Source organism: Zonotrichia leucophrys, chromosome 1 (assembly GCF_028769735.1).
Source record: "Zonotrichia leucophrys gambelii isolate GWCS_2022_RI chromosome 1, RI_Zleu_2.0, whole genome shotgun sequence".
Classification (NCBI taxonomy): Eukaryota; Metazoa; Chordata; class Aves; order Passeriformes; family Passerellidae; genus Zonotrichia; species Zonotrichia leucophrys.
Window position 1 is genome coordinate 3,863,012 of NC_088169.1, and position 1,153,433 is coordinate 5,016,444.

At 42.0% G+C, this 1,153,433-nt stretch overlaps 14 protein-coding genes across 28 annotated transcripts; 8 read left to right on the forward strand and 6 right to left on the reverse strand.

The window, feature by feature from the left end:
- Window positions 1-15,770: 15,770 nt before the first annotated feature.
- Window positions 15,771-25,462, reverse strand: PSMG1 (proteasome assembly chaperone 1). 2 transcript variants are annotated; one of them, XM_064705375.1, is made up of 7 exons: window positions 25,232-25,444; window positions 24,935-25,017; window positions 23,576-23,727; window positions 23,194-23,256; window positions 21,088-21,286; window positions 18,818-18,954; window positions 15,771-17,193 (listed from the first exon to the last, which is right to left on the reverse strand). In XM_064705375.1, exons 1-7 carry the CDS (start codon window positions 25,351-25,353, stop codon window positions 17,119-17,121), a joined length of 831 nt encoding a protein of 276 aa, XP_064561445.1. In that variant the 5' UTR covers window positions 25,354-25,444; the 3' UTR covers window positions 15,771-17,118. The 2 variants fall into 2 exon arrangements, with proteins under 2 accessions (XP_064561445.1, XP_064561437.1); XM_064705367.1 differs by having other exon boundaries at window positions 17,011-17,193; window positions 18,818-19,005; window positions 25,232-25,462.
- Window positions 25,463-27,108: 1,646 nt separating this feature from the next.
- Window positions 27,109-88,676, reverse strand: BRWD1 (bromodomain and WD repeat domain containing 1). Of its 3 annotated transcripts, XM_064705387.1 has the most exons (41): window positions 88,542-88,676; window positions 88,361-88,419; window positions 88,189-88,218; window positions 87,948-88,007; window positions 84,911-85,061; window positions 84,120-84,218; window positions 81,947-82,107; window positions 81,516-81,737; window positions 80,075-80,175; window positions 79,451-79,521; window positions 76,863-76,963; window positions 76,250-76,290; window positions 73,119-73,217; window positions 71,605-71,755; window positions 67,426-67,560; window positions 66,296-66,424; window positions 64,923-65,148; window positions 63,804-63,989; window positions 61,740-61,923; window positions 58,752-58,842; window positions 57,693-57,833; window positions 56,229-56,314; window positions 54,402-54,597; window positions 52,232-52,348; window positions 52,026-52,133; window positions 51,588-51,712; window positions 51,407-51,489; window positions 50,963-51,074; window positions 47,407-47,468; window positions 46,480-46,635; window positions 45,323-45,443; window positions 43,476-43,601; window positions 42,859-42,934; window positions 42,304-42,348; window positions 42,058-42,204; window positions 41,245-41,397; window positions 40,824-40,993; window positions 38,355-38,590; window positions 35,068-35,259; window positions 33,312-34,286; window positions 27,109-30,734 (listed from the first exon to the last, which is right to left on the reverse strand). In XM_064705387.1, the coding sequence occupies exons 1-41, from the start codon at window positions 88,597-88,599 to the stop codon at window positions 29,614-29,616; spliced, it is 6,903 nt and encodes a 2,300-aa protein (XP_064561457.1). In that variant the 5' UTR covers window positions 88,600-88,676; the 3' UTR covers window positions 27,109-29,613. The 3 variants fall into 3 exon arrangements, with proteins under 3 accessions (XP_064561457.1, XP_064561466.1, XP_064561476.1); XM_064705396.1 differs by lacking the exons at window positions 27,109-30,734; window positions 33,312-34,286; window positions 38,355-38,590 and having other exon boundaries at window positions 35,176-35,259; XM_064705406.1 differs by lacking the exons at window positions 27,109-30,734; window positions 33,312-34,286; window positions 35,068-35,259; ... (22 more) ...; window positions 66,296-66,424; window positions 67,426-67,560 and adding an exon at window positions 71,303-71,389.
- A 3,036-nt stretch (window positions 88,677-91,712) lies between these two features.
- HMGN1 (high mobility group nucleosome binding domain 1) lies at window positions 91,713-96,447 on the reverse strand. The gene is made up of 6 exons (XM_064705445.1): window positions 96,286-96,447; window positions 95,987-96,019; window positions 95,849-95,878; window positions 95,711-95,761; window positions 93,829-93,963; window positions 91,713-92,607 (listed from the first exon to the last, which is right to left on the reverse strand). Exons 1-6 carry the CDS (start codon window positions 96,298-96,300, stop codon window positions 92,560-92,562), a joined length of 312 nt encoding a protein of 103 aa, XP_064561515.1. The 5' UTR covers window positions 96,301-96,447; the 3' UTR covers window positions 91,713-92,559.
- A 97-nt stretch (window positions 96,448-96,544) lies between these two features.
- GET1 (guided entry of tail-anchored proteins factor 1) lies at window positions 96,545-104,938 on the forward strand. Its single transcript, XM_064705431.1, has 5 exons — window positions 96,545-96,705; window positions 98,384-98,549; window positions 99,889-99,956; window positions 102,044-102,158; window positions 103,929-104,938. Exons 1-5 carry the CDS (start codon window positions 96,616-96,618, stop codon window positions 104,000-104,002), a joined length of 513 nt encoding a protein of 170 aa, XP_064561501.1. The 5' UTR covers window positions 96,545-96,615; the 3' UTR covers window positions 104,003-104,938.
- A 902-nt stretch (window positions 104,939-105,840) lies between these two features.
- LCA5L (lebercilin LCA5 like) lies at window positions 105,841-115,311 on the reverse strand. The gene is made up of 6 exons (XM_064705665.1): window positions 114,781-115,311; window positions 113,469-113,606; window positions 111,569-111,662; window positions 108,815-108,918; window positions 108,412-108,529; window positions 105,841-106,620 (listed from the first exon to the last, which is right to left on the reverse strand). Exons 1-6 carry the CDS (start codon window positions 115,309-115,311, stop codon window positions 106,001-106,003), a joined length of 1,605 nt encoding a protein of 534 aa, XP_064561735.1. The 3' UTR covers window positions 105,841-106,000.
- A 7,985-nt stretch (window positions 115,312-123,296) lies between these two features.
- On the forward strand, window positions 123,297-149,741 carry SH3BGR (SH3 domain binding glutamate rich protein). Its single transcript, XM_064705417.1, has 7 exons — window positions 123,297-123,583; window positions 129,859-130,044; window positions 136,207-136,287; window positions 142,830-143,027; window positions 146,094-146,123; window positions 148,153-148,260; window positions 149,254-149,741. The coding sequence occupies exons 1-6, from the start codon at window positions 123,539-123,541 to the stop codon at window positions 148,216-148,218; spliced, it is 606 nt and encodes a 201-aa protein (XP_064561487.1). The 5' UTR covers window positions 123,297-123,538; the 3' UTR covers window positions 148,219-148,260; window positions 149,254-149,741.
- Window positions 149,742-151,567: 1,826 nt separating this feature from the next.
- B3GALT5 (beta-1,3-galactosyltransferase 5) lies at window positions 151,568-190,400 on the forward strand. Of its 4 annotated transcripts, none has more exons than XM_064705463.1 (4): window positions 151,568-151,700; window positions 172,603-172,712; window positions 186,747-186,929; window positions 187,559-190,400. In XM_064705463.1, exons 3-4 carry the CDS (start codon window positions 186,849-186,851, stop codon window positions 188,510-188,512), a joined length of 1,035 nt encoding a protein of 344 aa, XP_064561533.1. In that variant the 5' UTR covers window positions 151,568-151,700; window positions 172,603-172,712; window positions 186,747-186,848; the 3' UTR covers window positions 188,513-190,400. The 4 variants fall into 4 exon arrangements, with proteins under 4 accessions (XP_064561533.1, XP_064561522.1, XP_064561543.1 ...); XM_064705452.1 differs by lacking the exon at window positions 151,568-151,700 and adding an exon at window positions 172,297-172,509; XM_064705473.1 differs by lacking the exons at window positions 151,568-151,700; window positions 172,603-172,712 and adding an exon at window positions 173,430-173,685.
- A 14,351-nt stretch (window positions 190,401-204,751) lies between these two features.
- On the forward strand, window positions 204,752-236,227 carry IGSF5 (immunoglobulin superfamily member 5). The gene is made up of 9 exons (XM_064702050.1): window positions 204,752-205,061; window positions 206,923-207,120; window positions 213,429-213,749; window positions 214,878-215,186; window positions 219,274-219,402; window positions 219,896-219,920; window positions 225,616-225,728; window positions 226,874-226,950; window positions 236,051-236,227. Exons 2-9 carry the CDS (start codon window positions 207,063-207,065, stop codon window positions 236,117-236,119), a joined length of 1,101 nt encoding a protein of 366 aa, XP_064558120.1. The 5' UTR covers window positions 204,752-205,061; window positions 206,923-207,062; the 3' UTR covers window positions 236,120-236,227.
- Window positions 236,228-258,697: 22,470 nt separating this feature from the next.
- On the forward strand, window positions 258,698-312,585 carry PCP4 (Purkinje cell protein 4). The gene is made up of 3 exons (XM_064705495.1): window positions 258,698-258,828; window positions 279,398-279,449; window positions 311,774-312,585. Exons 1-3 carry the CDS (start codon window positions 258,820-258,822, stop codon window positions 311,899-311,901), a joined length of 189 nt encoding a protein of 62 aa, XP_064561565.1. The 5' UTR covers window positions 258,698-258,819; the 3' UTR covers window positions 311,902-312,585.
- Window positions 312,586-349,384: 36,799 nt separating this feature from the next.
- DSCAM (DS cell adhesion molecule) lies at window positions 349,385-822,218 on the reverse strand. Of its 5 annotated transcripts, XM_064705508.1 has the most exons (33): window positions 821,463-822,213; window positions 755,744-756,061; window positions 749,843-749,989; window positions 554,454-554,600; window positions 547,768-548,046; window positions 540,012-540,287; window positions 536,090-536,386; window positions 534,997-535,272; window positions 521,001-521,279; window positions 509,355-509,474; window positions 504,438-504,611; window positions 472,806-473,002; window positions 470,185-470,281; window positions 468,703-468,831; window positions 453,674-453,841; window positions 450,024-450,094; window positions 445,092-445,332; window positions 443,267-443,413; window positions 441,342-441,497; window positions 431,762-431,895; window positions 418,178-418,331; window positions 409,699-409,816; window positions 408,312-408,475; window positions 405,401-405,499; window positions 404,635-404,823; window positions 403,174-403,464; window positions 398,124-398,300; window positions 390,565-390,595; window positions 383,731-383,846; window positions 380,709-380,858; window positions 376,027-376,224; window positions 371,999-372,301; window positions 349,385-350,379 (listed from the first exon to the last, which is right to left on the reverse strand). In XM_064705508.1, the coding sequence occupies exons 1-33, from the start codon at window positions 821,503-821,505 to the stop codon at window positions 350,036-350,038; spliced, it is 6,030 nt and encodes a 2,009-aa protein (XP_064561578.1). In that variant the 5' UTR covers window positions 821,506-822,213; the 3' UTR covers window positions 349,385-350,035. The 5 variants fall into 5 exon arrangements, with proteins under 5 accessions (XP_064561578.1, XP_064561597.1, XP_064561607.1 ...); XM_064705527.1 differs by lacking the exons at window positions 349,385-350,379; window positions 371,999-372,301; window positions 376,027-376,224; ... (5 more) ...; window positions 404,635-404,823; window positions 405,401-405,499 and having other exon boundaries at window positions 408,342-408,475; window positions 418,178-418,287; window positions 821,463-822,216; XM_064705537.1 differs by lacking the exons at window positions 349,385-350,379; window positions 371,999-372,301; window positions 376,027-376,224; ... (5 more) ...; window positions 404,635-404,823; window positions 405,401-405,499 and having other exon boundaries at window positions 408,342-408,479; window positions 418,178-418,287; window positions 821,463-822,216.
- A 162,878-nt stretch (window positions 822,219-985,096) lies between these two features.
- On the forward strand, window positions 985,097-1,038,676 carry BACE2 (beta-secretase 2). Its single transcript, XM_064705558.1, has 9 exons — window positions 985,097-985,513; window positions 1,011,723-1,011,811; window positions 1,018,598-1,018,814; window positions 1,020,849-1,020,977; window positions 1,022,226-1,022,360; window positions 1,025,105-1,025,206; window positions 1,029,499-1,029,648; window positions 1,030,879-1,031,047; window positions 1,037,525-1,038,676. Exons 1-9 carry the CDS (start codon window positions 985,202-985,204, stop codon window positions 1,037,776-1,037,778), a joined length of 1,557 nt encoding a protein of 518 aa, XP_064561628.1. The 5' UTR covers window positions 985,097-985,201; the 3' UTR covers window positions 1,037,779-1,038,676.
- Window positions 1,038,677-1,050,338: 11,662 nt separating this feature from the next.
- FAM3B (FAM3 metabolism regulating signaling molecule B) lies at window positions 1,050,339-1,061,844 on the forward strand. Of its 2 annotated transcripts, none has more exons than XM_064705704.1 (8): window positions 1,050,339-1,050,451; window positions 1,054,853-1,054,990; window positions 1,055,749-1,055,872; window positions 1,056,553-1,056,611; window positions 1,058,073-1,058,123; window positions 1,058,811-1,058,898; window positions 1,059,639-1,059,771; window positions 1,061,539-1,061,844. In XM_064705704.1, the coding sequence occupies exons 1-8, from the start codon at window positions 1,050,433-1,050,435 to the stop codon at window positions 1,061,626-1,061,628; spliced, it is 702 nt and encodes a 233-aa protein (XP_064561774.1). In that variant the 5' UTR covers window positions 1,050,339-1,050,432; the 3' UTR covers window positions 1,061,629-1,061,844. The 2 variants fall into 2 exon arrangements, with proteins under 2 accessions (XP_064561774.1, XP_064561765.1); XM_064705695.1 differs by lacking the exon at window positions 1,050,339-1,050,451 and adding an exon at window positions 1,054,420-1,054,670.
- An 18,403-nt stretch (window positions 1,061,845-1,080,247) lies between these two features.
- Window positions 1,080,248-1,099,564, forward strand: LOC135444228 (interferon-induced GTP-binding protein Mx-like). Its single transcript, XM_064705573.1, has 14 exons — window positions 1,080,248-1,080,321; window positions 1,083,333-1,083,658; window positions 1,085,163-1,085,355; window positions 1,086,188-1,086,325; window positions 1,088,314-1,088,468; window positions 1,089,656-1,089,794; window positions 1,090,279-1,090,477; window positions 1,091,229-1,091,307; window positions 1,092,271-1,092,393; window positions 1,093,131-1,093,272; window positions 1,094,874-1,095,032; window positions 1,095,544-1,095,620; window positions 1,096,880-1,097,119; window positions 1,099,051-1,099,564. Exons 2-14 carry the CDS (start codon window positions 1,083,428-1,083,430, stop codon window positions 1,099,282-1,099,284), a joined length of 2,109 nt encoding a protein of 702 aa, XP_064561643.1. The 5' UTR covers window positions 1,080,248-1,080,321; window positions 1,083,333-1,083,427; the 3' UTR covers window positions 1,099,285-1,099,564.
- Window positions 1,099,565-1,103,080: 3,516 nt separating this feature from the next.
- On the reverse strand, window positions 1,103,081-1,125,507 carry TMPRSS2 (transmembrane serine protease 2). 4 transcript variants are annotated; one of them, XM_064702265.1, is made up of 15 exons: window positions 1,125,429-1,125,507; window positions 1,118,691-1,118,847; window positions 1,117,427-1,117,497; window positions 1,116,373-1,116,571; window positions 1,115,387-1,115,470; window positions 1,113,706-1,113,855; window positions 1,112,600-1,112,729; window positions 1,112,038-1,112,148; window positions 1,110,421-1,110,464; window positions 1,109,227-1,109,401; window positions 1,106,820-1,106,995; window positions 1,105,743-1,105,838; window positions 1,105,008-1,105,150; window positions 1,104,010-1,104,162; window positions 1,103,081-1,103,828 (listed from the first exon to the last, which is right to left on the reverse strand). In XM_064702265.1, exons 3-15 carry the CDS (start codon window positions 1,117,439-1,117,441, stop codon window positions 1,103,817-1,103,819), a joined length of 1,488 nt encoding a protein of 495 aa, XP_064558335.1. In that variant the 5' UTR covers window positions 1,117,442-1,117,497; window positions 1,118,691-1,118,847; window positions 1,125,429-1,125,507; the 3' UTR covers window positions 1,103,081-1,103,816. The 4 variants fall into 4 exon arrangements, with proteins under 4 accessions (XP_064558335.1, XP_064558507.1, XP_064558251.1 ...); XM_064702437.1 differs by lacking the exon at window positions 1,125,429-1,125,507 and adding an exon at window positions 1,125,122-1,125,318 and having other exon boundaries at window positions 1,113,706-1,113,825; XM_064702181.1 differs by lacking the exon at window positions 1,125,429-1,125,507 and adding an exon at window positions 1,125,122-1,125,318.
- Window positions 1,125,508-1,153,433: the final 27,926 nt, after the last annotated feature.

Below are 1,153,433 nucleotides of genomic sequence, written 5' to 3' on the forward strand. Positions count from 1 at the left end.
GTTTTTCAGTTTTCTTGCAGTGGAAAATTCTGAGACCTTTTTTCTACTTGCAACATTTGCTGATTTGTTTGCCTGTGCTATCCTTCTTCTTATTTGAGGTGAGTTTATCCTTTGCTCTAAGCCATAAAATCCCTTCTAACTAACACACCCTTTGCCTCCTTGGTTATCCAGTAAGACTGGCTCAGCAATTCTTTTCTTCTATATCAAAACTTGCTTCCATCTCTATTCCTTCATCAGACTCTACATTCAAGAATCTTTCTGCCAAGCATCCATACCTGTGAGACTTTCTTGTCAAACTTTCATCCTTCCTGTTCTAGGTTGCCAGGCAAGATGTATTCTCTTACCATCTCTATGGCAGTTGTCTTTTATCAAATGGGCAGTTTGCCTTATCTCTTCCACAATCACTCCTCCCTCCAGGGGGGCATCTGCTGATAACAGCCACTGAATGTCACTGCATGGCTGATAAGAACTACAGCATCCCATTGGGAGATGTGAGCCCAGAGGGAGGAGCCAAGCATTCCTACCTGGATATAATCTGGAGATTCTGGAGCACCAGCACGGCTTCTCCACTGGATTCCCAGAGGAACAGCAGCTGCCTCTTCTTCCACTGGATCTTCAGAGGAAGATGCACCTTTCTGCAGGATCCCTGCTCCAGCAGAGCCACCCCTGACACTGCAGGAGGGCTGAGCCACAATTCCAATGGGGCTGCTGCCAACACCCTGACCCACAGGGTGTCAGGTTGGGTTCTGGCTCGGTCAGTGTTGTTTTAGTTTACTGCATTGTTTATTTTATCTTTTTATTATCTTCCCTATTAAAGGCAATTATTTCCTGCTCCCATATTTTTTGCCTGAGAGCCCCTTAATTTAAAATTTATAGCAATTCAGAGGGGTGGGGAGGGTTTACATTCTCCATTTCAGGGCAGGTTCCTGCCTTCCTTAGCAGACTCCTGTCTTTCCAAACCAAGACACTTCCCAAGATTTGGGAATTTTGCTGGTGTGGTGCTTCCCCCACTCTTGGCCAAATTTTGCATCAGCTCCACAGCAGAACAGTCCCACTCTGTTTTCACTGGAATATTCCTGTGTGGGAAATAGTAAAAGTAATAAGACTTCCAGAAAGCTGTAAAATCAGGCTTTAGAAACAGAAAGAACAGAAAACTTTGAGCTAGCTGCAGCTGCAAAGTCTGAAAGTAGAAAAGTTGCAATAGTGCAGCAAGCAGGGACCTGAAACAGTAGCTTGAGTTTCAGGCTTGGTTAAGACAGACCTTAAGACTGCAGAAAAATTTGCTTAGCAAGATAGTAGAAGGTTTTAAGCTTAACAATGAAGTATTGTGTATTGTTAATAGAAAGAAGACAAGCAAACATTGTGTGCAGCAGGTGTAGGTGTGCTTTTAGTGATTGGCTTGAACATTTATCTGTAAGCTTTAGCAATGTGCTCTTGGCTAGAAAGTTTTTCAAATGCTCTGTAGCAAAGAAATCTTGGGCTGCTGTTGCCATCTTCCAATTGTCCCAGCCATGTAATGAGGCTGATGCTGCAGTAAAGCTCAAGGAACATCCCAGCAGTCCTGTCCTATGGGGAAAAACTCCCAACACATTCCTGCTCCCTTCCCCAGCACTGATCTGCACATTTGCCCCAGGCTGGCTGTCACCTTCCAGCCTTCCCATACCTGTTGGCTTTTCCTGACCTGTGGCCTTGCTGTGATGCCCTGCAGCTTGGCTTTGTTCTGCACTCCCAGCTGTGACCCTGTTCACAGGGGTTCTTGGATGAGGGAAGAGATAAGGATCTGACTCCATGTTTCAGAAGGCTTGATTTATTATTTTATGATATATATTACATTAAAACTATACTAAAAGGATAGAAGAAAGGATTTCATCAGAAGGCTAGCTAAGGATAGAATAAGAAGGAATGATAACAAAGGTTTGTGGGTCGGTTCTCTGCCTGAGCCAGCTGACTGTGATTGGCCATTAATTAGAAACAAACAACATGGGCCAATCACAGATGCACCTGTTGCATTCCACAGCAGCAGATAACCATTGTTTCCATTTTGTTCCTGAGGCCTCCCAGCTTCTCAGGAGGAAAAATCCTAAGGAAAGGATTTTCATAAAAGATGTCTGTGACACCCAGGTCACTCAGAGAGTTATTTTCAAAGCATCCTTCAAGCCTGATAATGACAAATCTCAGTTTATTGCCCGTCCTAGGGCCTCTCAGTATTCCCTCAGACATCCTGGTGGTGATTTCAAATCCATCACCCTCCAAGGGAGATGTGAAGTAACCATGGAAAGTTTTACACAGCCATCAAACCATATGAAGGGTTTTATAACTCCTGGCAAGCCACTGGATGTTAAATATTGGATTAACCTTCAGCAGCTCTGCTGGTGCTTCCTGCACTTTGGCAGAGAGCTCTCCCCGCCACAGAATGCTCAGGGAATGGGCTACAACTCCCACTAAAAAATCTGAAAATGGAGGCCTTTGTTCTGCTCTCAACACGCCGCCAGAGGGAAATGGAGCAGCACAACAGGATCACAGGCTGGGGGATGAGGCTGCTGCTGCTTTCTAACCTCTGGGAAATGAGTTTGTAACTCTTGACTCGCATGGCTGGCCCAGGGAAAAACATGTGCTCACGTTGCTACCAACCCAAACCTGTTCTCTGATGAGTTTTGGTTTCCTCTCCTTCCTGCACTCCCCTCAGTGAGAGCTGTGATCCCTTTGGGATCAGGACTGGTTTTCCTGTGTGCAGGATGATTTTGCTTTACCTTACAGGGTTCACTTGACCTTTTCTCCCATAACATGAGTGCTTCTCCAAGCAGGAATAATTTCCTCTGAGAGTCAGCTCCAGGTCTCTGCGCTCCAGAGATTCAAGCACAAGTCCCAACACCACCTCGCACCTCCTGCCAGCTTTCCATCAAGGAATTTCCTCAGCTCTGCATCCCTCCTTGCAGGGTCAGGAGCCTCTTGTAGGACCAAAACCATCTCTGGGGAGGGGAGCTGCAAGACCATGGGCACCAACAGGACCCTGTCACAGCCTGACCTCTGTGGGGCACAGACAGAGGAGATGCCATGAAGGTGACAATCCTGCCCAGACACCCCAGCACTGCAGTTGTCAGCTGCCAAATCTTAGCCAAGATCAGGGCAAAATGAATAGACCCAGCTCAAAGGGGCTGCTCCTTCCCTGGAGGTGCTCAAGGAGAGCTTGGATGGGGCTCTGAGCAATCTGGGATCCTGGAAGGTTCCTTGGCTAAAGCAGGGGTGGAATGAGATGATCGTTTCTCAGGGCTTTAGCTGCTCAGAGTGACCCCGAGATGCGTTAGAAAGTCTCTTTTCCCAGCCCTGTGCTTGAAGAAGGAGTCAGAGCTCTTCAGTTCTCAGTCTCAAGGTTGTTTATTGTATCTTATCTATAAAATTCTTTCTCCTGTCCAGCTGAGGTCCCTTCAGCAAGACAGTCCAGGCACTCTGCCTGTCCCCGGGGTGGTGTTATCTTTTTATACTAAAAGCTACATGTACAATATTTACACTAACTTCCCAATACCTATCACCTATGTTAGACAGTGAGATTCTACTCTAAACCAATCTAAAAGTGCCACCATCACAGCAGAAGATGGAGGCCAAGAAGAAGAAGGAGAAAGGCTGGACGTGCCCAGATTCCTCCATCTTGCCCCCTGAAGTCCCATTCTAAAAACCTCAAAAAATCCATTTTTCACCCTGTGACAAATTCACTATCATTCTACTTAAACTGTCGTGACTTGTAATTCTTCATATAAAGGTTGGTAATTGTTTTTTTTCAAGGGCTAAATCAAAGGCATAGGGATCTTGGGGTCTGTGCCAAGGTCAGTCTCGAGCCCTCCAGGGCAGCCAGAGGAATTTCCTGGGTTCCAACAATCTTTAAGGTCCTTTTCAACCCAAACCATTCTGTGGTTCTGTGATTCTATGAAAGGCACGGGGAGAAACCTGATCCCAGAGGATTCCAGGCAGCCCTGCTGGAGAAACTCCTTCACACACATTTCCTCCTGACTCGTGTTTTACACTCAGACACAGGCTGCAGCATTCTCAGGGGCAGAAGGAGCCTGACTGTGAGACTTGTGATAGATGAGTAATGCCATGATTGACTCTCACAATTAATGGACAAATATCTTGTTTAAAGGTTAAGAAAAGTTTTATAGATTTATAGTTATGTTGTACTCCCTCGTGTGGTTATCAAGGGACACCTGGGAGGGCTGGCTTGTCACTGTGGTGACACCTGACCTCCAGTCAGGATTTGAGGAGATCTCCACCACTGAACAGTGAAGAAGGGGTTGATGGACAAAACTTTGGGAGGGTAAAAGGGTTAAAAAGGGTAAAACCTCCATTGTGAGGGAGCTGAGCACATGGTGGGGAAAATCTTTTGCTCCCAGCGCTGTAACCTTTTTTCTTTATTCAATCTTCTGTTGTATTTTTGATAAGGTTTAATAAACCTTCCTAAAGTATGAAAAGTGAGGAGCTATTTCTCACAGGCTCCAGCACACAGCCCTGCAGAACACACCAGCATGACAGGGCTAATCACCACGTCCCAAACACCATTTAAAGAAAGGCAACCTGTCAACTTTGCTTATATTTTGAGGCTCAGCCCCGGAGGACTCCGGTGAATTTCCAACACATCGAGCTAATTGCAGTTTACATTCGCTTCACTCTCCATCAGAGCTGCTCCACTTTCCCGGAAAGCTAATTGGATCCACAGAGCTTGGGTTTTGTGCAGGAAACCCGAGCAGGGCTCTGGGTACCAGGCAGAGGGAAATGTGCACACGTTCTGTGGCGTGTCCCCCTCAGCCCAAACCAGCCCCAGCTTCCTCCACCCCGCTGGAAATAAAACACACGGAGTTAGCGCGGCCGCTGATTGGATTTTGATTGCTCTGAAACGCTGCCAAGTTTAAAGTGGGGAGCGTGGCCTGAAAGGAAATACAGTAGACAGCAGACAATTTATTTGTTTCAGAGCAGGGCCCTGGCTAACCAGAGCAGCATGTTCCCATATGGAAAGCAGATGGCGGCGGGATCGGGCGGGATCCACGAGTGCGGCACCGGCGGCAGCGGGGAAGGCAGAGCTTCACTTTTCCCCTGAATGAAACCTGGGCCAACCACAACAGCAAACTGCTGGGAAATGGCTGCCAGGGAGAACATTCCAGAAGGGTAAGGGTGGTGTGGGAGGCAGAGAGGGAAAACACACCCAGAGACAGGGAAGTGATGGCCACTGTTGTCGTCGTTATCGTCGTTGTCGTCGTCATCATGGGCAGAGGTGTCCCAGCTCAGCCTGCAGCTGGTCCCATGGATCTGAGGGATAATAAAACCCTGGAAAATGGAAAATCCCTCAGTGCCACGCCCCTCAGAGCTCCACCCACCCAGCCCCACCCAGGTGGTTCAGCCCCGCCCACAAGTGACGCTACCCAGGAGGGGCTGTGATGCACAATCACACAGGAATGAAGCCAACAGAATTCCCTGAATTCCCAGATTTAGCACAAATTTATCCATTGTCTTGACAGAAGAACAAGGAGATACCAACCTTCTCCTCCCACTTTTTGGATGTTTTAGACTGGAATGTGACACCACCCAGGAGAGGCTGTGGCACGTAATCACACAGGAATGAAGTCAACAGAATTCCCTCAATTCCCAGATTTAGCACAAATTTATCTGTTGTGTTGATGGAAGAACAAGAGATATCAACCTTCTCCCCCCACTTTTTGGGTGTTTTAAACTGGAATGCTCTCACACCTTCGTATTTCTATTTTTTTTAAACAGCAGGGTTTTGATGATGGTGAACAAAAAATTAAGGACAAGTTTGTCTGGATTTAAAAAATGAAATTAAAAGAAAACCAAACTCAACCAATTTGGAAAATGAACTCTTAGTCTGAATACAAATTAAACTTCTCAGTCAATTAAAAAAAAAAAAAACAACAACAAAACACAAACTCTGAAAGTTCCATTTTTCCTTTTCATTTTTTTCATTTTGTTGAGAATTTTTGTCATGTTTTCCCAGACCCCGAATAGCCATTTTTCCGAGGCTGCTTTGCTTCAGCCAGTGAAGGGGAAAATAAAATAAAATAAAATAAAATAAAATAAAATAAAATAAAATAAAATAAAATAAAATAAAATAAAATAACACTGTTTCAACTCCGAGGGCAGAAAAAGAAGGAAACAATTGACCATGTCAAAGCACGGTCCATCCAGCAACCTGACAGTGACTACAGCTACGTTCCCCACTGCTCATTAGCTGCTGAAATGCTTCCAGAACAGGAGCATTTTGTGGAAAAGCGGCCTCCAGAGAGTCAGAGCCCATGACTAAACAAAGGTTATGCTGCTCTGATCTGTTTTCTCACCTCAGGAGCTACTAACTTTTCATTTCTTGATTTTATGACTTGAAAGAAACAGGGAACAGGGTTTTAAAGCCATTGTCCATGGAAAAGGCATCAGCTTTTCCACATTACCTGCTCAGGATTTACAGTTTTGCCAGTGGTGGGTGACAGGGTGGGAAATGTTTCATTGCAGTTCTCCACGTTCACTGCATGTCCTCAGTCATCATGAGACCAGAGCAGTGATTCTGTGTTTATTGAATTCATACTTGATTTGTGCACAAGGCGGGCTGTTCCAAAGCCCACAGAAATCAACAGCGTTTACAGAGACTCTGAGGAAAATCCTCTTGGGACAGGAATATATTGAATGACAGCTCTGAGCAGCTCCAAACTGAGACTTGGGTCAGTCTCCTTGGAAGAGTCCAGGGTGCTCCTACCCCACATCCTGCCTAGTTCTGCTCCTGGTGCTCTGAGAAATACAAAGATCCTGAAAACACCATCTTCACCCAGAGCTGACTCTTGGAGAATTTCATGGCCTGTCCTTTTGGACCCGTGATTGTCTGGACACACGTCTGTGAGTGCCCTGCTTGGAGGGTTTGAGCACCAAATCCGGAATATTTAAGGGAAAACAGAGTAGAAGGGATAAGAGAGATGGGCAGAGAAACCCAAAGTAGCCACACCCCTATCAGAGATGGAGCAACTCCTGAATGCTGGCAGAAGCCAAGGGGCTCCTGGGTCATGGAATGGTCTTTGGACTCTGGAATGGTTTGGATTGGAAGGGACCTCAAAGCCCATCCAGTGCCATCCATGGCAGGGACACCTCCCACTGTCCCAGGCTGCTCCAGCCCCAGTGTCCAACCTGGCCTTGGGCACTGCCAGGGATCCAGGGGTGGAATTCCATCCCAGGCCCTGCCCACCCTGCCAGAGAAAAATTCCTTTCCAAAATCCCATCCCATCCTTGCCCTCTGTCAGTTTGAAGCCATTCCCCCCTGTCCCGTCACTTCAGACTCCTGGAAAAAATCCCTCTCCATCTTTCTTGTCATCTCCTTCAGATTGTGGAAGGCCAAGGTTGGGTGTTCCCAAAGCCTTTTCTTCTTCAGGAATCTTCAATGCCAAGTCCTAAGAAATAACTGTAATGCTGAGCTATATAGCCAGGAAATCAAAATAGACACCTCAGTCATTGCTTGTGATGCAGCTAAACAAACCAGCCTTCAAATGAAAAATAACACTTATTTCACCAAAAGATCAGAAGCTGTCTGTGTTCAAAGGCCTCTTGATATGATCTCAGCAACTCAGTAAATCAATATTTGCCTGTCAAAAATCTCTGAGAGGTTATGTAAGTCCACATATACACATACAACCATAATTTGTAACAAAACTGAAAAGCCATTGGGATGAGTTTTAGTTTATTTCAGGATAAAGCAGTGGGCATAATTTATTTCAACAGCACCTCATGCACCACAAAGCTACAGGATGATGAGTTTTATTCTAATCACCACAAAATTTTGCATTGATTTATGATAAAAGAGGAGAATGAGGACAGGACCCCATCCCTGTCTCCAGCTGCAGATATTGGTTTTTTTCCCTGCTGAACTCCCATGATCTGTTCTCCTGCAGAAACAGAGAGGTCACATCCAGGCTGACACTGCACCTGCAGCAGGAAAAGCCAACCAGGTGTGTCTTTATGAGCTCCAGCAGCAGAGGAACTCAGACTTTTCACTCCCTAAACCAATTTTTCAATGGCAACCCCTAGACACAGCAGGCAGGAGTTCCCTGAGCGATGTTCCTCATTTGTGCTCAGAAAATGTGACAAAACTCCTTGTTTTAATTAGTCCAGAATATTCCAGTCTGTTCTTTAAGGAAAACACAACTCTGGGCCAAGGCTGAGCACCTGCCTCTCCACTTCCCACTGCTGGTTTAGTTCACAGAATCACAGAATATTCAGGGTTGGAGGGGCCCCACTACAGCCATCCAATGCAGTTCCTCAGGCTGAGGCAGGTGAGACCCAGGCTGGCCATAAGTTATCACCAAACTGTCTTTGGAGAAATAAAATTGAAGCCCCTATAACCAGTGGTTTCTTGAAAATTTGGTGACTTTAGGAAGAAATTCCTCCCTGTGAGGGTGGGCAGGGGCTGGGATGGAATTCCACCCCTGGATCCCTGGCAGTGCCCAAGGCCAGGTTGGACACTGGGGCTGGAGCAGCCTGGGACAGTGGGAGGTGTCCCTGCCTTAGCAGGGAATGGGAATAGATGATTTTGATGACCCCTTCCAACCCAAACCATTCTGAGACTGTGACTCTGTGACTTTGCCAGAACTTTTCATCACCAAAAAATATCCAGCCCTCATAGTTACAAGGTAAATAAAATCCTCAGGAGGCAACTAAAACCACCCCAAATCATACTCAGTTTTTAAAAATTGATTTTAAAATCAACTCACATCTACCTACACTTGGAGCTACCTACACCAATGGAGACTATATTTTTATAGTATACATATGTATGTATATAACATATATATAATACTGTTATATTATATTATATTATATTATATTATATTATATTATATTATATTATATTATATTATATTATATTCATGCCTTATATGCAGCATTATATATATATATATATATGTATGTATTTTCTTGCCAGCAATGTTTTCATCTTTAAAAGCTCTCTAAAAGAGCTCTCTAATTCACTTGGCTGCTTAAAGAGATTTGCTGCCCAGTCACATCACAGGAGGACTTTTGCCTCTTTCCAGCAGGTTTTGCATTTCTGGCTCTCAAGCTCTGACCAAAAGGGCAATTTTTCAATCATTACAGAACAGGTTTGGCACTTAGGGTTTAGTGCCCTGTAATGACATCTTTAAAGCTGGAGAGTTACAGTGTACTAAAATAAAAAATAATAAAAATAAGAAAGCTGGGCCAGAAAAATAACAGCTGAGAAACTTACTGGAACAAAATGTATATAATAAAAGGCTTTTTATCTTTTAAACACTCGAATAATTTTGTCCAACTGCAGTAAAAACCAAAACTTTTTTTTAATCCTCTCACTTGGAGCACACCTTTAAAACAAACCACAACAATGGATGGAGCTTCCTGCATCCACTTCCTGCTATGACCCACTGTAATTCTTTGAAATAAATATGTTTGGGGCTATTTTGGTAAGGGCAATGTTTAGTGTCTGTCCCCCAGTGTGTAAATGTGTAGAATACACCAAAGATTTAACATCTGCTATAAATAATTTTACAGAGGATCTCAAGTTCTCCTGAGGTTATTAGGATATTGTACAGGTGGCCAAATGATTAAAATATGGTTTCAATCCAACACTGAGGCGTTTTCATAACGTGCATTGGGTTTGAGGGTCTGGAAGCCACATGTCAGCACCAGGCTGGCTCCCTGCAGCTCCCAAAATCAAAGGCACTTCCCAAACATCACAGCCCAGGCAGCTGCAGCCACAGCACCCCAGGGAGGCTGGAGGGGATGGAAAAGCCAGGGCAGGCTGCTCTCCTCTCAGACAAGTGACCTTTTCTATCAGCATTGCAGCATTACTTTCTCTGCCCCACGCTGATTAAGTCAAGACCTCCTCCAAGGGAGCTGAATTTTAACATCTGGCTGTGAGCAGTGCAGAGTGAGGCACACAGAGCCAAACAGCTGCGGCTGTGTCTTTGTTCAAAAAGTGAAAATTAAATGAGGGAAAATTAAATAAAAATGATATTTAAAAGCTCTGCTTGCTCCTTACTGGTAACACTCAGTATTTATTCCGGTTTTGAGGTGCTTGGTCAGGAATGCAGGGGAGCCTCTTGCCTGCAGTGCTCAGTTGTAGCCATGATATTTTCTGGAAAATCCTTTCCTTGGGATTTTTTCTCCTGAGAAGCTGGGAGGCCTCAGGAAAAAAATGTAAACAATGACTATCTGCTGCTGTGCAATGCAACAGGTGCATCTGTGATTGGTCTCATGTGGTTGTTTCTAATTAATGGCCAATCACAGTCAGCTGGTTTGGACTGTCTGCCCTTGTTATTCATTCCTTCTTTTTCTATTCTTAGTCAGCCTTCTGATGAAATCTTCTCTTCTATTCTTTCAGTATAGTTTTAATATAATATATATAATAAAATAATAAATCAAGCCTTCTGAAACATGGAGTCAGATCCTGGTCTCTTCCCTCATCCTCAGCCCCCTGTGAACACTGTCACAGTGGTGCAGAGCTCTGGGAATTTGGGTCCCAGCTGGAAGGAAGGACATGGACAGACAGTAGGAAAACCCATTTCTGCAGCCTGTGGTTCTGCTGGGCTGCTCTGGAGTGCACAGAAAGTGGGATTTAGCACAGAAACTCTTATTTAAGGGAAGTGCTTGCTGTGTTGCTGCAGGGGAGAAGTTCCTGCAGCAGTTCCCTCTGGAGCAGAGGGGGATGCCACTACCTCCAGAAGCACCACCTGAGCCCCTGAGGTCTGAGGAGGCTCCAGGATGAGCAGAGGGATGGAGCAGCTCTGCTGGCAGGAAAGGCTGGCACAGCTGGCATTGCTCACCTGCACAGGAGAAGCTTTGGGCTGAGCTCAGGGCGGCCTTGCAGGGCCTGGAGGAGCCCCAGGAAAGCTGGAGAGAGACAATTGCCAGGGGATGCAGGGACAGCACACAGGGAATGGCCTCACACTGAAAAATTGTAGGGTTAGGTGGAATATTGGGGAAAAAATTCAGCCCTAGGAGGGTGGGCAGGGCTGGGATGGAATTCCATCCCTGGATCCCTGGCAGTGCCCAAGGCCAGGTTGGACACTGGGGCTGGAGCAGCCTGGGACAGTGGGAGGTGTCCCTGCCATGGGATGAACTTTAAGGTTCCTTCCAACCCAAACCATTCTGTGATTCTGTGAAGTACAAGATTTACTGCTTTGAGTAACATCCAGAAACAGCTGAGCCTGAACCAGAATATATTCAAAAACCATCTCAAAACTGAGCTGATATTAAATTTGGCCTCCAGCACCAACTGAGGAAATATTTTTGCCCAGATTTTTGTCAGACAGTTCTTAAACTGAAAAAGTTAGTGAAAAAATTAAAATTTACATGAGCCCTGGAAAACCTCATTACCACAAATGGGCACCACAGGGCAACCCAACCTGTGACCGTGTTCACAGGGGGCTGAGGATGAGGGAAGAGACCAGGATCTGACTCCATGTTTCAGAAGGCTGATTTATTATTTTATTATATATATTATATTAAAACGATACTGAAAGAATAGAAGAAAGGATTTCATCAGAAGGCTAGCTAAGAATAGAAAAAGAAAGCATGATAACAAAGGGTTGTGTCTCAGAGAGTCCAAGCCAGCTCACTGTGATTGGCCATTAATTAGAAACAACCACATGAGACCAATCCCAGATGCACCTGTTGCATTCCACAGCAGCAGATAATCATTGTTTACATTTTGTTCCTGAGGCCTCCCAGCTTCTCAGGAGGAAAAAATCCCAAGGAAAGGATTTTTCATGAAAGGTGTCTGTGACACCAACCTGCAGCTTTGAGTGCCTGACCTCAGCCAGCTCCATACTGGGATGCTCAGGAAAGCAAATAATGGGATTATTGTCCAGCAGGACACAAAATGGAGTATTTGCAGAATGTTTTGGGTTGGAAAAGAACTCCAAGATCGAGTCCCAGCTGTGCCCCATCCCCAGAGCACGCAGTGCCACATCCAGGCCTTCCTTGGGCACCTCCAGGGATGGAGATTCCAAACTTCCCTGGGCAGCCCCTGACAATATTTAACAACCTTTTCTGTGAAGAAATTCTTGCAGGAATTGCTAAAACCAACAAAATCTTCACTGAACTTTATGCTCAAACGAATCTGCACCTCGAGAATTCCTTCCCTTGCCAGGCAGGGTGTCAGCTGGAGAATGTGGGGATTCTTATTTGGGTTTAATTGCAAAGATCTCTACCACAAGCCTTGCAGGGGGTGAAGGTCCTGCCCATAAAGACAGAAAATGTGCCTCCCACAATATCTGGAATAAGGTTATTTATGAAACCCCCACAGACTATTTTTTGCTAAAAATAAACTACTAGATTTTAATAGCTGTTAAAAGCAAATGTTCCTCTATATACATATTCTCATAGGGAAAGGGAAGAACATAAAGAAGTGGAAATTCTTAGGGCAGGCACTGAATCCTCTGTTGCAGAGCATTTCCTCACACATGGCATTACCAGGTAATCCCAAATTATTTCCTGGCACTTGGAAAAAACCCACAGCACCCTGATGGAGCTGCACTGGGCTGCCTTAATTCCAGATTCAGGTGGAAGTTCTGCACCAGCACCTTCTGAGGAATGAACAAAACACTGGATTGTTCCTGACAGCACCTGCTGGGGTTCTTGCAAGTGTCCTCCAGGGTTTAAGGGTGGAATCAGCCAGGCAGAGCATTCTGTGCTTATTCTGCACAAAAATGTCTTTATAATCCCTCTTTGGAAGGGAGTTCAGAGGGACAGCACAAAGGGAACAGCAAACCCAAAAGCAGTTCCCACAAAGGGAACTTTCAAACCCTGATTTTACAGGATGAGGGATGCTGAGGTTTTCAGTGACTGTTCTCATCCAACCTTTCCTCCCACAGGTTTGCTTTGGGTTTTTCTTTCTTTAAATTAAATGGGGCTGTACATTCTCTGTTCATCTGCTCAGTAATCAAACTGCTGCCTTCAGTGATGGGGACTCTGTTATTTTTATTATTATTATTTTTCATCTCCCCTTTTGTTAATTCCCCATGAAGCAGCTTTAAAGTCTCTGGAACTGACAGAAAAAAAGGCTGCTTTTATTTCATGAAAAGGGATCCAAGTCAAACCTAAAAGAAGAATTAAAATATTAATGCTGAACATGAAATATGGAGTTTTCAGTGAATGAAAGCACGTTGGAATTCTCTGATTCAAACACAGGGGAAGAACCTGTGGTCTCCTCAAGAAATGCTTTATGGAAATTGTCCTTTGAATCACTATTCTCATGAAACATTTCCTACTTTAAAGCAATGGCCCAAATTTCCCATCCAAAGAACTTTAAAATATTTAGTTATACAATTGTTTGGAAGGAAAAAACTTGACTTTAACCTTCTTCTACATACACAATTTGAGGTCTGTGGCCTTCCCTCAGCTCAGGATGCCTTGATAGGGTATCCAAGTCAAACCTAAAAGAATTAAAATATTAATGCTGAACATGAAATATGGAGTTTTCAGTGAATGAAAGCACGTTGGAATTCTCTGATTCAAACACAGGGGAAGAACCTGTGGTCTTCTCAATAAATGCTTTATGGAAATTGTCCTTTGAAGGTGCATCATTTATCTCATGAAACATTTCCTACTTTAAAGCAATGGCCCAAATTTCCCATCCAAAGAACTTTAAAATATTTAGTTATACAACTGTTTTGAAGGAAAAAACTTGATTTTAACCTTCTTCTACACACACAATTTAGGGTCTGTGGCCCTCCCTCACCTCAGGATGCCTTGATGGCAAAGTGAAATGAGAGCTTTGCATTTTTATCCGTGTGAGTGAAAGGTTTGCTGCAGTATTTACTGCATGGAATTCCTAATAAAAGAATTCTGAGGTAGCTCTGCTCATCAGCCACTCTGGAGAGCTCTCAACAGGATCTCAGTGTTTTCTCTCCAGTAAAAAATCCTGACCTCAGAGCTGTGATCTCACTTGGCTCAAGGAGGGGCCTGTAGGTGCTGGTTGCTGCCATGTGCAGCAGCTGTCCAAACTTTCAGTCCAAAATATTTAAAGGGAAAAAAAAAAAGTGCAGATTTGATGGCAGCAAAAAAAAAGGAAAATCATGAATCTCTTTAACTTTCATTTGGTTTTTAGCTCATTTAGACCTGTCAATGTTTTAGACAGAAACCAGAATATTAAACAAATCAGAAAGAATGAGGTAGAACAAAATAATTGCCTTTTTCAATTTTTTGGCACAAAAATTGTAGAATTACATGTCAGAAGTGATGTTCTTCCTCTGCAGCTTTAGCAACAAATCACTTTGCAGGGCAGAGCCAATTTGACCATGGAATCTTAGAATTAAATAATTTCCTGGAGCTGTGCAGTGAGATGAGGAATGGGGATGATGTGAATCCTGTCTGCAAGGTGGGCAGCAGGAAAGGGATGGGATTGTGTCCCTGAGCCCCCACAGGTGATTTCCCACCTGCAGAGCTGCCCCAGCCAGGGGGGAGCTGGAGCTGCTGCAGAGCCCAGAGGAGGCTCCAGGATGAGCAGAGGGATGGAGCAGCTCTGCTGGCAGGAAAGGCTGGCACAGCTGGCATTGCTCACCTGCACAGGAGAAGCTTTGGGCTGAGCTCAGGGCGGCCTTGCAGGGCCTGGAGGAGCCCCAGGAAAGCTGGAGAGAGACAATTGCCAGGGGATGCAGGGACAGCACACAGGGAATGGCTCCCAGTGCCCGAGGGCAGGGCTGGGTGGGATCTTGGCAATGAGGAATTGTTCCCTGGCAGGGTGGGCAGGGCTGGGATGGAATTCCACCCCTGGATCCCTGGCAGTGCCCAAGGCCAGGTTGGACACTGGGGACAGTGGGAGGTGTCCCTGCCATGGCAGGGGTGGCACTGGGTGATTTTTAAGGTCCCTTCCAGCCCAAACCTGGCATGAATTCACCTCTGTACATGAATTCACACCTGTGGCCTGCACTGCACTGACTCCAACAGCTTCCAAGGCAAAAGCAAAGGATGAAATGCATAAAATGCACCTTGAATCCAGGACTTTTAAGTCAGGCACATCACCCAGGAGTCAGAGCCTTCAGGAATGGGAAATCACCTCTGCCCACCAAATAAATTCTGCAGTGTGACAAAGCAGAGTGGACTTGGGAAGAGCCTTTGGTTTGGAAGGCATTCAGCAAAAAACAGATCAGTCTTATCTAAAAAAGTAATAAGTGGCTTAAATGACTTTTAAAAGTGGGATAAAAACCCCTCCTCCAGTCTCACAGTTCACTCTGGTTTCACAATTTGCATTTAGCAAATACCTCAGCAAACCAAGTCTTACACAATCTCATCTCAAACCTCTCCCCCCAGAGCTTTGGAGCCATCTGCCACATTTGACAGCTCTGAAGTTTGTGAACTCCTCCAAGGATTACACCCAGCAGCTGGGAGGAAACAAGAAAACCTCACTGCAGGCTCTGGGCAGATACTGGAGCACAGAAGGGAAAATAAAAAACAGGCAGCAACATTCAAATGTGGAAAAAAATCTTCAGTCAACACTCTCATCTTGTAGGAGACACAGCTCATCATTAGTTCTGAGGCCTACAGAATATTTAAGGGGTGATATGAGCTCCTTCCTACATCAGATTATGGGAAAAGGCAGAATTTTAAATTAAAATCTCTTTTTTCACTGGCCCACAGCACTTCCCCACTACATCCTACCTAAACATTTCCTGCTATGGAGAGCTTTCAAACTTTCAGTTTTGAGGAATTCTGCCAGAACATCAGGTTTCAGTCAGATTTCATCTCCCAAGCTGCCTTGGTTTTGTTTGCCATTTTTATTCAAGGTGTTTAGGAGCATCTCACACCCCAGCATAAAGCCAAGTAGTAAAAACTGAATTAAATATAATGTAATAACTGTTTTAAAACATTGCAAACTGCCTGGGTGACCACACCAATACCAGGAATACACTCACAATTCCTCTAAGGGTCTCTGCATAATTTACTATTAAAGAGATTTCTTGTTATCTGCTTTATTTATTATGAACCAAACATATAAAAATAAGAAAATGGTGCAGCCAACTTTCAAAACAACAGAGTTCTCAGCTCAGATCACACATAAAACCAATTTATGAATTAAAAGGATAGATTGAAATGGGGGAAAAACCCAAAAAAGCTTCAGAATTTGTTCCAAAATCCATTTCCAAAATCCAGCACCATTTTAGACAAGATGTGCTCATCTGTAATTACCTGAACTGAAATTTAAACCAGTGACAGTTCTGAGCAGGAAAACACTGAAATACCCACTGAGCATCCAGTGTAAATCAAAGCTGCACCCAGCAGAGAACAGAATTACAAATTAAAACTTTAACACCATTTTCTTAAACAAAATGTTAAATTAAACAGAGTACAACTCAGAACTGCACCTCAATCCTAGTTAGTACTTGGAATAAACTGCTGAAATTGTTACCAACTCCCAAAATTTTTACTTTCCTCTAAAAATCACATGCTCTGCCTAAGAGATCTTTTATTATTTCTACCATTGCCCAAATTTTGGTGGTTTAAAGTGAATTAAATCTCAGCTGAAGCAGCCTGAGATCCTGCCAGCCCCTTTGGCCAGGAGAGGATATTTTTCACTAGCAAGTTTTAAAGGCATTTAGCACACTTTAATTTCTGCCTTTTGTGTCAATATATACATTAAAAAGGGCATGTGGAGCCATAAATAAACACAAGCAAAATTCTCTGTGGATGGGAAAGGACAGAGAGTGCATTTTCTTGATCACAGACAAATCTTTGAAGAGCATCAAATATTAGAAAAACCTTCGGATCTCAAAATAAAGTAAAAAATTGAGAGGTCTTGTTAGATACAAAATTCCTTATCTGTATTTTCCTCTTTGAAATATAAAAGGAATGCTTTTAGGTAAAACAATCCCTTCAGGAGGAAAAAAAGGAGTTGATTTTCATATCCAAAATCTTTCCTAAAATCATTCCAGAAGAATCTTCCAAACCATGCAGAAGGGTGTTCAGTGATGAAGTTAAAAGCAACAAAAATGAGCGGGAAAGTAAAAAAATCTACTGGAATTTATTCTAATTTAAAGGAAAAAAAATAAAATCCCAGAAGTCCTCAAGAGAAGAAACTGGAGTTCACAAAGTGCAGCACAAGTGTCCTTGTCAGATGTAGATGTTGTTGTGACTTTCACTGGCTGTCAGGAACTTCTTCAGGACCTTTGTGCTTTCAGAGGCGTCCTGGGGAAAGGAGGAGAGGAATCAGCATCAGCCTCAGAGCTGCGGCAGAGCAAGAGCTCCCCTGGCCCCTGCCCCATTTTCATTACTCTGAATATCACTTTTATTAAGATATGAACTAAATTTTATTAGATATTATAATTAAATAGTTATACATTATTTACTTAGATTAAAGATATAAATATCACATATCGTACTATATTATATATATTAGTATATATAATAATATATATACTAATATATATAATATAGTATATATTATATATTAGTATAGTATAATATATAGTATATATAATATATAGTAAATATAATATATATATATAATATAAATATATAATACTATATTATATAGTATATTATATATTATATATTTATATATTAATTATTATATATAATATATTAATACATATATATTAATATATATTTTTTGATACTTATATATTTATACATATATATATATATATAATATTTATATATATATTAATATATAATACATATAGTACTATATTATAATTATATATATTATTATATTAATTAATTATATATATATTAATATCATAAAATAACATACATAATATATAACATATATAACATTAATTACTATATATATAATATATATATAAATATTAATATAATATATTAATATATATAATTATATTATATATATATAAATTATATTATTATTATATAATAATTTATAATATAATATAATATAATATAATATAATATAACATAATATAACATAACATAATAATGTAACATAACATTACATTATACTTATATTATATTACATTATATCATATCGATATTAACTGAGCAAAACTCAGGTCTTCTGAATGAATTTATCCCCAGGAATGTGCAGTGCAGCAAGAAAATGGGATTTATTATTTCGCATTCCTCCTTGCTTGGAGATGAGGGGGAAGAGTCTCTGTCATTGTTCTCCTTCAGAGTTTCAATATTTATGTGTTACTCAGAGTTATTCAGCAGAACAGAATGAGCTGCACTGAAAACTGATTTTGGAACTGAAATCAACACCTCAGTACACACAGACCTCTGTGGGCATTGAAATCTGGGTTCAAAGTGTTCTCCACCAACTAGAATTCAATTTAAACACTTCAGAAAGAGGAGAACATTCATTTTAGGGGCTGCAATGGGAATTTATGGGAGCAATGGGATTTACTGTGAGGGTGATGACACAGAAATTGGGGCTGCCCCATCTCTGAAGTGTTCAGGTCAGGCTGGATTAGTGTAAAAATTTCTTCAGAAATTTGGCCTTTTAGCTCCAAAATGAAGTTATAGGTCACAATGGGTTATTTTAAGAAGCTTTCCTGTATGCCAGAAGAGAGGCAGATACAGAGCTAGAACACAGCCATCTGGTATATGAATATAAAATGTAAAAATAATAAAAAAACACACAACAAAAAGTTTTAAATGAGGCAACTCCAAAGCAAACTGCAGCTTACACAAGCACAAAAACCCCTCCCTGATATATTCATACATTAGCAGAGCCTGAAAATCCAAAATGAAGGTCTGAAGGAAGATGTAGAGTGCAATCCCCACAGGGGAACAAACCCAGCAGAAAAAAACCAGACAAAAACTCCCATTAATTTTAAAAATGGAATTTTACCTTGGCTAAACTCTTCAGGAGCTCAGAAGAGAGCAGAGGCTTGAAGGCTTCAATGGTGACTGTGTCCAGCTTGATGACATCGGTGTAGCACTGGTACAGCACGGCAGGGATGCCCCACACCTGGCAGTAACTCAGCACTGGCACAGGGAAAGGAAATCTGTCACACTCAGCACAAAGGGAGCTCTGCTCTGCGTGCAAAAATCACAATTTGAAACCCATGGGAGTGGCATTACCAGCTCAGGATGCTGACTGCTGGGGCAGCCACTCATCCCCCAGCTATACAAGGAAAATTAGTTAAAATCAAAAATTAGTTAAATGCAGGTGTTTCTTCCTGGTGCATACCTTACCTGGAAACTGTACATAAAAATAAATATAATATAATATAATATAATGCAATATAAGGCAATGCAATATAAGGCAATGCAATATAAGGCAATGCAATATAATGCAATGCAATATAAGGCAATGCAATATAAGGCAATGCAATATAATGTAATGCAATATAATGTAATGCAATATAATGTAATGCAATATAATGTAATGCAATATAATGCAATGCAATATAATGCAATGCAATATAATGTAATGCAATATAATGTAATGCAATACAATGCAATATAATATAATGCAATATAAGGCAATGCAATATAAGGCAATGCAATATAAGGCAATGCAATATAATGCAATGCAATATAAGGCAATGCAATATAAGGCAATGCAATATAAGGCAATGCAATATAAGGCAATGCAATATAAGGCAATGCAATATAAGGCAATGCAATATAAGGCAATGCAATATAAGGCAATGCAGTATAATGCAGTATAATGCAATATAATGCAGTATAATGCAATATAATGCAATATAATGCAATATAATGCAATATAATGCAATATAATGCAATACAATATAACGTAATGCAATATAATGCAATATAATGCAATATAATGCAATATAATGCAATATAATGTAATGCAATAATGTAATATAATAGAATGCAATATAATAGAATGCAATAGAATGCAATATAATGTAATGCAATAGAATGCAATATAATGTAATGCAATATGATGTAATATAATGTAATGTAATATAGTGTAATATAATGTAATGCAATATAATGTAATATAATAGAATGCAATATAATAGAATGCAATATAATAGAATGCAATATAATATAATGTAATATAATGTAATATAATGTAATATAATATTTAAAATAAAAATTAAAATGATAAATAAAAATGAAAATATTTTCTTAAATATTTAATAAATAAATAAAAAATAAGAAAAGACATTTAAATGTAGGACATCCAGGGATGAAAATAATAAATAAAAAACAGCAAAATATTTTATCAAATATTTAATAATAAAAATAAGAAAAGAAATTTAAATGTAGGACATCCAGGGATGAAAATAATAAATAAAAAACAGCAAAATATTTTATCAAATATTTAATAATAAAAATAAGAAAAGAAATTTAAATGTAGGACATCCAGGGATGAAAATAATAAATAAAAAACAGTAAAATATTTTTATCAAATATTTAATAAATAAATAAAAAATAAGAAAAGACATTTAAATGTAGGACATCCAGGGATGAAAATAATAAATAAAAAACAGCAAAATATTTTATCAAATATTTAATAATAAAAATAAGAAAAGAAATAAAAATAATAGCAAGATCTAAAAAAAACCCCAAACAAACCCCCTCCCATCCCCCCCCAAAAAACTCAAACCAACAAACAAAAACCTCCATAAAAAGGAATGTGAATGAGAGAAAAACATCCACTTTTAGCTCCTGCCAGACAAGCTTTTCCATTAGGGATTCCAGAATGAAAAACTCAAGGTTTTTATTAAATTACATAAAAAACTGAATCTAATTTTTCCATGAGGTTGATCAGTGGACCTGTTATATACAAAAAGGACTTTATGAGCTTTTATTTTGGATGCTCAGTTGAAAATAATTCCTAATAAAACTTACTTAATTACTAAGTAAAATTCCTAAAATCCCCACTGTACAATATGCTTTGTAAGGCTGTACTGGAGAATTTCCCAGTACTTCTGTCCCACACATAAATGATAAAATGATTTGTGGCTGGTTTGCAAAATTGTCCCTCTTTTCCAGAGCAATATATACGATATGAATCTGTCAGTAATTAATTTTTAAAAAGCTGAATTTTCAGCCAGTTCCCACAATTAAGCAAAAATTCGAATTGCAGAGGGATGTTCCTCAGGGGGAATTGTGTAAATAATTGGAATTGCACAGTACCAGCAGCAGGAAGGTCCCTCACAATGTTGGGCTGCTCCAGCAGTGGGCAGCAGACCTGCTCCTGGAATTCTTTGGTCTTCAAGGCTTTCAGGAATGGAGACACAAGGGTCAGAGTGGATTCCTGAGTTTTATAATCAGCTACAGGACACGTGGAAAGGATGGTGACTTGCAAGCCTTTCTTCTGCATGGAGCCAAAAACCTGAAATTCAAAAAAATACATCAGCAAAAAAGTTCTCTTCTCACAATAAAAGCAGAGGAACCTCAAAGATTCATTTCCATTTCAGATTCATTTCAATTTCAGATTCATTTATCTTGAACTCAGGTTTGCAGGATCAAAATCAGTCTGAATCACAACCTTCAGGTAGGAATTTCCCAGGCATTGCTCCTAGAATAAAAACCCCAAAATAACAGCTGATATATTTACTAAGTCTAGTGATCTTCTGGAGAGGTTTTAGGTTTTCAGCACTTTGTATTTAATATATTAAGATTTACTGCTTTAATTAATGGTGATTGTAAAAAAAAAGAAAAATAGGATTCCAAATAAAAACAAGCAGTTCACTGAGCTGCATAACATCTGAAATGAAAATTGTGCTCCCTGGATGCCCTACAATATTGTAAAATAATTTATTTTAAATACACAGATTTTATTTTATTCTGTTCAAGTTGAATTGAGAAAGAAAATTTAGGCTTCTTTTTCTCATATTCAAAGAACAAAGTTTTGAAGTACAAAACCTTCTGAACATTACAAAATACCAACAGGGGAAAAGGAAATAGAGAATTTGGAAACTGTGACAGAAAGTTGCCTACACAGGTTTCTGTGCACCAGTCCCAGGAGGGAAGCTGTGCCCTCCCATCACTGTCACTGGGACAGAAATTTGACAGGAATATTCAGAAGCTCACAAATTTTCCACTTGGTTTGTTGGGAACACAGGCTGGAATCTATGGCTGCAAAATCCAACCTGTGTGTTCTGGTTTGTCAGTGATCCTTACAGAGAAAACCCACCCAGATGTAAAGATCTGACCTGTGGAGATGGGAGATGCTCAGGAAATCAGGATTTACACACAGAACACAGCTGCAACTCACATGAAAGGAAAAAGGATTGGCAGGATGTTGTTTCTGCTGCACATTTAAAAATCTCAACAACCACAAAATGTAAAAATACTCAGGAACACTGACTTGGTACAACCACACTCCTGCTGTTCAGGAACACCCACAAATGGGGAAGACAACCTCCAGCCATGTCTCTTCTGCAATCCCACTTCCAATGAAGTGCAGGAATGTGTGGAATACAGTAAAAATGTGAGGTCTCAGGGTTTTTAAACTTCCAAATGAGCTGTGATCCCCCAGCAAAGCTGTATTTATCTCTAAGCCCAGCCTCAGAATCCCTGCTGCTCCATCAGCTCAGCACAGATTTGCAGGCAGGGAGCAGACAGACAGCCAGACAAAAATCAGCCACACATCCTGCAGGCAAAGCAATGACCCAAATCCATCAGGAAAATCATGAGGAGGAACATTCACCCCTTGGCTTTATCTTATTAAAATCAAAATGATGATATTTGGAGGGACTTCCCTGAGCCAGCAGTGCTCCTGTACCTGGATAATGCTGGGGTGAGGCCCTGGGAATGTTAAATGTGGGAAGAAATGGGACAAATTCTGCTTGGGAGGCACCTTGATCTCCAGCTCCCCCTGGGAAAGGCACAGAACACACCCAGCAGCTCCACAACTGGTTGGGCTGGTGATCCTTTGGCAGCTGGACAAATTGCTGTTGGGTTTTTTTTTAAAGGAAAAATTCTCCCAGAGGTGAAATGCAGCTGAAATAAGGCATGGGAAATGAAAAGCAAGCAGGAAAAAGCTTTGGGAAGTGGTTAAGGGCCAACAAAAGTGAGACTGTGCAGAAGGAGTGACTGCACTCAGCTGGGAGCTTGCAGCAGATACAGCTGGCAGCACTAGAAAGGGATTTCAGTGATCCTGCAGAGAGTAAATTGATCTATTTTTGAATATTTAATAAAAGAAAGCCACTTTAACACTGTCATGTTTAAAGTATCAGAGAAAAGATCCCCACCCTGAAGATTTTATTATTCCATTTATTTCCTTGCCAGTTTTACCTTCTCAAGCCACTGGAACTGCTGATCCTCAGCCACATAGCAACTACACTGGCACAATAAAACCTAAAAAAAGGGAAAAACTTGTGTGAGCAAGTGGTTTAAAGGGCACAACAGCAGCTGAGCATCACCTGTAAGATGTGGCTGTAGACAATAACTTGTTCAGTTATTTTGGGTTTTGTTTCAATGAGGATTTTTTGCTCACAAATGCAGTGAAGCCACGAGGCTGTGACATCTTTGTGCTGAACTTCACACAGTTTTAGTTTTAACCCTTCTGATCACTTATGAGATTAACCCATGATCCTGCAGTCTTGTTTGGGGGTGGATGAAGTTTCTCCCTTTCAGAAAGCCAAACCACAGAGGAATTAATGCTCAAGTCACTCACTGTGGGGTCTGCTATCAATCTGTAGAACAAACAGAAAGAGTCTGTGGGGAGGACATTTGTGCTGCTGGATGTTCTGCACCACTCATTCCACAGCTTCACAACTCCAATCACTTCCCAGCACACAGAATCCAGGATAAAAGATGACAGGAAAGCTGCAAAACCCATAAAAAATACTGTTACTTTATAAAGAATAAAACCTCTGTTTTACAAATAAATAGCTAGACTAAATTAGATTATTCCTTTGCAATCTGAAGGAAGAATAACTCATTTTTATCAACTTATTGACCAAATCTAAGAAACATCAGCAATGTGATAACCCTGCTGTACTCAAATTTAAAAAGATGAAGAGATGTTCAATATATACAGATCCCTAACACAAAAATCACTTGTTGTTAGGAATTATAGCATTATAATCAACTTCAAATTGTTTAGTATTAATTAAGGATGTGAAATATTGTCTCTAATACTTTCTGACATAGCAGATTAAAACCAAAACTCACTAAAGCAGCAAGGCAGAACTATTACACTGATTCTAGAAAAAACAGAGGCTAGAGTGTGGCAAAAATGTTCATAAATCAGATTCCTGTCAAAAGCTACAGAAGACAGATCCAAAATATCTATTACCATTTTTCAAGGAAAAACTTGAACAAAACCCAAACAAATTAGCAAAGTTAACTTTGATAAAATCTAAATGTCATCTAAATGTCACTTTAATGCAAGCAAGACTTGTGGGTACTATCAGATCAAAACTTTTGCCAATTAATAAACAATCCCAGAGAGTTTACCAAACAAAAACCAGATAAAGGAAAAGAGGGATTGTCCTAACTAAAATCCCAAACTAAAACATGCTTCACTTTTTGTATTCAACTGAAAATACATCACTTTCCAAGAGGAGCAAACAGCTGTAACAATAACTGGGTTTTACATGCACAGAGGAACTTCAGCTTTCTCTGGGACAACTCAGCTGCCTCCAGGCTTAACCTCTGCTGCTAAAGGAGGAGCTGCACATTCAGTAAATACGGGGGTTAAGCGAAAGCTGGAGAGGGATTTTTCAAAAGGTAATGGGATCACAGGACAAGGGTGAATGAGCTGAACTCAAGGAGGGCAGGGTTGGATGAGATTTTGGGGAGGGAATTGTTCCCTGGGAGGGTGGGGATGCCCAGAGCAGCTGTGGCTGCTCCTGGATCCTTGGAAATGCCCAAGGCCAGGTTGGACACTGGGGCTTGGGAATGTCTGGGCACATTTACAATCCCAGTTGGGGCTTGGAGCAGGGAATGTCCTGGCACATTTCCACCTCCCTGCCACCTTCTGCCTCCCCAGTTTATCCCCCAAACCCAGCAGCTGTGGTTCTGCACGCACCCGCAGCGTTCCTGCCGATGGCCACGATGAACCTGGAGCACACCAGGGACTCCTCGGCGCAGCTCCACAGCACTTGGATCTCCCTGGGAAAACAACACAGAACAGCGCGGGCTGGGAGGGACCCGCAAGGACCATCCAAACCCAGCTCTTGGTCCTGTATAGATCCCCAACAACCCCACCATGGGCATCCCTGGAGCTCCGGCAGCCCCGGGGCCGTGCCCATTGCCTGGGGAGCCTGGGCAGTGCCAGCACCCTCTGAGGGAAGAACCTTCGCCGATCTCCCCGCGGTGTCGGTACCTTTTCTTCTCGATCTCCCTGCGGATCTCGCGGTCCTCGGGCGTCTCCTCCCGCGCCTCCTCCTCCTCGTCCAGGCCGGCCCGGGACGGGGCCACCACCACCTCCCCGAAGAAGGTCGCCATGGCCGCCGCCCGCGCCTGCGCGGCCCCTCCTCTCAGCGCCGGAGCAGGCGCGGGAGGAGCCGGGGGCTCTGAGGGGAGAGGCGGCGGCAGCGCCTCTTTTAGTGGAGAAAATTGTCCGAATATCCCATTGAAACCTCCCCAGGCTTGACCAACAGTTTAACACTGTCAGAAGTTAAATAGTCTGATAATTACTGACAAATTTGCAGTGACTGGGTGTTTGAGTGAATTTGCAGACAGTGCCACATTCCCACGTGTGCTGGTGTAGCCATATTTTCTGAAAAATCCTTTCCTTGGGATTTTTTCTCCTGAGAAGCTGGGAGGCCTCAAGAACAAAATGTAAACAATGATTATCTGCTGCTGTGGAATGCAACAGGTGCATCTGGGATTGGTCTCATGTGGTTGTTTCTAATTAATGGCCAATCACAGTCAGCTGGCTCAGAGAGTCCGAGACACAAGCCTTTGTTATCATTCCTTCCTTTTCTATTCTTAGCCAGCCTTCTGATGAAATCCTTTCTTCTATTTTTTTAGTATAGTTTATATATAATAGATAGCATAAATTAATAAATCAGCCTTCTGAAAGATGGAGTCAGATCCTCATCTCTTCCCTCATCTTAAGACCCCTGTGAACACCATCACAGGATGTGACCCTGAGAGGGGAGAGCTCCTGCCTGGGCTAAAGCTGGAATGGGACAATGAACTGCAAGGTGCAAATGGAGCAGAACTGATCCCAGGGACAGAGCCCGTGCCCGGCCGTGCATTTTGGGGCCGTTTTGGTTCATCTTGGGTGCAGCCCTGGCTGGGCTCTGGTGCTGCCCAAGGTGCATCCATGGAGGAGATGCTTTGAATAAATCCCTGCTTTATTCTTTAGCTCTGTCCAGCCTCTGCTCTGGGTCAGCCTGCACAAGGCATCAGCCAGAACTGGGCCCAGCCCTGGAGGGGCCTCTCAGAGCCAGCACAGAGGGACAATCCCTGCCCTGCTCCTGCTGCACACACAATTCCCCATCCAGCCCAGCTGCCAGGGGCCTCGTGCCCCCCTGGGCACCCCTGGGCTCGTGTCCAGCCCCTGTCACAGCACCCCCAGGGCCTTTCCAGCTCTCCAGCCCCACAGGGTTGCTGTCCCTTGGCCTGGCTGAACCAAATAAGAGCATAGCGAAATCCTGTTGGAATCCTGGATGCTGAGAATTTTAAACTTTCTGTGCTGAAAGGCACAGACTCACTTGCAAGACAACACTGCATTTGACCTGAGGGTGTGGAAAAGTCTTCCAAAATTGATTAATAGCACTGGGATTACGGGTGTGTAGTTGGTTAGAAGTGTGTAATATCACAGGGTGGAAAACTTAAAGTTTGGGGTTTTAGAATATAGTAATAAATATGAAGCAAGATGGGAGATTTTAGGGCCGAGGCAGGTTGTTCTTCTTCACCTTCTTCTTCCTTATTCTTCATGGGTTTGGGTGGCATTTTGTAATTGGACAGAAAAGTCTGCATTGAGGGCTTTGAGGGATGTTATTGGGTTAAAAGGGAAAACAATCTAAGTGTCTTTTCTTAATTGGACAGTTTAGTCTTAAAAGACCCTGTAACAAGAGAGTGTTGGCCATTTTGTGCCTTGTACTGAAAAACTGCTGAACTCATGGTTGTGAGGTTGTTACACTGATAAGAAATAATAAATGCTTGAGTCCAAACATGAAATACCATCTCAAGTGCCTTCAATCCCAACCCTGACAGAAGCAGAAAACACAAAGAGAGAATCCACACATCCCAGGTGTATGTACAGCTTTACTTTGGTCACTAACACATGTACATCATCAAAGCCTGGAACATGAAAGAATTTGATTCCTTTACGATTCTGCCCTGCACTTTAATGCTTCCCTCTGTTCATGCTGCCTGATCACCATCACACACTCAGGTCCTGCTCTAAAACAAACCAAAACACCCCCCAAAAGTCACATTAAATAAAGATCCTACTTTTAAAGGTCTACTACTTTACTTCCCTGAGTACAGCTAGACAAAACCAAAACCGCTCACTTAAAGGAAGGTGAAAGGACTGCATAAGAGCCACCATGCTCCTTTAATAAATTAAAAATAAACTCTTAAAGGGTGAAAGACTCAAAATACCTTTCCAGTTGAATAATTTCTCTTCCCACTATGTGTATAAAATTAGGAAATATAGACCAGCACATGCTTTGCCTAGAAAATGAAGTGTCAGGGTCGCTAAGGCAGTGACTCCTGTGAAGCTTCTCCAGCTTTCAGGGACAGGACCTGTGTGTGCAGTGACAGAACACAGCCCTGAAAGAAAACCAGCTTTGTAAAGCTAAGCCTAGATTAGAAATACAAACCCACCAGCCAAATTCTAGCTGTTCAAACTGAAAATTAATAAAAACTCTTATCTTTAATTCAATTATTCCCAAATTGGAGGTTGTACTCCAGAGAACACTGAGAATAAGCAGCTGCTAAACAATCAAGTTTATGTAAAATATTAAAAAATAGTGGACTTACTATAACAAAGTTTGCTCCTCAAAGAAAACACAAATCCACCTTCAAGTTTTCTCACTAAACAGAACTGTGTTTGTATTTCAGAAACCAAATAAAGAATCCAGATAAACATTTATCTTGAATTTACAGAATTCTGCCGCATCCTATTCAAGACTACGCTCTAAATAAAACTTCCTGGGGCAAGAACAATTTAAATTATTTTTGAACTTCACATGAAAGTGTTAAGGAAGAAAAAAAGAATATTTCTCTGTGCTGAGATAACATCTGGCATAGCAGAAGTGATGGTAAATGCAAACAATGTCAGTGAGGGTGTTGGAGAAGTGGCTCTCACTGCTGGAAGCCCCATTTTCCATGATGATTTCCATTTGTACAAATTCTGTCATAACCAGCATTGTGCAGCTGCACTGATTTTTTTACCCCCAAACCCTTCTGGATCCCACTACCAGTCCAACCTGCTGGAAAACCAATTCCCAAACTTGCTGTTTCAGTTCACATGAGCTAGGTTAGGGTAAATCTGATGCTCTGCCACATTTTCTACTGAATGACAGAATGACCAAGTCTTTCATTTTCATTTTTCAAGAATGACCAAAAGGGAAGCTGCAGGAACCCTGGAGTGGGGAAGGAGCAGAGATTCCCTGGTTTTGGGCTGGGGGCAGCCATTGTGGGGCTCCCACCAGCACAATTCCAGGGAAAACTAAAAATTCAAAGCTGCTGTGTGGTTTTGTTGTTGCCATGTGTCCAACCAGAGACTTCCACGTATTTTCCTGGAGAAATTTTCCTTCTTGTCAACAAGAGCCACCTCAAACATTGTGAAAACAGGAGATATACTGCAAAGCTCAGAAAGTGGTAAGGTTTAATCAATGGGAAATCCAACATTCAAACACTTTAAATATGGAGGAACAACAGAAACGTAGCAAAAAAAGGTCTGGAATGTCGGAATCCTGCACCTCAAGCTTTCCACGCATAAAGAAAACAGAACAAGTGTTTTGTTTGTTTTTCTATTTTATAAAGAAAACACACAAAAACCCTTTTAGGCCCAAGAGTTCACCTGCATTTCATAATCTTAAAAGTTTACAGTATAGAAGTCACATTAATGATGTACTACCTGTCAGCAGAACCAAAGCCTCTGGAAGTGGCAAATAAACTTCTCCACTGGTAACTGCTTGTACAGAGCACTGAACAGCTGCACCGAACCCAGCTGGGAAGTTTTCAGCCTTTTCATTCCTCTTTGGAAGCAATCTTTGCATCCACCAGGTTTTTAGAGTGTGTACTATTATTTAGAAGCCTGTTACTATTGTAGATGATTTCATACAGCATTAGAGATGTTTGAAATCTGTTCTTGAATGTTGCATGACCTAGGTAGTATCTCATTGCAGCACCCATAACAATAATACTCAACATACTGCTATTAACCTGTTTGCAGTGTTTTAACATTTTTTTAACTCTTGTTTATATGTAATAAAATACCAGTAAAGACAAAAAAATTGCCCCTATAATGAGGCACATTTTGGCATCTGTGCTAAATGCTGCTACATGGGCAGGCAAGTGCAAGTCAAAATATGAAAAAGGAGAAAGTCATCATCTAATCACATTCATAACTTTTTCATAGAAAAATATAAATATATTCCCTGAAATGTAGGACAAAGAAGAGCCAGCACCCATCACGAGTTCTAGTGCTATTACCATTAAAAAAAAAAGAAAAAAAAAGAAAAAAAAAAAAACAAACAACCAAACAAACAAAGAGATGGGCTGGCTATCCTTTAGTTAAGGTTACGTTTCACAGGCGGCCTCCTCGAGGGCTCTGTCGTCGTCGTCGTCGTGGTAGCGCACGGTGCGCCGGCCGCCGTTGCGCGTGCGGATCTTGGAGCGCCGCGGCCGCTGCCGGGCCCGGCCGAACTCCAGCTCCTCCGAGTCCTGCTCCTGGCTGCCTTTCCGCCGCTTCCTGCGCTGCGGCCGCCGCCTGCGCGGCCTCAGAGAGTCGGGGCTCAGGCCCTCCTTCCTGCCCGCTCTGCATTTCCTCTTGCGCTTCCCGGTGTCCGTGGCGTCGCTGCAGATGGTGCTGTCGGTCCCAGAGTCCGAGGAGAAACAGGGGAAGGTGGTTTTGGAGCTTCCTGCAGTCCCCGGTGCTTCCACATCCTCAGAGCTTCTCTCCTCTCTTTTCCCCCCCATTTCAGATTCTCCTTCCTTTAAGTCATCCACCTGTTTTAATCTCTTGAAAGAAGCTCTGGGTTTTTTATTTGCTGCTACTCTGGTATTTTTAGTTTCAAGTTTAGCCAAGTCAGAATCTACCTCCTCTTCGGAGTTACTCGTACAATGGTTGTGGGCTGAAGCTGCCTGCCTAGAAATTCCCCAGTTTCCCCCATTTTCTACCCTGTGGTTTGTGGAATTCTCCTCTGAGGAGTCGTAGTCAAAGTTATTCAGAGCTGCAGCACAGAAGGGTTCGTGTGGCTGCACGTGGTTATCACTCTGCCTCTGAGTCTCTGTCTCCGAGTCAGTCCTTTCATTCTCAGACTCAATAATATATTTCCTTTTAGAAACAGAAGATTCAGAGCAGGAAAGCTTTTTCCTACCACAAACCTGCTCACTCTCATTTTCAGACTTGGAACAAGCCTCCACCTCCGAGCTGTTGAACAGCTTCTTCCTGCAGGCTGAGGACACGCTGCCCTGGAGCTGCTTGCGGTTTTTCCTGGCTGGGTAAACACTTTCTGAGCTGGATAATTCCTCCTTGGCATCGCTCATGATCCTGATCTTGCTGGCTGCCAGCGTGGCACACCTGCGCGGGTTCTTCTTCTCCCCCAGGCCGCACACCCTGATGTGCTTCTTGTAGTTGATGACGCACGTCCTGTTCCTCAGCACCTTGGCGCCCTGGCCGGCCTCCTCTGATGCTTGCTCTACAAAAGGAAGATGGAAAAGTTCTTTTTAGTGTCTTACACTCCTGAAATGATTCGTTTATTATGGCCAAACGCTGCCACTTTGAATGAAATTCACAAATATTGAATTTCAACTGTTAAGGGAAATTTATCTCCATTCTTTACTAAAAATACCAGCAGTATCCCAGGGATACTTTTAACTCTTGAGATTGTCACTTTTAAAACTTTTCATGGCTTCAAAAGAGCTTTCTCTAGCATCACCCTGTTAATTAGTTCATAAATTATAAATTCTCTCACTTACCTGTCATATTACTAATACTTGTATCATTAAAAACTGTATTTTTCTTACTAGAGGTAGATAGAAGGTAGATACAATGTCCAGATAAAAAGGTAGATAGAAGACTAGATAAGAGGTCTAAAATGTGTAATTAACATTCCAACTTTTACTCTAGTAAAAGTTGCAATGTTAATTACACATTTTAGACCTTTTATCCTAAAAAAGAAACTGTAATATTTCATGTGGATGCAAATTTCATGTGGATTTCAAATTTTAATTTTAGATGGTTTCAGGTGGAGAACATTAAAACCCTTCAGCTCCTTATGACTTTAACAACCAAATTGCTGCTAACAGTGAATCTTCCATTCAGTGTTTTTAGAATTAATATAGAACTTGCTTATGCTGTGTTTTAAAATAAATATTCCACGTGTAAATCATGTGCTATATGGAGATCAGTGTTTCCCTTCTAAATAAGACAATTCATACATATAAATTTTAAAAAAAGTTCTTGAAGTAAATTTAAAAATATAAACAGAGGGAAAAATTATGAGGCATAAATTCAAATGTCCAGCTTGAGTACCAATATTAACAATCTCTTCATATACTAAATCTGGTCCTTATTTAATTACATATATTTTTATGTACTACTCCAGTATATTCTTATTTTTACATTTTCAAAGGATAATTAATTTTTTTTCTTTGTTACAAGCTTCCAGAAATGATACATGAATATTACTACGTGTAGTAGTTGTGTTGTGTGATTTTATGGCCAAAGCACAACATTTCTGCTGCACACTGCAAAATGCTGGATGAAAGGTTAATTAATCCACAGACTAAAAAGAAGAGTTAGATCTCATATTATACACTGTCCTCCAGCATTATTAAGTAGCTGGAACATAAAGGTAAAGAATAAAGTCCAGCCTTCCTACAACACAGCCAGAGTATTGAAATTACACTTTGTATACAAGATCCTACATTTGGAACAAATCTCTAATAAAAAGTATTGAAATTTTCCCCTGAAGATCCAGAAATAAAAGCTGCAAAGGTTCAAGCAGGTGGCACAGGCAGAAGGAGGGAGCATCACCCCAAGTACCCCCAGAACTGGAGGAGCTTTTAAAAGCCACAAAGATGTGAAAGTTTGGTTGGTCAGGGTGTCCTGGAGCTCAGGCCAAACTCCAAACCTGGAATATTGGGCAGGAAAATCCAGCCTGAGCTCCAACCAGCTCAGCTGCAGGGGCACCACAGCCCACAAGGGATTGGCACAATTGATGTGAAAACTCTGCTTTCAATCTTCTCTGATATATAAAATAAAATCCCATGCTAAACACTACATACCTGTAATATATATTATATATAACGTAATATACATTACAGAACTACATACAGACTGTTTTACATATCAAAACACATTATGCTTTTTTATATTTTATCTATATATTAAAAATAACCAAAGCAAAGCTTCCACATAAATTGTTTAGCTGGCTAATTGAGCAGTGTGTTACATATACAGTTACAGTTTTATATATATATATATATAATACATATTTGAAAAATAGAACTTTACAAATATGCCCCTATAAACATATTAAATATAAGATCTTGGGACAAAACAAGTAAATATTCCTTGTGGAAAACTGTCAAGACTGAGTCATCTTAACAGACATAGTAATTAATTAAAAAACCAATCATTTTCTTAAGATTCTTAAAGTATATTGACAGGATTGGAAGGATTGCACCAAACTCTGAATAGTCTTTCAAATTCCAAATCAGGATTAATTCCCTGATTATATGAAGGTACAGTGTACATGACAACAAAACCCCAAACCAATCCAACTCTATAAATCATGATCAGCCACCACACAAAGGTCTGAGTGACAGATAAAATTACAGAATAAAACACAAAAATAAAGGAATTTCACTTTCTGAAACAGGTGGAATATAAATCTTATTTCTGCCAAGTGCCTGTCTGTGTTAAGGACTCTACACATCATTGATAAAATAAAATCTCAAAGTCAAATCAAATTTCAGGTTCCTGTGCACACCATGGATGTGAGAATAATTTAAACAGCTTTCCATCAAATTTATTTTGGAAAATGATCAATAAAGTTACTCCAAATTGAAATGAAGAGTTGTAAATCTGCTGTAGCAGAGAAAATCTCAACAGGAAATTAGGGCAAGGTAACAGAACTGCAAAGCAGAGGGTTTGGTTATCCTCAAAACAAGGAGCTGGATAAAGAGAAAGAACACTCTGCTCTCCTGGAGATTTCCTCTGTCCTCTACTCAGTATTTAATAACAGAGAAATTAACTTTAAAAATGTTACCTTTTCTAACTACTTTTGTTTTTCCTTTCCTCTTCCTCATCTTTGCTTTTGCAGAAGTTTCACAGTAATTGCTGTTATTGGAATCACTCTCCGAGTCCGAATCCGAAGAGCGATGGAAGCCGGAGGCGGCTCCAGATTTGGAACCCCTCACAATCTTAGTGGGCACCAAGCTCTCCCACACAAAACTCTTCTCCTCCTCTCTGGCTTCTGCTTCAGATTCTGCTGTGTCCTCTAAATCACTCAAGACTTTTGCTTTTTTTAAGGGAGGAGACGGCTGCAGCCCAGAGGCTTTCCTGCCATTCCACCTGTCCGGCTCAGAGTCCGCCTCATCCTCAGAGTTGCTCACTGCAGGCTTGTGATGGGCAGGTGTTGACTGCTCAGAAACCTTCTGGCTGCCCCCATCCTCAGAATTATGGCTTTTGGAGTCCTCCTCTGAAAAGTCTAAGGTGGGACTTTTCCCTTTGGGAGACACAGAGCAGACAGAGCCCCTGAGCTTGTGCCCGTTGCTCTGCCAGCTCTTCTGCTTGCTCTGCGCGTCGGGCTCAGAATCCGAACTTCCGTTCTCAGACTCGCTGACAAATTTCCTTCGTGGAGCAGAACAACCAGGCTGAGAAAGAGTTTTCCTCTTGGTGAGCTGCTCTCCTATTTCTTTGTCACTCTCAGACTTGAGGCCTGCCTCATCCTCAGAGCCCTCCAGCAGCATTCTCCTGGCGGCGGCCGAGGCGTTGCGGTGCGGCAGCTTCCTGTTCCTGCAGAGCCCGATGCTCTCCGAGCTCGACACCTCTTCCTCCACATCACTCATCAGCCTCAGCTTGTTGGCAGCCACAGCAGCACTCCTGCGTGGGACCTTCCTGTGCCTGCCCTTGCTGTTGCTGAGGGACTCGGATGTCATTGCTGAAGTATTTTCAGAGTCACTTCCATATAACTTTTTCCTGACTGTTTTCCTTGTGTTCCCATTTTCCTGCAGAACTGCTCCTGTAAAGGAAAGCAGAGGTTAATATCTTAAATATGGAACAGCAGCTTTGAAACCCTGTCAAAACAGGGACAGGTTCAACCCACAGACATGCATGAAATATAAGCCCTAGTGACAGTCAGGTGCTTTTGCTGTCATAAATTTCAGATTCATTGTGGTTTTGTTTTTTCTTAAGATATGTTGCAAGTCATTCCCTCCCACCCAGCTCTTGGTTTCTGCCGTTCCCCTAGTCATGAAAAAATCTTTTAAAAAGTTGAAAGTAGTATGTGAGAGCTTCAAAATTAGCACCAGTGTAGCCATGATATTTTCTGAAAAATCCTTTCCTTAGGATTTTTTCTCCTGAGAAGCTGGGAGGCCTCAGGAACAAAATGTAAACAATGATTATCTGCTGCTGTGGAATGCAACAGGTGCATCTGGGATTGGTCTCATGGGGTTGTTTCTAATTAATGGCCAATCACAGTCAGCTGGCTTGGACTCTGAGCCACAAGCCTTTGTTATCATTCCTTCTTTTTCTATTCTTAATTAGCCTTCTGTTAAAATCCTTTCTTTTAGTATTATTTTAATTTAATATATATCATAAAATAATAAATCAGCCTTCTGAAACATGGAGTCAGATCCTCATCCTCAGACCCCTGTGAACACGGTCACACACCAGTAAAAAAAAAAAAGAATATCTTACACATACAATGATTTAAAAAAATACCAACTTCACTCATTTTTTATAAATATAAACATAAAAATGTGGGCTTTTCTTGCTGTTGACAAGGCACTCCTGGCCCCCACCTGTCTGTTTCCTCTGAGCAGCTCGGGTGCGGGTCAGCCTGCGGCTGCTGTTCCTCCTGCACACCCCGTTGGGCAGGGCAGAGGGGGACACAGCAGCCCCAGCACAGCCTTTGCTCTCTTCTGAGCTGCTGGAGGAGGATGAAGATGAAGAGGAAGAAGATGAAGAAACCCCAGAACCTTCTATTTCACTCTCTGTTAAAAAAAAACACAATTGGCAGTTAGAATTCTAAACAGCTTCCAGTTAAGAGTTACATTTTGCTGATCCTGGAATCTTCAGTTTTCTCACATTATCTTAAAATAAATTCTCATGCCTGAATATCAAACTGATATCTCAACAAAATCCATATTCATACAATGTTCAGTGACAGGAAGCTTCTTAAACCTGTATTTAAGTTTCAATTAAAATGAAACAGCTCTTTTCAAGCACCAGATTTAAGTAAAAATCATGTTTAAAAAAACCCAAAACACAGAACATTTTCTAACAGATTTTACCAGAACTTGCATTCTTATTCTTTGAAATAAGCTGAATTTTTGCAAGGTGAGGTAGAGGGGAAAAGGGAAAGCTTTAAAGTCTCAGGGAACTTCTGTCATTTGCTAATTGTGGATAGGAAGTTTTGTATAACATATCTATACATATATGGGCATAAAACCTGTATTTGATATAGTACCAATTATCAAATACTCTGTAAGAAGTTTTATATAACAGATATAAAATATATATATTGGTATATACATATATTTTATATATATACATATATGGGCATACCTATATTTTATATAGAATCAATTATCAAATACTCTATAAGAAGTTTTATATAACATATATAAAATATATATATAGGTATATATATATTTTATACATATATATATATGGGCATACCTACATTTTATATAGAATCAATTATCAAATACTCTATAAAAAGTTTTATATAATATAAATATACATATATGGGCATACAACCTGTATTTTATATAGTGTCAATTATCAAATACTCTATAAGAAGTTTTATGTAACATATATAAAATATATATATATTGGTATGTATATATATATTTTATATATATACATATATGGGCATACCTACATTTTATATAGAATCAATTATCAAATACTCTATAAAATACAGTTTTATATAATATAAATATACATATATGGGCATACAACTTTTATTTTATACAATATCAATTATCAAATACTCTCTAAGAAGTTCTATATAGCATATATAAAATATATACATATTGGTATATATATATATTTTATATATATACATATATGGGCATACATATATTTTATATAGAATCAATTATCAAATACTGTATAAGAAGTTTTACATAACATATATATATATACATATATGGGCATACCTACATTTTATATAGAATCAATTCTCAAATACTCTCTAAGAAGTTTTATATAATATAAATATATACATATATGGGCATACCTATATTTTATATGGAATCAATTATCAAATACTGTGTAAGAAGTTTTATATTATATATATATATATATACACACACACATATATGGGCATACCTATATTTTATATAGAATCAATTATCAAATACTCTATAAGAAGTTCTATATAGCATATATAAAATATATACATATTGGTATATATATATTTTTTATATATATACATATATGGGCATACCTATATTTTATATAGAATCAATTATCAAATCCTGTATAAGAAGTTTTATGTAATATAAATATACATATATGGGCATACAACCTGTATTTTATATAGTAGCAATCATCAAACACTCTATGCTCTTCTGTTGACACATTTCTTTATTAATAAAAGTAAATTTACTACATACTATTTCAAATAGTATATATAGTAAATAGTAAATAGTATATATAGTAAATATACTATTTCAAAGCAAAAAAATTATATATAGTGCTGTGGTGTGTTCTTAAGTTTGTTAGTTGCTCCCCCATTTTCTGTATTAAATGGTTTCTTCCTTTCCCAGGACTTCCTGCTGCTACCCTGTCAGTTAGGTTGCTATGGAAATGAAACTGCTCCTCCCCTGGTTTCTCTTATAAAGTGAAAGTTGTTTCCTCCTTGGGTCCAGTCAATCACTCCTTTTCTCCTCCCAGGTTTCGAGAATTTTCTTTTCTCTGGGAGTTATGGTTGGCTGTAGCCCCGGAGCCCCTCCTATGATTTATAACAGTTGGTTACTTTGGTATATCAGTTATGTTTCGTACCTCCAAATATGTATTACTATTGGATAGCCGGGTTTCCCTGCCTTTTCCCCCCTTTTTCCCTTAAAATCCTCTCCCGCCCCCTGTTCGGGGCCATTTGCTGGGTGTTTCCCCTCCTTGTTGGTTCTTCTGTAATAAACCGACAGTTTACCCCCAGCAAGTGGTCGCCTCCTAATTCGTCTCTCACCGCGCTGCTCCGAGCTATCACCCAGCCCAGCCCGAGGCCAAGACGCCGAGGGGGGCTGGGTTCAGCTGTGCAGGGGCCCTGCCCTTCGCCCCTCACCAGCCAGCCGGATTCCAGGGCCGTGGACGCCCCCGCGCAATATAGTACACAAATAATCTAAGTGTCCGCAATCCACTAAAACACAAAACTGCGCCTCACACAAAAACCCTAAACCTTGTGTGTCGGATCTCAGGATCTGAGTCCTGAGGTGCCGGGCCACCGAGACCACTCTTGGGGGGCTCGGGAGTCCTGGAATGTTGCCAGAAGTGTCTGGTGGCTGGACTTTGACCCTACACAGGAGACGACAAGGATGAGGGCTTCACCGGGGTGAATGGTGAAGGGATCAGTTAATTAGAGGGTGAGACACAGGGTTTAGGATTTCTGTACAGGGGGGTTTAGAGAAGTAAGATGGAGGAATTGGGGCGTGTCCTGTCCTTCTTCTTCTTCTTCTTCTCCTCCATCTTCTTTGGTGATGGTGGCATTTTTGGATTGGTTATTACTGAAAGTGCACCCAGCAATAAGAATAAATGGTATTGGGGAAAAATGATAAATATTGTACACGTAACCATGGGTATAAAGATAGGTGTCTGTACGGAGGACAGCACAGTGTGCTCATGGCTGACTGCTGAGCAGATCTCTGTCGGGCTGAAAGAACATCTTTTAGATAAACAATTAATAAACATAAAAACCGAAAGAAGAACTGAAGCCTCTTCTCGTCCTTCGATACGCGGGCTGCCCCAAGGCCACTCCGGGCCTTTCCAGGCCCCTCAAACAGCCGAGAAAAACCGACACTTGTGGAAAAAAAATTCCCATTAAAACCACCAAGCTCGTTTTGCAGCCATTGCAAATCCCCACCTGATGCCAAAGCAGAGCAGTTGGCCCGGGGGGCGGCTCTGCCCTTGCCGCTCCTCTCGCAGGACGCCCGGCAGGCGGAGTCTGAGGACTCTCCCGAGGAGCTGCGCCCGTAGGAGGCAGCGCTGGGTCTGTGGCTGCTGCCACAGGCAGCTCTGCTTGAGGTAGGCTCAGCAAAAGCTTCTTCCTGCTCAGCTTCAAGTTTGGCCTGAGACTTGAGTGGCTTCTGCTTCAGATTTCTACAGAGTGAAAGTAGGAGAGAGAAGACAACGTTTCATTTGCTTTTTTATTTCTGGGAGGGTTTTATGAGCTAATGTGGTGTGGTGTGGGATCTCAGCAGCTCAGGACTGAGGTGCCGAGTCACCGAGAGCACCCTTGGGGGGCTCGGGAGTCCTGGAATGTTCCAGAAGTGTCTGGTGGCTGGACTTTGATCCCACACAGGAGACGACACCTGTATGAGGACAGGAGGGTTTCACCGGGGTGAATGGTGAAGGGATTAGTTAATTAGAGGGTGAGACACAGGGTTTAGGATTTCTGTACAGGGGGTTTAGAGAAGTAAGATGGAGGAATTGGGGCGTGTCCTGTCCTTCTTCTTCTTCTTCTTCTCCTCCATCTTCTGTGGTGATGGTGGCACTTTAGGATTGGTCATTACTAAAAGTGCACCGGGCAATAAGAATAAATGGTATTGGGGAAAAATGATAAATATTGTACACGTAACTTTGGGTATAAAGATAGGTGACCGCCCGGAGGGCAGACAGTGTGCTCATGGCTGGCTGCTGAGCAGAGCTCTGTCGGGCCGAGAGAAAATCTTTTAGATAAACAATTAATAAACATAAAGACCGAAAGAAGAACTGAAGTCTCTTCTGTTCCTTTGAAACGCGGCTGCCCCAAGGCCACCCCGGGCCTTTCCAGGCCCCTCAAACAGCCAAAAACCGGACAATTGGCGTCCCTGGGTGGGCACGAACCACCAACCTTTCGGTTAACAGTTTTATGAGCTAATGTGGTGTGGGACAGTTTTACCTCTGGAAAGGATAAACATGAACATTTACTAAACATTAAAAAGATTTACTTTGATGAAATAACAGTCTGCACTCCTTGGGCAGTCACACAAGAGGAGACAACCTTTGTCTGCTCTGAGAAACAGAATTTAATGGTGGATGTCCCCCAGACAATTCGTGTTCTCTCATTTCCACTGCAGCAGCCTCAGTTCCTTCCTCTGGTTAGGTGCACATGAGCCTCCAACTAAATGCTATACAGGCAAATTATTATTATTATTATTATTATTATATTATTATTATTATTATTATTATTATTATTATTATTATTATTATTATTATTATTATTATTATTATTATTATTATTATTATTATTATTATTATTATTATTATTGTTATTGTTATTGTTATTATTGTTATTGTTATTATTGTTATTATTGTTGTTATTCCAAATAAACCAAGTTCCCAACACACACAGAAGGTGGAACCCTACAGTTCACTGTTTAAAATAAAGAAAATTTCACTAAACTGATCCTTCCTTACCTCCACATGCCTGAGTGCTGCCTGCAATCCTGCTCAATCCATTCTTTTCACCCACAGAACTGGTTTTTTGTCAGTTTTTTCTTTACATTGCAGGTTTTCAGACACTCATCCAGGTGCACAAGGTAATTTCTGTTATACCAAACCTCACTTCTGCTGTGCCCCACTGAACAGTCACACACAATTCTCCAGATGTGAGCACAAATGAGATTCAAAAGACAATTTCTGCCTGTCCTGGTGGGTGGTTATTTTAAAGTATAAAACTAATCCCCTGAAATTAGGTTTGGGGTATTTTAAATTAGGTTTGGGTTCTTTTTTTTTAATTAAAACACTTATTCCTGCCCTTTCCCTGCCAGAGAATGAAGACTGGACAGCAGCAGAAGGGTGAAGTTCAGTGTCAGTAATTTACCACATTTAGCTTTTGTATTTTGTTCCACATATAAATTAGGAAAATGAGTTAATCATGTCAAACAGAAATTGTGTCAAAAGCTTGGTTGCCTTCAAAAGAGAAAAGGCAAATCTGGCTCCTAACTGAAAGCTACAGCAAGTGAATTTCTAGAAATTCCATAGGACTGACTTTATTCTGTATGTAACAAAATATGTCATTTATGCAGATTTTCATGTGTGTAATATATCCAGCAAGTAATCTTTGTTTCATTCCTCATTATTTTACTTAAATATTAATTTTCTGATTCAAATATTAAAGAAAAACCCAACATTTCTACTCTTCTGTCTCCAGGTATTTCTCAGTTTTATACTATAAAAAAGCCCCTGTTTTTTTAACACATTTTTCCTACTGCATGAAAATTATAAATAGTTTCACTGGGGTTATAAATCATTTAAAAAATCAATTGTTCACCTCTTCAAAGACTAAATGTGAGAGTCAAAATGAGTATCAGTGAGCTGAGAGATCTTTGTACCTGCATGATTTGGTTACCTGAGCATTTTGGTGGGCTGCTGCCCTGAGCTTTGATTATTGAATCTTCTGCTGTACCTCTGGTTTCTCCTCAGCTTCTCATTCTGTTTCTGCCCATTTTTGAAATCTGAAACAATTCTTCGGATTTTCTCTTCAAACAGTGCTGACAATCTCAAGGTCATACTGTAAATCTGGGTAAGGAAGTGCTTTCTATTAAAAACAGAGCCTTTGATCCAAAATTAATATTTGTAATATTAAAAACAATAGGAAAAGCACAAGCAGTCCTGTGCAACACCAAATAAACAGGAAATTAACATATTAAATATTTTTATCCTATTTCTCCCCATTATCTACCAAACCAACAGTTTTATCAAAAATACTGATTAACAAATTGCAAAATAAGATTTATTTCATTCAGAAACCCCCAGACAGTGACAGCTACCTTTGATTTTTTATTTGGAGTATAAGATTTTGCATTGCTGAATATCAGTCTGATATCTTTGCACAGTTCCATTGGAGTGTCATAATTCCCAGCTTCCAGGGTTTCCTTCACTGTACCAAAATCCATTGGAGTGTCTATAATATGTCTGTAATCCTATTAAAAACATATGAAAAAAAAATCTGTGAAAGTATAAAGGAAAAAAAAAATCTTTTGAATTTTATTTGTCATTTTGGAGTAGCTAAAATGACACAATTATCTTCAGCAGCAGTGAAAAAGGAAGCACCATAGCAGAAAGCAACACTTTTGTTGAGACAGTTTGATTTAAAATCTCCTTTTTCATTATTCCATGAATTTTACTGTGAGAAAACAGATCTGGTATAAAAAAACCAGCAGAAAAAACCCCAAAAAAACTGCCCCAAAACACAATTACCACACAGAAAACCCCAAAATCAAATCCCATCAAAACACCTCAATCTTTGTCTCCCATTTTTGTTTTTTTTAGAGAACCTCACGATGTTTTTAAACCCTGAAGTGAGGCTTAAAATATGGAGTCACCAGAAGTTATGTGCTGTAAAGAAGTTTTTCTCCTTTAGATTAATTCTGTTGGGTTTTCAGAGAAAAAAGAGATTGAGGGATAGTAAGATTACCATGAACAGCTAAAAAATCAAATTCATAGCTCAGGCTTAGGAAACAGATTTTAGACCTTCAAGATACTTATTTTAATTAAGAAAATACAGATTTTTTCTAAAATAATCTCCTTACAAGGCACAGCAAGAAAAGAAGAATCCATTAAGGTTATCAAGCACAACTTACAGGATATTGATCCAAATCAACTGGCTGCCTGAAAGGTTCAGAATCCTCACACTGGAAAATTAAATTCACCAGTTCCATGCACTGCTTCTTCCAGCAGTTTTCATCATAGCCACTTTTCAGGTTTTTGCCTTTTTTTAAACCCCGTCCCTTGAGGGGGAAAAGAAGTTAGGGAAATTAATTATTGGAATAGAGCAAGAAAAAAATTCAACCTGATTTGGGTTATAAGGTAAAGATTGGCCAACTCACTTTTCTTCTTCTGTATGATGTTCTTGGAACACATTTTTCATCATCCTGCACAAAATAAAATCAATTATCTTAGAAGTGATGTAGGAAAAAAATAGGTGATGGAGGCTAAAAGTGTCATTAGATTTGAAACTGTGGTAAAATTAAATTTTCTTCTTAATTCTGTCAAAAGATGAGGATAAAAAATACACCACAGCATCTGGGAGGTTTGGAAAGCAATATCCTAGATAAGGACAAGAGCTGGAGTCTGGAATCTCCAGTGGTTTGAGAAAAGGAAAAACCACCATGAGAAATTGCAATTAGAAGTTACTCAACAGGTTTGAATTCAGTCACTAAATATTACCAGCAATGCAATTCACTAATAAATGACATAATAATATATATAATATAATATATGACATATAATGACATAAAACATTCATAAAAATTCCTAATATAGCCCATGTTTGTATTAGCTATGTAAATAACTCAGCAATTTTACCAACAATATTTGAAGGTTGTTGGTATTTTCTTACCACCATAAATTACTGAATTTTCCACAAAAAACCCACAACTTACCAGATCAGCATCATGACAATCTTGTTCATCATCTGTTGTGCTACATAATTCAAAAATATTTGTACAGTCCTGGTCACTGCAATGCAATTAAATCTCTGTTAATGGAATAGCAAAAGCAGAGCTGTTGTTGTTTCCTAAATTAAACTCAGCCACAACCAAGTGCTCCATATTAAAGGGAAGACAGGAACTGAGCATTAAATGGAATATAAAAATCAGGATTAGGGATTTGAAAGGGGCCTGCCCAGCTGCAGGAAGGCTGCTCACACTCATTTCTAAATAAATGAGTTTATTTTATCCTCTCAGTTGATTTTAACCTTTTAATTAAGTCAGACAAGCTCCAACAGGAAATTCTACACAGGACAGCACAGAAGTCACATTTTAGAGGATGAGCTATTTAACATACTCAATCTCAAGTGACATTTTGGGACTGTAACACCAGAAAAAAAGGTAAAATGCCTCTTTGCTAAACATGCCAGTATTTAAGGTAACACTCAGAATTAGACACCTGTCCTTCCTTTAAAGCAGGGCTCACCACACAGGGATCCTGAGCTGTTTTTACATTCCTCTCTTCAAAAGCACCAGGATTCAAGCATTATTTACATTAAAATGCCACTTACTTGATAAACTTTAGGAGCTGGGTGGTGATTTTTTTTGCAGCTCTGGCAATAGCACTCCCAGGCTCATTGAAGGTTCTGGCATTGCTTTCAATGTATCTGACTTCCCAAACCAATGCTGAAATTCTCCTTCAAATTAGAAAATATTGCACCTTTAATACTACAGAAAAGCTTAAAACCAGCAAAAATTGTATCTCTGGAATTTTCTCTCCATATTAGATTTAGATGTCCTCTGTTTTATGGCCCTTTAGGGCAGTCTCAAACTTCTCCTTCACATGGAAAACCCAAGGAAGCAGAACCAGCAATGAACATTTTTTATCCCTCATTTCCCAACTCATTATTAATAATTCATCCTTAGGCAATTTGATATAAATTCAGACATAAACTCAGTTAATTCAGCTGGCCAAGTAAGCACCAGCACTTGTTACCCCTAAATCATAAAATATCACAGAAATCATCCCAAGGACTGTGGATTTCCTGGATTCTTTAAAAACACAAGCATTTTTAAAAGTATTACATTTGACTGATTCAAAAGGAAGGGGAAGAATATAATTTAATCACTACTCTAAATTATCACAATTCTTCTGGAAATATCAGAAGCTGCTTGTTACAAAGCCCTGAGAAATGGAACACAAGTTGAGACATATCTGGGGAACTTTTAATGCAAAACACAAACAATTAAAAAGGAGTGACAAGAGCTTTGTCCAATTACATTTTTAATGGATCCCTGCTATTATGTTCCTTTCTGTTTTCCCTTAAAGACCTTGCTTTGAGGCCAACTGACCACTGAAAACAGTGCCCCCTGTAAAATGACAGACTTAAAATCTTAAAAATAAGATTTGAGAAACTGCTACAAACTGAAATTATAACTTGATAGAAACGAGCTGCCACAAACCTGTAATTTCATTTTTACAACTCATTTTCCCATTTCTTTATACCTGTGAAGCAGAGATACCCCAAATCTGCAGTTCTTCACCTATAGAACTTCTAATTATTTCACAAAACATTTTATCCATCTTATACAGGAGGAAAATCACTATTAATGCCTCTTCACTGTATTTACAGACACACTGAATGCAGGTCTAGATGAAGAATATACTTAGATAGATATTCAAGCTATGGCTGACCAGCACATCCATCAAACCAGAGCTCTGTCATCGTTACAGAGGAGATTGTGGAGAGTTTTGTCAAAGGGTGGCTTGAGGAGAGGGGACACAGCTGAATTAATTTGGGAAAGATGCCCTAACTAGGGCAGAGACAGGCAGAGGCCTTTTGTGTTTCTGTAGCAGGACAGAGAATGGAAAAGTACAAGACCATAGTTAGTTCCAAATCTTGCAGGTGTGAGATAATGTGTCCTTGATTCTCTCAAAACATGATAAAGAAATGGACAGTGAGGCAGGAGAGATAGAGAACGGAGTCTCAAAGGAATGTGGATGAGTTAATGTGGATGAGTTAATGCTATAGTTTAACCAATAGATTGCTTGGCTTACAGAATATTCATAAGCTTATTATTTGCTGTATAAGTGTTTGATATTTGTTCAATAAAGTGGGCCATGATGAACCAACTGGTGTCCTGGTCTCCTTCCTCTGACAGAGACAGAGGAAAGACTTTTAAGTTTTTATCATTTAAAATGCTGCTGTTTATATTTAACATTTATATTTAACATTTCCCCTCTTGCGTTTAAGCTCATTTCTGAAAACAGCAACAGCTTAACCTTCTTCATGTTCAACATACCTCAAGGACAGCACTTCAAAATCTGAATTTAAAGGAAGTGCAGGGAGTTTTTCCCCATGTGCTGGTTTGAAATGGGATTGCTCAGAGCAGGGTGGTGGCAGGAATTCAGCCTCACCTGTAGAAGCGGTTGGCCAGGCGGGTGCGGATGGTGGTCAGGTCCGTCGGGTACGCGACCACCGTGCAGTACTTGGGGTACGTGCACAGATCCACGGGGCCAGCAAAGGCTGCTGAGATGTCTGGTGAAAAACAGCAACAACAGCAACATTTTACTGTTTGACTTCATTTCTGGCCTTGCAGGGCCTGAAGGAGCTGAGAGGAAAGAGACAGTTTCCAAAGGATGGAGGGACAGAACAGGGAATGGCTTTAAACTGACAGAGAGCAGGGATGGATGGGAGATTGGGAATTAGGAATTGTTCCCTGGCAGGGTGGGCAGGGCTGGGATGGAATTCCACCCCTGGATCCCTGGCAGTGCCCAAGGCCAGGCTGGATGTTGGGGCTTGGAGCAGCCTGGGACAGTGGGAGGTGTCCCTGCCACGGCAGGGGTGGGATGAAATGATTTTTAAGATTCTTTCCAACTCAATCCATTCCATGATTCTACAACTCTCCAGCCTTGGCTTCTCTTTTTAGAGAAATTGCACCTCTTCCTGCACTTTTTTGTGTTTTGCCTTTTTCTTCCTTCTCCTTTTGATCACCTCCCTAAACCTCTGGGAGGGAAAGCCTTGGTAACATTCTCATTTTGTTCCCCCATGGCACAACACACTGCCAAAGTTATAAAGCACTGTGAGGGCACTTTTGGATTCAGCAAAGTCCATGATCCTCTTTCTGCTGATTCTTGGGATCATCCTTGATTTCTGCAATATGCCAGCACTCCACATCTCCCATTTCTGAGGATAATGACCTAGAAAACTGTTTCATATCAAGATGTGGCTTTATATTTGGAGCTGAATAAGCATATTGAAAAGAAGAAAAATAAAAAGAAAAATCAAAGAGAGATTAATATTCCTGCCCATGGCAGGAACTGGACTGGTTTTCAGGTTCCTCCCAACCCAAGCCATTCTGGGATTTTATTTCAAAGCCTGCAGGTCCCTGACCAATGAGATGGATGTTATAAAATCAATGGTACAAAATCAGAGATCTCAGTACAAACACAAAGAACATTTTCTCATTAAAGTACTTTATCAGAGGGGATTTTTAAAGGATGCCATGGATATTCCAGGCTGTCTATAAATGCACCATGAGGAGAAAAGCAGCTGAAGCTCAGCTGGCACTCACCAAGGGTCATGAGCTGGTCGATGCCGCGGATGATCCGCTCGCAGGCCTCGTCCCGCGACCGCAGCCCCCACTCCCCCTGCTGGGGCTTGTACAGGAGCTTCTCCACCTCCTCCAGGCTCACTGAGACACTCGCTCCCAGCTCCTCAGGCTGATCCACTGCACACAGCAACGGGCAAGCAGTGAGAACAAGGGAAATTGTTGAGCATTCAGTTATTTAATAATTGTGTGCTTGTATCTGACAAAGAAATCCATGCCTTGAAATAGAGCTTAATGCTAAGGCTGTGGGGAAAAAATGATACAAAAGGGTGTACAGCAATTTTTAAAATTCTGTTTTTCTGCAGTTTTGAATTAAGTTTATTCCCTTTCTGACAGTTTATTCAGTAACTACTCCCTCAGTATCTCCCAAATGTTCCTCCCCACTCCCAGCTGGTACTGACAAGTACTGGAAAAGTGAAATATGAAGACAAACCTCAAATTCCACTCTTTTATTTACAGATAATTTGGATTTGACCAGCAAACTTTATAAATTGTTGGGTTTAAACTATGTGCAGTAAGGGTTTGCTGACTGGAAGTTATTTTATTTATATTCTTCTTACATCTCCTTGTATTATGGTATACTACAACAAATTCATAGTTTGAAACTTGATACATTTTTTGAAACCTGCCATTTGGAAGTAGCAGGTTTTATTCTCTAAGTCAGAGCTACACATTTAAAGTACTTTTTTAAAAATTGCTCTGAAGATGCAAGAGGAAAAAATAGAGGTATTTTCAAATTATTTCACTGAATCTGAATCAAGATTGTCTTTAAGACAGGAGTCATCTGCATGAAACAAAGAAACTGGAAAGAGAGAGAAGCATATTAAGCTTTATTTAAAAAACTTTATAAAACTTAATTTTATTAAGTTTTATTAAGGGGTTTTTACCTACCATTATCAGGGACTGGTTCCATGTCCCACGGGCTCAGCTTTTCAATTTCACCATTGTCCCATCTGTTCACCAAGTAAGAAAAATACAAAATTTACTTTTGACTCCAAACATATTTAAATCTTACCTATATGCACACTTAAATTACATCAACTTGTAGGTATTGACAAAATACACTGTATAAACATGTACAGACACAAAGGCATTGCTTTGCAATCAGCAAAAAGGAAATACTCTTCCTGATCAACTTCAGATTAAAATTTGATTTTGATGCATACAACTTACCCAATACATAAATCAATTTTACAAAGCCTGTATCAAGAAGATGAAGAAAAATAAGCTGCACATTTGGAAAAGTGAGATCATATCAAGGGGAAGATTTGAAAAAAAAAAACACAGGAGATTTTTTTTGCTGATCACAACAGGAGTTGTGGATGAAGGAAGAACAGGAAGTGAGACATTTCATGTTAGCACTTCCATTTATGAGGCAGAGGGCAGCAAGACAAAGAAAAGAATAAATATAAAATGAAGAAACTGAAGTTAATTAAGGTTCAAGAAAAACCAAAAGTAAGACAGGTGCTCTTGATGGACCTGGATATTCACTCTGAGACTGAACTGAGGTGTGAGATCATTCTGAGATCTCTCCAAATCCCACCACATTTGGGCAGATTTTTACATGTTTTTAAAAATACATAAAATACCAATACATTTTGCTATTTCCAAGGTAAGAAATGTCTGACAGGATCAGCCTCACACCTCAGTGATGCAGACCCTGTACAGATGGAGTGCTGGATCCTTCCTACAGCTGGGTTAATCCTTTCTCTCCCTTTTTTATTTCTTATTACAAGCACATCCCAGGAATCAACAGATCAGACTGCACTTCACCAATTTCCCTCCAGAGCTTGGCCAGCAGTTTCCTGTCAGAGCTCTCCAAATTCCTGGCTCTAATTCTGATGCATTAATAATCTCATTATTTGCTCCAATGCCTCCTGTGCATTTATTTCAAACCAACTGCAATGATCATGCTCAGAGTGTTCTGTAACTGAACCCCTGCTCTGGCAAGGATCTCCATTGCTTTGGATTTCCCAATGCCCTGGAAAACCTGGATCATTCAGCCTGTTGGATTTTAGAGTCCTAAAGGTTGATCTGTTCAGTTCTCCTCCCCAGTTACTGTGCAATGCTTCACAAGTTGTGGATATGCACAAATGGATATATTAATTCATCATTTTATCAAGAGTTTAGTACAGCTTAAGCCCCACTTAGTTCTGCTTAAGTTCCACTCATCCAGGTAATGCAACTTCATAATAAATCATGCTGCTTCTACACAAACACCTATTATTGTCTTGCCAATAAAATAACAAAAAAAATGAAAATTACCTTCAATTCATTTATTTTCCATACAACACTAACAGTGATAAACTGAAGTAAGTGTGACAAAAAGAGCAACAGACTCAGAAAAGTCACAAAACTTAAATACAGCTGCCAAACACTCCAGGTATTTTCACAGACACATCCTAGGATTCTGCTCAAGAAGAGCCAGACAGAATAAAGCCCTTTTGGAAAAGGATCTTAAGGAACACAGCATTCCTTCCTTGAAAGCAGCTCTAGACTTTTCTGGTAAAGGCTGATGCATTAAAATATTGCAATATCCTTTAGGTCTCACAGGAGAAGGGAGCTCAGGAAATTGGCACCAGGCTTTTGTTCATGACTGGAAACTGGATTTGGAACTGGCCAAGAAAAATCCAAAGCCCACCTGAACTTGCTCCTAAGGAACATCTGTGGCACAACAAAACACATGGAATGGATGGAATATGGAAGGGAAGAATTTCAGTCTGGGAGTTCCTTCAACCTTCCCACCAAGGACAATCATTGAGAGAGAAGACAAGGATGAGACAGGGAACCAAAACATCTAACACAGCCTTGGCAGGGTCAGTGGATTGTCCAGTACCTATAAAATTTCACTTCTTTGTGGTGAGCAACAGGTTCAAAAGCCTTTGAGTGAAAAAACAATGAAGGAGTCCTCCAACAATGAAACTGTGACATGGGAATTATCTCTGGGCATGTTAGAAACAGGAATATTGAATATTCACTGTTTATTCTCCTTACAGTCCTCCCTTGCTGGGGGAAACCAAATCAAGCAAAATCCCAGAATTATTCTTTCTAAAGGAGGTGACAAGAAGGCTGGAGAGGGATGTTCACAATGGAGTGAAGGAGAGGGGGAATGGCTTTAGGCTGTAGGAGGGAAGGGTTAGATCAGAAACTGCAGAGGAATTCTTGACTCTGAGGGTGGGGAGGCCCTGACACAAACTGCCCACAGTGCCCAAGGCCAGGCTGTTTGGAGCTCTGAGTAACCTGGGAGAGCAGAAGGTCCCTGCCTATGGCAAGGGACAAGATTGTCTTTAGGGTCCCTTCCCACCCAAACCATTCTGTGAATTCCAGACAGTGTGGACAGGGCAGGTCAAGGTCAGTGTCTGAGTCTGAGCACTGAAGTCCAGAGATGTCTTTCTTTGCCCTTCCCCTCCTCTGTGTCAAGGCCTGTTTGTTGATATGAAAAAGGGGGCACAATGTGGAAGACAAAGTGTGAGGACTTGAGGCATTGAGGATGTCAGCAGCCACAGAGGAGATTCAGCATCCCCAAACCAACTCTCAGTGCAGAACAATAATTAATGTCCACAGAAAACTGCATTGCTTGCTTTGTGCAAGGGACACAGAATTACTCAGTACAGGAAATGTGAAGAGGTCAACAACTGCTTTTACCATATTCCTGCTCATTACCAAGCTGCCACAAGCTATGACATGTCCACACTGTGCTACGAAGTGACAATACCAGGAGTAAAATAACCAAAGTGAACTGTGGGATCTCAGGATCTGAGTCCTGAGGTGCTGAGCCACCGAGACCACCTTGGGGGGCTCGGGAGTCCTGGAATGTTGCCAGAAGTGTCTGGTGGCTGGACTTTGACCCTACACGGGAGACGACACCTGTATGAGGACAGGAGGGTTTCACCGGGGTGAATGGTGAAGGGATTGGTTAATTAGAGAGTGAAACACAGGGTTTAGGATTTCTGTACAGGGGGGTTTAGAGAAGTAAGATGGAGGAATTGGGGTGTGTCCTGTCCTTCTTCTTCTTCTCCTCCATCTTCTGTGGTGATGGTGGCGCTTTGGGATTGGTCATTACTGAAAGTGCACCCAGCAATAAGAATAAAAAGGATTGGGGAAAAATGATAAATATTGTACACGTAACAATGGGTATAAAGATAGGTGTCTGTACGGAGGGCGGCACAGTGTGCTCATGGCTGGCTGCTGAGCAGACCTCTGTTGGGCTGAAAGAAAATCTTTTAGATAAACAATTAATAAACATAAAAACCGAAAGAAGAACTGAAGCCTCTTCTCGTCCTTCGATACGCGGGCTGCCCCAAGGCCACTCCGGGCCTTTCCAGGCCCCTCAAACAGCCGAGAAAACCCGACAGTGAACAATTTATACATTGCCATAGCAATGAGGCAGCTGTGTGACAGCAAAGGCACTCTGATAACATTGGAAATTAAACCTTGGTGTACTCACTTGACACTGTAGCACTGGAAGTGACTGTCTGGATACTGAGGCTGGTAAGGTTCCTGACCCAGCACTGTCCCAAACCACCAGGCATCGTCAATGATGGAGCGGAACCTGTCGGCTGCAGCAAACACAGACACTGCTGAGAGCAGCACTTCACCCTGGGGCTGCCACAGGCCATCACAAAAACTTCTGATAAAGGTACTGCTTGATTTCTTTCCATAATTAAAGTTCTAGACTCACTGACACATAAGTCTGTTATTTAGCTTTAAAATAAAAAGGGAGCAGAACAGTCTGGCTACATAAATACAGGGATTGTCTTTATTTACATCTACTGCAGTCCCTCCAAGGATCAAATTTCTGACTCCTGACCCTACAAACACATGCAGCAATTAGCTAAGGACACATTTGTGATTTCTAAACTGTTCAGTCCAGCACTCAGCCAACACTTACAGGCCTGCCAGTTCCTCTGCCGGGCTTCGTCGTAGAACTGCCGTAGGATGAGGAAGTCGATGACATCGGGCATGTCGTGGTATCTGGACAGAAAAAATCATCACTCACGTGCACCTCAGGGCTTTAGGAAGAAGAGAAATATATTCTTAACCACTTTTCAGGGAACTAAAACTGCACATACCTGATGGAAAATGATTTGTCTGTGTGTTTCCCAGTGGCGTGATCGATAAAGGCAAGCTTGAGGCAACACAACGTGGGAGGACCGACCTCGTATCTGATTCCAACAATTTTTACCAATTCCTGATCCTAAAGGAAACAACAAACAGCTTCAGCAAGTTTTGTCTTAGGGACCATGCACAGAGCTGTTAGTTTAACATGAATTAACCAGCAAAATGAGATTTGAGATTTGAATGGAAGGCAGTGGGTCAGCCTTAGGATTTTAACACAGATCTTTCATTTGGCTTCCCACAGGAAATTCTGCAGGCAATCTGGTGATTGCACACACCTTCCCCATAGGGATACATCAGTAACCTCCCAAATCCATGTTTTGCAAACAGAATAACAAAACTCCTCAGTCACAGACTGTTAGAAACCCAGAGAACCCTCAGTGCAGACCTACCCTAAGCACCACTTTTCTCCAAGGCTCCTTGTGTGGATTCAGCTCATAAATGTTATTTCTCCTCACTGCTTCAATGTAAGCTTCATGCCCTTGTCGGAAATAGATCACCTACAAAACACCCCAAGCAGCCCAAAGAGTGAATGTTTGCCTGAATTCAGCAATCAGAACAATCCCAAGCACTGGGAGGGTTTAACCCTTGCTCCTACCTCGTCCCCCATCTGAGGGACAAAGGGGGACCTTCGCAGGGCCGTGTCCGTGATCCACACCGGGGGGTGCCACTCATAGGACAGCTCCAAGTTCAGTGGTTGTGCTGCAGCATCAGCCTTCAAAAACCAGACATGATGGACATGAATTCTAAACAAATCATTCCATTTTGGTTTGGCAGATAACAGATTAATTTATAAAGGACTAATCCACAGCATTTCCAAACGGTATCAGCAGAATTCCTCCAAGGCTTTGTTTGAGTTGTAGCTGTATTTGTAATTCTAATATTAAACATTCCTTTCCTATCTGGAGATTTGAGTGAGCAAGTCATTATTATGCAGGCCTTAGCAGAAAGTTTTATAATTTATATGACAGTCTCAGTATCCAATTAAAAATTATTCAAGCTGCAAGAAGCTGATTCTACTTAGATGGAAGTGAAAAGATAGAGAGAAAAACAGAACAAATGCATCAAAATTACCCCAGGCTAAAAAAAAGAATTTGTTTGTTCCTTTATGAGAGAAAATAGCTAACAGTACTTATTGTAACTGAAGGTAATTAATTTAAATTAACTTAAAAAATTAGTTGCTTAAAATAGAATAATCATTGTAACTTATGAAAAAATTAAATACTCAATTATAAACTGCTACCAGCAATGCAGTTACTGTGTCCCCTATGCATTAAAACAGGTAAAAAACGAGACAGCTAAGTTACAGAATCACAGAATGAGGTCTCCTCCAACCCAAACCAAATATCATCTTGTTCCATGCCCTGCCACAAGCACGGACTCCTTCCTCTATCCCAGGCTCCTCCAAGCCCTGTCCAAGCTGCCCTTGGACATTTCCAGGGATAGGGCAGCATGTGGACAACATGGCCCAATGCCTCATCACCCTCAGAGGCAAGAACTCCTCCCTAATCCAATCTAATCTAATCTAATCTAATCCAACCTAACCTAACCCCACCCTCCTTCAGTTTAAAGCCTCCCCCTTGTTCTATCCCTTGGGAAAACTCTGATATTCTGTACTGATATTTAATAAACACATTTCTCCTTTAACACCATCAACCTTGAGAACCCTTTTCACTGGGAAAATCAAAGCACTTTCACTGGGAATGCAGATCCTTCCCTACAAATCAGCAGATCCCCCACACTGGGAATGGTCTCAAACCAATCCCATGTTCCCTGTGTGTGCTGACAGAAAGACCCTTGGCTGATGGCAGTAACAATTATTTTAGCAGTTTCTAACCAAGACACCTAATCCCTAAGAGTAAAATGAAAATTGTGCAGAAAAAAAGTGTGGAAGTTCTGTGTCAGGACCCAGGACATTCCTCTGGCTGTCCTGAGCAGCCCAGACCCTGCCAGGGGGCTCAGAGACCCTGGCACAGAGCCCAAAATGCCCCTGTGGGTTTGATTACAACCCATAGAGCAAGTTACCAACCTTATATGAAGATCTGCAAACCATGACAAATTAAGCAGAATGATAGTGAATTTATCACAAGGTGAAAAAGTAGATTTTGGGGTTTTTAGAATGGGGATTCAGAGGGGAAAGATGGAGGGATCTGGGTGTGTTCAGCCTTTCTCCTTTTTCTTCTTGGCCTCCATCTTCTGCACTGATGTTGGCACTTTTAGATTGGTTTAGAGTAGGAGCTCACTGTATAACACAGGTGATAGGTATTGGAAAGTAATTGCAAACATTGTACATGTAGTTTTTAGTATAAAAAGATAACACTGCCCCAGGGACAGGCAGAGTGCCTGGATTGTCTTGTTAAGCAGACCTCAGCTGGACAGGAGAAAGAATTTTATAGATAAGATACAATAAACAACCTTGAGACTGAAAAATGAAGAGCTCTGACTGCTTCTTCAACTGCCAGGCTGGGAACAGAGACTTTCTAACACTTCTTGGGGTCACTCTGACCATCCAGAGGCCCCAACAGCCCTGGGGGCATCTCCTAAGCTGCACTCCACTGGCTCCTTCCCCTGTTCCTATGTGTGAACAGAGGTGTTCCTGAGCCAGTCCCTCCCATTTCCTTTGCACTGGCCCCTGGAGAGAAAGCTGGACCCTGAACGTGTGCGTGTGCTGAATTCAACATCAGTGCATATCACACAAAAACCCTTTTTGCTTCCTTACCCTGCACTTCAGCAGCAGCTACTCAACTTGCAACAAACAAAAACCGTACCTCCTCCTGCTTTTTAGGTTTGGGTTTTTTCCTCCTCTTCCTCCTCCTCCTCTTGGGAGGAGAGGATTTCTCGGCGGAGGCGTCGTCCTCGGAGGAGCTGCAGTAGCGCCGCGCGTTCCTGCGCGAGCCGCGCGCCGGCGGCTGCAGGTTGATGCCGGCGTCCGCGATCCAGTCCGAGTACCTGCTCGAGGAATCGCTGTGAAACAAAAACACAAACACAAACTCAGCCCAGCTCCCACTGCTGCACAACTCAATTCACTCAGCAAAACACCAAACAGCAACTGTTTGACAACAACTTCAACATCACTTTGCCTCTCGTGGAACTATTGCTTTACTCGAAGCTTAACATGAATTTTTGGGAGAATCCCGTAATTCAAAGTGTATTTCTTGAAACAACTAAAATCTGGTATTCTAAAATCAGTGATTTTAGTCAAGAAATATTGTCCGGTTATCTCCCCGAAAGGTTGTGGTGGTTCTTGTCCGCCCAGGGAACGCCAAGTGTCCGGTTATCTCGGCTGTTTGAGGGGCCTGGAAAGGCCCGGGGTGGCCTTGGGACAGCCCGCGTATCGAAGGACGAGAAGAGGCTTCAGTTCTTCTTTCGGTTTTTATGTTTATTAATTGTTTATCTAAAAGATGTTCTTTCAGCCGAACAAGATCTGCTCAGCAGTCAGCCATGGCACACTGTGTCTGCCCTCCGGGGCAGCCACGTATCTTTATACCCATTGTGACGTGTACAATATTTATCATTTTTCCCCAATACCATCTATTCTTATAACTCGGTGCACTCTCAGTAATAACCAATCCAAAGGTGCCACCGTGGCCAAAGAAGATGGAGGAGAAGAAGAAGAAGAAGAAGGACAGGACACACCCCAATTCCTCCATCTTACTTCTCTAAACCCCCCTGTACAGAAATCCTAAATCCTGTTTCTCACCCTCTAATTAACTAATCCCTTCACCATTCACCCTGGTGAAGCCCTCATCCTTGTCGTCTCCTGTGTAGGGTCAAAGTCCAGCCACCAGACACTTCTGGAACATTCCAGGACTCCCGAGCCCCCCAAGGTGGTCTCGGAGGCTCAGCACCTCAGGACTGAGATCTTGAGATCCGACAAAATATATGCAATGGAATTCTGGATTAATTAGGAGCCCTCCCTAAGGAACATACATACCAAATGCTGCTCAAATTCTTTACACTTATCCAAATCTCAGCTACACATCCAGAGTGGATCTCTGAGTACCAGCATTCCCTCTGAGTACCAGCATTCCCTCTGAGTACCAGCATTCCCTCTGAGTACCACCATTCTCTCTGAATATTTTTTATTTCTAGCACTAAAGAATTCTAAAACAGTATCTAAAATAGCCACAAGGAAGTGATTAAAAACTTATCTATAACAGTTCTACATAAAACTAGAAATTTTTAAAAATTTATATTTTTCAAAAATTTTTTAAGAGCAAGGAAAACAAAAAAAAAAAGGTCAAAAAATTCTCCAAACAAAATTAGGGGAAAAATTTCCAAAATGAAATCTTTCATCCCTCCAAAACCAGACCAAAACACACTATAAAAATATTCCAGACTCTTATCCCCCTTTGCCATACAGCAAAAAACCAGAGAGACTTAGAGTTACATTAATAAAATAGAAATGTTTTGGTGAAATGGAACAGTAAATAACAATATAATGTGTCAGTGAAGTACACAAATTCTACCTTATATTATTATTATTATTATTATTATTAAATTATCACCTCTGAAGCACAACAGAGCTTTCACACAACTCTTAATTTGTCAAAATTCAAGTAGAAGTCATTATGGGATATCATTTTTCACTTTACCTAGAACTATTACTGTTGCTTTTCTTGTCACTTCTCCACTCTTCTTCTTCATCAGATGAACCAGAGCCTTCACTTTCTTCAGCTTCCTAAATTTAAAAATACAAACTTAAGCCAAATCCACGTTTTAAGGGTCTGAAACTTAAACACATGTTGTCCATATTATCAAATTTAAAGAAGTTGGGTAAAAAGTTAAGATGGAAATAAAAGTAATCAGGCCATGTAAAGTTCATAATAAAATCTGACAGGGAAGAATTTATATTACAAAAGGAACAGATCAAGAAAAACAATCACATCTTCTCTCCACACACAACAAGGGGATGTTCTGTCACTCCTATGATTTTTTTTCATTAGTTCTGCAAGTTGAGGGATTTTTTTCAGCCCCTCCTTTTAGTATTAAATGATTGGCCAAGTACTAATTAGAGTACTCATGCATGTATTTAAATGCAACATTAAATAGTAGAGATACACCAAAATACATTATGACTTTACTAATTTCCTGATTATTGTTCACCAACTGTTTGCATGAATACAATGTTTTAAATGTGTTTTTCATAACTGAGTCAGTATGATACAATGCTCATGTGTCAAGTTGTATTTTGCCAAGCAAAAAAAATAAAAATAGAAGAGAAAATCCCATGAGATTTCAATTGTAGCTTCAAATGTTTGAATTAGTCCAAGTGATTGTCATTTTCAGAGTAACAAAGCTGAGAGTCCTCTCACTAAAACCTGCTCATACACTGTAATATCAAAGTGCAATACTCACTGAACTTTACATTCTATTGAAGGATTTATTGTTTTTATACACTGAAATTCTTTATTAGGAGGCAAGGAGAGCCCATTCCCAAGAAATACCAGTGCTCATCTTATTTGCAAGATTTCCTAATCTCCTGAACATGTTCCCTTTTGTTCAGTGAAAGCTCCAAGTCTGAGCTTTTGGGCTCCTTCCACTTCTCCTTTTGCCAGTTTAGAATTATTTCCTTGTGGTTAAGGCAAGCCAAGGGCAGTCCTGTCACCCATTTACAATCTGATAACAAATCAGACACAACAAAAAGCTCCTGCTGTCCACAAAGCCCTGTGTCACCTCAGGTCAGAGCAACACACCCTGTGGAGGAATCACATTTGCAAGAACCTTCAAAATTTCCACAGAAAAACATTAAAACCACATCTAAACTCCAAATGTCACCTGAAGCCAACCAAATGTCCATCAGATTTTTGACATGGGCTGTGGATTTGGTTTAGAATATTCTCAGCAAAACCAGTTGAGTCATTTATAAACTGACAGGAAATATTGTCTTTATTAAAGCAACACAGCAGATTTGAGAAGTACCAACAATGATGATGCTTAAAGAAATACTTTCCCTGGGGTTTTTTCTTTGCTTGTTTAACAGAAAAAAGGCACATCTACCTGAAATTTCATTTATTGAGCAGCTCAAAATCAAAATAAAATCTCAGAGGAGAACTCACCTGCTCTATCAAGCCAAAGCAGTTGTCCCTCTCCTCCTCAGAGGACTCCAGCTGCTCGATGTTTTTCCGTGTTCTGTAGTTGGAATATTTCCGTCTGTGCAGTCGACGCTTGGACTGGATTAATGAGGACTCAGAGTCACTCTGATTTGTAAGAAGGGAAAGGACAGGAGTTTAATAAAAATATATTTTAATAAAAAAATATTTTGCTGAATGCAAATATTCAAACAGCATGATGAAGTTAAAACTCCCTTTCACAAGAAATAACTTTCAGGTAAGGCCAAAGTTTAACATTTGCTGTTACAAATTTAGGATTTATTAGCTGTTCTAAGAAATTCTTTATAAACTACTGTGACAGCTTCATTCACATCACCTGACAAATGTATTTACAGAATCAAGACATATCTGCCTACAATGTGCAATTTTAAAAGCAGAGAATGGTTTGGGTTGGAAGGGACCTTAAAGATGATTTTGTTTCGAAACCCAGCTCCCCTCAGTAAAGGGGATCCTGCAGTAGAATTCTTTTATCAAATTGTTTTGTACTCTAAGACACAGCAAATCAGGCAACAGGCTTATAAAAACAGCACAATAACCAATGTTTCTTTCTTGCCAATCTCTCCCACAAGACCAAAAAGGTGATGATAAAAAGCACTTGAAAGGAGGGAGGTCTGAAGAAGTTTCCCCACACACAAAACATCGTTATCTAAAATAAAATGACAGGAACAGCAACATAACCTGAGATTGCTCAGGCACAGGCCCTGAATGCTCTCAGTGCTTCAGCAGGACTTGCAGTAACTGAGCAACTGCAGCCAAACCAGAACGGCCTGAAAGCCACCCTGCCTGCAAAAATTACTCCCAGATACCTCACACAGAAGCAGGCAAGACTGAATGCAAAAAGAATTCCAGGTATCCATAAAAATAAACCAAGCCTTGTCCTGCAATAACTGGGAGCTGAATCATCAGAGTCCTTGGAAAGCCATTCCAGAACCCTCTGCTTTCATTTTCCACACCACCACTCGTCCTTGGGCACAGAGTGCTCACTTTTCCAGAAGCTGCCATTACCTTTTCCAGTGACTCAAGAGACTTTTTATTCTCTGTTGCATAGAGATCTCTCTCTTCTTCCCCTTTTGCAATCCGATATTCTTCCTGTTTCCTACAAGACAGACAAGAAAATTGAATTCTACACCTGTTTTGACAATGCTGGTCTCTTTAAGGATTCTCTCTCACATCCAATTCCATTTAATTTTTAATTTCAGATGTTATTGGTGCTCAATTAACTCTAACCCATCCTAAACCAGTAAAAAATATGGGTGCTAAGAAAGTCTTCCTTCCCAACATCAAAATATAATAACCTACATTTTCAACCTTGTTTTTAATTCACATTTTTCCATTTGCAATCACTCCACCTCCTAACACTGGGAATGATTCTTAAAACCCTCAGAGATGGGGCAGCACCTGTGGCTGCAGCTTTAAACAGAGATGTTCAGCTACTAATTCTCCTTTTCAGAGATCAATACTGATATACTTCTGATAGCAGCTGGTTTAGCATTTCAAGGGGCTGTAACTCATCACCTCCAAAAGTCTCACAGAGAGCACAATCCCACCCAACTCCTCCATGGAAATGAATTCAACCTGTATCTTTTATTTTGGAGGAAGCAAGAATCTAGGTGACCTAGCTGGCCTGGAGATGACTTCAAATATTGAAACAGGGGAGAATCATTCAACAGGACAACTTCCTTTTCTTCTCATTGAATGGACCTTACAATTATGAGTTTTTAGCACATCTGCCCACAACACTGAACTATTCCAACAGCATCCATTCTACCTTTGGTGTAACAGCTCTTAATTTGGACAAAGCAAGCTGCTGTGCTGTCCCTAGTGCTGCCTGAAGTTGCAGCTTTTATATTTTACAGATTCTCTACTGGATCAGTGCATAACTCTGAATTCTGTATAGAATGCTAGTTAGCTCTCTTCAGTTTTGGTCAGAATAAAAAATCCTTCTGGAAAGCAAGGTCACAGCAGCTGCCTCAGGCCCTGAAAAGTATAACCAAAGTGAATTTGGGGGGAAGCAAACTAAGGGGATATGACTTCATTAGCTGAAGCTGTAACTGGACAATTAACCTCTGATATGCAAATAGGCCAAATGTATTATCTGCCAAAAAAACTTGTGACCATTGTCCATCATGGACACAGCCTCTGCCAGGCTCTTGCACTGCCCAAAAGCAGCTGGGGGTTGAACAAAAGTGAACTGGGGGGAGAAGCAAACCAGGGGGATATGAATTCATTACCTGAAGCTGTAATTGAAAAATTAACCTCTGATACACAAATAGACCAAACTTATTATCTGCCCAAAAAAACTCATTGACCATGGTTTATATCATGGACACAGCCTCTGCCAGGCTCTTGCACTGCCCAAGAGCAGTTGGGGGTTGTACAAAAGTATAAACTGGGGGGAAAAAGCAAACTAGGGGGATATGACTTCATTACCTAAAGCTGTAACTGGACAATTAACCTCTGATATGCAAACAGACCAAACTTATTACCTGCCCAAAAAAACTCATTGACCATGGTTTATATCATGGACACAGCCTCTGCCAGGCTCTTGCACTGCCCAAGTGCAGCTGGGGGTTGAACAAAATTATAAACAAAAATGAATTGGGGGGAGAAGCAAACTAAGGGGATATGACTTCATTACCTAAAGCTGTAATTGGACAATTAACCTCTGATATGCAAACAGACCAAACTTATCTGCCAAAAAAAATGCATTACCATGGTCTATATTGTGGATGTAGCCTCTGCCAGGCTCTTCCACTGCCCAAGAACAGTTGGGGGTTGTACAAAAGCATAAACTGGGGGAAAAAGCAAACTAAGGGGATATGACTTCATTACCTAAAGCTGTAATTGGACAATTAAACTCTGATATGCAAACAGACCAAAGTTTTATCTGCCCAAAAAACTTCATGACCATCATCTATTGTGGACACAGCCTCTGCCAGGCTCTTGCACTGCCCAAGAGCAATTCAATATATACAAAAGTATAACAAAAGTGAACTGGGGGGAAGAAGCAAACCAGAAGGATATGACTTCATTACCTGAAGATTTAATTAGAGAATTAACCTCTGATATGTAAATAGAACAAACTGATATCTGCCCAAAAAACTCATGACCATTGCCCATGGTGGACACAGCCTCTGCCAGGCTCTTGCACTGCCCAAGAGCAGTTGGGGGTTGAACAAAAGAATAAACAAAAGTGAACTGGGGGGAGAAGCAAACTAGGGGGACATGATTTCATGACCTAAAGCTGTAATTGGACAATTAACCTCTGATATGCAAATAGAATAAACTTTTATCTACCCAAAAAACTCACAATCATTGTTCATCATGGACGTAGCCTCTGTCAGGCTCTTGCACTGCCCAAGTGCAGTTGGGAGTTGAACAAAAGTATAAACAAAACTGAAGCAAACTAGGGGGACATGACTTCATGACCTAAAGCTTTGATTAGATAATTAACCTCTGATATGCAAAGAAACCAAACTGATATCTGCCCACAAAACTTGTGACCATCGCCCATGGTGGACACAGCCTCTGCCAGGCTCTTGCACTGCCCAAGAGCAGTTGAGGGTTGAACAAAAGTATAAACAAAAATGAATTGGGGGAAAAGCAAACGACGGGGATATGACTTCATTACTTGAAGCTTGAATTAGGCAATTAACCTCTGATATGCAAATAGACCAAACTTGCATCTGCCAAAAAACTCGTGACCATTGCCCATGGTGAACACAGCCTCTGCCAGGCTCTTGCACTGCCCAAGTGCAGTTGGGAGTTGAACAAAAGAATAAACAAAAGTGAACTGGGGGGAGAAGCAAACTAAGGGGATATGACTTCATTACCTAAAGCTGTAATTGGACAATTAACCTCTGATATGCAAACAAACCAAACTGATATCTGCCCACAAAACTTGTGACCATCGCCCATGGTGAACACAGCCTCTGCCAGGTTCTGGCACTCTGGGCAGCCTCTGCAGGCGTCCCCTGCAGGCTGCAGACAGACCTGAGCAAGCTGGGGGGGATCTCTGGCACCACCACCCTGCGCCTCCAGGCCTGCAGGTCCCTCTCGGTGGCCATCTGGCTGCGGGGGGCGTTCTGGTGCATCTGCCGCACGCCCTCCACCTGCCCGCTGCGCCGCAACCCGATGTTGGGCGGGGACTGGATGTCCAAACTCGGCCTTCTGAAAGCTGGAACACACAAATTGTGGCAATCTATAAAATCAGAGGGTTAGCATCTTTCCATTAGCATAATCATGTCATGAGATTGATGCTGAAAAAATAAATAGCTCGAAACACTTTCCATAGCAGCCCTGTCCTGTTTGTGTCTGTAAATAAATTGCCGGCATCAACAAATCAAACTGAAGGGAACTGGAAGATTCTTGTTAAAAGATTAAAAAAAAAATTAAAAAGAATAATGGATGTATTTTTATCTCTAAGTACGTGACTTGGAGCCTTCAGTGATGCTTTAAGTTTGAGCTTTTCTATTTTTCCCATTCTGTACTGCTTTAGTGTGTGGGTCTGGGTTCACATTCAGGGATGGTGAGCTCTGTGCCCAGAGCAGGGACACAAAACAATTCCTGCTCCAGCTGGGGACTGTGGTATTTTCTGGGTCCCCCATCGTTGGGAGGAATGCTGAATCTGACTCCCTGTTCTCAGAAGGCTAATTTATTACTTTATGATACTATATTGTATTAAAGAATGCTATACTAAAGTATACTAAAGAATAGAGAAAGGATACAGACAGAAGGCTACAAAGATAATAATGAAAACTTGTGACTCCTTCCAGAGTCCGACACAGCTTGGCCGTCACTGCCAATAGGTAAAAACAATTCACATGTTGGATAAACAATCTCCAACCACATCCCAAGGCAGCAAAACACAGGAGAAGCAAATGAGGTAATATTGTTTTCCTTTTTCTCTGAGGCTTCCCAGCTTCCCAGGAGAGAAATCCTGGGCAAAGGGATTTTTCAGAGAATGTGACGGTGACAGGGCACCAAGGACAAACGACCCAAATCTCAGCCCAGAGCACAAACCCCGTGGGCTGGAGAGAGAAAAACAAGCAGGGTGGGACTGCCTGGGCTAAAGCTGGAATGGGACAATGAACTGCAAGGTGCAAATGGAGCAGAACTGATCCAAGGGACAGAGCCCGTGCCCGGCCGTGCATTTTGGGGCCATTTTGGTTCATCTTGGGTGCAGCCCTGGCTGGGCTCTGGTGCTGCCCAAGGTGCATCCATGGAGGAGATGCTGTGAATAAATCCCTGCTTTATTCTGGAGCTCTGTCCATCCTCTGCTCTATGGGAACCTTCCCAAGGCATCAATTCTGGAGGCTTATGTGTCTTGTAGAAAACACAGAGATTACACAAAGTACTTTAAAAATGGTTATTTCTGATTCACAGAATCACAGAGTCATTCAGGCTGCAAAAGACCTCCAAGATCCAGCATTTCACCAATGACCACCTGGTCAACCAGACCAGAGCACTGAGTTCCACATTCCAGTGGTTTCCCAAACACTTCCCACTGGAAGGGTTGTGGTGTGACACAAGGGCTCTTCTGAACTATTTCAGACAGCTCTGAGGCCATTGAGGCTCTAAAAAGCACTTTTCCTAGAGCTGAGCAAATATAGCAAATATATAATTATGAAAGAAAATATATATTTTTAAATCTATATTATATATCTACATAATTAAAACTACAAAGACAGAGCTTGGGAAAGTATCTTGTTTCAATCTCTAAAGAAGGGACAGGGAAAGCAGTTTAGTAATGGCACAATACTTACTCTGCAGAAAGTAAGGAATGCAAAAATAACTTACATTGACAAACATTTGCAAAAAAATCTATTGTATACATTTTGCATGTTATTAATGACCTTTTCCTTTTCAAGTGAAAGGTTCTGTAATTTAATCCCAGGAGCAGCAGTGTTTTAATGAATAAAAATAACCAGGTATCACAATGTTAAAGGAATCTTAGTCCCCACAATTATACTGAAGTTAAAACTTGTTTCAGTATTTCACACAGCACAATAAAAACAGAGACAGAACAATTCCTGAAGAATTCTCAGCAGTTCTCACCTCTCCTGGGTGTTCCCTCCCCGTTCTGGGGGCCACTTGGAGCAGACTCTTGTTCAGCTGCAGTTCTCTGATCCTGCTCCAGCTGCAGCTGCCGGATCATCCCATCCAGAATGCTGGGCTCCAGGCCTGCCTCATCCTGGTCCACTGTCTGCTGGCCAATCACCTGCTCCACAACCTCCCCATCACCTGGGAAACAGAGAAATCAGGGACCTTATTCCAATTATTGAGTCCAAGGAAGGCATTTATGGGATGTACAATCGGTTTGTGAACATCACTGCCCACAGAAAAGAAATGCAATGTCCATTTGAACAACTGATTTTTTTTTTCTTAAGCTGTATTCACTGTAGGACCTTCCAGCATCTTTAGTGAACATAAATACAAAATATTAAGTGAAAAAAAAAGTATTTTTAAATTGCTGATGTCCCCTTAGGAACTAGTGAATAACCTACTTCTGAATGTACCTTTAGTGACATTCTTATTTGTTGCTATATATCCAAGCTGAGGAATCAAATGTTCAATGAAGTTATTCCAATTATTTATTCCAAGTAAGACATTTATGGAATGTACAATCAAATGGTTTGTGAACATCACTGCCCACAGAAAAGAACTGCAACATCCATTTGAAAAACTGATTTTTTTCTTTTGCTTTTTCAAATTGTATTCACTGTAGGACCTTCCAGCATCTTTAGTGAACATAAATACAAAATATTAAGTGAAAAAAAGCTTATTTTTAAATTGCTGATGCCCCCTTAGGAACTGGTGAATAACCTACTTCTGAATGTGGAGCTTTAGTGACATTCTTACTTGTAGCTACATATCCAAGCTGAGGAATCAAATGTTCAATGAAGTTATTCCAATTATTGATTCCAAGTAAGACACTTATGGAATGTACAATCAGTTTGTGAACATCACTGCCCACAGAAAAGAACTGCAAGTCCATTTGAAAAACTGATTTTTTTGCCTTTTTAAACTGTATTTACTGTAGGACCTTCCAGCATCTTTAGTGAACATAAATACAAAATATTAAGTGAAAAAAAGATTATTTTTAAATTGCTGCTGCCCCCTTAGGAACTAGTGAATAACCTACTTCTGTATGTGGAGCTTTAGTGACATTCTTACTTGTTGCTACATATCCAAGCTGAGGAATCAAATGTTCATCTGCACAATTCTCTCTTCCTGGCACCAATCGTTGATATTTTGTGGGATGAGGGTTTCCATCCACATCCACCAGGAAGGGAGGGGGCATGAGGTGAGGGGCCTGCTGGGTCTGCTCATCCAGCACGTAGTTGTTGGAGTCCCGGATCAGCGGCCGGTAGTCCGTGTGGAAGAACATCTGATCAGGAATCTAAAAGGAAATTTGATTTTTATGTCAGCAATTTGGGAAAAAAATATGCTAAAGAACTAAGAACAAGCACTAAAGTCACTAAAATCTACTTAAAGGTAGAACAAAGGGCAAGTTCCCAATCAGAAAGATTTTTTATGTGTAACTTCAGTTAACCTGGATGGGTTTTCAGTACTGTAACTTTTGATTGTGGTTTTTGCAGGCAACAAAATTCTTTCAGAAAACAAAAAGCTGAAGTAACTTGATGCAAAAGGACTGTTTTACACTTAAAAATAATTATCTCCATTCTGCATTTTCCCCTACAATTATTAGTCACAGAGCTGGAAGGGACCCACAAGGGTCACCAAGTCCAGCTCGTGAGTGGCCCCAAAGTTTCCTTGCAAGGAAATCTTTGGCTAAAGCTCAACACCAGCTCAAATTAAAATTTTCCTAATCATGATTTCATTCTTTATCTATATCCACCTGAAGTTTTTTCTACAACTGGAAGTCCATGAGACTGAAGGGAAATGGTTACAGAACTATTGGATCACAGTCAGAATGTTGGCTTCCAGCAGTGATGGCAAAGATGAAGGGAACAAGTTTCAATTTCAGCTGAGAATGCAGAGCAAGGAAAAAATAATTCTTTAAAAACACATGGGACTAGAAATGCAACCCCCAAAAAAATGGAGGGGAAGTGAAGAAAAGAAGAAATGTGTATTTATCAAAACAAAAAGGAAGCAGGCTGATAAATTAAAAAATCTAGGATAGGTTAAATTGTTGGATCAATAATTTATTTTTGCTTAATTTAATCAACTACAGTGAATTTGGGCTTGAGTGAGGAAAGGCCTAAAGAACTGCAAGATAAATCAGCAGAAATGAGAAACAGAAGCATTTTTGAGGTTGAACAATGGAGGTGAATTTGTGTCCAAGATGAAAATGTGTTCCAGAACATTCTTGGGAGCGCTCCCATGGCAATGTCAAGACTTTGGGTTTTCCTGCTGTGCCAGGATCATATAAGCAAGATAATTTACAGACATCAAGGAATCCATTATAATTACATCTTCTAACCACACAAATGATTTTTTACATATAAACTTTTAAATTAATTGATGTAATAATGTCATTTTAGTTAGAAACTCCATACAGAGATGTGATAAAAAGCTGAACTTACCTTTTCGTAAGGCCTGCTACAGCCAAAGCCAAATATCAGCAGATGCCCATGAGAATCTGTGCATGCAAAATGCTGCCCATCTGGTGAAAACTTACAGTCAAAAACAGCTCCATGTCCCTGGCCTTCAATCTGGATTGAAGGAAAAAAAAATCAAGATTATTTCACCATTTTTTCAGAGCAATCCATAAGCATAAAAAATTAATTACTCCATCTATTTCCCTAAACACTTCCAATTAAGGCCCAAATAATTCTGTTACTTCAGTATATTTCTTCCCCTTGAATTTAAGTCCTGAACCAATTCTAAAATATGCACTAGAAGCTATGAAAAGTTATTATTCAGAGAATAAAATAAAGAAATAAACATGTTTTAGAGAGGCTTTTTAGCTGTCAGCACACTGCTTGAAATAAAGTGGACTAATATAGACTGGTTTTGTTAAACAACTTTCTAGACAAGGAAAAAACTTTAAGAATAAAAGAAAGAAGAAATTCTTTATTTTAAGAAGTTAAAAATAAAAAAAAAGCTCTTTTTAAAAATAAAAAAATAAAAAATAAAAAAGTTAAAAAAAAAAGTTAAAAATAAAAAAAACAGCTCTTTGCTGTTGACTGACCAGGGAAAAAAGATAAAAAATTTATATGAACATTAGATCAGAACCTAAATCTCAAAGAAAATAACCTAATATAAAGTATTAATGATGAGCTGTCAAATGGAGCCCTCAAGCACTGTTCCCATGGATATTAAGATTATAATTTTTAATCCTGTGGAAAATAAAAATGCCTTAAAACAATGGCCTGAAACAGAACCTTTCAGATGGCATCTCACCCTCAGCTGAGGAAAACAATTAATATGAATGAAGTGCTCAATAATCTTCAGTAATAAAGAATGTAAAATCTGCAAAATCTAAGGTAAAAAGCTCTAAGGGAAAAAAAAATCCCCCAACCAAATAGGAAAACCTTAACCAGCAAAATTTATTCACACAGAATAAATTTTGCTGGTTAAGGTTTTCCTATTTGGTTGGGGATTTTTTCCCTAAAGGTGCAAAAGTTTGAGTTTGGTTGCAATTCCTTAAGCTGGTTGCTGTGAATAAATGGTGTTTAAAGAGACTCTTCCCATGATCAGAAGATGATCTTACCATGTTAAAATAATGTTTGCTTTTGGTGCCCTTGGTGATGTCCCAGATGAAGATGTTGCCATCGTGGCCTGCAGAGAGCATCACCCTGCAGTCAAAGGGATGGGGCTCCAGCACAAACACCTCGTCTGCGTGGCCCTGCAAGGGAATGGACAGCTCAGGAAAGGGAAATGCACAGTCAGGGAAAGGGAAATGCACAGTCAGGGAAAGGGAAATGCACAGTCAGGAAAGGGAAATGCACAGTCAGGGAAAGGGAAATGCACAGTCAGGGAAAGGGAAAGGGAAATGCACAGTCAGGGAAAGGGAAATGCACAGTCAGGGAAAGGGAAATGCACAGTCAGGAAAGGGAAATGCACAGTCAGGGAAAGGGAAATGCACAGCTCAGGGAAAGGGAAATGCAGAGTCAGGAAAGGGAAATGCACAGTCAGGGAAAGGAAATGCACAGCTCAGGCAAAGGGAAATGCACAGTCAGGGAAAGGGAAATGCACAGTCAGGGCAAGGGAAATGCACAGTCAGGGAAAGGGAAATGCACAGCTCAGGAAAGGGAAAGGGAAATGCACAGCTCAGGAAAGGGAAATGCACAGTCAGGGAAAGGGAAATGCACAGTCAGGGCAAGGGAAATGCACAGTCAGGGAAAGGAAATGCACAGTCAGGGAAAGGGAAATGCACAGTCAGGGCAAGGGAAATGCACAGCTCAGGGAAAGGGAAATGCACAGTCAGGGCAAGGGAAATGCACAGCTCAGGAAAGGGAAATGCACAGCTCAGGAAAGGGAAATGCACAGTCAGGAAAGGGAAATGCACAGCTCAGGGAAATGGGAATGCACAGTCAGGGAAAGGGAAATGCACAGCTCAGGCAAAGGGGAATGCACAGTCAGGGAAAGGGAAATGCACAGTCAGGGCAAGGGAAATGCACAGTCAGGGAAAGGAAATGCACAGTCAGGGAAAGGGAAATGCACAGTCAGGAAAGGGAAATGCACAGTCAGGGCAAGGGAAATGCACAGCTCAGGGAAAGGGAAATGCACAGCTCAGGAAAGGAAATGCACAGTCAGGGAAAGGGAAATGCACAGCTCAGGGAAAGGGAAATGCACAGTCAGGGCAAGGGAATGCACAGTCAGGGCAAGGGAAATGCACAGTCAGGGCAAGGGGAATGCACAGTCAGGGAAATGGGAATGCACAGTCAGGGAAAGGGAAATGCACAGCTCAGGGAAAGGGAAATGCACAGTCAGGGAAAGGGAAATGCACAGTCAGGGAAAGGGAAATGCACAGTCAGGGAAAGGGAAATGCACAGTCAGGGAAAGGGAAAGGGAAATGCACAGTCAGGGCAAGGGAAATGCACAGCTCAGGGAAATGCACAGTCAGGGAAAGGGAAATGCACAGTCAGGGAAAGGGAAATGCACAGCTCAGGGAAAGGGAAATGCACAGTCAGGGAAAGGGAAATGCACAGTCAGGGAAAGGGAAATGCACCGTCAGGGAAAGGGGAATGCACAGTCAGGAAAAGGGAAATGCACAGTCAGGGAAAGGGGAATGCACAGTCAGGGAAAGGGAAATGCACAGCTCAGGAAAGGGAAATGCACAGTCAGGGAAAGGGAAATGCACAGCTCAGGAAAGGGAAATGCACAGTCAGGGAAAGGGAAATGCACAGTCAGGGAAAGGGAAATGCACAGTCAGGGAAAGGGAAATGCACAGTCAGGGAAAGGGAAATGCACAGTCAGGAAAGGGAAATGCACAGTCAGGGAAAGGGAAATGCACAGTCAGGAAAGGGAAATGCACAGTCAGGGAAAGGGAAATGCACAGTCAGGAAAGGGAAATGCACAGTCAGGGAAAGGGAAATGCACAGTCAGGAAAGGGAAATGCACAGTCAGGGAAAGGGAAATGCACAGTCAGGAAATGCACAGTCAGGGAAAGGGAAATGCACAGTCAGGGCAAGGGAAATGCACAGTCAGGGCAAGGGAAATGCACAGTCAGGGCAAGGGAAATGCACAGTCAGGGCAAGGGAAATGCACAGTCAGGGAAATGCACAGTCAGGGCAAGGGAAATGCACAGTCAGGGCAAGGGGAATGCACAGTCAGGGCAAGGGAATGCACAGTCAGGGCAAGGGAAATGCACAGCTCAGGAAAGGGAAAGGGAAATGCACAGTCAGGGAAAGGGAAATGCACAGCTCAGGAAAGGGAAATGCACAGTCAGGGAAAGGGAAATGCACAGTCAGGGCAAGGGAAATGCACAGTCAGGGAAAGGGGAATGCACAGTCAGGGCAAGGGAAATGCACAGTCAGGGAAAGGGAAATGCACAGTCAGGGAAAGGGAAATGCACAGTCAGGGAAAGGGAAATGCACAGTCAGGGAAAGGGAAATGCACAGTCAGGGAAAGGGAAATGCACAGTCAGGGAAAGGGGAATGCACAGTCAGGGAAAGGGAAATGCACAGTCAGGGAAAGGGAAATGCACAGTCAGGGAAAGGGAAATGCACAGTCAGGGAAAGGGAAATGCACAGTCAGGGAAAGGGAAATGCACAGTCAGGGAAAGGGAAATGCACAGTCAGGGAAAGGGAAATGCACAGTCAGGGAAAGGGAAATGCACAGTCAGGAAAGGGAAATGCACAGTCAGGGAAAGGGAAATGCACAGTCAGGGAAAGGGAAATGCACAGTCAGGGAAAGGGAAATGCACAGTCAGGGAAAGGGAAATGCACAGTCAGGGAAAGGGGAATAAATGCACAGCAGGATGGTCACAGCTGGCATGGGCTGAGCTGGCACAGCCAGTGCTGCCAGGAAAACAGTTTTTGTTCTGGGGTCTGCTGTGAGATGTGACTGGGAATAAGCAAAACAGGCTCTAGCTTAAACATAAAGAACAGTTTATTACTTAAACTACAGGAAAATAGGAAAAATATAAATAATAATAATAAATAATAATAAAAATAATAATAAATAGTAAAATAATAAAATATAATAAATAAATAATAAATATTATTATAATATTATAATTTCATAAATATATTAATATAATAAAAATATAATATTATATATTATATATTATAATAATATTATATTATATTATATTATATATTATAATAAATAATAAAATATATAAAATATATAATATAAATATAAATTATATTATATAATAAAATATATTATAATAAATAATAAAAATAATAAAATAATAAAAATAATAATGAATAATAATAAAAATACAAATAATAGTATATTATAATAAATAATGAAAAATAAAATAATAAAAATAATAATGAATAATAATAAAATATAAATAATAATATATTAATACTATAATATACATTATAAATTATATATTATTAATATATCAATAATAATATATAATAATATATATTATATTATATTATATAAAATATAATATATTATATATATAAAATATATATTATATTTATATATAAATATATATAAATATATAAATTTATATATCTATTATATAAATATAATAATTATGTATTATTTGATTAATATATAACTACATATTAATATAATTATATATTAATATATAGTTAGTATATAATTAATTATATATTAATATATTAATATATAATTATATATTAATATATAATTAATATTATTAATTAATAAAATTAATTTTCAATTAATTTTAATTGAAAATTAAAGTTTTCAATTTTTTTTTCTTTTTCCTTTTCTTTCTAAGGAAAAAGAAAAAAAAAATTGAAAACTTTACAAAAACCACTTTCCAACAACATTCCAAAGGTAAAAACTTTCTACACTCAAACAAGAGCTGTAGAAATATAAAGCTTTACCAAAGGATGGTGAATTATTCAATGGGTGAGTTATTGCACAAGAATTTATTTATTCCACATTTATTTGTTCTTTTATTGACAGGCAAAGTCCAAATCTGGAGGAAGCAGCAAATTTTGGTTAAAAGAACTCCAAGGAACATCTCACTACTAATTGTAAATTCAGCATGCACATGGCACTGCAATTCCAGGGCAATCCTACAGAAGAAGGAAAATCCCACAAAAGAAGGAAAATCCCACAAAAGAAGGAAAATCCCACAAAAGAAGGAAAATCCCACAAAAGAAGGAAAATCCCACAAAAGGAGGAAAATCCCACAAAAGAAGGAAAATCCCACAAAAGAAGGAAAATCCCACAAAAGAAGGAAAATCCCACAAAAGGAGGAAAATCCCATAAAAGAAGGAAAATCCCATACCACCAAGTCATGGAGCAGCTGCCCTGTGCTGGAATTCCAAACTTTCAGCAGGTGATTGTTCACAGCTGTAACCACATAGTTGTCATTTTGGTTCCAGGCAATCATGGTCACTTTGGGCTTCATGAATTTGTCTTCTTCTGCACAAGTGTCACTGTTTGAGAAAAGTCAGGTCAGAGATGTGTTTTGTATTTTATTTAGCCCATTTCTATATTAAAATATAATAATCAGACAACAGAAAGGAAGTGAAGAATTAAATTTGGGTTGAGATTTTTGTGCATAAAATCCTTCATTTAAAGCAAGTCTGGATTTTTAAATTTTAAAGGATTTGATAATCTCTTTCCCATTTGAGATGCAAGGCAAAAAGGTTTTCATTTTTCATGGAATCTTGGCTCCTCTACAATTAGAGTCCTACCATAAATCCTGCAAAATTCTGGACTTTTTACAGTCAGCTTTTCCAACTCACTGATTCCCAAGCCAACCTCTACATTAGCTAAGCAGTTTTTAATGAGTCCCAACTGAAACACAGGAAAGATAACATTTTGTTTTAACCTCAATCTATTTCCTTATTCTCTGCCCAAAATACATTTATAGGATTCTGTAACACTGCCCCTCAGCCCTTTTCCAGTCAATCCAAGGAATAAATTTTCCTTGAAACACCTTTACATGGGATTATCTTTATTCCATTCACAAAGACTCTGAACTACACAGCCACAGTCAAAACTCCTCCTTTGTAAAATCAGCTTTCTTTCATGGTCTTTGTCATCACAGGAAAAGCCTGAAATCACTCTCCAATCAAATGGTGTATCCAAGGTGTGGCTTTTTATTTAATCACCTACAAATCATTTTATCAAAATCTCATTTAATCAAAATCTCATTTAATCAAAATCTCATTTAATCAAAATCTCATTTAACCCCCAGAAATGAATTTCTGTTCAGTGTCTGTGGAAGCTTACTGAGCTTCTGTACTCCTGTAAATCAGCCTCCCTTCAGGTTTACCCCACACCATAAAATAATCTGATTTTTGTCTCTAATAACATTATTCAGACTGTGTGCCACCAGGTATTTCATTCATTCACTATTTTAAAAGCAGAAAATGGGATTCACTTCTTTAAAAGCAGAAAACAGGGACAGTCAGGAAGATGAGTCCTTGAGCAAAGCCACCTATCCCATGTCATGACCTCTCCTGCAAATAGGTCACCACCTACTTTATTTGTACCAACCTAAAAATAATTCTCCCCTGACACACCAGGTGTCAGACTAAACCCAGAGAGAGAAGTTCAATTCTTTCTGTTCACTTTTTTCCCTAAAAAGAGGCAGTAAAATTACCAGAGTGCATTTGAGAGCTTTGGGAACATTTAGGAATTTATGGAAGCGCTGGAACTCAGCAATTATTACATCAAGACCACAGAACTTGAGCAGAACTCTGCTCTCACTCTCACATGTGAGAAATTGAGTTTTCCAATCTGGATTTCCAGAGAGGAGAGCATGGAATGAACAGGGAGCACTGCACCCACCCCAGCAGGCGATCACTCATGTCCAGCAGGATGCTCCTCCACTCGGCCTGCTCGAAACGCCAGATCCGCGCTGTCCCATCCCTGCTGCCACTGATGAACCTGAACAAGGGTTAAAAATTCACTCATTTATCCTCCAAAAAATCTGCTTTAAAGTACAGTTAGATTTAGACACCACCACAACATAGATTTTGTAGTGGAAGAGTGATAGAAGTAAAATCGTATTTGTGTTCAAGAGAATTCTTTCCGGTAATTTTCTTTCCAGGAAAGTTTTTCTGAACTGGAAAACGGAATAAAGTTGTCAAAATATGAAGAACAGAGAAAAAAAGTTCCAAAGTTTAACTCAATTCACAAATTCATCCTCAACTGCTCCTCAATACAGGATTTCAATGTATTTTAATTGCAGAGTTTCACACACTGAAGTAGAGGCAATAACAAATCAGATGAAAAGGTTCTAATTTATTTTTTACTATTTTCACTGATTTTTTCCTATTTCCTGTAGAATACTCAGTGAAATTGAAAGGAAAGGAGGAAATGAGATGAAAAGCCTCTAATTTATTTTTTACCATTTTCACTGATTTTTTCCTATTTCCTATACAAAACTCAGTGAAATTGAAAGGAAAGGAGGAAATGAGATGAAAAAGTTCTAATTTATTTTTTACTATTTTCACTGCATTTTTCCTATTTCCTGTACAATACTCAGTGAAACTGAAAGGAAAGGAGGAAATCAGATGAAAAGGTTGTAATTTATTTTTTGTTATTTTCACTGATTTTTTCCTATACAATACTCAGTGAAATTGAAAGGAAAGGAGGAAATGAGATGAAAAGGTTCTAATTTATTTTTTACTATTTTCACTGCATTTTTTCCTATACAATACTCAGTGAAACTGAAAGGAAAGGGGAAATCAGATGAAAAGCTTCTAATTTATTTTTTACTATTTTCACTGATTTTTTCCTATTTCCTGTACAATACTCAGTGAAACTGAAAGGAAAGGAGGAAATGAGATTAAAAGGTTCTAACTGATTTTTTACTATTTTCAATACATTTTTCCTATTTCCTATACAAAACTCAGTGAAATTGAAAGGAAAGGAGGAAATCAGATGAAAAGGTTGTAATTTATTTTTTACTATTTTCACTGATTTTTTCCTATTTCCTATACAATACTCAGTGAAATTGAAAGGAAAGGAGGAAATGAGATTAAAAGGTTCTAATTTATTTTTTACTATTTTCACTGATTTTTTCCTATTTCCTATACAATACTCAGTGAAACTGAAAGGAAAGGAGGAAATCAGATGAAAAGGTTGTAATTTATTTTTTACTATTTTCACTGATTTTTTCCTATACAATACTAAGTGAAATTGAAAGGAAAGGAGGAAATCAGATGAAAAGGTTCTAACTGATTTTTTACTATTTTCAATACATTTTTTCTTTTTCCTATACAAAACTCAGTGAAACTGAAAGGAAAGGAGGAAATCAGATGAAAAGGTTGTAATTTATTTTTTACTATTTTCACTGATTTTTTCCTATTTCCTGTACAATACTCAGTGAAATTGAAAGGAAAGGAGGAAATGAGATTAAAAGGTTCTAACTGATTTTTTACTATTTTCAATACATTTTTCCTATTTCCTATACAATACTCAGTGAAACTGAAAGGAAAGGAGGAAATGAGATGAAAAGGTTGTAATTTATTTTTTATTATTTTCACTGATTTTTTTCTTATACAAAACTCAGTGAAATTGAAAGGAAAGAAGGAAATCAAATGAAAAGGTTGTAATTTATTTTTTACTATTTTCACTGATTTTTTCCTTTACAAAACTCAGTGAAATTGAAAGGAAAGAAGGAAATCAAATGAAAAGGTTGTAATTTATTTTTTTACTATTTTCACTGATTTTTTTCCTATACAAAACTCAGTGAAATTGAAAGGAAAGGAGGAAATGAGATTAATGATTTTTTACTATTTTCAAAACATTTTTCCTATTTCCTATACAAAACTCAGTGAAACTGAAAGGAAAGGAGGAAATAAGATTAAAAGGTTCTAACTGATTTTTTACTATTTTCAATACATTTTTCCTATTTCCTGTACAATACTAAGTGAAATTGAAAGGAAAGGAGGAAATGAGATGAAAAGGTTCTAATTTATTTTTTACCATTTTCACTGATTTTTTCCTATTTCCTATACAAAACTCAGTGAAATTGAAAGGAAAGAAGGAAATCAAATGAAAAGGTTGTAATTTATTTTTTTACTATTTTCACTGATTTTTTTCCTATACAAAACTCAGTGAAATTGAAAGGAAAGGAGGAAATCAGATGAAAAGGTTCTAACTGATTTTTTACTATTTTCAATACATTTTTCCTATTTCCTACACAAACTCAGTGAAACTGAAAGGAAAGGAGGAAATGAGATGAAAAGGTTGTAATTTATTTTTTACTATTTTCAATACATTTTTCTATTTCCTATACAATAATCAGTGAAACTGAAAGGAAAGGAGGAAATAGATTAAAAGGTTCTAACTGATTTTTTACTATTTTCAATACATTTTTTCTATTTCCTATACAAAACTCAGTGAAATTGAAAGGAAAGGAGGAAATGAGATGAAAAGGTTCTAATTTATTTTTTACTATTTTCACTGCATTTTTCCTATTTCCTATACAAAACTCAGTGAAATTGAAAGGAAAGGAGGAAATGAGATGAAAAGCTTCTAATTTATTTTTTACTATTTTCACTGATTTTTTCCTATACAAAACTCAGTGAAATTGAAAGGAAAGGAGGAAATGAGATTAAAAGGTTCTAACTGATTTTTTACTATTTTCAATACATTTTTTCTATTTCCTATACAAAACTCAGTGAATTTAAAAAGAAAGGAGGAGGAAAAGGAGATTTATGAGGCCACAAACACATTGGGTACATGAAAAACTGGTAAAATTCCTCCAGGTAAATAAAACACAAGCCAGGCAAAAAATCTCACCTAACACAGATCAACAGAAACTCAAGTTTAATTATGTTCCTGCATCAGTGCAAAATTTCCCTCCTGAGTTCTAAATAAGATTTTTCTTTACTGGGAACATGCAGTAATAGATTCTGAATTCCAAAATTGTATTTTTTTTGGCCATATTTCAGCATTTTTCAACATACCTGTCCCCACCATTAGAAAACTGAATGCTGTCAACTTTGTCCTGTAAGAAAAAGTAGAGTTTGTTAGAAATTTTATTTTTTAAATAGGAAATCTATTTTTTTTGATAATTGTGAGTTTAGTAAAATCTGAAATAATGAAAAAATAAAATGTTGTGTTATTTTTAAAGAGTTTTAACTGCAAGGCAAACCAAGTCCAAATACTGCCCAGAATTCACTAACCATTAATGTATCTAAAATCTGCCTGAATTAAACATGAAGGATTAACAGATTAAATAAATGGTTGACAAGTGAATCATATTTAAATATATTTCCAATACCATAAGTCAACTACAATGGTGAGGAATCTGTTGTTCCTACTCCTACATACACTTTCCTTAAAAAAATAAACAATAATTCACTTTTATCACAATAAAAACTGCAGGAAAAACAGGAGAGAAAAAGTAAAAAAAATAAATACTGATCAAGCCTTATCAATGCAACAAAAATCAAGTCAGATTTTGTAGGAGAGGAAATATTAATGCAAATAAAATGAAGAGCATTGCTAAAAACCCACTCATAAAATCATCTTGTGATTTCAATATTGCTTCAAATGACTAATTAGCTAATTACTTACAGCATGACTTTCCAATTCTGCTATTTTCTCAGGTGTTTCAGAGCCAAAAAAATACATCCTGATGACGTGGTCAGTGCTGCCAGTTGCTAAAAACATCCCACCTGTAAAAACCAAGCAATAATTTAGCTGCTGTGGAAGAAATGCAAACAGGTCACCACCATTTCTGACACCTGGTTGTGGTGGTTTGACCAGGAAGAAGTGGGAATTCTGGGAGGCTGTGGTCAAACCAATGGATGCTCGGAGTTTGATATTGGCACCTGGTGTGACCAGTGCGGTTTGGACACAGCTCTGAGAATACACAGGGGTTAAAAAGCAGAGCTTCGGCCCTGAGAGGTCTCTTGGGACGTCGAGGAGAAGAGGTCAGATCTCCCTCCCCTGGGAGGGGCAGCCCTGCGGTAGGCCCGGGGCCTGGACAGAGATGGGGGTGAGAAGGCCCTCGAGGATGGAAGGGTGGAGGAGCAGCCCCAAGAGACATCGGGCAGCCATTCCCCCCCCCAGGAGGGAGAGAGGGGGAGAGTCGGCATCTGAATGTGATAGCAGCCGGCCCAGGAGGAGAAAGGGGGGAGAAGGGTGCAGCCCAGCCGGCCGCAGCAGCAGCGTGTGTGGGAGTATCGTCGTTCTGAGACAGGCAGAGACTGGAATTTTTAACCCCTTTCTTTCATGCTTGGGATCTTGCAAAAATGCTGATCCTCCTCGGAGCTGAATAAGAAGAGAGATAAGAGATGAGATAACAAGGACCTGGCCTGAGGGAAGTGGAAAATACTAGCTGAGTGGGGAGAGAGACGATTGGAGTGGCCTTCTGGCTGGACTTTTCTTGTGTGGCCATAGACTGAACCAGTGTTATTCCTGTGACACAGAGACTGCATTTAGGGGGAAGCAGTGCCTCAGAACCAGGAGGGTTCATTGTGGGGACCCCTGGGCCCCAGGGGGTTGGAAAAATATGGGGGGGACAGATGTCCCAAAGCAGAGACTGTGCCTTTTTGGAGTGAGACAAGGCATCCTTAAAAGACAACCCTAGAAGCAGCTCTGGTCCATGCACAGTGGTGAGAGCACTGAGCATGGAAAGAAGATGTCACAAGCGGCAAAAGGACTTTTCCAGGCAGTGCCGAGTGACATTGGAAGCACACGAGGTTTCAGCGTGTTTCCAGGGGAAGCCTATGGAACAAGAAGGACTCCTCTCCTCTTCATGGACTGAAGTTTGAGTATTCTAAAGGGTGGTGCCAGGCTGAGCAGTTGGTGATTTGGGAGAATGTATCGGATTGGGAAATTCTGGTGGTGGGAAGGAGGAAAGTGGTTTTTTGTAAGGTTTTCAATTTTTTTTTCTTTTCCTTATAGTTTTTCCCTATTTTCCTGTAGTTTAGGTAATAAAGTGTTCTTTATGTTTAAGCTGGAGCCTGTTTTGCTTATTCCTGGTCACATCTCACAGCAGACACCAGGGTGAGGGCATTTTCATGGGGGCACTGGCTCTGTGCCAGGCTCAAACCATGACACTGGTTTAAATAAAAAAAAAAACCCACAACTATTTGGAGAATGGCACATTTTTTATTAAGGGATTTCCTCCCACACACACTGACACACACGTGTGGAAGGAAATCCCTTTCTTGCCCCAGGAAGTTTCCTCAGCCATAGTGAAAATAAATTTGTTACAAAGGTTTTAAAATCTATCTTTAGGGCAAGAGTGGAACTTTTAACATTAAACTGCACAGAGGAGCCTTGAATGGTGGGGAATATGGCTCTGGATAATCAGAATTATGCAGATGACTCTCATTGTAGTCTGGGCCTCATTTGTGCCACAGAACTGCATCAAAATTAGGCTGAAATGTGAGTAAATCAGTCAAGGGAAGCACACAGGGTGAGCAACCAGGATTTAGCTGAGGGGGCAGAAATTCCAACATCTCCCTCTAAGTGCTGTCAAAAAACCAAAAAAAAACCAAAAAAAATCTCACACCAAACAAGCAAAATGTCAAAAACACCCTCCCAACACAATCCAGGGGTCTGTGCTGACAATGCTAACAAGCTACACTTTGATTTGCTTGTTATTTCTGAAAATCTGCTTTTTATTTCTGAAAATGTTCAGATTCTGTGAATCTGAAATTCCCATGAACTGAGTGAAAGGAAACTGCAAGGCAGGAGTGAAGCACATTAAAGATCCAGTTCTGGATCCTTAAGAGGGGAAGATGTTTATGAAAAGATCTTTATGAAAAGATCTTTATGAAAAGATCTTTATGAGATCTTTTATCCCTGGCTCAGGAGCTGCTGCTGGCAGGACTCACCTCCACTGCTGCTTTGGGATGTCAGAAAACCCATTTTGCCAATCCTTGACATTGCATAAATGTTGGCAAATAAAAATTAAAACTCCACTAAAGATGGACAGAAAAACCCAGACATGAGGTGGCTTTTACCTCTGAAATCACCAATGTCTCCAACAGTTTTTCACTGTTAGCCAAGGGAATCCTCCTGATTTAATCATGGCACACCTGTGCAGTGATTTCCTCACCACTGCAGGATCTCTCCATGTTAAAGCTGTCACAACCAAGTGTTTCAAGAAAGGAAAGAAGAAATCCCAAGGCTGAATCCACCTGACTTACCCACACTGAAGGAAGAGCAAAGCATCTGAACCCCTGGCCTGGGCTTCTCTGTGAACTTCACTGGTTTGGTGCTGGAAAAGAGAAATGTTTGAAATGGGTCACACCAGCCAAAACTTGGCTTTTAACAACGTTTCAAAGCATCAAGGGATGTTTCTTTAAACATGGATCATTTTATACCATGATGGGGCAAAACACCAGGCACACAATGAGCTCTTCTTGGCAGTAATTAATTTTTGGGGTACAAACACAGAGTAATCACAAATGAACATTTCCAACTATCCTGCATGCAAGTTCTGTAAAAAACACCCTAAAACTACAGGACTTGGAAAACCAACAGCACCACCAAGTTTTATTCTATTTTCCAACACATTTATATTTCCAGCCAGTCCTGCTGCACTACATTTGTACTTTTAGTGAAGAAAGAAATGATTGCATTTGCCAAGTCAATGGAAGAACATTAATTTATAAAGGATATAGTTGGTGATGCTGCTTTAAACCAACCATTGAATACATGACCTGCACAGCATTTTTACAACCACAAAAACCCAGTGGAGTCAAAACCACCTGATTTGTTTTACTCAAGCCCAGAATGGCATAAAGGTTACCAACAAACCATTCACATACTTGAATTTCATGGAATCTGTATCCCACTGCCAGAAGCAAACAGTTCCATCTGCCCCAGTGGAGACCATGAACCTCAGGGAGCCTTTCACCATGGGGCTGAACTGCAGGGAGGGAAGCAAAACCACACACACAAACAGATTTAACAATTCTTCATCAACTTACCAAAAAACTTAATGTAAAAGCTTGATTTAGTTTGGATTTTTCACCTCAGACTGCTGGAGCAGCTGTTGGTAAATCATTTTTAGTGTTTACAAAGAGTATCTCCCCTAATTGAAGGTAAGTTTGTGGTCTGTGTTTCAATTACTGTGTTAAAAAACCCAATTCCTGCAGTGGTTTGGGTTTGATGTTTCCACTGACCACAATCATTCACTGAAAATCCTGTCAGTGAATAAAATAATGAGCACAGCAGACTGAGAAAAGGGAAGTTGGAATAGACAGGTGTAGTTTAAAAATAATTCAGCAGAGCATGAGATGTGAGATGGTTTGAATGTGTAATTTAGCATTATATGTATCTTTATAGGAATTTAATGGGAATTCCTCAGAAAAAATCCTTTATGACATGGATTTATTGCTATGCACAGAGCTGCCCTTCAGAAAACTTTACAGACACAATTTGTTTAAAGTGTTCATAAATTTCTAGCATTGGAAAGTCATATAAATTGTACATAGTGCAACTATGGTATTATTAAAATTTTTTAAATTAAAAATTCCACACAATGCAATAAAAGAAGTACCATAAATATTTAGATATTAAAAAACCAAACTAAAAAAATGCAATGAATGCCACAGAAAGTGCAGGTATGAAGATTACTCTCTGAGGCAGCATTTTTGAGAAAAATTTAAAATAATTTGTTTGTATTGAGCTCCACAAGCCACTCTTCACCTGCTGGTCTCACTGGAAAACATCCCAAACCTGGATAATGAGTTACTAATTTCTGTGTTAATTAAGGAATTTAAACCCAGACTGAATCCAAAGGACACCAAGAGCACATAAAGTATCAAACCACCTGCAAATTTCAATACACACATTACACCTTTGTCCTTCTGAAATAATTCCTGTTTTGGAGATTTAAACAAATATTCACATCCTAAAAGTTGTAGGAATAATACACAGGATCAGAACAACTCCCACAAAACAGCAAATCATGTCTCCAGTGAGAGACAACAGGAGGACAGGATATTCCTCAGAAATTCCCTTTTGTTCCAACAACTCAAGTATTATTTCACATCAAGATCAACACAGTGAAAAAGAATTCCTGTCATTATCTTCAGTTAAATATTTAAAAATTCCAGAGAGACAAGGAATTTACTTGTTTCTAAGCAGGTTTATCCTGCGATTTGACATGAATATTTACACATTCAGATTTCACTACTCCCATAGGCAGCCCCAGAGAAGGAATTTCAGTTTTTAGCACACAGGAACACTTCAAAAGCCCCATACCTGCAGGGAGGTAATGGAGCCTGTGTGCCCATGCAGGACAGCAACTGGAGCACAAGTCCTCAGACACCACACCCTGATCATCTTGTCACAGCTGCCAGCTGCAATCATGGTGTTCTCATAGTTCACAGCCATGTCAGAGATCTCTGCTGAGTGTCCTCGTAAGGTGGCGAATAATCTGCCATTGTGGGTGGACCAGATCTTCACCAGACAGTCATCTGAGCCCTGGAGAGAAATATTCATTAAGGACAACTTCTGACATGCTTCTGACCTTTAATTACAGCAAATTGTTCCACTTCAGCACAGTGAGGGAGCTGCATTTTACCAGCATTGATATTTATCTCCAGAACTCTCAGCACAACACCCATTTCCAAGCTCTTTTCCTTGCATCATCTAAAACTATGTTCAGAGCTGGATTGATTTCATCAACTTACAGTAAATATTCTGTGTCCAGTCCTGTCAAATGCAACACAATAGACAGAAGAGAGGTGGCCAAGGATCCTCCTGTGCATCTTGACATGCTGGTACATACTCCCTGGGAAAGAGGTGCTGAACTTGGCATATCCAGTTAACTGCTTTGCTCGATGCACCTCCACTGGAACACAGGAATCACATCATTCAAACAGGTCTGCTCTAAAACTTGGGTTTATTCAATTGCCATTAATATAAAAAAATTAATTTCATAAAGTCAGGTTTTGTGGTATCTGTAATTTTCTATCAGTGTTTCAGGTGTGCTCAGCAGCAAGGGGAGAGGTGAGAGGAGCTTACCAAGGTTGGAATCACATCATGTTTCAAACATGTCTGCTTTAAAATTTGGGTTTATTTAATTTTCATTAATACTAAAAAGCTATAGAAATTACTGTCAGATTTCACAAAGTCAGGTTTTGTGGTATCTGTAATGTGTTTTAGGTGTGCTCAGCAGCAGGGGAGAGGTGAGAGGAGCTTACCAAGGTTGGAATCACATCATGTTTCAAACAAGTCTGCTCTAAAATTTGGGTTTATTCAATTGTCATTAATATTAAAAAGCTATAGAAATTACAGTCAGATTTCATAAAGTCAGGTTTTGTGGTATCTGTAATTTTTATATTTTAGGTATTTTAGGTGTTCTCAGCAGCAGTGGGAGAGGTGAGAGGAGCTTACCAAGGTTGGAATCACATCATGTTTCAAACATGTCTGCTATAAAATTTGGGTTTATTCAATATTAAAAAGCTATGGAAATTACTGTCAGATTTCACAAAGTCAGGTTTTGTGGTATCTGTAATTTTTATATTTTAGGTATTTTAGGTGTTCTCAGCAGCAGTGGGAGAGGTGAGAGGAGCTTACCAAGGTTGGAATCACATCATGTTTCAAACAGGTCTGCTCTAAAACTTGGGTTTATTCAATTGCCATTAATATAAAAAAATTAATTTCATAAAGTCAGGTTTTGTGGTATTTGTAATTTTCTATCAGTGTTTTAGGTGTGCTCAGCAGCAGGGGAGAGGTGAGAGGAGCTTACCAAGGTTGGAATCACATCATGTTTCAAACAGGTCTGCTTTAAAACTTGGGTTTATTCAATTGCCATTAATACTAAAAAGCTATAGAAATTACTGTCAGATTTCATAAAGTCAGGTTTTGTGGTATCTGTAATCTTTATATTTTAGGTGTGCTCAGCAGCAGGGGAGAGGTGAGAGGAGCTTACCAAGGTTGGAATCACATCATGTTTCAAACATGTCTGCTTTAAAATTTGGGTTTATTCAATTGTCATTAATATTAAAAAGCTATGGAAATTACTGTCAGATTTCATAAAGTCAGGTTTTGTGGTATCTGTAATTTTTATATTTTAGGTGTTCTCAGCAGCAGGGGGAGAGGTGAGAGGAGCTTACCAAGGCTGGAATCACATCATGTTTCAAACATGTCTGCTTTAAAATTTGGGTTTACTCAATTGTCATTAATATTAAAAAGCTATAGAAATTACTGTCAGATTTCACAAAGTCAGGTTTTGTGGTATCTGTAATTTTCTATCAGTGTTTTAGGTGTGCTCAGCAGCAGGGGAGAGGTGAGAGGAGCTTACCAAGGTTGGAATCACATCATGTTTCAAACATGTCTGCTCTAAAATTTGGGTTTATTTAATTTTCATTAATACTAAAAAGCTATGGAAATTACAGTCAGATTTCATAAAGTCAGGTTTTGTGGTATCTGTAATTTTTATATTTTAGGTGCTCTCAGCAGCAGGGGGAGAGGTGAGAGGAGCTTACCAAGGTTGGAATCACACCATGTTTCAAACAGGTCTGCTTTAAAACTTGGGTTTACTCAATTGTCATTAATATTAAAAAGCTACTAGAAATTACTGTCAGATTTCACAAAGTCAGGTTTTGTGGTATCTGTAGTTTTTATATTTTAGGTATTTTAGGTGTTCTCAGCAGCAGGGGGAGAGGTGAGAGGAGCTTACCAAGGTTGGAATCACATCATGTTTCAAACATGTCTGCTCTAAAATTTGGGTTTACTCAATTGTCATTAATATTAAAAAGCTATAGAAATTACAAAGTCAGGTTTTGTGGTATCTGTAATTTTTATATTTTAGGTATTTTAGGTGTTCTCAGCAGCAGGGGAGGGGTGAGAGGAGCTTACCAAGGTTGGGGGGGGTGCCATAGTTCACAGGCATTTCAGGGGGTCTGCCTCGATGCAGGGCAGCAAATGCAGAGCCCTTCCAAACTGTGTTCCTGCAATCTGCAACAACAGTTGAAATTCATCATAAATATTTATTAAAAATGCCAAGAGAGATGGAGTTCCAAAACACAACAAGAGTCCATCTAGACTGGTCTCAAACCCACCAAAAACCCAAGCACCAACTGCCCCAAAGCTTCTCACAAACAATGAAGAGTTAAAGAGAAAAATCCATTTAATAGTAATAGAAGGAGAAAAAACCAACACAACCAACCAGCAAACTGTGAAATTACTCCTAAATGATGGTACCCCTGCAGCTCACATGACACAAAACTAAAATTCCAACTGATTTTTAACATTTTCCTGAATATTTCTACAGGAATGCAATGAGTAGTTAATAATGTGAAATTATTTCATGAGATGATCTCAAGAACCTTTCAGTAACTGAAGGGGATTTACAAGAAAGCTGGAGAGGAATTTTTCACAAAGGCTTGGAGTGAAAGGACAAGGGGGAAGTGGGACAGGTTTAGATGGGATGTTAGGAAAAAATCCTTCCCTGGATCCCTGGCAGTGCCCAAGGCCAGGCTGGACACTGGGAGGTGTCCCTGGGACACTGGGAGGTGTCCCTGCCATGAATGGGATGAGCTTTAAGGTCCCTTCCAACCCAAACCATTCTGGGATTTTCTGGGATTTCCCTTCCACAGCATCAGCCCTGCCATGACTCACCCCCATTCCAGACAAAGAACAGTTCCTACCTTTTGCTGTCCTTAGCAAGGACTGTCTCCCTGCCCCAAGCAAGGAATTCACTCTGGAAATGCTGGGTGGGATCTCCTTATCCAGGATGGGGCCAATACGTTTGCAAATTTGTAATAAATGATCTGGAGCCACATGTTTGTTGGACAGCACCTGACAGGAATTCAAGGTTTAAAGATTAGGTTGGTACACCCAGAACTGATGGATCTAAAAGCATCAATAGGCACAGGTATATTTGATATTTTTGATAATTTTTTTTCAAGTTCAACTTACAGAGAAAAATCAATTCTAGTAAATTCAGTGGGTACTCTGCAAGCCAGGGAGAGCTGTAGTAAAAATAACTGGAGTAAAGTGACTCCTGCACATCAGTATTTTATTACTTGAAGCTTGCAGGAATCCCCCCTGTGGCACCCACTTGTGAGGCACCCTACACTTGTACTAAAAACAAGAAATAAAATACAAACCCTCAGAACTCATGATCATGCACAAGAATTTATGCAGCTGCCACTGGTACTTGCTCAGTGAAGTGCAAACCAGCAGGTTTGAGCACAACCTCTCTGGAAAGAGTTTCCTTGAAGAACCAGTACCACACAACCTAAGCCTGCCCTACTTCCTTACACCAAAGGCTCCAACCATTCCTCCCTACACTCAGCAATGATCCCACACTATCTGCATCAAGCAACCTAAAAAAATATCCACCCCCACCCACACTCAGATGTCTCAGACAAGAACAGATGTGTGCGGGTTTCGATGATTTTTCCCCCTTTTAATCTAAAAAATCCTTATTCTTATCAAGACAATAATGTAGAAATTAAAGACACAAAGGAAGAGTTTAAACAGCTTGGAGTGGAGCAAACTGTCAGAACGATAACAGAAGCTGTTGGGGAGGTGTGAAGGAGCTGGGATTGCCAACCCCACACTCCCTGCAGGGTGAGCTGGCCATGACCAACCCAGCCAGCCCAGCAGCCCAGAGAGCTCAGGGATGTGGCTCCTGCCCAGCTCCCTCAGAGCACAGGCAGAACGAGCTCCTGCTGCTGCTGCTGCTCCCTTGAAGGGCTGATGATGAGCAAAGTGTCCCAACAGGGCTGATCTGCTCACACAACAGCGGGAATTAAAATTCAAATAAAAATTAAATACCACACACTGCCAGAAAGTTGCCCAAATGCACACACAACATTCAAAAACTACAATTTCAGTCACATCCTAGCATTTGTTGTTGATAATAAAATATAACTCTAAAGCTTGTGGGGCACAGCTTGTGCTCCTGGTGGGGTGGGAGGAGATAACATCAGTGAAAAGCTCCCATTACCCCACAGGCAAATCTGTCCAAGCAAATCAGCCCATCAGATGCCTAAGGTTGATGATAAGAAACATATCTGGTAGCCCAAAGAATACAAAATGCAGTTTGACAGAATTTCTTTATCAATTTTGACTCTTGAATTGCTCCAGAGCAGTACCAGCCACAACACCCACACAGAAAGGTCAGCCTGCTTTCTGCCAAACACTAAAACCCTTTTTGTTTGCATGCCATCAGCAATAAATATATTTTCTAATATATTTTCTTGCAATTCCTTTCTTTTTGAAGCAGTTTTGCTGAGATTTTGGAAGAAACAATTATTTTAAAGATTTGCAATTCCATGCTGAGCAAAGTGGAATAGAAATAATTGCACCACATGACTGATCTGTCTGTGGTGGTTCCCAGAGCCCCTCAAAAACCAGAAACTAAAACTCTGAGAAGATTAATTTAGATGTTCTGAAACACTGCTGCCCTGTGCAGAGATTTCCTTTAAATTGTGCAGGAAGAAAGAAGCAGAAGCAGCACATGGTAAAGAATTAGTTTGACAATTGTGTGTTCAGAATAATCACAGTTAAAAAGCAGCCCTGAAATCAGAAAAACACACATGGGATCTCCCAACACTCTGCTTTCTGCCAGAACAAATGGGACAAGAAATCAACAATGAAGCAACTAAAAAAACCTCCCAACAATTCTTTCTAAGCCTAATCCTGCTTTCATCTTGCCTAAATTCAAGTCAGAGCTTGAAAATATTCCTGTTTAGCAAGGCCAGGCTTCTTAGTGACTTAAAAAAACTGATCTAAAACCTTCCTTGCTCAACTGACCACAACAAATAGAGGAAATGGAATCACACTTATCATGTCAAGCAATGCTCAAATAATTAAGAAAGTGTTTTAAACAACACTTCATTCCTTCTCTATGCAAATATGAGCCTGAGATCTTGAAGTGCTTCACAAGAGGGAGTTCACAGCAACAATCAGTCAATTAACCCAGAATGCCTGAACCTTAGGTGGGGAAAAGCAAGGATAAACAATTCTTTAAAGGAAACACCATCAAATACAATAAATCAGGATAAAAACCACACAGGGCAGGGCAGGCACCACCAGGCCATCAAACTCTTTGCCGCTTAAGAAACAGCAAAATTAAGCCCCAAAACACAGCTCTGCCTTCTGTAAAAAACAATTCAGAACACACCACACCAGATGTGGAAGGGAAGAAAGTAAATTTGGTGGAGAGATCATCCCCATGCTTGCAGCACTTTAGAAACAAAGCCACGAGCAGAGAGGAGCCGGCGATGTGAGCACATTCACAGCCACCACAAGTGCCAACCCTCGCTTTCTGAACAGCGATTTCATTTCCTAATCTGTTGGAGGGGGCTGAAAGAAACCAAGCAGAAAATAAATACCGACAAATCACAACGTGCCTCACAAGCTGGTGCCCGAAACTCCGAAATGAAACCTCGCTGGAGATTGGCTCCAGCCTGCATGTAGGCAGTGGCATGTACCACTGCACAACGCCAAGCTCCACCTCTGCTATGTAAACAATATCCTCAATTTAAACCACCGCTTGTGTTTTTGTTAGTCTGATGTGAAGAAATTAAAGGCCCTTTCTAAAGGAATTCCAGTGTTCAGAGGCAGGATGGTACAGGGAGGTGAAGATTTGGGCCTACTCTTAAAGGTAGAGGGGTCTAACATCAATGTCATCACCGTAAATAAAGGGTTTTTTTTAAAAGAGAAAAGTCTCACCAATTCTTCATAACTTCTATAATGCTCGTTTCCTTGCCAATCCAACCTTTTGGGAAGCAACTAAATAAAGGAAAAACAAACAGAAAAACCGTGAGCGGTGAAAGGGGAAAGGAGGGATTACAGACCGCATCCAAAACAATGTGTGTCGAGGGGGGGAAAAGTTGAGACAGCGGCAGAAACTTGAATGACTTGCAAAGGAAACTTTTGACTACAGCAAGATTTCATCAGAGCCCACACAGACCTGGTGCTGCTCCAGCTCCTGCACCAGCACCTGCAGAGGAAAGGGGAAAAACACAAAGTCAGGGACAAGGCACGATCGGGCTCCCCCGGAGCGGGGGGCGCGGCTGCTCCCACCTCCCCCGGCCCTCAGGGGCAGCTCGGGGTGCCCGCGCCCCGGTGAGCCCCGCACTCACCTTCAGCGCTCTCCGGCAGGGCCCGGTGCTCAGGAACCGGGCGATGAGGAAGTAAAGCTCTGTAAGAGACACGGCAAGAGACACGGGGGTTGAGCCGAGGGGGCGGCCGTGACCCATCCTGAGGGGGGGCAGGAAGATGGCGGCACCGGCGGCACCTCCTCACCCCGGCCCGCGGTGTTACCTGATTCAATGAGCGGCAGCGACGCGCCGGAGCTGGAAGAGGCCGCAGGCTCGGCCATGGCGGGCTGAGGGCGGCGGGCCCGGCTCGGCACGGCGCTGTCAGCGCCTCCCCTCCTCCCTCCCTCCCTCCCCTCACGGCCGCCCCCCCGCTCCCCTCAGCGCTCCCTCCCTCCCTCTCCCCCCTCAGCGCAGCCTCGGCGGCGCCGCCGCCATCGCCGCCGCACCACCCGCCACGGAGCCGCCGTCGACACCTCCGCCAGGAGCGCCCGCGGGGGGGCGGCGGAAAATAGTTCCCGCAGTACCGGGCGCTTCGAGCGCGCCGAGGGAACAGCGGTGAAGGCGTGTGGCCGCGGGGAATATACACGAAGGGAAGCGGGGTGGGTGGCAGGGGGGATGGTGGGGAAGGCGGCGGGTGAGGAGAAGGGGAGGCGGAGGCGCGGAAGGATCGCGCGAGGAAGGCGGCGGTGACGCGCACCGGGGGCGGGGCTGAGCGCGGCGAGGCGGCAGCGCTGAGGGGTGGCGGGGGAGAGGCGGCGGCGGCTGCGGGGCTGCTCCGGTGGGCCCGGGAACAGCGGTGCTGCCGCCAGTGCCTCGGCCTCCCTAGCCCGGGACAGCCCTCCCGGGACCGGCGAGACACCGACAGCCGTTTCCAGGGGGGGATGCGGTGACGGAGCGGACGCCGTGTGCCGCCAGGCCACGGCCTTTGCCTCGTGTGCCGTGTCCGGCTCTGGGCTCCTCACTGCGAGGATATCGAGGGGTTGCAGCTTATCCACAGAAGGGGAAGGAGCTGGGGAAGGGCTGGAGAGTCCCTGAGGGAGCTGGAAGGGGCTGAGGCTGGAGCAAAGGAGGCTCAGGGGCCCTTGTGGCTCTGCACAAGGCCCTGCCAGGAGGGCACAGCCGGGGGGGTCGGGCTCTGCTGCCAGGGAACAGGGACAGGAGCAGAGGGAGCGGCCTCAGGCTGGGCCAGGGCAGGCTCAGCTGGGACACGGGGAGAATTTTTTCGCTGGAAATGTGATTGAACATTGGAATGCTCTGCCCAGGGAGGTGTTGAAGTCCCCATTCCTGGAGGAGTTCAAGGAACGACTAGAAGTGGGTCGTTGACAAGGGGTTGATCAAAGGTTGGACTCGATGATCTCAGAAGTGTTTCCAAAGCAAAATGATTTTGTGATAATGCGATTCAAAGTGCACTGCGCCGCGTGGTGCCCAGTGTGTGCCGTGGCTGCAGGGATTGGGGAGCATCAAGGCTGTGTCCTGTGCTGTGACAGCAGAGCCCCGTGCGGGATTCCGGGGACACCTGGGGGTCCCCAAACACCACCTTGGGGAGGGGCATTTCCCACACACAGCACTGCTCCCCTGGCATCACTGAGCCAAAAAGAAACCAGCTCTGCCCCCATGCCTGTGCCACCTCGAGCCTGGCTCCTGGAGGCAGCATTTTGGGAGCCAGGACATCGAGCTGTGAGGATGGGCAGAGGGATGGAGCAGCTCTGCTGGCAGGAAAGGCTGGCACAGCTGGCATTGCTCACCTGCACAGGAGAAGCTTTGGGCTGAGCTCAGGGCGGCCTTGCAGGGCCTGGAGGAGCCCCAGGAAAGCTGGAGAGAGACAATTGCCAGGGGATGCAGGGACAGCACACAGGGAATGGCTTCACACTGACAGATAGTGGGGTTAAATGGGATATTGGAAATTAGGAGTTCCCAAGGCAGGCCCTGGCACAGGGTGCCCAGAGCAGCTGTGGCTGCCCCTGGATCCCTGGCAGTGCCCAAGGCCAGGTTGGACACTGGGGCTTGGAGCAGCCTGGGACAGTGGAAGGTGTCCCTGCCATGGCAGGGAGTGGGAGTGGATGATTTTTAAGTTCCCTTCCACCCCAAACCATTCTTCATCTTTTTTCTTTCCCACAGCTGTTTCCCAGCCATGCGCAGCATGTACACTGATATAAACAGCAATGGCTGTACTTGTGTTTTATTTTAAATCCCAGGTCTTTGCCTATTTAATTCCCCACCTCTGGTACCTTAAAATGCATTTTTAGAACCTTGAAGTAAATTACTTTTATGTCTCATTCACTTAACCCAAACAACTACTAGTAATATACAAAGACAACAGAGAATGTTCCAAGCAAGAAGTTCTGTTCTCCTGCTGTTGTATTTTGAATCAGATTGTGCTCCACTGGATTCACATTTGCATCAGCTCTCACTCCAGTCCTTAGCTGAAGACCAAATAAATTTGGTATCACACAGGACAGAGTAATATTGAGAAGTTACAATAAATAAAGCAGTGGGTGATGGATGTGGGGAGGTGCTGAAAGTGCACAGGATCACAGCACCAGAGACCCAAACACATGAAAAACAGACACTCTGTAAAAGCAGGGAGGAGTGGTTATTTTAGGAGATTTACCTGCAAGTTTATTACTTATTTAACTGGTGGGCTGAGCTTGCCAAAACTAGAGAATAATATCATAGAGATAGATTTTGTTACTATGAAATTAAACCAACAAATATAAGCAGGATGTTAAGGGAAGTGAGTGATAAAAGTGGCATCAATTTCCAGTTTTGAAATATCCAAGAGGTTGAAGCCAAAGCCAGGTGTGCTCTGTGAGGAACATTCCTGTGATGGAATGGAACAGGAGCAGGTTGTGGTCTAAGGTTGGGAGACTTCCTATAGAAAAGTTAAAGATTTCTAAAGTATTGAAGAGATAAAAATGGTAAAATTCTTCTTGAATTGAGAGTATTGATGAAGAAAGCAAATTAGAGGTGAAACTGAAGTGGCTTTTTTTAGCAATAACTGCAACAATTTGAAAAAGGCACTAAAAATGTACAGGAAGCAGGTACTGGGCCTGCAGGTGTTACTGAGGAGCATAAACAAATTCTGGGGTAAGAGGAAAGAAAACAACAAAGAACAAACGTTTCTGTTTGAGCCTGGCTCCTCCCAGCACGAGGTGACAGTTTGTGGCTGCCATCTGACACTCACTAATTATTGACTTTTTTAAAGCAAACAGCAGCAGCACAAAGCTCTCACTTTGCAACTGCAAGTTTAGACCAACGCTGCAGTTCTCCACTCCTGAACTGCCACCCATCTCTTTAAAGTACAATTTTACCACTCTGAAGGACACAGTTACAAATCCAAACCACAGCACTCAGATTGTGAGTTCACACTCAATACAGGAGCTATGGAAACATTCTTTCATAATCAAGATTTATTTGGCTTTTGTTTGGTGATCACAAACACTATCAACAATTTTACAATTGTTTTTATTCACAGAGCTTTTTTTAATCTAAAAACTAATTCTGTTTTTTTTTTCTAGCACTATTTCAAATATTTTTCACTCAATCTTTGTAGACAAGCTGTCCTTGAAAACTAGATGTGAAGTTCCAGTATCTCAAATATTGACATAACAAGTTCCATCTGCCAAGCAGAAACTTTTACTTAAGACAGTATTTAAAGATATAAAATAAAAGTTTCCAATCTTTTTGCATCACAGCTACAAAGTTGTTGGAAAAAAATAAAGCTGCAACTACCAAAAATAACTTTGTCACTGATATACATCACTCAGCAGGGAATCCACCACTAGGGAGCAGTTTTATTAGATAAGCAATTCTACTGATGGTACAACCACAGAGAAAGATAAAGAACTAAAATGTTAAGACATTCTCAACACATCATTATGAATTCCAAAGTCTGATCTGTGTTATGCTTCATTTTATAGGATAGAAAACTGTCCCTTGGAGGCTGTGGAAGGTGAGGCTTAATCAAGGCCTCAATGCCCTCTCCTTAATTAACACACTGTTAATTTCTGGTTTCATAGAAAACAGACAACCAGTACATGATTTTACCACTTAAAAAAAGCATTTACACTTATCTAAATATGTAAAAAAATGGGTTGAGTCGGGATTCTCTCCTTTTTAAAAACGTGTTTTCTAGAACTACTAAAAAACTTGCATTTACAAAATAGTTGATAAAAATATTCCTCTGAATTGTACAAGAAGAAAGGTTTAAGGACCACCAGTTACAGATGTGGGAGCAGGTGTCACTCAGACTTCACTTCTTTCTCTGCAGCTGCATCAGGTGCTGGGGTCTGGAAAAGGGAAAAAAAAACAGAATAATTCAGTGCAGGAAGTTTTTAGTGGTTCTGATTAGTTTGGAGTGGTTTTAATGCACCTTAAACCCTGCACAGAATAACCCTGACTTGTTCCTGCAGATTTCTTTTGGATCTGCTAAACCAAGCTTCACAAAAAGGCTCCTTGGATCCACCAGGATGGATTGCAGGATGTTGATTTGTTACTAAACACACACTGCAAAGCGTTTTAATTTTAATTGGATTACTGCCTTTATGACAGAAAAACCTCCAGCTGTTACACAGCTCCAGTTACACATGAGGTGTTTAGAAAATCCATGAGGTAACACTTCATGCCTTTAAACTTCAGTGCCACACTTCAAATATTCTTCACATCTTAACCCTGTTTGAATTCTTAGCAAACAACAACATCCAACAGGACAGACTCTGCCTTTTGGTACAAAATTACACCTGGAATTTTGGGTGCTGTGAGCAATCATCATCCATTCCTTGTACATTTACATAATCTCTGCTCTGTGAACTAAAGGGACCCCAGGTGGGAACGCTGCCAAATTTGGTTCCACTGCTGAAGCTTTACAAGCACAAATTAAAAGACTGCAATAATGCCAAAAATGAGTCAGCTGAAGAACCTGCACTTAGAGCACAACTTTTTCACACTGCAGGCTTGCAAATGACAAACTGTTACCCCAGAGCTCACTGAAGTACCATCCTGTACCTTCCCAAACAAAAACCAAAATATTCCACTGAACCAAAACTAAACCAAAATACTCCACTGAACTGAAAATGTCACAGAAACCTGACACCAACTCCAGGCCCATAATTTTCACACTTGTATTTCATCCCTGAAAATCTTGGCCTGAATTTGTAACAATGTCTGCATTCCAGGAGTGTAATGCAGAGTGGAGGATGCTGAAAGGACCTGATCCATGTCTCCAAACAGTTCAGCCACTCTGGCACTGTGGGGCAGCCAAGACTCACCTGGCACAGCAACAACTCATTATTGGTTGTACTTTGTCCCTGCACCAACCTGTCCCTTCTCCCAGCAGGGTCTGTCAATGTCACCTCAACTTTGCCCAGATCACCTCTGGGTTTTTACTCAAGACTCTTTCCAGACCCAAGTAAAAGAATATTTCATTTGTCAACAAACTTTAGTAGCAAAAAAACTCCCAAAAACAACTTCTCAGTAACAGCAAAACCCAAACCCAGCCCTGCAAACTTCACCTCCTCAGTTTTAGCTTCCCCATTTTCTGCAGGCAGGTTGTCCTTTGTCTGCTGCTCTTGGTTTGTCTCTTCTGTCTGTTTTCCTTTAGGCCCCTTCTTCCCCTTTGATGGAGCTTTCTTGTCCTCAGATTTATCCTACAATGAAATACATTGCCAGTAAGTCAATTGTTATGATCTTCCAGGTAAACCTTGAAAACAATAAAAAACACAAAAAAGATAGATTTGCTAAGCTACCAACAACCCCTGATCACCCACTTATAAAATATTTCAGAATTACATAATTACAACACAAGACTTCTATACTTCAAATGCCAAAATATATTTTTCTTCATTACTATTTATTTAAAAAGCCCACTAAGTAACTCCATAATGAGCAAACTTCTCACAACTGCAAAAAATAATGTGAGAAAAGTTTTAAAAACAGATAAAGTTGATGTAAAAAGGTTTTTTAATGAATTAAATAATCTTTGACTGTTAATTAATAGCTTGAAGTAGTTTTAAGCAGAAAATCCAACATCAATGAGCAGCAGTAAGTGCAGATGCATCACAGACACTGCAAAAAAAAGGAAATTACAACTTGGTAGCATTGGAAAGCTTCCCCAAATTCTTCAGGCGTGCAGCCCTGAGAGTGGGAACACACTGACAGTCAGACCACTGGAATGAAGGTGGGCTCCTGATCAGTAACTGCTCAAGAGGATTAATGCAATGAAAATATCAGGAAGTCTAAAAGATTATGAGTTTATCTGAAATTAGAGAATCAATTTCAGATATCAATTAGATATCAATCAATTAAAGAATAGTTTGGGCTGAGAAGGATCTTAAAGATCATCTCATCCAATCCCCAACACCTCCCACTGTCCCAGGCTGCTCCCAGCCCAGTGTCCAACCTGGCCTTGGGCACTGCCAGGGATCCAGGGGTGGAATTCCATCCCAGCCCTGCCCACCCTGCCAGGGAACAATTCCTCATTGCCAATGTCCCATCCAGCCCTGCCCTCTGGCAGTTAGAAGCCATTCCCTGTCACTCCATCCCTAGGAAATTCTCCCTTCATCTTTCTTATCAACTCCCTCCAGGTACTGAAAGGTCACGATGAGGTCACCCCAAAGCTTTTAACACATCACTAAGAAAAGCTTAAGATGACAAAGGAACACTTAACAACGCAAACAGCAGCGAGCCAACAGACACAAAGCCTTTTTTAATTCTCCCAAAAACCAAACAATTTTACACCTCACTTATTTCCACTGTGAAAGCTGTGCTGAAAAATTCAAAGATCACACAAAGCCACTTTCTTACACACAAACACCTGAAAGTTTGACCACATGAATGGAAGCTCATGTGGTTTTTAAGTGGCCAATACAATTTTTCCCTGTCCTAACACACTTCTTTAAAACATCAGTAGGTGTGTTTTACCCCCTCTTGTTACACAGATGAAATACAACGCTATGCACAGAATCATTCCGTTTGGAAAAGTCCTCCAAGATACTCCAAATTTAACTGAGCGCCACCAGAGCAGAGCAAACCAGATCCCAGCCTATCCTTGGACACTTCCAGGGGTGGTGACTTCACCCCCTCCCTGGGCAGCTTTTCCAGTGCCTGCCCAGCCTTTCTGTGAAGAAATCCCTCCTGATGTCCTAACGCAGCTGCTTTGACAGTCAGGTAGTTCCACCCAATATAACACGCATGGATCCGTGCCCACGCTTCCGTGCAATGCCTGGAGCTTAACAAGGCTCTACAGCCACAGCGATGGAATGTACCTGTAAATACTGGCAGAAGCACATCAAAACAACGCTTCAGCCAAGTTCCCACAAGGAACAAAACCATTCCAGCACGGTGCCCCCAAGCACCTCCACCTCCTCTCCCTTTCCTTTTCCAATTCATTCTCACCTTTGCCGGCAACTTTTTAGGTTTCGGCTCCGCTTTGGCAGGCGCGGGTTTCTGAGGAGAGAGAATAAATCAGGCGGGGATCCAGTCTGGGCACGGCCTCCCGCCCATCCCGGCAGGGCCCCGCCGCTCGGCACTTACCGCGGAGAGCCGCGCCGATCGCCGCTTGGGCTGAGGGAGACACGGACACACACAGGGACAGAGAGAGAGAGAGAAGGGTGTGAGGGGCGGGCAGCCCTGAGCAGCCCCGCCTGCCCCGCCGCCCTGCCCGCTCCTTACCTCCTCGGGGGCGTCCCCGTCCGCCACCGTCACCTGCAACACACACAGCGCGTCAGCGAGCGGGGCGGCCCCGGCCCCGGCCCCCGCCCGCCCCTTCCCGGACCGCGAGCCTCGCCGAGCCCCCCCGAGCCTCCCTCCCACAGCCCCTGCCCCCTTCCCGGCACAAGGGGAACGCGCCGGCCCTCGGTACCGCCCGCCGCACCGGAGCCCGCGGCGCGGCCGCTTCCCGCCGAGCCCGCTCCCCACACACCCCCGGCCGTCCCCTCCCAGCGGCTCCGCTCGCTGCCGCCCGCCTTCACCTTCCTCTTGGGCATCTCGACGCTCCCGGCCGCGACCCCCGCGGCTGCGGCTGCTCCTGCTCGTGTGGCGCGGCTGCTGCTGCGAGCGAGCGCTGCTGCTGCGGCCGCCTGCGCGCCCCAGCCCGGCTGCGCAGCGGAGCCGCCGCCCCCCTCCCCATCCCAGCAGCGCCAGCGGCGCCGCAACAGGATCCAGCCGGATCGGCGCGCGCCCCGCCCCGCCCGAGCGCACCGCCTCCCCATTGGCCCGCCCGCGTCACGTGCCCCGTGCGCGCGGCCCCGCCTGCCCTCAGGCGGGCGCTGTGAGGAGGCGGCGGCGGCGGTGCGGGGCCCATGGCGGAGAGCGGCGCCTGGCTGCTGGTGCTCAGCGCCGTGTTCCTCTGCAACGCGCTCAAAATCCTGCTGCCCTCCTGCTCCTCCCTCGTGAGTGATGCCGCCGGTGGGGAAGCGGGAGAATGGCTGGGAGGGGACCCCAGGGAACTGGCGGGGCGTTACGGGGGTTCTCTCAGCACAGGGGGAAGCGATGCCGGGGGACGGGCAGGGTCTGGTCCTGCTGCCGGCCTTGCAGAGGAGAAGCTGGGGCTGGAGATGGTGGAGCACAGCCCCGCTTTCTGCGGGATGAGTTACCTGTGTTACCATTGATGAGTTACCTGTGTTATCATTGATGCTCCTGAGCCTCCAGCCCTTGGGATGCATCACGGAATCCTGGAATGGTTTGGGCTGGAAGGAACCCTAAGGATGATCCGCTCCCACCCCCCTGCCGTGGGCAGGGATCCTTGCAGCGGGCCTGGATGCTCAGAGCCCCGTCCAGGCTGCTCCTGAACTCCTCCAGGGATGGAGCAGCCACAGCTTCCCAGTTTTCGGGGTAGGAAGGATCACTTTGCTCAGTCTTGCTTGTTTTCAACAGATGGACGTGCCCATTGTTGAGATGGGAGATCAGTGGATACGGAGATTAAGGAGTTAAATCACTGTAGGAATAAATCTCAGTAATCTGATCAGGGCGCCCCTGTTCTGATCTGAAGCATTGCTGTGGAAACGTGGATAATGGAATTCAAGACAAATAAACTCTGTGGCTGCCAGATAAACTCACATGTGCACAAAGATGCTGAAATCCCCATTGCTCTGCTCTACCATGGAAATGACTTCACTGGCACAGAGATCAGTGTGCACTGTTAAAAATGGACAAAAATCCTTTAAACCTTACATCACCCTCAGCAGTTTGGGAAGCTGAACTCTGTTGCTAGAGATGAGTGATGAAAGAGCCATTTGAGGAGAGGCTGAGGGCATTTGGTTCCTTCAGGCTGAGGCTGGGATCTGCAGCTCCTCCCACGGGACAGCTCTGAGCTCTGGCACAGGGACAGCACCCAGGGAGCAGCTGCAGCTGGGCCAGAAGGGATTTAGGTTGGATTTTAGGGAAAGGTTCTTGCCCAGAGGGTGCTGGCACTGCCCAGGGAATGGGCACAGCCCCGAGGCTGCCACAGCTCCAGGAGCCTTTGGCCAGGGATGCCCAGGGTGGGATTTTGGGGGTTGGGACAGGGCTGGGACTCAATTCCTTGTGAGTCCTTTCCAACTCAGGATATTCTGAGATTCTCTGAAGATTTCTGCTCAGCCTTTTGCTGTGGTTTGAGGCTGAAGATGGTATTAATGCTCTCACTGTCTGCAGGCCTGAGAACAGCATCCATGGGGAAATAAATTACATGTGTCTTGGGGAAGCTGGAAGAATTTCTAAGGAACAGCAATAAAAAGATTTTGTGTCCTTTAGTGCCAGGCAAACAGAGTTCATGAAGTGACAAGCAGGTGGTGCCTCAAGAAAAGAAATTAGGAAAGTAAAAGGAAGGAAGTAAATGTTGGAATAGTTGGCTGCTGGAGCTGGAAATGGGAATGATCACAGAATCATTTAAATTGGAAAAATCCTTCAAGACCATGGAGCCCAGCTTGAGGCTGTTTCACCTTGTCACTTGTTCTCTTGTCACCCAAGGATCTCCCGCATCTCAGTGAAAGTCCCTTTGTTGTGGGAGGCTTTTGAGATCATACTTTGGGCACACTAATGCAAATCAGTGGAATTCTGGAGCAGGAATTGATCATTTCCTTCACTTCTCAGATATCCAGGCTGTTGCAGAAGGATGCAGAGCAGGAGTCCCAGATGAGAGCAGAGATCCAGACCATGAAGCAGGAGCTGGCCACCATCAGCATGATGGACGAGTTCGCCAGATACGCGCGGCTGGAGAGGAAGATCAACAAAATGACTGACAAGCTCAAAACCCACGGTACAGAGCTGTGTCTGCTCCTGCTCCACAAGGAAAAACATTTTCTGTTTCTGAAATGCTGGCAAGAGTGTTTTCAGCTTTAAGTATTTATCCTTCAAACTAGCCCTTTCCTTTCCTTTCCTTTCCTTTCCTTGAAATTTCCTTTCCTTGAAATTTCCTTTCCTTGAAATTTCCTTTCCTTGAAATTTCCTTTCCTTGAAATTTCCTTTCCTTGAAATTTCCTTTCCTTGAAATTTCCTTTCCTTGAAATTTCCTTTCCTTGAAATTTCCTTTCCTTGAAATTTCCTTTCCTTGAAATTTCCTTTCCTTGAAATTTCCTTTCCTTGAAATTTCCTTTCCTTGAAATTTCCTTTCCTTGAAATTTCCTTTCCTTGAAATTTCCTTTCCTTGAAATTTCCTTTCCTTGAAATTTCCTTTCCTTGAAATTTCCTTTCCTTGAAATTTCCTTTCCTTGAAATTTCCTTTCCTTGAAATTTCCTTTCCTTGAAATTTCCTTTCCTTGAAATTTCCTTTCCTTGAAATTTCCTTTCCTTGAAATTTCCTTTCCTTTCCTTGAAATTTCCTTTCCTTTCCTTGAAATTTCCTTTCCTTGAAATTTCCTTTCCTTTCCTTGAAATTTCCTTTCCTTTCCTTGAAATTTCCTTTCCTTGAAATTTCCTTTCCTTTCCTTGAAATTTCCTTTCCTTTCCTTGAAATTTCCTTTCCTTGAAATTTCCTTTCCTTTCCTTGAAATTTCCTTTCCTTTCCTTGAAATTTCCTTTCCTTTCCTTGAAATTTCCTTTCCTTGAAATTTCCTTTCCTTGAAATTTCCTTGAAATTTCCTTTCCTTGAAATTTCCTTTCCTTTCCTTGAAATTTCCTTTCCTTGAAATTTCCTTTCCTTGAAATTTCCTTGAAATTTCCTTGAAATTTCCTTTCCTTGAAATTTCCTTGAAATTTCCTTTCCTTTCCTTGAAATTTCCTTTCCATCCCGTCCCTTTCCTTTTCTCTTTCTTTCTCTCTCTCCTTCTTTTTTTTCCTCTTTAAACTATTTCAGTATCTTACCTGTGTCTTCCCAGGAATTTCCTGGGCTTCACTCGGTAATTATTTATTCTTTCTCACTGATGCTCATCACTGAATTCTGTTTTGAGTAAGTCAAGATAGCAATTACAGTGTGATACAGAGCTGGCAGTTTGCTGTAGAAGAATGTTTTTAATACAGCTATAAGTGATATGGAAAGAGATTTTTAACAGGGCAATATCCAGCCTTAAAGAGTGAAATATTAAAAAATTACTAATCTAATGTAATTATAATTCATTACTGTAAGTAGTGGAAACTAATATTTTCTTTTTCTTTAACAGTGAAAGCACGAACTGCCCAATTAGCCAAAATAAAGTGGGTCATAAATATTGTATTCTACATAGTGCAGGTAAGTGAATATTTTGTTATGGATGCAACTTCAGCCAAATCCTCAGTAGTGTCACAATTCTCTCCTGGTTTATTGGCCCATATCCCCCAGCCAGGGAGGAGCTGGAGCTGCTGCAGAGCCCAGAGGAGGCTCCAGGATGGGCAGAGGGATGGAGCAGCTCTGCTGGCAGGAAAGGCTGGCACAGCTGGCATTGCTCACCTGCACAGGAGAAGCTTTGGGCTGAGCTCAGGGCGGCCTTGCAGGGCCTGGAGGAGCCCCAGGAAAGCTGGAGAGAGACAATTGCCAGGGGATGCAGGGACAGCACACAGGGAATGGCTGCACACTGAAAAATTACAGGTTTAGATCAGATATTAGGAAGAAATTCTTCCTTGTGAGGGTGGGCAGGCCCTGGCACAGGGTGCCCAGAGCAGCTGGGGCTGCCCCTGGATCCCTGGCAGTGCCCAAGGCCAGGTTGGACATTGTGGAGAGCCTGGTTCAAGCATGGCATAAAGAAAGAGGCCATGAAGGTATTCAGCTAAGGGAAAAGCAGCCTTTCCCAGGCTTGATCCTGTAAATAATTAGGTTCTCAGCCACCTTTTATATAAACAACAAGATTCTCAGACCATTTCCTCAAAAACAGGCAATATTCTGTCCTTGGCTGCTCTAGGAACAGATGGCCATTCTGAGAACAGATATAAAGGTTTTGAGAGCTTTTCATATCATGGTGAGAACACTGATCTTGGTTTCAATAAACAAACTTCAGGTATTGTAAACAAAAGGAGGAGCTGAAGTTTTCTCTACAGCCTATTGGGAGCTCAGGTTTTGCAGTATGCATGAAGTGAATTAACACTGTTATAAAAAGTGCCTGGTTGATCAATAAAGGGGAGTCAGATGCTGACCAACAAAGGTGGGTCCCTCCCCTCACTTCAACAGGACACTGGGGCTGGAGCAGCCTGGGACAGTGGGAGGTGTCCCTGCCATAGCACTGGAGGATTTTTAAATTCCTTCCAGCCCAAACCATTCTGGGATTCCAAGGACACAGAGTTTGTCAGACAGAAAAAAATTCTGCAACTGGAAGGGAAATGATGATAAGATCTGGTAGTTGAGGATGGAAGGAGTTTAACTTTCATCTCAACTCTGTGTTTCTGGTTTTGAGGGGACAAGATTGGGATTTGTCTTAGCTCTTTAATCACTGTGGATTTTTTATATTGGACCCAAATCCACAAAAGTTCTGCTACATGTGAATATAATTATAGCTTTGAAACCAAAATATATTTCTGCTGAGGATGCAAATCTCCACCTACAGCTGCCACACATTTCCCCACAGTGCCTCATCAGATTGTCTGAGTAGTTCTGACTGATGGCAGACAATTTGCTGACAAGGATGGCAGTGGTCAGCATGAAGATTTCCTTAGGGGATTGTTCAAGTGAGTTGAACTCCTTGTAGGCAAAAATTCAGGCTAAAATGGTGTTGGAGATTTTTTCAGAGATGGCTTAGAAGGCAGCTGTGAGGAGCAGATTCTCACAGCCTGCTTCTGTGAACAGCAGAGGTTCTCAGGTTATTTTTAACTACAGGTAAAAGTGACAAACATGAAGGCCTTGAGAGCCTTGCACATCAGAGTTCTCAGTCAGCTTTCTCATAACAAGTGGATGTTCTATCTTTGGCTGTTTTGGGAAAGCAAGAATAATTTTGAGAACCCAAATCTTGGTATTGGAAACATAAGGTGGAGTTGGTGTGTTATCTCTGACCTATTGTGAGCTCAGATTTTGCAATATGCATGAAGTGAATTAACACTGTTATAAAAGGTGCCTGATGGATTAATAAATCGGAGTCGATGCTGACCAACGCAAGGTGGGTCCTCTCCCCTCCAACTTCAATAAAATGGGTCATCAGAATTTTAACAAATGCTATGACTGTGTGGATTGAAGACAGGGTCTTGAAAGAAAGATCCCCCTGCAACCTCCTAATATTGTGTATAAATTTAAGTTCATATAAAATCTAAAAATATATTGAATAAGATAAAATAACAAAGAAACAATTCCAGATAGCACTGGGAATGTATTTGATGTGTGTTATTATCCAAACTAATAAAAAATGCCCACTGCAGGCTGCCCTGATGATCTCTCTGATCTGGAAGTACTACTCTGAGCCCGTCACCGTGCTCCCCAGCAAGTGGCTGGCTCCCCTGGAGCGCCTGGTGGCCTTCCCCACAGGAGTGCCAGGTGAGGAACTGTTGTAATCTTCGCTGCAGTGTTGTTCTTGCCTCGCTGCTGGGGCTCTTCTCCATTCTCTGCAGCACAGTCCTTCCTGTCTTCTCAGGGGCTCCTCCTGGGCTCTTGACCCACCCCTATTTTTTTCAGTTACCTTCACGAGCTACAGCTGCTGCCCAACTAAGGACCCTGCAGCTGCAGCTCGTTTGGAGCAACTCAGACCCACACAGATCTTACAATACAACATATATTCAGGCCCCCACATTTCCCCCCTTTTCTTTTAACAATTATACAATTACAATATACATACAGTCCCAGCTCTCAGGCTGCCACAGCTCTCGGCTGTCTTTAGATACATACATAGAATATATACATATCCCTATACAGTCCCAGCTCTCAGGCTGCCACAGCTCTCAGCTGTCCTATCTTCTATAGTCCCAGCTCTCTGGCTGATATTCCAAAGTCCCAGCTCTCAGGCTGCCACAGCTCTCGGCTGTCCAGGGGATTCCATACCTTCTTTCAATGTTTGGTTGCAGTGTTCTTCCTCACACAGGGCACCAGTTGTTGTAATCTTCGCTGCAGTGTTGTTCTTGCCTCTCTGCTGGGGCTCTTCTCCATTCTCTGCAGCACAGTCCTTCCTGTCTTCTCAGGGGCTCCTCCTGGGCTCTTGACCCACCCCTATTTATTTCAGTTACCTTCACGAGCTACAGCTGCTGCCCAACTAAGGACCCTGCAGCTGCAGCTCGTTTGGAGCAACTCAGACCCACACAGACCTTACAATACAACAAGGAACAGGACATGGCCCGGCCCCAGGGCATCCAGGGATTCCCAGCAGTGCTCCCCTGACTCCCAGAGCACAGCAGGCTCAGGGGTGACCTCATCACTCCCTTCACCTTCCTGAAGGGCGGCTGTGCTGAGCTGGGGTCGGACTCTTTCTCCAGGCAACAACAGACAGAACAACAGGACACAGTCTCAAGCTGTACCAAGGGAGATACAGGCTGGAATTAAGGAGGAAGTTTTTCACAGAAAGAGTGGTCAAATACTGGAATCATCTACCCAGGGAGGTGGTGGAGTCACCATCCCTCAAAGAGTTTAAAAAAAGACTGGATGTGGCACTTGGTGCCATGATCTAGTTGAGGTGTTAGAACGTGGGTTGGACTCGATGATCTTAAAGGTCTCTTCCAACCTAGAAATTCTGTGATTCTGTGATTTCAGCAGCTCTTCCATGTGTGGTTCTGGCTTCTTGAAGTGCTCATGGAATTTTGTCATTTTTATTTCCACTCAAAAAGAGCATTCTTCCCTTCTCTGTATTGAATAGATCCTGGGGAAGAGTTAAATTAGAAAATCAGAAAATCACCCAAAAGGGAGTTTTCTTCACAGGTGTGCTACTTACAAAACAGCTGATTTCAATTTCAGAGGAAATTTACTTTTTACATCTCTCAAATCCTGAATTTAAGTTCAGGCAAAGCATTCTGCCAGGCCTTAAACTGAGATATTTTCTCTTGGGTCTGTAGCAGATGGTTTTAGCTCTGGGGTGCACTCACCACACTTTATTTGTGTATTTGGTGCTTTTTTCCCAAGACAATCCAGATTTTTTTGGGACCAGCATTGATTTATCTCCCATCTCTTGTATCTCCCTTTTGTATATAAAGAGTTTAGTTCCTGTTGGCCTCATGAATTCTGAATTTAATTTTTTGTACCTCCAAGGTTGTTTGCAGCTGCACAGGTTCCTCAGAGTTATTGATCCAAGAATTCCAATTGTGTTTTCTCCCTCTTTTCCAGGAGGAGTGGGAATCACCTGCTGGCTCGTGGTCTGCAATAAAGTTGTGGCCATCATGCTGCACCCCTTCAGCTGAAGGAACCCCCAAGCTGCATTTGCATAATCACTGTTTTAAATTAATTTAAAAAAGAAAAGGGACAGTTATCTTTGATGAGACAAGGGCTGAGACAATCCTTGTTACTCCATTTGGATATCTCTCAGTCCTTTGGATTCTTTTGATTTCACTTCCCAGAGTTTGTCTTTCATTTTGGAAAGAACAGCACTGCTGGTTATAAAACCTCATTTTGGGTTTAGTCATGGCAGAACCATAAGGTTTTGTCATGGCCTGTTGTCACAGTGTTGGATTTGTGGTTTGAAATTGGAAATGTGCTGGCTTTTGGGATTCATTTGGGAGCTTGGTTGTTTCTTTCTATAAAATACAGATTGGCTGTTTCTTTCTATAAAATGTGGAAGCTTCACCCTGAGGTGGGATCATGTTGGGTGGTGCAGAGGGCAGAGACTTGGGGCAAAACAATTTCCTTGTCATTTTTTACCCTAAAAATCAGAATATTCTTGAACTCTCCTAAAAAAATAGATGAGTTAAATCAAGATTTTTATCTCTTCAGAGGTTTTTCCAGCTGCCAAGCACAGGTTGGTGTCAGTGAAGCAGAGGACAGTGCTGTTCCTGCAGGGGATGCTGATTGAGCCTCCCACTCTGGAATTCCCACAGGAAAATGATCCCTCTGCTCTTCCAGGGCCTTTTCCTCCCTGCAGGAAGGGAAGGAAGGGGCCAGGACCCCTCCAAAATTGGCACTGCCTTCAAAAACCAGTTCAAAAGGTCAGGTTGTGTTGTGTGTATATATATATGGATTAAATATTTTTGTTTGTTTATTTGTTTTAATATTAATTTAAAATTTTGGATTTTATATTAGGAATTGCATTTAGCCTACTTGAAAATAAATATCAAGAAAAAGTGTGATTGAATGTTATGTAAAATTGTGGTTTTATTAAGGAAATAAAGCTTTTCAACCCATCTTAGGTTTTTTCATCTCTTTTTTAATGTTAACTGCAGTTTTCCTGAACAACCCACAAAAACCCCAAATAAACAAACCCCAAATGGCAAAACAAATCCCAAACTCACTGAAATCCAAGCCAAAACAACAGCCCCTGTCTCTGTGCATAAGGAAATATTGTTTGAAGCAACTCAACTAAATAATTTTTTTAATTATTTGAAATGTTGCTGCAACAGGTTCAGCTCTGAACGCTTTTGTCATCTTTAAAAACTTTTGTAGTGGAATTTTGGATGTTTTTTAATGTGCAATTGCCTTTAAAAATTAACAGAATGCCCCTAATTTTTTCAAACTTCACATGAATTTAGCAAGTATTAAATAAATTAATGTGAGGAACAAACCACAATCCTCCTCCCCTGGCTTACATAACATTAAACAAGGATTTTTAGAGGCTTTTTGGGGACTGGCTATGCCTGACTTGTCCAAAACAATGCTTTCCTCTTGCACATTCATCTCTGCGTGTCAGCTGGGGAAGTTACCAGGCAAACTGCTTTGATAAGTTCCAACAGAGGGAAAGAATGAGGCTTTAGAGGTTCCTAATAAAAACAATGTAGGAGCAAATTATTTTTATTATCTGTGAATTCTGGAAGCTGTTGGGGAGTGAAGGAACTAAAAAAGTGTTTTCTTTTATTGCATTGTTGGTGCTCACCCAGCAGTGAACCTTGTGAAAGCTGGGTGCTCATGTCAGCAACTAACAAACACCCAGCTCCCAAATCCCAGCTCCTCGGGAATGCAAAAATCCTAAACAAGGACTGAATTTTACCTGGTAACAGGTAAAGATAAGGAATTCTTGATATAACATATTTTTGTGGAAAAAGATCAAGCACACAATGTGTTTTTTGTGACAGCTGATTGGATTGTTTTGGAAAAAATCATGGAGAGCAATTGCCGGTGCTTGTAAGGTTTAATAAACATTGAATGAAAGTAAAACATTTGGTTTGTAACAATGGGAATGTTTAAACTTCTAAAGGCGAGCTGATGCACTGAACTATCAGCAATAAGCGTGGAGTGACTCAGAGCTGTTTTTAACGAGGGGAGCCGGAGCCTGGCAGGGAGTTTGGGGTTTGCCTTGCCCCCCTCGCTGCTCTGCCTTCCCCCTGGTGCTGCCGGAGCTCCAGGAGTTTTCTCCTTGCGAACATTCCTCCCCAGAGAGCTCCTCCTTCGGGTGCTCCCTCCCCTGCCGGGGAGCTGCGCTGCCAGCCCGGGGGGGTTTGCCCAAAGGAAGGCTCATAAGCCCCAAAGGACATTTTGCCCCTGGGCACAGCGGTGTCATCGCTGCAGCCCTGCCCTGCCTGTCTCTGGCTGCTCGGGCAGCTTTTCCCAAATCCTGATTTGCCTTTGGCACCTGAAGTGTGGAAATTCTCAACAGCCCCTGAGAAAATGTATTTTTTTTTCAGCCTGGTGGGGTCTTTGCTTGGACTTGGACCTTCACTCCTGGCTTTCTTCTTTTGCTGCTCATGGGGTTTTTTATCTTCTTTTAAATCTTCTTCCACTGCCTCTCCCTCTTGATTGCTCTTTTTTACTCTTTGAGGACTTCGTTCAGATTTCATCAGAGTTTTCAACTCCTGTTTAAGAACCTCTGTCTCTTTTTCCATTTCTTTAATAAATTCTGAAAATTTGCATTCTTCCATCAGCAGTTTGCCTCCTGAAATATTACAGGGTTTAAGAACATGAGGAGTTATGAAGCTTTAAAAAGAGCAAGTATCACATCCTTATTTCACTGCTTCAGTTGTTATTGATGGTATTTCAAATACCATCTCTAACAAACACAACAGCATGGGGTAAGATTTAAACAACATAATTCTGCCACTGAATCCAGGATCATATCCTTATTTTTACTTTTTTCATAGTGTTGCCTTTAAAAATTCTGATGGCTATTTCATTCTTTTAGTGCTCATAATTTTACCCAGGTGGAAAAATACACAAAGACTTCTATTACCTTTGCTATTTATAAATGTTTTGTAAAACATTTGTAACATATAAACACAAATATGTTCAGTTATTGGTGTTGTGTCCCAGGTGACAGAATTTTGTAATTTGTGTCACTTGTCTATTTATGGATTTTGTCTGGATTACAATTTTAGAGATGTATTATGTCTATTATAAAGATTTTAATAGACATAGTACATAGATTTAGTACATAGTACATAGACATAGACATAGATTTTAAAAGGATTTAGCTGCCATTATGTACGGCAATGGCTAAATACAGAAAAGTCATGTACAACGCAACAGAGAAACCAGGTGAGATCTCAGCTCTTAATTGGCACTTTCTGGCTTTTAAGTGGAACTTAATTCACAACAGAGTTGCTTGTGTGGAGCAGAATATTCAGCAACTCTCTCACCTGGAAATGAGGGGGCTCCACTTTTCAGCAGGAAAAGGAACATGTGTGCAGAAATGCCATTTATCAGTGCAGGGGACAGCTTCTAATGGATCCTGTGCCCTGCAGTGACTCACAGAGTACCCCCAAACTGAGACATAATCCAAGCTTAAAGGGGAAATAAGAAGTTGCAGGAACTAAAAAAAGCCAAGTAAGGCTTCAATAAAAGCCTGCTATCAGTGAGAGAAACTCAGATTGCACAGATTTTCAGAGGGAGCACTGTAAGACCTGTGTTTTCTGTCAGTTTTAAAGGGGCATTTTAAAGCCAATTTTAAAGCTGATTTTGATTGTCTGGAAAGGCTGCAGGCTGAGAAGGCAGAGCACAAACTCAGGAGTTACCACATGCCAGGTTACAGGGATGGGACCTGGCATCACCTGTTCCACCTGGGCAAATGTCAGAGCTGGAGGTCTCCTGCCACTTGAGACATGTTTAGAATGGTGGCATTCAGACATTTTCTTTTCCTAAAAGCCTTAAAGGAAGTAACAGGAATGTTTCTAGAAAGAAAAACGTGAATGAGGGAACAGCAGTGGCTTTTTCTCTCCTCTGTTCTATAGAATTTCTTCAGAATAAAGATGTTTAGAAATGAGTCCCTTGCATGTAACTTTTCCATGAGGACACAGTGGCTGAGATTTCCATAAAATCTCTTTCCAGGGATCACTAATGAGGAACTGCTCCCAGCCCTCACACTCCTTTTCCTTTTCCATGGAAATAGGTTCACATCAGTGATGAAGATTCCCAGCTTTGAGATCAGGGTTTGATTAGTGTGGATTAACACTGTTAATTATCCTGTTACAGACAGAACACCGAGCTTTTACCAGCCTGAGCTTTGGGAGAACAGCAGGGAGGAGATGCCCCATCCTGCAGGGCAGCACCAGCAGCAGCTGCATTTTCCAGCCCAGACAATTCTGTGTTTTCAGTGACGCCTCATTCATCATTTGGAACCAGTTCCTGTCAGCCAGCTGCCAGTGAAGGGCTGTCAGAACCACATAAATCACCAGAACTCCTGATAATTTGCAAAGACCAGGTGAATTTCTGAGAGGAACATTAAACCTACCTCTGTGTGTCCTGTTTGAAGTTTCTGGCACTTTCTTGGTTGCTTGCTTTTCCTTTTTACCCCGGGCATGTGAGCACATTTCCTTTGCTTCACCTTCTCCACCTTCATCTTTGTTCTCCTAAAATTGGCAATTAAAGGTAAAACTAATGAGAGAATGCTTGTTTAATGACTTTTAAAAGAACTCAATCAGTGCAATAGTTAAAAAAGATCAGTAATTTCTATTGCTGTTATATTATATTTTGCATCACAGCATTATTTCTGTCCTGTAATCACACTCATGCAAAATCCCCATCCTAGATGATGGATCAGGTTATCCAGGCACATCACTGCAACTTAGGGAATAAAATACACCTTAGCTGAGAGTTTAAACAGGGGATTGGATTTGGATCCAGATCTTTCCCACCTTTTTTTGCTGGATTGGATTTTGTTCTGTTTCCTGGTGCTGAGACAGCAGCAGTTCTCTAAAACTCTCTTTATCTACTTGTACTGATCTGTTTACTCTCAGACCTGTTGAATAGGACAAACATTAGCAATGCAGTTATTTCTGGAATTAGGCTGGTGATATAAATAAAATATATCTCTGACAACTGACAATACTGCTATGTGACCAAGAATTTCAACTTTTTTTTTTAAAATGCATATCCTAATGCCCTTTAAATAAGAAATTTTTTTCTGCTGAATCTGTAAATGCTGAAACTGGATACAAACCTGGATTTATGAGCCTTGTACATCAGTGCATCCTAAACATAAGTATATACATAAATATATATATAAAGTATATTACTAAGTATATTTTCAGATAGAACATGTAAAGTCAGACAAGTGTGTGCCCCAGAGCCCACATGGGCTTAATTCTTGGTTCCATTCTAGTGTAAATTTGAGAGGTCTGCTGTGAAGCCTCAGAGTTCGGTTTCCTAAATTTGGATCTTTTTGGAACCCAGCTCAGGGGGAAGGCTCAACACCGTTTGAAATATCAGTGGTCTTTGGATGAGATTCTGTTAGGAAAATTAATCCACAAACACCAGAGGTTTATGTCCAAAAAGGAGACAGAGGAGTCCTTTGTGGCTTTATTGGAATAAAGGGTGAGGCCATGGGGCATTCCCCTGGGATCTCTCCAATTTTTGGAGGATGCAGCCTCCTTTTTATCCCAATTTCCCTGGCTGCATTTCCCTTCTCTCTTTCCCCATTGCCTGAGGTACTTGAGAGGTTCAGACTTCCCAAAACACCTGATACCAGAGATTTCCCTCTAATGTATAACCCTCCTTTGTAATTTTTAATTCTTATGCAATTCAGGGGTTTGTCTTCCTCGTTGTTTTATCTTTCAATGTCCAGTTTATCAGCAAACCTAAAGTTTATTTGTGAAAGCAAATCTCTTTTTCCATTCATCAATCAGTGGAATCCTTCCCATTGTTTCTTTTATCTCCCAGTGCTGGTTTCATCTCCCAGCAAACCCACAGCTTGTTTGGAAAGACAAATCCACAATTCCTCTCAATTCCAAGGGAGTGAATGAGATGTCCAGAGAAATATGGATGCAAGATGGACAAGATGAGTATATTCTTCCTTTATTGTTAGAATAATTTTGACACAAGCAGCTGAGAAAGTTGCTGCTACCAGAGCAGCAAAAATGGGATCTTATTCCCAGTTTGAGCTCATAAATCAAAGGATAAAACGCATAAAAATGCACAAAAATGGAGCCCTCGGGGTGCTGCTGGCAGCGGGGCGGTGAAGGGGCTGCTGGTGACCAGCCTGCAGTGACTCTGGCGATTCGGGAGGAATTAATTTGGGTTCCAGGAGCTCCGGGAGCTTTTCCAGCCGGGAGTTCCCCGGCAGCGGGACCAGGGGGCGCTGCCCCCCCAGGTGAGCGGCCGGAGCTGCGCAATCCATCCAAAAATCCATTCCCGTTACCTGCACAGAGCTCTCCGGGCACCCGAGGAATCCTCCCTGCAGCCATTTATCAGCAGTGTTTAAAAACCCAGCTCTAAATTTACTGCTGGCTAAAAAAAACTTTTGTCAGCTAGAAAAGAATGACCTGAAGAGGCAACTTTTCAGAAATCTGTTAAAGGAAAATTCAAGTCAGTAGTGAAAACAAAAAAAAATTTTCAGCAATTCCAGCTCTGGGCTTCCAAATCCATTAACTGGCAGAGAATGAAATTTTTCTCAAAATTGTAAGAAATTTTTCTTAAAATTCCAGGGGATTGGGCAACTGTGCTTGGAAGCTTTTCATTACAAAATATCATTTCTCCCTCCAAGTAAGCTCCCTTATCTTGCTTAAAGGAAAGAAGAAATTAATTAATAACAGTGGTTTAAGTACCATAATTGAATAGCAATATTCAATTTCTATTGAATACAAGGCCATATGCAAGTAAAATAAAAAAATAAAGGTATTTATGTGGTGTAACTAAAACAGGAATTCAGAGTTTTATAAAAATGTGTCTGACTTGGGATGAGAACCAGGGATTTGTGTTTTTCTTAATTTTACACCTTGAATTACCAATCTTTTCCCTGTAGCTCATTGGTGGTTTAGGCAGTGATGATGGGTTTGCAAAGGCAATGAAGAGGAAACAAATAAGCAACTGAACGTGATAAGATTTTGTATTTCTGTCATGATTTGAGGAATTCTGTGGGGAGCATTTCCAGCAGACAGGTTTGCTCAGGGCTCTTTGGTACCCACATGAACAAAATCCTGATTTCTGCTTCATTTTAGGAGCAGCAATACCTGATCAGTGTTTCAAGAGGTGCCTCAGCCATGAGGGAAGTCCACGTTTAGACCATCCCATCCCAAATTCTGGGTGTAGGGGAGGCAAACTGGGGCATCTCAGACAGCTCTGGTTGGTTTTAATCAGCTGAATCCCCCTCCAGGCAGCTGCCCTTGGAATGTTGGACAGCCAAAAGTGCATGGAACAGATATTTCTCCCCAATATCTATGAGCATCAATGTAAAAGAAATATTCTTTACTCAAGAGCTCTTTCTTCCTTGGTAGAACTTAATTTATTTTGTTCTTTTCTATCATTCAAGCCTTTAAGCTTCCTGAACCTTTTCACCTTTTCAGCCCACACAAAAGCTCTACTTTGGTATTTAATTTGGAATAAACCTCCCATTCTAAAACAGTGGAAGTGTCACTTAACTAAACAAGAGAAGGAGATGATTACAGACATACTTTGGTCATCAGGAACCCAATCACTTCTGTCCCTCAGGGCTTTTGGCATCCGATTTGCATAAATGTTCTGTACATAAAGCTGCCGATCCTTTTCCTAAGAAGAAACAAACACTATTAAACTTCTAAAATGCATTAAAAATTACTTTTTACCTGCTTAATTTTCCCATGCTGGGTGAAACCCATCAGGGATTTCACCTTTTGCCAGACCCACGTGGTCTTTGTCATTTACATTTTTCCAGAATAAATACATTTTGCCTTTACTTCCTCTTTTTTGTTGATTTAAAAAAAATAATTATTTACTCAGTGCCCTTGTCATATGCTCAGTTGCTTCACAACCTGTTGCTCTGGTGGTGACATGAACTCCTGAGGCACATTTTGACATTTATTTAGCAAGATTCCTCTTTCCTCAATGAAATCTTCCTTAAACACAGAAGACAGATTTATGTTACACTCTCACCACTCCAGCTTTCAGTGGGAAAAAAAGAGGAACTTCATTTATTTGGGAAAATGACAAGTTATCCTGGAAGTGGAATGGCCTGAAATAAGACAGGTGCATAAAACTGTGAATTTGTAAGGATAAACTCTGTTCTGGCACAGAAATAAGGTTGATAATCATGTCTGGTCTTCTATTGAAAATCTTCTATTGAAGATTTTCAATAGAAATCAACAGAATCAATAGAGAATTCAGATTTTCAATACAAATCAATAGAATCAATAGAAAATTCAGATTTTCAATAGAATTCAATAGAATAAATAGAAAATTCAGAGACCTGGACACAGAGAGAACTGTGTGGAAAGGAGATGAAACAGAACTACTTTAGAGAAGAGTTAAGGTGAGAATAATTTGGAATAATTTGCATTTTGGGCCAGTTTTATATTAGTGTTCCTGAGGTTATTATTGTTCCCATCTCCCAGATCTGCATGTCCAGAAGGAGATCAGGCTCTGACAAGGAAAAAAGCTCAGCCAAGTACCAGCAGGGAATTTCTGCACCTGTTATAGGGAAGAGGGATAAACAAAACCCCTGTGCAGAAATCCCAACCTCTATGAGCCCTCAGGAATTGCCTGTCCTGCCCTTCACAATGTCTGGGAAATCTCCCCTCAACATCTTCCACAGAAATTTGATTCCATTTAGGAAGAGAAAGCTCCCCAATGGGATCACCTTGACACAGAAATATAGAAATAAGTGTATTTTCACTGTGTTACAAACACAGTTATGAAAAAACCACAAGGGGTTCCAGGTTTTCTGGAATGTGTAAAGGTTTTCTTCATTACAACTCATGTACCATCCCATTCCTGGCAGTTTTGGCTTTAAATCCATTTAGTTTTTCTGGATGTTTGATTTACAAGCATTACAAAAAGTGCTGGACTGGACCTATTCATCCCAAAATCGTTTGTCTAAAAATGAAACTGGGATTTAAGCAAATTCTTGAAACATTTCTATGGGTCTTCTTGTTCAACTCTAATTTTGCAGGTTGTGATATTTGGCTCATTTTGACTTGTTTCTGTGAGGGAGCTCATTTAAAGTGAGGAGATGAATATATCTGACCCAAATCTGGAAAAATGGTAACATATTGACCAAGTTGTGGATTTTGGTTACATTTCTGATGCATTAATCTCTGCTTCAATTTATTATTGAGCTACTTCTAACAAATAGACCCACAATGATGAAGAATTTGATATTTCTGGCTTTTTTAGTAGATTGTAGCTGAAGCAGGAAAACAAATTCTATTAGTAAATACTGTAAAAGAAGCAAAAAAAAAAAACCCAAGAAAAATAAAAGCAAAAGAAGAAAACCAAAGAAGCAAAAAAAAAAAAAAAAAAAAAAGAAAGAAGGAACAGATAACATTAAATATTTGAATTTTCCTGTGGAGACAGAAATCTGGACAAAACCTGGAATACCTTAATTTTTTGGTGAGCAACATTAATTTCCATTAGCAACTTCTTTGTGGTCATTGTAGCTTCCAGGAGTTTTCTGCTCTCACTTGCCAGCTGACGACTAAAGGTGCTGTTGTTCATCTTCAGCTGCATTTCCAGACTCTTAAAAAAGGCACAGATTTTACATTCTCAGTGGCACAGCTGGAAAACTTCAGTTCTTGACTGATTTAAAATAAAAGTGTGCTAATATAAGGAAATTTAAGCTCATAATTATGTATAATGACAGTTATTATCTTCTAATTATAGCAATATAAATAATATTATAGTACTATATAGTATATATATAATAGTAATATAATAGTATGTATTGATTTATAGTAATATAAGTAATATAGTAATATAAATAATATTATAAAATACCATATGTATTGTAAACAATATTAATGTATTGTAAATAATACATGAAACTATACTTAAGTATCTGAAAAATTGATTTCAAATTAAGAAAAAAAGGTTTTAAACCTATTTTCAGTAGACAAAATAAAAGGTTTTGGCATTCAATCATAAAAATAAGGCTGTACATTACCTTTCTGATGGATTAATTAATAACACAAATATATTTGAGAAGTATTAAGGCTTTCTATTCAGACAGACCTATGAACTGTAGCAGAATAAGGAGGCTTAGTGTAAATGAAAATTTGGTGATTTATTGGGTTCTTTATCTTCAGAACCCAGGGCCATGCACTGAAATTCCAGTTCCTAAAAGTATCAGGTGGACACCCAACCCTGTGTGATTTTATAGCTCCTCACTCCTGGAAACAGAAAGTTTTTAAAAGAGAGTCTGAATTCAGCTGTTCGTATTTACAGTTTCTTTTAAGAATTCCTGGCTCTTTATTTAATTCTATTCATAACAGAGGAAATAGAAATGAATTCCTGGAGGAAATTCATTCCTCCAGGAAATTCCTGGAGGAAATTCATAGGAAATAGAAATGAATTCCTGGAGGACTGTGGAAAATTCACTCTTCCAGTTTTGTCGTAAAAATTGTGTTCCTATCTTTTTTGTGCTGGGGTCAGTGAGAGTAAAGGAACATGAGACATTAAAAGGAGATGAATTATCTCCTCTTGGACTTCCTTACACTCAGGAGAGCACTGGATTAAACAGCATCCAGTGTTACAGGATTATATCAGAATCGTTCCTCTGATAAGAAGCAGCCAAAACTTTCCCACTATTCCTGCACCGAAACTTCTCCTGTTTAATGATCCTTGTGATTCCCTTCCAATTTAGGGATTCTATAATTCCCTCCATTCCACAAACACAACAATCTGCAGGCATTACCTGTATCCTCTCATCCTTTGCCTCCAATGTTTCATTAAGCACTGACAACCTGCGACTCAGCTCCTCCTTCTCTGCCAGAGCTTTGTCCTCCGACAGCACAGCCAAAGCCTTCAGGTCACCTTTAGTTCTCCTCAGGTCCGCTTCGACCTTTTCCAGCTGCCTGGCCGTGTTCCTCTCGGCCTCCTGGGACATTTTCAGGAGGTTCCTGAGGTGCCGCATGTCGCTGCGGTGCTCTGCCAGCATCTCCTGCAGGTGGCTCTCGGTGTTGCCGTAGCGCTCCATGGCCTTGCTGTGCCGCCGGTTCAGCTCCCTCAGAGCCAGGTTCTCGAAGCTCCACGTCTCGATTTTCTTCCGCAGGTCGAAGATTTCGTTCTTCAGCTCTTTGATTTTGTGCATCCTGGCCGAGGATATTCGCTGGGCAGTTGGGTTTTTTTCCTGGTAACCCGCCCCGCTCTGCATGGGTGAGGAGTTCAGGTTGGAGGTGTTTGGTCCTCTCTTCCCTCCTGCATTGAGATCAGAGAGGATTGGCATTGAGAGACAGAAATTATTGGAGAAAAATCAATCAATGTGTGCTTTCCCTGCTTTTCCAACCACAGAATTGTGGTTTCTTCACAAAACGCCCCAAATTCTGATGTTCAATGAGCAGCCTGGTCTAAGGAAAGGTTCCCTGCCCATGGCAGAGGGTGGAACAAGATGATCTTAAAGGTCCCTTCCAACCCAAACCATTCCAGGATTGTGTGATTCAAATGATTCACAGATAAATGCATTCAATATTTTATATCTCTGAGTCTTTTTGTGGCTGCAGCAGACCACAGCTAGCAGCCAATGGAAATAAATGGAAATAAATCAACAGAAATCAATTTTCAATCCACAGAAATTGGTTTTCTTCCTGTAAATCATGCACTTCACTAATGCAGCCACAATTTGATGAACACAATTCAACCCATCAGAATCTGCACCTTGAACAGGTGCATGATAAAAAACCAAAACAAAAAACCACCAAAAAACAACAGAGTAATTTACAGGTCTGTAAGAACTCACAAACCAAGATGCTCCCAACAGCACATGGCTAAATCCCTGCAGCTGGGATTTCTAACCAGTTTTCTACAGCTTTCCAGTCAGCTTTGAATTAAACTACATTTTAAAATAAACCTTAAATGCTCATTGCATAGAACAGGTGTGCAGTTGCCTATGTGGCTTTTAAATAGCAATTAAAAATACATTAATGTGCTACTTCTCAGTGTGTTGCTGTCATTTGCCTCTCCATAAGGATTCTGGCTGAATTACTCTCATTTGCTTTTCCTGAAGCAGAATTAGAATTTAAAAATGTAACAGACTGTAAATCTGAGTGTGTTCCTCTTTTACAGGCATATATTCAGTTTCACTACAGCTCTCATGGCATTTCAGGCAGTATTTTGATTAAAAGTTTATTATAATTTATAGATCACCTCAGATTTTATGGATAAAACAGGCAAGACCCTGACTTAAAAAACCACAAGAATAAAAAGACAGATCTTTTCAAGAACTTCTGTTGAATCCAATATTTTCTGCAACACAATTCCACTGCAGGAAAACTACAATAAAACCACAAATATTGTCATACAGGTATTTGCAAAATTACATTATCTTACTATTTTATTTTGCCAGAAAGGACTGAGAGGATGGGAAAAAAGGGCAAATACCTTTCTGCAAAAGCTGTCAGAAGTACTGTAAATGTGTTTCATTTCCAGTAGTCATGGACAAGCAAAAAGAAACCCTTTATCCTAATAATAGTAATAATAGTAATAATAGTAATAATAGTAATAATAATAATAATAATAATAATAACAATAATAATAATAGTAGTAGATATACAAATATACACAATAAATTATCCACCACAGGTAGAGGTCAGTAATGATTTTTTGCTAACTAGATATAAAAAAATGTCATTCTTTTTTCTGGTCTGCTACTTTCATGCCAGTATAACTTCTTGACTGTAGCATATAATGACACAGATTATAACAGAGACAATCACTGTTTTGGTTTTCTTGGATTGATTTCCATCTTGTGGCTTTGGTAAATCAAGATGAAATTTTGAAGCTCAGCAGGAAAAGGTTGCTGGTTTTCTGCTCATTTTTGTGATGTGGCTTGGTAGGATTTAAGGATTTAAGAAAGGATGGGTTGAGATGGGAAAAGATGCAGACATGGAGAGATTCCTGATGTTGACAGTGGCATAAATTCCATGTACATTTCCATCTCCCTTCTCCATGCTCATTCCATTGAGGCACAAATTCATTTCACAGGATACACCACAACCCAGCTGGACACAAAATGGCTGTTTTCTGGGCAAAACTGACACTTCTGTGTATTCTTTTTACCCATTTTCCTCAAGAAAAGCTTTTTTAGACACGCCAGGTGATGCATGGTCAGACACCAAAATGTGGCAGAGCCATTGCCAGGTCCTTGGGTTAAAGCTGAGGAATGAGGATTGCCAAGGGCTCCCACATCCCAGGGGATTCTCCCTTTGGATCACTGAGAGTTGTGGGATAACACAGCAGGGAATCTCTCCTTCTCTTCCCTCCTCTTACTGGTGTTTGAAATAGAATTTATTAGATATATAAATTTTAAATATATATATATAAATATATAATATTCTTTATATAAGAATATATATATTCTTCTTAATATTATATATATGTATATTCTTTATATATATAATATTACATAGAATATTATTTATATATAAAGAATAAATGTAATATACATATAATATAACATATATAGAACATATATATGATATGATATATGATATACGATATATGTTATATTACTAATATAATATAATATAATATAATATAATATAATATAATGTAATATAATATAATATAATATATATTATGTTATGTTATGTTATGTTATGTTATATTATATTATATTCATTATATATATATATAAATATATATTTTCTATTAAATAAATATCATTTATACATTCAAAATTATTATATGTAATTTTATATAAAATAATATAATTTTATTGGATTATAGGCTACAGATTATATATACAATATATTACATGTAATGTTATGTTATGCTATGTTATGTTATGTTATGTTATGTTATGTTATGTTATACCAATCCTCTCTCTGAAAAACTCTTGTCTTTTTGCTAATTATCAAAAAAAAGCCAAAGAAAGGGAACAATGATATTTCTTAAGAGAATCTCATACTACCAGAAAACAAATTTACCTTTTTTATCACCTTGGGCATAGAGATACAGTCCATATTTCTTTCTTTCCTTTCTTGTCTTGTCCTTTTTCTGTGTTTCCCTCTCTTCAGTTCCTGGTGTTCCTAAAGGTTTGTGTCCTCTGACTCTTTCAAGGGCAGCCACTGAAAAAGCTCTTGGAATCATCGCTGGGAGAATGTTCACTTGTGTCTTCTCCAACAGTTCACCACTCTACCTGGGATTTATAGTATTTCAGGTGATAAAAATATCATTAATCACATTTTTCAAGAATTAGACAGCAAATCAGATCACAAATTAACTAATCCCTTAAAAACAGCACAAAACCCACCTGAGCTGCCAGATGAACACTCTAAGCAGAGGGTAGACAAGAACCTAAAACTATTTTATTACACTTGCAAAAAGCATATATTTAGCATAAAATAAATCATTCTAAGTAATTTTCTAGGTCTTTCTGAATAATTGTTATGCTTCTTTTTTTCTTCTTTTTTTTCCCTCCATTTTTTCCCATTTTTTTCTCTTGCAGAGGCTACTGGGAAGTTCAAGAACAGATCAGTTTATTCTCCTGGCAAAATCATTTAAACACTGTAGTTCTGGTAAAAATAATTCTTTAGGATATGGCTTGATGCCCATTCAATTTTCTTATTATGTTCCAATCCACAGGTGAGGAGAGGCAAGTTTTGCCTTGAGCCACAATTGTGAAAAGGAATTAGATTCTAAACATATCTGAATACGAGATTAAAACACAAAAGAGGTTAAATGTTGGGACCCAAAGTGATAATTCAACTTTTATTTCTTGCATAGAAGAGGAAAAAAATGGAAAAGTAGGAAAATATTTGCTAATAGGAGGTTTTGAGAGTGGCAATGTCACATTCATCTCATAGCAACAATGGAGCCACAGAGAAATTCATCTTTGCTCTCTTAAAATTCATTTATAAACAAAGAATCTTACTCAGTAGAAGGATAAGTTGTATAATTTTGGGGGCTAAAAGGAGCATGGAGCTGTGAAAAGGAAATTTGAGGGGGTTAAAATGATGTTTTAGTTCACATGGGTTTTAACACATCCCCTTCACTAACAAAATATGAAACTATTCTCTTAGACCCTACTAACGCCTTTGTTGGGTTTTTTTTTGCTTGGTGCTGGCATTTCATTTTAAATTAAATTTCTTAAATGGGAGAGGGGAATCACATAGCTCCCAAAGAAAATTAAAAAACGTAATTCAGGATTGCACAGAATATTTTAGGTTGAATCACAACAGCTTCATTACTCTTAATTCCTTTGCATGAACAGTTTTTCCTTGTGGAATACTGAGGAATGCCACAGTCCTGCTAAATCTCAGGCAGTGCAATGACCCACAAGAGATGAGAAATCATATTTTGAGCATTAGGCAAAGCCCAGGTTGATTCACAGATCTGTATTTGTGTTAAAATTTGATTTGGCACAGCCAACACTTTCTAGGCAAATTGTCTTTAAAGCAAATTACCTAAAATGAAACTTAGACCTACTGCTTTAATTTGTTTAGATGAGAAGTGTGGCCTGAATCTGCTCATCCAGAGCAGCTGTTGAGAAGTAAATAAAATAGAAAAGGAGAAGACAGGAAAACGAAAGGTGAAGCAGAAGAAACAGACATAAAATGAAAGATACTGCAATAGAATTAAAGAAGCAGGGGCTGGAATGGCCAGGAGAATTCGTGATGAAAAAGTACAGGAATAAAAGTAATTAGGGCCAAATTCCTGTGTTGATGATGAAAATGTCCTGGCACCCCATCAGTGTCCACCTTGGCTCACAACCCCAAACCAGCCCCATGTCCTGGCAGCTCCCTCAATGTCCCACAACCCCACATCGAGCTCCATGTTCCAGAAATTCCCTCAGTGTCCCAAAACCCCACATCCAGTCCCATGTCCTGAAAATCCCTCAGTGTCCACTTGGACACACAACCTCACACCTAGGCCCACGTCCTGGAACCCTCAATGTCCCACAGCCCCACACCCAGCCCCATATCTTTGCAGTCCCCTCAGTGTCCCAAAACCCGCAGCCAGTTCCATGTCCTGGAACCCCCTCAGTGTCCCAAAATCCCAACCCAGTCCCATGTCCTGGCAGTCCCCTCAGTGTTCCACAACCCCAAACCAAACCAGCCCCATGTCCTGGCACCTCTTCAGTGTCAACCTGGACACACAACCCCAAACCAGCCCCATGTCCTGACAGTCCCCTCAGTGTCCCACCTGGACACACAACCCTACATCCAGCCCCATGTCCTGGCACCCCATCAGTGTCCCAAAATCCCACACCCAGCTCCATATCCTGACAGTCCCCTCAGTGTCCCACCTGGACACATAATCCCACACCCAGCCCCATGTCCTGGCACCTCCTCAATGTCCCAAAATCCTATACCCAGCCCCACATCTTTGCAGTCCCCTCAGTGTCCCAAAACCTGCACCCAGTCCCATGTCCTGGAACACCCTCAGTGTCCCAAAATCCCACATCCACCCTCATGTCCTGGCACCTCCTCAATGTTCCACAACCTCACACCCAGCCCCATGTCCTGGCAGTCTCCTCAATGTCCCCAAGCCCCACACCCAGTCCCATGTCCTGGCAGCTCCCTCAGTGTCCCACAACCCCAAACCAAACCAGCCCCAAGTCCTGGCACCCCTTCAGTGTCCACTTGGACACAGAACCCCAAACCAGCCCCATGTCCTGGCACCCCCTCAATGTCCCACAACCCCACACCCAGCCCCATGTCCTGGCACCCCCTCAATGTCCCTGCTGGACACACAGCCCCACACCCAGTCCCATGTCCTCCCCTCACCCCTCTCTGTTCTCTCTGTCCCCCTGGCACTCACAGGTGACAGATCCCACCTTGTCTTGTGTCCTCCCTGGGAATCCCTCCCCGCTCCCACCTCAGTGTGTGCTGTCCCCTCACGGCCTCACCAGCCGCCATCACTGGCCTCCATCCCTGCTGCTGTGGGAAATGGCGGCAGCACCCTGGCAGTGCGTCTCACCCTTTTCCTCCCTCTTCCCTTACTCATCCCTCACCCCAAACCCAGCAGAGGAGCCTGCGTGTGTATTTCCACCCCCATATTTCCGTACCATTCCAGGGTTTTAATGGGAATTTGGAGATGTGGGTCCTGCTGGGCCCTGACCATGGAGGCGCCTCAGGGCCTGGACGTGCCCTCAGCGCGCACAGGCCAGACCCAACAGGCTCCAAACTTGGGGTTAAACTCAACATTCTTAAATTGAAAAAGGGAAAAATCCCTTCAGAATGAAGTAATATTTTCCTTGGAGGCTGCACACAATGGGAGTTGTGACCCAAATCCCTTGGGAATGGCATTTCCATGTGTGGCTCAGTGAGGGTTTCAGGTACGAAGCCCAAACAGGAGCGAGAGTTCATTGGCAATTCTGTCCCAGAATTTAATCATGAACATTTGATGGTGCAAATATTTTCTGCTTTGACTTTGACTTTTGTGACTCTTGTGGATGGTCCTGTGCAGGGCCACCAGTTGGACATGAAAATCCTTGTAGATCCCTTCCTTGTAGATCCCTTCCTTATTCTGTGATTCTCTGATAAATTTTTAACATCATTATCACAAGGTTGATCAAATGCTGTGAAGCCCAGGACCATTTCATCCTTTGGCTGTACTTCTTCAGGGCACAGAACACCAAATAATTTGGAAATATTCTATTCCAAATGGCCAGTTCTTTTCCCAGGCTATACTCACATATAAAATCTCCTGGGAAACAAGCATGTGTAATAACTTCAGGCAACAATTAATGTTTTCTTACTGGGGCTTTTTTTCATGATTGTTGTTCTTTTTCAGGAAAATACTCTGAAAATATCTACTTCTAATAGGCCTGTTGCTGGACCTCCTGTTACCTCTCAAAAGTAAAAAAGAAATGACAGATGGTGAGCCACACTAAACTACCATACTGTTATTTTTTGTTTTCAGTGCAGTTTTTCAGGATCCCAGTTCCATACATGGAGTACTGCATTCCCAGCTTAGCATACTGGTTAACACAGACAAAAAGCTTCCTTTCAACAGCATTTTTACTCTTTATAACTATAAAGAGTAAAATTTTTACTCTTTTAAAAACTCAACAGCATTTTTACTCTTTATGTGTATTTAGTCCTATCTAATAAATTCTGGAAATAAAGTATTATAATCCATTTTAAGTGTTTTCAGGATCAGACCCATTGCTACATTCAATATTAACACTGAGCAACTTTCCAGAATAAGGTGGTCAGGGCAGATATTACTACATTCAATCTTAACATGTGAAATATGTTTTTCTAAAACCTATTCCAGTTTCACCTCTGGCACAGGGTCAGCTTTACTAAGCTCATGTTGCTCACAGCACAAACAGACTTGGCCCCTTAAAATTTGAAAATAATCTGTGACCATTTAACATTCTTCAAATGCCTCTCATGCCCAGAGATCTCCTTCAGCAAGAATGTGCAGGCAGGCACTGAATTGTGGAGATTTCTGGGGTGGAAGGTGCCAACCAGATTAAAAAAAAAAAGAGGATAACACAAAAAAAAAGGTGTATAACACAGGAGAATGGGAATATTTTTTGCTGAGTGCTCTGGACATCTTCTTACATCTTCTTTGATGCAAAAAGGAGGAGAAAATGCACCAATAGGTTCTGGGTACATTGAGTCAGGCAAATCAGTATCAGGGAGTGTCAGACACACATTTATGTCAGGAAAGTCCCTGAGCCCTGCAGTGTAGGTGATAATCTGAATTCTTTAAAGCTGAGAACGTTTGTAGCCAAGACTTATTTCGATATGATCTCTGCTATAATTACTGCTGCATCTTTGCTTCCCTTTGCTTTCCCCTTCCCCTCAAACTTCCAGCTACAGCTCCAAAGCCTTGTAGTGATACAAGGGTACATCCAGTCAGGAAAATCAATATCAGGCAATGTCAGACACACATTTATGTCAGGAAAGTCCCTGAGCCCTGCGGTGTAGGTGATAATCTGAATTCTTTAAAGCTGACAGTGTTTGTAACCAAGACTTATTTCAATATGATCTCTGCTATAATTACTGCTGCATCTTTGCTTTCCCCTTCCCCTCAAATTTCCAGCTGCAGCTCCAAACTCTTTCCCATAGCTTTGGGATTGCCCCCAGCACGAAGTCGCCAGCTCCCCGTCCCTTCTCCCTTCTCAGCTGTCCCTTCCCCCTCTCCCAAATATTTCTCCAGCCCTGTCTCATTGGTGCACTACTCTCCCTTGCCTTTTTTGGGCTGCCACCCTGTCAATCTCACGCAATAAGGCCAGGGGCAGGTGCAAACCCCTTGCTCTGGCTCCTCTTACTGCCCAATCCTCGTCCCAAAATACCCCAAGAGCCAATGGAGTGGGAAAACCCGGGACCCCGAGGAGAGGGAGAGAGGGCAAAGCAGCCAGGCTGCAGGGGGGAGGGAGCATCCATTTAGCACCCGGCTTAGCCCAGGAGCTCAGGGACATTTTGGATTCCTCCAGGGATCGTGGTGACCCGTGGGTAGCAGGGCTGCTCTGCTGATTCACTCCCACCGCTGCCAGCATGGTGATCAAAGTGTTTGTGGCCACATCTTCGGGCTCTACAGCGGTAGGTGACACCTTTAACATCCTCCTGGGATCAGGGTGGGGAATTAGCCCAGGAAATGCCAGGAAAGAGCCTGCATGTGATGAAAAACCCACTGGAATTCTTAGCATTTTATTATTTTTATTCTGCCCTGACCACCTTATTCTTGAAAGTTGCTCAAGGTGTAGAGAATTCCTGTCTGTGTGAGCTTTTACAACATTTACATTTAAATTACCTGTCACTTCATAGATTTACTGATGTTTGGGAAATTATTTGCAATATATGTAAACGGAAGAAGGAAACAGTGGGTATTGTGTTTGTGCAAAAGCAACACTGGACTGTTTACAGAAGAAAATTAAGTGTTTGTTTTTAAAAGAGACTTTAGGACACTGCTCCTGCAAAGGGGGAACTCTGCCTAAGAAAGAACTTGGGAGCTGGATAAAGTTAAAAAAACTTATTTCCTAAGCTCCTTCTTTTCCTGGGTTTTGGGAGGTGTTTTGTTTACTTGGTGTTTTCTTTTTGGTTTTGTTTGTTTGTGGTTTTTTTGCTTGGGTTTTTCTGGGTTTTTTCTTGTTTGGTTTTTTGAGGAGGGTTTAATTGTTTCTGTTTGTTTGGGTTTTCGGGTTTTGTTTGTTGATGTTTGGTTGGGTTTTTTTAGTCTTTTTTGGGGAGGGGGGGTGTGTCTGTTGAAATGCTATACTGATGATTTTTAGCATTGAGATCTACTGCTGTAGCTGTCAGCAGAGAGTATCAGCTGAAGGGAAGGGCATGTGAATAGTAGGGAGGTTGGAAGTCCGTGGGAGGTGGGAACCGGGGAAGGACTGTTTCCTTTTATATCCAGTTCCCAGATGAGCTCAGGTTGCAGTTTTCCTTTGGCACTCCCTCCCTCGCCCTCCCAGCGACACGGCTAAACAAACTGGCTGGGGCTGGCACAGAGCTCCGACTACATCTCGATCTCCCTGACACCAGCTGCATTTCTTTAAGAAGATTCCAGAGTGGAAAAACTCCAAAAAAACCCCCCCCCATTTATGGGATCATCATCTGTAGGAAATGAACCAAGGGTCCTTTACCGAAGATCATTTCCTTCCTTGCTGAGGAAATTTGCACTTCTCCCACCAGCCTGTTCCTAAGCCTTACATTCTAAAATTACTACTGTTATTTAGCTTTTAAAATTTTTTTTAAAATAATAAAATTCAGATACAAGAGGAAAAAAACGAAGAGAAAGTTGGGAATTTCAGGTTTGGTAGCTTGCAATTTGTAATAAAACATTCACTTTATAAATTGCCATGTGCTGTGCATGGGCATTCTTCTTGCTCCTGTTTGGCCTGTTTTGATCTGAAGACTCCAAAAGAAAATGATGGAATCTTCACAGGGTGATATTCCTCTGTATTTGCTCCTTTCTGGTGTGATGGGTGTGTGTATATCTGCAGCAATCTCAGCATGTGGTCAGATCACTGATTCTGAACTGCAATGCCAAGTACACCTGGAGTAGTTTTCCACATTTTCTGATGAGTATGGATGGAAGGTATCCTTTCAACAAACCTTTCATGAGTTCCGGTATATATAAAAAAAATTCACCCACACAGAGGGTTAGCACAAACCTCAATATATCACTAAAATCCTATTAAATAGAAATTTTGTATCAAGCATGTACAGCTTTTCCTGAGAGGAATTAATTTAATCCCTAAACAGTGTAAATTGGGAGTTTAAATACTCCTATTAGTACTGGTGAACTCTTCAAATTTGGTGGCTGGTCCCATCAAATGCATGGTGCTGTTTTTGAATTCAGGATAAGATGGGCACAGCCCCTGGTGTAAATCAGCAGAGGATCATTGGCAAAGAATGAAAAATTCTCTATTTTATCTACTACATGGTGACCCTAGCCACTGCAAGTGGTTTTCATGTTAATAAACACTTTGTGCAAGTGAATGCAGTGAACCCAGTGACATTCTGGTGCTGTGAATCAGATGCAGGAGTGTTATAATTCACTGTGGTGCTGGGGCAAATCTGCAGTCTGTATTTTTCCCTTGATGCTTCAAAAATTTATTTTAAATATCTCCAGCTTTATTATCTTTCTGCTCCAGACTTAGCTGATATTGAACTATTCATTAAGGCAGGCAGAAGTGGAGACATTTATTTATAGCACTAAAAAGCACTAAATGCTTGGCTTGGAGCAAACAATAAAAAAAATAAAATAATGTTGCTGCTAGTCACAGGGGTGTTTAGAATTTAGAATCCTGCAAGATTCTGAATTGTGGGAGAAAGAGAATTCATGTCTCACAGAGGACTTCCTAGAGTCTTGCTTTCTGCTGCTTGTGGTTATGACACCTCTAAAATACTTCTATTTCCTGTGCTTTTGGTGACATTTAATGAACTTTCCCCCTTCAAATCATCATCAAAAGCAGCATAACCAGCAGGGCAAGGGATGGGATTGTGCCCCTGTGTCCCCTCAGGTGATTTCCCACCTGCAGAGCTGCCCCAGCCAGGGAGGAGCTGGAGCTGCTGCAGAGCCCAGAGGAGGCTCCAGGATGAGCAGAGGGATGGAGCAGCTCTGCTGGCAGGAAAGGCTGGCACAGCTGGCATTGCTCACCTGCACAGGAGAAGCTTTGGGCTGAGCTCAGGGCGGCCTTGCAGGGCCTGGAGGAGCCCCAGGAAAGCTGGAGAGAGACAATTGCCAGGGGATGCAGGGACAGCACACAGGGAATGGCCTTAAAATGAAGGAATAAAGGGTTAGATTAAATATTAAGAGTAAATTCTTCCTTGTGAGGGTGATAAGGCCCTGGCACAGGTTTCCCAGGGAATCTGTGGCTGCCCCTGGATCCCTGGAAATGGAAGGCTGGATGGGGCTTGGAGCAGCCTGGGACAGTGGAAGGTGTCCCTGCCATGGCAGGGGATGGAATGAATGATCTTTAAGGTCCCTTCCAACCCAAACCATTCTCTGATTCTGTCATCCAGCCTGGCCCTGAACACTTCCAGGGATGCTCAAGCCACAAACTCTCTGGCAATTCTTACACTCTAGCTAGATAACATTTATTTAAAACAAAAATTTTTATTATGATTTTAAGGAACTAGTAGCTAGGGGTGGTGCAACTCAAGCTTTGCTGAAAGAAAAACTGGCATTGCTGAAATAATATCCTGCTCATCACCACTTTCCAAGTAATCTATGCCCAAGTAATTTGAATTCTTCCCATGCCACCAGACAAGGGAGGGCACAAACAAGCCCCTGCAGTCTCATCCATTCTGGGAAAGTCTTTGCATGTCCTTTGTGTTGTTACACCCTGAATTTCCGTCTGTCAGTGCTGCTTCCTGGAGAGATTTTTTTGGTTGCCCACTTAGTGCCACCCACAACAAAGGTTTGCTTTGTGGTTTCACACTCGGTTGAGTCCCAAGTCTTTTGCTCTGCCTAAACCCCAGTGATGGTGAGCCCTAAGGCACAGCACATCCTCTTGTGAAAAATGCATGTATTTTATGATTGGCTTTTCACAAATATTCCAATGAATATTATATGTGTTGTGTTATAAAGTTATGCTGTATTAATTCTCTTAAGTCGTGTGTTAAATATAGTTTTAGGTTATAACAAAATGTTAAAATAGAAACGATGCTATGTAGGATACTTCTTTAAAGAAAGGACTTGCAGTGAGATAGCAGCCACAGGACACCTGAATCATTCAGAGAAAGAGAATTTATTGCTCCATTATCAGGAGAAATGAACTTCTTCCCCTCTCGAAGGTGTTGTCAGGATTCAGAGGAAGAAGTTGATGATGACCAGAGAGAATCCTGTGTTTGAATGGAATTTATGCACTATGTATGAGGTGTATGAATATGCAACAGGCTGTTGCTTTTAAGGGTTAATCCTCTGTTAGCAGGGGTCCTTTTCCAGGCTCGTGCTGCCCAGAAAAAGGTACCTGGACGTCTGTAACTCTTTGTTTCTATTGTCTCATATTGTCCTAATCCAAATTGTCCAAATTATTATTACTCTAATTGTATTACTATTTTGATAACCATTTTATTACTGTTAAACTTTTAAAATTTTCAAAACAAGTGACTGGCATTTTTCACACTCTGCTTTGTTTATCTCATTGTCATAGTCAGAAACTCCTTACCTTTTCCTTTAGCAGCATAATTCCATGAAACTTCACTGCTTTACCTCAGCATTCATTTTTTCAGGCAATATTTTGCTTTCAGGCCTGGTGCTGCCTGTGCATTATGAACGTCAAGCTGAAGAGAAATGAAGCCAAGTTTCAAAGTGAGAGCTTCCATAAGCAGGGGAGCACAGGATCTCTGGCTCCATGTCCATTATCTCCTCAGAGGCAGCGTCTGTCTGGAGCAGCAGCTATTCCAGGAGCCCTATCTCCTGCAGTGCCTGTGCCCACAGGGACAGGCTGAGCCTGCCCCTGCAGCTGCCAGCACTTGAGTGGCCTGGCTCTCAGAGCATGTGATGTTACCCCTGCTGCTGGCTCCTGCAGATTTTATTAACCATTTACACAAGCATTATCCTGCCACTTTCTCCAGTGAAATGTCCCTTGAGCAATCCTTTCTGCTGCCTGGATGTGTTCTGCAAATAACTCTGCAGCTAAATAGGCACTAATGAGATTGCTTCTGTTTAAAAAGAGAAAATAAGAATAGAAATAAGCAGCTTTGAACTCTGTCAGCTGAATGGCTTTTGACCACTTTGGATTAGTGTTTTCATTCAAAGTGATGCACTTTCTTTAGCTCACTGCAAACCTCTGTTGTTGTCACAAAAATGTACATAATTTTATGTTTGTTATTTTTTATTAGCAAGCCTGTGTATAGACAGATGCTTCTTTGTTTGTATAAGGAAAAGAAATTTTATCTACTCATGAGAATTCATCCTTTCAGGATAATAGGCTATCACTCTACTTCAGCTCTTCTGTTTTATTAGATTATGGAAATACATAATCCCTGACTTACTTCTCATCTCATTGCCTGTCCCTCTGATTTACACTAGCTTGGTGTCACTTTAATCTCAGGTGTTCAGATGTCTGACATATGGAGGATGTGGTTTCAAATCACAAGATACAAAAATTACCTTGATGCCTCATTCCAGCTGTGTCTGGTGGCAAGTTCTTTAAAAGCTGCATTCCTTTAGTAGGGAAAGTCAGTGAGTGTTACATTTTCAGAGTAAATGGATGGGTTATAAGCTCAGTGCCTGCACAGAACCAGCATCAGAGGGAATAAAAGGACCATGAGTGAATTTTAGGTGTCAGAGAAGCTGTGTGTAACAAGATTTATTTGTACATAACATGTTCTTTGTGGTCCAACTGGAATGTCATTCTGTAATTGGGGATTTATTTAAACACAGGAGCTCAGCTGTGCTGGATTTTCTTGAGCCTTAACTCATATTTATATATTATATCTCAAGGAGCAATGGCCATAAACTCAAACACAAGAAATTCCACCTCCACGTGAGGAAGAACTTTTTACACTGAGGGTGAAAAAGCACTGGAACAACTGCCCAGGGAAAACAAGGATTCCCCTTCTCTGGAGACATTCCAAACCCACCTGGACACTTTCCTGTGTCACCTGCTCCAGGTGACCCTGCCTTGGAAGATCCCTTCCAATCCCAACTACTGTGCGATTCTGATTCTGTGAAATTTATTTATACCTAACATTAAAGAACAGGGACAAGAGAAATGAGGTTCACAGAAAGCTGAATGTCACTTGGGTTGGGAGGAAGAAGGAGGATGTAACATGCTGAGGAAAACTTGTACATTTTCTGACCTTTGCTGGCTTGAGGCAGGATCACCATAGGTATCTGTACAGCACATTCCCAGATCTGGGAACACAGTAGGAGGCTTCCTGCTGAGCCTCATTTCTCAGCTGGAGCTGTCGCTGCATCCAGGGAGGAAAGAAGGAAGCTGGGGGGTGGGTGTGTGGTGGGAGGGATGGAGTGGCAGCACTCTGGGTGCTGACAGAAAGTGTTGAATCTCAGCTTCAAAAAGTTTGAGGGCTACTGGAGAAGTGAATCCCACTTCAGGAACTTCCAACTTTCAGGAAGATTTTTTTTCATGGAAAAAGAATTGGAACAGGCTGCCAGGGAGGTTTGGAGTCCCCATCCCTGGAGGTGTCCAAGGAATAACTGGATGTGACACTCAGAGCTCTGGGCTGGGGACAAAGTGGGATTAGCCAAAGGTTGCACTCAATGATCTTGGAGCCTTTTCCAACCTAAAACTTCTCCAAACTTGACAAACTTCCCTGAGTTCTTGTAACAGCAGTTGCTTTTAGAAAACCATTTTCATTTTAAAGAAGGAATGGTGTTCTCCCTCTCTCCTACCCAGATAAAAAAGAAGCAGCAAGAAGTTGTGGGCTTTTTAGAGGCCAACAAGATTGACTTCCAGCAAATGGACATAGCAGGAGATGAGGACAACAGGAAATGGATGAGAGAGAATGTCCCAGGTGAAAAAAAGCCTCAGAATGGAATTCCCCTCCCTCCACAGATCTTCAACGAGGAGCGGTACTGTGGGGTAAGAAGCTGTTGGGAAATTTCAATATTCCAGAGAGTGGTTTCTCACAGAAAGGGACTCTTTTCCATTAATAGGAAGTGTCAAACCAACTCCTTAAAACAATTTGAGATTCACTGTGAAAGAACAATTCTCAGGAAACAGTTTTTTAGTACAGAAAAGCAACAAAACAGATTTTTTTATTTTTGAAAGCAAAATATGAATGGAGGGAAAACTGCCTGGAGAAAGTTCTTGAAGTTTCAGTTAATTTTGATGAAGAGTGTTGATATTTTGTTTGTTTGGACTTATCAAGGACGTCAAGTAGATATCTGAGGTACCAGAGGCTCTTCTTTTTCCATTATATTATACAAATAAATAGGAATGTTTGTTTACTGGAATAGTTCTAGAATGTGGTTTGAATTAGTGGCATTATATTGCTTATTCAATAAATATCCAACCCTTCATAACAGCAACTGTAGCACTCATCAGATGCTTTTATATTTTCATATGTGCTTCTAACAGGTTCTTTCTCTTGAGACAGTTTGTTCAAAGCACAGAAAGATAATAATGTTCCAGCATGAATATTAGGACTGTGAATCAAAAGAGATAATCTGAGACCTTTTATTTTCTCCCAGTCTGGGTGGAAATGCCCAGTCTGGAAAGTGCTGAGATCTGCTGGCTGGAACGGACCTGCAAAGTGCTCTGGAATGCAGGGAACACAGTGAGCCTGGTTTGGAGTTACTGCACAAATCCAGTGTGAGCTCCTGCAAGGTTGTACTGGGATTTTCATGCCACTGAGTTTTCAGAATTAACTTCAGCGCTCTCAAAGCAAAAGTTCATAATATGAATATTGGAGTGCAGCTGTTTTCTCATTTTCTCATAGAATTCCTAAAAGAGGAGTTGGTGTGTTGGAGCTCATGTGCATTTCAGCATCCAATCTGCACCAATAAAAAGTATAATTTGATATATCTTACTCTGGATTTTGTGGCAGTCAGTGCTGCAATAAATATTTCTGACGTTCCTTGGAGAAGTATATAAGGAATTAAAGAATAATTGCCTTATAGAGTGTTGCAACTGGTCAGTCTTGACAGTAAATGATAAATACACAGTTTTTCCTGCATGTCTGAAGCTATTTCAGGAAGCCAAATAATCTACATATTGAAATAAATTCAAGTGAAGAAATACTCCTTTGCAAAAACACCTCCATGGGGAACGAAGTTGCAGCTACTGATTTAAAAACGGAATCAAATTTACAATTAGTCTAAAAGTCTCCAGAATTCTCATGTGCCCAGCTCTCAAAGCTCAGAGCTAATGATCCCAGTGGGTGCATAACAAAGCCTAATTTATGGCATCATTATTTCCAAATAAATAAGGTAATGAGATTCCTGTCAGTGCATGAGCCTTCCCCTTCTCCCCAGGGGAAGGTGCCTCGAGGGAGCTGCACAGGGAGTGGGTGTGGGCTGAGAACATGGCCAGGGGCTGCCAAACTGCTGCAAAATCCTCCCAAGTGACATGTTCTACCATCAAACCCTGGGGATTTGCATTCTGCCAGCAGAGCCATCCAGAAATCCAGAATTGTTTCAGGCTGGTTAATGTTTATCTGATGCATCTTCCCCTGTGTCCCACTCCTTTGGCCTCAGTCATTTTATTAAAAATATCCCTGAGGATTGCAAGGCTCTGTGTGACTCCAGTGCAGTATCTTGAATTCATGAAAGTCCTTTTAAAATATATTGCTCTCATCAGTTTTTAAGGGCCTCACTCTTGTGGCACCTAAAAACATTTAGATTTGTAGCCTGGCTAAATGCAGGCAGTTCATTCCCATTTCCTGCTATGCCCAAATCACCCTTTAGCTTCAACAGCCCAATCCAGTATATTTGTAAATGGGAATTGTATCCTCTATTAATCTTCATTTTGCTGAGCTAAACAAGTCAAGCTCTTTACACCTCTTTCATTTTTTTGTAAGATATTTTCCCTTCATCCTTCCTGCTAATTTTTATTTTCTCTGTTCACAGTCAGTCATTTTTTTATTTATTTTTTTAGATCAAATCTGTTACATTTCATTTTTCCCCATTCCTCTTTCTTGGTTCACTCTTTTCCCACATTTCCCTTCAATGGTCTTATCAGTTGTTCTTATCAATGTTTGGTTCCCATTCACACATGTGCACTGTGTACACATTACATCATGATGGCCTGGGAGATAAAAAGCCAAAATTAAATATTCCCTTTCTTAATCTGAGAAAGAGGAGTTTGGAGAGAGACATGACAACCTTCAACTATTTTAAGGGCTGTGGCAAAAAGTGAATTATTGGTCTGAATTCAGTATTGACCCTGCTTTGAGCTGGACGTTTGTCTAGGTGTTCTCCCGAGGTTTCTTCACACCTGAATTATCTAGGATTTTGTAAAATATGTTTTTGTAAAATGTGTTCTGCTCTACATCCACTGGAGGTGGGATGAGCTGTAAGGGAAGAAAATAACAGCAAAGAAAGTTCAATCAGACATCAGAAAATACATAGTTTTCAGGAGATCACTTCATTACCTCCTTAAAGGTGGGTCAGAAACAGTGGATCAGAGTGATGCAATGGTTCCTGCCTTGGAGGAATGGTCCTTTGGGACCTTGTCCAGTGTCCTCTTCTGCAGTTCAGTGAAATTTTTGGAGTGGTGGAAAGGAAAGGGGGACAGGTGAGGAGTCTTCTGTTTGTTCTAGAATAAAATGACATAATAAGAAAGCAAAACCCTCAGCACATCTGCTTTCCTGCTGTTACATTTTCTGAGTGACCATGAAGAGCTGCTCCACTCCACAGCTTGTACTGCAAAGTGGATGATTCTTACAGATGGATTTTTATAAAGATACACTGCCTGGGAGCAGCGTTTCCATGAGGTCAGAGAAGCATAAAACTATGAACCAGCTGATAAAATAGCTGAGATCTTATTTTTCTCCCAGATCTTTGGTATTGCCACTTGAAGAAATAGATTAGAAATTGATTCATTTTGTATGCCTGCCTACAGAACCAATTTCAAGTATCCATTCTAATCCAGCAGTGCTGGCAATTATGTCCTCATTTGATCTTTTTCTTAAGCTGCTTCTTTGCTCATGTCTAGACAGACGTCTGCATCTGTGTCACTTGCTAAATATACTGAGCACTCTGTTGCTCTTGTCCTTTCTTTTGCTTGACAAAAACCCTTAGAAAACTAAGAGAGAAAGGAGATGTAAACTTCTGGTTTTCTTTGTAAACTGAAGTCTCTGTTTTCTTCTGTAAACTGAAATCTGTAGAATAAAGTACCCTTGTGTGTACTTTAAAAAGCATCTCTGAATTATTAGGTAAGGCTTTTATTTGATGTTGGAATGTGCACTTGCAGTCCAGAGACCGTGTCCTTTGCTGCATCCAGAGCAGTGTGGGCAGAGGTGAGAGGGAGATTCTGTCCCTGTGTCCCCTCAGGTGATTTCCCAGCTGCAGAGCTGCCCCAGCGCAGGGAGGAGCTGGAGCTGCTGCAGAGCCCAGAGGAGGCTCCAGGATGAGCAGAGGGATGGAGCAGCTCTGCTGGCAGGAAAGGCTGGCACAGCTGGCATTGCTCACCTGCACAGGAGAAGCTTTGGGCTGAGCTCAGGGCGGCCTTGCAGGGCCTGGAGGAGCCCCAGGAAAGCTGGAGAGAGACAATTGCCAGGGGATGCAGGGACAGCACACAGGGAATGGCTTCACACTGAAGAGAGGAAGATGAGGTTAGATATTCAGAAGGAATTCCTTCCTGAGGGTAGTGATGCATTAGAAAAGGTTTCCCAGAGAAGTTTTGGCTGCCCCTGGATCCCTGGCAGTGCCCAAGGGCAGGCTGGACATTGGGGCTTGGAGCAGCCTGGGACAGTGGAAGGTGTCCCTGCCCAGGCTGGAATGAGATGATCTTTTGGTCCTGTTCCAACTCAGGCCATTTTATGATTCTATCATTTATGTAACTGCTAAAGTGAAATTTATGGAAATACAGGGACCTCTGGAGGTTTGTAGTCCAGCCTGCTACTCAGAGCAGGTTAGCTTTAAAGTTAGCTTATATTGTCTGGGGCTTTGGCCATCTGAATTCCAGAAGACTCCAGGGATGGTGTTTCCATGCTCTCTCTTCGTGCTCTGATCTGCGGCTGTACCTAGCACTGGGGGAAGAATTTTCTGCTGATGTCCACTTGACAAATTGCACCACTTAGACCATTTATGTCTTTTCATACAGATAAAATATAATTGCTTACCTGAAGTAAATTGCTCCTTATTTTTCTTACTGCCTGCCATGGGAACAGTTATCCTTAGTCATTCAGCAAATGGAGATGTGAACAAGTCACCATTAGTAAAGCATGGCTGCAAATACACCATAAAAACTATTCCATGATCACTGTGGGCTTTCCTTTATCTCTTATTTAACACATGACAGCTTCCTCCTCAGTGTGAGGAAATAAGTGACCTTCCATTTACTGTGAGATGTCATTGCACACTCCCTGTTGCCAGGGAGCCCCTGATATCACAGAAGATTATTCCCACTTCTGATAAGGACTTGTCTGGTCATTCATACATTTTACTTGTGTCCTCAGGACTGGTTATCTACAAGGCTTTGTGTTTCTGGAGGATTTTAGTACATTTGCCATGGGCTACTTTTCCTCAAAAAGTCCTATAAAATATCAAGTCCACTTCATGGCCTTTCCTTGTTGTTGTCTTCTCTTTGTTCCCCAGCTCTTGCCATGTCTTGTCATGGTTGGCTCAGGCTGCTTTGAGTAGGGAAATTTCCTGTGTTTGTGTGGCCATGTCAAATTCCAGCCCTTCAAATTGCAGAATATCCTCATTTTCTTGTTTGCTGAAAAAAAATCCATGATCCAATCCTTAATCCATGAGCAAGATGCAGACACTGCCGGTGTTGGATGAGAAGATGATCTGAGAAATGGGTGCCCTGGAGCAGCAGCAAGATGTGCTCCAGGGCTTCTCCCAGACAGAGCAGTTCCCCCTGGGTGTGACTGTGTGAAAGCCAATCTGCCCCTCAGTCTGAATTGGGCTATCATTTGTCCTGTCTGTAAAGCTCTTCCAAACTGCACTGAAATGTCATCAATTCCACTCTTGTTGGCATTAAAGTGACTTCAAACCATCCACTCCAGCCTTTCCAATAATTTATACTCTGGAAATACTAAAACAGCTCAATAAAACAGCTCAGCTCCTACCCTGGCTTTACAAACAAGTCTCAAGGATGATTCAGCACCTTATTATTTACAGGCTTCTATTCCTGGAGGTATTTGGGATTAGAGGAAGGATGATAACATGATCAAGGCAGCAGGGTAGGACTCAGCAGGACATGTTCAGTCTCCTGTCTCAGAGCTGGCTGGGATTCTGGGCCAATCACTTCTGACTGGAGATTCTGCTGGAACTTAAATATTTGTCGATTTTACCTGTGTAAGATGTGAGCTGTGAAGTTCTCAGTGACAAAAGTAGTGAGAGTAAAACTTCCTTAATTGATAAGAGTGTGCTGTAGAGGTGAAAGCAGTAAAGGGCATGCAAGCTGTAGCTGGCAGGATAGGAGGCATCCCTGGTCTTTTCAGTTCCATTTCCACTGAAAACAGGCATTTAATGTAATGATTTATAATTTCATTTCTGCAGTGCACAAGACATTTTGGCTGGTACATGGATATCAGAGAGAACAGCACAACCCTTCCCTAAGTTAGTCTGAAAATAACATCATTTTCTAACCAGACTGCCTTTCTCTAAAATGAAGTTTCCTTGTTACCATTTCACTCGAGCTATCATGTTGACTGTTGCCTTTTATTTGCCATAAAGAAGTTCCAGGGTATTTTGTGTCCTTACTCACAGCAAGTTTTATTTTAACATTTAAAGGGAATAGCTTTGCCTTAGAGTGTACAGCTGAGGCACAGTAAAATGAGACACTTAATTTTATCTGATTCTGCCATGGATGGGATATAATTAAAGTGTAAGTCTCTGGAGAGATTTGCTCATGTATTCATTTTGCCACTCTGTGTGAAACTCCCTTTATCTGTGTTTTCTTCCTGGGGCTTGGATAATGCAGACAGTTGTACAAATGCATGGTCATTCTCATCTATGTAGGATTTTCCTGGGCTGGGGATAACAAAACTTCCTTAATTTGCCTCTTCTCCTGTGCTTTTTGTTTGATTTTTGATACCAATTCTCTGTTGTTTGTTTGTTCCTTTCTTAGGATTTTGAATCCTTTTTCTCTGCCAAGGAAGAAAATATTATTTATTCGTTCCTGGGCCTTGCTCCTCCTCCAGGCACAAAGGTATGCACTTCTGCCCTTCCATGGGCATCATTTATTTGATTTTAATAAAAGATGAACACTGGCAGTGACTCAGCATGTCACTTAAGAGGCAGTGGCAAGCAATATGTTAGATGTTGGAGCAGCAAAGTGTTCTTAGGGGGGGAAAAAGTGGCTGCTTCAGTAAATAGTAGAAAATACTTCTTTCTTGCCTTCTTTCACTGCAGGCTCGTTACCATGGCTCCAGCTGATGGGTTTGTTGTTGTTGTTGACACAAAGAGTGTTTCATTATGTTCAGCTTTTAAGTGTTGCAGATTCCCTCACAGAATTTCTAGGTGGTGCTGATCACAAGAAACCTTTTCTAGCTCTTGAAAACATTGGGCAGGGCCAGTCCTGGTCCCCAGCACAGGGCTGGGATCAGACCCATCCCATCCTTCACTGGCACCATGGAACTCTCTCCCTCTCTCTGCAGGAGGAAAGGGCTCACCCAGCCCTTCTCCAAGTCCCTTTGGCAACTCTGCCTGTGGTTCTCCATCACATTTTGACAATGTTCTAATACATTTCTGGCAAAAGAAAAACATTTTATGTTGGGTTTTTTGGGTATTTTTTTCCCCTCTGGTGTTGTTTTTTACAGAAACCAATGTGTTTTTTTTCTTTATTACAATCTTCTTCTAATTAGAAGTTTTATAACTGAGACTGTTACAGCTTTGCTATCCTGAGCTCATAAAATATTGCCATCTTTAACGTGGGTGAGCCAACAAAAGAAATTAATCAAGAGAGTGACGAGCCAGAGCCACAGGAGAGCTCTGCTGCTTTGTGGTGACCTGGCTGAGGAAATGCCTTGGAGCAGGAGATCTGCCTTGGTCCAACTGCAGCAGCTTTGAGTGAAAAACACCATTGGAAATATTTCTTTATCATCTTCTGTAAAAGCAGAGGGAAAAAAAAGGAGCCTTTGCTAAGTGCTTTGAGAGCCTCAGCTGAAAACACACTCAGGGGTGTTTTAAATATCCCAGTTGTTATAAATGTCTTTGCCACTGAGGCCCTGCATGATAAGGAGAGTGATTTAAACTTTCTGCTTTAGCTGAGCCATCTCCCACCCAGGGAAATAAAAATGACTTGCCTACCTCACAAGGGTCTTGTGAGAATTCATTTAATTAACATCCACAAAGCCATGAAAGGCTTAAAGGACTGCAGGTATTACATATTATAGTCATTATAAAAGATATGTGGAGAAGCAGTGAGATAAAGAAAATTGCATTTTTCCACCTTCCCACTCCACAGATTATCTGCTTCTTCATGCAAGGTCCTGGTAGATTCCATATCTGTGAAGCAAAGTAACAATTTTTCAGAATTCATTCGTTCCCAGCTGTCAGCAGAGGCTATTACTGTTTCTACTTCGTGACAGCCTTGGAAATGTTGAAAATAATATGTTTGGTACATTCTGCTGGGCAGATTTGTTTGTCAGTGCCTTTGGTAGCAGGCAAGTCTTGTTTACAGTGATTAACTGCTGCCTTGGTGGTGGCTTCAGGCCAGGGAGCACAAATAAGTGAGAGTGTTTGTAAAGTCCCTGTGAAATGTGGAATTCTGACAGTCTCCCTTTCAGAGTCTATTCCTGTTTGTGACAGACACACACACTTCTTGCAGAGATGTTTCTCAGCATCTTCACTGCAGCAGAGGCTGCCCGCTTTGTCAAGAAAAGAATTCTCCTGCTCTGCTTCTGCTTCTCTTTCTGCTTCCCCCTCATCCTCTGCCAGCTCCACCTCAGATAAGCACAATGCACGGCTCGTGACACTGATTTCCAGCAGCATAAATCTGGAATTATAAATCAGGTGTGGAAGAGATGGTGATGGTGACACATATGTCAAGGTTTCCTATTAATCCCTTCTTAAAAAAATGTGTGGGTTTTGGGTTTTTGCTTTTCTGGAATGAAGAAGCAAACTATGAAGCATGGAATCACCACAAGGCAGTGAGCATTTTCTTTCTAGAGATTTTGACTGTGCTGAGACATGACAAAGATTAATATGAAGCTGATACCTGTTTGATACTTTTGTCTCAAAACATTCTATTTCTTTTTCCATCCATCTTTTGTCTCATACTGCACCAAGATTGGAGAAGTTCTTTACTGGCCATGGTGCTGTTTCACAGCACAATCCAACAGCATCCTGACCAGGACTGTTTTGAGCTTATTTTTTGAGCTTATTTCCTTCCATCTGAGGAAGCAGATGAAAATTTTGGGGCTCCCTCAACAAATTATAACTTACCAACAAAATACTTATAGTTAAATTTTTGCCAATTCATTTGCCAGTGCAAAATACACATTCAGTTCTGCAGATTCTCTAGATCTGTTGTTTCTATAAATTAGTATATTCTGTATATCAGAGTGCTTCATCCAGCCCAGGTAGGATCTGGAGCTGCTGCAGAGCCCAGAGGAGGCTCCAGGATGAGCAGAGGGATGGAGCAGCTCTGCTGGCAGGAAAGGCTGGCACAGCTGGCATTGCTCACCTGCACAGGAGAAGCTTTGGGCTGAGCTCAGGGCGGCCTTGCAGGGCCTGGAGGAGCCCCAGGAAAGCTGGAGAGAGACAATTGCCAGGGGATGCAAGGACAGCACACAGGGAATGGCTTCACACTGAAAAATTACAGATTCAGATCAGATTTTAGGAAAAAATTCCTCCCTGTGAGGGTGGGCAGGCCCTGGTCCAGGGTGCCCAGAGCAGCTGTGGCTGCCCCTGGATCCCTGGAAATGTCCAAGGCCAGGTGGGATGGGGCTCTGAGCACCCTGGGATAGTGGAGGTGTCCCTTTTCAGGCTGGGACAAGATGATCTTTAAGGTCCCTTTCAACCCAAATAATTCAGTGATTCTCTGATTCAGTGATTTTCTCATACCTAGTATATTTATGGCCTTAAAGGGTGCAATGTGCCCATAAAATTGAGTGACTTTACAGGAAACAAATCCATATTTGTGGTGCTTCAGCAAAAGTCTGTTAGCTCCCATCACACTCTCTCCTGTTCCGTCCTGACCACACAATGGTTTTTGTGTTTTCTAAAGCATCATTTAGCAGGGCTGAGCAGAACAGTTTTCTGTGCCTGAGAGAAGCAGCAGACGTGGTGCTTGTGTTAATAAGTAATTTAATTTATTAATACCAAACACCTCCTCACCTGATGGAATTCCTGGTCTGGATTAGTCCCAAACATGGTTCAGGGCAGGCTGAGATTTAAGACCCAAAGATCACTCAAATTTATGACAGATTTCTGAGAGATCCTGTTTAATCTTGGATTATTGGCCTGAGTAGTGATGTCCTAATAGGATACACATGTAGATCCGAGCTTTAATCAGTGTAGTTTGTATGTTTGAGGTCAGGTGTGTCAGTCTCAGCTGCCTCAAAAGTTGGGTGCATTTTTTTAAAGCTGGCACCACTTTTATGCTTAGTCTGACTCAGTGAACTCAGTGATTCATGTGATTTCAGGGTCTGTTTTCAAGTATTGTGCTTACTTGAAGCCTTAATCCCATGATTCTTGATCTTAATATCCAGAATCTTGATATCCCCAAATCTGTAGATACTCAAGCTTAAGTTAGTGGAAAAAGGCTTCTCCTAAATCTGCTTTGAATTACAAATTTGTGCTGTGTGCATTTTATTTAAAGAGAAAATGACCTGTCAGCCAATCTTTAGAAATGGTACTTCATTTTGAATTCGCTGAAAATGAAATTCTGTGTTTCTATGGAGAGCCAGTGTGGCAATGCTGTTCTGAATGTCAGAGTTCTCCATATAATTAACAAGAACTCTGTGTGTGTCTGTGTGTGTGTGTGTGTGTGTGTGTGTGTTCTGGCTGATAACATGCTGCTTCTAGAGTTTATTTCTCTCAGCTACAACTCTTTTTTGTGCCTTATGATCTAAGTATGTGATTCATCTGAGATGGATTCACACAAAAGGGTCATTTTAATTAGGGTGCTCTCTGTGGTTCTTATGTATTTTATGTCCCAGCCAAAAATCCTGAGTGTATGGATTTTAATGAAATGTTAATATTTGTGCTGAAAATAAATATTGAATCTATTTCAAGAGCAGGTTGGATGGGGCTCTGAACAACCAGGTCTGGTGTCCCTGCCCATGGCAAGGAGGTTGGAATGAGATGATCTTTAAGGTCCCTTCCAACCCCAATAATGATCAGTGATTCTATTAATTTAATTTTCATTAACACTGTCGTTTTCATGTAAGAAACTTCTGCAAAGAAAGTACCTCTAGGAAGTTTCCATTTCCTTAAGAAAATAATGTATTAACACAATGTTGCACAAGAGAATTTCAGTGTATGTTTGTGTTACTACATATTTCAATCTTCAAACATTTTTTGGCTTCTGGGAAAAAAAAAAAATAAACAACAAACCAAGCCAAACAAATGTCTCTGTAGATCTGTTTTTAATAACAATGCCACCAGCACCAGAGTGCAGTGAGCCCACAGTTTTATGTGCACTTGAAATGAGACGATATTGCCAGAAAAAGAAATTCTCTTTTCTCCCTCCTCCTTCCTCCGGCTCCTTCTGCTCCCCTCCAGCTGCTCATCCCTCTCCCCAGCATCCCCCACGTGCTGGCAGCAACCCTTGTGCAGCTGTGGGACAGAGTGTGAAAGTGCTGTGAGCTAGGAAAGTTTTGCTTTTTAAAGCTTTTCCATCTTGATCAGCTCCTGTTCCACTTCCAGAGGAAGGAGAGCTTAGGGACCTTTGTGCCCACTCTCCTTTCACTGCAAGGAACTTGGGTGTAAAACTGACTTTGGGTGTAAAACTGACTTTCCACAACTCAGGAGACAATTGCCAAAAGAGCACCAAGCCTTACAGGCAGTCAAGTTTCAGCAAAAACATCGAGCTGCTGTGATATCTGCTTCCTAACATTGCTGAGCTCCTTTCTGTCATTTCTGTCCCCATCCAGCAGAGATGTCAGCAGGAGCACATCTCTTATGTCCCACAGCACATCCTGGACAAAGATCCCTCAGCCAGCACTCAGCCAGCAGCTCTGGGGATAAAAGCCAGCCAGCCATGTCCTGTTCTGCAGAATGAGAGCACTGGCTGAGGAAATCATCATGGGGACACTGGAGAAGGATTGTGAAGTTTAAAGCACAGGGGAACATGAATGAGAGCTTCTGTTGAACCGTGGAGACAAATGAAATGATGGAAAAGCAGCAAACCCCAAAGCAAGCAGGGGGCTGAGCTGTAAGGGCTGGGTCACAGGGATGGGGAAGCAGTTTGTGCCCTCTCAGGGATGTGCTGCTCTTCCCAAAGCCTGTGGGACTCAGGATGGCACAGGACAGGACCTCCCCTGAGTGCCAGAGGAACCCACCCCAGATAACACCCATCAGAAGGGGTCAAATTTCCTTTTAATGCATAAGATCCTTTACCTCCCTACTACAAATCACTTCTGAAATCTCCCACTGATGATGATTAGAATTTTTCTTCACAGCCAGTTTGTACTCACTTTGCATCTCCCTCAGCACTCCTCCTTGTCCTATCCCTGTCTGATGTTTACTCTGATCTATTTTGGGAGTGCCACCATATCCCCTCACAGCATCACTTCCAACAGATTAAAGCAGTGAACTTTTTTTGTCCCCCTTTCATAAGAAAGGCTCTCCACTCCCTCAGATGTTCCTGGAGCCCTCTCTGCACCTGCTCCAGGCTGAGTTTCTCCTTTTTGAGCCTGAGTGACTGGGATGGCACAGAGCAATCCAGAGGAGGCTTTGCCTCACCTCATGCATGTGAGGATCACATTTTTAACCTTTTTTATTGTCACATCACCCTCAAGGCTCAGTTATCCCATGCTTACTTAAATACATCCATCTTTTTCTTCCTTGATGATCATTAACTGACAAGCTCCTAAAGTGCAATAGAAAAATCACTTTCTAATGTCTGATCCAGAACTGCCTGTCCCCAAAAAAGGTGACTTTGCACTTCATGCTCTTGCATTTCATCACATTTCTGCTGTGCCACTCGAGGCCTCCTTTTGTCTGACACAGTGTGGGAGCCACTGTGACCTTTCAGAGCCACCTGGCTGAAAGGACACCAGGATTTTTGTCAAACAAAGAACTTCCCAGGAGGTGCTTGGTTATGATGCTGGAATAAATGGGCTTGAGAGACTGATGTGGGAAGAGTTTCCTGGTGTTTTTAAGCAAGAAAGTTAAGAGACTAAATGTGAAATCCTTTATTACTTCTGTTTTCCTGGAGCTTTTGGATGATGTTTAATTGGAATTCATGCTGGTGGCAAAAGGGTTTTTTTTCCCCCTGAAACTCAGATGTGTCATCAGGGTGAACTTTGGTTTTTGTTGAACTTTGCAGAGGAAGGTTAGAGAACCTGCTAAGCTGAGAAGTGCTTGAATTCATGTTTTCCCCACACAAATCCCACCTGGTCAGCATGCCAGCAAGTGTTCTTTCCACAGGAGAAATACACCCCAAAAGGGGGAATTTTCATTTGAGAGCTGAAGCAAAAAAAGAAAAACACTTTCTCATAAATAAGAAACTCAAGAATTTTATGGAAATGAGTTGTTGATTATGTGCCCTGAAGCTGACCGTGAGTTCCCTTTTGCTGCCAGGAAACTGAAAAGTCAGAAGCCACAGAGGAGAAGTCAGAAGTCACAGAGGAGAAGTCAGAAGCCACAGAAGATCAATCTGATTCCAAGGATGAACAATCTGATGCCACGAAGGAAACTGAGGCACACACAGAAGACAAGGCAGAAGAAGGAGCTCCTGAAGAGGCTCAGCCTGACCAGACACCACCAGAAGGTCAACAGGTAATTTCTCCTTTCTCTTTGTGATCTGAGGGTTTTAGCTGTGCTAAGCACATAGAACATAAACCCACAAGGCCTCCTGGTGTGGCCCAGGGTGACTGATTGCAAAGTGTCTTTTGGATGTGCTTTCTTTGATATCAGGATGATGTCAAACCTGAATAAAACTCCAGGGAACTTTGTTCTGATTCTTGAATATCAGCAGCTGCCTTTTGCCACTTGTTACCACAAGCTTTTTATTTTATTTTGATGGTTATTGGGAACCAGAGTCTAGTTATGGAGGGTAATTTAGGACTAGACATCTGAGTCCTGCCTGGATAAAAAACCAAATTGCTGCTCTCAATGGCAGCAAGTGCAGCGCTCATAAATCTGGCTGTAAATGTTTGCTGCAGATCTGACAGGGACTTCTCCAGGCCTTGCAGAATCCCCTGGAGGAAAGGAGAAAGGGAGGCCAATGTTTTCCTTGCTGTCTGCTCCTGCTCTGGCACTCCAGATCTCAAAGTGCAGCTCAGGGTGTCCTTTAAGGGCGGCTTTATTTGGGTGCTGACTCTTCCCAGGGAGTCAGGCCTGCTTCTCAGGTTCTTCTGTGTTTGGAGATCAGATGGTCCCTGGGGAACATCCAGCACAAATGCATCATCTCTTACATCAAAGATCAGAATAAATGGAGTTTGGGGTGTTTTTTTTGTCATCTAGCTGCAATATTCCTCCAGAGGAAACATCTCTGTGTAGGCCTTTCCCCACTGCCCTTTTTAATAGTGGCTGATCTGGTCACTGCTGGGCTGGAAAAGCCCCTTTTACACAGCCTCAGGCACATCTCAGCCACTGGGAAGTCCCACTCATCATTTCAAAACACTGATGAGGACAGACAGTCCTCAGTGGGAACTAAATTCCTCCTTAAGGAAAATTATGTCCAAGCACTTTTCATGTTGCTGTGAATTTCAGCTGGCAGGTGAGTGCCATCAAACTCCTTTTTTTGGCTCATAAAAGGAGCCAAAAGTGCTGCCTGGCTTGGGTGCCTTGCCCTTCTGGCTGGCATTCTGCTTTAATGCTTTTCAAATGAGAGCAGAATGTTGGAATTTATCTGCAAATGTGTCAGGCAGCTGTGGAGGAGAGGCTTTGCACTGACATCATGCAGCACCACTCCTATGCAACCAGCACCTTGCTCCACTTCTCACAGAAACGATTGGAGTTAAAAGTGGAAAATATAGATTTCTTTGTAGTTTTTCAGGGAGGGGAGAGGCAGAGGAGAGAGCACAGAAAACACTTTTTGCCCTGTTCCACCACCCACTTCTCGTGTCACCCAGGACAAATCACTTCAGTGCTGTGGCATCTGCCTGCCTTGCTATAGTTCATCCCAATTATCACTTCTGTTGGGATGGCATGAATCATTCTGTAGGAATTCTGCTGTTCTCACTCACTACAGACAGCACACAGAGGACAGGGTTAGATGAGAAGAGCAGCTCTGAGGCAGCTACAGTGAGATGAATTCCGCCTTTTGTCTCTGTATCTCATTTTTTGCTTGTAAAAGAAAGTAAAAATACCATTTCCAAACCTGAGCAGGGTTTGATGAAAGCAAAGATGCTCAAAGACTGCCAGGTTCCATCAGAGCATCTCCACTGGATGTTAAGTCCTGAAGGATAGAGGTATTTTCAACACAAACATTTGAAAGATGGCAGTTTTATGTTCCATGGCTGAGTTAATATTCCAGCGGGAATTCAGTGCTGGAATTTTGGCCTTATTTAGCACTGCTCCAAACCCCCTCCAAAATGACTCCCATTTGTGGGGTGTAACCAAGCCAGCTTTTCTCCAGTGGCTTTGCAGGAGAAATGTCAGCGCTGTGGAAAATTCTGGAAGTCACCTCAGCCTTCACCAGTGAGAAACCAGAACAAACTGGGGCTGGCTCAGCCCTGGGGCTGCAGGGAGGCTCCAGGTTTCAGGAGGCTCCTCCAGAGCTCAGCAGCAGGGGATGTTCAGTGTGGAGCTCTCTCCAAATCCTGCTGCTGCTCCTGGGAGATGCAGAAATGCAGAAACTCCAGGGTTTTGCCTGCATGGATGCAGTGCCTCCCATTCCTGCTTTGTCTCCTTTGGTTTGGAGTTTCTTGAAGAGAAGACTGAGCTCCAGCCCACATGGAGCCTGCTGGTCACTCCATGTGCTGGTGATAAATTTTCTGTGGTTTCACTGTGATTTTGACTTCAGATTTAAGCTTGGAGGTTCGGGTATTTTTTAAGTGGTGTCCCAGTTAAATCAGTTTTCAGTACAGATTAGGCTCCCTTCAGGGCAAAATTATTTTAGAAACATGTTCAAAAATCATGTTATAATGCAAGTCTGTATCCTGTCTCAGCAATTCCCCAGGCCATATTTAAACCTTGGCACTGCAGCTCACTCCCTTAAGTCATTCCATGAGAACTCAAATTAACCCCTCAGCCTTCTGTGTGGCACCGTGACATTTGCCTCTTGTCTTTGGGATTTTGAGTAGGATTGGCTCTTTCCCCCATAGCCAGCTTAGGATCTAACATTAAATTCTATTCATTTTTTTTTTCTTTTTTATCTCTCTCATCACTTCTGCTCAATCTACAGTCTAAAACCAGCTTGTATTATTTTTTATTCCCTGTTGAGCCAAGGCATCTGTTGCAGCCTACAACACTTAACAGAATCACAAGCCAGATTCTGAATGATGATATATAGCATGGATAAGACTCTCTATAATTCTGATTATACTTGCATTTTGTAGACCAGCTAATTACCAAAAAAACCCACAAAAACTCCACCTGAACAAGGAAATAAAACCCAGCTCCAAATCTTTGCTTGCCAATGAAGCAGTTTTGATTGGAAGTAACTGAGGAAAAGGGAGCTCAATTTAATGATTTTATAGTCCTTTTCCAATATAAAAGTTAAGCTTGAATGTGCTTTGTGAGTTAATTTGGAGGACATTATCTCCAAATGAATCCAGTGAATTCCACATAATTTTCCTAAATTCAGTGTTTAACTTCTGCTGTGTTTACCCTGTCTCATTTCTGATATTCTTTCTTTAATTTATCTTTTTAATGTTTACTTTTGTATCTCTTTTGTAGGAAGGCGAGGAAGAGCATGCAGCAATAGGGGTATAGTACACCTGGATATTTTATTATCATCTTTTGTTTGTGTGTATTTAATTCCTTTTCAGTCCTTTTGCTTCACTCAAAAGCTGGGAAATTCTTATTCATGACAGTAAACACACCACAGTCATATTCTGCTAGAGATAATGATTGGTCCTGTTGTGGTGTTATTGACTGGGGACAAAGATGGGCCTTTAATCATTAAAAGCTGTAAATGGAAGGGAAATTGTCTGTCACAGAGCCTTCAGTAAAATTTGCCAAGGACTCCCATGACAAGTCCATCTTTGATAATCACTGATTGACACCATGCTGTGATTGCATTTTCAGTGTGAAAACTCATTCTGACAATTTAGGCAGCTCTGCCCATAAAGGAGATATTTCCCTCGTGAGAATTTCTAACAGCCAGGTGCAAATCCTCAAACACTTCTCTGCTTTGCCCAAACCTCCAGGACCACCCAGTGCCACCCCAGCCCCACCAGCACCACCCCAATCCCTGTCCCCAAGGCCACATCCAGACTGCTCTGGGACATTTCAGTGACTCCAAACCTCCCTGGGCAGCTCAGCCCAAGGCCTGACCACTCTGCCAGGGAAATTTTCTGTGCCAATCTCCAACCTGAGCCTGCCCTGGTGCCATTTGAAGCCATTTCCTCTCATTTTTAACCTGCCCTCCTGTCAGGAGCTGTGCAGATCAATGAGGTCCGCCCTGAGCCTCCTTTGCTCCAGGCTGAACCTCCCCAGCTCCCTCAGCTGCTCCTCCCAGGATTTGTTTTCCTGGCCCCAAAGCTCCTGGAGCCATCAGCAGAGTGCAGAGAGGCTGCTGAGGGTCACCAAGCCTGGTTAGTGCTACCCTGGCACCACGAACTAAAGCTTCAAGCAAGAGAAAGAACCTTTTTTTTCCCCCTGTAAAGTTAATTGACTTGAATTTTGGATGGAGACTGGTAATATTTGAAAGATTTGGCTTGTGTGTGTGCTCTCCTGGCCCTGTGTCAGAGTTCTGATGAGATAAAAAAGGCACCTTTCCTGAGGGAAAATGCCCAGAGAGGCAATACTCCTTTGGCATAAGAACTTCTAATCCACAGATGTTTGTATTGCATTTCTGGTTTTGCAGAATGATTCTTTAGTGCAATGTTTTTCCTGAAAAACAGCTGAAACCAGGAATCTGATTGCAGCAGCTCCATTCCCAAGCAGGTATTTAAGCAGGATTTCACCTCAGCAACTCAGGTGTGACTCCTGCACAGACAGGAGGTGCCTGGGAGGAAAACCAAAAATCTGTGCTTGTATATGACCTGCAGTCCTGGCTGAAAGCTCATTCTTGATTCTTTGATTGGTTATTTGATCATGCCAGGAAGAAATTCACATCACTTTTGCAGTCCAAGCAGTTTGTGAAGGGGTGGCAGATTGAGTTAAAGCTGATTTATGCACCTGGGAGTGCCTTTGGACAGGAGATGGCTGGAAGAGGAGCAGAGGAGTCCTCAAAGCAATTTCCAGCTGTTTTTCAGAGCAGAGCTTCATTTACGGTAGAAAGAGAATAAGCAGAGATTGTTGTCTGTGTCACACAAATTCCAGCTTTCAGATAAGTGTTGATTGAAGCAAAGGGCTGTTGTCTTTCAATTGTGTCATTTCTCCTGCATAAAAGAGAGAAATAAGAACTTCAGAGATAGAAACCAGGTTATATTATCTGATTCCAGGTGATTTTTAGATCATCCAGGAGTCTAGTGCCTGTGCTATGAATCTCTAGTTGTTTACTGCTTCAGGAAAGTGTATGATTAAAAATACTGAACTTTTTGTCACATTTACACATATTTCATATTCTTATTTTGATTTTAAGCACCTATATGCAGCTTAACCATGTGTTCTAACCTAAGAGGGTTTTTATATTCCAGCTCTAGACATTAATTCTGTTTTTGAATCTCAAATGCATTTACTAGAAACAGAACAGTTGTAAAAGCAGAGCTTTGCATTTCAAGACTGTTTATTTTTTTTTTCTTTCAATTCCTATATGGTAACTACAAATATTTTCTATTAAATAACAAAGGAAGAAGAAGACAAGCAAGGAGAGGGAGAAGAAAAGGAAGAGGTGGAGGAGCAGGAAGAATCTTAGTACAGCTCCCTGTGGCACAATATTTCTTGAACAGGTTTTCAGGTAAATATTGAGACATCAAGCACAGTTTCTAAATACCCTTAAAGTAACATAAATCAGCAATTTTTTAAATTATTGTTGTGGATGGGCGAAGTTTCCATGCACAAAGTACCCAGCTGATGAGTCAAAAGTAGATTTAGCTGTTGTAGCTTGTCTTTCACATGGAATAAGATTTCATCCCTCTCCTCTCTTACTCAGCTACTGATTCCACTGCAGCTTTTAGGAGCTCTATGCCTCACATGAATTCCTCTCTCAAATTTAGTTGAAAACTTAAAATAATGGTATGAAAGAGGAACCTGAGGAGAAATATGACTCAGTATAAAATTACTGAAAATAGTCCAAACTTACAACCTCAAAAGAGGAAGCACCTGGCAGGGTTTGTCCTGTATAGATGTGTGAGCACACCAGCACTGCTCAAGTTCTGTCAGCATGTGCTTTCTAATCTTAATTTTCAGGTTTTGAGGTTTTCTCCTTCCTCTGTCCCTCCTCCCCTGCACTGAAATAGAGATGAGAAAATCACTTACTGGGGAGAAACTCAAACTTACAAGAGAGTTGGAATTTCCAGCAGATTTTCCATTGGATGATGGGACTTCGCCTGATCACAGACACAAAATGCTCTTTTAGGATCCATAGAATCATGGAATGGTTTGGGTTGGAAAAGACCCTAAAGATGATCCAGTCCCACCCCCTGCCATGGGAAGGGACACCTTCCACTGTCCCAGGGAGCTCCAAGCCCCATCCAGCCCGTCCTGGGCTGGATTCCCAGCTGACTCACACTCTGAGGTAGCTGCCAAAGGCTTCACCAGCCAGGTGCAGGTGGGATTTCCCAGCACCTCAGCAGGGCAGGAAATCCATCACTTCTTTCATGCTGCCTCTCCCAAATCCGGCTTCATCTGTTGCAGGGGGATTAATTCATCACAGCCTTGTCAAGAGTTCAGATCTGTGACTTCACAGAAGTGCTGAGTTCTAATTGAATTTTTCTTTGTTTTTGTTCAGGAAGCACCAGCTGGAGCCACCCCGCCAAAGAAAAGAAAATCCCTTTCTCAAGCAAAGCACCACCACCTTTAGTGCCTGTGTGAACACAAAAACACAAACAGAACACAGCCACCACCCTGTCCCACCTGTAACCTTTATATATATATTTGGTATTCCAGTTGCTTGTTTAAATGGATCTGCTGTCTGACAGCTGGTATTTCAGTCAATTGTTGTGTGTTGGGATAGTTTTGTCCATGTCACATTTAGATTGTGAGCTCTCCAGGGCAGGAACCACGTCTGTCTCCATGTCCAAACACTGCCAAGCACGTTGCTGCCACTCAGCAGCACTCACACCCCTGTGACTTCAGAGGAAAAGAAATTCAGCACTGAAAACTGCAAAGAGGCTTCCTGTACACAAGCCATGTGAGTCACTTCTCCCTCAGCTGGCTTTTGAAAATGATTGAGATTCCCATTGTGCAGCAGTTGAAATAAATGTGTTTTCTGTCGTATCTGCTCTTTGTCTGCAAAAGCATTAATTTCACACTCTGCAGATGTTTTCTCCATCTTTAGGGTTGTGGGCTGTACAAAGCTATGGAGTCATAGAATCATGGAATGGTTTGGTTTGGAAGGGACCTTAAAGATCATCCAGTTTCCCCTATCTGAGGTTGCTCAGAGCTCCATCCAACCTGGCCTTGGACATTTCCAGGGATCCAGGGACATTTGACTTTAGCAGCTGCATAAATGATAGAATCACTAAATGGCCTGAATTGAAATGGGACCATAAAGATCATCTCATTCCAGCCTGGGCAGGGACACCTTCCACTGTCCCAGGTTTCTCCAAGCTCCAGCGTCCAACCTGGCCTTGGACATTTCCAGGGATCCAAGGGCAGCCAAAACTTCTCTGGACAACCTCTGCCAGGGCCTCGGCACTCTCACAGGGAAAAATTTCCTCCTGATATCTCATCTAACCCTGCCCTCTGGCACTGGGAGCCATTCCCTGTGTGCTGTCCCTGCATCCCCTGGCAATTGTCTCTCTCCAGCTTTCCTGGGGCTCCTCCAGGCCCTGCAAGGCCGCCCTGAGCTCAGCCCAAAGCTTCTCCTGTGCAGGTGAGCAATGCCAGCTGTGCCAGCCTTTCCTGCCAGCAGAGCTGCTCCATCCTCTGCTCATCCTGGAGCCTCCTCTGGGCTCTCTGCAGCAGCTCCAGCTCCTTCCAAAAGCATCAGCCCAAGGTGCAGCAGTGGCCAAGACCCAGGGAAATGCTCTGTCAGCAGGATGGCAGGGCTTTGCAGCCATACAGACCTGGCTGTGATGAACAGGCTGTGCAGTCTGGTCTCAGGGAAGACCTGGGGATGTGAGAAATACAGAGAGAACAGCAGCTGGAGGGGAGGAAACAGCTGCTCCATGAGGAGGCTGAAAAGACTTTTCAATTTGGAGAGGAAGCCAAGGAAGCTACAAAAAATCATAAAGATGAATGCAGAAGAGTGAGTCAGAAAATCCTGCAACACCATAATGAAAATTAGCAGACACAATGAAATTAATAGATTGCCTTGAAAGAGAAAAGAGTGAGAATGTTTTTATGGAGTGAGTCAGGAAATGTTGGAATTTGTCGTCACAGGATGTTATGGAAGCTAACAATGGCAATGTGAAGGGATTGGGCAATGTCAGGAACAGCAGGGTCATAAATGGATCCTACAGCCTGGGATGTGTCCACAACAAATTCCCAAATCCAGATGGATACTACAGCCTGGGATTTGTCCACAACATCCCAAATCCAAGGAATCACAGATGCTGGTAACTGGCAGCAAAAGGATTTAAATATTGCTATTCCTAAATAGTTTTTCCTGTTTCCATTTTCAAAGACTGAGTACCAGCTTGGGTGAGCCGCTGATTTTAGCATTTCTTACATTCCTGCAGGTAATTTCTCTTCCTGGGGGAAATTTTCCTCATCTCACCAGCAGCCAAACCAGGACAGCAGCCATTCATTGCTGCAGAGGTTTGGAGCAGAAGGACTTTGGGGAGCAGGGTGGACAACATAAACACAGAACTGTTAACCACTCTGGAAATGTGGTAGATCCAATGTGTGCTGTGCCTTGATGTATTCCCTGTGCCTGCTGAACCACAAGTTCCACTTTTCCCTTAGAACAAAACCCCTGAGAGCGCTCAGGACATCAGGCAGGGCTGCAGCCTTTGGGTTTGAGACAAAACCCACCACACTTTGCCCACTCTTGTTAAGGCAGAAATACAGCAGTGATCTTCTGGACAGGGTCTAATCTGGGAAGGCTGGGAGGGAATGTGAGGAATGCTGAGCCTCCCACGTGGCAGGGACACGCTGCCCTGGTCTTCAGCTGGTGCCTGGGGTGAGACAGCAAACGGGACAGCAAAGATCCTGCAGCCAGCACTGAAATTTGGGATGTTCCTTGGGATCAGCACGGGCTGGCCATCCTTCCTGCCAGGAGAAAAGGGGGCTGTGAGTATGCCAAGGATCAACTGGGGCCGGCTGCTGCTCGGTGGTTTTAGCCATAATGTTAATTCTGCTTACATAAGCTTAATACTTTCTGCAGTAATTTAGTGCAAAGAATTCAATCTTTTCTAAACTGCAGCTGAATGAAAATCAGTAGCACGAATTTGTGAGCTATTGGCTTACATGCACTTGGAGGAATACTGCCTGCACGTATATATTCCTGTTTTCCTGGGAGAAGGAAACTGCAGCTGGTTAGCACAGAGTACACAGCATTTCACAGGCTTCAGGAATCCATGGATGCAAAATCCTCCCAGTGCACCCCAGTTACACACAAACCAGCAGGCTGTACTTTGTTTTTTTGGTTTTTTTTTTTGGTGACACTTTGGTATGTAAAGCATTTTCCTTGCATGATTGATGCTTGAAACTTCTCGTATCCTGAAACAAGCTAAAATTAGAAAGGCTTCAAGCTATGCTTCCTACAGATCCATGTATGTCATAGGATGTGGCTGTTGGCACTTGGGGATGATTGATTGTCAACTTTCACAGGCTGCTGAAGTGTCAAAGACGTGATTTTGAGTACCATGGCAAGCAACAGAGTGGATTGAGTTAGTCAATTGTTTGTTTTGTGGGAAAGTGAATCTGAGGTGCTGCACTCTGTTGCTAATAAAGGATTTGGAATGGCAGGTCCAGAAGGGAACTTGGGCCATGGGTGAGAGCACTTCTGAGCCCACAAAGTGTGTGAGAGATTTTCTACTAAGAAAGGAGAAAATTTTCTCTTTGTGAAATTCATTGAAGAGAAATGAAACTGTTCAGGAGTTTTGAAATGAAAATGAAAATTTTCTCTTTGTGAAATTCACTGGAGAGAAATTAAACTGTTCAGGAGCTTTGCCAGGGCAGTGCCAGCCCCCAGTCAGGGTTTCTGGCCACTTTTCCAGCCACCACATCCATTCATCCACCTTCCAAGTAATAAAACTTGCTTGCAGTCCTCTGTTTAATGTCAGGAGATAAGTCTGTCTGTCTGCATCCTTTGGCAGCTTTGGGAGGCTGGAAATATGCTTGACATATCATCTGGGAAGTTGAGAACTCAAGACAATCATTCCTTCAGGAAGCAGATTGTGAGTTTTAGGTTTGATGTCAGATATCCTGAAGGATGCTTGTTGTTCCCATCATTGCCAAGCAAGAAGCACGGGGAGGGAGCAACAAATCTCAGCTGAGACTCATCTGAATGAGTTTCTATCTCCATTTAGCTCAGGGGAAAGGAACTCACTGGTTACTGGAGTGCAGAGTTGTGTGACACAAATCAAGGGCACAGGAGTCGAAATTAGGAGTGGAGAATCGTGGTGATGCCTTTCTGTCACTGAGAATTTGGGATCATTTAGGTGGGAAAAGACCCTTGAGATCCCTGAATCCAACCATAAACTTAACACTGCCAACCCCACCACTAAAAATCTTCCTTAAGGGTCACATCTTCACTTTTAAATACCTCCAGGGATAAAAGTAGGAAGGAACTGTGGAGAGATGAAGGATGAATCTCTGAGAACACCTGGGACTGCTTTAGAGGCCATAGTTTCTTTGAGCCACTGTACCATTCTCTGTCAGGATGTTTGATTTGTGAGGAGTAACTCTGTCACTGGATTTAAGAGAAGCTGAGTTTTGATACCAGCTTGTCCAAGCCCAAGTTTTGACCATAGGCTGGTGTCTTGGTTTGAAAAGCCAGGTGTCTGCTAAGGAAGGCAGGAGACTCCCTTGAAATGAAAAATGTAAACGTCCTCCCTCTGAATTATTGTAATTTTGAAATTAAGGGGCTCTCAGGCAAAGATATGGGAGTAGGAATGACAGTTCTTCATTACAGAAGAAAATAAAAATAAAATTCAGTAACACAAAACAGCACTGCCAGAGCCAGAGCAGTCCCTGCCCCCTGTGTGTCAGGGGGTGTCCCAGCCCCATCCCATGGGGGCTCAGCCCTCCTGCAGTGCCAGCTGTGGCTCTGCTGCAGCAGGGATCCTGCACAAGGGGGGAGTTTTCCTCTGCAGCTCCAGGGCTGCTGCAGATGGGCCTGGGCTCCCTCTGGCCATGCAGGGCAGCAGAAAGCTGCTCCTCTGGCAATGCAGGGGGCAAAGGCTGCTGTGCTGTGCCAGGCTCAGATTGGATCCAGGTAGGAATGCTTGGCTCCTCCCCTGGGCGGAGCATCTCCCCATGGGATGCTGGGATTGGATCAGCCCTGCAGGGACACTCAGTGGCCATGGACAGCAGAGATCTCCTGGAGGGAGGGTTGGCTGTGGGAGAGAGAAAGGAAAAACTGCCCCAGGAACAGCAGAGAACTGCACCAGCTCTGACAGATAGACATAGAACATACACCCAGCTAACTTCCTTTCACCTTTATGAGAAAAGTGAGAAAAGAATTTGTGGGAATAAAATCGAAGTATCAATGCACTCATGAAAAGATTAAACCATAACTGCATGTTCCTAATTTCATAAGATGATTTGCCTCTGGGTTGTCCATTCTCCTTGAAAAATGATCACTTTTTTCCCCACATGATATTGATATCTGACAGCTATCAAACCTTCTCCCTCACATGGTATTTTCACTGCTTTCTCACCAAACTCTCCTGTTAAGCAGCCTGCAGGAGAAATGGCTGAGAATATGCTCACCCTCACATTTTACTCCTTTTTGCTCACTGGATGGCCGTGAATGTTTCCTCCACCCTTGATGTTTCTGTGATTTTGTGACATTTTAAAGCAGAAAAGAACTTATCTGTGTTTCCTGCTTCACTGGAAAAGTCTGGAGCATATTTCTGAGGCTGCAGAGGCCACTTCCTCACGTGTGCAGAGGAAGATGTCACACAGAGTGCCCTCCTGCCAGCTAGCTGGGGTTTGCTGAGAGGTGTGGAAAACCCTGTTAGCACCTCTCCTTCCTCAGCAGTGCAATCCTCAGGAGAACACAGCCCCAGAAAAAGAACCATTGCACAAAACAATGCAAGAATCTAGAAGTTTTGGTTTTAAGTTTGGTTTGGGGTTTTTTTGTTTCATTTTTTTTTTTGTTTTGGTTTGGGTTGGGTTTTTTTTTGGGATTTTTTGGTTTTTTTTTTCTCCTTGACTGTGTAGCACCAGAGTGGAGCTCAGTGGATCAAAGAGAAACCAAATTCCAAAGAAGGGATCTTCTCCCTCTCCACAAATCCCTGACAGGAGAGTGGGGCCAGGTGGGGGTCAGGGTCTGCTTCTGGGTAGCAAGGGACAGGAAAGGAAAGTTCAGGAAAGTTCCAGGAAAGTGGAAAGTGAAAGGAGAGGAAAGGAAAGAGGAAAGGGGAAAAAAATGAAAGTTCAGGAAAGGAAATTTCAAGGAAAGGAAAGGAAAGGAAATTTCAAGGAAAGGAATGGAAATTTCAAGGGAAGGGAAGGGAAGGGAAGGGAAGGGAAGGGAAGGGAAGGGAAGGGAAGGGAAGGGAAGGGAAGGGAAGGGAAGGGAAGGGAAGGGAAGGGAAGGGAAGGGAAGGGAAGAAGGAAGAGGAAGGGAAGGGAAGGGAAGGGAAGGGAAGGGAAGGGAAGGGAAGGGAAGGGAAGGGAAGGGAAGGGAAGGGGGCCTCAATTTGCACTAAGGGAAGTTTATATGGGATATGAGGAAAAAATTATGCAAGGAAAGGGTTGTTGAACATTGGGATGAGCTGCTCAGGACAGTGCTGGAGTCTCCATCCCTGTAGGGATTTAAAAGCTCTGCAGATGTGGCATTTGGGGACATGGGGCACTGGTGGCCTTGGTGTGCTGGGGAACGGTTGGTCTTGATGATCTTAAAGGCCTTTTCCAACCTAAATGGCTCTGTGATTCCAAGACAGACACCAGGACACATCAGAGCTCAGAGTGCACAAAGAGAGGGTGAGGGTGGCTGTGGGATCCTGACCCTGAGCTGTGGGGCTGGGCTCAAAGTATGGTGATTTCTGCTCTGCTGAGCTCCACTGTCACAGACATCTTTTACGAAAAATTCTTTCCTTGGGATTTTTCCTCCTGAGAAGCTGTGAGGCCTCAGGAACAAAATGTAAACAATGGTTATCTGCTGCTGTGAAATGCAACAGGTGCATCTGTGATTGGCCCATGTTGGTTGTTTCTAATTAATGACCTGGCTCAGACAGAGAGCCCGAGCCACAAACCTTTATCATTCTTTGCTATTCTATTCTTAGCTAGCCTTCTGATGAAATCCTTTCTTCTATTTTTTTAGCATAGTTTTAATATAATATATATAATAAAATAATAAATCAAGCCTTCTGAAACATGGAGTCAGATCCTCATCTCTTCCCTCATCCTGAGACCCCTGTGAACACGGTCACACTCCAGGATGGGATCCTGGCTGGATGCCACCGTCCTGTCAGCTCCAATTTGCAGTCCCTGCTCTGGTGGGGCCCAGCAGGAGCTGCAGGTGAGCTGGAGCCCTGTGCTGAGCAGTGCTGAGCCTGCCTGTTGCCAGCCTGAGCCCTCAAAATCACATTACCCTGATGAAATTTGCAGCACCAAGCACAGGAACTGCCTTCTTCCCTAATGCCCAGCCTGTGTTTCCCTTACCCCTCACCATGGGAGGATTTTTTTTGTTTGTTTAATATTTTATTCTGACAAAAGTGAAGCACTTCCACAATAGTCTCAAAATAAATAAATCAAACAGGCATATTCTCTTCCAGCCCCCCTCTGGCCAGGGAGGTGACAGTTTTGGCATGGCACTGCACAGGAGTGATTCCAGCAGCCAGGGATGGAGCAGGAATACTGGCTTCCTGTGGCCTCCAGTACTTTTCCATCTGCATTTGAGTCTTGCTGGGCTTTAATGATGGGTCATGCTGCACCAAGTTGAAATGGGTTGGATACTGGTGTCTGTGTGGCCTTAATCAGATAAATCACTGTAAGAAAATGATATTCAGCTTCTGGCCAGCCTCAGGCTGGTTTTGGGGTTGTTTTCAGTGTGGCCAATCCAGAGACAAATACAGGAGGTGGAGGAAGCAGCTTTGGAGGGCCAGAATTTGGGTGGGGAGTTGTTGGGAATCTATAAAATCAGAGGGTTTTGGGAAAGTTTCAAAAGGCCTCAGAGACAACAGAACTGTGATTAGAGCTAAGCAGTAGCCATGAGATTGGTCAGCAAAAAATGATGTAAGAAGTAGAAAAGCAAGGACAAATAGAACAATGGTTTGTGTGTTAATGCTTGTCTGGTTAGCAGAACATTCCATCAAGCCTTGAAAGTAGCCCATGTAACACTGAAATACTCACTGTAATAACACCTACTGCCAAAGCAGTAGGTCTTATTATAGTGAGCATTTTAAAGAAAAATTGTAGTGAGTTGTTATAGTATTTTTAAGAAAAAAAGAGTATTTTTAAAGTATTAAGTACTATTATAGTGAGTATTTTTTAAGAAAAAATAGAGTATTTTTAAAGAAAAAACATAGGAAAACAAGATCTGCTTTCATCATTGTGATGAAAACTGTAAAAGTGATTTAATGCCTTAGAATGTTGCGAAAAAAGTTTCAGCAGGTTTGTTTTTACCCCAGCTGGCTTCAGCAATGGCTTTGAAAGAACTAGATCAAGTTAGGTTGTAGCTAAGTAAACAAATGCTCCAGATTGCAAGGCAGGATGTATTCCATTACCATCTGCATGGCAGTTGTCTTTTGTCAAGTGGGCAGTTTGCCTTATCTCTTCCACAATCACTCCTCCCTCCAGGGGGGCATCTGCTGATAACAGCCATTGAATGTCCCTGCATGGCTGATAAGAACTACAGCATCCCATTGGGAGATGTGAGCCCAGAGGGAGGAGCCAAGCATTCCTGCCTGGATATAATCTGGAGATTCTGGAACACCAGCACGGCTTCTCCACTGGATTCACCAGAGGAACAGCAGCTGCCTCTTCTTCCACTGGATCTTCAAGGAAGATTCACCTTTCTACAGGATCCCTGCTCCAGCAGAACCACCCCTGACACTGCAGGAGGGCTGAGCCACAATTCCAATGGGGCTGCTGCCAACAGCCTGACCCACAGGGTGTCAGGTTGGGTTCTGACTCTGTCAGTGTTGGTTTAGTGTACTGCATTGTTTATTTTATCCTTTTCTTCCCTATTAAAGAACTATTATTTCCTGCTCCCATATTTTTTGCCTGAGAGCCCCTTAATTTAAAATTTATAGGAATTTGGAAAGGTGACAAGGGTTCACATTCTCCATTTCAAGAGAGACTCCTGCCTTCCTTAGCAGGCACCTGTCTTTCCAAACCAAGACAAAAAATTATTGCCACACCCACTGCAATCACTGATACATTAACAAACGTTAGCAGTGTTAGACCCTTCAAAATAAAACAATTAATTTTCTTTTACTAGCGCGTAGAGACAGTTGTGAAAAATGTGAAAGGTTGTGTTATATGAACCTGCCTGATCATTCTAAATCCATCCACAGGGAGTCACAGCTGTGCTGTGGGGAGGACACCCCCACCTGATCCCCAGCACTGGGGAGGCTGCGGGGAAGGAGGAGGGAGGGAAAACCTCCAAGGATGGGTCCTGGGACTGTTTTACTCCAGCTCCAGCTCAGGCTGCCTGTGCCAAAGAAATGAGAACTGGCAGGGAGCTGAGGAGCATTGCCAGAGTGGAGGAAACCAGGACAGCATCCCAGAAAGAAGAGAAATATCCCCAAGTTCAGATATCAGACAAAATTTGGAGGCATGGAGTCCCAGCATCACTTGCTTTGGGGGCTAATAAGAATTTCTGCTAGAAACTGGGGTCCTGTCCTCCCAGGACTGGCCCAGGAGGCAGAATTTTGTGTGCACAGGTTTGTCTCCAGGCTGTGGGGAGCTGTAACGTGATGCAGCCGTGGCAAAGAGGAATGTGATGAGTAGCTGTCCCAAGGAGTTATTTTCAGAAGTACAGGGGATATCTGGTCACACTGCAAAGCACTGCCCTGGCACTTCCTTTGGGGCAGGTCCTGAGCAGTGCTTTAATCCTGTCCAAAAAGGTTCAATCCACACTGAGGAGATTGGGGAGAAGAAATTCCAGTAATTGCTGTAATTATTAAAAATTAACTGGGGAGAAGAAATTCCAGTAATCCAGGTCTGGCACTGTCCAGTTTATTAGAGGAGGCAACAGGACCTTGGTTGGTGTAGAATAGCAACATTTCCAAATTGGAAATTCCCAAAAAATGTTGGATAATGACAGTTGTTTCGTACTCAGGAACAGAGAAAGCATAAAGCTGGGGAAAGAATTTATTCCAGAGGAATGGGCAATAACATCTTTGTGCAGATGTGCACATGTCAGGAGGAACATGGGATGTAAAAAACAAGGAGGGACAGTAAATACTGGGTGTGCAGGACCTGTAGTGTGCCAGAGGCACCTGGAAAAAGTGAATTCAGCCTGTGCTGAATGTCCTTAGCAAATGATGTCCTTAGCAAATGATCCTGCACTTCTGTTCTTATTTTTAACCCAGGGTGATCTTTGCCTGACTGTTTCTGTTCCAAACCTCAGCATCACCCTCTTGGAGAGAGGAAGAGCTCTAAGAGGTTTTAGATCTGAGAGGAAGAGCTAAAAGCACAGATATTTTGGTGCCCTCTGTCTGAAGGGGGCTGTGTTGGACTCGTGTCTGCTCCAAGTGGAAGATCAGAGAGCCGGGCTGACACTCGATCCCTGCCTGGGATAATCCCGGCAGGTGCTGGAGCCTCCTTGGGATAGGGACAGAGCCCACAGTACCCAGGCTGGCAGCAGGGTTTGGAACATGGCACACATGAAGGTCAGAGCCTCCTGCAGGGTTCTGCCCTGTCAGGATGGATTTTGGGGTTCCAAATTAGACACTGAGCCGGCAGCAGAAACTCGGGACGTTCTGCCTTGCTTGGGGCCACCGCCTGTGGGACTGTGTCCCTATGGGATTGTGTCCCTGTGCCCTGCTCAGGTGATTCCCCACCTGCAGAGCTGCCCCAGCGCAGGGAGGAGCTGGAGCTGCTGCAGAGCCCAGAGGAGGCTCCAGGATGGGCAGAGGGATGGAGCAGCTCTGCTGGCAGGAAAGGCTGGCACAGCTGGCATTGCTCACCTGCACAGGAGAAGCTTTGGGCTGAGCTCAGGGCGGCCTTGCAGGGCCTGGAGGAGCCCCAGGAAAGCTGGAGAGAGACAATTGCCAGGGGATGCAGGGACAGCACACAGGGAATGGCTCCCAGTGCCAGAGGGCAGGGTTAAGTTGGATATTAGGAAAAAATATTTTATTGCTAGGGTAGAAGGCACGAGAACAGGTTTCCTAGAGAAATTTTGGTTGCCCCTGGATCCCTAGAAGCATTTCTCAGTGTCATTCTCAGTTTTCTTTCTTTCTTGCAAAAAGAAAACCCAACCAGCTGCCTTTTGGTCAAAAACTGACTCCAAGCAGAAGTCTTTATTTTCCTGTGGGTTGGATGAGCTTTTTGTACAAGGCATTTCCTCTAAAGGAGTTTGATTAAAACAGAAAGGTTCCACAAAAGCAAATGTCAGTGACCCTCATATTTTGCCTGATTTTTTTTTAAATGAAGTGTTTCCCCTCTTTCTTTGTGTTCAGGGGCTGAGAGGCACCCTTTGTGTTGAGAAGATGCCAAAAAGGGAATTCTAATTCCTGTAGTCCCTGCCCCTGCTGCCAAAGCTCAGCCACACAAACCCAATAAAAGACTCCAGAGTGTCCAATTGCTTCAAGAGTTGATGATTTAATATCAGAAGCCCCACACTGACTGACTCCAGATGATTTAGTGGTCTGAAGGAAACAAGGACAGGTGTATTTACTGCTCCTCCATGTTTTACTGCCCTGTATGAAAGATTAATGAGCTCTGAACTTGTGGGCAGCCAGTTTTCCTGGCCTGACTCACCCTAAAGAGGAGCTGGAGGGGGTTCTGATACCCCTTATCTAGGTGAGCACAGCACACCCTGGTCTGGGTGGGTCATGGTTGTGTCCTCCTGAAAAAAAGAGGGGTTGAGAGGGGGGGATATAAACTAGAGACCAGATAAAATGATTATAAGTACAGCAAGTTGTACTATCTGCAGGTTTATTTTTTAAAATATAATTGTCATAAAATCACAGAATCATTGAGGTTGGAAGAGACCTCCAAAATTATCCAGCCTCACTATCTACTCAGAGCCACCAAAATCACCCCTGAACCATGTTCCCCAAGTGCCACATTCAGACACCTCTTGAACAATTCCATAGCTGGCAGCTCCACCACCTCCCTGGGCACCTCATTCCCATGCCTGACCACTCTTCCAGGGAAAATGTTTTATTCTTATATCTAATCTGGACTTCTCTGGGCACAACTTGAGGCCATTTCCTCCCATTCTTTCACTTCACAATCATTTTTCATGTTTAAGGAATACCATTCATGTGAAGTCACCTGGCAAGGAAGCCCCCAGAAATAAATCTATAAACACTCAGCTGGACACTGCCCTTGTGTGAATCTATAAACTGCTCCAAGCTGGACACCTTGGAGCTCGTGTTTCATGGGGCAGAATGGGAGAGGGATGAAGTAAAACACTAAAACTCTGGCCACCCTGGCTGTAAGAAGACCTGAACTCTGTAAGGGGGCAAGGGAGCAAAGATTGGAGCTCTTCAGCTTGGTGTTTGAGCAGGGTTTGTTCCATCAGCCATTTATTTCATTTATTTAGTGACTCTTAAATATGCTCAGGGTGTCCCCCTGTGCAAGATGAGGGATGCCAGCACCAGCCCAGGGTGCAGAAATGAGGGAGATCCTCTCCAGCACCAGACACCCTTCACAGAGGGAATGTTGGTTACCACAACCCCAGGGAGCTCCAGGCTGGGCAGAGGGGCTGGAGAGCTGGAAAGGCCCTGGGGGTGCTGTGACAGGGGCTGGACACGAGCCCAGGGGTGCCCAGGGGGGCAAGAGGCCCCTGGCAGCTGGGCTGGATGAGGAATTGTGTGTGCAGCAGGAGCAGGGCAGGGATTGTCCCTCTGTGCTGGCTCTGAGAGGCCCCTCCAGGGCTGGGCCCAGTTCTGCTCCTGCAGGAGAGCCCTGGAGGGGCTGGAGCGTGTCCAGGGCAGGGAACGGAGCTGGGCAGGGGCTGGAGCCCCAGGAGGGGCTGAGGGAGCTGGAAGGGGCTGAGGCTGGAGCAAAGGAGGCTCAGGGGCCCTCGTGGCTCTGCACAAGGCCCTGCCAGGAGGGCACAGCCGGGGGGGTCGGGCTCTGCTCCAGGGAACAGGGACAGGAGCAGAGGGAGCGGCCTCAGGCTGGGCCAGGGCAGGCTCAGCTGGGACAGCAGCAGCAATTTGCCCATGGAAAGGGAGCTCAGGCCTTGGCAGGGGCTGCCCAGGGAGCTCTGCAGTGCCCATCCCTGCAGGTGTGCCCTGGAGGTGGCACTGAGTGCTCTGGGCTGGGGACAAGGTGGGGATCAAAGTTTGGACTGGATGATGCTGGAGGTCTTTCCCAGCCTCAGAGATTCCATGGTTCTGAGTTTTAGCAGCAGCTGGGGCACACAGCAGTGGCACCTTGGGCATGGAGGGTTCAACACTGCAGCCCCTGCAGGAGCTCTCCCCTCTCAGGGTCACATCCTGTGATGGTGTTCACAGGGGTCTGAGGATGAGGGAAGAGATAAGGATCTGACTCCATGTTTCAGAAGGCTGATTTATTACTTTATGATATATATTATATTAAAACTATACTAAAAGAATAGAAGAAAGATTTTCAACAGAAGGCTGGCTAAGAATAGAAAAAGAAATGATAACAAAGGTTTGTGTCTCAAGACAGAGAGTCTGAGCCAGCTGACTGTGATTGGCCATTAATTAGAAACAACCACATGAGACCAATCACAGATGCACCTGTTGCATTCCACAGCAGCAGATAATCATTGTTTACATTTTGTTCCTGAGGCCTCCCAGCTTCTCAGGAGGAAAAAATCCTAAGGAAAAGATTTTTCAGAAAATGTGTCTCTAACTACATTCCCTGCTCCAGCCTGGATCCTCACCCACCAGATCCCAGCCCCAGGTACCTGATAAACCCAGGAAACACAGGAAAAAAGAAGCTGACCACAGAGTAGATGTGAGGAGTTAAACAGCCAGGAAATCATGGAGAAGATGGACTTGTGGTTGGCCAATACCCACCTGAAAAAAAGCTCAATCCAAAACCCAACACAGAAAAAAAAAAAAAAGGATTTTTTCATGTATAAGTATTTTAAAAGCATTGATAAGTATTTGTGGAATCAGGGGTATTACTCAATTTACAAAACAACTGCAAAAAATGCTTTGAGGGAACAGAAAATTGTGTGGTAGAGCAAGTGGATGGAGAACTGTACTGACAAGCATGGTTTCCCCTGAAATATAGGGGAAAAGTGTTATAATTTTATTTCTGATGCTGACATGCTATAGAACAGTTCCAGATATAAGAAATAAAATAAGAATATAAACATTAATAGTATAAATATAAATAAGAATATAAATAAGAAATAAATGTTCACCAAATGGCATTTTTTTATTTTGTGAAAAACATGTTTCACTCCTTGGAATTCATCTTGAAACAGAGTGGAAATATTTCAAAGAATCACTATATGTATATATATATATATATATATATATATAATATTTATATATAAAATATATATAAAAGTAAAAAAATATATAAATATAAAATATTTCATTTCTGTTGAGCTTTCAGGAGAACTTTTTTGAATTTCCAACTTCTTTGAAGGCAATATTGAATCACATTTCCTTTACATCCCATTTTCTACCAATGCCATGCCCAGCAGCAGATGAACTCGTAATCAGCTGGATTTGGAGCCTTCTCTTCTATGCAGGACATGTGCAAGGCAGGGTGGGCTTTATTTTTTAAATTTGGAAGCTTTGGTATACTTAGTTTCAAGTCAAATGACCTGAAACTTCCTTCCTGACAAGCCCTTGTTTTGAACCACATCAAAAAATATTCCACTTGGATACCTTCCCCTTGGCTTTTGCTCTCTTGCTGGCCCAGAACAGGAAAAAGCTGATAATAAATAAAAAAAAAAATAAAATAAAAGCAGATTAAACTCAGCAGCTCAGAGGGATCCATTTGTCAGAGCCAGAACTGAGTGAGCATTTTCTGGCACTTCAATCAGGCTCCATCTGATGCCCTGCAGCAGATAAAGGAGCTCAGATCAGTCAGGGCTGGGGAAACACTGGGGGCAGATAAGGCTGGGTGGGAAGCAGTGGGAGTTTGGTCAAACCTGGGTTTAATCCTTTGTTTCCCTGGCTCACATCCTTGGCTGGTGTTGTCCTTCCCTCGGGGTTAAGGGCACAGAGGGAGCTGCAGGTCCCTGCTTCCAGAGGGGCTCCCAGGCATGGATGCAGATCCTGCAGCAGATCCCAAAGCCTGGGCTCCATCCTCGGAGCTCACAGCTCCAGGGTGACCCCGACCTTCCCCTGGGCTTTTCATGACTGCCTCATACAGACCCTTTCCCTTTCCCTTTCATTTTCCCTTTCCCTTTCCCTTTCCCTTTCCCTTTCCCTTTCCCTTTCCCTTTCCCTTTCCCTCTTTCCCTTTTTCATTTTTTTACCTTTTTCTCTTTTTCACTTTTTATCATTCACTTTCTCTTTTTCCCTTTTTACTCCTTCAATTTCCTTCCTTTCTTTTTCCATTTTCCCTTCTTTTTCCAATTTCCCTTTCCATCTTTCCCTTTTCTTTTTCCCTTTCTTTTCCTTTCCTTTCCCCCCCCCTCTTCCTCTTTATTCTTTTACCTTTCCATTTTCCCTTTCCCTTTTTCCTTTTTCCTTTCCCCCTCCCTCCTTCCCTTTCCTTTTTCATTTTTTCTTTTTTTCATTTCCTTTCCTTTCCTATCTCTTCCCTTTTTTTCCTTTTTCTATTCCTTCCCCTTTCCTTTTCCTTTCCCCTTTCCTTTTTCCCATTTCCCCTTTTCTTTTTTTCCATCTTCCCTTTTCCCCTTCCCTTTACTTCTTTCCCCTTTCCATTTTTCCCTTTCCTTTTTTCCTTTTTCTCCTCCCCCTTTCCCTTTTTTCCTTTTCCCTTTTCTTTTTTCCATTTTCCCTTTCTCTTTTTTTTTCCAATTTCCCTTTTCCCTTTATCTCTTTCCCTTTCTATTTTTCCCTTCCCCCTTTTTCTTTCCCCCCTTTTCCTTTCCCCTTTTCCTTTTCCTTCCCCTTTCCCCCTCTCCCTCTTCCCCTTTCCATTATTCCCTTTCCTTTTTTTCCTTCCCCCCTTTCCCTTATTCCTTTTCCCTTTCCTTTTTTCCATTTTCCCTTCCTTTTCCCCCCCAATTTCCCCTTTCCCTTTATCTCTTTCCCTTTTTTCCTTTCCCCCTTTTTCCTTTCCCTCTTCCCCTTCCCCTTTTTCCTTTCCATTTTCTCCTTTTCCTTTTTCCTTCCCCTTTTCCCCATTCCCTTTTCCCCTTTCCTTTCCCTTTCCCTCTTCTTTTCCTTTTTCTTTTTTTCCTTCAAAATGAGCCAACAGGGCAAAAAACCGCAAACACACAGAAACCCTTCACAACCTTCCACTTATTTGTGCAGTGGGCAGGGACCAAAATAATTAATCTGCTTTCCTTATTCCTTCAGGCAGAAGCCCTGGAGCGTGTGATTGGATTCCCATCAGTGCCAGGGCAGAGAGGGCAGCTCTGGGGGCTCAGGGGGGCACAGACCCTGTCCCTGCAGGTTGGACTGAGCCCTTTCCTCACTCAGAGAGGCATTTTAAAAACTTTTATTCTGTTTTTTAGTTTCATTTGGAGGGTGAGATAATACAGGTGTTACAATTCTCGTTATCACAATCAGAAGCCAACTATTTCCTAATTACAATACACTATCAGTTTTTGCTACACATGCTGCAAATGCCTTAATAATAATAATATAATAATGCCTAAATAATAATATAATAACATAAATAATATTATATAAATAATGATATACAATATATAAATAATCTAAAATTACTCTTTGTGAGTCTAAATACAATGCATCTTTCATAGTTCTATTTCTCTAAAGTATCCAGTCTTTTTTTGTAAGGCCATTCTTCAAAACTTGTTTTTAGTTCATTTTCTCTTTTAACGATGTCTGTCTTACTCTGTGGTATTTTTAAGGCAGTATTTTTTTATTTCAAGGTTTGCATACAGATGCACACTGTGTGAGCCTTCTGTTAGGTTTTGAGAGTTTTCTACAAATCCATTTTCTCACACAGATATGCCAAGGGCTCCTTCCAGGAGAGCTCCAGGCAGTGAGGGTGAGGTTGTGCTGCCCTTTTCTGGTGGCCCCAGCATTTCATAACCTGCACAGCTTATTGGAACAGACCACATGCCTGAGTTAAAGCCTGAATGGCTCCAAGCCAAATCCCCCAGTGCAGCAGGAGGGATGTGGGAAGGGCTGGGGGCACTGGAGAGCACCAGTGCCATGCTGTCACAGATTCACAGAATCACAGAATCACAGAATTCCCAGAATTCACAGAATCCCAGGTTGGAAGAGACCTCCAAGACCATCGAGTCCAGCCCAGCCCCAACAGCCCAACTGAACCCTGGCACCCAGTGCCACATCCAGGCTCTGTTAAACACACCCAGGGATGGGGACTCCACCACCTCCCCGGGCAGCCATTCCAGAACTTTCTCACCCTTTCCATAAAAAACTTTTTTCTAATATCCAACCTGTATTTTCCTGGTTCTCTGCCAGGTGCTGGCCTCGTGCTGGGGGAGAGGTGTGTTAATGGGATTCAGGCCCTGGAAAGCAGCACAGGACAGGGATGGGATCAGCTGGGAGGGCTCATCCCAGCCAGGGGGATGAGGAGGAGCTGCCTGCTCCATGCAGGTCATGGCTGAGGCCAAACCTCTGAGCCCTGGCCAGTTTGAGGCCGTGGGGATGAGGAAGGGCTGAAACCCACAGAGCCCTGGCTGCCGGCCCTGAGCCATCCTCAGAGGGCAGGGAGAGTTGAAAGCCCTGCAGATCCAGAGTTCACCCTGATCTTTGAGGTGCTGAGGTGGCTTTGGCATCCTCAGGGAGGATTTTGGGAAGAAATCCTTCCCTGTGAGGGTGGGCAGGGGCTGGCACAGGGTGCCCAGAGCAGCTGTGGCTGCCCCTGGATCCCTGGCAGTGCCCAAGGCCAGGCTGGACATTGGGGCTTGGAGCAGCCTGGGACAGTGGGAGGTGTCCCTGCCATGGCAGGGGTGGCACTGGATGGGCTTTGAGGTCCCTTCCAACCCATTTTGGGATTCCATGACCTTATCAATGCACCCAAATATCTTAAAGGCAGGTGCCAAGGGCATGGAGCCAGACTTTCCAGTGGTGCCCAGCAGCAGGACAAGGCAAAAACTGCAACACACGAAGTTTCATCTGAATATGAAGGAAAGCTTTCCTGTGGGGGTGACAAAGCATTGGAAGAGGCTGCCCAGAGAGGCTGAGGAGTTTCCTTCTCTGGAGATGCTCAAAACCTGCCTGGACACGATTCTGTCAGCAGGAAAAACCTTTCTGTGCCCTGAGGGATGGAAGCAGGGAATTCACCCTGAGGGATGGAGGCAGCCCCAGGAGCACTGACGGGCACAGGAATCAGCAGTACACAACACTGGCTGTCCACTTATCCTGTTAACTGCTGATGCTGAGAGCTATTTGGGCCTTGTCTGCACAAGTTGCAATAGAATTTTATGTATTTTGATCTCATTCAGTGAACACTGTTCCAACCCCCTCCCCATGGCAGAGGTGCTGTTATAAAATCAGGGAATTTAAATAATGCACAGTGAGGTACCTGGTGTGTCTTGTCTACGAAGGGTGTGGGTTTAGAACCACAGAATCACAGAATGGTTTGGGTTGGAGGGGATCTTAAAATTCATCTGATTCCATCCCCTTCCATGGACAGGGACACCTTCCTCTATCCCAGATTGCTCCAACCCCATCCAACCTGGCCTTGGACACTTCCAGACATTGGGCAGACACAGCTTCTCTGGATAAAACCTGTCAATTTTGCATCAGTAGAATTATAATCCTGTAAAGCTGAGGGTTTTTTGCTGCCTCACAAGCAGGTTTTATTGGCAACAATTTTCCTCATATTAGATTGATCTGCACTGCTGTTGTGTCTTTGTAACATCAACTGCACCCATTGAAGGCCTGAGGGTGTTATTTCAACAAAACTCTTCCTCCTGACTGAAAGAAAGAAATCTGTAGAAAATTTCTGTAGAAAAATCTTGAAAAGCTCTGCAGGAAAATTGGGGTTGATTTTGCATTAGAGTGAATATCTTTAAAGCTTCCAGTGCAGTCAGGCAGTGAAGCCATCAAAACATCCTATTGCTACAGCAAGTGGCAGGGTGTAAATCAAGGATGCCCCCCTTCATCTGCAGGAGTTTGTGTGCCTGACCCCACTTGTGCTCAGAGAAACACAAGGACAGAGCTCCCACTCACATTTTTCATCCTGGGGAAAAAGCAAAACGTAGCAAACCTCAAGCCTGTGGCATTCACATTCTCTGAACAGAGAGACATAATTCTGTCTCCCAGGTTTTTCCTGGAGAAGCACAGAGAGAAGAAGGGGGCCCAGCAGAAGAACTGTAAATGAAGTCTTCCTTTTATTTTTATTATAATAAGAATTAATTAAGAATTAATAAGAATTATATTTTATAATAAAATTAATTATATTAATTACATATTTGGTAGTAATAATAATTATATTAATAATTATATTATATTATTATACAGCATTACTATATATAATGGAATATATATTATATACAATAATTATTACACTATATATAATTAACAATACATTATAATTAATTATAAATATAATTATTAATAAAATAATTAATAATATACCATCATAGAGATGATATATATAATATATAATTATAATATATATTTTATAATATATACTATATTATATAATAATATAAATTATACATCTAATTATATACTTATAATAATAAAATATTATAATTATTAATTGTTAATTGATTACAATATAGTTATAATTTGTATTATGTAATATTGTAAAAATATAATATAATATAATATAATATAATATAATATAATATAATATAAATATATAATATAATATTATAATATAAATAATATAATATAATATAATAGAAAATAAATATTAACTATATTGTATAACTTAATATTAATATCAAATAAATAATGAATAAATTAAAATCAATAAATTAATATTAAATACATAGTAAATATTCAATTAATATTAAAGAAATACTAAATAATTATATTAACAAGAATTATAATTTATTATATTAAGAAATAATTATAGTATTATATAATTATATGTTTATAATTAATATATATTATAATATTATTAAAATAATATATTAATTATATTATAATACGAAGGGTGAATTGTAGCCAGAGCTCTCTTCATAGAGAGCAGGCAGGCCCAACTTCCCAAGGATATTTCCTGAGAATTGCAGCAAGGAACCTCAGAGAAGAAGAGAAAATTCTTATCTCTATTCTCTGCTCCTGGTGTTTTGCACATGTGGAATGTGTGGAATGCGTTCTGGAGATTGTTTACCTGAAGGGATTTGTCAACTGGATTCTGCTGAGGATTGTTTTGTTTCCTTGGCCAGTTGGGTCAGAGCTGTGTCCTGGCTGTCTTAGACAGTCATGGGTTTTTCTTTAGTATTTATCTTTGTATAGTATCTCTTTAATATAATACAGTATTCAAGTCATACAGTAAATTTTTAATAAAACAATTGTTCAGCCTCCTGAATCAATGGAATCAGGTGCCAATGATTCTCCACAGAGGGGTCACCTGATTCTACCACACAAACCCAGCCAAGCAATGGCATCTTTGGGGGGTGTTTGCAGCCTGACCTTATCCCTGTCTGTCCCAGGCTCTGACAAATACAGGTGTGGAAATATTTACTGTCCCTTAGCCAGGCCATGTCAGAGGAGGTGACAACACAGAGCCACCGATGCCACCAGCAGCTCAGGGTGCTGCTTTTCTGCTTGGAGAATGGATGGCAGTGCTGGGGGCTGAGTCTGGGGCTGACTGTGGCTTGGAAGGCAGAAGCACCCTTGGTTCAAGTAGAATTTTGAGTTTTACTGGTTTTTTTAGCCTGGAGAAAAGGAGGCTCAGAGGGGACCTTGTCTCTCTCAGTGACTCAGTGACAGGAGGGTGCAGCCAGGGGGGCTCTGCTCCCAGGTGACAGGACAAGAGGGAATGGCCTCAGGTTTTGCCAGGGGAGGGTCAGGCTGGACATCAGCAGGGATTTCTTCCCTGAAAGGGCGATTAAACATTGGCAGATTTGGATTCCCATCCCTGGAGGTGTCCAAGGATGTCCAGGGTGTGGCACTCAGAGCTCTGGGCTGGGGACAATGTGGGGACAAGGCACAGCTGGGACTGGGAGGGCTTTTCCAACATTAATAACTCTGTGAATATCCTGCTCCATGAGCCCCACCTCCTCCTCATCCTCTGAACAGCATCCACGCTCTCTCCTTTTTTCTTTTTTTTTTTTTTTTTAATTTGATCTGGCCTCTTTTGATGACTAAGGGAGCAGGAAGATTACAGTTTAAGTACATAATTTTCATTTGATGTGACAGGTTAAAGCTATGTGCATTTAGAGCAGCCTTAGATTATTTTAGTTCAATTGCAATGCTGATTTAGGCCCTGACTCACTCTTTCAGGCCTGATTTCATGTAGATATATGTTGGAAATGCAGGCACATGTGTGCATTACTCTGCTGAGATGCTGGGGTAGGGCTGGACTCACACAGCAAACAGTCCTGAATCAGAGGCACAGAGGAGCAGATTGTGCTTGTTGGGTGGGTTTTTTCCCCCAGCACAAATTCTGGATATTCCAGAGTTTATTTTCTGTCCCCTTGTGCCCCTCCCAGACCCTGGGCTGTGTAATCTGCCCTTGCAGGGAGTGCTCTGAGTGCCCTGGAGCTGACAGCTGGGCAGCCTAAACACCATGGAGAATTTAGAATTTAGCAAATTGCTAAAACTCACAGGGCAGCCTGGGAGCAGTGACCTGGGGGTGCCTGGCCTGGCAGGAGGGAGTGGAAAATGCTTTGTGTGGATTGGCAATGGAATTCTGCCCCTCCACTCTGCCCTGGCAGCCACCCCTGCAGTGCTCAGGGCTGCATCCAGCTCTGGGTGCCGGCATGAGGAAAACCTGGAGCTGTTGGGATGAGTCTGGAGCAGGGACATGAGCACCCAGGATATTCCTCTGGCTGTCCTGGAGGACTCCAGACCCTGGCAAGGGGCTCAGAGACCTTGGCACGGGGTCAAAAACACCTGTGCCTTTGATTTTAACCCATGGAAACAATTCCCAACTTTGTGTGAGGATTTACAAGCCACAAGAGTTTGAATAGAATGATAGTGAATTTATCACAGGGTGAAAAAGTAGAATTTTGGGGTTTTTAGAATGGGGGTTCAAGAGACAATCTGGATGTGTCCTGTCTTTCTCCTTCTTCTTCTTGTCCTCCATCTTCTGCTGTGATGGTGGCACTTCTGGATTGGTTTAGAGCAGAGACAAACTGTCTAACATAGGTGATAGATATTGGGAAGTTATTGTAAATAAAGTACACACAGTTCTTAGTATAAAAAGCTAACACCGCCCCAAGGGCAGTCAGTGTGCCTGGAACCCAACCTGCTGGACAGATCTCAGAGAAAGAATGTGACAGATAAGAGAAAATAAACAACCTTGAGAACCAGAGCTGAGGAATCTCAACTTCTTCTTTGGTTGCTGTGCTGGGAAAAAAGACTTTTAGTACCTTGGGAGCCATTTCAGGAACACCAAACCCAACAAAACCTCTGCTACAGAGCCAGGCTGGGAGAGCTGGCACTGCTCAGCCTGGAGAAGGCTCCAGGGAGACCTTTGAGCCCCTCTCAGTTAATGCTTTACAGGAGAGTTGCAGAGGGGCTTTTCACGAGGGCATGGAGTGACAGGACAAGGGGGAATGGCCTTGAGCTGAAGCAGGACAGGTCAGAACAGATATGGGAAAGAAATTGTTCCTGGGCAGGGTGGGCAGGGGCTGGGATGGAATTCCCAGAGCAGCTGTGGCTGCCCCGGATCCCTGGCAGTGCCCAAGGCCAGGTTGGACACTGGGGCTGGAGCAGGCTGGGACAGTGGGAGGTGTCCCTGCCATGGCAGGGGTGGCACCGGATGATCTTTAAGGTCTTTTCCAACCCAAATCATTCTGTGATTCCATGATTCTCATTTTAAGGCTGCTCTGATGGCAGCCAGCGAGCTGTGATGCTCAGCAGCAATGTGGGCAGAGGTTGGGGCCCCAGCCCCAGCACTGTGCTCCTGCTTTCCATGGGAAAATGCCCAAACCTCCCTCATTTCCAGGTGCAGGGCAGACAATTTGCACGGAGAAGCTTTTGTGTGCTCAGTAGCTGTGCAGGTCAGGCTGTGACAAAGGAAGTGTTAGCACTTTCCCAAAACTAAAGCAAGGTTTTTTTGGGAACTTGGAGTACAAAGGAGAAAGTCATGCGTGCAGAGGGAGGCTCAGGCATTCTCAGGTGCCTGAGCTAAGGCTTCCTCATTGCAGGAAACTAAAGCTACGCGGGAGTGCTTTTTGTGGTTTTTTTTTTTTTTTTTTGAATAATTAAAAAAATGAAAGAAAAAGCTTTTGGGGCAGTCCTTTCTGCAGCAAATCTGGAAGTGGATCTGGACCTCTCTTCCCACTCGTGTTTCTCCTGCAGAGCACACCAAGCAAGCAGCGTTCTGTGTGTGTCTCCTTAACCACATCTCTCCATCTCCAGCCTTGGAGCGGAGGGGGAGGAGAAAGGAGCTGCCAGCAGCTCGCAGTGATTGATTTGTCTCGTGTTTTCTTGCGCTGCGCTCTAACAACCTGTTTCAAAGGAAAAAAAAAAGAAAAAGACAATGACAACGACAAATCAAAGCGAGCATTTTCTCGCTAGAAATTCCAAGTGCCACGGATATTTTGCTATTAAATGTGAGGCTTTATCGGTAACGTTTGTCTGGGAGATTTTGGTTTTTTTGTTTGGTTGGTGTTTTTATTTTATTTTATTTTTTCTTCCTGCTGTAGCTCGCAGCGTTCAGAAGAGCAATGCCTTTCCCCCGGAGCCATTTGCTTCAATAATTGTTTGTGCCGCGGAGCTGCCGCTGGTCGCTGTCACCAGGGGACAGCTCACAAAGGTAAAATCAGCTCTCTCTCTCCACGTGCTCCGAGTGTTGGAATTGGCGCTGGGGAGGCATCGGGTGTCCTGCCTGGGCTCGGACTTTGCCCTGAAGCAAAGGCTGGGTGCTGATGGCTGGACTGAGCCCGGACAGCTTTAGGGGCAGGCAGACAGGGGGGTCCAGGTTCAGGGATGCCCTCCTGAGCCCGGACAGCTCGGGGGTCCAGGGAAGGTGGTCAGGGATGCTGTCCTGAGCCCAGCTTGGAGATCAGGCGGACAGGGGGTCAGGGATGCTGTCCTGAGCCCGGACAGCTCGGGGGTCCAGGTTCAGGGATGCCGTCCTGAGCCCGGGGATCAGGCGGACAGCGCGGTCAGGGATGCTCTCACCCCGCGTTGCGCGCAGGGTGAGGTTTGCTACCCTCGCTTTCCCGTTTCCCCGGCGCGGTGGTTTTGCGTTTGGATGTCATTCCCCAGCCGGAAAAACCCCTCCGGGAGTGGCTCAGTGCGGGCTTTGGAGCAGAGGGAGATTTCTGTCGGTGGCTGGGAGCGCCCGGCCGAACTTTCCCAGCGCCGGGAGGAGCCGCTGCCGCTGCTCCCATTTCCATCTCCATCTCCTGGCAGGACGCTGCTGCCACCTCCCACCCCAAACACCCCCAGTAAACCCATCCACAGCCAGCTGCTGACCTGGAGCAGAGGTTCAGAGGGTCTGCTACCCACGGCACAGGGGGAGGGACGAGGAAAGGGAGGGAGGAGGGAGGGAAGCGGCAGCGGGGAGTTCAGGTTACCGCGGCCGCATCCCCGCCTTCCTCCGCTTCTGCCGCCGGAGCCGGGCCGAGGATGAGCCCCTGGCTGGGCACAGCGGGGCTCCGGGGTGGCAGGGGCACAGCCGGGCAGCTGTAGCCCCGCAGATCCCGCCGGGAAGAGCCGCAGGGCCGGAGGATGCGCTGCGGGCGCCCGGGGTGAGGAGGCGCCGCTGCCTTGGGCAACTGCAGGTAGGAGCGGGAGCAGGGACTCCCTTCGTTCTCTCCCTTCTTCTCTTCCCTTCTTCTCTCCCTTCTTCTCTCATTTCTTCTCTCCCTTCTTCTCTTCTTTCGTGTTTCCCTTCTTCTCTCCCTTCTTCTCTCCCTTCTTCTTCTCCTTTCTCTCCGTTCTTCTCTCCCTCCTTCTCTCCCCCTTCTCTCCCTCTTCTCTCCCCTTCTCTCCTTCTTCTCTTTCTCTCCTTCTCTCACTCCTTCTCTCCCTCCTTCTCCCCTTCTTCTCTTCCCCTTTCTCTCCCTTCTTCTCTCCCTTCTTCTCTCCCTCCTTCTCTCCCCCTTCTCTCCCTTCTTCTCTTCCCTCCTTCTCTCACTCCTTCTCTCTCTCCTTCTCTCTCTCCTTCTGTCCTTTCTTGCCTTTCTCTTCTCTTCTCTTCTCTTCTCTTCTCTTCTCTTCTCTTCTCTTCTCTTCTCTTCTCTTCTCTTCTCTTCTCTTCTCTTCTCTTCTCTTCTCTTCTCTCTTTTCTTCTCTCCCTTCTTCTCTCCCTTCCCTCCCTTCTCTCCTTTCTCTCTTCTTCTCTCCCTCCTTCTCTCTCTTCTCCTCTCCCTTCTTCTCTCCCTCCTTCTCTCCCTTCTTCTCTTCCCTTCTCCTCTTCCTTCTCCTCTCCCTTCTCTCCCTTCTCTTTCTCTCCCTTCTCTCCCTTCCCTCCCTCCATCCCTGGATGTGCCCTCAGAGCCGTCGCTCCGACTTTCCCAAACTCTCTGTTGGGCGGGAGAGGGAGAGCAGAGCAGAGGGGGCTGCAGGTGTGACCCTGCTGGAAACCGGGATCCCAATCCAGCCCTCCCTATCCAGGGGTGTCCCAGCTCTGGGCTGCCGTGCCCATCCCCTGGTAAAAGGGTTGAGGTGCACTGATTTGGGGGTGAAAACGTGGTTATGAGTAACCTGACTTGCAGGATTTTTTGGGGGAACATTTTGGCAGCCCCACATAAAGACCAGGATCAGTTAGGACAGAGCCAGGGCAGCGTTCTCATCGCTGTCCTGCTTGGATAAAATGCTGAAAAACAGAATATCCACAAGGCACAGGTAAGTAATTAAAATCACAGCCACTGGCCCTGATCCCACAAACATTTCTGTGTATAATCAGCACTTTTAAAGCCAAGTAGTTATTGACAAAGGATTTGCCAGCATGAGGGCCCCATGGCTGGATTTGTGTTCCTTTGCCCAGGAAGATTTTTCCTCCCAAAGTACCAGACTTGATGCTTGAACAGGCACATGAATGCAAAGACTTAGTTCAGCTGTTAGGGGAGTATAAAGTTCCAAACACCAAAAAATGACTGTGCCAAGAGGCAGAATGAAACAAAAGGGCAAAGCATGAGCACCTGGCTCACCTGCTCCAAGGGCTCCCCAGGCTTAAAATAGGGAAAAAACCATTTGCAATGTAACATCCCACAGTGGTTCTCATCCTACAGGGATAGCATCAGGACTGAGCAGCACTCAAAGATTTAGGAGTGGTATTGGAATATTTTCATTGGCAATTTTCCCCATTTTGAATGGTATTTTTCTTAACTTGCATAATTATCACTTCTCTTCAGTGCTATTTTACTTCTTCCTTCACATATCTTGAGGCTGTTTCCAAGGGAGAAGAGCAAGATCCTCATTCTATCTGAAATAACCATTTCCAGTTTTATTTCTCTTTTGCATGAAGATAAGGAAAAACAACCACCAGTACTATTTGTAAAAGAAGGTGCAATAAATAATTTGGTTTGGGGGCACAGAATTTTTTGGAGAACTGGACTTTTGGAGTCCTGGCAGAGGCAACAAGAGCCTAAGGAAGAAATTTCCTCATTACTTTGTTTATGAAGATAGGAGGAATGTGAGCTGGGTTCTATTCCTGCTCAGCACAATGAAGCACAGGGGTTTACACAGGGTCAGGTTGCTCTGATTTGGTTGCTGGACAATTGCTTATCTGTGCTGAGATCTGGGCTTTGGAATAGAGCAAGGAGGGTAAAATTGCTGATTCATGAGGCCATGCTGAAATAAGTTAAATGTGCCCATTAGCATCAGGGATAAAAGGAACGTGGTGGCGTTGTAGGAGCAGAGGAAGCATTAGGAGAAGAGTCTATTAGCATTGGAGAGAAATCCAGACAGGGATGGTTGGCACTCAGCAGGTGAAGGGAGGACAGAAAGAGGAGGAGGAGGCTTTTAGGCTGAAGGTTTGGGGAAAATTGCTACCAAGATGGGAGTGCCCCAGGGCACTGCTCTGCTCTTCTCCCTGCCTGTGAGAGAGGATGAGAGAGGATGCCCTTGGCTGGCTGCCCGTCTGCTGTGTTTGCATCCCCTGAGCAAGCGGAACGAGCCCAAAGTGTCCAAATGTGCTCCTGGAAAGGACACAAAGCACCTGCAGGGGAAGTTGGCCTGCACTGGGTGTCCTGTACAGCGTCCCTGCATTTGTGGTCTGAGCTCTCCAAAGGAGCCTGAGCCCTCACTGCAGCATCTCCTCCATCCTGGAAAAAGGATCTGGCCTTCAGAACACCCAAACTGAACATTTCTGTGGGTGTTTAAGGGCCAGGATCCATCCAGAGAATGTTGCAGGTGGCTTGGGAAAGCGAGCTGATATTTTAAAATAGCAGCAAGCTTCCTTAGCTTGGCTAAAGTCCCTGGGAATTCTATATATTTCTTTTTGACTCCTCACTTGCAGCACTTATTTCCTGTGACATTACCAGAGCAGTGGCACCTCCTGCCAGACTGTTTCACTTTGAGCCACTCCAAGACACAAAAACTTTTTGTGTTTTGGTTTTGAGAGCAAAATTGCATTTAGGTCTGAGGATGCTTTTTTGGCTTATCAAAACAGATGTTGGGAGCAAGTTGGGTGGATGAGATCAAGGTTCATTAAGAGCTAATGGCTCTTGATTTTTATTTTTAATAAGGACGAGCATGCATCCTCTGGTCCAAAAGATTCCTGTGCCACAAAGGCCTTCCCTTCTGCCATGATCTTGATTTTCCTTTGGGCATCTGGGTAGGGACAGAGGCAGAACCTAAGGACACCTGGTTTGGACCATTGCAACCAAATTAAAAAAAAAAAAAAAGGCACCACAACTAATAATAATAATAATAATAATAATAATAATAATAATAATAATAATAATAATAATAATAATATTGTGGAAATTTCCACATCCAAGGTGACACTTCTGGATCTGAGTTGGAAACACTTTTCTGAGTGGATGACGCCCAGGAATGTTTGGTTTTTTTCTGTAAAAAGATGCAGCTATTAAATGTTTGAGCAATCTGCTGGGACTGTGGTTAACCACCAGTAAGGTGCCCTGTGTGGCACAGAAAATACAATTCAAAGGAGGAAATGGTACAAATTTGCCTCTGTCTGGGTGAGGTTAAGGAGTTATTGTGGGTCAGTTCTTGTGGGTTATTTCTCTTCTGAAACAGCCTCATAGCGCCATAGGGCAAGGAAGTGAAACTTGAAGAAACTCTTGCTCAGGTACTGAGCAATTTAACCAGTTTTAAACCTGAATTTTTAAACCTGAATTTTAACCTAAATTTATATTTTAATTTTTTGCTTTTTTTGACCATGGTTTTTCTTTGATCACTGTGAAAAATGTTTCTTTGCTTATTACAGCTGTGCCAGGTACTGAGCAATTTAACCAATTTTAAACCTGAATTTTTTTAAACCCGAATTTTTTAAATCTGAATTTTTTAAATCTGAATTTTACCCAATTTATATTTTGACATTTCTCCTTTTTTTGACCATGGTTTTTCTTTGATCGCTGCGAAAAATGTTTCTTTGCTTATTATAGCTGTGCCAGGTACTGAGCAATTTAACCAATTTTAAACCTGAATTTTTTTAAACCCGAATTTTAACCAATTTATATTTTAAAATTTCTCCCTTTTTTTGACCACGGTTTTTCTTTGATTGCTGTGAAAAATGTTTATTTGCCCATTATAGCTGTGCCAGTGTTTAGGCCATGTTGGCCATGCATATATCTGCATATTAAACCTGAATTTTTTAAACCTGAATTTTAACCAATTTATATTTTAAAATTTCTCCCTTTTTTTGATGCCAGTTTTTCTTTGATTGCTGTGAAAAATGTTTATTTGCTCATTATAGTTGTGCCAGTGTTTAGGCCATATTTGCCATAGATATATCTGTATATATCTAAATGTTATTTCATTTTAATCTATAATATAACATCTCACTCTAATTTTTCTTCCTCTAGGAAATTCATAATCCACTTATTTTTAACTATACATATTTTTAATTATTCTTAATTCTCTCCTTATCAAAACCCCAAGTGGTAAATAAAAACCAGCCCAACCTTCCACAAAGAAAATTCAGTCTGCTGTTGGAGCCACAGGGTCAATCAGCTAAATGGGTATTTAAGTGGGATTTGCAAATCCATAACAGAAATGCTCCTTTTCTATCTGATCTCTAATTGATGGCTCTGGGACAGAGCCACTGCCTGGACAGAAAACATTTCTGGAGAACCAGGGGCTCATTTTAAGCATGGAAAGATTAAAATAAAACCCATTTTTTTCCATGCAGATCCCATCACAGCAGGCCTGGGAGGAAAAAATGGGAGAAAAACTAAAGAAATGAAAATAACTGAGACAAAAAAACCTGCAACAAACCTAACAAAAACCCAAACAAAAAAAAAAAAACCCAACCAACCAAAACAAAACAAAACCCAAAAAACCTTAAAAAAAACCCCAAACAAAAAAAAACCAAAAAAAAAAAAAAAAAAAACCAAAAAAAAAAACCAAAAAAAAAAAAACCAAAATGGACAAAAACCCCAAAAAAACTCACAAAAAAAAAAAAAAAAACAAAAAAAAAGAAAAAAAAAAAAAAAAAAGGAGAGGATTGGGCCATAAATAATGACAAAAACCCAAAAATGAAACAAAAAAATAAACAAAAAAAAAAGGAAAAAAAGAAAGGAAAAAAAATTGAGAGGATTTGGCCATAAATAATGACAAAAACCCAAAAACGAAACAAAAAAATAAACAAAAAAAAAAAGGAAAAAAAGAACGGAAAAAAAATGGAGAGGATTTGGCCATAAATAATGACAAAAAAACCAAAAATGAAACAAAAAAAAAACAACAAAAAAAAACTCACAAAAAAACCCCCAAACATCAAACCCACAAAAAAAAAAAAAAAGGAAAAAAAAGAAAGAAAAAAAAAGAAAAAAAAGGGAGAGGATTTGGCCATTAATAACCCCAGTAACTCAGTGCTGAAGTGATAGAAACTGGTGTGTGTGGAGAAGAGGCTGGTGACAGGTATCAAAGGGAAAAAGGTTCATAAAATACATCACAAAAAGTTTTTCCCTTTGTCCTGCATTTTTTGGGGGTTTCCACTCTTTTTGCCTCCCAGTTTGGGGAGCACCCTGTTAATTCATAAAACTGGTGAGCCAGGCTCTGCATCAGCAGAAATGTCATTTTGGAGAGCTCCAGACTGGCCCCTGCTCCTCTGAAACTCTTGCATTTAGGAAAAAAAAAGTTTCCCGCTGTTCTTGACATTTTCTTATTATCTATGTGTGCTTAATCCTTCTCTGTGTCATGCTGAGCTTATGAAAAAGCAATTTAGGGGCTTTATTCCAAGGAAAATTGGGAGTTAGCAGCTTGTACCAGTCCTTATGGCAGGGCATGTGTTCCATTCAGGGATTAGGAGAGGCAAAAGGGAATAATGCTGCTGACTTTGTGCAGGATCTGAGTTTGGAGCTCCTGGTCCCACTCTTGAGTTGTGCCTCTGATTTTGGGGCTGTTTCAGTCTTTTTACAAAGCCAGGACTTCTGCAGGTGGCCCAAAGCATTTTTGCTCATTTGTGGTTTGGGTTTTTCCCTGGCTGATGTGTTTGACCTGGGTGCAGAACATCAGCAGCTGAGCCTGACAGCAGCTCTGCCCCAGAAAAGGTAAGAAAAGTTATTTTTTAAAAATTGATATTTCCAGGGGGACTCCAGACCTACTTCCCTGCCTCCCTGAGCTATCTGGCACACAGCCCTCATCTCCTGGAGCTCTTCAGATAATTACACTCATTAAAGGAGATGTCAGGTTAATTCTGAGGCAGTAATTAGGTTTTGGCATAGGAATAACCATGGATTGATGTCTGGGAAGCACAAAGGATTTGCACCAGAGTCACAGAGGGACCCCAAAACCAACCCATGGCAGGGTGGAGGAGGGATGAATCGAGTGGAAATAGGGATTTGAAAAATACAGAGTTTGGGATTGGGATCCCAAACTTGGCACCTCTTCATAGAATGATAAAAACCAGAGAACAACATTCCTTCTCTCTGCAGGATCCCAATCCAGACCTTGGCACCTTCTCATAGAATCCATGATAAAAAACACAGAGAACAAACATTTCCACCACCCCTTTAAGAGAGCTTAAAGAATAACTGGCAAAAAAAAATAAAATAATGTATTTTCTATATAAAATTATGTGGAGGTGTGCCCAGAGGATGATAAACATGTCTGGGAGGAGCAGATAAAGAGGTCTCCAGTGGGTTTTTGGCAAACTATGTAAAAAGAAGCAACAGAAAGAGTCAGAAAAGTTTATTCCTGCCAATTTTGGTGCCATTTCTGGTGAACCCACACAGGACAACTGCCTGGTGTCCCCTGAGGCAGTAATTAGGTTTTGGCATAGGAGTAACCATGGCTTGATGTCTGGGAAGCACAAAGGATTTGCACCAGGGTCAGAGGTATGAACAGAGGGACCCCAAAACCAACCCATGGCAGGGTGGAGGAGGGATGAATCTGGTGGAAATAGGGATTTGAAAAATACAGAGTTTGGGATTGGGATCCCAGACCTTGGCCACCTTCTTCATAGAATGATAAATAACACAGAGAACAAACATTTCCACCTCCTCTGCAGGATCCCAATCCCAGACCTTGGCCACCTTCTTCATAGAATCCCAATGATAAAAAACATAGAGAACAAACATTTCCACCTCCCCTTTAAGAGAGCTTAAAGACTAACTGGCAAAAAAAAATAAAATAATGTATTTTCTATATAAAATGATGTGGAGGTGTGCCCAGAGGATGATAAACATGTCTGGGACCATTGGAAGAACAGATAAAGAAGCCTCCAGTGGGTTTTTGGCAAACTATGTAAAAAGAAGCAACAGAAAGAAAGTTAGAAAAGTTTATTCCTGCCAATTTTGGTGCCATTTCTGGTGAACCCACACAGGACAACTGCCTGGTGTCCCCTGAGGCTCTGGGATTTTCCATGCTGGCACTTTCCTGGAGAAAATCCCAGATTCCCCCAGATTCCTTTGGACACAGGTAGGAACCCACTGTGACATTGAGGCATTCTCTTGAGTTTGGGAATCCTGCCCACATAAGACACCTGAAAATTGGTATTTTGGAATTGGGTGGTTTAGAATTTAATATCTTGAATGTCTTGGGTTACTTTGATATTTCGAAGCTTGATGTTCTGGTATTTTGAGGCAGAATTATTTTAGCATTTTGGAACTTGGTATTCTAATATTTTGAAACTGGGTTGGTTTGGTATTTTGGAGCTTAGTATTTCAATATTTTAAATATGCGTTACTTTGATATTTTAAAACTTGGCATTCTGGTATTTTAAAACAGAGATTTTGAAACCTGGTGTTCTAATATTTTGGTGGAACAGCTACCAGCATTTATATTGTAAATGAAAAATGAAAGTTTAAGAATTAGCTGTAAAGTCCTGTGCATAGAGAACTGAAAAGGGCAGCTGCAGGCATGGACAAGAGAGACATTAAGATAAGAAAACATTTGGGAGGAAGGTAAAAGTTGTCTGGCTCATATTTTTATAGGACAATGCTCAGATGATATTAGAATTAAACTACCAAAAATACAAGAAATGGATGGTTTTAATACATAAACTACTGGATGTTGTATGGGCAGGGTATCAAAAAAAGGAAAGGAAAGGAAAGGAAAGGAAATTTCAAGGAAAGGAAAGGAAAAAAGGAAAGTAAGGAAATGAAATAAGGAAAGGAAAAAAGGAAAGAAAAAAGGAAATGAAATAAGGAAATGAAATAAGGAAATGAAATAAGGAAATGAAATAAGGAAATGAAATAAGGAAAGGAAAGGAAAGGAAAGGAAAGGAAAGGAAAGGAAAGGAAAGGAAAGGAAAGGAAAGGAAAGGAAAGGAAAGGAAAGGAAAGGAAAGGAAAGGAAAGGAAAGGAAAGGAAAGGAAAGGAAAGGGAAAGGAAAAAACTAAACAGAGAATGATAGCAATTATAAAAGAAAACAGCAAAAATTCTTAACCCCAAGGAGGAGTCCTGTGACAAGGGAAGGGGTTCAGTTCCCCATCTTCATTAGGAAGATTGGGAACTCATCAACACACAAATCACAAAATAAATATAAATATTGGAATTAGGAGTATGCTCAGGTAAAACCTGGGACTCCTCCAAAGCCTCTCATGGCAACAGCAGAGCCTCTGGTAAGAGCAACCCCAAGAAATCAAAACCTGCAATTTTCTGAAGACACAGGAACCAATTATTCAGTATTAAATACCAATTAGTCAGTGTTAAATACCAATTATTCAGTATTAAATATCAATTATTCAGTATTAAATATCAGTTAGTCAGTATTAAATGCAAGGGAAGTTTAGATGCCTCCATCACAGTTGTTGGTGCCACTGGAACTTGTGAACTCTGCCCCTTTTTCAAACCTGTTAAGTTCAAACCAGAAAAATTATAATAACTTTTAAAATTATTATTATTAATAATAATAATTTTATTTGTTTATTTTATTATAAAAATTATGATATAATAAATAAATAACCCATCAATTTTTGTACCCAGCTCTCCAAAACTGTTATTAAGGAAAAACTTACTGGGAAAATTGAGTGCAAAAATCAAGTTTCAGGAAGGATACATTCAAATTAAAATCCCTGCATCTAAATACATGGAAACTTCGATTTTTGTATTACACTGACTTCCCAATCTGAACCCATCCCAAAGAGAATTAAGGATGCAGTAATCCCCTTTGTGTGGGCCAGGGAGATTCCTGGAAAATCAAAAAGAGCAGAACCTGTGAGAACCAAATTAAATCAGACAATGGCCTGGTAAGATAAAGCCAATATCCTTAAAATTAAAACATTGAAAAGGCTCATTACCTGAGATTAAGAAAATTTTAAGGTACAGGCTGTTGATGAACTCCAATTTTGCCAGAAAAATATGAAATGTGAAGATTTCCAGTTAGTACAAGACTCAGGAGCAATTAATAAAATGGTTAACTAACCCAAAAATTGCTAAATTACCCAAAATACTCATAACCACACTAAAAAAAAAAAAAGTAAATAAATAAATAAATTTGGAATGGCTCACTGTAATAGATTTAAAGGAATTTTGAATTATTAGTTCACCCTTTGTATGGAGTTTTAAATATTTTATATAGTAATAGCCAAACAGAGTTTATAGCCATGAATACTTTTAAATACAGAAATACTTTATTATATGGCCTGCTGGTACTCAGGCTGCTTTCAAATGGCTTTGAAAGCCCTGATGAGGTCTCCAGCTTTGGGCTTCCTAGATCCTGTGAAATGTTTTGAATTATTCCCTCATGCCAAGGCTGGCCCTGCTGTTTGTGAGCAGTCACAGTTACAGAGATATTAAACCAGAATATAGCACAAAAATTCAGTTAATCAGAATTTTATATTCTAAATTTCCCCCTGGTGGATGGGTAGTCACCCCTGCTGGACAAGGAATAGTTTCTGAGGGAATAAATTAGGGATGGAGGTTATCAAATGTAGAAACTCTCCTGGAGATTATTGGCAAATTGGCTTTACAGAACCTCCATGCAAAGAGAGTTGTAAATTTCTTTCAGTGGATCCCTGTTCTGGGTGGCTGAAGCATTTCCCTGTTGCACCAACATGGCAAAAGCAGTAGAGGGAATATTTCTAAATCAGTTATTTCCATGCTTTGGAGCTCTTCTAGGAATTTCATCAGACAGAGGCTCTTGTTTTATTTCAGGAATTGTGGGACAAACTAGCAAAGCCTTGGGAATCCAGTGGGATTTACACCCTCCATGCTGGCCACAAGAAAGGAAGCAATAATTAATTACACTATTAAACTTAAATTATTACCCCAGCCAGGATAAAATTGAGGAAAAAGAATGAACAGCCTTGCAACTGGAGACTTGCTCATGTCTGTATCTCCATAGTTCACCAAAATCTTTGTTTGCCAAAAACACCTTTGGAGTTTCACTGAGGGATTTGGCATGAAAATTCCCATGAAAATTTCAAATAGCTAAAATATTAAATGTAACTAATTGCTGGATATGTTCTCAAGGCTCCACAGAACCCCATGGCCCTAAGGAAAAATTTGCTATTATAGGACAAGAATGTTGCGCTTACATCAAGGATGAGTTTGAAGCCCAGCAGACAAAAATGGATAGAAAAAGCAATGGAAGAGTGACAGAAAGAAGAAAATTCTTTGATGAGGTTGGCTTAACTCATGGCCACCAATCTGGGGACTGCTACAAAATGCAGATTGTGGAGTCATCTGTAACCACTGCAGAGTGTTTACTTGTTTGTTTGTGTTCACTTGCTGTAACACTTTGTGCTGGAAAATGAAGTATTGTGACTTGCCTAAAAGAGACAATCTCAAGGAAAAGGAAGGATTTGATAAATAACAAAGAGAATAAAACATTTCAGCTCCCCTTAAGATGCTGGGAGAGAGCAGAGTCTTTTTTTTCTATGTGTTTATTTCAGGTGAGTGTGAGAAGAGGCTGCAGCTCCCACATGGTTTGGTGCCAGGATTCCATGCAAGCCACAGAGACCCATGAAGTGCCAGTCAGCTTAAGAAAAGTCTCTAGGATATGGAACAGGCAATTTTTTTGGCAAATATTTTGCAGTTGGAACAACAAGAGATGGAAATAATATTGAGATAATTAAAACCCCTGATTTCTAACTGAAAGCGCAGAGAAAAATCAAATATTTCATCATGCAGAAGGACTTTATATAAAACCAGAAATACTTGTTTTGATGCAAAATGGGGATGGGAGGAGGGCTCAGCATCTCAGGGGTAAGGAGACAACACCAGGGTGATTTAATTCCCTGACAGAGAAACTTCAGTGCTCTGAGGAACTGCCCTGACTGCAAAAATGTAAAATGGTTTTAGTGTTCAGGAACAATTTTAGTGTTCAGAAACAATTTTAATGTTCAGAAACATCCCTGTTCATCTGAAAGCAAGGATTGAATGGATGGTTTTTGAAGAAATATGGCCTTGGCAAGAGGAGGAAGCAGCCCGTGTGTCTGTCACCCCTTTCCCTTGGAGTTCTCCCAGTGAATGCCAGGTTGGACATTGGGGTTGGAGCAGCCTGGGACAGTGGGAGGTGTCCCTGCCATGGCAGAGGTGGCACTGGATGATGTTTAAGGTCCTTTTCAACCCAAACCATTCCATGGTTCTATGGTTCTTCTTATCAAGGTCAGTTGATAAGGACCTGCTGGGAGAGGATCCATGGATGCCTGTGCCACTTGCAAAGCTTCTAAAATAAAATATTTACAATTTGCATGCATTTGGCAGCATTTGCATTGCCCAGCTGTGTGTGTTTGTGGGTTTTTGTGTGTGTGCTCCTTCACACATGGGCTGAAAGGGGAAGGCAATCAGATTCTGGAAAGAAAAAATGGTAAAGGTGGGAGGCTGCTCACCCAGCTGTCCAAATCAAGGACAGTTTAAAAGGTTTTTTTAGATCTGTTACCAATGCTGGAAACAAAAGTAAATAATGGTAATTTTACATTAGTCTGATTCTACTGAAATCTTGTAAAATGGTTGTTGTGTGTTATGGCACCTTGCACATTTGTGGAAAGGTTTTCATGGGTTTTAACAGAGTGTTGCTCTCCATTGTTTCCTTAGTTCAGTGTGTGGTTTGTACATGTTCTGGAATTTCTGTAACAGAGAAATATCAGACTCTTAAACAGACTTCTGTGAGCTGGTGACAGGAAAAAACCTCTCTACATCTCCATTGTCAACCTCAGAACACCTTCCTGTCCTGAACACACAATTCAGGTCATTCATGTGCTTCCTCCCAGGCCACTGAAAAGTGTGAGAACAGATGCAGAGCAGAATTTAGTATAATTTTTTGTATACGCATATAATATAACTGCAATTTTACATAGGTATTTAACTAAAGCAGTTGTAAAGTTAATTACAAGACTACTGTGAGCTATAAATACAAGAAAAAAAAATCAGATCTGAGAATTACTCAGATTACTCTTTAAGGATAAAGAGAATTAAAATTTAAGTGCCAGAAGAAATGTGAACTTTTGAAATATGGTCAAAATTGATTAGTGAATCATTGCAAAAATGCACTTCACTGTGGGAGCAGTTCCAGTAAACCAAGACTCCAATTCTCCTTGTTTCATGCTTTGAGAATTCCCAGAAGTCAATGGGATTATTCTTGGGGGTAAAATGAGCAGGATTTGGTTCCAGAGACACCTGGAACTTCCAAATGAGTTTCAATCCTGCAATGCAAAACCTCTGATTGCCTGGAAAGGGGAATTTGAGCAAAAGGAAGGCACTGAGGTGATTTGGGGGAGTCTACACAGAACATTCCTGGTCAGAAGGCAGAGATCAAATTTCCATTAAATCTGCAGCTCTGGCCATGGTTTAACTTGGTTTCCAGCTGTGTTTCCAGATACAATTCCTTGTTGAGAAGGGGGAAGGTGGAAGGGTTGCCCTGGTAAAAAATGCCCCATCCCAGAGCTCTAAAATAGCAGTAGGAGAGTCTATGAATTACTGGAATAAGAAGTCAAGTCTTAAATTCCTCTCACCAGGTTAATTCGTGGAGATGTGTCATATTTTTGGCACTGTAAGGATTTGGGGGTTGCTTTGATAATTTTTCTCTCACTCAAAAATTTCTATTAGATTTATAACCAGATGTCCAGCTCATTAATCTCTTACAAGGTTAAAGGAGTGAGCATTGTTGTTGTTTGGATCTTTCTCATTTAAAAAGGGAAGGGGAATAGGAGAAGCCCCTTCTCACCTCAGCATGTCCTGGTGAGTCACTCAAACTCTGCACAGGCTGCAACATCACATTAAATAATAATGTGACCCTCTGCTGTTTTGGTTCTTTTCTCTTTTTCAGAGCAGCTGACCCAGCTTCAGAAATGTGACTCATGGCCCCTCCAGCAAAGGGATCAGGAGCAGTTTCTGGGTTGGTGCAAGAGCCCCACGGGAGGCAGAGGTGATGAAGATGAGAGGAACCTGGCTGGCTGTGACCCTGGGACAGCTGCTGGCTCTGGGACACAGGCACAAATGGAAAAACATGGTATGTACACCAAAAAAAACAACAACCCAAAAAACCCAAACCAAACCAAAACAAAAACCAAAACCAAAACCAACAAACAAAGAACCCCAAAACCCACAATAAACAATTAAAAAAAACCCCAAACCCACAAAAACCAACCAAACAAAAACCCCAAAACCCCACAAAATACAAACAAACAAAAGCCCCAAAACCCCATGAAAAACAAACAAATAAAAAACTCCAAAAACCCCCCAAACACTGCAAAAACCCAAAAGACTGTTATTCTCTTCCCTCTGAGACAGATACATAAATCTGCTCCTTCTCTGGCCCTGGTGGGTCTAAACCTGGTTTGTAGGATGCTGAAAATGGGGAGGGGGCTTGAAGGACCAGCCTGGGTGACCTGGTGTTAATGGACAGGCTTGTGTGGTTTCTGAGGACACACTGGCCTGGAGGGCAGATTCAGGTTAAGCCCAAGTGTGAATCTGCCAGCAGAACATCTCCTGGGGGTGACAGGAGGAGAAATGCAGGTGGCTGAGTAGCCTCAAACAGCAGCTTCCCTTCAGAGCTGACCTGGCTTTGAATCAGAGGAGCACTGAGAGGAACCAGACATTACTTTTATGGATGTGCTGCTCCTCTTTGTTCCTTTTCAGATGGATTCCAGGAAGTTCAGGCTGTTTGTCTGCCTGGTGGGGCTCAGCAGTGCCAGCCTCTGGCTTTTCCACACCTGGACCGAGTTGTGCCTGTTCTGTGAGAGCAGCCAGGGCTACCTGCTCCCCATGGAGCCCTTCAGGAGGACGGAAGGGAACTTCTCCCAGCTCCCAGACGTTGACTGCCACAAGGACCCCCCTTTCCTGGTGCTGCTGGTGGCGTGCTCGTTCCAGCAGCTGGATGCCAGGATGGCCATCAGGCACAGCTGGGGCAGGGAGAGGACGGTGGCTGGGAAGCGCTTGGTGACCCTGTTCCTGCTGGGGAGCCCTGGGGAGCCCAGCCAGCAGGCCGGCCTGGCTGCTGAGAGCCAGACATACAGAGACATCATCCAGAAGAACTTCACAGACACCTACTACAACCTGACCCTGAAAACCATGATGGGCATGGAGTGGATGCACAGGTTTTGCTCCCAGGCCAGCTTCGCCATGAAAACCGACACGGACGTGTTTGTCAACGTGTTTTACCTCACCGAGCTGCTCCTGAGGAAAAAGAAGAGCACTGGGTTCTTCACAGGGTTTTTAAAGCTGCACGAGTACCCCATCAGGACAAGAAGGAGTAAGTGGTATGTGAGCAGGGAAGAGTATCCAGGGGCGACCTACCCACCCTTTTGTTCCGGGACTGGATATGTTTTATCCAGCGACGTGGCCAGCCAGATCTATAACATTTCTGAGAGTGTTCCCTTCATCAAACTGGAGGATGTGTTCATAGGGCTGTGCCTGGACAAATTAAAGATTCAGCTGCAGGAGCTGCACTCGGAGCAGACGTTTTTCCCAGAAAGGATCAGGTTCTCTGTTCCTCGCTTCAGGAAAATCGTGACGTGCCATGGGATCAAACCAGCTGAGCAGATGAGCTACTGGAACCACCTGGTGGCAGCCACCCAAGGAGGAGTGCTCTAGCACCTGCCCTGCCCCACTGAACAGACTGAAATTCTCTGCTTTTACGGGGCTGCTCCCCACTCCAGCAAAATCCCAATTAACTCCAGCTCCGTCACGTTAAAGGATTCAGAAATGGTTATTTTAATCATAGAATCAGAGAATGTTTAAGGTGGGAAAAGATCTCCAAGATCATTGAGTCGAACCTTTGACCAAACACCACCTGGTCAACTAAACCAGAGCACTGAGTGCCACATCCAGTCATTCCTTGAGCATCTCCCTGGGCAGCTCCTTCCAGTGCCCAATGAGTTCCCAATCCAGTCATTCCTTTCCTTCCTTTTCTTCCTTTCCTTCCTTTCCTTTTCTTTTCAAATCCTTCTTGGCAATGATTTCCCACATCCAGCCGTTCCTTGAGCACCTTCCTGGGCAGCCCCTTCCAGTGCCCAATGATTTCCCAATCCAGTCATTCCTTTCCTTCCTTTCCTTTCCTTCCTTTCCTTCCTTTCCTTCCTTTCCTTCCTTTCCTTTTCTTTTCAAATCCTTCTTGGCAATGATTTCCCACATCCCATCATTCCTTGAACACCTCCCTGGGCAGCCCCTTTTAGTGCTCAACCACCCTTTCTGTGAAAAAATTCCCTATTTCTGTCCAAAAACCTGCAAACCTCCTTCTCTCCATTCACTCCCACCTCTGTGCATCCTTCTCTATACAAGTTACATTTTTTTTCCTGCTAACCCACCTTCCAAATCTTGCTGCCAGAGTCCTGGGAACATTTCTGCTGTGCCAAACAAAAAAAAAAAAGTCAAAGCACTTTTGTTCAGGGAATAAAATCTGCACCGTCTTCTTGATGAATTGCTGCACCCATCTCTGCAGGCGCTTAAGGGATGGCATTTGTAGCTGTCAGGATGCTCCTCCTGGCACAGGGAGCTGCAGCCCTGCCCTTGCAGCCAACTCTGAGTGGGCTGAGCTTCACCCTGGCACAGATCCCTCCTTCATCGACACAAAATTGTATTTTATTTTTGCAGAGATGGCAGAATTGGCCCATGCAATGCTCTCAGGACAACCTTGGGCAGTGCAGGTCAGCTGGTGGAGGTGTAAAAGCTGCTGCAGCTGTTTCCTTGTCTGTGCTTCCTGCTGAAAATAATCCATGATGGAGCCAATGCAGGGTGTCTGCTCTTCCCATTAAAACAGACCCTGGAGACATCTTTTATATTTGTGTCTCACTTGGATTGCCTGAGAGCTGCTGTGAATGGCTTGCCAAGGCTAAACCAGAGTCACTTACAGTGATTTAGACTTTTTATTTTTTTTTTCCAAAGAGAAACTGGGTGTGTGAGGGAGAAGACAGGAGGATTTTTCTCCTTTTATAACAAGTCCTAGTGCAAAATGTGCTCAAGTAATCATTCAGGCTGGGAGCTCTATTTCTTATTTTCACTCCCAGGCAAGGACTCATGAAATCTTTGGGATGATGAAAAGTTTCAGAGATAAGGAGAGGGGTCTTTACAGCAGATGCTGAAAAATCCCTCAGGGCTCTGAGGAGGGAGAAGGGAGCTGAGAAATCCTCCCTTATGCAATGGTCCTGTTTGATTTTCCTGCAGGCACAGTTAGAGCTGATAACACAGGTCAGTGTTATCAGCATGGAATGCCTGTAATGTTTTTTGGAAGGGTTTTTTCTAAAAAAGCAGTGAAAGTGGAGCTCTTCCCAAGGGGAGCTGAGGGGATCCAACATCCAGCATGGTAAAAGCTTGGAAGAAAGGAAGGAAAACAGATTTTATTATTTTGGAGTTATTTATTTTTAAAGTTTCTTTTCATTGAAGAGAAGGGCCTTCCTTCCTTCCTTCCTTCCTTCCTTCCTTCCTTCCTTCCTTCCTTCCTTCCTTCCTTCCTTCCTTCCTTCCTTCCTTCCTTCCTTCCTTCCTTCCTTCTTCCTTCCTTCCTTCCTTCCTTCCTTCCTTCCTTCCTTCCTTCCTTCCTTCCTTCCTTCCTTCCTTCCTCCTTCCTCTCCTCTCCTCTCTCCTTCCTCTCCTCTCCTCTCCTCTCCTCTCTCTCCTCTCTCCTCTCCTCTCCTCTCCTCTCCTCTCCTCTCCTCTCCTCTCCTCTCCTCTCCTCTCCTCTCCTCTCCTCTTCTCGCAAGGATTTCCCAAGTATCTCATTTTACTTGCCTGTGTCTGAAGAGCAGGGTAAATATTTTCAGCAGGAAGATCCTGAGAAGTGTTTAATAATGGTCATAATGTGTTATTTATCTTCCTCTGGTGTAACCCGAGATCATGCACTTATTTTTGACCAATGATGATGAAAGAAACAATGTTTGTTTGTCAGAAGAATGGTCTTTTGCATTTTAAGCTTATTTAATAAAATTTTAATATTTTATTTTAAGAATTAAAATATTTAAATAGCTGCATTTTGCTTAAAATTCAGCTATTTTTGAATACTTTTGCTGCCTTCAGAAGGCATGATGGCTCAGACTGATAAAGCCAAGCCAACATCTTTTTAATCACTATTTTTTCCATGTAATATGCAGAAATATCTTGTGTCATTCATTGCTGTTGTGACCAAGGTGCAAGATGGTTATTCCTTTAATTTATGGAAATATGGTGAGCAGAAAGGAATTTATCCTGGTCATTCCTAGCTCCTTGTCTGAAGGGGCAGAGCTCTGAGAGCTGGGACAGCATCATCAGCCTGATGCTCTCTCCTTGTTCTCACAGGTAACAATACAGTAATAAAAATAATAATATAAGAATGAAATAATCCTGCAGGCAATTGCAGGTCTCACTCCCACCTCTGTGCCTGGTGCCAGCACTTTGTGGCTTTGCATCAGCATAAAAAAAAAAGCCACCCTTGAAGGTGGCTTGGCCTCTTGGCTGGGGCTTTTATTTGAGTCCAGGAATGCTCCAAATTACTTGAATCCAGCTGCTGACTGTTCTTCTGCAGACTCAACTTCTGTATTTTTGGGGTTAAGTTCCAGTGGAAGATGTCCCTGTCTGTGGGAAGGGGGTGGGAATGGACGTTCTTTAAGGCTCCCTCCACCCCAAACCGAACCTCAAACCCAAACCCAACCCCAATCCAAACCATTCTGTGGGGGCTCCATGAATCCATCTCTGCAGGATTGGGAACAAGGACCTGACACCAGGTGCTGAAACCATCCTGGCACCATTTCAGGGAGATGGAATTGCCATTTCCAGTGACCAGAGAAGGATGTCTCTGTTGCTGCCTTCAGGATGTTTTGTCCCCACCTCAGTCTCCAAAGTATTTAATTTGTCCCTGCTGAATCTCTGCTGAGGAGCAGATGAGTTTGGGTTGAAATGTCAGGGATTCAGATTTTTGGGGATTTTTCTGCTCCTCTCCTCTTTGCAGAGGGGTTTCCCAAGTGAAATCTTACAGTCACTGCACAGAATTTTCCTCAGTGTAATGATTCTCTTTGTGTATATGAGAAACTGATATTGTAATTCACAGAATCATAGATTTGTTTAGGTTGGGAAAAGAACTGCAAGTTCCCTGAGTCCAGCCATTAGCCCCAAAAGGTGTCCCTAAGCACCACATCTGCACATTTTTAACACTTTCAGGGACAGTGGTTGCACCACTTCCTTGGGCTGCCTGTTCCTGTGCTTTACCACCCTTTCTGTGAAGAAATTTTTCATAAATTCAATCTAAACTTCCCCTGGTGCAACTTGAAGCCATTCCTTCTTGTCCTGTTGCTTTTCACTTGGGAGAAGAGACCAAGCCCCATCTCATCACACCCTCACTGCACTCCTCCATGGAGTGCATTGAAATCACCCCTGAGCCTCCTTTTCTCCAGAATAAACCCTTCCCCTGCTCCCTAGGCTGCTTTGAATAAGAATATATTAATTGAGTAATTAATTACTTAAAACATAAAGTTACCCTGCTGGAAATTGTGATTTAAGAAAAAGCAGATGATTGCATGTAAGGCAAATCCATTTGTTTAAACAAAGCCACTGTGCTAGTGAGTTTATATGTATCTGCTAAATTAAATTAACTTTTGCAGCTGAGGCCTCAGATCATGAATTTTAAAGCAATCAAAACAATATTAGTGGCCTTTTGCAAAATTAGATTCATTTTCCTATGAAAGACCATTCCAAAACGATCAGAAATGTAAGTAGAACTGTAAACACAATACTGCAGTGTACATATACTTATTTTTTAAATTTTGTATAGGCTGATAAAAGAATTCAGGCAATTTGAGGGCAGTTTGCTTGCAGAAATTGATCACTACCCCAATGTTTTTATGCATTCTGGGTTAGAAGTTCATTAAATGTTTTTTTTTTTTTAATGAATAGCTTTGAAAAGGTCATCTAAAAGTTACTCCACTGCTTCTAACTGGGGAGGAGTGCAGAAATCAGCAGAGCTGGCAGTGTCTTAGAGTTGGTTGTATTTCAGCACACTCTATTTCTTCCAAGATCAGTTTTTGGATGCATAAAAATTAATACAATTTCCCCCCCCACAACCCTAATTCATCAACTAACACATTCTCAGTTTAAATTAGGATTTTCAAATCTGTGCACAAAGGATTTGGTCTCGCAGCTCGTCTGACTCAGACTTATTGAGGAGGGACAACCCTCCCAGGCACTGCTGAAAATACAGAAGTGGATTTTTGCAATGGAAGTTTTGCCTTCTTTCAGAGTGGAAGGGGACAAAAGGGCTCCTGGGGTGTGCTGGATGTGACAGGGACACTGCTCCTCATGGATGTGTGCAGGTGACAATGCAATGTTCATTTCAGAGGCGTGACAATGTTTGTGTTATTTGCATAGAACATGAGAGTGTTGAGCCAACAGTCCCATGTTTGATATTTTATTAGTAAAGAATTTTGCTACCAGAATTTTGTGTGTGTTCTCTTGTCTTTCTGGTTGTGAATATATCAATGTTTTGATGTGTCAGGTGCTGCTTCCTTTTCCATTTAAAATCAGTAGAATTTGAGAATCATTTGGGTTGGAAGTGACACTGAAGGTCATTGAGTCCAACCTTTGACCGAGTCCTGCAGTCCCCATGTCCCCAAGTGCCACATCAGCACAGCTCTCGAATCCCCCCAGGGATGGGCACTGCAAACCTCCCTGGGCAATTCCAAGGCCTGAGCTCCCTTTCCATGGGCAAATTGCTGCTGCTGTCCCAGCTGAGCCTGCCCTGGCCCAGCCTGAGGCCGCTCCCTCTGCTCCTGTCCCTGTTCCCTGGCAGCAGAGCCCGACCCCCCCGGCTGTGCCCTCCTGGCAGGGCCTTGTGCAGAGCCACGAGGGCCCCTGAGCCTCCTTTGCTCCAGCCTCAGCCCCTTCCAGCTCCCTCAGCCCCTCCTGGGGCTCCAGCCCCTGCCCAGCTCCGTTCCCTGCCCTGGACACGCTCCAGCCCCTCCAGGGCTCTCCTGCAGGAGCAGAACTGGGCCCAGCCCTGGAGGGGCCTCTCAGAGCCAGCACAGAGGGACAATCCCTGCCCTGCTCCTGCTGCACACACAATTCCCCATCCAGCCCAGCTGCCAGGGGCCTCTTGCCCACCTGGGCACCCCTGGGCTCGTGTCCAGCCCCTGTCACAGCACCCCAGGGCCTTTCCAGTTCTCCAGCCCCTCTGCCCAGCCTGGAGCTCTCTTGGGTTGTGGTGACCCAAAGGCCGGACTCAACACTTGGTCTTCTTAAATCTGAATTTGAAACTGTTGAATTTTCTCCCCTTCTCAAAAATTATTTAGGAAATAGTGAGGGGAATTGAAAGAAAAAGATAAATTTAACCACAGCTGATACCTTTGGGAGGAACAAGAGCCAAACTGAAGTGATTTCTGCCCCACTGTGTGCCTGACGATGGCTGCCAGGGCCCTTCTGGGACCTGGAAGTACAGGGCTATTCTCTTATCACTTAAAAGAGAAATGTGAAATAACTGAAGAGTGTCCGACTGATTTTCAAACACAAGCAGTTATGAACAAAAAAACCCCATAAAAGTCGCCCCTTACTGCCTTTATCTTTTATTTTATCTTGCTTACATTTCTGATGTATTTTGCTTGAGTTTTTTTTTTTTTTTTTTCCACTGGACTTCAATTCATTAGTTCATGACAGCAATATATTCCCAGGAATATCTGCAAATATTGTCACAGGACTTAGACATATGCAGTACATAAGAGATCCAGCCTGAAAAAGCAGAATTGAATTTGCACATGTTCTGGTTGAGCAAACAGAGACTTTTTTTCAAAACCTTGTAATACAGTGGATTTGAGGCTGTTCTTCTTAAGAGTTCACTTAAGTACATTTTCACTGAAAAATGTAATTGGATGATTTTAATGGTTGAGAAATAATGTTTCCCATATTCAAAGATGCATTATTTTTTTCAGGAAAAAAGAAATAAATCCATGTCCCTTCTTAAAATCTGCCCAAGTGAACCATGTACACAACATTCCTTGCATTCAGGCACTGACCTAACCTGACCTTGTTTAATTTATGACTTTGGGTGCAGGGACAGAGGTCTGCAATCACCTTCCTGCTCCTCAGGAATCCCAGCTCCATTTCCAGTTACACAATTCCTCTCCACAAACTCCCGTGCATGGAATGCCATAAATTACTGATGTGCTGTGATTTGCACCTCCAGCTCGTGGATCTGCCAGGCAGCTCTAATCCCTCCGTGTTTAATTTAATTAATCCTGCTGAAACAGCAGTTGTAAGTAAATGTTTGACTTGGGTACACAAAGGGACCTGCAGATTTTCCACCCTGAGCTGCTGCTTGTCAAGGTGCAGAGGGGAATGAGAGAGCAGAGAGTGCAGAGCTGGGAGTAGGATGAGGAGTGGGAGTGATGCTGCTGGGTGCTGGCAGGCTGAGGAGGGGTGGAACAGCTCAGGGAGAATAGAATAGAATAGAATAGAATAGAATAGAATAGAATAGAATAGAATAGAATAGAATAGAATAGAATAGAATAGAATAGAATAGAATAGAATAGAATAGAATAGAATAGAATAGAATAGAATAGAATAGAATAGAATAATAAATCAGCCTTCTGAGAACATGGAGTCAAATTCTCATCTCTCACCTCGTCCTGGGGACCTCAAACACCACATTTGTCTTCTGATCATTGGGCAGTTTTCCTTATCTCTTCCACAGTCACTCCTCCCTCAGGAGGGGACATCTGTTGATAACAGCCATTGAATGTCACTGCATGGCTGATAAGAACCACAGCATCCCATTGGGAGATGTGAGCCCAGAGGGAGGAGCCAAGCATTCCTACCTGGATATAATCTGGAGATTCTGGAACACCAGCACGGCTTCTCCACTGGATTCCCAGAGGAACAGCAGCTGCCTCTTCTCCCACTGGATCTTCAGAGGAAGATGCACCTTTCTACAGGATCCCTGCTCCAGCAGAACCACCCCTGACACTGCAGGAGGGCTGAGCCACAATTCCAGTGGGACTGCTGCCAACACCCTGACCCACAGGGTGTCAGGTTGGGTTCTGACTCTGTCAGTGTTGTTTTAGTTTACTGCATTGTTTATTTAATTTTTTTTTCTTCCCTAATACAGACCTGTTATTCCTGCCCCCATATTTTAGCCTGAGAGCCCCTTATTGTTTGTCTACAAGGGTTTCAAAGGAAATGACCAAACAGAATCATGAAATCAGAGTGGTTGGATTGAAAGGACCCTTTAAAGTTCATCCAGTCCCACCCCCTCTTCTGTGGGCAGTGACATTTTCAACTTTGTCAGAGCCCTGTCCAGCCTGGCCTTGAAGTTTTCCAATGACTGGGAATCCACCACCCCTCTGAACAACCTGTTGTGGTTTTCTTCATTGTAAAAAATTCTCTCTCATATCTAGTTTAAACTGACCCTCCTTCAGTTTAAAGCCACTACCCCCTTGTCCTATCAGTACAAGGTCTTGTAAAAAATCCCTCTCCAGCTCTCTTGTAGCTCCTTCAGATAATGGAAAAGTGCAGTAAGGTCTCCCTGGAGATTCCTCTGGTGTGAGCAGCCCCAACTCTCTCAGCCTGAATATCAAAATAAATTCACTGCTCCTTTACAGGAGAAAGCCAAAATACAGCAGTGATTCTGCCACATGAAGAGAAATTGAGTATCTGAAACCATCTCTCCAGAGCCTCACGGTGTCTTACTGCAAAAGGGCAGCTCTCAGTCACAGACCTGGTACCACAAACAGTGCAAGGGAAACATTGATTTCCAAAAAACAACCCTGCCATTTCTACTTGGTGATCTTGAATGAATGCCCAAAGGGAGCAGCAAGACGTCAGCCACAGGGATGGATGTGCTTAATGAAAATGTAAAAGGGAGACAGACAGATCTCCCAGTATCACACCCACTGTGCTTGTGCCACTTTGGATCATCCCTGTGGGGCACTGTGGAAACCCAGGGCACTGGGAATATTTCTGTGTCTGCTCTGGGGTGCCCTGACCCCCAGGGCAGCACTGACTCTGACCCTCATTCATGGAGAAAGTTTCCCAGACTTCAAGATAGACCAGAATCCACAAAAGTGTGAAATAGATTATAGAGAATAGTGTAGGTGTATCACTTAGTGAGAAATTGAGGGTTTGGTGTTTTTAGTGTGTTGTGGATGGCAGCAAGATGGAGGGCACAGGGTGTCGTCCTGGGTTTCTTCTTCATGCTGCTTCTTCCTCCTTCTCCATGGGTTTGGGTGGCATTTTGTAATTGGGCAGAAAAGTCCCCATTGCAGCTCTGTGGGATCAGTTATTGGGTTAAAAGGGAAAATAATCCAGGTGTCAGTTCTTCATTGGATAGTTTAGCCTTAAAAGCCTTTGTACCAAGAGATTGTTTCCATTTTGTGCCTTCTGATGAAAAGCTGCTGAACTCACAGCAGACTGTTTTACTGATAAGAAATAATAAACACCTGAGTGTGAACATGAAACACCATCTCAAGTGCCTTCAATCCAGACCCAGAGAAACCCACAGCTGGTACCCCCACAGGGCACTTGGGGAATATTCATTAATATTCTATTTTCAGAGGTGTGAGTAGAAATCTTTCTCATAACTGGCAGCCCTTGCAAAACCATCAGGAAAACAAGAAAGGCCTGGGGGTGTTGGACAAGATGAACTTCAGAGGTCCCTTCCAATACTATAAATTCTGTGGGATTCTGTGTGAAAAGGGGTTTAATTCCATAGTCCTATGGTAATTTTCCTGGGAAGTCCTGTGGGATTTGGAGCCCTGGACTCAGTGTCTGTGTGTGCATTCCTCTGACAAAGCTTTGTCCATCTGCTGTGCCCAGAGCTGGGCTCACTGTGCTTGCTAGAGAGAGGTGGTGAGCACCAGTTTTAGAGGAGCTCTGGAGAGATTTGCACTTTGCTTGAACTCCTTGAATAATCTGTTTTCCAAGTAAGCCTCAGGAAGAGTGTAAAAAGCATGACCTTAAGCAATAATGAAAAATGCAATCATGATTATGTGAGTGTAGAGAATGATGTTTCCCTTTTCCTGGCACATTATCACGCATTGAAAAGTTCTTTAGAATAAACTGGAGGATAACCAGAGCAATTAAAGCTGTTTGAATCAGAGACAAAGCATTTCTAAAGCTAAAGAAAATGTTGCCAGGGGAACTGATGTATTAAAAAATTTCCTTCTCAGATTTACACTCCTCCTGACAGCACCAGAGCTGTATCTTCTGTCACTGTGTGATAAAGTTTCTTACTTCATCTTGCCTGAACTGGCAAGATGAAGTAAGAAATGATAAATGTCTTCACCTACCTGCCCTGAATGATGACATTTTCATTTTTTCCAGCTACAACTCACTGGTTTCAGGGCTGGAGAGGAGAAATGCACCTGGCAAAGGGGAAGCACGGAATGTGGTTCCCAAGGAGTGCTGGCAGGAGAGGACTGGAGAACAGAATTCCAGTTGTGCAGATTTATTCAGGACAAATAAAAAGGGTTGAGGGCATTTGTGCCAAAAAAAAAAAAAAAGTGTTTAATCCTGAGGCCTCCTGGGTGTGAAAGTCTGGAAGAAGATTATGTCCAAAGCTTTCCTCATTAAGGGCCCACAGCAATTCTGATACTAATAACTAATAACTAATATATAATAACTAATAACTAATAACTAATATATAATATATAATATATAATATATAATATATAATATATAATATATAATATATAATATATAATATATAATATAATATATAATATATAATATATAATATATAATATATAATATATAATATAGCTGTGGCTTTATTATAATCAGGAAACAATAATAATCAGCAAGGAAAAAAAAAGGAAAAAAAAAGAAATTAAAGAAAAAAAATCAGACGAGTTAAATTTGTGTTACAAGGATTTTGAGAATTTATCCTGGCCTAGATTCATGGCAGCATAATTTCATGAATGTTTACATCAAGGCAAATATTACCTGACTTCCTTGGAAAGAGACAAAGAAGGATTCCTCAGACCAGTGGGAAGCAACCTGGTGGGATTGGTCTCAGCTAATTTTGCAGTTTAAACCACAAAGTCCAGTCCAGCCCTTCAGATTCCTCTGGAGTGAAAATAAGGAGGGAGACAAAGGGGGAAAATGCATCTCAGTGTTTACAGAGGTGACACAAAGAGGAAATGGCCCAGCCCTGTTATTTCCAGAGCTTTTTTTCCCCTCTAAGCTTCTGATTAAGGAAAAATGTGACTACACTAACAGACTAATTATAAGATTTAAAAACACTCATTAGAGACAGAGAGGGATCTGTGTGTCTCACTCAGACTTCTACACCTAACACAAATAAAATCTGTTTTGAATGAGAAACACCTTGCAGAACACCAGATATTTTGGAGAACGTCAGAGGAAAGGAGGAAGAGCATAGAAAGAGAGGAAAACTTTTCCAACTCTGCCTCTGGTTTTATGTCTTAGCATCTCTTTGGCCCGATTTGCTGCTGGAGAGCAGCATCCTGTGGGCAGCAAGACAGAGATAACTAATTCAGCCCCATGAGCAGCTTTTTTCCTGCCTTTGTCTTTTCTAGGGGTTTCAGTTCCCTTGCTCTTCATGAGAGAAAACAACATTTATTTCTTGGATAGGGAGCCATTTCTCAAAATCCTTGCAATGGTCCAACCTCCTTTCAAGTCCATTTTCATGAAGAAATTAAGAATCTTATTTTTGTTTCTAGCACCAACCTCAAATCAGCTTTAATCAGAAAGTGGCTTTTCTCTGCTGTTTTAGTGCTCAGACAATCTGATCATTATTTTATTTGACTCAGCTAAATAAGCCAAAATACAGCATGGAACTGTAGGGCCTGGTGATTTTACAGAAGAAAGTGCCTAAATATTGCTCATTTTCTATCACAGAATGGTTTGGGATGGAAGGGAACTTAAAGATCATCCAGTTCCAACTCCTGTGCCATGGCAGGGACATCTTCCACTGTCCCAGGCTGCTCCAAGCCCCAATTCCAACCTGGCCTTGGCCACTGCCAGGGATCCAGGGGTGTTGGATGAAGTTTTTTTCTGACTTAGAGATGGGGTAACTGAGAGGCATTTTAGAAACTTTTATTTTATTTCAGTCCCATGTGAAGGGTGAGACAATACAGATGTTACAATTTACACTGCTAGAATCAGAAGTTAACTATTTCTTAATTACAATACCTTATCAGCATTTCTTGGCTTATTAGCTTTAGCCACACCATGTTGTAAATGCCTTAAAGCCAATAATTTAAAATTACCCCTTGTGGGTATTACTACAATGCATCTTTCATAGTTCTATTTCTCTAAAATATCTAGTCTTTTTTGTAAGACTAGATACCTATTTGTATTTCTTTGAAACTTGTTTCTAGTTCTAGTTCTCTCTCAACTATGTCTGTCCTATTCTATGGTATTTTAAAGTCAGTATTTCTTATCTTAAAGTTTGCACACAGATGCACACACTGTGTGAGCCTTCTGTCTTTGAGAATTTTCTACAAATCCATTTCCCACACAGGGGCAGCCACAGCTTCTCTGGGCATCCTGTGCCAGGGCCTGCCCACCCTCCCAGGGAAGGATTTATTCCCAATATCCCATCTAAACCAGCTCTTTTCATCTGAAGCCATTCCCACAGTGACAATTTGTCCCATTCTCCTGCAGGGGAGACAGAAATGACACTTGTGGCCCCGGTGGCAGTGACAGAAGGTTTCCCTGAGTGAATCCCAGGAAGTCCATTTCCCTCAGAGCTCCTTGTGTGGGATGGCACAGCAAGCTGTGCAGACATATGTTCCAGCCTCACACACCCCAGAACAAAATTGTGGGGGGTTCCTTAGGAGTTCACAGTGTACACACCATCCAGAAATGGGTATGGAAGGGCTGGGAGGGGGGAAAGGGTGAAAATCCTCCTACTCACTGGCAGAAGAAAAAGGAAAAATTGGAAAGAAGTATCTTGGGGAAGTGGATGGGAGGCAGGACTTGCCTGGTGATTCGCAGAATGACCAAGATGCTTTTCCATTGAAATCAGGCTGGAAAAGTAAGGACCTGGTCTTTTAAAAATCATGAGCAAGGGTAACCTTGTGCATGCACACCGGGGACCACAACTTATCACACTCCATCTTACCCCACTCTGTCACAGACATCTTTTCATTAAAATCTTTCCTTAAGATTTTTTCCTCCTGAGAAGCTGAGAGGCCTCAGGGACAGAATGTAAACAATGGTTATCTGCTGCTGTGGAATGCAACAGGTGCATCTGGGATTGGCCCATGTTGGATGTTTGGAATTAATGGCAATCACAGTCAGCTGGCTCAGACAGAGAGTCTTTGACAGCTGCCTTTGTTATCATTCTTTCCTTTTCTATTCTTAGCTTAGCCAGCCTTCTGAGATGAAACTTTTCCTTCTATTCTTTTAGTATAGTTTTAATGCAATATATATCATAAAATAATAAATCAGCCTTCTGAAACTTGGAGTCAGATCCTCATCTCTTCCCTCATCCTCAGACCCCTGTGAACACCGTCACACCATTCCCTCTCATCCCACTCCATTCTCACCCAAGGTTTTACTCATCCCAACACCATGGTTCATTAGGAAGGCCAAAGAAGGAAGGAGCTGACAAGGGCAGTAATTAATAATTAATAAAATGTCAATACACGTGATGGTCTTTTCTAACAGCTGATTTTGGCTCTGCTATCTCGTTAATTGCTCTTCATTGGTTCATGTCCATCCCCTCAGTGTAGGGAGGACAATCCCAATTAGCGGTGCCAAATGACAGCTTTGAAAAGGTTCTAAAATTATCCTTTCCATAGTGTTTTTATGAAGGGTTATCTTGACTAATTCAAGTTGAAAATTCATTTTAACCTTCTGCACTTCTCCTGCTTGGGCAACCAGAGATGGAAAGTGCTCATTAGATGTTATTTATCTCTTTTTTTTTTTTGTTTTCTCTAGCTTTATTCAGACACACCTGTATGGAAAGCATTTCAACAATACTGTTATTTGAGTAGGTGGAACAAGAGTGTGATGTTTTAGACTTTAAAAAAGAAGGTTTGTAAAGTCAAGGAAATAGTAACAAAAAATTATAACTGGTCAAAAAAACCTCTTTCTGCAGCTTTCATGGCTTTTTTTTTTTTAACAAATCTGGGCAATATTTTTTCTAATAAAGCAAAGTTTTTAAAATTAATTTTCAGAAATTTCTCACTATTCTCCAAACTGAATGATTCATTTCCCTTTGCTGAACCTTTCCATTTTGAGTCACTGTGGCATTAGTTTCTACTTGCTACTGTTACTGTGCTTATAGGAAATACAGTTTAGGGAAGCTTTACATCCCTTTTTCACAATTTAAGGTCATCATAAAAACTCCCTGACGTGTCACATCAGTTCAATTCACTGACCAGCAATGGCATAAAATGCCGGATGCAGTTCTTGGAAGGAGACAAAGGCTGTAGGAACATCTCACACACACAACCCCCTCAGTCTCCCGGGCCATCAGGATGAATTTCATCACGGAAAAGGTGATTAAACACTGGAAAGCACTCCCGGGGAGGTGGAGTTGCTGTCCCTGGAGGCGTTTAAGGAAAGGCTTTGAGAGGCGTTTAAGGGTGTGGCACTCAGCGCTCCGGTCGGGTTGACGAGGTGATGTTCGGTCAAAGGTTGGACTTGATGATCTCAGAGGTATTTTTTTCCACCCTAATTGATTCTGTGACTCTGTGATGTTCCCCAGGGCTGCCACAGCCTGATCTTGGATGGGCACCTTGGTTTTACATGCGAAAGGTTTACCTGAAAAGCTTTACACCTGAGCTCTTACAAAGCCTTACCTGCAGCCCTGCTACATCTCCTCCAGCTGCAGATGATCCCTTGGATGCTCCCTGGCCCTGGCTCAGCCCCTCACCCTGTCCAGGGCTGCTGGTGGACCTCAGCACCCCCAGCTGGGGTGACAGTGACCACTGGCAGGGCCATGGCTGGCACAGGCACTCCTGCTCTCTGCCACCCTGCCTGGGCATTTTAACAGTGGGGAGTGCTCCAACCCCATCACACCTGTGCCATTGTAACAGGGGACATCAGTGCCAGGCACATCACACTCACCTGTGCCATTGTAACAGGGGACATCAGTGCCAGGCATATCACACTCACCTGTGCCATTGTAAGAGGGGACATCAGTGCCAGGCATATCACACTCACCTGTGTCACTGTAACAGGGGACATCCATTCCAGACACATCACACTCACCTGTGCCATTGTAACAGGGGACATCCATTCCAGACACATCACACTCACCTGTGCCATTGTAACAGGGGACATCAGTGCCAGGCACATCACACTCACCTGTGTCAGAATAACTGACACTGGCACCATTGCACTCATCTGTGCCATTGTAACAGGGGAAATCAGTGTCAGGCACTGGTCACTCACCTGTGTCAGTATAACAGGGGACATCAGTGTTAGGCACCACTGCACACACCTGTGTCATTATAACGGGGGAAATTGGCACCATGGCTCTGACCTCTGTCCCTGTGACAGGGGACACCAGTCCCAGGGACCATGGTGATTACCTGTGTCACTGTGTCAGGGGATACCTATTCCAGACACAATCACACTCACCTGTGTCATTATAACAGGGGACACCTGTTCCAGGCACCATGGCTCTCACCTGTGTCACTGTAACAGGAGAAATTGGCTCGATTGCATTCACCTGTGTCACTGTGACAGGGGAAATTGGCACCATCACACTCACCTGTGTCACTGTGAGAAGACACCCATTCCAGACACCATGGGGGTCACCTGTGTCCCTGTAACAGGGGACATCCATCCCAGAGACCATGGCTCTCACCTGTCACTGAATGGGGACACCTGTCCCAGGCACCATGGCTCTCACCTGTGTCACTGGGACAGGGGAAATTGGCACCATGGCTCTCACCTGTGTCACTGTAATGGGAAATTGGCACCATGGCTGTCACCTGTGTCCCTGTGACAGGGTCACCTGTCCCAGGCCATCCCTGTCCCCTGCCAATTGCCCCCCTGGCCGCCCCGAGCGCTCTCCACGGCCATGTCCGTGTCTGGTCGCGGCACTTTCACGGTGCTCCGTCTGTCACCATGCGAGGCTCGCTCCGTGTGTCACCGTGCGGGCCTCAGTTCGCTCCATGTGTCACCGTGCGGGGTTGTCGGCTGCACGTGTCACCATGCGGGGCTCAGTTTGCTTCGTGTGTCACCGTGCAGGGCTCGTTCCGTGTGTCCCCGTGCGGGGTTGTTGGCTCTGTGTCACCGTGCGGGGTTGAGTTCACTCCGTGTGTTGTCATGCAGAGCCAGCTCCGTGTGTCACCGTGCGGGGTTTGCTCCGTGTGTCACCATGCGGAGTTGTTGGCTCCGTGTGTCACCGTGCGAGGTTGAGTTGTCTCCGTGTGTCACCATGCAGAGCCAGCTCCGTGTGTCACCGTGCGGGGTTTGCTCTGTGTCACCGTGCGGGGCTGGCTCCGTGTGTCACCGTGCGAGGTTGAGTACTCTCCGTGTGTCACCATGCAGAGCCAGCTCCGTGTGTCACCGTGCGGGGTTTGCTCCGTGTGTCACCATGCGGAGTTGTTGGCTCCGTGTGTCACCGTACGGGGTTGAGTTTGCTCCGTGTGTCACCGTGCAGAGCCAGCTCCGTGTGTCACCGTGTGGGGTTGTTGGCTCCGTGTGTCACCGTGCAGGGCTCAGTTTGCTCCAAGTGTCACCATGCGGGGTTGTTGGCTCCGTGGGTCACCGTGCGGGGTTGAATTCGCTCCACGTGTCACCGTGCGGGGCTCGCTCCGTGTGTCACCATGCAGAGCCAGCTCCGTGTGTCACCATGCGGAGTTGTTCGCCCCGTGTGTCACCGTGCAGGGCTGGCTCGGTGTGTCACCGTGAGGGACTCAGTTCGCTCCATGTCACCGTGCAGGGCTGGCTCGGTGTGTCACCGTGCGTGTCACTTCCTCCGGGCCGGTTAAACATTGACAGGCACAGGGCGGGGGAAGGCAGAGGCCATCCCTGCCCTGTGTCACAGTGCCAGGCACGGCCTGCGGCTGGGGCACAGCTCGGAGCAGCCTCCCTTCCCTCGCAGACAGTGTCCCCAGCACCCGAGGGACGTTTCCTGGGGACACAGGTGCGGGCAGGCCCGGGATCCTCCCCTGGATCCCCTCCAGCCCCTGTGGGCAGCGGGAGCCGGAGGTGCCGTCAGAGGGAAGCGGTGACAGAGCTCAGCGCCAGGGATGTGATCCAGGTAAAGCCCTGGATTTGCTTCCCGGATGGAAGATAATTTAACCCTTTCAGTCCTTTCCCTGCTCCTGCCTCAGCATGGAGCCTGCCGTGGGTGGCAGGAGGGGTTTGTGGCTCTGTCTGCTGTTCTGCTTCCTGGCATTTGGAGTTGGTGGCTGTCGTGGGGTGCCCAAAGCATTGAGCCCCTCTCTGGGCCCAGCTGCCATTCCTGGAGGGGATGATTATTGTTGTTATCCCCTGCCTGTGTCGTGGATGAGGGAGGGAGCAGGCTCAGAGCAACGTGAGTCACCCATGCACCGGCAAAGGAGGGGAAAAGCAGCCCAAAACAAACCCAGGCATTTAATTCATCCTCAGCCAAAATATCCTGTTTCATCTGGGGATCAGATTGTATTTCCCAGCCCTTTGAAAGTCCATTTTGAAACCAAGTAAAACAAAATATTATAGATCCCTCCCTTTCCTGCCTTGCTTTACTTCACCTCAAGCTGTTTACTGATTTTTGTCCTGGATTTGGCACAATGTTCTTGCCAGTTTATTCCTCACCATGTAAAACTTTGCCCAGCTCAGGTTGCTTTGGATTTGTCAGGGGGGGTATGAAGGCTGCTGTTCTGCTTGGAAATCCTGCTTGGTGTCACAGCTTCCTGGAAAAGGACCCAGCCCTGTGTTTTGGATTTGTTCCCTGGTGCTTTACTCAGGCTGTTTCACTTGGTGTGACAGATGATACCAGCCCCTGTAATCCTGACTGGTTTGTGTGTGACAGCCAAGAGCTGTGACAGTGACAGAGCACAGAGAAATCCCTGCAGGCCCTGCACAGTGACCCTCCCTCCCCACCTGCCTGCTGGGGACTCCTCCACACATAAAACATGGAAGTAAAAATACCCCAAAACCTTTTAAAACACACTAGGAAAACCTGAACAAACAGGTGAAGAAATCAGCCCACAGGCTTGGCTGAAAATGTTGATTAAGTTGACAGGGAACCTTGAAGGTTCCCAGGGTAAACTGAAAGCTTGAAAAATGGGAAAATGTGGATGAAAATGGGAAAAATGTGGATGAAAATGGGAAAATGTGGACAGAAATGAAAGCTGAGCCTGCCAGATTCCAGCAGGGAACAGAGCTGTGGTACATCCTGGTGCTGCAGGGAACCCAGGGTGTCCCTGTGGTGACACTGAATTGTCATGCACTGCACAGAGCTGCCACAAAGAGCACCCCAGCAGTCAGAAACACTTTTCCTGACAAGAAATTTGGTCTGGCCACAAAACCACATCCCCTGGCCCGGGTTCCTTTCACAAAGGCAAGCTTCAGTGGCCCAGATGAGGAATTTGTAAACCAAGTGCAGTCAAAGCCTCTCCCACATATTTTGAGGGGGAGGAGGAGAATATCTGACAAGTGAATCACAAACACTGAAAAAGCAGAAAATATGGGAGTCAGGTGGTGTCTCACACCCAGAATCTGTGCATTATTTCTGACCACAGTGGAGAACTGCAGGTGGTTTATTGTGGGGTATAGGAGGCACTCTCAGGTTTTGAGGAATAACTCTGGGGATTTTTTTTTTTTTTTTGCATTTTCAGCCTTTCTGAGGGCTCAGTCTGGGCAGCTGGGGGGGAGATTGGATGTTTCTCATCCTCAGAAGTGCAGCAGCTCAGAGAATTATTTTTCCTAATTGTTCAAAACTTTAATGGTGCAGCTGGAGCTGCCCTGGCCCTGTCAGTGCTGAAGCAGGAGGGGCTGAGGAATGGGAGATCTGCAAGAGGAGGTTTCTCTGCTGAAAACAAATTCTTCTGCGTCTTTAAAACAGTTATTTGAGGAAAGACTCTGCTCTGCTTCCAAACCCTCCCTTATTTAATCTTTTCCCCTTGTTGGTGGAACAGGTCACACAAAGTCACCCTTGTCACAGCACCCAAACTCATTCCTGAGTTTCTCCAGGAGTTCTGTCCTTCAGTTCTGTCCTCTCAAGCATGCAGTGACCACTGGTGGCTTCCTGCCTCGGGGACCAGGAGAGAATGCTCCAATGGAGAGCTTCCAGAAATGCATTTTGCTCCCCCTCATCCTGACTGCCTCGCTGCCAGGTAGGATCTGTTCATAACCATGGGATGAACCAGCATGGACAAAATGTGGGCACTCATTTCAGGGTGGTGGAAATGGCCTTGGGATGAGCTCAGGCTGATTATTTCAACTGTTTGAAAGGAGATGTTTGTATTTCAAGCCTGAACAACCTAAAGTGTGCTTGAGTGTGAAAGACTGAGCAGAATGTGGGGTGGGAGGGCTGCCCTCTTTCAGTTTTCTTGTTTTTCTCTTCCTCCTGTTTGGGACTGCTTTTGAGGGTGCATCTGTAGAGAACTCAGCATCAGCAGCTGGTTTTTACTTCCAGAAGTAAATGCAAATTATCACATTGCTAGTTTACCACCAATTCAGATTAAAAGTGTCTTGGTGGCAAAGCTTTAGAGGAAAAGCGAATATCAAGTGACTAGTTGGGTAATGGAGACAAGGTTGATTTTTTTTTTTTAATTACAGTCTAGCTGTAGTTTTAAGAGGCTCTGACAGGAATGAGCTGCAGTGGGATGAGGGGAAAGGTGTTGTCATGGATTAACAGTGAAAGCAAACACAATGCAGGGATAAACACTGAGTGTTCTGAGCAGGGGAGCTGCACAGGGATGTGTGGCATTCAACAAGCTCTTAAACAACCTGGTGAAGAGGAGGGAGCTGTGAGGTGGCAGACTTTGCAAGCAGTGCAGAATTACTTAGGGCAGCCAAACCCAAAAAGGGACCAGGAAGATTTGCCAGAAATTGTCATGATGTCAGATCTGTAAGTAAGAAAGGCAGAGAAAGCATTCAATGCAAAGCATCTCTTAAATGCAGTGTCTAGTGGAGAAAATAATAGATGCCTTGGAAAGAGAGAAAATTGCTGAAAAAGGGAGAAAATTTCACCATTTAATGTCTTCAGCAAGGGCAGGTAAAATGAAACCTGGCATGATGTAAACCCACAGAAAGGTTTCATCTCAGATATTGGCTGTTTTGTTAACCCTTCCATCACAAACAGGACAGATCTGAGAAAGCTACAAAGTGTGATGGAGCTGTTCTAAGGAAGAGAATGAAGAATCATAGGAGGGTTTGGGTTGGAAAAGACCTTAAAAATCTTCCAGTTCCAGCCTCCCTGTTTGGGCAGGGACATTTTTCACCAGAGCAGGTTCCTCAGTGCGCCATCAGCCCTGAACACTTCCAGGATGGGGCATCCAAAGCCCCTCTTGCCTAGGAGGGAAGGATGAGGAGGCTTCATTAGACTGGGGTATCTTTTTCCTGCTTTTAAAGAAGAATAAATGGTAAAAATGTATTAAAAAGATGAATTTTATGGAAGTGAATGGTGAAATGATTATCCATAATTTCTCGTAGCAAAAAGAATTTGTGGTAACCACTAAAAGTATCAGATTTAAGGCTAATCAAAGACTGTTCTTTTCTCAGAGCATGTCATTAAATAGTAAAGCTCATGGTCACTGGCTGTGAGGGGTATCAAATTATAAACAGGCTGAAAAAAACATAGAAACAAATATCATAAAGGGTAGATCCATAGGTGCAGAAGTGTCACCATCATATTTGCTGAAAAATCCCTTCACCAGGATTTCTTCTCTTGGGAAGCTGAGGAAACCTCAGAGAAAAAGGAAAACAATAATTATCTGATTTGCTTCTCCTGTGTTTTGCTGCTTTGGAATGTGGTCTGGAGATTTTTTTTATCCAACATATGAATTGTGAGGAGAGAATCAGGAGTTTTTAATTAGTATCTTGTTAAGCCTTCTGTCTGTATCCTTTCATGATATGATATATGATATGATATATAATATAATATAATATAATATAATATAATATAATATAATATAATATAATATAATAACCTTCTAAGAACATGGAGTCAGATTCATCATTTCCTTCCCATGATGAGGACCCCAGAAAATACCACAAAAAAGCAATTTTTGGCTCAGGAAATCCCTGGATCTCTATTTTTTTGAGCACTGGGAAGTTCTACCAGGGATTTCTGTCAAACATTGAGTGAGAGGAGAGAGCAACACAAGCCTGGGGGCTGTGGAGAGGTTTGTGTGCAGGTGGGAGGAAATAACGAGTTGCTGAGCATCAGGAGTCTGGTATTACTTGACAGAAACATCCTGTAAGCATTTAAAAATTCTTGTTAACACGAGTGTACGAGCCAGTGCCTCGCTGCAGGCTCTGACAAGCTCTAACCTACTTTGGTGTTCAAAAAGCTCAGCTGCAGGGCTGTTGGGTTTTGAGACAAACTCGAGGTGCTTATTTTATTTATTTATTTATTTATTTGTTGTTGTGTGTTTAACAGCTGATAGCAGAGCTGTGGCTGGAGCAGTGGTGAGGAAGGGGAGGTAGGAGGCAAGGTGGGATGAGCAGGAGACTGAAGAGAAAAAGGAATTTCAAAGAGGCGGGAAAGGAAAAACAAAGATGTAGAAATTCAAACAGATAGAGCAGAGAGGGAAGGGAGAAAGACAGATATTGGATACAAAAAGTGAAGGATGAAAAGCAGTGTTTATGGAAGGGCAATATGGGTAGAGAGGGGGAGATTATTTTGAAATACGATAATGAGGCTGAAATAAAAAGAGGAATCATTATGGCAAAAGGATAAGCTCATCCTGTCCTTCCCTGTGCTGCATCCAAATAGGTCACTCACAAAAGAGGAAAGGCAGAGCCAGCAGAGGACAGGAGGCAAGGAAGAGGAGGTAGCCAGGTCTCAGTGCCCTTGTTGTTGAAAATCCAGGGTGGAATAGTGTTCCTTTGGGGTTCATTCAAGTGGGGAATAAAATCATGGCTGATGAAGGGCAAGGGTGGCTCTATGGCAAATGAGCTTCCCTCAGTGCAGGCATCATCCTGCATAAGGTGCATTTTCATTTCTTCACAGCCTGCAGTGGTGTGACAGTGAATTTGTGTGGCAGAGGAGGGAAAACCCCAGCTCACAGAGGAGCTGGTTTGTGCTTTGTGTGTTGCTGGGAGGCACCTGGGACACCAGAAACACCATAAACACTTCATTTAACCAAATTTTCACCCCTGCTGACTGCTCTGCAAACAGTGAGTGATGTGCCTCAGAGAAGGAGTCCTCCCTCAGCCCGGGGCTGATCAGGGAGCCAGCCCAGCATTTCCCTGCTCTCTGCTTGGGTGGGATCGCTCCCTGCTGCCGTGGGGGGAAGCAGATGCTAAAGCAGCTGTTGAGAGCTGTACACGTAATTCCTGTAAAGTGCAATGAGAATCTAGCCCTTAATTTGTTTAAAAGCAACCATCTGCAAGGTATTTTTGAAGCAGGATGCAAATGAAAGCAGCACTAACATTTTTTTCCCCCCAGTGCATGAGGCAAGGTCCAGTACTGGCTGGTGGCTGGGTTTGGATCCCTTTTGTGCCATGAATGTCCTCTGTGACCTCCCACAGGTGACTTTGTCGCTGTTTGTGCACGGCTTGGACAATGGAACACGCTGTTGGTTCAGGACTCCACGTGCAGAACAAACAATAAAAGCAAGGAGATAAAGAGGCAAAGGAGAAATCACCAGAACCATTCAGGCCACAGGTGGAGAAAGCTGATGGAACTCCTTTATTGGCTGGGAGCTAAATGCAGGAGAGGTTATGTCCCACTCCTCAGCCCTTCTGCCTCCCCAAGGATCCCCATGCAGGGCTCAGGGACCTTTCCCCATGGGGCAGCAATCAGGGAAATGTCATTTATTGCTCCAGCAGACATGGCTGGTGGAAGGAGATGTGGATCCTTCCTTACCTATGGACTGATAAAAAAAAATTATCACAGATAAATGATTAACTCATACCTACCTGCCTATACTGCCCTGAAGAAAGCAAAAGCAACATAGGCAATTATTTTTAGAGCAAATGATCACTGATTATTCCTGTTTAGGGATAAATTTCAAAGATTAATTAACAGCAAGCATTGTCCTGAAAGTTGAACCATTTATTCAGAGCCCTGGCAGACCACAGCTCCTTGAAAAAGCAGAGTGTTTGCACAGGCATAGAAATAAATTCCAAGTGCACAGAGAACAGTTTGCATAGAGGGGCAGAGTGGATAAATTTTAATTTGAACAGAAATATGATTTACTTAATCTTATCTGGCTTTATTAATTATCACAGTAGGTAAAGTTTGCTTTTCATTTAATGTTTTGTTGCTCACACACAGATATGCTCAGCAGACTGAGGGGCATGGCAGAGGTAACATAACGCAGGAAGGTGGAAAATTCTTGTGGAGGTTTTTGTAAACATGACAGAGCTCAGAGTCAGCCATACACAGAGCCAGGGAGAGCGAGGTTTGCACAATCCTGCAAAACAAAGAAGTCTGAAAATGCCTGCAGCAGGTGGGAGGAAAGAGAGGAGCTATTTATATTAAAGAACAATCCCTGGCACCAGCCTGGTTGGATGTACAGTGGGTAAATGTGGGCTGGGTGTGGTGTTTGTGAGGGTCCCTAGGACGAGGTGAGAGATGAGAATCTGACTCCATGTTCTCAGAAGGCTGATATATTACATTACATTACATTACATGACATTACATTACATTTTTAATATATGATATAAATATATTTATATATTATAAAATATAGTATATATTTTATAATATATAATATTTCATAATAAAATATAATTTATATTATATAAGATATAATATATCATAATATATATTTTATATATAAAATATATATTATAAAATATATTCTATAAATATAATTATATTTATATATAAATATATATAATGTAAATAAATTTTATTATATTATATTAATAATATCAATGCATTTATATATAATATATATTTTTATATATTATGTAAATCTATTTATATATTATAAAATATTATATATTTTATAATATATAAACATATACAATATTCTATAATAAAATACAATTAATATTATATAAAATTGATGATATTTTATATATTTTATGTATAAAATATATTTTAAAATATAATTATATTTATATATAAATATAAAAGGATATGATATGATATGATATTAATACTATTATAAAACTATACTAAAGAAAGAGAAAGGATACATCCAAAGGCTTAACAAAAATGAATAATAAAAACTTGTGACTGACTCCTCAGAGTCTGACACAGCTGATGGTGATTGGTCATTAATTAAAAACAATTCACATGTTTGGATAAACAATCTCCCGACCACATTCCAGAGCAGTAAAACATGGAGAAGCTGAGGCTTCTCATCTTCCCAGGAGAAGAAATCCTGGCAAAGGGGTTTTTCAGAAAATATCATGGTGACAGCTGGGAACTGCAAAAGGCTCTGGGCAATGGAGCAATGAGGTTCCAGACCCCAGTCCTGGGAGCAGCTCACGGAGGCACTGGTTGCAATGTCCTCACTGAGACTGGGCTCTGGTTCCATTTACACAAACTCCAAACACCCCTGTTGTGTGAAAAATACAGTGTGTCCTTCTCACATCAGCTGCTGACTGAAAGAATTTTTTTTTCAATAATTTATAGCTAATCCATCAATGAATAAACTACCTAAAAACAAACTTGGTGTGAACAAAACCCTTAATAATTACTTCATTGCCCTGAATACTCTTAGCAAGGGAGTAATGAGCATTTCAGGCTTCCTTTCTCCTGGAACATAATTGGAGCACTTATTCTCAGGCCAAATTTGCTGGCATGGGGTTTTAATTAGACTGCCACGGGCTGCAGTGTCTAATTGCTGCCATCATGCAGAGCTCAGCTGGAAGGACTGGGGCACCACAGCAGGAATATTCCCTTGGGGAGGCAGATCCCCCTGGCAGGAGGGAAATGTCCATGCTTGGACTCAAAATATTCCTGTGTGCAACTGGTAGAGTTGGCACTGGGAGGCCCTGGGTCTATGAGGAGGAAAGGAAAACAAAATTACATTGCTAGGAGTTTTCAGCTCTGAAAAATATTGGTCAAAATTCACACTTCCTTTCAAGGAGTTAAAACTAATGAGTTTAAGCACACCTTGGATAACAGAAAGCCTTTAGGAAGGCTTTAGAAGAAATACATGACAATGTGTGTGATGAATGATTGAGGAACAGGGGAAAGAGCACTGATGGGGCTGCAAAAAATCAGTGGCAATCCAAGATATGGAAACGGGACTGGTTACACACTCCTTTAATTATTTAAAGTGTAGGCAACTCATGTATTTTCCTAGTTAAAACGGGATTTTTCTGTTGGCAAAATGGTAGTCAGTGAATTACTGAAGAGAAACAGGTGATTTTGGAGTGGGAAATCTAAGCAGGATCTGAAAGAATAGATTGCACACCTCCGTCTCTGAACCGGTTAAGGTGTTCCACACTATCCAACCACCTCTGCTGGTGTTGTATATGTATTTATGGACTGATTTTGGTTCCTTCACAGGTCTGGGCTTTTGTTACTCCATCACAAAAGGCCCTGAGAACGCCACGGTGCTGGCTGGCTCCGAGGCCAGGTTCAACTGCACGGTGTCTGCAGGATGGAAAGTCATCATCTGGCTCTTCCAGGGCAGCCCTGTGCTCACTGTGCTCAGCTCCCAGGGCTCTGTGGAGACCACAGAACGCTTCACCTCCAGGAACTACAGCACTGGGGATGAGTTCACCTCGGAGCTGATCATCCACAACACCCAGCTGAGTGACTCTGGCAGGATCGAGTGCAGCATCCAGCAGCCCAGCCAGAACAACTTTGCCTTCCTCTCTGTTCAAGGTGTGTATGGCTGATGCCCTGGGAAGGCTGACCTAGAACAGAGCTAAAGAATAAAGCAGGGATTTATGAAAATGGATGCACCTTGGGCAGCACCAGAGCCCAGCCAGGGCTGCACCCAAGATGAACCAAAATGGCCCCAAAATGCACGGCCGGGCACGGGCTCTGTCCCTGGGATCAGTTCTGCTCCATTTGCACCTTGCAGTTCATTGTCCCATTCCAGCTTTAGCCCAGGCAGTCCCACCCTGCTTGTTTTTCTCTCTCCAGCCCATGGTATTTGTGCTCTGGGCTGAGATTTGGGTCATTTGTCCTTGGTGCCCAGCTGGAGCAGGAATTGTTTTGTCTCCCTGCTCTGTGCACAGAGCTCACCATCCCATAATGTGAACCCAGACCCACACACTAAAGCAGCACAGAATGTGAAAAATATAAAAGCTCAAACCTGAGGCATCACAGCCGCCAGCAAAAAGCTGTTTTATTGTGCTGCACTTCAGGGAATCCTCTGAGGAATTGCTCAGGTTATCCCTGGGAAGGAGCACATGCTCCCATTTCCCATCCTTTGCCTCCTGCCCTCCTCATCCTCATTTTACTGATTGGGTTTTAGAGTCCCATGCAGAGTGCCAATAGCAGAGGTTTTAACTGCCCCTGTTTTTTCCTGCTCCATCGCTTATTCCTCATCATCCTGCAGCCAGGAAAGCAGGATCTCAGCACCAGGCACCATCCATTTGTCAAGGAGGGGCTTGGTGCAGTGTTGATCTCATCACCTACCTGTAAACCTCTTCTTATATGACCTGAGCATTTTAAAACTTAGAGAGACACACTGTTATTTCACTATGTTGTCCTCCAGCTTGATATGTGTCAAGATGTCCAAAAAGTGCACTTTCCTGCTTTTTATTGGAAAGGTACTGAAAGTTGAGACTTGTGCTTTAGCATATTGGGTAATGGGCCAGTGTAGCTGAAATATCTGCATGTTTCCATCATGCATGTGGTATATCTGTATTAATAATTGTTTTCCACTTCATATCTCAAGGCATAGCTATTTCTGGGTAGCGAGATAAGATTTAAAAACCACCAGCAGGAAAGCAATGCAGCGAAACGTTCTGAAGGAACAAAAACATCTTTTCCCTCCCACAGTTAATGGATCTTTACTCATCAAAAATAGCACCTTAACAGTAAAAGACAACCAAACAATTGAGATTGTTTGTGAAGCCTTAGGATGGGCTCCAGCTCCAGACATTGCCTGGATGACAAATGACTCTTTGGTTGATAAGTCGAGCTATGTCACCCAGCAAAGCCCAGGATCTCATGGCCTCCACAATGCCCTGAGCACCTTAACTCTGACTCCGAGGGACACGGAGGTTTTGACTTGTTTAGCTGACATAGAAGCACTCCCCAGCCCTCAGAATGCATCTGTAACTCTTATTTTTGACAACTCTGCCACGGGTAAGTGAATGTTTGTTGTGCTTTTCCAGTCCTGTGCTCAGGGCTGTGCGTTTTGTTCTGGTTGGTTTTGCTTTAGAAAGTTCTCTGTTTGCCAATGAAATCCTCTGGGGTGGGGGATTCAGGGCCAGGAGTCACAGCATGATGTACAGGTAGGGTTAAATGTACTTTTAGCAGTCTAATGAACCATGAAGCCCAAGGTAGGGCTGAGCAGGACAAAGCCAATGACAAATATCTGCCTCTGACTCCTGCGGATTCACTGCTAGGAAAACCAGCCTTTGCTCCTTGACCAGGAAAACACCCAAGGAATTTAGATCTTAAATATCCTTGATCAGAGCATGCCAGCCATATTAAATTAATTTCTTACAAAGCCAAACCCTTGTGTGAAATTGTTCTCTGGAATATCCAATACCAGTTTTACCCCTGATTTGGGAAAAAAAACCCTCCCAGTTTCTGCACACAACCCAGAATAAATTCTGTCCTAACATACATGGAATTTTTTGGGCAGTGCATTAGGTTGATTTTTACTGGCTTTCACTTAAAGAAATCCAAAGTTGCTTTAATCCAAAATGGGATGTCATGCAAATCTCTCCAGAGCAGTTAGCAAGGCCTTTGATAACTCTAAATATTTTTGCTAAGGTTGTAATCATGCTGACAGCTTCTCTTGATGAACTGATTCTTCCTCTGCAATGGGTGAACAAGGCACACACAAAACATCCTTAGAGGGTATCAATGAGGGGTTTGGTACAGACATTTTGACACATAAACAACTGAGAAGATTGAGTAGCTGTGCCCTCTGTTTTCTGTATGAATCATTATTAGCAGGCCTTTTCCAGAAGTGTTTGCTTGGAAATGCAGGTGGAAAAGGTGATTTTACCATCCCTAATATGGCCTTTTGTAGTCACATTGATCTTAATTACTGACTAAGCAAAATAGGACTATCCTGAGGAAATTAATAAATTCCCCTGCCCACTCATTTGTGATGTTTCCATAGCTACTCCCTGCAAATCAGAAGAGGAGAAAAACAGATGTCATGAAGCACTATTAGTGTATAATTTGTGATTGTATAGGACCATCATTCATTTCTCTTTGGAAATACCATTGTGAAGCAGCAGCAGGCACTCAAAATTTGACAGGAGAGGAGAATCTGAAGTCTTTAAATGATCAAGATGAAATGAAAGTATGGAATTTGTGACACAGGAAGGTATATAATGTATGTATCACACTCAAAATCTAAGAGCTTGTCCCAGTTTTCATACATGGGCTCAGCCTTAGCTGGCTCTTGGGAAAGAACACAACCAGCTTCAAAGATGTAAGAAATCCTTCCCAAAACTACAGAAAGATCAATTTCCCCCTTAAAAGCTGGGGGAATCAGCTCCTTGTTCCTCTCAAGCAATACAAGAACTACAGAAAACCTGAGCCCTCTCCAGCCCCTGGGGAGGGAATTCCCTCCTTGCTGCACCTCTGGGTCAGTCTTTCCATGCAAAGTGATGCATTTTCTTGTCACTCACTCTTCTTCTGGGAAGTTTGGCTGTGCCTGAAATTTGGGAACTCCTACGGAGTTTTCCCAGGAGATGCATTCACAGAGCTGCTACTTGGAATGGGATCCATGGGGCAGTTCCTTAGCTGGGTTCAAGCTGTCTTTGGTTTTGGTGTTGAATTCCTGCAGGCTTTTTGACCTGCAGAAGTTGGGGACGGAGAGCCTCCCATGAGCCTTTGGATGTCCTTTGCTTTTGGGCTCAACCAGAAAGCTCCAAAGTGTCCAAGGAGACACGTGCAGGTTTTTCCAGTCTCTCATTCCTCACTGCCTGGGAAAATCCCCTTTTCTGCAAACACTTTGTCAATGTTTGGACAACGTAGGGAGGAGCCCGAGGTCGGGATGGCAGCAGAGGATGGGCCCTGTGGAATGAGGAAGTGGCTCTGTCCACACTGAACACTCCATGGAGCTTGGTTTGCATTTCCTAAGGACTCAAAGGGATTTAACTCCTTCACCCCCTTGTGCAGCCCTGCTTGTGTGTTCACCTGGCAGCTCCTCATTCACACCCAGCTCCAGCTTCTTTCTGCACCCTCCAAAACTGCAGAGACACAAAAATGCTGAACCTCTGGGAGTGTTTGTGTCGTTCCCTCTCCTTGTGGCTTCAGCTCCATAAATCTCTTGGAGATAACCTGACCCTGGCAGGGACTGAAACGCCTTGGTGTGGCTGGTGCAGGTGTGTTCAGCTCCTCCCTTCTCACCAGGGTTAAGCTTTCCCCTCTAGCTAAATAGATGTCATTCATATTTTAGTCATCTTGAAACCCCCATGGCACCTCTATGGAACAAAAAGTAGTAAAATGTAGATATCTGTTGCAGTACTTCTAGATAAAAATACTATGAACAAGTTTATTACCAATTGATGGCAGCTTGCAGGATTTATTGCTAATTTTCAGCAGTAAATCCTGTAATTTTTTTTCCAATAAAACTGAGTGCTTGGTTTTTTTCCTAATTGAAGAAATTCCAAACATGCTGGTTGAACATTAGGATTAGAGAGGACTGGAACAAATTGCTTAATGATAGTGACCTGAGCTTTGAAGCATGCAGGTTCCTGGCAGAGGTTCAAGATTTGTAGGTTTTGGTTCTGTATCTTTTGAGTCTGAAACCTCCAAACCCCAAACAGACACCCAGGAAAATTGGAAAGGATTTAGTTTGAAAGGATTTAGATTAAAAGGATTTAGTTTATTCCCTGCCACAGGTAAACCTGGTTCCCACATAAGGGAATTTCATCAATTGCCCTGACCTTGAGCAGCTCCCAGTCCCCCTCATTGCTGTGGTGCCTTTTCCAGAAGCTGTGTGGCCATGGAGTTGTTAATTGGGACCTCAAATGAGGAAAAGGCAATCACAGACCCAGGGACAGGACTGTGCCAAATCTGCACGTGTCTCACACTTGTAATTTGGATTGGAAGATTGTTTCTAAACAACTGCCAAAAGTGTTTTGGGGCTGATTTCCAAAGGGAACCCAAATTTGAGGTGCTTCTGGAATATTTGGTCAAACCAGGGGGCAGGATGATGTGGCAAGCAGAACTGGCATCTTCCTTGTGCATCCAGCTGCCTGAAAAATATTCCCCAGCCCTGGAAGTGTCCAAGGCCAGGAATTGAATAAACCTGGGATGGTGTAAGGTGTCTCTGCCCATGGCAGGGGGTGGAACTGAGTCATCTTTGGGGTCCATTCCAACCCAAATCATTCCATGATTCTATAATTCTAAATGCAAGATATTTTTAAAATTCTGTGCATGCTGTTTGGTCATAGCAGCTGATTTCAGCAAAACACTGAATTATCCTTAAATCCCCTCATTTAGTCCTGTAGATTACAGCAAAGATGAAGGAATCAGTTAATGTGAGCATGCTGTAGAGAAGATGGGTCAGTAGCTGTGTGTTCTCCACTGGTTTTGCTCTTTGGTGCTTTTTAAGTGGGGAACAGGAGTCCCACCAAGCACATCCCAAAATCAAACACTTGTTGAAATCATTGAGAGAAATCCCAAGGTGGAATTGATTAGAAAAATCATTTTTCCAGGCTAGAGATCACCAACTGTTCTAATCCTCTACAACTCTTGCTGTGGTTTGTGGGGAGAAATGGACATTTTTTTCAAAGCAGTTCACCTTATTAAAAGGGACACATGTACACATTTGATCAAATTAATTATAACCCAAAATACTTATTTTCTCTCCACTGACAAGAGCAGCCAGGCAAGACACTCAATATTTGCAGTATGAACACCTAAACTGAATCTTACACCTTTCCTCAAATGTCTCCAAAGGACTCTGGGATACCCAGCATAATTATAAAATAAAGTTAAGTTTGATGTTTGCAATCCTGTGCTTTTCAGAAGAGAATAAGCAGTAGGAGAAGCTACAACTGCAATAAAGGATTTGAATTCAGGAATGTTTTAAATTCTTGGGTGCCATCCATAAAAACAGAGTCTGTCATTTGGAAAACACAGCCTCCTTGTTAAATATTCACCAAACATTCAATAGCATCTGCCAGAAAAGGCAAACATGCTGAAAAGGGTGTTGTGAGGCTCTGATAGTCCAATGTTTCTCCATTTAATTTAACAGAAAATTATTACAGTGAAGACAACACGAGCACGTGGGTTATTGTGCTTGCAGTTGTGCTTTCATTCCTTGGCATTGTTCTCCTGGTCGTTATTGTTGTGGTCGCTGTGCGCTGCTGCCTGAAGAGGAGAGGTGAGTGAACCCTCACAGCTGGGCTAAACATTAAAAAGGGGTTTTGGTAAGACATAAATCTACTTGTGTCAGTTCTGATGCTGCACAAATTTTAATTTTACTTCTGTAAGCTGAAGACTGAGCAGGCACATCCTGCTCTTGGCCATGACCTGTTTAAGACCCTCCTTAATTTCACCATCATGTTTCTCTCATGGATTTATTCCAATCAGTGTCAGCCCTTCATTCACATTAACTCACAGAGGGTCATGTTTTTTGGGAGTTTTGACTTTTAAAGACATTTAAAGGTTCTTTATTGAAGAATATTTTCAGTGCTGTGTGCCTAATTCCAGTTTCCACATAAGATGCTCTGCAGGGCTGCCCAATTTTGCAGACAGGGTGGAGAGATGCTCCTGTGGTAGCTGGAACTCAACCCATGCTCTTAGAGAACTCATAGAAGTTTTAAATTTGAATTTCCTACATTTTAAACACCTCTTTTTTTTTTTTTTATTTTTAGGATCTACTTATCAAAATGAAATAAGGTAAGACAGATGATGAAAAATTCTTGGTGTGTTTGCTGGATTCTTTGAGGTTGGTGCAGGGTGGCAAGAGGGACGTGCCAGTGTCCTTGTCCTGGCATCCATCATCCCAGAACTCCTGGGCTGAGCTTGTGGGACAGCTCAGGGATGGGGGACAGCATCCAGGGATGGGGATTGAATTAGGGATGGGGGACAGCATCCAGGGAAGGGCACTTGTGACCGTGTTCACAGGGGTCTTAGGATGAGGGAAGAGACGAGGATCTGACTCCATGTTTCAGAAGGCTGATTTATTATTTTATGATATATATTATATTAAAACTATACTAAAAGAATAGAAGATTTCATCAGAAAGCTAGCTAATAATAGAAAAAAAAAGAATGATAACAAAGGCTTGTGTCTCAGACAGAGTCCGAGCCAGCTGACTGTGATTGGCCATTAATTAGAAACAACCACATGAGACCAATCACAGATGCACCTGTTGTATTCCACAGCAGCAGATAATCATTGTTTACATTTTGTTCTTGAGGCCTCAGCTTCTCAAGAGAAAAAATCCTAAAAAAACCGGATTTTTCATGAAACGTATCTGTGACAGACACTGACTCAGGGATGGGGGATGCCATCCAGGGAAGGGCACTGACTTAGGAATGGGGACAGCATCCCGGGAATGGCACTGATTTAGGGATGAAGGGAGAGCCCCAGGCTCGCAGCAGGCAGTGAACTCCGATCCCACAGCGCTGAACACCCCTCGGAACCCGCAAAGCGCTGATGCGGCGCGGAGCGGGCACACCCATCTCTGTTAGAGCTGAAGCACAAAGCGGATCCCCCGGAGCCGGCTGTGCCCCAGGTGTGCCGGGGAAGGCAGGGACGGAGGATGGCGGGGCAGGAGCCGAGCCCGGCGGGCGATTGCCGCCGCCGCCACAGGATGGCGCTGCCACACCGGCCGGCAGCGCGCCGGGAGCCGGGAGCGGCTGGCAAATTCCACCGGATAAACGGGGAAAAAAGGTTCAGAGGGCAGGTTTCGAAAAGGAAGAAATTAAATATTATATATGAATACATATATTATATGTATGTATATATATTAGTTGTTTATATAATATATAATTATATATTTCTATATATAATTTTATATAATGTATATAATGTATATAATATATATTATATCTATAATATATTATGTATGTTATATATATAATATATTATATTATAGTATATATAATATTATATAGTATATTATATATATACTATAATATATATATTATATATATTATAGTATATATAGTATATATAGGGAAGGTTTGGATTAGATATTAAGAGGAAGAAATTAAATATAATATATGAATATCTTTTACATATATATTAAATATAACACATTATATGATATATATTAAATTAATCATTATATATTTGTATATATTAAAATATATTTTATACAATAATAATAATATGTAATAATATGTAATAATATAATATAATATAATATAGTATAATATAATATAGTATAATATAAATGTATTCTATAAAATATATTTATTATTACATAAAATATACATTTATATTTTATAAACAATAGAGCATAATTTATGTAAATAAACAATATGATAAAGAAATAATTTGTATTTTATAAATAAAAATAAATAACATATATAAGTTCTATATAAATATATAAAATACATATTACAATATAGAAATAATCTATAAAGATATAATATAAAAATATAATATTATATATATATAGATATAAATATAATATAACATATAATATTATTACATTATATATTAAATATTAAGAAATTCTTGACTGAGAGGGACTGGGACAGGTTGTGCAGGGATGATGTGACTCTCCATCCCTGGGTGTGTTCACTGGAGCAGCCTGGGATAGTGGAAGGTGGATTGAATCCATGCCCATGGCAGAGGCTTGGAGTGAGATGATCTTTAAGGTTTCTTCCAATCCAAGCTATTATATAATAATAAAAAATATAACATAATATAACATAACATAACATAATATAAATAAATAATAATAATATAATATAAATATTATAATAATATAAATAATATAATAATAATATAAATTTTAAGAATGCCAAAAAGTTAATAAAACTGTCCCATGGATTTTTAATTAAAAAATTAATAAAACTGCTTGGAACAAGATGATCTTTAAGGTTCCTTCCAGCCCAAGCTATTATATAATAATAATTATTATAATAATTAATATAATAATAATAATAATAATAATAATAATAATCATCATCATCATCATCATCATCTATTAAAATTAATAAAGGTGCCCCATGGATGAGTATCAGCACCTCATCCACTGATTTTCAGATGTATTTCAGTATAAAGTTGTTCTGTTATTGCACTGAGATGGAAAACTTTAGAAATCATTAACTGGTGGCTCTCAGCATTAAGATCCCTTTTATCAGCAGCTGTGGCAGCCCCGTGGCAGTGGGGTTATTAATATTCTTATTTATATTTAGGCAGCATTGTGAATTCATTCCCTGCCTACGCCTGTGGGGTTTAAGTCCCCGTCCCTTAATGAGTTTGCAGAATGTTCCACCCCGCTGCCTGGCACGTCAGTAATTCCCAGTTTCATTAGCAGCCTCTTGTGGGGAAAGTTTGTGCAGGTCTGTTGACAGATTTCCATTTGTAAAGCACTTTATTGATGGGAAACAAAGTAAGGAAATTAGATACCCTCTGTTTTTTCCCAAGGAAATGATGCTTATTATGCCATGCCATACGTGTAAACTTTGTGATTTCTTACTTTGTGGGGCTGAATTCATCATTTTGCCAAGTGCAGCTCTATAAATAGGGCAGGAGTAAATCAGCAGGGATTGCTTGGATTCTGACTTGGTTCAGAACCCCAGAAACTCCCACAAGGATCAACCCTACAAAGGCAAAACCAGTTAAACATGAAGGGAAGGACCTGCCCAGCAGTGGGGTCTGTGTCCTTGCCAGACCCTGTCTTGCTCTTGTGGATGTGCCGTGCTTCCTTCAGACAACCTGAACAGGTCCAGAACAGGGCATAACTCTCCTTTCCCTCACTGTTTTTTGCATCTGATGTGGGCAGAAAGGATTTCACCTTCATGGCAGAGGTGTGGTTTTAGCTCTCAGTACTACAAAGTTATTATTTCTCCATTAAAGATGAGTTGTCTCACTGTGTTCACATAATTTCAACTTAAAAAACCTGGGAAGAGTTCAGGCTCTGAGGCCCAGTTTGGACTTGGAGATTCAGTGTTGATTTCAAAGTCTGAAAAACAATGACCCTGAAATCACAGGAAGGATTATTAACAATCACAGATTTTGTAGGCTCAGTGTTTTTTTCCCTTGGGGGGAACTTCCCTGCAGTAAAAAGAATGATGCTTGTCCAGATTTTGGAAGCGGGATCTGCAGTGCTTCTTTCAGACAACCTGAACAGGTCCAGAATAGGGCATAACTTTCCTTTCCCTCTCTTTGCATCTTGTCTGGGCAGAAAGAATTCTACCTTCATGGCAGAAATGTGTTTTTAGGTCTCAGTACTACAAAGTTACTATTTCTCTATTAAACATGAGTTGTCTCAGTGTGTTCACAAACCTTGCTTATAGTTTAAAGTTCAGGCTCCGAGGCCCAGTTTGGACTTGGAGATTCAGTGTTGATTTCAAAGTCTGAAAAACAATGACCCTGAAATCACAGGAAGGATTATTAACAATCACAGATTTTGTAGGCTCAGTGGTTTTTTCCCTTGGGGGGGAACTTCCCTGCAGTAAAAAGAATGATGCTTGTCCAGATTTTGGAAGCTGGATCTGCAGTGCTTCTTTCAGACAACCTGAACAGGTCCAGAATAGGGCATAACTTTCCTTTCCCTCTCTTTGCATCTTGTCTGGGCAGAAAGAATTCTACCTTCATGGCAGAAATGTGTTTTTAGGTCTCAGTACTACAAAGTTACTATTTCTCTATTAAAGATGAGTTGTCTCAGTGTGTTCACAAACCTTGCTTATAGTTTAAAGTTCAGGCTCCAAGGCCCAGTTTGGACTTGGAGATTCAGTGTTGATTTCAAGCTTTGAAAAACAATGACCCTGAAATCACAGGAAGGATTATTAACAATCACAGATGTTGGAGGCTCAGTGGTTTTACCTTGGGGGGAACTTCCCTGCAGTAAAAAGAATGGTGCTTGTCCAGATTTTGGAAGCTGCTGAGGTAGCAAAGAAGTAGTGAGACCAAACATACACTGGTTTATTTCCCACCTTTATTTTTAACTTGGCTGGCTATCTTTCTATGCCTCCCACACACCTTTTCTTTTTTTAATTCTTTTTTTTTTGTAGCTGCTTTTTATTTGGCTACTCCACTGAGTTTGTTGGGATCTAAGGCTCAGATAAAAGTGACAGCACAGTGTCATGTAACATGTAGGGGTGGTAGCCCTAAACATTTGCTTTTGTCTTCTAGCAACCATGGCAGGGCTCTTAGTGGTGTCCAACCTGCTCATCTCCTAAAAAAGCCCCAAAGCTGAGAGCTGAATCACCAGATTTGTGTGTGTGCATTAGTGACACCCCTCTGAAGCTCTGGGGGCCTGCAAAGTGATTCCTACTAAATAGAAAAGAAGGAGAATTAAAGAATCATGGAATCTTTGAGGTTGGAAAAGCTCTGCAAGGTCACTGAGGCCAAGCTGTGCCCCACGGGCACCTTGTCCCCAGCCCAGAGCACTCAGTGCCACCTCCAGGGGACACCTGCAGGGATGGGCACTGCAAAGCTCCCTGGGCAGCCCCTGCCAATGCTTAACAACCCTTTCCATGAAGAAATTCCTGCTGCTGTCCAAGCTGGACCTGCCCTGAGGCCGTTCCCTCTGCTCCTGTCCCTGTTCCCTGGGAGCAGAGCAACTTTTATACAAGGATACGCAGCAGTTTCCACAAACGTCACCAACATCCCTTCCCACCAAAAATTCCAGGTTTTCCATGGTGGATTTGTGTTTGCCACACCTCAAACCCAGGCAGAAGTGGACCTGGGAGTGTCCTGGCGATGGGTCCATGGTAGCAACAGATCAATAGTAGCATCTCTTCTGGCATCAGAATTTTGGGTGAAAAAGCACCCAGATTCTCTCTGTGCAGCTGTGAGGGCACTGTTCTGCAAGTTCAGAGATGTGTAACTTTAACCAAGGAGTTTCTCTCACATGTAAGGTAAATTTCAGAGTGAAAGATTAACTTCAGAGTGTACAGATGGATCCCTGACTGTGGGGATGTGAGAGGACATGCTTTGGTTTTGTGTTTGCAGCTGGGCACCAAAATGATCAGCTGTCATAACTGACCTGGCTGGTGGTCCACTATTGGGCACATAAATATCCTACAATTCACAATCAGAGATCAAAATTAATTTTCTGCAAAACCTATGGATCTGGCACACTTTTGGAAGGTTGCTTTATTTCCATGTGTTTTGACATTGCAGCTGATGGAAACTTTCCAAACAGAATTCCATGGGCAATACCTCCATGCTAATTGCTTGGAATATGTTTTACACCTAAAAAAAAGAATTACATGCAAAATTTTAGGTGTAAAAAATTTAGGTGTAAGAATTTTAGGTGTAAAAAATTTAGGTGTAAAATTTTTTATATTTTTTTAGGTGTAAAAATACCATTTTTTGGGATGTGAGACATTTACTTCTTTCTAGTCTGCTACCTAAGAGTTCTCCCACCATGGAGAACTTCTAATGACACCTTTTTGTTCTCTAGAAAAGTTTCAGCTGAGAAGAAAAAGGAAGGTGGTTTGGAAGACAGGCAGAGGAGTGGCAGTGAAAATCTGGGATACATTCCAGAGGAATTGTGGAACACAGAGCACAGCTCAGGTGAGTCTAAGCTGCTGAATCACAGATTGTCAAATTGCTTCTCAACATGGGCCTTTTGGACAACAGGTCAAGAAATTAAAATTATGAGCTTTCACAATATTTAGTGAAGGAGTTGTGGTTTTCCTGGACCTCTCCAGAACATTTTTGATGTTTCAGAAGAGGATCCTCCAAAAATATTGTGGAAACACCCAAGTTCTTTACAATTGAATTTAGATTTAGTTCTGGGTTTGTTTTTTTAAATGCCTTTGTTCTTCTGGGGCCAGATGTGGGAGGAATGCATTTTCATACAAGCAGCAAAGTAGGCAATATTTTGCAGTTGGCCTGTGAAAATAAAAGAAAATTCACCACTGCCAACACACACACACAAAAAAAAAGAAAAAAATTAAAACAAGAAAAAGGAAAGAAAGAGAAGAAGGAAGGAATAAAGGCAGTTAGTGAACTATTATTTTACTGATAAATAAGTTAGCATTATAAATTCTTGTCCTTAAGCACAAAGACTCTTCAAAAGCAAATGTAAATCATTACCCGGCACTTGCATTTTTAACCACGTTACTCTCAAAACATTTAATCAAACACTTAATGGCACAAAATTATTGTGCAGAGTCTGTAATCCAGGCACACATCCTTTCCTCTCTGACAAATAAGTGGTGAAGAAATAAGTGCAGGGGAAAGATTTTGAGAGTGTGTAGTATTGCAAAATGCAGCAGGTATAAAAATTAAAAGGAAAATTAAGTGGATCTGGACAAATTGATTCCACAGAGTTCTAGACTGGCTTTTTTCATATTTGTTGCTGTTCTGGGTTGACCATGGCTGGTCACCTCCCTTCTCCACTGACCTGGGTGTCTCCAGGACTGTTCCTTTCTCACTCCTCTTTCCCAGGTCTTTCTGTGCTGGGTTTTTACCTTTCCTTAAATAAATTATTGCATAGGTGCCACCAATGTCACAGCTCCTGGTGTCACCTCACATAAATCACCCCTGCAAATTCCCTCAGTACAAAAATCTGGCCATGTTAGCCCAAAAAATTAGCCTTGGTTTTGCTCACAATATTAATAATTAATATTATTAATTAATAATTAATTTTAGCCATTGTGGTTCCTGCTGTGATGGACACTGAGTAACATTAATATTTTATATTCTTGTTGCAGGACTTTCCTCTCTTCCCCCAGTGTTTTCCAAGTTTGCTGGCCCTGATGACAATTTGCACATCAGCTCTGTACCAAAGGTAATGCTGATTTCTTGAATATCTCAACCTTTTGGTTTTGCTTTTTCACAGAGTGTGTATTGCACATAGATTTTGGGCAGGTAGATAATTAGAAGTCAATGACAGATGTAATTGGGTAAGGGGAATGTCCCCTCAGCATTCTTGAGTGCATTTTCCTTCAGACTTGAAGGAGATGTGGGTCTAAGATGGAGGCTCTGTGAAGGTGAGGTTTGAGGTTCCTCTGCAAACAAAATCCAGTGTCGAGAGAGTAAATAAATGTGAATTTTCTCTGGATTCTTTCTTGACTGTATTTTCCGATATTCTAGAAGTTGCTTCAATCAGGAACTTTACACTGATCTTGAAATCTTTGTTATCTCAGGAGGGAAAGCACACACCCAGTGCCCCCAGAGCTTTGCCCCTTTTCCACGTGGATAAAATGCAAGAAGAGGAGCTCAGTGTTTGCTCCTCCACTGGTTCCATTCTCAGTGACCTCATTCTGAGGGCTGGTGCTGCTCTCCCTTAGCTTCCTGCACAAGAGCAATGCGAATCTTAATTTATGCCATATTTTTTATAAAATCCATTTAGCACCTCCGGGATGGTTTTTTTTTGCCAATATTCTCTTGAGAGAGTGGTGGTGATGTGGTACTGAGTTCACTCCTCAACACAGTGATAACTCATTTATTTCTGAAGAGCTGCTTCAACATGTACAATGCACAAATCTGTCTTGGGGATGACACTGCACATAAATCATAGCAGAGTGTGTCAACTTCTCTTGGCACACAATGAAATTTAGGAAGCACTCAATCAACAATTAAAACAATGATCACATAATACCAGTACAAAATAACAGCAATGACACTGATGCATTTGTGCCTGCTAGTTATGATGGCTGACACGAATTACTTGTCAAACAAAACAGTTTCAAAGGAAAGCTGAAAAGTCTGCACAAAACAGTGGAGGCATCAGTGTGGATCTGTAACTCCAAGCAACAGTTTCAGACAGAGTTTGGAATGCTTGTGAGCAGGATTATGGGGCTTTCATCAGCTCCTGCATGCACAAATGGGGCCGTCACAATATACTGAGAAGCCCTGTTCAAAACTGAAAAATTTTTGTCTTCACCAAGCCATTTTTAGATTGCTAAATATTCCTCTAACACATGAAAAATAGTCATAAATAACTTTCACCTCTTGATTTTCTTTTGGTGTTTTTCAAGAATGTGTTTGCAGTTCTTGATGCAGGTAGAAGCCACTGTGGCAGAGGTTTTATATTGTCCAGGGACAACTGGTATAAAAATCATAAATATTTCAATGTTATGCTGTGTTCCTGTGATGGATTCAAAGTTTGCCTGGCCACTTGATCTCCTAGGCCTCCTAGCCCAGGATTTCATGTGGAGGCTGCTCCTTTCATGTCTCAGATTGAATCAGGACAGTGAACAGAAGCTGTGTTTCCATGCATGTGGCACGTGGTGTCTGCACTGGCAGCCTGTAAATGTTGTGCTGAGCACCCTGGACACATTTAAGGGCAGAATATTGATCCCAGGGGTGTCTAGATGTGGCTCCATGGTTCAGGGGTGATGATGATGATGGTTGATGATGGGACTGGATGATCTGAAGGACACATTTCTGCTGCTGGACCCATTTCAGGGCAGGATATTGACTCCAAGAGGTGTCTGGATGTGGCACCATGGTTTAGGGATGATGATGGTGGTGATGGTTGATGATGGGCCTGGATGATCTGGAGGTCTCTGCCAGCCTTGGTGCCTCTGGGATTTGGTGGTTCTGGGATCCCTTTGGGCATTCCCAGTGCCTGGGTGCTCATTGATGGTTCATGGGCACTGGTTGGGCACTGTGGTGGTGGCATTAAGGCATTTGGTGACATCTGAAAGGCATCAAATTTGGGTGTTCTCAGGCAGCTCCATCCACTGTGAGAACAATGATGTTGTGAGTGGGGACCATCAGGGTTCACTGTCCTGATTCAAACTGAGACATGAAAGGAGCAGCCTCCACATGAAATCCTGGGTTAGCTGGCCTAGGAGATCAAGTGGCCAGGGAAACTTTGAATCCATCACAAGAACACAGCATAACATTGAAATATTTATGATTTTCAAACCAGTTCTCTCTCCCTGGACAATATAAAAACTCTGCCACAGTGGCTTCTACCTGCATCAAGAGCTGCACACACATTCTTGAAAAACACCAAGAGAGAATCAAGAGGTGAAAACAATTCATAACTATTTTCCATGTGTTAGAGGAATATGTAGCAATCTAAAAATGGCTTGGTGAAGACAAACTATTTAGCAATTTGTGTTGTATTGCACTAAATAGTTAGGTATATTGTGATGGCCCCATTTGTGCATGCAGGAGCTGATAAAAGGCTGCTGAAAGTTTACCCTAAATTGTGGATTTGCAGTCTGTGATTTAATTTTATCGCAACAAATGCAAACTGAGCAACACATTTCCCAGACAAAAAGTGTTTTCCTTTTACATTCACAACCTTCCCTGTTAACTGCATAATAAAGGTTTTCTCACAAAAGTTGTTCTGGATATATTCCAATAAAGTTCAATCACTACTGATGCCAATACATTGCCTAAAAACCATTGTAGTGCTCTTTCATTATATTTCTTGTCAAGAAGGTGAAATCAGGTATTCACTCATTTAGCTGTTTGCTGGCTAGTGCTGAATCCAACAATTTGTTCAGAAGCCACCTGCCCTCCTGCCATCTTCCAAGCACAGAAAGTTGTGATTCTCACTTGGCTTTCCCTGCCTGACTACTGGAAACATTCCCAAAGATTTTCATCTTTATTCTCTAGGGCCTTTTAGGGAGAAGTAGGGGTTAAAAAAAACCCCAAAAAACCCAAGGAAGAAAAGGTTTCCTGAGGATTCTTTCCATAGTGAAGGAGGTCAGGAAGGGGTGGACTCCAATAAATTACTTCTCTCTCCCTGGGTAATCAGGAAAAATGAGCAAAAGTCCTTGCAGTGCTTCTTTAGAGGTCAAGAAGAAGGAGGGAAAATCCAAGGCCTCCCTGAGGAGCAGGAAGTCCATCTACTGATGGAAAAATTGCAGATTGAAGATGTAAAACCTTATCTGTTCTCGTGTCTCTGAGGGTAAGGGCTTCAAATTTGATCCCTTTTGTTCCAGATGTAAAAAAGTTACAATATTAAACGATTTGGGAGATTGAAGGAGACTTCATATCACAGGTTTTGCTTCCTCAGAATTTGTTACCCATAGACCCAGCTGGGTACAAACCTGAAGTCCCTGGTGTGTGTCACAAAGGGTGACAACAGAAAAACACTGAGCTCAGCTTTTGGCCATTCAAACTCTTTGAATCAGAAACTAATGCAAAATGTCCACAGAAGATAAATGCTGCCCAGTAATTGCACTGATCAATTCACAACCTGAACAAAAGGTTTGGCAAAGAACAAGGGAGGAAAATCAAAAGTGTGTGAGACGTTTAAAAAATGATGAGTAATGAAGCAAATTATTGAGCTGAGTGAAAAATGACCAGGCACTGGAAGAGGAGGCCAGAAGAGAATCAGTCAGAGGTGCTGGAAGGTCTTCATTGTGATGATATTAACTGAGAAAAGGTCAAACTGAGAGCAGAGGTGCAGGCTTCTGTTTAATTGCAGATGTAGTTCCTGTCAGGGATGGGTGAGTGTGATCCTTGCTCCCAGCACCAGGGCTGAGCTGCCACAAAAATGGGTTTTAGGGACCAGCATCCACTCGGGGAACAGTTCCTCATTCCCTGCCCCACAGTGCTCCTTCCAAAACCCAAGAGCAGTGAGGGGCTGTGGCGGTGTTCACAGGGGTTTTCGAATGAGGGCAGAGATGAGAATGTTGACTCCATATTTCAGAAGGCTTGATTTATTATTTTATGATATATATTACATTAAAACTATACTAAAAGAATAGAAGGAAAAGTTCTCATCAGAAGGCTGGCTAAGAATAGAAAAGAATGAATAACAAAGGTCTCTGGCTCGGACAGAGAGAGAGCCAGCTGACTGTGTTTGGCCATTAATTCCAAACATCCACATGAGACCAATCACAGATCCACCTGTTGCATTGCACAGCAGCAGATAATCCTGTTTACATTTTGTTCCTGAGGCCTCTCGGCTTCCCAGAAAGAAAGGAATGATTTTTAATGAAAAGATGTCTGCGACAAGGGGCATCCCCTGCCTGGGATTCTGCAGATTTTGGGGCAGCGCCACCTCCAAGGAGCTCTGTTCTCCAAATTCCCACAGAAGGAGATCTGAGGACTGAGCAACTTGCAGGATTGGGCAATCTTCATAATGAGCTCATTTAATATGCCATAAAGGTCTCTGTGATAAATCAGGAGCCCATTCCATGAGGGAGGGAATGCTCATTTCCAATGGGCTGGACCCATCCCTGCTGTGACTCCCGCCCAGCTCCAGGAATCTTCCACAGCCTCACTCCTCCTCCCAGTGAGTGAGTCATGGCTCCCTTAATGGGGAAAGATCTATTTTTCTTCCTAACTACTCCAAATGACACTCTATAAACTGGAAATATTATTTAGCTGTGCTTGTGGTTTTATCCTGAGAAGGAAATGAATGATGAATTGCAGCTCCATTTATTGCCCCATATAGAGCTGCTCTGACTCTGAGGGTTGTTGGAAAGAAAAATTAAGCTATCAAAATTGAATTAAAAGGTCAATAAATAGAAAAATAAATCGATGAAAGCAAACAATTTTCCACCTGCTGATGAAATGGGCTGCAGATATGTCATGTTATGATATCCATTGGTTAGCATATCTTGATTAAGAGAGCAATAAATATTGATGATACAGATAAAGAAGTGGCAGGGGAAGTTTACAGATTTTTTTCTCCCAAATGTCTGTGCGAGAAGGGGAGGAGTTAAGGCATAAGGGTGGGATTAACATATGAAGACATAAGGGGGAATTTCCAGGCTGTATTGGTGGGCAGGGAAATGTACTGAGCGTCCAAAAAGTTGGCAGGATGGAATTGGTTTATTACTTGAAGTAATAATGTATCTGAATTATTTTGTGGGTATCCACAATTTATGGGGGTGAATGTTTTCCTGTAAAAGAAGTGAATTTCGAATCAAACTTGAAAACTAAGGGCAGGGGGAGAAATAACCTTCAGAACCAGAAATCTGTGGCTTTGCCCCCCTGAGAGCAATAAATATTGATGACACAGATAAAGAAATGGCAGGGGCAGTTTACAGATTTTTTTTCTCCTAAATATCTGTGGGAGAAGGGGAGGAGTTAAGGCATAAGGGTGGGATTAACCCATGAAGAAACCAAGGGGGAAAGAAGTGAATTTCGAATCAAAATTGAAAATTAAGGGTAGGGGGAGAAATAACCTTCAGAAGCAGAAATCTGTGGCTTTTCCCCCTGATTCTTTGTTCTGTTTTTGTCAGCCCAGTGTGTGATGCATGCAGACACATTTGGGAGCCCTCCTGCCACATTAATGTCAGCACTTTGTTCTCATGCAGTTGGGCTTGAATATTTCTTGGCTGGCTGATAGCAAGCCTTGAGTTTATCTCAGCATCAGTGTCTGAGGAGCTGCCATCCCTTCCCTCAGTGCTGAGAGTCCTGTTCCACAGGGCCAGATGTGCTCATCATTCACATCACACCACACAGGGTGCAGAACTGACTGAAACCTGCTTGTAAGGGCAGAAATCCTTCTTTCATTGACTGAAGATCACTATTCAAAGCACCATGGAAGGATTCACCCCTGAAAGCAGCTGATACACACTCAGTTTACCTCCTGATTCATCCATGTGCTGCTAGCTCCCTTTTTGTCTGGCTGAAGAGCTGGAGGAGATGAAAAGATCTGTGCTGCATCTGTTTCCTCCACCAAACCAACAAAACTATGTGAAGCTTTTCCCAGTATCATAATCCTTTTATAGCAATCCCTGTGAAAAGGCACCCAAGGCAGATGATAAATCAACAGGCAGGCTTTGAAGCATGGAACCAGATATCCATGGTTAACTGGATGCCAAGCTGACAGCACAAAGAGATTTTAAACTATGTAAAAGAAATGCTGATGTTAGCACATCCTTCCTGATGGGGGGACCACCTCAGGAACTCACTCCTGTGATGTTGTGCTGTGGACAAGCCACTGGAAATGGGGTTTTTCCCCTTCAATCTGTAGGGTGTAATGAGTTATGAAGCCCTTTTTCCTCAGAATAGGACTGGCAGGATTAGTAAAGCACTGAATTAATCTAAAGAGGAAACAACTTTGAAATCAGAACCAAGCAGGGGCTCCAGCAGCTCTAGCAGATCAGGGTATAAATAGGAAGTGGTTGTTGTGGTCCTGCTCCTCTGCATTATTATTTGTAATTGCAAGTATTGTTTGTAATGCATTACTACACTGCATTATTATTTGTGACGTGTTGTATGAGATCTTCCATTCAGAAAATGAGTTTTAGGCCGGTGACCAGCAGCCAGCAGCCTCCATTTCAGTGAAGTGCAACCTCAGGAAGGCTCTGCTGCTTCAGAGAAAGCTTCCCAGAAAATGGGCCAGCACACAGCATGAGCTGATTGAAATTCATGAAATTATTCATTAATTGACACCAGAGCACAGTTAGCATGAAGTAGAAGCAACTCTAAAGCAAATAACTGTGAGAGATGCAGCAGGGCAAGGGGAACCCTCATGGACATCAGCCCCATCCTAGGAACAAACCCTGCTCAGGTCCTGCTTTGGTGGAGAGGAGAAGTGCCATGACAGACTGGGCTGGATGGCTCATTCCTGAGGATGGGATTTTAAAGGAAAATAGCCCTGGTGGGGTTGTCCTTTCCCCAGTGCTCTCATGGGGCTGCCTGGATCCAGCTGCTGCTCATCCTTTGGCTCCTTGCTGGTCAGGATCATCTACAAACCTAAATCAGAGAATCTCAGAGTGGTTGGGGTTGGAAGGGATCTAAAAAAATCATCCAATTCCACCCTTGCCATGGCAGGGACACCTCCCACTGTCTCAGGCTTCTCCAGCCCCAGTGTCCAACCTGGCCTTGGGCACTGCCAGGGATCCTGGGGTGGAATTCCATCCCAGCCCTGCCCACCCTGCCAGGAAACAATTCCTCATTGCCAAGATCCCACCCAGCCCTGCCCTCTGGCACTGGGAGCCATTCCCTGTGTGCTGTCCCTGCATCCCCTGGCAATTGTCTCTCTCCAGCTTTCCTGGGGCTCCTCCAGGCCCTGCAAGGCCGCCCTGAGCTCAGCCCAAAGCTTCTCCTGTGCAGGTGAGCAATGCCAGCTGTGCCAGCCTTTCCTGCCAGCAGAGCTGCTCCATCCTCTGCTCATCCTGGAGCCTCCTCTGGGCTCTGCAGCAGCTCCAGCTCCTCCCTGCTCTGGGGCAGCTCTGCAGGTGGGAAATCACCTGAATAAGACAGAGAGAGAATTCCCTCCCTAAATCTCCCGTATCATTACCCCAAACCTGCCTCTTTCCACCACGCTGCTGGGACAACTTTCTGATTTATGTCTTATTTTCCTTTAGCAAATCTGGTGCAATAGAAAATTTTTCTCCAGCAAGTTCTGGGAAATATTCTCACCTCAGTATCTTGCTAAACATGGGATACAAACCATGACCTGTTTCAGGGAGTTTTAGAGACAGGGTGTTCTTGGACCCCCTCTGAAACCTTCTGGTTACTCACTATGCTACTGGTTCTGTATCCTTTATTCTCACAGACAACAATATGTGGGAATATTTCCTTTCCACAAACATAAAACTTGCCTTTGGATTTTTTTTTCATATTTTTTTTTCCTGTTCTACTTGAAAATTTGTTATTTTGGTGGGGGAGGTAGTAGAGAGCTCCTCTGCTTAACACTGAGGCCTTTGGGCACTACCACTGAGGTTTTTGGGTAAGAAATCAAGTGCAGCAGAGGGGTGTTGGAAAAGGTCCTTGAGCAGAGCCAGGCAATGCTGTTTCTTCTCAAAGTACCTCTCCTCTGTGCAAAAATAAACAGTAAAGAAGGGTAAATTTAGAAAACAGCAGCATGTCCTGGCTACAAGAAGGGATGGGAGGGTGGAGAAAGGGAGTTGTGTTTAAAACAGAAGGCAGCTGTCTCATGAAATGCTCCTAGGATGGTTAAATTTATCCCACAGTGGTGCTGGGGCTCATTAAATACCAGAGCTGTGTTGTCCACATTTGTTATCTAACATTTGCCTCCATCTGTTATTCAATAATGTATATGTACCAAATGCATTATTGAAGATGTTTAATACTGGAAGAATACCAGAGCAATACAGACTGTGCATGATTAATGCTCCAGAAACAAACCTCAGGAAAATTGGTCAATAGTCAGAGAGCCAAGTCTGCCTTGATAAAATATTTCACTGAGAAAAACGGTGAAATTTCCATTAATTTCCAAGAGCTTGAGACCAGGTGAGGAATTACAGAGAAGAGCTGTTGCTGCTACATTTAAAAATCCACAGTTTTTGTTACTCAGATGCATTTGAGAGCGAATTTTTCCTTTTCTTTTCCTCTGCAATGACATTTTGTAAAAGCACAGGAGTAGTTAGGGCTGGAGATGCACCTGCCCTTGTTTCAGATGAAGGAGGAGAAGCTTTCCAAGGCTGCTGAGCATTTTCCCTGCTCTGATCCCACAGTGCAGTCAGTGGCAGTGGAATCCTGGCAGTCTTGGGAAGTTTAAAAAAAGCCTGGCTTGGATAAACACTGAGACACCGACAGTGATCTCCCAGCCACGTGAAATGCTGCTGTGCTCTGATTTCTGATGGGTTTGGAAAGCAAATATTCAGATTTTTTACAGCAATGTACAAAAAGCAAATATACAGATTTTTAAAAGGAACCCTTACAGGTTCCTTTAAGAGAACCAGAGGAGGAACACCCCAAATCACCTTTTGCTTAGGATCACACAGGCTGCAGAGGCCACGAGAAGTTCTCAGGCAGCACTGAGAGCAGATCATGAATTGCCAGCACTGCCAGCAGCAGCGTGGTGCATGTGGAGCTCTTGTTTCGCTCGTGCTCTCCTTTGTGTTTGGATTGTGAGTGGGCTGCTGGTGATAAATCCCATTTTGCTGTCATGCTCTGGGCTGAGGGTTTGGCAGGTAACCTCCTGAGGCCCCCTGTGGGACTGCTTCTCTGGGATTTCTTCCAGCTCTCTCACTGGTTTTGCTCTCCCCTAGGTGCGGCCTCAAAGGCGTCCTGATTATCCCATCAGCCCAAAGAAAATCAGGAATGTGACACTCGTGTAGGATGTGCTTCTCCAAGAAGTTGCTTTTTTACATGTTTGGATGCCTTCATGTCATGCAGAAAAGTTAAAACCAGTTCTCTCAGTTTAACTTATAAGTTATTTTTCTTTTTTTTTTTTTTCTTTTCCCTCATGCAATGGAATAAAATTGCAATAAAAATAAAATTGTGAAATCACAGCATGTGATATCACAGCAAAATAATGGACATAAATGATAGAAATAGACTGCCCTAATTTCCAGGACAATGAGTTTGATGGGACTGTGGAAGAAGAATCCACGTTTTGGGTCCCCAGGAAATCAGCAAAACTGTCAGATAGGAATGTTGTGTTACAGCAAGATCAAGGACGGGAAATGCAAGATATTTATTATTTCAGAAGAAAATGGTTAATATAATAATGGTTAATGCAATATCCATGCTTTTAAACATATTTTATGTACAGCTGATCATTCTGAGCTTTCAGATCAACAACATTTTTCCATTCCTATTCTGCAATAAAATCAAGGGAAGTTTTCATGGAGGCTGCTTCAAAATTTCTAACAAAACTATCTTTGGATCAGAAATGACATTTCTCCATTTCAATGCATTATTTTATGAGACGTATTTGCCTTAAAATTCCATTTCAAAATAAAATCCAATCACCCATGTGCCAAAAAAAAACCTTTTTAAAAAAATTGAAATTCAAATATCGTAAGCTGCAAAATGTAGATTTGAAACTCTTGACTTTGAAGAGTTGTTGCTTGAATGTTTTATGTCTCTGTTCTACTTCTGGGCTGAGTTGTGTCACAGCAATGGTGGCTTCTGGAATTCAGTCTGAACAGTGTTTTTTCCTCAGGGATACAGTTGATAATGACCATGGGAAATGCACTTTAATAAAGCAGCTTCTCAGCAGAGCAGATCCAGCACATGGACCATATCTAAAACTGACGAAATGTTTTGTCTGAAATCTTCTATTTCATAATAAAAAAGTTCAATCTTAATATTTTATTTTTTTTTTCTTCAACAAAAAGGCAAACTTCTTCCAGAAAAACAAGATATTTTCAGTGTGCTCTTCTTCCTTCCCACTCAAAGAATTCTGAATTATTCAGTGTGTCTCACGTTAATCTTTGGTACAGACGCGCTCCTGAAAGAAGCCCTTGCTTCAAACCCCTTCCAGTGACACTCTGTGCATCAACACTGAGGAATTTGAGACCTGAACTCAGGAAGGAGAAGTTGTTTTGCACATTTAGCATTTGGTATCTCCTTAACTCGTGGCAGATTTTGTGTGCTGGTGGCATTTTCAGCCAGTCTGCCAGAACAAGTGCAGGGTCTGCCATGTGCTGTTTGTACACAAAGCTGTTTCAAGTTCTGACCATCCACTGCCTTTCTATCTCATTTGCCTAAGGAGGAGCTTTGAAATGAATTTTATAATGTTACACAGACAAAAATATAAGCAATTAACATTGTGGCATATTGAAATTATCCTTGAAAATATTCTTATTTTGAATTAAACACTTGTGTTGAAAACATCTACCTTATTCTGATACAAGGATTCCTATTGCTGACATTTGCTTGTTACCACTGTAGGTGAAAGCAACCTAAACACAACCAAAAATCCACTTTATTAGAGGAATGTCCACTGCATGAGAGAGGGAAGCCCAGGGTAACACCAGCCTGGGATTTGAGGGGGTAAAAACCTCCTCAAGGAGCTTTGGCTTTCTGTTCATGTGCATTGTTAGCAGGGCCTGCTGGTTGTCAGAAAAGTAAAAATAATCTCTAAACTCAGTGGTTTCCCAGTAGAAAGTGTTGATTGGGATATATTTTGCAATGGGTTCAAGCAGTACTCCTTTGTTTATCTCCAGGCCCTTATTTTCAAGCTTAGCTTTGATATTATTTAGTGTCATAGCAAAGCAGCCAACCTAGGACTGAAGAAAACCTTTCCTCATGTAATCTGAATCCTTCCACATTAATCAAACCCATTTCTGTGTTGATGCCATGGGCCAGAGGACACAGACTGTGTCAGCACCAAGGAGATTTCTGTGCTGGGGAGTCCCCACTGAGATTCCCAGGCTGCAATTCCAGGTGCTCCAGGCTCTTCAGAGGACACCAAGATTGCTCCCAAAATTGGTTTGCAGGGCCAAAGGGCTCCCTGGCACTCCTGATGGGTGAACAGTCTGAGAAGAAAAGGTTCTGATGCCCTCTGAAGGCTGCCCTGGAACAGAGCTAAAGAATAAAGCAGGGATTTATTAAGAGGCCTCCATGGATCCACCTTGGGCAGCACAACCCAAAATGGCCACAAAAATGGACAACTGGTCATGGGGTCTCTCCCTTGGATCAGTTCTGCTCCATTTGCACCTTGCAGTTCATTGTCCCATTCCAGCTTTAGCCCAGGCAGTCCCACCCTGCTTGTTTTTCTCTCTCCAGCCCACGGGGTTTGTGCTCCTGGGCTGAGATTTGGGTCATTTGTCCTTGGTGCCCAGCTGGAGCAGGAATTGTTTTGTCTCCCTGCTCTGTGCACAGAGCTCAGCATCCCCTAATGTGAACCCCGACCCACACACTAAAGCAGCACAGAATGTGAAAAACAGAAAAGCTCAAACCTGAGGCATTAGTTGGAGATTTCATAGCAACCTGAAGAGGGGCTCCAAGAAGTCTGGGAAGGGATCCTTCATCAGGAATTGTAGTGACAGGACAAAGGGGAATGGCTTCAAACTGCCAGCGAGCAGGGTTGGATGGGAAATTGGGAAGGAATTGTTTCATGGGAGGGTTGGAACTCTTGATTAAGAGAGCAATAAATATTGATGATACAGATAAAGAAATGGCAGGGGCAATGGAGAAGCTGTGGCTGCCCCTGGATCCCTGGCAGTGCCCAAGGCCAGGTTGGACACTGGGGCTGGAGCAGCCTGGGACAGTGGGAGGTGTCCCCGCCATGGCAGGGGTGGAATGAGATATTTAAGGTCCCTTCCAACCTTAAGGCAGCTGGAAAAGTGCTCCAAGGTGCCTTGCTCACCTCAGGAACCACCAGGAAAACGTCCCTGAACATCCCACAGCAGCAGGAGGAGTTCACAGCCCCTGAGAGCACCTCTCAGCCACTCAAGCAAACAAAGCTTTCTGCACAAACAGGTACCACAGCCATGGCAACTGCACATTAACCAGAGTCTGGAGCTCTTTTCCCTCCCTGCCAGCTCAAGGAATGCATCCCACACAGCTCTGGAACGCTCCTAACAGCACTGACACGAGGGTAAAAAATTCTCATTGCGTCCTTGGGATTTATGGTTGGGGGCATTTATTTCCTTGCAGATTTGTTTGTTTGGGCGTGTTGTACAGCCTGTATATCATCTCCAGTACTAGCTGTTACTTATGTTTGCAAATAGAGCTCCACAAATAACAATACATAAAATACAGAGACAATTTTCAGCTCACAGGGAATATAAAATATACAGGCACTTTCAGAAGGCACAGTAGACTAAAAATATTGAATTTCAGGCACTTTATGGAGACACCAATCTTTTGTATGCATGCATATTGATTTATAATTATGACTTGAGGAACATTTTAGTAATCTAGAAGTATCCAGCTTTTTACAGCTCACAGACTGTGCACAGTTTTATAATATAAAACCCTTCCCTGTTTCCTTACAAAATCTTCTCATTTGAATTCCGTGCTTGTACACACAGGGAAAAAATGCACTGAAGATAAACAGTATTTCATGCCACAGTAAGGTTTCCTAAACTTGTCTCACCAGATTAGTGTTTCACAGAAAACTCAGGCTACCTTTAATACAAAACCACTTAAAAATAACACTTGGCTTCACAGGGAGGTTTCTTGTTTCAACAGAATGCACCTCAGGTTTGTGTGGGCTGAGTGGAATCAACAGATGGACTCTTACTGAGGAGCACTCACAATATTGACTGAACATTTGGCTTCTCACTGATCTGATTGAACAGAGCCACTATTTTCAATATTTATTTGGTAGAATGTACAATATATGGTGCTGCTGAGCTAAAATGCAGCATTTTTGAGGATTTGGGCCTCCCAGTGACACAGATGGGAATAGCTCTTTGGTTGCAGGGCTCACCATGCCTTTCCTCAAAAGGGTCCTGCACGAGGCAGGAAAAACACAGCTTCCTACCAAAATCCCCAGCAAAAACTCATGGAAAACAGAAATATGGTCTCCTTAAAGTGTCAGAGATATCTCCTTTTCCCACTCCACACTCTCCACCCAAGCAGATCTTCCCCATCCAAAGTGGGGAAATGAGACCCACCCCCAACTCTCCCTCTCTCTGAGTTTCTCTAAATCCCACACCCACATATTGAGTTTGTGGGGTCCCCAAGATGGAGGAGTAATTGAGAATCTGACTCCATGTTCTCAGAAGGCTGATTTATTATTTTATGATAGTATATTATATTATATTAAAGAATACTATACTAAAACTATACTAAAATGAGAAAGGATACATCAGATAGCTTAATAAGAATGATTATGAAAAACTCTTGACTAACTCCTCAGAGTCCAACACAGTTGATGGTGATTGGTCATTAGGTAAAAACAATTCACATGGAACCAATCAACCAATGACCAGTTGGTAAACAATCTCAAAGCAGCAAACACAGGAGAAGCAATCAGATAATTATTGTTTTCGTTTCTCTCTGAGGCTTCTCAGCTTCCCAGGAGAAGAAATCCTGGCGAAGGGATTTTTCCAGAAAATATGACAGTGACATCCACATTCCCAACAACACCATAAATTAATCCAGTGGGCTCATGGTAACTGTGTAAGTAAAATTAATCAATCAGGATAGACCAAAGTGGGCTCATATTTTCAAGCTATAACAAAACCCAGCCAACCTCAGCTGCCAGGGGGAGAGCACAGCTCCCCAAACACCTTTGGCATCTCAGTACTTTTTTTCCCAACAGCCTCTAAAACCCCTCCTAAAACTGAGGATGAGCATTGAAATTCACAAAGCCACTTGATGTGGAGGAGCATGCACTCGGCAGATGTGACTTTTATGATTACTCTCCTCCCACTCAGCACGATTGACTCTTGTTCCCCAGGCTATAAACTACCTGCCTCTTCCTCCCCCCAGGTGACAAGCAGCTTCACTTAACTTTGACTTTCTGTGTCTCTCATTTTCCGCCCTCTTCCCCATCCTTTCTTCTCCGCAGCTCCCAAATACATTTCCTTTAAACAAAGGCCTAATTGATACATACCTAATTAACATCTGAGCATTTGTTCTCAGCTTGTATTTAGCTCTGAAAATTGCTGCTTCTATTTCAGACCTGAACAAGGGCTTGCATACCTGAGAGTTTGCCTGATATTTCCAGCAATATCAGTTGATGCAATAAAACACACACTGGTGGCTGTGTATTCCCATTATCCCATCTACTAGGATTCAGGAGGACACTGTGCCCACCTCAGCTGACCTTCCTGAATTAATGGTGGGAATAAATAAAAATAAAAAAAAACCAAAGAGCCAAACCAGGTCTGCATTAATATGTGTGCACCAAACCTCCTCAGCCAGCAGGAAAATTCTCCATGTTGTTGTGAAGGTGGAATTTGACAGGAATGTTCTACATTGCTGCAGTTTGGAGCTCTGTGTGACATTTCTGCCCTTCTGAGTTCAGTTTTCTCTTATTCGTCCTCACCCTGCTCTCTGTTCTTTGGGAGGTGCAGGTTGGTATCAACTCCTTCCCATTATCCTGGAAATAATGGGAATAATCTCATGGATTATTTATTCTAGATTAGCACAGATAGTTATTTAAATGATGCATATTTGCAGGCTCAGAGGAATATTGCAACTTCTTTCCAGCTCAGAGAATCAATGTTTGGGAGTTCCCAGCATCATTTGGCATTAGCTGTGATTGCAGAGCTTGTGTCACACAGATTTTATTTATATCGTTTATTTTCTCCTGTGCTATGATCACTCCCTCAAATGAGGTTTACACCAAGTGCTTTTTAAAAAAATAAAAATGTTCCAGCAAAATGCTTTGTTTGGTTTTGTTTTGGGGGAAGAATGCCAAAATGGAGGGAAAACAATACTGAGAGGTTTTTATTAGAGAAATCAACCAGATCCATCTCAGCCCTGCCTCCCACTCATCAGCCTGCCATCAAATGTGCCCAGGGCCTGCCCTGACCTTGGATCAGCTCAGCTGTGCTATTGATTCCCTAATCCCAGTGCCCTTCCCAGCAGATACTGCTGCTGTGGGCTCAGGTATTTGCTGGGCTGTGTTTTCTGCAGACAGCACCCATTTCACACCCCCTGTGCAAGGTGAAGGAGGCTCTTGGCTCAGCTATGTTGCCCCACAGCTCTTCCAGAGAGGCTGCCAGGATGGATTTTCCTTCCCCAGCAGAGCAAGGATTCACGTGGGGCTGCAATCTACCAGATGCTGGGATTATTCCATGCCATGGCATTCCTTTTGGGTGTCACCCCACTGACACACAGCCCCCTGATGAGCACTGATCCCTTTGGATTTGCCTCTTTCATGTTGCAGCACCTATGGGGAGGTCTGATCTTCCTGACAACTGCTGATCCACACTGGAATTGTGTTGGGGAAACAATTCCTGCTTGAAAATTAGCATTTTGTTGAGATGTTTTCCATTATAAAGCAGACAGACACATTCAAACCATGTAAAACACTGGCACAGATTTCCCAGAGAAGCTGTGGCTGCCCCTGGATCCCTGGACATGTCCAAGGCCAGGTTGGACACTGGGGCTTGGAGCAACCTGGGACAGTGGAAGATGTCCCTGCTGGTGGCAGGGGATGAAATGGGGTGATCCTTAAGGTGCCTTCTAACCCAAACCCTTTTGTGATCTGATGATTCTAAAACAGACACTGTTCTGTTAAAATGCCAGCAAATTTAGCCACAATTGTTGTAGAGATCTTCATCTTGGAAATTTGCAAGTCTGTTCCCTGATCCTCTAAAAACATCCTGATGAAGATCTAAAGTCACCAGCCAAGCCCTCTGACGCTGCATGAGCTCAGAAAACACTTTAAATTTGATCACTGCTTCCCTGTCTCCATTTGCAAAATGACAACTAAAAGGCAGCAAAGAGGGAAGCAGTGCCTGTGCCAGCCTTCAAAACTCACTGGAGAGGCATCTGAGCTGGCAAAGGAACAATTATTTTCCCCTGTTCCTTTATCCATTGCCAGAGCAGGAAACAAACACAAGGGAGTGGTTTGGGAGTGCTGCTCACCAGGAATGCTCACAGTGCTGTGCTGGGTGGAAGGGAACAAAGGACTGGGAGAGCAGCTGAAAATGCTGCACAGATTAAAAGAAAATCTACCACTTCCCCCTAAAATGATAGATGATGGTTGCATCATGGATTCTGTGATGCTGCTTGCTACTAATAATAATAATTGATTGTTTACCCTTCCCTGGGAGGGTGGGCAGGCCCTGGCACAGCTGTGGCTGCCCCTGGATCCCTGGCAGTGCCCAAGGCCAGGCTGGACAGGGTTTGGAGCATCCTGGGATAATGGATGGTGTCCCTGCTATGGCTGGGGGTGGAAAGATGTGATCTTTAAGGTCCATTCCAAAATGTTCTATGATTCCATGATTACCTTTCCCTAGAGATCCTAAAAAGAATTGTGACATTCTAAACTCCGTTGTGCAACCAAATCTGAAGACATTTTAGAACTTTTCATAAATGACAAGTCAAAATTCTGTTCCCTTTGCTCATGCAAAACCTTTGCTGATCTCGGTGGGGTTGAGCCTATTTTTAAAACTAAAATACCTCTCTTATGCAATAGGACCATCCAGAGTTACAAATAAATGTATTATTTCTAAGGCTTTTGTATTTTACCTCTTTTCATAACGTTTAAAGGTTAGCTGAGTGTATTAAATGTGTTTACAAGAGGCAGGTACTGATGAGGATGGAACATTGAGAGGTGCAAGGCTGCAAAGTACAAGGTGAGGGAGGAGGTGGCTGTGCTACACAAACATTTCCACTGCTCTGAGCTGATACCTGAGAGCTGAGGTCTTGGGGAAGCTGCTGAAATGACTTAGGTGCTGTAAATGCAGTTTTGAGAGCATTCAGTGCAGCTCCTCAGGGCCCTGGGAATGCCAGCAGCCTCTGGAGCCACCTTTCCCTGTAATCCTGCTTTGCAGGGAATTCCAACCTGCACATGCAAGGCTTTGCAGCCAGTGTTTGAGGGGATGCTGTGTAACCTTCCCTCACTGTGCTGTGAGCACAGCTGAGCTGGGGGAAAGAGCAGAGAGAATCCTCAGAAAGGGCTGAGGGGAAAGAGCAGAGAGAATCCTCAGGCAGGGCTGAGGGGAAAGAGCACAGAGAATCCCCAGCTGAGGTGGGGGAAGGAGCAGAGAGAATCCTCAGAAAGGGCTCAGGGGAAAGGGCACACAGAATCCTCAGCTGAGCTGGGGGAAAGAGCAGAGAGAATCCTCAGAAAGGGCTGAGGGGAAAGAGCAGAGAGAATCCTCAGCTGAGCTGGGGGAAAGAGCAGAGAGAATCCTCAGAAAGGGCTGAAGGGAAAGAGCAGAGAGAATCCTCAGGCAGGGCTGAGGGGAAAGAGCAGAGAGAATCCTCAGAAAGGGCTGAGGGGAAAGGGCAGAGAGAATCCTCAGCCAGGGCTGAGGGGAAAGAGCAGAGAGAATCCCCAGAAAGGGCTGAGGGGAAAGAGCAGAGAGAATCCTCAGGCAGGGCTGAGGGGAAAGAGCAGAGAGAATCCTCAGCTGAGCTGGGGGAAAGAGCAGAGAGAATCCTCAGAAAGCGCTGAGGGGAAAGAGCAGAGAGAATCCTCAGCTGAGCTGGGGGAAAGAGCACAGAGAATTCTCAGAAAGGGCTGAGGGGAAAGGCAGAGAGAATCCTCAGCTGAGCTGGGGGAAGAGCAAGAGAATCCTCAGAAAGGCTGAGGGGAAGGAGCAGAGAGAATCCTCAGAAAGGGCTCAGGGGAAAGGGCACACAGAATCCTCAGCCAGGGCTTTGCTCAGTGCCTGGCAGGGAGCTGGGACCCCCTGCCCACTGCCCAGCCCCTCCTGGGTGCCTGCACCTTGCACCTCCTGTCCCTCTGCACCTGGGGGTTGCAGCAAGGTAGGAAAATCATAAAGAAAGGGAAATGATTTATGAAAAATCGTAATCATAAAATCAAGCCTGCTCTCCTGGAATCGGTGGCTGGCCTTGTCAAAGCTGGCATTTTGCAAGTTCCCATGTGAAAGCAATCCTGTTGTGAGCAGTTTGTTATAACAATCTATTCCTGGGCAAAAAACAACTTGCACCTGCATAAACTAGTTTTCCACCATTAGACAGAAAAATGAAAATTGTCTTTCACAAACACCTTCCCTACATGTATGCACTGAGTGTCACGGACATATTTTATGAAAAGTCCTTTTGCCAGGATTCTTCTCCTGAGAAGCTGTGGGGCCTCAGAAATGTAAACAATGATTATCTGCTGCTGTGGAATGCAACAGGTGCATCTGTGATTGGTCTCATGTGGTTGCTTTTAATTAATGGCCAATCACAGTCAGCTGGCTCGGACTCTCTGCTCAGTCACAAGATTTTATTATCATTCCTTTTCTATTCCTTTCAAGCCTTCTGATGAAATCCTTTCTTCTATTCTTTTACTATAGTTTTAGTATATAATTTTCTTCTAATATAATATAAATCATAAAATAATAAATCAGCCTTCTGAAACATGGAGTCAAGATTCTCATCTCTTCCCTCATCCTGGGATCCCTGCAAACATCCCCACACACTGAGTTTGAGTGACCAATCAATACAGAATAACAACTTGTTACTAACTAAATAAAGCAATTGGCAATATATCTACTGACAAATTGGAGTCCCACACAAGGTCTGTAAAACTGGATAAAAAGGAGTTATGTGAATAAAGAAGGGGCTTTTTCCACATGAAGAAAATGGAGTTCTGTGGGATTAATTCCCATACTTGCGTGGTCACCTGAGCCTCTGGTGCCTGCCTGGTGGGACCTGGACCCCATGTACTGCTGCCAGACCCTTGGTGTGCTGAAGAAAAGTTTGGTTTCCTGGCAAAGGGCTGTAGGAATTCTGCAGGTTATAGGAAAGATTATTTTGGGGACAGATTTAAAAGTTATTTTTACAGACAACACAAATTAAGTGGTTAATGCACCTTCTGTAGCTTCCACTGGTTGCAAATTATGATGAGTAACCCCCATCCATTTCTGGGACAGAATTACTTCCATATTTAAATGCAATCCTTCGACCAGGAGTGAGGCACAGCATCACCCTCTGCATTTCCCTGATAAGAAGTTTGTTGTGGTGTTGTGAGAGGCCCCAGGATGAGGTGAGAGATGAGAATTTGACTCCAAGTTCTCAGAAGGCTGATTATATTAATTATATTATATTATATTATATTATATTATATTACTAAAGACAGAGAAAGGATACATCAGAAGATTAGACAAGAATGATAAAAACCCATGACAGTCAGAGAGTCTGACACAGCTGGACTGGGATTGGTCATTAATTAAAAACAATTCACATGGAACCAATCAAAGATGCGCCTGTTGGTAAGCAACCTCCAGACCACATTTCAAGCAATCAGATAATTATTGTTTACATTTCTTTTCTGAGGCTTCTCAACTTCTCAGGAGAAGAAATCCTGGTGAGGGGATTTTTCCGAAAATATCATGGTGCCAGAGGTTGCAGGAATTTGGGGCTGGTCCCTTCTCCCAGACAACAAGACAAGAGGAAATGACCTCAGGTTGCGCCAGGGATTGCTCAGGCTGGACATCAGGATGAATTTCTTCATGGAAAGGGTGGCCAAGCATTGGAATGGGCTGCCCAGGAAAGGAAATCACCATCCCTGGAGGTGTTCTAGAAATGGCTGATGTGGCACTCAGGGCTGTGGTCAGGGTGAGATGACGGTGTTCAGGCAAAGGCTGGACTCTGATTTAGAGGCTTTGTCCAACCTAAATGCTGCTCTGTGGGATTCTGTTTGTGCTCCTTTTGTTCCTTGTGAAACAACCACAGCATCACTCACAGGGCACAGGTGGGAACATCCTTTACCCAGAGGGACAAGCTGGGGTTTTTCCTTTTTTTGAGGGGGCAAAGCTCCCTTTGCCACATAAGAATTGGACCCAGTGATCCTACAGGGAAGAGGGTGATGAGCCTTTTGCCTTCATCACTGTGTGTTCACTGAGCCACCTGAGTGTATCAATGCAGAGGCCACTCAGCCCTGCCACCCCTAAGCTGATGCCCAAAGAAAATTCCTTCAGTGTTCAGAAGCAATTTTTCACTGCAACTCCTTTCCTGCTGCAACAAAACCACTGCTGAACTATGCAGCACTACTGCCAATAATGCTTAATTTCCCTCCAGAAAGTTTCCTTTCTCACCCTTCTTTGCAGATGCTTCTTTTCTCCCCCTCTGCCCTCGATTTGTTGTCGACTCTCAGAGCTTTACTTGTTTAATCAGGAGCCCAAATGCCCTGATCAGAGCAGGTGCCTTGGCTCCTCAGCTGGCTGTCAGGCTCTGGGATCAGCCACATTCCTCTGCAGAAGAAACAAGGAAGGAAATCTATATCCATTCCCCTCACTGGCCAGGCTGCTGACAAACTCTGCCCTGCATTGCAGAGGTGATTCAATTATTTCAATGAACCCAATCAGAAATAATTAATGAAGACTTTCTAATGCATATTGGGCAGACCATCCACTAAAACCATGGAGCTTTTCTTTCTTTTGCTGTATTGCTCCACTCAGCAGCTTACAGCTAATAAGTTACAAAGCCTTGGTTTACTTGATTCCAACTGCTAATCCCTTTTGGTAGGGCAGAGGTGGATACAATTCATGTCAGAAGATTATGATGGTGCTTTGAAATGGAAACTGTAAGAAGAGCCACAAGCTGTGGTTACCCACATGACAACACTTCAATCACTCCTTGGCTGGTGTTTGTTAATTTTGCCACAGAGCAGGGTTTGCCAAGCAGAACCTGTGTCCTTTGTGCCCTCTTGTAGCTGCTGGATGATCAAAATTCACGGTGGGCAAGTGAGGGACAGGCACAGCACCTCTCGTGTTTTGTGTGTTTGCCCTCCAGGGATGCACTGCCTGCAGCCACACTCGTGGGTCAGCAACCAAGGCAATTAAAACCATCAGCTGAACAGCCTCTAATTGCCACAATGTCCATGGAAGTGCCAGGCTGTGGCTGCTTTTCCTGCTGCAGGTGCAGAGAGCTCAGGGTTCAGCCCACACTGCCTCAGTTGATGCCATGCTGGAGATCCATAGGGAAGAGTTCACTGCACTCAGTTTGCTCCATTTGCTGTTTTCTGCTTCTCAGCCACAGCTGTCAAATGAACAGATTTGATTCCACAGGGTTGTTGCTTTTTTTTTTTTTCCTCCTGTCAGGGAAAAGAAGATTTTATGAAGGCCTAAAGACCTAAGTAAGAGGTCAATTGGCATAATCAGCAATTTAAGTAATAAATCTATTATCATGCTTTCAATTTCATTAGCCAGTTAATGATTCCAGCCCCTGGGTTAGAAGAGGCATTTCAGTGTGCTGGGCATGGTGATTCCCAATGGAACCACAGAATCCCAGAATGATTTGGGTTGGGAGGGACCTCAAAGCCCATCCAGTGCCATCCCTGCCATGGCAGGGACACCTCCCACGGTCCCAGGCTGCTCCAGCCCAATGTCCAGCCTGGCCTTGGGCACTGCCAGGGATCCAGGGGCAGCCACAGCTGTGCCAGGGCCTGCCCACCCTCACAGTAAAGATTTTTTTCCTAATATCCAATCTAAACCAGCTCTCTGTCAGTTTGAAGCAATTCCCCTTTGTCCTGTCACTCCAGGGCCTTGTAAATAATCTCTCTCCATCTTTCTTGTAAGCTCCCTTCATGTGCTGGAAAAGTACAATTTTAATTTACTTTATGGCAAAGATAATTTATAACACAAAACCTCTAAAGGACACAGCAGTTCCTTTGCTCTCCAGGCATCAGTCACGTCCTCCTTTAAATTAGAAAATGTGTAATGGAACAGGGAGAATAAACCTCTAATATGGAAATGGACTTTTGTTGGGGTGTTTATGTACTTGCACATTTCTTTGCTTGACATTAATAGAAAGCAGCAAGGAGCATATTCTGGAGATAGTTTTGGTCACAATCTAGAACACTGCAGTAGTGAGGGAGGAAGGAGAACATGGACACAGAGGGAAGGACACATTGCAGCAGCAGCAAGAGCAGCCTCTCTGCTTTTGGAAACTGTAGGGGATTTGGTTTTTTTTTTTTTTTTTTTTTTTTGGGATTAGGTTTGGGATCAAAAGTATTTGAGAAACTATTTTGTGTTATGATTTAGATATTTATTATTTCTTATTTATATTACAGTTTTATAAGCTGTGAGTTTTACAGTATTTTACTAACAAGTTACAAAATGGCCCCGTATCTATCTTTCTATGTTTTTTTTAAAGGAAAAATTATTTAAGAAATTGCACTTAAATTATTTTTTAAAATTTAATACCTAATTACTTTTGTTTTGTAATGTGGATTTTTTGGTCTAATTATAAAATACTACTTAAACTTATGAAGAAGAAGGTGAAGAAGAAGGTTAGCTACCACCCTAAAACTTCTATTTCATTTTTATATATACTATTACACTTTAAAACTTTAAACTCTTAAGGTTTTTGCTACGTGATATTACACACTTTTATTGAAACTCCACACTTATAATATTAGTTCTATCATTCAATTTTGGAAGTTTTTTTCTATGGTTTTAGGTTAAATGTAGTGTTTTCTTGAGGGTTTGTGTTTTTCAACACAGAAAGTCTAAAATTCTCATTTCTAGGGTTCCAACAGTAAACTAAAGCTCATTCATTTGAAGCTGTTTTCTTGAAACACACTACTTTGAAGAAGACTGAGAGCCCAATCCCCCAGTTTTACACTGATCATGAGTGTTTTCCCACTGAACAGCACATATTGCACAGGTTAGTGACAGGATTTAAATGTGGCCTAAGCAGATAAGAAGCAAACTGTTTATAGATGCAGCACTGAGAGTATAATTAACCATCCTGCTTAATGAGGTATTAGTGAGGATACAGTGGCCATTCACCTCCTTCTCAGTCTTTGCCCTGATCAATGCTCATCAAACTGAGCTCTCCAGAACAAACAACAGCAAATCCCATTAGGAACTAAAGCTTCTCATATCATTAAAGATCCTGTGTCACCCATACTGGCTAGAACAGGACTGGAAGTGTTTTCCAGAACAATGTCCAGACATTTATATTTTTTCCTGTGTCCAGAAATTTATATCAAGTGTTTGAACTGTTTCCTTGCACTCATTATTTCATTGCTGTTGCACTGATGACCTCCAGAAATCCCTTTGTGACCTCAATTATTTTTTGATGCTATGAATTGTTTTGAATTCCATTGAATTGCTCTGAAACATGAAACAAGGTAGATCCATGCTCAGCAAAATGGCAATGTGCTCTGTAAAATAAGCCAGCAGGTTTTTGGTCCTTCCTAGGTAAGAGCTATGTTATTTAACACCTTTGCCTTCCTCAATATCAGGTGACCTCATCTGTTTACACTTGCATAACATCATTAAAGTTTCACCTTCTGAAACTTTAAATACAAAGAGATGATAAACTAAATATTTAAGAGAACCTGGGATTAAATTCCTCTGACCTTCAGAAACTCCTTTGAGTAATTTATATAAATGAACCTACTTATTATTCATACAAATAAAATGCATGAAAAAAAAAAAGTAAATCCAGGACTACTCCTGTTTTTTATAGCTGAGATCAGATCTAGTTTGTCCATTAGGCTCATAGCCAGTGCTCCATCTCACTGCCAAGGACACTGTAGGGCCTGAACTGCTTCTAATTGAGTCAAAATTATTTTATTTCTGGTCATTTGAGGGAGCACTGACTGAGCTTTTGTTCTGGCCAGATCCTGGGGTAAATGTCAGAGCTCTTTGTGCTTCAGGGCACTCAAGGGGCACAGGGACAAACCAACTACCCAAGAATGCATTAAACCTCACTGTGCTTTTTTCCTAGTCCCAGGTAACCTGGTGCAGTTATTTTTAATTTCTGTGCAGCGACAAGTGTTAAACAAGCTCCATGAGCCCTCAGTTGCATTTTGAAGAGGTAACATCAGTAGGAAAAAGCTGTGGGAGCAGCAGAGTGCCAGAGATGCAGCCTGGGAGGTTGGAGTTGGGGGATCCCACAGCTTGGCCTTGTTCTCACCCTCCTCCAGCGCCATCCAAAGAGAACTTTCATCTTTCAGGAGAAAGGTTTCTGTGTCAGCCCTTAGGGTGTAGCCACAATGGCCAAAAATAGGTTTGGGATCTTTTCTTTCCCTCACCTGAGTAGAAAGTTAAAGGAGAGGGAGGGGGAGGGAGTGGGAGATGCTCTGGCAGGACACAAATCAGGAGGGTCAGTGATGTCCTGAAATTACCTCAGGGGAAACTTCCCTTTCATGGTGTGCAGAAAGATCCCCGAGAGCCCAGACCTTCCAACCTCACCTTCTGATGGTGCTTTGGAAATACCACCATGGAAAACTCGGAATAAAGCGGCACCACGGTGAGCCAGGACAGAGAACCACTTCCCTTTTGTGAACGTGAATCTATTTTAGAGTTGTGCTGACCTTTGCAGGAACCTTCACTTAATAATACTCCAAATAAAGAGAGTGGCTCAGAGAGAGCACTTTCTAGCAAGGATTCAAGGTGGGCAGGGGCCTCAGAAAAGTCATCAGCCATTAAACTGAAATGTCACCCTAAGCCCATAGGAAATAGCTGAATGAGGTGTTATTATTGGTAACACAGACATTGCAGAAGAAAGATGAAGGAAAGGGAACTAAGCACTTCTTTCTGTTAAAAGTGAGGGGTCATCCTTTTCCATCAGTCAGCAGCGAGTTGCTTTTATTTCCACCTCCATTTTATCATTTTTAACATAAAAAAAATTAGAAAGAATAGAATTAAAAAAGATTCAGCCAAATTAGCTGCACCTATTCATCATCTTAGGTCTTTAGATGCTGAACAGGATCTTTTTTTTCTTTTGGTAGCATATTTTATGTCTCCTTTCCTTTCCATGCCTCACACTCCTCTCAGCAAACCAACCATGGCTAAAAGGAGAGATTTAACTCAGTGGGACAGAACAGGCTGTGCTGAAGTGGCTGAGTTTGGGTCTCTGACTATGCCCATTGCTAAATGGGTATTTCTACAAGGCAGCCCAATGTGTCTCAGTCTATTGCTGCACTTCACAGCTCAGAAATTAAAAAGTGCTGAGCTCACCTCTCCCTTGCCTGGCTCAATTTCTGAATGTTGAGTAAATACCTTTACCTTGCTAAGTGGAAGAAATTCCACTTTGTGAATAAACTGAATGTAGAAAATAAAACTAGATAGGGCCTCTTGAAGTATCAAGCCCATTTCATGCTTCCTACCTCCAGCCAATGTTGTGTGCAACATTAATTCTAACTGGCTCTGTTCAAAACCCAGGCATGCAAGGGAAAAAAGGCCCCAGCAGCTGTGGCTGAGAACTGCCAAACTTCACTTATCAGTCCATAAATATATTTTAAAGAAGGGATTTAGCAATAGTGACAACTCCTGCTGTTCACTGACCTTCTTATGTGTGAGTCCTTACGCTGATAAGGGTTTTCCCTCTCCAGCAGACTGCCCTGGCCTGATCCATGCCCTGTCCCTGCCCATCCTGCACAGCAAGGGCATTTTTGTCCCCTCTGAGAGACTGAGGAATCCCAATGTGCATTTGCATGAGGGAAGAGCAGAGATGAAGTGAGTTCATTCTTGTTTCCTCTTTTGGCAGCCACTAACTATGCATCACTTGACCTGGTGACTTTAGCTTCCTTTTACTGGAATATGTTATGTGTAATTACTGTCAACACAGCAATAAAAAGGTTTCTGGATGAAGTGGAAAGAAAGGGTTTGGATGTCTCAGCTTGATTATTTTTTTTTCCTGTAAAATGTCTGGCAAAATTTGGGACTGCTACGACACAAAGATCAGAGGTGGTTCTGGGGGCTGTGCTCTGTCTAAAAGATGAAAGATAAAGAGGAGAAGCTCTTCTGAACCTCAGCTTTTTGCTGTTACAGAGACCAAGAAAAATAATAATCCAGCAGCTCCCCCAGCCCCAGCAGCACTGCTGGGTGGTGTTTGGTGGATGGAGTCTCCTTTTTGGCCAAACCAGTTCTCTGCAGCTGGGGTAGGAGAAAAGGATGGGATCCCTAAGGTCCTCCCAGTGGTTAATACTTACAGGGATGTTACCTCAGCCCTTTTGAAGCTGGGAGCCTTCTAAATCCATTATCTGAACAAGGATTTAGGGAAGAGACTTCCTGAGAATTTGCCCTTAACCTCCCCAAACTCACTGAAGTAAAGGAACAAATCTACTTAAAACATCCTTATCTCTCCCCATCACAAGTTATAATTGAGGATCTTCTAAATCACATTAATTCCCTTGCCTGTACAGAGATTGAAAATTGTTAACTGGTAATTATGATGTCTTTTTACCTTCTAATTTAGAGGGGAACTGCCACAGGTAAGCGCCAGGTAACATCTGAATGCTCCACATCTTCCCATCCTCTGCAGAGCTGAGCCAGCCAAGGACTCAAAGCCCAGAACATTCTTCAGGCTTTCAAAACTTTAGGGAGTTTGGCTTAAACTGAGAATGGCTTTTTTTACAAGTCTGTCCAAGTTAAGGACACAGCTCAGAATTAAATCCATCAAAACTCTTTGGGCAGACAGAAGAATTGACACATATATTTGGGTGATTGGTTTTGGGGCTGTATTTTTTTAGGATAGAAGATGACTCACACTGTACAGTAAGTCATGTCTTGTAACTCTCCTGAGAAAAGACTCAATTTTTCAAATGGTATTTGATATCTTTGTGACAACGACAGCAATAAGATTTTGTCGGAGCCATTGACTCATTCCTCTTGCATGGGAACAAAGGTTAGGTTGTAACAAAGGCCCTCAGGCCCAGATCTTTAAAGGTATTTTGTTGATTAACTACCCACAGCCATTAGCTTCTTAATTAAAAGGTAAGAAGGCATACTAATGGGAGTTCAGCTGTGGAAACTGTCTCTTTAGATTTTTTCTTGGGCTAATTAGCTGATAAGTCTGAGATGACCAGTCATCCATCACCCAGCATCTGAGGCTATGCTTGTTAAATCTGTTGCTACCATGCCTTTAATCACAGCATATTCTCTGTGATGAAGGCTGTGATCCAGGTCCTCTCCTGATTTCTAGGATTCAAAAGCACACATCTTTCTGAAACAAAAGCTTTCCATTTGAAATCAACATTCTCAATTTCACCTTCAACATGGACTTTTTTTTTCCAGAAAGTTTGTGTGAAATTGTTTCTTCTGTTTAAAAATTCATAGTGTAAAACCAAGAGGCAGAGGTTTCACTTCACTGTACCAATTTCAAATGCTGGGAGACTTCCGTTTTTGCAGTCACAGTCAAAATTCAAATATATTCTACCAAGCAGAGCAGTTCTGCTCTGATGGAATGTGGAATGCTGTTCAAGGCACAGCCATATTTTCATTTTGATCTTTTTGGATTTGATGTGAATCAAATTTTGAGTGAATAATACAGCAGCCTGAAGAGAGATCTTCCCCTGCACTCTGTGGTACCTCCTGAAAGGAGTTTGGAGGGTGAGGGTCAGGCTCTGCTCCCAGGTGACAAGTGACAGGATGAGAGGAAATGGCCTCGAGCTGTGCCAGGGGAGGCTCAGGTTGCACATCAGGAGGATTTTCCTCCTGGAAAGGATGGTCAGACCTTGGCAGGGGCTGCCCAGGGAGGTTTGGAGTGCCCATCCCTGGAGGTGTCCAAGGAAGGCCTGGAGGTGGCACTGAGTGCTCTGGGCTGGGGACAAGGTGGGGACAGGGCACAGCTGGGACTCCACGGGCTGGGAGGGCTTTTCCAGCTAAAGGATTCTGTGATTCTGCCTCTTCTGGAGCTTCTGCCTCTTCTGTGCTTCTGATCAAAGGGAAAGAGGCACCTCAAAACTAAAATATGGTTCCATCAGACAGCATAAATGGCAGGGTATAAATAAACTTTTTGGTGGGATCAAAAGAAAGCAAGACTGTGCAGTTGTGTGTCACTGTCAGCGACAAAGACTGAGCACAACATGAGCTCTCTCCTTGTACAAATACAGCCCCAGAGAGGCACCTCTCCTGTGAGGAAAAGCTGAGAAAGTTGGGGCTGTTCACCCTGAAGGAAAGACTTTAGAGCCCTTTCCAGGGGGCTCCAAGAGAGCTGGAGAGGGATTTTTCACATGCAGTGACAGGACAAGGGGGAATGGATTCAAACTGACAGAGGGCAGGGATGGGTGGGATGTTTGCAGAAATTCTTCCCTGTGAGGGTGGTGAGGTCCAGCACAGGTTGCCCTAGAGGTTGTGGACTCCCCATCCCTGGAACTGAAAGCTCTGTGGGGCTCTGAGCAACCTGATTTAGTGGAAGATTCTCTTCCCATGGCAGGGGTTTGGAACAAGATGATCTTTAAGGTCCTTCCAACCCAAATGATTCCAGGACTTTAACACACACTTCTCCAGTTATTGATTGCTGAGTCTGGCACAGAAGAGCCATTTTCAGTCCCCTTAAACAGGTGAAGCTCCTTGGAAGCCAGAGAGCCTTTCTGTTCCAACACCCAGCTCAGATTCTCTTCTCCTCTCTCTGCTGAATTTTTCAGGTAAGTGGGAGTAAAAGGCAGTAAAATTGCAGTCATATGCCAGCAGACAAGATTGAACACACACTCAGTGCAGACTTGATGAATAAGAAGGTGGTATTTTAATAGTCAATTTTCAGAATATAATGGCTCTTGAAAATAGATTGCTTAGAATATTTTCTGTACTTAGAAGTGCTACTACTTAGCTGTGCACTTAAGTAAAAGCAGAACTTTGGGGCACCTTTAAATTGAGGGATTGCCATGGGTTAGAAAGCTGACAGGGAAAGGGGTACCTCAAAACTTAAATGTGGTGCCATCAGACAGCAAAAATAGCAGGGTATAAATAAAACAACTACTGGAGTTACCTTTGTTGTAAGAACCTTTTGAGAAGCTCAGGTTGCTGCTGCATTCCCAGAACTTGGGATTTGCCTATTTAAGATGGTTAGACCCAAGTTAAATAGATGATTTGGAGGCATCTGTGTGTCTGTGTTTGTAAACTGAGTAATTAAGTTCAGCAGGTCCACACTGCAAAGGAGGAGAGGCACAGAGCATTTCAGCCCAAAGTTCATGTCTGGATTGCTCTGGCTGGCTACAGAAATTTCCTGCAGTGTATGAGATGCAAAGCTGGGAGGCAGGGAACAAGATTTACAGGGAGAGATAGAACAGCTGCATCTCTGCAGGTCAGAGGCTTTCCCTGGGAGAGGGGAGCTGTGTGCTCACTCAGGACCTGTCTGAGGGCAGATAATGCACCTTTCACTGTGCCTGCGTGCAAAGTTGTCCTCAGAGCAGAGTCTCTGCTTGGAGGGCACTGTCACACCTCAGCATTGTTCCCCTACAGAGGCACAGGCTGAGTGCTGTGTTTCCAGAGTGCCACCTCCCAGACACTCTCTTGCCTCTCTTGAAATGGTGACCTCCACCAAACAGATCACAAAATAAGGATTTTTTTATGTTCTCCTGCAGCATTTAGTGCAGAGAGCTTTCTCTGCTAACCTGCTTCTCGGGGCACACAGCCTGAATTATCAGCAGGAGATTTTCTGCTTGGGCTTGACACATTTATTTTCATGGTGAAGAGTGAGACCGACGTGATTCCCCTCGGAGTCAAAGGGACCTGAACAGATTTCCTCTCAGTTTTCTGTGTCCCTTCCCATGAGATTGGGAGCCCTTTGATCAGCAATTCTCTGTTAATAATTTATGTTAGCATTGTGCCTGGGATCCATAAGCTGACAGACCAGTGGCACTCCTGTCAGAACAGGAATAATAATGCAATACACCCACAATTGCTCTTCCCTGGAAAAGGGTGTCACATGAAACACAGCTTCTTCAGCGGCTAAACTTCATCATCATCATCATCATCATCATCATCATCTTTGTTTTGGGTCCTCACAGGGCAGCTCCTGAAGCTGCTCCTGCAATGAACTTTTACCATGTTTGTTGCCTGCTTGGGCCACTCACACCAAAAACTGGGACAATTCATGTTAATTTTAAAAAATGCCAGATGCTGGTGGAGGTCCTGGGAATAGTGGAATGATGAAAGAGGCAAAATTGGTGTTCAGTATCTCAGATTTCCTGTTTTGTTTTCCAGAAGGGTAAATTTTATTTTCTCCTCCTTTTCTGGCCAACACACTTGTAGAAGCCCTTATTATTTTTCACATCCCTTGCCAAATTCAGCTCCAATTTTCTTCAGCTGTCCTGATCCCATCCCTACATATCTGGCCAGCATCCCTAAAATATTCCCAGGATACACACCCCTGGTTTCACTGCCTGTGGAACCTCCTCATCCTCAGAGGAAGGAGCCCAGCCCCTCCTGCCTCTCCAGCTCCAAGGGAAAATGTGATTTCTCATCAAATTTATTTCCCTGCCTCTATTAATACTGGCCCTGAAGACAGATGCTGGCGAAGAGATGAGGCTGCTGCAAGGTAGTCCCTGGAAGTGAGAGGGCTTGTCAAGCTTCTTGGGCTCTCCAATATAATACTTTAACTTTTTTTATTGATTTGAGAAAAATTTGAGGGAGTTAAGTGCATTCCCAGAGCTAATTGAACCTATATTTCTTCACAGATACGTGAGTCAGAGCATCTGAGTGTGTATTGCCAAATATAGCGATTGTGCTCCATCAAAAGACGGATGCTGGAGCACAACAGCACACATCCCAAAGTCCTGCTTTAATTAACCATTCAGAGAAATGATAGAAAGGGCTGTTTTCCGTGTATCTCTGGAAAAAATGCTGTAAATTTGAACAGGAATGGCAGCAAGACTGATGAGGCAGAGAGGCAAGGCAGGCGGGAGCAGAGCAGAGATTCTATGCCTGGTTTATACGATCACAGGATGTTAAGGGGTTAGGAAAGGATTTTAAAGATCATCTTGCTCCAAACCCTCTGTCATGGGACACCTTCCACCATTCCAGGCTGCTCAAGGCTCCCACCTGGTTTTGAACACTGCCAGGCTGAGGCACTTTTAAATTGAGGGATTGCCATGGGTCAGAAAGGCTGACAGAGAAAGGGGTACCTCAAAACTAAAATGCAGTGCCATCACACAGCATAAATGGCAGGGTACAAATAAAGCAACTACTGGAGTTACCTTTGTTGTAAGAACCTTTTGAACCATCCAAAACCTCCCTGGCCAGCTTGTTCCAGTGCCTCACCATTCTCACCGTAAGAAAAAAAACCCCAAAGTTCCCCATTTAATTTATTCATCCGATCTGCCGCAATAATTCCCTATTGCCAGGCTGCGTCCAGCACACCTGGAGTTCATGGCTCTCCCCTGTGGGGATGCCCTAAGCCAATGGTGCCGGGCACTCGGGGAAGTGCGGAGGGAAGGAGGAGGAGTAGGAAGACGAGGAAAAGGAGGAGGAAAAGGAGGAAAAGGAGGAAGGAAAGAAGGAAAATAAGAGGAGGATGAGGAGGAGGACGCGGGGAGCGCTGCCGGCCGTGAGGGCTCTGAGGGCCGCCAGGGGGCGCCGCGCGCTCTCGGGATGGCGGGGAGCGCGGGGATTGGGTGGGGCCCGCGCGCGCGCGGCGCTGATTGGCCGGCGCGGGCCGGGCCGGGCGCGCGGCGCTGCTTCTTAACGGGCGCGTCGCGGGCGCGGCGGGAGCGCTGAGCGCCGGCGGGGCCGCTGCCACTGTCACACCGGGACACTGTCGCGACATGAGCGAGGTGAGCCGGGCTGAGCGGGAACGGGGGAGCAGGACAGGACAGGGCAGGACACAGGGTCAGTGTCACCACACTGCGGGCATCCCGGGCTGGGGACGCTGCGGAGGTCCCCTGAGGGGGTCTCAACATCTCCCATTCAGCGCATCCGCACAGGTGTGCGCACCTGCAGAGCGTAAGGCAAGGTGGGGGTTTGTCCTTTGGAGTCCTAATTACAAATCCGCGATAATTTTTTATACCTACCCAGCGCTTCTCTGTGGAAAAAAGAGGGTTTAGTTAAGTTGTGGGAAAGTTGCCCGCTGGAGCTCATGGAAAAAACCGCCCTGGTTTTGGTTGGGTGCTGATGTAAACTTTGGAAGTAGCGTCCTGAGAGGGATTACAATCGAGGCGAAAAAATGTAAATAGTGCCAAACATGTAAGGATCACTTGTGCCCTTGTAAATAAATAAGCTGGAATTTTGTACTTGTGGGGTTCTCTGCTTGCCTTTTTCTTTCTGTTTTTTTTTTTCTCTGCAGTGGAAAAGTTCAAACCAGAATTTTTTTTTTTTAGTTAAATGTATTGTTAGATGGAACGAACTCCTTAGGTTCAGCTGAGAGATCGCACATTCTCCAGCTCAGCTCATTCTTTAGGAATCAGCAGCGGTACCTGAAACCCAGCACCTATTTTTGGAGGCTGTTTGTTACAAAACACCTGCTACTCCATTAACAAATGGGATTTTCCTTTTTTTAGAAGCAGAATTGAGAGTGACACGGGATGAGCTGCGACTCTCTGCTGTGCAGGTGTTACACTCAGCCGTGGAGGTGCAAGGCAGAGATGAAAAGCAGGAGCAGCCCGGGCTGTGGTGCAGGGATTTGTGAGGAGCAGCTGCTCACATTTTGGCTTTCAGGTCATGCCAGGTGGGGAGAGCAGAGGAAATCCTCATCTCTGCTGCCTGCAGGGATCCGGCACAGGGATCTCTACATGAGAATCCTCTCCTCTGCTGCTGCCTGTATTTCTGTCACCTGGCTGGAGTTCCTGCAGTGTTGGTTTGGGGTTTTGATGCCTTTTTTTTTTGTTTCAGCCACTGTGACTTTGCTGCCCAGGTTGGCTGAAGTGTGCTGTAAGATGCAGCAGCTCTAAAATTTACTTTAAATTTATAATTTGGGGGGAAATCTTATGGAGAGGAGTGATGCTTGGGTGGTGCTGCTATAACTAGATGAGGCATTCTTGTCCCAGCTTAGTGCTGGGTTGTATTTGCTCAGTAATTACTTTTCATAATTTGAATTAAACTGATTGCCTTTTGGATTTGAAGAGACACAGTGAAGATAAAGATCCTCCCTGCTACCAGCACAGGGGTTCTTTATTCCCGATGCATTTGTTGGTGCCTGACAGAGCAAACCCCTGGAGCTGGGAGATGTTTCCCTGGTGCAGAGCTGCATCCTGTGCCTGTGACACTGAGCACTGTCTTCAGTGCTGCTGTCATTCCCCTGACAAAATTGGGGAGTTATTCACCCTCAGCTCCAGTGAAGAAAAGCCTCCCTGCTGTTCTTGCTGTCAGCTCTTCCCCAAAAGGCAGAGGAGAGCAACTACACCACCCCAAACCATCTCACTGCAAAAGATTGCTCAAAAATGAGGCAAAAAATACCCTGAGCAGAAGGGAAGCTCTTGGATAACTGTTTGCTGTTGGGGGGGTTTTCAGTGGTTTTATCTTGCAATGCTGTAATTGAAAGATATTTTTATTTTTGGCTTAATCTGCTAAAAAAATAATCTATGGATGGGGTGATTGAAAAGAGGCCAAATTAGAGCCTTCAATAGCTTATCCCACATACAGCAGTGTTGGGAGGGTGGGAAGGTGTTTTTTTTTCTTGCTTACGTTACCAATTGCCTAGATTTGAGCAGCACTGGAAATGTCACAGAAATCTCAGAAAAGAGCTTTCATCTCCCTGAGTTATTTACTGAGACTTTGCATGAATTCTCATTTTCAGCAAAATTAACTTCTTTCCTGTCTATGGGCAGTGATGAGGGTGATTTATGAGTGTGGTGAGGCTCTCAACAGGTGGTGCAGAGCACCTGTGGCTGCCCTGGATCCCTGGAAGTGCTCAGGGAGAGGTTGGATGTGGCTCTGAGCAACCTGGGATGGTGGGAGGTGTCCCTGCCCATGGCAAGGGGTGGAACAAGATGATTTTTAAGGTCCCTTCCCACCCAAACCATTTTGTGATCAGGATAAAAGCTGAAAAGGAGGCAGATTATTTACCTGCCTGTAGTACATTTCTATTTTCCAGCAGCTAGCTTATATTTTTGCCAAGAAGGATAAGGACCTTTTCTGCAGGAAGAACATGACATTCCTTTCTCTGCAGTATTTGTCTGAAGATGTGTTTAATGAGTTTCTTCTGCTGGGCAGAAGTCTGGCCCTGTAAGTAGCCATTGGGAATGTGAGGTGTAAGAGGTGACCTGGTGGCTTTGAAAATTGTGATTTATGCTTCCTGCTGCCTGGTTTGGTGGCAGACATGGATGGGAATTCCTTGGGAATGTCAGTGTGCATTGAAATGCATCTTTAGCTGTGAAAGTTTGTCCTCAAATATCTGGGGAGCCTTTTCTGTAGGTCTGTGGCTGTTCTCTGTTGTTTTTAATGAGCCTGGAGAGGGGAGCTGTGCTGAAAAATATCAGCTGCTGTCAATGAGCAGCCATGAGAGGCAGCCTGGCTTCCATTAAAGATCTCCAGTCCCACAGGCTGAGCTGGGGAAGAGATCTTGGGTATGTGCCCACAGAGCAGTGCCAAATCTTTATTCCCAGGCAGCAGTTGTACCAGTGAGCCTTTGGACTTACATCTGGCACAAACTCCATTCAGCACAGGGACTCCTGTCATCTGGTCACTCATTTAACCACCCTGACACGTTGCAGATGATGTTGGGTCCTGGTATTCCCCTGCCACGAGGCTTCACAAGAAGCATTCAATCACACAGACATTTTTATCATGTTCACTCCTGTGGGGAATGCTCGTGGTTGTCATCAGGAATCAGCTCTGGGCTCAGGAAGGAGAGCACTTGAACAATGTGGTCTCACAGCCCTGGGTGCTGCTCCAGTGCTCAGGGATGAGGAGTCTCCAGCAGAGATTGCCTTGGATGCATTTAGTTCATTTTTTAAGGGTCAGAGTGGTGTTGCAGGTGTAGGGACAACTCATCTTTAACACATCTTATTTAGGTGTGAGACTTTAGGAGAGCCATTTGGGAAATCTCTTTTTGATTGCCTGAGGCACCTATGATTGAAGAGCCTTGTGCAGTGTGAGTGAAGTGCAGCCCTGATTGCCAGGGTGCTGATGTGCTCCCTGGGAGTGGTGTGTACTTTGTGCCAGCAGCTTTTTATCCTTGAGAGTCAGCCTGCTGACCAGACAGCAGCGAGAATATTCTGGCTTTCCTTTGCAAACAGGTGTCAAGCAACCAGGCACGTGAAATTCAGAGAGCTGCAAGGGTCTGACTCTGAGTTGGGGACTTGATCTTGAAATGTGGAACTTTTGGTCAGGCTTTGAAAGCAAAGAACACCAAATTTTTATTTGAGCTACACCAGGCTCTTTCCTTTTGGCTTAGGGTGGCTTTGGAACCCTGCAGCCCCTGCTGTGCTGCACAGCCACCTTCAAAAGGATCATGGAGGGTGTTTGTGTGTCCTGCAAGTGGGAGGTGCAGGGGATGAGCTGTCCTGCTGGGTCATGCAGCTCTGCTCTGCAGCCTGGACAGCTGAACCTTTGCTCTGGAGCTCACACCACCCTCACTGGGAGGTGTTATGAATGAGAAGCTTGACTAGGCCAATATTCAAGCAGCAATCAATTTATTATTTAAATTAATAATAAATTTAAAAGCATGAGCAATACAGTGCTGGGTACAGTGAGGGAAGTTTTCCCTCACACTGCACACCGATAATTGATGGTTACAGGTATTTATAGGGGTACTTATCAGCTTTTTCAGCAGTTTCTATTTCCAATTTTTTTACTCATCAGCAATTTTTATTCCAAATTATTACATCATGATTCTATACACTATTGTGATCTTAGTTTCTCAGGATGTATCTCAAAAGGAGGATCCCAGACGGTGGCGGTCCGGTTTCCCTTTGGTCAAAACCGTAAATCCTTGAGGTGATGTTCATCTTCCTTTCTTAAGCTGTTTTTCTCTGCTTCAATAAGGGTTCAAGATAAGCGTATTTCCTGTATATATATTCCAAAGCTATAGTTTGAAGGATACAAGTAATATTCTAAAATTGTACTTCAAAAGGTAATTATTAAATGCAGTCAAAAAGCAACATCTTTAACACTTTAATTCCAATGCTCCTAAACCAACCAGGGTTAATTGCAAACAGAAGATAGGTTCAAAGGCCTTTTTCCATGCTTTATTCTCCTCAGTTATTATTAGAATTCACAGCTCTCCCTTTGTCAGGGTCTGCACATTTCGCATTCGCAGCTACACACATCTCCTGTTTGTACCTGACACGAAACACAACTTTGCATCTCACAGAGGTGTCCAAGCAGCTCAGCAGAGATGCAGGCTGACATGGGATAACTGTGGGGTTAAAGATGTTCTGAAAAAGGAGCTTCACCCGTGCCTGAGGTGTGTCTGTGTCACACCCATCAGCAAGGCAGCCTCTGCCTTCCAAACAAGTGATACCCCATGGTTTGGGCATGTCCCACAGCCCAAAGAGAGTGTCCTTTTCTTGAGGGAGAGCCTGAAGCGTGTCCCTGTCCCTCTGGGCAGTGTGTTCAGCAGGAGGCTGTTGGAGAAGGACAGGCAATGTGTGCAATGTTAGGTGTCAGTGGAGGTTTTTGGCTGGAACTGTGTCTGCTTCAGGTGGTTAAATGGTAAAACTGGGGTTCTCCCTGAGCTGTTTGCCTGAATTCCCTCAAAACCATTCCATTGAAATGGTATTTAGCATCCTGGAACCCCATAAACACAAGGGAGGATTATACAACCCCAATCCTGATGGCACTAAACCAGAGAACTGCTGTTTTAAGGGAAGGACACACCATATTTGTGTAGAGGAGCTCCAGTTCTCTGCTCTGGTGCTTCCAGCCCTGGTGGGTGTCTGAGCCAACCCCTCACCTCCTGGGGCCCTTCAGGTTGCATTTTTCAGATATTGCCACGACCCCAATTGTTAATTATTTCCCTTATCATACCCACAGTGGGTACAGAAACTGTGCAGCTCTAAAAACCCCAGCGAGAACATGGCAGAGAGGAGGAGGAGGAGGAAATTCTGCAGCTGTTCCAGGATGGGGGTGGGATCGATAAGCACATGAACATCAGTTTTTAATTTTAACTCACATCTATTTATTAGCTGAGTGGTAAATTGCAGCTCAAAAGAGGAGGAAGAAGGGAGAACAATAAGTTTTACATCTGTCACTTTGCCTACTCTTTCCATCAGTGTGGTTTCAGTGGGATCAAGCATCTTCTAAAATAGCACTTAGAAGTGATGTTGGAAATTGATCTTAATTTGATGACACTGGCAGAAGCTCACGGGTTTTCTTGCCATGTATAGAATGCCAACAGATTCAGGCAACACACTAAAAAAGGACATTTAGTTTTAATAGTGTGCTTTGGTATCATGTTTCCTTGTAAAAGAGTAACTTACTCCAACCTTCACACTGCAGGACTTGGCAGTACAATATAATTTCAGGTTGCAAAGGAATATTAGTTTCCTGTCCAATATCCCTAAATTTGTAATGAATTGGCAAACTTATGGGAGTCATCATCCAACAGTTATTACATTATCTAGATCATGCTAGTGATGAAATGTGAAGTAGCATTAACTTCAGCAAGAACAGCAGTGCCATTTCCATTAAAGGTTTCTGGTTTTTTTTGTTGTTGTGTTTTATTTTTTTTTTTAATTTGAATAAAATACTGATTTCCAAACTGCCATTTGCTCTTGTCTGTCTCAGTTTTTTGTAGGGATGGCTTGGAAAATGTGTTTGCATGTTTTGTCTCTAACTCTGCTATGGAAGAGCTTGTAACAGAGTGGGCTAAACACTGGGTATGTCAGTCCTGAGACACCCCACAGGCTGAAGAGGATGGGGAAAGCAATTCCTTCCTTCAGCTAAATTCCCTGAGCCATGTACCACGTTCCCTACAAGGCACAGGGTCTTCTCATGAACATGAAAACACACATTCCCCCTCTTTTTTCTAAGGAAACATCTTCTGTTTCTTCAGTTGTTTGGGTTTTGGGTTTCTAAATAAATAAAAAAATATAGTGGATACCTATAAACTAGGTCAAATCATAAATAATCCCTTTTTAACTTTGTCCTCTAATTTTAATTCAGAAAACCAATCTCTAGTTGTCTTACAAAAAAGAGGTGGGAGACAGACTATAAACATTAGTCTTGTTAGGAAGATAAATGGCAAGCAACAGCAAAGGAAATCAGTTGTGAAATATTATAAATGACAGGATTTGGGGTCACAGTTGATCCCCACTCTCCATGTCTGCTTAGAGGTAAATTGGGCAAGTGTCACCCAGAGCAGGGCTTGGGCTGGTGCTGTCTCACCTCATCAGTTCATACCAAGAGGGATAAAGCCTTATTTATGCACTAACATGGAGTTTGGAGGGAGAAGCACAAGTTTAGTCAGAAAAGAAATGAAAATTGTCTGCCTACATGACTTGAATATTAGTTACAGCTGAACTGTATTTCCTCTTCAGGAGAAAAGTATTACTTTATAGACACTGAATGTTCTTGCATTATCACCTTAGTCTAGAAATGAAATATGACCTTAACCAGTGGTGTAGCTGACACTGTGAGTGCTGTAACAGCAGACAGAATGATGTTAGAGAGCTCCTTTGTGAGAGATGAAAGCAAGAAACAAAAGGAAAAAGAAGAAAGTAAGAAAACCTTGCACAATCTGGTGTCCTTCTGTCTGACCTTGGAGCCCTCAGAGATCCTGGGCTGACACAAGGAGCTGCTGAGAAGGGTGGCATCAAATCTTGGAAACACAGACTCTAGCTCTGCCAGAAAGTTTGGAGGTGTGGATTTAATATCTTTACCATTGAGTGCCCAAATGCCTGACAGAAAGGTCTGAGCTGCTTTGTCACAGCCTCACCTGGTGTTTCTTGGCTGGCACTTGGATTCCTGGTGGGTTGTGGGGCCACTGAGTGGTGCCAGCAGAAGTGGAAAACTGCAGCAGCAGAACCAGAGAAACCTGAAATGTGATCAATTTATGATGGTTTAAACTTGGGAGGAGTGAGCAGGGCTGTGGAGGTTCATGTTGGATCACTGCACAACAGGAATCTCCTAAAGGTAAAAGGGAGAGATCCCTTTGGGGATCCTGGCTGGCTGCACACACTGCTGTGGGTGGATTTGTAGGGATTTTGGGTGCACCTTTCCTAGGAATCATAGTTCAGAAATGCCCAAGCCAGCTCTGGCCAGGACTGACCCTAGAAATAGGAAAAATCCTGCTAAATCAGCTTGAAGAGAGTTCACAGGCTCTTCTAGAGTGAATCAGGAGATGGAAGAGATCTTAAAAGAAGACTTGGGGTCTGCACAGCTTCAAAATCTGTGGGCAGAGCTGACAGCACCCCCTGCTAATACCTGGGGATGATTTTGCATCTCCATGTGTCCACTGTGACCAACAATCAGCCTGGTTACCCAGCAGGTACCATGATTCAACAGCCTTTTCCCCAAATGCAAGTGTGAAACAGCAGATGAGGGAAAAATTATTAGATCTGAGGACATCAGTGATTTCTGGAGGATTTTGAGGATATTAGACCTTTTCCTGGTGACACTCAGGACATGAAGGAATACCACTGATTTGTGAGAATGGTTTTCACAGACCTCAGAGCATTTTCCCATGACATGTTTGCCTCACCAGGCAGTAGGGTGAGGTTGGTTTGCCAGGTGAGCATCAGGGTGCAATGCCTGGATAAATATGAAAACACATTTTAAAAGGCTGAAGTCCAAGTTTAGGTGAGAGGGTACAGAGGCAGAAAAATAACCCTTACAAACATCATAAGTTCTCCATTTGAATAGTAGTGATTTTCCTTCTCTAGCCTTAATGTTTCAAGAAATGGTGTTCTTTTTTCTCTTGGGGATCTTTCTTTCTCTTTTTCCCTTGGTGGAAAAAGGCTTTTCTTTGCAATAGCCAGCATTAAATTATTCTTGTATTAAAATGCTGAATACTGTGCATGTTGACTGTAAAGCACATAATTTTAACATTAATGGAAATGCTCTGAATAATGACTTTTATTTGAACTTTTTACTGTAGTGTTCCAGGAGGAAATGTGAACAACATGGAAATCTGTTTCTTGGAATTCTAAAAGAGTACTTATAAAATGTGAGGTCAGAGGATAAACTGCAGAAATTAGAAGCATTAAGTTGATGGGAAGGAGGAGGAGGAAGGATGGCTGGGCAGGCAGATGACATGGGAGGGAAAATGAGCCATGTGGCTTCATGGCTGCTTCACACTTCTCACTGCTGCAGTCAGAGCTGACAGATACACACCCCTGGAAGAGAGCAAACATATTGTTGGCTTGGCACATTTGGGAGTGCATGTGCCAGCACACATGTGCTGCAGTTTAAGCAGGGCAGCCAAATGCCTAAGGCAGGCCAGCTTGATGCCAATTTTAATTTGCCAGTCAGACTTGGCTAGTTATCACTTCTTTCCTTCAGCATATTTTGCAAGCTACTGGAGAGCACTAACACCCAAAGGAAGCTGAATGAACCTCTCAGGATAGATTACAGGAGATCCTCTCTTTCTCACAGGGCTTTTATTCTGAGCTTTGTTTTGTATTCCTTCTGTGGATCGGAAGCTTTGTGCTCTTCTATCCTGGAATTGAACTTTGGGATGGATCTGCAGGTGTGGGAACATTGGTAGCAAAGCTTCTACTTTAATACTGTGAATTGCAGAGAACCTAAATTGCAAATTACCTTGAATTTTAGCAATAGCTTTTGCAGTCATGCCATGTAAATCTTTAATAGATGTTTTTGTCTGACTGCAGTGTGTCAGGCAGCACAGCTGGATCTAAATCTGCTTTATGCATGGAACTTCTAAGGAAACTATTTTCTCTGTAGTCACAGGATAAGTATGGGAAACTATTACCAAAATGCATGGATGTACTTGTAGGAGCACCTAAGGACCATTTTTAATGGCATTGCAGGATGTTTTGCCATGTTCATGTGTGAATGAGGTGTAAATGTTTTTTCTTTTATTTCATATGCAAGGCACAAAGTGCAGAATGGAGCTTGGCTCAAAATGTGAGGCTGAAGACTGAAAGAGGGCTACATGGAGAAACTTACAAATTTTCATTGAACTTGAATGGGAAAACACAGTTTATAGAATCACAGAATGAAAACTTGCAAGTTTTCATTGAACTTGAATGGGAAAACACAGTTTGTAGAATCACAGAATGGTTTGGGTTGGAAAGGACCTTACAGATCTGTTCCAACCCTGCCATGGGCAGGGACAACTTTCACTATCCCAGGTTGCTCCAAGCCCTGTCCTTGGGCACTTCCAGGGATGGGACATCCACAGATTCTCTGGCCAGCCAGTGCCAGGGCCTCCCCACCCTCCCAGGGATGGATTTATTCTTAAGGCAGGTAACCTGGTCTGTCTGCTGGGGCCAGGGAACCTGGCAACTCTTACAGCTTTTCTGTGAAAATTGCTTTCTTATCTTCTCTGCTGCTGTTAGCAATGAAATGGATCGCAGCAACAATTTCCCTGAGCAGCTGCTGGGGCCTCAGAGCTTCTGATTTGTGAAAATCCCAGTTTTCTGTCCATCTCGTGGACAGAGGCAGTGACCTGACTTGTCTTCTGCTTGCTGCATTTGAGCTTATTTGATCTCTGTCCCTGATTTGTGGCCATCAAGGTGCCCTTGTGCCTCACCCTGCCCATTTTCCTTTCACTGTGGCAGATTTCTTTCTAATCCCTTGGCTGTGGTTTTTGCTCCCAGTGCCAAGAGCTCTGCTCTCAACCACATCCCCCCCTTAACAAAGCAGCTCCTCTAAAGCTCTCAGCAGGTCATTCCCCATCCAGATGGGAGCAGTGCTGGACACATCCTCTGTTGAGCAATGCCCCACATCAAGGGCACCTCCAGCAGCCCATCCTGGTCCCCCTGGCAGGGATGTGCCCGTGGCATGGAGCCAGGGGTGCCAGCTTTGTGTCATCCCCCTGGGCAAGGCTGTGCTGCCAAGGCTGGGCACACTCACCATCCAGAGATTCCCTGGTGCTGGAGTGACCCTGGAGAAGTTCCTGCCATCCCAGCAGATGGTTTAGGGGTGTCAGAACCCAGGACATCCCTCTGGCTGTGCTGAGCAGCCCAGACCCTGCCAGGGGGCTCAGAGACCCTGGCACAGAGCCCAAGGTGCCCCTGTGGGTTTGATTGTGACCCATGGAGCAAATTACCAACCTTAGATGAAGATCTACAAGGCACAGCAATTTAAGTAGAATGACAGTGAATTTATCATGGGGTGAAAAAGTAGATTTTGGGGTTTTTAGAATGGGTGTTCAAGGGGCAAGATGGAGGAATCTGGGCGTGTCCAGCCTTTCTCCTGTTGGGCTCTTTAGCTTGTCAGAATGACCCTGAGAAGAGTTGGAAAGTCTCTTTTCTCAGCCTGGAGCTTGAAGAAGGAGTCTGGGCTTTTCATTTCTCATTCTCCAGGTTGTTTATTGTATCTTTTATATGTAAAAAATTTTCTCCTGTCCATCTGAGGTCTGTCCAGCAGGACAGTTCCAGGCACTCTGCCTGCCCCCAGGGCAGTGTTATGTCTTTATACTAAAATCTACCTGTACAATATTTACAATTATTTCCCAATACCTATCACCTATGTTATACAATGAGCTTCTACTCCAAACCAATCTAAAAGTGCCAACATCACAGCAGAGGATGGAGGCCCAGAAAAAGGAGAAAGGCTGGACATGCCCAGATTCCTCCATCTTGCCCCCTGAACCCTCATATCAGAAACCCCAAAATCTACTTTTTCATCCTGTGATAACTTCACTGTTATTCTGCCTTTCTGCCTAAACTGTTGTGGCTTGCTGATCTTCATCTAAGGTTGGTAATTTGCTCCATGGGTCATAATCAAACCCACAGGGGCACCTTGGGCTCTGTGCCAGGGTCTGTGAGCCCCCTGGCAGGGGTCCTGCCTGCTCAGCACAGCCAGAGGGGTGTCCTGGGTTCCCACATTCTCCTTCTTCTTGGCCTCCATCTTCTGCTGTGATGTTGGCACTCACAGATTGGTTTAGAGTAGGAGCTCACTGTCTAACATAGGTGACAGGTATTGGGAAGGAATTGTAAATATTGTACATGTAGTTTTTAGTATAAAGACATAACACTGCCCTGGGGGCAGGCAGAGTGCCTGGAACTGTCCTGCTGAAGGGACCTCAGCTGGACAGGAGAAAATATTTTATAGATAAGGAACAATAAACAACCTTGAGACTGAGGAATGAAGAGCTCTGACTCCTTCTTCAAGTGCTGGGCTGGGAAAAGAGACTTTCCAACTTTTCTTGGGGTCACTCTGAGCAGCAGCAATCCCAAAAGCTGGGGCTGCTCTGAGCCCCTCTCTGGGACCAGACTGACTCCCTGGGTGGCTGCAGCAGTGCAGTGGTGATGCAGAAACATCCCTGCCACTTGGTCTTGCTCTTGTCTTGAAAATCAAAGGCTTTGCCCCAGGCTGAAGGCAGAAAGTTCCTTTGCATGGTGGCTTGAAACTGCCATAATTAATATTTTTGGAAAATCCTGGCTGGCCCAGTTACTAGAGCAGTCTAGCTGACTGTGATAATACCTGTTTTACTCTGAAATATGTAGGGAAACGGCAGGGAAGTAAGAACAGATTTTCTTTTTTCTTTTTAATTGTACAACTGGAAATAAAAAACATGCCAACAGAAAAAAAAACCAAAACCAACAAGCACCAGAATTTTTTCAGTCTGGGAAGAGGCATCCTGTTTTATTAATGGCAGCCAATATGATCAGAGATTAAGCAATTTGTCAGCTTTTCGCTGTGAATAATCCAAGCTGGCCCTTGAAGACAACCTCTAACTCAATTACAGCTGGGTTTAGAGCTCAGCAAATTGCATTACCCAAAACTTCAGAAGGGCTTGGAAGAATAAAATATAAAGTAAATTTTTTGCTACAAAACCACTCTCCATAATTATATTATATATATATTATAAATATTATATATATAATATATATATATATATATAATATAAATATATATGAAAAAATATAAATATATATAAAAATACATATATTATATATATATAATATAAATACTATATATTATATATATATACTATATATATAATATATATTATATATATTAAAAAAATTATATATATATATTATTATGTCTAGGCAGGGACTCTGACCCCTTAATTGGCTTAGAACATTCCTCCTAGCTGGGGATGCTGATATGAAAGCATACCCAGGATATTGTCTGTATCCAAATGCTGTTTCCAAATCCCAAAGTTCTCTTGTTCCCAGTCAGGTGCCCTGCCTGTATTTCCTACACAGGGGACTGTCACAGACATATTTTCTGAAAAATCCTTTTGCCAGGATCTTTTCCCTTGAGAAGCTGGGTAACTTCAGTTTCTCCATGTTTTGCTGCTTTTGGGAGGTGATTTGGTTCACCCAGCATGTGAATTGTTTTTACTTGATGACCAACGACAGCCACCTGTGTCGAGGCTGTGAGCAGTCACAAGATTTTATTATCTTTCTTTGCTAGCCTTCTGATGAAATCCTTTCTTCTTTCTTTAGTATAGTTTATGTTTTTCTTTTAATGCAATATATATATATATAATAAAATAATAAATCAGCCTTCTGAAACATGGAGTCAAGATTCTCATCTCTTCCCTCATCCTCTGTGAACGCCACCACAGGGGACCAAGGCTGATCATTTAGGTTGCCCTGGTACAACTGTTTGTGGATCAGAGGCATCAACTACACGACTGAAATGATCAACAGAAACAGTTGAAATATGTATTTCTTTTTTTAGCTGGATCATTTCGATGATTATTTCCAACACAGCTCTGCTGAAGAGTTATTTTTAACTTGAATAATTTCAGTGCTCCTATTTTCCGTGTGACCTTGCAAACAATTGTTTCCAAAGAAATGAGGCCTTGGGGATGGGAAGGTGTGGCTGGATTGGGCTCTAATGGGAAGTAGGAGTTCTTAAGGCAGGTTTCCTGCCCAAAAATTCCCTTTTTGGAACTGTAATGCCAGGTCTGATGCTACCAATAGATAAGAAATAATAGGAGGAAAAAAATGGAAGAAACCACCTTAAGATAAATATAAATAAAATAGGTAAAGATAAATAAAACCAGTCAGTTTTTATTTATGCCATCTAGCTTAATCAGTTTTTATGTAATTGAAATATTCCTCTTAGGTCACCTTGGAAGTGGAAAAAGAGGAGACCTCAGTGTGATGGGGATATGGGCTGTATCAGCCATGTCCAAGTGAGAAATGAGGTCATTTTTTGGCAAATGCTCTGAGAAGGTTTTTTTGTGGTTGATTTTACTCTCTTTGCCCTTTGCTGAACAAAACCCAACGTGCAATTCAGGGAAATTCCACAGTACCACACTGAGGTTCCAATTCCACTCATAAAAGTAATCCTGCTGAGTTGAATTCAATTCCTTGTCCATATCTGAGTTAGCCCTGTAAATAAACCATGCTGGATCAAATCTTCCATTTCCTGCAGGAAGGAAAAAAAAAGGATTACTTCTCATGGCTGGCATGGTAATTAACAGGATTTGGGAAATACATTCTTGCAGCTGCTTTCAAAATTAACTTCAAAGATTCCATTAATCCCTGCCTCTGAAAAAAAAATTAAAAATTGTGATTACAATGTCTTTGGAGAAATAATGTTTTAATTCAAAATATGCTAATAACCTAAATATTAAGCAAGCTACTGTTTGTGCTAATTACGTTGATTACATTTGGTGTTGGTGTAAATATTCAGTTTACAACATTATATGGAATCTGAATACAAAATCAGCAGGTTCTCACTGTGCTGATTTATAAATTACAGCCCAGCATCGGCAAAAGTGGGGCACAGCTAAAGTTCTTTTCTGTGCTATTAGAATATTTAAAACCAGCTCTGTAAGTAGGTTCCTCTATCCCAGGCTGTGATTCCCTCAGCCCATTTTCATCAGATGCCTCCTGATTTATCCTGGGATCTGCCCCAGCCAGGGAGGAGCTGGAGCTGCTGCAGAGCCCAGAGGAGGCTCCAGGATGAGCAGAGGATGGAGCAGCTCTGCTGGCAGGAAAGGCTGGCACAGCTGGCATTGCTCACCTGCACAGGAGAAGCTTTGGGCTGAGCTCAGGGCGGCCTTGCAGGGCCTGGAGGAGCCCCAGGAAAGCTGGAGAGAGACAATTGCCAGGGGATGCAGGGACAGCACACAGGGAATTGTTGAGTCTGTGAGGATCTCCAGGACGAGGGAAGAGATGAGAATCTGACTCCGTGTTCTCAGAAGGCTGATTTATTATTTTATGATATTATATTATATTAAAAGAATACTATACTAAAACTATATTAAAGAAAGAGAAAACATACATACAGAAGGCTTAACAAGAATGATAATGAAAAACTCGTGACTGACTCCTCACAGCTGATGGTGATTGGTCATTAAATAAAAACAATTCACATGAAACCAATCAAACCTGTTGGTAAATAATCTCCAGCCACATTCCAAAGCAGCAAAACAGGGAGAAGCAAATAAGACAATATTGTTTTTTCTCTGAGGCTTCTCATCTTCCCAGGAGAAGAAATCCTGGGCAAGGGGATTTTTCCAGAAAATATGACAGTGACAGGGAATGGCTCCCAGTGCCAGAGGGCAGGGCTGGGTGGGATCTTGGCAATGAGGAATTGTTCCCTGGCAGGGTGGGCAGGGCTGGGATGGAATTCCACCCCTGGATCCCTGGCAGTGCCCAAGGCCAGGTTGGACACTGGGGTTGGAGCAGCCTGGGACAGTGGGAGGTGTCCCTGCCATGGCAGGGGTGGCCCTGGATGGGCTTTGAGGTCCTTTCCAACCCAAACCATTCCATGGTTCCAAGTGTGCTCAGTGCTGAAGGACCTCCTGCTCTCTGTGTACACTCTGAGCATTTACCTCAAGCCAGAAGTTCTGTCTGGACAAAAATGAAGAAATCACAACCTCCTAAATTGAATAAAATGCCCTAAGCCTATGAACATCTCTCTGATTAAGCACTCTGTATGCATTTTGTGTAGCCATGTAAATAAAAATGTGTGTTCCACATCAGCAATGGCCACTCTGCAAACACCATTTGTAGTTATCAGAGGCTTGTTAATTTTGGACAGATAATACTGTGCTTTCCAGGATACCAATGTACATAACCATGTCCCTTCAGTGACTAAAAAAGTCCCAAAAATTCACTGTCCCTCTGTCAGCTGGAAGCCATGCAGTTAGAATCCCATCGGCTCCTCTCAGCCCACCTGCGTAGTTTTAATTTATTAAAATAGCTGTAGGAAAGCCTTAATAAAATCAGGGACAATCAGGAGCCCAGTCAAGTAGAAAACTGTCTGACCCATGAGGATAATTACAGGAGTTGTCAGAGTGCCAGGGATCATTTAGCTTTGACAGCCAGTATGGAAAGATGGATTCTGGTGCTCTTGCTCTGGCAACATTGTGCTGCCCTGGCAAAGCAAAACAGACAGAACACTGGCTGTGGAAAACTCCCTTGGAGTAGAGAAACATGCAGGGAGGAGGGGATAAACAGGTGAAGAAGTATAAATTGATAAATAATTTTTCTTTCTGTCAGGCTGCTCAGGAAATGCAGTCTGTGGTTTCTCACAATGACGTGTAAGACAGAAATAACAGAAATGTTATCACATTTATCCATCATTCCAACAAAATCTTGGCTAGTTGTTCTGTACCTCTGCAATTCCCTTAAATGTGGCCTTTGAAGGACACTTCCATCTCATAAATATTCAGTCCCACATCTATTAAAATGTGTGGAAGAACTTGTAAAGGAGGCACAAGTGGACAAGTGAGGAAGGTTTATTTGTGTAGTGTCTTGTGCAATTTTTATTGCTTCATCCCAGCTCCTGTCAGGGGCTCTTCAGCTCTGGCTGCAGATGTTCTTTAGGTGAGTGATGTGAGTGAACCTGTACGTCACCGAGTTGGTTTGGGATTTGCCATCTGTCTGTGCTGCAGACCAGTGTGGGGAAGAAATAATGAGAAGGAAATGAGTGAAATGATAGAAGTTGTGCCTGGCTCTCCAGCAGGGTGCTTTATCTCTCTCCCAGCTGTTCATTTCCATGCTTTCTGATATATAATTCCAGAAAATACTTTTTAGTGGTGCTAAAATTCCAGCCCCATTACTGGAATCCCTTGCAGCTTCAGCAACCAAAATCTTTTTGTCACAGCAACGTAATTTTCCCTGCTCTTAATTTTTATTTTAAGCATTGTGATTTATTTTATCCACTTCTAAACCAAATTATTACTGTGTTGTGGCTAAGAGTAATGCTTTTCACACTTCAGGGTGTGAAATGCTGAGTGCCACAGTTTCAGGTTGGTACATGACGTTAGAAAGAGGTAGTGACACAGAAATCTCCAGCAAAGGAGAACTTACCCTAAATAATCATATTGAAATCCCAAATTCTGCAGTGTAGCCACTCATCTCAGGTCACACTGTTTGCTTCTTGCCCCCACTTAAATTCTGGATTTTCATTTAGATTCTGATGTATCTCCTGATCATTCTGCTGTGATTTGGAAGCTTTCCTTGCTTGGAAAACACAAGTCCCTAAGCAGATATTTTCAGTGACATTTTTATTGCAGAAAGATCATAAACCCCATAAATCTTTGAAATTTATTTTGCAGTACTTTTTTTCATATTAAGGCTGAAACAGCTGAGGTTTTTTTTTAATTAAAGCAGAATATTATAAAAAAATAAGGTCCTTATGAAATAGTTTAGTTGGATTCAATTTATGTTTCTTAAAGATAAATCTTTGTATGGAGAAGGGGTGATGATGGAAAGGGAAGGCTTGCTTGGCACTGTGCTGGCAAAGCCACAGCTTTTTTGTGTTGTGTATTTCCTTTGTCACACCTTAGAGTATCAAAACAGAGCTTAGGAAAAGCTTAGGACATGCACAAATTTCCCTGCTGCTCCCCTTGCCAATACAGAACATCCTAAATAACATTTCATATGTGTCACCCCTGTCAGTCTACGCTGACTTTTTCTGCAGTCCACTTTACCAAGACTTTCCACTACTTCTGTTCTTTTAATTCCACTCTTGGATCTTTTTTTTTTCCATTCTTTTATGTAGAAACACATCCTGTTGAAAATCTGCAGGCACTGCTTTCCTGGGATTCAGCCTTTTGTACCTTGTTGACCCTGCACTGAGGCGAAGCATCAACATGATGTTATTATCTGGGAGAGCCCATTTGTCAGAACGTTCTGGCAGTTTCATGTCCCTGATCTTGGACTTTTCTGTGGCTCACCATAAAACAAACAACCCTTCTGCCCCCAAAAATTCTCTAATCAACACCTGGCTGCAATCCCTAACACTGAGGTGCTAATTAAAAGCATCGCTGAAAAGGTCAGGCTATTTCAAGACAAGAACAGAATGTAAGATTAAAGGCAAAAATTAGGCTTGGGGGTACAGCAGGGGCTAGAAGAATGAGTCAAAAAGCTGCTGCAGTAATTTAACATTCTTCTTGAAATGTCCTCGTGGCTCAAAGTTCACTTTTGACCTCAGTTTGCTCGCCTTGGGGACTAATTTAGTACAGATTTTCATACCACATTAACTGGCCTCTGAGAGTTGAACAGGAAAGGAAACCTGTTCTTTTCTTACTGGGATTTGGAGCATATGGCAGAAGTCTTTTGAACTTCCTCTGCTGACAAATTGGGAGTCACTTTGATTTTTGGAGACATTTTTAATTATGTGTCTTTAGTGTTTTGTAAAACCACTGAGTTAAAAATTAATATAGCCCGAAGCAGTCATAAACTCTGTTTCCTCCTACGCAACATAGCAACAAAACTGTTTATCATGTTTTACTGTAAAATCATTACAGGTCTGCACTCGTGTTCATTTCAGCTCTGATGTTTCTTTGATGCCTGGTGGAAAGTTTATTCCATGTTTCTGTCCTGGTGCTTGCCTTAAAAGATGCTGTGGAATTCCAGCAGCAGTCTCTGAAGGAAGGGAGCTGGCTGCAAGTTATAGGGGATGGGAATCCTCTGTTGGGAGAAAAGGCTGAGGGAGCTGGGGCTGTTCAGCCTATCAGATCCCAGAAATTATTGCTTTTCTTGTATTTCAGTGATTTTAATTTTATCTATGGACAATATCTGCTATCCCCCAGCATTTCATCCATTGCTTCTTGAAAATATCCCCAGTAACTCCTCCTCGTGTTTAGTCCCCTTTTGCTCTGAACCACATTAAAAACCTCAGCTTTGTTCTGGAACCTGCAGTAGCATCATGAAAGGTGATGGAAGAAAAAAGAAACTCCAGCTGCTAATAATACCAACACCTTGAAAATGTTTTGAAAAGTAGGTCCACTGAATGTATTGAAATAACAGACTAAAGGCTTTGCAGAGGATGATCCCATTGTATCTGGCTTTTTCCTGAGTTTCAGTGCCTTGTTAATGAGAGCTGATTCTGACTTTCAAATCCATTGCAGTCACTTGGAAGACAGCACAGGGCTTGGAGATCAAAATACATCTATAACCAAAGGAAAAGCTGTCAGAAGCTGCCTTGGCACACTTTCAGATTTCTTTCTGCACAAGTTCAGTGGTCACCAATCAAAAAAATGGCTGCAGAATATTGCAACTGATTTCAGACTTAAAGAAAAATACCGTGACCTCATGAATAGAAAAACCTTAATTTACCAAACCCAAGTTTTTATTCTTTTTTCTTTGACAACATTCTGCTTTCCCCGAGGGGAAATCTCAAGACACGAAATAAATGTGTGAATCCATATTCCAGCACTCCATCATAAGCAGACTGAACCTGACAGGTATAGCCTAGGGAGGAAAGAGAAGCTTTCATAAAACTTAAGTAGCACAGCCTGAAATGCCCAGGAAATAAGACAACTTGGAAAAGCATTTAAAAATATACAGGGGAAGAAAAAGGAATATAGGTATCTTTTTATTGATAGGAAAAGTAAAGTATTTTGTAAATGAACATTAAAATCTTCTTTAAAGTGCAGTTTAGGGTTGAAAAATGGAATTATTAACCAGACTTTAAATAAAGCCACAAAGCAAAACTGGCTGTTGGGTGCATGTATTGATTTCTGGCTGTTGGTAACTTATGCTTTTGTCAAAGGTGTTTATCCCTTTAGAATCCCATTCTCTGTTATTGGCCAAGTTTTTGTCTTGGCTCAAAGGCTCCAGGGAGAAAACAAATATATTTCCATTTTCCATGTCAGAGCTAAGAGCACACATGAAGGTTTTGTCCTAACCTCATGATTAGCTCTATTATATATAAAAAATACTTTGGAAATACTGCTTGGAAAGGCAAAAGACAGAAACCAAAGCAGAGAAGTTTTTAACAAGAAATTTTAGAGAAAATGCCTTCAGATTATTATGGTTGTATGAATTTTCTTGGGAGAAAATGACTGTCCAGATACTGGTAAAAACCATTTGGTTTGCAGTGCTCCTGTACCTGTTCACTTCCCTGGTGCTTGAGGATGTGCTGCCTCTGATGGCTGAGTGCAGCTGGATTATTCTCTGAGTTTAATATTCCCAGATTTTTACATGTACAACCCTAAAGGACTATTTCTTTAGTTCTATTTCAGTGACACACACAAGCATGAATAATTTTGAATAAGAAATATTAGTTTTGCCATACCCTTTAAATACCTTAATCCACCTTGAGGTGCTTTCTCTGGGGGATGAAGAGTAATTTTCATAGAGTGACCACTCCTAAGCTGGGAAGTTCCTACTCTTGTAACCACTCTGGTACTCAGCCACTGTGAATATTTCCACTGCCCTGCTGGAAATATGGATTTTGCCATCTGTCGCTTAGCAGAGTGATCTAAATCAGTTATTTTTCATGGAAATTCAGGAGGCTATTCTTTGGACAAAGTTAAAGTGGGAAATTCCATCTTCTCTTGAAAATGAATCTTCTAGCCAAAATGAGATCTGGAGATTCTCCTTAGTCCTCCTTCTGTTGCAAGTGTATTTTTAGGGAACATTGTTGTTGTGTCTTTTTTATGGCATTGTCCAAATTAACTTCAGGCTGGCTTTGACCCTTATAATTTTGTCCCTGCAAAACCTCACGACTTCCCTGTAGCCCTCCTGAGTCATGGAAGGGGAGGCACAGCAAGGAGCTGAAGAAATGAAATGCTGCAGAGAATCTCCTACCCTTGTACTGCTGGGAACCTGATTACACACATACATATCACTCATGGTGAAAATTACATCCAGGGGCACAAGCAGTGATGCAGCTGGACCAAAATTTGAGATTTTTATATTGGAAAAGAACCCCAGGATCCCAGAGTCCAGCCTTGAAATGGAACTAAGCATTCCTGGTTCACTGGCAGTGTCTCAAAGCAGCTTTGCTTGAGGGTGAATCCAGTGTATTGAGGAGAAATCAGGCTGTAATTACCAGGAATTCCAAGGGGAAATGCATGTTGAGGTGTGTTCTAACATCTTGTTTTGTGTTTTTTTGTCTCCCTAACAGAGACAAGGAACCGGGGCTACAAATGGGAAAGACAAGACGTCTGGTGAGAATGGTAAGGGTTGTCTTTATTTCTGAATGGAGAATAATGGGTAAAATGGAGCCAAAATACTTTTTACTGTAGTCTCAGATGTCTGTAGTGAAGGCTTTGGTGTCATAATGTATCTTTTGATTGTGTTTGAGAAGCTGGGTGGGCTTCAGTGGGTTTGTTTTCTTTTTCTTTGCATGTTTAAACCCTTTGCTAAAGTACAGTGTGTACTGTGGTAAACCAAAGAAGTCAGAGCAGACACAAGTGGGGCTAAAACAAGATTAGATATGTGTGAAACACCAAAAAACAAGGTGGGGTATTATCAGCTGCTCCCTGAATGAGAAAGGTGAAGAGAAATAAAGTTTCAAAGGATTTTCTCATAGAATTCCTGTAGTCTGATGAATCCTACCTAACTTTAGGCCCAGAACTAAGACACCAAAATTAAAATCTATTTGTTTAGAGCTTATTTTGAGTGTTGCTAGAGAGAAGCTTTGGATGGAGCAGCTCTCATGGAAGGACCAGATGGCAAATTTCATCACTGGAATGAGTCTGGACTCATCTCCACTCGTCCAAGGGGTGACTCATGGGGCTTTTTCAGACCTTAACAAAGGGGCTGGCAGAGACCAGGGTCAGCTCTTTAAGTGGCACAAACAATTCTAATTAATAAAGTTGATTTTTTTTTCCCCTCTAGAAGAAGGCAAAATGGAATTTTCAGGAAAACAGTAATTGCTTGGGGTTTTATTAGCTGAAATCTCATTTTATTTCTTACAGGAGCCGAAATGCTTTACACACAAGTGATAATTGATTAAAAGCTGGTTACCATCAGAAGCATTTTTCAAAGGAAAATATTTTAAAATATTTAATTTTTTTTTTAATACACTCATCTGAAAAAGAAGCAACATCAGAAAGAGGATTGAACTATAAAATGTGCTCTCTGCTTCTGTTTGCTCATCCAGTTCTAATTAAAATAATGTGTTCAGTGTCCATCCTATCCCCTGAAAAGCAGGAAAGATCCAAGTAGTCCCTTCTCTGAAAAGGCTTTTCCAATGGGTCATTTGAGCAGTTATCTTGGATATGTGTTTTAGCCTTTTAAGTGTTGGTCAGAGTAGAATTTTTGGGCCCTTTGAAGCAACACATCCTAAAGCATTAAGAGCCTTCTTTATGGATGGTTTTCCTATTACAGGGAGGTGACTTTCCCATAAGGGCTCTTTGCATAATGTTTCAGTAAATGAAATCCATAGATGATGCTCCCACTATGATAAAACACAAATTGGAGTGGAAAAAAAAAACCCAACAAATAAATATTTTGGCTTGTTATAATGTCTTGAATTAGTGGGAACAAATGTACCCTGACAGCAAAGCAATTTGCATTTTCAAGTTAACAGGGAAGGAAAGCAAGCAAAATTATGTCAGCCATTCGGGCAGCATGGGGAGCATGTTTTTCTCTTTTCTGTTTGAGCACATTATGAACTCAGCTCATTTGCCTTGAATTTCTTTCCCAAATAAAAATTTCTTCCTGAATAAAATCGTCCTGTTGTCAGGTTTAGCTTAGATTTACTGATTCTGCAGCCTTTTTAAAAGCAATTTTTTTTTCTTAGTGGGGATTTTGAGTGAGCAAGGGCTGCATCATTAATTCAAAAATATATATGGTTCTAGTTGTAGCATAATTTTATGTATAGCATACACAGACAGATGCACAGTTAATCTTGGGTAAATAGATACCAATTATTTTTTGTAATGAAATTATAGCAGAAAAACTGTCACCTACATAAAACACAGGAGCAGCAGGGGAGATGGAATAGAGTCCTCTGATCTCCCCAGCCCACATGCTTGCATAAAAATAAAGCAGAATCAGAACTTTGAACCTGAGATTGAATGCTAAATCAAAGAAGCAGAAATGTGTAATTCTTTGTCCTTATTAGCTCTGTGTGGTTCAAACTCAAGCAGTGATTTATTGCTCTGAAAATTGGGGTGTGCTGAAAACCTACACAGACAATATAAATCCTCTGTTCCACGATTTTCTGGCCAGAAGTCTGCAATATGTCCATGTCTTAAATGTTATTAGCCTTTTCTTTCAAGTGTTTGTTTCCCTGTCAAAAGGAAACTTTCCCTTTTGTTTCTCTCTTGTTGAAAAGGATGGAAGGACGAGAAACAAAAAAAACTCTTTCATCCTATAAAAAGAAATGAAAAAAAAGGAAAAGTCATGCTCTGACAATGTTTGCAAAGGCAAACTGGTCTGGTTGCTGTCTTTGCTCTTGTTTACAGATCAGGAAAAGCTGCTGAAAACTGGCTCAGACAACAAGCAGAGATGCTTGGCTTTTCTCAGGGTTTGGTTCACACAGTGAGACTCTCTGGGGTCGAGCTTTTTTCGTGCATTGCAGTAGAAAATGAATTTTGGGTTTGCCTCTAGGTTAGGTCGAAGCTGAAGAAAATGAAATAATGACCATGGCAATCAGCAGTGTCCCTCTTTGAGACATGTATGGCCTTGCTGTCACCGTGCAGCGCTCAGGGAAATGCAGTCTCTGAGGATTCCTTTTATAGCAGGGGTGGTTTGGATAGGCACAAATGCATGTTCTTGTTTGACCTTCCTTGGACAAGGACAGTCTATCCTTAATTGTGTTTGGTTCCTACCCCCATAGCAGCTCTTAGCAAACCTCCCTTCAGCAGCAGGGACTGCTCTGCTGCACACAAGGATGGCTGGGGATGGCAGGGACCACAGGGGACAGCTGGTGCCACCTCCCTGCTCCAGCAGGGCCATCCCAGAGCACAGGGCACAGGGCTGGGTCCAGGTGGCTCTGGAATGTCCCCAGGAGGAGCCCCCAGAGCCCCTCTGGTCTCTGCTCAGGGCTGGGCATTGCCCAGGGCAGAAGTTGTGCCTCCTGTGAGGGGAATTGCTGGGCTCAGGCCCTGCCCGTGGCTCTGGGGCCATTGCTGGGCCTGGAGCAGAGCCTGGGCCTGCTCTGAGCTCTGCACACAGGGACAGACACAGGGACAGACAGGGACAGACACAGGGACAGCCAGGGACAGACACAGGCTCAGGCAGGGCTCAGCCCCTCTCTCTCCCTGGGCTCCTCTCCAGGCTGAGCAGCCCCAGCTCCCTCAGCCTTTCCTGGGCACGGAGCTGCTCCAGGCCCTTGCTCAGCTCCAGGAGCTCCTGGCCCTGCTGTGCTGAGGAGCCAGAGCTGGGCACAGCAGCCAGAGGTGCCCCCAGGGCTGGGCACAGGGGCAGGGTCAGCCCTGACCTGCTGGCAATGCCCATCCCAATGACCCCAGGACAGCTCAGTGTCCCTCAGGACAGCTCAGTGTCCCTCCAGACTCCAGCATCGCTCTCCACCCTCAGCCTATGCTGGTGCCTGGAGTTATTTATTCCCAGTTGTAGGGTCCTGTATTAGCCCTGGTTGAGTTTCAGACAGTTCTCTGCCCATTTCTCCAGCCTGTCACAGTCCCCCTGAAGGGCTGCACCTTTGGGGGGACCAGCTGCTCCTCCAAGCTCTGTGTCATCATCAGACTTGCTGAGGAGCCTTCTGCTCCTTCATCCAAGTCATTGGTGAACAAGTTAAACAATCTGGGCCCTATATTGAACCCATAACCTCACTGGAACCTTGAAGAACCTCAGTGTACCTGAAACCCAGGAGATGCTTGTTTGTGAAACTGCAAATGTAACTTCTAAACCTGTTCCATAACACTGTTCTCTGTGGTAGAAAATCCAAAGGGAAGACAGCACTGCTATTTTCACACAGCTCAGTGTGGGACAAGAAGCTGTAATTTCTTTTATGCTCACCTGGTTTGATTAGTTGGGACAATCATATTTGCAGATGCAAATATGGAAACAGAATGTTCCCCCCTGACTATTCTTAGTGAATAAGTGATTCTTCTCTTCGACCTTGGCAATGTCACAAAGTTCCTTTGTAGGTTAACACTTGTCACTTCTTGTTCTGTTTCACATTGCTCTGTGTTGTTTTTTTTTTTTTTTTGTGGTGTAATTTGCAAGCTGCTCTCATGCAATCTACTCTTTAATAGCCCAGCACAACTGCCAGGGAAACAATTGCATCAGAAGCAATTATTTCTGTCTTCAAATTTAGAATCGCTCTTTTTCCTATTAATAGACCTCACCCTTTCTTCTCAAACTACATAAAGCATGTGATCATTAATTGGTATTAATATTTTTTCTTGGAAGATGAGATTTATCATTCAGTAACATGAATATTTATGATAACAAAGTGAGTGTTTTCATGGGATGAATTCTATGCCTTGCTGGCTCTGAGTGAAATGAAAATGAGTAGGTTTTGCATGAACTGAGATGTCATGGTGGATTAATCCAATCACAGCAAGATGGTCAGTTGTATTTTCAGTTTCTTCTCATGCCCAAACACTTGTCAGTTTATGAGCTCTGCTTTAGGGCATTCAGAAAATTATACATGAATAAATATTCTGTGTTTCATCCTGTCCATGGGATGCTTCTACATGAAAGATGAAGATACAGCAGATTTAATAAAGTAAATTTTATAGTTTATATCTAAAGTGGAGTCTCTTCAGTCTGAATGCTTCTAGAAACATTAAGGGTAAGGGTAAGTAATTGCAAAGCAATTCTGTGAAGGAGAATTCTCTAGTATTCCTGGGCATCTTGAAGTGTTATCAACAGTCCACTCACCCACTCCCTCTACTCAAGAAATTTGGCAAATTCTGCTCACTGCACTCAGGAATAATAATAAAAAAAATTTCCCCAGATCTGACAGAGTGAATACTGAACTTCATAGTTATTTATGTAGAGTGCTTAGCTTAATAGAGCTTCAATTCCTGGCTAGAGGCCAGGATCATTATTGTAGTATGGGCTAATATAAATATCTCTTTAAGAACTCAAAATTAATTTTCCACTAATATTCTCCAATGACTGCGTAAAAAAATGTGCTGTTTTTGGGAACAGCCCTACAAATAAACTTACTGGTGGAAAAAACGATTCTGAGGAGGGAGGGCAACACATGAGGGTAATTTGGATAAATATTCAGAAGACCTCATGGAACGTGGTTTGCTGTATCTTCCTGGGCCTGGAGGTCACTTTTTTTTTAGTCCAAGGAAAGGACAGAGCTTGAACTGCTGCATTGCAATGCTCCTGTATTTTCTTTCCCACAAAACTTGTGTGGCAAGAGATGAATTTTCAGTATTGCAAGCAACTGCTGAATCAATGTAAAAAAACCCCACCCGACCCTTTCAAATTGCTGCTCTCTGATATTTCACTCCCACAGCACTAATCAGAAATTAGGATGAGGAGTATTGGATGAAGGTAATTAATATTGAGTTTTCCTGGGTGATAGGTTAAGAGCTGGCAGGGAAATTAGCTTGCCTTGTTGTCTCTTTTCACTGTGGGGTTCTAAAATTTTCTCATCCCTTTTAAGTGGTGCTTCAAGGGATATGATCTCCCAGTAATGCAGTGTCTCTTATTCTACTTTCAGCCAAATTCTGCCCTATTTCATCCAGTTTAACCAGTACTAGTGGGGATTTGGGAAGTGTAATGAGAATGATTTGTTGTACCTCATCCCACATCTCTTAAAATAAAAAGTCTGTGCCTCAGCAACATTCCCAGACGTGTCTGCAACCTCCAAATACCATAACACCTTCACAGAGCCTAAATCCAAAAGTGTCTGAACCCTCAGCGTGGTTACATAAGTTGTGTTCGGTCATGTACAGATCACTGAGGCTCAGAGAGAGGTGTAAAAACCCTGTGAGAACTCAACACTGTGATCTGGAGCTGAGGGTGGATTAGATCAGAGGAGAAAAAGTCCCAAGTGAACAGTTCTAGATGAATCCCATCTCAAAGCATTGCAAAAACACTGCAGGAAAGTGCTGAGTTTCAGTTTAGGTGTTTTCCTGGGGAAAGCTGCACATAAAATGTGCCCAGAACCAAACCAAAGATGTCTCAGGTGCTCTCCTGGTCTGGTTCTCTCCCTTTGCCCATCCTGGTGTGTTTATTAAGGAATGTTCCCATCCCTTGCCCATCCTGGTGTGTTTATCAAGGAATGTTCCCATCCTTTGCCCATCCTGGTGTGTTTATCAAGGAATGTTCCCATCCTGGTGTGTTTATCAAGGAATGTTCCCATCCCTTGTCCATCCTGGTGTGTTTATCAAGGAAAGTTCCCATCCTGGTGTGTCTATCAAGGAATGTTCCCATCCTTTGCCCATCCTGGTGTGTTTATCAAGGAATATTCCCATCCTGGTGTGTTTATCAAGGAATGTTCCCATCCCTGTCCATCCTGGTGTGTTTATCAAGGAATGTTCCCATCCCTTGTCCATCCTGGTGTGTTTATCAAGGAATATTCCCATCCCTTGCCCATCCTGGTGTGTTTATAAAGGAAAGTTCCCATCCTTTGCCCATCCTGTGTATGTTTATCAAGGAATGTTCCAATTCCTTGTCCATCCTGGTGTGTCTATCAAGGAATGTTGCCATCCCTTGTCCATCCTGATGTGTTTATCAAGGAATATTCCCATCCTGGTTGTGTTTATCAAGGAAAGTTCCCATCCTTTGCCCATCCTGGTGTGTTTATCAAGGAATGTTATCAGCCCTGCAGCAGCCAGCAGGGCTCAGCTAAAGGGGGATTGAGCCTTTAATAAAAAGGATCTGGGATTGCTCACAGATCTTCCCTGGAGAGGATGCTGAGAGGAAGAGAAGGGAATTATACATGAACTTTATTTCCTCTCCTAGGTGAATTTCCGTTTCTAGAGGCCAGGGATGAGCATGAATCCTCCCCAGAGGGATGCTGTGTGCTTATTTATTTGGGGTGATGAAGGATTGTTCACAAAAATTCTGTGATCAGGAATTTTTTTTGTTAAATCCAGCAACAAAACTTCTGAAGTGATGATTTTTATGTGTGTTTGAGATAATGTGGGCACCTTCTGCACTGAAACTTCACCTACACCCACGTGTGTCTGTCCATGTGCAGTGACAATCTGGTTTTGTGCAGAATAGCCTCTGGGGGAGTTTAATCAATGTCTGATCTAAACTAAAGTAGCACTTCTGAAAGAGTAGATATTGTTCTTATTTTTCTGTTATCTGTCAAGTTGGCTTTGGCACTGTGCATTACAGCTGCACCTCATCTGGTAATGAGCAGCTTTCATTGTTTAAAAGTTTAGGCAGAAGCATCTTACAAAAAAAAGAAAAGATTGTATTAAAAGTTTCATCAATTAACAGCAGTGCTCTTGTAGTCTGGCTCATGCCCTGGCTCTGGAATTCCCCACAAGTTTTCATTTTGTGTATCATTTATAACCACTCTCATAACTCCCAAATAAGTCTATCTTCCCACACAAAAAAAAATAGAATTATGCACATGAAGGATATCTTGTCAGTATGTTGCTATATAATGTTAATTATGCAGCTTTTTCTTGCTTTTTTGGGTTTCTTTTCTTTCTTTTTTTAATGCAGAAGTCCCACAAGGAAAAAAAAATGTGGAGCAGAACAGCACAAGCATAGAATAAAAATTTCAGTTTTTAAAATCTGCTTTTTAAGAACATAAACATTGGGAAATTATTTCAAAATATAAAGCTTCTATTAATTGGTACCTTTGACAAGGAGAATCTTCACACAATACTCGTGCTACCAGTGAATCTGTCTAGGTACTTATATGGTCCTCACCACCACAGTAACTGAGAGTCTTCCAAGTAGTTAAAAATAGAGATAACAATAACAATTCTTGCCCTGGTCCACCTCTTTCTTTCCAGCTTGCCAGGAGAAGAACTTGATTAATTTATGGGATCTTTGTTTTGCACACAGTGCCTGCACACAGCTCGGGAACCTCGTGTGCCTGTGTGGATGCGATGTTCTCAAAGCCAGTGCATCCAAAAATCCGGCTGCATTTCTAAAAATGTGAGAGATGAACACATGTACAGGAGTTATATATATTTCTACATGGTCCCTCACAGTCTGCTCCTTTGCAGGAGGTAGAATTCAGTAGAACTGCAGCATTCCCGCAGCACTGAGATCAGGAGAATCCCAGGGAAATCATCATGAGGTGCCTCATTGTGAATTTGAACACCTGAAAGGTGCTGGTAGCCTGTCACATTCATATCTTCAGGAAAAATCCCTTTGCCCAGGATTTCTCTCCTGGGAAGCTGAGAAGCCTCAGAGGAAAGAAAAACAATAATTATCTGATTTGCTTCTCCTGCTTTGTTCCTTTGGAATGTGGTTGGAGATTGTTTATCCAGCAGGTGATTGTTTCATTGGTTTCATGTGAATTATTTTTACTTCATGGCCAATCAGTGCCAAGCTGTGTTGAGGCTCTGGAAACAGTCACAGGTTTCCATTATTATCTTTTTAGCCTTCTGTCAGTATCCTTTCTGTATTCTTTAGTGTAGTTTAGTATAGCATTTTTTAATATAATATAGTATCATAAAATAATAAATTAGCTTTCAAGAACATGGAGTCAGATTGATCATTCCTTCCTGCCCCACAAATACAATAGTAGCCCAGATCCTTTCTGAGAAACTGTCTAGAAAACCAGCCAAGGTCATTATGGGGGAAGAAAATGTCAGTGATTAGAAATGAAGAAAAAATTAAGTTAAACAAAAGAAAATAAAGCTGTGCTGATGCTTTGGTGGGTTTTGCCTTTTGGATGAGTCATAAATATGCTGGAGTTCCCATCAAGTGTTAACGAGGAAAGACAGAATTGAAATGATGCCTTTGACAAGTGCCATATTTCTTCTGGAAATCAGTCTGTAATTATCAGTGAGCTGCCTGACTGTGCACCGGGGAGAAGGAGCCTTCTCTCCCTGACTGGCACCTCACTGGCTGCCTTCCACAAATGTGCACTGCCTGGAAAACGTGGGTTTTGGGGAGCAGGAGCCTTTAGTTCTGCTTTGGTGCTGACCCAGAGGGAGGACACAGCTCAAGCCAGCCCCTCAACAATCTCTCTAACCCCTCTAAAGTTACCTCTGAAATGAATCTGCTCCTGCATCACAAATAATTGTTTGGGGTGTGTCAGGATTGGGATGTGGGAGCTGGAATATTTACCTTGGGAATCCACAGAGCTGGGCTGACTGGCACAACTTGGAGATTCATCTCTCCTCATTCCCCAACACTAACAACACATGATTAAAAGGCTACAAGAGCTGCATATAGCTGAGCAGCGTGTTTTTTTTAATTTAGTGGAAGTGAAAAATGAAAGAGGAACACAATCAATGCCCAACAGTGGTTACCAGGATTTACTGTTGTGGAAACATCACTTTTCTTTTTGACTGTACACAGACCTGCTTTACTTCACACCACAGGTTTTTGTTTTCTTCTGGCTTGGGTTTGTAAATGGAATGAAAATACTTTCCTACTTAAGAGCTCCTCCGTTAGCAATCGGTAAATGATTAATCATATTTTTTTTTCTGAAGGTTTTTAAGATTTTAATTTGTAGCACACAGCTGTCTTCAGGCACTTAGCTCGATGCTCCAAAATTAGCTTGTAATTTGGTGTTATCAGGCTCCCTTGTGCAAGCAGGCTCCAGAATTTAGAGCAGCAGGAGTGTTACAGACATGATGAAAATGTGGTCCTTTGCTGAACTGGTGGCCAGAACAAAAAGCAGGAAGGAAGTGGATGCTGCATCAGGAACCAGCACAACATTTCCCCTCAGTTCCCATGCTCAGAGTATTTCAGGACCTTATTTAAAATGCTTAGGTTGCTTGTCCAAGGGAAGAGAGGGATGTCTCAAAGCCTTACATGTGTTTGGATTCCTCTGCCTCTCTCTGTAAGTTTGGGCTGAAATTCTTCATGTCTGGCTTTTTGGGAGCACACCAGTGTGAGACACCTAAAGCTCTGTTTGTTCTCAACAGAGAAAAATGTATTTTTTGGTGACTTTTTTTGTGTTTATCAGAATGATCTCTTCTGGAGAGCCTGGTGTTCATGGATCTTAATTTGATTTAGGCTTCTAATTTGCTTAGCTCTGTCAAGGCTGAGGAATTTGTGGATAATATTAACATTACAAAATAAGAAAAATAATGTAATAAAAGCGTATCATAAATGTAAGAGTTTCTTGTCTATCTCTGGAGTTAAGTGCATGCTCAGAAGGGTATTTAAATCCATCTTTTCCTTAAATCCATCTCAAACCACTCCATCCTTATTCAGATTTGACTTATCCTGACCATCTTGTGCCAGCTCTCACAGCCATTTTATCTGTGGAAAGATGGATGTGAAAACCAAATATTTTCTGGCTTGAGGATTTTGTTAGCTGGAATACTGGATTTGATGGAAGCATTTGATTTAGCCAATCATTCTTAGTATTGGTTAATTTTTCCCCCAGCCTGCAGTGGGTTAGGAATAGGAAAGACTGAGAAAAATACATTTTTTCCAAGGAGGAATTTCCAAGAACAGAAGAAAGTTGGATAGCACCGGATATGGAAAAGGCATTTTGAAAGTCACAGTGGAAAAAAAAATAGGTCAGGGTGCTGTGGCCGCTCCTGGGAGATGGTGTGGGTATTCCAGAGCTGGAAATCAGCTCTCAGCACTTCTCCAGGGTCCCACAGTGACATTATTTAATCACTGCTGATGAATGAGTTCTCTAACTGTATTTTGAGTATCTCATCTTTCATTCTAATTTATACCTAAAACCCCCTGGGACTGCTGGTTGACTCTGGGTGGAGAAAGCATTAATTATTCCTTAGGTTTTAGTGAAACACTGGCACTCCACAGTGACCAATTTACTACTCCTGTAAAAGCTGCCAATAAAAGATGGACATGTACAAATATATTCATTAGCACAAACTAATTAAAAGCCGGGCTAATAGCCAGGAGAACAAGACATTCCTGCAGGATTTTGGAATTCATTTTGCGCCTGTGCTAATCCAACAGTAACTATCACTGCAGCTCCTAATCTAACTTAAAGATCTCATACTGATAGACACCTGAAATTTAGTTTATAGTGGCCACAGGCACTACAGAGAATTTCTGACCCAGGAATCTGACAGGAAATGGGGATTGGGCATGGGGAAAATTCTGGGCTACAGAAATTAAGTGTGGAGAAAATTCTGGGCTACAGGAATTGGCCATGGAAGGAACTGGCCATGGAAAATGCTACAAATTCATGGAGAAATCTGGTACAGGAATTAGCCAATGTGGAGAAAATTGTGGGCTACAGGAATTAGGTGTGGGGAAAATTGTGGATTACAGGAATTGGCCAGGGAACAAATTCTGGGCTGCAGGAGTTAGCCAGGGAGAAAATTCTGGATTACAGGAATTAGCCATGGAGCAAATTCTGGGCTACAGGAATTCTGGGCTGCAGGAATTGGCCATGGAGCAAATTCTGGGCTACAGAAATTAACTGTGGAGAAAATTCTGGGCTACAGGAATTGGCCATGGAGAAAATTCTTGGAATTTGGCCAGGAATTGGCCATGGAGAGGCAAAAATTTGGGCTGGCTACAGGAATTAGCCATGGAGCAAATTCTGGGCTACAGAAATTGACTGTGGAGAAGATTCTGGGCTACATCTTTTGTTGTGTGGTAGAACCAAACAGAAGGGTGGGAGAGGTGAAATTAATTGAGCTTGAAGAATTTATTGTTCTTCTGGCCTTTGATTTCAGAGCTGAATGTAGGTTATCAGGTGTGGTGACTTTGAGGGAAGGTGTGGATACAGCTGTGTGTATTCCAGACCTCCAGCTGCATCCTGAGGAATGATGGGAGCACATAAACCCCATCCTGGCTTATCCAGGTTCATAGAGCACAGGTAAAGATCAGACAACCTCCTCCTTTTCACCTCTCAGGGGGCAGAACCCATCAAGGGAAGGACTTTGAGAGAGACCTGAGCTGGATCCAAGGCTGTTTGGTGTCCTGGAGCAGCCACCAGAATAATTACCAGCAGAAAATGTGTATTTTAATCTCAACCAATGGTTGTATTCATCAAGCAGACAGCTGAATTTGTCACTGGCAGAAATTTCTTGGTGACCTTTCCAATGAATCTGTTTGCAACAAAAGTCCATGTCTCTGGTGAGAGATCTCTGTCTCTCGTGTGAGCTCTGCCTCTGGCAGGAAAAGATGTGGAGAAATGGGGGGAAAAGCATTCCTGGCTTATTTTAGCCTAGAAGGTAAGAAGACAAATGGAAGATGTGGAGGTTTGGACCTTTTCTGTCAAAGGGTGATGGATGCTGTCAGCAGAGGGCAAGACATTGGCATTGCCAATCAATCATTCTCTCCATCAGCACCACTTGGTCTCATCTCAGATAAACTTCTTTGGCTTAAATTCCTTCCTCTGTCAAATTAAAGAGAATGAAAAGGCTTTTCTAGACCCCAGTGAGAAGGAGTTTGGAGATTAATGGTCCATAAACAATGGTGTTTATTCCTGTGCCATTTGCCCAGCAGGACCAGGTGTGGGAGGCTTGGTGGGCATTGTCTGCTCTCACTGCTGGACCTCTTTGAACCTTTCCCACAGCTATGCCAGAGAAAAGCATCAAAATTCTTGTGCAAGTATTTATGGTTTTCACAGGAGTGACCACAGAAATGAAAAGCAAAAGCTTTAAGTCATGAGATGGAATCCTCTGGAGGTTCCCCAGCTCAGAACCATTCCATTGTGAAAGAACATCAAAAAGAAAATGTAATTTTTGGCAATTCCCCCCCATTCCTCTCCATGCCACGGGCAAACCTTGGGGACAACACAGTCTAGAAGCTGTTCTCAGATGCAGCAGGGTTGTGAAGATTTTTGGTCTCTATTCATCATCTTAAGAAGATTACTGCAGCTAACATTAGCATTTTTGCCATTACATGGTGGACTGGCTGAAGTCCAGCCTGAGTTGGAATTAGAATACTTATTTCTTTCCTTTTATTATCTCTTTTTCTTCTTGCAGTAGAAGATGATGGACACAAAAAAAGCCAGTGAAGAAAGCTGCATCAAGGGATACCAGTGCTTTGTAGTTTATCTCCACATAATTGTTTATGTGAGCTTTTAATTCCAACTCAGTTTAGTTCTGTTTCAAGTTTAAATGAAATTAAATATAAGCACATCCACAACTGGCATTATTTTTGAGTGGGTACTATGTGAGACCACTAAGAAGTTACTGTTTTCCTCTCCAAACTATAAATATACCCAAATTTATTTGAAACTTGGCATGAAAAGATTTTATAACTACCATAAATTTGACCTTTGTTTTGAGTCTCCCACAACTCTTTGGACACCACAGTCATTTTCTGTGCCTGTAAGGAGTTTTCTGCAGGATTCTGTAGTACTGTGGTGAATATTTGGGGCTGAATTTCTTGACAGAACTTGCAAAGTAGAAACCAACAATTAACCTGAGCTGAGTTAGAGAGCAGCTGCGTCCATTGTGCTGTGGATTTCTGGTGGCTCTGGCCTGGCAGAGTTTATTTTTTCTGGCAAAAGGCTGAGTTGATTTATTTTTTTTTTAATTTCAGTGTAATTGCTGAGAGAGGGAGTGATGCAGCCCAGAGCTGCCAGCCTCATTTGCTGGTGTCAGGGATACCTTTTGTTGTTGTAAGTGATGCTGTCTGAATGTGACAAAACACTTGATAAGCTTGGCCAAGCGTGCCAGAAAACAGAACAGAAAACAAAAAGCAATGTGGACTTCTAGCCCAGGCAGTTTAAAAATCCCCCAGGGTGTTCTGCCCTCATCAGGGAGTTGTTTCAGGAGAAAATCTGATCGATTTGGATTAAAAAAAAAAGAAGAAAGTTTTGCTTTTGCTCCTCAGGAGAGGCTGCACAGATTGAGGTGAGCTCTAGAAAACTCTCAGTTCTGTGGTGCACATTGCCACAGCTCTCCTGGTAGCGCTTTCTGCTGGTTTTGCAAGGCCCAAGAGACATTCACTCACAACATTGAAGTTTTAACCAGTCACTGGTTTGTGTAAGCTGATATTTTCCTGCCACTGAGGGCCCTTGTTGCAGGCAACAAGTGAGTGTGCCATGGGAGGGGGATGCTCCAGGCTGGATCCAAACTCCTGGTCCTTCCTGGCAGGCCCGGCTGCTGTGATGGGTCAAGTTACTCACTGCTTACTTTAATCAGAAAACCTGAGGTTTGCCTTTCATCTCTTCCACAAGTAAGGTCTTCTCTGTCTGCTCCTCTTCCTGTCTCCCTCATTTCTTCTGTCTCACCTCTCATTTTGTGTCTTCCCAGCACAGCCAGGTCAAATGCTGCTTCTCCCTCTGCCTGCCTCATTTCCCCTCCTATTTTCCCAGGAAAATTTGCAGTCTGGGTCATTAGTAAAGAAAATTAATTTGCCATAAAGAAAAGTCCTGACTAATGCTCTAATTTGGGGTCATAGTGAGCTTCTCCTTAAGTTTCTCATTCCTCTTCAGTCTCACAAACAATTTCCTAGACTAAGGAAATTAAGGAAATTCAGTTCAAGCAAGGGCCAGGTGAGGAGACCCCTGGAAGGAGAGCTACACAAGTAAGAGACAAAGCAGTTTTTAAAGTAGCAGAATTAGAAGAGGAAATGGGAAAGGAAAGGGGAAAGGAAATTTCAAGGAAAGGAAATGTCAAGGAAAGGAAAGGAAATGTCAAGGAAAGGAAATGTCAAGGAAAGGAAATTTCAAGGAAAGGAAAGGAAAGGAAATTTCAAGGAAAGGAAAGGAAATTTCAAGGAAAGGAAAGGAAATTTCAAGGAAAGGAAAGGAAATTTCAAGGAAAGGAAAGGAAATTTCAAGGAAAGGAAAGGAAATTTCAAGGAAAGGAAATTTCAAGGAAAGGAAATTTCAAGGAAATTTCAAGGAAAGGAAAGGAAAGGAAAGGAAAGGAAAGGAAAGGAAAGGAAAGGAAAGGAAAGGAAAGGAAAGGAAAGGAAAGGAAAGGGAAAGGAAAGGTAATTGAGTTTCCTGAGCAAAAAAAGAAGAAAAAAATTGAAGTAATTGGTTCTGTTTACATTCAGATCTAAATTTTGAGCAGTAAAGACAATTATTTGGGGTTTAGTGGAACAGGGACTGGGGTGTGCTGTGTCCTGTGCATTCTGCCCATGCCAGCACTTTGGAGGCAGTGAGGGATGTGAGTCCCAGCTTCAGCCCTTCCTTGCTTGTGTTTTCTGAGGCAGAGCAGATGCATGAAAGGTTTAGTCCTTCTTCCAGATGCTTGTAAGCTTTGTCCTTGTAATCCTCAGGAGTGGGGGGGGAGGAATGGATCTCTCTGGATCAGAAAACACGGGCTGGGAGATGATCTGAGGATGGGCAGCCGTGTGTGGCAGCTCTGATGCTCTTTCTGATCAGCTTTATTGACAAGCTGGCATGTCTGTAAATCCAGACAGACCTTCAAAAGAGCCTGTCAGGGTTTAAATTCACACAAGGGAAAATGTTTTCTAGAAAATTTTTTAACTGAGTAGCAGAGATAAGTTGAGAGAAATCCTCAACACAGAATGTGTAAAGCACTACTCAGATTAATTTTTGTCTTCCCTGTAATCATTTTAAGTGACTCAACTGTTTTCAGTTCTTTTCCCGTGCTTAAATCTTCAAGAAGTCATTGGAAACTCTAAAAACACCAGCAGAGTAACATTCACTCTCTGATTTTGATCCCTTTTAAAGATTTTCCAGCTATCTGTAACTTTTATTTCATTTGGTTTACATTCCTTCACTGTTATTACATGCACTTATTTTGTTTATTGCAATCTGGACTGGTGGCAAGGCCAATTAACAGCTGCTGAACTCTGCTGGTTAAAAGCTCCCTTTTCAGTTGTACACAACCTTGCCAAAATCCAATTGCTCAGGCTGAAATTTGTCATTTTGATTGCTTGCCTCAAGCAGAATTATTTTGGAAGGGTTCAGCAAAGTCATTCCAGCACTTTCCAAAAATGAGGCTTGAGCAAAATGTTAGCACATCAAGAAATTAAAAACAGTTTCTGGTGGCCTTTTGTCTGACTGCTTTGAGCCTTTGTCACTTTGAACAGAAATGTAAGATTTGTCATCTGGGATGTGACTTTTCTATCTGTTATACAAGTCCTGCATTTGTGTGGGTTCAGTGAAGCAGTTAATTATTTTTTTTTTCTGTGAAAACTCAACATCACTGAGCCAAATAGTAAACACTAAAGCAATTAAACCAACACTGTCTTTAAAAGGCTTAAGGAAATCACAGTTTTCCTTAATTGCTGCTACATTCAGCGATGCTTTGGTCAGGAGCTGAAGCCAAAGGCAGGGTCGTGCCATTTCTCTGCTCCCAAAACATCACAATTGCTTAGGAAAAAAATCTTCCTCCTTGCTTGGGAGCAGAGGGTCCCAGAAGCTGGAGCAGGGAGGTAAAAAGGATGGGATGACAAAGGAGGTCAGTAGGGGCTCCTCAGGAAGCTGGAACCACAGAGGATTAGGCAGGATTTAATATTTTTGGGATGGGAAACAGGACTGGGAGGGAGGAATATGGGCTGGCTGTGTCATCATGATATTTTATTATATTAAAAGAAATTATATACTAAACCTATACTAAAGAAAGAGAAAGGCTACATCAGAAAGTTAGAAAAGAATGATAATAAAAACCTGTGACACTCAGAGAGTCTGACACAGCTGGCTGTGATTGGCCATTAATTAAAAACAATTCACATGGTGGGTTAAACAGTTCTCCAAATCACATTCTAGAGGAGCAAAACATGGAGAAGCTGAGGCTTCTCATCTTGCCAGGAGAAGAAATCCTGGGGAAGGGATTTTTCATAAAATACCATAGTGACAGGCTGGGAGGAATATGGCCTGGCTGGGCTGGAATTCTGAGGTTAGGGAATGTCCTGGGAGCAGTTTTGGGGAGCAGGAGCAGCCAAATAAAGACACAGCATTGTTGGGGATTGCTGGGGGCTGTGGTGACCATCGGGGCTGGGGCAGAGCTGGGATGGACGAGGTGGAGCAGGAGCAGCCGCCACATCTGAGGGCGTCAGAGCTTTCTCATTGTTCCTTTCCTGACAGCTTCGTGAATCCCACCCAAAGCTTCATGAATCCCACCCAAAAAATAGTCAAGGTCATTGCCTTTGCTGCTGATTCAGGAACAGGCCAGCAGCCTCCCACCCCTGGCAGTTACTCCATTAAAACTGGTGTTGATTTAACAGTTCCAGGCAGCAGTGCTGAGGAGCCATGTGGGTGTCCATATGTTGCATCAAAATGCATTTTTTGTGCTTTAAATCTAGGAAACACTGTGCTCCTAAGACCATGGAAGTTTCAATGTCAAAAATTCAAGTTGCCCACTCAATGATGCAGTTCATTTTGCCTAATGGTATCAGTTCTTTTTGTCATTTATTAACTTTCTCGTGTTCAACTTTGTAACCTGAATGTTCTTTTAAGATAGCTTTATGTGTGCAATAAACTTAGAGCTGAAGCAGGAGGAGAACCTTTATCCCCTGGCCTCAGTCAGATTTTCATGTCAATTAATCTATCTGGCACAGGGTTTAATAACTTTCTAATTGCAATTGCAGCACTTAGCTAAATCAATGGCCACCCCTCCTGATAAAATTGATTTTAAATAGGTGTTGTTAAAAGGCACCAGGTGAAAACTTAGTGAGGTGAAAACCACGATAAGATTAATAGGAAGCCTCATTTTCTTCTAGACAGCTCATATTAATAAAACTTGCTTTTTGTTTTGCCTTAACATGTTTTTGCATTGAAAAAAAAAAGATCGAAGTTACAGAGGAATCTTTCTGAGCTTCCTTTGATGGGAGGATTAAAAGGGGGGACAGAAGGAGAAGGAGGCAGAGGATGACAAAAGGGATTTGTTCCAGCTCTGAGGGCTGGAAGGCAGCAAGGCTGGAGGGCCAGTGTGGTACCTCACACACCACTTCTCTGGCAGCTCAGAAATGCACCACACTCCCAGCACGTACAACCTTCCTTTGTGTCCTCAGTGTTCTGTGTGGGTTTGTTAAGTGCACCATCTGTCAGGATAATGAGACCATTTTCACTTCCCTGCTCCATAACCTCCTGATGTAGATGCAGAGCTCGGAATATGGACCTGCTTTCTCTTTCCTTTATTGGGAAAACATGCTTGCTTTTACCCACATTAAAAAAAAATAAAATAAAAAGGAGTGTGGGTGTGATTAATGAATACACAGGCTATAAAAAGGTGGATACTCCTCCTTGCTACACACCTGAGAATAAGCCCACTGCAAGGCAGCATTAATGATCTCCACTTGAGTCAGATGCTTGTCAGAGCACAGAGCTGCACTCTTGGGGGAGAACAACCCTCCACCCTTTTCTGAAATAGCACTGAGTTCAGAAGAGGATGTTGCTGAGTCAGTGCCTAGGCCCTAGAAGGTTTGGAATTCTGCTTTTTTATGAGGTGGGGGGAAAGGGAAAAAAAAGCAGAAGTAGGATTTGAAGTACTGTCTAGTGGCTTTGGAGCCCGACCTTGCTCATTATCTTTGTTGCTTTGGAAAGGCTTGGAAAATTACATTACCTTACAACCATCAGTCCTCACTCAATAAACACAGAGGCTCAAGGCAGGGACAAGAAATCCCACAGAGCTTTGGTATTGACTTGTTACAATTCCAGGCTTCAGGCTCCCCGTGCAGAACTGCCTTTGGGTAATGAAAGGGCTGCTCAGAAGGACACCTTGTCCTTCTGGATTCATCCCCCCTCTTTTATAGGGTCTGCTCACTGCCGTTTTTTACTCCCTTATGCTAAACAGTAAATTGTCTCATGTGACAATAAGGTCTTTTTTATTACTCTGGGACAGGAAATTAGTGGAAGAGCAGAGCTGTGTTCCAGTTCTGCATCAGAGCCAAGAGTCGTGTCCAGATCAGCATCAGTTTCCACAGTAGAGGTGGGAAAGAAGAAAACATGGCAAGGATGTGTGATGGGGCTGGATTTCTTCCATTAAGGAATGATGAAGCAGTAACTTTGTGTGCTTTGGCATGGAAGGAACATGTGAGTGTAACTGTGCTGTGAAATCAGAGTTCTCTGTTGAGTGCACCATGTTGGGAAGCTGCACAGAGAGGTGGTCACTGTGGTTTCCTGAGCTCTGCATGCAGATCCCAGTGTGATATCAGTGATCCTTGGCTTGGATCAGCCATGAGCATCATGGCAATACCATTTAAAGTGTTCTTGTCCTCTACAGATGGCCACCTACCTCATCTAACACCCACATTTTATTCCTCCTGCATTCTCAGCACTGTTTTGGCTGCCTTGGCCACATGCGGGGTGCAGCAGGGTTCCTTGGTTCAGCAAGGTTCCTTGGTTCAGGAAGGTTCCTTGGTTCAGGAAGGTTCCTTGGTTCAGGAAGGTTCCTTGGAGCACCTCCACCCTTCACCATGGCAGCTGCCATCACCTGGCTCACTCTTAGCTAAGCAGCAGAGCAGACGTTTGGTGTTCCTTGGTTCAGCAGGGTTCCTTGGTTCAAGAAGATTCCTTGGTTCAGGAAGGTTCCTTGGTTCAGGAAGGTTCCTTGGTTCAGCAGGGTTCCTTGGTTCAGCAAGGTTCCTTGGTTCAGGAAGGTTCCTTGGTTCAGCAAGGTTCCTTGGAGCACCTCCACCCTTCAGGATGGCAGCAGCCATGCCCTGGCTCACTCTTAGCTAAGCAGCAGAGCAGAGGTTTGGTGTTTGCTGTAGCTGCTGAATTCAATTACAGCTCTCTCAGAAACTGTCATTTGGCTGCTTGTTCACATGAAGCATTTGATATTGCTTGTGTGGTGTTAGCTGTAATCCCTTATTAGAGGTATAGAAGGAGTCTTATTGATGTACACATAAAGGCACACAGTGTACACAAAAATTCACTATCTCTGAATTAAATTGAAAGGAGAGTGAGAGTGCTGATACAGTTTTTTTTTGTCTGTTCAACTATATTTCTATAAAAAGAAAAGTGTATGCACAGTGTTCAGTCAGCTCCTGAGGGAGCATGAGAGGATCCAGATCAGCTCCACAACTGGCAGCGTCCCTGGCCATCTCAGCAGAGGGAACAAATGTTCATTCTGACCCTCTGCTGAAGGTGAGCTGTTCTCTTCTTCTCCATCCCATGGGATCAGAGCACACAGTTGGAGTTGTTGGAGAAGGTGTGCCTGCCTTTATTTTATTTTCTTCCTTCCTGGAGCAAACAAGATTTCTTAGCTGCTGCAATTTCAGTGTAGTAGTTTTTATAAGGGCTAAATAATTCATTTGGTGAGAAAGAATTTCTCATGAAATAGCAGATAAGTGTGTTCATCTGAAATTCTACAGTGTGTAGTTCAGGCAGCACTCAGGCTCAGGCAATGTAACTCATTTATAGAACAATACCTACATCTGAACCAGCCCCTCTCAGCTGCCTTTAACACTAATGGAGAATTAACCAGTGAAGGAAGGGGATTCAAGGGTGAGATTCATGCTGTCCAAAAAATATTGGAGTTGCACCCTTGGAATCCTTGCTTTTCTCCATTTCTAAACACCTGCAAGTTTGCCTTCTTCTATAGATCTCAAAAGATCTTTTCCAACCTAAATGATTCTACGATTCTAAGTTAGATTAAGGATTTTTCCCCTCCTAGAAATTGTCCAGATCTTTTTACCTAGAATCTGGTTTTGAAATATTTGGCCTAATGAGCTTCTGCAGAACATGTAACATGGCTTTCCAAGTGGCTCTTGGGCAAGACAGCCTGGAACACACTCACAGTGCCCTGCAGCATTTAATTCCTTCTCATCCTCTTGCAGAGCCACATTGCCACTGGATCTGAATTTATCTCCCCTGTGCTGCTGTTTCAGTGTTATCCTACATTTTCCTGAGCAGCCCCTCCTCTCTTCCTAAGAAAGTTAAGCAAGCCAGCCTGCAGGGGAAATAAACAGAGACTGTGGCTCTTTGTGTTCAGTGGAGACATGTAAACTCAAATTAATGATTCTGTTCGGGTAACAGCCCAAGCAAAAGAAAACAGTGGAAATTTCCTAGATCCAACCCTCCTGCAACAGGATTTCTTTGCTTTATGGTGGAAAACTACAGCTGGGTGACTGCTTTCAGGAGTCAGAGATGTTAAAATTCTGTACCTTTTGTGAGAAAATTTCATTCTGTGGAACATTCAGTAAAACTGGTGGTTAGACTGAGTCTGTCCAGCACTCTGGCTGAGGTTGTGGATGCTGGAGCAGAAGTGACAAAGCCAAGTGATGCAGGAGCATGTGAGACCCACTGGCAGGCCAGGTTTCATGGTAAATTGATGTCCATCAGAGTTTCCTGGTGTTTGCTCAGGCTGAACTACCTTGGAGCTGCTCCAGAAGCCTGGATTTTACATCCATCACATCTCTGGGGCTCTCCTGAAGGGATGAGTTTGGTTTTATGGAGGGGTGACAAACTTCCTTTTGCCAAATGCTCTCCTAAATGAATCTCTTAGAGCAGGTTTGTTCATCCCAGCCTGTTTTTACCCTCTGACAATTCTGTTCTGTCACTAAAGAACTCCAGATACTCCCTTAGGCATTTTTAACCTCACAAGCTCCCCTTCTACCCAATTATTGACTAGTTGCCTCCACAAGCATCCCCAAACTGGCAGGTAGTGCAAGATGTTAAAAAAACGTGGTACATGTGTTAAAGCAGTGGCTTTTTTGTGGTGTGATTGTGCTAAATTACTTTAAGCTATTGCATCCTGAGCAATAGGATAAATTAATTTATTTTATTTATTAATTTATTTAATAAATGAATAGCATACCCATGTTTGTGCAACTAAAAGCTGCACTGCTTGGTCATTATTAAAGTTGTTTGTTTCTTGCACTTAATCTGTGCAGTAGAGTGTTTCTTATTGATAATATTTACAAGGCTTAGAAGATGCTGAAATAGAATGGTTTGGACTGGAAGGGTTCTTCAAGCTCATCTTCCAACCACCTCTTCCATAGGAAGGGATATCCACTATCCCAGGATGCTCCAAGCCCCAATATCCAACCTGCCCTTGATATTTCCAGGGATCCAGGGGCAGCCACAGCTGCTCTGGGCACCTGTGCCAGGGCCTGCTCGCCCTGCCAGGGAAGAATTTCTCTGCAATATCTCCTTTGCTTCAGAATGTGATAATGAATGGCAAAGCTCAGTTCATGTACTTTACCTCCGAGTGTGGGATTAAGTAATTTGTAATTAAAAGCTGTGATAGATTTTACAAGAGGAGAGTATTTTCTCACTGAGACTTTCCAAGTGCTGATAAAGTAGTTTTTATTAAAATCACCCTGTAAACTTAAAATAGCCTCTCATTAGTTGCTAACAGATATGCTGGTATCCAGTGACTCCAAAAATGCCTTTATTTTCCACTTTGAAGATGAGCAGGGCAAAGTCTCACTCTTCCTTGTGCATGGAAAAACCCATCTTCTGACTCCATAGCACGGCTCTTTTGATTGATTCCTCTCCTTTGTGTGACTGACAGGTTTTGCTCTGTAACCTGTGCCACCTTCCCCAGCTCCTGTCACTTTGGCAGGCAGGGGTTTGATCCCCCTTTCCTGCCACTCCTGGGTGGCATGTTGTGATAGCTGCCACTTCTCCGAGCTCCTTCCCCAGCTGCTCCTGAGGGAGCATCCCTGCAAAGCAAAGCTGAGGGAGGCAGTGCCACACTGGAAGATAAAATCCTCTGGTTTTGTGTTTTCCTGGTGAGTGCCCTTGGGTATCATTGGTCATCCCACAATTAGCAGCGAGTGCCAGCTCATTCTGAAGCATTTCCTTTGCAGTCTGGAGCAGGAAAGGGTTTGGAAGTGCTGTGTGGGGGTACCAGCTGTGGGTTTCTCTGGGTCTGGATTGAAGGCACCTGAGATGGTGTTTCATGTTCACACTCAGGTGTTTATTATTTCTTATCAGTAGAACAGTCTCACTGCTGTGAATTCAGCAGCTTTTCATTAAAGGCACAAAATAACCAACAAACTCTTGGTACAAGGTCTTTTAAGACTGAACTATCCAATGAAGAACTGACACCTGGATTGTTTTCCCTTTTAACCCAATAACTGATCCCACAGAGCTGCAATGGGGACTTTTCTGCCCAATTACAAAATGCCACCCAAACCCATGGAGAAGAAGGAAGAAGCAGCATGAAGAAGAAACCCAGGACAACACCCTGTGCCCTCCATCTTGCTGCCATCCACAACATACTAAAAACCCCAAAACCTCAATTTCTTACCGAGTGATACACCTACACTGCTCTCTATAATCTATTTCACACTTTAGTGGATCCTAGTCTGTTCTGGAGTTTAGGAAACTTTCTCCATGAATGAGGGTCAAAGTCAGTGCTGCCCTGGGGGTCAGGGCACCCCAGAGCAGACACAGAAATATTCCCTGTGCCCTCAGTTTCCACAGTGCTGAGGGCAACATCCCTCTTAGAAAACAAAATGGGTTGAGAGCCTTTTCTATGGTTTTGATGCAAAGTTGAATCAAAAGGGCTGAACTCTCCTTCCCTCAGGGGTCCCACCCTCTGCCACCACAGTCTCTTGGCAGAGTCTGTCTGGAACAATCCCAGCCATGCTGTCAGATACTCAGGGAAGCTGTGGATGATGCCTGAGCTGTGCTGGGGCCTTGGATAATGTGCTGGTGTCGAGGTAGCCCTGAGGAAGTTCTCCCGATGTTATTTTAAACGTTACTGCTGAAGACACTTTTGCAAAGGTCAGAGCACTGAGGGGTGGTGGAGGGGAAAGAATTTATTGTTCTGCATTTGTAACCACATTAGGGCTCCCAGCTCGGGCTGGGAGCGCCTGCATGCTACCATAATAGGGAAATAACTGATCATATATTAATCAAGCAGTGGAGGAGCCAGTCAGGAGGGCAGCTCGCTTCATGCACTGCTGAAATGCAGCTCCCTCCACAGCAAAGCTGGTTAAAGGCACAGTGTTTAACTGGGAAATGAGACCTGGAAATGGCAGAGGAAATTAAAACCACCTTGTAACAATTCCCATTTCAAACTTGGCTGGAGCCTTGGGCATCATGGGCAGCTGCAGAATGAGACTCCCACAGCTCTGAGCTGAATTTGTGAGGAGGACCTTGGCATCCTGACCTGCAGGAGAGGCTGAGTTAGGGCTGGTGTGTTATCCCTGCTGGTGGGTGTGGAAACCCAGGGCACACAGGGAATATTTCTATGTCTGTTCTGGGGTGCCCTGACCCCCAGGGCAGCACTGACTCTGACCCTCATTCATGGAGAAAGTTTCCTAAACTCCAGAATAGACTAGGATCCACTAAAGTGTGAAATAGATTGTAGAGAGCAGTGTAGGTGTATCACTTGGTAAGAAATTGAGGTTTTGGGGTTTTTAGTATGTTGTGGATGGAAGCAAGATGGAGGGCACAGGGTGTTGTCCTGGGTTTCTTCTTCATGCTTCTTCTTCCTCCTTCTCCATGGGTTTGGGTGGCATTTTGTAATTGGGCAGAAAAGTCCCCATTGCAGCTCTGTGGGATCAGTTATTGGGTTAAAAGGGAAAATAATCCAGGTGTCAGTTCTTCATTGGATAGTTTAGTCCTTAAAGAGCTTTTACCAAGAGTTTGTTGCCATTTTTGTGGGGCTTTTCCAGCGTGCTGAGCCTGGTGTGGGCAGCGTGCAAAACTTTAGATAAGAATAAACAAGAACCTGAAGACTGCAAAGATCCAGTGTGTCTCTGTTTCCTGACACAAGACCACTCCAGGAGGGTCTCTCTGGCCCCAGCCAGAGTCCCAGAAGTCAGGGAATTGGTGACAGGTACCCTGGCAGGTGGGACATCGTTCTGCAGGGACACAGGGATCAGACAGGAACTGTACTCTGTGCTCCTTGGGGTCCCTTCCAGCTCAGGAAATTCTGTGAATCCGCGTCAGCACCAGCACTGGATCCCCAGCACCATTTCCCTTCAGCTCCCAGAGCTCCCACTGAATTTGCCAGTTTAGCACCCTTCAGACACAGCTTTAGCTGGTAAGAGATGAGATTATAGCTCTGAAAACAGGCTGCTTTTGTTTGCTAGGTTCTCAGTTAAACTCGCACAAAGTTTGATCCCCGAGTGGGAATGTGAATTAGGGCCTCTGGTTTCATTCCCAGAATGCCTCCCATGAATTATGTACCTATCTGTGCATCAGTTATATGTTTGTAAACCATTTTAAAAGGCTGGCAGTGATCCATTAATTACTTTGAAGATGAGGAATAATTGCTTAAACAATATTAGCATTTAAGGAAAAACAATATTTGTCTCTATATTAATTGTTGAGCAAAATCAATTCATCTGTAGTTGGCTACAATCTAGAGAATGCAATTTCTGTAAACTGAATTTTATTGCTATTCCTTTCTGTTCCATTATATTACCCCAATGTACATATTTTTTATGCTATTTCATTTATCTTATGTCAGAAATAATATTCCTGTTCTCCAACATTATTACAACTAGGAAAAAAAAAAGATTAATCAGACATTTCAAAACCTCATGCTGAAATAACATTTTTAAAATTATAGAAGAACAACCATTATTTTTTGCAGCAAAACTAATTTTTCGAGTTTGAGATAGCAACACCATATTCTGAAAGTAAAGGTCAATTTGAAAAATAAAAGATTCTGCTTGCCTAATAAGGTCATGTTCTTTATACCAAATTGTAATTTACAGTTGAATCAAATGATATTAATTATTTCTGGCTAGCTTTGAGTGATATTCTGGGTCCAATTGGTGTAGTTCAGATAAAAATAGATGTTACATTTAGTCTTATCATTAATGATAACCTTTATTTTTTTTTTTCCACATGGAGCTTTTGAAGTGTCAGGAGACTGCTGAGCTCCAGGGGTTGCTTTTCAGTTTCAGAGATGGTTCTGTTATGGACTTTACATTTCCCCATCATTTTCCACCTTCAAAAACCTGAAAACAAAACCCCCTTGTGTAAAGCTGTAATTCCCAGCCATCGAGTGCCTCTCTCCTGACAAACCCAACAGGGAGCCCTGGAATGTCTGGGTTCCTTCTGGAGTGACAAAAGAGAAGAGGTTTAGGGATGGAGTCCTAGTCACAAAATGAGCATCTCACCCTGCAGCACTTCTGATGAGCAGGAAGGACAGTTACTGTTGTTCCTAATCTAATTAGAGAAAAATTCTGTGCTTATTAATGAAGAAGCTGAATGTTTGAGGCCAGGAAGGCCCCTGGCAGCTGGGCTGGATGGGGAATTGTGTGTGCAGCAGGAGCAGGGCAGGGATTGTCCCTCTGTGCTGGCTCTGAGAGGCCCCTCCAGGGCTGGGCCCAGTTCTGCTCCTGCAGGAGAGCCCTGGAGGGGCTGGAGCGTGTCCAGGGCAGGGAACGGAGCTGGGCAGGGGCTGGAGCCCCAGGAGGGGCTGAGGGAGCTGGAAGGGGCTGAGGCTGGAGCAAAGGAGGCTCAGGGGCCCTTGTGGCTCTGCACAAGGCCCTGCCAGGAGGGCACAGCCGGGGGGGTCGGGCTCTGCTGCCAGGGAACAGGGACAGGAGCAGAGGGAGCGGCCTCAGGCTGGGCCAGGGCAGGCTCAGCCCAGGGAGGAGCTGGAGCTGCTGCAGAGCCCAGAGGAGGCTCCAGGATGAGCAGAGGGATGGAGCAGCTCTGCTGGCAGGAAAGGCTGGCACAGCTGGCATTGTTCACCTGCACAGCAGAAGCTTTGGGCTGAGCTCAGGGCGGCCTTGCAGGGCCTGAAGGAGCTGGGAAGAGAGAGACAATTCCAAGTACAAGGGAGAATGGCTTCAAACTGACAGAAAGTTTAGGTTCAGGTTAGATATCAGAGGAGATTCTTTACTGTGAGCTTAGTGAGGAATTGTAACAGCTTGCCCAGAATTTTTATGGATGCCCCATCCTTGGATATGTCCAAAGCCACATTGGACACTGGGGCTTGGAGCATCCTGGGACAGTGGAAGGTGTCCCTTCCATGGCAGGGGTGGCACTGGATGATCTCTAAGGTCCCTTCCAACCCAAACCATTCCATGATTCTGTAACTCCCCTAAAAAATGAGTAATTTACTTCCTCACCCTCAAGTAGACACAGAGGGGAAAGAATGGCCAATATCAACTCTTGGCTTTTGAAACTGTTCCTTGTGAGGAGTTAAGGGTGGCCTCCACACCTCTGAGCATCCGTATGCTTTCTCCAGCTGGCTGGCTGCTCTGTGGAGTCTGGGCAGACAAAATGACTCTTCCCATCACATAAAGATAATGCTGCACATGGATGTCAGCATCCATGTGATTCCTGCCCATTTTGCTCCTCTTTAATTAGGGGCTGTCCTGCCTCATTGGACAGGCTGGTGTAATAGCTTGGGATAAAGATTGTCACAGCTTGAAAAATCTTAGGAGCAGTGGGAGGTAATGATCCTGCCTGAGGCAAACTCTGCTTCTGGCCCTGTGATTCTGTCCCACACTCCATTGAATCTTTTTTCCCAAACGCTGCAGTTTAGCCTCTGAAAAATGCAGTATTTTTATGAGTGTATTCCATCTTTGGTCTGGCCCCATAATTCCTGTTAGATGTGAGCAGGGTGATCAGGGGCAGAGGATGGCTCCTGAGACATGAAATGCCAGGGAGAGGCTTAAGCCCAAGTGATTTTTCATGCTGAATGGTTTTCCAGAATGTGACGAGCAATTTCCGTTTCATCTGGAAGATACGAATTTCTGAGAATAAAGACTGAGTCCCCTTTTCCACCCCACTAACCTTTTCCCTTCTCTGAGCAGTTTTGGGAAGAACTGGTCTGTTTAGGCTGTGTTCAAATGTCACAAAAGACTGCTTGAAACTTTTGGCCCATATGGAAAAAGCAATGTTTCCTTTTCCCAGCGTTATCACAATTCATTTTGCTTCATAGCTGAAAAGTAAATGAAAGAAATAGCTGGAGGCACATTTGTGAATAATTACATTTGCACCACATTTCTTCAGAGTTTGATGGGTAGATTTATGTGTAAGATTTTATTGTTTTCCTTCAGCTTCATTATCCATCCAGTGTTTGCCATGGATCACAGGGCGCTGTAGCAGATCATGGCAACAGCATTCTAATGCTGTTTCATCTGGAAAAGGAAAACATAGATCTTTCTTCAGCTGCAGCAGTGCAAGATGATGGCAGACTTGGAAAGCAGCTCATTAGTTGCTGCTTCAGGCTCTCCTGCTGGGATGAGTGCTGCCTGTGGTGAGGGAAAACCTGTGCCCTATAAATTGTCTCTGACTCCAGCCCTGCAGTGTGTGGTGGTGCTGGGGTGTGGGGAGCCCCTTTTCACCAGGAATTTGGTGTTGTTTTCTGTGGCAATCCACATTCTCTGAAAAATCCCTTCACCCAGGATTTTTGCCCTGGGAAGCTGAGAAGCCTCAGAGAAAAGGAAAACAATAATTATCTGATTTGCTTCTCCTGTGTTGTGCTCATGTGGAATGTGTTTGGCGATTGTTTACCCACAGGTGATTGTTTCATTGGATTCTGCTGTGAGTTGTGTTCACTCTTTGGCCAATCAGAGCCAAGCTGTGTCTGGACTGGAAAGAGTAATGAATTTTTGTTATTATCTTTTTAGCCTTCTGTCTGTATCCTTTCTGTATTCTTTAGTATAGTTTAATATAGTATTCTTTAATATAATATAGTAATATAAAGTAATAAGTTAGCCTTCTGAGAACATGGAGTCAGATTCATCATTCCTGCCTGTCATTGGGACATTCCCTGCAAATGTCATTGGGGCATTCCCTGCAAATACAACAGTTCTCCAAGGAGTTTGCCCCACCACTGATCAGATTTGCCTCAATTGGCACCAGAGCCAGTCTGTGGTTAAATGTGATTTTGGGAAATTCATTGGGTAACAATCTTTTGTTGTGGCCAACAACTGCTGGCAGTGGTCAGAGCCCAGCAGGGACAGGCACTGGCTGCCCTGGTTGGTCAGGGTGTGATCAGAAGAGTCCGGCAAAGTATGAAGGAATCTTTCAGGGAAAGCCTTGGAATAGCTGAGTTTAGTGGGAAAGGGTAGGGGGATTTATTTATTGTGGTGCTAATAAAAGCAGAGTCCCCCTCAGAAAGCAGAAAATGCAGGCCAGGGCTTATCAGCCACCTCTGAATCCTCTAAAATCACAAGAAGCTCAGGAGTTTTAAGTCTGCTGACAACAGTTTTGGGGTTTTTTTCCCTGTTTTTCTCCTGGGGGTGGGTGTAGTTCTGGTATCCTCAGATACCCATGTGGAAGGAATCATCATTTAATTTAGAAAGTGAAGATACCAACAAAAGGTTGTGGGGCAGAGGGTGGGGATGGGATCCTGATGCACCTTTATTGCCACATCAAGGCAGCTTGGGAAGGTGGTTTGCTATCAGAATGGTTGGCCCCCACCAGCAGGAATGGAAAAATCAAATCCAGGAGTAAAACCTGTGCCAGTGCTTACCTGTGCTGTGGCCTGCTGAGAGCAAGAATTTCCTGGGTTTTCAGACCATTTCCAAGGTAATTATCCCTTGTGAAAGGAAAAGCAGGAGGGCATGAAAGAGGAGCATTTCTACAGGCTTGCTTTCAGCTCTCTGCAGAAATTTAATGATTTGAGGACTCAAATCCAACAGCCTGCACGCCTGAGATATGTGAACAACTACTGACAGGTAAAAGTCACTGTGCCATGGGTGGATATGGAGTAGGAAGGGTGCAAAAAGGCTTTAATCTTTTCATCAGTGCACTGAGGTGATTTCTAGTCTGTGCAGGTCCTGAGTCCAGGCTGTGTTTCCATTGTAATTAATTGGTTAATTCTTAATTTGTAGAATCACACAATGGTGTGGGTTGGGAGGGACATTAAAGATTGCCTGGTTCCAGTTCCTCTATCACAAAGGAGTTGGAACTCCTGCTCCCAACCAGTAAAACCATGTTGTTTGCAGGGTGTGACACTTTTTAAATCACAAGGCTGCTTTTAGGGAAGCAGCTCAAGGTAAAAGCTAAAATTTTATTCCCCTAAACAATGCCCAAGCTGGCACCCCACTGAATTTTCTCCCCAGACTGACAGTCCATCTGGTAAAGTGTCTGTGTTGTGACAGGTATCAATAGGAAATGGTTTGGGGAGAACTCCAAGAAAATCCACTCCCAAAATTTGGGAAATACCCAATCCAGCTTTTTCCATTTTAACACAGGATTTACTAACTCTTTAAGAAAATGTGTCTGTGCAATTATATATTAATATATATTCTCTATGTATACAAATGTGGATGGACCATCCATGTATAAAAATAGTGAAATATGGGCATAGGGAGAAATAAAATTATACAGAAATGTCCATTATATTACATTACCTACACAGATAATGCACATGTTGTTTTGTAATATATATTATGCATATATGTGTAATCATTATATTTCCCTACCATCTGCTAATTATGAATTTCTCCTTTATTCATATAAATATCTTGGCCCATTTGAACATTTCTAATTTCTTAATTTACAAGTTTAAGTCATGGCTGAAAGCTTCTTGTCCTAGCATTTCTCAGTGGTGATAGGAAAATAGAAATACAGGAAGAGCTCATATGGAATTTTGGTATTGATGTCAACAACTGCAGGTTAAATAAAAGGAAGTTACACCTTAAGATACTGTGAATTATGTATTACAGTTGATTTTAAAGCAGTGATGATGGCATCAAGCAAAGATTTAAGTGTCCTGGAAATTTAGAGACAAATTACACTAAATACTGCATTTTCTTAAGTGTTAATGTGAGATTGCTGAGTCACTGTTGCAAGTTAAGATAGTGCTAAAACTTGGCTGTAATAGGAAATGAGCTGTACAAGCCAGATTTCTTCAAGAGGTACAGACCCAATTGTGTCTGTTCATCCACCCATCTGGTTTTCCCAACTGGCATTTCCAAAGGACAGCAATTATTCCTCTGAAAGGCTAAAATCAATGGACAGACTCCACTTTTACTGTTAGGTTGCCTTTAACCCATAAATACCAAATCAAAATCAGTTCCAGTTTCTCCTTGGCTGTGTCATTTCCGACCTTCACGTCCCTTCCCCACGGAAGATAAACCATAATTGTATTTCTGTACTCAGGGTGGTTGCATTGCTTGAATAGCTACACAAACCATGCAGATTCTCAGATTTAATGACATGATCTGTGATTTAATGACATAAAGTTAATGGATTGATTTTGTTCCACACAAGTCTTTGTTTTGATAGCTTAGCTTTTCATTAGCCTGTGTAATAAAATTTGGTGAGCTCTCAAGCTGTTCTTTTTTATCCAGATTTTCTCTTTCTTCTTCCATTTTCATCTTTCTTCTTAAATGTTTTCTAAACAAAACAAAATACTAAGTGAACATTTATCTTACATTAGCATAGCTGCATTTATTTGATTACTGTAGTTAAAATAAAATCAATATGGGATATTGCAAAACCTTCCCTTTAAATCTTTCCTCAATTTAGAGTAGGAAATGGATACAAAAGCTGAGTTTTGAGTAAGAACAAGAAGTAAAGGCAAGAAATCCTGTAGGACTGATGCTAAAACCATGGAATGGCATCCCTGTTTTCTAGTGTGCAGGACAGAGACTATAAGTGGGATAAGTTTATTTTCATTTTAAACTGAAAATTAAAATTAAAATAAATTGCCTTTATTTGCACTACTTGGGGATAAGCATAGTAGAGGTATTAATGTCAAGAATTAAGAGCAAAGTGGTTCAAAATGGGTGAATTCCCCCAAGCAGAGCTCCCTGCAGACTCCTGGTGTGAAGTGCACTGCAGGCTGGCACACAAGAGTGGCATCAGTGAATTTAACAAACCAGTTTATGGTGAAAAACTCAGTGCTGTGACAAGGTTAGTGGGTCAAACGTGCCCCCACCAGCTCAGTCCAGGCAGTTCAGGGTTATCTCTGCAACCAGGGCAGGAATTTTCCCAGGGCTGCACTTTTAACTTGTAGGTGGGTGAAGGAAAATTCAGCAGAGTCAGCTGGGTTGGCCACGTGGAGGCCGAATGGAGCTGAAGGGAAAGCTGGGGCCTGGGAATAAAGGAGGGCAAAGAGCCAAGGATTGAGGATGAAAGACAAGAGCAGAGCCTGGAGAGAAGTGAGGGAAGCAGCACAGTGGTGCAGAGATTGGACATAAATGATTCAGAGGGGAAGGGATGTGCGTGTTGGAAGGGATGAGGCAGGAAACGAGGGGAAAGGATGGAAATTAGCCTTAGGAAAGGAAGTATTATCTCTTCCTCTCATGTTGGAGGTGTGATAAGAACAGGGTCTTAATGCCTCTACTTTAAAATATTTTAATCTGCCTCTTTTTTTAGAGTCAACATAGAATAATTTAGGTTGGAAAGGAACTTTGAGTTCTCCCTGTGCTGGGGGACTTGCCCAGATGCTGGACGAGTGCTGAGCACCCTTTGGATGTTGCTCCTCAGTGCCCAGCTCCCCAAACTCTGTCACTGGGAGGGGTTTGGTGTAACTTGTGCCAGGCTTTTTCCCTGAATCTGCTCCCCCTGGCCATGGCTGTATCTATTGATGCCTTTCCCTTGGTCTGAAAATTGAGATACGGTTAAGGGATAAAGAGCTTTTACCTTGGTATTTATTTAATAAGAATCTTTAGGAAGAAGGAGAAAGCAGCAGAATTTTCCACCTGTGCTGTTGAGTGATCATCCCTGTGTGAAAAAGCTGTTGATGTTTTTTGTTGTGTTTCCCTTGAGCAGATGGGCAAAAGAAGGTCCAAGAGGAGTTTGACATAGACATGGACGCGCCAGAGACAGAGCGGGCGGCCGTGGCGATACAGTCGCAGTTCAGAAAATTCCAGAAGAAAAAAGCTGGCTCCCAGTCCTAGTAGCTACCTCACAGCTCAAAACAAAGTAATCCTGAGATGATTTATCAAGATCAGAAATAACACAAAGATGCATGTACAGAAATTATCAATATTTAAAACCCCATTGGCAGATAACAACCCATGAGCTTGTGTGCGACTTCATCCCAGATGTTTCACGCCCATTATCCTCTGTAACTCACCATTTTACTTGATGTTGTAATAAAAAGTTAGGGTGAAGTAATTAAAGTGTCTGCCTTCATCTGTCTTTCCATATTAATCCAGCAAGTGCAGCGTTACAAATGAACCCAGCCCAGATGCCTGTTTCCCTCTCCACCTAAAGCTCAGAGTCGTAACAGCACCGTATGTTGCAGGGATTTTTGCTGAGGGATGAGATAGATGCATCTCAGCCCTGCTTCCCTCATTTGGAGACTTCCAGCTGCCAGCAAAATGTGAAAATAAAATGACTTTCTTGTAATGAGTTGAAAGTAAAAAAAAAAAAAATAAAAAAGAGAAAAGTTGCAGACAGAAGCTGGCATGAGGGGTGTAGGAAGCAGGGAGCAGTTTATTTTTGTCTTGCAAGTGTGTCAATAAAGTGGTTTGAGTGGGGAAATTGTGCCTGTCCTTCCTCTTTGCATGATAACATTCAGAGTTCTTGGACCACATTGACTGTTATGGAAAGAAAATAATAAACCAGACATAAAATACCTTTGGAAGTTTGGGATTGATTTTTGTCTGTAAAAATAGAAACTGACCATCTAAACTCTATTTCCTCATGTGGTTTTTCAGACTCTACACAATCAACAACTGTTTCTGTGCCATCTCTCTGTTTCCATATTATTTTCAGTGTTTGAGGAGTAAATCTTAACAGGCTTCCTGTGTCCATTTGCACTGTTCTGTATTCAGCTTTGAGCCCCTTTATTGGTGAGTTAGCCCAGGTTTGGATCCACAGAAATCAGCTACAACGTGTCTGAAGTGGGGAGGTGAGTGGTGACAGCCTGCCAGCCTTCCACCCTTCAGGGCACAGATCCAGGGGTCATTCCCAGCTCTGCCCAGGGGATTCTTTCCTTCCTCTCCCACCTGCCACAGGAGTGTTTGATCAGCAGGGCAATGGGATAAATGCATCATTAATCACATTTAAACAGAAATCCAGAGCAGGGGCAGGAACAGAGGGAAGCAGGGATCTCATGGCCTTCCCAAGGAGCCCATCAGGGCAGCAGTGCTGGAGAGATGCAGAGCTGGGGGATTACAAAGGAAAAGGAAAAAACCTCCTGCAGTTAAGGCACTTGTGGTGCTGGGCATCATTTTGGAGATGGTGCCAAAAGTTCTGGCCCTGTGCTGGTTACAGGGAGCCCTCAGGGATGCTGAGCAGGAGAAATCCTGTGGGCAGAGAAGAAAGCTTGTGCAAACACCATTTGTGAACTGCTTGAGGCTGGGTGGGAAGGCACAGAGAAGATTTTTAGAATTAATTTTTGGGGGGAACACCCAGACCCTGCTGTGGCATCTCTTTCCATGTCAGGTCCTAGGCATGACTTTCCCACTCATCACCTGCAAAGTCAGCTCAGTGCTTTCATTATTTATTTTTTTATCAGCACTGTTCCTCTGCATTTAAGAATTTCACAAATAAACCCCAAATAACAGTGCTGCTGTGCTCAAAGTGTGGTTTGTGGAGGCCCCGGTTCCCCCACTCATCTTTCACAGCAACTGCTCACCATATAATGATAGCCTAAGCATAATAATCTAAAAATTGTAATGGCTTTGGATTGTTTTGGTGCCATTTTGTTTAGATGAACATATATTTGTAATAAAAGACTGCATTTGTGTTCTGCATTATGTCATTTGAAACAGCATGAGCTCTGTAATGGCTACTTAATTGAATAAAAACTATGGGTAAGCACTAGGCTTTTATATTTGATCTGACATTCCTTGGACTTAAATTTCCTACACAACAGGAATAATCATATGGTTGGGACACAGAGAAAATGATTGCATTATTGAAGCACAGCAACAGGGGCTGTTAGTAAATGAATTATGGCTCTTCCAGCAGCAGGGCTTTTCTTCAATGTGCAGTTCAGAGTGCATCTCACAGACACAGCCCGAATGTACAGAGAAACATAATGAGGAAACAGTGATCTGGCATGAGATTTGGAATAATGGTGGCTGCCCCTGTCAGACAATTTCCTTTTCATGTAAATGTGTTTGCACACAGATTCATGTTCCCAGGAGAGCTTTCTTGCTCCTGAGTCTTACTTTTCACTCATCTTTTGCCCATATCCAAGGTGACAGCTGTTAATTTCTTTTCTTACCACTAACTCACAATTTTCAGAGACGTCTCTGGGTTTGGCTGAGGTGAGAAAAGGAATTGGATTCAACCAGGATGGGTAAGAAGACAGTTAATATTCCAGAGATAATGTGGGTCTTTTAATTTCCAGACACTGAGCTCTGCCTAGCTGTGAGTAATGCAGTAATGGAAATAAAGATTTTAATTAGGGGGATCTCTGTGCTGATAACCCCAAAGTTCCCATAGGTAACATGGAAGAATACTCAGAGCAGTAAATTTTGCAGGAAACAGGGTTATGGCTCCCACCCCTGACACCCACACCCTCCCCAGACACATCCATGCTGCCTCTGCTCCACATTGCTGCCAGATTATCCCAAAAGAGAATAACCTACAGCTGAGTGACCAGGACAATTGCCTGAGCCTGTGAAATCCTTAGCTCACAGTGTTGCCTGGACTGTAAAATAACCTGTGCAAGTAAACACAGAGGAGACCAACAGGAGCAACCAAAAGCCATGAAAAAGCACAGGAATGCCCACACGAGGAAAACAGCAAAGAATGTGGAGTCTGGCAAGTTAAAGAGGGAAAAGCAAGCCACAGCCAGACCTGTGGGGGAAGTGGAGGTTTTGCAGAAAGTAGAAATGAGTTTTGGATTACTGCCAGAGCAGAGGCTCCCACAACTCAGTCAGAGTTTGGAGCAACCTGACAAAATCACAGAACCATAGAATCAAGCCATGGAATGGGTTGGGTTGGAAGGATTCTTGAATCTCACCTCTTTCTGATCTTCTTTTCTATAAGAAGGGAACATCCACTGTCCCAGGGTGCTCCAAGCCCCAATCCAGCCTGGCCTTGGGCACTGCCAGGGATCCAGGGGCAGCCACAGCTGCTCTGGGCACCCTGTGCCAGCCCCTGCCCACCCTCACAGGGAAGAATTCCTTCCCAATATCCCATCTGAACTGACCCTCTCACTATCAACAAATGAGTACCAACAAACCACCAGGAGTGCACGAGGTTCACCTATTGTATTTGCAGGGAGTGTCCCAACGAAGGCAGGAATGATGAATGTGACTCCATGTTCTCAGAAGGCTAATTTATTATTTTATATTACTATATTATATTAAAGAATACTATACTAAACTATACTAAAGAATACAGACAGGACACTTACTGAATGCTAAAAAGATAATAATGAAAACTTGTGACTCTTTCCAGAGTCCTGACACAGCTTGGCCCTGATTGGTCAAAGAGTGAAAACAACTCACAGCAGAATCCAATGAAACAATCACCTGTGGGTAAACAATCTCCAAACACATTCCACATGAGCACAACACAGGAGAAGCAAATGAGATAAGAATTATTGTTTTCCTTTCCTCTGAGGCCTCTCAGCTTCCCAGGGCAAAAATCCTGGGCAAAGGGATTTTTTCAGAGAATGTGAATGCCACATTCACCCATGGCTGATGGAGGAGCTCAGATGCACAACATCTGCCTTGCTCAAACCATTGCTCCCACTGGCCTCAGCAACAGGGAAAATTAACAACATATTTTAGAAATGCCATTTAGAAAGGGCTCTAGCAGAATTCAGGGATTTCCAAAGAGCAACTTCATTAGGAGTCTTGAGAGAGAACCAGAGAGATGAAATGATCCAGCCATGACACATCACCAGCCACACAGCCACTGTGATTCCAAAACCTGCATCCCTGGAGATGAAAGGAGGGAACTGGGAACCCAGGGACACCTGGATTTTCCAGAAGTTTTAACAGGAATCCCTTGAGTGGCTCTTAGAGGAGCTGAGGTGTGGGAACAAAGGGTCCCACAGAAAAACAAGTGAGGTGACAATTTGTTGTACAGGCTCCCCAGGGCAGTGGGCACAGCCCCAAGGCTGCCAGAACTCAGGGAGTGTTTGGACAACACTCCCAGGCACAGGGTGGGATTTTGGGATGCCTGTGCAGGGCCAGGAGTTGGGCTTGGATGATCCTTCCCACTCAGGATATTCCATTATTCCAGATTTCTTTTCTCAATATTAGCTCTATACAAGTGTTCAAAGCCTGATGGGGAAAAAGCAGAGTGTACCATCAATATGATGAAATTTATCTCCTGGAAGCATTTAAATGCAAATATCCTTCTGAATGTGAAAACAGCAGAAATCCCTTGTATTTGTTTATATGATCAAGACAATCTTCAGAGGGGGAAGATCCAGGAACTTCCCCTCAAAAGAGAAGCTCTGCCATTTCTAATCCATTAAAGCCTAGTCACGAATGGGTTATTTAGCTCAATTCTTAAATTAAGGCAGTGCATTTTTTTTTCTCTGTTTTTTTTTTAATCCCCAAACTCTCCCTGACAGATGGTCTCCTGCCTTTTAGTATCTCTAGTGATGGTAAGGCTAAAACCTTCCTTGGCAGCTTGTTCCATGGCTGAACTTTTCTTAAAGCTATAAAGGTTGGTTTGTACTTAAAACCTAAATCCTCCCTCCTGCCATTTAGATTAATTTGTTCCAGTCCAGCTATACCCAGTTCCCCTAATCTTATCTTGTAGGTCTCCTTTTCAACCCTTTCCCTTATTTTTTGCTATTCTCCTTTGAACTCTGCCAGTTTATCTGTGTGCCTGGAATGAAATGCAGCCATCCAGATGAAATGCACCCAGAGCCAGGCACAGCAGCACAATTATCTCCACTGTTTTACAAGTGATGAGCCCCTCACCACAAATTTACACAGCTTTTGGCATTTTTTTTTTTTTTGTGACAGCATTATTTTGCTGGCTTGTACTCACAACATCATTTCCCAAGAATATGGAGCTGTTCTGTGATGTCTCTGGCTGGTCAGGATTTCACCTTTTTTTTTTCCAGCAAAAAACTACTCTGGCTGTATAACATCTTTATTTTTTAAATTTTCTAATCCCCTTGCACCTCTGCAATACTGGGATGACACAGAAATCTGGGTAAATGTCTTTATCTGTAGCACTTTTTCCTTCAAATAAGGCAAGAATTGTAATAGTTTCAATTTTTTTTGTGCTTTCCCATTTTCTGTTCCTAAATAATTACAGTCAGGTGCAGAGGCTTGAATGATCTCTATATCAACCTTTTTTGGAAACTGAGAAAAGGTTTCAATGACTTCCTATTTTATTCTGAAAAGTTAACTTGCCTTTACTGGTGATGACTAATTATTTGATAAGAAAAGTCTTCATATCCACAGCTAAAAATAGCTTTAGAAATAAGCCTGAGGACTCTTGTCCCTTCTCAGTGCGTTGTGATTTAATGATCTTTTCACAAAGGCCAAACTTACACTATTACTCACATTCAGTGGTAGTTTCCAGCACAAATACTCCTGCAGAAATCTTCAGGACTAATGTGACAAAGGGAGGGGGTGTGAGCACATGATCCCTTGGCCTCATCAAGTACACAAAGTACAGTGACTTTCTGTGCTTGGTTTGCAGATCTTGGCAAAATTATATCCCTGTATTCCTCTAGCCCTTGTAATTTCTCGTTGAGAGCCAAGCCTGTATTTAATAGAGGGAATTATTGAAAAAAATAAAATAACCAGCAGATGATGGCAATGATTAATAACAGATAAAATAATTACTACAGCAAGGGGAAAACTGATAGGTTTCCAGAAGACTGGAAGGAACTGGTGACAGGACAAGGGGGACAGAAGTGGGTTTAGATTGGATATCAGGAAAAAATTGTACTCTGTGAGGGTGGGCAGGGGCTGGGATGGAATTCCACCCCTGGATCCCAAGGCCAGGTTGGACACTGGGGCTGGAGCAGCCTGGGACAGTGGGAGGTGTCCTGGGACAATGGAATTCCATGATCTGTAAGAACCCTCCCAACCCCAAGCATTCCATGACTCCATGACAATAACACAACTATACATCACTAAAGCTTTTCTTAATATTCACACAATAGTTATCCCTTAATTGTGAGAGCCAATCCTCTCATTATCCATCTATAACACAAAACACCAGCAAAAAGGCCAAAAGAGGCTTCAGCATGAGAACTCTGGGGCTGTGGTGTCACCACCCTGCCCTAAAGCCCAGAGCAGCCCCAGCATCAGGCACCACTTGTCAGGGCAGGGGATGGCAAAATTATATCCCTGTATTCCTTGAGCCCTTGTAATTTCTCGTTGGGAGCCAAGCCTGTATTTAATAGAGTGAATTATTGAAAAAATAAAATAACAGTGATTAATAACAGATACAATAATCACTACAGCAAGGGGCAAACTGACAGGTTTCCAGAAGACTGGAAGCAAAAAGAGACATCAGCATGAGAGTTTGAGCTGATCAGCCATGGAGCTGTGGGGTCACCACCCTGCCCTAAAGCCCAGAGCAGCATCAGGCAGGGGATGGAGTTGGGGGAGATGGCAGCAGAGCCTGGCAGCAGGAAAGGGGATTTCTGCAGTAAAAAGGTTTTGGAAAAGGTGAAGGGGACAGGTGTAAGAACAGCTCCATGAGGGGAGGCACAGGGTGTGGGCAGAGAGCCTGGCACGGATGGGAGGGTGCCAGGGAGCTGCAGCTCCTCATTCCCCACTCACTCTGGTGCTCCAGAGCTTCCCCCTTTGGTTATGTAAGAGGGGCCACGTGGTGGTGCCTTCAGGGATACCTGGGAGCAGCACTGAGGTACATCAGAGTGCCCAGGTTATGCAAGGCAGCTGGCAGGCAGTGAGGAGCACAGCTGTGCACTGCAAATGCTGGCAGAGTTAAAAATAAAAGAGCCTCACTGTTTGATCAGCCAGCCTGGAGTTTGCCCTCTAGTCTTCCCCCTGACATATGGTGCCTACAGCCTCTGGAGAGCACCCAAACCACCTCTTGCATCCAGGGCTTAGAAGAATTGGGAGACATCATCTGTGGAGAAATTAAAATCATTGTTTGCGGGAAAAGCAATTTCATTCCGCTAGAATTCTTGTGCCATCGATGCTCCCCTGTTCACAAAGGCCTTTTCTTTACAAAGGATAAAGCTGAGGCAATCAATTGTTTTTATCTGGTAAATGAAAATGAATAAAATGCAATTTGGGTGTAGGTAAACAGAGAAGTCATTTTCCACTCAGCATTAGCTCCCATCTCAATGGACATTAGCCCAGTGTTTATTGAAGGACAGGTTATTGCCTGGGACATTGGGATTTTAGTGGAATGGAACACAAACTCCAGTTTATTGACATCTGCTGCATAGCAGAAAGATGGATGATTAGCTCCTCTATTCCTGCTCTTTGTCAGAACTGCTGTGTGGATGCCCACAGGGGGAAAGCTTGGATTATGCATCACATTCTTCATACTTTTATACAGAAGAAGTTAATGGTCCTTTCACAGAAGCACTTTCCATTAAAACAAGTTTTCTTGGCATCAGAGATCTACCTCTTTTGCTTCTTTCTCACAGATGTACATGACTTAGTGCCTGTCATCTGAATTAAAAGTCCATTATCTTGATTCTGTGCTGCACATTGAAATTGTAATCCTGCACACTGTAGTCAATAGTACTAATTTCCAATAGTATTTTTAGTTTAGATCTGCCAGAGCTTCAAGGACTAGCAACAAAGCAAAAAGTAGAAGTAAAAAGAATAAAGGAAATCCTGAAAATATCCAGCAAGGAGGGGAAATTCTCTCGATGACAGTTGGTTGTTTTTTTTCTCTTTTTGCCTGCACAGAAACAGATAATTCTCCTTTGAGGAAAAAGAAGAACCCAAATAATAAACATCCCTTTTTCATCTCCTTCAGTGCCAGAGCTCAGGCTCATGTGCAGAGCAGCAATGAGCAGCTGCTTCCCTGGCTGCACCAGCACGACATGAACCTTGTTCCTGCCCTTGGTTTTGATTTTCCTCAGGTGCCACCTCACTGCAGGGCTGCAGCACGAGGGAGGATGAGCTCCATAAAGGTGAGATACAGCTCCTGGAGCTGCTGCCTGGCTCCTGCTGCTGGAAGTTATCACCTGAGGATTTATCACCCTGAGGCTGCTGGAGCTCTGCCCCCCTTGCTGGGGAGGGCTGGGGGCTTCAGGATGGGCCAGGGCAGCTTCAGGATGGGCACCAGGAGGAATTTCCTCTGGAATTCAGGTCTTCCAGCTGAAGGGATTGTTAAACATTGGCACAGATGTTCAGGGTGGCAGTGGGGCCCCCATCCCTGGAGGTGTCCAAGGAGGTGGCACTCAGTGCTCTGGCAGGCTGGGGATGGGTCACAGGTTGGACTCAGTTTTGGAGGTGTTTTCCATCCTCAGTGATTCTGGGATCTGTGACTCTGCAGGCACAGGGGGGAAGCCCTTGGGCTGCTTTGGTGAGTTCCCACCCAGCCAGACCCGAGTGGAATTGTAATGTATGACACAAACCAGAATACGATACACACGATACACACTCTCTGTGTGTTTTGAAGCCACTGCTTCATCCAGAAGAATAATTCACCACAAAACTTTGAAGACATCCCCATCTACTTGCCACTTCTGGAGCGTCCCTCTCCCTCTCTGCCCTGGAAAGAGCTGACAATAAGCAGGTGATGGATCTGGGACTTGCAAAACGCCACTGAAAAATGTTTTGCAGCTCAGGAATACAAAACCACACGGCCAAGGAGGGCTCAGGCACACAGAAAGTTTGGTTTCCCAGCTCTTCCAGGCTTTAAGGGCACGCCTTAGTTATCATGGCATGAGCAGGCATGCACTTGTGTTGCTTGTTCTTTGTCCTAGCAACCGAATTTCACTCTCAATTTTCCTGCTGCTCCTTGCTGAAGCATTCCCAGCTGAAAAGCTTTTCTCCTGATACACTGCATAAGGCTTGATTGGGTTGCTGGAGTCAACATTAGTATTTTTAGACAATGGTCCACAGCCTCTGATGCAAATCAACTTTAAAAGGTTACTTTTGTTTGTGTGCTTTAGGCTATTCTGTTCCCTCTTGTAACTCCTTTTTCCTGTGCTCTGTCAGCAGTGATATTCTTTAGGTGAGATGATTAGTCAAGCCCACTTAATTCCTTTTGCCTGGCTCTTCTCTGACATAAAACCTGTTGATTCTCACTGAAAAAAAAAAAAATCTGATCTATTGGCTTTTAGGAACTTCTGTATTTGTCAGCCTTGAAGTTAAGCATTGTTAAAAATCCACTTTCCAGTCTGATCATTAAGTTAAAAAAAAAAACCAGAAAAACCAGTAGTTTTTGTTTTCCCCTAAAAATATCAATCAAATTAAAACAAAAGCAAGACTTGCCCAGCTTATGTAAAGCTGGATTGCACTTCAGACTGTATTTTTGTGCATTATTAAGTTTACTGAAGTCTCAGGGGATGAAATTTGCAAAAGCAAGTACCATTTAAAGTCATTGGCACTCGTGCACTTTAATCCCCTGGGTGCTTTTGCAAATCTTTCACAGACTGTGTAAATGTGCCATATTCAACTGCAGCAATTCTGTGATGGATGAGGCTTCTGCCAAGCAGGGAGATTTAGCAGAGCCTCTGTTCCTCGTGCATTTCACTGTTATTAACAAGCTCTCACCTAGAGCGAAATAAATCTGACTTAATTTGCACCAGCTTCCTGTTATTAGCCATCCATTTGTAAATATAGCTGCAGTGACATCTGATTGTTTTTTGATATGTCTGTTGCATCAGAAACAAAGCCAAACAAATTCTGTCTGGTTACATATCAGCATCTATTATCTGCTGTGCAGAAACTGCCTGCAGAGAGAGTTTGGGGGAACTCTGGAGGAGCAGGACCTTCTCCTGGTGCTGAAATTCCCTTTTTTGGACAGCAAACCAAGCTGACCCACTGTCCATTTAAGCCCTTCCTCAGGCTTTAGTCTGGTTTCCAACCCTTGAAAGTGTCCAGCCTTTTTCTGCAGCAAAATCACCTCAGTTTGGTGAGACAGAGAGGAGTTTATCCCATTTCCAGATGAAGCTAATCCAATCCACTGCTCCTTCCTTATTTATATCATGGATCCACACACTGCAGCACGGTTTATGTTAGAAATGCTCATTTGATACCAGAGCTAAAGAGTTAATAGACTGGAAATTCACATTAATGGAGGCTTGGAAGCTCATCCAATAAACCCCTCAAGGACAGGGGCCAAGTGGTGGGCTCCTTGCAAAGCAGTTTTCACCAAAGTTGGGAAAAAATGAGGAATTAGTAAATGATGCTGAAGACATCACTTTTAATGAGGATGTGAGGCTGGGTTATATAACCCAGGGTATTTATGACTTCACGGCAATTTAGGGATTTTCATTTTGCAGTCAAAAATTAGTTGGGAATCATAATTGAGAAAATTGACAATTTTTACAGGATCCTTCTTCCCCTAACCTGAAAAGAAAGAAAAAGAGCTCATTGCTAGAGCCTGACACTGACACAGCCTGATCACTCCTCTGATTAACTGAGGCCAAATATTTCAGAGAAATCTGCTTCTCGCCTACATACAGTCAGCCAAGTTAATTGATCTGAGAGAGATTTCTTTCTAAATGCCCTGTTCAGCAGAATAACTGTGTTATTCTCCCACTTAGTGCAACATGAGAGATTCTGGATTTAGCTGAACTTTTCTAAAAGTGCACTCCACCTCTGCTACCTCACCTTGGTAAGAGCTGCATTGCTAAAATAAGAAGCAAGTTGCAGCCTCTGGGGTTAAAAGGTCTTTTTCACTCTTTTTTCTTCCCTGTTGTTTGTGGGTTTTTCTATTTTTTTGTTTACTAGAGTGGTTTTGAGAGTCATGTAATTTCTCCTAGAAAAACATGAGAAGTCACTTTTTAAAACTTTGATGAGATGCTGGTGGAAGTTTGCTGTCCTTGTTCTTTATTAATAAAACAACTGAAGCAGTTGGGATTTTTTTCTGGGCACTGGGTTGTGCCCCTTGCCTTTTGTCTTGGAACTGGGCACTTGGTGAAGTCAGAGTGAGGAGAAAAGCAGGGGTAATACCTTTCCTGAGCTGTGGTATTTATCTTCAGACCTCCCAGGATTATCTAGTTAAGCTCATTAACTGAACTGTCAGTCAAAGCACAGGTTATTTCCAGCTCTTTTTTTCTGGACAATCAATCAATTAAAGGTGATAGCAGCTGTGAGACATGAAAATACCAGGTGAGTTTTTAGCCAGGGCATCCAGTTGTTGTGTTTAGCTCCAGATATTGCCCATGTGGGCACAAACTCATGGACATTTAAAGAATTCTGGGAGACAAAAGCATTTTGATTTGGTATTTTGATTCAGCTCAAGTTTTAGGGAAACTAAGTGAGCTTCTGCCTTTCTTGGATGAAAAATAGGGGACCTGGTGGAGTATGTTTCCCTGAGCATCCCAAGATGATCTTTTCTCCTGAATTTTCCTGTGGCAGTGACATCTAAAAGTCAGTTATTAGAACTTAACTTTCTTGTCTAAGATATTATGTAAGTTCAGTGTAGCTGTGATGCGTATTTGTATTTCATAATCATTTCTTGAAACTTCTTTGCATGTGTGAGCGAAGCCTAAGCCTTGAGGGATTTAATATTTAGCATATTTCTGCAATCTGGCAAGGTCATCTTTCTGCTGATATATTTGAGTTAGGAATTTACACAGCAAATGCCATAACTATTAAGTGTGAGAGAAAGCCAGAGTCCTGAAAAATTTAGATATTTGAAAATAGAACCTGACCTTCTCTAATACAGGATTCCTGATGCCCTCCCCACACCCTTTACTTAATATTTCAGTTCCCATCACACATGGAACAAACAAACATAAATCAATCAGGAGTTTTCCCCCGTTTGCAGACGTCAACAGTTTTCAAAGTGACCTTTTTCCTTCCTTCAGAAACTACTTCCAACAGGGAATGAAAATTTCCCTCTCAGAAATCAAAATGTGAATCCATATACTGGAGAACAAATGTGTGGCAGTGAATAAAATAATTTTATGGGCGTTTTTTAGAGAAGTTTTACTCTTCTGAACTTTTCAGCTGTACTTTGTTGTAATTTAACCTTCAGTTAATATAGTGTGTCAAACTTCAGCAAGTACAAGATGAGAGTGTTCTAATTATAAGATTGTCATAGTTTTTACTATTTAAAAAAATCTGCATTTGCCCATCTGCATCTTCACCACCTTTAAGAGGCTTAAGAGTCACAGCTTAGCAAATAGAAATGAACATTAAAGAGTCATGTGCTGTATCTGCAGAACGTGCAGAGCTGAGCCCTCTGTGCCTCAAAGCTTCCCCTTTGTCAAGGCTGACAGGAGCAATCTGCTGGCAGGGAGGGAAACGTGACAGAAACCTCCTGTCCTGCCTTCTTTAGAAGCTGAACTCCTGTCTCAGAGAGAGTGTGGTTGCTGTTCCTGCAGTGCCTGAGCTAAACAAGCACTCAGTAATTCCCTTTTTCCATTTGAAGATGCAGGGATCTCTTCAAAAGTTGATTTTAGCGCTACCAGCTGCACAACCAAAACAGTTTTGTGGTCCCAGAGTGTTTGTGCTTGCAAACAGTGCTGACCATCCACTCCAGTCTTGGAAATATTTATCCAAGCCTATTCCCTTTTGAAATAATTGTACACCAATGTTCCTTTGGGAACATTTTGACACGGATTTGAGTCAGCTGTGGCCACACCAAACCAAGCTCCCCTCTCTTCAACAGGTCTTTGCCACCTTCCTCAGCTGATGCATTGGTGGCAGTGCAAGGAATGCATTTCTTAGCAAGGTTTTTATTTTTTAAGGTGTGTAAAGTCCTGGAAAACCAACCTTTTGTCATTGTCTAACTAAAAGATGAGATCACGCCTGGACAGCACCAGGCTGTATTTTTCATGGTACAGCACTCATGCTGCCTGCTGTATTCCCACATTTTTAGGCAACAAAAGTGGGTTTTGGATTGATGTTCTCCCAGGCTCTGCAGGCTGCCTGGCAATCAGACCCCCTGCTTCAGCCCCACTCCAAGGAGCTGCCAATGCCTTCAGCTGGAAATCTGCTAAATCTCAGGGCTGTTCCCTGCTCTGCCATGCAAACCTGTCCACATTTTTACTGCAGGAACTGCAGGAGCCCTTTCTCCTTTCTGGAGGTGCTGCTTGCCTCCCTGATGGGCCATTTCTGCTTTCAAAAGTCACCCAAACCAAAAATTTCTTTTCCAGTCACAGTACAGGAAAGGATGTAGCTTGACCAGCTGACATAAATAAATAAATTCTAGTTTCCAAATTAGACAGTGGTTGTGCTGACTGCTCTGCATCCCTTGTGTGCTGGACTAACAAGTGGCTCCAGATGCTTTGCCACACACAGCGAGTATTTATTGCCTGGAAAAAAAAAATAAAATTATGGGATAAATTGATCATCAAACACAAGCCACAGTAAAATGCCAGAGCAATCCTAGCCTGGCCTGCCAGGATAAAGCTGGCAGGTGCTTGAGCAAACTGCAATCTTCTGGAACATGATTAAAATGTTTGCTCTTTGCAGTTGCAGTCCTCGTGGTGGCTGAAGGCGTATTTATATAAATTAATGGAAATACTGACAATTCTTTGGTGGCAATATGTAAAACTTTTTGTGATAACATCCTAGAATTTGTTCTCAAGCAATGACCTCATTTGGGGGAAACAAAGCAGCAGGTGGTGGCCAGCTCAGACACTCAGGAGGTGGAGAGAAACATTTTGCAAGGACATTTAGTGAGAGAAAAAGGGGAAATTGCTTTAGACTGGAAAAGGGCAGGTTTAGATGGGATATTAGGTAGAAATTCAGAAAAAATCTTTTCTGTGAGGGTGGGGAGGGGCTGGGATGGAATTCCCAGAGCAGCTGTGGCTGCCCCTGGATCCCTGGCAGTGCCCAAGGCCAGGTTGGACACTGGGGCTGGAGCAGTCTGGGACAGTGAAAGGTGTCCCTGGCATGGCAGGGATGGGTTTTAAAGTCCTTTTCAACCCAACCCATTCCATGATTTGAGGGAAGGTGGGGAAACTCTCACCATCACTCCCTGGCTCACCCCAGGTCCCTGCTCCTCTCTGGAGTTGTTCCTGGGCTCCATCAGCCCCAGGCCAAACACAGGGCCTGGCAGAATGTTGTCATTATATTGCAAAGGTTCCATATTGTTGTCTTGTTATTGCAAGAGTTTCACACCTCCTTGATGTTTCTCATGGGCACCTCCTCTAAGCACTGCCTCTTCCGTCTTCTCACAGCAGCCAACTGACCCCAGTTCCCCTCTCAGCCAACCAATCCACTCTTTTATAACTCTTCTCATTGGTTACAGCTGTGGCCTGTTAAAGTCAGGCCTGTTCCTAATCTCTAATAATTGACTAAGCTGCAACTCCTTAGGGGTAGGATTACATTCTCTACTACCTTTATTTTCTTATATTCTATTCCCTTACAGCAGAGGCCCCATGGGCTACAAACCCACCTCTTTATCCCCTGCTCTCTCCTGCCTGAGGGTTTCTTGTCAGAGCTCAGCTTCATTCCTGCCCATCTGGAGTCAAACCTGGGGCAGGAAATCTGCTTCAAGCATGGCAGAAAGCAGCTCTCCTCCTTTACCCCACTCTGGGGCTCCAGCACACAACCCCTGGGTTCACCTATTTAAATAACTCCATTTTGAGCTTTTCCTTTGCTGCAGTACTTCTTTAGTGCCAATACTTGAGGTAATCCATGTTCCTCAGGGAGGAAAAAGAAAAAGAGGCAATTTGATATAAAATGACAGCAATTCCACACACTTTGGGCTTTCATAAAGGTGAGATTTTTTCCTTTTCTCCTTCTCATCTAATTTCCATCTCTGCTCAGCTTTTGGCACCATTTTGTCCTGCCAGAAGAGCTCCTCCATCCCTTTTGTGCCTTCTGCCAGCTCTGCACTGTCCCTTCTTTTCCTGTTTTACAATTTGATCAAGTCATGACATTAATTACTGAGCAAAATCATGTTTCTCTCTGTGGTGGGTAATTTCTAGAAAAACCACTTTCTGTCAGCAGCAAGTTCTCCGCCACATATGTCCCTGCCTGTTTGAGACTCCAGGAAACCAGCCCGAGGCAGTGTTTAAAATCCTAATTCAGCTGTAATTTATATCTGCAGCTCCAGGTACTTCAAAGCAATTTCTGCTTCCATCAGCTGTGGAAGGAGTAGGATGATGTGAGAAAACACAGATGCCTGCTCTGAATTTCCCCAGAAATCCTGACAGAGGTCGTCTGGCTCTCGCTGCAGCCGCTGTCTCACCCGAGCTGTTTGCTGAAGGACAAGCAGAGGGAAAATCCCTTCATTGCAATCCACCCTGGCTGCTTTCTGCCAGCAAACCCCCTTCAGTGCAGGCAGCACCCAGGGAGGGGGACCTGCTGCACCCCCAGCTGCTGAGCTGCTCATCCATCAGCTCATTAGCAGGGTTCCTTTGACATCCATCCACATTTTGCCTCTCTTTGCTCTATGTTATGGAATGAGGGAATCATAAAATGGGTTGGAAGGAAATTTAAAGATCATCTTGTCCTAACATTCGTCCCATGAGCAGAGATTCTTTCCATTATCCAAGGTGGTTCCAAGCTCCATCCAACCTGGTCTTGGACACTGCCAGGGATCCAGGGGCAGCCAAAAAAATCTCTGGGCAACCTATTCCAGTGTTTCACCACCATCACAGGGAAAAATTTCTGCCTATAATCTAATTTAACCCTGCCCTCTGGCAATTTGAAGCCATGCCCTGTGTCCTGTCTCTCCAGCCCTTGGAAATTGTCTCTCTCCATGTTTCCTGGGGCTCCTTCAGGTCCTGCAACTGAGCAGAGACCTGGTATGAACCAGAGAGCGATGGTGAGAGCTCTCCCCACCTCTCCACAAATCGTGGGGTGACTGAGCTCAGCCCAAAGCTTCTCCTGTGCAGGTGAACAATGCCAACTGTGCCAGCCTTTCCTGCCAGCAGAGCTGCTCCATCCCTCTGCTCATCCTGGAGCCTCCTCTGGGCTCTCTGCAGCAGCTCCAGCTCCTCCCTGCGCTGGGGCAGCTCTGCAGGTGAGAAATCACCTGAGTGGGGCATAGGGACAGAATCCCCCCCTCTTGCTGGCTACACTGGGATGAGCCCAGGACCTGGGGGTTTCTGGGCTGCTAAGCTGGGACATGTCCACCCTCTCACCCTCCAGCACCTCCAAGTCCTTCCTAGCAGAGCTGCTCTTGATTTTGTCATCCCCACCCTGTGTTGTAACCAGCTGTTGCCCCAGTCCAGCTGCAGCTCCTTACACCCTGTCATGAAACCCCATGAAATTCCCAAGGATCCACTGATTTCCCACCTTGAACCCTCTCTTGGAGGGTGAGACCCTCTCTGAGTATTGTATTTGTGTTGCCCCCAGACGAAGTAAGGAATGATGAATCTGACTCCATGTTCTCAGAAGGCTGATTTATTGCTTTAAGATACTATATTATATTGAAGAATATTAAACTATACTATGGAATACAGAAAGCTGAAAAGATAATAATGAAAACTCATGATTCTCTCCAGAGTTCTGACACAGCTTGGCACTGACTGGCCAAAGAGTCAAAACAATTCAAATGAAACCAATGAAACAATCACCTGTAGGTAAACAATCTCCAAACACATTCCACATGAGCACAACACAGGAGAAGCAAATCAGATAATTATTGTTTTCATTTTTATCTGAGGCTTCTCAGCTTCCCAGGAGATAAATCCTGGGTGAAGGGATTTTTCAAAAGACATGAATGTGATATCTGAGTGTGCTGAGGGCTCTCAGGAGCCCTGTCAGGACAGAGGAGTGCCAGCAGGGCCTGATGAGAAGCAGCACTCAGCCCTCAGCCATCAGACACCCTTCTGTCCACATAAGCAGGAAACTTTTCCCAATCCGGGTTTGTTTATTGCCTGAGCTAGCTAAAGGCCACCAAATGCTAATGTTAACGCCACGAGCACATTACTGCCTCTTTAATTTATTTCAGCTACCTCCTGTGGATGGCATTTGGATAAGCTAAACTGCCAGTTGAACTGAATTTGTTGTGCAGTTCGACGTAAAAACCGTGCTGGAAATAGATCTGCATTCAGAGGCATCTAATTAGGAAAGCATCATGATAGTCAATGCAAATGTTTTCCAAGGCTCTGCATCTGTGCATCAGTTGTGCACTGAGAGTGCAATATCCATTTTCCAAGCCTTAAAAGCTATCAAAAGAGGAAAACATGCACTTCCAGCCTGCCTTGGTGAAGGAAAGAGCAAACCTCGTGTTTTAGTGCTTCAGCATCCACGTGTAAAGTTCCTCAGTAAAATCAGGAGGAAAAGGAGAATGAAATAGGAAGGGAAATTTGCAGGGTGTACCAGGAGTCGGTGCAATGTTTATCAGCTGAGAGCTGTGGTTTAAAAATGCCCAGAGCCTTAGGCTGCACACAAACACTGTTGGAAATGCAAGGGTACAGCCCAAAATTTTATTTTTGGAGACCAAAATACTTTGAAGTAGGCTGAGGATGCTGACCTGGGCTCCCCTATTTTTTTCCTTATTTTAACAACAGTTTTTCTATTACAGTTCCATGGAAATGTGAATATAAATACTCATGTATGGATATACAGAGATATGGAATACTGGAATGGCTTGGGTTGGAAAAGACCTTACATCATCCAATTCCATGGGCAGGGACACTTTCCACTATCAGGGTGTTCCAAGCCCTGTCCAGCCTGGCCTTGGACACTTCCAGGGATGGGGCAGCCAAAACTTTTTTATGCCAGGGCCCTCAACCCTCACAGGGAACAATTTTTCCCAATATCCCACCAAACTCCACTTTCTCTCAGTCTGAAGCCATTCCCCCTTGTCCTGTCACTCCATCCCTTGTAAATAATTCCACTTTTCTTGCATCTTCCCTTTTTCCTGGCAAGATTTTGTAAAGTTTTTAATGAAAGCATTTTAAAATACTTTGAAAGCATCATAAGTGCAGCAGAATGCTTTTCCCTGTGCCTCTGAAGTGTTATAAAAATCCTTAAGGATCTGTGCAAACTCTCTAAAAAAACTTGAATTTCCTTCTAGCGTCTAAACCTGACTAAAAATAACCAGTCCATCAAACTCAAAAGAACACAGAATTTTATTCAAGTTCACCTAGGGATTTGATTATCCTGTTGAAAATGGCAAAACCAGCAATTATGAAAACCTAGGCAGAAAAATAGATTGATCTCCTAGGTCTGTTTAGTTGCTCCCTTTTAACACAAGAGATACCTCCCCCTTTTCTGTGAGTAAGTAAATAATTTCTGGCCTCTCACATCTATAGGAAACTGCTTTTCTCGAGGAATTTATTCAAAAAGCCACTGCAGCTCTATTTGTAGAACAAATGGGTCTTTAATGATTCGCAGTCTCATTTGAATTTTCATGTTAATGTGCATTTTTTTTCCATTTAGGAAATAATCACAACCAAGGACTCCCATTAGCTGCAAAATGTACTTCTTTAGGAAACTAATTTCCATTGATTCTTGAAGAGATTGAGGGAACTACCAGCATCAGTAGGGAAATTAAAAGCACCATATGTCTTCTTCTACCTGTCCTGGGTTTAGTGTGGACAGCATTCCTGTGGTGCTTCCCAAGGAGCCTCCTGCCTGTGAATGTTAAAAATCCCTACTGCCCATCATGAAAGGAGCATATGAGAATGGAATCATGGAATGCTTTGGGTTAGAAGGTGTCCTAGAGTGATGTTGTGATGCTTGTACCCCCAGCTGTTGTTCTGTTTATGCTGGATATTATGTTCTGTACCTTCAATACTTGTTCTGAAGAGTGAAGCTTTGTTTTGTTTTGTTTTGTTTTATCAGTCTGCTCACTCCCCCAAAGGTCAGCAGGACAGAGATGGGGCAGTGTTGGAATCCAGGACATTCCTCTGACTGCCATGGATGGCTCAAGACCCTGGCAGGGGGCTCAGAGACCTTGGCACGGAGTCAAAAACACCTGTGCCTTCGATTTTAACCCCTGGAAACAATTACCAACTTTGTGTGAGGATTTACAAGCCACAAGAGTTTGAATAGAGTGATACTGAATTTAGGTGAAAATGTATAATTTTGGGGTTTTTAGAATGGGGGTTAAGGATGCAAGATGGAGGAATCTGGGCATGTTCTGTCTTTCCTCCTGTTGCTTCTTAGCCTCCATCTTCTCCTGTGGCACTTTTGGATTGGTTTAGGGTAGAGACAGACTGTCTAACATAGGTGATAGGTATTGGAAAATTATTGTAAATAAAGTACATGTAGTTCTTAGTATAAAAAGCTAACACCACCCCAAGGTGGTCAGTGTGCCTCAACCTGACCTGCTGGACAGGTCTCAGTGGGTCAGAGAATGTTATAGATAAGAGAAAATAAACAACCTTGAGAACCAGAGCCGAGGGATTTTGACTTCTTCTTCAGTCTCAGGGCTGGGAAAAAGAGACTTTCTAACACCTTGGGGTCATCTCGACACCAGAGACCTTGTCAGGGCAGTACACAGTGCAGCTTTTGCTTTTTCTTTGCTTTTGCTTCTGCTCATTAGTTAGTTTAGCTAGGCAGTCCAAATTTTCCCTGGAAAATTTTCTTTCCTGTCTTGGTTCAGGACAAATTTTGGAGAGAATCCCCAGAGGGGCTCCTCTACAAAAGCAAATTCAATCGGCCCCTCCCGCCAACTGGTCTGGGAGAAACTACCTCTCTGGAGAAAAGTGGAAAAAACCTGTTTATTAAACAATAAAACCTAAACAATATTAAACAATAAAACGCCTTGTTGCTCCAAAAGAGATGACAAACTCAGAAAGTCCCTCCATGGGCTGTAGCTCAGCTCACTCAGTCTCTTATCAGTGATAGAAATGTCACAGGCCAGGCCCGGCCCCGTGGCCACAGATGCAGCTGCCGGTGCTCCCCTGGGTGTTCAGGCCAGGGCAGGTTTAAACAGCTCCAAAGATAAGGAAAAAAACACAGTCCATGGAACTTCTTTGCCTCAGCTAGCTAAACTAACGAAAAGCAAAGGAGAGCTCTGTCCTGCTGTCTGTCCATCCACAGACAGCACAGGCCAGGAGCAGGAATGTGGAGGAGTGAGTGCAGTGTGTGAAAACAAACTGCTGCTTCTTCTCTCCCCATTCACTCTCTGGAACAAGGCTTAAAGGTGCAAAACTTCTTATTCAGCAAAAACAGAACAAGATGACTGGGGATAGAAGCATCATATAGTCAACCCAGGACATTTCCCTTTCTTGGAACCACTGGAGCTGCTCCAGAATGGGGCCTGGGAAACACCGAGTCTGCACCCTGTGGCCTGCAGCAGCCATTCCCAGTGCCTGAGGGACTGATAAAAGAGTGACCACTCCCAGGAGAGACTTTCTGAATTTCTCATCTTTTTCAGAGTGGTGAAAGAGTGTTGTCATCCTGTATTGTTCATTTTGTGTGCTGGGGAGTGCTGTACCTGTTAAATAAACAGGTTCTTTCCACTTCTCTCTGAGGAATCCTTCCCGAATCAGTTGGGGGTGAGGGACTGTGTGGGTTTGCTTTCTGGAGGGGCCCCTTTTGGAGGTTTTCTCCCAAATTTGCCTTAAATCAGGACAGAAGGAATGGTCCTGTTCAAACCCCCTGCCATGCCAGGGACACCTCCCACTGTCCCGGGCTGCTCCAAGCCCCAGTGTCCAACCTGGCCTTGGGCACTGCCAGGGATCCAGGGGCAGCCACAGATGTTCTGGGAATTCTATTTCAGCTTCTTCCCACCTTCCCGAGGAACAATTTCTTCCTGTTATCTGATCTGAACCTGAAAAATGTTCAGTGTGCAGCCATTTCCTGTGTGCTGTCCCTGCATCCCCTGGCCATTGTCTCTCTCCAGCTTTCCTGGGGGTCCTCCAGGCCCTGCAAGGCCGCCCTGAGCTCAGCCCAAAGCTTCTCCTGTGCAGGTGAGCAATGCCAGCTGTGCCAGCCTTTCCTGCCAGCAGAGCTGCTCCATCCCTCTGCTCATCCTGGAGCCTCCTCTGGGCTCTGCAGCAGCTCCAGCTCCTCCCTGTGCTGGGGCAGCTCTGCAGGTGGGAGATCACCTGAGCAGGACAGAGGGACAGACCCCTCACTACAGATCTACTTAGAGCTGTACAAAATGCTAATAAAATATGAGGGAAAATGAGGAAGGAAAGAGATGGAAACGGAGAATTTCAGCAGCTGTTCTCGCTGAGTGGGGAGAAAGCATCAGAATTTCTACAGATCCAGAGCCTTTTCCATGATTAGAACTTACTGAAGACAACAATTCTTGTTAAAGATGTCAGTTTTCCACAGACATTTGTTGTACCATCCCGCTGGAAATTAGAAGGAAACAAAAATTAAACAAATGTTTGTGGTAACAGTTTTTGACAGAGCCCTATAAATCTTTAGTTGGATACAAACTGAGTGTGGTTCTCTGCATATTTTACTTATTTCCTGATAGTAGCAGCAATGCAAGATATATTGGAACTGTCTTCAGGGGATTGTGTATTTAAATTTTCTTTATTAAACAGTTCAGTTGGTAATGTGTATTTACAGGTTTTATTTCCTTTCTAATTAATTGTTTCAGAGATAGTTAATATTTTCTGTCATTTATTAAAGAACAGAAAAAAGGAAGGAGAGAAAAGAGGAGCCCTAAAGCCTTTCTGCATCATTATCCATTTATTAAAGCACTTAGGAATGGGAGTTACCCACACATTTTTATGTGAGATCCATTACAAGGAGTTCTGCCCATCCTGAATTAAAGGGAGCTTTGCCTTGGAGACTGAACTTCACAGCCTGGGTTTTGGCATACCCTGGTTTTGCTCAGTGATCTGGGACTGGTTGCAAAACCCAGAATTTAAAAGCCCTGCAGAAAAATCTAACAGGGCTGGGAGAAACTGAACTGCAAGGAAAGAACAATTGGAGAAAGTAAAAATTCTGCTGTAAAATGGAGGAGAATCAGAGCAGCATTTTAGCAGGGCCTGTTGCAGCAGGACAAGGGGCAGTGATTTCAAACTCAGGGTAGGTTTAGGTTACCTAGAAGACAGAAAATTTTTATGATAGGCAGGATGAGGTTCTGGAACAGGTTGAATGGCCCATCCCTGGAAATACTGGGGGCCAGGTTGGATGGGACTCAGAGCAATCTGGTCTAGTTGGAGATGTCCCTGCTCATGGAACTGGGGGATCTTTGTGGTCCCTCCCAAACCATTCTCTGACTCCATGAGTTCTGCCATGGACAGTCACCTCTTAAATCAGATGGTGAAATATGACTCATTAAAATAGTGACCAGGGCAGAAAATGGCAAAGGAGAGGGGAATCTGATGTGTGACACAACTGTCAGAGCACATTTTTATTTATCAAGCCTCTTACAAATAAATTATTGCAACTTAAAAAATTTTTGTTTGTTCACCAGGAGCTCCAATTCAATTCTCTTCTTTCTCCAAAGAGCATTTTACTCTGTGTTCTTTTGTCCAGCAGATTATTTTGCTGACAAACTCACATTTTTGTCCTCTAATAGGACACTTAGGGAAGTCAATAAGATTTGGGAAACCACTTTACCCTGTCTGTACTTCAGCCAAATCACAATGATGTTAAATGAACTGCTTTTAATAATTCATGGCAGCAGAATCTGGTTTACTTTTAGCCAGCTCTTAGAGAAGGAGAAAGGCTTCAGCTTCTGAGCTTCATCTTGTAGAACTGATGAATTTCTCCCAGGCTGTTCCCAGATGCTTTTCCAAAACTGGACAAATACCCCACATCTTCTCCCCTTTTCCTTCTGACTTCCAGAGGAAAGTTCCTCCTTGTTCTGTACCAGCAGCCCCAATACAGGAGGTGACACAGGAACAGGCAATTATTTGTGTATCTTCCCATTGTAAAAAACAGAAAAAGGGGAATTTTTCACCTCCTGATGGACAGATTTAATTAACTCTTCTCAGTCACCACAGAAATTAGCAGATCTCAGGCCCCTCCTCCCAGAGAGGAGCTGTTCATCTTCTGGGATTGTGAGAGGACAAACAACCCAAACACACCCCAGAAAAGTCAAAAAGAGAGCAAATTTGGGCTGTACCAGGCTTGTGATGTCTCCAGGAGAAAGCAAAATTTTGTGCTCAGCCCTAGGTAACCAGGATGGGTTAAGGCTATGAGATGAGACAAGGATTGGGGGTAAAAATACAATTATTTTTAGCTTACCTAACATAAAAACGGGAAGAAAGACAAGTTTGGAGGTATATGAGCCCTGAAAATGACCTGAAAACTCACCTGCCTTGAAACCTCTCTGTTTTTCTAGCCCTTGGTCTAACAAAAGTTATTTCCCACACACTTTACCTCAATTATGTATAAAGTAATATATTACCTCATACCTGCATTTGAACTGAAGACTTGCTGTCTATGTTACAAGCACATATCAATTTACATGTGTGTGCATACAAAGGTGCCTGTAACTTAAAGGGTGCATGTTGTACAGAGAGATACACAATTTTTCATTACCTGTAGGTAGATCCCTCTATAAAAAAACAAAATAGAAGGAGATTGGTTTTATTAGTAGTGTAAATCAATAAATTGTCCTCAGCTGGACAAGAAATGCTCAGTTTTACCAGCTGGGGATGTGGTCTGCAGCCTGAGCTCCCATTTTATGGGACACAGGGAAGGGAGGCAGGGATCTCTCTCTGCAGGAGCTGATCAGGAGAAGCTTTCTTGCAAAAATTATAGATTTTTGGAGGTTAAATTTGGGACAGAACAGCTCTGAACAGCCCCCTCAAAAGTGTAATGACAATTATTAAAGGTTTCATAAAACATGGAATAGCCTCACTGGATATTCTCTCATATGATCACATGGGTTTAAAAGATTTTTATTTGCTCTTCCCTTAGTCAGGAGCCGTTTTTTGGGATTTGAGAGATGCTCTCTGGGCTGTGAGTGGTCCAATTCAGCATTCAGCATCCTGCAGCATTTCTGAGCAGCCCCAGGAACAGTGCCCAGCTCTCAGAGGGAAAGCAGGGCACTCCAGAGAGCAGTAATTCCAATTACACTTTGCCTTCAATTTGTCAGCTGCACCACCACCAGCAAGAGGAGAGACATGGAAATGTCACCGAGATGGTAACCTTTAAAATGTTTTTGCATTTAAAGAGAAAAAAAAAAAAGCCCAAAGCACGTGGCTGTAGCAGCCTGCAGCAGCATTTCCATGGCTTCAGGGAGTTCCCCACCTCAGCCCCTCTGCTCTCTGGGGGCTCCTCAGGGTGGCACCAGCAGCAGCTTGGGCACCGCTGTCCCATCCAGCATCCCTGGAGCTGAGCGCCCAGGAAAAACCCAACAGCACCACCCCACTGGGATGTTTAATGCTGGAAATCCATCATAAACACAGATTTATGTCTGCAGCTGGAAGGCATTTGGGCTGCATGTGTCAAAGAAATTTCCGTCTTTGTCCTTTAAATCTTCTTCTAAGGTGATTGCTCAGCTGTTTGAAGAATGAAGTTATACCTGATATCTTCTGATGTGACCAATCTTTGAAAATCCTGGGATGTTTCCTGTGTAAGTGAAAATGTTATTTTGATAATGAGGAGTACTGGAATAAAGGTGTCCTGCAGTAAAAGCCTACTGAATATATCCTGAATATGTTCACAAAATATTCTGGTTATGTTCCTATACTGAATGTTCTGAATATATTCAGACAGCATAAAAAATTACTTCCATAAGGCAAATAATGCCTGTAGAAATCATGTAGTAAATACTGTAGCAAAAAAAAAAAAAACAACAAAAAAAAGAGATGGATAAATAGCAACCTTTTCCTAAAAGTACAAAAAATATTTCAATTTTATAAATAAGTCAAGCTTGCAAGTTTTTCTCCAGCATAACATACTTTGTTGCTGTTTTGTTACGATTTTTTTTAACAAATGTATGTATGTATTGATATTTTCCAGCACTCTGGGGAATGTTGAGATGTAATTGGCATCCTTCACTGCTTTTTTAAAGTTGACACTTCTTCACAGAGAATATATTTAGGTATAGACCCAAGACTACCCTGCTGTTTGAAAACCTCAGCTCTATAAAAGTTATCTGAAAGTCATTAAAATACCATCAATGATCTTTTCAGGCAAGGTCATTGGTTAGGAACCCATCAGAAAGTTTCTGCACACTATAAAGCACATCAAAAATAACTGGGTTGCAAAGGCAGCCATCTGAAGTGGAGAAAGGCCAGAATTAGATACCCCTGCAGTATTAATGGTTCTTGCTCTTCCATGATGAAATGTGTTATGACACAGGTTTTGACTCCACCACCCTCTGTCCCCCCTCCCCCAGCCCACTCCTATTCATAGGAAAAGGGACATTTTTCTTTTCTACTACCTGTATTTTATTCAGAATTCACTGTTTCAGAGGCTGAAATGAACATGAAATTTATTCCTTGTCTCCCTGGAGATTTCCTGACTCTAATTTCATTTCAGGGACGCTGTCAGATGGTGTCCAAGTGTTCCACAGAGATTCCTGAGCTCCTCTGCACAGGGTCATGGTGAGATGAGGCAGCAAATGCCTGCATGTGAAGGACAAAATCCCACCTGGCTTTTGGCACCTCACATTATGGTCATGGCTGGGAAATACTTGGAGCATTCTGTATGAAAAGCCAAATGGCTGTAACAGATCAAACAGGGCTGGCCAACATCACCTCACTGCCAGCCAGTGAGGCAAGAAGAGTCCTGAGAGCTGGCATGGAGAACATCCTCTCCTCTCCTGAGAACTGGCACTGGGAACTCTCTCCTTTCCTCTCCTTTCCTCTCCTTTCCTCTCCTCCCATTCCAATCTCCTCCTAGAATCATGGAATCATGAAACCATCAAGGTTGGAAGAGACCTTTAGGATCATGGAGTCCAACCATTAACCCAGCACTGACTCTGTGACCCCATAACCACTAAATTACCCAACACCACCTCCTGATGCCTCTTAAACACTTCGAGGAATGGTGACTCCACAACTTATTTGGACAACTTATTTCCATGCCTGGCCACTCTAACAGTGATTTTTTTTTTCCCCTGATATGTGATCTGAATTCCCCTGTCTCAGCTTAAGGTTCCTTCCTCTGGTCCTCTCCCTCATTTACCAAGCAACTGCTGGCACAGGTTGCCCAGAGAAGCTGTGGCTGCCTCATCCCTGGAAGTCTCCAAGGCCAGGTTGATCTTTAAGGCTCCTTCCAACTCAAACCATTCCAAGATCCTGATATTCTTTGATCTACAACTTCTTTGGGCAGCCTGCCACCAGGTTCAGGCTGAGCCAAATCCCCTCTGTGTAAAGCAGAGAGGGCTGAAACCTCGTGTGTCCAGAATGACCTTGGGGAAATCACCTGATCCCTGCAGCTTTCCCTTCCACAACCATCATGTGGGGGGCTTGTAAGACTCCTGAATTATTTGGTTATACCCCTTTACCTTACTTTACCTTTACTTTATCTTTACTTTATCTTTAATTTACCTTTACTTTACCTGCAGCTTTTCCCCTCTGAGCTCTGCAGCTCCTGAGCCTTTAGTACAGGAAATGTATAGGGTATAAGTACATATATATATATATATATATATATATATATTTATACACACACACACTCTTTATACAATGGTATAAAGAGTACCATCTTTTTTAGCGCAAATAAGACCAAATTAAAAGCTCACAGACATCTGACTTTAACACTTTGCTGTCTTGGAGGCTGCATCATGTCACTCTCAGGGTCACATTAATATTTAGCACTGCCCCTGTTACTAAATGTTGAAATTTTTTATTAAAACTGCAAAAGCTAGAAGCTGTATTGTCCTGACACAGACATCACCCGTGCACACCTTCATGAATTTACAGTTGTGGTGAATTTTCCCAAAGTCTTAACCCCTGGTCTTTGCCATTTTTCTCCCCCAGGTGGGTCACTTTCTGTCTTTATCACCCACTTATCTGCCTGCTTCTCTCCTCATAAACCCCTACTAAAGACTTTGGGACTTCAGTGACTGTGAAAATAATTTGCCTTGTCAGAGCTAGATGTGTGTTTTACTGGGAAATAAAACTGGAAGTATGCAGGCTTTGGAGAGGAGTTTCTGTTATGGAACCACATAAGAAACAAGTCAATATTTTGCTAGGTAATGGGCAAGACTTGCTCTTTTCTTACATGATCCAGGCTAATGCTCTTTATTGAGCTGCAAGGACTGCTTCAGATCTCATGGGCTGGAAATGGTTTCATTCTCATGCACATAATGTGCTGTTTTCCTCCAGAAATTCTGCTTTCCTTTAGTGTGTTTGGAGGTTATCCCTGGGACTGGGATGTGTCCTGAGCTCTGTGGATCTCAATCTCCCTGCTAAGTTCAGACATGTCATTTGGGCAATTCTTCATTTGCATGGCAAAATTTCGAGCTTCTTTCAGCATGGACAGTTAAAAGAAATGTGTTGCTTGGGAGTCCTCAGTGAGCTCTAGAAAAGTTGTTGGTACCCTGGGCTCACTAAGGGCTGATTGTTGTTACCCTGGGCTGATTTCACCAAACCTGCTGAACCCCAGGCCTTTCCCAGTCTTGTCCTGGCTGCTCTGGTTTCCAAACCTCTTAGGCTGGAAGATGTGCCTGGGCGTGTGTGTTCTATCCCCATCTGTCAGAGCTGGGGCAGTTCTCTGCTGTTCATGGGGCAGTTTTTCCTTTCTCTCTCCCACAGCCAACCCTCCCTCCAGGAGATCTCTGCTGTCCATGGCCACTGAGTGTCCCTGCAGGGCTGATCCAATCCCAGCATCCCATGGGGAGATGCTCCGCCCAGGGGAGGAGCCAAGCATTCCTACCTGGATCCAATCTGAGCCTGGCACAGCACAGCAGCCTTTGCCCCCTGCATTGCCAGAGGAGCAGCTTTCTGCTGCCCTGCATGGCCAGAGGGAGCCCAGGCCCATCTGCAGCAGCCCTGGAGCTGCAGAGGAAAACTCCCCCCTTGTGCAGGATCCCTGCTGCAGCAGAGCCACAGCTGGCACTGCAGGAGGGCTGAGCCCCCATGGGATGGGGCTGGGACACCGCCCTGACACACAGGGGGCAGGGCATGGTCTGACTCTGGCAGGGTTGTTTTGTATTACTCCATTTTTATTTTATTTTTTCCATATTAAAGATCTGTTATTCCTACTCCCATATCTTTGCCTGAGAGCCCCATAATTTCAAAATTATAATAATTCAGAGGGAGGGGGTTTACATTTTCCATTTGAGGGGAGGCTCCTGCCTTCCTTAGCAGACACCTGTCTGTTCAAATCAAGGCACCAGACAAAGCAGCACAGAGAAAATCTGTCAGTGTGGCCATGGCTGGATGTGGCCAAAACCACTCTTTCCTCTTAGATAATGGGAGTGCTGGAAATCCTTTGTTTGCCTCTCAGGGAAAAGAGATCTGCAGCTTCCCAGGAGATTGAAAATCCTGAAATTTGCCTTACTTCATTTTATAAGGAAAAAACTGCAAAACCATAAATGCAAATGTTTATTTTCCAATCCCAGCCTGTTGTGGCTACAGATTGTGGCTTCGGCTGCTTCCTGGAAACTGAGGGAAGTGTCCAGAGTCACCCAAAATCGGGAGATTTGCCTGGGTTTTGGGAAGGGACTCTCAAAGGCCCCACCTAGAAACCCCACAAGCCTCTGCTGGACCCCAAATCCAGAAGAAAGAGGCTACCAACAGGCATCTTTGGTAGCCATTCCTTGGAATGCCAGGAGAGGTTTTGTTGGCCTCAGAACCTCAGATGAAGATAACTTTCATTTATCTTGAGCCTGCTGATTGAACTGGAAGGAAACCAGGTTGTTTTTAAGCTGGTTGTTACTGAAAATAGGAGACTGGCATGAAAATTTTACGTCCACTGTGTGGACTTTTCCAGTGAGATCCCTAAACATCAGGCTGTGCTGGAACAATTCTACTGAGAATAGTCACAATTAGTAGCAGTAATCTTTGTACCAAACCTGTTCTTCCTGACGCTGGCAGTTCTGGCATAAGGCTTTCTGCATTTTCCTGGGGTGGGAAACACTGGCCATTTCCATTTGCCACCTATGGAAATGGCTGTGGGGTTCCTGTTTGCTCTGGAAGGGATGGAACAGCTCTGAGAGCAGAAATGTCAATGTGAGAATTCTCATCAGAGATGAAAATGCAGAATGTGGGCCTGAAAAGTGGTTCACAGCTGTGAGGGGAGATCATGGGCTTTCTATATCTTTAAGGTTTGATGCAGAAACTTCCTAGCATTTAGACTTCAGCCAATTCTTTTTCTTCTCTTCCAGTTCTACTCAGGGTAAATTACTCCCTTCACCTTGCCCTGAGCTTTTGTCTCTCCAAGTCCCTGACTTGTGATCTGCTGCTGAATGGATTACGGAGCTCAACTTTATGCTGTGAGGGGGAAAGAATAGAATAAAAATTTATGAAGAGAACCAGGGGAAATTGTCTCCTGGACAGGGCAATACTGGCTTAAGGGTGGGCCAGAAAAATTCAGATTTTCCTATGTGCACACAGAGGGCTGAGACAAGCCCTGCAGAGTGGTGTGGCTGGAGGGAGCTGCTGCTGTGGTTTCAGCATCTGTCCCTGCTCCCGTGTCCAGCAGGGCAGGGCTGTGATGGTCACTGTGACACGGATCTTGGCCACGAGCACGAGTGCTCTGGGGATGTGCCCACACCATAATGAGCCAGGTGTCACCTGGCTCTGCAAGGCCAGATTGAGCACAAACAACCCTCAAACCCACCCCCTCCCAGTGCTCCAACTCCCCCTGTTAGCCCTGAAAACCCCATCCAGCTGTGCTGGGCTCCAGGGCCAGGGAAGAGCAGCCTAAATCCCAAACCCACTCCTCGTGCTGCAAGCTGACCCCCTTGTGGAGTCACATCCACTCTTTTCCAGCTGCTCAGTCCCAAATCCTCCTCCAATAAAACGTGAAACGAGCTTCACCCTCTCTCTGGAGTGTTGTCTTGGCTCTCTTTGAAGTGACAGGAAAGCTGCAGAGTTATTTTTAGCAGCACCTCATCAATTCTGTGTTCCCGAGCGCGTTGGCTCCTCCACCCGAGGTGATTCTGCTTACAAATACTGGAGAGGGTTCACCTTCAGAGATGATATTTTAATTAGAAGTGCAAAGAGCTATGGCCCAACGTGTCAGAGACTAATGAAGGAGCTTTTGTGGTTGGTGGGGAGCAGCTTGCCAAGGTATCCATTCCCTCCTGCACTGTTTAAGATGAAATGCAACTGAAGCTGCTGCCATTTTAAAAGGAAAATCTTATTAGAGCCCAGGCAAGGATATCAGAATAAAATAAATGGCTCCTGGTGCTTCTTCATCTATTTGTATGTAGGTTCAGGTGTGATTATGTAGTCTGCTATCAACTTTAATTAAGCTTTCCCTTTGCTGCTGACCTTGGGGCTCAAATGTAATTTGTTCTATAGGTAGAACAGGTGGCACGAACTCAGTGTTTTAAAGCTGAAATAGATTTAGGTTACATTTAATTTAAATTCCTTTATGGAAGCATATAATTTTACTATTACTAATGTTGGAGCAATTACACAGAGGTGAGGAATCTGGTTCAGAGCAGAACCTTACAGCTCTCTAATGCTTCTCTTCATGAGCAGAAATGTCCCTGCCTTGTGTTTTTTGGTAGAATTTTATTTAGATCCACCAGAGTCCCAGCGAGTTCCCACTTTTCCTGCACATCTCTGGCAGACCAGAGGTGACAGTGGGACCTGCCCAGAGCTGGGAGGGCTCCAGCAGAGCTGCCCTAACCTGGGAATAGAGGTGAGGTCTTTAACATTGCCAGGTTATTTATTCTTTCCAATAAAACAGGAGGGCTTTGCTTGGGAGAGCTGCTGGCCAGGCAGGCACTGCAGGCTGTTTGATTTCCAGCCTCTGGACAGACCCTTCTCCATCAGAGCTGAGCTGTCTGTGCCCCAGGCTGCAGGATTTTGGGGAATGGTCTGCACTGAGACTTGTCCTGGCCATGGGGAGCCCCTGGCCCCACTTTTGTGGTTTTACAGAAGCAGAGTGGTGGGTGCCAGAGGAAGGGACACCAGGGGTGCAAGAGATCAGCCTGGGGTGTGAGAGGGACATGGAAATGCCAACAGAGAGGAGGGGAAGCAGTTGTTCCATAGGATCCAGAGGCAGCTGCACTGAGGTTCTTCAACCCTCTGAAAATTGAGGGCAGGATGGGATGGGGAGAAAGGATGAGACCTGCAAGGTGTGGGAGGAGAGATGATTGTCAAGCTGTTCGTGTGTTTTCTCCAGGGAAAATCTGCAGGATCAGCCATAGGCAGTGGGAAAACGATGGCAATAAATGTTTCAATATGTGCTCGGTATTTCCGAGCCCCTGCTGCAAGGCTCTCTTCCCTCCCCACACCACCCAAAGCAGCCACTGCACTACAAATAGCCCTGAAACTTCTGCTTTCCCTGTCAAAGTGTTGAATCAGGTGATTTTGCTATTCCACTGAGACTGGAGCCCCTAAAGAAAGCATACAGGAAAACTTTAGGTGCAAATAAAAGGTGCAAAGATGTGGTTTGATTGAGCTTGGGCAATATTCCAAAATCATATTACTGCTGTGATGACAAGGTGCCTTAATGACAGCACTTCTTCAGGTTTCCCACCTTTTCTTGCCATTGTGTTGTGGATTTCTCTCACCATTATGTGCTATCTTTTTATGAAACACCTATCTTTCTCACTTCCAATTAAATAAGAGTCCAAAGGTTTGAGCTCTGGAGGGGGTGGGCTGTACTTTCTGACAGGCTGAGAGGAGGAAATATCAGGGACTTTGCCAATCTCTCTCAAAGCAAATTTTTTAGTTTAGGTACTGTGAGAAACTTGTGGTGTCATTACTGTCCCATGGGCAAGGGCAGGGATCATTTTCTCTCGTGCTCAGTCACAGAGATTTCAAAATCTTCCATGTGCACATAAATCCTATTAATAAAAAAATATTTTAAAGAATCACTGGCTAGAAATTCTGAGTGTGTGTCCAGCAGCACCAGGAAAAATACCTGCAAACACTTTGCAGGGACACAGGCCTGCATTTTATGCTCAGATGGCTGCTCCAACAGGAGGGAAATCTGTCCCCTCTCACCATGGCTGTGCTCAGTCAGCTCTGTCTCAGGGTTCTCCCTGTCACTTGTCTCCTTGCTCACCATCTGGCCCCAAAATCAGGTGCCTGTGAAGGGGAAAATCCTTAATCCAAAGCCAGGAGGAGAGTGCTGCAGGTTGTGGAGCCCCCATGCCAAACTCTCCCATGCTGAATTCCTGCTGGGAAATTTGCAGGGTTCTTGTCAACCCTGAAAATAGTTATAGAGCCTTTTTTGTCCATTCTAGTACCTTCTGTCCTGAAATCCTGAACCCAAAGAGCACACCAGTGACTGTGGAAAAAGGAGGAATGGTTGGGGAAGTGCAGCCCCGTCCCCAGAGAAGTGCCCTGCAGGACCCCCCAGCAGTGTGAGCAGGATGTGCTGGGCTCCTGCCCTCCCTACAAAGGCATTTTCATTCTGGGCAGGGAGGGGAGCTCTCCCCTGGGAGGCTCAGGCAGGCTCAGAGAAAATTAATGGTGAAAAGCACTCTCTTTTCCCTGCTGGAATGCTTCATAGTCAACCAAGAGAGCCCATTAAGCAACTGCTGTGACCTAAAATAACCTGACTAGCACTAAAACTATGAGCAGGCTGTATGGTTGGGGGTTTTTTCCTTCTTTTTACCTTTCCTTCCTTTTAAAATAAAGCTTCCTTCCCTGGGAGAGTTTTTCAGCCTGCTCAGGAAAAGGTGCTGGCAGAGTTTGTGTGTCCAGCTGCCCCTTTTCCCACTTCTTGGTTGTTTATATCTTCAGAATAAAAGACACCCTCCAAAAACCCAAGCAAAACCCCAACCTGGCTGTGCTGCCAAAGTGAATTTTGGGTGTCAAAATCTGGAGACTTTTACCCCTAATCACTGAATTAATGGATTCAAGAAAAGACCTATTGCCCCCCTGCAAGCCAGGGATGGATATCATCCCTCCAGCTACCTGGGAAAATGGGAAATCTGATTGCACAGAACTCCTCTGGACTCTCTTTTGTCCCAAATGGCAGCCCAGGGTGGTTTTGTTTGTTTTTCAGCTGTGTTATTTGGTGGAATAATACCTCACCTTACTCCAAACTCTTCTTAGCTATGGTACCAGTGCTGTGGAGCTCACCTGGCTAAAACTAAAAGACCAAAAGATAAACATGTAAACAGCCAAAATTTATTTGGTTCTGGATAGGAAAAGCAAATTTCAGCCTGAAAACAAGGAGAGGGTAAAACTCTACTGAGTTAAACTGCAATTGTGTTAATCAGACAATTTAAATGAAACGGTGATGGAATAGAGGATAAAAGGGTTCTTAGAAAAAGCAGGAGTGAGGGAGTTGCTAACTCACTTGAGACAAAAAAGGAGACTTAATTGCTAGCTGTGAGTCATTAAAGGGTTAGCTGAGGTTGGGTATGAGGAAAAGTGTGATGTGAAAAGGAGTGAGTCTCTCTCAGGAGGTCTGATTTCTAGGAGACACAAGACAGGGAAGAATTTTAGTTCTTAAATTCATCTTTTGAAGTGAAGTCCCCAATCGCCCTGGGGACCAAGATGGAGTCACAGTTTTGGGTAAGATGTGCTCACACTGATACCTTGATGTTCTCATACCTTCAGGGCTTTTCTTTGGAGGGCTCCTGCTGATGCCAACTGCTGTTTTCACTTCTGTGAATATTTTCCAAGAGGGCATTTGGTGCAGTGGGGGAAATGCTGAGCCCAGGGGTGCCCAGGGGGGCAAGAGGCCCCTGGCAGCTGGGCTGGATGGGGAATTGTGTGTGCAGCAGGAGCAGGGCAGGGATTGTCCCTCTGTGCTGGCTCTGAGAGGCCCCTCCAGGGCTGGGCCCAGTTCTGCTCCTGCAGGAGAGCCCTGGAGGGGCTGGAGCGTGTCCAGGGCAGGGAACGGAGCTGGGCAGGGGCTGGAGCCCCAGGAGGGGCTGAGGGAGCTGGAAGGGGCTGAGGCTGGAGCAAAGGAGGCTCAGGGGCCCTTGTGGCTCTGCACAAGGCCCTGCCAGGAGGGCACAGCCGGGGGGGGTCGGGCTCTGCTGCCAGGGAACAGGGACAGGAGCAGAGGGAGCGGCCTCAGGCTGGGCCAGGGCAGGCTCAGCTGGGACAGCAGCAGCAATTTGCCCATGGAAAGGGAGCTCAGGCCTTGGCAGGGGCTGCCCAGGGAGCTCTGCAGTGCCCATCCCTGCAGGTGTCCCCTGGAGGTGGCACTGAGTGCTCTGGGCTGGGGACAAGGTGGGGACCAGGCACAGCTGGGACTCCGTGGGCTGGGAGGGCTTTTCCCACTTTAATGATTCCACAATTCTAAGCATATCAATGCCAGGATGCAGGCATACAGCATCCATGGATTTTTATGGTTCTCTCCAGTGTTTAAAATGGTGCTGGCAGAGACACACCAGCTCTTTTCCTGTCACCTGGGTCTTGCAGCTCCGTGCATCCAGCAGGGGCTCAGCTGCTCCCGGCTGCCCTGATCCAAGGAAAGATTCCTCTGTCTGGACTGGATGGGAGTAGAACAGGCAGTCCCTGTGAGCCCCTGCCCCATGTTTATCTGTCTGCTGGCAAGATGAAAAGGCAATGAAAGCTCTAAGTCAATGGGACTTTGCTTGTGTGACTTAGGTTGGAAATGGGGGTGTGTGTTCTATCCCGATCTGTCAGAGCTGGTGCAGTTCTCTGCTGTTCCTGGGGCAGTTTTTCCTTTCTCTCTGACACAGCCAACCCTCCCTCCAGGAGATCTCTGCTGTCCATGGCCACTGAGTGTCCCTGCAGGGCTGATCCAATCCCAGCATCCCATGGGGAGATGCTCCGCCCAGGGGAGGAGCCAAGCATTCCTACCTGGATCCAATCTGAGCCTGGCACAGCACAGCAGCCTTTGCCCCCTGCATTGCCAGAGGAGCAGCTTTCTGCTGCCCTGCATGGCCAGAGGGAGCCCAGGCCCATCTGCAGCAGCCCTGGAGCTGCAGAGGAAAACTCCCCCCTTGTGCAGGATCCCTGCTGCAGCAGAGCCACAGCTGGCACTGCAGGAGGGCTGAGCCCCCATGGGATGGGGCTGGGACACCGCCCTGACACACAGGGGGCAGGGACTGCTCTCGCTCTGTCACTGGTTTGTTTTTGTTTGTACTATTACATTTCTATTTTTAGTTTTCCTATTAAAGAACTGTTATTCCTATTCCCACATCTTTGCCCGAGAGCCTTTTAATTTCAAAACTATAATAATTCAGAGGGAGGGGGTTTACATTTTCCATTTGAGGGGAGGCTCCTGCCTTCCCCAGCAAACACCTGTCTGCTCAATCCAGGACATTGTGTTTACAGCTGCTCGCGCTGCAGATCCGCCGGGATGCGGGCACCGAGCCAGGCTCCCGCTGCTCCCGGCCTCCCATGGGAAGCAGCAGCCCCGTTCCACTCTGATTTCAACCAGCAGGAGCCTTGCAGTGGATTTATTTGAATATGAGCCCCCCAAAGGCATCCTCAGTTCATAAGGAGGATGGATATTAGCAGGCACATTGAATACAGATGAGGAGGAAGTCTCATTAAGTCAAGGACGGTTGACACTTTTCCAGATCATCAGCCAAATGTAGATGTAGGGAGATGCTGGAATATTTCCAGTATCAGCAGGCACCAGGAGTTTAAAGTGTGGCTGTTTCCTGCCTCCATTGCTGGTTCACTCTTGCCTGTCACTGAAGTTTTGATGGGCAGCCACAGGACCCATCACCCTGTGCCTGAGGGAAGCAAAGAGCCACAGGAACAAATGTAGCAAACCTCAATTTTGTCCAAAAGCTTTTCACCTTTTTGCAGAGGACAAGGAGGAGGCATTGAATGTAGAATATGAAAGTGTTTGGAGACTCAAAAGTCCTGAATGCAACCGAGTAAATCAATTTTATTTCTACATGCAGTGCTAATGCCCCATCCACCTCAAGCTGAGCACAGCAGAAAGACTTTTGAGGGAATAAAATAGGACTGAATTGCCCCAAAATCTTCTATAAAAGTTTCATTTTCTGTGCTTTTTCAATGGGAAATAGTAAAAGAAATTTCTTTCTGCATGTTTTAATTAGGTTCTAATTAACACCATTTTTCTCTATGGAAAAAAAAGAAATAACACATCCAACCAAAGCAAATGAATAGCTTAATCTTTTTTTTCATGGAATTGTTAAGCTTGGAAAAAGACCTCCAAGATCATTGAGCCCAACCTTTGACTGAACACCCCCATATCAACTAAAACATAGTGCTAACAGATAGCTACTTTATTTTGTTTGGAAATACTTAATGGGTAATTTTTAACATTTCATTTTTAATTTCAGGTTTGGAGGCAAAGGGTTGGCTGTGTCTTTTTTGTTGTTGCTGTTTGGGGTTTTTTGGGGGGGAGGGATTTGGTTTGGTTTATTTATTTTTTGGTGGACTTAAAAAAATATTAATGTTTTAAGACCGTATTGGTCAGACATGCAGACCAGATGGGGAATGATCCCTTAACTGAGTGACATCTCAGCAATCTGCAGGTTTAGGAGCTGTACATACCTTGAGGATGTCTTCATTTGGCCTCTTCTGTTCAGCTCTGCAGACCTTCAGCCCTTGGGCTTGGCAAAGCTATGGGTGCAAGCACAACCTGGTTCATTCCAAGACACTTAAAGCACTCGGCTCACTTAGTGCCCTTTCAACAGCACAATCCCATTAAAAACAGTGACAAAAACAACCACACATTGCTGCACTTTTGTGTTTTAGGACAATCTGAGTTGAGCACGGTGCAGAAATGTTTGTGCTATCAGTGCCCACAGCCATGGAAATCCTGGGGAGCTCCCACCCTGCCTGAGCACAGCTGGCACCTCCAGCCAGTGCTGAACAACATTTTGGCACCAATTTGGGATGCTCTGCTCCCTGCTGCCTTGGCCAGGGCACACACAAGGAGGCACTTAGCAAGGCTTTTGTGTTAAAAACACCGACTTTGGTACTCAATCATTTATGCTCTGCATAAAACAAGCAATATCACTTCTCATGGAATCAGAGGATGCAACAAAGTAATACGAGCTGACAGCTCCCACGTAACAAGCTTTTTTTTCCTCTAGAGAAAGACCTGGAATAACTTTTTTCCTCCCATTTTTCCTATTATGGAAAAAGTTGTTGGTTTTTTTCCACCCCGGTCCTTACGTAAGCAAAGAATTTCCATAAGAACTGCTCCCAAATGGAATAAAGATCCATTTCTAAGGAGGAAGTAAAGTAACATCAATGCATTTCTTGTGATCCAAAAAATATTGAAGCTGAACCGAAGCTTCCTGGTGTGAAATGGAGCAAATGCTGAGAGTCCAGGGTGGGCTTGGTTCAGAGCACTCAGGGCTTGCACCCCTCTGCCTCTTTGCCCCATGGCAGAAAAAAAAGTGAATCCCAATTTTTTTTCCAAAAAATGTGACCCCTGAGTTCCTTTTCTTTTTTCCCAAGGCACAAGAAGACATTGCTCAGAGGATGGCACTGACATGATTATCACACTTTGGGAAAACCACAGCAAAAGGTGATGGAAGCAGACATCACAAATAAAGGCAGAAGACCCTTTTATTTCGCATAGACAAAATGCAAAGAGTGTCTCATTAAATTAATATTAAAAAAAAAACCCAAATCAATCTCCTCACTCCACTGACATCACTCATCCTAATTAACAACAAAAAAAAGAACAATCAAGGACCCATTTTCTAATTAAAAAAAAAAAAAAGTGCAAACATGACAAAAGACTTCGTTTTTCCAAATCAATGTTCCTGTTGAATTCACAAAGAGGGTGATTTTCTTTTCTTTTTTTTTTTTGTGATTTTTTTCCCTTTTAAATCTTGTCTGATGGAACTTCCAGTTAAAATGTTTTTGTTAAGTCTCCATGCACTTCGTAGAAAATCAGTAAAAACACAAACGCTTGTGAAGATCAGAAAACTGGACTCTTTTACCCAAAAATTCAGATGTCCAGTCAGATGAAGCTCACACTCAGACAGAAAAAAAGCAAGAGAGTCTTTGCACTGTCTGTCATATTATTTTTTTTTTGTCAAATATTTTGGCAATCTTCTTCTTTAATTATAAATATTGGAATTCAATAAAAAAAAGGTAGCTTTCATTGGGCTTTTTTTTTGTTTGTTTGTTTTGTTTTGTTTTTCAGTGTAAATATTTACAGCCACTGTCCAGCCATGCTCTTTTCGTTATACCAGGGTGTAAGACTTTGCGTAGGGATTGTTTCCTTTCAAGTGGCCCCGGGAGTCCAGCAGGGATTCTTGGGAGCTGCTCATTTTTGCTTGAGCCTGTCCTAGCTCAGCTCCTTCTCGCTGAGGTAACGTTGCCACAGCACCAGGTTGCCATGACTGGACATCTCTCGTGGAGGATGTCTCCATGGGGATCGGCTCCAGCACGGTGGGACGCTTCAAGGTTCGGCTTTTCTGTGGCTCCAAGCAGGCTTGCCCCAAACCCAGGTCTCTGCTCGTGCCCTGCACGCCACGGTTCAATAAAAAGTCCATCCTAAGGTAGGGTGGCAAATGCATGAGATCACCTGGGGAGGCAAAAGGGAGAAGTGAGATTTTATTTCGGTCGTGCGTTGAGCGGCGCTCACCCGGCGGGAGCGACTCGAGGTGGTTTGGCCGCCAAAGGGGAGGATCTGTGATCAGAATTTATGATTTACAGATTATTTGTCAGCCATTTACTGTGCTATGATCTTACAGAATTGTGCAGTAAATTCCTTCTGGGCATATCCACAATATTCGCTCTTAATATTTGCTTTCACAATGGAATGAGGAGTGCAGTGTTCTTTACATGCACTCACAGCATGAAGGAGATAAAATGAAAAGACCAGGAGCTTTTTCTCAAAATCTGAAAAGTTCCTGGTTTTCCTTTGTCAAAAACTTGGAAAAATGCAGAGGCTCAGTAAACTACTGAGTTTACTTTTTATTTTCCATTTTAAATGGAAACCTTCACAATTCCAATTAATGATCCCCAGTGTTGAGTAGAATGACTAAACTATTTTAAATGGATGCAAGAGTGCTAAGGCTGTAGTCTTCAAGAGATTTCTGAATAACACAGAAACATTCTTGTCCTCATATGACAAAATTTACCTGTCAACCATCATCACTGTGTTTAATTCACTAATAATTTTTTACCACTGTGACCACCAAGATGCTGCTGGTTTGTGGTGACAAAATGCACTGGGATTGGCACCTGCGCTCTTGCATCAACTTTCTGCTTTGTATTGTCACGAAAACCTCTTATTCATTATTTCCCCTGACTCCTGGGCCTGTTAGGCATTCATGATGTTCCTTCAAGGAAATGAGAGGCAATCAGGCACATAATGACATTCCCTTCTAAAAATATTTGATGGTGTAACCTCGCCTATGTATGAAAAAAAGCACAGTTACAGGAGAATTCAGAACAGTATTTTCCTTTCTGTACAGATCTCTGCAGGTATGGAGCTGCTTTTTTTTTTATGGTTGATATCAAACCCAGAGCCTCATCTACAGATGGGATGCATCCTGAATGTTTAAAGCAGGAGACTCTTGGCACCACACCACCTGTGTAGCTCTCCATGAGCTATTTACAGCAGAAGAAATTAAGGCTGACCTGTGCCAGTGGCATAAACAACAGACCAGGAAAGCAGTTCTTCATAATAAAACTATGTATAACAATTTTGTTCTTTCTAGCCCAGCTAAAAGCTGTCCAATGACCTAAAATAAAACAGGTCCTCTGCTTTCCCACGTAAGTCAAGACACTGCAAGTCTTAGCTAAAAGACCAACAGCATCTGCTCTATCTGTAATTCCAGGTCACAGACAGAGAATTGCTGAGGAGTTGCATTTGGCCAGAATCCTTGTTTATTCCTATAGAAATCCCTCAGGCACAGTCTAACACCATATGTTTTTTTCTGGATGCATCTCCAGCACAGGCTCACAGCACGTGGTGTGTTACCCCCGTGGAGTAAGATGGGAGTATCTCGAGATGAGCCTGACACACACCGTGGAGTTGGAGGGAGAGGGGGAGGTTTGTCATGGTAATCACACTGATTGCCTCTTGAGAAATGGGTGGTGTTAACTTTAATGGGTTTTACTCCTTGGTTTGCCTGATTCCCCTGCAGTGCCTTTCATGCCAAGCACAATTGTGCATGTCAGACCTGTTTCAGCTGAGACAGCAGCAATGCTGCTGCTGCTGGGGTGAAGGACAGCAGGACTGGACATGGCACTTGGTGCTATAGTCTGGCTGAGGTGTCATGGCATAGGTGGGACTTGATGATCTTAGAGGTCTCTTCCAACCTCATTATTCTGTGATTCTGTGTGAGCTGGGAGGAACCAACTCACTGCACTTCTCCCCAGGCATTGAGCCAAGCTGCTCGTGGGCACATCTGTGCTGTCCAACACCTGCCCTGTCCCCTTGGCACCCAGACCCTCTGGTCACATCACTTGTTCTGCTTCTGCATCCCCTTGTAGTGCAAGTCCTTCCAAAATGCAGTTTTGGGTTGGTTGGCCCCAAAGAGCTTTCCCTGTGAGGGAGGAGACAGCCAGGATGGGAAGTTCTTGTGCTCCTACCCCACTCCTCTCCAGAGGGAGAGAAGTAGGAGTGAGAGGGATGCTCCCCACATCTCTCTGCCCTCTGTCCAATGGAGGTTTTGGGGAGCTTGGTTTGGCTGCCTCAGGTGTGGGGATTTCACTGTCAGGGCCAGCAGAATGCCCCTCTGAGATTGCAACAGCAGGTGTGAGAGCTTTAGGACTAATTCTAATGCCAAAGTGATGACTTCTCTCTTGCCAGGAAGGTTTAGAGACTGCTGGGGTCAGAAAGGGGGGGGGGGTTTCTCCCACTCCTATGCTCCATTGGGGTCCCTCAGCCCCAGCAGAAGAGGAAAAATGTTCCGTGTTGAACCCAGTCCTGGAGCACCTCTGCTCTGGAGATAGAAGGGGAGAGCTGGGGGTGTTCAGCCTGGAGAAGAGAGGGATCCAGGGAGACTTCAGAGCCCCTTCCAAGGCCTAAAGGGGCTCCAAGACAGCTGGAGAGGGAATTGGGACAAGGGCATGGGGTGATAGGATGAGGAATAATGGCTTTAAACGAAAAGAGAGTAGGGTTGGATGGGATCTTGGGAATTAGGAATTGTTCCCTGGCAGGGTGGGCAGGCCCTGGCACAGGGTGCCCAGAGCAGCTGTGGCTGCCCCCGGATCCCTGGCAGTGCCCAAGGCCAGGCTGGAGCAGCCTGGGATAATGGAAGGGGTGGCACTGGATGATCTTTGCCCTCCCTCCCAACCCAAACCCCTCCATGTTTCCACTTCCCACAACCATCGGTCTTTTCCCACAGGTGTCTGTCACCCACCACTGCCTGCGAGGGGCTGCCACTGCCTTGTTAACACCAGCCAGGACATTTTACACCTGCTCCCTCTTTCTGCTGCATTTCCTGCTTGTTTTTTGGTTGGCTTTCCAGGAAGGAGCTGGTGTGGAGCAGCAGCTGGAGCGTGGCTCACTGACAGCTCCCCGTGGGTCCCTCACAGAGCTGCTTCTGTTCCTTGGCACATTTACTGCTTCTTGAGAGCCACGGGTATCAGTGGACTACAAAAAAGATGAGCACTGAACCTTACAGAGATGGAGGTTGGTTTTCAAGCTGCTGTCTAGACATTTCTCAAGTGTATTTAGGAGCTTGGAGCTATGTAAAAATGATCTTTTCCCCCCCTCTTTAAATCTACATAAGAAAGCGTAGTCAATAATCTGTGTAAACAATATGCAGTCATTTTACTGCAATTTTCTAAATGTCTGGGGGCAAAGTTCCAGCAGGATTTCAGTAATGAGAAACCACAGAGTGTAACTTGTTCTCCAGAGCTGGGTACTCAAAGCACAGTCTCTGCCATGGCTTGTGCAGAGCCCTCATTATTTGATGTGATGTACACATTTCCCCATCATAAAAAGCGTCAGTGCTCCTTCTCATCTGCAAGGAGCATCTCTCCCTGCTTATAAAACAGGGCACATTATTAAAATCACTGGCAAAGAAAAATTTTGAGAATGGATCTTTTTTCCTCTGTGCTAGAGTTGAAACATCGCAGGATGAAAAAAAAAGAAAAAAAAGTCTTTGATTTAGAAGAACTAATGGGTATCTGACTTGAAAACACAATCTTTGAAATGTAACCACAGGGGTTCACCTTTGCCATTCTTACATCAATTCTGAAGGTATTTTTTGAGCAGAAATAAAGGTTTCTTGCTGTATCTCTGGAGCTGCTTGGGAAGACTTTGGTTCTTATCCTCTGGACACAACAGTTCAGGCATTTTTTTGGTTCCTTGCTGTTCAGCTGAATGATGTTTTTTTGGGAAAAACATTATGAAGTTTCAGGATGGTTCATTGCCTTTGATGCTCTAATTACCTCTTTTCAGCTATGTTTGTGCCTTATTAGTAATGAAAGCAAACCTTTCAAGTGCATGAGCACTGTAAATGAGCATGTTTAATAATTCATGCATTTTGGCTTAATTAGTACAAAAGACATTCTAAAACTCCAGTTTTCTGATGCATTTTTAAAAATGGGGTTTGGACTGGATGATCTTCAGAGGTCCCTTCCCACCCTGACCTTTCAGTGATTCTGCAATTTTTTAAGAAAGGAGGATTTGCTGTATAAGAACTTTGAGTTTGTACAGAAATAATGAGCACCCAGCCAAATCTGAATGCTGCAATTTAAGCCAGAGCTACCTCAGTCTTTTTTTTTCCTTAATGGCCAGCCCTCTAATGAATTATTAAATATAGTACATTTAAGAAAATGTTAGTTCAAATAAATATTTGTAAACAAATGCTAAAAATCACTTAACTGTGACATTTACAATAAGCAACACATTCTACCAAAAAGGGAATATTTTTTGAGTTACTGCAACACTGAATAAAAATAATTTATCCTTATTTCAGTACAACTAAGCTGATATAAAGCACTTAAAAAAAAAAAAAAAAAAAAAAACAAAAAAAAACCAAAAAACCACAACAGATATTTTTAGCCATTTTCCAGAGGTCAGCTTCAGGTGTGGGAAGGGTTGGGATTAATTTGACAGGCTACATGCAGGGAAAAACATCACTGCTGAATTTTTCTTGGATTTTATTCAAGATAGCTGTCTCATCTGCAGAACTAAACCAAGCTGAGAAGCACTGCTTTCTCCCAAAAGATTTACCTCATTCCTCTTTCAAATGCCAGAGAGCTTGCATGGTGTTTTTCTTTTTGCTTTCATCTACTCCAGAAAAAAAATATTTCTAAGGATTTGTGCTATTTTCAATTCAAGGATCATCGCAGACTGCAAAAAAAGATGCTCTTACCAAGTTTTTACATGAGAGGTCAATGCATTTTCTCATGAATCAGAGCCTCCACTAAAGCAAAAGCAATTTGTCTTCACAACACTCCAACAGAGATACCATCAGTGAGGGTGACAGCCTGAGGGTTTTCAAGTTGTGGTTGCCATGTGGAGGAAATTCTGTGCTATTTGAGAGATTATCTCAGAAAGTTTTGAGAAGCAGGGCTGGTGACTGTGACAGGAGGTTTTATTTAACGCAGGTAAGGATGAGGCTGCTTGAACAGGGCATTCACACATCTTGCTTCAAGAGGTGAGTGGGCAGGAAAAAAGGTCTCAGAGATTTCTCAGGGATGATTCCATGGGATCAAAAACCATGCCAGGGTTGAGTCCCCACAGCCCTGTTAGCTCAGGGAAGGTGCTGATGTGATTATGCTGATTTAGGAGCAAATTATGACCTTGTACAAGTGCTGTGCAGATGGAGTCCCACTCTGCTGGGCTCCTCCTGGCTTTGCTGACTTTGGAAGGGGAAGCACTGATGGGATGTTGTGCTTTCCTTTGAAAGGAAGCAAAGGAGACAGAGCTGCTGACGTAGTTCCAAGCTCAGGTTTATGCTGATTAAAAAATTACAGTTGGTTTTTCCAGCTCACTAGCACAGTAAATAAATCAGTGAAGCCTTTGCTGCTACTCACAGGCTGTTTTTCAGGACAAAGACTGCCTATGAGAGAAAACCTGCATTAGAAACGAGGAAAGAGTGAAGAGTTTGCAAGGACAAGGTGAGAGGTTTGCTGAAAAAAACGAGTGTAAGTGATGCTCAGAGGCCTTTGTCACATCCAGAACTGACACACCATTAAAAACTGAGCAGGCAAAGCTTTCTTGGACAGCAGCAGCTTGGTCTGAAGCCAGGCTGATAGCAGCAGTAACATTTCTCACAATTGCTGCTGTCAGTGCTGGAATCCTGCTGGTGCTCCCTCCCTGTCCATCTCGGGTCCGCAGTGCGCCGAGAGCATCCCCTCACCTGCAGGGCTCTGCAGCACAGGGACAAACTCACTTAATGAGCAATAAAGCCAATTATTTGCTTAGCTTGGCCCCGTGTCCTGCTTGCAAAGAAGGGGGGGGGAAGAGGATCAGTCCTGCACCTCCTTGCTGGGCTGATACACGCCCCAGGATGTGCTCAGTGCCGATTTGCCTTCCCAACTTATTGCATAATTGTTATTTTCTTGCAGCAAAATGCCACAAGTAGAGTAAAAATTTCTGAAGAGTGCTTTGAATGCCAAGACTCCACTCTCTAGACCCAGTGTTGATGATTAATGGAAAGGGAAATGGAATTTCCATGTGCAAATTTCTGACTGGCCAGATGAGAGAATCTCAGCTCACTCTCTGTCGACAGGAGTACACCATTATCAGCACACTCAGGCTCCTGCTGAGGCCACTTTTTCGAGACAAAAACTGGATTTAATAATCCTCTGAGGTGATCCGAATTCAGAATTAAAAAAAAAAAAAAAAAAAATGGAAGCAGAAGTGGTGCAGTGGAAGAAGGCAGAAGGGCGAAGAAGTGCGGAAGGAAGGCGAAGGAAGTGAAGGAAGTGGAAGGGAAGTGAAGGAAGTGGCGGAAGGAAGGAAGGAAGGAAGGAAGGAAGGAAGAAGGAAGGAAGGAAGGAGAAGGAAGGAAGGAAGGAAGGAAGGAAGGAAGGAAGGGGATGGAAGGAGGAAGGAAGGAAGGCGGAAGGAAGGAAGTGGCGGAAGGAAGGGCGGAAGGAAGGAAGGAAGTGGCAGAAGGAAGTGGCGGAAGGAAGGAAGTGGCGGAAGGAAGGAAAGGAAGGAAGTGGCGGAAGTAAGGAAGTGGTGGAAGGAAGTGGCGGAAGGAAGGAAGGAAGTGGCGGAAGGAAGGAAGTGGCGGAAGGAAGTGCGGAAGAAGGAAGGAAGTGCGGAAGGAAGGAAGGAAGGAAGTGGCGGAAGGAAGTGGGAAGGAAGTGGCGGAAGGAAGGAAGGAAGTGGCGGAAGGAAGGAAGTGGCGGAAGGAAGGAAGGGGCGGAAGGAAGGAAGGAAGTGGCGGAAGGAAGGAAGTGGCGGAAGGAAGGAAGTGGCGGAAGGAAGTGGCGGAAGGAAGTGGCGGAAGGAAGTGGCGGAAGGAAGGGGCGGAAGGAAGTGGCGGAAGGAAGGAAGGAAGGAAGGAAGGAAGGAAGGAAGGAAGGAAGGAAGGAAGGAAGGAAGGAAGGAAGGAAGGAAGGAAGGAAGGAAGGAAGGAAGGAAGTGGCGGAAGGAAGTGGCGGAAGGAAGTGGCGGAAGGAAGTGGCGGAAGGAAGTGGCGGAAGGAAGTGGCGAAGGAAGTGGCGGAAGAAGTGGCGGAAGGAGGAAGGAAGGAAGGAAGGAAGGAAGGAAGGAAGGAAGGAAGGAAGAGGAAGGAAGGAAGGAAGGAAGGAAGGAAGGAAGTGCGAAGGAAGGAAATGGCGGAAGGAAGGAATGGCGGAAGGAAGGAAGGAAGGAAGGAAGGGCGGAAGGAAGGAAGTGGCGAAGGAAGGAAGTGGCGGAAGTGGCGGAAGGAAGGAAGTGGCGGAAGGAAGGAAGTGGCGGAAGGAAGAAGGGAGGAAGGAAGGGAGGAAGGGAGGGAGTAAGGGAGGGAGGAAGGGAGGAGGAAGGAGAAGGAAGGAAGGAAGGAAGGAAGGAAGGAAGGAAGGAAGGAAGAAGGAAGAGGAAGGAAGGAGGAAGGAAGGAAGGAAGGAAGGAAGGAGGAAGGAAGAGGAAGAGGAAGGAAGAAGGAAGGAAGGAAGGAAGGAAGGAAGGAGTGGCGGAAGGAAGTGGCGGAAGGAAGTGGCGAAGGAAGGAAGGAAGGAAGGAAGGAAGGAAGGAAGGAAGGAAGGAAGGAAGGAAGGAAGGAAGGAAGGAAGGAAGGAAGGAAGGAAGGAAGGAAGGAAGGAAGGAAGGAAGGAAGACTTCCTCATGAGTGAAAAAGCTGCTGTGAGAGCAGGCATGTGCCCTTCCCTGCTCCAGCTTCAACCTCTGCTCAGGTGCCCAGAAAAATTATTAAAGTGCTCAGAATTTGGGGGGTACTTTTAAACTGACTGAATGCAGGACTCATTTCAGCTCCCAACCTGCCCTTCCTGGCTCTCTGACCCACAGCATCACATCCTCTCACGCTTCTCTCTGTGTTTCAGCAGGCAGAAAAACACCCCACCTTTATGCTGTTTACATTTTTTACCTAAATAGGTGAAAAAGAACTAGCCAGGTTTCCCATTTCTAGCTGGAGAAATCAGAATTCCCAGTCACCCCTGCAGGGCTGTACTTTGTAACTTTCTACACAAAAACTGCACCCTCATGGATGGTTTGGAGATCCATAACACCTTGTTAAATGTTTCACGTTGCAGTCTGCTAGAACTGGCATTTTCATAAAAATACTCCAAATACCAGCTGTGATTCACAGAGCAAAATAAAAACAACAGTTGCTGCTGACTACAATTGTTGGAGTTATCTCTTAAAGAACACCAGGGTATCAGGAAATCTGGAGTTCAGGAGCCAAATTTGCTACTGCTATAAATCACTGACTCTATTGATTTCAGCAAGACTTTAAATTGATTTCTACTTACTGGAGATTAGGTTTAAGTGACTGAAAATGAGGATTCCAACTAATGTGGATTTTTTTTCTCTTTTTTAAAAGGTGATTCATTTTGTTATTTAGATTTAAGCCTTCTGATTCCAAGAAAAAGCCTTTGATCAAGATGTGTTAAAGCAAAAGCATGACTGCTGTAGCTGAACTGAGATCATCCATCTGAACTCCACTGACACAAGAGACTGTGCAGCTGCCTGAGAGGATGGCAGGAGCCTTGATTATCACATTGTTACCTCTTCCTGGAAGATCTAATGGAACAGGAATTGAAGCACGTTTCTGGCTTGCATTTCTCTAAGCAGAACTTGGGTCTCTAACACAGTGCTACACTTTCTAAACACCTGCCAGATGCTTTGTCCCTTCCAGAAGTAACTTTAAGGAGAACTGATGGATTTTAAGGGCTTTTCTGACACTCAGCTGAGTAAGGAAGGAAAAATTGATTAACTCCAGGGGTCAGATAGATTCAGACCCTATGGATAAGCCATGTGGATGCCCAGCCTCACCTGCACAACTGATCCCTTCCTGCCTGGATTTAATGAGGTGTCTCAGTTATAATAACATGCAAAAGGGACCTCACTGTGTAAATCAATACCCACCCCCGGGCTAAAGGCAGCAAATCTGTCAATAAATAATGAAATGGTGACAGGAAAGGTGAGGCCAGGAGTGCTCCCTTCCCTTCCTGTCAGTGCCTTGTCACGCAAGCAGCCTCATGCATTTTTAAGGATGTTCTGAGACAGCACCTCCTCCTGCCCAGTGGCTGGGAAAACTTGGAAAACTGTGCTGGAAACCTCAGTGAGGTGCCCCTGGTTAGCAAGGCTGGACTTTTAAAGCTCATTTGCTGCTCCTGGGTGCAGTGAACAGAAGGTGCTCAATTATGCATCATTTCAGCTGGGGGTTAAATCGATGGTGGCTCCATGGAAACAGGAATATTCCTGGGATGGGTTGGGAGCCTGGAGTCAGCACAGGGGCTGCACAGGTGAGGAGCTTTCAGGGCTCAGTGGAACCAGCAGCAGCTGCTCTGTTGACCTCTCCAGGTGTGAGAAATGGATTTGTAAAGGGCTCCCAAAACCTGACTGAAAGCTCACAGTCTTGTACATCTGTATGCAAACTCTGAGATAAGGTGTGCTGATAAGGAAGGCCATAGAATAGAGATGATATGGTTGAGAGAGAGATTGAACTAGAAACAAGTTTCAAAAGATGGCCTTGCAAAAAGACCAGATATTTTTGAGAATTAGAACTGTGAAAGATGCATTGTAGCAAGACCACATGGGGTAAAATAATAGGTGAAATATTATTTATAAGGTCTTAATAAAAGGACCTGAAAGCAGGGCTGGATCTGTTCTTGTCTGGATGGAAACCCCTGCTGCTGGTTGCCTTGGGCTGGCTGACAGCAAAAATCACACACACTGTGTCCCAACACTGGGAAGGTGAAATTATTTGGCATTTTCAAAATAATAGGTGGTGTTAGAAGTATTAGCAGCATTGTGTAGCAAAAGCTAATAGGCTGAAATACATTTGTAGGGTATTGTAACCAGGAAATAGGGTGGCTTCTGATAGAATGGTGTTGAGCTTTACATCTTTTGTGTCTCACCTTTCTATGAGACTGATAATGGAATAAAATGTTTTAAAATCCCTCTGTCTCTGTAGAGTTGGGATTTTCCAAAATTCAGGCTCTGAGCATTCCTGTGAATTCAGGGATAAACCTGACCATGGCTCAGCAACAGGAGAGCAAAACCACTGCCCATAGAGCTGGGCAGGTCAGGCTACAGCAGGAAACCAATGCCAGCCCTGCCCTGCTCCCTGCTGAGTTAGGGGGGAGTCCTGCAGGAATTTCTGTGACTCACTCTCCCCAGGTCCATTGCTCTGAATCCCCTGGGTGCTGCTGACGAGGTGCAGCACTCAATTTTTGTTAATTAATGCCCTGGGACCAGGGGTTCTCACAGCTCTCACATTTAAATTAGGGATGCTGAATTTTTCCATGCTGAAATCCACCTGCAGAGCTGTGCTTTAAGGGCAGCACATAAAGCTCTTCCATGGATGGCACAGGCCATAATTACAATCAGATTAGGACTGTTAAAACTAAAGTTTTTTTCTCTAGTGATATGATTTCCTGCTTTAATTTCTAAGAAGAGCACGGTAAGGTTTGGTTTCCATTTTCAGGTGTGGTAGTGCCAGCTCTCCTGTAGGGCTCAGATTGCACTCAGGTCCTCTTGGCACAGGGGGAATAACAGAGCCTGAGTTAATTAAATCATGTAAATTAAATGTAAATGTCTACAAGGACCTTAAAGCAGGGCTGGATCTGTTCTTGTCTGGGTGGAAACCCCAGCCTGGAGCTGACTGACAGCAAAATCACACTCACTGTGTCCCAACACTGCGAAGGTGAAATTATTTGGCATTTTCAAAATTAAAAATCTAATTTTATAGAAGTGAGGTTCAAGTTAGGACACTTAAGTGTTCTAAAATATTTGTTGTGTTAATTGAAGTGGACACAGCATCTTTGGTTTGACTTGGAAATTTTGCTGGTAGTTTTAACAATTTAATATTCAAGTTATGACTGTAAGAACATGAAGGTAGCTGAAAATTTACTGATAAATGTAATCCTTGCTTAAGGCATAAAACTCTTCAGTAACTACAGCTCAATCAAATGTGTTAAAGCTACAGACAAAATGGGTAGTCTAATACCCCAGTTTTTATATTTATATATATATAAATATGTATATGTATATATATATATATGGAACACAAAGCAAATAATCCACTTTAGAAAACCAAGATTAAATTAAAATTAAAAAATCCACTCACTTTTAATAAGATCTTTTTGCTAATCAAAAGATAGAAAATAGGCATTCTTGGGGGGAAGGAGGGGGTTTCCTTAATGTGCAAATTTTAGTCTAGAAAAAATAGAAAAAAAAACCCCAAGAGTATCCTGAACCTGAACCCCCTGAGTATCCTGAACAGTTTGGTTTTTTTCCAAAGTCAGTGTTAGTTTTGAAATCAAAATAAAGAATAAATTAGGCACAACAGGAAAAGGTAATTTTGCTGCTACACACTCCTCACAGAGTCTTTGAGGAATTGGTACCACTTGTTTCTCTCCTCTAATTAAAATATCCCTTCCTAACACCACTATCACTGATTCAGAGGTGAAAATTGTAAAAGTAATTCACATTACTTTAATCACAGATTCACAGAAGGGTTTGAGCTGGATGTTAAAGATCATTTAGTTTCAAATCCTTCCACTCTCCCAGGTTGTTCCAAGCCCAGTCCAGCCTGGCTCTGAACACATCCAGGGATGAGGCAGCCTCAGCTTTTCTGGAAAACCTGTTCCAGTGCCACCAATGACTTGAATTTATGTTGCAGACATCCCCTATAGTATCTAAAATGAGACTTCCACATCACAATTGCACAGAAACCTTGTAACTGAACAGCTGCCCTATTTAAACTCAAGATTCACACTGATATTGTTTTCCTTTCTGATCCCAGAATATTTATTTCAGCTTCTTATCTGAACCTGTTTAAGTTCATTTTTATTGTACTGGCATGGTTAAAAAACTTGCAGTGTGAGCCTTCCTGTCTGCAAATCCACCAGAATAAAAACCAAAGCCAGTGATATCAAGTATGTAGTCACACCAAATTAAATGCAGAATTAAATGGTTTTCATCCCTGCAGAACATTCAGCTTTTCTCAGCTGAAGGAGAAGAAGCTCCTGATACTCCACAGAAATAAAAGCTGAGACAAGATAAAGGCAATTTCCTCTCATCACTGATGTGCCATTTCCAGGATAAGCAGCAAATGGCACAGTCTGTCTCTTTGTGATGTGTTCCTGCTTTTCCAACAGTGCAGCAGAAAATAAAGAGAAGGTGTTCCATGCCCAGAAGGATTTCATATGGAAACATTAGAGATGCTCATCTAGGGGAATAATTTCAGTATATACATAAGTGTATATACAAATTAACAGTCATGCTAAGAGTATTTACTACTGTTAAAAGTGTAGGCAAGAAGGTTTATTTTCCCCACTCTCTGCCTCTCCTTCTGTTTTTCCACCTGCTTATTTTGATTTGTCTCCTTATGTAATTCTCTCTAAACTGGATCTTGGTCTACCACTGTAGAGTCAGGATGGGGATTTCTCTGCTCTGTATACACAATGTGTGTATATGTGTTCATATTTTTTCATATATATTATATTTCAAATATTTCATATATATATTTCTCATATATATATTCATATATATTATATTTAATATATATTATATTTCAAATATTTCATATATATATTTCTCATATATATATATTTCATATATGCATGTGTATACATATATATATGTGTATACATATATATATATATATTTCATATATATTCTATATTTCAAACCAGACACTGCAAATATAAAACCAGAACAGAAAAGAACCCATATCTCAGCCTTTGTGTGTTTTGCTTTGTGATTTCTGAACAACAACACAAAGATACATAGATTCCTCTGCATCTTCAAGAAATTCAGTTTTGGATCTGGAAACCATGGAATTAATGGAATTATTCCCCATTTTTAGTCAGGATATTATAGTGGGCATGGGGAAAGGAGGCTAAAGGTGAGCTGTCAAGAGTCCCAGCCTTTGCTGAATCCCCTGTGGCCAAATTTGTGTTGAATTCAGTCACAACCAGTGGAGCTCTGTCAGCAGCTTTCCAACAAAAATCCAGTTCCTAAATGGACTCCAGTCCCTGTGTCAGAGGGAAGGAGCTCCTTCACCCCTGAACTCACAGAAAAAGAGTTCACATCTTGGGGCTGACACTGGAAAAATACTGTGCCTTCCCCCGCTGCCTGATTCTTATTTTTCTCATTATGCTAAGCAGCTTATTTTTAGCTGCAGTGACTGAATTCTGGAAAAGAAGATTTGTTTCTCGACTTGGGTGTTTAAAACAACATTTAGGCACTGCAGGTGATATCCAGACTGCATTTAAGGGACCCTTGTAAATCTTTTAATAAAGTGCTCACATTCTTTAGCTCAGGGCTTGTCTACATGTTAAGGCTTTGCTGTTCAATCATCAGGATTAGTCAAAACAGCAAGAAACTTCCAAATTGGGTCAAAAATGCTAATTAAGGTATTTGAAAAACGGAGAGAACCTGATCATTCAGCAAAGCTGGAGAGGTTAAATCAGTGTTTTTTCCCTAGTTAATATGCAGTAGGTTTAAGGGCTAGACTAAGGCTGCAGGACTGAGGTGCCCAGCTGTAAAAACCCAAAAAGTGCCCAAATGTGGATGGTGAGGGCTTGGTTGAGAGCCTGGCCTTGGGCTGATGTTAAAAGGCAATATCAGCTGTCCAAATCTCCTCTGGGACATGGGGGCCAAGGAGAAGGGATGGAAAATGGAGAGGAGAGAAATGTTCTTGCCCACCAGCCAAGCACATAAGGACAGCAGGAGCAAAATCCCAGGAAAACACTCAGGTTCCCTATGGAGAGTGGGGTGCCCCTGAAATCTTCATGGCTCTGAAATCAGTCCTTGGAAAATCTTTTTTTTCCGAGTTTGCCTCTCCAAAAATGCCATTTGTCCCCACTCATAAGCAGGCTTCTTTCCAAACTGGTTCCTTTCACCAGCTGAAAGTTTGTGGAGGAAGTTAAGTTCTGAGATATAAAATCTTGGGATGCTTTAAATGGATTTCCAAATCTACTAGTCTGATACACCCCCTGAGAGACATTTCTTCTCTGGGATCATATTTGGGATGCTTCAGTCCCTTCATGTGATCACCCCCCACTTTTGAGGAGATGGGATGGTCAAAAATGACCCTGAACTTGTTTTGTGACATCAGGAAGAGAAATTCCTGGTCCAAGTCACACATTGCCCTTAAAGGCAATGTCAAATATAATCAAAGCTTCTTTTTACTGCTGATTAGCAAAAGAGAAAAATATAATTGGGGGTCTGATTTTGCAGCACCCCTGTGGGAAAGGAAGTTTCTGCAAATTGAAAGAAATGAAAATTTTCTAGATATTTCCCATTCAAGCCCTTGTGTGATGTTATTCCTTCCAAGCATGAACTCCATTGCTAGGGGATACAAGTAAGTGGTCTGTCCACAAAAGAACCCTAGACATAAATAGTACTTGGGATGCAAAAATATCAAAATATTTCCCAGTTAATAGTGGTTCTTTCCTCCAGCACAATAATTTGGGAGTAAAGAGAAGAAAAAACCCAACAGGCTTCTTGGCTGAGGCTATTACTGAGATTTAAAATTATAATAATGGGAATCTATTTTTAATAAACTGCTCCAGCAATGTTTATTGCAGTGAAGAATAATTGTTATGATAACTCAATTTGTGAGTATTATTCTCAAAACAGAAAAAAAGGAACATTATTATAAAACTCTTTGAACCTCTACAATTATCTTCCATTTTTCTACATTACAGACTCTTTGATGGCACAGTGGGAGGTAGGAAGAGAGTGCATTTCTTTCCAATTTCTGTCCCTTGTTTGGAGGATGAGGGACTGACTCATTTGTCAACCTCACAGGTAAACTTGGGTTTACAATTGTTGAAATTTATGAATATTTATATGAAAAACTGCCTCAGTTTTGCTCTGCTTAAATGATTCCTTGAGGAGCTGATCTTACTAACCAAACTGGTAGTTAATGACAGCTGTGGGGAGGAGAACAAAAATCCAAACCCCAAATTTCTGGGAGTTTTGATGCTGAGAAAGAAGTAATGAAAACAATGTGTTGCCACCATTTTTACAGCATGAAGGATTTTAACACTGCACAGGAGCTGAGAGGACCAACTTTTGTAAAGGATGGGAATAATCCCACAGCTTTAAAGTCCTGCTGTGCTGCTTTTACTGCTTCAATTCTCTCTTTTAAGTTCATGATGAGGCATCAACTACAAATAATCACAGAATCATGGGATGGTTTGGGTTGGAAGGGACCTCAAAGCCCATCCAGTGCCACCCCTGCCATGGCAGGGACACCTCCCACTGTCCCAATGTCCAACCTGGCCTCGGGCACTGCCAGGGATCCAGGGGCAGCCACAGCTGCACTGGGAAATCTTATAATCTGATCTTTTTTATCTTTTTCCAAAAATCTGCTTGGGGTGTTGTGAAGATTAGAACACAAGGATGTGTGGGACATGCTTTCAAAACACCAAATGTTGGAATTAATTAAAAAATATCTTACTTCCATGTTCCATTTACTTTTGAAAACTCAGAGAAGTTCCTGAAGTGTTTTTTTTTTTTTTTTTTTTTTTTTTAATTAAAGACTGTTTAAAAACATGTTTTCCATATGCTTGAAAGTTTTGGCCTGGTGTGAGGACAATGATGGAGAAAACATCTACAGCTGCTTGTACCATCAGCTGAAGTGTCCTCCTGTCTAGGAGAGCTGGTTGATATACAAGGATCACCTTCTCCAGGCTCACTGAGCAGAAACTCAGGAAAAAATTCTGGGAGGCCTCTATGGATGAAGAAAAAGCTCCTGGCAAAACTCAGACACAGAGAGGGAGTTCCCAAGAGGGTGGAAGCAGGAAAGAATAACCCAGGGGGGATACAGAGACATTGTCCAGACATTCAGAAATGGGGTTAGGAAAGCTCAAGCCCAGCTGAAGTTGAATCTGTCCAGGGATGTCAAAGATGGGGAAGGGGAAAGGGAAGGAAATTTCAAGGAAATTCCAAGGAAAAGAAAGGAAATTTCAAGGAAAGGAAAGGAAAGGGAATTTCAAGGAAAGGAAATTTCAAGGAAATTTCAAGGAAAGGAAAGGTGCGGAAAGGAAAGGTGCGGAAAGGAGCGGAAAGGAGCGGAAAAGGAAAGGAAAGGAAAGGAAATTTCAAGGAAAGGAAATTTCAAGGAAATTTCAAGGAAAGGAAAGGTGCGGAAAGGAAAGGTGCGGAAAGGAGCGGAAAGGACGGAAAGGAAAGGAGCGGAAAGGAAAGGAGCGAAAGGAAAGGAAAGGAAAGGAAAGGAAAGGAAAGGAAAGGAAAGGAAAGGAAAGGAAAGGAAAGGAAAGGAAAGGAAAGGAAAGGAAAGGAAAGGAAAGGAAAGGAAAGGAAAGGAAAGGAAAGGAAAGGAAAGGAAAGGAAAGGAAAGGCAAGGAAAGGAAAGGGGAAAACGAAAGGGTCTTCTGCAAGTTTTTGGTGACAACAGGAAGGCCAAGGAAACTGTGGCCCCACGGCTGAGTGGAACCTGGTGACACAGGACATGGAAGAGACCCTGAATGCTGTGCTGTCCTCAATGTTCCCTGGCCAGAGCAGCCTTCAGGAATCCCAGGTCCAGGAGATGAGTGGAACAGTCTGGAGCAAGAGACTCAGCCCTGGTGGGCACGGATCAGGTCAGGGAGTGCTTAAGCAAGCTGGATATGTGTAAATGCAGGGACTTTGATGGGGTGTGCCCACAAGGGCTGAGAGAACTGGCAGATGCCATTGAGGTCCCTGTCAATAGCTTGTGGGTGATCATGGGATTGGCAGAAGTGCCTCAAGAGTGGAGAAAAGCAAATGTCACTCCTGTCTAAGAGAAGGACAAAAAGGAAGATGCAGGAACCAAGAAGCCTCTGAGCCTCATCTCCATCCCAGGAATTCACCAGCAAACTCCTGAGAGTTACCTTCTGAGAATTAATTTTCAGCTTTGCCATTGGGTGGATTCATTTCCAAATGCCCCATTTATCAAAATAAGTTTTTTTTTCTCACAGTCTTTCTTCAGGCTGTCTTGTAATTGCTGGGAATTATTTTGAAAAACAAACAGTACTTATTGCAAACCCTCAAAGCTTTACTGCACCCATAAGATGCAACAGGCAGCAGTTTGAAAAGGGAGGACAGAAATTAGGCAGAAGAGGCAGAAGTGATTGGAAGTGACATTTTCCCAGGAAAGTTGAATTGGCTGAGAAGAAAAGCAAAGCACCATGAAAACAGGTGAAAGTTCTCTTGAAAGAAAAGATTTACTTCAAGGAAGAATGAAAGTGTGCTGAAGCAGCGCAGTGATTTATCTCAAATGTTCTTGTCTACTGAAACCAAATACCTGAAGTTTTTTATTTCTTCACCACATCCTTAAATGGAGAATGACTTTGATTAATTGTATTTGAATTACAAATTACCTCTGGCAAATTTCTGAAGTGGTGGGTAAAATAAGAAAGATGCCCAGTAAATGTTTCCTCACTGACTTGAAAATTAAAATATTGTTCTGTCTGCTACTGCTGAAAGTTCTTTCTATCCATATGTTTTGTTTAAAACCCTTCATAAAATGACCTTTAATAACGCATTATTCAATATTTATGGGCCAACATTCAAATTGCCCCACTGGAACATTCAATTATTCTTTCAAGTTAATGAAGCTAATTATTAATTTTATAATATATTTAATTTCTTTGCTGCAAAGGAAAGCTAAAGCTAATCAAGAAAAATAAGGAAAAAAAATAAAGCCATTAAAAATAACAGAGCTAAACATGAGTACAAGTCTGTAAATCACTGGAGGGGCCCTAAGGCTGTTCCTGGAAGATATTTTACTCAAGCATAGGGACCAAATTTTGGGTTTATCTGCCCTCAAGAAAATCAGCTTTATATGGAATACATTACAATATTTCCAAATACTAAATATGCAAAATTAATGCACTTGGAACATGAAAGGAAAGATAGTAAGATATTTGTTAAAGAAATGATAAAAAATATCTGTTGACTGCTTGGAAGGAAAGAGTTCAGTTTTGACTTAGCTGTGAATGCAGCTGCTTCCCTTTAGCAGAGCAGGGACAAATATTTATCTTACTCCTTTGGAGCTAGAAATGAAAAGTATTCCTATCTTTATCTATTTCTACAGCTCCTGGGTTTGTGGTTCTACCCTGTGACTACACAGAAATCAGCAATTTCTCCCACTACTTTATTTCTTACTTATTTTCCCTCTTATCTATCTGTGTGACACACTAATTTCCTGCCTGGAGTATTATAACTGTCTCTCTTCTGCTTGGGCTTTTTCTTCCCACATTTTTCTTTTAGCTTTCTCCAGCCCAACCCTTGATGCTTTCTTTTCAGCGTTCCTGCTTTTGAATGACCCTTCCTGATCCTCCCTTCCACTCCTCTGTCCTCACAACCACTGCTTGTTATGGTGAATATTGAACAAAAGACCCTCCAGAGATTGTTCATTACTCTTTCTCACAGAGATCAGCACCTCTGATTACTTTCTGTGGATCTGAGTAGCAGCACTCACACTGGCAAAATTATATACTAAAATAAAATAAAATAAAATAATAAAATAATGCAAAAGAAAATAAAATAATACAAACCAAAATAAATCATGTAGTCAGAAAGCAAACAAATATAATTATGCCTTTTCCCCATTTGAATCCTACTCTGCTGTGTCACATCCTGTATCCTGTAACAAAGACTGACAAATCTTCTGAGATTTTATAACCTGCTTGATCTCAGAGTATCACAAATAACCTGCCTGTGCTGTTGGGAATTAAGGTATCAGTAGAAACACCATGTTTGTGATCTGGAAATGTGACTGAGCCCAAGAGTTGGATGTACCTCAAGTATCTTTGTGGGGAATTTAGGATTTCTGTATAACTGATTATATGATTAAGTATTAGTTGTTTATTGTTTCTATGAAATATGTATTTATAGATTTTATAAATTATTAAGCATACATTTTTGATTGGCGTTTTTGTTTTGTTGATTTGGTTTTTGTTTGTATTTTTTGGAGTATATGATTGGTTATAGTTTAGGTGTTTTATACTTTTTTGTTATTTAGTTTTTGTGGTCTTGGTATTTGGTTTCTTAGTCTCTTTTTTAATTTAGTACAATTTATTTATTATAATTTTTATTATATTTTATAATTTTATTTTATTGTGTTATTTTTATATTATTTTTATTATATTTTTAATTTAGTACAATTTATTTATTATAATTTAGTAAAATTTTTCAGTAGCTTTGATGAATTCTGGAGGCTTTGATAACAAACTTAGAAGCAGGCTGGCTGGTGCACACTATGGCTTAACCCTTGTAAATACATTTCAACATACCTTCAGGCAGCAAGGAGCTGAAACCTTAATTTTCTCCTTTATTTTGTTCCCTCCTGATTTAGATATCCCAAGTTTGGTATTAGGTGATGTCAAAGAGAGGAGTGGAACAGCTCCAGGGTTGTCACAAGTCTGACAAGCCACAAGGCAGAAGGGACAGGCTCATCTCCTGCAATCTGTCTTTATCAGCAGTTAATGAGAGCCAGCTTTGGCTCCCAAGCACGAGGCAGCACAGTGAGAGGGGGTTTATTCCAGGCTGGCTGGAGCTGGAGATGGGCAGATGCACCCACATATGGTCTTATTTATCCCAGGAGGGTCAATGGCCTGATGGCTGCAAGTGTGAGGAGTGGATTTGATGGCTCAGCCAGCCTCTTCCTGCTCCTGAATTCCCACATTTTCTGTATGTGGGAGAATATGCTCACATGTTCCATTAGCTGGGATTAGGATTTTAGCTTTTATATTTATCATATATTTGTCATCCTGCAATTCTTTAGTGTACAACTCTAAACTCAATATCCAGTGTCAGCTGCTGCTTTCCTGTTTTGGGCAGACACAACAATTCCTCTCCAGGCCTGGGAATCAAGGACACCTCACTGTCTCAGGCCCCCGGAGATGGAAACAAAACTGAGTTGGGGGGAGCAAATTGGGGTAAATGACTTCATTACCTGAAGCTGTAATTGGAAGATTGACCACCAATATGCAAATGGACCAAACTTATAAAAGTATGAAAACCATGACCCATTATCCATTTTGGGTGTTGCTCCTGGGAGAGCTTTGTCTGCCCAAAATGTACCTGAAAGCCTCATAATAAATATAACTTCTTTTTACTCCCTTAATTTTGTCTAACCTCTAGTTTTTAGGCAGCCCCAAAAAGACATCAGCACAAACCCCAGTGTGACATTCACATTTTCTGAAAAAATCCATTCGCCCAGGATTTTTCACCTGGGAAGCTGAGAGGCCTCAGAGAAAAATGAAAACAATTCTTATCTCATTTGCTTCTCCTGTGTTGTGCTCATGTGGAATGTGTTTGGAGATTGTTTACCCACAGGTGATTGTTTCACTGGATTCTGCTGTGGGTTGTTTTCACTCATTGGAAAGAGTCACAAGTTTTCATTATTATCTTTTTAGCATTCAGTATGTTTTCTGTATTCTTTAGTATAGAATAGTATTCTTTAATACAAAATAGTATAATAAAGTAATAAATTAGCCTTCTGATTGGATTCTGGTGTGAGTTGTTTTGACTCTTTGGCCAGTCAGTGCCAAGCTGCGTCAAGACTGGAGAGAGTCTCAAGTTTTCATTAATCTCTTTTTAGCATTCAGTAAGTACCTTTTCTCTATTCTTTAGTATAGTATAGTATTCTTTAATATAGTATTATAAAGTAATAAATTAGCCATCTGATTGGATTCTGGTGTGAATTGTTCTGACTCTTTGGCCAACCAGTGCCAGGACTCTGGAAAGAGTCACGTGTTTTTATTATTATCTTTTTAGCATTCAGTAAGCATTTTTTCTGAGTCCTTTAGTATAGTATAGCATTCTTTATTATATTACAGTATAATAAAGTATTAAATTAGTCTTCTGATTGGATTCTGGTGTGAGTTGTTTTGACTCTTTGGCCAATCAGTGCCAAGCTGTGTCAAGACTCTGGAAGGAGTCACGAGTTTTGATTATTATCTTTTTAGCATTCAGTAAGTACCTTTTCTGTATTCTTTAGTTTAGTATAGCATTCTTTAATATAATATAGTATCATAAAGTACTAAATTAGCCTTCTGATTGGATTCTGAAGTGAGTTGTTTTGACTCGATGGCCAACCAGTACCAAACTGTGTCGAGACTCTGGAAAGAGTCACGAGTTTTGATTACTATCTTTTTAGCCTTCTGTAAGTATCCTTTCCTAATTCTTTAGTATAGGATAGTATTCTTTAATATAGTATCATATAATATAGTATTATAAAGTAATAAATTAGCCTTCTGATTGGATTCTGGTGTGAGTTGTTTTGACTCAATGGCCAACCAGTACCAAGCTGTGTTGAGACTCTGGAGAGAGTCACGAGTTTTTGTTATTATCTTTTTAGCATTCAGTATCTTTTCTGTATTCTTTAGTATAGTATAGTATTCTTTAATATAATATAGTATAATAAAGCAATAAATTAGCCTCTGAGAAGATGGAGTCAGATGCATCATTCCTGGCACCCCTGCAAATACAACACCCCAGCTACATCTGTGACTAATAACAGGGGACATTGTGATCCATCCTCTTCCCAGCCTCGCCCTGGCATCAAACCCTCCCCGGGGTGCCCCAAACATTGTCCCTGCTGCCTCACCTGGGCGATGTGCCTTGGGAACTGCCATGTTCATCACCCTCCCTCCGTCCTGAGGCTTGGGGGGGGAGGCAGTGAACCTGCAGATGCCCGACTCGGACGGCGTGCTGGACGTCAGGCTGTCCGTGTAGTCGTTGGTCCCTGCCGTGAGCTGCTCCGAGGACGTGTCGGATATGAAGCACTCCGTGATGGTGAACTTGGCGTGCCTCAGCTGCTCTTCCATCTTGGCGTGCTCGTAGGCCCTGGCCAGCTCTTCGTAGGTGGAGGAGGCACTTTCTGTGGAGACCATGCTGCTCCTCGCCCGGTCTGAGCGGCAGGAAGGGGAAAATGGGAGAGAGAAAACATCTGCACACATCTGGTTTTAGGTGGGAAGCCACGAATGTGATATTTCAGAGTAAAGCAAAGAGCACTTGAAATTATCAAGGTGATTTAAATGAATCTGCTTCAAATGCCTGCACAAGTGTTACTTTAGTCAGGAACTCAACAATTACAGATAATCTAAAGTAAGCCTTATCCTGTGAGCAGCATTAGGTGCCTTAGCATTAAATTCATGTTTCTTTTATGAAAAATAACCTTTACTACATGAAAAATATTACTTTTTCAACAAAAAACCCCATTTATCTAACTCTGAAATGCCTTCAAAAGGTTTCAAACCCACAAACCAGATTTTGCAAAATAAGAAACAGCTTTTTTACATTATCTTTCTAATGCATCTGAGAAATATTTCACTGGGGCTATGTACAGATGAGAAAGGAAAGTCTTTTTGTCCTGTTTCCATCATACATATAGATTTTTTTTTTTTGGAAAGTGCTGAGAACAAAGGTCAAATAGGAAGGCAGTAGCTCTCAGATATTATCTCTCTAGACACCAGGTAAAACACAAACTCATTTCATTCAGAACAAAGGTCTTCAGAAAGCAATATTTGGCAACTACAGCCTGCAGTCATCCAGTTTCCTTTTTTCAGTGCTGCTGAAGCTAATGAGGGAATTCATATTTGACACACAGGTTATTATGACCTACAAGCTGTTCTTTTGCGCTGATGAGTTTCTGAGAATATCAATATTTCTTAAACAACACAGTTATTGAAGATGTAAATGGCTACTGATACATTAAAAAGCACTCTGGAAATGCAGGGCTCATTTCTGCAGGGACAGAATTGCACCCACAGTGTTTCTATCCAGTGGGCTGGAAGAGCAGAGGACTTTAAAAAGTTCCTTGGGCAGAAGTCATGTTTCATCACAAATCTGTGCAATTTCAGACATTGTTGGTGATGTTCAATAAACAGGCACAGTGTAATAGCTAATTCATAAAAATGGACCTCCTGCAGCAGCCAGAGGCGAGCGTGTCATTATTGCAAATCTTTATCTTTTTTATTGTGTGCCTGCACCCCTGCATCAGTTTTCATTGTGCACAAAGAATGATACTCCTGCCACTTTTAAACACGACCATCCATTATTTAAAATGACAACTACTTCTGCTCTAACTTGCTTAAGATTTGGAGCTGACCAGAACTTAACAGGGTTTCCTTTGATTTTTCTTTCTTTTTGCTTTTTATTTCTTTTTTTTTCTTTCCACCCACGGGAAACATCACTCTGTTTTTCACATTTGATTTGTACAGCAGACCTCAGTGATGTCTCCCCACATTTCTGGTCAACTGGAAACTCCCAGGAGGCAGCAGCTGACCAGTGCCATGGAGCAGTGCGTGTGAATATCGTGGTCACACAAAGGTCACAGCTTGGCCCATTGAAGCTCAGGACCTGCAGCTTCCCATATCCCATGCCAAGAGGGAGAATATTCCAGAACCAATCTGCCTCAACACCTACTTTAGATTTGATATATCCAAGCCCAGTGTGAACTTGGCCTCTAGTTAGAACATCAGAACTCGGTCACAGCTATGAAATGCTGCCAGGCATTTCTCCTAAGCTCAAAAGCTGCTGCTTTGTAAGCCTGGAATTGTTTTGATAAGTGCTAAATTCTGCCAAATATCAACTGCATCAACCAGCTCCTGAAATCTGAACTCCAGATTGGAGAAGCGATCAAATGTGCACATTAGCTCAATTGATTCTTGAACACATAATTTGGCTACATATGTTTATTTGAAAGTTTTAAACTTCTGAAGCACTTAAATTAAATGGACTCTACTCTTTTCCCAGAAACCAACTGGTGTAATAGAGCTGCTTTTTGGCACAAGAAAAGCTTCCTTGATCTAAAGCTTGCTATCCCTCACATAAATCACTGTGAGCTCAAAGGTAGACACAGAGTAGAAAAGAAGCTTGTTAAAATATAGATTATAAAGTCTGTTTACATAATTGGATGTAGTTTATCTACTAAACCACACAGTAAATTTAATTTCTACACCCTTTGCCACACATATTGGAAAATATCCTTGGGTGACAACAGGTTGGAACACATCCAAATGCACCTGCAATCTGGAGTGTCTACAGAAAGGGTTTCTGAGAGAAGATTTTTGATTTATGTTTAGATTTGTATATTTATTTACCTTAAAAATTTGTGATAATTCTACCTGAAGGTTGTCAGCTGGCTGGAGGAATCTAGTGACTGCCATAACCCCATGGAGAAAACATGGGGGTTTAAGAGGGTGAAATATGAAACATTGAGAACTCCAGGAGTGAAATCAGATACTTGTTCTCATACAGAAAACAAACCAGTCATATTGGTTTTTATGGTGAAAGGCCACTCACATCCACTGCTTTGTAGCTCTAACACATCATGAATACCCTTCTCCTAAAATCAGGAGAGACAATTGGCAATTCCTTCTGAGGAAGCCAGAGCAAGCCTGGCTTCACTTTGGTCAGGTTTCCCTTTGAGAAATATGTTACCTTTATTCTTTTTTAACCTTTATTATATTTACTTCATGATTGATCTTCTAGTTAATAATTTAATAATTTATTTGCCTTTTTTTTTTTTTTTTGCTTTTTCAGCATAGGACAGTGGAGAAAGCTATTTTTTTTCCAGTTGCATTTATGATGTGAAGGCATGAAGAAGACATGAGGGCTGCAGGCAGAATATATGTTCAGTGTCTCCCCATTTGTCACCTAGAGGAATAAACTCCATGCTGTTTCTCAGGGAAATCCTGGCCAGCTGCTACAGAATTCAGTGGTATGAATGAATTTTTACTTGGACTCTAATTCCAGAGTTTTCCTTTTATTTTTTTTTTTCCCTCTTCTCTTTCCCACTGAGAATGAACATATTACACGAACAGGAAAAATAAAAAATACTAACCTGAAGGTTGTTCAGATCCTAAAATCATTCCAAATATGACTCAAGGATATTCTTGCTGATAAATATTGTCCATTCCTAGTCAAATTCTCCTACTTTTGCTTTTTGATTCAGGAAGCTACAGGAAAATTTACCACCTTGTTTTTCAAAGGATGTATGTGGAATGCGGAACCAGAGGCACAATATTTGTTGTCATTATCACTACAAGCATTTTTGGCACCCCTCATAAATAACCTACGGAAAAATCCATCCTGGGAAGGGAAGAACAACAACACCTGAGCTGAGCTCCAAACAAGGCACACCCAGGAACAGAACAGGTGGCACAGGCTGCCCACCCAGGAGGTGGAGCTCCCACCCTTGGGGACATTCAGAATCCATCTGGAGATGTTCCTGAGCCAGCAGGACCCTGCTGACCCTGCTTTAGGCAGAGGGGCTGGACTGACCAGTGCCCAGATGTCCCTCTGACCTCAACCTCTGCTCCTGTGACTTGGGAGGATCCTGTCAGCAATGGGAATGAGCAGCTGTGGGATCCTGTCAGCAATGGGAATGAGCAGCTGTGGGATCCTGTCAGCAATGGGAATGAGCAGCTGTGGGATCCTGTCAGCAATGGGAATGAGCAGCTGTGGGATCCTGTCAGCAATGGGATGTCAGGGAATGCTGGGATCCTGTCAGCAATGGGAATGAGCAGCAGTGGGATCCTGTCAGCAATGGGATGCAGCAGCAGCTGTGGAATCCTGTCAGCAATGGGAATGCCAGCAGCTGCAGTCCGTGTGTCCCCACCCTGTCCATACCTGTGTCCTGGGAGGGGCTGACGCTGTAGCTGTCACTTTCCTTGTCCACGGATCCTGCTGGCCTGGGCGTGGGCAGCCTCCAGTCTGTGGTGAGGGTGTGGGCTGAGATGGTGGGGTGGGGTCTGTTGAGGGTCCACTGGCTGGCGTAGCGGTTGCGCGCGGTGGGGCCGGTCTTGGCGCTCCTCCTCGTGGTGGGATCTGTGGGGGATGGCACAGAGGGGCGGGAAGGAAACCAGCCCTGTCACAATCACAGAATGTCCTGAGCTGCAAGGGACCCACAGGGATCATCCTGTCCAAGCCCTGGCCCTGCACAGACCCCCAACAATCCCACCCTGGGCATTTCTGGAGCGGTGTCCAAACCCTCCTGGAGCTCTGGCAGCCTCAGGGCCATGCCCATTCATCCAACACCTCTGGGTGAAGAAAATCCACTTTCTCCTAAAATCCAACCCAATCCTTCCCTGACACAGCTCCAAATGTTTCACAGAATCACAGAATAATGAGGTTGGAAGAGACCTCTAGGATCATCGAGTCCAACCTACGTCCTAACACCTCAACCAGACTATAGCACCAAGTGCCATGTCCAGTCTTTTTTTAAACACATCCAGATATGATGGTGATTCTACCACCACCCTGGGAAGAGCATTCCAGTACTTTATTATTCTTTAAGTGAAAATTTTTCTCCTGATTTCCAACCTATACCTTCCCTTCCTGTGCCCTGTCCCTGATCAGCAGAGAGATCAGTGCCTGGCCCTTCACTTCCCCCTTCCAGAAGGGGATGGTCACTGAAATCATCTTTCTTAATAATACCCAAACTCAAGACATTCTTTTTGGGAAAAAAAAAAAATGAAGTGTTAATGCTGATCATTACCAAACTGCTGATGCTTTTCTAGAACTACTCTCTTTCTAATGAAACTCTACATTTTATCAAGGGTGGAAATGAAGAGCTGAAGGCCCGATCATTCTTCCATTGACACATTCATTATCCCTTTACTCCAGGACAAGCAATTCTCCAGCACCAAAACCACTCTGAGAACTGAAAGAGCACAAGGCAAGTAGATCTGGTCAGGGATTTCACACCACACCTCAAGTGAAGTGCAAATTATCATCATAGATGTGCCCATTAGAAACACTCTGCACCTGCTGTCAGTTTTGAAATAGATGTGCTCAGAAATGTGGGGCTATAATTACCTCTTCTGGACATACTGTTGCTATATTACAGTATTGATCAGCTACAGATTTCCTATTTTAACAAGTGGCCAAGACATAAAACATAAGCTGTAATAGTGCCATCAGAGTTTCACTGGGAACAGGTTCATAAAGATTTGACTGCTTTGGAACAATTAGTAAATTAATACAATTTCTCAAACTTAAAAAATCATCTGCTACTGGTTTAAGGTCAGCAATGTTGTACTTTTTAAATTAACTTAGAGATAATATAGTGACCAAGATTGTAAAAGCAAACTATGTGCCAAAATTGACCTCCTTGAACTTATTAATAAATGAGTTCTGCCCTGAAAGTGAGTCTAACAAAGCAAGGGCAAGAGAAAAATCATTATGTGGCAAACAGAGAATGACTACATCAGCACTGAAGGATTTCTCTTCAAAGCTTCTGAAAGGATATCACTAACAATAGAAAGGGTGTTAGAAATGAAAAATTCAAATCTATTCAAAATGTTCTTTGACATTCAAATGGTGAAGTTGTCAGTCTTTGAGGTAAGAGACTTTAGCAGAAGAAATGGAAAGAAAAAGCAATACCCAGATAATGACTCTGAGCACGGGTTCTGCCTAAGCATTCCCAGTGAGAATTTGTATTCTGCTGCTTCAAAGAAACAAGGCATTTATTTACAAACAATGGTCTGATCCTTCTCCTTTTTTTTTTCCCCTACAGCAGTGGAAAAATTAGAACCTGGAGCCACTGATAATTGATCCTCCTGGTAGTGCAGCACACAGCTGCCTCACATGGACAACATCCCAATCCATGCTCAGTGTGGCACAAACCCACACTTGGGAATGTGGCACGTGGCTGTGGTGTGGCCAGGAGTGAGCCTCATTCAAAGGAGAATGTGGGAATTCATAAAATCTGAGGGTTTTCGGAAAGCTGCAAAAGGCAGGACTCAGAGGCAGCAGAACTGTGATTTGAGCCAAGCAGTAGCCACGAGATTGGTTAGAAAAAAATTATATAAGAATTAGAAAGGAAAGGACAAAGAGAACAATAGTCTGTGTATTAATTCTTGTCTAGAATAACTCCCTAAGCTGCAGAAAAGTTTATCTAGTGACATATTAGGAAGTTTTAAGTTTAATAATGGAGCTCTGTGCATTGTGTTTTAAGGCTTACAAGCAGGTATTGTATCTGAAATGAGCAAGCACTGTTTTAACCAAAGGTACCTGTGCTTACAGTGGTTGGATAGAACTACTGTCAATGTGCTTTTGCTTTGTGTGATTTGTCAAAAAACTTTTAAAGTGAGTTGTAACATTAAGTTCTAAGTCTGCTGTCTGGGATGTGAGCTGGTGGCATCTTCCCATTGTCATAACCATGGAATGAGGCTGATGCTGATGGCTCAAGATGTGTTCCTAGCAGTCTCATCCTATTTGTAATTTGTACACAGCCCCCAGCTGGTGATAGAGAACATGGAAAACAGAGGGAGAGTGCTGGTGAGAGCAGCTCCTGGCACAGGGCTGGGGCTGCCTACTCTGGAGAAGAGTAGGTTTGGGGGAATGCCATCAATGTATGGAAATACCTGAGGGGCAAGTGGACAAGAGAGGACAAGAGAGGACAAGAGCCAAGTTTCTGTCAGTGGTGCCCAGTGAGAAGACCAGGAGCAATAGCCACAAGGAGAAACTTGGGAGCTTCATCCTGAACGTCAGGAAAGACTTTAATGTGAGGGAGACTGAGCCCTGGCACAGGCTGCCCACACAGGAGGTGCAGTTCTCATCCTTGGGGACATTCAGAAGCCATCTGGGGATGCTCCTGAGCTTAGGATCTGTGTCCAGCCCTTGCTGACCCTGCTTTCAGCACAGGGGCTGGACTGACCAGTGCCCAGATGTCACTCTGGACCTCAACCTCTGATCCTGTGACTTGGGAGGGTCCTGTCAGCAATGGGAATGAGCTGGGAGAGCCTCTGCCAGCCCACAGGAGCTCAGTCCATGTCCTGATGAGCAGGACTGAGCTGTGCAGCACAGGCACAGCAGTCCCAGAGCTGGCAGTGGGATGGACACACACCTGGTGCCCTGGTGTTGTGCCAGCTCTGCTGTCAAACACACCTGGACAGTGCTGAGCTCAGCAAGGCAAAGGTTCACAGAGCAACTCTTCCATAAATCAATAAATAAGGACAAGAGAAAAACTTCAAATATGCTGTAAAGGAATATTTGTCACTCAGTGAATGGGAGTGGGCTCAGACAGGAGGGTCCAGAACCTCTGAGCCACCCAGCTGGGCTCTGCTCTCCTCTTCACAGCACAAGTGGTGGCTCTGGACAAAATCCCATCACCCAGCCTGCAGCAAAGCTGGATTAATGCCTTAAATCCAGAGAACATTACCTGCAAGTCTTTGACCCAGCCCTGTGCACTGCTGCAATCAGATCTGCACTGCTTAATAAAAGTGCTGGTGGATTTTTATTTCCTAGCAGGGCTGGACACAGATCATATTCTTACACATGAGCTAAATCCACACTTGATTTGAAGGAATTCACTCCCTGGCTGCAGAGGAATCAAGAACTGCACACAAAGAGGCATTAGAAAGGAAGGTGCTATAAAATTCTGTGTTATGACACAGGAATGGGGTTTTGGGGGGATGCCTCTTTCCTTATTAGAAAATCTAATCCTCAAGGAATGACCTGAAAAAATATAAAAGGGCTAAAAGAGCAGCAAGGCCAGGACTAGAACACCTCTTATTTAAAAGATTGTGGTGGAAATGGATTTTTCAAATTGTCTGCATTCTAGCAAGTTCACTAAGCTCAACAAGTAAATTCTGAAACAATCAGGGGACAGAAATAATCTAAGAGATTTCAGAAACTGCACACTGCAGTGAACTATATTTTGGCAAAATTTCTAACTCATAGCTAATCATTCAACCTAGTATTTTTTTTTACCCATTTACATAGATATGGAACATATTCATGAGAGGAATGAGAAAAATGGATTGCATCAGTATATTAATTTATGATAGCATTTTAATCACTAGAAGAACAACTTGGCATGAATATATCTGGGAAAAGTAATTTACCATAATAACTAAAGCCAGAAATACAACTTTTTCAGAAAAAGTAATAATGTGAATTGCTTTTTTTTTTGCCTGGTAGAGAGGTAAGAGGAAAGTTGCTTTTGAAATACAATAAAGATTGATCACAGAGGAAAAAAAAAAGTGCATTACACACTAAAAGCCATTAAGGTAATTTACCCAATAAATTCTGGAAATTAAAATCTAGCATGCATTTGCTTTAATGAAGGCCAGGTATGAATTATTTCAAATTACACCTCCATTTCAGATGCATATGCAATTTCCCCCATATTGAATCACTAAGTGCAATAGTTTAAAAAATGTCCTCTGCTGACCTAAAAAGATTTCTCTCCACTCTCAGACAGAGAGATGAGAATGCAAATACAGGAGCAGAGTATTAATTTTGTTACAGCTTTCTGTAACAAAAATCAAAATCTAAAATCAAAATCTATTTTTTGATGTGCTTACTTGTTCCTGGCCGGGCATCAGAGACATCCACCAGGGGCCCTGTGGCTTGTGACACCGACTGGTAATGGACAGTGTGGGTGACAGTCAGGGACTTCTGCTTGGACGTCTCTCCAAAGTCAGCATCAGTGAGCAGAACCGTGGATCTGTCATCTGTAAGTGGGAAAATAATCAGACAATCAGCACAGAATATTGGGTTTGACTCCATCAGAGCTTTGCAGAGTCCCCAGGTGTCCAAAGCCCAGGGACACCGCGGGCAGAGCAGCTCCCTGTCACTCTCACATTTTCTGAAAAATCCCCTCACCAGGATTTCTTCTCCTGGGAAGCTGAGAAGCCTCAGAAAAGAATGAAAACAATAATTATCTGATTGCTTTGGAATGTGGTCTGGAGATCATTTACCATCAGGTACATTTTTGATTGTTTCCATGTGAATTGTTTTAATTTAATGACCAACCCCAGTCCAGCTGTGTTGGACTCTCTGAGTCAGTCACAAGTTTTTATTATTCATTCTTGTAAAACCTTCTGATGTATCCTTTCTCTTTCTTTAGTATAGTTTTAGTATAGCAATAGAATGAATATAAATATGATATGAAATAATATAATATGATATAATATAATAATATAATATAATATAATATAATATAATATAATATAATATAATATAATATAATATAATATAATATAATATAATATAATATATCAGCATTCTAAGAACATGGAGTCAGATTCTCATCTCTCACCTCATCCTGGGGACCCTCATAAACACCGCAATTGGTGACCCCCAGTATATGGCATTGATCACCCCTTTGTGGAGTTGAAGGACAGCTCCCTGCTCTCTGCAGGGCCCAGGGAGCTTTGAAGGGAGGGAGACTCTGGGTTTAAACTCAAATCCCATATAAAACTAAAGAATAACATGAATTTTTCCTGGTGATTTCACCTTGGAGACGTGCAGCTGGGGCAGACAAACATCCTCACAAAGAGCTGATTTTTGTGTCATCATTTGTGGCCCCAATTCCTTCATGGCCATCCTTTGAACACTGCCCTCTTCCCCTTCACTTTCATAGAGCTCAGATGAGCTTTTCAACATCATATTTCAACCTCATATGTTGTTGATGTTTTCAGCAACATATTCCCTTTATTTCTTTTTATCAGCATGATTAGCAATGTCCTCAGTGGAATCACCCCTATTATCCCAAAAGGAGGTTGTTAGGGGATGTTGCTAACCAACCCTCTCTCCCCTCTTTCTGCAGAGACAGGGATGACCCTGACTCAGACTGGTTTTTTATACAGCTTCAAATAAAGGTGTGAGGTTAAGCCTGACCTTGGGAAGGAAGGAAAAGGTGAGCACAAACCTTTCCTGTTGTGCAGTTCTGCTTCTATTTCTTCCCTGTGGAGTAGGATATATTCACCAAATTTCTACACAGACCTTGATCATTGCAGTGCTATACAGCATTTGCTTCCTTTTGAATTTTTTTTTTCCAGTTGTGATCTCTGTATCGTATTTTTTTGCTCCAAGGAAGAATTTGGTCCACTTGATCATGAATGGTTTAATAGCAATAAATCTTTCACTACCTTTGTGCTTGCAGAACAACTATTTGGTGTGCTATCAGACTTTCTTTTGCATCCTTTACAGTCTTTTTATCCATTCAGGATTGCAAGAAAAGCCTCAAGGATTTCCTGCTGGGCTGTGCTATACAGTTTTGTAATGTGTTCTAAGGAACTGGCAGCAGCAAGACTTCTGGGCATTTACTAGTCAGCAGAGGTTGATCCACTTCTTTTAAGCATTCCTAGTTTTTGTTTTGGATTTTTTTTTTTTAACTTGACAAGACACCATTAGGGTGAACAGTTCTGCACAATAACACAACACACATTTTTTACCCAAAGAAGGCTATAAATAGAATAACATTAGGAATCAAATCACTCTATCTCTGGCAAAAGATGAGCTCTTATTCAGGTTGGGAATAAAGCCTCTTGGCAGCGAACTCTGTCAAACCCTGCCAAAATCCCTGCTTTTTCTGGGTGGAAGCTGCCTCTTAGCAGGGCCCTGATGGCATTGCTGCAGTTCAGGCTCTCAGAGAATTTCCACTGGAACCCCCCCTGCTCAGCAGCTGCCACTCAAAAGTTAAAGCTGTCTTTGGGATGAAGCCTGGCACAAAGGGCAGGCTTTGGGAAGCTTAAATAATGATTTTAGAAAGTCTGTAGGTCTCCTTTTTAAACCTGGAATGAGCATGAACAGGAGGTGTAGAGATGCTGCTCTCAGCTTGCTGACTTTCCTCTCTGGCCACACCATCCCTGGATGCTGTTACGTTGTTCTTTTATACAGATTTTTGTCCAAAAAATGTTAAGTTAGAAGTCTAACCAGGTCAGTCAGGAGTCACAGTGCGTGCTCATACAGTCACGACATCAGGCTGCATTTCTATTCTGAGTTTCCAGATATTTTTAAATTATTTGGGGGAAAAAAACCCCAACACCAAACAATTCTATTTCTTGTGACACTTCAGTTAAGTGCCAGCCCCATGAGAAATCTTTCTTTTCTGTATCATCAAACAGTTTAGATTTGAAATTTGCATGGATACACAGAAGCTGAAAACTGATCAAAATGTTGAAACATCATGTGCCACGAACAGGTGAAAGTTAGCTGTAGCAAATCTTCAGATACTGAGAGTGCAGTTTCAGAATTTCATTTTCCCTTTAAGTAATGTCAGTGATCCAATTGCCTAGGCAGAGCCAAATGAGAAATCAGAATGAAAATCATAAAACTGCCAGTCCTCAATTCCATTTTCTTCAAGAAACTCTTTCCAACAGTTTCATTTTCCTAATGCCCTGCATTATTTTAGATCCTATACTGAGATTACTTTTAGTGGGAAATGACTCAAAGGGGAGGGAAAATAAACCCAGTTCAGTTCTCAAATGACTTTGTAGCTCTTTTCTCTTGATGTGTGCAGCAGGGAAAAGGTGAGGAGAAAAGGAATTGCACCTGAAAGAACCTGTTTCATTAACCAGGGGAAAAAAGTCTCAGATTTACCAATGGTCTCCATGGTGTCCCTCTCCTCTATCAGCAGCTGGGCTCTGGGAATGTCTATGTGCATCCTCAGTGTTTGCTGCTGCTTGTTAAGTGTGTCTGATGTCCTGGTGTTCTTGCTGAAAACAAAAGAGAAGTGAGGACATTAACAATCAGCCTAAATGAAAAGATATTTGCAAACTTCCTCATTTTCAATCTGTCCAGCTCAAAAACACCAATGTGACCATAATCAGCAGAAACCACTCATACATTTGATTTTGCCCTCTTCAGAACAATTGTATTAATTTATTGCACGTGGAATGAATGCACAGTGTGGAGGGATGTGGTCTGTCCTCCATCAGCAGGAATCTGAGAATTTCACACAGTTTTCTTCAAGGGCTGTCATATAATGAAATTAATAAAAACACTTTGGAAGATGGATCTTTCCTTTCCCTCCTCATTAATCTGAATAAAGCAACAAGCAGCTGATCAAACAGGTTGGTGGGAAAATGATGTCTTGAGTAATTTCTAATTGTTTTTTTATCTTTTCATTATTTTTAATTAGCTAAGTTTCAAATATCAATTCCACTGATAAATGAAAAAGCAAATTAATAACTAGGCATACTATTAATAGATTGCATAAAATAAATAAAGGCTTTAGTCCCATTGATGTTCCAAGACAAAAATTGCAAGTCTTGTTTACATTTGTGGATTATGTCTAATTGATTGATGCAATAATCTAAAAAAGAACATAAACCAATTATTTTATCATCATGCAAATTGAAACAATTTCATTTTGAAGTTTGTGTACCAGAAAATGACTTCTTAAATGAGCTGTCTACCAAAAGCAAATGAAAATGGATGGTAAAACCAAGTGCCACAGTCATTTCTAGCACAGAGCTTGCACCAAAAAAACCTTCAGATTGCATTAAACAGGAACATGTTGCCCTTTTAGATGTAATTAATCTCTGGATGAAATGAAATATTTGCAAATACTTCATGCAGGGAGGCTGTGGAGAGTTGAGACAAATCAGCCAGCAGCGTGATCCAGGTGCTCAGGCTTCAAAGAGCTGAAAGATCCAAGTGGAGGCTCATTTTCTCATTTTCTAGTGTAAAATAGCTGCAGATCACTCACTTTAATTCTGCTTTGGCAGTGAATTATTGCTGTTAATGGAATCAGCAGAGGACTGTTGAAGGGATAAGCTCAGTTCTTCTGAGAGCACAGAAGATTAATCCACGTGTGATGAGCCCACATCTCCAGGAAATTTGTGATAACTTCCTGCTGTGCCTCCACATCAGCAAGCCCTGATTACCTCAGGTTTGGACATTTTCCTAGAAACTCTTTTTGGAGGAATTTTCCAGCCATGTGGTTCTGCTCCAAATCCAAGGGTTAGATCCTCAAGGCACCTGGGAGCACCTCTCTGATTTTCACCTCCAGGTTTCCCTGCTGTTGTGGTCCCCAACATCATTAACACCATCTATACATCCCAAATTTAATCTCTCTCTTCTCCTGAATGATTAGATGGTGCTGCTCCCATTACATCCACATGGATATTTGAAATACATTCAAACAGGCCACAACTGGTGCTTCATACAATCATCACGGGAGCAAAATATCAGGAGAGCCTCCCAAGGGCTTCCAGGCTTTTCTCCATATATAATCAGAGGAGAATGGTCATCACAGGGTCTTATTAAAAACATAAATTTTCAAAGACATGTAGTATTGTCAAATGCAGGTAAATTCCACACTGTTGTTCTCTAAGTCTGCACAGAGTGGATGCCACTCAAGTTGCTGAAATGTTAAGAGAATCAGACAGTAATATTTTATCAGCATGCCAAATATGCTTGGATACAGGTCCTTGGGAAGCTGGACTGCTCTGGATTTGCCCAAAGTTGTAGAACAAATGTAGAGCACCTCTTCCAGTGCCTCACTGCCCTCTGAGTAAAGATTATTTTCCTAATATTTAATCTGAACCTGCCTTCTTTCAGTTTAAAGAAGGAAACTGATTTTTTTAATGTCCAATTTCAATAATCCAGTAGTTACAGGACACACAGAGTCAGATACACCTGTGCAGTCCATAACTGAGTCTGGGAAATGCATCCCTGCATCCCTCTGCACTCACTGGGGATGCTGGAGACCAAGGGATGGGATCAGATTCCTGCTCAAAGAATGCAGATCCCAGAATGTCAGAGCTCTTCAGCAGGGTGAATGATCTGTATTTCCATTATTAGAAAGTACTCAACCAACACAGAAAGCATTGTTTGGATTACAGAGGCAGGAGCAGCGTTTTCCCCAGATTTGCAGTTTCACTGCTCACCTGACAAGAGAGAATTCCCAATCCCAACCTTGGTTGCAGGGACAGCTCCATGCAAAATAAGTGGGAGGTTTTTCAAGCCAGAACTGGAACTCAGGCCTCTGTATATTCAGGAATATTCCCTGCTATTCTTGAGAGCTATTCCTTGCTTTGTGGGCCTCTCCTCCTCCTTGCTGAGCTAATTAATTCCCCTGCATGCAGCAGTGACATGGGGTGTCCAAACACAGCACAGGCAGCTGGCAGAAGCAAGGGGGTTGTTGCTGATTAGGATGCTGTCTCATTCTGGCTCAGGGAATTTGGAATCTTTTTTTTTTTTTTTGCAGACCACAACAGCTCAGCTTTCAAGTTATAAAATCCTAAAGTGCCAACAGCAATGAAAAGCCTCTAGGGCTTGGAAACGGGGCAAAGAAAGTTTCACTTTTGAAGCTTCCTTAACTAAATTCAGGCAGAAATATTTTAAAGGTCTGGTGCATGAGGAGTCCAATGATTAATTCTTTAAAGGGATAAAATGTATTTATCTTTATTTTTTAATATTTACAGACATAAAATTCTCAAACATAAGCATGTAGGTTTTTTTTTTGGTTTTTTTTTTTTTTTTTACTTATCAGACCTTGTAAGGATATGTGTATAACAGAATTAATTCCCTCTGGTTCAAAGAATGTCTTTAGGCACTGGGAGCCTGTCAGGAGACTGGGGCACAGAATCACAGAATCACAGAATCTTGGCTTGGGTTGGAAAAGACCTTAAAGATCATCTCATCCCAGCCCCATGCCATGGGCAGGGACACCTCTCACTATCCCAGGGTGCTCCAAGCCCTGTCCAGCCTGGTTTTGGACACTTCCAGGCATGAAGGATCCACAACTTCTCTGCACAACATGTTCCAGTGCCTCACTGCCCTCTGAATAAAGAATTTCTTCCTAATATTTAATTAAACCTCCCCTCTTTTAGTTTAAAACCCTTGCCTGTCACGGACGTATTTTATGAAAAATCCTTTGCCAGGATCATTTTGTCCTGAGAAGCTGAGAGGCCTCAGAAATGAAATGCAAACAATGATTATCTGCTGCTGTGGAATGCAACAGGTGCATCTGTGATTGGTCTTATGTGGATGTTTTTAATTAATGGCCAATCACAGTCCAGCTGTCTCAGACTCTCTGGTCAGTCACAAGATTTTATTATCATTCCATTCCTTTCCTCTCAAGCCTTCTGATGAAATCCTTTTCTTTTATTCCTTTAGTATAGTTTTAATCTATAATTTTCTTTTAATATAATATATATCATGAAATAATAAATCAGCCTTCTGAAACATGGAGTCAAGATTCTCATCTCATCCCTCATCCTGGGACCCCTGTGAACACCACCACACTTGTCCCTTTTCCTGTCACTCTCTGCCCATATTAAAAGTCCCTCTGCTTTTTCTAAACTCCTTCCAGGAAATGAAAATGCCTCAGTGAGATCTCCCCAAAGATTTTTCCATTCTGAAGAATCCCTCAGTATTGTCATTAATTTGCTGTATTCTTTTACTCTGCTAAAGTTCCTGCTTTTGTCACTATTTAAAACAGGTATTTGGGCAGGTATTTGGTCTGAGTGCAGCTTTTATGTTGATTCTGTGGATAAAAATGCCTTTTCCAGAGCAAGTACATTGTACAAGGCATTTTGAAAGAGTCCACAGTTTGTTGTAAAAACATGTGGGAAACTAAATCAGAATATTTGGGGATAAAAGATTCTTCACCTTGTGTTCAAAATTTAAAAATTTAGTGAATGGCTAAACAGATTCACAGTGAACTGTTACAAAAAGTGTGGCTGGACTGATGCTTTCACCCAAAATAAACATTAAAAAGTTGTGCTTATCTAATAGCAGGGGTTTTATTTGTGAATGTGAGGTATCAACAATGAGTTGTGCAATTCCCATTAAACTGCTGACTTATCCTGCTCCACAGACTTTTGACTTACACAGCCAAAGCCAGGGACTCTCAAAGCAAAGACTAAAGCTCCGTTTTTAATCCTCTTTACACATACTCATGAAAATCTCCTCAAAGGGAAAGATACACAGAGCTCTCTCCAGGCCTTACACCTTCCTACCAAACAGGGAATAATAATAATAATAATCTTTTTTACCCTCTTCTCAAATACCCCCTTTCTTGATAGTTTTATCATAGCAGATTTTGGTGAAATAATAAAGATAAAATATAAAAGATATAAATAAAAGATATAAAATATAAAAATATGTTTTTATATATTTTATATAAATATATAAATATACAAAATATATAAAATATATAAATTTTTATATAAAATAAATAAAAAATAAAGATAAAAAGGGGCTTTATCCTATATGACTGTTGTTTTGGAGAGGGCTTATTATCCTTTGATTATTCACATGCTACATCTTCAAGAACATCTGTTGTTTGTTGGTAGCTCAGGTTTTGGTTGAATTTATTTCACAGACTTGTCACAAATGAGAGTTCCCAGTTCTGGCATGTCTGTAAATATAAGCCTATATCCCCCATTTCCTCTGAAGTTCTAATTTAATAGATATTTGCCTTTGTTTAAACTTTTAGAAAAGAAATATAAAATATGCTTATGTGATAAAACCAGGATTATTTGTTAATAAATGAGATGAGAGGAACTGGTTTGATGACCATGTTTCAATGCTGGGGAAAGGAAAAGCCAAATGAAACGGTGGCAGGTGAATTACCTGGAGAAACAGCTCTGAACTGAGAGGGCACTTGGCTGCTCCCTGAGTACATCAGGCAGGGAGGACAAAAATTCCTGAATTTGGTAACCATCAGCAAAGGAAAAAGTGGGTAAAAGCTGGGCACTTCTGAGGGAAGTTGGGTGAAGTTTTCTAAGGAAAATTTCACCAAAAACCAGTCAGAGGAGTGAGGCTGTGAAATGGCCTTGCAGAAGTGGTGGCAAGGCCTGTGAAGCCAGCCAGGGCTGGGGCAGAGCGTGCCAGCTTTGCAGAGGCTCTGAGTGGCTGCCACGGGACTGAAAATCTCCATGCAGGGGTTTCAGCTGCTTCCTGCTGGTTTTTTTTTTTTAGTGTGATGCCTCAGGTTTTTGCTTTTCTATTTCTCAGGTTCTGTGCTGCTTTAGTGTGTGGGTCTGGGCTTCATATGAGGGGATGGTGAGCTCTGTGCACAGAGCAGGGAGACAAAACAATTCCTGCTCCAGCTGGGCACCAAGGACAAATGAGCCAAATCTCAGCCCAGGAGCACAAACCCCGTGGGCTGGAGAGAGAAAAACAAGCAGGGTGGGACTGGATGGGCTAAAGCTGGAATGGGACAATGAACTGCAAGGTGCAAATGGAGCAGAACTGATCCCAGGGACAGAGCCCGTGCCCGGCCGTGCATTTTGGGGCCATTTTGGTTCATCTTGGGTGCAGCCCTGGCTGGGCTCTGGTGCTGCCCAAGGTGGATCCTGGAGATCTTTTCATAAATCCCTGCTTTATTCTTTAGCTCTGTCCAGCCTCTGCTCTAGGTCAGCTTTCACAAGGCATCAAGGGAACAGATTTGCTGTGAGTGCTGATCTGTGCTGTCTTCTGTGGCACCAGAAACCAGCAGGGCAAATGTTCCCAAAGCTGCTGAACCCCACAATTTGCTGCCAGGGGCAGCCAGGGAGGGGATGACCTGGACTGCCTGACCAGTCCTGTTAACATCACTGGGTTTATTCAGATATGATGGCATAGAGCTGAATTTACACCCAACCCATCTGTCACCATCTCTTTGCTGAGTTTATTCTCACAACAGAAGTGAAATTTATCACGGGTGAGGAAGTTTGGTTTGTGTGGTGAAATATCTGTAACATTCTCAAATTTGTTGCTGGAATATAAAATATATTTTCTAGCAACCCCAAATTCATTTGAACTCAAAAATAATCCCTTGGCAATCCCAGTTTCAAATATATGCAGCAGTTCTAAAGTTCAATATTTTCCCTAGACAAAACAATAAACATTGAAGTTATGAAATTTCCATCTTTGAAAGAATTGTGGTTCCAGAATAGTCATTATGATGCAATTCAACAACTGAATTAGATTTCTGAATGCTGAGCTGATGGAACAGAAGTGAAAAATAATAAATGGATTTACCTGCTCTTTTATACCTTTGGGTATAGGCAGCTAGCAACAGTGAATTACATAAACAGAGCTGCAAAGTTTAGAGATATTCACAGCCAGAAATTTATTGCCTTTAATCAGATGATGTCTGAAGAGCAATTACTTTGATATATATTATGAAAATGTTTTTCAGAGTAGGAAAAATGTCTAAATGGACCTACATAGCTTCTATGAATTAATCTCACATGAGTTATTGGGTTTTTTTATCATTTTAGCTCCTCACACTATCCACACAGTATTTTCTTTCTCTCATGTCTGACCACCAGTGCATCACAGTTCTCAACAGACAAATGGTGTGTTTTGGTAAAGGATTTAGGAATAAAAAAATTACTTATTCATTTGTCCCTCTAACAATTCTGAAATATGATACTATAATTGACAGACCTTTTTCAATTAAAAATAATACAATAAAATTCAATTTGTTCTTACCTCATAAGCATTTCAGCCAAACTCTTTGCATCTAGAATAAAACAGAAGAAATGTCATCACAAATCAAAATCTATTTGAGAGATGCATTATTAACAAGTGATTTGAATCAGCCATGTGTAACACCACAGTTGTTTCTAGATCAATGGCAAGAATAAAAAAGTGTCTCAAAGTCTACTTTTGCTGAAATTACCTTTTTGCTCCAAACAGCCCTGTTTAGTTCCTCAGTAGCACCAAAGATAACAGAAATACAAGTTACCACTGGCTTAACTAGAAAAAGGCTATATAAGCATATTAGAAATAGGAACAATTTAACAAATAATGAGGATCTCAGTTCTTTCATGCTATGGGTAGCAAATGAACAGGGGAGGGAAGAAGAAAAGGCAAGAAAATAGCTCGAGACCCTGGCAAGGGGCTCAAACACCTTGGCACAACAAGGTGCCAAGTCAAAAACACCTGTGCCTTTGAGTTTAGCCCATGGAAACAATTACCAACTTTGTGTGAAAATTTACAAACCACAAAAGTTTGAATAGAATAACAGTTAATTTGTCACAGAGTAAAAAAGTAAAATTTTAGGTATTTAGAATGGGGGTTCAAGAAGCAAGACAAAAGAATCTAAGTGTGTCCTGTCCTTCTTGTTCTCCATCTTCTGCTGTGATGGTGACACTTTTAGATTAGTTTAAGTAAAGACAGACTGTCCAACATAGGTAATAAGTATTAGAAAATTATTATAAATAAAATACATGTAGTTCTTAATATAAAAAACTAACACCACCCCAAAACTGAACAGTGTGCCGCACACCGACCTGCCAAACAAACCTCAACAAGTCAGATAAAGAATATAACAGATAAAAAAAAATGAAGAACCTTAAAAACCAGAGCTGAAAAATCTTGACTTCTTATTTGATCACACAGCTAGAAAAAAAGACAACTTTTTAATACCTTGAAAGCCATTTCAAACACACAAAACCTGAAAGATGAGCAGGTGTCAACCTGTCCATTCCAAACCAGATGTGAGCAAGGGAGGGCTCCAAGGAGTCAATTTAGAATCACAGGATCCCTGAGGCTGGAAAAGACCTCCAAAAGTCCCAGCTGTGCCTGATTCCCACCCTGTCCCCAGAGCACTCAGTGCCACCTCCAGGGCACACCTGCAGGGATGGGCACTGCAAAGCTCCCTGGGCAGCCCCTGCCAAGGCCTGAGCTCCCTTTCCATGGGCAAATTGCTGCTGCTGTCCAACCTGAACTTCCCCTGGCACAAACTTGCATGGTTGCACTCAGATATGAATATTTTCCCACTAGCAATAATTCAAAATACTGCTGGGCCTTCAGAGTATGGCTACACATGAAACAGAGGAGGGTTCATTCCCACATGGATCAGCCCTGCAAAATAAGACACTGCTGAAGGAAAAATATTCCTCCTGTTCTTGTCATTGCTGCTGTTATTAGCAGAGAATCCTTTGGGGCTATAATTATTTCAATACTTAGTTCAAAAGGCAGAGCTGAAGTTTGGTTTTTCAGGTAGGCTTCTGTAAAACTTGATCAACATAATACATAAATTTCTGTGGTATCATCCAGCAAAAACAGGCAGCTCTGCTTTGTTCTCCTGCAGTCTGCTGCTAAACAAACTCACTCTAAATGCTGATTCCCAAGTCCTTAAGTTTATCACACAGCAACAAAGCAGCCTTTTGTGCAACCAAGTGAAGCAAATCTGAGAAGAAAGCAATTCCAAGTTCTAAGTCTTCAAACAACTCTTATATGGGAGTTTACATTTCTTCTTTTATCTGCTTCTTGTAAATCTATCAGCACCTGCCAAGACATTTATTGAATTTATCTTTGTTTTCTCCATCCTACCTTTTTTATTCCTCAATCACCTTTTAGGTCTGCAACACCTACAACAATTTCCTTACTTGTGATCCTATTAAATATCCTACCTTTAAAATGCCAAGGATGCAGGCAGAAACAAGCCACATCTTAATACATCTCTATAGCTTGTGTTGTACTCATTTTTAAAAGGAATGGGCAGAGAGCTCTTTTTATTCATTAAAAATCTCAGCAAAACCCCTTTTATCCACTTTTCTGAATTGTATTTATCTGACACTGTGATAGCTTGCCTGTCTTAAGCTTTATTCCTCACCTACCACTGGAGAAGCTGGAATTCTCTGCTCCCTCTAGCTCTGTTTGCTCCACTGCCTCATTTTTAACCTTCCTCCATCCCTTTCCAGCACAAAGCATGGGAGATTCATGGTGGAGGGAAGGATGGTTCATCTGGAGTGTCTCATCTAAAACAAACATTTATTTTGGACACTCAGAATTCCTATTTTTCACCCAGAATGAGATTCTCGTGGCCATTAACACCTGGAAGTGGCAGTGCCTAATAGATGACAATATCTCTGCCATCAGTCATAAACCAAAAGACCAACACTGCTGCTCCCAAAGGAGTTTTGTTACTGACTTCCAAAAACCCAGGGAGGGACAGATTTCTTCAGAAGAATACAAAAAAGCCAAACAAACACAACACAATGACAATAATGACACTGGTTGCAAGTAATGGGGTTGTTTTTAGCAAATTTTATGATGCTTTTTGCTATTCCAGCAGCACCAGGATCATGAAGACCCTGTGCACACATTCTCCCTCTGGCATACATAATCAGGGTGGTTTAATATGCAAATATTGTTTTCATTCAGCCAACAGCTTTTTGAAGCAATTGCTGCCTCCTTAAGTGAAGTCTGTGGGTATTGTGTGCAAGGAATTTACAACTCAAGGAAAGCAGAAGGGACAAAGTTGAAAATTCTTACAATGTATTTTGCTTTTTTTTTAATGAAAAGTTTGCTTTTCGTAATTTTAATCATGTTTAAATGGCAAACAATCTCTCTCAGATGTTCTCAGGTGATGCCCATCAGACAGATGATTTCCATGCTGCATCTGGAGAAAAATTCACCAATTCATGCACATGGCACAGAAGTTCTTGTTAACACATGTTGATCCTTGGTTAAAGAGATGCACAGAAGATTGTGCACCTGCAGTAAAAATAACATGAGGCACCAGCAAGATCATGTGATGAGTCAAAAGCTGAATGAGGAAGTACTGAAGGGAAAAAACTCAATCAGCTGACTTTAAATTTGTTAATTATCCAAGCAGGGTGAGCAGAACTGCTGGAGTTAATGACGGGCACACAGGCTGGTGTGGGATGGGACAGAAACAAAGCTGGCAGGAATAGAAAGGGCTCCTCTGTATCCATCAAACCAAAATCCAGAAGCCTAAAAGTGAATGTCAAAGAATCATGGGATGGGTTTGGATGGAAGGGTCCTTAAAGATCATCTCATCCCACCATCCCAGCCCTGCCATGGCAGGGACACCTCCCACTGTCCCAGGCTGCTCCAGCCCCAGTGTCCAACCTGGCCTTGGGCACTGCCAGGGATCCAGGGGCAGCCACAAAATCTCTGGGCACCCTATTCCAATGTTTTATCACCATCCTAGGGAAGAATTTCTACCTAATATCCCATCTATCCCTGCCCTCTGTCAGTGTGAAGCCATTCCCTGTGTGCTGTCCCTGCATCCCCTGGCAATTGTCTCTCTCCAGCTTTCCTGGGGCTCCTCCAGGCCCTGCAAGGCCGCCCTGAGCTCAGCCCAAAGCTTCTCCTGTGCAGGTGAGCAATGCCAGCTGTGCCAGCCTTTCCTGCCAGCAGAGCTGCTCCATCCTCTGCTCATCCTGGAGCCTCCTCTGGGCTCTGCAGCAGCTCCAGCTCCTCCCTGCGCTGGGACCCACTACAACAACATCATGTGTCCAAAACATCAGGACAAATGTCATTGCCACAAGCCAATGACCAGAGATTTTAATGTGCTTTTCCTGCATTTTTCAGAGATTTTTCCAGAGATTTTAATCTTCTTTTCCTGCTTTCCCTTTTGATCAGCTGATTGATGATACTTTCTCAAACAATCCAGCATCCCTGGCTGTGTCCTGTCACCTCCCAGTTGTGAGGTGGTGAAAGCAGGGCTTGGGAAAGGGTGACAGAGGGAAGGAGATGATCTCTGCTCCAGCCAAGCATCACTTCAGTGAAAAAGCCACAGCCATCACTTTTCTTGGCTGGCACAGCCACCTTTAAAATTCTTAACACACTTGGGTTTGCCCCCTGGGAAATCAGGGACAGTGATGGAGTTTTAAATTGCATCCTGCCACTCCTGAACTATCACGCCGTGCTGATCCTTTCTGCTTGTGTTAAGGTGAATTGGATTCCAAAACAAAGGGAAAATCATTCCAGGAGTAGCAGAGCTGGGTTAATGGCCAGAAGGAGCATTAAACCATCAGGCTTCCCTTTGAGAATATCTGCTGAACTCCTGAATTTGTGATGTTTTTGTGGGACCTGGATGGTGGAACAACAAAACTGGGCAAAAATCAGGACTTTGCTGAGAAATCTGGTTTTTTTTATAAAGGAGGAAGAAAAAAGTTTAACTGTCCCTTGATCCAGACAAGTGGATCAAGAATGGAGAGGCTGCTGTTCTTCAACAGAAATGGGAACTCAAACCCATTGCTCATAAGCAGGGACACAAATGTTTGCATGCAGAGCACACTGCAAATAAATCTGCAATTCCCTCTCCTCTTTGTCAAACAGGTTCAAAAAAAATCACATCTGCAGCCACAAAAGCAAGAGTTACACCTGTAATTTGCACAAATTATTTTAGAAGGTCCCACTGTGGAGATTATTTTTCTGATGTAGACTAGAGGAAATCCTGATTTAGGAAAAAAAGAATATTGTGCCTCAAAGAAACCCCACCAGGTCATACAGACCAAGTGATAATGTGATTATTTCCCTTTCAAAAATTGTATAAATTTAACCACAACAAATACTAGAGTAAACCATTTATTTTTTAGTTAGGACTTCAGAAAAACTTGCACACATTTGTTTTAGAAAACTTAGTAAGGAGTTCTCTGGAACAGCAATACTTATTGTCAGGAAAGCTTTTAGAACATAAAGTTTCTGCTCCAGAAGAGCAGAAAATGTCAAACATGGGATCAGTCTTCAAAAAGAATGAGCAAAAAAATTCTGAATTCCTGAAGTCCTATCAGTCTGATCTTGGCAATGCACAAAATAATAATAAAAAAGAATTGAGTGAAGCTTCATGAAATGAATTAAAAGGATAATTGAGGCCAATCAATACAGACTTGTGGTCAAGCAGCCATGTCAAACAAAGTGGATTTTTTTAAAATTAGATTAAAATTGTCTGAGAATTAATGACATTGGAAAAAAACTCTCACTGGGATATGATAAAGCCACAGTAAAAGATCATTTTTATGTTTCCATAAAACAAAGTTTCAGTAACTCAAACTATTTTAACAGAAATAGCATGATGCAAAAATTAACACAGCAGCTATATAAAAAGGATTTCAACATATTCAGACCACAATTTGAATTATTATTCAGTATTTTTTTGTGTGTGGGACATTTATCAGTAGTCTGGAGTAAAGAAAATAATATCTAATAAAAGTTTGACAATGATACAAGAATTTGGTAGCTAAAATATAAGGAAAATGCCAGATCACTAAGAAAATAATTTGGATCATAAAGTCTTACATCAAAATCCAAAAAAAGGGCTGTACAACCTGGGGAATATTTTCCTGTTTCAGAGCAATCACAGAACTGGCAAATGATCTCAATGGATAAAATGTTAAGGATGTAAATGATGGGAAAACTAGAGGGGAAAATTAAAATGTATTCATCTGTTTCATTTACCAATTAAAGCATTAAGAAATGACTTGGTTACCACCATGTGGAAAGGATATCCTTGGATACTGAAAATGATACAAAAATGAACTTCTGTACTGTGGAGAAGACAGGACCAGATGGGATGTGGAGCTGTAGTGTGACAAATTCAGCTAAGTGAGACACAACTTCTACAGAAATGGTACTTAAATACTGATTTCTTTTATCAAAAGTACTGATGAAATCCTTTCCACTGCCTGTGTTTAGGTGAAGCTCCAATATTTTTCTAAATTCCTAATTTCTGAAATAGTTCATAGAAACTTTATTTTATGTAAAAGCCACTCTGGTCAGTGATCATCATCCTTCCTCAAGGGACTGTAACTCAAGATTCTATGAATACATGTAAATTAACCATGAAAAAATAATGTGCAGAAACGTCACTTTCTAGAGCCAAAGGGCTTGAGATGTCCTGCTCATTACTGGATGGAATTCCACAGCATTTCTAAGAAGATAAGATAATACTTCCCTTTTCTTTACCACATTTTTTTAAATGAAAAAACCCAAAACTTGGAAGGTAAATGGCTTATAAAGTTTTAAAGAAAAAGTGATTATACAAGCTAAAGCATCCAGATGTCCTGATTTCCAGGGCTGTGTATGAACCATAAGGTTGGTTGTCCTTCTTTATATATGAATTTGCCCATGCCCTCTGTCTTTTTTCTAACTCCAGAATATTTTACAAAGGACAAAATTAGACCCAGAAGAGAGAGAAGTAGGAAGGTCAGAAGGAAAACATAGCATTGGCCCTGGTTTTAATAGGTACCATGATCACATTTTGGTTAAAATACAAATAACTAATCAATTTGGTGGCTCCTGGAGATTAGGCTTATTTTTTGCACATGATAAATTGTTTTACTATTAATTCAGGTTTGGATTTGAAAGGATTTTCCTAAATACCTTCAGGAAATACCTTCCCAAAATACTTTTGCCAGTGCAAAAGCTACAGGGCAGCAGTGTCAGACTGCAAGGGTCAAAAACTTGGCTGTGGCTCACCCAGGGGTTTTTGCTGGAAAAATGATAAAGCTGAATGAATTCACAGATCTAAATCTTATTCACATAACAAACAACTGAATTTGAATAAGGATTAGAGGAAAATACAGATCAGCAACAATTAAAAGTCAGTGAACAATGAAGTGTTGTGTAAGTTCTATTATAAAAAATCATGGTGAAAATGTGATAACAAATCTGAGAATATCTGGTTGTGCGTTCTATCCTACTAAAATCTGGCTACTTTCGTTTTATAATTTGGAAATAATGGTTAGCATCTGCTGGAAAACTGAGATTCCCTCGTCTTCAGAACATCTGATTTCGTCCTTCAAAAAAAATCTGGTTGTGTGTTGTTCCACGGATACTGCAGTTGTGTGTTCTATCCTACTAAATATCTGGTTGTGTGTTCTATCCTACTAAAATCTGACTACTTTCATTTTATAATTTGGAAATAATAGTTAACATCTGCTGGAAAGTTGAGATTCCCTCATCTTCAGAACATCTGATTTCATCCTTCAAAATAAAAATCTACTTTAAGCTCATTGAGGGAAGCAAACAAACAACAAAAAAAGGGAAGTGAACCAATGAGAAATATCTTCCTTTCCCCTATGCAAAATAATAACAATGTGTATATTAATGATTTTTTTTAGAAACTTATGACCCATAGAAAAAGAAGGAATTTCTACAGAAAGCACACACAGTCTGTTCTGTACTGCAGGAAAATGATCCCAGCTGGGGATTGCACACTTTGGTCACGTGCAGCCCCACTCCTGTTTTCATGACCAGGTAGAGAAAAGTTCCACAGACACCCCCCTTACCTCGCAGCCTCTTCAGCCTCTGCTCCCTCCTCCTCCTCCTGACGATCAGCAGCATCACAAAGAGCAGCAAGACCCCCACCAAGATGCAGGAGATGGTCACCAGCATCTTCAGCCCTTCGTTGGTCCCCAGCCCTTCCTCACTCTGCACAACCGACTTGATGAGAGGAGGGATTGTACCTGCAAACAGGGGCATGGCATTAGAGGCCTCTTAACCAGGACAAAATATTGACTTTTCAAGGAATAAAGCAGTTTGTTGCTTCAGGTGCTGGCAGAACCTTCAGCTGGATTTTTCTGTTTGGGCTGGAGGCTACATTTGTGTGTCTAATGGCCACAAACACATAACCAGGCTCATGGAAATGAGGGACTGACTGCAGAGATTATCAGAAATCCATAAGAATTGCATTCATTGATTAAGGAAAATCGTGTCTGATATGCAGTCAAATACTATGATTAATTTTGAGTCCTATTAAATTATTAAAAAGCTGTAAGAGAGCTCAGAATTCCTCCCTAATGTCTATTATTCCTTATTATGGGGAAATAGCACTGCTGTGACATTTCTGCTGGGCTTTGCTGTGCAAGGAACCCATTTGACAAAGCTCATTTTGTGCCACATACATCAGATTAATCCTTTGCACAGAAACATTCTGCTATTAGTTCTGAGGGTGCAGCAGTGATAGTGATCTGAAATTCAGACAGCCAACCTGATACTAATCTGCTAAAGACTGTCTGACATTATACTCATCAGTAAAACAGGAGAGTAATGCTGGATAGAAACAATCAAATTTTGAGAGGGAAACGAGGGAAATGAATCTACCAGCTACTGGCAGGCAGCTCACTTTTTCATTCTGGGACATATTTGCATTTTGAATATACCTGGCTTCCTGGTGATATATAATACTTGAACTTTTCAATTCTTTTCTTCTTTACCTCTAAGGGACGTGAGAAGAATGCAGCACCTTCTGTGGAAGGCTGTTTAGTCATGGAAGACTTCTCACTCATTTCCTGATTACTATTAAACTGCTGAATGCAACCACAAATGAGGCTATAAAATGCAGATTTCCTTGAAATGCGTAGAAACACGTAAGTATTGTGAACTGTGATGACTTTGGATGGAAGCTATTAAATTTTAACCAGCTACTGAAACATAAAAGTGGCTACTTACTTGCTAAAAGGAAAGGAGGGTGAGAGAGAAAAACAGGCACATCCTTTTTTACATTTTAATTGCTGCATTAAGTGATATGGTTATATCTCATTATGTGCTATACAGTATCAGAATAAAAACTGAGATCTGATGCAGTACAGTGTGAGTGCCATAACCACAGTGAAAATGTAGAATCCCAAGTCCTGTTTTTTTTCAGAAGAACTATTTCAGCTGCATATAAAGAGAAGAGCAGGTCCCTAAAGGGACAAAGATAAAAAGAAAAGCTACAACCATCCAAACCTATATTAGGTACTTTGGAAAATTTGTTTTCTTACAATTGCATTTGGAATATTTTTCTAATGTTCCACTGCAGTTCTTCTCAATAATTTTCTTTCTTTTTTTTTTTCTAATTTTCTGTTTCTTGAACACACAGCAGGATATTTTCATCTTGCCCTGAGATGCACACTTTGTACTACTTTAAAGGCAAATAAAATTATTAGATGAAGAAATGGAAAGAACTTCAAGCTCCTGGAGGTAATACTAATAACTGTCTCCACATCCTCCTAAACCCTCCTGGATACTCAAGGACCAAAGTTTTCTCTGAATTACAGTCACAGAGACCATTAGGTTCCAGATTACCTAAAATTATGTCTTTGATGAAAATCAAATGATAAGTGGCCCTTATTTCACTTACACCTGAAGTGTTTAGATACCTGATTATCACTATCCAAGCCTCTCTCTAGGCAAATGTAAACCTCATAACATTACAAACAGGCAGTTGGAGCTTAATTAAAAAGTCATACTGCCCCTTTTCACATCACCCCTTTGTTGCTTTTCAGCAATTGCGTTGGAAATTAACAAAAATTAATCCTGGGAGAAACTGAGAAAATAACATTTCAACATTTGCTGTCATTCTAGGTGCCTGCTAGGAATAGAAGGGTCAAAGCTTTTTTCAGGACTCAGTCCCAGACAAATGGGGAGGGTTTGTTTTGTTTTCCAGGTCAGTTCACCATCACCCTTTGTTAGCCTGATTGGTGCCTCACAGAAATTGTAATTTGAATATCTCTGACCCCTTTTCCCCCTTGGTTGCAGCATCTCCCACTGCACCCTGTGAACCCAGGAGTGTGTCCTTCAGGGCAGGGAGTGCCTGGGAGGGTCAGAATCAATTAGCAGAGTTTAGAGCTGATCCGATTTAATGCCAGGGCTACCCAGGAGCTGATCCCTGAGCTGGGAAGCTCCTTTGCAGCTCTCCACAACTGCAGCTGCACAGGGCTAAAAATATCTCCTTATGGATCGTGTGCTTCTGAACAAACAAGGGGCAGGCAGGTCAGGCAACCTGTAAGCTGGAAATTGTTGCTGAGATGCCCATGAACAGAGAGCAAAAAGCTGCACGTAGGTTTGTCATTAACCCTCTGACCTGATTCAGCACAGGGGGAGATTTGAAGGGGAGGATGCTGAGCCATGATATTCCTCCCACACACAGCAAAGTGACCCAAAACCACGTAACTCTGGGATTTCTGCAAACTTTACAAAGGCTTTATCTTAAAGCTGCTAAAGCTTCTAAGCTTGTTCTTAGTGTTTGGCATCGCAGAACTTTCATACGCTGCATTATCTAATCTTCAAAGTGCTACTCTTGTATCTGCTTTATCTGAGGGGCAGCTGTGGCCCCTGCAAGCTGGAAGGGGCTAATCCCACATCACAGGGTGAATCAAAGGTAGAGGCAGGGACAGAACTCAAAAGTGGGGCTGGCCAAGAAGTTTCCACTGGTTTTCTGCAAACAAAAATTCCCTAAGGAAGCAAAAATTTCTGTATCAAATACTTGTAAGAATGATGATGATGATCATCATCATCATCAGTTTATAATTTCAGTTCTGAGTCAAACCTAGCAAATGTAGAAAATCTGAAAACTGAAATTTGCTTTTCCATCCCTATTTTCCTCTCATAACCTCAGGGTCAGTATCTGAGCTCGCTCTGCCTCTCTAAGGCACAATTCAGTCCTGGCAAAGCACACTCCACAAACAAAACCAGCAATATCACAAATGGGAAATTTTCTAGCTGACCAGAAGCGGTGGCCCAGGAAATTTAATGCTGCAAATATTTTCTACTGTTTCATTTTATCCCTTTTAAAGATGCTATATGGCAACATAAAAAATCAAAGGGTGTGCAGGTCACACCAGGGTAAGTATCATCACCCAATCAAAGAGCAGAGCCTGACAACATTTCACATCAGATCACTGTAAGAACAGTTTTGATTTGAGTGCTACAAATGGAAATTTAAGGCTCTGGATCTGCATTTTGATATAAATTCATTTTAAGGTATGGCTTAAGACTGTTTGCCCCAATCAAATAGAAGTGATGATAATGGAACAACTGAAAGTTGGATGCTGCCTGTGGAAAGATATTGGAAAACAAAACAAAACCAGCATAGGTTAAGTAAAATGAGAAGAAATTAACTCATAATACTTGAAAGCATTATTATTGACAATAGCTAGTAAAACAAATCCTTCACATGCCTGGAAAAACCTGGAACATTTGTGAAGTAATTGCTCAGATCCTGGTTTCCTGTGGGCCTCAGGAGTGCTGAAGATCTCACCCTTATTTTTCTAGACTGTCTGAAATAATATGTGGACTTGTGTGGCAGCTTACCAAAGATGATGTTTTTCCAAAGGGTGATTAATTATCTGCAAGAGCTGCTGAGTACCCAGCACAAGGCTGGTATAGCAGCAGAGGATGTGTCAGGTGCTGAGGTTTAAACTCTGCCTCAGTCATATCCCACATTTCTGCCTGGGAATGACCCCTGAGCTGTACATGAGTGGTGATGTGCATGTGGAGGCCTGTTACCAACACAGAGCTACAAACAATTACCAATTTGGTGCTGTCACAATCATCAGCTCCTGTCTGAACTTGCTCACCAGGGCTGTAGCTTAATTTAACACCACAGATGCTGCCAAGTGGTTGCACAATGCAGCACAACACCCCTGGCAACACAGCAAGGTTTTACACTGGAATTCTCCAGAAAAGCTCTGGCAATTCCCACTGGAGCAATCCAGAGCTGCCATCTGGAGCCATCTGTGCTGCCTTTTTGCCAGGAACGCTGCCATTCCCCACTGTGGAGCCAGCAGCCCTCTCACCCGGCCTGGCAGCACCTGAGCTGCACTCAGTGACAATCTGGCAGCTTTGCTCCTGTCCTTGTGTCCTGGGTTCTGCAGGGTGGGCAGTAACCCCTGGCAGAAGGGTGGGATAAAACAACAACTCCCTCCTGGTCTGTGTCCTGCTGCTGGGCATGACAGAGCCATCTGTCACGGCCATTAGTTTCACTGTCCCCTGCCTGTGAGCAGGGATGATTGCACTGCCATTGCTCTGCCCTTGGAGGATGTTATCCAGAGGCTTTCCCAGAGGACAACCTGCTTGGCTGCTCCAATGTGTCCCATAATGAGTTTTGGGCTGTGTCACAGGGAATAGCAATTAAGCCCCGTGAATGGCTGCAGGAACAAATTCCATGGAAGACTAAAATTTCATGGAAAAGATGCATGAAATACTAGGAAAGGCCCCTGTAACCACTGGAACTAATGACTTTTAATGTCCTGTGATTATGTGTCTCATGGCTGATTGACTTTGGAGTTTTTCCGAGGTGAGGACAAATAAACAATTCCTCTTTCCTGCCTGACAGCCTACTGTCAGGAAATCAGGAGCTATTTTACATCTTTGAGACTTTAACCTCTCTGACAGCATGGCTGGTAGATTCAAAATGTGGTTTTTGAGGAAAAAATAGAAGAAAAAATAGAAGGATTTAAAAAAAATATTTTCCTTGTTTTGAGGAAAAAATAGAATATGAGCAGAAAGAAAAAAAATCACATATGAAACCCAAGTAAAACAGCATCTGAGGCGTAAATTAAAGGAAATACTTACTGCCGTCATAATTGAGAGTGGCAAATTTGGCTTGTTTCTCTGCACAGCCAGCACTGTTGCACACCCTCATTTGCAGCTCGTACCAGGTGGCCTCCTGGAGGTCATAGAGGATGTAGGACTTGGACAGGGATGTCCTCTGGGCCGTGGTCCAGACCGTGGTGCCAAAGGGCCGGTACTCCAGGGTGAAGGAGGTGATGGGGCAGCCGCCGTCGTTCCAGCCGATCAGGTTCAGCCTCACCCGCGTGGTGTTGATGCTGGCAAAGAGCTCTTGCTCCTTGGAGAACTGTGGCTCTAGAGGCAGGGGGATATTCCAGACAAAATGCTTTAATATTGCAGATAAAAACTCTCAAAATAGAAAATCTAGAGAATAATTTCTAGGGCAACCTCGATTCTAGCTTAAATTCAGCATCTATATATTCAGCTTCCCCCCCTCCTCCTTCTTAAATCTTTTTTCCCTCTTTGTGCCAGACTCACAAACCCAGATTTTAAAACCAGTATATGGAAAAAAATATCCAAACATCCATTCAAAAAATATGGTTTGTTTTGCCTTGCAGAACTTGACGCAAACATTTCCTTTACTTTTGACACTTATCCAGTTCAGAGGATGCTGCTTGCACACTCCTGCAATACTGGCTTGGAGCAGAAATCAGACACTGGCTCCATTTCCTTTCTACATAAATACACTCCCTGTCTTCCTTCAACACACAGATAAACAACCCCCTGAATTTTCATAAGAAGAGAAGAGCCAATTTCCTCGTGGCAATGAAATAATGAAATGGAATTGCTATAGTCTGTGACAGTGGAGACACCCTCTTACCAAATATCTGCCAACCCATCTTAGAAAAAAAATATTAGAGAAAAAATGACAGAACATTAGCCTGTGTGGGCCTAAAGTCTGACAGCCACAGCCTTTTTTGTCACAGCCATGTAAATGTTTCCAAAGCCAGTAATATTAAAATATCCAGGCCTGTTTTCTCATCAACCCAAGATCTCCAGCAGAGTACAGGAGCTTTAGGAGGGCAAAGAGGATGGAACCATGCAGCAATCACATTTCCTGAACGTGATTCCTTTGCCCAGGGTTTTTCTCCTGGGAAGTTGAAAGGCAGCAAGAGGCCTCAGAGAAAAGGAAAACAATTCTTATCTCATTTGCTTCTCCTGTGTTTTGCTCATGTGGAATGTGTTTGGAGATTGTTTACCCACAGGTGATTGTTTCATTGTATTCTGCTGTGAGGTGTTTTCACTCTTTGGCCAATCAGTGCCAAACTATGTCGGGACTCTGGAAAGAGTCACGAGTTTTCATTATTATCTTTTTAGCATTCAGTAAGTATCTTTTCTGTATCCTTTAGTATAGTATAGTATTCTTTAATCTAAAATAGTGTAATAAAGTAATAAATTAGCCTTCTGATAAGGTGGAGTCCTCCTCATCATCCCTTCCCTGCACTGACAAGAGAACCTACTCACCTTTGCCGAGCGTCTTGGCCTCGATGATCTCGCTGATGCGCCCCGGCCCCACCCCGTTCTGGGCAGTCAGGGTGAACTTGTACCAGGTGCCACATTTCAGGGTTTCCAGCCTGTAGGATCTCTCACTGGGGCTGATGGGGAAACTGCCCCACTGCTCACTGTTATCCTCTGAGTACTGCAGGATATAACCTGGAGGGAAAGCGCGGATGGAAATGGTATCACAAATCCTTCAGGTAACCCAAGGAGGCATTTTAATGACCTAATAAAACTGAAAAAAAATCCCATGTGCAGGGAAAGATACAGCTCTCCCCTGACAGAAAGATACCAGGCAATGCATTTTGCCCACTCTGATAACAGCTTAAGTACAATTTTTTATGATGGCTTCAAGGGGAAAAGAAAAGGATGGATATTTCTAAGGACCCTTCAATCAGTAACAAACAGATGATGAACCTGCACCCTCCAAAATGAGTGGTTAGAGATTACACATTTGGAAAATCAGATAGAGCAACTGTCATAACAGCTGAGGAGAAAGTGATTAAATGTGTGAATAAACCACCACAAAGACAAACTGCAATTTACTGAAAGCTGTTATCACCATGATAGTGCACATTAAGGGTTGACAGCAATACAGATTGTCTTGTTTTTCTTTTTTTCCTTTTTCTTTCTTTTTTTTTTTTTTTTTTTTGGCGCCATTCATAATTTTATACTAATCCTATCAACATATGATAATTTAGTAAGAAGCAGCAATTAACCTGAATTACATTACCTCGGATAGAACTGCCCCCATTGTCTCCAGGTATCCAGGAAAGAGTGATAGAGGAAGATGTAGTTTTGGATACAGTGAGTCTTGGCTGGTCTGGTGGAACTAGATGGGAAAATAGTTAAAAATAAAAAATGCAATCAAATGGTTTGACACGATGTTAATCACTTCTAAGAGTCATTTATCAAATAGCTGCTTTGAGTTGCAAAAAATGCAAATGATTTCTGTCAAAGTGTCTGTTTAGCTGACATCCTTGGTTAAGATGAGAACAGACAAGCTCTCATTTTTTTATTTAATTTTATGCACAATTTTGTCTTTCAATTCCTAACCTTTGTTTTTCTCTGAATTTTTTTGCATCTGTCCTGTTAGACCTCAACGGCACATGAGCTCCCCAGCCATTAATTTTCTTTTTTTTTTTTTGATATCTGTTTTGGGGAGAAGATAAAATTTTAGTGACAGGAAACATGTGCTGCCGCAAATGATGCCCCACTCATTCCTGTGTGTGCAGGCTATTATAGCAAAAATGAAAAAAGGTGCAAATCAAGGGCTTCTTCCAGTGCAAATGTGAGAGTTAATTAGATATCATAGATACATTTGTGACTGGAGGCAGATCCAATCTTCTTCCAAACCACTGAGGCTTTTGGTATAAAGGATTCCCTACCCTGTCAGCAAAGACTGGAAGCACTTCAGCTCTGCCGCTCCCCATAAACATTATGGGGGATGGAAGATCAGGGTTCCAAGGATCAGCTGCTGACTGAGTGCAGGAATAACTTAAACTCTTAAACTTAAACTCTCATCCCTTTCCCAGTTCCCAGCTTCCTTTGGAGGAAAATCATGGAATGGTTTGGGTTGGAAAAGAGCTTAAAGGTCATCTCATTCCAATCTGCTGCCATGGGCAGGGACATCTTCCACTGTCCCAGACTGGTCCAAGCCCTGCCCAACCTCGCCTTGGACACTTCCAGGGATCCAGTGGCATCCACAACTTCTCTGGGCACCTGTGCCAGGCCCTCACCAACCTTACTGGAGTAATTTCTTCCAGCATTAAAGGGCAGAGAAGGAGCCATGCCACATCCAACAAGTTGCATTGGATAGGGCAAACTGGGACTAGGAATTGACACAGGGAGCTGGGACTGGAAATGGACTGGAAACATTCTACTGTCAGAAAAGTACAGAAGAGTGAGCTTTGCTATCTCAAGAATAAGGAGTGAGGTATGAACAGTGTCCATGCTTGCAAAGGATCAAGAAACAGCAGCAAAAGTGGGATGGAAATCTGGGAAGGAGAGACAAGAGGATGGCCACAGCTCTCCTGGCTGGGACAGAAGAGGGTGGTGGTGCCAGTGACCCGTGCTTGCAGGAGCTGCCCTTGTCCTGACACAGTCCCATGACCAGGCAGGACAGAAATACAGATTGCCCTGCTGTGTCCAGCTTTCTGCTGCCAGAGAACATTGCCTGCTTTGCCTGTGATTAAGGGACAGAGTGAAACTCCAGGGAAAGCTCCCCACTGCATTCACGTTCAAGCCATCAGACTGCAGAATAATGGGTGCTGATGTAAGGCAGAGTCTGCTGCTTTCCAGCTATGGATTACTTCAAAGAGAAGTTGATTTTTTTTTGCCCTCACAGGGCCAAACAGGGCTGAAGAAAACAAAAGAGACAGTTTATACTCTAAAGGAAAATTCCCTTTGTGAGATGGATTTGTTCTGTTATTCTGAGTGACTTGGCTGATTCCATAGGGAGAGAGTGCACACACTACACTGGGAAAGATTTATTGCAAAAGCTTTCATCACAGCTTCACCCTATTTACAAAAAATGGTGGTCCCACATATTAAAAGCCACTCTTTGTCTGTCCCTTAGGGAAGTAATATTGATTTGCTTTTAGTTGCTGCAGTTCAATAACAGCAAATATATGCAATTACAGAAGTACTTAGTGAAATATAAATGTAAGGTTTCCATTTGATGGTGTTTTTTCTCCCTACTTCCTGTTGTGGTCATGCTTCAAACATCACAGAAGAGCATCTTTAGTTTCTGTTGGGTTGTAGGGAAGTTGATATATGCCAATATCTGCCCTGAGGTTTGTTCCAAGGCTTAGTGGAATGGTTTAGGCAGGGAGAGAGGGGGACTGCAGTGGAAACAACCTCTCTATGCTCTCATGTGTTTGCACTTGAAGCTTAAATTTCACATCCAGGAGAGTGATGGTTCCCTCTGGTACAAAAATTTGCAGTGAATTGAAGCATTTGTAGGATCTGCTTTAGTGTAAGTGAGCAAGGAAATCTGCACAGGGAATTCTTCATATATGAATACACAGGTTCTGCTTCACTTTACACTTGGTTTATATTCTTACATTCTCCCTGCTTTTGTACATATCAACACCATCCTGGATGCACTTTGTGCTTTTCAACATGAATATAAAATGTAGCTGGAGAAATGCATTAGCTGATGTTTCATTTCCAATGCTTGCTCATTTTCACCTCATATTAAAATTCTGTGCCTGCATAATGAAGTTTTTATGCAAGGTCTCAGTACGGAGGCAAATTTCTGCTGATAGCTTTTCAGGAGCTAAATGAAAGGCCTTCATGTCTTCCTGAATTTTGTAATATTAAAATGATACATGTGGTATTTGTAAGGAGAAGGCAGAAGCTGATACCTTCTGTGTGAAGAACTAGAAGATAACTGAATGCAAACACACCATTGTCAATCTTATAAAAACTCACATAGAGACTTAACTGAGTGTGTGAATTGTTTCACCTAAAGCACCATTTTCTAGATCATAAAATTCCCATGGCTGAATCAGAATGACTTATGCATGAATTTGGAAGAATTAGATCTGCACTAATACACATAAATATGAATAGCTTGCATTTCAAACAGACACACCTTTAAACACATGGTAACAATTCCGAGGTGGATCCAACAGCCTTACCTTGTACCTGCAAATTCAAAATGATTTCATCTGAGCCCCAGTTGTTGCTGGCCACACAGCTGTAGTAGCCAGAGTCCTCTGCCTTCACAGTCCTGATGACAAAGCTGCCATTGCTGAAGATGCTCCTTCGCCCATCAATCATCACTAGACTGGGTGTCCCGTTACTGCCTCACAGGAAACAAAGTGCATACATTAAAGAAGTTACAATCAAAATTAATCACAAGTGGGTTCTTTTTTTTTTAAGCAGCTAAGAGTGGAAAGAGAGGAAAAAGTGTGGGGTGAGGTGTGCACTTTCAATAAGGGAGTATTTTCAAAGCAAAGGAGTATTTTCTGTTGAGAAATATCTACCATTTGCTTAAAAATGCACTTTTCCTGGACCCAGTGTAGTGAAGACAGAAATTCACTCCTTCCTTAAATTGTTATTTCATAAAAATGCTGAAATGAGGGTATAGGCAGTTCCTGGCTATGAAGTTCATCCTTATGAAATCATAGGTATTTATATCAATGCACAAGATGGTTTCATAGCACTGTAGTTCCCCTGCTTACACAGTGCTTGGATGAAAATTATTGTCCATGTGTGTTTCCAAAGTGGCTCTGTCAGACTGGGAAACTAAAGCTGAGAACAGAATAATGGAAAATTAAATATGTGCAAGACATTTACTGCCCACCTCAGCACAAATCACTGTATCAGGCACTTTGCTCTCTCAGAATAAAACCTTCCTGACTGCCTGAGGATAAAACAAAAACACTCCTAAGTTTTACATTTTGAATGTTTACATTTAGCCCTTCTTCATTATTTTTTTTCCTCTGATGCCCTGTAATGATGTTTTGCGGAGAAAAGAAGAAACCTCACAACTTTATAAAAGTTGTAAAGCTCGGTATGTTTATTTACGGCGCCGGACGCACACGGAGAAAAATTCTCCTCAAAAGGCATGCTTACCCCTGAAAATTTCAGACCTCCTTTTATCCCCCTTTCAAATGCATATGCATACAGTTTCACAATAAGTTCATACATATTCATCCTGCATGACACTTAGCACCAGTTCTTCTTTATCAAAGGAATTTCTAGGTCGGGGCAAATTGACCTCGTGGTCTTTTCTGTTTTTCTTTCTCCGTCTCCTTGCTGTCTCGGCATGTGAGTTTTTCCTTCAGCTTTGGCCGTTTGACTTTTCACCGTTGTTAGACACTTCACCTAATTCAGGATGGATCCCTACTCTGTCTCAATGACCACAGGAATTTCTAAACTCATCATCTACTGTGACCAAGTGCAAATCACCACCAACAGTCCTTCCACATCCTGCCAGTGACCCAGGATCAGCCTCCCCACAACCCTCAGGATTTTAAGAAAATGGGATTTATCTGAGCTGCACATTTAGTTGCTGGTTACCTATCCTTCATCCACTTGACTGTTGGAGCAGGGTCCCCCACAGCTTTGCAGGGGAGGACAATGTCCTTCATCCAGGGCGTTGTCACCGTCCCGCTGAACGTCAGAATCCTGGCAGGAGCTGGGGGGAGACAGCAAGAGACTGGAGTGAGGTGTCCTGTCACAGACATGTTTTATGAAAAATCCTTTCATTAGGATTTTTTCTCTTGAGAAGCTGAGAGGCCTCAGAAATGAAATGTAAACAGTGATTATCTGCTGCTGTGAGATGTGACAGGTGCATCTGTGATTGGTCTCATGTGGTTGTTTCTAATCAATGGCCAATCACAGTCAGCTGGCTCGGACTCTCTGGTCAGTCACAAGATTTTATTATCTTTCCATTCCTTTCCTTTCTAGCCTTCTGATGAAATAATTTTTTCTATTCTTTAGTATCATTTTCTTTTAATATAATATATAAAATTAATATGATATATATAATTTTATATAATAGATATTATTTAATATAATATATAATTTAATATAATATATAATTTTATATCATATATATAAAATTTTCTTTCAATATAATATATATAATAAAATAATAAATCAGCCTTCAGAAACATGGAGCCAAGATTCTCATCTCTTCCCTCATCCTGGGACCCCTGTGAACACCACCACAGTGTCCATTCATACAGCCCTTGGAAGGGAAATAGAGACACCCACAATTAAAGGGGGAAAGCCAAACCAATCTAAAAATGATGTTTTTAGGGTCCTAATTCCTTGTAAACTCATAATATTATTTATTCAAGCAAAATATCAGTTTCAGCACCTGGAAGACCAGTAACTAAAAGAGAGATGAGGCATGGCATTGAAGAGCCTTTGTAGAGAAAAAGAGCAAACCCAGTTATTTATCATCTTCACTAACTTATATATTTTGGAGTAGAAATTATGGATGAAAATTATGTCCAAGGGATGCTTCTCTCAACACTTCCAGCAAGAATTGCCCACAGTAGACAGGTGTCTCATAAAAACTAAATTATTGATACATCTCTTCTACAGCACTTTTGATATTAAGCAAAATAAACCTTAATGAATATTAGTACATTGTAGAATCTATCTGAAATCCACAAATGTGAACAAACTAAAATCAGTTTTTATCAGCTCTCAGATCACCTAAATATATATAAAAACATCACTTGTGTATTTTCAGTTTATAGATTGTGTTAGAACTTCATTTGTTATTCCTCAAGAATGACCCCTGATAGAAATACACTTTCTGCTGGCCTCTAAAATTATATATTTTAAAAGCACATATTGAATACAGATAGACAAAATACTGTATTTTTAGTCCTGATCTACTTCAATCGTGCACACAGATCAGAACTTATACTTAATAATCCATTTTGCACCAATTAGGAAAACATGAAAATGAGACCCAGCATCAAATATAACTGGGACAGTTAATCTGGAAAAAGATTCATGCATAAAAGAACAGGCCTTGAAAAATTAAGCAAAATTACTTGAGTAGGCTGCAATGGGACTTGAGATATTCACAAAAAGAAAAGATTTCACAGATTATACAATCAATTTGGACTGTGTTGCCTGTGTTCTCTTCATGCACTGTTGAAGGCCAAGCTTCTCAAGGGTTTTTTTTTTTTTTTCAATCAAGAGTTTTTTATTTTCCCTCTGGTCAAAATTTTAACTAAAACACAAGTTGAAGATTTAGGTAAGAGACAAAGTGAAGGTTGGGTAATTGGCCAGCACTACTTTCCTAACATGTCCTGTCGTGGCTGAACAGCAGCTGGAGATGCCTGGCTCCCTCCTTGCAGAGCTCTGAGGTTTAACCCTTTCAGGACACAGCCGTGGCTTGTGCTCTGGGCAGTCAGAAATTCTCATGGATCAGACGGGTTTTGTACCTGGGCACTCCTAAGATAACATTTTCTAGATAACCTGATATCCTAAGGTAACATTTTCTGGAAAAGCCTTGCACAGGGCTGTACTCCCAGAAGCCATATGTGTTGGGTTTGTATGGCCAGGTTTTGGTAGTGGGGAGGTCACAGCTTGCCAGAAGCTCCCCCCATGTCCAGCATGAGCTGCCTGTGACCCCAAATCCATCTTCCTGTGCTCCTGGGAAGGAGGAGATAGAGCTGGGAAGGTGGGAGGATGTGGGAAAGGTGTTTTTAAGATTTATTTTTCTTCTCATTATCATGTCTGAATTTGTTGGTAGTAAATTCAATTAATATCTCCAATTTGAGTCTGTTTTCCCCATGATGGTATTTTCTGAGTGTTCTCTCTCTGTCCTTATCTCAACTCATGAACCTTTGTTGTATTTCCCCTCCCCTGTCCAGCTGCAGAGGAGAGTGATAGAGAAGCTCTGGTGGGGAGGACGAGATAGAGCTGGGATGGAGGGAGGGATGTGGGAAAGGCGCTTTTAAGATTTATTTTTCTTCCTGTTATCGTGCTCTGATTTTGTTGGTAGTAAACTCAATATCTCCAATTTCAGTTTGTTTTGCCTGTGATCCCTGTATTTTTTGAGTGGTCTCTCTCTGTCCTCATCTCAACTCATGGACTTTTGTCGTATTTCCCCTCCCCTGTCCAGCTGCAGAGGAGAGTGATAGAGAAGCTCTGGTGGGTGTCTGGCACCCAGCCTGGGTAAACCCACCACACCATCGGCTAATTAATCAAAGTAACTCAAACAGAAAAATGCTCAGAGCAGCCAGAGACACAGAGAGAAATGCTGACTCTGCTGAAGTTGGTGTTATAAGCCACATTTGTCTTCAGTGGTGCCAGGTTTTGCTGCAGGAGGTGCCTCGTGGCCCTCATGCCATCTCTGAAAAGCAGCAGGAGATGCTGTCAGCTCCATCTACCAAACATCTGTGAGCATCTGGACTGCTCAGATTCCTGTCCTGTGCAAAATTCCCTCTGCAACATGAAGTCTGAAAACTCATTTAAAATTGACTATTAATCATTTTCCCCATGACCTTCACACATTTCCCATGTTTCTTGAAACATCCAGCTACTCCAAACTGCTGCCAGGTCCTGCAGGACAAAACATGTGGAACACAGGAATCCTGCTGAAGCCTTCAGCATGGCATGGCACCACTGTCAGCAAAATTTTTGTATTATCCCTTTGTTTTTAATAGTTATTTCAGCATGAATTCTTCCTTAAGAAGTCACAGGCTGGAGATCAGATGTTGCAAGTGCAACATTATACTGCAACTCCTGGTTTTCAATATCCTGTATCCTTCATTTTACTGAGATGGGTGGAAGTAACATAAATCTCACAGGAGCCTAAGCCACTGGTAAGATGATAGACCATGACTCAGAAAATCATTAGAAAAGCACAGTGCACTATTTCTGTGAAAGCATCCACAGCTTTCTATGGATTTTCTTATTCCTTCCATGTACTGAGTGCTTTTAAAAGAAATGGTAAAACAGCAGGAAATTTTTCAAGACCAATTTTCTTTATAGCTGAACTTCAAATGATGTCCTGAGACTGCTAAAAGGTACACAAAGAAAACCAGAAACAAAATAAATGTCAAGTGAAATCCACCTCAGAGCAATAGGTTTGAAATTCTAGCAGGCATTCATGAGGTAAGAAAGCCTGGAATCTCACAGACCTCTTTCTTTTGAGCCACGGGTATTTTTGGAATCATATGGATAAGCTGCAGGGTTTACTTCTTTGTTATCAAAGCTACCCACATGCCTACACACCTCCCTCCAGCCTTACATTTGATGGCATGGCACTGGATTAGGGCAGTGTCTGTTCCTATTATTTTTACAAACCACCCAATTATTAATTGAAGATAAAGAGGTTCCTTCACAGAACAGTGCACTCTCTTATGATAATGCAGTTTTCTGCATGTTTGCTTGTTTAAATTACAAATCCTCTAACCTGCATTTACTGCCACAGAAATAGAAATGGGCAGGAATTCTTTGTAGGAGGATGTAACACACGTGGGTTTTTCTTCCTCCAGAGGACACAACTAGGATTTAAAGGTGAACTTCAGAAGGAAACTGAACGAGAGCTATGACATTTCACTGCAGTTCAGCTTAAAAAAAAATAAAAGCTCCACCAGTGAATACCCTGGGTCAGGAGATTCTTTCATTTAATTTCTCACAGAAGAGGGTGGGCAGGCACTGGAACAGCTGTGGCTGCCCCTGGATCCCTGGCAGTGCCCAAGGCCAGGTTGGACATTGGGGCTGGAGCAGCCTGGGACAGTGGGAGGTGTCCCTGCCATGGCAGGGGTGGGATGGGATGAGTTTTAAGTTCCTCTCCCAACCCAAATCCAGATTTCATTATTCCTGGTCTGATTCCCTCTGCCTTTCCCTTGTGAATTTAATTCCATCCCCTCAGGACTCACTCTCTGTGTCCAGGTTCCTCCTGGAAGAGCCATCCCTGGAAGGTGATCCCTGTACAAACCCATCTGGGAATGGTCCCAGTGCCAGAGGGCAGGGCTGGATGGGATCTTGGAAATGAGGAATTGTTCCCTGGCAGGGTGGGCAGGGCTGGGATGGAATTCCATCCCTGGATCCCTGGCAGTGCCCAAGGCCAGGCTGGGGCTTGGAGCAGCCTGGGACAGTGGGAGGTGTCCCTGCCATGGCAGGGGTGGCACTGGATGATTTTTAAGGGTCCTTCCAACCCAACCCAACCCATTCCATGGTTCTCTGTTTCTAACATCCCCTGCACTCCAGTCTGATTAAAGAAACAGAGCAGTGTGTCCTGTCATGTGAACCCCACATTTACATAAGTAAATGTTACTTAAAAACATTAAACACACAAAGCAATGCAGACTAAGGGGGAAATCTGTTCAAAATTCATGCTCAGGTAGCTCAGAAAACCAGGGGAAACTCAAAAGTCAGAGTTGTCCCCAGAGGATCAGATTGCCAGGGGTCTGGATCTGTTATTGTCACACTGGCAGCAAATGCCATTCCCCATCAGTCATGGTCAGTAAATCAGAGGGACAAGTGCATGCAAGGTTTTTTGTCTTCTGAGTATACTTGAAAGGCTAAACCCACTTCTTTCATGTCACCAGTGAAGAGTAATTTGAGGGGCAGGAGCACAGCTTGCTTACGTGGAGGCTGAACTTTCATTGCCATGATTATTTTCTGTTTGTTGGGGATTTTTTTTATTATTTCTGTCAGTTAATTACAGAGAATAACAATCTGTTCTGAGAAATGAAGACACTAAAGAAAGAAAGAAATGTTAACTTGAATTAAGCTTTCATGTAAATTGGACTATCCATTTCACATCAAACCCCTATCTAGACATTCTCATTGTTCTCAGAGGAGTTCTTAAAGGGGTTATAATTAAGTTGACATAATTCAATTCTAAGTTAACTCTTATTAGCTGTCATGATGGTATCATTACTTGGACAGTTACTGTGCAGTAAGAGGAGCAAAAAAAGGAAGCAAACAACTACAAAATAATTGCCCACAGGATGGTTTTGCATTGGGAAGTTAAGGCAAAATCAGGCTTTAACTGCTTCTAACGCTGGGATGTGCTGTTTGCTACAGATATAGTGTGGGGTGAAAAAGGTCTTTGAGGCTTTGAGCTCTGCCCATCCTTCCTCATTGTGCAGCCACTGCCCTCAGCACTGATCACCACTTTCTCCCAGCTCCCTAAAAAGCCCTGTGATGCATTCATAAAGGAAATTTTGTATGTGACACAATAATTTCTAACCTAGCTACATCCAAAGTTCATAAAATTGCTATCTATCAGTATTCCTAGTGCCCATCAAACCCTCAACAAATGGATTATTCATTACTTTTACAGTTCTAAGTGCATGTAAGAGGCTTTTCCTGAGCATCATCTAATGCTGACTTTATATTGGAGTATCACTACAAACTCTAAGGTTGACTGGATGCATTCTACTGTCCTTTGAAATAAAGTCTTCTTCAGATTGACCTGTCTATATTGAAGTAATTAATTATTTTTTCTTTTAAGTCATCTTGCCTTTTCATAAAAGTTATTTTTAAGTTCCATGACTTATTTGTCATCATGGATTATGTTATATAAGCTTCAGAGGAGCAGAATTAATTCTGGTAAGCTGGATCAGTTTAAGTCCATGTGGGTCAAGTTGCAACTTCTCAATTTTTGGCAAACAGAGAGCAATTGCACACTGCAATTCCTCATAACTTGAGGTCATGAATATTGGTGCCTGCAAAGCCTGAATTGATCTGTGTTAATCTTTGAACATTTCCCTCTTGGTGTTCATTTTGAACATTTCCCTCTTTTTAAAATGCATAGGGCATGGCAGAAGAGAACTTCTAGTGCATTTAGTGCAGGGTTTGCCTGCAGCCTCAATTTATTAGTATTGCACCATGTCTAATAATTTTTGCCCTTATTTGAGCATCTATTTTTATGCTTGTTTTTGTTTGCTTTTTTTTTTTCATCACTACACATTGATTACACACAGGTGGCAGCAATGGAGGAACACACTGAAACCTTTGCCTTTTTTCCTGAGTTGTTCTTTCATGATCTTCCTTCACTGGTATCCTTTACACTCTTCATCCCCCTTTTGGGATCTCAGCTTTGGTCTCACTGATGTCCACAACGCAGGGTGCACTCATGCTACAATGGAAAAGCTCCAGATGTTTCAGATCTGAAGAACTCTGTGTGCAGCTTCTCCATATTGGGAAACTGTCATGTGTTCAAAGAGCAGCCTCCAAAATCAGCAATACCATAATCACTGAATCCTAGAAGGGCTGGGTTGGAAGGAAGGTTAAAGATCATCCAGCGCCACCCCTGCCATGGGCCACTGTCCCAGGCTGCTCCAAGCCCCAGTGTCCAACCTGGCCTTGGGCGCTGCCAGGGATCCAGGGGCAGCCACAGCTGCTCTGGGAATTCCATCCCAGCCCTGCCCACCCTCCTAGGGCTGAATTTTTTCCCCAGTATCCCACCTAACCCTACAATCTTTCTGTTTGGGGCCATTCCCTGTGTGCTGTCCCTGCATCCCCTGGCAATTGTCTCTCTCCAGCTTTCCTGGGGCTCCTCCAGGCCCTGCAAGGCCGCCCTGAGCTCAGCCCAAAGCTTCTCCTGTGCAGGTGAGCAATGCCAGCTGTGCCAGCCTTTCCTGCCAGCAGAGCTGCTCCATCCCTCTGCTCATCCTGGAGCCTCCTCTGGGCTCTGCAGCAGCTCCAGCTCCTCCCTGTGCTGGGACCAACTACAACAACATCATGTGTCCAAAACATCAGCTCCAGGACAAATGTCATTGTCACAAGCCAATGACCAGAGATTTTAATGTGCTTTTCCTGCATTTTTCAGAGATTTTTCCAGATTTTTTTTTTTGGGCCCAGGGCTGGGGCAGCTCTGCAGGTGGGAAATCACCTGAGGGGGCACAGAATCACCTCCCTCAACCCTGTGTTAAACTGCTTTTGGTGCAGCCCAGGGTAAGAGCTCTGCTGTTAATCTACCAGCATTAATGTGGTGATCTGCCAGCTAGACAGGTAGGAACAGGGAGATTTCCCATGGTGATGGAGTTTGCTCTTCCATGCAGAAAGTGCTTTCATGTTGGTGGCACTAGGCTGAAGTTCAGCAAAGCCTTTTCAGAAAGAACCTGTCATCATAATGCACTAGACACTTTATTTTACATCTTTACATCATTAAACACCCAAGTGAAGACTTAGCAGGCTTGTAAAACTGTAAAGCAAATTAAATGTATCTAATTTTGCAGCTCTGGGGATCTGTGCATTTCTCTGCCCATCCTGGCACAGGCTGTAATGGTACCAAGTCGAGTAAGAAAAAAAAATCAATTTGAAGACCCCATGTAGAGATTGAGTGGGATGAGACTCTTCTCACTTTGCTGCTCAAAATGTTAGGCCTCCATTTCCAAGCCAAGGTGCTCTAATGTTGCAAGCATCACATCTCAAAAGGCAGAATTCACAGGCCCCAGCAATATCTTTTAATAGAACAACTAATACAGCTGGAAATAAATATTCAAGATTTCAGGCACATTATCCTTTCATCATATCTGAAATAGAAGCAGCAAACTTCAAAGCTAATGCAAGTAGAGAACAATTGTTCAGAGTTTAGATATGTTAATCAGACCATTTTATACAGAGGATGGTACTTGTGGAGTACACAAGAGATATTACTAAGGAAAGGAATGATAAAGAAGTTACCTTGTACAGCAAGGAAAAGAAATATATTCAGAGGGGGAGAGGCATCATCTGCAAACCCCCTGCACCCAACAAGTGAAGATAAAAATGGCTCCAAAAAGCAATCTATTCCCAACAAGTGGAGATAAAAATGGCTCCAAAAAGCAATCTATTCCCTTCTAAGGCAGGCTGGATGAGTTACCCCTGGAGGAGCACGTCATCCCCTCTCTGCTGACTCCAGCAAAACCTGGAGCAATTACCGCAAGTTGTCACCTCGCCTTTCGCGAGGTAGCTCTTGACAAATCCCACCCTCAGCGAGGCCACACCAGCCAATTCTGGCACTAATTAGCAGCAGTAATTAGGCAGCAGAAGCCTGGCTGGCTCTGGGCAGCTGTCCCTGTACCTTTGGCCAGTGGCTCCACGGTGATGATCTCGCTGCTGTTGCCTCTCCCCGCAGCCGTCACGGCCACCACCCACACGCTGTACTGGCGGTTCCGGCTCAGGTTGGGGATTCTGTAGGAAAATGAGTCGGGAGAGGCTTCAAACTCGCTGATCACCTGTGGTGGGAGGGAGAGACAAATGTTTCCAGGCTAAAATAAGCAGTATTTGGAGAAAATGTGAGTGCTACAAAGCCTGTTACTTCAGGGCTCTGCGGATGGGTATCGATTGCTCCAAACAGATGGCAGATGGCAATAAACAGAGCAGACACAGCAACTTGTTGCAATCCATTCATATTCAGTGAATTTGTGCCTGTGCCTTGTTTACAGATTGGTTTTATTCAGATTAGGACTTTTATGTGCCATTCATTTTTACAGGGTTGGATAAACAATGGAAGTGGATAAATATGGCTAAATTTTACCATCAGCAGTTCTGACAAACTGATTCAGCTCTACACAAAACTTTCCCAATGGAGGATTCAGTGCTGCATCTGTTGTGAAATCTGGAGTTTACTATTTCTGTCACCTAGAACCTTTGATGTTCTTTATTCCTGGCTTTTGGTGGCTTATCCCTTCAGCAGTGGAGCAAACCAAGGAATAAAACCGTACTCTGTAGCAGACTGTTCAAACTTCCCCCAAGTCTAGTTTTGTTTAATCATGAAATTACTTCCATTCAGAGACTCCCAGCTGAAGGTCATCTCGGCCAGTTGGCTGCATTAGCAGGGAAGGACAAGTGCTGGAAGAAATGCCAGCTCAGTGTCTCCTCTGTCACTCAAGTGCCTGGGCCCAAGGGCTGCAGCAGAGCCAACCAGCTGCTCTGCAGTCCCTGCTCATCCATGAGAGCTTCTGCATCCTGCTCGCAGCAACCTGTGCAGGGCAAGGTGTGGAGGAACACAGAGATCCCTCTGGGGGCTTTGAGATCTTCAGCACACCCTGCACAGGAAGTGTGAGAAGGGAAATCTCAGCTCTGAGCAGTTTTACAGCACTCAGTATTGCCACTTTTATTTCTGACACGGGCTTTGTGATGCCTGCACGTAAAAATAGAGGGGTAATGAAGCATTGGGATGAATAATACTCACTTCCCTGAGCAGTGCTGAGCCTGGTAACGGCTAACTAACACCAGGCTAAAAATAATTAGAGGGTTAATGACGTAGAAAAGAAGATTTTAGCAGGAATCAGCATTAAAAATAATGCATCAATGTAATCTAAACTGGGTTCAGATTGACAAAGTGTGCAAGGAATCTCTTTGATATACAAATATCTGCTTGTGGTAAAGGCCAATTCCACCTGATTAGCATTTCAAAAGGTACATTGACCTGAAAACATTGGAATATGTAGTCCTTCAAAGTGAATTCCAAATAAATAAGAGATGTTTCTGAGATGTCATTAAACACCTCTCCATGTGCACTGGCAATTTCAGCTGCTGAATGGGTCACTGCACTTCTCTGCTCATGAGCTGGCCTCTCCTACAGCCTGGGGAGGAGGGGAGTTCATCTCCTCTCACATTTGAAACCCAGAGTGAAGACATCTGTCTCTAAGCCAGGCACCTCAGCTCCCTTCAGAGACCATGCAAAGGCCTCTACAGGAACACATTTTGTTCCTTCCATGGACAGTGATTTTCCTGGGAAGACTGCTTTGCTCCAGCGAAGTTCCCCAGGCTCAGAACAAGCCCAGAGGGGGAACTGGTATATTTTCTAGCCAAACTCATTGCCCCTTGGCTTGTCAAAATGCCAAATTGGTTTGTCCTATTTAGCCAGAGTTTGCCTGGGTTCCCACTTGTGATATGAAGAGGTCAATGCAGCCAGACACCTTTATTATTACATGAAATATTGCAGCAGCTTTTGAGAATCATCTGCCTTGACATTTACACAAGACTATTGGACAAATGCCCGTAGTTTGACAGGCTGGATCTTTGTGAAGTCATACATAAAAATTAATGTATTGATCATGGCAGAGGAAGCTGAAATTTAATATTCATGAGGCAGCATTTCTTACAGTTAATTTGAAAGTCAAACAGGCCAGGCTGTCTCTGGCACTTAGGCTGCACTCATTAATGCAGTTACCTAGCACAGGTTCCTCCTAAACCACCTACTGACATGGACAGGGATACAGCACTTAGGAACAGCTAAGCATCACAGAATTGCTCAGAATTTCCACAGAATTGCTCAGAATTTCCACAGAATTCCACAGAAAGGGCTAACTTTCATTCCAGCAACCATCAGCTCTTTCTCACTGAAAAGAGTTTGTCCATCTTAAAGGTGGACAAACAGTAGGATTTTCTGCTGTAAAGCTTTTAAAATGCTTTGTTTTCAATTCCCTTCTTTCTCCCAGCATCATTCATCCATTAGCATCTGTGGCTATTTTAAATGTAAGTTAATTATTCTCAGAATTAATTTATTAAATTAATCTGGTAAATGCATCTTCACTAAATTAACCACTCTCATTTTCCTAAAACAAGCTGCCATAGCAAAAGATTTTGGTTTCTAACTGGTTAACACACATCTTGTTTTTCCTCAGCTCACATTTCCTTTTAAACACTTGGGGATGCTTCAGTGACAAAGAATCGATTTTACTTTAAACTTTTGCCTGTCATTTCAATTAGCCTAACATGCCAGAGACTTTGATTACACAAGAAGAAAAAAATGCAGCTTTGTCAGCAAAGAGAAGATTAAACAATTGAAATAAAAAATATTTAAAGGAATGTCACCTTGTCACATATTGGCCCGTGCATGTACCAGTATAGAACATAAACTGCTGTTCAATCTTAGAAGCAGTAACATGCTTGCTCAAGGGATTTTTGTTTCCTAATTGCTATTTTTCTTCAGCTTATAGATGATGGGTTAATTTTTCTTCTGCCTTTAGCTCACTGTCTGAGAAGGAGAGACGGAGATCAGTCTCTGAAAGCCAGCAAGGCTGTGAAGAATAAAATTAAATCAGTCCTTTATCAGGATGCAGTCAATCTACTTCCCCAAGCAGGCAATGGCAAGAGATGCTGAGGAAGAGCTGGTGCAGGGAACAACATTTTCCTCTGCAGCTTGAGCCCTATTGGTGTGCATTTCTTGTACACTCTGAAGGAGCATGCCATCTCCTGGCCCTTCTGACTTCTTTAAAGCAAAATTTAATAGGTAATGTGATAAACTCTGATCCCTCAGGCTTCTATTTTTAATTGCCCGTTCTTAACACAATCTGGGAAAAATTCAGAAGAGTGCTATAGAAAAAAATACACTTTTTTCTAAAAAAAAGTACTCAGGGAGTTTCCCAAGCAAGGAGTTAAGGCAAGAGGCAGCATTTACTGTGGGCTGGAAGGTTATTTAGTGAAAGGTAGCCTGCACCTTGCTTAGAGATGGCTCCACACAACATCTGATTAGATAAGTGAGCTACAGATCTCTGTTCTCTGCAAGTTGCAGGAAACCTGGAAGTGAACTGGGAAAGCCATGTAGAGACTTTAAGGAGCGAAAAGGAAGACACAGCCCAAGTTTTTGTGGTGTGTGTCATGAAGAGCATATACAAGTTGGTTACCTGTGTATTGGCTGCCTCATGCTGAAAATTAAATGTATGATATATGATATATGATATATGATATATGATATATGATATATGATATATGATATATAATATATAATATATAATATATAATATATAATATATGATATATGATATATGATATATGATATATGATATATGATATATAATATATAATATATAATATATAATACCTAGAGTGGGGTGTGTGTTTGCATTCCAATTTTTGGGAGAAAATATGGCACCATCTAAAAATGGAGCTGGAAGGACTCAGAGAGATCACCTGAGTCTATCTTTCTTCTTTAAACCAGGTTCATCTGTGTCTGCACAATTTCAAACAGATGTTTCCCCAACCTGATTTTGAAGACTTACAATAAAAGGAGATTTTGCAATTCCCTAGGCTGCACAATCTATTCCACTGCTTGACTAATCTCATGATTAGAAATAGTTTTTTTTTAATCTAGCTTGAGTTTCCTGCTGCAGTTACAACCCCTGGCCTCTTTTCTAGTCCATTAGGAACATGAAGAATAGATTATTACCTTGATCTTTGCACCAGTCTTTAATCTACATGAAGTTTTATCGTTCCTTTCCCCACCAGTACCCTTATCTTTTTACAACTAAATAACTCTGGTGCTTTCAACATTGTCCAGAAATCCCATTTTCTCTATCAGTTTCTCTAATAATATCTTCTGTTATCCTTCAGACTGTCTAAAGATGGGCCATAGCTTTCTCACTGTTTCCAAACCTGCACTCAGCAATTCCAGGGATTCTCATTTGGCTTTTCAGGACAGGGTTATAAAGGCGGCTAATGTTCATCTTGGGAGGCACAATAACCTCAAAATCCTCTTCTGAAGAAGCAACAGAATTGCTCTCTACACAGTATTTTTGCAGTTGGTTATTCAGGGTTCCCATTTTCTTGCTAAATTTTATTCAATTTTTTCCCAGACCAATTTCCCAGTTCATCAAGACCTGCCTGAATTGTGCTTCTGTCTCCTGTGTACATGCAACCCCTCCCAGCCTGGTATTCCCTGCTAATTTAATAGGCAGCCTCTCTATTTCATTAGCCAGGTCAGTAATGGAGCCACTGAGCAGAGAGGGCTCAGGAGAGACACTGAGGCTGCTCCTTCCTGCCCACAATAAGGAACCACTGGATTTCTTTTGCAGCCTCCCACAGAACAGGACTGAGTTTGTTCTATCTGGCCTGAGTTAAATCAGTGAAATGGTGTTTGCATAGCTGGGGCTCTCTCAGCAAACATCCCTTGTCTGGGCTCAGCTCCACTGCTACATGGGAGAGAGCCAGGCAGTGAGTGGAGCACTCCATCCCAGTGATCCACTCTGATTTTTAACTCAGTTTTGTGCTGCTCTAAATAGCTCTTTTCAAAACAATTCTGCTTTTGAGGGGCTCATGATAAGCAGTGTAGGTTGACATCAGTCACCATCACATCCCGCTGGGGCCAGGTGCTGCTCCCTGGGCCCTGTTTCATCACTGATATAGGCGAGGCCTAGAACAGGCACCGAGCCTCATTAATAATTAAGTCTTCAATTCTATGTGGTAAAAACACAGTGATCTCCATCTTTTTGTACAGCTCCATCACAGGATTGTCTGCCTTGCCCTTCCTCAGGCATTGCTGGTTCTGGAAACCACAGAATTATCAAGGCTGGAGGAGAACCTCAAGTCCCACCATCACCCAGCCCCACCAGCATCACCCCAAACCCTGTCCTCAGGGCCACATCCAGGCTTCTCCTGAACACTCCCATAGACAGTGACTCCAAACCTCCCTGGGGAGATAATTTCAAGGCCTGACCACTCTTTCAGTGAAATTTCCATCTCCAATATCCAATCTGAACCTTCTCATGTGCAACTTTAGGCCATATCTGCTCATCCTTTCACTTTGGACATGGCAGAAGAGACCAACCATTGCTAAAACCTCCTTTCAGGGAGTTTGAGAACAATGAGGTCCCTCCTGAACCGTCTTTTCTCCAGACTGAAGAACCCCAGCTCCCTCAGCTGCTGCTCCTAGAATTTATTTTCCAGACCCTTCCCAGGACACAGTCCATCACTTCAAGGTCCTTTTGTGATGTGAGAGGCCCAAAACTCCACACAGAACTCCAGAGGCAGAGAGTACTGAGATGTTTTATTTTAAAAATCACATTTTATAGTCTCCTGGACTCACAAGTTATCCAGTCCTGGGAGCTGCACCAAGTTGTTTCTACCTGGAAGCAAAGTGGGGTAATAAAAAAATCAATGTCTGTATTTATAGAGAATGAACTTCAAGCTCTGCATCCCTGAGAAGAACAGACAGAGCACTGCTGTGCCCTCTCAGTGAACTCCCTAAAGATGTGAAAGCCTGCCTGAGGTCACAAATTGTACTTTTCTTGAGGACTGCTGGCTTTTGCCTTCCTTTCACAGATGGACAGACTCTCAAAGCTCCAAATAACCGCTAATCCTGGACCATGGTTTCCAGTAAGGCTCTTGGCTGCCACTTTGGTCTAACAATGATTTCTGTTCAGGTGTTGGCTCATGTTTTGAAAGGTGGCATCTGTTTTTCACTCATTATTGAAGGTAACTGTCGGAAACAGATGCTGTGCACAAAAGTGAATGCAGCTGCCATATAACATTGTTACTTCATTTTTCTTTTTCACCTTAATTGTGGAATTAAAATGTCAGAAAGTTTCAGATGGAAATTATGGGAAGAACAGAGGCAGCTCCCTGCCAATGCAAAGAATCCCAGAATCCCTGAGGCTGGAAAAGCCCTCCCAGCCCATGGAGTGCCAGCTGTGCCCCATGGGCACCTTGTCCCCAGCCCAGAGCACTCAGTGCCACCTCCAGGGGACACCTGCAGGGATGGGCACTGCAAAGCTCCCTGGGCAGCCCCTGCCAAGGCCTGAGCTCCCTTTCCTTGGGGAAATTCTTCCTGATGTCCAACTTGAACCTTTACTGGTGCAGTTTGAGGTCACTCCCTCTTGTCCTCAGAGCAGAGCCTGACCCTCACCTGGCTCTTCCCTCCTGCCAGGAAGCTGTGGAGAGCCAGAAAGTCCCACCTGAGCCTCCTTTTCTCCATGATAAACACCTGGAGGTCCCTCAGCTGCTCCTGAATTCTCATTTCCAGGTATTACAGCTGGAAGAAAACCCACTGTCTGGACCTCCAGGTAGCTCAGCTCACTTAGGGTCCACCACCTGCCTGTCCCTTTGGAGCAGCTCCTGGAGAATCCCTGAGCCTCCTGAGGAGGGAAGCAGCCCATGGTGTCATGGGCTGGTGACCACAGGAAGGTCAGGACACCAAGGACTTATTGTCAGAGTGTATTGATATCCCTGGGTGTGAGACGAGGTGGTGAGACGAGAAGGGAGGTTTATGAAAAAATCAATATTAAATTTGTTTTGGTAGGGCTTTACAAGGAGACCTTTTAAAAATCATATAAACCAGCACATCTTCAGAATCAATTTATACTCTGTCACATCCCCTCCTGAGGTCTGCTCTCTGACAAAAATAAGAGAGGTAAAAAATGTAAAGCTGACAAAGCAATTAAAATAATGAATGCACTGTGTTTGGGAGCTGGCACCAAAGATGTGAAACAACGACAAAAAGGCTAAAAATAGAACATGTGGTATATTAAATAGACACATTTTAAATACTGTCCAATATAAGGTTTTAAAATAACCCCCAAATTATGCACTATTTCTATGCTAAATAAAGCACAGAGGAATTAATAAGCATAAATATCTTCATGCTGTAAAAAGTGCAATATAGATACAGTGATAAATACTGCTTGTAATACACAAATCAATGAACATATATTTAAAATTCAACCTTACAGAATCTGCTGACTCTAAATAAACTTCTGTTCAGCAGTAACTTTATCTACTTAGCCAACTTCTGCCAGCTACTTCTCCCTTTTTTCCAAGAAACTTTCAGCATCCTCCTAATCACTGAAAGATCTACAGGATTTAACAACAAATAATTTCTGCCTTATAACTGCATCGACTCTATTTTCCAAAGTTTTCTTTTATCCAAGTCCTTAATCTGGAGAGGAAATGAGGATCAGAAAGTGTGATGCAAACCCAAAGTTGGAATTTAGACACATCCTATGCAAAATCAAGACAAAACTTGCGTCTGCCTGAAAGAATTGAGTGGAAAACACCTGGATGATGGGAATTTATGGCAGCTAATAGTTTTAAGATCTAGATTAAGATAATTGTATATACTTCCAGATCTAGTTTATGTTGCTGGTTTAGGATAAGCATGTATACTTTCTCTAGGCTAAGCAAAGAGAAGGGAAATTTTCAGAAGGAGATTTATCCAGTTTATCACTGACATCCACCTTCTTTCCTTAATGAAAGGAAATCCTTGATGACCCCAGAATAAGTATTTGTGACTCTATTCAAGGTGACTGAAGTCAGATTAATTAAATACCACTTAGAGTCTGTGAATTACAGACCAAGAGCAGCAATTACTCTCCTCTTCCACACAGCAACCCCAGAGACTCCTGTGTATGCTGGTTAAATCACATGATTTATTTTCCCTTAATGGGTTTAAATAAAAGCAAAAGAATGAAACAAATATAGAAGTTTAACAGGTTTAAGAGTATGTTTCTCACAGTAAAATAAGCAAATCAAAAAGATCAGTAACTGTCTGCCTCAGATGTTGGCCACTTTCCAATCCTGATCATGTTTTCACGTAAACTGACTTGGGTTTTTAAGTTTTGACTTGGGCTTCGGCCAAATATAAGATTATTTCTCTCTTCTCCATCACTGCTTTGCACCTCTTCATCTACCACCAATTCCAAATCCAGATGTTTCACAGAAATATTTCCAGACCAACATGAATCTTTGCTGGGCTTTCAGTTTTTGGGTATTTCTACACACTTTGGAGAATTCCAGAAATGTAGATCACAGTTTTCCAAGACTCCTTCCAACACAGGTACCTGGGTATGACTGTAGGGTTTGCACTATGAGATAATTCCTAATCACTGCCCCTATTTCAGCACTGGGGTCTGCTTTGTGCTCTGGTTCCTCATCCAGATAATCCAGTTTATTGTCTGGGATCTTTGCAGGAATATTCTCACTCCATTCATCTCATTCAACAGTTCTGGAATTTCTTCTCCTTCCAGTCCTCAGGCTTCTGGTCTTTTGAGACCTCAGTCAAAGGTGGGTTTGAGGGACAAATCATCTCTCAGCAGAATCCCACAGCTAAGCAACAGTTTCATCAACCAACATTTCAAAACTATCATCAGGATTAAATACCAGAGAATAAACTGGTTCTTCTTATCTGAAATCTAGGGTTTTAAATATATAACTGTATGCTTTGCAGGTTTTTGTCATATTTGCCGATCTTTGGGTCCTTGTGCTAGAAAGTGAGTTAAAGAGCTGAGAAAATACAGACCAGCAAAATCATTTGGGTGTCAATAAAGAATATAGCATCATCCAATCAGAAATACACATATCAAAGTCTATTTTGACTTGTTGATTAGCAAAGTTTAGTCATTATGGTTGTTGTTGCTGTTTGGATTTTGCTGATCTGCTGGTGGGTCACTCACTAATAGAAACAAACACATTAAACAGGATTTTCCCGCTGTTCCCAGCAAAGCAGGTCATTAATTTGTGCATCACACTGTGCTTCCTCCATAGAAAGCCTGGAGATTAATGGAAAGGAGTAATGTAAGTAGAGGTGCACTATAAAAAGATAATAAATGGAAACCATTCTCCTTTCTCAGTGATTTTCCTTTTCAGGACACAGTCAGTTGGTTCTTGTCTTTCCTCCACTCATGTGGAACTCAGTTAAGATGTGAAATAAGGTGACCTCACTCCCACTCTCTGATTTCCTGATAGTGAGAGCTAAAAGCAGAACTTGTTTGGGAGACTGTGCATAGAAAGTGCTCAGATGGGAAAGACAAAGAGTCCTGCCAGTGGCCTAAAATGTCATACGAGTTTTATAGGAGACTTTTAAATTATGAGACATCTTGGTATCAATTTAATGTGTCTTTTCCTCCAAGGGTTGCACATTAACTCTAGCACTGTCTGGTTTCCCTGGCTGTATACAGATTTTGACCAACTTTTCCAGTTTTAAACTGCTTTATTATAATAGAATTGAGATTGGAAGGTTCCTCTGGAGGTCACCCAGTCCAACCCCCTTCCCAAAGCAAGTTTAATTCCATCAAGTTGCTCAGGGACAGGTCAAGTGAAGTCTTGAAGATTTCCACATGTGGAGATGCCACAATCTGGGCCCCAGCTTCAATATTTGACCAGGATCTCATGGTAATATTTTCCCCCAGGTGATCAGAATTTCCCATATAAAAAATTCCCTGTCCTTGTGCATAGGCACTTTCTCATAATTTCCTGTATCAAGAAATCCTGATCTTTTACCTTCCTTCTCCTGCCCTCAGCACCCTCCTGCTTCTTTAGGAGATCCTTTTTACCTGTTCTGAGATCAAAGTTTCCCAGGCTGGCTAACCTGTGTGTCACAGCCACCTTTTCCAGACACTTTGACACCTAAATTTTATTTAATCTAATCCCATTGATTCCTCCTTAAGCATTGTACTGACCTGAATGCAACAAGAGGTCGGTGGTTGTTTTTAGGGAGTTTTTTTGGTCTTTTTTTCTTCAGAAAAAACCCAAATCTCCTTTTCTGTTGCACTTGAGAAGCCCTGGCATTGCACATGTACAGTTCTAGCAGCCTCCTGAGGAATGAGTTAAGTTCAGCACGAACTGAACCTTAGAGGAACTGAACCAGCAGGAACTGAAGCTTAATTTCTGTGCTAGGATTGAAACTGTGTTCCCTGTGGGTGACACCATGGGGGAAAATCCCCCTGGCAGGGTGGGACAGCAGTGACAGAACTTCCCTGAGACCTGGGAATGGAGTGCTATGAGCATCCCGCCAGAACAATGGGAATCACCTCTCTTAAAAGGAATCTGGCCACCATGGGACCATTACAGGTGGTCCTAAAAAGCCGGATCCTACCAAAAGTTGGACATGGATGTGGTAGAAAGTGGGGAGAAGCAAAAATATAGGCTATGAATTAGCACAAAGGATAATTTTTCTAACTTAAATTCTGCCATATTCTGTTTCTTATATTTGAAGAATGGAGGATCCATGAAGTCTCATATTTCTGTATTTTTTCCTACATTTTCAGAATAAAAAACCAGAAAGTTTTGCCTAATTATGCCTGTAGAATACTACAGACACAACAATTAAACAGTGTGAAATTGGATCCTTGCTTGCCCTTTATCTTGGCCAGAGAACAGACTGCAGTGGAGAATCTTTTCCATTTTTCACACATTAATCATATTTGTGGTTTGAAACATCCCAGGCAAATACTGTCCTTAGGGCTCAAAATATTTAAAGAGGAAATGCTTTTTGTTCTATACAGAGGCAGCAGAAGTTTTAAAAGCTTCTGCCTTAGCAAAGCAAACTGAACAGTGCAAGAGGCAGCAAATCTTCATTTTATAATACGTCAGGCTTGTATAAGCGTTATGTTTGTAATAAAAATATGCACAATACAACCAACAGAATTAATTATTTTTCCTGTTGGTGACTTAAACACCAAAGCAGTGTTCTTGTGTAAAGGACTGGTGTTAACCTGTCTAAAGTCTATTGCATGGATTTGTTCTCGGCAATAAAATACAATCAGCAAAGAATGCAGCCTCCCCATAAATTTACCTTTAGCCCCGTCCTTTTCTCTTTCTATTCACTGATGCCTGAAAACTGAGTTTGCCTTTCTGCTTGAATAGCAGACTTTTAGCAAAGTTCTTTTGCAGCCAGGGCTGTGAGTGATGGATGAAGTTTTTAGGGCTCCATACCTGCAGCTACAGCACTTGCTACTGATGGTGGCAGAGCAGATGATAAAGACACAGGTCTTTTATTTATTCTCCTCCTCACCCTAATTTAAGGCCTCTCCCTCTGTCAGCTACTTCTCTCTGCCAGCAGTGAATCAAACAAGAACTTCCCTGGATATATTAAGTGTATCTGCACAGCAGTGTTGGCATTTGAGCAGCTCTGCAGCAGGCTGGATTCACTGCAAAGCAGCTCTGAATAAAACAGCTTTTTTAGCTCACAATCCATCTCAGAATAAAAGATAACAAAGCATTTTTGTTAGAAATAAAGCTGAGGGAGTGTGTCCTATATTAAATATCTCCTGAGGGCTTGCATTTGTTTAAAAATGTCCAATTGGGCTTCTGGAAACTGAGCCCCCAGTGTGATCCCTGCCTCACTCAGCACATGGGGCTGATAGAGAAGATCTCTGGAAGCCACAGCTCCTGCTGATCAGCAGAGCACTGGGACAGGGACACATATTTATATATTTATATATTATATATTTATATATTTATATATAATATATTTATTTATATATTTATATATTTATATATTTATATTGAACATATTTATACATATATCTGTGTGTGCATATATATATTTCTATGTACACACACCTGCATGAGGGTAACAGCAGGATCATGGAATCACAGAATGCTTTGGGTTGAAGGGACATTAAAGATCATCTGTCCTGGGGGCAGGGACACCTTTCATAATTATCCATGTACACATCAGCAATTAATAAAAAGCACAAAAACCTCCATGTGCCCCTACCTGGGGCTAAGGTATGGTTCCAAGATGGTTCATACATACCCCTGCATAATGAACACCACAAAAATACAGCAGTAAAATTCTGTTCAGGCCAAAAACAGCAAGAAAAAGCAACTGTTCTTGTCATTGTCCATCTCTGAGGTGCTCCAAAAGGTAACCACAAAATGGGAAGCTTTGTCTGTGAGAGACTCACATGGTGGAGAATAATATTTTTAGCTGAGGATGATTATTTTCTTGGGGATGTAAATACAGGGAAAAACGTTGCTAGCAAAGGCCCAGGAAGCAGCACTGCAGCTTTGTGCATGGAAAGTACGTGGAGAAGGCAGCAGCACCATCTGGTGTTCTCTCCAAGCCCCCAGAGAAGTTCCTGATTCCCACTCACAGCTGTCCTCTAAACTCTGACCTCTTTAACCCACTGAATACCATAGAAAAGTAAGAACTAATGAACTAATCACATTTCCAAATGTAATGGAAAATCTCCAGCTAGTTTACATTTAAAGGTGTGCTAAAGATGATTTGGTTTGCTACAATTATGAAATGAATGGATTTAGGAGAAAGTAGTCCCAAAAAATAAATCAGAGAATCAAACAATGGTTTGGGTTGGAAAGGATCTAAAAGACCACCTTGTTCCAACCTCCTGCCTTGGGGACAGGGAAATTTCCCCAAGCCTGAAGTACTTTTGGAAATTTCTGGAACAATATTTTCCTTTCCTATCAAACCAAGATGGCATTTTTTACGTTTGGTGGGAAGTCCTGCTTAAAACTGAAATCCAGACCTTGGATATAACCTAAATCCAAACCTCAGATATAAAATAAATAAGTATCCTTTTCAATCCACATGAAAATAAATATACATGGGTATTTAAAGAGAGCAATTGGCCCTTGTGTTTAAAGATTGCTGAATTTCTTTGTGATTCAGACAGGAAGAAAGATAACCTGATACTCCATTCAAATTTCCTCCTGTCACTTTCTCAGCAAGTAAAAGCACATAGAGCTAGACTGGGCAAATATTCCAGGCATAAATAAGCCTATTCACAAGCAAATATGTTTGTTTGTAAGTCATTATGTTCCTTCACACATGAATACTCAAGGCAAAAAGGCAGGAACTTAGATGGAAGCAGGGTAGATGAATACACGCCTCCAGCTGCAAAAGGGCTCATGCAGCTGGTCCTGGAAAATGGAACTTGGTACATTCCAAACCAACCCAACCTTGAAAAATACTTCATTTCAACTGCATATTTTGAAATGATTTGTGCAATAGGTTTTGAACAAAAATCTGATAGGTGGAATAAACCAAACTCCACTCTCACTTCTCTCTGGAGCTCCAGGATCTCCCTTTGGCCTTGCTCAGGGAGCAAAGGGCAGGAGAGGAAGCAGCAGGGAGAAGATCAAGGGCTGGTATCTGCAAATGCTGTGTGTCAGCCCTGCAGAGAGGGGCTGTGGCACTTACTGTGGGGTAGGGGTGGGAGCAGAACACGGTGTATTTCCTGATGATGCCGTTCAGCTTCAGGGGAGGCAGCCAGGACACAAAAACCGTGGAGGCCGAGGCAGCAGCTGCTTTAACTCCAGCAGGAGGACCTGGAACTGGAGAAGCAAAGCGTGTTAGAGTGGCCCAAGGCAGATATTCCATCATCCCAGTGTAACAGAGGAGTTAAGAGGAAAAGGGGAGTGTGCTGCTTTGGTGGCTGTGCCCCCATGGGCTGAGATGGACACTCGGTGTTAGCGAGCGTGCCAGGGAGAAGGGTTGGGGGAGAAACTCTTCTTCAGAGGGTCCCAAAGCAGAACCTGCCACTTACGGTTAAACTTTTGTGATATATCCCCTCCAGCCTGCATAAAATCACAGAATGAACCCAAAAATGGTTTGGGTTGGAAGTGAACTTAAATATCTTCCAAACCCCTGCCATGGGCAGAGAGACCTTCCACTAGACCAGGTTCCTCAGAGATCCATCCATCCTGGCCTTGGACACTTCCAGGGATGGGGCATCCTCTGAGAAACCTTTGTCAAGGCCTTACCACCCTCACAAGAAAGAACAACTTCTCCAGATCCAACCTAAATTCCCCCTTTCAGCTTGAATCCAAATGCACACATGAAAATATCTTGTCTGTGGTCACAGAAATTGCCAAGCAAGGCTTTATAATATAATAAATGGCCAGCTTTGAACACACAACCCATGCCAAAGTGTTATAAATAATGCACATGTGGACAGTTTAATGGACATCCAGAGCAGAGCTGTGAATTTAATGAAGTGCAGGGTAAATGAGCAGTTTGCACTGCCTGGTGTGACCCATGGCCAGCAAGTGCCACAATGGATGTGTGAGCAGACATCTCCCCTCACAGAGTCCTTGTCCCTCGCCCTGCCCTCAGCAGCTCAGACCTCTCTCTGGCACTGCACAATATCTATTTCTCTAATTACAGCAGCTATCTACATAATACACAATAATACAAAGTTATCACAGAGAAACAGCTAAAAAGCCCCAAACCTCCTGTCTAAAACCAGTGGGAAAAGCTTCAGCTCAGAAATGCTAAAATCTTGCTGTGTAATCTTAACCACATCCCTTTGCAGCCCTGCATTTTGGGAAAGGTTTTGATTTCATGAGCATATGCTGTTTTTCAAACACACATTACACTGTACAATTCTCTCCAGTTTTGGAAACACTCTTTTACTAATGTGAAAAATTGCTAAGATTTATTTTCCTGCATGCTGGAATATCACATTACACACAAGCTTGTATCCAAACAAAACAAGGGCTACATTTAATATCAGAATAATGGGTTTAAAATTTACTGAAAAATAACACCTTGTGTCAAAATATTTGAAAATATATTTTAAAACTGTGAAAATAAATAATTTGAAAGATACTATAGCTCTGTGTGTGCTCCATATTTATGTCACATTATTAAAATAGATATGTTGTATTGATAATTGCTATGTGGGTTATTAAAGTCAAAATGAAACAATTTTCTGGACTTTGTTCTCTACAGAACTACTGCTTTGTGAGGAATCTGATATTTTTCTCTCCTTTCAAGTAAAACTACCAAAATGTTAAAATTTCTAGTGCAATTACCATTGTAATGCTTAATCAGCTTTCTTTACTTTCACAGAAAACAGTTATTGTGCAGCAGAGGTACAAAATCCCTTGTCCTGATATTTGCAGATAAATTCTGAATCTTTGTTTTACCTCAATTAAGCAAGCAGATATTATGCTGCTACAGAACTTTGCCCATAAAGAGAAGTCAGCCGGCCTGGGATCTAAATTTGCTCATCTTCAGTGTAAAAACAATGTGAGGAGACCCTCAATTTTATATCTACATAGGTGGTCCTGGAATATGTGGGAAAATTGACAGGCACCACTCAGTGCAACTTCTTTGAATTTGCATTTTCTATTTATAATGTGCTGAGAGAGCTAATTAGGCATCAAGTGAGAACGTCATGATGATAATTGCATGCAAACCCAGCCCCTCACTGCAAAGGGGCTAATTCAGTTAGCAGCTCTATCCAATGCAGAGTAAATATTGATGCTTGACAGCATCCAACTTGTTATTTATACCCAGCTCATTAGAAATGCTATTTGCTCCTGCTGCTGAGGAGTGAAAGCTGGCTCTCCAGGGTAATTACCTAACCCACAGGAGGATTCCTTTATGGATAGCAATGTTTTCTGGAAATCACTGCAAATAGATGGATGAGGTTAATGCAATTTATTGTTAAATTAGGGTGTGATCTATAGGGACAGGTCTGATGGTAATTGGTCATGGCTGTCGAGTGTTGAGGGATTAACTCAGAATTCATCTGGCATTTTCCAGTCATTGGGCCTATGTGGGAAACATTCCTTGTCATTGCTGTGTTGCTGTTTGGTGTGAGACCAGCACAGAGGGGCCAGAAAGAAACTCAGGAAGACATTTAACAAAAGTTTCAATCCAAGGACCTCTCCATCTCACTGGGTTGGAGTCAGGCAGCAATTTCTGCAGTGTTGCCAAAACTATTCTGAATACTCATTTATTAGTCCTCTTTTTGCTGCACTGCTGGGCTGTGCACATGAAAGCAGTGTGTCACTCCACTGCGTGTGTGGTAGTGTTTACATTTCCTTGGCAGGAATCCTGTAAAATCTCATCTGGTGCTCCACAGATCCCATTGTTCTCTGTCCAGAGGGTAAAGTCATTGGTCAAACCCATCCCCTGGACCTCAAAACAGCTACCTCAGCATCAACTGAAGCATTTCTTACTAAACTGGGTTCCTTGGGCATCTGGAGAAGTTGTGGTTGGCTGTGGCATTCACATTCCCTGAATGTGATTCCTTTGCCCAGAGTTTTTCTCCTGGGAAGCTGAGAAGCCTCAGAGTAAAGGAAAACAATTCTTATCTCATTTGCTTCTCCTGTGTTGTGCTCATGTGGAATGTGTTTGGAGATTGTTCACCCACAGGTGATTGTTCCATTGGATTCTGCTGTGAGTTGTTTTCACTCTTTGGCCAACCACTGCCAAGCTGTGTTGGGACTCTAGAAAAAGTCACGAGTTTTCATTATTATCTTTTTAGCATTCAGTAAGTGTATTTTCTGTATTCTTTAGTATAGTATAGTATTCTTTAATATAATATAGTATAATAAAGTAATAAATTAGCCTTCTGAGAACATGAAGTCAGATGCATCATTCTCTCCCCTCGTTGCTGGACCTGCATTTTCAATAGCTGGGGAATGTGGTGCCTGCCTGATCCCGGAGAAGAAAATCCTGACCCTTGGCAAGCAAATTAAAGGTATTTTCCTCTTATTTTCATTGAATTCTCAGCATTTCAGGCTTCAGTCATTACAAGCCAGCAGTATCAGGAGACCAGAGCTGCCTTATTGAATTCTCCCTGGACCTTTATTTAGCACACTGACTCCCACAGCTCCCAGAAATACAAACTGAATTTGCACAATGCCATAGATCCTTTTTTTTTTCCCCCATAATCACCAGGGCTAAAACTATGGTGAGAAGCTGAGGATTGCTTCTAAACAACTTTGCAGCCTTCCAGGGAGCAGATGTGGCAAATTTAAGATCAAAGATGGCCTCATTCTCCAGCTAGCAAGGCTTTGAAAAACACGGAAATAGCATCCTGCTTTCATGTGGAGGAGAACACTTTGTATTCCTGACAGTGCAAGTGAAATGCTAAAGCAGAGCAGGCAATTATCCTGATACGACAGGGCTGGGAACCAGCATTTAGATGTGCCAGATAATGGGGAGGAGCTCCAGGAACTTTCTCATTCTCCTTTTCATAAGCAGAGAGATTATCACCATTCTTCTTCACAGTACCAAGCAGCAGGGAGGCAAATGCACAGACTGTGGTGCATTTAAAGAGTGATATGGCAAATAAATCAGAAATCCAAGCCTTGTTCTGTAACAGGGTTTTAATTCTGCATGATATGGGACTATTCCATTGCTGGCTGCACTTAGAAAAACCAAAATAAACTCAGCTCCTGACTGCTGCCTGTTTGTTCATGTAAATATTCCACCTATAATGCAGATCTATGCCAGCCAAAACACATCCACACATGAATTTACTCTGAACTGGCCTCATATTAAGCTCACCATTTCTATCAAATTCTGCCAGTTTCCCAGTGGGAACATTTACTATTCTGGGCCTTTTGCTTTTCAGTCAAAAAGATAAAATTGGAGATCTTTACCACTAGAAAAAAAAAGTGCATTAAGGGGTCATCAAGGGCAATTTCTCCTCACAGAGCCCAGTCACCCTCATCAGCTGAACAAACCTAAGCAGAGCTCTGCTCCAAGGAGTACTGAACATGCATCTGGCTGCATGTCATGGTTTGACCAGGAAGAAGTGGGAATTCTGGGAAGCTGTGGTCAAACCAATGAAGGTTTTGGGTTTCATACTGACACCTGGTGTAGCCAGTGGGGTTTGGACACACCTCCGAGAATACACAGGGGTTAAAAGCAGGGCACTGCCCTGGCACTTCCTCTTTGGACATCGTCGGGCGAGGAGTTCAGATCTCTCCCCCGCCCGGCCCGCTGCTGCTGGGCGGGGGAGGGGCCAGCCACGCGGTAGGCCTGGGGCTTGGACAGAGGGGGCTTCGGGGGGGCTTCGAGGATGGAAGGGTGGAAGGTCCCAGAGAGTCAGCCCTCGGGCAGCCAGCCCCCCCTTTCTCCCCCCCTCCCCCCCAGGAGAGCAGCCAGCGAGAAGGGGGAGGAAGACTGCCCGGCCGCAGCGGCAGCGTGTGGGCAGCGTGCGTGGGAGCCGTTCCGGGACCGACAGACAGAGACTGAAAACTTTTAACCCTTTCTTGCATGATTGGGGCCTTACAAAAATGCTAATCCTCCTCGAAGCTGAATAAGAAGGGAGATGAGAGATGAGATGAGATAAGGACTTTTGGCCCGGAGATTGTGGAGATGATTGGATGGGGAGAGATGATTTGGAGTGGCCTTTTGGCTGGACTTTTTCTTGTAGCCATGGACTCAGTTGTTCCTGTGACACAGACTGCATTTAGGGGGAGGCAGTGCCTCAGAACCAGGAGGGTTCATCGTGGGGACCCCTCGGCCCCAGGGGGTTGGAAAAATATGGGGGGACAGATGTCCCAAAGCAGAGACTGTGCCTTTTTGGAGTGAGACAAGGCATCCTTAAAAGACAGCCCTAGAAGCAGCTCTGGTCCATGCACAGTGGTGAGAGCACTGAGCATGGAAGGAACATGTCACAAGCGGCAAATGGACTTTCCGGGCGGTGCCGAAGTGACAAGGAAGCATCCGAGGTTTTCAGTGTGTTTCCAGAAGCCTATGGAACAAGAAGGACTCCTTTTCCTCTTCATGAACTGCAGTTTGAGTATACTAAAGTGTCGTGCCGGGCTGGGCAGTTGGTATTTTTGAGAGAATGTATTGGATTGGGAAAGTCAGGGAGTGGGGAGGAGGAAAAGTGGTTTTGTAAGGTTTTCAATTTTTTTTTTCTTTTCTTTATAGTCTCTCCCTATTTCCCTGTAGTTTAAGTAATAAAGTGGTCTTTATGTTTAAGTTAGAGCCTGTTTTGCTTATTCCTGGTCACATCTCACAGCAGACACCAGGGTGAGGCATTTTCATGGGGCACTGGCTCTGTGCCAGGCTCAAACGATGACACTGCATTTCTGCTTAATCATTTCAGAAAAATTGTAAAGCTTGCCAGATGCTGTCTGTGCCTCTCATGCCCATGGTGAGGAAGCTTGGTGTCCAGGGAGAGGAAGAAGAGAGAAATCCCTTTGCATTCAGCAGAGTGGGGCTGGCAGAGGGATTTGGGATTATTTTCCCTTCCTTCCTGCTGCAGCTTTTGCCTGGCTCTGAGTGCCAGAGAGCTGGAAGCACAGCACTGCTGCTAAAACCCTCCTGTGGCACTGCCAGCCCAGATGCCACCTCTGACAGACACCCAGAGCAAATTCCCAGCTGCAGGAAGCTCTCCTGGCATGGGGGCTCTGGGGTCTGTGTCCTCCCAAGGTCAGGGCACTGCTGCCAGCCAAGGTGCTTTGTCATGTTCCAGGCTTGGTCAGGCAGCAAATTCTTTATTTCAACCATAGTTTGCTCATGTTGCATTTGCAGCACAGGAGCAGAGAGGGAATCTGTGACACACACTCCCTCTTGCTGCAAAACAGAGAAGCCTTTCAAACTGCATTTTGATCACAGCAGGGAAAAGAATTGGAAGAGCTGCTTTAATTTTTAATGGTTTATTAAAGCAAGTCTCCAGGTGAAGAGGATGAGCAGCTTATTAGAAACTGTAAAGTGGAAAAGATAATGGACAAAACCAGAATGAATTTTTAAAAATTGGACATTTCTTCTTGCATTATTTTTCTACCAGGAGGAACTCAGAAAGAGCAGCATTTTTTCTGAAGTCAGCTCTCAGAAAAGGGGGGAGAAAATGCTGGATAAACCCCCTAAATATGATCACATTGAAAGGAAAGCTCATTTCTTGAAAGCTCTTTTCCTATTATTTGCTTGAGTTGTTCCCATTTCCTTTGCTGATCAGCAGCAGTGTCTGACCTCTGGTGTCTAAAATCAGTATCAAACATTACAAAAAATCAAAGTATCAAGGCATTCCATCCAGGATTCACTTGCTGAGTTACCCTTAGAGATATCAAGCCTGCTGAAGAAATTCTGGGTTGATGTCTTTAACTGAACACCAACAGAGAAGTCACAGGAGGCCCCAGCTGGCTTTTCCAGCAGCAGAGGAAAATGCTGCAACATTGATTTTACAAAGAAAAGTTTCCTCTCATGTAAAAAAAATGAAAAAAAGAGAATGGAATTAATGATCAGATATGGCCTCATAGCAATAATGATGTGGAGGGCTTGGCAGCCACTTAAAAATATCCCAGATTTTCAGATTTTATTAGAACAGGGTGGAATATCTTGTGTCATAATTGTAGCCAGAGAAGGTCCAGTTCTAAGCTCTGTTAGGATTCCAATTAATTTATTTCACATGCCAAGGAAATGCTTAAACTCACTTCAGGGCAGAATCTTTTAAGTGCACTGGAATTAGTCCTACTGAAAAATCCTCTACAGAATATTTTTCTTAGAAAATGACAGTAGAAATGTCCCTTCCTCTGAGGAATGAGGCACCTGTTTGGTGCACAGTTTGCCAGTGTGAATGCTCTTTTCCTCTTTAACTTCCACAGCCTTCAGGATGTTTAGATCCAGGATTTTGGGTTTGGCTTATGCTTAACAGCAGGGCTCTGTATATTCCACTCAAAACCTTTCCTGCCCTTAGTAAAAAGATGTGAAGCTGAAGCTGAATATGAAATAACTGTATTTTCTGGAACACCTTTCCACTTAGTTTCCTGGACAAAAGATTTAATGAATACAACCAGTGTGAGGCATCAGAAAATCTCTGGAAAGTTTCATCAGGCTGTCCCAGGGCGAGTTATTGCTGAGCTGCAGGAGGAGTAAAGGTGAGAGATGAGCTTTGCACAGCTCCAAACACAGTCTGAGCAATGTGCTCCCCTCCCCAGGGCCTGTCTGATCCCAGGATGGAGACAGCAAAAGAGCCACCACCAAGAACTGGGATGAGCAAATGAGGCTGGGCTAGGGGGAAGAAAAGACAAAGATGATGACAGAGATGATGGAGGAGATGGAGGAGAAGGAGAAGGAGAAGGAGAAGGAGAAGGAGAAGGAGAAGGAGAAGGAGAAGGAGAAGGAGGAAGAGAAGAAGGAGAAGGAGGACAAGGAGAAGAAATATTTGAGGCTTCTGACATGAACCAGATATCCCAGCCTGCCCCCAAGCTCCTGGAGCATTGTGGGACATTACTCCTGGCTCCTGGTGGATTAAATCCCATTCCCAAGGCTCAGGGCTGACAGCCTTTGTGTTCAGAGAAAATTCAGGTTTGCTATGCTGGAATCTACTTGACAAAAAGTAACTTGAAAATGCAGCATGTGTTTTGCAGTTCTCTTACATTACAGATTTTACATTTTAGATCTTTTTTCATTGAAATAAATCCATCTATTTCCAAGCACTGGGTGCCCCAAGAGCATCTGAGTCAGGACCTGGGTGCTCCAAAGTAACTGTTAAAGGACTTTAGGCTGATATCAGGATGTTCAGTGTTTGAGACACACAAGTCTAGAGCTGAGCAATTTTCATTTACTGCATCCCCTGGATACAGCTACAGCTGGGCCAGGTGACCTTACAATGTATGGAAATTTTAGTATGAGTCCCTTAATATTTAATTGGAAAAAAATTAATAACTTCATTCACATAATTTTTTATTGGGGAAAAAGCACAGAATTCATCAAGTCAGTTAATTTTCTGAACCTGCTCTCTTGTCACTTTTGTAAATCTTATTACAAATAAAAAATTGGCATGTATATTCATATATTCATGAGTGACCAACAAAGTGAATGTACAAGAAAGGAAAATCCATTGACTAATTTCCTTGAAAACATATTGTATAACTCACATGAGAATTTAAAAATTAAACATTATTCAAGTAACCTCATTGAGAGGACTGTGGGCATTTTTATCTGTACCATAAAAAGTCTTGATCCAGTTTTTCAAAAGCATTTAGGGGATCAAAAAATACATTTGTACATCTCATTGTATTTTCAAGGCATTAAAACAGGTTAGGGACAAAACCTCCCCTGAATTTGGAATTTTAGTGCTCCAGAAATAGATCAGTGCATGGCATCCTACTGAGGCAACCTGAAGTGATTATAACAGTTACAATAAAGTGATTATGGGATCTCACGTGTCAGTGTCTGTGGATGATTAAAAGTTTCTTAAACTTTCAGCATGAGGAATTGAATTTTCTATGCTTTGGTCTAGGAAGAAAGGTAAGACATTTTTGTTCTTTATTTTGCTTTTGAAGGAAGAGATATTTGGAGGATTTATATACATATATGTATATGTGTGTGTGTGTGTGTATATATATATATATGTATAGTGAAAAAATATTCATAGTGGGATCTAAGTAATATAAGATAGTTCCAGAAGAGTCTCTCCTTCTTTCCCCATTTTCATAGAATATCAGAATGGTTTGGAAAGGACCTTAAAGATCATCCAGTGCCACCCCTGCCATGGCAGGAACACCTTCCACTCTCCCAGGCTGCTCCAGCCCCAGTGTCCAACCTGGCCTTGGGCACTGCCAGGGATCCAGGGGCAGCCACAGCTGCTCTGGGAATTCCATCCCAGCCCCTGCCCACCCTGCCAGGGGAACAATTCCTCATTGCCAAGATGCCATCTAGTACTACTCTCTGTTAGTCTGAAGCCATTCCCCATTGTCCTGTCATTCCAGGCCATTGTGAAAATTCTGTTTTCATCTTTCTTGTCAGCTCCTCCAGGCCCTGAGGCCTTTTGTTCACTCCTGTGCAGGTGAGCAATGCCAGCTGTGCCAGCCTTTCCTGCCAGCAGAGCTGCTCCATCCCTCTGCTCATCCTGGAGCCTCCTCTGGGCTCTGCAGCAGCTCCAGCTCCTCCCTGTGCTGGGACAACCCAGGGCTGAATTTTCAATCTCTGCAGGCCTGAGACATGTCTTTACATAAAATATTTGCCTGAGACAAACAGACATTTCCTGGAAGCAGGAATGGAAGGTGCTTTCACTCCTTACCATCCTCCTTAGTGCGGGTGAAAATCTGCTCGCTCCTCACTCCATCCCCAGCCCGGGTGAAAGCCAACACCTGGATGCTGTAGTTGGTGTATTTTTCCAAACCATCCAGCTCCAGGGATGGCTGGGTAGTAGTGACATTCTTTATCTCTCCCAGCTCTATAAAATAAAATGAAATAAAAAGGAAGTGGAGTTATTGCCAACTTCACTCTTCTTCCGGGTGTTGATACCTGCTGTGGAAATCTTGGGTGTCCCAGACAAGGAATACTTCATTATTACAGAACAGCAATGATTTGTAATGAATTACAATTAATTCATTTATGTCCTGACCTCTTACCACTTGAAGCAGACCCATTTTTCATTTCAAACTTTTTTTTTGTTGCAATTTAAAAAAAAATATAAGATGAAGAGAACTGAAGAAATTCTACAAGTAATGAGATTTTTCATAAAGAACAGATAGCAAGAAGAGATTATTGTGAAACATCCCCTAAAGAAAAAAAATGGGAACATTGGTTATCTTTATAAAGATTTTCTGGTTATGAGAAAGACCATTTCTCATAAGGAAAATGAAGAAAATGTCCCCTTTATTTTAAAATATGCAGCAAGTGGTGCTGCAAAGCACTTGATAGCAGCAATAGTGGCTTACAATCGATTTAAACACAGTAAAATCAGATTTACTTGCAGAAAGATGATGCACTTCATATTAATCTCTTTTTTTTTTGAAGCAAGCTAAGAAGTACAACCCATATGGCAAAAAGAAAAAAAAAAACTTTACACATATTTAGGACAGCAAATAAAGTTGAATAAATCAAGAAAATCCAGTTTTAAGCATGGTATGAACATAATTTTTTCGTCATGTTGTGAGACAACACATAGGAGCTTAGATGTGATAATATCCACACAGGATCTGATCCAAAACTACAGGCGTCACTGTAAACATTTCATTTTATGCCCTACATGTTTACATTTTTTTCTGTATGCTTCTCATACATTTTTAATCTTTATTTTTAAAGGACTTGGTTGATTTCCAAATATTTTTGAGGCTACCATTACCAGCAGTGACAATGGGCCTCTGGGTCACATTTCCACTCTAAATTCCCCTTTCCACACTAACAGAGGCCAGGATTTGCACAATTGCAGGTTAGGGTGAACTGTGGTTCTGCTGGATGAAAGGAAAGAAGGGAGACAGCTGTGAAAAATCCACAGGGCAAATAGGAATAAAGTCATGTGCATCTCAAACCTACTTATTTGTTTAATTTACAAAAAAGGGCCATACGTGGAATTATCATCATGCAATAAATTACAGATTAGGAAAGCATCACAATTTTCCTTTGATTCTTTCACTCAGTCTCTGCTCTGGAGCCTATTTCCCCAGGAATTATGCTAAGACTACAAAAACACAATAGGAAAAGCTGGCATGGAAATAACAAGCTTTTCCCAGAGACATTTCCTTCTTTTGCCCTCAGCAAAAAATTTTGCCATCTCTTTTCCTCAGGAGAGGAAATGCATCCTGTCAAAATATAAGTGATAGCATATTGAGCAGGCAAAGAGATAACCAACAAAATTATAGTGAAAATCAGGTTTGGGCTGGTTTGTTCTAGATCCATGTCACCATTCTTAAAAAAAAACCTCAAAAGTCCATTAAAAAACTCAAAATCCATTCTGGACTCTGTACCTGAGGTGAAATTTGCTCAGGTTGTGTTGGGTTTGCAACATGGGAGTTTTGCAAACCCATGGTGGGAGCCTTCGCTGAGGTTGCTCCAGGCAGCTTTGCTGCTCTGTTCAGCCTCTAGGAAAACCTGCTCCCTCACAGATAGAGAAAGTTTTCTCTAAATCAAAAAGAAAAGGGAGTCAAATGCCTTCACACCAGAGAGAAAATGATATAAAGGCCACATACAGCTTTTTCCTTGGTAATTGGTGTTTCTCACCTCCATCCAAGAGGTTGGCCCAGTAGATAACCCTGAATCCCTGCAGGATCCCATTCAGGGTTTCCTTTGCCAGTGTTGACCAGGAAATGGAGATGGTTTCTGGGGACGTGGCAGTGGCTTGCACATTCCCTGGAGGGCAGCTGGGCACTGCAATAAGAGATTCACCATTTTAACACAATGAAAACAACTCAATATTCATCTTTAGCTAACCTCTATTTTTCCCTCTATCCCACCACACAATATTTAATTACCATTACACAATTTAACAATGCAAATCCTTTATTCTTGCTGCAATTCACATGTTTCTGCAAGTGCAGCTGTTTTCCCCGGAATGACTTTTGATGTACTGTTTCCCTTCTTGCTGACTTGTCTTTTAATAGGTTTTTTATTGTTTCTTTTGAAATATAATTGTGTTCTGACACTGCAATGTGTAGAACATTCTGTAAGCAATTTAAATATATTTTTTAAAGTTTGCAGCCAAATTTGCACCTTTTTGGACAATTCTGATGTCCCTTTAATTTGGTGGAGGGAGAAAAAATGGGCACATCTTTAAAAAAACATAAGAAAAATGGTCATAATATTTTTTTGCTGATATTTAACAAAAACAGGGAAAAATCAAACAAATCTAAGGCATTTTCTGTTGGCCACTTAGTGTCAAAGCAATACAGCAGTATTAGTAACTGGCATTGCTTTTAAAGCTTGTGGCATATTTAATTCTAAGAGGGACTCAAAATTGAGTGACAACCAAAAAATTTCCAAGAAAAGCAAGCATGCTGGATTCTGAAGGAAAAAAAAAATTTATTATAGTATAAAATATATATTTGTGTGAGCATGCTGCCTTTTGAGGTCTTGCAGCAAGCTGAGCCTAGGAACATTTAGAGTAAAAAAAAGCTATCGGTCTTTCATGAATAGCCTGCGTCAAAATCTGTGGCTCTTGAGGATTTTAGATGTGTGAGATTCCATTTTGTCGATGTAGAAGTCAGATTCCAAGCTGGCACTGGTTTCAGGACACTGATGTTGATTTACAGTAGGTGAAAATCTGACTTGCATGGCCTTTAGGATTATTTGTTGTTATACTCCTCTAAAATACTGAACTTTTTGTTTTGGATATGGGATCATTCTCTTTTTCCACTAGAGGACTCCCTCTCATTGTTTGAGAAGTACTTTTATGCAGTTAGGAAAAAAAAAAAATCTATATTGTTCCTTGGATTAGAGAGGGTGAATTTTGCCTGAAACAGCAATGATTTTTCTGTCACTGGATATCCTTGAAAAAACACACATCTCTCTTAAGATACAAGACAGTGCAGTACAAGAGCTCTGGTTACACAGCAGATTCATTTGGAAACAGCAGTAATCCAACAAAAAATACAATATTGCTTCACCTTTCACAGCTTCACTTCTCAAAACTATGATGAGATCACTCTGGAGCAACGATGAGATCACAATAGTTGCAAATATGTGAACACCAGAGCATTTGGCTCCTTAATGAAACTTTTGGTCTCAGTCAACATCATTCACAGCAGGATATATCACATTAGCAGAGTTATTTTTATTTACCTGGTGAAATAAATTCCCCCTTGCAATGAAAATCAGACAAGCTCATTGAGCAGGCACCTTCCTACCTAAAGACTGGTCTTTTATCATCCCTACTTTCATCAGCACTAATCAAACAATAAATGCAACAAGATAAAAAAAATTAAGAAATACGAAAATAAGAATAAGAATAAAAATAAGAACAAAAAAGAGGAAATAAAAGAATGAAATTAAGAAAAATAAAAATAAAATTAACAATATGTCCCATGAGAGTCGTTTGCCAAGGACCCACCGTCCTCAAGAGTTGTGGTGATGATTTCCTGAGAAGAAGGTCCGATCCCAGCCCGGTTACAGGCCTGCACCACCATGCCATACTGGGTGAATTTTTTCAGGTTATTCAGGGTATAAACCTCACTGTCCCCCGTGGTGTCAATGCTGATGATGTTGAACTGGAAATTTCCCCCCGCGCTGTACTCCCGATATCCTATCTGGTACCCACGGATGATTCCATTCTGCAAATGCTTCTTTGGAGCCTGAACAGAAAATGGAAAGTTATATATAATGTGCACACATCCAAAGTCAAGTTGTTTTCCCTAAAATTACTGAAAAGTAAAAAAAAAAGTTTAACTTTTCTTTTTTTCCCTACTGAATGCAAGTCTATTTCTAGGCAACAATTCAGAAATACTTCCTGCACGTGAAACAACAACTTTTTTAAATATAAATTTCAGGTGTGTCTTTTTCAAATCTGTGCTGAAAGACCTTTAAATGGTTCATGCACAGAAAAATCCAATACAGAGACACTTTTGAGTGTGACTTTAGGATGTTTTGTTCTCTTTTCAGGTGAATCAATCCAAGCTGATTTGATAAGGGTATATTTGCATTCCAGGCCACCATTCACTACTAATTGTTTTTGCCAGCAGCCCCCACCATTCACTGGACCTTTAGGAAGGAATTTATTGATCTGTGCAAGGCAGTCACAGGAGTTTATTCAGTCCCATGCATTAGGAAAATTTTATTCTGTGCTTTGAAATATGCTTCTGTTCATTCAGTGTGTAGTGTGGAAAGATGATTAGATAATGAGTGCAGAAGGCAACAATGATTTGGGAAGCAGGGATTTGCATACTGAATAGCTGCAATGTATCTGGCATTCAGGGACATGGACAGCACAAAATGGTTGGCCATCATTATGTGCCACATTTCTCAGTGCAAGGTTCCCTGCTCCTGACTACTGGAAATCATTTGTGTGCTCTGCAATATAAAATGTGATCCAGTGCAAAGCAGAGATTTTCAGCTCAGGGGAAAAGCCTGTCAGTGACAGCAATACCCACAAAAATTATATTTAAATAGTAATGGACTAATTTCCATATATGATGATGTTCCCGCCTGATCTTGTATATATACAAGGCATAATCAGTATATATATTTTAAGTACTAAGTATATGGATTTTACTATATATATATATTTTATAAACTGTGCATTTTAAGGCACAGTTCTTAATCCAGGAGCAAAAATCTCTTTGCAATCCTCCACACCTCTTTCAAACTCCCAACAGATGCCCTCAAGCTCATCTGTCCAACTGCCCCACAAAAAAGGTCTTTGTGACGCAGTTTATCAGCAACAGGTAGGAGTGGCAGAAGCAGCAACTTCTGTTACTTCTACATCCCATTAAATCTCCTGAGAAACAGATTCTCAAGACAAACACTCATTTCTGCCACAGGACCTGCCTGTTTTGGGGAGTTTATACTCCACTAAAAATAACAAAAGCAGGGTGAAGTTTGCGTTTTATCCACTACCATCAAAACCATTGCTCTGTAACCCCCTCTCAAATTTAAAAGGTGTGTCACTGTATGCAACTGATTGACTGAATAATCTCTTCATATGTTTTTTTCCTCCCTCTTGCCTGAGAAACAGACACAGAACTTGAAGTGATGACATAATTTCAATTCCCACTGTATCACTTTGATCAGATGTAGCTGATACAATCAGCAGATTCAGATCTTGAGATCCTTATAAGTCACATGGCAGGGATAACGATTGTGTTTTGGTAATCTAAGAGTATAAAGTGTGTCCTGTTTGAATATTTCTCAGGGTTTTTTGGTCAAAAACTCCTCAACTGCTTTAGAAGAATACAGGTCATTTTATTATCAGAGCCCTTTGTAAGTGCATTACATATTCTGGATAATTCCATGGCTTTGTGATATTTGAGTGTTTGCAGAAGGAGGAACCTTTAAGCTGGGGTTGGGAACTAAGGTCAGATTTTTGTTGTTTGAGTTCAGATAAATTCATAGAATCACTGAATGGTTTGGGTTAGAAGGGACCTCAAAGCCCATCGAGAGCCACCCCTGCCATGGCAGGGACACCTTCCACTGTCCCAGGCTGCTCCAACCCCAATGTCCAACCTGGCCTTGGGTAGAAAATTGAGTGAAACAACTTAGTGTTCTTGGGGAAAAATATTGTGAACCTTGTTCTGTGTCAGTAGCCATAGAACATTATGAAAAATTAAGTTTCAGTCCATACACTTTCTGCTTTTCTCACAGAATTCAATACTTTAAAACAGGGTATCAACGACTTTCGTCAAGTATGACATTCTGTAGTTTTGTGTGTGTGTAAATAGGAATAAAGAGGAAAAGGAATATTCCCCACATCTAAATTTACCTAATGTAAAGTACTGCATGAAAAAGTGAATATTTTCATGCTCTTTTCTAAATGAGTATTCCTGTTTAATTCCCATCATCTCTGCACCAGTTTAAACAACAAAGAAATGCTGAGTTTTATTTACCAGCTCAGTCTGAAACCCCAAGTCTTATGTGGACACACAGATATTGGATTAAACAAATCACAGACCAACACAACTTTGCTTAACTGGGATTTTCCAAGAGTGGACTAAGTCAAAACTTTAAATGAAGATTTACAGCTGCAGCAAGCTGCAGAAATGGGATTTCATACAAGATGAAAGATAATCAATGTGGTATTCCCTGCTCCTTTTGCTGTTATTGACACTGTGTTTTAATAAAGTTTGCCAGCTTTAAATATAACCATGGTTTGCACCACAATCCTGTTTGTTCAATGTCATCATAGCCTTTCATGGCTAAAGCTCCACATGCCTCCAAAATAAAAACTACCAAGGTCAGGTTCTTTTCTTGTGTTTTGGCTTCCATGACAACAGGGGACTGATCTCTTCTTTATTTTTAATTACATTTTGTTAGACACAATGAGTGCCTTCTGCACAGCACTGTAGCGACCTACCCAAAAGTTAGGATTCAGCATGGAACCAAACTGGATTATGTCTGTGGGACCATCTTAAAGTTCTTTTTTGAGTAATGAACCAAAACTGCTCTGACCTGGAGAACACTGCAGTAAGTCAAGGGAAGTAAAGTGGCTTGCTCCTGGTTTGGGACTTCTCAGCAGGGAAAAGAAGATTTTTAAATCAGCTTAGAAGCTGTCAGTCAGGAAATAACTCTTCAAGTAAAGGTAGGACAACACAAGTTCTAACCTTGCTCAGTGACTTCACCTTAAACTCATTCCAAATTGTGAAAATCCATCTCTCCCTTCAGCTCATGAGACCAGGCTAATGAAGTATGTATTCACTATATAACTTGTTTCTGTGAGTATCTTGCTATATTATATACTGAACTTTGTTTGACAAGGATTCTCAGATCAAATTCTAAACACAATTTTGAGAACACAAGCCCAGCACCTCACTTGATATCCTTCAATATCAGACAACATCCAGAGCCCAGGACACCTTCAGTTGTACTTCAAGTGTCCTTGAAGTACAAATTGCTATATTTTAGGCAGTTATTAAAATATAGGGATGAGAATTCTGTTTGCCCTGTAGCTGCCTATTCACATCTGCATCTATCAAATTTGATGGCAGAACTTCACAAATTGCAGCTATAAATTCCAGCAATGAGCCAGTGGTGCCCATCTTCTCTTGCTGCTTTTAAAAACATCCCCCAAAGTGAACTTTCTGAAAAAGCAAACAAAGCCTTTCAATCTGCCCACCCATGAATCCATAAAAACAAATTCAGGCGTAGAAACTTGAAGATTACAGTTGACTTGATCACACAGTCACAGTTAAGTGCTTTTAAAAAGGAAACAAACTATTAAAAATTTATTTCAGTTGTTGAGAATCACTGTGCACCCCTGCATGGCTTCAAAAACTACTTGGTTTGCTCTACTGACTTTGTGTGGATTTAAATTCATGTCTTTAAGTTCATTCTTGTGAAGTTTTGGTTTTGGAAACCATTTGGTTTATACTGATATAAATTTATTGGATTATACTGATATAAATTTATTGGTTTATACTGATATAAATTTAAGAAGTGGACAAGATCCAAGCATCAGCATTGCAGATTCAGAAGAGGTTCTGAATCTGCCTTTTAACTAACTGGCTTAAACCTACAATCTATTCATTATTGTGCAATAAATAACCAATCACCCATAGTTATTTGGTAAATAAGCAGAAACTCACTGCTCCTGACTTTCTGAATAATCCATATAATAAGACAAAAGCCACATCACCCACATTTGCAGGACTAATTAACAACAATATAGAAATTAATCATTATTATTGTGCCATTTCAGCTCTTAACATTACATATTTAAGAAATGTAAATATATGGAATTATTAACACAATATACAAGCAGTGTATATAATAAAACCATTTAAAACATGGTTTAAGTATCTCTGATATCATACCAAAGCATTTAAAACTTTCTGTTATTGTCAAAATACTGGGAAAAACCTAGAAAAATTGGGTCACGACATGCCACATTTTTTAATTATACCAGCTGATGATATTTTTATATTAATTACTCTTCATCAGTTCTCATGGACTATAATGAGACACTCTGTATGCAGCAAAAATCTGTCCCAAAGTCTACTGCAATGAGAAGATCCCACTGGTTCCAGTGGTTTCTGTGGAACTTTTGCCCAGAACCACAGTGAAATTTTGTGAGTGTTCATTTCCTAAACCTGTGGCCTTATCTCTGAAATAAGAAAAAAGAAGGAAATGCAAGTAGCTGCTACTTTTACTCTCCGGGGAAGGCTTTCTTTGCATGATGCTCCCTTCAGTGGCATATATTTTAAGATATGTGGGCAAAGGCATCTGTAATGTCTCTCCTGAATAAAACAACCAAGGCACAGTTATTATAAAATTCCCCTGAAAGCATCCAAATACTGATAGAGCCTATCTGATCCATGGATGGGTGAGGATTTACCTTCCAGGTGACTCTGATGCTCTGGGAAGATATAGGCTCAAGCTGCACATCCTGAGGTGGACCATCAGGGGCTGGAAGGAGAAGGAAAATGCATCAAAGGTGGCCCTCACAGCCCAAGGAATTCAGCATTTTACATAAAATTCAGCATTTCACCACCTTTACACCCCAGCTTCACAGAGGTTGGAGTCAGTGCCACATGGAAAACTTTGCCAAACAAAAGCAGGGCCAGGAATCCTCTGCATTCAGGTGTCATCTCTGGCCAACAGCAAAATACAACATGTACCAAAACATGCCAAGCTGGTAAATTAAATGAACAGAATAAAATGAATAACAGTGGTTTTCTTGGCTAGAGATACTCTCACAGTGATGTCTCTGCTTATCTGGAGATAGGCAAGGGGAATTCTCAGCAGTCACAACCCTGTGGGTGATGGAAAAGCAGAGTTCATTTAAAGCAGGTGAGCCAGAAGCTCCTAATCCAGACAGAAAAGCAGCAGAACCCATTTAAAGCAAGTGAGCCAGGAGTTCCTAATCCTGCTTTCAACTTGTTGCAAATTTTCCAGTGGGATGCCCTTTGTTCATTGGAAACTGAGCACATTCAGACCAATATCAGATATTTTATATAAAATTCTTCACATTTTACACTCTTCCCCCTCCCCAGTAAGAGTTCCAGCCTGGAAATCTGACAAAAAATAACTTAGAGGTGGGAAAACCTTCTTTCAACTCTTGCCTGAGCCAGGGAAACTTGCATGGGCCATCAACATGGTTCTAAAGGTGTGCAGGAGGCTTTAAATGTGAATGAAAAAAGAAGGAATCTCCTTGTCAGCTGGGCAGCTACAAAGCAGATCAGCTGGGATTGAACAGAGAGATGTGCAGTAAATTGCTTGCTTGCTGAGGTAAATCACTGCAAAGGAAAGATCTGAGGAGAGGGATGGAGCCACCTCGAGCTGCTGCAGAGGGTTCCCTTGATGCAGAATACAGCCTCAGTAAAAGGTATTAAATTCAGTTTAATAGCAGGACAAAGGAAGGAAAGCAATGAAAAGGGTGAGATGGGGCTGTTAGAGGTGGAGCAGCAATAAATGACAGCTGTGGTGAAAGGAACCAGAACATTTTGCTTTAACTGATGAAAGCAGAGACACAGAATACAGCCTGTAATATGTTTAGGTTATTAAATATGTCCTATTCTCTGCCATTCCTGACTGTCCTTCATATGGGAAATTTGCAAAGCTTGAAAGAACTTTATTTCTATTCTTCTTGCATTAATACAAAGGAAGGAGAAGAGGCAAAAGTCCACTGTCAAAAATGAGATCTCTACGAATTTTTTGAAGCCTGACCTTGATTCTGTCCTCCTGTTGACAAAAATGAATGCCACTCCTCTGGGGTTCCTTATAATATAGTGGAATTTGAGCCAAGCATTTGATCCTAAAAATGGGGTTTAAAATCTGCCCCAAAAAATCCTGACTTTTTCTCAAAAGACCCCATTTTTTTTTTTCACAGACCTGAATAGTTAGGTGCTCCCAGCACACCATAGGGAGATGTTAAATATGAACTCATTTGTTTTACATACTTAATGTCATACAGAGTTTGTGGCAAGGACATAAAGAAAACCCAGATACCCCCATTTCCTCTATTGATTTCAGTATTAGGCAATGGCCATAATGCTTTTTTTCTGACAGGCATTGGAGCAAGTGTGTGCTGGCATCTATTTTCCAACACATGAGCTAATTGGGGTTGTATGGAAAGAAAGATGTGGTCTGAAAGCTTTGAAATTGTTCCATCCTTACCTATTCTTTTGCCACAGAGACCTTTTACAGGTTTCTTTTTAATAGAGATATTTCTTTGCAATGTGTGATACAGAATGCCCCCCTTTCCAAGTTGCTTGGTTTTTATCTTGTATTTCTTGGACCTTTATTTTGCTCCCTGCTCATTAGCTTCTCTCTCATCCCCTGCACCCATGCTGTTCACCACTGCCTGCTGTAAAAGCAGGGAACAGAAGTAAACAGTGATCAAACAAAAATGATTTTCCTACACTTTGTGCATCCCCTGAAATAAAAACCCAGGAGGAAAACATCACAAACTCTGCCTAAGCCTGACCTCCTCCCTCCCAGTCCTTCCCTAGGTAGATCAGTGACTTTTGAATACAGTTCCACACTGCTGGTCTTTTTCTACCAACGAACAGCTCCTCAAAAAGACAGCCACAAAAGGATCATTTATTCTGAAGCCTGGTTACAAAGAACTGAATAAAAGCTGATGTTAAGGTTCCACCCTGCTCATGGGGAAGCTGTTTTTTTATTCCAAGGGCAGCTGCTGATCCTGACAACTTAATTACCAGTCAGGAAAAACTTGGCAAGTAAAAACCATTCCAAGCATGGGTGAATAAGAGAGCAGATCCAAGACCCAGCCTATATTTTGCACAAGGAAGGATGGGCATTTTGGGGTTATAGATGACTCTGGCTGGAAGAATCTGTTTTCTCTAGTGATTTCACATTTTCTTTGCACATAGGAAGAGTAAATTTCTGATCAAAAAATAAGTATTTTTCAAACAAACTGTTCACTGTTAAATCTGTTCACTGCATGCTTTTCTTCTGCTGGAATGATAAAAGAAATGCAACTTATGTTGTCTCTAGCTCATTCTGCTTTCCACTGTGAGCCCTTGTGTGCTGTTCCTACTCACAAAGTCCCTCAGAAGGAAAATCATGTTGTCCTGACAAGGATTGTGTTTTCATTGTAGGAAATTCCCAGAGAAATTAAGTGGGAATTATACAGTTGTGTTCATAGGAGCTGAACTAAAAATCAGTCTCTAGGTATTCAAATCCAAGACCAACATAAATCTTGAAAGAGAAAGGGAATTTTCACTGCCAGGACACTGTCACCATGTTGTCATCTCTAAATCTCCACAGAAGCAAGCAGTGCTGACTTAGCAAAAGGTAAGGGAAGGCAGAAATTCCATGTACATGAAAGTGGCTCCAGCCACTGAAGGGAAAATGCCCACACAGTATTCCTGGTGCTGATGAAAGAGAATGAAAGGTTAAAGGTAAAAATAAAGATCAGACTTGATGACCTTAGAGGTCTTTTGCAACTTAAATGATTCTGTGATTCTGTAATACAACAGAACAAAGATCGGGGGATGACACCAACAAGTGACAGCCAAGAGACTTAAATAGGGGCCAAAAAAATAAATGGTGGGAGGGTTGAGTGAGGGAATATTCAAATGAAGGTAGGGTTGAGTGACGGAATGTTCAAATGAAGAGTTGATTCATGTGGATCAACATTCTCAAAAGGGAGAAATTTAACTCAGTTACCTACATTAATATCTAAACATGTAAGGAAAGCCCCAATACCCACAGGGGAGGCACCACCACTAAAACCAGGATGTTGCTGGTTGAGTTGCCTCACTGTAGACACAGGTATGTTAATTCAAACGTCACAAGCTGAAAATTTGGAGCACAATGTCTTCTTTGGCCACTAGATGCCACTGAACAGCTTTAATTACAGCCCTGCACAATGAAGTTGCAAAAGTCATGATGTTCCATGGGAATAACTCAGTATTTTGATACAGCTGCAGCCACATAAACAGCATTTCATGCAATGGTTCCTGACATCAAAGAGAGAGAGCTCCCACAGGATTTAGAGGTTGCAAAGCCAGGTCATACCTGCTTCATCAGTGGTGATGGTGAGCTCATTGCTGGCCTCGCTTTTGCCGATGCGGTTCTTGGCGTACATGCGGATGTTGTAGGTGGAGGACGGGTGCAGGTCGATGATGGTGGCCTGGTTTAGCTGAGGGGAAACATCTCTGGTTCTCTGGACAGAATCCCAAGAGTCTGTTTGATAAGAAATACCAAGAAACAGACAAATAAATGGTGGTGTTAATGTGGGTAATGCAAACATGAAGTTAAACTGTTTCATGCCACTGCTGTGTTAATCCAGCAAACACATTCTGCTCCAGGCAAATCCAGTGATCCCTCCCCTTCCTTGGCATTCCCAACACTGCCAGCAGCATTCCCAACTGCTCCAAGAGTGCTGCTGAGAACAATGGGATCTTAGCTCTGGGGTCATCAGCAAATCCACAGAAATAGCTCCTCTTTGAGGAGGTGCTGAGAGCAGAAAAGATTCCCCAGTATTTAAAGCGTAATTTCTTACCTTTGGGGCATTGGAACAACTGCACAAAAATGGGAGTTGCTGCCCCAAAGGAATCTACCCCAAAGGTATCTTCACTCACTGAGAATGTTGGTTGTGTTAAAAATAAAAAGGGAGGGGAGTTAATAAACAGGAATAGCCCATGGAGGACCTCACTGCTCTCCACAGCTCCCTGACAGGAGGGTGCAGCCAGGTGGGGACTGGGCTGTTTTTCTCAGCAACAAATGACAGCATGAGGGGACACAGCCTCAGCCTGGGCCAGGGGATGGTCAGCTTGGATATCAGCAGGAATTTCTTCATGGAAAAGGTAGTTTAGCATTGGAAGCAGCTGCCCAAGGTAGTGGTAGAGCCCCCATCCCTGTGTCCAAAGAAGGCCTGGACATAGCACTCAGTGTTCTGGGCTGGGTGACAATGTGGACATAGAGCACTGTTTGGACTTGAGGTGCTGGGAGACCTTTTCTACCATCAGGGATTCTGTAATTCTCTGAAAGTTATCCCAGAAAAAAAAAAATCAATCCTGAAGAAACACCCTTGAAAATGGAAATGCCAACACCAAACTCCTGCCACAGCTACTGAGCACTGACCCTGGGGGAAACAGGCTGACTGAAACACAAAGTCAGCCAGACTTCACCCCTATGACACCAAACCTTAGCATCAAGCCCTAGGAAACATTCATCTAACTCAGGGCAAGCCTGAGATCTCTTTCTGAGAGCCTTTAGAGTTTTGTTAATTAATCCAAGTTCTACTCCCCTGTTGGTTACTTGTGTTCCATATATGGTATTGTCTCTAGAATGTTCCACCCCCAAGACTATATATTGTTACCACTCCCACGTTTCTGGTGTTTGTCCCTATGCTGTGTGGGGTTCCTGAGCTTGACTTTTCACTTGGCTGTTTCAAATACAACCCTGATTAAGAGGCAAATGAAACCACGGGAAGGCAACAGATGGATTTTACTCAGATTTTATTTCCCAAGAATGTGAGAAAGGAGAGAGAAAGAAAGAGGAAACAATGTCAGAGAGAGAGAGAGACACACACAGAGCAGGAGATAATCAGCTGGAGCTACATGAACTGTAAGGTCCCTGCCACCCCAAGCGCTGTGTAGTGTAGAAGTTGTAAGGACTCCAGAAGTGACTCCACAGCTGCTTTCTGCTGTGCAGGCCCTGGGCAGGGACAGGGGAGCAAGAGGGGGCAAGGCTTCAGCCACAGGCTCAGCGACAAGTTCCTTCTGCTGCATGTTCTGGGTGCAAACTGTTATGAGTAAAAAAACATTACCCAAATTTTTTTAAAAAAATTGCAGAGTGAACAGGTTGGACCAGTTGCTGCCTGCTGGGGGCCTGGGCTCTCAGCTGGGCAGGCCAGGGGTTGGGGGGGCTGTGTGGGGCAGGCAGTGGCCCCTGGCTGCACAGCTCCTGTTCTGGGCGCTCAACAGAAGCCTCCCAAGGGGCAAGCTCTGGGATCCCCTCTCCCAAAGGAATCCTCCCTGTGTGTCCTGTGACCAGACACCTGGGACAGCTCTGGATCTCTCACCAGGAAAGGCTCCAGTTCATCCAAGAATTGCCACCATTTCATTTCCTCATCGCAGTCATCCATCCTCTCCCCTTCTGCCTGCACTGACCCCACGGCTGCTTCCTCCTGCTGCTCCCTGGTGGCAGCAGAGGCAGTGCCTGCCCTGCCCAGCGCCTCTCCTGCCCCACAGAGTCCCATGGAGGCTGAGCCAGCAGCTGCTGACCCAGATGGAGCTGATGAGAAGGAAGATCTGCCCCAGCCTGTCATTCCTGATGAGGTAAAGGCAGCAGCTCCTTCTCTCTTCAGTGAGGAGCTGTCATCACCAGGGACACAGACCCCACCCAGTGTCCCCTCTGACACCTGGAGCAGCAGCCAGGCTTCACTATACCAGAATCAGAACATCACTGAGGTGATCCTGATCCAGGAACTGATGGTGTTCTTTGTACTGCAGCAGAACCTGGATGAAGAGTATGCCCTACAAGAACAGAAGAAACCCAGCCCAGCTTGCCCAGCCCCATTGGCATGGAGGTGGCTGCAGAGGCAATGCCTGCTCTGCCCGGTGCTCCTCCTGCTCCAGGCAGTCCTACAGTGTCCAAGGCAGACGCTGCTGCCCCAGCTGGATGTGAGAAGAAGGAAGAGCTGCCCAAGCCTCTCACTCCTGAAGAGGTAAAGGCACAGCTTCTGACTGCTGACACGCTCCTCCTGTTGGGACAGCTTTCAGTCACTAATAGCTGGCCACTGGCACAGCTCTTGGGCTCTGGCATGTAGTCCTTATGACAGCTCCTTGTCACTGCTCTCTCTCATTGGTACAATTCTGATTCTCTGCTGTCTTTCCATTGGGACCATGTGGGAGCACACATCTTGTTCCCATGGTGAGAGTTCTTCATTCCTCTCACCTTCCCTCTGGAAAAGCTCTGGGACACTGTCCCATCGAGAGATGTGGGAGTGCACATCACACAGTGAGAGGTCTTGGTACCTCTCACCTTCCCTCTGATCTGGCTCTTGCCTATCGGAATCCTCTGGGACACTCACATCTCTCTGTAAGCACAGCTCATGGGATCTCTCATCTTCTTCCCATCCAAACTCCTGCTGCTCACTCCCATCTATTTCCCATTGGGATATCTCTTGGGCTGTGACACGTTCTTCCCACTGCCTTCAGCAGCGACAGCCGGGGGCACCGAGCACGGCCTGGGCGCCTTTGCCGGGCACGGGAAGCCGAACAGGGCAGGGGCACTCGGCCGGGCTGGAGAAGCGGCACCACGAGAGCCTCCTGCGCTGCCACAAGGCCGGGGCCCGGCTGCTGCAGCTGCCTCGGGGCACTGCCTGAGGCCCCGACTCCTGCAGCTCTGCCCTGGCCTCTGCGGTGCCACGGGCACAGAGGCCGGGCCGGGGCTCGCTCCCTGCTGCCCGCAGTGTTATGAGTAAAAAAAAGGTTACCCATTTTTTTTGTAAAAAGGTTGCAAAGTGAACAGGTTGGACCAGTTGCTGCCAAGGTGGAGTTCTACCTGTTTGTAATTGTAATCATCGGTCGTTTTTGTTAACTACTCCTTTTTTATCAGCATGGCCCCGCCTAAAGCTAAGTGACAGCCCTTCTCCTCAGACAGTGAAAGGAGGGAACATAAGGAGAGGAAATCAGAGGGCATGCAAAATAACTTCAGAGCCAGCATGCCACGGGAAAGCCACCCCACCAATCTTACCGAAAAGACCCCCAAAACAATGAGCCAACACGGAATTAAGAGATCAAAGTGATGTCTGGACGAGGGGAACAAAGTACCGAGCCTGCAGAGATGCTGAGACCCTTGGTTGCCCCTCGCCCTGAGCAAAGACCTCAGCTGGAGCCAAGACCCCGAGACAGCAAAACTCAAAATTTGTAACACAGGGTATATACCCCCACTGCTCTCGTGAGGATGGGACCCCCAGCTCTGCTCCCTATGGGACAAAACTGCCCTTTCTTCCTTCTCTGAGTCACCCTGGGAGTGATGATGGCGATACCATGGACCTGTCAAGCCGCCCAGCCTTGAGATGATCACTTTTAATAAAGGCATTAAGACGGAGGAAAAGTCTCCTGCCCTGTTTATTTCACGCAGGGCGCTGCCGAGGGCTCCATGCCCGCCAGGGCCGGGCGCTGAGAGAGCGGTGCCGCCATTGCTGCCGCCCCGGTGAACTCGGCTCCCGCTGGCTTTGTCCCAGCTGGGGTATGAGGAGAGCGCTGGAAGGACTCGAGTTTCTCGGGAAAGACTCGAGTTTCTCATTCCCTTCCTCACACACGTGCAGCTTTCCGGTGTTGTGGCGCTGCCACCCGGTGGCCATCGCTGGTACCGCACCAGCCCCGCGCCCGGCCGGAACCCCCGCGGATCCCGGCCAAGATTTTGGGAACCCCCAACTCTGCGAAAGCATCGGGGGCCCGGGTGTGGCCCCCTCACACTAGAGCATAAGAAAGCGCAATTAAACAGAATATTTCCAAGTTTGTCCCCTAAGACCGCTCTAATGACATACAAAATTTTAAAGGATGGTGAAATAGGCACAAATAAGGGCCCCAAATCCCCGTTCCTGCCTCCAGAGCTCTTTGCACAGCTCCGATGGAAATCTCTGGAGGCTGCACAGGACTAGTTTCAATGAAGGGCCAGGTCTGAGTGCCTGCCACAGGTACATGTCTGTGCAGATAGGTTATGTTTCTTAGTACCAAAACATCCTGAAACACCAAGTTCCTAATCACACAGGTATTCATAATCACACAGAATCACAGAATAAACACATGCAGAGATGGTGATTCTACCACCTCGCTGGGAAGGGCATTCCAGTACTTTATTATTCTTTCAGTGAAAATTTTCTTCCTAATATCCAACCTCTGCCTTCCCTGCCATAGCTTGGGACTGCGTCCTTTGGTTCTGTCAGTGCTGCCCGGTGGAAGAGACCAACTCCCCACCTGTCCACAGCCTCCCTTCAGGAAGGTGTTGACAGCAATAAGGTCACCCCCGAGCCTCCTCTTCTCCAGGCTAAACAACCCCAGCTCCTTCAAACGTTCCTCACAGGGCTTGTGTTCCATTCCCCTCACCCACCTTGTTGCTCTCCTCTGGATGCGCTGAACCATCTCGACATCCCTCCCAAACTGAGGGGCCAGAACTGGACACAGCACTCAAGGTGCAGCCTCGCCAGTGCCCAGTGCAGGGGAAGGACGAACTCCCTGCTCCTGCTGGCCACACAATTCCCAATGCAGGCCAGGACGTCATGGGCCTTCCTGGCCACCAAGGCACACTGCTGGCTCATTCATATTCAGCTGGCTGTCGACCAGCACCCCCAGGTCCATTTCCACATGAGCACTGTCCAGCCACACTGTCCCCAGCTTGTAAGGTTGTAGGGGATTTTTGTGGCCAAAACGTACAACTCAGCACTCAGACCTATTAAACTTCATGCTGTTGGACTCTGCCCATCCATCCAACAGATCCAAATCTCTCTGCAGAGCCCTCCTTCCTTCCAATTGATCAACATAAGCTCCCAGCTTAGTGTCATCTGCAAATTCACTAATGAAGGACTCAATGCCCTCATCCATGTCGTCTATAAAAATAACTAGAACTGGTCCCAGTACAGACCCCTGAGGGACAACACTGGTGAATCGCCACCAAGTTGGATGCAACACCATTCACCATCACTCTTTGGCCTGGCCATCCAGCCATTCTTATGACTATTCTTGTTATATGTATTTTTAAATCATTCTTGTCCTCTGTGTCTTCTTAGTGTTCATCTTTGTGGTTTTCATCTGCTTTGTCATCGTCTTCATTGTCTTCATCTTCTTTGTCTTGGGGTGGATTATGCTGAGAGTCTGTGCCAGGAGCCTCTGCTCTGTGCCCCAGAAATGGTTGCTGTACCTTCCAGGCCCGGGGCCGGGTGTGTGTGGGGCAGGGAAGGGGGGAGCTTTGGGCTCTTTGGGTTGGCATTTTCCAAGCCTCACTGCCCAGGCATTGGTGGCTCTGCCTGGTACAGTTTTGCTTGGCTTGCTTGGCTTTGCCGGCCCATGCAAAAGCTTTTCCCTTGCCTGCCTTGGAGCAGCTGCAGCAGCAATCTTTCAGCCTCTCCAGTTGAACCCAACAGCTGCTGCTCCCACACCAGAGCAGCGGCACCGGCGGCAGCGAGGCCGTCCCGTTCCAGCCCCAAGCATCAAGGAGCTCAGGCGGGCACAGAAAGCACAGCCAGAGACTCCAGCCCAGCTGCTCCCTCTGCTGTGAAAAATGTGTATTATGTGACTGGCTTTTCGCAAATATTAAAATGAATATTATATGTGTTTTGTTAGAATGTTATGCTGCATTATTCTTTTTAAGTAGTGTGTTAAATACAGCTTTGTGGCCACATTTCTCTGCACAGAGAAAAGCAAGGCACAACTTCCCAAGGATATTGTCTGGGAATTGCAGCAAGGAACTTCAGAGAAAGAAGAAACAATCCTTCTCATTTCCTGTGCTATTGTTTGTGCCAAAGTAGAATGCAATATGAAGACTGTTACCCAAACTGATGGTGTTTTGTTTCCTTGCCTCATCAGGGCCAAGTGTGTGTGTAGACTGTCGGTCAGAAGACATTCACAAGATTCTGTTCAGTGGAGTTGAGTGCTTGTGCAGTTTCAGTTTAGATGTAATGTAATACAGTATAATATATTATAGAATAATAGAGTATAATACAGTAATTAATTCGCCTTCTGATATCAATGTATCAGATGCATAATTTCTCCCAGACGTTGGGCTTGTCTGTGAATCCAATAAGCTATGTTGTAGTTTTAAGCTACAACATAATATTAAAATAAAAACTATTCGATGTAAGATACTTTTCTAACAAGCTCAAGGGATACTTTTCTAACTAGCTCAAGATAATCAAGAAATTCTTTGCACAGAGATAACAACAAGAAGACACCAAAATCCCAAGCCAAGAATTACTGCCTCCTTATCGGGAAGAACCAGACTTTGAGGGACCAAGATGAATGATTTACAAGATGAGGAGGGAGGTTGACAATAACCAGAAAACATGCTTTGTTTGAGAAGAATTTTTGAAAAACACTCTTTGTTTGAAAAGAATTTTTGAATCATGCAGAGATATGAATATGCTTTTAAGAGTTACTCCTTTGTTAGCGACCCATGCTTTTTTTGAGGAAAGCATCAGAACATTAAGAATTCTTTGGTTTTTTATTATCCTTTATTGTCCTAACTCCTACTATTGGCCTACTATTGTCCTACTTCCTATTGCTCTAATTTGTATTACTATTAATAATAGAAAAACTTTTAAATGTTTTTCACATCTGCCGTAGAGAGGAACTCAATGCCAGAGAGACAGCAGTGGTTTTTTCCTCATCTCCTTCATCTTATGTCATCTTTTTCTTCTTATAAATCTTCTTCCTTGTCTCTTTTAGTCCCCTGGCTGTGGCCTCATGCAGGGACAGAGGAACAGCCCCAGCAGTGCCCGGGTGAAGCGGGAGGGATGTTTCCTGAGAGGAGCAGGCTGCCTGTGGTGGGTCTGGGCTCTCAGCCAGGCAGGCCAGGGGCTGGGGGAGCCATGAGGGGCAGGCACCCAGATCTCCCTCACTGCCTCTGGCTTCCTGGAGGGAAGAGAAGCCACGCGTCCCACAGGGGGTTGGCGTTTCAGGGGCGTGAGCAAGGCACGGAGCAGCCCTGGACTGTGCGGCTCCGGTGCCTCCTCCTCAACCCAGGCCTCACGAGGGAGGGGCACGGCCGCAAAAACTCTCCGATTTTGTTCTCTGTTTTCTTCTGGGAGCAGCTCTAGGATGCTCACCTCATCCCACTCTTCCTGCTCTGGGAAGAAGGAGGGCGTAGTCCAGATGCCAGGGTCACTCTGGTCTTCACAGTTCTCCTGTATTAGCTCCTCACAGCTGTCATCTTCTGAACTGGGGTGTCCTGAGGATGTGCTGCCATTCCCTCTTGACACGTCTTGGCCAATGCAGGCTTCCCTTTGGGCAGGCTCTTGGCCAATGGATTCTTTTCCGTCAGAATGTTCTGACCAGCTGCTGACATCTCCTCCAATCAGCCCTTGCCCAGCATACTCTTCCCAGTCTGAGAGGTTTTGGGAGCCACTGACTTCCCCCTGGGACAGTTCCTGCTCAGTAAAGTATTTGTCCCAGTCAGAGTGCTCATGGTGACTTGTGTCTTCTACCTGGGACACATCTTCCTCTGTGTGCTCTTTCCAGTCAGAGGGCTCTTCCTGGCACAGCTCCTGCTCAGGGCACTCTTCCCCATGGGACACATCTTCCTCTGTGCGCTCTTCCCAGTCACAGAGCTCTTCCTGGGAGAGGTGCTCCTCAGGGCACTCTTCCTCCTGGAACACATCTTCCTTTGTGCGCTCTTTCCAGTCAGAGAGCTCTTTGTGGGACAGTTCCTGCTCAGGGCACTCTTCCCCATGGGACACATCTTCCTCTGTGTGCTCTTTCCAGTCAGAGAGCTCTTCCTGGGACAGTTCCTGCTCAGGGCACTCTTCCTCCTGGAACACATCTTCCTTTGTGCGCTCTTTCCAGTCAGAGAGCTCTTTGTGGGACAGTTCCTGCTCAGGGCACTCTTCCCCATGGGACACATCTTCCTCTGTGTGCTCTTTCCAGTCAGAGAGCTCTTCCTGGGACAGTTCCTGCTCAGGGCACTCTTCCTCCTGGGACACATCTTCCTCTGTGCACTCTTCCCAGTCAGAAGGCTCTTCCTGGGAGAGCTGCTCCTCAGGGCACTCTTCCCCATGGGACACTTTTTGGGAGTTGTTCATTTCTCCATAGGACACCTCTGCCTCTTCCTTATTCTCCCACTGGGAAAGCTCTGGCTCGATGTCCTCTTCCCACTCTTTGTCCTCCCCAGCCAAGGTGCCCTCCTGGCTCTCTTGCACTGCCCCCACTGCTGCTGCTGCTGCCCCCTCCTGCTGCTGCCTGCTGGGGGCCTGGGCTCTCAGCTGGGCAGGCCAGGGGCTGTGGGGGCTGTGTGGGGCAGGCAGTGGCCCTTGGCTGCACAGCTCCTGTTCTGGGCGCTCAACAGAAGCCTCCCAAGGAGCAAGCTCTGGGATCCCCTCTCCCAAAGAAATCCTCCCTGTGTGTCCTGTGATAGACACCTGGGACAGCTCTGGATCTCTCACCAGGAAAGGCTCCAGTTCATCCATGAATTGCCACCATTTCATTTCCTCATCGCAGTCATCCATCCTCTCCCCTTCTGCCTGCACTGACCCCACGGCTGCTTCCTCCTGCTGCTCCCTGGGGCCCAGGGAGCCCTCCTGGCTGGGGCAGGGGCTGGGGGAGCTGTGCAGGGCAGGCACTGAGCTCTCTTCCCTTTTGGCTGTGACTACTGATTCTACTTCTACAGCCAACCACTGTTGAACGGCATAGACTTCTTTCTGCTGCTGCTTCAGTGCCTGGATCTCCTGCAGCACCTGGCTCAGGATCTCCCTGTTGATGTCCTGGTCCGTGGCACTCTGTGGGGCAGGAGAGGTGCTCTGCAGGGCAGGCACTGCGCTCTCTTCGCTTTTGGCTGTGGCTACTGATTCTTTTACAGCCAGCTTCTGTTGAAGGTCAGCCATCTGCTGCTTCAGTGCCTGCATCTCCTGCAGCACCTGGCTCAGGATCTCCCTGTTGATGTTCTGGTCCGTGGGACTCGGTGGGGCAGGAGAGGCACTGGGCAGGGCAGGCACTGCCTCTGCTGCCACTGCTGTGCCCACAGGGCTGGGAGAGCTGGGCTGGGTTTCTTCTACAGCCATCTGTTCTTGTAGGGCATACTCTCCCTCCAGGTTCTGCTGCAGTACGAAGAACACCATCAGTCCCTGGATCAGGATCACCTCAGTGATGTTCTGATTCTGGTTTAGTGAAGCCTGGCTGCTGCTCCAGGTGTCAGAGGGGACACTGGGTGGGGTCTGTGTCCCTGGTGATGACAGCTCCTCACTGAAGAGAGAAGGAGTTGCTGCTTTTCCCTCCTCAGGAGTGAGAGGCTTGGGCAGATTTTCCCTTTCATCAGCTCCATCTGGGTCAGCAGCTGCTGGCTCGCCCTCCGTGGGGCTCGGTGGGGCAGGAGAGGCGCTGGGCAGGGCAGGCACTGCCTCTGCTGCCACCGGTGTGCCCTCAGGGCTGAGAGAGCTGGGTCCTACCTGGCGACCAGGAGTGAGAGGCTTGGGCAGATCTTCCCTCTCATCAGCTCCATCTGGGGCAGCAGCTGCTGGCTCGGCCGCCATGGGGCTCTGTGGGGCAGGAGAGGCGCTGGGCAGGGCAGGCACTGCCTCTGCTGCCACTGGTGTGCCCTCGGGGCTGGGAGAGCTGAGCTGGGTTTCTTCTACATCCATCTGTTGTTGAAGGGCATACTCCTCCTCCAGCTTCTCCATCAATTCATAGATGTTTGTCAGTTCCTGGATCAGGATCTCCTTGGTGATCTCATCCTGGCACAGTGAAGCCTGGCTACTGGTCCGAGTGTCAGAGGGGACACTGGATGAGCTCTGGGTCCGTGGTGATTGCAGTTCCTCACTGAAGAAAGATGGAGCTGCTCCCTTTACCTCCTCAGGAGTGAGAAGCTTGGGCAGCTCTTCCTTCTCCTCAAATCCAGCTGGGGCAGCAGCTTCTGCCTTGGACACTGTAGGACTGCCTGGGGCAGGAGGGGCACGGGGCAGGGCAGGCATTGCCTCTGCAGCCACCTCCATGCGAATGGGGCTGGGAGAACTGGGCTGGGTTTCTTCTACACCCATCTGTTGTTGGAGGGCATACTCTCCCTCCAGCTTCTCCATCAGTTCGTAGATGTTCGTCAGTTCCTGGATCAGGATCTCCTCAGTGATGTTCTGATCCTGGCATAGTGAAGCCTGGCTACTGGTCCGGGTGTTGGAGGGGACACTGGATGAGCTCTGTGTCCCTGGTGATTGCAGTTCCTCCCTGAAGAGAGGAGCTGCTGCCTTTACCTCCTCCAGAGCGAGAGTCTTGGGCGGTTCTTCCTTCTTCTCAACTCTGGCCAGGGCAGCAGCTGCCAGCTCAGCCTCTGTGGCACTCTGTGGGGCAGGAGAGGCGCTGGGCAGGGCAGGCGCTGCCTCTGCTGCCACCGCTGTGCCCTCAGGGCTGGGAGAGCTGGATCCTACCTGGCAATAGGGCTGGGGCTCCTCCTCACACAGTGGTCGCAAGGCTCTGTCCCAGATCTTGGAGCTGATGTCCTTTCTCCATTGGCACACTTCCTGACTGCTCACATGCTCCTCCTGTTGGGACAGCTTTTGGTCACTAACAGCTGGCCACTGGCACTGCTCTTGGGCTGTGGCATCTAGTCCTTGTGACAGCTCCTTGTCACTGCTCTCTGTCACTTAGTACAATTCTGATTCTCTGCTGTCTTTCCATTGGGACATGTGGGAGCACACATCTTGTTCCCATGGTGAGAGTTCTTCATACCTCTTACCTTTCCTCTGGTAAAGCTCTGGGACACTCTCCCATCGAGAGATGTGGGAGTGCACATCACACAGTGAGAGGTCTTGGTACCTCTCACCTTCCCTCTGATCTGGCTCTCACATTTCATCCCATTGGGAATCCTCTGAGACACATCTCTCTGTAAGCACAGCTCATGGGATCTCTCATCTTCTTCCCACCCCAACTCCTGCTGCTCACTCCCATCTATTTCCCATTGGGATATCTCTTGGGCTGTGACACATTCTTCCCACTTGGACATCTCTTGGTATATCTCACCGTCTTCTTCCCACTGGTACAGCTCCTGGACTGTGACAGTTTCTCTCCATTCATAGAGCTCTTAATGTGTCTCACTGCTCTTTGGGAAACCTCTGGAACTTGCATACATACCTGGCATTGGTACAGCTCTCGGCTTCTCCTGACTCCCCGACGACAAATTTCATGAACTGTCAGTACTTGCCGTCGGGCCCTCTCTCTCACTGTCACCTTCCCCCGCCGGGAAAGCTCCTCGTCACTGTCACCTTGCCACCAGGAAAACTTGCGTTCCATGTCGGCAAAGGTCCTCTCCTCCTCCTCAGTCTGTGACAGTGGCAGGACTGACCTGACCACTGCCCCCAACCACTGCCCGCTGGGGGCTTTCAGCCCGCTGGGCAAGGGACTGGCGATCGGGAGCTGGAGTTGGCTTTTTCCTCGTTGTTATCTTTTGCTATCGGCCTCGTCCTTGTCTGTCGCTATCAGCCTCTATTGCTATTGGCGTCCAGCGCAGACAGACACAGGGAGCTGCTTCCTGCACAGAGAACGGCTCTCCTGCGTCTGGGCACCGCAGGGCTCTGCGCCCCTTAGACACCCTCAGCCAGGGCGGGGCTCCCTGATGTCACAAGGCTCTCTGGCCACCACCACGTCCCACATCACAAAGGGCCCCGACACCGTGTCCCTGTGTCACAAGGGGCCACCCGGGTCAGCCCAACATCAGTGGGGCAGCCAGGAAGTGGCTGGGAGCAGCCCCGCACTTGTGGCCTTTGGCCCCTGCTGTGCCCAGAGCCCTGAGAGGCTTTGGCCACGCTGCCCCAGGACAGCCCCAGCCCCACAGTGCAGAGCCCTGGCTTTGCCGCCTGCGCTGCCCAGGGCACCAGGGATTGGCCGCACGGACGGGCCGGGCTCTCGTGGGCAGCGGCTCCAGGAGCCGCGGGAGCCCGGGCAGCAGGGGTGTCCCTTAGGGCTGTGCCGGGCACCGGGGCTCGGCCCTGCCCTCAGCAGCGACAGCCGGGGGCACGGAGCGCGGCCTGGGCACCTTTGCTGGGCACGGGAAGCCGAGCGGGGCAGGGGCAGCGCGCAAGGCCGGGGCCATGCACAGGCACCCGGCCGGGCTGGAGAAGCGGCAGCACGAGAGCCTCCTGCGCTGCCACAAGACCGGGGCCCGGCTGCTGCAGCTGCCGGAGAGCTCGGCTCCCGCTGGCTTTGTCCCAGCTGGGGCGTGAGGAGAGCGCTGGAAGGACTCGAGTTTCTCATTCCCTTCTCACACACGTGCTGCTTTCCGGTGTTGTGGCGCTGCCACCCGGTGGCCATTGCTGGTACCGCACCAGCCCCGCGCCCGGCCGGAACCGCCGCGGATCCCGGCCAAGATTTTGGGAACCCCCAACTCTGCGAAAGCATCGGGGACCCGGGTGTGGCCCCCTCACACCAGAGCACAATAAAGCGCAATTAAACAGAACTGTTCAAAGTTTGTCCCTAAGACTGCCCCAATGACCTAAAAAATTTTAAAGGATGGTGAAATAGGCACAAATGAAGACCAACATCCCTTTTCCTCTCTCCAGAGCTCTTTGCGCAGCTCCGATGAAAATCTCTGGAAACTGCATAGGACTGGTTTCCATGAAGGGCCAGGTCTGAGTGCCACAGGTACATGTCTGTACAGACAGGGGATATCTCAAAGTACCAAAACATCCTGAAACACCAAGTTCCTGGTATACATAGTGCTATGGGATGGCAAATGGACCCTACAGGACAGGCAACTCCATGGTCCTTCCATGGAGTAACTAATTCCATTGTGGTAATTAGTGTATCTTTTGTGTCTGATGGTGTAGACATCAACAGTGCTGAGATATCTTTGGACTTGATGATCTTAAAGGTCTTTTCCAACCTAATTTATATGATTTTATGATAGGATATGTGAGGGCTCCTAAATACAGCCCTTGCATTCTTTGTGGTCGCCTGCACATTCTCTGAAACAGAAAAGTTTTCCTGCTTCAGAAGCCTCGATGGTGCATCTGATCTAAATTCGTTCCTGAGTCCTCAGAAAAGGCAGCAGAGGTGGAAAATTCTCACAAAATACAGTTGTGCAGTTTACAGCTTCACTATGGTCTTGGCAGAGTGTTCCTTGAATATATAACCTAAATTTTGTTCTGCCCCTTTAATGCCTGGAACCTGAGAAGTTTTCTTAATTCTTCCTCTTTGTTCTAAATTGCCCCAGCTACCCCATTCAAGTTCTCCATTAATCATCTTTAATATTTCATCTTCTCAGTGATTCAATTAATGACAAAATTCGTATGCAAGAATTCTCAAAAACCTGATCTGAGTTTCTCCAAACATTCATCCTCAGTCTTTAAAAACTGACATTTTTGTTGTTTGCAGTAAGAAGAAGATAATCTGCTCTTATTAGGACATGACCTCCAGGATTTGTCTTCAGATACAGACAAATATTTTCTTTGACACCAATTCTGCTGCCCACTTCTTTTCCTTTTTCTTTTTTTTTTAACCTTTATCAATATATTGAGTCCTGATATTTCCATGCAACCTGATGATGCTTCTTTTGCTGTCTTGCTCTTGATTTATCATTCCATATTAGAGAGAAATCATTTTTCAACGCAAGTTCATGGTGACTCCCACTTACTCTTTGCCTGCATTCTGCATTATCACTTGAAAACATCAAACTAAATCTAGCAAGGATTTTTTTAGACCTCTGAAATCCATTCTTGTCAGTGTGTCAACAGAATGGAAGCACCTTAGTCATCCCAAATGGGGTTGTGCTGAGTTACACCATTCTTAAATATGTATTCTTGTATTTGAGAAATAAAGAGATGTTTTAGTGTGAAAAAGAAGTCAATCAGGCAAGAATGACTTTCAAAAGCTTTTCTGGAGCAGGTGGGTGGTTGGAAAGATAGAAAAACAATCAAAAATAAAAGAGACCCCAGAAACTTTTAGGTGTGCATATCCCTTGAAGGCATCCTTGCCCAATGCACATCTCCAAACCTGCAATTCCTGACTTCAGCCTCAGTGGAGAATTTCCACTCGTCATCTTTCAGGTACATTATCATCTCTCCTGTACATTATTGATTTCATTTACAAAACCAGGGCAAAAATGATGACTGATGATTCAACACTCTTGAAAATGTTTTTTCTACTAATGAAAACATCACAAAATTTTTGCCTCAGTAAATATAGCATGAAGTGGTAAAAGGGAAAAGCAGCAATTGCTAAATTTACCGTCCTTACCATGAAAACAAACAAAAAGGATGACAAAAGAAGATAAATCTTCCCATGGAAGATTAAACAAACCACAATAAAAAACTCCATCAGGCAGTTTCAATTTATGAATTACCTTTTGCAGCACAGACTTGGCGGGGAATGAGCAGCAGGGGGATGACTGAGGTTGCTCCCTACCTGACTTGTTCTTGCACTCGATGTCGTAGCCGGTGATGGGGCTGTTGCCGTCGAAGCCCATGGTCCACCTGAGCGCGATGCTCCGAGCTCTCACCTCGCGGATCTCTATCTCAGGGGGGTCGGGGGGCTCTGGGCAAACACAAACACACACAGCTCTGCTCAGAACACAGCCCTTCCTCTTAGCAGGGGCGCAGCAACCAGCGTGGCACTGCCTCAGCCTTCCTGGCATTTCTGTGGGCACTCATAGGGACCCTGATCCTGTTAATCACCCGCTGGAAATATCAGCATTTTTCAATTCAGAGTCACTGATGTAATCTTGAATACTGGCTCGTCTTTAACCTTATTGATTGCATTTCCTTAAAATCACTCCAGCTTGGACTTTCATCCCAGGAAAGATATTTTACCTTGAACACCACATTTCCCTGATACTACTATCAGTGATTTTACTCAAAAAGTGATTGTAGAAATATGAGTACTAAGCGCAAAAATGCTAAATTTGGTGGAGAGAGAGAGTAAAATTTCTTTCTCTTTGAGTGCGTTTAAAAGTCTTACTTCAATAACAGAATAATTTGATTAAATCACTCTGAAAGTTCTTTCTGCCTCTAAAGTTAGTATTGTAAGTATCCAGCACCAAGATCCATTCTAATGTCCCTTTAAATTGTCTTGGAAGCTTAGATGAGCAGTGGTGGAACTGGGAACCTGTCCCCAAACTCCACCTGAATTTTTCAACAGGGCTGCCTAAGGCATCCTCTGGAATCTGCTGCTACTTGGAATCAAGGGCAGGGAGAGAGAAATCTGCAAGCTGTAGGAATTTGTTGTGAGCAGGCTCAGAGAGGCACAGGAGGAACCAGCACCACTTGGGAACGAGCAGAGGCCAGTGGCTGAGTCCTGCCTGTGCCCTGCATTTCAAATATTGTCACCTCTCCAGGTCTTGCTGTTTCTGCCCTGTAGGAGGGAAACCCCAGCCCCAGGCAAGATAAATTCCTAGAATTTGGATTGTGCAAACTGCTCACCATTTATTTTGATTGATTAAACTTGAAATATTTTGCTTTAAGTTCCACAGTAGGTTTAACATTTCTCTAGAGATGAAGTGAGATCACTTTTGCTTTATTTCAGACCTGGGCTTGAAGCACATTTGTTCTTTAAAATCAAATGCAACCTGCTCTCCTTCCATACTCCATATCTGCGGTCCTTACTGAAGATATTAGTTTTAAGTATCTTTGGCAATTGTCAACTACCGTATTTAAGAAAAAAAAATCTAATTAATTTGTATAGATCTAGAAGCACTCAAGATTATCTTTTATTTTGATATAAGCTGTGATGCTGGAAAATGAAAGACTGAGAACCTCAATGCAGCTCCTCACTTTGACAATGAGGAACACATTTAATTAAGAATCAGAACCTCCCTGCCCCCAGCAGATTCCTACACTTCCTGTCCTACAATAGCTGCGGGGTTTTTCCCTTGTGTTGTCCTCTCCCTACCTTGCACAGTGAGCTGAATTATTCCACGATCCTCCCCGTAAGAATTGATGGCGTGGCAGGAAAAGAAGCCAGAATCTTCACGCACAGTTGGCAGAATCTATAGGAGGTTGGAAAAGAGGTGATGGATTGAACAGCACACAGAGAAAATAAACCAACAGCTTGTCTGTGAGGCACAAGAAAAATCACTCAGATTGTTCTCCCTGACAGCAATAAATAGATATGGCAGGTTACACACATACAATTGCATAGGAAAGCTTCCAAAATGCTGAGATTATCAAAGCCAGCAGCACCTGGGCTGAGGACACAGGCTACCAGCTCAACACGTGTAGTCAGGAGCTGGAGCTCCTCCTATTCCTGCAGCTTCTCCTTAGGAGCCTTGTTTCCAGATCCTCACAACTTTGCCAAGCATTTAACTGTTGGCTGAAATTTGCCATACAAAATGGTGCCTCCTGCTGCCTCCAAATTTTTCTGGCTATTTCTGAAAATAACTCAAGTGGCTGAAGTCTGTGTGGGGGAAATAAAGGTCCAAACACTGGTGGTGAACCCTGTAGTGTTTAGCATGGTGCCTCATAATAAAGTTTTGTGTGGTCTTTTCAATTTGTTATTTAACAGCAAGAAAATTTATATATAATATTTACAAATATGATCATAATGATGTTTTTCTACAGGACCACTGCTTCATTCAAGGTATAAGAAAGAAAGATTTTTTTTTAAAACTAGCAGATATTTGAAATACTATTTCCTTCTCACTGTTCAGTGTGCTGCTCCACAATTTATTTACTGTGCCCTGTTCAAACTGTGCCCTGAAAACAGACATTCATTTTCTCACAGCATTTTCCTCTGAATTCACCCATTGCAGAAACAGGAGTGAATTTATTTTCATCAGCCCTTACACCATGAAGAGCATTGCCACCATTTTATGTAGGGAATTAAGGACGCAGATGTATGATAACATTTGTGGCTGCTTGACAAGTTGCCACATATTAGCTGAGCCATGGAAACTCCACGTGCTCTTTATTCCTCAGCAAAACCCAGGTGATGTGAGCACAACTCCCAGTCACCACTGGTTAAGATAAATGAATTAATTTCCCACTTGCTGCAAGGAAATTGGAGAGTTATCATCTGAGATGTGGCAACGTGTCAAGCTGTGTTCACTTGCACGTGTGGCTGAGCTGAAAAACAAAAATTTCCAGAGCCCAATTTGAGACATGTAGGGCCTTCCTCCCCCTCCCTCAGAGTCCTGAGCAATAAATGGCCTTTCATGTGTTCATAAGAGCTTCCACTGAGTTCAGCTGCAGCCAGGAGGGCTTGGTGCTTCTGCAAATCAGACCCCAAGGGCTCAGGGCAAGTGCCCAGAAAACAAAGAACACACAATTATTGGCCATCTGTGAAAAGTTTGGTCTCAAAGATCAGCTTTGCGCCACACAGTGCTGTTCATTACTCAACCCTAATTCAGCCCCAGTGAAAATCCAAGTCCTGGCTCACTGAGGCAGGGGTCCTGCAGAAATAATAAAAGCTGAGTACACAGCTAAAGATTACATCATCATGCAAAAGCACTGAGTTCAAAGCTTCAGAGACAGCCTTGATCTGCCATTTTCTGCTTTTTTGGGATATTTTATCTCTCAGAAGTGAAAGGTTTTATATGTAAGACCCATGGATGTAGAGCACCATTGCTGTACACAACTGCTTCAGAAAACTCTCCAAGCAGGACTCCAGCCTTCCAAATCGAAATATAGTTGTCTGTGTAGGGGTTATCTTATTAAAATCAACAAGAATGATGGCAGAGAGGCCTAGGGGTCAAACCTATAACTAAATATTATTTGTATCACAAAAATGCTAATAGGAACAAAGTCACACATAGAATTTATTCTTACTCATATAAATCAATGACAAAGGTTTATCACAGAGAGCAAACCCAGAATTTTATTGAATATCATGCAACACAGGTTTTGGCTGGTAAAGAAAGAAATCTTTCACAAGAGTTGCACTAAAATTTAGACAATAACCAGACAGATAGAGAATTAGTTCCTTGGGCCTGATAAATAAACTTTTAAAATGTAATTGAAAATGGATAATGAATATTTTGGAGTGAGAAAAAAGAAGAAAGATTCTTTTAGATTTCATGAAGCACATGGAAAATGCTACTTTGAATCCTGACTTTATAAAAGTGGTCTCATAAGCCCCACCAAGTGAAAGGAAGGGAGAAGAGCACTTTAAAAAGGCAGCATCTAAAACTGCTTTTTCTCAAAGCAGTTTAGTGATTTTGGTGAGGGTAAGTGTGACATACATCAGAACTTGGTATTTGCCAAAGTTTATCAGCAGTTTGGTCAAACTGATTCAGGGAAGGACACACTAAGACATGAGCCATGCTGCTCCTGAGACAGGAAGGATGGAGAGTTGTGCTTGGCTCACTCTCTTGCTGCCTCTGGAGTGTGGGAAGAGGGAATTTTTCATTAGGGATGGATTGCAGAAGTTTCCTCTCCCTCTTCAGGCTGCCCCACCATGCAGGGAATGAGTGCTGGGGCTCTGGTGTTGTCACTCTGGCCCTGCACCTAAATCAAAACCAAACCAAGCACACCTTGACATATCTGTATGATGTGGGGGCCAGTTTGTTTTCTTACCTGCAGGGTGGAAATCACTTCATCCCCAACTTCCTTGGTGGAAACCAGGTACCGGGACATTTCGGGGTTAATGATCCGGTCTTCCTTCTCCCAGCGCACTATGATGGGTTTCTCTCCGTGAGCCGTGCAGCTCATCTCCTTCTTCTGGCCTTGAGTTGCCAGGGTGGTGTTTGGGTAGGAGGTTATCATAGCTGGAACTAGAAACAGACAGAACAAAACAAAGCAAGGTTGTTCCTCAGGGAGCTGAAGGGTTAGATGATACAAGGTTGGCTTTTCAATCTGTGTCTCACCGAGTTTGTCCATATTTAACCAGGTCGAAGTAAATGTAAAAAAGTATTTTATTTTCATTCCTGTGTTAAGAGAACTGATGGGCCTCAAAGAGAACTTAGCAGAAAGGAGTTGGAAGTGGACAATAGAGGGTGTGAATCCCAAAGGAAGCCTGTCTTCATTTGTTTTGCTGCTCACAGGGCAACTTAATTCAACATTCAGTATTCAACATAATTCAATATTCAATATTCACAGCACATAAAGGGACTTTAACTAATAAGTGTTCAGATATGTGGACAATAACGAACTGATAAAAATGTCTGCTTCCTTCTGATGAGCTGCTGTTCTACTTGCTGACTGTTATATGTTTTACCAGTGTGTGTGACAGTAATGATCTATCAAAATGAGGGCTCAATTAAGCCAGGAGCTGCACAAAATTAAAAGAAAGGCTCTGCACCAAGGAGCTTACAGACCATGGATGTGTTGAGTGCGTAGCTGAACTGTGCTGAACTGAAAGTATAATTAAACTGACAATAAACCTAGCTAGATTCGAGTTTTTATTGTACTCAGAAGGTTTTTGCAGAACAGTTTGGACATACCTGTCAACTTTATTAACCATTCTTTTAAAAAGGGCTTAAATTTTAATGTTGAAAAAAGTACTCTCTTCTTAGCAAGAATAGTCTTAAACCTGAAGTATTTTCATGTTTTGGAATTAAAATTTCCTTCCAAAGAGGAAGAAAAAAAATCCTTGGGATGCTTTATTGCAAATCCAAAACATCTTTGAAACAGGAGGATCTCTTGGGTGTCCTTCCCTCCCCACATGGTTTGTCCACCAATGAATGGCACCTGGATTTCTGTCTCTAGAAAGAATCAAAACACACAAATCTTTCAGTTCAGGCCCAGGAGAAGCTGGAGAGCCTTGGACAGCACCCAGAGCTGTTCTTTCTGAATAAATCTGTCCACTCTTCTGGAGCATATGATGCATCAGCAGTGAACCCCCTCCCTGAGCTCTTGCCCTCCAGGGCTGCCTCCTGCAGTAGCCCCGGTCCCTTGTTTTTATGCATGAGTGGTTGCTTCTTCTTATCAGAACAACTCACTCCTTCCATCTGAGCCTCTCTGGGTCCTGTTCTAATCAGATGACACTGGCAGAGGATCTGATTTGAGGCCTTCCCAGGCTTTCCCCTTGCATAGGTTGTGTTTGTTGCCACACAGCAGAATAAAACCCCTTATTTAAATAAATTACTTTAATTGCCAGCCCGTAATGTTAATGCTTGGTGGCATGACCTTTTCACATGCCAGAGCTGTTAATGCTTGCAGATGACAATATGTCAGGATGCAGTCCTTTCTGTTCAAAGGCTTCCTCCCAAACCAAACTGATCTGGAGATTAACAGGGCCTGTGGAGCCGTGAGTTTGAGTTACCAATGGGATCTAATTCCAGGAGGAACTCTGAGAAAGATCTTGTGTGAGGCAGGAGGCTCCTCATGCACTAGTGATGAAGTACCTCTTGTTTAACTGTTTGGGTATCAGGTACTCATCAATTTTTATCCAAGAGGGGAATTTGAAGAGAAGAAATTATGAATAATCAAAATAGAAAATTAGGATGAGTCTGATTCCATATTCCAGAGAATGGAAATAGCCTCAGTTTCATCGGGTGTGTGCCCACGTACCCACAAGGAGGTTCCTTTTAGAAAGCTGTTTTTTCTGTGGCCACCTGCTTGTTCCTCCAAACCCAGAACAACCAGGGCTATGCAAGATCACAGAATCATTTAGATTGGAAATTACCTCCAAGACCATGGAGGCCAAGCTGTGCCCAAGCCCCAATGTGTCACCACCCCAGAGCATTGAGTGCCATGTCCAGGCCTTCCGTGGACACCTCCAGGGATGGGGTCTCCAAACTCCCTGCCAATGTCTGAAAACCCATTCAGTAAAGAAATTCTTCCTGAATTTCTCTCTGAAACAGTCCCATACATCCTTTTATGCATTTTGTTCAATAGGAGACCCCATTCAAAAGAGTGCCAGGCTTTTGAGGAGTCCACATTACCATCATGAATTTGTGCCACCTCCTTTGTTCCTTCCACGATGTCCCCAGCCTCCCACACGTCCCTTCCTCTGCACATCTCTCTCCCCTCATCACAACAGGCTCCAGTCCCCTTCACCTGTCCTTTCTTCCTGCTTCCACCTCCTCAGGTTCTCACATCCCCTAATCCCTACACCTTTATACTTTCCTCTTCCAGCTTCATTTCCTGTCCCTAATTAAATCAGTCAACCCCCAAGCCACCTAGAGGGTTTTCCCTACAGCTGCAGTCGTCCTTCCTATCAATATGTCCTCCTTGGAGTTTCCCTGGTGATGCTGAAAATGTTCTGAACCCACACAGGAGATGAGGGGTGAGGGTTTTGTGCCTACCCACGAGGTACCAGAGCTCCCTGCCCTGGCAGGTCCATCCTCCTCCTGCTTCACAAGCAGGAGCACACAGAAAATGGGACATATGGACTTGGATTGAAATCCCACAGCCATCCAGGAGCCTGTCCCAGTCACTCCTGCCTCTCTTCTCTGGGGGTACCAGTCGTTGGTTTCTCTGGGTCAGGATTGAAGGCACTTGAGATGGTGTTTCATGTTCACACTCAGGTGTTTATTATTTCTTATCAGTAAAACAGTCTCACTGCTGTGAGTTCTGCAGCTTTTCATCAGAAGGCACAAAATGGCAACAATCTCTTGTTCCAAGGACTTTTAAGACTAAACTATCCAATCAGAACTGACACCTTTTACCCCAATAACTGATCCCACAGAGCTGCAATGGGGACTTTTCTGCCCAATTACAAAATGCCACCCAAACCCATGGAGAAGAAGGAAGAAGAAGCATGAAGAAGAAACCATGGACAACACCCTGTGCCCTCCATCTTGCTGCCATCCAAAACATACTAAAAATTCCAAAACCTAAATTTCTCACCAAGTGATACACCTACACTGCTCTCTATAATCTATTTCACACTTTTGTGGATTCTGGTCTATCTTGAAGTCTGGGAAACTTTCTCCATGAGTGAGGGTCAGAGTCAGTGCTGCCCTGGGGGTCAGGGCACCCCAGAGTGGACACAGAAATATTCCCTGTGCCCTGGGTTTCCACACTCTTCCAGCTCCTGCACTGGGTGACAGTTCCAAACCAAATCCCATGACTCTGTATCTTTTAAAAACCAGAGGCTTCCTTGGCCAAGCTCATTTCCTCCCCCCCCCCCAACAAACTTTCTTAATAAGAGCAGCATAAAAACATGTAAAGAAAGATCACTTTATTCCTCAGATACAGCTTTATCCCTGCTTATCCTTCCCTTCTCCTCACATAATCTTCCACATGGATTCTTTATTGCCATAGCAATGCCTCACAGCTAAATATTTCCCCTTCCTCCAAAGCTGATTTTTTTACTCTTCACAATTTATCTCCAATGATTCTAAACCATAAGCTCTTCTTTTTATCTTCCTCTATGTCAAAAGATTTCTGGTAACAAAGCCACATTCCCAAGGATATTTTAGGCAACATATTTCTTCATCCTTCAACTATCTTTAATCAAATTACTGATGCAAATAACTGAGATAAATATGCTGGTTCTTTAGTGACAAAATACTCTAGAAAACTGTAAATAAGCAAGCTAAATCTGCACTACATATGCATGAGATATTCTCTTAGGATGTCTTAAAAATAAGTGAAGGCATTTAGAAATGTATCAAGATGATTCAGATGCCATATTAAGTGTGGCTGTGCCTTATATCTCTTCAAATGCGCATTATATACAGACACATAATTATATTTATAGATATTTATATGAAAGAATTTTGTGAGGGAAGGGGATGTTGCTGTGCAAGTTTAAGGAATGGAGATTGCCATGTTCCACAGTTTTGGAGTAGTTTCACCATGGGACAAATTAATCCAGTTCTGTTTTCTCTGGGGTTCTCCATGTCTGAAGCCATGGGGTGCTGGGCACAGTTAGAGATCTATTGGTCAAAACTGGACAAAGTAGAGGCTACAATTTCTAAATCATGGCAATTTCCATTTTCAAGGTATTCATATCTCTGCTAGCAGCATTAATTCAGGAATTTTCTCTGTCTAGAGTTGGGCTTTCTTTTGGAAAGCTGATTAATTTGCTGCTTTGCACAGGTGAACCCGTTGTCTTCCCCTTTCTTCATGGAAACCCAGCAAGAAATATTTTAAAAACATTCTTCTTCTTCTTCTTCTTCTTCTTCTTCTTCTTCTTCTTCTTCTTCTTCTTCTCCTTCTTCTTCTTATTATTATTATTATTTATTGTAGGACTAATATTATTGCTATACTAACACATATCAAAGTATTAGATTGTACAATCATATTAATTAGCAATTTTTATGTTAATAATAAATTCTTCGTGATAAAATGATTGCTTTATAGTACTACCAACTTCGTTAAAATCAAAGTGCAAAATTCAGTAGTCAGGGTTATCCTTAAGAATTGTGAAAGGCTCAGACAAAACAAGAACTTTTTGTCCTGCTCATGAAGAAAACTGAATCTGGGCCTTTCCTAAGATTCAGTAAAAATTACTTAATCTGACTTATTTTTTCTCTGCTACTGCTGAGTGTTTCATCAGGAACTGAGTCCAAATTAAAATGAAAATATTTAATTACTTTGATAAAGACCAATCTCATTATCCAGATTAACAAGACTGTAGGAAGTTGAGTAAAGCTTGTGAAGGGTATCAGAAACTTTTGAATCCTTTTAGAATAAGTCTTTATGAATTAATAAAAAACAAAAATTCACATCAATTTTAAAAATTATATAGAGAGCTGGGGTGGAGGGAGGTATTTTTTCTCTCTTTCACCTCATAGATGGGAATAGCCACATTGGAAAAAGCAAATTAAAAATCTCCCTTTCAGTTTGTAATTAAACACTTAATATCCATATACCATTCAGAAAGGATTGTAAGACTCAAGTTCTCAGTATTTTCAAGAATTCTGGTCCTTTCTAACCCAAAACCATTCTGGGATTCTCCTGGTCTGATGATCTCTGGCCTGGCAGAGTGTTCTCATATTTTGCCTCTATCACTGGATCATGCTTGAACTGACCAGTCTGGGGAAATACCTGTAACCAATGTTTGCAGATTTATCTTGCTAACATTGAGAAAATATTGAAAAAATGAGCTGAAATTCGAGTTTAACATTTAAGCCAAATTCAGCTCTCCTTTCATTCTGCCACAGTGAGGACACTTCTCTCCATCACAAATGGGATTTTCCTACCTCAGAAATTCACTTTTCTTCCATCTGCTTTTGCTCAGGCAGAGAAAGCTCATGCAAACACATTACTTGTATTTAAGTGAGCCTAGCTGTCACACTTTTATGTGTTGATCTATATATTTGTTAGTTTATTTTCAAATTTAGTAGACTTTCAGGAGTCAGCAGGAGCTTTGCTAAAATTTGTAACTTCAGTTTTTCCTTTCTGATAGGAGACATTTGGGTTTACTTAAATATCATCTCTATGGAATTCAAATGGTGAAGAAAAGAGAATTTTGAATCAATAGGATTTCCCAAGCACTTCAGTTTAAACTCATAGCTCCTTGGTAAAGGTCAAGCCTGTTCAGCAGGTGAAAATCATGCACTTAATCCTCATCCTCAGGAGATGTTTAAGATAAGGAAACAAATTCTGTGTCTCAGAGGCTTAAAGAAATATGTAAACACGCAAAAAAATCCCATTTTTATGTATAGAAGTTATTATAGATAATAATAATGGGCATACAATTAATGACAACTTCTTTCTACCAATACTCACTAATTTTGAAAATTAACTTTACATTTTGGACCTATTCGTGTTTGTTTGTTGTGAAAACCTCCTCAGAGACATGTTCTTTTAGGATAAATATTTAAAAAATTGTATTTGAATTATTTAATCTCTTCATGAAGTTGATTTTAGAATGGAGTATTTTATTGCTTGGAATCATTAAAGAATTTTTTGTTCAAGCAATACAATTCCCAGATAGAAACCATTCTGGGTGAATTGTGCCTGTAGTCAATATGGCATGAATTTCAAATTTAAAAAGCCAATGTTTTGAAATTAATAGCCATTGATATTCCAGATTAGAAAAAAATTTAATTTCAAACATGTAAATCTGAGAAATTTGAGAAGTAAAGATTTGATGAATTCATATGTCAGACTGAATTACTTACTCAGCTTTAGTTTCAGAAATCTGTAGTGTATAGAGAATAAATTCCAAAAATTTATTAATAAATATATTCCTGAAAATATTTAAAAATAAAACTTAACAAAGAAAATTACCTTCTACCCCAAACCTGCCCTAAAAGGAAACCAGTAGCTTTTTTACAAGTTTTTGTGTAAATGAATTACTGGACAAAAGGCAAGACATTCATTAGCAGTTCTATTAACAAAATAATTTTCTGACAGAAAAGTATAAAAACCAGCACTGCTGTGTAAAAAGAGAGGCATTAAACACAGAAATGGCAGGTCCAATGCCTTATAAATTTGTATTTCAAATCCAATAACAAAACAAGAGACTCAGTTGTTTGTAAAAACTGCCTTATTAGGACACCCATACAAGGTAATCTTCAGAGAAAAAAAAAATCTAAAAATAAATAATACTGAATGGGAATGACTATGGCTTCTGTGCATCCTCAAACACCATTTCAGCCAAGTTACTTTGATTATAAATATTATTCCAACATGTGTTTCCAGGCTTGAGCAGGCCCTGTTTGATGCTGAGCTGGAATAAAGTGACAGTGATGTCTGGAGTCCTCGCCAGCTCCACCAGCGCCTCCTGAGCTGATTGAGTGTGTCAGGGCAAAGGCTGTGAACATTTAGGGTTCATATCTTATTCACTCAGAAGTGGTTTCAGGTCACATTAGAGGAAGAGAAGTTGATTTATTTTGCATGACAACTATGAATTTTAACCAAAAGATGCATTAATAAAATAAAAAAAGGCTTTTCTCTCAAATCACAGAGGCATTTTTTGCCTCTTCCTGAGGTCTTTTCTTGAATTAGTTCTGTGTTTGTACAGTGCAAACTGATGGCTTCAGATGATACACAGGAGACCAGCAGCTGCTGCTGCTTCTTGGGCTTTCCTTTGACTTTGACATGGCTCTGAAATGAATGTGACTTTCTCTTGCTTTGCCATGCACCTTCAATTCCCCTTTTGTCCAACTGCACTTCCAGTAACCAAGGGAAGGGAATGGGGGATGATAAGCTGACAGCTTTGTTCCCTGCAGCAAGCTGTACTGAAAGCCTGTGGAAATGAGTTACAAACTGTGGGAACTCACACGAGGCACTGGGAAATCAGTCTCATCAAAGCTTGGCTAATTGTCAAAACAAAAATTAGTGATCGAAAAACCATTATGTTACCATGTATGTAATTGGGATTTATGGAGACTTAGACAAAGATCATCTTCCCATGGAAGAAATTTATGACCAATATTAGTTTTACCAACATTGACATTGTTGGGAAGCCTAAAAATTATCACCAGAAACATGTGTCCATTAATTAGAAATTCCTTGGGCCACTTTCTGTTCCAAATCAATTATGATCTTTAATCAGCCTGTTATAAAAGCCAGGCTGGAAAGAGCAGGAATGTTAAACAGTGAAAACTAGCAATACATAATTTTAGATAACTTCTCCAATGCTTTGATCTTAAATTGAATTCAGTCTGCCATCAAGATGGCATCAAGTTTTAATGTGAAATGAGAGGGTTACTGCTATCATAATTGTAAAGCACAGCACTCTAATTTTTGGTGACTTACTGAATGCAAATCAGTTAAAAACAGAAACTGGAATCCCATGGGACAGTGGGGTTTTTTTAAGGTTTTATTTTTTTAAACAAGTTTTTATGCTTTAAACTCTCTATTTGTGTCTTTTCATTAAGATCACCTGAACAATTTACAAGTTTAAATGGAAAAAAAAAAAAAAAGGCAGAAAGTGACTGGAAAACACAAGCTTTAATCAGGCTCTATTTTATGACCCAGCAGCTCCCGTAAGTCTTTTAGATTTTGGAGGCTGTGAAGTGACATGTGTAAATGTCCCTCCCTGGGGAAGAGAAGCAAACACTAATTGGGGTATTGACAGGTTTAAATGAAGCAGAAACACACCAAGAAACTCTGGCTCCAACAGAAATGAGTATTGGGGAGTGGGGCATGCCGGGACATTAATGGTTTTCATTCACTGCTCACTCATGCAAGTAAATATACTTTTAAGCACAGTGACCTGGGTCTATAACAGCTCAGTTCTGAGCTAAAAAGCCATGAAATGCTATCTGCTGATGTATAAGAAACAGGGCTCTGCTAGAACCAGTCTCCTCTGGCTATCCAGAGGGAATTATAATTTTATTTTCTACATAGTTGCAGATAGACCAATATAATCTGGTACTGTGATGGTAGGAACAGACTCTAATGTATTTAAATCAGCAAGACACAACACTGTATATTTAGCAGCCACTCTCTATATGAATTTATTAGCATACCCAATATAAATAAATACATTTTCTGCATATTAACACTGACAGAGAGGTGTTGTTGCATTGGGTGAATATTCAAAAGCATTCACCTGGGCACAGGGGCCAAGCATGGTTATAAAACCCATGAGTGGTTCAACACAACTGGTCCTCAGGTGGCTAAAAATTAAAGAATATTTCTGTACTGGGCAGGGGACAAAAAAAGGCCTTCCATTGGGCCCCATCTGTCTTGTTTTAAAGACAACAAACACCTCCTTAAAAGGACCTCAGGGTGAGCTGATCAGACTTTTGCAACCAACCTTCAGAATTCCAGCTTAAACTCAGGGAAATCAAGTGCTAAAGGTTTGATCTCAAACTCCACATTCTCTTAACTAAGGAGATTCAGAACATTAATAAATGCTACAATCCCAGGTAAAACAGGAAGGGAGATTCAATGAGGGAGAATAAAATCCTAATAAAAATCTCAGAAGGTACCTATTTTAGTTTTATTTGGTTTATCCAGTAAAAATTCTGCCCCTTTTTAGAGAGACTATCTGGGAATAATAGTTTGGGAATGGTCTGACCACTTTGGTCTGCTTGTTTCTGCAAAACCAAAACCTTAATTCTCCATCTATTTTATCTTTTCTTTTCCTCTATATGGTCCAGTTTCTGCTTTTAATGCCCATCATGCCACAAGTTTCTACAGGGAAAGCAAATCTCAATAAAAGCAGAAAAATTCCTGAAGAGGTGGGAACCATCTTAAAAGTTGTACAGTGTAGGAAAAGCTGATTAACGAGCTAAAAAAATAAATAAATGAATTAAATTAACAATTAATTAATTAAAATTTAATAATAATAAATTAATAATTTTTAAATTAACAATTTTTTAGTACCTGTCTCATGGAAATAGGGAATTACTAGCAAAGTGAAACAAACAGGGCTTAGAGAAACAAAATATTTATAAAGATATTAAATGTAATACTTTTTGAGATACAATCACCCATAAATTAGAAGCAGCTCTTACAGCAAATAAAAATCAGAAAGGGAAACTTTTCTCACTTTTATGAAATCTAAAATTAGGAACCTTCCTTGGGAATTTTTTGGTGATTTTTTACATTCCTTGTTATTGTGTCTTTGCAGAGTTTTATCAAATTTGAATTCTAGGCCTTTTGTGCTGAGTATTTTGGGGCTGTTTCACTGAATAGTTAACACTTCCAGACAAAAGCAGAGGCTGAGAATTTGGCTCCAGTGTTCAAATGTCTGAGGCCAGAGGAAAAGCACCCTAATTTGGACCTGGATTATAGTTATTTTGGCTCATTCAGAGCTGCCAATGTGCTCATCCAGCTGGGAGCCAGAGAACAGCTGAAAAGAAGTTTTAAAGGTGAATTTCACAGTGCTGATGTTGACAGTGCTTTGCTGTACAGGGGCCCTAGGGATTTATCACCTCTATAACTTAGGTCAAGGTGTTTTTATGCCTGCACATGCACAGGCACATGTGTGTGAATGAGTAAAAAAAATGGGAAAAAACCAGTAAATATTTTCCACAAAGACAAACAAGGAGAATTATTGTATCACCTGGGAGAAAAAAAAAGGGCAAAGCAACCCTCACTGTCTCCTTCCCTTGACTTTCAGCTGTCCCACGCATCCCTCTTTTCAAAATGTTCTTAAAAAGAAATGTTTCTGTTTCTCCGGAGACCATTTTTACCCCTCAGCCAAGGGGAGGCACCATAAATACTCGTGTTTGAGGCAGGAGTAAATTATAGCCATCCATCTCCTGGACAGAGTGAGGCACAGGGCTGGGGGTCACTTTCCTTCCCACTTTCCAAGGAGTTCAAAGGACTCGGTTTATAATTTTTTTCCCCTTTAAATTGCATTTCAAGGGAATAGAAACTCCCATTACCTCTTGCATGTGCCCAAAAGCAGAGGCCAAAATGGCACTGCTGATAATGTAACCAGCAGAAAAGGAAGAAGAAAGTCGTGTTTGCAAGCAGGGTTTGACATATTGTAGATGACAGATGCTGAGTGTGATAAATGAAGCAGCTGGTTACAAGGGCAATATGAAAATGCTACTTTGACTTTTTTTAAAATCAGGTTGTCAAATGTTTCTTTGTTAATCAGATCCTTGAAACACAAAAACACAAAAGCTGTGCTTAGATCTAAGCTTTGTACCTAAATTATTAAATTATCTTCATTTGGCCTTAGGAAATACAGGAGGTTTAAGGGCTGATTTGGTCAATCTGGGTTTTGTTTTTTGAGGGTTTTTAGATTATATTTCATTATAAAAAGAATAATCACAAAGGTATAGTGTGAGTTTATACACTGTATAACAGCCTCATTAGTCACATCCCCAGGGGGATTTTATGTTCAAGTTTTATTGCTTTTTCTGTGATACATTTTAGAGTTTCTTGTAAGTTGGTAGCAAGGTTTTTAGAACCACTCCTGTTGGGGCTTTGGACTGTAAGTTATTTTTTCTTTAGAGAACAGCTAATTTCATTGACCTAAAACTTTTTATGAGAATGTGGTATCTGACAAAAGGCATTTCTCAGAAGGCTTTATTAACTCAGCATTTAAAAATCAGGCCAACATGCTCACATCTTCAAAATGAAGATTCTGGCAGAAAAGGAGAAAAGAAAAAGCTACACAAATTCGTGAGAATTCTGAAATTCGAGTCTTTTTTTCAGTCAAACAATACTGGCAAAATCACCCAAATCCATTCAAGCTAAAACACTCTAAGGGACATGGATTTCCTGGTGGTCATCTGGGAATGCATTTCCAACTTTTTAATTCTATGAGGAACTGAAGGAATAGTTTTGACAAATGGAATATAAAACAAAAGGTTCTGGTGATGTTGAATCAAAGACAGAAACTTCCTTTTTCATCATGAAGTAAAGTTATCACTAATTTCTAGTTATCTTCTAGTCAGCTTCTTATTCAATGAACTTCCCCATGGATGAATTATTCTGTTTTTTGCTAAAAAGAGACAGCTGCAGTGATGGGCAGGATGGTGTTGTGTTGTAGATCCACACTGCTCCTCCTCTGCAAATAACTGCTCTAACTACCCCCTTCTGTAGCTGTAATTAAAAATTTATCATATTACCTAAGGCCCTGGAAAAAAAATCATCCTGAGATTTAATCTGGAAAAGCTCCTGCATTTCTGCTCTCTTTTAACCGAAGGAAAATCTGTCTGTTGTTTGGAATTTAGCATGAAAAATCCCTCATTGTTGAGGTGCTACACCTTTGTCCCACAGTGTTTCACGGGGAATTCACAGTGGAAAATGCTGGAAAATGATGTGACTTTTAAACTTTCCTTACCAGTAAGACAAATTGAAGTAATAACAGCATCAGCAGGATGCCAAACTAATAACTGGATATGAATGTTCTAACAAGGAAGATGCTGCCACTGTCAAAGCAGCTGCAACTACAACTCCAAACTGGGGATGCCTCAGGTTTGAGCTTTTCTATTTTTCACATTCTGTGCTGCTTTAGTATGTGGGTCTGGGTTTCATATTATGGGATAGTGAGCTCTGTGCACAGAGCAGGGAGACAAAACAATTCCTGCTCCAGCTGGGCACCAAGGACAAATGATCCAAATCTCAGCCCAGGAGCACAAACCCCGTGGGCTGGAGAGAGAAAAACAAGCAGGGTGGGACTGCCTGGGCTAAAGCTGGAATGGGACAATGAACTGCAAGGTGCAAATGGAGCAGAACTGATCCCAGGGACAGAGCCCGTGCCCGGCCGTGCATTTTGGGGCCATTTTGGTTCATCTTGGGTGCAGCCCTGGCTGGGCTCTGGTGCTGCCCAAGGTGCATCCATGGAGGAGATCCTGTGAATAAATCCCTGCTTTATTCTTTAGCTCTGCTCTAGGTCAGCCTTCCCAAGGCATCACTGGGGCAAACCCAGTGGATTCCCAGCATTTCAAACACTTGTGCAAAGAAAAGAATGATAAAAGCAGATTGTTTCTCCTGCCCAATTTATTGTCTTTTCCTTCTTTTCCCTCCAATAAATGGGTCATTGATAACATTGAGCAACTTCAGGTCATCCTGTGCACATCAGGTTTTGCCCTCTCAATTGTAGGAAAGAAAATGAGGGATTGTTCAACCAGGCTGCTTTGTCCAAGTTTCCAGCTGCAACAATTGTCTAAAAAAGTTTGTTCCATATTCCTTTAGTATGGAATCGTGGAACTTGAATTATAGAAGTCTATTTTCAGGAGTAACTACTGAGACTCTACTGCATCACAATCAATTAGGTTGGAAAAGACTTCCAGTCAAATCTCTAATCTACTGGTTGCCTTATAAAATACATAAAAATCTATATAAATAAATAAATATGTATATGTATATATGTATATAAAAGATATCTCCTTCAGATTAATTGATATGGATTTTAATTTTAAAAAGAAAATTTAAATGGCAAATTCAAGCATCCAAATTTCAGTAACTGAGACATCAAGCAGTCTCCAGTGAGACTGTTGTGATCATGTTTGATAATACATTGTTTAATTACACAAACATTGTTTCCCCACAAGATAAGTTCCTCTTTACTAGAGGGACTACCTGGTGCTCAGGGTTATGAAGTTGGTGAATGATACTACTCCTATTATTGCCTTATTTTTGAGCACTGGATTAGAAAATAGTAAATGAAATGAAGTCCTTTGGCTAGTCCTTGCTGAATGCCACATTGGATACTCTCATTTTACCCTTTTTGTGTGGCAAAATTAAGAATTTCTAGACTGCTGCCTCTCACCTTCTTTCAGTGATGTTGGTTTCCTTCACTTATTTTTAAGTGTTCAAGTGGCTTTGCAGAATTGCTGAACACCCCTGGGTGCAGCTAAACTCTTCCTAAAAATATACCCTGATTGTCTACACAGTAAATTATTCCTCAGATAATTTATGGGTTATGTTTTTTGTCTTTTGAGGTAATTTCATAGATTTAAACTCGTACTTCACACAAGTTTTCTGAGGATAACTTGGAAGCATCTTACAGTGTGTGATTCCTGAAATGCTCCTATATTTGTGCTGGGTGCTTGACTCAGTTGCCCTGTATAAGCAGAGTGCCCAGAATTGGTCTTAAAAAAAACCAGCTCATTAAGAAGCTGAACTCTGGTGAACTGGTAAAAAAAAAAATAAATATATATATATAAATTCAACCAAATCTGCAGCACTAAAGAAAGGAAAATCCTTCTCAGCCCTCTGTCAGTTAAATACATTTTTTTAATGCTGCTAACAAATAATAATCCTTTGATTTCCCATCCTGAAGATTGCAAAGTTGCTGGCAGCTCCAGTAACTCTTCCAATTTCTATTGCCAGCTCTGCCAGTCTCTCATAAATCTCACTGCTCTCTTCCACCTCTGTCTCCAGGCTGTTCCTTGCCTCAGATTTTGCCAGAATAAATTCTGGTAATGTCACAAAACATCCCCCCCTCCTGCCTGAGAAGGCCCCTGTTGTGGTGTTTAATTAGATGGTGTTCTTTGCAGGAATGGAAATTTGAGGCAAAGAGGTGAAGAAAGGGTCACTGGTAATTTATTGTGTGTGCCAGGGCTGAGGGAGCTGGTAACTGCAACACTGTAAACCTGAATAATGACTTGTGGAGGAGCACTGGAAGGTTTGGAACTGCAGGTGAAAAAAGAGAGGAATCTGAATCCTTATCTTAATCTTACTGAATCCTCTCAGGAAGTGGAAAACCAGGTCATCTGTCAAGAATTCCCATGGCATTATTACTGGTAAGGAAAGATATAATTCAAAAGCAGCCTCTGAGATGGTTTTCTCTTGCTCCTTTGGGATCACTTAGAACCACAAAGTCCAAACATGTAAACTAAGATATTACTTTGGAGACTTTCACCTTTAAATTTCTAAAATATTTGCATGCCAGGTCTCTTGGGCTTGCTGCAGGAAGGCTGATTGGCTCATGTATACCTTTGATATAAAGGAACATCAGCATCAGGAGCACAGAGATTTTGAAATTACCACTGAATGGTTTGGGTTGGAAGGGACCTTCAATATCATCTCATTCCCACCCCCTGCCATGGGCAGGGACAACTTCAACTATCTCAGTTTGCTCCAAGTCCTGTCCAAACCTGGCCTTGGACACTTCCAGGGTTCCAGGGGCAGCCACAAAACTTCTGGGCAACCTTTTCCAGTGTTTCATCACCATCACAGGCAAGAATTTCTACATAAGATTTAATCTAACCCTGCCCTCTGGCAGTTTGAAGCCATTCCCTGTGTGCTGTCCCTGCATCCCCTGGCAATTGTCTCTCTCCAGCTTTCCTGGGGCTCCTCCAGGCCCTGCAAGGCCGCCCTGAGCTCAGCCCAAAGCTTCTCCTGTGCAGGTGAGCAATGCCAGCTGTGCCAGCCTTTCCTGCCAGCAGAGCTGCTCCATCCCTCTGCTCATCCTGGAGCCTCCTCTGGGCTCTGCAGCAGCTCCAGCTCCTCCCTGCGCTGGGGCAGCTCTGCAGGTGGGAAATCACCTGTGGGGACACAGGGACAGAGTCTTGATGGAGGAGAAATTTTGGGTATCTCCCTTTGTCTGCCTTGCTGCTGATGGCTAGTTACTAAATTACTAATTACTGCATGACTAAAGCAGTATTCCTGTTATCATCAGAGCATGTAAAAACAGAATCTTGTGGGTTATAAAAGCTCAGCTCTGGAGATGAGGGTACTGATGGGTCTTTGGGGAAGCTGTTTGCCAGCAGGTCCCACATCACCCTGCAGAAGAGGCAGCCCTGGAGGAGGAAATCTTCTGTCATCTCCATAACCAGCAGCCTTTTGTGTCCTGGGGAGAACTGTTCCACCTTTCTGTGCCTGCAGAACCCCGTGGCTCTGGGCAAGGATTTTGCGCAGCTTCCTTCCAGCAGGAGAATAATCTTGTTTTTCAGTTCGGTGGTGAAAGGAAAACAGGAAAACCCAAAATACAGAGCCCAATAAATCTCCACTTGAGTTCAAGAGGAAAAGTGCAGAAGATGGTAATGCTGCCAAAATCCATGGATGGCAAAAGGAAGAGTTCAGTCCTTCTTAGGGAACAGCTCTGCTATTCTGTCAGCAGCAAAACCCACAGGCTGGCCAGGGGCGTGAAAATTTTGCTGCATCATGAAAAGGATGAAAATGAGATTGCTCAAATGAGGCCCCATGACTGATATTCTGTTTCCACAGAGGTCAAGGGTAACTGGCACTGACTTTCACTTGAGCAGGATTTAATTTGTTAAAATAAGAGTTACAGTGGCAAGTTGCTTACAGTCTTAGTACCCAATCCTCATACAAGCTAAAAGGGAGATGCTGAAGGAGAACTTCTGGATCTTAAAAGGATTAATTCCTTTCTGTCTATTTTTAATAAATAAGAGAAAATAAAAATCTCCCAAGGTGCTTTATATTGCCTCTTACTGTGCATATCCTGAATTCATGACTAATGCACTTGAATTCAGTCACAGGATATGCTTTAAACAGTTCAGTGCTGCATTATGTGCTGCACTCGAGATGTTCAAGATCTTAATTATTTGTTCTGTTCAGTATCCCTCACCCAAGAGCTAATGACAAATTCTGTCGTGATGGCATTTTTTATGATACACATAGCTGTGACACATGATAATTTCACAATCATTTCGAGACACCATGTGGTTTCTTTTGACATTTTGTGACAGGCTGTGTTATCAAGCACAATTGTTTGCACAGGAAACAACTGTAGCACGTGGTCCTTGGGACATTATGTTATCTCCTGATAATGATGTCATTAACATGTGTATACTATAATTAATGACTACAAGAGCGATTCATTTGAGTAAGGCTTATGAATCCATTTCATCTAAAAAGGGAAAGAAAACCTATAATCATTTGGGCTCAGATCCTGAAAGCTACTTACTTGCAACCTGCTGCAGCTACGCTGGGTGACCCGTTAATTGAGGCATATTAACCAAGAAGCATTTATTTCTCAGTTATATTACAGAAGCTTAGATTAGAATCATTATCATAATGATTGTTCTAATAGAGATCAGTGAGGGAAACAGGAACCTAGCAGTGCTCCAAACCCCTTTGTCACCCCATCTCCTACCAAGGGGAGCCAGGAAACAATTACAGTTCATCAGTGTGCACGGTGAAATAATGAAGCTGGAGACGTGGAGAGCAAAGCTGCTGCAGCTCAGGCTGTCCCCTCCTGCTCCTGCAGCCCCAAGACAGAAAACACTCTCCTCACATCCTTGTCTGCATGGAAAGCAGCCTGTCACAAAGGCAGTTCAGACATGGGAAGCATTTTTATGTAAGAATCACAGAATTACAGAGTGGTTTTGTTGGAAAGGACCTTAAAGATCATCCAGTGCCATGGCAGGGACACCTTCCACTGTCCCAGGATGCTCCAAGCCCCAATGTCCAACCTGGCTTGGACACTGCCAGAGATGGGACAGCTTCTCTGGGCATCCTGTGTCAGGGCCTCACCAACCTCACAGTAAAAAATTTCTTTCTAACCTATTTTTCTTTCTAACCTATTTTTCTTTCTAACCTATTTTTCCCTATTTTGAAGTCATTCCCCCTGTCCTGTCACTCCACTTCCTGATGAATTGTCCCTCTCTGGCTTCCTCTTAGGCTTTTGCCATCATATTTTTGCCAATATATTTGATGGTTCAATGTCTTGATGTAAGTCCTGCCATGGTTTAGTTGTAATGTCACCACAAACTCAGTTCTGCTTCTCATTGCTTAGAGCTTCCCAAGAAAAAAATATATATTCAGACTGCCAAAATTTGCTTTCAAGCCTGATAATCCACTCTTCTCCCTTAAAGCTTCATAAATTTTACATAGATATTTTTGTGTTTTTTAGATTTTCAGAAGGTTCTATTTGGGCATGCAAAATATTTTCATGGAGATTTTTGCATGCAGGAGCAGCCGTACAAAAATAGCTGTGGGTGAATGAAATTTCCAATGAAAGTCCTCAGGAAAGTTGCCTACAATGTGTCTGCAGAAATTATGAGACTGGATCCCTGGGAAGATGTTTGAAAATTGTCTTTGTGCAGAAAAGTTACAACTGATGAAAGCGGGATCTTGCTGGATCCTCCAGAAAGATTTAAAAAAGAGCAGGATGGATCCAGGGAACCATGAGCTGAGCTGCTCCTCCCAAAGCTGAAATTCTGAATGGGGTTCAAAGATGCACAGAGCTCTATCTGGGCTTTTCCAGAAGAGAGGTGGTAGTGGGATATTTTCCTGCAAAACAGAATAATCAAAGTGGTTTTTTTGAGAGATTCTGCTGCATTCTTTTGGCTCCTTCTCTCTTTTATGGTCAGCAGTCCAGAGGACACAGCACATCCCTCCTGTCCAGGTGTTTCAGAACTATGCAAAGTCAATTTTTGTGACTTTAACTGCCTTTTACATATAATTTTCACAGAGTGACCATATGGATTATGAGTTTATGCACAAATAATTATTTATATGCACCATTATCTTTGCTCTGGAGCTTGAAACACTAAACATGTGTGTACTTAGTGGCCTTTCTTACATTTTACCTCCAGGATAATCATCACTGGATTTACTTCAGTGTGCACTAGATTTTTTTTAGTTAAAGTAAATAAAACAACAATGTGTATTTTCATGGTGTAAGCTACAAAATATTTTAAAAGTCAAGAAATGCAAAGTCAGAATTTCAGGAATGGTAAATTAGAGCAATAATTTCAATAATAGTAAATTGGAGAAATGTTAACAGGCAATGTAAGAGACATAACAAAGGAGTTAACACACAGAAATCATTCTCTCTACCTTAAAAAGATGTTTTTTTCTGTATTTGTATATGCATGTTCCATACATGTACTGCTGTATTTTAAAAATACTGTGATTATATTAAAAATAAGCAAAGTTTGATTATTCCTCCTAAAGCTCCTGATTCAGAACTAAATGTGCTTTTTTCTTCCATGCAAAAATAAGAACTGGAAAACCTAATCTTGGTCTAGAGGAACCTTATATGAATCAGTGTCTACAATTCAGTTTTTTTAAATTTTTAATTGCATTGTTTTTGTAATTGTTGGTGATAACATCCTTTATAACAACATCTGAAAAGAGAGGGAAGGGAAGGGAAGGGAAGGGAAGGGAAGGGAAGGGAAGGGAAGGGAAGGGAAGGGAAGGGAAGGGAAGGGAAGGGAAGGGAAGGGAAGGGAAGGGAAGGGAAGGGAAGGGAAGGGGAGGGAAGGGGAGGGGAGGGAAAGGGTTGAATGAGTAAAATTTGATTTAAGGCAAATGGACAATTTTCTTCTCCAGATCATTATTTCCATAGTGACAAATGCATCTGTTTAGGTATCCAATGATACTTGGGGGGGAAAAAATCCACTTGTTTTATGAGGAGAGACAAAAAAAGGTACAGATACCCTCAACTCAAACCAGTTGGATGGTTGATAACACTTGATGTATTCTGATTTCCCCTTTTCTGGGTATGAAAGCAATTGATGCTCGTGTGAGAGTGCAGCTCCTCAAGGTCACTCCCATTTCAGCATCTTTGAAATGCTCCCCTGGGTTAGTTTACATCACTCTGCACGAGAGATAGGTTGACACACTGCTAAGCTGAGCTGCCTTGGTATCAGCAATCTGGGAGTGTGTGACAGATCCCTTAAAAGCACTTAAACTCCTGTGCATTCCAAGCTAAAATATCCCTGGATGGCCCCAATTTAAACCCCTGGTCCTTCCAAGCTCCTGCATTTCACAGATTCAGCTCACTCAGACTGAAGAGCTGAAGCAAAATTTTCTTCAGGCTTATGTTTGGGCTTCATCTGTCTGTTTTCTTGTCTCCTGCTCTTGGAAGCAATTGTAATTATGCTGCAAAAAGTCAACTATTGCTCCAGTGTCCATGTGAGAGGTTTATAGTTATACAGCTAAGCCATTATGCCATAGGAATAAACTGGAATAATCAGCAAAGGAAGAAATAATCTTGAATTTGGAGAAGATCTAAGGAACTTCCTGGGAAAAGCAGCAGACTGCATGTGTATATTTATATTTAAAAGCACATTTGTAGCATCTGAAAGGCTTGCTGGCTGTCAGCAGGGCCATGGTAACTGCCCAGGTCTACAAACCTACCCCACAGTAAATGAGAGGAAATTCAGCCTCTTTAATTGTCTTTAATTACTCTGCCCATGCCCATGCTCAGCAGACACTGGGACACCCAGCACAGCCAAGCCCCTGCTCTGTACATTTGAGCCCCCTCATTCAGAAGAGAGACTGATTTATTCTGCTCCTGGGCCTTGACTGGTGAAATAAGCAGATAAAAGGGGGTAAAAGCAGATCACAGCCAAGGAAAAAGCCATCCTATCAAAGTTAAATAGTGCTTGTGCCAGCCTTCTCCTCCTGGCCAGCTTTTTCTCGCCTTTCTCAATTTTTCAATACTTCTTTAACCTTTTCTGGGAGGTCTTCCACACTGAAAGGTTTAAGAGCCCAAAGGGAGAGAGTTAACACCTCTGTGCAATGCATTATTTCCATTATATATGCAAATAAAACTCACAAGTCCTCTTTTACAGCTGTCTCTACACTGGGGAGTTCCCTGAAATAGGACTGGGAATGCTACAGGGAATCAGCAAAAACTCCTGAGGGCACCCAGAGATTATTGTGCTCTCCTGTGAAGGTTTTCCTCACTGTTTAGGTGCATTCCCATTTTCCTTAAAAGCCAGGCACTTCATTTAGCTCTTATTTAAATCTCAGACCTGGGCATTTAGCAAGTGGTAATTGGATTTTCCACAACAATATGCAACCACTTATGGAAAGTCTGTTCTCCCTTATTTCAGCTCGGCAAGTCACCACTTAAAAATCTGATAGCAGGAGATTTGCCTTGCTCAGAGTGTGGGTTTATGGCTGTAAGTGCATGGCAAGGAGCCAGCTCCTTCCTGTTGTAAATGCAACATTTAGGTTGCATTGCAAAGGAAGACAAAAATACAGCAGAGTGCTGCTTTCTTGCAGAGCACTTACAGTAATAGGCACTTATTTTAAAAGCCAGTTTTGAGATAAGACTGCAGAAGTGAGATCCTGCTGCACTATTGTGCGTGTACCTGTGGGCAATTACCCAAATCAATGGCTAGTAATTAAAAGCCAGGAAAAAATAATCATCTAACAGATGCTCCTGCTACTGCTCTGATGATTTGCAGCAAAATGGACTTATGCAATAGCTCTATTTTCTGTTTCTTTCTGATTTTAGGATCACAGGTTTATACCATCTCACTTTCAGAAATTACATTAGATCCTTTGGAACCTTTGCCCTTTGCAAGGGAAGCAAGAGAACAGGATTGTTTCTTAGGTACTTATTTATCAATATGGCAAGTCTATTAGTAGAAAAATGTTCCTGTTAGGTCACTGATGATGTGATTTTAGAGTTTATTTTAACTAATCTGAGAAAAGTTCAGGATGGGGAAATAGAACAGAGAGAACTTGCAGTGCTGACTAAAAGGCCTTTGGCATTGGCATTGCTGCTTTACCATTCATTCCCAAAGGATTACAACATTTTTTTCTTGAAAGTTTATGCCAAATTTGAAGACAACAAGAACAAAACCCCCAAACCTAAACCAAATCTAATCAGCATATGTTTAATTTCTTAAATAGCTATCTTCTTTGCTAAGCATCCTTCAGCACATCACTGATTACATGAAAGACAGCTGTGTCCACACTGCTTCTATAAATCAGGGCTCTGGTGAAAAAATGGCTGTAGGAACATAATATTTAAGCTTTTTTTTAGGTTGATCAGACTTTGGGGATTACATTTCACCAAATCACCCACAGAACCCAAGCCATTCAATGATTCTGTATTTCTCTGTTGTGAGTGGCCACACATTCATGCACATAAACACAGAAATATTGGTAATTGAGGCCTTTAATTTCCATAGATTAAACACAGCAAGAGATCTTTTACAGCCTAATAGCATTTTTTTGCAAAATGATGGATAGGAAATCTCACTAGAAGTTTAATTTGTAAAAGGAGGGAATTTAAATCTCATTGCCAATCCCTGCACACCCTGGGCTGCTCCCACCATCACCTGAGAGCACATCAGCTTGTACAAGGGAATTTTAAAGGAAAAACCTCTTTCACAAGTCAGGAATGGTGGTTGGAGCTATAAATTTATTCCCTCCCTGAAAGATCATGTCTCCTTTCTTAATTTGGTCCATAAAATTACAAAACATTGCTTTCTCATGGCAGGAATTTGTCCAGGTGGAAGCTAAATACCAAATAATTGATGACAGAGAATCTAAATTTATTGTCACAAAGACACATAACTGCCTGGACAACACAGTTCCTACATGATCAAATATTCCGACTCGGAATTGGAAAAGAAAACAAAAATTGGATGTAAGAATAATTATTCTTTGGCCTAATGGAGACAGTTACAAAAAAAATGGATGGGGTTAGATTAATCATGAGTAATTAGGCCAACAGTGAGAGCTCATTCTTTCATTATCTCCTGGTTTGACAGACCAAATCGATTCATTCCTCAGCCCTGCAGGATTCTAATAAGATTTATCTAAAAATGGAGCCGTGCTTCTTTAGTTATCTATACTGTGAGGACACTCAGAAATCAATTGCTATGGCCATAAGTGGACAATTTTTTCTTTTCAAGAAAGATAAAGCAGCATATTCAGATTTGTTAAAGTATCTCATACCCTACAAATATTTGAATGTGCAGTGGGGATGGGAGCTGATGCACTGAGCAAATCCCAATGGTCAGGGAAGTGATGGAGTAAAGGAAATGTTTCCCACCAAGAAAATAGATTGCTGAAAGAAAATCTGCATTTGCAAATTCTTTCTTCTGATTGTACCTGACATGCAAAGGTTTAACTTTTTTCATTTTTAAAATTTTTGTTTATGTTGATTATCACAGACTCTATGCACTGTGCTCAAACTGAGCACCGCTGTAAGATTTTCACAGAGGAATGTGAACAAAACCACCACACAATTTTTGAAAATCTATTTTGAAGATGAAAAGAAAGTACTACCAAAAAAAAAAAAAAAAAAAGGCTCATTATGTTTGAAGGCAAAATTGCTTTCCTTAAAAAAAAGCTTTGAGTTGCATTGATGGAAGCAGCTGTAAAAGATCATCTTTGGCTGATAGTGGCATGTGATACTATTTTTTAAAAGAAATAAACGCTTATCCAAAGCATAAAATATTTGCATATAAACTACCTTTTTTTACCGTTTTCTTTTGCTGCAGGAGAATTTATACAGAAAAATGCAACTGACTTGGCATCTGTGTCACCTGATACTCAAATGTAGTTTATGTCCTACATATTTCTTCAGATATTGTGAAATAATTTTTACTGTTTTTGTTATAACTCAGTTTAGGTTTTTCTTCTTCAAATTAAAGATGAGGATAAGCAATATTAATAAATAAATAAACAAAATGAAGAACTATAAAGAATTATGATGCAGGCCCTATGACAGCATTCATTCATTCAAAAAAAGTGAATAATCTTTTGAAATATAAGCTTTTTACTGAAAAAGACAGTGGCTAAGTCATTCAAAGTGCAGAAGAAGCTGATATGTAAGAAGAAATGTAATTTAAGACTCTGCCTACTATTTTGGCTGTTCAGAGAGCATTCTGCAAATCCTAAACTGATATAAAATAATAATGGGGAGTTCTGAGGCTTGGTCCTGCTGGAACAGGTTTATTTTCTAAATGAGATGTACCTTAAAGCTGGCAAGACTGACACAGACAAAAAGAGATGAGGGAAAAGGGAAAGGAAAGGAAAAGGAAAAGGAAAAGGAAAAGGAAAAGGAAAAGGAAAAGGAAAAGGAAAAGGAAAAGGAAAAGGAAAAGGAAAAGGAAAAGGAAAAGGAAAAGGAAAAGGAAAAGGAAAAGGAAAAGGAAAAGGGACAGTACTATAAGAGCTACCTTTTCTGAAGTGGAAATAGTCGTGTGTACTGCACTTAGCCACTAAATTAATTTACATCCCACTATTGCTTTACAATGCTCTCTTGATTTAAGTTCATTTAATCTTTGTTAGCAAGACATAGACCCAACTTTTGATGACATTGCAAATATAAAAATAAGCTGCAATAGATCCTGCATTCACTTCCTCCCCCAGAAGCCAATATTAAACCCATCAAACACACTGCAAACAACTCCCTCCTCATAAACGAAACTAATGTATTCACAGCAGCATTTGTATTCTAATATATTACTCAGAAAAATTAGTAGGTTTCATAGCATGAAAATCCAAGTAAATGTAGAGATCTAAGCATTAAATAAAGGTATATATTAAAGAAAAATCAAGACTGTAAACCTGTATCCATGCTGCATTTGAAACCCATTCAATTCATATAAACAGTAAACATCAACACTCAATTGTGGGCATGGTTAGTGATTAGTCATTACTCCTGTACCAGAAGAATTGAAGGAAAAAATAAATAACTTATCAAAGCACTGTCCTAACACTATTTGTATTACAACCTATTTTGTGTGGCAGACTTTGAGACACAGAACCACTTTGTAATTTTAAGAAAACACCAGAAATAAATACATTTGATAAATTTTTATTCTATAAGAGTGGTGTGTTCTGACAAGAATTTCCAGGCTAAATGTCCAAATGCAATTCCTGTGTTCTCTTCAGCACAGCAGGGCCAGGAGCTCCTGGAGCTGAGCAAGGGCCTGGAGCAGCTCCGTGCCCAGGAAAGGCTGAGGGAGCTGGGGCTGCTCAGCCTGGAGAGGAGCCCAGGGAGAGAGAGGGGCCTCAGCCCTGCCTGGGCCTGCCTGGCCCTGTGTCTGTCCCTGTCTGGCCCTGTGTCTGTCCCTGTGTCTGTGCCTGTGTCTGTCTCTGTGGCTGTCCTTAGCTGTCCCTGTGTCTGTCCCTGTGGCTGTCCCTGGCTGTCCCTGTGTCTGTCCCTGTGTCTGTCCCTGGCTGTCCCCGTGTCTGTCCCTGTGTCTGTCCCTGTGTGCAGAGCTCAGAGCAGGCCCAGGCTCTGCTCCAGGCCCAGCAATGGCCCCGAGCCACGGGCAGGGCCTGAGCCCAGCAATTCCCCTCACAGGAGGCACAACTTCTGCCCTGGGCAGAAGAATTGTGAACAAGGCTCAAGGAAAAGGCCTGAAGCTGAGCCAGGGGAGGTTCAGGATGGAGATCAGGGAAAGGTTCTTCCCCCAGAGGGAGCTGGGGCACAGAAGAGGCTCTCCAGGCCAGTGGTCATATCCCCAAGGCTGCCAAGAAGCTCAAGAAGATTTTGGACAACGCTGTCAGGCACATGGTGTGACTCTTGGGCTGTCCTCTGCAGGGCGAGAGGTTGGACTGGATGATCCTTGTAGGTCCCTTCCCTTGTGATTCTATGATTCTAAACCACCAGTAAGAATAATTTCCAGAATATTTCCTCCCAGTTTAGAACATTTTGGGATTATGGTTTATTGCCTTCAAGCACATTAAGGTTTGAAGAATTGTGCCCAAATGCAATATACTGACATTTGTACTTTCTCAGTGATGGTTGTTTCGAATGGTTTATCTGTCTAGCTGGTATCAATCCCTGCCGCTCCACCATCTCGGCTGAAGGAGCAGATCAGATATTATTTTCAAGACTTGTTTCAGCAGTGTTCAGCGACAGAAGAGTTGCAGCCCTTGATCTGAAATGATCTCTGTAGCACAGTTTTCTGAGCACAGCTGGCCAAACCTGGACACCGAGTTCGTTGCAATCTGAGAGCCAAATAACACCTTTGAATAAAGTGATAATTTAACAGGACATAAGAAATATTAGATAATTTAACAAGACATAAGAAATACTGAGGAAGGAGAACTTGCTAAAATATTTGTGTTTTTTATAGTACTAATCTGTTCAAGGAAGGAAGAAAATAAAACAGTAGCTTCTGAATCCCATCCCTCAAAAGGCTTTTGAAAAACCATGAAGATGTGAAGGCATTTGAAAAACTAAATTGTGACAATTTTCTTGGACTGATTCTTTTTCAGGATAGCCTCAATAGTCTGTATCCAGTATGAACATTTCCCTAGAAAGAAAATTTCTGGAAATAAGCCTTCCCCCTGCTCCCTTTTGAATGTTGCCATTTGGGCATCAAAAAGCTGAGAGAGACGGCTATTTTGGGGAAAAAAAAAAGAAAAAAAAAGGGGGCAAGAAATATGATACTGTTGATACAGCAGAGTCTGTGTGCATTTTGTGGGAGAAAAATCTGCTTTACCTTTCTGCTGGAAACATTTCTGTGCAACCAGCCTTGAAGAACAGAAAAAGGGCTGCTATAATGTTCAAAAAATATTTATTAAAAAAAGAAAAGAACAAGAAAGAGAGAGAGGTTCTTACCTCTCTTCTTCTCCTTAAATGAGAGCATTGCAAAGATTTGCATACAAGCCCACTTGAGTATTTGTGCTGCAGCACATCTGGCAATTATCTTACAAGAGAATTGCCACGGGCTTGGCATTACCGCGAGGAGCAGGGAGCGTTTGAAGGCACAGAAGAAAAGGGATATTCCAGCCTTCTACCAGCTACCTTGAACATACTTCATGTTTAATTTCCCTCTGTTGCCAGAGGCACTGTGTTGTTATGACAGCTGATCTGCCATGGAATAGCTGTAAAGGAAAATCAACAAAGGATCGCTCCAGCGATTCTCGGCGCAATTTATCGGCGCTCGTGTCTGGCGGCTGCTGCCGCCTGTCGGGGTAATGACACATGATGGGTGATTAAAGTGCAAGTCCCTAAATCAAAGCTGTGCCAGCACTTTGAAGAGGCAGAAAGCAGCATTTAGACCCCTGTTCTTTTCTGGTTGTGGGAGGACCTCGTTAGGGAAAGAAATGGGCTGTTTTGTTAACAAGAGGGAGCGCCTGCATCCAGGGAGATCTCATCCAAGATTCACTCGTGGCGTCTTTTGGACTGTGCATTTCATGAAAATAAACCATTGGAGTCATGAAAAGAAACAATTAGAGTAATGAGAATAAACTATTTGAGTCATAGAATCATGGAACAGTTTGGGTTGGAATGGACCTTAAAGGTCATTGAGTTCCAACCGCCCTGCTATGGGCAGGAACACAAAATTAAAACATAAAGGGTCTGAAGTTCATCACCACTGACTTGGAGTTGGACAGTTCATTCACAACCTCATGTTTAACACAGTTTTTACCTTTGATTGCCAAGAAATTGGTGGTAAAAGAGGGAGAGAGCTGCCTGTCATGAGGGCAAGGGCAAAGATGGGCAAGAGCAGCTCACCAGCTCAGCAGGACTGATTTGGGCATGAGAGTAGCTCATGCAATTCAAGGAAGAGTAGCTTGCAATTCAAGAAAATTATTTTTTGTTTTCTTTGCCTTTGCCCCACTCTTTCATTCTCAGGACACGTGCAAGCCATCTAGCTAGAAATTTTTACCAATCTTGGCTAATTTTGCCCATTTCACGAAAGTGTACCCTACTTGAGATAACTGCAAAATAAGGATGAAGAATCAAATAAATGAAAAAGCCTTTAAAAAAATGGCAGAATGTCAGAAGAAGAAAACAGTAAATCAGGGCACACAAAAAGAGAAGGGAGCTTTTGTCTTGCTTTGTTTTTCCACAGAAAATAGTATTTGCAGACCACGGGACTGAGAGAAAAATGGAGCAAAGAAAGATTAAGAAATATCAAAATAACTGGGCTCAGGTGAATTTGACATAGCATTATTGCTGTCTTTCTTATAAGTGTTTTTGGAGGTATTAGAGACAGTGATTTTAAGCTTTCTTTACCACATATCATGAATAATCTATCTTTGCAAATGTAGAACAGGCAATGCCACCCTTACTGACACCTTGTGGGATACATGCATTTTAATGAGAAATTGGCTTTTTATACACAAACAAAAGTAGCAGTTGGGCTGATCTCCACATTCGTGTGCTCTCAGCAAGGAATTATTTTCCCAAAGACTAAAATGAGCATTTAGAGGCACCCTGGTGAGCAGAGCACAGTGAGTTCTCCATCACAGCTTGCTGGCTTTGCTGCTGGTGTCGCAGCAGAGCAAACTCATTTGCCTGGTCACATGGAAACTGTCCCTTTATCCAGCCTGGATAAAACTTCACAGGCAGAGCTTTCCATCCATCTCAATAAACAAATGCTGCAGTGCTTCAGCCATATGGTGGAACAACTGTTAGCTTGCAGAGGAGAAAAGAGCTCCACCATTCGGTCTCCATCCATAACGATTTTCTGGGTTTATTTGTGGGTTTTTTGTTATATTTTATTTCTTTTGCAGTAGCGTGTGTGACTGAGGTCTCTTTGCTCCATGAGTTGTGTGAAGATGGTGAGGAACAAATGTGGCCTGGAAGAGGTCATGGTCAACATGGGCAAACAGCAGTGTAAGAGAGGCAGGGGCAGCAAAAACATGACAAGATGCAGGAACAGCCTCCACATTTTACCAGTTTTACCAGGCCCCCTTTCCCCACCAGCCTCTTCTCCTGTTATTCCATCAGCTGTTGTCATAAGCAACAATTTTTAAAGTTTTTTTTTCAGAAAAAAGTCTAAGTGGTGAAATTTGGCATTGAAAGAATTAGCTGGGATTAGCATGTTCCTGCTGGAAGGAGCTGTGGATCTGACTGACAGCTTTAGGTTTATGTATTAAACACATATAATGCCAATAGCTAAGCATATTTGAAGGGAAAGTGAATGAAGCAATTCTGTTTTCTTGGCAGACAGGATTTGTTGGAAATGTTTTGATGATCAGATTAAAACTTGTGAGGCTCCACACTGTCACAAAAAGAAGTGATAGATTTAAGAAGGGGCAGGGCTAATGTGGTTGCCTCCAACAGATTATTTACACAGGAACATGCAAGCCTTAATGCAAGCTTGCTTTTCAGGAGGTAATTTTTTCAGGATACCATTCTATCACATTATATACAGCCCCTAAAGTGGAATTAGGAAGTGTGACATTTATTCAGATGAAGGCAGGCAGTCTGTTTTAAGCAGTCATCTCTTCCCCTGTGACTCCCAGGCAACCTTTAAATAATTTTAGTTCTTCCCTTCATGTTAAAGGCTCATTATCCTTTATAGAAATTCTTCAGAAGTCTTCTCATCCCAAGCACCAGGAGTCATTTCTCAAGACAGCACTAGATGCCTTGTTCCAGATCTCTCATAACTTTCTAATATTGTGTGTCTTAGTGAATATGGAATTTGGGAACTACTAATCCTTGAATCACAAGAAGAGAAAAATTCACTGGTCATGATTTTTTATGTCCATTCCTTGAAAAGAAAGGGAGCAGGACAATAGCTGCTAAATGAAAATTTTCTGCCCTGTGGTTCCTGATTCAGCATTGATGCTGGCAGCTTGCTCTTTTCACATTTCTGATGGTATTCCTGAAGCCTCTTTCTTTCTTTTTTTTTTTAATTTTCTTTTCCTGTTTCTTTGCACTCCCTTCTCATGCAATCTCCCTTCAACTAAGAATTTGGATCAGCTCCTCTGACACGAAGGTGTCACTCGAAAAACACTGAGGCACTAAATAAATGAATATTTGGAATTGTTACAATTTCTCCCTTAGCACTGAGAGTTATGTTAAGCAAGCCAAGCTGGTTTATAGCTTGACATAGGTTTTTACTAGGAAAAAAATCCATCCATTTTAGAGGTAGCAAGTAATTAAAATAGATTAAATCAATTTTCATCCTGCCCAGTCCTGAACTACTGAAACAAAAAAACTCCTACTCTCTTTTGGCAATAAAGGTCAACATCTTTTTTGTTTAGATACAGGTGACAATGGAAATTCTGAAGGAGTAAAGCATCAGCTCATTTAAGAGATTTTTTAATAAGATCTGTGAAAGGTAAAATTTTATCCAGCAGAGTTACTAATAGAGTAGGTAAAAACTTTATCACACAAGGAGGAGAAGAATCTCCTGTGCACGAGTGGGTTTATTTCCAAGTTCAGTGATGCCATCAGTGGTTAGCACCTGCCTGCATGAGGTATTTGTGCCACAAGGAACAAGAAGTGAAGGAATTAAATGTAGAGGGACTGCTGCTATGTTTTTTTCTTTCTGAGGGTCAGTCTAATTTCATGATCAGTGACCAAATCCATCTAAGCCACTCTGCTTTTTCTATCAGATGTGAGCTACTGCTCTTGGATAACCCATAAATAGACTGAAGGAAGGTAGGAAGGCAATTTGTCACAAGGAAGCCACAAAAATATGCATCAGTGCTAACCCTTGTTTATGTTTTGGAAGCTGTTTCTTACTTACCAACTCTGTCACCCAGAAACAACTGCATGGGCCAGGTCTCACCCTCCACCTCTGCCTGAAGAAGGCATTTAGGGTGACCTTGTGGAGAAGGATCAACTAATCAAGAATACCATGAGTTTCATGAAGGAAGACCAATGTTTTTATCTAGAGGAGGGCTAAACTTGAGGACCAGGGTCCAGGAACAGGATCCACACAGAAAAAGGAAACCATGAATGAGAAGAGAGATGAAAGGCAAATCCAAGTCCTCACTTTGGAGCCAATCCACCTGACCAGGTGCAAATATTATGAGCCACAACCACACCACCAGAACAGGGGATCCAGCCATAATGCAGCCCATTTCACCAGAGCATCTTGTCCTTAAGGAGTGTTTGATGGAAGCTCAGGCTCTGCCCCTTCCACGCACACCCCAGCACCCTCCCAGTGCTCTGGAGTGGACTGGTGTCAGTGTGGGTGTGTGAGGGGCACAGGCTGCTCCCTGCTATCTCAGAGCCAGAGGGGTTTTCATTAGATTCAAACAGCAGCTGCCTCCCCAGGGAAGCTCCTGCTCTTATTTGATAAGGGATGCTCTTTTATCACACATGAAACTGCATGCAGTGATCAGACAGGCAGCGTGCATGGCTGCCAAGCAGAGGGAAGCTGGCTCTGGTAGAATATTACAGCAGTGCCTCACTCCTGCAAGGGAAGATTGGCCCAAAACTGGCCAGTTCTGCAAACCACAGAAGCTGGAACTTCTACCAGCCCACAGAAAAAATGTCCAATTAATATATTTGGTGGAGGGGTCATCATGTTGTTTTTTAGAAGATAGAATCACTATTCTAAATTAGAGTCAAATGTTTGACACTCTTAAATTTACTTAGTTATTAATTCTCAACAACAAACAACACCCCTCAACCTAAACATTAATGGTCTAAAGTGCACTCTCCAGTAGAGAATAATTCTATTTTTTTTCCTTTCTGGAAAAAAAAAATCTTTTTACTTTCAAGGGCAAAACTTTTTCAAGGTAATTGGCATCCCAGAACTTCAAAGCATTCTGTAAATCTTCAAAAACCTTTCAAAACATGAAAGTACATAGTGTGGTCACCTCCTTCAGTACTGGTCTGACAGGTCATCCAGGAACATTTGGCACGCTGATGTGTCAATACTCTCTTTCTTCCTCTAGTGAGAGAAATTATATTATCTCTACACCTTTTTTTTCCCATTATACTTCCTCTATTTTCCAAACTGTGTTGATGTTTCAAGGAATTATAGCTAATATGAACTTGAAAACTGGACTGCTTTTGTCTCTTGAACCTGGAAAGTACAGCAATTAGAGCTTGTGCAATTAGATAGATTTTCCAAAAATTACCTGGCCAAGGCAAAATAACTACTATGGCTGCATCTACAAAATCTTAGAGTATGTTGTAATATCTTGTGATATCTACCTATAGTAATTGCACATATAGTTTCCATCTATGACACATTAAGAATTGTTAAAGTATCTTTTGAAGCCACATTTCCTTCAGCTTCTGAGATTTATGACAATTGCTGTGGGGATTTCTCCATTGTTATTTTTTTTTTGTACTCCTGAACAACTTTCTTATTTTCCCTTCATGACTCAGGGATCGCATTCAGACCTGGTACAAATTTGCTTTTCTTCCTGTACCGAACAAAGGTTTTTATTAACCATCCTTACTTCCACAAGGAGCTGAAAGCCCAAATTAAATCAAAATCCAACAAATCCAACCTCTCCCCTCCACCCCCCATTCCCTTCCCTCCACACTACAGATGCAGTAAAGCCTTTTTTTCACTCAATGGCAATATCTGGATCACAGAGAAGCATTTCAGTTCTTACTTTTAACAGTGAGGTACATGGACTTGCTGACGTCTGCTCCCACATCATTGCTGACCTTGCAGAGGTAGTATCCACTGTCTTCTTCCAGCACATGTTTGATCAGCAAGGAGCCGTTTGTGAGCAGCTGGATGCGGCCGTTCAGCGCGATCGGCTGGAACTGGGGAACCCCAGCACCTGCAGCAAGGAACCCGCGGAGAAAGGTTAAAAAGCATCTCATGGTTTTGTTTTTAACAAGGCACAAGATGCAGCTTCCTGTTCTTAGAGGCTCGGGGCAATGAAAATGGCTTTTGGCATCATCAGAATGAACAGGATCATTTGTTATTGTTTTAGGCTGGGGGTGTGTATTCTATTTCTGTCTGTTAGAGAAAACAGAAACACAGCAGAAGCACCAATGCTTCTAAGGCAGCACAGCAGAAATCCTAATAATTCCTTGCTCTCCTCATCCCACTTCAAAATTTGAAGCCTCATGGATTCCCCAGGTCCAGGCAGTGCTGAATTTGTCTGAAAGTTGAGGAAGACAGAACAAAGGACCCAATCCTCCATTCTTGTTCTGATCCATGAGCTGCCTCTCCAGAAGTGCCACAAATTAAGAAAGAAAGTCTGGTAAAAGGTTTTTGCCCAAGAAAATGCAAGGGACCACTGAGAGGGACCTCAGCACTGTAAATATTTTTCCTGGGGGCTAAAATAGTTCTCAATGCCCATGAATATGGGACTAATTATCCATTGAGAAAATCTGTGCAGCAGAAACACAGCAGAAGCACCAATGCTCTAACAGATGACCCTCACGTTTTTTTCTCAGTATAAACACTCTCATAATTCATGCAAATATTTGCTCTCATTGTGCCAGAGTGTCCCAAGTTTTCCTGAAGGACAAACAAGAACTGCCAGTGTTGGTGAGTGTGGGACAGCTCAGAGTTGAAGGTCTGTGGAGATTCTCTGTGCAGGTTCAGAGACCCCTGCTCACAACAGCTGGAGCCTTCCTCCCTGTGCCTTCACAATCCAGACTCCCCTCCAGCTTTCTCTTTCCACATTCATAGATAGAACTGCTTTTTAAAAAGGACAGCAGTCCTCTGGAGGGAAAATAACCTCCTGTTTTAGTTTGGGGGTGTGTGTTCTATTCCCATCTGTCAGAGTTGGGGCAGTTCTCTGCTGTTCCTGGGGCAGTTTTTCCTTTCTCTCTCCCACAGCCAACCCTCCCTCCAGGAGATCTCTGCTGTCCATGGCCACTGAGCGTCCCTGCAGGGCTGATCCAATCCCAGCATCCCATGGGGAGATGCTCCGCCCAGGGGAGGAGCCAAGCATTCCTACCTGGATCCAATCTGAGCCTGGCACAGCACAGCAGCCTTTGCCCCCTGCATTGCCAGAGGAGCAGCTTTCTGCTGCCCTGCATGGCCAGAGGGAGCCCAGGCCCATCTGCAGCAGCCCTGGAGCTGCAGAGGAAAACTCCCCCCTTGTGCAGGATCCCTGCTGCAGCAGAGCCACAGCTGGCACTGCAGGAGGGCTGAGCCCCCATGGGATGGGGCTGGGACACCCCCTGACACACTGGGGACAGGGGATGGTCTGACTCTGGCAGTGTTGGTTTGTATTACTTCATTTTATTTTTTCCCTAATAAAAAACTGTTATTCATATCCCCATATCTTTGCCTGAGAGCCCCTTTAATTTCAAGATTATAATAATTTGGAGGGAGGGGGTTTACATTTTCCATTTCAAGGCAGTCTCCTGCCTTCCTTAGCAGACACCTGTCTGTTCAAACCAAGACAGTTATCCAAACTGAATTCATTGCATGCAAATAAGCAATGCAACAGCAGCAATAATTTTCCCATGTTAAAGGGGCAAAAGGAGGACCAAGCAGAAGAACCAGGAAGGGGGAGAGAGGAAATGAAGATTTTCAGCCCTTTCATGGGTGAAAAGGCACATTTGTTGTACATTTAGAGGCTGCTGAATTATTGACAATTACAGCTGAACAGTCATGGCAGTATGCATCCCTAATGCAAACAGCAAATGAATTTCTTATGACTGAGAGGGATGTCTGCTGTAGTAAACATGGCACACTCAGGGGACCTCAAGGCCCTTGTTTATGAAACCCTGGATAACATGGAAAACCACATCAGTGACTGCTCCTCTTGTTTCCTGCTACAGCTGATGGACTGGTGACACAAAATAAATCTCTGTTCTGCCATGTTTGCAGCCAGGATTTATTGAGAAAGTGCATTGTTAAAAAACCCTCAAAACTATCCACAAAAAAACCCTAAATAAAACAAAACAACAAAAAGCTCAGACCACTGATCAGACATTTTTGGCAGCACTGTAAAAATGGAAGGTCCATAAAAACAGGAAGCCAAAGATTTTTGTATCAAGTTTGGTTTTAAGAAAGAACATACTTTTCCTTGGAAATAAGATACTGGGTAATTTAGGGAACAGAAAACAGGATCCTACTGTACTGTCACAACAAGTTCAGGTTCCTCCAACATTAAAGACTCCCTAAATGTATATCAAGACACATTTCTTGTAAAAAAATACTTTGGCAGCAGACATGGGATTTTTCAGGGAAGTCAAAATGTACTCTTCTTCAATGGAATTCTCTCACACTATTTTCTGTACACAAAGTTAATATCTGTCAACATTAATCACTATAAACAGTTGGCTGAGTCAACCCAGAAGGAAATACAGTGAATAAATATTATGGGGAATTATTTAGTGTAACATAGTGAGCTAGAACAACCTACAAATACAACACCTAGAATATTAAAAAAAAATAATCTGACATGTATATCAAAAATACTGGATCGAAAGAGTCTGCTTTGGGAACTTATGGCTTGAAGGCCTGGTGATCAATACTATGAGCCTAAAAATGCCACAACGATAATGTTTTCATACAAAATTTAGTTGCCATTGTTGATTTTTCACCTATTTTAGTCATGTGCTTGTCCCATTATTCTTTTTGTCAGCTTTTTCCTTTAACAAGAAATTTTTCCTGTCATTTTGTTGGAATGCATATTTATGCTTTACTAACTGTAGATGCCTGCCCACTGCCATTGATTGCCCACTCACTTCCTGTGTTTCTTCACATGAAAAATTGTGGGAACAATTTAGTACTCACAGAAAAAAAGGGGCTGATACTCCTGAGGACAGCTACTGGAAAAACTGGAAAAAAATTGTGCAGCAGTTTGCAAAGTTTTCTTAATCTGCAGACACATTTTTACTGCTATTGCAGCCAAAGTCCTTCCTGAGCAGGAGAGAATCTTATCATGTACATCTGCATGGATGAGTCTGAAAGGGGATTTATCCAACTACTCCATGATTCTACCATTCCAATATTGGTTATTTATCTCCTCACAGGTAATTACAACTCATCTAGCTTGGCTTGTGCTCCTTCAGCATACAAAGAGAATAAACCAGAATTGTCTCTTTGTGGTCTATATTCAGAATTAAAATACCACATACCACTGAGATTATTGGAATTTGGAATACTGCATGCTTGCAACAAACCCTAATTTATCAATGAGAACACAAATAGTCTTTAATATGGACTTTTCTCTCACTCTTTTTTCTTCAAATACAATTTGAATATTTACAATTAGATCCTAAGAAAACAAAAAATGACATGCAGCAATACATAAAGATTTCTTCTCAATAGCACCTCATTTTGTTTTTTAAGGAATTAACTCATTTAGATTTGGTACAGAGCTTGCAGAAAGTGGTTTTTTGCTAAAACCTTCCAGAAGACAGCTGGCCAGAAGATGCAATCTATCAGGCAGCACATTTTAACTAAAAAGCAGTCAATTTCCTATGGTTACGGAGGGTCAAGTGGGGCCACTTTTAATGCTCTGTTACACGAGGAGAAAATGTTAAAGCATTATGTAAAGCTCATACTGAATTACTGCTTATGCTAATGCTACCTGACCTTCCATTTTTTGCTGAAAAGATGTGATTGGCCATATTGTCACAAATTTTGAAGGGGAGGGAAAAAAAGCAGCCAAATGCTGCTGGTGAACCTTGTTGGTTGTTTCAATTAAAGCTGTGTCTGTTCTCTCCCAGCCACCCCTTTCATCCCTTGCCTGCTGAGCTGATACGGGCTCACAGGCACAGCCAGGACATCTCCAGAGCAGAGCAAAAGTCCAACCAGCTCAGCCTTGTGTGGGACAGTGACCAGAACTTTGTGCTGGGGTGTTGGGACCCTGGATGCTGAGAATCTCAGACTTTCTGTGCTGCCAGGCACTGACCCCCAAGAGAACACTGCATTGACCTGAGGCCATGGAGAAGCTTCCAAAATGGAATGACAAAACTGGGATTGTGGATGTGGAGTTTGAATAGAAGTGTGTGATATCACAGGGTGGGAAACTCAGAGTTTAAGTGTTTAGAATACAGGAATAGATAGAAAGCAAGATGGAGGTTTTAGGGTGCTGGTCCTTCTTCTTCACCTTCTTCTCCTTCTTCTTCACCTTCTTCTCCATGGGTGTGGGTGGTTTTGTGGAATTGGATAAAAAAGTCCCCATTGTGGGCACAGGTGGTTGGTTATTGGGTTAAAAGTAAAAATAATTAAGGTGTCATTTTTTAATTGGACAGTTTATCCTTAAAAGGCCTTGTAGAAAGAGAGATACATCTCCATTTTTAGGTTGTTAAAGTACTGCAGAACTCACAGTTTATGGGACTGTAACAGAAATAAGAACTAATCAACATCTAAATCCAAACAAGAAATACCATCTCACACATTTAATCCCAACCTTGGCAAAAAAGAAGCGAAGAATCCATTACTGGGGTAGATGATTTATGAGGAACAAAACACGACTGGTATGTCCCTCATTGGACCCTGCTGCTCCCTGGCAAATTGGAGATTAAAATGGCAACTTAGGGGTGAGTGGGATGTTATTGAGGCAGAATTGGCCTGTCCCCAGTGGTCCCCACAGGATTCCTACCTTTAGAGTACTTCCAGACAATGGTAGGAACAGGATAGCCCTCGGCAGAGCAGTTGAGGATGACGGCTTTCCCGTAGATCCCGTCCTGGTCGCTGGGCTGCACCACAAACCTGGGGGGCACTGTGGGAAGGGAGCAAAGGGAGACATCAGAATTCCAGCAATTTATTGGCAATTTATTTGGTATCTCAAAATGGCACAGCAGTCACATGCAGAATTATAACACTTCATGGCGAAAAGCAAAAATTAAAACCAGTTTTTTGATGATCCAGTAACACACTAAGGTTGGTTTTACCAAATAATTCACTTTCTGTGCACAACCTCAATTTATTTCTTACCAGGCATGACAAAACCACCGGTCTTTACAGGATACCAAAATAAGTTTATAAGACCTCTCCATGGGAGAGGTTAAAAATGGAGTAATAGATAAATCATATTATTGTGGACAGAAAATAAATGCTTTCTACCAAAGGTAGGTTTGTCAGATGTCTAAGAACAATGGAATTTCTCTTTTTGCTTTTTTATAACAGTGAACTAGCAAGCTTTAGAAAAAAAAAATATTTTATATAAATAACCTTAGCAAATAATGCTTTTATTAGCAATCAAATCAGTTAGTATTAAAATGAGGGTCTTTGAACCATAACTTCTGATGGGACTTTGCCTCTCCAACCAGCCAGAGAGAGGGTCAACACAATTTGCTTGCATTAAGCTGATAAGAAATCTTATTTCAGTGCATCAATGTACACATATTATTAAACTTATCCTGAGGTAGCATAAAACTACTGCAATGAGTCTTCCACATGTACCTAATTATGCATAAATAAAATAAGAGCTGCTTATATCAAGGCAAAGCTCTACATGTTCCCAATACAGGTAGACAATGAAGAAACAGCTTGTGACAATGTTAGGTCCAAAATTTTGACATGAAAGCCTGATTCCAAATGTCCAAGTCTCAGTAAAACCTAAATATTTGACAAAATAATGAAAAAGGGGCTGAAAGTTGTGAAGACTGTGGAAAATCCTATTAAAATTTTGAATATTGAAAATGTTTAATGGTTGTATTATGGTCAGTTAAAGTCACAGTATTTTGTTGACCCTCTGCTCTTTAGTTCAGAACATGGAAGTGTAAACATCTAAGAGAAAAAGAAGTCACTTAATTGTAGTTTTATTCTACATGTTTTTCATTCTGTTATTTCTCACAGGGCCACAGAGAGTGACTGGGCATGTGACAGACTTTTTTCTTCTCAAATGATTTCTTTTTGCTTTTTTTTGCCTTTTTCCCCCCCTTTTTTCAGCAACACACTGAGTTCTAAGGCAGCACAGCAGAAATCCTTATAGTTCCTTGCTCTACTCATCCCACTGGAAAATTTGAAGCCTCACAGATTGCCCAGATCCAGGCAGTGCTGAATTTGTCTGAAAGTTGAGGAAGACAGAACAAAGGACCCAACCCTCCATCCTTTTCCTGATCCACCCCTGAGCTGCCTCTCCAGAAGTGCCACAAATTAAGAAAGAAAGTCTGGTAAAAGGTTTTAGCACAAGAAAATGCAAGGGACCACTGAGAGGGACCGCAGCACTGTAAATATTTGTCCTGGGGCCTGAAATAGTTCTTAATGCCCATGAATATGGGACTAATTATCCATTGAGAAAATCTGTGCAGCAGAAACACAGCAGAAGCACCAATGCTCTAACACATGACCCTCACGGTTTTTTCTCAGTATAAACACTCTCATAATTCATGCAAATATTTGCTCTCATTGTGCCAGAGTGTCCCAAGTTTTCCTGAAGGACAAACAAGAGCTGCCAGTGTTGGTGTGAGTTCAGAGTTGAAGGTCTGTGGAGATTCTCTGTGCAGGTTAAGAGACCCCTGCTCACAACAGCTGGAGCCTTCCTCCCTGTGCCTTCACAATCCAGACTCCCCTCCAGCTTTCTCTTTCCACATTCATAGATAGAGCTGCTTTTTAAAAAAGGACAGCAGTCCTCTGGAGGGAAAATAACCTCCTGTTTTAGTTTGGGGGTGTGTGTTCTATTCCCATCAGTCAGAGCTGGGGCAGTTCTCTGCTGTTCCTGGGGCAGTTTTTCCTTTCTCTCTCCCACAGCCAACCCTCCCTCCAGGAGATCTCTGCTGTCCATGGCCACTGAGTGTCCCTGCAGGGCTGATCCAATCCCAGCATCCCATGGGGAGATGCTCCGCCCAGGGGAGGAGCCAAGCATTCCTACCTGGATCCAATCTGAGCCTGGCACAGCACAGCAGCCTTTGCCCCCTGCATTGCCAGAGGAGCAGCTTTCTGCTGCCCTGCATGGCCAGAGGGAGCCCAGGCCCATCTGCAGCAGCCCTGGAGCTGCAGAGGAAAACTCCCCCCTTGTGCAGGATCCCTGCTGCAGCAGAGCCACAGCTGGCACTGCAGGAGGGCTGAGCCCCCGTGGGATGGGGCTGGGACACCCCCTGACACACAGGGGACAGGGCACGGTCTGACTCTGGCAGTGTTGATTTGTATCACTGCATTTTAATTTATTTTTTTTTCCCTAATAAAGAACTGTTATTCCTACTCCCATATCTTTACCTAATTGCCCCTTAATTTCAAAATTATAATAATTCATAGGGAGGGGTTTTACATTTTCCATTTCAGGAGAGGCTCCTGCCTTTCTTAGCAGACACCTGGCTGTTCAAACCAAGACATCCCCCTAACTGGACCTTTTCCTCACTATGGCCAAAATGCAAAGCTGTTTATTGCCTAACTACAGAAATGCTCTTTGGAACACAGCTACAAGAAACAGAAGGAAACAGCAGTGATATAGGCAAGAGATTTCTCTGTACTAGAAAATATATTTACTGCTGACAAACACTTTGGCTTTCCAAATGGCTGCCACGCTGAGAAACATTTATTGTAGGTTATGTTAATTCACAATAGGTAAACATTGAACATGAAATCCCAGCAGCAACAGCTCTGGGCAATCACCCATCCTGTTCTAATTATCTACTCAGAGAAAACATTTGCTTCAGTAGCTCCATTTTCATTGTCCTGTGTTTGTTTCATCCTCAAACACACAATGAGGTATTTTCCTGGGCAGGTGAAAAGCACAGTTAGTTGCACAAATAGATTTGATTTTGTACAACTTGGCACGGAGGCATCAGCTTGTTTCACCTCGGTAGCTGTGAGTAAATTTGTGTTTGCATCTTCTGAAAAAATCAATTACAAGCTGCTTATCCATAAAGAGGGATAAAAAAACCAAAGCACAACATGAACCCACCATTCTTACAGGTAAATGATTACAAAAGATACAATGGAGTGACTGATAATTACTGTCCTCCTCTACTACTGAAGAGTGTGAAGAGCAGAATGTAATTTAAAATGTCTTCCAATATAAAATTTCTGTAATTTTTTTATATTTTCCTTCTCTTTGAAAAACATTTTTTCATATTCTTCATTTGCTATGAATAAGACTGGCAAGAAATGCTAAATTTTCAGGAAATTGTTTTATTAAATGAGCAGGCATATGCAGAAAGTTCTGGGAAAAGTTAAGCAAGACTGCTTAGTATAGAATAAATGCAACCAATCTTTAAAATACTATTTGCATTAAAGTTACCTGGTAAATCACACTTTTTGTGTAATCCCATTGCAAATATAGAAAACAAAAGGATGGATGCCAAGTGGAAATATTCTTTGGGCTTTTTAATGGAAATTCTGCCACAATTTTCCACATCTTTTAAGAATTCAGAGAGATATCAATGATATGTTGTGCCTTTAACACTGACAAGCTCTGAACAAGACTTTTCATCACATTGATATCACTGTATTTTTAGTTTTATATAAAACCTAAGTTTTTGTCTCAGATATTCTTGATATTCTCAATTCTAATTACTAATTTCAGTAGAGAGCAATACTAGAATGGTAACTGCCAAAATTAACTTTTGCTCTGGAGCTCCAGGACCAGGTGTATCATCAGAAATCAGAGAATTTCCTTCTTTGGATCCATAAACAAAACTTTAAAAAATTTCATCCCACACCCAGTAACAGAAACAGTTTCTGTGCTCAGTAAAGCTTTGGCCACCCTTTAGGACGGGTTATAAAAATGCCAACTGCTGCTCTGGTTTTGAAGACAAACTCTTGCCACTTAGTCTTAAGACTGCCAATAGAAATCTGAAGAGATGCTACAACAAAATAAAAATTACTCATTTAATGACCTTTCAATTTTTTCTGTATTGCTGTCTAGGTAAAGCCAGAGGATTTTTCTTCTTATATAAATGATGAAAAAGCAAACAGAGCAGACCTTTGCATTTTTTTTTATCTCCTTGCTCACTTGCTTCTCAATTTTATTTAAATTTAATAACTTGTTCTGTGCTATGTACTGCCATAATTCAGAATACAGTGCTGTTAAAAACTTGTTCCAGATTTTGATACTTAGATTTAGATGATAAACCCACATTCATTTTTTCATTATCTTTTGGGAGATTATTAGCCCTTAAAGAAAATATGCTTAGCAAGAATTTAAGCAAGGTAATTTGTCTGATATGTTTGAGTTAATAGAAAAAAGTAAACAATTAGTTCCTCCTCTCTTTAGCTGTAAAATGTGAGACTCCTCTACTCCTTTAGAAGTGAAACTCTCTGAAATTACTCATTAATGGGACAGAAGAGTTCTACTTTTATCATCCTCCTTATCAAGAAGCACAGTTCTTGAGCCTGTGAAGGAGGGCATTTAAAATTGCTTTAACAGTGAGTTTCTGGCGGGCCTTCATTCAATGCAACCCACAGGTCTGTGATGAGAAATGAGCTGTTGAATTATTTAGGGTAAGAGCCATAAGTTGACAGAAGCCAACTCTTTAATGGCTGAACTCAAAGGAGGTAAAAGGTTAAAAAATGAAGGTTAAAAGGAGTTAAAATACCAAAAAAAAAAAAAAAATCCATATTATGTTTAGCAGTCTCAGGTTCTAACTGAGGAAAAACAAAGGGTGAAGCAATCAGAACAGGGTTCAACACCCCAAATCATTCTCCCAGGGCTGCTCCATCTTTTCATTCCCAGCCTGGATGGATCCTGGGGATTGCCCTGACCCATGTGCAGCACCAGCACTTGGTGAGGTTCAGCACCATGGATGGTCCCACATCCACTCCCTGGTTTAAATCTGCTCTGTGCACATGCAGAATCCCTCCTGACCTGCCAGGGACCAGGTGCCAAACTCACACATTCCTTCCCAGACTTCAAATCCCTGCAAGCACCTCTGGCTCCCAGAGATCAGTGCATCCCTCTGGAGAGCAATGATGAAGGCTCCTGCCACGAGCTCCTCTGGTTGGAGTCAGTTAAGAAATAATCTGTGGCACCAGCCTGAAATGCAGTGTTTCATTTTTACATGGAATATTTGTACTTCACATTTGGATCCCACTGTCAGAATGATGGAGGAAGTTTAATCAGCCAAAGCAACCCTTGATGTATTAATGAATGAGATCGTTAAACACTGTACTTTAGCAAAGATGAGCAGTTATTAAATGTGGTCATTGCACCTAAGGGGTCGATTTAGCTGCTTTAGTGAAACCATTTGCTCTGCAGTTCAAGAAAAAAGATGTACTTTTGCAAAATGACACCGTGCCTAGTGATTTGTGTTGATCAGATTTGTCTAATGAATACATTAAATAAGTGAATCTTTTAGGAGTCATCTTCAGAGCCACAATGTAAACACCATCAAAGCAAGTAAAGGAGTTTAGATACCGGCTCTGGCCTTAATCTTCCCTCCCTGCCTTTCTGTCCCAAACTGCATCACCTCAGCACCACCACCAAACATCACAAAAAAGGTGGAAACTCTCCTACCATCTGAAAAATCCAGACTCCTCATTGTGTGTCTAACTATCTAATTATATTCAACACCCCTGGCAAGTGCAAAATGAAAACACATTTAATGCACTAAATGCATTATGGGGGGTTATTCATTATCTAAAGACCTTATCTCAATTTTAACTTATGATGTGTTCACTAACAGCACATATAAAATCATGATTTATGCATCCACTACTATCTTTGAATTCCCCTTTCTGGTAGTATCAGAAAAATTTTGAACTCATTAATACATTTATCAGGTTTTTTTGGTTACCCATTAGAATTCTTTTCACTGCTTTTTACTTCATAAGTACTTCATTTTAGGAAACTCTACAGAAATGAATAACACATGAAAAAGTGTATATAGATTTTTAATCACTCTTAGACGACAGCCTTAATGAGTAAAGTCTTGATTAATTCCTTGTGATGATTTAAGTAGTTGACGGAGAAGATATTTTCCTCATTTCTATCTATGGCTCTCATGACAGGATCCTCTCTTTTCCTTTTTCTTATGGGCATGACTAACAAACCAAGAGTGTGCCAAGAAATAAATTAATAACAATAATAGTAACAACAACAACAATAATAATAAAAACATTAATATTAACAACAACAACAACAACAACAACAACAACAACAACAACAACAACAACAACAACAACAATAATAATAATAACTATTATTATTATTATTATATTATTATTATTATTATTATTATTATTATTATTATTATTATTATTATTATTATTATTATTATTATTTAGGAGGTTTGAGAAGCCCTTCTAGCTGCTGAATTTTTAATGCATTTCCAGAAGATCTGAAGACCAGGATCTGGCAGAACCTACAATTTTGAGAAGGAAAGTTCTGTTCTCATTCACTCGCTTAATTCCACTTCCTACTGAGCTTTCAAAAGATATTCCATAAACATTGGGACTAATCAAGCTTGCTCTTCTGTGGATTTGTATCTCATGCTTGAGGAGAGATTCCAGTTGGAAGAATTCTTGTGTTGGCAGAAGGTTTTGCCTGTTTAGATTCTCTGGTATTACACCTAATATTTCTTATCCATCACCTCTTAATATGAAGTTTGCAGAGCTCAGCTCCACTGGAGGTGTTTTCCCCTCTTCCAGTTAGCCTAAAATTAGCAATAATTTGTGGAGAGAAGCACTGACAGCCCCATGTCCAGAGCATTTGGCTCTGTCTCATTTCTAGGTTCTCACCAAGGGGCTCATGGCAGAGAGAGCTGAGATTGCCCTGAGATGATCCCACCCAGATTCTCCAAAGCTTTATTATCTCACTTTCTCTCAGCTGCTGCTTCCATGTCCTGTGCGATGCTGTGGAAACTGGCCATCCTCTTCCTCTGATATTTAACACAGGGAGGATCCAGCCTTGCTGGCCAAGGGTTTTTAGGGCTCCTCATCCTCCTCATCACCACTTGGTTGCTTTTATAAAGCACGAAATAATTGGAACTGTGAAGATTTGCCATGACGTACCCACAGAATTGAAGAAACCAGTTCTTGTTTTCCTTTTGCCATTTAGCACCCCTGGCACAAAATGGCAGTGCAGCTCAGGTATGAAAAATAATATTTGTAGGAGGAATATAAGAAATCTATTTAACAGACTTTAAACAGGAATATATGATGATGATAAAAAATTGCAGATCTATGGGATTTGACAGAAGATATTGAGGAAAACATATCTGAAGGTGTAAAGATGATGAATTTAGGTTTGTGTATGGAATCTGCAGAAATTTCTGTGTTCACTAATAATTCAAATGAAGCAATGAGCAGTTGGCCTGTGTTTGTTCATTCTCCTTAGGAATGTCTTGACTTTAGATTGTACTTCTAGTCTTCTCCATGCGCTGTAAAATGATGTGGATGCCCATTTAGTTCAGAAACACAATGGCCTGCACTGTTTTAAAACTTTTGAAATGAATACAAGGACAGTCTAAATAAGGAAAAAGGAATTGTGTGGGTAACAGCCATATTTCACCTAATTTTCCTTTCCCATTCACTGTGTGCTCTCATACCAAAATGCACAGTGTGCACAAAAATAAGATTTTCCCAGAACACATCTCCCAGCATTTAGGATAGCAGCATTTAAGTTTAAAGCACACTGCTGAGAAACCCTCAAACAGAAACAAGAGGAGTTAAAGCACCACTTCTCCCTATTTTGGAGAAAAATCACATAGATTATTTAGAAAAATATAATGTTTCAGTTATACAGCACCTATGAACAAAAAGATGAGGAGGGATGAGAAACAGGCAGCAGGAAAACAAGTCTGACTTGAAATGTGTCAGGTCAGATTGGATGCAGAGGAGGAGTGACCACAGGGACTCTTTGGTGGCTCTTTGAGCTCTGACCTCTGTGGGATGAGGCAGCTGCAGCAGTTCAGCACCAGGGAAAGAGGTCAGGGGAGGGTTTTGGCAGAGAATTCAGGTCAGACATGATATTGCGTTTCCCCCTTTTCCTCTGAGTGAGAGATGTTATCTCAGATGCACATCCAAAACTGATTAAAACATTATCATTTAAAGTGACAGCAAGAGAGAGGAGAGGATTTAAGGAGGCTCTGCAGAGCATTACATGGGCAGAAGGATAAGCAAGGGGGGAGCATGGTGTAGCCTTCATAACTTCCTAAAAACTGAGGATCCAAGATTGCTCTCCAAGCCCTTGGGTACAAGCAAGTGGAAAGCTCCTCTCTGTCATGCCCATGGGGTTTTTACACCTCATCAGGAGGTGTAATTAGAGCAGGAAGCGTATGAGGGGGAAATAGAGGTGAAAATGGAGGTGTTGGGGTGAGGGACAGGCTTCCCAAAACTCTTCTGCTGGACAAGAGGGGAAACCTGATTAATGCCTGAAAAGGCAGCAAGAGGCAGATGTGTCCTGGGAACAGAGGTCAGGGCAGGAATTACCCACAGACAGGAGGAGACAGGGAAAGTGCAGTTCAGGCAAAGCCAGGAGAAGTCAGGGCATGGCAGGGCTTGTCCCCAGCAGTGGGGGACGGGGCAGAAATCCCTAGAAAGAGCAGAAATCCCTGCACAGAGCAGAAATCCCTACACTTATGCGTCTCAGCCTGGCAAGGACAGACAGTGGTGGCAGACAACCTGTTCTCAGATGGTAAAACCATCCTGGGAGTAAGAAATTCCTGTAGGAACCCACACAGGGTTGCTGCAGATTCATTCCCATCACTTCCAGAGCTGAATTACAGAAAAGCAGGAAAAATCCCAGCTGGTTTTAGGTGCAGCATTTCTGAGCAGGGCAAACACAGGCAGAAATGTGAGGTTTTCAACCTTGCCTTCTCCAGCAAAAGAGGAGGTGAGGAAAAGCTCTCATTAGAGTGAGGAATAGGGTTAAAATCTAGCAGAAAAGCTTAGAAAGGAATAATTAAATGCATGTAGTTAATTAAATCACTTCATTTAAGAATTGCTAAATAAATGAGGAAAGTAATAAACATCTGTACTGAATAATCTTAAGCAAGATTAAAATCAGCGAAATTTTAAAAAATAATGAAATATTTATATCAAAGATAGTAGAAAAGTAATGGATCTGTTTACCACTGAGTTTCGGGAATACTAGTATTAAAAAAAGTAAGCATATTGGAAAATTAGGGAATAATTCCTTAAGGATAGCATTAAAACACTGGGAACATTTGACTTAAAAGAGTTCTTCAGATTTTGGGGTGGGAAAAATTGCAAAAGCCCCATTAAGATTTTAAGGTTTATCTTGGCAAACTTATAGGAGGGAATACAAAATGTAGCAGTGTGCAGTAGACAGAAATTACTGAGGTTTCTTGTAGGATTATTCTTTCTCTGAAAGGCCCAGTGGCTTGGTAGCAAGAAGGAGATGGTGGAGAGGGAAGGGTCTGACTGAGTTTTTAAAAATAAAAATTTGAAATACTTTGAAAAATTCCTAGAAAGAAAAGGAAGCAATGTGCTTTTGTTGAAGTTGTGCACAGTAAGTTTGAAAATACATCACAAGGAATAATCTCTAGATAATTTGGTTAAGGTGTGACTAGAAAGGTTTTTTCCACATGAAATACTTGCTTACTGAATGTATATTCACATTTATTTCAAGGCAAAATGTTGTAAGTCATCATGAGTGCATGAATCCTGCTAATTGCATAATAAACACAAACCAGGAAAAGAACAAGGTAAGAGCAGAGAGTTCTTTCCCCATGAAGTCAACATCAATGTTTTGCTTTTTTTGCTGACATAATATAGGAGAGAGTGGTCTAAACAAAAAATGGGTATAATCAGACTAAAACAATAGCAGAAAATAATTTTATATAGTTTCAAAGGCTTTATCCCAATGATAAAATTTCCAGGAAATCACTCCTGCAGCTCCCCTACCCACCCCAAACACTCCAGGGTTTTTCATTAGTTTCAAGACTTTAGATAGGAAAACTCACATTATTTTCTGTGCCTCACTGCTCTCTGTGCTCTCTGTCAAGAGAGAGGGATTAGCATATTCCCCTCTATCATTGTCACCACTTTTAATGAAGGGATGGGACTATTTTCAGGCCAGGAACGATTTATTGCTCAGATAAACATCAGCCTCAGAGACTGTGAGATTTTGAATGAACAAGCAGTTGGCTCAAGAGTAGTCACAATTATTTTTTTGTTACAAGGCAATATAGAACTTTCTAACCCAACAGACAATTGCCACAGGGTTTATTTTGTTTTTCTAACCTATCACCTTCACTTCTACTGCACTTTGGATACTTCTGTCCAATTGGCTTCTGTTTCACATGCACACATTGGCTTCTAGTATAAATCCTAAACTCTCAGCTTATTCTATACAACCATACCCCTACATTATAAAACATTCACATATGCTTCTATTATAACTTCTAAACTCTCAGTTTATTCTGTACAACCACATCTCTACATTATAAATGCTTAACATATGATTCTATTATAACTTCTGAACTCTTAGCTCATTCTATACAACCACACCCCTACATTATAAACCCTTCACCATCTTATCAGTACAGTTTCTCACTTAAGGCATATTCTTACTTACAACTATAGAAACCTAAGTTTATGATTTTTCTGCTTAAAGTCTGTGTATTGATTTTTTTACATCAGTCCACGCTTCTCCCAAGGCTGCAAATCAAACCCTTCCATGTCTGTGGAAGTTTCTATTTTTCTGATTCCCACATCACACTTCCCATCTGTGGAAACCCAGGGCACACAAGGAATATTTCTCTGTCTGCTCTGGGGTGCCCTGACCCCCAGGGCAGCACTGACTCTGACCCTCATTCATGGAGAAAGTTTCCCAGACTTCAAGATAGACTGGAATCCACAAAAGTGTGAAGTAGATTATAGAGAGCAGTGTAGGTGTATCACTTGGTGAGAAATTTAGGTTTTGGGGTTTTTAGTATGTTGTGGATGGCAGCAAGATGGAGGGCACAGGGTGTTGTCCTGGGTTTCTTTTTCATGCTGCTTCTTCCTCCTTCTCCATGGGTTTGGGTGGCATTTTGTAATTGGGCAGAAAAGTCCCCATTGCAGCTCTGTGGGATCAGTTATTGGGTTAAAAGGGGAAATAATCCAGGTGTCAGTTCTTCATTGGATAGTTTAGTCTTATAAAAGACCTTGTACCAAGAGATTGTTGGCCATTTTGTGCCTTCTAATGAAAAGCTGCAGAACTCACAGTAGTGAGACTGTTTGACTGATAAGAAATAATAAACACCTGAGTGTGAACATGAAACACCATCTCAAGTGCCTTCAATCCAGACCCAGAGAACCCCACAAGTGGTACCCCCCATACCCATCAAACAGATTCCACCACACAATACCGATGAATCCCGCTTAATTAGCGCCTTTCAAAGCAATTACACCTCCTCACCTCTGACGATTAATTGGCTTTGGTGCTCCACAGCTGCTGCATCGTTCCTGGCTATGCAGGTGTAGTTCCCGTTGTGCATCAGGGACAGGTTGGAGATCCTCAGGGAGCTGGTGAAGTCGATGTTGTCGATGGTGACGCCCAGGCTGGCGGGGATGGGCCGGCCGTCCTTCTGCCACGTGATGGTGATGGGCAGGTCCCCCGAGACCACCACGCAGGGGATGAACACCCTCTGCCCGATGGAGAAGCGAGGGAACTCGAAAGGCTGGATGAAAGGTGGGACTGGAAGGAGAGAGGGAAAGAGAGAGCTGTTGAAGCCATGACCTTGGTTATGGAAATAACGTAACGGGGCATGTGTGCAGGGTGGGATTGATGGATTTTAGCTATTCTGGTTTTCATATTTTTTATATTTTTAATATTTTCATTTATAATTTTAAATATTTAACATATTTTAATATAAAATATTCCAACATTTAATATATTTTTAATCCTGAAATTCTGTAGTGTATAGCTCTAAACTCCATATACAGTGTTAGTTGCTGCTTTCCCAGTTTGGTCAGACAACACAATTCCTCTCCAGGCCTGGGGATCAAGGACATCTCATTGTCTCAGGCCCTGAGAAATATTCTAATATTTCATATCTGTTTAATCCTGAAATTTTTTACTGTATAGTTCTAAACTCCATATACAGTCCTAGCTGCTGCTTTCCCAGTTTGGTCAGACACAACACTTCCTCTCTAAGCCTGGGGATCAAGGACATCTCACTGTCTCAGGCCCTGAGAAATATTCTAATTAATCCTGCAATTCTTTAGTGTATAGCTCTAAACTCCATATACAGTCCTAGCTGCTGCTTTCCCATTTTGGTCAGACACAACAATTCCTGTCTGGTTCTAGGGATCAAGGACACCTCACTGTCTTAAGCCCTGCGAAATGTAAAAAAAAGTGAGTTGGGGGGAGCAAACTTGGGGTAAATTACTTCATTACCTGAAGATGTAATTGAAAAATTAACCTCCAATATGCAAATGGACCAAACTTATAAAAGTGTGAAAAACCCCTGATCTGTCATTCATTTTGGTATGGGGTATTGTCATCACTTTTAATGAAGGGATGGGACTATTTTCAGGCTAAGAACAATTTATTGCTCAGATAAACATCAGTCTCAGAGAGTGTGAGATTTTTGGTATTTTGTAAAATTTGGTATTCATCTACCCTAAATGTGCCTGAAGGTCCTTCAATAAATATAACCACTTTTTATTCCCTTAATTTTGTCTGGCCTCTGTTTTCAGGTAGCCAAAAAAAGGCATCAGGATGTGCAGAATCTACACCTCTGACAGCCACAAAGCATTGTTTAGCAGGAAAAATCTCATTTTTGGAAACACCTTCTCATTTTTTGGTCACCCAGTACATAAGCAGAGATGACAAGCAGGGGAAGTCCTGGCTTCTAGAGACACCTGGCAGACCCCTAAAAAAGGATCAGACAGCTCTTCCAGAAATCAAAGCACTGCCAGCTTTTCCAGAAGTCACAGCACCCCCAGTTTGAGGCTCTCCAGGGCTGCCAGCAGTGACATTGCCAGGAAGAGCTCAGCAGCTCTCAAGGTCTGGTCCAAGGGCCTTGCTTAAAGGTCATGGAATAGACCTGGAAGAGGCTCCAGCTTTGCTTCTGGGGTGTGATGACAGGGAATGTGAGCTTCCTTAACTGCCTCTAGCAGTTAAGGACTTGTTTCTTAATGTTTCAAGTCACAATTCTCACCAAGATTGCAGGAAGGGGAAGTACTTGTAGGACGGCAAATTAAGGTAAAACTGATTTCTAATCAAAGGGATGGTACAAGGCATGAATGTTCAAGCATTTAATTCCTGTAAAGCATACTTGGACTGAAGAATATTTTTTCTTTTTCTTTTTTTAAATCACATTATTCTCTGGCTGAACCAAAAAACATTAAAAAATTACCATATTTTCTACCAAAGTAAATAACTCTACTTCTTAAAATAATTTTGTTTTAAGGTGTTTTTAATAAAAACTAGTGAAACAGACAGATTAAATAAACATAGAAAAAATAATGGGGCTGCCATGTTTTCTTTGGGTTGTGGTTGGAACATTTACTAAATAATTGGTAAATTGAGAGGCAAATACTTGTCCAGATGAAGGAATCAAAATCTTCTGCCCTTCTCAGGGGAGCATTGAAACAACCAGGGCATTCATCTCAGACAGGTTTTTATCCATCACTCCTGAAAGGGCTGCACAACCAACTTTGCCAGCAGTACTCAAATCCTGATTTATCAAAAGAGAAGGTTCCTAGAGGTTATGCACCTCAGATATAGAAGTACATTCTCCTATTGCCTGGGAGATCACTTACACTTAATCTGTACTACATTTGAACAGGAAAGATGGAAGGATACCCAGAGCAGAACATTTATAGTGATCGATATGTTTGAACTCCAGGAAAAAATGGAGTTGGTGGCTTTATCTAATTGTATTTCTTTTGTCCTTTTCCCCTTCAGAAATGGTAAGGTTGTGGTTTCCCCAGAGTTGAAGCAGAAAAAAAATAAAATCTCTCAAGTGGTTGCAGTGTGTGCCCATGGCCTTCCCCAGCAGCATTTTTCCTCCTTTTATCAGTGTCCTGTTTCTGGTATGCAGGGACAAGTGTTGGTGGCCACTGAGTAGCTCCAGGCATTTCCTTTGATCCAAATGTTGGGTCCTCCATTAGGAGTAAGAAAGTTCATCAAACACGGCAAGAAAGTCAAGGGAGGGGATTCTGTCCCTGTGCCCCTCAGGTGATTTCCCACCTGCAGAGCTGCCCCAGACCTGCCCCAGTGGAGGGAGGAGCTGGAGCTGCTGCAGAGCCCAGAGGAGGCTCCAGGATGAGCAGAGGGATGGAGCAGCTCTGCTGGCAGGAAAGGCTGGCACAGCTGGCATTGTTCACCTGCACAGGAGAAGCTTTGGGCTGAGCTCAGGAAGGGGTCAGGGCTGGATGGGATCTTGGGAATGAGGATATTGTTCCCTGCAGGGTGGGCAGGGCTGGGATGGAATTCCATCCCTGGATCCCTGGCAGTGCCCAAGGCCAGGTTGGACATCGGGGCTGCAGCAGCCTGGGACAGTGGGAGGTGTCCCTGCCATGGCAGGGGTGGCTCTGGATGAGCTTTGAGGTCCCTTCCAGCCCAAATTCTGTGATTTATAATTCCATGACTCCAGGCCCCACAAAGGACTGAGGCCTTGTTCAAAGCCGTGTTCAAATGGTTGTGCAGATTCTCCTCACAGTGCAGGAGGTTGACAAATACAAGTTTTGTATTAACTCCACAATTTCCAGCACAGCCACGGTGCCATTTGATGAGGGGAAGTTATGACCATGCTCAGCTGCCACAGAGAGGTGACATCAGGGACAGGACAACACAATTTATCCTTCCAGGCCCTCACTGTCTGGGTTTGGGAAAAGTGCCACTGCTATCCCTTTATCTCACCTTTCCTGGCTGCCATCTCTCTAATTGCTAAAACCTGTCTTTTGGCATTCTGAAAACCTGGTAGATCAGGCATAGAAAAAAAAATAAACTTGGTATAAATTGCTGTGTTTATTTGAACTTTGAGCACTGGAAAGTATCCCCTTGTTCACTTGGGGACTTTTGCTGTCACAAAATGAGGCAAAATACCTGCAGCCTCTTGGAATTACCTCAGCCCAGCTAGCTCATTCACATGAGAGATCTCAGATTTTTGTACATCAGCAGAAAAAAATTCTCTTAGCATTTATTGACAAGCAGTTCATAATATGATGGGAATGAGAAATTAACTGTGTGTCTTTCAAAAGGTTTTGCCATAAATTTTCCCCTTGATAAGTACAAATACCTGCTAAATGTCAAGTCCTCCCCTTACTGTGGTGCCCAGCACATTTCTGCCCAAACTCTTCTCTTCACCTCAGACATCATTACTGAAAAATGCACTAAAATTCACAACAGGGTGGCAAATTACTTCTGTATTTTCTGCTGAGTGTGTAACAAATTTGAGCCAATCTTTCACAGAAAAAATTATATTGAAAGTCAGACAAAATATTGCCCAAGGATAATAATGTGCATCTGCATTCTCCATCTCCCTGATGAAGAAAACAGGGAGAAAGATCATTAGGTGACATTGAAATGTTTTTCAGAAAATATTGATTTGCAAGGCTGCATTTACCAGCTCTAAAATACAAGTAGCAGCCTGCAGAGTATTTCAGAAATTGGCTGAAATATTTTTAGGCAGCACATTCTCCTTCTATTCAGGTTTTTAAGATACAGAGAAAACCAGCATTTCTGCTTCATAAAATATAATGTATATTCAACCTGCAGCAGCTTGCAGTCCTTATGAGGAGCTTATTTTAAAAGCCAGTGTGTAATTTAAAAATCAGCACTTAGAAGAAAGTAAATAGTCTTGCAAAAACTTTGAAATATTGAGGAATGTTTTTCAGCTAATTTAAACTGGTATTCACCAGTTTAAATTGGTAAAGTAAGTTTTTGATGAGCTATCATAGGAGATAAACTTTCTTTCTGCTCATTTGAAGAAGGAAATGACCCCAAAAAAAAACCTTATTAAAAATTTATGATGATATCTGGCAAATAATTTCTGAAATATAAAATTTTCTGTCTTTATCAATATCTGCGGTGAAAAAGAGAGATATATCCTTGATAGAAGAAAATATTATGATTATTATGATTATGATTAAGAAAATAATATGATTAAGAAAATAATTTGATTAACCAGCATGAGGAGGTTTTTTTGCACACTTAAGTTGTACCATTGCCAAACAGCACTAAAAAATAAGAGGGGTATGTAGTACTTTGAGAGACAAAATTTTCAGCAGGACAGATGTATTTAAAACCTGTTTAAAATACTTCAAGGTGTGTTTATGTATTTTCCTTCCCTATACGTAGCTTTAGTTTGACAAAATTTCAGAGCTTGCATTTGATTTTTTTGGATATATATATATAGCTATTATGATATCTTAAAATTATGCTATTTTGTATATAAATTGTTCCAGAGAAAATTTACAGTAGGACAGATGTATTTAAAATCTGTCTAAAATCCTTCAATGTGTGTTGATATATTTTACTCCCCTGTACGTAGCTTTAGTTTGACCATATTTCAGAGTTTGCATTTGATTTTTTTTGGTGAAATTTTGCTATTTTATATATAAGTTTTTCCATCTTAACTAGAAAGAGAATACCCTTTGTGCTTGTGTACATGGAAGAGATATTTTTCTCTACCCACAATGGGCAGAAGAGTGGAAATCTCTGCTTCATGCCACCAAGTGCTGTGTCCTGGGAATGCTTTATTGATGAGAGCTTGAATTAAGTGTCTATTTAAGAACAGGAGCATGGGCCAGCCTCATTAGTGCTAATACAGGAAGATTTAAATTATGTTTTTGTGCCCTAGCAAGGTCTTCTGTACCTCTGGGGGACTGCTGGAAAGGAGGGCAAGGAGGGCTTCCACGCTGCTCTCCATTAGCACAGGAACATCCTTAATTTCTTGCCCTGTGTTCCATGGGAGTTTTGCTGGGAGGAGCTGCTGAGATGATTCACTGAGACAGAGCATCCTGCAGATCTCCTGTTTCCTGCAGCAGCCAGCTGAACATGGTGTTCTGCACAGCAAAACCAGAATCATCCCCTGCTTTATCATTATAAACAGCTCCCTGATGGCTTTTCTTGCAACAGCACTGTTGCAGGGGCTGTGTCTGCAATAGGAAATACTTTTGGCCATGAATATTTATGGCTGATGCAAAATCACAGCCACCAGGCTATGCAGTCCCTTAGGGCAGCTGTGTGACCCCAGACTTCCTGCACTGGGAGTGAAAAAGCCAAAATTATTTTGTCTCTGCACAGACCCTACCTTGGGCTAGCAATTTTCAGGTTTTCACAGCTATCCAGTCCCCACTGCCCTTTCCTGCCATCCAACACTCACAGGCTCCCTGATGCTAGTGGGAGCTTCTCCAAAAGGAGAGAGCATTTAAAATGTTGTGTGGGAATCAAAATTATGTATCATCCATCCTATGCAGTCTCTTAGGGCAGCTGTGTGACCCCAGATTTCGTGCACTGGGACTGAAAAGGCCAAAATTATTTTGTCCCCACTCCCCTTTCCTGCCATCCAACACTCACAGGCTCCCTGATGCTGCAGTGGGAGCTTCTCCAAAAGGAGAGGGCATTTGAAATGTTGTGTAGAAACCAAAAGTGCTTTTAAGTCACGTCTCATCCATCCTATGCAGTCTCTTAGGACAGCTGTGTGACCCCAGATTTCCTGCACTGGGAGTGAAAAAGCCAAAATTATTTTGCCTCTGCACAAACCCTGGCCATGGGCTAGCAATTTTTAGTTTTTCACAGCCATCACAGCCCCACTGCCCTTTCCTGCCATCCAACACTCACAGGCTCCCTGATGCTGCAGTGGGTGCTTCTCCAAAAGGAGAGAGCATTAAAAGTGTTATATAGAAACCAAAAGTGCTTTTAAGTCATGTCTCATCCATCGGTGGAACCCTCTCCTTTCAGCCTCCTTTGTGAGGAGAAAAGTGCAAGCCCTTATCATCCTGAAACACCCTGCAAAGCTGGGGTGGTGGGGAGCTCACTTCCTTGCCCAAGGGGATGAATTTGCTATTTATTTGTGAGAGAGAAAACCTTGATGTGAAGATAAGACAGCAGCTGCAGTATTTTCATGCAACAAGCTGATATCCTCATTGGTAAAGTGTTTCCTAATTAAAGGCCTCACTTTTGGAACCTGCTCCAGAGATATTGCTCTTGTTCGGCCCCTGCCTGATTTAAAGTCATTTTTGTCCTCAGGTATCAGTGTGAAAAGCCCAACTAAATCACTGGAGCCAAAAGATAATTAACAAAATAAACACAGAAAAAGAGCAAGAACACACCTTAAAATCTTAAGTAAACAAATCTGCACTGTAAGACAGAGAAGAGGGCCAGTTTTTGATAAACATAGTCTACAAAGCATCTTGAACTCCTTAACTGAGGCACTTTTTGAAGTATTGAGGCTCATTTCACATTGTTTGCATAAATCACAAATAAATGCATCCATACACAGACATAAATTATGTTTGAAAGATAGAAGATATAAGACTGTGCACAAATCCAAGGAGTTTTGCTTTAATGTAAATGAAAAGTTTTAGATTTGTGCATACTAATTCCTCATCATGAATACTGGGATAGTGGTGAAACAACTCGAACAGACATTTTTGGGTGACCATTTCTGCAGTGTCAGGGGTGAAGTCATTACAGGAGTTTCATTAGAAGTGTACTGGTGAAAAGTAAGACACATCTAGATGATACTTGTGAGACTTTAAAGAATGTAAATCAGATAATTTAGTGCAAAGCTAACTTTAAGATGCTGAATGGCAAAAAAAAAAATTTACACAGACCTGTCAAGAATATCAGCCTGTTCCACTCTTATCTTCAGGAATTTCTATAGGTCAGACACACTTGAGACATCCCTATCAAAGTGCACATTCTCTTAAATCAGACTCTGCCACTGCTTGTCCCCCAAAACTACTCCCCCTGCCCATGATGTGACCTGAGAAGAATTCCTAAGTGCATTTTCAAGGATGTTTTGCACAATGGCACGTTCTCATCACTCTGACCACAGGGCCCTGCTGTGATTCTTGTACATGACAACTTCAGTCACTTTGAGAAGTCTGAGCATTTCTTCCCAAGGTAGTTGTGACAAGTTTGAGGGCATCCAAAACATTGTAACATGGGGGAGTGGAAAAAGGGCAGAAAATAATATAATGAAAGAAAGATCTGAAAGACATCGAGGCCAGAAGTTTTTTTTTCTGATTCAATCTATTGGCATAGTCAATAGTCATAGTCAGTAGGACAGATAAGATCTGGCATTTGTGCATGAAGATAAGATCTGAGATTTGTGCATGAAGCTCAACTCCCACTTGCCATAATCCACAATTCCAGCCTGAAGCATGCACAGATTAGCAGATTGATTGAAGAACCCTGCAAAGATTTCCAATTATGCTTTTCCTCTCTTGTGCCTGCATATTTTTCACTATCTAAACCAACCCTCCCTGAACTGATTTGCAATGCAAATGCACCAACAACAGAATTTCAGATATTAGAAAGAGCTAGACACTTCCCAGGAAAGATGAGGAGGATCTATTCAAAGAGTTGCAAACAGGAAGCTATTTAGAAGTAGCCCCTGTTTGGTTTGCTTGTATTCTAACATGAAACAAGGCTGGTACAATTCCTTTTTGGGGTTCACAACAGGTGAGGTGCTCACTTTACATACCAGAACCTTTCTAAATCAATGAAATACATAAGCTTAACAAGATCAGAAACAGTCCTTTTGAACACCACACTTTTTATTTTAATGATGCTGTACCCTTCCCTCTCAGGGGCTTCTTTTTCAATTAATTCCTGTTGGAGAAGTGTGAATAGCAGCAGGCTGTTTACATGAGAATGTGTCCCATGAGACTGATGACAAGAAAATCATCACTTACTACTGATGGCTTTTACTGGAGCTGGGAAAACTATTACTATAAATTGCATAATAAAAAAATGGAGATAATAACTCACTCCTGTTCTTAAAAGCTCTGAGATCTACTAAAATGCTGTAAAAGAGATGCTGCTATTATTATTTTAATATCTTTCAACTTTAATGTGTTTTTGTGTTTTTTTCAATGGAAATATGAAAATTAGAGATAGGGTGGGTAATATAACTTCTTTCTTTGTTTGCCAACACTTCCCATGATGAGACTATTTTCATTTGCTTGCAGTTTGACTTTTGTTTGGGTAGGAGTTTGCCAGGCCAGGTGTCTGCCTCAGGCTGAGTCATTTCAGCTGGAAGATTTCAGCTACAATTCTTTGGCCATTTCCAAGAAGAAGGTGGGAGAGTGGGAGAACTGAGACATGGTAAATATCAATTTACCATAAAACCAGAAAAAAACCCCAAAACTAAGGTATTGTGAAACCTGAGAAGTCCCACCTGCCTCATGGATTTAGCAGTGGATTTCCAATTCAGGTGATGGCACCAGCCTCAGATGTTTTTACTGAAGCTATAAAAGACACCACAGTGGTGCCCAAATTTTGCATTCTGAGCCAAACATAGTCAATAAATAAACAAAACCCCCACATGATCACATGTGGAGAGAACATTTTGCAGTGACAGAGTCCAAGCAGCTCTGAGCACATCTCAGCACTGCCTTTCAGTGTCTGGGTCAATCTGGTGAGATTTCAGAAATCAGGGCAGATTTGTCACTCCAGTGCTTGAACCTGAAGGATGGCAGAGAGGACTGGAACTGGAGGATGGGAAAAAGGTTGGGGATAGGGAAAGAGAAAGGGTCATTTTGGGTCTTGAGAACAAGGCAGAGTGGAAATGAGAGCTGAGATGATAAACACTTTGAGTTCAGATTGATTTTGGAACCCAGAGAAGAGCCAGGACTTGGAAAAGAAGGAGCTGGAGAAAGCTGAGAAGGACAGGTCATTGTGAGAAGGAGTGAACAGAAAGTCTGCATCTTCTACAGAATATTCTTCTCTTTAGGATCTCTGATTCCAGCAGTTCTCTGCCTTTGGCAAGTGTGTACAAACCCCTCTGGCAAACCATGGGAGCTGGGCTGAACACAGAGCAAAAAAACTGGGGCTGCTAAGAATAATTCTGTTCTTGGCAAAGAGTGTGCCTGTATCCTTAGCAAGGCTAATCTCAATTATTTCTGATGATGGCAGTAACTGCTGTTCCCACTTTGCAGGAGGCAGCGGAAAGTGGGTTCAGTTTACTTAACAAAAAAAGCTAAAAATATAATTACACCTAACACAGGCCAAAGCAACATGTGCTGAAAAGGTTTTATTACAGTTGCAAAGGTCAGCAGGTATGGAATACAGAAATTAACTATGTAAGTACAGTTGTGGTCTCCCTCTGTTACTTGTGCATTACGGGTGGGTAGTTTGCATGGCTTTCTGTCAGAAATAAGAACTGGCCAAATCATTTGTCCAAATAAAAAAAAAAAAACAGCAAAAAAAATCCAAAAAAGTTGGCTTGATTTCCAAAAATCCCTGTTGGAACTCAGGCACAGTTCCATGGGAGTTAAATCTGCCAAGCAGAAACCTGAACGTTCTCCTGGCAGCTCATGCACTCAGCTCCCAGCAGCCAGCTCAGGGCACTGCTGCCTCCCAAATCAGATTTTGGGAGAGACAAGGGGAAGGCAAGAGCTTGGAGGAAGAGAGCAGGGCAGAAATGACAGGAATTTCTGTGGGACACAATTATGTGAAGCCTGCAGACCTCTGGCAAAGGTGGCTGTGCAGATGAGGGCAGCAGTTATTCCTAAAAAATGGAAAAACAGATTTCACGTGGTGTCTCACTGATTCTTCTGATCAGCAGGGCAAAGAATCAGAGGATCTGAGGTCAAATAGCACAGAAGTGCCCAGCTCCCAGCTTTTGGCTTTCCTAGAGCCTGCCAGGTGGGAGGATGCACAGCAAGGCTCTGAAAGCCTCTTTCAGGTTTTCTGTCAGCCAGGAGTTCATTTAAAATTATTGTCAAGAAATGTTCTCCTATCTATTCTCCTATCTGTGACCTTATCATGATTTCTGAAGGATGATTTAACTTTCATTTGGATGTTTGCAAATGTCAAAATACCCTGCAGAGTGGACAGCATTTGATAGCACACTCATGGTGTTGCATGTTTTTATTTAAATGCTGCTTTAAACAAGTCTTCATCCCAGCCCAGAACCAGGATGCTTCACATGCTGCAGGATTTGGAAAGTGGAAAGTCAATGTGGCAGAGGGCTGCCAACTCTAAAAACCATTTGTTTGGCTAATGCAGATAAATGCTGCCCCGTAGAGCCAAATTCTGCATTTACCTTTGCCACAGATCTGTCAGATAAAGCTAATTAAATTACTTAAATCTGTCTTTCCCAGGGGGTTGCTAAGCTGGGTGACGTGACTGCTCTGAAGGAGGAAACAGAACTCTCAGGAGCAACTTCATTTCAATGGGAGCAGGGCTTTGAACATATAAATGCTACATAAAGGCAGGTGAACTGGAAAAATTAACCCATAAGCTTCTGAAATTGAATATACAAAAAATGTGTGGATATTTTTTAGTTCAGTTTGTGCCTTATTGCCATTTTTCCTGGTGACCCAGGTGGCTTTTGAAAATGAACACATTGTTTCTGAAACATTCTGATACCACAGAGATGATAAACTCATGAGGAAATATAATTATGTCCTCAAAACAGAACATGGACAGGGAAAAAACCCAACTAAGTAACAGCTCATTCAGTGTCATCTATTCTGAGTCACTCTTCAGGTGAATGGTTTGAGGTCACCCACAAAGCTTGTAGCAGAACTGAGAGCAAAGCAAAGGACTTGTATTGAAGATGAACAATAATTCTCCTTCTGTTTCTCTGGAAAAAAATAATTATACTGACGGTAAGAGAAGCTGAACTGTAAATAAGGATATTTGAGCATTGATTTTAACTCCCCTTACAGTGTCATATTTCAGAGTCCTTTTAACCTCCAATATACAAGCTAGGCCATATTTTGTATTTTTTTTGGTATCAAATAGAAGTGCTTAAAAATTCAACCCATTAGGTTTGGAATATATAAAATGAAAAGGCAACACACACACACATTAATAATATTTTAAAGCACCAGGCCACTTTTGACTCCCCACTAGTATGTAGATAAAATCTGCTGTGGCACTGCTGACCTCAAGCTACAACAGCAGAACATTGAGAACTGTTCAGGTCTGACCTAAAAACCTCACCTGTGACATTTTGGGCTTTGTAGATGAAACCAGGCTATTAACCTTATTTTCAAATTACAATGTCTTTTCTAGGCTTGGAGCAACCTGGTCTAGTGGGAGGTAGAACCCCATCAAGGAAGTAAAATCATTGGCAAAAGTTACAGCTCAATCCAAATTGCTGGAGCTGGCAATTTGCTTTCTGGGGGAGGAATTGTCAAGTTGGAAACTGTAACCTGATGGAAGAAAAAGCAATATTTCACCTGAGATACCAGCTGGTGTTCTCAGTGACTGGTTTTGTTCCGATTTCAATGCCTGTGACTGCTGGATTTGTTTTGTCTGGCTACATAAATTTTGACAGTCATTTGAAAAATGGTATTATTTAAGAGGCAGCTTTTCCCCACCAGAATTTCCATGGTGGCCTCTTAGTGCAGCAACAACACAGTGACTGATTTGTCATCCAGTTCCTAAACTCTATCAACAGATCTGTTATATCATTGTAATGTCAAGCAAAGCACAACACACATGAAAACAAAAGATGATGTTGGCTTTTTATGCCACAGCTTGTGACCAGTGCCCCTGATGGTCTCAGGTGTGGGAGATGTCATGCCTTTCAGAGTCCAAATTGCTCATGGTTTAAAGCTAATCCCCTAAACCCTTGGAAAAAAAATAGCAATTGCATCACTCCAGACTGCTAAAGCCAAAACCAACAGAGCAGAAGGAAGTTGAGATCAGATGTCTGTAACAAAGTCATTTTACCTTACTGCTCTCTGCATTTTGTCTGAGAATGGATACAAGATTCAACCTCTCTTCCTTCCTCTCCTCTGCCTCCAAAAAAAAAACCCAAAAAAACCAACCCAGGAAAAGCTTCTAATAACTTCAGGAATAGTGAAATTGTACTCCAATTCTTCCTACAGGCTCACATGAAGTGCAGTATTTAGTGGCCCCATTGCTCAAAACTAGGAGCTACTGCAATCAGGTTTTCTGTCTTTTGTGTCCTCTTGAATAGGTCTGAACATTGCCAATGTCAGAACAGTCAGGACACAATGGTAAAAAATTCCTATTCTCAATCTCTTTCTGAAGTCTTTCAGGGCCATCTGAACATCCTTGTTTTGGACTATTTGACTAGATTTGAAGCATCCTATTAGAATTTCAAGTCACATTTATTTACAGTGTTATCTTTCTAAGCATGAAGAGCACTCAGATAATCACTTAATAAGAGGAAAGCAAGGTTAATGCTTTTAGTTCCTGTCTCTGCTTAGTGACAAAAGTACAGACATTAAAATTCTCATCTCATGTTTTAAAAGCCAGAAAGTCACTGGCTAATGAAAATTGGAACTTTGTTGTCCAGTAGAGAAACAGTCACCAGTGAAATGTGTGACAAACCATTAATTTCCTGATTTAGTTGTAGCAAAAAGTGTTCATAGCAAACTTGAGCTGCAAGGCCCCCACTCAGAGGCAACAACAAGAACAAGCACCAGCTGTGCCAAGGAGGGTAAAAGTCAGGAGAGAACAAGACACAATGACTGATTAGCTCTGTGTCATCATTAAAAATAAACACAAATCTGGATTAACCTCCTCAAATAGCTCATTATCTGCCTGCCAGGACAATCCTACGTGTGCAATTCCACCAATGATCCAGCAATTAGCTGGGCTCTGCTTTTCCCAGCTGTTGGCACCCAGGACATTCCTCTGGCTGCCCTGGAGGACTCGAGACGCTGGCAAGGGGCTCAGAGACCTTGGCACAGAGTCAAAAACACCTGTGCCTTTGATTTTAACCTATGGAAACAATTACCAACTTTGTGTGAAGAGTTACAAGCCACAAGAGTTTGAGTAGAATGATAGTGAATTTATCACAGGGTGAAAAAGTAGAATTTTGGGTATTTAGAATGGGGGTTCAAGAGGCAAGATGGAGGAATCTGGGTGTGTCCTGTCTTTCTTCTTCTTCTTGTCCTCCATCTTCTGCTGTGATGGTGACACTTCTGGATTGGTTTAGGGTAGAGACAGACTGTCTAACATAGGTGATAGGTATTGGAAAATTATTGGAAATAAAGTACACATATTTCTTAATAGAAAAAGCTAACACCACCCCAAGGGAAGTCAGTGTGCCTCAACCCAACCTGCTGGACAGATCTCAGCTGGTCAGAGAAAGAATGTATTAGATAAGAGAAAATAAACAACCTTGAAAACCAGAGCTGAGGAATCTCAACTTCTTCTTCAGTCACGGAGCTGGGAGAAAAGACTCTTTAATACCTCGGGAGCCATTTCAGCAACCCGAGACCTGAGACCCAGCTGTGCTCACCTTTCACGGTCACGTGCACGCTCTGGCTGGTGGACAGCTGGGGCTGGACCAGGACGTTGCAGGTGTACTCGCCCTCGTCCACCTCCTTCTGCACGTCCGAGAGCTTCAGCGTGCCGTTGTTCTCGAACGCCACTTGGCGATGGTTGAAGGGCAGCAGGTTGGAGTTCTTGTACCACTTGATGGAGTAGTAGGGGTACCCGATGACCCTGCAGTGGATGTAGGTGTCCCTCCCCGCGATGGCCGTGATGTTCTTCATGGGCCGGATGCTCGCTGGCCCTGCCAAGGCAAGGAAAGGAGCTCTTGAGGACAATTTAAAGGCACGTTTGCTCGAGGGAATGGGTGAAATTATTTCTGGATATACAGATGTTAGCGGACGCGGCTCGCGCCGCGCTTCTTAGCATTTGACAGATTTTTACTTTTAAGAGCTGCTTAAGCAGTTTTCCTAATCTTTGTATGCTCTACTTTTTCCTTACCCTGCAGCATCCATGCTAATTATGTGGGGGTATATATTTGTGTTATCCAGCTCTTGCCTGATAAAGTCTTTGCTGTGTTACAAATTAAAAGGCTGAGTGTGATTTAATTAATGTGAAATACTAACACTGAAATGGAGCTAGACTCCTGTTACACATGAGAACACTGAAACAATTAGCATTTTTATTTGCTATGTATATAAAGTATATATATACCCATGAGGTTGGGTATTATGCCATGTAGAGCCAGAAATTCAAGCTAAAGTTCTGTATACATGAATAATCACAATGGATGTTGGACAGGTAAAGGAGGAAAGGAGAAGGAAAACAAAACATGCACAGCAGGACTAAAGCAAAGAGACTGTGAACTAGTAGAGATGAGTAGAGGAAAAATAGACTAAAAGACACAAGCCAAAGGGTTCTTCCAACATTTAACCGTACCATACACTTTCTATATGGGGCTGGAGAGGCAGGGGGGGAAAGAGAGCGGGGGGGGAGAAAAGAAGAGGACAAAACCATTAAGTCGGTTTTTGGCATTCCAAAATCTCATCACATGCAACAATCTTCTTCTCCACTACAATGAGTTATGTGTGTTTTTTTTGAGGAGCTGATTTGACAAGCACCTCTTACGTTTATTCGAGCCTGGTACAGGACGACTCCCGCAGAGTTGTTGGCAGTGCAGCGATAAACGCCCCCGTCCCGGACCTGGGTGTTGGAGATGTTCAGGTAACTGACCACGTTGCCCTCAGAGGTGATGATCTGGCTGATCCTGTGGCTGCCGTCCTTCACGATGGGGTCCTCGTCCAGTGTCCAGGTGATGGTGGGCAGGGGAGTCCCCTTCACGTTGCACATCAGGGACACTGGCTCTCCTGGGCTCACCACTTTCTCGCTGAAGGCAGAGATGATTTTGGGAGTTCCGTCTGCAGAGGGAGAGAAAAGCAGCAAAAGAGTGCTTACGTGGTGTAAAGCTTGTCCCCTCTACCCTGCAGTGTCAAATTTGTGGGGTGCCCCATGGCAGGAAGGAATGAATCTGACTCCGTGTTCTTAGAAGGCTAATTTATTATTTTATGATCTATATTATATTAAAGAATACTCTACTAAACTATACTAAAGAATACAGAAAGAACACAGACAGAAGGCTAAAAGATGCTAATGAAAACCTGTGACTCTCTCCTCAGAGTCCAACACAGTTTGGCCCCAGTTGGCCATTAAGTCAAAACAATTCAGTAATGAAATAATCACCTGTTGGACGAACAATGTCCAAGCACATTCCAAAGCAGCAAAACACAGGAGAAGCAAATCAGATAATTATTGCTTTCATTTTTCTCTGAGGCTTCTCAGCTTCCCAGGAGAAAATCCTGGGCAAAGAGATTTTTCCAGAAAATATGATGGTGACATTTCACCCTTTTTTGTATAATTAAAATTTAAAAAAAGACTGCATTTGTAATTCTTCTGCTGGGCCCTTGCAGAAGAGAGAACAAACACGTCTCAAGAGGTTTATCCGTTGCAAATCAAACCTCAATCAAGTGCTGAGGTGGAATGGTCAAGGAGATTCTTTACCCGTAGAACATCAACTTCTATCATATCACTAAAACAAGGCTTACAATATAGAAAATGCAAAAAACCATGCAAAGAATTGTTTATTGTTTCAAGTCCAAACAGCTGAGTTTCAGGAGAAGGAAATCAGATAATTCTTGTTTTCATTTTTCTCTAAGGCTTCTCATCTTCCCCAGAGAAAATCCTGGGCAAAGAGATTTTTCCAGAAAATATGACTGTGACACTGGAGTGTATCCCATGAGCCAAGATCTTTCTTAGAAGCAACACAAGCAATGATTTTCCAGGATGTAACCCTAATTATTGAGAGAGGGAAATAAATTCTGCCAATAGAGGACTTAAATGACCCTTTGCTTATGGCAAGCTTCTTTTACATCTTCTGAAAAACCTGGTAGTGGCTCTGCTGTAGGAAAAACACTTGAATAGGATCAGGCATTTCTATGAACTGCTGTGCTCCTCCAGAAAAGCTTTAAAACCATATGGAGTTCATTATAAAAGACATACAGCAAAACCTCAACACATTTAGAGAGTCTTTTCTCCTGGTAGATTTTAGCTCCTTGGGAAGTTAAGGATGAATCCTGCTGCCAAGAGCCAGGCACAACTTGCATTGGTTGGTTTCACACAGCAGTTTAGTCCTGACATGCAATGCCCCATTTAGGAAAGTGTTTAATTAGGCTTTTCTGAATACAGATTGCCAGTAACAACAGTGATGCCAATTTCTTTCAGTGGTCATTTTGTGCTACAGATAAATATTTCTTTGAATGAGAGCATTCAAACACCTTATCTAGTGAACTGACTCCCAAAATACTCAGCCTGTACCAGGGAAATGAATAAAGAAAATGGGTGGGCACAGAAACTTTGTAAGCAGGGAGCAGGGTTAAATACCCACCTCTCCAGAGAGTTCAGTGGGGTAACATTTAGGAGTGCTGACACCCTGGTATTAGTTAGGACGTCCTTTCTGTAGCCATGCAATGTGTGTTTGTTTTCCTTTGAAAATGTTACTTTAAAAACAGGGCTGCAAATTTCCCTTGCTTGCCACATGGTAAAAAGATAAGCACTGGCATTCTCAGAATGTTGAAAGGCCTCAGCATCTCTGGAAGAGCATTTGATTTTATCTGATTTCATTTTATTTTCCTCTGCCCCCTCTCTCTTTCATTTCTGTCCCATTGGTTACGTGACAGAGTTTCTAATTTATTTATTTATTTTCATTCCTGACTCTCTCCCTTTCCTTTGGATACTGTCACCCCTCAGAAAACAGAATAGCAGCAACACAAAAAAAAAAAAAAAGCTTTTTATCCTGAAAGGGAGCTGACACAGGACCAATAAATCTGTGAGCGTGCACACTATGTACCTCTGCCACCCCTCCTCCTCTTTTTTCCCCCCTTTTTTTAATTCAAGTGACAGGCTTTTTTTTGAGATGAAAGCAGACATTATTTTCCCAGTGAGACCTGAGTGTCTTTGAAATCTTCCCTGCTGTTGCTCTCTGATAACCTGCACTCTCCAGACACCATGATAGATTATCAATATGCTCTTTAGGCTTTCCTAGTCACGGGAGATGGTTGCCGAGGTAACTCAGTCCAGGCAGGTAATCTCTTCTTCTTCTACAGAGACTCTAAAAATAGTGTCCATGCCATGCCTGCACCACAGCCTCATTAGAGAGATGCCTCTGTGCAAATTGATGACTTTCCTCACTTCATTATCATGTAGAGCATGGTATCAGTTATTTAAGATGATCTCCAAGCCCTCAGCCAATACACCCAACCAGAAAAGCAATGTTTGGATTTTTAACAGAGACCTGCTTGGGAAGGATTTTTTTTTAATTGATTTTTCCATTCTCTTATGAGTAGGGCACAATAAACCCCATGGACATTTCATAATTACCTTCTTTTTTGTAAACTCCACTGGTGCCAAAATGATTTTTACTTTTATATATTCTTAATATATATTAATAACTCTTGAATTGGAGTAGACCATTATGTATACATACACAGTTCCTAGCTAACTCCAGTACTTTTCCTACCCTGATAGACAGAAAGACAGAACACATTCCCAAAGGCTTCAATCCCATCTTGCTTCTTCCTGGGAGCCAAGGATGAGCTACCCTCTCAAGACACTTCCTCATAAACAAAGTACAGCTAGTAGCTGAAGAAAAAGGGCCTCCAGAAGAGGTGGAACCAGGGGGGGAGAATTACCTCATTATTTGAAGTTCTAATTAGGAATTCCTGTTAATGATGCTAATTTGCTAAACTTATAAAACTGTGTTCACCCTATGTGGGGTGAGTATTTTTCTGCCCCGGAGGCCTCCAATTAAAGACTAGGAGTCTGTTTTTATTATAGATTATTTATTATAGATTATTTCCTATACCAACACTGTGTCCAGTTCTGGGCCCCTCAGTTTGGGAAGGACGTTGAGATGCTTGAGCATGTCCAGAGGAGCCAACGAGGCTGAAGAGGGGCTGGGAACACAAACCCTGTGAGGAAGCCCTGAGGGAGCTGGGGGTGCTCAGCCTGGAGAAAAGGAGACTCAGGGCTGCCCCCATCACTCTGCACAGCTCCTGAAAGGTGCCTGTGCTCACCTGGGGCTGGGCTCTTTCTGCAGCAGCACTGACACACCCAGAGCACACAGCCTCGAGCTGCACCAAGGGGAATACAGGCTGGATAGCAGGGAAAAGGCTTTTCCAGCAAGGGTGAGAAAGTTCTGGAATGGCTGCCCGGGGAGGTGGTGGAGTCCCCATCCCTGAGTGTGTTTAACAAAGCCTGGATGTGGCACTGGGGGCCAGGGTTCAGTTGAGGTGTTGGAGCTGGGCTGGACTCGATGGTCTTGAAGGTCTCTTCCAACCCAGTGGTTTTGAAAATTCTGTGAATATTGCCTCGAAAGTGCATTGCTTAATTTCTAGACCTTTGAGGGCATCACCACTCTAAAACAACAGCACCAAAGCCAACCTGTGTGTTATTTTGAAAACCAGACCTGCCAGGCAGGTGGAGACTGACCTTCCAGCACCACCTGGACGTAGTCCTGGGCCGACATCTTGTCCTTGCGCACGAAGCACTGGTAGGCGCCGCCGTCGCTCTTGGCCATGCCGTCCATGATCAGGTTCTCGCGGTTGACGCCGGTGATGCGCACGTTGCTGCCAGGGTTGATGATCTCCCCGTTGCGGTACCAGGACAGCTCCTGGTCCTCGGTCCCCGTCACGCTGCAGGACAAGGACACTTGGCTGCCGACGCTGCTTTTGACCTTGCGCGGGCTGATGGTGGCTTTTAGCGGTTCTGGAGGTTTGGGTTGAAGTAAGGGAGAGAGAAAGGGAAATAGAGATTATTCAGTATAAATGTGCATTTGTGTGCAAGTAACAAATCAAGTCCCAGTCAAGGAGAGCAATAAAAATCACAGTCATACCCTTCTTAAAAGAAAACACCAAAACAAATAACAGATAACTGTATTGCTCTAAAAAACCCATTTTTTCCACCAACACCCGTGACAAAAAAATAGATCTACAGGGATAACCTATTCAACACATAATCCCATGCCCAGGTGAACAGTAGGACCAGACCTACAAGTAACACCACTAGTGCTGAGGCATTTAACATGGCACTGCACAGGTTTTGGGAGGGCAGGATGTTATTTCACAGTTAACTGCAGACCTTTGAATCTTGTACATTAAGTGCATTCCTGAAACTCATTTTCTGGTTTAATTTCTGGCAAAAGGAACCAAATTTACACTTTCCCAAACTACTCCCTGATGTGATCAAGTGCAATAAATGCCAATTACAAGATTTGCTTTCAAGAGTGGAAGATGTTAATGCAGGTACATCCATGGATATCCATCTGATATGTACACATGGAAGTGTTTTACTGTGTGGGCTCATCAGATTTTCTGCTTTGATGTGGGAGGATTACAATATTTTCAAGTCAGCCTAAAGAAACAGCGGGACAGAAAAATGCAAGTTTTCTGTGGCAAAAAAAGAGGATGAATGGTACTGAAGAAAAGTCATAAACGTAAATGCAAGGAAAACAATCTTTATCCTGCCACCTAGGATTTATCAGCACTGCAGAACACAGATTTCATCTCATGCCTTGTATAAATTGGTTTGACTTCCTTATAAAGATAAGGGATTGCTATCACCAGTGATGCTATCTCTGACACAAAATACAGACCATCCTATTTTTTCTTTTAGCAGCTTGCATAAACACACATGTGCACAAACACATTTACAAAAGAAAAGTAACTTGTTCTCTTTATTAAATATTTTGTAACATCAAAGTTGGAATAAATCCATATTGGCTAATCAGGAATAGAGGCCTGGAGAAAAACATACAGTAGCCTCAGACATTCTGGATTACAGACAAAGGTCCGAAGCAACAATTGATCAGATGCATGTTAAAAGTCACTGACTATCTCTGTTTCCTATAAAAACACTACAAAAGCTAAAAACTGGCAACAATCCATTAAACAAAATAGTCACACTTAAGTGTGACTAATATCCCAGAGCCATGATGATGGAAGAGAGCCACATCCTCCATTGCAGAGGAGGGTAACATTTCTTTGCCCAGCTTTTATTCCTGCCAGCCTCATCCAGAGAATTTCCACTGGCTGAGTGCAGAGTCATTAGGAAAAACACATCACCAGGCACTGGGGGTGCTTTGGGTATCATCAGCAGTACAATTACATCATGTCTCTGCAGGTTTTGACTTTGCATCATACCAGGCAGATGGAATTCAACTCATTTTTTATGAATATTTTGATGAATACATTTAGAACCAAAGCTCCTCAGTTATACCTCGAGAATGGCAGATTTTTCACCTCAGTTTTATTTTGCCCAAAAACATTATGTACATTTATTTTTGAGGATATTTTTATGGCCTGAACTGCTCACAAACTTCTCCCTTTTCAGTTTGCTAGTCATGCTGTCTAGGTAGAAATGTTAGTTCACAGAGCATTATTTTTATTCCAAGAAACAATTTTGTGGGTTTTTTCAACAGTAGTAGCATAACACTTTTCCAGTGTGGTGCTCCTGAAGTAATAATTATCTTTGTAGAATTTGTGAAACATTCAGAATATTCACACATGAATACTCGACTGAGGGGAAGTATGAGTATTCAATATTACTGAGCACCATGAGTCATGGCAATGAGAGTTTGGCAGCTTTATTTATGAGAACATTTGCAATTTCTTTTCCAGCACCCAATTCATGCTTCTAAATTACATATCCTCCATGTGATAAATTATAGAGCTACACTGGAAATTGCATCCATTTGCACTTCTGATCGCTCAATTGGCCAACTAACTCATCTCCACTGAGCCTGCTTTGTGTCGTTCCACAACTTTGAGGACTTTAATCATTGCTGGGATAAATTAAGGAAACAGAAAGTACAGCAAGGTAAGATAACAACATGATACTGATGCCTAAACAGTTTTGCTTTTACGAATTTTTCATATATTTTTAGCTCTGAAGAATATTATCACAGAGTTATGTAGCTTCTAGTGTTTTTCCCACCCTCTCTCTCAAATTTTAGAACAATAACCTAACATTCTAACACATTGCTGAAATAATGTTTAGTCCTATTTTTAAGTAGAGGAGCTACAAGAAGAAAATTTTATTTCACAGCCAGAATCTGAGAAGAAATAACAAGAAGTGAGGCAAGTAAGCCCTGGACCTACTCCAAAAATTACCTAACCAACTGCTCTTTAATTGGACAACATTTGTTAAGAATACTAATTTGTCGAACTTATAAAATTGTAGAGATCCAGTACTGGGTGTGCCCATGACCATTGGGACACCTGGAAGCTTCCAATCAAGGTCTGGTTTTTATTTTACCATTTCAGCATTGTTGCAAGGGTTTTTCTCTTTAGATATCAGGCAACAACACCAACAATCCACTGTGACAGGACCTTTCACCCCCTGGCACAGCAAAAGACTTATCTACTTCCCCAAATCTAAACTAGGCCTGAATGGTTTGTCTTGTGATGAATTATCTTGGCTGAAAACACCCTTAGGCAGCAATAAACATCCTGCTTTGAATGCATGGGAAAGGATAAGCAGAAATAAGTGACCAACAAACAACTACTTTTTCCATTCTAAGAGACCACTACAATTTTTATAAAATCAGAAAATTCTTTCTGAGTGTGTGGAGAGATCTTCTTGATGCTGAGATGTTGGTATTGAGACACTTCCCTGGGACTGAGAGAAATTAGGAGACTTGTGCACATCCCTATCATTTACTGGTAAGTGACACTGGCTCCTAATCTAAACTATTTCTTTATAATTTAGATAACTATAGCTAGTACCTTTATTATAGTACACTGTGTTTTTCTCTACTAGTAGTTCTTTTTTGTGTTAGCCTGTGTGGTAATTAAATCTGTTTAAAGTCTTGTGTCTATTTTCCTTGTGGTGACTATTCTAAATAATTCATGTTGTAGTAGACCTGAGTGGTCATTATGAAGGACATGTGAGTAAGAGTGGGTTTTGGGGTGTTGGCTGTGGGTAGACATGTCCTCCCTCTCTCCACCACAAATGGTTGGTGCAGAAATGAAGAGATAACCCAGGCAGGTGAAAGGCACAAAGGGGTCATCTCTGGCACCAAAAGGGCTCAGGCCCCAGCTAGGAATCAACATCTTAGTCTGGAGAGAAGATGTGGGAAAAGATAAAAGAAAAATAAATATCCTTGAGTGAGAGACGCTGTTTTACAAAGACTATAAAAGACACATGAATTATCACAGAGGCAGAAATCTCCTACACACACCCTGATAAACATACAGGACTTCTCCCTGGAGTTTGGACACAGATTCCGTGGTTATTTTCCTGGGAATTGAGGGAAAGGATTTTGATGTGTGCTCCATCATAAATTGGTTGGTAAGAAACATTGCTTTCTAAGTGAAATAATTTCTTTGCTAGCTGTAAAATTAATGGTACCTTTACCCTCATGCTGGATTTATTTACTAGTAGTCTCTTCTGTCCTTATTCCTGTGGAGTATAAAATCTGTTTTAAGTCCCATGTCTGTTAGTTTTATATCTATTAAATGGGTAATTTGTTCTATAATAGACCAAATCAGCCATTATTAAAGAATTTGTGAATGACAGTGGATTTTGTGGTGCTGGCCACCTCAATAAAGCTCCTGCCTGCTGCCAGGGGCCTGGGCAAAAACCAGGGACTAATCTAAACTTGAGCATCTACTCATAACATTGGGCACCTCAATAAAAGCTGTTGTCTGTGGGGTTTTTCGTATTTATTTTCTACCTCTGTTGAGGTTGGGATTGAAGGCACTTGAGATGGTATTTCATGTTTGGACTCAGGTGTTTATTATTTCCTATCAGTGTAACAGCCTCACAACCATGAGTTCTGCAGCTTTTCATTAGCAAGGCACAAAATGGCTAACTATCTCTTCTTACAGGGTCTTTTAAGACTAAACGATGTCATTAAGAAATGACACTTAGATTATTTTCCCTTTCAACCCAATAACCAATCCTTCAAAGCCCGCAATGTGGACTTTTCTGTCCAATTACAAAACATCACTTAAACCCCTGAAGAAGAAGGTGAAGAGGAACAACTTGCCTCTGCTTTAAAACTTCTATCGTGCTTCATATTTATTTTTATATTCTAGAACCTCAAGCTCTAAGTTTTCTACCCTGTGATATCACACACTTCTAATTAACTATACACCTGTAATCCCAGTGCTATCAATCAATTTTGGAAGTCTTCTCTACAGCCTCAGGTCACATGTAGTGCTCTCTTGTGAGTCTGTGCCTTTCAGCACACAAAATTCTCAGCATCTAGTCTAGCATTCCAACAGCTGCCCACTGCCAAAAACCTGTCCCAGGCAGGGACTGGCCCATGCTCTCCCTGTGTCTCTATCCGAAGTTTCTCTCAACTGCCTCGGGATCATCATGAAAATACAGAAATTGGGACCACCAAAAAAAGACCAAGTTTGAAATCCTGGTCTTGTTGGAGATGGTTGCTTGCCAAGATCCTGAGGCCTGAACAGAGCTTCTGGCTTGCTGAGCTATTGTTCACAAGTGTGTTCAGTGTGTGTATGCAACACTGAACCCAGTGAAAGGAGAAAGGGGCACTTTGCCCTTTCTTCGCTAGCACCCGCTCTTCTAAAAATACCAGGAGCTACATAACTCTGTGATAATATTCTTCAGAGCTAAAAATATATGAAAAATTCGTAAAAGCAAAACTGTTTAGGCATCAGTATCAAGTTGTTATCTTACCTTGCTGTACTTTCTGTTTCCTTAATTTATCCTAGCAATGATTAAAGTCCTCAAAGTTGTGAAACGACACAAAGCAGGCTCAGTGGAGATGAGTTAGTTGGCCAATTGAGCGATCAGAAGTGCAAATGGATGCAATTTCCAGTGTAGCTCTATAATTTATCATATGGAGGATATGTAACTATAGCCAACAATAAGAATTTCCCGAGGATTGGACTGGACCTTTCCCCAGGATTGGCTGGACTTTTTCTGAGGTAGCTTTTGGTGGTCCCCACGGAAGACCCCTCATCTGTTTTAAAACCACCGTGACGGATGGACTGAGATGGCAGAAGCCTCTCCCTCGAGGACAGAGACATGAAACCCCTATGTGGAAAAGCTCCCCCTCCTCCCAGGGACTGAGACTGAAACCCCTAACCCGTGGGAGGTTCGGGGGGGAGGTGAGCTGACCAAAGGGAGATTTTGCCAAGCACTACCTGATGATGGCTGGACAAAGAAGACAATGGCTCTCACTGCTGAGAAGATAGACTACCTATTACATCTATTCTTTATTATGCCTGTTCCCCCCCCACCTCCCAATTTCCAAGAGAGTTATCATAATAAAAACCTCTGAGTTAGCTAGAGATTTTGAGATCTCCCCAACATAACAGGCAGATCCTTGGCTAGACTGGACCAAAGGACATAATCTCTACGTTTGGTAGCTATATCCCCCCCCACTCTCTCTCTCTCCTCTCTCTCTTTCTCTATGTTTTTCTCTCCCTTAATCCCTCTTGTTGTAGTGTCTTTTTATACTTTGCAATACTTTGCAGTAGTTTTGGTTTTGTATCCCTGTATTTTTCCCAAATGGTTTATCCCAGATTGTACTGCCTTCCCTTTACCTGTGTAATCCCTTTTCTTTGCTGAAATCATCCCCAAATCCCCACCCTGGCTCTCTGTCAATCACTCAGCATCCCATCCCCTCCATCTAGAAGTTTTGATCCAGGACGTTGAGTGATTTGCCAGAGACCAGGGGTCAGCCCCCTAAGTGTTACTCCATACGCTGTCCTAAACGTCTATCCCCCAGTACCCATCCCTTAGGGTCACTAATTGGTCAGTAAAATATTATCTAATTTCAGTTTCCACCTCCCTTTCAATGTTGTAGGGGGATAGAACATGAGTAAATAAAGGTAGTATAGAATGTAATCTTTCCCCCTAAAGAGTTGCAGCTGAGTCAATTATTAAGGATTGGGAACAGGCCTGATTTTAACAGGCCACAGCTGTAGCCAATAAGAAGAGTGTTATGAAAGAATGGATTGGTTGTTTGAGGTGGAACTGGAGTCAGTTGGTTACTGCAAGGATGGGTCAGTGCCTAGAGGAGCTGCCTCCGAGAAACATCAAGGAGGTACAAAACTCTAGCAATATGGAACCCTTGCAATGTAATGACAATAGAACTCTTGTAATTAGTGACAATAAAATGTAACCTTGGCACATCTCCTGGGCTCTCAGCAGGAGGCCCCCTGAGGTGTAGGCACTCCTTTGGGACTCCTAGAATACAACCTTGGATTAAGCCCTGCTAAGAGTTGGCGCTTTATCTTCTACCGATGTCTCTAGTGTCTCTTCTGCTGCAAAGATGACCAGCCTAGGTGTCTTCAGTGCCCTCAGGGCACGAGAGTGTCTCCCCACTGTTGGCCAACTTGGGGCTTTCTGGGATTCCTGAGAGGCTCCCAGAAAGACAGAGACACCTCTATCGTATTTTCCTGTGGGGTTGACTATATGATGCTTCTATCCCCAATTGTTCTGTTATGCTGAATAATAAGTTTTGCACCTTTAGGATTTGTTCCAGAGAGTGAAGGGGGGAGAGAAGAAGCTGCAGTTTGTTTTCAGACACTGCATTCACTCCTCCACGTTTCTGCTCCTGACTGTGTTGTCTGTGGATGGACAGACAGCAGGACAGAGCTCTCCTTTGCTTTTAGTTAGTTTTAGCTAGCTGAGGCAAAGAAGGTCCCTGGAATGTGGGTTTTTTTTTCTTTTTTCCCTTTTCTTTGGAGCTGTTTAACCCTGCTCTGGCCTGAACACCCAGGGGAGCACTGGCAGCTCCACCTGAGGCCCACCAGGCCGGGCCTGGCCTGCGACATTTCCAGCACTGAGGGACTGATCAGAGACTGAGTGAGCTCAGCTGCAACCCAGGGAGTGACTTTCTCAGTTCGTCATCTCTTTTGGAGCAGCAAGGGGTTTATTGTTTAATATTGTTTAGGTTTACTGTTTAATAAACAGGTTTTTTCCACTTTTCTCCAAGGAAGTATTTTCTCTCAGACCGGTTGTGGGGAGGGGCCTATTGAGTCTGCTTTCCTAGAGGAGCCCTTTTGGGGGGTTCTCTCCCAAATTTGCTCTGAATAAGGACAGTCTCTCAAAAAAGGTGCATTTGTTTATGATTATCACTGCAAATCCCCTGTGCCATGTCGTTTTTTTCACACTCTGAAATTAATTCACGAACCATCGCAAAACCCGTTTATCAGGACGCGTCGCGACACTCCCCTCTCCCTGGTGGCACCAAGGCGGGACCTACGTGTGACATGCAGGCGGCCGATGACCTCGGCGGTGCCGTAGTTGTTCCACACCTCGCAGACGTAGCTGCCCGAGTCCGAGGGCCGCGTGTTCTCGATGAGCAGCCCCGTCACCGTCTGCCGGAAGCGGCTGTCGGGCTCCCAGGGCACGTTGTCCTTCAGCCAGCGGTACTTTGGTGCCGGGTGCCCTGATGCTTTGCAAGGCAGCTCCACTCGCTGTCCTGCCATGGCTTTGCGGTGCTCAAACCCATCTAGGATAGATGGAGCTGAATTCGCTGGGTCTGGAGCAGGAAACACAGAGAAACTTAAAATTAACTCCCTAAGCAACATGTAGTTATTTTTTCTCCTGCATCACTGACATATTTTATGAAAATCCTTTCGCTAGATTTTTCTCCTGAGAAACTGAGGCCTCAGAAATGAAATGTAAACAATAATTATCTGATTGCTTGGAATGTGAGTTGGAGGTTGCTTACCAACACGTGCATCATTGATTGGTCTCATGTGAATTGTTTCTACTTGATGACCAATCATGGTCCAGCTGTGTCAAGGCTCTGGTCTGTCATGAGACATTATTATTCATTCTTTTCCAGCCTTCTGATGTCTCCTTTCTCTTTCTTTAGTATATTTTTATTATATAATTTTATTTTAATATAATATATATCATAAAATAATAAATTGGCCTTCTGAAACATGGAGTCAAGATTCTCATCCCTTCCCTCAAACACCACCACACTCCTGCATTTTCTGACTCGCCTGCCCAGTGTTTTGGGCACTACAGTTTGCTTCTCTGACCCAGCCAACCAGTTTGAGTCATGGTGGCTGGGATCCAGCAGCACATGCTGCTGAAGCAACTCATCACTGCTTGGAAATCCTCTCACTGGATTTTTTCCAGGTGGCAAACGTTTTGCTGGTCATCCTTCATGTTCCCTGTGAGAGGCACAGAGAGCCAGAAATGTGTTGCCTTAGCAATTATTGCCACTTCTCGACTAGATTGGAGCCAACACATTGTCCCTTCTCTCGGTGGTCTGAAGGCTTTGAATTAAAGGAGCAATTTATTCCCTTGTCAGGAGACAAATGGGCAAAGGCACAGGGATTTCTATCTGCAGTCAAAATGACAGACAAGCCTTTTCTTCTTCTGTGGGAAAAGAACTTAACGTGACAAGACCAACTTACAGCTTAATAGTGCATCTTTCTGTGCTCAATTTGCTGACAACTGCAGCCCTCACTCGTGCAGCACCTGGCACAGATTTATGTAGCTCACAGGTGTCTGGCAGGATTGCCTTCACCAGAGGTGCATGTACCCATCAGAAATAATGCTTGGTATGTAATTTCAGATTTGAAAATTTTTGAGACAGAGGTTGACACTATTTAATTTTTTTTTTGCAGCCCATGCTGGAGCTTTTGCAACAAAAATACTGAAAAAATATTCATCAAAGTATTTTCTCATCACATGCACACGCTTTGCTAAGATTTCTGTCTCACAAAGAAACCCCACATGCTGACCAGCTCCTACCTGACACACTGACCTCTTTTTGGGTATATCTAATCACAGCTGATTAGATGTAGGTGTAATTGCCACAATTATGGCATTTTCAAGTGTCATTTTAGCTTAGCAAACTCAGTGCTGCTCACAGGGCAGCTGCAGCAGGTTTCTGTAGAAAACTGGAGAGATTAAAGGAGCAGTTCATGCTGAATTCAAGTTATTCCAAAAGTAATCAGTACCTGAGCTAGCTGGTTTAAAACAAGCTTAAATATATCTTTATGAACTGCAGCCACAACCGGGAGGGCACGCAGGACAGCAAACATCTTAAGGCTATTCAAGTTAAACTATCAATCCAGAAACCAAAACCATGATATTAAAGAAAGGGACTAAATATCTTTGGGGTTTTTTTTGTGTGACTATATCTCAATAAAACTCCCAAAATGTCAAGTCCAGTGAAAGCTGACAGCAGGGGTTTTTCTGCTTTCTAGGTGCCAGGAAAACCCTGAGCCACTGAGGGCAAAGGCACATTCAGCTTGCTGATGTCTCATTAGGAAGGCATCAGTGGTGGTTCAATGAGTGTTTTTGGATGAATCAGTGGCCTCCAGGTCCACATTTGGCACCAGGATGGGACAAATTTTTGAGCTTGCCATGCTGTTTATGTCTGGCTCAGTGAAAGCACAATCTGCCAGGATGCTGTTGGGAAGGCCAATGTCAATTTGACTAATTGATCAGCCAGCTCCTCTCTCGCCCTTTGGGTCATCAGCCATCCCTGTAACCAGGCTCAGATTCTTTTGTGATGAATTCACTGAGAGTAAAATGAGTAAAACCCACAAGCAGGCAAGAAATTACAGCTTCTGGCTCTTAGGAAGGTTACATCTACAGGAAATCAATTTCTTCAGTTGGAAGTAATAGTTAAATATTTAAATAATAAAAAAGCATAACTGTTTTTTAGAGGTATTGCCTGTGCATTCCTACTCAAGCAGCAAAGCAGATCCTGGATTCTCTATCCCAGGGTCATTTCCCTTTGTTCCTTCTCAACTTGAGCCTTGTCAGCAGCAGCACAGCCTGGAGTCCCAGCTGCAGGACAGCTAAACTGAGATTTGCCTGCATAATGGAGAAAATTCCACCCTGCTGTTATAGAGGAGGTTTTACAAATATATTCAGGGATACACAAGATATGATTCCAGTGACCTGTTTTCTTCCACTCTGTGGAATAAAATATATATTATATTTATGCATAATATACATAATATATATTAATATATATTATAAATTTAAATGGACAGTAAAATCTTTCTTTGGGTTGTCCCTGGAATAAGACTCCTATTTAAAACTCCTACAGTTCATATATTTCAGTTAAGGGGAAAAAAATCAAAAAAAAAAAAAAAAAAAAAAAAAACAAAAGCCCAAAAGCCAAACAAAGCACAATTTGCAATCACCTGCAATGAGGCAAAAAACCCCCAAAATAACATAACCCATTTCCAATATGTGTTTAGCCTCTATTGAATTATTATTTTACTATCCTTTGACAGTTGGCTGCAAATGACTTCCAGCAAGGACAATGGTGAAAAACTGAGGCAAAAATACTGTTTGAAAATATTCTACTTTGGAACGTCTTTGAAGGACAGAAGAGGAAAATTTTTGTGCTTTAAAAATCATAAGGATTTTTCAGAGTGTGCAGGTTAAAAAGCAGTAATGATTTTGGGAGATGGGATTCATGGTAGGACAAAATTCTTGTTGGAAAACAACACTATAATGAGTTTTAGAATTAGATTCTGTTGCATGTTAGTGGCTTTGGGTTTAATTTTATTTAGAAAGGCCATGTGATTTCAAGATGATGTTCTTACTCAAGATGAAATTTGGAACTTTGAATTAATTTAGGCATATTATTATTTGCTGATTTTTTATTTATTTGTGATTATCTGCACATTACCAGTCTCACTGTTTCAAAAAAAATAATGAAGTTTAACTTGTGTTAAATGTGGCCAGGAAACATGAGAAACATCCACCACAAACTGTTTCATCCCAAACAAATGAAAAACAAATATAGATGGAAAAGGCAGGCAAAAAGGTAGGTCTCATGCAAGTAGAATTTTCAGAACTATGTTCATGGATTCTCTGATCCCAGTTCTTAGAGGAATCGCTCTTTAAAAATACAAATCCAACTAAAGAAAAAGGAAAATTTGTTAGGGAAATTTTAAGAGACAAACTCTGCCCCTGCTTGCTGCACTTGCTCAGTAGATTAACAGGACTGGAAATCAGAGCCCACTCTAGCCCTGATCAAGAATAATTAACCCTGTTGAATTAAAAAAATCAGTTATTGCACACAGGTAAAATGTGCTATTTCAGTTTGGTCTGTGGAGAAGAATAGAAGAGGCAACTCTAGACAGAGAACATCCTTTAAGGTGTTTGCTTGTCCTAAATTTCAGACAAGGTAGAGCTTTCATTTCCCCTGTTTTGTTCAGTGAGATAACCAGAATTTTTCCTGTGGTAACCAAGATACAAGCCTGGTTTTATTTATGTTCCCACTGGCTCAGCCTTAACATGATTCCACACGGAAGCAGACCATATTATGGAGCCAGCTGGAAGGGTGGAATCCTGCCTGTTTTCAAAAGACCACAGCAGGCAGATTACTGTGCAGGAGAACTTCTTCATCTGGCTGGGGAAAGCAGGGGCAAGAGTTCTACCCACAGGGGACACCTATCAAAGGGAGGAACTCCTGGAGCTGACTGGTAAGTGATTCTAACCTGAACAATCCCACTTTTTATTTATTTTTAAATCATTATTATATTTGTACTGGCCTGTGTGTTCAGAGGGCTCCAAGATAATTCAACAATGTCCATTTTGGAGGAGGGCAAGAAGCAGGGTAATAATGGAAAACTTTGTGTTCACCTCTGTCTCCTTTAGGGCTCTCAGACAGAGGGGTGGAGGGCTGAGACCTGACCATGGAGTTTTATTCTGACAGAAGAGGAGAGGAAAGGGTCAAAAGGGGGATGACCCCACTGACTGTCAGATTGGGAAAGTCACCAAATCCTGACTGACCTTTATGGAAACTTAGCAACAGGGAAAAGGAGAAAAAGCAATGTGGGGCTTTCAGTGGGATGGTGGGGATGATTTATGTAGGGTAAAGATATGGGAGAAAGTCTGGGATACATCCTCAGAGAGCTCAGTGGATGTAGGAAAAGCACTCTGGATTTGCTGACCTGCAAACAAAGGGAGCAGTTATGGACAAGCAGCAAATAAGGGGCAAGAAGGGGAGGTGGAGATGTGCTAATCCTACACAGAAATGTTTGAGAGCAAGTTCCAGACCCAGGCTTGGGATCAGCTCCTCCTTCACCTCACCCACAACTGGCACTGCCTCTCACTGAGAAAAAATGGGGGAAAATCTGCGTTGGAGCAGCAATGAGAGAGCCCTGAGTGTGTGGTGACTGTGAGGAACTCAGGTGTCCATCACACACACAAAGCAAGCAGGAATTCATTTAAAACCACAAGGAAAAGTTAAAATAGCCCATCCAGCTTCTCATTTTTCCACCTGGTGGACAAATTGCTCCCAATCCTCCTGTCTGTCTGCAGCACCCCTGGGTGCACTGGCACAGTTCTGGTCATGTTTTCCTTCTAGCTGGAGATCCCTCCTGGGACAGGGGAACATGCTGCTTTCCCCAGGTGTAGTGGTTTTGGTTCATCAATTTAAGATTTTTTGGCTAATTACGAGTGTATTTATTAGAATGTATTTATTAATTTTTTTTGTGATGTAGGATTAGGAGAAAGATGAAGTAGGTTTAAAATTTTAAAAGGGTATAAAGAAAAAATTTATTAGTAGTAATTAAAAGGAAGAGTAATAAGAATTAGAATAAAACTTTTAGGACACTTCTTATAAATTTTTCTTTCTTAATGATAACAAAAAGAAATAAAATTTAGGATTTTAGTCTGTTTACTACTTTTAGAATAGTCTTTTTTTTAGTTTACTTAGGGAAAGAAGTTTTTTTCATTAATGTTAAAGAGACTTTTTTATAAGTAAATAGTTTTTTGTGGTTTTTAATTTTTATGAATAGTAGTGACCTGGGAAATGTGAAATTGTGAAATCTCTCTTATTTTTTATAAGCTTTTCTTATAGCTGTATTTATGGGTTATGTTAACTCATAGAGTATTGTTTGAAGGATGAGTTGTTTAAAGGTTTTCATTATTTATCTCTGAAATAACTTTTTTGAGGGGGATATAACATCTTTATTACTTTTTTCTCTTTCTTTCTTTAAACTTCTAATAGGACCATAGCTACTTTAACATTTGCTTAATTTAGTACAGGTAGGAATGGGATGAATGAAAAGGAAGGCTGAAATACACCTCAGATAACGTGAGAATGCTGAGGTGGAAATATTTACAGCTGAGTGCAATGTCCTGAACTCCTGCTGGGGCCAACAGAGAGGAACAGGCACCATGGGGCACCGCAGATCACCCCAAAGCAGGACAGGTGTATTACCCCCAAAAGTGTTCCTCTTCTTTGGTTAAACAGTGAGGTTAAGGTGATTAAGTTCTCCTGCACAAATATAGTTTAGGAGGGATTGTTACTTTGTTTTTTAAATTTTTTTTTAAACTTTATGATGTTTACATTCTTATAACGAACTTTCTCACGCACTTTAAATAAATAACTTCTTGTTTTACATTCTTTTATAGAAAAAGAAAAAATTGATAGACTGTTAGTTTGTCCAATGTCATTGGAGAGGTGGCACTGTCACCCTCCAATCCACTGTCACTTTTAGAAATCTATAAATGTTGGAGTCAGGAATTAAAAATTCTCTTTTTTACCTTAAAAAGAATGTGTGTCCGCATCATGTTATTTCGCGTCCTGTAACAACAAGGGATAAATCCCATCCACAGTCCCTGTATAAAGTACTCTAAACATGTTAAAATTCACCATCTTGAATGCAGGTACACCCTAAGGTAATAATTCAGGAAATAACTACTAAGATGTGAAAAAAAAATTTAAACATTTTAAAAATATTTTAAATATTTTTAAAAAATTAAGGGTTTTTAAATGACCCATCTCATTTTACACTTCTGTTTGACAGAAACCACACAAGAACATGCTTTGCCATCTGGGCACACTAGAGAGAGACACAGGCAGCATTTCATTTCATTTCATTTCATTTCATTTCATTTCATTTCATTTCATTTCATTTCATGTAGGAAGATGCAGAAAAGGAGCACCTGATACAAAAAGTCTGGCGCTGTTGCTCTGTCGCGTTTCTCCCGTGTATCTGTGCCTGGTGATGCAGCGGTAGTTGTACAGTCCATCTTCGTTTTGTACATCTAAAATATACAAGGCTCCCGTGGATGTGATGAGAAATCTAGGTCCTGAAAGACACAAGAATTGGCAGGGTTTAAAATATCTGCAGGTTGTTGCTCTCACACTGAAGGATGGAGGACACAGGGCCTGGAGATTTTGTTGTTGCTGGGTTTGAAGCTGCCAATTCCAAGCTCACCAAGTACACACTGTAAATGCATAAAAGGTATCAGTTCATGTGTATTTCACTTGTACTTCATGTGCATTTCATTTGTACTTCATGTGCAGAAACAGAGAGATCTTTAAGAAAAATGTGAGGAGTGAAGCAAAGAAATGTGCCATGGTTTAGATGACTATTAACAAACATACAAAGAGCATCTGAAGTAAAATAAGGGGTAAAATGCATAAAAGGTATCAATTAATGTGTATTTTGTTTGTACTTCATGTGCAGAAACAGAGATATCTTTAAGAAAAATGTGAGGAATGAAGGACAGAAATGTGCCATGGTCTATCTGACTATTAACAAACATAGAAGGAGCATCTGAAGTAAAATAAGGGGTAAAGAACCAATGCATTAACCCAGTTCAGTCCAGTGTTGTAGGATGATCTGATGGAATTCAGCAGCAGAGCTGTGGGGGTTAGAGAGGCAGGGAAGCTGCTCCCACCTGCAGTGCCTGCCCAGCAAAGCCACAATCTCCAAAACCAAACAAGTCTGACATGTTAAAGGTCAGAGTTTCTACCTCTGTTCTCTCAAAATTAAAGTATTACAGGTTAAATTTTCTTCAAATGTGACTTTTTTTATTATTAGCTCTAGAATATGTGGAAAATACCACATTTTATATGGTCACATGAGCAGTTGTTATCATTTGGCACCCACAGAACTGTCTCTGTTCTGTTTCATGCCCACTTTAAAAGCAAGGACACAAACCCTCCTAAAACCAACACAGTACATGTTTGCTCTAATGCACTTTCCATAATGCAATACAGTGAAATAACTTGTTTAGAATGCATTGTAAACTTAAGCCTCACCTGGTGAATATGTCCACTTAAGAAATACCGTAGTCTGAATTGTGTGTGCTTTTCCAAAACTTTTACACTGAGGTAAATGTGAATATCTTTTCCTTTTCACGTCTGCTAAATTTCTCTGTAGCTGGTAGCTCTTACAATATATGTACCTGTACCTAGATATTATAAAATATATCAGGCTCCAGAATTAGGGGAGAAATACACAAGGGTGAAACTCATAATGAACTAATATCCAGTAATATGCAGTAAGAAAGAATTCCTTTTCTTCAGAGTTCTGTTTGAACAATGACTTTTTAATAATTAAGTGTAGTCAGGATGCTTGCTCACAGATGCATCAGTGGGAAGCAATCCAACAGAGAGAAGACAGAAAGGAAATGGTTTCATTACAGAGGGTGATATCCTTTAAACCATAATATAAAAGAAATTGGAAAAAAATAACCATTTAATGTCACCAGTCTGACCCTCAAAGAGAACATTGAATAAAACAACACCAGCCCATCTCTCCCATCCTTGGAAGTATCCAGAATTATTAAATAACAACACCAGGGTTAAATAAGTTGTGAGGTTGTTCAGTGTGGAGAAAAGGAGGCTCAGAGGTGATGTTATTTCTCTTTAAATCTCCCTGACAAGAGGGGGAAGCCAGAAGGAGTCAGGCTCTGCTCCCAGGGAACAGGGACAGGAGCAGAGGGAGCGGCCTCAGGCTGGGCCAGGGCAGGCTCAGCTGGGACAGCAGCAGCAATTTGCCCATGGAAAGGGAGCTCAGGCCTTGGCAGGGGCTGCCCAGGGAGCTTTGCAGTGCCCATCCCTGCAGGTGTGCCCTGGAGGTGGCACTGAGTGCTCTGGGCTGGGGACAAGGTGCCCATGGGGCACAGCTGGCACTCCATGGGCTGGGAGGGCTTTGCCAGCCTCAGGGATCCTGGGATTCTGTGAAAATAAATAACCAAAACTGAGGCATAAAAGGTGTTGAGCTCTTTTGCTGATGAGGAAGAGCTGAGCAAGGGAAGGTGCAAAGGAGGAGGGAAACTGGATGGGAAGTGCTCTCTCCTCAGCCATGAGCAACACTGTACTCCAGCCCAGGTGGATTTACAGATTTACAGCCTAGAGAGGTTCTTTCCTATACAGGAGCCATACTGACTTCATATGCCTCTGAAAACTTAAATTGCGTGCATAGAGAAGACTTAGGAACAAAGATATTGTGGAGTGGAGTGCAGTAGTAAAATCACCTGAATGGGTAATATTTCAGTTTCACAGCCAGATGTCTGAAATGTGGCATTGAAAAGCTTACATAAAAAAAAAGCAAAGCTGTCTTACATCTTACATTTTAATATTTTAGTTGTAAAGTTTGGAATGAAATTATACATGTAGTAGCAATAAATTAACACATATACTACACCTAGTAGCAATAAATTAAACCAATAAGATACGCTGTAAGTTCTTGATCTAATGTTCTGCCCTATGCTGGGGTTTTTTCCTTTTCCTTTCATATTCCTAATTACTCAGAAAAATGTCTGAATGTATACATTACTCAAAACAATTTTGGCCACCCTAACTTCTTATCAAATAGTGCTACTCAACATCTGTACCCTTTAACAAGGTTTGCCTTTACCCCTAAATTTAAGTTAGAAGGATATTTAGGATTTTGATTTGAAAACCACGAGATGTCAGACTTCAGTTCACAAGCAGCTTCTGCACTCCTGAAATATTCATAAAGCAAATCCACCTTTTCCAGGGAATATGCTATAAGAACTACAGGTAATTGAGGCACAGTTGTCTCGCTTATGCTCCGTGGGCAGCACAAAATGACAGATTCAGGAGATGGGAATCACACTGAAAGGCTTGGCTTGGGGGATGCAACAAAGACAGCCCTGCCTTGCTTTTGTTTGCAGCTGTGTGTCCACCAGCTCTGCATCCAGGCAGGGCAGGGGTCCAGCCCTGTGCCCTCAGCAATGCCCCAGCCCTGCCAGCCCTGTGCACACACATCCTCTGCAGCCCAGGCAAGGCTCACATCAGGGTTTTCCAGCTGGGATGTGACCCTGGTGCCAAACTGTGCCAGGGTGGATGCCCGTGGAGAGGCTGCAACCACACCAAAGGCCCAGGAACAGATAAAAAGGTGTTAATGGGATGGCTGGGATTGTTTTGGTCCCTCCAGATGCACCTGCTCTTCATTTGTGTCAAGTGAGTACAGCCTAAACAGCTTAGAGGCAGAAATGAGCCCCTCATGCATGTGAAGGCTTCCTGTGTGTTGCTTTCTCTTTCTGGGGTCCATCCTCACCTTTCCAAAGTAAATATAATTCCTTTTCTCTTTATAATTCCATTTCTCCATTATCCCATTGTCACAGACGTCTTTTATGAAAAATCCTTTTTTAAAGATTTTTCCTCTTGAGAAGTTGAGAGGCCTCAGGAACAAAATGTAAACATTGATTATCTGCTGCTGTGGAATACAACAGATGGATCTGTGATTGGCCCATGTTGGTTGTTTGTAATTAATGGTCAGTCACAGTCAGCTGGCTCGGACAGACAGCCCGAGCCACAAACCTTTGTTATCATTCCTTCCTATTCTATTCTTAGCTAGCGTTTGAAGAAATCTTTTCTTCTATTCTTTTAGTATAATTTTAATGTAACATATATCATAAAATAATAGATCAGGCCTTCTGAAACATGGAGTCAGATCCTCATCTCTTCCCTCAACCAAAAACCCCTGTGAACACCGTCACATCCCATTTCCCACCTTTGAGCACCACTAGAATGCACAAGTTTAAGATCACACAAATGGGGCCAAAGTTTGAAAATAAGTAAATCCCTTCCTCTGTGCTCTTCCACAGCTGTCACTACTTTCTGATGCTCTGCACAGTTTTGAGAGATGGCCTAAACAGGGCAATGTTAGTAATCAAATTTGTCTCTCTTCTCAGGATAAGCATGAAAAAAGCTGCCACAGAAATTAAAGTGAGAAGATCAAATTCAGGGCTTCCCTTTAAACCCTGTTCTGGAATCACAGCTGGGGTGTGGATTGTGGATGAGGATGTGGACTGGCTGGGTGATGAATTTAAAGGATTTGTGGGCTATTCCCAGATCTCATAGCACTGAGTGATACTTGCAGGTGAAGCCTTCCCTGCTCAGCCCTGGCAGTGAGTTTCCTCAGATGCAGTTACACTTTTGGCTCTGTGAGAGCAGACACACTTATTAAAAGCCCTCCACTTAATAAAAGAGGAATGTAAAAGCTTTGCAGAGCCAAGAAATTGCTCAGTGTTATCTTGCTGTATTTTCTGGAGAAGTTATGAACACACTCAAGCTATCTAACACTGCTTAGATCATCTTCCTGTTGGAAATTACTCAGGCAATTGTACAATAAAACCTTCACTTAAAGCATTATCTAGAGATTTTTCCCTCACCCTTTTTCAAAGATAGCTAAAAGTAAATAGTTATTGCCACACATCAGATGTTATCCCACATTTCCCACCAACAGACATTGTGTATAATTGCAGGGCTAAAGATTTTCCTTTTCCTCTTTTCTTCTTAACATATTTTGCATACTTATGTAATGCTTTTAATAACCAGCCCCTCCTTCTCCTGCAGAAATGCGAGACAGAAAAAGATGACAGAGAAATAAAAGGGGAAATGCATGTAATTTCTGTCATCTTCTAAACTGAGAGCATTTTCATTAAACCCGACAGGCTGTCAGCTGTGACAAAGCTGAAGTGTTGAGTGCTCTGCCTTCTGCACTTCAAAAAGTGTTTAGAAAAGCACCAGGATGGGACAGACAAGCTCCCACTGTCCTGTTCATCCAGGGCAGGCCTTTCTTCTCCAGGCAAATTTAATTTAATCACCCCTGCTTTGCTCTAATGAAGTCTAATTTTTTGACTCAACTGCTTAATATGCCAAATAAAGATTTTTCTAAAGTGAAAAATCCTTTCAGATCAACTGAAGCTTTTTGTTTGTTTGGCTGCTAGCAGATTTCAAGGGAGGAAGACAGGGAAGCCTCCTTCACAATTAAAAAAAATCACTGTCAAAATATAGCTGATAATTCCCATTTATTATTCCTCCTCAGCAGTATTTGTATTAATTCATTGAATACTTGATTATAATAATTTCAGCATCTGATTTACAGAGATGTTGAAATCTCTTTTGCCTTTCAATGCTTGATGCCTTTGAAAACCTGCTGCAATATCTGGAATGTGTGTCTCATTCAAAGACTTCAAAGGCTTCCAGGAACTCTCACTATCTCTTGCCTTGGTAGTGTGGGCAATCACAGTAATATATTACCATTTAAAATAGTATTTAAACTTGTTTAAAAGTAGAATTTAAACCCAAGGCCAGGCTGGATGGGGCTCTGAGCACCCTGGCCTAGTGGAAGGTCTCCCTGCCCATGGCAGGGGGTTTGAATTTATGTGTCCTTTAAGGTCCCTTCCAATCCAAAGCATTCTATGATTTTATGAAAATTTAATTTCTTTACTGAGGAGCTCTCTGAGACACATGGATTCATACAGTTCATACAAGTCACTGGAAAACCAGTGAATGGAACCCATAACTCTTTCCCCAGCATCCAACATAATACATAACTTTGCCTCATGGTGAGACTGAAAATATATAGATCCAAGGACTAGAAAAACCATTAGAGTCATTTATTTTCACCTTCCATCCTTTTGCCATTAACCCTTGCCCAAGTCCATATCTAGAAGTTACACTACAGCTTTTTAAAAAGACATTAGTCATGATTAAAGATTTCTTGTAAGTGGAGAGCATGTGATAGCCCTGGGTAAATTTTTCCAATTATTCTTTCTTTTGAAAATTAGTGTATTGTTTGGGTCCACCTGCCTTTGCCCCTGTTATTGGATCTTACTGTGCCTTCATTAAAGATTTCCTCCACAGTCAGAAATCTTCTGCCCATTTAAGTCCTCACAGAACACGAGGAAATTACCTCTTATACCATCTTTCTCCTTAATTAGTTGTACAGATTGAACTTCCTAAATCATTTACTGTGAATTATTCATATCTTGAAATATTCCTGTAGTTTTTCACTCAACACCTTAACAACTTTTTGAAGTTCCTTTTCAAGCTTGCATCATGCACATAAATTCAGTTCTGAAATTTCTGGTTCTGGTCATAGTGAATGCAAAATTTCACCATTTTCCTCTGCAAAATTTTTTTTCCCATGTACCCACCCAGTAATTGAATCCATCATGGAAAACTGTGATCTCCTTTTCAGAGTCATGGATTTAGGGATTTTCCTCCTTCTGTAGATGTCACCTCTTACCTGACTGTCCTAAAATTGTAATTATTGGTATGAAAACCTCAGTGTTCAGATCAAACCTCTTTAACACAACCAAGCTGTGTCATCCTTTCCCATTACACCCATATTTTAACAGCTGGCATATTTTGCCAACTGCTTTTCTTTACAAAATTTCATTCCCTGATAGAAACTCTAAATTCATGTCTTCATCTGAGATATTAGCAAACCACTTAGTTTGGAGATAGAGGGATTTCAAAGAGATGGATCTCACTGTCCTAAAGAACACAAACAAGGAAGAGATGGAGGAAACTGAGTCATACCTCGGCTTGACCAAAGGCCCCAAAACGCACAAAATTTTCGAAACACACCCCTGATTTTGTCTTCTGTCCAGTGCCCTAAAAAACCTACTGACTTCCTAAAGTTGAGCAGTGTTAGCAAATCATGTGCTCGTTTCTCTACGTGAGAAGAGGTCACATTAACAATTATGAAATTGCTCTTATGTAAGGTTTTAATGTTTTCCATTAGACTGCATAATATTAGAGATTAAAATAAAATTCTGTTTAGGTTTCCTATGTGAGATTGTTCTCATGTATAATTCATAAGAAAATGTGAGCACTTTCCTGTCGAATTAGCACATCGTATTCTTGTATGAAAATGAGAATATTTTAAAATCACAATGTTAATTATTCTCTTATCATGCCCTTTCCCCCCAGCATGCTGGTAGTCTTTAAACAGGGGCAATGTAACCCCCAAGATGATTTAAAAAACCATATTTGATTTTTCCTTTGTTGGAAACACATCTAACGGCGTTGTGTTATTGCAGCCTAAATTGGGTTGATCGAAATTAAGAGAACAGATGGCTGTTCTAATCCTGTGCCAAATGGTAACACAGAACAAAAAGACTCTTGCCAGTGGTACTTGTCACCTCCCCTGGATAGAATTGCTTCTGCTAAGCAAGTTTCCATTGTGACCTGTGCATGGAAGGGGAGAGAGCTCCCCACAGAGCCAAAGGGGACAGAAACCCATAACTCAGATTTATGGCACTGCTACAACATCCTCAAACAAAGCAGGCTGCTGCTCAGGGCATGGGAAGTGTGCTAGAACCTGCTTAAACTCTGCCCTGCAGTCACAGTCCTGGGAAGGCATTTGATACCCAGCCCAAAGATTAGATGAGGAAAGGAGGTGTGGAGGGAAAGGTCAGGATTTCACTTCTCCAAGTATCACCCACTCAATGTACTCAGCCTTCATGGGATACCTTGAGAGGCCATCCTGACTCATTTCCTGGCAGCAGAAATCAGTGGCAAAGCTTCTGAAGTGCCACCATATATGATGTTGCTCATAAGGAATTAAGGTGTTTGATATTCCTATTTTTTCCTGACACAAAGAAAGAAAAAGCCATAAAATCCTTAGGAAGTGTTATCCAAGGTGAGGGATCTGCTGTGATATTTAGTCTATAATTCCAGGCTCCTCAAAGCTCACAGAAATGTGTCTTATCATAAAGCCAAACTTGCAGGTCTGAAGTTTTCTTCAGTTCCAAAGCAGTTGGTTTTCCCTTTCTCTTCTGTTTTGTTTTTTGTTACAGGCTTTTCCCACCCCCCAGAATTAAATTTGAGAATTTATAAATCAAGCCAGCAGTCTTGCATTAGATGCTTTCTATTTTATTTAGACACATAATCTGTTTAGAGTTCAATAAAGAATAACTGAGATTATCTCTGTGCAAAGCTCCCTGCATGGAGCTGAGGACATTCATAAATATTTCCAGTCCTATGACCTGGTGTGGTTCCAGCTCTAACAGAGATGGATTCGCAGCTTGACAAAATCTGTGCAGAACTGACAGCTCAAAACTAAGACATTATTTCTAATATCACCATTCTTTACCCTCCCTCACCTCCTCTACCTCAGTTAGGGACAGAAGCACCTGCTTTGGTGGCAGGTCAGGGTGAATCAGTGTTTATTGTAAATAAATCTGTTCCTTATCAATCATTCTGCCTCTCAGTCAGTGGAATTCAGAGCTGCTCAAAGTGTGGGAGGCCCAGCACAGCCACCATGTCTGTGGCTCTAAAATGCCACCAAAGTCATGGAAAATTTTCCACTTTATTTTCCATTTGATTCTTCAAAGATTACAGAGGAAAAGAGTAAAAAAAAAAAACATTGTTGTAATTTTGACATCACTATCTGTAAGGAATATCATGGATCAGCAATGTCCTTCTGCATATTTTCAATCAAAATAGATCTAGACAAATTTAGATGCTGTGGAGTTTGCTCCATTCCAAAATGTCTTTCTGTTTAATAAATGGGGATTTTGCCATAGCTGTAGTTCTCCAGATTTTCCTTGATGTTTTACATGAATTATTACTACCTGAGAAAATAAACCTGCCTGTTTCTTGCCTATAGAATCATAGGGTTAATACAATTGAAAGGAAGGAAGGAAGGAAGGAAGGAAGGAAGGAAAAGGAAAAGGAAAAGGAAAAGGAAAAGGAAAAGGAAAAGGAAAAGGAAAAGGAAAAGGAAAAGGAAAAGGAAAAGGAAAAGGAGGGACTGAACAAAATAAAGTTGCACTTTGGGATTTGTAAATTGAGCTGATATTATCTGCTGAGTCAATTTCAGCTTTAAATAGGGACAAGAGTTGTGGTTCCCTTTTGTGTGTTCCAAAATCAGGTAGGTCCTGAATTCTGGAGGCAGCTGCATTCCTGGTGTAAATCCAACAGCACCCTGAGTTTGTTTGTGCTTCTGTAATCTCAGTATAAGGAAAGAAATTATTCTCTTTTATGTGCAGTGCTATGATTTTCTGAATGAGTTTGGCCCTTTTGAAAAAGAGACTCTAAATTACTCAAATCAAAACATATTTTGTTGCCCTGTCTCTGTTTCTGAGACTACAAATACAAAAATGTATTTCATGCCAACTGTCCACACCAATTCTACTTATGTTACATAAGCAATCTTCAAGTTTTATAAAGGAGGAATAAACCTGTTTGTTTGTTTTGCATTTTGTGTTGGGTTTTTGTGGATTTTTTTCAAATAAGGCATAAATAAATGCAGGAGCTGTGCTTTTGTGTACACAGACTGGGTTTTGTTAATGGCTACTCTTTTATGATTTAATAGTATAGATTTAATAGTATAGACCTGACTGATCACACAGTGTTTTTATTTAATTGTTCCCCCTCTTAATCTTTGATGAATTTATTAGGCATGAGCAGCTACAGCTGTTGTTAACTGTCATCCTCCAGGATATTGAATAAAACTGCCATAATCTTTAATGCCTGAGTTTTAGATTATTTGAGTGCTTGCATACATTGCTGTAGAAGCTGCTTTCCTCATTTCAGCTGGCAAGCAAGCAGATAATTTTAAATCACCAGCTAGTTTTAGGGGCTCTGATTAAAGAGGATTCAACTTTGCCCATGATATATGGAGCTGTCTGGAGGATTAAAATCTTTTTCCTCGGGCTTTTACTGGTGCATCTCACATAAATAAATAGCCTGGAGCTGACCAGTGGCTTAGCGCAAATAAACTTATTCTCTGTTCTTTATATCATCAAGGACCATAACACATCTCCCTTCCTATCTGCATGTAAATTAAAACACAAACTCATTAATTAAAGAGAAAACCTCCCTCTCCTCTGGCCTGAACAGCAGCTGCTTTATGTCACCACCATGAAATCTGCACCTTAATAGTTTTGGAGCTTTGAAGTGATTGTGTTTCCAGAATATAAACTGTTATGGGCAATATGATCAGAATAAGGCACAGCCCTGCAGACACAGAATTCCAACAGCAGCAGAATTATTTTTACTGAGTGCAGACAGCCAATATTATCCCACAGTAATTACAGCAGCTGCAGCTCACTGGCCCCACATGTTTAACCACATTTATTCTGCAGGTAGCTGTGAAGGTAATGGAGCATCTCAACCTGAAGGAACACTTTTATGAGAAATTTATCATAGCACCCACTCCCTTCCATGAAAAGATCTATTCAAAGCTTCCCAAGACACCTGAGCAGTCAGAATTTTTACTTAAAGCATGTGCAGTAGCAGACAAAGCCTCACATGGTAAATTCTAGTGTAGCATTTTTATTTTGAGAGTGCAAAATGAGGGAAAGTGGAAGAGTTTTATTTGGCTTTATGGCAATGACATGGGAAGGAATTAATATCTTCATCACTCAATTTGAAAAAGTAAACTGATATTTGGTTAAAAAATATTCAGAGTATTCACTGTGGGAGGAAGCAGCTCCACTAGGAATTACAGATAAAATAAATAATTTCTCCTGGAGACTCTTGATCAATCTACAGGGAAAAGAATTCAATGTTCAGTGAATAATTATTAAAAATAAGGAAAAAAGCTGCTAATTATGTACATTTCTATCTTTTTGAACAATACAACAGTCTATGGTGTTGCTTTTAAATAGCTCCATAAAAATGAAATGTTTTTTACAGTTTCTCCTCACTATAACAAATTTTCCTCTACTTTTCTCTATGTCATACAAACTAATTTTGATTTTCAGCATAACCAGCTATGTTATATGATGGGACCCAACTTCTGTCTTTTCTTTACCCTTCACACAGGCACTGAGCTCCATGTTGTGCATTCTGCGTATTTAACTATTCAGCTCTCATTAGCACTCACACACCTACCATTTTAAAAAACCATTGCCTCCTGATGAGCTATTCCCATATTTTGTGACTCAGGACACATTTCCCAGATTATGGAAACATACCAAACCATTTCTACTTGGTGTTGCTTCAGAAAAACTGATGAAGCAGTGTTTTAAACAGAAAAAAATAACAATAGGAAGAGTAGAAGCATGTAAAGACTTTTCTATACTTTAAAATAAACAAAACTCCTGCCATCTCTGATCCAATAATATTATTCCATAAAGGAATATTAGAAAAACAGCATTTAAGTATTATATAAGTCACATGTATTACCAACATTGCTGGAGGAAAAAAAACCAACCCACACTGAATTAAAATGGAAATAACTGCAAGCAATTCCTGAGAATCTGTTTGCAGACTGAATTCCATCAGCATATGGGGATTTAGCAGACCTCATTTTTTATGGGTTACAAAGTTTTATAATTCTTGCAACTTCTCTAAATAAACAGAAACACTTTGAACAAGAGTCATATTATAGCAGTGTGAATAGATGTGGTTTTCACACTATTTATTTTCTGTTTGCTGACATTTTTTGTCAAACTAACTTTATAACAATGAAAAGGGTTCAGTAAATATAACTTTTCAGCAAGGAGTAAATTCAGAGTGTGATTTATGCTGAGCATCAACTCATGATTATGGGATATTTCAATCCAACTTCATTTCAAAGATCTATGTGAGGTAAAACTGGGAAGGATGTGTAATTCCCTACCATCTCATAAAGATTACTGTGATTCTCTACTATTACTTTCCTTAGACTGGAAGCACAAAGAAAATATCATTAGAAGCACAACAAGCACCAGTCCTTTCAAATAAATGTATTTTAAGGTTTTTTATTTCCTTCTCAGAGCTGCTCAGAGAATTATGACTTGGAAGCCTTTACAAATATCAGGATGATCATGCAAATATGCCTAAATACATTCCTAAGATAATTTTTATCATTTGCCAGTTTCTATTTGATTGGGAAATTGAGTCACAATGAAGCACATTGATTTGCCTGACTTTATCCTGTGTATTTGTGGCAGATTTGGGAATCCCAGTTCTGGGTTTTGACCGCCCAAACATCTTTTCTTACCCCTTATTTCACATCCTGTGCCTGAAAACCTGCCAGACTGGATTCAGTCCTTTATGGAGGTGCACAACAAGGGCACAGTTTGACTGCGTGCATCTCTCTGAATGAGTTAAATATGATTATTGTTGTTCTCTTTCCACTGTCAGAGAATTCACCAGTGGGCTGGACATGTTTTGTTTGCACCAGTGCTGATTTTCTATGAAGACCTCAGAATAAATTAGTTTTAAAATACAGCCTTTGGCCAGATTAATGTTTCAGGCAAGCTGTGTTGAACATTTTTTCACTTTTCCTGAGCTTTCCCTGTACTTACAGATGCAATTAGCTCTACAAATGATTTAAAGCATCTATTTTTTTTACACTTAGATTTGTTCTAAAGTTTTAAATGGTTGCATTTCAGCATTTATTAGGCAGCTAGAGTCTATAATGTGTTCTGTTCTGTCTCTTAAATGATGAATGTTAAGGAAACAGAGGTGTTTTATGGAAAAAAAAAAAAAAACCTACTGCAAACTCATATTCTACATATGGGACTTTAGGCTGAAAGTCACACAAAGTATTTTTTCCACTTCTAAAATTTATTTTTTTTCAGGAAACATAGCACTAGATTATAAAACCAACAAAATAAATACAGTCAAGCAGAATCAGACCTGCACACCTGGACCCTAAGAACTTCTCTCAGCAATCAAACTCTTTCTTTCTTTCTTTCTTCCTTTCTTCCTTTCTTCCTTTCTTCCTTTCTTCCTTCCTTCCTTCCTTCCTTCCTTCCTTCCTTCCTTCCTTCCTTCCTTCCTTCCTTCCTTCCTTCCTTCCTTCCTTCCTTCCTTCCTTCCTTCCTTCCTTCCTTCCTTCCTTCCTTCCTTCCTTCCTTCCTTCCTTCCTTCCTTCCTTCCTTCCTTCCTTCCTTCCTTCCTTCCTTCCTTCCTTCCTTCCTTCCTTCCTTCCTTCCTTCCTTCCTTCCTTCCTTCCTTCCTTCCTTCCTTCCTTCCTTCCGCCACTTCCTTCCTTCCTTCTCCTCTCTTTCTCTCTTTTTCTTTCTCTCTTTTCTCTCTTTTCTCCCTTTCTCTCTTTTCTTCCTTTCTCCCCACAGGTCACTAAAGAACCTGTGAAGTCACAGAGTGGCCTTGCCAGCACCACATGACATTAGCACAGATGGCCTTGACCACATCAATGACATTTCCATGGCAAGATCCATATCATTGACATTTCTTGCAATCCCAAAAGCTGCAAGCAGCATGAAGTTCCCTAAACAGGATTGACCTGACAGAAAAGCTCTCTCATGTCCAGCACACTGCAGCCACCCCAGACATTCAGAGCAGCATTCCCAGCATGAATCAGACACGTCCACATCCTCTGGCACTGCTGGAGATGGAGAACATCATCCAAAACTGTGCATAGAATCACTACCAGATCATCCTAAGCTCTGTGAGGTCCAGGGAGGGGATTCTCCTCTTTGCTGTCATGAGATCCCACCCAGAGTGCTGTGCCCAGTTTGGATGTCTCAAGATCAGAAGGATGTGGAACTGTTGGAGCGAGTCCAGAGGAGGCCATGAGGTTGATAAGGGGACTGGGGCACCTTCCCTATGGAGAGAGGATGGGAAAGTTGGGGCTGTTCAGCCTGGAGAAGAGAAGGTTGTGTGGAGAAGCTTCCAGTGTCTGAAGGGGCTACAAGAAACCTGGAGACGAGCAATTCATCAGGAACTGGAATGGTAGGATAAGGGGGAATGGGCTCAAAGTGAAAGAGGGGAAATTTAGGTTTGATATAAGGAAGAAATTGTTCCCTGTGAGGGTGCCCAGAGCAGCTGGGGCTGCCCATGAATCCCTGGCAGTGCCCAAGGCCAGGTTGGACAGGGCTTGGAGCAATCTGGGACAGTGGAAGGTGTCCCTGCCATGGCAGGGGTGGATTGAGATGATCTTTCACATCCCTTCCAAACCAAACCATTCCATGACTACCACAAGGACATAAAATACACCTTAAAGGAGAGGATCACTATGAAGCCTGTGAAGCAAACCTGTGTTTCTTGTTTAAGCAGGGGACCATGGGCTCAAAGGAATTTTAAATTATGTACCAGAGATCTGTTCTCCTTATTTATGCTTTTCAGCTCCATAAAAAGAGATGTGACTCTCTGCAAGTGGTGCTTCCAATGCATAAGGTCTGTAAATACTCCTTTTTTGCACAAATTAATCTAAAGTAAGGAAATTCACCCAATTTGCTTCGATGTACTTCTTCCTCCTGAGAAAACACAGCACAGCTTTGACATTTTACATGAGCATCCAAAAAATGCTGGTGTCACTTCGATAAGAACATTTAAAAATAATTATCCCTATTTTTCAAAACTAGGCAGTGGAAAAGTAATGAAGAAAAAGCTCTGAACTAAAACTACTTTTCTTCTCTTTTCCTGGTACTCAGCTTTAATCTGGGTATACTCTTTTATGCAGCCAATGGCTTAGGGATGTGAACAGCCATAAATGAATCTTAAAAAAAAGAAAATTAACGTGGCAAAATCTGACAGCTGTATGGCATTTATTCTAAGCAAATTCTGCATTGGTTCAATCTCTCGAGCAACTGTTATTTGGGTCAACATTATTGCTTTCATAGTTCACAGTCTTTATCTCCTGGGAGAAAGCCAATTTTTTTCTTCACTCCAATCCTCTTAGGCAGAGCCCCAAGGGTCTGTATCAGTGACCTGAGGATTTGCATTCTACACCATGTCCGTGGTTGGGACACACTATCTCCCTCCCTGGAGCATTTCCATTAAAAAGGTGGAACAGGCCCTGTAAATTGAGCCTCCTGGACTTTTAAAAATTCTTTGTGGAGCAAAGGGAACATCCTACAAAGCAGAGCAAAGACCAGGGAAGATGGGGAGAGAAATAAATAAATAAATAAGCAATACCCCAAAGATCCAAAAGTCAATATTCCGTGTTTCATTTCTTTTTCTTTCTGACAGGAGCTCTGGCCCCGGAGCCTGGTCAGGGGCAGCTCAATAATAACGATCCAAGGCTGGTCTTCAGTAGAGACTCAACAGCTGACAGCTCTTCTGTTCAAACTGACAAGGGCACAAAGAAAGGCTTGAATAATTAATTGTGAATGCTTGGATGTGGTTTGATTGTGTGACCAACCTGTTACATCGACTTGCTTTCACCTAATCTTTCAAAATGAGGTATTAAAACTGAAACTCTGCTATTCTTCCTTATTTGCTGGTTGTCTCTTCCTCTGTGGCAGAGCCTGCAGGATGTGCCCTCAATGGGATGGAAGGTGGGGAAGGAGAGCCTTGATCTCACATGGGTGAATAGGACTCTGTGCAAAAAGCCTGCCTAGTCTCTATAAAAAGTACTTTCAATTTCTATTACATAGATGTAGCCATCAAAAAAACAATTTAAAGAAAAAAGGATGGGAAAAGAAAGTGGCATAAGGTAACACCTATTCACTTATTAACTTCTTCCTACCACAAAAAAAACCCCAAATGCACAAAAAACCCCCCCAAAACTCCAAAGCCCTAAAATACCAAAAAAAAAAAAACCCAGCAAATGATAAAAATTATCTTAGGAATGTATTTGGGCATATTTGCATAATAAATGAAAATAAATGAAATCCAAAAAGACCCAAACCAAACCAAAAAAGTCCTAAAAGACCCCAAAAACTCAGCTACCACCCCCTGGGAAAAAAACCCAACAAACAAAAAAACAAACCAAGCCTAAAAAAAAAATCAAAACCCCAACACCTTTCCCAGTTCATTTATCAGATATTTTTTAAGTTAACTTTTCATAGGTCAATTTCCCACTTAAATAGAAACAGCAGACACATGAACATTCAGAGCCAAGTCAGAAGTGAACACCATCTCAAACATAATCTGCATTCATTATTAAATTAATAGGTATTATTAATTATAAAATAATCATGAAATATTTTTTAAAATAATTATAAAATAGTAAAAAATATAAAATAATTTTTAATTGGGACATAATATGTTAACATGCACATATTACTTCAGCATTGTTTTTAACTCAGATGCTGCTTTCTCAGCAGCTCTCAAGTACGGGTGGCACAATAAATCTTTGCTGAACTCATTCACCACAATTGCGTGACAGAAAGAGTGGGTGCCCAATAATTTCTGGTTGCTAAAGTTCTTTGAATAAGAGGAGGAAAGGCCACCATTTCAAGCTGCCCAAGGTCTGCAAATGTGTAGTTAAATGCTGGTTTTGGGTTTTGAAGGAGTATTTGCTGCAGTGAACTGTGCTTACAATGGTAAACTGCACCTTGGGAAATTGAAAATCTCTCTGTGATTAATAAAAAAGTATTTTCTATGAGAGCCAAGCTCCTCTCTCCCCTTATTCAGTCAAAATTCTCCTGGGGTTTCACTCTGTATGGAAAGACTGACTGAGCAAGGAGTGAATATTTCAAAGTTTGTTTGATAACTCATTTTCTGAGCAACAGCCAGCACTTAAATGAAAGAGTCTGATTGTTCAGGGAGTCCTGATCATTGCACTGTGTTGTAATCCCAGCTCATGGTCTGTAGAACTGAAAGAGTCTCCAGTGCTTAATTATAAGAAGAAACCTGTCTCTATAAAATATGACTTATGTTTAAGTTCAACACTGGCTCTTAAAATAAATTAATTTTTGAAGAAGAAATCAAGATACCTGGAAATAAAACATTAATAAGATGCTAAAATTTTAAATTACCTTAATTTTTCCTTTCAAACAACTAATAATCTGTGGGGAGGCATCACCTGTTTCTTACCAGATTGTACCCTGTGGTACATATTAGGGTTGCTGAAAAAAGTATTTTCCAACACTTTTAGGAGTTTCCAACACTTTTATATTTCCTTAGACTATAACCTCTGTTAAATATTAATACATTAATCTTAATTTTTATGTAGGAAAATATCCTATATATGCATGTGTGCACATGCATGTCCCCATCATGTGGGTGATAAATAATAGAAGGTCCCTCTTTATGATAAATTATGGATGAGATGTATAATATATGAATTAAAGTTAACTGCAGGAAAAATCATTCACACACAAGAAGCTGGGGGAAGAACTAAACCCTGCAAGAGAGAGGTGGCAAACAATTCACATTTTAGTTCAGAAAAGCAGATCTGAGGATTCCATTATGGTGCAGCTTTCTCTGCTCTGATTATGGAAACATTTTCCACCAAAGAAACAAATAAAATGAAATAAATAAATATGGAAAAACTAAATTCCACTTGACTGAGATTCTATTGACAGTTTGGCAGGTACAAGGAAGAGCTGCAGAAATGATTCAGGAGATGAAAGTCCAGTTTTAAAATGGTGGGATAAGGAAACAAAGACAGCTGTTATGAAATAACAGTTCAGTTATGAAAAAGGAGCAGATAAAGAGAAATAGCAACTGTCTGAAAGATGGGGGAAAAGACCTTTAAATTACTAGGTCAGTTCATATCTTCATATCTTATCAGAAAGTGAAAACAGAATCGATTGAGCATAGGCAGAAGATGAAAAAGTGGATACAGGAACTCTCTGGTAAATTCCAAGCAGAAATGTGGAAGGACAAAACATTTAAAAGGTTCTTTAGAGGAAAAAAAAACCCAAACAAACAAAAAAAGGCAGGATATTGGTTTTTCCTCTAGGAATTTCCACACAGTGACAAATTTTCACTGAACACGAATTGTGTCAACAGGTGCTGTCAGATCAATCCAGCATCACATGAACCAACCTCCAAAAAATTTTGAGATTTAGAGGAATCAGGAAAATAAATGTATGTTAATTTTAGATCTAGATCAGTCTTTCCCCTCATTTCTGAAATTCCTGTTTTCAGTCTGGATTAGGACCTAATCTATGTTAGAAAATTAGCAGAAGTACTTATGATTTCCTACAATTTTATTCTTTCAGAATGACAAAAGCATAAATTCTCTTCTTTTGTTTTCTTTCAACTTAAGTCATTTTCATGTTAATATAAATCTATATTTTGCTCATTTTTTCACACTAGTCCACTTCACTTTTTTTTTTTTTGTGAAGTGGCCACAGATGTCTTTTCAAGAACATGTTCAAAACCACAATAAATTTAAAAAAGTGCTTTGTGCTTAGTTCCCTTTCTCTAAAGCATCCTTGATGTTTTCTGTGAATATTAACTCCTAGCATTGGCCCTGAATGTGGAAAATTTTAATTTTGAAATGATGAAATCATTCCTTTATTTTTGGTCCTTGTTCTGCTGTCACAAATCTGAGAAGGAAAACATTCTGTAATGCTGTTTCTAGCTCAGAGGTTAAAATTAGTCTGAAATTCAGCTTACTAATTATCTCACATTTCTGACTGTATAGCAACCATTTAATAAAAGTGAGACAGAATTCCACCACTTGGAAGGGATGGAGAAAGAGAGGACTGGGAATGTTTTGATGGATGGTGGGACATCTCTGAGCCACCAGTGAGACACAGCCGTGAAAGAACCTAATAGGATTCTAAGATAAAACATGAAGCAGTAGCATCACTGAATAAGATAAGAGCTCTTCTAGGATATCATCTGTAATCCAAGCTGGTTTTGTTCACACAGGGCATCTCCAATAAGAACTAAAAATCAGGTACATAAATGCTTAAAGAAAAAAAAGAGCCTATTTTTTAGAGAGACATTTAAAAATTGGTTTATTTCTTCTGCCAAAATAAATAGCAATAAATGTGTCAAAAAAAATATCACATTGAATAACAAAATGTGTATGTTTGGGTGTATATGCCAGGGAGGGAGTGGAGAATTGTTCAATTTAAAGAGCATTACTGGAATGAGATTTAATGGCTTTGAGTTATCCATTAATAAAACTTAGTCTAGACAATTGGAGGGGATTAGAAGATTGGAAGGTGGGGAATGTCCCAAACAGAGCATGGGGAAATCTGCCTGTCCCAAGATGGAGCCTGGAATGGAATTTGCCATGACTGCGTAACACAGTCGAGGAATTTGGGATGCTTTGGACATTAAATTCAAGCAAAAAAAAAATTATATATATATTTCTTAAGATTTCTTGGAATTTATCATATTTTGTTGACACTATGATTAAGATCCAATCATTAATTGCAGAGTTTAGGAAATTTTTGTCCACCAGGCTCTTCTTTGGTGTATCTATTTTCTTGTGAGCTTCCCCTTGCTGCCAGGCAGAAAACAGCAACATTCTAAAGTGCAAAGGCTTAGAAAAACCTAAAGTGCTTAATTGGCATCTGTTGTTTGCATGCTCAGGATTATGAACCCTCTCCTAATTTGGGAATAATAAAGAATTATGGTACCAACCAGATTGGCAAGGTCTAGAGGCTCTTTTACTTTTCTCTGTGCCACTTGGGAGTTTATTTATGAGAACTGTCCTGCCATGGAATTTATAGGATATAATTTTATTTATCCCTCCCCTTCATTGGGCCATTTTGTTTTGAGCAGCTTGTTTTGGTTGTAGTTTCTTGGGTGCTGGTTTGGTTTATTTCTTCTCTGAATTTAGATTCTCAACAGCACAAGTTTCAAGATTAGTTGAGGAAAAGCTTAGGGAGTGCTTTTAGTTTTGTGGGTTTTTTTGGAGACTAAGAATAGATGTTCTGTGAACTCTTCTGAGTATATATTTATGGTCATGGAACTGAACTTGATGACCCAGGTCACTCTTTTCCTAAATTCTAATGGAAGCTGCAGTTATTTTTTGCTTTTATGCCCCCATTTCAACAGAGTTTCTGAAAGTTTCACAGCTGGGAGTGAAGCAAAAGATCAATTTTCTTTTTTCTTGTGAGATTTTTCTCTTTTTTTCTCCTCAGTTCTGTGCAGGGAATCACAAGGACAAAACCTTTTGGGAGCTTGGTTGAGGAAGCTCACTTCCTTCCAGAAAAATGGAATGTCTAATTTGGCAGAGTTCTTGCATTTATTTGCAGTAGGTTAAAAGTGATGCACTCTGAAGATAGAAAACTAAACTATTTGGTACTTATTGAAAATAAGATTTTCACATGAAGATTGTACTGTGAAATCTATTTACAAGGAGAATTATAAGAACCTCTGTTCCTGCCTTACATCATGCTTTGCAAAATTCAGGAGTTGTCAACCCACAAAAGAAAAAAGGCCTGTACACAGTGAAAACCACTGGGTTTTTTTCCTAATTTACACCTTGGATACTGTGGCTATTTTTTCTGACAATGTCACTGAAAAAAATAGCCATCATAATATTTCTGCTGGCCACTGTTCTTAGTACAAGTGTCCTGATTTTGGTTAGTAATGACTGATACCACTGCATTGCTGGAATTGTGGAATTGCAGGAAAAGATGAAGCAGAACTGAATGAATCTCATCACCAAAATATCAGTGTGAACCTCAGGAAAAATACAAATGCAACAAAACAGAGGTTTGTTATTCAAGTTTGCTTGGAGCTGCAGAGACATAAAGCTTGCGTAAAATTATATCATATTTATCCAGATAAACCAATAACACCAAGAGCTGGCATAGGTGATTCTGAAGTTTCATAATGGATTTCTGGGCAATATTGGCTGGTTTTGTCTCCCAACCTTAAAAATACTCACAATCATTTCCCTGAAATCTGCAGTGGAGCCAGGGAATCTACAGGAGGTCCTTCACTCCTTCACTCTCAGAATCATCACAACAAAGTTTCAAAATATGCAAAATGGATGATCATAAAAAAGATTTAAATGCTGTAAGGTCTGGACAGAATTAATGTGATGTCCCAACAGTGCATCCTCTAAATAAATTTGGGACAATAACGACTCAGAGAATTCAGTCATGTCCTGCAGATTTTAAAGACAAAATGGGCACAACTGCTCACAGGTGGGTGGATAACAGATCTCACTCAAAGACAATGCTCCAGTTTGCTGATCACTGAGAAAATCCTGAATATTAGAAATGAAAATGTTGTTATTACCTGTTGTATATAACCCCAAGGCTGCTTTGTGCTGGGAGCCTGAGTACTGTTCCCAAAATAATTCCCTCCAGGTCATAAAGTACCTGCAAATCTCTCTTATGTTGCTCCTGGCAACAGGGAACTTAAAACTAAGATTGTGAGAGCAAAGCAAGCCATGACATAGTCATTATGCATACAATTAATTGTTATCCTGTTGGCCAAAACTACTTCTAAAAATCTTGTTTGGAGTATTACAAGTCATCCTGAAGCAGAGGCATTCAGAAGTTATTAATATTTTAACTCCTCCTGACCTTGGATCTTCTGGAGAAGCCACTGACCTAGTTTGGTCTGTTTCTTCAGCTACTCCAGGAAGTTTTGCAACTGAATAGAAAAAGAGAAAAAGCTCTTTCCAGATCTCAGGAGAGAGAAGAGAGAGGGTGTGGATCCTTTTCAGGGCTGATGGAAATCCACAAGCTGCATGACCCACCCCTACAGGACAAGAGTATGAAAAATCTTGAAAATATTGTACCCACAAACAAAAGGCAGAAATTTGAGTCAGTTCCTCAACACTTTTCTGTGGGAAACATTCCTTTGATTGTGTCTTCCTTATTATTAGTCATGAATTAGGATTTAGCATGCAATTATAAACAGAATTGAATCCTGGAAGAACCCATAAGTAGCATTCAAATTTCAAATCAAAAATTACAGTTATTCCTTGTCTACATCATCAAGTTTATTCCTTCAGTCTGACTTTTTGTTTATCTTCTGGACACTGGGATTATAGTGATTAAGTCTGCAATTCTGTGATTTCTTTTGAGTTGTTTTTAGCTTTTTTCCCTATGGTTTACGCTTACTGGGAGGGGGGGAAGAATATTGGCATCTGCAAAGCGATTGACTGTGCAGCCTGATCATTTGCTAAGCATTATTAAAAGCTCCCTGAAATCACTCCAGTGCTTTGCCCTTTACAAGCCATCAGCCATCAATTCAGACCATCAAATGTGATTACCAGCACTCCTCCTGAAGCTACTTCCAAGCCATTAGGCTGATCGAAAAGCTGTGTCTTTCTCTTCCTCCCAAGTGCATGTAAATCCACCAGACCTGTGTTTGTGGGGTGATTCATTACACTCCTGAATAGCATTTGTGGTGTTAAAACTCCAAGACGAGTCAGAATTCATGAAATTTTCAGATATGGTCCTTATTTAAGGGAACTTTTTCAGAAATAGGCTCACATGTTCCTCTCTCTTCTCTGTGCCTCCATCCATTATGCATTTAAAATGTTCTGCTGGTGTGTAAAGAGATTTAATGACAGTTGCCTGGAAAATACAATTAGAAAAGAATCAAACTTTTCTACCAAAATTTTTTTAACCATTCCACTTTTTTTTTCCCTGCAAAATTTTTTTTACCAAACATCCTTTTTTTAAGGACTATATTGTGGCTATTTTGCTCTTCTCTCTGAGCTGGAGTGGATGAGATGACTCCTAGAGAACTCTTATCCATGAAATTTCCTGTAGGAAAGTGGTAAAAGCTTTATATTTGCCACAGATTGATTTTGGGAACTTGAGCTCAGCACAGGGATGGTTTTTTGCACAGAGTTATAACTGAACTGAGGTGTTGTCTCTCCTTCCAGCCCAACCATCACTCTAAGAATACACAAAATCACAAGCACAAACATCTCACAGAGAAATATCAACAACTATTGAGCTGAAACAGTCAGCACTGGCCACCAGACATAAATGTGAAAAGCTCAACAACCTGCACTTCCTTAATTTCATCCTGAATGAAAAATGGAGGAAACTGAACATTTCATGAATATTCCAATAGAAATTCAGCTCTCAGGCATGTTACAATCTCCTCCTATTGTAAATTGAGCAAATTACTAACTTCTCATTTATTTATTTGTGTGGGGAATGTCTTTCATGTGGTTTCTCATTCTATAATTGGAACATAATGTGTCCAGATTATTTATCTTCACCTGATTGAGAAACCATAACAAATCCTCACAAAAGCAAGAGGTCCTGCAGCAACAAAAGCAGAAAAAAAGTCATTATAAATGCAAGACAGCAAGATAGACAGGTAACTAGAAGATGCACCATTCCCTGCAAATAATTTATAACAAATCATTTATTTATCCAATTCCACCATTTTTTTTCTGCTCACAATGCATTAGCAAGATCCCGGAGTCCTAGAACTGACTTTTTACTTGAAATTATTCATGATTTTTCCCCTTTAAAGATAAAAAGGTTTGTCTTCTCCTTTCTTTTCAAATGATTTTACAAGGCTTGAAAATTGCATACAGTTAAATAAGACAACTATTTTGGAGCTTTAGAAAACTGAAAACTATCTAGGTCTTAATTTTGTGGCACAATTATGCTTAATTACTTGGTTTTTTAAAGATACTTTTCTAAGCAGGAGGCTTCAGTAATGCTAGGAGAGTAGTTAAGATTTATTTCACTCTGATTTTAAGCAAATCAGATGTCTAAGTACCACACAGATCTATGTCAGTCACATTACTCCTTGTCCTATGACTACAGCTCCTGGTGAAAAGTCTCTGTTGAAAGTTGAAACCCAGAGATATTTTTCCCCCTGTTACAGACAACTTTTGCATTTGGTTTGTCCAGGGGCTTATCTTTTTTACTGAATTCCTTTCCTAATGAAAATGATCATTTTCTTCTGCAGGGAAACTTTCCCTTGCACAGTGGAATGGCTCTGAGGAACCCAACATGGGGAGTATGGACGTTTTCCTGAAAGGTGCATTTAAAACATGCAGGGATTGTTTAGGGAATTGTTTGGAAGGAGTGTGGAAATTTGGAAGATCCCCAGGGAGGAGCCCCCAGAGCCCCTCTGGTCTCTGCTCAGGGCTGGGCACTGCCCAGGGCAGAAGTTGTGCCTCCTGTGAGGGGAATTGCTGGGCTCAGGCCCTGCCCGTGGCTCTGGGGCCATTGCTGGGCCTGGAGCAGAGCCTGGGCCTGCTCTGAGCTCTGCACACAGGGACAGACACAGGGACAGACAGGGATGTGGTTATTAATTGTTGCAGTGTTGTTGTGAGGGCCCCAGGATCTAGGTGAGAGATGAGAATTGACTCCAAGTTCTCAGAAGGCTGATTTATTATATTATGATATTATATTAAAAGAAAATGATATGCTAAAACTATAGTAAAGAAAGGAGACATCAGAAGGCTGGAAAAGAATGAATAATAAAAACTTGTGACTGCTCAGTGCCTCGACACAGCTGGACCATGACTGGTCATCAAGAAGGAACAATTCACATGAAACCAATCAAAGATGTTGGTAAAAAAAACATCTCCAGACCACATTCCACAGCTATCAGATAGTTATTGCTTACATTTCGTTTCTGAGGCCTCTCAGCTTCTCAGGAGAAAATCCTAGCGAAAGGATTTTCATAAAATATCACAGTGACACAAGGACAAACAGCCAGGGACAGCCACAGGGACAGACACAGGGACAGCCATGGACAGACCCAGGGACAGACACAGGGCCAGGCAGGCCCAGGAAGGGCTGAGGCCCCTCTCTCTCCCTGGGCTCCTCTCCAGGCTGAGCAGCCCCAGCTCCCTCAGCCTTTCCTGGGCACAGAGCTGCTCCAGGCCCTTGCTCAGCTCCAGGAGCTCCTGGCCCTGCTGTGCTGAGGAGCCAGATCTGGGCACAGCAGCCAGAGGTGCCCCAGGGGCAGGGTCAGCCCTGACCTGCTGGCAGTGCCCATCCCCTTGCACCCAAGTCCTGTTAGTAGCTTTGTTAGTGTCAGAGCCAAGTGACACTCCTGTAATTACAACACCTGAGTTAGGTGTACATGGATACAAATCCCCAAATTTAGTGTTTGAGAACTCACTTATTTTAACCCAACCCTTCATGTGAGCAGCTGTCACAGCTGGACCATGTCATGGAGCACAGAACAGGCAACAGAGAGCCTGAAACAAAAAGGTTCCTCTGCTCTGAAGATTCTCCTGAAAGCTGTGCTATAAAAACTACAAGGGCCGAGGACCTTTAGCAAAAGCTTAATCAGCAGTTTCTTTTATGAAGTAGTGTTAAAATCTGTTGCAATATTAATGATTTTAGCTCCTCAACAATAGGATACCTTTAATCCTGCCTGTGGCATAAAATACTGCTTTTAACATTTTGACTTTCTGTCAGTATTAGAATACATATTAAATGACAGAAAATTCATTATGTGTTGCAATATAAATTAAGGGCAAAACCCAGATAGATCAGCCACATTGTTCACTCAGATAACAGACAGCATATTCAGAACTATTTCTCATATGATTTTGCATTTTTTAAGCTACATTTAGTGCTTCCCTTTTTCTACTACATTTACTGAGCTATGTATATTTTACAAATTATGTATTTGCCAAACTTAATGTCTTTTCCTCAGAAATGCTGCTCATAAAGAGAAAGTGCATAAAGCACATGTTAAACTGACATATGCCAGCAAAGGGAAAGAGAAGAGGAAAGCCAGCATGTATTCTAAATTTTTACAGCCCTCCATAATTTTTCACTTCTTTTTTACCAAGACAGTTAAGGTTTTAAAAAAATTAACTTCTGCTACAACACTTAAAACACCTAAGGATCACATTTTTAGAACTGGTACCCCAAAAAGACTTATTTTTGTGTCATAGAAGAACTGCCAGGTAGGACAACTGTGCTAAAGATTCCATCCTGAAAAAAATCATTAAAGGCATGGAGCAGGAATTGCTTTTACCTCCTTCTACCCAAAAGTATTTTTACATTCAAAGTCAACCAGGGCTGAAAATCTCAGAAAAAAATCCACAATCTTAGCATTGCAAATAATTAAGCAGGAATACATAAGAAATGGGGTGGTGTGTGAATTTCAGAAGCCTAATATTTTAATTAGAGAAGGTTCAATTTTTCATACAAATATTTCTGAGGCCATTGCGCTGGTGGGAAAACTGAAGCATTACCATGATAGAACTAGACAATCCATTTAGTTGTTGAGACTGAAAAGAAACTGATTGATTTATTGATTACTACCTTTTGCAAAAGGATCAAGCCACTATTTATACTGTTTTATACATTGCTATGCTGTATTTCCACCCATAAAAGAATGTATGAACAATTATTTGCTATTTCAGTGTCTAACAGCTGAAATGGTCCTCCTGCTTTAAAATCAAAGTTTTAGAACCAAAGGCTGAAGCATTTTGCTTACAATGGTCCTAAACTTGAAATACACCCTTATAAGCTGCATGTTTCATATTTGAGGGACTTCAGAGGTGATTTCAGAGCTGGTTTCAGAGCTGGATTGAAACACAAACCAACTAAATGACTTCAAGACTACCAGTCCACAAGCACTTAAAAGTATTACCTATAATTTTGAAAATCTAGACTTCCACTACCTTTGAACTTGTAGTTGTGCAATTTTACTGAGCCTGGAGATGAGGTTTTGCTGAGTGGTGAAGGATTTTAAATTAGACTCGGCACATGTGAACACAGTGGGCGGTTGGCTTGTGCACAAGAACTCAATTGTGAGATGCCCCAAGCACAGGAAAGGAAAAATCTGGATTATTTAGAGTGATGCAATGGTGTGGGCAGGAAGGAACCTTAAAGATCACCCAGTGCCACCCCTGCCATGGCAGGGACACCTCCCACTGTCCCAGGCTGCTCCAGCCCCAGTGTCCAACCTGGCCTTGGGCACTGCCAGGGATCCAGGGATGGAATTCCATCCCAGCCCTGCCCACCCTGCCAGGGAACAATTCCTCATTGCCAAGATCCCACCCAGCCCTGCCCTCGGGCACTGGGAGCCATTCCCTGTGTGCTGTCCCTGCATCCCCTGGCAATTGTCTCTCTCCAGCTTTCCTGGGGCTCCTCCAGGCCCTGCAAGGCCGCCCTGAGCTCAGCCCAAAGCTTCTCCTGTGCAGGTGAGCAATGCCAGCTGTGCCAGCCTTTCCTGCCAGCAGAGCTGCTCCATCCCTCTGCTCATCCTGGAGCCTCCTCTGGGCTCTGCAGCAGCTCCAGCTCCTCCCTGCACTGGGGCAGCTCTGCAGCTGGGAAATCTCCTGAGCAGGGCACAGGGACAGAATCACCTCCTACACTCCAGTTTAGACAAATAATAAATATTTTTGTTGATGTATTTGTGTGTTTATTTGTTTTCTGCATTAGTTAATCTCCTCTTTTCTCCAGCAACAAGGAGAATTTTTATGATTCACTTATTTTAAACGGAACCTTTCACTGTGCTCTAAGATACACCCCAGACAGGGTTCCTCTACTATTTACACTGAGTATGTAAAACTTCAGAGCTTCTCTCTCACTCAACACATTTATGCACAATTCCAGGTTCATTTCCATGATGAAAGCAGGTCCTCTCAGCATGTACAAGCCTGCACGAAGCTGCATCTACCCAAATGCAGCACTTGGCAATCCCTGCACCTCCTTCATAATTCCAGCTGACATAACCAGTGTCCCTAGGTTGATGTATCTCTGATTAATGAGGCATTAGTTCTGTATCAGGTAGCAATTTTGGAATAGTCTATTTCCAATGAGTTATGAATATGACTTGATTATTACCATTTGACCTGCTCTTGTGTTGAGATGATTTGTGGCTGTGTTTTCCCAGAGGACCCACCAAATGTCATTGCCTTGAAAAACCACCAGTTATGTTCCAGTAATTAAATGGAGATTAAAAAAATTGCATGGTAACCCTGGAATCTGTGCTTGGCATTCACAACCTGGAATATTTGTACACTTCCTTACAAGAGAATTTCCTTAATGTGAATGAAAATGAGCCACATAAAAATTCTGCAAGTGTTGACCCAATATAAAATACAGCTGCTTTTGCCTCCCAGACATTTGGAAAAATCAAGTTCTCTGCCTTACTCAATTTACACATAGCAGTTAAAAAATAAAGCAATCAGCAGGCACAGTCAACATGGGCTTACAAAGTCTATTCTATTCTCAGTCTAGGAAAAGACCTAATCCCAATGTAAATTAAAACATCAACAACAAGAAGAAAACAAAACAAAACAAAACAAAACACCAAAACAACAAAAAAACCCAAAAAACCACAACCAAACAAAAACCCAACCAACAAACAAACAATATCACCTTTTAACCTTTACATGGGAATCAGACACAGATAATTTACTTCTATGAGACCAACGAAAGAAACATTTTCCAACTGTCCCAAACTATAACTTGGCTAAAAGGCCTCTGACAAAAGTTAAAATAAGTAAAAATAGATTTATGTACACCCTGGGAACGAATTGTGCTGGCATCTCCCACTTCTTGCTAGCTGGCACATAAAGTAGTTGCCATAATTTTAAATATTTGCTCCGCTTTTTCTGATGATGAGGGGAATGGATTTTTTACTCTTTGTTTATTATACAATAACAAAACTATTATTATCCCTTAAGTAGCTATTCAGAGTTATATAGGCTTGAAAAACCCAGAAGTCTTGAATTATGTGGTCAATTAATGAGATGACCAAGAAATAATACAAATCTTGAATTTTTTGTATAATGCCAAGGTGCAAAATCATACTTGCACATACATTGTCATGTACCATCTGTTAAAGAGAAGTCATTCTCCTTTTAAAAATGATGACAGAAATGAAGGACACCTTGATTTAAAATTCTCTTTGCCCTGTGGCTTGCTGTGCCACTTGTCACACTATTTTTCAGAGTAATCTTTTTTCAAAAGAGTGTGAGAGCTTGAGTGCTGACTTGGATGCTACTGAACTTCCCTTTCCAGCCAGTTTGATTATTTCACAACAAAAGACCATCCTTCAATGCACTGCTCCATTTATCCTCAAGAAGAAGGCCATCAAATCAAAAGCTGGCACCCCAACCTCAGGAAAAATCAAGCACACCTATAAGCTAGAAAGAAACAATTTCATCAGACACCACCAGGCAGAGCAGGAAAACCATAAAGCCAATTTAAATTCAAACATCTTCTGGGGCAAAGCACATTTTATTGAATTTGTTTGAGACAAGGAGGTCCTGATCACAGAACCACAGAATAGAAATACAGAATCACTGAGGCTGGAAAAGATGTCCAAAACCATTGAGTCCAAGCTGTGCCTGGTCCCCACCTTGTCCCCAGCCCAGGGCACTCAGTGCCACCTCCAGGGGACACCTGCAGGGATGGGCACTGCAAAGCTCCCTGGGCAGCCCCTGCCAAGGCCTGAGCTCCCTTTCCATGGGCAAATTGCTGCTGCTGTCCCAGCTGGCCCTGGCCCAGCCTGAGGCCGCTCCCTCTGCTCCTGTCCCTGTTCCCTGGCAGCAGAGCCCGACCCCCCCGGCTGTGCCCTCCTGGCAGGGCCTTGTGCAGAGCCACAAGGGCCCCTGAGCCTCCTTTGCTCCAGCCTCAGCCCCTTCCAGCTCCCTCAGCCACTCCTCACATTTCTGACTCTCCAGTAAGAGACTGGAGCTGCTCAATGCCCTGAAGATCATCATCTTCACTGCACAAGACTTCCCAGACTGGAAGAGCTCTGTGTGTTTTTCTGAGCTGTGGAGGAAAACAACACACCCAAAACCAGCCTGCAGGTCAGTGGCAGAGAATGCTTTGCATCCTCCTCATTTCCAGTCTAATTTCCTCCTCCCTAGATGATTTTCTGTAATTATTTCTCTGCACTCGTACAAAGTCTCATTAAACCTGAAATATCAAGCAGCGCAATAAGAAGATAACTGCAGCCATGTGCTCTCCAAAGGACGCAGCCAGCCTAACCTGAAGTTAGGCTACTTTCCATTAACAAACAGACATTTTTTCTCTCTTTTTTTCGTTTATTTTTATGGGTTTTGTAGCAAGGGCTGTGCAGTTCTACACACATGTGACCGTGTTCGCAGGGGTCTTAGGTTGAGGGAAGAGACGAGGATCTGACTCCATGTTTCAGAAGGCTGGATTTATTATTTTATGATATATATTACATTAAAACTATACTAAAAGAATAGAAGAAAAGGTTTCATCACAAGGCTAGCTAAGAATAGAAAAGCAAAGAATGATAACAAAGCCGAGCTGGCTTGGCTCTCTGTCTGAGCCAGCTGACTGTGATTGGCCATTAATTAGAAACAACCACATGAAACCAATCACAGATGCACCTGTTGCATTCCACAGCAGCAGATAATCAATGTTTACATTTTGTTCCTGAGGCCTTTCAGCTTCTCAGGAGGAAAAATCCTAAGGAAAGGATTTTTCATAAAAGATGTCTGCAACAATACACATTGAACAGCTTTGCTTCACATGCTCTGAAGGTCTCAAATTCTTTCACATCTATTAAAATAAGGAAACCAGATGCAGCTTCCTCCGCATCACATAAACTATCCCTGAATGAAACAAAACACCACTGCCTTGGGATAGGTAGTGTGCCCTGGGGGCAGCCAGGAGCATCACCAAAAGTCCAGAAAGAGGGAAAGTGATAAGCTCGGGCATGAGACGAGGCAATGAGTAAGGAGCGCTGTCATTTAATAAGGTCTGTTCTCAGTAATTACAGCGACACAATTTGATCAGCAAGAACTAAGTATCTTCATCTGAAAGGGATCAGATGAAATTAGTGCTGATGTAATAAGTACCATTTGTCACTATTAGGGAGAGAGGTGTTGACAGGTCCCTGCCGTTGCTGTGGCAACGCGGCAGCGCCGTTCCTGCTCCGACTCCAGCAGTGGCACAAGTCTGGGAGGCAGAGGATGCTCTGCTGGGATAACCCAGTTACCCCCTTCCCCAGCTGGCTCAGGCAGGATCACCTATTCCTAATGATGCTGGGATTCCTGGGGCTCCATTTGGGGCTCAGATTCCTCAGCCTCAAGCTATGAGGAAGCCCTGAGGGAGCTGGGGGTGCTCAGCCTGGAGAAAAGGAGACTCAGGGCTGCCCCCATCACTCTGCACAGCTCCTGAAAGGTGCCTGTGCTCACCTGGGGCTGGGCTCTTTCTGCAGCAGCACTGACACACCCAGAGCACACAGCCTCGAGCTGCACCAAGGGAAATACAGGTTGGATAGCAGGGAAAAGGTTTTTCCAGCAAGGGTGAGAAAGTTCTGGAATGGCTGCCTGGGGAGGTGGTGGAGTCCCCATCCCTGGGTGTGTTTAACAAAGCCTGGATGTGGCACTGGGGGCCAGGGTTCAGTTGAGCTGTTGGGGCTGGGTTGGACTCGATGGTCTTGAAGGTCTCTTCCAACCCAGTGATTCTGTGAATTTTGAGAATTCTGCCTCAGTTTCCCTTCTACCACCAACCCAGAGCATCCTTGGGGACGTTCTCCCTGGATCATTCCACCTTGCTGCCAGTCTCTTGCAGCCAGCTCTCACACAGACCCCTGGCAGGAGTGAAATTCCTGCATTTTCTGGTTATTTTGACAGCATCCCCTCACACCTGCTGGGTGATTTTCTCCCACAAAGCCTTAATGTAAGATTTAGAAACACCAAGGGCTTTGTGTTGGCCAAACTCGAGCTGAAAGGTGTCCTTTCCACCAGGCAGCCCCATAAAGGAAATTTTCATTGCAGGCAGAAGCTGAGCTCTCTCTGACACTGGAAGTCCAGCAGTGAGGTTATTCACAGGCAGATTACATATTGTTACAATATTTTCCACTGATGCATTCCATGATGTGAAATAAAAAGGGAATATTTGCTGCCAGCGGGTAAAATTCTAAGAGTGAAATACCACGTGAAAAGGAAAAAAAGAGAGATTCTCATGATCAGATACTCATAATCAATGCACATAGCCAAAACACAATCTTAATTACTATCAGTGGGTGGAAGTTTCCTGAATGTTAAATTACCTGCAGCAATTATGAACTACTGAGTAACCTGTTTACAGCTTCCTGAAATTATCATCACATAATTTGGCAATCTGCCATATTTTATTTCATTAAAAATTTAATGTACCGTAACATAATAGCCATAATAAAGCTGTCAAGATCCACTCACTGCTATTTACTTGGATATCATCTGTTTATTAGCTCTCAAAACCAAAAGCCAAACAGAAAGGAAAACTGAAAACTCACAGATCACACAACAAAAGGAGAATATGAAGGGTTCTCTCTTTCTGCTGTACAGCCCTATTTCTCTTACAGTCAAAACCATGCCTACACAATACCTAATAATCTGTTTTTGAAGACCTTAACTGCTTGCTAAAGTGTGATGCACATAGATGGGACAAAACATAATTTGCCAGACCCAGCAATAATTGTCAGTATTTTACACTCTAGCTAGCATTAGCAACACCAATGAAACCCTCATGATTTTCAAGTTGTCATCTAGAAGAAGTGCTTCCTCTGCCAGGATATCTTTAAAATTAAACACTGAAGCATTTGAGAAAACTGCAGTAGCTGGAACTGATGCAAAAAATCAAGAAGACAGTGACAGTCACAAAATGCAAAGCTGTTGGATGAGGAGTTAATCCCTTCAATTTGGGCCCAACAGCTTCAGCCAGAATGAGGAGAGCTCATGGCTGTGCTCTGGCCAGGCTCTGCTGTCACTGAGGTTTCATGGGTCACAGGGAGTGCAGGTCTGGAAACACAAATATTTTTGAGCCATGGAGAAACCCAGCAGCTCCACTCACAGCCCAGGTGTTGATTTCCTTCCCCAGCGCCTTCCTCATTTCCTATCATGCACCACACCTGCTGAGAGTTTGAAGAGATGAATTGCTAAGAGATGCAGCTTTGGGAAGAAATAAAGGGGCATTGCTACCTTCAGGTGCAGGTGGGACAAGAGTGACAACAGTTCACAGGTGAGTAGTAAGGGAACAGCACTAACAGAGCTGAGGTACTCCTGCAAAAAATCAAGTCAGTGACTGTCACAAAATGCAAAGCTGTTGGATGAGGAGTTAATCCCTTCAATTTGGGCCCAACAGCCTCAGCCAGAATGAAAAGAGCTGGTGGCTGTGCTCTGGCCAGGCTCTGCTCTCTCTGAGTTTTCATGGTTCAGAGGGAGTGCAGGTCTGGAACCACGAGAATTTCTGAGCCATGGAGAAACCCAGCAGCTCCACTCACAGCCCAGGTGTTGATTTCCTTCCCCAGCTCCTTCCTCACTTCCTGACATGCACCACACCTGCTGAGGGCTTGAAGCAGATGATGTGCTAAGAGATGCAGCTTTGGGAAGAAATAAAGGGGCATTGCTACCTTCAAGTGCAGGTGGGACAACAGTGACAACAACAGTTTCACAGGTGAGTAGCAAGGGAACAGCACTAACAGAGCTGAGGTACTCCAAAAAACCCCACACTCAGTGAATTTGCACTAATTTCGACCATGTTAATGACAATCACTAAAGTAGTTTAACCTACTTGCATCTATGTTAAAAATAGACTTACTGAGGAGCACATTGGTTGGCATATTTTGCCCACTTGTTTGTTTTTTTGGTTTTTTTTTTCTGGCTTATAAATCAAGAAAACAGATAAAATTCCATTAAGTTTCTGTGCATCACTAAGATACTAAAATTGCAATGCCAGAGCATTTTATTTGCAAAACATTCAAAGACAATTTCACAAATGGGGCAAATAAACCCAGACACAATGCATTAAGTTTTCAAGTAGTGAGGGATAAATTAACACTGTGTTTCAGAGTCCATAGACAGCTCAAAGAAGCATTAGTTGATATTATTTAGGTAATTCACAGTTTTAATCTTCAAGTTTTCAAGCAAGGGAAGAACTGCTTGATATACTCGATTTACAGGCAGTATTTCTCTGAGTTTTAGATTAATGCATCAAATAGAAGACAATCAACACATACTGAAGAAATCTGAAGGGAACCTGTAATAAAATAAAATCCTCACAGAGAAAAAAGAGCACTTTTCATTAAAACAATTCTACTGACATCATTTTACCCCTGGGTTGGACATTAACCATAAGTGTGATTTAAAGTGAGTGTTTCTTCTGCTTACAAGTGCTGCATATCCAAGGGTGAGCAGGAAAATGAGTACATTTTCCTCAGCCTCATGCTCAGAACTACTGCTTATGCCACGGCATCCTTATCACAGAATACTAGCTAAAAATGAAAAGCAAATACTTATTTGACTTTTAAATTTGTATCCAGATGTATCCTCTCAGAAAATAAACCCTGTCTCAACAGTTATACCAAAGCCTCCACACTGCTTCAGTTGCACTATGAGATCATGGGATCATTAAAGTTGGAAAGACCTTCAAGATCATCAATTCCAAATACAACTCAGAGCAGTGATAAATCAAATTTTTCTGCAGGTTTTCCCTCTTTGCCTCTGGGTGCAACTCAAAAGTGCAAAGGAAAGGGGAAGAGCAGAGGCTCTGCTCTTATCCTCAATTGGAAGTACCTCACAGACAGAATAAACAACAAGGAACAGCAAAAATCAAGAGTCCTACACTTGAATTAGGGAACAAAATCTGAAAAGTAAAATCTGGGGGTTATGCTACATCAAGTTATACACTAAAATAAGTATAGAAAGGACCTTAAATGTCAGTTCTCAAGAGTCACTGGCATTACCGGTACAATTCCAGTTCAGTCAAATGGGTTTGGAATAAGAAAAATTGTCTGGTTACCAGAGTGGGAATTAGGCAATGACAGCATTTTATCACAACTGAACCCAGTTACTTCCTTATGGTTTTGAACGAAAATAAAACATTAAACGTGAAATTTAACTCACTCATATTACAGGATTTAATTCACTCTTTCCTTTCAATATATTTCCTCTTTTGCCTAAATGGAGCTGTTGTGATCAATGCCACTGCATCTGTAAAATGTCAATATGCTCTCTCTGTGTCTTAGGTTGGAAATGGGGGTGTGTGTTCTGTTCCCATCAGTCAGAGCTGGGGCAGTTCTCTGCTGTTCCTGGGGCAGTTTTTCCTTTCTCTCTCCCACAGCCAACCCTCCCTCCAGGAGATCTCTGCTGTCCATGGCCACTGAGTGTCCCTGCAGGGCTGATCCAATCCCAGCATCCCATGGGGAGATGCTCCGCCCAGGGGAGGAGCCAAGCATTCCTACCTGGATCCAATCTGAGCCTGGCACAGCACAGCAGCCTTTGCCCCCTGCATTGCCAGAGGAGCAGCTTTCTGCTGCCCTGCATGGCCAGAGGGAGCCCAGGCCCATCTGCAGCAGCCCTGGAGCTGCAGAGGAAAACTCCCCCCTTGTGCAGGATCCCTGCTGCAGCAGAGCCACAGCTGGCACTGCAGGAGGGCTGAGCCCCCTGGGATGGGGCTGGGACACCCCCTGACACACAGGGGGCAGGGACTGCTCTCACTCTGGCAGTGCTGTTTTGTATTTCTACATTGTTTACTTTATTTTTTATTTTCTTCCCCAATAAAGAACTGTTATTCCTATTCCTATATCTTTGCCTGAGAGCCCCTTAATCTCAAAATTATAATAATTCAGAAGGAGGGGGTTTACATTTTCCATTTCAAGGGAAGCTCCTGCGTTCGTTAGCAGACACCTCTCTTTTTAATCCAAGATGCTCCATTGTTCTTGTAGCTCCCTTCAAGCCCTGCAAGGCCACGCTGAGGTCACCCCAAAGCTTCTCTTCTCCAGGCTGAACAATCCCAGTTGTCTCAGCCTTTCCTGACAGCAGAGGTGCTGTGTTTACCATCATCCACCAAAGATCTTCATGACAGAGAATTCCCTTGGTGTGGGGAAAACCAGGAGGCCTCAAATGCCCCAATGCCATTAGAAATGTGTGACAATTGCTCTGCCAACCTTCATGTCTCTGCTTTTGCTTTGTTATGTTAATGATGCCACAAACTATTGGACTCCTTGAGTGGTTTTCACAACACTTTTTCAAGTTTTGCTTTATTATTTTCAGCTATAAATTGTGGGGTTTTTATGAACAAAAGATTTGTAACCAGCTTACTGAAATGCATCCTCAGAGGGAGTTCAGCATTACATCATCCTGTCCTTCATGCTGTTATCATTAGAAGGGATGTGCTACCATTACTGCCTGAAATTTTTTAAAAGGGTTTAAAAAACAACTCAAACAACCACAAAAGCACATCAACGCTGCTGAACATGCTTTGGCAATAATTCCAGCTTTTACAAAGGCTTTATTTAATCTGAAAGTTGTACTTAAAAGGAAAAGGCTCAAAATAGTAGCTGCTCACAGCTCAGCAGATGGTCCAGACAATAAAAAAGGCAGAACTATTTGAGGAACGTGAGTTGTTCACTGATATAGACAGAGTCAGTTAGCAAGTGTGCAGTGGAAATGGTATTTCACTGTAATAAACCGATTTGTAAATTTATAGATTAATCCTTTTTTTTTTCCCTTTAAAAAACAAAAAGGTGTTCTGAACCTGCCTGAATGGTTCACTTTTAAATGTGTGTTTCAAAATGCTATTTCATTTTGAAATCTTGGATAACTGCAGAAACTTCTTCAAATATTATCTGAGGAAAACTTGGGGTGACAGACATATTTCAAGCCAGAGTAGTTTCAGATATATATCCTACAGGCACCTTATTGCAGGATGAGAGAAGAAATTTTAAATTGTATTTTTTCAAGGACACAAAAATAATTTCCTTTTTTAAATGAGGGTTCCATATGGCCAAGAAAAGGGGTGGGAATAATCATGAACAACAGCAAAATCCTAACTGGGAAAATATAGTTAAATATTGAAATTACCTGATTAATAACTTGGAGGTTTATTAGCACACAAAGCTACAATCCATGTTAGTAATTCCTTTAAAAAGCCACCTCAAGGTGGAAACATTTAAGTCATTTCCTAAATTTGCAATAGCTGTAGAGTTCACTCATTAATTGATGATGTAATCTACATGTACCGAATTTCCAACTATTTCATTACTTTAAATAGTAAATTAACTCTTGAACTTTACCATGTTCTTCCTTGCAGTTAAAATAAAGAAAATCTGCTATTTAACCTGCAATGCCTTTGGTCACCTCACTGTGCACTTTCATTCAGGTCACACAAATGTTCTTTAAGGATTATTTGGAAGAGAAAGTGGAAGGTGAAGGGATTTTCTTGCTTGAACCACCAGTGATTTCTGCTTTAGTAGGGAACTGAGATATAAACATTTTTGTAGAATCACACAGGACTCTTCTGTATCCACATTGCTCTCCCCTGAAAAGCAGTTTCAGAGCTTAGTTTCTGCTGATGCCTGGGAGCTTTCTTCCATTTTCCAGGCTAAATGTGTTTGGGATCAATTGATATTGATGTTTTCCTTTATCTTTAACAGCTTTTCACCCTCTCTGACATTTTATATTATTTTCTTTAGTGAAGGCCATGGTATTTCCCTGCTATATTTATTCTAATGAATTGAGCCAACCGCAATCTTTTTAGCATTGCTTCCTGAGAAATTTTCTTTATCCCTGATTCCTCTCAGCCAGCCTTCTCTACACTCATCCCAGTGTGAATTTATCTGTGTGGAGGAAAGTGCTGTAAATGAAGGGTTACATTTATTTGTATAACAATGCTAATGCTTCCACCTCTTTTGTAGAAATACAACCCCTACCAACTATTCCATTTGGATTTATTGACTTTATGAAAGTTCAGCAACCTAGGCTATCCAATGTCTGGAGTTCACAGGATTTCTGGAGATAAGAAAAAAAAAAAGGATTTATTTTTACTGGAATTTAATTCCTATGGAGTTAAATGTCCTTGTACCATCAGAAGCCTGGAAATTGTTTTCACTTCTCCATTCTAGTGACTGCCTTCTAATCACTGGAAAATATTTTTATTCCTTCTACAAATCTAAATCTTGTGACAGAAATCACAGATTTTCATGCTTTTAAAGGAAACTTCAGTGTGCCCTGGCTCCCAAGTTTGGCTAGCAGCTAAAGCAGCCCATAATTCATGCTGCTAATGAGAAAGCAATCACTGGGACAAAGAATTTCAATGCTTCCACATTAGCAGTTACCATTATATGCTAATCACATTTTAATTGCTAACCAGCCGCCACCAGAAAAGAACAGGCTACAAAAGCAGAAAATAAAATTCATGAAGCAGAAGCTTCAGTTTGTCTCTGCTTTTCATGTTTAATTTCCATTAGTTACTATCTGACCTGCATATGTGAGAACTACATTGGTTTACAGGAAGCTCAGAGCCCTACCTGGATCAGGTAATTCTATGAAAAATTAATCTGAAAAGTATTTTTTTGCCAGTTTAAGCCATAATTTTGGATTTTCGTACTTCCAATGAGGTTTGGGGTGGATTCAAGAAGATTTTGTTGCTTGTTTCTCTTAGCCTAAAGTCTCCAAAGTTGACTGTGCCCAACCTGGGCTTGTTTTCACAGCTGAACCACCAAACCAGTGCCACTGCCTGGCTTCCAGGTGTGGTGAAGGAGAGGTTTTTGAGCCCTGGCACAGCATTGGTGCAATTCACTCAACCCTGAACACCACAATTTCACCCCTCTGTGATTTGGAAAGCAGTGAAACCCCCTTGTCCTGAGAAATCCTACAGAGGAGAGAAGTTTTCAGGAGAATGAAGTGAAACAATCAGTAAAACAGCAACCCTGTCCTTTTTGCCCAGGTGTGAGTTATTTCTACCCAAACAGAGGTTATATTTGGTATATCTGAACCCTTGAGAGCTCCTCTGGCCCAAAGAAAACCTTGGAAAGGAGTTTAATTTAATCCTGTTATCCAGCTCAGAAATCTTTCTATTTAAGTGCTGAGCAAAAATCAGGGAAAAACAACAATTACTGCTGAGCATGGGGAGAAAATTCCTCTGGTCCCTCAGGAGAGGGAAAAAAGCCCTTCACGACAAAAGATCCTGCTGGAGGAGGCTTGAGGAAGGTGGTGAAGGACAGAGATTGATCCCAGTGCACCAGAGGAGGTTCAGGCTGGACATCAGAAGGAATTTCTTCATGGAAAAGAAACATGGGAAGGGGAAGGGGCTGCCCAGGGAGGTTTGCTTTGCCCATCCCTGGAGGTGTCCCAGGAAGGCCTGGAGGTGGCACTGAGTGCTCTGGTCTGGGGACAAGGTGGGGATGGGGCACAGCTTGGATTTGATGGTCTGAGAGGTCTTTTCCAACCTTAATTTTTCTGAGTTCCAATGATTCCACTCAGGGCCCTTTGGGTTTCTTATTGCCACTACCCTGAAGGAAAGAGTAATAGAATAACTTGGATATTCTACGGGAAACAGGAGCAGACTGGCAAAAGACAGTCCCAATCAAAGCATTTATTTGCCATTCACCCATAAATTTTCTTTTATTTTTTATATTTATCTAGTGTATATTTTTCCAACAGGAGAGATTTTTCCAAGCCTCATTACTTTTGCCAATAAAGATCTCACAGTAACAGTCTGACTATTTTTATTTTAGATTTAAGGAATTTCCAAATCCAATTGCTGCAAAAGTTAGTAATGCTAAAAATCACTTGCAAATACACTGGTCTGCAGAGACACAGCAGCTGAACTATGGACTTTTTGCTATGGTTCTTCATTTTCTATGATTTTTCAAAATAGAGCTTCATAGAAAAACAAAGTCAACAGGAAAAACACCAAAGCCTTAAGTTGAGTTATTTTGATATGAAAATCCATCCTATAAAATTACTGATTTCTTGCTATTAGTTATTTTAGTTCATTAATTAGTAATTATTTTATTACTATTAGTTATTTTAGCTTGTTAATTAGTGATTATTACTACAGCCTAAATAACAGTGGCAATTGTTCTTAAGTAATGTCCCTGTGAAGCAGAGATACACAACACTCCCAGGCGCAGGGATTTGGGGATTTTGGGGTGTCCTGTGCAGGGCCAGGAGTTGGAATGTGCTGATCCTTTTGGGTCCCTTCCAGGTCAGGATATTCCATGACTCCCTGAGCACCTCTACCTTGTCACCTTCCCCTGGTAATTGTCACCAAATGTCCTTTCCACTCCTTCATTAAGGGGGGTTTGAGTGCATTTTTAAACTTCTATGAAAGAAAAAAATTTCACCCACATCAACAAGGGACAAAAACAAAAATAACCAGAAAACAATCAATCACACACTTGACCAGGAGAGAAACTTCTACTAACAGATATCAGGAGTCAAACCAGATGCTCCCTTCATCTTTCACTGGCTGCAAAAGCAACCTCAAACTTGTATTTATATGCAATATTTCTATGGCATTTTCAGGTTCAGTTGTGCTGGAAGAGGATAAAAAAAATAACCCCAAATTCAAGAATTTTTTAAAATTTCTCTTGTAAGCTGTCCATCCCTTTCTCTCTCTCTCAGATTCTTACTGGCATCTAGTGGTGCAGTAGGATTTTTGTCTGAAAAAAGCAAATTCTTTGCTGGTCAGAAGAGGAACAGCCCAGAAATCAGATCCAGCAGGTGCTGGACTTTAGAGGGTTAAGAGATCTGGGGTTTATAGGTCTGATGGTGTCACTAGGCAACAAGTAACCTGCAGCAGCCAGCTCTCTCCAGCCTCCTTGCTCCCTAATGAGGGCTGGTCTGCAGGCTGCTTTAGAGACAATAATAACAAAAAGCATATTTATTCCCTCTTCTTCTCCCCTCCCACCAACCAGTTAAACAAAACAATCCTTCCCAAATTCCAGACTGGGGCTGGAATTGCAGGTGCACCATGGTGGAAGCATTAAAAACACTGATTTTTTTAAAGGTGGGGATGGCTGGGGAGCTCCTGTGTTTTAGGCATGTTTCAAGAAAAGGCTGCAGCTGTAAGTTCAAGACAAAAAAATTAGGGTGAAAAAATGAAAGAAAATGTCATTTAACTATGTTGAGCAGTTTTGAGCTTGTAATTACAAAGCAGTGCTTTTTCAATGACCCATTAAAATACAAATCAAACCCTTCTGTGTCTTTTTAAATTGGAAAATTAGTTACAGTGTTTTTTCTGTGGCTTGCCTCATTGTGTCAGGCATTCTTACCTGTTCTAAGGGATTAAAACATGAGCCCTATTTAAACAGATAAATCTGTACAGTTGTTTTTAGACTTTAGATTATTTTCAGTAAAACAGAAGTATAGAAGACACTGTGATAACGAGAGGCAAATCTCATGATAGGTTGTTTTGCAAAGCAGATGTTCAACTAAACAAAACTTCTTACAAGCAGGGAAAGAGCAAACAATGCTCAAATTCCACAGGAATTCTACAGAATTTGAATATAATGCAAGGAAAATAAATCAGTGCTATGCAATCATGAGGGCATATTTTGTGTTCTGCATTAAAAAAAATAATATCACAAATATGTTTTATTTATGTGGTCCAAGAGATTACACGTTCTTGCATTCAACACTTTCAGTTTTGTATCATAAATCTGAATTCAGCACCTCTACAACAGGAACATTTCTGACAAGCTGAGCTATTTGTTTTATTTGAGGATGGATCCTTGTACATTTGGCAAACTGAGTATGTCATGGCAAGTACAAAAATAGAAGCATTTTAGCGCCAGAACAGCAGCTCTGTGTAGTTTGGAACACACACACCATGACCTGTGCCCTACTAACTTGCAATTGCAGCACATTTCCCCCAGAGGTAAAATTCAGACACACTAAACCTAATTTCACACTTCATGTAAAACTAGTCACTCTGTTGGCCTGGCTGAGATACAACATGATTCTTTTTGGTTTTTACAAAGCATATTATGGATTTAATTAATATGGCTACTCTCAGAATAGAGATTGAAAGCTTTTTCCACCGAGGTCCTAATTCTGCTCCCTGTTCAGTGTTTCCTGCAGGCTTTGCATTGCAGAGGGAGCTCAGAACTGCAGGGGTTTTACTGCAAGTAGGTTTTAATTTTTTGCAGATAATAAGCCTTATTTCCTCCTTTGAAATAACATTTCAGACAGTCTCCTTTCATGCACGCTGTCTTTCAGGTTTACAGCCCTCCCTTCTTGTTCTGCACAAGCAGCAAGTTCTTAATCTTCTCCTGCTTCACACAATAAGTGCCCACACACTCAGTAAAAATTAATTTCAGACACAAAGACACATGTTCCCAGATTGGTGATCCCTTCTGACAGCTAGAAAACAAGTAACCATGCAATCATGGAATCAAAGAATCACAGAATGGTTTGGGTTGGAAGGGATCTGAAAGATCATCTCATTCCACCCCTGCCATGGCAGGGACACCTCCCACTGTCCCAGGCTGCTCCAGCCCCAGTGTCCAACCTGGCCTTGGGCACTGCCAGGGATCCAGGGGCAGCCACAGCTGCTCTGGGCACCCTGTGCCAGGGCCTGCCCACCCTCCCAGGGAAGAATTTCTTCCCAATATCCCATCTAAACCTACTCTAAACCTAATCAGGTCCACAAAGAATGAATTTATAAACTGATTTAGTAAGGACGAGGTTACACAGCTCTCCAATCTCCTTTAAATAACAAGGGAGTGCACTAAGTTATGAGGTTCTAGATCAGTCATCCACATAAAAATATTTTGTAACTCCATGAGAGAAACCTATAAAAGAAATCAAACCTTTTCTCAGAGGTAGAGTTAATCCAAGCAGCTCAGCTCCTGCAGGAGTCAGGCCACTGATTTTCAGAGCAGCAGAAAACCCTTCAGTGGCTAGGCACAAATCTGAGCCCAAGGAGAGCACATCACAGGAATACAGCACACAAATATCACAAACTGGAGGTGCCAGAGCTGGGCTTTGCCAAGGAACGGCAACAACATCCCATATGCCCCATGCTGGATGAAAAGGAACCTGCTCTGGCAAGGAGAACACCAGAGACCATGGAGAACTCTGTGTTTGTCTCAGCTGGCTCATCCCCACCTGGAGCTCCAGTTCAGAGAGCCATCAGCAAACCAGGGGAAGTGATTTAAAGTCTAAGCATCACCCTGTGGACAGCCCAGCTCTGGGTTTTCCTCATACCATTGTTATAGATACATATAATAGTATTGGCTTTTTGCAAATATTAAAATGGATTTTATATGTGTGGGTTAAAGTAACTTTGTTACAGATATAGTTTTTATTTCTGTTGTTAATTAGGCTTAGACATAGAAGTGAAATAGCTGATATAAGTATGCTTGTGTTAAAATTCCTACTTGGATGGGATGACATCCAATGAACACAGGATGAGGGCCCTGCTATTGATATGCCAACCATCAGCACTCAGTGTCTGAAAAAACTGTGGGCCAAGGCCCAAAACTGGAGGTGACGATAAGAATGGACTAAAGCCACAAACAAGGAATGTGTATACTCTAAAAAGGAGGATCCAAGGAGGAGCCATGCCAAACAGTTCTTGGAATATATGAACTAGTTTGGGAAAATTTTTGCTCTGCATAATTGTTTATGAATATGTAACAGGCTGATGCAATAGAAATTCTATATAAAGGGTGTTTCCAAAATAGCAGGTGTGCTCTGGGTTGAGTGCTGAGGCACACCCAGATGTTACATCTTTGCTCTGTGGTCTTTGTCTCCTATTTCCTTTATTAAACTTAAATTTCCACAGAAGAATGGATGTGTTTGTCACAGCATTGAGCTACTCCAAGAGAAGGGAGATGCAGCTCCTCACACTTCAGGTACCAACTACAGGGCCTGCAAAAACTGCATTGGGGATGGAACTGAGCTTTTCAGACAGAGAGGTCCAGCATGTGTGTAAACCTTACTGAGCACTGGTGCTTGCATAGTCATTCTGGCAAAGGGTTTTTAATCCCCTGCACCATCAGGCAGCTATGATTGTTGCTCCCTGTTGTCCCTGGGCTGACAATTGAGCAGGTACAGCCCCTCTCAGCTGTGCAGAGGAAGGGTGGATCAGAGGGATGTGCCCAGGCTGCTCCATTTCCTCCCCAGCACAGTTAGGAAACGACTGTCTGCTCTTCCCAGCGTGTTCCTTTTATCTTGTCTTGCTCCTGAGTGATTTACCCCCCACAGCCCCTTCCCTTTCCCACTCCAACTCTGGCTCTGGATGCTGATAAGCCACTGTGTGTCACCCCAGGTGGGAATTTTGGGGTTTCAGGTACAGAGATTCCCTGACCCACAAACACCAAGAGATTCGTTCAATCCTATTTCCTGAGAGAGCCACGTTGGTGCTGCCAAAAATCCCCCAAAAATCTGCACACATGCACATAAACACAACCCCTGTGGGGCTGCAACAACACCAAACCCACAGTTTTTAAAAGAAAAAAAACACTAAGGAAAGATATTTGCTTTTGAAATTCAACGTCTCTTTTCTCTCAAGGACCTGAAGTAATTAAAGATAAACAACAACTTAGATCTATCTTATTTTATTTGCAACACTGAAAGCTTCAATTTTCTTTCACTGAGGGGGAACAATGTGTTTCTTTCCAGTAGGAAGAAAATTGTTCTGTGATTGTAATGACATCATGCTGCCTCTCACGGGTTGCTACAAGTATAAAAGCTTGAAAAAAGGAAGGGCACATGAAGTACAGCCCAGCCTTTCAGCTGTTTAAGTATAAATTCCTATACATATGCATGTACAAAAAGTAAGGAGTAAGGGAACTATTTTTTTCCTTGACTCTGAACTCTCTTTCCTTTAGCTAAAACACTTACAAAAAATTGAGATTGGAAGAAATTCGTGGGATTTTCAGCTTGATTTTCTTCTGTAAAAGAGCAGTAAGCCAAAATGAGGTTCCAAATACTTTTGACAGCAAATGAAATTGCAGTTATGTTCAAATTTTACAGTGCAATTTCATTGCCATATTTTTTTCCACATTTTATACTAAAACCTATTTGAACAGCCCAAGTTATATTATAATGAGTGAAAACTGCTTTCATGTCGCTTGTAGCATTAAAATACTGAAGTGACAAAGCATGAATTTGTTTCCAACAACTTAAGTCTGTGCCATGGAAAATTAGAATTGCTAAATCCAACTCTGCTTCATGCTAGAGCACTAATATTAGTAAAGTCTTAGGATCTTTGAGACCAAGACCACAATATTTATATATTTTAAGTTTATATTTTATATTTTATGTTTTATATTTTATTTTAAGTTTTTATACTTTATATTTTACGTTTAATGTAAACCAGTGTCTGTTCATACTTTTTGCTGCCAATCCTCATGTTGTGGAGTGGAAAGAGACCACTCACAGGGAAACCTCAGTGGTGCAGGGACCAGCCTTGTTCTGCCTCTTCTCCTGCTGCAGCCAGAACTGGTTCAGGACCCTCTGGTCACCTGTGGAAACCCAGGGCACACAGGGAATATTTCTGTGTCTGCTCTGGGGTGCCCTGACCCCCAGGGCAGCACTGACTCTGACCCTCATTCATGGAGAAAGTTTCCCAGACTTCCAGATAGACCAGAGTCCACAAAAGTGTGAAATAGATTATAGAGAGCAGTGTAGGTGTATCACTTGGTGAGAAATTGAGGTTTGGAGTTTTTAGTCTGTTGTGAATGGAAGCAAGATGGAGGGCACAGGGTGTTGTCCTGGGTTTCTTCTTCATGCTGCTGCTTCCTTCTTCTCCATGGGTTTGGGTGGCATTTTGTAATTGGGCAGAAAAGGCCAATTACAAGATCAGTTATTGGGGTAAAAGGGAAAATAATCCAGGTGTCAGTTCTTATTGGATAGTTTAGTCTTAAAAGCCCTTGGAACCAGAGATTGTTGCCATTTTTGTGGTGCTTTTCCAGTGTGCTGAGCCTGGTATGGACAGCATGCAAAACTTTAGATGAGATAACAATAAACAAGAACCTGAAGACTGCAAAGATCCAGTGTGTCTCTCTTTCCTGACACAAGACCACTCCAGGAGAGTCTCTCCAGACAGGGGAGGGCCCAGCCAGAGTCCCAGAAGTTGGGGAATTGGTGACAGGTACCCCAGCAATCACCTGCCCCTTTTTTCTACCTCTCATCACTTCTTGTGATTCAGGCATCTTTAAGCAGCAGAATTCAGGCTTGCTTAGTTTACTGCCATGCCTAAAGCTTCCTCCAAGCTATGGCAATCCACAAAGGAGTGGCTGCTTTGAGCTCTTTTTTCCTGGGAGCCTGGCAGCCTTGTTGTTATTCTCAAACTGGGAGCATAAAACTCCCTTACAAAAGACTGAAGCAAAAGCCTCAGCCACTGAGGAATTGCTGGATATCATTACTCAAAACAACACTGCAGAAAGCAGCACGTTGCTGCTTTGCACATCACTGTTATTTGGGAAATGCTTTTATTACAGAGAAATGGAACAGTACATATGTATTTCGTGAAGCTCTGCTTATGCAGTACCAAAGAGATTACTTTCATGACTGAAATTTTAACATTTGTAAGGGAAAAAAAAAGAGTTTTGTCTGGTAGCAGCTGCCTAACACTTGTGGATAAAGGAAAACAGATCCACACGGATCCCTGAGAGCATTGTAAGGTTATTATTGGCCAGGAAGTGCTTTTGCAGAATTCATAATGCAGAATTCATAATGCAGTGACAGTTCTTTATGCCAATTTCTATCATGAGTTTTACAACTGCACAGACTGTCCTGGTGAGAATCCCAGACATGCCATAAGACACTGTCTGAGCTCACCTTCATTTTATAGCTCCTCCTTGCCCAAACTCAGAAATCTGCCAGGGAAAATCTCAGTTTTATAAACTGCAGTGCAAATGCAGCATTCTGTTGTTCCGGCTGGGAGAGTTGGGACTCTTCAGCCTGGACAGGAGAGGCCTTTGAGGTGACCTTATTGTCACCTTGCAGGGCCTGAAGGGAGCCTGTGGGAAAGATGGAGAGAGACTTTTCACATGGGCCTGGAGGGACAGGACAAGGGGGAATGGCTTCAAAGTGAAAGAGAGAAGGTGAGATGAGAAGATGAGATATTAGGAAGAAATTATTTACTGTGAGGGCAGGGAGGCACTGGAACAGGTTTCCAGAGAAGCTGGGGCTGCCCCTGGATCCCTGGCAGTGCCCAAGGCCAGGTTGGACAGGTCTTGGAGCAGCCTGGGACAGTGAAAGGTGTCCCTGCCCATGGCAGGGGTGGCACTGGGTGATTTTTCAGGTCCCTTCCAACCCAAACCACTCCATGACTCCATGACTGTTCAAACAACAAGGGAAGATGAGGGAGTAGGGACTGACAACATCTGACAGGTCCCTTGCCCATGTCAGTGAATTCCAGCTGAGCTGGCATCACTGGAAGAGGGCAGTAACCCCTCAAATCACCAGGAAATGGATGATTTGGTTGTGAAAATGACTAAATTATCCAGAATCATATTGGAATTGATACTACAAAAACTGGAAAAACTGGCATTGCATTTTACAAGCAGGAAGCTACAACTCCGTCATCCATTTGAGATCCCAGATCCTGCTCAATCAAAATTCCTCCTCAATGAAAATTCCTATCCAAGCTCTGAGGCAGCTGAGGCTTAGATGAGCATAGAGAGGTTGAATTAGGAGGGAAAGTCAAACCCTTCTCACCAGGCAAAGGAGTGAGGACTCAACTCTGGATGCATCTGCAACTGGTTCTTAAAATCATCCCAGGCCCTAATCAAACCCAGAACTTGCAAATCTAACATAGAGTGCTGCTGGGCTCCTTCACTGAGGTTTACAAACATCTTTTCAGTGCTGCTTTGGGCTGCCACAGCTGTTGCAGATGTGTGATTTAGGGCTTGATTTGCTCATCTTCCAAGGAAAAGTCTGCCCTGAATTAGTGGTGCTGGAAAACACAGGATTTGCTCTGAGGGCCTGATGAAAATAATGAGGGACAGGCATTGTTTGAACATGTGAACTCCTTACAGGAGAAATAATGTATTTCCAGCAGAAATTCATATTTTGAAATGGTATCTCTGCAACCTGTCCAACAAATACCCATATTCAGATCATGGCCATCTGCAAAGGGTGTGATAAAACATTCCTGGAATGGTTTCTCAATGGCCCTGACAGGCATGAAATTTCTTATCCAACTGGAGAGAACATACCTATGGTTACCCAAACTATTAAATTATATTAGATTCTCTGCCCCCTGTTGCAAGCACAGAAAGAAAGAAATAATAAATCACCTCAAGGAGCTCTCCTTGGCAGTGACTCCCTCCAGTCTTTGCTCATCTGCAGCTCAGGCTGTGGCATCCAATGGACTGAGATCAATCGGCCCACTGAGATCTGCCTTCAGGATCCCAAAACATCTATTCCTGAAATCAAATTTTTGAAAGCAGATCCAGCCTCCTGTGACTGCCTGCTGAGCCACTGCTGAATGATTTCAGTTCTGCAAATTTTTATAAACACAGTGGCTTTTCTGTTTCTCCAGTGTGCCACTGATTTCAAAATAAAGCAGAATCTCTACTGAAATGAAAATGCTGAAGGTAAAATGCAGAAAAGCAAAGCACATTTAAAAAAAATGTATCTAGCCAAGCCTACTTCAAATAATGCCAATTACTCAACTCATAAACCTACCCAAATTCACTATATTTCTGAGGTTTTCATTGTAAACTGCCATACCACAATTCAAATTCCAATCAAGACCATTAAAGCTACTCCCTTTAAGGTCTGCAAATTATTTGCTACACTTGCAAAGTGTTCTTTTTGGTGTTTTAAAAAGCTCCTCCAGTCAGTCTGCTATAATTACAGGATGAATAAGGATAAACATGTAGGAAGGCACCCCTCCTTGCAAACCAGCTGGAAGCCAGTTGTTATGATTTAGAAACATTTCCATGCTTCTGCTCTGGCAATCTTTAAGCATTTGCAAATATCCCAAAGTGCTGTGTAGGAAGGGAACAGGGAATGAAAATTTCTGCCAAAGAAGTGGTGAAAATAACTTGGGGGTTGGACTGGAGGATCTTCAAAAGTCTCTTCCAACCCAAACCATTCAATGGTTCCATGAAAATGGAATTACTGTACACTTAGGGCAGATTCTTGGAATTTCCTAAGGATTCTTGGAAATTCCTAAGGAATTTCCTTGGAATTTCCCTGCCCATGGCAGGGGGATGGAATGAGATGATCTTTGTGGTCCCTTCCAACACAAACCATTCTCTGATTCTATGAAATGGCCACTGGTGAAAACACCAGCAACAAGATCAGATAGTTCTTATTTTCTTTGGAAGCTAATCTTAAAAAGTTTTTCTTTGACTTTTATTAAGTGGATTGGGATGACTTTTGATGTTGGTGAGAAAAATTAATTTAATAGTGCAAGCTAAGTTTGGGTAACAGCAGCAAACACTATCCAGGTATCTCTGCTTTATCTGTTTCTACCCAGATATTTGACAACATAGATTTAAAAGGCATCTGTGCATGAATTATGATCTACTTTTATATTAACTAAAGAACTGGCCATAGTGATAACAGTAATCATGGATAAAAATTACTGTGTGCCTGTTTCACTTAGAGCATGAATAATTTATTATAGCTTTTTTTAATTTAACCCTGTTCTGCTGTGCATTACATTGACATGAACAAGATGAAAAATGATGTACCAAATCAAGGGTCTTCTTCATGTCATAGTTTCAATGCTACTGTTTTAAAAAAGAACAACAAAAAAACTTGAAAAATCACGAATGGAATTTCTCATGATCTGTTTTCTGTTATGCTGTTCAGTGCCAGCAGTGGCTCTAATGAAAGCTGATTTCATGGAATAATAGAAACAGAGGTTGATTTGGGTTGGAAGGGGCCCTAAAGGTCTAATTCCAGCCTCCCTGCCATGGAGAGGGACACCTCCACTAGACCAAGTTTCCTCATTTTTTGATAATTTTTGCCATCCTGGCTGCCTCTGGAAAGGAATCTGTTATTTGCACAGTCCCTTCTGTGTTCTCCAGCTGCAAACTGGAGCTGGAATGGGGCATTTCCAATGAGTTTGCATCTGTCAGAAACACAGTGATAACTGCATAAAGCATCTGAGTGACACCCCAAACCAGTGCTGACATTTCAAGTTTGTGCTTGTCACCTAGTGTTAAAGCACCACTACTGGTTTTGCCATTTTATTTCAATTTTATAGCTTTAAAAAAAAAAAAAAAAAAAAAGAAATTATAATGCACAAGCTGCCTGACCTTTCTCTTTAGAGTGGTCACTGAATCATCAAGCAATGAATATCCCACACCCCCATCCTCTTCCTTAGGATGCCAGCACTTCTGAGAAGGTGAAAGGGAAGCATTAGGAAAGCTTGGCTCTGTCCTGTCATGTTGCCTTAGTGTGACATGAAATTCTGTGACATGTGACATTAAAAAAGGTCACTTTGACAACATGACTACTGGAATGCCAGCATATTGTTCACTACTGCTGGTAAATAAATGGCAAATCATTTTATTTGCCTGCAATAGCAACTAAATATTAAAATATTTCCCTTTTCCCTTGTAATTAATTCAGTTTTATGACCTTGTGGAGTTTTAAAACTGTGGCGCTTCTCCAGCTTCCCTCCAATTTCTTCCTTATGGGATTTTACTTTCAATGAGGTTTGTTTTGTTTATTTTTAGAGGATTTCTTTAATCTTTTGATGATTTCCATATTCCTTCTTACTATACTGACCAGACAAAGAAGTAAAATTGCATTTTTAGTAAATTTAAAAGAGGGAGAAAGGTAAGGAATGGATGTTAGAAAGGCCCAAATCTTATCTTTGAAGAATTATCAGCATTTTCATTTATCAGCTGAAAGCCATACTGATCTGACAGAGGCTCTAGAACATGCCACAGAAGCCAAATATATATATTATATATATATATATACAAATACAGAGAGAGAGAGAATATTTGTGGCACTGTGACTTTGTCATGAACATTAACAGAAGAACATAAAACTCAAAAGATGTAGGTTCTAGCTCACAATAACAGCCCAGTTGTCATCTCCCAAATATTTTAGAGGTGTGCAGAGCTAATTAGCAGACACAAGGAAAAATAAAGGGTTATGTGAAATTTTAAATTCTCAAAATCCAAGAGTAGATTTTTTTTTTAATATTGTTATTAAATATCTTAACTGAGTTCTCAGAGGTGTAAACCAGGAAAACACTGATGCTCAGCCACCATTCTAGGAAATGAATATAACAATTTCCGTGCACCCCTCTGTGTCCAGAAAGCAAACTGAGTAAAGAATTTGTACTCAGATGTGTTCTGAAAGGAACATTTCAGAAAGAATTCAGCCAAATGGCAAAGCAAGCCCAAAAAAGAAAAAAAAAAACTTCCTGAATTCCAGAATCTCTCCCTCACATTTATATTCAGCTCACTGCTCCGGCACATTTTTTTAATCTGTTCCTTAGACTTTCACTGAGACAATTCATAATTGTTAACATAACTGCCTAAAGCCTTTTAGGTGTAAATCAGTAAGCAATGAAGTGAGGTGGAAAAGCAGCTTCCCTGCAACAGATGCGTGCTTGAAAATGAGGTGATAATAGGTAAAAAGGTATTAGGAAGACTAATGACATACAATAACAAGCCTGTCTAATTGTGAAGATTTAATTAAAGCAGAGCTGCTGTGATGCTGATGCAGTTGTTAAGAGACTGGATTTCTGTCAGACCAAGATGCTGTTTTAGAGCAATATCATCCAGACCTTTACAAAGTCTTTAAAAAGGTCTAGATCCCAGCATGTCATAAAAATGTTTTAATCTATGTGTTTACTTCAGGTTGAAGTAGAGTTGCAAAAAAAAAAAAAGATATTTCTGAGGTGCTTCAGCAGCACATTATTTGTTAAATCCTTGCTGTTCTGCAAAGCATTTATTGTCTGAAAATTTTGTAAACAAGATTGCAGGAACGATGAAAAAGCTGGATGAGTGACAAGCTGCAAAACACACAACAACATCTTATTATAAGGTTAGGTGGCTTGTGACAACTCCAAAGGTGCTCTCAGCTCTTTCTCACTGAATTATATTTGCAACTGTAGCTAGCACCATATGCTATTTGGCATTAGCCAAGATGTGTTAGACACCAGAACCAGACTTCTGAGAGAGGGATGGAGAGAGCAGATTTCTCCTGAGGCTCCTTGAACCAGAAGTGAAAACCTAAAACCTCTTTTCAATAATTCCTAATAATTTAGAGTAGGGTGGATGTTGAGTCAGTCCCATGAAGAGCAGCTGAGGGAGCTGGGGAAGGGGCTGGAGAATTCCCGAAGGAGCTGGGCAGGGGCTGGAGCCCCAGGAGGGGCTGAGGGAGCTGGAAGAGGCTGAGGCTGGAGCAAAGGAGGCTCAGGGGCCCTTGTGGCTCTGCACAAGGCCCTGCCAGGAGGGCACAGCCGGGGGGGTCGGGCTCTGCTGCCAGGGAACAGGGACAGGAGCAGAGGGAGCGGCCTCAGGCTGGGCCAGGGCAGGCTCATCTGGGACAGCAGCAGGAATTTTTTTCATTATAAAGGCTGTCAGGCCTTGGAAGGAGCTGTCCAGGGAGCCTTGGAATCCCCAACCCTGGAGCTGTCACCTGGAGGTGGCACTCAGAGCTCTGGGCTGGGGACAAGGTGGGGATGGGTCACAAGTTGGACTCGATGGTCTGAGAGGTGTTTTCCAACCTTAATGATTCTGTGATTCTGTTCTGTGATATTATCTTAGGAAACCCTGGTCTAGAAACTGAGGCAAATGGCAAGAATTCCTCATTATTCCTCCTTTCAGCCCAGCCTCAATGTCCAATCTTCCCTGGGGGATTCATATAAAAGACATGGGATGGAAGGAGAGATAAATGGCTGACCTCAATCCCCAGAAGTTTTTGCTTGAAATCTGTTAGCCAAGTCACACAAAGCATTTTTCTTGTATGTGCTGTCACCTTGGTGTTTCTGTCCTTAGTGTCTGCTCCAGGGACTGTGCTTTCTCCTTTTTATCCCCTTTTTCCTTGGTTTCCTCTTCATGCTGTGCTCAAGGAACTCAGTCAGCATCTCTCTTTGGGAAGTGTTAAAACATGCAAGATCCACTTCCTGGGACTCAGAAGTCCTAACATCACCCTTTCCTTTCCTGTCACCAATTTCCTTGTTCATGGGGAGTCAATCTTTGCACCCTCTCCAAACACATCAATATCCTGTCCCCTCATTGTGCCATGGGGGATTTTGCCTGCCAATCAAATTCATTATTAAGATTGTTCTGAAAAATGGGGAAATGCTGGAACAACTGAGACAGGCAGTTCTGAACTCCTCCACAACAGGAGAGCCCAACATTTGGTCCAAAAATCTCACACCACCTGCACAGACCAATGGTTGAGGAGCAAACACAGCACAGCCCACCACGTCATTTCCTCTGTTTAGTACTCTTGTAAATTATATGTGCATCTGAGATTTTCTTTAAAATTAATTTATAAATTAATTTATAAATTACATGTTCATCTTGAGATTTTCTCTGCAGATGGACTACCAGGAAAAACACAGAAAGGAGGCAGAATCATGGGGAACAACAGGTCTGTGCTCACAATCCTGCTCTTCACTTTGTAAGGCAGGGACATTTTCTCTACCTTGTTTTTCAATATTTCACTGACTGGCCCCCCAACTTAAAGGACAAAATAGGGCTTTATAAAAATATCTCTGAGGGACTGGTTAATGTATCCCAAATGCAATTGCACTAGAGATAATTTAAATTCTATCATTGTGTAATTCAAAGTATTCAAGTTGAAGGAAATCTTTTCCCTTGTCCTTCCACAAAACAACAACAAAAATTAACAGCAGATGGTTTGCAAACTATCAGTCATTTCAATAGTCATTCAAAGTCTATTTTAATCCTTTCACATATGATTTTTATCATTTTTCCTTCCACTTACAGTTACATCTTTCCTAGTTATTTCAGCATTTCCCATTCCAGCCAATAGCCAGAAGTGAAGATACAACTGTAGTCTTGACTTGTACAGAGGGTTTGGTTCAGATTGCTGTAAAAATAATATTTATAGCCAAGGAGGGAAAGGGAAAACCCCAACATTTTACTTGGGCCAGATAAGTAATTTAAAACTATTTTTCTCTATTTAGAGATACAGGCTTAAGATAGCAGCCTACAGGTAATGGGATTGATGCCTCCTAACCAGTGATTTTCCCAGCACTTCATTCTCAACAAACAGGTTTGATATTTTCTCTTTATTTTGTGTTTTGTATTAATTGATCCCCCACATTAGAAAGAACATCCCCCTGAGGTTTCCTCCATTTTCAGCTTGTCAAACATTGTTCTGCTTTCACGCACACTCTCCTCACTCCTTCAACACTTTACACCAGGCCTGTACATTCCAATTTATTCCAGCTCTGTGTTATGTTAAAACATCTTGTTTTCAGCATCATAATGATATCTCCAAGGAGAACATGATTTAAAGGCTGTTTTGTGCATGAAAAGATTGTGCAAATTAAGTTTCATGAGTCTCAGAAAAGCAGAATTAGTTTTCAACAGTTGAATTAAACAGAAATTACAAAAAAGGAGTCCTTAATTGCTCGTTTTACAAAAATCTTCATCTTGCACTGCTTAGTGTCTTTTAAACATGTACACTCCAAAGCTGAGTGAAATCTCAATGTATTCACACCAAACTTTCTTTCTTCATTTCGCTTTCCTCCTTTCCAGCTCACTAGTTCTTCTGGAAATAGGTCTGAGATATTTCAAAATCAAAAATATGGTTGAAAATGCTGAAAGTCATCACAACTCTCAGAAGACATCACTGGCAAACTGTGAATCCAGAAAGGGCTGGTGGATTCACAAAGACTTTACAATTTATTTGATGTCCAAGGGCATCAAACTCTAGGGCATGTCTAATGGGAAACAAATTTTTTTACTCCCCTAAGATTTGAGGAGGAAAGTCAGGCAGGGTTTGATTAAACCAAAGGACAGCAGAGAACTCTTAGAAAACTTTTGGGTTTACCTCTGTTGTATTGGCAGAAAGAAGATGTCTTTTTAAAAAAAGCATTTCTTCTTACAGGTAAAACCACAATAGAATTTTAAAATTTCAAAGAGAATTCAGAATGAAAGTAAATATTTTTTTGTTTCAGAGGGCTGAAAAAAAGATTCCTGTGACTTTATTTCCCTCTTCCAAATGTAAATGTTTTCAGGAGAAATAAGGACATAATCACCTCTGTACAGTGTGCAACACCCTCAACTAGGAGCTATTAAAAAAGCAGAACAGCTCTATGGGATAGATACAACCACCAAATGAAATGATGAAACAAATAATTCTTCTGTGTAAATATAGACATCCTGTCTACCTCAGACAACCCTTCCACGTGGAAAATGGAAAGACAGAATTAAGTAGATGAAAACAAATCTGGAGATGGAGAAAAATGAGAGTTTCAAAATAAGTTATCAGAGAAATTGCAGACTTGCAGTTGTATCTTTTTTGTATTACGGTTTTTTGTGGGGCTTTTTGGGTTGGTTTTTTTTTTGGTTGGTTGGTTGGTTTTGGTTTTTGTTATTGTTGTTGTGTGAAACAAACTACTTGGTTTTATCAAAGGATAATTTTCCCAACAAAACTTTTACCAAATTTGCCCAAACACAGCCATTGCCAAATTTATTCCACAGGATTCTTATTCTATAAAACAAGTGACACACTCAGGATGTGCTTGTACTGACAATGACTTCTATTTGCCAGGTAGATTTAGGGCCTCATTGATATAAATGACTAAATGAACAATAAATTTAGAAGGATGAGTCTTCACCCAAAGTTTTACTGTTTCTTGGTATTCGATAGCTGTAGTTAAGCCAATTCAGGAAGAAATTCTTTATGGAAAGGTTTGTCAGGAAGGTAAAATCACCACCCTTGGAGATCAGTCAAAGATGATCTTTGAGATGTTTTCCAACCTGAATGATTCTGTGATTCCATAATGGCTTGATCCTGCAGATTTCTATGTGGGTGAGTGACTGTACTTGCTGCGAGATCTCTCACAGATAAATAAAAATCCCATTTGTAGGGTTTGAAACCAGTAGGCAAACTGCACCTTGGGGCAACACCACCATGGTAGGAAACCATCCTACAGCTTGGATTACTTGTGAGCTCTGCAGTCTTAGAGCCCTGTCTGATGTTTGACCTGAGGGAGGGCTCTGATCCAAAGGGCAGCCCTGGTGTAAAAACAAAATTATTGTGTGCAGAAAATGCAGCTGAGGAGAGAAATCTTTGCATGCTGTCACAGCTTCCAGTTATGGCTCTGGGACAGAGTCACTTGGGATCTTTGCCAAGTGACCAGCCAAAGGCAAAATTCAGATTTAGACCCCTGTGAAACTCATGGATGGCCCATGCCATAGCAAAGTCTGGATATATTTTAATTTGGCCACATTAGACATAACTCATTAAATCATTGCTGCCTACAGAAAAAATGGCCTTTTATTTCTGTTGATGTCAGTACTTTGGGTTTGTTTTCCCTTTTCCAGCCCAATGGTGAATCATCTCTTTTTATTCACAAGACATGACTAAGGTAATATTTATTGCTGGTCTAGGTTATCAATAAATGAAACTTTAGACCAGCCTTGATCTGTTATTAGTTTCTGCACATTCTTAAAGGACTGGAATCAAAATAGAGACTCCAACATCAAAAACCACCCTACTTAAAATGACACAAGATTCCTTAAAGTTTTTACACAAGGTCTAATTTTCTTTCACATTGTTTTATGTACTGGTGATTACGCTGAGATAAAATTCAATGATGAAAAGAAAAATTATTTATCTCAAAGTATAAAACACTCTTGGAATTGAAGAAAGTCAAGCTCTAACTTGAAGAGGAGAAATTATTTCTTTGCCTTGCCTTCCACTGGAGCATCTCCTGCTTCCCCACATCTATCCCAACAGCTGTGTTCCAGCTGTGACCTCACCAGCACCCGCTAGAGGAAGAAAATAACTTCCCTCTCTCAGCTGACCATGGTCCTCCTAACACAACTCAAAATTTTCTTTTCTTTATTCACAGTGGAATTTCAATTTGGAGTTCAAGGTCTTTTTGTTAGGAAAGAATGGATTTTGCTGTGTCCACCTCAGTAAATGCTCTATGGTTAAAAAGTCATACAGTAAAAAACCTTTTGTATATTTCCTTTTACTAATTTAGGATGATTTTTTTTCTTTTTTCATGATTGGAGTTGATTTAGAATAATTTAGTTAATTTTGATTTGAATTATTGATAATGGTGGTTTCCCTGTGCACCATAACTCTGCTTTAACAGCCCCTGTGCAAACACCAAACAAAAAATCATGCCCATAATAGAATTTAATTCAGCTTCAGGATTCTGCTTCACAGTACCATGCTGGCCATTCTCAACCATCTTCTTCTGACTTTTCATGCCCAGATTCACTGATTTTCTGTAATATAATGGCCTTTGATCCTATAACATCAGCTTTAACATAAGGTATTTCCTTTTAGACGCAGAGTTTATAGCATCAGTTCATTGGTCATTCGTACCACTTAGGAGTCTGTTTGCTTCAGTAAAATTATTCCTCATTTAAGAAAAAAAAAATTAATAGCAGAGTAGTGCATCAGTGGACCAGGTTTTCCAAGCAGGTATGAAATCCCAACATCCAATTATCATCCATTTGCAGATTTATTCCTTTGGAAAAGTGTCCTTAGGGTTCTTTGTGGAAAGCACCATAAAAATAATTTTTGTTTTCTTATAAGTCTGTACAATTCCCTTTTATGGCATAGAAAATTTCAATGTTCAAGAACCATTTTGCAGAAAACTAATTTGCAGTTATAATTTATCCCCATATTGCCATCCAAGATTGCACTTAGGAAGACAAATAGAACAGAATGAACTATAAATTTTCCTCCTCGTTATGAATGATCAGGATCCTGCAAAGGCATTATGCCTGATATAACTATGTTAAATATCATCTTTCACTAGTGAATTTAAGCAAGTTTGGTTTTATAAAAAGCGAGCTGAAAATATTTTTGTGATCATGGAAGATCTCAAATTTTCCTGGGAAGGAGAAAATGGGCAAGATGGCAAAAATTATGGGAATAACAGCACTTCTTGAGAGGTATTGCTGACCACCTGCTGTACTGAATGGATGAGAAACAAGCTGTACAACATATTTCACAATTGTTTCTATTTGGGCCTTTCTTCTTCTTTTTATTTCCCCAAATGAAAGGAAATAAAAAATGCTACAAGAGCATTTACATTAACAAAAATAATTATAGCCTAGGAAACATTTTTAAATTGAGGTAATTGCTTTTTATGACCTGCTGCTGACTGTGATTCTACTCAGGTTTTGCTCATTTTTTTTCCTCAAAATATTTTGTTACTCCATTTTGGGGTTTTGGTCCAACAGACATAAAAAACTTTATGTCTGTTCTTTCCAAGGAGGCAATGTTCTTTCCAAGGAGGACTCTCTGAGGTTTTGTATATTAATTTAAAAAGCTCTTCCCTTTGGACAGATACCCTACAAATATTTTCAAACACAGATTTTGAAAGCTTTTCTTTATAAAAGTTTTTAAGAGAAGTTAGAGATATCCAGAGAAGAACCCTTCATAGGGTACTGGAGGGCCAGCATGAGGGGGAATGGATCACACTGGCAGAAAGCAGGCTTAAATTGGAAATTAGGAAGAATTTCTTTACTGTGAGGGTGGTGAGGCCCTGGCATGAGTTGCCCAGAAAAGCTGAGGCTGCCCCAAATTTAGAAGTTGAAGCCCAAGCAAGATGAGGAATGAAATGGGATGAAGTTCCATCCCAAACCATTCTGTGATTCTATATTCTACCTAAACCAGCTGGGATTTCTTTTGCTTGTTGTAAGTGAAAGGACCAACAATCCCTTCTATACAATGGACCCTTCTATACATTCCTAGCACAGTTTTGTCCCTGCCAAAATAATTTAACTTTTCAACCTCTTCCCAATATTCCACGTGAAGACAGAGCTGTTGCACCAGTACAGTTCTTGTTTGACTGAAACTTACACATGAAAAATATGTTTTCTGCATCAGGGTAACTGGGTTTTCACCATCAAGAACAATTTTATTAAATGAAAAATATTTAAAATAATCCAAAAGGCTGCAGAAACTGATGCTACATAGAGTGCTAGGAGGTTTTAGGACCCACATATACCTGTAGATGCATCAAGTGTCACAGGGGGTTGTGCCACTAAGTTGCCACATGCCTTTTATTTCTCTTCCCCTGCCTTAGACATTATTAATTTGGCCCACAAAATAACCTATTTATTTTCTCCTTAGTTTCTACTATATCCTGCACAGTTGCATTGTGGTTTTTTGAAGGGAAAAAATCATGTCCCCCTTTTTTTGATAAATTCTAAAAATGTAAGAAAGCAAAACATTAGTATTTATAACAGGATGGCTCCCAGGCACTGCAGGAGCCATGAAGGGCACTGTTATCTTCTACATTGTGCAAACACACACTCAACCTGTCACAAAACCTTATCCAGAGCCTCTAAATGGACAATATAAATGAACAAGACAGAAGGAAATAGAGAGAAAAGCGAATTACCCAGAAATGACCTGTGCAAGGTCACACCGCAGCTGCCTGAAGTCACCGTGTGGACACAACAGAGCCACAGTGGCAGCACCACTCAAAGTTCTCATTTTTTAACCTTGAACTACAGCTCTATCCATGGGACAATGCTGCTCATCAACTACTAAATTCACTGAAAGTAGCAACATTGGGTTGTTTAGTCATTGGAAGAGAAGAGAGGAGGATTCTTGCAATTTAAATATTATTGTCCCAGTCTGACAAGTGACTGAAAAAACAGGTGTTAAAATGCTACACAGAAGTATTAACTTTATCAGAACTCAGATTCAAAAAAGGATTTATTTCGAGCAATAAAGGACTCCTAGAGTTGTTGCCTACATTAAAACAGTCTCATGAATGGCCTTCCTTTATTCCTTATTGCACCTTCACTCACAACTCCTCTGCGCAAAGGCTCAAAAGATTGGAAAGGGTAGGAAGAAAGGAAACCCAGTGGAAAACTTTCTGTCTCCAATACCTAACGGTCGAAAGAGTGAAACAGGCAAAAACTCTAAATATGCTGCAAGAAAGCTGATAGCAATTGCAACATGACAGCAAGCTGCAAGGGTGTGTAAAAGTGATTATTTTTATATTATTAGAATCATCACATGAGACATTCAGAGCCCTGAACTAACACATTTAAGATGAAACATAATTTCTAGCAAAATACTTTTACAAAAATGTGTGGAAATAGCCACAACAATATGGTATCAAATTGAGGTCAATCAAACAGAAAAACTGGAAACTCTTTACTATGAGAATAAAAAAAGTTACTTCAAAATAATTACTTCAAACATATTCTGCTAGTTATCTAAAGAAGAAGATGGAAGTGTGGATTATGAAACACAATTTGTTCCCTCAAGTCTATAAAAGCAAGAGGAAACAACACTGTCAGCCATGTGATTTTAGATAACACCACACAATAAACTCATTGGAAGCATTAATAGATTGAGGATGGGAAAGAAATTGTAACTGCTGTCTAGAAAAGTTACTGCAAACATAAAGATTCATTTCTAAAACAGCAACAGCAGCATTTAGAATAGGTTTTTCTGATCAACAGGATGAGCAGAGAGAGAAAGCCCTTTGTTTTGTGGAAGGTTGTAGATAAAGTTCATGTATCTGTGATGGTTTTACATGAAAAATCCAACCTCTTAATTAGAGAAATGTCCTGCCTGATACAGTTAATTTCTAATAAATGTGGCCCATGCTTTGGAATACCCAGATCATAAATATTATCACCTCAGTTTCTGAAAAAGCTTCAAACATGCCATCATTCTCTCTGACTTCAGATGTATCGTGTTTCTCTTCTCAACAATACAATGGAAAATACAAATTCACATGAGAACAGAAAGGAATATATATCTATAGGGAATTTATGGTCATTATTATTTTTCCAGGTTACAGAAACTGCAGTTTAAGCCAGCTCCTATACATAATGAATTGAAATGCAAACTTGTCCTTTCCAATAAAAAGGAATTCAGCTTCTTTTCCACACCGACCTTCCCCACCTTCTTTTTTTCTCAGGAAAAACAACTTTTCAGATTGGTGTGGGCAATCTAAGCTTGTGTGTCCACGTTTTCATCCAGCTGGAGATGAACTGGGTACAGTTTGGGGGATGTCTATCCATGGTAAGTGTAAAACCCTAGAAACAATAGGTTTTGACAAGGACTTTGGGTGCAGATCTCTTTAGTGTGTTATCCAGAAAACCAGACTTTAAAGATGAAGCTTAAAAGGAATGTTTTATAAAAAACCCTGTCTCTACATCTGTTAAAAGGCACAGTGCCCAAGCCTGGGCTAAAGCAAAGTACAGAGCTTCTCAACAGCTTAAGAACTTACAACATCAGATAATTTAGTCCATCTGGAGGTACATAAATACTAGAAATTGCCAAACTATTGCTCCTAATTTGTAGTTCCTTAAATGTGAAGGTTTGTCACCTGTCAATGTAATAATCAAGGTACTTCTAATAACAAACATGATTCTGAATATCTCAAAATCTTTAATTAGAGCCACACTGAAAAAAAAAATTGTGCATGGTATAATATCCTCTACTATTTGTGCTACTCTGTTGCATTAAATGTTCGCTCCAAGGCCCTGACATTATTCCCCACATCCATAAAGCAATGCCACATAAAAATATGAGATGGTGTCCAAAAATTTGCTGTGCTGGTACTTCCATCTTCTCAGCAATGAATACTTAGTGCAGTACATGTCCATTAGGACAAGGCTTTAAGCATCACTTATAAGGAAACACTGATTTTGCTTCTTAATCCTCTGACCAGATTTCAAAGTCAGATCTAGCAAACAGAAATTAGATCACCTGTTATCTCTTTATCCTTTTCCTACCACAGCCTAATGACTTGTTTGCATTGTTCCCTACTGCTGGGCACCGTCTTGATTATTTCAATGATTTCTCCACAATAATCAACACTTGTTTCCTCATCAGTGTGCTGGATGATTGGTTTCCATTTCCCAGACTAATTATTTTACATATTTCTATACCACACTCTTTACCATCTGTTGACCCAATTACCTAAATGATCCAAATCCTCCTCAGTCTGGTTGTAGTTTCTCATTATTCCTTACAAATTCCATTTCAGTGACATTTATAAACCATGAGGGCTTTTTTTTCATTCTTTCTCTGTATCAATAGATTTTAAGATTTTAATCTAGGGGTCAGATCACACTGGAGAATATTCCAAATCTGATGCACAGGACACTTATTGCTTCAAATGATATTAGAGATTATACTAATCAAGTTGGAGAGGGACTATTAACAAGAGGATGTGGTGACAGGACAAGGGAGAGTGGCTTCAACTAAAAGAGGGTAAGTTTAGATTAAATATTAGAAAAAATTCTTTTCTATGTGGGAGGTGAGGCCCTGGCACAGATTTCCCAGAGAAGCTGTGGATGTCTCATCCCTGGAAGTGCCCAAGACCAGGCTGGATGGGTTTTGGAGCAACCTGGGACAGTGGAAGGTGTCCCTGCCCATGGCAGGATGTGGAATGAGATGATTTTTAAGGTCCCTTCCAACTCAAACCATTCTGTGGTTCCATATATGAAACTCCTGGCTTAGTTGCAGGTTTAGGTCCAAATGTTCATTCATCCTGTCAGCCTTTTCCAAATTTCTAAGGATTTCAGAGATATTTCAGAGGTATGGAGCTATCACTGCATATATAAATCATTTTCTTCTCAGCTTTGCTGGGTTTGTCTAACACCAACAAACCACTAACCAACGGAAAGGAGGCCAACACACCACTGGCTGCTCATGTCCTCAGATGCTCCTGACAACTTGAGTTGTTTTTCTGACATTCTGCAAGGATTTAAATTGTTCTTTCTATGCATGAAAGTGGTTTCTGGATTATTATATCTCACATTTCATATGAGAATGGCTGTGATACCAGCTCAAGATGCTACAGGAAGCTTCAGTTAGCAGCAATGGCTTTGAATTTTGCTAGAGAAGGTACCAATCCAGTTTGTTTCTGAGAAGGAGAAGGATGGAGGAGGGTTTCTAAGAGATGCTAAAAAGCCTTTTCTCACTGTGATTTTTAAATAAGTGGGAGAAATCAGAAGGGAATGGCAGATGCACAGAGAGAGTTAAAATGCTGGAGGGTTTTTAGGGCAAGGGATTTGCAGTTTGCTCTAATTGCCTGCTTATTCCTTCATTATGGTTGAAGGGTTCTGGTAATTCACCATTATTAAATATTCAAGGTCTGGTCTGGAGGAAGCATTCTTCAGGGATTGCTCTCATCACTCCAGTGCCAGCTAAAATCGTGCTTTGTGCCTGCCCATGTGTGCAAATAAAGCTCTGCTTTTCCTGTTTTATTGACTCCCTCTACTAAAAAAGACTCCGAGCATTGTGGTAATGTGAGATTATTTAGGAAATTAGTGCTTGTGCATATTTCATGGAACTTTGCTCATATTAGCAAGAACAATGTGTTGGCTTATGGGGGGAATCGAGCAAAAATGCTCCTTCCCTTGAGCAGAACCTTCATTTGTCCATACTCCCTCCACTCCCACCATGCTTTTACTCTCTTCTACCTTCATCTTCCTCACCTACAGACCTCATAGCATGGAAAGTCCTTTCTCTTACTTCCTTGTCAATATACTGGTGAACCAGTATAAAAACACAATCATAAATTGTCGCCCTGTTCTTCTAAGTTCTTCTAAACCTTATGATGTTTACATTCTTGTAATGAAGTTTCTCACGCACTTTTATGTAAATAATTATGGGTTTACATTCTTTTCTAGAAGAAGAAAAATTTGATAGACTGTTAGTTTGTCCAGTGTCATTAGAGAAGTAACAATTTCATCCTCCAATCCACTGTCACTTTTGAAAGTCTATAAATACTGGAGTCAAAAAATAAACTTCCCTTCTTCTTACCTTAGAGTTCCAGTGTCCACATCGTTTTATTCTGTGTCCTATTGCAACAATAAATTATACAGTAGTGTCAAGTCTCTTGAAGAGCAAAATTCCAGTTGTGCTGTGGAAATACTGCATTACTGGAAGGGCTCTATCAGTACCAGGACCCTGCCATAACAGGGATCAAGTATCCTTTCTCCAAGTCATCAAAACAAAGAGGCACACAAGTACCTTCTTCTACTGGGTAGGGACAAACACAGCTATAAAATGTCTGAGAAGAGTGCTTGGCTACTGCAGAGTTTTGGTAATGTTCTCACTGAGGTCTGAGTGCTGAGGTGGGAGTGAAAGAGAAAGTCATAGAGTCATAGAGTGGTCCTAGAGTCATGGAGTGGTTTGGGTTGGAAGGGATCTGAAAATCATCCAATTCCACCCCCTGCCATAGGCAGGGACATCTTCCACTATCCCAGCTCCCTGGGATGAGTTTTTGACTCTGAATTGTATCCCCATTTGTCTGTTTAGCACAGAAATAAGTTCTGCACCTTTAAAACTAGATCCGAGTGAAAAAGAATTCCAGGGGAGTGGCTTCCTCCCAAATTTTCCCCAAACCAGGACACCCAATTTCCTCCAAGCCCCATCCAACCTGGCCTTGGACACTTCCAGGGATCCAGGGGCAGCCACAGCTTCTCTGGGTACCCTGTGCCAGGGCATCACTACCCTCTAAGTAAACAATTTCTTCTTAACAACTAATCTAAACTCTCTTTTAGTTTAAAGCCATTCCCCTTTTCCTGTCACTCCAGTTCCTGATGAATTGTCCCTCTCTCAGTTCCCCGTATCCCCTTTGAAAACAGGAAAATGCTCTGAGGTCTTCTCTTCTCTCTTCTCTTCTCTTCTCTTCTCTTCTCTTCTCTTCTCTTCTCTTCTCTTCTCTTCTCTTCTCTTCTCTTCTCTTCTCTTCTCTTCTCTTCCTGGGGCAGTTCTGCAGATGTGGTTTTACCCTACCAGGGCACAGGGGACAGAATTCCCCCCTGACCTGCTTCCCACTCTGCTTTGGATGCAGAAGTCCTTTGAACAGCACAGGAATTTTGTCACCAGCAAGCACCTCCTAAGAAGGCTGAAAGTTCCCCCTGGAACTGCCCTCACATCGTGTTAGCACTTCAGTATCCAGCTCTGTAAATGAGTTTTCACTTCAGCAGTTCCAAGTGAGCACATAACATAATTTGAAATCCAAATATTATCCATTGCTCCAAAAAAAAAAAAAAAAACAAAACCAAAGAAATGGAATATCCTTTCTCAGATCCTTATCTATGATTCCATACCCAACTTAACTTGGCATTTATAACTTGGAATATAACTTGGAATATAACTTCCATAACTTGGAATTATGCTGGATTTTGTTCAGGCTAACCTTGGAGAGCCAAAGCAGCTATGGATGGGCAATGCTCAGTGTCCTGGATTATGCTGAGATTTTTCATTGAAAATTACATGTAACTTATCTTTTGCCTGAAGCCAATTTCTGCTTTAATTTAAACTTTGATAACCTAAAACAAAATCTGAAGTAAACGAAGGAGCGAAACCTTGCATTGATCACACAGAAGCAAATAAAAACCCCATTAACAATCTGATGGCAAACTTCAAACTGCAAAATCAGTATTAAGGTGATAATTTATAATTCTGAGGATTGCTCACTGCCCCAGTTTATATCTTTCATAATTTTGGAAGCAAATTTTCTATTTCACTATTACAACTTTACCAGTTTGACACAACTTTGTTTTGGAATTCCTGATAGAAATGGGAAAACTTAGATTTGCACCCTAATCCTAATACAACAAGTAATATTTCCTTCTTCCTGGAACCACTGAATGAGAAAATTCTGAACAGATCTAGGCAAAGACTTTCTGAAAATGCTGCCTGCCCATGACAATCTGGTCAGACTCAACCTAGTTGCAAATTTGGTTGAAATTCACCAAAGATTTTCTCGTAAATGAAAAAGAGTGCTAAAAGCTGATTTTCACAAAACTGTGGTTTAGTGGTTTGAACACGTCAATACACAGATGATCAATTTCTTTTCTGCCTAAATAAGCTCAAAACACAAATCTTCCCCTCCTTGGAGGGTACCCTGACGAGCAGCCTGGTAAGCATATTTGGATTTTTTTCTCTGCTTTGCATAACTGATTGAATGAAGTTGATAATTCTTTCACATCTGCAAAAAGCCTCCTGTCCATTGCTGTTGGGTTTTTTGTGGGGTATTTTTTTTAAGGTGGTTCTGACTTCACATTCATCTTGAAATATTAAAGTAGCAACTGAAACAGAGAGGGGGAGAGGGAAGGTGTTATAGTGGTTTTAAAAACATTCAAGAGGATTCAATGGCTCCAGCATGTGTATTACTGAACATTTCCTTATGAAAGTGTCAATAGGAGAGACATAAAATGTACTTTATATTCTATGAATGTAAATAACCTACACCTGTGGCTATGGGTTTCCTCCAGAACAGGTAAAAAATATGGGATGGATTCCCTTCTGGAATGACCTAGGCTTGTGTCTCCTACATGTTTTATATCTGATCCACTGCAAAAAGGGGCTCCTTTTTTAGGCAATTTTGAAAAAAAAATTAAAAATCATAGTAAAAGCCAGGTTTTTCATAAAAATATATTTATTTATAAGTTAAAAAGAGGCAGTCAGATTGCATCAGATCACCCAGTCTCTGATGGTGAATGGTGGTGGATGGCCTAATAAAATCTGTAAAAACAGGGCAAGCACATCCTGATATTTCAGAAGACTTTTTCCATTTTCTAGCAGTCTCTAGCTAATCTCCTGAGCTTCTGGTGGCATCTCTGCATTGAATAGTCCCCAATGGGATGTTTCCTGCCATGAATTTGTCCAAGCACTTCCTAAACCCATGTAAATCTGTAGTGTCTGTGACATTCTGTGCAATAAGGTTCTCAGCTTAATTATGTGAGGTGTGAGGACGTGCATCCCATTGCTCTCTGCAATCTTCCACCAGATAATGCAATCTGATAGCTTGTTCTTTTGGGTGGGAAAAGGAGGGAGCAGAGACAAAGAGAATATTAATTTGTTACCACATCTTCCGTGGCGCCTGGGATTTTGTTGTCTCCTGTCTGTGCTACAAAATAATTAAGTTTTACACTATAGGACTATTCTGCACCAGCAGATCCATAAGAACCACCTGTGTCAGGTTTCTCTGAATTTATCCTGAGTTTCTGTCACCTCACCCTTCACACCTTTCACACTTGTGCTGGTGATTTCCTAAAAGAACTCTCTTCAAACCAAGACCTGCTGCTTAGACAGGTTTTTATACAGGTGCAGAACTCTTCTTCAACAGTTTTGAGTCTCTTCATGCCTTTTGGCACTTACGTAATTTTGTTTGGTTGTTTTGTTGGGTTTTTTTCCCTGATATTTCAGTGCTTTCGAGTATCTGGTTGCTAACGTTCATTTTGCCTATTTGTTCCATAGACCTCTTTTTTTGGCAACAAATCCTTTGTGGTTTTTTTGGCACAGCCTTATCTTCTCTTATCAGCCCCTTCACACATTCCTAATCTATTGGCCCTCTGTACACTCTGGCAGAAGTTTTATTTCTGTTGTGTCTGTAAATAAATGCATTCTTGCCTCAATATCTTTTCAAGTTGTTTCTAAAACTCTCTGTGGCCTGACATGCTATGTTTCCACACAATAAAATCCACCAAAGGTTGAGTTATTCCCTGTTTTCTGCTTTTGGACATAACAATGAGTTTCTGAAGGATGATTTCTTTCTTTTGTTATCCTTCTTTAGCCTCTTGTTTGACCACAGCAGCATTTGATAGATGATAGCTTTTTAACAGATGACATTGTCCCCTATACATGATCTTTCAGCTGTAGCCATGACACCTGCAAAGATTTTATGTTTTCAGATGACCCTTTTGGTTTCCTTTTTAAAAATACTTCTTCATTTTTCTTGGGAGTTCCCTTTTTGCCATCAAAAAAGTGTGTGTGGAGTGACCACTGATTTCTGTCACTGGTCTTCTCAGTGCTGCTGAGGCCACACCTCAAGGCCTGTGTCCAGTTTTGGGCTCCTCATTTCTCAAAGGGGATTGAAGGGCTGGAGAGTGTCCAGAGAAGGGAATGGGCTGGAGAAGGGTCTGGAATGTGTGAGTTATGAGGAATGGCTGATGGAGCTGGGAAGGGGCTGAGCCTGGAGAAAAGAAGGCTCGGGGAAAACCTTGTGGCTCTGCACAAGTCCTGTCAGGAGGGGCAGTGAGGGGACACCATGTCCCAAGGGAAAGGAGGAGATGAAATGGCCTCAAATGGTACCAGGGGAGGTTCAGGTTGGAGATTGGGAAATAAAATTCACTGAAAGAGTGGTCAGGCCTTGGGCTGAGCTGCCCAGGGAGGTTTGGAGTCACTGGAGTGGGGTCTGTGGGAGTGCTCAGGAGGATCTGGATGTGGCCTTGGGGAGTCTCTGGGCCCTTTGGAGTCTGTGGGAGTGCTCAGGAGGATCTGAATGTGGCCCTTGGGGAGTCTGTGGGCCCTTTGGAGTCTGTGGGAGTGCTCAGGAGGATCTGAATGTGGCCCTTGGGGACAGGGTTTGGGGTGATGTTGGTGGGGTGGGGTGGCACTGGATGATCCTGGAGGGCTCTTCTAGCCTTGATGATTCTGTGATCCTTTAACACATGGAAGTGGCCACCTGATCAATGCAAGGGAGCCCCTCAATGCCCCAGAACCTTGGACAGGGCCTGTGCACCCCTCAAGGTCAAGGCAGAGCTGGCAGTTCCCCTTCCTGGTTTTCCTGCATTAATTTGTCTCTCTGCAGCAGGGAAGCCTCACCATTCCCATCTTGTCTGAGATCCCAATCTGCCTAGTTCTCAGATTTTAGGGATGCCAATCAACACTTAGTTTCTCTCACACTCACACCAATGTGACCTATTTTGTAATACCACAATTCAAAGGGTTTGGGAAAGGCAGTGTTTCACTTTCCTCACTCTGCTACTCCGCCACAAGTCCAGCAGATCCTTTTCTGAGTTTCATTTCAGCTGAGGATTTTTTTTCTCTTCCATTTTTAAGTTTGCAGCCAAGCCAAGAGACAGCTATTTCCCCAGCCCAAATTTCAGCAGTTCTCAAGGAAGAAACTAAATTTTTTTTCCTTCTTTCAGTGTTTTTCCACTTGATCATTATTTATCACATTAGGTTAGATTTAGGTCTATTTGCATATATGTGCATTGAACAGAAAATGTAAATTCAAACTTAATTACACTGAAATATGAGGTGAAATACAGTTATTATCTCATTTTTTATAGTGTCAAGGAAACAAACATATTTCAATACTTCAGTTAAACTGTATTTAAAGTTATTGCAATTTGCATTAAATCATATGGTTTATGCTATCCAGAGGGGCAAACTGGAAAACAATTTATTCCTTCTACCTTTATTATTTCTGCAAGTACATAGTCCTCTCACATATCATAATATCTAATTGCTTTTTCTCTTTTTTTTTTTTTTCTTTCTCTGTCTTTTTTGGCCCTGAAGGCTTACATCAGGACATCAATAACTTGCTACATGAATTATTTTGACTTGATCTACCTCTGTGTTATTGCAGACACAGCAGCCTTGGCTGGGACTACAACTTTGACAGGCAAATTCCAGTTACTTTAGTCATCAACCGTTCTGAATTACCAAAGGAAAACTATTAACAAATTTCTGACATGAAAGCACTGCCTCTTATCACTGTCATGCAATAATTAGAATAAGCAAGCAAGCAAGTGCTCATTTTCTCATTGAGCTGACACATCTTTAGTCTTACCCAGCAGAGCTTTGATACTTAGCATGTCACATACCTACAAAAAACATGAAATTTAAAGTTAAAAACTTTTCCAAAGAAAGTTCCAATTCAGTTTAAAACCCTGTGATGTTGTACACTTGCAGAAATGGCATTTTGGAGGTTGCAGACGCCTAATAGGTAAAAACTGCAGGAAAAGGAACGTTTTTTTTGGTTGAACCACTTGTCCTTTAATTACAGCTCCTAAACTGAAAGCAAATCAAATCATTGCAAGGCTTGAGACATCACAATTCAAATAAAAACAATGTCAGCAGAAGGACTTCCCCAATGACTTTTATCCAGACACAGAGAAGTGCTCCTGTGTTTGCCTGAGTTTACTTATGTAATGTCAAGGGTGTCCCTTTAAAACAATGAGCTCTTCTTCAGCCTAATTCAAGGACTTTCTCTCACTTTGGGTGAAAATGTAAATCAGTGAAAGGAAAGGAAGGCAGGTGCTCATTTTTCATAATATGGAGATGGCTTGTTTGTTTTTCATTGTCTCTTTCTAATCTCATCCCTAATTTCCAAAAGTTGTCTCACTCATCCAGGTACAAACTAAATGTATTTTCATATTACAGAATTTTTTCCCTGTCCTGCCCATGATGAACAATTTATGTCTGTATGCACAGGCATTCCCCAGTTACTGTTAGCAGTGATAGAGATGATTTCATAATAAATCTGGCTGCATATTTTTATACTATCTCTCAACTCTAGGAAAGAGATCAGAGTTTTTACCATTCTTATTATTTTGAAAATACTCTTTTTGAGTGATATTCATTGGTGATAAGTGCAGGTTTGAGTATATAACACCAGTGATTGAATCAGCATTCTTTCTGAAATTATCTTCTTTACAAAAGAAGAAAAATCACATATTTGAGCAAGAAAAGATTCATGCTGCACTGGCACTATATATATTTTTTTATCTTTAAAACTAGGTAGAGGGTTTGAGTAGAATCAGCAAGACAAATCCCTTAGAAACCATGGAAAATATTGAACTTCAATTAAAGTTGTGGAGATTTCTCCTTTTTAATTTTTAAAAGTTGCTTACTGCTACAATACTCAGCAGAAATCCTTTGGGCCTAAAGAAGTGGTAGCTGTTTCCCCAAGCTGTTAATGAATTTCACACTAAATACTTTGTAATCTTTAGAAACAAGGGACTTAACCTAAATTGCTTTTCCATCATTTTTAAAAGATGGCAGTCTTCCCAACTGTAACATCTGCTTTTTTCTTTCTTTTTTTTTTTTCCGTATGCTGTAATTCACAGCACTAAAATCTGACTCTGATAATGTTGTCCTGGCTGATTTTCCCTCATTTCAAACCTCCCTGCAGTAGCCTGTGCTGGTGATCAACCAGCCCAATGCACAGATGGTGGGCAGGGAGTAACTTTCAGTTTCCAGGACTCCAATTAAACTCTTCCCCTGGGACTTCCACCCACCAAACAAGGTCACACGGGGCCTGACCAGTGACAGTGACAAACAGAAACCCAAAACCCTCTTAGTGCCATTTCCAGTTCCTCAGGGATCAGTGAGGAAAAATATTTTAACACCACACTTTGCTGATTGTTAAGACATAAGCATATTTTTGCAATTAATGAGAATAAGCAATAATAAACATTTGGCCTTAATCTCATTCAAGAGCATGGCAACAGAGGTTGATATAAATTAGGAGGACTGATGCTAGGCTCTCAGAGTGAGTGGAAAAAACCACATTCAGAGGACTTGTGCTGCAGCAGAGCACCTTTTCAGGCTGCTGGGGGAACATTCATTACCATGTACCACACTCGTGTTTCATTAATACATAACCAACGTGCAGAATTGCTCCGTTAATCTTGAAGATGAATTACTCCTGTCAGGGCTTTGTTACAGACTTATCTCTACCACCAACACTCGTGCACTGAGACAATAACAGCAACACTCCACTTGCTCTCGAGTGTGGGGAAAAAGAATATTCCAAGTAATTAAGAATACTCAATTTAGACAGTTGATCTTATATTCCAGGAGCTGGTGCTGTAGGTTTCACTAATGAGACACTGCAAGTGCCAAACACCAGTGCTAACCTGCACATTCTTAACCTGAAGGAAAAGCAATTAGTGATACTGTGTGATTGTGGGATTTTAACCAGTTTCTTCAGCTTCCTGCTTTCAGTCAGAAACAAATGTACAAAAATGCCAAGAGATGAAAAGGTCAAAGGTCCAGAAGATTCAGCTGTAATTAACTTCTGAGTGCATTGCTCTGCAGAGAACTTGGTTTAATGGCCATGTTCATGTGCTTGGACTTTTTTTATTTTCAGTTCTACTCCTTGTCAGATCAGATTAATGTGCTCCTAAAATGATGCTTCTGCAAAACAGGGAAGAAAGGAAAGTCTTGCAGACTGCATTTGAATTCTTGTGATTGTCCTGTCACAAACTCGCACTTCTCTGCTTCAGGGATGTGTCAAAGGCCAGGATGGGCTGGGCCAGCACCAAAATGGGAAGGAAGCGCCCTTAGATGCATCCCCAGGCTCTCTCTGCTGGGAATGCAGGAAACTGAAACCTTCAGGAATACATTTCATAGTCCTGCCTTGCTTCACAGTGAGGAAAAGTTATCAAACTCTCCCAGACTGACCTCTACCAACACAAATCTGAATTTGATATGTGTGTCCACATCAGGTGAAAGTGGTGAACACAGTCCTGCTAACAAGCACTTGGGAGATGGGGTGGAATTGGGCCCAAGAAATATTGTTTTAGTAAGTCACAAATTACCAGGATACTTATTTTATAAAAGAAAGTGACCTTTTCACTTTCTTTGCAGTCATAAAGGGAAGGAAAAGTAGATTCCAAAGAAAAACATATTTCATTCTTCTAAGAAAAAGGATGGCTGCTTTGGAAAGTGTATTAAATAGAAACATAACATCAAATCAGTTACATAATCAGTGTTTTTCCTATAAATCCAATATATTACTGCAATTACTTTTTCTGTAGAATTTTTTTTAAGTCTGCTTTCTGTTAATAATGAATGCTGTAGTTCAATATATTTTACTTCATCTTCCCTGTGATCACTCTTCCTATGTTTAAAATAAACTGCTCTTGTTTTTCAGAACATGGATTATTATCATGATTTTATTATATCCCATGGGAAAAAATGTGACTTGTTAGTTTGGCAACAATTAGGGTATCCCTGAAAGTAAAAAATCAACTTTAAATATCAAAAATTAATGGTCAAAATTAAATATTTTCTGAGGGGAAATGAGAGGCTTGGTAGAGAATAAACTATAGAACACTGAGTATTTGGGATTCCTAAGACTTACACACTTAAAATTGCTGTTAAGGTTTATTAAGGCAACAATAGGAAATGTGCTGCTTGAGTTTATTTTTTAAGCAAATGGCTCATTTTCTGGGGCATTTCTTTATGGAACAAGTTCCTATCTCTATATATGTCCATTCTATCTTATGTCTAACATCTCATTACCAGGCATAAAATTATATTTTTATGTATTGCTAAATTGTACCCCTTTATCCATCAGTTAAGCCTCATTGTAATCATTATAATCCATTAAAACAATTGACAAGTTTTAAAGTACACTTGTCTGGGATTTTATTTTCTTGCCTGTATATGGAGGAGGCAGAACTACACAGGGGCAGAGAAACAAGGAGATAAAAATGGCTTTGCAAAGTTGTGGGTTGGAGATTAGAGAAATTCAGAGCGACATTCTGCCTCAGAGAGGATGGGATGGGTGGCCTGGGGAGGGAGGATGAGGTTACAGCCTTTAAGCCATGCCATGCAGGAAGATCCACAAGGAAATCTGGGTCAGCCACTCACTGAAGATTGCAAACTGCTCAGCAGTAGTGGCAATCTATATTTGGCCTTTGTGTGTGTGAGAGAGAGGCAGAAGATCCTCACTCGACCCCAGCACAGCACCAGCAAGGGGTGAACGTGTCACAGGGGCTCAATCTCCATAAGCTGCCCCACTTCCAAGTATTCCAGATGTGAACTCCTTCCTACAGGCTTTCTGCTCATTTAATTCCTCTTACTGGTAACTGGTACCAGAGAGCTCATTTTCTTTCTTTTATTTTTTAATGCATTTTAATATCTGCAGCTGACTACCATTTTGAATTGCTTGAACATTTATGAAGAAAATCAGTAATTTCCAACAGAGTTCATGGCTCACCTCTATGTGTCAGAACACTGGGAGGATAAATAATGCACCTAATACACAAAATATAGTAAAGTCTTTCAAATAGTACTGGTAGGATATACAAATTCTACAGAAAACAGGAAAGAAATGAGTCAGAAAAATAAACAGATTTTGGTACTGCAGAAACCAGAAAGAGAGGCTGCAACTTTCTGAGAACTCTGCAGAATTAAATTTGCTTGTGCTTAGTGAGTGAGGCACCAACACTTTCCTTGGCAAGGCTGTTTTTCCTCAGAATGACCAGAGATGCAGCACATTGTGTTTCCTAATGAAAATGAGGTGAATGAATGGCCCTGCTGTTTTCCCTATTATTCTTCTTTCTGCCTTTTAATGGTGCATTACCAAAATGTGAGCTGCCTTCCCTGAATTGCTCCTGTATTTACAGATCCCATTAAAACCATCCAGGTTGCACTGATGTGTGTTCTAATGGCTGATGGCAGCACCTAACGGTGTGAACAAGATGGGAACTGCCTGATGCTCCTTTAAATGACAGAAGAGTGGTGAATTACAGGTCCTGGGGAGGGGGACTGCCAGCAGCCAGGATTCTCTAGAAATGTTTATATTTTCTTTGCATGCAATTCCCACACGCTGCCTTTGTGGGTTTGGTGAGAGCTAATCACCCTTGCCTAATGGGAAGAGCATTCCAGGAGTATCCCAGTGTGGATTGCTCACTGGAAGGGATGTGTGAAGGCAAACCTGTGAGCACCCTCATGGTAAAAGATCCACAAAACTTTCCTTGGAACCCAGGCCACAAGGAAAATACATTATGATCACTTTTAAACACACAGTCATCATATATATATATATATATGAGTTCTAAAAGCAAAATTAGCCACAGCAGTGCTGCTGGATGCATTCCCAAAGTGTGTGACAAGAGTTTTGAAGGCATTATTCCTAAAGGAATACACTCACAGAAAAGTAATGCCAGTGCAGAGGATTCCCCAGGGAATGTGATGGTGTTTGGGTGGCAATATTTGTATCTTTAAATTATCAAAGTGGGTGCCTTACTATTTGCTAAGTTATAGATAATAGTTAGAATAAACACAAATTGGCCAAAAGTCAATTAATCATTATTAAAAATTAAAAAATTAATTTATCTAAACATCCAACATCATTAAAAAATTAGTGAAATAATCCTAGTAAAATTTATAAGTGAATTTATTAGTGAAAATAGTGAGAAAAGCTAAGGTGAAAACCCCACATACATACCCCATATACAGTGAATACATTACTGCACTAAAGTAATTCCCAGTAGTTTGAACACACTCTAAAATATTGTAGTATCATCCAAAAGTGGTGATCAAAAAATATCACAAAAAAGATCACAAAAAAGAAAACCAGCATGGGAGGGGGCTATTTTTTATGCCTGTGTGTAAACAATCTTTTGTTCTGAAGCTTTGGAACATTTCATTTCTGTGAATGTGGCCTTTCAACTACCCGAGCATACTCGTGGTGATTAGAACTGAAGGGACGAATGCTGCATAAATCTGTTAAAATCAGCAGAGAGGTTTCAGAACCGCAATTGCCACAATACCTTAAATTAGCTGGTTTTGTGAACCTAAATCTAACTTATACCCAAATCTAACTCACCTGGCAGATCAGTTACTTCATGAAGCAAGAACCCACCAGGAAACTCAGCTGGGCTGGTCTGCACAGCTTTGATAATAAAGAAAGGCAAAATCTCTCTCACAAAATAGAAAAAAAAAAAAAAAGGGAAAAAACCAATCATTAATTTAAATTACTTTCTTTCTTAATTTAAGTTATACTGATTGTAACCACTGACCTTCAGGAATCCTTTAATTTCTACCCAGGTTTAAGTGGTAAAATGCCCACTTTTTTCCCTCCAGCCTGAGCTGATTTTCACTTTCCCAAGACAACCATTAGAAAAACCATCACACCAGCTCCTGCCTGATGGCCTATTTGCACAGGTTTCTAAAAAATCAACTCGGGATTGTCTGTCTCAGTTTTTAATTAAGTTAATCAGTTGTAATTACAGGTCTAAACACTTCCTCTGCACTTGCCAAAAAAAAAGCCTTACTTTTTTTCTCACTGCTTCCTATCAAATTCTCCCATGAAGAGCTCAAGCAACACCTGCACCACATTAAGATCTGATAAAGACAGGTAACAGTGATACCAATTTTAGTATCGGGTGGTAATATCTAATTACTGACAGAACATCATCATAAAATGGTTATGAAAGTAATAATTTCATTCTTCCTCAGCAAACACTGCCACAAAGTCTAAGAAAAACTGATTTACTTCTATTAGAATTAATTTCAAGGAGCTGCCTAGCTTTGTCACCCTAACTTCAAAAAATGCTAATTAATTCTAAATCAGAATGTATGTAATTATAACAGTTTTCTGCTGAAAAACAAATTACCTGGTGCCTCTGGGGTGAACAGCACAGAAGAAATTTCACATTCCTTTCAACAGCATAAATATTTTACATTTTAGGCCATGAAAATAATATGCCAGCCATAAACATTCCATATTTTCCTTCTCAAATGTTTAGAGACTGTTTTCTTCCTTCCAGCACCAAGACACTAAACGAGTTGACAGTCTGCTTGCCAGTCAGTTTAATCTCACTCTCTCTCTGGGTTTGTGGGAAAACTGTGGCATGCCAAGTTATTTTTGGCCGAATGTTACAGTATGAAGAGCCTTCAGGAGCTTTTGTTCAGTGAGTGGACTAAATGGCAGCTGTTTTACCTGTAGAATGGGAATTGATGTTGCCATGGAAATAGAATAACTTCTTTTTTGTGTGTGTTTTTTTTTCCCTGTCTTTGCATATTTGGGTTTGCCCAAGCACAGAAATCAGCTCAAGAACAATCTCCAGAAGAATGAAAGACAAGGAGGGCTCTTGGAGGGAGCTCTAAAGCTTTTTGCATCTCAAATTTGTCATTTAGGGACAAACCACTTGAGTTTCTATTCCTAAACTGAAGCAGGTGAAAAATCTAAAAAATCCACATTTCATCCTCATTTTTTGATGATTGCCATGTATTTTCCACTGAATGTTTCATACTGATCAAACCACAAAAATGGGTCTCTTTCAAAAGGCAACAGGGACAGTTCTGTTCTCTTTAACCAATATTTTTATTAAGACAATCTGTAGCATGAAAGAACATAATAAATGCAGCTTAAAAATATGCAATAAAGAAATTTATGCTTTTGCACATACAATTGGATTCTCCAGCTGCACGACAACAGAAGCCCAAGCAGTGAAATTTATGTGCCCTGAGATGATGCAGTTCCCAGAGAGACCTCCCCACCCCAGCCTGTCTCCATCTCTAGGAAAAAATCAAGGAGACATTAGTCATGTAATAATTGTCCTTTCATGAGACAGTGCCTGAACCTTGGACTCTTCAAATTGCACGAGTATGAAGTCACTGAACCTGCTGCAAATCATGTTTTCACAGAGGGAGCATTTCACAAAAGGGTGGCATCACTGACACAGTCATGCTGATTTGCTGTGCTCCTTTAGAGACTGCAGCCAAAAGCCAAGGAGCTGAAAACATTACAATTTACCTCAGCTGGACAAAAAAGCCAAAAACTTTGAGATGTTTGAGAAGTAGGACCAAGCTCCTTGCAGACAGAAAAACCACAATAAGAAGTTAAATTCACATGGGCTAAGTACAAGATTTCTGCACTAAGAGGGATGCTGGGGAGAGACAAATCCACAGCAGGTTGGGATTTTCATCAGCACAGATTAGAAGCACAAGCCGTGCCAGAAGCCAGTAGGGTTTGTGTCCTTTGTATAAGAACTGAAAAACTGATAAGCTCTTTGTGGCACAGCATGGAGGATTTTTTGGGGGGTTGTTGGTCTGGATGTTTTTTATCATTGTAGTTGAATACACTGGTTTTTATATTGTGGTAATTTCAGCTCCTACTCAAACCTCAGGGGAGAGGCAAGATCTTCCAATTCACTGTAATAGTTACACTTAAACAGCTACAGACCAATCAAGGAAGAAAAATTGAGGCTTCTTCTTCTTGCTGAAATTCTTCAGATTTAGATAAATGCAAACACCATTGCCCCTCCAGGTCTTCACATTTTCTTTACCTTTCCTCATTTAGTTCCACATCTACTTTAATAAATATTTAAACACATGCACCAGCACTTCCCACTTACTCTCTCCTTAGCTTAAAGATTAATGTAGATATCTGAGGAAACATATTTGCTTAAAACCACGGAAAAATCATTTTGTTCATACATGCATTTAGGCAGACCCATGTTTACCTGATCTGCTTAATGGGATAGAAGATTTCACAACTGCATATCAGCCTAAGAGTCAGGAAATATTAAAGAAAGAAGAAGAAAGGCTATTTCCCTGTGAAAACTTTTTTATGTACTCATTTGTGATTCTGATTGGAATTTTGTCACACTGGAATCAACAGGAAAACTGCCACGGTCTGCAGCAGAACAAGAATTCCATTCCTGTTCTAATTATTGCTTTTATTTTTTCCCCATAAATGAGCATTCCTGCTGGGTTCTATAATTTTCTTTTATATTCCCAGTGCAAAGTATGAAACCACAGTCTAACATGCAAATGAAGTCTAAATTTTCTATCAGACACATCAAGGACAAAGGAAGCCCTGTACCTGCATTTACCCTGCACAAATTCACAGTTTAGGGGTTTTTTCTACTTTAATACTGCAGATAAGAGGCTTTGCTTTCTACAAAGGCTAAGGAGGGGCATATCTGTAACTCACTGCTGATGCGACCTTGCAGGATCCTGGACCATCTCAGCACATGATATGCAACAAGAAATTGCATTTATCACATCTCTAGAATATTTAGATTATTTCAGGCCTCAAGAGTAACCATACTACCTCAGATTTATTCATCAACAAGGTCACTTCTTCCCCCAGATCAGCCTAAATGTTTTGCTTTTGTTCCAGAATTGTGGCCTTTGAACTTGAGCTAACATTTACCACACCCTTTGCTGCTTTTGAATGATTCAGAGCCAAAATAACCTTATGGTAAATTCACCTTTTTTTTTTTGTGGGTTCTGTGGTGATGAACTTCAATCCAGCCTCCTATTTTTAATACAATATGGACATGAAGAACATGTGAATAGCAAGCAACCACTAAGAACAAATTGTATATCAAACATCCTTCTTGTATTTAATGACTTCTAGCCCTGTATTTTTAAATGACACTGTATTTACATCCACAAATGTAATGGCGTGCCAATAAATATTTCTCTGCTGGCATTCAATGCAGGATTCTCTCCACAGCCACACATCACATTTTTTGTCAATTCCAGCAGCCTGTCTGGCTATGAGTTAATACATCTGTTACTGCTTGCATTCATAACCTTAAAAGATTCTAACTTGGGCTTGCTTATTCTGCATGCATCCTTTGGACTTTTTTTTTTTTAAATTTTCACATATTATCATCTAGAGTATCTATTAGCTGTTGGTATTTAATACATGCACATTAAAAATGAACAGTGACTCCAATAATGCCTGTTTTTCTTCCATCTTCTCAGTTTAAGGACTTTGTATTTCCTTATCCCACTTCATTCTGTTGTTAGTTCTCCTGCTGCCATCATCAGCTACATCAAACATTTCAACTTGACTTGAGAAAAGATCTTGGCTTAGAGCAAACTGAGTTTCAAATCCCCCTCACACCTCACAGAGGACACATGGGAAGGAGAAAAAAAAGGACATAAATGCCCAGTTTTTTAGCTCATTAAGATATGTTCAGAAATTCTGGAGCAGTAACAAATGAAGGCAGGAGTGCAGATGTTGGTTGTGACCATGAAGAAGGACAGTCACTCCCACAGCTGTGGGCACTGTCAGCACCTGCACAGAGCAGCACAAAGTTCCAGCCAACAGCAAATGCCCTTGTCAGTTCAGAACCCTTCCCCAAATTTCACTGATTTTCACACCTTTCATCTAATGATCAGTATGAAATAATTCCTATTTTTATTCTTATTTATAATTATCTAAGGATATTTCTTCAATCCCACACATGTTGGATGTAGGCTGCTTGAGAAGTCTAGCAAAATAAACAATGGTTGTGAATCACAGCTCCTTGGAGATTATTCCTTTTTGCTTTAAAAAGAAAAAATGAAAAAAATAAAAAAAATGAGGAAACACCAATAATTTGTAAATGCCAATATTTCACATTCATTTACCACCTGCTGTTCTTCCAATAGCATCTCTTCCTCTAGGAGAGACATGCCATAAAATGCTTAAAGGTTATTCTTTTTTTAACCCAGAAAGGCTGCTTTATTCCTCCTTGAATGCAATTTTCCAACAAGCTTTCCAAAACCATTCCCCAGGCCTGACTCGAGGCCAGTGAAGCCAATAAACAGCCACTGTTCCTAATGACCAGAGATCCCTCTGCCAGAGGACTTTACTGCACTAGCAGATACCCAGATAGGGAGAATTAAAAAGCAATCATCTCCTGCTGAGACTAGAACAGATTCCAAACTGCAGCCAAGGTTTTTTTGGGGATTTTTTTTGGTGGATACATGCAGGCTTTGCAGATGAAATGCCAAAAGCAGAGAATCTGATTGCAGTGACCTTATTATTGCTCTAAAGATCCTTCCTTGGACAGCAAATGTGATGAGCTGCTAAATAATTGATTATTTCAAGAACTTAATGCTGAGTGCTTTTCACGCATCAGTACAACATATTATTTTGTAGGTGTTGGTGTGTCAGCAAAACCCTGAACCACTCACCTACACCTCTGGCTGAATAGAAAAAAAAGGAGAGAAGTGGGAGTCAGAGGCAATTCCCTTGAAAGATGAAAAGCATGGATTGCCATCAGCCTCTTCAAAGCTGAAATGCAGTAAAGTTTTTGCACTTAAATGCAAAGTCCTGGTATTGCTATTGCTCTTCAGGAGATGTTATTTGTTTATGGCAATAAAGCAGCAAATTGTCATATGCTTGGAGGACTTAATGGAAATTTTCCCAGCAGGTAGAAAGCTTTACTCCACCCACACATAGTGTGTTGCTCTGTGGCAAAAAATTTTGCTTCTGGACATGGAACAAATTTAATGCAACTTAAATTTTTTTTTTTTTCTTTTCAAATGACCTTATAGCTTGCCAGATCAATAAAAGTTAAGAGAGGTTCCCAAAGCATTAGGAAAGAGGGCAGAAACAGACCTGCATGATCAGAGAATACACAGAACTCTGTTTTTGGAGGTGTGCTGAGACCATTTCTTTGGTGGTTGTTTTTTTTTTCATGAGAATGGTAAAATACTGGAAGAGAGGCCCAGAGAAGTTGTGGGACCTCTTGTCCTCAGAGGTGTTCCAGATTTGACCAGTCATGGCCCTGAGAAACCTGATCTAAATTAGATCTTTTCTGAACAGAGAGTTGAATTGAATTGGCTTCTGGGCAAGCCCTTAAATGTAATTTATGGTACTGTGAGACATGAGTAGGAGGGAAACACTTGGCATCTCTAACCTAATTTCCAAACTAATAGAGAGATAGAGAGATCTCTATCTAAAATATTACCCATTTAAAAATAAATGCACTTTGTCAGGATGATAAAACCTCTGGTTCAAAGTTCAAAGCTGTTATGAACATTAGCATTTCTAACAGGGACATACACATAAAACCATCTTGAATACTTAAACTAAATGGACAGAAATTCAAACAAAATCTGAACAGGAAAAAATGGAAGAAATAGGTAATTGACCTGGTTTTCTTTGCCCCAATCTTAACCATCTTTGCTGGTACCAGATCTAAGGGAAATCTTCCCCTCCTCTGCAATAAGCTTCATTTTCCTAAAATGCCATCATATCTGGGAGGCATTTAGGAGCAAGCCTGACATTCTGAAACCATATGCATTCACAAGTGAAAGGGAAACAAATAATAGTGACAACCAAGCTGTGAATAGCTATTAACATCTCTGGATATTGTGAACTCTCTTCAGACAAGCCTGAACGAGAACACGTTTGGTGTTTCTGTTATTTAGCTGCTCTCAGTTTTCCACAATTCTGGCACTGTTACACCCCTGTGATATCACTTGACTCTGAATAAACTAAATTTGCTGTAATTTGCACCTATAGCAAAAATCACTGCTTTTGGCTTAAATGATTAAAGCACATAATTTAAAAAAAAAATCAGAGTTAAACAGGATGCATGAAGTTATCCATTTATAGTCTAATGAAAAATATCTTAGATATCCAAACACAACCTTGGTGCAAATTAATTATCAGTGTTTTTTACAAAAGATTTACTGATAGGAACCATTTCCTTTTTTTAAAATCTCCCTCCTGCCTGGTTTCTTTAACTCTGCTTTACTTGACATCCTTATTTATTTAATATAACTGGATGGCCTAAAATGATTGTTGCTCTGAAACAAAAGACAATTAGGACAGCAAGACATCAGCAACAAGAGCTGCAAGAATGCAGGAACAAAGAAACTAAAATGGAAGAACATAAGGTTTGGTTCAACTCACCTTTATTCCCTCTCTGATTCATGTCTCTCTTATTTCTGTGAGATAACACATTCCTCTCACATACTCTTTTGATAAGCTTTGAAGTAGTAGGAAACTCCAAGACAGAATATTTGTGTATATGCAACAAGAAAGCAAGAAAATATCCTGAAATGTTTTGTTGTTTAAGGTTTTTTTAAAGTCCTTCTGTGTGCTGTGCATGTGTCTTTACCAAGGTGCCAACAAATGTGTAGCAGAAGTGCCACAAGGAAACAAAAAATATGGTTTTAGGTTGTTGAAAGAGCAATAACTTCTCTGCAAATATGAAAACTGACTGAGAAATGAAGAGTGTTTTGCAGTCTAATTACATCTGGGTTACTATTTACAATCATACTTTTGTCAATGAAAATAAATTTTTGCTACTCTATACTCCAACCAAAACAGAGATATCTGTGGTCAACAGGAATTAGTGACAAACCAACTCCAGCGCTTAAAATACCCTGGGTGTTCTGTAACCCTGGGGCAAGCAGAGAAATTCCTGTGGCTGCTCCTCCATGGGTATCAGCAGGCCAGATGGAGACCAGAACTCTGATATTCACTGATATTCCTCTGTGCTCCCAGTCCAGAGAGGTGGGAAAGGAAAAAAAACCCAACCTGGATAAAGAGGTCTGAAGGTCTCACAACAGGTGGATCATGGAAAGGGAACCAGCAAAATAAAAAGGACAAAATGCAGCAAAATCAGAAAATAAACAGGGATGGAAAATGTCTAACACTGGTTAAGAAAGGTCTTTGAACTTGAATATGCCTTCAGTTTCTTCTCTGAAACGGTAGGTACACAGAATTTTTCTAAAACCCAGATGTTGCTGAAGCCAAATAAAGAAAAATATCCTTTTCCTGTCCCTCTTTCCTCCAAGGACAATGCTTCATGTTCAAAACCCAACTGAGAATTCATGGGGGACTTAAAGAGGTGCATATGAAATATATATTGTTTAAGCATTCTTCCTACATAGGAAAATGGACATAAAATCTTATATTTTTGATTTATTTGGATTATAAAAGTAAGCAAGCTATCAGAAGTTGGACAGGTGGTGAGAACTTGCTGTTACTTTTTTATCCATGTCCAAGTTCTAATAAGTAAAGATCTAATAGTAATATTTTTGTGTTTCCCTCCACCACATCATATTTTCTGTGGCTGTTAGTAGCTGGGAGAAGCCAGTCTCTGTCTGCTTGGAATGTGTGCCTCATTTAAATGCAGAATAAAGGAGATGTTCATGTTTTCTTTCTTGCATGTTAATTGCACTGATTGATATGACACTGGTCTTCATGCTTTGTACTTTCTTTTATTACCTCCTATGAGCAGTGGAATTCCATTTAAAAAGCCCTGAGATAAGGCCATGGTTACATTGTAGAGAACAAAAAACCTGCAAATAATACCCTGGCTCTGGGCAAAAGGTGGTGGGAGGTTTTTATTTCAGTGGAATTTCTTCTTCAGTGTAGTCCAGACATTCCTGATAGTAATAAATATTCTGCTATATTTCATCTTTAGTCAATGTGAAATATAAAATAGTTTGACTCATCTTTATGCAGAAATCTTGGTTATTAGATAAAGCCAATATCCAATATTACTATTAAGAATAATTTTAGGTATTATCAGTAAGAAAAAATAATCATCAACATTTGAAAAGTAAAATTTTTTTTCAGAGAGAAATCCCATTTCCCTCTTATTTTATATATGAACCTATGTACATAATGACTATGTTTAGAATGCTTTTATTTAATGGGTTCACTGAAAACTCAGTTGTTTCTGGCAAAGATTCAGAAAATCAGAAGTTTATACACATATTTATCTGAGATTACATGCAGCATTTTGCTTTTGCAGAAGGTTCCTTAAGGCCTTTAAAAGACTTTTTTATTCCTCTCCTCCCATATTCTTAATTTAAATTTAAATGCAGGTATCAACACTGGTGATGTAAACTGTTTCTGTCCCGGATTTCATAGGAACACTTTAAGCACCTGTTGGAAAAAGTGATCCCAACTAAAACCTGGATGAAAAGCTGACCCTAGAATGCGACATTATGTAATTTTTTAGCTCCCATACCCATGAGAAGCTTCATTGCAGGCTGTGGCTCCAAAAGCCAATGCCTCAAAGCCTGTTCACCCCAATGAGAGACTTTTCAGGGACTCCACTGCTGGTTTGGGCTCAAAAAGCTTTATGTAAAGGTCTTTCATGGCAGAATGTCATTCTAGTGACAGAATTATCCTGAATTCTGCTGTTCCCCAAAGCAGCAATGCAACACCCATTTAAACACCTGAGCTGACAATAACTGCTGCAAATTTCAATTCCAGAATATGGGGATTGTCCCACCTGGCAAATGCTGATTATTATTCTCATCTCCAAAGAAATGTTCTATATATAGAATGGGAAAACAGTTATTTTCACACTGATTATCGAGTCATGGTAACTACATTTCACGTGGGAAATATTTTATGTCTAATTCAGGTTGTGAACAATTATGTGCACCACGCCAGTTATTAGGATGTGCATCAGTTGGGATGGGCTCCTGATGCATCACACACTCCCTACAGACATATTTAAACTGAAAAAAAAGGAAATCTAACAAAAAGAATCCCACTTATGATGATAAACAAAATACTGAATTTTCAGATAATGAGAAATTATTACATTTCATCATCAGTTAATTTTGTATGGAGGCTAAAAGCTGATGTGTCAATTTTCTTCAAAGAACATGGAAAATAAGTTCCAGATTCTGAAGCATGTCATTTTGATGTTCCAATAAAAGTGAAGCATTTTAGCATTCCCAAAGCATTTTTTGAGGAAAATTATGCTAAACTCTTGTTTTCCGTCTGTTTAAAAAATATGGAGGTTGAGGTTTGGATCATCTTTTTCACCAACAGGCCAATTCCTTGAAGATATGCCCTTTCCAGGGGTATTGAATTATTATTCCAGCAGGGCCCACATGTTGCCCCATGAGGAGTGAAAGTTGAGACCTGAATGTCATGACATTATTATTATTATTATTTCTTATTAATGTTAATATTGATATTTCATTTAGAATCCAGCTGTACCTGCTAAAATGCAAAAAGCTGACCAAAATAAATATTTTCTGTCTTCTGAGAAATGTGGATGTCAAACTAACCTGACCTGTGGGGAAACATCCAGGCTGAGATTCCAGTAAGGCTGTGCTGAGCTGAGGAATTGTGTCCTGATCAACTGCTTTGGAAAACAAAAAAAAAATCTGGGAAAAAGTAATAAAATGCAACTGAAAGTTATTTCAGGGGAGCCAGGCTCAAAAGTCAAACCTGCACACAGAGAATTGGAGTGGGGGGGAATCCTGGGATTTGCTGACATGCCATATCCATGATTTAGTCCAACAGCAAGGGCCATAATCATTCCTCGAGGCTGTGGCAGGGCATGCTGGGCAGCTGAGAAATGCAAAAAAAAAAGAGAGGAAGCTCGTCTTTGGATTGCCTTCCCTTGGGCCAGTTTGCCAGGCCGGGTTAGATCACTCTCTGGTGACAGATGGCTGCAAGCCCTGCAGGGCCAAGAACCCCAGCCAAAGGTTCACGCAAGTTCCACGGGAGCGTTGGCGCCGCATCGCGTGCTCGGGTCTGGGCAGCCGCGCTCCGGAGGGACACCAGGGCAAGGAGCCTGAAAACTGCTCCCAAGGAGCCTGAAACTGCCTTCCCTCCATCCCATAATCCAGCCCTAATGGGAGCTCTAAAGGTTTAGAAGAGTTGCCGCCGTGAAAGTGGAAAATGATCGTTTATTTCTGCAGACTATTGATTGCCACCCTGCGATCAAGTCTAGACCTACACACCAGCTGAATCCAAAATGTGCCTGGTGTCTTACAGGTCATGCTCTTTCCATCCTGCGTTCCACATCCTGTTCAGCTGGGTTTTGGCAGTTTAAAATAAAAATTATTAAAAGAATGACAAATTAATGGTTTGGGGAAGCAGAAGATTGCCTCGATTTGGGACACGCTCATCAAGAAAGAGAAAAGGAAAGATGTCTCCTTGTAGGATTCTTTTTAAATCCCAGTCACTCCACACTTTCTGAAGGCTGTAGTAATTTTATTGCTGCTGCTTCTAGAAATTTTGATCCAGTGGCAGTTCTTATCACCTAACATTGGCACAGCTACATCTGATAATGGTGCCTTTGAAGACAGCAGTGACAGGGAAGTAGGAAACACCTACAGCAATCATTTGGATCAACTGTTTCCCAAGAGTCTCTTGCAAATATATATCAACAATTCTGTACAAGCCAATAAGTACATGGTGCTGAGAGGAATTGCCTTAAAACCTTTCAGAAAATAAAAGACAACATAATTTTGTTATTTTAAAAGATATGCAGTAGCTCAACAGAATATGCAGGGAAAAACTAATAAAAGGAACACTCAGTGCAACACTGACATAATTATCATTTGCTTTTTAATACTGTACAGTCATATAAACACAGCATGTTCTCAGCTAAGTATAGAAGTTTGTTGAGAAAAAAAGTACAGCTGATTTCCTAATAAATTAGAAGAATAAGGAACTCCTCTAGGAAAAAAAAAATCAACAGAAAAAAGACCTTGCAGTCACTCTTAGATGTCAAATACCATTAAATACAACTTTGTCTGTTGCTAGAGAAGATAAAAGCTGTATTTAAAAGCCTTGCCAAAAATGTCCTTTTCAGTACTAATTAGCATCAATGGTCAAAGCCGCTAGAGCAAAAGAAGAACAGAGGAAGGGAGGACAAGAGAAATAAGTACCATCACTGACACTAACAGGATTTTTTTAAGCTTTGTCTCATGATACATTAAAGGATATTTTTCTTTTAATATAATGTCCTAAGCTTACAAGTGCTACGAGCAGATGCCCTTCTCAATCTGCATTAAAATCAAGTCTAAAGGCACACAAAGAAGAGCCACAGCAGAAAGTGCCTCTTCCCACTGTTTACCCAGATGAGAAATTAGCAGTTCTACAGCGTAAAATGAAGCTGAGATCTCCTTGTCATGTTTGAGAGCTCTTCTGGTTCCTACTTCAGGAATTTTCAGCCCATTATCTGGATCAACAGGAAAAAAACTGAAGCACAGCTAAAGAGAGTGAGTCCACCTGACTGTGGATTTTGTCTTAATGCGTTTTACGGTCATGTGAGTTTTATAGTCTCAAAATGGGCAATTTTACTGTTGCAGCAATGATATTCATCAGGAATTGCAACAGGTTTGCCTTTTCCACCTTTGGCTGTGCAAAACAGCTCCATGTTGACAATGAAAGCATCAGAGGTCAAGAAATGCAGGAGTTTGTCATGTATCACAGTGGAAAGTAAGTCATCAGGTCTGTTCTTCCACAGTGCCAAAACAGCTTGGTCTTATCTTTACAAAATTCTGGGGGCCAGGGTATGGCTTTGTCTTCCTTTTCCCTGCTACCTCCAACAACCTGGCACAGCTTAAAAAATAAACTTAATCAAACCAAAAAAAGAAACCAACATCCCAACGAAACAAACCAAAAGAGCCTCCAAACCCCTGAGTCTTTTTACTTCCATGATCACCTCAATTTCATTAATTTCCACAGTTTAATTTCTTTCAAAAATACATTCCTTGCTCATGTCTGATCCACACAGAGTTAAGTCAGGAGCAACTGTGTTAGTGCTGCATTTCCATGGGTATAATCAGACACGAGAATTCCTACTGCCAGCTCAAAATATGGGTCAGAGCCTAAAAACTGATTAGCCCCTTGAGCTTTTCATGTCTCTTCTTGTCATGAGTGGCATGACAGGGGAAGGAGAATAAACAACCCTCCCCCTCACACAGCCAGCCTGGGGCACTGAACCCTGGCTGCACAGGCTGGGAACTGCATTGCCATAATAGATGCACCAGCTTTCCAAATCCAGCCTGTCATTCTGCTTCAGCCCTTCTCATGAGGGGATCTTCTTGCACATTCCTCTCAGACTGACCATGCCCCAAATTCTGTGAATCAGGGATAAATGCTTGAACCAAACTCTCCTAAGTTGGAAGCCTCAGCATCCTGCCAATATTTGATTTCTTACTGGGAAAATATGACAAGCGCAAGGCTACAAGTAGTAGACCTCAGACTTGGGCATCTTTTTGTTATGGAGATGATCATTATGGACTGTTCACCTCATACTGAAGAGATGGAAATGGTTTTGCTCCCTATCAGTCTTGTATGAGAATCAAGGAGTTAATGATGAGTTGTTTGACTATTGAGTCACTCCATGTTTGGGATTTCAACTGCAGGGATGTTCATGCAAAGAAAATAAAGGTTTTCTTTGTATTCTGAAAAAAAGTTCTCCAAAGGCCAAAGGGACTCATTTTTAGGAAAGTGTCTTCAGTGTATTAAGTGCAATGAAGCCAATGTCTTTCCAAGTCATGAAAACTAGAAGTGACCAACATCAGCATTCCCACAGCAAACAGGCACAGTGAGGCACAGCATACGAACAGCATATGAATTTTTAGGATGCATTATGTTTCTGAAGAGAAGGTTTAATTGCACAGACTCACACTTACTACATATGCTAATTAAATCTTCCACTCAACACCAGACACAAAAATCAAAATGCTGAGAAAAAAAAAAAAAATAGGGCTGTTTTGTTAAGACAGAAAATAGACTTTTACCTCAAAATAGAAAATTGCCACTTGAACGAAAGTTTATGGTATTCCTTTTTTCATTTATTTTAAGTCATCGGTCTCTGCAACTGCCATGACAGGAAATTATATTTGTGCTTGATGTCCACTTTCTCCTAATTATCAATGCTGTTCCATTGGACACCTCCACCTTGTCCCAGGAGGCACAGACACAAGGAATCCAAATTGCTGCTCAGCAAAGTGAATGCCCCATCCACATCTCCGTGGAAATCAGGCTCCTCTATCGGAAGCAGAGCCCCAAATTGCTGCAGGTTAGTTTGTATAAGCAATTCCAACCCACGTGGGATGAAGAGAAGATGAAAGGCAGCAGAGAATCCCCAGTTCTTCCTGTGTAAATGCGTTTTGCTTCACATCTAAGGTTCACTAGGAAGGGCTGGATGCAACACAAGAGGAGGAATCAGGAAGGCAACACGAGATTTTCCTTTCCAGCGTGTCTCATGCAGCCTCAGAAATGCTTTCTGACAGCTCCTCATGTGTTGAAGAGGAATTCTTCGATGTGCAATCAGCAAGGGGGTCTCTGTAGATGCAGGTTGGCATATGGTATCTCAAATTTCTCAGTGACAAGTGGCATGTTATCAGAGCAACAGAGTAGCAGGGAAAAAGACGTTTTGCTAATCACTCCCTGTTGCCCACACCCTCAGGCAGAATCATATTGCTTTATGCAGATGAGCTCATAACAGTTTCTTCAATTTAGCTTTTATATAAAAAAGTGCCAGCTCCTAACGCTGTGTCAACAGGCACCCGAGGGCCTTCCACTTTACATTGCAAGTGTATTACTATTTAAAGATGAGCTTTTAGCTTAACATCATTGCCTGCCTTCAGAGTTTAATTACCACCCTCCCCATGAGGCCCAGTGAACCATCCACTCCTCCCACGGGAGTTCTGCCTGGCAATGATCTTTAACTAAATAAGTAAATGCCAAATAAGCACTTCTGCAAGATTCAGTGCCTTGTTCTCTGCCCAGCTCTGATGCTGCAGGAGCCAGGCTCTGGTTTGGATCTCCCTGGCAGCAAGCCATGTTGAATTTACAGGTCTCAGTTATAAATCTCATCTTGCTGATATAAACTAGGAGGGGGGATTTTAAAAAATTGAATTTTTTTTTCTTTCTGCTGTGTCTTGTGTTCAGTTATCCCACATCATTACCTATAGGCAGACATAAATAATTGAAACAAGAGACTCTTGTACTCAGTTGGACCAATTGTGTCTCGCAACATTTTATACAACCTGGGTTTCCTGCAATACTCCTCCAAATTATTTTCCCACATTTCTTTCCACCACCTCTATCTGCAGGATTAGAATATTTGTATTGTGAAGCAATTCATTCCCTTGAAACAAAGATCCAAAATTTTTAATGGGTCAACACAGATGCACTTAATTCTGCAACAATTCAAGCTACTGGGCCAGACAGAGGCTAAAGATTTAACAACATCCATAGAAAGAGAAATTTAAACAGACTTTTTTTTTTAAATAATGGAAATAAAAATTGGCATAACCAGATGTGGTTTCAGAAATAGGGGAGAATTACAAAGCAGCTAGAGTAGAGATGATCCCAGATCTTAGAGCCCTCTGCCTAAATAGGAGCAGTCTGTATTTTAGGAGATATCCACAGCTCTGACAGAGCTGGAAAGCAGCAGAGCAGGGGCTCTGCCTTGCCTGACTTCTCTGTCACAGGAAAATAACCCAGTTTGGGCAGATCCCAGCAGAGCAGCAATCACACCATTGGACATGGGCTCTGCTTTCTGAGGCACTGCTCTGCACACATTGCAAATGATCACAAAATCGCATTGTGAATGTGCCTCTTGGAGCTGTCCCTGGCTTCAGAAACAAAATTCAGGCCAGAGTGGCTTTAAAGAACAGTAGCTCTGAAATTAAAATGAAGCTTTCCATCCTATAATTATATAAACACAATGGGTTTTTTTGTAACGTTGCAAGAAATCTCTTTCTTCCTCTGTGTTTCAGAATATAAAATCTCTAATCATAATGTTCTGGACGAAATCAAAGCACTTCTATTTAACCTAGAGAGGGCAAAATTCTGTTTTATTTGAGCATCAGATGGGAAAAACATGCAAGCATCAAGTAAAGGGAGTGCACAACATCACCATCTTCAGAAGAGAGCAGAAAGCTGCAGTTTCTTGCAGGCACCCTATGAATTATGGATGTGGCAGCAGGCCTCTGGCAACATTTTGCTATAATGTTAATTTTTCTCATTTTTGATTTTCTGTTATTTGTATTTATAAGGAAAGCTGTCAAGCATCAAAACCCAGGAATGTTCTTAAAATATTTACTTGGTCTCTGAAGGTGTGAACTGTAGTTGAATAAAACCGGTTCTTCCTCATCTTTAAGCTCTTATTTTATATTGTTTTCCTCAGCAGGGTACCTGAATGTTTTACAAACATGACCACTCCTTCCTTTGAAAACACAAACTAATATGAAAACTAAGCACACATTTCTCCACCTGTGCATGTTGCAGGGTTTGTTTAGCTGCTGAGGCAAAGCCAAGCCAGGGAAGTGATTTATATTCTTTTTTCTTTTTCCTTAGACACAATCATTCTGAATAATTGAAATGGACATGGCTACCATTTTCTGTGTGCTTTTTAAGCCCCGAATGTGTTTATTTACAGGAATTTTGTCTAAACACTGACTTTGCCCATTTCTTTAGGATCCTTCACTGGCAGATTTGGAGAATGGCATCACAACAGGGGCTGTGCTGTCAGATCCCTTCTTTGAACCAGGCTGCAAATACTGACACATATATCCAGATACAGGGATACTGGGCTCAGATCAGCCATTGCTTCTCTCCTCCATGATATTCAGCTTTTGAATAAAAAATATAATAAAAGCAATTACCCCCGAGTGTGGTGTCACTTGGGGCTTCTCTCTGATTCTGTTCCCAAGGCATAAATTTCATTTGTTTTATCTCTGGTGGTTTACCTATGGCTGAAATAAATGATTCTTAAAGCCTAAATTCACCTCTTCAAGGGAGGACCAGGGTGAAAGGCTGGAAAAATGCTGGAAGTGAGGAGTTGATGCTTGTGGAGACAGAAGTGACAGACATCCCTCCTGCCCTGATTCTAAGGGAAAAGGGGATTTCCCTCACTTTGCACATGTTCAAACCTGGAACTGAGAAACAGACAGGAACAGTGCAGCCAGCAGGAATGCCCAGAGCAGCAGCAAGAGACCCTAAACCAGCAAGCCTAAAGACTGCCACCATGGATGCCTGCTGCTGCAGAGCACCAGGGAAAACTTCCATTTTTTCTGGCCTTTAAGCTCCTGCCAGTGTGGAGAGATGCCAGGAGAGGGCAGGGAGCAGGGAAATCCCCCAGCACAGCTTGTTCAAAATGGTTTTGGCTGTTTTGCTGTGCACTACCCTCTGCTGACTCCTTCCCTCTCTCATCCAGGAGCACACAGAGGGCTAATTGTGCTTTACATGTTATTAAATCCTCAAAATTCTTCTTGTATCAATGCTCCAAGTTAACAGAGAAAAGTAAATTCACATCAAATAATCCCTTAAATTTTCATGTCCAAGCATTAAAGAGTAGGACCTTCAATTAATAATAATCATTGACCTTCAATTAACAATAAACATTGACCTTCAATTAACAATAAACATTGCTGTCTTTAGCTTACAAAGCTTTTTGCTTCTTTAGAAAAGCCTTCAACACCTGTACCAAAGGGCACCCAAAAATATTTTGAACAGGAGAACTAATTCAGCATCAGCTTTTATTACTTTAGGTAGTTTATACCATCCCAAGCATAATACCAGCTCAGCTACAAATAAAGACCAAGCCACAAATATTTTTTGAAAAAAATTAGGCTGAAGGGGGACAGGACTATCTATAGTTAGAGGAGGAAATAAATACTATAAAAATGCTGTAGTTTATAGAAGTGATGCCTAGCTATTAGACTCATGGCAAAGTGGATCTTTGAATCCTACCACAACCTCCCATCCTGCTTTGACACAGTCAAGTGTTTCACAGCCTTTCAACTTCTGCATTTGCTCATGTCTGTGTTTTCAGAACAGAAAGACAGAGCTTCCTAAATAGATGTTGGCAAGTGAGTCATTCTGGGAATCTTCAGCTCTGTTCTCCACATTAAATAATCATACTGAAGAGTTTCCCACATGTTACCCAAATCCTTGACAGTGCTATTCCAGCTGTAAAATCAAACCTCCCCTGTGTCACAAGACCCTTCTTTGCATGGTTAAAAGCAATTTATGCCATAAGCAGCACAGACTGAAGGGCTGGATGCTGCTACAGAGCCTTCCCACAGATTCATTCCTGCTCGAAATATGATAATAGTATTATTTCATGCACATACTGTAATCACTGAAATATGTCAGTGATCTGTAAACTAGCATTAAAGATCAGATAAAACCAGATTTCTTATGTTTCAGACATGGATTACTGTTAAAATCCAACCCGGAAATTGAAGCAATCCTAAGCATATTTTTTTTTCTTTTTTTTTTTATCAGCATTACAGCTCCAAACCATCTGTACTTAATTGTAAGACAACAAATTGTCTAAAAACCAGCGAGGATTAAGAGGACAAAGCTTCTTATGGACTGTTTATATTAGAGAAATTTAAAGACTTCTAAGATCACAGCACTTCTTCTGCACTTGTTTTATTTCGGTCGAGCCCCTGTGTTTATCTTCCAGAATGGAAATACATAGAGCATGTTGATCACTGCCACAGCAGCAGTAAAGAGGTTTATCAGGGTCTTAAACTTTGATGAGAAATCCACTGGTAGCTTAAGAGCTGGCTGACATTTACCCCTGAAGTTCATGCAGGGGGAGAGGCCCAGCTGCTGAGCCCCAGTGCTCCACTGACTCCCAGAACTGGAGGAACTGGGCCAGTGGGGTAGGCTGGGGTGGGAGACATTCTGCTTGTCATGCTTCTCCTGTAGCCGAGAAAATAATTTCATTTGTGTGGACAAAGGGACAGAGATTTGGCTGCTGCTGGGTGGAAGGGAGAAATGGAAGTGTCAGTCACCAAAAGGGTCACCCAAGAGTCTTTGGTATGGATGGATGTAAGAGCTGAAATGAGGGATGGGGACTCCAGGCACTCTCCAAAATGCAGTTTATTCCATCCAAGAGGTTACAGCAGCCCAGGGTGGTGGGTGACAGAGCTGTGCCCACAGCTGTCAGCTCCAGCTGCAGGCAGGCCTGGAGACCCTTTGGGTTCGGTTACAATGCATTATTTACTTTTCTTTGCTGAGCATCATCATACAGCAGAACCAATCTATACCTTAACTTTTATCTATGGCCTATCATAACTACTGTAATTACCATATTTATGTTACTGTTCTCCAATCACTAAAAGTTAGTACATTACAGTTTAAGCTAGAAGTTGTTTTTCAGTTTTCTTGCAATGGAAAATTCTGAGACCTTTTTTCTGCTTGCAACTTGGCTAACTTGTTTGCCTGTGCTCTCTTTCTGCTCAGTAAAAACATCTTCGTGTTTGGGGTGGGTTTATCCTTTGCTCTAAGCCATAAAATCCCTTCTAACTCACACACCCTTTGCTTCCTTGGTTATCCAGTAAGACTGGCTCAGCAATTCTTTTCTTCTATATCAAAACTTGCTTCCATCTCTATTCCTTCATCAGACTCTACATTTAAAAATCTTTCTGCCAAGCACACATATCTGTGAGACTTTCTTGTCAAACTTTCATCCTTCCCAACAAATGGAGTTATGTCCATCTCTTCCTGACAAACAACTTCAGTGTCCTGAGCACCTCCAAAATGTTTTGGAGTGTTGTGCTCATTCAGCTGTGCCTGCATTGTTTTTAATTTATTCCATTTTCCAGCTGTGATTTGTTTCAATCACTGGCCAGAAAATGATATTGTGCAATTAAATAACAATTCATGAGATGAAGAACCAGCACTGACCTGTCCAAGTCAGCCCTTTGCCCACCTCCCAACTGCAGCTCTCCTCATGAAAGCAGCACTTGGTGCACCTCCCAAAGAAATCCATTTCTACAAAAGGGAAAAACCTGCACATTTGCCAAAAAAAAATCATTTTAGGGCTCTTTCTTCTTGTCTTTAAGCTTCTCTTTAATTTCTTTTATTCTCTTAGATCTCTTGGAAAAGAAATTGTTAAAAAAGAAAAAGAAATTAAAGCTTTCTCTAAAACACATCAAAAACTCTGAAAAAGCTCTTAGTGGCATGTCTCCTGGGACTTCTTATGCACGAAATGAAATGCAGATGCTTTAAAAAAAACTGGTAAAATATTTAAAGTTGAGTGAGATGTTACAACTAATAATCTACTCATTAAAATAAACATGCACATTTTTTTAATACAGCAATAAAGGATTGTCTGCCTGGCTCACAGACTGCTCTAAATGGTTTCTCCATCTTTGAAAAGCTGGGTGGTATTGGCTGAGTCCAGATTAAAAGTTTGTCTTCAACACATTTTTTTAAGGGTCAATTTTTTATTTTTAACACAAAAAGGTCAAATCTCTTCTGGCCAGTCAGTAAACAACACTAGATTTACATTTTATCAGTTAAAAGATGTATTTCAGGTCATTATGTTAGAGGGTAATGCAAATGAAGATCACATCCTTTGTCCCCTCCTCAAATTCTTTCACTACCAGTTATTATTAATGTCTCCATTTTAGTTACTTGCTTTTCAATAAATTAGCAAAAGATAGAGTAGAACCATTTCTTAAATTTTTAATTTTTTTTAAAAAAAGGTAACTCTCCAGCTTTACACTTAAATGTTATTTTAATTTGAGAAGATGCCAAAATGAAAAGTTACAGGGATCCATTCTCACGTATCCCAGTGTATTGAGATGAAGATTATTTCAGAATTAGTGCTGTCCTTAAGACCAGTGGCTTTGCCAACTCATAAATCCAATTAAGATTCCAGGCTGCATTTTAAAAGCTAAAGAGTCAATGTGTAAACTACAAACAGCACATCCTTGAGGGCAAATGCCTGTGGCCTCATAACCTCCTTGTCTCAAGCGAAGCTGTTTAATTTGATTTTTTTATCCTCTTTTATATCTATACACATGCCTAGCTGTTCTTGGAAGTAATCTGTTTAAGGAAAATTCATACAGATGTGCTAAAAAGGTACATTATGTTCTTACCTCCTGGGCAAGATGGGACTTCCTGAATGGGACATTTCAGTAGAATTGTTCCAAATTTAAAATCTTAATTTTATGCTTCCAGGCTTTTAAACAACATCCTATTCCATCATTAGTAGAGAAGATGATAATTTTGTACCTAGGAGCATTTTCAAGCAAAAAATCTCAACTTGTGTTTGTTTAGGAAGAAAAACAAACCAGAAAGAAGCTCCAATTCTCTGTAGGTTATTTATTCTAATAATAACTTTCATTTTTCATGCCTGCTACACATTGTAGCACAATGAAATAGTTAATAATATAAAGTAATCTTTATTCAGGTATTTTTTCAGTGCTGATTAGTAGTTCTTCTCTGTAGCTTTAAACTTCATAGTAGTTCTAAACTTCATAAACTTCTAAGCCTGAACCTCACTGAGTAATTTTACTTAGGCAAGACCTGGTCAAAATTAACAACTGTTTAATGTATTTCTTAGAATTTTTTTTCATTTTATTATATTTCTTTATCATTTTAAATTACAAGACTGTATGAGTTAGTGTAAAAAAAAATTTAGATATCTGCTTAATAAAACTCAGCTCACAAATGTATTCTGCTCACATAAACCCACACAGAAACTTCTTTCTTGTTCCATATTTTAAGGGTTGCTCTACACAGATCATCCCAAATGATGTTATAATTCCCATATGTGTACACCACACTTGTGTCAATTAAATTATTGCAACTCATAGGGGAAGAGAAAATAAAAAATTAAAGGAAAGAAATGTGAGAGCCACAAGACCAAACTGAGTTTGGCTCCCAACCTCTAAATGTCAAAATTCCTCTGATTGCTGAGAAGAGGCATACAAAAATACCAGTGAATTCAGTCTTGTACATATGTTCATTATGTTAAAAATCAAGGATATTCCAGATTTTCTAGATGCCTAAATAGGTTAGAAACTCCAGGCATAACTGGAAAATCTCAGTTTGCTCTCCAGGATTCAGTGCAGAGCACAGTGACCACTGTGAAAATCCTCATTTATTCCAGAGGAGTTATTACAGGACTGGTGGACATCCCCAAAATTCAGATCAACATTGACTTCCCATCAAGGACTGCAGGTTAGCAGAGACTCTAAACCAGAAATCTCTCTGAGGGAAAAACCAACACTCAAACCCCCAGAACTTCTATTCATTGAAACTCCTTAAAATTAAAGATTTGCTTAAATTTTCTACAGAAAATAAAAACCCAACCAAAAACCAAAACTAAGTTGAGTCAAGTGGTCAAGTGCAAGTCATTCTTGTCAAAGCATTATTTAGGGCATGTTTGAGTTGCTCTGAGATAATTCATGGTTTTTCATGACTTTTTTTCCCTTTCCAAGGCAGGACCTGCAGTCCTGGATGTTTCCCAGGATGAGCCAGGATCAGCTCATGACCTCCTGCTTCCCTCCTGCCTTATCCAAGAGAGGAAAGTTGGTCCTCCAAGACAGATGTGACACTTTGAAAGGGTTAAACCATGGCAGTTAAATCTGACATAACAAAGTATTGTCATAATCTTATAATCTTTATAATTCCTAACTCTGTCAGCCAGATCCTGTTCTGTTTTCTGCCATACAGAGACACACAGACATTTGAGGTCATAAAATGACTGATCCTCTAGACCAGAGGAAATAAAGCCACTATTTATGTGTGGAAGGATAAAAAGGAGAAAAATATACAAATCTGTGAAGTTTGAGACAAACAGGGAAGTATTTGTTATGGTTAAAATAATTCATACTAATAAAAGCTTTGTAGGTATTGCTAAAGAGCACCATAGTAACTTGAATGTTAATTTAATTATTAGATTGTTTATATAATATTCTTTCTAACTCTATGCATTGAGTTCTAACTCTGCATTCTTTCTAACTCTATGCATTAAACCTAAGTTTAAGAACGTATGTTCTTAAACTCAATGCAACAGAGCAATTAAATTAATCTTTATAAAAATTAAGAGATGAGGTCTCTTTCTGACTAGAAACTTGTAAAATAATACCAAAAAAAAAGCTCAAAAAAGATCAATTGGCAAAACAGAAATATACAGCTCATCTTTTTGACAATAATAAAGAAAATTACCTGGTTGTACAACAACTCCAATTTAAACACCAACCCCAGCAGCTGGGATTAGCTCCTAATCTGAATTTATAATCCCTAAAAAACAGCTGAAATTTTTTTCATGAGTCACAGTTTGTATCTTCATATCACCTTTCCCCTGACAAATTAAAAAAAAAAAAAAACAAACAAGAAACAAACCAAAAAGAGGTTCCAGATTTATAGAAGTCATCATTATCCCCTGGTTGGCCTAAAACAATCAACCTAAACATAAAACTGTCAGCCTGGAGGAAGCCAAAGGCTGGATATAATGCACCTGTCCCCTAAATTGGCTCCCTACTGGATATTATGTCAAGTGTAGGAGTTCAGTCTGGAGTTCTTGATGGGAATTTTGCACAGCTGGGATCCCTAAAAGGCTTCCAAAGCTTGAGGGCTGCCTTTGCTTCTGTGGCACTGAGGATTGTCAGAGTGCTCTTGTCTGGGAAACTTTTAATTGTATTTTGTCAAGACACTGAAATGGGTTAATAGAGGTTTCAAGTTGTTATAAAATGTTGGTGTTAACTGCTCCAGCAAATTAGAAAGTCACCTTTTAATTTCATTCCATTCCTTTCTCCTTTCCATTTAGGATGTGTTTTGGTGAGCCTTCCCTCCTTTTTTTAGGAGTTACCTTACACTTTGGTTAGTTTCTCCTCAGTTTAGGAACTTCCATCATTACCCTGCAACTCTTATTCCCCCAAGAAGTTTCTCCTCCTTGAAACTCTTTCTTTCCCCACCTGCTCATTCTGGCCTTGGCTCAGATTTTGTTCTCCCACTTTTCTGTTTTTCCCAAATAATCTTTTCCCATTTCTCTTCAACTCATCTACTAGCTCTCCTTTCTCCCCTGTAAATGGGGGAGAAAACAGCCTGCAGTTTGGGGCTTGATTTTAGTGATTTTTTATGGAGGTTTTCACTTTGACTGACCTGAGAATTTAAGGGATAACTTAAACACAATTGGTATCCCTGCATTTTCTTCCAGTGCACTGAATTCCCTCCCCCACACATATTTACTCACAGTTCTGCTCCCAACAGCTCCCTCTGCCTCTCCTTGACCCTGCCACATCTGTCAAACAAATTCTATCATATTCCCTAAATGGGATATGGATCTCTGGGGACATAAATCTCTGAGCAGGGCTCTTCAGTTGCCCTCAGGAGCTGCTCATTATGCAGGTGGGGGAAAGAGGAATGGCTGTTCCTCCCCATTCCTTTCCTTCCACCCACAGGGGGAATTTTTGGAACCAAAGGGATTTTTAGCATTTCTTTCCAAAATGGAAGCACAGCCAGCCTAAATATCAGGAGTAAGAAACACCAGGACACAGACTTCTCCCTGTTTTCTCTGATAGCTGACCAAGGGCAGCCAAGAACCAACATCAGGAGCTGGGCCAGCTCAATGTCCTGAAGGAAGGCCAAAGTTCCTGTGGAATGGTTGCCCCATCAACATCAGTCTGGGACCACACTGCAGACACAGAAAACACCTGCAAAGGGGTTCAGACAAAGTCTCCCAACTGGAGTTACATCAGAGAAATACCTCAAAAACATGGAAATCTAGGGTGAGATCCACCTCATCCAGATTTTTGAGGTGATCAGGCGAGGGAGAAGAACCTTTCCAGAAGGTCATTATGCTTTTCCAAGGAATATGCCTTCGATCAGGGAGATGAAATCAGTCACGTATTTCTATAGTTCATCTGAGAGGAGACTGACACAGCTCTTTTGTGAAAAGATGGAGCCTTTCTATGACAGACAGGCTGCCACTTCCTTCTCTGTCCCATACCCCAGTGCAGCAAGCACTCCTCCCTTCCAATATTCCCAAGAAAAGCAGAAATTGGTTTTCCAAGGTAGAAAAACATGCTGTAGAAAGCATTAAAAGAACTTTATACATTATTTTTTCACAATAAACCTTCAGGCAATGGCAGTGAGGACTCTCTGAGCTCAGTTTAAACTGCTGAGAACCCTACAAGAACTAGGAGGGAGAGGCAGGCCATGTTTTAACTGAGTCCTTAGAAAACACAGCGTTCAGAGTCGGAACAATATGGTTTTATGGAATCTGAATTGACACATTATGTGTAAATCTGATTTAGCAGCGGTCATAACTGCTCGAGGAAAGTGGTTTCACTCCTGCAATAAAGCAGGTTTATTGAATAGTTGTCTGGTAATCAGCCTGCAGTATGATTATTATTATTTACTATCACCTGATTTCACCTTTGGTTTAGTAATGGCTGAGGTTATTCATCATTCCTCGATGAATTAAATTGCCAAAAGATTTTCATCTGTCTTTCACAGGGAAATTATTTCCTAAAATATTTTGAGAAGCATTGCTCTTTCATGTGCACACATTTGTTTATATAGGCATGCACACACACACAGAGGGGCTTTATGTTTTATTTCAGAGGACATCACAGCAGGATAAAGGTTTGGCTGCTAACTGCTGTGGTTTAGCTGTTCTAGTCAGTTCTTCTCTGTTAATTCTGGTGCCTGCAGTTGTTTGTTTCATAATTCACCACGTGAGTGCCTGCTGGAAGCAATTTTAATACCTGATTGCTCTTGGCTTCCAGTGAAGGAACGTCCTTCATCAGGGACAACAAGATGGGGTTGGTGAGAATTTATGAAGCAATGGCTGGATGTGACGACTGAGTAGAAATCACTTTTATTATGTGCATAAAATGGTGGTTGGATTAAAGGACAATTGCATTTCTCAAGATGACAACCAATCCAACACCTTAGACAAGAGAAGAAAGCCTGCAGTTTGGGGCTTGATTTTGGTGACTTTTATGGAGGTTTTCACTTTGATTGACCTGAGAATTTAAGGGATAACTTAAACACAATGGGTATTCAGTTTTCAAGTTTCATAAAAAAGGCAGATTTGATGAAAATATTTTCTGTAAAACAAACATTGAAACCTACTTAGGTGCTGTAGGTAAGAGTCAAAAATAACTCAGTCACAGGAGTTTTCTTGATGACTTTCCTTCCGTCACATTTCTAATCAAGGTAGTCCCAAAGGTGTCATTATTGCAGCTGTTAATAAAGATAGCTGATATTTGCTTTCAAAATGTGTGCTTGTGGTAATTAAAATGCCTTGCTGCTGCCCTAAAGGTGTGGCGTGATTCATCAGAACCTGGTGGACACATCCTAAAATAACTCTTTTAACTATTACAGTTCTTGTGCGTGTTGCTGTGTGAACAAACCACAGGGGTTTTCCTGTGATTCTTTTATAATAACACTGTGAAGAATAGAGAGAAATATAAGGGGAAATGAGAGGAAAATAACAATGTAGACTCACCACAAAAGAACTTTGACAGAGAGAAGGAATTTGGGGAAATTTTAAGGAAAAACACAATCTCATCAGCAATGAGGGAGAAAAAATAAATTACCTGGAAGCCTAAAATGTTGTTACCACCCCATCCCACACCTATCAAATGCCATTTCTACCTTCCAGTTCCTCTGTTGGTAGATCCATTTTACTTAACCCTCCCCATAAGATGGTTTTATACTCTCCCTGCCATGTCTATGAAGAATTTTACTGTCACATGTCACAATAGGACATGAAATAAAACAATGCGGACATTGGAGCTCCAAGGTAAGAAGAAGAATGGAAGTTTATCTCCTGACTCCAACATTTATAGACTTTCAAAAGTGGCAGTGGATTGGGGGATGACAGTGCCACCTCTCCAATGACACTGGACAAACCAGCAGTCCATCAATTTTCTCCTCCTCCAGAGAGGAATGTAAAAACAACAATTATTTACATAAAAGTGCGTGAGAAACTCCATTGCAAGAATGTAAACATTGGAAGGCTTAGAAGAACTTAGAAGAACAGGGCGACAGTCACATCCCAAAGAAAAGTAATTCCAAATCAACCCTTTTTTATTATTGCTTAAAAGGATAAAATTTCATGTTCAGAGCCTCATCATGCAAAGGTGATCACACAACAGAGCTGACCATATCCTCCTGTACATGAGAGGAGTGATCAGGTGAGAGAATAAACCCAACCTGGATATAGAGCTCCAGATACTTCAAGGAGTAATTTCATTATTCATGTCTTATCAATCATACAAGAGAAACAATTACCAAAAACATTAATCTCCAAAACTGTTCAGCTGCCTTGATGGCAGGATTGGCATTTCCTCATCTGTGGGACCTGGATCTTCTCTGTTCTTGCTTTATTGCCAGTTTTGGTTGAGCAGCCTTTCACCACTTAACAAATAACTTCCTTTTGCTACAGCACCCAGCTGTTCACAAGAAATTGTATCAGGTAGAGTCTGACTTGGGGGAAATTTGAAGTGTAAGATGAACCTAAACATTTACTGAAGACAAGAACAACAAACTGGAGATATATTCTGAGAACATTAGAGCAGCTGCAGCTGTTTCACAGCCCTACCAATGAGTGCTTTTCTTTCCCACTGAGATGTTTTTCACCCTTCTCTAAACATCTGAAGGACTTCACAAAAGGAAACAAAAATTTAAAAAGAAAAATTTTGTCTGCCTGCTCAAAATGCCCACCTGAAAACTCAGAGTCTGTGCTTAGGAAACCACTGGGAACAGAGGGAAGCAGAACAAAGTGCCATATTTGTTGTTGAGATACCGAAGATGCAGTTAACTAAGATGCAAACATTTCTGGAAATACCACAGCGGTCAAGGCATCTACACCCTCAAATCTCTCCTACAGTCTCAGCAGTGCTAAGATTTCACTTGAGAGCATTTTCTGTGTCAGAGCTGCACAATCCTCCCTCCACAATTGCAAATGAAATGTGTTTGAGGAGAAGCAGAGAGGTTTTGATCTAAGAGGCATCTGACAGTATTTTTTAGTTTATGTGCTTCCTTGTCTTCTCATTGTTGCTGTTTGCAAATAGCTCCAAAGAAATAAATGAAATTAGTCCAGTGTAAAAGGAAATGTGCCAGGGAGAACAAAATTGTGCCAGCTGGTCTTTGCCTTATGTTCTCCTGCTATTAGACCTGAGGTTTTTGAACCCAAAAATTCATACCATAATTATTCAAATGAGGTCTTGGAACAGATTTTGTGCTGATTTTATTTAGACACAATCAAGAAAACATTCCTTGACTGCTTTTTTTCCAGCTCTCATTAAAAAAAAAAAAAAAGGCATGTCACAATTTGTTTTCTCCAGATTTTTTATAACAAATCCAATTTAGTTCAGTAAAATTCCTCATCATAGATAATCAGGCACCTTCTGCTCCAATAGGAGGTATTATGCTGTCTTCCTGTGCTACTGCTCTTTCCCTCCTAGAATTTATTTCTAGGAATTTAGATATCATTTAACTGTTATTTCCTTACCTAAATACTGCTATTTCTGTTTATTTAAATGGTGCTTTAATTGAAATTGATATTATTGTACATTTTCCTCCTTTCTCCAGTAAATAGCCCCTTACAGGGTGAGTGGTTTTGACTCGTTGATTCCTCAGAAAACTTGAAAATTCCCAAAAGGCCATTTAAAAGGATTTCTATTCCTCCTATATAACTTGACTTTTCTCCCTTCAGCAGATATTTTGCTTTGGAAATCCAAATAGTAACATGAAAATGTGGAATATAATGGGGACATGTATAAAACTGGATTTGCATTCTTTGCTGATTATCAACAGACAACAAAAAGAAAGCTGATGGAATCCAATCAGGAGGCTGAAACTGGACAAGAAATCAGAGGTGCAAAACTTCAGGTGAACTTCTAATGGATTTGCTCTTCAAGATGGAAAATAACCCAGTCAGTAACTGTAAGGATCTATTGATTTAAAGGTAAAATAAACTAGATTGAAGAGGACACTGAAGTAGAATTTTTGGGTTTTTTTCTGCCTAGTGGCAAAAGTATAAAACTAAGTCAGTCAGACAAAAAGTCTATTTATATATAAAAGGGCTGAGGTAACATTCTATACTCCAGCATTCATTTAAATAAATAAAAAAATGCATGAGAGCAACTATACAAATTTACTTGTCCTTTTACTGACTTCAAAAAATACCAAACTGTATCTCATCAGTATTTTTGAAAATGAAACATCATAAGAAATATCAAAAGAAAACAGACTGTTTAAAAAACAAAGAACTCCAGGGATTCATGTGTACATGGCTCCTGTGAGAATATCAGATGTTAAATTCTGATTTAATTCCCCTAAGATTAATTTATTCAATAAGTGTACCAAAGGTTTTATTAAAGCAGGAGTTCTGTGAAGCAAATATCTTTTAATTCTGCTTTTACAGCTCTATTTGTTGTTAAGCAGCTCTCAGCATTTCAAACATTTTATAAGCTGTGTCCAGTCTACCTCTCTTCAATCTGAGGAATCTGCAGTAATCCTGCCTCTTTTTTTGTTTTTTTGGGGGGGTTTTTTTGTTTGTTTGTTTGTTTGTTTGTTTTCCCCTCTATTTTATGTTGGTGGAGTTTTATTGAGCATATAACCAAAGGAGAAGGTACCTGCATCTTAAAATTACAGTGCACCTAGCAGTAATAACCCAGCAAACATTAATCTTCCCCCTGATTATTTGACAGTATGGCCAGTTTTAATTCTCTGGCTTGGTGATGAAGTAGGAATGCTGTTGGTTTTGCCAAAATAACAAAGATTTTGGGAATGCATTCCTGCAGAAATTGGGTTATCTCACCTTATCTGGCAAGTGGAGAAGAGAATCAAAAAGTGACAGTACCAAAAAATAGAGACACTTTTTCAGTTCTGCATCAGCTTTGACTAAAGCATTGAATTCATTCTTCTCCGTATTCATTATTATTCCACATGAAGATTCTTCTTGAAGTGCTTAATTAGCTAAAACATCTAAAACCAACAGTATTTTACCTTTTTCATTTATTAATGAAACTATTTTCAGTTTAATCTTTATTTTTCCTCTGGCATACTTGCTCATATGAAGTGATTGATTCTTATTCTGTAGGATATACTTCTGTATTTGTAGGTTTCTAGAATATGGTGATCTTTCTTTGATCTTTTTGCTTTTGATCTTTTTTTCCCCACCAGTAAAAATCTGTTCTTCTCTACTCCTTTTTTTCACTATATATGAAAATCCCCTTTCTGTTTTGTTTTCATCACACATCTTTATTTCTTGCCTGCTTTATCTTTTGTTTTCACAACAGAACTTCATAAAGTTACTTTGTTAATGTTTTTTTGGGGGGTTTTAAATTTTTTTTTTGTAGCAACACAAATGACCAAACTGCAGTATTTGAGGTTACTCTAATATTTGCTTTCTTTACACTACATCTGAAATTCTTCTTATACTCATTCATTTAATCACAGAGTGATTTGGACTGGAAAGAATGTTCCAGAACACCTCATTCCAACCCCTACCATGGACAGGGACACCTTCCATTGTCCCAGATTGCTCCAAGCCCCATCCAACCTGGCCTTGGACACTGCCAGGGATCCAGGGCCAGCCACAACTTCTTTGTACATAATCTGAGCACTGGAAACATCTCTTTTAAATCTGCAGAAATAATTTTTTTTCCCCATATTTGACTTAGACTTTTGCCAGTTTTTTTTTTTTTTTTTTTGCTTCTAATGCCATTTAGTCTCAAGGCGATTATTTTCAAAATTATTTTCATAGTGATTTAGCAGTAGTATTTTGTAGTATATTTATTATTATATATTTTAATATAATTTTATATCACAAATAAATACATATATATTATATTTAATAATATATATTATAATGTAATACATATTATTATATTGTAGTATTTTGATTTTTATTTAAATACCATTCTCATAGTGTTCAAATATTTCAAACAGATTTCAAAAATCGTATTTTCAAACACAATTCTCACAATATTTAAAGGGAAAAGAAATGAGGAACAGGGGTCTCCAGCCCAACCTCATGCTCAAAACAAGGCCAGCTCTGAGACACATTGATCCAGTTGGGACCTGAAATCCACCAAGGATGGAGACAGGACAGGGAGAAAACTCCAGGGATTGAGACAGGACAAGGAGAAAACCACCAAGGATGGAGATGAGAGAAAACCACCAAGGATGGAGACAGGACAAGGAAAAAACCACCAAGGATGGAGACAGGATAGGGAGAAAACACCAAGGATGGAGACAGGACAAGAAAACCACCAAGGATGGAAACAGGACAGGGAGAAACCACCAAGGATGGAGACAGGACAGGGAGAAAACTACCAAGGATGGAGACGAGAGAAAACCACCAAGAATGGAGACAGGACAAAGAGAAAACCACCAAGGATAATGGAGGACAGGGTACAAAGAGAAACACCAGATGAGACAGGACAGACTGTCTGGATAATCCCCACCAGCATCCAGATGTTCTCATAAGGAAAAGCTGTTCCTATACACCCAAGCTCATTTCTTGCTTTTATTCACCCTCCTGCCCAAGAGGGACCTACTGCAGGACCTGCAGTGCCAGGACATGCTGTGGCCCTGTGCTCAGCTCCTTGTCCCAACCCCGAGGGCTTTTCCCACCTTTCCCACTGCCCAGTCAGGCCCTGCCAAGGGCTTGGTCCATCCCAGGGATGGGGAGAGGGAGTGGATGGAAATCAGGAAGCTCCTACATGTCAGATACAGCAGAACTGTGCAAATGCTGCACCTGCAAACAAGGCAGCAAATGTGAAATCTGCCCTTCACACACTCACACACACTGTTATTTATTACAGCTTTCAATCTTATTTATCATGGCTTTCAATAAGCATAATTTTTAAAAATATTAAAATCCAACCAGCAGTGTTCTGGTTTCTCAGTTTGCCGCCTCCATCCTTACAGGAAAAAGATGAGGCAGGAGAGATCCCAGAACGTGGCATCTTTAGGATTTGCCACTGGGCTCCAGCCCCATGCTGAGGCAGAGTGAAGCTGGCTAATCATGGTGTTTTCCAGCCTGGAACAGCTCTGTTATCAGCCTCATGCAGGCTCTGACCCCCAAAGGCTGCCTATTGTGCAGCAGCCCAGCAGCATCTGGGGCCGCCAGCAAGGACAATGGATTGACCTGCTCAGCCTCTGCAAATTGAAGCTGCCTGGGAAAATGAAAAAAAAAAAAAAAAGAAGAAAAAAAAGAGAAAATAAAGAAAAAAGAGAAGAAAAAAAAATAAAAAGAGACACAGAGAAAAAAACAACCCAACAAAACCAGCCAACCCAGGTTAAATAGCATTACCATGTGGAGGAAAAAAATAAAAATATCACAGATCTTCAACTGTCACATGCAAAAGTGACATGCCTGTAATGAACCTGATGTAAAGGGCAAAGAATAATGTTTCAGGACAAAACAATGGATTGTGTTTAGCCAATTAAGGATGCTGTAGGATTAAAACACGTTTTATTTTCAAATAAATAAAAGGTGAGACAATAAACTGCAGAAACTTTGGAGTGAAACTGAGTTACTGCAATGAATATGCAGCAAAATGCAAATATAAGGTAATATCTAAATCAGGATATAAGAAATGGGAAATTAGTTTTATTTTTTTCAAGGCTACCAGTAAAAAATGGGGGAAAACAGACAAAAAGACTGATCACAAAAAGATTTATTTCACACAGGGACATTTTCCTTGCAGAGGTAATGTGGCTTTCTGGATGATTCTAACTGCTAAAGAGGTTAAAAGATTAGTGACACCAGGAAAATTTCAGCAACACTGAAGTTAAATATTTTCCACTGGGCTATAAAATCCATCCACATTGGGTTTGCAATAAGGTGTCTGTTTATACTTTTCTAACACAAAAACCCCCACATTAGTGATAATTAGGTACATACAGAAAGCAGATTATACAAAAAGCATAATGTATGAGCACTAATTTAATTTCTTCCCAGAAAGAGCTTCAAAGGCACACATACCTCCCATTTTTCATATTTAATGATACATTGCATTTTAGTGACAAACGGGTATTTGAGCATTATTAAATTAATCAGGAAATAAATACTAATATACCATTCCTATGTAGAGGTGAATTCATCCTTGCACAAGGAAAACCCCACAAAACTTCAGTGCTCACTGATCCAGTGCCTCCTAAAGAGAAACTTCTGCAGTTTCTGAGCTTTTAAGATTGGAGAATTCAGCTGAAACGTCTTAGCAGAAAAACACATATTTAGAAGGCTATTCCCATCCCTGGAAGTGTCCAAGGCCAGGTTGGACAGGGCTTGGAGCATCCTGGGATGGTGGAAGGTGTCCCTGCCCATGGCAGGGAGTGGCACTGGATCATCTTTAAGGTCCCTTCCAACTCAAATTATCCCATGATTTGCAAACATAGGGACATTTTTGATAAAAATACTCAGTAACTGGTAGCAAATATAATTTGCCTTTAAATCATTCATGTCTTTGTATTTAGAAGGACCTGACATGGAATTGTATTTGGAGAGGAATATTTCTGGCCTATGATACATGTATTATTTCTGTACCACCTTTTCTTACAAATACCACAGGAAAATATCTTGATTAATGGGAGCAAAGTTCCCCTCCCAAAGCAAATATTTCATTTCTCTAATTAGTACAGCACATCCCACAGATTTCAAAGCAATTGAAGGAAATATACCAAATACCACAACCCAAACCAGTCCTTCAGGTAAAAGTTACTGCTGACTGTGGCATTCACATTCTCTGAAAAAATCTCTTTGCTCAGGATTCCAGGATTTTTCTCCTGGGAAGCTGAGAAACCTCAGAGAAAAGGAAACCAATTCTTATCTTATTTGCTTCTCCTGTGTTTTGCTCATGTGGAATGTGTTTGGAGATTGTTTACCTAAGGTGATTGCCTGATTGGATTCTGCTGTGAGTTGTTTTGACTCTTTGGCCAATCAGGGCCAAGCTGTGTCAGGACTCTGGAAAGAGTCAGGAGTTTTCATTACTATCTTTTTAGCACTTCAGCTAAATGCTAAAATATCATCTAAGTAAGTATCCTTTCTGTATTCTTTAGTATAGTTTAGTATAGTATTCTTTAGTATAATATAGTATTATAAAGTAATAAATTAGCCTTCTGAGAACATGGAGTCAGATTCATCATTCCTGCCTTCATCGGACACTCGGGACACTCCCAGCTAACACAATGCTGGCCAAAATTTCTAGCCATTCCCAGAGCCTTTTGCACCATGGAGTTGTTTCTGGAAAAATGGAGAGTCACATCCTGCATAAAGTGCAACCAGAGGAGTGACTTGGTATTTGAATCATCCTTTCTAAACCTCTCATGGAGTATTTGCAGTTAACAGACACAAAATATCTCTATGTAATAACTACTTTGCAAAATCGCCTTTAAAAAGGCCTCCCACTTTCATTTAAGCAACTGCATACATTGATGATTTCAAAGACATTCAGGATGTTATGTCTCATTCAAACAAGAAAAATGGTTCTTGCTGTGGATCTTTAGGTACAGTTCACTATTCCACTGTAAACAAAGGCAAAAACAAAAGGAAGAAAATGACAGTTCAGGTTTTTATGCTTCATACTGATAATTACTCAATTCTGCATGCTAGAATTTATAATCATGCATTTATTTTCCTTTCTGGGGCACACCTGGGTAATTACATTAGAAAGTAGTGACTGTGGTTTCAGAACAAGATGAGGATCAATTTTTGACAGGTCACCATTGGAGACAATTAAAAGCAGCTGCTTGTAGCAGTTGGGATTACACCAGTGTGCTGGTTTAATGCAAACTATACAATCAATCTGGAGCACAAGGATCTTTTGAGAACTGAATTAATGTTTGATTGAATGAACTCAGGCATTTTACAAGCCAGAGTAAGCAAAGTGCTCAGAGCCATCAGACAAATACTAATTTGAATAACACCAAGGATATCAGCACCAAGGCTGAAATAAGGTGCCTTGTTGGAAGCAAAGGGTGCCACGGTTTTCTTCAGCTCACATCAAACTCCCTCCCCTCTTTTAAACAACAAATTCCATGGTTAATGGTGGCAGAGAGAAGATGTGGCCGTGCCTCACTGCTCAGAGTGCTCAAACCTTTTCTAGACTGACAAACCTTCAGATATCCACAAGGTTTGGAGTCCCCAAACCTGGAGGTGCCCAAGGAAGGGCTGGACATTGCACTCAGAGCTCTGGGCTAGGGACAAGGTGGGGATTGGGCACAGCTTGGGCTCCATGGGCTGAGAGGGCTTTTCCAGCCTCAGGGATCCTGGGATTCTGTGATTTGATTTTAATCCAAGCCAAATCAGCTAACATTAATAAAGGATTTATGCTTTGAGGAAGGAGGTTGCAGTGCTTTAGGCAGAGCTGGATGTGTATTGATGTGTTAATCTCTTGTCTTCACCAGGTATCTTTGGATTCACTGTAATCTGTGCCCTCTCCTCCAGCAGAGAAAGATACAAGGCAGGAGACCATTCAGACTCCAAATATCTTGTATATTCTCCAAACAAATTTATCTGGCTCTGGCATTTTATGCAAGAGCATCCATTCTATTTGCCCAAAATGTTACAAAATCAAGAATCCATTTTAATTCTTATTCTGAGAACCGATGCCTGAAGCATCCAGCAAGAGGCATAAGAGATCCTGAAAAAATGTGTCAAAAATGCCCTTTTTCATAGCCCTTGCTTATCAAAACCTTGTATTCCTGCAGCAAACTATTGAATTTCCCCATCAGTAATTCACAACGATCAGCCTGACTGGAAATCCTGGAGGATGGACTTCTCTGAACGAAGGGATAAATTAATCTTTCTTAAAAATCCCTACTGTTATTTGCTTATATTTAAGGTTGATTTCATGAGATCCAGGGAGATTTACATCCAATGATTCATGCATCACCCTTGCCCTGAGAATAACAGCAAGTGTTTGCAGCCAGTACAACTCAGCAAGAAGTGAATGCAATCAGAAAATGCGTGGGAGGGAGGAGAGAAGCAAGAAAATCCAGCTTCAGTAATATGAAAAGCATGTACAAGGTGCGTTATACACTTGTTAGCAACTGTAAAAACTTAAGCAAGGTGATGATGAACACAACTGGAATGGAAGATTAAAACAGGATTTGTACCTACTGTGGCTCCAAAGGATTTGTCAGCACAGGTGTTAAATGTTCAGTATCACTAAAATCAAAACTCCTGCAGAATTTCTAGTAGTAATTGTTACATATTTATGTTAAAAAAGAAAAAAATAATAACAGGGCAAAAAGGATTATTTAATGGGCTCTGTTGCAGAGAGAAGCAATGAAAATTGTGTGAGATTTATTATATAAAAATGCTATTGCATCCTACAGGGTTAATGGCAACAATCATCATGGGAAAAGAAGCAAAATTTTCATCCAGAAAAGGCTTTTAGTGCAATTTTTGTGGGGGATTCATTATTTTTCATATGCAGTATAAACCCACCTGCTCTGAGCACCAGCAGTTTGCCTGAGCTGTATTTATTTTTAGGTTGATTTTTGCAAAACCTGCCTGTCCAGCCCCAAAAGCAAAAGCATCCCTTTAGCCAGATTCCCTTCCACAGGTACGTTATGGAAATCTCCAAGTCTCAGCATGTCTTGAAATGCTCCATCCACCCCCCTGAGCCAGTGCTTAAGGGGTCTCTTCCTGCAGAGCCTGCTCCGTGTTTCGTTTAAATTCCAGTGCCGTCATCCAGGGCAGGAATCTCAGCTTTGGGATTCTTTGCCCGTCACCTTCAATCTGTGTTACTATGGGTACTGGAAAGCCTATTACTGTACAAGGGTGGGAGCCACGAGCCAGGAAAAGCACAGAGATCTGCAGCAGCAACAAAAAAAAAAGCCTAAAAAATAAAGGCAAACGGCAAAGAAAATTGGCAGTCACTCGTAGGATGTGATTTTCTATAATATCTTTTTCTTAGGAATGCCAAAAGTATTAATGTTATTAGAGGGAAATAAAAATGGAAGGTGAGATCTCTGTTCCCTGCCCTGTAGTGTCACACAGAACATCTATGGCACGCTGTCTTTGCTGTGTTTCTCACCTCTGCAGGGATACTCTGGGAAGTAAATATCATTCACATAAGAACAGCACTCTGTCAACAAGTCTTTTTTACCACTGAAATAATCAATGAAGGAACAGCAATCTGCCCTGCAGCCTTCTGCACTCTCCAACATCTACAATAAGATTTCTGCATGTTGGCAGTCAATACAGTTCAATTAATGTTTAATTCATGCTTTCTTCCTGAAGCAAGATGAAAAGACAGAACATTTATCAACAGCAGAACCACAGCAAAAACAAACACTTCTTGTTCCAATATTACCATCTTTTTGAGATGCAAGGCACCGTATCTGAGAACAACCAAAATGTCATCTGCTGTTTGTTTTCCAGGGCTGCATTGAGTTTTGCAGATGATCAAATAAAATATTAGCCTAAAAAATATATGGTGAAGGGAATTCTTCAGTGAATGCAGCAGCCACACGACAGGATCCTTATGATTTTCAGTGAAGATATTCTGGAATCTATGCACAATCCCATTGTATCAAAGTGCATGCCAGCTAAAAACTCAGTCCCACTAAAAATCTTTTATTTTCTGAGCCCTTTATTTGAGGTTATCAGGTAGATTGCTGACCATCCAAGTGAGTTCTGACTGCTCCTAAGAGGTTGGTAAAGCACTCCCTGCTGAACTGCCATGATCCCTCTCTCGACAGCAAGCATCTGTCTTGCTGAAGATACAGCGTTTTGTCTCCATGACTCAAATGTCCAGGGCTCTAAAAATAAGAGTTTAAAATCTAATTCATGTCTATGGCCCACCTAATCACCCAGAAGGCCTCAGTAAATGCTTTTTCATTGTTTCCTTTTTTATTGTTTCCTTTTTGAGCTTCCTCTGCTCAACTAGCAGATCCAGCTATTCACAGTTATAAATTAACCTCTTAAAGCCAAACATGGATCCAATCCATCACCAGGAAAGGCTGGTGAAGACAGAGGGTGAGCCCAGCCAGGGCTATCTGATGTAATGAGCATCCTCAGCATTTTGATCTGTTGTGACACTTTAGCACAAAATACACCCTGCCCCTTATCTTGAAACTTCTCATATCAAAATGTCTGAGATTTCAAAGAAGCAGAATGAAAAATCCTTCCTATGAAGTGCTGGAACAATGGGAATGGCAGAACAAAGGCAGGTGACATTTTTACAAACTTTTCAGGGTGCCAAATTATTTTACACAAAGGTCATCATCCTGTACTGAAGACAAGGTCCACAATACATGCCAAGAGAACAAAATGCCACTGACTATGAAAAGTTTTGCTTGGTTACCACCACCCTGGGAAGAAAATTGTTTTATATCAGCAGCAGTTCTGTGCTAGGGTACACAACAGTCTGAATTTTTCATGCCAGAGTTTGAAAACAGGACCAGAGGCAAGTACAGACATCAATAAGTATATGGGTTTTTTACTTTTAGATATGTCCTGAAAAGATGTCCAAATTTAGCCATGTATCATGAGAATTTAGTAGTTAAATGCTGAGAGTGTTGACCTGGATCTACAAGTAATTAAAGTATTAAATGCTAGACATTACAACATGAGAAAGTCTAGAAAATGGGGCATGGAAAGAAAGGCTGAAGGAGTGGATGCTATTTAGTCTAAACAAGAAAATATTTTGGAAGATAAACCAGCAATTTCCAAAGTGGAGAGTGGAAGAGAGAAAATATTTGCTCCATCCACCGTAAGTTTGACTGGGTGGATTTAGTTTCGGTTCAGGAGAACAGCTCAGTCAGGAGGAAGAAGCACAGAAAAAGCTCAGCATCCCTGAAAAATGGCACAGATGTCAGGAGATGGCACAGGTGAGCTCTCAAGATCCTTTCCCAGCTAATTGTGGGATTGCACAGCCCATGGGCAAGTTTGGATTGCATGGAGTGTCCATAGGTGGCATCCATAGTGTGCATCCTACCCAGGGGGTGTGTAGCACCTGCTGAAGAGCACAGGATTCAGTTCAGTCTGATGATGACAATTCAGTCTTTATAATTACAATTAATCTACCAATAGAAGGGAAAACAGTGAGGGAAATAACTGTGTAAATAGCATAATTGTGCGTGACTCAGGTACTGTCACATGCCCAACAAAGCTGCTCCCCATGGAATCAGGTGGATGACCCTCCATCAATCCTTCATTTGCAAAAGGATGAACCTGGAATGTCAGGCCCTGTGTTAAGGGTCACAGCCATAATTCTTGCCTGGTCATCATGGTCCTTAGCCCACCAGACAGTTTGGGAGACAAGATGAATGGGCCTAGAGACAAATGTGTTTTTAAAAGAATCCCACTCCAAGGAAAATGCTTGAAAGAAAATAGACTTTACTATTATTATTATTATTATTATTATTATTATTATTATTATTATTATTAGGAGGAGGAGGAGGAGTAAATAGTCCACATGCTGTGGGAAATTTAGGGTAGATACATGGAGGAAATTCTTTACCATGGGGGTGGGCAGGCCCTGGCACAGGGTGCCCAGAGCAGCTGTGGCTGCCCCTGGATCCCTGGCAGTGCCCAAGGCCAGGTTGGACACTGGGGCTTGGAGCAGCCTGGGACAGTGGGAGGTGTCCCTGCCCATGGTAGGGGGATTGGAATCAGATAATTTTTTAGGTCCCTTCCAACCCAAACCATTCCATGATTCTGTGCATAAAGGAAGAGAAGAGAAGAGAAGAGAAGAGAAGAGAAGAGAAGAGAAGAGAAGAGAAGAGAAGAGAAGAGAAGAGAAGAGAAGAGAAGAGAAGAGAAGAGAAGAGAAGAGAAGAGAAGAGAAGAGAAGAGAAGAGAAGAGAAGAGAAGAGAAGAGAGAAGAACTATATGTGCTTCAAGCACCATGGGACATTTTTCATCTGGAAGGAAAAAACCAACCAGCCTCAGGTTAAACCCTCCTAAAGAAAAGCCTGTCTAGACAGCTGCAAAGTGAGAGCTCAATAAGGCAGTAAATGATACTTCTCCACATCAGGTGATGGATTTTGATTCTTTCACTTTTATCAGATTATGCTGAGTACATGAGAAAATAAAAGCAGAAAGGATGTTTCTTGTCTCATAAGCACAGTTCAGATAAGGACAAGAAGGGAAGTTGTGCTTCCCTTTCAAAAGGCAGTGGACTGAGGAGGTATTGTTATTCAGCTGCCAAGAGCTCTCTCCCTAATGTATAGACATCAGTGTTTGCTCTGAAATATTGTCTGATATCTTAATTGGAGGCTACTTTTCACACATGGAGAAATAAGGCACTGCTTCACTTCCTTGCAGGGACAAATCCTGTCCTAGCCCCTGGCAGAGGGATATTGTCTGGAAGAGGATGCCACAGCTTTAACTCACACAGCCTCATACTCTGATGGGATCTGCTTCAAAAAATTCCCTTTATATTATCCAGGATTGTTATGGAGTGAAAATTACCCCCTGTTCCAAAGTGCAACTTCCATCTCTTGGGATTTCCTGGATCAGAAGGGCTTGCACAAGCTGGAAAAATCAAACCTGCAAAAGTGAGGAGAGAACAAAACAAACCCAAAAGAGCCCCACTGAACTGTGAGCAGGCAAGTACAGTGAGGAACTCCCCAGTAAAGCATCCCACGGATTAAAAAAGGAGCTCTGAACTCATTACTGTGAAAGTGGCCACTGCAGCTGTATTTTTTTTAATGCTGTATCTATGATCCTAAAATTATCCAGCTGTGCTTATAGGAAAAGTAAAGGATTTTGTATTAACTGAGACCTTGGCATCTTCAACTTACTCTTCCTAACCTCACCATTTCAATTTTGCCTTTCGGCACACTTTTGCACAGAGATATGAGAAAAAAAAAAAAAGAAAATTAATGACAGAATTTTTACAGCAGTAAAAAATATCCCATATGTACAGGAAATTTTTGATGAAGATCAGTTTGGCTTGGGGAGGGTAATGCCATATATGCTTCACTTATATTTATACTGTATTTACCCAGCTTGTGGAGTGGGCACCTTATAGAATCAATCATCTGAAATTACTCTATTTTTGATTTTTAGAAGTGTTGAGATGCCACTCAGGAGGCAAATCCCCACCATAAATCTCACTTCCACCCTGGGAGGGAGCTATACAAGCAGGTGTGCAGTTAAAACAGTAGTGTTACCATGGGACCTGCTTAATAACATAAAATTCTGATAAACACTCAAGAATTTTATTAATAGCTTTGTAGCTACCAGTATGCAGCAGTTTGCCATATCACTTCTCCTTAAATTGATTAATTACTTCCACTACTTATTCTTCTGTCTCTGCCTGTCTGCTTTTTCCCCCAAAGAGTGTAAAAATGACATTTGTGATTGCTGCAGTTGGAGAATGATATTTTTATTAGGAAAGCAATTGCTACAGAAAATATGTTCAAGAAAAATGTTGCTGGTTTCTTCCATTTTTAATAAAACAAAATTATCCCATTTTCCTTCAGTCTTGACCTACTAAATGGCTGTTAAGCACCTGCCAGGTGAAATGCTTTTTCCTTTCACAAGGAAAGGATTTCAACACTTAGTTCACCAATTCAGCTAATGTTTAATTCATTTCCTTGTCAGCTAGCTAGATTAAAAGAAAGAACATTTGTCAACAGGAGGGAGGCAACAAGAATCCAGCTTTGCACTCCAGTCCTAATTTACAAGAGCACCAAGTTCCCATTTCTGGATAAAACCTGTCTTGGGAGGAGGGAGGCCCAAGTTGAGATTGCAAACCATACAGAAGCTACTGGAACACAGACACCACTGATGATGGATCCTTTAGGCAAAGTCAAATTTATGATCTAGTTAAAATGGAATATCCTGGCATCTAATGTCATCACAGCACTAATGAGATAGATCTGTTGCAGCAAACTGCCTTCTCCTGTGAAATACATGATTTTCTTTATTTCCTCTGCCTCAGCTTGCCTCTAGTTTTATGCCAGGCAGGGTGCAGGAGCTGGGCATGCTGCAGGTGAGGATTTTTGGATTTTTCCCCAGGTGCTTTGCAGCATTTGTGCATTCACTGCCACTGTATAAAACAGCATAAGGAATAGAAAACACAGCTCAGGAAAAAAAAATGCAGACATATGTATTCTGTGAAGACCTAGAGAGAAAGGAGAAAGGTAGAGAAAAAAAAAATCTTTTATTTCCCAGACATTTGTATTTCTTTCTGAGTCATGAGAAAAGCAGTGATTAATCACAGGCAGATGTCATGGGACAAGACACATCGCACAAGTTGTATGTGAAATGTAGACATTACCAGTGGAATCACAAATCCCAGCTTTCCTAATTGGAGATTCCCCCCACCAAAATGGAGACTATACTGAAAATGTTCATCTTAAGATCCATGACTTCTGTCGCAATAATTCAGAGGTTTGACAGCATTATAAAATGCTGAGAATATCTGGATTCTGGTTTATTCCTCATATGTCTACCCTTTCCAAAAATACATTGATTTTTATAGGTATGACAAGCTGGTTCAATTCATCTCTATGGGAAGCAATCTTTCATATCTGTACATGAATACTGGGAGATATTTTGAGCATACCAGAAAGGGTAACAAATGCAAACTGCTGTAGGCTCACATATCTGGCAGAATGACATCCAGGAAACTGCAGAAGTGCTGCAATCTCTACAATGTAATGACACTGCATCAGATAATGTACCCACCTGATGGAAACTGCTAAAAATCATATAAAGGAGGCATAAGGGGAGAAAAAAATAAGCAAATATGTGCAGGAATAAACACAATGACTGACCTTCTGTTTGCTTTCCTCTATTGCCCCTCCCCAGCTGCTTTGATTTTGGTGTAGTCAAGTCTTTGTTGATATTGCAGCATGAAAATGAAAGTGGAAGGGGGGGAGATTAACCCTAAGAGGAAGGAGGAACCTTTGCAGATCTCATTTATTCCGAGTTCTTCAAACTAATCCATTTGCAACTCAATCTTATCAAAAAGGAGAGAGGCTCCTTATTTCAATGTTCCAGGGAAAAGGGAAAAAACCTGAACCAGCTCACACTGAGCAGTGTCTGAGCCAGAGGAATTCAAACACAGATTTTCCTCTCTGCAATCCCCTCAGCGCTGTGGCTGCTTGCAGCTTGCACTCCATGTGTTTCCAAAAGAACCTTTGGATCCAACTAAAAATTAACATTTGAGCCCTAAATAAGAAAGAAGACTGTGCACCCACCTAGATTCAACCTCTAATAGAAGTCTGGAAGACAAATTAAGGAGTTCCTTGTAGTCTCTGGATGATAAATATCTTCCTATACCTCTATGCTTCCCCAAAATTAGGCATACCCTCCAAACCTTGTCTGTTCTGACCTCACGCTTGCAGAATTTGCTGCTAATCTTTCCCCTACAGCAATGCTGCATCTAAACTAAATCTTCATTATTTAATTATTTTCTAGCCCGTGAGCACAGCCCTGAAAATGAAACATGAATATAAACTCAGGCAGTGGCATTTCAGAGACTGCAGCAGAATTGGGAAACGAGGCTGCATTGTTGTAGATGATACAGAAAGCTGCAATGATGAAATTGTGAAATGCTAACCTGATTCTCAGTTTATATTTAATGAAGAGGAGTTGAGCCATACGACTGTTTATGGGCTTTTTGGAGGTGCTAAATCCAAGCAGGAAGGGTGGTAGTGATACATGAGCTTTGCCACAGCATCATGGATAACCTGTCCCCACAAAAGAGCACCAGCAAAATGCTGATCCAGGGCTCCTCCTTTAGGGACAGCCCTAAGCTCCCTCTCTCCAGATTTCCCTCATGGTTTTACAGGAGTCAGCAATGCATCATCAACAAAACAAAAATCCTCAGAGTGTTAACACTTGAAATGACACCAAGATTGGGACTGAACACACAGGTCCCTCATGGGACAAGGTGCTACTGCTCCCTCTCCTGTACAATTCCCTTCCACCCTCCCTTTTATTTAAGGTAAAAAAAAAACAAACAAAAACCAAAAACCAAAAACCAAAATAAACTGCTGGCAGTATTCCACAGCTGAAAGCCACACAATAAAGACACCTTTGTGCAGGCCTTGGTCCAGGGAGCTGCTTCCTCTCTTTCCTATCAGGGTGCAGCAGCATTAAAAACAATGGGTAATGGGGCTGATATTGCACTGACACCCAAGCAGGTCTTAATTGCTGCAAGGGCAATTTCTGCCAGGTTTTCACAACCAGGGCTGCTTGTGGCAGCTTCACAAAGCTGATATTTACAATATATCATTCACCTGTTTACTGACAGCTCCTTCTGTAATGAAATGGCCACCCAAATATTGGCTCATCAAAGAATATTAAGAGTATCCATTCACTGAATCTCATGGTCTTTCCCATAGTCCTGAAAAATTATAAGCATCAGGAGTGATCACTCAGAGGCTGTTAGGTTTAATTTTAGCTCTTTTTTTTCTCCTTAAGGAGAGGAAATTTTTTTTTTTAATTATATGAATAAACAAACTTGAGAAGAAAAGGCTGAACATCTGATTTGTTACTGCCCACTGATAATGGCAAACCTGAAGCAGTAGTAAACCAGGAGTAACATTTTCTGCCTAAGCTCAGGATTTTCCCTCCCTTTTGTAAGCACCAACCTCATGTCATTTTGAATGATAGTTCTTTTTGTCTATTTTCCCCTCCAATCTAATACCTGTCACAACCATCACACCACTGAGAGCCTTCTCATAGGCTTTAGTTAACCCACTGATCCATGGAAATGCAGAACCTGGAGCCAGCAGAAGCCTTTGCTTCCTGAAACCTACATTTGCTTATAGCTTGCCCTTAAAAACTTAGGTTTGTGCATATTTTGGGTACTCCACTTGCTTTACTTTTTGATGAAGGAAAAAAAAAAACTGAAGCAAAAACTCAGCGGAGGTAGTGGGATAACAACATCTAAATTTTAACAGTGTTGAGTGATAAAACACCCCTGGAGATTGGAGATGGTGGGGGGAGGACTCAAAAGCATATCAAATTAAACATCTTCCAGTCCTCAGGGGCACAGTCAGAGGGGGGAGGGAGAAGCTGTCATCTCATTTCTCCAGTCAGTGTTGCCTGCAGATGCAGGTTAGGAAGGAGAGCAGGAATCCATTTGTTGAAATGCTCTTCCCCCAGATTTATCTGCCCTCTCTTTCTTAGTGTTTTTCATCAGAAGTTTTTCCATTTTCATCATTTTGTGAGACTGATGTTTTGTGGGTTTCTTTTTTTTAATGAAATCCTCTAAAATATTCATTCAAATATTTCCCAGAAAAAAAATCCCAAATAACAGGCTTAATTAAGGAAAGCCCTTTTATCCCTCTTTTTTTTTTTTTTCAAATAAACCATTGCATTCCTCCAATCATTAATTGAAATTAAATATTAAAAATAAAAGCAATGGAGACCTCAGTACCTATCAATAATTAATTAGGGAATTAAACTGATCAGCTAGGGGTGGCACATGTGACAGCACAGGTGTCCTACACTGGTGATCTGTCACACACTCTGATACCTCGTGTCATGTGTGGGGAGCTCTGAAGGTTGGAGGAAATGGGTTCAGCTCCCAATTAAGGGGCTGCAGGACAGCTACAGGCTATAGATTGGCTGCTTGTTAATTAAGTGGCAAAATGCAATTTCAGCCTCTGCCCAGCTTCGTGCTGCATGACCTTCCTTTTTCCTCCCTCTCTGGAAAATAAAATTAGTTCCCCTGGCAAGTGACACTGCTCACCTCCTCTAGGTTCTTCCCATCAACTTGATGTAGTGTTTTCCACTGCTCTGTGACCACCATCCAAACCCTTCAGCAAAGAAATAACCACACAACTGATTTATTTATTTTTTAAGGCACTGAATGCAATGAGGCTTTCAGATTTTTTCCAGCTGCTCTGGGCTGTGCCAGCACCAGTAATGTCCCTGTCTGTAACCCTTTCTAGGGATGTGCAAAATTCACAGCTCCTCCAGCATTCTCCAAGTGCTCGGCTGGCACTGGGAGCCACAGTATTCCTAGAGAACACAGGGATGCTTCAGGATTTTAGCTTTTCTAGTTTCCATGTATTTGTAATCCTGCAATTCTTTAGGGTATAACTCTAAACTCCATATAGAGTGTGAGCTGCTGCTTTCCCATTTGGTCAGACAACACAATTCCTCTCTAGGCCTGGGGATCAAGGACACCTCACTGTCTCGGGCCTTGAGAAATGCAAACAAAACTGAGCTGGAGGGGAGCAAATTTGGGGTAAGTTAATTCATTATCTGAAGCTGTAATTGGAATATTAACCACCAATGTGCAAATAGACCAAAATTTGAAAATGCATGGGAGGCATCCCATGGGATGGCCCTGGGAGGCTTCATCTGCCCTAAATGTACCTGAAGGCCCTTCAATAAATACAACTGCTTTTTACTCCCTTAATTTTGTCTGGCCTATGTTTTTAGGTAGCCCAAAAAGGCATCAACAGCTGTGTGGAGAGAGAGATTAAGTACAACAAGGGGAAAAGGAAAAGAAAGAATGAATGAATGAACATCCACGAATCGTGGCTCTGTTGTGTGGGCCACAACAAGGCCTTGGCATCTCCCGATGGTGTCACAGACATCTTTTTATGAAAATCCTTTTCTTGGGATTTTTTCTCCTGAGAAGCTGAAAGGCCTCAGGAACAAAATGTAAACAATGATTATCTGCTGCTGTGGAATGCAACAGGTGGATCTGTGATTGGTCTCATGTGCTTGTTTGTAATTAATGGCCAATCACAGCAGCTGGCTTGGACAGAGAGTCTGGGACAGCTGCCTTTGTTATCATTCTTTCCTTTCTATTCTTAGCTAGCCTTCTGATGAGAATTTTTTCTTCTATTCTTTTAGTATAGTTTTAATGTAATATATGTATCATAAAATAATAAATCAAGCCTTCTGAAATATGGAGTCAGATCCTCATCTCTCCCCTCATCTGAAAACCCCTGTGAACACCGTCACGTGACGGCACCAGAGCGCGGCACCCACTGCAGCCCAGGGAACACGGCTCAGTCACACTGGGAACAGCAGCTGAGGGAGCAGGGATGAGTGAAGAGACAGAGCCAGGGGAGGGAGGGCAGGAGCTGGAGGAGTTTGGGGCACTCTCAGAGGTCGGGTTTGTGGTTTTCCCCAGTGGTGGAAAACAGGCGATGAGTCAGTGTTTGTCACTGAGGGGGCTTGGCAGTGGAGAGATCTGCAGCGCTCTGACAGCCTGTCACCAGCAGCCAAGCTGCATGGCACTGCACTGTTAATAAGGCTGGGAGACCGTAAACACAAAGAAACCAGAAATAAAGAGGCCAATGAGAAATGTGAAGTGATAAACAACAAATTACACAGCACCAAAATAGTGCTTTCTGCACCTTAAACTATGGGTGTACAAACTACAGGTGTAAATTTGTTCTACGGATTGGTTTCTTTTTTTTAGTTTTTTTTCCCCCAAGCTTTGCAAGCCTATATGCTAGGGAAAATCCTTTGATTTGCTCTCAGACACCCAAAAAACTAAATATAACCACACACACAGCCCAGTGGCAGGATGTGCTCACTGCTGCCTATGCCAACACTGAGATTTACAAAACAGCTCGTTCAGCCTGATAACAGCATGGGACATCCCCCATGCTGGGTTTTCCTCTCCAGGGATGGAAAGTTTCCTTCATAGACAGTGACACCCTTGCAGGATGCCTGCAGCCCATCTGGAAAGGGCACAGCTGCAGTTTGGCTCACAGAATCCCAGAATCACTGAGGTTGGAAAAGACCTTCAAAATCATTGAGTCCAAGTTGTGCCCAATGCCCACCTTGTCCCCAGAGCACCGAGTGCCATGTCCAGGCCTTCCTTGGACACCTCCAGGGATGGGGACTCCACACCTCTCTGGGCAGCCCCTTCCAATGCTTGTCAACCCTCTCCATGAAGAAATTCCTCCTGATTTCCAACCTGAACTTCACCTAGTGCAGCTTGATGCCATTTCCTTTTGTCCTATCCCTCGTTCCATGGGAGAAGAGGCCAGGACACCCTTGGCTGGCTGCAAGGTGAGCTGGCCAAAGTGTGCACAGGTAAACAAAACCAGCTCTAGAGCACAAAGTCCCAGAAGAAAGCTGGATCTCTCCTTTTCCTGAATAAACTGGTATAGTTCTGATTTGGGTGAGAGAAGACAGATCCTGGGAAGGACAGCAGGTCAGGACCTTGCTAGAAGGGCATTGCTGCGGGAGGAAATTATGGAAGCAGACATTGGTAGGACATGGAAACTGGAACCTGTCCTGACAGCCTGGATTTTTTTTTACCAAGTGTTTTGTTGAGCTGGGCATCCCTGATGTACATTACAGGCAGAGAGTGACAGTGCTGCTCCCTGCTCAGGGGCCAGACTCACATGTCCTGTGCTCCCTTAGGCAGCCTGGCCCTTCTGAGCTTCCTCAGGACTCCCAGAAGCACAGTGGCTATCCCATGCTGTGTTCCTGTTATTTCTAACAGCAGAACTCTTGACAGGGCATCACCATTTCTTTATTTCACTTTTGGTTTGTTTGCTAAAAGATGGTGGAGCATGGCAAACACTGAAAAGAGAATTGTCTGAAATTTCAAACTTTGTTTTTCCCAGCACTATTTGTCTATTTAAGGATTCAAAGGCATGTAAAAGCCTTCATTTAATGAGTAAATCAGAGTGCATCATTTGGCCCCTGGCAAAATTTGAAAGCTTAGTCTCTGTGGGTTTGGTTCCCCACTGTTTCCTCTGCAGCTCAGTGCTCACAGATGCAGCATCTCTTCCCTGCCTTCTTTCCCCAAACTGCTTCTAACCCAGTAACCTCTTTTCTTCTTCCTTTGACTGCCTTCACAGCTGGATTTTTTTTTTAGCTTTGGGCACACCCACATTCTAGGCATGTCCAGAAAAAATTAACCAATTAAGTCATCCACAGCCCCGAGCATAGTTAACATTCATTTAGAACATGAAAAGAGCAACACACCTTCGTGGGGCTTTGCCAATTACACGGTGTTTCAGCCAAATGCAAATCATGCCAGAATGGAAATTCCAAACTGTGCATTATGTTCATTTCTAAACCCTGTTAACTTAATTAACTCTTGGTTAAATGTGCACTGATCTCAGACGTAAAGCATGTTTGATGAGGCATGAGGCATTTTTCATTAGGCAAAAGAAAGAATTTGGAATGTGCAAACCATTTGCAACAAGAGAGAAGCCTCCCTCAAATTGTATACAACTCACACAGAATTTGTGGTCAGTGAAGGTTTATTTTCTACTTGTTCTTTGTAATGCTCTTGTCAGTTTTACTTGGATCACAAAGCATCATTTGAGCAACTCTATCCATTGAATGTGGGAGATAATATTCTACATTGTCAGTGTCATTTAAAATGCAGGAGCAGGTAATATGAAAAATGATTAAACCATCCAACACAGGCTGTATTTAACCTGTGTTGCCACTGCTAAATCCACACGCTGAGTGGCTGCTTGGTGCAATTATTGGAGGAACAAGTCCAGATCCTCAGATCCTGGTACCCAGGAGGCAGACAGCCATTTCTAAAAATAAATAAATAGCAGGGAAGGGGCTTATCATTCTTAGCAGAGCTGTGGCATTTTTTAGTGGACACAGATCCACACCAGAATAACTAGAAGGAAGAGCACTTCACTAGCTGCTAAAAACTTTATTGTTTGGAATTATTATCTCAGGATACTTTGCTGTTTTGTTTGGTTTTGGTTTTTGGTTGGGTTTTTTTGGGGGGGCTGGGAGAATTTTGTATTTTATTTTAAGAGAGAAAGAAAAAAGAAAGCCAAAGACCAAGCCTGATACCTCAATGTGATGCACAGTAAGGCAGGGGTTCCAAGCTGGCAATAGGAAAGTAATCTGGCTGCCTCCCAAAGCTGATGCCATAAAAACAAATTGTTATTGCCAGGGAAGACAGGCATTCCTGACTGCATAAAAATGAATTAAATGGTAGAACAACTCTGCTCTGTCCTAGAACTGAGGCAGCAGAAAGCTCCTTCCCCCCAGAATCCTGAGCACTGTGAGAGGCAGCTTCTAAAAATCACAGCTGGATGCATCTGTCCTCCTTTCTCTGCACAAAGTGAATTCTGAAGCCAGAATGAAGGCCAGCCAAAGGAGCAATATCACACACTGATGTCACCCACACTTTGCACCCCTCACCTATGGCTGCAAAACAAACCACAGGTGAGGAACAGAGAGGCTTCCAGAGCACAGAGAGCACTGCACTGACGCTGAAAAACATGCAAGCAGGGCACCCTGCAGCCATTTCTCTGTCATTAGGTATGGTAAAGAACAAGAAGAGACAGATACCATGACAGGTCCAAAAATAACATCCCTGAGTAAAACAGAGTTATGGTGTCTGGCTGTGGGCTATATTTCCTGTGGCCAGTCAGTTGCCAGCACAGAAACATTTCCCAGCTTTCCTCAGTGCTAAGCTGAGAGGAAATGCTCCCCTGCCACCCTCAGAATAGAAACATTCAGACTCTGGAAGGCTACACCATCTCTGTCATTTAGCATCAGCAAGTCCAGAAAAGCCCCAAAGGGCATTTTGATTTCTGTTTCTTCTTTGTGATTGCAGAGGTGGGCAGTACAGTGCAGAAGCTCCCGTGCTTATTTCTGCTGCAGTTTCCTTGGATGTACAATCTGCTCCATCCCATCCCTGATTCCCTCTCCACATTCCCTGCTCAGGAAGGCCCTGTACACAGAATTTCCCATGTGGCTGAGTGACCACAGCCAGTTTATTCAGCACTCTGTGAAGCCAGAGCTACTTTTGTCACATGAGCTGAAGTGCTGCTCATCCCAAGCCAGCTCCTCCTCCCAACACCCACTAGTTACACTTATTCTCTAGATATATTGTTATGTTTTTAAACAGTATCTGGTTATCTTGCCAAAAGTTACTCTTTTTTTGAAGAATTTGCTTCTTCATAAAACAGACCAGCATATCCCACCTTTCCTGCAACTTAGTACCAGCTCAATATTCGCCTGTCACTGTGATATTTTATGAAAATCCTTTCACCAGGATTTTCTCCTGAGAAGCTGAGGAGCCCCAAAGAAAGGTAAACAATAACTATCTGATGGCTGTGGAATGTGGTCTGGAGATGGTTTACCAACAGGGGCATCTTTGATTGGTTCCATGTGAATGTTTTCACTTGATGACCAATGACAGCCAGCTGTGTGGAGGCTCTGAGCAGTCACAAGATTTTATTATTCATTCCTTTCCTTTCTAGCTTTCTGATGTCTCCTTTCTCTTTATTTAGTGTAGTTTTAATATATAATTTTCTTTTAATATAATATATATCATAAAATAATAAATCTGCCTTCTGAAACTTGGAGTCAAGATTCTCATCGCTTCCCTTGTTGGGGTTGCCTGCAAATTCCACATTTGCTCATGACAATTTCTGCTGATACAACACACGTTACTTCAAAGTAACCCTTTGAACCTGAATTGGACTATAAGCCTCATACACACACTTTAATTTTGCTTACTAGGAGATTCTTGGTTTAGCATGAAGTCTATCATATTTGCATGCTGATAGATCTCTTCCCCTTCCAGTCACAATATAAAAAGTTAACATACTGCTGTCATAATTCAGTGTACGTCAAATCTGATTCCTTTTGATGCACCTACTGTCACTTTAATGCATTTTCCCTGCACATGCACGCACCATTTTTCATGTGAAAACATTTAAATTTGTACTCAAATCAGTTAATTTTTCACCCAAAGTTGAAATATCCAAATAGAGGTGTATTCACCTCTTCAAAAGAGTCAACATTTTCAAGTTAGGGAAATGGAGAAAGAGGAGCTATTCCATTATCAAAACAATTGAGACAGAAATAGTTTTACACTGAAACTGCAAAGTTAATTGGTCATTTCTTTTTCTTGTGTGAACATCTACTCAACTTATGTGAAAACACATAGCTCCTCAAAATTTACCATTGGAAAATAAGACTGAGGAAAGAAATAAAAAATAAGTGAGAAGTACATATATCATATATCAGAGGGTAACTTCTCATTCAGTCCTGGAAGCAAAAAGTGAGAGTAAAGAGACAGAAAGAAAGGAAAATGATATGGAGATAAAAAAGTTCATACACCATTGCATGATGTTTATATGCCATAAATCCCAGTCTCACACCCAACAGACCAACAGCATTTTCCTCAGGAAACTACGGAGGACATTTATCTGCATCAAAACACCCATCAGACTTTTTAGAAAGGTATTTTTCTTCTTTCTGGCATTTTCTTCTTTCTTCTTTCTGGCATTTAATGGGTTCATTTGGCAACATAATTTAACTACTTGCAGTTCCTCAACTTCCCTGACACAAACGATGGCTTGTTGGCACCAGCCATGCTTTGATGTACAGGTGCATGAAATTGCATTGCTCAGGCTGATTCTAACAGGAACCTTCTCAAAAAGCTGCCCAAGTACATGGTGTGGGAGCCTTCCCACCCTGTAACTCTGAATAAACAGAGAACAGCACAGGGAGGAGCTGGAGCTGCTGCAGAGAGCACAGAGGAGGCTTCAGGATGGACAGAGGGATGGAGCAGCTCTGCTGGCAGGAAAGGCTGGCACAGCTGGGATTGTTCAGAATGGAAAAGGCTTTGGGATCGCCCCATTGTGTCCCTTCAGTACCTGAAAGGAGCCATGAAGAAAGACAGAGAGAGACAATTTACGAGGGCCTGGAGTGATAGAACAAGGGGGAATGGCTTCAAACTGAGAGAAAATAGGGTTAGATTAGGTAATAGGAAAAAATTCTTTCCTGTGAAGGTGGTGAAGCATTAGAACCAGTTTCCCAGAGAAGATGGAGCTGCACCATCCCTGGAAGTGTCCAAGGCCAGGCTGGACAGGGCATGAAGCAACCTGGGACAGTGGAAGGTGACCCTGCTCCTGGCAGGGAGGTGGAACAAGATGATTTTAAAGGTCCCTTCCAAGCCAAGTCCTTCTATGATTCTTAGAGAAATGCTATATAAATACATGTACAATATACTGCTCTGATTCACTTGCATGGCAAAAAATAATCCCAGCAAAAGCAAAACCAAAACATATCCTCCTCTGTAAAATTAAGAAAAAGGAAAGGATTAAGATGTTGAGGATACTACTTATTGTCACTGATCCTTCAAGGTATTAAGTACAAGGGCTGTTGTCCTCCTTTAGCAAAGCTTTCAAGATTGCACAACCACTTAAAGGAGCACTGAGAATTTTCTTTACTCAGATTTGTTTCCAGTGATTGCAGAACATGGAGAAAGAGTCAGCAAAGACAGAACATTCTCATTCCAGTTTTGTCTCCCCACTGGTGTTATCATTAAGGCTGAACCTGCAAGCAGAGAACATCACCCATGCCAGCAGAGCACTGGGATCTGTCAGATTGGCTGCCACTGACTCACTGATTGATTTTGTTTCTCCCATTTCTGGGTCAGTGAGTTCTAAAACGTGGCCATTTTCCAGCAGATTCTGCCTGTGAATCCAGTGTGCTTTAGCTCTAGGTGGGGGAAAAGAACAGAATTTGGTGCTGAGCCTTTGTCATTAGCATTTATGTGTGCACATGCACATGCACTTGCCCTCCAGAATTTCACCTTGGAGGAGAAAACATTCCCTTGGAGACAGAAAGGGTTAGAAAGCACAGAGCATCTCCTCATTATAATACTGACAGGTTTCTGGCCTTGAGCTCTATTCTTTCTTTTCACTAAGCATTTCCTATGGGTTTGAAAGGCAGAGGTAAAACTGAGTTTACGACTTATTTGTGTGTGAAAAGAACGTGTGAAAATGGAGTCTATAAAACAGGAGTGGTCCCAGGATTTCACATATTCATTAATAAACCATCTTCTCCAACTAAGAAGTCTCTATAGAATAGTGAAAATGTATCAGATTCCCTGAGTCACTTCTAGTTTATTCCATCTGGGATTTTTTTTAACATTTTAAATGAGGTATTTCAGCTTCACCTCTTGTCAAATCCCATGAATTTAGACAATACCTCATAAGTCTTTAAAGAGTAATCAGGGATGTAATTGCAGTGTTTTGTTAAGTTACTTTTGTGACTGAAAAAGGGGCAGCAACTCAGCTGCTCAGTGCTCTGTAAAATCAAAGTTGGAACAGACCTTCAGGATCACCTCAACACCACCAGCATCCCCCCAAAAAGCCATGGCCCCAGGGGCCACATCCAGACACCTCCAGAACCCTGAACATGGTGACTCCAACTCTCTGGGCAACTTATTCCAATGCCTGATCACACTTGCAGTGAAAATTTCTTTCTAATACCTAAACTGAGCCTCCCCTGGTTTAATCTAAGGTCATTTCCTCTCATCTTTTCACTTGGGACACAGAAGAAGAGGCCAAGTCCCATCTCACTGCCCCTCCTGTCAGGGAGTTGTGGAGAGCTATGAGGTCCCCTCTGAGCCTCCTCCAGATAAACATTCCAAGATCCCTCAGTCCTTCCTCATAGGATGAGATGTTTTCCAGACCCTTTCCCAGCTATGTTGCCCTTCTTTGGCCATAGGCTGCTCAATTCTGCTATTTACAAAAGTGGTCTGGTTTGCCTTTTTTTATTTAGTGTTGATTTCCAGAAGACTGCATTCAGATGGGAAAAAAAGGCACAGAGAGAAAAATATTCAGACAGATATTAATATCAATTCTCAACCCAAGAACATACTAAACTGGTTGTAGCAAGTCCTTTGAGTTATCAGGTTGTTCTCCCAAAGACCTATTTGTTTGGATTTTCATCCTTTCTCTACTTCTTATTTGGCAAGAAATGGCTCCACAAGGAAACAAAGTGAGAACAATGCTGGGCAAACACAGAGTATTTATACTCAGTCAGACTGGTAAGGCTCTTGAGGCAAAATGCTGCTCTGCTGCCCACCAGCAGAAATGTGCTTTCTATCAAAACAACACAGCAATTCATTTATTTTTTAAGTCACCCTTTTCCATTTTACCATTTAGGTCATAAATTATACTCGTGGAATCACAGAATGGTTTGGGTTAAAAGGGACATTAAGAACCATCCAGTTCCAAATGCCTGACATGTGCAGGAACATCTTCTAGGGACATCTTCCACTAGACCACGTTACTCAGAGCCATATCCAGCCTGGCCTTGGAGACCTCCAGGGACTGGGAGTCCACAAATGGGATTCAGTGAAACAAATAAAAAATGGGATTTCTTGCATACTTTGAGTGGTAACACAGGACCCATCCCAGGGGCACTCTTGTCTCTCCTTTCTGCTTGGGAAGTACCTGGTTTCCCCTGAGCTGTAATATCTGTCTGGCCCTGGCCAAAATCATGCCCAAGAGCCCAGGGAGAGCCAGGCAGTGTTTGCACAGTCAGCACAGGACAGCCTGGCACTCCACCTCACTCCCTGGCCCTGTTTTATTTACCAGAGGAGATGTGGCCACTGAGCCCTATCTAACAACCATTTAAGTTGGCTGCAATCATTCTGCTCACTCTGATGTAACTTTGATTACATTAAGCAAATTGGAAAAAGGCCAGGTGGAATAGAAAACACTCTTACCCTTGTTTTGAGAGAGCAATTAACCTACATAAGAACATTTCTCATGGACATTATCAGCATTTAACCTCACCTCTGCTATCACAGCATGCAGGAATTCTGCCTCAGGAATTTTGGCATTGTTTTCACCACCCTTAGCTGTCCTAAGCTTAGCTTTTAGAAGGTTACCTGAGGAGTGGACAGAGAGTCAACAGAGTAGGGAAGTGACCACAACCCTTCCCAATGTATTCCAACAATTATATCAGCCCAGGCTTCCTTTGGCCTAGGTGACACTCTAAAAATTAAACAATTTTAAGCACTCTAATATTCAAGACCATAGTTTCCACATTTCATTGCACTTTCTTGAAATTAGCAAAGTTTTTCCTGAAGTGTATACTTATTTCATGTTTAAATCATTCTTGAAAGCTAAACATTGACTATGATAGGCAAGATAGATCTTGCTCTTTTATTTACTCACATTGAAGTGCATTTTCAGGATGTCAGATTACCTGGGAGCTTTATCTGACTCTAATTTGCCACAATCTTTTTGGCACACAGACTGAGTGACACACAGTTTCAGCCATGATCTCACCGGTGCTGATTGCAGACTACTGATTTTGATATACCCAGGAACAGTTCAAGGACTAAATCAGTTCCTTCTCTCCCAGGTTTGAAGTGGAAATAAAAACTTAGTGTAGATCAAGAAAACCTTTTATTGCAGAAGAAATCACTAGAGAGACTTAAAGAGTCTCCTGAGTGAGGTGATTCTGCATCTCTGTTCTACTCTGGTGAGATCCCACCTGAAGTACTGCATCCATCTCTGGAGTCCTCAGTCCAAGAAAAAATGGACCTGTTGGAGCAGGTCCAGAGAAGAGCTAGTAGTGATAGACATGAGATAATGGTTTTAAACTAAAATATTCAGACTAGATATAAGAAAAAGGAATGTACAAGTGCGGTGGATGCCCCATCCCTGGAACATTCAAGGTCAGGCTGGATGGGACTTTGAACTGCCTGATCTGGTTGAAGCTGCCCTTGATCATTGCAGGGCTGGACTAGACCACCTTGAAAGGTCTCTTCCAGTCCAAACTATTCCATGATTTCATAATTTAATTTCTCATCTCTTCTTGAGCACTGAGAGCTTTGCAACCTTGGAGATCCAGACCCTTTGAGGGCTGCAGGTGCTTTGCTGAACGTGCTACCTTCCAGCCTCTTTAGCAGTCATCACCCATCACTCAGAGCAGGTGACTTCTCCCCCTCTCTGTCAGTTAACACACACATTTGAAACCCTACTTAGCATTCCCTCTCTTTATTCAGAGCCACAGGACACATTTGTAAACAGTCCTTGGTGTTTGTAACCTGATCAGACACAGACAATTTTGAGTTGTCAGAACAAAATTGACAACAGCAGTTTTAACAGACACAGGATAACTCAGCCTTCCACCATCCCTATTTCCAGTGGGAAATGCACAGCATTCCCCATATAGTTCAAACAGTGAAGAGACCAAACAAGAGAATATGCAGCAGTAGTACAAAATCTAAAAAAAATTAAAAAAAAACCCCAAACCCAACAAAACCCCACCACAAACAATCAAAAAAGTAGAACTAGATCATGAGTTCTGTTTGGTTTCAGAATAATTATACATTGAATGGGTTAATTTCGAAAGCTCATGGACCCCTCTGCTCTGAAGGACTGGTTGAAAAGTTCTTCCCATTTTGGGTATTATTCAGGGCATGCAAGAGAGAGAGAGATGGGGCATTAATCCCACCTTACAGCCATATACTACACTTATGCTCCTGTTACACCTGCCACAAGAAAGAAACTTTTTATATGGAAAATAACAGTGAGAATATATTAATATATTTTTATATGCTTAATGAGGCTTAGCTAAAGAAAGAAACATGGGCAGAAGTTCTCTGCAGACCATTAAATATCTGAGGGACTCAATGATCTGAAAAGAAATATAGGGAGCTAAGAGTGACAGCTGATCAAAGGGTAAAAATTATCAATTTTAAAAATGATGCTTTGGTCTCTGAAAGGTGAAACTGTATAAACAGATCAATTGATCAAAATATCATATGTTTCCCATGCCTTTTTAAAAAGTACACCCATCAGGTGAATAATTCTCTCAAAACCAATCATAGTTTAATATAAATATTCAGGAAAGCAGTTATTAAAGCTCAACATTAGTTTTGGGGTGTGGGGACTTGTTTGCTTTTTTGTTTGTTTCTGTTTTTACAGAATCAGAGAATCATCAAGGTTAGAAGAGACACTCACAATTATCCAGTCCCACCATTCTCCCAGCACCACCATGGTCACCCCTAAACCATGTCCCCAAGTGCCACTTGGGAAAGACTTCCCCTAGAAATGACCTTGATCATCAACAAGAGGATAAACTTTAAAGACTGACTGGCTTCAGTCATCCACTAGCCTAAAAGATTAATCTGAAATTTTTGTGAATGGTTTAACATAAAACTCCCGGGATCAAGGAGGAATTATAAGAAATTCAGCTACTTAAAAAGCTGCCACAAATCCAGAAATAAAATCCCTCCCTCAGAAACACCAGTGGTTTTCTTCATTCTATCTATACATCTAAATCCAGGTAACTAAAGGAGCATCCTAGAAGAAACAGATCTCAATTATTTTTAAAAGTAAAAGAATAAGCCAAAGGAAAGAAATAATTTTCTGTGATATATATTCATCTTCCAATGACAAATACTGTTTTTTGACATCAAAATGCTCTGGGATTGCAATCATCAGGCTAGATTTTCCTCAAATTGAACAATAAATAAACAAGGAATTTTAACACTCAACAAATTTCACAAGTCATTAACCTTAAAACTTTAATATTGAAGACTTTAGAAATGAAAGAAACAAAGCATCAAACTGTCTTGTATTGCAAATTGTGCCTTTTCAAGAATTGAAAAGAGTGTTCTATTTTCTACCTGGCTTTGTTTGAATTTTGCCAATGAAATAAAATTTCAAAAGCATTTGTTTAATGACCCTCAATTTTTCCAAGGTCAGATACCTACTATTCATACATTCAGATTGAGAAGGGGGAGATTCGCCAGCCCTGCTCCTTGTGAGGAGCCGGACCAGGAGAATTCTAAAAGTCTTTTACTCCATTAATGATTCTGGGAATCTGTGAATAAAACTCCTGCCTCTTCAGAAACTGTTGCCAGCTATCTTAGTTGGGCATATGGTATCAATTACCATAATACTCCAGTTCTTTGCAATCTTTAATATATTTATTTTCACAATCCTTTTGAGAGGCAAGGAAGTCTATTATCCCTGTTTTATAGATAGAGGACTCAGGTATGGAAATTTAAATGGTTTCTGCTAAATATTTCTAATCTATTCCTCATGCTCAGGGTTCCTTAGGTGCTGAACATATATGAACATTTACACAAAAAATACCAAAAATATGCTTAAGTCCTCTTGAGTAATTTCATTTTCATAATTTCGTACCTGATAACTGCAATAATTTCACTGGACTGGAAAACTGCATTTTGGGCATTTTAATTTAAACACCTGAAAAAAACCTTAAAACTAATGTCAGGACAGCATCCTGTGATTTGATAACACACCCTGGACTCAGCCAAAGCCAAGCACTTAATCAAGCAGCATGATCCCTTGAATGGCCTTGTAAATACACTGGCAAATTGTAGATTTTATTACATAGACATCACAGAGGTGTAAAAGTTTCCTGATAACACTGGCATCACCTTGGTATGAAATACAGATTAGAACTCTACTCAAAGGGGGGAAATGAAGTATGAGTGTCCTTAGCCAGAGAATCAATGACAAATTACAACGCAGATGTTAAAACAGTTCTGGAGGAGTTCTACTCACAAGGCTCATCTAAATAATTGAAGAGCTCCCCAGATTTGTGATCCCAAAAGAATATCAACAGGCTAGCAAACTAAACTGAAGCCATAATGAAAGAAAAAAGATAAAATATCTCACAACTTTATCCAGCAAAGCACACTTAAATGCAATCAGCTGCTTCTGAAACTATGAGAGATTCAAGACCAACTAAGCCCAGGACATTTCTTCCTGGAAAAGGTGGTCAGGCCCTGAAAGGGACTGCTCAGGGACATTTGGAGTCCCCATCTCTGGAGTGTCCAAGGAGTGCCTGGATGTGGCACTCAGTGCTCTAGGCTGGGGACAAGGTAGGGATGGGTCACAGGTTGGACTCAATAGTCTTGGAGGTCTTTTCCAGCCTCAATGGTTCCATGATTCTGATTCTGTGATTTAACTAGGGGTATTTTGCATAGTTACAGCAGTAGAAGCACATTTCACTTTAACACTCAGTGTGTCTAAACTTTTACTGCAAATACATCCTAAAAACAATGAAGTGGGAAATGTAAATGTGGACAGGTTAGCAGGGAAGAAGATCTACATTGAGCCCCTACAAGCTCAACAATGTTTTCTCCACAAGACTTACTCAAACCTTAATCACAACCCCTCACAATGTTTATATCCCCAGGAGCAGTTTTCTTTTGCTTTAGCATACTCTGCTCTCTTTATGGCAGATTGTTTTAAAAATATTTTAAAGGAGACGCTCAGCATGCTGCTAAGACTCCTTCCCTCAAAGTTGGAACAACACAGTTCTCCATGGAAAGAGTTCACTCCATTTCGTGTTCAATCTCCTGAGTAGTGTGAATTTATTAAGAGCTTTGAAGTGATAAAAAATGTGATGCATGTGTGTGTGTGTACAGATGATCCAAACAGTACAAAAAACCAGCCAGGAAATCAATAAAGTAGCTTTTTAACAAATGCATTTCCAGCCGATCAAAAGAATCGCCTAACGGCTACATACAGCTGATCTAACACTCATTACATTATCATTTCAAGGAAACATCCTTTGCAGCTGAAAGGTGAAGTCTTTCTCTAATGAGCTCCTTCTGAGTCAGCAACAAGACCCCTTTTCATGGTGCTGAGACAAAATAAATATGTGATAAACACCGGGGAAGAATTATTCTCTGCAAACAAATGTTTTTCTGCATGCAAGCGCTCTGGTTTGGATTGGGTTTGCTGCTTGGAAGTGAGGAAACCAAAAGAGAAAGGGGGTCTTTAATGTAGGGTCTTCTCATTAAAAGGGACAATTTAATTAATTAATTTAATTAGTGGTTGCTCATGTAGTGGGTGGATACCCCACACCTACCAAAACCTATCACTTCCCTCCACAGCTGGAGAGGAAATACAGCAAAAGTTCATGAGTTGGCATGAGGGCAGAGAGAAATCACCAAATACCATCACAGGCAACACAGCCTGGGGATATTAATTATTTTTTTACCAACAAAATCAGAGCAGGATAATGAGAAGTGAAACAAACACTCAAAAACATCTTCCCCCCATCCTTCCCAGCTCTACTTTCTCCCTCACAGCAGTGCAGGGAAATGGGGAATGAGGGTTATGGACAGTTCATCACAGGTTGTGCCTGCCACTGCTCATTGCTCTCCACTACATTCCTCAAAAGATTCTCTTCAAGCAAAAGCACTTCCTAAAAGTTCCTGCTAAGTAAAAAAGCACCTATTACAAATACCCACAGCATATTCAAAATTTTCTGGGAATTGGAGTTTGGTTTTTTTTCAAGCAATGACAGCGGCTTGAGGCCACCACTTTGCCTCATGGTTCATTCTAAAGTAGCAGTGAAATTCAATATCCTCCAGCTGTCTTTGGATTACACAATCAAATTACACTTTCAAAGGAAAGTGCTGGTTTCACAGAGTAGCACTGCCTCCAGACTTGTCAGTTCAAATCACCTGCAGCTATTCCTAAAATCTGTGCCATTGGGGTAGCCAGGGACCATGATACCCATATCAGACAAAATATTCTTCCATGGCATTCATTAGGGGATTACTGATAAAGTTATTGATGTAAACTCAGGCAGACTGAGGTTGAGTACTCTGCTTCCCATGGTGCCTTTTCATCAGGAGTAATGTGGTTTTCCATAAAAATATTTTTGGCACAAGAGCTTTCCCACAAGGGTCAGAAAGAAAATTAGGAAATCTTGTCCCTCACAATGTTTCAAGGGGAGTCAGGACATCCCATAATCATGAAGGGAATCATGACTCCTCAGAATTAAGCACAAAACCAGGATTCATCTCTTCTGATATTCCATGTCTTCACTGTTCATGTCTATGTCTGAAGCCCTTCAGGCCAGCCTTGCTTGACCCCAGATGGATAAACACATGATTTTAGGGAATGATTTCTCTAACCAAACTGAAATGTCTTACTCTTGAAAACAAAAATCACATGTTAGAGATGTCTGTTTCTCTTGTTCTTTAATGAGAAGGTAAAATAGCTCAGGGACAGGCATTTCCCATGTAGATGTTTGTGATGGGCTAAATCCCACACTGACAGTCCCAAAAGGGATCCTGCTTTGGTGACATCTGCACACCAGCTCCTGCCCTTCTCTGTGCAACTGAACAGCTTCAAAAGGGAAAGGGAATAGCAGCCTTCCCAGAGAATTCACACATCAGCAGGAAAAAGGAAATCTCTTTAAATCTGTTCTTTTTTCCCCTCCCTTGTCTCTCTGAAAAATGACTTTCACAGGCACAGCTCTCCATTCCAAACTTCCCATCAGCTTCCAGCAGGAACTGGATACCATTTTCTGCTCTAGAACTATCAACTTTCACATTTTTGTTAATGTTTTGACATAACAGACCTGACTATTTCTTTTTCCCACCATCCCTTTTAAAGTTTTCTTGATCCTTTTTGGTTTTTTTTCTATTTCTTCCATTTTACCATCAGCCTTCAGCTGCCTCAAAGGGTTTCAGAGGATGCTGGAGGAAGAAGGTACAACAAAAAATATGAAGAGAGGCAGAGGGAAGAGAAAAAAGAGTGAATTTTATAATGCCCTTAAGGCACAAGGCTGTCCTTTTACCTTTCCCTGGAGAACTGGAGCGTTTCTGTTGCTTTAACCAGCTGTGGACTGCAAAAATTAAGAAAAAAAAAAAAAAAAACAAACCAAATGTGTACTTGGAAATTTCCTCACACTCATAAGAGGAAATTAATGTTGGGCCTCAAACTGTACATGGAGTTTGTTGTGAATCACAGGAAACTGAGGAAGATCATTTGGCCACCAGGTGTTTTGTTAGAAAATAGACTCAAAAACAAAGAAAAAAAAGAGCTTTCTCTTCCAAGACTCACAGTCAGAGGGGCAACCACTAAGATGATGCAGCCCTTTGTACTTTCATTCTATATTTTATTTCTTTTCTGAATTTTTTGAGTGAGGAATATATCCACCCCCTCAACCCCAGACAGGTTATTCTAAATGAGGTACTGAAAATTGTAATTTAGATGCTACAACCTGCAAGGCTGGTAACTTTTCTATAAAGTTGATGACACTTTATGTAAAAGTTTACGTCCTTGTTTGCAGTACAAGACGCTGAAGTAGACTTTTGTTGCCTTCATTTTAGTCTTGCCTTGCCACAAAGAAGATTGTGCCTTTTAATATTTTGTAATTTATAGCATGGCCCTGCAGTGGCTAAATATTGCCTCAATTTTTATTTCCTGACCTGTCCCTGAGGCATTTGAATATTCAGGAATTTTCACACTCTCATTTTCTTCTACAGATGGCAGCTAACATTAAAATATTAACAACTGAGTGAAATAACCAAAACCTTTACCATTTGACTCTCCAACTCTACCCTTCCCAGAAGCACAGCTAATTTATATGATAATTAAAAGGAAATTGCAAAATTTCCAGCTTCCCTGAAAGAGTCTCTGAGGTTAAAATATCAGCTATTACAATTTTTTGCAAGGATGGGAACAATAACACAATAACAATGTGTCTATTTTAACACATTTTGGTCAGGTTGCAATAGAGATTTCTGTGGTTTTAGTAACTGAAAAGACATAAATGTGTTAAAATATTCAATGTGTAGCATGGTAAAGAAATTCTAAATATACAGATTAATCTGTGTAGTTTCAACTGTGAGACAAATCTGGGATAAACACTGACTTCTAAATAAAAATATAAGTGAAATATGAAATAAATAGCTCATAATGAAGGACACATTATTATATATATATATATATATATATATATATATATATATATAATTTGACACATTGTTCTCAGCCTGATTTTTCTCCTCTAATGCTGGTTTTTTTTGGGGGAGGAGAGACTTTTTAAAATTATTATTCAAAGTTATAAACCAATTTCACACACTGAGTCACACTTCTTCCCTTCCAGGCAAATTTCTGAGTTTCCTGGACACATCTGCTGTTGGCAAACACTGGGGACGGTAAAGCAAACACGACTGGAAGGTGCTCCTTGCTGCTCCTGCTGCAGAGAGTGTTTGCTCTTCCCCCAGTGACCAGCTGCCACCCCAGGCCGTGCAGATGGCCCAGCTGCTGTGTGACCACAGGAACAGGGTCACTCACACCCAGCCCAACAGGCAACTGCACCACAGAAAATGCACCTCCTCTTCCTGAAATAAATCTAAAATCTAAAATAAGGGTCCTTGGACAGGCTCAGTATGAACTGCACTATGAACTCTTCCTATAAAAGCCCTGGTGGCAAGTCCATGTGAATTTGCCAGGCGACCAAGTTCTCTGTTTTATCCTGAATTTTCATCCTATCCTGATTTTCTATTAAAAAAAAATTACTAAATTATTTAAAATGCATGTTAAAAGTGTATCTTCCTATGTGGCTTGTATGCACCCACCATGTGGTTTAGCACTCATTATTGTTGTTTAGAAATTATTTATTATTCATTATTATTATTATTAGAGCAGCTAATAAATAGAATATAGTATATATTATAAATAGAATATAGTATATATTAATATAATATAGTATAGAATAATAATAAATAAATAAAATATAGTATAGAATAAATATAATATAGAATATTCCATATAAATATAATAAATATTTATATTTATAATAATAAATAGAAATTAATAGAATATAGTATAAATAACAGAATAAAAATAATATAGTATAAATAGAATATAGTATATATTATAAATAGAATATAGGGTGATCTTTACAGTCTCTTCCAACCACTTTCTATGGTTTTATGATTCTTGGCAATGGCAGCAGGGTGGCAAAACTATTGCATGTGGTGCTTAAAGGGGCAACATGGTGATCAATGTGGGATCAAAATCAGTCTGAGGGGACAGAGGAGATCAGAGAAGGGGCAGAACACTCTGATTTTCCTTCTGTCTTTGCAGGGATGCTCCAAAGCCCATTTCAGTCTTCTCAACGCATGAGCAACAGATGCAGCACTGACATTAGCCCTCCTCAATGCAGTTTTGTCTCCATCAAATTCCATCTCAATTTTAATTTCTTCCATCAAACTAAGCAAAAATTAGGTGCTATTAGTTGAGAACTGGTGCTTCGAAATACCATTTTGTCTCAACATGAAATCTGCTCTTGACTATATAAATTTTCTGTTTCCCCTTGCAACAATAAGGCCTGAAATTGTTTCTAGACAGAATTCACAGTTTATTGGAATAAATAAGGAATATAAGAATGTAGATTTAAAAAATAAGAGATGCCCAGAAACTTAGAGAATAATTAACAAGAAAAGTTGCAAGACAGAGATTTTGTAAATAGTTTGCTCAAAGACAGCATTTCCCTCTCCATTTATGTACTAGTTAAAACAATTAATAAAGGTAAATATTTATCTACTGCATATATTTTGTAAAACTTTGCATCACTTGTAAATAAAATGAGTCCTCCGTATTCCCCAAACCTGATTTGAACAAAGAAAAATTAATAGAGGCTTCATCTACAACAAATGAATCATTTATTGAAAGGAAATTTTAGAGTTTAGAAAGGTGATAGGAGCCAATCTATAAAAATTACATTCTCAAAATCAAGGCTATTTAATCTTGCCTTCATATGGGCCTATAAAAAGTAAATACCACCAAAATCTGAACTTCAAAATGGGGTGTTTTGACCTTCCAGGTCATTCCTTTGTGCAGTGACACCAACACCTGCTCATCCCCTTTTCCAATATGACCCCCAAGCACATAGATTAGCAAAGGTAAATATGAAATCTGCATGAAATCTGCACTATTTCTGAAGGAGTTTTGTGCAAGCAGACCCTGTCTCCAGTGCACACAGGTGTAAGTGCTCGATAAACAGAGGCACAGCTGCCACCAGCCTGGAGTGAACAAACAGAGCAGGTTTCTGAGTATTTAACAGTCACCTAAGCAACCAGAGCAACACACCTCTGAAGCTGACAGTGCTAAAGCTGCCCTTGGAATTAAACACCACGTGAGGCTCATTTAGAGCACTTTCCCCTCAGATTGCAGCTGCCAGAGCAAGGCAGGTGGGATGTGGTAAGGTGAGTACAACATCTGAAGTGTCACCTTCTGCCATCAGCTGGGCCCTTCAGTTTTGCCTTGCTGCAGGTTCGTGCAATGAGCTGGGGGGAATTTGGCCACTGAGAATCCTGCTCTATAATTTTCTGGTTGCCATGTCACCATCAGCCAATATTTCATCTGTATCCCTAAAACTCAGGTTTAGAGGTGAGAGCTTCAGAGATGTTTCCAACTGAGGTTCATCATTCAGGAGAAATTTGGGGCAGAGTGCTTTATTTCCCACTATGTGCAAGAGGAGGAATATTGATCTCTGCTCTTCCAGTGAGGATGGCAATGGGGAGGAGGAAGGCAACAACATCTTCTGCCAAGACAGAATAATAACTGCAGAAAGTACACAAATCAGACAAGGTGATTCTCAGGTGATTCTTTTCAGATAATTCTTATCCCTAGTAGGGCTGAAATGACAGACATAAGAAGGTTTTACTGTCAACACAATGGTACCTCTGGCACGCAGAAGTTCTGCTGCTTACTCAGCTATGCTGCAGTGACCTATATATGGCCTCTTAATTTGATGGTGGATGAAAGAGTAAAAAAAAACCCTACTTTATGGTCAAAATATTTATTTTAAATAAAGTATTTCCTTAAATTAAAAGAGTCTGGGCTGCTGTGCCCAGCTCTGGCTCCTCAGCAGGGCCAGGAGCTCCTGGAGCTGAGCAAGGGCCTGGAGCAGCTCCGTGCCCAGGAAAGGCTGAGGGAGCTGGGGCTGCTCAGCCTGGAGAGGAGCCCAGGGAGAGAGAGAGGGACCTCAGCCCTGCCTGGGCCTGTGCCTGGGCCTGTGTCTGTCCCTGTGTCTGTCCCTGTGTGCAGAGCTCAGAGCAGGCCCAGGCTCTGCTCCAGGCCCAGCAATGGCCCCAGAGCCACGGGCAGGGCCTGAGCCCAGCAATTCCCCTCACAGGAGGCACAACTTCTGCCCTGGGCAGTGCCCAGCCCTGAGCAGAGACCAGAGGGGCTCTGGGGGCTCCTCCTGGGGACATTCCAGAGCCACCTGGACCCAGCCCTGTGCCCTGTGCCCTGTGCTCTGGGATGGCCCTGCTGGAGCAGGGAGGTGGCACCAGTGACCCACTGTGGGCCCTTCCAGCCTCACCATTCTGCGATGATGTGAAAAGAAGCAAAATTAAACCTTTTCTTTTTCCTCTCCCCAGCTTGCTTATCAAACCATGGCCAGGTAAGAATTACTGATTTTGTCACGCTGCTTCTGATCAGGATGCAAAACCCAACAGGCAGATTTCCAGAGGAATTAGCTCTGCATATACAATCCATTCAGTTCTGCCACAAAAGATTGATTTAAAACAGTAGGCGTGGAAGGCTGTCCAAAGATTCTTGTTACACAACTGCTTTCAAACCTCTGACACAACAATGCACCATAATGGCCAGGCATTATTTGTTTAACTCTTTTGCTCTGGGTCCCTGCTGGGCCTACATTCATTTTTTGCCTTGGTTCCTGTGCCCTACATAGCATCCACAGCAGCCATTTATCTGCGGCAATCCAGCTCAGAGTTTTTCTGGATTTTATGACAGCACTGCTTCAGATTAACTGCTCCCCATTCTTCTGTGAGCCAGTTAATCACTGTACAGCTTATTCTATTACTGGGTAATCAAAAAATTAACAGCAATCATCTTATAATGGCAATTCTGTGGCATTACATTAGTCAACTTCCTCTGTCCTGAGCTGCTCTTACACAAATTACTCCTTTTTAAATAATTTAATCTATTTTTTTTTATACTCTGAAGTATCTCTCACATTTTGATCCTGACCTATAATGATTAGTTCAGGTAAATTATTTTCATAGCTATTCATATTGCAAAAAAAAGTCTCCTCATATTTGAAGTGGTTTCTTCTACCTAGACGATTTCATTCCCATTAAAACTTTGTGTTGGGCACCCAGGTGCCTTCTTTTGGTAATTGATTTTTTTGGTAATTAAGCATATTTGCTTTCCTCAAAATTGTCTCAAGCACTCTTCAAGCAGTAAAATGGAGGTTACCTTTGTAAAGTTTCTCCTGCCCACAGTTAATTCAGCAGTGACAAATTTCCCATAGCAAACAAGAGACTTGACATCAGTATTTCTAAACAGTTGCAGCTAATTACATGAAAGGCCCTAATTAGAGCAACAGCATGACCTTCTGTGTGTAGATGCTCACAGAACTACATCTGAATTCAAACAGAATTTCAAGAAGGCTGGAGACACAAAAACTTTCATCCCATATCATACCGGCACACTCCACATCCCTTGGGATGCCTCAAACAAATTTATGCTGCAGTAAAGTAATATATTATGCTAATAAGAGGGTTACAGATATTGTTTTTCCTAGACACCACTCAGGTGAGGAATTGGTGGCTCCAGACTCTCACAGCACATATGAACAAAAAAGCCATGGCTGACTTTCCCACCATCAGGCAAGCAAACAAAATCCAATCATCCAATAGGTGATTGGAGGCTGCTAAATTACAGAACCATGGAATGGTTTGGGTTGGAAGGGATCTGGAAGATCATCCAGTGCCACCCCTGCCATGCCATGTCCCAGGCTGCTCCAAGCTCCAATGTCCAGCTGGCCTTGGGCACTGCCAAGGATTCAAGGATCTGGGCACCCTGTGCCAGGGCCTGCCCACCCTCCCAGGGAAGGATTTCTTCCTAACACCTGACCTAAATTTTCCCTTTTTTGATTTGAAGCTATTCCCTGTGTGCTGTCACTCCAGTTCCTGATGCAGAGCCATCTCTGATTTCCTTGTAGCCCCTTCAGACCCTGGAAGCTGCTCTGAGGTGTCCACACAACCTTCTCTTCTCCAGGCTGGCCCACCAAGCAGATTCACAGGGTTGAGGGAACAGGGAATTACAAGTTCTCTACCAAACCCTAGAAAACAACATAATACCCTAAATAAACACACATATCTGACCACCTTGTTCTTGTTGTTCTTCCCATTCTAAAAGGAAGGGAAGAGGATGGCAGACAACTCAAATGAATCTATGTGTTAAGATGTACTCAAGAATGACAGGAAGAGTTTCAGCTAAAATCACTCATCAAGGGTGCAACCAAAAAGTTAAAATCTCTGCTGGTCAGCCCCTTAAAAATGCAAATCAATAACAACCCCACAGAAGTTATTGAAGGTAGAAATAGTTATTGGTCATCCTCCTCTATTGTTTTATCTCATTTAGAAGGTGTTATGTGGAATATGTTTAAAGAAATTAATTGCATCAGGGTACATATTGTCTTTTTTCACAATTTTATTATTTTTAAAAAGTATTTTGGTGAATTAAGTAATTGAAGCATCCAGCCAACATGAATTTGAATTGTTTTTATCTCACTTAAATATTTTCATGTCTCTAATAGCAGAAATAAAAACAGTTGCTTGACATGACACAATTATGTGACTGAGTTTTCAAGACAGATGTGTCTTGGAAACTTGAAGAAAAAAAGGGACTTCAAGCAAAACCTTTCTGTGCTGCTCATTTTCATAGTGAGTAACCTTAAACCATCCTAAACTGAAGCAAATATGCTTTAATTCTTGTCAAAAGTGATTGCTTTACTACTAAGAGTCTCTTATTAAAGATGCAGAGTAGATGAAGGAATTTGCAAATGTTATTAGAGGTGAAGTTGAATTAAAGAATGAAGACTCCAGTGCAGGGAGGCACTTAATCATCTACTGAGGGTCTGCAGTGGTTGTGGCTGCTTCCCTAAGTCTGATTCTCTGTCCTGAGCAGCAGCACTTCTATTTTTTTCTGTTTAAATTGTATCAGAATTCCATGCAGAGAGAGAACACAGACCCTGGCTGTATACCTGACAGCCATTTTCAAATTGCATTTAATGACATGACAAATGGTGTGTAATATCTGTGAGAATGATTTTAAAGGGTTTGCTCAGTAATCCCATTATCTTGATTAGGCTGCTATGATAAGCATCTTTTAAAAATCTTATTTGCCCCTGGATTTTCCTTTGTAGTTTCATTGCACTTTGAATTGAATTGCATGCATCATCTTTCTGCCACAGCCTCCTATTTTATTCCAGCAATTTTGGATGTTATTGCCCCCTTGGCATCCCCAGATGTGCACTTGCAGATTTCACTGCCTTGTTGGATGTGCTTTCCCCTAGGTCACTGCTGCACTAGGACAGATTCACTGCAATAAAAGAAATGGACACATTTAAGCTCTTCAAGCCTTAGAAAAAATGTGTTCTGCCTATGGTTGTGCAAAAATAAAACAAAATTAAGAGGTACACTGGTGATATTACTCTCTAAAGATAGAGATTCTTAAATCCCCTGGGCAAGGAGTAGTTTCTGTTTGTGCTGTAACCAGGTAATGCACAGCCATGTATCACTGTGCACCACACCCCTGAGGAATCCTGGAATCACACAGGACCTGGAGACCTTACAAGCTTTCCTCTGCAGGATCCTGACAGGAGCAGGTATGAGCAGACTGCAGAATTCATAGTGACAGAAAAAAACAGAGTTTCAGCACAGGCATTATTCCAGCAGCGTGGTCAGCAGTGCCTCCATAAGATGGCCTGGAAAAGGACATGATTCCTTCTGAGGGCACCAGGGATGGGATCAACTTCTTAAAAATGGACAGGCACACATTTGTGAGCACAGCTGGCAGAACCTACAGAAAATACTGGCATTAGTTAATTGCTGGGTGTCCAGGGCAGGGAGCAGGAAGAGGACAAAAAATATCAACTTAAATCAGCTGGTGGAAGTGCACCATGAGACTTTTCATAATATCCTAAAATATCCTGATTTGCAATAAGGATAATCACAGACCACCTCCTGGTCCTCTACAGGACACCCCAAGAATCTCACCCTGTGCCTAAAAACATTGTCCAGATATTTTTGAAAGCCAGTAAGTAATTCCCCCCAAAAAACCATCATGAATGAGGACCCTGAGCGGACATTCAGAGGTCTGTTGAGGACACATGCACAGGATTTTGAGGTATGATTGGTACAGAAGAAACTACAAGGAAAATGCTGGGGGAAGCAGAGAAGAGAAATCACCACAGGGAACACTCCTAGAAACTCTCAGGCTGCCATGTCTGTGGTTATTTAGGATGCCACACACGAGGTAAATCTGCATCACACACAGAAAGCGAACCTTTGGCATCCTCTTAGCTGCCTACAAGGCCAGTTGTGTGATCTTATCTCAGATTTTGAGACTTTAAAATGTGGAGGGAATAAATGCCAGCATCTCCATGGGAATGATCAGCCCCAGCAGAGATTCAGTCAGGGAGAAGGTTTTCAGCTGTTCGGCTGAGAGCAGTGAACACCAACCCTTTGCAAACTTGGGGTCCAGGTGGCTGCTCTTCAGTGCCAAGATCTTCTGGGAAGTCTGATTCTGAATTTTCAGGGGAGGACCACTATATACTTCACAATATTAGTGCCTTATTAAAAACGAATTTACCAAAAGTGGAAACATTCAATAAAGAAAGCAAGAATAGAAATCACCTACAGATGTACTGGTACCAGAGCAGTCTGCCCTGAAAACCCCTCTTGTTCTGAGGCATACCTATCACCACACCGCCTCAGAAAGATGATATTTCTAAGTTACACACAACTTCCCATGAGTGGTTTGCATTAAAACCAAGTCAGCAGCTGAGATGGGGATGACCTTTCTTCTATAACCACTGCTCTCCTTACAAGTAATTTCTCTAGAGCTACATTTCCCTGCTTTATCTTAGCAGATGATACTATTGCTACTGCCAATGCTACTCTAAAATTCCTTTTATCTATTTTTGAGCTGTTATGTGCCTAATAATTATAATGTAAATGTGCTTTCATAGCTACTGGGCAATTCTTGTTTTTTCTCTCTTCATAATAAATTACTCATATTAAATTACAAACAGCAGCCTGAGGCTGTAGAGTTGATACCCAGAGGCTATTAAAAACTTTCAACCTCATGTCTGACAACTGGGGAGTTAAACAAACATCCTCACATATGCTACAGTTACAATAAAAGAGATAATTATCTTTGTATTATAAAGGATGTTAACTACCCCACAAATTTATTTTTCTTAACATTTTATGAGGACGCAAAGCTACATTTTACAGCTTTTACTTTTTGTTTTCATTACTGTATGGTTTGTAACAACATCTCACAAGCCTAAAAAAAATTATAGCTTTGGATTTTTTTTTACATTGGCAAAGGAATATTCATTGCCTCTAAATTTCTCACTTTTCCTCAGTTTCCAATAGTGCTAAAGGACTGCAATTGTTATTTTCAAGGCTTTCTTCTTAATGGATGATATCATAGACTTCCACTATCATTTTTATTTTTACTATTTCATACTGTTTCGGTTAACCAGTGTGAGAAACCTGAGGTTGCATACAAATTTAAATCAGATTTATTTTTTTTCTCATTCCCAAGCGATCAAGAGTCTCTTCAGGCTGGAACAAAAATAAACACATTTCAAATGTCTGAAACACTGGGCAAGCTAATGGGCATGAAAATGCTTGTTATTAAAATAAATGCAACTTTCTGGGGCAAACAAAACTGGAGCCTATAAATAGATTAACCCTGACAAATTAAGCAGGTGCAGGAAAGCTGTAGAGCCTGTGATGTAGCTGCTGAAAGCAAGAAAGGACTCATCTGATGGAGATAAGACAATTGTTTCATGCTTCCAAGTACTCTTAAAGAGCTGTTTGATTTGAAACCTACTGAGATGATTAAAAAGCACCTACCAGCCCTTTTTATCCTTATTTTCATGGGAATAGACAAATATAATGTCACAACACAATGTTCAATAGAAATGCAGATTAAAGTGATGGTGTTTCTGTGCAAAACATTTTGTCTATATTTATCCATGGTGCCCCATCTTATCAATTCACCAAAGTGTTTGAACACCTTTTTATTAAAAAATAACATCTGTGAGGTACATCTATTTTGATTTGGTATTGGATATTTACACTGCTCTGCTGGACATTTAGACTGCAAATATTGGATGTTTACATTGCAAGCACAAAAATAGACCCTGAAAATATTAGAAAATGTGGATTTTTTTGTTCCTTCTCTGGAAGAACAGCTGTTCTCTTAGCCAAAACTACACAGGGATCTGAAAATCTGAGAGAAAAAAATATCTCTCCTCTGTGACTTAATTTTCATCTCAATTGCTGGGAGGAAGGGGAAGGGCATAGGGGGGAAGGCAAAACAACATGAGAGAGAATGATAGTTTAGATGGACAAAGAAAATAAAGATTTTTATACAAATAGTCCTTATTGTAAGAAAGATAATTAGGTAAATATGGTGGAGATTACATATCTGCAGAGTGTTCATATTCTTCCTGACATTCTGCAGAGATGTGAACATGTCTTCTAGGTAAAGCATCACAAACAAAGAACAAAAGGCCACAAATACCAAGTGGAAAAGAAACAATATTTGGGAAAAAAAATATGTACATTAAAAATAAGCTGCTCTGAGCTCATTTGGCGGAAAATCTTAATTTTATCCCTGTTATTCTATAGGAAGCAAATGAACCCAAAATATTTAAAATACAAGCTATTCTTATGAAATAAAGTATTCTTAAAATAAGAATAAAGCAATTGCAATCTGTTAGACCAAGAGAGGAAATAAAAATACATGTGATCAGTAGGAAAATGGGGTATTTTTTCCCTTAATATTTCCCTAATAGATTATTCCAAACATGTTAAGCTTCTTTCAAGAAATCTAGGTGACTCTAGAAAGATTATGCAAATAATTATTCCATTTCTGTTCTTTTTTTGGTGAAGTATCTCCACCATTTTTAATGTAGCAAAGTCCCAGCAGCCCATATCTCTACCACACAGCTGGCAAGCATATCTAAAGGATTATGCATAATATGCATGTGAGCCCATGAAGCAAATGCATTTATTCAGGACTGAAAAGAAGTAGGAAAGCTTTACTTCCCCAGCCATAGAGAAAAATGGCTTAAATAAATTTCTGTTTCTTGTCCATCCTTTCCCCCAAATCTCAACCTCTTGCTACCTGCACCTCCATTTTCATGGCAAGGTTAAAAGCATCACCAAACCCATCCTGCTTCATGCCAAGCCAGTCCAGATTTGAAAAGGATTTTTTTTTTCCTTAAAACTAGATGGATGTACAGAATCTTTTCTTCCCTCCTCCTCCTTAGGTAAGCATTTGTCACTGACATTTGTGAGAGTTGCAGGCTCCCATCAAGACAAGGCTGCTGTGGATACTCGCAGGTGTGAATGCAAGGGAATAATTCATTCTCCTCAGACTTATTCCTGGGCAAGAAAATGTGCAAGTGCTCTTCTAAACCCAGGACTACACATAAGGAAAAAAAAAAAGAAATCAAACCCAGCAGAGTGCTGCTTTTTAATGATAGTTTATCCTGAACAATATTTTGCATCACTCATCACTATTTAAAAAAAAAATATTACCACAGTTAGGACAATCCCTTAAATATGGAGCCCAGATTTCGACTTTTATGGCATTTAATTTTGTTTAAGTGTTTCTCTCCATTGCCAGAAGTCCTCAAGGAATGTGAATGTGGGTGGGCAAATCTCCCCCTTGAATCCCACTTTGCTAACAGCTGGGTTTAAATTTTGAGAATTCAAAGTTGTCCAAGTATTAAGGAAAGACAGCTGGTTGGATTTTTTTGGTATTAATTTATATTCTTTGGGTTCCCCACAGAGTTTAACTCGCACCTTGTGCACCAGCAGTGACACCAGCTAGAGAAAAATGCGGTTTTGGTTTGGGGTAAATTGAAACAGAAGATTTTGAACTGAGTAGTTCATGTGCTGATAGCAATCAAGTCAAGATAACACAAGCCTACACACCTCCTCAGCTTCCAGGGGGTGCAGTGAAATCCATGGTGCCACAACTGGAACAATGGTGTCCCAGAGGGCAAGGGACATCCTAACTGCTCTGACTTAACACTGAGCTGCTAAGGCAGGAGATTTCCCCACTAAGAGGTCATGCAAGAGGTAAAATTCACTCTTGCACTTCTACATCAGATTTTTCTGGTGTCTTATTGCATAATCTTCACTTGTGGCTTCACCATTCTTCCCAGTACCCTAAAAAGACAGCAAGTAATTAAAAGGCTGCCTACAAGAGCCTGGCACACCCAATTTGTGCCCCTTTGTGATCCCCTAAATGGCACCCAGTAGAAGTGTGGATCCCCTGCTGTGAATGCCAGGAAATCTGCCTTGCTGTCCTTCTCAGATCCCTCTGAGGTGTAATCCCAGAAAGTGCTTAGCTGACACCTTTGTTGTTCAGCTTTTTGAATCTCCCTCAGAGTTCTTGCTCTTTTCATCTATTTTAAGAAAAATTCATGGCCAATAACAGCATCACCAGGCTTTTGAAAATGACCAAACTGGGTCTGTTCTCAGTTGTTCACCTCTCACATTGAACTGCTCACAAAGGAAATTAACACACCAGGGATCATCTGGTGGATGAGAGTCTGGATACGCCCTGTCCGTGGATGCTGGCACACAGAAACCCCCTTGTGCTGGGCTCATCCCACAGCCTGGGCTGCAGGAAAGGGGGAAATTCTGTCCCTCTGTCCGCTCAGGTGATTTCCCACCTGCAGAGCTGCCCCAGCCCTGGGCCCAGCGCAGGGAGGAGCTGGAGCTGCTGCAGAGCCCAGAGGAGGCTCCAGGATGGGCAGAGGGATGGAGCAGCTCTGCTGGCAGGAAAGGCTGGCACAGCTGGCATTGCTCACCTGCACAGGAGAAGCTTTGGGCTGAGCTCAGGGCGGCCTTGCAGGGCCTGGAGGAGCCCCAGGAAAGCTGGAGAGAGACAATTGCCAGGGGATGCAGGGACAGCACACAGGGAATGGCTGCCAGTGCCAGAGGGCAGGGCTGGGTGGGATCTTTGGAATGAGGAATTGTTCCCTGGCAGGGTGGGCAGGGCTGGGATGGAATTCCCAGAGCAGCTGTGGCTGCCCCTGGATCCCTGGCAGTGCCCAAGGCCAGGCTGGACACTGGGCTTGGAGCAGCCTGGGACAGTGGAAGGTGTCCTTGACCATGGGGTTTGGAACCAGATGATCCTTCAAGTCCCTTCCAACACAAACCATCCTATAATCCTCTGATGACCCCAAGGGATGGATCTCCTATGAAGGGATGGATTCTGACACCCAACAGAGATTGCACAGACAATGTCCAACCACCTCTCTGTCACCTCAGGCACAGTTTGGCTCTAAGAGAGCCTGAGGAGGAGAGGGAAAGGTGGCTCAGGTCTCTCTGTGCTAAAAGCAGGCTGAAGCACAGACAGACCCTCATCTGCCCCACTTGGAGATAACCAGATAAAGAAGAGGGAGCACAAAGTGAAGCAAGTTTTACTAACTCGTGGCTGTCATAACCTTTGCTTCCTCACAGGAATTACTTCCCTTGACCTACCATCCACTTCAGAGCCTTCGTTAACCTTCTTTAAATTAGAAATTATAATGTAGGCTTGGAAAAAATAAGGGGGAAAAAACCAGATGATAATCCTACTGAGACATGAATCACCAGCTGATAGAAGTAGTAGACACTGATTCTGTCAGCCAAGGGTTTGACCTGTGATGCCAAAACTGAAAAGATGCTCCTACCAGAGGGGTTAATTCAGACAACTCTTTTAAAATGCAAATTTCCTGCTTTTTGCTTTTCTTGATTTCAAGCACAGCCAAGCAGGGGCTGTAATTAGAGAATGGGTAGTCGGCACTGTTCACCAGTTGTGCGTAAGCTTTAAACTAATAACTCAGCAATTAGAAGAAAAATGAGCAGTAATTACACACATTTTACTCACTGCTAGACAGATGGAACATTTTCTGCTCGTTATTGGCAAACTGTCACTGCGTTTATTTCATTTTTAGTGTTTACTGTTTGTTGTAGTTTGATTAGGAATAATTACAGGCTAGGAAAAATACGAAAGAAATGAACAGCCTTTTCATTTCTACATCCTTAAAGTGATACAGCCATTTCTTCCCCCATTTTCTCCAAGATGAACATGCTCTCTGTTTAAAACTTCATTAAAATCAGGCTGCACCTTCTGGAGCTTGGTCAGAAAAAGGATTAGGGCAGTGCAGGAAAGACCATCCTCTCCAGAATGGCTGGTAAATCACTGCTGGGGTCACAGGCAGCTTCCCTGGTGGGCACTGCTCCATATTGCCAAGCTGTTGCATAAATTGGTTTATATTTATTGCAGCTACAGGGCTTTAGTCAAAAGAAGCATCTGAGGCAGATCCCAGCCCACAGCTGCAGGGAAATATCAGTGTCCTTACCCCAGGTAAGCAGGAAAACACAAGAGGCTGGAGGCAGGACTTTCATTTTTCCACCTGGCTGGAATTTGCTTCCCTATCCCCTCCTACTTAATTCTGGATTTCTAAGCCTTTGCTGCACAAACTGTGCCTTACTCCCAGTCTTTGGGGATGATTTGAAGGAAGGGAGGGGCTGTCACCTGTACAGAGCAAAGTACCCAAAATTTGCCAAGAAACTTGGAGACCACTTGGAGAGATTTCTAAATACTGAAGCTTTGAACCATGGATAAAGACTTCGTGGTTTAATTCTATTCATGACAAGGTTTTTCTAAGCCCTTACCTGGAACATTTAGAGAAAAACACACCAAATTGTGCAGAGCTCATTCCTTCCTCAGTTTCAGCATCATTGAGGTCCTTGCACAGCCCCAGCCTGCCCTGCACAGACTCCTAGATAGCACTGACATTTTTTATAGATAGGATAGGAAAAAAAGCAAATGATTGCTCCTATCAATACATCCTTCTGATAATACAGACTAAACAGATCTTGTGACATGGTGTGGGGGGTGGGAGGTGGATCAAGCCTGCTTTGCCTCAGGAATCCATTCAGTGATTGTGGAAGGTCTGAAGGCCCAAATAATCACTATGTGAAGATTTCCTCTGCTTTGCTTCAAATATCTCCAGCACAATTTTATTCATCAACTTTTTAACCATCTTTGCCTTCTTTTACATCTAGGTTTTTTTTAAAAATAAAGGGCCAAAGCAACAAACCTGAGGAAAAAAGGATTATTTATTTCCCTGCAAATATAATGGGATTTGAATGTTGGGGATGGGGTGCATCACTGAAAAATTGATTTAAATTCACTGACGCACATAACCTAATACCACTGGAAGGAATAACAATGCTAATGAAGTCCTAGGAAAATCCAAACCAGTCCTGTTATGAAATCTGGCTGCAAACTTCACATGAGGCAGCAGTGGATAATCTCCCATTTGTAATGTAATGCCTTGGAAAAGTTTCCTGGCTTTATGGTAGCACCTTTAGGGCAATGAAATTTTGGCATGACTCATAAATCCTGCATTAGTCAGGTTGGAGTGGACAACCTTATCATTGGGAAAGTTTTCCCACTGCCAGCCCTTTTGTCTGGTACAAAGCTGCCAGGCCCTGTATCCACCTCTCCTTTCACAATTCATAGCCAATGGTTCTCAGCAACACTAAATAAATGTTCTCTCTGATGTCACAACTGAACATGAATGAACTCTACAGCACAAGGCATCACATGAAGCAGCTTTTTCAAGGCCTGAAACATACAGTAGCTCTGAAATAGGTTTCCTTGAAAAAAAAAAAAAAAAGAAAAAAAAAAATGCATTCAAAGACAATTAAGACTTTTCTGAGACCCCTTTAGTTATAGTTTCAAGTTTTTCTCCAGAATAACAAGCAGCGGATTCTTCTACACTGCCAGCTGAAGGACCAAACAGAGGCTCTACAGACCCTGGAGGTAGAGATGATGGGGGAGAAAAAACTATCGGAACACTATAGGAACAGGACAGAGGTATTGATTGTTGCAGAAGTATAAAGCAGTGAAATAGTAATGGCAAAGAAATGGAAAGAAATGGAAAAATGGCCTAAAGAGCCAAGACTGTGCAGTAACTGAGGGCTTCAAATGATGCAGCAAAATATTCACTGCAAGGCATTGGTGCTTTTTTCTATGAGGCAATTCCTACTTATGAGTCTGTTGTGGAAATTTCTAAAAGAAAAAAGGTGTAACATCAATTATAGAATCATGAAAAGAAAAATGGACTGGCCTGGATTGGAAGGGAGCTTAAAGATTCCAAACCCACTGCCATGGGCAGGGACACCTTCCCCTGTCCCAGGCTGCTCAAAGTTTCACTCATCCTGATCTTGAACACTGCCAGGGATGGGGCAGCCACAGCCTCACTGAGCAGCTCATGCCAGGACCTCACTACCCTCCCGGGGAGGAATTTTTTATAATATCCCATCTAACCCTACTCTCTGTCAGCTGGAAGCCATTCCCTGTGTGCTGTCCCTGCATCCCCTGGCAATTGTCTCTCTCCAGCTTTCCTGGGGCTCCTCCAGGCCCTGCAAGGCCGCCCTGAGCTCAGCCCAAAGCTTCTCCTGTGCAGGTGAGCAATGCCAGCTGTGCCAGCCTTTCCTGCCAGCAGAGCTGCTCCATCCCTCTGCCCATCCTGGAGCCTCCTCTGGGCTCTGCAGCAGCTCCAGCTCCTCCCTGCGCTGGGGCAGCTCTGCAGGTGGGAAATACCTGAGAGGACAGAGGGACAGAATTTCCCCCTTTCCTGTGGCCCCCACTGGGGGATGAGCTCAGGACACAATTGGCTTTCTGGGCTGCAAGCAGACATTGCCAGCCCATGTCCAGCTTTTGTCCAGGCTATATTTATCCAGCCTTATGTTGGAAGGCAATTTCAAGTAGGTGGGGAACTGGAAACCAGCTGGTTTTTATTATTTCTGGAGTTGGAACAAACGTGATCCAACAGAGCTGAGACACTACACCAAGGCAAGCTTCTGCCCAGCAAAGAGCAGCTGGAAATTGTCCTTGCAAAATTATTCACTCCCTGAACACTTGGGAGCACACTCCTGGCATTCATGGGGTATAGCACTCTCTTTTTATACCTTAAATTCATAATAATTCGCTCTCTTTTTGTATCTTAAATTCATAATAACTCGCAATTCATAATAAATTATAATTTCCTTTTAGCTGTGCTCTGGAAGGAATAAAATAAAACCACTGGCAGTTTCACATTTCACATTTTCAATAAAATTTGGAAAACAGCACTTTCCTCATGGTGACAGAAGAAAGAGAATTTCTGTCTCGTTGTAAAGCTGTGCTGTTAATGATATTTAATTACCCACGCTTAATTACACCTGGCACTCTCCATCTTTGGCTCCTAAGGATTTTCCTAGTTAGATGATTAATGTGCATATAAGTGTGGAAAATTTCAAAGCTGGGGCTTAACCTTGGCACTAAGCATGGCAAACTCAAGCATCTGCACACTCATAGCTGGGCTCCATTTCTTTGTTGCATTTTATCAGTACAAAGGTACTTTGATAACACAGATAACATTCCACAGAGGGGTGAAAAGAATTGTCTTGAGACATTTGCTTGATCCTTTATTTTTCCCCCTAATTAAGGTTTTGCACCAGGACACCAAGCAGAAGCACAGATTTTGGACACTTAATTTGATCTACACATGGAGAGTTAAAGAAAAATAACATTTTTTTAATAAATGTGCTGTAATAATTAAGTGTTGTACATAGCATTCAATAAACCTGAAATAATATAACAAACTTCTTCTTACCTGGCAGAACCCAAGGGCACCTCTTATCTATTTTTTTTAATAGATCATAAGTCTCTAATTTCTCTTCTGCTCCAATATGTAGCAGTTTTGTAAATTATTCTCAGAGCATCAAAACTGTGCTTCATCAGGGTCTCCACAGGAGTCTGCATTATTAATTACATGTTATATAATATTCGAATAGTATTCCTGAATGGATTTCAGAGCAATTTTTAGAATATCCTACTTATGTCCTGGAGGATAAATGTGAATATTAGAAGTCCATAAGGAGTTACCTGTTCTGACCAGAGTTTTGGTTTGGTTTTGTTTTTTTTTTAAGATGGCACAAGTAGGATGGAATTATACATATATATATGTACATATATATATATATATATATATGTATGTATGTATAGATATGTATATATATGGCAACACTAAGTCTTAGTAAAAGATTTTGCAATAATAGCACTGGGTCACTTAAAATGTTATTCTGGAGCAGAACTTTTGTTTGGAATTGCATGAGATTTGGGCTGCTCAGTTCTTGTATCTGGTTGCATAAGAATAAATTAAATTTATGTTTTGGTACTGCAATCCACCACGTGACACAGAATAGTTTTATGGAGACCATTTTATGTTTGTTTTGAAAGAAAAAAGGTGCCTCAAATGAATTTGTTTTATTCCATTCCATCTACAACTCTAATCAAAGAATCCCACTGGATACAAAATAAATAAATAGACAAATAAATACACGAGCAGATTGATACATAAACTCTTGAGAAATAATCAGATTCTCTTTCCCTTGCAAGAATTTCAAAAATGTCCAATGTATTTCAGCTTAAAAAAGTGAAAACCCCCTCATTTTCACTTATTATAGAAGTTCCTGTCACAGTTTACAGCTGCACCATCACAAACAGTGCAAAAAGTTAAACAACCCTGGAGAACCCAAAATCGTTCCCTGGCAAATAGAATCAAATAATTATTAATGTTGGCAAAGCCCTTCCAGCCCATTGAGTCCAAGCTGTGACTGATTCCAAACTTTTCCCCAGCCCAGAGCTCTGAGTGCCACGTCCAGGCCTTCCTTGGGCACCTCCAGGGATGGGCACTCCAAACCTCCCCGCCAGTCTCTTCCAATGCTTCACAACCCTTTCCATTCAGAAATCCTTCCTAACACAAACTTTCAAAATGTGATTGCTTATCTTCAACCCAAACATGTGGAAAAGCACTTTAAATAGTATGAAAACCTGATGGAAGAGTAGTTTGTTAGGCAGAAAAGCAGGACCAGAAAAGAACAGAACCAGAGAAAAGCAGGACCAGAGAAAACAACAGGTCATGGATGAATTAGCCCTTACAAAGCAGGTTTGCTTCAGCAGGAGCACAACAAAATTAAAATTCCCTTTACTCTTCCAAGCAAAACCCACATGGCCTCAGAGCAGGTATTTATGAACTGGTTCTTGCTGACTGTGCTAGAACACCAACTTCTTTGCTGAGCAAACTAAACAAATTGTTGCTCCAATATTAAAGTATATATTCCCTTTCCCACTTCTGACTCAGCTGAAATAATTTCTCCACGTATTAAAGAGGCAGACAACAATGCAATTTCACAGCCAACTTCTTTCAAATATTGATCCAAGGCAACTCCATTAATGGGTTGTTTTATTAATGTGCTTTGTCAACTTTATTAACCACTGTTCATGAGGACTCTGTCCTAAGGGTTTTCCTCCCAAAATGAAGTGAACAAGAAGAAAAGCATCCCACCATTACTTGTGCATTTTATAAACAAAGGTGCTTTTTAAAAATCTTTTGGTAGAGAGAGAAGCTCAACATTTTCTCAGCATTTCTCTGGGTGCTAAGATACATCTGGCTGGTGAGGTTTGCTTAGTTTCATCCTCTTTACATGATTTGGGGATGAAAAATCAGATATGAGTCAGCAATGTGCTCTTCCAGCCCAGAAAACCAATTGCATCCTGGGCTACATGAAAATCAATGTGGTTTGGAAGTCAAGAGAGATGATTTTACCCTTCCACTTCAATCTGTATCCAGGTCTGGGGTCCCCCGAACAAAAACTGTTGGATCAGGTCCAGAGGGGGACCACAAAAATGGTCAGAATGTGGGAGCACTTTTCCTATGAAGAAAGGCAGAGATAGTTGGGGAGGCTCAGCCTGGAGAATAAGACTTTGGGGAAACATTATTGCTTCTAAGTCTGTAAGGTGCAGGAGGCTTATAGAAAACATGGAGACTTTCTGCCAGGACCTGTAGAGACCAAGGAGCAACAATTTAAAAGTGAAAGAGGGTAGAGCAAGAGTGGACCTAAAGAAGAATTTTTTTTTTTTTTTTTTTTTTACTGTAAGAGTGGTGAGACACAGAAAGAGATTATCCAGAGAAGTTGTGGCTGTCCCATACCTGGAAGCCTTCAAAAACCAGGTTGGATGGGGTTTGGAGAAAATGATGCCTCAGGTTTGAGCTTTTCTATTTTCACATTCTGTGCTGCTTTAGTGTGTAGTTCTGAGCTTCACATTATGGGATGGTGAGCTCTGTGCACAGAGCAGGGAGACAAAACAATTCCTGCTCCAGCTGGGCACCAAGGACAAATGATCCAAATCTCAGCCCAGGAGCACAAACCCCGTGGGCTGGAGAGAGAAAAACAAGCAGGGTGGGACTGCCTGGGCTAAAGCTGGAATGGGACAATGAACTGCAAGGTGCAAATGGAGCAGAACTGATCCCAGGGACAGAGCCCGTGCCCGGCCGTGCATTTTGGGGCCATTTGGGTTCATCTTGGGTGCAGCCCTGGCTGGGCTCTTGTGCTGCCCAAGGTGCATCCATGGAGGAGATGCTGTGAATAAATCCCTGCTTTATTGTTTAGCTCTGTCCAGCCTCTGCTCTGGGGCAGCCTGCACAAGGCATCAAAACTTGGTCCAGTGAAAGAGGCCCCTGTCCCTGGCAGGGAGGTTGTACTTTAATGGCCTCCTGCAACCCAAACCAACACTTAATAATCATCAATATAAAAGAGTAGCAAGCCCTTTTTGAAGAAATCCATAAACTCCTTGGAGATCTGGATAAGACTTTGGAATGCCTTGCTGGTTGAGGGAAATGTCATTCTGTTATATTTGTTTCTCCCACATTGTACAGAGGGATTAAAGAAGGCTCCTTACTTCAGAACCAGAACACAACTGAAAGTGCTACAACAAGCCCTTCAGCTTTGTTTTACAGACAAAAGAGGCTCATTACTGATAATCTCAACTTTCAAATATTCTGTTGATCATCATAAATATCTGCCTTAACCCTGAATATTTCAACACACATTTTGGAAGCTGGTTTGTAAAGGGCTTCAGCAGCTTCAGACTCAGACTGTGCTGCACGGGTCTGCAGCAGTTCTTGCACAAACACATCTCAATATTTCTGCTGTGTTTAAAAAAAAGTAGATATTATCAGGAACACTGCTAGAAGATGAAGTGGAAAGACAGCTGAGCTGAATCCTATTTGTTACTCCAGATGGATAAATCACAGAATCATGGAATGGTTTGGGTTGGAAGGGACGTTAAAGCTCATCCAGTGCCACCTCTGCTATAGCAGGGACACTTTCCACTGTCCCAGGCTGCTTCAAGCCTGTGTCCAACCTGACCTTGGGCACTGCCAGGGATTCAGGGGCAGCCACAGCTACTCTAGATAAATATATCGTTTATCTTTTGAGTTTTTCCCTCAAGGAAGCCAACTCCTTTCAGCTGAAGTGTGTATATGAGTGAAGGACAACTATTAGCACAGAGTTCAATTAGCCCAGGGTTCAAGTGCAAGTGACCTCATTGTGAATCAATAGCGGTGTTTAACTAATAAAAATAGAATTAATTTATGGCCCCACTGAAGTCAGAAGACATTTGCAACTTGCTTCCACCTCCAGACTTAAAAAGTCACATACCTGCTTTGCTGAGGTGATGTAACTTCCTTTCCCTCATGCCTTCACAGGTAATTTGTCTCCCTTACACTACACACAGAAATCCTGGGGTTTTCAGTCCCCATCATTCTTTCCCTTGAGCACTGACCACTGCAGAGCATCCCTGGAGCTCTGAGGGATGAGCATGAGAGGACATTTCTACTTCGTCACAGCCACTTGCTGCCTGACCAGTCCTTCTCATCCCCGCCCAGTTACTCAGCACAGCTCCATCAGTGGGCATCCATTTTTATTAACATGAAGAACAAAATCAAAATTTTTTCAGCTCATTCTACAGCTCCTCTAGAAAATTCACATTTAGAAATGTGCAGTGTGAAGTGAAGCCAAGGAGAAAAACAACCCCCCAAAAAATGAGTTTTACAGAGACTGTATCACTGCTGAGGGAGAGGGAAGTTTAGCAAAGTTGCCTTTTAACTCCAGTTTTTTCAATATGAGAAAAGTCTCTGATAGATCTGACAAATGGAAAACAAATTTTCACCAAGTATAACCACTTAATACGCTTTTCTTCATAAAGTGTTAATCTACTTGCTTCCCTTGACCTTTTTTTTAATGTTTTTTCCCCCATTTTGTCTTCTACCTTGAGCCTTGGTAATGGTGAGGAATAAAGAGGTGCTAAACACTGATGAAGACAGCAGTGGATGTGTTTGCTTTTATGGCCTGCAAAAATTCTCCATGGGTACATTTTGAAAAAGGCACAGGTTGTATTAATAAGTGTCACACAGAAAGAATGAGGAGCAGGAAAAATTACTAAAGAAAAGATATCATTTTAGCACTAAGGTGGCTGGATGAAAGTGAATGTTAAACTGAACAGATGCTGCCTTGCCAAGTGACTCTTGTAACAGCTGCTCTAAACCAGACACCACCAGAACAGTGAATATAAAGTTATTGACGTTACTAATTGTACTGTGTCTCATTTTGCACCATTGTTCTGTCAGGTTCCTGCAGAAATTTCTGACAAATACACTACTTACACTTTTCAGCCAGCTAGTAGCATTTTAACATGCCATTCTCTGGGGGAGAAAAAAAAAAAGTGAAAATCTGAGCTATTTTGAAAAACTTGCTTCATTATGAACAGGTCCACTGTCACATACAAGAGCATTTCATTCCCCTGGCTGCTGTGAGAAAAGAAAAATAAATTATTAGACACGGGGAAAAAAAATATAGAACAGAGGCAATTTTTCATTCCACTTATTAGTAGCTAGAACTTTCCTGACAGGAGCAGGCAGTGACCCCTTCCCTCAAGGAGAAATCAGCCACAGGATGGTGGCCAACATTTCCAGAAACATCCTCCTACCTTGCACCTGAGATAGAGGCTGGCACTCAGCAAGGTTTTCAAAACAGCTGGAGGTCACAAATGCACTTGTGTCCCCTTTATTTAACTCCTTTCCTAAAGGTCAGAGAGAGGAGCAGTGGAAAAGTCAGGAGCTGAGCTCAGTTTTGAGCTGATCTGAACCCAGGGATGACTCTTGGTACATTCTCCCTGCCATCAGCATTACACTGCTAAGAAGTAGAGCTGAGCATTAAAGAGCATTGTTTTGGTGGCATTATGAGCAGAAGTGTTCTTAGATAAAGAAAAATAACTCCTCACTTCTGCCCTGGAGTCCAAACAGCAACCTGAGGAATGAACTTTCCAGCCTGATTAAATAAGCCAAGGCCCTTTGTCACAGAAACAGCATCTATTCCAGGAAGAGCCAAAAAATATTTTTGCTGATTCATTTGCTGCCTATCAAAACTGAATTATGAGCCTGTCTCAGAAAAGAAAATGAAATTATCATCAGAAGTTTTTTCATGGAGATTTTTGTGAAAATACATAGATATCTATATATAGATATATAGCTATATATATTTAGCTCATTTGCTCTTCAAGGTTAAAACAGAATAATTGTGGCTGAACAAATACTTCCCCTGGCAAGCACAAACAGAATTTCAGTCACACTTTCTATGCAGAAGAGTTGGAAGGCAAGGTCAGAGTCGTGCTCAAACTGAGATTTAAAGACTCTGATTTCACAGAGTCTTTACAGGGATGCTTTAGGAATGTTCATAACCACAGCTTTTGTTGGTGGCTTCACAGCTTTACTGCCAAAACTCCTCAGCTGTCACAGATGAGCTAATTTGGGGGGCAAGGGGTGAAAGAACAAAGATGATTCTACATGGGTTAAGTTGCTCACAATTGAATTGGTAAGGTTGCAATTTAAAAAAATACTGTAACTAAATTTGAAAGCACAGACCAGATATAAAACAGATAAAGCCATTGAAGTACCACACCTTTTTCAGGCCTTAGCAGAAAAACCAAAGCAAATTCTTGATTCAGCAAAGCCACACAAAAGCTAATTATCTGGTATTTCTAAATTACTCACAATGTTCCCTGTCCATCATTTGGAAACAATGGCTTCTTACTGCTTACCTGGTAAACATGACATGTCTGGGTAAATACAAATATGTGGCTAAAGAAATACTGAGACAGCCAAGCTAAACAAAGTCCATTTGAAAGGGCAGAGTGTATTCCATATTTTACACATGTGGATAAGTAGAAAGGTTGACATCAGATAAAGATGCAAAGCTAGGAAAGGATTGTGAGCTTCAAAGGCAATGAGTGCTTGGGAAATTGAACACAGAGACTGGATTATATAGTTGAGGATTCAGCTGAGCAGCCCACAGAATTGGAAAATTGTCTTTCTTTTGATTATTGGTGTATGTGGCAGATTTAATAAAAAGAATCTGGATGATGCATAGAATAGGAGTCTCCTTGTACTCCCTATCCAGTACAGAATAAATGAGCTTTCAAATATATTTCATATGGAAAGAGTTGAGCAAGACAGACAAGGTTAAGTGAAGGAAAAATAAAAGGGCTGACTATCAGGTAAATAACACACACTGACTGAACTGATGGCAGAAAATAGGAGTGTTGTGGATTTATGGGTGAATTTATGTATTTGTCAGCAAGAGTGAATCTGGTTGACTTCCCAGAAATACCAAAGTACAAATAGGAGATCTGTTAAACTGCTCACAAAAAACCTGCTCACATTAAAATCCCATCAGGCGCAATTATTTGTGATCCCATTATCCCAGACACAGAAAAGGTGAAATAGAAAGGACTTAGTACTACACATGTAAATACAGGGACACCCAAGCCATGTTCTCTACAAGAACTTCCAACATTTTATCTGAGTCTGCTCTGTCTGCACCATCCTGATAGTTCATCCCAAGCATTTCAAACCCAATTCTTCACCTCATGCACTTTATCCCCTTCCCATTGCACACTCCAAAGCAGTCACAGGATCCATACTCTGACCTGGCTGTTAGACCTCCCTGTTCTTCCTTAACATTTTCTTTCCTCCTTTTCCATCTTCAAATCTCCTCTGTGCCAGTACCCCAACAAAGGCAGATGAGAGCCACAGGCTACTACCCCAAATTTCAGTGGCCCATGAGCTGTTGTTAGCACCCTCAGCAACATCAGACCTTTCCAAGTGTGTATCTTACCAAGACTGTCATGGTACATCAGATGGAGTTAAGATTCCATTGGTGCTCTGTGGCATTCACAATCTCTGAAAAATCCCTTCACCCAGGAATTTCTCCTGGGAAGCTGAGAAGCCTCAGAGAAAAAGGGAAACAATAATTATCTCATTTGCTTCTCCTGTGTTTTGCTCCTTTGGAATGTGTTTGGAGATTGTTTACCCATAGGTGGTTGTTTCATTGGATTCTGCTGTGAGTTGTTTTCACTCTTTGGCCAATCGATGCCAAGTTGGGACTATGGAGAGAGCCATGAGTTTTCATTATTATCTTTTTAGCATTCTGTCTGTATCCTTTCTGTATTCTTTAGTATAGTTTAGTTTAGTATTCTTTAATATAATATAGTATCATAAAATAATAAATTTGCCTTCTGAGAACATGGAGTCAGATTCATCATTCCTTCCTTCATCAGGGCACCCCACAAACACAATACTGCTTGCTGAAGAACAGGAGATTCATCATCTAAACCTGTAAATTCAATGCTACTGAATCCCCATCAGCTCACATGAACTTCCACCTTAGACTTTATACTTGTATTTAAACTCTTAACATAGGAATATCTGCAGGCAGTTCAAGGACAGCAGTTTAAATTCAGGTCTACAGGCGAATGCAAAGCTCATGTCACAGTGACCTCATGTTTTTAATTGGTAATGCAATGGCAAAGAGGTTTGGCACAGTGAATATAAACTGAATGAGATCCATTTTGTTTAGAGACTGTGCAGCCCTTTCATGTTTTTGAGAGTTAATTATGCATTCCTAACACCGAGCAGTACAAAATGTTCTTTAGTGCACTGCAGAGATTTGTTGGGGTTGTAACCAGATCACAGGAGCTGTTCAGCTCCAAACTCCATGGCAATGTGTTGGGCATATGTCACATTGGAGGTGTGCTTGGGAAGGAACTGAAAGGAAAACTGCTTTTTGCTGCCTGATCAGAGGTGCTGCAAAATGTCTGTAAAAGCTTTCTAGTCCCATCTAAATAGATTTCAAATACATTGGAAAATTCCACAATAATAAGATCTGCTTTTGGTGTGTGATCTATTCCCCTCCCCAGCCCCAGCCTAAATTTTATTTTTAGAAGAGCTAAGCTGTCTCCATGCTATATCAAGCCAGCTTATCCAACTCTCCTGTTTTGATGGATGGATTTAGGTCTATGTGACTAAACTTTGCCCCTTTCTGTCCAAGAAAGAAGGAAAATAACATAATTTACGCACATGAGGTGATGCAAGTGTTACTTTCACATACAAAGTCTTGCAATAGATCTCACTTTTGCATGCTGAATTTAATAAATATCAGGAAACGTGTGAAGTTCTGGACCTAAATTACATCACTGGACTAAATGGTTCACTGGAAAAACAAAATCCCTCAAAATAATTCCATCAAAATTATAGAGCTGTAATTTGCAATAATCATGTTCCATTTCCTTATTCTTTCAGGTAAAATTTCTGCATTCTTTAAATCATCACCCAAAAAAATACCCTAAAGAATCCAACCAAACAGCAGCAACAAACAAAAGAAAACAAAAATCACAAAAATAAACCAGTAACCATTTGTGACACATGGAAAATATCTCCATTAAGCTACAGGTTCAAAAGTTCAGCAGCTATGAAGTCAATCTATTTATTAATTTTGCTGCTATTCCAAACTGCATCCACAGATACTGACTGTCCAAGCCAGTTAGATCAACCTCAGGTCAGTGCATGGTGTTCTCATGCTGTTGATCTACAAAACCCCATTGTTTTTAGGTTATTTTTAATCACTTAAGCTTTCTTTTTCTCATAGGCTTCTTTCTACTTTATGCCCACCAAACTCTTCATCTCCACAATCCACTGATATCTCTGCATTTCTATTTTCCAAGAAGTTTCTGGGCACTCTCAATGTGCATTGAGCAAAAACTGATTGTCACTTGTTCTATCCGCCCCTGGGCCATCAAACAATTCATGATTTCTTTGATATCTCCTCAAGCTGACAAGATTGAGCTAAATTGCATTATTATGTACTTCAGTGCAAAAAGATGGCCTGAGCAATTCCTGCAGTTTCCTCCACTTTTCAGAAGGCAGGGCAGTTTAGTATTGCAATATTGCCACCAAAAATTGCCCTTTTCCTTTCCTTTCTTTTTCCTTTCTTTTTCCTTTCTTTTTTTGGCAGCATGATTGCTTTAGGAGAGTTAATTGTGATATTAAATATGGTCTTTCTGCCTGCCTGCCCTCAGGGTAAAGAAAAGTCAAGAATGAAACATGGAATTACAATCAAGCCTGACACATGTATGGAGCATGACCTTCTCTGGGCTCTCAGAGAAGCGTGTGAAAGAAAGAGAAATAGCAAAGTGGAAAGGCAAATATGAGCAGTGTGGAACATGTTTGGTCACAACTCAGCAATAGAACATTATTTCACAAATATCTCTGAAAAGAACAAAATTATTACTTTCCAGAGAAGGGACAAATTAGCTGTAGGATGGGACAACACATGAATACTGTAACACTCTGCAGAATTAATCCTGAATTCCAGCTTGCATGCAGGAATCTCTGTCTGAAAAGGATATTTCAAAAGCAGGCAGCACTTCTGAAATCCACTTTAGAATTTACCATCAGAGAAGCAGAATGAGGGAAGAGTCTCAGCCCCACCCCTCCAGAACACTGGTGCACATCACAGAAAACCCTATTTTTATTATGAAATGACATGTTGGATGATCTCATCTCTACAAAGCTTTTTTGCTGCTGGCATGGATAATATACCAAAAGTATCCAGCCCTTGAGAAGCTGGCTGCTCTAGGGCAGAGTTATTATTTTGAAATTAAATGTTTTGCACAATTTAAGTGAAATTTTTCCATGCCTGGCCAATAAATAGACAAATGGTTACACAGAACTAAGTACTTCAACACATGGAGAAAGGTGAAAAGGGGATTTGGAAGGGTGGGGATAACAAAACATTCCCAGAAGCAAATATATGTATTTGTGGGAGGGGGACACAGCTACCATTAATTCCCTTTTCAAAGTAGTTTTCCTATTTTAAGCTGACACATTTAAAATTCTTGAACAGCACTTCCTTGTTTTAATGACAGAAGAAACCTCTCCTGTCAGTACCCTGGACAGCGCACACACACAACTCCGGGATTCTTTTGAATTTGCTTTTAGAGATGCAACTCTAAAGAAGAGAAATAATCATCTGTGTCACTGATGCCTCAAGTTTTAACTTTTATATTTTTCACATTCTGTGCTGCTTTAGTGTGCGGGTCTGGGCTTCATATTAAGGGATGGTGAGCTCTGTGAACAGAGCAGGGAGACAAAACAATTCCTGCTCCAGCTGGGCACCAAGGACAAATGATCCAAATCTCAGCCCAGGAGCACAAACCCCGTGGGCTGGAGAGAGAAAAACAAGCAGGGTGGGACTGCCTGGGCTAAAGCTGGAATGGGACAATGAACTGCAAGGTGCAAATGGAGCAGAACTGATCCCAGGGACAGAGCCCGTGCCCGGCCGTGCATTTTGGGGCCATTTTGGTTCATCTTGGGTGCAGCCCTGGCTGGGCTCTGGTGCTGCCCAAGGTGCATCCATGGAGGCCTTTTAACGAATTCCTGCTTTATTCTTTAACTCTGTCCAGCCTCAGCCTTCCCAAGGCATCATCAAAGCTGATCATTTCTGGCTGTGCTGCAGAGCATCTTTCTGCATGTCACTGCACCTTGAGATAAACACTAACTGTTGAAGGATTGTTTTTGTTGTAAAAACCTTGCATTTATTCCTCCTGTCATGCTAACGAGCTCCAGTTGTATCACCACAGTCCTTCCAGCCACGTCAGCTGTGAATAAATAATTTTTGCCTAGATGTTCAGTAAGAATCTGGGGAGTGAACTCTTAGTTTTCACTTTGGGATAGTCTTTCCAGAACCCAGACCATTTTCTAGACCTGCTCCTGGAATACGGAATTCAGCTACATGTCTTACCAAAGTTAAAAGCAAAATTTTATCCTCTCCTCAACTCTAGTTAATATTCTCTCAATCCCATGGCAGTTCAATAGTCCCAGCACACCAGTGCAGGGCAGGCTGCACCCACATGATCCCAGAGCACATCCCAAGGGAGACCTCATTCCATCCATGATTCCTTGCAGGATTGTTGGTGAGAACACTCTGTGGGAAAGAACAGGATGTGGCTGGAGAAGGGGCCATTCAGAGATACAACAGCACTTTTCTGTGACAAACGTCCTTGTTTTGGCTCCTGGAGATCAGCACAACACAGTACAGCACAGTGCAAGAACAGGTTGAGATGTAGGCATGGAATTTGGGAGGGGGTGAAGACCACCAAAGACCCCCAAGGGGCTCCAACCTATTTCTAGAAAGGTCTGGACGAACAGACTGTGCATGAAAACTAATTTGCATGGAAAGCAAAAATTTATCTCCAAGGCAGGGACAACTTATCTGTCAAATGCACCAAAACCTGGGAGCATGTGCATCCCAAGACCCTGGACACTGGATTAACACAAGTGAGGCTTTTCTTTCTCTCTCTCCCCCTCTATAAATCATATTTTTCTCTCTCTTTTCCCTTTATCCAAACCTGGACACTGGATAAACACTGGTGACTTCTTTTTCTCCCTTTCTTTCTCTCTGTCCTGCTCTGTAATTCATATTTTCTCTCTCTTTTGCCTTTACTTAAACCCATGTGTTTATACCAAGAAATCAGGGACCAACACGCCACTTTCCATGCCAAGTGTGCAATTCAATCATAAAACTGTTTCTTTTGCAGACTGACTTTTGTTGTTCCTTTCAACCAAGAGTATTTACAACCCCTGGGTGCTCCCTTCCCCTTCAAGGTGGGACATCCAAATGGCAAATCCTTGGTCCTTTCTGGTCACTGGGCTATCTTAGGACATGCAGCAGAAATGGACACCTGAGTTCTGACCTCTCTGCTTGACCCTTAAGGTTGTTCCCAAAGGGGAGGGGATATTATGATACAAACCTAGTTTGGAGCTAATATTTCTGTTTAGAAACCAATAATATCTCCCTTTTTTAGGGTAATTCTTGTGCCCAGCCTGTCCTGTTTGATGAAGTGCCAGCCTCTGAGGGCAAGATTTCTTCACTGCCTGACATCCAGCCCCTTGAGCAATTTGACAAGGATCATTTCAGGTTTTCTTCTGGATGGTTGAAAAAAATATTGACTAAGCCAAGAACAGACCCACAGAACACATAATTTTTGAGGGATCCTGTGTGACCCGGGGGTTGTTTTTGCAATCTGTTTAATAAAGTTCCATGTAGTTTTTGTATGCTGATAAATGTTTTTAATTACTTTGGTGACAGTAAGTCAATTACTTAATGTTACAGTCCATTATCACACTACTCCTTCTCTAACATACTTTCTGAGTCTTCAAAAAATAATGGGAAAAAAATCAAGATCAAATTTTCAGACAAGACCTATTTTCCGTAAAACTGAAAATTATATTGGCATATTTTGAGGTTTTAGGGGTTTTTTGAGAGGATGGGTTTCTTTTCTTGTGAGGGTCTTTTTCTTTTTTATTCCCAGATCAGCCTTTCTGTGGTTCAGAATGGGATTGCCATTTGGCTAATACATTTTGAAGTAGCATGAAATTAATGTTCTGTACTATATTTTGAGGGAAGGAGTAAATCTGATTAGCACGAGATCTCCCTATCGTACTCTGCAATTGCACTTTGCTGAAAGCTAGAATTATATCCTGAATATAAACGAGATGAAACTTATGAAAGTGATCAGCAAGTTATGCAGAACTATATATAATTATCTATTAACTAATTATAGCAGGGTTTGAGTCAGAAATATTATTGAAGGGGGAAAAAAAAGATTGCCTATTTTTAATCTAGATATCTTTAGATGGTTAAAATCACTTGCTGAAGGTAAAATTTTGAAGTCACTAGTCTGGAAAATTTTGAAGTCACTAGTTTTCCAGTCACAAGTCTGGAAAAACAAAATGTCCCAGGACCTGAATGAAGGAATTCCATTCTCAGTAAAACAACTAAAACCAGCCTTTGGTCACAGAAATAATTTGCTTTATAAAAGGTTAAATATAAAATCTTAATACATGGTCCAGCTTTCAGACACCTATAGAGTGAGGTTAATTTTCCAAAGAACCAAAGCTTTAACTTTCAACTCAGAGCTTTTCATAATCACTAATACATTATGAGAGGAGTAAATTGCAAAGCAAACAATTATAGAGGCAAAGTGACAGAGCACAATATAAAATTTTCATTATGATTTATCACTAACAAGGTCCAGCAAGACTTCTGTTGGGACTCAGATATCTTCCTCCCACCTTAAGCACTTGGTCCAATCTGCTTAGATTTATTTCTACTCATTCTTCTGCTCAATCAGTAAACAAAAAAACACTCCACCATCTAGAAAATATTGAAATACTTTTAGAGTCATACTTTTGAACTTCTGTTGTTATCAGGATATGTATGGCACCCAAAAGCAAGCTGAGATTCTTGTCCTTTGTACTGCACACTGTGAATTCATGAAATGAAAGGCGGTACTTGCCCAGAAAATCTTGTACTCTTAAAAAAAATATATTTATAAAAAGAAAAAAGGAAGAAAAAGATAAAACAAAAAAAAAAAATAAGGCAAAAATAGATAAAGAGAACAAGGTGGGAACAAATCCAAAAGTAGGGACCTATAGGGCATTTCCCCAAAACAAACACACAGAAAACCAAGGATAGTCTTAAAAATACAATCAAGTCTAAAAATTTTTATTCATGGTTTTGCTCAGTAAACTACACTGTCAACTATTAGAAATTTTATTAAATGTCAATATTAGGATACATTTTCAAATAAAAATATTTTAAGCTTTTCATTGACCTTATTTCCCCCTCTCTCCCCTCCAGCAAAGTTTTGTCTCAGCTCTCCAGAGAAGAATTTGTGAAGTCCCTCTCCTTAGGCTTAAAAATAAAGCCAAAATTTGGCAAGTACATCCTCTGTATTTCCTAAGAACCAATGTGATACTTCAGTTTAGCAGAAGTGACATGATGATGGGTTACAGAGAGATGAAATGAAATCATACAGCTAAACCTAACTTCCTAGGACACCATGGGAATACTACATGAATCTTCATATTCATGAGGCTTAATTATAGCAAAATAACCAATCTGTAAAATACAGCCACGTTCAAGTACTGATTTCAAGACTAAAACATGAACAAAGAGAAGATGTTTCCCAGGAGATGCCTCTACAAGATGTGCAGAGGCACAAATGTAAGCAAAAATCAAAAAAGACAGATCAACAGATCCTACAACAAGGAAGAACTAGAGCAGCAGCCAAGGAGAGAATTAACATTCCTTTGGGAATGTAGGGAGTTTAAAATATTGGATAAAAGGTCTATAGCAGCTGCACTTCTTGTTACACATGGCTATCACAAAAAAATACCAAATAAATCACAGAACAGAGAGATTGCAAAGCATTAGGGGATGAAGAACACAAATTTATTTGCCAGGAAGAGTAGCAAATAAGGACAGGCTTTTTGTAAGCCAAAAAATTTGAAATAGTGGTTGAACAGGGTATATTATGTTATTCCTGGTGATTTATCAGTTTTTGCTATTGTTTGAGATGCTGTCATTTTCATTTTTTCAGGTGGGACAGAAAAATATTGTCACTATACAAGTGATTTCAGGAAAACCACTTGGCAAGTGGCCATAGTCCAAAAGGTTTAATCTCAATTTCTCCACAGTAACCAGCATAAATGTTACATCCCATCCTAACTCCATAACTCATCCATCTCTAGGCAGACAGTGATTTTAAGATGTAAATATCTATATAATCTCTTTGAGGCACTTCCGGTCCTAGAAAAAGACAGGTACTGGGAGATTTAAATCTGCATTTCATTAGCCTGTGGTTAACAAGCTGAATTTCTTGTTCCCCTTAGGGAGTATTTCCACTTTGCTTGTTTTGAAAGATGCTCTTCTTTACCTTCTCAAGAAAATCCTCCAGGCAGATTAACATAAAAAGTGATTGTCTGTACAAAAACTGAGAAGTATTTAGAGCTACTTTTCCTATGAATTTGGCTCAAACCTCCTCATTTAGAATGTAACTAACAAATTATTCCCTACATTATTATAGATAATTTCAGAAAAGAATTGCACACCAGACCACACCTTTGAATGAAGAAAAAAATCCCAGCTAATGCCTACATGTCAGAGAGATGGCTTGCCATAAATCCTATTATTTCAGAAGGGACTGGCAGTAACTCCAGCAAGATTTTCTTCACGTTTTCTACTTTTTTTTTTTTTCCTTTTGCCAGCTGGAGGGGTTTTATCTTCACACATATAAATGCTTTACATCTTTTTAAAAGTCCTCCAAAACACCTACCAACAACTCCACACACTCCTATATGCTATTTAATTCAGTGTGAAGTTTTAACACTTTATTAACATCCTGAGAAATGCCAAAGCTGTGCTTCCAGCAGGTTAAACCTGAACGGGGAAAAAATGGGAATATGTATTTTAAAATGCATCATTTTATGAAAATCATTCTTCTTCCACAAGATATGAATCACAAAACCTACGACTTCATTACCTACACAGAGTATTTATGCTTTTTGATGTTTTCAAAATTTGTTTTCTACAAGATTTTAGTTCTGTAACTTTAGACACTGGGGAAAAATTAAAAAAAAACTCCAGCTTCACAAGCAGCACCTATTATTGAAATGCTAATTTTCATTTAAATATAGAAGAAATAATAACATTTGCATTTAAACTGCAGTGATTAAGCTTTGAAAGACCAGAAATTAAGTTACTTATCTTTTGGGGAGATTTTACAAATCCCTGTCTCAGTAGCAAGTGGTGAATAGACACAAAACAGGCCAGCTCTGGTCCTAGCTTATTTTAATTTTTACATCTGCAACATAGGAGACTATAATATTTACAATTATAAAATTGCTCCCACAGGACAAGGTGCTCACTACAATACAAATGGAAAAGTATTAATAATCCCATCAGTTCTATAAAAAGTGGGGTGAAAAAAAGAGAGACAGACTAAGGAGACAGAGAAACCTGATTAGATGTAGGGTTCAAAAGAGCATTAGGTTTCCAAATGGGTCTGAGGCAAAAGAAGCACAGCTCTGAAGAGCATAATATCCAGGAAGACATTCAGTGTTAGATACCAAAATCAATCAGCTGTGTTCAAATCTAATCCTTGGTAGTTTATTGCTTTAGCTGAATATATGCTGATAGTGCAAACAAAGGTTTTCCTTCAGTGTGATAAATGTGCTGGGAGACTCACAGGAATAGTTCTTGCTTTCCTATACCCCAGCCAGGGAAAATTGGACAAAGAGAGTTTTGATTCATATTGTTAAGAAAGAAGAAATATGTGTTTATTTGGCTTTGTAACCAAACTGAAGAGAAATTTGATTATTCATGCAGCTGCTATAAAAGCCCAGTCAGAGACTTGTTTTACCTATTACTAAACAACCAAATCAGTCATTGCCAAAAGCAGTTCTATTAAATTCTATTAAATGCTAAGTAAAAACTTATATTTGCCCTTTACCACCAAGACACAGACAGAAAACAATTTTTGTCTGAAAAAAAATGAGTTATCTTTAAACAACAAGATTTTCAAAACTGCATCTGTCTTGAACCAGACATGTTTTGGTGCTGAAGGTTTTAACTTCAGAGGAAAGTTTTCACTTAGATTCAGAAATGCTTTTACAGCTAAAATTCAATACTAATAATTTGATAATAAAATCCCTCTTAAAACAAACGACATCCATCTCTGACCAAACCTTCCAGAGAAATGAACACAGCAGATTTTCCATCAGGGAATGTTTGGATTTTTTTTCAATCTTGGAGGCACCTTGAAGATTATCCAGTGCCACCCCTGCCATGGCAGGGACACCTTCCACTGTTCCAGGTTGCTCCAAGCCCCAGTGTCCAACCTGGCCTAAGTTTCCTCAAAGTTTGCTTTCAAACAAGGCACATAAAACAGGCTGAAACTCCAGAAAATAAATCAGGAGCGTTCAAGGAGATTTGGAACATTCAAAGGTATTTAGATGTGAAAACAAAAAGCCTATTCTAAAGGAATTCGTGTTTTGAAGAGAAAAAGATATCCAGACAAGAAACAATTTTCGTGGTGTCAAAAGAGCATTTTAAAAGGAGTGTAAGTGGCAAAATCTGAAAGAAATGTCACAGTGTAGCACTTTCCTGATTATTCTGTGAAGGAAAAGCAAAATTAGGAAAAATGCAAGAAAGAAAAGGCTGTTCAGTCCTCTTTTTCTGTTTTAAAAGAATTAGAAATCTTTATGAATTGATTGCATGAAAAATATCAAAAGCTAAAAAATAGCATATTTTAGAAATGCACAATACTGTTTGAGAACTATGAAACATTTTTTTTAAATTCCCAAGGATTCTTATTTTCATTAGGATTAGCAACACAGCATGAATATTGTGAATTCATAATCAACAAAAATTTTTTTGTTGTGAAATCAACAAAATAGTAGCAACTTAAAATCATAAGCAAGCTGGACTGACATTATGACCCATTTTCAAATCTAGGAGAGCACTGTCAGGATCTCTGAGTGTAAATAAAGGGGGATTACATTTTAGGATTTTTTTTAATATGACTGAGTAGGAACTTCTCACTTTTAGAACTCTATAACTTAAAGCCAGAGTATTTTTTTAATGGTTTTCAAACATTCTTAATGTTCAAATGATTTTAATATTTTAGGTAATTAATATGTTCATCCTGTGGGTAGTATTAGGTGATCATCTTTTTGGGTAGTACCCACAAAGAGTGAATAGAGTAAATATAATGTAAAGTGATTTTTTTTTTGGGAAAAATAGCAAACAAAAAAAAAAAAAAAAAATCCAAAGCCTAAAAAACCAAAACAAAGGAAACCAACAACTTCAGCTGCAGCATTTTAATAAAACAGCCTGTTATCTCTCTGCTCCTCCCTCCCCCTCCCAAAACAGACATGTCAAACTTGGATATCTCTTGCTCTAGGCAATAGGCTGATGGATGGTATAACCAGATGTCCTCTGCTTATCATTAGACAAGGCACACACATTTCTCTGACCTCCACACTGAAATACGCTCCAAATTTTGCTTGCTTTATTTAAAAGCAAAACCCAAAGATAACCACGTTACACAAAGCCACCATCTACCCCTGTATGTGTTCTGTCTGCACAAAACCAGCCAACATCCCCCCTTCTGAAATCCAGATGAGAGATTTTCCATTTTTAGACAACTGCTAGGAAGGCACAACGTTCTGCTTACGAGCAGAGCGCACCAGTGACAGTAAACCACAGCCAGAAGGCAATAATCCATTTACAAAGGGCACCACAAAGATTCTACACCCCCCATTCATATTCTGGTGCAGTCACCTGCTGCTGGAGCATCTCTCCAAGCAGATTTTTTTGCAGCAAGGAGGAGCAGGAGCAATTAATAGGAGCACTCTGCCATACATCTTCCTCTCCCCTGCCTTGTCCTTACCTGTGTCTGCTCACACCCACACAGAGATACCTGAGGTCACAGTCCCAGGGTTCTCCATCTTTAGTGGGGTAATTATTCTGCTCAGCAGAGAGGGATTTGACAGCTCCCTCCCCAAAGGCAGGCAGTTGTTGAGCTGAGAGATGCAGCAGCATCCTGTGTTTGCTCCTTGGGGGTAGGACAAAGATATTCAGGAGAAATCCCAAAGGAACAGCTGAGACCTTGGTGGAGCCAGGAAGAATTTCTTGTAAGGTCCTGCTCCAGACCAGCCCAGCAGCACCTGAGGTGGATCTGCCTCCCACTGCATATCCAAGGTTCCAGGTGTGGTGGTGGGATGTGGCTGAATCACCCCAAGGCTCCCCTGTGCTGTGGGAAGCACAGAGTGTGGCCAAGGACATTCAGGCTCTGCCTTAGGCAATTGCCTCATTTGCTGGAGCCCAGAGACTGGCTTGTCTCGTCAGAATACTGAGGTGAATAATAAAACACATCCCCACACTTGCCACAGGAAGAAAACACCACTGGAATGATTTTCCATAAAACTGTTGAGATGCTTTGCGAGATGAGGACACTCTCTTAATTTTCACTCTGATTAATAACCATGGTTTTGACACAAATGTTAAGCACCCAAGGAGGTTCTGTGATTCCTCTTTTTCTTAGATGAAATTGAGCAAAGCAAAAATATGTATCATGACTTTTATACAGGAAGAAATGTCTGGCATTTCCAGTTAGAAGGGAGCTACACAGGGACTGTCATCGAGGTTATATATTAGATATTAACAAAGTCTGGTCATGCACAAACAACTAAAATATATCACACTGTATTTTAAGCATATTAAAAGGGAGGAATGCATATTAAATGTATATTAAAATGTATATTAAAAGGGAGTATATTAAAAGGAATGTATATAAAATATATATTAAAATGTATATTAAAAGGGAAGAATCCACATGTGTGGAAGAAGAAGTTACAGTAACAGATCCAAATCTGGAATATTCTGTTTTTTCCAGCACAAAAGATTACAGAGGTCAAGTGTTTCCATTCCTTAAGAGAAATTATCTTCTCCTTAAGAGAAATTATCCATCTTTGAGGCAAAATAAAAGGGCTGTACTTTTGCATAAAATAGGAACTCTACAGTAACTGCCTCAGTGCACAATGAGAAAATTAGATGGCATGTTGGGTAACAGCTACATTTTCTCAAACTTTCATAATTTCAATTTTTTTTAAACTATCATTCTATAGAACAAGTACTTTTCTATAAAGATATAGTAATTGAATACATAATAGAGCAGTCAGTGGTGACAGTCCAGTGAAAAGGGAATTCCATTAGAGAACAACTTGCTTTTAAAATCATCCATAGATAACAGAATATTGAGCTGCTTTACATCAGCAGCTTTAAATACACTTTTTTCAGTGACCTCTGGCACATAATAGGGTACTTGCTTTCCTCTGTTTTTCAGTCTTAATCAGTTCTGTCAACAGGTATTGTATTATACTGCTTTTATATTCCTGTCTAATCACAATATTTTCAGCAATTAGGTGTGAAATCAAGACAAGTAAATCTGTTAGATTAAGAACAGTATAGATAAAAAATGTCATGTTCCTTAACTGACATCAGCAGAGTTTCTCTACAAGCTTTGCCAAGGAATGACAGCACAAAATCTACAGATGAACCAGCTGTGTCCTGGGGTGATCCCAGGACAGATCCACTGATCCAGTCTGGGTGATGCCTTTAGTTTTATCTTTCATATTTTCCAGATTCTGTACTGCATTAGTATAGAACTCTGAACTTCATATAAAGTGTTAGCAAGTTCTCCTCACAGTTTAGTCAGACTAAACAATCCTTCTCCAGCCTGAGAACCAAGGACACCACTGCAGCTTCAGGCCCAAAAAGTGCTAACAACAAAAAGGCCCAAAAGGCCCAGAAAGTGCAAACAGTGAATTGAGCAGAGCAATCTGGGAAGATGGGACTGCATAACCTGAAGCTGTAATTGGACAATTAATCCCAATATGAAAATGGACACTTATAAAAGTGTGAAAACTCATGAGTTGCTGTCCATCTTGGGTGTAGCCTCAGCCAGGCTCTTGTACTGCCCAAGGTACATCCTTTGAAGGTCTTTTTAATAAATCTCTGTTTTATTCCTTTAACTCTGTCCATCCTCTGTTTCAGGGAGTCTCTCAAGGCATCATGAGGAACAGGAAAGGGGATGAGACTCCAACTGCAGAGCTGGCCCAGCCCTGGGCCCAGCACAGGGAGGACGTGGAGGCACCAAAGGAGAGAGTCCAGAGGAGGAGAGAGTGTTTGCCTACCTTGTTCTAAGTTGATTGTCTGATGTTCCTCAAAACAAGGATTCTTTTCTCTGGGAGAACAGATTTGGAGAGAGCACAGAGGAGGCTCCAGGATGAGCAGAGGGATGGAGCAGCTCTGCTGGCAGGAAAGGCTGGCACAGCTGGCATTGCTCACCTGCACAGGAGAAGCTTTGGGCTGAGCTCAGGGTGGCCTTGCAGGGCCTGGAGGAGCCCCAGGAAAGCTGGAGAGAGACAATTGCCAGGGGATGCAGGGACAGTACACAGGGAGTGGCTTCAAAGTGAACTTTTTTCAGGTTCAGATCAGATATTAGGAAGACATTGTTCCCTAGGATGGTGGGAAGAAGCTGAAATAAAATTCCCAGAGCAGCTGTGGCTGCCCCTGGATCCCTGGCAGTGCCCAAGGCCAGGTTGGACATTGGGGCTTGGAGCAGCCTGGCACAGTGGGAGGTGTCCCTGCCATGGCAGGGGTGGCACCAGATGATCTTTAAGGTCCTTCCCAAACCCAAGTCATTCTACAATTACATGGACAAACACAGTCCTAATTGTCACTTCCCATGAGCAGCAACTGGCAGTGCTGCTGGGGGAATAAAGTACCTTTCATGAAGTTGAGGCCCACTGCAGAATCTCTCTTTTCTGTTCTAGATCTTTATTCTTTGAAAGGAAACAATATTCCTCTCTCAGAGAAGAGAACCCTTGTTTTGAGGAACATCAGACAATCAGCTTAGAACAAGGTGTGCAAAGACTAAAATCCAACTCAACCAGGCAATTCTGTTCACCATCATTTCCTGATCTAAGAGTTTTCCACTAGAGAGAAACAAGACTTCAGAATTTCACTTCACAGAAATGAGCTTCATCTCTTGTCATGTGAATTTCTGAGGAAGCCTTGCACTTGTCTACAGGGACAGACATTTTTTCCTCAGTTACCAGGTATCCCCCCAAAGGCTCCTTATCATAAATGTAAGGGACATGCTGCTTTTCCTCAGACAGGCAAGTAAACATAAAAAGTGCCCCAAACAGAGCAGCTCTGTCATCCACTTCGATTTTAAGGCCAATGCCAAACAGCTGTAGCAATAAGAAATTTCATTTTCTGATCTATGCACTGCTAGATCTTCAACCTGCAGCCAGGGTAGCTTTATATAGGATGTTTAACAGGTGGAAATCTGATTGAAAAATCTGATTTATTGTCTTTATTTACAGGCTAAGGCATTTCCAAATGCATAGGCATCTGTAGTTTAATAATTCAACTAAACTGCATGTCACTATTTATGTCACCCACAATGTCAAAAAATATTTAACACCATTGATAAAAACAAAGAAAAAGCCATCAACATTGAATGCTTTTCAAATTGCAAAAATTTTAAGTCACATCTTTTTGTTTCTGCTGCAGATATTTCAATTAGCACAGTAAATTGTTTGGTTTTAAAAATGCAAGTCATTTCAGTCTCTTTAGTTGTGGGTGTCTGGTCTAACACAGGTCCTCCTGTAAATCACAGATAATCAATTCAAAAGGTCAGTGCGGATTAAAAGAAATAAATCACATATAGGGACATTTGTTAGACTGCAAATTACTCTTTTATGTCCTCTGAAGTAATATCTCTCTTGCTTATTTCAGGTACTATGAGTAATTAAAAAAGCATAAAATAATAAATGTGTGTAAGGAGGAGTTTCTTGCCAAAAGTCAAGTTTTAAATATCTTACACTGCTTTGAGCTTGGCTCTATCAGACTAAGGTTCTGTAAAACAAGTTTTAGGCTGCAGCCAGAGCACTCAGAAACAAGGCATTATTCATCTTCAGAATAACAAAAATATTCATCTTCAGTGCTAATGAAACCCAGGAGCTTCCCTTGTTCTCAAAGAGCCGAGGGTTTTTCTACATAAAAATCTGTATAAAAAGTCTATGTAGACTTAGATTTGACATTTTTCAAGCCAAATAAGAAGATGGCAAAAATTAATATAACTCTGTGTTTCCTTAATTTGCCCACTTCCTCCTCTCCACTCAGGTAAGTTTCATATTTATAATTCCTTTTTTTGCTTGTATTGCATATTGAAATCCTTAGGTAGATGGATAAATATTATAGAGGTCATAAATGATTATGAAGATAAAATAAGTGATTTTTTTACTCTTTTCAAGTATTTAATTTTAATATTTACTTTTTCAAGCATTTATTTAATTTTTAAAGTATTTAAGAATACTTAAAATATTTTAAGTAAAATCCCCAAACAACCAAAATTAAAAATGCTCTACATATCAAACACAAATCACAAACTTAGTGAGAGAAACATTTTGAAAGTGTGGCCTAAAATTTGCACAGTGGGAACCTCCCCAATACCCACATAACTTTAAATCTAGTAAAGCTTTGAAGCAGATTTGATATTTTCCCTGTGCTCATGCAGTGTCTCAGCTTCTGTACGTGCAAAATGGAGATATCACTCCATAAATTGCTCCTGCAGAAAAGATTTATAGAGGAAAAGAGTAAAGCCTTATGTGAGAGATAAATATCATTAATTGTTCACTGCAGTACAGCAATATTCTGACTCTCCTAATTCCTAGAGAAAATTATCTGTTTCCTTCACAGTTTGCAAAGTGTGTCCTCAAAGACAGGAATAAAGAATGAGAATGCTGACTTGCTTGGCTGTGACATTTTAATATCCTTTGAGCCGCTGAAAGACGCTTGTGATTTATCAAAACAACATTTTCCCATATCTAAAAATTCAACATTTTATACATCCAAGGAGTACCTGCACTGGTGTCTGAGGGTGATTGGGAAACAAAAAAAAATAAATTTCATCCACTGCTATGATGTGGAGGCACCTGAAAGAGCTGAGTGTGTGTTGGAATACGACATGAAATGAATGACATTCACATGCTGAGATGTTTAAGGCAAAAAAAGGTGTGTTCATTTCTGGACTTTATAGAATTTTAAAAGTGACCATGGATTGGAGGATTAAATTGCTACTTCTCCAACCACATTGGTCAAAGTAACAGTCTATCAATTGTCTTTTTTAGAAAGGAATGCAAAATAATCATTATTTACATGAAAAGTGCATGAGAAAACCTATTACAAAAATGTAAACATCAAAAAACTTAAAAAAACTTGAAAATAACAAAGCAACAGGTGTGAAACACCAGAGCCTGTGGCCTGGGAGTGATTCTGGATCTTAGAATGATAGAATAGAATTAATCAATGAAGTTGGCAAAGCCCTCCCAGCCCATGGAGTGCCAGCTGTGCCCCATGGGCACCTTGTCCCCAGCCCAGAGCACTCAGTGCCACCTCCAGGGGACACCTGCAGGGATGGGCACTGCAAAGCTCCCTGGGCAGCCCCTGCCAAGGCCTGAGCTCCCTTTCCATGGGCAAATTGCTGCTGCTGTCCCAGCTGAGCCTGCCCTGGCCCAGCCTGAGGCTGCTCCCTCTTACCCTGTTGCTCGTTTCCTGGGAGAAGTGGAAGATGAAATAGGTTGGATTAATAGAGTGGTAGGAAACAAAGTTTTGGATCAGCACAAGGCTACCAAAGGGAAATAATTTATGAATCAATAGTTATTTAATAATTTGATAATTAATAGTTATAAATTATGAAAGAATTAATTAATTCTCTTGTTCAGCATTGCTTCCCACTTGCTCTCGCAGGTAAAACGCACACACAAGGGGGCAGAAAATTTGGATAATATGGTGATTTTAACCCACCTTTCCCTTCCAGCTTTAAGTTACTGAATGCAGCAGATCACCTTGACTGTTTGCTCTTCCCATCCCTTTCCTTCCACAACTTCACATTTCTCATTTGCAGACATTATACAATTTCTAAAATTTCCTTAATTAGGAGGTGTGAAGGTGATATTACCGCAAATTTTATTTAAATTCAGAATTTTATTCTGAATTACTCTGGGAGATGGGGAAAAAAAAGGAAGTGGGAATTTATAATTTTTTTTAAAAGTGTGAAATGTTAAATATTCAAGCTCCAAATGCAAAGGTTTGAACTGGAAAACAACTCTATTTGAAACCCCTGCTCCTCAGAGCCTGCAGCACTCATGGCTTGACCTCTCCCCTGGCATTTCAGAAGTGGAGAGAAACATTCCCTCTTCTTTTGGGAACATATGGCCACACATGGACTGTGTCAGAGGCAGCTGGTTGTGCTGAGACCTGCCCTAATTGCTTCTCCTCAGTGTCTCCCCAATGCTTCCAGGGTGACAGGACAGAAAACTAATGGGATTTGGGGAACAGTGTAAGGAGCACAAAGTCACTTCATTTCTGCTCACACATTTTGCCACTCTTCCACTCTGAGCTCAATTACTCTCTTCCTTCTTGTAAAAAGCCACTTCCCAAATCATAATAAATCTAAATCACTTCCCAAATCTACTCTTTCTTTCCCTGCTCTTTTAGTTTTTTGCTCAATTCTATTCAGTTGGAATTCAGTCATACAGCCAGCCCAGACTGCTTTGAAATTCCTGTCCATATTGGCTTGAAAGGTCTTCAGTGGCCTAATAGATTGTTTGCTGTTCAAATAAAAATAATTTGGAGCCAAGTTTCAACGCAGATTATTATTTTATGGGCATCTGTGAGCTCCAGAAGAGAAGAACCCTGAGCAGAAGCATTAAATTATGCTCCATAATAACTGTAAAAGAGATATTGGGGGAATTATTAGAGGGGGAAGTGTTTGAATGTTCCCAATCCAGGATCCAAGTCATCCAGACGCAGAATTTCCCTGTTCCTCATTAATACCACCAGATTAAATCCAGTGCTGACTTGCCCTTGCAACGTGTCTGAGGTTAAAAATGCCTGTGTACTCAGCTTAATAGGCTCCCATTAGGGAAATGCAAAATTAGCATTGATTTTATTTAAAAAGGCCATCCCGGATAAATGGGGTGGTTAAATGGCTACACACAAAATTTTTCTGAGCTCTGGCAATTTCTTTCCCACAGAAAATATCCTATTTGGATGTGACAGAGTTTGCTAATTTCCATATGTTTGTTAGCTCAAAATACTCCTTCTCCCAAAACAGGAAGTCAGGGAGGAAAGTAAAAAAATAAGAAGCACAACAAACAAAAAAAAAATTGAACAAAACCAAACCAACAAAAAAATCTGCTACAATTAGTATTGGAACAAACAATCAATAAAAACCCGCACAATTCTTTATCCTAAGAAATTATTTTTTCCTAGAGAATTACATGGGTAATTTTCCAACAGCTTTCACTTTGAAATGAAAAGAGGAAAATATGCAATTTTGAAAATATTGAAAGGAAAAGTTCTGGTTTTTTCTGCATGCCTTGCAGTTTTTTATTTATTTGTTTGGCTGAATCATAACTTTTTCAACAGGACAGCATTTTTAACCAAAAAAATGCACATTTTTCCTAATAAAGTAGTTGGCAGCAAAGGATATCAATCCTGAGAGAGAGAAAAGAATTATGCACTTCAAAACAGTAAGAAGGAAGTGAGTTTTGATTTTAAATGCAATTAATTCTCATTAATTAAAACAACATGAAGGTCTGGGGGTGGTGGAGACAGAAAATTTAGGGCATTCATAATTATGGTCCCCTGTTCCTGTGGATTCCTTCCAACAATTTATTATCAGGTATCAGATGTGGTGAGAAAATTGAATGAAAGCAACAAAAAAAGACAACATATTTCATCTTCTTATAGCTAACTATTTTTAGCCATTTTAAATGACAAACAATGTTTAACCATCCCAGCTCTCCCATCTTCCCTCTCCTCACACAGGGAACTCCAGTTCAAGGCAACGAGAGCTGCACAAACACAAATCTGAAGCACTGGTTTGTGGGTTTATTACTATTTATATAAAACAGTCCTACCAATTTCACACTTAATCTCCTTTACTTCATATTTGAGTACTTGGGAATAAACAGGAACCATGGATCCAAGGAATGAATAAGGTTTTAGGGGATCCTGCCTGAGGATTTGCAATGAGAAAACTGAGGAAGTCTTGTTTCTTTGCTTTTCAGTTTCCCTCAATATAAAGAGGGAAAAGAGATAAAGAGATGTTACAAGAGTCATAATTCCAATTAACCAAAAAGAGGGTTTGGGCTTTTCATAAAGGGAGAGAGATGCCAAAACAGGCAGAGATAAAGGTTCCCTTGATTTTCAACAGAGTTTGTGATACAGAATTTCTTTAGCACTTGAAAAACAAGTCAGCTCTTAAATGTGCTGTGAATAACCATTGATAAGGGGGCAAAGAAATCCTAATAATAAACAGAGCTCATGCAAGAAAGGAGAAGATGCATGAAAGAAAAGGAAGGCCAAAAATCCAATGAATAACTTCTTTTTCTGAAATCCCTTTTGATGCACACAGAGCATCTCACAAGATCTTGTTGGGCTGCTGACATTTAGAGGGGTTTTCTTTTCCTCACCCCTTCTGTAAAACTGCTGAATGGCTGCTGTGACACAGCACACATTATCCCATCACTTCTTATTCATGGATGCACTTTGCCTCCCCAGCCCTGGATTTGCCTTTCAGCAGGTCATAAATGTGCATTTTGAAAAGCAGATCAACTTTGCTTCTGTTGCTCTAATAGAATTTTTCCAAGAAAATTAATGTCTTGTTTGTTTTCAGCACAAGGAATTCATGAAATCCAGCACAGTTAAGAACTTAAAAAACATTTAAGAAGAACAAAAAGTGTTTTGTAGATGATCAAACCCCTTATTCCTCTGAATTCTTCGCTATTTATATCTCCATTTAAATACAATTCAAGGTTAGCATTTTTTCAGTTTTCTTTTATCCTCACTTTGTTTTTTCCCTAATCACTACACTACATCCACAGCTGCTTCCACATTTTATTATTTTGCAGTAAATTACTAATTATATTTCAAACATAAATATATAAATGCATGTGTTATATATTTATATTGTAAATATATAAATTTATATACCATATAACATTTATATATAACTACACTACAAATCAAAATTTTTTCAATTTTTTTTTTTATTTTTGACTGATGTTTTACATACATGTAAAAATATCAGTGCTTATGGAGACTTTTGTGAAATTTTATATTGAAAATTTATTTTACAGCAGTATTTTGATTTTAGAAGACACTGAATATAGTGAGCATTTCTTTAATTGAAAATATCTATATAGTTTTATTATTTTTTCAAATCTGCAAAATATTTTGCCCATTTAAGAGATGAGTTTTAATACTGTCTAGTTGTGTGTACCCACATGCTTTTTAGCATTTCAGTTGGTGTCATTTTTTCCTTTTTCATATCAAAAATCCTTTTCAGTTTTTAAACAAATACATTTTAGTCTGTGTTCTGTGAAAAACAGTTTTAAATTGAATAGGAAAATGGAGTACATGGAAGGATTTTCAGTGCTCAGTACAGAAACTGCACTCTTGGAGGCACAAAAAAAAATGTGAGTCTGTAAGAACAGAAGAAAATATTTCTTCCATCATTATCACTCAGGTATTGCCTGGAGGATCAGTTGCAAGACAAATATCAGAAGAAAAAAGATGTTACTTTCCCATGGTTTATGTCTCTCTAAAGAATAAAATGTGGGTTTACTAAACAATGGTACTTAACCAGCAGGATGTTTTACAAAAGGAGAACAACAACAAAAAAAAAAAAAAACAACAAAAAAACAAAAAAAACCAACTCTGTCTCCTCTAGAAAACCATAATCTATTTGTCTCTTTGTTAGTGCAAAAATTAAAAAATCACCTCCACAGCTGGACTGCAATGTATTTTCTGAGTGTGTCAGGAATTTGATTCTGTTTTAATGGAGAAGGAGGGAAAAACCTTTAGGAAAAAAAAAAAAAATTCCCCAGGCATGCAATTGAAAAACAAGAGTGCTGTATGTTAGCTGGAATATGTAATCCCCAAACAGAGCCTGCCCTGACCTTCCACAAGTAGCAGGGCAATTGTTCTTGGGGATTTTATGAATATCAGTGTCTATTTGCAAAGAAAGCCCTGGATGAAAGAGGAAAATGAATTTGAATTTGCAGTGAGAAGGAGCATCCAGCACTGGGCTGCACCCCAGCTGGAGGAGAGCCAGCATTGATCCCCGGGCAGGGAGCCAAGGAGGCATCCTTGGCATGGTGCAGGACCAATTCTGCAGCTGGAGAGCTGGGCACAGAGGAGGGACCTCTGCATCATCTGCAGCAGAAACAAAGATTTAAAGATGCCAAGGTATTCATTTCTATTCATTTCCCCATCCTCTCTTGCTGCCAGCCCAGAAGCTGCAGCAGTAAAACAGTCGAGGTTTGCAGGGGGAAGTTGTAGAGAGCAATCACATGGGGAAGTTGGAGAGAACAATCCCTCCAGGGCCCTGCAGTGACAGACAAATCCTTTGGAGGAGGAAGAAGAGGAGGAGAGAATGAAACCAAAGCACAGAGCTGAAACCACAGAGATATCCACAGGATGCACCTCCCACACATCCCTCCCAAGCATGTCCCAGGGTCAAATTTCTCCCTCAAGCTGCCCTTTTAGTTCCCCATGGCTGCATCCCAGCTTCAGGGAGCAGGGTGTGGAGCATCCCCCCTTGGCAGGGCTGTTCAGTGGCCACATCTGCCTGTGAGGAAGATTTGGGCATCACCCAGGGAGGAAGAGCTGGCCCAGGGCTGCCACAGACATTTCTTATGAAAAATCCTTTCCTTAGGATTTTTCCTCCTCAGAAGCTGAGAGGCCTCAGGAAAAAAATGTAAACATTGATTATCTGCTGCTGTGCAATGCAACAGGTGCATCTGTGATTGGTCTCATGTGGTTGTTTCTAATTAATGGCCAATCACAGTCAGCTGGCTCAGACATTGAGACACAAGCCTTTGTTATGATTCCTTTTTTTCTATTCTTAGCTAGCCTTCTGATGAAATCCTTTCTTCTATTCTTTTAGTATAGTTTTAATGTAATATATATCATAAAATAATAAATCCAGCCTTTTGAAACATGGAGTCAGATCCTTGTCTCTTCCCTCATCCTCAGACCCCTGTGAACACGGTCACACAGGGCTCCTTGCCCAGCCCTGCTGCTGCAGAAGGGCTCACAAGGGTGTCCCCTCACCTGCAGCACTGGCATGAATTTTTAACTCCTCTGTTCACCCAGGCAGCAGTGGCTTTCAGTCCAATTCACTGCACAAGATGTGCAATCCTGGAGGTGAAATCCCGGGATTAATTCACACTGAGCGCACACAACGGCGAGAAAAGTGACAGTGCAGACAGAGAGGAAGAAAAGGGGAATTTCTGTAATCAAAACCAAATTGGTTACTTTAAAATGAACAGTGAGTAATCCATGAAGGTACCCAAATAAACACAAAGCCTTTCAGATGGCAGCAGGGAAAGGAAAACCTGCAGGCACAGAAAAGGACACACTGAGGTAGGAGAGAATAAGTTGCCGTAGACATACACCTACAGCCTTCATTTCATGCACCCATAATTCTCCCTGGCAGCTGCATGATTAATTCAAAGATTTATTGATTTTTTTTGCCTTGCTCAATCCTGTTGACCTGCTTTTGTTGACAGGTCTCTGTGGATCACACTCCTCTGGCAGCTGAAAGCGTTGGCATCACGTTGGTCTCCAATGGCCCACAGGAAACATTTCAACTCATTCCACACCACCAGTGCTCGAGTGCATGGCAAGAACATGCAGGACTTATTTTAAACAAAAAAAAAAAAAACATTAAAAAAAACCCTTGTAGGCTATTTTTGCTGCGAAAAATATCTGTAATCACAATTATAATGTAATTTTGGTGGTGGTAAAGAACATATAAACAATTTAATATTTTTTTCTCTATTTTCACTCAAAATTCACTGGTTTTAAGTTTTCTAGATATTTTTGGCAACTGCTCACAACATAAAATGTTTAGATTCTGCATCAGGACAGAGCATCTGCCCCAGCACAGCTTGAGCTCACACACCAGATCACAGGCTTTAAATTTCACTTGATTCTGACTAAAAGGTCACCTGGCCTCCATCATAACCTCCCTCCAAAGGGAAAACACACTTGCAATTAAAATGTGGCTTTCCAGATCAGCAGCCCAGGTACAGCACTGATGTCACAGCAAATGAAACAAAGCCCTACCAGACAGGCACCTCCAATTCCTTCTAATGAGTCATCCTTCTAATGAGCCTCTCAATTAAAATTGGACTCTTGACAGGGAGGGCAAACCAAATGAGCATTGTGTGAGCATCTACAGCCCTAAAAAAATATGGATTTATCAACTTAGTGCCATTGTGCTCCACAGTGATGTTTTAATTGAAATCAGTTCGCTGGTACAACACACAACAATAGAATATTCTGTTTCTGCTTGTTTGGGTTTTTTTTCCAGGTGTCACTTGTAGATATCTCTTTGGATGTATTAAAAATAACCTGAAAACCACAGCTGGTGGCAGTTTTGCCATTCTGCTCCCCTCAGAGTGCAGCTAAACCACATCCACAGGCAGGAAAGGTTCCCAGTGGCGAGGCACGCACTCATTAAAATGAATCTCATGCATCAATTTTGTCCCCTCACATCAAAGCTGTCACAGCTCGTTGGTGTTTGCTCAGGTTAGGCTGGGTTTTGATGGGAAAACTCAAGCACACAGGGCTTGGTGTGGTCACCTACTTATCCACTGCTGCTCAGCAAGGTGACAACATCACAAGCTCCTGGCAGGGGAGATTTATAAGGAAGAAAACAATTTCTATTTTAAAAATCACAAATGAAAATAAATCATAAAACTGGACCTAAAAGCAGCACACTGATTCATCAATGTAGAATTTTGATACCTGTTTGTAGAATTTTGATAACAAATCTAAGCTTTGCTGTCTATAAAATCAGACATCCCCACCCCAAATCATGCAAGATAAAAATATTGCCTTAAGTATTGAATAAAATATCTATGAACAAAAAAACTGCCTGAAGAATGGTGAAATAAGTGCAAAGACAAAATGGAAGAATGCTGAGTGAGCACCTGGGAAGGTTAGCAGTCAGCCTGCTCTTATTTCACCTTTAATAAAGAGCTGGTAAACATCAAGTTCATTTAAATGCAGGCCATATTTGTTTGAAGGCTCTTCAAGCCCCAGAGAGAATGAATATTACAGAAACCATGAGGGCTGGAAAAAGCTGGCCAGGTGATAAAATGGGTTTCACCCAGGAAAATGAAAGAAATTTCAAGCACATCTGGAGAGAAAATAATGTGACACAGATATTTCCAGTGAAAGGCTAACTGTGTCACTGAATTCAGCCATGCTGAAAGAAACCTCTTCATGACTGGCAACATCAATAACAAGGTGGTAAAACAGAACAGTTTGGGCATCAGATTGGATAATGTTATGCATGGTCCAACAGAGCCTCAGGCCCATGGGGAGATGTGATAAGTGCCCATATATCTGTGTGTATATATATATATATGTATGTATATGTATACACACACTGATGGATACAGAGAGAAGGGCATAAATCATAAAAAAATAAATATTTGAAACATTTACCCAGAAGCAGATTTGCAATCCTCTCTCTCTGTTTAATTCTCAAGAAGGCAAAAGCAATTCTAAAGGGGACCTGAATCCAATCAAGTTTTTCACATGCTTTAATTTAAGTAGAGAGGAAATAAATTAAAGAGTTGAGGCAAAAAATTGAGAAAGAGGATTCAGGGGTTGTTTAGCTTAGGTTTTTTATTTTGGTTTGTCTTAAAGTGAGAAGAGGGAAAGAGTCCCTCCCATTGATGGACATGAATGGCTGCCCAAAACTCAGTAGCAACAGAAGGAAAAATTATGATACACTTTTATCCTAGACATGCTTTGTTACTGAAATGTCAAAGCCACTGCTACTATATTTGTGAATCCCATTAGAATGAAAATTGCTGGGTATGATGAGACAGAGCAAATTCTGACTTTTTAGATTTTAACCACAACACTGCACTCAGAGATCTTTTTCTCCTCCATCTCTCACAAACAGCCACCATTGTTCTCTGCCCCCAGATCAGCCAAAACGTCCAGTCACACTAGGAAAATCCACAAGTTCCCTCTGCAGGGAAATACCACTCTCTGTGATGTTAACACTGCATTTCACTTCCCTGTGCTGAGTAAGTGATCAGAAACCACTCCTGTACTACAAACACGTTGCTCACCTTCCTCTGTGCTACCAAAAAGTGATTTTTTGACACGTGGATCAGATGCTTTCCATCTTCATCCCTTTGAGTGGCTCCCAACCCCTGACTCCCACCAGGCTGCTGAAATCCTTGCATCCAATGCTACCCATACCAGAGAAATAACTTTTAAATTATTCACCCGATCAAAATACTCCAATGTAATGGAATAGGAAACAAAAATGGAGCCCAGAGAACACAGAGGAATGGTTTAGGTGGAAAAGACCTCCGAGATCACTGAGTCCAACCATTAATCCGTTCCCTAAGTACCACATTCAGGTGTGGTTTTAGCACTTCCAGGGATGGCAATTCCACCACTTCCCTGAGCAGTCTGTTCTGACCACCCTCCCAGTGAAGAAGTTATTCCCAATACCCAACCTAAATGTCCCCTGGCACATTTTAAAGCTATTTCCTCTTGTCCTATTGCTCGTTACTTATAATTTCCTTCAGTGAACTGTTTGAAGTACATGGCCTCAGTCCGTTACAATCTTCATTCATCAGACAGAGGAAAGTGTGAAAATTGTTTGCACAAGAAGGAAGTGCTAATTTTTTACCATCTCCACTTTCTGGTGCTTTAAGATACAGTCCTCTTAAAAGAACAGAGCTCTCAGGGAAAACGTAGAAAACTAGACATCTCTTAAATAATGCAGTAAATAATTTTTTCCCTAGATCCCTCAGGAAAATAACCTTGCTGAAAGTGAAAGTGAGGAAGCAATATATTGTCTTTAGAGATGGGCAAGTGCACTTTAGGAAGCTCAGAAAAACACATTACTGTAAAGCAAACCTGCAGCCTGACCCGAGTGTGGCTGAATGCTGTTCCCATCAGCTTTCCAGGGAGTGGAGGAAGTTCAACACAGGGAGAGATGTGCTTGCTGTGCTTTCTGAGTACTGATACAGCTCTGAAGAGGAGAATTAAACCTCACTGACATGGTTTTGGTAGAAGGTAGCTTGCACACAGATTTGTTAAAATTTTATATACTTGCTAATATTTAATCATAAAAAATTAATCATCATTGTTGTCATTACAGTGCAAGAGTTCTATTGTTATTACATTGCAAAGGTTGCATATTGCTAGAGTTTCATACTTCCTTGATGTTTCTTGTAGGCATCTCCTCGAGGCACTGACTCCTCCTCATCCTCACGGGAGCCAACTAACTCCAGTTGCCCTCAACTAACCAATCCACTCTTTTATAGCACTCTTCTTATTGGCTACAACTGCAACCTGTTAAAATCAGGCCTGCTCCCAATCTCTAATAATTGGCTCAGCTGCAACTCTTTAGGGGGGGAAAATTACTTTCTATACCACCTTTATTTACTTATGTTCTATCCCCCTATACTTCATCTCACTCCACCTGGAACCAGAAGAAATCTTGCATGTAGAGCATTCAGGGATACAGGTTAAATACATGTTGAATACTTGGGTTTTGGCAGCTGTGGTTAAGCACTGACATCAATGAAAAGCAGGAACCATCACTGCTCATCTCCACTAGACACAGCCTCAGTCAAACGGCTGCACTTAATCCCTGTGGTCACCAGCAATAACCTAATTCTGATCACAGGACTTCACACAGGACCAGTCTCCATAAAGAGTTTGTTTTTTCTTGCACTATGTACAAACCTCATGGCTGAAAAACCAGCCCAGTGCAAACTGAGCCCTTGCTGTAATCTCCAAAGCCCAAAGCTGCTTTGGACTGGTCAGGGTAGGCCCATTTAAAGGTGTTTTTGTGTTATTATGAAAATAGTTATAATTATTTTATTAGTTATTATAGTTATAATAGCTTTTGATAGTTATAATAACTTTTGATCGTTATAATAACTTTTGATTTTTTTTTGCTTCAAAAGAAATAATAAGAAGCTCATTAATCAATTGAATTTAGTAGCACTTTATCTGTGGGAGGAGGACTGCCTTTGAGAAAATTTTTGTGAATATTTAGCTTTAAATAATCCATGAAGCTTGCTCATAGAAAAAAGTCATAAATTCTGTAAAAAGGTCTTTTAATCACGAAGTCTTTAAATAGAACTCATGCCAATAAAAAAAAGGAAAAAAAATAACCCAACAGAAAAACCCTCCTCAAAACCCAGATTTATTAACCCCCCCCAAAAAGACCTAAAAAAGCCCCAAAAACCCCCAAAAAAACCAAACCCAAAAGCCAAACCTTTCTGAATTGAGTGCTCCCATCATAATGGCTCTTTAATAGCAATCATTTGTTGAATGCTGGGCATTCAACAATGCCCAGCAGAGCCCAAATCTGCAGTGCTGGGTTTCAGAAGTCACCACGTGGTAACTCCTGGCAAACTCTGATGCTGCCTGCCAACCAGAGCAGCTCAGAAAAGCCCTTTGTGCAGAAAGGGATCCAAGAGCCCCCGGGCCTTTTAAAGACGAGACTTGAGGAACTGTGTGTAAATAAATAATGCAATTCATTAGGCCAAATGTAGGTCAGTGTACAGCAGTGGCACTTCCCAAGCTGTGGTCCAGTGTGACTAATTCCTGGCTGATGGGCAGGAGGCTGGCTGGAAGGCTCATCACTTGTCACCAGCACGTCAATCACAGGGCTCCTTCAGGGAACCAAGTTCCATCCATGCTCACCACCTTTCCTCAGAGCTGCAGTTCTGCCAGTGCACACTCAAATATGCCATTGTGCACAGCTGCTGTTATCTCTCTCTCCCCTTTTCTACTTTTGTTTTTAAGCAGTCACAGGCCATGTATAAATCAGAGACATTCTTGCATGGTGTGTCATTAGACAGGAAAACGGGAATTAGAAAGGTCAGGGCACCAACCTACCCATGATCCTGCTCTTGGCACTGTTCAGAAACACAGAAAAACTCAAAATCCCTGGCACTTACCAGGATCAGGAGAGGAGGCATTCCTAACAGGAATACAGAGTGCAGTGACAGACCCAAGTTAATTCTTCAGGCTTTGTTTACATCCATTCCTCGTTCTGCTCCTCTCTCTTTGCTGATCCCTTACACTGACCTTCACTCCCCGTAATCCCTTCTCCTATAACCACACCCATCCTGTGCTCTCCCTGGGACTAATTAAGACATGAGTGGGTTCTGCTCTGTGCTTTCACCTGGGCGCAGCCCAATCAGCAGTTATTCCACTTCCCTTTCTAGTCCAGCTCTGCAGTTCAGTGTGTGAAGAAGAAATGAGCCAAGCACTTGACTCCCCTCTGCCTTGGAGATGCTCAACAGGAGCAGAAGCACAATCTGTGCTGGGGCACTTTACTATCCTATTATCCCTTGGGTTTATTATTTTTAATATTATTATTTATTATTATTTTGGGGGATTTTATTACAAAAACCTCAGCTTTGCTGAGCTGTTTGGTCCTGTAGGGCTTAGCCTGCTTTCAGTGGTCACAAGGTCAGCACAAAGCTGATTCCAAAAATCTCTTTTCTTTAGAAATAGTTTGTGAAGGAAAGCAGGAAGAGGGAAAGGAAGTTTGACCTTTGAGCTATCCATCAGGTATTCTAGAGTGATTCTAGGATGAACACAATGCTCTAGGCTGATTTAAGATTTTATGTTTAGTGCCATTGATGAAAACATGTAAGATTTGGTTACAGGCACAAGAGCAAACTGCACTGCCTTGCTCTCCCTATTATAATTTAAATTAATTTCAGATGGTTTCAAGTCAACTGACAATGCAAAATTCTTCAGAAAATAAGGATTTTAGGAAAAGAAACCCTGTAGCTGCAGCTGCAGAGCTTGGCACAGCAGTTACCTGCACTTTGTGAGCCCCTTGAGACTTGTCAGAGTTACCATCAATCCTTAATTTTGCTGACACTTCAGAGCTTGTCAGACACCACCGCAAAGTCTGATTGTTAAACAGCTGTGTCCAGTGGAGACAGCTGAATATTCCATCTCACCATTATTCCTCAAAATGGAGTTTTCCAGTATTAAAAGCTTTCTCTGTATTTGCTGTTGGAGCTCAGTGTTTTCTGCTTTTCCTTAAAATAGAATCACCCAAATAATTGTTTTTAAAATTATTTAATTTTTTTTTGCTACCTTTGCACCTAGAGGAGATCCTGTAAAAGCTTTTTGGCCTCAGGTTTGCTGTCATATCAGAAGAATAAGTGTAAGAGCAAAACCCCAATTCTGAAACTGTTTCCTAACAGACAGAACAAGCCCCTGCACATAGAAACTTCACAGAAATTGGTATTTCTGGCTCCAAACATGGGCACCTTCCCCTTTATTGAACATGGAGGGTGATTTATTGGGGTACTCCCTGGAAAAGCTCTGGTAATAGGTCTTAATATGTTTCAACTCCCAATTACTTTACAATAACCTGGAGGCATGACATGAAATTGCAGCCAGGAAACAGAAGATGCTCCTGCCCAGATGTATTTATTACACATTTGGATTTCACTGTGCTCCCTGAAAACCAAATATACAGATATGCCCATGATAGCACACTGTGGCAAGACCAAAAACATTGTACAGTTTTAACAAAGGGACACCCTTCTAAAACTCTCCTTCTAAAAAGGTAGGATATTTTTACCCTAGAAAAGTAAAAACATTGTGCTTTTGGGGTTTTGGGAAGGAAGGAAGTGGCTGAAGGAAGTGGCGAAGGAAGGGAAGGAAGGAAGGAAGGAAGGAAGGAAGGAAGGAAGGAAGGAAGGAAGGAAGGAAGGAAGGGAGGGAGGGAGGGAGGGAGGGAGCAGCTGCTCTGGACAATCTGTTCCAAGCGCTCACCACCCTCAGAGTAAAGAATTTCTCCTTAATATCCAGTCTAAACCTGCTTTCTAACAATTTGAAGCCATTCCCCTTTGTCCTGTCACTCCATCCCCAGTAAAAAGTCTCTCCCCATCTTTCTTGTCAGCTCCCTTCAGAAAATGTTCTCATCTTTATCCTCACCACTCACACACTTTCTTTTCCCACTTTGTTTTTCTTACTTTTCAAGTAAATACTGCCTTTTTTCCCCCAAAAAACCTTGTCTTTTTCAAGCCATGATAAGCATCACTCTCAAATATATTTATAACTATATAACTATAATATATAATATATTACATATTATCATATATATATATATATAATTATAACTATTATTATATTCGTTCCATTTACCGTAGAGGTTTTCCCTCAAGCTGGCTCTCCTTTTTGAAGATGTTAATGAATAACCAATAAATCAGATATTTAGAAAAAAAATTAAAGAAGAAAATAAATGAGAACTTGATATTTTCCAATACTTAATAACTTCCAATACTTTCCTGAGTGCAAGACCAAAGAATCTGGTCTTGCACACTAAAAAAAAAAAAAAAATACAGTAAATGGGTTTTTTTATAGCATCTGTTCTAATGATCTATGCTTTATTTTCATTTAAATGCCCAACTGCAGAATTGAGGGATTGTGAGATAATAAGAAACTTGCTAAAGTTTGTAATAGATTTTTAATGATTGTAGCCTCGTAACCATTGTCAGAGGGTGCATTCAGGGAAAAAAAAATAGATTTACATCTATATATTTAAATGTTATAACACAGTTTTATCTCCCCAAAATTTGGAATTAAAACCAATAAAAGCTAATAAAAAATAAATTATCTGTAAGTGGCAGCCATGATGTTTTGAAGAGCTGCCATATTTTTTCCCTAAAAAGGAAATTACAGAGATCTGGGTATCCCCTACTCCTGATTCCAGGGTGAAAGTAGGATTGAGCCACTCTCAGATATCACAGAGGTAGAAGGAATTCAGATTGTGTCCTCTCAGCCTATGCTTCCACAGAAAACATGCATATTTTTTTTATAACAGGGAATGATTAAACTTAGAAAAAAAATTAAGGTAGTTAATCATGAAGAAATTAATGTTTTTTCCTCCAGCCAAGACTCACACCTACAGATGTACATGCACCATGCAGCAGATTATTTTAAGACTAAGCAAAATAAACACATCCATCCACTGTTGTGTTAAATAGTTGCAATCATAGTTTAGAGAACCTTAAGCATAATTCTGCATCAATATATAGAGAATAATGGAAAGCCTGTGTTTTTTGCATCTAAATACAACTCTGTATTGGCTGAGGTGCTGGTGAGTCCAGTAATTCAGATATTCCAGACCTCTGTGCAAACACACCCAGCTGCAGTTGCTCAATGACAAAAATTATGATATTATCAAAATCCAAAACCATAATAAGGAAGTGAAATTACCAAGCTTAGACAGTGCAACATAGAACAACTGATCATCAATTACATGGCTTTTAAATATCTACCAAATGCTTAGAAATTTCTTTGAATTATAATTTTTGAGGAAAATATTTCAAGGTGATGTCAGGAATCAATAAAACATGGAGAGAAATTAAATCTATAATATGAGCCATATAGATGACACAATATTGCCATCAATGACACAATTTTCCATAAAATAAAAATTATTAATGTACTGAGGAGTGTACAGGAACATTTCCACATGCTTGAGCATCATAAACACAAACATATTCCTGAGTAGACTGTACAACATTTAACTCAAACTATTTTTTCCCATTCTGCACAGCCCTGGAACAATACATTTCCAATTTCTGCACACATAAATCATTTGTATGTGCAACAACAGCTGCACTCTGCATTATATATAATTCAGATATGTACTATACTGAAAATATTTCTCCTACCTATTTGTTCTCCCATGAATTTCTTGCAATATGTATGCTTAAAATGTTAGATTTTCTTTGCCCAAATTCCTGAACAATGCCTCACATTTTCTCCCTCTGTCAGTAAATAGATTAATGCACGTAACTGCTTTACTACAGATTTTTTCACTTCAATATGTTCAGCTTATAGCAGTTTTTAAGCCTCCACTGTTATCTGTGAAGATATTTGGGATTAAAATGCTACGAAACTATAAATATTGATTACATACCTCATTTAAACATAACCAAACTCATTTAGACCCGGGATTTCTTCTAATCCACGAGTAACATCACCACTAAAAACAATTACAACCCAGCACATGTTTATGACACTCAAATTTTCTTGGCATGCAGGAGCTCTCTATCAAAGTTAAAATGCAAACCCACTGCCACAGCACCCGAAAGCTGGTTTTATGTCTGGTATAAAAGAAAAACCATGTTATTTTCCCCTCAAGCAGCCTAGAAAAGCAGGGCTGTCTGAAGCCTTCATGTCACATACACAGAGTCACAAGGATGCAGCAACACTGAAGTGAAATACATTACTGGGAGGATGACATCCCACTCAGTTATAATTGAACCAAAGCAAACATCAGGCATTTTGGAAGGAAAAAAGAAACAGGAAACATCTCTGTCACATTCACATTCTCTGAAAAATCCCTTTGCCCAGGATTTTTCTCCTGGGAAGCTGAGAAAACTCAGAGAAAAAGGGAAACAATATTATCTCATTTGCTTCTCCTGTGTTGTGCTCATGTAGAATGTGTTTGGAGATTGTTTACCCACAGGTGATTGTTTCATTGGATTCATTGGTGTGAGTTGTTTTCACTTGTTGGCCAATTGGGGCCAAGCTGTGTTGGGACTCTGGAAAGAGTCACGAGTTTTCATTATTATCTTTTTAGCATTCTGTAAATATCCTTTCTGTATTCTTTAGTATTGTATAGTTTAGTATTCTTTAATATAATACCATAAAACAATAAATTAACCCTCTGAGAACATGGAGTCAGATCCATCATTCCTTCTGTTGTCAGGCACTCTGCAAACACAATACATCTCTGCCATTGCCAGCTGGGAAAAACAAAAATAAAAAGCCATGAGAGCCTACCTGAGACAAGCGAGACTGTGTCTTTCTCCCATGAGACAACAGTGATGTATGCCTCCACAGAGGAGGGGATAATGCACTTGAACACTGCTACATTGCCTCTCATGGCTTTCTGGTCCTCCACACGGACTGTATAGGGTTCCCGTAAAACTGCAGGGACAAGAGCAGCCTTTGTTACAGAAATTGGTACAGGAATTGCAGCCCCACACCTCACCCACTGCCTCAGCCTTGCAAAGTGCCCCCAGAATCAGGCTGGGAGCTCTCGTCTCAGGGAATGGCACACACTTACAAGTTAATACAAAAGCATTCCTGTTGTTATAGGATATGGAATAAAACAATGTGGATACTGGAATTTTTAAGGTAAAAAGAAAGGTGTTTAATTTCTGACTTTAACATTTATAGTGTTAGGAAAATTAATCCACAAAAACCACCAGAGGTTTATGTCCAAAAAGGAGACAGAGGAGTCCTTTTCCTTTATTTGAATAAAGGGAGAGGCCATGGGGCATTCCCCTGGGATCTCTCAAAGTGTTGGAGGACACAGCCTCCTTTTTATCCCAATATCCCAGCCACTTTTCCCTTCTCTCTTTCCCCATTGGGTGAGGTACTTGAGAGGTACAGACTGCCCAGAATGCTTGATACCACAGATTTCCCAAAGATTTCCCTCTAATTTACAACCCTCCGTTTTAATTTTTAATTCTTGTGGAATTTAGGAGTTTTTCTTCCTCATTGTTTCTTTCATCTCTCAATGTCTAGTTTTGTTTATCAGCAAACCAAAAGTTGATTTGTAAAAGCAAATATCTTTTTCCATTCATCCATCCATCAGTGGAATCCTTCCCATTGTTTCTTTTATCTCCCAGTGCTAGTTTTATCTACCAGCAGACACACAGCTTGTTTGTAAAGACAAATCCACTATTCCTCTCAATAGGTTTTCAAAAGTGACAGTGGATTGGAGGGTGACAGTGCTACGTCTACAATGACACTGGACAAACCAACAGTTTATTAAATTTTTGATTTTTCAGAAAAGAATGCAAAAGAATAAGTATTTACAGAAAAAAGGGAAAGTTCATTACTAGAATGTAAACATCAGAAGGCTTAGAAGAACTTAAAAAACAAGACAACACATTCCCAAAGTTTTTGTTTCCTCAACACCTGCATCTCTTACTCTGTGTTCTTTCCTCACCTAATTCTGGGAGTCTGGGGTAGGACCTGCATATTTATGTGGATAAATGATGTTATGTTTCATGTAACTTGTGCAACTTCCCCAGCCACGTTTCCCTTCACAAAGGGTTTTGTGCTCTCTCAAAGAGCACGGAGGTACATGCAGGTGCTGTGTGAGAACTGGACATCCAGAGGGGAGAAGGGAAAGGCAGTGCCATTAAGGATTTTGAAGAAGTGAGAACCAAAGGAGAAAATCGATGGAGGTGACAGAGAGAAAAAAATAAATGTGTGTTAGGAACATGCAGAAATTAGAATAAGAAGAGAGCTACATTTGATTGACCAGAAAGAGATCACTTAATGGGAGAAAAAATCCCAGAAACAAAACCACAATTGTATTTAAAAAAAAGCATGTTATAATAAAATCTTAACATGATTCAAAAAATGTTTAGAATCAGCATAGTATTTGTCTTGAGTCTGAAAGAATTAATTTAATGGAATAAGAGAAAAAAAGAACAACTGGATGGACATGGAGGATAAAAGCACAACTGGAAAAATCATTCCCACCACACCAAACTGATGATGTTGGGATGAGATGAAGTTGCACGGTGTAGGAGAATGGAAAGAAGGCAAATCCTGAAATAATTCCATGAAGAGTGAGGGATGAGCATTTCTGTGAGCTCATGGAGAAGGTGGCAGGACAGAGAAGAGAGAGATGTTTCCTACAGCAAGTGAGAGGGTGAGACAGGACAGACAAGCACAACAAAGATTCTCCATGGAAACACAAGGTTAAGGTGCAAAAAAAGGAATCACCACAGCCAAAAGAAACCATTTCAGTGAGAACAGGGATGAGTGCACTGGACATTTCAGTGTGCCTGAGACCTGCATCTGCCTGAGGGTAAAAGTTATTGGGAAGAACAGCAATGCTGAGCTGCCACATTACAGGGACATTTCTTGCCCACATTTCCTGTCCACAAACTGACTAAGCTCTTATACAAATACATTTAGCCCCACTGATTTCAGCTGAAAAGTCAGTAAGTTCTTTTCAGAGTTTACAAAAGTGTTTCTAAACATCAGCAGCACTGGAACTTCCAAATGTCTGCCCCACTTAGGATGTATTTCAAGAAAAAAATGGCAGAGTAATGAAATGTAACCACAGTCTTCAAAATGCAAACAGCATCAAATTTTCAGGTCCATTGTTACCACTGCAGAAAGTAAGACTGAAGTTCTCCATCCCAAACATTGCTTTAACAATGTAACTTATAGAAGACCTAACCAAAAATAAGTTTCATTATAAATGAAATATCTTTTTTAAAAGGAAAAAAACCTAATCTTCTATTACAAAGTAGACACTGCTGGTTTTTAAAAAGTAAATAATTGATTTCTAATGAAAGGTTAGGATTCTTAGCCCTGTTATGATTGTTAAACTGACATTAAAAGCACTTTTAATGCAGTGACTTTAGAGCATTGGCTGCCCTGTGGTGAAGCAGTTCCCTGACCTTGTTCTACACCCAGGGAATGGCACATGGATCATCTTAACGAGGCTGATTTGTGTCTGTGCTCCTGCTCCAGCCACCATTCCCAGGAAAGGCCTGTTCAGCAGCAATACCCCAACTCACTGCTGAAGGTGTTTGCACTTTTCAGAGCACTTGGCTGTTGCTTTGATTTTTTAAGATTTTTTAAGCTTTCTGATGTTTACATTCTTGTAATGAATATTTCACACACTTTCTGTAAATAACTTATTATTTTGCATTCTTTTATGGAGGAAGAGAAATTTGATGGACTGTTGGTTTGTCCAGTGTCATTGGAGAGGTGGCACTGTCACCCTCCAATCCAGTGTCACTTTTAGAAATCTATAAATGTTGGAGTCAGAAATTAAAAAGTGCTTTTAACCTTTAAAGAAGCAGCATGTTCATGTTGTGTTATTTCATGTCCTATAGTGAAACTTGGCCACTTTGAAAACCTGCCCATCTGATCTTGTCAATAAAATCTGACACAGAAACCATGTGGGGCACAAAAACTGGAAAGAAGTTTATTCATGTCCTTGCTTAAAAAATATTTACATTATTATGATTTATGAGGCTCCTCAGCTATTTCCAAATCATAGGTTTGACAGTTTCCATGAATAAATTGCTGATTTTTACTTTTTCTATATTTTTTTTAAATCCCAAGTCCTCAGGCCATTAATTTATATGAGAATATCAACCTTTGCTTAAGAAAAAAAAAAAAAAAAAAAACAAAACAAAACTTTTCACTGCCATGACTGCACAGGAGAGTTTGAAGATAAAATGGAGACCTTTACTGCCATGTGGGACTGGCATGGAAAAGGATTAGGTTTGGGGGTCCAGGTTAGGGGTTATGATTTTTTGAGAGGAGTTTGGGAATGTTGGTTGCACTATATCCCAAATTACATGCAAAACCACAATTACAATTATCTGTGAGCTGGAATTATTGTATCTGCTGCCCAAATTCCTGGGAAAAGGGCTAAATGAGCTCCAGACTTTCTCAAGCTTTGAGAAATGTGCAGAACCATATATGTCTTTGTGCTATGACCAGATTGTCCACTGATTTCTTCTGTATTCTTAGGAAACCAATTGCTGTTGGAGTGCATTGGAAGCAGGAAATTAGGAAAAACGAAATCATGTTAATTCATGCCAGTCTGAAATATTTTTCAGATTTCACATGAACAGAAATAATTTGCGAGCACTACATAAAGAAATTAAGTTTCTAATTTCAAATTTGAGCAGCCCAGGGTTTCCTCTCTGAGCATAAAGTGCAGTGCCATGCACAGAGGACTCTCCAAATTTTGTTTTCCTGTGACTGAGAGGTTGCACAGCCCTTGGAAAAGATTCTCACTGGTAGCTGTGGCCTGCCATCAGGCACAGGGACAGCTCTGACACTCAGCATCAGCTCATGTGAAGGAAGGGAACTTGTTATCCAAACCTCTGATTAACTGAGAAATTGAGTTAAATTGGGGAATTAGTGGAAATGGGGTAAAAGGTTACAAAAGAAAAGGAAAGAGGTAAAGGGGGCATTTATGACTTGGCAAAAAAAGAGGAGTCATTAACTTCTGAGCCAAGCACCTACACTGCCAACAGCAAAGTTCTTTTCCAAGGCCCTTTTTTTATTTGCAAGGTTCATTTCTCAAGCAGAGGGAGAAATCTTGTTTTGGAGTTCCATGGATGAATGTTTGACACCTAAATGAACACCAGCTCAGAGCCTTAGCCAGCAGCACTGCAAATTTTAGCCTCCTTTGTACCACCCCATTATTTTATCTAAAAAATGTAAAAGTTGGAAAACAATCCTGGAAAAAAATACTGCCCAAAAGATGTTCAAAATGCAGACACGTTAACAAATCCAGAAAAGACAAAAATAAACACTATGTCGTCTCTAAATATAATTCTACCAGACAACTTGCCCTCAAATCCATGACAGTAAAACCAAAAGCTCAAAAACCAGAATGGAGTTTTAAACATAAAGTTGGTTACAATGTGTTTGTATGAATCTTTGATTTTCAAGTTTTTGGTTTTTTTATGGACAACTAAATAATTTCATAAGAAGCACAGACCATCATAGAACTCCCCATATATGCAACATGATAACTTGCTTCTACTGGATGCTTCTTGTGCAAGAAAACCCACTTTCCTAGACTAAAATTTTAATGAGACACAAATTTTATGGAAACCTGGTTTTTATTCTTCCTTCCCAGCTGCCTACAAACTACAGATCTCTGAATGTTAACTTATTGTTAAGAAGAAGAGAGTGCATTTTATTATTCAAAAAGAAAGTCTCAAGCAAATCTACTTGTTAACTCTTCAGAGTTTATTTTTCTCCTGTGAAACTCCTGTGAAGACAAATCTCCAGAGGAAAGGTTTTTCTCTTCTGAGAAAAGCCAAGCACAGCTCCACCAAAAACAAAGAGCTTCCAAGGATTTGCATTGGCCAAGGGTCATCTCCCAGACTATTTTTTTGTTTGTTTGTTTGAATATTTTAATTAACTGAAGAAGACAGACCAAAATCTTCAAAAGCTGTGCAATCATGTTTGTGTGTTGTAACAAAAGGCCTGATTTTGATCCCTCTGTAATTCCCCACTGGCTGACCCAGTCAGTACAGAAAACAGATGCAAAACCATCCTGCTCATTTGCATATTTTAGCTTAAAGAGAAAGCACTGCCCGAGGAGCCACATCAGCTTCTGAATCATTGCAGGGAACACAAATTTCTCTCTTAAAACAAAGCAGAAGTGACCACAAACAAATGAGGAGAGCTGTGATCTTAGGCCAGTCATTCCTCTTCTCTTCCGGCACATGTACAAAATCCATCTTCTTCTCACACAGTTCTTTAATGTGCAAGCATGGTTTGATTGTTGAATTGATTATCATTTTGTTTCTCCTTATATTTGTGCTCAACTGATATTTGGAAAGCTAACTTTCCAGCACCAAAGTAATTCAAACTGGGGAGGAGAGGAGAGGAGAGGAGAGGAGAGGAGAGGAGAGGAGAGGAGAGGAGAGGAGAGGAGAGGAGAGGAGAGGAGAGGAGAGGAGAGGAGAGGAGAGGAGAGGAGAGGAGAGGAGAGGAGAGGAGAGGAGAGGAGAGGAGAGGAGAGGAGAGGAGAGGAGAGGAGAGGAAAGAATTCATGATATACTTAATATTGTTGAAAGTTTAGAGGTTACACTTCTGGCCAACCTCCCTTGACAGCCAAATTCCTTCCCTCCTCAATCCCGTGTGAACCCGATAAAAGATTCAACTCACCAGCCTTAATGTGAACATCCTGACTCCTGATTTTCCCTGAAGGATTTTCAGCTGTGCAATAGTAAGTGTTATCATGGATTAAGTTATTAAAGCTTGAAGGAGGGAAGGGGAAGATTTGGAGAGTGCCATTGGGGTGGACGTGGCGGATCCCTGGGACATCGTAGATCTCCTCGCCCGTCGCTAGGTACCATCTGAGCGTCACCGGGGGGATCCCCGCTGCTGGACAGGGGACCAGAGTCCCTGTGGTGCTAGCAAACACTACCTCTTGCAGAGATGCATTGACAAAGTAGAGACTGGCGTGTAGCTCTTCACTGAAAACTGTAAAACACAAGAAGAAAAAAGAACAGACCTTGAAAACCTGAGGAATTTCGGAAGCGCGCGACGCGGTTCGACAGCGACGCCAAGTTAAACGCGACGCCCAGGGAAGGTAATCAAAGCTAATCTGGATGATGATGATTTATTTTATTTTAATAAAATAAATAAATAAAATAATAAAATGTTTCTTGTTTTCAAAGATAATACCGCCAGGTTAAACACAGTAAGTGGTTTGCACCCAAAAGTAAAATGAGAAACCCCTTTTGGTGTTTCGGACACAGATCTGCTCACTTCCGCACTTGCTGAGGCAGCACTCCTCCTACAGCCTGCAAAAATCTATCAGTAGTCTGCCTTTATGAAATTCCAGAGACTAAATTTCTGCCTGGAACACAGGCAGTTTCTGTTAGCATCCCTAAATTTATCATTACAGTCTTCCCAAGGCAAAAATTATTTATAAAGTTATAAAAAGAACTGAGCAAACAGTGAAAAGAAATTCCCATAACTCCTTAATAGTAACACATGTCTGTACTTAATACAGATACAGCTTAGTAAATGCTTTATATCATTTGGTCAAGTCTTTCTAGCAAAGACCTCTATACCCAGGTGCCTATGACAATCTTGGTTCTGCCACCCATGTGACTCCATGGAGTCCCACTCCCAGCCCTAAACTGAAGAATCTGCATCACTGGAAAGAGCCAATATTAGTCGGAGCACAAGATTAACCACTTCTGCCATGGGCTATTCAGCTCTCACTGGAGGGACTGAAGTCTCCAAGTGGTTTAAAAGTCCCCCAACATTTTCTCTGAAGTACCTTCCTAAACTCTGTTGGAGAGCTGATAAGCTTAACACATGATTTTTGTTTTCTGTTAAATGGTAGGTTAAATTCCAATACCATCAATCTGATTTGCATTTGCATATAGTGCTCACTTGTATTTAAAAGAATGGTCAGTTTTTGCTTGACACAAACACAGAGGCTTGAATGTTTCATTATATCATGAATGAAGTGGATTTTGACAGGATTCTCTAAAGCAAGGCTGGTAAGGGGTCAGTTTTTGAAAAGGTGACCCCACTGGAGGACATGAGGCAGATTTCAGGGCAGCCTTCATTTGCACAAGATGGATTCTTTAATCCTGCAGAAAGAACTTGCAATCCCAATCCTAAACCATGAACTCTCTTGTCTAACTCTGCCACTGCATTTTATGATAGTTTGGAACACAGACAATTTTTTTCTTCTCTTTTTTGATAATTTACAAAGCAACAAGGTGGGAAGGTGTTTATTCTAAATATCAATCAGGAGAGACTCAAAGGAGAGAAAACTGGCTCTGGGAATCCCTGGAAATTAAAAAAGAGAGACACCTCTCCAATAGGGAAAGATGCCTGGCATGAGACAGATAAATGAGTGGTGCAGAGAAGGTTGAAAGGCACTTGGAGCTTCAGAAAGAAGAAATTTTAACTCTGGAACTGAGCTCCTGCATTGGATGAGGCAGGTGCCAGCACAGAATAAATCCCCTGCAAGATAAATTCCACCTAGTGGGTGCAATCCCAAGGGGAACTCAGGCATCTGGAAAGCAAAAATAGGCACAAAAGGACTAAACACAGGAAGAAGCTGAATCCTCATTCAGAAGGAGTGAATAAGATGGTGCCACTTTTACATAATCACATTTCTAATTATAGTTGTACTTTGAAGCAGAGAACAGTATTGTTGGTAACATAATAGAGAAGTGGGAAAAAAAAAACAATTTAGCATTGTTCATCTGCTGTACAAGCTTTTCTCTGCAAATACAAATGAAACAATCAACGGGGCATTTAAATTTCCATTGGCCAACAAGAGAATCACGTGGAAGTAATAAACACAGTTCACATTTGCCAGCTTTTATTGTGCTGTGCTGCTTCTTAGCAGATATTCAAGCAAATCCAGTAGATTTCCTGGCCAAGAACAAAGAGGTAAATACCAAATTATGAATGCCATAAAAATAGAGAATATCAGAACTCTGTTTGACACTTCCATAGAATGTAACTTCCACACCAAACACAGCACAGCTGAACTAGAGACTCACACTATAACAATGAATTTTTCCAGCTGCTTTGTATCCCCTGTAGAAGCTTTCCCTACTTTTGACAAACTTTGCATCCATCAGCCAGTATAATAGTGCTTCATTTTAAACCAGCATCTGCTGCACATTCATCCTAATGGCAGCCACAAACACACCAAGATCCCTGGAAAATAATCACAGTGCTGTAATACACACACTTATACACAGTGCTGACAGCCCAGATGTTTTTTGTGGTGGAATTCACTGTGTAAGCCACGTTGGAGACATCCAATGACAAAAATGGGATTTCAGAAGCTTTTATTAAAAAGATATTTCTCCTGAACATTCTGTAGGAAGAAAGGGATTAGCTGAATGACAGAAAAAGTGATTTACTGAAACATAATTGAAGCTGAGACAAGTCAAAGATGATGTGTAATTAATTATGTTACTTAATGATAGAATATGAGCCAACTAAACACTGTGTTTTTCAGAAAGGAGAAGCAGCTCAGATTAAGAGTTGCAAGGGAGAGTGGTCAGGGAAACTGATGAAAGTTATGGAAATAAAACAGCAAAGAGAAATACCTGAAGAATGGGAGAAAAAATAAAAGGCAATCATAGAACAGAAAATAACATCCAAGGCTGAACTGAAAACTCTTGCAGCTGAGTGACTGCACTTGGCCTGGACAGAGATCACATCATTTCACAGTGTAAGGGAAGAAAAGGAAGAAAAGATTTTTCCTGAATGAGGGTTATTTATTACCAAACCAATAATTCTGGATGGAAACAAGAGGAAGGCTGCACCTCAGGAATGAAAAGGTGACAAACAATCTGCACCTGCAAGCACTTTGGGGCAGGAAGGCAGAGATTTGTGTCCTTGGCTGAGTGGATAAAGGAGAACATCAACAGTTTATCGGATCAAAGGACAAGAAGCACTTCTGGATTCTAAGGCTCAATAGATGCCAGGATCTCACTCCTGCAAGAATGAGGAGAGAGGTATGGGGGAGGGAAAAATAGAGGGGAGAGAGGGAGGGAGGGAGATGGGAGGTGGATAAATGTTTTGCAAGTTCAATCAGTATTCCTTACTCTCAAGTATGTGAAGCGATAAGGGGAACTGACAAAGCATTACAGCCAAGGAAATTCATCCTGATTTTCAGGGGAGACAGGGCTGCTGCGCTTAGCAAAGTGCTGAATACATCAGCCAGATGCAAAATTTCTGTTGGCACTTGAGAGATCTCTTTTCAACTGAAATGATTCTTTACAAGCTGCTCCGTGGGGCTGTGAGCTGATTTCCCCCAGCCAGGGACACTGAGCACTGAGAGCCAGGCTGGGCAGGTGGAACCAGGATGGACACACAGCCAGGAACATTTAGGCTGGGTTTGGCATTTCCAACACCTGTAGCTGTTGGCACAGCTGAGAATGGAGTAATTTTTTTGTTTTTACAGAGGTGGCCTTTTCTCTCAGGCAGGTCACTCCTCCAGGTCTGAGCATGATGAGCACTGAAGGCCTTCTACAAGGACCTGGCCAATACCTCCTGTGATATTCCTGTTAAGGCTTCACAAAGTAAACCAGGCTGAAACTGCTGTTTCTCAATCCTCCTGTTTCCTGGGCAGAAAGGTGTGCCATCAAGGTGTGAGAGAGAAAATCCTACATTTAAATGACAGCACTGCATCCATCCAGCTTGGGCTTGCCCCATGTGGGCTCTGCTGACAAGGAGGGATCAGCACCAACAAAGAGATAAGAAATGCAAAAGCCATGAAACCATCTGTCCTCTTCCCATCTGTGGAAACCCAGGGCACAGGGAATATTTCTCTGTCTGCTCTGGGATGCCCTGACCCCCAGGGCAGCACTGACTCTGACCCTCATCCATGGAGAAAGTTTCCTAAACTTCAAGATAGACCAGAATCCACAAAAGTGTGAAATAGATTACAGAGAGTAGTGCAGGTGTATCACTTGGTGAGAAATTGAGGTTTTGTGGTTTTTAGTATGCTGTGGATGGAAGCAAGATGGAGGGCACAGGGTGTCATCCTGGGTTTCTTCTTCATGCTTCTTCTTCCTCCTTCTCCATGGGTTTGGGTGGCATTTTGTAATTGGGCAGAAAAGTCCCCATTGCAGCCCTTTGGGATCAGTTACTGGGGTAAAAGGGAAAATAATCCAGGTGTCAGTTCTTCATTGGATAGTTCAGTCTTAAAAGCCCTTGGAACAAGAGATTGTTGCCATTTTGTGCCTTCTAATGAAAAGCTGCTGAACTCACAGTAGTGAGACTGTTTTACTGATAAGAAATAATAAACACCTGAATGTGAACATGAAACACCATCTCAAGTGCCTTCAATCCAGACCCAGAGAAACCCACAACTGGTACCACCACACCCTTCCTCCACAATATTTCCCCTTCACTTTGTTTCAGCTCCAAGAACCTTTACCCTAAAGATGCCAAAAGTGAAAATTTTCCTGCAGCTTTCATGGAACAAAAGAAATTTTTGTATCTGTTCAACTCAGTGGCAGAATGCAATGCTGAGCCTCAGTGCTGTACATAATTCCTTTTTATCATGTGCTCTTTCATCTTTTAGTAAGTTTAAATAACACTTGTGTGACTTTGAAGTTGTTTTCTTGGGCCTCATGTTCTCCCAATGCTCTCTTCCCCTATTCTGCAATTGGCCATTTGAAGCCCCATTTTTCTCTTCAGCTCTTGGAAGAACTGAAATCCTTTTGGTTGAGAGGCCATTCACCACACTCAAAAATATGAATAAAATGTCTCTGAACAATTAATTGATACTTATATTTAATTCACCTTCTGTACCCTTTTCAAGGACTAAATGCTGTTCCTGTAATGTCTTTGCAAGTGGAAAGTTTGGTTTTAAATGAATAACAATTTCAAACTAAGGGAAAAATTATTTCTCATCCATTTGATTAATCAAATCCAGCATGAAATATTTATATAGATAAATTAAAAGATATGAATCAAAGTGAAAGTCTGGAGCCAAGAGACCACTGAGATTATTTAGATAAAATAAAAATCAAAACAGAAAAGATAAATTATGCAATTAAGCAGTTGACTGCACTCCTGCACTACAGCAAGTTTGTAGAAACAGCCTGAACTGTGTTACAGTGGAACTTCAGGTTTGCCACAGCTTTGGACATCAATGTTCCCTCTCTTTTTCTGTTTAATGAGGTTGTGATTGAGGAACTGGGCAACAACCAAGTTTTCTTTCAGATTTATTGGATATATATGTGCCACCTTCAATAGTAATTTTTTTAAATACAGCTGTCTAAACACAAGAAACATAGAAGCAAACCCAAGGAATATAATAAAAATAGAAAGATAAAGGAAAGAAAGGACAGTATTTAATAAAGTCTCAGCTCCTAGTGCTGAATTGGAATGGCAGACACCTGGGATTCCTTTTTACCATGATGGGACAGCACATTCCAGAAAAACTTTTGCCAACAGATGCCAAGCAGGATGAGACACATTCCCTTAAGAGGTTTAAGGACTAAGAACTTGTGTAATCTTATCAGCTCATCAAGCTCTAGTTGAACTTTAAGAAAAACAATAAAATATCAATGTCCTACATGCCTTCTGGAAGAAGCCTTTTCCTTCAGAAAATCCAAAAATAGGGTTTTTTTTAAAGTTCTTTTGGTTTGGGGGTTTGTTTTGGTTTTTTGGTTTGGTTTTTTAAAATTTTATTTTGTTTTGGTGCAGGAGGTGGCGCCTAAAAATATTTAGTAAAATCAGGGCAAAGAAAGGACAAAGATCTCAGAATATCCTGAGTTGGAAAGGACCCTCAAGGACCATCAAGTCCAACTCCTGGCTCTGCACAGGATCATCCCCAAGAGCCACACCAGATGTTCCCTTTCATCCCCAAAAGAGGACAGGGAAGAGATTAAATAACAGAGATTGTTTGGCAAAATGGAAGAAGAAGGTGGCAAGACAGATGGGAGTCAGAAGGATGTTAAGACTCAAGGAACTCCTCAGGATTTCACATCTCTGCTATCAGCCACACAGCTCCTTTTTCACTGCCCTGAAATCAGGGTAAAAGCCGGCAAGAAAACATCATTGTGACCACAGTCATTAAAAGCATATGCCTGTGAGGTAGACACCTAGAGAGAACAAAAGACCCAATTATGGCAAAACAATTGAAAACATTTTTAAAGTGAGAATTTAAGCCTCATTTTTCATATGGTCAGCGAAAAGTATTGAAGTCCTCCCTAACAGAGGAAAATAAAATATTGATTTTTCACTGTAAATACAAATATCTTGTAAGACAATTTAGTGGAATTAATCTAAAAAGCAGTCAAAAAAGAAAAAAATAAACCCAAGCCAACTTTTGTAGGAAAATGGCTGAAGCCATCTAAACAACAAATTATATTTAAGGAAACTGAATTACCAGGATCACACTACAGGTTAATTACCCTGTTGACATCCAAACAATACAGTATACTAAGATAATCTTTTTTGCATAAACACACACACACACACAGAACTGATAAATGAAACATTTCTGAATGCACTGCTGTGCCTTTCAAAGCAGTAGAAACATTACAAATGCAATCACAAATATGCTGATTACTCATTGCAGAGCACAGGGAGGGAGAGAGAGCCTGGGTGGGTGGGAGGGTGCAATGCTGATGGGCTGTGTCACTATTTAGGATGATTTTTAATTTTTTTTTCAAGATTCTATAATGGATCACCATGAATGAGATTTTAAAAGAGAGATTTAAGAAAAAAAAAGAGGCTAAATTGGCCTTTTTTCCTGCAATACGTCTTCCCTTGATGAACTGGAAAAAAAACCCGCTCATTTGAAAAGAATCAAAACCTGATTAGACACTTACAAACAAGAATGTTATTATCACTACTCAATTATCCAGTAACAGGCTATGCAAAGTGACCTAGAGAAATTACTGCAGCTATTGTGGAAAGATCAGAGTGATGAGGCATTACAATAATCCATCTGTGATCGTGTCTCCCTCTAGGGGTTTTATCTAATGACTAGCACACAAGGTTGATAAATATTATAAATTTTATTAGAGCAAGGGGAAAGCAAATGTACTTTTACAACTTTGGCTTTGATTCTGACTCTGGACAGGGATTTCTTTTGCTCCTCTGAATGGATGGGGATTGAACATTCCTCATTGTTGGAGGGGATGGAGGGTAAAACAGCTCACAGGAGGAGTAAGTTTCAGGTGAAAGCAGAATAAGTAACTTCAAGAACTTCAACAATAAAGATTCTCTGACCAGACTCCAAAATAAATCTTATTAAAAAGGAATTAATAAAATGAAGAGTGAAAGCAGCCCTAAAGAAGAATTATGAGAGAATGCTAAAACCAAAATAGCTTTAACATGGAAAACAAAATTAAATCAATTGCCTAAAATTATCTGATATTAAAAATAAAATTAGCAAAGAGATGAAGATATTAAGCTAATACAATTACAAAAACACCAATTAAGCACCACCACCCACAACAGATTTAAGTCAAGTCAACAAAGGAGAGCACAATTCTCCCACAGTATAAAATCTCAAAATGCTGAACTATTTCCCATATTATGTGTTGTGTAAGGGTAGCCAATACTTTAGGGCTCAACAATATAAATTTGCTGTAAGTCCACCAAAAAACCCAACAAAAATGATGGTTTTTTTCAAATTGCTACTCTCATTCAATGTGCCAGTGCTCAACCTTTTATTCCAAAGGGTTTCTCGTTTGAATCAGTTTCAAAATCAGAACCACTAATGAGGATAATTAAGTATGCAGTTGGTTTTGCCCACAAATAATAATCGCTATGGAATAAAAGCACTCAGCATTGCATTATCATTCTCAGAGGACAGAAACTTCCATTAAATCAAAGCAGGCTTCCACAATTAAAAGAAAAGGTTCTCAGGTGAGACCATAAAAAGAAGCAGAACGAACTCACAGGGCAGGGAGAGAAGTTTGGGTTTTGGTGGAGTGCACAATGCAATAAATGCAAGTGATGGGAGATTTTAATCAGCTAGAAAGGAATAATTTGCGGTTAAAAAATACCAACCAAAAAAAAAAACAAACTAAAAAAACCCATATAATTGTCAATCTATGGGCAAAAACTATGCATCTGTGCTTCTTGAACCTAAAAACTCAATTCCACTCATTCCTATCATAAGGAACAGACAGCAAGAACGCCAAAATCAATGGGACAGAAATTAGAGAAGAGACTTAGATTTATTTTTCTCTCAAAAATATTTTATGAGAAAGAAATAAAGATAATTAGATGCGTCTTAGGTTTTTGAAAAATGGAATTATTCCATATTTGCATAGATCCTTTTAACTGGTTTATAAAATTATCACTTAATAATAAATAAGCAGAGCCATTATTTTCAGGGCTTTATTGCCTGAGATTTAACAGGTTTCAATTTGGGGCTCGTCTTTAAAATGCTGCAATTGACCTAATGCTTCTGAGAGAGCCCTGATGGCCACCAACCTCACATCCTAATGGGACCAACATGGTTTTACAAATAAACAGCAAAGCTGAGCATAGTTTTATTAGACCTGTCCAGGAAGGAGAAAAATTAGAAAAAAAAAAAATCTCTTCCACACAAAAATGAAAGAAAAATAAATCTAAATTTTCAGTGAAAATAATTAAATGTCAGAAGGACGCATGGACAAATTCCATGAGGGTTGTTTTAGAGAGGAGCAGTCAGCTCCATTTTGAGTATCACAGTCTGGTGACTTCTCTGTCACCTTTCCCACATCCCAGAGGAAGACTCTGCCAATCATGCAAGCCATGAAGGTTCTTTCATTTGGATGCAGGGAACAGCCAGGACATCCCTTTGGGACAGGACTCATCCTTTGGGTTTTCATGTGGGTGAGCTCTCCTTGTGGTGAGTGAGTGAACCCCACTGCCAGAGTGAACCTCCCAGCAGAGCAATCCTGCCAAAGACCCAGCTAGGAAAATGAGGAAGGAGAAAAACCCCAAAATGTCAAGGGATTTTTTTAAACCTCAACCTCTCATCTCCGTTATTCCACACCACTGTCATTCCTGAATGCCTACAAAAGAGAAATCAGCTAAATGGCTTCAAACTGAAAGAAAGTAGATTTAAATGAGATTTTAGGAGGGAATTCTTTGCTGTGAGGGTGGGGAGCCCATGGCACAGGGTGCCCAGAGATGCTGTGGCTGCCCCTGGATCCCTGGAAGAGTTCAAAGCCAGGTTGGACAAGGTTTGGAGCAGCCTGGGACAGTGGGAGGTGTCCCTGCCCATGACAGAGGGGTGGAATGAGATGAGCTTTTAGTTCCCTTCCAACCCAAACCATTCTATGGTTCCATTTTACAATGAAGATGAGAAGCAGTATTATAATTTGGTTACTGCTCATATTTTTTCCTAAACTTCTTTCAATATCACCATGATGTACTGATTATTGTTTACATATCACTAAATTAAAGGAAAAGAAAATGCTCTGGCCTTCATGGCCATCCATCCATCCTAAGCCATTCCATGATTCCATAATGCTACTTTTGCCCTCAGGAATCCTGCAGGAGTTCTCAGTATAATGATGGCAAGTTCAACACGCTCCTGCATCTACAACCTGGATGCAAATGTCGTTGTCACAGCTGGAAATGGACTGCCTTAAAAGTTTCTGTAAATCCAAAATGGGGCTGAACATACACCAAAGAAAGCTCTGTTCCAAAGCTCTGAGAGGAGAGAAGGAGAAAGGAAAGCAGAGGGGGAGATCTGGATGATGCCTGGTTGTGTCTCACTCCTCCCCTGCACTGAGCCACTTTGGGGGAAAAAGTGTTTTTCTTGGATGCATTGAGGGGAAATAATATTGCCCCAAGGGAAAGGTAAGAATGGAGGTTTGGGGTTTGGCTGAGCCTGCACAGCCTCTACCCAGACACCATCGGGGAGCTCCTCCAGAAAGGACAAGCAGGAGGATCTGAAATATTCTGGCAGCCACAGGCATTTAAATACAAAACACAAGGTTTTACTGTAAGAAATCACACAAACACTGATAAATACACTGGGTGTTGAAAGAAAATGCAGGGAGAATTAGGTGAGAGCTTTGGTGGCACAGTATTCCCAACACTGACACCCATTTAGGTACCACATTATGTAGTCCCTGCTAAAGGGAAATGCAAAACCTGCCCATTATGGGAATAATAAGCAGAGCAACCTTTGTAGCACATCCTGAAAAACAGAGTTCTTCCAGAATTTGCTAAAGAGATGAGTAGCACTGAACTCTACTGGATTTCCAGTTAGGAAATGTTGAACTGTAGTCTTAACAGTCCAAATTCACCACCAGCACATCAAGGACAAAATTTAATATTTGTGTGATGCATTTCTTGCATCAAACTTCATATGATATTTGCATATAAGAGCATTTCCATTCTGAAAGTGTTAAGTTTACTGTCCCCCACTTCCCCACCATGATTCTACTTTCATTTCAAAGTTGACTGCAGGTGATTTATGCAAGAACAAATCCTCATTCCCCAAATCTGCAGCAGAGCAAGAGGTCAGGGTACATGAAAATGCAGGAATGGAAGAAATTCCTGAGTCATAGGCAAGAAAACACACACCCCTGAACATTAATCTGAAGGGAGAGAACATGCAGGATCTAGAAATGTGGATTAGAAATCCCTCCAGGACCACAGATCCACCTGGCATTGGGATTTCCTTGCTTGGTGGGGCCTCTCAAGCCTCTGCAGAGCACGCAGCACGTCTCAAACATTTTGCTGCCCTAAAATCCCTGCTGGATTTTTCCAGCTGTGGGGACAAGCCCTGTGTGTGAGTGAATTCCTTGTGACAGCCTGCCTGTCATGTCACCAGGGCTGGCTGGGGCTGAGTCACAGCAGCAGAACCAGGGCAGCCCTTCCCCTGCTCCAAAGCCAGCACCAGCCCAGGAGTGAAGAGGGCACAGCTGCCTGGCTCACCCAGGGGATGGCTCTCAGTGAACATCCAAAAAATAAAAAGGAGAGAGGAAGGAAAAGAAGGACAAACCCACAAAACCCTCATAGCAATTGCTTCTGTTCAGCACAAGCATCCAGCAGCAACAGATGTGAGCAGTCTCACTGCTCCAGAGCAAACAGAAGTTGTATAGAGTTGCTGTTTTAATGATGAAATTGCTGATGGGCTCTGAAAGTGATTTAGCTCTATTAATCATGAAAATTAAGCCAGGACTGACAGAGGCAGAGAGTAACTCACATAATACATACCACATACTCACATACTACAGCAAAACAAGGTAGAACAGAATATTCCAACATAATTTAAGCGTACATAGAATAGAAGGACATGCAGTGACAGAACAAGAAGAAATGGCCTTTAGCTGAAACAATTTAGGGTTAGGTTAAATATTGGGAAGAAATCCTTTTCTATGAGGGTGGGCAGGCCCTGACAGAGGTTTCCCAGAGCAGCTGTGGCTGCCCCTGGATCCCTGGCAGTGCCCAAGGCCAGATTGGACACTGGGGCTTGGAGCAGCCTGGGACAGTGGGAGGTGTCCCTGCCATGGCAGGGGGATGGAATGAGATGAGATTTTAGTTCCCTTCCAACCCAAACCATTCCATGGTTCCATTTTACAATTAAGATGAGAAGCAGCATTATAACTTGGTTACTGATCATATTTTTTCCTAAACTTCTTTCAAGATCACCATGGTGTACGGATTTTTGTTTACATCTCACTAAATTAAAGGAAAAGAAAATGCTCTAGCATTCATGGCTATTTTTGCAGAAGACTAGAGCTGTGACAAGCTACTGCAATCTTAATTAAAAAGAATACGAAAAAAGCAAGATTTTTCACTTTACCCACCACTTGAAGGGGAAAGAAAAAGAGGATTAAAAAAAAAGGGTAGGTGCAAAACAAGTCTTCAGGATTTAATTTTGTTTCTTAACAAAACCAACAGACAGACAACTTATGGAATGATCACTGCCTTAACAACTGCAATCTGGTATTCTCTTTGTCTTGGGTTTACTGTATAATTCATACAATATAGCATACAAAGAAAAAAGTATATTAATGGTATTATAAAATAGTATATTTATATTTTTAAAAGTATATTAATAGTATTATAAACTAGACACAGCCCATGAGGAATTTCTTTTCCTCAATGGGAGACAAGATCTCAGGAATTTGGGTTTTGCTGGATGAGGAAAGGTTTTAAGTAGAAATTCAACATACCTCAAATAAATTAAAACAACATCACTCAATATTAATATCACATCTAAAATGGAGGGGAGACACTACCAATGGAAAAATAAGTTATCCAAGAGTATTTTAACATTCTGAATGTTCCCAAGATAACATTCAGTTTGGAAATGGCACATTTAGCATGTTAATCAGTTGAGGAACAGAAATAATATGAAAATATGATTAAAATGGTCCAGGATGAATCTATAACACAGATTTACTTATTATATACTCTTGACAAAATACAACACTAACTTGCCTTGAAGGCCTTTTTGTTCACCTGAAAAATAAGCACACAACTTGCTGAGCTGTTACTTGGAAAATCCTGGTTTCCATTTGCTCCCCCCATCAGGATTTCTGTGTCACATCAAGGCAGTCCCAAGCCTCAAAGAGCAACAGCAAAAACCAGCATTAATTGAACTTAATTGAAATTTGAACATTTAGATCTCTGTGACAACCTGAGCTTGGGCCATTCCTGTGTTTTCCAATAGTTTTTAAAAAAAGAATATATCACTGAAGTGCAATGAAAATGAAGCCCTTGCACCTTCTTGCAGCCAAGGAAGGTATTTCTGGTGTCAGTTCAGCCTAAACAAACCTTTTCCCTTCCAGTTTGCCTTGGGAACATTTTACAAAGACCAAGCCTCAACAGTAACTGCACAAACTCATTTATTTTGTTATCACTTTTGGGAGAAGGATGACAACGTTCAACATAAATCTTAGTGAAAGGAAAAAGAATTCTTCAGTGTTCAGTTTCTTCTTTTTTTTTTTTTTTTTTTTTAATAAATCACCTTTTCTTTTGTGTAACAGTAGAATAGGGTGTTATTCCAAATGTCCAAGTACCCATCACCTGTGCTCCAGCAGAGGCTGATAAAGGATGTTTAGGGAAGGGCTGTCACAATCCCTTCCCAGTGGTGACAGCTAATTTTAAGCCCAGTATCACACAAATAACTGGAATTACCTCTGCTGTTTGCAGTGCTCTGCACTCATTTCCTTCCCCAATTGCCATTTTATTCCCCATTATTGCATGATCTTTGTAACTCTTTGCAGCTCTACTTCTGTGCATTTTGGGGTTTCTTGAACAGTGTTCCATCAGAAGATTTTAATATTTATAACCTTCCTCAGTTCATTTATGTCACCAACCCGTGAACCAGCACAGATCACTGACAGGGCTTTTTCTCCAGCAGGAAAATCAATTATATGTTTCCTATTTCTTTCCTAGCCTGTCATTAATCTACATGAGGACCTCTCTTACCCCATGGCATCTTTCTTCTTGATATGCTTGATATGACATTTTGATGAACTTGTTTTAAAGACCTAGTTATGTTATTCTGACTCCATTCTCCTTGCCCACCTGCTTCGATTCTCTCAAAGAAAAAAAAATCTGTAATAATTTGCCAAGCACAACTTTTCTAAATCTGTCAGATTTCTTTCCCCAGTGTATTGCATTTATTTATGTGTTCTAAAAACTTTGTTCTTTAATGCCTGGTAACTTAGAGTTCTCTACTTTAGCCCTTTAAGACAACAAAAACCTGTGACATTAAGAACCCAAAATAAAATAACAAGAACACATCTGATGCCTGGCATTTTCAGAAGTTTAAAAAGCTATTTTAAATAATTTTCTAGCATCAGTTCCTTAGGGATTGAGATGCTTTGTCCCAGATGCCCATTTTCAAACACTTGGGTTATTTGGGCATTTTCTAGGTTCACTATCTTTCACCTTCACTTTTTTGTCCAAGCCTGCAGGATTTAACATGGTTTTACATCAAGATTTCAGCCCTGGAAGACAAATTCTCACCAATTGCATGAGAATTTCTCACCAATTATTCCTACACTTGTCAAATCCCCCAATCTTTAAGTGTGAAACCATCCATTTTGTATCACATCCCAACTTACCTTTAAATATTTCCTTTTCCTTCTGTAAGTCTTACTCCTTCTTTTCAACACTATTTTTTTTTAACTCATTTTTTGGGGCTGGGCAGATGTTAAAGGATCCTACAAGAAAAGGCTGAGCAGAGAGGTCCTAAAATTCAACCTTTTCTGGAAACAACCTGTTTGAAGCAAGTATTTCTGTGTTTGCTGGTACCTCTTGGAATATATATATTGAATATAAATATCTTATAAATATATATAAATAAATATAAATATATAAATATAGTAAATACATAAATAGTTATATTTATATTAATATATGTCATATAAATATATTATAAATATATATTGAAATATAAATATTTCCTGTGTTGCTGGTACCTCTTGGAATGTTCCAGCTGCATCTCCTGTGCTAAACCAAGACAAAAATCACCTTCCCTGGGGGCTCCAAACCAAAACATCCACCTTTCACCTCTCATCTTCATGAGCCAACTCTACCAAGCTGAAAATCCACCTTTTTCATTCATCAGTCACACTAAACCATAATATTTAAGGCTTAATACAATCACTGTATTTGGCAAAATAGTTTCTCCCACACACACTTCTGCTCCTAATCAGAGATAATTAAGTATGTGCATCATACAAATTGACAGCCATGTAGATTGTGAAGCAGAGTTTAAAGTGTAAATAATGATGAGATAAAAGGGATCTTTTGAGCAAAATCAAAGTATCAAGTAGTCATTATGTGTAATCACTATTACAATTTAATGACATTTGTGCTGGAGTAGGAATATGAACGGGAATTAAAGTGTCTCATATATATCACTATTTTTTTTTTCTTTTTAACTCTGTGTTGGTTCCAAATGGTTACCAAAAGATCAGACTTTGCTTGAGTCTTTAGCAGGTAATTCTGCTGCAAACACAGAACCCAATCCAGCTTCAGTGGCCTGGATGTGAGACATGAGGAGGTCATGCTGTGTGTGGGGCAAAAATCCTAATATTTATCCTTTTAATCTTGCTTTAAGTGTTAAATATCAATATTTAGACTGGAAAGCCACGATTGGAGGCTGCTACCTCATGACACACACAAATCTATAGCTAAGATACAGAGGTAACCTCAAATAGATGTGACAGTGACACACAAACCTGACTAAAGGGGTAAAGGGAAGGCAGAGGAAGGAGAATAAGATTCCTTTGCTCCCATGAAATTGATAAGCAGCAAATCATGAGAGAGCAGAAGCAAGAGAGAAAAAAATCTATCTGCTTTCAAATTTCCTATGTATTTGTAAATACTTTAATTTTATGACCAGTTCAAAGGTCAGTTCTGTCCAGCAGCCAGTTCTGTCCATCATCAGGACAGCAGGTTTGCAAACATCATTGTCTTGCACAGGTTTTTGATAGAGGTGTTTCTATATCTAACATTTCTCAGGGGATCAAGTCCCAAATGTGGCCTCACTGATATTTCAATGCATAGTTGAAAATGTAACATGAGAGGAACAAACTAAATAAAACAGAAGGCCAGGAGCACTCAGTGGCAAAAAAATACTGACTTTCAAATGTTATTTCACCCACAAGTTGATGTGAAGGGGACAGGACACAAAGGACACACCAATCAAATAAAAGACCTTATGTAATCTGTAGAAATATCAGATTGTGCAGCAGCACCAGTTGAGTTCAGGGCATAGACTGATACCAAGGTATCCCTAGGGCCTGTTTGCATTTCCTAATACAGAACTTGATCTAGCAGAGAAATTGTGGGGATTTATCCAGCAATATTTTTTCATCTTTCCATGTCTTCCTTTCTTCACTCAGATTTTTAAGAAAGGTATTTGGCTTTATTGATTATCATCACCCTGAGCCATTTCCATTCATTAACTAGCTGAAAATAAAAAACCCAATACAATGAGCTGATTGGTAAAATCCCTCTTGGGTTGTTCTAAGGTTTCTGGCTTTAAAATAAAATAATTTTTACAAATATGCCATGCAACCAAACCATCCCATCCCCTATACAATTCACATCTAGATTTGTCCCATTAAAAACACTCTAAACATTTTGGGTTGTTTTATTATTCTGTAGTGAAACCAAATACTTGGCTTAAGCCTGTGCCTATTTTTAATGGCCTGTTTTAACTCTCTCATTGATCTGTTGTCATGTTTAATCAAGACAACAACAAAAAAAAAAGGGTAGCAAGTAGGGTAAGCTTCAAGTACTGCACATTTAATTACATCAAGGATTTGCTGGGGAGGATGGGCACAAATTGACCTTTGTATCAGGTTTCATGAGCTTAGGTGTTCTTTTTAGACTCCCAGAATATCAGCCTTGAAAATGGGAAAATGAAGTGGTTCTGTGTTTGAATTAAACAAAAGGCCACTGTAAGGAGCAGTCTGCAGAAGGACCATGGTAGCAAGAAGGTATTTTTAGGTTTTTCTAGTCCATCACTCACCAGCACAGCGCCTCCCCATGCTGTACAAGGTGCAGACAAATATCAGAGCTGTTTTTCACATCATTTAAAAGAAGAATGCCCCAGCATTCTGTGAGGTGTGGGGACACAGGGCGTGTGACACTGGGCAGGCTGAGAACGGGGCCATGGGAACATCCCTGGATTCACAAAGCCAAGGGAAGAGATGGGGAGAGACTTTTTACAAGGGATGGAGGGACAGGAGAAGGGGAAATGGCTTCAGACTGAGAGTAGGTTAAGATTGGATATTGGGAATGAGGAATTGTTCCCTGGCAGGGTGGGGAGGGGCTGGGATGGAATTCCCAGAGCAGCTGTGACTGCCCCTGGATCCCTGGCAGTGCCCAAGGCCAGGTTGGACATTGGGGCTGGAGCAGCCTGGGACAGTGGGAGGTGTCCCTGCCATGGCAGGGGTGGCACTGGATGGGCTTTGAGGTCCTTTCCAACCCAAACCATCCTGTGACTCCATTATATAGAAACCAGATGCTTTCCTTGTTCAGCTGATATAACATGTTCAACAGGGAATTTAAAACAGTCTAAAAATCTAAGTTACTTCTCCTTAAGAAGACTGGAAATTACTTCTTTCTTCCATATTCCTTGGGATCCTTGTTCTGTGCATATCACTCACTAATAAACAAATGCAATTGATCTGGTGGGAGAAGAGACAAGCCAATTATGACACACAGATCACAAGCACTGCATCAAGCTGTCTTTTAACTGTTAAAAGCATAATTAGTTTCTGCCTCTTAAAAATACACAAAATATCAGATGAGTCCTAGAAGTGCTTTGGGGATGGTGAGTCCCATTTTGTATTTCCCAGCAGCCTATGCTCAGATGATGTCATATTGTCTCAATCTGAAATGTTAAATTTGGAGAACAGATCTTACATGCAAGTAACTAAAAATTATCAGAAAGAAAACAGCCCAGATTTCCCTGGGAGGCCTGTGCAAGCAGAAATAACTCTCTACACTATCTCTATTTGGTTGATATCCAAGTACAATTTTATATTTAACAATAATATTGGTATTGTTTATAGATTAAATTTGGATTTAGCAAAACACAGGTAACACTCATGACAAAAAATAAGAGTTTATGGGGATTCCAGAATGATAATAAACCAGCACATTCAGTAACTGCATTCTGACTTTCTGAAAACCTTATGTGTGATAACTTTCATTAGAATAGTGAGATGATTCATTAACATGTCAAGTACAAGAACAATAAAAGAGAAATAAATATATGAAACAGCCTTAATCTCAGCTGGTTTGCTGTAGACCTCATTATGAAAGAAAACATATGTTTACAGAATATTTTTCAGAAAGAGCAGTATTTATTACAATTGCAAATGCACGTTTTAGTCCCATAAGGGGATGAAAACCTACTCAGACATCATAACAGTCTGCAGCAGAGACCAGAAAGTTCCCTCAGAAGAAGCAGAGAGGGAGAGAAACCATCTAAGAGGAAAGAATACTTAGAAGCAACACCATTGTCAGGTCTACATGAAGTATCTGGGGCTGGTGGAAAGGAGGGGAATGGAAGCAGATGGGCAAAACCTGTAAGAATTATATGATTATTTACTGGAAGGACTAAGGCATCTGCAAACTCCACTGGGGGCACTGCCCTTTTTGCCAGGGAATGCACCTCTGGTCATGCAACAGGACCCGTAACCACTGAGCCATCCTGCTACTACAAAAACAGATTTAAAGCCTGCTTTGCAATGCCTGCACTGGATTAGTGCCGGATTTCAGGGGCAGCTTTGCTGCAGGAAGATCAGTCCCTGCTTGGCCACCACTCTCCATCCCACCTGTGCTGGCAGGAGCCAAGTGACAAAGAGCACCAGGCACCACAGGCTGGGCACCCTCAGGAATTCAAAGGTGTCTGAGAGATGATGCAACACAAAACTCCATTTTCCTGCTGGAAGCAGGACTCATCACACAGGGTTTGCCCACATTGCCAAGAATCTCAAGGTCCTTTTGTGGACCCTGTGAGCATCAGGCACCACAGGATGGGCACCCTCAGGAATTGGAAAGTGTCTGAGAGATGATGCAACACAAAACTCCATTTTCCTGCTGGAAGCAGGACTCATCACACAGGGTTTGCCCACATTGCCAAGAATCTCAAGGTCCTTTTGTGGACCCTGTGAGCACCAGACACAATAGGCTGGGCACTCTGAGGAATTCAAAGGTGTCTGAGAGGTAATGTGACACAAAACTCCATTTTCCTGCCTGAAGCAGGGCTGAGCACACAGGGCTTGCACAAACTGCTGAGGAACCTCGAGGTCCCTTTTTGGGCCCTGTGAGCAGAGGTGACACGAACATTGGTAGCTGAAAACCAGGCACTCCATGAGCGAGGCTTCTCAGGATGAGCACAAAGAGCTGGCAGGAAAAGAGGGAGAAGTGAAGAGTCTTGAAGCACAGTTTCAGTTCCTGCCTTTTGAAGGCCCTGTAAACATCATCCTAATGCAAATGCAGCATTACCCATTTGATGCATTCCAAACTCGAGCTCAGATTCCTTTGTGCTTTTACAATGTAGAGTCAACCTAAACTAACAATTTTCACACAAAAGCATTGTTACTTTGAAGAAATACCTAATGCTGTTAAGAAAGACACGATTGTTTAAAAAAATCACCCTATTTTTTACAAATAGCTCATTCTTAAAGGATGTGCATTGTCTACATGGAACATCCACTTTAATTTATACACAGCTGACACTAAAATGCCTTGTTATTGTTGAATTCCCTTCCTGAGTACACATAAACACCCACTTCTTCCTGGTCTTAACATTTCACTGAAAAGAACTTCCTCACTCCTCTTTGGCATAATGAAGGGAAAAGACTTTGAAATCAAATGAGGGGAAGAAAATAATAAGGCTACACACATTAGGCTTTTCCTAACTTTAACAGCAGTTAGGCACAGAAATGATCTGCTCAGGGAGGGAACTGAGGGACTGTCATTAGACCTCTTAAGAATATGATCAGTGCAAAACTCAAGGGACCAGCACCACAAGATGGAATGTGGGGGGACAGAAGAATAAAAAAGGTAAATTTTTTAAAACGGGGAAAAGAAAAAGCCATCTTGGTCTAATTAAAGAACTGATTAAAATGATACTGGAAAGCAGAATCTAGGCCCAGCACCTAAAATATAAACCAGCAGTTTTCTCAGGCTATAGGGAAGAAACAAAATAAAAAGCCAAAGCACTGAAGCACACCTGGTGTTAAAGACAGAAAGCAGCAGCTATTTTTATGTTTCTAAATGCCCTTAATGCATTTTCTAGTGGTTCATATTCTAGCAGTATGCTTCTTGTGCACTGTACTTCAAGTGACTCCACTCAAATAATAAGGTCTTTGAAGTGACCTTGTGAAAGTCTTCCCTTGGAAATGCACAGATAGAAATGAACTTTAAAGGTCAGCCTTAGAGGGGAGAGAAAAAAGATCTGGTTTCCAGGCTGCAGCGTATGTGTGCAGGTAAGGGGTGGCTGCGTTGCTTGCAAATGAGAACTGTAAGGTGGAAGCAGACAGATTTTCATTTTAGTTCAGGAAATCAAAATTAAAAATTCTAACAGACTACTACTACTAGGTTTGGATAGAACCTACTGGCAGTGCACTTTGTAGCCAAATCAGCCATTTAGAGGTTTAATGAGGGGACACAAAAGCATCTCCTCTCTCAAGACCTGCATCCTGCCCTACACAGCATCACTGGAGGAGACACCAAACCCTGCCCAGCTTTTCCCCAGGCAAAAGGGATCATTCCCACAGACCAGGAGAGGTTAGCAGAGCAAACACACAGCTTTTCTCCTGCTGGCCACAGGCTGTGAGCCAGGCAGAGGTGCTTTTCAAGTGGGGTCACCACCGGCACAGCGAGCGGGGAAAGGAGAGAATCTGTGGCCTCCTCACAACTTCCCCATCCAGCACCACATCCGTCCTCCTCTCAAATGTCATTGGCCCAATTGAGGAGAAAAATAATTAGTTTCACTCTACTTCCTGCTAATTACAGAGTGTATAATCTGCCAAACGATGTACACGCTCGTGTTGGCTGTGGCCTGCTGCCTCCCCCTGCTAGCACAGGCAGCGAATGGCTTACCAGTGACAGCTGGCAAAGCAGCCTCTGGGAATAAAACATTTTAGCACTTCATAAATTTCTAACAAGGTTTCAAATTGCTTCAGTTTCCCTCCTCTCAGCTCTGTCAGCCTAGCAAAGGAGCTGGGGTGGGGGGAAGAAAGTGGGGGGGGGAGGTGAACACTAATTAAATCGGCAGCAGAAAAGTGCAACTTGTAAGATAGTTCATTATTTTTAATAAGCAGCAATTAGACCCCAACTCTGAGGAAAGTTGGATGCTTCCTGCGATGCACTGGCAGCAGGGGAAGCTGAAATACATCCTTCTGCCTCAAATTCTCAACGTAGGAACAAGTAAGGCACTTCAAAGTGCAGCTGCATGACATGATAAAACTTAATGGAAGGTGACACAATGCACTGAAAACTCAGAGGGAACATGCAGCATGGTTGGCATTAATGTTAGGGTTTCATATCACCGTTCAGATAACAAATGGTTTCCAAATCCCCCCATGAAGCTGCCATCAGGATAAAAAGCTGTCTTATCATTATTACTATTGATTAGACAACATACCACATTACACTGGATCTGACATCCTGACCACAGGAATGTGCCTGGAATAAAAATAATAGGATGCAAACAGCTATTGATCATATTTATAGCAGGCTCCCTCACAGGTGTAAGTCAGCAACTCTCCACTCAGCATGAACAGACAAAACACAGGGACTGATTTAGAGACGAAACATCCCAGAAAAAAATCAAATATTTGTGCATTTGACATAACAGAAGTGTTGTAAAACATAGAGATTTTACAGAAGTTTGTAGGAAAGACTTAAGTAGAAATAGATACTTGGTGAAAACAGGACAAATGTGTTTAATAGGAAATAAACAGCATAGTCGAATAACAGTGTCATGTTGTTAGAGCTACACTTCTTTTGCCAAAATTGACCTTTATTTTGCTTTCATTTTAGTAGTAGTTCAAACCAAAAGGCAGTAACTGAACAGATTTATTCTTTTTCATTATATTTAGCTCTGAAAGGTCAGAATGGTGCTAGATTCAACAATAAAAAGAGGCAGAAAGATACCAAATCTGGGCTGTGTCACTATCTGAGAGTCCTTCAGTATAATGCAAAATCCTTCAGGAGGGAATTAAGACTAAAAGAATACCCAAACCCAAAACAAATGCACAGCAGCACAGGTATTTTACAAGAAGAAAGAATTTGTCATCAGGACCATGGTTTGATTTGTCCTCTTTCCAGGAGAATCTCTACCCACAGATATCTTCCAGATAAAGATATTCACCTGGAAACATGTTTACTTTTAAGTGAAAGCTGAATGTCTACAGAAAAAGCCTGTCAAACATTTGGGCACCTTCGTTTGACTAAGGGCCTTATTCATCCCAGTATTTAATTGCAAGATCAGCTTTAGGAATCCCAAAACCTTTCCCCAGAGACCAAGGAGGACTTTGGTAGAAGAGGATGAGATCAGGGAATACATAAAAGAACAAGATTTACATAAATCCATGGGTCCTGGTGAAGTGTTTAATGTTTCTTCTGTAAATGAAATTCGCCTCCTATTTCTTAACTCAGAAGTTCTCCCACAAAAAGTAATCAAATTTTGCTTCCTCATGTCCAATATTTAATTTACTGTGTTATAAAGAGCTCAAAATGCAGCTGTTTTCATTCTCTTGCTGCTTCATCAGGAGGCAGGAGGGATCTTAAGCTCAGAGGAAACAGGGAAAAAGGTGAAAGAAGAGGAAGAAAGGGAAGGAAAGAAGAGGAAAAATGGGCTGGAGGGAGATAAAAATGAAAGCAGGGCAAGAGAAGAGCTGATGAAGATGAATACAGCATTTCTATCAGAACTTAATTCTAGAAGAGAACAGAATTCCAGACTCAGGCCAACAGAACTAAATCCAGAATCTTTACTTCACTGTCATTTCTCAAGCACAAACCTAAATCTTCTCAAAAAACAAAGCCAAGACCACCACCAAGCACAGCCCCAAAGCCTTGCTGGGAAAATGAGTGGCAAATGTATTTTAAACCAATTTTTGTTCATCTTACCCAAGTGACTGCTCAAGCAATAATTCTGGAGACATTCAGTGCTGCTGGGATGGAGAACTGGCTGCTGCTCCTTATGTTTGTGGCCATGGAATTCTGAGCAAAGGAGGTGCCACTCCTCTCAGCCACAGCACCAAAAGTGCCAGTCAGCAACATTCAAGCAAGAAATAAAATACATTTAAAACAAATAAATGAATCTTAGGGGGAAAATAAGTATAAAAGTGTGTTCAGGAAATAAATGTTCTGTGTTATTTAACAATGAAAGAGGCAATAACAACTTTTAAAATGACCTCTTCTTCTCCCCAAATTAGAGTGTAAAGGCAAAATGTTATTTTTTTTCTCAAGATAAAAAAAGAATCATACAGAACAATTTTGTTCTGACAAGTAAAAAAAATAAGTTTTGTATTAAAGATGGCACAATGGATCCGGCTAGCTTTATTCTGAAAGCACATGTGAGTTCACCTGCACTAATTTTCATTGCACCTTTAAAATTGTTGTTATAAAAAAAATTTGCAACTTTATTGAATATGTTGTTGAATCAGAATTTCATCAAAATGATTTTTCCTTATAAAAACAGTTTTGACATGTTACACCTGGAGTCTCAGTAGAAAATACAATTAAGAGAAGAAAGTGGCAGTCTGTTGGCTGGGGAAGAAAAAAATGAAGATTTTTAGGTTTGCTTTTATAAGCATGGGAAACCCAGAAACTTCTCCCCATGTGGGATGCCCTTGGCCAGGGATGTGGGTCTGGTTTTGCAGATCCCATGGGGAGGCTGAAGGATCTCTGTAGCAAGATTTGGATGCAGCTGCCCACACTGAAACCTCCCCAGTGTTATTTGTGTGTTACAGAGCCAGGAACCCTCACCCCCATCCCTGTGCACCCCAGATTCCCTATTTTGGGGGCCTCTCACCTCATCTGTAACATGTGATGCCTTCTCTCCTTACTAAAATGAGCAGGTATGCAAATTTGTGATATCATTCTTTCAGCCTATAGATTTTCCCCTTGTAGCAACTTTTCTCTAGAGAGTTTTTCCTCTCTCTGTTTAAACCAACATCCCTTTTTGCAAGTAAGAAGTCACCAGCCAAAGTTCACCTTTACCTAAATTCTCCTACAGCAGGATAAGGTCACAAAAAACCAATTTCTGGGTCAGTCCAAAGCTTTTTTTTTTTTTTTTTTATCCTGGAGCACATGCTGCTCCTAATCCCTGCTCTCATTACAGCCAACAACACATCCATAGGCTTAAATAACCTGCATTGCATAATTGGAGGGACACTGTCCTGATAACTTCCTGCAGCAGCACATGGCCACTAAAAATGAGCAGCACACATCACCTCACCACCAGAGCAAATTAAACAGCAGCACAAATGTGTAATGGGCAATATTTTGTCTAGCAGGGACAGAATAAAAATATAATTGTGTCACCCTCTTGCCTAATCCTCCCAGGACAAGGCACAATCTCCTGCAGAGCCTGAATGCACGGGGGTGACCCGAGCCTGGCAGTGCTCCCACAGCAAGTTTGACTTTCATCTTTGACAGGCTGAGCAGATTAATGGGTCTGGCCGGGAGCTGCCTGGCTGCTGGTGCTGCCTGCATGGGAATTCTGAGTGTCTCCCCACCCTGCATCCCCTCTTCACCCCTTTATCCTCCTCTCCCAAATGGAGAATTGGGACGGTGTTCACAGGGGTCTGAGGATGAGGGAAGAGACAAGGATCTGACTCCATGTTTCAGGAGGTTTGATTTATTACTTTATGATATATATTATATTAAAACTATACTAAAAGTATAGAAGAAAGGATTTCATCAGAAGGCTAGCTAAGAATAGAATAGGAAAGAATGATAGCAAAGGTTTGTGGCTCGGAGAGAGAGTCCAAGCCAGCTGACTGTGATTGGCCATTAATTAGAAACAACCACATGAGACCAATCACAGATGCACCTGTTGCATTCCACAGCAGCAGATAATCGTTGCTTACATTTTGTTCCTAAGGCCTCTCAGCTTCTCAGGAGAAAAAACCCTAGGGAAAGGATTTTTCAGAAAATACAATAGCTACAGAGAATGGCTGGGCTGGCACTGGCACAAATCTCTGAGCTGGCCAAAGGACATGTGGCACCTGAGCTCCCAGCTCAAGTTCTATGTCTCTAAATTGAATTTCTGTCCAGATGTGGAAACAGCAGTGCAGGGAAGCAGTCTCATGCTGGTTTTATGTGCAAACCCCAGTTGCTTTGCTGGTCCTGGCTTTGCTCCACTTGTCCTTCGCCCCGCCCTGCCAGAAGTTCCTCTTCACTGCATAATGTTGTATTCCATCTGGTTTTTATTGCCCATAATAACCTTTTAATTCCTTGACCTTTCCTTAACCCAAATTTTCCAGATCCCAAATCTAATTTCTTACAAATCATTAGCAAAGAAAAATCAGAGTGCATCCCCATCAAAAATACTGACAGATCTCACTGCCAGCTGTTAAAAAACCCAGCAATCCCTTCTTCAGCATGCAGATTCAGGCAACAAGTTAACATTTGTAAAGAATCTTTCAAAGTTTTGCCAAATTATTAATGAAAAAAGCCAAACACACACACAAAAAATCATTTTTGTTGTATTACTCACTAAGCAAAATGCAAAGTCTTCATTTTATATCAGCATTGCCTCAAAGTCATCAAAATAAATATGGAATTAAGCATATTTTAATTAGATTAAGTCCACATATGGAAAGCCCCTTCTGAGTGATACATTTGCCTCATCACCTTGAATTTACACCTTCCAGGCTTTGGTTAAAGGATAAGGAGCAAGAATGTTTAAGCCCAGGTGAGCTATTTGTGGTCTCTGTAAATCAGCATACTTAGGGCTTTCACCACACCATCAAATATTCATAAGTGCTCTTAGGTTATTCCAAGTGCAGAGACAACAATTTAGAAGTGTAAAGCCACTAAAAGATCTTGATTTAAAAACCTTTCATTCCATCTCTTTTATTCCACATGAATTCTTGTGGCTGGGAGGCATGTGGGATTGAAATACTGCACACTTAAAGCAGACAACTGGACGACCTTAAAAATAAGTTTTTTATCCATGCCTTCAAACTCCATGGGCAATCCAAATAAAGTCCAGGCCCATGGATGAACATGGCAGATGTGGAGTGACAGAAATGTGATTTTTACTGAAAAGGACAAGTATATAGGTCAACCAGGATATCAGGTACCACCATAAATACTCATAAAGACAAAAAACCCCATCTGCTCCCAATTCCATTTACATATAGATGTCAGATACCTGGCTGTGATTTACAGAATGTTATTACACCATTATGCTGCTGCATTATCAAACTGAGATAAGTGTTACATGATGATATAATGAGCATATGTTATGCTTAATATCTTAATAGAGAGTTCCATTGACCTTTGAATGTCAAAATTAACAGCCAGATTAATGAAACTTCTGGTTCAGTTCAATGCAGGGTGTGGGCAAAAATTGCTGGAGCTACGAAGCAACAGAAAAGAACATCCAACAGTGACTTGTCCTAAAAGAATATTACACATTTTAATACCCATTTAAGTAGGATTTAGACATTTTTTCCCCCCCAATGTTAATGCTCAGTGCTAACAATATTTTAGTGTACTGCATTTTACCCTGATGAACACATACATTAAGGAGTGATTTTAAAGCAGATATTAACATAACATTTACTGCTATTTTAAAAGTGAAGTTGTGACACAGGAGAGCAGAAGAAGGATGAGGGCACGTTTCCAAGATGTAAAATGATCTTAGCAGGACAGCTTCGGAGCGATAATTTTATGACATCATTTTAAGACATCATTTTTCATCTTCAGGAGGGTTTCCACAGACTCCTGCAGCATCTGTGCCCTTTGCAGGATGCAAGGAGGAGGCAGAGAGGCTGCTGCTGGTTCTCTCAGTGAACAAAAATGGTCATATCAGGGAGAATGCAGCTACAGAAGAGCAGAGGGCTGATAAGGAAGATGTAAAACTGGGAATATTTTAAGGTAAAAAATCAGCCACTGCCTTAACACGCACTGATGAACTGCTTATGTGATTAGAGTGTCAGATAATACAGTGATACAGGCAGATTTTCCACTCTATTTCCTGAGGTTATATATTCATTCCTGCACCAAAAAGGTGAGCCCCAGTGCCAGGGGGAACCCTGGCATCTTTACAAGCTCACTGACACTTCCCTCTCCAAGCCACTACAGTGTAGCTAAATCCTATTGCTAAGTGAAATTAGTGTTTCCCCTTGCATTTTGAAACAGCTGATTTAAAAGGTATTATTAAACACACAGAAGAGTTGATTCTTCCAAAAGGTGTGATTGAAAGAAAGCAGAGGAGAGTGGTGTTTTATCAAAGAATTTTCATATATATTTCAGTATCAAATTTAACAAAATTAAATTAAGTGTCAAAAGGTGCCAGGCAAATCCCACACAGAACTCAAATAAAATGCTCAATGATTCATTTTTCACTCTGTGAGACTCTTTGGAAGAAAATGCATCTAATTTTGTTCAATTATGTTTGTATCTGATTTCTAATGCACAGAAGTTAATGGAAATATATAAATACTGTCCTCCTCCAAGAATAATTATATCAGAGAGGTGCACACTGAGGGAGTAAGAGAAATGTTTAAGTTGAAGCATGATCCTGGTAGAAGAACAAAGCTGGCTGTGAAAATATTTAGGGTGGGAAATTAGAAGGCTGGTTTAAGAGCAAAATAAATTAAGTTTTCTCCATACAACTAAGAAGTCATCTTACCTCTCCATACACAGAAAAAGGTTTTGAGAAAAAAAAACTCTCAAAAAAAAAAGGGGGATGGAAATTATAGCAGTGATTTTTTTGTGAGATTGGGTATAGACTTTAACAAAATTTCCAATGCCACACGGCAATCAACAGTTCCTTTAAATGCTTGAACTACACTGAACAGATAAGGTGAGAAAATAAAAAGGTGAAATGTAGTTGTTAGCAATTTTTCTAAACTGCTGGAATTTTCATATCTATTTATTCCTATCTCCAGCTCCCCAAATCTTCCTCCATTCTTATTTTAGGCATTACATTTAATGTTTTTTATAGAAAGGATCTAGCCCTCGACTCTTTGGTCTGTGTACTCTCCTAAGAATCTTTTTTTTTCTGTTATTTTTTTGGGTTTTTTCCATCTTAACTTTGAAGATGCTGGTTTAAATTCAGCAAAGCAAATCAAGTTCTCTCCATACAACTAAGAGGTCATCTTACCTCTCCATACACAGGAGAAATTTTTGAGAAAAAAAGCAACCCTCAAAACCAAAATGGGGATGGAAATTATAGCAGTGATTGGGAGATTGGGTATAGACTTTAACAAAATCTCCAATACCACAAAGCAATCAAGATTTCCTTTAAATGATGCTTGAACTACACTGAACAGATAAGGTGAGAAAATAAAAAGGTGAAATGTAATTGTTAGCAATTTTTCTAAACTGCTGGAATTTTCACATCTATTTAGTCCTATTCCTATCCCAGCTCCCCAAATCTTCCTCCATTCTTATTTTAGGCATTACATTTAATGTTTTATATAGAAAAGATCTTGTCCTGGGCTCTTTGGTCTGTATACTCTCCTAAGAATCTTTTTTGTTTCCCTTTTTTTTTTTTAATCTTAACTTTGAAGTTGCTGGTTTAAATTCAGTAGGGAATAAAAATAAAATTCACAAGACAATGTTCTGATTTCTGTCCTAATCTGTCAGTCTATCCCAGTATAACCAGCCCTGTTGTTTATCTTTAAGGCTGCTGGAAGATTCCCCTGTGAAATTTAGCAAGATCACAGTGCTCCTTGTTAATAGCAAGATTTCAACACACAGATACAAATCACAATTTTCCACCACATTTTGAACATATTCCACTTGGAGCCTTGCCATATTAGGACTACTTGACTAGATTTGCAAGAATGATGAGCTTTAGTTTGTGTAAATCACCAGCTGAAGCTCATTTTCAAATAGAGCTAATCAGAAATTATTACTGAACCCAAAAGTGAAGAGGCCAGCTCTGTAACTGGGGTGCTCACTAGGGTTGCAAACAAATTCATCAAAGTTCAACTACCTGATTTTAGATGTTCTTCAATGAAGAATACTTTTTCCTGATTTTACTTCATTTAAAAAAAAAGTTAAAGGAATTTTTAGAGGGAAAAATTATTCCCCAGCCACTTTATCAGATAATAAAACCTTGATCACAGTGCAGCCTGTTGGCACAGGGATCCTTGAACAGAAGGCCTGGGGTGGTGCTACCTCTCAAGAGGTGCTTCTGCAGCTTTTCATGCACGAGCCAGTAACAGGGGCTAAGGCAACTGTCAGGGAACAGAGAAGCAGCTGTTGAACTACATAAATCATGTAAATTTAGGCTGCAAAAGCCCTCCCAGCCCATCTTGGTCAAGCCGGGCCTGATCCCAGCCTTGTCCTCAGCCCAGAGCACTGAGTGCCATGTCCAGGCCTTCCTTGGGCACCTGCAGGGATGGGCACTGCAAAGCTCCCTGGGCAGCCCCTGCCAAGGCCTGAGCTCCCTTTCCATGGGCAAATTGCTGCTGCTGTCCCAGCTGGGCCTGCCCTGGCCCGGCCTGAGGCCGTTCCCTCTGCTCCTGTCCCTGTTCCCTGGCAGCAGAGCCCGACCCCCCGGCTGTGCCCTCCTGGCAGGGCCTTGTGCAGAGCCATGAGGGCCCCTGAGCCTCCTTTGCTCCAGCCTCAGCCCCTTCCAGCTCCCTCAGCCCCTCCTGGGGCTCCAGCCCCTGCCCAGCTCCGTTCCCTGCCCTGGACATGCTCCAGCCCCTCCAGGGCTCTCCTGCAGGAGCAGAACTGGGCCCAGCCCTGGAGGGGCCTCTCAGAGCCAGCACAAAGGAACAATCCCTGCCCTGGTCACACAATTGTAATGGGTAATTACCATAAGTGACATGTGCCTCATGAACCTTAAAATAAAATATCTATGTCATTAACACATCATCCATAAGTCTGTTATACATTCTTGGTGATTCCTCATGTTTGAGCTTCTATATTTTTCAGATTCTGTGCTGTTTTAGTGTGTACTTCTGACCTTCATATTAGGAGATGGTGAGCTCTGTGCACAGAGCAGGGAGACAAAACAATTCCTGCTCCAGCTGGGCACCAAGGACAAATGATCCAAATCTCAGCCCAGGAGCACAAACCCCGTGGGCTGGAGAAAGAAAAACAAGCAGGGTGGGACTGCCTGGGCTAAAGCTGGAATGGGACAATGAACTGCAAGGTGCAAATGGAGCAGAACTGATCCCAGGGAGAGACCCCGTGCCCGGCCGTGCATTTTGGGGCCATTTTGGTTCATCTTGGGTGCAGCCCTGGCTGGGCTCTTGTGCTGCCCGAGGTGCATCCATGGAGGCTTTTAATAAATCCCTGCTTTATTCTTTAGCTCTGTCCAGCCTCTGCTCTGGGTCAGCCTGCACAAGGCATCATTGGGGAAATGCTAAAATCTCAAACTTCCAAATATACCCTTGGAATTAAAAGCCTCAGCTGATCAGGTATGAATGTAAGAAAGCCTAAGAGCAAAGAGCTTTTTCTTTACCACTTCTCCTCTACTACACTTTTAGCTTCAATTTAATTCCAAAACCTTGTTTCCCCCACCATCCTCTCTCAGATTCTTTTATTAGGCTAAAAATTGGGCTTTCCAGATCTGCACATTAAATGTACTTTGAATGAGGAAAGGGGGAAAAAAAATTCCAATGCTTTTCCATCAAAGGCTTCATCAGAAATGCATACTCACAAGCTCTTCTCAGGAAATTCAGAACAGAAAAAGGTGGAAGAAGCTTATCAAATCATTAAATATAGATGTGCACAGTTGACCTGTTGGGCATCAGGACTTCCATGTATCATGAAGAGAAAGTACAAAAACGGAATTCAAATGGAAACTGGAATATTAAAATTTTTTGCATAAAGCCTTTGGTTTCTAAGAGTTACAAAGTAAAATAACCATAAAATTATTTTATAGTAATGAAACTCCTCAATACTCAAAAAGGTCTCTGTTTTAGGGTCATGGAGGACAGAACCAGTGGCTGAGGAATTCACTCTTGCTGATAAAAACCCCAGCAATAGAAAAACTAAAACCAATTGCTCTGGTGTTAAAATGTCTGTATGCTAATCACTCACTGCCCTGAAGACAGCTGAAGACCTCATTTCATCTTATTTTCCTAGGTATCAAAGTTATCTAAAATCACAAAATGGGCTTGAAAGGGACCTAAAGATCATAAAGTTCCAGTGCCACAGGCAGGGACACCTTCTACCATTCCAGGCTGCTCAAAGCTCCAGGCACCCTGAACTTGGACATTTCCAGCCACTGCTTCCTTGGGCAACCTGTGCCAGCACCTCATCAACCTCACATTGAAGAAATTTTTCTAATATCCCATCTAACCCCACTCTCTGTTGGAGTGAAGCCATTTCCCCTCGTCCTTGGAAACTGTGTCTCTCTTCATCTTTCTTGTTGGCTCCATCAGGCACTGGAAGGCCACAATCAGGTCACCCCAAAGCTTCTCCTGTCCAGGCTGAGCAATACCAGGGATCTCCCCAAGCTTGGTGCAGCACCAGCTCTTGGCCTACTCAAATCTCGTCATTTCCCTCCACCTCCCTGTTCAATAACAGTCACCAGATGCTGCTCTGATTCCATCTCTGCTGATTTTTGTCTCCTCCTGACATTATCTCAATCAAGTTTAATAAAAATCCCCGTTTCACACCACATCCAGTATATTTCCCTTGCAGCCATCCACAGATGTAAGCATATATGTACTCTGCATATACAATTTTGAACAGGAAAATTGCATAGCGGAAACTGAAACAAAACAGGAGACTATTAACTGAAAGCAAAAGCAGTAATTTGAAGCAATTAGGACATATTTTGTGCTTCAGATGAGAGCCATCAGCATACAGCTACTATATATACACATCTCTAAACTTGAGGAAAACACAGAGACATAAAGATACAGAACTATGGAGAAATAAATGTAGCCCTAAATGTAGAAATTATTAGAACGAAGACATAGGAGTAGAGGGGATGAAAAATCAGCATCAGGGATAACAGGATCATGAATTGTTTTTTATACTTATAGACCACAAACATAATTTTTAAGGTTGAAGATCTTTCAGTAGAGCAGAGTGATCTTGAGAATATTTGGGGCAATATTTGAGTTGGTCCCTGAGTAGAGGGGAGAAGAACCTCCTAATTCCATGTGCTCCCTCTTCCCACTCCATTCATCACAGCTGAGTCCAACATAAATAGTTTCACAAGGTCAAAAATAAATGGGAAAACCCATTATCAGTAATACCAAGGAGCCAGTTAGGGCCAGAGGAGAGAAATGAATCATCTTTCGTTACTCTTGAGGAAATGGGATATTATAATTAATGGGGAGAAACTGCATCTATTTCATGCATTTAACATGAATTCGAAGGGAACCAAGACATTTTTGACAAATTGGACATTGCACACAACATACTTATTAATTCATAAATTAAAAATATATTCTGTTACCCTATCAAAGGAAATTTTGCTTGCTTCTGTCTCTGTCAGCAGTCTTTTTCCTTTTTCTTTTTTTCACCCAAGTTGCCAAAGCAAAAGAGAAAAGAAAGCTCACATTTTTGAAAGAAAGTCATAAAGATCATAAAGGAGTTCACATCCATCTTGAACCATCATGCTTCTCTGCATTTCAGATTGAGTTGAAATTTCTAATTGAAATGATTTTTTCATGAGTTAAACTATAAAGGAGAAATAAGTGATACATTTAAATTATTTATCCATCTTATTTATAATTAATTAGGTTTTTCTCTGTGCACAGCCAGGCTATACCAGAGCGTTTGATTTTTAAAAACTCCTCTATCATCAGGCAACAATGGATGACTGCTTTTCTCATGTCACTTTTGTTTTAGTTTGCTCCAGAGATTCAAACAACTCCCGTTGAACACTCCTTGGTCGGCTTTAATGCATTAACCCTGTCAAGACACAAAGGACAGCAAGGTCCTTTCCAGGGAGAGGTGCTGAGAAAAGTTGTGCCCAGACCACACCTGTATGAGCTGCTGGAGGTGTAGAGGTGAGTAGGGAAAGGTTGGGATCAATCCCAGTTAAACCCAGGTCTTTCTTCCTCATTTCCACTGAAGGACAAGAGGAAAAGGTTGTAGCTGAGTTGTGGCATTCACATTTTCTGGAAAATCCCTTCACCCAGGATTTTTCTCCTGGGAAGCTGAGAAACCTCAGAGAAAAACGGAAACAATAATAATTTCATTTGCTTCTCCTGTGTTTTGCTCATGTGGAATGTGTTCGGAGATTGTTTACCCACAGGTGATTGTTTCATCGGATTCTGGTGTGAATTATTTTGACTCAATGGCCAGCCAGTGCCAAGCTGTGTCAGGACTCTGGAAAGAGTCACGAGTTTTCATTATTAGCTTTTTAGCATTTAGTAAATATCCTTCCTTAAAAGTATTCTTTAGTATAGTTTAGTATACTATTCTTTAATATAATACAGTATCATAAAATAATAAATCAGCCTTCTGAGAACATGGAGTCAGAATTCATCATTCCTTCCTTCATCTGGGGAAATGCAAATACAACACTGAGTGAACAGCCCCCTTCTGGTTTTGAGCAAGGCAAGACAATTTCTTTCCTTCACCTAAAAAAAGAGGGGAAACTGCTTACAAGAAGCAGGGAGGGCAATAAATTCTGAAGGAAAATAGGAGTAAGATGCTCCATGTTATTCTTCTACCAGGACACTGCTCCAGGTGTGGCTCCATCCCACTCTGCACAAAATGGGAGAAACAGCAGAACTTCCCCATGTGGCACAGATGGACCAGGGTAGGCAGCACCGGGAGCTGCTCCTCACACCTGCCTGCACCAAACCACAGCCTAAGGGACCACAATTTTTATCCTAACATGTTTATCCTAGCTGGAAATAAATAGGGAGAAAGCCTGGGATTGTTTTGCACACTGGTGTTGAGTGAATAAGTGGCAGGAGGGGGAGTGTAAGCCCTCTCAGAGTGGTGTGTTGAAAAATAAAAAAAGTTTAAAAAAATCAAGATTTCAAAGTTTCCTTTTGTCTCTGGTTAAAATGATAAGTTTTAAAATTATAAGCTTTAAAAACCTAAGCAGAAAAGATTTAAGATTTCTTCCCTGGTCTCAAGAGTCAGAAATATCCCTCTTTTTAATCCAAGACTGACAGGCATATGCCATCACAGGGCTCCACACACAGGTGGGCCTTTTCAAGGAAAAGAAAAAGTATTTTGCTGTGCAATAAAATCCAAGGCAACTTTAAAAGATTTGAGTTTTTTTTTATTTCTAAGAGACAAAAAGTGCTGCACTTATAAAACAAGGAAAATGTTAAAAAACCCCTCAGGACTGGATAATTTGCACAAATGTATTATTTTTAATGAAGGGTTAAGAAATTGCTAAAGCTCACTTTCTCCCAAGGAACCTGGTGACAGTGCAACAAAAGCTGCATTTCTCCTGTATAAATCACAAAGCTCAGAATGTGAGGCCTCAAGAAAGGACAAAACCCTGCAAAGGCAGTCAGATCTCACATGCAGAAACACCCTAGCTCAAAGATATTTTATATTTTCTAACACTTACAAATACCCTGCCTCAATTTTACAATTGACTAAGGAACAATGAGATTTTAATGAATAATAATGGAAAGGTGTGCTGAAACCTGCACCACTGAATTGCCACAAGGAAGGGGAGAGGAGGCCTGAGCTGCTTCATCCCAAATCTGAGCTGAGGGTACCACTGAAGGGTATCTGGGACAGCTAAAGGTGACACACAGACTCTATTAACAGAAGGTATGAAAAGATACTTTATTATTAATCTACAGTTTTTATAGAAACAATGGTGGACCTAGGGCTTGATTGGCCTTTAGGAATCTTCTCTCACACTATTATATTGGTGAACTTTGAATAATACACTCTGGAGAACCATTTCTATAAACAATGGTTACAGAAAGAGAGATATAATTGTTTGAATTCTTTCCTCTAAGTTTCCTACAACTTCTACACAGCTTCCCAGGATTTTCCTGGGAGAACCATGTCTCTCTGTGTTCAGAGGATATGTAATTACTACAGAGTGGGAAAGTGGCAGCATCCCTGTGCATGCCCAGCTTGAGGGAGGTTGGGGTGTCCCAGAGTGGCTGGAAGGATCCTCCTTCACAGCTCCAGAGAGCACAGCAGGCTCTGGAACACAGAGCTTTATGTGGGAAACAGGAAAACCAGGGTTCAGTTTGTGGGGCCCAGCTGGCAGCCAGCCCAGAGTGACCCTGGCAGTGCCAACCCTGCAAACAGCCATGATAATCTGAGCACTGTGCCACCCCTCTGATGCCCTCCAGCCACTGTGTCCCTGTTGAAGATTGCAATGCAAGATGTTTTCCATTACCATCTCTATGGCAGGTTACCTTTGCCAAGTGGGCAGTTTGCCTTATCTCTCTCTTTGAGTGACCACAATCACTCCTCCTACTGGAGGGGACATCTGCTGATAACAGACTATTGAATGTCCCTGCATGGCTGATAAGAACTACAGCATCCCATTGGGAGATGTGAGCCCAGAGGGAGGAGCCACCATTCCTACCCAGATATAATCCAGAGGTTTTGAGACACCAGCATGGCTTCTCCACGGGATTCCCCAGAGGAACAGCAGCTGCCTCTTCTCCCACTGGATCTTCAGAGGAAGAACACATCCTTCTCTACAGATCCCCCTTGCTCCAACAGAACCACCCCTGACACTGCAGGAGGGCTGAGCCACAATTCCAATGGGGCTGCTGCCAACAGCCTGACCCACAGGGTGTCAGGCTGGGTTCTGACTCTGTCAGTGTTGTTCTAGTGTACTGCATTGCTTATTTTATCCTTTATTTTTTCCCCCTCCCTATTAAAGAACTGTTATTTCCTGATCCCATAATTTTTGCCTGAGAGCCCTTAATTTAAAATTTATAGCAATTCGGAGGGGTGGGAGGGTTTACATTCTCCATTTCAGGGGAGGCTCCTGCCTTCCTTAGCAGACTCCTGTCTTTCCAAACCAAGACAGTCCCATGAAAAACCTGCTCCTTTACACACACCGTTTGTGCACTGGCTCTGTCAGAGCCCCAGTCCTCACCCTTGCCACATCTGACTTGGAATTATTCAGGGTGGAAAAACCCTCTAAGCTCACGGGCTCCAAGCACCAACCTGACACTGCTGAGTACAGCACCAAACTGTGCCTGAAAGTGCCACTCCCACAGGGGCTCTAAAATCATAGAATCACAGAATGGTTTGGGTTGGAAAGGACATTAGGGATTGTCTCATTCCACCCTTTGCCATGGCAGGGACACCTCCCACTGTACCAGGCTGCTCCAAACCCCAATGTCCAACCTGGCCTTGGGCACTTCCAGGGATCCAGGGGCAGCCACAACTGCTCTGGGCACCCTGTGCCAAGGCCTGCCCACCCTCACATTGAGAATTTTTGGGGCAATATTTGAGGGGGTGTCCCTGAGGAGAGAAGAACCTGCTAATTTCATGTGTTCCCTGTTCCCACTCCATTCATCACAGCTGAGTCCAACATAAATATTTTCACAAGGTCAAAAATAAATGGGAAAACACATTATCAGTAATGGAAGGATCCATGGAAGGATTTACTAAAAATACCTCCAGGGCTCTTTGTGCAAGGCCTCCATGGTCCCAGGAGCTGAATTAAGAGGAATTCCCAGCAAATCTCCTGCAGGTCCCTCCCTGCTCCTTGCCACAGCTCAGCAGGGCTCCCACAGGTGCTCTCCATGGGAGCTCCAGCTCTCCAGCACCAGGGATTGCTGGATCCTTGGGAGGTTTGGACTGCTGCTGCTCACAAAGGCTCACTGCACCCTTGTCTCACACAGAAAACCACCAAATTTACAAAGAAAATTAAAAATCTAACCCCTCCCAAAAGCACAGAGAGGGAGAAAGCTCAGTACACACCTACCACCATCACCTAACACATCCTTTTGTTACAGACACATTTTATGAAAAATCCTTTTGACAAGATTTTTTCTTCTGAGAAGCTGAGAGGCCTCAGAAACAAAATGTAAACAATGATTATCTGCTGCTGTGGAATGCAACAGGTGCATCTGGCCCATATTAGTTGTTTCTCACGATGGCCAATCACAGTTCAGCTGTCTCAGACTCTCTGGTCAGTCACAAGATTTTATTATCATTCCATTCTTTTCTATTGCTTGAGAGCCTTCTGATGAAATCCTTTCTTCTATTCTTTTAGTATAGTTTTAATATAATATATTATAACTATACTAAAAAAAAAAAATACTTAAACATGGAGTCAAGATTCTCATCTCTTCCCTCATCCTGGGACCCCTGTGAATACCACCACATCCTGTGGGCAGAGTGAATCAGTCAGGGTGCTAAAGGCCATCAGCAAAAACAAACATAAATTAAAAGACAATTAAACTAGATCTCTTTGGTTTGGGAGGGTCCATCTTTCCTCTACAGTGTATATTTATTTTACTGGCATATCCAGCTCAGAAAACATGAGGAACTTTGTGAGAGACATCTAAATGTGAGCCCAAGGTGAGCAATACACCATCCTGCCACAGGATTCTTGCATTCTTGAAATGCAAGAACAACTCAATTCTTCCTCAAAATAAATATGATTTTCAACCCTTCAATGCAAAGCTGCTAGATTGCATTGTTTATTTCTAAAATGAAAGTTACATAGGACTGCACGTGGTTCTTCCTCTAGTTCACCTTTTGATTTAATCTTGTCTGATGTTCCCCTCACCATTTTAGAAATGTTTTCAAAGCAGACAATCTCTCATTGAATCTCCCTCTTAAAATAAAGGTTTATTATGGTTGATGATTTATGTAACTCAAGAACAGTTTTGCAAATCCTCATGCAAATAAGACTTGAAGCAAAAAACCCCAGAGGGATTCCCTTGCCCTCAGGTACTACAATGTTTTAATTTGCTTGGTTGCACAAACCCTACCTTTCCAAAAACCATTTTTGTTTTTCTTTGTCAGGAGCACAAACTTTCTTGTTGCCTGGCCTAAGGGCTTCTTTTGTTTGTTTGTTTAGTTAAAAAGCTGTGGGTTTGGCAGCCTGCCTGGTGATGCTGCACAGCACTGCAGGGATTTCAAGTGCTCTCCCATCACTTGCAGGTATTTCTGTTGTCACAGATTTAGGGTTTGACTCTCAACCCCATGTTATACCAACAGCCGCAGGAGCCACCGTCAGACATTGAGCAGGACCCCAAGCTGGGGGAGAAGGCTTTAGCTTCCCTCTATCTACCACCAAATCCCTGGCAAGTAGCCCTAAATAGAGGATTAATGTTTTATATGGATTTGTGGGTGATACAGGTGATCCTGTGGTTATAAAGGGACATCTCAAGGTGAGCGGCCACTCGTGATAGAAATAAAAATAAAAAAAATAATTAAAATTTAAAAAATATTAAAAGAAAAAAAGAAAAAGGTAAATTTTTAAAATATGAATGGAGGGTAAGATGGAAGAAAGGAAAATATTAGCTTGTGATCTTGGCTCCTGACTTCAACCTGTACCACATTACACTCCTCAGCTTTTAAAAGACACTTCCAAACACAAATAGTCTAAAATAACAACATTGTGCACCTGAGCAGTCACTTTGAAGTCACTTTTACCCCCTGTAAAGCACCTTTTGAAATCTTTGAAACTCAACAAGCACCTGATCCAAAGATGCATTAACTTCTGCAGCAAGACCATTGGCGCCCAAAGCGAATGTTAGCCCAGTGAATTGCTGTTGCAGTCCTTATGAATGATGAATCAGACAATAGCAATGACTAACAGAACAGTGTAAATAACATGAGAAAGAATAATTTAATTTTTCACTCTGTTACACAGGATTTATTTCACCTACAGAGTTGACTTCTTTAAAAGACTTGGAGATGGTGTTGTGGAATTGAATCTCTGTGGTTGAATATTGGCCTCAGAACCTCACAGAGCAAATCTCCCCGTCCAAAAAAAAGAAAGAGAATTTAAGGGGGAGCAGGGTAAGGTTTGAAGGCAACATCATTTTTGTGAGATGAGAAAGACTTCATGGCACCATTAACTTTTTTTTTATGGAAAAGGATTTGCAGAACATGTCCCACTTCTACTAAGAAACCACCTGTAGGAAGGAAGGGGCAGCTCCCTCTTGCCTGTCTGGGCATTTCCACCAGAGAAGTTCAGAGGAAAACACCCCTTGTTGCTTATTTGCTTGTTGGGGGGTTGCTCTGCTTGTTCTAATTCAATCATACAGCTGAGCTACAGTCCAAAAAGATACAGATGGGACCACAACTGGCAGCTTTTAATTCTTCTTACTGATTCTGAAGTGCTGAAAGGAAAAGAAGATGCTTCCTACCAGCTCAAAATCTGTGCTTGTAAGGAGGAGGAGAGGAAAGTGTCAGGAGAAGGTGGGGAAGAACTCCACTCCTCCAGAAATGCCAGGACCTCTTCAGATTCTTGCCCCCAAGTATGTCTAAAATACCACAGCACTCCAGCCAGTCTTTTTCCTTACTTTTACTGAAGAGAATCCATTGTTTTATAGTGCAGCAGCACAGAATCACAGAATGGGTTGGATTGGGTTGGGTTGGAAGGGACCTTAAAGCTCATCCAGTGCCACCTGTGCCATGGGCAGGGACACCTTCCACTGTTCCCAGATTGTTCAGAGCTCCATCCAAGCTGCTCTTAAAACACATTTTTACCACCAGAAGCAACTTCCCAGCTTTCCTGCTTTTTTAGGATGCTTTCTATCTTTTGGGAAAGAACCCCACTCCTCCAGAAAAGCCAGGACCTCTTCAGATTCTTGCCCCCAAGTATGTCTAAAATACCACAGCACTCCAGCCAGTCTTTTTCCTTACTTCTACGGAAGAGAATCCATTGTTCTATAGTGCAGCAGCACAGAATCATAGAATGGTTGGGTTGGAAGGGACCTTGAAGCTCATCCAGTGCCACCCGTGCCATGGCAACACAACCTTCCACTGTCCCAGGTTGTTCAGAACTCCATCCAACTTGCTCTTAAACACATTTTTACCACCAGAGGCAACTTCCCAGCTTTTTTCCATTTTTTTTCAGGATGCACCCACAAAGTCAGGCAAGCTACAGCCTGGGGAAGACAACAAATAAAGATGCAGAACAGTGATTTTCTATCACACGGCAACAACTTGAGGTTGCTGAGAGTCACTCTCAGAAGGAAATAATTGGAAGCATTTTACAGGCTCCAAAAAAAAAAAAAAAATAAATCACACATCCCTCATCCACCTTGTCATTTGATGATGCTGCCTCTGCAAATCAGGCAATCTGCATTAAAAACATTAAACTATTTAGATGTATAAAATGAAGCCTATTTTTCCACTGATAAATACATTTAGCTCATCAACGTTAATGGGAGCTCGAGGCAACATAATTACAGAACACATATAATTTGAATTAGCTACTGTGAATCAAAAGTACAGTTTAGTTTTACCCTGTCTTCCTCTCCTCCCTGCAGCCATCCACATACACCTTTTTGTCACATTTTAAGACTGCAAAGCTGCAAAAAATTTTTACTGGTATAAAGTTAAACATAGTTTTCTTTGTTTTTGAAGTATAAAATCATCAGCTAATTAGACAGTATGTTTTAAAGGATATAAATACTTCAAACCCCCTTTAACTCTTTCAACACCAAGTCACGTCCTCATGTCTTATCCAAGCTCATGATGGAGCCTTTCTAATTCTAAAAACTACTTTTCTCTATTTCCACTGATACACAAACAAAATTTTCATCCTGCCTGCTTTTTATCTCACTCAGTATCCTCAAATTCCACATGAGTGTCCTCTAACTTCATCTTCAATGCCTTTTTTCTCCGGGGAAGAGGAAAGAGATCAAAAGAAAGGAAGTGCAAGGAAAGCAGGGAAGAAAAATTCTTTTTGATAAAAAATAGAACTCATGATAACTCTGTATTTTTAAGAATAACATTAAGTTTTGTTGGAAATGTACATGTCCCCAAATTAAAACTTTAAGTATAATAACTTTCAAGTCAATTATAATTGTTTACAGCATCTGACAAGCAAGAAAAATCAGAAGTATTAAATAAGAGACAGATTGCCCCACCCTTGGATCCAGAGCAGAGAACCTCAAGACTTTCACAAAAGTAAATAAAAAATGAGGATTAGCCTCTTTTTTTCTGTGGAAAAAAACCATTCCATCAAGAAAGAGATTAGGAAATCTCTTAGAAAATATCAGCTTCTCCTCCACTTTGTCACAGCATTTGTCTGCTTAAGTAGGGTATCCAGCTATTTTACACTCTGAATAAACAGCTTTTCCCCCCACCTTTATCCCCGCTGTTAAAAATATTTTGTTTAATTTGACAAACTGGACATGATCAGGTGTGTTTGGCCAAGGCACACGTCCTGCACCTACCTTTTAATTCAAATAAACCACAGAGCTGGGTTTTTCCAGTGGCTACTCTGCTCACAAGGTGTTGCTGCTGAATTAATGCTATTAAACACCCAAAGCCATTAATTGCACAGATGACTGGTGAGAAAAGGGGGTGAATTACTGTACCAGACAGTGTTTCTGTGCAAAGGGATACCCAGCTTCTGTAAAGAGTTTATAAACCTCAATGTATGCCCCTGGCTTCAGCCTTGACAGACCACCAAGAGCAAGTCAAGCATGAATTCTCTCATTGTCAAATTTAATAGAATCTCAGCAAAGGGAAAATCCTCATTCTGTGCTGCAAACATTCAGAGCCACAGCCTGCTGCTTGTTTCTTAATTATGTACAAACCTATTTAGCCCTTCCACTCAGAATGCCATTTTTGTCTGACTAAAACTTTTAGGAATTATTTTTAAAATTGAAGGAGTTCTCAGTCAGGAATTAGTAGCAATTGGAGGTTTTATTTTACACAAGACAAAGTTTCTAACTAAATAAAAAGAGGCATGATTTTTCCAAATTATTTCCTCTCTATTTTCTTTTCCTTAAAGGCAAGTTCTGTGAATATTTTTAGTTTATTGTAAATAACCATATCAAGTCTTTCTTCTCATTTCTAGTCACACATTCCCATTCTGTACTCAGTAGAGGCAGATTCTGAAACAAAGACATTAATCACAATGTAATAAAGAATTAATTAGAACTTAATTTTTACTACGTGGTTAAAAAAAAAGAAAAAAAGAAAAAAACACACACAAAGAGAAAATAAAATTAAGCAGTCTACAGAATAATCAAAAGAAATCTTACTCCATTTTTACAATGGAAAAGGCTAATTGACCACATTGAGAAAGTTTTAAGGGTTAAAAAAAGGGATGTGAGTCAAGGTTTGTCATTCAATCTTTGACCACTACCTGCAGCTCTCTCTGTCACCAGCCTGAATATCAAATACAAATAATAGCTTAATATTCCTTGTTAAAATTCAGCCTGAACACTGTATTTTCTAGTAAACATTTCTACTAAATCTTCTAACAAAAATGCAGGTTACCCAGCACTAGAAACATGCTGTGCCTCATTATGCATTTTAACTTGCTCCCCTTCTTTTCTCTTTTGATGCACAGAGAAAAAGAAAAAAAATACCTTGTGCAGGCTTATCCTTATTTAGGTTTGCTACACAAAACCGCTGCATTTTTACAGAGCCATGATGCCATCAAATATTTATAAGGACAAACAAAACCAGCAGAGATCTTTGCAGAACCATTTAATACCATCAGCTTCCTCCAATTCCTGCAGAAAGTGACTGAAGGAATCTTGTAGGTTCAGTAGGAGGGAGACCAAACTAACAAGGCACAAGTGCTGAACGTGCTCAGGTTGGAGTCAGCAGCTCAACAACACAACCTGGTTGTGCTTTCTTCTCAAGAAATGCCTGAAAGCTTTGCCTAAACAGCAGGGGCACAGTGAAGAGGGAATGATCCAGCAAGAGTTTCTCCACCATGTCAAAATTCCCTTTGATTCCCCTGGCAGAACCTGAGGGTAATAAGTGTTTAAGTGTTGTGGGGGATTCATTCAGGAGGCTCAGGCTTAGCAAAGTGTGTCAGAGTGGAGAAACAATGGGTGGAAATCCTGAAAGGTGACAAACACCATTCCTGGTAGCCGGGAGGGTGCAAGAGAATCCATCCTGGAGACATCAGGAATTTCAGACTGACGATACAGGAGAGATGCAGAGGGACTTTCACAAGGGATGGAGGGACAGGATGAGGGGGATGGCCTGGAACTGAAGGTTAGTTGGGATAATAGAAAAGAAATTCTCAATGTGAGGGTGGCAGGGCCTGGCACAGGGTGCCCAGAGCAGCCCCTGGATCCCTGGCAGTGCCCAAGGCCAGGTTGGACACTGGGGCTTGGAGCAGCCTGGGACAGTGGAAGGTGTCCCTGCCATGGCAGGGGTGGCACTGGATGGTTTTTAAGGTCCCTTCCAACCCAAACCTCTGAGCAGAGGCTTCTGCTCCCTGCCCTGGCAGTAGAGAAGGGAACACAGGAGTAATTTTTTCTACATCTTTGCAGAAGGTTGGCCAGGCAAGGAGGCAAATGGGAGGATTTCATATCCCAAATCTACAGCAGAGCAGCAACACCAAAGGTTTTGTTACACTTTCATTGAATTTGGGCCATAGATGGTGAGGGGAAATAGACAATTACCATTCTGTAACCACAAAGTTGGAAAAACATGAGAAAAATAGTAAACACAGGAAAAAAAAGAAAAAAAAAGAACCAATCAATAAATTTCACAACCTCCTGGCAAAACCCCAGACCACAGCCACAGATTTCAACTTCAGGCAGAAACTGGAGCCAACCTGGAGTTGCAGAGCATGTATAAAGGTAGAAGAGATTGTTGTGAGTTTTTGGGGTTTTTTTCCTTTGGAAAAGCAGGGTGCAACTACCAGGCAATTCTTCTGGATATATGGAGGGGGAGGACACACAGATTTCAGACTTTCCTGATCAGCATCTCAGGAAACAAATGTAGTTGCCAATGTCTGTGGGTCATCACCAGTATCATCTTTAATGTCCACAATGACGCTGACATTTCATTTCCCCAACCCTGATATATGAAATATTGGATTCTCCTTGCCTCCTGGGTGTGGCATTCACATTTTCTGGAAAAATCCCTTTGTTCAGGAATTTTCTCTTGGGAAATTGAGAAGCTTAAAGGAAAAAATAAAATAATAATTATCTGATTTGCTTCTCTTGTGTTTTGCTCCTTTGGAATGTGTTTGGAGATTGTTTACCCACAGGTGATTGTTTCATTGGATACTGGTGTGAGTTGTTTTCACTTGTTGGCCAATCAGAGCCAAGCTGTGTCAAGATTCTGGAAAGAGTCACAAGTTTTTATTATTATCTTCTTAGCATTCAGTAAGTATCCTTTCTGGATTCTTTTGAATAGTTTAGTATAGCATTCTTTAATATAATATAGTATTATAAAGTAATAAATTAGCCTTCTGAGAACATGGAGTCAGATTCATCATTCCTTCCTGCCACTAAGGTCCCCATAAATACAATACCCAGGGAAGCAAAGTATTTTTATTTTTGCCCTCTCTCTCAAATCCATTGCCTGCTGTGACTCCTTAAAAATCTATTCAGATTTTCTCTCTCTCCCTTAATTTTTACGGGAAGCAGCCTATGCAAGCTCTATGACTATTTACAAAATAGGTTTTATTAAAGAAACGAATGCACAATTCTCCCCTTCATTCCTCTTGCACCTGTGCAGAACCTAAATATCAAACTGATTTCAAGGGAACAGGAAATATTTACTTGGTGGAGAGAGGCAAGTTGAAAAAGCAGCTCTGGCACTGAATCCATTGTATCCCATCAGCTTTGCAATCAGCTAACCACCAATTTATTTTTAAGTTATGTGCATGTCTGGGTGGGAAAAACAAGGCAAAGAAATCAAGTTGTGAGCATCAGCAGTAATTTTCAGGTGGCTTCAAAGGAGGCAGGGTCAAACACTCCCATGTTTAAGACAGTAACACCCACATTCTACCATTTTTAGTTTTTAAAACATGAGGTTTTCATCCAGTTCTACAGGAAACCTTTGAAAAAGAGGTGACTTTCCCTTGATGAATACCTGTCAGCTAATTATTAGTGTGCTTTAAGTGCCTCCAAGTTTGCCCATCCTTTCCGTTCCAAGCACTGCAATTCCTTGGAAACAGAATATGACATCACAGGGAGGTTTTGCAGAAGCTCTCCCTGGATGTCCATTTGTATTAGTTTCATCATCCATAACAAGTGTTTAAAAAGCAGAAAAACAACCATGATGCATAATGCATTGTGTCATGATGCATAATAATAATAATTAAAACCCCTCCCCCAGCTCCTGAGGTTTAAAAATCTTTCCAAGTAAGCATTTCAGCAGAAAGGCTTTGACAAAAATGCCATTTAGGGACTTTCAAATTTACAGCCCTGCAATTTGTCATCATTTATATTAGCAAGAAGGTTTAAAATAAAAACAACAACAATGAAAGGAAGATAATATAATGCAATTTTGTACTTGATGAATCTCCTGTTGACTAAAAACCCCTATGCCTGGCAGTCAGAAAAGTTATTAACCTGCCAAATTACAGATGGAATTGGTGTATTTTTTTCCCCCAGAATTCTTTAAGCAGAAGAATATAGAGTATCCCGTATTCAAGCATTAGCAAAGGTTACTTGCCTCTAGAATATTGATTAGCACAACCCTTGTGGGAATTATTTCACTTTTCCAAAGCAAATTAAAGATCTGAAAAGCAATTCTCAACTTAACTTCAAATGCAGTTATTTAAAAATGGATGATTAACACAATTACTGCCTGGCACAGAGAGCACAGCTTTCCAGAGGCAGCCAGCAGAACTCACAGTGAATGCTGAAATCACATTACCTTGAAAGAGCTCCCTTGATCCAGGGAAGAAAAAATAAAATTGATACCTGGGAGCTTATTTCTCACCTGAACAACACATTTTTTTCCTTCTCAGCCACGGACTGCATTGCAGCTGGCTGTGTGTACACTCCAGCTCAGGTTTTCTGGGTTTTCCACACTAAAATACACAGGAGGGATTGATTTATTTGCATCCCACCACTCGTTCTCCAATCACCCCCAAGGTTTCTGAAGTGCCTGCTGAACAGTGCAAACATTGCTTAAAATGAGCATTTCTGCAGGCTATTTTCTTTAGCAATGATTCACTCAGCAGCAAATTAATTTGGTTGTCCTTTTTGGACTTCCATGTAGGAATTTGCAGCATGGAGTGCCCCTATCATGTTCCTGAGCGCAGGGTATTCTCATTTTTTGAGGAACCCATGAAAACAAAGTAGATTTTTCTGCTACTGCACCTGAAAATGGATAACAAAGCAGGGATTTGAGCTCAGGTCTTCTATGCTAATGCTAAATCACATAACTGTTCTTCTGCCTCATTCTGGAGCCATTAAGATCAAACAGAGTTTCAAAATCCTGGCAGAAATATTTCCACTGAAACTTTATGTCAATTGCTGCTGAGTTTTAAAACACCAATACATCCTTCTGCTAAAATAAGGATTTGATAATGCCAGTAATACACATTTCAGAGGTAATTATTTTAGTATTTTTCTTCCTTTTTTTTTTTTTCCTATTTCAGGTTCTAAAAATGTGGCAGTTTTAAATCTTTACCAGAGAGCATAAGTGATAATGAGCTGTAAATCCACAGAACTAAAATGTTGCTGGGAGCACTACTTATGACTTGTCAATCAGCATGTCTAAAAGTATATCAGGAGTCTAGAATGTGATGGGATTTTTCTTCCATCACATACATTAAACCAAAGTCTATGAACACAAAATTGAAGACTTTTATATGCTTTTTTTAATATAGTTCTAGGAAAGGTTCATATAACATAATAAAAAAATTAAAAATTAAAAAATTAAACAATATTAAAACATAATATAACAACATTTTTATTTATGGACCAATGGGATGGCTCAGTGATGACTTCTTCTTTCTTTTTGAATAAAGAGAAGAGCAAGCTTGCAAATTTGAGTTGTTATTTAATCCTGTATTATGTAGTGCTTCATGTTCCAATCAATTTATTAATGAATTGGGAAGCTGTGTAAAGGCAAATGTAATTGTCAGCCAGATCCAAAAGCAATGAGCTACAGTCAAGAACAAGCAAATCTTTTTTACATGTACTAGAATATTTAGGAATTTCTGTAAGTGCATAACACGAGGTGTCTTTATTAATGGGTATTACTTAGGAAGGTTGTATGTATATTACTCAAGAGGCTGGAATGCTGCCTCAGTTTTATTCCCTGGGATCTGGAGCACCACAATTCCATTAATGATGTGGCACAAACTGTGAATTGCCCATTTCAGACAGAAGGAATTTTGAGCTATGACAGGTCAGCAGTGAAAATTCAAATATAAGGAGGACTTGAATAACACTTCCAACTGCAGTTACTGCTTAGTGGGGGAAAAATAAATTATAGAGGCCTTTTTCTAGAAACACTTGTGTGTCCATCAGGTGTTAATATTTGCCACAGCCACCCTCCAGAAAGGAATCTCAATTTCTGTACTGAGAGTTCATGAGTTGTGGTTCTAACACTCTTATCCTGCAATAATCCCAAAAGATCATTTATACACAAAAAATTCTAGACTAGATCACGACCAACTGCTCAGCCCCAACACAAACAGAACAGCTCTGTTATTCCTGAAAGGCAAAGACAGAGAAAATTGGAATAACAGAATTTTTTAGGGGGCAATTCCTCCTGTGGTTTAGGTGAAATTGTGCAGGGTTTGAGGGCTAATGTGGCCACTTTTAATCAGGTAAAATAAACTGGACAGAGTCCCATAAATGAGAGGATGAAAATGGTCTGGGTATTCTAAAAAGGAAAAATAATTCAAGATACACCTTTTCCACTCTTTGCTTATTCCTCACTGTTGATGTGTCTTGTCCCTTGAGAACCTCAGTCCTGAAAAGACAGGTTCTCCAACATTTGCACATTTAGGCCAGAGCACAATTAATTAAACACCATTTTGCCAGGACCTTTCCATTTGTTAGAGCCTGTCACAATCAAAAGCCAGGCATGTTAATGGTTTTACACAAGTGCACTTGCTCATTTTGAAATTGCATGCCAGGTTTTGAGGTTTTATAAAATTATTTGTCTATGATGTTTCCTCAAAGTTTATTTGCTAGAGACACCAGTAAAACACAACTGGTCCCAAATGTAAGATTGCTGGCTGATAAAATTAAATCACTTCAATTCTCTTTTCTGTGGAAATCTCATTGATCTGATCTGTGATCTCTTCCTTTGCCAGAAAGCATTTTTGTGAATATTCTTTCTAAACATTCTCCCACATACACACCCCAAGCTGATGAAAGCACAGGCAGAACTTGAAAGGAATATTGATTTTCTAGAAGCACATTTATTATCATTAAGTCATTTTTTCCAAGAGGGAATAAAATCCTCTCCAGGTGTATGAATCCAAACTTGTTTCTGGCAGAGCTAAAGAAAAATTTCTCACGCAATTTTAGTCATCTCTGAGGATGAATATTTACATTTCTGGCGTGACTGAGGAAGGACAGAAAAGGGAACAGTGGGAGAAAAATAAGTTAAAACACAGGTAAATTACTAAATTACTCTCCTCACTTTCAAACCAATTTTTTGGGACTGGCAGATGCTGTGAGGTGACACCAGAGACAGCCCTGGGCAGGAGAGGGGGGGACAGCAGGAAGATGCAGCTTTCCCTCCTGAGGTGAGAGCTAGTGCTGCACTGGCTGTTAATGCAAGAGGAAAAGGCAAAAAAGACACAAAAATTTAAATTTTCCTGCCCTCCAGCCAAAAAAACCTTCCACACATGGGTAGCCCAGAGTTGAAGTGCACACAGTAGCCAGTTTGGATGCACTAATTCCACTTTGAAAATAAAGCATATGGGTTACCCAGTGATTTTTTTATTGGGTTTTTTTTATCCCCTCTCCCCAGACAATCTTATTTCTGCTCTGTTTAATTGTTGTTTCTAGGCATTACTAATTGTCATTCATGGCAAACCTAGTCAGCTGCTCATGGACCCGATTCCAAGAGGAAACTGCAGGGGTATTTTGGGTTTTATTTTTTTTTGTTTTGTTTTGGAGATTTTTTGCATTTTGGGGTTTTTTTGTGGGATTTGGTTTTTTTTGTTGGGTTTTTTTTCTTTGTTGATTGGTTTTTATTTTTTTTTTTGTTTTGTTTTTCTGTTTGGTTTTTTGTGGTTTTCTTTTTTTTTTGGTTTTGTGTTGTTTTGGGGGGCTTTATTGTTGTCGTTGTTGTTGTTTGCCTGGTTTTGGGTTTCTTTAAGAGAAAAATACCCAGGTTAGTGCCTGGTAACAGATCATTTCCTCATTCTAATAACCTCCTGCACCCCCTTTTCTCTTGAGATATACAGAAAATAGACACTGCAAACAGCAGAGGACTGAGACACAGGGATTTTTCAGACTGGACAGGACTAACTGCATGTACTTGTTCCAAACTATTTACAGGTTTGGGGGCAGTCTGGAGCTGCACCTGATTTTCCAGAAGCCATATTTTCCAGACAAAAAAAAAAAGAAAAGACAAGGAGACAGGTGACAATATTTCTCATTGTCCAATATGTAAGTGCTGATTTCTGGGAAAAAAAAAAAAGAAAAAAAAAAGAAAAAAAAAGAAATAAAAAGAGAAAAAAATAGCAGTAAATGGTACAAACTAGATACAGGCAGATTGGAGAGTGGGATAACCTTGGGGTGAGGCTGTCCCCCAAATCAAAGATTTAAGAAGGGAAGAGGCAGCACCAGCTTGTGAAGCTGTTCTTTCTATTTTCCCTCTTTTCTAAATGCAATTGTGTGCAGCCCTGACCATGAAGAACAACCTGAGCTGATCCTCCCTTTAAAACAGAACACTCAAATTGTGATCAAACCAAACAGCCAACCCCAAACACACTGAGAAAGGTCAGGGAGGGAGCAGGGAAAGGTTTCCACCCATTAAAACCAGCCAGGGAAGCGTGACTGCTCCCAGAAAGGGCAAGAGGTGTTCCAGGCAGAACAGCAGCACTCTGACAAACCTGCTGGTGCCCAGGGGGAAAAAAACATGAAAATATTCAATGCCACCCTTAAAATGGAAGAAGTCCATCAAATTTCTGTGCAGGAGACTCTAACTGAGGTCAGAGCTGTGTGTCTGCCATGTGTCCCTCCTCTGTCCCCCAAAGAAATTCCCTCTTCAAAATTCATCTGTATCTGTTTGTAGCTGCCTGAAGGTGGGAAGCCAGGCTAGTTACAGATATATTGACCTCTGATTTAGTAGTATTAAGGAAGAGATTTATGCTTCAAACAGCAATGGTTCATGCTGTGCACGTGGATGGTGATGTCCTATCAACAGCCACCAGATTTTACATGAAGAATCCACAGGAAAACACGACTGTGTATGTGGCACCAGTGGCAATGGACAGTGTGGTGGGATTTTTTTGGACACAGGAGATGTGGATAGGTTATACCCCTTCCTCCTCCCAGAAAGGGCAAGAGGTGTTCCAGGCAGAATAGCCGCACTCTGACAAACCTGCTGGTGCCCAGGGGAAAAAGAACATGAAAATATTCAATGCTACCCTTAAAAAGGAAGAAGAAATCCATCCAATTTCTGTGCAGGAGACTCTAAGTGAGGTCAGAGCTGCATGTTACCATGTGTCCGTCCTCTCCCCTCCCTGAAGAGGAAAGATCCTCTTCAAAATTCATCTGGATCTGTTTGTAGCTGCCTGAAGGTGGGAAGCCAGGCTAGTTACAGATTTACAGATATATTGAGCTCTGATTCAGTAGCATTTAGGGAGAGATTTATGCTTCAAACAGCAATGGATCATGCTGTGCACCTGGATGGTGAAACCCTTTCAACAGCCACCAGATTTTACAGGAAAACAGAACTGAGGCACGTGGCACCAGTGGCAATGGAGAGTGTGGTGGGGTTTTTTGGACACAGGAGATGTGGATAGGTTATACCCCTTCCTCCTGAGCTTAGATTTGCCTCTCCAATGCAAATCAGCACTGACCTCTGCTGCTGGACTATTGGAATGTGTTCTCCCCAGGGAAAGAGCAAGAACAATGCAGTGACACAGAAATGGCATTTTCCAAAGAGTTTTCATGCTGCTTACCATGAGCTCCTCTCCTTCCAGAGGCTCAAAGCTCAAAGGATATTTATATCCATCCAAAAGAGCACTTTTCAGGTGGGCAGGGGATGTGTTCCCACTGCACAGACAGGGAGGTGAGTGAGAGACTTCAATGGGATAGCTTGGAGTGCCTCATTCAGCACAGCCATCTTCCCCACTTGGATATCTCTCCCCTACTCCAAGCTCACCTTTGCAAAGCTGATTTCTGTCTGGAAGACCACACAGAGAATGCTAAATAAACAATACAAAAACAAAACCAAAGCAGGTATAGAATTATCTCCCATGGAATTCTTAATGCACTTCCCACACATGCTTTAGTGCATTTTGCAGTAACATCCTCAGGTCACAAGCTTAAGTAGCTTACCCAAGGCCAGGCAGAGTCTGAGGACCTGTCCACATGGGGATACTCAGGAAATGAATCTGAAATTAAACTTTTAAAAAGAATGAGCTAAGCAGCATCCTAAGCTAGCACTTTCATTTAGAATTAGAGCCTTAATTCAGCTTAGCCTAATTCTTTCAGTTCTAAAATGAGGATGGTGACACAAGCCTGCTTCCAGATCTATTTATCTGGATAGCTTGAAGGTATTACTGCCTGCAGCTCCTCATGGAGGATTGCACCCCACAAACCCTGACAGCAGAGGGGTTCACAGGAATGGGTCAGCTGCAATATAAAGCAGGGGGTTTGCATCCATCCCGTGTGGGATCAGGGGCAATTCCCCCTCCCGAACACGTAGCAGGAGACAGCCATAGGTTTTAATTTCTTAAATCTGCACAGATGTTGGCAGAGCCAACATCTGCCCACAATCTGTTTGGAGGGAGCAGAGCTGAGGCAAGAGTGCAAACTGGTGAGCCAAGGGTGAGGGAAAACTCCCTAAATGGGGTCTCTGGCAAAGGATGAGGCTGAATACCTTGGCAGGGCATAGATTCTCTTAAATCATGAGATTTCAGTATTCCATCACTGGCACACAACCGCTCTTTGACAGAATGAAGGTGCTTTTGGCCTCTATGCCTTTAATAAAAGAGGACTCATTTACCCCACATTGGTTTAGAGCTGGCAATAGATTGTCATGCCAGTCACCTCAGTGGTAAAATTTTTTTCCTAGACAGTCTGAAAGGAGTAAAATAAGATGTTAAAGGAGCTCTATGAATCTCTGACAGCTTTTCAGGTAAACAAAGGGAAGGAGAGGGAAGAGAAAACAGCCTTTACATCCCTATTCCCTCGCTCTACCTTCCCACACCTGGGGTACAAAAAAGCAAAATCCCCCTAGACAGGTCTTGGCAACCCTGTGCTCAATCTGTTTCACACTTCCCCTGAGATAAATTCAGGAGAGGGAGAGAGGGGAAGAGGGAGGGAGGCTGTTCCATGATAGTGTTTTCTGCACTGTAGGATGGAAACAAACCAAGGGATTTAAATTTAACATCCTCCCTCTAAACTCCAGCCACTCATTACTATCAGACTCTGACAGAGGAAGACACTGGTGCCCACCCCCATAAAAACAGAGAAGCCAGTTAACACATTCAGCTATGTAACACCTGTAAATATTAAATATTGAAAGCCTAAGCACCTCTTGTTTAAAAAAATATTAATGCTATTATTGAGGCTTTTTTTTTTGTTTTTTCTCCAGTATGTAGAACTGAGTCATATGAAATCAGATGACCTAAAAATGCAGGACCCCAAAGACAAAGGAAGCAAAGCTGCAGCTGAGCATTAATCTCTCAGCAGCACCAAGGTTATAATTTCAGTGTGTTCTTCATTCCACACCCTTGCTGGAGATTACCTCCTAGAGATGGCATGCAAAAATAAACCTGGGGGGAAAAGGAGGGCAAAGCAGGTAGTAGGAATAGAAACAACCTTCTCTCCCTCTACCCCACTCTCACACAGACAGAACATTTATTCTGCAAAGAAGAGAGTCTCTGGACCAAAATACATTTTGGCTTTGAAAAGGAGGGAATTATTTGGGGAAAATACCACTCAGAATGCAAACAGATTGAGGATTTACCTGTGCCATAGTTTTTTGACTTGCTAAGTTATGAGTTATGAACGGGACATGGGGTGGGCTTATTAATAGAAAATAAAAAGCTTGGAACCTTTTCCCCTTCGGTTTTTTTCTGCAATCCCTAGCAACATTCAGATCCTCTAGGAGGAACCTACCTATTTCTGGTTCTGTGCAGCAGAGGAGGAAAACGAAAAGCCCTTTCCCCTGCATCTCAGCATTAAAAGGAGCCGTAGTGGGTTTAATACAGAAAATCCATTAGGCACAGGAAAGGCAGGAGCCTCCTATCAAGCTGCAAGCAGGAATGCTTAAGCACAAGGCACTCAGGCAGTGGAAATGCATTCAGAGCATTTAGCACGTAGGATTAATCGAATTATAATTTAATCATCTGATCAAACACTAATTAGCATAATCACTTGAGGGGAAAAGCTGCCAGAGGAACAGACGAAGAAACACCTTGGGCACCCAGCACATTTTAATGACGAGAGATCGTGCACAGATAAATTTTTTTTTCTCCCCTTAATAAAACACAACAGAGATTGAGGACTGTGGTGCTGAAGAAGCAGTTTGAAGCACTCCTGGATCACACACAGTTCTCCAGCGTGAAAGATGTTCAAGCAGGGTCTGCAGGCTTCAGTTTATTCAGATTTAAGAGCTGTAAAAGCACAGGAGCACTCCACTGCCCTGCTTTGCCTTGTGAAGGCTCGAGCACGAGCACACACTTCAGCCCACTGTGTTTCCATTAAAATCATCCCTTACTGTTTCCCCCAGAGTCTCCCACATGAATGTTTAACTATGGATCGCTTAGATGACCTTCAGGGATACAGCAAAGCATTAGCATCCTTTTACAAACTGCATTTGAAATAATTAGTCTAAATCAGCTGGGTTTCTCTGGCTTGGGGCAGGCAGGAATGGGAAAGCAAGAGATATTAAGAGAGCTTTGCTGTGTAATGCTGTCTGGCTTTGCTGGCAAAATCATTCCACTTTTGTAGGGCAGAAATCTGGAGAGACCAGGAAGATCACCCCTGCTGTTTGCCCACACAATCCAATGACACTTGTTAGGGTGAGATATAGGGACAGAAGGAAACCTGGAAGAATTTACGGAAAGGAGGAAGGGGAGAAGCAGGACTTGGACAGGGAAAAGAACCTTCAGAGGGGTCTCTTGTTTGATTTTTTACACAAAATAAAACAGCTGAATTACTCTAAATAAGAGTTTAGGTTTTCAAATGGATAATTCTTCTGGACATTAAAACACCCAAATATTATGAACCACAACATTTACAGAGATCATAAAATCACTGAGATTAGAAGAGACCTCAGAGATCATTGAATCCAATCACTAGTTCACAATTAACCCATGTGCCACATGATTGGGCTTGGGAAAAGTTTCCTGCAATGTTATGTAAGGCAGCAGGATGATGAGCAGCTTACCTACATTTTAAAGGCACCAGATCACACAGGCTCAAGCGTGAGCTAATTTAAATTGATTGTATCCCTCTTACAGAGCTATTACTAATAATCCTTTCAGCTCCTCAGAATGAGTGTACATTAATGAAACAAGGTAACCAGATACTGCACAGGGCAAATTTACCTCAGGGTTTGCCCATATTGAGCACCTTCCTATGTGCAATCAATATTCAGAGTCTGGAAACTCTCAAGCAGGAAGCAGGTGATGATGCCAGAAAAGCTCCCAGCAACAGAGCTGTGTGTCCCTTTAAAGCATTGTCACACCTTCAATAAGTGACTGATAGATGAACTAATTAAAAAAAACACATGGAATGTTTTGGTTGGAAGGGACCTTGAAGATCATCCATCTCCAATCTCCCTGCCATGGGCACCTTCCACTAGACCAGGTTGTTCAGTTGCCCAATTATAAGGCAATAAATCAGTTTCTCACTGACATGAAGGTAAAACCACCATGCTGCACACACTCCTGACTCAGAGAGGGAGATCCTATACCATCACACACGGAGGCCACTTAATTAAAAAGTGAAAGTAGTTCCAGATTTAAAAGTTATGGGGTCAAAAATATGTTACTTGTTTAAAACAGCTAGCTTGAAATTCCTGTTTGTTGCTTTCCAAGCAACAGCTTAAAAGAAATTCAGGAGATTGTGCATCTTTTCCCAAAAGCTGCAACATGGCAAAGTGGGAGGGGAGGGACACAGAGCTGGTAACAAATACCTGAGACTGCCCCTTGGAACACAGCAACCATCTCTCCAAAATCACCCCTAAATCTCTCTTCTCCCTCTGGAAGGTCCTGAGCCCAGTGAGAGCATCCCCTGCTGCAATCCCAGCTCAGCTCCCCACATCTTCCCAACCTGCAAGAGTACCAGCCCTGTGCCATGATGCCTTCATTTTCCACTTGGAAGCTGTTCCAAACATGCGATTTATTTTGTGTAAAAATTTCCTGAGCACCAGGCCAGCTGCACATGCCTTAGGAAATGGCAGAGCTGAGATGCTCAGCCAACCTTAACCCCTACCCCAATTATCCCAATGAGTGTCCATGCCAGGGACTGAGAGCAGCAGAAACAGTGTGGGGAATGAGAGCAACTGCATTACAAGGCTGTTATCCATGAACACAGACAAGCCAGAAACTCAATTTACTGACACCAAAAGTTCTCAAAACCTCTTGGAATTAAGTAGCAGTCAGACTACTATTATTTAGGAAAATATTTTTTTTAAAATCTCATTAAGTCCTTTTGAAATTACTAAGGCCCAGCATTCTTCTCTTCTGTGGAAACACATTTTGAGATGTGGTAGAAATGGTCTAATTGCTTTTACCCACCAGGGACTAACTTTTGGACTTAATAAATATGCACTGAACTACTGCAGCTGGAGTGTCTTCAGACAGGCACTTCTTTTGCCCTGCTTTGCCTTCATGTGTGCCAGTGGTTGGATGTTCCAAAAGGCCTCCAGCTCTCCACCACCAGTGGGACAAGCACAGCTTGAGCACATGCAGCCACATCCCTCTGAAGCCACACTGCTCCTGGAGCATAAACACAATGGATGAGGGCAAAAACTGGTGAAGAACGGAAGAATTTTGGACAAGATTTTTACTCTAGACTAGGACAGAAAAGCTAAAACCTGATCCTTTTTTTCTTCCTCTGAAAAAAAAAAAAAAAAAGAAAAATAAATATTCCCTACCCCAGGCTGTGTTCCTACCACAACTGTTGGGTGTTCCTCAGGACTTGATAAGCCAGCAGCTCTCCAATTTGTTACAAAGAGCTGCTCTCCAGTGGGGAAGTGGGGACCTGCTCCTCTCCAGCCAGGGGTGTTCCCAGGATTCCCAACCCAAAAGGCCCCACGATTCCTACCCCAAAAGGTCCAGGACTCCCACCCCAAGAGACCCCAGGATTTCCACCCCAAGAGGCCCCAGGATTCCCAACCCAAAAGGCCCCAGGATTGCCACCCCAAAAGGCCCCAGGATTCCCACTCCAAAACGTCCCAGGAGCGATGCTGGGGGATCAGGCACCTGCTCTGAGCAGACTCCACTGCACCAAACCTGACATCTACCACCAGCTGAACAGCAAATTACCCCTGCCAGGGCTGCTCTGAAAGCCTGACAGCTCAGCCTCTTTTCCTGAGGATTAATTATCTCCCTCCTGCCTAATAAAGGAGCTCAGCTCCTTCCTCCTTCACTCAGATGAGGAACTTGCCCTTCCTACCCTACAGGCATGCTGACATTTCTAAGATTGCTGTCCAGTCTTGATCTCCTCCACTCCCCCCAAATCCATTTGCCTCAGGGGAAGAGGTGAAATAAATATAATTTTTTATGGAATTTACGGAAATTCTAGGGAATTTCCTAGGGAAACTAGGGAAAATGTGGAGATAAGACAGGTAGTAGGCCTCAAACTAAGCCTACAGCAGAGAGTAAATACAGGAGTAGAAAAGAATGAAAGAAAAATCTGAGTGCAGGCAGTGAAGGACAAAGGCAGCTGGGACTTGGAGCTCCCAGGCACATAGCAGGATCCATGGGGAGCACCAGCTTCCCCTGGCACAGACCAGTAGCCAGAAACAGCACTGGGTAGTCCCAAAGCCACATTCTGTCGTGGTCTCCACCCACAGCTCACAGGGGAACAGGCTCAGCTTTGCCTTCCCCTCTGCAAACAGAAGGCAAGACCTCAGGGTCCTTCACCATAACCTCTCCAGCCCAAATGTGGCCTTCAGAGCCTCCTGCTGTCCCCCAGGGATTCATGCCCTGTGAATGCCCTCCCTCTTCTCACCACACCTTCCATCACTGGCTGGATACCTGTGCACTTCCAATTCACCCTTTTCACTCTGTGCCCCCATCCCTCCCTCTCCCCTAAGCACTCATTCTACATTTTATAGATAAATACTTACAAAAAAAAAAAAGTTGAGAGCAAAAAGCCTCAGCCACAGCTGACACAACAAAAACCATGGTAATCATCACCTAGCCCTCGGGTTCCATAGTGGGATGAACCTCACTGCCTGTGCTTGAAATGATGAAAATCTGGTTTCTAGAGCCCCTGCACAACAGGGTTGTGGGAAAGGTTGTCATTCTGGAAGAGAAATTAGAAAGAAAGACACAAAGGAAAGCTCCCTAAATAAATAGAGCTAAAAGCATAAAGTATAATGCAAATATTGCTGCAGACATTTGAAAATCACTTAACTATGCAAAAAGCTCTCTAGATTGGATGTCTGCAAACATAACTGGAGAACTTCTGTTTCACTGACAGCTTCCCAAATTACTTCCTTCATATCATGACACAGCAAACACTTTGCTTTGTACTTCACAAGTGCAGTTGCAGCACAAATTATGGTTTACTTGCCTAGAAATAATATATGAACTGGCTTTTAAACTGCCCCACAGAAAAGCCACTTAATGAGAGGAAAAAATTCAGGTGGACAATGTGTAGTGTGGATGGTGAACCACGTTGCAGTTTAAGCTGAGGTCCACCTAAAGCCTATTTTGCTTGAATGGCATTTTTTCCAGCAAGATCCCATTCCAGGGACATCTGAATCTGCTTTTCATAACAAAAAGGACTTTGTCAAGGACTTGTTCTGTCCTTAGCTCAAGCCAGGAGCGTTCTAACAGCTTGTCACATGCTCACCTCATAATTATCAAGCGACTGACTCCATGCACTCACAGTATTTTCCTGAGTCAGGGCCAAAATTCCTAATAAAACTCACACAGAAAAGCCCAAAGACTTCATAAGGTAATACCACAATACAAAAACAAACAAAAAAACCCCAAACCACAATGGTTTCTGATAGAAAAGCAATTGCACAGGAGAATTCAACAGAAGCCAGAGCTTGCACTTTATGCATCACCTTTCCATGACCAGGGGAAAAAAGCAACCAAGTAGATTTGGGTGCACTCAAATCCTGCCATGAGATGAGTGGGTGGAACATGGGCTCCTCCAAGCCTGCACATTCCAACATCCCAAAAACTCTTCCCAGCTAAAAACAGGAGCCAGCTTAACCAAAAACCACCCTTCAAAGACTGACATTCATCATTTGAACTCCACACTAACTACTGAACCTCTAGAAAACTTTACTGAACAAGTCGTTATCATGGGATAAAGAGCAGTGCAGGGAACAAGCTCTTCCACAAACTCCTGAATTCCATTTTGGCACCCAAAACCTGGAGCCACTGGGGGCTGCCACTCTGCAATGCTGAGAGACGAACGCCCCGAGCGTGCAGGCTCAGCATGAGCCTCTCCATTTGCAAAAAACCACACGAGAGGATTTCACACCAACAGATATTTATATAGACACAGCAACCCCACAATCTTATCTGCAGAATCACTGTGAGTAGATTATGGAGATAGGCAACTATTTGCAGCTACAGTGCAGTATAATTATATTCTGGCTGCCTTGAAATAGTCGCGGTCATTTCAAGAATATTATTCTGATATTCTTAAAACACTGCAGGGCTCCCCAAAGTTACTGCAACAATTTAGATGGCAGAAAGTTACTGAGAATAATTTTTAGCCTAGTGCAAAAACATAGACCTTAAGCCACAAATTTTCTGCATGGGATTACAGTGTAATTAATTGGAAGAAAATAGCATCAAGCACACTTGGACAGCAAAGCAAGCACCAGATTTTCCATACACGGTAGTTTTTAAGCAATTATAAGCTATGCAGATTTACATATGTAAATGTGCAGAAATATATATGCTTATTTTAAAATCTCAGAAGGAACTGTGTCCCTGACAAATTACACTGAGAGCCACATGAGCAGGATCTCCAAGAGAATACATGGAGAGGCACCAGGCAGAGAATTCCTCAGGTGATGCCCTTGTCTCTGCCACGTGGGTGTGGAGCACAGAGCTATTTTCAGCAGTGCTCTTGGGCTGCCCCATGGCCCAAACTCCTGCATTTCTGAGGGAAATGTCCTTCTGGAAGCTTCAGCAGGAGCACATCAGTGATGCAGCACCTCAGGGCTGCTCCCTCCCTCGGTGCTGAGGGAGCTCCAGGGAGCCTGGTGTTTAGGATGGAGGTGACTCTCCTTCCCAGAGCCTTTGCATTTAAAAATGGCTTGCTATAAATAGGATTGCTGGCTCACTCTTAAGTCTTACTCCCTGCCTTCTGAGTAAAAATAGCTTAAATAGGGATGCTGGGAAGACTTGCTAATCTCTGTCAGCCTGTCTGTCCATCCACCTGCCTTGATTTCCTTCCTCAAAACAGATCATAGCATTTGTTGCCCACTCAACTGTGAAAGGTATTTATTGCCACACCCTACTTTTTCTTTTTCTGATGAGTAACTCAATACTCTGATGGGGAAAAAAAATATTTATGAGGTAATAAGAAATTTATTTTATTTTGTGAATGGCAGCATCCAAAGATAAGGAATGACAAGGAAAATTCCCAGTGCCAACAAATGCCTGAGGAATCACTGGCTTGTTTTTGAAGGTGTTCTCTTCAGTGCTCTAAAATATTGAGCTGTGAAAGGCTTTTATTATTGAATACCTCCCATTTTGTGTTATTTTATTTTCAAAACCACCAATTGTTTGATGAAATGTTTTAAAGGGGCAGGGAGGTGAAGACTGAGAAGATAAAGCTTCTTTTGAAGAATTGCAATTTCAGATCTTAATTTCATTGATTTAATAATAGTTTGAATGAAAAGAAAGTGATGATTAAATAAGATTATGAAATAAAATATACTGTGAAACAAGTAGTTTAACTGCAGACACCTACACATTCACCTTGAAATAATTAAGTATTCTAATGTATGTTGCAGACCTATGTTGGTTAAATGGATTGTTGTAGGATATTTAGAGTTTCAATGACTCAAAAGAAATAACACATTAAAAATGTCAAAAAATGTCTCTTAGAATAAAAAATGAATAAAAATTTTTACTCTCATCTTCAATTTTTAAAGTAGAAGATGGAATTAGTTTTTCCTATTGCAAATCTGAAAGACTCCAAGACCAAGAGATTGATAAATGGCATGTGCCAAATAAAATCAAAGGCCAAAGGAGTGCTATGTTCAAACAGGCCTTTATCCGACACACATCTTAACTTTTTAATCAGAGTAAACTTTGTGAAGAAAACAAAAAAGCCCATATATTTTGCTCCTCAATCCATTGCCCTGACCTCCCACCCCCAGAAAGATGGTTCATTTGCTTTCTGCTGGTTTTGTCACTTCAATTGTTAATAAGCAATTATTATATATATATATATATATATATAATTTATATCTATATAATAATTATAATGTAAATAGAGGACATTACTTCCCCACCCCAAGCAACCCCCTCACCTGGGAGGAAAGCATAATTAAGTCTCTTATTCAGGCAAAGACATAAAAACTGAGGCGCAACCTGAGCTCAGCTCAGAGACTTGCACAAGTCATGAGCTGGAGGAACCTTCTGGATGAGCTAATGACCAAAACCCATGCGATTTTTCCAAATAATTAAAATTAGCAGTATGTTATGTGACAAAAGTTTACTCAAGAACAAACAAAATTAAAATCAACTTCTAAGCTTTTCCAGATGCAGCAGCACTGAGGAAATTTCACTGAAATACATCCCAAATTCTGTTTTCATTTCAGGGCTCCTCACTTCCAGAGAGACCTGGAGGGGCTGGAGCGTGTTCAGGGCAGGGAATGGAGCTGGGAAGGGGCTGGACCCCCAGGAGGGGCTGAGAAGGGGCTCAGCCTGGAGAAAAGGAGGCTCAGGAGGGACCTTCTCACTCTCCAAAACTCCATGAGAGAAGAGTGGAGCCAGGTGGGGGTCAGGATCTTTTCACTGTCGAACAAGGGACAGAATGAGAGGAAATGGCCTCAGGTTGCACCAGATAGGTTTAGATTGGATATGAGGAAAAAATAGTTCATGGGGAGGGTTTTCCAGCCTTGGAAGAGTCACCCATCCCTGGAGGGATTTGGAAGAGCTGCAGATGTGGCACTTGGGGTTAGACACGGGTTAGTGCTGGACTTGGCAGTGCCGGGGGAACAGTTGGGCTCAAAGGTCTTGTCCAACCCAAACAATCCTGTGGTTGCATGAAATCACAGTGCAGAGCTGAGAGCTGCAATAAAGCCCTGTTTAAGGTGGTTTTGAGGTTTGTTTTTACAACTTGCAGAAAACAACTTCTCCTTGAACCACTCCCAAAAACACCTTCACTGCCACACACATCTGCTGCCCAGCGCTACGGGAAGAAGATGCAGCATCCACCAGTTTTTAGTGATCCTTGGAAGAAAAACACAGGCAAAATGCCTCTTTGAGCTGTCTCTGTGTGCTCCCACAGCTGAGGAAGACGCAGATTCTGTGGTTTGCTGCCCACTAGTGTCCTGTGGCTCCAGCTCCAGCACAGCCACTGCCCACACCACGGGAGGAAAAGCCCTGGAGAGCCCCAGCAGCTGGGGGAGCAGCACACTCCAAACACAGGAGAAACAAATACAGATATCCCCATGGCCTCTGGCTGCCCAGCAATAAGAGTTTTTCTCCCCTTGGCATTTGGTGATTAATTAACAGCTATTCATAGCTCGGGTAACACTGGATTAAAAACACCCTGAGCTGTGCTGTGCCATCCACACACAAGCACCAAGCTGAATGCTTCCTGCACATCCATTCAACTTCCCGAGGTGAGGGTCTGGATACACAATTCCACACAAGCTGTGCATGTATCTCACTATGTTTCCACTGCTCTTTTGCTGGGATATTGCATCCCCAGCACTGAGAATCACCATTTTCTTGGGGGAGGCTCAGCCCCACCATGGCTCTGGCTCCTCATCCTCCAGCCTAACCCCTGCTCTCAGCTCAGTGTGATCCTTCCCCATCTTCCAAAATGCTGCTAAAACCCATATTGATAGATGTACAGCAGGGAGAGGAATCAAACAGGAAATCATTTTAATGGAAATGTATTTTTAGTGTCATCTGCGCTGTATTGGTGCCTCCCGATGCTCGATTGATTTCAGCAGAGCATCTGTGGGCAACGGGCATGCAAGAAATGCAGCCTGAGAGAAGCCTGGAAATGGGTTCAGCACAGCCACAGCCGACACTGAAAGATCCTCATTTCTGAAAGCAGCACCTGAGCTAGCTTGATAAGGCAGGATTTTGAAGGAGGCCATTCTCCCCTCAGAGCCTCCCCTGCCTTCTCTAACTGTAATTAGTGAAATGCCCCATTATTAATTATGACCAGGCTACTTCTGCTGCTCATTCTGGAATACTCAAGCAGAGTAACAGGGAAGGTGGTGCAGGTAGAGTAACCCTGAAAGGCAGCTCAAAAGCCTTGCTCAGGATTAGAACTGCATGACTCAGGCTTTCAAGGTAGTGAATTCAGCTGCAGAGCTCCCACTGATGTCTATATCATCCCACGCACTTTCCAGGGCTGCAGTGCATTCATGGTTAATAGTTACCTGTATTCTTAAAGAACTGACAGCAACCAGAGTTTAAAACCCTCACAAAATACATAAACTTTAACCAGGTATTTGGGGAGGTTTTTGTTTCAGGCTTCAGAAATACTAATTGGATGGAAGAGCGTGTCAGTACTTTATTGTCCCCAGAAGGAAGCTATTTCACAAACATAAAGCCTTCCCAGTGACACTGCTCATATCTAATTTGACAAAATGTATTTGTGCTGAGTGACTGTAGGGAAATATGGGGGCCAACCTTGTTATTGTTATTCAGATGGTTCCCATTACCTCCAACAGAAATTAAGCCCAAGACTACAAGTGCAGAGTTAAACCTTTGGGTTTATTTTTAACCTATTTCTCCCCTCAGAAATAAAAAGAAAAAAAAAAAAAGGAAAAAAACAAATCAAAACCAACATGAACATGATCAATCTTACACATTTTTAAGTTAAAATCACACATTGGAAAACCACTTATACCTGTGCTGGTATTTTAAGCAAACATGATGTGGTTCTATAAGGGGTTAGAAAAGGCAATGGCAGAAGCCAAACAGAAATCAGTCCCCCCCCCTCCACTAGATACACTCATAAAAGAGCCCTGCCTGTCACACAATGGAGTTCAGATGGAGTTATAGATAGAATAATGAAAATAAATGTGTACGTGACATATCTATTTATACATGCAGTCATTTCCTTCAAAGAGATACATATCTGATATGACACTGCATTAAAATCTGAAGTCCTTTAAAAATATTATTCTCTGACTCTTGACTCTGATAAAATGGCCCTAATAAGTCCTAATAAGTGCTACCAATGAATAAAACCATCTTATCCAGTCTTAACATGAAGGAAGGTGCCATTTTCTTCCAAGATTTCCCTTTAGAAGACCCTAAAAATCTGCATTTTGACATCAAGTATGATGCCAAAAACAAACAGACTTTTTAAGTTGCAAAGAATCGTTGAACCACCCACTACATGTTTTCACAATGCTCGCATCTTGGAATATTACTGTACACAAAACCATTTAATTTTAGTCCCCCTGGAGTCACAAATGTACAGATGTTGCTGTGTGGCAGCACAGAATCCATGCAGATGCATCTATCATGTACACATTACACTCTTCACTCTTTGGGAGACAAATTCAGGTTTGACTGTGATCCAAAAACACATGGAAACTGAAAGTGAAATTACTGCTGACTTCATTGATCAAGGAATAAATGGAAGTGATTTTCACGATACTTCGACTTCATAAAGCAAAAATTATTGTGTTCTTCAAAAAACCCTTACAAGGAGGACTAACTAGGATAGAACACAGAATTTATAGCATCAGTACAGTAGGAAAAAAAATCTGCTTTTTTTTTTCTTTTAAAATATGATTTCTGGAGAGAACCAAGGCTCATTTCTATGCAAATCTAGTTTAAAATGAATAGCCCTGGTCAGAGCGCACTTCCAGGCTGATTCTTTCTGTCCTATTAACAGCAAATCTCTCCCTCCAAGGTATCTGGCTGGAGAGGACACAGAGAAAGGCACAGTGCTGCTGCCTGTCAAAAATAAATAAATAAATAGATAATTTCTTAATGTTAAAACTTGTTGCAGTTTCCTTACTGCCAAAAGAAATGCAAAAAAAAAAAAAATTGCAAGTTTACACTTTGGGGGATTTCAATCCTTTCGTATTCTGAGGCACCCAGAAGACAAAAAAAATAATGCTTTTAAGGTCGCTCTAAATCCACACATTTAAGATTCACCTCCTGATTTCTGCCCTCCCCAGCGCTTCACACTGGACCAGCCATGCCTGTCAGTGCGTTTTCTCATCCAGTGTCTACTTAAGAAGATGTGAAGGCACCCTCATCCAGCATTCATCCCTCACCCTCTGCCAGAGGTTCAATTATTTCCATCCTTCAGGAATCCTCGCACTTTGCCCTGTGCTCCTCTCTCATTCATTCCACACAAGGAATTCTTTTCCCTGCTCTACCTGCTTTGCCTATTTCGAGAATTGTGTGTTTAATCTGATTTATCTGGCAGGGTGAAAAGCATTTCAGGCAATGTTACGTTCTCGGATCGGAGGAGGCAGTGCAATAGAATAGCTGGCACCCCAGAATAATTTGTTTTCTGCTCTTAAAACTGCAATGCTGAACGTGCATTTTTAATAAAACTTAAGCAATTTAAGCATATTTTTACACATGCCATGGTTTTCAATCAAATATATCTAAATGTTCCAAAATACCCCAACCCACTATTAAAAACACACAGAAACTGCAATAAATGTTTGTCAGTCAAAGAGTTGGCAGAAGGAAAAAAAATAATTTAAGAATAACAGGTTTACCCTTATTCTATCCCCACTATAATTTCCCTTCCTAACTTTATAATTGACTAAAAGTCTTCAACCTTTCCAGATGATGTAATGCATATCCGTGCATATTTTTACATAAATGAGTGAGGGGAAAAAAAAATCGGAACAGGTACCTTCACGGAGAAATGATGAAAGTTAAATAAATTTAAAATACTACTTCTTAAATATATGTAAAAACGTAAGGTGAAAGCAGAGGGCGAATGATAAAAAAAAAAAAAGATGCGAAAGGAAGCAATATCTCAACGCGACCGCTTAGGATGAAAGCCCTTCAAACCATCCCCGTGTGCTCTGACGGATTTCTACGGCACTTGGCAAAAATTCGGTACTTTTCCAGATGAGAAAGAAAAGAAAGAAAAAGCGCCTCTCTGCCTCCTCGCCTCTGCGAGCACCGTCTCGTTCCGAAGGAGGCAGGCACGGAGGTTCCGGGCTGTCACTTTGCGAGGTGAGCGACTTTCAGCGATCACGGCGCTCTCGCTCCTCGCCCTTCTCTCCCCGCAGCCGGCGCGACGCTCCCGGCACAAAAGCCACCGCCGCGACCCGCTCTCCCCTTCCCGGCCGCCAGCAGAAGGGGGAAGGATGGAGGGGGACAAGGGGAAGGGATGCCCGCGGCGGGGCTCACCATGCGAGATGCTGTGGAGCAAGGCGACGGCCAACATCCACATGCCCCCGCCGCTCCCCCGCTCCCCGCTCCGGGCTCGCCCTCGCCCGCCGCGCCCACGGCCGGGCCGGAGCTGGCAGGCAGCGCGCACCGGGTCCGGCCGCCGCCTGGCTCGGCTGGTGGCTGCTCGGAGCCTGCGGGGCCGCTCGTCCGCCCAGCGAGCGCTCAGCCCCGCCTGCAGCCCCGCGGCTCCGCCGACACTCGCCCGGCGCTCGGGCGGGGGAAGAGGCGGCCGGCGGCGGGGGCGGGGGGCGGGAGCGCGGCGGGGCCCAGGTGTGTCCTTGGCTCGGGGAGGCGCCCGCAGGGCGGCGGGGGCAGGGCCACAGGTGACAAAATCCTCCGGCGCGGCCACACCAGCATCCCCGGCGGCAGCAGCGGCGGCCGGCACCGAGCCGCGGCGAGCCGGCTCCTCGCACGCCTCCTCCTCCTCTTCTTCTTCCTCCTCCTCTTCTTCCTCCTCCTGCTGCTGCTCACACGGCTCCCCTCGGCCCGGCGGCAGGCGGGCGGGCAGGCGGGCACATCTTCCTTCCTTCCCTCCTTGCTTCTTCCCTCTCTCTGCTCCCTCCTGGCTCGCTCTCGGCAGCTCGGAGCGCTCTGAGCCCGCTGCTCACCTCCCCTGGCTCCCGGCGCGGCGCAGGGACCAGCGCTAACCCCAGCCCTCCGCAGTCTTAAAGCAGCACCAGGTCCGCACAGTGGAAAAACCCAAGACCAATAGAAGAAGGCAGCAGAATTTGCAGCCTCTCAATAGTTGGCTGAACTGCGGCCGTTTGGCATCAGCTGAGTTGTATATGACTAATGTGTTGACAAGTCGTGTGGGGGGACTGGAGGAGGGGGCCCTTCTAGAAGGTCACAGCCCAGACAGGCGAGTGCATCAAATAATTGACTGGGATTCTGTGCACCGCTGAAGGAAAATACACACATACACACACACACACACACATCTTGCAGTGCTTACACAGGTCCAGATACTATTTGGCCTTTCATCTGCGTCTCTTTCTGTGGTGAGGCGTTTTTTTCCTCCTGTAGTGAAAGAGTAAATTGCAGTCTCTCTAACTAAAAGCAATTTCTGCGCCTATTCTTTCTTCACATCTGTGATGTGAAGGTAGGTCTGAAAAGGAAAAGGAAAAAAAAAGAAAAAAGGGGGGAAAACATTAAATGAAGACAGCTAAAAAAAATCAATATTGTGAAATACATAACAGCATTAGGGCAACTCTGGATTTAAGCTAGAAGATGAAAAGCAAACACAACAAAGCAATAAGGAATCTCAGCCTGCAGAATCTCCAGTGTGTTACCAACAGGATGACTTCACGTTTGGGGGACGATATTTTTTTAAGAAAATGCTTTATAGCAGCAGACATTGCCCTGCTGCCAACACCCTGCCTTGTGCACTGCAATGAAATCCAGGAAAGGACGTCCCCCAGAAAGACACTGGGATGGACATCTGCAGGAAGCTCAGCAGCAGCAGAACTGGGCAGGGAAGGAGATCTGGTTGGAGATGTTCCTGAAGCCATAGAGGACAGATCAGAACACAAACCTGAGGTGTTGTATAAGGCCCTTCTTTCTAATTCTTAACAAAACCAAACAGGGAAAGCCAGCAGGAGAGAGCTCAGCTCCCTGCATCCCATTTGGGCTGGGCTATCAGCCAGGAGAGACTGAAGCCTTGGAGGGAAAGCAGGAGAGATGAGACCAATATTGGGCAGGGAGTCATGGCTGCATTTAAGAAAAGAGATGTGGGCAACCAAGGAAGCTCTTCAGGGGAAAATAGAAATTTAAACAAAAATTTAAGAGACAAGTGCAAATGTCTTGGCAGAAAATAAAAAAGCAAAAGAAAGAAAGAAAAAGAGAGAAATTTGTTTTTATTGGGAGTGGAGTTCTGTTAAAAATAACAAAACTTTAATCTGTTTAGGAGAGAGCTGGTGACTAGCAGAAATGTTTAAGTATAGATTTCAGAGCATTTGGGAGAAGTTCATGACAGATTTGTTCCGGCAGCTCTTTCAGAATTGCTTTGTTTCCTCTTCCGAAGCCCAAAACATATTTAGGGCTTAAGAGATACAATGTTCTAGACATTCTACAATGACAGAATAAATAAACCTCCTTCCTATACATTTCTACCTCCTTTACTCATCTACATAACTCCGGTAGCCCTTGGCAAATTTCAGCTTCCTGTAGAACTGTCTCAAACAAGCTTGTGTGCATTTCAGTTCATTTAAAACAACCACAGCAGCTGCAAAGTAAAAGAATAAATCTTTAATTTACTCTTCAGTGGCACCAAAAGGCAAAGGGACCAACTTCCAGAGGATATTTAACATTTTTTAGCAGAATCCAAACAACTAAGCAGCATAATCCTTGTCCTGGGCTGGGTTTGAGGAGGGGAGGAGGAAGGCAGGATGCAATTTTGCATGAGAGCAGGGTTCACTGGTCCTGCTGCTCAGGGAATGACTTGGCTGAAACTAAAATTCAACAATCTGTCAAAGTGGAGAAAGAAGACCATATGATAACTTCCACGCAAAGTACAAGACATCAGTCAGGATGCTGCTTTTCATGTCTGGAAAATCAAGCATGATCAGGCTTCAGCTGCAATCAAGGCTACTCAAGGTCACGAAGGAGAATCCCCATTTATGTTTTTTTGTTATTGTTTGTTTGATCAAAATACAATGTCTTAGATTAAGTGGCTGGCAATTACTTAGTTCTTCCAAAAACAAATTCAGTGATTTTCCAGCAAAGTATCTCAATTAAAGTCTGCATATAACTATATCTTCTCTGAAAAAAAAAAAAAGCTTTTGAAGTTATTGATCTAGTTGTAAGGATCAAAATTTTATTATTTTATTATAAAAATTTTACTATTTTATTTCTTTAAATGGTCTCAAATTCTTAATCTGGGTTTAGACCATGTACTGGTTGACTGTATTGGGCTGAGCATCCTTGCTTTCTGCAGCTACCACACAGCTTGATGAGGAAGATCCCCTGAAGTTAACAGAGATATAGCAATGATTCAAATCGGCTGATGATCACTCTGAATGCATCTCAGGCAACTTTTCAGGTCACACTGTACTGCAGGAGGCACAAGGAGAAGATTTTCTATTAGGACCTCACTGAAACCCTAAAGAGTTTGAGACACCTGGTTCCAATGGGATGTACAGAACACCAAACATTTTTCTGACAGTTCTGACCATGCACATTCCAGCTCTCCCCCAAGCCACCAGCATGAAGAACATGCAGAAACATCACCAGCATGATCAGTATGACCACATCCCACCCAGTCATCAGCTTGCAGTTGAAATATCTCCAGTGAAAACCACGGGAAGGGTTAAATGGTGATGTCTGCACCCCAATTCTGCAATGCCCCTGCATCATATCCTCACCTTAAGTGAGCAAACACACAAGGAATGACCACAGCAGACCAACACAAGCAAGAGCTGCCTCGTGGAAAGCCCTTCTAAAAATGAAGTTGAAAATTAAGGATCCAAGTTTTCACATCCCTATATTGGAAGATGATATATCTGTTGGATGACAGATATAACCTACAACCAGTCTTGCAGGGAAATTGTTTCTTCAAAGAAAAAGATAAAATAGTCTGTCTACAATAAGTCTGCATTGATTGGGACTTAAAAAAAAAAAACCCAAAAGAATCTTCCAAGGAGCAGCAGCTCCTTGTAATTGGTAATTGGTTCTATTCAGATCTTGGATGGTTTCATAGGCTTTGGGCTTTAGGGAACTCAGTCAAATATCTGCCATTGAAGCATTCAGCTATTCAAACAGAGCCCCTCATTGTCATTCAGAATGCAAAAAACTCATTTGCAATTTCAGCTTTGAAAGTGGTTTTAAAAGCACCTGAAGGAAGAAAGAATGGGAGGGAAGTAGAGAGGAAGTGAAGGGAAAGCGTGGTGAGAGAGGAAGTTCTCAACAGTCAGAAGACCTGGGGAAAGGAAACAATAAAAAATGAACATGCCTGAAATCAGAATCTAAGAGAATGATGGGCCCAGTTTCTGGGAGAGATGACACCTTGGCTCAGTCATCCCTCAGTTCCTAAATCATTCTGTCTCTCCTCGTTACTGACCTCTTTCCCTGACTGGAGTTTTCTTGGCTATTTTCTGGCAGCATAGCAATTTGAAAGGAAAATATGAGTTATTATCTTGTAGTCTAGGTAAAGATAAGCACAGAGGGCTATAACTAAGAAAACTCACTTAGTTCTACATTAAGTCATGATTTTCATTTGAATAAGATTCAGAAATTTTTCAGTTCTGCTAAGAAAGGAATTGTAGTCTCAGTCAGTTTAAAAACAAAACCAAAGAAAGCACATACCCCTCTGAGATGATAACAATAAACAAAACCTGGAATCTCTCAAGAAGCATTTTTTAATCTTTTTTAACAAAAATATGCAAAGAACTTGTGAATATTTGGGTGAAATATAGTCCAAAGCATTCGAATCTCGATCATCTTAAACAAACTGAGAAATATTCTCCATCTTCTCTCTGATTCACATCTGTTTTAAAGATGACAAGTTTGAACCACTCTTCCCCAAATTTTCAGGTAAACCAAAGCTTTGTCACTGCACCCATAATAAAGGGAGATAAACTCAAAGAGGGATAAAAGGACCAGGGGTTAAGAAGGGAAGAGGAGCAGAAGTGGGAAAGCTTTTTAGTAGCTTCCATCACTCTGGAAACAGGAGAATCAAAAGCCTTGTGAGAACAGGTTTTCCTCAGAAGACTTCATGCCCGATTTGATACTGGAAAGATTCAGATAAATGTTGAATGCTTGTCAAAACCAATCGCTAAACCTTCTGATATTCACTGGCTACCAAGCCTAATGCTCATATCTATAAGCTCACAGTCAGCCATTTTTTATCAGGACAAGCTGCAAAAATTAAATATTTTCCATGAGACACTTAAGGATGGAAAAGGAGTTTCTGGTTCTGTAAGTACCATTAAGAAGATGGTTAAAAGTTGAAAAGCTCTGTTTGTTACCATGCATCTTGGGAATGCTCAGGGTGGAGAAACAAAATCTCAACCATCTGCATGAAACTACTTGTGAAAGCTTCTGTGCTGCTGATACCTATCTATTCCACCCCAAAAATGTGAGGGAAAAACTACAATTTGCTTCATTTGAAGCCATTGACTGCTCCAAGCTGATAATGTGCAGGAATATTGTTATCTGGCAAAAAAAATGTGCTCTCTCGCATGACCTGTTCTCACAGTACACACACAATTAGCCATTCACTCTTGATATGCTCATGGATTAAAGCAGCAGCTTTCAAAACACTCTGGATGGCTTAATACACACTGAGCTTTAAAGCATAAAAATGGGGATTTTTGTTTTTTTTTTTACCCTGCCTGAAGTTACTCTTCTCTGGTGCAGCTCATTCCTGGGCTTCCAGTAGTATTTGGAAGATGTGGACAAGCTCTCCCCATTAGGTGGTTCTGTGAGCACAGGATCAGTGGGAAAAGGAATTTCCTCTGATATTTGGTCAGAAGACTGAAGACTTAAGTCAGATGTCTATGAATTTTTCCATTTTTTTTTCAACAACTTGGAGTGGGATTGATCTCTCTCTCTCTTTCCCAGGTGAGTGTTTATACTCTTATATACATATTAAAGCAATGAATTAATTATGTTCTACTTAAACTTGGCAAGCAAATGGATTGAGACTGGACAGCGGGTTCAGAAATTATTAGAGAGAAGGATGAGAGCATCTGACAAAGATGTTTCTTAGAAATCCAGGCTAGAGTAAGGCATGGAAAAATCCAGTCTGTGGGAAGGATTTTAAAGCCCGTGTATGATTCATGTTTTCTTCAGAGAATAACAGATTTTTCTATTTCGAGCAACATCATCAAAACATAGGGTAGTGATTATTTTTTTGATGCTGTAGACTTCTCTTTGCATCGCACCTTGCAAACAAACAGAGAAGGTAAGATTCTCACTGCTTAAAAGACTGTCAGCTAGAAGAAAAATATTTCCTTTCAGAGGGGAGAAGCTAGGAGAAATAGATTTAATTTTTTTTTTTTTTTAATTTTCACATCTTCATACAGACAATTTTGCTCCTAACACATGAAATAGAGTAGGGGAGGAGGGTGGCATGTAAAATAGGTAAATAAGAAAGGTGGGGACACAGCTCACAACATTTCAGCCAGCTGTGCAGGGTGAAAACATGGGCTTGAGAAAAGGCAGAGAGGCTTCTCTCAGCGCTAATTAGTTCTCACAAGAGGAAGCATCATAACATGACTCCCCAAGAATTATGGCACTGCAGATATCCCTTGAAAACTTCCAAATAAAGGTGAACTGAACCCCTTGGTATGTCTGATGTGTGTGCAAAGACAAGACATTAAATAATTGGCATCAAACAATTGTAATGCCATGATAGGATGGGATGAATCACAGACACTGAAATCACAGGGACAGCTGTGCCACACTGTACATGTCATAACCTTGCAGCATGACAGGGATGAGCCAAGAGGACTATTTCATTTCTGAATGTGATTTTCCATTATTTGGGTTAGGAGTCAGAGCATTTTAGCAATAGATCTAGAACTCCTCTGGGTTTGGATGCAGGCATGTCTAAATACACACAACTGCTTCTCATTGAGAAGAAGTGGTAGGGAAAGAGGAAATTTGAAGGAATATCACAATTTCAACAAAGCTTTAAAAAAACAAGTTAATGATGGCTTCAAAGCTCTGCAAACCTCTCTTTAACAATTGCTACAGTGCAATCCATTAAGGGCTGTAATTATGTGGGAAGAAGGTTATCCCTGGTCCTGAGCCAAACACTGATTTCTGTTACCTGCTCTGGATGCCAGAGGCTCACCAGGAGTAGCAACCACATAAACAAAACAAGAATTGAGCAGTTGGGAGCCAATACCCCCCTGGCCAGAGTCAATGCAAGGAAGGCACCATGAGTTCTCCATGCCTTGGGCAATGCAGTGTCCTCCACATTCTCATCTTCCTGACTCCCACCTCCCTGCAGGCACTGAAGAGGAGATGATATCTGATGATACCTGTGCTTGCAGGCTGCTGGGAGCACGTGTGAGCCTGGCTCTGCCCAAGCCTGGTGCAAAGGAGGGGCTGCAGGGCAGCAGCAGCACCGCAGAGCAGCGGTGGAGCAAGGATGCAGGGTTGCCAAGCAACAGCCTACCACGGGAGGGGGGAGTTAAAATGGGATAAAAATGGGATAAAAATGGGACATAAACTGTGTTTGGTCATGAGGGGCCACAGCAGCCCTCCCATCTGCCTTTCCCCCTGCTTCTATTGAGTTGTGGGTCTGGATTTCAAGAGAGGGTTTGGCCACAAGTGTGTCCTGCACCACGAGCTCCTGTTGGCTCCTCCAGGAGGTTGCAGCAGGGAGAACCCCAGGAAATGTTTCCTTTGCCAACTTGTTGTCATGGATAATGCAGCAGGAGCAGGCTGCTGTAGGTTCTCCACACAGCCTGACCCAAGACACAGAGTGAAACCAGACCTGCCCCAATCACACATCTGCAGAAGGGCTGCTCCATCCTTTGTCTCAGAAACACAGTCTAGGGGTGATGTTTCTCTCATACCATTCTGTGCAACAAGTGGAGCCTCTGTGTTATTCCCATCTAAAGTCTCGTCCCTGTTCTGTGAGGAAATAAACATTTGAGGTCATGGCATCAGAGGAGACTTTCACAAAGTTTTTAGGCAAGAGTCTAAAAGCTTTCAGCCCTCAACTATTCTGGTGAAGAGGGGCCAGTTTGAGAGGGGATGGAATAAACAAGAATAAAAACTCCTGACAACTCATGGGGCTGGGCCACAGATGCTGGAAAGACTTTTCTGACCCCAAGCCTCTCCTGCAAGAACAATCTTCCCCCCTGCCCAGCTCCTCATGGCCATGCCCCACACCACAGCTTTGTCCCAAAGCCAGCTGCTGGCTCCAGCTGTTCCCTGTGCTGCTCTGCCTCCTCCCTGGTGCAAATCAAGGGTTTCAGTTTGACATCAAAAATTATTTGTAACCTTTCTTCTTCTGTTAACCCTTTCTTGCCTGTCCACTCTTTGTAGCCATTAGCACCAACAAACAGTGTCCTACTACACCATTGCACAAAAAAAAAATTGACTTCATATTGCATTTTATTTAACTTATCATTATTTATGGACCAAATAAACAAAAGACTTTGGAGGAAACTGCATTTTCATTTACTTTTAAATACAGAACGTAAGTTTTACCAATGGAAATAGTTCACAGACAAGATGGATATATTATCTGTAGATTTCAAGTGATTAAGTCATGCAGGAAAACAAAACCTGTCTCTCTTCCATCCATCTATTTTTGTCTCCTTCATAGACTAAAAAGAGGAGAAAACACATTGAAGAGATGATTCCTCCCACCTTAAAGTGACTGGCCAAGGTAGAACAGAAATCCCACCATGGAAGTTCCCATTCCTCTCTCTCCAGTATGATGTGGAGAGGCTGCAGTGAATTGCACCATAAACACTTCAAATTAAGCGAGATGAGCAATGTCCAAAGCAGCCAACTGTTGCTGAGGTTTTAAATAGCAGCAAGCCCACAGGCAAGATCTGAAGGCAGCTAATGGAGATCCTGTTTTTTGGAGAGGAAATTCTTCTACAAGAGCAGAAAAGCACTTGGCTGTAAGTCTGGCAAACAAGTGGGATTTCATTTGCTGGCTGGAGATGGAAAATAAGGCAAATTACTTAGGGGGAGAAGTTTGGTAGGGAATGTATTTAGGAGAATTTCAGCAGCAGAGAATTATGTGGTAGAGAAACAATGGGATATCCTCCCTGTGAAGGGTTTCAAGTTAAAATGAAAGCCTGGATAAATATCAGTGACAGCAATACATTGAACTGGTATTAAAGGAAAAAAATCAAAATTGTCATGTCATCAACTGGTGACAACACATCTGCAGTACTGTGTACCACTTCTGGTCTCCTCAGACCAAGAAAATCTCAGACACAGTGAAGTGGGTCAAGTGAGGGATCGCAAAAATTGTTAAAGAATTCGAGAATCTCAACCATGAGGAGAGAGCTGAGAGAGCTGTGATTATTTGCACTGGAGAAGGCTCAAGAGAATCTTAGTAATGAGTAAAAATAGAGGATGGGATGGGATAAAGTAGCCTGACTCTTCTTGATGGAATTCAGCGAACAGAAAAAAGGCAAAACACAAACAGAAACCACACAGCTCCATTTTAAGATATGATTTCATATCTATGTAAATAATGCATTTACTTTTACAGTGAGGGTAAAAACCACAGGCAGAGGTATCCTACAGAGTGTCCATCCTTGGAGTTATTCAAAATTTGACAGGACACAGTCCTGAGCCACCTGCTGTGGTAGTTGACCCTACTTTGGGCAGCAGGGCTGGTCTAGACATGCCAAGGTCAGTCTCATGGATCTGTAGTAAAACCACCAATTTAATTCTCTACAGAGAAGCTAATCTGGTCCAACACAGACTGGTGCTGTGGTACTTCTTATTCATTCCCTTGGGTACTCATTTTTTGGTTTGGTTGGTGTCCAGGTTTGTCACCCCGGGACAGCTGAGCTTTTTCTTTTATTGTTTTTTCAAGTATAGTCACCTGTCAAAAGTGGTGTCTTCACCACCAACATGTATTTTTAGGTAATGGTGGCTAATTTAAAAAGCCTCCATTTACTGAGAGTTGCCACAGTTGGGTTTTCTCTGAGTTGAAGAGCTCATAAAGTTTATTGAGTAAACAGCAACAATATCATCTTTGCTAGAGAAAAAAAGGGCAAATTAAAAGTTTTCCTGCCTTCCCTGTAAAGGGCTGCATTTTAGTGGGGAGGGAAGTAGATTGAAAATGCATTTTCTCTACTATTTTGGATAATTCTCCCAAAACCACAGCCCAGGCAAACCCTCCTGTGGCTCCCCAGCTCTCAGCACACCTGTCTTGCATAATATCTCCAGTCTTTCCTGCACTGTGGAAAAAATGACTTCTTACTATTTCTCCCTGCTATTATGTAAAACATGAGTAGGAAAAATAAAGCTATGCTTAATTAGTTGCAAGTCAATAAAATAATCAAGAATACATTATCAAAATAGGTTTATTCAAAGAAAAAAACTCACAGAATATGCTAGATACTGAGGCACTGAATTATTGAATTGAACTAACTTTCATATTTTGGTAGAAGTTTAAGGTTGAACAAAAAGTTAATTGACATAACACCTCCTTTAGGGAAAAAGCTGGATTTAGTACATTTGAAACATTCTGCTGTATGAGTTCAAAATTTCAATACAGTTTCTTAGCCAGCATGCTCAAATGAAATAACAACTTTTTTCAGAATAAGAAAAACAGTAATTTCATTTTTTTTCCATATGAATTTTGGGATTGCTATCAGTTAAGAACAGAAATCATAACAGGTTACGTTTTGTCATTGGACATTAAATTAAACTTCTGTTTTTCAGTTAGTTTTAATACACATACTGAGGACTTCACTGTAAGGAGTGGTTTTCTAACTGTTTTTCTGTATTTAGATGTTCTTCCAGACACATAGAAAAAGAAGTTTGGTGATGTCACTTTAAGCCCCAACAGATAATTGTCATAGACCATGGCACAGAGAAATCTCTGCCCCGGAATTTGCAAAAGTGATCAGCGGCTGTTTCAGTCATGACTGATGGGAGCTGGCAAAGCTTTGTGGGAAAATGCAAAATGCCCACATGTACACGTCCAGCTCGAGTGTCACAGGCTTTCCACATCAGGGATAAGCAGATCCCCCTAAAGAAACCTTTACAAGGTGAGGAAGGGGTGATGGGGGCAGGGAGAGGTGACATCTCATTTGTTTTCAATAGTCAGTATGAAGAAATGAGTTCTCAACAAGTCACTGCTTGCTGATCATGACACAGAATTTTTCCGCTGTGCACTGTAAGTCTGCCCCAGTCATTTATTGTAGCCAATGCCCTTCCACGAGTGCAATAGGTATTATTTAAATAGGTATTATTTAAACCTATACCTAAACCAATAGGTATTATTTAAACCTATTTTAAAATTCAGCTCCCTTGGAAGAGATGTTTCTCTAAAGATTAACAGGAAACTGTTGGAACCCAGCAGAAAAACCAGATACAGCTACCACGTGTAACCTTCTCAGCAGATACGACGCAAACTAAGATCTTCCAAATCCCGCATATATTAATTTTCTTTCCTGTGCAGGGTGACAAATGACACAGGGGTGGTCACAACACGTCCTTTTGCCAGAGGGAGGGAGGGGCAGGGGAGGAAGGTGTCCTTCGTGCTCCCCTCGCCAAGGATGCTCCGATGTCCGCAGAAAACGCCGCTCGCTTACGGGCTGTCCCTCCGCGGGGTGAGCGGCTCGGAGCGACCACAGAGCGGGCTCGGAACCATCACAGAGGGAGCGCGGAGCGATCGCAGAGCTCCCTCCTCGCCTTCCTGCCGGCGGCTCCCGCAGCAGAGCCCCGCATCCAACCCCGCCGGGGGGACAACGGAAGGGATGCCCGCGGCGGGGCTCACCCTGCGAGATGGTGCGTAGCAAAGCGACGGCCAACATCCACATGCCCCTCGCCTGGCTCGGCTGGTGCCTGCTCGGAGCCTGCGGGGCCTCTCAGCCCCGCCTGCAGCCCCGCGGGCCGAGGGAAGGGGCGGCGGTGCCCAGGTGTGTCCTGGACTCCGGGAGGTGACAAAATGACAAAATCCTCCGGCTCCTTGCATGCCTCCTCCTCCTCTTCCTCCTCCTCCTCCTCTTCTTCCTCCTGCTGCTGCTCCTCACACGGCTCCCCTCGGCCCGGCAGGCGGGCGGGCAGGCAGGCACATCTTCCTTTCCTTCCTTTCCTTCCTTCCTTCCTTCCTTCCTTCCTTCCTTCCTTCCTTCCTTCCTTCCTTCCTTCCTTCCTTCCTTCCTTCCTTCCTTCCTTCCTTCCTTCCTTCCTTCCTTCCTCTTCCCCACTTCCTCCTTCGCCCTTCCGCCACTTCCTTCCTTCCCCTTCGCACTTCCTTCCTTCCTTCACCTTCCTTCCTTCCTTCCTTCCTTCCTTCCTTCCTTCCTTCCTTCCTTCCTTCCTTCCTTCCTTCCTTCCTTCCTTCCTTCCTTCCCACTTCCTTCCGCCATTCCTTCCGCCACTTCCTTCGCACTTCCTCGCACTTCCCACTTCCTTCCTTCCTTCCTTCCTTCCTTCCTTCCTTCCTTCCTTCCTTCCTTCCTTCCTTCCTTCCTTCCTTCCTTCCTTCCTTCCTTCCTTCCTCTTCCTTCCTTCCTTCCCTTCCTTCCACTTCCTTCCTTCCTTCCTTCGCCTTCCTTCCTTCCTTCTGCCACTTCCTTCCGCCACTTCCTTCCTTGCCTTCCTTCCTTCCTTCCTTCCTTCCTTCCTTCCTTCCTTCCTTCCTTCCCCTCACTTCCTTCCTTCCACTTCCTTCCCTTCCTTCTTCCTTCCTTCCTTCCTTCCTTCCGCCACTTCCTTCCGCCACTTCCTTCCGCCACTTCCTTCCGCCACTTTCTTCCGCCACTTCCTTCACTTCTTCCGCCATCTTCCTTCCGCCACTTCCTTCTCGCCATCTTCCTTCCGCCACTTCCCTTCCTTCCGCCTCCCTTCCTTCTCCTTCCTTCCCACTCTTCCACCCCGCTCACCTTCCCTAGCCACTTCCTTCCGCCTCGCGCCCTAGCCACTCCAGTTCCGCCACTGCCTTACGCCCATGTCCTAGGCCGCATTGCTTGCTGATTTCCTTCGATGCACGTTCATTCCTCCTTCCTCCTTCCTTCACGCCTTTCCGAGAAACGCGATACCTTCCTTTGCTGTATCGTTTATCAGATATCCTTCCTTCACTTCCTTCCTCAAATCCTTTGCCTTCAACCATCCTTCCACCCACTCTCACAGCTCAACTTCCGCCACTGCCTTCCGGGCCCCTTCCAGCCTTTTCTTACTCACGCCAGTTACTTTCCCCACTCTTCCCCATCCATTCCAAACTTTCTTCCCCTTGCTAAACCTTTTCCTCTATCCACCTGTCTTTCCTTTTGCAGCTTCTATGCAAATTCTCGCACCCCACTTTGATTTCCCCACTCATGATATCGGTTTGCCTCTTCGCAATGTCATCATTTTCTCCGCACTTCTCGATTTCACGTTTCCCAGTTCCTTCCGGCATTCAATTCGACTCCTTTTCGAAGCTTGATTTTTTTTTTTATTCTTTATGTTAATACTTACTTAGACATCCTTCCATCAAGCTTCTAGCTATGATCCTTAACAAGTTTGTACTTTCCTATCCTTCGTACTCTGGCCTGTTCTTCCATTTCGCACCTACCTTCGCCAATCCTTGCACTTCCTTCCGCCACTTCCTTCCTTCCTTCCTTCCTTCCTTCCTTCCTTCCTTCCTTCCTTCCTTCCTTCCTTCCTTCCTTCCTTCCTTCCTTCCTTCCTTCCTTCCTTCCTTCCTTCCTTCCTTCCTTCCTTCCTTCCTTCCTTCCTTCCTTCCTTCCTTCCTTCCTTCCTTCCTTCCGCCCCTTCCTTCCTTCCTTCCGCCACTTCCTTCCGCCACTTCCTTCCGCCACTTCCTTCCGCCACTTCCTTCCTTCCGCCACTTCCTTCCTTCCTTCCTTCCTTCCTTCCTTCCTTCCTTCCTTCCTTCCTTCCTTCCTTCCTTCCGCCACTTCCTTCCTTCCTTCCTTCCTTCCGCCACTTCCTTCCTTCCTTCCTTCCGCCACTTCCTTCCGCCACTTCCTTCCTTCCCCACTTCCTTCCGCCACTTCCTTCCGCCACTTCCTTCCGCCACTTCCTTCCGCCACTTCCTTCCTTCCGCCCCTTCCTTCCGCCACTTCCTTCCTTCCTTCCTTCCTTCCTTCCTTCCTTCCTTCCTTCCTTCCTTCCTTCCTTCCTTCCTTCCTTCCTTCCTTCCTTCCTTCCTTCCTTCCTTCCTTCCTTCCTTCCTTCCTTCCTTCCTTCCTTCCTTCCTTCCTTCCTTCCTTCCTTCCTTCCTTCCTTCCTTCCTTCCTTCCTTCCTTCCTTCCTTCCTTCCCTCCTTCCCTCCTTCCCTCCTTCCCTCCTTCCCTCCTTCCTTCCCTTTCTCTGCTCCCTCCCAGCTCGTTCCCACCGCTCACCTCCCCTAGCAGCGCTAACCCCAGCCCTCCACAGCCCTAGAGCACCGCCAGGTCCGCACAGCACAGGGAAAAGCAAGACCTAAGGAAACCGGCAGTGAGAGGTGTGCTGGGATGTGACAATATCGGAGTGCACGAGTCATCACCCAGCAGCACAACCTCAGCGGCACTCCGGAGGGAAACGCGGGAAGCACTTTTTGGCTGGAGTATGTTTAAGGCAGATATCCTTGCCTAGTCACAAATTCACAGAATTCCCAGAATCACTGGGTTGGAAGAGACCTTCAAGACCATCGAGTCCAACCCAACCCCAACAGCTCAACTGAACCCTGGCCCCCAGTGCCACATCCAGGCTTTGTTAAACACACCCAGGGATGGGGACTCCTCCACCTCCCGGGGCAGCCATTCCAGAACTTTATCACCCTTGCTGGAAAAACCTTTTCCCTGCTATCCAACCTGTATTTCCCTTGGTGCAGCTTTCAATGAATGGAATACCTTGATTTCCCACTCATGTATAAGTCAAAGAGAGGGTGTTGGAGCTCTCTGGAATGTAATATTTTCTCCTGGATTGGTGATTGTCACGGTGTTCACAGGGGTCTTAGGATGAGGAAAGAGACGAGAATGTTGACTCCATGTTTCAGAAGGCTTGATTTATTATTTTGTTATATACGTTATATTAAAACTATACTAAAAGAATAGAAGAAAGGATTTCATCAGAAGGCTGGCTAAGAATAGAAAGGAATGATAACAAAGGTTTGTGACTGACCAAGACAGTTCGGACAGCTGGGCTGTGATTGGCCATTAATTAGAAACAACCAACATGGGCCAATCACAGATGCACCTGTTGCATTCCACAGCAGCAGATAATCAATGTTTGCATTTTGTTCCTGGGGTCTCTCAGCTTCTCAGGAGAAAAAACCCTAAGGAAAGGATTTTTCATAAAATATCATGGCTACAGGTGATGGTGTTAGTTTAGCTTGAGACCCAAGCCACAGACCCTGAACCTGGATCCTACAGGTGCTTAGCTCATTGTCTCCATGAGAAAAGTAAAACATCTACTCTTCATGTGCTTACACAGATGAGCTGCAGCTCAAGGTGGAAAGATGTTAAAAATTATTTCCCCTCAAAGGGAAGCGTAGTCACACTGACAAAAGGGTGGAAACTAAATCCAGTGACTCCACTTGCATTTAAAGTGGTCACAGAGGTCTTGGGCACTTCATGACCTGCAGAACCACAGAATCAACAAAGTTGGAAGAGACCTTCGAGATCCTCCAGTCCCACCATCAACTCAGCAGCACCATAAAGAAGCTGAATGAAAGAAAAGCTGAGATGGTTTTATGAGGAGCTGAAGAAGGGTCTGTGATAAAAGCATAAAACTCTTCAAAAAAACAGCAGCAACAAAAACAAATAATAAAAAAGATGGATGATGTAGTACATGAGCACGTGAATTGATTAATAAGACAAAATAGTAGAGGCAAAATATGGATATTTTAAATATCAAAATATTTATTGATTTACTTATTACACTGGAAAGGCAAATTATCTTCTGGGTTTGGGGATGAGACAGGTCTGCACACATATACTTGGATTGACAGAAAGTGGGCTCTTGCAGAGAAAGAATATCTGCAGTGGAGAACAGACACATGATGGGGTTATGGGAGGAAAAAAATGTCAGACCAGGCTCATGGTGAGTAAAAGGCAGCAAGTTCTGGGTTCATGAAAGAGGGAGATGTCAGAAGCAAAGTGCAAACTAAGGCTTGGAGCAGATGGAAGGATGCAAACATTGGCAGTGACAAAGGAAGGGCAAGGAGGGGTCTGGGCTGAACTTGGGTCTTGGGAATGGGAGGAAAGATGTTTCCCCAAGTGTTTGTTTAGTTGAATGTCTTCTTTTTTCTCACTACCTAAATCAGTAATTAAAAGTTTATTTTCATTGTCCATTAATTAATTAAGTGTAATTCCCTAAGCTGAGTCATCTTCTGAGAAGTTATTACCGTTCTACAAGTAAATGCAATACTTCATAATATCTGCTAAAGAACTGTTGGAAAAGCAGAATACAAGGAAATCATCAATTCTCAAATTAAGGCAAACCTCAAAAACACTGAATTAATAATTTGTGAGATTCTAAACATAGGCTTGGCTTCCTCTCACTTGTTGCATAAATTAAATTTAAAAAAACTCAGCAAGAATTCTGTGGAACCATGACATTTTCTTTATTACAGGATGGACAACAGGAGTTTTGTGCCCAGAAACATTTTCCTTTGTATATTACATATACCCTTCTCAACTACAAATAATGATCAACTGTGAAACAAATATTCTCTTGTTGATTTGAAATTATCAAAATGCTTTCTTAATCCAGCAGAGGGGACAAAAAGATGATTTTATTGTTGGCTTTTGTAATAAATAATTTTGTGCTTGGCTTCCTGATTCACAGAATCACAGAATGAGCTGAGTTGGATGGGACCCATCAGGATCACCAAGTTCAGCTCCTGGCTCTTCACAGGACACCCCAAGAATCCCACCCTGTGCCTGAGAACATTGTCTAAGTCAGAAATCCCACTGCAAAAGCTTCCATGAGGACCAGCAGTGAATGTCTGGGAATGTGTCAATGCTAAAACAGGATCATTATGCACAAGACCTTTTTATTTTTTTAATATTTGAAGTGATGTGATCCAGACTCCTCCTCAGGACTCACCTCGGAGCTTCCCCTACTCCCTCCTCAGAATCCTTGACAACTTTTTGTGAATGGATCTTCCACAGCATCCCTGTGAGTTTGGAGTGTTTTGTTATTCCTGTATCAAAGAAGAACTAAAGGGAAGCCAAGGGTGAATCCACCAGGAGGCTCAGGCACTGAAATTGCCCATATTGCAAAAGCCAAGTTTTAGGTGGTCTCATAGTTTTGGAACTCACAACTTCATGTAGTACCCACTGTCCTGATGGCTGATACAGAAGTGTTAGGTACTGTAAAATGGGATTGAAGGGAAATAAGTGGGGAGCCACTTTGGGAAACATCTGTAAGGAAAGTGCCCTGAACTGACCCTGCAGGGCCCAGAGGAATCAGTGGGCTGGGCTCTCTCAGGAGAGGCAGAGGAGGAGAAAATTGTCTTGTGCACTCATTCTCTGCCCAGCAGAGAGAGAGCTGGGTTCAAATTATCACCTGACAAGCATTAAAACATTGATTGATGGCAGTTATCTTGTCTTCTTGTGGCACTTCACTTCCCTAGGAGACTCAGTGCCTTGCTCCTACTTTTTTCCAGAAGAGTCTTTCTTCACAGAAACCATTTGTGACTCAGAAGATGCCACATGATGCCACATGAACATCACCTTCTCTGAGGCACAAAGAATGGGATTCCCTCTCCAAAGCAAGCAGGAATGCCCTGGGTGATGGATCCCACATTTCCAAGCCTGTCCTTTGGGGTTTGAGTGTGGGGTGACAAATGAGGACAACAAGAGGGACAGATCCACTCCATCTCCAAGCTCCTGGGGAGCCAGGTGAGGTTTTCATGCCTCCAGCACCCTCCAAAATCAGCATCTTCATGCCAGGAGGCAGCTCTAGAGGTAGTCCTGCAGTGGTTCTCTGCTGCTGAAGGGTTTTCTGCACAAAAACCCAGAGAGATGTGCATAATAACCTGAGAATTTACAGAAACTTTTCCATACCCTCTGATTTTTTTAAACGTAATTTTCAATTTCTAATTCATGAAAGCCTCCTTGCAGTTTGTTCTCAAGCCCTTCTGTCGTCTGCCTAGCACTTTCTTTTTTTTCTACGAGTATCCAAAGTCATTAAAAATGCAAGTACAACTATATATATCTCTCTAATACTATATATATTGTTATGGAGATAGTTCTAAGAGATAACATTATGAAGGATCTTATGAAAGATCTTATCTTCATGTGAAAGCTTTATTAATACCTCCCCAGAGGTAGCTGAGGATCAGTTTTGCCCTCTGTAATTAGCTGAAATTACCTCGACCTTCTCTCCAGGCTGGGTGAACAACATGCAGAACTGTTCTCATACTGGATCTGTGCATGTTAAAAATTAAATGTGAGGAGGGAAAGAGAGAAAAGAGAAGGAAGGACAGTCCATACCCAGCAAACTCCTCTCAGCACCTGGCTGTGCTGTAATATATTTCTGTCTGTCTAGCAATTATTCCACAGACATTCTCACAGACATTTATGCCACAGTCCTGAGTGTGGTATTTTCTGGGTCCCCAGGACAAAGGAGGAATTGAGAAATCTGACTCCATGTTCTTAGAAAGCTAATATGTTATATTAATTATATTATATTATATTATATTATATTATATTATATTATATTATATTATATTATATTATATTATATTATATTATATTATATTATATTATATTATATTATATTATATTATATTATATTATATTATATTATATTATATTATATTATATTATATTATATTATATTATATTATATTATATTATATTATATTATATTATGCTATACTAAAACTGTACTAAAGAATAGAGAAAGGACACAGACAGAAGGCTGTCCTGGTTTAGGGCAAATTTGTTAAAGAATCTGCAAAGGAGGGCCCCTCCAGAAAGCGAAATCCACATGGCCCCTAGCCCCAACCGGTTCGGGAAAAAATTCCTGGAGAGAGGTGAAAAAAACCTGTTTATTTGACTGGCCCAGCATCCCCCAGCACACAAAATGAACAATACCCGATGACACTGCTCTGAGAAAGATGACAAAATCAGAAAGTCTCTTTCGGGGGTGGTTGCTCTGTTCTCAGTCCCTCCGGCGCTGGGGCAGCTGCTGCAGCCGAACCTTCGGTGTTCCCAGGTCCCAGTCCGGAGCAGGGAAGGAGATGGTCACAGGAACAGGAGAGGAGAAACAGTCCAGGAAGGAATGTGGACTGTTTAGCTAAACTAACTAATAAGCAGAGGCCAAAGCAGAGCAGAAGCTAGAGCAGAAAAGGGAGCAAGCAAAGCAGCAAGCTGAAGCAAGAAGTGAAACACAGCCCTATGTACTGCTCGTCTCTGTGTCCCTGATAAGAGAAACCCAAACAAAACTTCCACTCTTCAGAGCCGGTCTTAAAGGCACAGAACAGATGAATGGGGATACAAGCATCATAACGTCACCCCAGGACAAAGGCTTAACAAGATACTAATTAAAAACCATTGACTCTGCAGAGTCCCAACACAGTTGGACGGTGATTGGTCATTAAGCAAAAACAATTCACATGTTGGATAAACAATCTCCAACCACATTCCAAAGCAGCAAAACACAGGAGAAGCAATCAGATAATTATTGTTTTCATTTTTCTCTGAGGCTTCTCATCTTCCCAGGAGAAAAAATCCTGGCCAAGGGATTTTTCAGAAAATATGACAGTGACGCCTGGGTTAGTTCCTCTTCAGAGGGATGGGAGCATCTGAAACCTGTAGCCAGATGGAACAAAACCCATTTGAGTGGGTAAGCATGGCTCTTTCCCATCCCAAAATGGCCATATTTTCAGCAACCATGCTTATGTTCATGCTCATATCATTTTTTCCCTTCTTCCCAGAACATCTGGGTCTGGATCAATGTGTCAGAGCATGTGGCAGGTCATGCCAGGCTCTCTCCTCACATCCAGGCCAGCTGAAGCTCCAAACAGTCTCATGCTGCGCCCTGACATCCCACATTAGGGAGAAGAAATAGATGCGCAGATAATAAAACACACAGCCTTGTCAACAACTTTTAACTAAACATGAAAAAGGAGCAGGTGTAAATTTAGAAAGACCTGAGCTACAGACTTGAGCAGCGAGTGGCAGGTGCACACTCTCAATCAGGGATGCTGATATAATTCCTGCCAAATCTTCCAGTTGTTTTCCTCAGTCTTCATCAGTCAGAGGATCAGCAAGCTGGCATTTATCCAAGCCCCAGCCTCACCCAAATTCCAGCCAAAGTGCTCATTCCCAGCATCAGAGCTGGATTAGGTAAACATCAAAGGGGGGTGTTTTAAGGAAGATTAAGGTGGCATGGCCTGGACTTTTATTTTATCTCACACTCTCAGCTGCACATTAAACACACAGAGTGGGGAGGTCACTCCAGACCTGTGAATCCTCTCCTCAGGGCACAGGATCACTCCCTCTATGTGATTTTTGGTAGCACTCCCTAAAAAATTAAAAAATAATAAGTTTCATCAGCTGTACGAAACTGGGCCAAGAAATCTAAAAAAAAAAACCCCAAAGACAAATAAAAATCTCCCCCTGTCATCTCTACCTGACCACTGCTTTTATTGAGAGCTCAGCTTCAGGCTGTACCCAAGCCAGAATCAAAATGACCAGTGTCTTTCACAGAAGGTTTTCTCAGGGCAAGCAAGCAGCATTAGAATTTTTGTCACATGGAACTGCTGCTGAGGGGCTGTTGCTGCTATAAATTAAAAGGCAAAGTTGTCTTTCTGAGTATGCCTCAGCTGCACTTCCCTTTATCAGAGAACTCCTGAGGTTTTTAGAGCTGGGTCTGACCACAGCTCACCTGTGGAGAAGAGAAAGAAAGACTCAAAAATAGGGCAAGACATTTTGGACGGGAGACAGTTTCTTGAGCAGATGTTTAAATAATGCTTCCTAAAAAAAGCAGGCTTCATTCTCCTGGAATGAAACACTATCTGTATCCACTAAAAGCAGATCCAGAGTGCTTTTAGTGATTCCCAGCAACTGCAAACAGTAGGAGGTACCAATAAGGAAACAGCATGACTGAACTAATTTCCTTTGACATGGCAATAACCCCAAATAAAGCTGCTTTCTCTTCAAAGAGGCAAAGCTCAAGACAGCACTGCATTTGGGGAACCTTTCTTTGGGGTCAGCTCTTTCATGTTCCAGTTTCATACTGAAAAAAATCACCCTGTAAAAACTTCCCCTAGCCATAGATCAGTAATAAACAGCTGGTGGATTTGTCACTGACTCATGAATCAGCTCTGCCTTTATTAATACATTTTTTTACAGTGAAGGTGTTAGTTTTTCAAGGGAACACAAAGGATTTTGGATTACACAAAAGATGTTTCTCCACTGGACACATTTCTCCACATTTCTTCATGGACAAATTGATTTTTGCCTTTTTTTTTAGCTCCACCTTCCCTCATCACCCTGACAGTGAGGTCTGTGACAAGCCAGGCTCATTTTCACTTGGCCCAGTGGCTCCAGAAGTAAAATATTCAAAGACAGGCATCTCAAACTGATTGCCAAATAATCCAAGTGTTCAAAACCAGAAGTACACGCACACAGTGGAAAACAAAGCTGTGGGTCAACATCAGATGAATGTTCTCTGCAGGTGACCAGCCAAAATATCTCTGGCAGGAGTCCAGTCAGGGGATAGCAGGCTTGTAATGGTTGTTAAATGACCTGTTCATCGTTTGCGATTGTGCCTGGACATGTCCAGGCAGGAAAGCACCTCCTGGCATGGCTTTGCCATCTGCCACCCTGTGATGGATGTGAGACCTGGCCTCTCACTCAGTTCCTGTGCTGGAACTGCGATTTCACCCCCCAGAGAAGTGTTTGAGCACCTCAGCCCTACCCCAATGCTATTTGCTAACAAGAAAATGGGGTTTAACTACCAAACAAAACCACCTGAGTTTCACAGCACCAAAACCCTCGAGGGGCTGGAACTGGTAGACCTCAATTTTATATCTCTGTACCTCAGTGACTCCACTTGCAGGGCTGAAGGAGGAAAATCTTCATTCTTTCCAGAGCAGGGAAGCTCTCCTGGAAAGGCCTGGAAGGGCAAAGAATGAAGATTTTCTTTCCCTGCTTTGGAAAGAATGAAGATTTTCCTGGATCCAGGGATCCAGGACATGGCTGGCACACACTGGAGAGAGGAAGGAGGGAAAAGGGAAGGAATCCTCCTGGGACCAGGTGATTGCTCAGGCAGGCAAGGCTGGCTAATGAACACATCAAAAATGTGCTTGAATTTCAGCTTTTGTATCAGCTCAGGGAAAGGCTCCTCTGGGGAATTTGCAGCTTTCACTTCTGAGAAGAAATGAAGATGAAACCCACGATCAATAATTCTGGAATTTCATACAGCGACATAAAACTTAATGCACAAAACACAGCAATTTGATTAAGTTTACCCCAGAACATGGAATCTGCTCTTCAAAAAGTGCCAGCACAGACTTTGTCACCCTTCCCTTGAAGTACAGGGTGGAGTTATTTGGCTTTTACCTCATCTGAGGTGAAAACAAAGAAAAAGCAGAGATATGGGTGACATGAACCTGCAATACACAAAAATGTAGAATTATCCCCATATGACAGAGGCCAGCCCTGCCAAAACATCACTGATTCCAGCAGCAGGCACAGCCACAAGGATGCAGCCTCTGAGCCTCCTGTTGTGCACAACTGTGCAGCTCTGTAGAACTGAAAGTTTGGGCCTGTGACACAAGCACAAAAAACAGCTAATACGTAATTACATTTTAAAAGTGGGTCTAGTTATCTCAACCAATGCAGTTTCTTGGTTGCAAGAGGCCTGTGGGTGTTTTATATTATTTCTTAGAATTGATGGAAGGTCCTTTCACCCAACCCAATCAGGCAAAACTAGGTTTTCATCTCTGCTGCTTTTGGGTGGCTCAGATTTGTGAGTATCCAGTTAAGACCCACAGCAGGAACATCATCTCAAAGCACCATCCAAGACAGAAATTTACCTCAGCAACAACATCCATGGGGAGGGACAGCTATTTCTTTCTTCTGTTGCCTAATTGGAGCAAAAAAGATTATTAACCCTCATAGAATTACTGATTTACCAACACTGCCACTGCAGCGTGCACTCATTGCTCCAGGTAGAAATAATACCTTCAAAATGTATTGGTTAATAAATCAACATCAGATTTTAATATTAATTGTCCCTTTGAAACTGATTCTCAACAAATATCACAGTTAGTGTTGCTTTGCTAACATTTTAATGGGTCATTAACTAAAACCAGCCATTACCTTCTGCTGTTACAGCTTCCAGAAGGATTTATTAAGGCAACTTCATGTATTATTAAAAACAAAGTTTGTGGCTCTAATGTTTTAAAACTTCATCTCCCTCAGGCTTCCACTGATTGCTTCAAAGGTAGAAACATTTGCCAAACATAATTGTGTCATTCAGTTCAGAACAATCCTTTAAAACAGTATTTCTTCCTTTTAAAGTTGCTTTTTGCTCTACCTTCTCAAGGAGAAAGTGGCTGTGTATAAAATAAATGTGAATATGTGGAAGTATACAGAGTTTCGTTGGATTTGTATCTGCTGAATCAAAAGGGGATGGACCTGGAATATCAAAAAAAGAAGAACAAGCTTAGAAAATTGGGTCTGTCAATATGATTAAAAGCACTAAGGAGAAATTCTTCTTCACACAATGTGTTATTAAACCATGGAAATCATCACCCCTAGAAGTCATTAAGGGAAAAGTTTAGGTTCACCACAGAGTTCAAACTTCATACAGATCTCAGGAATTCTAAGCCTCATTCTCCCATAATTGAAGATAAACTTTAGGGTATGAGGCTTAGAATTACCTTAATGACTTCCTGAGGTAATTAATTCTGCAGTCTAAATAACATTTGTAATTATTAGCAGTCAGAGTGACATACTTAAGTAAAAAAAACTGTATTTGCACCTTACACAGGCTTCCAATAGATCATGGATGAAATTAAGGTCACTCCATTCTGAGAAGTCTCCTTTACACCTATATTTTCTTTACTTTGTGTTTCTTTTTTTCTTTTCTTCAGTGGAGAGATATCTGAAAACAGGAGTTTCACACTTACAGCTCATCACATTCCTAGTGTGCTACCAAGAATTTAAAATACTGACAGTTTCCATGTGGTGACATGAAAGAAAAAAACCAACATTTTCCCTCCAGCCTGAAAAATCAGACTCAGGTTCACAATCAGCTCTGTGCCTCTCTATTCCACATTCTGGAGCACAATTGCTTTGAATTATTCTACATCCCTGAAAAATAAGTGCCAAGTTGAAAGAAAGACAGGGAAGGGACAAGAGTTTTTGCCTCACCTCAGTGCAAGACCTGAGCTTTTGTGGCTGAAATTCACTTTTCACCAAATTTCACTGATTGCTCAATGTTGGATAGTGCATGGAGATGCACTAAAATGCATTCAGATGCATTCAACTCAAAAAGTGTTGAACATTCAGGTTCCTTCAATAATATATTCCTAAAAATCACAGTGTCCCAAAAACAGGAGCAGATTTTATTCCCAGTTTGTGTCAATCCAAAGAAATCAAGACATCAAACCAGAGCCATTTATGTTACTTAAAACAAAATAAAACTGATTTTCAGGCTGCTGAGGATTTGTAACCTGGTACTAAATGGTTCAATCCTATATTGTTACCTGTGGATGAACTGATAATATTTATGAATGCTGAGTTTTCTGCAAATGGCTTGGATTTATTTCACCTCTGCCAGGCAATGCTGCAGAGATTCATCTGCAAGTGCTGCAGAGATAATGTCTTAATTTATATCTCTTGGGGGAAACAGAAACACCAGGCTTGGGAAAGGTTTTTGATGATAAAACTTTATGACTTTATGGGGTTTTTTTAAGAAATCATCTGTGAAATGTTTTTGTATATTAAAAAACCTCCAGTGCTATCCCTAAAACACCTGTTCCCATTGGGCTCCCATGGCTGGAGAGAATTTCATGGAAAACTTCTTTTTGTGCCTGATTACTTACAAGATCTATAGGAAGAACTGCACTGCTTTTTTTGTAATTAGCAACTGCTAGTTAGCAGAACAACTGCTTGCTCTCAAAATGTGCTGTACCTTTGGAAACCAAGAATTCATCTGCAAGGAAGTGAAAGTGGGATGGATGTAACAGCTAAACTTACATGCACCTGCTTTTACATAAGCCAATGTGTTTCTGGTGATGGAAATCAGAGTCTTTCAGATCCAAATGAATCGTTTAAATTAGCAAGGCTCATGTTCCATCGTTAGAAACACCTTCCAGCCTCACAAGATGCAGAGATTTCTTTCTCAACAGAGGTGTCTGAAAACACGAGCTTTGGGACGCTTTTAAAAAAGATGAAATTTGCCATCCAATACATTGTGGAAATTTGAAAAAAAAAAAATTGCCTCTGAATGCATTTGCCTGTGTGAAATAACGTCTCACAAAAGATGCAGGAAAAGGAGCCAAGATTCACAACATAAAATAATCCTCAAGTGAACATTTCAGTACCACGCTCCACCAAAGGTAGGTCACAGAAACCAACTTTGTTACATCATAACTACCTAGCAAAAAAATACAAATAAAAAACCAAAACCATACAAACAGAAAATGCTCTTTTCCATTTCCAACAAGAACCCTAAATCTGGAGGTATTTCCTCATTTCCAGTCAGCAAACAATCAGACACCACCTGCTTTTTCTGCTCCCTAAATCCTGTTCATCCCTGTGTGACACCACATGGCTGTATCCTTAACTCCTATGTCCTCCTTTCTATGGAAGGAATCATTTCCTGCAGGACTGGAGAAAATCATCCTTAGTCTGTTCTCAGGCCCTCACTCTGTCACTATATCTGGACATATATATATCTGGCGTCATGATGATATCATGTAAGAATTAGGAAAGGGATAGCCTGTAACTTTTTGTTGAATTTTTTCCTAAGCATTCCCTTACCTTTCCAAAATACCCTGACCAACTTTATTTCTTGTGCTCACCAGCCCTTCTCTGCCAGAAGCACACTGTGTGCTCTCTGCAGCTGAGAATATATTTATTTGTAGTTTCCTCTACTGAGCTGAGTACAACATGGGCCTGCTTCTTAATTAAGGCTCAAACAGTACAATAAATAATTACAGGAACTCACCTCTATATATACATATATTGCTTTGAATTATGTTGGTAATGGCAAAAAAAAAAAAAGTGAATGAGTGATTAATAGGAAACCCAACTTTTCTACACTCACCTATACATATATTGCTTTAAATTATGCTGGTAAACGCAAAAAAATGGGAAAGAGTGATTAATAGGAAACCCAGCTCTCTACTGTTGAGTGCCAATCTCTCAGTAACTTAAATCAGAGGGGAAGAAAGGAAGGTGGAGGAGCAGGAAAAGTCACAAGGCTAAATCATAGCATACCAAACTATCACTCAGAGATTCACCACTAGCTGGATTAATAAGAACACTAAATCACATATATCTGTGTCCCTAAGATAAAAAAAATAAAATGCTCAATTATCAAAATCACTGCTCCTTCTCAAATGAGGAGGATGTTAGCAGGTGTATTCTGCTTTCATGCATTATCCAAGCTATATCCACACATTAGAGACCTGATTATAAGCAGTGGCCCAATATCACAGTAACTAATAAATTTCTCCCTAATTTATTTACAGCCCAAGGGGAAAGGCCTGTCTCCATGGCCACATGCAGACAGTTGTGTGTTAATTCCATCCATCCTCTGATCCAGCCAGGTGTGAGTCAGCTCCAGCCCAAAAGCCATAAAACCTCATTAATGAGGGGTAGGCCTTATCACCGTGGGCCAATTAGTGCACTGACAGGGCCAGCTTTGGGTCTGGATGAAGTTAGACCTGTCTGTGCCAGAGCAGAGATATGAGAAACATGATTAATGCTGCCAGGACTCGGCAAGTTTGGGGCTGGAATTGTGAAATAAAAAAATGTCACCTTAAAAATTGAAGCGTCACAGAAAACATTAAAATTCAAAAAAGGTTTGGGTTGTAGGGCAAAATCAGCCTGGGCTGCATTGGGATAGTTTGATTTTTTTTTTTTTAATTTTTAATTTTTGATTGCATTGCTGACATGGAGATTTTCTTCCCCTCTGCTCAGGGAGGATTCAGACTGGAGGCTGGAGGTCTCTGTTGCAAGGGTCCTGGGCATACAGAAAGACCCTACCTCAAAGCAAATTAATGGGCTGGAAAATATGAAAAAAAGCTGATAGAGCTGAGACTCCTTAGCCTGGAGGAGAGAAGATTCAAGGGGAGCCCTTGCCAGTGTGTAAAAGTGGGGGTAAAGAAGATGCTGTGACCTCAGTGATGCCCAATGAAAGGGCAAGAGAAAATGGGCACAGGCCAAAATACATGACATTCCACTTAAACCTAAAATTTTAAATGTTTTAAATTGTAATTGTAATTAAATACTGGGAACAATTTTCCCAGAGAAGCTGTTGAGTACTCCATCCTTGGAAATACTAGAAACTTGTTGGGACATGGTCCTAAGTAAATCTGCTGCAGTTGACCCTGCTTTGAGCAGAGGAAGTGGACTCAATCTCAAGAGCTCCTTTCTAGCCCCAGCTATTCTCTGATTCTGTAATTTCTTCAAAATCAAAACTGTTGAAGAAAAATAAAAATAATATCCAGAAAGAGTTCAGTCCTTAGAGAAAACCAGTCAACACCAGAAGAAAATCCATTTTCTGCCAAGACAGGAGTGAGGCTGGTAACATCAGCTGCACCTTTTCTCCCCAGTGTGAACAAAGTTTAGACAGTTCTCACTTCGACATCCAAAATCAGATGGGAGGAATTCCAGTATTGTCCATTAAATCACGATTAGCATCATGCTAATGAGGTAATATCATCCTGGCACCTGTTGGTTTTGTTTGGTTGGTTTGTTTGTCCTGGATTGTAAGGTGTAGCTGGGGTGTGTGCTCTATTTCCATCTCTCAGAGCTGGGGCAGTTCTCTGCTGTTCATGGGGCAGTTTTTCCTTTCTCTCTCCCACAGCCAACCCTCCCTCCAGGAGATCTCTGCTGTCCATGGCCACTGAGTGTCCCTGCAGGGCTGATCCAATCCCAGCATCCCATGGGGAGATGCTCCGCCCAGGGGAGGAGCCAAGCATTCCTACCTGGATCCAATCTGAGCCTGGCACAGCACAGCAGCCTTTGCCCTCTGCATTGCCAGAGGAGCAGCTTTCTGCTGCCCTGCATGGCCAGAGGGAGCCCAGGCCCATCTGCAGCAGCCCTGGAGCTGCAGAGGAAAACTCCCCCCTTGTGCAGGATCCCTGCTGCAGCAGAGCCACAGCTGGCACTGCAGGAGGGCTGAGCCCCCCTGGGATGGGGCTGGGACACCGCCCTGACACACTGGGGACAGGGACTGCTCTGACTCTGGCAGTGCTGTTTTGTATTACTGCATTTTTATTTTATTTTAATTTTTTTCCTAGTAAAGAACTGTTATTCATATTCCCATACCTTTGCCTGAGAGCTCCTTAATTTCAAAATCATAATAATTCATAGGGAGGGAGTTTACATTTCCCATTTCAAGGGAGGCTCCTGCCTTCCTTAGCAGACACCTGCCTTTTCAAACCAAGACACCCCAATTTCCTCACAGCTGCCTCTGTGACAGAGGGGTTTGCCAAATGACTTTGAGGAGTTTGCTCTGCTCAAGCAGAGCCAGGAGCTGATTTTCATCCCGCAGGACCCCTCAGCAAAACCTGAGGTAGAAGAGGGGTGCTCCTTCCTCTGTGATATTTCAGTGTGAGGTATGAAATGCTCAGTGGCAAAAAAACCCCAAAAATTAAAAACCCTGCTGCCAGATCTGCAGCTCAGCCTGGTGTTTGAGGACTCAATGTTCTGAAGAGAGAGAAACAGATCCTTGGAGAGATCTCACCTTGCAAGAGTCTTCACAACAAAATCCTGACTTGACTGTTAGGGGAAAATAGAGGATCACGTTATCCCCCAGCACGATGAATCACAGGGAGCAAAATCTGTGGCAGCCAGAACAGCTCCTCGTGCTTGCATAATCCTATTAAACATTTTCATTCATTTCTGCTTGTTAAAGTAATATGATGACTTCCTCTAGTTTCAAACATGGCAATGAAAGGAAGCTTTACTTTCCTCAGCCTGCTGTGCTGCTTCACTGCCAAAGGCAACAGCTTTTTAATCCAAAGTAAGAGTTACAAGATGAAATACATTTACCAGCTCAGGAGGAAAAGAAGAAAAAAAAAAAAAAAGAAATGAAAAAGGGAAATGGCGCCCTTCTCACCTGCCCATGTAGAACCATGTGAGCTAAATTAAAAACATACATTGTCAGCTGGAAGCTGGTTTGCGTGAGGGAGGGCTGGCAGGTTTTTGAGGGTGTGTGGGCTGCAGGGAAGTGTCCCTGTCCCTGTCCCTCCCCTGGCCTGGGCAGCAGTGCAGGACTCGGAGCTCAGGAGGGATCTGGCTGCAAGGCTCAGGCAGCTTTGATGGAGGCAAGTCCCAGGATTCAAAGCACAGTGCATAAAGGAGGGGATCTGCTTTGGAGTCCATTTATGAGGCAGAGCAGGACAGAAGCAGGTGTGGAACAGAAGCTCTCCCTCAGGGACCTGCTGCACAAAGGAGGAGACGCTGATTCTGAAACCCAGAGATTGAAATGTGGCAGTCATGAAAGTGCAGACACCTTCTCCTCCAGCCCCCTCAGCCCTGTCTCATCTCAATGCACACAGAAATGTAGCAGCACTTTGCTCCCCACTGCTGCCAGCTTTACCTGGAGCACACAGCTCTGTGTTGGGAGTGTCGAGGAATTAAAAGTGAATTGACAATGATCAATATGCCTGAGTTCAGTACCACCAAAATTAAAGAGATTTTTACCCAGCGACTTCAATGGAAGCAGAACTACTGCCTGACTAACAGTGCTTTGGGACTTATCCCTTTGCCATCAACTGTGAACAATATTTTAAAAGACTTGAGTCATAATTACAGTTTTTAATTCACCTTGCCAGCTCAGTCTCGCTGGTGACACAACAATTTCCTCCTGTCTCTCCTCACCACTGTGGCAGCACCTGCACCTGCCTCTTGTCTGAGCCTCTTGAGCAAACAGAACTTGCAGAACTGCTTTCAGGCAGTTTTTGGTCATTCTCTGACAATAATGCAGTTATTTCTATTTAATCAAACAGGCAGCCTTCACCTCTCTGGGTTTAACTATGAGCAAGGGCAGTTTCTCGCTTTGTGAAGTTAACATTTTGTGGTGCTTTCAGCAGCCTTCAGGAATGGGGGGCTTTGCAGCATCTGGCAGTGGTAATTCCTGCATCCTGTACATGCTTCCAGCACATTGCCATACCTGCATTTCCTACAGCTTCTGTTCCTTACAGATGTCTGGCAATGCCCTGCATAGGTTATATCTCTCTGATAACTACCCTTCACTAGGTTTTTCTTTAGTAGTTTCCCTTATTTTTATTTTTGGTTTGTGGGTTTTTCGGTTTTGGTTTGAGTGATTTTTTGAAGTTTTTGTTTTGTTTTGGTTTGGTTTGGTTTGGTTTTTTGTGGTTTTGTTGGGTTTTTTTTGTTGTTTTTTTTTTTTTTTTGGTTGGTTGGTTGGTTTGGTGCTTTTTTGGGGTTTTGGGTTTTTTTAGTTTTTTGTTTGTTTGTTTGTTTGTTTATTTGTTTTTTGTTGTTATTTGGTTGGGGAGTTGTTTTATAGTTTGGGGTTTTTTTGCTTCTTTGGAGTTCTTCTTTTAAATTTTCCCAGAATTAAGATATCAGAATGTATATTAGATATATTAGGTGCTTGTTCCTGGAAGTGTTTTTAGACATAAACTGGAAAAAGATTCTCTCCATTTTTCTGTATTTCAGCTAACTGCTGTCCCCTTGCACGTGCCGTTCAGACTCTCAATCTGAATTGTGTTTCGTGTCTATTTGCAAGGCCAACACAGCAGGCAGAGCAAGCTCACAGTTGCAGGGTGTATTTAGTGAGGTAGTAATGCTCATGTTCAGTGAGGGTTGTTTAAGGAGGTGTGGGTTTTACCCCAGTGATTTTTTCTCCTTTCCATAAACATGCCAACCTTTGTCTTGAGCTTTTCTCCAGGATGCATTCCTAACTCTTTCTCCTCAGCTATTTCATTTAAGACTTAAGGGAATATTTGAATTATTTTAGAAGACAGGATTGAAATACAGAAAACAATTGCGGTCACACATCTGATGGAAGCAGAAAAACTGCCAATGAGGAGCCTGAATTAATTTTTTAAAGTTGATTTTCAGCAATGAGTAGGAATAGATGTTGGATTGTAGGGAACAGGAATAAATAAAATATCTCTGGTCTTTATACTGTCCCAGAGGTTGCAAATAAAATTTACATAGTTAATCTTAATATCATGTATAAAAAAATGATTTGCTATTTCTACATACAGAAAAGACATGCAACATTATTGTTGTCTCAAAATCAATGTGCAGCTCATATTTTCCTCTAAAAATTGAGAACTTTCCATTTGATTTTCCAAAGAATTTTTGGAGAGCTGTACACAAAGTGCTGTGGAAGAGGCAAGTATTACATAGAACTATTGTTGGTCGTACTGAGGTGATGTTCATATAAAAGAGGGGGTGAATGTGTTTAGAATGCAGTGCTGGTGGTCACCAAAAAGGAGTATTTTAATTTTTTTTTTAATTGGGACAATTACATGTTCTCTTCTAGTTCACAGATAAACTTCTCTTTCCTTCCCTGCCATCACATCATCACCTGCAGGCAGTACTGGAGTACACCAGGATAAAAGCTGAAAGCTGAAAGCCATTCAGTCCCCAACAATCTGCAGAATATCTGCAAAATAACTGCAGACTGCCTTGGAAAGAGGAATGGCAATGATTCCCCTCTTCCACAATGTTCCTTCCCACACCATTTCTCTAAATTTCCTCATAGCACAATAAGATGCTCACAGAAAATGCCAGGATTAATTTGTGGGGGGATGGAAAATGTTATTCTCAGATGTGCAGAATGGTGGTGGCATTCAGAACAGTTTAAGTACAGCCCTGTTATTAGTGAGGAAAAAAGCTAAGTTGTGTCTTGCAGCTGCAACTGTTAGAGGATTGATTGTGCAATTAATTACTTCCCAAAAATTCAAGTTGGTATTTGTGACAGGAATATTTATTGGTAATCACTCAGATAAAAAAGCAGTCATCCACAAATGTCCAACAGAGAGAATGCCTGGATATTTGGACTTGACACCTTATTTTGTGCTGTGGTACAAGGCAAAGCTGAACAGTTCAAAGCCAAAAACATTTAGTCCAGCAAATGGACAAAAGAAAAGTGTTCTCTTTTTTTTTTCCACATTAAAATCAACACAGGAATAACTGCTGAAGTACTTGACTATTTTTAACTCTGCATTTTCTCCCTTGCTGCTTGGGTTCTTTTCTATATCTGTGTGCTTGTCTTGTGTGAGTAAGACTACACAGGTACACAAATATTTAGAGGATCTGGGCTATCATATTTCCTATGTTCACCAGTAGGAATAGGAATTGGAGTTGCCACTGTGTGGCACAACTTTTGCTGCTTCAGTCTGGAGTGATCAGACCTTGGCTTGACTTCAGAGGGGTTGCAGCAGCAGTGAGATTCACAGCTCATTAAAATAATTGATTAATGCTCACATGGTTTGTGTGGACAGCAAAAAATAATTTCCAAGATTCTTTGTTGCTTTGTGGTCTTTTGTAGCCACCAAAAATTGCTTCAGAAAAGTTTATAATTACAAGTGGAATGTGTGGTCTATCAGGTGGAATATATGGCCCATATCAGGTTGAAGATCTGAGAGGGAGAACTCCAAAACCAAAAGCAGCAGCATTTGCAGCTTCAGGTGGTGAAGCAGGGCCTCAGAATGAGGTTTTTGACAGCCCCATATTTGCTCTGACAGGACAAGCCACAGAATGCAGGATCACAGAATTGCCAAATCAGAAACACAGAATCAATCACAGAATGGTTGAGGCTGTGAGGAACCTCTGAGCATCACCCAGTCCCAATTCCCTGCTAAACCAGGTTTGCCTGGAGCTGATTGCACAGCCAAGAGACTCCAGAATCTCTCTGGTTAACCTGTTCCACTGCTCTGGCACCCTCCAGGTGAGGTTTTGCCACACACTCAGAACAGCCCAACAGACAAAAAGCTTGCTCTGAGATAAACTGACATTGAAATCCCAGAATATTCCTCATACACATAAAAATTCTTACTTGGACTCACCCTTAGCTGCAAAATCAGTCACATCTCTCTGTCAGAGACATCCCAGACACACCCACACTGATATTTGGGGTTCATCTTGCAGCACCTTCAGCCAGACCCAGTGGAGTGAGCTCCCCATTGTCCATCAGCTCAGATGGAAAGGCAGGATTTAGGTGTGAGATTAAGGCTGATCCGGCCTATCAAAGCAGCTATTGACCAACATGCTGCTTTTTATCTTCTCCCTCCTGAGGCTGCCGTGCATCTGAGGAGCCTGTGAGGAGAAGCCAAACTGGGATTGCCCTGGGAAGAGTTACACTCCTCCAAGGGCTCCAAACAAACCCAGTGTTTCAAAGAGAGAACGAGGGCCATCACACTGCAGGTTAACTAAAAGCTCCAGCTGAATGTGAGGCTGGGCTCACACACAGGTTCTGTGCTCAGGCACAAAGGAGGGGTTTTCTCAGGTTTCTGTGCTTCTGTGATTCCCAAGGTATTAGAAAATCTTTTTCCTAGCCCCACGACCAAAGAAGTTGTCGAGATTCCTCAGCTCTGCTATTCAAGGTTGTTTATTTTCTCTTATCTATCACATTCTTTCTGTGACCTGCTAAGGTCTGTCCAGCAGGTTGGGTTGAGGCACACAGGCTGCCCTTGGGGCAGTGTTAGCTTTTTATACTCAAAACTACCTGTACTTTTCTTACAATAATTTCCCAATACCTATCACCTATGTTAGACAGTCTGTCTCTGCTCTAAACCAATCCAGAAGTGTCACCATCACAGCAGAAGATGGAGAACAAGAAGAAGGAGAAGGACAGGACACATCCAGGCTCCTCCATCTTGCTTCTTGAATCCCCACTCTAAAACCTCAAAATTCTACTTTTTCACCCTGTGATAAATTCACTATCATTCTACTCAAACTCTTGTGGCTTGTAAATCTTCACACAAAGTTGGTAATTGTTTCCATGGGCTAAAATCAAAGGCACAGGTGTTTTTGACTCCGTGCCAATGTCTTTGAGCCCCTTGCCAGGGTCTGGAGCCCTCCAGGGCAGCCAAAGGAATGTCCTGGGTTCTGACAGGGTTGCAGCACTCCCTGGTCAGTGAATTACAAATCCCAATTCCAGGAGTGACAGTGGGGTTATGGCACCACAGAGTCACTGCTGCTCTTGGGGCTTCACTCCTTTTGGATGGCCCAATGGAAGCACTGAAACCATGTCTGAGTCTCCTGTGGGAAATGTGGAAAACGCACCAATGTTCCACTTGATAAAGAAGAAATAACAGTTAATTTAAATGGTCCAACCTGTGCTGCATTCCTCACAGTGAAAGTGAAGAATTTTGTCTGTGTGTTGTTGCAGATTCTGGTTTTTGAAATACACACAGTAAGAAAAGCGATGCCAATTTACAGTGCTCAAATTCTACCTTCCCAAGCTGAAAGACTGGACCATGAAATCCTGACCTTGAGCTGCTTGTGCAGTTTCACTGCAGCTTTTCATGAAGTCATTCCCATCTGCCCAAAAAAAAAATATCCAGCCTATCTTGAAAGTCATACATGTTTTGTAGGTGATCACATAAGGAGATTGTAAAATAGATGAGAGCTAGTTAAAAAGATAATAACAATATTTCATAAATAATGTTTATTATAAAACCCAGTAAATTTACATTATATAATTAATGTATTAATAATGTGTCTGAGAAATTTAAGAAAATATTTTTCAACATTTATATATCAAGACAATAGAGTAAAAACATTAAACATTAAAAAATAATCATAAAAAAAATAAAGTTTAAGATTTATAACAGCCACTCTTCTTTGGTGTTATTTTTGGAAGACAAAAATAGTAGAGACTGTAGTGAAGAATAGAACTTTTGGTGAAATTGATGATATAATGAACTGTATCTTCTTTCACTCACAAACAGATGCATCAATATGTTATTTCAGTTGTTTTGATTGGAGCTGTCTTTTTTCTCTAAGAAAATAACTATATCTCTTACAGTTTGGACAAGTGGTTTTTAAACTTAGGATAATTTATATTAAACAACACTTAAACTTGGAATGAAGGAACTCTGATAGTAAGGAATAATAAACTAAATTTTAACAGAATATCAGTGATAAAATGTAACTTAAGAGTACTTAGACCTAAATGTAGTGAAACTTAAATTTTTAAAATTTTATTAACACTCAACTTATTGAAGGCTGTTATTTATAAACATTTTCACTTTTTTATATATTATAAAATAATGAATATTATTTTAATGTTATTAATTCAAAAGGTGTTGAAAAATCTAAACAACTTATATTTAAAATAAAAACAGAACCATTTTGTTGAGGGAATTACAAATGGGGTTTGATCTATAGATAATAATCTTTCTTTGGTTCTGATTATAATCTGAGCCATCCCAGACTTTATTGTTGTGATCTCTTACAGATCACTTTTAAGATAGGGTGGATATTTTCTTTTTGAAACAGCAGAAACAATCACAATTGAAAAAATCTTGCCGCAGTCCCCAGTCCTGTTCAGATTTGGGTTTAAAGCTGGGAGTGTCTCCCAAATCTTAAAATAGTGATTTAGCTGTGTGTTCTAAAGAAAAGATTTCCATTTTTATCTTACTTAATAAATAAATTCTCAAGAAAGAGCAACTGTTTGTGCTGCAGCAGATTGTAAAATAGAAACTTACACAAGTTTTATTATCCTTTCTTATGGGAAGGTTAATTAATCTAGAAACCTGTTTTGTTGTTTCTGCCTCCTTCTAAATTAGCCTCTTTTTATATTCTCAGTTTTTAAAATTTTGACAAGAGATTTGCATGAACTAAAATGTTGATTCTTTAATTACTCAATCTGAAAGCAGGCAGAGAATTTTTCACTACAAATATAAGGAAAATAACACAACCTACAAAACAAGAAAAAATTTGCAAACCAAAACTCCAAGACAGTTTGAAAACTAGCTCACAGTTACATTAGAATTTACACTTCCATTTTGACATTATAAAAAAAAAATCTCAATTTTCAAGATATAGGGTTAAGAATAACTGAAGTTTATCTTGACTCCCACTGGAGTTCAAGAGTCTGTATTTTAATTCTGTAAAGTGATGGCAAGGAAAAAATACACAAACCAGCAAAACCAATATTGCTGAGTGCAATGCTCTGTTCAGTAGCTGTTCTGCAATGTTTTAGCATTTTATCTGTTTGGGTTTTTTTAATTCTATAGAAAAATACTGAATAACATTTCCATCGAAAGGACATGATTTCAATGTAAAAGAAAGTACTAACCCAAGGTCAGGAAAAATGTGCATTTAAAAAAAAAAAAAGAAAAAAAGGCAGAGCTGTGTTCTCCTGAAAAGGAAAAGTCCAATGAGTCTTCAAGGAAAAAAAATCAAGAAAAGCCACTGTATTTTTATTCTGAATACACCCCAAGAATATTTAGCAATAGGGATGGAAATAGTGATTTTATCAGTGGCAGGAAGGCTGCACAGTCTCTCCTCTGTTGTCTGATATACAAATTCATTCTTGACACCTTGAATGCCAACATTCACACAAATACACACATGTCCATGTAATTGTGGATACCATGGAGAAAGGAAATAACAGACCAGCCAGAAGTGCATTCCATGACAGCAATTAAACATGACAAAAGAGGAGCAGGACAAAAAAGCCTCTCACAGCAAACATTAGATTAATAAATTTTATTATCGGAGCTTTTGTGATGGATTTTTTGTGCCATTTTTAAAAAGCAAATGTTGAAACATATTTTGAAATTCAGCAGCAGCAAAACCCCCAAATTGTCACAGGGTCAAACATCCAGCACTTTTCACCATTTTCACCAAGATGCATTTCCAGCAGAATTCCCCAGGCAGCCAACTGATTTTACTACAAACTTTTGTAAATCCAGGGGACTCCATAAGGAAGTAACTAAATGGAGTCACTCTGGCATAAAACTCCAGCAATTCAGGGGAAGCTCAGACCCAAGAGATGAAAGGTTATGTGTGAAAAACTCTGAGTAGCAGGCTGAGTATTCACATGGCAATAGAAACCCCCCCAGAAATACATAAAGTGTAAAGAATTTGTATGGAAGCTCACCAAACTACCATTGAGATATTTACCTTTTATCTGGTTTTGTTGATAAGCCTGTTTTTAACATCCAAATAATTAATTTATATCCAGATGTGATTTATGAAATAACAGTGTATTTAAAATTTTTGCAGTACTTAGTGAAGTCCAGAGATTAGAGGCTTTACTAAACAACACTCAAATAATCAAAACAAGGCAATTAAATGACGGAAAAGGTAAAAGAATATAATTTTAGAGTAAAAATAGTGCATTTTTTTCAGTAACTTCACAATTACGTAATTATTAAAAATCATTGCTAGAATTACAATAAATTGTTTATGTCTGATATGCTTTTTTGTTGGTTTTGGGTTTTTTCCCCCCCTGGAAAATAGACATCTTTATATCTGGTTGATGCACAGTGTGAAAAACACCAACAATATATAAACCCATTGGCAAACCAATAGAGAAATATATCTCATCTCTATCTTGAGACACCATGTGCCTGTTTAAGGATAATTTGTTTCTACCCTAGGATCCTGAATGCTATACTTGTTATTTAAGAGCATTCATTTATGTTATTAATTCCCTTAAATCAAGTTTCACAAGCAGCAAACCCTGAGCTTTCGCTGCATTGTGTGGAATGACCATCCTTAAGGATTTAAACTCTCAGCAATATTCTGTAGGTTCTAAAAAATAACCTTCAGACCACAGAGCTGAGAGGGAAAGTGACTTCAAGAGTTGTTACAAGTCCTCCTCCAAAAAAATACCCCTGGATAAATGTTTGGTAGTCACAAAAATATCAAAATTTATCAGCTGGACACACACTTTTATCAAAGAATTCCAGGAAAACTCCCCATTAAACAATTCATTCCAAAAATTTGTGGCCAGGTTTTTGTTCTGCTGTAGCCTCAAATTTTGTCTTTTCTGGTTTAATGGCTCAGAAAATCTCCATTTGTAATGGATCAGGTTTTTTCTGGTCTCTTTCTCCCACAAGATTTCACAAGGAAATACATCCCTGCTTTTGAAGTAGTCATACAGGCACAGCCACAAAATTCATTCACGGTGTTCAGAGGGTCAGGACGACATTCAAAAACACAACGGAGGGGTAAAATAACAAAACCACTAAAATTTTACTAAAATGGAAGAAATACTTGTCTTCAGGACGAAAAAAGAGTTGCTAAACATTTCTTCTGCAATATATCCAAAAAGACATAAAAATGTGAACTTCTGGGGTTCTTCAGTTTATTTTCTCCAGAGCTGACAGCTCCACAAGCTAGTGAGTGTTAGAGGCAGTGACACACCAGGTGCCATTTTTGGGGTCTGCTGCTTTACCTTCCTGATGCAAATTTTCCACCACCTCCCTCCTGCACAGAAGTGAGGCTTGTCTTCTACTTGGAGCAGTTTCACACAACTAATTTTTCCTCTTGGTTCACAAATTAAATGAACCCACAAAAAGGGGGACAAAAGGAGAAATTTTGTTTGCAGTGACACAGGTGATTTTTTACGGGGGTTGTATCTACCTTGTAGGTCTAAATCTTGCTGTATCCATGCTTATTTTGGAAAATAATATATATCTCAGAGTAAATGTATAATATATATATGTGTGTATATATATATATTATATATACAAAATATAGTCAGAAGATTATAGTCTGACTAGATATATATTTGTATTATATATATAATACAAATATATATATATTTGTATTTTATATATATAATAAAAATATATATATTTGTGTGTGTATGTATATATATATATATAGTCAGAAGGAGCTTGGACATTTAGAGTTGGCAGAGGAATTATTGGAAATTACTGGAAATAGCAGAGTTGTGGGTTGTGCCAGAGCGTGGAACAAAAGTTACAAAAAAAGTGATTTTCTTTTGGGTTCAAGGTCAGAGAGGTTTTTGTTTTGGTCTAACCAAACAAAGAAATAAAGTGAAAACATGAAGTAAGGCAGGTGAAAAGGCTGAAAATCTGCCATAGCACTAAATAAATACATTCTGGAGGATTGTCTGGCTGGGAATTGTCACAGCCTCAACTGTAATTGGAAGGTGCAAAAAACTTTCAATTGCCAGAGAGGCAGCACCAGAGGAAAACTCTGCAATCAAGATCCAAGTGATGGCTTGGCCAGGCACTGAAGAGAACTCGTACCTGAATAATGATGAATCAGCTGACCATGATTTTAATTTCCCAAATTAAAATCATAGTCCCTTAAGTAAACTCTCTGGTTTGATAGGTAAAAGTTTGGCTTGTTTTAAAGGCAGAAAGCTCAGAACTTAAATTCAAAATCTGCGGTTCCAGAAAGTATTGCTAAAGAGGCTTCAGAGAGTTTCCTCAAGTCAGGCAGGTAATACCAAAATTTCATCCTCTGGTCACAAAAGGAGTTCAGGATATGTTGATTTCTTTGATCTGCAGAGTTATAAACTCAGCTCCTCCTTCAATTTCCTGTGAAGAGCCCATTAGAGATAATGCCCTTTCACCCAGAGGAAGGGCTGCTCCTCATGAATCCTCTTTCTTGGCAGATTTAGATTTTGATATTATCAATTCTCGCAGCATAAAATAAAAAGTATTAGATGAAAATGCTTATTTGGTTGCATTGATGAAAAGACAAAAATATTTTTAAATATCCAATAATTGGATATATTGCTAAGGAATATCACCAGCTCTATCAAGCTGATAGATGTTGCTTGAGGCTTCACTGAGCACATGATGTTTACTGTCTTAGGTCAATCTGCAGAATTCTTGGATTAAATTCCAATTTATTTTGAGACTTATCTTCCTGTTTCCTCTTCATTGTAACCAAAATGAATTTCATAAACATTTGTAGATAATGACCTGTATCTCTCTGTGGATCATCTCAGTCTTGGGTCTGATAAAGCACACGAGTGTTATTGATGATATTCTGAGCTGTTGTTTTATGGCCTTTTGCATTTCACTGTTGTATGTGACAGCATGATTATATATAATTGATAGATAGTTTCATATTGCTCACGAAGAGCTTGATAGGTGGCACAAAATCCAAATTATTTTTGAGTTTTTCTGGTGTATTTTTAATCCTTCCCATCCAGGTGCTATTTTGAAAGACTTTTTATACATTTCTCAATGCCTGTGACTCATTAATAATATACTTTAATTGATTTATTATGGAAATAACTTTTCAACAAAGCAAATATCAAGCTTGGCAAAGCAGATTAAATTGCTCATCTCCTATCTTCTACCATTGCATGAAGGAACAAGGCACAAGATATCCATCTCTTATATCCCCATGTGCAAAAATACAATGACTTCAGGACCCAGACTTTGCTGTGGGGAAAATGTTGACTTGTTATTTTTTCCACTAAATTTATTTAGAGCTGGCATTAAACTTGGGATATTTAAAATAAAGGTTTCATGCCTTCAGTGTGGATCCCAATCATGGCACGCTGCTGAGCAATTCTTAATCCAAAAATATGTTTAAAGGAGGGAATCAAAGCATTGAAGACAAGCCAAAGAGCTCCCTGTGTGACCACAGGTTTGCTGTGTGAATATTTATCACTATTTCAACATCAGGTAATTGGGAACAGGTATTCTCTGCTGAACTAAACCAAAATTTTCAGCCTGCTTTCATCCCACTTCCAACCTCAGGCACCTGCTTGAGGTGTCAGGAGAATATTTGCCTGAGGCTTCTGCTAAAGCCAATGACAAAACAGAGAATAAATTGGCAGCTGGAAACACCTGTGGGGCTTTGACAACCCTTGACAATCAAGGGTATCTAAACTCCTAACACCACATCTTCTACATAGTTAAGTGTCTTTATTTTGTTGGGAAGGAATCCAGGCTCTCAGTCAGTAAGAAAGAGTGGAAAGAAGGAAATGTCAGTGTCTGATTCATCCAACATCTCCCCACTGTGCAGATCAATCCTTAATTATACTATCTGCTTGAGAACAATTTCTAGTCTTTGCCTCGGGGCAAGTTTCCTAAAAATAAAAATGTATTTCTTTGAGAGCAATGATGAAAGAAAGCAGCCATGATGCTATAGAAGTCATAGATGGTGAGCAGTTTTGATCAATACAATTTAAAACACAAACGTGGCTGGGAATGTCTCTGCTATTTTGACAGTGTTTAAGTTTTTCTAATCAAGAGCATGGATTGCTCATATTTTAGTGCATTTTGTTAATTTCCTTATATTCTCTTTATAAGAGTTATAAAAACTTATTTCACAGGTTGTTCTGCAATCTTTCACATTATAAGAAAGTGCAAGTTGTTCTAACCTCAGAAACAATATTCAGCAGCATTTGGATGTGCAGAGTCTATTGAAAAGTGGATTTGTTTTTGTTAGTCAGCAATTTTTCAGCTTTTGCAGAAACCTGAGGCTCCTCTAACATATCTCAAGCTGCAGGAACTGACAGTGTGCTTGAGCCTAACTCTGTCCTTCATGGGATGAGCAAGAGACCAAGAGTACTTCAGAGCTTACACCAGGGAAAATGGGCTGTATCCTGATCTCCCCTGCACTGAGGAACTTAAACCAACACACACACACAAAAAGGAGATCTGAGCCAGGAAAATCATATTTACTCACAGCCTGGAAAGAAAGTCAGCCTAATGCAGCAACTCATCATGGAGAGAGACGAGAAAGAATTATCTCCCATGACACAACTGAATATGAGAATTAGAGCTGCAGAAACAGTTGTAGTTTGTAAAGCAATGAGTATCAAAGGACTGTGCTTGGGATTTTTCCTACTGGACACTATTTCTGCCTGAGAGACCTTTAAATTTGAGATGTATTTGTGATTCTGCTGGGGAGTAAGGGCATTGCTCAGTTGCTGGCTGTCAAAATGCAATAACATATTTTATAGTGATAAATTATTGGCCACTCAGCCACAATCATATAACAATAAAACAGTATGATTTTCTAGGATGTATCATTTACACCTTTTTCTCTTTTACTTAGAATTAGTTTGCATTAAAACATATTTTTGTCAGAGACAGGGAATGCAAGTGAACCTGTTAGCTGAGCTCCTCCACAGTCCCTGGACAATAGCCAGGGGACAATTCAGTAAAACCTCCTGCAGTTGGTGGGATAACTGTCTCCTTGCCTCAGGGAACCTCAGCATTAAAGTTATTAAATAAAACAGCAAGTCTGGCAGTTGGCTATGAGAAGCAATTTGTACCATTGTAAATGGATTAGCGAAATGTAATTTCTTTTAACGTTTCCGTTTCAATTATTTCAAATAGATGTGCAGTTATAAATGTTAAGGAATTGTTTAAATGTTTCTCACAATGGGAAAAGTAAATATAGGTTAGAGCTCTGCACTCCCAAGTGAATTTTCTGCTTTCTGTATTTCAAGGCTTTTCATGTATTGCTGTAAAAATTTGCCCGTTTGGAGACGAGGAGGAAAACAAAATATTTGTGCTCCTGATGAAGCAGGGTATTATACTAATCAGGAAAATATAGATTTGAAATGTCTTGAGGACCAGAGGAAAGCCTACGGCTGTTCTTATCCTACATTCTCAGCTGGTATATTTTGACATCAAGGGCCTGGAGCAGTGCATGAGATACCAAGAGAGAGACTCCACCACATCTCTGCGTGTGTGAGAGGTGGGGGGAGATCTCTCTTGAAATCAGAGCTCTGTGGATTTCCTCTGAGAAGGGTTAATTAACATATATAGCCAGCAGCTCCCAAACGATCACCGTCTCTTCCGATGATTTCAGCAATATCACCTGATTTCTGTTTTTTTCCTTTTCCCCTGTTTTTCCCCCCTATTTTTTGCTGTGCTGTTGCAATTAAGCAATAAGGTCTAACAAGAAGGATGACTACAGGCATGGGATAATGGTGTCCTTGGGGTGTAACCAAGCACCAAGAAGAATCCAGAGCTTGTCATCCCCAACGGGTGCGATTTCCTCGGGATTGGCCGCACCCGTCGGGAAAGGCAGAGGTACCACAAATTGTCTGCTTTTATATTTAACTGTTTTAGCCAGCCAAGTGGCTGTGCTGGTCCCCAGCTGCCACATTGAGTCAGAGCAGGCAGAAAGGCACGGGCTGGTTGCAGGCAGCCCCCTCAACGCCCCGCCAGTGCCGCGCACCAGAGCGGGGAAATTTCCGCCAGGGATTCAGCCGGGTGCGCAAAGCTCCCGCCTTTCAAATCCTCTCTCCACGGCGAGCTGGATTCAAGTTGCTGTAGACTTTAAGAGAGGGGGTGGTGAGGGGCAAAAGTAGGGCAGCAAGGAATGAGGGACGAGGCTATCTCAGTTGAAAGCAGCCGTGGAGGAGCCTGAGGGCTGAGATGGCAGTCATCATCGATTCCAGGGAAGGGAGATGTCAAGGACAGGGAATGTCAAGCAGGAGCAACAATAAGGGTGCTTAGCAGAGCCAAGTCTTCCAAAACCAGCACAAATAAAGCTGCTGGGCTGCTGTGATTGGTCTGTTTGCTGCTTGAGATCACAACAAAAATGTAAAAAATATGATACATTTACAGCGTACGTAATGTAAAAAATATGATACGTTTACAGCGTACGTCTGTCCTCTCCCTCCTGCCTACACAAAACTAATTAAAAATATTCTCTCCCTCTCTCCCTCTCATGTCCCCACCCCCACTGGCATCATCTTGAAATAGTCTTTGCAAACAAAGTTAGATACAGGCAAATGCTCTGCATGGAACCAATCTTGTCAATATATAGATAAGCAGCAGCAACACGCTGGCCCTGAACAAATAATCAAATTTTAAAGGAAGAGCTACAAAAAAACACAAACACACTCCAGGTTTCTGCAGACTGCCACACTGTGTGTGTGTGTGTATTCCTGAAGCATCAACACCTGCCTTTGCAGGTGAGAGTGTTTTATGGCACAGAATGCATTTATCCAATGGTTTTTTACACATCATTTACAGCAGCTTCTCAGATAGGTGACAGAATGAATTATGTTTCTGCTGATGCAACACCAAATGTGCTGATAATTTCAGGTGTGCACACACACAGGTTTACACACAAAGACACACAGAGAACAGCTGGAAAGACAGCTCACCACAATATCTGTTGGGTTGGACCACTGACACTGTTGCTGAACCATCAAATAAATGCCAGAACCTCAGGGAGACAGCAAACAATGTTTTTTAAGATGCTGAATGGCGAGTAAACATTTTCAATGGCTTCAAATTTTGATTTTGCTTTGTATTGAACGATTTTTAAATTACCCATAAGAGAGAACTAAGTGTCAGCATTTGGGTCATTGACCTGTACTGGAATCATATAAGCCCTGAAAATCCCTGACCACAGAGGAAATGATCTGGGAATGCAGAAAATAGTGATTTTCTAGGCATGTTTATAAAGGAAAATCAAAATCCCCCCACATGCATATTATAGGGTTATGGAGCACTGCCGGAAACCAAGAGAACTTCAAATTATGTTTTAATTTTCTACATTATCTCTGAAACCAAAATACCTTTGTTTGACTCTAACTTCAGTGAAAAAGCCTTCCAGCAGTTTATTCCCAACTGAGCTGAGGCATTTTGTGACCCTTACCACCCAGAGGTGATCCTTGACACACAGAACATTCCTTAGCAGAAATAGTATAATCAATTTAGATACTCCTGATGTACAAGTCTTTTATTCCCTTCACCTTTCAACACATCAAAATACATGATACTTGCAAGGGAGGAAAGCACACCTTTTTGGTAGAAAAGCTCATTTTCAACCTTCCTAAAAGCAGTGATTCCATTTCGCAATAAATATGGCACGATATTCACCCAAAACTTGCACTTACCCAGGACCTCTGTGACATTACTCATTACTGTGACATTACTTCTGGCACTGTAGGGAATTTCACTGCAATAAACTGCAACCAAGGAAGACCGTCCTTTTTGCTTCTCCACTGTACTTTTGATTTTCTGCATATTTAGGAAAAGGAAGATATTTCTGTCTGAATAAATTAGTTTTCCTAGTAAGGGATTTTCCACATACACGAAGAAATATTATCCCCATTTCCCACAGTCTTCCAGTTCAAAGGGGGAAAAAAGAAGCTGGAAAAGTAGAACACAAGGGAACACTTGATCATGTTGTTTCTTTCCAGCAGTGACCCTTTCTGTAGCTATTACCAGAGATTTGATTGAGTACTCCTTGGCTGGAATAGGACAAGTTTAATAAGCAGATAGTCATGTTCCTCAAAGGCTTTTGGCCTCCTGTGCCAGAGCTGGAGTCTGTCTGTCAAACTCCCACACCAGATTAGAGGTTAAAACCTCATCAGCCCACACTGGGGCAGCCAGCAGAGAGGAGGAATGTTCCTGGAGCATCCTCATTCCTGGGAGAGCCAGAGGTGGCTTTGGGAATGGCACTGCCCATAAGGACAAAACCAGGCAGAAGCTGCAGATGGGTTTTCTCTGTTGTTATCATATTTCTAGAGTCCCAGCTCTCAGGCTGCCACAGCTCTCAGCTGTCCTATCTTCTATCATGTCAGGGTCACCAATTGTTGTATTCATATTTCTAGAGCCCCATACCTTCTGGGTGGTTTTCTCACAAGCGGCTCTTCACAGCAGTGTTGTTTTGTGGCTTTTTGTTTGTTTGTTTTTTGTTGTTATGGGGGCTTTTTGTTTTTTTGGTTTTTTTTTTTTTTTTTTCCCCCAGCTTCTTCATCAGGGCTCCTCCAAGGCTCTCTCTGGCTGGCCAACCCACCCCCTTTTATCCCAGTTATCTTCATTGGCCACAGCTGCTGCCCAATTTAGGACATCACAGCAGCAGCCCATTTAGAACAACTAGGATTGGGGCAAGGCCACTTATACAATACATATATTTTACTAGGACTCCTATTATATTTCACCTTTTGGTAGGTGCTTTGGTTGGGCCTGGAGCACCCCTCGTGGAAGTGAGGATGTGCAGAGTCAAGGGGCACAGCCCCTGCCAGGGGCAGGGGATACCTTCCACTATCCCAGGCTGCACAGGGCTCCAGCCTGGCCTTGGACTCATCATGGGGATGGAACAGCCACAGATTCTCTGGGCAACCTCTGCCGGGGCCTTGCCACCCTCACAGTAAACAATTTTCTCCTGGTATCTGCTCCAAACTTACCCTTTGCTACTTAAAGCCATTACTCCTTCTCCTATCAGCACATGACTGTTGGGATCTCTAGCTGGTCAGAGTGACCCCAAGAAGAGTTGGAAAGTCTCTTTTCCCAGCCCGGCGCTCGAAGAAGGAGTCAGAACTCTTCAGTTCTCAGTCTCAAGGTTGTTTATTGTATCTTATCTACAAAAAATTTTCTCCTGCCTTGCCGAGGTCTACTCAGTAAGACAGTTCCAGGCACTCTGCTTGCCCCCAGGGTGGTTTTATGTCTATATACTAAAAACTACATATACAAATGTTTACAATTACTTCCCAATACCCATCACCTATGTTAGACAGTGAGCTTCCACTCTAAACCAATCTAAAAGTGCCAACAACACAGCAGAGGATGAAGGCCAAGGAGAAGAAGGAGAAAGGCTGGACATGCCCAGATTCCTCCATCTTGCCTCTTGAACCCCCAGACCAAAAACCCTAAAATCTACTTTTCCACCCCGTGATAACTTCACTAATATTCTACTTAAACTGTTGTGGCTTGCAGATCTTCATCTAAGGCTGGTAATTTGCTCCATGGGTCATAATCAAAACCACAGGCACCTTGGGCTCTGTGCCAGGGTCTCTGAGCCCCCTGGCAGGGGTCTTGGCCATCCTGGACAGCCAGAGGAATGTCCTGGGTCCTGACACATGACCTTGTAAACAGGCCCTCTCCTGCTCTTCTGCAGCCCCCTTTAGCCCCTGGAAGCTGCTCCAAGGTCTCTCTGGAGCCTTCTCTTGTCCAGGCTGAACAATCCCAACTCTCTCAGCCTGACTTTGTGGGAAAGGTGCTCCAGCCCTGTGACCCCCTTCATGCCCATCTGTGCTGTGTTGGTGACACCAGAGCTGGAGGCAGCTCTGCAGGTGGATTTGCAGGAGAGCAGAGGGGCAGAATGCCCTCCCTCACTGCCCACACTGCTGGGGATGCAACACAGGGTAGGGTTTGGCTTTCTGGGCTGTGAGTCCACATTACTGGGTCACTTCCTCTTCTGAGACACAAAATCTCTCTACAGAAGCAAAATTTCATCTTTAAAATATATCTTGGGCTTTTAGTGACGGAGCAGGCTTTCCCTCCTGTTTTCCTCCCTCAAATTATTGCCAGAGGTACTTGCACAGCCCTCTTGCCTCTTTCCAGCTCATGACCCTGCCATGGAGCTTTGACAGATCCTTTTCCCTGTGCCCTGGCTCAGCAGAGCCTTGTGCACCTTCACATCTCCCCCTCTGCACGAAGATCTGAAGGGATTTTGACTCTGGCAGCATCAGGACCCTGATTCCCAGCGGGTTCTGTGAATGTTTCATCCCAGCTCTGCCTTCCCATCTGCATGGATTATTGCCTTGCTAAAGCAGAGCAAGGGAAAGGCTCTGAGGGGCTGCCTTGTCTCGAGGCTGTTTGTCTTTGCTGTACAGCTGCAGGCAAGCATCTGTAAAGTTTCAATATTTGCTCAAAATGAAATGTCTCTCAGCTAGAACTCCATTTCATGTGGCACTGCTGGTGCAGACAAGATGTACCCTGTAAATAAAAATAGAAAACCCCTTGGGACACTGGTGCTACTGGTAACAGGTGTTAATTACCCTTCCTTGGCCTGGTTTTTGGTTACCAACGTTTCATCTTTGTTATTATCAATATAAATTCCTATCTTGTGAGTTAAACAGCCACCATAAAGTTACTTGGACATAGAACAGTTGCTATCAGATATACTGAATGTCTTTTTTAACTATTATGTGATTATTAGGGATTAAGAAAGCACAGAAGGGTGTAGAAAGAAAATACATTATATTTTACACAAATTTATTCCCTTCAATTAAATTAAATTAAATTTAATTAATACCTTGTATAAAACAATTTTAAATTTGTTTAATAATTTGTATTAACCAAATTTAAAGCAATATTAAAGTTAACCCAGTTGTTTGTCCCTACCCACAAACAGGGCCACTTTTAATATTCTGTTCTTTCTAATAGGTGATAATTCAATTTGTTCTTCTAGACCTCCACAGACATAGAAAAGCTGCAATTTTGGTAGTGATTCCATTCCTGGGTGTCATCAGAACACTGTGCCTGTATCATGCACACCAGTGTGAATATTTCTTGTGATGACATTAATTTGCTGTTTCTCACCTTCTCCAGCATTACCATGCACCACTTTAGCACTTGGCCTTGCTAGACCTGGTCTCCTTTCAGCCTCAGACAGCTCTCATGTCACTTTTAAAGACATAAATCAGGGATCAGACTCTGCAAGCACCCCTGAAACATTGTGAGATGCTTCCTGGGAGAGCAATATTTAAGAGAGGTTTCTATTTTTACCTTTAAATTTGCAAGTCCGAGAGCTGTACAATCAAATCAACAGGAAACTTTAACCTCTTGCACTACAGCCAAGAGAAAAAGCTTGTCTTTACTACAAAAACATAGAGGAAATTAGAGAAACTGTTATACAGCTACATAGAAAGGGCAACAGCTTTCAGCTCTAAACTCAGGTGTGGTCAGGTAGAATTATGCAGAAGTGAAAAACGTCTCTTTTCTGCTAATAAATCCCTAAGCAAAATGTATTTAATCTCCCACTAGCTAACAATAACTGAAATTTGCTATTTTGGTTAGGTTCCCAAAGCCTCTTTTCTCACATAGCTGTTTAAAGTATTGGATTGGGAAGAAGGATTTTAGCCACTAAATTGCACAATGAAATTATTTTCAGGTTTTTTATGTGCATCATAATAGCTGCATTTACCATTCTATTATTAGTGCTTGAGGACATCTTTCATTTATCTACTCAGATGTTTTTACATAGAACTCCCAGAGGTAAAAGTCATCATCTTGCTGAGTTTGAAAGTTTTCTTTTCCAGCATTTTATTCTTCCATCTGAAGGGCCTGACATATTTTTTTTAAACTCTTGGCATTCTCTTCAGTAACAAGGTTGAAATTTGAATATGCTACATCAATTTGGCTTCAGTTTGATGCCTCACTCAGGCTCACAGCCTGGCTGAGGAGAGAGGAAAAAATGAATATGAATGCCAACCATCTATTGGGATAACTCAGTAAAAATCAGCAGGTCTCAGGCTGTAACTGAGAAGGAGCACTACCCCATAAGTGAGAATGAATCTACTTTGCATTAAATTACAGAAATATAAGTTGCCAGTGATATAACAAAGTTATATAAATTTAGCAGCAGCCCAAGAGGAATTTAGAGTAACCTGGTGGCAAGGCAGTAGCTCACTGCACTTTTGAGGACATGGAATGATTTCATGAATTGATTTAATAGTTTAAGAAATATACAGTCCTAAGAGGAAAAGAAAACCATACATACCTAAGGTTAATGCAGACTGGTCCCAGTGGATGTCTTTTATTCCTTGATGCTGTCTCTGAGGCTTCAAATGTTCCTGTGTTTCTATGCAAATGAGCTGCTTACAAAATCCAACTCTTTCAAGTGTGTTCTAAGTGCTGCTGTCTATGTCGTTTTACAGTAAACACATTTTTGTTGCACAGCAATATGTTTCTCTTAGAAGATGGGTAAATATGCAAAATGTTTCTGTAACTATTTGTCAGATAGTCAAACAGATTTTTTGTCTATCCTCGGGCCCCTTTTATGTTCACTCTCTGTGAACATATGCGACAAGAGCTCTCCCAACACAAACACTTGAAGGAATCAAATTGCAGGCTCTTTTTCTACCAACATTTGCACAAAAAAAAAGAGGGAAAAAAAAAGAAAAAGAGAAGATGAGTATATTTTATCATGTGATAGAATAGAAACATCCTGTGAATTTCAATCAGCTCTTACCATTCCTGATTTTGCAGGAACTTTTAAAGTTTGGTTGATCCTTGTGCTGGTGCCATTTGATATATTGTGATTTCAGGAAGTGAAGTGAGAAATGGAGGCCAAAGTCCTTGTTAATGTGTCAGCAACCAGATGTCAATGAAACCATCTCCCAATTTCCTTGGAGTCACTCCAGATGCAATGTGTCACAAATGAGCAGTTGCTCCAACCATAGCCCAGGCAAAGCAAAAATGCTGCTGAGAGAACATGGATGTGCTAAAGGACCTCCCTCTTCTGCTATTGAGGGCATTTGTTCAGGGAGTGGTTCTTTTGCAGTTTCAAGAACTCTGCACTGGTAAAAGTCAGGTTTCCCTGTTCCTTGAGCCAGTGATTATCCACAGACTGCTCTGGGCACACCCAGCTCACCAGGCCTTTTTCAACCATATATTATCTGTGGGAAGCTGGTATTTATGGAAAAAAAATTCTTCCTTGTGGGTGATGATACACTGGCACAGGGTGCCCAGAGCAGCTGTGGCTGCCCCTGGATCCCTGGAAGTGTCCAAAACCAGGTTGGACACTGGGGCTTGGAGCAGCCTGGGACAGTGGAAGGTGTCCCTGCCATGGCAGGGGTGGAACAAGATGAAGTTTAAGGTTCCTTCCAACCCAAATGATTCTGGGATTCTATTTTATTTTATTTTATTTTATTGCAAGTATGGGATGGAATCTTACCTGGAGGCAGCTTTGCCTGGCTCTCAGTCTGTCTGCCCTGTGTTTCATCAGGCCTTGTCCTTGTCACGTCTCTGTGTGCAGGGGTTTCAGCCCACCCAGTGCCCAGAATGCAGAGTGGGTATGAAATCATTGGAAAAGCACACATCAGGAGCTGGGAAACTGCCATGAAACAGGATCCTGTGATGTCACTGGGACAAAAGCTTTTGTTGAATATGAAATTTTGCCTTTCTTAATTTAATAGAAAATGACCTTGTGAGCAAACAACCTGATCTAAATCACATATGGCTGTAACAATCTGCATCTCATGGGCCATTGTCCTGATTACATGAAGGTTAGTATGGCTTTTTTTATTATTTTGGGTCTTTGCAACCTCAGATAGAGCCTTCAGATGTCTGCAAATCTTCATTTGTAGGCAGAAAACACACGATTGTTGTTGATCACAAATAGTCTCTTCAAAATATTCTGGAAGACAGAAAAGACAGTCTTTCACTCTTCCCCTTTCCCTTCCGTGCCCAAATCTAAACTTTGGCTGTTTAGGTGGTTGTGTTGTTCCATTTATGCTCTGATATAATGCACCAAAGATTCAGCCATAATTATTCTTAAAGCACAACTTCAACAGCATCTTTTCAAGAGTTGTATAAAGGATGCTTTGATGAAGCTTCTGTGAAATAAAATGAATGAGACCTCTTATGAAGGGCACTTTCAAATGTACCCAGGAAGCCACAAATGATGTGACTGGCTACAGGCAGGCCTCCAAACCACTAAGAACTGTTAACACAGTCGTTCCACTTTATCTGGGAGAAAGTTTTTCTGTTTATGAACCACTCATGCTGTCTGCCACTCTTCCTGTGACTCAAAACACGTGCAAGGAAGTGTTATTTCCACCCAAGTTCCCAGATTTTGAGATTTGTTTGGTAAACACTGCTGCGATTTTTTTGTTCTACAGTCACACAGCCATGGAAGCACAAATGGTTTTTGTTTTTAACAGACCAGCCAACACTCCAAAATTCTTTTCCTGTAGAAGCTCTACTTTTGTGCAAAGCTCCATGATGTAATATTGTTGGAAGCCTTGCAAGCTCTATACATTAACTTACCAATTTCTTGTGTGATATGGCAGAGGATACAAATTTAGAGCATGAAGACATCTTGCTATAGACAGAGTCAATTTTATACCCATTTCTACTCCAAACTTGTCATTCTGGAGTTATGAGAGCAGATAAATCAACCCTTATATGCCTTTCACCAAAGAGACTTGCATGTTTTTATTGCCTCAGCAAGAGGGGCCCCTCAGATTGTAGCAAAAATGGGGCTTCTAGAGCAAGTGATGAATATGAATCTCAGCAGGAACAATTTACTACTAAATAGAGGAATTTTTTGTAAAAATGAGTAAAATCTGAGAATTTCAGTTTGTGTTATTAATATAAATAGGAATATTGTTGCAGGTATTTTCAAAGCTATCCAGGAAAATGCCCAGAGTGTTGATCAATGTAAAGTGATTCCAGTGCCAGGGAAATCAGGCAGTGATATGGACAATGGCTCACCTTAGCTGGAGGAGTCTCCAAGGTGAGGTTGGTCCATGTTCTGCATCAAAACCACTTCCATCAAGAAAGAAAAGGGATATTGTCATAGGAGACTGTCCTGAGGAGAACAGCAGGTCCAATATGCAGACTTTCCCAGTTTTTAAGGAAAGCCTGCTGCCTCCCTGGGACCAGGGTTAAAGCTCCCTACCCTGCTACAGCCCTCAGATTATTATCCATGGTGATTTTTTTCAATAGGCTGTGATGAAGATGAAGCAAGAAACCTCAGGAGAGATTTCAGGTCGTTGGGACAACTGTTAAAAGGCTCAGGAGCACAAGCAGTGCTCTCCTCTATCCTCCCAGCTGCAGGTAATGATGAAGGAGGAAACTGGAAGAGTCCAGAGATCCATACCTGGCTCCAGGCTGGTGTCACTGTCAGTATTTTAATGTGGGTTGGTCTGTGGGACACACAGGGCACAGCTGCCTTAAAAGGGGAAATAACTTTTTATGCAGGAGTTAATAGGGCTCACTGAAAGAGCTTTAAACTAGATTTGATGTAGGAAGGAGACAAACCAGGCTCACTAGGGCTAAGCCTGGGGTGGCACAATGATGTTGGAGGGATGGTGATGGTGAGGTCCTGCTGTCTGCCATGTTAGTGGAGATAGGGGTGGAAATCCATGTAGCAGAAAAGACACAAGGGTTATTCATGTGTGGGAATGGTCACCACCAAAAAAAGGTGGCAGCATCAGTAGCCCAGCTGAAATTCATCTACACCAGTCCCCACAGCATGGGCAGCAAGCAGGAGGAGCAGGAAGCCCCTGCAGAGCTGGAAAACCAGGATACAGCTGCAACCCTGGAAACATGGGGGGCTGACTTCCACACCTGGAGTGCTGCAATGGATGGCTGCAACTCTTCAGAAGGGAAGTGCAAGGAAGGAGAGGTGGTGGGGTGTCTTAGGGAGAGTTTTGACTGCCTGGGGCTAAATGATGGCAATGAGAGGGTCAAGTGTTTATGGGTAAGAGTTGGGGAAAGATGAAATCAGATATGGGGGGATTCTGTTGCAGACCACCCAGCCAGGGTGAGGAAATCAACAGAATATTCTGTGGATGGCGGGGAGAAGTCTTACCATTGCTAACCCTTGTTCTCTACAAGCTCCAACTCACCAGATGTCTGCTGGAAATACAACACAGCACAGAGGAAACAGCCCAGGAGGTTCCTGGGGTGTGTGGGAGGTAATTCCTGACACAGCTGGTGAGGGAATCAGCCAGGGGAGGAGCAGAGATGGACTGGTGCGGCATGTGATGGTTGGAGGCTATTTGGGGCACAAAGATAATCAAATTAGAGAGTTTTTCTAATAATTGGAGAAGTAAGGAGGGAGATCAGCACTACATCTACCTTGACTTTCCAGATGGCAGACTTCAGATTTTTTGGGAGCCTGGTTGACAGGAGAAGCTGAAGGGCAAAGAAGTCCAGGAAGGATGGAGATTCTTCAAGGAGGAAATTTTCAAGGCACAGCAGGAGATTGTTCCCTTGTGATCAAAGATGAACTGGTGGGAAAGAGATTTGCAGGTTTGGTGCTCTCCTGCCAGAGGTACCAACATAAACTAACAATCACATGACAAAATGCAAGGACATCTAAGAGAGGGGCTGCTGCAATTTAGTCCAAAGGACAGAGAGGAGCTGAATCAATATTTATTACTAAAAAACCCCGCTGGGAATTTCTGCTCTTCAAAGGATGCAAAAATTTGTCCTTGAGGAGTGAAAAAACCTGCTTTTCTAGAACAGTGGCCTGACTGGAATCCAAATCCTGGTTCTAAAAATTCAGGAATATCCAAAATCAATACCCTTAGCATGCTCTCACACATTTCTCTGCAGAATTCTCATTCCGTGTATTAACTGAGAAGATGATGAGAAAAGCAAAAGAGAAAAGAAGCCACTCCAAAGCAACCTCCAGTTCTCTGGAAAACAATAATTGGGCCAGATTATGGGTTTTACATTTGATATCTGAGATAAATTTTCCGTTGTAACTACTTTAATTGTCTGTTTTACACAAGCAATACACATGGAGCTTGTGGCAACCATAAGAAGACATGGTTTGCATTTTGGTTTTTAATCTGAATTTATTTATAACCTAATTTAATGAGTTACACTTTCCACTGGTCTTATTATTGCTAAAGTACAAAGAAGTCATAATTCCTGAAGTATGTTTGCCTGACAATAATATTTGGTGTAGAGTACTCTGTATTAAGTCATATTTTTGAGTTTATTGTCTTTGAGTTGCCTTTCATTCTAAAGGTCAAAGAATTGTCAGGAAAGTGAAGGTTTTAGCCCTGCTAAAGCCATACTCCATTGTAGTGCCACACTGACCATAATGCAATTAATTACTAATTTAAACAAGGCTTTGTCCTTCTTTTCCTGCAAGTTCAGCTTAGCTCATTCCCAACCCATCTTCTGATGTGCGTTTGCATACCAAGTAACACAAGCAAAAGAAAAAAACACCTCACTGCCTTTTATAACAGCTCTCATTGGTGTGCTTGAGGGGCAAAGGAAGGAGAATTTCCCCATAATTCTGAGTCTTGCTCTAAACCTTCGTGCTGTGCTGAATAAAAAAAGTAAGACCCATTTTTACATTCATTTAAAATGTGTTCTGCATTTCTATTTATGGAAGCCATTCAATGTGTGCAAATACCACATTCCTTTGAATCCTGCTGTATTTCCATTCTTGCTCAATAATTAAAACAGATAGTGATTACCCTAAATAAATACCAAAAGCTCAGAGTTTGGGGTCTATTATTCTTCTTTTGTGCACCTTAAATTGGTCAGCATTTATTCCTTTTTGTCGTGTGGGCTTTGCATTTGACAATGCTTTGGGAGAGCATCTCTAATCTCCAGAACAACACCAGCACTACACCTCACTGCACCTCCTGAAAGCATTTAATCCATATTCATATTAATTAATTCCAACTTTCTCCTTATATGGTACTTAACTGAGCTCATTTTTTACCTTCCATTCTTTTTAACACTAATCCTATAATAAATGGGAGCTCCTGTAGCCATTTTGACAGTCATACAAAACACAATTATTGTAACTCAACCCTCCTGAAAATTATTCTACCTTCTCTGGAACATGCACAAAGATGCTGTATGACCTTGAGCACTCCCTGGCAAATGACCTTGAACATTCTTTATAAATCCTATACTTTGATTTAGTATGAATATTTCTTAAGAGATTTAACTGTCTTAATTAGACTGTATTGTATTGTACTATCCATTCTATTTATTTTCTTTTTCTTTTTTTCTTAAGGATCTTTGATATTAAGTGGAAAACAATATTGTTTGAGACAATTTTTCTTCACTAAATAAACACATATTATTGAATTATCCCTTTAAGTCTGATTACTAAATTATCTCAATAATGACTTACTCTTGTCTTGCAACTATGGGATAAAAATATCCTTTGAAGTTTTCTGTGCTCTTAGTAATAGGCTAAATAATGCCATAGTTAAATCCTGTTTTTTACTGAAGTCATTGCCTTCCACGTTACTCATTATTTCTTTTACTAATTCATTACTAATTACTGCAGTGCCCAAGAGACTTGGTCATAGACCAGAAAGTGCAGCACTGCATGAATATTGAGTAAAAAAAAGTTTCTTCTTTCAGATAAAAATGGAAATATTGTCAAAACTGGTGACAGATATATTTCAGTAAGATATATACTTTCATTCACTTTTCTAATTCATGAAGTATTATTCACCTGTATGGTTTAGACTTCCTTGGTTTAAATTGTTCAATTATTTATTTTCAATTACTTTAATAAACTTTGCTTTATTTTAAAGTGTAGTTTTACTTTTCTATTTCAGCAACCCCATTTAGGACCCTAAAAGGATAGGAATGGACTGTTAGTCTCATGAACACCATTTATCAATAATTCCATGTATTATATTTGTTTATGAATTAGGATGGTAGAGGAAAAAACTCAGTTAATCCCATCCTACTGTTGATCTTGATAATGTGACTTGCTTTCTTTCCTTTGTGGCATAATTGATGTGAAAATTAACTACTGAATAGCACTAGATGAATTTTTCTCCCCTCTGTGATTTCCAGTTTTAAAAGCATCAGATTCCAGGTGTCTCTAAGTTTACCTTTCCAATGTTTCATAGGATTTATATTGCCAGGGGCTCCTCAGCCCCTAAAATGCTGTCCTAGGAAGCACAAACCTGAGAAAAGTCTGCCCAGTCATCATCACTTTAAAATCTAAATACAAAAATACTGTATTTTGCCCCCTTTGTCTTTTTTCCCTCACCATACTCTTATCACAGAGGAAGAAAAATTAATGGAAAAACACCGATTACAAGGCTTGAGAGAGTATTGAGATGTCATTCCTTGTTGTTTGATCACCAAATCATTGTATATTTCTGGCAAACACCTGAAGTAAATATCTTTAGTTCTCAGAGTTGGGGAGGAGTAAAGGGACCCTTCATATAATGGCAAACCATTTTACAAGACATATGCTTAGCTTACAGGGAAAGAGCAGTGGCGATACACAGATTTAAAAAAAAAAAAATAAACCAAAGCAGAATTCTACAAAGCAATATAAATAAGGCAAAGATTAAGTTGTTTTAATGACAGAAACAGGATCAAGTAGGTTAAAAGACTAAACAGAATCAAGAACATTGAGATTTTATGCTGGGCCCTGCACTGACAGGAGAGAACATTCCAATACATTTTTGGTTGTTGAACATTTCATTGGTGGTGTTTTGCATTTCCCAGGCATGTGCTACTGCTCGCTTGACACAGCAAGTTGTTGACCATATGCTTAACAGAACGGGGTACTTCTCACAAGAAATCCTGTCTCCTGATAAAACCATTGTTGACAGATTTAAAAGTTGTTGTTTTTTCTTTCTCTAGAGAGAGATTGTGTGCGAGTAGCTGCAGTGAGAGTTCTGTGTTTATTGTCTTGCAGTCACGTTCAGATCCAGCCCACTCAGTTTGTTCTGACTGTCACCCGCTGGATTCTGAGAGCCACGACTGCAGATTCTCTCACTGGCATCAAACCAATAAATCTGGCAAACAACATTTGTTGTAAGGAAGGCCAGCTGAGGTCTGAAAAGTCTCTTTGGCCTCTATTGGAGGTGGAGATCCTTCAAGCAAAATTTAGTTCATAATTCCTCAGACAGCAGGCGAGCGACAGTAGAGACCTCCTTGCTCTCTGCTGCCTTTATTCCCCTCACAGCATCAGCAGACGTGGAAAGTAATTCAAAAAAACATTGTCAGAAAATTTAGAAGATCATGCTCAGGAGGGAAAGCAGAGATGGGAGGTGTGGGAGAGGATTATGCATCACATGTGAGTAATAACACTTCTTCCAAGTGAAGGGAAAAACAGTTATGTAACAGAGAGAGAAGGGAAAACAATCAAAGTGTAGCAAATCTTCCTGTGAAATGTTTTCCATTTTTCTCTCTACTTGAAGATTTAGGAACTGAGAAGGGTAATTTGGAAACTATGGGTCAACATTCAATAAGAATGTTTTCTTGTGAAGTTCTGGGTTTGGTCAAAATCTCAGAGAAGCTCACCCTGAGGAAATTGGTGCAGATTATCAATTATTAAAGTTTTGGGGAGTTCATCCTGGTCTCTGAGTTCCAGAATATTGACACATCAGTACAAGGCAGTGACACACAGCAAACAGAGAGAAAGTTGCCTTTCCCCAGAAAGATTTTGCTTTGTTTATTGAGATTTACCACAACCACTGCCTTGTGAATCTGCTGAGCTTTTTCCATAATGCACAAATGGAAGCAGGTCTAACACAAACCCCTAAGGTAGCGAGTGAGGGATGTTCTTCAAGGCCAGATTTTGGGCAAAGATTATTTTAGCCACATAGACTGACAAAACTTCCTCACAGAGTCCTGAAATAGGGGAATGATAAGAACCTGTTCTTCATGGCCAGATTTTGGGCAAAGAATATTTTAGCCACGTGGACTGACAAAACTTCCTCAGAGTCCTGAAATAAGGGAATGAGAACCCACTACAGTTTTTCTCCCACATGTTCCTGCCACACCAGACCAAAGCCTCTGTGCATAGGCCAGAATCCTGAGAAAGGCACAGATTTTGCCTGTGGAGGAGAGCAGCCAGACAACCTGATGGCAGCTGAGTGCTTTGGGTAGAATCTAGAGGACAATTCCCTGAGGATTTCACCCACAGCACAGGTGCAGGCCTTCATTTTAAAAGAAAACTTCCAGCACTGTCTCCAGCAAAGCTGATTTCCAGGTCTAACTCCCTCCTTGCATTTGCTGCAGTAGCTCTTAGATAACATGCAGGGAACAAAAGGCATGTTGCTGTAGCAGGATTTTGAAGAAGTTATTCATTGCTATACTTAAGTTGAGATCTGTGAAGAAACACATGCGGCGTATTTTGAGAATGTGCTATGCCAGGTTACCCTAAGTCACAGAGTGTTTAAACAACCACTTTATTCTGCCATCTGGTACATGATAGGTTTCTGATAAATACGTGCCTGCGCTTTGACTGTGGGATGCACACAAGAAAAGAGACTGTATTTTTCCAAGATGTTTGTCTAAGTCTCAGACAAACAACTTTGGCAATGTGAAGAAGCTTTCTGGGGGTGCAGCAGTAATCACAGAATCATAGAATGGATTAGGTTGGAAGGGATCTAAAAGATCACTTAGCTCTTGGCCTTCCACTATCCTAGGTTGCTCAAAACTCCAAACAGGCCTTGGACACTTCCAGGGTTGGGGCAGCTGAGTTTTATGTGAGTAGTTTTAGTGTTATGTGAGTAGTTTTTAGTGAGTAGGCCTCTGAGCTGAGGCCTCAGCACCCTCTCAATAAATTCTTCCTGATAGCTAATCTGACCCTGCTCTCTGTCAGTTTGAAGCCATTTCCCCTTTTCATGTCATCCCAGGCCCTTGTAAATAGTCTCTCTCCATCTGGAAGGCCACAATTAGGTGACCCTGAAGCTTCTCCTCTCCAGGCTGAGCAATCCCAATGTCTCAGCCTTTCCTCACAGCAGGGTTGCTCCATTCTTCTAATCAACCTGGTGACCTCTTGACTCACTTCAGCAGATCAATGCCCTTCTTGTGCTGGGGACACCAGAGCCCTTCTCTTTAATGTTTCTCCCTTTTGTCCTCCCAAACCCCCCAGACAGCATGAGGGGAACTCAAGAGTACTGCTGTAAGCCATAAATGTGAATGTAGCTCAAACAAATGTAGGCAATTATAAGCTAGGATTTATGCATAGCCAAAATCAACATTTGCCTTAGGCAGCTGACTGCTGAGCACCCCAGGGTCCCTGCTTTGGAGAATGAGAGGAGAGAGAAGATCCAGCATTTGAGCAACATCCAAAGTCCTCTGCCACTGCTCTCCTGCCTGGTTTCTCACTGCTCACTTCTGTTTGCCTTTCTGTGCTGCAGGGAAAGGCCTTGCCCCTGTCCTGACCCCTCCTTCTCACACAGCAGCAGCAGAAAAAGCTCCTGAGACCACAGCAGGAGGAGGATGCTCCCTCAGAAGGGAGAGGGGATTTGGTCAGGGATGCACAGGTAACATAGTCAAATTGATATCAAACCTGCTTTTGTCCATAACTTTGACAGGGATTCTTTAATTAACCTGAACCCGTCATTCACAACACCTGGGGCAGGAGGGAAAAGCTCCCGTACCAGATGGGAAGCAGTCACAGATAAAGAAGCAGGAGGTTTTCTTCCAGTAAATTATAATGTCAGGGATAAGAAAGAGAGGGAAATAGTCCTATGAGCACCAACAGCCTTCCAAAGTCTGCACAAGACCCCACAAACCATATAGATCTCTCCCAGGATCACAGAAACTCCAAGAACCCATCCAAATATATTTCTTTTATCTGCAAGTTCCTGAAGCTGTGGTCCTATTCCAGCCTACATCATCCAGTTCTCCTCAGAGGTTCATCTTAGCCTTCCTCCACCCTTTACTGCCATCAGAACTGATCATATTTCCCCCAATGCTGCCTTCATTCAGCTTTACCAGCACCACTGGAAAACCTTGACCTCTCTCCAAGTTTTTTTTTGCTCTCCATAAATTGTGGCAATGTTGCTGCAGTAATGTTGCTCAGTGTAGGCTGCAGACTCTGCCCACAAATCTGGGAAATGCTCAGGTCTTTAAACTGAAAAGACAGAGCAGTGAGGTTAGATGAACAATTCCACACATTTTTATGGACCACAGTTCTGGTATATTTATGTTGAGCAACTAAGAGCCTCTCTGGCCTGGACAGTATCATGAGACAACACTTCAGAGAATATTTTATTGACAATAACACCATGTAATGCAGAATGGATCAGATGGCTGGGGTCTGATCCCAATCCTAACACATTTTGCATTCTCTTGCCTTAAACTTCAGTTTCCAAGAATTTGATTTCTAAGCTTTGCTCTGTATTTTAGCCTCAGCTCAGAACAGGAAGCCTCCTGAAAACTCAACCTCAAATTATCACTATTGGGATTGACAAGCATGTAAGATAAAATACAAGAGGAACAACCTGACTCCATGCTCTCCAAATTGTGGGAGTGTTGCCGTATCCAGTCAGGATATTCACAGATTCACAGAATTTTCTGACTTGGGAGAGACCTACAAGGATCATGGAGTTCAAATCTGAAGTAAATGACCCACACAGAAATTGTACCCACAGCCTTGGTGTCATCTGCACCATGATCCAACCAACAAAGTATTGTCACATCTCTTCAGACATGTCACCATCCTTGGCCAGTGTCTGACAGGGCTCTACAGAGAGCTACAGAGTGCAAGAAATAAACACCCTCGTGACTAGGATGAAAGTTAATTAGTTCTTAATTTATATCCTGAAGTGCAAGTGTTGGGCTCTCATAAAACTGCATCCTTTGGAAAACAAGTGCTTCCATTTTTCATCCTCTGCTGCAGCTCTTTTCACTGCTATCAGCCTGCTGTTTAATAATATCTTGCAGCAGTAGGTTTTTATATGAAAAAGAAAAGCAGTGAGCTTTTTTAATGTTAGGAAGAAATTCTTCACTGAGAGAGAGGGTGGCGAGGCACTGGAGCAGAGAAGATGTGGATGCTCTATCCCTGGAAGTGTCCAAGGCCAGGTTGGATGGGGCTTTGAGCATCCTGGGATAGTGGAAGGTGTCCCAGCCTAGGGTAGGGGGGTGGAATGAGATGATCTTTTTAAAGTCCTTTCAACCAAAACCATTCTATGATGTTATAAGTTCCATCAGCGGGTTCTGTGTGGAATAATATGAGGAAAAATAACCTGATGGAAGATTTTGAAGTTGTTACCATGGTCTCCATCAGACTTTCTCTGGCAGACCTGCCATGCTTCCCGTTAGACATCTGAGGAGCAATCTACTTTTACCTTGTATCATCTACTCTATCAAGGAACATTTTCATTGTCTCTTCTGAGTCATTCCTACTTCTTCCCCCTTATTTGGGTGGCACACACAAAACAGAGCAGTGGTTGGGGTTGGGCACATTTCACCCTTCGTTGTTTTTCTCTGAACGCTGCTGTCCAACCTTGGGAGAGAGTTGTGTTGTTCAGGTTTGCACTTGTGCTGTTTCCTGAAGTAATTGCAGTTATTTGTGAACACAAAACCTCCTAGATCCTCTCCCTGGTGTGCTCTGCCTCGCTTTGCTGAAGGGAACATCTTGAACTCTTCACATGCATTGACTCACTGTGACGGATGAAGTAGGATGTGACATCCCACTTGCAGCTCCCCAGCATAAACAGTGGGAACATAATAAGAGCTCCCATCTGCCTCATTCCTTTGCTCCCCCAAAACTGAAAGTAAAATGAAGACCAGGAGTCATTCACATCTTCATTCAGAATTGTGTCAGAAAGCAGGGACATCCACATTTTCAAGGTGGTATCAATGATAAAGCTTTTTCACCATTATTCCAAACAAAAGTGAAATTTTTACATATACACAGAGGGGATTTGTTCCTGGTATAATTTTATGTCTGCCTGGAGATGTTTTGCCCACAGGTTGGCTTAGGTTCCACATCACATGCTGGTCTCTGACAGTGCAAACTGAAATGTATCTAAAGGGAAAAGAAGGGATGTGCTATTTCTTACCACAGCGTGGCTTTAGCAGGAATAAAATAATCTTTGGGGATAGAAACCATTTCTTGACCTGCTTTTCTCTGTAATTAAGGAATGTGCAACAGTTCACTGAAAGTCTCAATAGAACTACAGTGTCTACAAACGTTTTTAAAGGTACCCAACTGCAACAAAATAAACTGTAATTTTTCCATTTCCTGTTGCTAGTTCAAGACAGTGAATGCCACCCAGGACTTTAGTTACCAGGAATGGAAAAGTAATTCATGCCCAAAGCAACAGGGAGAAAAGAAGTCTATAAAAATGAACTTGAAAAAAAAATACCATTTTGTGGTGATACATAAAAAAGCTTCCAAAACCCAGCTGAGATTTAAGCCATGTAAGTCCAAAGTACTCTGAGTGCTTTGACAGAAAGGATGTAAAGCATTATTTAAAATTAAATTCAACCTCTATATAGTTCTACAGGAATTTGACCTATTCTATTGCATTTTATTACTGCTACTTGATAGGTTGGGGTATTTCTAAGAACTAGAAACCTTATGTCCTCTCACTTGAATGAAATCATTGAAATAATTTATTTTTAAAACACTTGTTGAATTTTTTTTAATTGTTGAAATAACTTGGTTTGGTAAGTTCCTTACTAAACAAAATACTAAATTAGATTAAATACTTTTTTTTCCCTAGTGAGAAAATTATCCCCAAGGAGCAATTAAATGTATATTTTGGGCAGTGGCTATGTCTACATAAATCCATCAATACAGAAATCGAGACAAACACATTCTCCTGTAAAGAGCAACATTTTTCCTCCATCTTATCTCATCAGAGGGTACATTGGAGCAGCTGTGTTTCACCAGATCAAAAGCTCTCATGGATGAAAGGTCTCCTACTCCAAGTGGTGGATGCCCTGGAAAGGACACAGAGCCACTCTGTCCCCAGTGCCCCACTGTCCCAGCAAACCTCACAGCTCCTCAGCCTCAGCTGCATCTGAGCTTCTTTTCTTGACAAAGGTACGTCCATGAATTTTTGATCCACCTTTTTTTTGCTTTCAAGACTGATTATAGTTTAAATGCCACAGCATCCTGTGGCTGTGATCTCTACAACACAAATGAAACAGTCCATGAAAATCTACTTTTTGTGTGTGTGTATTAATGTATTACCTAATCATCTTGCTGGGTATCACCTAATTTTGATATTATAAGAGGCCCAAAACTTATTCCTTATGCCCACTATTCACAGCATCCGTGTTACCCTTGTTGGTGCTGATTTCATTTCCAAGAAAAAATACAGCATACTTTGTTCTCACTCAGCAGACAAGTTACTCTGCGTCCTTGGCCATCTTCCCTTCTCCATACCTTTTTTATTCACTGAGGTGCTTTCTGAGAAACCATGACCAGAATTGTAAAATTTTCAGGATATAAATACACCAAGGAGTTTAGCACAGACACAATGTTTTCCTTTCCAGTTTGTATTTATTTCTCCTTTTTTTCATGATCCAGCTTGCTTTTTTGAACCCTATAGACAATGAGATGATGCTTTCAGAGGATTATTCACAATGATTTCCCTAAGGACTCTTTAGTACCAGCTAATTTAGAGTCTATTATGCTTCTGCTTAAAATGAGATATATTGAGTACAACCCTGTCCATTCCATCATTTAGTTTCACCAACTTTATTACTACCCTTCCACTGATTATCTACTGGATCACTGGACAATAGATACAGCAGTATCTTGGAACAGTGTTTTCAGCAATGTCAGGCAGGTTCCTTGGCTCAGATATCCAGTGATTACATGACACATACAGGAAAATCATGTTACCTTGCAATTTTCTCCCACAGTCTTAATTCTGTTCTTCATAGAAGTTTCAGCTTAGATTCTGGTAAATTATTGCTAAATAACAGGTTTTCCAGAATAGATGTTATTGCCTCTTCCCAGATATTTTCTCTCTAGATATTCTTTTCCACCCATCTCAGACCCATTTATCTGTTCATTAGTAACATCACATATGGAAGTTTATAATTTAAGTCTGACCTTGCATTTCTTTGTGATAAAGTATAAAATGGCATGCAAATGTAACACACATGAGATTAATCCTTATTTTAATAAACAGCTGCATTACTTCATGTCAAATGGAAATGTCTCATATAAATAGACTGTTGTGACAGACTGTTACATAATTCATTAAAATATATATTTGATTATGCATTTAGATATTTGTGGAAACATTTTCTTAATTAATCGTTTCAACACACTCATCAAACCCTATAAAAGGTTCTTTATACACTGAGATCTTGTTGAGAAGAAATATTTACAACTGGTGAATGGATCCCTTTCAAAAGTTCAATAAATCAAAAAGTCTTTAGGAAGGTGCTTGAGGAGGAACCAGTAACATTGCTTTTCCAGAAGAAGTTCTTTACAGTGAGGGTGGTGAGGCACTGGAACAGGTTGTCCAGAGAAATTGTGGATGCCCCATCCCTGGAAGTGTTCAAGGATGGATGGAGCACTGAGTTATTTGGTCCAGTGAGAGGTGTGCTTGCCCATGGGGTTGGAATCTCTAATGTACTTTCCAACCCAAGCCATTCTATGATTCTATTTGTATAATTCTTCTGAAAAAACTCTATCCTAGAAATAGGAAGTGTGTTTGAAGCTGTGGTTTTAGCCTTGGCAAAGTGATGCTGGACAGCATCAGACTCAGGTCAAATACAGTCTCCTCTAAATACAGAGGAGATTTTCAGGAGGGAAAAGTGGCTGATACTATTTGATCTACCGAAAGGATATTGAAAAAGTGTGGCTTTTCCAAGAGAAAAGTATTTTGCAAATCAAAATCATAAGTTAGTCACTTCAGAAAAGCTCTTGGCTTGTGAAAAGGCAGATTCCAACACTGAAGTTACCAGAGTATTGTGTCTACCATGCCATATCCCTGCCTACAAACGCTGACAGATCCCTCCAGTTTTGGCTGAACTGCTCAAGAGCAGCTTCCTGCAGACACTTTGCATGGAAAATTGTGCCAGTTAGCAGCACAAAACTGGATTCCAGCCCAGTGGCTCCACTTGCAATGTCCAGAGACCCCTCAACAGTAGAGGACGTCAATGTCCTGTGTGTGCGCTCGGAAAGATTTGAGGGAGAGCTTGAAGGGAGAGCTCCTGGGCTGGGTGAAACCTCTCAGGTGGGAGGCTGACCCTGGTGGGAGGAAGGCAGGGTGGTCAGGAGACACCGTTGCTATGGCAACTCTGCCTGGGAAAGACAAAAGAGGAAACCTGTGGTGGAAACGAAACGGCTGAAATAGGGAGGAAAACGGGACCCAGCCATGACAAGCTGACACACACTCGTCACCTCCAGTGACTGAAGCTGCCACTCACCCTGCCAAGCCACGATGTCACCTGCCCATGTGGCCAAGTGCCCTGAGCTCCTGGGCTATCATGGCCTGAAAATGAGCCTTTTTATTCAAGCCCTGTTTGGGGGACTTGAATAAAGAGTTTGGATTGTTTGGTGTGGACATGGTGCCCAACACAAATGTTTAAATTGGCTCTAAGTCTCAGGAGCTGCTTTGCCTCCCCACCACTAAAGTAACTTCCAGAGGGGAAAAACATTGTTAAACAATAAATATATCTATACCTATAGCTAAATTTATATATCTATATCAATGTCTATATCCATTGCACCTACATGAGTCAAACATGAAGAGTTGCCATCATGTACACTCTCTCTCTCATGCTTATAGTAAAACCAGCTGCAACCCTGGTTAAGCAACCCTGACTTAACAACTCCATGGCACAACAGGAAATGCCAGGATTTTATTTGTGAATTGATCTGGGCAGAAAAATCAAGTTGGGAGCATTAAGAACCCTCAAAATCACCCTCTTGACTTATAGGAACCCAGAAACAGGGCACTGCAAATTACTTTGGCAAAGCCGAGTCATCCGTGCAGCAACTCAAAACCAACATTAATCTGTTGCCCAGATCAGCTAGTAAAAAAAAAAAAAAAAAAAGAATTTATGATAGAAACTGAGCTAAATTACAACAATTGGCAGACCAATGTTCCCCTGTCAAATGACCACATAAAACTACAAGCAGCCACTCAGCTTGTGTATTTTCTAGGGCAGTTTTCACTGTAAATATACTGCTTCTAGCCAGAAGAGAAACCCAATTGCCTTACACAGGAAAAAAAACCCTGATGCAATTAGTTCTCAAGACACCACAGGCTCCTATATCATTACTTTCTACTAAAATCAAAAATAAAGGCAACTAAAAGAAAACAGAAAAAGGGAATGAAGAACTTTATATATATATATATATGTATATAATCATATTTTCTTTCCATGGCTGTTTGTCTTCTAAAATTTTTACAACACATTTTCAAAACATCATTGAAAAAAATATGAAATAACAGCCCCCTTTTGTAGTGTAGGGAATTGATACGAAGAGAGATTAAATGGATTCCTGAGGATCACTCAGGAAATCTGCACTGGAGCAAAAACCTTCATTTCTCATGTTCTTGTTGAGCACCTGAGGAAGAGGTTGGTGCTCCCTCAGGCCCAGGTGCTCTGCAGCATTGCCACAGACATTGGGAAAATAAGGCCAAGGGCTGCAAGCACTGAACCTGGCACAAAGAATAGGTTGTGGGGTTTTTTCCTGCTTTTGTTTTATGTTTTTCCCAGTGCTTGTTCAGAAAGTAAAATAAGTTATTCAGGCCCCGCTTTTTCATAATCTCCAGGGTACTTGGTGTGCGGATAAGCCATCGATTTTTGCTCTCAGTCTGTTACAGTCACATATATGCAGTAAAAGTAATTTCCTCGGGACTAATATCATTTGTTCTCCAGGGTTTTTCCTTATGAAAACTGAATTTTGAACAATCCTTATGTAACCTTTGCTATTAAGGTTACAAGAGATTGAGACCCATTTGTGAGATGAATAAAGCATAACATTTTGCTTCTGCAAACTTTCCTGACAAAGCTCTTTATGTGAGGGAAAGGATGAGGCTTTTACTGTGTGACAAAAATTCCAGTTGAAAATAAGGGATCTGTTAAATTACTTTCCCTCCCTGCTTTCTGCACCTATTTGCTCTAAAATCTCTCTTTAATCTAATTTTAACGTTCACTCTAAAACTATTAAAATTCAGGTTTTAAGAGAACATGACTTTTCCCCCTCTTAGAGAAATATGACATTTTTCATTGCCATATTTATTCTAAATCCAAAAGAATGGCTTTTAAATGTAAATTAGTTGTTCTAGTAGAGTTTGATAAAGGAATATACGGGAATACAGTAAGTAATTTGTATGTCTTTAGGTTACAAAAACTGGGCTAAAAGTTTACTGCAATTATTAAAAAATCAGAGAATCATTTAGGTTGGAGAAGACCTCTGAGACTGTTGAGTCCAACTTTTCATTGATCACCACCTTGTCAGCCAGACCATGGCACTGTGTGCCTCATCCAGTCATTTCTGGAACAAAAATACATATTTTGGCAGTGGGCATTTGTCCACTTTAACTAAAATTATAGTCAACAAGAAACATTTTTTGGGGGGTAACTTCTCCCAGAAAATAACTCCATCCTAAACAAACCACACCACAGTGGTTGCATTGCTGAGGAAAAGGTGGCAGGGTCAAAATGCTGTTCTCAAATTTAACAAAGAAAAACCACTCAACCCTGAGCAAAAAGAAAGCAGTTTGAGCCAAAACACACAGAGTCACTCCTGGAGTCTGACATATTTTAACAGATCAGAAAGAGAAGTCTGAGCAGCACATCTGACCTGGCTGGATGTTGACTTTCTGGTTGTCACCATCTCATTGTCACTGGGGAGAGGTTTTGCGCATTAAGGCACCATGGTCATTACAGTGTGCGACACCCCTGAGATGTGAGTGTGAGGCATAAAAATCAGCTGCCTGCCAGCTGCTGAGTGGAGGACCTTCTCCTTTTTTGGTTAAAAGTAAGATTTCCTCCAAAATTTCCTTTGTGTTCCTCTTGAAAAAGAGATAAAATAACAGCCTTCTTTTATCTTTTTTTCATTTCTATTGATCATGTTTTTCTCTACTTAGAGATAATTGAGGCCTCTTAAAAGTAGTGCTGCCAAAAATATTTTTATTGTTTGCAATGTGACTAAAAAGAAGCCAAAAACTCCCCTCTATCTCCAGAAGCACAAAAATATCCCTGAGCATCTACATTAATTCATGGAGCATCTCATTACTCCTGAAGGACAGCTCTGGAGGTGGTGTTGTGGTGAGAATTCCCTTGCTGTAGTTCCTGACTGAAGGTGGGATCAGTGGTCAGATCTTTGGTCCCACCCCTGAATCAGGTGTGCCCAGTGGCCAGGTCAGCCTCTGTGGGGTTCATATTTTGTTCAGCACATCCCATATTCTGTTAGACCACCCCATGCTACTGACATATTCCCATGGCACTTCCAAGCACAGAATTCCTATGGAAAAAAGGTTTTTTTATGCCAACTTTTGCCTGTGAGGGATTTGGGACAGAGAAAGTTCAAGCCCCCTGCATTCAACCCCAAGCCTGAGAGCCACCTCCCCTTCACCTGCATGATTCCAGGCCTTATGGAAAATATGGAGAAGCAGGAGGAAGCAGACATTGCTAGAGCTATTTTTGGGTTCCACTGGGGGAGAAACAGGACCAGTGTGCGACCAGGAGACGTCCACTGAGTAATTTTTATCCACTTTGTAGGAGAATGAATGTTCTCTCCAAACCGCTCGCATCCAGCAGGACCTGGAACTTCAGAAGAGAAAGTACAGTACATCGTGAAACAGTTCTTTTTCCATGGGGAGCAAAGCACATTCCCAAATTATATTGGTAACAATAAACCCCTGAAATAATACAGAACATCTCTCTCCAGTGAACGGCGTCGTTCTGTGTTCTTCAGAGCTGGGCGGAATAAAACTGCACAGAACAAAGGTTTCAAGTTTCCCCTTTTTGATGCTCTCAGACCTGAGCTAAAAAATAATTAATTTCTCCACATCCCAAAGAATTTTGGCAGTTTTGCCATCACTGGAACACAATAATTATCAGTGAAAAAAGAGCCAGTTTTCCTGAAGAAACTAATGTGTGAGAAAACAGGCAGTACACAGGAGAACGCCTTCTCCTCTTCATTTTAAATCAGAGTAGGAACAGGAAGCTGGCTTGTTTTACTTTTTAAAGCAATGTGGGACACAAACCTTAACTCTCCTCCCTGAGGATGTGAACATACTCCTGCTATGTGCAGTGGGAATTACAGGGCAGGTCCTGTTGGTTTCCAGCTGGGTTAGAAAGCTCTGGGGCTCCCTAGTCTGGGGATTTTCTCTTTTTGGCTCGCACAGATGATGAATATTTCTCCACGGCTGTGATGGTGTGGTCAGATAATGCAGAACCACCTCAGATCCTGCATCAGAGGGTTAAAGACTCCCCTCTCCCTCCAGTGCTGCATGGATGGATGGATGGTGGATGGATGGGTGGATGGATGGATGGATGGATGGATGGATGGATGTTTGTTGTTCTGGATGCAGGTTGGTAATGCAGCATTACAGCTAAAGAAGATTTTCCAGAACTTTCCATTCAAGCCCACCCCATTTCAGCAGTTTTTGTTGCTCCTGAACTGTGATGACCAACCTATGGAGCTTTCACAGCCTCCATTAAGAGGTTTCAGTTAAAGATTTTTGGACTCTTCTCTGCCAAATACAACTGATCATGTAGAAAAAGAACCTCATCATAACCATTTACATTGGAAATTCTAGGTATTTTATTGAATCTTGATAACTTGGAACATGAAGGAATGGCAGAGGAAGGATGTCCTGCTCTAAGCCCAGGGATGTGCTGTGGATTTGAGTTTGGCTAAGGATTAAAATCAAGAGAAAAGTGAAAATTACAATTCACTAATGCAAACTGGCATGTTCCATGTTTTATTTGGGCAACTACATGGGTGGAGCTGAGCCTGCTCCATCTCTTTACTAGTTTCTGGTGTCATGTAGAATAAATTCTTGCATTGCCACTGAACAAATACCACTCTAGGGATGGAGGTGCTAAATGGGGTTTCCTCCTAAAATGTCGAGCCCTCCAACGGAGATACGAGGAATGGGAGCATAAGACAAGAGGAATATTTTTATTTTGTTCTCAAATTTTCACTTGTCTGCAGCTGCCCCACTTGTCTGTAGGAAGGGCAGAAAAGGGAAGGGAAATATTATTCGGTGAGGTTATTTTGTTTTTCAGATGCTAAGCTTTACTCAGCAATACAGACAGAAAACCCGATAAAAATCAGCCAAGTCACAAAGAATTTTACCCCATTCCAAGGCCTCTGCTTCCTGCATGTACTGAAGGGCACAGCCTGCCTATATAAAAAATAGCATGGAGTCATGTAATTAATTATATCATTCCACATACAGAGGGGAATATAATTTAAAATACATGCCAGTAGAACTTCCCTCTGGCATCCCCTAAGGTTTGGGGCCTTGGCTTCAGAGCATTACTATTTTTATAATATTGTAGGGATGTGGTTTTACTTAAAAATATCTGTCTGACTAAATATATTTTAAATAAATATGTATATATATATATATATATACATTCTTATAGTTTTTCATATATATTTATTTATAATTTATATATTTATTTATATATATTATATATATATTTTTTTTTTTTTTTTTTTACTTTTATATATATGGGGCCTGCCACAGTCCATCAGAAAAATAAAACCTGTGGGAAGCAGTTCTGCTCCTGTGACAGTCATGCTTCCACCAGTGGTGCCTCCTTGCAAGGGGACCTGCTCCTGTCCTGGATTTTCTGTCAGATATTAGGATTCTCTGTGGAACACTTCTCGTGCTTGCTCAGCAAATCCCTGTATTTTTTTCTCTGGGAAGTTGCTCATAGGTACTCCATCACTCTGACATTTTTCCGCCAGGATAATGATGGAGCAAACAAGCACAGGAGCTGACTCAGGAGGAAGGTGTAAGGCTGCAAAATGGCTGAGCACAGAGGCTACTGTTTCTTTGTTTGTTTATTTATTCTTAAAATCCACACAAGAGAACAATCTTTTCTGTCTCTTTTTTCTTATTTTTTCCTTTTTTTTTTTGCATTTTAAGCAACCCATTTTTCCAAGTTTAGAAATTACCTCAGCTGCTGACCAAAGGTTCGTTCACATCCAAAAAAAGGCAAACAGCAGCAGCCACTGAAAGGATGGCAGCAAAGATGGAGGAAAATAAGTAGTTTAAAGGTGGGTAAGATGGCTGGAAACTCCCAGTAACTGAGGGATCATACATGTCAGAATGTAATGGAACAAGGTGGAAAGGGCTGTGTGGAATTTGAGAAAGGCTTCTCTACATGCAGGAGACTTCTTAAACAACAAAATATAAAAGCAAAATATTTAGAGAGTGTTCCCATAAATGTAAATCCAGATTTTTTGTTTTATTTTTGTACCATAGGTAAACTTGACAATACATTTCATATTGCAAAGTGACACAGCTTTATGTCTGCTCATTTTTACCTTCTCGCTCCGATATTATCTGTCACAACTTGAATACAATCTTGCTGTCCCATTTTAGGAATGGAAGTAAAGTCAGAGTTTTCACCAAAGTCACCATACTTTGATTTTCCCCAGGGTCATATTCTCCCCTCTCTGCCTCAGAGAGCTTGCCAGCTTCCAAAAAACTCATTACTTTTACTTGGCAACTGATATTTCTTTCATCACATTGGTAGTTTTACTTTCTTTTGAACAAAGAGGCTGGTGTGGTTTATATTACATGACTCCAAATAGTTAATTAGCATCTCATTAAGATCTAGCAAGGTTTATGGCATTGTGGTGTACTCTGTTGACATGTCCCTTGATTTTGATAATTTTCTTTTAGCTACTAAACTATGTCTTAGTCATTGTCTAAGAAATGTAAAAAAATGCCTTTCGATAACCTGCACCACATCAATGCAGCTTTAGCAGTTCAGAGAAAATGAAAGGGAACATAATTCCAGTGCTACTGCTAATGTAACTCTACAGGGCAACATTTCCAGAAGCACTTCAACACTTGAATTCAAGTTAATTTTTGTATAAATAAAGTTTTAAGTGGTCCCCAAAGAGAGAAGAAAATGAATCATTTGAATCCAGATCTTGTCAGATAAATCACTCATTTTGGAGATGAAGCAGCAATCCAAGACATTTCTCCAGCAAGTTTAATCACATCTCTGATGCTAAAATCATGGAATGGCCTGGTTTGGAAGGGACCATCCAGTTCCAAGCCACACTTTTCACTATCCCAGGGTGCTCCAAGCCCCAATGTCCAACCTGACCTTGGAACATTCAGGGATGGGGCAGCCACAGCTTCTCTGGGCAGCCTGTGCCAGGGGCCCAAAGCAAGCTGTGACTCTGAATGTCCTAAACAGGAATTTTTATCCTCACAACTCACCCTAAACTGGGATCTGAGCAGCCCTCAGTGTCAACAGAGGTTACAGAGTCCTGAATAACATCCCAGAGACACAGAATAATGGAAGTGGGGAGGCACCTCAGAGGTTCCTGTCCAGCCTCCATCCTCACCAGTCAGGTCCAGCACAAGATCAGATCAGGTTGCTCTGGATCTGGTCCAAGAGTGTCAAATCTTATCTTTCAGGGTATTTAGGAATGTTCAAACTAATACATTACTCCCCTGTCCTAAAGTCTGCTGTCTCTGGTGCCAGCTTTCAGCATAAATGCTGTGGTGGAAAAGCTCCATTTTGGCACAGAAGGAAACAGCTTTTACTGGGCTTGGAACCTGGGCTGCAGCATTGGCCTTCATTGACTATAGTGTCACACCAGAAAATCTTTTTCCAAGGGTGTTACCAGAGAGGAAACAATTATTTTAGCCAGAAAAAATCCCTCCCAGAGGCACCTCAGAGTTCCCCACACAGTGGTGATTAAAACACATTGGCAAATCTAAGCTCAGCTGAGGTCAAAAGCAAAGCTCCTGTTGACTGCAATTAATCACCAGAGGACCCTTTCATCCCAATTCTACTCCTACTGACATAAAAGGCAAAATTCTTGCTGTCCTTGGTGACCCAGCATCAAACCTTCCAAAAGCCACTTGGGTGGAGGGCTGGGGGAGCTCTGTTCTTTCACATCTCTACATGTATTTTTAATTTCACATTGGAGCAGCCTTTTATGGCTGAAATAAAAATCCCTGGAAAATAAGTTTTTTTCACAGAATTGCTGACAGACTGTTAAGTAGAGTGCCACAAACAGCACTGCTGTAATGATTAGTTGAACAGGCTGATTACACTGGGCTCCTGTGCTCTCAGCAATGGCAAAAACTCATTTGATTTTCAATATGCCAACCCCTCTTGAATCAATATTTTGTATTATGTATTCCATTTGAAGTACTTGCATAAAGACTACGGTAGTATTTTACCTTATATTTTATTTTTAGAGCTCATGTAGCATAATTAGGCACATTTTATGTAGGTTTGGCATGCAGTTTAACAATAGGTAGAATTTACCTGTTTGCTTTGCAGTGAGCCTTGCAGTGTGTGCATGCTGGCATGTGTGAGAATGCACATCTCTAATTGCAGTTCCTGATCTCAGCTTGCTGACCTGTGATATTGTGTGCTTTTTCCTCCTGGATGCCAACCCAGAGACACCTTTAAGAGGAATAATTTTCAGGATGTATTGAGCTTTGCCCACAGGGGCCTGGAGGCACAGAGATATTCAAACTCAGCAGTCATTTTTTAAAGGTTAGGTCATATCACAGATCTCTTGTTGTGCATCTCCCTGTGTGGAACAACCAGTTTGAGTGGAAGCCAGACACAAAAAGCTGAAACCTGCCCAATCTTTTCAAATTTAAAGGTGCACAGCACCATGGTCCATGCAAACCTGGCTGTTTAATGTCACCCAGGTAACACACAAATAACAATCACCATGGAAGTGGAGAGTCCTGGGGCTACTCTTAAACACAAAATAACCCTGCTTCCTTCTTTAAATACTTATTTCAGAACAGGTAAATGGGCCCTGAGCCAATATGTGAGAACTTGCCCCAAAAGGAGCCCTGTCACAGGAAAACACGTCCCTGTTGCACCCTGTCGCCTGAAATTTCCATTACCTGGGGACAAATTATTTCCTCTTGGGCAACCTTATCCACAAGAGGCCTTTGGTGAGCTGGGGATCTTCACTCTTGGGCCAGAGAGAAACTCAAAGGTCTGAGCAGATATTGGGAGATCAACATCAGAAAATTCTCAGAGCCAAGTGCAAAGTGTGGCTCATACAGAAATAATTCCACGTCAGTACCTAACTAAAGCTACCTGTGAGTGAAATAAGGAGCTGCTGAGGGAGCAGAGGGGTTTAGCCTGGAGAAAATGTGGCTCAGGGGAGATTTTATTGCTCTCTGCCTGAAAGGAGATTGAAGCCAGGTTGGGGTGGGGCTCTGCTCCCAGGGAACAAGGGACAGGACAAGAGGAAGTGGCCTCAAGTCGTCCTTGATATTCAGGTTGGACATCAGGAAAAATTTCTTCATGGAAGTGGTTTTTAAGCATTGTCTGGGGCTGCCCAGGGGATTTTGGAGTCCCCATTCCTGGAGATGCCCCAGGAAGGACGTGGCACTCAGTGCTCTGGGCTGGGGACAAGGTGAGGATCAGGCACAGCTTGGACTCAATGATCCCAGAGGTCTCTTCCAACCTCAATAATTCTGGGACCTGAAAGGCTCCCACAGATTCAGAAATTTATGTCTGGCACCAGTGTCTGCCTGAGATTTACCCAAGTGTGACATATCTGAACAGGTCCCACCTGTCCAGACAGGAAAGCAGCTTTCCCATTTGTGGGTTTTTTGTTTATTTTCCTTTTCAAACCACTGTTGATGTTATTGGCACCATGTAAAGCAGTCAGGGCAGCTGAGTTCATTGCTGTCTTATGGATTTGGGTGAAAGCATTAAACTCCAGGACAGTGAATAGGTTTTTAAAGAGAAGCATTTCTGTGAGAGCCACACAGAGGCTCACTAACATATAGGAATTTTTATTTTTGAGGAAACAGCATTAAATTTATGAATATCACCCCAGAGTGCAGTATCTAAATACCTTATTTGCAAGAAACTCTTTGGCTAAATAAAACCCTGGCTTCAGTGGGAGTTTTGCCACTGACTTCAATAGGAGAGGATTTTACTGGGTTTATCTCCTGGGAAGGAGAAAAAAAGGAAAATCCAAGAACGTAAGCCAGCTAAATAGTGATTACCTAAAAACATTGAGTAAAAAAAAAAAAAAAACCACTTGGCAAAAATCAAAGAAAATTTCTGCATTACCAAAGGGACTGAAAACTGTTAAAGCAAATTCTAGTGCCTGCTCATTTATACAAGGATCAGCTTACAGTTTTCTCAAGGCAGTGATTAAACAAACTGCAGTTTGCCTTAAGTTTACTTGGCTGCTGATAAACAAATGATGGTGTAAGTGAGCATAGAAAAATGCAGAGCAGTGAAAACAATAACAAGGAACCCTTCTCACCAGCAAAGGAAAAGATTCAGGACCACACTCAGGCACATGAATAGAAATATTTGGACTTCACTGGCTTCACTATGTGCTTAAAACATGCTGAAGTGATGTTTCTGGAGAGAAAAGATTTCTTAAATCAGGACAGAAAGTATTCTGAAAATATCTCTTTCAAAAGTAGCACCTGGTCTCTGGTTTCTCCCACCTGCGTGTCAAGGCAAACTCAGTTCTGGGGTTTTAAGGAAGTTCTTTCATTGATTTGAGATTCGACTGGAAAGGAAGAAAAGTAGACCTGAAATTGGGCTGAGTAACAATCAAGTGTACTGAAATCTCTGATCTGCTATCAAATATGAAGTCACAAGTCAAGCTGGACCTTTCCAAATAGGCACAAATGGACTGAGAATTTGAAATACAATTGACATGTTTTCTAAGTTCTGTACATAGAAACAAAGATGTTTTCTAAGTTCTGTACATAGAAACAAACCAGCCTGTTACAGGAGTTCCCATTCCTGAGTCACAAAAACGAGCATGGCAAGAACTTGGAAAAACTCCAAGGAAAAGCCATTTTTACAGGTGCTTCAAAAAGATGTGGGATAACCTCTGACTTGTGATGTTATAGACTGAAGAAACCCACAGGGTTTGGGAGGGGCCTACAGGCTAACTTTGAGAATTAATTCAGGACTTTACCCTCTTGCAAACACAGCAACCTTATGGTTTCTATGCTGCCTGTTTTTAGTGGTTTGTCTTTCCCTTATCATCTTGTGTGAGCGACAAAATGCTGCCTCACTGCTCCCTGACATTCACATCTGTGAGTTTTCTCCACACTCCTTGTAGCAAGAAATTTTCTTGGTATGGAAAGAAACCTAAGATTCTTAGATGGCTTTTAGGAAAAAAAAACATCAGTTCTCAAGGCTTTAGATAAACCCTTAAGAAATAGCAGCAACCTTGCAGAGAAATCATTTGGTTCTATAGATTATGCACTGGGTAATTCTCAGAAACGTTGGGACAGTAAAGCAATAGTAAACTCTGAGAGATATATTCTTAGCTCATTATGTAGTGCTTTAGTTCCTATGTTTGTATTAATTTGAAGGACAGCTACCCAGGTCTAGTCCCAAGCAGTGAGTTGAAGCTAAGTTGACAAAATGTGCATTTTTCTCCTAGTTACAAATAAAGATTATCCAAATACCCATATAGATGTTCTGAATGAATAGAGAACAGCAAATTATTTTATAATCTCTCCAGTTCTGTTCTCACATGATTGTCAGAGCTGAAATAGGAAAATAAGATGAACTGGTGTAAATTTATCAATATGGGACTGGTAATTAGAAACTCAACATGCCCTCAACGTGACATCCCCAGATTTGGGCACAGCAGGGTATAACCAAACTGCCTTGGTTCTGGGAATTGGATCAAAAAGGTCCCTGTAGAGAAACTGTACTGCAGTTTCAAGGCCATGACTCTCTGTGCCTTATTTCCAGAAGTTAGAAGCACCAGCCCCAGCTCTGTCAATGTCCAGCCACTCTGTAAGTGTGGATGGAAAAGGCTCATCCCTTCGCTTCCCATGCACAGGCCCTGCTGTCTCCCTGAAAAGTTTGAAAAATAAGAGGTTTGTGTGATTCCTGCCAGAGAAAGCACTGTTTAAAAGAGAGAAAAAAGCAGCAAGCAAGGAAAAACCTCCATCTCCTCCAAAACACCACCCACCACTCTTGTAGAGAGAAAAAAAACGAATCCAAAATGAAAGGCAAACCATGACACAATGCAGCATTTCAGGAATATTCTGCAGGCTGCCAGGGAAGATGTGTGAGTAGCTGAAATGGAAAGTTAAAAATAACAAGTTGCATGCTGAGGCCAGGGTTGCCGAGGATCAGACTATCCCCGCATTGTGTTTTAAGCCACACTTGTCAAGGCTGAGGCAAAGGCTGAGCTGGGGGCTCACCATCCCACAGCTGAGCACAAGGGAGGGTGGAAAGGTGTTCAAGCTGTCCTGTGTCATCCAGAAGGTGAGTACACTCAGAATCACAGAATGCTGGATAACACCTCCAAGATCATTGAGACCAAGCTGTGCCCCATCCCCACCTTGTCCCCTGTCAGAAGCCAGGACATTCCTCTGGCTGCCCTGGAGGACTCCAGACCCTGGCAAGGGGCCCAGAGACCTTGGCATGGAGTCAAAAACACCTGTGCCTTTGATTTTAGCCCATGGAAACAATTACCAACTTTGTGTGAGGAGTTATAAGCCACAAGGGTTTGAGTAGAATGATAGTGAATTTATCACAGGGTGAAAATGTAGAATTTTGGGGATTTAGAATGGGAGTTCAAGAGGCAAGATGGAGGAATCTGGGCCTGTCCTGTCTTTCTTCTTCTTCTTCTTCTTCTTCTTGTGCTCGATCTTCTGCTGTGATGGTGACACTTCTGGATTGGTTTAGAGTAGAGACAGACTGCCTAACATAGGTGATAGGTATTGGAAAATCATTGTAAATAAAGTACAAGTAGTTCGTAGCATAAAAAATCTAACACTGCCCCAAGGGCAGTCACTGTGCCACAACCCAACCTGCTGGACAGACCTCAGCGGGTCAGAAAAAGAATGTATTAGACAAGAGAAAATAAACAACCTTGAGAACCAAAGCTGAGGAATCTTGACTTCTTCCTTGAGTGCGGGACTGGGAAAAAAAGACTCTTTAGTACCTCAGGAGCCATTTCAGCGACTCGGAACCCAAGAGTCCCCAGTCCAGAGTACTGAGTGCCACATCCAAGTCTTCCTTGGACACCTGCAGGGATGGGCACTGCAAAGCTCCCTGGGCAGCCCCTGCCAAGGCCTGAGCTCCCTTTCCATGGGCAAATTGCTGCTGCTGTCCCAGCTGAGCCTGCCCTGGCCCAGCCTGAGGCCGCTCCCTCTGCTCCTGTCCCTGTTCCCTGGCAGCAGAGCCCGACCCCCCGGCTGTGCCCTCCTGGCAGGGACTTGTGCAGAGCCACAAGGGCCCCTGAGCCTCCTTTGCTCCAGCCTCAGCCCCTTCCAGCTCCCTCAGCCCCTCCTCACAGGATTGACTCTCCAGACCCTTCCAGCTCCTGACAGTCCCGACTCACACACACACTGGGCCCTGATAGGTCAAGGAAACAAAACCTCATCACTTTGGGTAAACAATCTCCATATTGCATTCTATTTTGGCACAAACACAAGCACAGCAAATGAGATAAGAATTGTTTTTCCTTTCTCTGAGGTTCAGAGAATGTGAATCTCAGAAATATCCTTGGGAAGTTGTGCCTTGTGAAGGCTCTGTGAAATGTGGCTGCAGTTGCCCTCTCTGGTGCCGCCCCAGGCCCTCAATGTCCTTCTCACCTCACCCATCCCAACCTCCTGCTCAGCCTCTGCAGGGAATGTTCCTCACCCACCATCCCAAAGGACCAACAAACAGCCAAAATCCCGTGTGCCTGTAACTCAGCCAGAGTTAAATGTGCTTCTAAAGCTGCCTTGCCTTGGCACAGCTCCTTTGCTCACAAGGAGCCCACAAACCCCTGGAGCAGAGCACGGGCTCAGAGCTGTGCTGGAGTGAAGGATATTTGCTCACAAAATCACATTAACATCCCTGGAACCGGAGAGCTTAATTCCCCACACATGGCTTTGAAAATGCAGCCTCAGAGCAGCCTCCAGTGCAGGATGGGGGTGGGGAAGGAGAGGCTTAGCCCGAGGAACAGCTTAAATTAAACTTCTCCTAAAGCTTCGCAGCTTTAACATGACTGCAGGCCTTCCCTATCTCCTGTAGCTCACAGCAACTCAAATGATCTCATGTGCAGAGCCCTTGTCCTCAAAGCAGGGAGAAATCCTCCCCTTGCCACACCACGGGGATGCAGAGAAGGTTCCTGGTGGGATGAGCTGCTGTGTGTTTACCCAGAGGGGTTAGCAGCCTTGAGCCTGCAGAAAACTTTCCAGTTTTTCTTTATGCATTTTTAATCAATTCTAAGCTACTTACAAATATGTGCAATTACTTTCTGCACTTCGCTTTGTAATAAGATTTAATGACTGTTCTGTAATCCTCTTGGTGAGCACTGATAATCAAACACTATGATTTAAATTTTAGATTTAACAGAGCAGTTTTCTACAAAATGAGGAGAAGTATATTTTTAATCTTTTATCTTTTACTGGAAGTTGGGAATTTTTCAGCTTTCTTATACACAGTCATAAAATAAAAGGCAGGATTGGGGTTTTTAATATCTTTTTCAAACGGGTGCCAGAACATCCCAGACCTTGCTTATTTTTTTTGGAATTTTCTTTTTCTATGAAAATGTTTTATCTCTTACAAATTTATGGTCCTATTTTCAGCATTCTGAGGCACCTATTAAAGTGGATGAGTGGTAAAATTATGTATACCTACCATACAGAGAGATCCCAGATGTGAAATAACTGTTTCTGTATATTGGCATGACAAGATGCCAATGAAAAGATGGGCTTTTCTCATAAAACTCCTTGGAACTTTCTAAAGTGAATTTAGTGTGCGTGGAAAGAACAGGCAGCAACTCCAGCTGTGAATCCACCAAGCCAACAGAGCTTTCTTTTCTCATTAGGAAATGCAGAACCTCTGAAAAAAGGACAAAAAGCTCGAGGGTCACAGGCTGAGCAGTGTCCAGGGTGTGGGGTCTGCAGAGACCTCAGGGAAGGAGATGTGACACTGAAAACAACCATCACAGCCCTGGGGAATGATGGCAGCCTCTGGGGGGGATTTTAGCCAGCAGCTCCTGGCTCTGCCCCACGTTGTCACTCCACTGAGGCAATAATGCAGAACTGAATGTAGCAGAGAATTGCACTTATTTCTTGCCACAGACAAGCAGGTAAAGCAGCTCCTCTGCAATGTGTGCCAAATGAGCTTTACTCCATCAGCCAGCACAATTTCCATATCTACCTTCAGTGACAAGAGCTGTGATGGGGCAGCAGGAGGTGCCACAGGTGTTGGTTGGGCAGGTATTGGTTGTGTCCTGCAGAGTCCCAGCAGAATCACCTGACAGGGCTTGGGAAGGTCAGCTCAGGGCTCTGCCCCATCCTTTCCTAAAGGCTCAGCTTGACTCATTGTGCTGAGGTGAGAAACAGAGAGCTTTATCTTCAGAAATCTTCAAAATTAGTTATTTGTGTTCATTTTTCTTTTTTTTTTTGGAGAGAAAACATATCCCAAACATGAGAAGGCATCACCACCTGCTCTCTAAACCACCATTTTCCTTCTCTATGAAATAAAAAAATATCTTGTGCAACAGGAATAATTCAAGCTCACCACCACCTTGTGAACCACCACCAATGCGCCAGAGCTGACTCAAATTTCATCCTGCTGCAGCTGCAGACAGTTTTCCATGCAGGAATACCAAATCCCTCTGCTCCAGCACTGATAATTTCTTGCCATTACCTCCAGATAGAAAGGCAAAAACTACTGACTGACTTGTGCCTGCAGGTGACTCCTCATCTGAGCCAGGACAGGGGGGCAGGAGGATTCTAAACAATGGAAAATCTTCAGTGGAAAGTTTATGAACAGTGAAGTTTTAGGAGAAAGCTTAGGGGGATTCAATATTTGACTGATGGGTGCAGTGAAACTTCTTAAAAGGTGATAGATGTGCACTGTCCACAGGTATTTCTGTGAGCCAGAGTTTTGTGGGAGGCCTTTAAGAGGAAAAGGATCTGAGAAATTGATTTTTCTGCAGAATGTGAGTCTGCCAAAAGAAACGATGCAGTGTTTCCTTAATCCTGGCCTTGTAACCAAAAATATGCAGAGAAAGCAAAGGTCTCAAACCTCCCAGTGACACAGGTTACTGCTATTCCAGTTTTGCTATTCTGTGTCACAGACAGGCCTTACCATGTTCATGAAAAAGCTGACAGTCATCCCAAGTTTTCTGCCAAATCAGGAGCAAACACTGTCTTAACCCAAATCTGCTTTAAATAGGAATAAATAAATAAATAAATGCAACAAATCTGTGTTCACTCAAGGGCTTTCTTTAAGTACTTGTGGAGCTAAAGTCCCTTGTAGCAAATTCCCCAGCTCTTTCCCAGGATCTTCACCATTTCCCAGCCTCACTCATTTCCTCTCCCATTTCCATTTCCACACCCCAACCACCTCCTTAATATAGAGAACTAGAAATATGAACCCTAAAAACAAAACAGACAAACAGAAAAACACACACACACACACACACACACACACAAAACTTAAACAAAAAAAAAGCAATTAACCCCAGTATTATAGAGTGTCAGAAGGAAATTAAAAGTTCATTCCATCTGCTTCTTCATGCCAGTGCTGGATCAGCTCAGTCTGTACAATTCTGATTGGCATCAGTTTGACCTTTTACATCTTGGTGTTCCTTCCCTGCAAAGGTGATGATTTTCCCTTTCCTCAACCTTTCATTTTTTAGCACAAAACACCTCAAGATCAGAGCTGGTCTCCCACTGCACATTCACACAGTGATCACTACCCTGGACCAGACTTGATCTAAACCTCTGGGGTTTGCAGGAATAATAATAACAGGGAATATTTTTATTATTTAACTAGAACTTTTTAACTATTTATTTTTTATTATTTAACTAGATCAGTTTGCACTGCTTCAGTTACTCCTGATGGTTATAAAATTAACATTTGCCAATATCAGAAAAAGACAATGCTGCTTATTGTGACAGACCTTTACATCACCTCACTGCAGGGCTGAATTTTCATCTCCATACCCACAGATCTGGGTCTAAATTTGGGCCATTTAGGGTTATTCAGGCTTTTTAGCATCCTCAGGACCCTGATGTTCACCCCTGAAAGCAGCAGAGTCTGGTCCAGATTGAACAGTTATACCCAAGTCCGCAAACGTGTTTTTGTACACAAAGGGTCTTCAATCAGTTATACCCACATTTTTCTACATTATTTCTGGCATTAGGAAAAAAATAGTTTACAAATGGTATAAACTGGAAAAATGTGAATGTGAACATGCATCATCCTTCAGATGGGACACGCTCATTATCAAGTGAAACACATTGTAGGGATAGCTGATTTCAATTTTTTTCAGTGAGCAGAGCTTTTCGGAAAGCTGTTTTATCTGCAATTTGGGGGAAAGAAAAGACACAGCAGGCTTCCAATATTTGAGTTAGCGCTGAATGGCTTTGTTCAGTGTACCTTCCTTTCATTTAAAGGTAAATGCTAAGAAATGGGAACATAATATTACAAAATTCAGCAGACAGTTTGATTTCTTCAGTTTTAATTTTGCTCACTAGGACTGTATTTCGTTAGTTCTGAGGTGCATTTGATAAACATACAAGTTAAAGGTACAAGAATTGGGTAACAAGGAAATTTTGGTGTTTGAAGGAAAAATCTGTATACTCTATAAGAATGTTACTCTAGAGTATTAACCAGATTAAAAGTTGTTTAAAATAGGCAAATGACTCATTGGACATGGAGAAAACCAACTGATATTGTTCATTTCATTTAAGATTCCTTCTATCCCAAAATATTTTATGATTTTATCTGTGCACATGCACACAGTCATGTATATTAACCTTTTACAAAATGGAAACACAGCAGTGATTGATAAGATGAGATAGAAACTATAAGAATTTGATTTCTTGTTTGCATTAATGAATTCCTCTATTACTCTGAAATAATATAATATAATATAATATAATATAATATAATATAATATAATATAATATAATATAATATAATATTTTGTATTAATTAATTTTATATGATGTATAGTTTATAATATAATTATGAATTATATATTGTATACTAAAAAAACCCTGTTCTTAGTATAGATTCTGGAAAATGCTCTAAAATCTTTTCACTCAGTGAATGAAAGCTATTTTTAAAAATTATAAGAGTATTAATGAGAAAATTTAGGCCTTTGCTGTATCTGCTGAAAAAGTTAAGGCAAGAACTGAAGTAAAAACTCAGATACATGAATGAGGGAGAGAGTGATGGACTCTTTTTGTGTTTGCAGAAAAGGCAAATGGGATCCATAGGCACTGGATACATAATAGGAAAATAGTGGAATTGTGAACTATTAGGGGAAACAGAAATTTCCAGTGGGTAGGCACAGCACCTCAAAATGAAGTTCTCTATAAAAACAATCACCAGCTTGAATTTTCTGTGTTCAATACACAGAGTGGCTGTTTTGCAGTCTACTGTGCAAAAAGTGAAAGCTGATGATCCATACCATCCCTGAATTGCAAATAGGAGGGTTGTTAGAAAGACAGAAAATGCTGTCACTTAAAATAATATCTACAGTCTGAGTTGCTTCTTTTTATTTCCAACAGAATTGTAAAGAATTCAAAATTATCCCCCAGAGGTACAGGGTAATGGACAGAAATATTCACCAAAAAAAGTGGGAAATGCTCTGGGTTTTTATTATTTCTTGAAAATACCAACTATTTCAATTAACTGTAATGATTATGTCATTGATTGAATGCATCCAGTCAAATATGCTTAAACATAAAAGTAGCAGGAGGAGTTCTAGGAATTCAGTTTGGAAAATTCAAGTATTTCAAAACAAGATATGAACTATCTCAAAAATTAAGGAGCAACACAGATATGATCCAGAATTAGATGGAAAGAACTTGTCCAACATATGAAAAAAAGATGGAAAATTTGTTCCTTTGGATTTTAAGTATCCCATGTGCCATTAACTTGGAGGAGCAGACTATGGCTATTGTGAATACAAAGCAATGAAGGCATCACCTTCTCTAATATCAAAATGCAATTGTGGTGTTAATTAGGGCTCTTGGATACTATTTCACAAAACCCACTGTCCTCAAGTCACTGATTGTAGGAAGGAGAATCAAAGCACCAGTTTATCTACAATACTTCCTTGACAACCTCAGGAAAACTGTTGGCATCTGCATCTAGATAGGAAAATTATTTTAAAATTTGCAGGCAGCTTCTGAGACACCTCAAAAGGACTCCATTAATATTTTCCAAGCACTTTCAGATTGGTCTGGTTGAAATTTCAGTCCAGACAATCCAATGAAATAGCAAAGATGCTCCACAATGAGAGTCAGCAAAGTGAGGGCTGTGTTACACTTGCAAATCACATCTGGAACAAAATATACCATGTTTTATTTTATGCACAAGTATCCTATAAATACTCAAGTCTAAGTTTCATTTGAGAAATCTTCACAGGTGCCCTCATCTTCTCTTTTACAGCCTTTGCTTCTTTAGGACTAAGGAACTAATCATGCCAGGCATAAATTTCTCTAGTATGTTATCTGCATAGTCCTTGTGGTACCTCCTAAATCAGACAAATCAATTTTATTGTGGCCCATTTTGATGAGGAATCCCTTGTTTTCACCTGCAGTTTCTCCTCAACAGAATTTGCAAATTTACAGCATCAAGGCCTGATGCAGCAGCATTTCTGAAAGGGAAAACTGTGACTTTCTTTTGTCATCTCACATTTCTTCCTACAGCAGCATGAGGCCACTTCTCCAATGGGGCATCCAACGTCCTGGGGTGCAGGGAAAGCGACTTGAAAGGAATTACACAAGTGCAGTGCTTCCAAGTAGACACCTACATCTCTTCCTGCTGCAGAAAAGGCACCAGCAGGGTTTTGCCAGGCTGTTTGTCACCACATGGAACACAGCCCTCTTGGAAGTCCTGACATTATCACAAATGGATCAAGAGGCAGAGCGGTTAAAAATAAAATCTGTTTTCTCCTGTGTCATTGCTGCCCAGCGTCTCTCATTCTTTGTGTGGAATTGTTGTATACAAAGAAGAGAAACACACTCATTACTTTAGCCTCACCTATTCTTTTAACAGTATCTTAAGTACTGTAGTTTCATACTCATCATCTTTGGCATTTATTCTTTATTTCTATTCTCTCAGAAGGCTGAGCCACAGTCAAAAAACCCCCACATTTCTCTGTTCTGGTGTTGCTTTTTTCATAAAAGCTTTATAAAGGTTTTTTATAGAAGTCACAGTGCAGGATTTATTTCTCAGAGTACAGTTTTATAGGCATATAGGATTCTTTACCCCAGAAAACAGAAAGTCAGAATGGATTTTTTCCATGAGAACTGTGTACCAGGAAAAGAGGAGGAAGCTGAGGATGGGAAGGAGTTTGGATAAACTTTTAAAGTGAAAATTTTAAAATGAGAATCTAAATGGGTGGTCTGAGCACCACCTTGACTGGGGATGCATGGAAAAGTATATTCCCAATAGCAGAGGAAAACAAAGGTGTGGAGATCACTCACCCTGGCTGATCAAAGAAAGAAAAGGAGAAACCAAGAGCAGGGAATTGCAGGGTACAATACCAGAAAAAAGTTACAGAACCTGTGGCCAAAGAACCCCTAAAAACTTTAATGAAACCAACCTGACTGATCTGTTTATTCATATGGTGTGCTTTCTATAATTTCAGTTTTCTCAGAGGAATCAGCAGGAATATGGAAACCAGCAGAAATGACAGACAGCTGACCCAGAAAAAAACCCCACAACTATTTTCAGCTTTATTATACAACACACTGCCTCCAAAACAAAGGTTGAATTAAAAAGATGCTCGTGATCTTTTCATAGAATCACAAGAAGAAGCACACCCCAAACATTTTTGGAAGAGCTGCATAGACTGTGTTCAGCTGTCAAAATTGCTGTAGGTTCTCTGAGTGCAGAGGGCATTTCAGTCCAATGTGGGAGGGACCACAGGCACCAGGCACTCCTCTCTCAGACATGTCATCAGATATTTTACCAGTGCTTTAGTGAGGAATTCTGATCAATAGAGTGTATTACCCACAGCACGATGGAGAAGCCACATATTGCTCACTAACAGCTGAATTTCCCAGGAGCTATTGATAGCACAAACATCTCTGGTCATGCAGACAGGACACAGCTGGGTAATCCCTGTGCTCCCTCAGCCTGGACAGTGTGCAGGGCTAAAACAGCACAGAGCATGGCACCCAGGAGCCCTGTGATCCCCAAAACCAGAGGAGACACCAGCACAGAGTGCCAGACTCTCAGGCACAGAAATACCTACAGCAGTCTGGGCCACAGGAGAGAGCTTTTCTGAGGGATGCAGTAGATGTGGAACATTTCCTCTTCCCCTTTCCTGCCAAACCCATCCACAGCAGGGCTGTGCGGGCAGCAGAGAAATCACAGAATGGTTTGGGTTGGAAGGAACCTGAAAGATCATCTTGTTCCTGCCCCTGCCATGGCCAGGGACACCATCCACTTTCCCAGGTTGCTCAGAGTCCTGTCCAACCTGGCCTTGGGCACCTCCAGGGATGGAGCAGTCACAACCTCTCTTGTTCCAGGGCCCCACCACCCTCACAGTCAAGAGTTTGTTCCCAGTATCTAACCCAAACCTGTCCTACTTCACTTTTTACCCATTCCCCTTTGTCCTGTCACTACAGTTCCTGAAAAGGGGTTCCTGTCTGGCTTCCTTGTAGTAGAACTTTCTTGTTCTTTCTTGTAGTAGAACTTCCTTCTTCTTCTTCTTCCTTCCTTGTAGTAGAGGACTTTCTTATAGTCCTCCCATAAGAGAGGCTGGGAAAAACTTGTGGTCATGGTGAAGAGAAACCTTATGAGGTTAAAGAAGAAGCAATTTGGGATGGAGCAACCCCGTGCATCAGTACCAAACAAGGAGCAACTGGCTCTGCAGCAGCTGAAATTTATTTGTTGTGGTGGACACCGCTGTGGCCTCAATCCAAATTAAACAAACCATGAGTCTGTATTGGAGGAGCAAGATCAGGGGACCGAAGGAACTTATGAATCTCCTTTTTTTTCAAGTCAGACAACAACTGAATTTACTTTGTTGAGCTGGGGCACCCCAGTTCACAAGGAGAAAAAGTAGGAGGCTATGGATGTGCAAACACACTGCAGGAAAAAGCCTAAAAGGAAAGCAGTGACTTCCACATTCACTCCCTAGGTTTTGACTCTAAAACTGCAGAGGAGGAGATGTCCCACATAATAGAGGAACAGGGGAGAAACTGAATTTGGAGCCCATCATTCTGTCAAGATGCTCTGCTGATGAACAAGGACAGTGAAACATATGTTGTTGGAGTAGTCATTCAAATCTCAAGGAAAACATATGATACCAGTCATGTCTCAGTACTCACCAAACACAGCAGCTACTCACACATGTGCCATGGGGATTTGTTTTTCCAGGCTTAAATGGGGCACTTTTCTCCAGTTCCAGGTACCACCTCTATTTTGTAGACAAATGTGCTCTTCTCTTTCTCTAGTAACACTCCAGCAGTCCCTCTTAAACTGCCTTCTCTGTTTTCCTTCCTGGACAAAGACTCATAGAAATAGGACTAGTGGCTTCTACCAGGGTGTGTGCAGACCCCAGCAGCAGAGAAACACGCACTCTTTTCTCTCTTTCTGCAACTCTGGCACAGTCTATCATTCAAGGACCTTCTTGGAGAAAGTTGCTGTGTTTGTTCTTTTCAGGGTTATCCAGCACAACCACCATAAGCATCATGACAAACAAGGTAAACATTCCTTGCCCTCAGATTCCACAATAATCTTGAGGATGGATTGGGGTGCAGTTATGTTCATCCAGAGCTGCTCCCCCCCTGCCTGGCTTCTCCAGATCAGAGTCACTTCATTCTTCAGCAAATTTTCTCTGACCTTGTGCAGTGTTTCTGCCATGGAAAGTCAGCCTGTTGGCCTCCTGAACATCACCTTTACTTTTCTGCTCTTGTTGAGGAAGTCCAGTCAAGACAATGATGATTGGAAAAGCATTTTCACATAGGAAATGTCGCTCTGTTCTTCTAAAGTTCTTCTAAGCCTTCTCATGTTTACATTTTTGTAATAGAGTTTCTCACACACTTTTCATGTAATAATGTAAATAATGATTGTTTTGCATTCCTTTCTGGAGGAGGAGAGAATTGATGGACTGTTAGGTTGACCAGTGTGGCTAGAGAGGTGGCAGTTTCATTCTCCAAACCATGGTAACTTTTGGAATTCTATAAATATTAAGATCCAGAAATAAACACACCTTTTTTGCCTTGAACATCTCAGTGTGTGAGTGTCATTCATTTTGTGTTGTATTGTGACAAGGAATTAGTTTTCTATGTGGAATGGAGCAATTTGGAATCACAGAAATTATAAGGTTGGATAAGACCTCTAATCAAGATCATCAAGTCCAACCATCAACCCAGCACCACCTCCATGTTCACCAATACACCATGTCCTCAAGCACCATATTCATGTGTTTTTGAACACTTCCAGGGATGGTGACTCTATCACTTCCATAGGAAGCCTGTTACAAAGTTTACTCACCCTCTCCATGCAGAAATTCTTCAATAATATCAAGTGTAAACATCCCCTGGCTCCCTGTCATCCTGACACTCGTTTCCTGAGAGAAAAGACTGACACCCTCCTGGATACAAACTCCTATCAAAGCGCTCGTGGAAAGCAATAAGGTCTCCCCTGAGACTCCTTTTCTCCAGTAGGAGAACCAGAGAACCCTCAGCTGCTCCTGCTGTGCTCCAGACTCTTCCCCAGCTCCATTGCTCTTCTCTGGACAGACTCCAGCCCCTCAATGTCTTTCTTGTAGGGAGGGGCCTAAAACTGACTTTAGAACTGGAACTGGAACCTAGAACTGGATTTAAGGTGCAGCCTGACCAGTGCCAAGTACAGGGGAAAATCTGTGGGAGTGGGAAACATGCAAAACCAATCCTTACTCCATAATTCAGAGAGGATTAACACATAATTTTTCTGTCTAGTAACAATTTTTTCAAATTTTCAATATTTGAGTATCATCAGGGTAGGACAGATGTTATTGCTTATGTCTGGATTTTCACATCAATTCTTCTATTTTAACCTTTAAAATGGTGTTGGCTTTGATTCACTTTTGAGGAGGGAGAAAAATGCTGAGGTAATGGTGGATCTGTTTTTTCTGGCCATTTCACCCTGAAAAGCTCCAGCCCTTTGAAAGCAGCCAGGGGGTTGATCTTGCAGTTCAAACCTGCAGGAACTTAACTGACATGGCACAGCTTGAAGAAATGTTTTATGAGCTTATGCTGCTTCTTGCAGCACAGTGTTTGGCAGAGCTGATGGATGAATGTGATGCCTGCCACTATTTCTCTTTGCTTGCATGTCATTAATATATTGCTTCTTAAGGTTAATAAAATGTTCAGCAAACTTTACAATGTAAAGCTTCAGCATCATAAAGGCCCCATTCCATGAGAGTGGGTACTCTAGGTGCCTGTAAATTTGGGTGGAAAAAGAAGTTGCAAGACAACATTATGCCAAAAATAAAAATACATACTGAGAATGTAGGGAGTGAAAGCTTCCTGAGAAGTGATGAGCCCTGGGGACTGATGATCCTTTTTTGAACCTGTAAGAATTGATAAACACAGGACCAAGAATTTGCTGCATTAGTACAAGGTCGTGTGCACCAATGAGCCACAGGACATCAGTACAACCCTCTGCTTCTGGGTAAATGGCTCCAGAGCTTCTGGTCCAGCTGGGAGCTGTCTGCTCTGTGGTGGTGCAAGTCCTCTGCTGGAGTGAGTGTGCTCTCTGAATAGTTATTTGCCATTAACAATAACAGCTTGTTTTGATCCCTAATAGCAGCTTAATGAATAATAAGAATTCTAAGAAATACTGGCTGTGATCCTTGTCTCCCACAACTCACTTCCCCACCAAGAAAAAGGAAATTTACAGCATGCAAAAGGTGGACATTTCATTTCAGTAGCTGAATAACTTCAGAATGCTAAGGGGAAAAATATAAGGCTTTTTTGCTGTTATTGCACTGAAACTTGTTGACAGAACTAGAGAGCTTTATTCAAGGACAGTCTGATAGTTGGAAGTCATTTGGAGAGGAAGGGAGTGGAAAGAAAGGGGAAGAAGTGGGAAGACTGCACTTCCTAAATAAAGACAGATGGTGCCTGTGGTTTCTCTCGTAGGTGTGTTCTTGCTTCCTTGGGTGCATTTGCAATTGAACACAGTTTGGTCACCATCTGACATGTTTATAAAAAACTGCTTCTTGAATTGGTGAGCCTGCTGATTTCTCTGGGTTTTCTTAAAGATTCCAGATCTACTGGGTAATAAAAGAAATTGGAAATCCAAAATCCAGTATCCATGTGAAGAATATGGCTTGTTCCTACAATTTCACTTTCTAAGACTCAATAAATGCCTCTCCAACCACCCCACAGTCCCACCCTATTGTGATATATTCCCCATTTGTAGCTCAATTTATTTTCTTGTTCCACACAGGAAAGCCCAAAACATGCAAAGGCTGCCTGGCACCACAGCTTATCCCATCTGTAGCAGCTGGAAAGCACAAAGATGTGGAGAAGTGAGTGTTAACAAGCAACTAGACAGAATGAGAGACACAGCTATGGTTATTTCCTGAAAGACAAGATGCATCAAGGTGTGGGTTTTTTTTACAGCAGTAAAATGATCAAAACCACATGACAGCTTCTGCTTACAGGTATTCCTGTCATGTCACCCTTCTCTTTGTACCAAGTGCCTTCATTCCCTGGAAATAGTTGTATCTGATAAAGATTAAAAGAGAGGATTTAAGGCTCAGAGTGTGTGTGCATACCCATCCTGTCCTGTTCCTGTCTGATCATCCAAAAAGTCCCAGCTGCAATTTTTGCAGCACTTCCTTCGTGCTGTGCTGTGCTCCTGAGCCCTTCATTTCCTTGGGTTTAGTCCATCTCTGTAATATGGGATGACATTACACTTGCTTCCCCTCTTTAAACTTCCAGTTTTGATTCATAAGCTGTTTTATCAGGCTGACAGGTGATCTCAATTCCTCAAAACAAACATCCAGCAAATTAATTTTCTCTCTTTCTCTACCTATTTCTGCAGAACACTGAAAAAAAAAACATACAGAAGGTAACAAATCTATAGAGGTTCTGCTCATACCCTAAAGGAGGTTGGAGCCAGGTGGGGGTCAGGGTCTTCTCCCAGGCAAGCAATGGCAGAACAAGAGGACATAGCCTTGAGCTGTGCTAGGAGAGGTTCAGGTTGGACATCAGAGGAATTTCCCCATGGAAAGGGAGCTCAGGCCTTGGCAGGGGCTGCCCAGGGAGGTTTGGCATCCCCATCCCTGGAGATGTCCAAGGAAGGCCTGGATGTGGCACTCAGATTTCTGGGTTGGGGACAAGGTGGGCATCAAAGGTTGAACTCAATGATCTTGGAAGTCTTTTCCACCTTAAAGGATTCTGAGATTCTGTGAAGTAATATAAAAAGTTCCTAGGACCATGGTTAAACAAAGCCTTTGTTTCTCACTAATGATGCTCATAATCACTTCTTAGCTCCTGTATCTGCTCTGGGAGCTGCAGTGCAGCTCAAAATTATGGGAATTACCATACTTACAGTCAGTGGGTACAATCACCCCAAAATGGACAAACCCCTTTGTCCAGAAAGGCTTGTTCTTAATGCCACTTCTGCTGGAGAGCTTCAGAGCCAGAGAAGGTGTGGAGGTCATTCCCATCACTTGAATTTGTCTGTCAGCGAGGGCAGCTCCACTCACCCAGGCCCTCAGAGAAGCTGATCTGTACATTTTCATATAGGAGTGGTAGAAAAGGCTCATATTTCCCAGCCTCCCCTCCACAGCCAGATTACTGACCCCAACTGTGCATCCAGTCACTGCCCCTCCTGGAGACTTTGCTGTGTTTCTGAATTTATCCCCAGACCTGGCCTCAAATATATTTATTTCATTTATAACACTATAATCAAGGCTTTCCTTTAATTACGTATGCCCAGCAAACTAGACTAGAAATCTGACAAAAGACTACCAAAAAAAAAAAAAAATCCAGAGAAGAATAATCAGATAATCTCAGTGGAGGGATTTTTTAAAAATTAAACATGTAAAGAAATAAATTAATGCAGTGTCCACTGTATTATCTATACTGCCATAAATTTAATTTATTTCATCCTGCTTTATACCATCAGTGTTCTGCATGCTGCAGAGTTTTGTTCTGAAAATGCAGAACAGCACATTCAAACTTGCAAGTGAAAGGGAGAAAAAACAGAGCTTTTAGCATCAAAGAATATCATCCTGGAGGCCCTTGGGAAAGTCCAGGAAAATTATTTAGTATTACAGAACTATATAACTCTATATATATATATATATATATATATATATATATATATATAGTACTATATAAAGTACTATATATAGTACTATACAAACTATATATATATATGCGTATATATATATACACACACACACACATATATATATATATATGTATATATATGTATATATATATATATATATGATATAGTTATATAATACATAACTATATTAACTGGATACTTCTGCTAAATTGATTAGCAGTGAAATCAGCTGCATAACCTTTTCCAAACTTTAGGTTCCAAGTTCCAAAAGATTGATTTGGGCAATCCATGCATCTCAGAGCTGCTGCTGCTGCCTACAGGAGCTGTCACCACACCAGTCACACATGGCTCAAGTCATTTTTTTTAAATCTCTCTGTACAGATAGAGGGGTAGGCTAAGCTTGATTCAGACCTAGACAAAGGAGAGGGTAAAACTCACCTCTTGCTGGTGTTGGTGGAGGCTGTGTCTGCCAGCAGCGGGGAATTATTTGATAACTGCACAGCTGTGATTTCCTGCCCTGCCATCACTTCAGCTGTGTCTCACTGGGGATTGTGTGCTGCTGAATGCAGCCCCTGAATGATGAGCTCACTCCCTGTCCCTGTCCCAGAAAGGAGCATTGTCCAGTGTGAAATGCCCCCAGCTGCACAGCCAGGGAGGGAACCAGTGCTGACATTTCCACTCTCTCCTCCTCAGCACGCTGCTGCCCATTTGGAACTCAGATCCTCCAGGCAGCTCATCCTGCTGATGAGCACTGCTAAATATCTTTATTTATGGCATTAAACACGCCTTCACAAAACTGGTGACCATTAGAAGTTTGCTCAGTGAATGGAGTGAGTAAAATGCGTGAATTGACAGGGATCAATGTGGGTTTATCACATCGAACACTGATTCAAAAACACAAAGCTTCGTGCAGGCACATCATGCATAGGCAGGAGAGAGCTGCTTTGCTTTCCAGTGGCCTGCTGTGAGAAACTAAATAAAAATTAAATTACTAAATAACTCTTTGGAGCTCTCTTGGGCTGATATTCACTGAGAGTCACAGAATCACAGATGGGTCAGGCTGGGAGGGACCACCCTGGGTCACCAGGTTCCACCTCCCTCCTCCAGCAGGGTCATCCCAGAGCACACAACACAGGATTGTCCAGATAGTTCTGGAATATCTCCAGTGAGGGACACTCCACACCCTCTCTGGGCAATCTGTCAGTGAATCTGGACAGGAAACTGGAGGTGTAAAGGCATGGACAGAGCCTTAAACCACAACAATCAGAGCTGTGAGTTTTTCCTCTCTCTCCACATCACAATGCTAATGCCATTCCTGTCTCACAAAATGTTCACTACAAAATGTTCATTGTCTTTTGAAGAACCCTGTTGTCTTTTTTGGAGAAAGAAAACTCAGATAACTCCTCAGCTCAGGTATTCCCTACAGCAGCACTTTGCTCACACTGCTAAATCAAAGAGTATTCTAATGCAAAATAGCTCTGTGCTGCACATTAGCTTCACAAGAAACATCACATGAACTTGGAGCTCGGGCCAGTAATCATGAAGCTGGGATATAAAACATATTTTACAATATTGTTCAAACATAATAAATACCTCAGGCAAGTTTCTCAAAGCTGTCAATTGACTGAGAAGTGCTGTCCCATCAGAGGCTGCTGAACACGTTATCCCTGTTGTCCTTACACATTAGGAACAGCAACTGCTTCTCAAACTTGGAGCCACAGGAAACACAGCTACATCCATCCCTGCCCTCCACATACTGAGTTACACCATCCATCCCCATCCCACCTTGATAATTTTAATGATATTTTCCAGGAAATTAGTAAATTAGTAGATTAATAAAGCTGTCTTAAAAGGAAAATTGTGGCAAAACCTTAGCTGTGTTGCTGCTACTTCTGTTTCACATAGCTACGCGTCCAGTTCAGCTGGAATAATCTTAAAGAGAATTAAAATACATTACATTTGTAGGAAATAATTCATGAAGATTGCAGAAGATCAACAAGCTGGCAGTGACAGGGCAGGTCCCTCCCTGTCCCCGACTGCCGTGCAGCAGCACAGCTCCTCTCAGCATCACTCAGCACCTGCAGCAATCTGACTCCTGGTGTCAGCCTGGATTGTCTGATGGCTGTCACTGGGCATGGTGGCACTGGGCTTGTTGGCTGCTTTTGAAGTGGTGAATGGGGGAAGCCACCACTGACTGCCACAGGAGTTATCAATCTTGTCCCCAAATTGCTCAGCACAGCTCTCTTGCAAGCACAATGCCTGCAGTGGTGCAGATAGGGGAGAAGACTATAATCTGTTATCATGAATTTTAATGCAATGCTTTATATTTATACCCGAGCTATAGGCCATAAAACTGAAATGAATTTCTAATGCTGTAAGTATTATTTGCTGTTTTCCATTCTGGTTGCCATTTCACTCAGATTTTCTTTAATAATGCATTTTATAGGCCTGTACCTCTGCAACTCTCCTCTGCTAGCTCAACTCTTCTGCTAGCAGTAGCAATGCTTCACAAAGCCCTGTAATTTCAAGTGACCTTGGGACTACCCTTTTCCCTACTCTCCCCAGGCTGGTAAAAATCACAGCATTAAACTAAAAGTAGCCCCATATTTCCCAGCTTTTGTTAGCTTAACTCGCATCCTCCCAACACACATTTTTGATGTTAAATTTGTTTTGTGTTTGGCCACCGCTCTGAACTAAAAGGAGAGCAAAACACCTCCTTCCCAAGCAGCAGCCAGGAGCATTACCAGGCACCTGCACACCAATGAGAGGAGTCTCGGCACCAGAGCTCCCAATCAGCACAAGCATCCCCTCATCAGCACAGCCCTCACGTCCCTGCCACGGAGGGGAGGTGAGGCTGCTAAAGGTTGCAGAGGCAGGCAAGTTTCCTGGAAGCACCCTGCTGCTGGCTCCTACTCGTGCCTGGCATGCTGATCACAGCCCTGCCAAGTGTCATTTCCCTGCCTGCCTCCCCAGGCAGGTCCCTTCCAGCTCATGGGATGTGGAAGCCTGGACCACCAGGGATACTTCTCTGTCTGCTCTGGGGTGCCCTGAACCCCAGGGCAGCACTGGCTTTCACCCTCATTCATGGAGAAAGTTTCCCAAACTTCAAGATAGACCAGAATCCACAAAAGTGTGAAATAGATTATAGAAGTAGTGTAGGTGTATCACTTGGTGAGAAATTTACATTTTAGGATTTTTAGTACCGAAGCAAGATGGAGGGCACAGGGTGTCATCCTGGGTTTCTTCATCATGCTTCTTCTTCTTCCTTTTTCTCTGTGACAGTGTTCACAGGGGTTCTTGGATGAGGGAAGAGACGAGGATCTGACTCCATGTTTCAGAAGGCTGATTTATTATTTTATTATATATATTACATTAAAACTATATTAAAAGAATAGAAGAAAGGATTTCATCAGAAGACTAGCTAAGAATAGAATAGCAAAGAATGAGAACAAAGGTTTGTGGCTTGGGCTCTCTGTCCGAGCCAGCTGACTGTGATTGGCCATTAATTAGAAACATCCAACATGAGACCAATAACAGATGCCCCTGTTGCATTCCACAGCAGCAGATAATCATTGTTTACATTTTGTTCCTGAGGCCTCCCAGCTTCTCAGGAGGAAAAATCCTAAGGAAAGGATTTTCCATAAAAGATGTCTGCGACACTTCTCCATGGGTTTGGGTGGCATTTTGTAATTGGGCAGAAAAGTCCCCATTGCAGCTCTTTGAAATCAGTTAGTGGGTTAAAAGGGAAAATAATCCAGGTGTCAGTTCTTCATTGGATAGTTTAGTCTTAAAAGACCTTGCAACAAAAGATTGTTGGCCGTTTTGTGCTTTCTAATAAAAAGCTACCAAACTCACAGTAGTAAGACTGTTTTACTAATAAAGAATAATAAACACTTAAGTCCCAACATAAACTACCATCTCAAGTACCTTCAATCCAAACCGTAAAAACCAAAAACTGGTACCCCACCCACAGGTACCCCAGCAACTGGTACCCCAAGAACTAGTACCCCAACAATGGGATGCAGCCTCTTGCATGGTGAGAGCAACAAACACCCTAAACCATCATCTTATCCACTTTCTGGACTTCAGTTAAGCCCTAGATTTGTTCTTCCTGTAGTTGTATCTCTCCCTCTGGGGCAGTGCTCCCTCTTCATCCTCTCCCTCCATCTCCTCCCTCTTCACCCTACAGCAGCAGCAGAGTTTGTCAGGAGGGAAAACTTCTCCCAGCCCCAGATGCCTCACCCTGTGACGGTGTTCACAGGGGTCTTAGGATGAGGGAAGAGACGAGGATCTGACTCCATGTTTCAGAAGGATGATTTATTATTTTATTATATATATTACATTAAAACTACACTAAAAGAATAGAAGAAAGGATTTAATCAGAAGGCTAGCAAAGAATAGAATAGCAAAGAATGATAACAAAGGCTTGTGGCTCAGACAGAGAGTCTGAGCTGGGCTGTGATTGTCTATTAATTAGAAACAACCAACATGGGCCAATCACAGATGCCCCTGTTGCATTCCACAGCAGCAGATAATCAATGTTTCCATTTTGTTCCTGAGGCCTCCCAGCTTCTCAGGAGGAAAAATCCTAAGGAAAGGATTTTTCATAAAAGATGTCTGTGACATCACCCCAGCTGACACCCTTGACTGTGAGGCCATGCTTGTGTCACACCTTTACAAAAAAGTAACAAACACTTTTGGCCAGGTGTGTCTTGGAGCTGCTTTTCCACCTCAGTTAATACTTTTTAACATGTTCCCTTTGTGGTCAGGTGCTGACTTCACTTTTCCAAGCAGCACATGGACAAATGTTTGTTCAGGTTTGTATCACACACACAGGGAAACCAACCTTTATTTTCCTTCAAGAGAAATACACCTCATTTGGCCTGCTGTATCACAAAGGAATGGAGAAAAAGACACCAAAATAAATGACTGAAATATGTTTTGATGGGGAATAAATCCCTGTCAATCAAAGCCAGTTTGGATGGGAAATTAAGCAACCATTAAGGTTCCCTGCTTTCTGTTGGAGTTAAATTATCTTCAAGGTCCTTCTCAAACCCAACCATTCTGTGATGCTCTGATTCTGTGAATTTAAGGAAGGCCCCTGTTTGCTTAGTGGTGACTCAGCAAGCAGCCTCACCTTGCTGGCTCAACCTCATACAATACTAAACACAAATAAGCAGTTTTAAAGCTAGACATTAAGCAAACATGAAGAGAACTTTATGAAACATTTCTCAGGCTGGTCTCAGAGCTTTGAAAGCATCAGTTTTAAGGCATAATTTACTGTTCACTCTCACAGTAAAAACAAATTCCACAGATTCAAGCAAAATATGTTTGTAAAACATGGAAAAAATGTGCATGGAAAATGAAAATCTTCCTAACCATCTGCAGCATAAGTATTTGCCATGAATATTGGATCCAACATCACTGTAGCTAGTTAGAATTTTGTCACTCGTTCCAGCAAGGCCAGGATAGCCACAAGTGGCTGGAAATGGAAGCAGCGCTCTAAGTAAGCAGAACTAATTCCCAGCAATTACAAAGTTAGGGGTGTGCAGCTGCCTGGGTGATTTTATTTCTTTGCATGCTAGACAGTAGGAAAAGGAGAATTAAAAGGTTTTTCTTTCCCTTGGTTTTCCTCTTTAATTACCTTTTTCCCCTTTAATTACCTATAGTCTAGTTGAGGTATTAGGGATAATTCCAAAACTTCTACCAGAGAATTATATCCATGTGTTAGGTAAGTTACATGTCTAAGCAAATCAGATCATGAGTTGAAAATTTGGAATTCACCACTTACAAAAATATTTTGTAGCATTTCATGCAAAAATCTGCATTTCATGCACAACACCAAGTAAAATCCCTTTCTCATGTAACATGTAGGCAGTACAAGCTGGTGCAATATTCTCTCCTCCTAGCCTGCAAGCAGGAATGAGCATCATTTAACAAAGATTGTGAGAGCTAACAGGGCATTATGAAGGCTAAAATATCATAGACTATAAAAGTTTTTTCTGGGAGGCAGGTGGCTTTTCTCCAGATTTCCTCCTAATCCATCCAAAAACTCTCAAAACATCTCAAAGGTTTCCTTCTCCTCATTCTCATAACCTTGGACCATAGTTGGAATGCAAATAATTAGTATGGAGGAATAAAGTGAAAAAAACTGAAAACTTAAATCAGCCCATTCCTGCACCTTGCAGGAGAATTCCTTACCAGGTGAGAGGGAGGAATGGGATCTGGGACAGATTCCTGCGTCCTCAGGACAGCCTGGTTTTGACACTCACTGCAATATTCAGCAGCAAGAGTTCATTTAGTCACTGTCCCCTCAGATGCCCCTTCTAGGGCCTGCCTCACATCTTCCAGCTGCTGGCTGGTGTTTTGGATACCCTGGAGGGTCTCAAATGGAATTCCCTGCCTGTGGTTAAGTGACACCATCCCTGACTCACTGCATGACCAGAGATGTCCACAAAGAGGGTGCAGGAAGTACTTTTCTCCAGCTCCTTTTGCAACTGCTCAACCAGAAGGAAGTTACAGCACAAAATTATAGAATTGTACAATAGTTTGGAGAGGACCTTAAAGATCATCCAGTTCCAGCCTCCTGCCATGGACTGGAACATCTTCCACTAGACCAGGATCCTCAAACCCCCATCCAGCCTGGCTTTGAGCACTTGCAGGAATGGAGAATCCATAACTTGTCTGGGAAACCTGTGACAATGTTTGACCACCATCATGGTGAAAAATGAGAGGTGCAGAATCACTTTAAAGAGTGTCTACTGGCCAGACACCAAAAAAACCCACAGCACTAAATAAAATACTGCCTTGAGGCTTCCACTCTGAAATCATTCCATTAGAAGCAGCCCAAGTGTTTACAATTAAAGAATATTACAGTGATGCAAAGACAGGTGAGTGCTTAAATATAACCACAGAGTCTGTGCGCCACGAGGTCTTTTCAATAGATGCTGTAGGTGGTAGCTGGCCCAGTGGTTCCAAAAACACAATGCAGTACATCCAGGGAATATTCCCGTGGTGGAGCTTGATATCCAGGGAGACTGAAAGGCTAGGGGAGAAGAGCCTGGGGGAGGGAGGCAGAGGCAGCAGGGGGAAAGGCTGAGGAGGGAGAGGAGGGATGTGAGAGCATACAGCGAGCATGAAAGTGATGGAGAAATCACCCTGTCCATGCAGCTGCAGGCAGCAGAGCTGGGGCTCCTCTGCAGCCCAGCAGCTCTGCACAACCCCGGGTGCTGCTGCAGCCCAGCACAATCCCAGGTGCTTCTGTAACCCAGCACAATCCCAGGTGCTGCTGCAGCCCAGCACAATCCCAGGTGCTGCTGCAGCCTGCAGCGCTCAGGTGATGAGAATGCCTCGCCCTGCAAAGGGGGAGCCGGAGCGCGATGAGCCGAGGGACAGAGGGACAGAGGCAGAGGCAGGTGGGGTTCAGCCAGACCAGGCTCTTGGAAGGGCAGGAAAACATCGCTGCTGACAGTGCATTCCTGAAAGGGAGAAAATTCACTGAGAAATGCAGCGTTTAGGGAGGAGATGAAGAGAGGGGATTTTGCGTGGCACTGCGATGATGAGGGAGGGAAGGAAAGCTCCATGGTGCAGGGGGGAATCCAAGCACGGGGTCAGCAGTGAAAGAGAGGAAGGGTCAGGTATCAGAGGTGGGGGTAAGGAGACAGGAACAGCGTGAATTCTTGTACAGAGTTGTAATAATCAAAACATTGGCAGGGCCTTAACTAGGCAGCCCTGCTGGGTGCCCAGATAATACAGCTGATTTTAATTGCTGATGTGTGCGTTTTGTGTCATTTGCCTGATGCTCAGCCCTTTTATGACCGTGGAGTTTGACCACAAATCAACAGTCAGTCATAAAGCATCACCCAAACGACCTCCTCCCCAAACAGGCTGTGTTATTTTTATTGATATTCAATAATCAGATTTTAATGGAGATAGATGGATAGGCGTAAGGACGGGAGCAAGACGGGGCATGGAGAAATGGATTTGGAATAAACAGGTGACAAAACATAAAGGCAGGAGGCAAGAGATAGATGAATACTCAGGGAGGTGACTGCCACCAAGGTAGGCAGATATCATCTGGAGGCAGACTGCTCAGGAAAGGCCAACAGATGACAAAACTCTCAGGGAACAGAGAAAAATAAGTATGATGTGGGAAAAGAAGGACTAAAGAGAGCGAAACCAAAAATAATCTCATACACAAATCCCATTATTCCACCTTCCCCCTTCCTCCAGCCCAGCACTCTGCTCCTCCCCGTTTCCAAGGAGCGTGGTGTAAAAGGTTTGATTTCGAGTCCAGCAGGCTGCACTCTGTCAGATGTGGCATTGTTAGCTGGAGGTCTGGGAGGATGCCTATTGCTTCTCTCCCACCTGCTGTTCATTTCATAAACTGCAATCAGCACACAGCCAGTCCACACCTCTCTTGTTTATTAGCTGGGACAGCAGGAGATGTCATTAGACCTTTAAAGCACTGGACCAAATGCCACTCATGCCAAATCAGTGTTAGTGCCAGTGGGTGAGCCAGGAGCCCGTGCAGCACCCACCCCCAATTTGCCACAGACTTCACAGACTGGTTTCATTCTCAACCTCTGAATTACATTGCTTGGAATTCTTTTGCATTGCCTTGAATTTCTATTCCTATATTTGCTCTGATTCCCTTGTTATTAGTGTATGCTCATCCAGGAAGCTGCTAGAGACTCCAAAATTAGCATCCATTTGTCAGGGGCAGGAACAAGTGACCCTTGCATGGTCAGATATTTATTGTATTTCTAGTATGACACAGCAAATAGATATCAGCTGCAGAGCTCCAGGGTCCCAGCGCAGGGAGGAGCTGGAGCTGCTGCAGAGCCCAGAGGAGGCTCCAGGATGAGCAGAGGGATGGAGCAGCTCTGCTGGCAGGAAAGGCTGGCACAGCTGGCATTGTTCACCTGCACAGGAGAAGCTTTGGGCTGAGCTCAGGGCGGCCTTGCAGGGCCTGGAGGAGCCCCAGGAAAGCTGGAGAGAGACAATTGCCAGGGGATGCAGGGACAGCACACAGGGAATGGCTCCACACTGAAAGAGAGTAGATTTACATTAGATATCAGGAAAAATTCTTCCCTGTGAGGGTGGTGAGGCTCTAGCACAGGCTGCCCAAATAAGCTGTGGAAGCCACATCCCTGAAAATGTTCAAGACCAGATTGGATGAGGCTCTGAACAACCTGGTCTAGTGGAAGGTGTCCCTCCCATGGCAGGGGATTGGAACTGAATGATCTTTAAGACCCCTTCCAACACAAACCATTCTGTGATTCCAGTATTTATTATTCTATTATTTATTTCTCCTTTTTCTCTCACTCCAGACCTTTGTAAGGAGCCTCTCTCCATCTCTCTTGTGGGCTCCTTTTGTTATATCAGCTCCTGTTTGAAGAAAAGGTTAATACTGACTAGAAATTCCAGACAAACAGGGGAATTCCCTGTTACCTCCCTGTGTCTGATTCCAGTCAAGGGACAAGGACTGTGGCTCAAACCTTCATGAGAGAAGCAGGCCAATAGAATATTTTGCTCATTTTAGATGTGGGATCATTTGCCAGTTGAATATTTCACTCCCTGCAGATGTGAAATTATGACTTCAGCTGTAAGGTGGCAGATTCAGGTCTCCACCAATGACTCATCCTGTCTTTCTGCATGAGTGTATGAAGTTTATGTCCCTGTCAGTGACATCTCTAAGTGACCACACTCCCCAAAGTCACAAATAAAATCTAAGAAATATCCTTCAAACATTTCTAGCTGTATGACCCCACAGCAATGTCTGTCTTCCAGACTTTTATTTTTGTGGATAATAGATAGAAGGAAAAGCAGTCACTGCTCCCTGACATTCATGGGGCTTATGTGGTTGAGACCTGAATTGGGAATCTAATGACAGCTGCTCCAAAGGACTCACTAAAGTCTCATGTGATTTGATTTCAATCTTCCAGGGCTCTTTTTCAAAGGACTACATTCAAAACGTTGCATTGCTCAACCAAACACTTTTTTAAAAGTCAAACAAAAGGGAACCATGTGAAGCTATAAATCTAGTTCTGTATTTATGCACAGTTTCCATTATGCAGTCACATACCCTGATCTATGAGCTCTCTGAGCAGGACAGGGCTGAGCACACACTCCTGGGAAAGCAGGATGCAAGAGCTGCCTTTAGCCAGAGCTTTCCTTTGATGTGAGATATCACTGGGCTGTGATGCCCCACTGGACTGGGGGCAGGTTTGGAGGTTGCTGACAAGGTCCATGCCTGTCCCTGTCCCCACATTATCCCGCATTGTCCCACCCCCTTCAAATGGGCAGTGCACCAACCCTCTCTGCTGTGAGGAAACAAGAAATAAACACTGAATCTCTCTTGGATAAAATGAAATGGTTCATCCAGAGTGGATCAAATCACTCATTTCTGCTACAGACTCTGACGGTGTTCACAGGGGTCTTATGCTGAGGGAAGAGACGAGGATCTGACTCCATGTTTCAGAAGGCTGATTTATTATTTTATTATATATATTACATTAAAACTATACTAAAAGAATAGAAGAAAAGGTTTCATCAGAAGGCTAGCTAAGAATAGAATAGAAAGGAAAGAATGATAACAAAGGCTCTGTCTCGGACTCTCTGTCCAAGCCAGCTGACTGTGATTGGCCATTAATTACAAACACCCAAGATGGGCTAATCACAGATCCACCTGTTGCATTCCACAGCAGCAGATAATCAATGTTTACATTTTGTTCCTGAGGCCTCTCAGCTTCTCAGGAGGAAAAAATCCTAAGGCAAGGATTTTTCATAAAAAGATGTCTGCAACAACAGACCATGAACAGACTATAACAGATCATACCCCTGCCTTCAGGAGAAAGAGCTGCTGCAGAATCTCTTTCCTACAAAATGTTCCCAGCTTCCACCAAGTCTGAGCACTCACAGTCATTGTGAGCCTGAAAATCAAACCTGGGTTGCTTCTGAACAGGATTGGATTTGGCCTCATTCTCATTTAAGGGTAAATATGACAATAAGATATCTCCAATCTGCAAAATCAAATCCAGAAAGTGAACATGTTTACATCAGAAATGATACTTCCATTTTCCCTTATTTAAAGGGCCTTCCAGGAGATGAGGGAAAGGTTATTTAAAGGATCTTACTTTCTGTTGGCAAAGCATTCCAGAAAAATCTCAGAGATGGAGGTAACAGCTGAGTGAAGCACCTGAAGAGTCTGTCTGAAGTGTTAAAAACTAATTTGGAGCACCCAGGAGTTTGCAACCTGGTCACCCTGTGACAGCTTGCACTCTCCAAGAGCTTGTGCACAAAAATTACCAAACCTGCACTGAAGGTCACCTTTGAGGGACAGCAAAGCTACCACCCATGAAGGCTGGAGCAATTTTCCTCAGGAAAAGTAATGTAGTGAAAAAGGGTAAAGGTGCCTTATTCACAGGGCCAGGCATTCTGGTCTCCAGCTGAGCTTGGAAGCTGAGTGAGGAATGTTCCAGAAAGGTTGGAAACCTGGTCTGCAGCAAATGCCCTGCAAATCCAGTCCCCAGACAGAGGTGCTGAGCCCACGCAGGGAGTACACAGGGATGACTGGTAAGGATCTGAGGTGAGCAGACAAAAGCACTGAGGACAAACCAAGTCAAAGTCAAAAATCTGGCTGCTTAACTCTTTTAATGAAAAAAAAAAATAAAAAGAAAAAACTAAACAGAACCACATCTGCCTGAGTAGGGGAAGTTCAGAAGGGAAAAGAAAGGCTCCTCAGTGTGAGATTTTCTCCCATTTTATTTCTGCTCTGACTCTGATGACCCAGCCTCTTGGTTGCCAAAGCTGAAAAAATTTTGGGAATGGAGACTTTGTAGAATGTTGCTCTCCAATACAAAAATCTTTCCCTTCATCTTCATTCATCCTGCCTGAAGAGACAGCTTTCATTTTTTAAAACAAAGCTGTTTCCAGGAAATAGTGTCAGTTCCCTTGCAAAGGCCAGTCCTCCATCACTGTGGGCTCTGTGTCCCACCAGGAATCGGGACACCTGAGGTGATGAAACACAAAGTTTCCCTTTTAAAGCTCCCTTTTTCAGAGGGATGTTCCAGACAGCTCCAGAGCCCAGCACTGTGCTGAGCACTCACCCCTGCTCTGCAGAGCCCACAAGGACCAGGGACAGCTCCTCACTGCAGCGACTGAAGCAGTGGTGAGGACCTCAGCAAGTCCCCCGCTGCCTCAGCTTCTCTGAACCCTGCCCAAACCTCCCTTCCCAGGATCACACCTCCAGGAGCCTGTGCTCAGCTGGGGCTGGGCTCTTTCTCCAGCAGCACTGACACAAGCAGAGCACACAGCCTCGAGCTGCACCAAGGGAAATACGGGTTGGATAGCAGGGAAAAGGTTTTTCCAGCAAGGGTGAGAAAGTTCTGGAATGGCTGCCCAGGGAGGTGGTGGAGTCCCCATCCCTGGGTGTGTTTAACAAAGCCTGGATGTAACACTGGGTGCCAGGGTTTAGTTGAGGGGTTGGGGCTGGTTTGGACTCAATGATCTTGGAGATGATGATCTTGGAGGATGATCTTGCTCACTACAACTTCCTTTGCTCTCTTCACCTTCCTGAAGGGAGGCTGCAGACAGGTTGGGTTGGTCTCTGACAGAACCAGAGGCCACAGTCTCAAGCTACGTCAGGGAAGGTATAGGTTGAATATATGGAAAAAAATTTTCACTGGAAGAATAATAAAGTACTGGAATGCTCTTCCCAGGGAGGGGTAGAATCACCATCTCTGGATGTGTTTAAAAAAAGACTGGACATGGCACTTGGTGCTATGGTCTGATTGAGGTGTTAGGCCATAGCTTGGGCTCGATGATCTTAGAGGTCTCTTCCAACCTCATTATTCTGTGATTCTGTGATTCTGAGGTCTCTTCCAACCCAGGGATTCTGTGAATTCTGTGAATTCATTCTGTGAATTCTGTGAAATGGCTCTGACTGCATTCAGGAGGAGGGTCTGGCTGTGAACAGGGAGATGCCATCCACAGCTCCCTGGCTTTTTAATATTACATGTGCATGGCTGGAACTAGTAAGTCTTCCCCTGACACTCGCCCCAAGCTGCAGACAGCTCTGAGGAGCAGACTGAGCACACAAAATAAGGCAGCAGATATATGTTGTCATTACCTTTAGGAGTGAGTTACTACTGCTGTTTGCTATTTGCATAACAAGTGCCAAAAGCCCCAGCCACCCACATCTGACTTGACTGACTAATCTCTGCCTGGAATATTGCATGGTATTCATGAAATAAATAAAGTACAGTTGTGGTTACACTCCACAGCAATATAGGAGTGGTTTTTCTCAAGCACATTCATAAGAGTTGCTATTCAGTTGAGGTTCTCTGCAGCAATCATTTTTGCAGACTCATGGTGCCTTCCAGGAAAAATCCCAGAGCAACTTTCTATTTTTGAGAGCTAGAGAAGAAGCCTGCAGAGGGTGAGGTGCTGAGGGCTGCTAGTCCAGAATCCAGAAGTGCCATCAGCAGAAAGGAGACTGGAATTTGACAATGACAGATATTTTTATGTTTTTCTCTGCAGTCAGCTCCAGATTCCACCCTGAATAGAAGAGGGACTAAAAGGGTGTGTCTAGATCAGAGCCAAAGGTCCTCAAGATGGGAGACAGAGCTAGAAAACTTCCCAGGTGTGTTTGTGCTGCAAAGGAGATGAGGGTCTGACCTGCTCCTCCTTGATAACACTGTGAGGACAGAGTGAACCACTGCTACCCACAGAAAGGAATTGTTTAACTCTGCAACATCTTGTTTCCAAACTATGCACTTCTTGTTTCCCCCACATGCATCAGAAAAGGGAATTTCTCCCTAGAGATCACTTCCTCTAGCCTTTTCCTAAGGCAGGTGACTGAGGGTGCCCATGGAATTTATTGTGGTGTAGAGGTGGAACCCTGCAATTAGGATTTGGCTGGAACACAGAATTTCAGTGTTCTGAAGTAACCTACATAGAAATGTCCTGGGATGTGAGCTGGAGGGATTGAAGTTCCAGTAATAACCTTTCAGGGACTTTATCAAAGCTGCAATAATAGTAAAGAAAATTCATGGCAGATGGTTAATATTCTGCTATGCAGTCTAATGCTAACCACTAAGAGGAAAAAAATCAGAGGTCCATTGGACTTATTCCTTGCAGCATGTTTAGAGAGAGAGATAAAGTAGTGGTTTAGGCTTAAAAGCTTTCACAAAGAGTTTGGAGAAAACACATGTGGATGGTTACATGTATAGATGTCTGTGTCCTTTGGACTGGGGAGAAGAATGAGCAATGAAAATCCAATTTTTTATCTTCCCTTCATTTCCAATAGAAAACCCTTCTTTTCCTGGTCTGTATCTTTATACCAACAAAACCATGCCCAATTAGAGAGAACCATGGCATCTTTCTCCAGGGGTGCCTCTGTCATGAAGGTATCTCACTATTACACTTTTCTCTCACTCTCTCACTGCCCTGGAGTCAAGAATAATTTTTTCATCAGGATTTTTTTTTCACCTTCATTAGGGTATTGCAAGAGATGCTTGTGCCCATGAACCTGTTTTTAAAGCAAGCTTCCTGTGAAGGCTTATCATTCCTAGAAAACTACATCTGTGTGGCTTTCTGCTATCAAAACACTGAGACAACTATTGTTGATAGCAGAGTGTTATACAAAATTCAGCTGAGATGTTCTGGACAACAACTTTGCTTCCATAGCTCTTGCAATAATAGGGAAAATTTTTAAAAATAATATAGGATGGGAACTTTTCTACAGTCTTATGCAACAACTTTGTTTTTCCAATCTTATTCCCAGTTGTCAACCTGGCTCATAGGGAGGATTCTTGATATTTATATCTTGATCTATCTACCAACAGTAGTGCTGATTACATTGTTAATATTTACATTTATAATTATAGAAAAGTGGGCAAGATTTAAGGGGTTAGTATAATTGTCATTTATACTTCCATATTAACAGCAAGACTCAGCATAAACATGCTCTAAGAGACCCTATAGAGATAAAAGTCCAAATTCAGCCAGAACTACTTCTACTTTTCTAACATGCAGTTCCTAATGGAAATTCTAATTCACAGTATGATCAATTCCTATTAAAAACAGGCTAGCCAAAACCAGGAAAAATAGCTTCATTTTAGGCACTGGGCAAACACAATAACTCTCACTTTCCTCTCATGCCTCCAGACTGTGTGTCTCCAAAAAATACCCATCCTGAGAGCTGAAAACAGCAGAAATATTCTTGAATTGTCAGAACATGGTTCGAAAGAAGTTCTTTCCACGTTGGAAATTGTGGTACATTCCACTCACAGTCATGAGACAAGTTAATTAGACAGATACAAGAAGCTACATAGTAGTTCCAAAGTAACTCCACTGGAAATGGTGGTAATTGCACAGTCACTGAAGTAAAAAGGCCCTAAATAGAAAAACACAGCTCAAATGTCTATGTACATGTAGATACTTTAACCCAAGCTGCTTTTTATTCTCTCTTAGTTCAAAATTCTGAGTCCCCACCTACCCTGTGTGCGCATTTCTTGGCAATTCATGGCTGATTTGAAGAACTGTATCATTTTGTCAGACTCTCTGAAAGCTGTTGGATGCCTCTGGGCTTTGCTGGGCTAGAGCTGCAGCCTGTGACAGATTGCATGGCTGAGCCCTTGGCCATTTCACCTCCACTCCATGATACCTCTCCATTAAACCTCATTTCTGCTGGAGGACAGAAGCAACAGGAAAAAAATGTATTGAAGGGACAGCTCATGTGCAAGGTGATTTCTTGCTCACAGTGCCAAGCTTAGCTCACAGTGTCAAGTTTAGCTCACAGTTTTCTTTATGTTTTGGGGCCAAAAGCTGAAGTTTCTGGCCCTGTCTTCATTTATGCCAATATAATGTCAATTAATGTCACAGACATCTTTTATGGAAAATCCTTTCCTTAGGATTTTTTTCCTCCTGAGAAGCTGGGAGGCCTCAGGAACAAAATGTAAACATTGATTATCTGCTGCTGTGGAATGCAACAGGTGCATCTGTGATTGGTCTCATGTGGTTGCTTCTAATTATTGGCCAATCAAAGTCAGCTGGCTCGGACTCTCTGTCCGAACCACAAACCTTTGTTATCATTCTTTCCTTTCTATTCTATTCTTAGCTAGCCTTCTGATGAAACCTTTTCTTCTATTCTTGTAGTATAGTTTTAATGTAATATATATCATAAAATAATAAATCAAGACTTCTGAAACATGGAGTCAAATCCCTCTTCACTTATCCTGGGACCCCTGTGAACACCATCACAGATTAACTCTGCCAGTGCAAATGACATGAGAAGAAAGCTCTAGAGCTTTATTTGTTTCTGATGAACCAAGTGTGTACGCTTGAAAATAAATGAAAACACACACAGAAGTACCAAGAAGCCCTTTTTTGAACACAAAAACTACCCCTTGCTGGAGAAAAAGCACTTCACTGACACCCAGAAAACAGACACACCACCTCTCCTACCCAGGACAGAGGAGTCAGTGACTGTCACTTGTCCCAGCAAATTCCTTCACAGGGAAGCCAAAATATCCAGTGGCAAAGACTTGGACTGTCCCCTCATAATGGTCTTATTTTCTTCAGTTTCTAAAGGAAAACACATCCTGAATCCCCCTTGAGGAAAGGAGGTTGTGAAAAGTGGATGGAGACTGCTACAGTCATTGGATAAAATGGAAAACTTGGTAGAGCTTCAGGAAGGAGTGGCACTCAGTGTCCCAGATATGCCATGCAAGGAGGGGACAGTTTGACTCCTCACATGCAGTCAGGGCACAAGCTGGAGGAGAAAAAATACCAAAACCCTTCAAAGTCTTGAACATGTATTCATGTATTTCTCCCCCACCCCCCATAGAGATTTCATTGTGTGACTCATGAAACATGTCATTTTAAATCCTTAGAGGATAAGTTGTCAGAATACATTCTGCTTTAAAGCCTTTCTTTGGTCTCTCATTTAAATCTTTGAAAGACTTTGTAAGTTTTTGGGGTTTTTTTGCCTTCACTTTGGTTTTAGTATTGTAGAGATGAATGTGCCTTCTCTCTTGTGACTTAAGCACTTAAAATATTCTGGATAAGTGAAATGTGAGGCGTGAATTGTGAAAATGACAATCCTTATGGCCCTCTATGTGCACAGCAGCTCCAAGGCTCCAGAGCCTTCAGACTTCCACCTCCTCCTTTGGTGGTTACAGCTCAACACCACACTGGCAATAAAAGGTAAATGAGTTCCTACAGCAGAGTAAGTACCAAGAATATGAAGCTTTTGTGAACGTGGATGCTGCTCTTACCATTATGGGCAATTAGAGGGCTTCGAAAGTGTGTTGCCTGACTTTCTGTTGCTTGGTAACTGTGCACCTAATTCTTTCTCTAAGAGGTCACAGAAATGTCAGAAAATCCATTTTGTTAGGGCAGGGGGGGTGGTGGAGAGACAAATGCCCCCATCAGAACAGCAGCCTATGGATTCATTAAAAGAACTTCATGTTTCCCATTAGCAGATAGGAAATATACAATTATTATGATTATTTTCCCAGCACCACAAAACTGCAATTTCAGAGCGCCGCCAACTATGTAACGCGCTCACCGTGCCAAAAAGCTTGGGAATTGCAAACACACTAAGGGAATTTGGCATGGTACAGGTCAATAGAACTCCTGGATACACTGACAAACAGCCATTATTGGCCTGATGCAAAGCCTGGTGGAGTCAATGGAAAAACACACTGAAACAGCAACAGCACTGTGAAAGCCATAAGGAATTTCTGAGATTGGAAGATTTGCAAATATTGCCTGGCACAGGAAAAAAATTATGAACTTGGAAGGAAGCTAATGAGACAGAAGATAAAATTTTCTTCTCCAAAGAGATACAAGCTGCAGGTTCTGCAGCCCCTGAAACACTAAATGACTGTCACTGAGAGTGAACAAATTAAGTGGTGTCTGTGAGGGAAGAGCTTGGCTATTTTTACCTGAACTTTAAGGAACAGGACTTGGGAAGTACATCTCATCTTCAGCAAATGTCCAGATCTTTCTACTTTGAGACAGGTTTAGTAATCCACATTCCATGTTATACACTATTCCCACAAATGAATACTGTCCAAAAGAACCCTACTTCCCTTCAACCTGAGCAGTGTGCTCAAGTTTGCAAAATGCAGTTTAGATTAAATGAATGCCCCTGAGATTGAGTGAATGCATTTCTAGAGGGGCACAAAATGCAGGTGTCCACCACTAACCATCAATCATTTTTGTGCAGAGCTGAAGAAGCTTTCCTGCAGCTGTCACTCTATAATCACTCTGCAAGAATTTGCAGTCATTTTCTAAAAGCATCTTTAGGAGGAAAGAAGGGCAGACAACACATTCTGCACTTTAAAAACTGGGCCCATTTAGTCATAAAAACGAAGGATATTATCATGTTGAAACAGCTGTTTTGTGAAATAACACAACTATATAACCCTTGGGCCCCTCCATAGGACAACCTTGCTGTGGGCAACGTGGAAAACCAAAACTCAGGGTCCCAGCCCACCTCTGGCCACAAATTTTCTGCACAATATTAGATAAATTGAGCTCAGGCCACCACCTAGTGAGGGCAGATGTATCCATGGAAAACTAGAACTTGATTTTTCCTTGTGATCTTCCACTGGGAGGATTTCTTCAGCTTAGAATGATCAAAAGGATTGTGAATTCCTACATACCCATTACTGGCAGTAAATGATTCTGTAATATAAATCACTATCACTGAAGCAAAAAATCACAGATCACTAAAACAAGGAGGTCTTTAAAGTAAGGGGAAGAAGAAAATGCAATCAAGCTCCAATAATGTCTGTTGTTCTGGAAGTATTTAGGTATATTTCTGATACCAAATTTACATCATAAACTTTGAGATAAATGCAAGAAATCACATTGCTGGGATGCTGTCATTTGTTTATATCAGACAGAATAAATGTGACTCATACAAATAAAGATTTCATGCATGTCCAAAACAGAGTAGCACAGGTTACTCTAAGAAACATATACTGGCAAAATCCAGCAAATCTTTGTGAAGATGCTTGTACCATTATTCTGGTCCTCAGGCTGACATGGATTTTGATGCACTTTAATGCATAATTAAATTCTACTGTGTTAAGTATGTTTCTCCTGACAAGTTTTTCTGAAGACGCCAGAGAAGATGGAAAAGTGTATTATACAACTCCTTAAAAAATGTAAGCTCACAGCAAAAACTCCTGAAATATTTTTGAGGCAATCAGAGTTCTGTGATATTCAGGTGGGTTGGAGATTCTTGGGAAAAATATGCACTAGAAAAAACAAAGAAGTCAAAAAGTGAATAACTAGAAAACCAAGAAAACAACAATGGTGCAACAAAAGAATATTATTTTCAGTATTGACTGTGAAAGCAAATTTAACAAGGACTGAGAATGAGCCATGCCAGCTACATGCAGAACCATGCAGGTCATGAATTTGCTGACTCTTAAACCTCCCCATGTTTTCCCGTAGATGGTTTAAACGCTCTGCAAAGTTTATAAATGTAGTGAAACGGCCACTGGCATTTCAGCAGCACAAAAACTGCAGACAAATACACACAGCCACACACCCACACATTTTCTGTAAATAATCTGTCATCTTCAAGTTCAATGTCTGCATTTTGCTGCTCCACACACTGTGTTGCTGGAACCAGAGAACTGATTCAGGCAAGAAATGCTCCACAGGCTTTTAAACTCACCTGTCTAGGGCTGGTTCATGATGTCAAAGGGTCTGGTGTTTATCCTGGAAGGAGAAAACAAAGAATTTAGCTTGTGAGGAACAGCTTCCCTGATGTATCCCTCACTAAAGTGGTCTGAAACAAACCAGAACTCCCTGTATACTGTTATTTTTCCATTTCAGCCCCTTGAAGTTGCTCTGATTTCATGATACAGGCTGGGGGTGGAATGGCTGGGAAGTGGAAGAGGCCCTGGGGGTGCTGTGACAGGGGCTGGACACGAGCCCAGGGGTGCCCAGGGGGGCACGAGGCCCCTGGCAGCTGGGCTGGATGAGGAATTGTGTGTGCAGCAGGAGCAGGGCAGGGATTGTCCCTCTGTGCTGGCTCTGAGAGGCCCCTCCAGGGCTGGGCCCAGTTCTGCTCCTGCAGGAGAGCCCTGGAGGGGCTGGAGCATGTCCAGGGCAGGGAACGGAGCTGGGCAGGGGCTGGAGCCCCAGGAGGGGCTGAGGGAGCTGGAAGGGGCTGAGGCTGGAGCAAAGGAGGCTCAGGGGCCCTTGTGGCTCTGCACAAGGCCCTGCCAGGAGGGCACAGCCGGGGGGTCGGGCTCTGCTCCCAGGGAACAGGGACAGGAGCAGAGGGAGCGGCCTCAGGCTGGGCCAGGGCAGGCTCAGCTGGGACAGCAGCAGCAATTTGCCCATGGAAAGGGAGCTCAGGCCTTGGCAGGGGCTGCCCAGGGAGCTCTGCAGTACCCATCCCTGCAGGTGTCCCCTGGAGGTGGCACTGAGTGCTCTGGGCTGGGGACAAGGTGGGCATGGGGCACAGGTTGGACTGGATGATCTTGAAGGTCTTTTCCAACCTCAGTGGTTCTGTGATTTCATGATTCTCTGAGTGGATTGTTCCAGGGCCAGCAGCGCAAGGAGGTGTTTGTACAGGCCCCTGGTGCTGAGGCAAACATGATGACCATGCCTGGAGAAGGAAGGAAGGGTCAGAGACATCAGGCACAGAGAGGGTGAGCACATGGGTGGGCAGGGACCACTGCAGATCACACTAAAGCCAAAGGTCACACCAAAGGGACTCTTTCCCATTGCTTCCTGCAAGCCTTGAGTCCATGCTCAAGTCTTTCCTACCTTCATTTGCTTTTTCCAGGATTAAAGATGCACTAGGAGAGGGGATACAATGCAGTTAAACTGGAAAAGGGGAAGCATTACTTGTGACTATCTTCAACATTCATCATTGTGCACTCCCCCATCCATAGCACTGTTATTAAATTCACATCTAAAGAAATTCTGAGGATATTTATGGTATATCTGTGTTTATATTTTAAAGTGAACAAGTAAATATGCTTCTTTAATTGTCCCTATTAAGCAGCTAAAAGAACAGAGTGTTTGAGCAAAACCCTCTGAGTCTGGCAGACCACCTTACCATGTCATTGTATTAAGGGTTGAACCTGATACATCTGACATTTTGAAATTCAGTGCCTCATAAATATCTCTCAATAAATCCTTTCAAGTGTCAAAGCCCATTCCTAACAAAGTCACAATTCTTCTGAGGTGACAGGCAAGTTAATTTTCTTTTAGGGAAAAAAAAAATTATTTCAGTTTTGTCCTAACGAAAATCAGAGAAAATTAATTTTTCACTAGATTAGCTGCTTAAAAAAAAAAAGGCAACAAACAAAATAAAACCAACAAACAAGCAAAAAAACCCTAAAAACCCCAACCTTCAGGAGTTTCAATAAAGACTGGGAGGATGTACATGGAAAAGCACACAAGCCAACAGCACAAATATGAAAACTCTATTAGTTTAAAATGGATATCTTTCTATACTGGGCACATCTCACTGGATATTGCTATTCCAACCAGCAGCAAAATCATTTTCCCCTCCCAAGTACAAAATGAGTGAAACACTTTCCACTGAAACACAGCAACTGTTTTGTCAATCTCTTACAACTTTGCATTTGCATTTTTCAAAGACTCGCAGAGGACAGAAAGTTCTTCCAGTCAATGAAAAGGCACAACTTCCTCACTCAGCATCACACCCACCCCCAGAGCATCTCACGAGGCTCCCGTGGGAGGGACCCACAGCCGGTCCCTGTGGGCAGCACCCTCAGAGGGGCTCCTTTAATGTGTCTCCACAGCTCCTGAAAGGATGCAAACCCTCAGCCTCCCTCCCTCCTTCCTCCTTCCTCTGCAGGGCGTCACTGCTGTGATCCTTCCCTCTCCCACTGTTCCTGCAATGTCATCTCTTGCTCCAGAGAGAATCGTGGAATGGTTTGGACTGTGTTAGGAAAAGTAATCCAAACATCAGAGGTTTATGTCCAAAAAGGAGACAGAGGAGTCTTTTTACTTTGTTGGAATAAAGGAGAGGCCATGGGGCATTCCCCTGGGGTATCTCAGATTTTTGGAGGACACAGCCTCCTTTTTATCCCAATTTCCCTGCTGTATTTCCCTTCTCTCTTTCCCCATTGGCTGAGGTACTTGAGAGGTACAGACTGCCCAGAATGCCTGATACCAGAGATTGCCCTCTAATGTATAACCCTCCCTTTTAATTTTTAATTCTTATGGAATTTAGGGGGTTTTTCTTCCCCATTGTTTCTTTCACCTTTCAATGCCTAATTTCATTTATCAGCTAACCTAAATTTTATTTGTAAAAGCAAATACCTTCTTCCATTCATCAATCAGTAGAATCCTTCCCATTATTTATCACCCAGCGCTAGTTTTATCAACCAGCAGACCCACAGCTTGTTTGTAAAGACAAATCCACTATTCCTCTCAATTGGAAGGAGCCCTAAAGATCATCTGGTTCAAACTCCCCTGATGTGACCAGGGAACCTTCCACTAGACCAGTTTGCTCAGAGCCCCATCCAGTCTGCTCAAAAGCACTTAATTCTTCCTTCCTGCCCCTTCTTAAATGTCATTGTCTGGAATCAGCTCTTAGGTAAAACATTTGAGTAAATAACTTTAGCAAAGGATGTTGGTCGTGTTGCTTTGCAGTAAGACAAAGCACACTGTGCCATGTTTACGACCCTACAACCTCTGGTTACTGCTCTTTTCCTGATGCTCTGCCTTCACTGCAACACTGCCGCTGTTTTTAGCTCTCCTGTAAAAGCATTTCAGTAGTCCCACTGGAAAATCTACAGCTTGATCTTGAGAAAGGAGGAAAACACACTCTCCTCCTGGTCTGATGTCCAGCACACTCCATGGCACGGGCAGAAATTTTGAGGGAGGATTGTGTTATCCATCCCAACAGGCTCTCCTAGTGCCCACTCCCTCCAAGTGGCGGGTAAAAATCACTCTGTATAAGATATTATTAGAGGCCAAAGGAATGCCACAAGGCACAATATTTTAATTGTTGAAAACCAGGAATGCAATCCTTCAGAACACACCCTAAAACCAGGAGTGAGTGAACACACTTCCAGGTCCAAACAGAAGGACTGTGGCAATCTCAGACAGAGATCAAATAAAAGCTGATCTGTTGAGTAAGGATAAGGGGAGAAGAAGATACACCACGAGCTGCCATGAGATTCCTCCAGTGGGTTATTCTTTTTAAGTAGAAACATGTGGTGGAAGATTAAGCAGCATCTTTTTAATCTCCGATTGTCCAGCTCCCCCTGCTGTAATTACAAATTGGACACAAATGGCAACAGATGTTCAGTGTCTAAGCTAAGAATTATATACTTACTCAATATCCCAGTGCTTCAAAACACTGACTGGGAGGCTGGAATTGAAATTTGCACGGAGTGGCAAATGAAAGGGTTCCTAGAACACCATGAGGCACAGAGAATATTAATGCAAACTTGAGGATGAACCCTTAATGGAAGGAGAAAAACCGACTGAATGCCAGCTAGAGTGGTTTTAATTACAGCAATTTCTCCCTAAATTATTTTAACCCATCCTCATCCCTGAAAAGCTGAGCCTCCATTGTTATTTTTCACATAATCAAATTTCTACAACCCTATGTGTGCAGCTAGATAGAAGGTTCTTCCTAATCATTTCATCATCTCTCAAGTGGCCAGACTAATTTCCCCATATAAAACCTAATAAGAACAGGTCTATCAGCCTGTATTTGATCTTGTTTGTTTTCCAAGATAGACATTTGCCCATTATCCAACTACATGAAAGCTTTTTGCCTGATTTGCTGCGAATTTTAAGCAAGTGGCTATTGCTTCCTTTCACGTTGAAATATCACAGTGCTGGGAAAGAAGATGCTTTAAATTGGAGAGATGCCTCACCCAACACAGACATGAATCATCTTCCCTGAAATTTCAAGGTATTAAAATAAGAGAGAGGATGCAGTTCTAGGAGGACTCAGGCATGTGATCGCATCTCACTCCAACCAGTTTCTCATTTCCTGAAACAACAGACTTGCTCCATTTCCTCTCAAACATCCAACTCCCTCCACCCATATTTTGGGTACCAGTTGAAAGCCCATAATCTGATTCCTCCCACTGCAATGGCTCAGGCAGGAGTGCAAATTTGAATGTTCTGAGCACTCCAAGGTGCAGATGCACACCAAGAACACGTGTCTGAGTGTGACACAAATCCCTTTTACTCATATGCACATCACAACTGAGGGCAGACACTTGTTTACCAAAACATTTTCTGATAGAAAACTGAAAACGCTTTTAAGTCCATTAGTTCCGCTGATCATTATGAAAATGTTGACTTTTAAAAGTGCATTTTGTTACATATGATTTCATTTTCCTTGCAAGATCACAGGCTGGGATGCAAACCAATGTGCTGTTTGCTGCCAGATGGCGTGTTGGAAGGGTACAAACTCATTTCACACAGAGTGCTGTGTGGCATGAGAACGCTGTTCTTACACTTCTAAACAGTCGTGTGTCTTTGAATGGTTCAGATCCCCAGTATTCTTTCAGTAAGCTCATAAGCTCTTCCCATTTTAGCTAAAGCCTTGGGAAGTCAATAGATAAATACCAGAGAACCATTGGTGAAATCTTTATGGATAAGTAATGTGCCCCTCTTCCTTAAATTTTCTGGATGCAGAGCTCCAAAGAGTTCAAAGAGAGCAGGTCCAGGCACTGGGCTGATGTGCACAGGACCAGAGAAAAACCACAATTGCCAGGTATTAAAGCAGCTAAGTGATAAATTGACCAAAATGCACAATTCTGATAAGGGAAATAACCTCCATGTTATTATAACATTATTATAACATATTATATTATATATAACCTGCATGCCCTCAGCACTGGGTCCTCCTCAAAGAGACAGAGGACAACCCAGAGTGTGTGTTCCAGCAGTCTGTAACACTGGTTTTTCCTCGAAATGTTCTGATGATATCCTTAACAGCATCAGGGTCTCCAGAAAAACCATCTATGTATTTCACCTGAACTATCAGGTTGATAGTTGAATGAAGGTAAAATGAAGATAATGAGATGAAGAAAATGAAGTAGAATGAAGGTAAAAGTCTACAAAACCTTTTGGGAAGAACATTCCACGTGTCAACAGGGAAGGTCCTCATCCACAGCCTGGCTAAATAGGTTTAATTTGCACCAGCAAATCCTGTGCAGCAATCCCTCATGGCTGCCCTGCACATTTCAATTTTTGACATATTTGCTTTGGAAAAGGAGCTGGAAAAACCTCTCTCCCTCTTTCCCTCGGCAAAGCAACGAGCACAGTCTGCACCCGCTGCTAAAAATTGTATCGATATCAATCTCCTCAGCATCACAAACACACCCACATGCGTCTGAATCCTGAAACGCTTATTTCGCAGAGAATGTGCCAAAAGATTTACTTACTCTTTAGAACTGTTTAATGATGTTGTGGGGATCAAAGGAGCAAGCATTTTCATGACAAAAGGAATTTGTACTCCAGGCTCCACAGCACAGACAGTGATTAGTGAGTCATACATAAGAAGTGTCTCGCTTTTCTCTTTTAAAGAGCTGTTGTAGCATTTACCTAAACATTACCGTGCTGAATCAGTACTTTCACGAGTCTTCCCAGATTGCCTGAACCTCTCACCTTTACCTGGTAATATCCTGGTGATGGTTTTTCACCTGAAAAATGTGTTCAGCTCCCTTACTTGGCTGTTAGCAGACATTAAAGATGCATCCAGCATTTCCTGGGGGCTTGGAAAGCAACCACTGCATCTGAAAAAGATTTTAAAATATCAGTTCTGAATGTTTATTTTTTAAAAAAAGGTTTTATTTAAAAAAAAAAGAAAATAGAAAGCATCTCATAGTGGAGCTCAGCTAACCCAAAGAAACATTTTAAATCTATTACTTTATCAATAATAATAATAATAATAATAATAATAATAATAACAACAAGTAGCCAGAGCTGAAACACCCACTCTCATTCATTCTTCTCCTGAGGTTTTCCTGTTTAAATACTACTTCTCTCTCCTTCCAGAGTGCAGCTCCTATCTTGTTGCCCTCTTTCCTAAAAAACACTTTCCCTCTCCTCAGTAATTGCAGATGATGATGATGATGATGATGATAATGATCCTTCCTCCACCCTCACTGCCCCTTTTCCTGGACAGTGTCCCTGCAGTGTCTCTCCCTCTGCAGCTTTGTCACATTCACAGCACCCAAAAGATTCACCAAGGAAAGGTTTCGGTGCTGAAAATGGAAAGATTTGCAGAAAAGACTTGCCTGTAATTTGAGTTCTAGAAAAAACCTGCAGTTCCTTGAAGGAAATTAAAAACAGCAGGAAAAGAAGTTGTTTTCTCACCAAAATCATTTTATGAAGAAAAAAAAATACTGTCTAAGCTGGGATCACTTCTTATTTTGATCTGCTAAGACTTTCCACTTTTTACAGATCTGCCACCAAAGATTCATTCTTTCATTAGCAATTCTCTCCAAGTGGTTCATTAGCAATCTCCCTACATTTTTGTTGATTTTCCTCAGTGTGTCCCAACAGGGGGGACATTCAGGCATCAGATGTGACACTGTAGTGGCCCCAGTGGGTGACATGTCCTCTTCTGCTTTGTGTGGCTTAATTCCCCCATGCATGACAACCCCTGACACGAGTGAAAAAGGAGCTGAATAAAAGATTTCTCTGCCTTCCTTGGTGCTTGCCATTTTTATAACCCCCGCTCTGTGAAATGGGGAAATTCAATTCACCCCAAGGTGTGTTCCCAGCCCTGCCACTGAGCCCAGATGGCTTCAGCACAGGTGTCACTGCTCACCTGTCACCAGCTGCAGGGAGAGCTCTGTGTGCACTTCTGCTGCCAGATATTATTTTAAGAATAGACCTTCCATGACCAGGAACTCTGAAAAGCACTTAAAAATCCAAGATTGCCGGGAAAAATAAAAAAAACACTCTTCAAAAGAAACCCTCACTGGAGCGAGAGCATTTTGCATGATTCATGGGCAGCACGGTACCTGAAATATTTCTGTGGTGCCTTTCCCTCAAAGAGCAGTGTTGGGATTGCAAGAGAACATGCCAAAGCACTCACAGAATTTCTGCACAGCTCCTTGAATAGATGCTGCTAAATGTATCTGAAGGGGAAAGAAAAAATCAGAAAGCTGTGCTGAACTCCTGTGTCAAATCTGGCCAAAAACCTGACATTTCTCTTGTCTGGTTGCTTAGTGCTAGGAGGGGAGGAAACATAGTCAGTTATTCTGCCATATTAATAAGTTGATGTCCTGACAAAGTATATCTCAAAGATGTTAGCTTGGTGTTGGAACCCAGGACATCCCTCTGGCTGCCCTGGATGGCTTGAGACCCTGGCAGGGAGCTCAGAGACCTTGGCACAGAGTCAAAAACACCTGTGCCTTCCATTTTAGTCCATGGAAACCATTACCAACTTTGTGTGAAGATTTACAAGCCACGAGAGTTTAAGTAGAATGATAGTTAGTTTGTCACAGGGTGGAAAAGCAGAATTTTGGGGTTTGGGGTTTTTGGAGGGGGGTTCAGAAGCCAAGATGGAGGGATTTGAGCATGCCTCGTCCTTCCTCTTTCTTCTTCTTAGCCTCCATCTTCTGCTGGGATGGTGGCACTTCTGGATTGGTTTAGAGCAGAGACAGACTGTCTAACATGGGTGATAGGTATTGGAAAATTATTGTAAATAAAGTACACGCAGTTTTTAGTATAAAGAGCTAACACCACCCCAAGGGCAGCCAGTGTGCCTCAACCCAACCTGCTGGACAGACCTCAGCAGATCAGAAAAAGAATGTGATAGATAAGAAAAATAAACAACCTTGAAAACCAGAGCTGAAGAATCCTGACTCCTTCTTTGGATTGTGGGGCAGGGAAAAAGAGACTTTCTAACACCTCGGGGTCATCTCGACACCAGAGACTCTGAGACAGCTTGGGATCCCAAGCCAAATAAGCTTTTCCCCAAAATTAGGAATATTTGGATGAAAACTCCAGATTTGGGCAGAGCACAGAGGAAAGGCTGCAATGCCAGGGTTCAGCTCAGCTGGGAAGCCTGGCACAGGAATCAGATTGCTCTGCTGGAGCTGATGCTTGGCTTTTGAGCAAACATGTCAGTCCCTCTGTGGAAAGGTGCACACAGCTAAGGCAAGGATGACTGGTAGGATCCTATCAGAATAAATCACACAGGACTCCATTTTCTTCATGGTGGAAAAAGCTCCTTCTTTGTTCACATAACTCCTTTCTAATCCAATTTTACAGACCTCATGGGGAACTCCAATTGGTCAGTATTTTTCTGCCAATTACTTTATTGGTTAGTAACAAGTTGCTATTCTGTATTGATTGGTCACTCAAACTCTCAGTGTATACATGTAGGGAAGTTGTTTGTGAAACATAATTTTAATTTTTCTATCTAACAGTATAAAAACAGTTTATGCAGGTGCAAGCTGTTTTTTAGCCAGGAATAGAGTGTTATACTAACAAATTGCTCAAAACAGGATTGCCTTCACATGGGAACTTGCAAAATGCTAGTTTTGACAAGGGCAGCCACTGATTTCCAGGAGAGCAGGCTTGATTTTATGAAGCCTTTATTTATGATTTTTTCTAACTTACTGCAACATGATCCCACATGCTTTTAGCTGAAAAACAGAGAGAATCTTCTGAGATGGTTTCAAGGTGTGTGAAAAAAACCAGCTTGCTGTTGATATTCCCTGATTCCAAACAGGAATTTCAGAGCCAGTCAATAACATTCCTGTTCTTGGCTTCATGTCTGAGCCCCTAAGCAGAAACGCTCTGAGAGGCGTGGAGCACCTGCGAATCTGATTTATGCTCACAGCAGCCACAGGAATTCTGTATCTTTGAAACCTCAAGTCATTTGACAGACTGAAGCATTTAATACTCCAAATGCTGTATTTTTTTTTATTATCTTGACTAATATTTGAGAGCTGCCCCTTCCCCTCTGCTGAGGCACAGAGCTCACATGGTTCATCACCTCCGAGTTGTCAACATCCCTTTGCCGAGGTGTTGACACTGCAGCAGATGGCATTCCCAGGGTGATCTCCCTAATAATCAGGAGTCCTGCCCCCTGCCTCCTCCTTTCACTGCTGTTTAGCAAAGCCTCTGCAGCACAGCTCATGCTGGATGGATTACCTGCTCCTCTCCAGAGCTGCTGCCTGGGGAATGTGCTGCCCCATCCTCCTGCCACATCCTTTGTCCCTAGATGTGTGCCCTGGCATGTCACTTCTGTAAAATCCATGTTGCTCAGATGAATGCTGCTCCTCAAGAGGCAAGGCTGTATCATAACCAGCTCTTTTTTTTTTTTTTTTTGCTGTTTATTCATGGCTGTGTCCTCACCTGGGATTTGTTGTTATTAGCTCTGAAGATACTTAACAGACTGAACCAAGAGCAGATTCCTGGAGAAACCTGATGATAACAGCATTACTACCTGTATTCACTCCCATATTCCAAGAACAAGGACAATTTTAACCCACCTTTGTGGGTTTGCTGCCTTTGTGCTGGTGTTTCTTTTATCAAAGGGGCCCACAGGACCTTTCAAATACCTCTCAGAAATCAGAGTAAATCACATCAACAGTGACTTCTTGCTTTATTAAAAACTGTGAAGTTGGAGAATACTCATTCTGCCTGGAGGGAATGTTGGATGAGACATCATTACACAACCACATTTTAATTTTTGCCTTACTCAAGGTGAGGCAAAAGGTTTTCTGGAAATCTTCCTGGAATTTATATCAAATGAATGAGCCAGTATAAAGTTTCTGGGGTTAAACCTATTAAAGTTTCTAAAAATTAGCATATCATTAGCTTCTTCCAGTACTTTGCAACTTTCTTGCTAAAAGTCTACAGTGAATGTTATCAAAAGTCTCAGGCAGTTCTTGTTTTGCCAACAAACTAAAGAACACTCACATGCATTTTCAGCTGTTTCCTTCTCTTGTCATTAATTTGTCTGGTTTGGGTTTTTTCCACATGAACAGGTAATGAAAAGCTGTCCTTCTTAAATCCCTTCTCCACGCCAATCATTTTTTCCTTCTCTGGCTTCTCCTCCAGCCTGCACTCTTTCCACTCTCAGTTGTATTTACCCAGATGTCTTAGGGATGGGTTTAGGTCTTTATCCCTCTGATAATTCTTTTACCAGAAGAAAGAACCTGAGGAAATCCAAAGCCCTCCTGTTTCAGCCCCTGGGTTCTGACACTGGCCAGCATCAACTGCTCCAGAGGTAAATATTGGCCATTTTCCTGCCCAAGTACTCTCTTTCTGATTTCTGATGCTTAAGGGTGGTTTTAAACTCCATCCTTTCTCCTTCCTTCTTTGCCAGAATCATATTTTTAAAGCAACACAACTAGAGGCAAGATAATGAGAGTAAAATCCAATCACCTGCTTTTCACGGGGATCAACTGTGAATCTTCTGAGCCAAGACTTTGGCAGAGAAATTGGCAGTTTCCATAATGGAACAGTGAATCAAAACACACAGCAAGGGATTATTATTGAGCTCCCATCCAATAAACTGGAAATGTATTTTTGAACTATTGCTTTTAGAACATATTACTCCACATTCACTACAGTTAAGCAGACAGCACTCCTTGGTTGCAAGAGACAATTCATTATTCTGTGTGAACTTCCAGTGGTTACTGCAGCCCTTAACCTGTGCAACTGTTAAACTTTCTCAGTGTTTTATATTAAATCAAAATGAATAAGATGTTGCATAGATAATGCAATATGCAGAATTAATGATAATTATCATTATCACACATTAATGATAATAACATATCATGCTCCTGAAAGAATTCCTATAGATTCCTGTAAGCCTCTCTGAGAGAAGGAAGACTGCACATACCAAACACTGGACATCTCTAATTAATCCTGATCTAAGATATGGCACCAAATTAATTGTTCTAAAGCACTAGGGAAAAAAAAAAAACAGCATAGTTAAAGTGTGTATAATATAGTTTATATAACATTTTAATATAACATAGTTTTGTGCATTTGAGAATGCACAAAAATTCAAGTGGATTTCTGAGTATCTATCTTCATGGAGGAAAGGAACAAACCAGCTCAGACCTTGAGAAATCACAAAGACGTGGAAGAAGAACAGGTCACATAGCTGAAATGGTGCCACTGGGCCATGGCCACATTTGATGGGGGTTTGTTGTCAGTGTCAGAGCTACTGGGGAACCCAGATCCAGAGCAGTTTTCAGCCTGTCCTGGTCAGCCTTGGGGTTTTGCACCATGCCTCCAGTTTAGGAGGCTAGGAGGAAAGGCTGAGAGAATTGGTATTGCTCAGCCTGGAAAAGAGAAGCTTTGGGGGGGCCTAATTGTGGCCTTTTAGTGCCTGAAGGGAGCCATGAAGAAAGATGGAGAGAGAATATTTACAGGAGTGACAGGACAAGGGGGAAAGGCTTCTGTGACGGTGTTCACAAGGGTCTTAGGATGAGGGAAGAGATGAGGATCTGACTCCATGTTTCAGAAGGCTGATTTATTATTTTATGAAATATATTATATTAATACTATAGTAAAAGAATAGAAGAAAGGATTTCATCAGAAGGCTAGCTAAGAATAGAAAAAAAGGAATGATAAAAAAGGTTTGTGGCTCGGACAGAGAGTCCGAGGCAGCTGACTGTGATTGGCCATTCATTAGAAACAACCCCATGAGACCAATCACAGATGCACCTGTTGCATCCCACAGCAGCAGATAATCATTGTTTACATTTTGTTCCTGAGGCCTCTCAGCTTCTCAGGAGGAAAAATCCTAAGGAAAGGATTTTCCATAAATGAGTCTGTAACAGGCTTCAAACTGAGAGGGAGCAGGGTTAGAGGGGATATTAGGAAAAAATGCTTGACTATGAGGGTGGTGAGGCAGAGGTTACCCAGAGAAGCTGTGGGTAACCTCTGCCCCATCCCTGGAAGTGTCCAAGGCCAGGTTGGATGGGCTCTACTTAACCTGGTCTTGTGGAAGGTTTACCCATGGCATGACTGGACAATCTTCCATGTCCATTCTGACCCAAATCATTATAAGGATTCTATGATTCCATAACACTCACATCTTTTTCCAAAACGATTTCCAGCCTCAAAGTTTGCAGGGAAGAGCCAAACAAATGTGCTGCGAATAGCTCCAAAGCTAGAAGGCAAATGTGAAAGATTTCTAACTTATTTTCCAAACTCTTACGCATTGCTCTTCGATGCCTATTTTAGCCTGACTCATCTTGACTAAAAGCTTGGCAATAGCAAAGGTTGACAGTAATTCTAAACAGCATTTGGGTGAGAAATTAGAAGGCTGGCAGAGGTAACAGGGTTTGCTGATTAAAAAAAATATAAATCTCCCATTTTATCTGCAAAGTCATGCACCTGGTGAAATCCCAGGCAGGCTGGATGGGCTGGAGGAGCACAGAGCAGGGAGGAGAAGCTGCTGGAGTGAGTCCATGGGTCAAGCATCCCTCTGCTTGCCACAGCTCCATGGATCACAACAGGACAATCTACAGTTCAGCACACAAGGAATGGCTGGAGTTATCCTTTATTCCCTGCTCTGGTCCTAGTTCAGGAAAGCTACTAAGTGCCTGCCCCACTGTTTGCAGGATCAGAAGCAAAAGTGAATTTTTCAGTGGTCTGTATACAACATGTTCAGGGAGCTCTTTCCTTTTAAAGAAAAAGGAAAAAAAAAAGACTTAGAATTATATTTTCCTCTTGGTTATTAGAGTCCATACTAAAGCATTTCTCTTCTACCATTCATGCTTGACTATTTATCTGTGATTTTAATGTCTTTTCAGGTTTTGCACCTTTTCTAAAGGACTCTTCCTGTGCTTGTTACAGCAGGAAAAACTGCAGGACTTGGCACTGGAAATCCTCTGATCTCCAAGGTGACTTTTTGTTTGCTGATGGAGCAACCTCCAGGTGAGAGAAACAACAGGAGAAACCATTCCTATAATAACCTATCTTCAAATAAAAAGCTAAACATCTGTAATTTCTCAGACAAATGCATGTTTAATGTGTCCCTGGCATCTCCCTGCTACATCCCCAGGAATTCACTTCCCTTTTCTGTCACAGTTTATCTGCCCAAGTAGCAGGTCAGGGAAAAGCCTTGGAATTCCCCAAATTCAGGCTCATCCAGGGTTGGCTCCCAGAGTCAGAGCAACCCTGATGCTGCAGTGAAAGCCAGCCAGTGACCAGAGAGTGACCCCAGAAGATGCAGCACGAATAAAACCATCTCAACAAAACCACCCCAGTGGCAAAAATTTTATGAAGAAAAACCAGGACTGAAAGTATGAGAAGCAGGGAGATCAATTAGCTTCCCTTTTTATTTTCTTTTTTTCTTTTTTTATTTTCCCTGCCTGGTGGATTTGCTTTAGTTTTGCATTTGTAATTACTTAAATGCAGTGTTCTTCACAACAGACATAACTCACAGGCCTTTAATGCTGTGCCTTTCAAAACAAACATGAGTCACAGCCCCTAGGTAAACTTCCTGGGCTGGCAGTGAATATCATTATTGTGTGATAGAGTGCAGCAAGCTGTTTGCCAGATTACTCAGTCTCCTAAAGCTAGAAAATGCATTGCCATTTATTTATTATGCTCATGATAATTACAATTATCATCACTGCAGTGCCAATCTGTTTGCTGCAGAATGAAGGCCTCTTCATGATGTCTCCAAGGATTCAGTGTCAGGCCTGAGTAGTTAACCAAATTATGGGGCCTTGCAGGATTATTATTTTTTTTTCAGCAAAATGAGGGCTTTAAGAGGTAAAAGCAGCACTCTCCTACTTGTTCAACAACAATGTTCAAGAAACCACTGCTACAAAACCCTCCTTCTGTACAAAGGACTGTTCTGATCCTTGCTTTGGGCACTGTATTCCAAGAAAATATCCAAGCACGAGTTCCAGCTCATGTTTGGATATCTTGACATCTTCAGTGTCATGCTTTCTATAAGCTACAAGAACATAAAATTTGGTGGGTGATTGGTCAATGATTTATCATCATGGTTTGTATTTTTGTTTGGTTTGTTTTTTGGGGGGGGGGTGGTTCTGGAGTTAATTCTATGTCTATTTGGCATGGTTGTAGAGTGATGATGATGGTTGGTTGTTGTTTTTGATATTAGGAAATACAGAGGAAGGTTAATTGGAAGTGTATTGATGACAAGTGATTTGGATAATGTAGGGATATATAGTTTAATTATTTGAACAAAAAAATAAAAATGTCAAGATAAAAAAATGGATGTGTAAAATGGAATTTAAATACTAGTTCTTAGTAATTGATAAAATAATATGCATATAATATATTATTTATAAATTACATATTACATATTATCTATTATCTATTATCTATTACTATATCTATATCTATAATCATATTATATAAATATCTATTTGTATAATATATAAAAATAATAAAATATTAATATCAGGCACTCTGAACATAAAAATTAATGTATATTTCCAGTGTCTTTTCCTAACACAAATGTAACACAAAAGACACAAATGTGTCTTTTCCTGCATTTATTAGGAGCCATAGAAATTGCATAATGTCTGAGTATGGGCACAAAGCAAACAAGAATCTGCCTCTGCCTTTATTTCTAGCCCGTTCCTGGGAACGTCTTGGCACCCAGAAGGAGGAGTCAGAACATGCTGAGACATTAGGCCAGAGAGAGTAGCAAAACCCAGATTGTGAGCAGAGGGGGTGGAAACACAGAGTGTGGGCAGGTGAGAAATGTGAGATCATTTATCCAACCCTGCAGCAGTCTAAAAGAATACTCAGCTTCATATGGTGCTTTAAATCTCCAGAATCCCCGACGAGCATTAGTCAAACTAATGAAATTAGTCATCTAAGGTCATATTCTTTTTATTTTCATTTTAAAAGGGTTTCTGTTGGAGGATTTTGATGAGCTACATTGATTTAAAGCCCTGCAAATGAGTTCTCTTGAGTTGCCTGGTGTTTCCCTTCGCATACCTGATGGCAGGGGATCTGCAGGTTGAGTGAGCCCTGGTTCCTGGAGGGCTCCTGACGTGATCAGGCTCTGTGTTTCCTGGGAACACGTGTTCCAGTGTTGTGTGACATCCCTCAGACAAGACAGGACCAGATCTCTGGGATTCACTGCAGCTAACTGGCTTTGGAGAGCTGTCTTGTCACCACACCCTCGCTTTACTGATGTGGTAATGTGTTCAGCATAAACGCACTAATCTCTTTCATTTTCATACACAATGAGATGCTGAATTGCAGCACTCAATAAAAAACCACTCTGCTCACCCCCGTGGGAGTTGCAGATGATCATAATTAGTGTGAAACCACAGCGATCAGCTCACCACACTGAGCCCTGGAAGTTCAAACATGGATCTAAAACCAAAACACAGACTGAAGGCAGCTCTTGGGTTGATTCAGGGCTGTTATTAATCATAAATTCATAGAACATGCTGAGCTGGAAGGGACCCACAAGGATCATCACAGTTCTGCACAGCACCATCCCCAAAATCCCACCCTGTCCCTGAGAGCATTTTCCAAACACTTCCTGAGCTCTGTCAGGCTTGGTGCTCTGACCATTCCCTGGGGAGCTCTTCCAGTGCCCAAACACCCTCTGGGGGAAGAATCTTTTCCTAATGTCCAAATCCTAATATCCTAAACCTGCCCTGACACAGTTCCAGCCATTCCCTGGGTCCTGTCCCTGGTGACAGAGAGAAGAGCTCAGTGATCAGTGCCTGTTAATTATGAGCCACTAAGATATGTGGAACAAAGAGAACATTTGGCACCTCTCTGGACACAGAGCACTAGCAGAGGGCTGTCTCTGCAGAGCAGCAGAATAAACCATAGGTCACCCTACTTCTAATCACACCCAGGAACTTCTGGGCAGGCATTTGTTATGATTTTGCAGTGAGAGGAAATGTGAGGGGAGAAAAGCGAGTCCTGGACATTCACCTTGTCAAAGCTCCCAAAATGATGAATGATAAAGGTTCACAGTGAGTGACCCTTGTTGCACAGCAGCAATTTAGGCAAAAATCATCAGGAGCTGAAACTGTTTATCCTTCATTCTGCTACCATGCATAACGGGCCAATTAAGATATAGCATGAGCTGCTCATTGATGTCAGACAGAAGTCAGAGGAGCCCAATAGATGGGAACTAAATCAGATTGCCAAGGACAAGTATAAAAGGAAAACCTAAGCACATAAGGATAAAGGAGAAAGCCATAATTAGGAGACACAGAGGGTAACAAGAAACATTCCATAAATACACTAATAGAGAGTGAGAAAAGCTTTGTTCACTATGAACAAGGAGTGTTACTCTGCTATTTAACAGGAAGGGAAAGTGACTGTCACAAGACAGTCAAGAAGACCACAATGGTAAATGCCCCTTTTGCATCAAATCTTCCCTAGAAAAATGGAAACAAGCATTTCTACTTCAAGTCAGTTTCATTTCTAACTATGAAAGGATGAGGGTCTTGAATTTAGGAGAGGCAGATGAGAAATATGGAGAGAGACTCTTTATTTGGGCCTGTAGTGACAGGACAAGGGGAAACAGCTTGAAGCAGAAAGGAAGTAGGGTTAGATTGGATATTAGGAAGGAAAAAATTCTATATTGTGAGAATGGTAAGACCCTGGCACTGGCTTCCCAGAGAAGCTGTGGCTGCCCTTGGATCCCTGGAAATGTCCAAAGCCAGGTTGGACATTGGAGGTTGGAGCAGCCTGGTGTTATAGATGGATAATGAGATGACTGGCTCTCACAATTAAAAGATAACTATTGTGTGAATATTAATAAGAGCTTTAGTGATGTATAGTTATGTTATTGTAGTTTAGGTGTCCTCTGTTCTCCCCATATTCCCTTTCCCCCTGTATTGTTGCCATCAGACTGTTGTGTGAATATTAAGAAAAGCTTTAGTGATGTATAGTTATGTTATTGTAGTTCAGATGCCCTCTGCTCTCCCCACAGTTCCCTTTCCCCCTGTATTGTTGCCATCACACAGCCTGGGCTGTCCAGGACAGGTACAAAGAAGCTGCACAGGTGTCCCTTGCATGGGGCAGCTGGGAATGGAAAAGCTTGGGGGTGCTCAGGGGGTGAGGCATGGCAACAGCTGAGCTCCAATCCAGTGACAAGAAAGCAGTTTGCACTGATAAATGGCACAGAAGAGCTGACTGACAGACTTTGGGAGGGGCCAGGGCTGGCTGATGCAACCCCAGGGGTATAAAAGACTGAGCATCCATCTTGAAGATGAACTGGGGATGTGGTGTGCACGAGGGGCAGTTCCCAGCACTGCAGCTTTCTCCTTATGCAGTCCTTTGTTGTATTTTTGTTAAGCTTTAATAAACCTTTTTAAAATTTCAAAGTGAGCAGTTGTTTCTCACACTGGGACAGTGGAAGGTGTCCCTGCCATGGCAAGGGTTGCACTGGATGAGCTTTGAGGTCACTTCCAACCCAAACCATTCTGTGATTCTGTGATGCTGTGTCCTCTCTTTTGACTTTAATGACAATTTTTATTTGATCTGATATAACATTTACACAACCAAGTTGCAAAACCCAGTCGAGGAGGAGCTGTCTATGTAGATATAACCTAAATTCAGTCCAGTTCTATGTTCTCATTCATGAATGAAAACACAGAACTGGACTGAATCTAGGTTATGTCCACATAGACAGTTCCATGCAATAAAGCTGGAAGAATAGAATAGAATAGAATAGAATAGAATAGAATAGAATAGAATAGAATAGAATAATAGTACAACCATGGAATAAAGCTGGAAGAAACTAGAGGCACATGGGGATAGAACGTAAAATTATGTGTGCAAACTAGCAAAATAGGGGTGGAAATGAAGTTCAAAAAATGCAATTGCAATATCCTACACTCAACAGACAGGGCAAATATTGGATGTGGAGAAGCAGGTTAGGTAACAGCTCTGCAAAGATGGGTGTAGGTGTTACAGCCAATGACAAACCGAGCATGAGTCAGCAGTGTCACACCGTTGTGAGAATGGCAAGTGTCACACTGAGATACAGAAACAAAAATGAGGTTTCTGAGACATGAATCAATCCTTCTGTTCTACCCAGCACTGCAAGAACACAGCTGGGCTGGACACTGCACTCCAGGAAAGTGTGGAGTAAAAGAAAATAGTCCAAAGGGGAGGAAGCATTGAAAGAACTGAGATATGAAGCTGAAAGCAGAGGAAATGTACCAGGCAGCCATCTTCAGATAGAAACTGTCATACAGAGTGAGAGGAATGGTGGATTTGTCTTTACAAACAAGCTGTGGGTCTGCTGGGACATAAAACCAGCACTGGGAAATAAAAGAAACAATGGGAAGGATTCCACTGATTGGAAAAAGATACTTGCTTTTACAAAAACTTTAGGTTTGCTGATAAATGAAATTAGACATTGAGAGATGAAAGAAATAATGAGGAAGAAAAACCCCAAAATTCCATAAGAATTAAAAATTATAAAGAAGTGTTATACACTAGAGGGCAATCTCTGGTATCAGGCATTCTGGGCAGTCTGTGCCTCTCAAGTACCTCAGCCAATGGGGAAAGAGAAGGGAAATGTGCCCAGGAAATTGGGATGAAAAGGAGGCTGTGTCCTCCAAAGATTTGAGACATGCCAGGGGAATGCCCCATGGCCTCTCCCTTTATTCCAATAAAGTAAAAGGACTCCTCTGTCTCCTTTTTGGACATAAACCTCTGGTGTTTGTGGATTAATTTTCCTAACAACAGGAAGAGAATAACCTGTTCTTTGTGGAAACAGTAACTATTTTTAAGTTTTAATCCACAGCAAGGAAGATTAAAACATTAGGAAAAGCACTTTACTGGAAAGCCTGGTGAAGGAGGACAGTGGAATTCCTGTTGCAGCCATCTCTCAATCACTGGAGGTCCAAGAGTATGTTAGAGAAATGTGTCAGAAATCACCAAGGTCTGATCCTTCAGGGGAGTGGGCCAGCTGAGCTCTGGAGTTCCACCTGTGTCCTACTCTTAACACTAATGTCATTTATAATTACAAATGAACCCCAATCTTTAAGAGTGACCTTGCTCCAGGCATGCTGCCTATTGCCCATCACTCCACACCTCACCATCCATGTTTTTCTGAACCCAAACAAATTCTGCAATCCAGCTCCTTCCTCTAAATAAGCAACATTGTTGATTTTTAATTTCAAGAGTTTTTTAAATGACTTCTCCTTTCATTGTTGGCAAAATTCTATCTTGTGTTTAAACCAGTCTTGTTTCAGGAAATATACAGGTGTCTCTTCTAATAAATAATCCTGTTTAAAAGGCAATCTAAACAGAAGCAATATTTTACTAGCACTTCTCAGAACTGGTACTTTCTGTTATTTTCAGAGACACAACAAAGATTAAAATTTACTACTAAGTAACATTATTAGCAAAAAAAAAAAAAAAAAAAAAAAGCTGTTTCACTTCATTCCAAACAAGGATTTATCTGTAAGCAACCCAAACAAAAAAACCAAGTTACTTTTATGTGCAAGTTCTCTCACATGCTGACCCTCCTGTTCCTGTGGGGAAAGTATGAACTGAATTCCTATAATCAATACCTGCTCAGTGCCCTTCATCAGGCACCCTAAAAACTGATCAAAAACTGATGCTATTCTCATTTTATCAATGGGAAAACACCAGCAGCCCTGCCTTCATCAAAGACTGAAGTCATTCCTCAAGGTCAAACAGGAAAGCAGTGCCCAGGTCAGGAATTTTGCCCTTAAGCCCAAACATTTTATCTGGATCTGGCTCTAACCCTGCTGGTTTGAGTTGCCAGGTTTTTCTGCATGAGGAGATGCCAAGTGCCCAATTTTAGACTGAGTTCCCTTTTTTCCATGATTATGGGATAACCAAAACCACCCTCCCAGCTGTTTTTTTCCAGAATGAACTATACAGCATTAACCATTGATGCTTTATTGTCATTGATTTAGTAGCTGTCACAGAGCTACAGGAGGAGACAGATTGCTGTTATTTTAGCCTATAAAAGGTCTTATGCCTCTGTCAGCAAACACTTTATTCCTTAAAATAAATAAGTAATCTGAAAGAAAATAAACATGCAGAGAAATCTTTTAGACAAAAAAGGGGAAGGGGAAGGGGAAGGGGAAGGGGAAGGGGAAGGGGAAGGGGAAGGGGAAGGGGAAGGGGAAAGGGAAGGGGAAGGGGAAGGGGAAGGAAAAGAAAGGAAAAGGAAAAGGAAAAGGAAAAGGAAAAGGAAAAGGAAAAGGAAAAGGAAAAGGAAAAAAGGAAAAGGAAAAGGAAAAGGAAAAGGAAAAGGAAAAGGAAAAGGAAAAGGAAAAGGAAAAGGAAAGGAAAGGAACCACACTTTTTTCTTTCTTATTTTATACCTTTTTTTTTACATTTTATGTTTCAACTGCTGCATTGGCTATTTCTTTCTGGATAACAGAGCTGTGATTCAGTGCTTTGTAGGAACCTGGAGAGCAAGCGAACACATTGTTCTCACCCCACTGGGAATACTTGTACTGGGCATCACTGGCAGGATTTGGGCAGCAGAGGAACTGCAGGAGTGACCTGTGTGGGAGGAGGCCATGAACTGCCCTGGGCTGATCACAGCCACATCCAGACAGCTCTGAGACATAAAAACAACCTAAATCTCCACATTTCAACCAGCCAGAGGAGCACTTGGCTCCTCTGCTCAGACATTTTTAAGAAATGGGGGCAAGCACAGAGGGCAGGATACAAAGGAGATAAAGGCATCTTTTTTGGGTGCCAAGGAAAGCTGAGGAGGGAAAGGGAAAAGAGAGATTTGGAGAAATGGAAGGGGCATGTGGAGGATGCTCCTGAGAACAGGGCTGGAGGCACAGTCCTGGAAGGACAGAAGTACCAAAATTAGATTCCCTCTGCTCAAAGGAAAGCCACAATGGGGACTCACAGTGGCACACAGGGACAAGGGATGTGGGGAGAAGGAAGAAGGAGGCGAGGTGCTGGACTGAAACTGATCCTGAAAAAGGGGAGGAAAAATGTTTTCCTAAGTGCTTAATAATTTCTCTTTCCATCTTTTCTCAGTATCTGAATCAGCAATTTGTGTCTTAGGTTAAATAGCAATTAATTATATTGATAAATATATAATATTGAAAAATATATTATATATTATATATTATAAGATCTTATATATATTGATAATATATTATATATCTTTATTATGTTGATATATATTTATAATATTGATAAATATACAATATAATATATGACACATTGATAATATATATAATATCATATTGCATAATGTAATATCATATATATTGTATATATTATATTGTATATATTATATATTATATTGTATATATTGTATATTATATATAATATTATATATTATATATAGATTATATATTATATCTATTGATTATATTGATTAATATATGATATATGATAAATGACAATAAATTAAGTGAAATTCCTTGAATAGAGACATTTTGCCTGTGATACTTCATGTTCCCTCATTACCCTGAAAACATTTCCAGATTCTTTCATCTAAACAAACCTGCCTTCTGTTTCCTACTCCCTAACCCAGGTTTTAAATTCAGCCCTGCTGAATCTGCTGCACCATAGGCCAGTTTCAGCCTGTGAATCCAATCTGGCCACTGATGTCAGACTTGAGAAAAAGTTCAGAGAAACAGCAAGAAATGCAGCTTGGTGTTTCCAGCTGTGTTCAAAATGACAACAGGCATTTACCTCCCTGTTCCTGCACCTCCAGAGAATAAAAAAATTCAGAGTCTGCACAGGAATGTCTGCCCAGCACAAGAGCAGGAGGGTGTTATCAGTGCTTTCATGAGGCACAAGCAGCATTCAGCACAAATCTAAGGACTTGGCCAGCTCCCTTCAATTATCTAATTTGTGGAGCTATGTTTCATATATGTTTTAGATTGATTTAATTAGTGTTAATTAACATAACTTTATGTATTATGAGAGACAGCAGATACCCATAAAGATTTTTATATTGAGCCGTATGGCAGCCAGCGATGCACCAGCCAAAAAAAATATAATGAGGCAGATAAAAAAAGCCTGCTGCACAACACTCCTTGGTAATTTTGGAAAATGAATGTCAGAGTTTGCACAATACAAGGGATGCCATCCTGCTCTTGCCTTGCCCAGGCTGGCTGTGGAAACTGGATCAGGCTCTGGTTGGGATTGTGGAAGATGCAGATCCAAGGCTGAGCTGGAGGGAGCCTTCCCACACCTCTGGATTTTCTCCTTCCCCACAAGGCAGAGTAGATGGAAGTGTTTCCTTTAATAGATTCCAGATAGAAGACCCTGAACTCCTCCCTAGGATCAGGAAATAGGCATTTGTCTCTTTGATTTTTTTTTTTTTTTTGGTGATGTCTGAAAGGTTTTGCATCATTTGCTGTTTGCTAGCAAGAGATTGGTTTGTTCAAGATGGACCTGCCCGGTCCTTTCCAACCCCACCTTGCAACAAGAGAGACAAATGGAGCTTGGTGGGAAGGAGGTGAAGAATCCCCACCTCTAACCATGACCTGCCACAGGTTCCTAAAGCTGTTTGAGGCTGCAGAAGAGCAGCCAGGTTCTCCTAGACAGCATGAAAAACAAATGGCAAGGAGGGCAATGAAGTTCTCTTGTGTCTCACAGTAAATGCCCAACCACCAACCCCAGGCACAGCCAACTGGATTCTTGTCCCATGCAGAAAAAAAATAGCATTTTACTAAAAATGTTATTTTTAGCAGGACCTTCCTTGAATTGCATTGCTGTCACCCATATAAGCAGAATTCAGGAGTTTTCAGGGGCTCCAAGGACAGGACAAGGTGGATGAAAAACAAACAGAAAAATCAAAGAAACAAACAAAGAAGCAAGCGATTCCTCAAGATGACTTCCTCTTTCCTTCTCCCAGCAGCAGTTCCCACATGGAACTGATGCCTTTCCCAGAATTGTATCTTCATTTTCAGATTCAGGCCCACCTCAGAGAGTAGGCAGGGCAAAGAGAAGTTGGAATAACACAGGAAAAACTGGAAAATGTGAGCATTGCAAGGCCAAAAGGTTCCAATTAAGTGTCATTACAGCTCCAGAGACCTAAATTCAGGGGGGAGCTGGAGGGATGAGGCAGCAAGGTGCTGGGGTTTTTTCCCCTTTTTGGCCACAGGAATGCATAATGAAAACCAGTAAAACCAGAAACCCCACGATGCTCATAAAGAAATGCAATAATTCACCTGCCTGGCACGTGCCCCAATTCCTGAACATCCCAACACTCCAGACTCTGCCCTGGCTTCAGAATCAGAGACTCGACCTTGGCAGGATTTTGGCATCCTGAACGAGTGCCAGCACCACCAGAGTCCAACCTGCTCCTTACAGACCCCATTATCCTGGATCTGAGGAGATGAATGCGCTTTCCAAGACTGCCACGACTATTAAATCCTGGCAGAAAAGCTTTGCAGAGCTGAAATTTGTTTTTTTTTTTCTTGTGCTGGAGCCTCCTTTTAACTATATCATAGTGACACCCGGTGGCCATGAGCGTGAATGGGCCTCTGTGAGAGAGCTTGGCTGCTTTATTGCAGACAGAAATGCACCCTGAAGGGCCAACGTGTGAGCAGAAAGTGAAAATACTTATATTATAATATTTATAATATTATATTTATATTATAATATTTATAATTAGACTCTTTTTAACAATTAAAAAATAGATGTATCTTTAGAGAAGTCTAGAGAGGATTTTTTATCTCTTTTTTTGTAATAAAATAGGCACAGCTAAAGATTAAATGCACACAGGATGTGTGGCTATTAGTCAAATAGAATTTTTTATGATGCTTACTCCTTATTTTTATGAGGAACCAACGCACAAACACAAACATTTTTCCACACAGAGGCTGGTGCTCCCATCTTAGCAGAATCAAACTGGAAACAACCTTAACAAAAGGGACTATCCCTACCTTGCCAGCTTGCTTCAAGGTGCAATCAGAACTAAATTTTTTTTCTTTCATATATTATGCAAGATATAAACATTTAAAAAAATACAATATTTTATTTGCTGTGGGGCTGGTGAGGCCCTGGCACAGCTGTGGCTGCCCCTGGATCCCTGGCAGTGCCCAAGGCCAGGTTGGACACTGGGGCTGGAGCAGCCTGGGACAGTGGGAGGTGTCCCTGCCATGGCAGGGGTGGCACTGGATGGGCTTTGAGGTCCTTTCCAACCCAAACCATTCTGGGATTCTGTTTATCATCTAAAAGATAAAGCATTTGAGTGACAAGGACAGGATTATAGGATGAGTGCCTGAGCTCTTTATCAGTGGTTATCTCATTTACATGATGATGTTGTTCCATTAGAAAGATCATTAGTGGTCAGAAAGACCAGAACTGGGAGAAGTCAGCATTCCAGGGAGAAGGAAAGTGCCTAAATTGACAGAACAAACTCCTGTATGACTGTAATTAAAGTCAAGATCAGAGCTATAATCTCCTCCATGGCCATCATCACAGTGTTGGGGGCTGAAAGCTCCCATGTTCAGGGTGTTTGACAGTGGGATTCCCTGCTGCAGACATCCTTTCACTAAAAACCCTTTCTTTAGGACTTTTCCTTCTGAGAAGATGAGAGGCCTCAGAGACAGAATGTAAACAATGATTATCTGCTGCTGTGGAATGCAACAGGTGGATCTGGGATTGGTCTCATGTTGGATGTTTACAATTAATGGCCAATCAAGGACTGAGCTCTCGGACAAAGCTGGAGAGAGCTCCTTTGTTATCATTCTTTCTTTCCATTCTATTCTTAGCTTAGCCAGCTTCTGAAAAAGCCTTTTCTTTCCTATTTCTTTTTTAGTATAGTCATAATGTTATATATATATCATAAAATAATAAATCAAGCCTTCTGATCATGGAGTCAACATTCTCGCCTCTCTCTCATCCTGAAAACCCCTGTGACCACGGTCTCAACTCCCATCTTCAGGATCACAGACACTTCACCACCTCACACCACAACAAGAATATCAGGTTCCTCTCTTGACCTGACATCAGGCCATGCTCCTGCTGCTCTGGAGGTTTTATCAGTGAGAATTTACTGGTCCAGCTTTGTCCTCTGTTACCATCACAATTTTCACAAGTTTCTGTATCAACTCATTGACACCTCATTGGGCTTACACAAAATCTTGCTTCACAAATCCCAGCATGTAACAAAATGCTGGGAAATACTCCATTTCCAGGTATGAAATCTTTTTGTGCTCATCAAACAAAGCACTGTCCTAGGAAATTTCATTATTTGAACAGGAGGCTGAGGTGGGAGACCCAACACATCAGCATGCAAGGAGCCTCAGTCTCCCACACCATTTTTCACTGAGAAGGTTTTAAAATGCAAAGTTCCTGGTGGTCTTCAACAAAATCGTAAAAAAATATCTTCAACAAAATCTTCAACAAAAGCTTCAACAAAATCTTGCTTCACAAATCCCAGCATGTAACAGAAGGCTGGGAAATATTCCATTTCCAGGAATGGAAATGCACACAACATTCTGCTCATCAAACAAAGCAATGTCAGAGAAAATTTCATTATTTGAGTGAGAGGCTGAGGTGGGAGACCCAACACATCAGCATGCAAGGAGCCTCAGTCTCCCCCTCCATTTTTCACTGAGAAGGCTTTAAAAAGCAAAGTTCCTGGTAACCTTGCTCATTAGTCATTTCCCTGACTACAACAGCTATCTCTCACATCTGATTCACTCAGTAATACAAATATCTGTAGAATATGCATGGCTGGTAACCCCTTGAAGCTTCATCAGCATACTTGGCACAGGCATGGAGAAACTGTCACACTGAAGGACTCTCATAGATCACAGAGTTAGCCCAGCCTAAGTTTAAGTCCAGTTCTCATCAGCTTTCTGTACAATTTATGGCTCTCCTCTCAAAGTAGGGCCCCTTGCTTTGAACATGTTGTGATCTATGGAAGTGGTTAATTATTTATTAATTTATTTCTCTGGTCAAGAACATTGGTTGCATATATTTTGTAAAACAGAGTTCCAGGGTGTTCTTTTAAAAATGTTGATAACATTATTCAAGGCTGAAATACGAGGTGACACTACCACCAATTTAATTTATTTTTTAGTGGCAGTGGTTCTATGAGGAAATGTTATGTCTTCATGTGCTGGCCCCACCCAGAACTCTAAATATCAGCCTTTGAGCTTTATTTATAAAGCAAGCACAGGATCAGGACATTCCTGAACTTCATCACCCAGAGAAAACCCCACTGGATGAGGTGCTGACCACCCTCTGCACACCCCCAGGGCATCAGAGGTCACACCAAAGCTCTGTTCTCATAATTTCACTTTTCCAGCAGCTGAAGCAGCACAAAGTCCAGCCCTTATTTGTCCTGTCCTGGCTGAGGAACCCACCTGGACTTTCCACCTCGTAACTTCTTTTACTTCCATGAGAATGTAGCCAGCTCTGTATTTGTAATACCCTAAATATATTTTAGCTTCAATCTAGCAATTGCAGTCTAACCCCCCAAAAAGAAAGTTTTTTGCTCATTTTCCCATTTTGTATTCCAATGGAAACAAACACTACCAAGCTTTTCCCCCTGTGTCTGCAGATATAAGAGTCAGCTGAGCTTTGAGATATCCCCAAGTCCATTCTGATAAGTAAACTGAGAGTTTGGGCCAGCACATAAAAATTTAATGTTATTTATAAAGTAATTTTGGTGTGCTACTGTGGAAATTGTTGAGAGGTGAAAGGCTGGAGTTGAATATGTGCTTTGTCCTCTACAACTGGACTTGAAGAGTTCAGTAGTTTCCAGACAAGAAATCTTGGATATTTCCCCACAGTTTTAGTCTCATAAAAAGTTGTTCAGAATTGTTTTAAATTATTTAATGCTGCCACTTCCTTTGAAGTCTTGCAGTGAAAGACTTCCTTGTTGTCTGCCCTTAAACTTCCTCTTCATTTCATACCATAATATCTGATTACACAATAATTCCCTTCCTAATATTTATGCTTTAAAAATTAAAAAAGCTAAAATGGCTGTAGACAAGACAGAAAACATAACACAAAGCAATGCATCTCTGATAAGAGGAGACAAATTGTAACATGAAATTTCAGTTCCCATGACTTTAGAGATGAGATAAAATCCACAAGAGAAAAAATCAAGCCTGAATAAAGAATCCATGCAAAGCTGACTGCACAGAGATGAGATCCCAGCCATTTATACTCTTTGGAATTCTGCCCTGCAGCCCAGATAGGGAACAGATATTAACAGATCTTGCCTTTCTCCCTCTGCTTTTTCCCTAGGGACTCCTCTCTCAGCACCTAAAGCCACAGAAAATTCAGGCTGGAGATTTCTGTTCCACCCCACTCCTCAGGGCATGGCCAAATTCACAGTGAGATCAGGCTGATCCAGCTCCCATCCAAAAGGGTTTTGGAAGCCTCCAAGGATGCAGATACCCACAGCCATCTCCAGGCACCTGTTCCACTTCTGAACCACTCTCCTGTGTGGGATACCCCAATTCCAGCACATCCTTCACCAAAGATTCATGAGGGGACAAATCTGCAGGTAATTTATTAATCAAACAGCTACACTGTTGCAGACATCTTTTATGAGAAATCTTTTCCTTAGGATTTTTCCTCCTGAGAAGCTGGGAGGCCTCAGGAACAAAATGTAAACAATGATTATCTGCTGCTGTGGAATGCAACAGGTGCATCTGTGATTGGTCTCATGTGGTTGTTTCTAATTAATGGCCAATCACAGCCCAGCTGGCTCGGACAGAGAGCAGAGCCACAAACCTTTGTTATCATTCCTTCCTATTCTATTCTTAGCTAGCCTTCTGATGAAATCTTTTCTCCTATTCCTTTAGTATAGTTTTAATGTAATATATAAAATAAAATAATAAATCAAGCTTTCTGAAACATGGAGTCAGATCCTTGTCTCTTCCCCAATCCAAGAACCCCTGTGAAAACCATCACACTACACAGTGCTTCAAGAATGACATTTGTAGTCCAGAATACCTGGTTTGGTAAGTGGCCAACTTCAAGTGACTTTCTGTTCTTCTCTGCCTCTCCAAGGTGGACTGGTGCAACTTTGGGAAATCCCATGTGAACAAACCAAAACTCAGCCCAATACTCCTCCCCTGGCTCCTTTTGGAGTCCCTGCACAACCAGCAGATGAAAATTTATCCACACTCCCCCTAATCCCATGATTATTCACCCAGTTAAATAGTTATCAGGTATCCTATAAGGAACAAAAGTTTTGTCTCTTATGAACAGTGGCAGTGGGATTTAATGCCTTGATTCCCCTTCCTGGTTCCCTGCAGCTCCCTGGATTACAACCCCTCGCTGACACAAAATATTTTAAGCAAAACAGAAGCTCAGAACACTTTACCACCCCAAATGCTCCATGCATATATCACCAGAATGATAAACAGTAAACAGGGAGACAGCATTGACACTTGGCCTGAGGCTGGCATTGCCAAGCCATGTTTAAGAATGTCTCTTTGAATTCTGAAGCACTCCTATGCTCTTTTCTGTTCATGTACCACTGCTTTGAAGTTCATAAACATTCCAGTGAATAGCTTTTTGATTCATGTGAATGCTTGAAAAATACCTATTCCCTGCAAAATGCCTGCACATAATTGAGTTTTTCAATGCAGCAGCACAAATATTTGCTACTTTGTATTCCACTGCCTAAAATTCTCTTCTCCAGTCCATGAAAGCTACATAGCCACACAACCAGCACTATATCAGAGAGGGCAAAAAGTCAAACTAGATAGTTTGCACATGTAAATTGACAATTGTTTATCTATATTATCCACTGAAGAGATTTGCAGAGTCCAGATACAGTTAATAAACAGCTCATGAATAGCAAAAAGTATTTTCAGAGTACTCAGGATGTTCACTTTTTGAACCATTATTCCTTATTATCTTTTGTTTAAAGATATGAAAACTACCAGGTATTTAGGTGCAAGGGTTTCTTCATGTGCATGGGTGACAAAGAATAGTGAGAGCCTGCTGCATTTTCACCTTCAGATGAGATAGTTTGGCACTACAAATCATCACAATATTGTCTTGAAGGAAATAACCCAGCACGTTAATTGCATAGAGGATTTGCTGGACATTTATTAAGTCAGGGAAGTTTTAGTTATTAAAGAGATGGAAGTGTTTTGCAACCTTCACACACTTACACATACTTAGATGGGCAAAAAGAGAAGAGTTGTGATTCAAGGTGCAGCATTTGTGACAATACTAAACTTCAGGTATTCCCAAAGAGAAAATGAAACCTGTCACAGACATCTTTTATGGAAAATCCTTTCCTTAGGATTTTTCCTCCTGAGAAGCTGGGAGGCCTCAGGAACAAAATGTAAACAATGATTATCTGCTGCTGTGGAATGCAACAGGTGCATCTGTGATTGGTCTCATGTGGCTCTTTGTAATTAATGGCCAATCACAGTCAGCTGGCTCGAACAGAGAGTCTGAGCCACAAGCCTTTGTTATCATTCCTTCCTTTTTTATTCTTAGCAAGCCTTCTGATGAAATCCTTTCTTCTATTCTTTTAGTATAGTTTTAATGTCATATATATCATAAAATAATAAATCAAACCTTCTGAAACATGGAGTCAGATCCTCATCTCTTCCCTCATCCTCGGACCCCTGTGAACACCATCACAGAAACCCAGAACAAGCTCAACATTAGCTTAGTTCTGTGACTGGAAGCACTCCCTGAGAGGTGAATTCTGCATGTTAAACATCAGCTCTGCTCCCAGCTGTATTTTTAGCATGGACCCCTGATTTTTTGATGTTGTGGAAGGGAAGAAATAGCACGAGGCAACATGAGGCTTCACACAAGGCTCCTTTTCCACCAGGAAAAGCTAACACAATGGCCTTTTTTTGGCATTTCTCCCCCTCCCTGCTGAGGGAGGGCCCAGTGAGACGATGCTGGTACGTGGGACACCACAGGGAGTGGTGTGGCTGGTAGATCCAGGTCCTTGGAGCTTCCCCAAAACTGCTCCAGCTCCAGCCAGGCGTTGGGTGGAAGTTTGCCAGGCTCTGAGCTCAGGAGGTTCATGGTCCAGCGCACCTCCCCAGCCACCCTCAGCTCCCACAAGGAAAGGAGCCCTTCACCACAGCCCTTCACCACTGCTGCACAAAGCACTTGTGGCTTGGCTGGTTTGTTATCAACTCGCCGCCTCTCGTTCCTGTGAGGAAACTTCTCCTTCTTTGAAGGGGGAAAGAGTTTCAGGGGGAAAGAAAAAAAAAACAAATAAAAAATGGAGGCTTGTTTCATAATCTTTTAATCTGAACACTTCGGCAAGTTATGTTTGTTTGTTAAGTTTAAACAAGCACTGTGTTTCTGTGTTTAAGGTTCTTGTGCAGAAGTGTGGCTTCGGCCTGCAGTTCTGGTCCACCTTCATCAAATTCCTCTAATCTCTCAGATAATTTGATTTCCTCTTGTTTCAGATGATAGAAGAGAGGGACTCTTTATCAGTAACTGTAAACAGGAAAAGGAGTAATGGGTTCAAACTTAAAGAAGGGACATTTAACTTAAATATTAAGAAGAAATTCTCCCCTGTGAGGGTGGGCAGGCCCTGGCAAAGGTTGCCCAGAGAAGCTGTGGTTGCCTTTGGATCCCTGGAAGTGTCCAAGCCAGGCTGGACAGGGCTTGGAGCAGCCTGGCACAGTGGAACTACACAATCTTTGAGGTCCCTTCCAAACCAAACCATTCCAGGATTCTGTTGTTCTAAGACTGACCTGGCCAACTCTTGTTTGGATCACTGCCTATCAGTAGAAGTAAAACAAAGGAGAATGTCAGCCTCACACAGCTCTGTTGCCTTTGTCCTCATACAAAAATACCCCAAACACAGCAAACCTTCTGAGAATGAAGACCAGCCTGCCTCCCACACCATTACTTTTGTGCAGCCCCCTCCAAAGCACTCCAGGGATTTCATCCCACTGCACCTTAACAAATCACAAGTACCAGCTGAGCCACGGCCATTACACCAGCATTCCTGCGTTCTGGAGCCACACAAATCCTCAGGGAAAGGATTTAACACTGGCACTCATTCTTCTGCATTAGATGGAGTTGTAGAGCACAATTGTTTCATCAGAGTGAAGCCTGCCTGAGCTGTTTTCAGTGACATTTTCAGACAGAACATGCTGCACCTCAGCTAAGGCAGTTTTGAGTACTACAAACAGGGCCAATTTGCTGCAATGCAAAGGTATTATTTTCTCAATCACCACGGGCAGTTTGCACTCAAAACCCTCTGAGCACATCCCAACAGTGCCTGCACAGACAGCAGGAACCTCAGCATGTACCTCAGCAAAAGGCACACAGATGGGCAATGCAGAAAGTGGCAGCGTGCTCAATGCTCATTTTTTCCCCTTTAGTATTCATATTTAAACTCTTGTTCAATTCCTTTGTGTTTACTATGGAGATGGAGTCTGGGAAGGATGACAGCAAACAGTGGGAGAGCAACTGGTTGCAAATTGTACAGAAAAGTTCAGTCAGAGCTGCAGGAGTGCTGGAAGTGCTGGCTGATGTGACAGCAAGACCCCTGTCTGCCATCTATGCAAATCCAGGACAATCAGGTAAAATGACCTGAGTACCAGGAAAAGGGGAGAAATTCACATGCTGAATGTCAGAGCTTGAATCCAGGGGAGTGTTGCATACATCTTTTATGGGAAATCCTTTCCTTAGGATTTTTCCTCCTGAGAAGCTGGGAGGCCTCAGGAACAAAATGTAAACAATGATTATCTGCTGCTGTGGAATGCAACAGGTGCATCTGTGATTGGTCTCATGTGGCTGTTTCTAATTAATGGCCAATCACAGTCAGCTGGCTCAGACACAGAGCCTGAGCCACAAACCTTTGTTATCATTCCTTCCTATTCTATTCTTAGCTAGCCTTCTGATGAAATCCTTTCCTCTACTCTTTTAGTATAGTTTTAATATAATATATATCATAAAATAATAAATCAAGCCTTCTGAAACATGGAGTCAGATCCTCGTCTCTTCCCTCGTCCTCAGACCCCTGTGAACACCGTCACAGGGGAGTGCTGGGCCAACAAAAACCCTCCTGAAATGCAACAAGGAGAAACCCAAAGTTTTCAGCAGAGAGGAAACAACTTCCATGCAACAGGACACACTGGGGAACAACTGGAAATGGCTCAGAAGGATTTAGGGGGGTGGTGCATGATGGGTGGGCATGATGAAGAAAATATTTCTGCATGAACAGCAGATAACTGCCCCACCTCTAACATGGTGATAAAATACACACACCCATTTCCAACCTAAGACACAGCACTGACAGCAAAGCGCCAGGTAAGGAGGGAAAGTTCTCCATCCATTGCTCCTCTGGAGAGGAAGAATTGAGGTATTTGCAGGGTCCCCTGTGGCAGAAAGGCTGAATAGGGGCCTATTGCAGACATCTTTTATGGAAAATCCTTTCCTTAGGATTTTTCCTCCTGAGAAGATGGGAGGCCTCAGGAACAAAATGCAAACAATGATTATCTGCTGCTGTGGAATGCAACAGGTGCATCTGTGATTGGTCCCATGTGGTTGTTTCTAATTAATGGCCAATCACAGTCAGTTGGCTCGGACAGAGAGCCGAGCCACAAACCTTTGTTATCATTCTTTCCTTTTCTATTCTTAGCTAGCCTTCTGATAAAACCTTTTCTTCTATTCTTTTAGTATAGTTTTAATATAATATATATAATAAAATAATCAAGTCTTCTGAAACATGGAGTCAGATCCTCATCTCTTCCCTCATCCTGAGACCCCTGTGAACACGGTCACAAGGGCCAGCACTGTAACTCAGCAAACTCCTCACCAGGCCACATCTGGAGGGCCAGGACAACATATCCAAGGAATTGACTCTTCCCCTCTGGTCAGAATGGGTCACATCACACCTGGAACAGGCTGGGAACAGATTGGGAACCCAATTCAGCAGGGGAGGGCCAGGCAGAGGGCAACCAGACAGCTCAGGGCGCACAAACACAGGAGCTGAGAGGAGCTGGGCTTGGGGTTCACTGCAAGTAGAAATCTGATCTCTGCACCCTCCAGAAGTCTCTTCCCACCAGATCTTTCCATGATTCTGTGATATTGAAATGATTGTGTCTCTATGTATGCAGAGATAATAATTCAGGGATATTTCAGGGGAGAAAATTCCAGGGAAGAGGAAAAGAGAACGAAAAAAAACCCCTCAGCAGTCTACAAGTTAATAAGGTAACAAGGTCTTCAAGATCATGGTTGGGACCTAAAATCCACATAAGGATTTCATGGCTTTGGAATGTGTCTGTGTGAGAAAACAACGAGGAAAATAATAATCCATTACTGACATCACAGTGCCACACGGTGAGTTCTGCCTAGAGAGGAGTGAGACACTTCAGCATCTCAGGGTCTTTCTGGTTGCTGCGACCCCGAGATTGTTAAAAGTCTCTTTTCCCAGCCAGGCAGTCAAAGGAGTCAGAACTCTTCTATTCTCAGTCTGAAAGTTGTTTATTGTATCTTATCTATAAAATTTTTTCTCCTGTCCAGCTGAGGTCCATCCAGCAGGACAGTCAGAGGCACTCTGCATCCCTGGGGTCGTGTTATCTTTTTATACTAAAAACTATGTGTACAATATTTACAATTACTTTCCAATTATCAATACAATTACTTCCATATTACCTATGTTAGACAGTGAGCTTCTACTCTAAACCAGTCTAAAAGTGCCAACATCACAGCAGAGGATGGAGGCCAAGAAGAAGAAGAAGGAGAAAGGCTGGGCACAGCCAGATCCCTCCATCTTGCCTCCTGAACCCCCATACCAGAAACCCCAAAATCTACTTTTCCACCCTGTGATAACTTCACTATTATTCTACCTAAACTGTTGTGGCTTGCTGATCTTCATCTAAGGCTGGTAATTTGCTCCATGGGTCATATTCTAAACCACAGGCACCTTGGGCTCTGTGCCAGGGTCTGTGAGCCCCCTGTCAGGGGTCCTGGCTGTCCTGGGCAGCCAGAGGGATGTTCTGGTTTCCCACATCAACACAAATATTCCCATGCTGCTGCAGCTAGGTGAGAAGCACAGGAAAAGCTCTTCCTTCCACCCCCAAACTCAAATCAGCCCATGCAGACTACTGCCAATTTCTATGCTTTATTGATAAAATAAAGCCCAGGTGTGAGTTTGCAGGAACACTTTTTCATAGCATGGAAGAAAATACACTTCAGAGGGTTTTCTTCTGGGAACAATTCCTTCCAGAGCTATTTTTGGACAATCCAACACCCTGCAGTGCAGGCTACTGAAAAAGGTCCGCATGTTGAGTCCAGCATGAGGACCTGATTGATTCAGACCAGTTTCATTAATCTGCATCCATCCTGAAGTTGCAGATCTGCCTTTACTTTTCCATGAGACCACTGAGCAGATGTTCTCCAGACCAACAAATCTGCCTTGTTCAGCACAGCGGCACCTACACGTTGTGGCTGAGGCCCAAAATCTGTGTTGTGCAGTCTGGCATTCCAGAGAATTCCCCTGAGAGCTGTTCCTGCAGCTCAGCACAGTCCTGGGGTGCCAAGGAGGCAGCAGAATATTCACCATCAGAGCCCCTGAGCCAGACCCTCTGTTTGATAACACTGAAAGTGGCCACAGGCTGCTCCCATCTTCCAGGACAGGGAGAATCACAGCAAACCTCCTGTCCTCCAAAGCCCAGCTCTGTGCAATGAAGAGCAGGATCCCTCAATCTTCCCTTCCCTGTAAGAGCTGAAATGAGGGATGGGGACTCCAGGCACTCTCCAAAATGCAGTTTATTCCATCCAAGAGGTTACAGCAGCCCAGGGTGGTGGGTGACAGAGCTGTGCCCACAGCTGTCAGCTCCAGCTGCAGGCAGGCCTGGAGCCCCTTTGGGTTTGGTTACAATGCATTATTTACTTTTCTTTGCTGAGCATCTTAATACAGTAGAACCAATCTATACCTTAACTTTTATCTATGGCCTATCATAACTACTGTAATTACCATACTTGTGTTACCGTTCTCCGATCACTAAAAGTCAGTACATTACAGTTTAAGCTAGAAGTTGTTTTTCAGTTTTCTTGCAGTGGAAAATTCGGAGACCTTTTTTCTGTTTGCCACATTGGCTGACTTGTTTGCCTGTGCTCTCTTTCTGCTTGGTAAAAACATCTTGTTTGGGGTGGGTTTATCCTTTGCTCTAAGCCATAAAAACCCCTTCTAACTCACACACCCTTTGCCTCCTTGGTTATCCAGTCAGACTGGCCCAGCAATTCTTTTCTTCTGTATCAAAACTTGCTTCCATCTCTATTCCTTCATCAGATTCTACATTTAAAAATCTTTCTGCTAAACACACATATCTGTGAGACTTTCTTGTCAAACTTTCATCCTTCCCAACACCTTCCCCAAAGCATAACCTTTCCCTTTCTCAGGAGCACCTTCTCCCCCTTTTCATGTGCTGGTTTCTACAAGCCAGACATGAAATCCAGTGCCTGGTCTAAATCCCTGCAGCTGTGCATCACTGAACTGCACAGGGAACAGCACCACCCTTCCAGGTCCCTAAAGATACTGAGGTTTTTACACATCTCCAAGCCTCACACCTTTGAAACAGAGGTGCAAGCCCACTCCAGGCTTAGGTACAGCTAAGAGCATTTTAAGATGCCATAATCCTGCCAGGCATGGCCCCTCATGGAACAGTTTCTCATAATTGTCTCCCAGTTTCCTCAGTTTGTGCATGATGGAGCTTTTCCCATCATGTATTGTGTCATATAAATGGAGCTTCCATGATTTTCCCATGGAAATTCTCCTTTTCCCCACTGTCCCTCCTCTTACAAAGGCCTCCTGAAGGAATTGATCTTTCCACATCTCCCCACCTCTGGTAGCAGTGAGAGGTATTTGTATTCTGATTGTGACGGCAAATGACAAATCACCTGTCCCACAAATCAGGAAGATGGATTTAAAAACTACAGTATGATTTTTTTTAAATTTTTTTTTACTCTTAGAAGACTTCATACACGTTCTGCTTTATGAATCTTTCAGACACAGACACATATAATATCCTTCCCCTAGAGATGTAAAGGATAGATAATGGGGGTTTTTTTCCCAATGAAAGAAGAGAATTGCACCAAAAGTATCCATCTTCAGGAGCTGAACATTGTCTCAAATACAGAGAGACTTGAGATGGAATCAGCTCCCTAAGCAACACATTGAATCACCAAACCAGAAGCATTTTTCTCTGGCTTTCAAAGCTGGATGTGCCTCCAGGCTTACAGCCACCCATCCAGCACAGTTTTGTAGGATTTTTCTCTCTCCTTGTGTCTCATTCAGCACTTCAGGAATCTGTGACCAACTGTGTTTGGCATTTGGGATGAAAACACATTGGATAAAAAAAGGCCAAGAAACTGTCTGCAGCCAAGATGTTACATTTAGCTGGGCCTTGAACCCTCTCCAAAGTTTTCCTTTCCCTTCCACAGTTGGATTGCCCAATGCAGTAATTTTTTCTTTTCTGAAGAAGTTGTTTGTGAGTTCTTACATCTTTGATTCCTTTGAAAAGAAGCCTTCTTATATGTTTGTCTTTCTGGCAAATATAGTCTTAAAACTATGCTAGTTTTGAGCAAAACCAGAATAATGATGAAGTAGGAATAAAAGGTCCATACCCTTTGTAAAGGTTTCTAGTATGACATTTGGAGGAGGATTATATAAAGAAACAAATAACAACAAAAACATAAAAACATCAGGCAAGTTCAATATCTTCCAGGGCAATATAGCCTAGTAAAGAAAACAAGTCATGCTGATCTATAAGAGACAATATGCTTGGGATTAAGAAGAAAAACACAGAAAGTCCTTTTAAGAAGGGATTTAAACTTCAGAAATAAACAATAAGTAAAAGAAGTTAATAAAAAAAATCAAAAGTACAAAATGAGAAAATCTTGATGGAGAAAGAGCAAGGAATGAGAAAAGTATGGTAAGATTAAAAAAAAAAGTGAATGGGCAAGTGATGAAGGAGATGGGGAAAATAAACAGAACAGCTGTACTAAGCATAACGTGAGAATATCAGGCTACAAAAGGTACTCTTCAGAAAAATGGGGATCATGAGGAACAGAAAAAAGTGAAAAAAAAATCAGTCTAGTTTGTATAAGTTTTAGGAGAGTGCAGGGTAGGGAAATGAAGAAATAATCATAGATAATATGGCTGAGGTTGAGGCACAAAACAAAGACACATGGAAGGGCTTATCCACTTAACCAAAATTAAGAATTGTGGTGAACTGTGCCTAAAAATACACATGCCATGTTTTGATAGCGTGGGTGAGACAGGTCCAAAGCTGAGCACCACTGTTTTTTAAAAAGGTATTTTTTTGGCAATAACAACAAAAATGACACAAGCGTTGCCAGTGAGGGGAGCAAGATGAATGGTGAGAATCAGAGGGGAAGAATAGAATTTCTGGGTTTTGTTATCTTTAAAGCAGCTGTATCTCTCCAAGAGGGAGATAAGGGAGGCAGAAACAGAATTATTGATGAGTACGTGTGCAGACAAGAAAGAAGGAACATACCTGGGTGCTGTGAGCATACCAATATCACTGGCCAGGAGCAAAAGTGCTGCTGATAGTGTAAATATAGAGATAACACCGAGGCCAAAACAATACCCTGGGCACAGTGCTAAAAGCAGCACCTCCAAACTGCAAAGAACTTGAGCAGCCAGGCTGGGAATGAGGTGAAGCACCATGAAAAAGACAAAGGAACAAATTACTGGGTCAAACACAGCACTGGGGATGTGATTCCTGGGCAAAGCAAGGAGGACACAGAGCAAGAGCACTGAAGGGCAAAGTGCTACAGAGCAGCTCATCCCTTGATGCTTGGGGATTATCATTAAGGGTACATTTCTTTCCTGCAGCGTTTCTTTCTAGCTCGGTGCATTCCTAACTTAGTAAATTCCACTGACTTGTGTCTGGGGTTCTCTTCCCAGAAGGGGAAAAGCAGAAACAGAGGAAGGTGAAGGAACAAAGTCTGATGTGCAGAGAAGCTTAACACCACCATTTTTCTGTGTTACAGCAGCTACAGCAGCACTGCTCACCCAAGAAAATGAATATTTTGACCTTACAGGCTTCAGCTGCAGCATAAGCAGCACCAGGGAAGACCCTGAAAACAAGAGAATGGAAGTGCTCAGTGACCACAGCCAAAACAAATTACAGGGCAAGGATGAGAAGAAGATGTAAAGGCAGCAGCAGCCGCTGTCCACAGGACAGGAAAATGCTTCAGATGTCATTGCTTCAAGGCAAATGTGGGTGCCAGCTCTTATGGTAGGGAAACATTTTAAGCTTACAAGGAAATGCTTGGAGAAAGAGAATTCACTGAATCACTGAGGCTGGAAAAGACCTCCAGGATCATCAAGTCCAGGTTTGACTGATGGTCACCCTGTCCCCAGCCCAGAGCACTCAGTGCCACCTCCAGGTGTGACCTGTAGGGATGGGTGTCACAGACATCTTTTAGGAAAAATCCTTTCCTTAGGATTTTTTCCTCCTGAGAAGCTGAGAGGCTTCAGGAACAAAATGTGAACATTGATTATCTGCTGGTGTGGAATGCAACAGGTAGATCTGTGATTGGCCCATGTTGGATGCTTGTAATTAATGGCCAATCACAGCCCAGCTGGCTCAGACAGAGAGCTGAGCCACAAACCTTTGTTATCATTCTTTGCTACTCTATTCTTAGCTAGCCTTCTGATGAAACCTTTTCTTCTATTCTTTTAGTATCGTTTTAATGTAATATATGTCATAAAATAATAAATCAGCCTTCTGAAACATGGAGTCAGATCCTTGTCTCTTCCCTCATCCAAGAACCCCTGTGAACCTGCAAAGCTCCCTGGGCAGCCCCTGGCAATGTTTTACAACCCTTTCCATGGGCAAATTCCTGCTGCTGTCCCAGCTGAGCCTGCCCTGGCCCAGCCTGAGGCCGCTCCCTCTGCTCCTGTCCCTGTTCCCTGGCAGCAGAGCCCGACCCCCGGCTGTGCCCTCCTGGCAGGGCCTTGTGCAGAGCCACAAGGGCCCCTGAGCCTCCTTTGCTCCAGCCTCAGCCCCTTCTCAGCTCCCTCAGCCCCTCCTGGGGCTCCAGCCCCTGCCCAGCTCCGTTCCCTGCCCTGGACACGCTCCAGCCCCTCCAGGAGCAGAACTGGGCCCAGCCCTGGAGATGTGGCCTCACCAGTGCCCTGAACATTTCCACCCACCCTGTCCTAGGAAACACCACCCTGAAGGTCAGGTTCACAGTCCATCCACTCACAGCAACCCTGAGCACCCAACCCATGGCATGGCCAGAAGGTGCCTCTTCACTGCACCAAAAACTATTTGGGGGTTCAGGCCCCCTGGAGCAGCCTGTTTTAAATAGGACTTTATATTTGGAACTGTGAGAGACTACTGAGCAATTGCACTGGAGTTTTCTCACAACAGGAATAGCAAAGAGAGATATTATGATATTCCAGGAACAAGAAGTCAGTGACATTTTAGGAGAAGCAGAGTGTTGGAGGTGGTAACTCTCTCTAATTTTAAAGACCTGCTTTAGGATATTTCATCTCTCTCGGGTCAATGCAAGGACTGCAGGACCACCTATGTCACAGAACTCATCTTTCAGACACCCTCTCAGTACTCACAGCACCACACAGCCCTGGCAGCATAGCTTGGTTTGAACAGACAGGTGTCTGTTTAAGGAAGGCAGGAGCCTCCCCTGAAATGGAAAATGTAAACCCCCTACCTATGAATTATTATGATTTTGAAAATAAAAGGCTCTCAGGCAAAGATATGCGAGTAGGAATAACAGTTCTTTACTAGGAAAACTAAAAAAAAAAAAACAAATGTGATAGTGCAGACAAAAAAAAACCCTGCCAGAGTCAGAACATGACCCGCTGTGTGTCAGGGCGGTGTCCCAGCCCCATCCCATGGGGGCTCAGCCCTCCTGCAGTGCCAGCTGTGGCTCTGCTGCTGCAGGGATCCTGCACAAGGGGGGAGTTTTCCTCTGCAGCTCCAGGGCTGCTGCAGATGGGCCTGGGCTCCCTCTGGCCATGCAGGGCAGCAGAAAGCTGCTCCTCTGGCAATGCAGGGGGCAAAGGCTGCTGTGCTGTGCCAGGCTCAGATTGGATCCAGGTAGGAATGCTTGGCTCCTCCCCTGGGCGGAGCATCTCCCCATGGGATGCTGGGATTGGATCAGCCCTGCAGGGACACTCAGTGGCCATGGACAGCAGAGATCTCCTGGAGGGAGGGTTGGCTGTGGGAGAGAGAAAGGAAAAACTGCCCAGGAACAGCAGAGAACTGCCCCAGCTCTGACAGATGGGGATAGAACACACATCCCCACTTCCAACCTCAGACACAGCACTGACACCAAAGGGACAGGTAAGGAGGAAAAGTTCTCCATCCATTCTTCCTCTGGAGAGGAAGCACTGCCAACATTTTCCAGCACAAACTGGGAATCAGAGGGTGCAGGCAGCAGTGTCCAAGGGCACTACAGCACCACACTGTATATGTGAAGAGTAAAATATGAAGAGTAATTTGCACATCCCCAAGACTGTGATGAGCCTGATGTGCGCACATCACCTCTCACCACAGCAATGATGAGAGCATTCATCTCTCTATGGCCACAAAAACAGCTTTAAACTGAAATACAACAGATTTAGATTGGGTGTTGGGAAGAAATTTTCCTGTGAGGATAGTGAGGCCCTGGCACATAAAAGTTGTGGCTTCCCCATCCCTGGAAATGTCCAAGGATGCATTGGATGGGTCTTGGGGCAACCTGGAATAGTGGAAGGTGTCCCTGCTTAACATAAATGTTCTGCAAAGTGCAAAGTACCAGCTTGGTCTACTTTTTCGAGCACTTATCCTGCAATTCTTTTAGAAGAATAATGCAAGATGAAAGGTAACTTTTATACAGTTTTCCTAAAGCCCCTTTACTCTTCTGTGGAGCTTTTAACTGGGAAGACAAAGGGGGTATGGAGGGAGAAGATGTGTCAGACTGTGCCTCACATCCACATGCATCTGCAGCAAAGAGAGAACACTCATCAAAACAGGTAATGGGATTCTTCAGGAAGCAAAAAAAAACCCCTTCTGCCCATGCTTCCCTCTTGAAAAAAAAAAAAAAAAAAATGGTGCTGTAAGTTTAAAACTCTGCCTTTGGCTTGCGTGAGCTGCATTTCCTCAGCAGATTATCCCTGATCTCACTGCCCTTGGCAGCATTAGAGGGGGTCACATTTTTACACGGCTGAGCTACTTGAACAATTTCTTCAAAGTATGAAATAAAAACATTCTTTCCTTCAAAGCAGCCGTGAATGCTTTCTTCTTTATTCTGTTTGCTCAGTTTCTCTTTTTAAGTCAATAAACACTTTATACCTTGCATTCATTTCAAGAAAAAAAAAAACCAAACAAATTCTACTCCATTACTCGTATCTACATTCTGTTTACAGCATCAGCTGCTGAAAATGAAGCATTTTCACATGTGCCTTCTAAGATTTGAGTGCAACCCCTAAATGATTTTCTCCCCGGCAAAAGTCCTAATTGCATTTGGCAGGAATGGAGTGGGGAGTGACATTTCTGATTATCTTCTGCCAAGCCTCAAAGAGCTGCTTTGTCCTCTTTCCCAGCTCCCAGGAGAGAACCAGTGCAGTAAACACCATCTCCTTAGGTACTACATGTAGCAGCAGCAGACATATTTGCAAAGGTCACCTAGCAGAAGGCATTCCTGCCAATTCCCCTTCAAATCCAAATGCTTATTATGAACTATTTAAAGCTGAGACTGCTTATACAAGGTGGAGTGAACCCAAATTATGTGTTATAGCTCTCTTAAAAAAGAGTAAGATTTGCCCAAGTGTTAATACAGTGCAGGAGATGGATAAGGGTATTGCTAATATGAGGTAACCAAAAAATTATTCAGTCCTTTCACACAAACATTATATTCAGCCTACAAGAAAGAGACCCTGGAAAGATGAAGCAGAAATTCCTGAGTGCTTTTCCTCTTTGGAAAGTGTATTCTCTCATACAAGTCTAATAAAGGAGATTACCTCCAACACTGAGTCAGCTTCTATTTCTTTTTTTTTTTTCATTTCCTAAAGAGACTAATAGGATTTCCAGTACTAAATCCTGAAAATCATATTCCAAAGCAGCACCACCCAAACCTTTGTCATGGGGACCAGAGTAGAAGGTGAAACCCCGAAGGGTTTTTTTTTGTGCTACTTCAGAAATGGTTAAAATGCAGTCAATAAACTTAGAGACTAAGAAGGAAAAGACCTCTGAGAATCCAGAAGGTCTCGTTGCTCTCAAAATAATACAGAGCAGATTCCTGCATGGAAAATCTTAATTAGTTACCAAACCGCTTCATCCGGGGCGCGTCGGATTCCTGCGCTCACATTCCTTATTTGGGGAGAAGCGCTCAGAGCCCCTGAGCTCCTGTCCCTGCTCCTGCCACCCCAGCAGGGCAGGAACACCCTTTTTCCACCCCAGCAGGGCCCTTTTTCTCCTCCAAGTCACGTCACTGTGCAGGTCCCTTTCTCTTTGTGCTGTCACAGCGCCTCTGTCCTCCCCTGATGTCTCCAGGTCCCTTCAGCTGGGAGCTGTCCCCCTCCCTGCACTGTCCCTGGAGTCCCTTGTCACTCCTGTGATTTCTGCCCAGCAGCAGCTCCAAGGAAATTCTGACCCAGCCCCGCAGCAGGACCAAGGAGCTTCCACCAGGCTGAGGGTGCAGAGCAGCCAGGAGATGGATTTGGTGCAAAAAGAGCTGCCAGATGGGCTGCACTGAGCACATGGAAACTGATTTTTGTAGGAAAATAACCATGCTTACATTTGGTTTGTTATATATACCTCATAGGCAAATTTCCTTTGAGGTTTGGGGGTTTTTTTGTTGGTTTTTTTCAGGAGGTTTTTGGGCGGTTTTTTTTGTTTTTTTGAGTTTTGGTTTTTTTGGTGGCTTTTGTTTTGTTTTGTTTGGTTTTTTGGGTTTTGTGGTTTTTTGTGGTTTTTTGGGGTTTTTTTGGGTTTTTTGGGGTCTTGTTTTTGTGGTGGTTTTGTTTTGTTTGGGGGTTTTTGGTGGTTTTTTTTTTGTTTTGTTTTTTATTTTGGTTTTGGGGTGGGGTTTTTTTGGGGTTTTTGGGTCTTCTTTTTTTTGGTGGTTTTTGTTTTGGGTTTTTTTTTTGGTGTGTTTTTTGTGTTTGTTTTTTCTTTGGGTTTTTTGGGGTTTTTTGGGTCTTTTTTGTGTTTTTTGTTTTGGTTTGTTTGGTGTTTTTTTGTTTTTTGGTGGGTTTTTTTGGGATTTTTTGGGTTTTTTTTTTTGTTTTTTTTGGGGGGGGGGGTTGGTGGGTTTTTTTGTTTGTTTGGTTGGTTTTTGTTTGTTTTGTTTTGTTTTTAGTTTTTCGTTTATTTGTTTTCTTTTCTAGCACCTGGACATCCCAGATTTGCTTCTTACACATGAACACCCTAAACTGACTGATTTTTTTTATTTATTTTTTCTTTAGCTACAGCACAATATGCTTTTCTCCAGTGCATTCCTCAGAACAGCCAGGAACAAACTTGCAGAAAATAGGATTTTTGAGTCTCTGGCGGACCCTCAGCCCAAAAGACTTCAGCCTCTGAGTTCAGCAGTTACAAAATTCAATGTTCTCTGCATTATCAATCAGAAATCATGCAAACAACTCCAAGAAATATATTTCTGCTGCCCAACATGAGAAATAGGGCAAACTATTTAAGAAGGAAAGACAAATTGAAGTAAAATCACCAGATCTTGCAGATCAATCTGGTTCACTTCAGTGGGCCCTGCCATTACAAACGAGGGAAGAATCACCTGAAGTTTTTCAGGCTTTATTTTCAGCCTTCTGCCTCTTTTTGGCTGGCTGGCTGCCTGGCAGAGGCTGCAGCTCTGAAACAGCCTCCCTGATGTATTGTTTCCTGAAAACAAAGAATTCCAAGAGGCAAGCATAATTACTCTCATTGTTGGGTTCTGGAAACAAATGGCAGGAGACATAAATTATGAGAAGACCTCTGTGTCTGATGGGGAATAATGAACTGCTGGAAAGACAGAACAATTGAAGTGCAAAGTCATGTAGCATTTTGCACATTAATAACTTAATCAACTTTCCAAGTTGACAATTTTTTACTCATTTTTTTTTTTTAGAAAGAGATCACAGTGTGTTGCCTCAGGACATTTTTTTTTTTCCTGGACCATTTTCATTGCTGTCATTACCAGGTAAATGCAGGATAGCAGTCCTTTTCCTTATTGACTTACTTAAACCATTTTTCAGCTCTATCCTGCAGAAAGCCCAACATTCACAACTGAAAACAGTTCATTATCACTTTTTTTTAGAGTATGTGAGAGTTTTCTGTAGCATTTTGGGTTTATCATTAACGCAGACACTCAGAAGTCTAAATATACCCTGGTACATCCTGAACTACAAGTTCACTCTGTAAAACACAATTCCATTCCACCTTTCCCTGGCATCTCAGAGATCTCCAGGGGCCCAGGAGGATGACAACAAGACCTCATTTTGCAAAGCTGATGGATGCAAACCTCTCTTTGGTACATCAGGTTTTCCCCATGGTTTAGAAGCCAGGAATGTTTCTGTGCCTGTGGACGGCGTTGCTGGTGACATTTTCATTTGTCATGCACATGTTTGCCTTCACATGCATGAACTGAGAAACTTCGACCTTTCTGAGAATTTCGGAAAAACAGCTCATTTTTTTTTTTTTTTTTTTTTTTTAATGGGTTTTGTTGGGTTTGTTTTTTTATTAGAAAGAAATGGGATACAGAATAAGATATTTTGATCAAGGTCACTGGGAAGAGTGTAAAATTTTTTTCCAGTGTTTTTTATTACTAATTTGAATTAAAAAAAAAAAAACCAAAACTCCAACCACAAAAAACCCACCAAAAAAAAAAAAAAAAAAAAACCCAAAACAAACAAAACAAAAAAACCAAAACCAACCAAACAAAAAACCCCAGAAAATACAAAAAAACCCACACCCCAAAACAAAACAAACAAAAAAAACCCAAAAATTCATTTAAAAAGTATAATTTCAAGACCAAAAATGAAAAATCAATAACTCATTGTCAGGTTGCAAATAATCTTTTATCAAAAATAAAGAAAACAGGGTGTTAAAAAAATCCTTCATTAATCCCACTAATTACATGTACTTAGGCTGTCCCTCTTAATTCTCCTTCATCCCAGGATCCCTCAGGAACCTGGTTGTGCTCAGTCTTCAGCAATTCAGATTGAATTTACAACAATTTACTGAATTTACAGCATATCTAAACCAGAATCCAGAAATGTGGCCCAGGAAGAGAGGAAAGAAAGGAATTTCAGTGCCCAGCTGCCAGTCACTGAGTTGAGCACCCCAAGTTAAGGAAATTGCATATTTTCATAGATTATGACCAAATTTACCAGTCTGCAGAGGGTCAGCATCAGGGTCAGAAAGAAAGGTGGACCACAAAAAGCAGCAGATTATAAAGACAGGCTGCAGGAACTAATTTGCCATGTGTGAAAGTGTGAAAGTTCAGATCCTTAATTTCTTGAACTTTCCAGCTGAACAGCTATTGTCTAGAATTCCTTGAGGGTTCTCTATCCCAAGTCCTCCACTTCCAAGTAAATACTGTGGAGTCCAAGCACTTCTGAAAAGTCTTAACCAAGCTGAGTGATTTCCCAGCAACAAACTATTCTTATAGTTCTTACTACTAATAAATGAATAGTCCACCACTCCTGGGCAAGTGGGCTGCAGCCCCACATTTATACCTGGGTAATCTCAGCAGTGCCAGCTCTCCCTGTGTTGTTTTTAAAGCACTGTTGTAGTTCACTGCATGTTTAATTTTTCATAGTTTATGAATTTATAACCATTGCTGTTTGTGGTGTAGGAAGGTCTGGAATCAGAAGGTCGATATTGGATCATTTGAAGGTCTAACCCACAAATTATTTCTTCCCTGGTGCCAGATGCAGAATGGAGCTGAGGAAGCCTGCAGAACTTTCTGAGGAGAAGTAACACTTTTGTGAGAGTGGTCAATGCATTTATCACGAGCTCAGACGCGGGGCAGGAGCTCCCCAGGCAGCAATGAGTTACACCAGACCAGAAATACCCAAACAGAAGGTGATAAACATTCAAAGTAAACATAATAATGAATATACCAATGGTGCTGCAGCACCAGGGTGCTCATGAGCCCTCTCTTAACCTCATCTCATCTCTGCCCTTTGAGATTGTGTGGTCTGAGCAGGCTTTCCATGGACCTGCAGCTGTTTGTGCCTCTCCTTCCTTGGTTCCTGCTCCTTTCCACTGAGGAGGGATCCTGGATCCTGCACAGCCCCTCTGCCCTAGCACTGGCACAAGCACAAAACAAGGAGCATTCTGCATCTCTGCCCTTTGAGTGGTCACACTCTGTCACTGTCCCATTTTCTGAAAAATCCCTTCACCAGGATTTCTTCTCCTGGGAAGCTGAGAAGCCTCAGAAAAAAATGAAAACAATAATTATCTGATTGCTTCTCCTGTGTTTGCTGCTTTGGAATGGGGTCTGGAGATTGTTTACCAACTGGTGAATGTTTGATTGGTTTCATGTGAATTGTTTTTACTTAATGACCAATCACCATCAGCTGTGTTGGACTCTGAGGAGTCAGTCACGAGGTTTTCATAATCATTCTTTTTAAGCCTTCTGTCTGTATTTTTTTCATATTATATTTTTAGTATAATATTTTATAATTATAATATATATATATATATTAATATATAATATTATACATTATATTATATTATATATTATAATGTAATGTAATATACAATACAATACTATTAATATAAATAATATAATATAATATAATATAATATAATATAATATAATATAATATAATATAATATAATATAATATAATATTCAGCCCTCTGAGAACATGGAGTCAGATTCCTCATCTCTCACCTCATCCTGGGGACCCCTGCAAACTCAACAACACGCCACTTTGTTAGAGAAAAAGGGATGATAAAATCATGGAATGGTTTGGATTGGATGGAAATTTAAAGCTCATCCAGTTCCATCCCCACTGCCATGGCAGGGACACCTTCCACTGTCCCAGGCTGCTCCAAGCCTCAATGTCCAACCTGGCACTGGGCACTTCCAGGGATCCAGAGGCAGCCACAGCTCCTCCAGGCAGCCTTCTCCAGTGCCTTACTACCCTCACAGGGAAGAATTTCTTCCTGACATCCATTTAAACCTGCTCTCTGTCACTTTGAAGCCATTCCCCTTTGTCCTCTCACTGCATGCCCTTGTAAAAAGTCTCTCCCCATCTTTCTTGGAAGGCCACAATTAGGTCACCCTGAAGCTTCTCTTCTCCAGGCTGAGCAATCCCAATGTCTCAGCCTTTCCCCACAGCTCCATCCCTCTGACCATCTTGGCTCTACAACACCTCACATGTTCAACTGCAGTCAGAGGGACATACCATAATTCAGAAAACTCACTGTACAATGACCAAAGAGGACACCCCACACACAGATCCTCTACCCAGAATAAAGAGCTGGATGGTGATAAGGATTTGCAGCTCCATCCCCAAGCACAGAATCTTCAGCCACATCTTGCATGAGCTCTACACCCAGCACAGACACTCCATCCTTTAATAAGTCCCAGAAGTGTCCATGTTCCCCCCTTTGGAGCAGGAGACATTTCAGAGCCCCAGGAATGGCACTGGAACAGCTCTCCTGAGGGGAACATTGCTCATCCCATGGGCCACCTGTTTTATTCATTTGAGGACAAACAGAGCCAGACCTTGGCAGACACAAAGCAGAGCCAGACCCTGTGGCCTCTGCTGCCCCTTGATTGTTTACACTCATCTTGTACAAGCAATGCTCCACTGGAATAGGCCTAAAATATGAAAAAGCTGATTGCAAGACAGCCACAGACAGAGAAGACCTTTTCCCAGTCACGTCCAGGAAGAACAAAACCCCTCCTCTCCTCGGGCTACCGAATTCTGTGAATTAACCCTTTGCAGGTGCAGCTGGGTTTCCTTCAGGAGCATTGTGGGATTACAGTAAGGAGCAATCACTCTTCTTAAAACCAAAGTATTGATTATGCTAAGAGCAAGAACACAGAAAGCAGACACAGCAGAAGGACAGAAGCCTTTGTGGCCATCTGCCCTCACCATTGTGTAACACTGGCACAGGTCAGCCTGACTCCTTCAGAAGCTGGGCACAGAAACGCTTCGATCTGAGCAGTCCCCTAATAGCTTCCTCCTGGGGAGGGAGAGATCTCTTTTTAGCCACACACAGCTCCTTCTGCTCAGATCAGCTCCAGCACTTCCTCTGCATCCTCAGATGCTTTCTCTGTTCCTGCTGCTTTTCTCAGCAGGCCTGATTTAACATCTCCACAGAGCAACTCTCCTCTCTGACTGGGTTCACACACCTTGGCCACAGCACAGAGCAGCTGCATTTCTATGATGTATTTACAGTAAACATTCTGTAAAGAATATTTACTGTAAGAAAAAAAAGAAAAAAATATACTGTATTCTGTAAATGCTGGTGGAAGGTTGTGTTACAGACACAAATGTTAATTCACTGTCAAGAGCATTTCTGTGATGCTCTGTATTCTGTAAATACTGGTGGAAGGTTGTGTTATAGACACAAATGTTAATTCACTGTCAAGTGGCTTTAAAGCACCATGGTGCCATCAAATTGGATTAATACAGAGTTGGATTAAAGTCAAGATTTACCTGAAAAGTTATATTTAGACAGCTGACTTTAAGGGAAAAAAAAAAGGCTTATTCACAGAGACTGCTACTTAAAAATACTTTTATTATTATTTACTCAAAGAACACATATTTGGAATCACAAAACTAGAGAAAAACAAGATTCACCAAATACTGTAGAACACAAAGTGTACAGACACTTAAACTTGAGTCTATTTCTGGCATTTCATTTATTTTCTGTATGTGATACATAAAAAACACCCAAATGTGCATGTTGACTGTGGCACTCATTGCATACAGATGACTTCCCCTCTGAGGAACATCTTGGATGCAGTCACATTTGGCTCTCTGGGAGGACTTTTTTTACATCTCCTTTCCCAAGCAGCTGCTCACATTGCACTTTTCAGGCCCATTCCTGCCAGCGTTCAGAAATGCACTGGAACTTCTCACCTGTACATGGCACAGCCTAATTCTTCTCAGATACTTAAATAAATAAAGGAGCAAGGGAGGCAAGGCAGAAACCCCATTCTGCACACCCAGCCCTGCTGGGATGATGCCATGGGAGGGCAGGAAGGTTTCACACACAGCATCCCATACACAGCAGCTGCCTGATGAGCATTTACTGTGAGACTCATCCAGGGCTGTGGAAAACAGGAAGAGAAGAACTTTTACCAAACAGCATGAACAAGAAAGGAGAAGTTTTCTCCTCAACACTTAAAGGCTATGCTATATCTTCTGTGCTCTGAAAACTATGCACTCCTTTGGCTGGAATTGCTTTAGCCAGGAGTGTGGTAATGTATCTTAGCAACAGCAGCAAGGGGGAAGACTTACTGTACTGTAAAAGAATTAAAACAAAATGCACATAGCTGCTGACTGTTCTAAATACATCCCTACCACTCTGAGGGGGTGTTCAATTATACTCCTGATTACTTTTCCCATTCCCTTTTCCAAAGGGGCGGGGGCATTTCTCCACTTTTCAGCTCACCCATGAAGAGCCCCCGAGCATTTTAATTCCCCTTTGGCTTCAGCTGTGACTAGACAGGCCCTACAATGCAGCCTGTCACCATCCCAGCCACGTTAGGAAAAGCCATTACTGCAGCACCCCGGAGAAAACCTCTTTGTGTGAGCCTGGCTGCCCCTCCCTCAGGTGCTCAGCTGCATTTTCCCTCTGCCTGGAGCAGGTGAGACCAGACAGAGCAGGGCTGCAATATTTCACCTTCCTACTTGTCAGGCAAACAGAGAGCTTTGTGCAGCAGGGGAACTTTGCACAATTTCACCTCTTAGCAAGGTGTGTGGTTTCCCACAAGCACAACAACCTCCTGAGAGGAAGTTTCGTTTATAATCTCTCCTCCAGCCCCCACCCAGGCCATGGTTCTTGAAGGCTTCAGTGCAGCATTTTCCTTCTTGCTGAGGGCTCCACCAGCCAGGACAGGGTCTGCATCCCCCTCCTGCCATGGATGCAGGAGGAAAAGCATCCACCTGCACCAGAAGCACTGAACTGATCCAAGGGAAGCCCTACAAAGGGCTCCAGATTTGAGGTGGCAGAGCCAGAGTATCGAACACATCAGTGAAAAAATGTGAAAACACTTCTTTTCCTTCAGCAAGGGAAGGTGGGCTTCCGCTTTCTTTTTAAGGATTATCCTCTTAGAGCAACTCTGATAAATGCCTACAGTTAACAGCCTTATCCAATTATCCTTCCCCCCAAACAGCCTTCCCAGGAATGAACACTGTCTGCCTCTTAATAAAACTTCATTTAATACCTGTGAAACACCTGGAAATCTTGTGGACGATTACTCCAGCTCAGGGAAGGGAAGGGGGGAGCTCTCTCAGTTTGGCAGAGACGGGATCTCAGTGCACAGAGTTCTGCACAGATTTACACACAGGGAGAGACCAGGTGGCTGCCTAGGACAGCAAATTGATCAGGGGACACCGAGAGTACACATGACTTCAGCTGGATATTCTTCAACTTTATCTACAGCCGAGGACCGGGGGAAGAGCCAGAAACAGCCACAGAGCGACTCTGCTTAGACTTGCCCAGTGTTACATTTCAAGGTTTTTTGGACTCTCCGCTCCATCCAGCGATCCATCAGGGCGCTGCCATTACTCCAGAGATGTCGAGACTAATTCCACCCTAAGTGTTCCCATCTTTCAAAAGGCCTCACTTGGCTGCCGTTATTAATTCCGTGCATGATGAAGACATTTAAAGCCTCGCATGCTCTCTCAAGCAGACGCCTTTGCGTGCCTCGCTCCTGCCGGTGCAGCAGCTGAATTTCCACACGCACAAACACAAACACCAACGGTGTGAAGCGGCACATGGGAACACTCCCGCATCCCCGAGTGACCCCGCATCCCCATCTCCACCTCCTCCTGCCCATCACAGCCCCGCTCCCGGGGGACGGCGATGCCGGAGCCCCGGGTACCGGGAGGGGACCAGAGCCTCTCGCCTCTCCCCGCTCTCCCTTTAGGCCTTTCGGAAACTTTTCTCCCCGCCCTGCCGCCCTCTCCCTTAGCAGGGCAGGGCCGAGCCGGGAAGTTTCTCCCGAGGCCGCTGGGTCGGAGCAACTTTCCCCGCACGGAGCTCCGAGCACTCCGACTGCCCCGGGGGCCGAGCGGGAGAAACGCAAGGAGGAGCTCGCTTCGGGGGAGGGGGAGATGGAGCCGGGGCGTGGGTAAGCCGCTCCGGGGCGTGGGTAAGCCGCTCCCTTCTCCTTCCTCCTCCTCCTCCTCCTCCTCCCCCCTCGGCTGCTCCAGTCTGGCAGCCAGGCTGCCTCCGGCCGGAGCCGCCGCACTTGGGAAGCGACTCCTCCCGGCTCCCGGGATGGGGACGCCGCTGGCGGCTCCCGGATTGCTGCTGCTGCTGGCCGGCTCCGCGGGGCTCTGCCGGGCTCTGTTCTCCCTCCCGCTCCGCGTGTCCCACCCCGCCGCCCCCGCCGGCTCCCCGCCCGCCCCGGTGGTGCTGCGGCCGGCCAGCGGCAGCCGGCAGCAGGATGCGCCGGGGGCTGCGGACGGCTTGGCCTTGGCCTCGGACCCCGGCGGCACCCTCAACTTTTTGGCCATGGTGGAGAACCTCCAGGGAGACTCAGGCCGCGGGTACTACCTGGAGATGCTGATCGGGACCCCGCCGCAGGCGGTAGGAGCGGGCAGGGGAATGCGGGCTGGGAGGGATGGGGAGGAGGGGACCGAACTTCTCCGGGGTGGCAGCGATTCGTCCCTCGCCCCTCCGGCTCCAACGCAACTTTGTCCCGGTGCTCGGCGCTGGCGCCTCCTCCCTTCCCCTTTCTCCCGTCCCTTCCCGGGAGACACGGCCGGTGCCCGGCGCGACTTTCCGCGGACACGCGGGGAGGGGAGAAAGGAGAGAAGCATCCCCTGTCCTGCCCCTGCCCGGGAAATCTGCGGATCTGGTCCCCAGGATTCCTTGTAGGCTCTGTCACGGCGAAGCGAGTTGTTCTGCCAGCCGAACTGACCGTGTTTTAGAGACAGAGGATGCTTTTTTGGTTATTCTTTGCTTTTTTAAGCTGCTCTGCGTCGTGATTGGGTGCTCTGGTGGATCTTCCCGGTGCTCCCGGGAGAATCGCTCGGCATCTTCCTGCTAAACTAAAGTGATGGCTGGGCACAACCAGCCCCTTTCTGTCGGGAACCCATGTGCTGCTCATTAACGGGGCAAAGATCCTGTGTGTTCTGAATAGTGCTTTCAGACAAACCGTGTTGCCTTGAATCTTCCCTCTTTGCCTCCAGCAGTGTGGCTGAAGTTTGGTTCGGGTTATTTTTTTGGTTTTTTGGATTTTTTTGCCGTTGCTCTTTCATGTGTGTCATGAGATCCCAGGGGGAGCGGAGCTGGGCTGCGGGTGGGATGACTGGTCAGCTGAGTGGGGATTAATTTCCTGAGAGCCCTCGGGGCTTTCCTTCAGAACTTTGTGTTTGCTTCAGGAGTTCAGGTCCTGAGGTTCCCAGTGTAGACAGAAAGAAAAAAAAAATCTTTATTCTTCTGCTTAACTCCCCTACGTAATAAAAAGCCAATGAATGCCAAAATGCGCAGCCAATGGGGAGTGTTCAGCCGTCATTGCATTTTTGGATGTCTGTGAGCTCTTTCTTTTTTTGCCCCTTGAGTGTAAGAGGATTGGCCACATCATCTCTCTAATCAAAAGGTATCACACTGGGATCAATACATGCGTTGAGAAAGGCTGGCATTGTTTTATGATCAATAAATAGAGATTAAAAAAATAAAAAAAACATAACTAGGTCTGACATATCAAGGTGTGGCCCAGTAGCCATGGAGGCCATGAAATAATTTTTCCTCCTTGTTGAGTGATGCATATTTGACTAGTTCGGTTGGTGTGGTGTGTGCTTCATAACTCCAGGGAACATTCAAACATTCAATATTGGCTTCTGCCAGAATTGAGGCCCCAGATTTGATTGGACTAATCACCCAATTCAGCATGTCCTAGATGAAAAAAAATAACTTCAGGTAGGAAAAGTGACTATCAAGCATATTATCTCCTTACATGTCTAGGGGGATTCTGAAATGGGAAGAAATGGAGAGGGGAAAAATGTGACAGGCCTTTCATAATATTACTGGAGGTCTAAGAGGGAGAAATGTGCTGCCCTCAGTACACCCACAGGGTTCACTTATGCTCAACAGCTCGTATCACCTGTATTACAGATGATGGAAGGTTTCAGCTAGACTTGCCTCTGATTTTTATTTTTTCCACATAAAAAAACCATGCTTTGAATCTGATTGCAAAGCTTTTACTATTTTGAACTAGTTCTGACTTCTGGCAAAGTTAATTATTTTAAAGACTACCACTGGTTTGGCACATGTGAGGTTTTATTCACAAGTAGACCCACCGAGGTTGTAAGTAAGATTATAAATGCTTCTGTTTCCCAAACCAGATCTTGGTGTGTAATGACTCAGTGGAGTGCAGTTAGAATTTATTCTGTACTTTTGATGAGGATGAATTGGTTATCTCGTTCCCTGCCTGAAACCAGAAGACTTAAAGATCACAAATATACTTTCTGCTTTTTCTGCGTTGCAACGAGTAGTATAAAGCCACAGAGCTGCTACTGTTGGTGCTTGAATGCTTCACATGCTGCTACTAAAAGCAAGTGTCTGGATAGTGCCAAGCGTTGGATTGTGTTAAGCTCCTTGGGCAAGCGGTTGCTGGAGTTGGGAGTGGGCTGTGCATGATGGTGTAGAAAAGGAAAATCTTTTCCTGATTTAAATGCTCCTCCCAGCCTGACTTCGCTCCACGTCAGCAGCCGCGCTGCGAAGCGATGCTTGCACACCCTGTTTTGCTCTTGCACCCCTCCAACTTGGGGCTTCCCAACTTTGTGCCTGAGCCAGGCCTGTCCCAGCGCTGCCAGCCCAGGGAGCTGCCCTGGGAGCTGCCCTGACATTTTGCCAAGCAGGAAGGAGGATGCTGGCAGCCAGGAGCGCCGGAGCGGTTGCGGAGCAGAAAGGTGCACGGCACAGCTGCTGCTCTGCACAGGAGCAGAGAGATGGGGAAATGCTCCCAGGGCAGTGGTGCACCACCACCAAGCAGCAGGCTGTGAGAAGAGAAAGCAGATTTGATGTGGAGGTTACAGCAGTGTTGGTGCCCAGTGGCTTCGGGAGCGTGTGCGTCAAGTGTTGGAAGCTGCTGTGCCAGAACGGGGAATGAACATTTGTGAAAGGCTTCAGCACTACAGGGCTTGCTTTACTGCTCAGCTGCATTTTTAGAAATTTTCCTTTTTTAATTCCTGTTCTTGGAAGGAAGCTACTATGACAGAATTTCGTTTTTCAGGTCATTTAAGGCATACTTTTTGGCTTTCGTTCCAATTCTGATTTGTCATATAGCAGATAAACAGAGCACAGAGCTGCGATTCACAATGGCAGTTCTGAAACACTTGTTCTGATGGTACAAAAATAGAGCAGCTGTGTGAAGTCAAAATTTATTTTATTTCCAAGACAGGAAACTTCAATGCAGTCAATCCAGTTTTGCAAAGTGTTTGCAGCCAAAGTGTATCTGATCATTTCCAGTTTTATGATACAATATCCTTCCTAATCCTATCAGATCTCCAGACCAGTTACCAGGTTGGTGTCAAGTGTAATTGCTCCCACTAATTCTTATTCATTCACATGTAGACCTACTTAAGAATTATGTGAAAGGTGAGAACAGTCTGTTGTATTGAAGGGTGTGATGTATTTGTCCCTTATTTCATGGATGTATTATTATGTGTCCTACTCCTGATGGATTATGGGCTTTATACCTGTCTGCATAGGTGCACTTCTTCCAGTTCCAGATTTAAGTAAGGGGTGGCAAGAGCCCAATATGAATTGTGTGCAGTGTTCTCAGCTATTCCTTTAAATAATCCAATGGAATTCCTTTGCTCTATCTTTTATTATTTTGCCTACCCTGAGATTATAAGAACTGTGAGAAACTGAATCCAAGATCATTTAGGTTTTTTTGCTATCTTCACTGCAGTTCTCTTCATATTAATTTTGTTTCTCCTACAAGCTTTTGACCAAAAGAATAGTCAAACTCTTGAAAAAACCTCATGTTTTTCACAGCTTTCTTGAAGTCCATCTGGACTGCATTAAATGTTTGCAGGGACACTACCATTGCCTCATCTTGCCTCTTGTACAAGGTGGTGGCAGTCCTGCTGATCCCACTGCATTTCCAAGCTGTGTTTTTATTAAGAACAGGTAATTTTTAATCCTGCTACTCCTCTGTGAAAGAGATACCAGGCATATGGCCCCTGAGAGATCTGGTCTGATAAACCACAGAAGGATCCGACTTGTGCTCTGAATGCCACAGCTCCTTTCTTTCAGTGTCAGTTCTTCATTCTGTTCATGAAGAGCCTTTTAAATCTGCTGTTTATCCTAATGGCAGTCTGTTCTGTGCACAGGGTGAGCAAAAACCCCTTCTATAAACCTGCTCCCAAGTTTTAAGGTCAGCGTGGATGTTGGGTCTAACGGCCCCCGCTGCAAAACACAAACTTCAGTTCCCGCATAATTGGTGGGAGGTTATCTTCCCTTCCATTTCTTCCAGCTATTAAAGAGAGGAATGATAAAGAAGGATATGTATTAAATGACTCTAGTATGTCATGGAGTCAGAATTTATGGCTTCGTGTTTTGAGGGTGATGTACACGCACATTAACAAGTTCTGAACTTGCAGCCATTATTCCTTAATTGGTGGTAGCTCTCATTTTCTGAGTGTTGAAAGGAATGAAGATGTGAGGAAAGATTCAGCTGCTCTTGTAATCTGATTTCTGGTGCTGTGCTATTGCCCAACATGCTCAGCTCCACTTTCTTAATTTTGCTGAAAAGGGGCTCACTGTCTTTCTAGACACAAGGAGTTTTAAAATGTGATCTTTCTTTGTTCAAATATCAGAAGGCAGGCTGCATCTCAAGTCTCTCTTTCTGTCTTTTTTTTTCTTCTTTTTTTTAGTAATTACTAAGGACTTTTGTATTTATTTTTGAGTTCTTTATGAAAGCTGAAGAAACAAAAGCCTGAGGAGCAAAGACAATTTCTGTGGTGCGTTGGAGTGTTTTGAGGTGGCAGTGTCAAAATCCCTCCAGATCTGTCTAGTGGAAATAGTATTGAAATGCAAAAATATTCCTGTTTTTAAATGGTGATTTGAGTCTATTTTGGTGGTTGTTGTTATTGGATACCTGCAAAATAAAAAGGACAAGCACCTGGCAGTTGTAATTCAGGACTAATCCAGTGAACAGCTGTGGCCTGGTGGGCTGTGATGTGTTTTTGACCCAAGACAAGCAAGTAAACATACCAGGTTTGGGTTGACCAAAAAGCCCCTGCCTTTACAAATTAGCATTTTAGCACCTTCTTCCATCCAAAATTAGCCCTGGCAAAAGAGGCTGTGTGGGAGTAGTAGAGGCTGTACTATAAAATAACCCAAAATGTGAGTGCTGCTTACACTCAATGGAAGAGGCTCACCATGGTCATCCCTCAGGATGCTCTTCTCTCCCAGAGTTAGGGATTAGAGCCCCACTAACTGTTCCTTTTAAAGGAGCTTTCTCCTCTTCAGAGAGGTGATGGAAGCTTTATTATCCAGGGGCTTTGCTTGAGGCAATCCTGAATTCAGATCCTGGTGGGTCAGGGCAGGAGAGCTGTTGTGAGGAGCAGGGGTGGTGGAAAGAGGTGCCAGGCTCACATTTTTTACCACTTTGCATTTCATTCCTTATCAAGGAAAAAGCATGAGTTAAAGGTGGAAAGAGGAAAGTAGAGGGCATGCAAATAACTCTTTTCCCTGGATAAAGTGTAAATTAGTTGGGATTTGGACTAGAAATGAGATGAAAATGAAACAGTGGACGAAAGAAAGCCCATGTGGAATTTCGGTGTGTTTGTTTCATTTGGATTATTAAGGAAGAAATCTTTCTCTTCTTACTTTTGCTTTTCTTGTAGGTTTTTTTTCCCTCTTCCCCCCTCTCTAACCAGGGGACTGTGAGCTCTAGGGATTGCATCTGCAAGACAGATTTAAAGCTACTACACCTTCCAGAGGTCTTCATTTTCTTGAAGAGCTCTTACGACTTCGAGTGTGTGAGGACACCTTAGCTATTACATTTCCTCCACATATTATAATTTTTGAAATGTCCTCACTCAGTGTAAATGAAACGAGTCTGACCTGAAGTGTTGTCTGGTCATTGTCAAGTACAGCTCTGTTTGAAAAAGGAAGCTGCTACAATGGCTCTCACATGTGCCTCTCCAGTGGGAGTCAGACAGACCTCTCTGCCCCTTTTCCTACTGGCTGTAAAATACGGATTTCATCATACAAACAACTTGTGTAAATAAGTGAAGGAACTTGTTGCTTCTATTTCAGCACAGATTAGGGCTGGAGATCAAATCTTCAAAGTAAAGGAGGCAGCTCTCAGCTGCCTTAAAGAAGGAAGTGTTTTTTCCTGCTATTGACAGGCCTGTCTTGCTGCTTTCCAGCCTGGGTTTGCTCTGTAGATCCAAGCTGATGAAGCAAACACAGAACATGTTCTAAGGTCACTTTTACACCTGAATTTCTATCCATCAGCTCAGTGCCCTTCAAAGCACTTGAAGCAGCCCAGGACTAGATAGATCTTACTTTCCTTTCTGCCCGTGTCTCCATCACAGCTCTCTGCACGACTGGATCGCGGTGCTGAGGAGCTGGGCTGGCAGGACACGGCTCACTGGGGTCTCGGGATTTCTGCTGCTCAGAATCACCCTGAGATACGTTAGAAAGTCTCTTTTCCCAGCCAGGCAGTCAAAGGAGTCAGAGCTCTTCAGTTCTTGGTCTCAAGGTTGTTTATTGTATCTTATCTATAAAATTTTCTCTCCTGTCCAGCTGAGGTCTACTTAGCAGGACAGTCCAGGCACTCTGCCTGCCCTGGGGCAATGTTATGTCTTTATACTAAAAACTACGTGTACGATATTTACAATGACTTTCCATTACCAATCACCTATGTTAGACAGTGAGCTTCTCCTCTAAACCAATCTGTAAGTGCCAGCATCACCTGGAACATGGAGGCTAGGAAGAAGAAAGAGGAAGGACAGGGCCCACTCAATTCCTCCATCTTGAAACCCCAAGCCTCCAGTCTTAAAACCTCAAAAATCTGTTTTTCACTTTCTGACAAACTATTATTCTACTTAAACTCTCTTGACTGGTAATTCTTCGTTCTTCAGGTGGTAATTTGCTCCGTGGGTTAAAACCAAAGTCACAGGTGTCTTGGGCTTTGTACCAAGGTCTCTGAGCCCCCTGGGCAGGATCTGGAGTCCTCCAGGGCAGCCAGAGGAATTTCCTGGGTTCCGACAATGCCAGGCTGCTGCATCCCTCACTGTGCCGAGCAGGGGCCAGCACGGTGAAACCAAAGCTGTGGGGTTGGTGCAGACTGGAGCTGCTGTGGCTGCTGGTGGTCTCTGGCCTGGCTGGCATCAGAGTGGCCTGAGATGGGCTGGCAGCAACACCCTGAGGGATCTGTGGGGTGCATGGGGAAGCCCTCTGGATTTAAGAGCTCGATGATGCTGTGGTTGCGTGGTGCTGAGCGGACCTTGGCAGGCCAGACAAGGAATTTTATAGATAAGATACAATAAACAACCTTGAGAATGAGAACTGAGGAGTTCTGACTCCTTCTTCAACCACTGGGCTGGGAAAAGAGACTTGTACCTATCTCGGGGTCACTCTGAGCAGCAGAATCCCAAGATGGCATCACCTGGAGAGCCTCACCAAGGAGCTCTGGAAACTTCTCCTCCTTAGGCTGAGAGCAGCTCTGCTGCCCACAGGCCCAGCCAGTTCAGCAGCCCTGCCCCAGGTGTGGCTCTCTGATGGATTTTTGGCCCTGCACATCCCAGAGCGGCCACGTGGCAAAGTCAGCCCTGGAGCCTTCAGGAAGCCTCGGGCCAGAGTCAATGTTTGCTCCCTCTTTTGCCAAAGGCTGATAAAACAGCACCTTTTTCCCCCTGGTCTCACTCCTCCCTCAGAGGTCTTTCCTCATTCTTCATTTTGCCTCTTTCCCACTGCTCTCGCTGTCTTTTTTATGTCTAAGAGTATTTTACAAGGAGGGAAGCTGGGAATGAATGTTCTAGACTTTTATTTTTTAAGAGTCTTTCTCTAGCAGATGAAACCTGTGGAGTGTCATGGGGAGGGAAGTTGAGGAAAACAAGCTAGATGGAGGAAAAAGATCTTATTTGAGTGAAAATTACAATTCACTGAATACAATTAATGTGTCATAATTAGGCCCTTTTGAAGGGAATCTGTTAAGACAGTAATTGCACTCTGCAATCCTTTTTTCCCCTCACCACTGCTTACTAATAATTTGATATTGTGAAAAACAAATTACTTGTAGATTTTGTCCTCTTTGCTCAGCTTGCGAGTACTAAAATTAGTTGATTTTATTTAGCTTTATGGTTGGCTTATTTTTGTACCTATTTACTAGCAAAAACTGCTATTAAGCTAGATTGCAATGTGTTCAGGGAAAATGCTGCTCTCACATCCTGGTCTGGCCTTATTTTAAAAGAGGAAAGGTATTAAGGCTGCAGCAACACTTGGTAAGCTTCTCCTCCCTAAATACAGAGAAGAATCCATCCTTGGGGATCCAAAACTGGCATTTTTGCTTTAAAGAAAAAGACATGACAACTCAAGAACTGAGAGTCACCTTTCCACTTGAGGGAGGGATTAAAGGCCAGCTCCTGCCATTTGACAGGGGAGAAATAATTGGATGCTTTTTGCCAGCCATCTCTCAGATAATTCCTTGATATTTGTGAGTGGATCTGCCTGTGAGAGTGGCTCTCAGCAGAGCACCTTGGAGCCCACCTAGTGCTCAGGCTCAGGTCAAGGCCAGATGTGAGAGTTTTTTCACCACCCAGGCTCTTTCTGCTTCCTACTTTGCTTCCTTAAGAAGCTTCACACCAGGGAGGATCAGGATTTGGGGTTCCTACAGGAACAAAAGGCATCATATGTCATTTGTCATCATATGGGAGCTTGGGTCCTGCATGTGCCAACTTGAACATTTTATTGTGGCATTTTGGGAAGAAAAGAATTTGAGGAATGCCATTGGCAGAGATAGTTTTGGCATAGAATATAAAATAGTGGGGAGTTTTGTTTTGACTGCAGGATTTGGATCTGTTTTCAAAATTGTGACTTTGTGAAATCTCGAGTGTGACCGTGTTCACAGGGGTCTTAGGATGAGGGAAGAGACGAGGATCTGACTCCATGTTGCAGAAGGCTTGATTCATTATTTTATGATATATTATATTAAAACTATACTAAAAGAATAGAAGAAAGGATTTCATCAGAAAGATAGCTAAGAATAGAAAAAAGAAGGAATGAATAACAAAGGTTTGTGGCTTGGACTCTCTGAGCCAGCTCACTGTGATTGGCCATTAATTAGAAACAAGCACATGAGACCAATCCCAGATGCACCTGTTGCATTCCACAGCAGCAGATAATCATTGTTTACATTTTGTTCCTGAGGGCTCTCAACTTCTCAGGAGGAAAAATCCTAAAGAAAGGATTTTCCATAAAAGATGTCTGTGACACTCAAGGGAGGTTTTTTCCTCACTTTTTTATCTATGTAAATGGAAACTTTTCTTCCAGAATTCCACTATGACACTTGTTGATACAGAAACCTTGACTGTCAGTGTCTGCAGTATAACAAATTAGCAGTTGTGGCATCTTTTCAAGGCCAGGTTGGACGGGGCTTTTAGCAGCCTGGTGTAGTGGAAGGTTCCCTGCCCATGGCAGGGGGTTGGAATGAGATGATTTTTAAGGTCCCTCCCAACCCAAATCATTCCATGATTCAAGCCAGAGCGCACTACAGCAGCTTGAGCTGTTCAGGGCAGTATTACTGTGCTGCTTGAGCATGGTTTGGAAAGGCTGTGCTTTTTTTCACTGTGCTGCCTGGTAGATGTCTGCTACAGCAAAGAGTGAAGTGTGAGGCGTGTCAGAAAAAATGATTCATCAATCCTACCTTTTCTCTGGCTAAAGAGATTTTTATTTAATTCATTCATTTTTTCTTCTCAGCCACTCTTGGGTTGCAAATAAGACAGAGGAGTTCAAAGGTGGCCACACTTCCCAAAAGTCTGGGAGCTGCTGGGGCAGTGCAACATCTGATGCAGTCACAGTGCCTCAGCTCAACTGTCAGAGAATAATCTTCTCATTACTTCTCAGCAGCAAAGTCCTTCAGGGAATAACACAAACATTTCACATGATCCAAAGTGCCAGATTTTTGCATTTGAACCGCTGAGATAAACCATGTGGGGGATGGGGAGGGTTCACAGAATTTCTCAGGAGCTGTGGTTATGAACGCTGCTGTGTGCTACATTTTCCAGCTAAAATTAACTTCCATTTGCACTCTGCTGAGCCTTCAGGTTTACCTTGAATGACCTTTGGTCATTGGCAAGTGACCAGATGCAGCTTTTTGTCCAGGTTTGGGAGCTTTTCTCCTAGGCAGCTTTGCACAACAGCATTTGCAGTTGCCAGTGGGCAAAATTCCACAATTCCAGTGCCCTGAGCACCACCAGCTCCAGTGGTGTGAATAGAAGAGTTTGGGTTGAAAAGGATCTTCAAGACCACCCAATTCCAGCTCCCACCACACATCCGTCATCACACAGTGGGATGTAAGCCCTGGCCAGAGTAGAAGGAAGCTGATTCCTGCACTGGAATAAGGAATGGGAGGAATGGGTTGTGGGGAGCTGTTGTTATGGCGTGTCCTGGCAGACTTTATCAACCCGAGAGCATAACAAAGTCTTTTAACTTCCTGCCCTACAAACTCAATCTGGTATCTGGAAATGAAGCTGTGTTCCTGCATGCCTCTGTGTTCTCCTGTGTAATCAAGATTTTTATAGTGGAACTTGGTTAACAATTGTAATGATGTATGAGCCACGGGCGAAGCTGGTTCATTTCCCAGAGCTGCTGCCTCTCCAGTATTAGCCAGGGGAAAGAGGAAAGTATGAATGTTTGAGAAGGAGAGAGAGAAATAAACTACTCCAATAGCAGGGGAGGAACAGTGCTGCTGTTCTCTAACAGTGCTGCTTTCAAAAAAGAGAATTTCTTTTTAAAGCATATCATATTTCACTTGAGAATCAAAACCGCCTTTTAAATTGTCCTGCCAAATTTTTAAGTAGAAGCATTAGAACAAATAGGAATAAAAAGCATGATTCTTATTTTTAATTAATCAAACACATCATTATGACATTGGTTAACACTTTTTTTGCTTTTTTTTTTTTGCTTTTTTTTTTTTCCCAATCAAATAGTCCTTCCTGCTAATGTGGAGCATAAAGCTGATTTCTGTTTGTGCCTTTGAACTCCCTTGTATAATTCCAAGGAACACCCATGATGACAATCAAACTCTGCATGGCAATATCCTAAATAGGTCAGGTGCAATGGGGAGCAAAAGCCTTCCATCTGTTGTATTCCCTTTATTAATTGCCAGGGAAATAAAAGCACTGGAGTTGCATCACCTTGTTTGTGCTCTGGGACCTGGGACTCCCTGTGCACATTCCTGTGGCCACCAAAGATGGCACAGAGCAGTGGGAAGCTGCCTGGCCCTGCACCTTTTGCCCAGAGGTGTGGCACAACTTTTCTAACAGGGAACACGGTCACAATTACCAAATTCCAGTCTTTGTGCCTGACACAGATCAACCTGTGGGTTTTATCCTGATCTTTCCCTCCTTCCTGCCCTGGCAGATCCAGTCATGTCCCTTTCCCATCCTGCCAGCCCAGCAGGTGTGTGAAAGTGTGGGATGGTGCCTGTTTCTGGGCAGAAAGGCAGGAAAAGAGGTGGGAGCTGCTGTGATAGGTGAGGAAGAGGTGGTTCAGGAGGGTGGGATTGGCCTTTTCAGGCTGACACAACCCAGATCTCGTGTTAAATAAAGTCTGGCAGTGCTGCAAGCCAGGCCTGAGGAACAAGTCATAGCATTTTTATAGCAGAGGTCATGCCTTGAAGTACAGGGAGTTCATAGCTGGGTTTCCAAGGTGTGTGCTTGTTTATTTACCTCTCCATACCCAATTATCCCAGCTAATCCAGGGATCTCACTGGATGAACATGGCATTGTTTGAACTTTCCTGGCCTCCAGGAGAATAGGCTGCTTTCAGAGCCCTTGTCATGGTTTGGAAAGACAGGATTCTGCTGAGGAAGGCAGGAGCCTCCCCTGGAATGGAGAATGTAAACCCTCCCCACCCCTATGAATTGCTATAAATTTTAAATTAAGGGGCTCTCAGGCAAAAATATGAGAGCAGGAAATAACAGTTCTTTAATAAGGAAAGGAAAAAATTAAAGGATAAAATAAACAATGCAGTACACTAGAACAACACTGACAGAGTCAGAACCCAACCTGGCACCCTGTGGGTCAGGCTGTTGGCAGCAGTCCCACTGGAATTGCGGCTCAGCCCTCCTGCAGTGTCAGGGGTGGTTCTGTTGCAGCAAGGGGGATCTGTAGAGAAGGATGTATTCTTCCTCTGAGGATCCAGTGGGAGAAGAGGCAGCTGCTGTTCCTCTGGGGAATCCAGTGGAGAAGCCGTGCTGGTGTCTCAAAACCTCTGGATTATATCTGGGTAGCAATGCTTGGCTCCTCCCTCTGGGCTCACATCTCCCAATGGGATGCTGTAGTTCTTATCAACCATGCAGTGACATTCAGTAGCTGTTATCAGCAGAAGTCCCCTCCCAGGGAGGTGTGAATGTGGTCACTCAAAGAGAGAGATTAGGCAAACTGCCCACTTGGCAAAGGTAATCTGCCATAGAGATGGTAATGGAAAGCATCTTGCTTTGCAATCTTCAACAGCCCTGAACTTGTCTTAAGCAGCCAAGCTGGGTGTTCCCATGGCATCATATCCATTGACTTCCACATTTTGGCAAGGTTGGTTGCTTCACTGCTGTGGTGAGCAGATAGAGAAAACCCAAAACTTCTGCACTTTGGGATTGTTGGAACATTTTAGGAGAATAGCCTGGAAAATATGCCTAAGCATTCAGTGTCCTTGAAGAGGAGCACCAAAAAAAAGCACAAGGAGGAATTCCTGAAAGCAGGCAGCAAGTGCAGCTAGGAGGATGCTCTAATGAGTGGTGCCCCACAGAGTGGGGATGGAAGTGCTGCTGGGAAGAGCTCATTCCAGGGAAAACAGATAGACTTGATGAGTCAGGGGTGTCCTGCTTTCACCTCTCCTCCTCACAGCTCTCCAGGCTCTGAAAAACCTTTGCTAACAAACACTCATCTCCAAAACTAACATCTTGACAGAGGAGGGGGGGGAAAAAAGCCTGGAAAGAATCGTGTCACTACAAGAGTGAGGTGAAGGGGGGAAGAGAGGTAAGAGATCAGACCTGGCATGCAGCCTTCTGAAAAAGCTGATTTTTCTCACTGCTGTCCTGCAAGTCTCGTTTTCTTTCTATTTGCCTGCAAAATGTAGCCTTTTCTCAGTGTTATTCACTACCTTCAAATCAAAGAATTATTGAATGGCTTGGGTCAGAAGAGAACTTCAAGATCATCTTGTTCCAACCCCTGCCATGGCAGGGACACCTTCCACTGTCCCAGGTGCTCTAAGCCCCAGTATCCAACCTGGCTTTGGACATTTCCAGGGATCCAGGGGCATCCAAAACTTCTCTGGGCACCCTGTGCCAGGGCCTGCCCACCCTCACAGGGAAGTTTTCCCTAATATTCCATCTAACCCTACTCTCTTCCAGTTTGAAGCCATTCCCCATGTTCTTGTAAATAGCATCTCTGAAAAACAAAACAAAGCAAAAAACCTTCTTAAGTACTGAACGAGCAGCTTTGGCCCTTGGTTTCACGTCTCCAATGCAATTTGAAAGCTGGAATCTTATTTAAAATTGAGTTTGAAGTTCAGATCTTTGGTATGAGTGAGACCTTTGAAAGAAGGTGGGAACACAGGAGTGGGGCTGAACCTCTCCTGCAGGGTTCTGCCTGCTGCTGAAGGACAAGGGGACTGTGGTGCCTTTAGCAGAAGGGAGATTACAAAAAAAAATAGCAGTGCTCATGAGGCTGGGGATGCCTCCTAGCCTAAGCTCAGGAGCATTAGGAATGGGCTTCATTCCCCTGATGAATTTTGTTATTTCCAGATGGCACAGTAAACATGGGCAGTGACTCACCTACAGGGTGAGGAAGGTTTAATAATTAGTCACTTCAAGCCTTCTCGAGTTTGCCTAGCATGGCTTGGCTGTGTGCATATATGTAAAACTGTTTTGGTCTTACTGCAGTTGATTTAGTTTCAAAACAACCTTTTTTCTTTTTTCTCTTTTTTTAACTGTAGAACTTCTGAAGCTAGGTAGAGAAGAAGAGTTAAAAATGCCTTTTTTTTTTTATTTGACAGCAGTTTCACTGAGTCTAATGAGCAATAGAGGAAAAGAAAAGAATGACCTGACAAAATAAATTGGAAGCTAATTTCGGAGAGCAAAAGCCTCGGAAAATTGAAATTCTGAACTGAATGCAGCTTCTAACTGTAATCATTCACTGGGTATAATACATTAATGTAGGCTTACTGATTTCATTTCCTTAACCCAAGGAAAAAAAAAAGGCAAAAAGCCCTCAATAATATTGTATTCTGAAAGGTAATGTAGTAGCATGATTTCTCTTTTTTTTTTTTTTTTTTTGGTGACTTGACTTTTTTTGTGTAAAAAAGCCCAACCTCTAAAATTCTTTGACATTATTATACTTTTTAGAAAGATCGTGCCCTAACCAGTGCTGGTGAGCAGAAGAGCCACAGCAGATATTTAACGTCGGAGAGTGCCCTGTTTATTGTGCAGCTGGAAGCTCTCCCTCTCCTCAGGTCCTCCTACAGCATCCTTAGCTCTATCTGGTGTCCCAAAGAGCTCAAAGTCCTGCTGGACAGTGCCCAGCAGGTCTGCCCTGTGGTTGTGACTCTGTGGTGGTGATGACATCTCAGGTTTGGTGTTGCTGAAATGGCTCCTGAGGTATTAAAAAGTCTCTTTTTCCCAGCCCAGAGACTGAAAAAGAAGTTGAGGTTCCTCAGCTCTGGTTCTCAAGGTTGTTTATTTTCTCTTATCTAATACATTCATTCTCTGACCTGCTGAGATCTGTCCAGCAAGTTGAGTTCAGGCACACTGACCGCCCTTAGGGTGGTGTTAGCTTTTTATACTAAAAAAACTACATGTACTTTATTTACAATAATTTTCCAATACCTATCACCTATGTTAGACACTGTCTCTAATCTAAACCAATCCAAAAGTGCCACCATCACAGCAGAAGATGGAGTGTGGTGGTGTTCACAGGGGTCTCAGGTTGAGGGAAGAGATGAGGATCTGACTCCATGTTTCAGAAGGCTGATTTATTATTTTATGATATATATTACATTAAAACTATACTAAAAGGATAGAAGAAAGGATTTCATCAGAAGGCTGGCTAAGAATAGAATAAGAGGGAATAATAACAAAGGTTTGTGGCTCAGCTCTCTGTCCGAGCCAGCTGGACTGTGATTGGCCATTAATTAGAAACAACCAACATGGGCCAATCACAGATGCACCTGTTGCATTCCACAGCAGCAGATAATCATTGTTTCCATTTTGTTCCTGAGGCCTCTCAGCTACTCAGGAGAAAAAAATCCTAAGAAAAGGATTTTCCATAAAAGATGTCTGTGACAATGGAGGACAAGAGGAAGAAGGACAGGACACGCCCAAATTCCTCCATCTTGCCTCTTGAACCCCCGTTCTAAATCCCCAAAATTCTACATTTTCACCCTGTGACAAAATAACTATCATTCTACTCAAACTCTTGAGGCTTGTAAATCTTCACACAAAGTTGGTAATTTGTTTCCATGGGCTAAAATCAAAGGCACAGGTGTTTTTGACTCCATGCCAAGGTCTCTGAGCCCCTTGCCAGGGTCCAGACACATCCAGGGGAGCCGGAGGAATATCCTGGGTTCTGACAGTGACACTCTCTGGTTTCCAAATGAGAAAGAGTTTTATGCTGAGAAGGAGCCTGTGAAATGGGTGATGCCTTTCACAAGCACATCTCTAAGAGTTAAGCTCTTTTTTAGCTATGGAATTATTCAATTAATAGCTGTGTCTGCAGCACCTTAAGTCACCCTGTTCTCCAGGGAGGGAGGGGTGAGCTCTGCATGAGACTCTTGCTAATTTAGGACACAGGGCTTAGGCTTAGGCTGTCTCTAAACCCAGGCTGCGTGGGCACTGGGATTCCTCTCGAGGCTTGCAGTTAAATGTGAGAGTTGCTCCCAGTGGCATTTACAGCCTCCCTGTCTCATCAGTGCTGTGCTGTAATTACCAGAAAATTGATTAATTTAGTTGCCTTACACCTACTAACAGGTGGAAACAGTCTTTTGGGTTTAACAAGAGCTTTTTGTGCACTTAAGTGCAAATAGCTGATGTCTCATGCGTTCCTTCTTGAATTTCAGAGTGTTTGTGGGGGTTTTGTTCATCCTCCATTTGTCTAGGCACTCATTATCTTTCCATTCAAGAATGTGTGTGGTGTAAGTACAGCAGATATACAGATTTTCCTCACTCAGGTTTGGGAGGATTTCTGCTGCTCTCAGTAATCACTAACTCTGCTTGTGCTTAAGGGTTGGTGGCTGATGAAGGCACCTCTTGGCTTCCATGCAACCCCTTCCTTCTGAAAGGTTTGGCTCCCTGAGGGTCTCTGTATCACACTTTTCCTTTGTCTTCTCAATCCATTTAAAGCCTATCAACACTAATTTACAGGTGATTTTTTTTTCTACACCTCTAGATTATTGTTATTACTCTGTAATTAGTCCAAATTTTCCTTAAAACTCAGTGCTTAGAGCAGAGCATGAGTTCAGCTGCAGCTGGTTTATGTGAACTACAGGATTGCTTCACTCGCTTGGTTTTCTCTGCTATAGGGTGTGAGGTGGGAGAGAAACTCATATCTGGGGGGAGAAAAAATAAAAAAGAGGGAAAAAAGGTTAATCTCTTCTGAAAAGGCAATGAGACAAAATTGCCACGATTCACACAGCTCAAAGATAAGCAAGTAATGGCTCATGTTCAACAGCAAAGCATGTTCATATAGCATGAATAGGATGGATGTGTTGTATGATAAATCTAGACACAGCAAATAAATTTCAGCCTGAAAAATAAGATAGCACATGAGATGGCATGTGCAGAAGGAATGCTAATGTTTAGGGAACCGAGGGCATTGGCAGGAAGGAGAGCGTAGAAATGAAGAATAGATATTTTGTTTTGTTACCAGGATTGATTGGCTGACTATTTTTTTTTTTGTCTTTAAACCATAATAGCCTTCCCTTATTGTCAAAATGATAATATATATAAAGCACTTCCTGTAATATTTTTCTTCAAAATGACTATTCATCAGTCCCACAGTCAGATGCTCATATTTCAACTCACAATTTAGTTTAGCAAGTTTATACTTCAGAGCAATCTGTCATTTTAGCATTTGTGTTTTTTATACAAATCTCCACTACAGAAGCATGCAGTGCTCTTAAACACGGGTAGATTGGCTAATCCAGATAGTACTTTGTAATCTTCTCGCAAAAAAAGAGATTATTGCTTTCCAGGCAGGAAAAAAGAAATATTCCTTCCAGTCTAGCAATGCAGATCATGGAGAGATGGAGGGGGAAAACTCTTGGTGTTCTGCTGGGGGTGTGAGAGTGTTTGGGAATGGATGTTTTAAGTGGCTGGGGAAGAGAGGGAATGTGAAGACAGGCAGTAAATGTAAATCCAGGTCCTGGCACCACCTGGGAATGCAGTGAGGGGAAAGGCAGCAAAGGCCAAACCCTCTCTGGAGAGCTTGGTGTGCTGCTGGCACTGCTCCTCCTGTTAACTCCCCAGACTGCAAACACTGCGCAGCTTCTGTGACAAACTTCTGCTGTTGTGAAAGCAGGAGTTATCTTTGGTGATAAACTTGACCTTCTGGTTTGCCCATGTTGTCGCGCAGCAATAAATCACCTTCCTTTGCATCCCCAGGGCTGCAGCCAAACGTGGGCACCACCTGCTGAACAAACGTCATTAGAAAATTAATCTCATTCTTTTTTTTTTTTTTTTCTTTCCTCACAATGCCTCTCTTATCTTGGCTGCATGGGTGAACCCTTCTTGTGAGCATGGGAGGGGTTTTTTTGGAGGTAGGAGCAGATAATTTTTCTGTTTTCTCTGGTGAGGTGACTTCACTGGAAATAACCCTTCCTGGACTTAGTGTAAAATGTGGGTCTGCTTCCTCTTCCTCCTTCTCTTCCTCCTCTGAGGTGAAGTATGATTCCATCCAAGCTGCAGAGGATCATTTGGCTTTGGGGTGAGGTGTTCCTCCAGAGCAGGGACTGCTTGTGAGCAGAGAAATGGGAGAATCCATCCCTGCCTGTGTTCATGGGCAATGTGCCAGTCCAACAAATTTACGTATTTTTGTTTACAGTCTTACCTTTTAAACAAGGTGCACAATATTCTGCAAGCAGAAATCTGTCATTGTGGAGGCTTTTCAGGTTTATGTCTGACTTTGCACTCTTCTACATCTAGAAATGCTTCCAAAATTTTCTCTTGAATCATCTTTTAAATTGCTTTTATTTCTGCATCTTCAGAAGAACAGATGAAGAATCTATATTAAAGCCTAGCCTTCTGATACTTTTTTTTTATTGGAAAGTAGTTTTATTGGCTGTAAATGCTAACTCTAAGTAACACAGGGGAGAAAAAAAACCCATCCAGAACGTCTGTGCTTAAAAAGCCACTGTATATTGTAACATTACTAATTTGTAGAAACAAATTGCTGAAATAACCTGAGTGACAGTCAGTGCCAATAATAACATGTAATAACTGTGGGCAAACACAGCATATAGTTACTGGTGTTTTCTTTTCTATGTGATGGTTGTAAGCAATTCTTGCCAGATGGGCTGATAATGTAATTAGGAATCATTGTGTTAAATGAGGCAGCATTTAAATTGCCAACTAATTTTCCTATCTATTAACCAGCTTGAAAAAGAAGAGCTGTTACCCAAATAATTTCTAGCTGCTAATCCCTAACAAGAAGCAGTATTTCTTTGAATTTTCTTTTTTCTTTTTTTTTTTTTTTTGAAGTACTGTCTAGCAGATTATTTTCTGGAGGGTTTATTATGTGTGGGACAAAATAAGAAGGAGAATTAAGAGATGGTACAAGCTCAGGGGTGAGATGGGGTGGACTTCTACCTCTGTATTGTGATGTGTGGTAACAGCTCCTGAGCAGGTAATGGGATGATTCCTATTTCTGCCCTCTGCATGGCAATAAAAACTTTTTTACTCTGTCATAGTTCACTGTGTGACACGCTCCAGCAAGCATATAGAATTACAAACCCTATTTTAGAGTGGGTGCTTTGGGAGAAATCATGAAAGTATGAAAAGATTTTGAGTGGCACATGAATGGTACTGGTGTGGAATGGTTGTGCTCTTTACTGAGGACAAGAGAAAAGGGAAAAGAAAGAGGTGCCCTGGGGTCGAGTTAAAATCCCAGAGGAGGCATGATGGCTTGCAGTTTTCATCCTGAAAAGAGATATCATGGCTAAAAGAGAGTCGGTTTAGAGTAGATATTAGAAAGAATTCTTCCTTGTGAGGGTGGGCAGGCCCTGGCACAGGGTGCCCAGAGAAGTTTTGGATGCTTCTGGATCCCTGGCAGTGCCCAAGGCCAGGCTGGACACTGGGGCTGGAGCAGCCTGGGACAGTGGAAGGTGTCCCTGCCATGGCAGGGGTGGCACTGGATGGGCTTTGTGGTCCTTTCCAACCCAAATCATTCTGGGAATTCTTACAGAGCCCCTTCTTTTCTCTGCTGCCTTGTGAAGGAAACTATCAATTATCACTAAAGTTTTGACTGAACCCCAGAGTAAATGTAAGGCTGAATAAGATTGTTTACTGTATTTATGGCCCTATGTGTGCAAATCCTATTCCCTTTTTTTTCCCCAACTCCCTGTGCTTCATCTGAAGCGGGAATGAAGAGCCAAATGCATTTTTGCCGTCTGGTTTCTTTACAGAATCGTGGAATGGTTAAGGCTGGAAAAAACCTTTCAGATCAAGTCCAGCCATCAACCCAGCACCAGCACCATGTTCACCAATAAATTATTTTCTCAAGTGTGGGGGGATAGAATGTAAGAAAATAGATGGTGCAGAAGGTAATCTTGCCCCTGAGGAGTTGCAGCTGTCCTAACTACCAAAGATTAGGAACAGGCCTGCCCTTGATAGGCCACAGCTGTGACTAGTAAGGAAGAGTGCTATAAAAGAGTGGGTTGGCTGGTCCAGAGGAGAGTTGGAGTTTGTCAGTTGTACTGTGAAGAGGGACGGAGTTTGTTGGTTGTGCTGTGAAGAAGGAAGAGTCAGTGCTGTGAGGAGCTGCCCATGAGCAATCACTGAGAAGGTATGGGAGCTTCACAATATGATGACAAGACTCAAGTGTGATATCCACCTGGTTTTTTAACAATTCCAGGCATGATGACTTTTCTACTTCCCTGGTCAGTTTGTTCAAGTGCTTTAAAGCAATTTTTGTGTAAAATTTTTCCCCTCATATCCAGCCCAAACCTCCCCTGGTGCAGCTTGAGGCCATTCCCCCTCACCCTGTCATTTGTTATCTAGGAAAAAAGACTGACACCAGCTCACTCCAACCTGCTTTTTAAGTAGCTGTAGAAGGTTAGCCAGTTCAGTGGTGGAACTTTATTGCTTGACCTTAAAGGATTTATCAAACCTGTGTACTTGGAAAAAAAAAATACATTGGATTTTTCCATGGACAAGTGTTTAGTGAGGATGATGAAGAGTATCCCTAGTTCAGTGTGGGTGACCCAGGGAATCACATCAAAAGCAGCAGGTTTGCAGGCAAGCCCCAGGATTCCACACCTGGAAAAGGCTGTGGATGCTAAATCATGCAGACAGCTGCTTCAAATAAATCCATTTTGCACTTTCAGCCTGTGGGATTTGTTTAGTATATTTTTCTGGAAGTTACCAAAACCTCCCAACCTCAGACTAAAACAGGGAAGAGAAACTTCTCCAAAGTCTGAGCAGGTGTGTACCAGAACAGAGGCAACTTCTGTCCCAGCTAAGGGAGAGAAGCAACCTCTCTGCAACAAAGAATGAATGATTGCTGCTCTCACTTTCCCTTGAAAATGTGAAGGAAGTCACTTTCTGAATGCACGGTGGATAACTGCAAATTGTTTTATGCCAGGCAGTTAAATGAGGCATGAATAACAGCCAGTCTAGTGTGGATGTGTCATATTGACATCACCTGCTGAACCAGGGCAGGTGCCTGAGCCACAGACAGCCAGAGCTTTGCTGAGTGAAAAAAATATAACACATCAATAGTCAATTTTTGGGTTTTTTTCTGGTATATTTAGCATGTAATATTTATATATATATTACATATATATATCACATATGTATATATAATGTTTATATATTTAGCATGTAATATTTAGCAATGTAAGGCTTTAAAATATTAAAGACACAGTGTTAAGTTAAATGATTGAAGCTGTGTAGCATGCAGTAAGTGCTTTTTCATTCTGGTGCTGAATCAAGCACTGGAAAGTTTAAGGGATCCTTGAAGTATTGACAAAGTGTTTGGCTTCCAGTTGAAAGAAATCATTGGGACTGGGGAATTTTTAGCGTCTCTACCCCTTCAGAATAGAAAAAAATGTAAAATGCATGACCTCTGAGGCTTCTGCTTTCAGTGTTCATGACTTTGAGTAAACAAGTTTGGATTTGCTTCTTTTTATAACCACAAACTAATGGCACACAGATAGTGTCAGGCTCCCTCTGTGAGTCTGTCATGGCAGGGGTGGTTGTTCCTGTCTTGCTTACTGTAAAATAAGGATCTTTATGAGCCTCCTGTTAATAATAACAGCTCTATTTGCATACAGGAAAAGCAGACAGCAAAATAATCTCCTGGTACTTTACCAGGTGCAGATTTTGTGTCCCATAGCTGTGGTTAAGGTGACCTTTAGGGGGTGTGAAAAATGCCAATCGCTTGTTTTTAAAATTTTAATAGTAATAAAATGGTTATAAAAATAGTAATACAATTAGAGTAATGACAATTTGAATTAGGACAAGGTGAGACAATTAAGACAAAGAGTTACAGACGGTCTGGGTACCTTTTTCTGGGCGGCACGAGCCCACTAACAGAGGATTAACCCTTAAGAACAACAGCCTGTTGCATATTCATACACTTCATACATGATGCATAAATTTCATTGAAATACAGGATTCTGTCTGGTCATTGTTAGCTTCTTCCTCTGGATCCTAACAACGCCTTCGAGGCAGGAAGAAGCAATAAATTCTTTTTCTCTGAAAGATTCAGGTGTCCTGCGGCTGCTGTCTCACTGCGAGTCCTTTCTTTAAAAAAAATATCCTACATAGCATCGTTTCTGTTTTAACATTTTGTTATAACTTAAAACTATATTTAACACAGTACTTAAGAGAATACAGTATTACTTACTAACACAACACCTATAATATTCATTTAATATTTGCGAAGAGCCAATCATAAAATACGTGCATTGTCCACAGGGGAAGAAACAATTTAGTGCATTTGCTCTTAGTGTCTGTTGTGTGGGTCTGAAATTGAACTTGGAAACCACAAAAAAAAAAATCCCCATAAAAGGCTTTGCATCTTCCTAAAGCAAAAGGAAAGTAGTTTTTCATTGGTTTTAATGCCAATATCTAATCTAAACCCTGAGTCTGGCAGTTGGATGCCATTCCCTGGCAATTGTCTCTCTCCAGCTTTCCTGGGGCTCCTTCAGGCCCTGCAAGGCCGCCCTGAGCTCAGCCCAAAGCTTCTCCTGTGCAGGTGAGCAATGCCAGCTGTGCCAGCCTTTCCTGCCAGCAGAGCTGCTCCATCCCTCTGCTCATCCTGGAGCCTCCTCTGGGCTCTGCAGCAGCTCCAGCTCCTCCCTGGGCTGGGCCAGGGCTGGGGCAGCTCTGCAGGTGGGAAATCACCTGAGGGGGCTCAGGGATAGAACCCTCCCTCACCTCTGCCCATTCTGCTCTGGACGCAGCCAAGGACACAGTTGGTTTCTGGGCTGCAAGTTGATATTTCCAAGGACATGTCCAACATTTCACCTATCAGCACCCCTAAATCTTTCTCAGCATTATGCTGTCCATAGTTAGGACAGGACAGGGTGGACAGCCCTGGACCAGGGCTCCTTCAGTGGCCACCTTGAGACTCTCCAGAGTTGCCTGAAGCTGCCCCAGCAGCTCCACGAGGAATGAAGGAGGCTCCAGTGGAGGCAACATGAAATTTCCTCATAATGAGATGTGAAAGCACTAAAGAAGATTCAGGAGAGAAAGGGAACTCAGTCAGTTATACCCAGCCCAGAATGAGCTGCTAATCACTGGCGCTATTGTGAGGACTACAATAAATCAGTGTCTGCCCTGGCTGCCTGCATCTCATTATGCACAAACATGTGGATGGAGAATGTCAGCCTCAATAGCATCTGTCATGTGAGCTCTGCTGTGTCCGAGTGGGCTGGAGCCTGCATGCTCAGCCAGCTTTGTGCTTTCCCTGTCTTTGTGGGGGATATCTATTTTATTCTGGAAATCTCAATTTGCTCCATCCTGTGGGTAGTAAATCTGCCCTTTCCTTGGATGGTTTGTGAATTCTGTGTTGATAACATTGTATTTAAGGTGTGGGGGTGAAATATCTTTCGTGTGTGTCATATTTAGTGATTTTTGTTTAGTTTTGGTTGGGTTTTCTTTTTCTCCCCCAAGTCCTCCTCCGTTTATGGTGCCATGCATATCACTGAGGCTGAGGCAACACCTACATGTATTTATGCATCTGATGTATGGTGCCCATTGCTCAAGCATCACAGACTACCTCAGAAAGGCTAATTAATTTAAGCCCTGCAGCACCCCTTTGAGGCAAATTTTGTCAGACCTGATAGATGCAGGCACACGTTGTAGCTGCTCTTTGTTGTTTATTTTTAATATGATTTCTATGCTAGAGAAGGGAGGGAAATGAATAGTTTGTACTTTGTTAGGTAGTTCAAAAAATGTTAGGCTTTTGATAGCATTGAAATGAAGTATGTAGCAAACTTTGGATTTTATTGCAGAGCCTCAGAGGTTCTTATTTTCTTTTAAAGCCTCAGCTCCTGGAGCCAAGTGAACTTGTGGATGTCCTTTTGTTCTTAGATGGCTCTGTCTAGCTCATGTGGTTGCAAAATAAATTTTAATGCATTGTCATTGCTTAATCTAAAATCTGGGATGCAGCTTGGCTAAGGTTGTTGGTTTGTTTCTTTTCAGTCTTAAAATTTCTGCAAGATTAGGGCTGGGAATACCAATGACAGAGTGTGCCTGCAGTTCAGGAGAGATTCTCAGAAATTATTGGTTGGTTTTGTGTGCTTGTTTAAATTTCAGAGTTCCTTAGTCCCATACTATATGAAAAGGGTGAAACAAGGGTAACCATCACCTCCCTTCTCCTCTATGAGCAAACCAAAGATGTTTTTAAACATTGACTCACACTTTTTGTCTACACTCAGTCTTATTACAGAAGGATTCAGCACATCTTTTAAAACGCTTTATCCTCCTTTGTGTTTACACTCAATTCTGAGCTCAGCCTTTTTTCTCCACTTCTTTTGTCAACACCAGACTTGTTTTCCTGGTCATTCTCTCTTGCCCTTACCACATCCCCTTCCCATTTAAATCCCAAGCTACATCCCATCTTAAGGGGTGATGGAGACTATTAACGGGGCTGGTAAAAACTGGCTTTAAGCCATAGGCAACCAAATCTTTATGTCTCACTCCCTCCTACAGGAAAATTCCTAATTGTGGGGGAACCAGTTGTGGGTTTCTCTGGGTCTGGATTGAAGGCACTTGAGATGGTGTTGCATGTTCACACTCAGGTGTTTATTATTTCTTATCAGTCAAACAGTCTCACTGCTGTGAGTTCTGCAGCTTTTCATTAGAAGGCACAAAATGGCAACAATCTCTTGGTACAAGGTCTTTTAAGACTAAACTATCCAATGAAGAACTGACACCTGGATTATTTTCCCTTTTAACCCAATAACTGATCCCACAGAGCTGCAATGGGGACTTTTCTGCCCAGTTACAAAATGCCACCCAAATCCATGGAGAAGGAGGAAGAAGAAGCATGAAGAAGAAACCCAGGACAACACCCTGTGCCCTCCATCTTGCTTCCATCCACAACACACTAAAAACCCCAAAACCTCAATTTCTCACCAAGTGATGCACCTACACTACTCTCTATAATCTATTTCACACTTTTGTGGATTCCGGTCTATCTTGAAGCCTGGGAAACTTTCTCCATGGATGAGGGTCAGAGTCAGTGCTGCCCTGGGGGTCAGGGCACCCCAGAGCAGACACAGAAATATTCCCAGTGCCCTGGGGTTCCACACCTAATTCTATAATATTTTTCTGGGAGCAGCTCTTTTAAGCCAATCTGACACTGTGTTGTCATCAAGGGAGGGAATCACTCTTTTCTGGTATCCACTCTGATCACATCCATTGGTGTGGCTGTCTGATGTGGCAGATTGTTGTTTTTTCTTGGTAGCTGTAGGTTAGGAACCTGATCTGCTTTGCATCACAGCCCTGTGGGTTTGCCAGGGAGGCTTGGGAAGCATCCAGCCAAGAGCAGGGGGAAAGTGTGACCATTGATCTGGTAGCAGTAGTGTGGTGGTGTTCACAGGGGTCTGAGAATGAGGGAAGAGATGGGGATCTGACTCCATGTTTCAGAAGGCTGATTTATTATTTTATGATATATATTATATTAAAACTATACTAAAAGAATAGAAGAAAGGATTTCATCAGAAGGTTAGCTAAGAATAGAAAAGGAATTATAACAAAGGCTTGGGACTCACCAAGACAGTCTGGACAGCTGGACTGTGATTGGCCATTAATTAGAAACAACCACATGAGACCAATCACAGATGCACCTGTTGCATTCCACAGCAGCAGATAATCATTGTTTACATTTTGTTTCTGAGGCCTCTCAGCTTCTCAGGAGAAGAAAATCTTAAGGAAAGGATTTTTCATAAAAGATGTTTGTGACACAGTACAGTCTCTGACTGACTTAAATTTACCATTTAATGGTCTCTACCTAATGTGGTTTCTAGGTCTTATTAAAAGAAGTGATCCTGCTTTGCCATTGTGCAGCTGTGATGGACCAGCCTAGTTACCTGAGCTAGATGGGGAAAGGAGGTGTCCCATTTTGCCCATGTTTAGGCAATTTTCAGCCTAGATCACCCTCCCAAGCAACCAAACAAGTGGCCCTCTCTTAGGCCACCTTTCAATTATGGTGTTAATATATCTGCCATCCTCATTTTTAAAGGTGGTAAAGGATGAACTGGGCATTGCTCCTATGTTTTCCAACCCACAAAGCAGCTCCATGCTTCTGCTTATCTCTGTCCAGACCTGTACTCTGCCCTTGCCTTGAAATCTCACAAACTCTAAGACAAAGAGAGCTTTAAGCAGTCCACAATTCAGCCAAGACTCATGGGTTGGGCCAAAAAGAAATTGGAGATGATCAGGAATTTATCTGCTGTGCAAATGTGGGCTTGGGCCAAAAAGAAATTGGAGATGATCAGGAATTTATCTGCTGTGCAAATGTGGGCTTGGGCCAAAAAGAAATTGGAGATGATCAGGAATTCATCTGCTGTGCAAATGTGGGCTTGGGCCAAAAAGAAATTGGAGATGATCAGGAATTCATCTGCTGTGCAAATGTGGGCTTGGCGGGTTTTCCCCCTTCCAGGAACAGATTATTTAAAAAATTTCAGCAGGATCAGCTGTTTTGGACGGGCTGCAGCAGCATATCTTTCCCAAAAGTGACACTAAATTCATTTCCCAGGGCAATGCTCATCATGATTTTAAAACCGAAGACAGTTTAGACAAAAACTGCAATGGTTTATTGTTGTTCATTTATTTAAATTGGGTATGCAAATCACCTCTACTTTCTTTTCTTTTTTTTTTTTTTTTTGGCAGTTAAATATTCTGGTTGACACTGGGAGCAGCAATTTTGCAGTAGCAGGTGTGCCTGATCCTGATGTCACATCCTACTTCGATCCTGAGCTGTAAGTACCTGTTCTGCACCCATGGTGGAAATTAGGGGGGGATATTTTGGTTTCGGGCTCCTAAATGCAAGACAGGATGATAAGGCAGCTCCTGGGGCTCCTGTGACATCCCATGGGAGTGGGATTTTGGCTGCCTGGTGGGAATTTTGGATTTGCCTGATGCCTGACACCACGAGCAGCCCCACTGGTGGCAGCACAGCTGAGCTCTGAGCGAACATCAGCAGCACTAATTAGAACTGGAGGAAAGAGAAGATGATTACAGGGTAAAAATCATTTGCAAAAATCACACCAATTTCAGTCAATTTCTTACCTGAATAGACTTGCAAGGAATTAAAAGTTTCAATATGCTTTGCCTCTGTTTGAAAACAAAAATTAAAAGCTGGTAATTGTATCAGTTACTTGACATTTCATCCAGAAGCAAAATTACTTAGTCAAAACCTAATTTGTTGTTCAGTTTGGCCACAGGCCTCAATCAGTCAGTGATCTCGACAGACCCTGATGAATCTGGTTATTTATAAAATACTTGGTGGTTCTGGTGTTTGTTATGCGCTAAATTTGCTGTGTTTAGCATAAGCTGACATTAATCACAGCCAAGCTTTGTCTGTCTAAATCACACTTCTTCCTTCCTCCCTTTCTGCCTTTTTCTAGTTTCAATTATTTCAGGTAAACTCCAAAATGCGGTGCCTATCTTTAGCTGAAACATATGGATAAAAATACTAAGAGTGCTGGGAAACTGGGGAGTATCACCCTTCTCACTACCTCACATGTGTTTTAACATGGGGTTTTACACTTTTTTTTTTTTCCAGTAAGATGCACTGGGAATGAAGGGAGATCTGTTATTTCCATGCTGCTTGCTGGAGTAGCCTCACCTCCTGTCATATATTTAGAAGTTAATGGAAATATTTTACATCATGCTGATATGATAGGTCTGGAAAGTCCAGAATCTTGGAGATGTATTTCTGATACTACTTGATGGCTATTTCTGCACTACTGCGGGCCAGCTATCCCCTCCCATAGGCAATGGCTAGAGAAAACTTAATTGCAAGAATTAAAAGCACAAGCATTCTTTCTTTTAATGATGTTATTGAGACTGGAAGGACAAGGCCTCTCTCATCAGAAACACAAACCAGTAGAAACAGCAACAGCAGAGTTTATGTGTGAGGAAAGACAGACTGAAATCACGTGAAGGTTGCAGCCTCTGATAATGTTCTCAGTGAACACTGTGTTTTGAGAACTTTAATATAAGGTCAATAATGAAACCTTGAAGTCCAGTCCCTAAAGAGTTAGTTAAAATTACTCAAATCCAGTCATTTTAAGTCATTACTTAAAAGTCAATCAAGTCCAGAGCAATTGCAGCAGGAGTTTCTGGTTTGGGTTGCACTGATGGAGTCTTGCAGTGGGCTCACAATACAAACATCAGCAGATTTCTGGGTACACCATGCTTCTTCCATTTTGAATATTTTAACTACATTTAAACAAATAAATTGGAGGGATCCTGGCCCCAGTGAAATCAGGTAGATCTTTTAAAAATGTTGGTTGCAAGAAAGCTCTGTAGGTCACCTGGCACACACCTAAAATGAGCTGGGGCTGTCACCAGAGCAGGTGAGCCGAGCCATGACTGGGCCCAGCCAAGGCCTGTGAACCTCTGAGGATGGAGAATCCATGCTCTGTCCAGGCAGGGTGCCATGCCACAGTGTCCTGGGGAGGAAATATTCCCTGTTGTGGAAACCTGAACCTCAAAAAATGTAACTGGGGCCATGGCAGCCTCTCCCTTTGATGCAGATCTGAGTGTGCAGTCTGTCCTTCATGTAGGCTCTTGATGAAGACCTTCACAGAACCACAAAGTCACTGAGGTTGGAAAAGACCTCCAAGACCATCAAGTCCAACCTGTGACCAATCCCCACCTTGTCACCACCCCAGAGCACTGAGTGCCACCTCCAGGCCTTCCTTGGACACCTCCAGGGAGGATGAGTCCACCACCTTGCTGGGCAGCCCCTTCCAGTGTTTAACCACCATTTCCATTATGAAATTCCTCCCGGAGTCCAGCCTGAGCCTCTCTCAGCACAGCTTCTGTGTGTCCTGTTGTCCTGTTCCTGTTGCATGGGAGAAGAGCCTGACTCTCACCTGGCTGCCTGCCAGGGCCTTGTAAAGACAAAGTTACTCCTGAGCCTCCTTTTCTCCAGGCTGTGGAGTTTTTCCTCCACTCACAAACCCTAGGCCTCTGCTTGTCACAAGTCAATGGCTCCTTTGGGCCCAGGGGTGCAGCCCACCTTCAGCCCACACCATGGCTGGCTTGTTCAGTCCCACACCCTCAGCTTCCAAATGGGAATGCCATGGGAGCTGGTGTCCAAAGCCTGACAGGAGCCAAGATGTGCTACAGCCACGGTTCTCCTCATCTGTGCCTCCAGTCCTGATCTAGAGGGGAGTGAGATGGGTCAGGTGTGATGTGGCTGTGACTCCATGACTGTCCTTCACATGCTTGGAAACAGATTCCAGGAGCTTTTATCTGAGACTTCTCCTGACTGAAGGTGCAGCCCAGTCACCTCTACTTCCTTGGGTGCTGCTCTTTGTCTCTTTTTGAGACTGGCTTAGGGTAGACTTTGCCCAGCAGTCAGAACACCTTCCCTGGCATTGTGATTTAAACCTTGATGGTGACTCAGCCCCACACAGCCGCTCCTCCACCAAAACCCCAAACATTTCTCCCTTCTTCCCCCAGCTGTACCTGCTGAGGTGTGGGATATCCCTGGGGTCATCTGGCTGTGTCCCCTCCCAAATTCTCATGCACACCAAGCCTGGCAGTGCTGGGGGTGGGGTGAGAGGGAGAAAAGGCCTCAGCTCTGTGCAAGAGCTGCTCAGCAATAACAAAAACATTTCTATATTTCAACTCTGTTTCCAGCACAAACCCAAAACACAGCCTGTGCTTGCTGCTGTGAAGAAAATTAACTCCATCCCCAGCCCAAAGCAGCACGCTTGGCTGTCATGATTTTGCAGGGATGGTAAACAAGTGGCATTGATACCACATCAGCTGGATCTGTAAAATTACCCAGGAGTGACCTTTGCCCATGTGTAAATGAGAAAAACAACCTATGGGCACTTGTATTTCTTCCTAGGAAGAACACTTGAGATTAGATAAAGGGGTTTCCTCTCATCTGGTAATCACTCCTGCAGTTTTTCCCTATATTGTCATGGAGTGCTTCCGACGTCTTAAACTGCAAGTTGAAGACAAGGGGGGAAGAAAGATTAGTAATTTGTTAAATTAATGGGTTATGAGTTATAGATGTGTGCTTATTAGAATATTCATGTTGTGTTGGAGAGAGTGATGGGGCTTAATTTCCTGGTGCCACACTCTTAGTTTAATTTTATTCAGATGATCAAAATCAGAAATTGAATGCATGATTCTTTTTTGACTGAAATTGAGGGGGGTGCATGGGAGAGGCATTATCTTTGTTTCAAAGGACCCAGAGAGTGTGTTTTTCAGAAAGAGCCCTCCTGGAGCAATTCCAGAACTAACTTGTTAAATTATGTTGTGTATCACATAATCTATATGATATAATCCTGCTGTTTAATTATCTGGCTCTTTCTTTACAAAGTGAGTAAAGCTGTTACCATGCACTCTTTTACAACTTGGGCTTTTGAGTGGCTCTGACAAACCTTTGCTGTAAAAAGTTCTGAGTTTGCTGTGATAATCATGCTCTATAAGTCACCATGATGTATAAGGTTTTGCAAAATTACCTGATTTGTCCTGATCTGAAAAGAAATCACTGTGTTTGTTTCTCGTGCTGTTGAAAATAACAAGTAGTTTTGTTGAGTACTCTACTTATGATAAAAGAGCTACTTAAACAGACATATAAAGGGATTTTTACACTTGAACCCAAGTGATCAGTGATGGCTCTGCAGCAGTATGTAAATCTGACATGCTCAGGGCTTTCAGTATTCAGGAACAGTATTCAGTTTTATTTCAGTAAATAAATAAAAAGTGCTACTGCCTCACTATCTGAAGCTTCAAAAGCAAGCTGCTCAAGAGTTGATCTTTCCAAGAGATAGGGAGGTAAGAGAAATACAGGCAATAAATTGAGGTAATACAATAAGTTATACACCATCAAACAAAAGAAACTTGTTTTGCTGCTTTTTGCTGCTTGTTTTGCTGCTTTTGCAGTGTAATCCTGCCAGGATGGTTGTGTGCACTGTACAGGTTGTGGCTTGGGGTGAATTATAAACTTTTTGTGGAAGCCCTGCAGATTAGATGGGACTTCTTGGTTAGAAATCAATAATTTCTGTTGTATTTTCACGTTTGCTTTGTCTTAAAGTTGTTTGGTGAGGTCAGTGTTAGGCAGGGCTTCGTGCACATGGGGGATTTGCTGTTGCCAACGTTGAGCTTGCTGCAATAGGGATTGTGACATGAGAAATAAGATTTTGGTGGTGTTTTGTTCTGTGCTGTGTGCTGGTAATGAGGATTAACTCTGCAAGAGGAAATTACCCCATTGCTGGTTTGCTCAGCTGGGGCTCCAGATCCATGTGAGGTTTGTGGACCAAGTTTCTGGTGGCTGCTTTGGAGAGAAGATAGGAATGGGAAAGAGGTGGACAAGGGAGTAGGATCCCTACAGGACCATGGTCTAGGAACCCTTATTCCTTGCCTCTGTCTACTTTGTCCTGCTGGAAGATGTGAATTTCTTCTTTCCTCATCACAGCCAAAACAGCTTGTTTGTAATTTTCTTTTCCGTGCTGTGTGTTTGTTTTACAACACTCAGCCCATGAATCACAACTAGTCTCTAGTTTTGACCTCTAAAGTTTTCTTCCTTTAGATCAGTCAGGTGGAAAGGTGAAAAAAACCTGTGGTTGATTACCTGCAAGAGGATGGGGAAGTGGTTTTGCAGAACAGAATTTACTCCAAGATGCCTTCCCATGTTACCAATTTTGCTCCTTGAAGGAAGTAATAAAGTCTTCTCTTCAATATGACATTTGTGAACTTTACAAATGAGATGAGTGTTTTCATATCCATTTCTACAGGTGGTAAAGCTGAGGCACAAGTGGTGAGGAAGCAGGAAAGGTCAGCAGCTGTGCTGGAAAGTGAATCCAGTCTTTCTGTGTCCTGGTCCACAGCTCTTCCTGCTTCTGGAAGAAGAGCTGTGTGCTGCTGTTCTAGTCATGCACTGCTTGTATCTGCAGATTTGCTTCACTTTATTCTCCCAGCACTCAATTTTCTCTCTGATTTCAGATGTTTCCTCTTCTGCTGCTCAGCCAGGCACTTCTCCCCATGAAGAAAAGCATTCTCCCTTTCATTTCTTGCTTCCCTTATGCTGCTAATTATTCAGACTCTATTTTGATTTATAAAATGTCCTGCCAGTGTCACAGAGGTGTTCTGAGGACCCTGCCTGAGCAGAGATGTTCCTTTGTTTTTCACACAAGTGCAGAATCACACAAAAGCAGTGGAAGTGATCAGGTGCAGGTATTACTGCTATTACCTGGAATTCCTGCCTTTTGAAATATTATCTCATGTATTTCTGCTGTCTTGGATGTTAACCCTTGAAGGGTTAGGTTTTGGGAGTGTCAAGAACTGCTTATAGGGTTAGAGCCTGGCCTCCTGCCTTGGAAGAGTCAGTTCATGGTCCACATGGCCAAACTGTTCCCCAGGAGAAACTGTTGGAATTATGGGACTTGTCCATGGTGCCATGTGAAGGTTGTTCCTTATAATAATGAAAATTGTTCAATAATTTTCCAAATTCTTGCTGGTGAGCTCAGGCACAGGGCCTGTGAAGCCATTCCATGTGGTTGTTGAATCCAGATTAAAGCTGGATTGATCAAAGTATCTGCACCTGATAAACCCTTGCCCTTTCTATTGTTCTACACACATGTAAAGATGCTGTTATAAATTTATTTTACGCTTTTCCCCCCGAATTTACTTCCCAAAAAGCTGTGAAAAGTCTTTTGAGATGAACTGAGTGTGGTCATCTGTCTCTCTCCAAAAGAGGAAGCTGTGTGCCAAGAGAGGATCCAAAGTAAATTGTGAGGGATCTAGAACTTTTGAAGTTCTTCAGTAGAGATGTGTGTGGGACGTGATAACAATACTTGTGGATTACAGGTCTTTAAAATGAAAAATCTATTGAAGATTTTACTATTTTTTAAAGCATTTTAAACAGGATTCAGTTCCTTCTTTTGCTTGCCACACTTAACTGCTCCTTTGCCTTTGCTTCCGTGGTCTAAAAAAAATTAGTTCCTTTTCTCCTCCAAGTCAGTGAATATCAAATTCTACTTTACTTCCTCACAGATAGGTCAAACTGCAGATTTAGGAAACCTCTGTCTTACTGCTGGTACTCACAGTAGTATTCCAATTTACCCAAAAGGGATCTTTTAGGAATTTTAATAAGGTGTTAGTCTACAGCTATTCAGTTAGTTTTGCATTTCAGTTTTAGATTTGAATTCAGCAGCTTTCTATTTTCTTGTGCCATTTAATACATTCCTTCTCCAGTTAAAAAGTGTTGCTTCTATGCACCAGTCTGAGTCAGGGACAGTGCACTAGATGACATAATATCTTACATTATTTATTTTTTTAAAAAAACACATTGTGAAGAGCTGAGTTTCTGGCTTCTGGATAAAAATGGGGCTTTGACTTTTGGGGTTTTTTAATTTCTGCTTTTTCCTGATTTTAGGAGCAGTATGAATACATATTTTACATACTTAATTTACCTTTTTTTTCCCCTCTCTGGCCAAAATTGAGTTGGAATATATTCTGTTGCCTTGCATTGTAAGTGAACAGCCCGTGCATCAGTGTGTCCTTTCCTTTTAAAGGTCAAGCACATACAGATCTCAAGGGGTGGAGGTGACAGTGAAGTACAGCCAAGGCAGCTGGACTGGAGTGCTGGGCACAGATGTCATCACCATGCCCAAAGGACTCTATGGCAGCTACACCATCAACATTGCCACCATCCTGGAGTCAGAGAACTTCTTCCTGCCAGGGGTTAAGTGGCACGGGATCCTGGGCCTTGCCTACGATGCCTTAGCCAAGGTAAACCATCCCTTCCTTCCTATTGTCTTTCACAAGGACAATAAATGGAATAATCATCGAATATTATTATATAATATATCAATAGAAATGTGTTAAAATCAAGCCAGCTGATGATCTGTCAGCATTAGGCTCCACCCTTCCAGCCACTCCTTCCTACAGATCCTCTGCCTTTGTTCCAGAAAGAATAAACTGGGTTGTGGTGGTACCACAGTCCCATGAGAGGATTTTGGCTTTTTTGGTGATGGAAATGCTGCTTTTAGCTTCTCTGGAATGAATAATCTTTTACAGAGTTTGTAGTACCAGAGTGTGGTTGTGGGATGTGTGTGGAGGGAGGTTTTAGAGCTCTGAGGATGCTTCTCACAACTGGTCCAAGGCAAAATCCTCAGCAGTTCATTCTAGGACATTCTCTGTTCATCAAGTAAAAGTTGAGGTGTGCTGGGGCTCCAGTTGTGGGTTTCTCTGGGTCTGGATTGAAGGCCCTTGAGATGGTGTTTCATGTTCACACTCAGGTGTTTATTATTTCTTATCAGTCAAACAGTCTCACTGCTGTGAGTTCTGCAGCTTTTCATTAGAAGGCACAAAATGGCCAACAATCTCTTGGTACAAGGTCTTTTAAGACTGAACTATCCAATGAAGAACTGACACCTGGATTATTTCCCTTTTACCCCAATAACTGATCCCACAGAGCTGCAATGGGGACTTTTCTGCCCAATTACAAAATGGCACCCAAACCCATGGAGAAGGAGGAAGATGAAACATGAAGAAGAAACCATGGACAACACCCTGTGCCCTCCATCTTGCTTCCATCCACAACATACTAAAAACCTCAAACCGTCAATTTCTCACCAAGTGATACACCTGCACTGCTCTCTATAATCTATTCACACTTTTGTGGATTCCAGTCTATCTTGAAGTTTAGGAAACTCTCCATGAATGAGGGTCAGAGTCAGTGCTGCCCTGGGGGTCAGGGCACCCCAGAGCAGACACAGAAATATTCCCAGTGTGCTCTGGGTTTCCACAAGAGGTGGATGGATAATTCCAGAACAAATATTAGCTGCAGTATTTCCAAGAACACAGAGCCAAGCACATCCTGCTCTTCTAGAGGCAGGAAATTCGGGTAGAAGATTCAATTAAAACCTGAAGCGTATAATCCAAAATGTATAGCCTTAAAGCGTAAAACTGAAAACAGGATTGGAAAATGACAATTGACCATTTTCAACCTTCACATCCCAAAGTGAGAAAGGAGAGAAGGAGAAGAAGGAGAAGGGAAGCTGTTCTCAGACTCTGCTTTGGGCAAACAGAGTACTCAGGGCATTTTTTCTTCCCTTCTTCCAAGGAATTCAGGGTTGTTGGCTTCTGAGGCTGCTCTGGGCTTTGTGTGCAGTGAGAGCACTTGGCTTCTCTGACCTCCCTGCACACAAATCTGAGTTACAGGGAAGTTACAGCACTCCAGTGACTGCAAAGGAAAACAGGACCTGCAGTGTCAGGAAGAACCTGGCCAGCACCCAGCTGGAGAGAAAGTGCTTGGGTATGAAATTCTTCACGAGAAAAGAGGAAATTTGGGCCACTCAACTCAAAGTTCCTTAGAATTCAACAGTGTTGAAAAACTGAAAACCTTGACTTGAAAATTCTGCTTTTTAACCATGGGAAGGAGTGAAAGGCAAGAGTGTTCTAACAACACAAAGATCTTCCCAAACAGAAATTATCATGAGAGTTTCTGCCAAGCTCAAACTCTGTTTTTTGGAAACTGCAATTGAACATTACTCCTGTGTTTTAGGGATTTGGTGGCAGCAGCACTAACAGTGGTCAAGAGTAAAAACATTTTTAAAAACAACAGAAACAGAAAAATGACAGATATTGGGGTTTTAATGGCTTATTATGTCTAGAACCTTCATCAGCTGCTTGTCAGAAATTCAATTTACTCACGAAAAGTGTCCTTGTTTGAATGATTTGCTGATTTCTGCAAAGTAACTTTCAAACGAACCCTAAAATTCTTTTTTTTTTTTTTTTGTTTTGCTTTTCACCACCTTGAAGCCTTCCAGTTCTGTGGAGACATTCTTTGATTCCCTCGTGAGGCAGGCAAAGATCCCCAACATTTTCTCCCTGCAGATGTGTGGTGCTGGACTCCCTGTTTCTGGAAGTGGTACCAACGGAGGTAGTCTTGTGGGTATCTGTCAGTAGGAGAGGGAAAATGTATCTCTGTTCATCTCTCTCCCTCTTTTCTCTGACTATCCTGCTTCTGCCAAATTTAGTGTTTAAAGATATTTTTGCATTTTAAATGTGTTTTGTATTTTTTTAAAGAAAAGCCCTTAGGCAAAATTTGAGTGTTATTTATTTTTATTCTCAATTCTATTTTTTTCCTCTCTCAAGTTTGAGTAAACTTTCATCTTTTAACAAAGAAAAACATGAATGTTGTGGTGTTTCCTCAGGGCAGATTCTGCTATATTTCTCAAACTGAGTAGTCCCTTATGCAGCTGATAAATTTGTTCAATCTCATCAAAATGCTACAGTATTTTTGTTTTATGTGATGTGAAAAGGGGGAGAGGAATCAAGGGTCTTTTCTTTTTTTTTTTCCTCTTTTTTTTTTGGTCAATAACATATTAAAGTGGAAAATCTGTAGATCAGATCTCCTGCTTGCTGTTACTCTGGGAAGTCTTTCCATCATCTTCAATGGGACCATGAATTGGCCCATTCTGTATCTGGAATTGGGAGATGGAATGACTGTTCCCACATGATGCTGGAATAAACATCTCAGCACGGGAGCTGATCACAAACACTTATTTTGAGAAGAATTCACATATTGTAAATGTTTTTCATGTAACTGAAGACCAACAGAGAACTTTCTTAAGTTTAGTTCAGAGTCAGAGCATCCACAAATGCTCCTGGCCCTCCTCTGCCTGGGTTTTGATGGAAGCTAAAAGTGATAGCAGTGACAGGATGAGATTCCATTTTGGATGTGTGTAAGAAAAAATAAAATTTTTTTAGGCAGTATTAAAGCTTTTATGATCTGATAAAACAAATTATTCACTTGTAAGTTTATTATTCTGTCCCATTTTTATACATTGCCTAGATTTATCCACTGAAGATGCTGGTTTTAAAATTAAAACAGTGGAGTTTTCATAATGGAATCAGTGTGAGGCTGTAGGTGAAAAGGCTGATAATTTGGCCCAGTATGGGAATTCCGTTTGAAGAGCAGTCTGTTTAATGTTTCGTACTGCTCTGTTATTGACAGAGAACTTGACACCAAAATCCTAACAAATGATGCTAAATTAAAACTTTGATGCCCCTGAGTATCACAAATTAAACATCCCTCTTTTTTATGTGCACTTGCCCCAAAACTAAACATGTGACTTCTTGTAAAACTAAACATGTGACTTCTTTTAAATTGACTTCTTTTCTCCTGTCCCTTAGGTGCTGGGTGGAATTGAGCCCAGCCTGTACACGGGGGACATCTGGTACACACCCATCAAGGAGGAGTGGTACTACCAGGTGGAAATCCTCAAGCTGGAGGTGGGGGGACAGAACCTCCAGCTGGACTGCAGAGAGGTATTGGCCCTGGGATGTGAAATGCAAGTTGGGCTGAGGGAAAAAAACAAAACAACAAAACTGATTGGTCAGTTTTGTCTTGGCAAGCAGATGTGCTTTGCAGTGTCCTGAGAAGTGAATTAAAGCAATTCTGGTCAAACAAGGGAAATGGGGGGTTTTGGGTTGAGCCTGTAGAGCTGTCTGAGCTCACAGCTCGTGATGGCATGGACAGGAGCAACCCTGGTTTGCTTCCTGAACTTCTCATCCTAGGCTGCCTTTTTTATTTTATGTTCTTGTTCTTCTTTTATTCTTATGTACAAAATCAACTTTTGCTCTCTTGAGGCTGGCAGTTATTATTCCTGATGGATAAGCTTTCTGTTTCTGTTAGGAATAATGTTCTGCTGTATCTAGATCAGTCTAATGAGGCTGTGCTCTTGCAATGTTTATTCCAAAGGCATTTCTTTTTTTTTTTTTTTTGTGGAGGATATATGTGCATGTTTGTGCTTTATCTCTTTCTTACTCTTGCTTGTTGGTATTCATGTTTTGATTTTAGTTCTGTATTTTTTATGCCCCAATTTCTTTAGACATCCTAATTTCATTCTACACTGATGCTCTTAGTTGGAGATCAATGGGATGTGATAAGTTTAAAGTTTTTATAGTTCATATAAATTAAGTGAAATTTCTGATTCCAGTACTACATGTGCATAAATATTATATTCCCATGCAAAATATTGAAATCATATTGCCATATCAATTATTTAAAATGAGTCACAGCATCTTTCAACTCAATAAGCAGAACAAGGTCTATTTAAATGCCTCTCTGTATTGTGCAGTTAGGAAAGCAAAACCACTGGTCCCTTAAAACAAATGTTTGCTTTTCTTTCTTGCCTTAAAAAACAGCCAACATGTTTTTTGAAGGGGAGCCCTTCAGTGCTTTAATACATGCAGTTGCCAGAAAACAACTCACTGAAAAATTCAGCGGTGTGTCAGGAAAGTTTCCTGTAATTGTTGCTCTTTTCTGAGCCAGGGGTTGCTCTCACTGCTGCAGAAGGATCAAAGGAGACCTTCCCACAGAAATTCCAGAGAAATTCAGAGGAAGAGCAGTGAAACAGGAGCAGCGCAAGTGTGCAGAGGATGCATGATTCACTCTGGGATGAGGAGCTCTGTGCCCTCTCTCCTCTCTGTTGTTTCATAGGAAATGGAACATTTTTGTTTCACAGCCTTCACCAGGGACTGCTCCTTTCCTTTCCTTTCCTTGCCAGGGAAAAGCTGTCCCCTTGCTCCAGTGCTGGGAATGTGTCCAGGGCTCCAGCACAGCACTTTGCACTGCTAAATATTAACCAGCCAAACCAAGAAGGCAGAACCAGCTGCTCAGTCCCCCTGTGAGCAATCCCACTACTCCCAGATTTTTGCACAGGTTTATATCAACGGTCAACCCTTATAACTGCCTTTTTTCTTTTCCCCAAGGGTGGGAAAAATACATTTTTCCCATGTATTCCAGGATGCCAGTGATTGTGTATTTTGTGGTACAGATCTGTTAAAATGGACTCCAAAAGGCCTTGGCATTTCTTTCTTTTTTCTTTAGAAGTATTCCCAAGTGTGTAATAAATTATTTCCTGTTTGCTTTTCTGTCAACTCTGTATGGCAGCCCCATAGCAGCTCTTTCAAAAAATATGGAAATATCTGTCAAGAGTTACTTTTTCTGACTTTTTTTGGTGGGTTTTATTTCTGTCACTGCCCTAAAGGGACTCCATGTGACTTGATAACATCCAAACCAGGGTATTTAAATTTCACTTGCTGTTTGACCTCTTCCTAAGTAGCTTAGGCTGTATATCATCCTGTGTCTTATGATTATGCCATAAACATGTCACAGCTCAGTTATATTAATCCTTCTGCCTAAGCTGGCAGCAAAAGTAGTTAATGCAAATAGCTGCCACTGCTACTTGCCTATTTTTTCCCCCCAACACTTAATCATAGTTTTTAAGGAGTCCATGAAAAAAGATTTATCCTTTTAAAAGTTTATACCTCATTGACGGTACCTGAAGTTTGCTGAGGTCTCTTAATTTTAGGGTTGAACAGCATTACAGTAATAAGAGAGGCGTTTGCTCTCTTATGGGTGGTTTTTTGTGCAGATTTTAAGGCAGCAAGACAAACTTCAAGTTTCTTCGTATTTGTTTTTTTTTGTGTTTTAGGGGTTTTCAGCAGTCAAGGGATAAAGGTGTGACATTTGTAGTCTTGAGCCAGTACAGATGTGTAATGAGACCTAATTTTTTCTGCTTATTCTTATATTAGATATGCCAGTCATTAAAACTGGTTGCTGTGTTTAAACTAGAACTGTTCTCATGCTAGCAGAGACCCCGATTCAGGGCTTGGAATTTGCATCAGGGGTTTAACACCTCTCTGCTGAATATCAAAGTGCTTTTGGTCCCTCTCAGAGAGGGGCCAGAATTCACTTTTTTACAGCACTGGCTGTGGTGACACAGTAATTTCCTGACCGGTGCAGATAAACCCACTCTTGTGTCTAGGCTGATAGTATCTGATAGTATCTTGCTTTTTTTTGCCTTTTTTTTTTTTTTTTTTTGCTCTCAGATTTCACTGGAATTGAAGCTGTCAGCTGGAGAGAGCTGCTGACAAGTATGACATGCAGTTCTGGGAAGGCAGCTGCCAAAAAGGAGCAGCTTTGTTCTGCTCAGGAGACACTGGGATCTGCATTACAGTAACTACAGCTTACAACTTCTCTCTCTTTTTTTCTCTCCCCTGCCCAGTACAATGCTGATAAAGCCATAGTAGACAGTGGAACCACTCTGCTTCGACTGCCAGAGAAAGTCTTCAGTGCTGTGGTGCAGGCAATAGCTCGCACATCCCTGGTAAGAAAATGCCGTGAGACCTGCTCAGAAATGTGAAATTCCTCTTCAGGGATCACAGGGGCTTTGAAAGGGGTGTCAGCTCTGCTGCCTGGCTTGCAAGTCGTGGGTTTTGCACCTTAGGGGAGCAGAAATTTCCCTGGTCTAGCCCTGTTAATAAGGGAGAAATTACTTTGATGGAAAGGGGGAGGAGGGAAAAGGGGGTGCACAAGTGTGACCGTGTTCACAGGGATTCTCAGATGAGGGAAGAGACAAGGATCTGACTCCATGTTTCAGAAGGCTTGATTTATTATTTTATCATATATATGATATTAAAACTATACTAAAAGAATAGAAGAAAATGTTTCATCAGAAGACTGGCTAAGAATAGAAAAAGAAAGGATGATAACAAAGCTTTTGTCTCAGACAGAGAGTCCGAGCCTGCTGGGCTGTGATTGGCCATTAATTAGAAACAACCACATGAGGCCAATCACAGATGCACCTGTTGCATTCCACAGCAGCAGATAATCATTGCTTGCATTTTGTTTCTGAGTCCTCTCAGCTTCTCAGGAGGAAAAATCCTAAGGAAAGGATTTTTCATGAAAAGATGTTTGTGACACACAAGTGCAGACAAGAAGTGAGTGTGGAAATGCATCAGAAATAGGCCAGAAATGGTGTATTTTATTCTAAGCATTTCAGAAACACAGACATAATCCCTGTTGCTCCAATTCAAAGTATTAAGAGTGCAAAACTCAGTCTTTTCATTCAAAACAGTGTTTGTAAAGTGGGAGAACCTGCTGCTGCAAGCAATTCCTTTCCAAGTATAATTCTTGGTGCTGTCTAGAATAAATGTCATTCATTAGGATTATTCATATCAATAAAGCTGCTTTTGACCTTCATTATTGAATTATTTATGTTCAAAAGCATCTTTCTTTGGGAACAGAGTGGGCTTTAGCAGTAGGGCCAGGGGATGCTGGAGTTCTCTGTGTGCAGAGTGGCTGAGGCAGCATTTTCTGGTTAATAAAAACTATTCATAAATTTTTGTTCAATACAAGCAACAGCACCAAGAAGGTTAAAGAGGAGGAATAAACACCAGCTATTTTAGTGTGAACAAACTTGACATTTTTGTCATGGACTCACAATCAGCCAGTGGTTTGTTGATGCAAACCACAGGGAACACAGTAAAGCAGCTGCCCCAAAGACAGTGTTTGCCTGTGTGCTGATAATTCAAGATTGAGATCCTTTTTCCTGCTTGATGGAGAGCAGAGATTTGGCATGAAGTGTCCTTCACTGCCTGCAGATGTCCAGGATCTGAAATAAATGTACCAGTTACGAGTTCTCCTCTTTGCACAACACTCAAGTGTTGGCTGGAACAATTTCAGTCCCAGGGGGCAGAATTGAAAGAATCCAGCCCAGGAACTCTTGTAATGTCACCCTGTGGATAAGGAATCCTCCTGGGGAGTGTCACAGTGACCCACATCCCCCTCTGATGCTGTCAGGACATTTGAACTGGGGCCTTCCACCTCCCAGGGAAACTGTGGATAGATCAATAAGGTATTAGAAGGGAACCATTCACTCTACTTAATTTTTTTTTCCTATTAAAAATGCATAAAGCAGCGGTTTTTACTGAGTTCTTTTTAATCTCTAGGACCCCTTTCCCTCCACACAGCCCAGAATTTAGCTTGACAGCTCAAAACAAAGGAGATAGTCTGCTAAATAAGAAAAGTAGTTACAGGGTGCAGGGATGGGATTCCAGCTGGGTAGGAGCAATGTCAGGAAAATGGGTATTTTCACCAATTGTACTGCAGCTCTGTGCTTCTGGCAGGAGATGTACCACTGAAAAAAACAATAAAATCATCTGCTGTAGTCAGACACACTTTTCTGACCACAGGTGAGCCAGGTTAACAAGTTCCTGCTCCTCATAGCTTGTTATGAGCACCCAGCCAGGTGTTATTTCCCCCTCAGACAAACTGGGATAACTGTGTGTGACACATTTCTTTATTCAGCTCAGTTCAAAAACAAGGCTGTGAGCTCTTCAGTGGTGCAGATGGGTTTTTTTAACTTAAATGATTTGGACTGAAGGCTTTCAGGGAGCAGCTGTAATGATGCAGTTTGGTGTTGAAGGGTGGTGATTTTGGCAGATACTACACCTACTACACCTCACTGAGCTGAAGTCAGGACAGCAGGAATATAATGTTCAGTTAAAAAGTTGAACACAGGAAGGCTCAGATAATCCTAAAATCTTTATTTTAACAGCCTTTTGGGGATCATGCACTCAAATCTCCCACATGCATTGCGGCAGCAAGCAGAAGGAAGGGAAAGAAATGCAGTGCATTAAGCAATCATTCTGGGAAATTAAAGCAGGCCCTTAAAGCAGAGCACTTTGTAGGCTTGGCCTGACCTGGCTGGGTGGTACCTTGCAATTTTTCTCAGATCTGCTTTTCAAGACCAAACGGAAAGAGAGGAGAACTGTATTTCTCAGCAGGTTTGGCCTGGGACTCAGCTGTGAGGGAAGAGTGTCCTGCCCTGTGCCAAGGGATGCCCTTCAGCAGGAGCTGAGAGTTCAGGGTAAAAGGCCTGTTCATGGTGGGAAATCTCCTTGTTCACATGAGTCTGGGCTTGCTGAGGCCCAAGAACAGAGCACCTGGAAATGGGAAGGAGTTGTGGGAACCCAGGACACCCCTCTGGCTGTCCTGTATGCGAAGACCCCTGCCAGGGGTCTCAGAGACCCTGGCACAGAGCCCAAGATGCCCCTGTGGGTTTGATTATGACCCATGGAAAAAATTACCAACCTTAGATGAAGATCAGCAAGCCACAACAGTTTAGGCAGAATAATAGTGAATTTATCACCAGGTGAAAAAGAAGATTTTAGGGTTTTTGGTATGGGGGTTCCGGAGGCAAGATGGAGGGATCTGGGCATGTCCAGCCTTTCTCCTTCTTCTTCTGGGCCTTCATCTTCTGCTGTGATGTTGGCACTTTCAGATTGGTTTAGAGTAGAAGCTCACTGTCTAACATAGGTGATAGGTATTGGGAAGGAATTGTAAACATTGTACATGTAGTTTTTAGTATAAAAAGATAACACTGCCCCAGGGGCAGGCAGAGTGCCTGGAACTGTCCTGCTGGATGGACCTCAGCAGGGCAGGAGAAAATTTTTTACAGATAAGATACAATAAACAGCCTTGAGACCGAGAAATTAAGAGCCCTGAGTCCTTCTTCAACTGCCAGGCTGGGAAAAGAGACTTTCCAACTCTTCTTGGGGTCACATTGACCAGAGACCCCGACAGGAGTCTCTGTGCATCCCTAACAAACCCTTCATTGGCAGGTGTGGCAATAGGTGAGTGCCTGTCCCCTGTAAAATGCCATATTTTAATGAATGAGCTGGTGTTTACAGAATAATCCATCTCACAGATAAATACAAGTGAGCAGAGTGCAGAGGCTGGGTTCCATTATTTCCTTCACCCAGATGGGAGCCTTTGGCTGTGCAGCCTCAGACCAAGCTCCTCCTTTCTGCTGCTTTGTGGGGGAACAAGAACCAGCCAAAGAAATGCAGTAAAATGAGGAAGGGTTTTGCTGAGATCTGGCAGCAGGTCACCTTCAGGGAGCAGGAACATTGAGCAAGATGTTTGTCTTAGCCAAACAATCTCTGTAGGGGTTGGCTTTTTGTTTTGTTAGTTCCATGGATATGTTACAAAATACTGTTAATCGGTTTTATTTCAAAAGCATGCCAGGTTGTACTGGTAGGGAGTGACAGGGCTTCAGAAGAAACAGAGGGTGTGTTTCTTTGCTTTACAGCAAACCTTGATTCCCTCAGATGCCAGGAGATTTTTGGCTTAGCCCTTGGCTTCAAAACTCTGAAGCTGTAGGTGCATGAGGAAGGGAGGTGACCTCATATCTCATGATACATTCACGTGGTTTGTGCTTTGGTTTGTGTTTTTTATAGAATGTAAAATGCAAAACCATTGGTGCTTGGTCAGAGGGGAGGGAGGGAGGCAGAAAAATCCCATTGTGGAAGTGATTGCTCAGGGAGGCCACGTGTTCACTGCAGTAGAGGAAATAATGGGACAAAAACGGGGAGAGAAGGGAGAGCCAAACTTGCTTTTGCCTCTTCCCCCTTCTCCAGGTCATGCTGGGTCATGACACACCTTGGTTGGGGTTTGGGTTTTTGCCTTGGTCTTTAAAGAAGCAGCTCAGATTTGTGTTCTTGAATTTCTTCATGAAAATAAAAGTATCAAACACTGGCAGTGATCATTCACAAAAATCTATGAAAGTAGCTGTAACCTCTAAGCATAATTTTGTTTGGTTGGTTTGTTTTACAGATACAAGAATTCTCCTCAGAATTCTGGACTGGCACACAGCTTGCATGCTGGGATAGAAGTGAAAAACCCTGGTCCTTATTTCCCAAACTCTCCATTTACCTGAGGGATGAAAACTCCAGTAGGTCGTTTCGGATCTCTATCCTACCACAGGTCTCTTTGTTTATTCATCTTTGCATTTATTTTTACTATTATAAAATAGTAAATAGTATTATGAAGCACATGCTCTTAAGAAATAAGAGCTGTTTTTAGCATTAACAGGGAACTGGCTTATTGAATGCAAAGGAAACCTTTTTTAATCAAATTTTAAAAATCAGTTTTTAAATATGGAAAATAACAAACTCATCAAACCTAAAAGCAAGAAGGAAAGGGACAAAGCACAGTTTCCCTTTCAGTGCAGTCCATCTAGCTGGGAATGATTTTTTTTCAATTTGTCTGGAAAAACAGACAAGTTTCTGTTTTGTTTTCATGAGCTTTGGCCACATCAGATGTCAATACAGAATGTCTCTGCTTGTTTTGATCTTCTCATTTGGGGAAGGGAATTGATTTGTTTCTCGTGGCATTTTGAGCTGGAGCACTTCTTCTGAATATGAAAATCTTGGCAATGACCCTTTGTGAGCTCTTCACCAGTTTCTGCAACTCGCCTGGTTTATCTTTTATTAATATTCCATCCATTCCATTATATTTAGAATATAATGTGCCACTTTTGTTTTTCTTCTCTGGCTTCTCCTCCCAGTGTAAGTTGCTGTACAGGCTGGTATTGTCTAACATTACTAATACATTCTTTTACCTCAAGGGACAGGCAGGAGCAAAGGAAAGAATGAACCTATTAAGTACATTTTAACTTGAAATATAGTAAAGCCTTATGATAAGCTTTTTCTGTATTGATTATGTAGCTTAGCAATCATTCATCTTCCCCGAGGAGACAGGGGGTGAAATGTGACTTGAATTTATAAAATCTAGAACCTTGCAGCTGACACTGAATGCTCTCTGAATCAACTCCATCCTAATAATTCTTTTAATAACTCTAATTTGAGTTCATCTCCCAGGCTCTGCCTCAGCCATCCTTCCCTTATGGAAAATATGGTAAAAAGTGAAAATCTCGAGAATTTGCTGTTGACCTGTATGTAGTGACTGACTGTGTTCAAATTCATTTTAAAATCCACCAGCTTTACCTCTTTACCTGCCTGTTAGCTTTGACCAGCTTTAAATAATGTACAAAAATCTGTTTGCCCCTATCCATTCTCTATTTCCAGTGGAATTTGCGTGCCTGAACTATAAAAATGAAAAAGTCTGAACTTCTACTTGCTGTGAGGTGTTGCTTTTTATACTCTGGCTTTATTTTTATTTGTATAATTTTTTTTTTAATTTTCCTTTTAACAGCTTTACATTCAACCCATCCTTGTGATAGGGGATAATTTGCAGTGCTACAGATTCGGCATCTCCTCCTCCACAAATGCTCTGGTCATTGGTGCTACAGTCATGGAAGGATTTTATGTCATCTTTGACAGAGCCCAGAGGAGAGTGGGCTTTGCAGTGAGTCCCTGTGCAGGTAAGAGGAAAATTTCTCAGGATTTGTGGAGTGAGGAAAATCAGAGAAACACCTTTGCCACGTATCTGTTGGCAGAAAGTGTGGGTACTCCTGCAGTGTGAAGAGTGTGTTTTAAAGAAATTGCAAGTTATTCACATTTCAAAGGAAGGGAAAAAAAAAAAAGAAAAAAGAAAACCCAAAACTATTGCAACATCTTTTGGCATGAAGTGAATCCGGCTCAGCTCTGGGTATCTGTGCTGGGTTCTTCCCTCTCACAGAGATGATCTTTCTGGGACATCTGTCTGTGTGTGCATTTTCCCCAACAGTTACATCAGATGAGTCCCTGGTTTTAATGTAGCTTCATTTGGGGCTGGTTCCTGCTCTGAGTTGTGCATAAATGGATTCTTCAACCAGCTCTTGAAGTGTGCAGTGAAGTGCCTTTTCTTTTACTGTAAATTGAGCCTGTTCAGCCCCTCAGAAATCGGCAAAGAAAGAGCTGAGGTGAAAATGGGACTCACATTAAGACTCTGTAGTGTTTGTGTTAATTCTAAACAGTTACTTTTCTCATTGTAAGCTGAAAGCCATTAATTTATCAACTGGCTGTGAGGAACCTCATAATTTCTGGCTGATTTTACTGTGCTGGTTAACTTTCATGATTTCTCTTTTCTCACCAAAGGTAGCTAAAACCCAAAAGTTTTGGGGTTTCCTCCCCTTGTTGTTCAGACATTGCTTTGACATCACAATTGGGAGATGAGGGGAAGGATGTGCACCCATATTCAGGTCTCTGTCCCAAGCAGGAATGGTCTGTGCCCTGAAAAACATTTCTCATGCAAACTTCAGGTGAGAAAAGGACTGGAAGTGGCAGTGCTTCTTTAAGGTCTTAGAGAAGGTAAAGGTAGTTAGAACTGGAGTGCTTAATGAAGGGGAAAACAGAGATTCTGGCTGGTTGAGTTGCAGCTCTGGGGCAGTTTTAAAACTTCTTCTCTCTTTCTTTCTTTTTTTTAATCTCTCCATTGTTAACAAGCTCAGACTTGTTGGCTTTGAGCTCACTCTCAAAGAAAATCTGGATATTGATATGAGTTGCTTTATGGACACTTCTGTGAGGTGCCAGGCAGTGATGAAAGACACATTTTGAATGCATCTGGCAGGAGAGTGTAACTGGACAAATGCTGCAGGCCAGGTTTCCCTGCCTTTCATTCTTCCTGGTGCCTCCTGACTGCAGCTGGAACAAGAGTGGAGCTGCCTCCTGCCCCATCCTGCTGCAGGCATCAGTGAGGGGAGGAAGGGGCATCAGACAGAACACATGGACCATGCATGGTCAGCAGGGGACACCAGGCAGCTGCTGTGCATTAGAGCTGCTTTGGTGAGAAAAATAATCTGAGAACCATAATAACAACACTATGGTGTTTGTATTGCTCCCTGCAAGCACAGTTTGACCACTTCAGGTAGTTCTGCCAGAGAGGAAGAACTGAGCTTGCTGAACACAGCTGCCACTGGAATTTCCATGAGCTTGGACATGTGATTACACCCAGCTGGTGCTGCAAGCCATTTCCTCCTGGTCTCCTTGTCCACGTTCTCTGCACATGTCTCACCAGCATCACAGGAACTCGGCTTCCTGAGGAATCAGCTGAGACGAGATGCACGGAGCTGCCAGATTCCACTCACATGAGGCAGATGACATTTTGCTGGATGGTGCCAGTGATGCTGAGTTTCACTCCTTCACAGCTTGTGGTTTCCATATTTAACAGCACTGGGATGACAGAGCCACGGCTGTGAGTGCAGGATGAGGGATGGAGCTTCCCGTGGAGGCCAGCCCTGCCCTCCATAGCAACTGTGTTCATGGCATTTGTTGGGAGCCTTCTAGGCAGCTCGTGGGCATAAATTAAACTGAATTACTGGTGGCTCCAATCTTCAGGAACAGAGGAATGTTAAAGACTGTTCAGTGTGGCTTTGCAATGACTTCTGCTTTCTTAGTGTGAACATTAAATTAAATCAAATTGATTTTGTAAGGTGGTAGAGCTGTACGTGATGATTACACAAATTATGGGAACAGCACTAAAAACCTTAATTTCATTGAACTTCCAGGTTGCTTGGCTAGAAATGAGAACTGGCTTATCCCATATTATTCCTTGGATCATTTTTATTCTCCAGGATGTACCAAGAATGAGGAAAGTGTGACCAAAAGGGGTCCGAGGATGAGGGGGGAGACGAGGATCAGACTCCATGTTTCAGAAGGCTGATTTATTATTTTTTTATATATATTATACTAAAACTATATTAAAACAATGGGAGAAAGGATTTCATCAGAAGGCTAGCTAAGAATAGAAAAAGAAGGAATGATAACAAAGGTTTGTGTCTCAGACACAGTCCAAGACAGCTGACTGTGATTGGCCATTAATTAGAAACAACCACATGAGATCAATCACAGATGCACCTGTTGCATTCCACAGCAGCAGATAATCATTGTTTACATTTTGTTCCTGAGGCCTCCCAGCTTCTCAGGAGAAAAAATCCTAAGGAAAGGATTTTCCATAAAAGATGTATACGACAGGAAAGTTAGATAGTTGCAAGAAGCTCTTCCATTGTAGCAGGAAATTTGCCTTTAACTCATTACATGAAACCCTTTAAGGCTTATTCAGACAAATAATTATGAGTTGCCTGTTGATAATCTAGTATTTACAGGATGACTAGGACAGGTTTTTGGATCAGGTCCCTTCTTGAGACAGGATGTTCAGATCAATGAGTTGGTTTTAGTGAAGCAACCTGGAAATGTTCAAGGCCAGGTTGGATGGGGCTTTGAACAGCCTGGTCTAATGGAAAGTTCCCTGCCCATGGCATGGGTTTAAACTAGATAATTTTTAATGTCTCTTTCCAGCAAAGAAAAAAAAAGTCAGGAAAAAATAAATAGCCCTGTGGAAAAAATTTGGGGTTTTGATAGGCTCTAAGCTGAATGCAAGCCAAGGAAGGTGAAAATGAAATTAAATAACAAAGAGCAACATCTACCAGGGACATTCAGGAACATTGGACATGAGGAGTTTCTTCTTCACCAGGTGGGTGGCACAGCACTGAAACAGGGTCCCCATCCTTGGGGTTTTACAAGGCCTGGCTGGATAAACCTGCAGCAGAACTGATCTGTTGATGCTGACAGTTCTCTGAGTAGGATCCTGGTCTTCCAGGGGCCCCTTTCAATCTGTACTTCACAATTCTATTATGAATTTTATCTAATTCTAGGTTAACTGCTGTTGTAACCACCCAAGTGGGTGAGCTGGCATGTGTTGAGTTCTACACAAATGTTAGAAAATAGCATTTTTCCTGAGGCACCTTTTTTGTCCTGTAATTATCAACAATGAAGAAAATCTCATTTATTCAAGGTTATACAAGTAGTGTAGTTAGGTACTACCAAATATTCTAAAATAATACATCAAAATCCTCTAATTCAGTTAATGTGTAATATGCTGAGTGTGTGACTGTTAGTTTATGTTAAGGGCTTCTTTGAACAATTTAGGCAAATTTCCTCTCAATTTCCCTGGAGGTGGAAGAGTGTGAGGGAAAACTTTTTTCCCTTTTGGAGGGAAGAAAGCAGAGGCTGTGCTGCTATCAAGCATTCTCAAAATGCAATTTAAAATGTCAGCCACTATGGCAACAGTTTTGTGTTGTCTTCTTTAATAGGAGTAATTATTGTGCTGGAGCCAAATAATGAGTAATTAGAGACTGTTTATTTTCAAAGTAATTTCCAAGGTGGAAAATTGTACTGCTTTTTCTTCCCCCCCTCCCAACTTCTTCAAAATACAACTAAGTAATGATATTTAGACCTTGCATTTGAAATTGGTGTTAAATGTGGTTGAGTTTGGTGCTGCTGCTGAACTTCATAGAGAGAAACCAATGGTGTGAGGGGGTGAGATGTCCAGAAGAAATAATTGCATAAGAAATTGCAAAGTGCAATCCTGGGGCTCTGGACAAAAAGGATTTCTTCCACAGACCTTTCTAGGCAGAGTTTTTACCATCTAATGAGTTTGGGGAGTGGGTGTTTGGTTATTCACCAGTACCAGGGTCCTCGTGGGTGCAGCCTCGGGTGCCCCCAGTTCACTCTCACAGCATATTCCTGCTCAAGGAGCCTTCCCACACTTAGGGTGGAGAAAGGGCTGGTTCAGATGAGTGATTCCACAGAAAATTCCTTGTTTGGGCATTTTGTTTGTCGTGAAGGCTGGTGTCCCATCTGATTTGTGAGTTGCAGCCTCCCATTCCCTCCTCCAACACCAACGGGGCTGTGAGGGACAGGAGTGAGGGTGCAGGATTGCCCCTTTCAACACCAGCCCACAATTGAATTGAATTGAATCTAACAAAACCTAAATCTTAAAATAATACAAGGTCGTGTGAGGCTAGGCACTGAATAAAGACCAAAATCTATGCAGATAAAGCAACCAACCTATTCTGCATTTTTTTAAAAACCTGAAGAACCTTAAAGGTTAGCTTTGCAAAATCCAGGCTCCCTCCTTCCTTCCAAGGGGGTAGTTTATGGTAATCTCTTTAAATGTGGTTTCAGCAGTTGTGACTAAGATATGTGAAAATAAGAGATGCAGTTTTTAGTAGTGGGATCACTTCCAATCAGGCAAGAGTGTGCCTGTATGTAAAATGTGTGAGAAACAGACAGGACAGTTAAAACTGGGGCCCTCATGAAAAAATATTCAGATGTGTCATGGAAGTGGCTGACTAGAGAAGTGAATAATCACTGCTTCCTTGCCTTAACTTTGTCATCATTTTTTGAGTTGCTGGTTAGTTCTGCTGGCCCAGCACCATTGCTCCTTCATGTCCCTGTGCCTCACTCCTGACACTGATCTTCCTCTCATCCACTCCCCTTTTGTGGATATCTGTCACCCAGCTCTCCTGCCTCACCTCCCCTTCCTTCTGGATTTTCATCCCCAAGAGGGTCCGTGCTGCTTTCCACACTGCACCTTGTGTTTAGGGTAAAGTCCTTTCAGGTGTCTGTGAAGCTGATGAACCTTCCTGCTGCTCCCTAAGACATCAAACACAGAAGAGCAAAGAATCACCTGAGGTGCTTTTCCAGTTGTTGGAAATGCAAAAAAAACAAGCAAAAAGCTGCCCAGGCCCTGCCCGACAGCAGGGTGGATGTTGTAGGATATTTAAATAGGTATTTTTGAATGATTAGTGCAGAGGTAAAAAAGTGATCTAATGGTTTGGGCTTGACTGATTGAAATGTCTGTCCTCTCCTGGACAGCCTGTGGAGATGTGGGAGAGTCACAGTCTCCTTATGCTTCAGAGTCCCTTTTCATAAACATGGGATTCTTTTGTTTTGTCTTGCATTGAAAAGCCAGGTGTCTGCTAAGGAAGGCAGGAACCTCCTCAGAAATGGAAAATGTAAACCTCCTCCCTCTGAATTATTATGATTTTGAAAATAAAAGGCTTTCAGGTAAAGATATGGGAGTAAGAATAACAGTTCTTTATTAGGGAAGAAAATAAAATAAAAATGCAGTAACACAAAACAGCCTGCCAGAGCCAGAGCAGTCCCTGCCCCCTGTGTGTCAGGGGGTGTCCCAGCCCCATCCCATGGGGGCTCAGCCCTCCTGCAGTGCCAGCTGTGGCTCTGCTGCAGCAGGGATCCTGCACAAGGGGGGAGTTTTCCTCTGCAGCTCGGGGCTGCTGGAGATGGGCCTGGGCTCCCTCTGGAAATGCAGGGCAGCAGAAAGCTGCTCCTCTGGCAATGCAGGGGGCAAAGGCTGCTGTGCTGTGCCAGGCTCAGATTGGATCCAGGTAGGAATGCTTGGCTCCTCCCCTGGGCGGAGCATCTCCCATGGGATGCTGGGATTGGATCAGCCCTGCAGGGACACTCAGTGGCCATGGACAGCAGAGATCTCCTGGAGGGAGGGTTGGCTGTGGGAGAGAGAAAGGAAAAACTGCCCCATGAACAGGAGAGAACTGCCCCACTGATAGGAATAGAACACACACACCCATTTTCAACCTAAGACACATTTTAATTGCAATGAGAAATGTGGTAAAATGTGACCGTGTTCACAGGGGTCTGAGGATGAGGGAAGAGACGAGGATCTGACTCCATGTTTCAGAAGGCTGATTTATTATTTTATGATATATATTACATTAAAACTATACTAAAAGAATAGAAGAAAAGATTTCCTCCGAAGGCTAGCTAAGAATAGAATAGAAAGAATGGTGACGAAAGCTTCTGTCTTGGACAGAGTCCGAGCCAGCTGACTGTGATTGGCCATTAATTAGAAACAACCACATGAGACCAATCACAGGTGCACCTGTTGCATTCCACAGCAGCAGATAATCATTGTTTACATTTTATTTCTGAGGCCTCTCAGCTTCTCAGGAGAAAAAATCCTAAGGAAAGGATTTTCCATAAAAGATGTCTGTGACAGTAAAACTCTAGTGTGTTGAGATTTGTGATGACAGAGGGATGTACAAGTACTTTGTAATGATGTTTGCAGACCTGATCCTTTCCTTTCTGTGGCTCCCCAGAAGTTGACGGCGCGCCCGTCTCCGAGATCGAGGGCCCTTTCACCACAGCAGACGTGGCCAGCAACTGCGTCTCCAGCGTCTCCTTCCACGAGCCCGTGCTCTGGATCGCCTCCTACGCCCTGATGAGCCTGTGTGGGGCCATCCTGCTGGTGCTGATCGTGCTGCTGCTCATCCCACCCCGCTGCCAGCACCGCTACACCGACAACGACGTGGTCAACGACGAGTCCTCCCTCGTGCGCCACCGCTGGAAGTGAGGGGCTGGATCCCAAAAACAGACTCAAAAACGGGACCAAGGACAAAGAGCTCTGCCAAGGGGGAGAAGCCAATGCCTCCTCAGTCCCTCCTACGTTCCTAGAAAACGCTGTTGAGATTCCCACCAAATCCCCTGCATCGTGACTTTTATAGCTTTATTTTCTAACACCGGTTCTGAACCAAAGCACTGTTAACCACCTCTGAAGTGCTACGGTACTGGATTTGCTACTGCAGTACAAGGAGCCTTTATGCTCTCTACAGTACCTTCTTTAAAAAAAAAAAAAGGAAAAAAGTTAAAAAAAAAAAGATAAAAAGCCACACCATGATGTTCTTCCACTGTCTGAACAAAATTGTCCATCTCTCTTACACAAAAAAAAAGGAGCTGTCAGTATTTTCTAACTAATCGAGCCCTGACTGTAGAAAAAGAGAAAAAAATAATAATCTTTCTAATTAATTGCATTAAATGAATACTGCTTTCTGTTTACATCAGTTCATTTTGAAACTGTGCTTATGGTTTGGGGGAGGGAGAAAGGTCTGACTTAAGCAGCAGAGAAAAAGCAAGGGAGATCAAGAAGAAATATTGTCTGTGGTTTCTTTCCCTCAAGATCACTGCTGCCACTTGAGAGGGTCGCCCTCCCTGAGAGCTGTAACAAAATATAGTCCAAGGTGGTGAAAACTGGGAAACAAACTTGTTCAGCCTTAGAGTAAAACAAGACTACCTCTCTTAATTTACAAGGATGCTACCACTGGTGAGTGTGTGGATTAGAACTGGTCTTGAAGCACAAAAGATGCTCCATACAACCAAATGGAACTACTTGGCTTTGAATTTTTGGGATTTTATAAAAATCAATACTTCATGACTTTCCACTTTGGTGCACCAAAAAAAAAAAAAAAAAGAAACCTTTCAGTTTCCCCCTCTTGTGTGGGGTTTTTGTTGGTTTTTTTCTGAGTTTGATATTTAGAAAAGGCTGATCTGCATATCTATGGACAGACAAGACAGCAAGGTCTGTGTTCTGCTGTATTTCTAGAGAGAGTGTAACAGAAAGAAAACAAAATAAGAATGACAACTTTTTTTGTTTGTTTTAATTTGGCTGAGCTCAGCAACCTAGAAACTCAAAGGAGAAGCACCTGTCTTTATGGACAGGCTGTGAAGTGAAAGTTTTATGCTGGCTTGTTTTTCAGCTTGAGATGTTCGGTTTGGCATCAATCAAATGAAAAGTGTGTGTGTATCCTGGCTGAAAACAAACACGTGGTGGGACTGGAAACAATAGTGGGAGAGAGCAGGGGAGGGTGTATTGACCAGACTTCCATCCTGCAAGTGCAGATCATCATGCTGAGGTAGGAATGAGGTGTTTTCTTTGCAGAGAGGACAGTTTTTCTTTTCTCTAGTTTCAGGCTTCTCTGTAACACTGGCCTAAGTGTTTGCATTGGAAAGAGTGCAAGGCTGAGGGGTTTTTTATACATTTAAAAAAAGAAAAAAAATACTCATTTTCATTTTGATAGCAGAGCAGTTTGCATATCTGTATGGGAAATGGGGAAATAAAAAAAAAGCTTAGCTCTGAATTTCTCAATCCCTTTCCTAGACAATTTTCTGCCCAAAATCCCTTCATATAGCTCTGTTATTCACACTGCCTCTGCATCTGACTCTGCATGGAATAAGGAAAGATTTTTAATTTTTTTTTCAGGAATGGTGCATTTACAGAGGTGCACATCATGTGTGTGAAAATAAAACACTGTGGGTTTTTTTTTTACCTTATGTCTTTCATGTCATAACTGGAAGTGCCTGTGATTTTCTTTTCAATTCTTGCACTTTCAGATTGCTTGGCTCAGTGGAGTAAAATAATTGATGCTGTGATTCAACGTCTGAAAATGATTTCTTGTGGAATTTGAAGTTGGAAACAGGAAGGAATTTTGAGCTTGTCTCCTTCTTCCTCTGCCTCTTAGTTTCTAAGAGGAGAAAAATTGTGAATTACATGAAATAAGCCATAGAGGTTAACTGTTTTCTCAGTGTTCTATTTTCCATATCTCTTTATTAATATCTTTTAATTAAGAGTTCCACGTCATCCTCCTGGCTTTGGTTTTACACGTAACAAATAACTTCAGAGTTGTATTCCCCTTTTTCTACAGTATGGCAATAGAAGTTATGCTTCTGTCACTTGTTTCAAACAGAAACACCATATGGATTTTGGATGGATAGTGTTAAACAATAAACCCTCTTTCAATTCAGAAAGTGAAAACAACTTGTATGCTCTTAAAAAGTTTCATCATTGCTCCCTTCACCTCAGAACCTCCTATGTCCTCACCACAAAGAATTTTAGGAAGGAATTTATTGGGAAAGGTTCTGAATAGGCTTTTTAAAGAGATTTCTTCTGAGCTGGTGAACAAATTTTTGTTGAAAATCCCACCAAATACCCTGCATCGTGACTTTTTGGATTTCGTATAAAAGATTTAAGTATTACCCTTTCCCTTTGAATGTCCTTGGTCATAGATATTTTAAGGGAAACACTTGAATTAAGAGGAGCAATAACCAAGTAGAAATACTGATATATTCTTGAGTTTTCCTGGCATTCCTTCACACTAAAAACGTGGCTTGTAGTAAAAATGCTGTGAGTGACACCTGCGAGCAGCACAAACTTCATCTGGGCTTGTAAATTGATAGTTACAGTGGCAGAAATTCAGGTGAGCATTGCTTTGTTGCTCTGGCAACAAGGAGAGCAATGGAAACCCTTGAGGGTTCATTTTTAGCCTACAACACATTAAGAAAAATAATGCTCTTGAGCAGTTTTGTGTGGAAGATGAAACACAGTGATAGACTACACTATAACGAAGTGTAGTCACTTGGTAACTCACAGTGATCTCTTTCCCTGATATATTTCAAAAAAATATATATGTTGTGAGGTATATTATGTTCCTGTTAACTTCAGGTGTAAGAATAAACCACACCTTAAGAAGAAAAAAAAAAAAAAAAAGGAGGGAAGGGGAATGAAAAAAAGAGTATTGAATAAAGCTGGTACAGAAAAATATCCGTTATTATGAAAGACAGGATGCTCCAAATCACAGCTCTCCGAACCATCCCTTGTAAGAAATATCAATATTTCTTGCTGACCCATCTCTCCCCTGATGGGAATGTAACACCACGTCCTAGGAAAGTGTCAGGAAGCTGCATTGCCCTGGCTGCAGCCTTGCAGATAATTTAAAACCATTGGTGCCATCACCAGGGATTGGAGGGGGTGTGGTTGGAGTTCCAGTGGTTAAACCCAGCCCAGCCCTGGGAATAGGTTAATTCTATCCCACTGCCTTTTAGAAATATTGTCATGGGTATTTTGGAGCAATTTAAATGCTAAGGGAAACAGATGAAGCATTTTAATGAGGCTTTTGTTCAGGCGCTGTAAAAGCAGTTAGATGGAGGGGATTGTTCTGTTTTTAAGGTGAAGGATTGTGTTTAGGATGTGCATGTTGAGTCATCCTAAATGTAATGGATCAAGGGGTTTTGGTATCTCCTGTTGTCAACAGCTATAAAATTCATCAGCAAAAATCACCCTGATCCAGTTCCTTGCTGTGTATTGGCTGCCTTTGTCTTACTGAGGGATGAGCCATTTGTCTACCAGGCTTTTCCTTTTAAATATTAAAAGGCTTGTGAGAGTTGCATAGCTCTGCACATTGCCAGGGAGAGAAAGAGAGATCCTTAAATTTTCCAGTATTAAAACATGATTGTGCTGCTGAAAGTTTTTTTGATTTCCATAGGGGTTTCCAACAACTGGGCTGGTGTTGGTTGTCATATCCTCATCCCAGACACAAACAGAAATAGCAATATCAGTGATGTAATGAAAGGTGTTGGTACAGGGCCCTATGGAGGTGCAATTAAAAGGAATTGCAGAAAGAAAAATAAATAGGATGCCTTTAGTTTTATTAAAAATTGCAAGGGCATAACAGATTGATCCTTTTCAGAGAAGGCTGTACTTTTTACCAATACATTAGTTCCTGTCAAACTTGACTCTCTGATTGATAAATTGTTCATTTCTGGCTACTGTTGAGAGAAGTGAAAACAGGTTGGTAACAGGATAGGAGCAATCTTCTGAACCAGTTAGATTTGCTGGCTTTTGAGGCTTCATTAGGTGCTAATCCAGGCTTGGCAGTAATCCAGCATCCTGGTTATGGGAATTATTCTCTCTCTTTGGGAATGCTAGCAGAAATACTTGCCTTCAGCCAAACTCTGGGTGAGGTGGATCCAAACCACAAAAGCCACAGAGAGACAGCAGCTGCTGTAGGTGCAGCATCCCACAGCCCCCATTTCCTTTGGCAAGGCTCCACCTGCCTGAATATTTTGGAAACCAGCACTCCAAGGTGCCTTTTGGTGCTCCTGGGAGTTATCCCCTCCCAGGTGAGCACAGGACACAACCATCTTTGGGCAGGATCATTGCCCAGCTGCTGAATATTCCCCTCTCCATGTAACTCAGTGCTGTTTCTCACCCCAGTAGTGACATCTGGAAACAGCAGGACAGGAAATCATAAAACATGCTGATATCAATGACTGTGTAGGGGTAATAGAAGAATGGTTTGTATCTGCCTGGATCTTTGTGGTCAAATAGTCTTTGAAATAGTGGGATGTTTTAGATTGGACCATGAAGGCACACACAGAATTTCTTTTGAGCTGGCCAAAAAGTAAAACACAAAAGGTAAGTTTTAGAATTTAAAAAGAAGTAGCCCTCAATAAGTGTTCTCTTCCTTTTTCTTTTTTTTTCTTTTTTTTTTATTTTATAACAATCACTTAAACATATTTTAGCATAGTTGCTGTCCTACTAATTTGCTGGTTGTAACTCTGATTTTTCTGATTTGTCTTCTAGGCCATTCACCCCTTTTCATTCCCTCCCCCCAAAAAAGTTGCTAAAAGATTAAGGTCTCCATGTTCCAATTTTAGCTTTCTAACAAAAGATACATTTTTCTTGTTTACCATTCACAGGCCTGTTTTAAAGTAGTTCCTTGATGCTTTAAAAAAGAACTGTAGGTAGAAAACACTTGGAGTACTATTAGGAGAAGGATTGGAGCCAAAACTTTACCTGTGCCAATGGTCCCTGAATTTTACTGTGTGCCAAGAGCTCATTTGTGCATTTGACAACATTCCCTGGACTTCTTTCACATCCCACTTGGAAATATGCCCTGGTCCTGTATATTCACTTTTTTCTCCATCCTCAGGAAGTACAGAGGTGGAGAGCAGAACCACAAGGAGCTGTGAGAGCTCCATCCATGACATTTTTTGTCCTAAAAACTCCAGGTGACCAACGGAGTTTGCTCTGATTTTACAGCAATGTGTATTTAGGCAAAACACTTGAATAAAGACATAGTTTGTAACAATCCTCTCATCCTGTCCCACTCTGATGAGGGAAATTTTCACAAGTCAAACCCGCAAAGGGCATGTTTATTCCTGTGTTTTCAGAGAGGGATTATGGAGCTGAATGTTTAAATGGCTTTATTTGCAGCATGGCTGTCCTTTGGAAAATTCTGTGGTATAAAAACCAGAGTTGAGAATGTTTAGAGGTAATGAAAAGACAGCTAACAATTTCTTGATAGCACAAAGGCATGGATTATTGCAATATGTGCTGGGAAAATTGCTTTGGTAGCCAATACTCTGTGTGTGCATAAACTACACAAAGTTCAGTGTTGAAGACTTACCTGAAAACAGGCAGTTCACATTTTTTATTGCAAATTTTATATGGAGATGCAGAGATCTTTTAAGGCTTTTAACACTACTATAACTGTTATGTTATTCAGGAAGTGTGGAAAGGATTTCACCTTTAAGGTCAACTTACAGAGGCATTTCTTCACCTGTTGTTTTGTTTTGTTTTTATTAGACAATGTTTTTAACATTGACTGAAAAGAAAATGGGATCAAACTTTGGAACAAAGGGGTATAGTCTTTCTAATTCCATCTTCAGGTTATGTTAGGATCTCTATCCCACTTACTGTCAAGCCTCATTACTCAATTTTCCAAAAATTGATACTTTGTACTTTCAGGTCTTGCCATTTTCAGATAAACACTATGTAAAAAAAAAAATCAGATTTTATGCTGCGTAAAATAAATGATTAATTCTTTCAACCTATCCTGTGTGTCTTTTAAAATCCTGTTAAGAAGAACTTCAAAGCTGATAAATTATATCCCTCCAAATTCCTCCTGTGACTCTCTGGCTGTGTAGATCCCATCTGACCCTGGCAGGAGGGGGAGGCAGCCAAGTGTAGCTCCGAGGTGATTTTTTCCTGTTTATTCCCGAATTACAGATATTCCTGCTTCAGCTTTTCATTTCAGTACGGGGCAGAGCAGAGCAGAGAAAGCGTGAAGCTGAGAAGGGGGAGCTGCTGATGGTTTAGGGTCAGATTTAGGGCTGTTCCTGCCCTGGATGCGGATGGGGAAGGGACACAAATCCCTGTCCCTGTCCCCAATCCCTGCTCCGCGCTCTTTCCTCACCAGGTGGAGCCCAAGCGGCGTTTTCCAGCTCTTGGAAACCTGATACCTCAGGTTTAACTTTTCCATTTTCAAATTCTGAGCTGCTTTAGTGTGCACCTCTGCACACTAAAGGGGATGGTGAGCTCTGTGCCCAGAGCAGGGAGACAAAACAATTCCTGCTCCAGCTGGGCACCAAGGACAAATGATCCAAATCCCAGCCCAGGAGCACAAACACCGTGGGCTGGAGAGAGAAAAACAAGCAGGGTGGGACTGCCTGGGCTAAAGCTGGAATGGGACAATGAACTGCAAGGTGCAAATGGAGCAGAACTGATCCCAGGGACAGAGCCCGTGCCCGGCCGTGCATTTTGGGGCCATTTTGGTTCATCTTGGGTGCAGCCCTGGCTGGGCTCTGGTGCTGCCCAAGGTGCATCCATGGAGGAGATGCTGTGAATAAATCCCTGCTTTATTCTTTAGCTCTGTCCAGCCTCTGCTCTGGGGAAGGCCTGCACAAGGCCTCAAGCCCTTTCAGAACTTTCTGGTTTTTCGTCTGAATTCCCTTAAAAGTTCCTTTCATTTTCTTTTTTGAACATCCAACCTCAAAGATCCTTAACTTAGGGTCTTCTGCTCATTTATCATCTCCCTCTTTCCCCCACCTAAACACCTCTTTACAAAGTCCATTATTTTAATCCCTGAGCTTTTTAAAGGCAGCACAATGTATTTATTGTGAATCTTGTAAATTTAGGGCATTAGTCAAGTAACGTGGAGTGGCACCAACTGTTTAATATTTTTCCTTCAAAGCTGGCAGGTTTTGGTTATTTCTGTCTTGATATTCAGTGAAGCTTCTCCATTACTGCCACAAGTGACCCCCAGAAGTTGTGGATGCTGCATCCCTGTAAAGTGTTCAAGTGTTGGATGGGGCTGTGAGCAACCTGTTCTAGAGAAAACTGTCCCTGCCCACATCAGAACTGGATGATTTTTAAAATCCACTTCCAAACCATTCCATGATCCCATTGTTACACAGCTCTACTCACAACTTTTCATTCTTTTTCTTGTGCTTAAACTTCTTTTATGCTTTTGAAATTACCATCATCTTCAGAGTGCCCTCAGACTTCAGGCTCATTGAATCCAAAACTGTAAAACTGTTTGTTCACACTTCCTTTGTGTCACAGACATATTTTAAGAAAAATCCTTTTGCTAGGATTTTTTTCCTGAGAAGCTTAGAGGCCTCAGAAATGAAATGTAAACATTGATTATCTTCTGCTGTGGAATGCAACAGGTGCATCTGTGATTGGTCCCATGTGGTTGTTTTTAATTAATGGCAAATCAAAGTCCACGGACTCTCTGGTCAGTCACAAGATTTTATTATTACTCCTTTCCTTCCTTTCTAGCCTTCTGATGAAATATTTTCTTCTATTCTTTTACTATAGTTTTAATATATCATTTTCTTTTAATATAATATATATATAATGAAATAATAAATCAGCCTTCTGAAACATGGAGTCGAGGTTCCCCTCTTTTCCCTCATCCTGGGACCCCTGTGAACACCACCACACCCTTGCTCTTCTATGCCCATGAAAACTGGCCTGTTTAGACAAAACAGCTTTAAAGTTTGTGTGTGAAACACAAAAGCAAGAATTTGTTGCAAGAATACAGCTGTTTTTGATAATGACAGTGGAGTGTACACGAATATGTGAAGGTTGGCAATGTAAGTGCTCTGTGTAATTTCCAGTACAATGTGTAATTCTGATGGCACTTAAACAGTAAACATTTACTATTCTCCCCTTTCTCCACCAAAACAAACTCTTTAAAAATAAATGGCTTGTGGTTTCTTTGGGTTTTTTTTTTTCCTTGTAGAGGCTGACAAGTACCACTTGCCTACACCTTGACTCATCATCTGTTTGGCTAGGGAATTCAATAGCTCTCCCCAAGAAATACAGGTTATTACAAAGAATACAGGGATCTCTGCTGCCAGTGCCTACACAAATATTAGAGTATTGATTTTTACAGCTGTTAGCTAGATGAGACTGCTTTCTATGAATAGACAAGGTATTATGTTTCTTCAAATTCTTTTCATGCACCCAGAATTGTTCTGAAGTACTATGAGTAAGAATACTATTTACTTTTCCCTTGAGTGCTTTTTAATTGTAAATTTAACATTACTTTCATCTTTCTATACTCTTTTTGAATGAGATTCTTTTTATTGCTGGACAACTTGAACATTCTCTGGACTTGTGGTTTATACTGATTTTTAATTGCTGATTTATTTTTGACTGCTGATGCATCACCTCTATCTGGATCAAGTGCGATTAAATATATTCTCCATATGTTTCTCTGGATTAACAAAGCAGAAGAAAAACACACAAATTAGCCCCACCTTCGTTGTTCAGCAGGGCAGAAATACCCCAGATTCACAAATTTACAGGTTTTCCCTCTTATCAGCTGAAAGTAATTAATGCTTGCTTTTTGCCCTTTGTTAAATGATCCATTTTTGCTTATCTTGGGGAAGGTGAATTTAATCCTTTATATCCACAAAACAAGTATCTAAAAGTTCTCATCCTGTTTTAAGTATATGCTCCTGGGTTTCATAGACAGTAAAGGTGTTAAAAAAAGGGGGAGGGTAAAAAACTCAAAGAAACAAACAAAAACCAGAAAAAATCAAACAAAAATCAACAGTAATTTTATTACAATAGACATTTACATCTCTATTTCTCCATGTTCCCCTTCATGTCACCAGCACACAGGATGCTGAGTTATGGCACAGGCACATAGTGAATTATGGGTGAGTTAAATTATGGCATAGGCACATGGTGAATTATGGGTGAATTAAATAACTGCTTTTCCACACTGCTGCCCCTGTTGTCCATGTGCATGTTCTTGTCTGCCCCCGAGTCTTAGGTAAAATTAGACACCAGTTGCATATTTTATGTAGGAGGTCTATTTTCTTAGTTATTCTGAGCTCTACAAGCAAAGATTTAGTCCAACGTTCTCCCCCTGCCTTGCTAACTCTGCCTTCCTTTTAAATCATTAAATTCTTTGAACTTGTCCTGGCAGGACGGGAAATCCACTCCTGGCCATTTGTGGGCAAGCAGAAAACACAAATTAAATTCTTACAAGGGCTGGCATGACACTTCTGCTCATTTGTTAGTCAAGTGAGGTGGATGCAGAAAATCTCTCTGTTGGTGCCACGGCTCAAAGGGCAAGCAGGAACTGGCTGGTGCAGTTTTAACTGGGTTAGACCATAAACCTCCTCTGCTGACTGGGTTTTGTGGTGATAAGACAAGAGTAAGACCCTGTAGATGCCTTCAACTGCTCCATTCCGTGTCATTTGTTTCCTCAGTAGATTTCCTGTCCTGCTTATCACCAAAGGGTCTCAGAGCCTCACAGGAATTGAGAGCACAGATTAATATTTTGTAAGTTTTTCCTCTAAGATTTCAAAGTACAGAATGAGTTTGAAATCTTAGAGGAATCTGCAGGATGAAATCAGAAATGATCCTTCAGAAGGGTTCTGCACCCCACATCTTTGATTAATCAGTAAAGAAAGAAGTGTAGCTTGGTTTTTTTCCAGATACAAAAGAGATACATGAAGTAAAACATTTTAGAGTTTCCTTGTCCTTAGGTACTTAAAATCCCCTCAGCCACTGGGTCCCTGGGATTTGGCAGGCCAGCAAACCAGGATTTGGAGCAAATGCCTGGGTGTAGTTCCATGTAGTTTAGGCAGTAATGAAAAAGAAACTGCTACACTTTTCTTGTGGGTAAAAGCAGGCAAAATTTCATTTTTTCCTGTAAACACTGATAGTAGCCAGTGAAGTGGGTTTTTCACTGTATTGAGGTGGTGACAAAGTTCCTAACGGCTTAATTTTTTTCCCTATGGAATCTGTGACCCACCACTACTCATACAATAAATTTATTTTAAAATTAAATTATCCCAACTCCTAGTTAATATTCCTTCCTTTAATAAAAATATATTAATTTTTCATTTGGTTACCACACAGTGTTTTGGGTTTAGAGCTGGATTATTGTTATTTAAGGGCTAGAAGTGCAGTCTTCAACAGTTTCAATCATTTATTAACAGAGGCATCATCTTCTGATGTGCCAGCTTGCAGGTTAACACTTCCTGCAGAAGTAACTGCATATTTTAAAAAGTATGTCAGCCTAATGTTGTCCTTAACTTCCTCTTGCCACCTCATAACTCTTTTTACTTTCTGTCCAATGCTTCTCATTGGTTAAGTTTATTTGTCCCATGTTACCTCTTTAATTATTCACACACACAGGTTTTGTGGGACATTGCTTTTTCATTTGCAAGCTCCAGTACATTTGAAAATAACCTGCAGCAATTACTCCCTTAGGCTTTACCTGCAATTTACAGGATATTATAATATACAACTCAGAGACAAGGACAAGAAACACCTCTCCTGCAGGGACTGCAAACATTTACAGCTTTCAGCAGTGCCCTGGGAGGAATGCAAAAGCCCCACTCTGGCTGCAGTTCCTATATGAGCCCTCCTGCAGGATTTTATTCATTTGTTTGCTGAGCTAAATATCATTCCTGTGCATCATTAGAGGCAGAGGGAACGAAAGAGCTTAGTGGAAACTAAATCTGAGAGGTTTTAAGGGCAACTGCAGAATCACAGAGTGGTTTGAGTGGTTTTCTGTGGAAACCCAGTGCTCAGGGGAGCACTGACTATGACCCTCATTCATGGAGAAAGTTTCCCAGACTTCAAGATAGAGTGGAATCCACAAAAGTGTGAAATAGATTATAGAGAGCAGTGTAGGTGTATCACTTAGGTGGGAAATTGAGATTTTGGGGTTTTTAGTATGTTGTGGATGGAAGCAAGATGGAGGGCACGGGGTGTTGTCCTGGGTTTCTTCTTCATGTTTCTTCTTCCTTCTTCTCCATGGGTTTGGGTGGCATTTTATAATTGGGCAGAAAAGTCCCCATTGCAGCTCTGTGGGATCAGTTATTGGGGTAAAAGGGAAAATAATCCAGGTGTCAGTTCTTCATTGGATAGTTTAGTCCTAAAAGACCTTGTACCAAGAGATTGTTGGCCATTTTGTTCCTTCTAATGAAAAGCTGCAGAACTCACAGCAGTGAGACTGTTTTACTGATAAGAAATAATAAACACCTGAGTGTGAACATGAAACACCATCTCAAGTGCCTTCAATCCAGACCCAGAAAAACGAACAGGTGGGACCCCCACAGTTCTCTAAATGAAAATTTGTGACCCAGCTACCCCAGCAGGAAGGAAACCCCCAGGTGATGGTGCACAACACCTGGTACACAAGAAAAGATGAGCCAAGGGTGGACTCATGGTGGAAATTGTGTCATCCCAGAGCTGTGGAAAAACTAGGAGGGGTCTCCAATGGAAAAAGCCCTGGGTTGGGTTCAACAGATTAAAAAATAACTGGTTCACCTGGAGAATGGATCCAAACTCAAAGAGAGTAGGTTTAGATTTGATATTAGGAAGAAGTTCTTCCCTGTGAGGGTGGTGGGGTGCTGCCCCATCCCTGGAAGTGTCCAAAGCCTGAGTAACCTGATACAGGGGGACGTTCCCTGGCCATGGAAGTGGGGTTGGGAGCAGATTATCTGTGAGGACCCACAGCACAGAAGGAAAAGAGAAGGAGAAATAAGGAAGGGAGAAAGAGAGAAAGGAAAGAAAGAGAAAAGAGAGAGAAAAAAGAGAGAGAGAAAGAAAGAGAAAAGAGAGAGAGAGAGAAAGAGAAAGGAAAGAAAAAGAGAAAGAGAGAGAGAAAGAGAGAAAGGAAAGAAAAAGAGAGAGAGAGAAAGAGGAAAGAAAGAGAAAAGAGAGAAAGGAAAGGAAAGAAAAAGAGAAAAGAGAGAGAAAGAAGAAAGAAAAGAGAAATAAAGAGAGAGAAAGAAGAAAGAAAGAAAAAGATAAAGAGAGAGAAAAGAGAAAGGAAGAAGAGAGAAAAGGGAGAAGGAAGAAAAAGAGAAAGGGAGAGGAGAGGAGAGGAGAGGAGAGGAGAGGAGAGGAAGAGGAAGAGGAGAAAGAAGGAAAGGAAAAAGAAGGAAATGAGTGGCATGTGTGCTCTCCTGTCCCGCGGGCCAGCTGGGTGCCCTCTGCGGAGAATAATTTAAAGCTGTTTAACGGGGCGGTGCGGCGCTTACAGGCGGCCGCTCCCCTTCCCGCTGTCTTCCCGGTGCTGGCAGGGGAAGGCTGCGAGAGGGACGGGCAGGAGGAAGAGGAGGAGGAGGAATAATGAAGCTGACCCGGCACTGTGAGTAGGATGCGCCCCGGAGCCGCTCCGGGCGGGATGAGACCCCGATGGCCAAGGGGAAGGGGCGAGAGGGCTGATGCTGGCTCAAAACCCAGTTCTTAGTCTGGAATAAGTCATGCTCGAGTCTTAAATATATCCTCTTTTTTTAGTTTTTCTCCTGTGTTCAAGCCCAGCTGCGTGCAGATGGGTGTGTTTTAGCGAGGTGTGGCTGCATGGGGGTTTGGGATCAGCTAAATACAGAATAACCCAGTACTGGGCTTGCATTTAGTGATTTAGTTGTTGCCAAGAGGCACCTGAGGGTCAAGGGAAATTGGGAGCTGCTGAAAGGTGGAAATGCTGACACAGGACACGAGGGAAGGGCAGGAAACTCTCTCAGGGGAGAGGAGATAGTAGGATAGGGAGATATTAGGATTTTAGGGAAGGGTTTTTCACCCGGAGAGTGGTCGGACACTGAACAGCTCCCCGGGGAAGAAGGGAGCGCTGAACTTGACAGAGCTCAAGAAGGGTTTGGACAATGCTCTCAGGCACAGGGTGGGATTGTTGGGGTTGGACTGGATGATCCTTGTGGGTCCCTTTAAACTCGGCATAATCTGTGATTCTGTCATTTTTCCTTATGCTCTGCTGTTTTCCGTGTCCTGCCACACCTCCATCCTGACTGTCCTTCCTCCTGGCTTCTCTCTGCCACCTCCTCTGCCTGGCACTGTGAGTATCGTGAGTGTCCCTGCCTCATGACAGTGACAAGATGGAGCTCTCAGGGAGCTCCTCCATGGCAGGAATGCAGTGAGGGAGGCACAGCAACACCTCTGCAGCTCAGTGTCCCCATGGTGCTCCTTGGTGCTGAGCAAACACAGCCTCCAATATCAACAAGAGCACAGTCTGCCTTTCCTGCATGCAGGCTGCACTTTGTGCTTTATTGTGCTTTATTGTGCTCTTGATTACCTTAACTTTGTCTGAGCTTATGGCATTGCTGTTAACTGTGTAGAGGTTTGCACAGTGGAGAAACCAAAAAATGAATGTATGTATGCAAAATAAATAACCTCAGTAAACCTAAGAGAGCCAGCTGGACCCAGCAATTTGGGTCAATGAGGTCTCTTGATGCCTTCTGAGTCCCAGAAAGCAAAAGCAAAAGTTGGTTGGCAGTGAAAATATACTGTGAGTTTTGAGAACCAGGTACAAACTATGCAGGACAGTTGGGAAATCTATTGAGCCTTAAAAGGCATAGTTCTAAATAAAATACAGAATATATTATAGGTTCACAGAACTATTTAGGTTGGGAAAAGCCTCCAAGATCATCAAGTCCAGCCTTTGATTGATCACCGCTCTGTGAAATGGAGAGTAGCACTGAGTGCCACATCCAGTTGTTTCTTTCACTCCTCCAGGGATGGGCACTGCAAAGCTCCCTGGGCAGCCCCTGCCAAGGCCTGAGCTCCCTTTCCATGGGCAAATTGCTGCTGCTGTCCCAGCTGAGCCTGCCCTGGCCCAGCCTGAGGCCGCTCCCTCTGCTCCTGTCCCTGTTCCCTGGCAGCAGAGCCCGACCCCCCCGGCTGTGCCCTCCTGGCAGGGCCTTGTGCAGAGCCACAAGGGCCCCTGAGCCTCCTTTGCTCCAGCCTCAGCCCCTTCCAGCTCCCTCAGCCCCTCCTGGGGCTCCAGCCCCTGCCCAGCTCCATTCTGGCACACTTCAGCCCCTCAATGCCTTTCCTGTGGTGAGGAGCCCAGAACTGGACACAGGACTCGAGGTGTGGCCTCACCAGTGCCCAGTACAGGTGAGTCCTGCTCCTGTGGCCACCCTGTTCCTGATCCAAGCCTCAGCCCATTGATCCAGCCTGTTCAGATCCCTCTGCAGAGCCTTCCTGCCCTCCAGCAGATCAACACTCCCACCCAGCCTTGTGTTGTCTGCAAACTGAGTGTGCAGTTGGTCCCTTGATCCCCTCACCCAGATCATCAATAAAGACATTGAACCTGATCAGCCGCAGAATTGTTCCTGGGGGACACCACTCGTGACTGAGTGTGGCACCATCCCCCAAAACCCCTGAGCAGATAATTCTTAACCCAGGGAAGATGCACCTGTCCAGGCCTGGGCTGCAGCTTTTCCAGGAGATGTGTGGGAGATGTGTCAAAGGTTTTGCTGAAGTCCAGGCACACAACATCCGCAGCCTTCCCCTCATCCCCCAGGGGGGTCAGAAAAGGAGAGCAGGTTGGTCAGGCAGGACCTGCCTTTCCTAAATCCTTGCTGGTCCCTTGGTTATCATGTTTGTGCCACGTGGTCACACTCAGGATAATCTGTTCCATGATTTCCACCAGGGAACATCAGGCATAACAGCAGTTAGACATTGTACTTTCTCTTCTATTTAGATAAACGGCTGCACTGTTGAGCCTGTTTTGCAACAGTGTTGCTCCATAATAATGATGAAAAATAGTGCAAATGCATTGTAAAGGTAAACCTGCCATGCTAACTGTGGAATGAGCAAAACAAAACCTGACTGGTGCTCTCACAGATCTTTGCAATGCACCATGCCCCATCCTGTCCCCAAAAATAGTCACTAAAATCTCTCAATGAAATTGTCATTTTCACTTCATTCTTCCAGGGTTTTGTCTTTGAAACTTGTGACTTGGCTTCCTTTATCAATTAAATATATTTTGTGTATAAATCTGGTAAATTTTTAATATTGAAAAAGAGCTAAGATCATTCTGCTTGGTTCCAGCAGCTTCCTGATTTGTGGATGTGGACTTTGTCAGTGTTTGTGTTCACATCGCTGCTCAAATGAGGTGTCAGAGTAATTTCAGTATTATTTTAGTGTGGGTTTGCACCACTACTCGTGGTGGAGTGAGAGATTTCTCATGAGTAATACGTAGGGAAATTCGTAATAGCTGAAGATCCATTACATTACTTTTTCAAGCTTAATCCTTTGATGAAAACACAGCAAATTTTCACAATATTTTCCCTGCAGTCACACAAATGTTTCTGCAATGTTTCATTGGGCTTTTTATTTTTAAAGCTGGGAGAATGCAGGAATAACCACGTGGAGAAATACAAAGAGGGAGTAGCTAGAGAGGAAAAAATCTGTCTTTATGGTAGATTATCAACAGAACCTGTGTGAATAAAGTCTGCTCTTATGGAAAAAAAAAAATCAAAGTTCCTTCTGGCATGAATAACTGGAATAACAGAATTTTTCAGAATTTGGATGCAGACCAATTGGGCAGAATTCACAGGAGTGGCAGAACTCGCAAAACAGGACTTAAGGAGGACAAGTGAAAAATCTGGCCTTATTCTACAGAAAGGGTAGGGCAGAAATCTTAATGTTTATAAAAGGTAGTTCGAACAAGGAAAGGAGATAATTATCTCATGAGTGTAAACAGTTATAAGGAAGGTTCAGACTGGATAATACAAGATATTTTCTAGAGAGCTGGCAAAGTAAACATACTGCATAGTTTTGGACATTGGTCCTGTTGAACTCAGTTTTCAGGACTACAAAATGAATAATTTTCACTTTAACAGACCCTTGTTTTCAAGGATGGTTCTTTGCAGATCAGGAAGTGATTCATGCCTCTAAAACAACCTATTCCACTACTGCAGTGTGATATTCCCTAGTTTAGCATCATAACTTAGGTGGTGTGTTTCATCAGGAAAGCCATCAGCACTTCTGGTGTTGAGGAAAAGCAGATATTCAATAGGAGGAGGAAGCCTTTCACAACAAGGTGCTAAAACACTGGCACGGGTTATCCAGGGAGGAGGTGGCTGCCCCATCCCTGGAAATACCCAAGGTCAGGCTGGACAGGGCTCTGAGCAGCCTGATGCAGCTGAAGAATTCCCTGCTCATTGAAAGGAGGGCAAATTAAATTAATTAATTAGATTGAAGGTCCCTCCCAACCCAGATTATTCTGTGATTCTGTGAATGCAGTGAGAGCTCATTGTGTGAAGGGGATTGTTTGGGCTATGCTGTTTTTACCCAGCATGTTAAAAATGTGGGTGCAGAAAATTCCCTGCTTGCTCAGTGTTTAAAACAATTCCTGAAGTGTTTGCAGGTCTCAAAAAATCAACAGTAACTGCAAAACACCTCTGTAGTACCCAGTATTTACTTTTCAGAGTCAAAAATCCTACAAGGGTTGAGTTAAACTTTGTGTTTCTTTGAGATGCTATGGATGTGGATTGAAGAGAGTGATTGGGGGAATTTTCTGCTTGAAGATCAAGTTTTAGAAACAAAAGGGGTTGTCCTTGGAGGTAGGAATTCACCTAATATTCTATTGCCACATGTCTGAAGGCTGTGGTTAGCACAGTGAATCAAACCAGCCAGTTTGGGTAGCAGTGCCAGAAAAAATAACAAGATTTTTTGTGTTGCTATGAAAACATTTTTATGTTTTATGTTGTGTGGGTTTTTATCCTTTTTATTTTCCCCTTCACAGCTGTTCTGAGATTATTTGGATTCCTGTTGACATCCTTGGCTGCTTGGTATTTGGGATACTTTCTTGCTGTTCATGTACCCCAAAATACCGTATCTATTGCTGCACTTCAAGAGATTGGAAAGAAACCAGTGTTGAGGCGTATGTAGTTGTATTTACTTCCTTTTTTTTTCTTTCTTATGCTGTATCTGATATTGTGTATTTATGTGCTAAATAATAAATGGCTTGTTAGCTAAGAAATCATTTGGTATGTGCTATTATAAGAGTGAAGTTGACTATAAAGTTAATTAAAGCAAAGCTAAGCCTTTTCTTAGACATTGTTTTTGAAGAAACACAATGTCAGCCTATTTTTGCAAATGTACAAAAGTAATTATTTGAACACTGATGTAAGAAAAACTAATTTATATGTGGGCAAAAGAGTGCAAAGCTGCAGCTTTGTTTCTACTACACGTAATTTATATTTATGACAAACAGCTGAACCACTAACTAAACTTTGGAAGTAAATTCTCATTATTTTTTAGCTCTACTCTGACCAGGTGGTTTACTGTGTATATTTTTGTCATTCTGTGACTAAGTTATTGTGTGAAAAGAGGTCTTAAAATAAGAATGATAACTATTCACTTCAAGCTGTTGGTAGGAAACCTTCATCCTGGTAGCTCTTGTTTCCTGTTATGTGGAATAGCAGATAATAATTACCTTATTTTCAAGTTTTTTGGATTATACCTCTTGGGAATCAGTGATAACTTCCAGCCCAAACCAACCTGTGATGAAGTTGCCACGATCCCAGGATTCTGCGTTCAGATGTTTGAGTTCAGCAGGTTGGCTTTAGGGGGTTCATCCCATGTTGAAATTGTTTGTGCAGCATCCAATAAAACATTTTTTCCTCTTTGCTGTTGCAGCCCCAGCCCCCAGAAGGCAGAAGTGTGGCCTCTGGGCTCCCTGCCCACCTGGGAACTTTGTCTATCGCATCCTCAGTGGTGGTGGCAAACAGAGGAGGCCTAAAATTTGTTTTGAGGATGAGGAGTGAGTACCATTCTAACTTTACACCTAATCCAGTGCTTCTAAAGGTGTTTGGGTTTAGTAGCAGCAACTGAGCTCCTACCAGGGGCTCCATTCTGGTGGAAAACTTCGGAATTTATCTGACAGTATTTAACTCTTCTTCTTCTGTCTTTTTTTTTTTTTAACCTAATCTCCAGTGATTTTCTTTGTTCTCCTATATAAACTGCAGACATGGTTAGCTTTCAGCAGGATTTTTTAATTTTCATGGTGCAGGATAGCAGATTTACAGAATTCTGACTGCTCAGCACCTTCTGAAAGTCAGATTCTTTCACAGCTTTTCAAACTGGACAGGTGAAATAACTTCAAAACCTTGCAGTGACCTCTCTTGGAGACATAATCCACAGAGAGTACAGTCACAAAAACACCTCATCTTGTTTGTTTGGGGTTTTTTTCCTCCTTTATCTTCCTGGCTGCAAATGTATGAAATATTTTCTTGATCTGGCTCATTTTGAAAGAGGCATTGTTGAACGAAACTTACTGATACACTGTGCAAGATTTTTAAGCTCTTGTTTATAATAGAGTTTTGAATTAAATAACTGAAGAAAACAAGTATCAGAAAATTACTTAGCACTGGTACACATAACTTTGCAACAGAGCTGCTGGACAGGTGTCTTTTACTGATATTGTATTTATTTCAATTCCAGGTTTATAAATGAAGACAATTATGAAGTTAGAAGTGGTATAAACATTGCCATTGTGAATTGTAAGTAAGAGAAAAAAGTGTTAAAGAGACACATACTTTTGGACTGCAATAAATTACCAGTGTTCTTGGGGGGATTATATATTTTATTTGGTGGGGTTTTTTACCAGCTAGTATGGAAGGGAAAGGAAAATATTGCAAACTTGATTCACATTAATGTAAGAAAAACAAATCTGTGTGATAAAAACAGCCTTCTGGGTAAACAAAAGAGACATGTTCATAATCAATAGAGGAAAACAGAAAATGTGCACATAGATGTATTTTATTAGAAAAAAGACTTGTAGCACAGCAAGAATATCTGTGATCTCCAGCAGCAGGACTCAGCTTTCAGCTTCAGCCCTTGATAAATTATATCTGCTGCTCACTGATAAGGGGGAGGCAGGAACTGAGAGCTGCAGTTCTGCCTCAAGGTGTAGCCATGGTACAAATTCCTTTTCCACACTTGTTCAGGATACAGAAAGACAAACTTTAATAAATATTAAACTACCATTTGCTTACAGTAAAAGCACTGGAAGCAGCAGGTGTGCTTTATTCTAGGTTTGGAGGCACCTAAATCCTAAATTTTGATTTAGATGAATGGGAAGGGTGATGAAGTGCAATGTATTCAATAATGGGTCCAGGAAAAAATGAATGCCGAAATCTTGTGGAAGAGGGGATAAAAAGGGAGTTCGCAGGCACAGTCAAGCTGGCTTTGATCACAAAACACTTATATTTTAAATTTTTTTTGTCTCACTATTGCTAAACAAGATCTTGACTTTGTCTAAACTTGTATGATTTTGCTGAGGATAAAATTAACCACTAACAAGAATCTGTTACAAATTTTTTCCCCAGTAAACTACTGCCCCTTTTTTTCCAAAAATCATAAAATCTTTCCTGGGTATAAAATACAAAAATGAGTTTAAAATTAAAGTAAGAGGAGAAATACTGATCTTGAATGCACAAGCAAGATGGTAGCAAATAGGAGCAAGTAAATCTGTCCATTATCCTGCACCAGCCTGTAGCAAAACATATTTTTTTATATATCCACTAATTAGATCAGGCAAGATAATGACTGTTCTTAATAAGTGCCTTATGGATGAAAGGTTAACCATCTGAAACACTGCACAGAATAGAATTAAGCTCATTCAAATAGTCTTAGGCTTAACCAATTTTCCTATCTACAGCTGTGACCTATTATAGTATATTTAGATATAAAAACATGGAAGCACACACCAGAAAATTGTTTTAAATAAGAAGAAATAAAAATTTTTAGTCACATTTGATGATTCGGTGACTATGCGAAAAAAAATATTCTCCCCAAATCTTAAACTTGTTATTTCATATTTCTTCCAATTTATGAACTGAAACAAAAGAAGCCAAATAATACTCAGAATTAGGGATGTCTAGCTTTAGCTGAAAATTCTAGGTTTGTCTATTGAATAAAATAATATTTGCTCATATTTAGATTTCTTTTTTTAATTACAGATAAAACAGGAAAACTCATTTCGACAAAATTTTTTGAAATGTGGGGAAGAGGTAAGAAAAGAGTCCAACAGAGCTTTTGTTAGTGTTTCTGCATTAAGAAAAGACAGATTAATGTAATTATCCTCCTCTTTCCTGTTTGACTTTGTATTCTCAACAGGGATCAGCTAGAAACAAACAGCTGCTGTATTCATAAAATATGTTCTGGCCAGATATGATGACAAATTTAGCCTGAAAAGCTGAATTTTCTCCTGTTGGTTGAGATAGTTAATGATCTTCTTTGTTAAATTATCTTGTTCTTTTCCCCTTTTTTGTTTTGTCTTTTTCTTTGGTCTCCATTATTTCAGTCTGGTAGGAATAGCACTTAACCAGATATGACATCCAGATACTTCACTCAGCAAAATTCCTTTTCCTGCCATATCTTGCTGTATTTTAGTTATAAAATTATCATAGGAAATTTGCCTATCTGTCTCTTAACATCATTCCACATAGCTGGAAAGATTATCTACTTTAAGAATAGCTTTTAACACATTTTCTATACTTTGAGTGGCAAATTTCCTTGCATATTAGTGAGGAGAACCAGAATGCTCTGAGGCACTGGAAGGTGATTCCCTGACTCCATAAAAATGCTGGTGGCCCTGGGTGCATGAGTAGGAATGTGATGTGCATGCCAGGAATAAGCAGCTGTGTTATCCTGGTTATTCTGTTATTCTAATAATTTGTGTTATTATGACTCCACAGATCACTCAGGGGAGATGATGGATTTCATCAGGAAAGCACCAGAAGGGACCCTCCTTCTGATGGCCACTCACGATGATGGCAGCACCAGGTAGGAGGTTATGGAGCCTGCGGGGCAGAGAGAGGTGAAAAGCTGGAAAATTCATGTTGGGAATTGGTGCAAAGGAATGGTAAATTCCACTCTACACTCAGAGTTGTTCCCTCAATTCTTGTGTAAAAGTTTTAATTCCATGTCTTTTCCACAATTGCACATATCTGTGTGTTGGTGCTCCCTAGGATGGGTAGATATTATGTTGTTTAAAAGCACTCCAAATTTTGCTGTTACCTCTGGGTCACAATCTTCTTTACTTTGAAATGTTATTTATCCACACCTCGAATTATGATGTCTCTAGTCTGCATTCCTTCTACCTTCATAATCTGATTTTTCAGGTGCTTTTGAATCTTTGGGGGTTTTTAGCTGAGTTCATAATATAGTATTATTCAGGAAAATGCTTAATCCATGTTTGATACCCTTGTCCTTATTTAGGAAGGACTGAAGCACCAGACAGTATTTGATATACATTTTCCTTTCTGCTATGCTGTTACAAACAGGTTGTATTAACATCAGTCACTTACTGAGAAGGAAAAAATTTTATAAATTCAGTTCTCTCTGTGAATTCAATGTGATGCTGCTACCACAGCTCTCAAGACTATTTAAATCTCATTTTTACTTCTGCAGGCTTAATGCTGAATGTAAAGCATGAATCAGCCATGATCTTTTTCATCATTTTTCACATCCTGAATGTGAACATTCATTTTTTTAACACTCATTTTTTCATCTCGTTTTCCTAGGTTGAAAGATGACGCCAAAAAAATAGTGGAAGAACTGGGAAGTAGAGAAATAAAGAATATAAAGTTCAGATCAAGTTGGGTTTTTATAGCTGCCAAAGGCTTCACTCTGCCAGATTACATCCAAAAAGAAAAGGTCAGATTTGTTTCATTTTCACTTTATATTTGTCTGTATATCAAAACCAAAAACTTTGGGAATAACATACCCACAGGTTGCAGGAAGACTAAAGATACTGTTTTTCACAGAGATTTCTGTTTGCATCTGTGCCCTTGTTGTGTTGAGTTTCTGTAAGCCCAGTCGTGCTCATCATGTGACTGAGGCAGACAGAAATGAGAAAATCCAACACAGAGTTCAGGTCCTTTGATGATGCTGTGTCACTGTCATATTTCCTGACAAATCCCTTTGCCAGGATTTCTTCTCCTGGGAAGCTGAGAAGCCTCAGAGAAAAATGAAAATAATATTACATCATTTGCTTCCCCTGTGTTTTGCTGCTTTGGAATGTGTTGGAGATTGTTTATCCAACATGTGAATTGTTTTTACTTAATGACTAATCACTGTTCTGCTGTGTTGGGACTCTGGAGAGAGTCACAGGTTTTTCATTAGTATCTTGTTAAGCCTTCTGTAAGTATCCTTTCTCTATTCTTTAGTATAGCATTATTTAATATAAATACATAAAATAATAAATCAGCCTTCTAAGAACAAGGAGTCTTAATTCCTTCTCAATTGGAATTGAGAAGGATTCTCAATTCCTTCTCAATTCTCAAAGATTCTCAATCCCTTCTTCATCCTGGGGACCCTGAAAATACGACAATGCTGATTCCCTCCACAGCCATGTCAAAGTTCCACAGTGGGGCTCTTTTCCCAGAATATCACTGGATCAGTGATATTGGATGGTCAGGCTGGAAGGGACCAAGGTAACTCTTCTGGTGCCACCTCCCTGCTCCAGCAGGGCCATCCTAGAGCTCAGGGCACAGGGCTGTGTCCAGGTGGCTCTGGAATGTCCCCAGGAGGAGCCCCCAGAGCCCCTCTGATTTCTGCTCAGGGCTGGGCACTGCCCAGGGCAGAAGTTGTGTCTCCTGTGAGGGGAATTGCTGGGCTCAGACCCTGCCTGTGGCTCTGGGGCCATTGCTGGGCCTGGAGCAGAGCCTGGGCCTGCTCTGAGCTCTGCACACAGGGACAGACACAGGGGCACACACAGGGACAGACACAGGGACAGCCATGGACAGACCCAGGGACAGACACAGGGACAGACACAGGCCCAGGCAGGGCTGAGGCCCCTCTCTCTCCCTGGGCTCCTCTCCAGGCTGAGCAGCCCCAGCTCCCTCAGCCTTTCCTGGGCACGGAGCTGCTCCAGGCCCTTGCTCAGCTCCAGGAGCTCCTGGCCCTGCTGTGCTGAGGAGCCAGAGCTGGGCACAGCAGCCAGAGGTGCCCCAGGGCTGGGCACAGGGGCAGGAGCAGCCCTGACCTGCTGGCAATGCCCATCCCAATGACCCCAGGACACCATTGGCCTCTTTGGTCTCTGCTGGCCCAGGGACAGCTCAGTGTCCCCAGGTCCTTTTCCACAGAGCTTTTCCCCAGCAGGTCATCCCCAAATTGTGCTGGTGCAGAATATTTTTGCAATATTCTTCACATTTCAGAGCTTCTGCTGGACAAAGATAATCAGTTTAGTGTATATCATGATAGCCATCTGTGAAATAAATAAAGCACTCTGTAAGAGTGTAAGCACTGTAAGAGAGGAACTGGCAGAATCTTCGCCCATTATGTTAAGCAAGATGTGCAACATTCTCCTCAGCTTCCCAGTCCTCCTTCATTACCCTCTTCTCTTGTATAAGTTTGACAAACTGGTATATAAATAGAAAAAACTAGATACTGATTTTTTTAAAATTTATTTTATTTTTACAGATAAACCACTCTGACCAGACAAAGAACAGATACCAAGGCTGGCCAGCTGAAATCCAAATAGAGGGCTGTATCCCAAGAGACCTGATCTGAACAAATGCATACCTCATTAATAAAGACAATTCTATATTTTTATACTTAGGACTGTAATGAATTGCCTCCAGAACTCAATAAGCATATGAACACCAATTGTACAACAAGTCAAATGCACAGTTTTTAAACTATCTTTGCTCTCTGTGGTTTTATTCTAATCTGAAAACAAACAGGTATTTTGATAAGAAGTGAAAATAAAATAGTCTGGTTTGGAAATGCAGTGTTCAGGAAGTCAGTCATAAAATTCCAGAATTTGTGAAAGTGAGTATAGATTGTCATTAATACTTTTAGGGCTTTGGTTTTACTTGTTTCTTTTTTGTATGTCTTTTCTTTTGGTTCCCTTTAAATACTAATACACAAACAGGACTTCGTCTAAATTGCAATCTAAAACCATTTGCAATACAGCAAATTACTTTGATGTCAGTTTATTAATAACATTCTTCTGTTCAGAGAAAGTATGGCAAGAGCAGACACATTTGTTAAGCTGCTTTTAGTGATGTTGGCAACACAGAACAGCAATGCTAACATGTAAAGATCCAGCTACTTGAATTATTTTGCCAAATTTAGGTTGCAAATCTACATAGTTTGATTTAATTCTTTTTTCTTCCTTTAAATTCAAATTATATTTAAAAATGTAGGGACTTCATGCAAGCCTAAGGGTTGTTCATGTTAAATATAGAATCAAACACATGATTGAAAGGAAGCTGTAGAAACATTTATTCAATTTCCCTTTTTTAAAGCACAGCATGTGTCTGGACTGGTCTTAAGTGGTGTTTGTCCCCCTGTGGTTCAGACATCTCCCATATGGCTGATTCCATAACTTAAGTTGCTTCCTGCAGCATTCCACTGTTATTCTAATTATTCCCCAACCATATGGAATTAACCCAAACGGACCAAGCCAATTACATGGAGAATAACTCATCACTATTCTTTTTATATCATTCCATGATGTGTCTGATGATTGTCCTCATCTACTCCCTCCTGCCTAGACTGAACCCACCTGTTTTAATCTTTCCTTACATTTTTTCTTGATATTAAAACATTAGTTCTGTGGTTCCTGCTTGAAGCCCCTTTTGAAACTTCAAATGAAGCTTGAAAGCTTCAAATCTTCAACCATGGCTGCCACTTGTAGCCACTGCTGTGCTCCCAGCAGCTTTCTGGTGTTGTGTCTCTCACCAGTCCCTAAAGTTTCCTGCTACTGGTCTGCAAACTGCTCCATAGCCCAGGGACACTGCCAAAAAATCCATTTAAATTAGCCTGACTCAATTTGACTTTGGCAGACTCGGTGGTTGCTCCTTAGCATCTTGCTGCTGATGAGGTGGGTACAAACTGAGCACTTCAATAGCTGTTTCTATGTTTTTCCACATTAAGTCATTCTTCTTAATAATAATAATTTTTTGGGTGGTGCTTGTGTTTCTGGCAGGACATTTATTCCTCTGCATCATAATCACCCTTTGCTACATGCTTGAATTATAAAAATAACATAATTACAGTGCTAATGGCTGGCAGTGCTCAAGAGTGCCAAGCTCTGAGACAGCCCTCGAGCTCTGTGGAGTCTGACAGCCACTGCCTCCTGCTCCAGGCCACAATTAATCTCACATCAATTACAATTAAATTTTATTTCAATTTCTGTTTAGCAGTTACCGTGAAGTACAACATTCTCATGCTTTACATTGGCTCTGTTCTTCACACTCTGTACAAGTGTTCCACTCTTTGCAACAGTAAAAGCTGCACCTCTTTCATTTGAAACAAAGATCAAATCACTCTGAGAACCTTCCGCAGCACGAATTCCTGCAAAATGGTCTTTAACCCATGGTGTTTCCACTTTTACAGAGATGAAGCTGAGTCACCTGGGCTGGACTGAAGTGTGTTGATAATCTGCAGTGCTCAATAGCCATCATCAGCTTTGTTTTCATTTGTTCATGACACAGTATTTAAATATGGCAAGAGGACTCTCAAGTACTTTGAAACCGCTCTGACCTGAAGAAATCATGCAAAAGTGAATACTTGCCACCTTTTCATTTACTTTTCAGATTAGAAGCAATCTTGAAGAGTTGGTTTGAAAGTGGGATTTTGACTTTGCACCCACGATTTCAACACTTTTAAAGGAACTGCCTCCTAGGAAGAAGTGAAAAGCTTTATCATGGAATCCTAATTCTGAAAATTTAATCTGGGGGGAAAACAACAGCTGCAGTGGTGGAGGTCTCTGTTCTCCATGCCAGCTGGTGTTGTCAACCACAAGGAGCATTCTCCTGAGCTGGGAAAATGCTGGGAAATACCTCTGGGTGCTTATTACACAAGTGAGGACACCACCATGCAGTAAGGTGAAAGCCTGCACAGCAATCCATCTTTTTCTAACCCCAGTAGGCAAATCCCATGGGAAGCCCTGAGCTTTAGGCTGTGGCATTACTCAGGGCGTGGGATTGTGGATTTAGAAGTGGGATGGCACAGCAGGTGGTAGCAGTGGTTTTCCACATCCTCTGCATCTCTAGAAGTACCCAGTGCTTACCTGTCCTGGGCAGACACTGGAAACAGAGACGTGGCTGGAGGTCACCTTGGGTGGACACCAGCAGCTTTGTCCCTGTCGTGCCAAAACCTCCTTTCCTACACTTTGCCAGGGGCAGGTTCTCATTTCAAATATCCCCAGCAGAGCATTCCACACATAGAGATCCCTTGTACCCCTACGTAGAAACATATTTTAGATGCTCCCATTTTTACCTCCTAGGTTAACATGACAACCAGTCCTATAAAGAAAAAAGTACCTGGACAAAGCTCCTTTTTTACTTCTCCATTTAAGAGCGTGAGAAGTATTTCAGGGTCCTGACATGTCTCTTAAAAATCCCTGGATCCCTGGCAGTCCAATTTGATGGCAGCCATTGAAAATATTGATCAAATAAGAAGTAACATTTTCAGTTCCTCAGTGGCAACTGTTTCTTCATGTTCTTTGTGTGGTGTTATCTAACTCAAAGTGGGAAGTTTTCACTATACTTAAAAGAAAAATAGAAGACAGGAAAAGAAAGTGAAAGATGCTCTTTTTGAGATAGGTTGTGCTTAAAGGAAAATTCTGACCAAGAGCAATCCACCTAGACAAGCAAAGAGAAGCTGATGCTTTTATTCAAACATAGTGCCTGGAGGGAAGTAATGTGTGACTGTGATTTATGTGATCTCTTCTTAGCTGCAGTGAGATGCTGAACAATGACTAGAATTCAGGGGATTGAGATGGGTGGCTTAATACCATTTGAGTGACAGCAGTTCTTCATTTCTGGGGATTTGATTTCAGTTTTGGTTTCAGTTGTCTGCTCTGGTTTTTTGGGGTGTTTTTTTTTTGTGCTGTGCTTTCATTTTGGTTTGGGTTAAGGGGGGTTGTTGTTGTTTTTTGGTTGGTTGGTTTGGTTTTGTGTTTCGTTTTGGTTTTCTTTCCAGGAGAGGTTTTCAGCAGCACAGGAAATGTAGCTTCTCCTCTAAAACACAGACTTTACGCTGGCAGTTCCTTCTTCCAAAATATATCCAAAGAATAGACCTTTTGGCCTGTCCCCATCTCCATTGCAGGTCTCATTAAAAATAAAACATATTTTTACTAGGTATGTTTTAGCCAAAAGCAATACACATTTCAACCTTGTACTTCCCAGCTAAATCCTATGTGGTTGTGCTTTTTATCTCCTAAGAATTCCTGGCTTATAGGAATTCCCTGGCAGTGTTTTGTGAGAGGCTGCTCTTGGCCACCCAACCAGGACAATGACCCTGAAAAATTATTTTTGAAGGAACCAAGGGACACCTGCAAACCAGCCACTCAGCTTGCCAGGTGCTCACTGGAACACCACACAGCTGGGCCCAGCAGCCCCAGGAGGTTCCCCAAACACCCGGACCACAACTCCTCGGTGCAGGGGCTCGGGGGCAGCTGGCAGAGGTGCCCTCTGGGATCTGGTGCTCGTTCCCAGAGGGGCTCTCGTGGCTGCTGTGGGATTGTCTGGGCACAGCGACCGCGCAGCCGCCGAGTTTCAGATCTCTGCTGCTCTGCCTGCGCCCGGCTGGCTCCGAGATGGGCCGGGCACAGCTGAGCCTGCCTGGAAAAGCAGCAGCTTTTATCCATGTGGCCATGGCAAAGCTGCTGTGCCAAAAGGGACCCTTTCACCCCGTGTGCAAGAAGCCAATCCCCACACAGAGTTCAGCTATTTCCTTTATTTACAGTTCTGCACAGGAGGAGGTGCTGGGTGGCAAATCCACAGAGGCAGCACAGTGACTATCAAAACTTTTCACTATTTATACATTTTAGTGAACAAAGGCATTCATGCTCATTGCCTACCAGTTACATGGTTCTCTTATTATTTTTATTTTTTTTTATATTTTATAGTATCATATTTAAACATTTAGATATTACATTAATATTATATGTAATCTACAATGTTCTATATCATATATTACACAATAGATTATCTTTGAATATTTAAAATATTTTTTATTTTTAGAGATTTATTATTTATGGACATTATAAAGATTAAATAATATGCTATATTTACATTTGCATTTTAAAATACTATTCTGTTTTTTTCTATTTATTATTTTATATTTATTCTTTATAATTAAATATTAAGTTAATATTTTCTCTTATTATTAACTAATATAAATTTGCAATAATTTACTGATGCCTTAATATTAATGTATTAATATTTTTCTATTGGCTAGAAGATTGCCCCACTTTTTATGCTAACTAGTCTTTCTCTGTGCCCAGTCTGTCTCTTCTGTTTTCTCACTGGGTTTCTGGGGTCACTGGGCCAGGAGTGGGTGGTTGCTGTCTTCCTGTGCCAGAAGTACCTTTTCCCCAGCTGGAGAATTTCAGCACAGTTGCTGAGTTAGCTTTATGAGTTTTGTCCTTATTTGGGAAGTTGTGCCAAATGTCCTTGTGGCTGTCACTCTGCATCCTTCGTGTCCCCTCTGAGCAGGAGCTCCTCCCCAGGCTTTGTGCCCCTGCCCTTGGCTCTGACATGGCTGGTGCCTCTCAAGCCCTAAGCCTCAGCCAGGCCATTCTCCCGACAAGGAGCCGATGTCCCTGAGCCCTGGACATCACAGGCAGCCTGTGTGGCACTGGGCAGGCTCTGGGCCTGCGGGGCCAGGCCTGGCACTGGCAGCGGGCACTGATTGTCCGGCTGTGCCCTCAGGCAGGGCCAGCAGAGCAGCGCCCGCAGTGCCTGAGGCGGGACGGGCGTTTCTTGGGGGAGCCGGCTACTCCCTGAGGGCCTGGGCTCCCGCTTGGGAAAAGCACAAAAAGCAGCTGAGCTGGGCAGGCACCGGGCTCTCTGTCCCTGCCTCCTGCTCCTCAGGAGAAGCCGCCATGCTCTGAGGAGGCCTGGGCTGCCAGGTGGGGAGGCAAGGCCCAGAGCGGCACTTGGGGCTTGGCTCGGCTGCCCCGCGCTCAACCCAGGCCTGGAGGGACAGGCACTGGGAGCCCGTCTGCTGCAAAAATTCCCAGTCTTTGTTCCCCTTCTTCTTTGTCTTCACTCAGCTCAAAGAAGCTCAGTTTGTGCCATGTCCTTCTCCCACAGCAAGGGCTTGACCCCATTGCTGTGGATGCTCACATGTTCCCAATTGTCCTGAGCAAGCTCTTTGTCACCATCATTGTCCCAACTGGACTGCACACAGGATCTGCTACCATTGCCTCAGGACAACTCCTGGCCAGCGGAGTCTTCCCCTCTGGAAAGCTCTTGGCCAACAGAGTCCTCCCAGTCAGACGGTTCTGGGGAGCTTCCGACTGCTCCTTGGGACAGCCCCTGCTCAATGCATTCTTCCCCATGGAAAATTCTTGGTAGCTAAGGGCTTCTCCCTGGGACAGCTGCTGCTCTCCTCATCCCAGCTGGAGAGCTCTCCACACTTACTGACATCTCCTTGGGAGAGCTCTCTCTCAAGAGACTCTTCCCAGTCAAAAATCTCTTGGTAGCTTCTAACATCTCCCCATTTTGGAAAGCTCATGATCCACATCAGATTCCTGCTCTTCCTCCATGCTGACAAGGCCCCCTCCTCCTCAGTCCCTGACAGGGGCAGGACTGAGCCACCCACTGCCCTCACCAAGTGCCCGCTGGGGGCCTGGTGTTTGGCCAGCTGGCAAGGGGCTGTGTGGCTGGGAGTCAATGTTCACTTTGTCCTCTTCCATCTATGCCGTGCTCTAGGACCCCACAGGGGTCCTGGGAGCTGCGTCTTCCTGAGGGCGGCTCTCCTGGGACTGGGCACCCCAGGGCACACCAAGCACCTGTGTCTCCAATGGCCACCCCAACACCCCTTCAACAGCTGAGCCCACTGGAACTGGCATGGAGCAGCCCCAGCCTTGGGCACTTGTAGCCCCTGATGTGCCCAGGCCCCTGTGAGGCTTTGGACAGGTCCCACACGACAGCCCCAGCCCCATCCTGCAGAATTCTGGCTCTGGAGGCTCTTCAGGGCACAGCCACAGGCCAGATGGACACAGCCAGAGAGCTGTGGGCAGTGGCTCCATGTTCGGCTGCAGGCTGGGATGAGGGGTGTCCTGCCTGGGTGCAGGACTTGGCACTTTGTCATACAAAACTTTGCCATGTTCCTGTCAGCCCATTTCTCCAGCCCTGTCCACATGCCTCAGGATGGCAGCATAGCCCTCTGGTGTGTCAGCCACACCTCCCAGTTTTGTGTCACCAGCAAACTCACTGAAAGCATGCTCTGCCCCACCATCCAGAGCGGGCAGAATGGGATGAGAAGAGTGCTGCCAAGGATGGGCAAAAAGGGGGACTTTCCTTAGGGAGAGTGGGGCAGGGAAGGCATTTTGGGGTGACACATTCAGGTGACAAGGTCCCAAAGCCACATGGGCTCCCAGAAGCAAAGGCTTCTTGGCTGGACATTCTTAAGCACATTCCCAGCTCAAAGCAGAGGCAAGAAGAAGAGGGAAGAGAGGAGCTGACAGAATCCTGGAATGCTGGTGGCTGGAAGGGACCTTGAGCGGGTGTTACAAACCCATGAGGGAGAGAGGCCTCTGCCCAAATGCAGGTGCAAAGGAGGCCATATGAGGACAACATACAGATTTTATTTACCATGGATTTTATTTACCAAGAAAGGGAAGGTACAGAGACAGAAAGCAATAGGAAAGAGGTCTCAGAAACAGAGCATCAGTTGGAACTAGATGATCTTTAAGGCACTTCCACCTAGCAACCATTAAATCTTGATCTAGACACAGGAGGCCAAATACTCACTGCATCAACAGGACTATTTATTCCAATGAGCGACAAAAATAAATCAGAACAGTAAATCAGTCCTCCGTCACTGTGCTGCAGGAGCTGCTGTGTTGAAAGCAAAATCCCCTTTCACAGATGAATGAAAAACAAATATTCACCTGCCCTTCACAGGTCATTGCTGTGCACCTCGTCATGAGTCTGCCTTTTATCTTCTTAAGACACGCCCCATGGTTGCAGTTGTCCAATATTAAATATCAGGGAATCTCACTTTTATTGTGGTACTTGCTTTCTCCTGACATGGAGGATTTCCTGATCAAGCTTTTAATTTCCTTCACTTACAACTCCTCATATATGTGCATGTGCAAGTACCTTATAGTTAGACCTGGTTTAGGAACTGGATGCTCAGTCTGACAGACAGGATTGGGGGACACAGCTACAGCTTCTGCACAAATAAACAACGGGTGATTATTAGTGGTATGGAAAATGTCTGGAGCACAGGGTCTGCCAGAACTCCCTGCATCCCTGCTCACTTTGACTCCAGCACTGGCCTGACTGAGAGCAGCTCAGCCAACAATCAGTAACTGATTTAGAGCAATCTGTCCTTTACTGAGTCCCACTTCTCACCGGATGAACTGTGAGGGCTTTTTGTGTCATTTCAGGGAATGGGCCAGGATCACAGAAAGTTCATGGTTCCCTGCCACACACCCCATGTCTATGTCACTCCAGCTGATGGCAGCTAAGAACCCTCTGCAGAGAAGGGGCTGAGGGATGGTCAGACTTCAATACTTCGATAACATTGTTCTGGGAGAGGACTTCCCTAAATACCATGGGGAACTTCAGCAAAGTGAATTTCCCGGCTCTCCCTTTCTGGATTATGTAACATTCCCATCAGATAGGACCCCAGTCCAGTGGTGCACTCCTCTGATCCCTTGCCTAACAATCCCACAATCCCACAGACCAAAAAAAGGATATTTTCTTTTGCTGTTGTTATCTTAAAACTTTCATAGCACTATACTAAAACTGAGGGCTCAAGAGTTACCTAAAATATAGTTTCCCACAGATTTTATTGCAGGACACCTCAGCAGGAATGCAACACATCCCTTGTCTATCTGGGCTAGCCCTAAATCCATTAGGGATGCAATAAAACTAAGGAAAGGAAGGCTTCCTCTCCCTGCTCAGCAGAGCATAAATACTCCTTGTTTGTGGATATGTCACTACAACCATAATTTTCTAACGCTGCTGAAACTGATGTCTAATACCCCAGGAATTTCCCACAGAAGAATTTGCATTTAGAGTTTTACAAGGTTTGTTTCACATAAATGTAATTTAGCCCGAAAACATCAGTGAAGCACACATGTGATCAGTCAGGGATCACTGTTGCTCCTTGGTAAAAGATTGTTTCTGAAGTTCTTGAACATTTACAAGGCACAGCTGGTGCAATTCAGATGTGGCCCTGCAAATTCCATGATGCTGTTATCCCATGTTTATTCCCAAGATGACATGGCTTGCTTGTGGACTTGGCAGCTCAACCCCAGGTTTCCCATAGCAGTCTCAGGCATCTGGATCCTTAAAGCAGTTTATTTCCCTGGCTGGTGCCACAGGTGCCTGTGACTTTTGAGGGGCAAAGGGTCAGTGCTGGGTATTGCCTAGGGCTCCCACCCCCCAGAGCTCAACCTGCAGCTCCTGCAGCTGCACCCTGAGTGCCTGCACTGATTGTATGACTCAATTCCGTGCTGTGGGGAAAGCATTTTCCTTCTCTCACAGTCCATGCTTGGTGTCTGCACCTCTGTTTGTATTTTGCTGCAGTGAAGTGAATGTGTCAGTGAGATACTGAGGTATTTCACAGCAAAGAGTGAGCATTAATTAAATCTATAACCTGTTTTCTAGTATGGTATAGGAGGGATAATTCAAATTGTAAGTGCTTAGCAATGGCAATTCCAGACCAAGGAATGATCTGCTGTAGAGGATATGAGGACAGGAAAGGGTTACCCTGGCTGGAGGTGGGGATGCCAGAGCCAGTGCTGCTCCCTGTGAGGGAGTGAGGTTCCACTGGCTGATGAGATAAAAAATGCTGCAGCATTTTAGTGGTAGGGGTGCAATGGGAGCACTCAGAGCCCACCTTTGGGCAGCAGATCTGGTGCTGGGGGCTGGACCAGGGGGATGAGGGGCCCCAGGCCAGTGCTCACACAATGGATACCAAGGCAAATGTAAAGAATCTGCCCATGCCACATCTTTGCACTGTCCTTGCAAAACCACTTATGGCAGCAGGACTCTGCTCTGGATGTTGTTCATTAAATCTCTTTGCTTTTAAGCACAAACATGTGCATAATTCACCTTGAGGGACACAAAAATCCCCCACCACTGTTCTGCCAGATCCTTTGCTACCACTTAATTTTCTGTTGACAGTAGTAATTTACATGAATTGAGGAACTCATCTCTGTAATTTTTTAATGTAACAAGATTAAAGAGACAGGAGGAAGGTCATGCAAAGCCAGTTGCACCTGAGCAGTTCATGGACAAACACACTACATGCTGTGCTTTAGGTTTCAGACTCTCCCTGTCCCACCCAAATTGTAATATTTTAATGCTAAACAGCTGTGAGGAACTGCCTTTATTTGCCTTATCTGTAACAGATAACACTTCTATTTCATTATCAGAAACTAAGGAAATAGAAAAATGGTTAGAGAAAAATATCACTAATTGTAAATGTCCCAATGGCAACTGTTTAAATACCATAATCATAATGATCATTAACAGATCAGTACCCTTGAACAAATAGATTTAATATTCTAGATAATAAGGTTTTAATTCTTGTTATGAAGATTGAAGAAATGGTCCCTGTCTTAAAGGGGGATATTTTTCTTCTTTTTTTTTTTCCTCTTCCCCTTTTTTGATAGCTTCTGCTCTTTGGAGTTATTTAATTTTGGGAATCTTGTTGTGTGGAGTTTGCTTTGGAGAAGTGTCCAATCCATTGCACAGTTAAAACTCTTCTTTCTTTTTTGATACATCAGTTTTTGCTTCTTATTACCTTGAAATTCAGAGACAGAAAAATACTTCACCTTATCAGCTGTTGGGGGGTTAGGCTCTTTGTTGCTTCTCAGCAAATCTTCACTCCTTTATTCAGTGGAGTTTGTACCATCCCTCTACAATAGGAAATTTCATCATTTTATAAAGACATAAGAAAATGCAAGATGAAATTGAAAACAAACTCAGGAGTACGGACAACAACAAAGAGGGAGTTCAGATGTCATTTCCTGGACTGACTTCAGACTGCCTTGCTTCAGACACTCTTTTTAAGCTACTTCTGGGCCAAGTGTGGAGATTTTCATCCTGTAAAAGATAAAAACCCTAGGTCAAGATTCAGTGTCCAGACAGGCAAAATGGCTTTGGCAAACACACCAGCACAGACAGTTTGTGAACAGAGCCAAGAGTTACAGCATTTTCAGGTGAACAACATTGCTCTGGTTGATGAATCCAGCTCTGGCCAAAAGTAACCAGCCTGGGAATTCATGTGAGATTGGGACTAGCTACAGGACTCTCCATAAATATTTATGAGAAAGAAGGAACTATTTTGTATAAAGCAGAAAGCAAACATAAATCTCTATGTTTAAAAGTTGAAGCCAAGTTTCTACCTCATTAGATTTTTATATTTACTAAACACTCTGAAAAAGCATCAGCTGAAACCACAGTCTCTTCCATGCCTCTCAAGCAGAACATCTGAATTTCACTTCGCTTTACCTACTTTCACAATCACTTCTGATGACCACAAAATTTGCAGTAAAGGAGCCCAAGAAAATCTATGTGTTCCCCAAACAATCCCGTTCCTATGGATTAAACCACTGCTCAACACTCAAATGCAGGAAACACTTGTGTCCACCAGGGAAGCCACTGCAGTCCTCACACACCAACCTTGGGGGTGACAGCTTGTCCTGGGGTGACGTTATGATGCTTGTATATCCCCATTCATCTGTTCTGTGCCTTTTATCATAACGTCACCCCAGGACACAGCTGGCTCTGGTCCCTTTCCTTCCTGCAGATTCCCTCAGGGGTCAGAGTTTCTAGGATGGTGAGCTCCATGTGCCTGGCTCCAGGTGTCAGGGTGTGACTTCCAAGTGGGACTGGCAATCAAGGAGGGGGAAGGGAGAAGAGGGGGAAAGGATGAGGAAGGAAGGAAGGAAGGAAGGAAGGAAGGAGGAAGGAAGGAAGGAAGGAAGGAAGGAAGGAAGGAAGGAAGGAAGGAAGGAAGGAAGGAAGGAAGGAAGGAAGGAAGGAAGGAAGGAAGGAAGGAAGGAAGGAAGGAAGGAAGGAAGGAAGGAAGGAAGGAAGGAAGGAGAAGGAAGGAAGGAAGGAAGGAAGGAAGGAAGGAAGGAAGGAAGGAAGGAAGGAAGGAAGGAAGGAAGGAAGGAAGGAAGGAAGGAAGGAAGGAAGGAAGGAAGGAAGGAAGGAAGGAAGGAAGGAAGGAAGGAAGGAAGGAAGGAAGGAAGGAAGGAAGGAAGGAAGGAAGGAAGGAAGGAAGGAAGGAAGGAAGGAAGGAAGGAAAGAAAGGAAGGAAGGAAGGAAGGAAAGGAAGGAAGGAAGGAAGGAAGGAAGGAAGGAAGGAAGGAAGGAAGGAAGGAAGGAAGGAAGGAAGGAAGGAAGGAAGGAAGGAAGGAAGGAAGGAAGGAAGGAAGGAAGGAAGGAAGGAAGGAAGGAAGGAAGGAAGGAAGGAAGGATCACTGTAGTAAAAACAGAAGATATGCTGTCTGTCCTGCACATTCTGAACCACCCCCTCGGCCCAGAAAGCTTGAAGTCTAACAAATCACAGAATCACAGAATCAATTAGGTTGGAAAAAACCTCCAAGATCAAGTCCAGCCTTTGACCACACAGCACAGTATCAACTGAGCCATGGCACTGAGTGCCACATGCAGTTATTTCTTGAACACCACCATCAATGCTTAACAACCCTTTCAGTGAAGAAATTCTTTGGGGTGTTCAACCTGAACTTCCCCTGTCTGCCCTGTGCAGTCTGAACCACCTCTCTGCCCAGAAATCTTCATGCATAACAAATGTGCAGGAAAGGTGGAAGGAGGGAAAGCCCCCAGGCAGTGGGTAGACAACAGGAACTGCAGGTCTCTGCACACAGCTGAAAAGGACACAACCCACTAGGCAGGGGTAGGAAGGACCTGAGACTTCAGAAAACCCATAGGAAACCCATTATTTGGATAGTGGGGTTATCCTGGTATTAGTGATGTCAGCAGCTCCCACTGCTTCAAGTAATTTGGATCTCTCAAATTTCAGGTATTTTTGTACTGGAAAGAGATTCCCCTTTATAACAATATCCAATATGAGGCAATCGGGCATCACCAAACCAGACACAGACAAATTGCCCTCTTGGCTCCCTCTCTGTGGATGACAGGAAGCCACAAGTGATGGCCACTCACATGAACAAGGACTGATTTAATTCCACTCTTCACCCTCTTCAGGATTGCCCCTCTCATTGTAAGGATGAAACCTGCATGTCAAACACTGTGACCCCAACTTCAGCCAAGTCAAACATCAGACAAATACACCTGAGACATTTGCAGGAAGAGGTGGAAGTGTTCATACACAGCAAATCACACAATTCCCTACAGCTCATCCCTTACTAGAGAAGAACAAGGCTCAGGAACTGAAGAGAATGGCTCTGGTTTATGTCTGTCTCTGCTCTGTACCATGGAGAGCATTCTACCCACTTCTGTATTTTTCAGACCCTTTCATGCACCGCCCCCCCCAAGAATGCACCTTCCCCCAGTTATATTTTCTCTCTGACCTTTCCATTCTTCTATTTATTTTAAAGCCTTTCAAATCACCACCCACTCCTTCCCACCTCATGGGCTGCTTTTTGTCCCCACCAGCTTGTGCTGAAGCAGCTTTGCACTGGAACTGCAAAGCTCCTCCAGGCAGTAACTCACTCATCTATCACCCCCACAGTGGGATGGGCAGGAGAATCACAAAAAAAACCTCTGGGCTGGGATCAGAACACCTGACTAATTGGAATAAGTAAAATATTATTATAATAATTACTAATTGATTTTTTTTTAAATTCAGCCCAATTGATGCACAGTACAGTTGCTCACCACCCGTTGATTGATGCCCAGCCTGTCCCTGATCAGCAACAGGACCCCTCTGGCTGACTGTACCCATTTAAACCCTGAGCATGGCATTCCCTGGTGTGGAATATTCCTTTGGCCATTCCAGCTCTGCTCCCTCTTGGATTTTTGTGTTTCTCCTCACCAGCAGAGCACAGGAAACTGAAATGTCCTTGACTGAGGGTAAACAGTAGTTAGCAAGAACAAAACATCTGTGTAGTATCAACACTATTCTCCAAAACACAGCCCTGAACCAGCTACCAGGAGGAAAATCAGCTCTGTCCCAGCCAGGACCCTGGGGAGGGGATGGGGCTGGAGCAGCCCCCCAGCACCTCTGGCTGAGGGGTGGCACTGGGCTCTGTGCAGAGATGCACAGTGGGGGAATAAGAGACATTGGGCAGGAACTGAAACATGGGGGTTACATCCAACCAGACATGAAGAAGGAAAAAAAAGTCATTAGTCAATCATTTGAATGAATTTCATTCTGTGGAATTTCCATACCTGAGGGTTTACAAGACTCACTGGGATAAAGCCCAAGACAGCACAGTCTGAATCACTTTGATTTATAAGGTTTGACTAGACAATGTCCAATATAATATCTGAATAATTTTATGATTAAGGATTTTTGCTAGTGGTATAAGTCACAGAATGATCCTGCCAACTTTTCCTAGTGGTTTATGTCACAGAATGATCTGCCAACTAGTGCATTTACACTGTATTTTGATTTCTTTTTAAATTATAATGTGAAATGGCTTTGACAAATGCTTGGTCATTCATCTTTTGCATCATGCCTCATTCTTCTCTTCATTAAAATTATTTCAGAACATACTCAGTCCTCTCAGATTTGAATTAAATTCTGCTCAGTCTATTTTAAACCTCTCTGTTGTGTTGTGTTAATCTGTAGAAATGTATGCCAGTGAAAGAAGCTGTTATAAATCATTATATAAATATGAAAACTCTTTTCAATGCCTTACACTAAAAAATTCCCCACTACAGGGTCAAGTTTTTATTTTGCAGTTTCAGGAGAAAATAGGAGAACTGAACTCTTGACATGTGGAGAAAGGAAAATCTTGATTTCACTGTTCACAGCAAGTGATGCTGCTCATAGTCCTTTTTTTGCTGCATTGTCCTGTGATTAAACAAAACCAAACTGATCACATAACAAAGGCACTGCTGAAAATTCATAAGCTAATCACTAGTATTGATGTACATCTCCCAAATAAATCAATTATGGTTTAACACGTCTCAGTAATTGCAGCAGCTATAGAAAACAAAGAGTAGAAGACAGAAATTTAAGATAATACATCAACTGAAACCAGACATTTCTAGTGGATAGCAGAGCCAGACATTCGGTAATAACCCACTGCAAGGGTCTGCTAAATAAAGTTACAATTCTGATTGTTGAGGTAATGGGAAAATGAGTTTCACAGTCATTCTTACAACCCACAGAATGCATAGCTGCAGACACTACATTAACTCATGAGTTTCTGTATGCCAGGATTTGTCTTTGGTTGGAAAAGCAAGATGTAGCTGGGGGTGGCTATTGCCATCAGTCAGAGCTGGGGCAGTTCTCTGCTGTTCCTGGGCAGTTTTTCCTTTCTCTCTCCCACAGCCAACCCTCCCTCCTGGAGATCTCTGCTGTCCATGGCCACTGAGTGTCCCTGCAGGGCTGATCCAATCCCAGCATCCCATGGGGAGATGCTCCGCCCAGGGGAGGAGCCAAGCATTCCTACCTGGATCCAATCTGAGCCTGGCACAGCACAGCAGCCTTTGCCCCCTGCATTGCCAGAGGAGCAGCTTTCTGCTGCCCTGCATGGCCAGAGGGAGCCCAGGCCCATCTGCAGCAGCCCTGGAGCTGCAGAGGAAAACTCCCCCCTTGTGCAGGATCCCTGCTGCAGCAGAGCCACAGCTGGCACTGCAGGAGGGCTGAGCCCCCATGGGATGGGGCTGGGACACCCCCTGACACACAGGCTGTCAGCTCCTGTTCTGACTCTGGCAGTGTTGTTTTGTATCACTGCATTTTTATTTTAGTTTTATTTTTCCCTATTAAAGAACTGTTATTCCTACTCCCATATCTTTGCCTGAGAGCCCTTTAATTTCAAAATTATAATAATAATTTGGGGGGAAGTCATTTACATTTTCCATTTCGGGGGAGGTTCCTGCCTTCCTTAGCAGACACCAAAGCAGAATTGTGCCCAATGTCAAGGCAGACGCTTGGTCTTTTCAAACCAAGACACAGGATGTGTACTCCACAAGTAAAATGCTTGCAGACCTTTTTCAGAAACCTCTATGTATCTCACAATAAAAGGCATGGAAGGCTTGGATCTGTTTAATAATGAACCAGAGCTCAGAGGAACCTGAGAATGACATCCTGAATGCTGCTTGGAGAGGGTCACTCTGAATCAGACACCTCGTTCTCAGCAGTACAGGCTGGCACAGGATTTAAGAGCAATAAAACAAATTATCATGGACTTTGGATTTAAAGATGCTTTCTTTTGCATTCTGGAGGATGAGCAGAGCCAGAGCCATCTTAGCATTCAGGTGGGGAAATCCAACAGGAGGAAAGGTGCTGCTATTCCTTCAGCACATTGATGGTGGGACACTCTCTTTGGGAGGTCACAACAGCTCACAGGGATTTTCACTAAGTTACTTCACCCTGTTGTCTTTCTCTTAATGCTAACCCTATTATGCTTTGTCTTAATTGCAGCACTGAATATTTGCATTTAAAAAATCATAAAGCAATTGACTTGCCAGTCATCCCTGTGATTAATTTCGGGAAAATGTGTCATGTTCATAAAAAGTGAGGCTTTTGAGTGCTGTTGTGGCTTCGTAACCTCAACTGGAGGAAATGATGAACAACTCCCTAAAAGATAAATTATGTTTAATGTGTCTCAGTAATTGCAGGAGCTGTAGAAAAAAAAAAGAATAGAAGAAACTTGAGATAATGTATCAACTGCAGCCAGGCGTAAATTACTGCTGAAACAACAAAGCAAGGGCACTTGGTGAATAAACTAAGACAATGTCAGATAGCAAGGAACAAAGCAAGGCCAGCTGATCAAATCAGGAATAGGTAATTTTGGCAAGGGGAGATCACAACCACTGACTCACTGCCCACCAACCCAAAAAGTCACTGATTTAAAAGAAGAGAAAGACTGAGCATGAGGACTAATTAGCAAAATAAGTGAGGGAATCATTTAATCAGTAGAAGATAGAATACTAGTTAATAAGAGAACTCTGTGACTGGAAGCCAGTGAACATTAATGCCTTTGTTGGTGTATAAATAGTGATAAGTTTTGATAGTCACTGGGCTGGCTTTGCGGATTTGCCACCCAGCACCTCTTTCTGTGCACAACTGTAAATAAACCAAATACCTCAACTCTGTGTGAGGATCAGCCTCTTGCACACAGGGTGAAAAAAGCCATTTTGGGATAAGAGTATGACTTAGAATCTCCTTCAGATTGATCTCCTGTATGGGTAAGTGCAAGGATTGGTATGGTGAAAGAGGCCAGGAGAGCTTAGAGCTATTGTGTCCTGTTGCAGCCTGTGCCCAGCGTCCTGCCACCCACAGCCAGAGCTTGGGAACAAGTCCTGTGAGTCACTGCCAGGTGAGGAGTGAGGAGAACGGGCTGGGGCCAGAGAAGTGTGAGTGCTGTGCAGTCAGACCCAGGGACCTGAGTAAGGCAGTTGGAAACCCACCAGAACAGCCAGGAATTGAGAACAGCTGATCAGTCGAGGCAATGGGCAAAACTGGAGGGAGTGAGAAGCAAGGGGGGTTCCTGCATCCAGCTTGCAAAGCCCCTAACTGAACAAAGTATACTGATGTTGCTTGACAGTTTAGAGCCTATTAAAAACAGAAAAAAAAAACCAAACTAAAACACAAAAAAAAAAAAAAAAAAAAAAAAAAGAGGGCAGGAGACCAAAGACAGCAGAAGAGGAAGCACCCTGACCTAGTGATGTTGAGAAAACACCACAAGGTCATGAGAAACAACTTGGACTGTCCTGAAGCAGTGCATAACAGAGACAAATCACACTGTGTGTCACTTTACTGTCTTGTCACCCACATCCAACACCCTCAGCCTCTAGCAGCCAAGGCACAGCCCCAGGTGAGTTGTGGTGTGGTTTGCCACCCTGGCTGGGATGGAAAGTCTCACTGGGTGGTGGAAAAATCACTCCTCCTCCTGTGGAGGGGGCCCTCACCCACTTGGTTTTTGCACGGAGGAATGAGAAGGCTGAAAGGGTCCCCTGGATGGCACAGGACCAGCATCCCCAGCAGGCAACACCTGTGGGAGTGGGGCACAGCAGCTTGAGCCAGCAGGTTCTGCCCCAGGTGTGAGTGAACTGACTCACTGAGATGCCTTTTTGTGGGGGAGGAAAGGCACGTTGTTGCTCAAATATTTTCAAGTACCTCTGCTGTTTGTCTGTGACATTCTATTAGGCAATACAGCCAAGGAAGGAGGAGCTGTGTTGTGAGGAGTTTCATTTCTGTTGTTCACTAAACATACAGAGAAATGAAAGTAAAAAACCCAACACATTGCATTATGATTTCCAGGGCTATCACAAAGTTGTCTCAATAGCAGGGATTTCACATTTGCCTGACAGAGCCCCTCCAAGGCCTTTCATAGGGACAGTTTTGTCAAGTCAAGAATTGTATTTTGAGGTGACAGCTGTAGCAGATACAGAATTGCCTTTGATAAATGCATTTGCTACATTAGTGCTAAATATCCTAAGGCTACTCAGTGATTAATTAACAATTCATAATTCACTAAAAGTTCCGCAATAATTAAGCTTAGCTTCACCTGGATATCACCTGCTGAATGCTGAGCTGCTCTACAGAGGTGTGGCTGCTCTTCTGAGAGGCTTTGGTGAAAGGAAGGCTGTGAGATTTTTACAAGGGCAGGTAGTAATAGGACAAGGGGGAATGGCTTTAAATTGAAAGAAAGTAGCTTTAGATTAGATATTAGGAAGAAATTGTGCCCTGAGAGGTTGGGGAGGCCCTGGCACAGGGTGCCCAGAGCAGCTGTGGCTGCCCTGGATCCCTGGAAGTGTCCACGGCCAGGCTGAACAGGGCTTGGAGCAGCCTGGCACAGTGGAAGGTGTCCCTGCCATGGCAGAGGGGTGGAACAAGATCATCTTTACGTTCTTCCAACCCAAACCATTCTAGGATTCTCTGGCTCTGAGGTGCCCCGTGCAAAGTAAGCAAGTGGTGCCCACTCGTGGCAACTCTGTCTTTTGAAACAGCCTGGTCATTTCTACAAAAGCCAAATACTTCTCTTGTGAGAATTTAGTTTCATTTCTGCTCCTTGTTGTCACAATGGGAAGGTGGAGCCTGTAAGTAAAAAAGCATCTGAAGAAGTTTCAGAAAGTCAGTGCTTCTCCTTTCTACAGGATACTTAGGAGGGTAAGTTTCTCCCTTCCTTCCTCTAAAAAGAATAATGCAATTTTTTACTGTTATCTTCATTCCTTTTATAGTGACAAGGCTGCATAAAGCATCTAAAGTAAGTGTGATTAAATAGGGTTTCCAGGAGCAGGATCTTTTGCTTTCAGGGGTGGGGTAAAAGAAAAAAAGAAAATATATTAATATTATTTCGTCTTTAAAAGAAGACAACTGAGAGATGCCTTTTTTTTTTTTTTAAGCCATTATTCAGCAAGATGATCTAGCCAGCACTATTTATGAGTAGGATCATAAGCTTTTCATTGCTTCATTTTCTTTATGAGAAGACAGCTGGAGTTAATAACTATACAACGTGGAAACTGTGAGGTTTACCCAAATATCCTGAAGTCACAGGGCGGGTCAGCCAGAAATCCATGTGCTCCTCTGGCTGGACTGAGAGTGAGTAAATCCAGGAGCTGTGTGGGTTCAGCGCTGCAGCTCTGCACCTTGGGTTTGAGAGAGGATTTTTTAGAAGGGGCTTTTCATCTTTTACAGATGCAAAGCCAAAGGGTCCTTACAGAAAAACAAAGGAACTCCTCTTTGGCAGGTTGGTGTTTGTGCAGATGTGGGTGTGCAGAGAGTGCTTTGTGTTGTGCTGGGAGAGGTTTCCCTCACACAGGCAGGCAAATTCTGAAGGTAAATCTCAGTGAAATCAGTATTGTCCCAAGAAAGGAGGCAGGGGCAGCTCTGGGGAGAGGAAATTTTTGGCAGACTTTCAGCATCGTGGCGTCATCCAGGTGTCATGTTTCACAAGTGCCTTCTGGCCCATTGTAGAAGGGCTCTTTACAATTGCAGCTTTTTTGTTTCCCTCTCCTCCTTTCTTCCATCCGATGTTGTCACAGCTCAGTACACAAAGAATTCACTATGCCTGTGTGGCACAGGGAAGGGTTACAGAGCCCACCCACCCTTTCCTGATTCAGGGGTGTAGCCTCAGAAATCCACACGGGTGTTTATTCTGGTGCTGACTGCAGGTATCTTTGTGCAGGGGTGTTGAGTGTGTGTGTGTGGACCCTGTGGTCTGCACCCCACCTCGATGTTTGTACTGGTTAACTAAAGGTATTTGGATTTCCTCGTGCATCCTCAGCCCTCCCCACATCCCTTCCACCTCTGTGATGGCCATGGGGTTTGTCCTGAGTAAACACACCAGGTGGGTATTGCAGAATATCTGGATGTTTGCATAATTAGTTCATTCCAGAGATGGGGAACTGAGATGTTTGTGATTCACTTTGGTGCACATTGGCCATAAAAAGAATATAAAATGCTGCTGGAGGCTGGGCCAACAGGGCAAACTGGTGTCACGAAGCTGCAGGGAGTTTCTGGGTTGGTTTTCCCCTTTCTCCATCCCTTCTCTCCCCACCCCCACCAGGGGTGCTTACAAGGTAAGTCCAGCTCCTGTGCTTTTGGACAGGTGTTAAAATACCCAAGGTCCACTTAAACAGAGACATAAAATCCTAAAGTAGTTCCAGAGATGCTTTGTTGCTTTGCAATGATGAATTCTGCAAGGCCAAAGACTGGAAATCTGTACATTCCACCAGAACCTGCTCATCTTGTAACCCTTTAGACATGGACTGCTGACCAAATCTGGGACTACAGTGGAGCAGCTTGCACCTAGACTGCTCTGAGAAGTTTTGGAAGCAAAGAAGTCTCACTTGTGACTCAGCAGAAGGACCATGACCTGATTATAATCCATTGTAATAGATGATAGAGTGGTTATTTTGATATTGCACTGGCAATATTTACATGCTGTATTAGCAATCAATCTAATTAAAGATGCCCGCACAGTCACTGTATCCAGTTTCTCATGCTTGGCCCACAACATTCTCTCAACTGTTCTGCTGCAATGTGTGGGTTTTTTCTTAACTAGTTTTACACATTGAAAGTATAAACTGCATTGTGTCTGGTCATACTATTTTGGCATCTGTTTAAATTAAAAAACCTGTAAATTTAATTCAACAACAAAAAAAAATTAACAGAACAGGAAGTTATTTCAAGCAAAGATGTGGTTCTCCTAATTTGTTTTCTGAAGTGTTTGAGTTAAACAGATCTTGGTTTTGGCAGAAGGAAGCTAAAAAATCTAGCTTTGAAAAAGGAATCTTGGGTTTTTTTTCCTTAAATCACTTTCTCTGGAAATCCCTTTCCCTGGAGAATATCACACCAAAAGCCACTAATTCCCTCAGCCACCCATAGAAAATAAAACTTTTCCATAAGGAAACGCTGACAAGGAAATAAAAAGCCTTCTAGTCCTCCCTTCTCTAACATCATGTGAAGAAAAGTCTGTTTTTGGCAGAGGGTTTAAGCTATAGGGGAGGGGACCAAGATACAGAGCTTCAAAAACAGGTGTCAGAGTTGCCCCTGACAAGGATTTCTTCCACAAAAGAGGTGAGATGGGCACTCAGCAGACTATGGATTGGAGCCAGCCCACAGCCAGGAAGAATTCACATTCCCTCCAATCCTGCCCTGATACTGACTGAGCTTCTCCAAACACCTTTCAGCAATTTTTTCATTGAGGAAAATTTGCTTTTTGCAAAAACTGGTGTAACTTTGGTTTTTTTTCCCCAGAAACCAAATATTGTTTTTGTTGTGGCAATTTTTAATACCAAAAAGAGAGTTTAAGAGAGGTAAGGAGAAGTATTTCAAGTCAGAAGTTTCAAACCAGCTTCTCCAAACACCTTTCAGCAATTTTTTCATTGAGGAGAATTTGCTTTTTGCAAAAACTGGTGTAACTTCCCCCCCCCCCCCAAAAAAAATATTGTTTTTCCTGTGGCAATTTTTTTTTATACCAAAAAGAGAATTTAAGAGAGGCAAGGAGAAGTATTTCAAGTCTATCCTCTGGAGAGCAATTTTAGTGATTTGAAAAGAGCTCTGGTGCTTGGTACCTACCAAAGGTTTGGATCAGGAAATAAAAGTGGTGTTTGATTTGCTCTGCTCTGATCACTGTTGCCAGGTGGAGTCACTCACTTCCCCATGTTTGGTTTCAGAAGCTGCACCTTGGAGTGGTTGGACCAGGCACTGATCAATATTTAGTGAAGCACTTGCAGACAACACACGTTCAAGCCCAGTAAATCAGCAGGCCATGGATAATAAGAAAGCAGCATTCAAACAACCTGAAAAAACCAAAAATACCCCCAAGAAAGAGGGGTTTGTATTTTCTTTTGTAAAACCATTTCCAGAAGCTGCTAAAGTGCCTCTCCCACCAGAACCAGAAGACAGTCTTGGGCCAGAGAAGCAGTTTAACAAGTTCTTTGAGAGCAAACCTAACTATGACCAGGACTCGGAGGAGGAGTTTTTTGCAGCAGAGGATCAGGTAAGGCAAGAAGAGGGCACAGATCCTCCCGTCTCTTACTCTATTGTTTCACTTTATGGCCCAAAATGAATTCCTTTGTCTCTTGGTCAATCTGCACTTGTGAGGTCTAAGGAGAACTTTTGGGATGAGTCCTAGCCATTATTCATGTAAGTGAATAAGAGGTAGCTGCAATTAGTCTGCAAGGCAAGAGAGGTACCTGCAATTAATCTGCTGACATTAATAATGCAGGTCTAAAAAAAGAGATGGCTGCAGCCTAGAAGCCAATTTAATGTGTGACATGTGTCTGTTTTAATCCTAGCAACAAATGTTGAACAGAAATCATAAAAGCTGAGGGTTTTTTTTAATTGAGGCTCTTCAACCCTTAACAGAAATGCACAGAAAGGTTAATAATAATCTGCTTGGGTATTTAACACTGAACACAGGTTGGTTTTAAGTCTGTGACATAGTTATTGAAGTCTTTTGAGAATTTACTAGCTATTAAGAGAAGAGAGTGGGCAGGGGTTACCAAAAAGGGTTTAATATGCCTGCCTCCAATAATGTGTGTGTCTTCCTCATCTTGAACCAAAAAATCTGCTTTGTTTGAGTGCATCTGATCCATAGACATACTTCTAGAAGTATTTTTCTTGGATAACAGTGATGGAGAAAAACTTCAGTTTTTTCTTCTCAAAAAATCAGGTTTGAATGTGCCTGGCCCAATATGTCTGAAACATATTGGTGTTCCCAAAATTGCATCTCTAAGTGCAGCAGTCACTGGAACATGGAGAGAGGAACAGGGAGAAGAGACCAAGCTGATCTTTATATACTTTAGCTGAGCATATTTAACAGCAGATGGACCAGTTTTGCCAAAGACTGGAAATTGTTTTGTTTTCACATAAATGAAGAGTCTGTGTTAATATCTGGACCTGTGTCAAACCCAGAAAATGACAATAATCAGTCATTTAAAACAACCCACTCATATTCATGCCTTATGTGAGCCTAAAATGAGGCAAAGAAGGAAGAGCCATGATGATCTAAAAGATTTCAGCCACCTGCTAAGAATGTTACAGCAGAACTCCTCTGATGCCTGTGCACAAACTAAATCTTCAAACTGCCAAACAAACATCTAATAAGCTATTTTTTTCCAAATTCAATGATTTCTGGGATCAGTCTTCATTTGCATACACATGCTTCAGTACATCTGTGGAGGAGTGAAAGAAAATGGCAGTTATTAAAAAAAACTGTTATTAAAAAAAATTAACAAACCACACTTAGTTAGGTGTTCTTTATCTTTACAGGATGGCTCCCAAAATTTGTTATTTTTACTAAGGATGGTCTGTGAGCCACCCTCAACTGTTTCTTTCATATTTACAGACACATATTTATTACATGGAGATGCAAGGATGCACAGTGATATAAAGTAAAGCTTGATGCCATTAAATGCCAACTTTTACTAAAGAACAATTAATAGAAAATATATATTTTTTTAATTATTATGGAAAATTCACTGTAAGTTTAACTCTAACAGGCTGCAGAACACACCTTGTACAACAAATATGAGGAGAAGATCCGACCCTGCATTGATCTTGTTGACAGCCTGAGAGCTCTTGGGATAGAAAAGGATCTGTCCTTGCCAGCGATTGCGGTGATTGGAGACCAGAGCTCTGGGAAAAGTTCTGTCCTTGAAGCCCTCTCTGGTGTTGCTCTCCCCAGGGGCAATGGTAAGAAATCGCTTTCTCACACTTTCTCTTTGATGAGGTGGAAGGGAATTTTTTTCTTTTTTTCCTTCTTTTTTTTGGTCTGGATTTGGATAATTCCATGACTGAGAAATGGAGGTGCGAGTGAGGCACCACAAGGTAAATCCAAGGCACATGTTCCTGATGGTCAAGACACCAGGAGTAAGAAGTGTAGTGTGATTGCTCCAGCTGGCTCTGTGCATTTCCCAGAAAGCAGCAGGGCAGCAGAGTATTAATTTCACATGGAAAACCAGTCTTTTAATTTGCTTTTGGGGTTGGTTTTGGTTTTTTTAAACTACATTTTCTTACAGATAACTTCCATTATTATTGTGTGTAAAAAGTGTACAAAGACCTTTACTTAAAGCATTATTTAAGTCAGAGATGATGAAAGACTGTACAGCTCAAGAAGATCCACTTTCCAGCTCTGTGTGTGTTTTTTTACACACATAAATTCTGCAATTTCCATGTGAGTTTGCAATACAATCTAGTTTACAATCTAGTCTTTCAGGCTGGAGTTGTGGAAAGGTTTTTCATAGGATTTAGCTGACCGAAACAGATCATCCAGAGAGGAGCAAAACTCCATCTGTGGAGGTTTGCAGGGCCAGACATGTCTGGGAAGAGCCATGGTTGACCTCATCTAGTGCTGGTGACAATCCTGCTCTGAGCAGGAAGTTGGATAAGTCCTCTCTGGCAGCATCTCTTGGAACTGGAAATGTTTTTGTGTGAAACATTTTTATGTGAAACAGGCAGCCCTGTGTACACCACACACCTCAAGGCGTTGTTTCATGCACAACCTCTGCCTTTGGAACTGCTGCAGGTATTGTCACTCGGTGTCCCTTGGAGCTTAAACTGAAGAGGCTGCCTGAAGGGCAGGCATGGCAAGGCAAGATCTCCTACAAAAATGTGACCGTGGATCTGCAGAACGCCTCTGAGGTGGACAGAGCAATAAGGCAAGGTGAGTGGATTTGGCTGGCTCCATCTCCTCTGAATCCTCCTCTTAGAGCCTCCTCTCACAACATCCATGGTGATTGTGGAGTTACACCAAGAGCTGCATTCAGAGCAGATGAAGCTGGGTCAGCAAAACTCATTTCTCTCAAGGAAGTTGTACCAGTGCTCCAGCAGTGAAGATGATTTAGGATGACGATCCCAGAATGGCCTGTATTGGAAGGGACCTTAAAGATCTTCTAGTTCCAACACCTTGGGCAGGGATGCCACCCACTAGATCCACGATCCTTTTATCCTGATCCATGATCCTTTTATCCTGATCCATGATAAAGGCTCAGGCTGTGTCCTTACCTGGGTGGTGGTTTCCTGGCTTCCTGGTTTGGGGAGATTGTCTGTCAAATTGTAAACATGGGACATAAATGGTTCCTGTCATCAGTTTAAAAGCCCAGAGAGTGCTTGAGGTGTCTCTTGCAATTTCCTCAAAATCTTATTATTTTGGAGGAAATTGCAAGAAGGCAGAGTGGAGGACAGAGAGCTTCTGCCACGCGCTTGCAATTTCCTTCTTGCCAGAGAAAATTGCAAGAAGGCAGAGTGGAGGACAGAGAGCTTCTGCCACTGCTGTGACCATGTGTGCAGTCACTGCCCTTCACATGTCTCAGCTTTACTGTTACAGCATTTCATGCTGGGTAAGGAATCAATGTTCTTACCCAAAAGGCAGTAAGCACTTTGCCCTAAGTGTGAAAGCTGGATTGTCCTTACTTTCTTAACTAGCCTGATTCCTAGAGTGGCTGCCTGGAACAGAGGCTGAGCAGTGTTAAAGGAATAAAGTAGGGTTTTATTTAAAAGGCCTTCAAAGGATACAGTACCCAAAGGCACTTGGGCAGTACAAGAGCCTGGCTGTGGCTACACACAAGATGGTCATGAATTTTCACACTTTTATAAGTTTTGGTCCATTTCCATATTGGGGTTCATTGTCCAATTTCAGCTTCAGGTTATGCAGTCCCATCCTCCCAGACTGCTCTCCTCAATTTGCTATTGTTATACTTTTTGGGCCTTTTGGGCCTTTTTGTTGTTTGCACTTTTTGGGCCTGAAGCTGCAGTGGTGTCCTTGGTTCTCAGGCTGGAAAAGGATTGTTTTGTCTGACTGAACTGTGAGGAGAACTTGCTAATGCTTTATATGAAGTTCAAAGTCACACACTAAGGCAGTACAGAATCTAAAAAATATGAAAGCTAAAACTTAAGGCATCAAGCACAGCTCTGCAAATTGTTATTATTTCTATTTTTTTAATTAGCTTTTCAATACATTATTTGGATATTTTCAAAACTGGACAAGCAATTGGTATGAATTAAGGTAATTAAAGAGCTGAAAATCTCTGATGAGAATGACTGAGGTTTCCTTACTTCTTTGAGTTCACAGTTCAAGAATTATTGCCTTGTAGTATCTGGGACAATTTACTCTCAATCTCCCAATCAAAATGTGAAGAATGTAGAACAACACCTATATTTCTCTCACTGCATCCAAGAATTAATTAATGCTGACAAAGTCTCTTGTTGTTGAGGAAGCATTTCTACAACTGACCAGGGTTTTACCTGATCCCTTTCATTGTGGTTTATTTACATGTATTTTGTCTGCATACATGAGAGTCCATAAATATATGCTCTGTAAAATATTACAGCTCATATTCCAACAGGACTTCACTTCTACTTGTTCTGCATGATAATTTCCTTAGATTTTTGCATAAATTTTTATTCTTTTTTTTTTTTTTTTTTTTTTTTTTTTTTTTTTTTTGGCTTTTCAATACATTATTTGGATATTCTCAAAACTGGCCAGGCAATTGGTATGAATTAAGGTCATTAAAGTGTGTGGCTGGATCTGAAAGAAAACACCAAGCCTGAAAGAACCTTAGGTAGTAGTTGGTACATTTCAAAGTCCTTGTGTTCAGCTTTGGTTTGCTGCATCGTTTGAAGCTTGTATTCATTGCCTTGCTCTTTTCACAGCCCAGGATGTTGTGGCCGGTCCTAGAGGTGCCATTAGCGAGCAGTTAATTTCCCTGGAAGTTCGGTCCCCTGATGTCCCCGATCTGACACTAATTGATCTCCCTGGAATTGCCAGGGTGGCCGTGGGGAACCAGCCAAAAGACATCGGGGACCAGGTAAAGCTCAGCCTCGTGTGCCAATCTGTGCCCAGAGCCTCATCCCTTGGGGGCTCCCAGCAGACCTTTAGTGAAGCAAACAGAATAAATGGAGGGGATCTCTGCTCTTCCTCTGGCTGCTGTTAGAAGAAATGCTGGGAAATGCAAATAAAACTCTGGTAGGATAAGGCCTGCTTAAATAAAACTAAGGTAGGATAAGTTAGGGTGATGTGCAGGAGCTGGGTGTGTTGTTTCTCCTAAAATACCTTTAAATGGGAACTTGCAATAAGATGAGCCCAAACTCAACTAGATATACCAAATAGAAATGAGACAAGATTGGGTCTGGGCTTTACTTTCTGGGAGGAGAGTAATTTCATTCCACAGTTAGATAGCAATCTTTCTGTTGTATTGAGAAGAAAGCAGTAGATGTTTTGGATGATAAAATCCAAACATTTCCCTTGTTCCCAGCTGTCTGCATGCTCCAGAGATGGAGTCTGCAGCACTGCAGCCTGTCAGAAGCTGGGATGGGTGGGAAGTAGAAAAGAGAGGCAATTTTAACAAAATCCAGGGGAATTTTTTTTTTTTTTTACTGTGGAATAAGTGCCACAGTGCTCTGTGAAGCTTTTACAAAATAACACAAATTATGAGGAACTCGTTTAGTTTGGCATTGAAATATAGAAAAATGTCAGCTAGATGTCATGTACATCTTCAGTTTTGGTGCTTTGTAAAATTTTCCTACAATTATTCCACTGAAAAATAAGCCAAAGACATTTGTGCTCCTTTCAGAGGTACAAATTTGAGATTGATCAGCACAATTGAGCTTGCTCTCTTTCCATAAATGTATACCTAAACATCATACATACCTATAACCTGATTTTCTTACATGTGTTAGATATCAAATACCCTTAATATTTCTATAATGAAAGATTATATATGCACAAGAGGTTAAACTCCACATAGCTGCCAAGACAGGCTTAACAACATTAGTTTGGTCTCATTTATGCCAGATGTTTGGATTAAACCTCACATAAGGAAAGAGGCTGCGTTCTTCTGCTGGCCCCTTTCCATGCCATCCTCTAGCATGTAACCCTATCCTCAGCATATGTGGCATTTAATGTCATCAGGCAGTGGCTCATATTGCTAGAAATTGTCACATCCTGCAAGCGTCTGATTTCACTGAACCTCTTCACTGCTGTATTGAATTGCAGATCAAAAACCTACTTAAAAGAATTATTGGCTGCAAAGAGACAATCAATTTGGTAGTGGTGCCATGTAACGTGGATATTGCAACAACAGAAGCTTTGAAAATGGCTCAAGAGGTGGACCCCACTGGAGAAAGGACAATAGGTGAGATCATTTTTTAAGCTATGAGCTGGAAAGGAGGCCAAATCTTTTTTTTTTCCTTCCTATGAGGTCTGATGTTCTGTGGTCTGTGAAATTAGCTACTAGAAGGAGAGGAAAAAAAAACCCCAAAACAGAAAACAGCCGAAAGAATATATTTGCAAGTATTTCTAGTCACAATTCTTGAGTAGCTCCAAGAATTCCTTAGTTTGGTGTCTTGCTGGCCCTCCTGTTATGAATAACTGGAAGCTGAAAATCTCAGTTAATGGTAGTTGATCTGAAATTAATGGTAAAAAAGCTTTGCTTTAAAAAAAAACCTTTAAAGAAAGGTTTGCAAAGCAAAAGGCATGGTGTGAGCAACTGCAGAGTGGGTTTTACTGCCGGAGAGCTGAGAACTTTCTAGGAGAGGGAATACAAAAAAAAATTGCATTATTAAGCATGGTACAGAGTGTTCCTGCTTGGTGGTTAACTTTCTCCTTTAACTTCACAGGAATCCTCACAAAACCTGACCTGGTGGACAAGGGAACTGAAGAGGCCATTGTTAAAATACTGCAGAACAGGGTGATCCCCCTCAAAAAGGGCTACATGATTGTCAGGTGCCGTGGGCAGCAGGACATCCACAACAAACTGACCTTGGCTGCTGCAATCCAACAGGAGAAACACTTCTTTGAGAATCACACACATTTCAGGTACTCCCTTCTTTGAGAATCACACACATTTCAGGTACTCCTCACAGAAAAGTTCTCATCAGAAACATGTTAAAGTCACCTCAAAGCTTCCTGTTGATTTGCTGAGATTTTACTACTTAGGTATTAGTTATACTCTATGTTTCTCATTGCCCATGTAGGGTTGTGTTTCAGAAACCCAGAAGATTTTTACATACTGAATAAACTTTTTAAAAAAAATTTTGGGGTTTTTTGGATGCAAAATACATGGGGGAAATGCTATGAACTTCAGAAGTTCCGAATAGTCCCAAAGAATTCAAGTTAAAGCATCTGAGCACTTCAGTCAGGCACTGAAGTGTTTCTGTTCACTGGAAAACATGAAGGAACAGCATGAGAAAGAAAGGCTGTGCTGAGGACACAGGCTGCCCACAGGACTCAGCAGCAAATAAATCATAATGCAGAGAATGGCAGCTGACAAGGGTTGTGAACTTCACACATGAAGAAATAATATAACAGCACATTCATCTGCTCTTAGAATTTGCTTTCTTCAGATTTTTCTCTGTTTCCCTTTGCTCAGTCAGTAGTTGTCAAAAAACTCCTGAATAAACCCAGAGAGTCCTGGGCAGTTGCCACATCTGCACCAGCGTGGCCCAGAGCCCCCTTCTTTACTCAAATTGTGTAAAAGAATTAGTGAAAACCGAGCAGAGCATCAGTGCTGCCTCCTTGCCCTGCACAGCCTGGCTGTCCAAACCCACCTTCTCCTCTTTTTTCACAGGTGTTTTATGGAAGGGGGAAAGGCTACTATCCCCTGTCTGGCAGAAAAGCTCACAGATGAACTTGTGAAACACATTATTGTAAGTAACAGAGGCCCATACTGACCTGTTGTGCCAGTTACTACCTAAAAAACAAGTTCAACCCTTCAGCCTTGGGCTGCAGTTGGGTTTCATCTTTATGTGCTTAATGATGCTTCAACTCAGTGATCAGAGAACAAACTGAACTGAGAGGCAGAGGTAAAAAGCCTCATGCTCTGTCCTCAGATTTGCCTTTTAACTGCAGATCAATAATGAACAAATTATTTCATCTATTTGTGACTCATAATTCCTGCCTTTTCAATAACAGCCATGATATTTCTTTTAAAGTGTTGATCACCTGGGTGACAAGTTACTGCTGTCAGCTTAGTGAAACAATGATTACTATTCCATTGAAAATGTCTTCAAAACATCAAGATGTTCTATTATATTAATATACTACTGTAAGGCTGTTGGGGGTTTTTATTTGGTATAACTATATCTGCATGTAATATATCTTATTGCAGATAAATATATCTGTAATATATCTTATTCCATTAAGAGAAGATGCTAAAATATAGGGAACATCTAAATTCAGTCTCAAAGGAGAAAAAAAAATATTTCTGTAAATTTACAGAAAAGAAGAAACTAAACAGCCATGTTGCATCAGGTATTTATCAGGAATTGAGCAGTCACCACTTTCCTGGCACAACCTGTGAGGACATTGTTTTTGGCTCACTGTGGGTGAAATTTTGCCCTAGACTGCAGCTGTTCTGCCCAGCCCTCAGTGAGGTCCAGCCTGATCCCTCAGGCAGATCCTGGTTCCTAAGTGTCCTCAATAAAAGCCATATTTGCTTTTCTGTGTTATCCCACTGTCACACATGGGACACTGGCAGCAAGATCTTGGATTTGTTAAAACAGGAAAGATCCCATGCAGGTGTAGATCACTCTTAGAGGGATTTTGTTTTCCTTCCAAAATCTGACAAGTTCAACCTATCTCAATGTTCTTCTTCACTGTCTCCTCCCCAGAAAACTTTGCCAGCACTGGAGAGCCAAATTCATGGTGCCCTCTATAAAACATCGCAGGAGCTGCAAAGGTACAAGAGAGGCACACCCCAAACAGAGTCTGAGAAGCTGTTTTACCTCACAGATGTAAGTATCAGTACTGGTCACAGAGCAGAGCAGGCAGGTAACTGTAACAGAGAAAAAGAAACTGCCTGAAATTATCAAAACATCAGCATGGACCACTGGGAAGTTTGGGTATCCATCATTTTAGTGAGGGTAACATAGACAAACCACACCTGCAAAAATAATGGACCACAGGAGCTCATGGCCTCTTCTAAAAATTTTTTCTGTGATTATGAGGCATGAAAATTGAACTTGGCTAACTGGGTCAAAATCAAGTATCTTAGCAAAGGAAAACAAACTCCTGGGTGCTCAACACTTTGAAGGGTTCCCATTGGTTACAGGACTCATAAAATCAAATGTATTCCTGATATCAAAATGTCGTTTGTAGGTCCATCTAAGTGCCTCATCTCACGGAGTTACTCCCTGAGCAAACCTTTAGTAGGCTTTAGAGGTGTTTGTGGAAGCTCATCAGACTTCATACAAGTTTGGCCTATTAGAATTTAGTAAATGGCTCTAAAAGTCTGCAGGGGAAAAAACAAAGGAATAGAAAGTTTGTTCTCCTCTAGCTGTTACAGTTTGGGAGGAAAAAAAAAAACTCAAACAAGGAACTAAGAGCATAAAAGATGTAAGGAAGGAATGTTTTTTATAAACTGTGTCCCTGCTTTAACATCAAACAACTGCAGATTTACTTAACATCTACAAATTAGTCTGAAGAAATGAAACTTCACTAAATTGCCTGCTTGTTGTTCAATTCACTGCAGTTGATCAAATTCTTCAACCAAGAGATCTCTCAGAGCACACGAGGAGAGGAGCAGCTGTTTGAGGACGAGGTCAGGCTGTTTACCAAGATCCGCAAGGAATTCCGCGCGTGGGGTGCGATTCTCCTGGAGTGTGCTGCGAGGGGTAAGCACAGAACAGGCTGAAGCTGGGCCAAGGGAAATACAGGTTGGATATTAGGAAAAGGTGTTTTACAGGAAGGGTGATAAATGTCTGGAATGGTCTGCCCAGGGAGGTGGTGGAGTCACCATCCCTGGATGTGTTTAAAAACAGACTGGATGTATTGTAAATTCAGGTCCACCAATGAAGAAAGGAATTATGAGGAGGACTCCATCTTATCAGAAGGCTAATTTATTACTTTATTATACTATATTATATTAAAGAATACTAAACTATACTAAAGAATACAGAAAGGATACTTACAGAAGGCTAAAAAGATAATTATGAAAACTCTTGACTCTTTCCAGAGTCCCCACAGAGCTTGGCCCCAATTGGCCAAAGAGCCAAAACAACTCACACCAGAATCCAATGGAACAATCACCTGTGGATAAACAATCTCCAAACACATTCCACATGAGCACAACACAGGAGAAGCAAATGAGATAAGAATTGTTTTCCTTTTCTCTGAGGCCTCTCTTGCTGCCTTTCAGCTTCCCAGGAGAAAAACCCTGGGTGAAGGAGTTCAGAGAATGTGAATGCCACAGGATTTGGCACTCAGTGCCAGGATTTAGTTGAGCTGTTGGACTCTATGATCTTGAAGTTTTCTTCCAGCCCAGTGATTCTATTAATTCTGTGAACTCATCCTGGCAGCTGACCTGAGAGCCCATTCCCTTGCTTTTAAACCCAGACACATCATCTTCAGTAAATGTTTTCCAAGAAAATTAAGAGCAAGAAGCCAGGAGCATCCATCTGTTGTGGTGTCCTGGGGACACACACACAGTTTGTGTTAAGTGCTGTCATTACAGAGAGGTCTGTGCTTGTCTCTCTTCTCCCACCACAGCAATAACACAGGCACAGAATTTGTTGGAGATATTCTGAACCATTCTTCTAAGTTACAACAATTATCTAGGTTGTAATTATTTTGTTTCATTTTTTATTACTATTGTTATTATTTATTACTATTCATTGGCGTTACAATGCCAATGAATAGTAATAAACAATAACAACCTAGATAATAATTTTTATTTTTGCTCTTAATGTTTTTGTTTTATTATTGCTATTAATATTTTAGAATCTGGGTGGGGTTTTTTCTTTTCCACTTTAGCTCTGGGCTAAGGTGATACCTCACACAAAAAAATGAGCAAATTTGTATAGTATCAGCAAAGAAATATTGACTGTGATAACTTAAATAAAAATAACTAGTTAACATAGATTCCCCAGAAAATAAGTGCTTAGTGAGCTTGGAGGTTTGTTTTGTTTGGGGTTTTTTTAAAACTTGGAAGTGACTGGTAATGGCCAACTACTTCTGTGAGGGTAAAAAAGTCAAGAAGAACCAGAATTTTTGTGGCCCAACATAATTTCTGTCAGTCAGATGCTTGATGCAATGTGTGAGATGGCTCATTCAGAGAGCAGCAATGCATTAGCTCTGTTCTGTGGTAACAAAAAAATATCTCAGTAGTTTCTCCTCTCAAGAACAACTCAAAGAGGATAAATAGACTTTCTTCTTAAACCCGAAACATATACATTGAGTGATTTAGTAGCAAAGCAATGTTATTTTACCATTACAGTTAAAAAAACCGTTCCTGGGAAAGTGTGGCAATACGAAGACCGATACCGCGGACGGGAGTTCCCAGGCTTCAGCAACTACAACACTTTTGAGGACATCATAAAAGAGCAGATCAGACAACTGGAGGAGCCAGCAATTGAGATCCTGAACAATGTGATAAGTATGGCCCAGCCCATGGGAGGCTCTTGTGTGGGGGACACTGCTGGGCCTGACAAGTTTATTTTCCAGGAGAAGCTGATGCTCTCAGGATCCTTCAGAGTGTGGAAATAAATCTGATTCAGCTTGGGGATTGCTCCTTCTCTAGAGCCTTCAATCTCTACACATGGTCTCCAGCATTTGTTAATGCTTTTCCCAGTGGCTCTTCTAAGGGAATTAGAAAATAATTATAATAAATAGAGCATAACTATAAAAAATAGAAAATAACTATAATTAATAACACAGCAAGGAAGCAGTACAGTAGAAGTACCTGGTGTTAAGTGGTCACACTCTTGGATCTGGAAATCGAAATTTCTGCTTGTTTGTATGTGTCATAAAAGCAGAGTGCACCAGTACAGCAGCTCAGTTATTTCTGAATGGAGAACATGAGTAGTCTCCCAAGTCTCATATTAACAATAGCTTAAAATCCTCACTTGCTTATCTGACTTTATTTTGTATCTCTGTTCTTCCCTCAGGACTGGTTGAAGAGAAATTTACGGAGCTTGCTAAAAGGAATTTTGCTAATTTTCACAATCTAAGCAGAGTTGCCAAGGTGAGACACTACTATAAGCTGAGATTCTCAAAAGACAGAATGGCATTTATAAATACATCCATGCTTGTGGTACCTGTCTCACTGCATTACCCTTATGCAAGTGTGGAATTTCTTGCAGGAAAATAGGAAAGAGCCTGAAAATTATGGCATGATTATAATGGCACTAATGAAAGAGCATTTTGCACAACTTTGACAAGATCTAATATATACATTATTTATTCATTCTGCTCAAATTCTTAACAGTGCAAAGAAAAGCTGGTGTGGCTACCTTGAAGAGTTTATAATTAATTTCAGATTTAAGTCCTGCAGTGATTTCTCAGAGTGCTCAACTGTTTTTCCCTCTCTGAAAGCAAGCCAGGGTTTTAGCCAGTGCAGGAATCTCATCTTTGCTGAAAGGAAGCAGGAGCAGACAAGCCAAAAATCATCCAGCCATGAAAAAACTACAAGATGGCTGTTCACAGTTTGGGCATTAGCATGTTTTGGGGTGGAGTTCAGTGGTGTGGATGTCCTTGAAGGCCTTTTCTTAGAAAGAGCTTTGAGGAAAAGATGAGAAGCATTGAGGAAAAGACCAGAAGCAATGCTGGCAGCCAAGAAACAGAGTCCACTCACAGGGTACTGCTGAAAAAGGAAACTCAGAGGCAAATGTGAGTGAAATAGGTGGTTTGCTATTTCACTTGCATGGTCAAACCCTACTGAGCTCCCAGGCCAACCAAGCAGTGAACAAATAAATTATTTCATCCAAACACAGAGGTGTTCAGGCAGGGTCTTTAGGTGTAACGCAGTGAGAGGAATGAAGAGGAAAGAAGTCCTGGCAAACACTGGACGTGAGAAAATATAGGGGGTGTTTTCTGAGGAATGCTAGGAAAGCATTTTAAGGGAATTTGAGCATCACTGAGGGAACTTTGCCAGCCCCACAGACTTTTAGGTGGAAGTATCAAAAAGAGTCAGATGGCTCAATAAAAGCACCAGACAGAGAGGGGTTAGACAGGGTTGGTTTGCTGACAGTAGATATTTTCCTTTGGGTTTCAAGCACCAAGTTTGGAGTGGGACAAAAGTGCCACATTTTCCTGCTCTTTCACAAGAGATAAACCACAGTCCAAAGCATTACTCCATGCTCCCATGTTCTGGGGTTAGACAGTGCTACACAAGGGCAGTTGAACACTGTGCCCACCTTGCCGTTCCCCGGGGACACTGCTAAGCACTGGCACCTTCCCAAAGGGAGCAAATATCTCAGAACTTCTTGTTCCTTTCTTTTCCAGATGAAAATTGAAGACATGAGAGAGAAACAAGCAGCAGATGCTGAAAGACATATCCGGGCCCAGTTCAAAATGGAGAAAATCGTGTACTGCCAGGATGACCTTTACATTGGTGATTTAAATACTGTTAAGGCAGCAAACGCTCTCAACGGGTCCCCAGGAGCAACTCTGCAGTCTCAGATTTTTCCAAAGGATCCCTCTGTTGTCGTGGAGATGGTTTCTCACACCAGTGCCTATTTCTCTGTGAGTTCACAGGCAGATTTGCTGCCCCCTGAATGCCACAGCAGATCCCCCTCAGCCAGATCTTGCTGGAGCCAACACAGCCTTGCATGCTCTGCTAGCACTGTGCAGGGAATAGCCAGGGGTATCTCAGAGTCTCATTCAGGTACATGCTCAGCTTCTCTGCAAACCACTTGGAGCTTCTGAGCAGTCAGGGCAAAGCTGGGCTCTATCAGCAGGATGTGGTGATTAGAAAAGCCTGAGTGTGCCAAAGTGACAGCTGGCTCCCAAACCACTTGTTAGCTACCTCCCAGTCTGGCCCAGGTCAGCCTCAAGCCACTCTGCACATTCCTGCAGCCAGCAGAAAGTGGCTTGCAGTCAGATCTTAAACTGCTACAGCAGGAGGAGCAATAATAAAACATTACATTAAAATATATCAGCTGTCTGTAGGGATCAGAGTGCATCTGCTGTACTGCAGATAGCACCCTGTAAGTGAAGTCTCTGAGGACAAATGGGGTGTTTCAACAAAGGATCACGTTAAAGAAAGGAAACAGAACATGCAGGATCAAGATTTGCTTTGTTGTAAAACTCCCTCAGAAAGCAACAAGTTCAATATTAATGATTCAGGAAGGTAGGTAGCAGCTCACTTTGAATTCCAAGAGCAGGCTTTGTGACAAATTCCTGCAATTAAATGGTCAGGCTGCTCAGGCTGATGAAGACAAAACCCTTGATTTTCACAGAACAAGAAACAAAGCCAGAAGTGGCTTTGTCCATCCCACCTTGCTCCACACTCTGCTTTATGTTTTATCTGCAGTTAAATATTTTTGTAAATGTCCTGAGAGCCATTTTCAACAATTCCACCTTGCTACACACATAAGCACATCCATCCCACCTTACTACACACTCTGCTATATGTTTTATCTGCAGTTAAATATTTTTGTAAATGTCCTGACAGCCATTTTCAACAACCCCTCAAATGCCAGGGCACCACAGCTCCATGGGACTGACTTATGCAAGGCCAAATAGAGTTTGAATGAGATGGAAGTTAAATATCCATGGCTGCCTACACCCTATAGGGTCTACAAATGCCATTTTCAATTGTACCACAAAAAGAAAGACAGAACCTCTCAACTGCAGCCAGGCACTTAAGTCTAAGTGCTCTCCCAGCACCAGGAGGGCTGGAGGCAGCCAATTCCCAGAGCTGGGAGAGGTTTAGAACCTCATGTTGCCCCAATGCAAATGTGGATTTCCATGGGAAAAGGGCCCCAAAAGCTCTTCTGGATCAATCTGTTTGCATCCATAAATGAACCAGGCAGTTGGTCAGGTCACACAGGAGATCATCTCATGGGGATAAAAACAGATGTAATGTGTTACAGTCTGGTCTCACTGCTGCTGCTGAGGACATTTCCCCTTAAGGCTAATGCTTCCTCCAAAGCTTAAGTTTAAAAGGACAACCATATCAGAAATACCATCTAAATACCACCATCTAATGGAGGAATTTACCAGGTTTTTTTTACCATCTAACAGAGGAATTTACCAGCTTTAGGAAAAATCACTCTGATTTCCTGCATCAAAACATTGAAAGCATTCAGTGAAGACAGGTTGGACACCAGAAACTGGGCACAAGTTCTGTTTGTCAGGAATGTCCTCCTATAACTTGTCCCAGTGAGAGCTGGCAAAGCTGAGCAGAGGACAGTCTACATTGGCTTTAATTTGCTGAGGGAAGAAAAGCAGCAGCTGACATTCCCATTACTCTTAATTTTTAGATTTCAGGCACAAAAGACATTGGTTGCAAACATTTTTAGTTCATAGCAGCACTCCCTTCTTGAACAGTAACTCAGTCCAACATTTTAAAATCTTGGAGCCACTTTTTTACCAGATTACCTATGGATCCTTCATTTTTGAGTTCTTTTTACCAATTTAGTATTTTGCCTTTTTCTTCCTCCATCTCACAGGAAGCAAGCAAACGCCTTGCCAATCAGATCCCCCTGATCATCCTGTCTTCTGTCCTTCATGACTTTGGAGAAAACCTGCAGACCTCAATGCTGCAACTTTTACAAGATAAAGAGAAGTTAAACTTTCTCCTTGATGAGGATTCTGAAGCTGCTAAAACCAGGAATTATCTCAGCCAAAGAGTTGATCGTCTCACCAAAGCCTGCCAGTACCTGAGAGAATTCAGCTTGTTGTAATCTCTTTGTTTTTCATAAGGTTTTTTTTCTCCTCATCTTCTAGCATTACTAAAGAATTTCATATAATCCCATAAAAATGTAGCATCAGCCCAGACCTTTAATACTAATTTCTAGTTTTCAGTTATTCTTTATTTTCCATAATCATATGCAAACAGCTGCCTTTGCATAAAGAGCTCCACTGGGGGAGTTGTGATTAAATAAACATTATCCCATTTTTAAACATTTTCTTTGTGAACTCTGTGCAACCACTGGAATAATCATTAAAAAGCTAACACTCTGAGGATTGTGTGTTTTGTTGGAGTTTTTTTCTTTTTAATGATGGAAGCTGTATCATTCACAAACTGTAGAAATCAAATTATCTAGCTTTCCTCAATGAAGCTTAATGCATGACAGTGATGATCTCCCACTTCCCTTTGTGTTTTTGGCTTGCTGGGGTTGTTCTCTTTCCTGCTATCACCTAAAAGACACCTCTGCAAAGTGTCAGCACTAAATCTCAGCCCAGGAGGGAGAGAGGAGCTCACAGCAGGTATGAAACCCTTCCAGCCTAGAAGGAAAATGAAGTTTATTTCCTTTATGTGATTGGTGCATCCAGAGGATGCCACTGGCTCTGTTCAGTCTCCTTTCCCAGCTCTCTGATTTGCAGAAGGCCAAGAGGCTCCTTCTCTCAGATGTCTGCAGCATCACCTGACATTTTGGGATTGGTGGGCAGGATTTGGATGTCCAAAAGGAAAGAAACCTCCCAGGATGTTAACATTACAAGGATCTCTCAGCATGTGTTTTGCTGCCTTTCTCCTTTCCCTCCCCAGGGCAAGGAGAACCTTTCCAAAAGCTCTCTTATGTCACTGTGAAATTTTCTGAAAAAAACCTTTGCCACTATTTCTTTTCCTGGGAAGCTGAGAAGCTTCAGCTTCTCCCTGTTTTGCTGCTTTGGAATATGATTTGGAGCACGTGAATTGTTTTAATTTAATGACCAATCATGGTCCAGCTGTGTCGAGGCTCTGAGGAGTCACACATTTTTATTATTCGTTCTTGTTAAACCTTCTGATGTATCCTTTCTCTTTCTTTAGTATAGTTTTAGTATAGCATTCTTTAATATAATATCATAATACAATAAATGAGCTTTCTGAGAACATGGAGTCAGATTCATCTCTTCCCTCATCCTGGAAACCCTCACAAACACCACACTTTCATTTCATGAAAGCTGATGCAAAATACATCACACACTGTGTTCGCGACATTTTTCACATGGAAGATTTGGTTTGATAACCAAAAGTAATCTCTGCATCCAGCTACAAAAAAAATGTGCTTATACCAGTGTGTGATGTAGTCATTTCCTAGTTTCCTACAGTAGAAGCCTTCTCCTCAGGCTGGGTATGACAGAAAGGGTTTGTCCCTGTGGCTGGTGTGTGACTTTTGGTACAGCATTCACCCCAACTTCCACCTTCCTCAACCTTCTTGAACACTGCAGCCAGTTTCCCCTTTCTCCCAGTACATCATTTTGCTATTAGTGACTTGCAGTGCTGCAAGAAGCCTCAGAAAAACTTAATTTTTTTAAATTTCTCTTTTGAAAGTACTTTAAACTCGTTGGTTATTTCATGGTATTCCCCCATCCCCCAAGGTGCACAGGTGCTATTGCAAACACCCATCTCACACCTGGAGAGGAGAGGCAGGGACTCATTGCTGCAGGCAGCAGGAGGGGGAATGACAGAATAGGGTGTGACTCCCTCAAGCCATTGCCTGCAGGCTAAACTTCCTTATCTAATTCAATTAAGTCAGAGTAATTTCATCAGAGCCAGCCACCAAAACCACTCAGCATTCCTGGCATCCTGCTCAATTTCCCTGGGTTTATTCAAGGACCTGAAGTATTGGAATTAATCTCCCAACTCACCCTCTTGAGTTGTTTTTCTATTTTTTGTTTTTGGGTTTTGTGGGGGTTTTTTTGTTTGGTTTTTTTTTTGTTTTGTTTTTCTTTTGTTTGTATGTTGTTGGTTTGGATTTTTTTAATCAGACTCTCAAAGCACTTCATACACTGAATCCAGCACCTGCTTTCAAAACCAAAATCCAAATAAACAGATATAAGGCACAACTAAGGAAAACTATTTGTAAAAAAAAAAAAAAAGAAAGAAAAAAAAATCCAATTTATTTGGAGCAGTGTTTACATGTAAGATAATTGCATTTCAGTACCAAAAGAGAAAACAAGACTACTAGAGTCATTTCATTCAATAAAGATTTATCCTTAACAAAGTGACTTGATATGGCTTTTTGATCCTCTACCACGATTATAAATTATTTTCAAAATCCTCAGTCGGGTGGCACTCGGATACAAATTACATTTTGCTAAAAACATACAGGTGGATATAAAGGAGAGCTCTAAGGAATCAGAAGCCAAATTTAACAAATGAGGTAGTTCATCTGGTCCTGCAGAAACGCAGCTTTGTGTTTCCTTGTACAAAACATCCAGTCCCAGTGTGTGTGTGTGTGTGTGTGTGTGTGCAGCTCCAGGTGCAGCACAGCCTGCCTGGGCTCCTTTGCCCTTCCACAGCAGGGAGAGGTCAAAAGTCACCTTCAATGTGCTCAGACAGGGACCTCTCAGCACTGAGACTGCTCCTGCTGCAGCTCTGGGGCATCTCTGCCTGGAGCATCCCTGTCCAGAGCATCCCTGCTTGGGACATCCCTGTTTAGGGCATCCGTCCAGGACATCCCTGTCCAGGACATCCCTGTCTGGGACATCCTTGCCTGGAACATCCCTGACCAGAGCATCCCTGTCCACGGCATTCCTGTCCAGGACATCCCTGCCTGGCACATCCAGGACACTCCTGCCTGGAGCATCCCTGTCCTGGGACATCCCTGTCCAGAAAATCCTTGTCTGGGGCATCCCTGTCCAGGACATCCCTGCCTGGGACATCCCTGACCAGAGCATCCCTGTCTGGGACATCCCTGTTTGGGGCATCCCTGTCCAGGACATCCCTGTCCAGGACATCCCTGTCTGGGACATCCTTGCCTGGGACATCCCTGATCAGAGCATCCCTGTCTGGCTCCTGCTGGCATCCTGCCTGGACATCCTGACCGAGCCCTGTCCTGGGCATCCTGTCCAGGACATCCCTGTCCAGGACATCCCTGCCTGGCACATCCAGGACACCCCTGCCTGGAGCATCCCTGTGCTGGGACATCCCTGTCCAGGAAATCCCTGTCTGGGGCATCCCTGTCCGGGACATCCCTGCCCAGAGCATCCCTGCATCCCAGGGCATCCTCCTACCCAGCCTATCCCTATCCAGGACATCCCTGTCCTGGGGCATCCCAGTCCAGAGCATCCCTGCCTGGGACATCCCTCTCCAAATCCCACATGGACAACTCTCCCATTTTAGGTTCAGAGCAGCTTAAGGCACATTTTTGTAAGGTCTGAGGCAGCCAGACTGCACCAGTCTGACTCTGACTGACGGCTGTGTTGAGATCCTGAGGATTTTTAACTACCTGAATAGACAGTGACTTTTTTTTTTTTTTTTCTGTGCCTGCACTGTAGTGCATGAAAAATTCCCTTCATCATATCCCTCACCCTCTACTCTCCTGAGGCCCCACCTGGAATACTGCATCCAGCTCTGGGATGCCCAGCATGGACCTGCTGGAGCGAGTCCAGAGGAGGTCACAAAGCTGCTCCAAGGGCTGGAGCACCTCTGCTGTGGAGACAGGCTGAGAGAGCTGGGGTTGCTCAGCCTCTGGAAGGCTCTGGGGAGATCTCACCACCTTTTCCAGTCCTTAATGAGACTACAAGAGAGCTGGAGAGGGACTGTGGACAAAGACATGGAGTGAGAGGACAATGGCTAGTGACATCAGACTGAAAGAGGGCACATTTACATTAGATTTTAGGAAGGAATTCTTCCCTGTGAGGGTGGTGAGGCACTGGAACAGGTTGCCCAGGGAAGTTGAGGATGGTCCAGCCCTGGAAGTGTTTAATGCCAGTTTGGATGGGGCTCTGAGCAACCTGGGATAGTGGAAAGTGTCCCTGCCCATGGCAGCGGGGTTGGAAGTGGATGATCCTTAAGGTCTCTTCCAACCCAAACCATTTTGTAATTCTATACTAAAAAAAAAATTAATTTCTTTTAAAATTGCCAACCAGCAGCTCGGAGATTCAACATTCACATTACTTAACATTTAATTTAAAAACTACTAAACCAACTCTCTCAGCATCCTGCTACGAAAATCTGAAATCAAATTCTGATTGAAATTGTCATTATAAGCCTGATCATCAAGTGAAAGTTACTCAACAAAAGAGAGACATTTCAGCAAGCAGCTGACAGAATGAGTCTGCCAAGCACCACAAGGAGAAGAAAGGTGCTCATTGTGATAATCCTTCACTGATTAAGATCTGTCACTGTAGCCAGCACAGAACCAAGTGTGCAATCCTTCATGTTACTTTTAAAAAGAAAAATCAAAGAGGAAAAATAAAATCAACCACAAAGTGAATAAATATCCCAGGCTCCCATGGCTTCATTCATTCTTGTCCTCAGGAACATCGATTAGCAATGAGAGTGTTGTCATCTGTTTGCCTGTTTAAAAGACAAAACAAAAGAGAAAACAAAGGTTCAAGTTCTGTCTTAACAATCACTTGGATGCTTCCCAACAAAACAGTTTAGTTACCATGCAAGTCACTTTTTTTTTTTTTAAGTAGAACCACGTTTCAGGATGTGGTGCCTTAAAATTTATGAAAAAAAAATCTGAATATTTTACCTGCATATTTTTATAAATCCAGTCTGTAAACACAGTCATATTCCCATACACTCCAGGTTTGTTGGGAGTGGCACAGCCACTGCCCCAGCTGGTGTCTCCAACCAGCCACCACACAGAGTGGTGGTGAGTCACCAGAGGACCTCCACTGTCACCCTGCAGGGGACACAAACACCTTGTCAGTGACACAGCCACCAGGAAAAACACAACCCATTTCACCCAGGAACACAGCTTTGGGTTCAATATAAACCCACCTGCCATTTAGGGAGTCACTGAAACAAGATATGGTGGCAATTTTGGTGTTAAATGATGTCTGCTTCCAATGGGATGAAAATAATTTGTCCAGAGCCCTCTAAGTAAGATTGGCATTATTGGCTTTATTGTTCACAACCACAACACTGTGATTAATATATAATAAAGATAATAATGCTGTGGTTATCAGGAGCATTTGATCACTTTCAAGTACCAGGTAACAAACCATCCTTGAAGCATTAAAAAGGAGCCTCACCCCCCCTTGGGAATTTAGTGAGAACTCAGCACTGGCAGCCATTCAGATGATGAAACAAAAGCTCTCCTCTTTAAAGGGATGCACCACCAAAAGAACCAGATGCCCAAGCAGATGTAATGCAAATTTTCAATTTTGGGGGTGCATAGGATTTATTTTTAATAGGTAGGTAGAGAGAAAGAAAGAGGGAAAGAGGGAAAGAAAGAAAGAGGGAAAGAGGGAAAGAGGGAAAGAGGGAAAGAGGGAAAGAGGGAAAGAGGGAAAGAGGGAAAGAGGGAAAGAGGGAAAGAGGGAAAGAGGGAAAGAGGGAAAGAAAGAAAGAGGGAAAGATAAGCTAGAATGATAGAGAGAAAGATAGATAGAAAGATAAAGAGAGAGAGAAAGAACGAGAGAAAGAACGAGAGAAAGATAAAAAAAACCTACTAGCAAGGCCACAAAAATAATCAGATTATTTCATCTTTTATACAATTACTAGCTATTAATTAGGAATAATTACCTGACAGGAATCAATTCCCCCTGCCAGGTCTCCAGCACAGATCATTGTAGGCAGAATCATGCCATTGTAGATATAAACAGCATTACACCTGGAACGTTCTATGAGGGGCACCGCAACGTAATTCAGGTTATTTGATGTTTTACCTGGAATTGGAATAGGCACAAACGTGCAAAGACAAAACCAGAATCAGCATCACATTACTCTGCTGTTACAGAAAATCCCAGCATCCAAGATGAAATAAACTTCCCAGAAGCAGCAGGATGGAAATTTAAGATGTAAGAAGTTTACAAGAGGTCAAGAGGACCTCCCCCAGCACCTTTCTTATGCCAAAAAACCCTTTTCCTCCCTTTCCTTTTTCCAGTCTTGCAAATTTATTTGCATTATTCTCTTTCAGCCTGAGGTGGTGAAAAGGAGCAGCTCCTGCCCTTTCCCATATCCACAGGACATGCTTGGCACACAGCAACCCTTGCTGCAGCAGGGGCACAGAATTATCTCCTGGGTGGGCATTTCTGGCCCAAAGTACTGATTTGAGGGTCCCTTTGAAGTCTGCTGAATGCAAAACTTGCTTTGAGACAGAATGCCCTGGGTAAATACTGGGGGTTGTAAAATGGTTTAAAAAAATAGTGTATGAACAGATGTAATTCAAACTGCCCCATCAGCCCATGCAACAGTATTCTTAGGATGAAGAAGACTGGTTTATGTGAAAGATCAAAATATTCCAGGAGCACTTTTTACCTCCTTGGTACTCTGCTCCCCACCCTGATATCCAGCACTGCTGGTTGGGCTGGAACATCATTCCTGGATTGGGCAGGCAAACTGGCCTCACATTTTCTGCAAAACAAACAGAAGATGGATGTTCAGACAGAACTCAAAATAAATTGAAATGGCCATCACTTACACACCATGCATTCCCTCTGTACTTTGCATTCTAATGCAGGAAGCAGTAGAAAGTTTACCAGCTGTCCTTTCCCTAAGGGGTACCTGATCTCCACCTCAAACCTACCTCATATTCACCTCAAACCTACCCCATCTCCACCTCAAAGTGAGGGACAAGCAGTTAGTGGTTCTACCTTAATTCATCAGGTTAAATAAAACAATTAACACCAGTGCTTCTGAGCAGTAGAAGAAGAAGAAAAAATTCTGAAAATTACAGCTCTGCATTTTCTTTGCAAAGATCTGCTGAAAATAACCACAAGACAAGCAGGATTCAGTACTGATATATACAGGAAGTGTGCAGCACAAAAACCTGGAGAACAGAATCTCCCTGCTCTCACCAGCAGAAAATCCCTTTCAGATCACTCCTGGTAGCTTTAAACTGATGCACTGATACACAAAGGGCCTGTACACAAAAAGCACTTCAAATTGAAATAATGGCTTGTTCTTTATTCTGTACTCATTGCTTACAAACAACCTACATCTGCTTTTATGAAAGAAACTTCTTGTAATGTTGAGTTCTGAAGGGTTTTTTGACCATCATTTGACATGACTTGAGTTGGGATTTAATCAGCAGCTCCAGCACTGCACCTGTAGCTGTCTGCACACACAGCAGTGGCTAAACTGAAGCACCACAGAGCATCCTGAGGCAAAAATACATCATTGAGATGAGCCCAAACCCCCTATCCATGTCATAGATTTAAATAAATCCTGTATAGGAAATCAGAGGCTGTGCCCTCTGCCTCTAGGGTCATTTAGGATCATTTTGTGTTCTTCCACTAAGTGTCTACAAGGATTGCTTGATGAAATACAGAAGTTTTAAAGGGTGTGCTCACTGCCACTGGATTTTTCCCTTATTAAGAGGAGCAGAATACCCACCAGTAAAACTCAGTGGTGTCTCCAGCTTCATAAGGGCAACGTCATTGTCTTTGGAGTCCGTGTCATAATCTGGGTGGGAAATTATCAGTTGGACTTTGTATCCACTTCTGAAGAGCATTTCATCCTGATTGAGAATCCCAGCATAAACCCTCCAGCTGTGTGGGTCAGACAGTCGCCTGCAGAACAAAGAAAAGGTCTCAGGGTTTCCTTCTGTGGTGACAAGACAGGGATTAGAGCCTTCAAAAAACTGTCTTCATGTAATCAAATGTTTGTGTGATCAAAAATGCACATTCATTTTACTACCATTTTTGAAGAATAAGACAAACAAATTGCCAGACATGTAACTTGAAAAAAACCTGGCTCTAGTTTCAAAACTATATTAAATAAAATCTTTGCAGTGGGTTAAGTATCACTGCCCATCCCCTTAATCACTCAGCACAACAAATTAAGTCTGAGACTGCAACACTGAAGCCTTTTGATTTCCATGACTGAGGGATCAGGCAGGTATTTCTGAAGTCTCACATGTCACTGGTATCAGCAGAAGCCAGAATTAGTAAAAACATGATCTAGTGAAAGAATTTCACTATCTTGAAAGCACCAGGGATTTTTTTTAGGCTGGTTTTGGGTTTTGGTGGGGTTTTTTAAAGTTAAGCATGCTATTTAAGCAGCCTCTTGTGCTCCAGCACAGTTTACAAAAGCTTAATAGAAAATTTGCCACAAGTGTTAAAACTCCCTCCATGAGAAGTGCCAAGGCAGTTGTGCCTGAAAGTCACCCCAGCTCCAAAAAAAAACCCAGATCAGGCTGAAAACCAGGTTTGTGCCAGCTGCAGCTTGGTTGCCATTCCCAAAGCTTTTGCACACTGCAGAGCTCAAATCCAGACAACAAAGGAGGGATAAGATCTCCAGGTAGAAATCAACACTTGCATTCCTTTCTCAAGGTTAAGGACAAATATTCTTCCTTACCTCAGCCTCAACTGTGATCCAGCCAACCAACCATTACAATGTTTTTGCTTTTTGGGTTTTCCCTCTAACAGAAGCAGCCACCTTTTAAACAAATTTTTGCCCTTTCTGAGGGCACCACAGAACCCTGAACTCTCTTTTATAGGTGAAAAATGTACAAAGCAGCAGCTATTTTTCTTGTTGATGGCTACATAAAGTGCTCCTTGGATAGATATAAATCTGTATTTAATACTGACTTGGACTTTACTACCCTGTGGCAAAAAGATAGGAAGAAATAAATGGCACAGGCATCTTTAAATTGATCATATCTACAGCAGTGTGATATTTGAGAATTTGGAGGGGGGAGTTCCCTTTGGGTTTTCTCACAGTGTAATTCAACATCTTCATGGAAACATTGTACAGGCTGGCATTAAATGTGGTGCCTTGAGTTTACATTAAATTGGTTGGGTATTTGTGCTCAACATCACCCATTTCATTTTGTAAATAAGGCAAAATATAAAATAAGTCTTCCTGTAGAAAGCAGACAGATGAGCTGCAACCAGCCTCCTCCAGAAGCAATCTTCCCTTAATACTTCAAATTTACAACAGAGACAAAACACTGCCCCGAGCACCTGCATGCCAAGTGGGGGGGAGAAATTCAGTTTTAAGGGAGAAAGTGGGGAGAATTGAATAAATTCATGCATTTCAGCTTGAAGAAACGCAAACAGGGTGAAGTTTAATAAATCCAAGTGCCGAGTCCTGCATTTTGGCCACAATAACTCCTTGCAATGCTATGGACTGGGGACAGTGTGGCTGGAGAAAGGGACCTGGGGGTGCTGACTGACCATGAGCCAGCAGTGTGTCCTGGTGGCCAAGAAGGCCAAAGGCTCCTGGCCTGGATCAGGAATGGAGTGCCCAGCAGCAGGGAGGTCATTCTGCCCCTGCACTGCTGAGGGCACACCTGGAGTGCTGTGCCCAGCTCTGGCCCCTCAGTTTGGGAAGGACCTTGGGACACTGAGCACATCCAGAGGGGACAACAAGGCTGGAGAGGGGCTGGGAACACAAACTCTATGAGGAAGCCCTGAGGGAGCTGGGGGTGCTCAGCCTGGAGAAAAGGAGACTCAGGGCTGCCCCCATCACTCTGCACAGCTCCTGAAAGGTGCCTGTGCTCACCTGGGGCTGGGCTCTTTCTGCAGCAGCACTGACACATCCAGAGCACACAGCCTCGAGCTGCACCAAGGGAAATACAGGTTGGAGAGCAGGGAAAAGGTTTTTCCAGCAAGGGTGAGAAAGTTCTGGAATGGCTGCCCAGGGAGGTGGTGGAGTCCCCATCCCTGGGTGTGTTTAACAAAGCCTGGATGTGGCACTGGGGGCCAGGGTTCAGTTGGGGCTGGGCTGGACTCGATGGTCTTGAAGGTCTCTTCCAACCCAGTGATTCTGGAATTCTGTGAACCAGAGGGGGACTCACCCTTCCACGCAGTGTGCTGCTGTCACAAGCCAGTGTGGGGTGATGATGGAGCCCCCACAGACGTGGGTGCCCTGCACGTGCAGGCTGACCTGCCACGGCCACTGGCCCAGCACGGCGCCGCTGCCGCCCACGATCCTGTTCATGATGCTCGCGCTCTTGGTGGCCATGCCACACTCTGAAAGGTCAGGCACACACAGAGCTTCATCAAAGAGGCGGCTGGGAGGTGGATTCTGCACCCCAGGCTCCCCTGGCAGAGAGAGGGGTGCACACACCATGGTGGGCACAGCACAGCTCAAACCCCTGCCCTGACACCAAATCCCAAGTTTGCCATTGCCCAGACCCTCGTTAAGTTGCAAACCCTACCTGCTAACTGCTGCTCTTGGTTCACCATAAACTCTTCCCACCCTTCAGGAGTCTCTGGCCATTCAGACACTGTGTTAGTTTTTTTGGGGTTTTTTTTTTTTTTTGGTTTGGGGTTTTTTGGGTTTTTTTGTTTGGTTTTTTTTTTTTCTTGCTTTTGTGGGTTCTTTGGGGTTTTTTTTGTTTGTTTTTGCGTTTAGGTTTTTTGGGTTTTTTTGTTTGGTTGGTTTTATTTTGATTTTTTATGGGTTCTTTGGGTTTTGTTTGTTTTTGTTTTGGGGTTTTTTGCGGTTTGTTTGTTTTTTTGTTTTTGGTTTTTTGTGGGTCCTTTTGTTTGTTTGTTTGTTTTTTGGGGGGGGGGTTTTGGTGGGTTTTTGTTTGGTTGTTTGTTTTTGGTTGGGGGTTTTTTGTTTTTTCTTCTTGGGTTTTTTTTTTTGGGTTTTTGTTTGTTGCTGTGCAACAAAGCAGCCAACAGCCAGGAGAGTCCTCAGGACAGGAATCAAACCATCAAAAATGCACTGCCCACCCAATTGCTGAATCTTGGAGAGCAAATGTGCCACAGACATCCCAATGCAGCTGCTAAGGGATGGATATGGAGCGCCACCACAAGTCATTTAAAGGAACCAGAGGCAGCAAAGACAAAAGCAACTAGGGATCCACTGTATTCCTTGTCTCCTCTCCCACCCTGCTCCTAGAACTGCATTATTTGGGAACCAGAGTTAAATCATTTGGCCATGCAAAAGCAGCAGTAAATGCCTCAGGTCCAAAAGGTTTTGACAGCCAGGGCATTTCAAAGCATGAAGAAGCAGAAGTTTGCAAAAGCCAGGGAGTTACCTATGCAGCGCAGAGAAACCACTCTTTCTGAGGCACAGGAACCACTGCAGGGGAAATAAAAATACCAAACAGCATCTTAGGCACTCAGTGAAGGAAATGGAAAGCTAAACCCACCCTCCAGCTGCTTTCTGCCCTTTCCAGATACATGCCCTGCCTTCAGCCCCATCTTCCCGCAGAGGGTTCCCTCCTTTCTTCACCATCTGGCCTCCAACATGTGATGGTGTTCACAGGGGTTCTTGGATGAGGGAAGAGATGAGGATCTGACTCCATGTTTCAGAAGGCTGATATATTATTTTATGATATATATTACATTAAAACTATACTAAAAGAATAGAAGAAAGGATTTCATCAGAAGGCTAGCTAAGAATAGAAAAAGAAGGAATGATAACAAAGGTTTGTGGCTCGTGCTCTCTGCCTGAGCTAGCTCACTGTGATTGGCCATTAATTACAAACATCCACATGAGACCAATCACAGATGCACCTGTTGCACTCCACAGCAGCAGATAATCATTGTTTACATTTTGTTTCTGAGGCCTCTCAGCTTCTCAGGAGGAAAAATCCTAAAAAAAGGATTTTCCATAGAAGATGTCTGTGACACCACCATGCCTTGCATTCACCAAAACTCTCCTGTGGGACACTGCAGGCATGAGCACAAAAGGTTTGTAAGCCTGTTGAGAAGCAAGATGAAGAGAGAAAGTGGAGCTGATTTAGGAAGTTGTTGCAGAAGAACTAAACAAGGGAGCTGCAGGGAGTTTGCAGGCACAGCAGTCTACAGGTTTTGACACTGGAACTTCAGAGTGGTTTAATGATAATAAAAACGATGCTTTCTGTCACAGACATCTTTCAGGAAAAAATCTTTTCTTTAGGATTTTTTCTCCTGAGAAGCTTAGAGGCCTCAAGAACAAAATGTAAACATTGATTATCTGCTGCTGTGGGATGCAACAGGTGCATCTGTGATTGGCCCATGTTGGATGTTTGTAATTAATGGCCAATCACAGTCAGCTGGCTCAGACAGAGAGGTGAGCCACAAACCTTTATTATCATTCTATTCTATTCTTAGCCAGCCTTCTGATGAGAACCTTTTCTTCTATTCTTTTAGTATAGTTTAATGTAATATATATCATAAAATAATAAATCAGCCTTCTGAAACATGGAGTCAGATCCTTGTCTCTTCCTTCAACATAAGACCCCTGTGAACACCATCACAGCTTTCCACAGTGAGGATCCATTTTTGCACGCTGTGTGTTCATGTGACTGAAAGAAAGGCTGTGCCAGCTGCTGTGCATGTGTGGCAGCTTGTAGCTCTTGTCACCATGCACAAACTCCTGCTGCTGGTCAGAGAGCCTTAGAAAAACACCTTTGAATGGCAGCCTTCTAGGCAGCACAGAGGATGGGACACTTTTTTCTTTTAGAAGAGGACAGGGAGGATGGAAAAATGACAGCTGTGTTTTTAAAAAGACGGAAGAACAGTTGCTGGAATCAGATTAAAAGCAAAGTCTCTTTCCCTCCAACAATCCCCACTGTGCTTGCATTGTGCTGCAGGCAGAACCTGCACCTCTTCCAGCATCTGCAGAGAGCCTGGATGAAAGGAGAGAGGATTTTATTAACCAAAGATACCTGCTGTACAGCTTCTTGTACAAGTCTATGTTCCCAGCACTTGTGTTCAGCTTCATGTAGCTCTTAAAGCTGACATCAGGTGCCACCGGACGACTGTAGAAATATGTATCCCTAAAAAACACAAAGTCCACCATGAAACCTAGCAGTACTTTCACCTTCAAACAAGTGATAACAATGAGCTGTGCCAAGCCAGAGCTTCTGACATGACAGCACTAGAAATCTTTATTTTTGTTTATTATATTTATTTTTGTGGACGTGGAACCCTGGTGGTGCAGCCCAGCCACAGTTACTGGGTTAAAATATTTCTATCATTTATTTATATCATTTATATAAATATATATATTTAAAATAAATATATATTATAAATTTATTTTTATATAATATTTATATAATTTATATAAAAATTTTACCTGATATGTATGCATCTCATGTAACAGGGCAAGATGAAGAGATGCCTTTGCCAGTACATTTTCACAGCAAAGTCTCAGACACATTAAAAATGGCAAGAGGGAAATTTTAACCTTTCTTTTTCTGAGCAGAGGCTGACAGAGGTTGCACTTACACGCTGTAGCCCATGTCTTTGCATGCAATCTTCCCATAATCATCATTCCAGTCATCTTGGCAAACAGGATACCAGGATTTGCTGACAGGTGAATAAACTTGCAGGATAAAATTTGGTCCAAAAAGTCTAACTGCCAGAAAAGGAATAAAGGGAAAAAAGAAAAAAAAAAGGAAACTAAGAACACCACATGCTATTATTACTGCTCTCTCTTCTTGGAAGTAGTTACCCATACCCATCTTTATTATTAAGAGATTATATCATCTCTTAATACACCAAATTTCTCCAGAGAAGTGCTTTGTAAAGCAAGAATGTAACCAGAAGCAATTAGCTCTGACATTCCACGTCCCATTATGTATTTACTTGCACAAGAATTTAATAAAAAATAGTTCAAGCAAAAGAACAGATTGGAACAGGCTTCTCCAAGAAGCCATTATTCAACCAAATGGGGTGGAACAGCTGCCAGCAAATGCTAACCCTGCATGAGAATGTGCTGAATAAAAGTTTGCAGAGGGAATTTAAAGCACAACTGGAGTTTCCAGTGTGGCACTGGCACAACCCAAGATGCCAGACCTCTGGAATGGACAAATCAAGGTTTTTCCACCTTCTACCTGCAGCTCTAAAGCTTCCCTTGGCATCTTGTCAGTTCAAAGCAATGATTAGGCCAGGCTTTCTTACACAAATGAGTTAGTTGAAGAACTAAGAGGAGAACGAGGAATACAAAATACATGGAAAAATACATGCTTGAGTGAAGACCACCAGGTTTGTTATCACCTGAAGCTTACTGAGAAGTCACCACTGACTGTTCCATCCAGGGACAAGTTCTAGGTCCAGTTCTGCACAAACCCCACTCAAATTAAAAGGTGAGATTTTAAAAACTGACTCAAAGTCAAGGCAGCTCAAACCCCTGAGCGTTTTATTTCAGCTTTTCAATCGGGCTGGAAACAAACTGAGTATCTATACATAACACACATCCTAAACCATTTTAAAGACAGACCTTGGGCTAAAACAGCCTTGTTGCAGCTTAGGCAAGCTCTGTACAGGGCAATCTGCCCCCAGGCTCCTGCAGTTGATGAAATTTCCCCCAGCCCTTGGCTGGTGTCACTCACCACAGCGGGTCTCGTCCTCCCCGTTGGGGCAGTCGCTCACTCCATCACACCACTGGGAGGGGGACATGCACACCCCTGAGGAGCCACACTCAATCAGGGAGCTCAGACAGTTGTTCTCTACTGCAGGGAGACACAAACACAGCCACCAGGCTGCACATTGTCACTGTGATATTTTATGAGAAATCCCTTCGCCGGGATTTTTCTACCTGAGAAGCCTCAGAAAAGAAATGTAAGCAATGATTATCTGATTGCTTGGAATGTGGTTTGGAGGTTGCTTACCAACAGGTGCATGTTTGACTGGTTCTGTGTGAACTGTTTTTAATTAATGACCAATCCCAATCCCAGCTGTGTTGGGACTCTGTCTGTCACAGGTTTTTATAATTCATTCCTTTCTAGCTTTCTGATGTGTCCTTTCTCTTTCTTCAGTATGGTTTTAGTATATGATATGATAATATAGTAAATCAGCCTTCTAAGAACTTGGAGTCAATTCTCATCTCTCACCTCATCCTGGGACCCACAACAATTGGTGACCACCCACATCAGCCCAGCTCTCAAAGATTTTCCCACTTTGATGGAGCAAAACGTTGGAAGTGGCTCTTAAACCCAGAGGTGGGAGGGACCCAGCCTGCCCCAGCAGAGATGTATTGCTCTGTCCTTTGCACAGATCAAGTCTCTGGTGCAGCTGATTGGGTTTGGGCCACTGGCCTCCCCTGAATAATCAGGCACCATGAAGTTGTCAGAAAAGAGTCAGCTTTGCACTGGCAAAGTGTTAACACGTAGAAAAGGATGAAGAGACCGAGTGCCTCAATTATGTACTTTTGATCTCATTTGAAAAAAGATTACACTCACCCTGCTTAAATCAAAATGAGTCAAAAAAATGCCCCTAAGAACACAAAGTGTCATCCTAATAGTTCTAAATTGACTCCCTTAAAGTCATAAAATAGTTTGGAAGGGGTCTTTAAACATCATTTTAGTCCAACCCTGATGCAATCACCAGGGACACCTTCCACTGGATCTCTCCTTCTCTTCTCCTGAGCAGAATGGAAAGGAGAGGCTCCTAAAACCACCAGATTTTTAGTTTCCTGCTTTTTTAGCAAAACAGCTTTCATTGAAAGCTAAATTAAGACAGCACAAGGCAAATTTCATCTGAGCTGAACAGAATTGGTCCAGCCCTGCTTCAGAGCTCAGCCACCCCAGCTGGGGATGATTTCCAAAGCAAACATCCATGGTACAACTTAGAGTGCTGAGACAGGCTGGGCTCATGCAATGTTTACATAAAATCCCCACAGAGACAAATAAATGGGTGTAAATGACTTCTGCTCCAAGAGAGAACCCATTTTAGCAAAGCAAAACACATCTTGACCATTTACACTCCTGCAGTTAAGGTTTGCACACTTATTGCAATCCCCTCCCTTCACCTGAAATTAAGTGAAGCTCAAATTTGGAAAGTAACAGCAGCATTAAAAAGAAAGAAAAAAAAAAAAAAAAGAAAAAAAACCCCTTAACCCACAAACAAAAGTGAGCCATTAAGAAGCAGCATTAGTTCATCTCTTAGGAGAAAAGCAACAAAGACTTTTCTGTCCTTAATTCAGAATAAAGCATAAAATGAGACTGGATATATCTAACTTGAAAAGTTTAATGCATATTTTCTTTAAAAAAAAAGGAAAACAAAGTAACTTACCAAAATACCAGATGAAGAAAGCAGCAATTGCACAACAAATTACTATTAATATAGATAATATAATTATTATGGTTTTCCTTAGACCTGAAGTGAAAGCAAGGAGGAAAAGAGAAATTAGATTCACAAATAAAGTTATTTCCACCCACCAGTAAGTTCCACCCACCAGAACTATTTATTTGACATTAAAATCAGTCGTTTTTAGCCTGACTTTTCCCCATTCCACCATCCTTCCTCCCAAAGCCCCCAGCTTCACCAGCACCCCAGCCAGCTGTCACTTCTTCCCAACAGGAAGAAAGGCATGAAGGAAGCGGCTCCTTCAATGCACAACTTGGAAGGGAAAGTCCCTTTCCTTTGTTATCTAACTTCAACAAATCTCAGGTCCAAAACTGTGGCAGTACCAGCTGTGGGTTTCTCTGGGTCTGGATTGAAGGCACTTGAGATGGTGTTGCATGTTCACACTCAGGTGTTTATTATTTCTTATCAGTAAAACAGTCCCACTGCTGTGAGTTCTGCAGCTTTTCATTAGAAGGCACAAAATGGCCAACAATCTCTTGGTACAAGGTCTTTTAAGACTAAACTATCCAATGAAGAACTGACACCTGGATTATTTTCCCTTTTAACCCAATAACTGATCCCAAAAAGCTGCAATGGGGACTTTTCTGCCCAATTACAAAATGCCACCCAAGCCCATGGAGAAGGAGGAAGAAGAAGCATGAAGACCAAACCCAGGACAACACCCTGTGCCCTCCATCTTGCTTCCATCCACAACAAACTAAAAACCCCAAAACCTCGATTTCTCTACAAAATCTCTATAATCTATTTCACACTTTTGTGGATTCCAGTCTGTCCTGAAGTTTAGGAAACTTTCTCCATGAACAAGGGTCAGAGTCAGTGCTGCCCTGGGGGTCAGGGTACCCCAGAGCAGACAGAGAAATATTCCCAGTGGGTTTTCACACAAAACCAGGAGAAACCCCCCCAAAACTTACTGGCTGCACAGGTTCTCCTGGGTGGGGGCGCTGCTGGCCTGGTGGACTGGTGGGTGGCAACCCTGGGGATGTAGCTTGGCACGGAGGGAGGGTTTGTGGAGAAGAGCTGTGGGTAGGGGTGAGCACCTGCTGCCGGCCTGGCAGCGTAGGGGGGCTCTGGCTGGAAGCCCCTGTTCTCGTAGTATGGCGGTGGTGGACCCTGAGGGTGGTGTGGGGAGGGAGGGAACAGCAGAGAGTGAGAAACAAGGACAAAAAACCTCCCAGTGCCACTCTGTAAAATACACCCCACGCACACAGAGCACTTACTGGGGACTCCAGTGTACACAGACAGAGAGATTCACAGAACATGGCCAAAACCTCACGGTTTGAATAATAAAAATAGCACAGAGTGAGGCTGGGAATCCTCTGACAAGATCAGTCTCCTGATCTTGCTTTCCATAGCAGCCCAGCCTAAGAAGGATTCTTGAGCCCAGCCCTCCCAAGCTTTTGCACAAATGCTTGCCCTGGGACGTCTGACAAGGTAGAAATAACCAGCAGGGACAGCTGTGGGCTGCACCAGCACAGAAAGAAATGCTGACAAGTAACAGCCTTTGTGCAGGTCCAGGATAAATGCTTACTGCCCCATTTTGTGCTGTGACAACACCAGGTACACCTAAGCTATTTCTGACACACACTGGCCTCCAACAGGAATATTTATCCTGGAATATCTATTCCAGGAATACTTATCCTGCAAAGAGCTTTAAGAACTAGGTAGTAGCCATTCTAACCTATCCCACCAAAACAAGCTTAAAAAAAAAAAAATCAAAAGTATGAGCTCAAAAGCATAAATCTCCTCTAAAAATATCTTGAAATGTTGGTTAATTCGAGGCTCTTACACCTGCCTCACAGCATCTTTCCCCCTTTTTGCCAAAAAGGAAACACAACAAATAGTCCATGTTTTAAAAGACTTGTTAATCAGGACATTGCTCAATGGGCTGTTACGTGTAAAGAAATAAAACCAAATTAAAAGAAAAAAAGTGAGAAAGGAATATTGTGAATATTTTTGTTTACTTACTAGAGCAGAGGTCATTTTTCCTTTGTCAACAGTACGGAAACAATTCAAGTGTTGGGGAGTAAAGTGTGAACCTATACAAACAAACAAAAAAGAAAACAATCACCACTGGAGGCTTTGTCCAGCTTTCTTGTCAGTTTTCCCTTTGGAAAAAGGCCAGATTTGCAGAGAGGGGGAATAAAACAAATTTAAAAAACACTGAAACTCCGAACCAAGCGGAAGCATTTGAAGAGAGGGTACAAACCAAGGTGCAGCATGAAATCAGATCTCAGCAGCCTCTCAATGCAAGCCTGAGGATTATACAGTGGCAACTATTCATTAGCACGAGGGCAGCACAAACTGAGAAGGTCAAGTCAGTGCTCACTCTGGCTGGCAGAACCAGAGTCAGAGAATCTCCTGGCAGGGACCCACACGGTGTCAGTGCCATGGCCAGGCCCTCTCTCAACACTTACTCAAGTGTCTCTCTGAGGTTTATGACACAGAAACCAGCACAGCATCAGCAAACACAAATTCAACCAGTTCATGATACTTGCAGCCCCCACAGGCCACGTTTTTTTCACTCTTATGTGTTCTAAAGAGTTGTTTTCTTGGCTGTGTGTTGTAGCCACTGAACCAACAACATGGAGAGAAGCACTGCAGGGAAATTGTGCCACAGCAATACTGAGGGTTTTGCAAACAGGGGTAAAGAGAGGTGCTGCACTGAATGTTTCAAGCATCCAGCAGTTTATTTTAAAGTTAAACGTTAACGTTGAGCAAAACCACTGATTGCCACAGACACAAGAAATAGGAAAATGTTTGCCACAGACACTAGAAATACAAAAATGTTTGCTGGTGCAGATCTAAAATAGGCAGTTATAGACCTCCACAAGAAATCATTCTGATAAATGCTGCTGTCTGCTGAGTCCTCTCATGCTGCTCTACAAGAAAAAAAAAAGCCTAGAAAGTGCCTCAGTCCTGCACTGAGAAATACCTGTCTCTACCTTGCAGGGCAAAACCCTGCACATTGCAGCTGTGTAAAAGCACAACATAATTCAGCCCAAAGTAATAGGTTATCCTTTAAAACCACTGTCAAGGCATCATCTCACCCAAAACTGAACTGCAAATGTCACTGAAGCAGATTCCAGCAGCTGCTCAGCCCCTCAAGCGTGCCAATCCTTTGTGACACTTCAGGAAGGCTGATGCTGGTATTTGCTTATCAGCAAACATGTAAATAATGCACCACTGCACTTATTTGTGTGGCACACAGGTGAGCCTTACTCATACTCACTGAAAGTCCATCAGACTGGTGACTAAGGCTCCAGGACTTCTGCTTTGCTTTATGTCCCATCCATCCTTGCCCAGCTCTTCACAGCAGTGGGGAAGTGCAGCTCTGCCCAGACTTGGGGACAAACAAATCACAGGAAGCTGTTTCTGTTCCTTGTTCTCTGAAAAGGAGAAGGAATAGAAGGGTTAGGAGGTTTAGTGATACCAGAGAGAAGTTGTGATTCTGAGATAAGCCAACAGGTACTATGACCAAAAAAAAATCCGAAATTTTTTCACATTACCATTTGAAAGGCTTTGCAAATTAACAGAGAAGAATGTTCCTCACTTTTTGGGGGGAGTTTCTGGGAGTGGTTTTGGTTTGGTTTTATTGGTTTTCAAATGAACTGAGGAAAAAAATGTCTGTCTTGCTTAGCTGGTGTTCCACCATCACTCCCAATTTAGTTCTTGTTAATCTATTTCCTATCCAGTTTCTGATTAATAACACTTTCCCTGTTATAAAATAGAGGAATATATTATATTATATTATATTATATTATATTATATTATATTATATTATATTATATATTACATTATATTATACCTATATTATATTATACTTATATTTACATATTTGCCAGTGTTTTAGAACTACAGGAAACCAAAATCACTGAACTCCTGTTAGCTTTGCAAATGTTTCAGACAAAAAATCAATCTGTAGCATCCAATAATGACATAATCTGGTTTTCCTAAGCACACATCACTCCCACACTTCAAAATGTTTTACAAACACATCAAGGGAAGTGCAACAGCTTCTCAGATAAGGAAGCTGGGTCATGGAGAAGCAAAGTGACCATCAAACACTCCCCAACAACTGGAGAGCTACAAGGGACTGGTCTGCCTTATCTAGTCCAATATTTCGCCCCTAACTCACCTCACACATCAGATAAATTTAAAAAGACCATTTAAAAGTGTGCTAAACCCACTCTGATGGTGCACAAGAGTTCAGTGGGAATGTACATCTGTCCTTCCCTCTCACTGCCCTCATTCCTCCTGAGGTCTGCTCAGCTATTACAACACTTTACTGGGTGCTTCTGAAAAAAACAAACTTCAGGAGTCCTTTAAAGGGAGCTGGAGGTCCCAGGCAAGAGAACTGGGGTGGAGTTCCCCCATCAGAGCTTCAAGGTGTCACAGGGTACCAGAGGTTTGAGGGTTGGCTTGCTATCACCTTCCAGCACCAAATAATGAAAAGGACCCATCAGTCCTGCCCCTAAATTTCAAAAACTTCAGTATGGATGGAGCAGAACTAGCATTTACACCTCCAGCAACACAGAAGGTCCCAAACTGAGTGGGTTTTTCTTCCATAAAAGAAATACTTTCAAAGTACAGGAAAAAAGCCACTGTTTCTAATGACAGAAGTGACAAAAGAGTAAAAAGCCACCACTGACACAGTTCACTGATGAATAAAGCAAAATGTGTTGCCTCAGCTGGCAGCTGCAATTTGAAGTATCCAAGATTTTTACATATGCCTTAGGAGTGGTAATTTTATGCTATCTTAATCATGGGTCATTAAGATTAAAGGAATGCATCACTATTTCCAGTAAATTTGTCAAAACTGAAATCAAAAGAGGAACACAGCCAAACAACAATACAAAAAATAAAAATATTAGATGAATTCAAAACAAATTCAATCCAATAGCTTTTTTGCATTTTTTATTTTTTTCTACAGATTTCTGCAAATCAGGTCTTTAAGTAAAAGTTGCAGCACAGTTTGTCTGTCAACATCCTATTTAATCAAAAATGGACTGTCCAGACTCTCAGCCCTGCAGAAGCTTGTTCTCCTCCCTGCCACAGTGACAGTCCCTCTGTGTCCTGGAGAGCTGTGCTGCTCAGCTGCACATGGCCCTCATCACCACGTGCTTCTTAATCCCTCACTGAATTTTGGTGAATTTTGGGCAAAAATGAGACCCTGATTTTGCCTCATTACAGCAGCATCAGCTCACGGCCCCCTCACATCTCCTGTGCCCTTTGCTGGCCAGGAGGCAACAGGCAGAATGAAAGGCAAAGAAACCCTAAAAATCTAAGCAGGATTTTGTAATGACACCCGACCTGCTGCCTTTTACCCTGGCTCTCCATGCAAGGAATAACAGCCCTTCCTCAGCACACACCAAGCCATAATTGTTTATTGGTTTCCAAAGCTTTTACACAGGGATCCCCATAGGCTGTTTCCAGGCCCAAGTCAATAGGATGGAATAACTACCTCCAGATATCCTAATTCAACACTGGGAATTCAACTGGCCAAAGAAGGCAGAGTTATACTGGAAACAGCTTGCTTCCTGCATTTACAAATTTACATATTGCTCCAATAGGTGTTTCAGGCTATTTCCTGAAACAGAAACAACATCAGCTGTTTGCTGAGCCCTGTGCTGGTTATCAACAATTGAAAAAGAAACCCCAGAACAATAAAAAAAAAAAAAAACACTGAACTAGTTCTTCACAGTTAGACCTAAATAAAAGCAGCCACATGTAAGCAGAGATGGAAGAGGACAGAAGAGTCAAAGCCCAAATGAATGAAGTCAAGTTCATCTTCTAAAAGGAGGAAGCATAAAAGCATCCAAAACATTCTACATGAACCTAACACACCGCAACCAAAATTCCATCCAAATAATTCTCTGTATCCAGCAAAGCAACAGAACTCACTGAGATAGCAAGGGAGTCATTTCAGTGCAAAGCTCAACCTTAAAGAAGGGCAAGCCAACACATTATGGCATTGATGATGCCAGAAAGGAAATATTACTTGCTTTTTTTATTTATTTCCAACCATTTTATGACCACCTAGAAGTTTCAACAACATAAATGTGAACATAATATAATCATGATATGACGGTGTGGAGAAAAGGTTAGTGGGGCAACAAAATTTAAAACAAGAATTAAAAAGAGGGCAAACAAGCAAAGAGGTGATTTCAGATTCATTTTTATGAACTTTTCACAGGACAGTTCCTGCTTGTCACCTGGACAGGAGGAAAGAAACATAGTGAAGATTGCTGTTTAACAGTCAGTACTAAAAATTATGATGACTTGCACATGAAGTATAGAAAGGTTTAAAAAAATCCAGTTATGAATGAAGAAGGAAAGGAGATAAATAAGATTTTTAATGCCACTTCATTAACAAGATTTCCTAGACACTTCTTCAGGAAGTGGCACTGAGTATTTTTATTGTGATGATTTTAAAAAATGACTTTAATTTACTCCATTTATCCTTTGGCAGGGATCAAAGACAATTGACTGAATGTCTCAAAGTCATCAAAATCAGGGTCCTGCAGTGTCCTGGCCTTTCAACAAACCTCAACTGAGGTGAGCTCTATTCAGCGTGCCTGTGCAGTAACATCACAAGTATTTCAGAGAACTCTGTGAGACTGTGCAAATATTTACCTGAAAGGTTGCCACAAATAAAACCTCATCCTTCTCACAGTTCCTAAGAAATAGTTTTGAAGCTATTCTAGATTAGCTCCTAAAAAGCCATTAGAATGTACAACTACTTATCAAGAGGTGTTAAAAAGCAGTGCCTCTTGATAAGCCCTATCAGCAGCAGCTCACTGAAGTCCATAGGAATATTTCCCAGGCCAGGAAATCAAGATTAATTCTACTTCCATGTGCTAAAAAAAGGAGGCATTAAAAATCGCTGAGGGTAGCAGTCACATTTTAAAAAGTTGTAGGATGCCATACTCATACTACAAATAATTTTCTTATTATTATCATCATCTGTCTGAAAACAGATATTTACTTGAAACTCAGTGTGTCACAAGTACGTAACGTGCTTTGTTAGGAGCAGTGGGGTGAGGAAGGAGGCTGAAATCCTCTGTCCTTTTTTCTCATTTCACTGAGTGGGTGCTGAGGGGCACAAGACCCTCCAAAACCAGCCATTTCTGAACCAGAAAGGACCAAGAGCCCAGGAGAACCAGAGGCTCTGGCATGGTAGGAGATGGGCCCATTGCTCAGGCAGCAACTGCAAACCACAACCAGATCACACGAGGAGCAACAGCCAGCTTGGCCTTTGGATTCTTATTTCCCCTATATGACATCTCAGGTTCTGCCCTTGCCCTTCTTCCAAAGCATAAGCAAATAACTTTCTGGCAGAAGAATGTTTGCTAATCATTTTCATATTTGATTATTACCCTCTGGCTAAATTCAAGTGTCTATGTCACTGACAGTCACTTGCAAGGAAATAAACCTCTCAGGAGCACTTGTTCACCATATTTGAGCTGCAAATAATGTGATGTGAATAAGGCAGCACTAGGTACCCACACTGCAGGAAAATAAAACCCAGCAATGTTAACAAACCAGATTTATTTAGATACCTGTCCAGGTCAGCGATTTTTAACCCGTGACCTACAGGTCCCGAGGAGCTGCAAACCACTTCTAAGAGGTCTGTGGCAGATAAGAGTGAAAAGCAAATCTTGCTGGCAGGAGATTTGAATTCACTCCACGGGGAGGCTCCTGTTGCCAGAAAGGGTTTCAGGATGCACACATCAAAGCCTGGGGGAAACACTGCTGCAGGCACAGGCACTGGAGCTGCTCAGTGAGGACCAGCCCTGGACTTGCACAGGAGGAAAAGCCCAGATCTTCAGGACTGGCAACTCTAAGGCAAATATTTTGACCAGCATCCCACAATAATGTGTTGCTCTGTTTTTCCATCAACATCCAGGAACGTAGTTCCAACTTATTTCCAATTTCACGCTAGGCTGCCGTGATAGATTTGCTCTAGGTTGACTGTCCTATGAGCCAGAATAAATTTTAACAGTTTAAGAATGAAAGGAAGAAAGGCAAAAAGGCACATGAAGTCCTACTTTGACATCAGATTTATCTTAGCCACCTGTCTTTTGGCTTCACCTGTAGGTAAAAGCCACAACTTGCCATTTTCCCAGTTCACTGATTTATGCCACACACAACATTTCCCCACCCAATATTTACCTAGATGATGCAAATATTCCAAGCTGCTTCCTTGGGCCCTTTCTAAAGCACTGGAGACATTAGTGTCACTTGACTCAGGACAAACAGGGCCACTTAGGACAAAGGCTCAGTGTGACAGACACCCACCCACCCAGGAAGCTGAGGTTGAGTTTCAAGGTCCAAGTAAGCAATGAACACAAAGCCACCTGCGAGGAGGTGTGGACTGGGTTCACATCAGCATGCAAAGCTTTGGCACAGAAGTTTCAACCGTACAGCTCTTCTAAAAGTTACTTTTCCAAAATCACTTGATTTTGTGCCAACTTTGACCCCAAATTAGCACTTTTGCTGAAACACAATGCATCAATACACACTGAAGAGGCCCCTGAGCTAAACACTGCTCTGGTTTACTCTCTCTGCGACCTTGAAGAGGTTGCCCAATCTTTTACCCTTCATCACCAGGGCAGGAGATGGACAAGCTCCACCTGGAGCGGTGCGGGCTGGGCCGGCTCTGGCCGAGCCCTCCGTCCGCACCTTCCCCGCTGCGGCTCCTCGGACCGCGCTCTCACTGAACCCACAGCGCCCATCCACATCCTTCCTTCCTTCGTGTTCCTTTGGCTCCTGGCTTCCCCTTCCACCTTCTCCGTGTGTCTTTGGCTCCTGGTTATCCTGGCTTCCCCATCCACCTCCTCCCTGCTCCTTTGGCTCCCGGTTATCCCGGCTATCCCCATCCCCTTTTTTCCTGCAATCCCGGCTTCCCCATCCACCTCCTCCGTGTTCCTTTGGCTCCCGGTTATCCTGGCTTCTCCATCCCCTTCCTCCCTGCGCCTTTGGTCCCGGTTATCCCGACTCTCCCGGCCTCCCCATCTACTTCCTCCGTGTGTCTTTGGCTCCTGGTTATCCTGGCTATCCAGCCTTCCCCGTCCACCTTCTCCGTGTGTCTTTGGCTCCTGGTTATCCTGGCTTCCCCATCCACTCCTCCGTGTTCCTTTGGCTCCTGGCTATCCCGGCTTCCCCATCCACCTCCTCCGTGAGTCTTTGGCTCTCGCTTATCCCGGTTATCCTGCCTATCCCATCCACCTCCTCCCTGCTCCTTTGGCTCCCGGCTTCCCCGTCCACCTTCTCTGTGTGTCTTTACCTCCCGGCTATCCCAGCTTCCCCATCCACCTCCTCCGTGTTCCTTCGCTCCCGGTTTCCCTTACACGCCGGCCCGCGGGAGAGCGCGACTTTATCGCGCCGCATCTCGCCCTGGAGACACCGGCTGCGGCCAGGGGACACCGGGGACAGCAGGGGGGCACCGGGAGAGCCGCTTCTCGCTTTTCACTCCTCCAGCGCCTCCCCCGCGGGACGGGGCTTACAGACACTGCCGTGCCCACTCCTCATCCCCCCCAAGAGCACAGCGAAGTTTTTTAGCTAAAAACCAACCCCAGCACGGCGCAGCTCGCCGCGGCCGGGATGGCGATTCCCTCACGGGTGGCTCCGGAGGCCGAGGGCGGGCAGAGCGGCGCTTACCTGGGGGAAGCTGCGGGAGCTCGGCAGGGGCTGGGAGGCGGCGGAGGGAGCCGGGAGCGGGCGGTGCTACCCGGGGAGGAGTCACGGTGCGGGGCAGGGGCTGGGGCAGGTGCCCGCAGGTGGATGCACCGCCCGCCCGTCCCCTTCCTCCCGCGGCGGGCGGGACCCGGCGCTGCCCGCCCCGGCCCCGGGGCCCACCACAGCCCGGCGGGCCCGCAGGGACACGGGCTGCCCTTCCCTTCCCAAACCTTCCCTAACCCCCAGCCCTCCTCCTCCCGAAAGGGGAAGCGGTGTCTGAGCCCCCTACCCGTGTAAAACTCCCGGGTTTGGCTTTCGCTGCTCCAGCCCAGCGTGCGGCGGCTGTGCCCTGTTTATTGAACTCCCTGTTGGCCTCCGTTTCAGGGTGTTGCAGGAAAATAAGGAGCCACAGCCACTTCCCTGAACTGGGCAGGTCAGTACCTGATAAAGGTTGCTCGTAAAACACCGGCCGGGGTAAATGACTTCCGTTTTCTTTGGGCTTTTTTAGGGTCATTTAATAACGGGGCGCTCTGGGGAAATTACTGCCATCTCAATGGTCGCGTTACTCACAAGCTGTGGTGCCACCTGTAAGGAAATCCTGCAGTGAGGGAGGGTTTTTCTCTGCCAAAGCTGAGCTCCACAGAAAAAAAAAAAATTAAAAAAAATAAAATCCACTCGCATCCCAAAACTTTTCCAGTACTACTCTGAAGTTCTCAAGTGAAGAAATTCCACTCACTGTTAATAACAGCTCTGATTTAGCTGCAATATTGCTGCATGCTATGTTTAACATCTCTGTAGGGGGACTGCAGATAAGGCAAAGTACACAAGTTTGGCATGCAAGTGTCTGGGCTTTGTTTATATTTCCAAATGCATATCAAGGAATTCTATCAATCGTACCTTCAGTATTTTTCCAGGTCTGTGTGTTTGTTCAGAGAGAACTACGAATCTGCGACCCCTAGGTACAAAACCCTGAGAAATATTGTCTAAAACATCTTTAAACTTTAGCTTATTTTTTTAAATTGCACCATTTTGGGTGCAAAATGCTCCTGAGCTCCCAAAAGGAATCAGTGAGATTCAGTCATTTTCCAGTATGGACTCAGTTGCAGTAATTTGATCTCAAATTTCACCTGAAGCAAAAGGTAAAATCATCCCAGACAAACCAAAACACTGCAGTGTCACCTTCTGTGGTCTCTAACATGCCCACCTGTGTGGCACATCCTTGTCTTTAATTTACAGCAAGGTCTTCAGACCTTAGAGATGTTTTAGGTTTGAAGCAGGGTGCCTGGTCGTAAGATTTCCCTGTTAAGTTTCCTTACCTAAATGGAGAGAAATAGCCCCATAAATTGTAACTTGGCATCAGGGAAAAAAAAAAAAAAAACCTCAAGATCTGTTCAGTTCTACTAGAGAAGCTGCACACTTATTTTCTTTGGAAATTCATATATTTTTCTCTTTGAAAGTCATTTGGACGTTATGTACTCCTGTACTGATAGTGTCTCATTTCTCAATTCATAACCTAATAACTTAGAATTCAAAATTCTATTTCTTTTGAGTTTAGAATATCCTGGAGCTCAGTTTGGATTTGCCCAAATGTCTTGCACCATGGCTACGGATAAGGCGAGAGATTTAAAATATATATTCTGGTTCCTGTCTGTCTGTATGAAGCCACATTGAAGGTATCACATCAATTCAGGTGTCACAAGAAGAACAGGGCAGAAGGACACGGCAGGAGGTAAAAAACACTTTGTGCTCCTAAACCCTTTAGGAGGCTCGGAAACAACACCGGAGCAGCTCTGTTCAGATGAATGAAAGGAGCTCTGCTTGGTTACAGCCTTGAAGGTCTGGGCGCTCGCCAGCAGCTCGCTGATTTACCCTGTTAACACCTTTTCTTCTCGGAGAGACTGAGCTGGTCAGGGCACAGGCATTCCCACCCTCTTTCCCCCAGTTATTCCCTCCCTCCCGGTTGCTATCTGGCTCACTAAAAGGCCTTGCAGGGCTCTAGAGTAGTAAAAGCTTTTATTTCTTTATTTCTTTTTTTTTTCTTTCCCCGCCTGGGTTAATATTGCCCGAGGTTAACTCAGCTCGCTGACAAAGGTCAGAGGAACAGGAGAGCCTGGCAGCGATGGGGAGGGGGTCAGTGCCTCCCCTTGGCAGCAGAAGCTGCCTGGTCAGTTCAGCTTCTCCTCCCCTGTGGAGCTCCTGTCCCTCTTATCTCATCCCAAATTGCTCTGTGATAGCGTAATCGTGTTTCAAATCGTGCCGAGCATTCGCTTTATTAATGGGTTTCAAACAAGCTCTAAGGGACAGATCAGGGCAGGGTTTGGTTTTTCTGAGTGGCTGCGTGTTTTGGGAGGAGCAGGCAGTGTCCGGGACAGGGACGTGTTCTTGCTGGGCAGCCCGGGGGTTTCTGCCCAGAATTCAGGGTGTGGAGACATTCAGCATGACCCAGCAATTGCTCCAAACACCTTTATTGCACTTAAATATGAATTTGTTCAATGGTATTGATCATAAAAATTAATAATAAGTTAAATGCTTAGCAAACCACTTCCTTCCCTGTATTTCTGGATGTTGGGATGTGTTCTTTGGTTCTTCACAGGAATGCAAGGTAACCTTTCCCCAGAGTGGTGCCAAGCAGCTGAATAAACACACAAACTGATAAATAAACTGATAAATAAACTGATGAATAAATGCTTCTTTTTGGTGTCTGGCATCACTTACATTCTACATCCTGGTTACTTTTTGCTTCCTATGGCACCTCCTCGAGGTTCCATAAGGTAGCTCTGCCCACCCTTTTCTAGGATCATGGAATATTCTGGGTTGGAAGAGACCCATCAGGATCATCCAGTCCAGCTCCTGTCCCTGCCCAGGCCCCCCAAAATCCCACCCTGGGCATCCCTGGCAGTGCTGCCCAAAGGAGCTCTGGCAGCCTCGGGGCTGTGCCCATTCCCTGGGCAGCCTGGGCAGTGCCAGCACCCTCTGGGGAAGAACCTTTCCCTAAATCCACCCCAAACCTCCAGACTCAGCCCCATGGTGTCTCACTGGCCACGAGAGAGGAGACTGGGGACCTGCCCCGTGTTTGCCAAGCCCACAATGAGGTAATTTGTCACAACTCCCTTTGTTTCTGAGAGCACTTTGTCAAAGTCCATTTCCCACTCAGTTAATGGCCAGGTCGACAAATGCTCCCTTGTATTCTGACTTCTGCCTGTGTGTCAGGTGTCTAATCAAAACTCCAGGGCTGTGGGAGATAAAGTCTCCCCAAATCCAAACATCCAGTACTTACTTCAAGCACTCAGGGTGAGCTTGCCCTTGACACTTTGGGATTACAGCACAAAACTTCCTTTTACCATTCCAATAGAACTGCAATTAGAGCCATCTCCGGGGAATTCTGGTGCTAAAACCCACAGCTGGGGAAAAAACCCCACTAATATTCAATATATGCTGTCCTTTCTGAATTTTTTCTTCTCTTGTTTTTTTTCTTCCCATGGTACCATGAAACATCTCAGTGGTTGACAGAAACTACAGGTACCCACTCACCCATAAAACTACACCAAACCTGGGAACATAATTAGTCATTCAATAACTAAGCTTAAACGGAATGTATGTTGACTTTGGAAGTACATTTGCATCTGGCTGGTATTGCCATGAATACATACACATAAATTTACCTGTTGCAGGTATAGCTGAAAATCAAGATAAATGGGCAAACATCTTCAAATATAATCTTTATTTTTATTACTCCAGCTGTCGAATGAAGCAGAAGGTGGTTCTTTGTTAGGGTATTAACTAAATATGCTGAAAAAACACACCAACTTAAACCAATTACTCTGTTATCTGGGAAGCAGGAGAGGGTCTCATGGGCCTGCAGATTAGAAAGGTGTGTCCTTGTGAACATTCTCACTTCTCTCCCTGCCTTTCGGAAAATATTGTAAGACTTTGAAGCCCCACACAGATGGAAACCCATAACATTTCCCAGACTCTTTTTAGTTCTCAATTAATTTTTTTTTTCCTTTCCCCTCCCAATTCAGTTTTCTGGTACAGAGGCAAAGTTTTAGAGTTACAAAATTAAATTCTTTGCTATCTCGCAGAGGGAAGGCAGGAATAATAAGTGACCTTCACTTTAGTTCAGGTGTGTGTTGTTACAATGGGTTTCTCCTCTGTTACTGTATAACAAGAGAGAATAAAAATTCAAATCCTTGCTCTTTGTTAGATTTTTCTGGGTGTATCATGTAAATACAGCTGCATTTTCCCATATCAGAAGAGAATTTGACCTACAAATTTGACCTCCTATCCACATTAAAACAATCCTACTTTTGTGGGACAGAAATTGAGTGCCAATTTTCATTTATTGAATGATTTTTTCCTGAAACTTGGGAGTTGTTTTTTTTTCACTGATCTGATAGTTTCGTTTTGTCTTGCACTTGTAGCACAAAGCAGCAATAAATCCAAACTGCTCAGCTAATTAAGCCAAGTTTTAGTTACTCATATGCCAGCCTGGTCTGAAGCAACGACAATGCAGCAGTAAATTTGAGTTTCAATGCAGAATGATCTCACTGTTCTCATGGAAAGAAATGTCAAAAGTGCATTTTACATTAACATTTTGATTTTTTTTCTATTTGCAAAAGAAAACCTACTCAGTTCTTGTGTGATTGACTTCAAGAAACCAGAGAAAGAACTGTGTTTCAGTAGAAATTAGAATCAAATACATTTAGTCTTCCTGATGCATACAGAAAAAATACAAATAAGTAAAAAAAAAAGAAACAAAGCACAATAAATCTTAAATTAAGATGTTGGGTTTTTTTCTGAATCAGAAACCAAAAATAATGTTTTAGATGTAATCTTGGACAAAATTAACATTGATTTAATGAAGCCAGTTTTTCTCAACTGATAGTTTAATCATAATATGTTTTTTAAATGTTGACTGCTAACCATGCCATCTCATATTTTAAAAAAAACCTTATTTTCTAAAGCTCCCAAAAGATCAGTGGTTTTTCATTTATTTGGTAATAATTCTATCCTAGATAAATTAAAAAAAAATGAACAAGACCTTTTGAACAGCTGAATTTTCTGAATACCTGCATGAGATACGCAGAGATAAATCCCATCCGAAAAGAATTGCCTTTTGTTTGTCTGAATAATAAAGACAGGGGAATTTTTTCCACTTTCCGTACCAGTTCAGCTCTAGATTTGCTGCAGTTTCTATCTGCCTGCATTTCCTGCTCTGCAAAAGGGAATTAATGGTATTCAATGTCAGGAGGAGAACAGCTATATTCACATTAAACCAAATATTTATAAAATGCTTGGAGACTTGCTGATTGACCTGTTATAAAAGGGTAACAATAAAGTGTCCTCTTTATATTTACCTGCAGCTAGACAAGCTTTTATGGCCTGTTCCTGCACCAGGTATAAAAGTACTTGATTATTATCAACAATGGTACATTGTTTTAATTCCACGATAAATGGAGCAGATGAAGTCAGAAAACTGTAAATCACTGATTGGTCACCAACAATGCACTATCCACTTCATTGGATCAGGCAGGCTATAAAGGAGGAAAAATGCAGCTCAGTTTCATCTGTTTATATTCTTCAGCAAGCCAGTAATTCACTCAGGGCCAAATATTTTAAATTGTGATTATGAGAAAGTGCTGTTTGCTTATGCAGTTTTCAGGGAGCTGTGCTTTCCATGGAAGCAGCCAAATGTGTTGTCCATAACTTTTGGCAAGACAACTTTGTGACTACGGCAAGATTTTTCACCTTGATTCCAATAGTTTCAATTATTTTACTTTACCTTTCTTCTTGATTTTAACTGAAGTGGCTCAATGAAACACCTATTTGCACCATGAATATAATTTCAAGTGGAGGAAAAATGATGATTTCTGGAATTATTTCTGAATCACAGTTGCCACTCTTCCATGTTTTGGTATAAAAATGATTAACTTGTAGTAGGACGTCACACTCTTGTCACCCTTGCTGCATTTTCCTCGTTAATGACTAAAATATGTCTGACTTCATCAGTCTTAATTTAGGTCTGACTCTCTCTTTATTCTGCCTCAGTGGCTCCTTGAATTGCTCAGAAAGAATTTGTTTGCTTGCCTGCTGCCTGTGGAAAGAAGCCTTGTGTTTGAAGGCACAAATAAAGCCAAAATACTTCTTATCTTTAGAGAAGGTGGCACAAGGAAAGAAATCCTTTCTGGTCAACAAGAGCTGTGGCATTAGAGTCTTCCTCTAAGAGGTGAAAGACTGATGCTTTAATTCAACCTTTACCTCATTTCCAACACTTTGTAATTAAACAAGTAAATTTTTCAAGAGGAAATTCCCATGCTAGGTTAACCAAATTGATTTCTAGATTTTTAGTTCATAGATCTCTTTTGTTATCAAAACCCAGCCACACTGAAAGGTACCAGAGTTTCACAGGAAGCTAAAAGCAGTTAGCTGGAAGTGTTTGTTTTCTCTGGGGTTGGTTGGACATTGGTCATCAGCCTCCTGTAGGAGCAGCAGGTGAGTAATTTTCAGAAGGTAATTTGAACCCATCCTGGGAAAGGAGTACAAGCTGGCTGAGACGAGTTTCTGTTGGTGATGGACCTGTTTTCTGAAATATTTCTGTGTGCACAACGGCAACAGTCTCATAAATACCAGCCAGGGCTGGCATCTGCCCTGCTGCTGTACATGAAACTGCTCAAAGTGCAGGTGCAATAAAAACCACTCAACAATGTTGCATGGGCACTGTGGAAAATGGCCCTAAGAAATCGGGATTTTCACAAATACCCAAAGCTGACAAAGCCTGTGCTTTAGATCTTAACATTTTACCCCTATCACTAATTGGTCGGGTGGGTCATTGCAAAATGCTGATTATCTTGCTGTCTCTGTGGGCAGGTTTTGAAGGAAAAAATAAAGAATGGATGGCATGAATGGAAGCCAGGTAAGTGAAGCTAACCCACTGATAGTTAATTTTATGAACATGTGTCTGTAGTCAGGGATTTGATTTTATTTTATTTTCCCACTTTTTTTTTTTGCTGCTACATGCTGCCTAATACACAACAAGCTGTATTTGTTGTGGGGCAGTTGTATTTCCATTCCCTGCATTATTTTTTAAGTCAACTTCAAGATCATCCTGCCCTCGCTGATTTTGAGGAAAGCACATTACAAATTATTTTTTAAATTTTCCTTTCTTTTGTCCCTTTATTTATGGCCCTGGTTTTGTAATTTCTGCTCATGCCTATGTACATGTGGCAGCTGTTAATATTAACTACACAGTCATGAAACCTTTACCGTGCTTTATCTTTCTCTGCCCTTCTTGTATCTTCAAAACAAAACAATCCTCTGCCCCTGCTCCCTGTGAATTTAGTCCTACTGAACCGGATAAAGAGGATTTCCACACCTTTGACCACAGCTGCAAGGTGCCTGTTGTACAAAAACAAGGAGTTCACCTCCTCTTGAACCGGCTGAAGTGGCAGAGAGAGTTTGTAACTCCAGATTCCTGCTCAGGAGTGATGCAAGAGCTCGGTGCTTGTGTCCCCTGCCCCTTCCCAAGGGAGCCTGGCTTATCAGGAGCGCCAGTGCCAAAGCTGGGAGGCTCAGCTGGTAAACACATGAAGTGCAGACCTTGGAAAATAACAATTCCCAGGCTGTGGGATGGATAATCCCTCGAAGAGCAGCAGGACAGCCAAGGTGGACACCTCTGCAGAGTGCATGTAGTGGATGTTGGCAGAATTTGGGTGGGTTTTAATGTATTTTTTTTTCTACAGCTTTTAAGTACAAATTAACCCTCTTATTTAAAGTTATCCTGTAAGTGTTACCCTATAAATTATCCTATTAGTGTTAACTTAAGAATAACTTAAGTTATCCCAAGTTTGTGCATTTTGATACCAGTCAGATTTGTTGGAAAAGCCTAGTCAATACACAGTCTTTTAATGGTGGACTACACTTTAAATAAGAACTATGGGATTCCACACAAAAAATACAATTTTCAGGATATCCTTACATAGAACAGAGGATCCTTACAGAAACTCAAAGAGGAAATCACCCTTTGAGTGCTGGGAACTGTGAGAAGACCTTCAGGCAAAGAATTCACAAAATAACCTGATTTCAGCATCCCATTGCAAACCCCAGAAAGACAGACTTGGAGCTAACAATTCAGGAGAGTGTCTGTACTTCAGCACTTGTTTGATCCCGGTGTGAGAAGACTTGGAATTTCTTAGATATGCTAAAGGTGACAAATCAGCCCTGATGCCCATGAGCAATTTCATCAGCACAAACTGCTTGACCTCAAGCACTCAGAGTTTGTCACTTATACAAGGATTTCCAGGAGGCCACTGGAAATCCTGTGCACCCAGAGAAGGTAAATTTGATGTAATCTGAAATTGTAGCATGTGTGAGGGAGCTGCAGGAGTTGCAGCCTTGACTCTTACCTAGGTGGGACTTTAGCTGCTCAGAGTGACCCCAAGATGTGTTAGAAAGTCTTCTCCCAGCCTGGTGCTTGAAGAAGGAGTCAGAACTCTTCAGATCTCGGTCTCAAGGTTGCTTATTGTATCTTATCTATAAAATTTTTTGTCCTGTTCAGCTGAGGTCTACTCAACAAGACAGTCCAGGCACTCTGCCTGTCCCCGGGTTGGTGTTATCCTTTTATACTAAAAACTACGTGTACAATATTTACAATTTCTTTCCAATACCTATCACATATGTTATACAATGAGCTTCTACTCTAAACCAATCTAAAAGTGCCAACATCACAGCAGAAGATGGAGGCCAAGAAGAAGAAGGAGAAAGGCTGGACATGCCCAGATTCCTCCATCTTGCCCCCTGAACCCCCATTCTAAAAACCCCAAAAAATCTATTTTTCACCCCGTGATAAATCCACTATCATTCTACTTAAACTGCCGTGGCTTGTAATTCTTCATATAAAGGTTGGTAATTGTTTTTTCCAAGGGCTAAATCAAAGGCACAGGGGTCTTGGGCTCTGTGCCACGGTCTCTGAGCCCCCAGGCAGATGTTGGAGTCCTCCAGGGCAGCCAGAGGGATTTCCTGGGTTCCGACAGGAGGTCAGGCTGTTTGTCAGGCTCTGAACGGGGCAAGAACAGCAGGGTTTGCCTGTGGTGAGATTTCACCTATTTGCATGTGAACGGGGAATCCTAATGCTGCTGTTTCTGCACAGATTCATCCTCAAAGGGCTCCGGGAGCAGCAGCAATAATCCCTTAACAGCTGCTTCAGGTGCTCCCTTCTGCAGGAGGAAAGCAGGAGAGCAGAAATTATTTCAGCTGAGTTCAGCCAGCTTGTCTTGTGAGAGAGGAACTGTCACAGACATCTTTTAAGAAAAATCCTTTCCTTAGGATTTTTCCTCCTGAGAAGCTGGGAGGCCTCAGGAACAAAATGTAAACAATGATTATCTGCTGCTGTGGAATGCAACAGGTGCATCTGTGATTGGTCTCATGTGGTTGTTTCTAATTAAAGGCCAATCACAGTCCAGCTGGCTCGGACAGAGAGTCCAAGACAGAGCCTTTGTTATCATTCCTTGCTTTTCTATTCTTAGCTAGCCTTCTGATGAAATCCTTTCTTCTATTCTTTTAGTATAGTTTTAATGTAATATATATCATAAAATAATAAATCAGCCTTGTGAAACATGGAGTCAGATCCTCGACTCTTCCCTCATCCTGAGACCCCTGTGAACACGGTCACAAGGGACAATCCTTTTGCCCTGGGGACATCCCGTGGCCCAGTGCAGAAGGTGAGCAGTCCTGTGAAGCACCCCTGAAGTTGTGTGCCCATTCTTGCGGATGCTGTTGTGCACAAAATGCACCCAGAGCTAAAACTGTGTCCTGGGGTGACATTATGATGCTTGTATCCCCATTCGTGTGTTCTGTTTATGCTGGATCATCTTATGGATGGGAATGCTTTTTGCTTCTGCCCATTGGTTAATTTAGCTAAGCAGTCAGAATTTTTCCCTGGACTGGTTTTCCTTTCCCTTTTCTGGAACTACTCGAGCCTGCTCCGGATTGGGCCCTGGGAACACCGAGAGTTTGCACCCTGTGGCCTAGCGGGGCCTACTCTGGGCAGCAGCTGCCCCAGTGCCAGAGGGACTGATAACAGAGCGACCAACCCCAATAGAGACTTTCTGAATTTGTCATCTTTTTCAGAGCAGTGACAGAGTGGTGTCATCCTGTATTGTTCATTTTGTGTGCTGGGAGGTGCTGTGCCTGTTAAATAAACAGGTTCTTTCCACTTCCCTCTGAGGAATCCTTCCCAAACCAGTTGGGGGTGAGGGGTCATGTGGAGGTTTTCTCCCAAGTTTGCCCTAAACCAGGACAAACTGAAAAGCAAAAGCGTTAAATATAGGTTAGAAACTGTTGTAAAGTAATTGATAGACCGTTAAGCATGTACTGCCAGTTTGGTTATTATATTGTAAAAGGGGTTAAAAGGGCAGGTATAAGAAATATGGTACTCAAGGGTACCACCAGCCTGCCTGCACAGAACTGTAATGGGACAATCAAGTGCCTTAAACCTTCATGCAAATGAAGGATCCAAGAAGAAACAAATCCAGAGGGACAAAAACCAGGATAAAAAGGGGTTTCTGACCCACTGAATGTGTGCAGCTCCATCTGGAATATCGGGGCCATCGCTGCTGAGCAGCCCCAGCGATGGGAATGCTCCGCCTCAGCCTGCGGGCCCTCACACTTTGGGCTTCTCTTTTTATTATAATAAATGCTGAAATCACTTCAGTACCAGGAGCTTGCTCTCATTTTTAACAGAAAGCAGTGGGCTTCCACCCATAACACTGCTGTCCTGCTCAGAGAGATGTCCCACCCATCACCTGAATAAAAGGAAAGTGAAAATAATAAAAGGCTAAAAAGGAAACCTGCATCCCTCTCAGAGGTGCCTGAAAGTTTGAATCTCCCTTAACAGCAGGAGTTTAGACACTTGCTTGGACACAGATTGGTTTAAAACCTGCAAGAAGACATTTTTTTTGGTGTGACTTTCAGAAAAAGGGATGCTGTGATAGATAGAGAAGGGGCTGGTTTGGCTTCAGAGAAAAATGGTTACAGAGCATGAAATTGCAGAGCAGAGGAGCAGCTGTGTAAGGCATGGGTCTTTAGGGACAAAACAAAAATACATTGAGGCACCCTGATTTCACTCTGATGCTTTTGAGGTTCTCTCTTGTGTTTTTGTCTCTGGTTAAGTGTCCACAAGAACACTGATGCTTAGGCTGTCTGGAGTTACCTCCTGGATGTGGGCATCCCTTGAAGTCCGTGGAAGGAACAATGTGGAAATGCACTTTTACTTAGGCATAACACTCCAGTCCTCACACAGCACATGCTGTTCCCAGGCCACTATTGCTGTCCCCTGGGAGCAGAGCAGTTGCAAATTACCTTCCATTGAGACTATTGTCTAGTGGGGTTATGGATCAGAAGCTTGATTTTCCCTCCTGGGTTCTGCATGGAGCACACAAAGCCACCTGGCTGAGCCACCCAGGGTGATTGGCTGCCACCCACAAGTTCTGGTGTTTTCACTGAACTATAAAATATTTGCTGAAAGAAGTTTGAAGTGCACAGTGTACAGCTGCAAATGATGCTGGGAAATGGCACAGGCTTCCGTGGGATTCCTCCCCAGGAGGGTTTGTCATTAACAGAAACACACCTGTGAGAAACAATTCCTCACTTTGAAAATTTAAAAAGGTTTATTAAAGCTTAACAAAGATACAACAAAGGACTACATAAGGAAAAAGCTGCAGCACTGGGAACTGCCCCTCATGCACACCACATCCCCAGTTCATCTTCAGGATGGATGCTCAGTGTTTTATACTCCTGGGGGCTGCGTCAGCCAGCCCTGGCCCCTCCCAAAGTCTGTCAGTCAGCTCTTCTGTGCCATTTATCAGTGCAAACTGCTTTCTTGTCACTGGATTGGAGCTCAGCTGTTGCCATGCCTCACCCCCTGAGCACCCCCAATCTTTTCCATTCCCAGCTGCCCCATGCAAGGGACACCTGTGCAGCTTCTTTGTACCTGTCCTGGACAGCCCAGGCTGTGTGATGGCAACAATACAGGGGGAAAGGGAACTCTGGGGAGAACAGAGGGCATCTAAACCTCAATAACATAACTGTACAGCACTAAAGCTTTTCTTAATATTCACACAATAGTTATCCCTTAATTGCCAGAGCCAATCATCTCATTGTCCATCTATAACAGACCTGTGGTAGAAGTTTGCACCAAGGGGATTCAGGTATATTCAGAAGCTGGTAGATCTGTAAAAAACCTTGTTTTAGCCAATGGAGGTGCTGTGGAAGAGCTCAGAGTCAGGTGGATGTTAAACCTGAAATCCAGAGCTTTCCCAATGCCGGGCATGGTGCAGGCAAGCTTCTGTCAGCTCCAGGGTGTGTGTTTGAGTCAGCACAGGCAGGCAGCCAGAACAACCACAAATAGCCACAAATTTATGATAAAACACAAGTAATAAACTGATCTCCATTACCTCTGTCAGCAGGGGATCCCCAAAGCAGAGGCAACCAAGAGGAGACACAGAAATTGTTAAACTGGTGCCCATGCCAGGGGATCTCTGGCCCTGCTGTTTGCACAGGCTTATCAAGGGTTATTCCAGCTGCAAGGTCACCTGGGCTGATTTACAGCCCTCCTCCAGTCTCTGCTTTTTAACCCATTCCTCCCAAGACTGAGCATGAAAGCACTCTGCCAAATATCTGATGTGTCCCATTGAAACCTTGCCTGGAAAAAGAAAACAGAGCAGCTATTCAGGAGTGAAAATCCATACCAAATCAAGAAGGAGCTGGTTCTCCTTCCTGGTGCACACAGAGAACTCTCTGTCCTTGTGTGAAACCTTTGCCAAAGCTTTTAGGAGTGCACCCAGGAAAGCACAGACTGTAAAGCCCCTGGAGCTTTTTAAGAAGTGTGTCCAGAAATTAAGAGCTGTGCCCAGTCTGAGAACAAGCTTGGAGCTGGCATCCTCCTCCATCCTTGGCCTTGCTGTTCCATGTCCTTCAGGAATGTCAGTGCCTTGTGCCAGCTTGACATTCACTCAGGCCTGACTGCAGAAGTTACTGAAATGCCTGGGAAAGCTCAGGTACATCATGATCCTCGTTTTACTTAAGAGATTGTGTGATCTTCTTCTCCTCACAGGTGCTGTTCATGTGTAGAGACCCACAGCCAAATCTGAGATCTCCTGAAGGGAAGACTCAAGCACAACCTATGTTTTTTCAAGGAGTTTTCTGGTTTAAAGCCCAGTTCCTCAGGATAAAGAGGGAGCTTTCCTCAGGATAAAGAGGGAGCTAAATTCTCCTTTTTCCCCCTGGACATTCATGGATGGTCCATCTCATGTGGTGCTGCCTTTCACAACTGCAGTGACAGACTCCATGGAGGACACCACTGCAAAAAAAAAAAGAAAAAATACAGCTTTCAAGATCTTGGAGGGAAAAATAAAATATTTTTTTTCAGGAAAGAGCCCTGCTGACTCTAACACTTCCTACATCAAATGTGTTCAGTTTTGTCCCAGAGCATCTGACCCCAAAGCAACATACAAGAGTGGAATTAGGACCTCAAAACAATACACAAGGCTCCCACAGGATGGTTTGAGAGGTGGAAGACATAAAGAGTTGACTACAAAAAATCTTCCAAAAATTTTCCAGAGACCCTCTAATGGGCAGACACATTCCTGGGGAGGCAGCCTGGCTCTATCAGCATCAAAGGGGCAGGCAGTTGCAACGGCTTTGCAGTAACTATGAAAAAAACAAGATGAAAAACATTTAATGGGGTATTGCATAAAACAGGCAGCCTCAAGACAACTTGAAAAACGTGTTTCAGTAAAGCTACGTGAGAAACAAGCAGAAAAGCAGTTATTTTGTGTCCTGTGATGGATGTTTTTCTTGGTTTTGGCTGGATCTTTTTACTTGGTTTTTGGTTTTTGGGTTTTTAAACTGAATTAGGGAGTCTAAAGCTAGTGTGAGCTCTTTTGTGCATTTCTTACCCATTCTGCTAACCATAAAGTTGCAGGACACCCTCTTGTAAAGATTTTCCTCAGACAATTTTGTCTGGGGTGTGAGATGCCCGGACAGCATGGTACCACTGGTGCCTGCACCACTTTGGTTCTCTGGGGTTTTTAGTGTCATTTATCCCTTAGAATGACACTAAAAGGGGGAATGACACTTAGAAAGGAGTTCTTTTGGTCATGTTAACAGAGGTTGAGAGGTGCTGGCAGGAGTTGCCTGGATGTGGACATGAGCTGCTTGCTGAGCTGAACACCTCCCTCATTTCTTTGTGACCCACATCCACCTTCTGCTTTTCCAACAAAACCAGCACAGAATTGTCCAATTTCCTCCTCTTTTGACCCACTTCTTTCTCTTCCTGGCACATTTTCCTGATTTAAATTTACAAGACCATTGCTCCATTCTGGCCCCTTTAAAAATGTAATTCCATTTTAAAAAACCACCAAAACAACACAAGAGAAAGGGGAAACCTTCTCTCTGAGTGTGATGCCCATAGGAGAGGGGGTTTCAGAACCCTCTTGCATTTTGTTGTGAACTTCTGCCAAGTCCATTTTGGTCATTATGTAACAACATTTTAATATTAAATCTTAGAGATTGTTCAAATGATCAGCTGTATAACTGCAGTGAGCGCTCAGCTTCTCTTAGACTGTGCTGAAATGACAGCAATGAATGCATTGAAAAATAAATGGCAGCAGCCAGTTCCTTTGAAATCCAGTTTATTTCTTCATAAGGCACCCCATTTTTAAAGAATACAGTGTATCTTCATCCTTATCAGCAAAGGCTGACCTTACATAGCTCAGTGAGGACAAGCATGCATAGTTTATAACTGACCCTTTCCTCCTGCACTTAATCTGGTGGAACATCTTGCCTAAAAGCACAAGTTTAGGATTGCAAAGGAGCATTTTTGCCCTTGATTGCAACACAGGTGAAGTACAGGTAATACATGCAACGTGGCCAGGGCTGCTGGCTCTGAGAACTGAAATTTCTGAGGGTAAATTCTGGCCCCTGGCTGGTGATGCACTGGGACAGCCCTTCTGGGCTGGGCTGGGAATGCAGGGGACAATCCAGAGCCTGCAGAGCCCTCTGCTTTCCAGCCCGGGGAGTTTTTTCATGGCATAGATAAGGAGCCAGACATTCCTCTGACGGGAAAGGGGAGGTGGGATCTTGCTGGCATGGGTTTTGTGGAGCTTGGGGTGAGTGCTGTGCCCTTTAGATGCTGAAAATACCCAAAAATCCAAGGTGCTCGGAGAAAATCCCTGTTAAGGACGCAGTGAATCACTGCTGAAATGTTCAGGAGGATGTGGCACTTTGGGACGTGTTTTAGGTGTGATTTTAGGGGGTTGATGGTGGGGCTGGGTGGTCTTGAAAGTGCCTTCCAACCTCCGGGATCCTGTGGTTCCATGATTCCCAAATGCCCCATCCCAGGTGCAGCTTATGGACTTCTTGAACCTCATGAGGTTCTTGTGGTCTCACTTCCCAAACGTTTCCAAACTTTTCCAAACTTTTCCAAACTTTTCCCAAACTCTAGGCTGGCAGTGGGACTGGAAAATATCACTGCTCTCTCCCAGACTTGATGATTCTGAGACTCTGTGGCTAATGAGCTGGAGCAGACACAGCTTAATTAAAGCCATAACAAAAAAAAAAAAAAAAAAAAAAAAAAAAAACAAAAAAAAAAAAAAAACAAAGAAACAAAAAAAACCAAAAAAATCCACCAAAAAACCCACAAAAACCAAAAACCGAAAAAAAAAAAAAATCAGGCTTCTTATAAGATTTTAGTACTCTCAGAAAAGTGTCTTAAGTGCTGGAAGGTGAAATATCATTTACAAAGTTAAGAACTTCAGGTTCATGTATCTTTTCCCTTCTCCCCTTTGTTTTCTGGTCAAAATCCTTAGGATTGATTCAGCCCCCAGAACAAGGACTTCAGAAAGCCAAATTTAATTCAAAACCCAATAAGATAATTGGGAAGTGTAAACTTTTTAATATATTTTAGTTCATTCCTAAATATTGACACAAACTCCATAGGATTCTCTCCATTTTTTCTCACTAAAATTTACTTCTTGTTTGTTTGACTTACTAGTACTGAGATTCACCTAAGGTGCAAAAGGTTTCAAAAACTGAAACTGGAAAGCCATTTAGAAAAAAGTTAAGTCAGTTGTTTTACTGAATCTGTAAAGGGGCTGTAGAGAGGAGAAAATATTTGCATGTTTGAATCCTAGGTAGATACAGAAGTAGACACATAGATCCAGATTTCTGAAGGGAAAGTGTGCCACAAAGTGTGTGGGTTCAGTGTAAAAGTTTTTGCTATTCTAATTGCTCAATACTATTTAGTGAAAGAGCTTTTGTGCTTAAATATAAATAACATATTTAATGCCAGAAAGAAAATGGAAAGGATGAAAGTATGTGGGTTTGCCTCCACCTAACTCCTGATAGCAAATAAAAATTAATGATCAAAATAACAGCAAGAGGTGTGAACTTTCTCATTCATTATTCAGTTTTTCTTTTGTTGTTACAAACAGTATTTATGGTTCTTTGAAAATGAAGCTGTATGCACAAAGTACAGTGCTTATTACCACTCCTATTATTGCAGATCCTTTGTTTGGCCACAAGTCCTTAAATGATCAAGCAATAGTTTTTATAAGATTAATACATTTACATCTCAAATGCATGTGCATGCTGTTTCATGAGTAAACTGGATGAATCACAGCGTCAGAATAATAACTGCAGGCCACAGTGGAAGGAGAGATTTTGAATTGTTTTATGGGTGTGTGTGAGAGAACAGTGAAGTGAGATTCTTGGAAGAGGAGGTTGGACTTTTCCCTTCTGCTTCCTCCAAAACCTGCCTTCAGTAACACGTTCAGAAATTCTAAAATTATAGGGCCAAAATGCAAAGCTTACACAAGTAACTATACTGAAGACTAATAATTATATAGTAAGAAAGCAGCTGGCAAAAACTTATCAGACTGGATAGCACCACAAGCTTTTAAAAATTTATGTTTATTAATAAAAAATTATGTTTATTAATATTAATTATGTATTCAATTAAATGTAGTAAATTCATATTGTTGGAAACCAGATGAAATTAATCCCAGGGGTAACCAATTAAAGGCAATGCAATTATACAAGGATTTATTTGCAGCAAAACATTGAGGGGAGAGGTGATATTAGGAGGGTTAGAGAAAATGAAGACATGAACTAAAATAATAAAATTAAAATTAAAATTAAAATTAAAATTAAAATTAAAGTAAAATTAATTTTAACTAGAATTAATTCAAATTAAAATTTAATTATTAAAGAATTCGTTTTTATTTTAGAATAAAATTATTTTATTTAAATAAAATTATTTACTTAAATATAAATTATAAAATTATTTATTTTAAAAATTAAAAATAAATAAAATTAGCTCCCATTAAGATGGGAGGTAATCAGAAATAGAATGGGGAAAAGAAATCAGAAAACTACTTCTGCTGGAACTTGGGATGAAAAGGTTCTATTGACTGTGATTTTGCAGTGGGGTGCTTGTGTAAAATATTTTAAAGCTCGAATTTTTAGTATGGTGATCTTAATTCATAGACATACCAGAAAAAACCAAGGGAGCACAGAAGGAGAAAGCAAGGACAGGCCACCTGGTTGGTGCCCCAAGACACTGCAGAGCATGCAGGGATATGGTTTGGTTGCCAAAACCAAAGCTCAGCTGGAGCTGAATCTAGCAAAGGATGGGAGGAACAAGCGCTTTTCCTTTAAGTAGATTTTGCAGTGAAATGAAGGCTAAGGAAGATGTTGGCCTGGGGCTTGGGACCCCATGAGGGCTGAGGTGCTCAGTGCCATTTTTGCCTGGTTTATCACTGCTCAGGTTGGTTCTCTGCCCTTCAGGAGTCTGAGCCCCTCAGCAGGGGCAAAACCACAGGCAGGGAACACAGAGTTAGGGAGGACTTGGGCTTATCAGCCACAGACAAGACCATGGGAGGCATCTGTGGATCTGGGGAAGTGGCCTCTGTCACTGCAAGGCCACCCTGTCATTCTCAGTGAGGTTCCTGATGACTGGAAAAAGCCAAATAAAACACCCAGCCTGAGGAAGGGCAAGGAGCAGCTGGGGGAGCTAGAGGATGGTCAGCCCCAGCTCAGTCCCTGGGCATGTCACACAACAAATCCTCTTAAGAAGCCACTTCCAGACACAGGGAGGACAAGAGGTTGATTTGGAAGAGCTAACATGGATGTACCCAGGGGTGGCTGTGCTCTTCCAGCCTGAACACTTTCAGAGATGGCATGACAAGCTCTGTGTACAAAAGGAGAGAAGAGGACACCATAATCTAAACTCCAGCAAGGCCTTTCACAGTGCTTCCTTCCATATCTTCATTACCAAACCGGTGAGATATGGACAGGATAAATGGGTGATAAGGGGGGCGGGAAGCTGGCCTGACTGCTGGGCTCAGAGCATTGTTTGTAACCCCTCAGTGATCCAAAGTCCAGCAGCGTGCCTGGGGGATCAATACCCAGACCAGGAGTGGTTTAAGCCTTTATTAATGACCAGGACAGCAGGACAGGGAGCAATAAAAGTTCCCACTGTGGAAGCAGTCAATACACTGGGCTGCTGTTCAGAAGGACCATGGCAAATGGTTCAGCTCTAGTGAGGCCTTGGGTCCAGTTTGGGGCTCCCAAGTCAAGATATGGATTTTTAGGAGAAAGTCCAGCACAGGGCCACCAAAACAGTCAATGGGCTGGAGCACAGGATGTATAAGAAGAGTCAGGGTGAGCTGGGACTGTTCAAGCTGCAGAAGAGAATTTAAATTCCCAGCACAAGGGAATTTATCACTGCCTGGGGCTAGGCCGTGGGATGTAGCAGAGGATGGAGCCAGGTTCTCCTTAGAAGGACAAGAGGCAATGGGCACAGGTTGAAACATTGGAATCTCTGAGAGTAGGCACCAGAAAAAGGAAATACCGCCATGAGCCTGGTCAGACTGGGACCCAGAGAGGTTGTGGGGTGGAGATTCTGAAAACTCAGTTGCACAAACTGAGCAGCCAGGGCTGACTGACCCTCCCATAAGCCATGGGCTATACTCAGTGACCTGCCTTTCACTGAATTACAGAATATTCTGAGTTAGAAGGGACCCACAAGGTTCAACAAGTCCAACTCCTGGCCCTGAACAGAAAAACTCAAGAATTAATGGATTGAAGTGAACATAAATTTGAAGACGAGAGTACCAAAGACATGGACAGGAGCTCTTTGCAGAGCTTGGTGCAAGGACATACCTGTGGAATGTAACAGGAGGAAAACCTAATCTGAGTTTCAGGGAAAATAGTAAATCCTTTTCTCCATGTTTCCTTTATCTATTATATTTTTAGGACCTAAGCAGATCTTTCTTGTTTTAGCATATAATCTCTCCAGAGCTTTTCTTTCTGATCAATTTTCTGCCCAAATTCATTCAATTAAGAAGGCAAAGCACCTAGCAGCCTGGTTTAGGCACAAAGTTAAGCAAAAACCTCATTATAATAAAATAATTTTGCATATTATTTTACACATACAGCAATTTTATTTGTGGGCTGCTGTTAGAGAACAAAATTTCACCATCAGCCATAAGGAAGGCAACGTGTTTTTCATATCTGTCTGGCGGCCCAAGGAATTACCATAACAAGATAAAGGATATTAACAGTTAAACATAAAACTGACTTGAAGGTGCCCTTTCATGCCTTGTTATATGAATAAATCAAAAGTTTGAACAGTGACATTTCCGTTGGGCTGTTTTGCTACTGAAGGGCTTTTATTTTATAATCTTATAATTGCTACTTGCACAACAGCTCTGTTCCTCTCAGGCACGTTGCCATCCAACTGTGCCCATCATGTGCTGGGTTTTGGGGCTCTCAGCAGTTCAAGTTACAGGGAACAAATTTAATGCACATTTCAAACCAAGTGAAGTCGTTTACAGGGTATAAATTTAATGCACATTTCAAACCAAGTGAAGTCATTGCTAGGAGACCTAGCAATGTGTGCAAGTGGACTGTGCAAATATCAGTGAAAAACATGGGATTGTGTGTTTGGAGACACCTCTAGAAATGGGTATGAGTGCTATGCAGGGGGGTAAGGTATGGCCTGAACTTTGTCTTCTCCTCTCTGCTTGTCTTCATTTTCACAGGAAAGCAGGATGGAAGAGGGCTACAGCTGGAATCTTCTAGATTCTGCAAGAATCTAAAGGAAAGAATCATGGGATATGAGGATGAAGACTGTCACAGACATCTTTTATGAAAAATCCTTTCCTTAGGATTTTTGCTCCTGAGAAGCTGGGAGGCCCCAGGAACAAAATGTAAACATTGATTATCTGCTGCTGTGGAATGCAACAGGTGCATCTGTGATTGGCCCATGTTGGTTGTTTTAATTAATGGCCAATCACAGTCAGCTGGCTTGGACAGAGAGCGCCAGCCACAAACCTTTGTTATCATTCCTTCTTTTTCTATTCTTAGCTAACCTTCTGATGAAATCCTTTCTTCTATTCTTTTAGTATAGTTTTAATATAATATATATCATAAAATAATAAATCAGCCTTCTGAAACATGGAGTCAGATCCTTATATCTTCCCTCAACCTCAGACCCCTCTGAACACGGTCACAGAAGATGTCCTAAGGAAGGTCACTGATAAGAGAATGAGCAACTCTCTATACCTGTGGAGTACCCACCATCCTGGCACCGGGAAAATCCACGCTCAGGTTATGGCCACAAATCACACAGCAGGTGGGCTGAAGTCTTTGTCCCTGTCCCTGTCCCTGTCCCTGTCCGTGTCCCAGCCAGCACTTCCCACCCCACTGACCTTCAGGATCAGATGATCTGCAAAAACTCAGTCTGGCCTCTTGGACTCTCTTCTGCTCAGAGTGACCCCAAGATGTGTTAAAAAAATCTCTTTTCCCAGCCTGGCAGTCAAAGAAGGAGTCAGAACTCTTCTATTCTTGTTCTCAAGGTTGTTTATTATTTCTTATCTATAAAATTCTTTCTCCAACCCGCCATGGTCTGTCTGGCAGGTTGGGTTGAGGCACACTGCCACCTCAGAGGCAGTGCTGTCTTTTTATACTAAAAACTACATGTACATTATTTACCAGAACTTCCCAATACCTATCACCTATGTTAGACAGTGCACTTCTACTCTAAACCAATCCCAAAGTGCCAACATCACTGCAGAAAATGGAGAAGAAGAAGAAGAAGAAGAAGAAGAAGAAGAAGAAGAAGAAGAAGAAGAAGAAGAAAGGCTGGACACGCCCAAGTTCCTCCATCTTGTCCCCATAACCCCCATACCAGAAATCCTAAAATCTACATTTTCACCCAGTGATAATTTTATTATTACACTATTCAAATCTCTGTGACTTTCAGGTCCTCGTACAAAGCTGCCAACTTGCTCCAGGGGTCAAAATCAAATCCCCAGGTGTTCTGGGCAGCATGTCAGGGTCTGCGAGCCCCTCGGTGGGGTCTTCGGCAACTCTGGACACCCTGAGGGATACACTGAGTTCCAACACCTGAGGGGCTTCAGTGGTGCTAAAAATTTGGATTTGAGTTTGGTTCCACAAGGCTTGGCCTCATTCTTATTTGTTTTCCTTCTCTCAGCTATTAAATTGGGAGCAGACAGCAGTTACCTGCCTGGCATTGTGAGGATAAGCACAATAAACAGGATCCAGACTCAAAGGTCTGAAAGGTAGATTATCTTTTATACAAATACGGAACTGCTAGGCCTTCTAGCAAAAAAAAAAAAAAAAAAAAAACCAAAAAAAACACCAAAAAAACAAACCAACAAAAGGAAAGATAAGGACTGAAGAAATTTTACCACACTTGGCCTGACACCATGTGTGTTATACACAGCAGAACTGTGGTGTTTGCATCTCCCCAATGTGGCCAGTGCTCCAACAAGCAGTTATTGATTAGCAGGACTTATTTCAGCACCTCTCATCCAGAAATGCTGCACAGACAGTGCTCTCTCTCTCTCTCTTGCTTTCCCCCGTATTTTAATCTAAATTGATGTGTGGGAGAATGGGTAAGAAAAAAGCTTGGAGATATCTTGCTGTATTTTATCACAGGGATTTGGATTGTTGGCATTGGGGTTTTTGGAGCTGCTCCATCTTTCTTTCTCTCCTTCAGTGTTGTTCAACCTTCTGGTCACAACTGGGAGAACAAATAGCATAGTTTATAATCTCTGAAGCATGAGTAATACATGTTATCTTAAACTGCAGGCTAGCTATAAAAATAGCTGCAAATACTAACTATAAATATATAATAACATAGAAATATTAGGGGAAGAAAAAAAAAGCCTAAAAAAATTTCAAAATGCCATTAATTTCATCAGCTCTGCCCAGCTCTGTGTGGAGCCATATCCATGCCCTTTGGAGGATAACTGTGCCAGGGCCCATGTTTTCCCTGTTTTTGTGGCTCTGGAGAGCTCCCATAGCCCAGATTCTCCCCTGAGTTAATGGTTAATGGAATTTTAGCCGAGGTGATAAATCCTGCTTCCTGCTTCAACCTGCACAGTCCCTTCCCTCCCCCTCCCAAAAGAGGGTTAAAGAGGGGATTTGCATTTCTCCACCTCCTCCCCTGCCTCCACTCTGCTGCCCTGTGCATCCCCATTGGGATTGCTCCAGATCTGAACAAAGGCAAGGGTCTTCAGCAGGAGAATGGGGGTGGTATGTGTCTAAATGAAAACACAGCAGCTCCTGGTGTTCCTGCTGCTGGTTTTGTGATTTCCTTCTGGCTCAGTACTGGTTTAGCTTGTCTGGCATTTTCAGGGAATGGGATTGGGTTTGAGGAAAGAGAATTCCACCTTTCAGCACAACAATTGTGAGATCTGCATGGCAGCTCCCATGATTGGGGAAGAGGTTTTTTTGGAGAGGACATTGACAGACAGACAGAATGGCAGGGGATGAGCATGGTTCCAGACACAGATGCCTAAATTTAATTTCCTGATGTTTAGGGGTCTTCATGTGAGCTAAGCTGCTACATCAGGGTAAGTTGAATTGCCCTCCCAATAATGCACACTGTACAGTGGAGTCTTAGCCAATAAAAGTAGCTTAGGACATCAGCATTTGGGACTAATTCCCCCTTTTAGTATTCTATCTTAACCTGAGTCAGGCTTTTGAAATAGTTTTTGGATGCTACACTTTTCATATTTTCTTCTTTTAAAATTAGTATCCTACTTTAGGGTACAGGCAGATATACAGCCCTGCTTTATTGTGACAATTCCATATTTGCATTATTGTTAACCATTGATTTGATTACATTTCCAAAGGGAATCCACTAAAATATTTTAATCTTGCTGAATTAAAAATTAAAATTAAAATTTTTAATTCAGTAAGAATTTAAAATTCTTGCTCTACTGCTGTTGAGTGGGAGCAGAAACTTGCTTGGACAGCCATGCCACGAGCAGTTTGCAGTGGTTCACTGTCAAAACACTGTCAAATTCTGTAGAAAAGACTTCTAGGTCTACAGGAGGTCAAAAGTGGGGGTCAGGAGGTCATCAGTCAGCAATGCCATGGTTTTATGAAAATAAAATAAACACAGTCTGGAAGTATAAATGAGAGCAGTGCCTGCAGATGGGAGAAGGAACCTTTCCTCCCTGCTCCAGCACTGGAGTTTTGTATTCAGGAACTGACTGAGTACAATTCAAGAAAGCCGCAGGGAGAGTGGTGGGAAAGATCAGGAGCAAAACCTCCCCCCCAGGACTTCCAGGGAAATACTGTAGCCTTGTTTAGTTTAAAGCTGTTGAAGCCAAAGGCTAGAAATCCAAATTAAAAAGTGATGTACACACAAAGAAATTCTAATTTACAGTAGGTGCCAGATCAATTTCAAATTTCAGGCCTAAAAACAAACACACAAAAAAATTCTGGTAATTCTTCTCGTGCATAGAAGCTGGAAGGTGTAGTGGTTTCTGCATCACTTCAGGATTTTGCATCCAAACCAGGTTCATTTTTACTTCTTAGATGTACCTACCCTGGACACAATCTGCAGACCAACATAATTCAGTCAATAATTCTGCTTTTGAAGGCACACAAACCCTATTCATGTTTATAAACCCCAAACCATGTCACTGTGCACATCAGCAGTGGTCAGGGCTGCCCTCCCTGGGCTGTGGATCCGTTCCTTAGCAACTGCCGAGGTGGCCTTTGGAGACCACCTGGCAAATGATGGAGAAATAACCTCAAATCAATATTTCATGGAGGAGATACTGCTAATAGATTGCCTATATATAATTTACAGATACAGCTTTCTGCCTGTGAGTAAACTGTTAGGTAAAAATTCTTCTGATTAACAACCACATTGTTATTTCATTTCTCATTTGTGTTAGTATTAATCCTATCCATTTTATATGTTGAGTATTTGAATTCCAGGATTTGGTAGCTGTTTTCATGGAAGGAAAATCATGCTGAGATGAAGTTTGACATTAAAATGAAGTGATCAAGCAACTGTTAAAAACTCAAGCACTGTTTGCTTCCCTGGCCTGGAACTGAATTTGGAATCATGGCTCTGGGTGTAGAGGAAAGAGGGAGAAAGAGGAAGTGATTTTGCTCAATTACTGAATTAAATTCATGTCTGTGGAAACTGTGATCATGGGATTCTGGTAAAGTCCAGCCTATAACCTCAGCCTAAACACCACATCATCCCTGTCATCCTCATGGATGGACCCTAATGCAACCTGTAGCCCACTGCAGGATTGTTAGATGATTTTTACCATTCTCCTTAATTTGTATTCCAGTTACCCACTGCTTCTGAGGCCACTTCTTAGTATTCTTCAGTTCCTTCCTTGTAGAATAAGCCACTTGAGGACTAGACTGGCAGAATTAAATATCTTCATCCTGAATTAACCTGGAGAATAAGAATGTTCCCTGTGAAATTAGCTGCAATTTTTATATCATCACCAATGGCAATTCCATGGCTGCTTTTCAGAGTACTGCACTGAAAATTAACTATTAGTCATAAATGAGCTTTTCCAAAAGTTAAATATCCTGAATATGCACAACTTCACTTCTCTGCTGGCAAAGATTGCTCTGTTAGATTTGACCAACTCCCTCTCTTCTTCAAGGAAATTCACTACATATGTTACATTTATCATGTGCTAGGGATTGGCTTCCACCACTACACCGAGGCAGGAATTGTCATCTTTGTCACTTGCCTATTCAAAGAAAGAAATTACTACTCCAAGTAATTACTTGTGGCAACCAATTTGGAAGGACTTAGAGGAAAGGGCTAGAGATTTAACTCTAAAGAGTGATGTACACACAAAGAAATTCTAATTTGCAGTAGGTGCAAGATCTATTTCAAATTTCAGGTCTAAAAACAAATCTTGGGCTGCAGGAACATGTTGCCTGTGGCAGAGAAGTTCTGCCTCAGAAATTCTCCTTGTCCTTGGCCACACCTCTGCAGATGTGCCAGTGTGGCCTTGATGTCAACTCTGTGATGAGTTGGCATAAATCTGCTCTTCCTTTCCCTTTCCCTTTTTACTTTTTAGCTTATTTGCTTCCAGCCCGGGTAATTTCAGAGCCAGCAGTTGCACAGGGAGGAGGAGCAGGAAAGGGCAGCTATGTTACCTGTTTTGTAACACTGCCCTCGTCTGACTGAAGATGCCTTGAGTACCCTCCACCTCAGAATTATATCAGTGAAATATCAAATATTTCAGTTCCACAGGCACTGCAGAGTGACTGGGGCAGGATGAGAGCTGGATGCTGAGGGGCTTGAAGCAGCTGAGGTGATGGAGGCAAACAGAGGAGCAAGCAACAAAATTTAGCCTTGAAAGACAGGAGAGTTTCCAGGGGTGCAAGGCTGTGTGGAAGGTGGATGTGTGGATCAGCAGGTGAATGGAAAGGAAGATGCTCTAAAGGAGACAGAATTTTGGGAAAGGATGTGGAAGCATAAAGGGTGGCTGTGAAGCAAAGCAGAGAAGGAAGAACTGAACAAGAGAGTGACACAGCTGCCTCTGGAGCAGACCTGGAACAGAGAATTTAAACCATTGCCTGGAGCCACAGCAAGGCTTTAAACTGTCTCACAAGGGGGTGATTTGGCCTGTCAGTACTGAAAGGCTACAGAACCAAATTCTTTATCAAGCACAACCAGCTCTGCTCTTCAGCGAGGCAAAACACCCCAAACTTCTGTGAGTGATGTTTGATGGACCATTATGATAGAAACAAGGAGACATGGAATGGTTTGAGTTGGAAGGGACCTTAAAGATCATCCAGTTCCAGTTCCAGCCCCTGCCTTCCATGGGCAGGGACACCTTCCACTATCCCAGGCTGCTCAGAGCTCCATCCAGCCTGGCCTGGGACACTTCCAGGGATGGGGCATCCCCTCCTCAATTTGCCTGGAAGCAGGAGGGAGGCTGCAGTGCCACTTCATATCAGTCACTTGCCACAGAGAATTCCCAGCTGCTCCTTTGTCTTTATTAATTGTAAGGTAATTAATTGTCTCATTAATTGTATCAAGAGAGATAGAGCACTGGAGCAGTGGGTGTGGAGGGACACACACTGTATTGCCACATGCTAATTTGGACAAATCCTGAAAGATGTTTGAACTCATTCCTCTACTGCAAAAGGCCCATCCTGTTCACCACAGGACAAACAAAATTTCCATGCAGCAACAACCCCTTGTTCAAGCTTGTGGCTTGCCTTGAAACACAGCTGAAACCACTTTTGTTTTTCTGCAGAGTCAGACCTTTATAGATCAATCATGCGAGGAGGTTTCCTGCAGCTGCGATTTTTAAAGACTTCCCAGGTGCTCTGTGTTTCCCTTTCAGTGCCCTCAGACTCTATATAAACTGAGGAGGTTGTGGGGAGTTGCTCTTTTTCATTGTGTGTGTTTTGTTGTTTTAAGAGGCAATTTTGGGCTAAGAGCTGCAATTTTTGCAACTTCCCTGTGCCAGGAGAGGCCTCACCTGGGACGATTACTCCATGAGACAGCAGGTGAGAATGAAAGCAGCTCAGTGTTATTCTCCTTTTTGTTTTGCTTGGTTTTGCTTTCTGTCTTTTCACTGGGTACCTTTCAAAACAAGGTGTGGGATGAAAAGGTTGAGTTTTGTTTAGTGAAAGGAAATTGTTGGATTTGAGGGATCAAAGTGTGACTGGTGATTTTCCCTGGCTGTTGGGAGCTGTGGGAAGGGGGGATGCAGCCAGAGGAAGGTAGGTGGATTTGGGACACTCTGCCTCCAGACTCTGACATTGGTTAACAGGGTTTGAGAGCCACAGGTGCCCTCAGCTCACCCCAGTTGGGTCCAGACTCATGAACTCAAGCTTTTGTCTTTCACTTGTTCACTCTACATAGATTGGAGGAGATTAAAGACAAAGTTGCAACAGATATCCTGGGAATGGTGGATTTCACATGCTTCCAGTGTTCCTTTGTCATTAGAAGTCTGTCATATATTAGTGCATAACTGCTTAACAGGCAAATGGAATATTTGTAAACGCTTCATCCTCAGTAAATACCACACTGAGGGTGTATTGTGTATTGTGCCTTATTCAGGCATCTCTTGGATGAGAATTCCTTTGAGTCTCATTTTGAGAGCCTGGTTCCATGCCCTGAGCAGTTTTGTGTGCTTTCCTCTGGATATTGTGCACTGAAATAATGAATGGCAGAGCTGAAGGGGCTCAGGACTTGTGGTGGCTTGCAAATGCACCTCTTCAGTGGACCTAAATGGACCTTCATTAACTAAATACATAAATAAATAAAATTCCAAGCTCCTTAGTGGCTGCTGTGTGTGAATTTGCCCTCTCCACCTGATCCTATTTGCCCACCCCTCACTTTGGGATATCACTGCCTGAATTTGAGGCTGTGAGCGTTGGCTCCCCTCTGGAAGCTCCTGTCTTTGTGCTGCTGGTTTAGGTGGTAAAATGTACAATGGTGTGCCCTCACCTGAGGGTTCATGGTGCCTTTGTGGGGCTGCAGTGAATGAACTCTGTGAGGGAGTCCCTGGGGTGAGGTGATCTGAGTGATGCGTTTGTGTGCGAGACATACGCGAGGAACCGATGGCATTTCAGCGTTTTCTGGTGAAGACACCAGCTGTCCTGGAGGAACAGGAAACCCATTGTGGGCCAGGACCTGCCTGCCTCCCTCTGGTGCCAGTGCTGCACAAAGCAGGGTTTTGTACCTCTAATGCTATTCAGCTTAGCAAAAGGTACAGCCTGGGACCAGCCAGAGACCATAACTAAAGAATTCTCTGCTTCCACCCCTCACATAAAGGTCATGTTTTCATATTTCAGTTATTTAAGTCAGCCTGCAGCGTTTGTAGAGTGTCTGGTGCTCTCCTGGTGCTGTGCAAACAATAGCAAAAATAAGGCAGAATTAATTTTCAGTTGAACTGTGGCCTTTGTAACAGGG

Bases quoted from the DNA above. Each gene is read 5' to 3' on its own strand.
- FAM3B (XM_064705695.1), top strand. From the start codon at position 1,054,583: ATGCTATGGATGTGGATTGAAGAGAGTGATTGGGGGAATTTTCTGCTT. The intron at 1,058,899-1,059,638 runs GTAGGAGGTTAT...TCGTTTTCCTAG, and splicing joins CACGATGATGGCAGCACCAG to GTTGAAAGATGACGCCAAAA. The intron at 1,059,772-1,061,538 runs GTCAGATTTGTT...TTATTTTTACAG, and splicing joins ATTACATCCAAAAAGAAAAG to ATAAACCACTCTGACCAGAC.
- LOC135444228 (XM_064705573.1), top strand. From the start codon at position 1,083,428: ATGGATAATAAGAAAGCAGCATTCAAACAACCTGAAAAAACCAAAAAT. The intron at 1,089,795-1,090,278 runs GTGAGATCATTT...TTAACTTCACAG, and splicing joins CACTGGAGAAAGGACAATAG to GAATCCTCACAAAACCTGAC. The intron at 1,091,308-1,092,270 runs GTAAGTAACAGA...TCTCCTCCCCAG, and splicing joins AACTTGTGAAACACATTATT to AAAACTTTGCCAGCACTGGA.
- DSCAM (XM_064705508.1), bottom strand. From the start codon at position 821,505: ATGTGGATGTTGGCCGTCGCCTTGCTCCACAGCATCTCGCATG. The intron at 418,332-431,761 runs GTAAGTGCCACA...CTCCCACCACAG, and splicing joins GCTCCCACCCCTACCCCACA to GTGATCAGCGAGTTTGAAGC. The intron at 350,380-371,998 runs GTGAGGCAGCAG...TTGCCTCCCCAG, and splicing joins TCCCAAGGCACATCGCCCAG to GTGATCTCATGCATTTGCCA.
- BACE2 (XM_064705558.1), top strand. From the start codon at position 985,202: ATGGGGACGCCGCTGGCGGCTCCCGGATTGCTGCTGCTGCTGGCCGGC. The intron at 1,018,815-1,020,848 runs GTAAACCATCCC...ACCACCTTGAAG, and splicing joins CCTACGATGCCTTAGCCAAG to CCTTCCAGTTCTGTGGAGAC. The intron at 1,031,048-1,037,524 runs GTAAGAGGAAAA...GTGGCTCCCCAG, and splicing joins TGCAGTGAGTCCCTGTGCAG to AAGTTGACGGCGCGCCCGTC.
- GET1 (XM_064705431.1), top strand. From the start codon at position 96,616: ATGGCGGAGAGCGGCGCCTGGCTGCTGGTGCTCAGCGCCGTGTTCCTC. The intron at 98,550-99,888 runs GTACAGAGCTGT...TTTCTTTAACAG, and splicing joins TGACAAGCTCAAAACCCACG to TGAAAGCACGAACTGCCCAA. The intron at 99,957-102,043 runs GTAAGTGAATAT...TGCCCACTGCAG, and splicing joins TTGTATTCTACATAGTGCAG to GCTGCCCTGATGATCTCTCT.
- TMPRSS2 (XM_064702265.1), bottom strand. The intron at 1,115,471-1,116,372 runs GTAAGTTTTGGG...CTTTCACTTCAG, and splicing joins CAGGAGAACCTGTGCAGCCA to GTCTAAGGAAAACCATAATA. The intron at 1,113,856-1,115,386 runs GTAAGTTACTTT...GACAATGTGCAG, and splicing joins TTTCTTCATCTGGTATTTTG to CCTGGTGGCTGTGTTTGTGT.
- SH3BGR (XM_064705417.1), top strand. From the start codon at position 123,539: ATGGTGATCAAAGTGTTTGTGGCCACATCTTCGGGCTCTACAGCG. The intron at 136,288-142,829 runs GTATGCACTTCT...TTTTGCTGCCAG, and splicing joins CTCCTCCTCCAGGCACAAAG to GAAACTGAAAAGTCAGAAGC. The intron at 146,124-148,152 runs GTATAGTACACC...TAAATAACAAAG, and splicing joins AAGAGCATGCAGCAATAGGG to GAAGAAGAAGACAAGCAAGG.
- IGSF5 (XM_064702050.1), top strand. From the start codon at position 207,063: ATGGAGAGCTTCCAGAAATGCATTTTGCTCCCCCTCATCCTGACTGCC. The intron at 219,403-219,895 runs GTGAGTGAACCC...TTTTATTTTTAG, and splicing joins CTGCTGCCTGAAGAGGAGAG to GATCTACTTATCAAAATGAA. The intron at 219,921-225,615 runs GTAAGACAGATG...TTTGTTCTCTAG, and splicing joins ACTTATCAAAATGAAATAAG to AAAAGTTTCAGCTGAGAAGA.
- PSMG1 (XM_064705367.1), bottom strand. From the start codon at position 25,353: ATGGCGACCTTCTTCGGGGAGGTGGTGGTGGCCCCGTCCCGGGCCGGC. The intron at 25,018-25,231 runs GTACCGACACCG...TTGTTTTCCCAG, and splicing joins AGGGAGATCGAGAAGAAAAG to GGAGATCCAAGTGCTGTGGA. The intron at 23,257-23,575 runs GTGAGTGACTTG...CCCTTTTTTTAG, and splicing joins GATTGATAGCAGACCCCACA to GTTTTATTGTGCCAGTGTAG.
- LCA5L (XM_064705665.1), bottom strand. From the start codon at position 115,311: ATGCCAATCCTCTCTGATCTCAATGCAGGAGGGAAGAGAGGACCAAAC. The intron at 113,607-114,780 runs GTAATGCCTGCA...GCCTTTTTTAAG, and splicing joins CAAAGGATGAGAGGATACAG to AGTCTGGAAATGCAGCTGAA. The intron at 111,663-113,468 runs GTATTCCAGGTT...GTTTCTTCTTAG, and splicing joins TTGCTCACCAAAAAATTAAG to GAAAAGGATCGGCAGCTTTA.
- BRWD1 (XM_064705387.1), bottom strand. From the start codon at position 88,599: ATGGCCGAGCCTGCGGCCTCTTCCAGCTCCGGCGCGTCGCTGCCGCTC. The intron at 52,134-52,231 runs GTAGGAGCAAGG...GGTGTTTTGTAG, and splicing joins TCCCTCAGATGGGGGACGAG to GTGATCTATTTCCGACAAGG. The intron at 51,075-51,406 runs GTAAGTGTTGGC...TGTTTGCTGCAG, and splicing joins GCAGAGGAACTGGCAGGCCT to CCGACAGGTTCCGCTCCATC.
- PCP4 (XM_064705495.1), top strand. The intron at 279,450-311,773 runs GTAAGGGTTGTC...TCCCTTGAGCAG, and splicing joins CAAGACGTCTGGTGAGAATG to ATGGGCAAAAGAAGGTCCAA.
- B3GALT5 (XM_064705463.1), top strand. From the start codon at position 186,849: ATGAAGATGAGAGGAACCTGGCTGGCTGTGACCCTGGGACAGCTGCTG. The intron at 186,930-187,558 runs GTATGTACACCA...GTTCCTTTTCAG, and splicing joins GGCACAAATGGAAAAACATG to ATGGATTCCAGGAAGTTCAG.
- HMGN1 (XM_064705445.1), bottom strand. The intron at 93,964-95,710 runs GTGAGAATGAAT...ATTTCATTGTAG, and splicing joins CTAAAAAGTTGCCGGCAAAG to GATAAATCTGAGGACAAGAA. The intron at 92,608-93,828 runs GTGAAGTTTGCA...TCCCTTTTCCAG, and splicing joins GGGAAGCTAAAACTGAGGAG to ACCCCAGCACCTGATGCAGC.